At 41.4% G+C, this 1,040,547-nt stretch overlaps 7 protein-coding genes and 2 long non-coding RNA genes across 19 annotated transcripts; 4 read left to right on the forward strand and 5 right to left on the reverse strand.

Moving 5' to 3' along the window:
• The first annotated feature begins 105,474 nt into the window (after positions 1-105,474).
• On the forward strand, positions 105,475-151,714 carry POF1B (POF1B actin binding protein). 2 transcript variants are annotated; one of them, XM_074964462.1, is made up of 14 exons: positions 105,475-105,535; positions 122,326-122,433; positions 126,237-126,437; positions 135,987-136,117; positions 138,060-138,087; positions 139,160-139,234; positions 141,325-141,417; positions 142,172-142,285; positions 143,691-143,843; positions 144,044-144,154; positions 145,973-146,101; positions 146,698-146,774; positions 148,188-148,302; positions 150,349-151,714. In XM_074964462.1, exons 1-13 carry the CDS (start codon positions 105,503-105,505, stop codon positions 148,294-148,296), a joined length of 1,362 nt encoding a protein of 453 aa, XP_074820563.1. In that variant the 5' UTR covers positions 105,475-105,502; the 3' UTR covers positions 148,297-148,302; positions 150,349-151,714. The 2 variants fall into 2 exon arrangements, with proteins under 2 accessions (XP_074820563.1, XP_074820562.1); XM_074964461.1 differs by lacking the exon at positions 105,475-105,535 and adding an exon at positions 106,192-106,813.
• A 23,491-nt stretch (positions 151,715-175,205) lies between these two features.
• On the reverse strand, positions 175,206-217,009 carry ZNF711 (zinc finger protein 711). Of its 6 annotated transcripts, XM_074964460.1 has the most exons (11): positions 216,914-217,000; positions 194,641-194,745; positions 192,159-192,689; positions 184,471-184,629; positions 183,757-183,903; positions 182,937-183,074; positions 180,783-180,830; positions 179,975-180,118; positions 179,182-179,351; positions 176,388-176,417; positions 175,206-175,247 (listed from the first exon to the last, which is right to left on the reverse strand). In XM_074964460.1, the coding sequence occupies exons 2-11, from the start codon at positions 194,717-194,719 to the stop codon at positions 175,221-175,223; spliced, it is 1,473 nt and encodes a 490-aa protein (XP_074820561.1). In that variant the 5' UTR covers positions 194,720-194,745; positions 216,914-217,000; the 3' UTR covers positions 175,206-175,220. The 6 variants fall into 6 exon arrangements, with proteins under 6 accessions (XP_074820561.1, XP_074820557.1, XP_074820558.1 ...); XM_074964455.1 differs by lacking the exons at positions 175,206-175,247; positions 176,388-176,417 and having other exon boundaries at positions 176,530-179,351; positions 216,914-217,003; XM_074964456.1 differs by lacking the exons at positions 175,206-175,247; positions 176,388-176,417; positions 179,975-180,118 and having other exon boundaries at positions 176,527-179,351; positions 216,914-217,009.
• Positions 217,010-222,656: 5,647 nt separating this feature from the next.
• LOC141993226 (uncharacterized) lies at positions 222,657-249,065 on the reverse strand. Its single transcript, XM_074962654.1, has 7 exons — positions 248,990-249,065; positions 243,186-243,291; positions 240,494-240,685; positions 236,922-237,024; positions 232,302-232,399; positions 228,014-228,179; positions 222,657-224,402 (listed from the first exon to the last, which is right to left on the reverse strand). Exons 1-7 carry the CDS (start codon positions 249,063-249,065, stop codon positions 224,286-224,288), a joined length of 858 nt encoding a protein of 285 aa, XP_074818755.1. The 3' UTR covers positions 222,657-224,285.
• Positions 249,066-253,667: 4,602 nt separating this feature from the next.
• On the forward strand, positions 253,668-267,436 carry SATL1 (spermidine/spermine N1-acetyl transferase like 1). Its single transcript, XM_074964465.1, has 7 exons — positions 253,668-253,733; positions 258,175-258,226; positions 260,319-260,399; positions 263,296-263,301; positions 264,726-264,821; positions 265,750-265,790; positions 267,266-267,436. Exons 1-7 carry the CDS (start codon positions 253,668-253,670, stop codon positions 267,434-267,436), a joined length of 513 nt encoding a protein of 170 aa, XP_074820566.1.
• Positions 266,720-318,000, reverse strand: APOOL (apolipoprotein O like). 2 transcript variants are annotated; one of them, XR_012641051.1, is made up of 10 exons: positions 317,822-318,000; positions 299,990-300,094; positions 298,204-298,323; positions 284,851-284,905; positions 281,843-281,941; positions 279,344-279,435; positions 277,770-277,886; positions 274,696-274,891; positions 271,340-271,533; positions 266,720-268,185 (listed from the first exon to the last, which is right to left on the reverse strand). XR_012641051.1 is itself a non-coding variant. In XM_074964464.1 (9 exons), exons 1-9 carry the CDS (start codon positions 317,831-317,833, stop codon positions 271,436-271,438), a joined length of 894 nt encoding a protein of 297 aa, XP_074820565.1. In that variant the 5' UTR covers positions 317,834-317,999; the 3' UTR covers positions 270,468-271,435. The 2 variants fall into 2 exon arrangements, 1 of the variants encoding a protein (XP_074820565.1); XM_074964464.1 differs by lacking the exon at positions 266,720-268,185 and having other exon boundaries at positions 270,468-271,533; positions 317,822-317,999.
• A 14,842-nt stretch (positions 318,001-332,842) lies between these two features.
• Positions 332,843-863,037, reverse strand: LOC141994242 (connector enhancer of kinase suppressor of ras 2-like). 2 transcript variants are annotated; one of them, XM_074964466.1, is made up of 24 exons: positions 862,844-863,037; positions 710,899-711,062; positions 680,492-680,694; positions 677,960-678,047; positions 662,986-663,027; positions 611,365-611,484; positions 593,955-594,014; positions 570,163-570,231; positions 529,034-529,180; positions 509,813-509,946; positions 506,194-506,399; positions 486,243-486,329; positions 482,105-482,358; positions 438,367-438,401; positions 418,430-418,478; positions 388,003-388,051; positions 386,375-386,550; positions 385,074-385,147; positions 365,796-365,867; positions 339,663-339,733; positions 336,170-336,270; positions 334,239-334,746; positions 333,686-333,885; positions 332,843-333,197 (listed from the first exon to the last, which is right to left on the reverse strand). In XM_074964466.1, the coding sequence occupies exons 1-24, from the start codon at positions 862,908-862,910 to the stop codon at positions 332,982-332,984; spliced, it is 3,192 nt and encodes a 1,063-aa protein (XP_074820567.1). In that variant the 5' UTR covers positions 862,911-863,037; the 3' UTR covers positions 332,843-332,981. The 2 variants fall into 2 exon arrangements, with proteins under 2 accessions (XP_074820567.1, XP_074820568.1); XM_074964467.1 differs by lacking the exon at positions 529,034-529,180.
• Positions 615,337-625,137, forward strand: LOC141994246 (uncharacterized). The gene is made up of 2 exons (XR_012641053.1): positions 615,337-615,528; positions 623,686-625,137. It is a non-coding gene; the product is annotated as an uncharacterized LOC141994246 (long non-coding RNA).
• A 38,152-nt stretch (positions 863,038-901,189) lies between the features above and the next one.
• On the reverse strand, positions 901,190-916,390 carry LOC141994244 (uncharacterized). Its single transcript, XR_012641052.1, has 5 exons — positions 916,136-916,390; positions 913,042-913,231; positions 906,881-906,990; positions 902,327-902,645; positions 901,190-901,650 (listed from the first exon to the last, which is right to left on the reverse strand). It is a non-coding gene; the product is annotated as an uncharacterized LOC141994244 (long non-coding RNA).
• A 549-nt stretch (positions 916,391-916,939) lies between these two features.
• On the forward strand, positions 916,940-1,001,657 carry HDX (highly divergent homeobox). Of its 3 annotated transcripts, XM_074964468.1 has the most exons (11): positions 916,940-917,206; positions 928,008-928,046; positions 932,698-932,844; positions 938,798-939,922; positions 951,440-951,493; positions 973,799-973,945; positions 981,582-981,789; positions 987,174-987,253; positions 991,232-991,315; positions 998,504-998,626; positions 1,001,181-1,001,657. In XM_074964468.1, the coding sequence occupies exons 3-11, from the start codon at positions 932,698-932,700 to the stop codon at positions 1,001,304-1,001,306; spliced, it is 2,094 nt and encodes a 697-aa protein (XP_074820569.1). In that variant the 5' UTR covers positions 916,940-917,206; positions 928,008-928,046; the 3' UTR covers positions 1,001,307-1,001,657. The 3 variants fall into 3 exon arrangements, with proteins under 3 accessions (XP_074820569.1, XP_074820570.1, XP_074820571.1); XM_074964469.1 differs by lacking the exon at positions 928,008-928,046; XM_074964470.1 differs by lacking the exons at positions 928,008-928,046; positions 932,698-932,844.
• Positions 1,001,658-1,040,547: the final 38,890 nt, after the last annotated feature.

The following is a 1,040,547-nucleotide window of genomic DNA, read 5'->3' on the forward strand; positions in this document are numbered from 1 at the left end:
TTTGGTGATGATGATGCTTAGGGCCATTTGACAGGTAATCATTAGAACTTGGATCTTTGCAGACTATGGGGTCTTTCCTCCTATCATTGCAAGGGGATTTATGTCGGTAACTCCCATTAATGCTAATGTCCTTGCATATGTAAATCTTTCTTGTATCAATGGGAAAATTGACCCCTAAAAGAAATCCCCTTTGTATTAGACTTGCTGATGCAGAAGTGTTCAAGAATTACTAGTTCCTGAATGAAGTCCTTATGTTTGAGACACGTGCCACCACTCTGCCTTCTTAGAGGAATGCCATGAGTAGGAAGTGGGGAATTAAGACGCTTGTAAGGAATTTCGAATGTTGTGTGTTTACTTTTAATTTTCTGTTATACTTTTGTAGCATACTGACAGATTTCCTCTAACAATTTTGTCTTTTTTCCATGTAGCTAACATTGATTTTGTTCTATGCATCTTAAAATTCCTGGTTTTAGTTAACAGCTTCAACTTTCATGGTGCTTTATATCCTGCCAAAATATCTTTGTACCTGAGCAATGTCATTTGTGTAAAAAGAGCTTTAGGAATAGTGTGTAAGTAATCCATTGACTAGCAAGCACAAGGAGCACTAAACATTGTTTTTGTAGAACCTACAGAAGTTTTGGCCATTTTGTTTTTCCAAATGATCAGCAGTGCGGTGATCTTAAAAAAAAAAAAAAAAAAAAAAAAAAAAAAAAAAAAATTAGAGCTAGCTATTCAAAATATTTGGTCTCTTTAAATATGGACATTTTAAACCTGATTTTATATTTAAGTAGGCATAAAAGGCCAAGGCACGCAATTTATTTTTAAGAGGATGTAGTATCTCAACTAGTCCAGCATTTCAGAAGTGTGTGTGGAAGCAAGTGGAGCTGTGGAACTGGGCTAACAAAATGTACAATTTAAATAAGTGAATCCCACAACTAAGAAAAAGTAACTTCCTAAATACTGCAGCTTTTTTGTAGTTTTTGGGAATCCATGACACTCTTATATCCTTCACGTTAGCCATGGGGAGACAGACTTGACATGCTGCAGTGGTCTACTTAATTCTGAGGAATATCAGGGCTCTTACATGGACTTTCTGTTTTCTCAGGAATAAGTGGAATTTCTGAGCTGGTCCAACAGCTAGTGAATGCCCTCCAGTCATTGGTACATTGTGCCCCCATAAAGGAAGTAGTTGTAGGAGAAGGTACTACCAAATCCTATATTTAGATTGCCTAACACTTTCTATTATATATAAATCTTTCCTTTCAGAAATTCTCACCTTCCTAGCTTACAATAGGCCTTTCATATTCAACAGGGGGAATAACCTCAAATTACAAGTGCCCTTTTACTGTGACATTTTGTTCAGCTTTTGCTGAGATATAAACTGTTAACAATTACTATTTCTCTGGTTTGTGTTCATCAGGAAAATTTTGTCACCATTCCAAAATAACTTGATTACCAACATTCTAACGCTGAGCTCACAACCACTGTTCCTGCAGCAGCAGCCATTGTAGGGGGAATGTCTGGGAGCCATCAGAGAACCTGTAGTGTGGGAAGCGAAAGGGAGCCGGGCTGGGTTCCCCTCCTCCAACCTAGCGTCTGGCCCTCATGGCCTCCACCCTCTCTGGGTGTAACACATGAGTAGAAACGGGGTCTGATCGACGTTCTGCGAACGCCTCCCTGACCCAGCAGTTGTTCTCTCCCCACACCATGGAACTAATGCTACCACAACTCCCAGGTTGGGGGAGGAGAGAGCTGACAGGTGTAGGCCACCACCAGGACCCTGTAGCTGGACCCAGCAGTCAATCTCCACTCTGGGATAATAGCCCTTTGCTGCTGCCAGCTAAAGCAGTTCATCATGTAGCTAAGTAGTATCAGCCTACGCTGTGGTGCTGGAGGATCAGGATCTGCACTCTGATGACGATGTATGAATGGAGGGGGCTGTTAGTTGTATATAACTTTGTTTTTACCTTTTTTCATTGAAAAATATTAAGAAATTACAATACATTAAAAGAATAATATTCAGGTTCCATCATCAGTCACTCAAAAGTTAAGAAATGCTAGTTTTATGCATGTCCATACAACCTTTAAACTGCCCCCTTGTGTGTATGTATTGTAATAGTCTTTAATTTTATGAACGCATGCTATTTTTCCACAGGATCCTAGTCTCATTCAGTGCCACAGGATAGATCCACAAGTGGGCAGAATAATTTGCACAGGGCAACTGGGTTACTTTCAGGTGCTTGACTTTGCAACCTAAATAACATTCTAGTAACATAATTTTTTTATGTAATTTGAGAGTGACCAATGTCAAACTGACCAATGCTCGTTCCAGGAATGTGCAGAAGCTCTCAAATGCACTGTCTGAGATGGAGCAACACATTAGTAAAGTAGAATTTACAATAGAAGGAAAGATGCATACATTCAAAATGTCTAATGTTAACAAGTGTTAAGAAGGCCAGTCTGATATTTCATTGGGCTCTCTAGACCCCTAGCCTGTGCTTTCTTACCTTTATGACAACCTAAATACAACTGGTGCCAGATTTAAACAGGTTGTTCTCAGAACAGGTTGTTCTCAGAGTTGAGTGGATTCTAGAATGAATCCAGATTCACCACTTCCAGCTGGCATGGGACAGAAGGCAGCCTGGGTTGGTTGCATTGCCCGATTCTGACCCTGCAAAGTTTTCGGTATCTCTGTACTCTGAAGCCCTATCTATATTGTGGGCTCCAAAAGACCTCAGCTACAAAAGCAGAGAACAAGAGCCTCATTTGCTCTTTGAAGTGTATTGAAACCTGTGTTAAAATTGTGCTCCATCACTGTACATACCCTGGGGGTTTTCCTGGTCCTGCTTGCAGGTTAGGGGGCTCTATGGGGAAGCATGCAATCGGGCCTAATAAGAGTCACTTTACAGACAGTCTAGACTAAGGTGGAGTGAGAGGTGGTTCCTTTTTTTTTAGTTTTAAAGGAAGCTGCCTGCTTTGTGTCTCTTTGGCTTGTGTGTGTGATAGTCCTGAATTCTCAGAAATTATGTAGTGTTATGTTGCAACCTTCCAGCAAGAGTATTTGATGTTTTGTTCTAACTTCTCTGCTATAAAACATAACATTCTGAGGGCAGGCTTAGGCACACACTTTCACTGAGGCAATTAAAAGAGAGTAATTCAGAGGATGTGATTATTTTTTTTATTTCTTATATTTAGGTCAGTAGTGCCTAGAGACCAGCTAGTAGGCACTGTACAAGCAGAGTAACAGATAGTCCCTGCCCTGAAGGGCTTACAATCTAAAAAGATGACAGACAGAGGACGGGGAAAAGGGATCTAACACACAAGCAGAGTGATGATTTGTAAACAGTATATTACTTCATTGATTTTATTTTGTTTTTTGTTAATTTCTTGGGTGGAGTTTAGTGAGGAAGAGATTAGCTAAATGGAAAGCCAAGGGAAGGGAGAGGGAACATTGAAGACCGTGTTGGTTATGCACAGTGAGTACTATTGGTAGCAGTGAGGAGAAGCAGCACTATCGCCCTTCCTGCCCCCCCACCCCCACTGCCACTCAGATTTGGCCCTGCTGTCCAGCTGTCATGATCAGGGGGCCATGAGTCAGTGGCGTTGCGACCGGGGGTCCAAGGCTGCTCAGGTTTGGCTCTGTGGCCCTCTGTTATGGCGTGGGGGCTTTGGAGCCAAAATTTAGCAACCTGGTGCACATCCAGTTGCAGCGCCAAACACCAAGTCGCAACACAACTCCCTCAGTTTTGGTCCCACACTCCCCATCATGACAGAGCACTGGCGGGGCCAAAAGTAAGTGGGAAGTGTGGCAGCCAGGGCTGATCTTCCCCGCTGCTGTTGTGGGGCCAGCTCCTGTACCAGGCTCTCCCCAGGGGCCCACCTGGCTTTGTCCCGCTTCCAGCCGCCCATGTCCACTCTCAGGGAGGGGGAGTGACGCTGCACCTGGTGGGCTGGGCTGGGAGGCAGGAGCTGAGCCTGGCGTGGGCTGTGGTGGGAATGGCTCCACGTGGATTGAGGGTGCAGGCAGAGAAAACAGAATTCTGTGGAACGCAGTCTGATGACATCATTAGCGCTCATAGATCCCTGCTGCAGAAACCTGCTGAGGCTGCTTCTCTGCCCACTGGAGAGTTTGGCTTGCCTGGGGGCTGTCTCCTTTCTGGAATAGTGCCCTTGTTCCAGCCACAATGGGAATGGGTGCCTGCATGGGTCTTAGTCCCGCTGGAGAGGAGGGGTGCCACCCCTGCACAGTTGTGGGTCCAGGGGACACTGGGAGGGTGGGATAGTCTAGGCAGAGCCTCATCTTTCCTCCTTTCCCTCCCCCTCCCTTCATAATGCTGCAGTACCTTCTGAGACCACTTCTGTGTCCGCTCTCCTGGCTTGAGAGTTTCTCTGGCAGAAAGGCTGACTCGTACTATAGCACTGTACTTTCTCTACTGCAGAGAAGCTGGAGGCTTGAGACCAAGAATGAGAATCCTGTGAGGTGAAACTGTCAAAGCAGAATTCTAGGTAAATATTTTTCTTATATCTGGGATATCCTAGTATAACCCTTCTGTCTGATGGAGTTGGCAGCAACAAGGGATAACAGAACTGGCTCAAGCCCTGATTCAGTAATCTGGGAGAATTGCACACCACCTCTGGGTGCCTCTAAGAGGCAATACAACCACACTCGCAAGCACTGAGTATGCGTATGGAAAAGAAAACTTTTAATAAAGGGGGAAAGGAACCTGGCATTAATTTGGGAAAACACCACAAGCCTGGTTCAAAAACATATGGCCATGAGCAAAACACCCATCCCAGAGTACTTTGGGCGTTGTTCTTTTCCTCAGTCTCTTGCCTTGCAGTGTGAAAGTCTGAAAACCAAATGTCTGTTTAACATGCCACTCCCCTCTCCCTTCCCCCCACCCCACTCGCAGTTGTTGTCCTTGGTCAGCAAAGACTTGGATGTGCACCGTGCATTCTTGTGAGTTCAACTCCTAACCTGGGGAGGGAGCATTGAGCAGTGCGTCAGGGGCTGCTGTGCTGTTCATTCTGCGTCTCTGCCGTCGCTCGCTCTGCTGTGGATTGTTCCGCCGCGGTTTGCTTTGCCGCAGGCCGCACCGCTGGTGCGCACTCTGCTGCCAGCTGCTCCGCTGTCATTCACTCCACCGCTGCCCTCTCTACTGCAACCTCTGGGATGCTTTTAGGTCCCACCACAGCGCTCCGTGATTTCAGCTCTCCGTGGGGGAGCCTCTCTGCTAGTGCAGGCTGGGCATTCTTTTTCACCAGAGAGACTGTCCCACAGCAGGCCTAAGGCTTAGCACTTAGACCTAGGGCACGGCTACACTTGCAGATGTAGAGCGCCGGGAGTTAAACCAGCCCTTGGAGACCACAGCAGGGAAAACGCTGCCGTGTGTTCACACTGTCAGCTGCAAGTGCACTGGCGTGGCCACACTAGCAGCTCTTGCAACAACACAGAGAGCAGTGCATTATGGTAGCTATCCCAGTGTGCAAGTGGCTGCAGCGTGCTTTTCAAATGGGGAGGGGGATGGAGTGTGACGGAGTGTGTTGTGAGTATGTGGGGGGAGAGACACTGTTTTGGGGGGCAGTGTGTCAGCAGGCTCTCTTGTAAGTTCAGACAGCGGCAGCGTGAAGGGGGAAACCCCAACATCAGCCCCCACCCCCGCGCCCCTCTCTCTCTCTCTCACAACACACACAAACGCCTGCCTCTGTAGCAGGAGCATCCCACAGTGATGGTTTGCTTTGTGTCCCGGAGCAGCTAAGCAGCCGGCTGTCAGAAAGGGAGCATTGAAAGGGGATATCCGCATGCCTGCTGCCGAGTTCAAAACAATAACCAGAGTGGCCACTTGACTTCAAGGGATTATGGAATGTTTCCGGAGGCCAATCACAGCGGAGTAATGCAACACGTCGTCCACACTGACACCCCGGCATTTCAGCCAGGGCGCTGAAAGCTCTATACTTCTCGTGGAGGTGGATTACCAGGAGCGCTCCAGCCGCAGAGTCCAGGCACTCTAAGTGCCTTGCCAGTGTGGACACCTCAGGAGTTAGGGTGCCCGGGGCTGATTTAATGTGCTCTAACTTGCAAGTGTAGCCAAGGCCATAGTTACCAGTGATTTCAGCTCTAGTGATCCATAACAAAAGACTCTCAATTGAGTCTAATCAGCTTTGCCATTAAACAGTAGAGGGAAGAAGGGCTCTTACTAGAGCCCACACCATGAGATAACAACACCTGTCTTCACCTTCTCTCGTCTCCACTGGACTTTGGCACCCCTACAAGTCCCTCCTTAGCAAGCACAGTTCAATTGAGGGTGAACTCCTCAACCAGGCCGTGCCAAGAAAAGGTCTGCTGCCCTTTATTCATACAACAAAGATTACACCACTTTAGTAGCCCTGCACCTGATAACAAAGTGACTTGCAATCCAGTACCTGCCAAAAATCATCATTTGGGCAAAGCAACTCCATTATGCTGCACACCTAGGCAGAGTAGGTGTGTTTATGCAAACAAGGTCAGTTCCTGAAGTCTTCTCCCCAAGCTCGTCACTTATTCAGACCCTGCTTACATCAATATGTGTACTAGTTTTAGCTTTAGTCGTTTGTCTTTCATCATTTGGGTCCTCATGAAAGTTTATTAAATAATTTAAAGACAAAAATATTGCAATCGGTAAAATGCAGCAAACCTTTAAAAATCTGCTAAAGGTCTAAAGACAAGGAGTTCTTCTCATCACCAAAACTGTGAAATATATTTGGAGGGGAAAAATGTTTGTGCTCTCATTAAAAGAGGTAGTAATAAGCCTTTTTACTGAAAAGTGGGAGCATCTGTGACATTGAAAATGTGGCTGACCAATATGAGAAATTGGTTAATATTTTCCAACCCTTTTTAATGGTGGTTTAATGATCAGGAGGAAAATGTGATATAGAAACTAAATGCTCAGTTATTTATGAGCAGACTTCAAAACCAACTTTTTTTATTGCAAACAAATTTTAGACACCTCCATCTTGTCTTATAAGAAGTAGGAAATTGTCAACCATATGGAATTCATGAATCCAGCTTCAGATCGAGCAATAACATTACATTTGGTGGAAGTAGAGCTTGTTAGCAATTCCATTATCTTTTTATTTACAGACTGCCAGTCCCTGTTTATAACAGGGTCAGGTTCTTCCAAATCTTCATGGGGAGCCTGCAAGTATATTGTAAATCTCAGTAGCATCTGAGATTTAAAAAATTGACAGTGAAGTATCAAGAAGATACACTTGTTGACTGCATGGGAGGACTAATCAAAGGAGACTTTAATAGAAAATACTCCTCATGTCATAATTCTAACAGACAAATTTTAAGCTAGTTGCATACACTGACAAAAAAGATGGAAGATATCATCCTGAATGTATATCAAACCCTACTGTATGTATTTATGTAAACATTTTTCAAGACAATGGCTGACTCTTAATGCTTATAATGATGCTCAAATGGTGACTTTATGGAGATGCCTTCTCAATCTTTGGGAGAAACTGTTTACAGACATTTCATTTCTTTTAAACTGGTTAATTTATTAGGATTTCTAGTTTTTACCTGATCTCTGTTTTTCTCTTAATATGCAAATATTTATTTAAAGTTATTAAAATAAAGGACAGGCGGAAACTAATACTTCCATTAGAGTCAGCATAGCCTAGTGATTAAAGCAGGGATGGGGAGAGCCAGGAGACCAGGTTTCATTTACTAGTACAAATGGTAGTAATTTTTCCCAGATGCCAGAATGTGCATGTTTTTCAGCTACAGACTTCCAGTCCGTGCTGCTCCAACTCCCTAGAGACATAAGGTTTCATTTTGTTGTTGCCTGGGAGCATCACACAGATTTACATTTATGTTCTGCTCTATCACTCTAGATTTCCTGAACATGGAGTTAGGCCAGTTAATGATACTGTGTCAGATAGGGTGACCAGACAGCAAATGTGAAAAATCGGGACAGGTGGTTGTGGGTAATAAGAGCCTATATAAGAAAAAGACCCCAAAATCAGGGCTGTCCGTATAAAATCGGGACATCTGGTCACCCTAGTGTCAGATGCAATCTGTGTGTCTAACCCTGTGTCCTGTGATCCACCACTTCAGTACAACCTGTTGTGCAGTGACAGAGCATCTGGATAGTTGTGTGCCTTGATGCCTCAAGACCATGCTCAGAGGCCGTCAGCTAGTTACACTGTGAGAATGCCAACTTGGTGCAATACCTCAGTCAAGTCCCTATCTTGCTGCATAGATGCCTCAGTTCTGGTGAGTCTCGTGCTGGACACTTGAGATCCCAAGAGGGAGAAACCTGTGAGAGATCATCTGCAGAAAGCAGAGTTACAGGTAAGTAATTATTTCTGTATTGGTCCTGTCTAGACTTTTCTCTAGGCTCAATGTCCCCTTAGATAAGGGTTGCTCAACCTTTGGGTTGTGACACAAATTTGGTTTATGGGAATGTGTCCAAGGGTTGCGTGGGAGGCCCTAGGGCATGTGTGTTGCAAAACCCATCCTGCAATCTGGTCCTGTGAGGCTGGCTAGGGTTTGACTCCCAGCCCCAGTCATTGCAACCTGGTGCACGGGGCTGCAGCACTGCTCCCCTTTGTCATGATGTCATGGGAATGCTGACTGGGCCAAATTTGAATAAGAGGCACTGCGTCCCCATCCGCCAAATTGGAATGCCACTCTCACAAATTTGGCTTGGCCAACTCCCCCTCAGGAGAGCCAGGCCAAACCTGAGCAGTGCTGCAACTCAGGTAGTCGCAATGTTTGAAGCAGGAAACCGAACCCAGCCAGCCCCACAGGACAGGAGCTGCAGGAGCCCCCGCTACAGTGTGCAGTGTACTTATTTAGTGCCTATTACATTAATGTGTATACTGTTGGTAAGAAATATGTAGTAAGGCAAATGTTTTTTGCACTAAAGCTATTAACTGTGCCACAACAGGCCATCAAGGTTTACTAGTGGGTTCTGAGCCCCAAAATGTCAAGAACCATTGCCTTAGATGCTCCATAGTGGCCACTGTGAGATTTAAATGCTGTACTGCTTCCAGCCCAAGCATTCCTTGACTTCACTCTGGAAAAGACTAGTTAATTATGACGAGATGCCTGCTGACAGGTCATTGTAGCTAAACATATTTTTCGGCACTGTGAACTTTTCAGCAGGGTGAAAATCTCTGCTAGTCATGGCTGAATCATTTATTGTGAATAAACTAGACAGTGAATTTAGCCAGGTTTTTTTCTGTTTATTTCTGTAGATGTGTTTACTCATAAGCGTTTGCTGAATAGACTGGGCAGATAATTTTTAGCCTATAGATTAATCGTAGACTGTTTGCTATGACTGTTGTTTGTTGCACATGATTGGTTAGTTGACTCTCGTGTTGTTGTTTTGTCCGCTGTACCTGGCCTGCTTAAAAGTTTAAGTAGACAAAGAATGAATAAAGAATAGTGGAAAAACATATAGTAAATAATGAATAGAGAATGTTTGTACAGAAATCGTTTTGATATGTAAATACGAGTATTCCTATGGAGAACAGCCATTTTCCAAACATTTGTGTGAACAAAAATGTCTAACTAATAAAAGGAAAAAAATTGGTGGAACTAGACAGTGGTCCGGAGTAGAAACAAATGTTTGTGATTTCTGTTTTAGCACTAAACCACCAGCTCTAGTACCTGTTATAATTAACATTAATAAAGAAGAGAATCTGGGATGGTTTTCCCTTTAATTGAACATCACATTTTACATGATCTGTCTATTCGAGGATTTAGGGATGAATAGGGGAATGACTAATAATATTTTCTGGTTTGTGCTTTCCCTCTTTCCTCTCCTGAAATCATTAGTAATTATTCTTTACCCATACGTAACATCTTTCTTCCAAAACTCTTGAAATGCTTTGTGGATATGTATTCTATAAATGTGGAAACTAGACTTGAGAAAGGTTAAATGATTTGCCCAGACCTTAGTGTCTTTCAAGTCAGTGTCAGAGTCTGAACTGAAATTCAGCTCTCCTGACTCCTACTTTTGGGTTAAACAAACATATCTATTTCATTTGCCTGTGTGTTTTTGTATTATTGGTTGTTATAGTTATTGTATTACGGTACTGTGTGCATCAGAAGTTTTAATAGGCAGGTGTCAGAAAACATTTTGTTGGTCACATGCCAATGCTAAGGAAACTCAAGTTAGGCTGTGGGCTTGACTGAGACTACAAATAGACACTCCAATTCTTAAAGCAGACATTGGATAAGAGAGAGGAGTTAATATTTATTTAAGGACCCGATTACCCATTAACATTTTAGGGGTTTTCCCCCTTTATATGCTTAAATTGTGATTCTTATATACATTTTATTTTTCTTTCAGCCGGATTTATTTTAGCTTTTTCTAAAGTAAACCAGTCTGAAAGAAAAATAAAATTTATATAAGAATCACAGGCTGATTTCCCTTACCGTGGATGGAAGTTTATTTACTTCATTAAAGATAACAGTAGTAATATGCTAAAAAGTAGGAATAGTCTGATATGACCACCTTTTAAGCATATCATCCAATATAACAAGAGGGATCCAGGGTGATAACTGGAAAATGTAAACTCTTAAATTTACATTTTTGTTATTACTAAATTATCCTTATTACTTTTCTGTTGATGGTATGGCTAGGGATTAAAGGTTGTCACAGTACAAAATAATATTATTCTATTGTTTTACTTACTAGGTATAGTCTGAATAATTTTAATGACAAAAGGGTAGAGAAAATGCTTTTATGGTTGATAGAGGTCATGTTTGTTTCCATTAAAGGAGCCATAGCAGAAGAATTGGATTTGGCATTTGTAGGCTATGGTATACTGTCTCTCTGTAAAAGAAAAGGAATACTTGTGGCACTTTAGAGAGTAACAAATTTATCTGAGCATGAGCTTTCATGAGCTACAGCTTGTAGCTCACGAAAGCTTATGCTCAAATAAATTGGTTAGTCTCTAAGGTGCCACAAGTACTCCCTTTCTTTTTGCGGATATAGACTAACACGGCTGCTACTCTGAAACCTCTCTCTCTGTAGAATTTGTAAGAATATGGAAATCTGTGACTTCTGAACTGCTGTTTCATCATGGCAATGATTGAATTTGAAAATCTACTCCACTTCCTGCATCTGGTAAACATTTAGGCATGACAGCTCTTCAGGGGAAGTAAGACAGCCTTCTTAAAATCTCTAATCAGCAGAATAGCCCTTCCATAAACACAAATTGAAGCTTCCAATACTTATTCTCACTGCCACAGTAAAATGTATGCATGGCTGCACAAGGCAACAGTATGCTGCAAATGCTACCCTTCTGTTTTTGTAAATTATTTGCAGTAGGCATGAAATGCCTTTTAGAATGGGAATGCTGTTTTTGGCCACCTTCCTCTGAGATCATGAGTTGGGAGAAACTGTGCATTTATTGGGTAGATGAGGTCAGCAGGAAAAAATATAGTAATAATATCAATAAATCATGCATAAAGGAAGCCTTTTTCTGAATGAAATACCTTACCAAGAGCCCATGTAAAGCTTTCATAAATTATACTCTCTGAATTATTATAATCTTGTAGATGCTAGACTTTTTTCTGTGCAGAGTTTGAAAACCTGTGATGTTCAATGACCTGATATTCCTGTATTGCAATGGCAATTTCACCCAGAAGAGCCATGAGAGGCAAATTAAAAATGAGTGAAAGAAGAAAATTGTGTATGTGTATGATACAATAAATTAGTTGTACAAGCAAAATAATGCACAACTAGTTTTTGAAATTGTATGGTCCCTTCTGAAAAAAAAATAGAACATGCATATACTTGTTACAAAGGTTTTAAAATATTACTTCAATATTTCTTCCACTTTGACCTGAAGATCTCAAGGTTTTTACAAAGATGAGTAAGTACCATTAACTCTTACTTGAAGATGGGTAAACTGGGGCCAAGATAGCTCAAATGCCTTGTCCAAGATCATACTGTGAGTGGCTGGCAAAGTGGGAAAAAGAACCTCAGGTCTCCTGACTGGGAATCTGCAGATGGCATGTTCAGCTCTGTTAGGATCTCAGGGTGAGCTCCAGAATGTTGACAACACTTAGCATAATTCAAAAATCTAGCTGACAACAGTTAGTCCAGGTAGCATACTCCAATGTTATCTTTGAATGATACCTGAACATAAGTATATGCAGTGGTGAGCTGGAGCCAGTTCGCACCGATTCACTAGAACCGGTTGTTAAATTTAGAAGCCCTTTTAGAACCGGTTGTTCTGTGAGGGGCAACCGGTTCTAAAAGGGCTTCTAAATTTAACTGGCCAAAAGTGGCGCCTTAGGCACAGACTCCACAGGTTCTCCAGCCCTGGAGCACCCAAGGGGAAAATTTGGTGGGTACAGAGCACCCACCGGCACTCCCCGCCTCACCCCCAGCCCCAGCTCACCTCCGCTCTGCCTCCGCCTCCTCCCCTGAATGTGCTGCCCCGCTCTGCTTCTCCGCCCTCCCCCCCTCCCCCCCAGCTTCCCGCGAATCAGCTGTTCGCACGGGAAGCCGGGGCAGGCTGAGAAGCAGGCGGAGGCTTCACAGTCAGGCCCAGGGAGGCAGAGTGGAGGTGAGCTCAGGCGGGGGGGCGGGAGAGTGCGAGGAGGGCCGCCCGCGCCGCAGCAGGTAACCCGGGGGGGGGGTGTGTGCGCGCAGGGGAACCGCTCCCCGCCCCAGCTCACCTCCGCCACCCTCTGCCTGAGCAGGAAGCTGCGGCCTGCTTCTCAGTCCTCCCCGGCTTTCCGCCAAACAGCTGATTTGCGGGAAGCGGGGGGCGGGTGCAGAGAAGCAGAGCGGGGCAGTGGGTTCAGGGGAGGAGGTGGAGCGGAGGTGAGCTGGGGCCGGGCGCGGGGCGGAGAGCTGCCGGTGGGTGCTCTGCACCCACCAGTTTTTCCCCATGGGTGCTCCAGCCCCGGAGCACCCAGGGAGTTGGCGCCTAGGGTGCCACTTTTGATGTGATCAGTGGGGGAGCGGCTGCTCCCCTCCTAGCTACACTCCCCCGCCCCTAAGAGCCAGAGGGACCTGCCAGATGCTTCCTGGGAGCTGCCCCAGGTAAGCACCGCCGGGACTCCCCACCTCGCCCCCCGGCAGGTCCCTCTGGCTCTTAGGGGTGGGGTGGGCACCCACTACGGTGGTCCACGAGACCCTCCTGCCCGGTTCTGGGGGCAGTCAGGGGACAGGGGTGGATTGGGCAGGGATCCTGGGGGGTGGGGGTGAGGAGGGAACCCATTGTTAAGATTTTGGCAGCTCATCACTGGGTATATGTACTCTTCTAAAACAGTGATAAATGGTGGAAAGTACTTCTGACATAAATAGCAGCACCAATTCAACAGCATGAAGTGTTGTTTAGGAGAGTAAGTGCTATTGATATCCTGCAAACCTGTTTATGGTAAACAGATGAGGACAGGTGCAAACAATTTTCTGTGTGGAAAATCAAATATAACTGTAATATGTGATGGGATAGCAGATGTTCAGCAAGCTGAGTTCCATTTTCTAACATTAACATGTTCTGTACTTAATAGTAGCTTTCACTGACCTCCTGAAACTCTTCTTTGGTGCTTAATAAAAACAGAAGTAATTTAAGTGTAACAAAATGGCATTTTATTGAAACATGTCTTGCTTGTGGGTATATTTTGCTGACAGATTGGAATGTGTATTGCTTCATTGTTTAGTTACGACTTAATGCTAAAGTCATTAACGTTCTGTGTGATAATCCATAAAGTCGCCTACTTATGGCAAGGTAATGAAGAAAATCATTTTTTGTAGCAAGAACTTCTGACTGTAAATTAATTAAAAATATTAAAGTTGTTCTAACCTGATATATTCATTTTTATCTGTGTTAAATGCGGCCAAATGTTTTCCTGAAAATTATTGCCATTTGCACTAAATCCTTTTTTTTATTTCTGTAAAACTTCTCCTCAAAGAAGAATAGGGAAATGGATTGCATTGCACAGAAATCTCAGAAAACTGAGAACCAAAGGATAATATCCTAGCACCAGTGAAATCAGTGGGAGTTTTGCCATTGAGTTCTCTAGAATGAGGATTTAATCCAATGCATACTATTCTAGGATAGTGCTTATAAATCCAGATAATACCCATCAACCAATATTTAATCATCTAAACCAGCAGTTTTCAAACTGGGGTCTGCGGAGGTACTCCAGGGGGTTTGCGAGTCATGTCTGGGTCCATCGGCCCCGCTGATCAACTCCTCCCCTTCACTCCCAAGGCCTCCTGTATGTTCAGCATTGTGCAGGAGTCGCTGGGAGGAAGAGGGAGGAGCAGTGAGGGGTGGAAAGAGGTGGGGAAGAGGAAGGGCAGGGACGGGGCGGGGGAAGGGGTGGAGCGTGAGGCTGAGCAGGCATTGAGCACCCCCCTTGGAAAATTAAAAGCTGGCTGGGGGGTCTGCGAAAAATTAAATCAAAATCGGGTTGCTAACATTTGAGAACCGCTGATCTAAACCATACATTCTGAATTAATATCTGTGCCCCTTCATTCAATCCCGCACTACAAGCATGGATATCTGTTTGGAATTGACTTGCAGAGTTTGCTTCTGTTGCTGACTTTGTTCCCTGTCTTAGGCACATCTCTGTAAAGACATTCTGCCTGGATTTCTTCTACTATTTCTATACAATTGTTTCCTGAGCATGGTTTAGAATGAGTAGCCTTTGTAAACATCTTATTTGCATACATCATTTGTTTTCTTTTTAGCAAGTATTTTAAACTAATATCTTGAAGGCCATAAAACATTGCTAACTCTGTAACTGTGGTCATGAGCAGGATGGATATGCCTATTAATAAAATAACTGTAATTTACAAGGTGTTTGAAGCTCTGTTAGGAGCCTGTTGTAAATAGTGGTTTATCTCTGACATCCTTACTTTCCTGACCTCTTCCCACAGAGTGGTCAATTTTTATAGCTCTCTTCATAATTCATATTTCTTATGTCCTGAATAAATTTTTGTTTTAAGACTTTACTTTCTACACGTTGTAACATGACCCAGCTTGATTAAACATGTGCTTTGATTGCGTGTTCCACGAGTCTTTAATTTTTCAGATTCAGACAGAAGATGATCAAGGGGGTTGTCTAATGATACCAGGCAACCTACAAATAATCATACTTAAGTAATAAGAGAACCAGTAAAAATAATTTTGTTGAAATTTTTACTGAAGTGTTTGCTGTCCCTCATTCCCCTTTCTCTTCCTTCACACCAGCTGCAGTGCAGGAATTTCAAGAGAGCTCACTGCAATATGAAATTCCAGGAGACTATGTGGGATCAGGACACACAATGGGCAGTGTAACAGGGTCCTCTGCCCGCCCCTCTTCCTGGGGCCCGCTGACTGCCCCAATAAAGCTCAGAGAGGCTTCCTGTTATGCAGCACCCGTGGCTTTATTTACACACACAGTTCTCCCACCACCAGTGTTGAGCTATTTACAAGGCTTACAGGGTTAGTTCCCTCTTTGGCTAGCAGTCAGCCTGCAGCCAGGAGACTGCCCTTTCTCCTGGCAGCCCCCTTCATACTGGCTCCCAGCCCTTATAACTGCTGGTGTGTCAGGCCCACAGGTGGAGCCAATCCCCAGGCCATGCATCATGCCTGTTACACCAGCCCCAATCTATTTCTCTTGATTGGAGCTGGCTGAGCAGGGGCTAATTTGCTGCTTTTGCAGCAGCACCCTGCTACACACCTCCCCCCTTAAGCTGATGCCAGGCCTGGTCTTCCTTGGCCCTGCTTCCCTCGGCCGGGGGGTTTACTCTGGGGATCGGCCCCCTGTCTCGTGGGGTTTTGGCATGCCCCATCCACAAAAGGCGCATTGGGTAGGCGGCGGGGCACCCCACAGGTCTACGTCACCCAGAGATCTTCACACCAGTTGCACGGTTGGTCTGGCCCCCCCAAACGCTCCCTGTTGTTCTCTGGTGGGGGAGACGGGTCAGAGCCCCCTACCCCGAGTCTGGCCCCGATCTCAGGATCGAGCCCTCCACTCCTTGGAGTTTGGGTCTCCCCCTTTTGGGTTTCCCCCCTCCAATCTTTCTGTACCCTCTTCTCCATCTCAATCTGCGGGATCCCCGCTCCTGATGGGTCCTGCCCAGGAAGCTCCATCCCCTCCTTGGGGACTCCCGTAGGATCCCCACCTTGGGTATGTTGTCTAGAAGTCTCAATTTCTTCCCCTGGAGGTTGTGGGGACTCCGCCCTCCCAGGGCCCACCTCCATACGGGCCTCATCCCCTGTCTCCAGGGCGCTCTCTCTTTCCTGTTTTGGGGATCTCCTCCTCGGGCCCCCTCTCCCCTTTGGGGAGGGTTCCAGTCCACCTCCAGGACCACAGGGTAGGCCAACCCCCCTATTACCCCCACCCGCTTCCAGGCAAATCTCCCCTGCACCTCCAGGGGTATCTGGGCCATGGGACTCCTTATCCCCATGGATGCATTCCACTAGCATCATTGCCCCAGGGATAAGCCAATGTGGCTTCACTAAGCACCGCTGTGTAAGGGAGCAAGTGGAGGCTGTATCTACAAGATGCCTCTGGGGTCTTTTGCCAACCTGCACTGGGATAGTGGCCAGCCCATGGTTCTTTTTCTGCCCCCTAATTTTAGTCAAACCACAAAATTCAGCAGCCCCACATTCCATCACCGGGCAGTCCCAGCTCTTATGTCCTGGCTGTCCACACCGCTAGCATATGAGCTGCCCCGAGCAGCGAGGGGTCCCTTTGGGGGGCTCCTGCCGCTTGTCTACCGGCTTCACCCTGGGGTGCTCGTGGGTTTTCCTGCCCCCTCTGTGTCCTGCAGGGCCCGATGCTCCCTCGGCGGGAAGTCGGCCTCTGCATATTCTTCCGTTCTTTGCACGGCGGCTTCTAGGGTGGCCGGCTGATGTCACCTCACCCAAACCCGCACGCTATCGGGTAGACACTGTACAAACTGTTCAAGGACCACTTGATCCATTATCTGCGGCACGGTGTGGGCATCGGGTCTCAACCACCTCGTTGCCCAGTCCGTTAACCTTTGGGCAAAGGCCCAGGGCTGCACGGCCCCGCCCACCGGGCTGCCCGAAATTTTTGCTGATATTTCTCGGCCGAAAATCCGAGGCGGTCCAGGATCGCTGCCTTCACTGCATCGTAGTCCCTAGTTGGGGCCTCCGTCAGGGCCATGTACGCTGGCTGTGCTTCCCCAGCCAGATAGGGGGCCAGCCGCAGGGCCCAGGTTGCCCTGTCCCATCCTGTGCCCAAGGCCACCCACTTGAAGGTGCCCAAAAAGGCATCTGGGTCGTCGGCTGGGGCCATCTTACAAAGGCTGAGGCCCGGGGCCCAAGTGCCCTCTGCCCCTGCAGGACTCACCAACTTCTGCAGGAGCTGCTGCTGCACCCTAGACTGCTCCTTGATAAAGTCCTGTAACGCCCCCTGCTGCTCTGCCTGCCATGCGTGTAGAGCTTGCCTCTCCACTTGGTGGGACTGCTGGAACACCTGAAGTGCTTTCTGCATCTCTCCATGATGTTCCGTGAGCCACAGCAGGCTGCCTTCCATTGCCGGGTCGCCAAACCGTATCTTTGGCCTCAGATCCCGGACAAGCCCCCATGTGTCACAGGGTCCTCTTCCTGGGGCCTGCTGAGTGTCCCAATAAAGCTCAGAGAGGCTTCCTGTTATGCAGTACCCGTGGCTTTATTTACACGCACAGTTCTCCCACCACCAGTGTTGAGCTATTTACAAGGCTTACAGGGTTAGTCCCCTCTTTGGCTAGCAGTCGGCCAGGAGACTGCCTGTTCTCCTGGCAGCCCCCCTTCATACTGGCTCCCAGCCCTTATAACTGCTGGCGTGTCAGGCCCACAGGTGGAGCCAATCCCCAGGCCAGGCATCATGCCTGTTACACCAGCCCCAATCTATTTCTCTTGATTGGAGCTGGCTGAGCAGGGGCTAATTAGGTGCTTTTGCAGCAGCACCCTGCTACAGGCAGGCAGCTGGAGAATTGAAAATGGGTGGGAGAAGGGAGTGAGATGAGGAAACAGTTTTCATGGAACAGAGTGAGAGGAAGAAATAAGAGGGAGAGGGAGCAGCTTTCAGGAGCGAGAGGAGAGAGGAATAGCATGGGGGGTGGGAATAAAAGGAGAAGAGAACAGACTTCAGGCAGGGGGCAATGAGGGAGGAGGGAATTTTTTGGATAGGGTGGTGGTTGTGTCAGTGCAAAGCAGTCTTGCCTGTGAGCTGCTTTGTTCAGAGTTTGCAGAATATAGCTGCTGGAATGCTTCAGACTTTATTTCAGAGAGCCTGTGATAAGAGGCAGAGGGGGATGTGACCTGGGCATGTTCAGGGAGAGTTGGACCTTGAAGGAGAGCGCCATCTAGACGTTTTTTCTGCTGCTTGCTTCATAGCTCCTGGATGCCCTAAACCCAAGCCAGGAGCAGGCCTGCCACTGAACTGCAGAATCTGCCAAAGGTGAGGGTAGGGGGAGAGACCCTGTTTGGAGAAGGGAGAGGTTTGACCTTCGAGAGTGGTGAGGGATAGCGCACTTATGGTTTCATCTGCTTGGGGTCACAGAGGCAATTCCATAGACACTAGCAGGGGAACGAGGGAGGAAGGAAAAGGGAAGAGGACCGGGAGAAACTCTTAACAACATATTGACTTCTTCATTTTTTGGCTGTGAGATCAATCTTTATAGTAATTTACTGTGTAAATATTTCACAGCCAAAGACACTGGTCCCACAGTCAAAGTGCTTCGTTTGCCCACAAACTGATACCTGCTGTCTTGCACCTTTGAACGTACTTATTAATAAAAATCATGAACACTGAGTTTCACAAAGTACAGTTGCTTTGTCCATACAGATAAGGTGTGCAGTGCACACTGTAGGTCTAACACGCTGCTTTACTAAGCCAATGGGTTGCACAGGTCTAACAGATATTTCTCTTCTCCTTTCTTCTTTTTGCCTTCCTTTTGATTGTGAACTCTTCAGGGGAGAAGCTGTATATAGCACTGTTTCTTAAACAGAGCTGACTTTGTACAAGTAACTTATGCATGGCAACTATTTGTTTGTATTAAAGTAGCATCTAGAAACCCTGACAATGGAATCCCAGTGTCTTAGGTGCTCTGCAAACACATAGTAAGAGGCCATCCCTGTCCCAAAGACCTTGCAAGCTAAACAGACAATAAATAGAGAGGAAAAGTGACTTGCCCAAGATGACACATCAGGTTAGTGGCCAAGCCAGGAACAGAACTCAGATCTGGTTCCCAGTGCAGTACCTTATCCACTGGATCATGTAGCCAGGTTTTACCCTTCATTGTAATACATGCTCTCCTTAATACAAACTTATTTTTATTGCCAAGAAACAAATATTTAACAGCTATATCTTAGCAGAATTTACAAAAAAAATGGTTACATGTTCGATTGGGCTATGCTTGCTTATAAATGTTCAAATCCATATATCAGACTGACAAGTGCTTGTGCACACTGTTTGCTCTTTTTGTATTGGAAATACATTTACACACACTTTCTCTTTTACAGTTTCCCTTTATTTTTCATGAACCTCCTAATCAGAGCACATAAATAAAGATTAAAACACTATTGCTTCTGAATAAATGTGTTCCTACTCTGCAGAAGACTGGCTGAAATGAGTTTTTGCCATTTATAAATCCCATGAATATTCTTTAAATTACATGAACCTTACAAATGATGGCAGCTTTTGATGTAGGATACTTTAGTTTAATTGGAAAACAGTTTTCAGTAGCTTTAGAAATTACAGAATGCTATCAAGTACAGGTAAAAGATAACCACTAGTAGTTTTAAAGTGCTTATTTCTTTGTAGCTATTTAGATTTGGAACTATGGTAGTTCCAACCACAATGATGTGCAGAAACACATTTTTCAGAAGATGAGTCTTTATTTTACTTGTAAGGATAGGAATACTTTAAAAAATACTTGAGCTTCTCACATTATTTATAGGTTTGAACTTGATATGCCGCGGTTTCCATAAGTTCTTGATCAGGCAACTATGAAAAAGCAGTAGGTAAGAGAGAACTTATCAAACATAAAACTCCCTTAGGCTCTTCCTCCATTATTACTTCATTTTGTCCTCCTTAGTCTTTTATACATGAAAAAGAAAGTTATAAGCCCAGAGTTATTGAACAGATGTTGCTCCCCCGTGCTCCCATATAAAAATTGTCTATGCCCCTTCTGGACATGGAGAATTATTGAGGTTCAATGTGAGTAGGGTTACCACCTTTTGAAATGCAAAAAATCCAACCGCCCCCTCCCCCAAAAGGCAAGCCCACCACAACCCCAACCACAAGGCAACTCTGCAATGGCCACTTATAGATAAGATTGATAATATCGCATATCTCCTCACTCTTGTGTGACTTAAACCCTATCTCACATACATGCACTGTGCGCTTGTGCGTTGGTGGGCAGACAGCTTCTGTATTTTCAACAGTTTTGATCTGTTATTGCTTAAACTGTGGAAGTGGGAACACTGCACCATCTTTATCTGGACACACTTGTAATGTTAACTATCCCAGTTAATTGTGATGATAATGCAAATCTTTAGACCCATGTTAAGTTAATCTGCTGAGTTTTTTTTTTTGTTTTTTTTTTTTTTTCTGGCAACTGGCAAATCCATCAAAAAACTTGGCCAGGCCAGTCAAATACTGGCAAGGTGGGAACCCTAAATGTGAGGTATGGCCTCTGCAATGCTTCTATTCCAGAGAGCCAGGAGTGAGTTCGGGACACCATCGGTGGATCTCCTTGTGGCAGCATAAAGTGTTGCTGGAAAGTAGCAGGGTTGGCACAGTAAAACTTTTTTTTAAATCATGAAGAGAAGGGACATATTTCAAAAACAGACAGATGTCACTTACCAGAAGTGTTCCCGTGGGTTTGCAAATGCTTACAATTAAAAAGCTAGAAATGTGGAACTTGTTTCCAGAAATTCATGGTTGCTGTCAGGCCTGGCTCAAGGCAGCATTAAAGAGCATCGAGGCTTGAATCTGGCCGGTCAGTTAATGGTCACTTTTTTGGCATCAGATGGATGTTTGGAGGAAGTTATTAAATTTGTTTGATCTTAGTGTGTTTTCTAGAGGACTTTTATCAACATCTCAAAACACCACCATTACTGCCTTCCTTATTGGCAGTACCAGTAAAGAGGCGGAGAACTAAATACACATGGAATTTTAAATTATCTTCTCAACTTGGCAGGTCAGGATTTTGAGACAAACTATCACTGAGGGGAAAACTTTGTTGCTGTCCATGCTGTTCCTGTGAAAAAGAGAGAACATAATTCTTTGGAGCTGTTAGTTTGGCTCATTTTATGAGCACAATGGTATATTTAGTTTAAGGGCCTGATCCTGTACCTATTGAAGTCAGTAGACATTTTACCTTTAAAACCCCATAAAAAGTATTTTAAAGGACAAGTGAATTTTGGGCCTATACCATGTGAATTCATTCATTTTCATTGACTTACAGGATTGTTCTTTTCTCTGGCATATTAACAGAACAATTAATGTGTAAAGATAGCTTAAAAACATGTAGCTCTTCTGTGAAGAGAATATAATTTTTTAAGTGTAAGCAGGAAGGATTTTACAAAGATGAGTATTTTTTCTCAGAGTAATGTTGCATACAGACTGGAGATTGCCTTTTCTGTTGAATTGTGTAATGAAAAATCAATCCGTTTAATGGTTGACAAACTCTGACATTCAAATAAAAATGCTGCTGGTATTTTCATAAAGACCTGTAGGCAAAACTAGATTCAGTGAGTTTAATTTATGCAATAGTAAATGTCTGCCAAAACATTGTACAAATGACTGTATAATAGGGCAATAATAACTATGAAGAAAGAGAAGGAAAGAAAGGAAGCAGAGGCCAAACTTCTTCTCAGTTTTTAGAATAAATAAATTGACAAAACCTTTCAATGTAAAAAGTTATATTTCTACAATCTCCTTTGCAGCTATGCATTTTAATTTAGAGCAATTTCCTGAAGTCAGCAAAACATGTATCTAACAGTGTAATGTGTGGTGTCAGACATTTGTTTAGTTTTTGTTATTTGGTCCAGTGAAGTGAAAGTCAGTGATTTCATCTCCTTATTTGGTCTTCTGCCCACTAGTCCACCAGACTTAATTCATTCCTCTTCTGCCTCAAACATAGCTATCTACTTTTCACACACTAAAGAGATGAAAGGCCTGATTCCTTCAGGTATTCTGTCAGATTTTCATGACTGCCCACAAGTTAAAAGAATAGTAAGGAAAGTCTCTTTGAAGGAAAAAAAAAAATGTGGTTTGAGAAGTTCTATGGCATCAAAGATTTGCACATGAGCTAATTGTTATTTGGAGGAAAAAGATATCCCAGTAAGCAAACAAGACCAAATTTTCTGCTTACTTAAATGCATATTTGCTTTCTCATATCAGTGTTAAATTTAAAATATTTTATTGCCATGATAACCTACATGCTTTTTCCCATAATAATAATCTGTTTGCAGCTTGTCTGTTCAAACCATGCTTTCCTTCCTTTTTCATGTCCTTTATTTATATCTCATTCACTACACTAGTTTTTTTTACACACACCATTTGAGAGGGGGATGTTATACCTATGATTCAAATAATTGTGGTTCCATTTTTCAATATTTCTCACTATTGAACATGATTTTATAACAAGATGTGATATCGCATGATGACTTTTAAAAAGGCTAAGTCTGCATTAATTTTTTTTTGTCTTCCTCTATCCAGTCTTGCATATCAGCCTGTCTCTCCAATATTTGCTCCTGGACGTCTTCCATCAGCTCAGACTTAATATGACCAAAACTGAATTTCATGTCTTCCTTCAAAAATCCTTTCCATGCATTCCCTTCACTGTCATATCACCATCCTCCCGATTATTCAGGCTCATAAGCTGTTGGCCCACATAGATGCTGTCAAGGTTCCTTCCCCACTCTGAACTCTAGGGTACAGATGTGGGGACCTGCATGAAAGACCCCCTAAGCTTATTCTTACCAGCTTAGGTTAAAAACTTCCTCAAGGTACAAACTTTGCCTTGTCCTTGAACCCTGTGCTGCCACCACCAAGCGTGTTAAACAAAGAACAGGGAAAGAGCCCACTTGGAAATGTCTTCCCCCCAAAATATCCCCCCAAGCCCTACACCCCCTTTCCTGGGGAAGGCTTGATTAAAAATCCTCACCAATTTGCATAGGTGAACACAGACCCAAACCCTTAGATCTTAAGAACAATGAAAAAACAATCAGGTTCTTAAAAGAAGAATTTTAATTAAAGAAAAGGTAAAAGAATCACCTCTGTAAAATCAGGATGGTAAATATCTTACAGGGTAATCAGATTTAAAACACAGTGAATCCCTCTAGGCAAAACCTTAAGTTACAAAAAGACACAAAAGCAGGAATATACATTCCATTCAGCACAGCTATTTTACCAGCCATGAAACAACAGAAATCTAATGCATTTCTAGCTAGATTACTTACTAACTTTTTACAGGAGTTCTGAGCTGCATTCCTGATCTGTTCCCGGCAAAAGCATCACACAGACAGACAGACCCTTTGTTTCCCCGCCTCCCCTCCAGCTTTGAAAGTATCTTGTCTCCTCATTGGTCATTTTGGTCAGGTGCCAGCAAGGTAATCTTAGCTTCTTAACCCTTTACAGGTGAAAGGGTTTTGCCTCTGGCCAGGAGGGATTTTATAGTTCTGTATACAGAAATGTGGTTACCCTTCCCTTCTCATAAGCTGTTGGCCCGCATAGATGCTAATAGGTTCTGGGTTGTGACCACATGTCCTTCTGTATGCTCGTTCAGCATCCAGCACACTGAGACCTCAAGTGCTACACGAACACGAACATGAACCTTGCCCTTCACATCCAGGATGTGTTCAAATGGCCACATCTCCTTCCAAGTTTTAGATCTGACTTGTTCTTTCAGTCCAAACAGTCAAAAACATTATCAGTGCCCTCAGATTGATCACTTAACCTTTTCCTCCTCTCTGGCCTCCCCAATGCCCAGGTCACTCACTGCAGTCCAAGCAAAACAGGTCATATTCCTTGCCCATTGATCTAATATCATTACCCTCTTTCAGTCCTTCCACTGGCTCCTGTTCTTCACTGCATTAAGTGCAAACTACTTATACTTCCCCTGTGGACCCTTCACAACTTTTCCCTTCCCTTTCTTCTCTGTTTTTTTTTCCATGTTCTTGCCTCTCTGCTAATGACAGCAGCTTGCTACTCTGTCCATTTCTTCCACACCATCTCTGAGCTTTCTTCCATGCAGATTCCTATACATGGAACACCCTTCCTGAGCTACTTTGCAAGGCTGCTATGCTTTTTTTTCCCATTCCAGACCCAATAAATTAGCCAACTAAAACTTTATTTTTATTTCATTTTCAAACAGAAAAAAAGACTTCTCTACTCCTCCATGCTATGTTCAAACCTTCACTAAGTAACTTTGTTGTTTTATGGATATTACCCTGTCATTCCAATCCCATTCTCACCCTGCCTTCTGTCTTGTTAGTTCTTTCTTACATCATGTCTGATAATAGCTGGTGAGCTCTTCAAGGAAGGGATCATATCCTTTTCTGTTTTGGTAGTGTCCAGCAAAGTTTTGGGTAGTGTGATAAATAATAATATATGCCTTACGTTCTTCATACAGCTAATCACAGGCCAGCGAAGGGCACACCTTGTCACTTCATTTCTCTAAGGAAATGATCCTTTTAATACCTGTTTTGTGGTATTAGGGAGTGCTCTCTTCCTTTCTCATTTTACCAGATTAATAATGCTACTATTTGCTGTCTACATTTATCATTATCTAATTTGCTTCCGTGTAGTCAGCACAAGTATTCACATAAAACAAGGAAAGGAGGTTAGTTGACTTCACCAAGGTCAGAAGGAATATGTGCTAGAGCGCATTAAAACATTCTTGAATTTGTTCACCCCATAAGACCGCGCTGTCCTTCCTTCTGAAGTTAGAGAGTTGGCTGCCTCTCTGCTGGACCCTGTACTGATCTGAATGCTGAGACGTAGCTGGAAGGAGCACAGGGATGGCCAACACAGTAAACATCTAGTACTGCTGAATATTTGAAGGCCCTTTGTAGTAATTATTTTTATATACAATGAACAATATTTTTGTGGCTGATACCAAGCTGGGAGGGGTTGCAAGTGCTTTGGAGGATAGGATTTGTAATTCAAAATGATCTGGACAAACTGGAGAAATGGTCTGAAGTAAATAGGATGAAATTCAATAAGAACAAATGCAAAGTACTCCACTTAGGAAGGAACAATCAGTTGCACACATACAACATGGGAAATTACTGCCTAGGAAGGAGTACTGCAGAAAGGGTCATAGTGGACCACAAGCTAAATATGAGTCAACAGTGTAACACTGTTGCAAAAAAAGTGATCATCATTCTGGAATGTATTAGCAGGAGTGTTGTAAGCAAGACACAAGAAGTAATTTTTCCGCTCTATTCCATGCTGAGTAGGCCTTAATTGGAGTATTGTGTCCAGTTCTGGGCGCCACATTTCAGGAAAGATGTGGGCAAACTGACGAAAGTCCAGAGAAGAGCAACAAAAATGATTAAAGGTCTAGAAAACATGACTGATGAGGGAAGATTGAAACAACTGGGTTTGTTTATTCTGAAAAAGAGAAGACTGAGAGGGTACATAACAGTTTTCAAGTACATAAAAGGTTGTTACAAGGAGGAGGGAGAAAAATTATTGTTCTTAACCTCTGAGGATAAGACAAGAAGCAATGGGCTTAAATTGCAGCAAGGGAGGATTAGGTTGGACATTAGGAAAAACTTCCTAACTGTCAGGGTTGTTAAGCACCGGAATAAATGGCCTAGGGAGGTTGTGGAATCTCCATCGCTGGAGATTTTTAAGAGCAGGTTAGACAAGCACCTCTCAGAGATGGTCTATAATACTTAGTCCTGTGATAAAGTGAAGGGGACTGGACTAGATGACCTCCCTAGGTCCCTTCCAGTTCTGTGATTCTATAATTTTTATGATGCACTTTACAAACACTAATAGTTTATCCTCCTAACACCCTGTGAGATAGAGAAGTATCATTATCCTATTTTTACAGATGGGGAAACTTCAGCACAGAGAGAATTAGCAGCTGCCCAAATCTCTCTCTCAGTATGAGAGACAGCTGGGAATAGAATCCAGTTCTTCTACCTCACAGGCTTATTAAAAAAATGAATTAATGTATAAGGATTGTGGAGGCAATAGGAAACAAAGTGTAGCACTTTGGTTTTCCAAGTGTCTGTCATTGGGTAGGGAGAGTATTTGGATGAGTGCACACTTCCTCTGTCCTAGATATACATAAAGAACTAAAGAACTTAGTAAAGAATTTTGACAAAAATGGCTTAGACTTCTCACACACCTGATAGCTGTCCATCCTCAATTTCTGAGATGACAATTTTCATGAGGACACAAGTTTCTTTTCTAATGATCACCTTGCCATGTTCTACATGTGTTCTCTAGTAACACTTTGCAGTATAAATGGAATATGCATGTAGCATCCAAAAAGGAATATTTGATATTTACTGTAATGTAGCATTGTGGATACACAAATATCCAAAGAAGAATATACAAATGAGCAGACAGAATAACTGACAGACATCTGCTCAAGTCATTTTTCTTTTGTGGATCTGGCATTTCACACATTGGTAAACTGATTCTATTGATAAAAAGAAAAGGAGTACTTGTGGCACCTTAGAGACTAACAAATTTATTTGAGCATAAGCTTTCGTGAGCTACAGCTCACTTCAGCAGATGCATTCTATTGATGTCATCCACAACTATCTGCTGTATGTGTCAGTTATATGATATGATGGCTTTGATTCACTATTCTATAGAGTAAAATTATTCAGCAAAGCTTCTGTACATTGTGATTTCATTGACTCATAAGGAACTGTTCATAATTAAGAGTTACTGTAATTCTATTTAAGGATGGAATTCACTCCAGTGGTGAGTTCCCTGAGTAAGGCTACATGCACTATTTAAGATCTAATACTGGGTCTTACACGAGTCCTTTGCATTGTCTGAATATCACAGTAAGGAAATGTGGTTCCTATTAATTTGTGTGCACGCAGTGGACTCTATAGTTAAGCACTCTAAACACTTAACTCTGTTCTCGGCTTCTGCAGAGTTCAACAGGGTGTGTGATCCAGAGCACTGGCTATCCTATAGGCCAACAGTAATTTCAAACTTAATTATTTTAGCATACAGTTAACTGGTTCAAAAATAGCTTGAGTTAGGATAGACTGAAATACTAGATTGAAGTCCTGAAGTTTATGCTTTGTCACTAGAAGTGTGTAATATAGTGCACCTACTTTATAATGGATGCAACTGGAATTGCTATGTTGAAAACATGCTTAGTTAATCCTCCTTTATATATACAATATTTCTTTTTGGTGTTTTTGGTCCAATTTGGGCACATAAAAATACTTAAATTATTTTGTCATGGTTTCATGACAAAATCATGAGATCCTCCAGGTAGTCTTATTATGAATCCACCATTTTTGCTGCAACAATGCATTTGTGACTTTGATCACATTAATTCTACTTATTGTTAACAAATATACCAATATTATAAATTGTAAGATCTTGAAAGTTACTAATTCTGTCCACTAGTCTATATTTCAAAACAATTTAACCATATGCCATTCCGTAAATGTAATACATTGATGTCTAGTGAGTATCCAAGTAAAAGAAGCTACAAAAGTGGAAAGATTTACAGCTGTGGATCCTAAAATTTAATTGTGTATAATTTAAGTAGCTGTATAAAAAGGTGATGGCTTGGGAGTTAGGTGTGCTTAGTAGCCTGTGTCAATTTATTTTCCCTGATAACTATCAAACCTATCCCTAAACACTGATACATTCTCTGAACCTCGCTAATCTACACGGAGGATTCAGTAAACTGAAGTGGATGAAACACAAGTTCATTGATCTTAGGATGTATTTATCCATATTATAAATTGACTTATAAATAGTATAAATTTTCCATTTTTTCATTTGCTATCCAGCAGTCCATATCACGTGTATAAAGGATGTCCTGGCTGTTTAAATTTCATACAGATATCCAGGGCAGTATTATCTATTTTATTATGTAAAGATGGAGAAACCTACATTCTGTGAACTAAATAGTACTAAACTTGCACTATTTAATTAGTCTTAGAGCCGGTATTTATTGTCTGCATTATCTGATTCCATTTTTTGGCTGTTATCTACAGTCTGTGTGCTGAAATTTAATAGCTTTATGCAGTTTGTCCTTTAAAAACAGTCACAAGATTATACATTCTAGATGGAATCTTGATAGCTTTGTTTGTTCCTTTCCAGCGTTTTTAAATAAATTAAGCAATCTGTGTAAACTCACATTGAGCATACTTTTCTTTGGGTTATTTTTTCCCATATATTAGCTACATCTGTTTGTTTTAAGGGTTATCCATCCCTAAAGAAATTCTTCTGCTTATAGTGATAGTTGCCACAACATCTAAAGACTTCCTTATTCAGCCCTGGTTTGAAAGTACTACTGTTAATTTTTATATTACCAGGATCTGCTCTTTTTGTTTGGTCAGGTGCCTCATGGATGCCCAATTAATGAAACCAGTTTTATGCAGCCGGTGATGTTTCATGGGTGCCAGATTTTTGGGGGTATGAATCAAGCACAGAATTATAGAATGATATTTGGTTTACCAGTTTCTGTTCTATCAATATCCATGAGGGATTCTTTCTATTAGCAATCCATTCCAGTACCACTCTAATTTGTGCTGCCCTATAGTAACAAAACTCTTGAAGACTGGTAGCACCAGACTTCTCACCTGCACTGGATTTTGCAGCCATTCTGTTCTGATAGTTGGCTTCTGATTTGACCATAAGAATATTTGACTAACTTTTTAATTTATTGAAGAATTTTTTGGGACATGAAAAGGCAATCACAGAAATAGGATACAAAGCCGTTGGCAGGATATTCATTTTAAACACAGGTTTCAGAGTAGCAGCCGTCTTAGTCTGTATCTGCAAAAAGAAAAGGAGTACTTGTGGCACCTTAGAGACTAACCAATTTATTTGAGCATAAGCTTTCGTGAGCATCCGATGAAGTGAGCTGTAGCTCACGAAAGCTTATGCTCAAATAAATTTGTTAGTCTCTATTTGAGCATAAGCTTTTGTGAGCTACAGCTCACTTCATCGGATGCTCACGAAAGCTTATGCTCAAATAAATTGGTTAGTCTCTAAGGTGCCACAAATACTCCTTTTCTTTTTATTTTAAATACAGAAATTCTACCTATCAAAGTCAATGACAATAATGTCTACTTTTCTAGATTACTGTAAATAATTGTACTAGTGGCTCAATATTTAAGTTAAACATCTCCCCCAATCTAGGTGATACAATGATGCCTAAATATCTAATTTTATTATCCACGCTTTCATGTGGGCATTTGTCATTTATTGGGTATCTTTTTGAGCCAAGGCATAGTATCTCTAACTTGCAGTAGTTTAGTTTGTTTCCCAATTTCTGGCCAAAATCTTAAATTGTTTCTTCTAATACTGGTAGAATTCTCCTTACTAAAAATGGGCACGAACCAAAATCCTGGCACAGAGCACCTTCAAATTTCGGGAAAGTTTTGCAACCACATGCAAACTTAACTGTTAACTCCCATGTCTACATTTTGAGTCAGTCTAAATCCCAGATCTGAACATTCCCAAGTTCTGGTAAACTTACATTTTTATTCATATCTGAACCTTGCAGCCCAGGCTTTCCTATCATTAGCAACGGTACTGCATCAGGTCCACTTTCCTATCGCTAGTTTTTACTGCTCCAGGATTATGCAATGTTCTCTCTTTGATAGGTAATGCCACAGATGACAATTTGATTCAGGCTACAGCCAAGTTCATATTACTTTCTAGAGACACATGAATGTGTTTTGGATTTGACCTACATCTTAAACCACCTGATGTCCATAACTTTATCTGCCATGTTCGATGGTCCATCTATTGTACTTTCCTGATTTGATTCTCCACCTACAACAAGTATATTGGTAAACTCCCAAAATGGGCCTCGTCTCCCATACAAAATGTCTGCTATTACTGCATGGCTGCTTTGCACTCTGTCAAAATCTCTTATTGCTTCTACCTATCTCCATAATTTCTTTTAAACACCTGCCATCAAACATGCCAAATTATCTCTCTTCACCTAGAATTTTTTAGCAGTTATGTCTCCCCTCTCTACGTAAGATGTGAACATACATTGATATTACATAGCTAAGACATTGATATTTTGATACATAGATTTATCTTACAGATAAATCTGGTGTATTTCTTCAACTGGCAAATACTTATCCTGGTTATTGTATAAAGCTATCCCTTTCCTAACAACTTAGTCACCTTGTTTGGTGACAGGCAAACATTAAGTCAGTAATGTTATCCAGGGATAACTATTCTGTCTTCAGTTTCCTCAGGAATATTCTATGTTCACAACAGTGTACTGTCTCTTCCTGACCACAAGGGACACTGACTCTATTCTTGGTTGGTATGTGGTATTGCTCAGTGGGCTTTTTCCCTCAGTTCTACTTTTAGCTTTGCTCCTGGTACTGGTTTGTGACATCATGATCAAAGTCCAAGTGAGACTGTAGTTTAATAATCTAATAGGTGAATGGATCATTTAACACATACACATTGAAGGGGAGAGATTTTTTATCCCCAAAGCCCAAAAGAGTTAGGTGCCCCAACTCCTATTGAAAGTGGAGTTGGCACCTAATTCCTATTACTGCTATTGAAAATCTCCTCCTGAAACTATAGTGTAATGCAGTGGTTCTCAAACTAGGGCCGCCACTTGTTCAGGGAAAGCCCCTGGCGGGCCGGGCTGGTTTGTTTACCTGCCGCATCCACAGGTTCGGCCGATCACCACTCCCACTGGCTGAGGTTCGCCGCTCCAGGCCAATGGGGGCTGCAGGAAGCGGCGTGGGCTAAGGCAGTGGTTTGTTCATACTGCAACAAGCTCGGGAGGGGCCCCAGGCACGTAATAGTATTTGCTGAGCATTTAATGATGATGGTTGTTTTCACAACCCCTGTAGATACAGGCATGTTTGCTAAACATGTTTTGGGACCCATTCAGCCTGTTCTTGCCAGAGAAGAAAGGGAAGATCACTGGAAGCAAACAGGAGTGGGAGTGGCACATGCATCAACTGCTGGTTTGGTGTGGGTGGAACAGGGTCTGGGACACAGAGCACAAGCTGGGGAGGGGGATGAGCTGAGGGTGGTACAATGGGCACGGGCACCAATGCCAATTAGGCCGGATGTGTTAAGGGTTCTCCTATGGGATTACCCTAACAGGGCAGATGGGGCATATTTGTGGAAGGGGTTTACAGCAGGATTTTTGATCCCTTCATTTGATGTCAAAAAATTTAAAGTCAGTAGCTGGGATGGGACATATTGTTCAGAAAAACATTGCTCAAGAATTAAAGGAGGGCAGGATAGCTGGGCCATTTAATCAATTGCCTATAGCACAGTTGACAGTTTCCTCTGGGGTTGGTCCCCTAGAAGACCCCAGGGATATACCGATTAATTCCTCACCTGTCATACCCGCAAGGTAGCTCTGCTAATGATGGGATAGACCTGGCACTATGTTCTGTACGCTATTCCTCCATTGATGAAGTTGTTCGTATCATTCGGGTGTGTGGCCCTGGAGCGCTAATGGCTAAATGTGATATCAAGTCTGCTTTCTGACTCCTGCTGGTGCACCCATTGGACTTTGACCTGTTGGGTTTCTGTTTTGAGGGGCAATTTTATTTCGACAAGGCTATGCCCATGGGCTGTTCAGTATCCTGTGCAGCTTTTGAGAACTTCAGTACAATGTTGCACTGAGCAGTGGTGCGGTCAGCGGGACTAAACCAAGTGGTGCATTATTTGGATGATTTTTTTGTTCGCAGAGCAAGCCGGGTCAAATGAGAGTGTTCACTGGTTGGACACATTTGAAGCCCTGGCTGAAAAGTTGGGGGTAGCCCTAGTGGAGGAGAAAACAGAAGTCCCTTCCACTACATTGACCTACCTGGGCATTGAGCTGGACACCAGGGAGGGAATATCTCGGCTCCCTCAGGATAAGCTCCTGAAGCTTATCGGGGTTGCTCCAGAGAGCACTGGGGGCTAAAAAAAACTCAGTCTGCAGGAACTGCAGTCTATTTTGGGGTACCTGAACTTTGCTTGCAGGGTTGTTGCCCTGTGGCGGGCGTTTTGTGCCCTGCTGGCCGTGGTAATGGCTGGCATAGCCAGCCCACACCATTACATACAAGTCACTAGAGAGATGAAGGAAGACTTGGGGGTATGGGAAAGTTTTCTGAGTTGATTTAATGGGGTATCATTGTGGAGGGAGGAATGGTTATTAAAAGGGGGGGTTAAAAATCCACTCAGATGCAGCAGGCGGCACAGGTTTTGGGGTGTTTTATCAAGGCAAATGCTGTGCACCAAAATGACCCACCACTTGGACACACAACGGAGTTGTGCGTGACATGACCACCTTGGAATTTTTCCCCATTTTAGTTGCAGTGGCAATTTGGGGATCGGAGCTGGATAATAAAAGGGTGTGCTTCTGGTGCGACAACATGGCAGTGGTACAGGTTATCAGTCGCCAAACTTCCAGATCGCCCAGGTTATGAAGGTGGTAAGGATGTTTGTTCTCCAATGCTTAACCTTCAGCATCTGTTCTTCTTCAAAGCACGTGCCGGCATGGATAATGGCATAGCAAACACCTTGTCTCGTTTCCAGTTTGACAGATTTTGTAAGCTTGCACCAGGGGCTAGCAGTGAACCCGAGCAGATGCCGCTGGCTCTCTGGAACCTTGGAATGTGATGTGGTTGGCGGAATAGAGATTTTTGGCTCCAGCTTACAAGTTGTTTATTTTGTTTTCTTTTAAGGAGTCTTGTCAATTCCAGGATCCAGAGAATGGGTCGCCTATGCGCAGAGGGAGGTTGTTGCAGTACCGGGTCAAGGACAATGCAGCTGCTGTGTGACTGACGATCACACATGGAACAATGGGTTCTTTCTCCCCAGTAGGGCTGCTAGGCAACAGACCATTTGGAGATGTTTGGGAACCCAGCAGGGTTGGGGGGGAGGCAGCCAAGCAAATTGACGCCTACTTATAGTATATGTTCAGTGGAGGTACTCTATAGGGAGGGTAGCCAGTGACCAGATAAATGGCCTGGTAAAGGACTTAAAAGGAGGTACTGGATAATGGAACAGAAGTGGGAGGAGGTTGGGGACGCCTATGATTGGTACGGCTGGGAGCCAACTCCCTCCCCCCCCCCTTCTCATAGCCCTCCTTAATCCTCTTACGAGGCTGGTGGATGGTAAGGTCCAAGCCTTGGGTTGGCTGAGGGACCTGAATGGAAACAAAGGGGGGCTGGTGGAAGCCCTGAAGGATTGATTTGAATAAGCATGGATTTGCCTGCACTGTACACTTTATCTGCCAGGTAGTCCCAGACATCTATATAATAAAGTTGCGGCCTGATTAAAACCCATAACAAGTCTCCTGTCCTTCTTGCAGTGTACCCAGACAATGCGGTAGCAGGGTTCATGTGGCCTCTTAGCGCACAGCAAGCCAGTGCACTGTAGATTCACACCTTGGCTTTCTGCACTAGATCTAACTCGCCATATAGATAAGCCCACAGTTTTGAGCATATACTTGTTTGTGCAATGTTTAACTACCAGTTTGTGTATGTAATTTTCATTTGGATATTACATGTGGAAAATTGTGGGGGTGAGTTTTGGGAAATATGGACCCAGTGGTACTGCATATTCGGAAACTTTCACATTTCACAGTTAGATATTACCAATTGTTAAAATCCCATTTTTGTTTACATTATTTGTATTTAATTTTTTATTTGTAAAATCTACCTCTTCTAGTTATATGTGGACATAAATTTATTTTGAAAATACATATAAAGAATCTCAACCCAATATCCACTGGTAAAGTACTACCAATCCATTAAATAAACCCTGCCCTTCGTTAATCCACCTGTTCAGAAAAAGTCTAGGAAAAGTATCGTTCTTTTCTCCAGAGAACTTGCAATACAATCTTATACCATTCTTCTTCTATCTTTCCGTCCTTTATCTTTGAATTTATATTTCTGTTACAGAAACAGCAGTAAATATGTTACAGGAAAAATGAAAATAGATTACAGCTTCTCCCTCAAGTCAGTCTTAACTGGCTGAAAAGACAAACTGACATTTGAAGAAGGAATAAAAGAAGAGAATAGAAGGATTTTGAAGGTTTTTCCTACTACCCTTAAAAAGGAAATTGAGAAACAAGCATACCTTCTTGGTATGTAAAAAAGGGATCGGAATCTTGCATGATAAGGCTTTCTTGTGGGATTTCTACTTCTTGATTTTATTTAGCCTGGAAATATGAGATTCTTTGTTATTGTCTCCCCATGCCTAAGACCAGGAAGTATAGAGACATCATGGAGGGGAAGGGGGAGTGTTAGCTTAAACTTTTTTGAACCTCAAAAAGTTGATGTCCATTTGAGATATGTAGGAAAGTTTGGTTTCTTTCTCTTTAACTACACTCAATTCAAACACAAACCATCCCATATTCCACTGTAAATGAAGCTGCAGTTGAAGCTTTTCATCTTTGTACTTATAGGGATATCATTACCATGGTATTTGAGTGCCTCCTTGGTAATTAAAAAGGAAGTAACAAAATTTCTTCCATTTTCTCCTGAGTGAAGCTTGCTTTCTCAGCAGCAAAACTAAAACTGTTTGCAAATCCCCAACACTTGTGTCAAGCAGCAAAATTGAAAGTATTGTCACCTGCACTGCTGTCAGCAGAAAAAAACAAAGTAGAGGAACATAATTTCAGCACGAACATAAGTATCAGAATGATTTACTTGTCTGTTCTGCTTCACTTTCATCTCAGTTTCCAGGGCTTCATTCATCCATATTTTATTTACACACGCATATCTCATTTTTACACAATTTTTCTCTCCCTGGCCAGATGGCTATGTTGTCTGCATGGTGTTCATCAAAGAGAGTGACAAAAATGTGTGGATGCTTATTGGCATCTTGGTGGGGTTTGGCTAACGACATTTTTCAGCTGAAATTTCATATGTATTCTGATAAATGAATAAGAAATATTTTTAAATGTAGGAAAATACTGTACAATCCTCAAACACAAATGCACTATTTTATTCATCAGTAGCAAAACAGCATCCATCAGTGCCGAGTACACATCGACAAATTTGCTTCATTGCATAAAACGGTTTAAACAACAATAGTAGCTCAATGGGATAAATGTATGGTTGAGAGAAACAGGTTTGTTTCAAAATATAATGCAGCGTTTCCTCAGTACGTTGAATTTGTTTTCAATTACGATAACCTTACTTTGGGTGTGTACAAGTTAAGTAAGAATTAATACATCAAGGTTCAAATTCTTTTCTTATTTACACGAGTGACTGAAAATAGATTTTGATCCAATATTTCATTTGTTATTGGTGTCCAGTTCTTATTGGTTGATCCAATATTTCAGTTGTTGTTGGTGTCTGATTCTGTGGCAGGCCGCTGCTTTCTGTTTCTGATGCCTTTCCATACTTCTGAAATGTATAGAGAGTTTTTCTTCTGCACTTTTTAGCAGGAAGTCATTTGTAATTTTTAATGGTATTTTCTTTTCACATATTACTTGGTATTTTGCATAGTGACATTTCTCTTTAATCCCACCTAGTCTCTCTAATCTATGGTATTTTGAATGCATTTTTATCACTATACTATTTACAGCTTTGTAGCGGGGTGGTCACCCTGCTCCTGCCCGGAGGGGTTAAAAGCGGCCTGGGAGAGGGCTGCTGCTGGGGAAGCAGCCTCAGCTGTGGCCATGCCCTAATCAGGGCCCAGCTGGCCCTTATAAGAGGGCAGTGGGACAGGAGCAGACACTTTCCCTCTAGCTGAGGAGGAGGATGGACCTAGCTGCCTGGGAAGCCTAAGGGTACTGGAGTAAAGCAGGGCTGGGGAAAGGCCAGAGGAGCTCTAGGCCGGCAACTCCCCAGGCTGCAGGGCCCTGTTCATGGCTCCTGGAGGTACTGGGCTGCAGGGAAAGGCAGTAGGTCAGAACCTCCCTTGCCTATGATGACTGGCTTGTACAGACTGCAGTCGGCCCCAGTGAAAGGGGGCTAGATGGTGACTGGCAGGAGCCCATAGGCTGAGGCAAGGTGGGGATAGAGGGTGGGGGTTCCCCAGGGAGGGGAGACCCAGATCTGTGGGTTATTGCCTGGAGGGGCAGCACCCCAGATAAAAGGGCACTGGGGTCCGGGAAGGACACGGGGGCCAGCGGCAGTGAGGCACCAGCCTGCAGAGGGCGCTCTGGGTCAATAGAGCTAATTCCCAGAATGACCAAGTGGAGGCGCCGCAGGGGTGAGTCGCCGCAACATGACAAGCTTGTTAAATATTATTCATTATTCTGTACATTTTGTCTTTTTAAATAATGTACTGATTTTATCACCTAATTTTGGTATTTGACCAGTGATTAATATAGTATGCAAGTACCAGCTTCTATTTGTTTGCCAGCTTCTATTTCTAATTTGTGATTGTGTATTTCAGAGGTCTCCAAACTTTGAGATGAGGCCTATATTAGATTTTTGAAGGGGCTTCGCGGGCTGAAGTGACTGTGAAAGCAATTAAATATATGCAAAATCGTTAAAAAAACAACAACACCACTACTCTACTCAGTCGGTTGGGACTGGTTCTATTAGTGCTGTAGTTAAAATTTAACCATTATGAAATTGTTAATTTCCATCTTCTTTACTCCATTTATTGGAGATGTAATTAAACATCTGTCTTGTATTTTTACTCTAAGGCAGGGGTCCGTGCCTGCTCGGCTGCAGCAGCAACTCTCCCCTAAGTTGGCTCCCCTTTTGTGGGGACACTGGCTCCCAGGGGCACTCGCCCCTCTGCACAGCTCAGCTGTGCGGCTGCCCCATGTGAGCTGCTGCCCGCGGCCCCTTCCCCTGCCTGCTCAGCGTGCCTACTCAGCTGTTCGCTTCTTCCCTGTTGGTTGGAGGGCTGGACAAATGGAAGCCCCAGGCCGGATGTGGCCTGCGGGCCATAGTTTGGAGACCCCTGGTGTATTTGGTAGTGGGGATCTGTGACAGATTTGAAGCTGCCCTGTGATGATTTATGAATACTTGGTGTTGGGATGTATACTGTATGAGTATGTTGGTTTGATTCAGTAGAGGGTTGTCTTGGAAATCAGAAAGGAAAGGAATGGCTCAAGATAGCCCCTCTCAGCAAACACTTAACAGTTGTTAAGGGACAATATCAGAACTATTAGTTTTGATGATTTTAGCCTGCTTTCCAGCCAACCTGCAAAAGTGACTTTGGCCAGGACAGGAAAAGACCAGTGAACACAGAAGAACGAAAGAACTCTAGCAGAATTAAAAGGAACTCTCTCTAAAGAGAAAGGTGGTAGTCATTTTTTGGGGGGGTTGGGGGGAACATGCTAAGATACAGGACCCCACTGAGAGTGCCTGTAGAAGTTAGGCCTACCAAAGTTACCATCTCGGGGTGGTAAAACAGACACTCAGACTGTTTTAAGATCCTTTCTCTAAAAGCTTTGTTTCTACTTCAAATAAACAGTACTCATGTTTAACAAGGCTGTTTTTATCACTTCATGCTACTGATCACGGACTCCCAGGGGGAAGATGCATAGGTGCCCAAACTCAGTTGGACCGCTGGTTAATAATGATTAATATACAGGGTATTGTAGTCCAGGCCCTGGTCTCGGAGTGAGAGAACTGTGAAATTCCACGCAGGGATAGATAAAGGCACAATGACAAACCTCTGAGGGGGATGCACTCAGAGACCACAAAGGGGACAGAGGTGCAGTTAGCCCTCTAAGTATGACAGGTTCCCACTATATTCCCTTATGGCAGGAACCTCTGTATCCTCTGACTGAAGCAAAGGATTGAATTCCTAGCAAAAGATTGATTGAGCCTAAGGGGTTAGTCCAAATCTTTTATCTGAAACTATCAGGACTCTCTTTAGAGTTCAAATTCCCAGGAAAACCGCTCACTGCAGCTGTAGCTGTAAATGATCACTAGAACAGAGCTCTTTTACTTTAGATGTATCTATTGTTCATCATTTCAGTAAAAGGAATCTGAGTATGAGTACTCAATGGGCAGAAAACCAACCGGTCGCTTGTGATCTAAGATGAGCAATAAAGTCTATCCTCTCTCATCATCAACTACTTCTGCTGGACCAAGAGACTAATGCCATGCTGCTTTAAAGATCAAAACAAAAAGACAAGGCAATCAGAGACAAGAGCCTTAAGGGATTTTTTTATAGTAATGTTTATCTCTTAAAAATGGAGATGTAATCAATAGAGTGAATATATTAGGGTGCTTCTTTACTATTCATAGAGAACACTGCCATCTGCAAAATAGAGGGACTTCTTACAACTGAAGACAGCAGACGAGTAAAAATTCAGAGTGTGAAGGCATAAGTGACGCTGGACACATTTTCCTGGAGCAGCCTAATAGGATATGAGGACAACAGGGCATCACTTACACGAGACCAGTACAACTGTGATTTTGTTGATGGAGTGTCCTCACCAGGGCATGTCAGGATTCAAGAAGGGTCCAAGCTAACAATAACTATCTTTGAAGCCGTGAACAGCTCTGAAAATGAGTATGAGTACTTGCAGCATAGCAATGAGGAAGTTCAATTTCTGCTGAATCATTTTTCTCTGCCCTGGAAGAGAATAGCCGTGATAGATGCAAGGTAATGAAATAACAGGAGATCCTGAAGTTCCATGCATATCAACAAGTACCAAAACTACAGTCCCTCCATCTTTAGCTATCATATATAATCTGTCATAGAAAATCAAAATATCCCCTTCACTCCAAGGAGCTTAGTTGCAAACCATGGCCTTAAATTGTCCAAGGGCATTTTATAACACTATTGCTAGTACACATCTGTGACAGAATTTGTACACACACGACCCATACGTAGGGCAAGTATTATCCCCATTTTACAGAACTGGACAAGGGGATTGTGATTTGCCCACGGTCATAGAAGGAATCCGCATCAGGGCTAAGAATCTTCTGATTCCCAGAGCATTGCTCAATCCACATACCTGCCACTGCCTTCTCTACAAAATCAGGAATTTATAACTTCGGGGGGGAAACCCTTTCTGGCTAAAACTGAGCATAGAGGTTGCTATCTATCTTAAGCACTTACATGGTTCCCATTATGACTGGATCTGTGCCTTTCAGTCTTTAGTATAGCCTCATGACTATGCTGTGAGGTAGGGCATACTGTTACTCACATTTTACAGGTGGGTTATTAAGGCACACTGTCACACAGGAAACCTATGGCAGAGCCAGGAATTGAACCTGGGTCTCCAGACTAGCAGGCTAACCACTGTATCATCCTTCCTCTTGAGGTTCTTATCTCTCTGCAAGATATTAACGGATTCTTTTATTTTTTATAAAATTTACACAACAAATCATTTCATTTGGGGTCTTTTATGTGGATAAACTAAACCTATCCAAATAAATAACAATATTGTAGTATCTTGAGGAAGTGTGATTACATTATAACCTCATACTTGTGGGTTTATTGCTTTAGAGATATAGTCTTGTAGATATGTTCTTTAATTATAAAGAATTGAGGTAAATTACTGTGTGCCTGCAAAACAGATGTATATATTTATGGGCCATCAATAAACTCAGACCACCAATCCTTTCTCTCTTAGATAGAGGTAAATATACTGACTTCTGAAAAAATATTTCTAGTCAGTGTGATTTAGTTCATATGGATAAAATGTTTTTTGGAGTGAGCTTTCCTGAAAAGTAGTGTCTGCTATTATGTTCATAGATCAAGCAAGAGGATATGATCAGAGAGGCTTTTAAGTCTTTCTGGTCTGTTCTTGTCTGAACTTGGAAATGAGTGTTGTCCATACAGATTATTTTGTGTATTTTGCTAATTCTTATTTTTGAGCTGTTTTTTTCCCCCCTTGCCATTCTTTCCTTTAGGAATAAAATGTTGAGGCATGATCTAAAGGAAACACTAGACAGCAACATACCCCTTTTTTTCCCTTTTCAACCAATTTTAAATAATTTTTATCAGGCGTTTAAGTTTATATATAAAAACCTTTTTTGAAGGAGCAGGGATGGAGGGTACAAGGGGAAGGACACCATGGAACTCAAACCTGTTTCCATTTAAATCAATTGTAAAATTTCCTTTTACTTCACTTGGTGCAGGACTGGAACCCTGTGTGATTAAGTCTGAGTTTTAACTATTTAGTTAAGATATAAAGTGATATCTTAATATCACTTCTCTGAATGACCACTACCTAATCAGACTTTCCAAATCCATTTAATGACAGTCTCCTCTTTACAAGTAACTGATTATGACACATGGTTATTCCAGATTAACACAAAATTATGCCACTAGGGTATCTAATTCATTTAAGTATCCACTAGCTACTGTAATAATTCACTAATGGTGTATAGCATTATAATGGATTTCTCCTGGAAATATTTATTGCAGCCACTTGATTTCCAAACAAATTGATTCTGATCACTGCTTTTTCAGTGGCTGCCAGCATGATGTCACCATTATTTTATTAAACTAGGCTATGAAAAAAACAAACTTCTGAAGTTCAGTGTCAACAAGTGGCAAAGGAGTCACTCTGTCCTGATGAGTGGCATATTTATTTCATGTAGGCAAAGGCTTTCTGTGTGTACATGGAATTCTTAGGCTCTTTAGTCAGTCTACATATTTGCTTAATGCTAAAAGGACTTTTTAGTTAAACTCTGTATTTCGTGAGAGAGATGCAGAAGATTAAGACTTTGTTTCAGTTCACATCAATCTCCATCTTCTTTAAAGTGAAGGTGAATGATCAAAGGTATAGTTTATATCATGGTGGAATATACCAAATTCACAATAATCTAATCTGTTGCCCTTTGTTATTCCCTCTGAAACTGCCACAAGAATTAGGCATAACTTTAGGATTCTTGCTATCCAGTCTTGTGAGGATCTTGTGATGTCCAAGTGTAACCCAAGCTAACCTCACCTAATCTTTCTTAGATTCTCTTGTTGATCCTCTTCCATCATAGAGGAAGCTCCAAAAGCGAAATTTTATGTTCTGATCTCCTTCTCAAAGGGAAAAATCTTACAATTGGATTCTTCCAGGCAAGTCACAGAAAAATCCCAAGACCAGAAAGGGAACTCTAAAATGGAAGAGGGAACTTATACAATAGAATAACCTGGGAAGGGAAACTGCTAGCAGACCATTGGAATTACCTTATCTGTCCACATTAGGAGTTCATATCTCCAGTATACTGTCTCCAACAATAGTCAGTAACAGATGTTTCCAAGGACGGGGCAAGAAACCTCACACTGGACAGTTATAGAACAACCTGTCCTTGATGCACACATAGTGGAAAAATGAGGGCAGACACTTGCATAGAACTAAGTGGCAGGCTTCAACTTTTATTAAACTTTAACATGGGATGGGCACTACCTGCCCATCATCCATTTGCTCCTATACCAGGCATTTAATTGGCTCAAGTGTGAGGGTTACAGGGCTCCTTACCATATAACGCATAACATGGGGTAGGCTCTCCTCAGCCTACTCCCCAGGACTCATCTCTCTGAGTTCTAGTACCATCCTCCCTGTGAGTGAGACAGAGGGTGCAGAAGTGTGGGGACCTTGGTCTATGAAGGCCACAAGGCCTCATCCATGGGCCCAAGGCCCATCACCACAATCCCAGGCCTTTTACCTCTGGGAACTGTTCATTTTATCCTTTTTAACTGCACTGAAAACTGGCCATAAATTGCAATGAATAAACAACTCCACCCAAGTATCTCAGCTAGGTACTAAGCGCATTCCTACTTAACAGTCTGTGGCTTTAAGGTACTGCGAAGAAGGCAGAAAATTCCCTGGTCCTCTGCCACTTGGCCCATGGGAGAAAAAATTCCTTCCTGACCCTCAAACAGATGATTGGCTAGACCAGTAGCATCTGTCAGGTCAGATTCCCATTTCCAGTCCAGGTGGATAAGGGTGGGCTGCTGGAATGGAGCCAAAAGAGGTTCCATATGGCCTCCATGCTGGGTTAAATCCTGGGAGCTGGGGAATGCCTGCCAATCAGCACCCCTTTCCCCCAGCTGGACAGTGTGTGCCAGGGACTTCTGAGGGGAGGAGCTTCCTCATGTCCCTTGGTGAGTCTCCCTCCCTCTCTCTCCCTTGCTGCTGGGACTGTCCTCTTTCACTGCTGGACCCAGAGGCGCCAACTTCCTAATGTGCCGAGGGGTGCTCAACCTCCCCCCCCGCCCCCAGGCCCTGCCATCACTCCAACCTTTGCCCAAGCCCCCTCTCCCAACCCCATTCCACTCCTTCCCCCAAGCCCTGCCCCATTCTGCCCCTGAGTGTGCCCCGCCCTCACTCCTCCCCCTCCCCCAAAGCGCCTCCTGCATGCTACGGAACAGCTGATACGCAGTGGGTGGGAGGTGCTGGGAGAGAGGGGGAAGAAGCTAATCTGTGTGGCCACTGGTGGGCAGGAGGTGCTGGGGAAGAGAGGGAGAAGCTGATGGAGGGGGGCTGCTGGTGGGTGCTCAGCACCCACCATTTTTTCCCATGGGTGCTCCAGCCCTGGCGCACCCACGGAGTTAGCGCCTATGGCTGGACCCATCAAGTTCACCCACCCATTGAGGCAGGTGGGTGGCATTTAGGAGACTTTTTTTTACTAGCTTCCATCACTAGGTTTCTCATCACTAGAAAATAAGGTCATGTTCGACCATGACCATGAAGACTAGTGTTAACTAAGGTGCAGTGTACACTGGAACAATACATGGTGTTTTGAAACATGATAGCAAACACGTTTTAATTAGCACGTGTTAAACACACATTTTCATAGTTTAGATATACCCCGCCACTGACCTTGCAGTCAGCATAAACCAAGACAAGTCATGTTTAACATCATGTTTCATAATTATGGATAAACCCCCTTGTCCACCTGACATGATGTTAAACATGACTTGTCTCTGTCTACACAGGCTGCAAAGTGACACACAGAAATTTTAAACGTGTTTTTCTGAGGCTCCCTTTGTCCACATGGATCCTACTCTAGGTGCTCATATGCCCCATGTGCACAGAATTGGATTCTTTTTGACCAGCAGTGTCTGTTGGGGCACTGTGTGTCCTCAGTCCCCTCCCCTCAGACTATGATGGTGAGGCCTCCCCAGCTGCCACTTAGTTCCATCTCATTGCTATGAGTGGTGAGAGAAGGAACTGAGTCATTGTCCTTTGCGACCTTGTACCTACAGCTTTTATGTAACTCTAGATGCAGCAGAGAGGGTGCCTTCACACAAGGTCACTAATGGATCCCCAGTCTCCTCTGGTTCAAAGAGACCTAGCATCTTGTCAACGCTGCTGATCCTCCAGTACAGATCCCCTTTGGACTGTCAGGGACTCCTGCTGCCCATAGTAGGAAAGAGCACAGTTTTAAAACTATTCTGGCACTGATCACTATCCCTGGCACCAGCTAAAAAGTGAGGGAAAATCTACCTGAGGGAAGCCTCTGCCTTCTAAATCGAATGATGACTTTGGTAACAACTCAGTACCATTCCACCTTTACTGCTATCACTTCTATGTCTATCAATACTGTCATCTTCTGTTTTCAGTTGCCCCAATACTGCATTCCACTGTGATTTGATATTGACAAGAGTCCTGGACAAATTCATTCAAATCTATAGAGTTGTCTCCCTCCATTTGGCAAATGCTTGTCTTCCTTGTTCAATATATGTGTTCTGAAGGTGCTGACGTCTTCCTTTTTCTGGGGGTGCTCAACCCCTGCTCAGCCCCAGGCCTTGCCCCCACTCTACCCCTTCCCACCCCACCTCTTCCTGCCCAGTTCCTCCTCTCCTGCGAGCGTGCCCCGTCCCTGCTCCTTCCCCTCCCACCAGCGCCTCCTGCATGCCACGGAACAGCTGATCCGTGGCAGGCAGGAGGAGGTGGGAGGGAGGGAGAGGAGTTGGCAGGTGGGAGGTGCTGGAGGGTGAGGGGGAGCTGGCTGCCAGTGGACTCAGCGCCTATACTGCATGAGTCAGTTCCAGTCTCTGACTACTCCTCACCCTCCAGCCCCATCTCTTTTGGTGACCCAACTCATGAGAGCATTCTTCAGCGGCAGATAGAGACTCTCCTTCATATAGGTGCAATAGTGAGGTGTCCTCAGGATTCCTGAGCAGAGGTTTATATTCCCACTTCTTTATTCCAAAGAAGAAAGGTGGATGGCATCCTATCCTGGACCTCAGACAGCTAAACAGCGTCATTCGTTATTTCTGGTTCCAAATGGTCAACCATGCTTCTATAATCCCCTCCCACATCCCATGGATTGGTTTGCAGCCCTCAATTTACAGGTTGTATACTTCCTTATTTCCATTATTTAATCTCCTAGGACGAATCTGCAATTTATAGTAGGGGGGAAAATTCAATATCAATTCAGACTATTATATTTAGGCCTTTCTACAGCTCCAAGGGTGTTCACGACATGGCTCTTGGTCATGGCGGCTCACCCACACAGGCAAGGCCTTCACATTTATCCCTAAGTCAACAATTTGCTGATATGAGAAGAGTTGTTGCAATAAGTCACTAAACAGTGAGAGGTTTCAGAGTAGCAGCCGTGTTAGTTTGTATCCGCAAAAAGAAAAGGAGTACTTGTGGCACCTTAGAGACTAACAAATTTATTTGAGCATAAGCTTTCGCGAGCTACAGCTCACTTCATCGGATGCATGTGAGAATACTTCATCTTTCCTCAGTAGATAAATCAAAATGAATCAGCCCTTATTCCTACCCAGTAAATAGTGTTCATAGAAATGCTTCTAGAGCCAATGTCAATAAGAACATAGCTTCCTTGTGAAACATTAGACACATGAGTCATCTTCTATCGGAGCTACAGACTTGACCAAGATTATATTTTGTATCTCAATTGAGTCATATGTCCTTTGCACTTAGGTGACAGAACGTGCCCAATTCTGCCTTCATCTTCTCCCTGGCTGGCTGAAGTCAGTCTGCCAGCCAGCCAGGCGCAGCATGAATCTGCCCATGGTTGTTCCCAGGAACATCCTTTCTTCACTGCTCTGGGGAAAAGATCCTCAGAACATCTGTCGGGGAAACATTTGTCTCCACCTCCCTCAAATACCTGGATTACAGTTGCCTCCAATCAAGGCTGGGGAGTACGTCTGGCTCATCTGCAGACACAAGATTTATGGTCCCTGACAGAGTCCCAACTAAATATAAACCTACTAGAACTCAGGGCCATTTGGGTAGGTTGCAGGGTGTATCCGCCTCTAATTCCGGACACCACAGTTCAAATTGTGACAGACAACACAATGGTGATGCACTGTGTCAACAGATAGGGAAGAGCAAGAGGCTATTCTCTTCTGGGAATGATGTTTTCAGCAACACATTAATCTAATAGCCTGTACTTACCCTGGATTCAGAATGATTTAGAAGCTCAACTCATCAGAAAATGCTTTTCTCTTCACTAATAATCCCTCAAGGACTCAAACATTCAGACAGTTTTTCAGAAGTGCCCCTCCCCCAGTGATAAACCTGTTTGCGACGATTCTAACCCACAAATGTCTCATGTTTTCCTTCATGGAAGGAATTCCAGGCTCCCTCTCAGATGTATTTCTGATTTGATGGACCAGGAATCTTCTCTGCACTTTTCCCTTGATCCCTCTAATGCCTAGATTCCTCAGGAAAATAAGACGGGAGAGAGTTCAAGTCATCTTAACAGCCCCGGAGAGGGCACAGTAGTTTTGGTACTCAGAGATGGTGCACCTATCAATTCAACCACAGATCAAGCTGTCAATAACTCCAGATATATGTCAGGACAATGGTCTAATTCTACACCCACCTCTAGTATCTGTCTATGTATCACAGCTTGGATGCAAGCCTGGAAGACAGATGATGTTCTGCTGAGGTATACAACATTCTCATTCTGAGCCAGGACACTGTTCTGAATATGGGTTTTTCATTATAATGTTCACACTGTAGATACATGTGTTCCTACTATCCTGGATTACCTGTTATTACTCAAGCATTCTCTCAAATAGTTCTGTTAAGATTCACCTAGCAGCAATATCTGCCTTCCATCCTTCAGTTCAAGGACACATGACTTTTCCCCATCCTACAGGAACCAGATTTTTGAAGGGGCTTAATATGTTTTTCCACCTGTTAAGAATTTTTCCCTTCCTGGGACTTAAACGTGGTCCTCCTATCTCTGATGGAGCCTCTGTTTGAACCTATGTGCTCCTGGTTTTTGTATCATTTGTCTATTAGGACAGCATTCTTGGTGACTGTAACCACTGCATGCTGTGTGAGAATCCAAGCACTAATGGCAGGACCACATAAAACGGCCATACTGGGTCAGATCAAAGGTTCATCTAGCCCAGGATCCTGTCTCTGACAGTGGCCAATGGCAGGTGCCCCAGAGGGAATGAACGGAACAGGTCATCATCAAGGGATCCATCCCCTGTCGCCCATTCCCAGCTTCTGGCAAACCAAGGCTAGGGACACCATCCCTGCCCATCCTGGCTAAGAGGCATTGATGGACCTATTCTCCATGAACTTATCTAGCTCTTTTTTTGAATCCTGTTATAGTCTTGGCCTTCACAATATCCTCTGGCAAAGAGTTCCTCAGAGTGCGTTGTGTGAAAAAATATTTCCTTTTGTTTGTTTAAAATCTGCTGCCTATTAATATCATTTGGTGACCCCCTAGTTCTTGTGTTATGAGAAGGAGTAAATAACACTTCCTTATTTACTTTCTCCACACCAGTCATGATTTTATAGACCTCAATCATATCCCCCCTTAGTCGTCTCTTTTCCAAGCTGAAAAGTCCCAGTCTTATTAATCTCTCCTCATACGGAAGTCGTTCCGTATCCCTAATAATTTCTCTTGCCCTTTTCCGTACCTTTTCCAAGTCCAATATATCTTTTTTGAGATGGGGCGACCACATCTGCACGCAGTATTCAAGATGTGGGCATACCATGGATTTATATAGAGGCAATATGATATTTTCTGTCTTATTATCTATCCCTTTCCTAGTGATTCCGAACATTCCGTTCGCTTTTTTGACTGACGCTGCACATTGAATGGATGTTTTCAGAGAACTATCCACAATGACTCCAAGATCTCTTTCTTGAGTGGTAACAGCTAATTTAGACCCCATCATTTTATATGTATAGTTGGGATTATGTTTTCCAGTGCGCATTACTTCGCATTTATCAACACTGAATTTCATCTGCCATTTTCTTGCCCAGGCACCCAGTTTTGGGAGCTCCCCTTGGAATCTTCGCAGTGAGTTTTGGACTTAACTATCTCAAGTAATTTTGTATCATGTGCAAATTTTGCCACCTCACTGTTCACCCCTTTTTCTAGACAATTTATGAATATGTTTAAATAGGACTAGTGGAGTCCCCCACAGGTCTGTACCGGGACCAATTACCTCTCTCCATTCTGAAAACTGATCATTTATTCCTACCCTTTGTTTCCTATCTTTTAACCAGTTACCAATCCATGAGAAGACCTTCCCTCTTATCCCATGACAGCTTACCTTGCTTAAGAGTCTTTGATGAGGGACCTTATCAAAGGCTTTCTGGAAATCTAAGTACACTATATCCACTGGATTCCCTTGTCCATATGCTTGTTGATCCCCTCAAAGAATTCTAGTATATTAGTGAGGCATGATTTCCCTTTACAAAAACCATGTTGACTCTTCTCCAACAAATTATGTTCATCTATGTGTCTGACAATATTGTTCTTTACTATAGTTTCAACCAGTTTGCCCAGTACTGAAGTCAGGCCTGTGATTGCTGGGATCACCTCTGGAGCCCTTTTTAAAAATTGGCGTCACATTAGCTATCCTCCAGTCATTTGGTACAGAAACTGTCCATGTGGAAGGACTACTCAGATGATCCAAGGAATGGAAAACCTACCTCATGAGAGGAGACTCAAAGAGCTTGGATTGTTCAGCCTAACCAAAAGAAGGCTGAGGGAAGATATGATTGCTCTCTATAAATACTTCGGAGGGATAAATACCAGGGAGGGGGAGGAGTTATTTAAGTTAAGTGCCAATGGAGACACAAGAACATATGGATGTAAATTGGCCTTCAAGTTTATGCTTGAAATAAGATGAAAATTTCTGGAAAAGTTCTGGAACAGTCTTCTAAGGAGAACTGGGGGCAGGAGGACGAAAAACCTAACTAGCTCAAGACTGAGTTTGGTAAGTTTATGGAGGGGATGGTATAGTGGGCCTGCTTACAGTGGATATATAGCCAATCTGTGACTACTAGCAGAAAATATCGAGAGCTCTAAGTAACTAAAGAGAATTCTTTCCCGGGTGTGTGGCTTTTGTGTCTTGCCCACATGCTCAGGGTCTAACTGATTGCCATATTTGGGGTCGGAAAGGAATTTCCCCCTGGGTCATATTGGTAGAAACCCTGGAGGTTTTTTTTCCTTCCTCTGCAGCATGGACATGGGTCACTTGCAGGTTTAAACAAGTGTAAATGGTGAATTCTCTGTAACTTGAAGTCTTTAAATCATGATTTGAGGACTTCAGTAACTCAGCCAGAGGTTATGGGTCTATAACAGTAGTGGGTGGGTGAGGTTGTGTGGCCTGCGACGTGCAGGAGGTCAGACTAGATGATCATGATGGTCCCTTCTGGCCTTAAAGTCTATAAGTCAATGACTCTGCTGCTGTGCACTATAAGGTTTCTAGTGCACTTTGGTCTACGTCGCTTGGAAATGGGAGTAGATCTAAGTGCATTAGGGAATGTCTAGTGCATGGCAGCAGGGTCCACATGGACAGTTAGTGCTTGGCAGGCTAGCGTGAAGTAGATTTCTACCTCAGTTTGCCTCACCTTAACTGTTCATATAGACAAGACCTTAAAGCTCCATGCATACTTTTATAAAGCATTATTCTCTAGTAACAGCCTCTAGATGTGATGGACAGTTTGGCAGGGCAATCTTACAGTATTTGTTTAAATAGGACTGCTGCCATCTACTACCAAAGAGAGACAACTGCTTGCCAGTCACTTTGAGTGGGGTCCATGTAGACAAATACTCAAAGAAATAAAAATTATTTACCTTATAGTAACTGTTTGGTTTGTCAAGATGCTTTGACTACACAGATCCCACAACCTGGGCCCCTTCCTCTCTAATATGGAGTCCTTTAGCCTTCGGGATTCTATATTAGCTAAGTTTCAGAGTAGCAGCCGTGTTAGTCTGTATTCGCAAAAAGAAAAGGAGTACTTGTGGCACCTTAGAAACTAACAAATTTATTTGAGCATAAGCTTTTGTGAGCTACAGCTCCCTTCATCGGATGCATTCAGTGGAAAATACAGTGGGGAGATTTATATACATGGAGAACATGAAACAATGGGTGTTACCATACACACTGTAACGAGAGTGATCAGGTAAGGTGAGCTATTACCAGCAGGAGAGCCGGGGGGTGGACCTTTTGTAGTGATAATCAAGGTGGGCCATTTCCAGCAGTTGACAAGAACGTCTGAGGAACAGTGGGGAGTGGAAGGGGGGGATAAACATGGGGAAATAGTTTTACTTTGTGTAATGACCCATCCACTCCCAGTCTCTATTCAAGCCTAAGTTAATTGTATCCAGTTTGCAAATTAATTCCAATTCAGCAGTCTCTCATTGGAGTCTGTTTTTGAAGTTTTTTTGTTGAAGAATTGCCACTTTTAGGTCTGTAATCGAGTGACCAGAGAGACTGAAGTGTTCTCCAACTGGTTTTTGAATGTTATAATTCTTGACATCTGATTTGTGTCCATTTATTCTTTTATGTAGAGACTGTCCAGTTTGACCAATGTACATGGAAGAGGGCCATTGCTGGCACATGATGGCATATATCACATTGGTAGATGTGCAGGTGAATGAGCCTCTGATAGTGTGGCTGATGTGATTAGGCCCTATGATGGTGTCCCCTGAATAGATATGTGGACACAGTTGGCAACGGGCTTTGTTTCAAGGATAGATTCCTGGGTTAGTGGATCTTGGGAGACAGGCCAGTCCTTGCTTACAGACAGCCCCCCAACCTTGTATTATAAGAAAGTAAATAGAAACACTGAATTTACCTTCTTTCGAACATTCACTGTTTTATCTACCTTTATCATGTCCTCCCTAATTAATTTCCTTTGTAAACCAAACAGCCCCATTATTTTAGGTCTCTCCCCATATGTGTCTTTCCACACCTTGATCATTTTTGTTACTCTTCTCTGGACCCCTTTGGTTTCTGCTGTATGTTATTGCGAGATTTTGACCAGAACTTAACAGAATTTTCATGGGAGGGTATACTATTGATGTACATAATAGAATTATAATTTTCTTTCTCATAACAAAACAGAATTTGTTTTACCATAGAAAGAAATTCTATTTAAGTTTCCTGACTCTGATCTGTAGCCACTCTGTATGGTATTAATGATAGCTTTTCACTTCTTAATTTGCCTGGACTTCTTTGACTTTCTTCATCCTGCTCATTATCTCTTTAGGCTGGGATTATCAAAGAAACTGATGCTTTTTAAAAAACCCGTTATTTACATGATTTGTGAACTGATTTGTTTAGGATTTGACCCGCTACCAATTTTAACTGAAACCTGTTGTCCATAAGTAGAAAAGGTTCTCTTTAAGCAGAATATACTGAGAACTATGATGTAAGTGCTTCATTTTCTGTTAGACATACAAACGTGGAAATCATACCTTATGGATATGCCTTGCAAATCTGTTTATATGAAGACAAATAATGTAAAATAAGGATCATTTTTCAGTCCATGATCACTTTTAAAAACTGCTCCTTATAAATTATCTCTGTAATTGATATTCAGATGAGTGTGTCAGTCCCAGTGTATCTGAGGAAGTTTCCCTCATGCTTTATAGGAGAGAGGTATTAAAGTAATGCATTCTCCAGCATGAAGAATATGCAAACTTTCCGCAGCTTATCCTTCGTTCACAGAAGAACCATACTGCTGTACATAACAGAAAAGGGTTCTCTCCTTCTTTGCCCTGTGCCTTTCATTAAGAAATCAAAGGACCTACTTCATTTATGTAGAACATTGCATTGTTTTGTCTGAAAAGCAAAAAAGCAAAGGAATTCCCCCCAAATTTGTTGGCTAAGTGACCTAATAAAACAAGGATTACCAATTAATAGACTAGGTCCGTTTGGTGTGCAAGAGTGTGCCTAATTTATGCATGCAAGTGCCATGACTGTATATGCAAATTGGATAATTGCTAGCACAAATGACTACTGGCATTTGCGCACACATTTACTCAATTAGTATGTGCAATCACAGTAATTTCATGCACAAATTAACTGCACAATTGTGCATGCCTTTTGCACGTGTAATTGCATGCCTAATTGGTCTGAAAGTCTGGTCTACAACGTGTATCTAGATTTTTATTGCAGTATAATGCCAAAAACAGTCAGTTACACACAAGTTATTGCAAATGTTACATAAAACTTGGCATTTTAAAATAAGAAACCAAGCTCACTTTATAAGGTTTAAAGGAATGAACATGTCACTAGATTCACTCTGTCATCTGCTACCTGTGGCAAGTAGTGGGTAATGTTAGCTCATATTCCATAAATTTAAAATAACATTGTAAAACTTAATTTGCCCTGAATTTTAAGTAATAGAATTAGGTTTTTAAGTGGGGAAAAAAGAGGAGTACAACATTACATTATTATTTTGTTCGTTATTAATATATGCTGTACGTTTCAGATAAAAAAAATCATTTTTGTTTACAGGCTTCAGCAAAAATGATCAACACTTCCATGAAAATGAAGGTTAGAATATCACCACCACAATCTCATATTGCAAGAGCAATGTATTAAATATAGCTTTAACAGGAGAAGAACAAAAGATATATATCACAAAAATACCTAAAATCAGCTATGTCATAATTTTCTTCCCAAATGTAATCACACACATGATAATTTCATTTAAAAATAATTAATATATTACCATTTTAAAAACTATGCTTACAAATGATGTTCCAAATATTTGCTAATAAATTTTCCTTTAGTCAAAGTGCTAATCACCTTAACATGGAACATAATGAGATCTTAAGAATGCAGAATTTGTGAACTAATTAAATTATATTGTCAAAATAATATGTAAAAAGTTTAATATAAACCTGAAATAGCTTTTTGAAAAGCATATCACTTGTAAAAGTTCAGTAAAATTCAATGGGCTGTGTAAAGTTGGTAATAGCAATATCTCATAATATTATAAATAGATCAATATGGCTATATCATCTCAGGCCAAATAATTCCATACTTGGTATGACAGAAGTAAGTGGAGCTGCTCTGTAATAATTTATGAATATTGTATGTGACCTGGTTATTTGGATGTTTACTGCATGAAAATGTTGGTTTAGTTAAATAGGAGGGTTGTAAGAAACAACCAGAAAGCCAGAACAATGACTCAAGACACCCCTCAGCAAACAGTTAAGTTGGTGATGGGATAATGGAAGAACCGTTGGCTTTGAGGATCTGGTTCGAGTTCCTACAGAACTTTTTGAACTGGTTTTGAGCAGTGGGGTTGAAGCCTGGGTACTGACAGGAACAAAGAAGGTCAGGGTGGGGAAGTGATAGTTTGAGTGCTGTTTGGGGAACCAGACTGACCCAGGCACCTGCTGGGACATCTGCTGTTGTTTGACTTGCTTAGGCCACAATCACAAGAAGATATGGCAAGATGTGCATAGACTGATTCTTGTTGTAAAATCCTTTTTCTCTAAAGGCTTTGTTCCTACTCTTAAAATTAAACAATAGTTTTGTTTTAAGAGGGCTGTCTGTCACTGTATGCACCCGTTCTCTCAGACTGCCGAAGGAAAGCGCTACAGAGGCTGAACCCAGGCAGACCTGTTGGGTAAGCATAGTTGATATACAGAGTACTGTAGACCAGAACCTGTTCTAAGACTGGGAAAATCATCTGATTCCACCTCAAGGTTGATAAATGCATGATGCTGGACTGTGAGGAGGTCCACTCAGAGGGACCAAGAAGGGGACAGAGGTGCAGCTAGCCCTGCAACCACGACACTTGGTACTAACAGTAAAAAATCAGGGCACAAAAAAACCTCTCAAATCATATTCTTTGAGATCAAAAACTCTCTATGCACCTCCTCAAATAATGTTGGAAATTATTGCACTGCTGGTTTGGACAGGATCATCTGAACTGAATAGGGTGACCAGATGACAAGAACAAAATATCGGGACACATCGGGGGGCAGCCACAGGCTCACCCCCCCACCAGGGCCGGCTCTAGGTTTTCTGCAGCCCCAAGCAAAAAAAAAATAAAAAAAAAAGCCGGAGTGCCGCTGTACATCAGTCGGGACGCGGGACAAACCACTAAATATTGGGACAGTCCCGATTTTACCAGGACATCTGGTCACCCTAGTTGAACTGAACATCCATTGTAGCAAAACCTGCTGGATGCCTTTTGAAATGTCTGTTGTTTTCAGTTCTGTTTCATTTTAAAAATGTCTAGCGTTGCTCTCAAAAATTTTCAGGTAGTGAAAAGCAACTTTCTGTACTTCACCCTCCTCTCACCCAACACGGAGCAGGCTCCAAGTAAGGGAGTTACTTTAGGCCATAGCCTTGGGTAAAAAAAGACAGATGATGATAACTTATTTGTGTGTTTCTATTAATTCTTTAGGCCTCTTTTTTTTTTTTCTTTTTGGAAAGTTTTCCTTCAGGCCAAATAGCCTGACATTCACTAAAAAGCAACCACCAAGAATGAGCCCAGTTAAGAGAGCAGCATAAAATGAGGGAAGGGTAGAAAGTATGTTTGTTTTTCAAACAGAAATAGTTTTACTCTTACCTTTTAATATGGTACCTAGGTATGATGATGGACAGGTTAGAAATTCATAAGCAGATTATATGGGGGGGACTGGTAGCAATCTCTTTATTTAGGATTGCCTAATGCTTCCCATTATGAAAGATTCTTGTGATCTTTCTTTGAGGAGCTCTCATACCTCTGCGGTTTGCAACAGGCCTTTCAATATATGTTGAGGTGATAGCCTTGGGGCTTAGAATCTTGCTTTTTGTTTGTTCCATGATTTTTTTTTTCAGATTTGACTGAGTTATAAGGTGTTGAAAATCACCGTTTCCCAATTCCTACTTGCATCTCTCAATATAATTTTGGTAATGTGTCAAAATCTCAGAACCATTGTAAACCATTGGGTTGGCACCGCAGCATCAGCAGCATACACTGTGTTGTTATGGATCAGGAGTAGAGTCAGCCCAGTTGTTGATTGAGCAGCTACAGCATTTGGGGAAGGGAGAAGAGAGAGAACTGGCAGGCAACCCAGATGAAACCCAGACACACCACGTAGCCCCAATGACCAATCTCGCTGCTCTGCGGAGGCATCACATGGAGCTCAAGCCTCCCCATCTCCCAGGGACAAAATTAGAGTGCCTGGAGCAGAGGCAAATGATGATAGCAGGGAAACAGGAAAGCACGAATTTCTCAACTCCTTTTACTAACTGATGTTATATTCTGTATCCTACACCAACATTCCACACAAAGATGGACTACAAGCCGTCAGGAACAGTATCCCCAATAATGTCACGGCAAACCTGGTGGCTGAACTTTGTGACTTTGTCCTCACCCAAAACTATTTCACATTTGGGGACAATGTATACCTTCAAATCAGTGGCACTGCTATGGGTACCCGCATGGCCCCACAGTATGCCAACATTTTTATGGCTGACTTAGAACAACGCTTCCTCAGCTCTCGTCCCCTAATGCCCCTACTCTACTTGCGCTACATTGATGACATCTTCATCATCTGGACCCATGGAAAAGAAGCCCTTGAGGAATTCCACCATGATTTCAACAATTTCCATCCCACCATCAAACTCAGCCTGGACCAGTCCACACAAGAGATCCACTTCATAGACACTACAGTGCTAATAAGCGATGGTCACATAAACACCACCCTATACCGTAAACCTACTGACCGCTATGCTTACCTACATGCCTCCAGCTTTCATCCAGACCATACCACATGATCCATTGTCTACAGCCAAGCTCTACAATACAACCACGTTTGCTCCAACCCCTCAGACAGAGACAAACACCTACAAGATCTCTATCAAACATTCTTACAACTACAATAACCACTTGCTGAAGTGAAGAAACAGATTGACAGAGCCAGAAGAGTAGCCAGAAGTCACCTACTACAGGACAGGCCCAACAAAGAAAATAACAGAACGCCACTAGCCATCACCTTCAGCCCCCAACTAAAACCTCTCCAACGCATCATCGAGGATCTACAACCTATCCTGAAGGATGACCCATCACTCTCACAGATCTTGGGAGACAGGTCAGTCCTTGCTTAGAGACAGCCCCCCAACCTGAAGCAAATACTCACCAGCAACCACACAACAGAACCACTAACCCAGGAACCTATCCTTGCAACAAAGCCCGTTGCCAACTGTGTCCACATATCTATTCAGGGGACACCATCACAGGACCTAATCACATCAGCCACACTATCAGAGGCTCATTCACCTGCACATCTACCAATGTGATATATGTCATCATGTGCCAGCAATGCCCCTCTGCCATGTACATTGGTCAAACCGGGCAGTCTCTACGTAAAAGAATAAATGGACACAAATCAGATGTCAAGAATTATAACATTCAAAAACCACTTGGAGAACACTTCAATCTCTTTGGTCACTCGATTACAGACCTAAAAGTTGCAATTCTTCAACAAAAAAACTTCAAAAACAGACTCCAACGAGAGACTGCTGAATTGGAATTAATTTACAAACTGGATATAGTTAACTTAGGCTTGAATAGAGACTGGGAGTGGATGGGTCATTACACAAAGTAAAACTATTTCCCCATGTTTATCCCCCCCTTCCACTCCCCACTGTTCCTCAGACGTTCTTGTCAACTGCTGGAAATGGCCCACCTTGAATATCACTACAAAAGGTTTTTTTCCCTCTGCTCTCCTGCTGGTAATAGCTCACCTTAAGTGATCACTCTCGTTACAGTGTGTATGGTAACACCCATTGTTTCATGTTCTCTATGTATATAAATCTCCCCACTGTATTTTCCACTGAATGCATCCGATGAAGTGAGCTGTAGCTCATGAAAGCTTATGCTCATATAAATTTGTTAGTTTCTAAGGTGCCAGAAGTACTCCTTTTCTTTCTACACATTACTATTATTGCTTATTATTAAGCAATGCCTCCTCTCACTTTCTCAAACTGGGAATAGAACCGAGGTCTCTAAGATTAGGGAAGCAGAGTTAAATTGCATCACTCAGCCCCACTGCCTTTCAGACAGAACTTGCCCATAGCTTTGACCTTGGGTATATTGTAAAATAGGGCTACTCGCTATTTGTGTGTTATGTATCCTCTAGTGGCTGATTCATAGAGGCTCAAAGCCTTCTTCTGCTACTCCTAATGTAGTTAGTGTCCAGTAGTTTAAAGTTCTTGAAGCCTGTGCTGCAGAGCCGATAATGCATGCATTGTCTTTTTCCTTAATTGAAAAACCCAATCCTGTAGTAAATTACATTGTGTTAAACAAAAGTTATTTAGGTTGCATAGTTGAGCTTAGAAAGTTAAGAAATGCCAGCATTAAGTTGCATAGGCAACCTTAAATCTGCCCATTTGTGAATGATTACTTGATCATATTACTTTCCACAGGACTCCTGTTTCATTCAGCACACAAGATTTACTATGCACAGGGAATGCATCAGGGTTGTGTAGTGAGTGAGGCTGTTATCTTTAGGACCCCTGCCTTATTTACTCTAAGAGTTGGAAGGGGTGTAAAGAATGAGGCAGGGAACTGCGGTAAGATAAAAGAGAACTCAATCTTGGCCTTGCCTCTGCAATGGACTTCCTATATGAAGCTGAGCAAGTCACTTAAACCAAAACTTTGGTGAGTGGTCACCCAGGAAGAGGAACACAGTTCTTGGTTAACTTTAAGATGCATGGTGCTGAATTTTCAGAGGTGCTGAGCACTTGCAATTGCAGCTGAAGTCAGTAGGAGTAATGGATGATCAGCACCTCTGGAATGAGGGTTGATCACAGGCTTGGAAGGTAGGAGATCCTGACCCCTAATCTTAACGCTGCAATTTATTCACTCTGGTCTCAGGCACATCACTTTGTTTCTGTTTGTTTCCCCTTTTCTACAATGGGGGACAACAACGCTATTTTATCTCCAATGGGAGTTGAGAAGATAGATTCATTATCATTTGTGAGACATGTAGAAAATGTGGTGATGAGCTCCATAGAAAAGACCCTGAGGAAATGACTAAATCTGTTGAGTTCAGTGTATGTGTTTGCAGAAAATAAAGAATGGGAACACACACTGAATGAGGAGGATTAAAATAAAAGTATTTAATAGCTACCTCATTGGCTGAGCATCACTGTGCATTAAATGAGGCGGGGGGCTGTAAAAAAATAATATGGGTTGTGCAATTAAAGATGGAATGACGATGCATGTGTACAACCTTCATTCTGATATTTCCTGTTTTTTGAGTGCTTGACGCTGCAGCTTAACTTTATTTCAATATTTTTCTGTGCAATATAATATAGAACAAGGATAGCGGAGCCTAGTGCTTATACTCCTTTAATTTCCAAAAATGGAGTCACTAAACTGCCTCTGTTTTTTCTGGTACAAAGATAAGAAGCCGAAGAGGGGTCTGATTGTGAGCAAGTGACATTCATTTAGATTACTATTTAGTAGTAGGTCTATTTAGCTGGCATGTGCCAATAATGTGTGTTTTTAATAATTGTGTTCCTGTGCTCAGGGCCTCATATTCCTATTTTTAAAATAAATAAAATATTCACTGACTGAATTCCTTGGAGAATTCTGCACAGAACTATAGAGGCTGGGTTGAGTTCCTCTGAAAATTTGGCCCTAAATACATCCTTGGAACAATATCTTTTGGATGATCTGTACTACTTATCTTTGACTTAGAGATGCAAATCTCCTACAGGAGTTCTTTATATTCCTTTCCCCCACTTCAGTCAGGCAATGCCTCTGTTCATTTGTATCCTCAATAGTGTCATGGTGTGTTGCCAAAAAGCTTTTAAACATTTTGTGATTCAGAGGTTTGTATTTTAATTTTAATGTTAATTCCTGTGTTAACCAGCACTGCCTTATACTGCCTTATACTGACACCTGCTGGGAAGGGCTGGATGTTAACTTTCTTGTACAGTCTTCACCTGAAGAAGAGCTTTGTGTAAGCTCCAGAGCTTCTCATTCACCCACAGACGCTGATCCAATAAAAGATCTTGCCCCCTCCACCTTTGTGTCTCTAATATCCTGGGACCAACACGGCTACAACAACACTGCATACATTGTACGGTCTGGTCATTCTGTAGCACCTGTCTTAAGTAAACAGATTGTTTGACTCATACTATGCATACTATTAACTTCTACTGTAAGCCCACTGCTTCACTTTGCATCCCTTTCAGTGACAGAGGAGAATAAGTACACAGGAATTTTCTAGAATTTTGCCATCTTTTCTTTTGGACTCTATTACTGTTTGTAGCTTTTGGCTTCTCCTGTAAAGTCCAAAGAAATAAAATAAATAGAAAGAAAACATTAGTCTATATGGCACCTTAGAGACTAACCAATTTATCTGAGCATGAGCTTTCATGAGCTACAGCTCACTTCATCGGATGCAATATCGGTTGCATCTGATGAAGTGAGCTGTAGCTCACGAAAGCTCATGCTCAAATAAATTGGTTAGTCTCTAAGGTGCCCCAAGTACTCCTTTTCTTTTTTGCGAATACAGACTAACACAGCTGTTACTCTGAAATTAGTCTATATGTGTTATATGTATGGAAAATCATGGAGGCTTACAGATAGGAGGCAAATTCTCTGCTGGCTTAACTTTGTTGATGTTTATGAAGTTTTTAGAGTTCTTGTGAGGCATTTAGGGTTTTTTTGGATAATCTTTATAGATCATTTTGTTTACATTTTAATTCAGTGTGTAAAAGTTGTGATAATTATTCATTAATTATGAGTGACCTATATTTGCAATTTGCCAGTTATTGGATACATGAATAACTTTATTATATCCCACTTAATCAGAGTGACTGGTTGCTATGGTTATGGCAGTTTCTTATAAAAAAAACCCAGCAGAATTCACTAGGGAGATCAGGAACAACCTGGAGTATTTCACACTGGCTACACTGGGCCTTGAACCAATATAGACACACTGTTTTAAAGCTCACATTACATATAGTTCCAGTTAAATGGTTTTGATACTGTTTAGCTGGCCAGTATGGATAGGGTTAAATGTTTTTTTTTGTTTTTTTTTTCAGTAACTGTATTTAAGATGAATTTGTAATGGTTCTAGCAACTCCATGAAAGCCCCAGAGTAGACTAGGCCTAAGATTTCTCTGTAATTGTCACAGATAAAAGGTATTGGATGTGTTTTACAAAATGGAGCCAAATTCTGCCCTTAGGTGTACATATACAGCTCTTATTGAGGTCAGTGGGAACTGCATGCCTGTGATGATGGAATTTGGCCCTTATTGCAGCAATGATTGATTCTGGCTTTGAAGTGACCCAAAAAAAAAAGCGTTTGTAGAATGCTACTCATTGAACATAATGGTGTTGGAAAAGATTCCCTATTGCTTCATGGACAAATAAATCCAAAGATTATTGGACATACACTCCCTGTGTAACTTGGCCAAGAAAAGTGTAGCAGCAAAAGAAAACCTTTAACATATCTCTTGAATGTAAAGAAATAAATTAAAGGTGAAATTTTCAAAAGCAATCAAGGATGGGCCTAACTGTGTCCCCATTGAGATCAGTGAGAGTTTTACCATTGACTTCAGTGGGTGGGGGCTATCCAGAGGTGAAGTTTTCTATCGAGCAGAATGAGAACCACCTACATAACTACTACCGATACATCTCTTCAGATAAGTCATTCCCACCCTTGAATGTGCAATGCAAATCCTATGACTTTGTGCTTGTTTTTTAAAATTACTTTAGGAAAATTGAGAGCAGCAAAAATCAGCCTCCTTACACTTGTGGAAGTAATGTCACCTTAATGCTTATACTTCAGTTTAACCAAAATCTGTTCTTTTATGACTTACTAGTTAGTAGCATAATTGAGTGATTGCAGATATTGCAGCTGATGGAAGTGTAGTGTTCACGCTAGGCATGTTGTATACAGATCTCTCAGAGCTAAAACCTGCATGTGTAGCATTTATGGATTTGCAACATTTTTTAAAAGGAGGGAGAGAGAGAAGATAGCTGACTAGGAAACTCACTTTTGTCTCATCTCATGTGCAAAGTTTTGCTTTGGAGACTGGGATTTCAAAATAACATTACATGTAAAATATTAAAAACTCATTCCTGCCATCCAAATGCAAGATAAACTCACACTGAAGTCAAAGGGAATTTTTCCTGCGTAGGAACTGCAATTGCATTGGGGGGAACATAATTTTCCCCTTTGGAATGTGTAAACCATTTCATAACATGTAAAATTCTGGAATGTCTTTTTACATATTTTATTTGATTCAAGATAAAATATAGTTTTACATGTGAAATAATTTTCATTAGGTCATTTTAACACCAGGAAAGGCAAGAAAGGTAGTGCTTAGGGTAGTTTTTTCTGAATTTACATGTTTGAATCTTGGTTTGAGGAACAAATGCCCCACGTTGATTATGGGATATATAGATGTCCTAGCCTTTCAGTAAGAAAGAAATTACTGTTGTAATTTTTATTTTTCAAGCTTTTTATTTTTCAAGCTTTAATTTGATTTGGAAAATCACCCAAAGCTTTGTGATATTTTATCCAAACTTTATTTTAAACTATCTTCACCTCTGGGATAACATCCTGGCCTTACTGAAGTCAATGGCAAAACTTCCTTTGACTTTAATGGATTATAAAACTGGGATTTATATTATTTGAGATTTCTGGAACTACTTGCTTTTAGTGAGAGCAGAAATACACTCAAGGAAATTCATTGTTTCTGATACAAGCAGATGTATTTAAAAATGGTGTGTGAAGTATTGAGTGGCGGAAGGGAAATGACCAATATTTTTAAAAGTTTCTCATTTTATCAGAAATGGTTTGCCCCTCAGCATATTTCCAACAAGTCCACATTTTGATCATTATATAAATAAAGCAAATCAAGGTGAGCACTGAAACCCTTCCTGTGAAGGTGCTATCCCAGAAGGAGAAACTTCTGCCAAAACCTCTTCCCAAATGTCAGCAGCTGCTGTTACAATTCCAGTTTCTTAGGGTTTGTCTACACTACAAGTGCTACCATGGCACAGCGTAGTGCTGGATGGTGTAGACACTTGCTGCATTCTTCACTGGTGCTTTCTTTAGGCAGCAATTACTTTCACTTGTTTGTATTTCTTTTTGAATTGCTTATGTGCAGTAGTAGCTCCATAGTTAAAGTTGCATAGATTTTTCTCTTAAATCATATATTTGGACCTCTCAGTTATTTATGAATAATATCGTCTACCCTCACAGGGCTTACAACACTTAACTCTTTGAAAACAGAATGAATTTTCTGAGACTGTACTAGCAAATTTAAGTTTTAGTTTATGTTCAGAACTGAGCTGGGCAACATAATTCTATAACTTAGCTCCTCTGGGTGATATCAGTTTTTCGGTTTACCCCCACTAGAGTGGTTTTACAGTAGTAGAAGTGTTTCAGTATGCTTGGAAAAGGGAAGGTTACTAATAACAGTATGGTTCTATTTAACCAAAGAGATCTGAAGAAAAACTAGGTTTGAAATGAACAGGGGAGTAACACACATTAATAAACACTGCTATCAAAGGGATATCATCCTTCATTTAATGGGCAGTTTTGGTTAACAAAAGGTTGTTTGAACAGGCTATTGTATAACTTTGATAGGAGATTTTGGAATGGTTTAATTTCCTTTTAAGTGAGGAGCTGAATTTTGGCTGATAAATTTGGATTCCAACAATTTAATAATTTGGATTTGGATTCTGACAAAATTTAATAATTTCAGATTCACATAAGAATTTGTGAATTTGAAACAAAAATTTTGATTGCTTAACTGCTTAGCTTCTATTAATGTGTCCATAAAAGCTTATATTTCAGATATCCTGGAGATACCTCAAGTTCAGGCAGGTGAAATTTAAAATAAAATAAATAAAAACCGAACAAAACACATTTTTTTTAACCAGACTATTGAAGTACCTATACCTGTTCTGGGTATGAATAAAGAAAACAGAGTTTTCTATCCATCACCTGTCACCGGCATAAAATTTGCTCCAAATGTTTAGGAAAAAGAACAAAAAAAAAAAAAAGCCCTGACATCTTCAGTTTAGGAACATTACAACATGCACCTACCTGTGTTCTGTTGATAAGTGGGGTTTATTTTTTGTGTGGTACAATGTAAACACTACTTTACTTTTCCACCTGACCCAGCTGGGGATTGAACTAGTTATTTCTTAGAGCATTGTTTTCATGGTGATCTAGTACAGATGGTGAAATGACCCATAGAATCCAATGGCTGGAATCTGAAGATAGTCAAATTCGGACTAGAAATAGGAGCAAATTTTTAGCAGTGAGAGTGCTTAACCATTGTAACAGTTTAGCTGGGTGTGGACTAATCCAGTAGTTCTCAGGGGTACAAGTTGTGATGGGTTAGACCTCCCATCTGGGATGCCACTTGATGTACTGGGGTTTCACTGAGCCCCACCTGCTCCACCAGCCTGGATTCCCTCTCCCTGTTTTGCTGAATTAGGCTCTCCAGCCTCCTGTAGCATACACACACAGGTAGGGCCACACCCAGCTGCAGACACAGACTGAAGTCAGCTCTGTGTGAGAGGATTCACCCAACATGCACATGCACATCCCCTTTGGGGAATAAACCCAAAATAATACTGTATTGCGCTGTATAGAAAGATCTGCACAGCACAAGCTCATAAAAATTCATCTTCTCCCTCAATGTGAGGAGAGAGATGCACAACTTCTTGGCCCCCCGCTAGATATTGCACAAACTGGGTTTAATAATAAACAAAACAAATGTATTAACTATAAAAGGCAGATTTTAATGATTATAAGGGATAGCAAACAGAACAAAGCAGATTACTGAGCAAATAAGACAAAACTTGCATACTAAGCTTCAGCTCTTAGAGACTGGCTTCAAGAAGTAATTTCGCATCCTAAATGTTACTTTAAGCAAGCTGCAGAGTTTCAGTAGCTTAGAGTTCCAGTTATTTCTTCTTACAGACTGGACCTGTTTCAGTCTGAACTCACTCCTGCCTTTCCCCGCAGGTTAGTTCCTTTTTCCCTTTGGGTACTTTCAGCAGTCTTTCTTCTTGGGTAGGCAATGGAGGAGAGTCCAGATTAACCCCCTCTCCAGCCTTAAAAAGGATTTACCTACAGCGGGGAAATCTTTGTTTGATCCCCATTCCCATACAGAGGAAAAATACCGCAGTGTCCAAGGTGGTATTTTGTATCAGGTGATCTTATCACCTGACCTTGCAGTGTCAAAGCAACTATGAAACTAGGTTTATTTGCAATGTCCACAAGAAGGAACTCCAGGCAGATGGGAGATCCATATCTTCAAAGACTCATTGTCTTTTTCTAATGGCCCATTAAGGCTGATTGCTTACGGTCTGGTGGACGTTTCCCCAAGTACACACACAGTTGTAGTTGTTACATAGTCAATATTCCTAACTTCAGATACAGAAATGATACATGCATATAAATTGGATAATCACATTTAGCAAACCATAACCTTTCCAATGATACCTTACATGAGCCATCTTGCATAAACTATATCTTAGTTATGCCATATTCATACCATAACCATATTTCTATGAAGAATATGGGGAGTAATATCACACATGTACCCCTGGTGGTACACAGAGGTCTTCTAGGAGTTACATCAACTCATCTAGATATTTGCCTAGTTTTATAACAGGCTACATAAAAAGCACTAGCGGACTCAGTAGAAACAAAAATTTCATACAGACAATGATTTGTTTATACTGCTCTATATATTATAGACTGAAATGTAAATACAATATTTATATTCCAGTTGATTTATTTTATAATATGGTAAAAATGAGAAAGTAAGCTATTTTTCAGTAATAGAATGCTGTGACACTTTCTATTTTTGTCTGATTTTGTAAACAAGTAGTTTTTAAGTGAGGTGAAACTTGGGGGTACACAAAACAAATCAGACTCCTGAAAGGGCTACCGTAGTCTGGAAAGGCTGAGACTAATGAAATAAAATACAAACTAGATAACTGAAGCCTTATCTGGGAATCTCTATCATTTATGCTATGTTAATAGACATATGCATTCCAAACACACTCCTCACCATTTCTCAGAGGTTCATCTTTTTTCTCCCTCCTACACTTTTCAACCCACTTTATGATCACTTTTTCCTAACTTTACTTTAACCTATGACCCTGAGATGTGAACGTTTGTAATGTGTTGTTGCTTTAAAAAGGCATACTTTCACCATTAACATATTTCAAATGAACAATGTAGAGTACACATTTAGGTGAAAAGCTGCAAATACAAGAGAAAATTATTAAAAGGCACATTTTGAAAACACACAAAAAAGAAACAGCAGAGGGAGCTGTTTTCTTACTTTCTTGCTATCTGTTGCTATTTTAAAAATCTGGAACCAAAATGATTGTTTATGTATTGCTGAAAAATGCACAATTTGAATAGACAGTAACTTATTGAAATAAAAAAATGTTCTCTAGGAGGGGCTTAAACTCCACTCCCCTACACACACGGAAATTGTTCTCTGAATAGTTTCTGAAATGTTATCCAGTAGACTTTTAGCTGCAGAGTTATTACAGCATGATGCCTCATACATCTCTGCTTCTTGCATGGTAGAACAGATATGCTCCATAATATCCAGATATAAAAATAATTTGTTTTCTTAAAATTTGAAGGATAACTAAAGACAATCAGTTGTTTTATTATTTACATTTTAAGAGATATTTGAAGGCAGATGAGTTGAAAGTGTATGTTTAAAATGTCAAATATGCTTAGCATATATTCTGAGATTCAACTTTTATTCATTTATATGAATATGGATTGCTTCCTAGTCACTTACAGTGAGGGCACACTGAAGAAAAAAGTTTTAACTCTACACATTTAAAAATCATGCTGAGATTATCTTAAAAATCATATTTTATTAGATGTATTTTTGGCCTGCTTTTTTAGTTTTGAGCCTCCAGGAAGAATGCACTCACTCACCCTCAATTTATGTGAGATTATTTCAGGTTCAAGTTCAACCTTTATAACCATACACAAAAATGCAGGCCTTCTTCTGCTTATCTTTTGCTATTCCTTATGATGTAGTCAGCTATCATATTCCTCTTCCTTATATCTACCTTGTCTCTCTCCCCTCCTTGTTTTTCTCTGTCCTACCCAGTCAATTGTCCCACTAACATTCTTTTTGATACCCCCCCCACAGTCTCTCTTCCTCTACATGCCCCTGTTTTAACCTGCCCCTATATTTCCCCTTTCTCCCACCCTTATTTCCTTGCTCCCAACATTGCTTTGCAACCCCACATTTCCCATCCCTCATTTCCTCTTGTTCTCTCCTCAACTCTGTCCCCTGTACCTTTATATTCACCTGCCTTTCTCAGTCTGTCCTCCCTCACATTCCACTGCATTTCTCAGCCTCTTCATGACTTCCGGAACTCCTGTGATCCCCCTCAGTCTCAGTCAGACCCATTCATATTCTCTCCTCTCCCTTCTTCTTTCTGTATTTCCTTCTCTCCCTCAGTTTTCTAATGGAAAGCATAGGAGGCAACCTGGCTTCTGTCCTAATGGGTACAGTAAGAGGCTGTATAGCATCTCAGGAGCAGAAGCATCACTTTTACATGCAAGCACTGTAGATGAAGTAGTGGCCACCTTGTCTAAGGGCAACAGAATAGAAATAGATTAACGGTGAGATTTTCAAAAGTACTCAGTGCTGGCCTAGGCCTAGGTTTTTGTGTAAAATGGATACAAAATTTCATGAGATACACCATGCAACATTTCTGAAAAGTGACTTTTGATCATTTACTTCGTTTTTGAAGAACACTTGCCAGTAACCAAAATACACTTTAAAAAAAAAATAAATAAAATTCAGGCCTCTTAAAAAAGTAGCTACAATTTTCATTTTTTAAATCAAGCTAATGTTTCAGCTCCAGAGAGGTTTTAAGTTCCCATCAAAGGCAAAAAAGCTTGATGTAACTTTAACTATGGACCAATTATCAGTGTATCCACAATTAGAAATATCAATTCCTTTCCATAGACCTGGTCGAAACACAGAATTGCACTAGTTACAAAGTTCTGTTTTTAAACTGATTTAGTTTAAGCCAGTGTGAAAGTCTGTTGACACTCTTAAATCATTTTTAAGCCTGACCTATATCTGTGTAGCCAGAATCTGTACATTTACAGTACAAACTAATTAAACTAGTTTTAGGCTAATGTAAAAGTGCCCACACGGGTTTGTACCATTTTAACAAAAGCATTTTTAAACCACTTAAACAGGTGCAACTTCGGTGTCTAAAAAAGGCCCGAGGTTTGTGATTAGGTAAATGAGTTCTAATCAGATAGATAGTATGTGTTAATGTCACTCCACAGAATGACTGTTAACTGATCATTTACATCTTTTATTTTCCAGATTCATTCAACAAAAATTATAGTTTCTTCTTTACAAGTAACTGATCATGGCAAACAGTTTATTCCAGATTAACACAAAAGATTAGGTCATACTGGTATCTAACTGCATTACCCAGTAACAGCTGTAGTAGCTCACTAATGGTCTATAGTATTATAATGGATTTCTTATGGAAGTACTTATTCTAGTCACATATTTACCAAATGATTATCATCATTGCTTAGTTCTTTCAGTGGATGCCATGCTAGTGTTCTTTCAGGCTGCTATGATTTATTCATCAAACTATATTTTGCTATTATATTTATCCCTAGTTATAAAGTGGTGGTTTGCTGAAAGGAATCACTTCTCATATGAATGGTTTTTGAACACATACATATAGGATTTTGTGCTCCTACCTATTTTCTAGACATGCAGGTATAGAAATCCCACTTTACGAATTTCAGAGTAACAGCCATGTTAGTCTGTATTCGCAAAAAGAAAAGGAGTACTTGTGGCACCTTAGAGACTAACCAATTTATTTGAGCATAAGCTTTCGTGAGCTACAGCTCACTTCATCGGATGCATACTGTGGAAAGTGTAGAAGATCTTTTTATACACACAAAGCATGAAAAAATACCTCTCCCCACCCCACTTTCCTTTACGAATGTACCTCTCATTCTCTTTAAGATCAAAAAATGTAAAATCAGCATAAAGTTTCACTCTGCGATCACATTTAAAAATGACTCCCTATGAATTATCTCTAATTGACATTCAGATGTATACATCAGTCAGAGCAAATCTGAACAAATCTCTCTCATATTTTGTGAGAGCGAAATGTTAGTGATGCATTTCCCAGGATAAAAATATGCAAACTTTCTGAAACTTGCAAAGGGTTGCATGTGCAAGGTATTGTTTGTACAGAAAAGGGTTTTCTTCTTGTTGTCCCTTTGCTTTTAATATCCATGAGTGATTGAAGGCCATGCTTAGTCTCCTGTTGAACTTAAAGTACTACTTTGGGAGTGGATGCTTGTGTCATAATATTTAGAACATTGAATTATATTAACTTCACACCATTAGAGAAACCAGAGAAATTCCCACAATCTTTGATTGCCAAGTGACCTGGTGAAACAAGGATTATTGGTTAAACACCAAGGCTAGATTTTCAGACAAATTAGGTGTGCAAAAGAGTGTTTAATTTAAGCATGCATTAACCAGATGCTCTACGCAAGTCAGATAATTGCATACACAAATAAGTATTTGCATTTGCACACATTGTACACAATTTTTATGTACTATCAATTTGCATCCAGAAGGAAAATGTCCTTCTGGGAAAGGGCCTTTACACAACCAGTTTTCCACATTCCCCTGTCATGTAAGTGCCAGTTGTTCCTGCAGTACGTTTGTCAGTTATTCAGAAGTTGTGTGAAAGCTAATGATGGATGGAGCATCACTTGATAAATTTGAGGTTCCAGATTTCTTTTTTGGGGATTGGTAGATTGGCCTAGGGTATGTATTTGTAGTTGATTTGTCATTAATTATATTTTTCCTTCTATATTCCTCTTGTAAAATATTTCTTGAGTGAGGTGTTTTTAATATAATATTATATTTTTTAATATATGTAATATAATTTGTTTTTTCCTTTGGAGAAGACAAGGCCAGAGTTTTTAATCATCTCTTTACCTATCACGTTTATGTTTTATTAACATTTATGTTATATTACATTCCGTGCATTACATCTGTTTTTAGAGTACTGTTGAAGATGAGACCTGAACAACTGAGTGCTTAGTTGGTGCCAGTTCTGCTTAAGCAGGAGAAGAGAATTGGGATTTGCTGAGTGCAGCTGGGACAATGCAGTCCCCTAAAAGGTATGGATCCCAGTATTGTAGGATGAATGTGAACAGTTGAAATTATTTCGTTGCAATGACTGTTGTTCTTGGGTGCAATACATGCACTAATGTGAGCTGAATCAGTACAGGTGGAGTCATTGTCAAGTCTTGGTCTAAAAAGATCCATTCAAAAGATGACTGGCAATGCTTGTGAAACCATTAACTTTAGCATATGGACCAAAGTGTTTTCCCTGTGTTGAAGGCCCCTAAATTGATGGAAATAACAGCTTTTCTCTCTAGTGCAGAAGGATCTTGAGAAGTCCACAACACAATGAGCTGAGCTGGACTGCTTTTAGTAACAGCCCCTATATTTGAATGTCTGGAGAATTCTCAGTATGGGATTTTATGCTCTGGAATTTTCTTGCTCCATAGGTCCTGTCAGAGCAGAGTTTGTTGTCTTTCAGGGCATGCTGTAAACTGGGTGTTGCCCTTGAGGGTTGATATTGTGTGTGTGTGTGTGTGTGTGTGTGTGTGTGTGCGGGGGGGTGGGGGTGGGGAGAGATGGAGAAACATTGAAAGTATGAGCTGGCTTTCCATTTGCCAAAGAAAGGCCAGTCAGTGGTCCTTCTCAACAAGACAACAACTCAGAGGGGTGACAGAAGTTGTCATTAGGTAGATCTGTCATAGAGTTCTGGAAGAGCACTGAGATTTTAAGGGATGGAAAGCTGAGAGAACTGGTGAGAGCCTCTATAGGACCAGGGAGAAAAGGAAAATTAAAAATTATTTATTTTATTGGCATTTGTGCCATTCAGCATCATCATGTTTCAGTATGGAACGCAAAATTGGTCAAGGAAATATTAAAGCCAGCACTAATAAAAGTAGCTCTGTGGGGCGTGTAAACTACTCAACCTTCAGTATGTACTTAAGATGTTAGTTCAGTACAGCTCATCAATGACTGAGAATAGAGGTCAAATTCAGTAGTGCTGTAACTTTACATCGTTAACTGGATCCTAGCAGGAAACAAAGCCAGGAAGTCGGTTTCATTCTGCTCTTCCTGTTATGGGTGATGAGGATTATCACTCCCAAGACTTTCAGTATCCGGTGCACTGGTCATAAATCAGTAATGCTTTGGATTCCCTGTGTCTTTTCTGCTACTACTGCTGATGATTATGGTCTCCGCATATAGTTGTAAATATACTTATTTAAACTCTGCCTTTTTTTATCTTGCTGCTAGTAATTGATGTTGACTGTTGTTTATTTCTGTGTTCTTGTTGCCTACCTTAATCTCCACAATACACCCCATGGTCCTCTTCCTGAATGCTGAACTGGCAAAAATGCTGGTAATGCACACATGCACCAGACATGTTTGCTAATAATGAGACCACTGATTTAGATCAAATCTGCCCTTAAAAGTTTTGCCAGTATAGTAAGGCTGGGTTAGGAATGTGGGTTGGTTTTTTAACAACACTTTCAAACCAGTAGAAGTCCTAGTGTAGATGCAGTTACACTGGCAAAAAAATGCTTTTGCCTGTATACCTTATTCTGAATGGGAACTGGTATAAGCTATATTGGCAAAAGACGGTACCTGTTACATCTACGCTGGCAGCTATACTGGCAAACATTTTCTAATGTATGCTAGCCCTGTGATGCATGTAAACACTGACCAGATCAGCTTTGGGAGAAGAACCGTAGACAGGGTTAGGGGTTAGATTCAATAGCATCATCCAGCAGTGTGATACATTTCTCTTTCTCTTCCCATGCTTTGCCAACATTCTGAAAATGGTTATTACATGGTACCATTTCTATTTGTACTCAAAATATTGTAAGCATAACATTAAAAGCAAAGGGGGCTGCTTTCATTTTTAAATGTTCTGAAGTGAAAAATAACCATTATTCAGAATTAAATGACGGGCATTAAATTAACTGAAAGGATGGATCTGTTATAGGACAAACGTTTCAGCTTGAAATTTCCTGAAAAAGGTACATCTTTTTCACAGCTCCGCTCAGTTCACACAGATAATTATCAGCTATTAAATAATATATTTTTTGATTATTGGTGACTACTGCTGGTTTGATCTGATTGGCTCCATATCCTGTCTCCAGTCTTGTGAACCATCCAGCCCCGCTCCCCCAGTGAACATTCTGACATTCAGAGAGAGGCAACAGACTGATCCAAGAGTATTATAAGTGTTCTTGTCTTTACTGCTCTGGAAGCACCAACCATAATGTGGGTAAATGGGTACACTTAGGCATGTGAAATTAGCTAGTATTTTATTTTGTTGTTTTCATATAAGAACATAAGAACATAACATAAGAACGGCCATACTGGGTCAGATCAAAGGTCCATCAAGCCCAGTATCCTGTCCTCTGACAGTGGCCAATGACAGGTGCCCCAGGGGGAATGAACGGAACAGGTCATCATCCAGGGATCCATGCCCTGTCACCCAATCCCAGCTTTTGCAAACATACATCCACGTCTGCTATATAGTGTTACTATTTCAGAAGTGGGCATATTTTTCTGTCAGATTAATTAAAGAAAGGGGACATAATTGTTTGAAGATATGTTAAAGGGGAATGTTTTAGGTAGTGGTGTTCGAAAACACAGTTTTTAATAAGATTTTTTTCTATTTATTTACCAATTCCATCTAAATATGTATCAATATAATTGACTCCCAGTTTGAGTTAGTTATGTATGAGTTTGAATTTGAGTTGTAGTTATGTTTTTGTATTACAATATCTTGCCTTTTGTTTGTAAAGTTTCTAATTAAGTTACAAGCACTAAGTTTTAAAAATCATGTTGTTGCTGGTACTAGCATGGGATGTACAAGGAGAGTAAGGTAACTTTCCTTATATGCTTCATTCATCACCTGTGCCAAGGGCATGGACAAGCTGACACTGATTTGATAACATATTGACATGGCCCGGTCAAGACATACTTGTGCTTAATCTTGTGATATTTTTGTTCAGAAATTATAAAACTTTGCCTGATGCTCTGAGACCCCAGTGCCAGCACAGTCTTCATGGAATGGATTTTTAAACCATGAAAGTCCAGATTATACATGGAACAAATTTCATTTCATATGGGACCTAACTACAGATAATTTGGGGTCAAAAATTAATTGCAAACTACAAGAAATCTGTTTTCATAGATATTAGACACACCCAACCTAACTAGTTTCAAATTTGTACACACTTGTATTGTCCTCATTAGCAAATCTTAGCTTGCTTTAATCAACAGTAGAACCACAAGTCATGAAGATATCAAAGAAAATAACTTCCAGAAACACATCTTATTAAAACTAATACATAATTATGAAAAGTGTAGAATCAACGGAACAGCCTTTTATTTACTTGTTCGTAAGTAGAATGATTACCCTGAATTACCTTCTGTCTTAATAAACCTTGCGATACAAAGCCAAATTAAGATGATTTATTTGAAAATTAACATATGGCATATCCTATACACTATTTCACTACTAAATGCTGCTGTACAAGCCTCCGTATGGTTCACTCATAAGGGGAAGAGTTTTATGTGTGATTCTGCCAGGCGTAAGTGATTTTGGTCCTAACCTTTGAATACTTCAGGAAAATGTATTTAACTGCAGTCTATTTTGTGAATTATATATACATGCAGGGTGCGTATCTGACCTGAGACATAATTATATGTCATTAAAGCATTTTGACACAAAATACTGATCTTGGCAATGAAGCCCAAAGTCCGCCTTTGGGTAAACTAAAATTTGTAACAATGAAAACCTCAGTGGGAGAGGTGGATCATCACATATAGCCATTTCACCCTAGGAAAAGAATCACATATACATTATCGTTTTACTAATGGATCTATCCCTCATAAGGACCTGCACATTCAATTAAATATATTTCCTTTTAGATGGAACCTTTACTTGTAATCCTAATTTTTGCCACAAGAAACCAACAGTTTTGGTTATACCCAAAATATGGAGAAAAATATTTAGCAAGTACATAGTGTTTACATTTTTAATTGCTATAAAAATAATTCTCAAAACACCCCAGGAGGTTAGCAAACAATATTATGTTTGAGAGTAATTTTGAAAAATACATTTTTCCAGTGAAAAGTATATACATTACATTTTTTCTACATATTTAAGATTAAATAAGTTGTCATTGTGAGGAATATACTGTAATTATGGGAAAGTTGAGAGCCATTTTCAAAGGAACACCATGTCGTCATACACATTAAAAGTGAAATTTAAAAAGTGATTTATAAGAGGGGTTTCTCAGAGTGAGATACATTATATCCGTAACTATTGTAGCAACTGCATGGAACTTGTAGAGAGGAGTACAGATTGCAAGAGAGTTTGGAGGAGGCACCAGAAAGTTAGTTTGTTTGCACATGGCTTGAATGCTAGCTGCAGGAGCAGCACCTTCGTAAATTGTTCTCTTAATAAAGAGCCATTTAATTTTACAAGCCTGGAGTCCTCTCTAGGACCAGTAAGAAGGGGGCCAGGAGGGCCATTTGGCCTGGGTCTCAAGCTCAAGGAGGGCCTTAAATGTAGACACTTGTTAATTTTTTGGCATTTTATTCATTTTACAACTTTTTTTATTCGCATCCCTATCTGACCAAAATGTGACACACACTCGCAGCTAAGAGCTGCAAATTTAAGCAAATAAGAGATGTGATTTGGTAAAAGACATAATTTTTTAACTGACAGAGATTTTGTCATGTTAGAGTTGTTAATGTTCATAAATATTTATTAAAATGTATCGGTTCTGATGGCACAAGATTAGACTATGTGTTGTCATTTTTTAATTTTTATTATAGCTAGGGGCCTCAAAAGCTGGAATTCGCCCCGGCCTCTCTGGACCTCTGAGAGGGCCTGGTCCTCTCCATATGCACCGACTCTCTGGGTGCTTTGGGGCTCAAGCACCTACTGACAAAAATAGTGGGTGCTTACCACCCACAAGACCAGATTAATCTTTTGTGAGCCCTGACGCCTGGACCGTGGCCCCACTGCACATGCTCCACTCTCTCGGCCTCTTCCTGCAGAGGCCCCATCCACCACTCTGTCCTGAGGCCCTGCCCCCGCTTGGCCTCTTCCCCTTGAAGCCCCGCCCCCACCTGCTGCTCTACCCCAAGCCCCTCCCATGCTCAGCCTCTTCTCCCCAAGGCCCTGCCCATGCACCACCCTGAAGCCCTGTCCCCACTCAGCCTCTTTCCCCTGAGGCCCTGCCCACCAGTTGCACAGAGGGGAGGGAGCGGAGAGGAGCACCCATCAGCAAAAACAAAAGTCAGCACCTGTGGTCCTCTCATGTTATTACCCAAGACGTGGTATGTGAAACATGGAAGCAGCAGTGAGACTCAGAGCAAGGAAGAGTGTCGATTAACAGGAAGACAAAGCAGCAGCTAGAAACAGAGCAAACAGGCAGCAAGGAGGGAATCAGACCACCAGAGTTGCTGGATTTTCAGACAAAAACCTTGCACAAGCATGGAAGCAAGAAATTCTGTACATAGAGCTGACCATGGCAGATAAAAATGATAGTAAAGCTTTTTTTTTTTTTTTTTTACTATTTCATTGGAGAAAAAAAACTGAGACGTGAGAGAGATACTAAGGCCAGGACTAATACCTGAAACCCTGGAACACCTCTCATAAAGGTGCGTCAGGAGCACTGTGACTCCAGAAGGAATGAAACTGTAGAGAGATACTGGTTTTGTTAAACCCCAAACTAAGATACAGAAGAGGGTATAGAAACTTACATTGCTGAGAACTCTGGTATCCACATTTAACTTTAGAGACGTAAAAGACTCACTAATTAGAGACAGGATTCTTTGAGGAACACATGATTCCAGCTTACAGGAGAGGTTGTCGAGAGAAACAGACCTACAGGGGGTCCCCGTTATACATCTCCCCCTTATCCATTGTTTCAGATATCTGTCGCTCATCAACAGGGGAATACGTTCTAATTTACGTTGGTTCTGATTAGCATATCCGTCATTTGCACGGATCAGGACCGACGTGAATTGGAACACGTTCCCCTATCATACAGTACAGTTCTGTACTTGCGTCCGCCAGCCACATTCAAGGCTTATTACCTACGGAGGATGTTGAGCAACTGACAAATTAGGAACTGATTGAGTTGGACCAACTATGGATATCCGAAGAAAGCAAGGACGATGATGACTATGATGTAGGACAGGAAGCCAGGAGTCTGAAGACAAAGACTCTCTCCCATTTCTTTGGATTGCTGGATGAGATGATGGAAATCATACAGAGCGGTTTTTGTGAACGGTCTGCCAAAGACTACAGGCCTCTCAATGATGTAGAGGCTTGGTAAAGGGAGATCTATCGTTCAGAGATTCATGCAGGAGAACAGACATCGATAAAATCCTTTTTTAAGACTTCTGCAACCAAAATGCCAACCCAAGAAATCCCAGCCGCCACTCCACCTAAGTTTTGTGTAATTGACAGTGTTTTATACTGTATTACTGTACTATATTTACTGTATTAAAATGTGTTTGAATGGTGTTAGTAGGGTTCTACATTATTTTATTCAATGTTTTATGTGTAAAATGTGTACTGTATAGCCTGTCAGTGTAAAAAGGTACACTGTTTAGGCGAAAAGAGCATTGTCATAGGCGAGTATGGTGAAGTTGTTCCATTATTTCTTATGGGGGAAAAATCCCCGGTATACGTCATTTTGGTATCCATTGTCCTTTTCAAGAACACAACCCTTATGTATACAGGGACCCCCCGTATCCCTAGAATACTGTCTCCAAATAAGAAGTGCAGCGAATTGTTTAGGGAAAGGATCACAAGAATGATAGCCACTAGTACAGAGCAAATGCACAGGATGAAACTAAAGGGAGACAGACTGACTGAGAATGCTGGCATGGGGGGATCGTGGTCCCATGGATGTACTATGAAAGGCAGAAAGAAAAATGCTCAGCCACTGTGCAACAGTGCAATGGGTGTGGGAAATAGAATCACTTTATATCCCAGTGTTGCAGCTAGCCCAGGAAGAAAAAAGTCGCAGCACATGCAGTGATGGAGGATATGGCTAACAGATCCAAAGACACTCCATATAAATACACTGCAGAAAAAGGCGGACCGTCCTTCCATTCCCATGGTTGCAGCCATGCTATTGGATCAACAACCAATTCAATCCCAGATGGACTGCGGAGAAATGTGACCAAGTGCTGTTGATGTACAATAAAATCATTCGGACACTAGTGGGCAAATAAAGGCTGCCGATAAAACCCCCACAGAATAAGAGAGATGTGATTGGTTGGAGTTTATAGTAGCTGATACACAGGAGTACCACCCACTGCTGGGCAGCAGGCTAGTGAGAGCCATGGATTTGATTGCAGTGCAATACCACAATATTCTCTTTCAGGACACATTTGAAGGAGGAAGGACACCTAGAGGGCAAGCTGAAGTGAGAAATAAACCATGGAGTGCAGTCTGTGAGGCTACAGAAACAGAGTTCCACTTTCTCTGGTGGAACCACTGAAGAAAAACTTACAAACCTGAAAAGAAGAGGCATCACAACAGCTGTTGAAATGAGGACAGAATGGAACAGCAGCCTAGTAGTTACGAGAGAACCTACAAAAACCGAGGATCTGCATTGATCCAGAACCACATAACAGAGCATTGAAAAGTCACTCTACATTACTGATGACTGAGGAATATTCTATCCAATCTATTCAACACACAAGCATCTGCTTTTTGTGATGTCGAGAAGGGATTCTGGCATATTGAGCTAGATGAGCCATGCAGCCACCTGGCAACTTCTGCCACATATTTTGCCAGGTACTACTGAGTATGAATACCCTGCAATGTTCATCAGCTCAGTCCCAGAGGTGTTCCAGTGGAAACTGAACCAGGCACCAGAAGTATTCCCAGGCATCAAGGTTGCTGTTGGTGACATTCTTGTTGTAGAAGGAGCTAACAAGGAAGAGGTTATCCTGGACTACAATACCAAGGCTGTAGCAACTCCTAAATAGATGACAGGAGTGGAATGCCAGGCTGTATGCAGACAAGCTGAAGCTGAGGAGAACTGAAGTCACCTACACTGGATATTTGTTGACTCCTGAGGGACTCTGGCCAAAACATTAGGGAAGTGCCCAAACCAAAGGATATGAAGGGAGTGCAGTGACTGATAAGGAGCGCCAGCTGTCTTTCCAGATTCTGTACACACCTATCAGAAGCCTGTGAACCCTTGAGACCTTTAACACACTAATGTAGTATGGGAATGGTCAGAGACCCAAGAACAGGCATTTGGAAGAATGAAGTACTAAGTAAGAAAGAAAGAGACACCAATCCTAAAGCGTTATAGCCCTGCAGAACTGCTAGTGCTACGGTGTGATGCCTCAGGCAGTGGCCCCAGGAGCACCATTGATGCAAAGCCACCAGCATTTGCTAGTAGAGCTTTGACAGCTATCAAAAGGGGATATGCTCAGACAGAAAAGGAGCTACTGGCTGTGACCTTTGGAGTGGAATGATTCCATCAGTTCACCTTTGGGCATAAGGTGGACATGCAGGCTGATCACAAGCCATCAGAAAGCATTAGGAAGAATCCACTGGAGAGTGCGCCCAAGCAACTGCAATGCCTGTTGCTGAGACTGTAGCACTGTGAGGTGAGGCTAAGGTAATGCCCAGGTACACTGAGCAGGGCATACCTTCCAGAGTACAATGTGGGTGGCTCTGTGGAACAGTAGCTAGAGTCTACCAGCTGTAGCTGGGGCCTGGCCTGATGTGAGTGATTAACAAATGGAGGGAGGCCCCATTCTTGAAAGATGGAATTTGGCAGGTAAATAGATCATTGGGCTAAAAAACCAGAATGTCTGAACAAGCTATGATAAGGAGGACAACACCCAGGGAACCATTTACTACAAACAAGATAACAATGAACAAGATAAGACAGGAATGTAGAGAGGTGGGAAAGAGGAGGTTGAGCATAGACAATGCATGGACAGTTCCTGCTATACAGCAATTGGTTCTTGCAAAATAAGCCAATTGACTGACAGGAGACAGGAAGTATATCTACTGGCCAGGCATGAATGCCCAATTGAGAGTGTACATGGAACAGTGTGACATGTACAAAGAGCATAGTAATCTACAACAGAAGGAGATGCTACAATGAAATCCTTACCTGACCCTGGAAAAAGGTCAGAACAGACCTGATCACTTTTAATGACCTGTGTTGCATGATCACAGCAGATTACTACTCCAGGTGGACTATATGGAGGACACTCAGGCAAGAACTGTGTTCAGAAAACTGAAGGAGCATTTTGCAAGATATCGCATATCTGATACACTATCCTCAGACAATGATCCACAGTACACTGTGGCAGAATTCAAGAAGTTCAGCACTAAATGGGAATTTGAGCACCAACATCTTCCACCCAGGTACTCACAAAGCAGCAGGAAGGCAAAGTTGGTAGTAAAGACAGCAAAGAGACTGATGATGATAAAAGCAAAACAGACAGGAAAACACCACTGCAATAAATCTACCCAGGCACTAGATAGAAGCCCAGCACATGGACTAATGGGCTGGAGAATCACAATTCTGCTTTCCCACAAGAGATAGCCTGCTGCAACTTGGTGGAGTAATGACAGAGAGTACACAGATGAGGTTAAGAAGAATCCCAAGCTAAGCAGGCAGGATTCTACAAAAGAAGATCCAAGGACCTGATGCCATTATGCACAGGTGAGGAGGTCTGGGTCTAACTATCAAATAGCCACACAGTAGCAAAAGACAATAGTCCAAGCTGCAGTGGGACGTAGGTCATATGAGGTAGCTACAGACTTACAGTGGTAGAGATGAAATGGAAGAGAACTATGGAGTAGTGGCTGGCAGACAGATGGGGCCAATGCCAGGGTCAGAAGGACTTAGAATGAATTCAATTTCCTTTTTCCCTTCTGCTCATCCCCGCGCTCCCTGAAATACAAATTCTGATTTTTTTCCCCAGACAAAAAAACTATTTGCTACCAGAATTGGAAATTTTCTCTTAAGTTAAATTTTTGAGAACTCTCCTTCCATGTTCTTACCATAGTTACTGATTGTGTTGATGAAAGGAAGGCAGACAGCTCCAAATCTCAGGATAATTTCAGCAGCGTGCCATTCGTCAGAAGGCTCTACCTGGCATCCATTTGTGAATCATTTGTGTGTGCTAGTGTAACGCCGACAGACCTCGGTCATCATTGAGCGGGATCGAACTGGGGACCTCTGGAGCTTAGTGCATGAGCCTCTACCGCATGAGCTAAAAGCCAATTGGCTATTAGCTAAGGCTGTAGAGCAGACTCATTAATTTCTCTCTCTAAGTGGTCTTGGTGCCACTAGATGGGAGAGAACACTCCACGTGCACAAAAATAATTGTGCATCTAAATTTGTGTACACAGAAAGAGTTCACATTTTGAAAATGTGTCCGTTAGTCTGTTTCAAAGAGACAAAAAATTCAATCTAGGATTCTCCTATAACTTTCAAACATGAAAAGGGTTAATTTCAATAATGAATTATTCTAAATTAACTAACAGGCAAAGGAATATGACAGACTTCATTATTTTTACTTAGCCCTTATATAGCACTTTTCATCCATAGATTTCAAAGCACATTACAAAAGAGAATAAACACTATTATGCAGTTTTTTTAGACAGGGTATGTGAAGCAGAAGAGCTAAGTGCCATACACCCATTGTCACAAAGCATATTAGTGGCAGAGCTGCAAATATAATCCAAATCTCCTGAGTACCAGTTCTCAGCTCAGTTCACTACTAATACAATCTCAAATGAATCCAGCATATTTGTTTTTGTACCTTCTCCCAATGCAGAAGGTAGCAATGGAATGACATCAGGGATGAATTTAGCCCTATATGTTTACAGAGTAGAGGAATATTTGCACCGCTTTCCAGGAGAGTGTCATTCAAGCAATGAAGATGAGTGTGTAAGCACTCAGTGGTTTATAGCTTGACGATAATAATTCACAGTAGGCTGACCCCTACTCATGTTGATTAGTATTTTACTATTGATTTCAGTGGGGCTACTTTGCAGAGTGGGGTACTAAGTGTGAGTTAGGGTATGACAATCCAGACCATAATGGTCTAAGCAGAGGAATCATTTAAGATTTATTGACGTTAAGATTTAAAGATGTGATGTTGGCACATGTTAGCTAACCTGCTAACTAACAAACTGTAAAAGTCTAATGCTGACAATACTCCACTAACTTTATCAGACCTCTCGAAGACCTGGCAAAAAATATGGTCTGGAGTTAAATGTATACAAGATAAAAATTGTAGTGGTATGTAAGGATCCTGGGAAAACATGCAAGATTCCAGTGAATGGCACAGCCATTCAGCAAGTGAGAAATTATTGCTACTTAGGAAGCATCATTATGGAAGATCGGATACAGTTGTCAGCACCAGAACAGCTAGGGCAAAAGAGACATTCTGGAAAATAAACATCTGATGAGAAGGGACATAAATAAGACGACTAAATTCCAACTCTTGAAAATTTTCCTTTGGTCTATATTGTCCTATATTTGGTCTGTTACAGCTGTGAAATATGGACATTCAAATACTTGATAATAAAGGAATTCTATTATTTCAAATTATGGTGTTGTAACAGAATTTTGAAAATATCCTGGATAGACTGATTAACCAACAAAAAATTATTAGAGATGATTGTAACTCAGCAAATGCTTGTCAGGGATCTTATGTAAAGAACAATTTGATTTACAGGGCACTTTTTAGGAGGTTTAGGGGGCAGTGCATGTTTACAGGCACTGGAAGGGAAAATCGATGGCAGAAGAACAAGACGCAGAAAAAGAAGATGTTGGATGAACCATGTGGTATGCTGGTGGATCAAAAGGATTATTCAGCCACAAAGAGGTTATCAGAGGACCATACAGAATGGGCTACTATGGTTGCAAACGTCCAATAATGGAGGTGCCACATAAGAAGAAGACGGGCAATGCACATTGCTCTCTGCAAGTATTAAGCTAGTCTGGGGGAAGCCAGGTCTTAATTTGATTAGATGAGATTGTTAAATTATACAGAGTGTTGTCTACACCAGACTTTCTGGTAACTTTTAATTAGCATGTATTTTTTAGCCTAGTCTAGACAGTGCTAAATTTATATAAATTGCATGAGAGTTCCAGGAGTGAGCTGCAAATTAAATCTAAATTCCAATATTTTGATACTGGACTACATTCACCCCATCAGGCACAAGGGAGTATGATTCTCATTCCCCTGCATCCACTGGGATCTCTGCACCAGAGGAGGATTCACTCCCATGGAAGGAAAGCAGCAGTACTGCTGGCACACTCCCCTAGGAATTCCATTTCCTAGTTTTAAATTCCTAGAGTAGTTTTAAATTCCAAATAGGGTTCCACAGCGCTCCCTAGTGGTGACTAACCAGGTGAGGCACTTCATCAGCACATCTCCCACCTAAGCCCCATGCCGCCTCCTTTCCAAAATGAGGCCTGTATGTTTTCGGTGCTGCATCAATTTGCTGTGAGATCTTAGGTGATTTTCACCTCTCTGTGCTTCAGTTTACTCCATCTGTAAAATGGGGACAATTCTGACATACCTCTCAGCAAGGTGAAAGCACCTTATGAGCTATTAGAAAAGAGAAGACAGGCTAAGTCAGAAAAAGCTTACTTTTCTCACACACATCTGCAAAAAATTCACTTATGTAGCAACTTAGAACTTGACAGCTATGTGGGAGCAGGAGTCAACTGCAAACCCAGAGTTGCAGGAATACATTTGCAATGGATTGACAGGGAAGATCCAAGGTGATATATCTTTCTCTTCAAAATTTCATGAGATCTGCTGTTGCAGGTTTTCTGCCATCTTTAACTGAGTTTAGTGAGAACATTCTTGTGATGTTAGCTACATCCAAGCCAGAATTGCAAAATATGTCTCTTCTGGGTTTGAAACCTCTCAGTAACTCTGAATCTCAGGCCACTTAGGGTATGTTCACACTGCAATAAAAACACCTGTGGCACCAAGTCTCAGAGCTTGGGTCAATTGATTCGGGATTCAGGGCTAAAAATATCAATGTAGAAGTTTGGGCTTGGGCAGGAGCCCAGACTCTACCCAAACCCACCCTTCTGGGATCTCAGATCCCAGGCTCCAGCCCAAGGCCAAATGCCTACACTGCAATTTTATAGCCTTGAGCCCTGCTGGCCTGAGTCAGCTGGTCTGGGCCAGCTGCATTTGTGCTGTGGGTCTTTTGTTTCAGTATAGACATACCCTTAGGAACCTAAATATAAGTTTAGCTATCTGTCCTTGTACATCCAGTCTGTCTTCGGAGGTTTAGCCACTAAAGACAGGGAGGTATGCCAAACAGAATGATTAACTGAGGGGGTGATTTATGTTTTTGATATTGCAACTTGTTCTGCAGTGGCTGTGGACAGGTTACACCATGCACATAATTATATGTAACATAAACAAACTACTGCACTGGTTTCTATAGGCACAATTCCAGGAATAATATAGGTTTGTTCTAATTAACAAATACAGCATCAGTGCAAAGTGTGAGAAATAGCATCCAGCAAAAATGTTGTCTATCAATGGAGTGTCATGTGGGTGTTATGCACATAATAAAACAGGAAATAATTCTAAATGACCTGGAGATGGTTAGGAAGGGGCTAGTGATAATTGGCTGATTGAGTAGCCCAAAGACAAGAGACCAGCCTCACTAGACAATATCTTTGTCATTCCACTTGTCAGGAACAGTCCATGGAGATGGTAATTAGCTTTTATAGGAGAAATATCTTTTCTGATAAGAATTTACCATTTTGGAAGGAAGAATATTAAGATTAGGAGTTAATGTTTATTGGTTGTTGAACTAGTTGGTGTTTTGTGACCCTGGAACTGACTGGCAAGCTTCCTGTCTGCTTAGACTGTTCTGTTAGGTTTTCTGGGCCAAATTCAGTCTAGATGAATGTGCATACAACTCACTGTGACTGCACTCACTGCTGCTTCTAGGGTTGAATTTTCTCCTCTGTGAGATAACTATCAGGATTCAGAAGGCTGCTTATGCTGTATCTTCATGTTTGTCAATAAAGTTCAGGGGCTGTTTTCTTTTAATGATTGATATCCTAGTTATTATCTTCACCCTCTTAAGAAGTCTGGTCAGACCTTCCTTTTCAAAGGCATGAGCTCCCCGTGGTGGCCTAAAGGATTGTTCACTCTTCTCAAATGCAGCTAATGTACTCTCGAAGGACCAAATCTCCCCTTTACACAACTCCAGCAATGCAAAAAAGGGACGTAAAACTCCTTCAAACAGATAGCTAAGGATTCCCCCAGCATAGCAACACCTTTCAACATGTTTGCAGTGAATAGTGAGGTGCACCTGTTTTCTCCTGTGTCTACTGCTCTGCTCCTCTCCTCTTCCCTGTCCCTCCTATAGAAGTCTGGTACCACCACCCCAGGTCAGCCTTTCAGGTTTGTGATAGCTCTTCTCCATCTCTAATTTTTATGATCCCCAGTGTTTCTGTGAAATTAAACTAGTCTTTAAAATGTTACATGATATTCGGTATTCTTCTTAAAGCCCCACCTACTGGAATCAAGAGATTGTCTAAGAATATCAGCTTTCTTTTTAAAGTAAATTTCTAGCCCTTGTGGTTGTGCAGAAAAGCTCAAAAATATAAAGTGTGTGCACCTTCATGGATCAGAAAGCAGAGGCAAATAATAAGAACCCCAAGTTTATTAATTGGTTTAGAAATCATGAGAGTTTTCTTGGGGCGGTCTGAATGCTTGAGTTTGGTAATAGTAGTAGTGTTTTCTCCTAGGGCAAATCAGGCACATGTTTTGTAAGTAAAATAAAATATGGAGATGGGAAAGGATCTCCATTTGGCCCATTAAAGTACTGGCCATGTGGCAAAACCCTAAACTATAGTACTTATTAGATTTTTTTTTCCTGCATATGTGACCTCTGGTTGGCAGCAGTTCTACAGCAGCTGTGCTTGTCTAAGTCGCCTTCTACTCATCTTTTTAAAACTTCCTAGTAGGGGGTTTTAATTAAAGGGATTGTAGATATTTTAGATGCCCATTTATTAAGGGTGGATTTTAGAATGACAAAATAAATCCTACCGTAATGCAGAAGGAAGTAGTACGTGAGCCACTAGTAGTTCCTTCCACTCCACTCAAGTTCTGTGGAGAAGAGAGACTTGGTCTAGTGATGAGAGAATAAGACTCAGGGCTGTAAAGCCATAAATTCCATTTCTGCATCTGCAACTACAATGTTTGCTTTATGACATTGGGCAAGTTACGTAACTTTCCAGTGCTTAATTTGCCCATCTGTAAAGTGTAATAATGCCAGCTTTGCATGGTGTTGTGAGGCTTAATCAATTAAATGCTGCTTCTAAAAAAGCATTTTGAGGTCCTTGGGTAAAAGGTGCTATATAAATGCAAAGTGATGTCATTCTTCTCATCATCACTGTTTTATTCATTATTAAAGAAAGGTAATAAGCCAGAAGCGGAAACATTTCATAGTGAGCTGTTTTATATAGGCAGGAAACCACCCTACCTCTCACCAAAATGGTTTGTTTGGTGTTCAGAATACAGAAGACTTCCCATATAATAAAGTAAATTGAATATTAGGTGTGTAACCTTGGTGTGTCCTCTTAATTATTTTGATTAATGTATTCTAATAATAATACTTGCAAATGAATATTCTGTTTAATTACAAAGCAAATTCAGGCTATGTGTAGTGATGACTGTACTCTAGAAGAATACTCTGCCATGCTCTGCTTTCAGTGAAGTTTAGCTCTGCCTTACAAAGCACCCACTTCCTGACTTAAGCTCATAAATCACTCTATAAAGTATTTGCACAAAATTAATGGGGAATTAACAGAAGACCACATATCAGAACTGTGTCAATCTGAGTCAAACCAAAATTATCTAGTTATTTATTAATACCATTAATACCAAAGTAACATTTGAAGCATGATAACCTGCTATTGAACATTCTTTCATGGGAAACAAGAAGAGAAATGTAATTATTTGACTTGGTTAATATTCCAGTGTCATTAGGCTATAAAATTGAAATTACAAAATTAAATTAAAATATCTTGGTTAAATTATTCAGTTGGACACAGTTTTCAACATATTGAGTTATTCTCTCATTTTGCAGATATTATACTGTTCTGTTTTCTATATAAAGTGCTTATCTTTACTATTATTTCTTCTCTTGGTTCACTTACTTTCCCCTTATATTGTAACTTCAAGTCAGCTATAGGCAATAAAAAACATGAAGTGATAAGACCACTTCTGAATGAAGATCTTTTTTAAAAATTACGTTTTTATTGGCTAAAATTTTGTCCCTATATTGAGCTACCACAAAGCCAGATAATTTCAGAAGACTGTAATGGAAAATTGATCCAAATGAGAGAAATAAGGCCCAGAACATAAAGTATAAGCTGTAATTTGTAGTGTTTAGCGAGCGTAAAGGAACATTGCGATCCACAGCTTTTATACTTTGTTGTTCATTTTGTAATACCAATAACATAAGCAGAGCTATAAAATGTTGAAATTATAATAAAGATGCCAAATTATTAATTACTGCCTGAGTAAAGTTTTTACTGACTCAACTACTTTTGGAGGGATGGCTTCTATGTTCTATAATAATGATATTCTTAAGATTTATCTTTAAAAGCATTCCTCTTTCAGTAAATGTATACCTCCCACCAGTTAGATCAGGCTGACAAATGTTATGTGGGCCATAGCATGGTTAGCACAGCATTAAATATAAGCATTAGTAATAAAGATGTATTTTGTTATAAACTATATGGAGTTTCACAGAGCACAGGCTTGGTCTTGCTCGTATTGATTTCAATAGGTGCAGGAAAAGGCTTTGTTTTTAAATATCCATAAAGGTATCTAATTATTCTTCTTGGATAAGAAATGGTAAGACTAACTGGTGCCGCAGCAACACTGTTCTCGTTCATTACTGTTAAACCACCTGAAAGAGATGGGTGTGAGAGCAAGAGAGAAATCTTACTATAGCTGTATGGGTGTGAACATGGAACAGGATTTCTGAAACTCTTTCCCTGTCCCTCTCACTCAGTCAGCAAAACTGCTATCTATCTATTTTCCCTCTTTTTCTTATGTTTTCATAAGGAAGACTTTCTTCCAGGATATTTCCAGAAAAGCTCTTGATAGTTTTCTTTTCTTACTCTTCATTTTAAATGCAGGGATACTTCCAAGGCCAGAAGAATAAGCTAGTCTGTTGTACTTCATGAGAATGAGCTTCATTATGGCAGTGCATAGCAATGAAACCAACAGTAAATTTTAATATTTGTAATCTCTTTTGCATAGCATGGAGAAAGTCCTATGCCTTTGGGGAAGTAAAGGAAGTATCTTGCATTTCACACCTGTATGTGCCTGGGAGACATGAAGCAACTGATTCAAACAGGACTCATGTTGGTGGCAACTTTGTTTGCTTGATTTTCCTTTAGTGAAGGGTATGCATGGATACTGCTGGCCCTGTGGAGAGTCCAGGCAGCATCTGTTAGAAAGGGAAAATAGTAAACCCAGGCTTCTCAGAACATTGGGGGTTACACCCAGAAAATGCTGTTGTGTTTTCTCATCACGGGGAAGGAGATAGGGGAATATAATGTGGAATACAAACATAGTTGCTTTCTCTATGCTCCATCAAAAAAGAAATTGGAGCAAATTTCTAAAACAGAAGTTTTGTCTGAATGCTCCCCTTTGAATGTAGCATGTTAAAGGGGAGCAAAAAGTGAGCAAGCAAAATCTGCCCAGTGCCCAATTTCCCATGTAGGAGCTAGGAAACACCACGAGCTTCCCTTATAGTTTATGGATCATTCCCTGCATTTCCTCTACAGAACAACCAAGAAATCTGGCCCACCAGACACACAGCTTTCCTGAGATTCACAGCAAACTTTGGGGTATAGCTGAGCAAAATTTTTTGTTTGATTTTTTTGTTTGTTTTTAGCAAAAAATGCAGATGTGGTGCCACAGAAACATTTTGTAAATTAGTGCTGGTTTTGCCAACTTGTTTCAATCTTTATTAAAAAAAAAAAACAAGGAAATTGAAATTTTTTTGTTTTGATATTTAAAAAATGAAATGTTTAAATTTTTCAGTTTGAAATGACTTGTTTCAAAATTTCCTTTCATTTTATTTTTAAAACAATCAAACAAATTTTAAAAGGCTCAAAATCGAACACAAGAATTTTACTTTGGATTGAACAAAACATTTCATTTACCCCAAATGAATTTGTCTTTACTTTTTGAGTCACCAAGAATTTGGAAAAATTTCAGTTTTCATTCGACACAAAATAGATTTTAAAACATTAATCGGAATTGCCAGCAAACCAAAATATCTCTTCTTTGCACAGCTCTACTTGAGGATCCTCTAGAAGCAAAGGCCATCTGTGCAGAGGTTTGGGGCATGCAGTGCTTCTGAAGTCACCCTTGCTTCTGTTGCAACATGGCTTCAATTAAACAATCCACCCAATCCACACACCTCAGCACCTCCCTAAAGATGTATGTGGGGGAGTCTGCATCACAGATGAGGGTACCTAAATTAATAACTTCAAGACTCTCTTAGCCAAGGAATTCTCCTAGGATTTGGTTGGACGGGAGTGGGAATGGCAATGTGCCAACAGCAGCAACATACTGTCTCCCACATGTGAATCCCAAGTCCTGCAGAGCTGAGGGGCTAACGGCGGGGTCTAGCGGAAGCGGGAAACAATGTTATGAGACAGCACATCTCTTCTGCACTCCCTCTTCACCCCACCCCTCCACCCGTCCTTGGGTAAGGGTGCTCTGAATTTTCATTCCCTCCAGCCATCAAGACAAAAGGGATGATCTGAGTCCACCTATTTTTATTCTGTGTTTGCGTTTGTTTCCCATTCAGTTTCTGGGTATAGCACACAGTGGCTGACACTGCAATCATACAGAACCAAGAGGGTTTTAATAATAATACAATACTTTGAATTTCTCTAGTGCCTTCTGTCCACAAATTGCAAAGTGTTTTACAAACAATGACACGAAGAAATATTATCTTTATTTTACATATGGGAAATTAGACACAGAAAGAGGTTAAGTAACTTGCCTGCGGGGTCACACAGCAACCTTGTAACAGTGCAGGGAGCAAGTCCCAGGTGCCCTAACTCCAAGTCCTGTGCCTCAAAAACTGTCCTACCTCTCTTCTTTAAAAGAAAAAAACAAACTGTTGACTTTAAGGAGCTAAAGTATATTTTCCCCTGAATTATTTAATTCCAAATGTAAATTTTAGGGCTTCTCCCTCAGAGCTCTAGCTTCTCACCCATGAAGCCTGTCATAACCTTTTGCTGAACTGAGGAAGCTTTTTTTCTTTTTTTCTCGTGGCTAAGTATATTTGAGTATATCTCAGGTCTGAGACTCCAGAATTAGCAGTGAAATCAGAGGTCTTTGTTCTGTGTTTACTGAACAGCTTTTGTGGAATACAAATACCAGTACATTCTGTTAAGTTTGCAACATGCAAAACGGCCTACTCAGTCCAGATATTGTCCTGACTTACAGCAGATGAGTTGCTTTTCAGTTTCAGCGCAGTAGTGTGTTGTTATGTTGTTAATTCAGCTAATTTGTGGGTGTAGAGAAATCAGTTTACTAGATATAAATCAAGAAACGTGCATCACATACCTGAGATCAGGTTTAGGCCCTTAGTCTGTATAATGATTGCAAATTAGTATTATTCCTTAATCTTTAGTGGGTGGTGTTTCTGTGAAACCAGTTTGAGCTGGTGACTCCTGTTTACATTTCTCCAGCTCGTACAGTTGGAAAAACTTCTTAGTAACACAATTGTTGATTGTGTCATGTGCTTCCTGATTCTCATATGCTTTAACCTGGATGGTGATGGACCCACTACGATTTCAAAACTCTCTGAAAAAATGTTAATGTTATACAATCAATGGGCCATCTAACACTAGCTTGAGGAACATCATGATCATCTTTTGTCTTCAACTATGGGGACGAAAGGTTGCTCTGTGCCATCCTCATAGGTCATCTGGATATTCAGCTGACCTCTGATAAATGAGGCACATGAATGAAGGCTAGAATGCTGGAAATGGCACTATGAATCTGATTGATGGCAGTATAAATAGTTGGCGGATTCGTATGTCATCTCCGTGGTGAAAGGGGAGAAAATTTTCTTCTTCTCTGCTGTAATGTCTACAATACCTCCATCAGCTATTCTGTGTGTTGATAATCTAGGTTATTATCTCCACTCTGATACAGAGTTGAGTGTCCCATTATGAAGAACATTCATTCTACTTTTGGAGACTCTTGATCACATTCAGAGAATGGGCTGTTTCTGTTGTTGCTCTTCTGTGATAGGGAGGGGTAATGTGACATCTTTTTGAATAGAAATTTGGCAAGTATCACTCACAGAGGTGCTTGGGGAGCGTCAACATGCAACCTGGGAATTGTGTCAATGGCAGGAAAAATATAACTAGTAGGAATGGGAGGAATCCTTGTCCCACTGATGCAGCAAACACGCATGCGCGCGCGCACACACATCCTGTTTGTGTCCATTTCATTATTAACTTGTTCCTTTATTCTTAAAGACACAAACTTTTCCAGTATTCTTAGTTTAAACCTTAGTTTAAATATGTTTTCTCAGGTTCTCAGCTGATGTAAATCAGCATAGCTCCATCGACTTCGAAGGAGCTATGCCAATTTACACCAACTGGAGATCTAGCCCTGTAACTTTAGCTTTCTCCTAAAATGACTCTTCAACTGTTTTTCCTTGCAAAATGACCTGTTTCACCCCCCAGCTTCGCTCCTGCTTTACAGACACTCTGCTTTTTTATTCTCTGAGACATACCCTGGTCCAGCTGCTAGGATTAGTTTGCAAAATAGGTTTGCATCTCCATGCAGAGTTCTAGAATGAATCCCTTTATGGCTGAAGATCATCACTGCTTCCCTTGAGAAGAAGAAAGACCCAGCATCTCTCAAAAGAGAAACTGATAATTTCATGAGCAGGAACCTCTCTCTTTTACTGATAAACTCATCAAATATCAACTTGTCTGACAGTCCTTTTTTGGTGAATCACATCAGGTATTATCTGGGGTCTTTAGATTTCCTTGGACATCACCCTTTTCAATCTGGTTTAAAACCTGTATATGGTACAGAGAAGGTGCTGGTTTCTTGGTCAATGATCTCCTTATTGCAATGAACAAATACTAGCTGTCCATACTGACATCTCTCAGACCTTCTTCTGAGACATTTGTAGCCAAAAGTTGCACAGAAGCTCACATGGGTTTACCCAAAACTTAACGAAGTCAGTTGAAATACTCCTTACCATTTATTTACTGGATTAAACACTGTTCAGAACATTGGTATTAACAGTCAAACCAGGGTTTGCCTTGTTTCCATGTTGGAGTTAGGATTGGTTAACCAAATTAGATTGTTTATAAAGTCCAGAGATTTATTATTTATTAGCTGTGTGTGAACTTCTGTGTGTGTAAGATTCAAGAGTCAAATTTCACTCTGAGTACTGAAAGTGCATTTCAAGAAGTGTTATCTTACACACAGTAGGCTTCTGAAGCTCTTTAACTGTTTTATTCTGATACATTTGAATGAGAGCATTACCTATTTGTGTCTGTAACTGTGGGGAAAAAGAAACTGAAAGTAGTCAAAAGCCCAGATTCTTTGGAACTTGCATCACTAAGAAAAATTTGGACTAATCAAATGTAGGCTTGTTTAAAAATTCGTATTCTTTTGAGTATAGATATTTTCCAGCAAATCTTACACAGATTAAAGACCTTTTGTATGAGAAGTACAGGCTGTCTGATGTTCTCGTAGTGCTGTTATAGTGCTTATAGTGTGAAGAATTATGTTCATATTTGTTAAGTCAGGACAGAGGCAGTTGAAAGAATGTGGAACCTTATTGTGTTGAGATCAGCAGTACCTATGGGACATGTGGTGGGAATGCTCCTTAGTTTAGTCCTCAGCCCATCAGCTCCCCTTTTTCTTGTCAGGTTTCAGAGTAGCAGCCGTGTTAGTCTGTATCCGTAAAAAGAAAAGGAGTACTTGTGGTACCTTATTTATTAGTCTCTAAGGTGCCACAAGTACTCCTTTCTTTTTTCTTGTGAATTCTTTAATGTTCAATTTTATAACTTTGAAAAATTATAGTCTCTTAATTACATGCTGTGAGTGGTTATCATGATACATTTGTAATACTGAATTCTTCAAACTGTTAGTAAAAACAAGATCACACATCAATTTGATAAAACACATACTGGAACATTCTGTAAAAAGAAAAAAGAAAAGGAGTACTTGTGGCACCTTAGAGACTAACCAGTTTATTTGAGCATGAGCTTTCGTGAGCTACAGCTCACTTCATCGGATGCATAGCATATTGTGGAAACTGCAGAAGACATTATATACACACAGAGACCATGAAACAAAACTTCCTCCCACCCCACTGTCCTGCTCGTAACAGCTTATCTAAAGTGATCATCAAGGAGGGCCATTTCCAGCACAAATCCAGGTTTTCTCACCCTTCCCCCCCCCCATTGTAAGATGAGCTATTGCCAGCAGGAGAGTGAGTCTGTGTGTGTGGTTTTTGGAGGGGGGTGTGTGTGTGTGGGGGGGGTGGTGGTGGTGAGAAAACCTGGATTAGTGCTGGAAATGACCCACCTTGATTATCATGCGCATTATAAAGAGAGGTTTCAAAGAGGGATGGGCTATTACCAGCAGGAGAGTGAGTTTGTATGTGTGTCTGTGGGGGGGGGGGGGAGGGTGAGAAAACCTGGATTTGTGCTGGAAATGGCCCTCCTTGATGATCACTTTAGATAAGCTGTTACGAGCAGGACAGTGGGGTGGGAGGAAGTTTTGTTTCATGGTCTCTGTGTGTATATAATGTCTTCTGCAGTTTCCACAATATGCTATGCATCCGATGAAGTGAGCTGTAGCTCACGAAAGCTCATGCTCAAATAAACTGGTTAGTCTCTAAGGTGCCACAAGTACTCCTTTTCTTTTTTCTTTTTACGAATACAGACTAACACGGCTGTTACTCTGGAACATTCTGAAAACCTAGCTTCAAAGTTGTAAATTAAGAACAGAGTTTTCCCACTGTCAGTTAGTTACTGCAGCTAACTGCACCTCGGACCCCGCCTGGTCTCTCCAAGCGCACCCCTAAGGTCTCAAGCCATCACCTGTTTTAGGGTGGGATCATGATTCTCCCATTCCCCCTGGTACTAACTGTGGTTATCGCCGCAGGTCTGACTTAGGCTCAGACCCTGCAGCTCTGTTCCCTCAGGAAGCTGTGACAGTGGTATCCAATAACCAAACAGTCGTCTTAAAACAAAATATTTAGTTAGAATCAAAGCATTTAAGAGAAAACAAATCTTAAAAACAATAAACCAGTCTACATGTGTGCATGCCATTCCCTAAGGCTTACCATTCCCTGTATCTGGGAAGGCCCAGCTCCTTCAGATTCCTCCCACAGTGGGTGTACTCTGTTGACTTCACCTAGCACTGTAGTGCTTTAGTGAAGTTACTCCAGCGCCGACAGGAAAACTGCTCCCATCAGCATAGTTAATCCACCTCCCTGAGATGTGGTAGCTATGTCAACGGGAGAAGCTGTCCTGCCAACATAGCGCTATCGATACAGGGGGATAGGTCAGTATAACTACGTTGCTCAGGGATGTGGATTTTTCACACCCCTGAGCGATGTAGTTATACTGATATAGGTCTGTAGTGTAGACCTGGCCTTTGTGTCAGCCTGTCTCCCTGGACATCCTGGACATCCATGTATAAGCAGGGAAATATCAAGTAGGAGTAGGGATGTTATATTACCTCTGTATTTGGCACCAGTTTAACAGCTACTGGAATACTGTGTACAGTTCTGGTGTCCTCAATTCAAGAAATACATTCATAAATTGGGGAGAGTTCAGAGAACAGCCACAAGAATGGTTAAAAGATGGGAAAACTTTCCTTATAGTGATGCATTCAAGGAGCTCAATCTGTTTAGTTTAACAAGATGATGATTAAGGGGTGACAGGGTCACAGTGCATAAGTACCTACTTGGGGAACAAATATTTGATAACTGGCTCTTCAGTCTAGCTCTAGCAGGCAGATGTATAGCAAGATCCAATGGCTGGAAATTGAAGCTAGATAAATTCAGACTGGAAATAAGGTGCAGACTTTTTACAGTGAAGGTAATTAACCCTTGGAACAATTTACCAAGCGATGTGGTGGATTCTCCCTCAATGGGAATTTTTAAGTCAAGATGGGATGTTTTTCTAAAAAAATATGCTGTAGTTCAAATTGGAATTAATTCAGGGAAGTCCAAAGACCTGTGTTATGCAGGATGTTAGACTAGATGATGATAATGGTCCCATCTAGTTTTATATTCTATGAATAGTCTAGGGGGAAATTCAGTTCTGATCTTTCACACATTGGCAGGGTTCACAGGAGATGGTTTGGGGGATGTGTGGTGGGGCATACAGTATTGCTATCCTAGCTAGTGTCAGCTGCAAGAAACAGCTTGTGTGCTAGATGCATAGGGCTAGCTACACATTCTTACTGGCAGACCTTTGAGGTCAGGCGTACCAGCCAGCGTGTTAGCCAGTTCCTTCTCAGTAACATGTCCTGCTGTTGTGGAGAGAAAAGGCTGTAAATCTCTTATAAAGGTCCATTTTGGGGCTCATTGTTAGAAAAGTCAGAATGAAAATTCTCTATGTGATGGGCTTTAGCAAGAGGGCATATTAAGTAGTGCATGCTAATAAAACTAAGAGCTTGATTCTGAAGCTGCCCCTGTGTACTGTAGTAGGAGTTCTGCATGTGGAGCTGATGCAGACTCGGGCAAGAAAGGGAGAAAATTACATCACTTTCCCTTCAGGTTGCAGTTGTCATTTTAGTTTCACTTTTGTATGCAAAAAGTGCCATGCATAGCAAATAGTCCCATAACTAAACCTTGTCCTTAAAAATTCCGTTCAGTTTAATTTGTAAACAAAATGCAATCTGTGACCAAAAAGGAACACAAACTGAAGCAAAAATTTCTAAAGTCTAAAAAATGAGCAGCAGTAAAATGGATGCAGAGAACATTATAAAACACAAATACAATACTTGTAAAAGAGAGATTAGGCAGGAACATAGTCATATGGAGAAATGGGCCTGAGAGCAGAGAAGGAGCAGGGAAACTGAAGCTAAAAGAGGAGCAGCTAAACAAATGAATGTAGAAGAGAGAATGAATATCTATCTAAAATAAATAACTGCATCTCTGTTGATATGGAAAAAATGGATTTTGGAGCTCTGCAGGTCGGGTAGAATCTGAAATAGCCATAGAAGCAGCAGCTCATACAGGCCTAAGTAACAACACTATTTATTTTTAGTATTGTGCACATAAGACATCCATTAGATCATCATTATGGTCAGGTTGCAATCCCAGAACTATAAGTATCTCTTGCCACATAAGACCCCTTTAGATGGGTATTTACAGAGTTTAATATTATTACCAGTGACTTCAGGAAATGTGTAATGTATCTGCTAACCAGTTTTTTTTTTTAAAAGAGGAAATAGAAATGACAATGGCAAACGTCATGACTGATAACCTTTAACTGCTTTGTGAGTTTTGTTCATATTCTACAGCTGAATATGGGGAGGCAGGGGGAACTGGAATGAATATGTTTGGAAACAGAATATCATGTTCTATAGAAAAGTAAACCTTTATGCCTTTGTGATTATTTTTTTAAGACCATCATTTACCAGCAGATTGAATTTAGGTATTTAAAAGAAGGTATCTGAGGGAAGTTGCAAGCACTCATGGTCTTAAATAAGTATTGCTATTGTGTATGACATATTTCATTCTGTGACCTACAAGGGAGTATATAGAATTCAAGAACAGATTGAGGACATTTCAATTTAGCAAATTGTCTCTTGGTCAGGTTTACAGTACTATCAGAGTGGTGAATCCTCTGATAACATGTAGGGCTTCCACATAATTTCTGAAATGTTATTGGGACAGACTAGGTTTGATAATCCAGTAAAATTTATTATAAATTCTGAAATTTAGTGCTCTTCCCAGAGTGGTAACACCAAAACAAATTTATGACATTTGGGTACATGGTATCATAGCAGAATAGATTCTTGCCTTTCTCTTGAGGATGCTTTGATTCTTTCTTCTGTGATACACATGTGTTTACATCTCTAATCCATATTGTCACTACAGTAATTAATCATCCTGCCTTTGATCTTCATTTTCACAAGCTCATGCTGAAGGCAAGATACTGAGGAAAAAATGAAGCAAGATAGAATGCTAGTATTTGGGTTTTAAGCCTTCCACCCACCTCATAAAGCTGTATCTTTAACAATGGATACAAATTAATGGCCAGAGGCAATGACTAGTTTTATACCAAACCTGGTGTGGGATTAGTTTAGTCTTGACCATTATTCATTCTTGAATTCTGGTATGTTTAGAGTGGCAAAATAAAAGGTCACAGATGTAGCAACAGAAAATGCAGGAGCCTGCATGAACAAACTAAACCTAAGAATAGTAAATAGGCAGAGCTGGGGAGGAAATGGATTTTCTGTCACATGAGAAATTCAATGATTTAAAAAATAATCTCTGTTCTGGAACGGCATGAAAACAAATTTGAATGTTTTCTGTGAAGCAAATTTTTAGATAAAAAGTATTTCAGGTTGGTCAGAATATTTCATTCTGATTTTGACCTAATTTTATATTGTATCGTAATATACATTTTAAAAAATTGAAATGAAATGTCATTTTGAAATTGAAAATCAAACATTCTGTTCCAAAAAAGTAAGAAAGGAACTCTTTCCATTGACCTCAGCAGGGGCTGGTTCAGGCCATAAGTTTATACATGGATTTAGGTGCCTAATTCTAGGCACCGAGGTTTGTCTTGGCTAGAGATTTTACAAAAAGCATTCATTTATCTATCACGTCCTAGTGTTTGCTGTATACCATAGTTGTTTTAAAATATCTGTTTATATTACAACCGTTTTGTTTGAGTATCATGGTCCATATTATAGTTACATTAACCTGTTTAATGTATTTATATGGACTATATTTGTTTCCCTATTTTGAGATTTTTTTTTAATAACTGTTTTAATCAGAAAGTTCCTGTACTGACTAGTTACACCTGACTCAGTGTTGTTACTACTGATGTATTTGTTTAAAGGCTTGAATTTTTTTCAAAAGGCAACTGTCAAGGGCTGAGTCTGTTTTGGGCCTGTGCTGGGGGTGCCCCCATGGGGTCAGAAGAGAGTCCATCCCAAGAAGAGGACTCCATGGAGAGGACCTCTCAAAAGGCTTCTGATCAATCTCCTCCCACAAGTGAGGCAAAGACCCTACTGATCCCAGACTACTATCCTCCAGATCAATGGTTCTCAACCTTTTTGAGCTCAGGGCCCCTTTGTAAATGTTTATGGCCTGTTGCGACCCAGTAAATAGTTTGGAGGTGGGGGGGTTGGGTCCTGCACAGCACTCTCCCCACAGTGGCAGCTCCTGTACTATGGGGCTGTCTGGGCTTGGCTCTCCGGGCTTGGCTCTCCGCTCCAGGCATTGCAACCTCCGGGGTTGCAGTGCTGCTCAGGTTTGGCTCTACCTCCCTGATTAGACCAAACTTTGCGAGTGGAGTTGTGACCTGGCTCACGGGGTTGCAGTGCCACTCACTCAAAATTTGGCCTATCTGGACTGCTGTCATCAAAAAGGCTGAGCCAAACCTAAGTGGTGCTTGGACCCCAGAGGTTCCCGTGCCTGGAGCAGGGAGGTGAGCCCAGCCAGCCCCATGGGACAGGAACCACAGGAACTGCCACGTGACCCTTTGAAACATTCTGGTGACCCATTTTTGGGTCCCAACCCACGGATTGAGAAACCCTGCTCCAGATGACATCTTTGATCAGTATGAGGATCAGACCTCCAGGAATGCTTCAACCAGGTAGCTGTAATCTAAGGGGAAGCCACCTTGGAACACTCCACCCAACAATTTCCCCATTTTGAGTTATGCAATGAAATTACTTACTGGGTGGAGTAACAACCTTATGCGAAAGAGTCAGAATCCAGTTCCACATTCCCAAGCCTGCTAGACGAGAACCGTTGAGACTAGCACATTCTGTCCTGATAGCCAGACATCGGGGTAAGGCAAAGATCCTTGAGAGTCTACTGGCCCAATTCCTTTTGCTAGGAATGTTTTGGGAAGTAGCAGATTTTTGCCAGTCCTGCTCAGACTGCAAGAATGTAGCCCCTAAAGGACAAAGGCCGGGGTCCCTTGATTTCTCTCCCCCTCATAACAACCCTGCTTGAAAGAGTGGGGACTGACATCATAGGACCCTTTGAGAAGAGTGCTTGGGGCCACACTTATTTTAGTACCAGTTGACTATGCCACAAAGCACTCAGAGGCTGTTTACTTATGGAACACCTTCATGCCCACCCTCACGTGGTCTCCCCTCAGAACTGATCACTGATTGGGGGCAAACTTTGTCCCAACTGCTTCAACGGGTCTGGTCCCTCTTAAAGGTTTGACCACTCTGGATCTCAGTCTGTCATCCTCAGACCAATGGCCTAGTCAAATGGTTTATTAAAACCCTTAAGTCAATGCTGTGAAAGTTTGTTAGGACAGAAGTCAGAGACTGGATCAATTGGTGCTGTACCTTTTATTTACGGTACAAGAAGTACTGCAGGCATCTACTGGCTTCTCCTTTTTTGAACTTCTCTACAGGAGACAACCCCAGGATATTTTAATCTGGTCAAGGTGTCATGGGACACCTAGCCTACCAACTCATTGAATGTCCTCCAATAAGTCCTGCAAATGAGGGAGAGGCTGGATTGTCTCGGTCACTTCGTCTGGGCCAACCTATTCCAGGCCCAATAGAGCCAGGCCTAGCTGTATAATCAGGGAGTTAGGATGAGGGTATTCCAGCTGGGTAACCAAGTTGTCCTATTGCTTCCTAGCTCAGAGAAAAATGTCTAGCCAAGTGACGGGGCCCCTATGAAGTCGTTCAGAGGGTAGGTCCAGTTGATTATGGTGTTTACTGCCCAGACCAGTGATGAACAAGGCAGATATACTGTGTAAGTCTGCTAAAGCCTAAACTTTATCCATCCAGAAGGAGAAGACAGAGATTTGGGACCCTACTCCTGGAACTGGTTGAGGTAGGAGATAAAGGGGTCCCACTTAGGGAGGGGCTGTCCATAGGCCAGAGAGGTCAATTAGAGACCCTAGTGTGAGCATATCAGAATGTATTTTTTCCCATTTCCAGGACAAACCTCCCTAGTGACCCACCAAATTGATATAAAACCTAGAACCAAGTCCAGTTAAAAGATTTATCCAATCCTGGAGGGGTTGAAGTCCCAGTTCACGCAGGAGAAGATGTTAAAACTCAGCATGATTGCAGGATTGAGAAGTCCCTGGTGTAGTCCAGAGGTCCTCATCCCTGAACCGAAGGGGACTATTCAGTTCTGCATAGACTTCCACCAAATCAGTGCAAACTAACTTCAGTGCCTACCAGATGTCCCGAGTTAATGACCTGTTTGATCAGCTCAGCTAAGGCCAACACATCTCTGCATTAGACTTAACTAAGGGCTATTGTCAAATCTGCTCTCCTCTGATCCCTAGGCTAAGACAGCCTTCTTGTCCCGCATAGCCTTTTTCAGTTTATTAATATGCCCTCTTGTTTACATGGAGCCCCAGCCATCTTTCAAAGACTAATGGACCAGGCTGCAGCCATATCAATCCTACGCAGTGGCCTACCTGGAAGACATGGTAGGCTATAGTTGGGATTGGCCAACCCACCTCAGGGACTTAGTCACAGTCCTTTAGGCCCTACAGGATGCCAATTTAACAACAAACCCAAAGAAATGCAGATTAGTGAAGTAAGCTAACACATACTTAAGGTATCTTTTGGGAAATGATAAAGTGCAACCGTTTGCCGTCAAGTGCAACCCTAGCCAACACATCCATTCTGAAAACAAAAAAGCAAGTTTGGGCACTTCTGGGGCTGGTGGGGTGGTATTGGTGATTTTGTACCCAAGTTTACATCTCTAGTGGCTTCCCTTACAGATCTTGTTAACAAAGCAGCTCCTCGGCAGGTCACTTGATCTCTCCAATGCGACCAGGCATTCCAAGACATTAAAAGGATTCTCTGTAATAAACCAGTACTGCGTAGCCCTGATTTTTCACAAGAATTTATTTTACAAATGGATGCCCTACACCAGGTCCTGGGGGTGGTACTGTCCCAGTAATTCCACATTCAAGAACATCCTATTCTGAATATGAGTAGGAAATTCCTAGACTGTGAAACCTGGTATTTGGTCCTCCAGAAGGAGTGTCTAGAAATACAGTGGGTGGTGAAAGCCCTGCACTATTATTTGTTTGGGACTTCCCTTCTTCTTGTCAATTACCACGCAATGCTCCAATGGCTCCAGACAATGAAAAATTCAAATGTCTGGGTTACCTGTAATGTACCTTGCCTTCAAGCACTATTGCTTTCATACAGAGCATAGTCCCGGCAAGAACCACTTTCTGTCCAGGATGAACAAAGATGGCGAGCCACACAGTGAGTTCCCTGAGAGGCCTGCGCAGAGCAGAATCAGTATGTGAGAGGGTATATCTACACTGCAATTAGATACCTGTAGCTGGCCCATGCCTGATGACTCAGACTTGTGTGGCTCTGGCTGTGGGGCTGTTTAACTGTAGTGTAGATGTTCCCGCTTGGGCTGTAGCCCAAGCTCTGTGACAACCTCCCCTTCCTACGGTTCTAGAGCCTGGGCTCCAGCACAAGCCAAGACAGCACTACCATTAAACAGCCCCACAGCCTGAGCCCTGTGAGCCCAAGTCAGCTGGCACGGGCCGGTCATGGGCTTCTAATTGCAGTGTAGATATATGATGAAAGAGCAGAGGGAGTGAGGGAGCTACCTACAAAAGTCTTGAAGCTTGGTTTGCTAAATGAGTTAACCAGAGACACTTGGTTCAAGGAGGGAACCTCAAGCAGCTGGTACCTTATAAGACAGCAGAAGCAGTTCTTGAAGAGGGCTGACTCTGGGAAGTCTGTCAGGGAGTCAGCTCTGAGTAGGGCAGCTGCATGCTGAACCCAGAATGGATCACCTCTGAAGGACTGATAAAAGGAGCCTGTGAAGAATCTCTTTCACTCACCCAGGCTCTGAGGTCAGAGCCGTGCCCCAGGACAGACTTTTGAAACTTTGAGTTTTAGGCTTGGTTTATGCTACAGAGTTAGGTTAACACAAGGAAGCTTACATCAACCTATAGAAGTGTCTACACTTCAATTTTGCTCCTGCCGATGTAACTGCCCTGCTACACCAACTTAACTCCACCTCCTTGAGTGGCATAGAGTCAAGGTCAATGTAGATAGGTTGATGCATTGTCAGTGTAGACACTGCACTGCTTATGTTGATGGTTACTGACTTTCAGAAGCCTTCCCACAATGCCCCACACTAACAGTACAATTGATACAAGTGCTCCTGGTGAGGATGCTCATGGCTAACACAAGGAGCAAAGTGTAGACACACACAAGTGAAGTAATTACTGTGCTGGCAGTATGCTGACCTAAGTTAGGTTGACTTAATTTTGTAGTGTAGACATGGCCTGACTTTTGAGTTCATTTTGTCTGAATAAACCCAGTCCCCAATAAGGGTGGTGATTGGATGAGCAAGCATGTGGCATCTGTAAAAGAGCCTGGAGGACAGAATAAAGGTCAGGGCAGTGCAGAGGCACTCCAGTCACAAGGTGGCATGAGGGCAGCCAACTCATTTATGGGGCCCTGATTGGAGGCCGTTGGTGCTACAGAAGTAGTACTACTACTGTTAATAATTTTGTGCAGGCAATTACACTGTGCATGCAAATACCAATTTGCATGTGAACTTGTGGTAATTGCATCTGCAAACTATGCAAGCAGCAGCACACCTGATTTTTTGAAACTCAAAACAAGTTGAAAGGCCTAAAGTATTTTGGGGCTGGGAAAATAGTTAAAAACAGAAGACTTTTCTGCAGATTTCATATACAGAACCTGTCACTCGATCTGGGAGAATGCTACATTATCCGCTATCATTATTTTAAAGTCTAGTTAGGATCAGGACTTCATTGTCCTAGGTGATGCACAAACACATATGGAGATAGATTCCCTGCTGCAAAGATAATTTAAAAGGTACAAAAACCTAGACTTCTTAAAGGCTTTTTCAAGGCCATAAATTCTTCCGTCAGATAGGAACTTTCATAAACAAAATGTCAGGTCCTCTTTTTTTGTGTTGTTTATGATGTCAAGTTGCTAATCTTGCATAAAGTTCTTCCCCAGCTAAAGGGTGTTGGCTGAAGCAACTCCCATATGCCAAAACTGTGTTCTGTTGCAGTAGATCTTAATTTCAATCAGCTGATGAAACAGATGTGTATTAAAGTGGGAGGATTAGACAGCTCATCATGATGAGTACTGCATCTTCTGCCTTCTCTTTGTAGTTTAACTATAGACTAACAAGAGTTGGTCCCTTGTTTCTTGTGTCATCAATCAGCCGCTGACCCTAAATCTGAGCTTGCTCTTCCCCTCACCCCCAGATGGTAGGAAAGGGCAAAGATTTATTTTTAATTAGAGAATTTAATGAATTTACCCCTAACTCTTGTTGAATTATAGAACAAAATGAGTGAATTTTGGTCTTTGAAAATTTACTACAAAAATGTCTCCATTATTTGTCAAAATATATTAGTTTACTTTTAACAGTTAAATATGAGAATGAAAAAGTATATACCCTGGAAAAACATTCAGTACAATAAAATTAATGACTGAAACATTAAAGATAAACAGAATTGCATAAACGATCTTACATAAGCTGTTTTTTAAAAAGCATTTAGATATACAAGATAAAGGAATACAACAAAGTTGATGCAACTCCAAGTGGGAAGCACTATTTGAAAATAAATCAGTTCTATAACTTTTATAACAGATATATGTATACTTACTATAACCCATAACCTGTTTAATATATTGGGCCAGATCCTCAGATGTTGTAAATTAGTTGATTTATATCAATGGAGGATTTGGCCCATTAATTCTACTGTTGTGATTTTAAATGACTACTATCTGTTATATAGGACCATGTTGATTTTGTAGTGTTGAATCATGTGAATGCAGTAGTACAGAGAAGCATGTAAAATAAGTATTTTAAGCCATTCTTTCCACTTATTGGGAAAATAAAAAGCAAAATTACATAAAAATAACACCTTAGATGTTTGTTTGTTTACGTCATTCTGGTAGTTTTGTCCAGCTTTTAAAGTTTGAGGTACATTCAAAAGGATCATAGTAAAAGATATTTGCCTAATGATTTCAAAAGAGTAATTAAAAAAAAAATGACACTAGAGCTGCTTCTTTGACATAATCCTCCCTGTGTAATGTATAAATTAAAAGAAAAGTATACAAAATATTTGTAAAGGCTTGATGTTGTTCCTCTTGAAATCAATGGCACCAGCATCTGTGCCAAAACATGTAATGATTCCATCTTCCTTAACTCTAACAACAATATGTGAATTGCTCATCCAACAACCTGTCTGGGAGGGGAAAAGCAAATTATTGTTGTGAAGTTGAGCTCATTTCCTGTTCTCTTATTGTCTTATTGTGACAATAAGCATAATACTGTTCTGTGGCACAAAACTCCCCCAAAGTGTGCCAGGCTTTTTAGCTTAACAATTGCCCTACTATGTTCCAAATATTTGCAGGCCCTTTTTCATTAGGAGTTTTCCTAGGACAGCTTGGGCCTGTAAATTAAAACCAGGTGGCATAACAAACAGTGGTATGTATTCAAATGACATTCATGTACCATAAAATAAGGAAGACTCAGCAACATGTTTACCACTTAATTTATGTTGAAGGTTTAAGGTAGATAAAGTTCTGTTTTCTAGATGTGGAATATAAAGTTCTGTATTTATTGCTCTTATCAGGTTTGGTAAATAATGGTACTTAATTTTTCATAGAAATCTAGGATTCAGCCCTCAAATGCTGAGTATTTACTGCACATGTTATATGTGAGGTGTGTCACGTCTCACTGACATTAGGAGATGAGGGTGCTCATAGGATAGAAGGTGATCAGTACCTTTCTGATTTGAGCCCCAACTGGTGCATTTTCTTCTGAGAACATTAAAAACTACTAAAACTCTGAAATCAGTATTGTAATCTGTTAGAAACTGAATGGTTACATCAGTTACATAGTAAAGGATTCCTTCCTCCCACCTCCTGCAAACACACACTTTTTATTGGATTAAGAATCAACATATAAATCACACAAGAAATGATATCCTCATCTGTGATTGCAGAATCCCCATCCCAAAAGGAGAAAGGTGAAACCAACACTAGGCATGATGTATGCACATTAGCTACTATGCTTGTGGTGTTTATTATTTGCTATTAAGTCATCATAACAGACAATATATAATAATAAACACAAAAAGAGACAAAACCCTGCTGAAAAATAACATGAGACAGAAGAGAAAAAGAGGGGGAGATGGGAAGAAATTGTGTACTGTTTGATTCACATAACCCTCATATGTTGATTTTTTATTTAATGCTAAAGGATAGCTAACTAACCAATGTTAATTAATAAATGTGCAAAGACCTTAACCCAGGTTCTTTATGCTCAGCTTGGATATTAGTGAAGATATGCAAAATATGCAAATCCCGTTTTTCGCAGTACCGTTTCTCTTCTTTCATTATATGGAATAAAGAGTCTTAATTTTTTTATACTGCAAGTGAACCAATGTTTTATTTTTATTTTATTGAGAGTGGCAGGACTATCCCAAATGGTGGTTTTATAGAGTTCAGATATATGGGAAATTAGGAATATCAATATGATGTGTGTCCTATTCAATTCTTCTATAAGTAAACATTCTAGAAGGCATCTGATTTTATACTCAAGCTTACTTTCACCATATCTGGGTCACATTTTTGTGGATTCACAGAAAAATGTTCAGTAAAATGCCTCAACAGAAAAACAATTGGGAGTCAGTGACTGGACACTAGGAATGAACTTGGCCCTAAATCTTTTTTTAAACAACCTCCTTATGTCTGGCAACATCTGAAAGACAACAAGAAATAGTTGTTAATCACTAGATTTTATGTTGGTCTGGAATCAAAGGAACAAATACTACTTACTACATATGCAGGGATGAAAGAAAGCAAAATTCCAGGTGTACTGACTCACTGCTTTGCTTATTTATACATTAAATTGAGCTAAGAGGTGGTGCAAGGAGCTGCCAGGAGAGGCAGAACAGCAATTATAATTGCACTTTTGACAAAGAGCATTATTAATCATAACTGAAGAATTACAGTTCAGAATTATGCATCTGACATGTATTGCTGCTTTTTTAAATACATTGGGGCATATTTGTTTACTGGTTTAGCTAATGTGAAAAACAGCAGAGTGCCCGGCTGTGGAAAATGGGGACATAGGGCTGTAGCAATGCAAAGTGACTATAGCTTCACTTATGAGCGGCCACTGTTAGAGGCAATAGCACTCAAACGGTGATTGCTGTCTTAACATTTTTTATCAGTCCTATGAGTACAGATTGGATATTGTGCCACAACTCCAAATCTCTTCCATTATCTTCTCACAAATGATGAACTCTGCTGTAGATTTTGGAGTTGAAGGCCCTTCTACATCGTTTTCTGCTGCTCATTTTTTTAGCTTTTAGAGAAACTTAGGAAAACATCCTCCTGCATTAGCCAACAAAAGAAACAATAGAAATGGTTTTCTACAATAAACATAACCTCTAGTACAAAAGGTCACTTAATACGGTAACTAAGAAGGAAGTTAGACAAAATTCCTGTTAATAAGAATGGGAGTTCTGTGGATAACTCAATCTTAGCTCTGTCAAGTGCTTCCTTTGGGATAATCACCAGCTGCTAAATCCTTGCTCCTTCTGTTTTCTCCTCTTGGCTGTATGGATTACTATCAGAACATTCATCTCTCTTTCAGGCTCCAGAAGACTAGCTTGACCAGGCTCAGAGACATTGCTTGGGGACTTTGAGTTTAGGAGCTTGTAAGCCAGGGTTCCTGAGGTAAAGGCCTCTTAAACAGTTATTTTAATTTGTCTGACTGTTCTTTCATGTGACTGAAGCCTCTCTTAGCTATTCCTAGCTACAATTAATATTAATAATAAAATCATCATCAGTATGTACTAGTAATAATACAACCTTTATCTTGTGGGACCCGAAAGCAACTAGTAAGCTTATAGGGTGACGGTGCACCAATCTGGAGCATCAGAGGATGATACATATATATGTTTGAGATTTTATACAATATTTTACATAGTAATGCTACTATACTTTGCACTAACTTGCAAGAAGAGGGGACAGGGCTATTTGGTTATTGAATGTGACAAGGGAGCACCAAAGAAAGTATTCTGGATTGAAAAATTCAGTGGAACATATATTCTTTCCTATGGAGTGAAGTTTTAGGCTATTGCCTCCCAAACAATCAACAGAGAACTTGCTGGTGGTCTGTCCCTAAAGAGCAACCTGGTCACATGATGTTGCCTCTCCTCCTTGACACCAACTCCCAAACTGTATTAAAAATAGCTACAAATATATTAAAATGATTGCCTAATATCACTTTTCTATATAAGCAATTGCTGTAGTAGCCAGAGGGTTGTTAATGTGAATGGGTGAGAAAGTGGTCCCTATGATTACAAATGGGAAGTGGTCTGCAACGTAGTAGAAAGTTTTGCAAACCCCTTACTTTTGGCATAGAATTTGAGTGATTTAACTGGCTGTGACTAAGTAGCAGATTACACTCCCCTGTCCCTTCAACCCAACCTGGGAACACATTAAGACACCAAAGGGGAAGGAGAAGTGCACTCACATCAGGAATGAAATTAATTCATTTTGCTTTATTACAGCTGCAGGAAATGTCAGACCAAGGCTGATGACAACTGAAAATGAGTATATAAAGGGATTATTCTGCACAAATATACATAAACTCCTATTTGAAAATATGGTGGTTGTCTCTATTGGAAACTGTGGTGTTTTGAAAGTTGTGTTAAAATTGTGATTTATTACTTTAAACGATCAAAGGTCTTCAAATTTCCTGTTCCTGCTTGCCCCTATGGGTCTTCCTAGTGAAGCATGAGATCTGGGCCTGGCAGCAGCCAGACCAAGGTAAGCTGTGGTCTGTTTTGAGGGCAGTCTGCTTTGTATCTCTCTGGTTTGTGCATGTGTTACTATTCTGAATTCCAAGAAATAAAGTTACCTTGCATTTTCCAGCAAGAGTATTTTTATGTTTATCTAACATCTCTCTTTGTATGCTGTGCCTGTAACAGAAATTAGTTTAGGCCATGAATTATTATAAGTAATGTTAATGTATTTCAGGCTTTCCTTCACTCCACCTATTTTCATTATCTAATACTAATTCCTTCCTTGTCACCCTGATAACACAGGACAATCATATTGGCATCAATCGTACACTCTGGTTTTAACAGAAGGGGAATGGGTGATAGCCCTACCCTGTTTCCAGCGCCTTTGAAGGCTAACATTACTTCCCCCCCTCTGGAGCGAACAACCCTAAGGTGGTGGGGAGCGGGGGGCTTCCCCTCCAGGCCTCTGTCGCTCTGCCCGCGGCTGGCCTGCAGTCGGTGGGGGCGCGGCGCACCTGCCTGCGCTGCTCCCCCCGCAGCGCGCGCGCCAGGCCGAGCTGGCAGCCTGCCAGCGGAGGCAGCGGGGCCGCTCCCGCCGGCGGCGGCGGCGGCGGGGGGGGAGTCAGGTGAGCCGCCGCCGCCGCTCCAAGGCGTGTCCAGTCCCGGGCGCTGCCCGCGCGGCTACTAATCCCCGCCCCAGCCCAGCTCGCCCGCACTTGCTGCCCCGCGTCCCAGCTCCCCGTCTCCGGGTGGGCTCCCTGCGGCCAGCATGTACGGTGACCAGCAGCAGCTGCAGACCCAGGCATTGCCCCCGCACCTGCAGCAGCACGGGGCGCAACACCACCGGCCCCAGCCCTGCTACCACACGCTGCCTCTGCCGCACCGCCGGCCCCGGCCGTGCCCCGAGCCCCTGCCGTGCCGCGACCCGCCGCCCGTGCAGAGCCGGCCCCGGCCGTGCCCCGAGCCCCTGCCGTGCCACGACCCGCCGCCCCTGCCGAGCCGGCCCAAGCCGTGCCCCGAGCCGCTGCCCAAGCCATGCCCCGAGCCGCTGCCGTGCTGGCCCCAGCAGTGCCCCGAGCCGCTGCCCAAGCCATGCCCCGAGCCCCTGCCGTGCTGGCCCCAGCAGTGCCCCGAGCCGCTGCCCCACCATCAGCATCAGGAGGGCAACGTTGTGTACGAGCGGGTGAGGACCTATAGCTACCCCGGGGGCAGGCTCCCTCCGTGCTCCCCCAGGGCGGTGTCCCCGCTGGAGAGCGCGCCAGGCCACCAGCATGTCATCTGGAGCCGCGACCCGCCTCAGCAGGTAGGTGGGTCTCCCTCCTGCCTTCGGGATTTGGCTGGGGGCTCGTTCGGCTGCCTCTTATGCTTCTGTAGACTTGGGCCTCTGCTACTTCCTGCTGCCTGGGTGGCTGTGCGTGACCGAGCGCGCGGGGGAGGGTTTCATTGACTAGTCACTGTGTGAATGGGGGGGAGTGATTGACTAGTTACTGTGTTGGGGGGCATTGACTAGTTACTCTGTGTGTGTGTTGGGCTGGGGTCACTGACTGGTTACACTGTGGGTGGGAGGTCACTGATCCACAGGCCCATTTACACAATTGTTGCTGAGGGATTGATGAATCATTGAAATTCAAAATTCCTGTATATGGCTATTCCTGAAGTGAGTCATACAAGGGCTACTATGGTTCTAAACAGATTTGCAAGCTGCATGGGAGAGTATTTTCTTTTTTGGCATTCACCATTAGGGGAGAGGTGTGTTTAGCTTTCACCATAGAGCTAGTGACATGCAGAGAAAAGGTAATTTACAAAAGAGTTCTGTAGGGGTGTGGCAGCTTTATGAATGTGGTGTAAACAGGACTGATTTAAAGTATGAGCACTGATGATTATCTGCAGCTGAGAACTGTAACAGGCAAAATCATTAGGTTTAGAAGTGTTTTGCAGTTTGTCCTGGGATTTCTGTTCTTGTATAAGAAATTATATATAATTTCTGTACTGTAAAGATAAATGGATTATGAAATGGATAGATGGACCTCATAAAAGCTAGTAACTGCTTCTGGAATGAGATCAAAACCAAACAGTACATTAAGATACCTTTTTGTGTCCCAATAGTAATTTTTATTACATTGTAAGTATTAAAGAAAAGCATTATACACAGGGCATTGCTGAAATTATGCTAAGCAACCTGTTTGTTATCTATGTGTGAAAAGCTATATGTAACTGTAATGTATTTTCACAATCCAGGTTTTTTATGATTTTCAATTTAAATTCCACTTTTTCCTATCTTAGAATAGATGAACTACATTTGTATTTGTTCAAGCTTTCTTTAGTAATTCCTACCTACTATTGTTGACTACAGGACTACGAACAAATAAACCCCCACAATATTTCAGTTCAACACAATTCAATAAGGACAAATGCAAAGTACTCCACTTAGGAAGGAATGATTAGTTGCACACATACAAAATGGGAAATGACTGCTTAGGAATGAGTACTGCGGAAATGGATCTGGGGGTCATAGTGGACCACAAGCTAAATTTGAGTCAACAGTTTAACACTGCAGCAAAAAAAGCGAACATCATTCTGGGATGCATTAGCAGGAGTGTTGTAAAAAATAGCATGAGAAGTAATTCTTCTGCTCTACTCCACGCTGAGTAGGCCTCAACTGGAGTGTTGTGTCCAGTTCTGGGTGCCACATTTCAGGAAAGACTTGGACAAATTGGAGAAAGTCCAGAGAAGAGCAACAAAAATTATTATAGGTCTAGAAAACATGACCTATGAGGGAAGATTGAAAAAATTGGATTTGTTTAGTATGGAAAAGAGAAGTAAATTGTGAGGGGACATAACAGTTTTCGAGAACATAAAAGGATGTTACAAGGAGGAGGGGGGAAATTATTGTTGTTAATGTCTGAGGATATGACAAGAAGCCTGCAGGAGGTTCAGGTTGGATATTAGGAAAAACTTCCTAACTGTCAGGTGGTTAAGCACTGGAATAAATTGCCTAGGGAGGTTGTGGAATCTCCATCACTGGAGATTTTTAAGAGTCGGTTAGACAAACACCTCTCAGGGATGGTCTAGATAATACTTTGTCCTTCCATGAGTGCAGGGGACTGGACTGGATGACCTCTCTAAAGGAATTCTACTTGAAGTTGAAAATGCACAAATCAATTTAAATAGATCAGACTAGTAGTGGTAGCCCTCTTTCCAGAAAAGTTGATTATAAAAAAAAATAGCAGAACAGATACCAGTATGATATTAAAGACCAGTAGGTCTTCAGTGAGGTCAAAGAGCAGAGGAAAGATGTAGTTTTTATTGTGCAGCTCAACTGATTTAAATATTTTGTAGTGGATCCCGATATATAAGAAGCAGATGCCTTCTTAATTTATAGCTACAATTGGAACAGCACAGTAGCATAGAGTGACACTACACAGCAAGTATTAGTTATTCCATCAACCTTCTTTTCTCACTACTTCAGCAAATACATCCATTTTCTGTGGAAATGTTGTGTCTTATCTTTTACAAAAGCAAAGTTAACATTTGTTGATACTATTAGCGACAGAAGTTCATGGAGCTGTGTCAAGGTTCCTTCCCCACTCTGAACTCTAGGGTACAGATGAGGGGACCTGCATGAAAAACCCCCTAAGCTTATTTTTACCAGCTTAGGTTAAAACTTTCCCAAGCTACAAACTATTTTACCTTTTGTCCCTGGACTTTATTGTTGCCACCACCAAGCGTCTAACAAATATAACCAGGAAAGAGCCACTTGGAAACGTCTTTCCCCCCCAAAATCCCCCCCAAGCCCTACACCCCCTTTCCTGGGGAAGGCTTGATAAAAATCCTCACCAATTTGCATAGGTGAACACAGATCCAAACCCTTGGATCTTAAGAACAATGAAAAAGCAATCAGGTTCTTAAAAGAAGAATTTTAATAGAAGAAAAAGTAAAAGAATCACCTCTGTAAAATCGGGATGGTAAATACTTTACAGGGTAATCGGATTCAAAACGTAGAGAATCCCTCTAGGCAAAACCTTAAGTTACAAAAAGACACAAAAACAGGAATATACATTCCATTCAGCGCAACTTATTTTATCAGCCATTTAAACAAAACAGAATCTAACGCATATCTAACTAGATTGCTTACTAAATCTTTACAGGAGTTCTGACCTGCATTCCTGCTCTGGTCCTGCGGGGCAAAAACAACACAGACAGAGAAACCCTTTGTTTCTCCCCCCCCCAGCTTTGAAAGTATCTTGTCTCCTCATTGGTCATTTTGGTCAGGTGCCAGCGAGGTTGTCTTAGCTTCTTAACCCTTTACAGGTGAAAGGGTTTTTCCTCTGGCCAGAAGGGATTTAAAGGTGTTTACCCTTCCCTTTATATTTATGACAAGCTGCAATAAAATTTTGTTTCATAATTTCTTTGTAGTGCTGAGATGTTACTAAAAGTGAAATGTCTTCCCTATTGTGAATTTGTTCTGTTTGTGTAACTTCTTATTGTGGATTGTTTAATCTATCTATTGTGATTTCACTTAGTATAATATCTGTCATTGCTGTGGGATAGGGCTTTTGTAAACTCTGGAAAACAGGGCATTTTACCAACAATGGATGTGAATGTGTATATAATGCCGATTACGCTCAGCTCTGCATGAATGAATGAGTGCGCTCACACCTTCCTGGATAATTTTACTAATATTTGAGTTTCAAAAGAGTTTTAGATGTCATCCTGTTCAGAATGTTTATGGCATTGGGATACACATCTCATTTTTAACGAATTTGTAGATTTGTGTTTGAGCTAAAAGTCTTTGGGCCTGATTTTACAGTCTTTACTCAGGCAAAACTCTCATTGACTTTAGTGTGAGTTTTTCCTGAGCAAGTGTTGCAGGATCAGGATGGTCTGGTATGAAGTGTGGCAATTATCTGAAGTATCTGTTTATGCCTGTGCATAATTTCATAACATAGATACAGCATGCATGTGATTTTTTTTTTCTACCTTATTTCATTTTATTCATGGGTAAGAATTACGGAAGTGTGATTCTAGGAGTGATGGAAAAAAGATTTCAGTGCTTAGAAAATTAACGTTAGTTTTTTTCTGGGTAATTTCTGGTTGTAATCCTTCTGTTGTCATAGAACTCATAGCAAGTGAACAATTTTCCATTTGGAGCATAGGATTAATCTAAATAGGATTTTAGTTTAAAATAAAGAGGGCCCCTCTTCATAAGTTGCCCGCTCATTGACAGGTATTTCACAAATAGTTTAGATTGGGATGTGTAAGAACCGACAAATTTTAGCTGCCTCACCATGTATATGTTGTAAAGTGATTTCAATCTGAATATATATTAGGCCAGTTCCAGAGGCAGCCTAATCTTTAGCAAATGCAGTCAGTTTGCTACAGACTGCTTCCTATGCCACAGAATCATATCTTTTATAATTTTTCACAACAAAATAATAGAATATCCATGGTGTGCAGGTAAATATTTAGCCATGAATATTGGAGATGGATTGGATGGAATATTTCAGATTATGTTTATAAATAGTGTTGCAAATAAATTCTCACAGGATTTTTGCACCAAATATTTGAATATATGGGTTAACTAAATAGATGCGTAAAAGCCCAATCTCACAAACACAGATGTACAGTATTTGAGTAACTTCAGTGGGACTACGTCCATGAATGAAATTACTTGCGTGCATCAGTGTTGGCAGAATCTGGTCAAAAATGTTCAGGTTACCCTTTTGCCAATCATAGTGTCAGTCCTTAAATTTAGAAAACATGTCCCTAGGAAAATATAGAATAGTTCAATTTTTACTGATTAATTTTTTACCTAGTCAGCTATCAAATGCATAAGTTAAAGCTAAAGTAGGTGCCTATTTATCCAAAAGTGTAAATAACTTGTTTGGGTACAAGAGAATAGATCTAGGGTTGCCTAAATGTGAACTTGTTGGGTCAGAGCCTGCCCTCTTCAGGTCTGCTTTCTGTCACTCCTGACAGTGAAAAGCAGAGTTAAATCCAGTTTAAGCAGCTAGCTGAAGCTTCCTCTTGCATAGGGGATTCCTCCCTTTATAGCCTCTGGTGTTAGGGGGCATAGCTAAGAAAAGGAGCTGGTGTGTATGGAGAACCCTCCTGCTCTGACAGTCCCTGGCTGCTCGAATGGCCCTTTGCACCTATGGTTGCCAATTTTGGTTGGATGTATTCCTGGAGATTTCATCACATGACATAATCTTTAATTAAAGTTTAATCTTTAATTTCTGGAGACTCCAGGCCAATCCTGTAGGGTTGGCAAATTTATTTGCACCTGATACATAGGCACGTCTGGTGCATATTTAAATAAGTTTCTAAAATACCATATTCTGCTCAATAGACCCTAGCAAAACACAAACTATGTTTTAATACAGCTAAATGTAAAGTTATACATGTAGGAAGAGAGAATTTAGGCCATACTTACAGGATAGGGGGCTCTGTCCTGGGAAGTAGTAACTCTGAAAAAGACCTGGTGATCAGGGTGAATAGCTCCCAGTGTGACACTGGCCAAAAGGGCTATCATGCAATCCTTGGCTACATAAACGGGGGAATCTCAAATAGGAGTATAGCAATTATATTATCTCTGTAGTTGGTAGTGGAATGGTTGCTGCTGGAATACTGTGTTCAGTTCTTGGAGTCAAGAATTCAAGAAGGATGTTTTTGGAGAGTGCTCAGAAAAGAGCCATGAGAATGATTAAAGGAATGGAAACATACCTTATAGGGATAGACTCCAATCTGTTCAGTTTAAGAAAGAGAGAAGGTGAAGTGGTGACTTGATCCCAGTCTGTAAGTACCTACATGAGGAACAAATATTTGATAATGGGTTCTTCAATCTAGCAGACAAAAGTACGACAGTATCCAGTGGCAGGAAGTTGAAGCTAGACAAATTCAGACTGGAAATAAGGCATACTTTTTATGACTGTGCGGGTAATTAACCTTTGGAACAATTTACTAAGGGTTGTGGTGGATTCTCCATTACTGGCAATTTTTAAATCCACATTAGATGTTTTTTAAAAAAAGATATGCTGTATTTTTGGGAATTTATGCAGGAAATCAGACAATTACAGTGTACCTTTCTGGCCTCAGAATCTAATTCTATGTCTCAAATAGGAGAAGTATAAACAGGATGCAAGCTGACAGTACAGTCCTTATAAAAATTACACAAGTGTCTGTGCAGGTAATTTCAACTTTAGTATTTTAGAGATTTAAAATTGTTTACACAATAACTAAATTTGGCAAATGTCACTTACATATCAAAGCCTTAAAGATGCATTTGAGATGAGCATGTTGTTTGTAATGTTCATTTAACTTTAAAACATCTCAAATCATGTTTTCAAAGGTGGATAGAAGAATGATGTTCCTGGACTAAGTAACTTGATGGATGATCAAGTTTTGCAATAGGTGGAATATTAATAGGATCAGTAGGAACTGGATCAGGCCTCATCTATGGTTTGTAATAGAAACACTAACAACACTTAAACTATAGTGGCACGCATTCCTCTCCATAATTCTGCAGTACAGTAATTGTCAAATTTGACTTATTTGTATAATGTTAAAATAACTTTTTAAAGTAATGTATCTAGGATATTAGATAGGAGTTTTGGTGTTCTTGGATATATCTCTTAACCGTAATCATGTTAACTTTTAAACTATTTTAATACCTACGTGTCTGTTTCAGTTAAAAAATGACCTTACAGAAAAGTACTTTACCAGATGGAAAGTGATAGACTTTGTATAGGCTTTCTGAACCATCATATAGAATTTAGAATTTTTAATAGAAAATATATCCTGCTACAGGATAGTATATAGATTATCGGTTGCCCCCCCCACCTTTTTTTTTTTTTTTTGAGAAATGATATCATTCTCTATTAAATTATTTAGGATTGCTGGGAAATTTCTGTAGCACTCTATTGATTTCATCCCTGTTATGCTCTCTGGAGGACTTTTCCCTCTGAGTCTCCAGTGTTTTGCTTCATGGAAGCTGAGGAAAACTTTATTTTTGTGGCATCTGCAGTTTTTCATAGACTGCTACAATGAGAATGATTTTTCAAAAATTGAATTTGGTATGACCTTGAAAAATTATTTAAGACTGAACAAAAGGGTATAAAACTCAGTAATAATGTGTTTCAACAGGTAAACATTTGTAAAATCCCTACCTTCATAGTACAATATCCTGCTATAGGGCTGTATTTTCAGATAAGTGAATGTGCAGATTTTCACACACAATGTGCCTACCGCTATGTGCCTCATTTGTGCATGCACTTACTTTGATTATGCATTCAAATTAGGTTATTGCCTGTACAAATTATTATAATTAATTTTTGTGCACAATTATCTAGTTTCTATTACTGGTGGTGATAAGTTGTGAGCATGTTAAATATATAATTGTTTAAGCTAACTTTTTTCAAAATCAGGCCTGTGAGAGGGGTGTATGTGTGGTGGTGGTTGTTGTTTTTTTTTTTTAAATTACCATCGAGCAAATAAAATTCCTTTTTGTGTCTTTAGCTCCAGTTTATGGAATGAAAATTTTAATCCTGAACAAATTTAAGGAAAACTTTGACAAGCAAGTATTAACGCTGCTTGTCACAACTTTACAAGTGGCATTTAGACAGAATTCTGTGCTGAGAATTAGGAGGCAAGAGTTCCCCTTCTGCCTCTACCACTGACTGTGCTTTGTGATCATAGGCAAGTCAGCTAAATTCTCTGTGCTTCAGTGATCCTGTCTGTAAAATGGAGATATATGCCCAAACTGGTAATGTGCATTGAAATCTAGAGATGAAAATGTTAAGCATTAATTAATATGTAGTACTTTACTACACAGTGTATTTGTAGCCGTGTCAGTCCCGGGATATTAGAGAGGTAAGGTGGCATTTTTTTAGAGGTTGGTCCAATAAAAGATATTACCTCACCCACGTTGTCTCTCCATGTAGTATTGTAGACGTATTAGAAAACATGTCCCTAAAGTTAAGCCTGTGCTTAAATGTTTGCTGAATCAGGCTCTAAAGGCACAAAAAGGTCAGACATGGAGTGAGTTGTGGTTTCTGTGGCTGGAATACTGGTGGTAAACTTTTGGAAGGTGGAGAGGGAGGATGTTTAATAAACATTAATTTAGGAGGTTTCTCAAGCTCAAGTGTCAGCAAGTGAGAAGGCGTGTAGTTGGAAGTAGATGAAAGAAACAAAAGAAGTGGTTGGCAAGAATTTTGGAAGGAGTATTAAGAGTGACAGGGAGAGTAGGTGGAATTTAATGTTTGTTCAGTCCCCTACATTGGAAGTATATAATTCTTTGGGAAGCTGAGTTGTCCAATGGGAAATGCAGGGGACTAGAAGTAAGAACTCTTGAGCCCTATTCTTGACTCTCCTATTGACTTTATGCAGATTGCTTAATTTCTGCATATCTCAGTTTATCCAGTTATCCCATGGGTATACCTACTTCACATTGATTTCTGAACCTTAATTGAGTTCTCAGATAAAGTGATATAGAAATATTATATTGTTTGCTACTGCTGATTGGCCAAGAGAATTCTCTTGTGTGATACTTTTTAAAAAAATTACTTCTGGATAGATTCTATATGTTCATGAAAGCCATAAAAGATACACTCTGTGTGTGTGTGAATCAAACATTTCATATAGCATTTACTGTATCAGTGAATCAGTGTTTTCCACTATGATTATTCTTATGTATACTTTGATTACATTATAGAGTAAGAAAATTTGGAAATAGATCATAAGAGACATCCATTTGTCTGTATTGCCTTGTCACAGATGAAAGCAGCTACTTCATTAATATGTTGTTCTTAGTATTTTTTTTGCTGTATCCAGCCTTTGATTTACTCTTTCCTGTTTGAGATTGTGGGCCAAATGCTACTCTGTGTCAGATCAGGGTATATCTGGAATAATTCCATTGACTTCAGTGAGGTTGTCTGAGAGGAGTCTTTCAAGGCAAATTGAAAACTCATGTGAAGAGTTCGTACTTGAGTGAGTGAAGGTTTGCAGGGTCAAGATCCTCTGAGATGCTGAGCACCCTCAACTCCCCCTGATGCCAGTGAATATTAGCCAATGCTATGATCTGTCTGTTTTGTTTGGGACCAAGAGCCAAAACATTAACCCCCCCTCCTCCCAGTTCCCAAATTTAGTAGATTAACATGCAGGAGGAGGAGTGACAATTAGAGAACCAGATTATTTAAAAAAAAAAAAGATAAATTGTAAGTCTTGTTCATTTATAGGCAATCTCACAGTCTGATGCTTATAACAGGTTTTTCTTTTACTTTTCATGATCTCTTCTGAGTGTTCTTTCTTGGTTCTCTGGATAGTGGGATGAATTCTGTTCTCAGTTTGCATTGGTTGTAAACAAGAGTAACTCTACTGAAGGCTACAGAGTTACAATTTACCCCAATTTAACTGATGACAGAATCTAGTTTATTATCTCTGTTCAGAGGTAGAGTTCTTATCTGTCATGATTTTATTTCTTTGATCATATTCTATAGTGATAAATTAACTATTGTATTTGCAAACTGTTAGGTCATTTATAAATTCCGCTAACCAATCTGTTGCTGGAGTTCTTATTTCTGATTTTTTAATATTGTTTTAGAATGGCAATATTCGTATTTAAGATACCCTTCAGATACATTTTGCTTGCCTTGTATATATTCTTCATAGTTTTTTATTTTTATCTGAACTAGTGGTGCTCTGGTGTCATTACACATTCACCACATTAGTGTGGAGATCTACTCCTGTCGTTTCTTAATTAAAGGCATGAGTCTGCAACCTACATTCAGATGGAAAATTGCACTTAATCCTGTGAATTAGTCCCATATTCAAGACCCCATATTCAAGAATTTGGACCAAACAGTACAGAATTCAATACTGGTTCCTATTCCACAATTTATCTGTCTGTTTATAGAGGGATTTTTTACAGTCTGTTAAACCAGATGTGAATCCCATTACAACAAATTTCCTTGGCTGAGTAGTTCAATGAAATAATTATAATGGAGAGAAAACCGAAACAAAACAAAACCCCATGAAGTCACCTTAACACCTATTAAATAAACCTTAGAGGTCAAAGCCACAATCTTTTCTGCTTGCCAGTTCATGTTTAAATTTGTCCTCCTAAATTTAATAATATGGGGCCCAAATCTGCTTTGTTGCCTTGGTGTAAATCCAAGGCCCAATCTTGTCACTGAAATTTGTCCAGCAATGGGATGTTCTCCATGCTGACCTCTATCTCTTGCAAGAAAGGAATTCAGTTGCCCCCTGGCACTGCAGAAGGTTTTCCTTGGTACATTGTAGGAAGAGGAGAGCTGAGGGGAAGATGTACATCATTTTACCCCTACTCACCAACTTGAGTTTCAAGTGGAAATGTAATATAACCTGAGGCTGTGTTACATATTTCCCTCCCCGCATCCACTGTCCTATGATGGGAATTACTCTTTGAGAGTAGAGGGTTCCGGGAGCAGCTGCTGGCTGCCGAAATCCTAGCAACACAGCCCCACTGGAGCTGCAGTTTCAGGGAACGAAGAGCTTTTGCTGGGGAGTTGAAGCTGGTGTGGAAGCACAGGGTTTTTGTGTGACTCCAGCCTGTTCTGCAGGTGTGGGGAGAAGTGCAGGCAAATGCCACCTCTCTGACAGAACAAGTGAGGAGCAGTTTCAACAAGCAGAACCTCAGCGGAGACGTCTCATTTTGTCCCCTCCTTCACGCTGTCTGAGGAGGTGATTGGGCCAGCGTAACCACGTGTAAGTCAGTGGCATTGCAGTGAATTTAAATGGGTGTAACTGGGTACATGCTTTGAGGTAAAAAACAGAGTCTATGTATCTTGAAAGTGAACATCGATTTGTGGATGTAAAACATCCCCCTGAGCTCTAAGTATATTATTCTACATAGAGTTTAGAATCTTTCCTTAAATCTTAAAAGATGAGAAATGTATTCTACCTTAATAGTCTCCTGGTCTTTATACCTATGAGAGTACTTTAGTACTTTTTACTAGAGTAAAATAGTTTTACAAGTTACAACCACTGCTGCCAACTTTCACGTGGTAAATAAGCACCCCGACTTCCACAATAAGTAAAAAAATCAAGCTAGTCCCATTTCAAAACAAGGCCAAAACAAGCCAATCCCTAAGAACCCCAACACTCTGTGACTAGATCCCCCGGCGTGCAGTCTGGGACTGTGATGGGCCTGCTCTGCACCCCTGACTCTCTCCCCCCCCTTGCCCCTGCTTGCCAGGAGCTGATTTAAAAAAAAAAAAAAGAAACAAGCTACAAGCCAAACAAGCTAAAAGCCAAAAACTATCCAACAAGCAACTCACAAGCCAATTAAGCCAAAAACAAGCCCAGTTTCTGTGTTTTTTTTTTTTTTTTTTTGCGGGTTTGGCATGTCTGGTTACAAGCAAGAGAGCTTAATAGCATGAGTTATGTATTCCAAAGCCCTGAGGCAGTGGATTTAGTTTAGGCAGGTTTGTAAGTCTCTTTAACAGATTTACTTTAAATATAATCCAGTTTCTTAAAAGGATACATTTTTCAATGCACCATACAACAGTATGTACCTCTGAATAAAAAACAAAAACAAAAAGCTTTTCCCGATTGTTTATTTGTATTACCACAGTGCCTAGGAGTGGACCAGGATTCCTTGCGCAGGGTTCTGTGAAAACACACAACAAAAAAGAAGCTCTAAGTAATTATTTTGAGCCAAAGACTGAGAAACAAAACTCTATATCTATAAAATGCAGTCTTTGGGAAGTGAAATTTGTGTGAAGAAATCAATCGCATATTAATTTGTAGGTGTTTCAGTTTATAGTCCAGAGCCTTTAAAAATTAGGATAATTTAGAAACATGGTTATGCTTTATAAGCTATATATCATCTTTTTCTTTTGAATGTTGTTTACTCATATAAGGAGTCCTTTTGACTTCAGTAGGATTACTTACATGATGAAAGTTTGCAGGATCAGGCCCTAATTATGCAAAGGGGAGAAAATGTGATCAAGACTATGACAAGTCTTCAACAGTACTCCTAACTTCGACATTCTTTTATTACTATAATTGATGCTTAGGTAGAGTAGAGTCTTTTCTATTTTGATTTCTTTTTCCTGGTGTTATGATTCACTCTTTTAGGAGGAGGATTGAAAAACTGCTGCAGGCTGCTTATTACAGTGTAACACAGATGTGGCAGTTCCAAACTGGATATCTGACCTACTTTGGAATTGCTCTTATCCAGTGATGAATGCCCCCTTGATTTAAAATTTTGATAACAGCAACAAAGATCTTCCTGGCGTTGCTGAGTTGTTTGGGGTGAAAGTGACCGTGACCTGTGAGTTGTTCCTGCTGCTCTATAACTGTTAACAAACAAAAGACCCAATCTTCAAACTGACCTCAGTGGGAATTCTGCTTGCTTGAGGAATACGGTGGTGCAGCCATGTTCGTATCATGATATTAAGAGAGACAAGATGCATGAGGTAATATCTTTTATTGGATCAGCTTCTGTTGGTGAGAGAGACAAGCTTTTGAGCTTACACAGAGCTCTTCATCCAGTTTGGAACACTGTGTAGCTCGAAAGCTTCTTTCTCTCTCTCAACAATGGAAATTGGTCCAATAAAATATATTCCCTCACCCACCTTGTCTCTCTACTGGAGGAATGTAGGTTTGGGCTGTAGCTCTGTCCTGGATGTTGTTAATGTTGCTGGTGCACACATGGAATTTAAGTTGTCAATTTAGGTGGATGCTACACTAGAAGAAGTGGAAACAAATACTTGCCAAATGAAAGCAAACACAGTTGGTAGGAATTTTTTTTTTAATTATAGAATTTAGAGAATGAAAATGATCGAATTAAAAGGATAAACTTCTCCCAGGAACATCTTATTTCACAGTTGTCATTGCACTATTCTCTGAAGCACTTGGTGCTGTCAGGTATGGGATATTGGGGTAGGTGGTCTAGTGGTCTGATCTGGTCTGGCAATTCTTATATTTCAGTCATTTCACTATTTAAATAAAATACAGATTTTCTTTGCTTCTTATCTCAGAAGGGAAGCACTGAGAAGAGAAAATAAATAATGTATTTACAGTGCTTTTCATTTGTAGAGATGAGCGTACTTTATGGGTCATATCTTCAGCTGGTATAAATTGGTGCAGCTCTGTTGAGTACAGTGGAGTTATACTGATCTACACTAGCTGAGGCTCTGTCCTGGTAAGTCTGCATCAGCTTTGATTCTTATCCCCATTTTGCAGACAAGGCACAGAGGCTAACCCCATTGGTGTGTTATATGCAAATGAAAGAACTGAAAAAAAGAAAATGCTGGCACTGAGCATTCTAATTTTGCCGAGCAGATGTATGCCCCGCCCCTGAGTCTTCTGTATAATGTGGGGAAACGTGCACAAGGTTCAATAATGTTAAATAAACCTAATTACCTGCATGAAACCGATCACTGGTGGTTGGGGGTGAAAGCAGATGTGCACTAGTGCGGCAATAGGACCTAGATGTTTTAGCATGAGCACAATGTATGTAGCCATTTTCATTATTTAAAGACCACCCTAAAGTACTGCTTAACCTAAATATGTGGAAGAGTTGTGTTTAGGATAAAGAATGTCTGTGGCTGGCTCTCATGTGGCTGCCGCAGACATAGAAATGCTGCTTCTTTATATGAAACAGTATCTTCCGCAGCCAGTTCTTTAAAATATACTGGGCACAGTATTGTTGCTAGCCCAGAAGCCTGGGAACCCCCAACATATTTTTTGTATTAGCTCGGAAAAGGAAGGAAGATCTTGTTGGTAAAGCACTAGATTAGGACTGGAGATCTGTGTTCTATCAATGGCGTTGGCATAGAATTTTGTTATGACTTTGGGCAAGTTGTATAGGTTCAAATTTTCAAAAGTGCCCTTTTGTTGAGTGCCCAAATTTACTCACTGCAATGTAGGCCCACGGTTTGAACTCAGCCTCAGACGTAATCCACCTTCCACGTACACACCCATTGCACTAACCCAGCTCCCAGGATCCCACGGGGGTGGAGAATCTGAGTCAAATTTGGACCCAGGGTTCAAGCCCTTTTGGACTAGTGCTCTGGGAAGCCACCAAAAGTATTGCACAATCCCACAGGCAAACTTTCTTTGTTCTCTGGATAGTCAAGTTTTGTGGCTAGCCAAGTTTTCCCACACTGCACCACAAAGGGCTAGAGTGGCCACTTTTGGGAGGGTGCTAGGAAGTCTGGGATATGGGTGGTTGGACTCGGGCCTGCATAATGCAGTGTAGAAGTTGGAGCTCCAGTTTGGGGCCACGTGTTCAACAATTCTTAACCTGGAGTTTACAAATAAGTGTTCGCAAAAAGAAAAGAAGTACTTGTGGCACCTTAGAGACTAACCAATTTATTTGAGCATAAGCTTTCGTGAGCTACAGCTCACTTCATCGGATGTGAGCTGTAGCTCACGAAAGCTTATGCTCAAATAAATTGGTTAGTCACTAAGGTGCCACAAGTACTCCTTTTCTTTTTGCGAATACAGACTAACACGGCTGTTACTCTGAAATCTGTCAAATAAGTGTTGACGCTCAAGCTCTAGATTAACAAACCCAGGGACTGCTAACTCAGATTCTGCTAACCCTGGGCTTACATTGCAGTGTAGACATATCCTGTACAAACACTTGGGGGGTAAATCTGCTTTGCGTTAGCCTGCTACACACTAGCTGTCCATGTGGACCATGCTGTCATGCACTAAAAGTTCCAACATGCTGATCTACTTGTAGCGGGGTAGATCAGAGCACACTGTGGAGCATGGACTGCTAGTGTGCATCAGGCTAGTGTGAGGTAGATTTACACTCCAGCTTGCCATGAAGTGGATGTTTATATAGATAAACCCAGTGACCAGTCAATACTTGGATCCGTCTGAGTTATGCCTTTTGTTTCTGCCTTGCTCTCCCCCTCCAAGCCGCTCTGAGGATTAATGCTCGCATCTCAAGAGCCCATCCAAAGGAACCAAAATCAGACTTCCTTCTGCTGAGGCAGTATGTCACTATGCTATATTTCATTTCCTTCCTCTTACTTATATATCTGTGCTCTGCTCTGGTCTACTCTGAACAGTTGTGGTCATCTTAACACATGTGTTTTAGGTCAGTTCCTACAGAGTTGATTTAGCACTTTATAATCTGCCTGCCATTGTGTAGTTTATCAATAATAATGAGCCCAATCTTGTATACTCTCTAAGGGCTTGATCCAAGGCTCACAGAAGTCAGTGGGAGTCTTGTTGACTTCAGTGGAAACAAGCTGAGCCCCATTGATTCAACTTGCTTCCTTATGGAGCTCAAATTATGGATTCCAAGGCCAGAAGAGACCATTGTGATCATCTAGTCAGATCTCCTGTATAACACAGGCCAGAGAACTTCTTCCAAATAATTCTTAGAGCAGATCTTTTAGGAAAACATCCAATCTTGATTTAAAAATTGTCTGTGCTGGAGGATCCACCAGGACCCTTGGTAAACTGTTCTAATGGTTAATTACTCTCACTGTTAAAAATGTATGCCTTATTTCCTCCAGTATAAATTTTTTTTTAGCTTCAGCGTCTAGCCATTTGATTGTGTTATGCCTTTCTCTAGTATATTGCAGAGCTCATTATTAAATATTTGTTCCCCATGTAAAATTAACATGACCTTTTAGTGTCTCAACTACTACTTCAATGTACACAGTACCGTATCATGCCTAAATATGTTGCTCTTGTCCTCTCATTTGAAAAAACCCTCCAGCACTTTTTATTCAGAATAGTGCTAATTCTAAATAGGAGTGGTATATCCACAAGATTGTATATTAACACTTTTTTTTTTTTAATGCTTTACAGTTACAGGAGCCATTGTCTCCATTTCTGAGAGGAGAAAGTTATTGCCCAGGGAATAATGTTATCTATGAAAAGACAATAAGAAAATATGAGCTGCTAAATCCTGAACAGGTAAATGTTTTCTTGCACAGCAGATTAATATAAATAATATAAAAAATCAAGCACTTTTCTACTGTTTTCTCAAGTTTTTGCTTCTCTTGGAAATTAAAGCAAATCTGATAGAATTGTTTTAGTATATGTAAGGGCCAAATCCTTACTTGAAATCAATGGAATTTCTTTTATGAGTAACGTGAGCAGGATTTGGAACATCTATTGGCCAAGCTCGCAATGGCCTACACTCAACTTGATGGCATTTCTATGTCTGTCAATATGTAACGCAATAACTTTTGGATGTCACATCAGATCAGTTCCAAAATTTCAGGGAATGTTGTGGCCAGAACCCTGTTATTTTGGGGAAAATCAAAAGGGGGAGAAATAAGGTACACGTGGAACCCCTATCTTCTCTTTAGCAGATCCACAATTTCAAGCACCTTTGCAGTTGTCTATAGATCAAACAACTGGTTGATGGCACCCATTAATGCCTTCCATCATAACAATACCCCAGTATAGAGTTAAGATGTTGACCCAGTGAATGTCCTATCTTCCAGATGGTGGGGGGGAATGGGTGCCTACAAGGAGCTCTTATCATGGAAGAGAGGGGATGAAGGGACCCTGGAATGGAGGGAGTGGGGGGGCACACAGAACTCCTGGCATGGAGGGGGAAATGGAATGAGGGCTAAACAGAGCCCCTGCCAATGAGGGAATGGGGGGCGGGGGGAAGAGGCACACAGCAACTGACATGGAGGAGAGAGTGGGGTCCCTGGTATTGGAGGAGGAAAGAATGGAGTGAGCACACAGAACCCATGGCAGGAAGGACATTGAGGGGAATTGCAGGGAGTCCATGAAATAGAGGGAGATGATGGGATGGCATGTGGGGAGCTTATGGGGGGGAAGGAGCAATGCAAGGAGTCCTTGGGGTTTGCAGTGAGCTTGGCCTTCCAGAAACTACAAAGTGTGCAGCCTGTTAGTTATACTTTCCCCAAAAACTTCCTTTTAAATTGAAGCTGAGAGTTGCTGTGCCTCTTTATTTGCTAGTACTATAATTTTGAGCCTGAGGCCTGGTCTACACTGGGGGGTGGATCAATCTAAGTTATGCAACTTCAGCTATGTGAATAACGTAGCTGAAGTTGACGAACTTAGATCTACTTACCGTGGTGCCTTCACTGCGGTAAGTTGACGGTTGACGCTCTCCCGTCAACTCTGCCTGCGCCTCTCGCCCTGGTGGAGTACCGGAGTCAATGGGAGAGTGCTTGGCGGTCGATTTATCCCGTCTAGACTAGACGCAGTAAATCGACCCTCGCTGGATCAATCGCTGCCCATCAATCCAGTGGGTAATGTAAACAAGCCCTGACTGTGGAACCTTTACTCTCATTGGTAACTACATTTGCATGGGGATTGTCTCACTGACTTCTAGAAATAATTCCAAATTGTATGAATTTGTTGTCCTATTTACCCAGGCTTTTAGAAAAACAAGACTATAAGGAAAGGTATTGTTTGGAATTTTACTTTGTTTCTGGCTAATTACATTGTGATGGAGCTGGTTGAACATTTTCTACTGAAAAAATTCACCACCAAAATTTGGGGTTTGATCAAAAACTTATTTTTCATTGAAAAATGTAATTATTGATTAGGTTTAATTTAATTTTTCCTCAGAAAACTTTGCAACAAGATGACAATTAAAACATGAAATGTTTGGTTTGTTCAAAAACTGGAAAAAAAATTGTGAAATTTTTGATTTTTGTTTTCTTCCTCCTCTGTCTGCCACTGAATGCAGAAGAATAAAACTATGTATAAAGGGTCTCCTCTCCCGGCATAACTTTTCCAAAGTTGGAGAAGTTTTGAGTGGAAAACGGGAAGGAAATGCCTGGACATTTTTTTTTTTTTTTTTTTTAAGTCATACTTTAAGAGGAAAACTAGAAAAAAGGAGGAAAACAAAAACTGGACATTTAAAAAAAAAATTTACAAAAAAAATTTCACCAACTCAAATATTCCATTTTAAGTACTAAGAAACAACAACAAACCATAGAATCTAGGGCTGGTGATCTTTAAAATGCATTATATGTGGAAATATTTATTTATTTAAATTATTTATTTAAAGCACTGAAGTATATTGACTTCAGTGGGACTTAAGTGTATGCTGCAGTGCTTTGTTGAGTCATGGCCTAAACTAGCTTCTGGATTACTTACAATTTCTTTGTCACTCTCATATGCTTGATAAATTAAAAAAAGTTGCATTTTTCCTGCATTATAAAAACATAAATGATGTGGCATCATGTAGTCTGCATAATGTGTGAAAAATGTTGCAAATGTCACTATGCATTGTTCACTGTGAAAATCAAAACTTGAAAATTCATGAAGCAAATTTACTGACCCATCTCCAGATTAAATTCAGTTCCAAATACTTTTCTTACTAAACTGTGCTGCAGTGAAAAAGCCAAGAAATATGTCTTTCAAACTCGATCTCATTTCCTAACGTCGGTGTTTCTGACTATAACAGGATATGTCAAAGGAACATATGTTAGAATAGTAATAGAATCTAAATATAAATATAAAAAACAAGTGGAAGTACCATGTCGTGAAATGGCATGTCTACGCTGAGACTGCATGGACCTAATGACATCAACCTTGACTCTACGCCGCTTGTGGAGGTGGAGTTATTAAGTTGGTGTAGCAGGGCAGTTACGTTAGCGGGAACAAAATTTAAGGCTATGTCTACACCCACACAGCTTTTCGCGACATGGCTGTGTCGCTACAGCTGTAGAGCTAAAAGTTGTGCCTAGTAGCCGCTGTTCGTCGGCGCTCCTGCCAACAAAAAACTTCCACTCCCAATGAGCAGCGTTGGCGTTGTCGGCAGGAGAGTACTCCTGCCGACAGTGCGCTGTTCACACTGGCGCTTGTTGCAGCAAAACTTTTTTGTCTTCCAGCGTTGTGGTTTTTTTTTTTTTCGTCTACACCTCTGAAAGACAAAAAGTTTTGTCGTTCAGTTTCCTGTGTAGACGTTGCGTAAGCTGCTCTGTGACAACCTAACTCTGTAGCGTGAAGTGGCCTGTTAACCTTGAATGGTCCCTTGAAAAATGTGTTAACTTCTTATGCTAAACCATCTGTTCCACCTTGTATGTAGCAGTGATACTCTGAGTGTGTTTCCCAGCCCTGAAGAAGAGCTCTGTGTAAACTTTCAAAAGCTTGTCTCTCTCTCACCAATAGAAGTTGGTCCAATAAAAGGTATTACCTCACCCATCTTGCAATATTTGCCAACCCCTAATGCTCAAAAATCATGAGTCAGGCTCACCAAAAATCACGAGTATGTAAAAATAGTAGATGTGGTGGGTCTTTTTATTTGTCTTCTGCTTTTTGAACCTTTAAGGTGCACAGGGGGTCACATTTTGAAGCTTTCTGCACAGCCACAAGAGCTAGAAACTTACTTTTTCTTTAAGAATGAAGGCTGAAATCATTACATATCCACTTGACTCTAGAAGCTGGGTCTTAAAGGAAAGCAGTAATTCTCATGAGACTCACGACAAAATCATGAGAGTTGGCAACACTGCCTCCTTGTTTCTCTAATACACTGGGGCCAACACAGCTGCAACAACTGTTAATGTGTGTTAATGTTGTACTGTGCCAAATGACAAGCATCTATTTGTGGAATTTTCAATAATATAATTAAAATATTTGCCTAACTGATCAACATAAACTACCATTTGAGTTTTCCCATGCAAGAATGCATTTTATTCATGTATACAGAGGCTTTGTACGAGGGAGAGTAATGTTCTCTGGTTCTATAATAATCTTGAATTTCCTATGTATTTTTTTTAAAGGAGAAACAATACCAGTTTTCCCACCCGTCCAATCAATCCCAGGTTAGCCATGTATGCCAGCAATCTGAACAGCCCCAAGTCATCCACCAATGCCAAGAAACACAAAGTTGCAGTCCCTGCGAAGTAAGCTCAATCTCTGTGAGTGATGGTGGAAGAGGAACAAACACAGTGCAGAGGGTAACAATCCAGTGCTGCGAACCGGTAAGAAGAATTCCTGTTTAGTATTTTACTTTTCACAGCATATTAATATTGTATACGGTGCGCAGCATTTTACCGAGAAATTAAACTAACGGTCCATGGGAGCTTAGTTTAAATTATATAGTGTGGAGATTACGTTCTATATATCCTTTTTGAAAATGCTCAGAATAAGTTAACTTAAGAGCCAAAATGTATATGTATAGATATTACTGCTGCAAATCTCAACTTTCCCATTTTCTTGTATTGTCAGCACAGTATGTGAAATGTTTGGTTAAGAATGTTAGAACTGGCAATGTTCTGACCTAGAAAGGGTCCTGCTGTAACATTGTTTCAGGTACCCTGTAATTTCTAGGGGCCCAAATGGAGGCATGTTTTGATTGGAATCTGAGCAAGAGAGCAGTTTTCAAAGTCTGTCATCTTTATAATTATGTCACCTGCAGATGGAGATGAGAATTTTAAATAGATACTTTCCTCTCAATATACAGATTATGGCATTTGGAGACTAATTTTTCAATTGTGTGTGGAGTGAATGCCTCCGAAAAATTGTGTGTTGCCATTGCACCTGCAAAACCCCATGTTGGCATATGCCAATAGGTAGTTACAGGCGGAACACAATCATTATGAAGCAGTTGAAAATTTTGACCTTGAGTACAGTATTATGCCTAAAATAGAAAAGATTAGAAAATGTATCCAGCCTCAATAGGTGAATCCTTCTTTATATTCAGGCGTAAGGTAGGTAGGTTGACTTGGTTCTGAACATCTGGTAGGAATTGATCGTAGTTTTTCCTCATCAGTGAGACTGTATGCACTTGATCATCCTCTCCTACAGAGAAACCAATAAAGAGACTCATTTTTCTTTAACAGCTACGGTCAATATATACATTATCTTCCACATGCTATTCAGCATAGCCATGTTGGGTCAGACCGATGGTCTATCTACCCCAGTATCTGTCTCTGACAGTGGCCAGTGCCAGATGCTTCAGAAGGAATGAACAGAACAGGGCCATTTTGTATGATCCATCCCCTGTCATCCGGTCCCAGCTGCTAGCAGTTGGAGGTTTAGGGACACCTGGAGTATGAGGCTTGACACCTGACCACCTTGGCTAATTGCTATTGATGGATCTATGCTCCGTGAATGTATCTGGTTTTTTTTTTTTAACCCAGTTATACGTTTGGCCTTTGCCCAACATCACGGGGCAACGATTCCACAAGTTGACTGTGCATTGTGTGGAAAAACTTCCTTATGTTTGTTTTAAACATGCTGCCTGTTAATTTCATTGGGTGACCTTTAGTTTTTGTGTTATGTGAAGGGGTAAATAACGCTTCCCTATGCACTTTCTCCATACCATTCATGAGTTCATAGGCCTCTATCATATCCTCCCTTAGTCATCTCTATTCTAAGCTTGAACAGCCCTAGTCTTTTTTAGTCTCTCTTCATATGGAAGCTGTTTCATTCCCCAGTCGTGTTTGTTGCCCTTCTCTGTAACTTTTCCAGTTCTAATATATCTTTTTTGAGATGAAGCGACCAGAAATACATGCAGTATTCAAGGTGTGTGAGACCAGTTTATAAATTGGTATTATGATATTTTCTGTTTTATTATCTATCCCTTTCCTAGAGTGGTTCCTAACATTCACTTAGCTTCCCTTGGGACTGTTCTTTGTCCCCTTGGGACTGTTCTTTGTCCCCTTGCACTGCCAACTTCATACCTTTTCCCATACCATTTGGAAAAGCCTCTCAACATATGTCAGGTGCCCTCCCTTTCCTTCTTCACAAAACTCTACAATGTGTCTGTTCCATGAAGCATAAGAGGGGCAGAGTTAAATAGCTGTGGAACCTTAACTCTAAATTTCTAGACTTTCAACCATTTAATTTTTGAACATGGATTCTAAGAAAGTTATTTTGTTCATTATATATATTTCACACCTTAAATCACATTACTCCCAAACACGTGTCTTTTTATTTAGTACTGTGTACTACTACTTATCTTTCTAGTTTGTAAATCAGATCTTTCATTTAGTAACTGATAATTCTTCTGTTGCAACTTAGGTGTCTCAAAGTTTGACTTGTTGGTTTAGTCACTGTTTATCCTTTTGGGGTTTTAACCAGTCATGCAGTCATACCTCTAAAATCAATATTTTGCCTAAAGGAATAAACAAGAAATTAATTCATCCTCAACTTCTGAAACAGTCAGAAGTTCTCCATGAAGGAGGCATATTTATAGTGCCCTATCAGGATTACTTTCTGTCTGCACTTACCAATAAATTGTTAAATTAATGTGGAAATATACTGAATTGTTTATATAGTAGCAAAAATTACCACGTACTAAACTTACTATGTTAAACATGCTCTTCCAACATAATTAAGGAGTTAATAAATTCTGCAACTTCCTCTACAATTATTTTAGCATTGTGTATCACATTTCCTTTTTTGAGAAATACTCAAAATTGACCAGAGGTTATTTTGGACTGCCTGCAAAATTTTAATCCCTTAGAAGATTCTGCTGGATGATATATGTAGCAGTTCCTGTCCCTAAAAATATAGCATCTAAAAACATTTGAAGGTACAAAATAATAAAACATTACAGAAGTGGGAGTGGTCTTTATAGCTGGAATACTTTTCTTTTCATGTTCTTTTTTAAGATTAAGGTATAGTACTCATTTTGAGAGTATTTGTTTTTTACCCTTCCAGAAAGTACTAAAGAAGTTTCTATCATTTAAAATTAAATGTGGAGGCGTGTACACTATTATGTTCTATGACTTAGTTGGCAAATTTGTATAGTAATTAATTTTTAAAAATGTAATATCTCGTACCTCTTTAAAATGCCAACGGTTTTAACAGAGATCAGATTCTGTTTTACTCTTGAGTTAGTATTATATACTATATTTATAATACCCCAGAGCAAAGAGAAGGAATGAAACAACTTTTGAGACATCTGTGTTTCATACACTACCTGAGAACTATTTGGAATTATTTCCCCAAGATATAGTAAACAAAATACTCTGAAGAGATGAACCATCCATTCATAGATAAGAGTAGTGCATTTAGGTCTGATAATAGTAGTTTTTTAATATAAATTTAAATCTTAGTTTTCTTTAAAGTTTTAGGACTAAATTATTTCTTTTTTTGGTTATATTTTAGAATATTATCTTGTATTTTTGACACAAACCAGGATCAAATCACAAACTGAGCTGCTGTTTAGACTTGAATGTTAGCTCCTTGGATATATTTCCATGTTTCTGTTTTTAAATAAGAATATCGTGTATACATTGATACAACAGGAAAGGTGTATTATTCTACACTTCTAACTTCCATTGAAGTTAGTGGAACTACTTGCATGAGTTAAGACCATCAGGATTTGGCTCATGGCTTGTAAAAGTATGTAACCTAATAGGGTGTGTACGTTTAAAAAAAAAAAAAGCACCTCACTGAGCAGTTATGGACTTGATTATGAAATCTTTATTCATATTAGTAATTCCGCTGAGGACATTGTCCGTACTCAGTTGAGTAAGAGCTATAGGATTGGGCCCTGAACTTCCATTCATCTTACAGGACTGGACTCTTTGTGCTTTCAAGATACTTTGCCTAATATCACTATAATTCTTAAACAAGAATAAGACCTAGTGCTATGGCTGAACAGTTTCTTAACATTTTTCCTATTGCTGCAGGTTCTAAGGTTCTGTCTGTGGTCCTGTGTTCGTGCTCTCTCTCTCTTTTCCCCCATCATACCTTTTTCTTCATAAAACAAAGAGAGGCCTTTTTTTCAAATAGGTAAGTCTGAAAGATTAGACAACAGATCTTCTAAATTTGGTAAAAATCAAAATGAACCACCACTATTTTTAAACAGACAGCATTTTTTAGAGTAGGTTGGAATTATTTACTACTTGTTGTATATATAAAGTGGATTTGGTTCTGGATTTTGCTTATAGAGCAAACTACACTTATATACACATAATAAAGCTGAAGCTGTATTTCTTCATCCTACCCACTAAGCAAATGCAGTGGCTGTCTTGCTTCACCATTACAATTTTACTTATTGTTCAAAACTTTGGCTGTAACAATTAGACAAAGAAATGCAGCTATGTCTAGGCATGAATCGTGGACTAGACATTTTATGGGGCCCCTACTCATTATTCATATTCCTCGACACGCTATCAGAATGATTAAAAGTATTAAAATGTACTTTTTTCCAGTAATTAAATGTCAGTTAATGTTTGTAGCACCTTGGTGACATAGAGGGGTGTGGAGCTGCCAAGTGTAACTTTTATCTTATAAAACTGAGGTGGCAAACCAAAAGAGAATTTTGTTTCACAGAAATTTCTGAAACATTTGTGTTCCCATGGTTACTCATTTGGCAAAAGATGGCAACATATGGTAAGAGAGTATCTACCTACTCCTCACCTTGTTTACCAGTTCTGCCAGAGAGCAGACAAGAAAACCGATGCCTCTATTTGGCAAAGGCAACAAGCTGCAACTCAATTAACAAATGCAAACATCCAACAGGCAAAGTACATTACATTTTATTCATTTATGCCCAAACCCTTATCCTACTAAAATTAGTGGCAAAGCACTAGTTGATTTTAACATGACCAGGGTTTGGCCCTTACAGAACTACCATACGACCCGTAAGTGAGCACAGGGTACAAAGAAAACATAGCAACATATAATAGTAATCAGAGAAAAATCAGTAAAGGCCAAAGACTAGTATAACCCAGTGTAAATACTGGCTCTCGGTCTTCACCAAACTCCACCTTTTTTAGATTGCTGTTGCATATTGAGCCGATGTTTTCAGAGCACTATCTAGAGAAACTGCAAGATTTCTTTCTTGAATGGTAACAGCTAATTTAGACCCCCCCCATTTTGTATGTATAATTGGGATTATGTTTTCCAATGTGCATTACTTTGCATTTATCAGCACTGACTTTCATCTGCCATTTTGTTGCCCAGTCAAATTTTGTGAGATCCCTTTGTAACTCTTTGCAGTCAGCTTCGGACTTAACTATATCAGGTAACTTTGCCACCTCACTGTTTACTCTCTTTTCCAGATCATTTGTGAATATGTTGAACAGCATTGGTCCCAGTACACATCCTTGGGGGGCTCCCACTATTTACCTCTCTCCACTCTGAAAACTGATAATTTATTCCTATCCTTTTTTTTCTATCTTTTAATCAGTTACTGATCCATGAGAGGACCTTCCCTCTTATCCCATGATTGCTTACCTTGCTTAAGAGCCTTTGGTGGGATCTTGTCAAAGGCTTTCTGTAAATCCAAGTACACTATATATCCATTGGATCATCCTTGTCCACATTTGTTGGCCCCCTCAAAGAATTCTAATAGATTGGCCAGGTATGATTTCCCTTTACAAAAGCTGTGTTGACTCTTCCCCCAACGTATCATGTTCATCTATGTGTCTGATAATTCTGTTCTTTACTATAGTTTCAGCCAATTTGCCTGGTATTGAAGTTAGGCGTACCAACCTGTAGTTGCTAGGATCACCGCTGGAGCCTTTTTTAAAAGTCAGCATTACATTAACTATCCTCCAGGCATCTGGTACAGGGGCTGATTTAAGTGGTAGGTTACATACCACATTTAGTAGTTCTGTGATTTCATATTTGAGTTCCTTCATAACTCTTTGGTGAATATCATCTGGTCCTAGTGACTTATTACTGGTTTATCAATTTGTTCCAAAACCACCTCTATCAACATTCCCATCTAGGACAGTTCCTCAGATTTGTTATCAAAAAGAATGACACTGGTGTGGGAATCTCCCTTGTATCCTTTGCAGTGAAGACAGATGTGAAGAATTCATTTAGCTTCTCCAGAATGGCCTTGTCTTCCTTGAGTGCTCCTTTAGCACCTTGATTGTCCAGTTGCCCCACTGACTGTTTAGCAGGCTTCCTGCTTCTGTATCGTTGCTGGCAGGACTCAGGGAGTTCTAGTGCAATATTATACATCTTGATTCAACATAATCAATTCATTGATGCAGCATAGGTGTTAAATTCTCAGATGTTCTTTGTGTGATTTTTGAGCTTTAGTTAACAGAAAGCTGAAATGAGAAGAAATAACTAGCCACAAAAGGAAAAGGCAAGATGAGTTCTAGTAGTGATCCAATAGAGATCCTACTCGGTTTTAAGAAAAGAGAACTAACATTCAGTAATTTTTAATCCGATTTTCATTTTTAGAGCCTAAAAATGCACCACAGTTTTAGTCACACCAGGTCAGTATATTTTAACTCATTTTACTGTAAAGAAAAAAGAGCAATAGTCCTTGTTTGAATGGTCTCCAGGGCTGCTTAAGTAGGCCAACACCTGTTGTGTGGCAAGACATTTTATTACCTTCTGGGCTGTAAGAGTGCTCTTTGTTCTGAGTTCCTTAAATTCAGCCTGAATTATAAGCAAGTAAGGACAGAGTGACTCCCTGCATTCTTAATCTCCTTCATTGATTTCATTTTAAATGTCCAGTTTAAAGTGATTTTAACATATTTTTGTAGGTATTAAAATTAGTTTTAATGGTCTATTACATAATAGCTTTATCTTGTGATGATAATGCATAGTCAGCATTATCACTTCAACAAGAGCAGATAAGTGGCCCAGGCAACTTCAAGGTGAGTAGGGAAAAAAAAGAGTACAAATTATATAAGAGCAGGGAACATGACAAAGATGTGTGGAACAGATAAAGCAAGGGGAGGGAGATAAACTTAAAAGGAAGAAGTTTACTCTGGTGACTCATGTTTTTCACTAGAATTATACAGGAAACGAAACAGTTCTTTAGGACAGTAATGAAAGTTAACCCTTGCTTGTTAATCTGCAGCTTTAGAGAGAATTTACCTGTCCCTAGCCACTGGTGCCTTCACTCCTACTCCTCCAGATCCTCCCACTTCCATTTCACCGTGCTGTGCTTTTGTATATAGAGTTAAATAGGAGCATGCCAATTGTAATGAGTGAAATCAGAACCTATGGAGAATTTTTGAAAAGTTAGAGAAGTTTTTTCATAGCACATTAAGGTTAATATTTGTGTGTATATAAAAAGAAACCCGCATCTCTGAGGTTGAGACACATTTCATTTGTGCTTAGCAAGACATTATGGAATGCTGAGGTATCATTCAATTAAGACTGCTTTTGCAATGCTGCTGCAGTCAAAAACGTTATTTGGTTGCTCCACAGAATAAATGAAAGATGTCTATGGAAACCAGCCTCAGTCTAGGTGACTGTAGTCATGTATGCTAAATTCTGCAATAAAGAAAAGGAGGTTCTTCTTTGAATGGTGGTCCCTATAAGTATTCCAATCGTGGGTGCACATTCCCGCCAGGTTTTTTTAGCAGTGTCCATTGGCCTGTATGTGTGTCAGCAGAGGTTATAAGAGGCTGTGCGGGTCAACACCTCTCCAGTTCCTTCTTACTGCCGCATGGCCTGAGTCAGAACTCCTGTTCCTTTGTGCTCTTAGAGAGAGTTCTAGTCTGTTGTATATCATTCTTGTTTTGTTGTTTACTTGTTTGTTGTTTAGAGCTTACTTTGGTGGATCCTTCCTTTTGTTCTGCTTCTCCATACGTTAGCACCACTAGCTTCCTCTTTCTCCAGATTGCAAGTGTATTGTAAACCACAGTGATGGAATAAGTGATCTTATTTGAGATCCTGGTTCTATCATTCTCCATCTAAATTGCAGTTTAATTTGCTTGATGAAGGGTCCTGAACCTATAATCCTTAAGCATATCTTCCAGAATGTCCATGTGTGTGTTAGAATGCATGATTTGAGTTAGTGTAGCTATGGATACTTGAAAGACATTTCCATACACAATACAGTGGAAGCAAAAATCATTAAGAAAATCTGGAAGTTATCAACAGTTTTTTTTTTTTTAATTCATTCAGTGATATTTTTTTTTGGTGTGGTTTCCCCTGCCCCAAATGAATGCTGAAAAGTTTTTTTCCAATAATTTTTCTCTTCCCCTACTCCCACTGGGCTGTTGAATTTGAATTGTCTGTGACTACCTAGTGCGTTGAGGTCCTGAAGGGGGGATTCAGGCATCTAAGTCCAAAATTCAGATTCACAAAATTCCTATGCTGCTGCCACCTATCCCTGTAGGTGCTTAAGTTTCCATGGGTGAAGCCTGCTAGGCCCTAAATTTCTGCTGTCGGGCATCTGCTCGGTTTCCTCAGTCCTGATGCAACTGAGCAGCTCCAAGCAGGGTTCACCATAGGCATTCCCCAGACTGTCTCACTTGTGGGGCACAAACTGGTTAGGGTGACCAGACAGCAAGTGTGAAAAATCAGGATGGGGCTGGGGGGTTAATAGGTGTCTGTATAAGAGAAGGCCCTGAATATTGGGACTGTCCCTATAAAATCTTGATATCTGGTCACCCTAAAACTGGTAGACATGCTCAGAGGCAGCCTTAGAACCTATTGGCCAGATCAAGCCCAACACAAAACACAACTGGAGGAGGAAGTGATGGTGCCATCCCCCCTCCTTATGACTTTTAGTCCGGGGGCTAGAATGTTCACCCAGGGCTGGGCGAGAGAGAGACTAGTCTCTAGCCCACTGGTGGGGGCACTCGCCTGGGATGTGGAGGACCTGGGTTTTGAATCCCAGCTCCACATTAGGCAGAGGAGGAATGTGAACCTGGATGTCCCACATCCTCGGGAGTGCGCTAACCTCTGGCCTAAAGGTTGTAAGGGGAGCATAAGTGCCACCACCATCATTTTTCTTGAAAACAGCTGACCTGGCTTAGCTGCCTAACTCCAGGAGAGGGTTAACAGCTATGAATCCTGAGTGAAGGGAAGTGTCTACATTCATTTGAGGGGCGAGGATCAGCCCACATCCCTCTCAGCATTTCCTGTTGGCTAGCCTAGGTGGCTCCCCACTCAGCTTACTGACTTGTGAGAATCCCATTCTGGGACACCTGTCTCCAGAGCCTTGGTGCCTGTCTTTGGGGTTGTGAATTCCACTTGGCAGCAGCGCACCTAAAAGTTATTTGCTGTAACGCTCAGCCTGAATCTCCCTTGTGAATCCCATCCTGAGTGTCTTCCAAATTCCACAATTACAGAGGCTGCCTTGTATTTTGAGGGGATTCTTTCTCCTAGAAACAGCTGCTTAAAGCCAACTTCAGCTTTACGCAGCCATTCAAGCCCATCTTCCCAGAAGCAGAGTGTCTGTTCTGCCTTTTCAGAGTGCCTGCAGCAAGTGCCTTGGGGAGAATGCTGGGCAAGACGCTGTTCAGTTTATCCTACCCAGATAGCTAAGCAGTGAAAGTATCTGTTGTACGCTAGTAAAGATTCTTAAAGGGGCTGCATGCCTAAGTTGAAATCTCACAGCTTTCTGCTTCTTTACGGATCCTGTGCTGCCAACTAGGGGGAAATTGGGCAGATTACTTCCCCCTCCCTCTGTCATGGTCCCTGGGTAAGCTGCTCTTCTGAGACACTTTTTTCAGTCCCCCAAGTTTATCCCTTTCAAGTTACAGGCCCAACCCCGTCTCTGGGTTCCACTCCCATGGTTGTCACCTTAAAAAAAAAAAAAGCAGTCTTTCTTGTTAACCTTGATTTAAAAAAATTTTCCTCTCCAGGTACAGTGTCTTCAAGAAGCTAATGACCAGCTGGACTCCAGATATTTTGGCGAGCTACTTGCTGAAGTGAACCGCAAGAGTAATGACCTGTACAGCTGTTTACTGCAGCATGTGGAAAAGATAGGAAGAAGGTATTGTAGACCCCCCTCATTGTGGTGGTCCAGGAATGTATACCATGGTTAGAGAAAGCAGTGCTGTTTGTTTGAGCTGCATTCTGCAGACAGCTAAAGTACATAGAGTGTGGTGCATAGTAACTTAACTCCTTGAATATCTCAAGATGTCAGAAGCCATGCTATTTTATTGAATGCAACAAGTGTATTTCAAACTGTTTGACTAATGGTCAAGGCACTTTACAGAGTTAAACAACTATGTACTTCCCTTGTCAAGATAATTTAGACAGCACATAGTGCATACTGCAGTGAATATACTGCACGCTGTGACTTTTTGCTTTAAGACACAATTAATTATTGTACTCACCTGAAGATGCAAAAAAGGAAGCTACCCTGATGCCAAGGTTAAGTGACATGCTCCGGATTCGGAGACAGGCTATGTGCACCATAATGCACAGCATCTATAAGCAAATTAAGCTGCTTTCTACATGTATTATAAACCATTTATGAAAGAATAATTTGATAGCTGCCATCTGAGAGGATTCAGTACAGGAGCTCCTCACTTAACATTGTAGTTATGTTCCTGAAAAACACGACTTTAAGCGAAACGATGTTAAGCAAATCCAATTTCCCCATAAGACTTAATGTAAATGAGGGGGTTAGGTTCCAGGGAAATTTTTTTCACCAGACAAAAGACTATACATACATACACACACACAGAGTATAAGTTTTAAACAAACAGTTTAATACTGATACACAGTGATGATGATTGTGAAGCTTGGTTGAGGTGGAGGAGTCAGAGGGTGGGATATTGCCCAGGGAAAGCCTTACTGCTAAATGATGAACTAGCAGTTGGCTGAGCCCTCAAGGGTTAACACTCACATTCTACAAGGCAGCAGGAAAGGAGGGAGGGCAGACAGAGACAGACACATACACCCTGTGAGTGTTTGAGAGATAGAGATGCGCATTTCCCCTTTTAAGTATGAAGAGTGGGGTCAGAAGTACACTGCCTTGTTAATTAGATCAGCAAGCTGATTTAAGGCAGCAGCTCCCTCCATCCGTGTGTCCCCCCTGCTCTATGGAAGATGGGGTAAGTGGGGTGCAGGAGCAGGGGGGAGGGGGACACCCTGACCTTAGCCCCCCTCTTCTCCCCTCCCCTGCACAGCAAGCAGGAGGCTCCTGGGAGCAGCTCCAAGGCAGAGGGCAGGAGCAGTACATGGGGGAAGGGACAGCTGAACTGCAGGCAATTGATAGCCTGCTGAGCAGCTGCTGCACAGGGAACTTAGGGGAGCACGGAGCTGATAGGGGGGAGCTGATTGGGGGGGGGCTGCCGGTCCACCCTGGTTCCAACCCCCACCAGCTAGCTGCAGTGGGCTGCTCTTCCTGCAAGCAGTGGACAAAGCAGGCGGCTGCCAAACAAGTTCTAAGAGAGCACTGCACAACTTTAAACGAGCATGTTCCCTAATTGATCAGTAGCGTAACAATGTTAACCGGGATGACTTTAAGTGAGGAGTTCCTGTATCTTCAAAACAAATTACAAGTTTTTCTAAAATTCCTCATTCTTCTCCTCCCCACCACTTATGTTCAACGGAGTCCAGGAAAAGATTTGGCTCCTGTTCAGGCAGTAAAGTTTCTCCAGGAATGAATTTGGTCCAGTCTGTAGAAAATAGTAAGATTTTAATAATACCGAGGAATTAACTCATCAAGATACTGGTTAAGGCATTGGCAGTGCTTAGAGCAATTGTAATGGCTCTCTGATGTTGCTTGTCACCTCGAGGAATATAAGGGGCCAGTTGGGCTGAAGCTAACCCTCCTTTGTTCTGATCCCCAAATTAAAAATGTGGTGGAGAGCCGAAGCCTGCCCATTTTTCTTCTCATGATTGGGCAGGTTTTTTTTCATTCCTCTTTCACATCAGCAAGAGGCACGCTGTTAATCTGTCATTTTTGTGTGTGTGTTTTACAGGACACAGGACAATGAATCTACAAGTCAAGTAAGCACTCAGAGCAATCCAGTCCAAATGGTCACTATTTGTTGGTAATAACAATGGGGCAGATTCTCAGTTTTGAACTCAATGAAATGATGCCAGTTTACCCCAGCTGAGGATCTAGCCCAATCTGTAATATAAGGAGGACAATTTTTGATAGTTGTGCACGCCTAGGAAACAGTAGGATTCCTAAATATATCTATAGCAATATGGTTCAAATATGATGTTTTTAAACATGTACATTTAAATGATTTGTAGTACCATTATTTAGTACCTTATGAGGGGCAAACATTAAAACTTTTTTCCTGTGTGTTTGTCTGTAAAACTGACAAGATAGGTAAAAACCTGGATAAGATGTATGTCACTTAAAAAGCTTCCTACTGTAAATACTTAAACATATAGCACTTTCACTCTCCCACAAATGCAGCAGCTGTTTTTAACAACACTGCACAGAGTTGTTTCTCCACAGGAAGTGAAGTACAATATTGCCTCCAAATGAAACTTAAAGGGAATTTAATCTGTTTGCATTTGTCAGTCTAGTCAGTTACAATCTCTAACTACTGTCATCCTGTTGGAATGTGCCACTTACTAAATCATGTATAGCATGTCCTGCAGCGTGTAGGTCATTCTAGTCTCCAATGACTTACTGACCAAGTCTGTCCATACTTAGCATGTAGGATTTGATTTGATCAGATCACATCACAGGCTAGTGTAGCTGCAACTCAGTGTAACTTTTATTTCTCCAGAATAGGAACATAATTAAGTGTTTGTTATTTCTAAAATATACACATTTAAAATTGACAGACTTTTTTTGCTTATTCATCAGCAAAAAATAAATATGCTTCAAACTAATGTCTCCATCTAAATTAGCTTTATATACAATGTAAGACATACATTTTGGAAGTTTTCTGGATATAACTTGATCTGTGTGCATTCCATTTCTCAGAGTTTTCTGTCTTTCTCATGTTTTCCAAGCAGAGTAATTTAATGAAGAAATCACATTGTGATATACAGGAAGAATTCTTATTCGAGATGTCAAAGCCAACAAATTGGTTTGTTTTTCTGTCTTCATTATTAGGTAGAAGATATTGAAGGTTTGATTCCCAAAGGACTGTCAGAGTTGACAAAGCAGCAAATTCGCTATCTCCTGCAGGTATGCAAATGAAAAATATTACTTGCAAATCTACAAAAAACACTGTTAATTTAAGGCAGTTAGTGATTGGCTTACACCTGGAAGCACTGATGTCTTACACATTTTTATCCTATCTAATGTAACTGTGAATGTTATTCCTATAAACATCTAATCCTTTTTTGAATCCTCCTAAGGGCTTGGCCTTGATGTCTTGTGGCAGTCATTTCCACAAACTAATTACTTTTTTTACACTATTCACATTTCCTCTTACCCGTTTTAAATCTCTCGCCTTTCAGTTTGATTGGAAGTCTCCTCACATTATGAGGATGGATTAAATAGGAGCATCTGGATTACCTTGTCTGTACCTTTCCTTATTTGGTCACAGTTTTATATTAAGAAGTGATTAGTAGATATTTTATTGTTATTGTTATAGTTCAGCAGATCTTATTGATAGCTTACAATCCATGTTGTGTAACCATCTATAACATCATCTGATGACTACCTAAACACACATAACTCATGTCTGTAACTTCCTTATGACATCTATTAATAACTTAACGCTTTATAAGTGAATCTTAATATAAAGTGTGCCTCGCTTTTTATATACCTCAGTCATGTTCTCTCTTAGTAATCTTTGTCACACATCTTTGGATCCCTTTAGCCAGATGTTTTTGGATATGCGGTGATCAGAAAAGAACACAAGGTTCCAAATGAAGGCATATTATTCTCAGTATTTTTTTTCCCATCCTTTATACATTTTAGTGGTATGCTTTTCTGGTCACTGCTGTGAAATGTGCTCAGTCAGAACTGAAACTCCTCCTTAGTTCATCTGGCATTGCTTAGGAATTGTAGTATAAATGTTATGTTTGAAGCCCCCTTCTAGTGCTAGCTGCTGCAGGCGCAGCAGGTGGAATAATGAGGGAGTACCATGAGCTCGTAGATGCTGCTTTAAAATACTATTTTGATACCCCTGTAGTCAAAATAACAGCCGATCCTGATTTTTATTTTACACAGAGGTATTTCTTTCAGTTAAAATTGTTAGTGTTAATCTTGTGTGTTACAAAACACTTCTGTTAATTTGAACTAAGAAGAGATGTTGGGAATCCTGTGAAAGAAGCTTTCAAAAGTGCTGCGTATTAATAAGAAAATTAAGTAGACAGGGAAACATGATCCATTTTGATCCAGACATAAAAAGATCAGATTACAATCTTTACTATATAAATACCAAGCCTTCACTGATAATCCCAAGAGTCATTGATCATACCAGTAACTAGAGCTGTTTCTGTATCCTTTAAAGGAAAACAACTTGACTCTTCACCATAACTTTAAAACGGACTTGTTGCACCATGAGATACTACAATAACATATTGTTTTAATATGAACAGGCCCCGCGCACCGCCACTTCAGTTTATTAACAACGGAAAAAGACGACAGCCAATACAGCATTACTAAGCACTACTGACTCCTTTTAAATCTGTTTTGCTTTTCTCCACTAAAGGGAGGAGCTGGTGTTTTTATCTAATGGTTTTTGTCCTTGGGGTGAAAGCTTAGTTTGGCAGATCTCAAAGAAATTGACTCACTGGTGTGTGCTTTCCCAGGAGTGATGACTAATGGTTTTGGTTTTTTTGTAATTGCTCTAATTCTGAATGCTGTACACTCACAATATAGCTGAAAATCTGAAATATTAATGTTTTTTTTCCCGTCCCACTGTGTGCAAATATGAAACTCTTCTTTATTTCTCTTATTCTTTCTTAGTTGGAATGTTTATTTTGTCCTATATTATGAGGCAATCTAAATAATTTTGTGTAACTGACAGTGTTGTTTTTAGTGAATGAAAAAGTCTCATCCTTGTAGTCATGGATTCAGATTTCAAAGTACAAGTGACATGAGCAGCTCTTACAATTCTGTTTCTAGAATTAGTTAGCTGCAGAGTAAATGTAATGTCCAAGTTTGAAATTATCTAACGTGTCTCTAAACAGATTTCAAATAAATCCTATACTGTTAAACTAAGGACAATCAGTTTTACTATTCTTGTTGTTTGGTTATTTTCAGTTATTGTCAAAGATTATATCCCACAAAGAATCTGAAATCAATCCTTTTCTTTTTCCTAGATGAGAGTGACATCAGATAAATCACTGCGACTTGTTCTTTCCACTTTTGGCAGTTTGCGTGGGGAGCTTTGCCATCTACAAGATGACTTAGGGGTAGGTTATTGCAAAATTTAGTTTCCATTGTCTGATCTCTTTGGTTGGTTGATTTGGAGGCCTGAAGGGACCATTATGATCATCTAGTCTGACCTCCTGCATAACACAGATCTGAGTTTTTACATTACATTGTTTCAGGTATTTGCAAGAATCAGCTTTAGTCCATAAAAAAAAATTTAGACTAGACTAGTATCTTGTCCCAGCAGCAAACTCCACTGCCGTTACTACTGTTGCATGATGACTTTCCCTTAATGATTAGCTGTATAGGTAATTGCCTATTTTGATGAAGGATACTCTGATACCAGGATGATGTGCATAGCATAGGAAGACAGGACAGCAAAATAACAGAACTATATATACTGTGGAGAATTTATATCTACCCTCACTTGATGGTGCTTAACTTGACCAGGATGAGAGAATAAACGTGACAGATGTTAGTCATGTTGCTTAATGCACTACTATCATGATATAAGAATCTATACAGAAAATAATGTAACCACGGACACTTTGGGCTAAGTGTGCAGTATTGTAACAGAGCAAACAAATCACAGATATAATTTAAATTCTATCCAACAAAACTGATTTAGAATTAAGTACACACTTTGGGGTCTTGTTTCATTTAGTTTGCCTTTATGATGAGCTGATAAATTAGTCATTTTAATTCATTTGTTTCTTTTAAAAATAAGGGGATCCATTTTTTATTTATACTGACAAATTATAGTAGCTATTCATAACAAGTACTTTTGTCTCATAGAAATTGGAAACTGACAAGATGTTACTAGAGAAAGACCTGGCTTTTAAAGAATCTCAGGTGAAGGAGTATGAAGCACTGTTGGCATCCGTGAGGGAGAATAATCGTCAACAGCAGGTAAATTCATATATTTATTATGAACAAATTTACTATCCCTCAAGAATTCACACTTAAAATAAATACTGAGCTCTATGAACAACTTTCACAAATCTATTCTTGGTAGAACAGCTTCCAACAAAAAGGAGAGAGGTTAGAGATCAGCATTCTCTGTAACATGTGAATGTGTTGTTCTGAACACTTTATACGAGTACTGTTACCGGAGATGTTCAGACATCTAACACGGGGTGGCCAACCTCTGGCTCTGGAGCTGCATGCGGCTCTTCAGAGGTTAATATGTGGCTCCCTGTATAGATGCTGACTCCGGGGCTGGAGCTACAGATGCTAACTTTCCAATGTGCTGGGTGGTGCGCTCTGCTCAACCCCCTGCTCTGCCCCAGGCCCTGCCCCCACTCCACCCCTTCCCCCGAGCCTGCCATGCCCTCACTCCTCCCCTCTCCCCCCCCAGAGCCTCCTGCACATGAGAAACAGCTGATTGTGGGAGGTGCCGATCGTCAGAGCTGCCGGTGGGAGTTGCTGACATATTACTGTGGCTCTTTGGCAATGTACATTGGTAAATTCTGGCTCCTTCTTAGGCTGGCCACCCCGATCTAATACATAGGGTTCTGGCTAGGAAAATAAAGGGGCCAATTCTCATTTATACTAAGGCCCCATATGCTGCTCTGTCCTTGTAATGGAGCCTTATGGATCCAATTTATTTTTTCTACATTAATTTTTAAAAATACTTTTGTGTGTTTTTAAAAAAATCGTATTTATCAGTTGCAAGTGAATGAGATCTGGAAATGTGTTCTGTGTAGGATATGGTAATTGCCAAAAATATCATAATTCATAGCCACTCTAGCAGAAGCAATAAGTTGAGTCTGCTAGTCATTTGTTTAAATTTTTTTTTAGTAATGCTCCATGTACAATTGAAGTTGTTGTCCACCTGTGAAAGCCTATTAAGAATTTAGTCCACTATATCAGATAAACATTGGGCAGTCTTTTGGGGGTAGGGAATTTTTGTCCAAAACTAGTGATTTGAAGAACTTACTCGCTTGAAAAATCCAGTGCTAAGTTTCACAGATTCTAGAGTGAATTTGGCCTACCTCCTAGAATGCCCAACCTCTTTCCACACATGCTTACACCAACACTGGATACAGTATATACACTAAAGGCCTGGCGCAGGGAAGTGCTGACTGCCTTTCATTTCCATTGATTTAACAGAAGTTGAATATGTGCAGCATCTCCCAACATCCGGCTCTCCAGCTGATATGAATCAGCTATGAATAAAGTTATGTAGGACAATAAGTTAAAAAATGGCTCATCATAAGTAACTGTATACCCAAAACTGAGCTCTGCTCAAAGACAAACCTTGAGACTACCTCACTGACCATATCTAAGAATTTTTTGTTTGCTGCTTTCATAGCAAGGACTCAGAGACAGTGCTGCAAAATGTCGTTCACTGGAGGAACAGATCATCTCTCTCCGATGTGCTGAGGGAGAGAAGGACTGTCGGTTAAAAGAACTGGAATACTGCAAGCGTGCCTTGGAACAGGAGATCCAGAACCTGAGAATGAAGGTAATGGTTTTTTTATTTTCTTGTCACTATTTTTTCACTCATAAATCCAGCTACACTAGATTTAGAATTCATAGGGTGGAGGGAAGGTGACATGTAAAGATAATTTTCTTGTTTTCTCATCTGATGATACATACTTTATATCCTTATAACTGTATTACACTGCATAATAATTAAGAGTACTATAATTTTGTTTTGCATAGACCTGTTCTAATCCACTGATACAAACCAGCACAGATGAGCTCTCTAGTCGTTACGTGGAGATGATTAACAACTTGAGAGAGGATAAAGATAGAGAGATCCGCAATCTTAGGGTACGTTGGTTATCTTATAACGTATACATTCATAATCATATACAGATTTCTGAGCAAAGTATGGATATAGGAAAGTGGCAGGTTCCATTTTCAAAATTACAAAATGGAAGAAGCTTATACCAACCAAATATACATACTTTAGCTATTTTGTGGTTTGAAATTAGAGATAGTGGTCTCTGTTTTGTATCCATTGAAATCCTCGCCTTATTGTTCACGTTGTGTTTGGTTGAAAACTAATAATTCACCCTTCAGAAGCAGATTTTACAGAATCTTTTCTAACTCCAAAACTGGGTTGGCAGTTTTACTACACATTAGAGACTTGTGAGTTGAGCATAAACAAAAGATTCATGTATTTTGGGAGCGTGCAAAAACTAACCAGAAAGGCAGCTTTCACAGAATAAGACAGATCCTGATTTAAATTGTACCTATAAAACCTCTGTCACGCAAGGGTACTGTATTTATATTTGGCCTGCTTAGAGATCTTTCTAACTTGTGCTATAATTGGTAACCAAAAGAATTTACCAGAGCATGCTGAGTTTCATAAACTTACTGATACCAAACAAAATAAAAGCACTAGTGAACTACTAAAGTAATAATGTTAACTCGGAACCACTCCATTGCACCAAAAAGGAGCTAAAATCATTTAATTGAAGTTGACCTATTCTTGAGTCTCCCTGAACATTTTTTTTATATTAATCTGGTTATTTTAATGTGGTTTCTTGCTGTGTGAGAATCCACACAAACATAAGGAGATGAGATCTAAAGCGCTGACAAATGTACCAAGTGGACAAACTGGAAATACAAATATCTTTTCCCTTTTATTTCTTTCAGTTGGAGTCCTGAAAGAAATAAAATTGGAGTTTTTGTACCAATAGCAGATATAAAACTTTTAAATAAAATTTGGATTTTTAAGTGTATGCCAGTAGGATGCACAATCAAAAAAAATTATCCTTCTATTATTTGATGAAAATCCTTCATTTTCAGAGTCATGTCCAGGACTAGTCACACAGACAGGACCATACTTTCTGTATTCATAAGACAGGACCATACTTTCTGTATTCATATATTCAGGGTCATGATCGTTATTTAGGCTTCTAGACACTACCATAATACAAATCTTAAATAATTATAAAGTAACAGAAAACAAACAGCAGCAAAACATGGGAGAAGTAGTGCATTAAATAAAATAAAATCCACAAACTGGATAAAATTAGCTTAATTCTAGTTTAAAGGAGACCAGCAAAGGAGGAAAAGTTGGACTTTTTGCCTTTTTAGTTCATTATGTATTAAAAAGGCCTGAAAAGCTTTCTTTGTGTTCTTGGGTTTTTTTTTTTTTTTTAACCATAATATCAGTAATTCAAGTTTAGTGTTCCACAGTTTTGATAGAAGACTCCATTGGGGGTCTTAGATGTATATTTAACTTTTAACTAAGCCATCTTTTCTCCTGTTCAGGTGTGTGTGAGAAATAGGTGTTAACTAAAAACAAACCAACAGTTTTAAACATATGAATAAAATTGGCTTCTCCTGTCAATCAAGTTTTTAATTATCCGAGTTCTACGGGTTCTCCTGTCGCCTGTAGCATGTTTCAGGAAAAACAACATAGAAAGACTTGAACTTCCTCCTTTTCTTTTCTTTCTTCCCCCACCAAAAAAAAAAAATTAAAATTCAGATCTTTTTGAAACAAAGCAGCAAAAAAAGGGGGCACAACTCCATTGTTTGTTCATTGCAGGTCAGCTTTATTTAAGATGTGTAGACTTCAGAGCTATTATTTTCCTTAAATTCCTTACCATGTGCATAACTGTTTGTTTTTTTTTAAAGTCCCAGATAAACCAGTTCCAGCAAGATATTTCAAGAAGAGATGGAAGTAACAGTGACTTCCAGATGAGGCTGCATGAACTTACTTCAATGTTAGAAGAGAAGGAGACTTTTATTAAACAGCAGCAAGAGGTAAAAACAGTGTTCATTTGTGCTGCAGTTTTATAAAGTCTATTATTTACTCTTACCCTGTTGAGGACCATAAGAAAATTCAAATTTTAACTGTGTAAATCATTAGAATTTAAGGTGGAAGATAGAGCAGGTGGGGTAGAGAAGATCTGCCAAGATAACAGATCAGTAGTGCTGTTTCCTTTAATTGCTCTGCTACATGTATAAGTCTTTGGTTTGCAGGACACTTCTTCCATCTATTACTATAAAACTCCTTTGTAAGAATCTTTAATACTTATCAACAGCTGCCCCTTCCTTTCCTCCATGCTAAGTGGATGCCAGAGGAATTTATGAGCATGCTTCATAGAGAGGGGAGTTCTGCAACCTGTTCAACCTTTGTCTCTCCTGAAAAAGGAGTAATTTTTGCCCAACCCCTAGTAATACCCTTGACTGTTAGGTAGAGCCTGTAGGCCTTCCTCTGACCCAGTCTATTGGAATAACCAAATTTGATTCCATTTTGTCTTCTGAAAGGAGTTTAACCTTAACTATTTTCTTGTGACTTCAGAGTTAAAAATGATAATTCTGAACTCTTCACTAAATGTTATTTTTGGTTTCCTTAGGAACTCTTCAGGTTGAAGCAAGAAAGATTATCATGCAATCAATCCACAGGTGTAACAAAGTCTATCATCACAAAAAAGTAATGTAGCAATATAATTTTCTTAAAATTTTTTTTTTAATTTTCATTTTATACTGGTTTTCACAGCAGTAGTGGCCTGCAAACGTCAGGTTTCAAGATTCTCTTTTAAAATGTTTATTTAATATCTGGGCTTAAGAAAAATGTCTGGAGAGGATGTGCTTTATATAGTCCCACTGACCATTTTAATGAAGTGTTTGGAGGATGTGAAGATAAATGAGTGTGTTCCTTCCTCTGAATCTCACTTGATAAACTAAACCTTAGAAAGTTGTATATGTCTGAGAAATGCCAGTGTTCTAGGACTTAGTTGGAAATCTATCCTACTGCACTTTTTATTCAGAACATTTGTATTTATGGCCAGAAAACGATCAGAATAAATATGGCAATCTCTGTCTGTGAATGCTGATTTAGATTTGCTTGCTTTAGGGATAAAAAATATGTACTACTTAATCCATTTTGCTCTTCAGAGTTAACAACACTAAAGCTTGGTGTACACTACAGAATTAGGTTGACATAAGGCAGCTTATGTTAGTGTTTATATTACAGCCTTGCTCCCACCAATGTATGGGCCCTATTACACCTCCACTTATGCTGGTGTAGTTAAGATGTTGGCTGTCTGGTCAATTTCACAGCTCCTTTTGGAGCCATGAAATTCACAAGAAAGCTGACTCCGCAACTGACAGGAGTCCAGGCTGGATCTCCCTGCCAGAGACAAAAAGCCCCAGGTGGCTGACCTCCCCCTGCTCCTGGCAGGGAGATGTGTGGAGCTGAAATCCCTGTCTCTTAACCCCCCCCACTGCCCCTCTTCAGTTGGTGGAAGCGCTCCTGGTGAGGATGCACACCACTGACAGAAGGATGGTAGTGTGTCCAGCAGCCATCACAGTAATTACTGTGGTGGCTGTAAGTCAAGCTAACATAGGTCGACTTAAGATTGTAGTGTAGACATGTCCTGGGCTGAGAACACACATGTCAAAAGAACAGTAAAAAACAGTCCATACTGTCGCCATTTTTTTTTTTTTTTTGGTCCTCTGAAACTGTATGCCTGTGTCTTTTGAGCATCCCTTAATGCTAATTAATAGGTGTTGGACAGAATCATGGCATATAGTTAGTAATGAGTGTTTGGCTTTAAAAGAAAAAGTAATACATGTGGAAACACACACTTCTAAAGTGGATGCCTTTGAGGAGAGAGAAAATTTCGGCTGGTAAACTAAAGCCTTTCAAAAACTATGGTTTAGATATTTACTTAACTCTTTTTAAACAAATCTGGGTCCAATAACTAATCTAGAAGTGAGTATTGTGGGGGAAGGGTTGAATTTGGTCCTCCAAGATGAGATACTGCTTTGGACATAGATGTTTATCTCTGCTGAGCTTTTTAAACAGTATTCCACTTACAGTTGTGCAAAACTTTTTATACAGGTACATGAACCAATATCCAATCCTTGGTCTCCTGTCCGATGACTACATGGTTTCATCACCAGTTAGACAAACAGAGACTATTGTAATTGAGAAGACTGAGGCAATGTAGAAACATGTAAGTTATCCATGTTAGTTATATATCATTTGTTGTTGATGTGCAGATTCAGTACTCTAAAGAAGCCAAAAATGGGCTAGTAAAAAGCATTTAGGCAACAACACTTATTTTGGAGACTTCTTTTCTGTAAATAAAATAGCAAAATGAGCAATAGGTCAGTAAGAACAGCCTAGAGAATGTTTCATAATAGACAAGTACTAAAAATGGTCTCTGCATGTTGGTGAAGAATAATAAGTAGAATAGCCTCTACTTTTTTCCTCTCGTCTATTGTACCTCATATCTTACAACCCTACTTTAGCCTTTGAAAGGGTTACAGTTTTTATTGATATTACACCATAAGTAGTACTGGTATGTGGTAAATGAAGATTAAGCCAAATCAGCTGTTAAATCCCAGCACTGAAAATGTGCCCTATTTTTTGTTATCTCTAATAGGATGTACCACACCCTCAATAAACTAGTAGGGTGGGTGAATAAGAGGCTCTCATACAAAATTCAAAGCCCAGGGACGCTGGTGGCTTCAAATCACCTTTATCTGCTCTGAAACCTGGGCTGCTCCTTTGGCTCTGTGGTATAACTGAGACAGTTACAAGCAGTTTCAAGGTTGCCCCACAACATTGCCTGGAATCTCTACATGTAGTTGGAGGGGTGGGGGCTTTAGTTTACAGCAAGCAGTCTCCAGGGCTTCTGAGGGGATCCTCAGCAGCCAGCCATACATAGTGCCTGAGGAGTCCTCCACTAGTTGGAATCAGCGTTGGTTTTAGGGCCCTTTTACAATAGGCAGAGCAGCACATAGAGGCTTGCTTTTGAATACAAGTAGTTTGCAGACAAGGTTTCTGGGGAGCAGGACTTTAACCCTGAATATAAATATACATCCAGCCTCGTAAACTTAGCTGGCACTTTACACAGACAAAACAGTTCCTTTCACTGAAGAAACAAACATATGACATGTAGGAAAGATTGGTGGGTTTTAAGGAGAGAGTGGGGAGGCTGTTCCTCCTGTAGGGGACACCATAGGAGCATACTCAATTCTGAGTACAAGGAGATTGGTAGAGGTGTAGGAGTCACAAGGGGCAGCTGGAGTCTGTTTGAAAGTTAAACTCGTTTGTTTATTTCACTACAGGAGAGAGAGCGAGTACTATAAGCTGAGAGAAATTTTGAGGTTTTATCTCCTGCAAACATCAGGACAGCTCCCAAAATGAAAAATCCCTCCCACACCTTAATGGGAGCAGGATTTAAAGTCAGCGACACCAGGTTTTCACCCAAGATCTTCATACAGTAGAACCTCAGAGTTATGAGCTGACCAGTCTACCACATGCCTCATTTGGAACTGGAAGTATGCAATCAAGCAGCAGCAGAGACCAATAAATATAGTACTGTTAAATGTAAACTACTTAAAAAAAAAAGAGCATTTTTCTTCTGTATAGTAAAGTTTCAAAGCTGTATTAAGCCAATGTTCAATTGTAAACTTTTGATAGAATATCCATAACATTTTGTTCAGAATTACGAACCTCCCCGCTTCCCAAGGTGCTCATAACTCTGAGGTTCCACTGTAGCAAGTAAAATAATTTCTTTTCAACTGAAACCTAAGTTACAAACCTATGACAATATAGGTTTATACTAGAAGTGTTTTGTTTTTTAACTTCACCTGTAACAACATATGAGGCAGTGTATTTCAGTTACCACAAAACATTATCAGTATTTAAGCAAGTTTTTGTCACTGAAATGTGGTGGTGTGTATAGGTAAAATTTTCAGAAGCACCTATGTGCTCATTACTGTAGTTTTTAAAAATAAGTAGCCGTTGAGTAGCATGCTACCATGAGTACTAGAATATTTAAACCTGGGTGCTTAAAGTTAGACACTGAATGGGAACTAAGGCTATTCACTTGAGTCCCATGGAATGTCAGATACCTATTATATAAAAACAACCATGTTTCTTGCAAGCACTTGTACATGTACAGCAAAATTGTTACATATGTGAAATCTAATGTGATGTTTGTTTTGTGTCAGGAATAACTTCCACTCAATTAACTGCTTATTTCTTTTAGGAATGAACAGATCCAGTGACAGTCCCAGCTGCTTAAAGGAGCTCATACCAAATGACTGTATCATGGCTTTAACGTTCTGCTGCTTTTCATCATTAGTCTAATATTTAGAACCAGGCCTTTCCCTGAACCCCAGTCAAAGGTGTATGTGTTAAAGACACGCAGTGGGAAATAATGGATTGTGAAAAGCAATGGCTGGCCTTACTCAAAGCAAGCAAATTAACTTCTATCTGATGAAGAACACGCATTTTTCATAGTCTGCCCATTACCACCACTACTGAGTCGTAACACACACAATACTAGCGTTACATGCAGTTAAATCCCAGACGCTACATTCTCTATAAAGATGAAAAGCAACAGGCCATACCATTTCTGAAGTTCAGTCCTTCCAGACCACATTGAGTAAAGGGGTATTTTCCATTCCTTGCTGCATTACTGAGGAGAGGACCAAAACCCCCACTTATTTAGTCTGCATGCCTGGTGAAGAATAATAATCGTGAACGGTAGAGGCAAAATTACATCAATTACAAATTACTTGGTAAAGTTTGACACATACGTCTGCACATCAGCATTTCTTGAAAGGGTGGTGCTCATGATTTTGATACACTTAAGTTTTTAAAATAGTGGTACCAGTTTCTACTGCTAAAGTGTTAATTTATTACTTCACGGATCTTACATTGGTTCTAATCTTGCACTTAGCATTTGATCTCAGTATGGACAGATGAGGAAAGATAAGTGCAGCCACTAGAACTAATGGAAATTTAATCAGTGAAGTTTACATTTAAAAAAAAAGCACACAAAAATTCTGATCTCAAAATGGCATAAGAAATTCTAAAAGTAAAAGTTACCTCTCTGAAAACATTTACAGCATTTCTGTACATAAACTAACCAAAATGCTTTAACTTGGGAGCAACTCCATGCAAGACAAACTCCCTCTATCCAGCTCCTCAGTGCTGGGCCATAAGTGATGAGTGCTAATTTAGCAGATACATTTTATGAAAAACATCATCTATAATCTGGCAAAATAATCTTCTAAACTTAAGACAACTAAGTTTTAAAAAGTGCATTAGCGATCACATGAATAAGTTTTTGACTGAACCTTTATAAACTGAAAACCAGCTGTGACTATCTATCTGTACTAGGTAGGCATAGTTTAAGATTCTTGAAATTTACTTGTAAATCAAAATTTCAAGAATATGGCATATCCATTTTTTTATAAAGTAAAATGAAAATAGTTCTTGGGCTATATTCTGTTGTTAATGGAGCAAAATTCCCATTTGATTCAGGACCACAGAATGTGTCCCAATCATTTTGGTATAAGTGATAAAATAGAAAGTTGAAGCAATGTGGTGGGGTTTGAAAAAAAATATAGAGAAGATACTGGGAGAAGAGGAATTAAGGGTTCTACAATACTTAAATAGGTGCTGGCTTTTGTAAAGGGTTTCTTTTCTATATTTTAGTTATATTAGAGGCACTTGGAGTCCATTTTATATCCATACAGATACAATATATATGTTGGTGAGAGCACTTGTGACCTATGGGTAATAAACAGCTGGGAAATAAACATTCTTTGTCTATTAATAAAATATAGTGTGCAAGTTTAATTTTCTGCTAACAAAACCTTACAGCCGTGTGTCCATCTGCTTTAGAAAACATCTAAGGCCTATCTTTTAATTCTTTAGATGCACTAATTTATCTAAACAGCTAGGCTACTTGATGCTACATTTTTATTTAACACTGTTACTAGACCCCAAATCCTTTATGCAGGATCTCAGGAGTAGGGGGGCAGAGTTCGCTGAAGGGCACTCAGGGGAGAGAGCCAGGCATAAAGCTGGGCTTGCTCTATAGTCCTCCACACTGCTGCCGGTTTATGGCCCTTTGCACCACCAGAGTAAGCAAAGAAATTATCAATATTTTTAATTTTGAGAAACACAGTTATTGTCTGTTCTCCACCCCAAAGTCAGTCATGGGGGGCAAAAATTTCTCAAACATTGAAGGCAACTTCAAAACATACCATTCAAATGTTCAGTAGGGACTAAGCCATCCATCCTTACTCAAACTGCCCACTGACATTACCTATGATATCGCAACTTCAGACTCACTGACACTTTAATTTGCCAGAACTCGAATATTTCCTTCATTCTAAAACAATTTTCCTATTTAGGGGCTTGTTTCTGCCCTTCTGAATCCAATGGGCATTTTGTCACTTATCTTAACGGGGAGTAGGATCAGACCCTGGTCTCAAACTCCTGAAAATTAAAACAGGAATAAGGTGACATCTAATGCATATGTTAGACATTCTTTAATTAGCTTAAAGCCCCAATTTCTTATGGCTGACTGCACATTATTAAACAACACTGACATTTACACCATTTTAAAATAATTCTCATTTAGTTATTATGCAAATATGACATTCACAGGGCTCCTTCCCTGCCAGAGTGAGTGGTGATGCTAGAAGATATTCACATGAAAAGGTGGGAAATTGTTTGTCAAAAATGTAGTCTGCCTAATGGCCATGGCAGAACTCTATTGGCGCAAAACAGCCAGTACCATAGGGTTAGTAAAATGGAAGACTGAATAAAATGCCGCCGCCTTTAAAAAACAAAACACCACCTCTGGGGAGCTTTGACTCAAGGGGAAAAAACGCCATTTTTAAAATGGCTAACTATCTTTGCTGGCATCATCTTAGTCTTGTCTCTCTCTGGCTCAACTACCTTGGAAGCAATTCAACAGGCAGCGCACATGTAAAGGAAGAATGCTTTTGGGGGGAAGGAATCACATAAAAAAAGGTGAAAATAAGGGTACAGACTGTCACAATTTGTTTATAGGGCTATGATAAATTTTGTACAAAGTATGCCTTGTGACTGAGTTATCATTTGACTGCTGGATCTGTAGCTAAATCTCTGTACATAGATATTTGTACATAGCTATAACCATAGCGATGTAGCTATATCGTTATGGTTATAGCTATGTACAAATATCTAACATCTCTTAGCTGTAGCTCTCTATAGGCATAGACAAAGATGACTATCCCTGGCTTCAGCAAGCTATATCTTTAGGATAGCCAGCTACAGCCACAGATCTCGACCTATATCTAGCACTGCAGACATCCACAGTGTATCTCTAGATACAAAAGATTGCTATGTCTATATAGGTATGTATTTGCATCTATAGATACATATACACAGATCTATGTCTATAATGAGAGAGCACTGTATGTACAGCTGTACATCTCTATTTATGTATAGCTAGCTATATCTAAAGAGAAAGGTGTATTCTACATTTTAAAGCATGTAGGATTTATTGACTTGCAGTTGTAATAATTAAGGGCCACATTTTCCCCAAAAGAACTACTCTCATGAAAGTAATTCAAATGATCCTATCACAGGTGTCCGTGTTTGCCCAGAATAGTGTAACCACATGCAATTCATCCACAAAAGCAGTAAATCTTGGCTGGTCAGAACCACCCAAAGGTCCTGTGCCTCCTATTTACGATCAGTAGGCTCCTTTTGCTGATTCCAAAAGCCCTCTCAAAAGGGGATTAGCATTAATCCCCTAACACTGGACGGGAGTTGGAAAGGGAGGATATGACAGTTGAGACAAGGGGATGCTGAGGATTTTGTCGCGAGGATGCCACCAGGGCAGGAATTGTCTTGGTACAGGATCTAGTAGAAGGGCTGATCACTGATGTGGATCCCTAGCCACTGCCACATCAGCAACAACATAGAACATATCTGGGGCATGTGAAATCTAACCACCATTAATGTTATTTGCGTGGGGACCAGAGTTGTCTTTATTGACAAGTTGCAACCATTTACTTGCACATTTAAACACTGCTGCTACCTTGTAGCTCATAATGGGATGCTATGTATTGATTGAACTGCCTAAGAATGTGAAACACAACAAAGAAGCAGCTCCCACCAATTTTTCAGTCTTTAAAGATATTTTGGGGGGGATATTTCTGCTCTGCTACCCTGCCTCCAGCACTACCCAATAGCTGAAGCTTGACACAGTGATTATGCATGTATCCAACCATGCATTACTATACAGAAAGAAATTTGCCTCCCTGACTCCTGGTGGTCATCAGCATTCTTTCTTCCCACAGTGCCTAACAATGATAAAAGCATTTGGAAGGAAAGCTTTGGCTATCAAATCTCTAGGGTAAAGTCTGCAGGTACAGGGCATTCCTAGTAGCAGAACTTCACCCCTGAAATGCAATGGGTGATTTTTTTCCACCCAACCACACTGGATGTGGATAAGCAACATTTCTCTTCATCTATACCTCTAGTAAATTGTATGACACAAAGAACGAGGTTTTTATCCTGCAAAACCAATGCTTTTTCCTCAAACTCCTTTCCATCTAATGTTGTTTAGGTAGTATCATCCCTATGGGTATATCACAGTACTCCCAATTATCTGCATTATAGAAGCTTTACAGATACATTAAGCCCTGAAAAATATATATGAATACATTTTATTTTCAAGAGATTACAACACAAAAGAGACAAAGTCTGATTCAAGAAACTTGTAAGCTCTACTTAGTGTCGCAGCAAATCTTCTAACTGCTTGGAGCCAAATATCTCCAGTTCTGCCACTGACCTGCTGCATGACCTTGCTCCAGTTACAACATCTGTACAATGGAGATAGAGTTCCTTTCTTTGCAAAGCACTTCAAGCTCTACAGATGAAAAGCACCATACAACAGCTAAATATTGCACACGCACACACGTGCCCAAAAGCACTTCTCTTGGAATAGGATACAGGAGATATGACTGAGATGTAAGCTAATTAGAGGCAGAGTGACAACTGATCAAGTCTTCTTTTTTTACTCTGACCCATAACAATAGAACAAGAGTACAAATACTATAAGATTATATAGTTTATTATTTGGACAAACATTTCTGATTGAGTGGTGTCAGTGGTCTATGGATAAAAAAAACTCTTAAAACCATGATTTACTGCCAGTTTATTTTATGCTAAAATAATTTTAAAAGCTCTAGGAATAAGTTTGTCTGCTCTGCTACCCTGTCTCCAGCACTACCCAATAGCTGAAGCTTGACACAGTGATTATGCATGTATCCAACCATGCATTACTATACAGAAAGAAATTCGCCTTCCTGACTCCTGGTGGTCATCAGCATTCTTTCTTCCCACAGTGCCTAACAATGATAAAAAGCATTTGGAAGGAAAGCTTTGGCTATCAAATCTCTAGGGTAAAGTCTGCAGGTACAGGGCATTCCTAGTAGCAGAACTTCACCCCTTAAATTCAGTCCTACAAGATACACGCCTGAGGCCAAAAGTGACCACAGAGAAGCAAAGCGTTCCATTAACGCTGTCCTTGAAATCTCCTCATAGACTACTGCTGCTACTGGGTTCACTGTTATATATTCAAAGTACATTTTCCTCATTTTGGAGAAGCTATTGTATAGTATTGTTTTTATCTATATAAAGTGTGCCCAGATGCTACAGTAATGGAACCTTTAAAAACTACTGAACAAAACAATTCTCAAAAGATCGTCAAATTAGCATAAATAGACCAAATACTTGTAGACACCACAGCAAACAGTGCAAGAGAGTGAACAGAAAATATTCAAAACTTACAGTAAAAATGATTTTGGAGGCTCCATAGTACATCCAGACTTTTGCAACACTCCTCTGTTGAATATTTCATGTAGAGAGGAAGCACCTTAAAAAAAAAAAACCATGCAAAATTACTAAAATTCTCTACTGAATATGAGATGTTGACATGTTTATAGCAATAACTTTTAAAAGTCTTTCAGGTTTACAAAAGCCAATCTGTGATCCATTGAATGCTCTTCCCCACAGTGATACAAACAGCAGAAATGTAAAAATAATTCAGAGGTTAAAGAAACTCCCATCAAACTAATTAATAGTATTAGAAAATTCAAAGTTAAAGAAAGAAACTTTCCTTAATCTTTATTTATTCTTTATTTGCAGAAGTCTCTGCAAATATGCAGCCACACTTACTTATAGTACAGAATCCACAAGAGATAGAGCTATGGATAAAAATGTATCATTCTCTGAATTCCTTTGTTTTTATTAGCACTCCTCATTATGTTACTATAGTTTTATATGTATTTTTATTTTAAAAATGAGTAATTAATGAGACTGTCCAATAACGAGGCATAATTGATAACTAGGGCTGTCAAGCGATTAAAAAAATTAATCACGATTAATCGCGCAGTTAAACAATAACAGAATACCATTTATTTAAATATTTTTGGATGTTTCTACATTTTCAAGTATATAGATTTCAATTACAACAGAATACAAAGTGTACAGTGCTCACTTTATATTTATTTTTATTACAAATATTTGCACTGTAAAAAACAAAAGAAATAGTATTTTTCAATTCACCTAATACAGGAATTGTAGGGAAATCTCTTTATCATGTACAGGTTTTAGAGTGGTAGCCATGTTAGTCTGTATAAGCAAAAATAATGAGTCCTTGTGGCACCTTGGAGACTAACAAATTTATTTGGGCATAAGCTTTCGTGGGTTAGAACCCACTTCATCAGATGGATGGAGTGAAAATACAGGAGCAGGTATAAATACATGAAAGGATGGGGGTTGCTTTACCAAGTGTGAGGTCAGTCTAACGAGAAATCAATTAACACCATCCTAGCCACTATGGATGTAGAAGCTCTCTACACCAACATTCCACACAAAGACGGACTACAAACCATCAGGAATAGCATCCTCGATACCATCACAGCAAACCTGGTGGCTGAACTTTGTGACTTTGCCCTCACCCACAACTATTTCAGATTTGGGGACAATTTATACCTTCAAGTCAGCAGGACTGCTATGGGTACCCGTATGGCCCCTCAGTATGCCAACACTTTTATGGCTGACTTAGAACAATGCTTCCTCAGCTCTCGTCCCCTTACACCGCTACTCTACTTGCACTACATTGAGGACATCTTCATCATCTGGACCCATGGGAAGGAGGCCCTTGAGGAATTCCACCAGGATTTCAATGATTTCCACCCCTACCATCAACCTCAGTCTGGACCAGTCCACACAAGAGGTCCACTTTCTAGACACTACAGTGCTAATAAGCGATGGTCACATAAACACCACACCGGAAACCTACTGACTGCTATACTTACCTACATGTCTTCAGCGTTCATTCAGACCGCATCACATGATCCATTGTCTACAGCCAAGCTCTAAGTAAAGTGCATTTGCTCCGATCCCTCAGACAAACACCTACAGAATCTCTATCCAGCGTTCTTAAAACTGCAATACATCAAGAGCATCAAGAAGCATATGAATCTTTAGCACATCTGGCATGTAAATATCTTGTGACACCAGCTACAACAGTGCCATACGAAAACCTGTTCTCATTGTAAGGTGATACTGTAATTAAGAAGTGGGCAGCATTATCTCCTGTACATGTAAACAAACTGGTTTCTCTTAGCGTTTGGCTGAACAAGAAGTAGGGTTCAATGGACCTGTGGGCGCTAAAGTTTTACATTAGTTTGGTTTTGAGTGCAGTTATGTAACAAAAAACCCTACATTTCTAACTTTCACTTTCATGATAAAGAGCCTGCACTCCAGTACTTGTGTGAGGTGAATTGAAAAATACTATTTCTTTTATCATTTTTAGAGTGCAAATATTTGTAATAAAAAATAATATAAAGTGAGCACTGTAGACTTTGTATTCTGTGTTGTAACTGAAATCAATTTATTTGAAAATGTAGAAAAGCATCCAAAAATATTTAATAAATTTCAATTGGTAGTCTATTGCTTAACAGTGCGATTAATCGCAATTAATTTTTTTAATCGTGATTAATTTTTTTGAGTTAATCGTGTGAGTTAACTGTGATTGACAGCCCCACTGATAACTAAGCACTGTCTATTTTAAATACATATAATTCACCCAAAGTTGTTATATTTTTACAGAACTATTTTTATTAAAACATGAATTTTAAAACAGCTAATATATATTTTCTGTATATATTCATGTACAGGAAACAACAGTAGATAAAAGGAAGTACATATTAAAAATAAATTTATGTTCTTTTGCCAAAAAAGGCATTTTTCACTTATTTAACTTTTTAGTTAATTCTATAGCTGTGGAGTTTATTAAAAAAGATCACAAATGTTTAGATGCAATATTGGGATAATCATTTTCCAGATTTAACTTTATATTATGAGGCCCATTTTAAATTACAGTACACGGCCAAGAAAAATTATCATGCCACCAAGCTTCTAGTTTTTCCCTTATTTACATCATTTAAAATTTGTGAAACAAAAATTCATTTAAACAAAATTTCATAGTGTTGGTGGCAAAATACCATGTTTGTATATGCTGTTTACTGAACCAGAGTTACTAGCTATTGTCTTATTTACGAGGAGCGTCTTCTATTCAGACATAAAACTTGGTTGTGTATTGGCCATATGCCAATATTGTTAACAGTAAAAGGTGTAGGAAGTACTCAAGCCATTGTTCAAATACCATGAGCATGGGAAACGGGAATATGGACTTTTGTCTTTTCTACTGTGACTCTTTCCACCTTTGATTATAGTATTCGACATTTCATTTATCATGTAATATTAAAGTTCTCTGAATATAGTTAACCGCCTATAAAACCTATGATATAAACATAAATCACTTATTTTTTACGTGCCTGTAGCTTTTAAATTTACATCAGTTAATCAATAAAGTGCAATAAAAAAGTCTGACATTTTAAAGCAACCCATCTGCACATTTATAAGTTTCCTTTCTTGCATGGGCAAACATCATATTAACAAGCATATAAGCAGCATATATGTGGCCAATATCACTTGCATCACTTTAGTGTATGACACAGGACAGAGTACAGCTTTACAGCAGAGCTCACTTTACACAGTGTGCTACTTTGTATAGTGTCATATCAAATTTGCTTAGAAAAACATCACCATATTTGTTGTGTGATACTCACTGACAGTTTTTTAAGAATACCATCTGCAATTCTTGAATTAGCAGAAAGCATAAATACTGTATATCACCAAGAACTTTTTGACATGCCTGGATTGCACATTATCCATGTTCCCTTGCTAGTCAAACTGTTCACAACTCCTTTTTGTGTTTTTTTAAAAAAAGCTTAATCTTCCCTATTTTTGTTTCTTGAAAGATAAAGATGTTTAATGAATAGTACTTCTATTAGGAGTAACAACATGGATCCTGCATTTTAAAACAATTTATAGCAAAACATTTATGCCCAAAATAGTGAACGCCCCACCTGGTACTTACTTGGAATTCTGGACTAAGTCGAACAGCTGACCATTTTTTTGGACAAGCAATAAGTGCGCACACTAACCCCAGCAAAAACAACAAAACTCTCCAGTAGTACACAAAGGTTACATACAAATATCCAGAATGCCCACAATCAGCAGAGTAAAAATAAGCAGCAAACAAGAGCAGTTTATTTCCTTTCCATACAGTGAACTGTGGGGTTGTTCTGTTCACCCCTATTCACCACTTGGTCTGCCAATGCCCCCATCTCATCCTACAGAAGCAATCTGTCCATGTAATTTCTGGAATACTTTGGCATCTTCATTTCCATAAATGAGTACTTGTGGCACCTTAGAGACTAACCAATTTATTTGAGCATCCGATGAAGTGAGCTGTAGCTCACGAAAGCTTATGCTCAAATAAATTGGTTAGTCTCTAAGGTGCCACAAGTACTCCTTTTCTTTTTGCGAATACAGACTAACACGTCTGTTACTCTGAAACATTTCCATAAATGAATTTAAAGAGAAACTGAGCTCTTGGATTTTTCTCTTTTCTCACTTCCGTGTTTTCTTTCTGCTTGTTCCTTTATCTTCAGAGTTAATTTTTCTTTTGTAGCCCTACCACGCCCCACCCGAACCCCCATCCTCCTAGCTGAACTCCAGCAGTCCCTGTCTTCCCTCCAGAATCCCACTCTGTTCCCTTAATCTGCAGGATTTCCACCCCACCTTGGGAGCCTATTCTCTCCTGGCTCCTTCCTACTCTCTCCAAGTGGTCCTTCCATTTACTTCCCACCCTCCCCCAGGTCTGTGCCTGTCTCCCTCTGTCCCTGCTCTACTGGGCTTGGGGGTCCCCTCTGTGTCCCCAACCTTCGCTGCTCCGTGAGAATGTCCGCGCATCCAAAAAGCAACTTGGAGGAGACAGAAGCTGCTCCCGTGTCCATTCACAGCCAGATGGCAGGGAGCTGGTGGAGGGTAGCGCTGGGAGAGCAGCAGCACTGTGTACTCTGCTGGCCAGAGTTGGGCAATGACAGAGTCTGCCTGTGGAGGTGAGGGAAGTGGGCTGTGAGCCTGGGAGGTCAGATGACAATATTAACTTGCTCACATTAAAATAAGAATCGTCTCCTGGTTTCTAAAAAGCTGTTCAGCTAAAGTGGACATGCTCCAAACCCTTATTTTTAGTATTAGTTTTTTTTTTTTTTAAAGCAATGAAACGTTCAGTAGCTTGGTTTCTCATATGATTGAAATCTGACCACACCCTATATATTGATCAGAATACTGTGAGGACAAAGAATCTAGGTAACACATTTATCGGTCGGATAGAGTTGCACAAGCCTGCTTCTAAACCGATTTCCTTTTATCAGGCACAGCCAGGAATCAGTCAGCCACCAACAGGTACAGGGAAAGCAATGCCCCAACTTTTAAAAAATTAACCTAGAAATAGGAGAAAGTAGGGTCACCAAGCCATCATCTCAGGAGAAGCTTCCTCCACCCACGGTCTAAGCACCACACCTTAATTCCTCCATCTACCACCCTTGCCTCATATGAGAGCCCACACACAAAGGAGTATCACAGTCAGCACTTACTCTACCAGCCCACCACCCCATTCTAATATTTGCATTTCATAGTCAGTAGGAATTCAATTTGCAAATAAAATGATCTGATAACATTGAGAACCACTTCCTCCTGAGGTAAGCTCTCTTGCTGAAAAATGTGTTCATTAACCAGGTTTTAAAATTTTGTTGGCTTTAACAAAAACAGTTTTAGAACTTTCTCTTCATTGCTACCTAGTCACAATGCAATATATATGGAGTGTTCATTATTTGTTAAATTCTAGTTCTGATTTCATTTTCTGTAACTAGAAATTTGTCCTGCCACTTCGTATTTCATTTAAGCTATTATGAAACATGTTTTACTTTTCTGAAGATATGCTGTATAGCATACTTTCTGCCATCATGCCAAGTTATTTGATGCAGATATCCCATTACAGTCTATATGCAGTACTGCAGATCATACAATGTTTGGCACCGTTTATGCATCTTATTATGCGGATATGTAGAAAATAAACGGTAGGACTAAATGTAAAAGTACATCTAGATGATGAAATTAAAACTTATCTTGTAAAGCACTGTCATAACCATACAGCTAAGGGTAGCATAAAATCCCTCCTTTACCTGTAAGGGGTTAAGAAGCTCAAATAACCTAGCTGGCACCTGACCAAAAAGACCAATAAGGGAAGAAGATCCTTTCAAATCTGTGGGGGGAGGTTTTTGTTTGTGTTCTCTTTGTTGTTCTCTCCGGGACAGAGAGGGACCAGGGCAGGAAAAAAACATCTCCTAAAACCGTACCTGAAATAAGCATCTAAAAGATTACAAAAATGGTAAGTAATAGCAAGAAAATGCGCTTAATTATCTTTTGCTTTAGCTTGTGAATTTTCCCTATGCTAAGAGGGAGGTTTATGCCTGTTTTTTGTAACTTTGAAGTTGAGAGAGGGAAATCCTCTGTGTTTTAAATCTTTTTATTACCCTGTAAAATTACCTTCCATCCTGATTTTACAGAGGTGCTTCTTTTACTTTTTTCTTTATAATAAAGTTCTTCTTTTAAGAACCTGATGGGTTTTTAGTGTCCTAAAAACCCAAGGGTCTGGTCTGTGCTCACTTGGTTAACCTATTGATTGGTATATTATTCTAAAGCCTCCCCAGGAAAGGGGGTGAAGGGGTTTGGAGGGATATTTTAGGGAAATAGGAACTCCAAGTGGTCTTTTTCCCTGAATGTCTGTCTAAATCACTTGGTGGTGGCAGCAATACTGTCCAAGGACAAAAAAAGGATTTGTGCCTTGGGGAAGTTTTAACCTAAGCTGGTAGAAATAAGCTTAGGGGGTCTTTCATGCAGGTCCCCACATCTGTACCCCAGAGTTCAGAGTGGGAAGGGAACCCTGACAAGCATATTCATAAAATAGTCTGGCTACACTCCCCCAGAATAACCCAAGTGGTTACCTGCTCCAGACTTACTACTTCTGCAGCAAGTATTACTGACAGACCCCACCGCTAGCCCAGCTGCCACTGGGAGAATGACAGAATAACTAAGGATGATCGCTGAGGGTTCTTTAATGTTGATCTGCCAAGGGGAAAATTGCTTGTATATAATATATGAAGGACTGAATGGTTTCCCACTACAAAAAATGGTGTTATGCTTTATTTTTTTAAACTTTAACACATGAAGAAAGTGCTGAAATTGCAAGACATTTAAAATAAAGAGATTTAGGGATTAGCTTGAGATGCAAAACTCAGCTCTCTAAACTGATGAACAGAATATCTGTCCTCTCAATGTTTCTGTCCATCAAAATCCCATACTTTAAATCTAATTTTTGGTAGATGACACTGACTATACAAAACCCTAAATTAGTTATTGTAATTGTGTCAATGTTTAGATAAAGATCAATAATCTGTTTTTGGTATTTTTAAACTGCACTGTGTTAAATGCAATTAATGATATGCTCACTGTGGCAAAATGGCCACATACATTATGAATCACGGAGTGTATATTTGCAAGTGAACGTTACAATCTGTGCAGAAATTTAAACAATTGAAAGTTTTATTAGCTATGTAATGTTTCTGCTAAAGTAATAAACCATTGCCTACTTTTGACAGTTTTGATACAGAGGTTTTGTTTGTTTACTTTAACATAGCATTTTAACATCTCCTACTAGGAGTTCTACTCGATCACTGTTCTACTCGAAAGTAGAAATTTGAGGCACTGAGAACATAAGAGCCTGTTAGATTGCAAGCTATTTGCTTCATCACATTTTGACAGTTTTTAGATACTTCATATTTTATTTTTGCAAAAGTATTTAAGTCACACAAAAAGAAATACTTTCTTATACCTCTAGCTAATCAGCAGACTGCACCCATTCCTTTCTAGTGAGGAATCAGGAACTATACTCAACACTTTTGCAGCTCTATTTTGACTATTTCAGCTTGCTCTTGTGCTCTGTCTCTCTCTCTCATGCAAACACACTTCAATAGTTAAAGAAAAAACTATGTTGTTCACTTAATCATAAGACAATAGGACAAGATTGGTGACTCCCTTTTTAGTTGTAGTTATAGTTAAGACAACTGAGCATCAGTATACTGTATATGGAATCTCATCTCAGAATCCCAGGACATAAGTTCTGTTCCTTCCTTTGAATTCTCCCTGTTAAATAAATAATAATTAGATGTAACTTTAATTTAGTTACTTTGCTTCTCAACTGCAGTTTTTTATCCCATGTACAAGTAGTGGGAGCCTAGATTATACAGGAGAGGATATTATAAAGCATAAATAAATATTTAGGAAGAACTGTATTCAGGCCAGAAAAGATTGTTTAGGACATAGGATATTGATCAAATAATAGCTGCAGCTGAACCTGTACATACATAGAATACCTAATAAAATAATATTAAAGGCTTAAAATATACTTAAAATATATACTACTACACCTGGTAAAATAACTTTTAAAAGGTTTAAGAAATTAACTTTAATTTCAACAATTTACACAACACTGAACATAGTGGGGCAGATCACTGTTCCATCCAGTTGGATAGCCTTGCTCCAAAGTAGCCAATACTTAAAAACACCCTAATTAGGGCCAACTAATTATCAAAAGGTGGTAAAATTCCCCCTTTAAAAGTACATCCACTACAACCATTTCATTCAGCTGAGTCTGGTGCTCTCAGCATGAGACAGGACAGAATTCCCCGACTGCAGAAAGTTTTCAGGCCCTTTGAGGAGTGATGGCTAGTGAGCAAGACATCTTGGCCTAGATCCTCAAAGTTATTTAGATACCTAACTCCCATTCCCAAAAGAAATAAAACACCTAATGCCTTTGAGGACCTGGGCCCTTACCTCAACAGGCTAGTTGTGAAAAAACTTCCACCACCTTCAGCCCCTCGAACTATCCAGCTAGTCCCTTCTTGATTTCAAATTAGTCAAGAAACAACTTGCAAAAGCTGTGACTGGATCCTGTCAATCATCAATCCTCTGGCTCTCCTTTGACCAGTGATATATTGTAAACATCACATATCTTTTTTGGGTCTCACCAACAGTCTTTAACAAAAACATTTTATTATGGAATATACCTGCTATACTTTTCCTTGGACTACACAGCCTCAGAATGACAGACTAATATAAGACCTAGAGTCAATTCCTCCCCCCACCCCAGCCCCAAATCATTTCCATTTTTCAGGGGGTCATGATTCAAAATTTGCTTGTCAGATTGATTTCAAATTTTTGCCCCCAAATTTTTCCTCTTGATTAAGAGTACATATGAAGAGTCCCAACCCCCTCAGGAATAGAGTCAAAATTAGGGTTATAATGGAAAAGGGAAGTGACTTGCCCTGTTGTAACTGGAGTACTTCAAGATGTCCGGTCCCTATCTGTATTCCACTGTGGGTATTCCTGCGCTCCACTGACCTAAGACTGGAGAATTCTTAAAAGTAGTTGGTCTGCACCTGTGTCCTTGCTCTCCTCATGCTCCATTTGGAGGGCACAAGGGGTGGGATGGGGCACACTGATCACCTCTCCAGTTCCTTCTCTACCGCAAATCTAGTCATTATGCGAAGCAGTGGAGAAGGAGAGCAGGTAGTGAAATACAGATAAGGCCTGCACATCTCGAAGAAAAAACAGTAATTCACCTTCTCGTAACTGTTGTTCTTCAAGATGTGTTGTTCATGTCCATTCCAAACAGGCGTGCGCACGCGCACATGCACGGTAGCTGGTATGGGAAGAGTTTCCCATAGCAGCATCCATCAGGTCAGCCTGAGCGCCCCCTGGGAGTCGCGCCTTTATGGTGCTCAATATATAGCCCTGACGATCCGCCACCCCCTCAGTTCCTTCTTGCCGGCTACTCCGACAGAGGTGTAGGAGGGTGGGTATTGGAATGGACATGAACAACACATCTCGAAGAAGAATAGTTACAAGAAGGTGAGTAACCGTTTTTTCTTCGAGTGCTTGTTCATGTCCATTTTGATCAGGTGACTCACAAGCTCAAATTCAGGAGGTGGGGTCAGAGTCGTCCACAGATTGGAGCACCACTCTTCCAAAGGTTGCATTGTCTCTGGCCTGCTAGGCGATTGCATAGTGCGTGGTGAAAGAGCGAATGGAGGACCATGTCACTGCTCTGCAGATTTCCTGGGTGGGAACCTGCGCCAGGAACGCTGTTGAAGTCTTTGCTCCCAGCCATTTGCATGTGGTTTAGGATAGAATACCAGGAAGATGTCCTGGTTGACGTGAAACTGGGAGACAACTTTCAGAAGGAAAGCTGGGTGAGGTCTCAGCTGGACCTTGTCCCTATGGAAAACAGTGTAAGGGGGATCTGAAGTCAGGGCCTTGTGCTCAGACATCCTCCTGGCTGAGGTTATCGCTACCAGAAATGCCACCGTGTATGAGAGATGGAGCAGGGAGCATGTCGCCAAAGGTTCATAGGACGGTCCCATGAGTCTGGAAAGGACCAGATTGAGGTCCGAAGCGGAACAGGCTGCCGGACATGCAGGTATAGCCTGTTGAGCCCTTTAAGGAAACGGCTGACCATAGGGTAGGCAACGACTGAGCAGCCTTCTGCACCTAGATGAAAGGCAGAGACGGTGGCCAAGTGAACACTTAATGACGACATGGACAGCCCCTGCTGCTTGAGATGGAGGAGATAGTCTAATATAAGTGGCCGAGAGGCAAGTGTCGGGGTTGGATGATGCTGCACCGACCAGATTGAAAATCTCTTCCACTTAGCAAGGTAAATAGCCCTAGTGGAGGGCTTTCTACTGCCCAGGAGGACTTGCCTAACTGAGTCTGAGCAGGAGAGCTCCACTGGGTTCAGCCACGGAGCTTCCACGCCATGAGGTGCAGCAACTCTAGGTTTGGATGTTGGAGATGGCTGTGATCCTGAGGTAGTAATCCGGGAAGAGTGGCAAGGTAACTGGAGCTTCCACGGACATTTGCAGGAGTGATGTGTACCAGTGTTGGCGGGGCCAGGCTGGAGCTATCAGAATCACCAACGTTTCTTCCCTCCATATCTTGAGCACCTTATGAACGAGAGGGATTGGCGGAAACGCGTATAGGAGACGGCCTCCGCATGGGAAGAGGAATGCGTCCGCGATGGAGCCTGGGCTTTGATTCAGGAAGGAGCAAAACTGCTGAAACTTCCTGTTGAGTTATGGGTTGAACTGGTCTATCTGGGGAAAACCCCACTGATGGAAGATTGAGTTCACGATGTCTGGGCGAAGGGACCACTCGTGGCCATGGGACGACCTGCTGAGATGGTCCGCCAATTTGTTCTGTACTCCAGGGAGCTAAGATGCTTGCAGGTGTATAGAGCGTTCTACACAGAAGTCTCACAGCATGAGGGCTTTCTGGCACAGGAGAGGAGCATGCACCCCCGTTTGTTGCTATAAAACATCGCCATGGTGTTGTCTATCATGACTGATACACATCTCCCTGCTAGATGTGCTCGGAAAGTCTGGCATGCCAAGCGTACCGCTCTCAGCTCTTTGACATTGATGTGGAGAGCAAGATCCACCCGAAACCAGAAGCCTTGTGTTCTGCGGTCTCCCAAATGTGCCCCCCAGCCCAACTATGATGCGTCTGTCACTAGCAAGAGGGATGGCTGATGAAAGGGGCCCCTGCACATACTACCTGCAGGTCGAGCCACCAAAGGATGGAGTCGAGTATCAGGCGAGGCAGGGTTACAATCTTGTCCAAACTGCCCCTGACTGGCCGATACGCTGATGCCAGCCATGACTGAAGAGGTCAGTCTGAGTCTGGCATGCTGTACTACATAGGTACAAGCTGCCATGTGTCCTAGAAGTTTCAGGCAGTTTCGTGTTGTGGAATTGTCTGAGACAGCAAATAATGTCACCCAGGGCTCGAAATCTCGCTTCTGGAAGGAATGTCCTGGCATGTGTCGAGTCCAGTACTGCCCCTACAAATCCTATCCTCCGAACCAGGGACAGCTTTGACTTCCCCACGTTCAGTAGCAGGCCCAGTTCGTCGAAAGAAGCTCTTATGAAGCGACCCGCGTCTCTACTTGAGTCCTGGATCGGCTAGTTGTCAACCTGTACCTGTCGCCTGCAGAGGAATGCGGCCACGACTGCCACGCACTTGGTGACTACTCAAGGTGCCGCTGACAGGCTGAATGGGAGGACTGTGAACTGATAGTGGGTGTTGTTCACCACAAACCTGAGGTATTTTCTGTGGGACTGAGTTATTATGTGAAAGTATGCATCCTTCAAGTCGAGGGCGACATACCAGTCTCCTGGATCCAATGAAGGGATGATGGAGGCCAGAGAGACCATGCGAAGCTTGAGCTTCTTCACAAATTTGTTGAGTTCTCACCGGTCTAGTACCCGCTCTTGGCTTTCGGTATTAGGAAATACCGAGAATAGAAACCCCTGCCCTTCTGTTCCTGAGGAACCTCTTCCACTGCCCCTAACGAAAGGAGTGCACCTCCTGTATAAGGAGTTGCTTGTGAGAGGGGTCCCTGAAGAGGGACGGGGAAGGAGGGGTGGAAGGGCTACAAATCCTCGTAGCCCCTGGACAGCACAAAGTAGCGCCTTTCGTTGTACTTAGCCATAGGGGGCAATGCGGCTGCGGTCTGCCATAAAGCTTTTGTGGCGTCAGAGATGGTCTTTATAAGAGGTAGGGCAATACGTGCAGGACCAGAGGGGGCAAGGATGTCTACCATTGGATCTGTGTCCTCCACTACCTCCTCCTCCTGAATGCCCAGGCCCTGGGGAACCCCCTGCAGCAATTGCTGTAGTACCCTGCTGTCCTCCAGAGCTGGGGCCATAGCCGTGCCCGCCAGTGCCTCGTCTGATGAGGATGAGGAAGAGACCCCTGTAAGGGGTGGCTGCTCCCTTCCTTCCACACCCAGCTGGTCCCGCGGCACCTAGATTTCTTGGGCTGGTGCAAACCCGCATGGTGTCGCGCCCGTTGGTGGGACTGCATACACTGCCGCTGGTGCCGAAAGTCTCGTCAGTGCCGAGGCCATCATCAAAGCCAGAATTGCACTTGGTGCCAGAGACGTCAGAACTGGTGTTGGAGACGTCAGAACCGAAACAACTGGGGCCGGTGCGGGCTGTACTGGTGCCGGAGGTGTTGGGATGGAGGTGCCGGGTGGCAATGGGGCTACTCCTGATCCTGCTGATGCCAAGCGTGCTGGAGGGGATACGAACAGGGCCGAGGCCACCAACATCACCCTGCAATGCGACCCTTGGTTCTGACCTTGGGTTTGATGAAAAGCCCAGGGAGTCCAAAAGGGCAATTGCGCAAGGGGTTGCCATTGCATGGGCCATGGTGCTGGGTAAGAGTGCTGGTCCCGCGTTGATGCGGACTGTCTGCTCCTACACCTATGAGACCGATAGGAGTCCGACTCCGACGTGTCTGAAAAAGAGGACCATGGGGAGCGGTATTTCTAGGTGCTGACCGTTCGCGCCAAGGGCTTGGGGACCAGTGCGGCTGCTGGGTCTGTTCTGGTGCTAGGGAGTGGCACGCTGGGGTTGGAGATCGGCGGGGCACCATGGCGGGCTTTCCCCTTGAAGGTGCACAGGGAGCAACTGGTGCCAGCCACCTGCCCCATCTAGCAGGGGAGAACCGTGCTGTGAGATGGAGCAGTTCTTGGGCTGCCACGAATGCCTCTGGAGTCGAAGGGAGGTGCAGCTCCCGGCTCGGCCTCTCCTTAACACATCAAACACAAAGTGTGAGGATCGCTTCTCGGCATTCACTTGCCGCAGACTTTGAAGCCCGGAGACCCCAGCATGCCCTGGCGTTGAAAGAGTGTAGTAGGGGAACCCCCCCATTCCAAAGGAAACTAAGGGCTACTAACTATTTAATTAACACCGCAGAGCTAATGAAAATTATGTATATAGACTGCTAAATGCACTTGCTGAGACAAGAGCACAGGGAAGTTCCAGCTAACTGTCATTGGCGGTAAGAAGGAACTGAGGGGTGGTGGATCGGCAGGGCTCTATATTGAGCGCCATAAAGGCGCGACTCCATGGGGCGCTCAGGACGAACCGATGGATGCTGCTATGGGAAAATCTTCTGGCTACCATGCACGTGCCTGACTGGAATGGACATGAACAAGCACTCAAAGAAGAACTCCAGCTGCAATAAGGTAAGTAACTTTCCTTTCTTCTTCAAGTGCTTGTCCTTGCGTGTATTCCACTGACAAGCAGTACTCAGAGAGGACGATGGAGTGAGGTTGCAGGTGGTATGGCTGCTTGTAGAACTGCTGCCCAGATGATGTGTCAGCAGAAAAGGCTTGGACCAAAGAATAATGTCTCATGACTATGTGGCTAGAACATCACGTAGCTGCCCTGCAAATATCAAGCAGGAGTACCTCTTGAAGTGATGCCACTGAAGCCCCTTGTGCCTTTGTAGTGTGTGCCCAACTGATAGAGTAGGATCCAGCTAGAGATCCACTCAGAGATCCTCTGAGAAAATGTAACTTGACCTCACACTCATTCTGCTCTGGCAACAAACAGTCTAGGGCACTTTCTGATGGGTTTCATTCTTAGCAGATAAAATGCCAATCCTCATCAAGGGAATGTCGTCTCCTCTCCTTGTCAGACGGATGGAGATTTGGAAAAAAAACAACAGGTAAGTGAACTGACTGGTTAAATTCTGAAACTATCGTAAGAGTGAAGTTTGGGTGTAGTCATTGCAAGTTTTTTCGAGTTTACCCACATTTCTGACCAAGGTGATGGTAACAAGGCAGGCAACTTTCATTGACAGGTAAGATGCAGACCACATAGCTAGCAGTTAGAAAGGTTGACTTAGTGAGTACTGAAAGTAAAGGTCCTAAGTGCAGGTTTGGTTCCTTTATTGGTTGACAGGGTCTGATCAGGCCTTTCAAGAATCTGTCTCTTAAAACTGGTTGAGTAAAGATCAAATAACCATCAATGGCAGATGATGCACTGATTGCCACCAGGTGAGCCCATAGCAAGCTAAGGGAAAACCCGTCCCCTTGAGAGTAAGAAGGTAATCTAAAAGAGCAAGAATATCCATGGTCTCTGAAGATATATGATTTTGCTAGGCCCAGATAAAGAAAAAATTTTAATTGGCTAGGTAACATCTTCTGGTGGAGTCCTTTCTGCTATTATTAAAAATGTTCTCTGTGGCTTCAGAGCAGGAAGATTCTAGGCTTGATGTCCTTTCAAATTCAAACCGTGAGGTAAGTGCCTCGGGGTTTGGGTGCTTGACCCTGCCATTCTTCTGGGTCTAGAGATTCAGGAAGGACCAAATGCTGATTGGTGGACAGGATGACATTTGTAGGAGCCTTGGAAACCAGAATTGCCTGGGTCACCCAGGGGCAATGAGAATGGCTTGTGCGCTGTCTTGTTGAATCTTCCACAGAACCCGAGGTAATAGTGGGATGAGATGGAAGGCATAGTTCAAGCGATCTGACCAATGTAGTAGGGGAGCTTTGCCTCTGGAGTACTTTCCTTGAGCTCCCCTGAAGCATTACATGTTGCATTTCCTGTTTGTCGAGGCAAACAGGTGTCAAGTGGTGGGCTCCCACTCAGTGAAAATGCTGTTCAATACTGAGTTGTGTAACTCATTGTGATTGATGATGAAATGCCTGCTGCCTGTCTGCCAGCGAATTCTGGATTCCTAGAAGGTACGTTGACAATAGTGTGATATCGTTCTTGATACACCAGTTCCATAAGATGACCGCTTCTATACACAGGGGGATGGACCTCATTCCTCCTGGTTTATTTATGCAGAATACAGTTGTAACATCTCACATTATGAGTAAACAGTGAAACTGAACGAATGAAGCAGAAGCTCTGCAAGCATCTTGAATTGCCCGGAGTTCTGGAAAATTGATGTGCATTCTGGTATCTCAAAGAGTCCAACTGCTCTGTGCTGTGTGACTATCCATGTGGGTTCCCCAGTCTGTCAGGGAGGCACCCATAATTATCATGTGGTCAGGTGTGTGGGATAAGAAAGGAACAGCCACACACACTTGGCCTGGATCTTTCCCCCAAGTTACTGAGGTCCTCACCCTGGTAGGGATTGTCATTATTGTGTTCATACCAGGTTTGCTTGGTCTATATATACTTTTTGGAGCCAAACGTCCAGGCAACAGAGGTGGAGTCTGGTGAACAGTGTCACATAAGCACACAGCACCACGTGCCCCAAAACAGAAAGGTAAATCCCAACTAATGCAAATAACCAGGTCTAGCAGGCTGGTCATTATGGTCTGAAATCTCTCTATTGAGACATAACATCTTGCCTTGACTGAGTCAAAAGGTTTCTTTTATAAATTCTATAGTCTGCACTGGGGTCAAGATAGACTTTTCCAAATTCACAGACTCCTAGGGATGATAGAAGCTGAAGCAGCTAAAATGTTGATGTGAGGGCTTCTACATGTGTCCTGCCAATGAGAAGCCAGTCATCTAAAGACAGTGAAGAAGCTTCATCTGAACTGGGCTGCTACTACTAGAAACTTTTGTGAATACCTTAGGTGCAGTTGCTAGACTGAATGGAAGCCTCCTGTATTGATAGTGGTCATGACCCACCAGAAACCTGAGGCATCTTCTGTGAGCAGGGTGAATGCCCAAGTGAAAGTACGCATCTTTCATATTAGGAGCTGTGAACCATGTGTTCTTTTCCAGGAATGGTATTGATGCCAGCATAACCATATGGAAATATTTTTAATAGAACCCTTTTCTTTAATGATGAAGAGGCACCCACTCAACATTCCCCATTGCAAGAGAGATTCTACACCTCCTCGTAGAGGATCTCCTTGTGAGAAAGGTCCCTGAATAGGGATTGGGAAGGGAAAGAAACTCGATGGCATAGCTAGAATGGATGATTTCCAGCACTCACTTGTCCTCTGTTATTGCACTTCAATTGTGGGAAAGAGAGTGCTAGACAGCCACCAAAGGATATTTGAGGATTGGGTGGAGATGTCATTAACAATGCTTTGCAACTCCTGAGCATCCCATCAAAAGTATCTTTGGCAGGGGGTGAATCCAGGTTCATGTGGTTAATGTGTAAGGTGCAGGGTATTATGGCTTTTGTACCTTCTGTCCTTTATGAGACAGTTCATAGGATTGCTGATGGTAAAATAGTTGAGGTATGGGCCTGGGTTTGTAGGGATGTTGTGGTATTTCCTCTTTGGAGCTGGTGTTTATTTTCCCAGGGAGCGAGGGCTGCCCTGGAGTCCTTTAGTGAATGCAAAGACTCAGAAGTCTTTTAGTTGAAAAGGTTGGTCTTTTTAAAGGGCAAGTCCTCCATTGCATTCTGCACCTCCCTGAGAAACCTTAAGTGTAACCATGTCAGTGTTGCCCTTGATACAGCGTCCATTGCATCAGCAGTAAATTGTCATGCAGTTCTGGCCCCAAACTTGCTTTCATCAATAAGGGCCTGAAATAGAGCCCGTCTTGCTGAAGTAATTTGCCCTTAAATCTAAGATCTTTGAATAATTCAGAAAATCATACTTAGCCAAAATCACTTGATCATTATATATTTTGAACTGGAGGCTACTAGATGTTAATACCTTCCCTCACCAGCAGATCCAGATGCTTGGCTTCCTTGAGGGGGTTGGCTCTTGGATATTGCTGCCTAGATCTTTCTGTGGCAGCCTTAACAACCAGGGAATTTGGTGTGGTAAATAGAAACTCCACTCCCTTAACCAGGACAAAGTAACACCCCTCAGCCCTCTGGGGTAGGGGCGCATGTTCCCGGTCTATGGCATATGGCTCTTACTGGTTCTGGTGTGGCATCATTCATTGGGAGTGCTATCGGGCTAACCCTGTGAGTTGCAGGATGTTTAGGAGCTTGCGTTGTGTATCCTGGACCTTGATAAGGGAGATTAGGAGCTTCTCCACCACCCAGCGTAGCAGCTTTTGAAATTGTTTGTAATAATCTGGAGGGGATGGCAAAGCTGGGGTAACTGCTTCATTGGGAAATAAGGATAGCCTTGCCAGTACTGGTGGAACCAGTGGATCTAGCTTGTAGTCTTATATAAGGTCTGGCTGCTCTCTTGGAAGGGAGGAGTGGAATGATTCCTTATTAGATCCCACCAACCATGGGTATCATGTATGGGGCCCACTGGCCCCAGTAGGATGGATCAAAGGTGCATCATGGAAGCCCCAAGGCATGGGGTATCACCAATCCCAAGGGGTGGTGACTGGGTAGAGGTTGGTTCCAGGAAGCTCTTGATTGCCTGTGTGAACATCTCTGTTGGAGGAGGCAATGATGATTCATTTCCTCAATGACAAAAAGGCCAGATCCACTTCAATCAGCAGTGTCAACAGTTCTGTCAGACCAAAGCTGCAGCTAATAGACAGGATGGGAGATGGACTTATCCCATAGCCCAGCAGTTCTTGGTCTTTCAACCTAGGTGGTATTGCTGCCATTGTTACTGATGGTGTAGAGTCTGGTTCCGATAAAGCCCTCTTTTTATCATGGTTCTGTGACTTAGGACATTCTAAATCTTTAGGAGCTGCGCATAGAGGCTTGTACTACCTGGACATGGTGGAATCTGTCCTCTTTGGAGTGGACTTACAGGGGGATCTGCTCTTGTGTTTCTGAGAACATTTCTTGCTCTCCTGATGAACTCTGGAGATTTGATTTCCCTTGCTCCTAAATCAGCCGTGTGGTAGGAGTGCACCTCACTGACTCTGGCCAACGTACCAGGGCAGGGAGAGGGTCCCCCAGGCTGGGTCTGCCTGGCGTCTCACAGCCTTTTCCATGAGATGGTTTTTAAGCCAGAAGTCCTGCACAGGCTGGGCATGGCTAGGGAAGGAATGACAAATATTTCACCTGCTCAACATATGCACTTTCCTAAGGCAGAAAAAGCAGTGCTGGTGGCTGTCTCTGACCAAGAACGAGCGGGGAATGAAGAGACAATTTTAAAAGCCCGGTGTTCTGGGCACAATCTAATTCCCATAAAGGGAGCCAGAAGGGTTCTCTGGGGTGGGAAATCTAATTAAACATGACTTATATTATTAAAATTATTTACATTAGCTACATTAAAGATAAAAGTTAAATATGTACAGATTTGGTTCCAATGTAGGCCATGAACCAGTAAGGAGGAACAGGAGAGGTGGCTGGTCTGCCCCACCCCTTCTGCTCTCCTCATGTGCTGCACTGAGAGTATGGGCACAGGTGTGCACCAAAGGACACTGTTTGTAAAGCCAAATGTTTTAGCTACCAACAGTGCTACTGTACAGGATTAGAGGGAGACACAAAAACTTCTAAAAATGACTTCAAATACCTTTTCTGTATATGAAAAGTCACAATGCTAAAATCCAGAATTTTACGCCCTTCCAGGGTTATATGCAAGATGTAAGTGCTGGCTTCCACTGGGAGGGTGGAAATATTTCTTTCTATGGGGATAAGTGCTATTTCTAGCCCTAATGCCCTGTTTGGATGCCAGACTAATTTTGTGGCATTTTTAGCTACAAAAAATTGTTCCTGTATGGGACTAATCTCTTTGTAAAGTTTTATATTGTATAAATTCAATGACACTCCAAGTTACCTGAGTGGTCCATCTTTTAGATGAGATAGCGCTGATATCTGCTGGTAGAAGAGAAGGTCAGACCAGGACAGTGGCAAGATTGCTCTGATCTTCAGTCTAGTGGGTGTCGATCTTCAATCCCGGTACAAGGGAAACCTATGCTGTGTCAATATAGTCAGTATAATTTTTAGGAACAAAAAATACAAACATTTTCAATTAACTAGATTTTAACTTAGATTAGTTTGTGAATGGTTACAAGAAGGTATTTGGTTTAAATGGGAAAGAAAAAGAAAACAGATTCCCCAGGTTCCCATCTCTTATATCTGTGAGGGCATGCCCACAGGGTACACTGAATTTGTAACAAGCCAAAGGGGAACATTTTGGTGGGAATCCCTTTAAAATATTTACAGCATACCATTACTTGAAGGCTTTTGTTTTGTTCTGAAACATCTCCACACAGGAAACTCTGATTCAATTATATATTTTTGTATATTTGATTATAGTTTACATAATTCCACTGAAAAAACATGAAGTTAGAGGGAGGAAACTCAAATAAGAAAAAAAGGGTTTAGTGTTTTAAATTGTGAACTGTTCTTATTCTTATGAAAAATTTAAATCTACTTGTGGTTTTTCCAGAATCCAAACAAGGAAACTCAAAGGAACATCAATTACTTTCCATATTTGTTGACAGTTTTAGTAAATATGCTGAATTAAATTTATTGCAAAGTCTCACTGCTAATTAGAGCTGCACAAATAACTGATCTGTTGGTTTACTAGCTGATCCAAAAAAATTAAAAAACAAATTTACTTCAGACCAACCAAAGAAATTCCCGCCCTCCCCCCCTCAATTGTTGGTGAACCTATAAAAGTTGGGAAAAAAAAAAAACTGTTTGGGGCTGAACAAAATGTTTTGCTTGACCCAAAATGAAACACTTAATTTCTGAGTTTTTAAAGAAAAATAAAATTGAATACTTATAAACAAAAAGAAATTTTGAATAGGAAAATGGTTTGATTAATTAAAATGGTTTGATTAATTAAATGTCAAAACAAAACATTTTTATTTTTTAAGAAATTTTTTGGAGGCCTTATGGGAGGAGTTTCAACCAAAACAATTTCTCACAGTCAACACAAAGTCGTGAAATGTTTTGGCTGATATGAACCTGCATTTTTTGGCGAAAAAGTTTTAGCCAAAAAAAATTTCACCCAGCTTTAGCGCTAACACTACACAATGAAAATAATTAAACTGAACAATAAAAAAGTGGTAGCCTGTTTGAAAGACACTTGTCAGTTAATTGGCTTACCGCAGTCCAGATGATTAAACTCATACAAAGCTGAAAAGAACGATGAAATTAAAATATTAGGCACACTTTCAGTGAAGGAGAACATTCCCAGAATCAGCATAAATGAGAAACAAAGACTCCAAAGAACCTTGGAGTGCAAGAGATGCATTTTATTGTATGCTCATTACGATGAGTAACACATTTAGAAATAATAATCCCACGTAACAGTGACAATCTTATTTTACAGCGTGTACATCATTTTTTACAGCCACATAAAACACTTATTTTTCTAAGAGATTTCCCAATTTAGCTTTCTGAAGTTTAGAAATATAAAAAAAATTTATTCTCAAGGAACTGATTCTCATCTGGTGCAAAAACAAAATATGAACATTATCTGAAACACAAAGCCACAATATAGCATGAAGTAAAGTTACAATTTATCATGTGAACAGCTCTGTGCAAACATGAAGCAACTAAAAGTAAAAAAGTACACATTATATGCATAACATTTTTGAACAGGTTTTTCATTAAATAGCCCTAGACCAGCTTGTTATATTAAGCGCCATTTGATTTGCAGCATGCTAACACAAAGCATTGTTTAAAGGGATGCATATTTTAAATGTATACACTGTAAACTGAAGATCCACCTCCAAACTCGAGTGGCAGCATATTTTTCTGGTTAAATACTGCATATATACTTTCTTACAGATTGAAAATGCATGTTTATAGTATGGTAGAGATTTTTAAAGAATTGATTAAAAGGTGCAATTTTATGTCTATACTGAAAATTTTATATTAGCAGGTAGGACTATAATAGCCATACCTGTTATAAACACTGCCCTAAAGAACCTCTAAGTATTTTGTATTTTAATTCAAGAAAACTATTGTGTTCTTTGAATCTTTTTTAATACTCCTTTTAGAGAAGATCTTAAAGTAGCAAGAAAAAAAAAGTGTTGAGACAACACTATCAGCTGCATTCATTTTTTCCTTTTAAAAAAATGACAGATTCAAAGGTATTTGTCATGTGCCATACTGAACAACATTCAACTGCAGTTTCAGATAAAAAAGGGAAATTATATACATACATATTTTTAACCCTAGCACCGGAACACCACCTTTGAGCTCATAACATAATGCAATATTTTTAACATCATATCCTGCCATAAAAGAGGTTAGCAGCTCTGAAAATAGTTTTAAAAAATTACTCACTGAACCTAGACTAATAAAGGAAACAAAAAGGTTTCCCAATGAAATTTTTTTTTTTTTTTAAAAAAAAAGGGGGGAGAAACCCCAAAATTTGACTAATTCTGGAATACACTTTCCAGGCACAATTTAAAAACATAATGACCAAGTGATTGACTTATATTCTTTTCAAAACTGCATAAGAAGTTAGAATTGGTTGCTTTGACAAAAAGTTTGTAAATAACCCCACCACAACTGAACAGTTTTCATATTGGAGACAAATGCTGTTACTGATGAAATGGATAACACAATCATCTTCGTTTTCTCTTCTATAGCTTAACAATGTATAATACTATTAAATAGAAGACATTCAGCAATCCTTCTCCAACCTTTCAGACATTCATCCATCTTTCTGCATTCTATAGTGCTCTTTAGGTTCTGATAAGCCACAATCATAGGACTATGAGATCCCTGTCAACCTTAATACTTTTAAGACTTTTAATACAAAGAATGTAAAGTTATGATTTAATATCAAGCTTTGAAACCAGGAGAAACAGTTCATGAGATTTTTTTCCCCAATTAGCATATCACAGTTTCTAAATTGCTTCCTTCTCAACATCATATATTACATTATGGCCTCTTTGTGATGCCTCATTATATGTTGATTTTTTTCTGATGGTCTACGGAATCCCTTTTTGCAGTATTCACACCTGTGTGGATAGTCTTTTGTGTGTATTGATATTACATGTCGTTTAAAGCCTGATGCATCCGTAGTGCTATATTCACAATACTGGCATTGATACACTTTTCTTCCACTGTGGGTCTTCATGTGCTTCTTAAGTTCGTTTTGCTGCCTAAATCCTCTCTTGCACCTTTTACATTTAAAAGGCAGGTCCTTGGTGTGAACTGAGAGGATATGTCCACTAAGTACAAAAGGATCTGAAGTTTTAAAGTCACAGTGCCTACACTGATGTATCTTTTTACCTTTGTGGGTTTCACTATGCTTTTTGAGCTCAGATGGACGATGGAAGCCTTTTTCACACACCTCACATTTGTGGGGAAAGTCCTTCGTGTGAACCGAAATAATGTGTCGTTTCAGGTCGCTTGAGTTGGTGCTCTTATGGTCACAATGTGGACACTGATGAGTCTTATGTCCTTGAAATAACTCTGTGTGCTGCTGAAGTTCTTTTTCATCTGTGAATGCCTGGGGACAATGCTCACATTTAAATGGTAAATCAGTCCCATGTTTGGATTTTATGTGTGTTTTTAGATTGGACTGATCAGCACATCTGAAAACACAGTGCTGACACTGGTATGGCTTTTCTCCTGTGTGGGTCCTCATATGCTTTTTAAGCTCAGATGGATGACGGAATCCTTTCCCACACTCAACACAAACATGAGGAAAGTTCTTGCTGTGAACTGCAAGCAGATGTCTATTCAGCAGTCCCTGTTCTGCAGTCTCATAGTCACAGTATTTGCATTTGTGTAGTTTAGGCTCCTTGTCCCTCAATATCAGTTTATTAGAACTCAATGGGCTTGCCTCTCTGTATCTCCTTGTATATTCTGTAAACTCATGGGTTTTGTCAACTTTATTTATAAGTTTATGGCTTTCCAGATGGTTGTGGAAACTTACTTTTTTGTTAGTTGTAAAGTCACAATCCGTACACTGGTATTTCTTCTTAATCATATGATCTGGGTGGTTCTTCATATGCCTTTTCAGGAATCCTCTGGATTTAAATTTTTTCCCACATATGTGACAAGGGTAAACAGTTAAGGGCTGTCCGTCAGGACCTATTATAACAGCTGTTTTCAAACAAACAGAAGATGTTATGAAGAAAACTGTTAAAAGTGCTGAATTAAAAAGAACTGCTCAAGAACATTTACTTGAACTTCACACATAGAGCAAATAGTTTAGTAGCCTGAAACAACCAAATCCCAGACATCTAAAATTTTAAATACTGTTAAAAGAGTTGACTGAAGCAAGGCATAAAACCCCATTGCTACCCCAATGCATGGGCACTGGTGACACTCGTTTACTGAATGGACCACAAATTAATGGAGAGATTGCCTTGTTAATCAACCTTTCTCCCATTCCCAATTGTGTATATCTCGCCTCCCATTCATAATCATGTAACATCCCCGTGATAACTACAGGAATTGTTTATGTGGATAAGTATTAGAAAAAAATGTATTAGATGTCTTTTAATGCAATTTGCCAGCTGGAAATTAAGAGAGTCAGCATGATGTACCAGCCAGCAATCTGTGGACCATCAGCAAATTCTCCAGGGACAACAGTTTTAGAACAGTTGCACTACACAATTTCAGTGGTGGTAGGGGTTTTTTTTGTTGGTTTTCTTTTAACTAGTTGCAGGAAAAAGGATCTTTCCATATTAAACCAATACAATAAACAATGAAAAATATTCTACCTGTTTGCCACTGCCTGGTTTCTCCCCTCCTCCTCTTCTTGGCTTTTTGTTTAAGCGCTCTATTTGTGTTAATGCTATCACAGATTTGCAGGTACTGTGCTGCATTACCATTTTTGTTTTCTAATCGTGTATCCAAGTTATTTCCTGAATACAAAGATCAGACACCATAAAAACTATAAGCAAGTTTTTTCTTTGGGACTAGATGACTGGAATCACATGGGAGCAAGTCACTTTACATTACCTTAAAAAATAAATGTTCACTGCAGAAAGGAATGGGCAAGTTTTTTTTCAAAGGGTCAATATTTACCATAGTTATTGATAAGGCATTATATAAGAATTTAATTCAATTTGGATTCATTCTGAACTCTGTTTCCTCCACTCCCAAACCCTTAACGTTCAGCTGATTATTCCTGTTCTTTCCTTCAACCTAGCAGCCCTTTATTCCCCAGTGAGCTCATTTTCCCTTCCCTGGTTACCCAAAACTGTACTAAAAGATACTGATGTACATTTCTGAGGGCTTCTGTTGTATATAGGATTGTTCTTATTTCTACAATGTTTATGTAACTGAAATTCCTTGAAGAAATGAATTCCAAGTGTATGGAACCCTTACACATATGCATTCTGAATAGTTTGGTGGCATTCACTGATCAGGAAAGCTGTGGATTAGGAATTTGTCAATATTCCATGAAATAAGGGAGAGTCATGAATTTCATAATGGAAAATCTGATATACAACTGTGTTTTTTCAAAAAATTATGAAAGCAAATGAATCTCTTGCTCTTGTATCAAATATAATTACACGTTCTCACCTGCTGCTTGACAGTCTTCATACCTTCTGGGCAGTCGTCTTTCATCTCCTATAGAACACAGTATTTTACTAATTCATAAACTGAAATTGTATTTGACAATGATTGTTTGACACTCCTTGTGTGAGAGAATAGCTAGCTAGCAAATTTTATTTACTGCAGAGTCCTCCCCATCCTGACCGCTCTCTACAGAGATGCCAAACCAGACAATGACCATACTGTACATATACCTCTACAAATTTGCTTTCATTCTTAGGTTCTGTAAACAACACCTAGTACGAAATAACCAAGTTCCCCGATCCTCTTTTGCAAGAGAGCAAGTCCAAATATCTTACTTTCCTATCAAGAACTTGGTGCATGACAAGTTTTGGACTACTTTTCCATGTCTTGATACAGTGGTCATTCAGCACCTGCACAAAGAATGCTGAAGCTCTATGGAATGACATGGGCTACATCTTAGTAGTAGTCTCATTTTCTTATTCTGGACTGAAAAAGTTTTTCCTATGCTTTTGGACTCTGTGGTTCAAACACATTTTTGTCGAACAGCTAATGGGGTTAGAAGTATATCTGGCCAGGACTTTTCTGTCAGATTAATTTTCTGATGAAAATGCCCTTTTCACAACATTCAAATTTTTCCACAAAAAATCGATTTTCCATGAGGAAAATCAAAGAGATGGCTCTTCTGGCTGCTTGCCTGGAACACTCATCAATTTCATTTTCAGCCTGCAGGGAGAAAGTTAAATTAACAAGAGTCTTCCAAGCGAGTTGCTCGCAAGCAGAAAAATTTTGAATTTTTCATCCCTGCCCACAACTTTTTTTTTTTTTAAATCATTTTTAACTTTTCATCCTGATTCAGGATGGAAAAAAATTCAAAATTGCATTTTTCACAGGAAGGGATTTCCATTTTGCAGCCAACTCCAGTTAGAACTCCGTCCTTAAACAACTGACTCTCTCTTTCATGAGTCAGAGATGATCTGAGAGGATATTCCTTTAAATATGATGTATTTACAAGTTAAAACCCTACAGCATAGTAAATATATATGATATTCATAGAATATGCAGAATTTGCACCATTAAAACTTCCTAATAAAATGTTCATACTATTCAATCCCCATCACAGAGAAAGATGAAGATCAACTTATTAAGACCTTTTAAAAAAAAAAAAAACAACCAACACACAATTTGTTTTCCGTCAGAGGGTGAAGAGTCTGATTATACAGTATAAGGCTATGTCTACACTACCACTTATATCAGTATAACTTATGCTGCTCAGCGGTGAGAATACCCCCCCCCCCCATATCCATGACACTGGTTACACAGACGTAAGCGCCAGTGCAAACAGCGCTATGTCTGGAGAAGAGCTTCTCCTGCCGACATAGCTATCGCCACTTCTTGGGGGTGGATTAATTACGTTGACAGGAGAGCTCTCTTCCATTCGCATAAATTGGCTACACTAGAGAACTTACAGCAGTGCAGCTGCACTGGTACAGCTGCGCCACTCTTAAGCTCTCTAGTGCAGACATGGCCTAGGACTGAGAGAGGAAGATGTCTGCATGACAAACCCTAAGCTTATTTTCTCACACTCATTCTTCTTTTCTCAGATAAAACTTGTGTGAACCTTTCACCGGCCAGCTTCATGTATTTTAAACAAATTCCTTTAGCTTACGCAAGATTCTATAATGCTCAGTAGCTGACCTCAAGATATGCAAGGGAAATTTGCATGCTAGACATCCCTGAACTAGTACCTGGAACAACTTTAACTAAACCTTATAAACTACAATGCTTTCCCTTATATAAAACCCAACACTAAGCAAGGTATTTATTATGATTAAGAAAAAATAGATATTAAAATAATTTAGCGTTTTGTTCACTAGCCTGCCAGACAGCCCTTAGAGTTTGGGACTAGCATTTTTCTTCATTCCTTAGTTCCAAGAGTCTGAGGGCATTCTGGAGAAAGTATGCACAGCCGCTGAAATATCACTTTGATATTTCAATGTCTGACTCTTGTAAGTTAATGACTGGCTACAGACACAGCTCTTTACAATTCTCCTTAGACAGAGCTAAGAGGTAGGAAAGTCATGCTCTAAAAGATTTGGGAACTAAGTTAGGGGAAAAATAAGAGGGCATTCCCAGGAAAAGAAGAATCTAGGATCCTACCATAAGCAGCAGCCCAAGCAACAGGAACAAAAGTTTTATTCACACCAGAGTCTTCAAGTTGTGTGTCGGGAAGTGATGTTGCTTCCTCTTCACCTACAATGACCTCCATATAAACTTCATCTGCTATTTCAGCACAACCTACATTTAAGGAGGAGAAGTTGTGATTCTTGAATTAATTTTACTGTATGTTCAGCCTAAATTTTCCTTTGCTTATTTTCATATTATTATTCTGATTAGTAGGGGTACCCACTGCACAATTCTCTTCCTTCCCCAAAATACTTGTACAGGGTTATATTGTTTTATCCATATATATTGCTAGACCTGAGACAGAAAAAATAACTATCAACCAAAAGAAGCTTGTAAGTGTGTAACTGTTGATGGTTCTTTGCCACTTTGCCAGAATAAGTACTGCTCTACTTAATAAAATTTAAAAAGTGATCTAAAAGGGTCTTGACACTTTCAATAACAAAGTTGTTTAAATGAGCTAAACAAGATTTTAGCATGGTAGTTTGTTAGGCAAACTGAAAAATTAGCAAGTTGCAAAAATCAATTACTTACTGACTTAATCAACGATCACATTAAATTCAATACAAATAATCAACTGCTTGTATATGATAGGCACAATATGTATTTTATAATAACTATAGGCTACTCTTATTTGTGGGCAAGCAAGGCAAGGCATGATTTCCACTACTATAAATCTGGGAGCAATCATTCACAAACATGAAAAAGTTCCTTTTAGAAAGTGACCAATATTATGCATACAGTTTTCATTTCTGGTATTTTTTAAATGTACTTTTTTTAAAAAAAGAATTCTTACTAATATCTTCATCTTCCTGAGAAGAGTCCTTAACAGCCATGTAAACCATCTTTTCTCGCTGCATTCTGCCTACAGCTCCCTGCTCAATTACTCCAGCTACAGAATGTCCATTGTGAAAGTCACTCTCTGTGACAATTTCTGTTCCTCCTTAAAAAAGAAAAACACAGTCAATGTAAACAAGATAATCTAGAATATCATCTCATGAGAATTAAATTAGAAAAATGTTTTATCAGTATTTTTTTCTGTTTTAGACAGCCATTTAGTAAAACCGCGATTAAATGCTTTGAAATAAATGTTTTCTTGCCATTATAAATTTCAAATTTGTTACTCATCAGTGGCACATTAGACAAAACCCTCCTTTCTCACTAGTATACTGACAAAAATCAGGGCTGAATGGTTGGATAGTACTATTCGGCGGGGTATCATAGCCATAAACCGTGTCAGTTTTTGCATGCTAGTAGGGTGTTAAATATGAACAGAAATATTATGTGTCACCCCAAAGCTTCTATTTTATGCTGTGTGTTTTGAATATTGTGCTGGCAAAAAACAGACTTGAGATTCTTCCTTGAGAAAGGAAGTTAAATTGGGTTGACATAACCAGCAGACCACTACAAAGATGTTATTTCACATACTGCAAAACAGTGGATTTTATTAAAGAACACAAAACTAACATTTTCAAACTACTGAATCAATAAACAGAACGTAAGACCGTACCTATTTCCACATCATCCTCAGCTTCAGCTTTAAATATATACACTTTTATAACTTCTGAACCAAATCCATCATCTTTAGAAACATCATCGTGTGAAACCTCAGTGCTGATTTTTAAAGGTGTGCTTCCAATATGGTCTAATTTTTCTCCAACATCATCCACTGTGAAAAAAAAAAAAAAAAAAAGGACAGTGAGGTTCACGCACAAATTTTGTTAGGACTCAAGAAGTGATCTCTAGCAAGTTTTCCTCACATATTCAATATGTAAGATCCAATGGAACTACTATTATAAAAGGTTTCAGAGTAGCAGCCGTGTTAGTCTGTATCTGCAAAAAGAAAAGGAATACTTGTGGCACCTTAGAGACTAACAAAGCTTATGCTCAAATAAATTTGTGAGTCTCTAAGGTGCCACAACTACTCCTTTTCTTTTTACTATTATAAAAGCAGTTATACAGACGGTTCCTTTTCCTTTTATATCTTAGTCTATTTTAGTAAAGTACAGTACTCAATTTCATTATCAAAACTTAGTAAATGAAGGACAAACATGGTTGTAAAATGAATCACACAGGAAGCACCCTCATTAAGTAATTAAAAAGTACCTGATATTTATTCTATTGTAAACTATTAAGCCTAGAAGGTATAGATGGATCAAAAAGTAAAAACATAAGACATATCTAATATAATTAAAAAAACAAACCCAGAACCTGCTATTTTAATTCTTCTGAGATTTTCAAAATGCTCTACTGTTGACAATATCTATTACTAGTAACTAACAGCTGTTATTCTTATCAAATGTGTTTTAGTCTGGCTGTGAGGTTTTGGGGTCAGTTATTATCCTGGCAAGTATATTTTTGAGATTTTGTCTCTTGCTAGTTAAAAGTTGAGATAGTAATATTTGGATTAATGTCCAACTATTTGAAGTTGAGCTACCTGCCATCCTTCATGTCTATAACTAAAGGATTAAGTCACCTACTACTCAATCTACTTACTTTTATCAATACAATCAATCAAATCATTACATTCAAACTACTATTAAGTGGAAGAGCAGAGTTTTGATAAAGTAAACGTTAACATATATAGGGCTGATTTCATAGCAAAGGACACTGAAAAAGCCTGATCAGAAAATGCTTGCTGTTGTGTGCCCTTTGTTAATCATGTATTGTATTGTTACTTTAATTGTATGTTAATTGTAAACATTAATTGTATGTTAATCATGTATTGACAGAACACTACCTACTCCCTTTGCACATGGGCAGCATAAGGTTAATGCAACACTGAATATCCACGGAAGCCCTCAAATGAGGAATGAATTCCACACTTTGAAATAAGCTGTAACCCAGACTGGATCATTTTCCAGATTCAAAAATATGTATATTATATTAGACATACAAAAACCGTGAGAATTTTTTTAAAAAGAGATGACAATGGGTTATTTCTTTATGACTTGGCATAATCTACTCTGAAAGTCATTTTAATGATACCTACTCAACTGCAGCAGGTTTTTTTGGTGTCACTGATGAAACTTGTGAATCTCAGAAGTCTTTGAATGAGTCAGAACAATACTGGAGCTACTGAAAACAGAACTAAATAGACATAAAGCAGCTAATTGATTAACATTAAAAAAATCAACAAATACTTATGTAAAGTATTACAAAATTAAATTTCTGTAATTTAATAAAGATTAAAAAATGTGAAAGAATAGGAGACTACATAATCTTTTGCATATTTCAAGCTTTTTTAAAAAAAGATTGGGTTGTAAATGGGGAGGGAGTTTGTAAAAGACAAACTTGGATCACTGAAAGCAATTGTAAATTTCTCCTCTTCTGGATGAGCTTAAACCTTTTTCCTTTTAATTTAAAGAATTTATGGCTGATCTTGTTTTATTGAAATCAGTGGGAGCAGGATCAAGGATCAAGCCCTTATTTCTTAAACATGTCCTGAATAACTGTACTGTATAACATCCACCACCTCCCACCTAAGATGACTGCATGATGTCCAACATAACAAGAAAAACACCAAGAATAGCAAAACTAGAAAGGAATCTACAAATACCTTTGATTAATAAGTTTACCAGTATCAGGCTGTTAATACAAATTTTATATATGAAGCAGCTATAGCATGTACTATTAGAGCATGCTCATGTTATCAGAATGGTGTTTCCACAGATAAGACTAAATCCAACTATACATGTGCCTTTTAAAGGAAAGGAAGGGAGAGCTAAGACAACCAATGTTTTGTCTATTAAAGGGTGCTATCAACTTAAATATTTTGAATCTGACTACTTTATAATATCTTGGAACGGACTAATTTTCTGCTAAAGCATCTTTAATGCCCTGATTCTTTTTATTTAAAAAATCCTTTAAAAATTACAGGATTTTGTGTTCCATTTTTGATGTCTTTCCAATTAAGTCCTCAATCTTGCAAAGATTTATGCACATGCTTTGTTCTACCAAAGTGAGTAGTTCCATTCGTAAATCTTTGCGGTATTGGAAACCGACTATACAGGAGAAGAATGAAACTGACTACACAAAGTGCTGTTAAATGTACAAAATAAAAAGTATAAAAAATTTACACTAATTTAATGGGTTACTTGTAATTATAATAGGTATAAAACTGAGGTAAAGTGATTTTAACATGATGACTTTAATCATCATCCAGTTTTCTATTTTTTAATTTACAGATTTTACACACAATCAATTTAAATACAACAAATAAACATGTTAATACTTTAAAGATTGTTCAAAAGCGGAAGCCTTCTCCTATCAGGAACAGTGGAATAATCAATTACATTACTTTTCTTCATATAGTGTATATTGATGTATATTGTATCTTATCGCTTAATATACAACTTACTTTTAACCACATCTGTTAAAAATTCTAAATCCCTGCTCTGGCAGGCAACATTATTGCAATAACTAAAATATTAGAAGTATTTCTAAACCAACAAACATCCTCAGCCTGATTCTGAGAGAGGCTAAGCACATACAACTGAAACCAAAATCAACAAGTTCGTCCTAAACTATATATACCTAGACTCTCTGAAAATTAAGCTGCTCCTCTTTTAATAAGTGGAGCTGAAATATACTCAAAATGTTTAAACTGAATATAACAAAATTTGGAGTCAACTCCTGAAATAAATCTGCAACGTAATAGATACATTTAGGAAATCTGGATGGTTTGAGGGAATGGTAATGGAATATAGTTGTTTTCACTTCTAGAATGATGAAACATATCTAGCTCACCCTCAGTAGCAATTAAAAAGTTAACTATAAGTTCTACCACTTACTTCGCTAGTCTATATGAAATAAGTTTGGTGATCTCAGTCCACTTTTCAGAGACAGTCATATTAGAAATAAAATCATCACAGTTAGCACTAATTAGTTTTTGTCCACAGTCTTAGCAGAGAGACTGAGAACTGAAGTAATTTCTAATTCCCAGAGATTTCCTCTTTGACGATAGGCAGTGTCCAGATGCTTGCTTGAACAACACCCATACACAATACATACTGTATGGACTTCTTAAGAGGACTCCAGTTACATAGGCTGTTAATCTAGTGCCTTTAGGAATACTAAATTCACATTTTTGTAAAGTATTTGTTTTAAGACAGGAATAAAAGTTTCTACATCACACAGTAAGTCAGTAAAATAATGGTGAACAGAACACCAGTCTCCTGGCTCTGAGTTCTCCACTATAAACATAAGATAATGCTGTTTCCTCATTTATAAAAAACAACAACCAGATTGCTTTAGAAATATATGCTGAATCCTCCCAAATAAGCACAAGAAGAGCAGCATTCAGCACACTTATAACTTAAATCTTACCTTTTTTAGTTGTTTTCAGGTGTGTGATGTCCAGATTCACTGTGGATTGCCAGCTCCCAATTCATGTGATATCTCAACATGCACTATGCTGGTGATATCACACCCACCAAAGAAGTCCCATGGTTTTACAATTTTGCAAAGTTTTCTAAAGTTTAATATGTTTATTTTATATACCATATGGTACAATATAGGAAATATATATTAAAATATTTTAGCAAACTATGCAACACTGTATTGTAATATACTAAAAAGGAGGTGGTGGTGGAACATTACCTTACCCCTAAAGGCCAGCTCCAGTGTTGTTCTTTGGTGGGTATGAGGTCCCGCGCATAGTGCATACAGGGCCAACACATAGACCAGAAGCTGGCAATCCCCTGTGGGTCTGAATATCGCAAACCTGAAAAACAAAAAACAAAAAGTATGTTTTAAGTTACAAGTGTGACAATTGTCCCATTTACCCTGGTTATCTGGTGTGTACAGTATACAAATTAAAATCTCATTTTGTTTGTTTTAAATAATCTAAAAGGTAGAAAGTTTGTTTTAAATATAACTATCTTAACTTCTAAATTTCCCCTTTTTTTTTTGTGGTGACGCTAATGCAGGGATCGACAACCTATGGCCTGCGGCCTGCCAGGGTAAGCCCCCTGCCGGGGCCAGGCCAGTTTGTTTATCTGCCGTGTCCGCAGGTTCGGCCGATCGCCGCTCCCACTGGCTGCGGTTCGCCGCTCCAGGCCAATGGGGGCTGTGGAAAGCGGCGCAGGCCGAGGGATGTGCTGGCCGCCACTTTCCCACAGCCCCCATTGGCCTGGACGGCGAACCGCGGCCAGTGGGAGCTGCGATCGGCAGAACCTGCGGACGCGGCAAGTAAACAAACTGGCCCGGCCCGCCAGGGGGCTTACCCTGGTCGGCTGCGGGCCAAAGGTTGCCGAACCCTGCGTTAACGTATCCCATTGGGTCATTTTAAGTCTCCAGAAACTGTGATTTGACATATCCAATATGCCATCGCTTGATTTGTAAGTATATTAAGAATTGAGTTTTCAACCTTATGATTTTTACCTGATATGCTCATAATGCTTCCATTAATGTAAGAAGTTAAATTCATCTGCACAAAACAAAACAGATCAATGGTGACAAACTTCTAGTGAAAACTTTGACTACTACAAAGTTTTCTGTGCATATAAACTTCTGAGCAAAAAGATCAGACTATACTTATTAGTTTCCAGGTAACATTTACCACTAAAATAAAGATTTTTCCTTATAAATTTATAGGATAGCCAGAGGAGATACAAACTTAAAATTGTGAAAACTACATTTAAGCAGTATTAACACTGTAACACAAAGGAGCAAGATAAGGTAATTTTGAACTAAAGCTCCAAGCTTTAATCCAGCTTTTTGTCCCAGAACATTGTATACCGTAGGGGGTTCCCAAACTGTGTTCCACAGAGCACTTGGCAGTGATCCATGAAGAGCTAGCAGGTCATATGAAGTAAGATCTTTGTTTCAAGATGTTACACTTCATTAAAAGACAGCTAAAAATAATATAAATACTTTTCTAAGATTATGGTTCCATATAAACAATTGCTGTTGTTGACAAAGGATGTTATGTGTTCATGAATCAGAAAAATGTCCATGCGATAATCTCTCTGTTCAGAAGTGGTCCACACTACAAAAAAGTTTGACAACCCTGGTAATACATCATGGGGAATCATAGCATACAATTATACTCCTTTAATATATGTTGCATATTTGACTATTCAGTAAAACATCTATACTAATCCAAGGTTTCAAATTCTTGGCTCGCTAGACATATTTATCTGTCCCAGCATGACAGATTCAGATTCTGTGGAAAACAAGTTCTCATTTTCTTTAAGGAAACAAAAAGAACCACTATCTAGCTGTAAAAATGTACATATTATCTTCAGAAGCATAACCAATTCAGCACCATCTTATAAAATCTGAAAAAACAGCTCCATAGGACTGATTCTGCAAGGTGATGAGAACTCTGGTCCCAATCAAGCAAAACATTTAAGTATATGCTTAACTTTACGGTTAATTTTAAAGTTAGCATATACTTTGTTGCACCAGGACTGGAGTGCTCAGCACATTACAGGATCAAGCCCCATGAGAGGTGAGAACTGTCCCAGTGGTCTAAATGAGATGATGACTTTAAAGCCTAATAATGACACTTCAAAAACCAGATTTTCTTATAACTCAGGTTGCAATTGTGTTTACTCAGACCATGATGTGCCTAAAACACAGTCACAACAACAACTACCATCAAGTTAAAGTTATCTACCTTAGAAGGAATTCCAAAGATGACTTTACTTACAATTACAAGGATGCAGTTGGAAATATCGCAGTTACAGAACACAACTCATCATAAGTACTCTGTTAGAAAGGAGGAATTCTTTCAGTGAAAACAACTGAGCATTATAATGGTGTTCCTTTTCTCACAAAACATACACAGGAATACCACTGCTGTAGAAAGTTTGATTTGCTTTCATAATGGTTTCTTTGTGTTCTTGTTCAAAAACCCTCACTAGTTTAAGTGACATATTTAAAGTGCCCTTGCATGCAGCACATGACATTACATTAAGGACAGACTGATGAAAACTATAGCTCTGTCTCTCCCACAATTTTGGAAAAAAATCTAAACATGTAATACTCCTAAAAATGTTTTGGAAAACAGCATCACAGACATGTTTCAAAATGTAGAATTTATAAGATATATTTGAATATAGTGATTTGTATTTATCCTGAAAATTTTAATAAAAGCAGTTTATTGAAAGTAGATCTCTGAAGTTTTTACACACTTGGCATTCTCATCATTTACTGAGATGGGTTGCTACCAGCTATATAAAATGGTTATTGGACTATCAAAACCTATTCTGGCCTAGTCAAATTTCACTAGCTGTAATTCAGAAAAGCTGCAAGTTTGCACTGACAAATATTGTGTATACTAATTAACCTACATGGAAGTCCTGTGGGTGAGAGTGAAAACTGGTACCAGACATCTAATTGTCAATATCATTTAATTGTAGAAAAAAAGGATTATTTGCCTACTTCGCAGTTTTCCCCACAGTTGTTCTCACTCAGCCAGCTGTACCCTAATTGCAGGTAGCTAATAATCTATGTGCACTCCCCACAGTGCAATATAGGGCAAGAAGCCAGTTTTCATTTTCAGCCTCAGATCAGAGGTGTCAGTCAATAAATGCGCATATTTTTTAAGTTTAGTTCAGATCAGGCAGTGGGACATAAAGCTGGCTACTATGTTTTTGCTTTACAAACAAACCTATTGTCAGACAAATGTATAGCCTTTAACGTTTTTATGTTAGCCAATATGGTCAGGGACACAACTCCATACTCTGGGTGTCCCCAAACCGCTGACTACCAGAAGATGGGACTGGATGACAGGGGAATTACCCCATTCTGTTCATTCCTCTGACACTGGCCACTATCAAAAGACAGGATACTGGTCTAGATGGACCATTGGTCTGATCCAGTATGGCCATTCTTATATTATGTCTTTTTTCTAGCTTGATGCTATTGATGAAACTTGAAAAACGCTATTTTCTGCACATATTTCCATAATTTGATAATTATGGTTTTTTTAATTTACTGTATCACTGCAAGGTTAAATTACAGTATATTAAAAAGATTTTTTTTTTAAAAAAACACCCATTGTTCAGAAATTACACACACACATGAAAATCTAACTCTTGGCACCAAGTCATTAATTTGGCAAGAGACTGTTTTTTCAGAGAGTTCAGGTGCACAGGGTAGCAAGATTTCAGTGTTAATAACTTCTCCCTACTGGACCACTTCTAGCTGAAATAATCTCCTATTCATCTCTACCTTTATTTCACTTACAAGATATCATTAAGTAGTCTTCAGATGTGCTCTTGCCATCATCATCATCTTCAGTTTTTATTGTAACCGTAGAACCAGGAACAGTACTGGCTGCTTGAATCACAGTTTCTGTATCTGAATTAGTTACAAGAACTTCTTCTGAAACCATTGTGGGTGAGTCAGCTCCTGACACAGAGTCTTGCACCACATGTTCCAAATGTCCATCAGGACCCGTAACAAGGTCAGCCACAAAAACCTGATCAGGAACTCTAACAGTTTCTGTTATTAGATCAGAAGTCAAAACATGATCACTGGTATCTAAAGCTTCTTCAATAGCAACATCAGCTTCCAACACAGATTCAGGAACAATTACACCTTCTGTTACAACATCAGTTTCAGTGATGATATCTGGTCCTTGGACAACTTCAGCAGCTAAGCCATGATCAAGAGTTATCCCATCATCCGTGACAACATCAGAAACTAGTACAGCTTCAGGAACTGATACAACAATATGGTCACCATCTATATGAGCAGTACCAGCCATTCCAGCCACTGTGAAACAATTGTGAATGAGAAAAAATGTTAACATTCACACTACGGTATCACATGTACTGTATGTAAGGAATATAACTAAGGTAAAGGCTATGCATAGAAGAGTGCTCCCTTGCCTTCTAACAAATTTCATTACATTTTACATACCTCCAGATAAGAATGAACACAGTCTTGTAATAGTCTATGATTTTAAAGTTAAACAAAACAAAAGCACAAAATCCCCCAAATCTTTCTTTAAAAGGAACATTAGGTCAAATCTGCCCCCCAATTTAGGTTTAATAAAAATGAGATTTAAAAGACAAAAAGTCAGTAGATGATTCCATTATATGTATTCCAAAAAAGCGAAAACATTTTTCTATTATGCTAGCAACTTGAAGGCTGCATTATTTTGTTAGTGCAACAGAGCCCAACAGCAAATTTGACTAAACAGCATGAAGCTGGCTGGCTTTGTTGACACACAAGATAACAGTTTCCTTAAACATCAAAATGTGCTACTGGAACATCCTTAACACTTTAAATATCAAAAACTGGAGAGTTCAAACTGTCAAAAATATCACTTGTTTTACTTGCGTATCAAATTATGGCAGAGGTTTCAATTAGTCACTCTAGTAAATATTAACAATTTTCCTTTCTAGGAAACATAGCCGACAGGGATCTGGGCTACAAGAGAAGCCACGTTAGAAATATCCAATTATTTTAAAGCCTAAATAAAAACAATAATTTTAATTGTTATGAATAGAAGATTCAAGAACATATGCCCTTTTAAAATGAAGGTGGTAAATAATATTTTCTATTTTTATTGTAATCGTAATTAATTTGGCACATTCCAAGGACTTATGCCATTAATACTAACTCTGCAGAATGGTCGTCCCCATACAAATAAATAAAATAAAAAAACAACTCTCTATTGATAGATGGCAGAGTTAGGGACCTGCAGGTCCAGGAGATAGTCATGACTGCCCACTGTACCATTCCTCCCAAATACTGGAGGCTGGTGCAGTCACTATTATCTTACTTTTGCCCTGTCTACATGAGAAAACAGTAGAAAATTAACTAAATTAGTTTAGAAACTGCTTTAGTTAAATCAGTGCAACATCTTGGCTGGACATTCATTTCAATTTAGGAGCTTCTAAACATAATTAGCTAAATAGATACAATTTTCTTGCATAGACAAGGCCTTTGATTTCCTCTCTATACACAGGCATGTATGCAGAGGGAATTCAGACAGCAGCCAGTGGGGAGATCATAAGAACATGGATCTAAAGGGACTCGAGCCATTAGGCTCCAGGAGAGCCTAAGATTTAATGCGGAAGCCCAAGATCTGTCAGAAAATCTCTCAGATTGCTGGCCATTCATGGAGCCCAGAGGCCTTGCCTGTTCCAAAAGGAGGAGAAAGGCTAAATCCAGGCTAAATCCTGTCCTTCTACCATCCTAACATATCAAAAGGAAACAGCAATTAAAAAAAAAAAAAAAAAGAGCATACATAAGAAAAAAAAATCATCACATTGCCTTTTAAGATAAAGATCTTGTTGAACCACCTTCTCTGTTTAAGGATCTCAGACTGTAAGCTATTGAAAGCCTCTATTCCCATTTAATCAATGAGGATTGAGGGTACTCAGCACTACAGAGGAGGCGTTCAGCACTTTTTACAAACTGCCCTTTAGTCAACTCACTGAAGTTCTACTTCATCCAGAATTAACGCTGCAATTTTTAAAACTGATGCAGACTTTTTCCACATGATAAAAGTGGGAATTCAGATACGTATAGCTTGTTTCCTGAAGGACTGTCTCTGTATGGCATTGTGAAGACAAAATTAAATACATACTAAATATTATTATAAACCGTTAGTTAACCTTACATTTGAGCTACATTCAATGATGTAGAAAATACGTTTTATTTAAAAAGATCTCTCCCATTTTATGCATTAGTGTTTAAAAATAAAATGTTTTACCAAAATCTTGCATAATCATAGTGTGAGGCATTTTGGACTCTTGTGTCTGCAATCCAAGACTTCCACCACCTGGATCCATAGTCAGCTAAGCTCTTTCACAAATAGCTGTAAAAACAAAATTGTAATTTATATTAAATGCATATCATATTAATGTTTGTTTAGCTCTACTGGACTAAAGTCTGATTCACTCTGTATAAGTCCATGCGTGCAGACATGGAAATGTGTCCCTGAAAAACGGAAGGAAAAAAAATAGATGCTACCTTACACAATTCACTTTGTCATATTATTTTATGATCCTGTATTAGATCTCAATCCTGCAAACACATCCATGAGTAGCCTGATAAAGTCAAAAAGCACTGAAGTGTGCAAAATTAAGCAAGTGCAAGTATTTGCTGGACTGGGCTTAGTTACAAAAGCAAACGAGTAAAAACTTTGTGATGCACTGTTTACGTTACAACTTGTAAAAATTTACCTAGAATGTGCTACTGGAACATCCTTAACACTCAGAACTCCAGACAGACACATAGCTTTACCTCAACTGAGCCCAAACCTTTTGTATCTATGTTGGGAGTAGAATATAAAAATATGCTCTGAAATTCTCCCCATAACATGACTAATGACAGATCATTAAAATGTCTAAAGCACTACTGACAATAGCAACAAATTATGTGCCAAGTATTAGTTAGCAACAGAAGACAGTAACCTAGATCTTATTAGACACACAAAAATCTGTTATGAAGCAGTTTGAGTTGCTACACATACAACTTACCTACCCACAAAAATAAGGAAATCAAAGGTAAGCCACCTAACAAGCACACACATTCAATCCACAAGCATGCACTTTAACATTACAACTGCAGTACGCTACAGATCATGCACCAAAACCTTAACTCTGTCCCATTTTCATCCTTCTGTACATACTTTTTACCTGATTATTTCCTCCCTTCCCCAACACTAGCCATGTAGACATCTGGTGTAGCAGAAGGCTGTGATGAGAGAGGGTAGTCTGGGAAAGGGTTGTGGCTGTAAAGGCAGCTAAAGGGGATGATGGAAGCTAACATCCCAGGTGGATACCTGGTTTAAGTATCAGGGCACGGTCTGTGGCATATTGTAGTTGTCGTATTAGTAAGGTGGAGCAGAGGGCTGTAGTGTAGAAGACTTTTTATGTCTTTGCTTTTGAGAGTTTTCCAGGTAGGTTGTGTGTACTTTACAAACATTTTTATATATAACTTTCTTAGGGATTTTTTAAAATAAAAATCTGTCAGTAGCTGCACACTAACCCTTCTGTTGGAGGATAAAATCTGACAAATTGTAGCTCCTATGGGTTTGTTTTCATTGCTTTGTTAGCTGGAGGTATAACTCAAGTTTTGCCCCAACCAAACTTCTGTCCACAAAGAAAATCTCTAGCTGGAGTTAAGTGGTGCTTTAAGATGTAAGCTAGCTCATCCATCAGAGATGTGGGAGGGGGCTGGAGAGGGGTCGGATGAGGGGCTGAAGTTCAAATGGTGATGAAGTTGGAGCTAGTAATGCTGTGGGGATGAAGTTATAACAGCTCAATGGCTAATCCAACTACCCTGCTAATTCAATCATTCTGTGCTGCTAATCAAATCACTCTGCAGTGTGTTGTTTTGCAGTGTGGTCACTCTCACTCCAGCTTGCTAGCTCCAGTGGAGTAACTCTAGTGTACCAACTGGAGTTAACTTTTTAGCTGTTGCAGGGAAGACAACAAGTTATACCACGAATAGCAGCTGAACAGGCATTATTATTTTTATTTGAATTGCAACAGCGTCTAGCCCCAGTTGCAGACCGGATCCCATTGTGCCAGGCGCCACACAAACAGAACAAAAAGACAGACTGAAAGTTCATAGGGACAGGGACTAAGTATATGACAAGGGACACAAGATGGATACAAGCAGATGGGGGAGCACAAGGTAACAATAACACAATATAGGTCAGGGTCCCCCCAGATCCCTGCTTCAGGCCCTTGTACTGTCTCTTCTCCTGCCCTGCCCTCCCCCCACACCGGCAGACACCCAGGGGAGACTTGGAGCAAACAAACAAACAAGAAAAGTACTCTCCCTTCTTTCCTCCCTTATGGGGGAAGGGAGCCTGTGGGAAATTTAAAAAAAGCAAGGGGGACCTGGAACTCAGGCAGTCTTCCTGGGTCAGCCCTTTTGGCTTAGTTTACACAGGGTCCACCTCCAGCCCTTACTCTAGGGCAGAGGTGGGCAAACTATGGCCCGCGGGCCACATCCTGCTAGCGGGACCCTCCTTCCTGGCCCCTGAGCTCCTGGGACGCTTGCCCCCTCCCCCGCAGCCTCAGCGCACTGTGCCGCTGGCACAACGCTCTGGGTGGCTGGGCAGCACAGTTGCAGAGCCGCGGCCTGACCCGTGCTCTGGGCGGCACGGCTGTAGCACCACCAGCCACCGGTGCTCCAGGCAGTGTGGTAAGGGGTTGGGGGGGTTGGATAGAGGGCAGGCGAGTTCGGGGGTGTGGTCAAGGGTCAGGGTGGTCAGAGGGTGGGGAACAGGGGGGTTGGATGGGGCGGGGGGGGGTCAGGGATGGGGGGTCCGGGTGTGGTCAGGGAGCAGGGGGTGGTGGATGGGGCAGGAGTCCCATGGGGGCCGTCAGGGGACAGGGGGGTTGGATGAGGCAGGAGTCCCGGGGGAGCCGTCGGGGGCAAGAGCGCCGGGGGGGGGGGGGGGGGTTCGGATAGGAGGTGGGGGCCGGGCCACGCCTGGCTGTTTGGGGAGAGACAGCCTCCCCTAACCGACCCTCCATACAGTTTTGGAAACCCGATGTGGCCCTCAGGCCAAAAAGTTTACCCGCCCCTGCTCTAGGGCATGCTGCTTGGAGGCTGGTTCATGTAGCTTTGGGAGCAGTGAGCCTTGTTGCTGTCTCCTCACTGGGCCTGTTTGGAAGGGAAGGGTGGCTTCCTGTGGCAGGTTTTCCCTTTTAAGCTCCCACCCCCAGATAGAACAAGCTTTGCAGGTTTGCTTTGCTGGCATTGAACAGGCTCAGAGGAACTCCTTAGTCCCCTCTCTGTCAGTGTGTGGGTGTGCCCCTTCATAGTTGGCATGACAGGCAATGGTCTGAGCGCACCAACAGACAACCCATTATTAAGTTTTCTGTAGGCCTCATGTCAAAAGGAGTTTTAAGAAGAATTATAAAGGAGAATAATGAGTTAGTTTTGCAGATGTTTATATAGTGTTTCTCCCAAGCATGGGAAAGCACAAAGGTGTCTGAAAATTTAAACAAGTGAGCTATGGAAGCTGACATCATGGGCTCGTCAGAGGTGGGAGTCAGTATTCTGATATTGAATGAAAGATAAGTAGGGTGAGGACAGGTCACAAAAGACCATGAAAACGAAGATAAGTCTGATATAATAAAGAGGGAACAAGTGAAGTGATGCAAAGAGAGGGGTGACATGGTTGAAGCGACAGGCTAGAAAAATGATCTTTGAAGCAGCATTCTGAACGGATATCAGCGGGGCAAGATTGCATTTGCCAAGATCAGAGAAAAGGATGTTACAATAATTGAGAGAAGAGACTATGAGAATTTGGACAAGAGTTTTAGCTCTGTAGATAAACAGGAAAGGCTGTATCTTAGAGAAGGTACGCAGAAAGAATATGCAAAACTTAGACATAGCCTGGAGGTGAGTACCTAGAGAGGTCCTAGTTGAAGATACTCTTGTCCATAACCTAGGGATTGAATGGTGGTGATGGAAGGGAGGATTACGAGCTGTTTTAGCCGATTAGAGTTTGAGCTGACAACTAGATGCATACTAAAAATTTGACAATGGTTAGGCCACTAGTGTGCTAATACCACTACCTATCATGACGACCAATTCTGTCTCATTATTTTCTTGTACTTTCCTGTCTGTTAAACTATTGGGGGAAAGGCCCATATTTATGCATCACCTACTACAATGGGATTCTGATACATGACTACAGCTCCTAGGTGCTACAATAATATATCTAAACAACAGACATCTTCTCTGACAATGGCCACTTCAGATGCTTCAGAGGAAAGTGTAAGAACCCTTCTGTGGGCAGATCAGAGAATCTGCCTCCCACATTAGGTTTCCAATAATGAGAGACTGGTTTAGGCACTAATGCATAATCTTTAATATCTCTTCCAAAATTATAATTAATTGTAACAACTCTGGATATTATCTATACAAATGTCCAATCCCTTTTGAATATTGCTAAATTCCTAGCCTCAATGATTTCCTATGACAATTTGTTCCACAGTCTAACTATATGTTGTGTAAAGAAAGAAGCACTGGTTTTGAATTTGCCACCTTTTAATTGAATGTCCCCTTGTTTTTGTGTTATGACACAGGGAGAAAAACATTCTTGATCTACATTCTTTATTTTATATACTTTTATCATGTCCTCTCTCAATCTCCCTCCTTTCTAAGTAAATAATCCCAACCTCTTCAATCTCTATTTGTAATTTTTTCATGCCCTTGATCATTTTTCTTGCCTGTCTCTGACCCCCTCAATTCTACAGTATCTTTTTGAGCTGGGATGACCAGTACTGCAAAGTATTCCAGACGAGATTGCACCACTGATTTATAGAAAAGGCGTTATATTTTCTGTATTATTCCCTATCCCATTCCTAAGGCATCTTAGTTGCTTTATTGACCACCACTGCACATTGAGGAACTCTTCACTGAGCTGTCTATAACGACACCCAGATTCCTCTTTTGAGCTGATTCAGTTAATTTAGAATCCTGTACGCTGTACAAGTAGTTTAAATTTGCACATTTACCTAGCTTGTTTTAGGTCTCTGAAATTCCTCACCATCTTCTCTGATTAACCTAAATAAGTTGGTGTTGTCTACAAATTTTCTATCTCACTGCTCAACACTACACACTTTTAAACACATAGGTATATTTGATAGCCTCCAATCCTCTGAAACAATGCTGTTTTTAATGAGAGAATTCATATTTTTGTTAGTGGCTCAGCTACTTAATGCTTAAAATTCTGCAGATCATTTGGGTATGGTGATTTGCTGCTTTTTAAATTATCAATTTCCTCCAGACATCTCCTTCTCCCAACATCTCAATCTCCAATAGCACCTCACCTTTATTCCCAGCAAAGAACAAGTCTGGGGTAGGTATCTTCCCAACATTCCTGGTACTGAAGACAGATGCAGAGAAATAATTTACAAAAAGAAAAGGAGTACTTCTTTTTGCGAATACAGACTAACAAGGCTGTTACTCTGAAAGAAATAATTTAGCTTCTCAGCGAAGTCTTCGTCTTCTTTAATTGCTTCTTTTAGCTCCTGGTGATCCAGCAGACCCATCAATTTTTTTGCAGGCTTTGCCTCCAATGTACTTTAAGAATCTCTTTGTCTGTTCTTTGAAATCCATTTCGGCCCTTCTATTTTCCCATTTATTGCCTGCTGTAATTTGTGTCCTTTCTATTGGTTATTCCTATATTCGCTAGGGTCAGATTTCCAAATTTTGAAGGATTGTGTTTGGTTCAAATAGATTCTCAAATTGTTTCATGTAGCTATATTGCAGGGGTGGCCAAACTTACTGACTCTCCGGGCTACTACGACAATCTTCAGAAGTTTGAGAGCCAGGTCGAACTTGCAGCCTTGTGGGAGGCGCCTGCTGGGACTCGGGGCTTCAACCTCATGGGAGGCACCTGCCGGGGTTTGGGACTTCTGGATCTCAAAAAAATATTACCCAATCTTAAATTTGGACTTTATTTGGAAAACATTTTTAAATTTAATTGTTTAAGTTCAAAAAGATGATGGCAGCTACAATCCCCTGCTGATGCAATTGATTCAACTCTGAGATATTTCAGTCATCCACCATGTACAGTGGATTTTCAGTCAGGTCAGGGCACAAAGCAATCACTATCAACTATCACTATCAACTTCACTATCAATGCCCACTTCTAATCTACCCATGATGCCAGCCTCCACTGCCCCTTATTACATTTTCAAACAACCCCCCTGTGCTTTCTCTGTTGCTGCCATATACTTGAGAGATGTTCACCATTAACATCCACAAAGCTACCTCATTATTCACCTTCAAGTCCCTTCTCAAATCTCCTTTGCTATAAAGTCTACAAAAAACTTGAGAATGGTTTTAGTGTGTTGAGACTAAAACCTATCAGTGCTGACTCCTTCTACTCTGTCTGTCTGTATCCATCTGTTGATTTGTCTTATATTTAGACTGTAAACTCCTTGGGGTGGGGATGGTCTTTTTGTTCGGTCTCTACAGCACCTAGCACAACAGGGTCCTGATCTATGACTAGAGCTTCTAGATACTATAGTAATACAAATAATAAATAAATAATTTGGCTAGCACCCATTTGGAACATATTGCAGAAACTGAGCAGATGTAGTCCAAGTTAGGAACATTTTAAGGATCTCAAGACAGGCTAATCTGTGGGCATGGATAGCTGAAATCTTATGACTGAAGTCTCTCTTACTTTTTGAGGACAGGATCTCATTTGAAGCTTTGCAAAAATCAGAAGTGCTACATTGTCATTCCTGAAATTTGTACTTGGGCCAATGACAATACTGATCCTGCTTAGCAATCTGATTCCACAGCATTTTGCGTGCACCACAACTTCGGTATTAGACTAGGTACTTTTTTGCCCACAATGCCATTAATTATACCTTTTAATAGGCAGCTAGAGTCAGACAGCTGCACCTAAGGGAAAAGGAGCTCCCCAGCCAAGACCTCCTGGATCCAGATACTAAGGGGAAATGCAATGGGGCAGTAGGCTTCTAGCATACTCCTCCAGTGCCATACTGGACAACTTCCTCCAGAACTGCAGTACCATGGGTAGGACAACTGTCGTAGTGAGGGGCCCCAATACTACCTCTCTGGACGCAGAAACTACCTTCACAACCCTGTGTTGCCCATATACTCCACCCTTTCTGAACTTTTCCTGATGGAAGCGTTTGGCTGTAAGGGACTTTGATGGAGAGCAGGAGGCTTCAGAAGCCCAGTGACTTCACTATTGTCCATTATAGGTGTTTGTTTTAAAAGTAATCATTCAACTCGAGGATAGGTGGTAACCCCTTCTCAAGGATCAGGAGTTATCACCTAATTACAAAGTTCAGTAACAGCTGAGTTATAAATATACAAATAATCACAGGCAAAAGTCTTAAAAACAACCATAATCAGAAGCTATCAAGTTGTGCAGTACTAAAGAGAGGTTACTTACCAGTAACTTGGGGTATGTCTACACTGCCCACATTACAGCGTGGCCGTGGCAGCACTGTGACATGGGCAGTGTAGTCATGCTTTATCACCAGGGGAGAGCTCTCCCGGCGATAAAAAATAAACATCCCTCATTCGGGGTGGTAGCTTTTATGATAAAGTGCTGTCAATACTCGCACTTTTCTGCACTAAAACTTTTGTCGCTCAGGGGGGTGTTTTTTCACACCCCTGAATGACTAAAGTTTTAGCGCTGAAAGTGGCAGTGTAGACACACAGCCTTGTTCTTCGTGAGTGTTGCCCTGCATATTCCCAGATATGAGGCTGGCCCCTTCTGGTGTTGAGCTGCTAAATCTTCTGGAGAACAGTGCCTGTTGAAGTCACTTAGCCCTCCTTCTCCCCTTCCTTTGCAGAGGATTTTAATAATATAGAAGGGGGCAGGGGCTCGAACTGCCCATCAGTTTTCCCCTAATTTCAGAATTCTTGACCAGAGACTCCAAAGAGGTTCAGAAGATGGGTGAGGAGTGTGAATATGTAGCAGCAACACACCTGAAGAACAGCTACTAGTAAGTAACTTTTCTTTTTTTTTCTTCTAGTGGCCCCAAGTACAGTACTACCTGTTAGAGACTAGAGCAGTACAACTGTTAGGAAGGTTGGCGGAGGAGTTCTAGATGAACAAGGACTGCAAAAACTACAAAAACAAGCATGAGTTCTAGATGGAAAGTTAAGAGAGACCTAGAAGCAAGTGCAATTTCACTCCCCCAAGGACAATTTTTTTGTTCAAGCAACAGCTTTACAAATTCCATGAAAGAGACAGGGATGCTACCTCTGGATTAGCTGAATACCTTTTGATAGTTCCAAATGACTGAAGACCAGATGAGTCATAACAAGGATGTAGGAAAGACCTGTGGAAACACAAGCATAATAGAGGCCTGATAAAATGGAAACAGAGATGACCTGAGATTGAAAGTGGGGAGTATGACACTGACCAAATCACATTTCCTATATGGGCTACCGTTTATATAGAGAATTAGTTATTTGGCCTGTATCTCACTAAGATATCTATGGCTAAGATTAATGCCCTATTCACAGATGATACTCTGCAAATAGCAGATTAGAGGTCCCAAGAGTTTTGTGATACAAGACTTGACCCCAAAGGAAAAGAGATACATGCACCTGAGGAAAACCCCTCAGTGCAGCCATCAAGCTATCAGTACGTGGAACAACCCATCCATAAACTAGGTTATCTTAAGGCAAATGAAGACTGCTGCCAGAGCTTGTGAGGGTAGAAACTGAAATCAAAACCCATGCAGCCCGGTGAAATTCAAAATGCAGTTTTTAAATGTTCAAGTTGTAACACAGAGCAACATTAAAGAAAGAAGTTTGTTTGGTTAAAAAAAGCTTCCGCTTTTCATTAAGATCCATTAGACTTCTGAAGAACACTCTTATCAAGCATCTCAGCAATCTAGAAGTCGGGGTGTCAAAGTGAGAAGATTCAGGCTCAGAGGGACATTCTTACTCTAACCTGAACACACAAGACCCAGTAAACTGGAAAGCGATGCTAGCATGAGACGTAAGTAGTTTGAAGATAAAACTGCAAAGACCTGGTTACAACTACTGTCAACATCTTGGCTCCATCCCGACTGCCCTACAGAGAGAGATATCTCACGCCAACAAAATAAGGGAACACTTAGGAATTCCAGTTCAAGATAGGGCAGTCTGCCAATGACACTGGGTCCTGTTTTGATTCAGGATCAACACTGGACATAAGGAGCGTTCTCTAATAAACAGTCCTAGTTGGAACTTTCTTCCCTTGCTTAACACGTAAGGCCAGACTAAGACCTAAGAAAGACATTTGTGCTGTTGTACAAAACCTCTTTTCCATGAACCTGCTTGGACACTTTCTCTGGCAGATAAGTCTTTGGCCTTGACTAAAGTTTTTCAGGCTACACAAATGGCTCTCACCCCTAGAGCCCCGATGGGGAGATTTCATTTCCCACAGAATCCACAAACCTTGGAAAGTCTGGAAAATAAGGTGAACATTAGAATCCACATTTTGAAATATTACCGTAGATAGTAAGAAAAGTGAGATCGGAATTCTCTGATGGGCACGTTGTTACTTTGCCATTCTGCATCTTGTATGAACGGAGACATAAGTGGCTGAGGTGTAAGAAGTGTCAAGAAAGAGTAGTATCTGTAATTAGTCTTATGGAGGCCACAAACAGTGTGGATAGTTATCATCCAGCTACGCTTTTAAGGAACTTGTTGTACAGGGTTCTATTATTTTTTTTACTTTAAAATGTATGTAACAGGTCTAGAGTTTGCCCTGTAAAAAAAGAGGCAATATAAAAACCAAGTGGTTTATTCAAACAAACAGCGCTGGATCTTTGGCATCAAACTATAACTGAAATGTAGGACTGGAAAGGGCCTCGACAAGTCGGCTAGTCCAGTCCTCCTGAAGCAGGACTAAGTATTATCTAGACCATTCCTGACTGCTGTTTGTCTAATCTGTTCTTAAAAACCTCCTATAATGTAGATTTCACAACCTCCCCGAGGTAATCTGTCCCAGTGCTCAACTACAATTACAGTTAGGAAGTTTTTCCTAATGTCCAACCTAAATCACCCTTGCTGCAATTTAAGCCCGTTACTTCTTGTCCTGTCTTCAGTTTAAGGAGAACGATTTATCATCTTCCTCTTTATAACAACCTTTTACATATTCGAAGATTATCATCACGTCCCCCTTCAGTCTTATCTTCTCCAGACTAAACAAACCCACTTTTCCCAATCTTTTCTCATATATCATGTTTTCTAGACCTTTAATCATTTTTGTTGCTCTTCTCTGGACTTTCTCCAATTTGTCCATACCTTTCCCAAAGTGTGGTGGCCAGAACTTGACACAGGACTCCAGTTGAGGCCTTATCAGTGCTAAGTAGCAAGGAAGAATTATTTCTTGTGTCTTATTTACAACACTCCCACCAATATATCCCAGAATGAGATTTGCTTTTTTTGCAACAGTATTACTTTGTTGACCCATATTTAGGTTTGTGATCCACTATAAACCCCAGATCCTTTTCTGCAGTATTCCTTCCCAGGCAGAACCAGTGCTAGGCATAAGCAGACTAAGCAATTGCTTAGGGCCCTAAGCAGCTCAAGGGGGTCCCCTATTCACTTTTTATTATGTTTTTTGGGGGAGTATTCCTGTTTAGGACACCCAATGGGCTAGCACTACCTCTGTTTCCAGGCAGTTACTTCCCATTTTTATTTGTGCAACTGATTCTTCCTTCCTAAGTGTGGTACTTTGCCTCTGTCCTTATTGAATTTCATATTTATTTCAGACCATTTATCCAGTTTGTCAAGACCATTTTGAATTCTAATCCTCTCCTCCAAAACGCAACCCTCTCCCAGCTTAGTGTCATCTGCAAACTTTATAAGCGTACTCCCTGTGGCATTATCCAAATTATTTATGAAGATACTGAACAGAACTCTCTATGGCATTATCCAAATTATTTATGAAGATACTGAACAGAATTGGATCCAGGACATATCCCTGCAGGACACTTGATATGCCCTTCCAGTTTGACTGTGAACAATTAATAACTACTCTCTGAGTTTTCCAGAGCAGCTTTTCCAACCAGTTTTGCACCCACTTCACAGTAGATTCATTTAGACAATTTTTCTCTAGTTTGTTTATGAGAAGGTAATGTGAGATGGTAACGCTTTTGATACTATGGGTATGTCTACACTGGAAACTTCAATGAGCTGCTGCAGGAACGCTCCCACAGCAGCACTTTGAAGTGCGAGAGAGGTCTCCCAGTGCTCCTGGTAATCCACCTCTACAAGAGGATTGGCTCCCAGTGTTTAGAGCCTGTCTACACTAGCGCTTTAAAGCGCTTGGACTTGCTGTGCTCAGGGGGGTGATTTTTCACACCCCTGAGCCAGCAAGTTAGAACGCTATAAAACGTAAGTGTAGATATACCCTACATTTGAGTTACGTTACATCTACAGCTTCCCCCCATCCACAAGGCTTGTTACCCTGCCAAAGAAGGATATTAGGTTGGTTTGACATAATTTGTTCTTGATAAACCCATGTTGACTGACACTTATCACCTTATTATCTTCTATGTGCTTACAAATTGATGGATTACTTGCTCCATTATCTCTTCAGGTACCAAAGTTAAGCTGACTGGTCTATAATTCCCTGGGTTGTCCTTCTTCCTCTTTTTACAGGCAGGTACTATATTTGCCCTTTTGCAGTCCTCTAGGATCTCCTTTATCCTCCATGAGTTCTCAAACATAATCGCTAATGGCTCAGAGATCTCTTCAGCCAGTTCCTTAAGTATTCTAGGATGTATTTCATCACACCCTATGTTGACTTATACTGATCTAAGCATCTTATTGCCACTTGGGTTAAGTACAGAACCACTTAAATTGATGGTTCATCAAGGAGATTGGACCATTGACCTGCTTATTCTTTGCACTGAATCATTTCAAGCAAGTGGCTCATCAGAGTCAACTGTGCTGGATGCTCAGCACCAGACTTTGTTGACACAGATTAAACCAGGAACTTAACATCGCTTACATTGGTACTGGACTACTTCAAGCAAGTGATTCACTAGTCAATGGTGTAGACACCTGGGTATTGGACTCAGGGCACGGCTACACTTGGAGATGTAGAGCGCTTTGAGTTAAACCAGCAGCAGGGAAAGCGCTGCAATCTGTCCACACTGACAGCTACAAGCGCACTGGCGTGGCCACAGAGAGCAGTGCATTGTGGTAGCTATCCCAGCATGCAAGTGGCTGCAACATGCTTTTCAAATGGGTGGGTGGGTGGAGTGTGACAGGGAGTATGTTGTGTGTATATGGCGGGGAGGGAAGAGAGTGCGTTGGGGGGGGCTGAGAACATGTCAGCATGCTGTTTTGTAAGTTCAGACAGCCACGGACCCCCCCTCCCTGCCGCCTCTCTCTCTCTCTCACATACAGCATTCCACAGTAATGGTTGCTTTGTCTTGGAGCAGATAAGCATGCCGGCTGTCAGAAATGGAGCTTTCAAAGGCATATCCGCATTCCTGCGGCGATTCCAAAACAATGAGAAGAGTGGCCACTTGACTTAAGGGGATTATGGGACGCTTCCGGAGGCTGATCAGAGTGCAGTAATGCAACACCTCGTTCACACTGATGCCCGGGCATTTTAGCCAAGGCGCAACAAGTGTTAATCTACTCGCCGACGTGGAGTACCAGGAGCGCTCTAGCCGTGGAGTCAGAGCGCTCTACGTGCCTTGCCAGTGTGGACAGGGAGTGAGCTAGGGCTCCCGGGGCTGCTTTAATGCACTCTAACTCGCAAGTGTAGCCAAGCCCTCAAATGACTCAGACTATTGTGGAAACACTAATGGTACAATAGGCACTGAACCTCTTCATCAAGTGGTTCACTAGAGACCACATTACCAGATCAAAGAAAATGGACTCAGTCAACCTGGATAGATCAGGGGACCTTAATGCAATTTAGAGTGGGCATTAAGCCACTTCTGGTTCACCAGAGCTGACTGTGATGGAACCGTGGCACCAGATTAGGTTGACTTGGAGGGATCCAGGGACTCAGTCCTATGTCAAAAATGCCAGGACCTCAGCACTAAATTGGGTTAACATGGAAGAATCCAGAGACCTTGGTGTCAGATTAAGTAAACCCAGAAAGATCCAGGGGCCGCAGTGCTGTGTCTACTGTGGTAGACCATTGGCACTAAGCTCTATAAGCCAATTAAAACTGGGGAACTGCATACAGCCCAAGCTGGGCACTGAGCCACGTAGGCTAGCAGACCTCCAAAGTCAAATCTGGACTTACATTTGCCAGACTTATTTGACCAGATGTGAGGAGACTCCCCTTCAGCTGGGTAACACAGCTCTGCTGCTCAAAGCAGGTCCAGATACTTATGCCCAGATGGTAACATGTATTTTCTGTTCTTTTAAAATACAGAAATCTGTACTAACTGGCAAACTAACCAAACCAAAAATAGTATGAAAGGGCCGAAGAAAAAGAATGTCAAAAAGTCTTGAGAACACCACATGCAACCCGAGTTTACTGCACTTTCAGTGGTTAAGAAGGAACTGAGGGCATGGCTACACTTGCAGATGTAGAGCGCTGTGAGTTAAACCCGCCTTCGTAGAGAGCAGTACGGAAAGTTCTGTAGTCTGTCCACACTAACAGCTGCAAGTCACTGGCGTGGCCACATCTGCGGCACTTGCAAGGGCATTGGGAGCAGTGCATTACGGGCATCTATCCCACAGAACACCTCCACCCATTCTGGTGCTGTGGCTTGTGGGAAGGGGGTGGGGAGTGCCGGGCATTCTGAGTCCTTTCCCAACGCCCCGTGATGCATCGGTTCGCATCCCAGCATTCCCTTTGGTTCCGTCCACATTTGGCGCCATCTTTCAAGATTTTTTGTACTGCGTGCTCTGTCTTCCCTTTTGGTCTGCGGGAATGGAGCCTGGCCTGCTGAGGAGTATGCTGACTAGTCTCGCCAACATGTCACTTTTGGCAGTCAAGTTATTCCTTATGATCAACAGTGACAGGGAGAGCTCCGATGATAACATCAACTAGAGTAACGCATATGACGCTTGCTTGCGGCATTCACGGACATGCTCACCACCGTGGAACACCACTTTTGGGCTCTGGAAACAAGCACTGAGTGGTGGGATCACACAATCATGCAAGTCTGGGATGACGAGCAGTGGCTGCAGAACTTTCGGATAAGAAAAGCTACTTTCATGGGACTGTGTGAGGAGCTCACCCCCACCCTGCGGCGCAAGGAGACGAGATTGAAAGCTGCCCTGATGGTGGAAAAGCGGGTGGCTATTGCAATTTGGAAGCTGGCAACTCCAGACAGCTACCGATCGGTCGCTAACCAGTTTGGCGTGGGGAAGTCAACTGTTGGAATCTGTTGATGCAACTTTGCAGGGCTATTAATCGCATCCTGCTCAGAAGAACCGTGACTCTGGGTAACGTGCATGACATTGTGGCAGGCTTTGCACAAATGGGTTTCCCTAACTGTGGAGGGGGGATAGAGAGCTTGCATATTCCATTTCTGGCACCAGCCCACTTAGCCTCCGAGTACGTTAATCAGAAGGGGTATTTCTTGATGGTTCTCCAGACGCTTGTGGATCACCATGGGCGTTTCACTGACATTAACGCAGACTGGCCCGGAAAGGTACATAACGCACGCATCTTTCGGAATGCTGGCCTGTTGAGGAAGCTGCAAGCCGGGAATTTTTTCCCAGACCAGAAGATCACCATAGGGGAAGTCGAAATGCCCATTGTGATCCTTGGAGACCCCGCTTACCCTTTAATGCTGTGGCTCATGAAACCCTACACAGGGAGCCTTGACAGCAGCAAGGAGCGGTTCAACAACAGGCTGAGCTGGTGCAGAATGACTGTGGTGTGCTTTTGGCCATTTAAAGGGCCGCTGGCGCTCTCTGTATGGGAAGCTGGACCTGGCCGATGACATCATCCCCGTGGTTATATCTGCATGCTGTACCCTCCATAACATTTGTAAAGGGAAGGGTGAAAGATTCACTCAGGCATGGAACTCAGAGGTTCAACACCTGGAGGCTGAATTTGAACAGCCAGAGAGCAGGGCTATTAGAGGGGCCCAGCATGGGGCTGCAAGGATTAGGGATGCCTGGAGGGAGCAATCTGAGGCTGAAAGCCACCAGTAATGTCTGGTGCCCTACACGGGAGTGAAGTACAGTGGTTCCAATATTAGTAGGAATCTGTGTTTGCTACGCTGACTTGCAGTGCCTGTTTCTTTCCTGGGCTAAGGTATCTTTTACTTTATGCAATAATAAAGAATGTTTTCAAAGCCAAAAAATCCATTTATTGAAAAGAAAATCCATTTATTGAAAATAGACACAACTGCTTGGGAAACGGAAAGGGCAAAGGGGTGTGGAACGGTACAATCACAGATTTGCGTATGTCCTGTCTGGAGTGCTGTGCAATCAGTGCTGCACTTCAGGATGGCTATACTGCATGGTGATGGGGGTTGAGCGCAGTGGGTAAGGGTCGTAGTTTTCAGGGCTGGGTGGTGAAGCTACAGGTGTTGGAGGCAGCTGCTGGCGGTAAGAACCCGGATGTTGGGGAAAGTGGGTTGGAAGTGACATGGGGGCACAAGGGAAAGAATTTTGGGACAATGGCTGCAGTGGGGGGGCGGGCGCAGTAGTGCTCCGCCTGCATTGCTACAAGTGCCTGTATCGACTCCGCTTGGCGCTCCGTGATGCTTAGCAGCTGCTCCATGATGCTTAGCAGCCGCTCCGTGCTTTGGTGCCGGTGAGCCACATTCTGCTGGCGGACCCTCCTTTCACTCTCCTGCCACTCCTGCACTTTTTGATTTTCATTACTTGAATGCTGCATTACTTCATGCAACATGTCTTCCTTGCTTCTACGTGGCCTCTTTCTGATTCTTTAGAGTCTTTCAGACGGTGATAACACGGATGGCCGAGAACTCCTGGCTTGAGAAAAGCTCCTGGCTGCATGCATCTAGGGATTCCAGGGTGTCTTCCTCTGCCTCAGCACTCTCGCTCCCACTTTGTTACTCCTCCTCCTCCTGCCTTGTTGCACTGGGCTCTGAATTGTCCATGGTGGTCCCCAGAGTGGAGGTGGGGTCACCCGCAAGTATCGCATCCAGCTCTTTGTAGAAATGGTAGCTCGTGGGGGCAGCACCGGAGCGGCAGTCTGCCTTGCGGGCTTTGTGGTAGGCATTCCGCAGCTCCTTCACTTTAATCCTGCACTGCAGTGCGTCCCAGTTGTGGCCCCTTTCCATCATGTCCCTGGATATCTGCCTGAAGGGATCGTAATTCCTACAGCTGGAGCGCAGCTGGGACTGGACAGCTTCCTCCCCACAAACACTGATGAGGTCCAGCAACTCGCCATTGCTCTATACTGGGGCTCACCTGGCGCAGAGGCATGGTCACCTGGAAAGATTCGCTGATAGCACTCCACGCCTGGCTGAGCAAACAGGAAGGGATTTTTCAAAATTCCCAGAGAATTTAAAGGGCGGGTCTGATGGTTGGTCACCTGAGGGCAGGGCAGTAGAGTTCAAAGTGATGACCAGAGTGCCTAGCACAGGCATTGTGGGACACTTCTGGAGGCCAATCAGAGTGTCCCACAAGTGTGGGACACTTCTGGAGGCCACCAGGGCGTCCACACTGGTGCCGTGGCAATCCAGCGGGAGCGCAGCAAACATTATTCCACTCACCAAGGTGGAGTACCAGCAGCGCTGTAGCCGCAGAGTCAGAGCGCTCTACGTGCCTTGCCAGTGTGGATGGGTAGTGAGCTAGTGCGCCGGGGGCTCCTTTATTGCGCTGTAACTCGCAAGTGTAGCCAAGGTCTGAGGGGTGACTAAGGTGAAGAGCGAGGGAGGAATAAGTGGCCCCACAGAGAGTGTTTACCAGAAGGTTCTGCAGCTCAACCCCAGGAGGCACCAATCCCACACGTGGGAATATGCAGAGGCCAATTGAATATAATCATATCACTTGAACAATGTCACCCATATCCTTTCTCTCCCTTATCACTCCTACTGTTTGTTCAAATCAACTTGTTGCATGTGGTCTTAAATTTAGATTATAAGGTCTCAGACGCACAGACATTCTTGTATTCTGTTTGTACAACTTCTAGCACACGGGATGCCAATCCTGACTGGGAACTTTAGGTGTATAATAGAAATAATATTTTGATAGGCCCACAATCAGTGCTTGAATTTTGGGGGAATTTTAGAGGGGCCTTTAATGAAAGACGGGAACTATTTTTAGAAGAAAGGCTCAAGTTCCTGTAGCAAAGAATAATGGCCTTTGAGAATTTGCTCTGATCCTACCCTGGATTTCTTCCTCATTAGAATGGATACCATCATTTTTTATTTAAGTTGTGGAACAAAACATCTACAATCTCAGCAGAAGCTACCCACACACACACAAAAAAAGAAATGCTACCCTCAAGTTACAACCTACCCATATCCTCCCAAAAGCGACAGTCAACTCCTCCAGGATTAAAGGCTTTCCCCCAAATATATTCAGAAAAGGGGTGGGTCTCTCAAGTCAAAGAGGGGTATTTTTATCATGCCCAAAGCTTGCTAAACTTTATGTAGGAAAAACAAGGTCCCTGACAGAAGAGCTTCCCATCTAAATTGACAGAGACACAGATGAAGACTCAGGGAGAGGGATGCAGCCAAGGGAATGATCAGGGACACTCGTTCCCAGCTTGTTTAACTCCACTTTCAATGAATGTGTTTTGGGTTTTTTTTTTATTTACAAACAGTAAAGTTGTGTGCCAATATTGACAAAATAGCAAAAAGTTGTGTGCCAGTATTAACATTTGAACTGATGCCCCCTCCCACCTGTAGCTTTTGGGCTGTTTTGTCTTTTGAGGAGGGGGTATAACACTTCTCTATTTGCTTTTATTTTTGTATTCATGTCACACACCTTCCCCCAGCCTAGAAAAAGGTGTGCATGTTTGCGAAGGGGTGTATTGCAGAGGATCCCTCCTAAACACTCCAATGCCTAGAAAGGACAAGGAAGGAAGGAATTTCTAGAAGTCTCCCCCCACTTCCCTGACCAGAAGTGAGGGGGAATATTCCAGGGGTCTCCCCATACATCGCCCCTTCCAAGATGAGAGGGGATACTCAAGGGGCTCAACATACTTCCCATCAACACCCATCACCATGAGCTCTCCTGAGGCTGGGGGAGAATTTCCATAGCTTCCCCAAATGACCACTCCAGTGAAAAGGGGCCTCCTCATAGGGAACACACACATTTACCTCCTTTTGGAATCCCGCTCCACCCCACAGGCAGTAGCCCATGCCTCCCATCCCATTCCGTGTGTGTGTGTGTGGGGGGGGAGAATATTGCCTGGACCAGTTACCTCAGGAATCAGGGCTTGAAGCCGCTTGTTTCAGCTTCAATCCTTCCCACCCTCACCCCCTACCAATCACAGATGACAGGAAAGAACACCCTGCAGCAATGGTGCCAATTCAGATTTGCCCCCTCTCTTACCCACACACTGCATGAGCCAGTGACACCAGAAGTTGAGCTCTTGGCAGACTCACCTGCAGTCCGCCATACAGAAACAGACTCCGGTGCGCCAGGCTGCAACACCATTTGGCCTGGCCACCCCTTCATCTAGCAGGAGGGGCAGCTGGGCCAAATTTGAGTGGTACTGTGACCCCATGTGCCCAATCTCAACACCACTGACAAAAACTTGGCCAGGCCGCCCCTCCATCTGTTCAAAGGTGCAGATGGGTCAAATTTCAGTGGCATTGCAAGCACACAACTGGAGTGATGCTTCAGACCACTCTGGAATCAGCTGTACTGATTCAGTTTAAAAGTGATCTGGCCACACATTCCCTCCCATTGAACTCTGAGCAACTGCAAAAGCCTTGGGTGTGAGGGAGAATTCAATGTCCTCAGCCTCCCCTCACTGGCGGCAGTGTAGCTTTATCCTGGATTTCAAGTGTCAGGGTGGTTCTTCAGCAACACTAGACCCAGGTGAGAAATAAGGGGGCCAAAACACAGCACCCTGATGCCTTATAATTAAACACAACTAAGGCAGCCCCTAAAATTAGTGAGCGGGCCTGGCCCCCCATAACTCCCCCCACCCAGATTCCTAGTACCACTGACAATACTATCAAAAATTAAAAGTCACAGAGTCTCCATGGAAAAATTAAAATATTTAAGCATCAAGCATCCAATCCTGAAATCAATTCACACTACAACTTCTCCTGACTTCAGTGGTAATTCTGAATGTTATAACCGCAGGATTAGGTCCTTTAGTTATTATCTAACTAAAAAAAAACATATGGAATCTTACACCTTCCAGTTTTTGACTGAAAAAAAATTGTCAAATTAAGCTACAGCCATACAATCTATTTTTATGACAGACGCTACAGTATATACTTGCTATAACTAAATCAGATTTAATTCTAGACTATAAATGGCAATTGGCATTTGCCAATGGAATGGCAATGACAATAAATATAATATCCTGCAATTTCCTGACCACACTTTTCCATTCCTCCCCCCCCCCCGCCCCTTCTGAAAAGTTTTAGATGAAAAATCACCAGTTACCTTAAATTACAGCTGACTAGATTATAGGGAAGGTGCTTAAAAAACAAACACACATACATAAACTTCCCAAGTACAAATACTGCCTAGAACTAGGTTAGGTAATGAAACGAAGACAAATCAGAAGACAGTCCAGGCTAGACAAACTAATTTCCAATCCTGTTAATAGTTGGGAAAGATTAAGAAGAGTAAGATTTAGATTCCAGTGAAACAACTGATGACACTCAGGCCTTAAGTACGTTGGTATTTTGCTCCAGTTTCAGCAGTTTGTGTCCAGCCAACAATGTGGCTGCACTAGTACTAATTGTATACAAGCTGTGATTTGCACCAATGTGCACTGTGAAAGAGATTAAGCTGGTGCAAATTACAGTTTTCCTTATCTTCTCTTGGAGGCTTTCACTGGCACAACCACAACATCAACTGTTGAAACTGGAGCAATTTCCAAAACAGACGATCTATACTTAAAATGTTAAAGTGGTGCAGCTGAACTGCTGTAGCACTTCAGTGTAGACCACTGGCTCTCAACCTGCAGGCGGCCCAATTAGCACACAGCTGCGGCCCAGCTCAGCTGTGTGCTAAAGGCCAGGCTCCAGGTCACAGGTAATAAGCAAAAATTCATGGCCGGTGACTTGTCCATAACTTTTACCACACATATATATATATACACATACACACACACCCCTGACTAAAACTTAGCACCTTCTGAGGCCCTGGGTGCTGCCGCTCCGGGTGGCCCCAAGATACCGCTGCTGTGGGGGTCTGGGGGCTGACAGCTGCACTGGCCATGGGGACTTACTGACCTCCGCCACCCCTGCTCCGAGGCCTTGGGGCCAGCTGCTCGGTTGCTTCCCCGTCCAGCCGCCCAAGCAGCGGCTGGCCCTGGGAAGGCTACTCAGGTACTCCCAGGGCCAGCTGCCCAAGGAGCGGCTGGTGTGGCTGCCCCCGGGATGGCTCCAGCTGCACCCAGTGCAGCTGACTGCGGGGCGCCTGAGCAGCTGGCCCTGGGGCTAGCTGCTCTAGGATCAGCCGCACCAGCTGCGAAAGTCACGGAGATCGTGGAACCGTGACTTCGATGATCTTCATGACTGAAACGCAGCTTTAGTCGTGACTCCTCAGGGCGTTGCAAGGTTATTACATGGGGGGTCATGAGCTGTCAGCCTCTACCCTCAACCTCTGCTTTGCCTCCAGCGTTTATAACAGCATTAAATATACAAAAATGTGTTTTTAATTTTAATATAAGGGGGGATTGCACTCACAGGCTTGCTGTGTGAAAGGGGTCACCACTACCAAAGTCTGAGAACCCCTGCTCTAACACACATTCCAAACTCATTTTCTTTTTTCCTTGTGGGTATTGTAGACATCTACAACATGGCAACATATTAAGAAAATGTAAATGTAGCAAGAACTAACTTGTCTAGACAAAAAGCCAGCAAAGGAAAGTCTAAACTAGAAAATAATGCATAGCTTAACATAAACCTTACCCAGTAATGTACAGTGCAGTATAAAAATTAGTATTGGATATAATATAGTATGTAATATCAGCTTGCAAAATAGTAATGAAAATTTACCAGTTAGGTATGAAATCTATTTCCCTCACCTTCATTTACCATAACAAAATCAGAAAAAAAATACCGTATTGTCCATTCAAATTAAAAAATTGCCCACCCTGGGCAAGAAATACTAGAAATTTAATTTTAGGTCTACATATAGTTCCTGAATATTTTAAATATATATGACAACTAAAGAAATAATAAAACTTCAGACCATGACAGAGCACCGTGTAAGTGCTGAAAACCAGAAAGCTGTGTGCATATGCACAAAAGAAGACAGGCATGTTCATAAAACAATCCACAATTACAGATGAGATTGAATGTGAGAGTACCAGGAGGACATAAAAGTGCACACGTGAAAATAACAGAAAGGAGTATGCCTGCTAAACACTGGCAGGGCATGTGCCTAGGCACCAGAATGACAGAGGTATGTGTGCTAACTACTGGCAAGGCCTGCGCATGAACACCACAAAGACGAGTCACCAGTGTGTGGTCAGAGTACTGGCACGGGTGCGCGGTGGGCACTAGCAATGGCGCATGCATGTGCATCCCAGACAAGTGTGCGCGCTGAACAGCGGCAGCGCGTGAGACGAACTGCGAGGGCACTGCAGCCACAGACGAGAGTGCGCGCGCAGAGGGCTGGCGCATACACTGCCGCAATAATAGATGGACAGCGCAGAGGGGACCTGTCCACAGCTCTCGCCCCTGGACCCCGGCACGTGATTAGCCAACAGCAGACATTCAGAATGGGAACTGCAGCCCCGGCTCGCGAGCGTGCAGGCGCGAGACGCACTATGCGCGAGGCTGTGCCAGTGCGGCTACACGCAGGGCGCCAGCGCCCCCTGCCGTGCTCGGGAAGGGGGGGGAGGGGGCGAGCGCAAAGCCGTGAAGACAAAGGAGCTCGTGATGACTCAGGGCTGCAGCTCGGCAGGCACCGCACCTCCCCAGCCACACTCCCCCTTGCGCCGCGGGGGACGGGGCAGCGCTCCCCAGGCCCGGGCTGAGCCCCACGCGCCCGGGCCGCCAGGCCCACTCCTCCCCTGCAGCGCCGAGAGGCTCCGAGCCCCGGCGGCTGCGGGACCGGAGCCGCCGCCACTCAGCCCCCAGCCCAGGGTGCGGGGAGGATGGGCAGGCAGAGCCCACCCCGGGGCGCGCGCGAAGCCTCTCCCGCCCTGGCCGCCGACATCTTGTTTTCCGCCATTTTATGGCCGCCCGAGAGGCCGCTCGGCGGCGGGATCCGGGCCCTGCTCCGGCCCAGCTGAGGAACAGCCGCCGGCGGGTGGAGCCCACACGCCTAGAGCGAGGAGGCGGTGGTCAAGCCCGGCGGCGGTGGCGGCGAAACGCACAGGCCCCGGGCGCGGCCTGCGCTAAGGCCTAGCCGCCTCCATTGTTCCCAGCCCCCGCCGGCCCAGCTCTCGCACCTCCGCTCACCTGTGCGGGTCCCTGCGCCGCGCCGCGGGGTCGGGTCCGGCTGAGGGTCGGGCGGCCGCAGGACTCCGCCGCCGCCGGGGCCTTGCATTCGGGGCCGCCAGGTCCGGGGCCTGCACCAATCACAGGCGCTGGGCTAGGAAACGGGGCGCGAGCGCGCGCGGCCTTCTCCCCCTCCCCCCACCGGCTTCGCGACCAGCCCTGCCGCTGTTGCCGCACGTCACTGGGAGCCGGAGCGTGCCCCAGAGCTGCGAGCATGCGCAGCAACCGCAGCTGAAGTCGCTGCCCTTACTTTGCTCTCAAACGTGCCCCGAGAGCAAAGCGGGGAGCTGGAAGCCGCTGGGGAGAAAGGGTAGTTGGGGCGGAGGGGTCAAGCGGAGAGAAGGCAGGAGGGGATAAATGTGAGAGACCAGGAAAGGGGCAAGAGCGGAGGCCAAAGTGAAAGGGCCAATGCAGAGCAAGTTTGTGATCGTGGGTGGATAGTCTGGCTCTGCTGCCCCCCACAGGGATGTGGTATTACAGCTATAGCCACCCACACCCACAGAGAGAGGGGTATCAAAGATGCATTTTTATGGCCTGGAGGCTACATGCACATGCTGCAGCACCTCAGCTTTTGTTGGGTAACTTAAGTTTCCAAATCTCTGCAAACAAATGGGAGTCCATGTGTGACTTCGGTGATGTCTACTTGACAATGCAAACAACGTGAAATAGCATCTCAAAGTCTGTGTGAACTTCCCTGATCCTTATTCATTTTACCATAGTGTCATCTCTAACGCCTAGTAATGGCACTTCCTCGTCAACACTAAGATTGGCCTTTTGCTGATCATTTTAACAAATGGAACAAAAAATGTAACAAAAGTGAAGCACACGTGTAATTGCTGCAAGGAAGGAAACAGATAAAAGAACAAAGGTAAATTTAACAAGAAAAAATGAGGAGTACTTGAGGCACCTTAGAGACTGACATTTATTTGAGCATAAGCTTTCATGGGCTAAAGCCCACTTAATCATATATGGAAAGAGAAACAAAGGGCCAAATTAGTGATAGGCCTAAAGTAGAACCCGTTTTCCCATCAAGTGATACTAAATAAGACAATAAGGCACTGAACAAATAATATTTTAATTATAGAAAGTGCCATATTCTCCCATTAACAGCAGTGAAAGTTCTGCTTTGCGTCCAGCTCATGTACACATATTTGCACTAGCTCAATGAAAGCTAGCACAGATATAAACAGTAGCATAGCCTCTGCAGCCCAGGCAGTAGTGGCACAGGGAAGATGCCCGTATTAAACGCCCACCTGAACCCTATCGGAACATACACTGCTATTTATACTCACACTCGCTCTCATCAAACTAGTGCAAGTATGTGTATGTATGCTAGGAATCATATCCTTAGCTCATAGGGTAGACGTAGCCATAATTCATGTACACATTCCAATACAGGAGTTTCTCGTTTCAGTTTTGTCGTTCGAGAAATGGTTTAAGCAAAATAAAAAAACAGCCACTCTCATAACTGTATAACTACACTGATAAAACTGTTCAGTGTAGATAAATCTTTAGGATTAGTCTATAAACAGTTTTTTGCACTGATTTAACTAAATTGATTTAGAAACCAAGTCAGTTAATTGGAACAACCCCTTTTGTGTGGACACTTTTAAATTGGTTTATATGACAGATTTTATTGCAATATGGAATAATCAAAGGCTATTGTATCCATTTTATAAATGTTGTAAGTATCATTATGGGCTAGGGATTGTATTCTAGATCCATGAGGGATTTACAGGTGGTTCCAGAAGGAACTAAAATCACTGAGATGGGGGATGTGAATCCCTAAGCAGGCAGCAAGTCTGAAGGAGTCTTAGCTCCTGGAGGAAATTGCATGTATTTATTTAACCTGATTCAAGAAATCTGATTCATACAATTTTCAGTTCTTTGGGTAAGTGACCAGCCTGACATAGAAAGGGAGCTCACACTCAAGAACTGACATGAAACTGACCAACAGAGAGAGATCCTGTGGAAAGGGCCTTTGTCCCTAACAGGATCTCCATGTGGAAGATAGGCGACTGCCTGGTAAGCTAAGGCCTGCATGTAAGTTGTATATTATTTTAAAGAAATGTTTCCTCTGTAATGCTTTTGTTCTGAATAAATAATACTTGCTTAATAAAGCTGTCTGGTCACTGGTTAGCCCTGTCATTGTCACTGACAGAACAGGACTGCGGATGCTGAACTAAGTTAAATGTAATGACTTAGTTCAGCACCTGTGTTTAGTAGACACAGACACTGTGATCACAGTGAAGGGTGGGAGGAAAATTGCAGCCTAAATCCCCAGCCTAGAAGGAGAGAATCGAGGGACTCTGTCCTGAACAAGGTGATGGCTAGAGGCAACAAAAGAGTCAGCGGTACCATTATCTCAGAAACGGTGATAGTTTAAAAATGCCTTATGATGATTGAGCTTAATTTTATTTAAGGCAAAAGGGCTACACCTACTTAACTAAATCAGTTGCTTAAGCCAACTTAGTTAAAATCAGTACACAAACTGTGTATAAACCAGCCCTGTGGTACAATGTTTATTTTTCAACCCAGAAGGAATTATTAATGAACTGTTTTAATGGGGGGAGGGGAGAGGTGGCTTTTGTTTTTAATCACGGAAACATTTGTAATGGTTTTAAGGTTTGTGAAAGCTTGTCTTTATAAAAACTTATATTTTGAAACAAATGTAAGTTTTTAATATCTCTAATATTTTACTACAAAACTACCCTTTAATTTAATTTACAATTAAATAAAAATAGTTACAGAATAAATGGGAACATTACTTACTATGTATTTTTCCTTTTTTGAAGATGAGAATCAGGCAAGATTCTCACTTCTGGATCTTAGCTTCTTAGTGCAAATCTAGGAGAACTCTTCTAGTTCTGAAGTTGTTTTGACTCTTGAGGGTAGCAGTGGTGGGGTAGAGCTACTGACCATCACATACCCTGCCTTACAAATGTTCCAGTCACCTAGGCTGAAGGCAAAGATCCCAGAAGGAAAGTCAATTCAAAGTGATCAGCAAATGAGGTTTAAAAGAAAACACCTCAAAAATAGGTAAATCTCCAAATTCTGAAGATATTTGGGCAGGTGAATAAGAGTCCTGCAAGAGGATATTTTCAGAGGAGCACAATTACAACATGATTAATTATCTCTTTCTAAAATAATTCCATCTGTGCCGTATTCTCACTTCTGGAGAATAAGTAGCTCAAGGGATGCCTCAAAAGCAAAATGAGCATAAAGCTGCAATGAGCAGCAGCAACAAGGCTACTGCCAACAGTGTGACACAACATAAGACAACATTCAAGTTTGCAGAGTCAGACAGCAAACAGGAAAATGCCACGCAAAAATTGGCAAGAGGCACAGGAAAAAACACTGAAAGGCATCAAAATACCAAAAATAGTTTCTGAAGCACCCCAAGAAAAAACAAGTCAGAGTGCCATGGGAAATGTGACAAAGTGCCCGAGGTAAACACCTCAACAACCAAGCAGTTCTGGTTGGATGGCTGGGTACTGAGATAAAAGGATAGCTTGCTTGTTTCATTGAAATCTGTGGATGAACAGGAACAATGAGAACTACTTACCTTCAGGAAGCTTTTTGACCAACCTAGTCAAGAAGTAACTGACAGTAATGTGTGGTGTGCAGGATTTATGGTTGGCAGGGATGTGGCATATAAAAGCCATTAGAGGTCCTAGATCGCACCTCACCCTGCTACTTGGGGTACAAAACACCTAATGAATTATGGCATTTCACTTGGTTTCAAAGTGAGAAGCAAAGACCAAGAGTGAGATTCTCAGTGGATGAAATCTTTCCACAACTATTATTATTCAGTACTAAAAGGGACAGTCACAGTATTTCATGAAGTTTCTTCAAACTAATGTCTCTCTCACCCATGATGATCCTTGAGTATTTAAATTTCACTGGAAGAGTACTTACACACAGGACTGATGTCCTGCAATTGTTGATCTGCCTAAGGATGTTGGACAAGAGATGTATTCTGATGAGGAAAACTACATTCACCCTGTTAACAGTCTCACTACTGTGTCCCAGATACCTTCCATCATTGTTACTCCTAGCCCTTTTTCTTTCCCGACCTTGTGGATCATCATGTGCATTAACCCCTCAGGATTTGTTCCTTGTTACCCTTCCTTTGGCAGGATTACCCAGTGTCTCCTCCTCCCACGCAGTCAGTCTCTCTCTCAACTGAGTGGTGGGGCTGAAACAGCCTGACTGTCCCAACTGTTACCAACAGGTAGATGGATCTGAACGCCAATAACAGCTCATTAGTTGGAGGCATTCTGAGTTTATGATTTTAAGGAATAGCAATTGGCTGCTTGCAGGCTAATGGGCAGATCGCTCTACTGTTTAGAGCTGTGGTTTTCAACCTTTTTTCATTTTCAGAACCCTAAAAAATTTAGAATGGAAGTGTGGAGCCCTTTGGAAATTTTGGTCTGCGGACCCACAGGGGTCCACAGACCACAGGTTGAAAGCCACTGGTTTAGAGAAATGAAAAAAGGGAAAAAAGGGGTAAAACAGATGTGAAACTCATCCACACATTAGGACCTGACTTTTTAGGGTCATCACAATTTGTGTTTCTATTGCTTGACCTAAATCTATGTGGTGAGGACTGCCAAATCGCCTTATTTTTTAAATTATTTTTTCCAGACAACAAATATACCAAAACCAAATCTCCTTGCCTTGTTTGTACACATCCAAGAATAATGTTGATAGCTCTGAAAGATGTCTATTTTTCTCTTATTTATAAGAGGAGTTGGGAGTGCAAGTGGCTAACATCAGTATGTTTTAGTTATACATGGTGACCAGCAAAGAGCGGAAACAAAACTAAAAGCAGCGACACTCTCTCAAGCTCTCTCCATAACCAAGCTTTGCCCTTTAGGGATGCCAATACAAAATACCTCTCTCAAAAGTCTATGCATATCTAACCAATATGATCCTCTCTTGTTCTTGTGTACTTTGAGCAGCAGTGATTGAAATTGTTAATGCTGACATGCAAAGCTATTATTTCAGGCTATCTGTAATTTCAAACAGACATTGCAGCATTGATTTACATTCATGTCACATTTGGAAGGTTTCCTTCACAACCACAATGGCTAGAGACTTTGGTTTCTTTTTAATGGAATCTTAGATTCTCTAGCATGAGATTGCAGCCACCTGGGAGAAGTATTGGCTTTACTAAGATGCCATGAGATGACTTGATTCAACTGCACTAGCCAGTCTGCTTCCCAGAGGTAGGTGATGCTTAAAAGATGCTGTTTAAATATCCTTTATCACCTGTCTGCTCTACCAGCAGAAGCAGGAATAGCAAAACTGACACTGCCCCAGCTCATGGCGCATGGAGCACAGAAGAGTGTTGGGGGAAGGGAGAAAACAATAGCAGCAGGGGAGATTGCCAGCTAAAAGGGGAGAGGCGTCACAGGGACAGGAAAAGCTGCCAACCTCATGGTCACTCTTCTTTTCCCCCCTACAGGAAGCTATGCCTGTTCAGCTAAACTCTTTCAAGCGAGCAGGAAATGAAGTGAGGGGCTCTGAATATGCCTCTGGCTTTGTTGCTTATGCAGTTGCAGGGAAATGCACACGAACTGGGCCATAACTGAAAGCTGAGAGAGAACATGCAAGATGCCAGAATATAGACAAGCGTATGCTGTTGAGAAAAAAGCACTATACCTACACAAAAGAAATGTCAACATTTTTATCTGCAGTTTATTTATTTACCTTATGGTTTTACTGGTTTCATAAAGTTAATGAAGAGCATGATTTATTATAAAGGGTAAAACAAAGGGTTGAAATCACACTACTATATTTTCATGTTTTTCATACAAGTTACAAATAAAAATCAAACCATATTTTAAAGGGGAAACTAAAGAGTTTTGAGTTGAACATTTAGGATCAGGGAAATTGACTTGATGTCAGGGAGACCAAGTACAAGAGAGATTGGGCAGCACAATGGAACAGCAGAGGTTCAGCTCTCTAAATTAGTGGATGTCCCAAGATTTGACTGTATCTTAGGACACCTGGAAACTCAGTATCTCAACACAATACTTTCCTCATGACATCATGCATTTGGACCATAATTACTTGCCTCCTTCATGGCTATGCAGTAGCAACCATAGAGAGGAGCCAGACAGAGGTAATGTCAACTCTGAAATAATATTAACTTCCAAATAGACAGCTGTAGAGTCTATAGCATAACATGTTCCCCAACTCTATCCTTTTGTCCTATGCCCAAATTACTATGGAGGTCTGACATCACTGATTTTGAGTAGAGGGAAACTCTGCCTGGGGTTCTGAAATGAATAGCTTCATGTTGGTGGAGAGAACAATATGGCCCTAAGATCACAGCAGTGGTTGGATTATAGAAACGTCTGCCCATTTTGACAGACCAGGAAAGGAATAGTGTATCCATAAACATGGAACAAAGTGGGGATTTTACACAGAATTTTGGTGGAACTTCACTCTTGCATTTACTGGAACCTCTAGCCGAATCTGCTCTCGCAAACACGCATGCAAAATTAACTGAAGTCATTGGGGTTGCATCATGGTAACTAAGAACAGAATTTGGCCCTCCAATTCTGTAAGTAGTCAGTATGTACAAAATTAAAGGCTTAATTTACAATCCCAAGCTGTAATTAGGTTTTTTGCTTTAAGGGAAATGAGGAATGTGGAGGGAGTCTGGGAGCAGCCATTCTACATGCCATGTTGTCCTGAGGAACCTGTGTAATTTCAGAAAACAAAAGCTTATGGGTTTTGCTCAATGTCTTCAGTCCCCCTTAAGGGAGTAGAAATGCACCTTATGACACCATGGCTGTGGAACAAACTCTACAAAGGAAAGAGAGGGATGGAAAGCAGCACTGAAATGCAGACCACTGTGAGTCTGCTCCAACCTCCCCTAGCTAGTGACAGGATTTCTTGTGGAACAATGGGCTGATTGGTCGCCATGACCCGTCTCCTCCATGTGACTCTAGATTCTCCTCTCAAAGAAAAGAATGTTGGATTTCCCATGGATTTTTAGGTTAAACTAAAAGCACCTTTTTCCTTCTCATGAGTATTTCTGTAGGAGGGGAGCATGTGGCCTTATGTGGCCTTTCCTGCCACACATGCACAAAATGCATTTAGTGAACACAAAAATCTTTTTGTCTTGACAGATATGCAACAGTTAGGGCACTACTTAGAAACAGATATCCAACTGCATAATCAAGTCTTCAGAAAGAAGGTTAGGACTATATCAATCAGATAGGAAACAAAATAAGATATTTTCAGAAATAACCTGAATTTTGTTTTGTAATGAGTAATATTCCATAGATGATTCCTTTCTTATAAAGCTTTCTTGTAGTTACATATATTTTTGTGAGCGTCCTAGTTCATAAGGTCTTCCAGCGTTTGGATTGTTCATTGGTTGAGCAACACTCTGAAACCTGTCAGACCTAGAAAACTCTGGTATGCCATATTTCTGTAAAGAGATTGAAGTTAAAATGTAAATAAAGGTAATTGAACAAGACATTTCCTACTGTTTCCTCTTAAAAGTGGCTGTTCATATTTATATGTCAAATTAGGTTTCATTAAGTACATTTTAAGTACTAGTTTCTGTATTTGTGAACACTAGCCATCTGGAGTGTCTGGAGATCATTTTGATATAAATTACAAATATTTGACTTCCAGTGCACACAGGATCCCACCATGTTAGTAAGAGCTAACAGAGATATGGTATGATGTAAAGGTTTTATCACTATGAATTTGGGATAGCTGTATTGTTCATCATTGGTGAGGCTACAAGTAGGTTATCCTAAAAAAGGGTCAATAAAACCTGCAGACCACATCATTGTGTATTATGCTTATGTCACCTTCTTAACAGAGAAAACTATTTTTAGAAATGTTTTAAAGAATAAAAAAAAAGTTTCCCTCAGTACCATGAGTCCTGCTCTACAGATAGACCAGAGAGAGAGGACAAAAAAACCATTTATTTTTTTTAGAATAAAAAAATTACTTAATTGCTCTAGTATATATAAAGAATTTAAGAACTAATTAAATTACTAATATCTTGATATCCTCGAAAATTTCAGGAGTTGAAGCAACTGCGGTGTGTCCCACTGGAGAGCTAGAAATCACCTTTTCCAACGCCTCCCATTTCTGTCCTTGCAAGGCTCTGCGATATTGTACCTTACATCTGTCACTGGTTTGGGACTGAATGTTGCCTGTTGTTGACCTTGGGCTGGTGTAATTTTAGGGAGGAAATTCTACACTTGGGGAAAGAAGAAAACATTTCTCTGGCAGTGGTTGTTTTTTTTTCTCCTTTTGTGTGTCTTTTTGAAGCTCTCCAAAAGCTTGGAATGTTACACTATATCCTGCCAAGATAGATTATTGGTACGGGCCTACCAAATTCATTGTCCATTTTGGTCAATTTCATGATCATAGGATTTTAAAAATAATAAATTTCATGATTTCAGCTATTTAAATCTGAAATTTCACAGTGTTGTAACTGTAGGGGTCCTGACTCCAAAGTGGGTAGTGAGGAGGTCGCAAGGTTATTGTAGGGAGGTCGTAGTATTGCCACCCTTACTTCTGCACTGCTGCTGCTGGTGATGGCGCTGCCTTCAGAGCTGGGTGGCCGGAGAGTGGCTGCTGCTGGCTGGGAGCCCAGCTCCGAAGGCAGTGCCACTGCCAGCAGCAGCACAGAAGTAAGGATGGCATGGTATGGTAGTGCTACCCTTACTTCTGTGGTGCTGTCTTCAGAGCTGGGCCCTTGGCCAGCAACCACCGCCTTCCGGTCACCCAACTCTGAAGGCAGAGCAGAAGTATGGGTGGCAATATCACAATCCCCCTACAATAAACTTGCAACCCCCCCATAACTTGCTTTTGTGTTGGGGCCCCCAGTTTGAGAAACACTGGTTTCCCCTGTGAAATCTGTATAGTATAGGGTAAAAGAATACAAAAGCCCAGATTTCATGGTCCAGGTCGCATTCTTCACAGCTGTGAATTTGGTAGGGCCCTGATTATTGGGCAGTGTGTAAGTCTGGTCAACAGTCCACGAAAAATGCTGTTTGTTTCGAAGTTCCACAATTTCACATGGTACTCATGATCACATATGCAACATAGTTTCACAAAATCATGCTACAGAATAGATCCTACCTTCCCCAGCCAGGGTGAGGTAAATTAGTTCATCACTTGGCTAGCAAGAACTGTTTTAAAACATAGTTTAAACTCGAGAGGAAAAGGCATCTTATTTTTCATTCTCTTACCATTTTCCCCTTTTGCAATCAACCTTTGAACAACTAATTGAAGACAATAATTGAATAGGATTACAGGCTTCTGAAAAAAATGGACTTCATGGGATGTCTGCAACTTTTTATATGGGAATTACACGAAACTTATGCCTAAGTGAAAGAAAAACTCTTCCAGAATTCAAACTGGCTGAAACAGCTTTCAGACCCTCATTTTTTGCATTGATGACAACAAATGTATACAGCAAAATAAATGTCTTGTGTCCTTAAGAATAGTGGTGGGAAACTTTTGGTTAGTGGCAACCCAGCTCCCTTTTATGTCATTAATTCTACTTTGCACCTACTCTAAAGGCCTGATCCATGTTGGGATTTCTGTCAGATTTAAGAAACCATACATAATATATACATAAATGACGAATACGTGGAGTGTCTAATGGAAAACAATTAGATATTTGAGGTTTTCTGACTATTTTATTTTTCTTAATTTTTTTGTAACAAGTTTTTTAGAATCTTTACAGTAAACTCTTCCCTTACTGATTTTTTTTTGGGGGGTGAGGGTGGGGGTTGACTATTATGAAGAGCTGTGCCTATTTTACTTGCATAGGACCTTCCATATGGAAAGACCCCAAATTGTTTGTACATGCAAATCACTACACTGCATCACTGAAAGAGACAACTACGGGGCAGGAAGGGAGTCTAGTTAGGTTATTTATTTAGAATTTTTTATTGACATTAATTGCTGAAGCAATTGGAGTCCCTACATTGTTTTAAATAATCATTTACAAATGATTCAGTGGCTAGAGCAAGGAACTGTGAATCATGGTTTACGCTCAGTTCTACAAATGGCTTTCTGTGTTTTGGAAAAAGATATTTAATTTCTCTGTGCCTAAGTTTACTTTTTTATAGTATGTGTACCTACCTACCTACCTTCACAAGCATGCCATGAAGCTTTTGTATTAATTTCTGTAAAGCACTTGGAGATCCTTGGATGAAAGGTGCTATGTAAGAGTTAAATATTAGCAGCACTATTGTTATTACTATTATTAGCTGTTTAACAGTGCTAGCAATAACACAACATTTTAGGGCAGAAAGTGATGGAGAAAGTTTGACACATTTGACACTTCAGGGAAAATTTAGTTAAACAGTAAATAATGAGTCAGTTTGTAAGCTGCTCAATATACCATAGTTAGATACTAAGAGCTTTGTATCTACAGTACTCCTTTTAGATTTGTACATCACCCCCACCGAAGATTTCAGCATGACTCTAGAAACAGTCACTACATTACTCTAGTTTCATACTGGTGTAACTCCAACCAAATAAATAAATTATGCTGGCACAAAACAAGTGTAACACATTGGTGAATCAGCTTGTTAGGTATTTGTGTTTCACATAAATTTTAAAAATTCCCCTCACTGTATCAGCAACATAGAATTATAGTTTCCATAGAGCAGATGGATATGCTTTTGGTCTTCTAGATTCTCTATCAGAAGCCTGGATTATGCAACTGTTACTCACTTTATTAAGCACTTATTCATATGAGTAGTCCCACTGACCTCCACAGTAGGTCAAATTTACCCATATGTAGAGGGCTCACACAAGGATAAAACCCTCAAAATGGGGCTTTCACAATCTAGCCTAGACTGAACAGTGATAGGAGATTTCTGAGATAAAAATCACAGAAGTTAGAGATGTAAGCCTTTAGCACACAGAACATTTTTCAGATGAATGCAAGTCTAGCCACATAAAATGTATACAGGATTATGACAGTTTATTCTCAAGTGTCAGGTTGCAAGATTGCATAAGGGACACCTTTCATGTGTGCTTGAGATAGTTTATACGTACAGGAAATTGCCTCCCAGACATAGCTGGAATGGGGATGTCCTCTTCATAATCCACATTAGGAATATGACTGTTATGATAGCCAAACTGGTTACGCTGAGGAGATTGGAGGCTGAAAGAACTGTCTGCTATTTGAACTGCTCTTCCTGATGGCCGATGCGGTATATAGCTATCAGAATTAAACAAACAGGGTTTAAAAATATTTGCAATGTCTAAACAAAATATAAATAATTGTAAATGATGACACAGTATTTGTGTGTTGAGTTAAAACAATCACCAAAAGCTTTATTTTTGACATTTCACTTCACTCTTAGGCCCCATTCCTGGCAACACTTAAGCATATAAGTATGTTTATGGATGTGAGTAGTTCCCTTTGACTGTAAGCTCTTTGGAGCAGAGACCATATCTACCTCTATATTTGGCACTTACTACAATGAGGCCCAAATCCCAATTTTGGCCTGTGGGTACTACCATAATACATACCAGGGGTGGCCAAACCATGGCTCACAAGCTGCATGCAGCTCTTTTACGTTAAAGTATGGCTCACAAAGCCCCCCAGACCCTCCCCATTCTCTGCCTACCAGACTGTGGGAGGATGGGGGAAGCTCAGGGCTTCTGGCCTTGGCGGGGTGGTGAGAAGGGGCTTCTGCCAGCGATGACTGGTGCCTGCTGACAGTGTGCGGGGGGGGGGGGGGGGGAGGTTTGCCATAATTTAAAGGTTTCCATCCCCCCAGGCATGCCCCTTCCTTGGCCTCAGTGGCCCCTCCCTGCAACTCCCAGGTGTTAGCGCTATGTGGAGTGGCAGCGGTAAACTGCTGTGAGCTGCAGGGAGGGGCCGCTGCTTTAGCTCCGCAGGGAGAGGCAGCAGCAAAAGCAACAGCTTTCCCTGCAGTTCCCAGCTGTTTGCTGCTGCCTCTCCCCACAGCTGCAGCTCCTAATTTGCTGGCTCCAACCGTTGCTGTGCAGGGAAGGGGCCTTGCGGCACCATGTGACTTAGCAGGGCCAGCAAACCCTGCAAAAATCTGGGGTGGGTCAGGGTGGGGACGGGACATGACCTGATGGGCTCTCCCACATATTGCCTCTGGCTTCTGCCTATCTGCGAGGGTGGTCTTGGGGTTCAGCTGAAGATTGTCATATGCAGCTTGGAGGGTCAGTAAGTTTGGCCACCCCTGATATATATAATGATTTATTAATATCACATTTTAAAAATCAACACAATAACAATTTTACAAAGATAATACTTATTAAATATGGTCCATATCAGAATAAATGAAAGCAAGAATACTAACCCTAGGGCTCAAGAAACACTGACCAAATTTTTCTGTATTCCTCACATTTGCCATTTGAATGGAAAGATATTTCATCTAAAATTGCCAGATTATACTTTATCAAGTCAAATAACTAATAACCTTTTGTGACATTCAATTTCCGAAGCAATGTCTCTCTGGTTACAAAACCAGCTTTCAACAATAAATTTCCTTCAGGAATAATTCTTCTTAATATTTTGATAATGTTGTTTAAAAGTTATACAGGAAGTTCTCTGCTGGAAGATACAGGTTTTACATAATTTAGCCAAAAATGAGACTAGAGATGAAATTTTTGAGAAGAAATGGGGACAGCTAAAGATATTGTAGGCCATTACCAACACAACATTTTTCAAATGAATGCAAGTCTAGCCACGTAAAATTTATACACCACAAATTTGGGTTATGTGGTTTGACAATGTTTGTACTGGAAGCTTCTCTGTCTCCTCTTACTCTCTTATGTATCATACATCTGCTCAGGGCACAGAATGAGCTGATGTAGCTGGTTATTTTAGCTAGGTGTTAAATCTTTGATTAGTATATCTTGACTATTTTGGTATATTTATATATGAGAGCAAGCCTGTACCAAGGGCCAAAAGGCTGATAGCTATGCTCCTCTTCCTTAAAGGAAGTCGGAGTTATGCATGGCTCTGGTAACACACTGCTATCATCTCATCCTATTCAGCTGTATTCTAAATCCAGATGCACCCTAATCTTAAGCGATGGATAAGGAAGTAAATTTGTCGTCATGCTCACAAGTGTCATGGATTTTCTACGCTTTTCTTTTGACTTTCCTCGTCTTTCCACTCCATTAGTGATGGAAGAAAAGGGATATCTCTACCTGTTAATCCTGCAAGGGGAGAATATTGTGCTGCCAGTTGCCTTCCTCCTGTTAAGGGAGTGAAGATTCTATTACTGCAGAACCTGGAGGTAGGAGCTCTGGTGTCTGGCAGTTGTTGGGGAGGAATAAGAAGGGGAGAGAGCATAGCTAACTGAGGGAATTGTGGTTTTTTCCTCCCTAAAAATCAAAATGAATAAACCTATGATTTTTGGAGAAAAGTCACCATTATTAATTTACAAGTCTAGTCACCTATTTTGAAATTTAGCTTCAGAAAGAAAAGGGCTAGAAACTTAACTTTTTGTTTTTAATGAGAACTAAGATTAGGTGGAACAGAATTTAACCCTAAGATTAAACTCTATAAGTTTATGGAGGAGATGGTATGATGGGATAACATGGTTTTGGTAATTAAATATTCATGGTAAATAGGCCCAATGGCCTGTGATGGGATATTACATGGGGTGGGATCTGAGTTACCCAGGAAAGAATTTTCTGTAGTATCTGGCTGATGAATCTTGCCCATATGCTCAGGGTTTAGCTGATCGCCATATTTGGGGTCGGGAAGGAATTTTCCTCCAGGGCAGATTAGAAGAGGCCCTGGAAGTCTTTTGCCTTCCTCTGTAGCATGGGGCACGGGTCACTTGCTGGAGGATTCTCTGCTCCTTGAAGTCTTTAAACTACGATTTGAGGACTTCAATAGCACAGATATAGGTGTGAGGTTTTTTGCAGGAGTGGTGGGTGAAATTCTGTGGCCTGCGTTGTGCAGGAGGTCAGACTAGATGATCATAACGGTCCCTTCTGACCTAAATATCTATGAATCTAACATTTGACAAACCTCAGAGATTTATGAAAAACACTAAGATCACCTAGTAATTGAAGATTTAGACTCTAACTTGGTAAATTTAGTCCTATGTGCTATTTCTCATGGAACATTAATGCACAGAACAATCCTGAAGTACTTGCAACAACAGTGTTTGAGTCGTGAGAGGACAAAGAACATTGTTCAAAAGGAGAAAAACTCACCAGTTTTCCCAAAGTCTCATAATTCTAAAACAATGTATCTGATCAACCTAGTGAGTAGCTGCTAAATTATTTTATGCATATAAAGATTCAAAAGTACAATGAATACTAATGCAACAGGTATAATAGCAACCCCTGAATACACTTAGATATATTAGAACTTCAATGATCCTTAAAAGAAAGTGTCACAGAACAGTTAGATTCTGCTTTGTGCCTTAAAAAAAAGGGGAGGGGGAGAGAGCAGGCTGGGAGTAGAAGGAAGAAGCAAGTAGCAGAGTAATGATGGAAAGAGCAACTGGACCAGGCAATGAGGATGTAAAAGAAGGACTATAACAATGAAGAATAGTTGTTCAGATATTTGTGCAAAGCCTTAACTTGAGCAAATAGAATTCAACTATGATTAGAAATAAAATGTATTTAGTTTACATCAATTCTTAGTACAAGTTTAATCTGATCAAATAGCTGACTAGAAGGGGTTCTAAAATGGGCACTGAAAATGATTAGGGAGGCATGGAGGGACTTCAGTATGATGAGAGACAATTTAATTTAGAGGAGTGATGAATAAAAAGAGGTATGCAAAATAATACATGGTTTAGAGGAGGTAAATAATATGCTTCTGTTTACCCTATTGTAATACAAGAATAAGGAAAATTCAATGAAATTGAAAGGTTCTAAATTGATAAGAGGAAATGCTAATTATGTGTTATATAAAAAAAATAAGTGGAACTTATCACTTATAGAGGCCATAAGCTTAGAAGGATTCAACAAAGCACTGGACATTTATACACTGAACAAGAGAAAGAAGGGTCACATTATTCCAATCTATTAAGAGAGAAACTTTCAGGTTTCAAGGCACATGCCAATCCTGGGTGGATGGGAGTAAGGAGGAAACTTCCTCTTTGGACAGGTTTTTCCAAAATTGTGCACTATCGGTTTCTTGCATCTTCTGAAATATCTGGTACTGGCAACTGTTAGAGGTAGGGTACTGGACAAGATGGACTAATGATTTGATCCTGTATGGCAATTCCTATACCATTGAAAGTTATATAGTGATTCTTTCACCCTCTAAGCCAAGGACCAAGTCTGGAGAGAAAGTGAGAAAAGAAGGTCTTACAAAAGCATAGCATACCTGAAACCTTCTACTTCACCAGGTGACTGTGATTGCACAAAACTTTGGCTTTGCAGTTGAATTTTTGGCATTCTAATATTCTCTGTGGTCCAGTCATCCTGTATAAGAAAGATGAGAAGCGAAGGCTTTACACACCAAGTACACAACAGTATGTTTACAAAAGTAACTCATCTGGTGCAGATTGCTAGCATTTGACTTTGATTTTAAAAATTTAGTATTTACACTTGTATATGTAACAATTGTATATGTATCAATTCATTTACCAGTTATAAAACTCACTTTTGGTGTATTTGTTGTGAAGACAGTATAAATCACCCTTGTCACTATCAATTCATTAACATTATAATAGGTGTAAATTCCACATAACAAATAAGGCTCAATGGACCTGATGCTTCTCTTCCACCAGTATTATAACAATACAACTCCACTGATATCAGTTACTCCTAATTTACTCCCAGTATAAATGAAAGACAAAGTCAACAAAATGACTCTGATAGTGAAGGTCATTTTAATGTTTGGGTTTTTTAAAAAAACAACAACATTTGTTTCTCTTTTTCATCATTTGTATTATGGAGGAGAGAGAGAGAGAGAAGGAAGAGGATGTAGAGTGGAGGTCTTCTGATATGTGAGAGTAATTGTAGAGGTGCTGTTTTTTAATGCAGTATCTTTTTGTTTTGCAGCAAGATCCTCTCTTAAAAAGAGAATGATGAAACACCAGAGCATCATTTTCATGCAGCGGGAAAGGGAGCAATCTGAAGAATCAAAATATGTACTCTGTAGTGGCAACCAAGCTCAAATTATGTTTCCTCTTCTAAAGTTACAACAAGTCAGGATCATCAGCAAGTTGTTAGCTTAGCAAACTAGCATCTGGAGGGAAGAATTATATGGCCCATCTCCCTGCCAGTGTCCCTAAGTGTACAGTTTCTAGTGTTTTGACTAGCCCAATTTTGTCTAACACATGAAAGGGTTGGTTCTGGTTTCCTTATTTAGGCAAATATCCAACTAATGTCAGCTGCACCATTCTTTTAGTTTTCTCTATTTCTTAGGACTGTAAGTATTATCTTTATTGGAGTGTTAGCAGCTGCAGCAGAATCACCACCCAGAGGCATAGTTACTTAGGGATACTCTAATTCGTAACCCCAATGGGGCTGTTGTGCTAGAGGGTGTTGGTAGCTTCCAGGAAGCGAGTCTGGTCTGTGGGCAATAAAATATCTCATTGCAGCTGATGGGCATGCTGACCATCGTTCATTCTGGGTAAATGGAAAAAGCAATTAAGTTCCTTTATGAAATAAGATAGCTGAAACAATAGAAGCCACTGCCCAAAGCATCAGCCACATGAAAAACCTGAGCACGAATGAACTAAGGGAGAATAAGTGGGATTTCCATTGGACTGATTACAAATGCGGGGGCTGGGGCATTGACTGGATTGCAGGTAGATATGTAGGTAAGGGTGTGTGTGTGTCTCTCTCGCAAAGGCAGAAAGCCAACTGAAAGCAGTCAGGAAAGTCAGAGAAGCACAAGTAGGATGGCCCTGAGAAGAAGCCAAAAGAGCTTCTTTTAAGCACAGTGCTGGCTGAAAAGGCAGGCTTGCAAATAATAAGCAAGAAAACTGCCCCTGTTGTTTGTTCCTACTGTGTTCAGGTAAACAGGATTTTGTGTACATTCTTTGTAAATAAACAGGATTGCACCAAAGAAACACCAGACTTATATCATCACTCTCTCCTCCTATTGTAAACAAGACAACAAGGCCCAAAATGTTGGCTAATTGCTCAGGGCAATAGGGCTATTATGGTAGCAGGGATTTTTAAGACTACAGTGCACATTGGCCATGCCCCCTATCCCATCTTTACACCACCTGCGTATTCCCCCCAATGGGAAACTCACCAGCTAGCTTCTCCTTTATGGCAGTTTTTTAGGGCCATTTCACTGCTTTAGTATCATAACAAGGCCATAGCATAGATTAGGATCTGGCCTTCTTTTGCTATAATAACTTAATTAAAAATAGTTTAACGCATTAGCGTTATATTTTTAGTTTTTAGAAACTAACAATTTGAAGAAATATTTCATTGTAAGAGAATAACGTGGAGGTGAACGAGGGCATAATGCATTAGCCCTTACATCTCCAGTGGGACTGCTCACACGAGTAAGGGCTGCAGAAGTGGACCCCGAGTTTGTAGCACTTCTACTTTTCATTTGACAGGTAGGTTATTTACTACTTCAGTAAGAAAAGATAAAGCTAGCATCTGTAGTACCAAATTCAGCAATAATTATAAAAAAATTAAACAGCACCATCTACTGGTGAAAGAAAAGCTGTGCCTTATGTATTTCTGTTAAGTGATAAGATCAATGATTTTCTATTAAAATATTTTACAAATGTATTTATCATGGCAGCTATCTGCTTTCATTTCTCAGGTACCCAGATTTGTTGTTTGTAAATTAGATGACTTGCATGCACCGGTCCAAATGGAAGAAATGGAGAATAGGGACATACAGTGAGTTCCTATGTGTCCCTTATCTCATACAGTTAAAGTTTATATAGCCATTTCTTCTTTATGTTGCTGGCTAGTACAAGTGGTGATCCCTGTTACTGAAAATATGTTGTCTATGGTCAGAGAACAGAGTTGAGAGTCAGGAGTGGGAAATTGGCATAGGAAGAATGGTCTAGTGAGTAGGGCACTATAGACTAGCACACAGGAGTTTAAGTCCCAGCTCAGTCACAGATTTCCTTTGTGGCCTTGGGCTACTCTTTTAATCTACCCTGTTTGACAGAGAGTTTGTGAAGATAAAATTCATTAAAATGATTGTGAGGCGCTTTGGTGATGAGTGCCATATAAATGTTTAGATACTATCCTTAAGAATGTATCCCAGAATGAAGGCAGGGCTCTTTTTCTGGCTCTGTCATTGACTCACAGTGTGACCTTGGGCCAGTTTTATGTAACTTCTGTGCTTCAGGTCAGTTTAGCCAACTAGTAAAAGAGGTTGCTGCATATTCACTTCAATGTGAATTTAGGATTTGACTCATCCTTGTTCCAAAGATAAAATAATAAAACAGGAAGCAGTTGTTTAAAGTATTCCAGCCTCAGTACTAATTCAGTGGTACACTGTGTATTTTAACTGAATTTATATTATGAATTATGGCAAAACTTCTTAGTATGTAGGTACATATGTCCTATCACAAGCTTGACTGTTCATCTAGGGAATGAAGAACAGAGAAACTGAAAATTACATTATGCATAAGCATACTCTGCTGGCCAGCCGAAACCAACTAATCCACCCACAGAAGCGTCTGTAGATGAGAAGTCTCACAACATACATGGCAGGAGAAAGAAGGGCCACACTATTAGTTTTACCCAGAGGTTAGCCCTTCACCTACAATAAACTGAAAAGCAAACTAAATACAGTTGGAAGAAATATTAGGCCTGGTCTACACTGGGGTGGGGATCGACCTAAGATTCGCAACTTTAGCTATGCTATTCTCGTAGCTGAAGTTGGCGTATCTTAGGTCGACTTACCTCCTGTCCTCACGGCGCAGGGTTGACTGCTGCCACTCCCCTGTCGACTCCACTTCCGCCTCTCGCCGCGGTGGAGTACAGGAGTCGATGACAGAGCGATCGGGGACCGATTTATCGTGTCTACACTAGACATGATAAATCGATCCCTGATAGATCAATCACTACCCGCTGATCCGGCAGGTAGTGTAGATGTATCCTAATTACATTCATAGCTTATATACAGCTTTAGTCCAAGATTTCATTGTATCAAATTTTAAGGCATTACATTATCTTTTTTCATGATGTACAGTATAGTACAGTATAGATTAATATAGCTTCATTAATTTCAAAGCAGTTATGCTAGTACATCAGCTGAGAATCTTCCCTGATATATCTTCATTACAGCAGAACACGACCATAGATATAATATGGAACAAATCCTTGCTAGGTTTCCTTAAATGTGCCCATCAAATCTGTGAACATATCCATTTTGTACATGCAAAACTTTACATGTTTTTAAAATTTGCAGGTGAACAATTTTACTTAATTTACAGTAATGACAATGCAGGTGCCATATACTGCCACATGACAGGTATATTGTGGGACCAACATGGCAACAACAACACTGCATACAGGTATATTCATGTTTGTTAGGAAAGCAATAAGTTAAGTGAATTGGAAAGCAAACCACTTCCTCAGCAACCTGAGTTGACTTTTGTTAGAGGTCAGTGTTGAGACACAGTGACAGACCACAGCAGTGGAAACCTGCACTACGGCTGTCCACGCAGTACCTGTTCTGTAGATAAACTGAGGACGTCAGATTCAACATCTGTTTTTCACAAGCACTGTATTCACACATACCATACATACTTGCCTGTATTCATTGCACTTGTAATGCTGGCTTGTTTCCTCCTCTGACCTGCACTGCTTGGATGCAAGGCAGCACTGGATGAATGAAGACAAACTGATTTTAAGCCCTGATTTAAGCCCTGTTTAACATACTGGCCTACAGAATGTATATTGTTACAAATACTATTCACCAATACACTGAAGCATTACAAATCACATCTGATTTCCACTTGAAGTGGGAGCATGTGACAATCTGGATGGCAAATATTTCACTTTTTACCTTAGGCCACCGCTGTTGAGAAACATATCTTGAGTTATCATCCAGCTCAGGAACAAACACACGGTTATGCTGTGACTCGAGTTCCGTTTGTCTTGCCGGTTTCCTGAAATTAAAAACAAACCATGCTGTGGAGTATGTTCATGAACATGTCTTTTATGAAAAACTTAGATCCTCCTTCTCCACTATATACAGGTACAATATAGACTAAGAACACTGAATCTTTATTACAATCCTTAGCTGCATAGATTAGTATGTACCGTGCCAATTAATCATGATATAAGTGTATTCAGTGGCTGTGGATGTTAACTAAAAACAATTGCTGAAATAAATTGCAGATGTTGGGCCAAATTTCCCCCTCATTTACACCTGTGCAACCTCACGGACTGTGCTGAAGAGGCTTTACTGAGGCCAAAACTGAGCCTGCTGTATTGTGGAGATACAGAATGTTGCATTAATGCAAGTCTCCTCCCAGTCCTCTCCTCTCACTCTCCTCCCCTTCATCTTCTTCCACTTTCAGTACCTAGAACAGTCTCCCATTTTCTATCTCAAGCTCACATATGCTTCAGCTCCTCCTCAAAACTTCCTCATTCTCCCAAGTAATCTCTGTATTCCCTCCTTTCCCTCGGCTGTTGATTTGTCTTGTCTACCTTACATTAGAAACTCATTACAGCAGATAATGTATTATACAGTTTATAAAGCACTGTGCAGGTCAACAGCACTATACACATGATAAATAATAAATAAGATGGAGACTCTGCAGTAAGGGAGCATATCATATAAAGTGTATAGTTAACTTTTCCAAGCCCCTTATAATCTGAAATGAAGCCCATTTTCCCCTTCTCCTGTGGTTGCAGATGGCCCCTGTGTGCTTAGACATCCAAAACAGGTTTTATTTAGTGCAGCATTAACTTGCTATAATTTTACTTTAGCAATTCATAGTGTTTTTCTTTTCAGTGCAGGATATGTAATGCTTTTTGGTGTGATTTTGCCCATATCTCCTTAGATCATGGCTCTTGTACTGAATTTGCAGATATTTTGAGGATAGTCTACAGTGGGCTGTGTTGCTCTGTAATTTAGCATGGCAGCCATATAAAATTTTAGCTCTTGCATAGTACTGTGAGATTTAGTTGCTATGTTTTGGGATGCACATACACGCCTTAGTGACAGAAGGTGTGAGCCAAATGGCTTCTTAGGGCAGAGATGACCCTCATTCTTTAAATACTTGGGGATGCTCTCACAGACAGCACACAAAGTGTTGGGATGTGTACAGAGCACAAGCATCTGCTCAAAATGCCAATGATTGTGATAAATAGTGCTTAATTGGCAGGATCCTGGTCAGATCTCTCTTTAGTCTGTTAGAGGTTGAGGAAAGGCAGCCAAGCATACTCTCATAAATCAGTCAGGACAAATATCGTAGCTTCAGCTTACCCTAGCAAGTCAGTTAAGGGGACTTATTAAAGGAGCTTGCATGGTCAGTCCTGAGGGAGGGAAACAAAGGTCTTGTTTAGGTGGATGTGATTATATTAGGTAAAATGCCTAATAACTTAAGTGTTTTGATTAGTGCAGTCAATTAATCGCAGTCAACTCTAGGGATTAACTCAAAACAAATTAACTCGATTATAAAAATAATTGATTAATTGCAGTTTTAATCACACTGTTAAATAATAATACCAATTGAAATTAATTATAAATATTTTTGAATGTTTTTCTACATTTTCAAATGTATTGATTTCAATTACAGCATAGAATACAAAGTGTACAGTGCTCATTTTATATTATTTTTTATTACAAATATTTATAACTGTAAAAAAGAAACAAAATAAATAGTATTTTTCATTCACCTGTACAAGTACTGTAGTGAAATCCCTTTATAGTGAAAGTACAATGTAGATTTGTTTTACATAATTGCACTCAAAAATAAAACAATGTAAAATTTTAGAGCCTACAAGTCCACTCAGTCCTACTTCCTGTTCAGCCAATTGCTGAGACAAACAAGTTTGTTTACATTTACAGGAGATAATGCTGCCTGCTTCTTATTTACAATGTCATCTGAAAGTGAGGACAGGCATTCACATGACACTGTTATAGCTGGCATTGCGAGGTATTTACATGCCAGATATGCTAAACATTTGTATGCCCCTTCATGCTTTGGCTACTATTCCAGAGGACATGTTTCCATGCTGATGATGCTCTTTAAAAAAACTAATGTGTTAATTACATTTGTGACTGTACTCCTTTGGGGAGAATTGCATGCCTCCTGCTCTGTGATTTTACCCGCATTCTGCCATATATTTTGTATTATGGCAGACCAAGCACATGTTGTTCAATTTAAGAACACTTTCCACTGCAGATCTGACAAAATACAAAGAAGGTACCAATATGAGATTTCTAAAGATAGCTACAGCACTCAACCCAAGATTTAAGAATATGAAGTGCCTCCCAAAATCTCAGAGGGACGATGTCATGTTGTCAGAAGTCCTAAAATAGCAACATTCCGATGCAAAAACTACAGAACCCAAATCACCAAAAAAGAAAATCAAACTTCTGTCGGTGGCATCTAACTCAGATGATGAAAATGAACGAGCATCATTCCACACTACTTTGGATCGTTATTGAGCAGAACCCATCATCAGCATGGAAGCATGTCCTCTGGAATGGTGGTCAAAGCATGAAAGGGCATACAAATGTTTTGCATGTCTGGCATGTAAATACTTTGCAATGCCAGCTATAACAGTGCCATGTGAATGCCTGTCCTCACTTTCAGATGACATTGTAAAAAAGAAGCAGGCAGCATTATCTCCTGTAAATGTAAACAAACTTGTTTGTCTTAGCAATTGGCTGAACAGGAAGTAGGACTGAGTGGACTGGTAGGCTCTAAAGTTTTACATTGTTTAATTTTGAGTGCAGTTATGTAACAAAAAAAAAATCTACATTCGTACGTTGCTGTTTCACAATATTGATTGCATTACAGTACTTGTATGAGGTGAATTGAAAAAATACTACATTTACTTTTTTTACAGTTCAAATATTTGTAATAAAATAATATAAAGTAAGCACTGTACATTTTGTATTCCTGTATTGTAATTGAAATCAATATTTGAAAATGTAGAAAACATCCACAAATATTTAAACAAATAGTATTCTATTATTAACAGTGCAATTAAAACTGCGATTAATCAAGATTTTTTAAAATCTCGCGATTAATCACAATTTTTTTTAATAGTTTGACAACCCTAGTTTTGATATGATGTTTTGATTTATTCCTAAACTACATCAGATACAAAGTGGGTGGAGATTTTGGACTGTAAACACTGTTAATTTGAAATCACCAGAGGCTGCAAATACATTCAAATATTAGGATTTTCTTTGCTTTACACTTCACACAAAGTTTGGGTATCTGTTCTATTATATTGAGACCAACTCCTCCACACAATTCTTTTGAGTTGATTTGTAAAAAATTATGATCCTCTATTGACGTCGTCCAACATACACATAAAATAAAGGAGTTAATTATTTCTAGATTCATTTCTTTGATCAGCAAAAAACTTAATTCTGTAAAAAAAATAACTTACCTAGCTCCTTTAACACTTTTATTTGACTTATTTTTACAGTAGTAGACACACTGTATTATTACACCAACTAGGAAAGCCAGTGCTACTGCAGGAAGTACAGTTACTAAAATCAAGTCCAATGTATTCCAGAGTTGTTCACATTTGTGACCCATGTACCAGTAATCTCCCCAGAGGCCTCGGTAGTAAGGACATCTGCCAATTAAAAAAAAAAAAAAAAGAAGTGTGTTTCTTAAAGGAACAATAGTCTAATTAAAAAACACCCCTCCAATAATTCAGAAAAAAGAAAACATTTTGTTCTGTTATTGAGTGAAGTATGTCAGGAGTCCACAGATCCATTACTTTTATGAAGCATTATCTATCTTAAAGTTTTATACTGCTGTCCACCAGTGTTGTATCTGTGCACTTTCCATGTAAAATCAACAGCAATAGCAAAGTCCGTGGTGAACTTCATAGAGTCTCTGGCTCTTCTGCCTTTCCAGGGTAAAAACTCTGCTTGGGGTAGGGTTTTTTAAAATTAATTTACTTTTATTTTTAAAGCTCGTTTCTTTCAGGGTTTTGTTTGCTCTTTACAGTTTTTCCCCGTAGGAGGTGTTTCAGTGTGATGAATGTCATGTTTGTGATAGAAAGGCCTTTTTGAAGATTTCGCATTTTCTAATGAGAGTCAGACTGTGGATTTGCCTAATGCTCTCTGGAAGTTTGTTCCATAGTTGGATCCCCTCCACTGAGAATACTTTGCTCAGCCATACTTTTTAATTTATATCAAAGTGGATTTGTATTTTTCATTATAAATATCAGTTTTCACAATGTAGTATACTATATGCTGTCTTGTTGTAGCCATGTTAGACCCAGGATATTAGAGAGACAAGGTGGGTGAGGTAATATCTTTTATAGGACCAACTGCTGTTGGTAAGAGAGACAAGCTTTTGAGCTTACACAGCTTCTTCAGGTCCAGGAAATGTACTCAGTGTCACAGCTAAACACAAGGTGGAACAGATTGTTTAGCATAAGTAGTTAAATATGTAAAATATGTGTTAACTATTTATGCTAAGCAATCTGTTCCACCTTGTGTTTAGCTGTAGCCTGTGTTTAGCTGCAGCCTCAGCCATCCTGTCTCTCTAATGTAGTATATTGTCATCTTCAAATTGCATTGAGCTGAAATGTAGGCACATACCGATTTGCCATACTGATCCATCTAATTAGGTATTTTACCTTCAGGAATTGCCCCATTTCATTTGCTTTATCACCTCGGCAATGCTGTAACTGTATAAAGGAGAAATTCTTTCCCAAATCCTATAGGTGAGCAGATTGTGCCCCAATACATGGCATTAGATTATCATTATTAGTAACTCAATCTGCATAGTTATAAATGTGATTCATGGCCATAAAGTTATCTTACCCTGGTATTTGAGTTGATAACTTCCTGTAGCAGAACATTTCAGAGATTGACTACAGTACATGCCACATAAAGGACTAATATGCTGGATACAAAAGATTAATTTGGTACTTATATTTTCAGCTCAAATGGCTAGATCTCTTTAAAAAGAAAAGGCGGTTTTGAGGATGAGGAGAGGGCACTAGTTTTATTCTCATTTGAAGAGTATATTTTAATAGATGTAAAAAGCATTTAGCACCTTAGATGCACATTTTTGTGTGATATAATTATAAATCAAAATAAATTAAGAACATAAATAAAATGATGCAAAACAGGTGAGTTAATGTTATTACTGTATGAGAAGCATTCTTCTTTTTTTTCCCTAGATATTTAAAATTGTAACTAATATTGCATTAACCTATGTTTTGGCATGTCGTTTGCCTTTTTGTGGGGATGGGGAGAGGTAGTGTCTTTTTGTGTTGGTTTGGTTTTGAGGGTGGGGTTAGAGGAAGCAGGCAGAAACCAGAATTAAAAGGAAGCTAAGGCTTCAGTCCGACAACTGGCTCTATACAGGCAAACCCTTGCACCCACAAAGAGCCTTCCTGACTATGCATTTACAGTACTCCATAGTGACAGAATTGTAACACCACTCCTAAGTGAGCAGAAATTTTGTACCGTGCATGATGCAGTTGTTATTTTTACTACAATATCCCAGAAAATTAAGACTAAACACATGTGCCATTTGAAGTTTGGGTCAATATTTTTAAAAATATGAACTTAAACTTAGGCTTCTATAAGTACATTCAGCTCCCAAATAAGTGACCTAATTTTCAAAAGTTCTGACCACTCAGCAACTCCAATGGTTGCTCTGCACTTTTGAAAAATCAGACCACTTGGGGGAACCTAAATGTTGATGTAAAAACCTAACTGTAGGCTCCTATTTTTTTAAGCCTCTGCCTTCAAGTTCTACTGTTTTTGAGATACCCACCCACAAAAAAAGCATCTTAAATTCTCAGATTTTGCTCAAGCTTAAGATAAAACAGAACATATTTGAGACAATTATTAGCATGAGACAATGGAGGGTTATATGTCTATGTAACTTTAACTATAAAGTTTATGGCTTAAATATGCTGTAAAAAAATAGCAATGTTAGGACCTGATCCTGAATCTGATTCTTGAGAACAGCCATCTGTTCCTGTGCAGAGCCCAAAAGACGACAGGGGTCCACCTTCATGGATCAGATTGCAGGGTCCTCGTTTACTTTATCAGCAATAATATCTTGTTGATGCCTCACTTACATAGCACATCCAAAATACTTACTTGCAAAAAGGTTTGTTGCCTTTACATCCGCAAACAATATCCTTTGGACAGAAGCCTTCTGTATTACCCAAGCAATTATCAAAGTCGGCAATGCCACTGCAATTGGCTGTAAATTAAAAGACAAACACAACCAACACTTCAACTGTAATGTAATGCAGATGAGCATGCTGTATATTTGTCTGCATCAGAAACTCAGGATTTATGTGAAATAATCTTTAAACTAAGTTTTACCCCCCAGTGAATAAGAATTGCTGTTTGATAGTTCTGAACCACTTTGAAGTCTCATTATTTCCTCCTTTTAAACAAGAAGCCTTACCCCACACAAGTTATTTTATTCTGAATCTGTACCCTACATTCTCATTTGTCCTCCATTAGCCAGTAAATCATACTCATGATATGTAGGTATTATGATTTAATGTGTGTGTTGCCATATCTGAATTTCTCTCAATGTCATTTAAACCTTGCTAGACAGCAGAAATCATGAGGCCTGTAAAACCCGTTAGAGGATCAGACTTTTACCTTTATTACAGAATATTTTTAATTAGATTTTTGGCTGACAGCTGACAAAATCAAGACACTGCAATAGCATACTAAATACATCTAAGTATAGAATCAATGGCAGGAAGTGATGTCACAATGAGAATGGCCACTTAGGATATGTCTTGACTACGGAAGTAATGGTGTCATGGGGTGTCACCCTCATCGCCGGACTAGCACCTCCTCTTGGTCATGCTGAGGATTAACTTGAGACCAACACCCAGGTCCATTGTCTGCCCACTGGCACTTTGTCTCTTGTTCCAGCCTATGGCTCCTCTTTCAGCTCGCAGAACTGCAGCATCCTCTTTGCAACTCACTCCTCCGCCTGTGTCACCATCCAGATTTCCTTCAGTGTTTCCCCCTTCGGAAACCTCGTGCAAGGTTAGTAGAGTCCATGATTTGGGGAGATGTATCCAAACCTAGCACCTCTACGAGGACATGTCCAAGAGGGAATGAGAACAGGTATATTGGTCCATTACCAGTGACGCTACACTGATTGGCATTACAATTTGTTTTGTTGGCACTTTTCACTTTTATTAACAATTGTGGCTAGGCTGCCTGTGTTTATTTTTAAAGTGTGTGAGTGCCTGGGAAACAGTGCGAGTGCCTGGGAAACAGAAAAAAGGAAGTTTATACCCTGCTTATCAGAGGCACACTATCTGGTTGCTTGTGGTGACTTGCAAACCAGCTCGGTCTTTGACCCACTTGTAGCAAAAGTTCTCCTCCTTATCCTTACATATACTGTGCAGTGCACAGAATACCCGACAACATGAATAGCACTGGGCATGCTAACATCCAAACAGGTTTGTAGGCAGCACCATCTTGTCTTCAAGTTGGCAAATACACATTCTACTCTCATCCTGCAACTACTCAGTGTGTAACTAAACCTTCTTCTGCTAGGTGTCCTTAAATCAGGGTGTGGGTTCATGAGTCAGAGCAAGAGGATAGGATGCATCCCTATATATATATTATTAGGAGGGAATAATGTCCTTTGTTGTCCAAGTAGGTAAATGCCATATCTCCTGAGCACCCTGGCATCATGTATCTTGCTGGTGTGGCTCATGTTGGTTTTCATATATCTCCTTCTGTGGTTGACTAAGGGCTGCATAATGAGCAAGTTAGTATCCTTGGGCAACTTGTGGTGGGTATATTCATGTGCACCAATGGATACATTCTATTGATGGTCCCAGCACAGTTTGAGAATCCTATTCTCTCAAAGCCAGCTATTATTCCAAGGTGTGAGTGATGTGTCAGTGCAACGGCACCCCCTCTGGCCAAGTGTGGCACAGCCCCTGGGCCCACAGAGCCTAGCAGGGCTGTCAGTCTATTTCTGGTGCCCCAGGAGTCTGAAAACCCTTTCTACACTCCCAAGTCCATCAGGTGGTTAGTAGGGGAACCAAGGCCTGCCCACTCCACTGGGTTCCAGCCAGTGGTGCAAGTAGAAATCATTTCTTTCTGGTACTGCACTCATGGGAAGGACACAATGCGGGGCACGTGACCTCCCCATGTGACCCTCCATGTGACTCCTCCCCACCGCAGGGCCCCCATGCTCTCCCCATCCCCTCCGACACCCCCCTTACGTGTCTAATATTTTATAACTGCATCTGTTAAACAGATGCAGTTGCAAAATGATGCTTTTGGCCCCTGGTGCCACCAGTACTTCCAGGTGTCATTGAGGATCCAGCAGTACCTCAAATTGAAAGCTTCTTAAATGAAAGAAGGATAAGAAGGACAATCACCCCACTTTCACTTAACACACTATCAGTGCCTCCCCTTACGTCCAAACTAAGCTTCTGCCAGCTTACCTTTATCTAAGGGTGTGTTCACTACCAATGTTAAACCGCTGCCGTGGCAGCACTTTAACATGGCTGTGTAGTCGTGGCACCAGTGCTGGGAGAGAGCTCTCCTAGCGCTATAAAAAAAACCCAGCCCCACGAGGGGAGTAGCTACCAGCGCTGGTGCACTGTCTACACTGCCACTTTACAGCGCTGAAACTTGCACCACTCGTGTGTGTGTGTGTGTGTGTGTGTGTGTGTTTTTTCACACCCCTGAGCAAGAAAGTTTCAGGGCTGTAAAGTGGCAGTGTAGGCAAGGCCTAAGTATTGCTCTCCACCAGGCACTAGGAAAGCAAATATGCTGCACCATCTGGGTTTGATGGAAAAGAGGCATAGAACTGTGTGTGCCATGTGCATTTTGATAGAACTACAGCCCAAATTGTTTTTTTTCCTCAGCATGACATACAAGCAATTGATCAAAATCACATTCTCTGATCTCTTGGGGCCAAATCCTGTTCCCACTGAACTCAAAAGAAGTTTTTCTATTGAGTTCAATGGGAACAGGCTTTGACATTTGAAGAGGAAAGAACAAAACCACTCAAGCAAGGGCAATATTGCTTATACCACTGGCATCAAAGGATGCTGACTCATGTCAGAAAGTCAGCAGAGATCTGGTCTTTGTCCATTACAAGGGAGAAATCAGAAATCAATGAGGCTAGAACAGTCTTTGTACCATATACAACTCATAAGTCCATCTGCAAAGGATCAAGGAAATATGAAGGCTCCAGATTACGTTAAAGTCCTCAGTTCCTTGGTTAGAATGCTCCCATCAGTATATGTTCATAGTCTAGAGGCTGGAGCAGGAATCAAAATCACTATTTAAACACTGTCCGTTCCCCCAATCCCTCCCTTCTTGAGGACTCCTGACCAACTTAACAGCACAATACATCTGCTAACAAACTTAAACAAAGCCTTTAAGTTTGTTAGCGTATGTATTGTGCTGTTAAACCCATATAAAGAATGAATGCCCTCCCTAGCCCCGTCCTGCTCCTTTAAGGAGCAGAGTGCAGCTCCACACCCCCCCAGAGGGGGGCTGCTAGCTTCCCCAAATCTTTCTGGTACCCTGTACCTGCTAAGAATCTCTTGCTGGTACTGCGTACTGGAGCATACAACCCTACTTGCACTCCTGGTTCCAACTCAGGGCTCTCGAGCTAGGTAAGCAGAATCAGAATTCAGGACTCTGACAATGCCCTGAGCTTTTTTCCCTATCTTCTCCAGAATCTCTGCAAGCTCTCCTGCCTGTCCCCTCCTGGGCTGTTGTCTTTGGGCAGCTCTTGAGTAGCTTGCTGGCAGGAGCTCCTTTCTCCAGTCTGCTCACTCCTCTGGTAGCCACCATGCCTCTCTGCTTCCCAGCCCTTTTAGCCTCCCAGCTACAGTGAGGCTTCCAATCAGCAGTGGCCAGCAGTGCCTGTATTAACCCTTTGGTGGTCCAGCGTGGGGTATATAAACCCCATGACACAGAGATATTAACAATCTTCACCAGCTATGGGTAGACCACAGCAATCGTCGCCTCACAAACATCCATGCCATCCATCACACCCACAGCCATCCATCACACCACCAATGGTTGGTTTAATATCCAACTGGTTAGCCACCAACTTGTAGAAGTTTGGGGCAGCCTGCTTCCACATGCCAATGGCAACCCACTTCTGGATTGGTATGGGTGCCCCCATGTGTCTCCTGGTGCTGAAGGGTCAGGCCAAGCTCCTCATGTAGCTCCATGAAGGTGTCTTTCCTCATGCAGAAGTTCTGGAGCCACTACTGGTCATCCCCATATGCATTACAAGGTATTCCCACCACTCTATGCCTGTGGTTCTGCTCCAGAACCACTGGTCAGCATGGGAATTCCACAGCTATTAAGCTCACATTAGATGTCTCTGCTCCACCATGTCTGCATGCAGCCCGCATGATCTCCTAACCAAGACTTGCTGCTTCCTTCTCAGGCAACAAGTCACTGCAGAAATGCATTCTCTCTGCCTACAGTTGTAAAAACAGATGTTGCATTAATGCCAACAGCTAGAATAGGTCATGGTCCTGAGCTGGAGCCATGACTTGGCATCTGCTGGAATGGTGGCTGCTGACAGAAGTGAGGATCATACAGTGGTGGAAGTACTTTAGTTACTGCATTGGTGAATTCTTATGCACAGGAGCCCAGGGAGGATACAAGTCCTCTCACAATACACTGGGAAAAAATTCATAAAGCGGATCAGACTAGGGCAGCACTAAGACCCATGGGATATGCCCCCAGAAATACTAGCATCTAGCTTGGGTTAGTGCAGTGCCAATGTGGACACAGATATGTAGGTATTATTCAAGTGTCACTTAGCAGCATGGACACGCCACATCCAGGCTTCCCATATCTTGCTGCTCAGACCCAGGTGAACTGCAGTGAAGACATACCCTTAGACTCCAGACTCCAGCTCCAGACTCCAGAGAGGCAATAAGAACATCTATTCCGTTGCTTTAGGGAAAGTAAGGAGGAAATAAAGAGAGAGGGACATAAGATATGGGGGGAGGCAAAGGGTAGGGAGGGTCCCGCATCAAAGTACATGATCAGACCAGAAATTTCTCATCAAAGATCTCTGAGAAGGGTTGGAAGTAATTTGGGAGCATTTGAATGAAAGAGAAGACATACTGTTTCTACAGCAAACTTACAGTTGACAGAGCACAAATGGAAGCAACTGCTAGAGAACAAAAAAAGAAAGGTGAAGCTACATTTGTTTTTTTGTTTTTTTTTAGAGATGTCATGAGAAAACATTAAGGGAGTTAAATAAAACAAAAAAGCAAACAAACTGATTTGCAGTTCCATTAGCATGCAGATAGAGGTGGGATGGGTTTCCTTTAAAAACAAATATATGCTTAAGCACTTTGCTGGATTAGGGACCATAGTATTGAGCAACTTGTAGGACTGAGACCATGTAACGTCTCCTGTGTAAAAAGAAAAGGAGTACTTGTGGCCACTCTATGCCTGTGGGAGAGCTCTCCTGCTGGCGTAATGAACCCCCCACGAAAAAGCGGCAGTAGCTATGTCGGCGGGAGAGTGTCTCCCTCCAACATAGTGCTGTCCACACCGGCACATTTGTAGGTGAAACTTTTGTCAGTTGGGGTGTGCTTTTTCAGACCCCTGACTGACAAAAGTTTTACCAACAAAAATGCCAGGTATTCTTATATCTCATGTGCATACTTTTCTATAGATTATCATAACCTTGCCATTGCAGAATTCAAAAAGCTTAAAATGTCTAATAAGAACATATACACATTAGTAGTTATCATAAAAGCATCCTTACATCTTTACTTTTTTCTTATTTCAACCTCATTTCCACCTAGCACAAGAGAAGAATGTTGTCCACTAGGACAAAGTGTGAATAGGTAAGCAGGACTTTGCTTGAAAACAATTTGTCTATATTGCAAAGAAACCCAAATATTTCTTACGTTCTGAAGCCTGTTCCGTCAGCAAAACACTCGACAGTAAGACAATGAGAGGTAAGAAGTCGCTGAAATTGGACATTGTGAAGCTGTTACAGTAAGAGATGACTCAAATTCTTCTCCTTTATTTGTTGAGCAGCTGTTAAAGGTAACAGCTGTTACTTTTGCTTATATCATAGCAGATCAAAGATCATGGATTTTAAACTTGGTTTACAGCATCCTTCCCTGTACATAATTACTAATTAACCTCTCTCTAATAAATTTACTGGCATTTTTTCTAGCATATACATCTTCTATGGTTACTAAATAGGTCAATAAAAATCTTTACTATTAACCCCTTTCTTTCTGAACTCTTGAAATCATATGTAAATAAAATCACGTTAGTGGCATAAAGGGCTAAAGAGATTCAATAAGAACATTTATTTGTTTAGCTTTGTTCTTTCTTTAATGTAGCTTTTCACAACAATTTAGTTTTTTGAGGACTGAAATACCATGGGTGAACTTTAATGGCCTATGATATGCAGGAGGTCAGAGTAGATAATCTAATGGTCCCTTCTGGCCTTAAACTTTATGAAATCTATGAAACTGAAGCCTTATTAACACCATGAATATAAAGCATTTCATTAGTAAACATTTTTAGAATTGACAAAAAGATGTATAATGACTGTAGGAAAAAAAAAAATCTATCTTCTTCCTATTTGGCACAACTTCTCTTTAACAGTTATCAAATAAGAGAAGAGAAAAAGAAAAAAACAATGTCAAACCTAAAACATTCAGTAACACATTTTAGTATACAATATTTCATTTTATGATTAATATTTGTATGGCAAAGATTCATGTATCTTACTTCACTGACACAAAGGCACTCAAAAAGTCTGTAATATTTAATTTCATTGGACTGGAAGAAGAAGAACACTGAAAGAATATCGTGGCCTGCACCTATCAAGACATCTTGATGTTAGCTATAGAGCTAAGGTGATTCTGGAGGTCATTGATCAAAAAGCCATTTACTCAGGAATAAATGTACTAACATGGCACTGCTGTCAAGCCAATAATAGGTTCCAAACATTTTCCCACTTGGAGTTTAGAAATTTTCATGTAATTATATTTAAAGGAAGTGGGCTAGCTCTTTAGGTGCAATTGAGCTCTGCTTGATGCAGTACCCAGTGGAAATAAAGGTGGCTTTACTTTATCTTTTAAAGCACGCTCCTTTCAATCTTGGGTTGGCTGGGCTCATTTTGGCCCCGAGCACAACTTAGAGCAGCTCAAGGTTGCTCTCATATGTACCTTACTGTAATGGTCCTTAAAGGACCTTTCTGGATGCCAAGCATTGTTGGAGTATAGTACCACTCTATCCATATCTCTTTCCCCTGGCCATACTGAAGGACATAAATCCACACCGTGTAGAGGTCAAACATAGGAATTTATTACGTACAGTGCTGACGGAGCGTCACCTCACTTATTAGGCTCAGAGACACCGTCAATCAATTGATTACAATGGAATATATGGATTTTCCATGGGTGGGGAAAGTGACAGGGTAGGCAGTCCCACACCCCCGGATAGGTTTAGCTGCAAGACATGATAGCACAGTAACCAATGGTCAAAAGGTTACATACGTTGGATTCAATCTGGGGTCCATAGGAACGAAGTAGCTCCTTTGATTGTCCAAAAGATACATATCTAGGGGTAAAAGCAAAGAAAAAGTGAAAGTATACGGCAATAAAGATTGTCTTTCAAGTTGCTTATTTGTGTTTTAAGGCAGGCATTGGTGTCATGTGAAAGGGAGGTGGAAGGAGGCCATATCTTATACTGACATGCTTGAACCTTTCATAAACTCAAGGTTGGATGTGTGGGAAGAACATCTCTCTACAGAAGAAACTGACACAACAGAAACAGGGCTTCTTTGTTCTATTTGCAACTTTGAATAAGACACAATTATTGCCCCCAACATCTGGCATTTTGCTGACCAGGCATATCTTAGCAAAAGCAAGGTTATCTTTAGTTATTCTGCTTTCTCTTAGCTATTGCTAGGCCTTTGACCTCTCGACCAAACTCTGGACTTTGGGCCTGTACACAAATCCATATACCAGGTTATTACATCAGCAATGGATTTTAACCCTCCACACACCATAGTTTGGTTATAAAACATGTTCAATTTTTTGCTACGATTTCTATGGCTGACAATATTTGCACTTCGATTTTACCATCACTTCTCCCAAAGTTTAAAATGAAACATCTACATCTTTACTTTCTAATGCACATACTATCGTCCAAGTTTATACATCTTCAATTCTATTTCTGAAGGGAGGTATTTACAATTCCATGTTCTTTGCCCTGAAGTTTCCAGTAAGAGAAGTTGATAATTTCTGTTGCGTAAGAATTTCCCCTGAACTTTGTTCTTTCTGTACATGAGGAAATAAACTTAGATTTATTTCAGACTGAACTTTAGCTTTATTCAGGTCATTGTCACAACACTGTAGCCCTATTGACTTCAGGTGGAATAAACAAAGATCTTACACTTATAATATGCCTTTCATCCCACAGGTTCACATAGCACTTAAACTGACATGCAAACTATAGAGAGGGATCATTTATCCAGCACTGAAAAGCAGCCACGATTTTAGCAGCACACAAAGACACTATATAAAAGTGAGTGATAGTAGACCACTACTGAGCCTGAAGTGCAGAGGGAATGCAGGGAGGCAGAATGGACCAAGGCAGAATGGAACCAGATACACCTGCAGGAAAACTGGAAGGACACACTCATGATTTTCCTGGGGTTGCTCTTTTGGAAAAGTTAATGCAGGGTTTGGGCCAAGGGGAGTTGTACCAAGAAAGATAAAGGTATCGATGCAAGGGTTCTCATAGGGTATGTCTATACTTCAATAAAACACCTGCGGTTGGCCTATGTCAGCTAACTTGGGCTCACAGGACACAGACTGTGCCGCTATAAAATTGTAGTGGGGACGTTTGGGCTCAGGCTGAAACCTGGGGTCTGGAACCCTCTGTCCAGCCCAGAGCCTGGGCTTCAGCCTGAGCTCAAACATCCCCATTGAAATTTGATAGCACCACAGTCTGAGACATGTGAGACCAAGTCAGCTGAATCGGCCAACCGCAGGTGTTTTATTGCACAGGAGACATAACTAAAGAAGTCTGATCAGACCCAATGTAACATCCTTAAATGAAATTTGGTCTGGACTCTGGGATTAACATTCCTACATGATAAAAAAATGCCATGGAATATTTAATGGTCACAAGTGGTCAGGAACTTGATTTCATAAATCCCATCTGCAAGACAGAACCTCTTGCTACACAATGCCTCCTAACCTCCATCCCAGCACACTGGTTCAATAGCAAATAAAAGAAAATGTGCCAGCTATAGTGTGGACTGTACCAACACTACTTCCTGCAGTTTCCTGGCATTCCTGTTAGGCCTCTTATCCAAGAACTGAGCCAGCTTAATGTGGTTTAACATGTGAGATCTGATGGGATCTCACAACACAAATGGGAATTGATTGGGTGTCCTCTAGACTGAGTTTGTTTTCTAAATTTGAGGAATTAAAGTCTCTCTAAAAGAAGAAGAAAAAAATATATAGTTGATGGGGAAAAAAATTTAGCAACTATACAGAAACACGTTTACTTTGGCCTGATGATACAAGCTGCTCTAACCAGGAAAGTGGGGTGCAAAGAATTATCACAACTTGGCAGAGACCCTTTGGTAGACTGAAAAAAAAATCTCTTGAAGGGCAAATTCTCTTAATTCAAAAAAGTTGCAGAGATGTGCATACTGCAGCAAATAGAGGAAGCAGAAGCTAAAAATCTGCACAGAGACACATGGAAAGATGTATACTCGGTATGAAATAGAAAAGAGAGGAAAACAAGCAGAGAACTTTAAGACCGAGAAAAGCTAATTGCCTGATCAGGCTGCAGTGAGGAAAGACAGATGTTGGACTGCCCTTATTGTCCTTTTCCCCCACACCTCCTGGCCAGCCGTACTCTCCCTTTCCATACATCTCCTCCTCTCCGAGCCCTGAATCATCTTGCACACCCAAGACATCACTGCTCTCCCCCTCATGCCTAACGCTCCCAACATACTGGCATGTCTCCCAATTCACTTATCTTTGTGATAGAGTCTATCCCCTACCCGAAGAAATTACAGGAGAGAACACTGGGGACAGCCCTCTGGTATCCCCTTCTGGGCAGAGAACACAGAGCTGGTATGATGGAAAGCAACTGCTCCCCGTAAATCAGCTGAGTCTAGCTTCCCTGTGTCTTTCTTTTTCCAGTCTCAATGATTGATTTCAGTGATCCCAACAGCCTACTATTGCCATGAACCTGAGGCAGGGGAAATGTGAGTATTATGATGATGATTTCCATTGTGACTACCCATCTGCTCAGGGGCTGCTGGTTTAAACGAAAGTAGTAGGTCACAAGGATAAGTAGGGGTAGGATGTAACTAAGGCAGAGTAAGGAGTGGAGGCTAAATTACCACTTTAGTGAAGGAAAGAAAGAGGAGGAGGAAGAAACATTTTTGTTTCTTCCCTGTCCCAAAGTGCTTTTTGAAATGGTGAATGAGGAGGAATATCTCCCAAACGGCGGCCCAGCAGTGTTCCATCTCCCTCCTGGGAAGTAATCAATTCTCTGCCTCCTGCTTTCCACAGGTCTGGCCTTGGCGCTGGCGTCATGAGCTGTTTCCGAATCCGCCCGGCAGAGCCCCGGGACTGTCCTGAAATCCTGCGCCTCATCAAAGTAAGAGAGGGACAGAAGTGTGCAGGCATCTTTCCCTCAGTCAGTGTCTTTCCAAGTTTCCTTTTTAAAGCTTACTACTATTTCCTGTGCTAGGCGTAAACCCCAGTGAGCATCTTTATTAGCTACTTGTGTTAATGTGCTGGTGGATAATGGTACATAAGATAAATTAGATAGATGTCTCAGACAGTTAGAAGTAGAAGCATGAGGTGTAGACGTAACTCTTGCCTATCCTCTCTGATACCCTGTCTTTTTGTTCCCCCAATCCATTTTCCCTTTTCACTCCATCCAAACCACATGACCACCTGCCCCCTTCATGTCTCTCTCTCGGTCCTGTTTCCCATCCTTCCTCCAAGCTGCACCCTCCCGGTCCTGGTCTGCCATGCTTTAATCCTCTCTGCCTTCAGCTCCTTTCATTTCTTCCAAAAGACCATAAACCATAATCCTCCCTACAAGATAAGTGACCTGTTAATGAGACTGGGAAAAAAAAAATCAAACTATAATCATGGAGCTACCAAGACATACAGCCCTATGCTAAACTTCACCCATTCACTCATACTGCTTTTCATTACATCCGGCCCCTTACAATGATTACTATGCTATATCTTTACACTGTAAACTCTGAGATAGGGGCCTCGTCTCTAAACACCTAGCAAACTGTTGGCTCTGTACAAATACTGTAATCAATTACGATAAAGAATGGGAAGAAATTAAGTTTTCCCTGACACCTAGACTATAGAGATGATGTTCGCTTATATTGATATAGAAATTTGTTGAAATGTAAGTTGGCCGAAAAATCTATTTCCTAAAAATACACTTGATGATAGTTCAGCAAGGCCTGGTAAAATCGAGTAACGTGAAATAAAGTGAGACAATTTAGAAAAGCAAGCTAGAGATAAGTTATGGCCTAAACCTAGGTCATGTTGTAAATGTATTTTGGTTCCAACTGGTTTTTACAAGTATTTTAGATAAATTGTTAATGTTTTGAACAATGCAATCTATATTGTTAGTTATGGGTATGGTATTTACGCAGATATTAATTAAAACGATGCTTCATGTTAACTAGCCAATGAGAAAGCAGAAAATATTTAATTATAGTAGCGGAAATACAGATATGGTAAAAGGTGGATTTAATATTAATTAATTAAGTGCCATTATTATAGTTGATTATGAAAAGGATAGCACACTATTTTTATATTAGAGGTGCCCATCCTCCATCAAGGTTACAGAAAGGATTATGCCTCGTTTAGGAACTAATCGCCCTAAATGCATCATTTCATTTTAGAATATGAGTATAAATGCATTGCAAGGTTATAATGTAATGCCTGTTTGCTTAACTATTTTATATTAAATAAAGTTTTTAATTTTATCACTCATTGTGCCATTCACAGTCCACCCTTAAATTATATTTTCTGTAACCATCTTGGAGGCTTGAACCTTAAAGAATTCAGTTTGATTTTATTCCTTATTTTTAAATTACTAATTATGAACACATACATCAAAGGTTACATATGTGAGATTCATTAGTTGTTAGTCTCCCAAGGAGAGTAACAGAAACCTCATCACTTGGCATTTTAAAATGCAGACTGGATAAAGCCCTTAGGATGGAATTCACTTCTTCGCGGATGGCCTATACCAGCCCCTCTGTGCTGTCAAATGTCCCATGTTAACCGAGTGTGTGAAAGCAAAGTGACTCAGAGGATTCCTTCTCTATCTGCTGTATACCATGCAGATGGGCTCCATGACAACTCTAAACATACCAGAATAGAGAAGCAGCCTGGGGTTTGGGCGTGTCTCTTGGATCCACACTTATGTGGACCAGTAGATAGGACCAATTTCCAAGTGCCAACTGATTGCACTGCAGCTCTGAGTCTTGCCCATGTGCTGGAGGTGATGATAGATTCCATGTCCTCAGTCCTACACCTAGCTTCCCCTAAAAAGCTTGTTTACTCACCTTCTGCATTGATCTTCTTTACAAGACTGCACAATGTACTCAATTTAATTCAGAGTTTGATTTTTTTAACTGCCCTTCCTAATATCTGTGCTTTATATATATTTATAAAATCTATACAGGTTTACCAATGCCATAAAAATATTTCTCAAATAAAATACCCAATGCCCACAAAAAATATGTTCCCCTGACTACTTCTCTGTTCCCCTTTCTTTTTGATCACTCCTGAACATGGTTATTCTACCTATGCTGCACAACAAACTGCCCTTCATTTCCTTCTCTGTGCCTTACTCCATGACACCTGCAATTACCTCCCATATCTGGTCGGAAATGCCTGCACTCTCTTCACAGACCTCTTTAAAAGTCCTTTCAACATGTTGAAAGCTATGGTGTTCTTCTGACAGAAACATTAAAAAAAAAAAGGTAAAAAAGGAAGGGCAAAAGGGGCACTAACAAGAGTCCTGGTTAGCTTCAAACACAACCATTTTTCTTCTTGTTTCATACCATTTCCCATCCCTCAGTTGCACATTTTCTCACTAGATTGCAAACTATTTGGGACAGACCTTGTCTTCTTCCTCATCTGTAAAGTTCCTAACACATTTTGGCTAATAATTAGTAGTACTAATACTCTGGCTTTGGGCATGGAGTGGTGAGTTTCACTTTAAGATTGTGGCAGGTCCTGACTGGTGCATTAAGAAGTGAGAGCCTGCAATATCCCCACCCTCTTTGTGCCCCTCTGGAAGGGCTAGTCACAGTTATTGTGGATAGAATTGGCCACTGTGGGAAGAGCTGAGGTGGGGACACAACCATGTCCCTGTCCCTTGCTGCCAGTTGAGTTGACCCACTGTGAGTGCAAAAGCATATACTATCCCATTTCAAAGACCATAGTAACTTCAACTTCAGTGTGTGATACCCCTTAGACATAGAAGGAGTTAGGTAGAATTTGCACAGTGACAACCACTGCACAATAGCCCAAGTACAATCCCCACAATGTGGCCAATGGCTTACAGGCACAATATGGCCCTTACTATTCATATTTCTCTCTCCTATCAGGCCTTTAAAGACATCCTCTTCTCCAGAGGTGATGTGTCTAAGACTTACATCTAGGAAAAAAAAAACCTGATCTTGTTCCCAACTGAGTCCTCCAGTTGCCATTTTAACTTTTTGTATTTATTCCCTGTCTTCCCTTTCTAGTTTTTGACTGCATCTCACCTGCAAGCCAGGGAGGATATTACATCACGTACCCACAAAACAATGAAGGGCTTGTAAGGTTAACATGCAAAGGAATGATATAACATTCCTCTATGCAAGAAATAAGCCCAGATACTTGTAGGCTAAGCTAATATGCTTCTACACCTGTTGGAACAGTAATCAGACTTATGAAGTCAGCGCAAGTGATACAGCAATCCTTCTCACAGATAAAAGTTCGCCACCTTTACAAAGTGTTCATTCCTCAATGGTCCAAGAGGAGAGTTTCCTAATCAGCTCTGAAATTCAGGTCTTCTGCAGGGGTAGCTAAAATACTGCCATCTTTTGGAGTTAATTTTCAGTAATATGGCAGCAGGTTTCTGGAAAATACTGAGCCAGCCTTAACAGCAGCAATTTTTCATCATCATCATCAATAGAGTTCTGCTGATGTGATAAGACAGCATGCTACATCCTTCACAAAATACTTAGGAATGTTCTAACAACAAAAAGTTCCACTAATCTGCTCAACTGCTAGTGATAACTGGGACCCCGTATTGTGTTTCTAGCTTTACTATCCGACTTACTTCAAGACGGTTGAAGTCTTGGATGTAACTACTCTCTGCTTCCATTTACCTGTCTCACAAGTGTTGTGAAACATCATTAGTCAAAGGGACATCATCAAGTTAAAAAAAATCACAAAGTTTTTACCACCTACATGCCGTACAAATGACACCTAAAGTTACTATAAAACAAACTAAAGAAAAATATTTTCTTTATTTTCCCAGGTAGTGTATAGTCAGTATCACTATTTCTTATATGTAGTTCTCCTGTTTGTTTATGTCTTTCAAACAAGGGAGATTTTGTTTAACAAAAAAATAAAAATGGAATTGTAAAATCACAAAAATTGGAAGAAGGATTTGGGATGGGGTACTCCATGAAACTACTTCTCTTTTTAAAGTTGACTAGATTTCAAGCTGACATCCTTTAATAATAAAAAGTGCTTTACTATTCTGATAAAAAGGTGCTATGTAAGTGTAAAAGTATTATTATGGTCAGATTGTGCTCAGTTTACAGGATAACACATATGCTGAAGTTTTTTTCATTTCCATAGTGAATTAGAACATAGCAGATATAGAACAATAGTTTCTATATACCTCATTTGCAGAGCTCATGGCAGGATTGGGGCCTAAGGCAGCATTTTGCATCGAAATCCAAGTGTAGCCTAAACATTAATATTTTGCATAGTATTCTGTAAAGACTGCAACTATTGATGAAACCTCAAACTCCAATTTGTTCATCTGACAGGAACTAGCCGCATATGAAAATATGCCAAATGCAGTAAAACTAACAGAAAAAGGTAAGATTATACTCTAAATAAAAACACCTCTGGAAACCCATACATTATACAGTAGAACATCAGAGTTACGAACACTAGAGTTACGAACTGACCGGTCAATCACACACCTCATTTGGAATTAGAAGTACACAATAAGGCAGCAGCAGAGAAACACCGCCCCCCCCCGCCCCCGACAAAAAAACCCCAACAGTACTGGGTTAAACGTAAACTACTAAAAAAAAAAATAAAGGGAAAGTTTAAAAAAAGATTTGTCAAAAAAAACTGTTTTTGTGCTTGTTTCAATTTAAATTAAGATTTAGCTGCATTTTTTTCTTCTCCATAGTCAAGTTTCAAAGCTGTAGTAAGTCAAAGTTCAGTTGTGAACTTTTGAAAGAACCACCATAACATTTTGTTCAGAGTTATGAACATTTCAGAGTTACGAACAACCTCCATTCCCAACGTGTTCGTAATTCTGAAGTTTGACTGTATATAAAAGAACTATGTACTGTATATTTTTGAAAGATTATGATGAATATTGCTGTTGGAGGCAATGTGTTACAGTAGTTAGGACAGACAGAAAAACTGAGTTCTATTCCCATCTCTGCCATTAGCTTACTGCGACTTGCAGTTACACTTAGGCTATGTCTACATTAACACCTATGTTGGCAAAACTTATGTCACACAGGGGTGTGAATATTCCACCCTACTTGAGCGACATAAGTTATGCTGACATAAGCCCAAGTGTGCACAGTGCTACGTCGCTAGGAGAGCTTCTTCTGCTGACATAGCTACCGCCACTCATTGGGGGTGGATTATTATGTCAAAGGGAGAGCTCTCTCCCGTAGGCATAGAGCGGCTACATGAGAAATCTTACAGCAGTGCAGCTGCATCGATACAGCTGTGCCACTGTAAGCTCTCTACTGTAGACATAGCCTTAGAGTCACACAGTCTGTCTCCTCATCTGTTAATGGAGAAAAACACTTACCTCATTTAAAAGCTGCAAGATCTTCAGCTGCAAGATTCTTAAAAGTGCTGCATAAGTGTAAAGTATTTTATCCCTTCCATGTACTTTTCTTTTTGCAATTGGCTTTGTTTCCCCTGTCTGGTTCCATATTGAATTTGTACCGAGAGAACTGCAAACAAAAATTGAATGCTAACTTTTAAAACACAGAAATTTAAGTTTTATGTTGTGTGACAAATGGCATTTCTTCATCTGCCTCAGCCTAGTTATTTCTGGCCTTGATTAAAGGAGAGGACAGCAAACTAGGGTCCTGATCTTGTAGCCTTTACTCATGTGAGGAGTTCTACTGAAGTCAGCAAGAGTACTCGTATGAGCAAGGGCTGCAGGATCAGTCCCCTCAACATTGTTAACACTAGTTTAGGAAAATATCTTCCAACTTAGTTGCTAACTGAAACAGTAGGTGAAATAGTCAAACTACTTTTAAAGCTCCAGTTCCAGATCAAAAGTGAAGTGCAAAAATTGAGTTTTTATATTTAACACTTTACTGCTCTAAACAAACTACCCCAAACCATGACCCTTTAATGTTTCTTTGAAGCACTGTTGCAGCAGAATTGGAACTGCTCATCGTGGGCCTGATCCAAAGTCCACTGAAGTCAACAGAAAGAATCCTATTGCCTTCAATAGGTTTTGGATCAGGCCTCATGGAAGGGCCAGTTCAGCTGTAAATTATAGTTTCTCATATGTATGTTTTGATAGTCCAAGAGCAGACACATTTTAGTACTTCCCACCCCAAATATTGATGTTTGAACATTTTCCATTTCACAACCTTAAATTTTTCTTTAGCTTTATGCTTTTTTATTAAAGATTTTTACAAATACAATCTAGTGCATTAATATCTTGACTCATGCTCCTAAATAGCTTTTATTCTCACCCGACCATACCTATTTCTTTTTTCTCTTATTCCAAGCTACCCCTTTTGAACATTCCATGCATTTTTCCGGAAAAGGCTGATGGACTGTAATTGTACAGCCAGCAGTAACTATTTCCAAGTACTCCCTCAGATGGAAAGCTACTTTACAAATATTCTTATTTACTATTTTTTTTAATGCGGTAAGCCTGCCATTAACTTACAGGTTTTAATTTTAATTTTAGATTTGCTTGAAGATGGCTTTGGAGAACATCCTTTCTACCACTGTCTAATAGCAGAAGTGCCAAAGGAGGGACAAACAGGAAGTAAGCTAAACATGTTTTAAATATTTATCAATTGATTACCTCTAGCAATCCCTGATTACACAAAGAGTGACATAAGGGATAACAATACTGAGACAGCTGAGGCCGCCTATGGACCCATTAGCTGACCACAGCAAGGGAACTTCATGGATTTTTCTTCTAGATATTTTAATAAAAAGTTCACTGCCATCAATGGATGAATGAACAGAGACTGAATTATCTTCTCTATCTAAAAGGTGTTCCCCGCCGGTCATAGCTGAGGCACACTGGTGATGTGATGTTCATCCACAATCCACATTCCACTTTGTTGGTCTTTAGAGATTGACAAGAGTGCCAGTTAATGGTACTAATTCTGTGAATGTGATCAAATGGTAATAGAGATTAGAGTATTGTTAGTAAGGCAAATGAATTTAATCTGAAACCTGTTCCTTATGAAGAACCCCTTGGCCCAGTACCTCCATTACCTTTGATAATACATTCTGCCTTCTTGATTACACCTTAGTATCAGTAAGTATCTGAGGTTTCCTTCCTAGTATCTCAGATTTTACAAGTGCCTTCTGCGTGAAAAATACCCAAGACTTTTAAAAAACCCTGCAGTTTGGAGTGCATGCCTTTCGATACTATTAAAACAAATAATGGCTTTGTGGTGCTTGTTTGGTCTGAAATCTATGTTTGTTGCATTTTAACATGATTCAGTACACAGGAATTTTCACTGAGAGCTATCTGAGTTTATATTAAAAGTTTCCTTTAAAAGGTTGAAGGACAGCTATAAAGAATTGTACTGATATACTTTACATAAGCTAGCCAGGTTTCAGAGTAGCAGCCATGTTAGTCTGTATTCGCAAAAAGAAAAGGAGTACTTGTGGCACCTTAGAGACTAACAAACTTATTGGAGCATAAACTTTCATGAGCTACAGCTCACTTCAACGGATGCATTCAGTGGAAAATACAGTGGGGAGATTTATATACATAGAGAACATGAAACAGTGGGTGTTACCATACACACTGTAACAAGAGAGTGATCACTTAAGATGAGCTATTACCAGCAGGAGAGCGGGGGTGGGGGGGGACCTTTTGTAGTGATAATCAACGTGGGCCATTTCCAGCAGTTGACAAGAACTTCTGAGGAACAGTGGGGGGTGGAGGGCGGGGAATAAACATGGGGAAATTGTTTTACTTTGTGTAATGACCCATCCACTCCCAGTCTCTATTCAAGCCTAAGTTAATTGTATCCAGTTTGCAAATTAATTCCAATTCAGCAGTCTCTAGTTGGAGTCTGTTTTTGAAGTTTTTTTGTTGCAGAATTGCAACTTTTAGGTCTGTAATCGAGTGACCAAAGAGATCGAAGTGTTCTCCAACTGGTTTTTGAATGTTATAATTCTTGATGTCTCATTTGTGTCCATTTATTCTTTTACGTAAAGACTGTCCAGTTTGACCAATGTACATGGCAGAGGGGCATTGCTGGCACATGATGGCATATATCACATTGGTAGATGTGCAGGTGAACGAGCCTCTGATAGTGTGGCTGATGTGATTAGGCCCTATGATGGCGTCCCCTGAATAGATATGTGCACACAGTTGGCAACTGGCTTTGTTGCAAGGATAGGTTCCTGGGTTAATGGTTCTGTTGTGTGGTGTGTGGTTGCTGGTGAGTATTTGCTTCAGGTTGGGGGGCTGTCTATGAGCACGGACTGGCCTGTCTCCCAAGATCTGTGAGAGTGATGGGTCATCCTTCAGGATAGGTTGTAGATCCTTGATGATGCGTTGGAGAGGTTTTAGTTGGGGGCTGAAGGTGATGGCTAGTGGCGTTCTGTTATTTTCTTTGTTGGGCCTGTCCTGTAGTAGGTGACTTCTGGCTACTCTTCTGGCTCTGTCAATCTGTTTCTTCACTTCAGCAGGTGGGTACTGTAGTTGTAAGAATGCTTGATAGAGATCTTGTAGGTGTTTGTCTCTGTCCGAGGGGTTGGAGCAAATGCGGTTGTATCGTAGAGCTTGGCTGTAGATAATGGATCGTGTGGTGTGGTCTGGGTGAAAGCTGGAGGCATGTAGGTAGGAATAGTGGTCGGTAGGTTTCCGGTATAGGGTGGTGTTTATGTGACCGTCGCTTGTTAGCACCATAGTGTGCAGGAAGTGGATCTCTTGTGTGGACTGGTCCTGGCTGAGGTTGATGGTGGGATGGAAACTGTTGAAATCATGGTGGAATTCCTCAAAGGGTTCTCTTCCATGGGTCCAGATGATGAAGATGTCATCAATGTAGTGCAAGTAGAGTAGGGGCATTAGGGGACGAGAGCTGAGGAAGTGTTGTTCTAAGTCAGCCATAAAAATGTTGACATACTGTGGGGCCACGCGGGTACCCATAGCAGTGCCGCTGATTTGAAGGTATACATTGTCCCCAAATGTGAAAAAGTTATGGATGAGGACAAAGTCACAAAGTTCAGCCACCAGATTTGCCGTGACATTATCGGGGATACTGTTCCTGACGGCTTGTAGTCCATCTTTGTGTGTTGGTGTAGAGGGCTTCTACATCCATAGTGGCCAGGATGGTGTTTTCAGGAAGATCATCGATGGATTGTAGTTTCCTCAGGAAGTCAATGGTGTCTCGAAGATAGCTGGGAGCGCTGGTAGCGTAGGGCCTGAGAAGGGAGTCTACATAGCCAGACAATCCTGCTGTCAGGGTGCCAATGCCTGAGATGATGGGGCGTCCAGGATTTCCAGGTTTATGGATCTTGGGTAGCAGACACAATACCCCAGGTCGGGGTTCCGGGGTGTGTCTGTGCGGATTTGCTCTTGTGCTTTTCAGGGAGTTTCCTGAGCAAATGGTGTAGCTTCTTTTGGTAACCCTCAGTGGGATCAGAGGGTAATGGCTTGTAGAAAGTGGTGTTGGAGAGCTGCCTAGCAGCCTCTTGTTCATATTCCGACCTATTCATGATGACGACAGCACCTCCTTTGTCAGCCTTTTTGATTACGATGTCAGAGTTGTTTCTGAGGCTGTGGATGGCATTGTGTTCTGCACGGCTGAGGTTATGGGGAAAGTGATGCTGCTTTTCCACAATTTCAGCCTGTGCACATCCGCGGAAGCACTCTATGTAGAAGTCCAGTCTGTTGTTTCGACCTTCAGGAGGAGACCACCCAGAATCCTCCTTTTTGTAGTCTTGGTAGGAAGCTCTCTGTGGGTTAGTATGTTGTTCAGAGGTGTGTTGGAAATATTCCTTGAGTCGGAGGCGTCGAAAATAGGATTCTAGGTCACCACAGAACTGTATCATGTTCGTGGGGGTGGAGGGGCAGAAGGCGAGGCCCCGAGATAGGACAGATTCTTCTGCTGGGCTAAGAGTATAGTTGGATAGATTAACAATATTGTTGGGTAGGTTAAGGGAACCACTGTTGTGGCCCCTTGTGGCATGTAATAGTTTAGAGAGTTTAGTGTCCTTTTTCTTTTGTAGAGAAGCAAAGTGTGTGTTCCTGAAGCAAATACTCACCAGCAACCACACACCACACAACAGAACCACTAACCCAGGAACCTATCCTTGCAACAAAGCCCGTTGCCAACTGTGTTCATATATTTATTCAGGGGACACCATCATAGGGCCTAATCACATCAGCCACACTATCAGAGGCTTGTTCACCTGCACATCTACCAATGTGATATATGCCATCATGTGCCAGCAATGCTCCTCTGCCATGTACATTGGCCAAACTGGATAGTCTCTATGTAAAAGAATAAATGGACACAAATCAGACATCAAGAATTATAACATTCAAAAACCAGTTGGAGAACACTTCAATCTCTTTTGTCACTCGATTACAGACCTAAAAGTTGTAATTCTTCAACAAAAAAACTTCAAAAAACAGACTCCAACTAGAGACTGCTGAATTGGAATTAATTTGCAAACTGGATACAATTAACTTAGGCTTGAATAGAGACTGGGAGTGGATGGGTCATTACACAAAGTAAAACGATTTCCCCATGTTTATTCCCTCCCCCCTCCACTCCCCACTGTTCCTCAGAAGTTCTTGTCAACTGCTGGAAATGGCCCACCTTGATTATCACTACAAAAGGTTTTTCCACCCCCCCGCCCCGCCTCTCCTGCTGGTAATAGCTCACCTTACCTGATCACTCTCTTGTTACAGTGTGTATGGTAACACCCACTGTTTCATGTTCTCTATGTATATAAATCTCCCCACTGTATTTTCCACTGAATGCATCCGACGAAGTGAGCTGTAGCTCACGAAAACTTATACTCAAATAAATTTGTTAGTCTCTAAGTTGCCACAAGTACTCCTTTTCTTTAAGCTAGCCAATTATTTCACTTTTTATGTTCTTCTTTTCAGGCATTGTAGGCTATGCTATGTATTACTTTACGTATGACCCTTGGATCGGCAAGTTACTTTACCTGGAAGACTTCTATGTCATGGAACCATATAGAGGTAACAAACAAGCTCGTTAACAAGCCTCACTCTTGATAAAAAACAACAACAAATAATTACTCGTTTACTCTTTCAGTATGAATTAGCTTCCAGCTTTCTCTTTCAATACCTCTAGGCAATATAGTTCTGTAAATAAATATCCTGCAAGTTTTATAAGGGAACAAAGCATGAATGTGTTTCCAACCGTTAGAGGACTTTGTCTTCTGAAACATAATATACTTGAATACTATTATTAATACATTCTGTGCATGATTCTGAGAACTCTTCAAAGAAATTATGTTGCAGAATTTTGAAACTTTTAAGGTGAACTAATATTGTTTTCTAATGTCAGTGAAAAAAGTATATTTTAATTTCTTATCATGTTTAAAAGTAAATTTTAATGCCTTTAAATTTAATGTAATAAAAGGATTAAGAGCTTGACCTGCAATAGAAGTGATATTGACACAAAATATAAAATAATTAACTTTTTAAAAAATTTCTCATGGTAACCCTTTATTTCAAGTACTTATGAAGGTGCTAAAATATATCATAATTACTCACAAATAAAAAAAATCAAATTTAAACAAATTCCAAAATTTCATAGAAGTACAAGTAATATCAAATGAAAATATTTTACGCAATAGTTTAAAAGTAGTACTACTTCACTGTAAATTAACATTTCCTTATAATCCAGTCAAAACACACATAGCTTAGTTCAATATATTTATATTGTATATATTAAATATAAAATTATGATACAAAAATGTATATTTGCTCACTTCCAATGACATTTATTAGAAAAGTAATTCTATTTTCAATATAAAAGTTAAATTAATTTGAATTTCCAGTTAAGTATTTTAAAATGTCCAACTACAATTTCATAAAAATATATCTTGCTATGAAACTGTGTGTGTGTACTGATATTTTTAATGTTTGCACTATTTAATAGGCTTGGGCATTGGCTCGGAAATCTTAAAGAGATTAAGCCAGGTATGTATCATTTAAAACAAAGACTTACAAACAATACATAATTTAAATGGTCATCTCCCTCATTTTATGACCTATGACAGTGTAAGATTTTGATTCATAAAGTCACTGTAGAGTATGCTTACTACATATGATCAATTAATGTAACACAAACATGTAGACTTGTTTTCATATAGATTTCTTTTCCTGCCAATGCAAGTCTGTTCTCAGCAAAATTTTATTAAGTGATTTTTTTTGTTTGGTCTAGCGGTAAATGGACTCCTAAAGCAGTAGGACTTCTACATCTTCCACGGGGAGATTTTCCCTTAACTTAATAGACTCTCACAGTTCAGTTAGGACAAGCCTTCTGATATTTTGCTTAAGTTTCCCTATGCTCAATTTCACACTGTTATATACCCTGTTGTACCTCTTTAGGAACACACTAAGAAATTCTTCTCTGGCCTTCATACTTACTTTCAAATAATGAGGGGAAAAATCTTACCCCCTGCTCAGTGTGTAAAAAGGTCCCAGTAGGCAGCAGAGCTTGTGTGATTATGCTGGAATACAAGAAGCCCTTCAAGGCGTCTCCATTTATTGTGTTCCAATGACCTGGTCTGCAGAACAAGAGGGGTCTTAGATATGTGTCTAATGAGCAGACTAGGCAGAGTTTAATGGGTAAACTAAGCACCCCTGTGGAAATCAGAAGAGCAGCTGCAGCCTTCCTATTGCAGTAATAGATGTGGATATGCTCCAAGGCTTATGTTGGAATATGTCCCTACACTAACTAGGAGCAAGCCTCCCAGCCTGGGTAGACATGCTTGTGCTAGTGGGGCTTGCACTAGCGTGTTAAAAATAGGTGTGTGGATGTTGCAGCACCAATGGAGGCACGGGCTAGCCATGAGAGCGCAAGCGACTAGCCTGAGCCTTCACCAGTGCTGCAACATCCACACAGCTATTTTTAGCACACTAGCACAAGCCCTTCTAATACAAGTCTGCCTATGCTGGCTGGGAGACTTGCTCCAAGCTGTCATGTAGACATACCCTTGGAGTTGCCATCCCTGGCCACCTGAGAATCCCTCTGCCAAGCCCATATACTAGTGTATTGCAGAGTTTCCAGGAATTGGACCATAGACTAGTTACACTGCCTTTTTTCCCTCAGTTTAACTAAGAGTGATCTAATCTAGCAGACTACTCGCTTGTTTGTCCTATGAATGTCACGATGACAAAAGAGGGTAAGGCATCTCTGCGGAGAATTTTGGCTCAAACTGTTGCTATTTTCTTGAGTTCATCACTATAACATGTGCAAAAAGGCACTAGCTTGTTAGAGAACATGAACTGCTCTGGAATCTACTGTGTGTGCAGTGGCCTTTTGCAATGGTACCACTGGCCCTTTTCATAGATTGCTCTTTCTATTTGTAGATGAGTATCTGAACTAGTATTGGAGAAGGCATCCCAAAATAATGCCTTGCAAGTAATACAGAATGTTTACTTTTCAACAGATAGCCATCAAAACAAACTGTAGCTGCATGCATTTCCTTGTAGTCATTTGGAACAAGCCATCTATAGAGTACTATATGAGACGTGGAGCTTTAGACCTTTCCACTGAAGAGGGCTGGCATCTCTTCAGATTTAACAAAGAGAATCTTCTCAGAATGGCATCTGGAGAATGAAGGAAGTTCCCAATCACCATTCCAAGATTTGTGAGAGATTAGATTTTTAATCTGCAATCAGTTTGTCCTGCTTTTGGTTTGGCACAATACAACATCTGCTGCTTACACCCTGAAGTTCTAGTTTGTTATGCATTTAACAAGATTAATCAAGTTTATGTAACTTCTCTGTTTTATGACCAGAAGCCTTTATTACTATTAGGTACCTTTAGATTTACTAAAGTTTCTTTCATTGGTTTGTTACATAGCTGGACACTATTCAAAGAGACCCCATGTTTTATCTCCCCACCTCACATTAAATATAAATAAGCTTGTGATACAATGCATACAGTACAGTAACACTTTAACAAATAGATGTATATGTTAAAGTGATCCTGCCTGCTACAAAAACAAGTCTTATGTTACTAACCTTTTCCATGATGTGACATTATCAGTTTGATGAAGGATTGTGTCCTCATCTTTCAGGCAGGTAGTAGCCAATCAGAATTAGAATTTTTCACCCAGTTCTTCCTCATCTAGGGGGTGCAAGTAGGCATCCCCTGTTAATGAGCAATGTAGCTGGAGAACATGATCACCATCTAAGCTAGTCGCTTTGTCTGAAACTGGTCATTCACTGTGGCATTCATGGTCGGTTTTCATACTGGTGCTGCTACATCACAGAGAGCAAGGCGAGAGACATTTTTTTTCTTGTGATGCTGGTGCTACCATTAATGAATGATGAATGGATCCAGTTACCAGGGAGGAAGGAGTAACTAAGGAGAAGATAAAATAGACTAGGCTAAAGTGACAAGAGGAGAAGATAATCATGAAGAGCCTATTAAGATGAGCAAACCTCCTGAAGATAACCTTTTAGAAACTGCTGAGGAAGGACCCCTATGGGAACTTGCTGATCGAAGGCTTCTTCAGCAGACGCAACTCCAGCCAGTACTGTCTCAAACAGGTAGCAGCATGAAAAAGTTCCTCAACTAAGGCCTCCCGCAACTCTGCCCAGGACATGGCCACAGTTAGGATACAGTGAACTCAAAGCTCCTCTGGGGTAAGAAGTGAGGCATGGAAGGGAGCTGAAGTGCTGTATGCAAGTTTGGATCCTACAGAAGAATATATATTTACATACCTTCTCCTCTTTATGAGCCCCTCCGAACAGCATGAATGGAGACCTGGACTTGGGGAATATTTTAGATAAGGTAATGCGTATCTCAAACTCTAGGGAGACCCAGGTACTGCCACCACACCAAGTCTTGGAGTCATGGCAGAAGTTGGGAAGCAAGATCTCATTGCTAAGGATGAAGGCTGAGAGGCCACCTTGAAGAGAAAACTGGGGTACATTTAGAGAATGTTTCCCCCCCTGCAGAAGATTACATATGAGGGATTGCAAGCTACGGCTGCAAGTTTCCTGACTCTTTGGGCTGAGAGCATGACAACCATAAAGGCCACTTTCCTTGTCAGGAAGACCATTCAGAATGGTAAAGATATGTTCCAACAGGTCAGAGTAGATGATCTATGGAGGGGAACTGCAGACTTTAAAGTAAGAGACTGCTTTCAGGAAACTGGCTAACACAGGGTGGGACCCCACTGGGAACCCTTTGATGGAACTTCTGAGGACACTACAGGAGGAGGCCTGGACTCTAGGGCAGCGAGTAGAGAACCTTTTGTCAAACCCATTCTGAAAGAATTCCTGATTGGAAGGGATATTGGATTTCCTGGTCAAGTTCCCATTGGATATGCAATACTAGGAAAAAGATAGACCATACAGCTATAAGCAGACATACCACTCTTCTTTCAGGAATAGATGAGGCAACATAAAACCAGTCGGAAATCCCTAGCTTTGAGGAGCCATCTCAGCCACTCCGTGGCTATGACAACAGGAAGACATTGATCTCTTTCTGCTTTTTCCCCTTTTACCTAATTCTACAAAACACTTAAATAATTCTTTTACAATTGGATAATGCATTGAATTTAGTAGGAAAGACAACTTAGTTTATTTTAAAATAAGATTTGTAGAGAAAAGGCAATCTGTAATCCTTTGTGTTAGCTTCCCACTTTTTCATAACCAAAAGGATTAAGAAGTGAATGAATGATGGTGAATTGTGTAGGATCTAAATACAGATTCTTTCCTCATAAGCCATTAATTTGATTCAGGGTAAACTTTCAAAGTGTCTTTTTTGTGAGTGTTACATGGTACCTGGAGACATAAGCATATGACTCCCAGTGACACTAATGGATATCTTGCGGCTAAATCACTATCTCTTTAAAAATTTAACTCTAAGTTTCACATAGAAAATTGAACTGCATTTCTAGCACTCTTCTAATCTATTATTTCCCTCAGTTAGGTGAGATTCAATTTCAGAAGAACAAGAATAATATATATCTTGTATCATCCCACTGATGTAGACTCTTAGGGCCCAAGCATGCAAAAGACACATGAATAACTTTATGACTTTGAGTAGTCCCAATAAATTCATCTGATCCTTGCCTAGCCAGATATTGAAATCACTACACTTTCATGTTGGATTCAATGGGAATACTCATGGTTTGTAAGTTATGCACACAAAACAGCTTGCAGGATTGAGACCTTAGTCACTTAACAGGAACTCAGTATTTTAGGTATTTTTGTTTTCTTTACTGAAACAGCCATGTTGTTTGTTTAAAAAGAGGCTGCTATCCACAGGCACAAATTACTTTTCACATTTTTTTAAAACTATATGTTGATATTAGACACACGTGACATTGCCATAACTACTAATAACTAGTTCAAGAGGCAAAGAATTGCATATATGTTCTGCTCCAAAAATGATAGCAATAGAGGTATTGTGCCAGAACATGCCATTCTTCAAAAGTCAAACAAACAGTCCTTAAAAAGGATTTCCAGTTTGTCTCAAAGCACTTTATTATGTCAAAATTTTATCAGAATGAAAAATTCACTCTAAATATTTGCTCATTCTTATGTTCACAGAAATCCCATTGAAGGCAATGGGCTCTGGGTATACATGCTTCAAGACAGACTGTGGACCTTGGTTTTATTCCTACTTACCTCCACAACTTTTTATTCTTTTTTTTAAGTTAAGCTATGAGAGCACTTTCATCCAATAGTATAACTGCCTGCTTTAACCTCTGTGTCACTAAAATGCCCAACTTTCCTGCCATAATTTGCTAATAAATTCCACATTAGCACAAACAGTACCAGTAACATGGGTTAGAGCTGATGGAGCTGAAAAGAAACTAAATAAACTATGTTATTAAAGGTTGACTGAAAACTAATGTGTGGTCTACAAGGGATGCTTTGAAGACTAGCTCCAATTTTTCCTTTTCACTTTAAATGTTACTTTTAAATTAGGAAAGCTACACACATACAGAGCAAAATTTATTTTCTATTCTAGTTACCTTGGTGGAAGAGGTTAACAGCAGTGATTTTTACAAAAAGAGTTAGCATACATAAATCTTAAAGCAACTGAAATTGAGAGAGTACAATTATCACAGGTGGTTTCTTTTATTTTATGAGCGCTCAGACTAATAAGATATTTGAGCCAACATAGATGCCAAATACTATCATTTGCCCATAACATTCCAGAGCTGGGAGTGAGTGAGAAGGGGGACAACAATCAAAAGATGACCAGATTTCTCTTTTACTGTCTTTGAACAACTAAGGACCTGAAGGACAAATATATTTACACTTTCAAACAGTCCCTTATAAAGGTGATCTATGTTTATTAACAACTTGACACTGACAATCTTGATACACCCCACTGCAAGCACATATTGAGAGAAATATAATTCTCAGTGTCAAACAGCTAATTATTATTCAAAGAAATTAAAATATTTAATTGCTTCTAGGTAGTAAGAAACAATATACAACAACCAACAAGGACAAAGCAGATTGACTGTACATATTGGGATTTAAGAAAATACCTGATTAAATTATACCACATTTGGTACAATCATACATTGCATAATCCATTTTTCTTTGCTATTGTTAGTACTTCCCAATATTTGTAAATTGGTGCCTTAGCTTCTAGTACTGTACATATCCACATCCTCTGGGTTGGACTGACCATGGTCCATAAGTCTGGGGTCAAGCTTAAATTTTGTTGTCTTCGCTACATCTGTTAAAGATATTAAAATGAAATAAAATGATAATAAAGGCATAAAAGCTTTTTTTAAAAAAAGCTAATGCTTATTCAGAAGTTATACATATTGATAGTGTGAAAATTCAAGCATTATAATAAAGTGCTCTACAGTTATAAATTAACTGTAAATTACATTGGTGGGAATAGTGCAGGCAAGTTGTTGCCGCACAGTGAAAAGTCGCATCAAGTAAGAAAAACATTTGAAAGATCTACAACCTCTGACAAACTCATCACTAAATTGGTTTCACAATTAAAAAGTAATCTATTAAAAGCCTGATCATGGCATGCCCTGAGCACTGGCACAAGGGAGAAGGGGGTAGTGCGTAAGGCTCTCCTTTACACCATACTGTTGCTTCCTGGGTCAGCAGGCTCTGCAGAGCTGCTACATCCCTCCCTCCTGCAGGTGGGAAGTAATAAATGAGAAATTGGGAAGCAGGCAGAACCTTGACTCTCTCCCCGGCAGCACAGTTAGATCAGCACACTGTGCAGAGTATGCAGTGACAGGATCACAGTTTAGTACCTTTCCAGAGCAGTGGGGAGACTGAGAAGCAGATAGTGACTGAGTCACTATCTCCCTCACAGCTGGTCCAGGGGGCAAGCTGAACTCACTGCACCATACTATGAGCTAGATCACAGATGGATTATCTAGGCCTAAATTAGTGCAAATAAATTCACACCATTTGACTTTATTGGTGATTTTATATGTTTATTAAAATGTGGAGGCAACGCACACAGTACAGGGAGGTGAGGCAAAGGGAATGCCTTGTATGAAGTGACTCTCCCAAACAATGTATAGAATTTATGGGAAGTGAACCCCATCCAGCCCCTCTGAGCCAAAAAGATAGAAATCTGTTGGCTCCACTGGGGACACGGAACGGCTTCCACCTGGAAATGTGGTGACAAACAGGAAAAACTTTATTTTACCTTCTATAAGTATTTATGTTTAATATGAAAGGAGAAGTGGGGGCTGAAGGGACTGAGAAAGTTATGTATAAAGAGACCCAATAATTCCACAAACTAAAAAAGAAAAAATAAGGGAGCAACGGGATTAAAAAAAGGATTCATATGTTAAAGGTTGTATAGCGGGGGATGTCACCCAGGGACCTCCTGGTGCCAACTAACAGAGGGCACAGGAGTACATGGATCCCATGGTTCCAAATCTCTACATAACAGTTCATCAAAGGGAGTCATGTAAAGTCTCTACTGAAAGCTTATGTCACATTGACCACTGTAATCACTGTGGAATGTACGTACAGATAACATGTAAAGACTTATGTATATATACACAAGCAAAGTTATGCTCTTAGGTATGCGAGTTGGAGCTGGTCACCAGAAGGCGATAAATAAGTTTCTTTCAGGCAGAGATGCTTATCTACCTGCCCGGCTTTATAGGATTGAGTATTGTATACTTCACAATGAAAGCCTATTTGCAGTCTGATCAAGGGAAGAAAAGTCTCCAGGGGAGATGCTAGACAGGAAAAAATAAGCAGCAGGGGATACCCTGTTTACAAGTGAAGACAATGGATCACTGGACATGTCTAGGGGTGCAGAGGTACACCCTATTATGCTTCACCTAGGCTGATAGTGTATTTGCTTCATGAAAAAAGGATCACAACCAAGTCTGGCTGAAAAGACTTTAGGGTGACCTAAACTTGATTTGACAAGGGTGTGTTTTGTTAATTAAATCTAGGCTCTAGAATGCGTGTTAGGATTTTGTTTTTTATGTAACCATTTCTCTCCAATAATGCTACTTGCTGTCACTTGAATCTTTGCTCTTTGTTAAATAAACATCTTGTTTTTACCATAAACATATTTAAGTGCTGTGTGTTAAGCAGAGCTGTGATAGGGTATAACTGTTAAGCTGAGTGTACTGTTCCTTTTGGTAGCAGAGGATCTGGGAATTCTGTAAGTGTCCACTGGGTCAGGGGATGGGCACGCCAGGGAGATGCTCGGAGGACTCAGAGGTTGGAGTGTGCCTACTGTTAACCTGTAAAGAAAGAGTGGGTCATGCAGAGGCCTGGAAGGCAGTGCTTGTGGTGCGAGAGGCTGAACCACAGGAGTCACAGACCAGGCTTCCTCACACTGAGGACAGTTGATAGCAATGTGCCTCAAAACCATGGGTATCATTGGGAATGTAATAGGGATAAAAACAAACAACAAAAATACACTTTAAGAGCAAGCCCCTAACATGTTATGTTTGGTTATATAAAGACAGATGGGCATGCATAAAAGGTGATAAGAGGATATTGGAAGAACTTAATATAATATTTTCAAAATTAAAATTAATGTTATCAGTGGTAGGGGAAGCTCTGTTTTACTAGATAAGGCCAATACCACTTTTCGTGATTACTAGGGAAACGATTGTTACTGACAGAAGGACATGATAATTTCACTTAAATGTCACTATATAGATTAAGTTGTTAATTAAGAGCACATTCAAGGATTTTTCATTATCAGCATGCCATGCAATGGATCCCTTATTGATCACTTAAGATGCATGAAAAGCAACACAGTAAAGAACTAGTGAAAATAAAATACAGTGCTTCACATACAAATTGTGTGTGCTTTGTCAATGCCCTGGGCTAGTACCTCTCAAACCTAGACAGATGGCTGATCACCTGGTGCTGGATCTCCTCTTTGTTTCCAGCTGCTTTTACAGATACCTAGATATTTCACTACAGGAGAGCCAGGATGCCTGTAAAAGCAACTGGAAACAAGGAGAAGCCACACTAGTTGCCTTCACAAGTAAGCTGATGCTATATGTGAGGAAACAGATGTTACCTTCAAGGAATATGATCCTTTAACAAAAGCAAATGCTGCAGTTTCCATAGAGAAGATGTGCAACTGACAGCAAGAAGGATCCATGTGATTGGGAATGGGAAGATAAGTGGTCCACAATACATATTCTTTATTGAGGTGTGGTCTACAGTGTGGGATCCCCTATCACCTCTTTGGGCTCTTGATATAGCATACTAAATTGTATGGAGTTTACCACACTAGGAAGCTAAATTTGACAGCTAGATTTCTAAAGCTAAATTTGACAGGCCTGCTCGAGTTGCTTTTTAAAAAAAGAATAATGAAAAATAACATTAAATAATTCACAATTCACTGCAGTTGATGCTAATTTGAGTTTCGTACCTGAGATGACATTTGGCACTTTTATTTCTGCTGACAAAGGCACCAGATCTTTCGAACTCTGAATCTTCATTACAGCAGAATCTGTTACAGCAAGTGGTTTTGATTTAACCTCAGATTCAGGGGTTGTTTTATGAATCTCTGCACTTTTATCGTCTCTTACAGCTGGTTCTGGAACTTGTTGCAGGTGTGAACCAGGCTAAATCGCAAATGAACCAACCAAACAAAACAGAACAGTATTTATGTGTATGTTTATTACATTGTTGATAAAGAAAACTACAAAAGAGCTGTCACATTTTAATAAAGGATTTCCAGATATTCATTCAGTGTGTACAAAGTTTCATACTGGATACACAGAAATATGCCAGAAGAAATTAGTGTACTATATGCCTCAATTCACTTCATGGTAGATTCAAATAATTGACAATATTTCCTGATGATGTTGAGATTGTTTGCATAAAATAGGCACCACAATAAGGGGACAGAAGATGCATTTCCTTATACTATCAAGATACAAGGAACTTCAATTTGGACGTATAGAAGCTTGTTTAATGGTTAATGAATAATACTACTAAGTTTTGATATACCTCTTTTCATCCAAGATACTCAAAAGTCTTTACAAAGAAGGGTACAGGTCATTATCCTTTTACAGAAAGGGAAACTGAAGCACAGAACAAGGTTAAAGCAATAGGTGGATTTACAGGATAATTGTCAGCCTTACCAAAATTATTAAGAGACTTGGAGTTTGAATTATCACTAACCACTTTGATCAAGATAACTAACAAACCTCCTGCAGATTATTCTTGATTAGTGATGAGCAACTGTTTAGTTTAGGGGCAGGTCTACACTATGGGAGGGATCGACGCTCTGAGATTGATCCACTGGTGGTCGATTTAGCGGGGCTAGTAAAGACTCGCCAAATCGACTGCAGATCGCTCTCCAGTTGACCCATGTACTCTACCCCCGATGAGAAGAGTAAGGTAAGATGACAGGAGATTTTCTCCCATCGACCCTGCCCACGGTGCAGACCTCACGGTAACTCAACTTAAGGTACGTCGACTCCAGCTACGTTATTGACGTAGCTGGAGTTGCGTAGCATAGGTCGACTTACCACGGTAGTGTAGACATAGCCTAGGAAATAACTGACCTTATTTAGCAAAACTCTGACAGTTTATAATTCTTCTTACCACCCAGTTCTTATTTCCCTAACAGTTTCTCATTATTCAACTGAAATAAAATACTCTTCAGTCAGAATTCTGCTCATGGTTCTCAATGGAAATAAAACTGAGGATTAACAAAAATGTCAAAAATATATCAGTGTTTTAATAGATATATCAAAATATTTGTTTGCTGGAGTAAACCGAAATGTTTAATTTCTAATCGATTAAACATTCAACTGTATTTCCATATAGTAATTCGATGCCTCATGGAAATTGTAGTTTGGGCATCTTGTGCCCTCACTTTCTCCTACTGGCTTGACTCTCTAACCATCTGAAGAAGTGGGTTTTTTACCCACGAAAGCTTATGCCCAAATAAATCTGTTAGTCTTTAAGGTGCCACCAGACTTCTCGTTGTTTTTGTGGATACACAGACTAACACGGCTACCCCTCTGATACTTGTTAACCAGACTACATCTCCCATGATGCAGTGTGGTCTCCTCCTTTGACTGAGCCATGTGGTGCACCAGCAGAAATGTAGTCTGGACAGTGAACTGGGTGCACTGCAGAAAATGGAGCACGAGATGTCCAAAACTATAAGTTTCCTGTGTCTGTGTTCTCATAGGGAAATGCAGTATCATGTTGAACTGATTCAAAATGTTTTGTTTCTATCAAAAATGCTGAAATGAAATATTTCACCATTTCTGAATCAAAAATTTGTTTTGAACTTTTCATTTGTGAAAAATATTGCTTTCAACTTTTCATCCTAATTCAGGATTTTTTCTTTTTTTTTTTTTAAATGTTGAAATATCAACATTGCCCTCAGGATAGAAATTCCAATTTTTGCTCATATCTAATTCTTTATTAATTATTATTATTAAGATATACAAAAATATTCTCATAAGATTTTTTAAATTGTAAACTGGCATTCAGAACACTCATGTTTCCAAACTAGAGTAAGTCAAATTCACGAATACCTGGAATCTTTAGAACCAATGGAAAAATCTGTATCTTTTTATTCACTAAAATGAAATGTCCTATTTATACTTTGTAATCACAATAAAATAGGTGTGTTCTCGCCAGCTGCCACTTGATCGCCATCCACACGCTAAAAAGCATCACATTTTTCATAAACTGGCAATCACGTTAACAATATCAACAGAGGTGCCAATAGGGTGACCAGACAGCAAGTGTGAAAAATCGGGACAGGGTGGAGGTGGGGGGTAATAGGTGCCTATATAAGACAAAGCCCCAAATAGAGGGACGGTCCCTATAAAATTGGGACATCTGGTCACTCTAGGTGCCAAGGACTTATCCTGCAAACATTTACACACGTTCTTAACTATATTACCATGAGTAGTCCTACTGAAATCAATGAGGCCACTTATAGATAGAAAAGATAAGCATGTCTAAGTGTTTGCACGTCCATGGCCTAAATAAGGAAAATTAACTATTTTCTTATGGTTGCATCTCCAGATCAATGAGGTGTATTAAAAAGGCAGTGGAGGGAAGCTCACCTAGCTGTTGTGCATGCTGAATATGTTGTATGAGTAAACAGATCTCAAGGTCTATCAATCTGAGATTTGTCACAAACACTACAGTCAAACAAAATTTTTTAAAAAAAAATCACTCTGACTGTAAGCTCTTGGGGCAGGGACCGTCTTTTTGTTCTGTGTTTGTACAGCACCGAGCATAACGGAGTCCTGGTCCAGGACTGGGACTCCTAGGTGCTACAATAATACAAATAAATACCAATGGCAGTAAAATATGAGGACCTTTGTGCCTCCTAACACACTTCATTGTGATATTAAATAATATCAACGAACACACCTGTATCTTTTTGCTTAAATTTGCATTTCAAAAATCAACCTAAGGTATTGAACTGAATGACTTAAGTGATCATTCCTTGGAAAAACCTACCTTGGTATCTTCTTTCTGTGTGAGTAGCACTTCTTTCATAGAGGAGTTTTTTGTCCATAGTGATCCTATTGCTTCATAGGTTTGATGGCTTGTAACATATACTTTTTTCCCTGTTATCTAATTTAATTAGTTAAAATGTATTATTTTAACAAGAAGCTTTAAAAATGGTAGGGTTCACAGAACATTTCAAGTAAAGCAAATATTCTCCTTTAATAAACTGTATAGTAGCTCCAATACTGGAAGACAGAAAATCTGCATTTCACAAATTTGATGCATCTCAGATCTCCCCCCACTCCCAATCTTATATTATAAATCATGTTTAAATTGTAAATCTGCTGCAGTGCATCCATTTACACAAAATGGATTTAAAACTTAACAAGGGAATAGTGGTTTAAATAAATGAATGCACTGGAAGCTAGAAAAGTAAGAAAAGTCAGACATATCATATGCTACAAACTTGAAACAAAAACGTGACTCATTTAGCTAGATTTTTTTCATTCATGCAAAGACAATCATAGCTAAATTTATGCCCCGTTAAAACAAATCCCATGGTGAGGAAAGATACAACCAAGAAATAAAAGGACCTAACTGAAAGTAGCGAACATTGCTGTTTTGCTTCACAAAGCTCTGAATTTGTAAATTCTTATTCAGCCCGTAATTATTCAAACTCTGTGAGGTTGCAACATCTGTGGAGTGGCTCTGTAGATAAGCTGCAGCCAGGGAGGATTCTATTTCCTCATTCACAGAGAGCTATGCACAAAGTTTTGGTACTATGGCTATGTATACACTATCCTGCCATTCGGACTATAAAAGAGTGTAAATAGCAGTGTGCACCAAAGTGCTGTGCTCCCCCATGTGGTCACTGAGTGCACAAACTAAAAGGTTCCTCGTTCGCTTTAACATAGTCTTGTCTAAAGAGGACATTTATGCAAACTAGGAACATTTTAGTTCACGCCTACAGCATCCATGCAGGGGAATCACAGTGCAGCACTTTGGTGCACACTACTATTCACACCCTTGTAGCTAAAATGCGGGGCAGCGTAGTTAAGCCCATAAAATCAGTATTTTAAGTAGCTAGCCAACAAGCTAACTTCAAGATCACAGTCACAAGAAAAGAGTGAGGGGGATTCCCTGTTTCACATGGATCCAGCACTGGATGTACATTAAAAGAAAGAGCTTCAGAAATGTCACCTGTGTATCCATTGGGCAGTTTCTTGTACAGTATTATTTTAATGCACTGAAATGAGTAGATGTTAAAAAAAAATACAATTTTCTGTTAATTAAAAATGTTATTGTATTGTATCTAAAAATGAAACTCTCCCTTCTCCAACTAAGAATTAAATATGGAAAATAGCATTACATTGGTCAAGTAAATTCAGCCATATTATTCGTTTCTGATGGACACGTAATTAACAACTGTGATGCATCACACACACATAGCGTATAAACTGATGCCAGCTCCATAACCCTGGAAATTAAATACTGCAGATGTGTTGAACATTTCAGTCTCACTCAGTTTAAATATTAAAATGTTGATATTTTCAGCCTATGAAAGAACAAAACAAAAAACTTACCTTGGCAAGTACTACTGACTGAGCTGGGTAACAAACGGATACTGCTAAAGTGGCAAGCCCCAGCGGATAAGCAGTTTTCTTAACTCTAGAACCTGTGTAAACCACACAAATAATTTAAACAGGTACTAGATACAAATGGAACATAGTATTGGATAGCTATATAATTTTAACCTCCGACTCTTGGCAACTACCTAGATCAAAATCTATCGCAGGTATGATTGGCGTAGAGTTGTGTCTGTATTCCAATGGGCCAACTGATGTTTCAGTAAAATTTACTGAATTAAAAAAATGAGGATATATCTTCAATTATGAAATATAATTAAAATCTTCTATATAAAACTAGTTCAAATTCCAATGTGTATTATCTTGCATTTAATAAAGAGTTTCCTCTGCTATCATGCTACCCAACTGCCAGGCTCTCTCAGGTTTCTGTGAATACTCATACCCTTCTATGCTCCTCACTATCCTACATAATTTTGTGTTATCTGCTAATTTTACCACCATCACTGTTCCCCCCACCTTTTCCAGGTCACTAATGAATGTGTTACACATTTGTCCTATTACATATCTTTGAGGCAATCTATTGTTAACACTGATCACTAATTCCTACTCTTTGTTTACAGTCTCTTAGCCAATTTCTAATCCATGACAGTTCTTTCATACCAGGACTACTTAAGTTTACTTTAAGTTTCTTTGACAAAGTTTTTGAAAGCCCAAATAAATTATATCTGTTAGTTCTCTTTTACCCACTATTTTGTTGACACACTTAAAATCTAGCAGACAACAGAAGGACAACATTTTCTTGAATGAAGTGTGCTGTTTTGTCTGTATCATATTCACCTACTTGTAGATGTCATATAACTCTATGTAAGTACTGTTTCAAGTATTTTACCTGGTACTGAAGTAAAAATTTGTCAGTAACACACCCCAACACCTGTTTTAAAAGTAAGTACTTGCTACCCTTCAGTGCATAGTACATTACATTAATGAGGCTGCATATTTTAGCTAGCAGCTTAACAATTTCAGTTCACCCTTGGATCTACACTATCCACCCCGGTGATTTGTTGTCCTTTAAGGACTCGATCCTGCCAGCTGTTTCACGTGGAACACGGTCTGATTTATCAGTTTGTTCTAGCACTTTTTCTTTTGACCCTTCAAACACTCACAGTGGCTCATTTTTATTACCCATTACCTGTCATTCTATTATGTTTTAAAAATGCCTTTTTTTTTTCCAAGGTCATCTTCCATTGCCAAGCATTTTGGTTCACCAGTTTTTGCTTTTAACCTCTACATATTTGATTCCCCTCTGAAATCCCGCCCTTAGGTCTAGGCTGTCCTTTCCCCAATTCATTTTGTGGTGCTTAATGCATTTAAATCCCTCTTTTTTATTATATTACCATTGTATAATCCAAACTGTGGGGAATGATTTAGATCTGGGGCTATTTAAAAATCCAAGGAAATAAAGATCATTTGCAAATGTGATGTTCCAGTTATGCCCAGTATTCTCTTTTAATTTGTTGGTGGCTTTACCTAAATATCACATTGCTGTAAATTTCTACAATTTAAATCATTATTTTCCCGACATTATTCTTATGAAAATTTCAGAAGGAAAGATTTGTAAATTCTACAGTACTATAATGAAATACAAAGCCTACAATATTATTTCATAATTTTACAAAAATTAAGTCTGGTGATTTTGAATATATATTTCATAATTTTATGAAAATTAAATCCAATGATTGTTGAATACATCACTTTTCTCAAGCACATCTCTATTCCTGTGTCAGAGCATCCAATTCCCCACTGTCTTATACAGATCCATTTCAACATTCCATATCACAACTACCATCACTCCGGTTCAGGAGCACTTAGAGAGACTCTTCAGTGTTCACTAGAAATACTTCTCTATTGGCCAGGAGGTTCACTGAGAAGTTTGAAGTGCTCCTTCCTCCAGGAAGACACCTACAACTTATGCTGATCCTTTTAAGGAATGGGGGAGGTACTATGTGATGCAGAGAGTATTGAATCCTTTTCATGTGGCTCTAGATTTGCATACCTTTCCCCTGACTGTAGAAACTGTGAATATCATCATTTACATTGTGTGCTGATTTAAATTAATTATCAAATAATAAATTACCAAAGAAAATTAAGGCATTTCTGATGGCACCATAGGATCCTATATTTCCAATAAAATAATTCTTAAATGATAGAATTAAATATAAAATTGTTATTTTAAATGAATAAATTAAACAAAGCTGAAAAAAAAGAAAAGAAAAAAAAAGTTTGCTGGTATCCCCTCTACATAATAGAATGATCTGAAATCTTGGCTTGTTTGTTTTTAAAACTACGTAACTGTTCACAAGTGTTCAAAAGGTTTTTTACCAAAACTTAAGTGAAAATTTCAGAAAGCACAAAATAAAGTATTATTAAATTAAAGACGTGTCATACAATTACCAATCTGACAGTGTTTGAAAAAAAAAAACAAAAAAAAAACCATACCTTTTCTTGCCAGAACTAAACCAGTTAGACCTGAAATTGTAATTACAGCAACTTTTGGAAGAAATTCTGGAGGTGGATTCTTCAGATAAACGTACGTATCTTTAAAAAAAAATAATCAAAACAGCTATGATATAATAACTGAAGATTAGTCAATTTGCTCTCTCTCCCCACCCTCATTTTAAGAGAGAGAGCAGTAAAGTCATGTCTATGAAAATCTGAATGCTAAGGTAGCTCCATCTCACAACCGGATCTGCTACTGCGGATATGTGCATCCGTGTCAAGCTCCACTGACTTATTTTGCAGGTGCACACATGGGAGTCAGCACTGCAGTATCAGGATACCGATGTGTCATTCATAAAATATACATTTTACAAAGTTCACAATCATGCTCTTTAGATACCTTTTTGTATTTACTAAAATGTTAGCACTTGTTTCTAATGCAAGTGACAGAGTTTCTAGTTTTCAATGCATGTTAAAAATGTATTTAAAAATTGGTGAAAGGAGATGCCACTATGCTGGTGTTTCTTGATTTTTTAAATAATACTACTACTTGTATAGAGCGCTTTTCATCAGTAGATCTCAAAGTCTTTCACAATCTTTAACGTATTGATTCTTGCAATGCCCCTTTGATATAGGGAAGTTTCATTATCCCCATTTTTACGGAACTGAAGCTCAGAGAGACTTGCCCAAGGTCACACAGGAGGTCTCCAGTGGAGCAGGGAACTGAACTGTGCTCGTCCAAATCCTAAGCTAGTGCCCATAGGTGCCGACTCCGTGGGTGCTCTGGGGCCAGAGCACCCATGGGGAAAAACTGGTGGGTGCTCTGAACCCACTGGCAGCCAAGCTCCCCGCCCCAGCTCACCTCAGCCTCCGCCTCCTACCTGGAGCGTGCCACGTCCCTGCTTCTCCTCCGAGCGCTTGCCGCCGCAAAACAGCTGTTCCACAGCATAACAAGCTCTGGGAGGGAGGGGGAAGGAGTGGCAATGTGGCACGCTCAGGGGAGGAGGCAGGAAAGAGGCAGGGCCTGGGCGGGGATTTGGGGAAGGGGTTGGAATACGGGCAGGGAGTAAGCGGAGTTGGGGCGTGGACGTTGGGGAAGGGGCTGGAATGGGGGCGGGGGAAGGTCAAGCACCCACCGACGCCAGCACAAGTCGGCGCGTATGCTAATAGTGCCCTAACCACTGGACCATCCTTTGTTTCTTTTTAATGAAACTTATTTTCCACTGGTAATTTCAGAAATGCATCTTTAATACAAAGAGTTTTTTTTTTTTTATCTTCAATGCCAAAATTAGGACCAAACTGTGAAGTGTAAATGAGAACTAAAATAAGGAAGCAAGGGAAAGGAATTCTTCTCACCTATACAGCAGTTTGGTGCACAGCAACTGTGTAGCCTTCTCCCTGCTACTTACGGTTGCCAGGTGTCCGGTTTTTGACTGGAACACCTGGTCGAAAAGGGACCCTGGTAACTCTAGTCAGCACCACCGACTGGGCCATTAAAAGTCCAGTCGGCAGTGCTGCAGGGCTAAGGCAGGCTAGTCTGTACCTGTCCTAGCACCGCACTGCATCCCGGAAGGTGCCAGCAGGTCCAGCTCCTAGGCAGGGTGGCCACGGGGCTCCACGCACTGCCCTTGCCCCGAGCACCAGCTCCGCAATCCCACTGGCCAGGACCTGTGGCCAATAGGAGCTGGTGGGGCAGTGTGTGCGGGCGAGAGCAGTGCGGGGAGCCTCCTGGCCTGCCCGCCAAGGAGCCAGACCTGCTGGTTGCTTCTGGGGCACAACGTAGAGCCAGGACAGACAGGGAGCCTGCCTTAGCCCCACTGCACCACTGACCGGGAGCCACCCAAGTTAAGCCCGCACCCCAACCCTGAGCCCCAACCCTGGAGCCTTCTCCTGCACCCCAAATCCCTCATCCCCGGCCCCAGCCCAGAGCCCACACCCACAGTCCATACCCCCTCCTACACCCCAACCCCCTGCTTCAACCCGCAGCCCCCTCTCCTATTGCAAATCCCTTGGCCCCACCCCCACAGCCTGGAGGCCCCCCACCCCCCTCTGCACCACAGACCTCTCATCTCCAGCCCCACTCCATAGCCTGCACCCCCAGCCGGAGCGCTCACCCCATCCCACACTCCAACTCCCTACCCCACCCTGGAGCCCCCTCCCGCACCCTGAACCCCTCATTCCTGGGCCTACCCCAGAGCCCGCACCCTCAGTTAGAGTCTTCACTCCCTCGCACACCCCAACCCTCTGTCCCAGCCCAGTGAAAGTGAGTGAGGGTGGGGGAGAGCGAGCCACTGAGGGAGGGGGAATGTAGTGAGTGGGGGACAGGACCTCAGGGAAGTAGTGGGCAAGGGTGTTCAGTTTTGTGCAATTAGGAAGTTGGCAACCCTACTGCTGCTATCACAGCTATGGATTGTAATAAGAATTGGACTACTTATACACCACCTATGTGGAGGTTTACACATGTGATGCCACTCCCCAAACCATGCTCTGTGCTGCTAAGAGAAAGCACTAGGAAGAAAAATTCTTCAGCATGTAGCACACTGGGGATATAGAGACACTCGGGACATAGAGACACACTGTATCATCAGCTTCTTGCTCCATTCCCCTTTTATCCAACCCTGCAGTAGAATCATGAAAGTTCTATGATATTTAGAAGCTTCTGAACCTACTGAGGGATTTGGGTAGCATTTGGCCTCAAAATGTCATCTAATATTAAAATCAGAGGAATTACAGACAAGCTAAGTTGGTTGAGTCATAATTACAAAACGACATTCGGAATTTCCTTTTCGTTTTCAAACAAGAGACTATGGTAAATAGCATGAAGCCAGCTTCTAAGGAAGGCATGTGTGCCCCTTCTGTTTTATTGATTCTTGTGTTTGCTCTAGTACAATATCAATATTTTTGATAGAATTTGCTGTTCTCCAGTATAAACCAGCTTTGTAACTTTCATAGCCAAACAATGAGCAAGAAGAGACTAGTTTTAAATTTTGACTATATGACTCACCTACCTTTTCCAAACTGTATTGAATCCATTATCCCATTTTTAACAAAGACATAGGCATCCTACACAAAAGAAAATTTAGATAAAGTGAACTCTGTTTTTGAGTCAAAGTCTTCAATGCCATTGATACAACACTAACACACTGGACTACATACTTTTCCACTCTGGCCAAAGAGAATTGAGTAATTACATAACACACAAAAGAAACAGATCACTCAAAAAGCTTTTAGAACAAAAAAATGCAGAGATACATTGTATGTACTGGGAGCAAAGTAGAAATGTATGTTTAAATTATATATGGATGGTGTGACAGATATTGCAACCATGTGGAATATCTTTGAGGACCACATTGTATTAAGCATATGAATGGTTTATATATATATCACTGTGGGCCAGGGACTGAATTCAGCTCCAGGGGGAAAGGGTTGCTACAGCTCTGTCAGGAACAGAGCATGTCCAAGCATGTGAACAAGGGGGATCCAGTGGATATAGTGTATTTAGATTTTCAGAAAGCCTTTGACAGGGTCCTCACCAAAGGCTCTTAAGCAAAGTAAGCAGTCATAGGATAAGAGGGAAGGTTTTCTCATGGATTGGTAACTGGTTAAAAGTTAGGAAACAAAGGGTAGGAATAAATGGTCAATTTTCAGAATTGAGAGAGGTAAATAGTGGTGTCCCCCAGGGGTCTGTACTGGCCCCAGTCCTATTTAACATATTCATAAATGATCTGGAAAAAGGGGTAAACAGTGAGGCGGCAAAATTTGCAGATGATACAAAACTACTCAAGATAGGTAAGTCCCAGGCAGACTGCGAAGAGCTACAATAGGATCTCTCAAAACTGGGTAACTGGGCAACAAAATGGCACATAAACAACAAGGAGTCCAGTGGCATCTTAAAAACTAACAGATTTATTTGAGCATAAGCTTTTGTGGGTAAAAACCCACTTCTTCAGATGCCCATGAAAGCTTATGCTCAAATAAATCTGTTAGTCTTTAAGGTGCCACCGGACTCCTTGTTGTTTTTGTGGATACAGACTAAAACAGCTACCCTCTGATACTTGTCACCATAAAATGGCACATGAAATTCAATGTTGATAAATGCAAATTAATGCACATTGGAAAACATAATCCCACCTATAATAATAAAATGATGGGGTCTAAAGTAGCTGTTACCATTCAAGAAAGAGATCTTGGAGTCATTGTGGATAGTTCTCTGAAAACATCCACTCAATGTGCAGCGGCAGTCAAAAAAGCGAACAGAATGTTAGGAATTATTACGAAAGGGATAGATAATAAAACAGAAAATATCATCTTGCTTCTATATAAATCCATGGTATGCTCACATCTTGAATACTGCATGCAGATGTGGTCACCACATCTCAAAAAAGATATATTGGACTTGGAAAAATTCAGAAAAGGGTAACAAAAATGATTAGGGGTATGGAACGGCTGCCATATGAGGAGAGATTAATAAGACTGGGACTTTTCAGCTTGGAAAAGAGATAACTAAGGGGTGATATGATAGAGGTCTATAAAATCATGACTGGTGTGGAGAAAGTAAATAAAGAAGTGTTATTTACTCCTTCTCATAACACAAGAACTAGGGGCCACCAAATGAAATTAATAGGCAGCAGGTCTAAAACAAACAAAAGGAAATCAACCTGTGGAACTCTTTGCCAGAAGATGTTGTGAAGGCCAAGACTATAACAGGGTTCAAAAAAGAACTATACAAGTTCCTGGAGGATAGGTCCATCAACTGCTATTAGCCAGGATGGGCAGGAATGGTGTCCCTACCCTCTGTTTGCCAGAAGCTGGGAATGGACGACGGGGGATTCATCACTTGGTGATTTCCTGTTCTGTTAATTCCCTCTGGAGCACCTGGCATTGGCCACTGTTGGAAGACAGGATACTGGGCTAGATGGACCTTTGCTCTGACCCAGTATGGCCGTTCTTATTTTCTTAACTAAGAACAGTGTGTGTGTGTGTGGGGGAGTTAAAGGTGAATCACACAGTTTATAAACACCTCCAGAGAGGTACTACCCATTGGGAGGCTTCCACATACTGGTTAAAACTGGGTTTTCCAGAGTCCCACAGAGAAAGAAAGAGTTTTGGGCATAAAAAGGCAGGGTTTAAACAGACTCAGGGCCTTCTTTTTGATCCAGCAAATTGACAGGACCTACTGTCCTGTAGGGGCCCTAATCCTTGTAGTAAGATTAAAAAGACTTTGGCCGATGCAGGCCCCAAAATGCTGATGGGCAACTATTGGTATGTTTAGTGTGTGATTAAATCTATTTATTGGGTTTTTTATGCTTTCTCCTTAAGAATAAATGTGCTTGCTTAGAAAGAGTGGTGTGGTAGCTTGTGACAGCTGGCAATACCCCGTTCATAGCCCTGAGAGAGAAAACAACACACAAGTGTTGGCCTTTAGGCTGACTGCCTTGCTAGAGATATTGCAGTGTAAGGCAGGGAGTTGTGTAGCTTAAAACTTCACAGTCAGAAAGGAGTGGGACAAAGGTCCCTGCCCAGAGATAGGTAACAGAAGACTTGACTGGGCACTCTTGGAATGGACCACAGAGGGGGATACACAGGCAGTTTCCCTGAAACCACGACAGAGAGTACCTTTTAAAATACACACACACACACACACACACACACACACACACAATAGCTCTTGTACATACTGAAAGTTTTTTCCAAATTTCACCACAACCAAGGCATTCTTTAAAAAAAAAATTGTACAGTAATTAAAAAAAAAAATCTAGGGAGCAAAAAATAGAGCACCCAACTGTAAAAAGTTATTCTTCATTGAATTTGAACTATGTAATGTAATATTATTTAATATAATAGTATTCAAAATTGATTTTTCCCCATATAGTAAAATTATGCTGGTAGGGAAAAAGTCCAACTTTTCTATGTGCAGTTATACCTAATGTTTAACTCCTCTATAAACAAAGATTATATGATGTACAATAGTGATTCATATGGAGTTATTTGTGTTCAGTGATATAGCCTAGTCAGATGTGCAACCTAGCCTCAGAAAGTAATTTACCAGTTAATTCTTTTGACATCCAACAAGAGAACAATTCAAGTGTACTAGTCCACAGCAAAATTTCAGCTTGGTCAAAAGTCATATTTAAGATTTTTCTTGAAGTAATAAAGGAAAATATAGTCCGATAGCCTATAGTTTGAATCATCATAGTGATGCTTACTAAGCATAGCAAGAATTAGTATACTGCACATGCTTCAGAACATCGATTAACTTCAGATTGTAAGGTATAATTCTATTTCTTTTATGAGAAATTTTGTTACAATCAATTTTTGAATTTATACCACAGGGGGTCACTGCTATTCAAGCCCTGAAATATTAAAAACCACTTTAGAAACCTTTTAATCTAATATATAGAAAAAGTTTGATATTTTAATTGTGAATGTTTTAAGACCAAATCCTTGTTTCAGTGAAATCTCCCATTCATTTAAATGGAATGGGGATTTGACCTTGAGTAAGTACTCAAAACAACGATTATGGTTACATTTTCCAAAGTGCCTACGTGATTTAGAGGCTTTTTGAACATGGGACTTGTCATGTAGATGCTTTTGAAAATTTTGCCCCAAGGGTCTAAATAAAAAAATAATATATATCAAATGGAAGAAAGGGGGAGTTGATAGTAATGAATATAAATCAGAAGTTAGGAATTGCAGAAAATTGATAAGGGAAGTCAAGGGACACAAGAAGAAATTTATTGCCAGTAGACTTAGGGACAATAAGGAGTTTTTAAAATATATTAGGAACAAAAAGAATCTGACAATGACATTAGTCCATTACTAGATGGGAATGGTAGAATTATCAATAATAATCAGAAAAGGCAGAAGTGTTCAGTACAAATTTGTTCTGCATTTGGGGAAACACAGATGACACAGTTTCATCATACAGTTATAACATACTTTCCATCCCACCAGCATATCTGGAGAACGTTAAACAGAAACTACTAAAGTTAGACTTTCTAAAACCAGCAGGTCCAAATAACTTGCATCCAAGAATTTTAAAAGTGATAGTTGAGCAGCTCACTGGACCATTAACGTTAATTTTCAATAAGTCTTGCAGCACCACAGTTGTTCCAGAAGATTGGAAGAAAGCCAGTGTTGTACCCATTTTTAAAAAGGGTAAATGGGATGATCCAGATAATTACCGGACAGTCAGCTTAACATTGATCTTTGGCAAGATAACGGAGCGGCTGATACAGGACGCGATTAATGAAGAATTAAAGGAGAGTAATGTAATTAATGTAAATCATTATGGGTTTAAAAAAACTAGAACTTGCCAAACTTACTTAATATCTTTTTTTAAATGAGATTACAAGTTTGGTTGATAAAGGTAATAGTGTTGACATAATACACTTCTTTAAGAGGTTTGACTTGGTACCGTGGACCATCTTGATTAAAAAACTAGAATGATGTAAAATTAACATGGCACACATTAAATGGATTAAGAACAGGCTAACTAATAGGTCTCAAAATGTAACTGTAAATGGGGAATCATCATCAAGTAGGATTGTTTCCAGTGTGGATCCTGCAGGGGATTGGCTTTTGGCCCTATATTATTAAACATTTTTAACAAGGACCTGGAAGAAAACAAAATCATCACTAATAAAATCTGATTAGAAAAATTGTGAGAGTGGTAAATAATGAAGAGAAGAGCTCACTGACTCAGAGCAACGTGGATCGCTTGGTAAACTGGGTGCAACCAAACAATTCGTGTTTTAATATGGTGAAATATAATGTATACATCTAAACAAAGAATGTAGGCCAAACTTACTTGATGGGGGACTCTATCCTGGGAAGCAATGACTCTGAACGACATCTGGGAGTTGTGATGAAAAATCAGCTCAACATGAGCTCCCAGTGCTAATCTGTGGCCAAAAAAGCTAATGCAATCCTGGGATACATACACAGGGGAATCTCAGGTAGGAGTAGAGAGGTTATTTTACCTCTTTATTTGGCTCTGGCAATTGCTGCTGGAATACTAAGTCCAGGTCTGGCACCCACAATTCCAGAAGGATGTCGATAAATAGGAGAGGGTTGAGAGAAGAGCCACGAGAACGATTAAAGGATTAGAAAACCAGCTTTATAGTTACAGTGTCATGGATATAGGTGGAAGGAGAGCAACCTTTATGTATCCTTGGCAGCTGTACTGGATTGCCTTACCTGTAAAGGGTTAAGCAGTTCAAAGGACTTAGCTGGCACCTGACCAGAAGGACCAATGAGAAAAGAAGACACTTTCAAACCTGAGGAGGAAGGATTTGTTTTTGTTCTGTGTGTTGTTCCCTCTCTGGGCGGAGGGAGAAGCCAAGCAGGTACAATATCTCCTGAAAAATATACCTGGAATAAGCCATGTAAAACCACAGAAACTGTGAGTAGGGCAAGGAAATGCATTAGGTTATCTTTTGTTTGGCTTGTGAATTTTCCTGTGCTACAGAGGTAGTTTCATTCCTGTTTCTGGAACTGTGAAGCTGAGCCCAGAGGGGAATCCTCTGTGTTTTAAATCTTTTTATTAGCCTGTAAAGCTACCTTCCATCCTGATTTTCCAGGTGTGATTCTTTTACTTTTTTCTTTATAAATAAAGTTCTTCTTTTAAGAACCTGATTGATTTCAGTGTCCTGAAGACAAAGGGTCTGGTCTGTGCTCACACTGCTAAGGCAACTGGTTGGTATATTATTCTCAAGCCTCCCTAGGAAAAGGGGTGAAGGGACTTGCGTGGATAGGGATTCCAAGTGACCCTTCCCTGAATTGTTGTGTGAACCACTTGGTGGTGGCAGCAATACTGTCCAAGGACAAGGAAAGGAATTTCTGCCTTGGGGAAGTTTTAACCTAAGATGGTAGAATATAAGTTTAGGGGGTCTTTCATGGGGGTCCCCAAATCTGTACCCCCAGAGTTCAGAGTGTGTGTGTGTGGAGGAACCCTGACAGACCATCTCAAGGAGCTCATTATATTTAGCTTAACAAAGAGAAGGTTAACAGGTGACTGGATTACAGTTTATAGATATCTACATGGAGAACAAATATTAAATAATGGACTCTTCAATCTAGCTGAGCAAGGTATAACATGTTCCAGTGGCTGGAAGCTGAAGATCAACAAATTCATACTGGAAATAAAACGTACATTTTTAACAGTGAGGGTAATTAACCACTGGAACAATTTACCAAGGGCTCTGGCAAATTATCCATCACTGACAAAATTTTAAATCAAGATTGGATTTTTTCTAAAAGATATGCCCTAGCACAAGGGTGGGCAAACTTTTTGGCCCAAGGGCCACATTGCGATTGCAAAACTGTATGGAGCACCAGGGAGGGAAGGCTGTGCCTCCCCAAACAGCCTGGCCCCCATCCCCTATCCTCCCCCTCCACCTTCCCACCCCTGACTGCCCCCCTCAGAACCCCAAACCCATCCAACCCCCTCTGCTCCTTGTCCCCTGACCACCCACTGCTGGGATCCCCCGCCCCTGACCACCCCCCTGGGACCCCACCCCCTATCCAACCCCCCATTCAACCCCCCCTGCTCCCTGTCCCCCGACTGCCCCGAATCCTATCCACACCCCCACCCCCTGACAGGCCCCCCAGGACTCCCACGCCTATCCAACCCCCCCTCCCGACTGTCCCGACCCCTATCCAAACCCCCGGCCCCTGACAGCCCTCCCCCCCCAATCCAACCCCCCCGTTCCCCATCCCCTGACCGCCTCCCCCTCCCCAGGACTCCCATGCCTATCCAACCCCCCCGGTTCCCCGCCCCATGTCTGCCCCCCATCCAATGCCACCGCTCCCCGCCCCCTTACCATGCCACTCAGAGTGGCAGGAGCTTGCAGCCCTGCCGCCAGGCCAGAGCTACCCCGCGGTGCCCGGCAGGAGCGGTGGGCCAGAGCACTGGTAGCGCAGCAAGTGGAGGCTGCGGGGGAGCGGGGACAGCAGGGGAGGGACCAGGGGCTAGCCTCCCAGTCCGGGAGCTCAGGGGCCAGGCAGGATGGACCCATGAGCCGTAGTTTGCCCACCTCTGCCCTAGGAACGATTTTTGAGGCCATTCTAGGCATGCATTATACAGGAAGTCAGACTAGATGATTAGAATGGTCCAATCTGGCCTTGGAATCTATGAATTATCCCTATGTACATGAATAACCATACTCAGTAGTACTCATAGGTGTACGTGTTTACACAACTGGGGCTTAAAAGTAACAACGCTTATGAAATGTAAGAAAACTCTACTTTGCACAGTTTCTTCAGGTTGTTTACTTCCCTTCCTTTAACCTGATTATTTAGTATCAAAGATTGTTTTGGCTGACTTACTTATTGTGGAATCTTTCTTTGTCTTAAAATAGAATCATACTTAAAGCATATCAGAGGTAGTTCATGTTGTGCTATAAATGCAAACAAAATTTATATACCTTAAATAAAATAATCTTGCACTACTGTATAAATATTAATTAAAAATCCTCATGACAACAGCTCTGTGGTGATGAGAAAATGGAACATATTTTATAAAATAAGCAATATATTGACATTTAATGTATATTTACACTAGACGATCACGAGATCATATCATATTGCCAAAGTTAACATCCACCGTTAATTTGGTTAAGGGACACTGTGACACTCTGAACCTCAAAGTAGCACCCTGGAACCCCCATATTCACCACTGTAATAGTATTATCCTATGTTTTGAACAAAGTATGCCTTGTATGGTATCATTTTGTAAGTCTTGAGATGTTGAATAATAATAAACTGTTGAATTGTACATACTATCATTGTATGTGAAGTTATGAAGTATTTCTGTGTGTGTTATTGAAATACGTTATGAGGTTGGGAACACCCAAAACCAGCCTTTAAATTACAAAGGAATAGTTATCAGACAGTTGTTAACGGCTCATCAGTACACAATTTGCTATCCCAGAGGTTTCTTGGAGGCGGCACGTACATAATAGAGACTGCTTGACCAATGGGGATTGCCTGACCCCCACGTCAGAGCAAGAATCTTTTCAGCAAGCTAGAAGTACAAAAGAGACACAGTGACATCACTTGGCCTCCCCCCCCAACTCAACTTCTGGAAGACGAGACTTTGAACTGGGGAAATTTGGTCTTAGGCTGGAGGGGGGTGCCAGTCTGTGTATTGAGGAACTGTAACCTACTTGTACCATCTGTCAGAGTGAGAAAAGCTGTTTGATTCAGACCTCCCTTAGACTGAAAGTTTAGGATTTAGAATGCGTGTTTACTTTTTATTTTCTTAAGTTAATGATCTCTGACCTTTATGCCTACTACTTATAATCATTCAAAATCTACCTTTCCGCAGTTAATAAACTTATTTTAAAGTTTTATCTTACCAGTGAGTTTGTCTAAAGTGCTTGGGAAATTTCAACTCAAAATTACAAAGGCTGGTGCATGTCCACTTTCCTATGAAGAAGTGGCAAACTAAGTAATGAACCTACACTGGTCATGCTTCTGACCAGTGCAAGACAGAACAATTCTGGGGTGCAAGACTGGGGAACAGGAAGAAATTGGCTGGAGCCTCTCTGTTGATGGTTAATGAGTGACTGAGAGATCATTCATGTAACAGAGTTGGGTGTGTCCCTGCCTGTGATGTCTGTGTAAGTGCAGTGCAAATCAGAGGCTTGTAGCTTGACATCAGCACCACAGTGTGAGAAGCAACCCAGGTTGGTGGGACACAGGCTCAATAGTCCCACAATACAGGTTTCAACCCAGGGACCCCGTCACAGTACACACTCCCACATCAAATGGCACGAGGGAACCAATTTAAAGCTTTAGCAGCTTTTTACCTTTTGGCATGCATTGTACACAACTTGAAAGCAAGGAGTGCTGTGGTCTCCACAAAGTGCTCAGCAAAACATCCTAAAGCTATATCTATGGGAAAACTACAAATTATGGAGGATTACATGGACTCAATGAGAGTTAGACCTGGTGTACACTAGGAACTATTGCCAATATAATAATGTTGCTTAGGGATGGGATTATTGTTATTACATTTTTATGCTGGCAAACCTCCTAATGGAGATGCAGCTTATACCAGCAAACGAGTGCTTCTGATGGTATTGCTTACGCTGATTTCCCAAGCAAAATAAACTATGCCAGCAAATTCACATTTTGCCAGAATAACTGCATCTACAGTAGAGTTTTTCCAGTCCAGAAGTGTCATAAAAAAATAAATAACCCAGGCAACATTTCTATAGCAGCAAAACCTTAAATATACACCTGGCCTGGGTCACTAGTCTAGATCCAACTCAGGTCAGTGTTATTGAAAAGATATTAGAGTTCTGACAGTTGTTCAGTATCTTTATCCAAGATCAATTGGTGGTTTCAGTCTAGCTGCTAAAGGACCAGGGTGCACTTCAGAAAAACTACCTTAAAAATTGTCACCTTTGTGGTTCATTGACACCTTCATTTCTAGAAGTGGTTGCAAGGACGTGGGGGAAACTCATACTGCGGTACCTCCCATGCTATAAGTGTTATATGGATTGATGAGAGGACTTTAATTTCCAGGACTATCAACCTGATGTATTTTATGAGCACTACACTCACTTGAAATGCCTGCAGGCTATTCTTTAGCTGATAGAGTTATATATATATATATATATGATGTCTTGCTGCACAAGTGTCTGTTCCTTTTTGATCTAGATTCTAAACAGTAGAGGCAAGTCTCAAAGTGGCTAGCGAAAGCCCTCTTATTAAGGTAAAAAAAAAAAAAGTAAAACATGACAACGAATGTCAAAATAACAGTGTTCACCATTAAGAGTTATTATTTTTGTTAATGGGAGACCGTCATAGCTAAGATACTACAGTTTTACTCTATACTTAAAATATTAAGCAGCTCTGCTAACTATCTGGTATTTATCACCAAATTATTACTTTGTTTTGGAAATCACTACATGTTTCAGGGATTCTAACAACTTAACCCCTTCTGTCACTGTTTCTTAAGTTACATAGCAGTGTAATACTGACTGGCAGCAACAGAGAACTATTCAGGAGGAGTATGTGAAATGCAGTTGCTCTTAAGTATTAAAGATGAAAATGACAAGGTGATCAAGTCAAATCAGAGTATCACCGTTTCGTCTGTTGAAATAACGTGCCTTCACCAGATTCCTTCCAAAAGGGTGAAGTTTTTGTTTTATTTTTAATACAAAAAAAGCACTACACGGTGACTGATGACACGCCTCTTAAAGGGACAGTCAGCTTGAAATCTAACCAATTTTAAAAGTGTTTGAAATATTTTCACGTACAACATTCATCCTTAAAATCTGCCAGTTTTTGTATTTTATAATCATGTTTTCCTGTTTGTAAATATTTTCTCTTCCCTCTTGCTATATGAAAGGTCCACACAAACAAAAAGGAAAACAAATTGACTATATAGGGGGAAATTGTGAAGTTGGCTATATACAAAATGCTGTCAAATCCATAAAGTAAACAACCCCCAGGTGTTCGGTTTTCAACCGGAACACCCAGACAAAAAGGGACCCTCCCCAGTCCAGTGAAAATGAGCGAGTGCGTGACGGTGGGGGAGAGCAAGCAACGGAGGGAGGGGGGATGGAGTGAGCGAGGCGGGGCCTCGGAGAAGGGGCAGGGCAAGGGTGTTCGGTTTTGTCTGATTAGAAAGTTGGCAACCCTAGAGTCCAAAAAAGATATATCTTTGCTAACTCTCAACTGTTATAAGCGAGGTGTTAAAATTAGCCAGAGTATACATCTTAAGTCAGTGTCCCTTGAAGAGACATACAAAGGACACTAACATATAGAAAAGAACAAGACAAAGAAACATCCCTATGCCACACAAACAAAAGTGACTGTGGGAAAACGGGGCACTCAGATATATAACTTGCACCATCAGTCCTCCTGTGATGCTATACAAAGACAAAACTATTTAGGAAATGTAAAGCTAGAACTCCATATTATGTAGACTAACAAATCTTGTAATGAAATTTTAGCTAACTCTCAGTAACCCCTCAAGTGTGTCCCATGGTCTTACTGTACTGTACTCTTACCTACCCCACTGATCATTCAGCTCATCCAATCTCCGCATCACTGAATTTCCTTCCCTTCTTAAATCTTTTTTTCCTCGTTAGCTAACATTGCACTTTTATCTAGCATGGGGCTAGAGTGTGCATGAAAATGAAAGCCAAGGCAATCTTCTACATAAAGTGTATGAATGTGCAAAAAATATATCTTAGTTTGATGAGGACCATACCAAAGACACAGTAATAACACAGATTCTTTAAATAGTGAGGTCATGAGGTTAATGGACGAAAAATTATTTTAAAATGTCAAGAGCTCCAAGGTAGATATCATAAGAAATCACACAGCCTAACTGTACTAACAATGGCAGCTGAAATAACAATGGTATTATAGTTCCTTGGATTCAATTAGAAATCTAAATTATTAGCTTCTTAAACTGTAAAACAGACTTTATTCTAATGAAAAAAAACAAGAGAAAATGTTTTTATTCCTTTTATTTTATTGAGCTAAAACAATCTGCAATGCTGAACATAAGAACATAAGAATGGCCATACTGGGTCAGACCAAAGGTCCATCCAGCCCAGTAAACTGTCTACCGACAGTGGCCAATGCCAGGTGCCCCAGAGGGAGTGAACCGAACAGGTAATGATCAAGTGATCTCTCTCCTGCCATCCATCTCCACTCTTTGACAAATAGAGGCTAGGGACACCATTCCTTGCCCATCCTGGCTAATAGCCATTAATGGACTTAATCTCCATGAATTTATCCAGTTCTCTTTTAAACCCTGTTATAATCCTAACCTTCACAACCTCCTCAGGCAAGGAGTTCCACAGGTTGAGTGTGCGCTGAGTGAAGAAGAACTTCCTTTTATTTGTTTTAAACCTGCTGCCCATTAATTTCATTTGATGGCCCCTACTTCTTATATTATGGGAACAAGTAAATAACTTTTCCTTATTCACTTCCTCCACACCACTCATGATTTTATATACCCCTATCATATCTCCCCTTAGTTTTTTCCAAGCTGAAAAGTCCTAGCCTCTTTAGTCTCTCCTCATATGGGACCCAATCCAAACCCCTAATCATTTTAGTTGCCCTTTTCTGAACCTTTTCTAATGCCAGTATCTTTTTTGAGACGAGGGGACCACATCTGTACACAGTATTCAAGATGTGGGCGTACCATGGATTTATATAAGGGCAATAAGATATTCTCCGTCTTATTCTCTATCCCTTTTTAAAATGTTTTTTCCTAACATCCCGTCTGCTTTTTGGACTGCCGCTGCACACTGCATGGACGTCTTCAGAGAACTATCCACAATGATTCCAAGATCTTTCTCCTGATTAGCTGTAGCTAAATTAGCCCCCCATCATATTGTATGTATAGTTGGGGTTATTTTTTCCCACTGTGCATTACTTTATATTTATCCACATTAAAATTCGTTCGGCATTTTGTTGCCCCATCACTTAGTTTTGCGAGATCTTTTTCAAGTTCTTCACAGTCTGCTTTGGTCTTGACTGTATCTTGAGCAGTTTAGTATCATCTGCAAACTTTGCCACCTCACCGTTTACCCCTTTCTCCAGATCATTTATGAAGTAACTCTTATTACTCTAAATTTCTTAACACTGACATCTGTAGTTTGAGATGTGAACTTTTAAAAATATGGAACTGACCACGTGGTCTTAGGAGTTAGTATTACTATTTAATGACTGTGTTCATTGTGTAAAATATTGCTATTTGAATGATTTAATCAAGCAAACCATTGGAAGTCCTAGAACTTGCATATTCCCAGGCGTTCCATTTTTCCACAAATCCATTTCAACCAATGCAGTTGGGGAAAAGTAAAGTTACAATGTAAATTCAAAATTGGGCCCCATTCCAGCAAAGACTTATGCCTCAGTGACTATGCCTATTCAGTGACGGTGGACATAATACTTTATTTTTAAAAGTCATTTAGATTAAAGAGACAAAAAGTAAAATGTAATAGCATTGGAAAAACAATATATTAACATATTCCACTCTTGTTTCAACCAAGTAGTGATTCTGAATGCTGCCATTAGATGCTGTCATAATTGTGAAATCCAGGGGCAGACGGAAAGGGACCTGTTCAGGGTCACTGCTGTTTGGTTTGGACTGCAGGGAGACTGAACAGGTCATCTCACTCTCTGCACACCTTTCTTGGCTCCCTGCTAAGCTTAGGCCAAGAATATTATTCATACTTGTCCCCTACATACCATGGCAATTCTGATTTAATGAAGTGCCCAACAAATTGGATGGAATATGCTGTACTTTAATGTTGTACTCAAGTGTTAAATCAGGAATTCCAGAAGATTTTGTCTTCAAGCATCAATCAAACTATATTTCTTACCTTGCACCACTCAACATAATGACTAGTTGTCTTTCTTAATGTAGAAAACCCCACCTGCAAACGACCAGGGTCTTCTTCAACGTATCTAGATTTCAGAGGCGGCACACAATAAATGGGAAGCTGAAAGGAAAAAGAATCTATTCTAGCGAGCTAGTTTCAGAAACATATAAAAGTCATTAGATATAAATACTAAATTTTAGAAACAACTTTAAAGAAAATAGCAAATGCTCTTTCTTCCCATAATACAACAAAGCCTCCATATCATGTTATATCTATAAACCTACAAAACTGTGGTGCGGATTAATTCTTATAAAGTTCTTGGAGATGAGAAGCATTATATAAGTGTTAATTAGTAGCCTTATTACTGAGTATGATATAGTCACTCTCTCTCTCTCACACACACACCCCTACTTTAGAAAATGAGAGGGCAAGAATTGGAAAACCAGTCTTTTTAATATTAATACAGATATATCTAAATGTGTGATATTACTTAAAATTGAACTTTAGAGCAATAGTAACATGTAAGTCTCAGTAAATACTGTTGTGATGAATTGAGGCTACATCTGTGCAACTTATGACTTCTGGTTGATATTGTGAAGTTGTATTATGAAAAAATGGGGGCCTATATGTACGTAGTTCCATCAATGCTGACAGGTCCTGTAGCTTGTACACACCAGATACGGACAATGGAATATACTTGAGGTTAATGACAGTATTTCAGCCACACCAAAAAGTTATAGAGAAACACAGCTGTATCCTTGGAAATCAAGTTTAGTGGACTCCTCTGAAGGTGGGGGGGAGGGGAGGCGGGAGAGAGGAGGGAGGGAAGATAGGAGCAGTGGAAAGTTACCCAAAAGACAAAACAAAGGCAGTGGGGTGGGGGAGGTTAAATAACGAGCCAAATGAGAAGAGGAAGCAGGGAGGCAGGAAACAGCAAGGTCACAGAAACTGAGTAAGGGACTTCACGAGAGGGAGAGCACCTCTATGAAGCAGGAGACACCCTGCCTGCCTGCTTTTCTGAACATCTGTGATCCCCAGTGACCCGCTAGAAAGTGAAGGACACTGCAGTTTAAGATGTTTATTGTTCTGTATGAGCTGTACTCGTCTGTGTTTTATATGATTAAGTAAAAAAACAAACGTGTTAGACTCTGCAAAGTGTGCATGCAAATTAACTGCTTCACAACTGCTGCATCCCCCTTAGAATTAACCACGAACCAGAAGCTTCTCACATTTTGGGTGGAGTTTTGGGAGAGGATGTGTTTAAGTACAAGGGCGTTTGGAAGAGCCAGTATTAGTCCAAGGGGCCAGGCAGATGGACAACATTTTCCAGTTCTCTGAAAGGGATGCCACATAAAAGGTCTGTGCCCTGACAGTGCGACTAAAGTTCCCAAGATTGGGGCAGTGGCTGGACTCTGTTCAGATTCCAGGGGCTTAATACAACTTGGGGACCAAAGGACAGAGAGGCTTGGATTCCCCTCATAGCAATCCTAGTGAGTGGCCAGGAGGGGTCACTTGCTAGGATCTGTGACAACTGTATTCCCGCCTGCTTGGCCTACATCTATAAAATCTATTATTATATTAAACTTTAAAACTATTTTTTCTGTAATTCTGGCTATATTTTGATCATTTGTAGTAGCATATAAAGCAGTGCTATAGCATTCCAAAACATCTTCTAAATATTATTATTATGTTTTCTCTAGGATATAGTGTACAATAAAGATTCACTGGTGTTTGTATACATCCACTTATTGTTAAAAAATGCATTAGACAATAGCAAGAATCTTACCTGATTTGGCTTCACTGACTGGGCTTTTGATTCTTCTTCTGTTGCAGCATATATATTAATAGACACAAATGCCAGACCAGCAGGGATAGCTGCTAGCTTTGCCATCTGGGAGAGAGACAAAGATTAAAATATATATCTATATATCTTTATTTGGAAACTCTTTTCTCCTCTTCACTAAAATCCAGAGGTCATTCTAGTAACACTGATGTGACTGATCTAATAACAGACCAAGCATGTCAAATGATTTTAAATTAAAAACCATATTAAGAAAGTACCCCTTAAAATCCACTTCTATCACACAAAAAACATCAGAAACCTTTTTGATACAACAAAAGTACAAGAGCATTCACTTTGAAAGAGATCCAGTGCCTGAAAAGTGCAGTCCACTGTATTGGTATGGCCCTACTACTAGTTTTTTAGCAATTTTTTATTTATCAGAATTACCTCTGAGATGCAGTTTAAGATTGCACTGTTATATCAGCTAGTTCAGTTTCAGAAAGCAGCAATACTGTTTCCCACAGCTATTATTACGGCCGGTACCATAATGCTGCGTTTGGGTACTTCTGACTATACTCATCTTATTTAAAGTAACATTGACAGAATGATTTTGTCAAACAAAATCAATAATACATCAGAAAGAATATGCATTGCAATAGCATATAGGAGACCCAGTCATGGTTCAGCCTCATTTTGCTATGTGCTGTATAAACAAAGAAGAAAGAGGTGGTGCTAAAGAATATATATTTCCCTCACCGCAAAGGCTTTCTATTTAAAGACAGCTCATACCATGTATATTAATAAACTCTGCTTCTCAAATATTGGATTTTACTAGTAAACTCTCAGTGTTACAATACATACACAAGTAAATACTAAGAAGAATTTTATGGAGAAGGTACGTTTTATCTTTGAGTTCTATTTCAGATTCTGCCATATACTGGCTGTGTGACCATGGGCATGTCACTTGTGCCAAAATTTATAGTTTAGGCCTGATTTTCTGAGGTACTGAACACCCACATCTCTAATGTAAGTCAATGGGAACTGCAAGTGGTTAGCACCTCAGAAAATTAGGCCCAGTATATCCAAGACAGATATCCAAAAGTCACTGGCCACTTTGAAAATCTTGGCCTTAAATCTCTAACAGTAAAAGGTTAATACTTGCCTGTCTCACAGTTGTGTTGGGTTGCTTAATGTTTTAGATACATGTTAAACACTGACTTATATAACTCAAAGTGGGTTGCTGTAATCTCCACTCCCAGTAGCGTACCAGCCTGGTTTTGTTTAATGCTTAAGTGAAATATGGAAGGTGGCATAAGCAAACAGATAACATTTTTCTTTTTGCAAATGTTGTTGACAATATTAGATAATTCTGTTCAAATACAATATATTTTCAACTGACCCTTGGGAGATAATAGTATAGTCTGTTTACTGTTTTACAGTAAGAAAAAATGAATTTAAAAAAGGAATGTGCATATAGCATCTTGAATACCTGTTCACTCTCAGTGCCACTGGCTTAATTTATTAACTATCCTTTTCATTTTAGCATTTGTTTCATTTGATATTCATCTTCACATGACTCTGTTGATGTCTGGTTCAGTCAGCCTATGTACTTTCTTTGAAAAATCAGTTTGAAAAAAATACAGATGTCACTATACAAACACACACTCAAACATGGGTGCAGCTCTACCAGTAGAAACCTACTCTATACAAGAAACACTACACTGACCATAATATAAGGAACAGGAAAAGACTTTTGATTTCAATTTCTTTATCGAAATTGTCCATAAAAGTTATAAAGCATTCCAGAACAGAAAAACAGACACTTAATTTACTGTAGCGGGGTGGTCACCCCACTCCGGCCCTGAAGGGGTTAAAAGCAGCCCTGGAGAGGGCTGCGGCTGGGAAAAGCTGAGTGAGTAGCTGACCACAGGACCCAGGTAGATGTTCTCCACTGAGTGAAGATGTTCTTCATCACTAAGCTGTGTAACTTCCACTCATAGTCAGTGACAAAGTGCCTGCTGAGGCTGTCCACCAGCAAATTCTGGGTTCCTGGGAGGTACAATGCTGATGTGGTTCTTGATACACCAGTTCCATAAATTGACCACTTCTGTACACAGAGGAATGGATCTTACTCCTTCCTGTTTGTTTACATCAGATATGGTTGTCATATTGTCTGACATTATGAGAATGTGATGAGACTGGATTAATGGTAAGACTGCCCTGAATCTTTCTTGGGCTGCTCTGAATTCCAGGATGTTTGGATGCCCTAGGAAACTAGAATGCATATAATCACCCTGTACTGTGTGACTGTCCATATGAGTGCCCCAACCTAACAAGGAAGAGTCCATGATTACTGTCCTGTCAGGCATGGAGCACAGGAAAGGAACTTGTGCAGGAGCTTTCCACCAAGTCAGAGAATCCCTTATCTTGATGGGCAGTGCCACTATAATGTTCATGCTGCGTTTGCTCAGTATGTGTACTGTTCGAAGCCAAGCCTGCAGGCAGCAGAGGTGGAATGTGGCAAATGGCATTATATAAGTACATGACACCATGTGACCCAGTACAGTAAGGTAGATCCAGACCCATGTCCAAAGGTTGTATATAACCTGATCTACCAGGTTTCCCATGGCTAGGAATCTATACATAAGGAGATACCCCGTTGTTCTGATTGAATCTATGGTCACCCTATAGAGGTCATTTTGGGGACTAGAACATGTTTGGAATAAAATCCTTTTTTCCTTGATGCTGTAGATGTACTCACACCATTGCAGGGACTGGAGAAAGGAGTCTCCCTACTGAAGGAGGACCTCCTCATGAGAGTGGTCCCTGAAGAGGAACAAGAAAGGGGGTTTGGAGGCGGTGGGGAAGGAAACTCGATGATATAGCCGGAATGGATGATATCCAGCATCCACCTGTCCACAGTCATTGCCCTTCAGTCATGGGGAAATTGTACTAGGTGTCCACCACAGCATATCTCGGAATTAGGTGGGGATGGAATCAACACTGGTACCATGGATGGGATGAGAGATGGGCTTCTCCCTAAATCCATGTCCTCTACTGATACAAACTCCCTGCTACGATTGGTCCCAACAACAAGGCAGACTGCAGGTCTGGAAGGATGAAGATATCCTCTGGAGTTCTGCAAGATACTGGAACCTCTGAAAGCTGCATCACATCAACTTATGCCATCAGAGTCAGTGTAAAGGGACTCTTAGTAATCCTTATAGGGCTGTGATGGTACCTCCAGTAAAGAAGTGTCTGACTACATGGTCTTTGTCTGTACCCACCATGCCCGGTCCCTCAGCTCCGATGCTTTGTTTTAGTTGGTACTATGGTCAGCATCAGTGGCGATGCAAGGAATGGCACTGATAGAGCCTTGCTCCTGTGCACCTTCTAATCAACAGTCATCAAGCTTAGGAGGACCTAAATCCTTGTGCTCTAGGCATGAAGTCTTGCTTTACCTGGACAGGATCAGGAAGGGATCTCTTCTCTTAGCAGAGAATCTGCTCTTCTGTTTATGAGTGTCCCTTACTCTTATGAGAAAGCCCAAATGAAGGGTCCTTCACTCTAGTCATTACATTCCTGAGTCAAACATCAAGTTGGGAGGAGTACTCCTCTAGGGCTCAGGCCAAGGTACAGGGGGCATCTCTGTAACCTGGATCTGAGTGAGGCCTCATGGTGTTCCATAGGTGCTTTTGAAGTTGACCTTCTTACGCCTGCCATGTTCAGCTGGGGAAGGCGAGGCAGACACTGAATTTAACGTAGATATGAGCTTTTCTGAGGAAGTACAGGCAGCCCTGGTGTCACTGCTGACTGAAAAGGAGCAGCAGCAGAAGACGTGGTTCCTGAAGCCCGGGCATAATCTAATTCCCCCATTTAAGAGACTCTGCTGGCATAGCCACCTCCTGTGCCAACCCTTTCCCACAGTTCTGGAGTAGACGGACAAATGGGGCTTAGCATAGCAAAACCACACCTATCCTCCACTGGCTTAAGGTCACTAGAGTATGTCTATATGGAGATAAAATACCTGCAGCTGACCCCGGTCAGCCATAGCCGTGCTGTGGGGGCTTTTATCCCTGTGTAGGCATACACTTATGCTAGTGGTATAATTAGGCAAGAGCCATGCAACACAGGATTGGAAAGCTGTAACCAACTCCTTAATGCCCATCCCCCCACGCCTAACAGAAATCTGGCATGGAAGTGAATTAAATACTCCATCTTTTTGTTCCTGATTTTTTAAAATAAATTAATTTTCTTCCCCCGTCCCTGTTTTTAATAATCATATCAATTTTCTTCCAGAACTGAGGATATAATGCATGACCTTATCCAAAGGCACCATCAATATTATACTCATTGAAAAGTAGTTTGAAAAATAGTGCAGCCTGTAACCTTCTAGTACCACTTCCACACTGTCTACCTATCACTGGTTTTCTGCTTAAAAACATTCACCCAGCAGAGCAATCCAAAGGCCCAAGAGTTTTGCTGTCACTACTGAAAACCATCAGAAAAATGTTCCTTCCATACTCCCAAATCTCACAGTCGTTGTAAAAATAGTCCTGAAAAATATATATTTTGAACTACATAAAAGCAATGTCATGGCTACGAGAGTAATCGTAAGGTAGATCTGAATTTAACATTAACTAAAATTTAGCATGTATTTCTGATATATAACAAGCCAATGACAAACTGCAATTAGTCATCAAAATACTACAAATGGGACAATCATTAGTGCCTTAATAGAAGTTTTCATACTCCACTGCTCTTTGATTAGTTAGCCCATAATCTGATTTTACAATAACTTGCAAGTAAATACATATTTCTGACCTAAGCATCTCTCTAGAAATCACGGATAGAGGAAAAGCTTGTAATATCCTTTTCAATGACATCAGTGAAAACCATATGCTCAGGTTTGAAATATCTAGAGCTCTCAGATCATCATAATCAAATCAAAACAAGGTTGATTTCTCCTTTAGACTTCTGAGTGAGGTAAATTATGTCCTATGCAATTTATTGTATGGATGTTTCAAGTGCATGAGGTCCTCTCTATTCTGTTTAAACAATAAAGTTTCCACAGCATTATTTGTAAGAACTGGAGATTTCTCTCATGTCATTGGCCAAAATTTCTTCTTCTCCTCACACCACTGTGCAATAAACTACAATACTGTTGGTTTAAAGAAGCTGCCTTTTATTAGCAAATGAGTGACAGAGCAAGGATTTGAATTTAGGGTTGTGTGATTTCCAACTTCATGCTCATCCCTCCAAATTATGAAACTTACCATATAATTGATACTGTTCATAGATATGATTAGAATGGCAAGACGATTTGTTCTGAAAAATATATACTGCATTCAGCTTAAGTCCAAATACAGCTGAATATTCTAATAATCAAGAGTATTATTATTTAGCATTTGTATTGCAATAGCATGTAAAGGATACAATCAGGACTCGGGATTCATTGTGTTAAGCACTGCACAAACGTGAAATGACACTGTCCGTGTCTCAAGGTGTTTATAATATAAGATAGCTGAGGAAATATAAGGAACAGCAAGAACTCTGATTCTAAAACTGACATTTTTAGATCATGATGGTACTGTAATAGCACACATTATTTAATCAATTTTAACTCTAAATCTAACTTATCTTTTCTTTCCCTTTCTTTTTCATTATTGCATCCTTTCATTGTCACCCAAATGTAAACTGTCTGCTATAATATTTACTATACTTTTGTTTGTGTCTGATCTTTTTACTTCTCCTCCATTTCCTTTTCTCCTACCAGTCACTTTCCCCAACTCTGTAAAGGGTTCACCAAAAGCATTTTTGATTCTTTATAAATATGAAGAAAAATATGACAACATAATATACAGTATTCCTGACATCTACATTTGAAAGACAATGCAGGTGAGGTAATATCTTTTACTGAACCAACTTCTGTTGGTGGAAGGAACAAGCTTTTGAGTTACACAGAGTTCTTCTTTAGGTGTGCAGACGGTAACCAAGGGGTCTGAGATAAATACAAGGTGGGACAGATCATTAAGCATATGAGATTCACACATGCTGTAGGAGACCACTTAAATGAAGTGGGCAACTAAGACATTTGATACATGCTTGGATGCCGTGAGTAGTGGCAGAATGTCTGATTTCAATTCCCTAAAATAAATTAATAGTACATACTCCTCATCTGTCGTCTTGAATTCCAAATGGCATAATTCAACACAATTATTTTCAATAGCATGGATTTGCTCCACAGCATTTTTTTGAACTGCTATTGGAAAAATAGTTTAAGAATTCACATTGATCGTGAGCACAAAGCCAACAATTTTAATTAATTTGGACAACTGTTTATTCAAATACAGAACACAGTGCTTACAAGACAGCACAATCTATTCTTGTATAGTATGCTACACCCACCACTTTAGAAAGAGTCAATATATCCAGAACAAAAAGCAAAGCAATAAGCCAACAGATAAAGACATGAATTGACTCACTGTATTGGAAGACAGGTAAAGAGCTGCTAGGCAGATGAGGCAGGCACAAATGTAAGAGAAGAATGCAAAGGTTAAAAGTGTATAGTGAGCAGAGAGGGCAAGAGGATATAAGGCTAGAGAGCTAAAGGGTGGTAAAAGCTCAAGGAAATTTAAAAAAAAAAGGTAATTATTTTCAATAGCATGGATTTGCTCCACAGCATTTTTTTGAACTGCTATTGGAAAAATAGTTTAAGAATTCACATTGATCGTGAGCACAAAGCCAACAATTTTAATTAAATTTTTCAGTTGTGTTCCAATGACAGACAGTGGTGGTGGTGGAGGAGAAAATAATATGGTCTCACTTCCTGAAACCTTGTGAAGTTTTGAGAGTAAAGATTTAGGGAGACTATCAAGAGAAAGAGTGGCAGCAATCAAAACAGGAAACAAACACCACATGAATAACTGTCTTTGTTATAACAAGTCCTGGAATAAAATGCCATGGTCTGAGATACAAAAGATAGTTTATGAAAGGATGTGAACCTCTAAAAAGTGTATACATATTTCTATTCAGCCATTTGTAGATATGCTACATTAAAACAAACTTTCTTTACATTATTATTATATTTATTATTACCAGTGGAACATTCTCAGAATTTGTTTTAATTGTTTCAGAGTAACAGCCGTGTTAGTCTGTATTCACAAAAAGAAAAGGAGTACTTGTGGCACCTTAGAGACTAACCAATTTATTTGAGCATAAGCTTTCGTGAGCTACAGATGCATCTGATGAAGTGAGCTTCATCAGATGCATCAAATAAAATAAATCAAATCTCCTTTTCTTTTTGTTTTAATTGTGACATTCTATTCCAGGACTAGTGATACTAGGTTGCAATACAGAGGAAAGGGGAACCACAGTCAAATATTAACGTAAGTGAGAAGGGTGTAGAGAGGATACTGTTCATTAAATAAAGCTAGTTTTGTTTAATTCAGTACGTATACCATTGTGTTTACTGTGGTAAATTAAAAAGGAGAGTGTTATATAGTGAATAGTGAAAATAATCCAATTCTTGAATGGCACTAACTGCTTTACTTTGGATGCCTATTAAAGACAACTGTATAATGACTCACAAAATGTAACTGATAATCACTTTACTGTCCAATAATTTAATTATTATTAAGAAAAATTGAATCAAATGACAACAGCAAAAAAACATCATGCTTGTGCTATATTTAAGAGACTTCACCATATCCACTGATTAGTTTGTCCTCCTCTTAAAGCCTAATAATTAGGTCAAATATAGTAAAATAAAAATTACTGATAATTTCAAAGCATAATTAAACAAAGTAAAACATAATTAAGATGAAATGGAGTAAGATATGCAAATGAGCCCTAGAACTTTCATATTACACTGGTAAAGTCAAAACATTTCTGGTTTCTTTAGGATTTTACATCTTCTCCTATAATAAGTTATTAAAAATAGAAAGAAAGTATGATCATAAAGTCTCTTCAGCTCTTGCAGACTTGCTAAAAGCAGTACAGAGGGAAACTTCTGTACACAAGTCAAGGCCATAAAAATCAAATTGGAATTTCATTGTTAATCTGGAGAATGACTTCAGAAAAGCAGTAAAGTGCCTGTGTCTGATTTTATGCCAGTCTTGTCCTATTTCAAAGAACTAATCACAAGAATTGCAAGAAATGCATTTATATTGAAAAATATCCCTTGTCATGGACGAGCATGAAATTCTAAAATAAGAATTCAGTTACTCCACATTTGCAATGCATTTTTGTGTGTGCTCTTTTTTATTTTTACTAAGGATCTGATCCAACACAAATAAAGTCAGTGGAAATCTTCCCACGGGCTTCAATGGAATCAGGCCATAAATGAAAAGCAGCATCTAGTATTGCTCACAGTGAACAACTTTTAATAGTTCCTAAAGCAACACTTTATAAAAGGAATGAATTCAAACACTATTTTCTAGAGATGAATCCAGGGTGAGTATTGATCCAAATTTCACTAGGATTATAGGGTATTCAGAGCCACTATTTTTGGTTCCTGAGTTTCTCAGTGACTTTGGCATTCTAGACTGAAAGCTGGTCACTGAAAACAATCAGAAAGTGTTTCCCTACAATGCCATCCAGCAAGTTGGCAAAAGGAGATCTCAGTACTGTGTAGTACATCACAGTGTTCTTCTTAGCCTGCATTAAATTCTTTAAATTTTTTAATTTGCGGGGAATTTTGTTTTATTGTGGGAGGACTGGGGGCAGCAGTAGGTCCTGCCTCTAGGAGTGGGGGCCTGTGGGAGGCCATGGGAAGGAGGTTGGGTGGCCCCTGGGGTGGGTGCGAGGGACGGGGGATCAGGTATTGCTCCCAGGGTGGAGGGGGTGACCCTGGGGGAGGGTAAAGGGTCATGCCTATGGGGATGTGTGTGTGAGGCCCAGAGGAGGTATCAGGTCGGGTCCTTCCCCTGGTGGCGGTGGTGGTGTGTGTGGAGGGGGGAGAGTTGGGAGGCAGGTCCCGTCCCTAGGTGGAGATAGGGGGAATCCCTGGGGGATGAGGTCCTGCTCCCAGGGAACTTGGGGGGAGGCCACGAAGAGGTGGTGGTTGGGTCCTGTGCCCAGGGGGTAGGAGGGGTTTGCAGAGTGAGCCTGCCTGTACTCAACCCGTAGCAATGGCTCCTGTCCCACAGGGCTAGGCCTAGCCTCCTGCTCCAGGTATTGCATAAGAACAGAGTATTGCGTAAGAGCAGCCATACTGGGTCAGAGCAAAGGTCCATCTAGGCCAGTATCCTGTCTTCCAACAATGGCCAATGCCAGGTGCCCCAGAGGGAACGAACAGAACAGGTAATCATCAAGTGATCCATTCCCTGTCACCCACTCCCAGCTTCCGGCAAACATAGGCTAGGAAAACCATCCCCACCTGATGCACAGGGTTGCAGCGCTGCTCAAGTTTGGCCCAGCCACCTCTCCTTCATGACCAATGGAGCAGGGGTCAGATGGGCCAAATTTGAGTGAGTGGTACTGCGACTCTGTGCACCAGGTCACAAAGCCTGGAATGGGGGACTGGGCCCAGCCCTGTGGGACAGGAGCTACTGCTGCAGGGTAAGTTTTTCCTTTTTATAGGTTGTTTTTGTTTCATTTTGTGTTATTTTGCATTTGCAAAAAACCACGGGGCTCTAGATGTCTCTTATATAGATAAAAAGCAGATCAGCCATCTCATTCCAAAGGACTAAACTATTTTTATAAAACAGAACAGACTGACAGTCTTGACATTATTTTTGGTCACAGAACCATGAACAGCAGATATTTTGCTTAAGTGGAAAAATTCTGGCATAGCTATATTTTCCAGGGGAAAAAACTGTTAAAAGCATAATTTCTATAATAGAAGAACTGGGGTAAAACACATCAAAGTATAATAATAAAGCTGTCAAAATATACCTACATAATTTGGGCTTTAAGTCTCTCCATTTCAAACAATCTACTTCCAAGTGCTGGAATAATATCAGATCAAAAATACAGATTCTGCAAAAAGTATGAAAATTAAAGAGCTACAGGACTACAAAGCATACAGTGCCTTGCTACTCAAAGACTTAGGACTCCATTATGCTTTAATCTATGTTCCACATTTATGTGACTCTCCTGGAAGAGCGTTCTTCTCATTAAAACTCTGCAAACTTGGTGTTCTCCCTCCAAAAATGTGGTGTAAAGCTAAGGAAACATACCCAGCAAGTGGGGATAAATCTCAAGTGAGAAAAGGTAAAAGACTCAAATAAGCAGGTTACACACTGAAATCCTAAACGTTACTTTTAAAAAAGTGTCTGTATTTAACAAAGTTGCCTTCAGGAGCTCTCTCTCACAAAACCAGTACTTAACAACCAGATCAAGATAGGTCTAATTTTAGCAACTGTTGCCTGGGTCGTAATTTCACAGAGGTGAACTCTTCTTCAAGCGGCATATCTTTATATCAAGCACAGATGCCTTCCATGACCACTTAGTTTTCTATATCTAACATATAGCCATATCCTACCTTCAAACTCTGTGCAGATATCTTGCTGCTTTAAACAGGGATTATACAATTTGATCAATTGCAGAGTAGTGGCCTTAGATTTTTTTTTTTCCACTAACACTTCAAAACCCCTTATCCTTTTGAAAGCATCTCAAGGGAACAGTCTGAAGATGTTATTCCACACCCATATGAGGTCTGTTTGGTTCTCTTAATAACTACAGTGCAAAAAAACAAATGATGTGATTTATTATTATTTTACCAACAGCAGTTGTGTTTTTAAAGGCAAATCAATTCAGAATGTTCCCATCTCCATACAATGCATATGGACACAAGCCGTACATGTGGAAGAAAGCAAATTTTACAGGAATTGGGAGTGGTAGAGACAGGAGAACAAACAATGAACTAGTAAGTTCGGCAGCTTATTTACCATGCATTCAAGTAGTCCTTGCACACCACACTACTTGAGGCCCTCTGGTTAAGACAGTAAACTAAGAGCTAAGTGCTAAGAGCGCCTGCAGTCTATGCATTCAACCTGCTCCACAAACACTTTACATGAACAAAATACACAGACACATGTAAGCCATAGATAGGACATGCCTAAAACCTATGGTGGCAAGCTCTTCAAAAATACATTAACAGGGTGGATAAAAATCAATTCTTTAAAAAAAAAAATTGGATTTTTTAACTTTTAAAAAATAAACCCATTTAAATTAAATTTGAAATTATGACCTGTTTTAAGACCTAAACTTACTATACTGTAATAAAATAAATAAAACAAACAGTATTAAGCAATACATTTGCTACCAAGTTTTAAAGAAAGCCAAACCACTGATCTGGTAGAAGTCCCTGGCTGAGCAGCTGAACCAGAATTTGCTGGAGTGCTAAACAAGCTTTTAACAGCAATAGCCTCTTCTATAGGGGCAGAGTGAATATTTTCTTCATTCCGTTGAAGTTAAGAAACTAGTGGGAGTTGAAAAAAAGCAAAAAAGATTGTTTTCTAATCTCTGAATAAAAACAAGGTGTGAGAGGATGAGATCTGCTAGTTCTAAAATCCTGAAGGGCATGGTGACCACAAACTGTTTAGTTCACTAACATATGATACTTTCTTTGTTTAATAAATCTGTTAGTTTTAAATTCAAAACATGCTTTGATAATTTTTGTTTAATGTATTCAGGAGTTTTTTTAAACAAATAAAAACACTTTAAAATGCTGTTTTTGTGCATTTAAATTGAATTTCCATCCAAACAGAGCTTGACACAAAACACTAGCAAAACAATTAATCAGCTAGTAAATAAGAAATGCATCCTTCACCATTTTCAAACATTATAAAAGTGTGAAAATTAAGTATCCAAATAAACATAAGCAATCTAATGGCTTAAATAAATATGTATACACATAGTGTATCCTCCTGGTTGGCAAAAAGAAGCAAATTTAGTGTAAAATCTATATTTAGCTGCAAATCAATGTATTTTAATTGTTATGAATCAGTTTGTTTACAAAAATAGCAAAACTGACTAATGCTAAACAAGATTAAAATCAGTGATTTAACTTACTGATTTAAATCAATCCATCCTGTACATTAACTTTTTCTTTTAAATAAAGAAAACAGAACTCTGGGCCAAATTCTGTCTTTACACACAATCACATACCACCCTCTGACTTCTATGAAAGATGCACTGCGCACGCACACACACATATGAAGGCAGAATTTGGCCCAGAGGATTTTATATTCAGAAAGACTCCAATTTTGCATCTGGAATTAACTGCAGGTGAACATGACAGCCGTTAGATATTTAATTACCATAGCACACCTGCAAAATTGGAAGCGGTGTTGGAAAAATTAAGTCAGAGGCACAGTGTTCACTGACAAAAACTGAAAAGTTATCATTCTTATATGGGTCTTTGACAAATAAAATTCAAAGCAAACGTTTTCCTTTATAATGAATCTTTTCATCCACCAACATACTATTTACATATTTGGATTCTCAAACTATGCATATCGACATTTTGTGTGTGTCTGTACAATATAACTACTACAAATATTATAGAAAGTAAATTAATAAAAAGTGAAAGACTTTAGCATGAACAATAATCCATCCAGATTAGTAGTACATGCTACTCCCAAACACCCTGGTAACCTTTTCACTTCTAAATAGCCTGGGATAACAGGAAAGTCAGAGGATCAGGAAAAGCGGAAATCAAAAGACCTTCAGTTACAATCCTAGCCAGGTAAACCAAGGGACTGAAAGTTTGTGCTCTTCCACAGTTCTCAGACAGACAGATCATTTAGGGCAGGGGATCTCAACCATTTTCTTTCTGAGCTCCCCCCTCCCACCCCCACATGCTATAAAAACTCCATGGCCCACTTACGTCACAATAACTGGTTTTCTGCATATAAAAGCCAGGGCTGGTGTTATGGGGTAGCAAGCAGGGCAGTTGCTTGGGACCCCAAGCCAGAGGGGCCCCTGCAAAACTACATTGCTCAGGCTTCGGCCCTGGCCCTGGGCTTCAGCCCCATCTGGTGGGGCTGTGGTTTTCTGTCCTGGGCCCCAGCAAGTCTAAACCACTAGCCCTGCTTGGCGGACCCCCTGAAACCTGCTTCTGGCCCCCAAGGGGCCCCAGACCCCTGGTTGAGAACCATTGATTAGTGTTCTGTGATTCAAACCAACATCTTGAATTCCATATGGAAACAAATCAGAAAGTAGAGCAAACTTTGGAGCACTGATGCTCCAAGGTTATGGAGGATAGGTCCATCAATGGCTATTAGCCAAGACAGTCAGGGATGGAACCCCATGCTCTGGGTATCCCTAAACCTCTGACTGCCATAAGCTGGGACTGTACTAACAAGGGATGGATCAGTCGATAATTGCCCTGGCTTTTCATTCCCTTTGAAGCATCTGGCACTAGCCGCTGCAGGACGACAGGATACTACGCTAGATGGACCACTGATCTGACCCACGATGGCTATTCTTATGATGTAATGTGGATCCTTCCATAAAGCACCACTAACCTGTCAGTCTCATAAGCAGACTTTGCACCTCAGTCATATTCATATACCAAATACGGTTGAGACAACGCGACCCACGTACACAGGCTAGCTGTATACAGATCCTTTTTAAGAAAATGCATCTTAACTGAATTTTAGGTAACAAACCTGATTTTCATCCCATTGACTCAACCTGTATGAATATGCACAGTAAGGGTGCACGTATGCATGCACACATTTGCTTCAATGATTTTGTAGGGTCAAACAACCCTTGCATGTGAGCAGGTACAAGAACTATGCAACAGTTTGATTCATGCTTGTACTGAAAAAAGCGTTCACACATTTGTTTGCACACCTGAATGGAAGCCTAGTTGAGGCCTTTAGGTATAGTTTATGTCTCATGTAAAATTATGCAGCATTTAACATCTGTTGTCTACAATATATTGTATGTATTTAAAACATTAATTACTTATAATATAGCATGTTTTAATGTCATATTTTCTTATGTGTAATTGCATCTTCCAAACATTACTTCAACTATTTATAAGGAATCCATTTCTATTGTACTTATAGGCTGTTCATAAAAATATTAATCTTGTTTGTATACTTTTATGAATGCAAAGTGAATATGTTATGTGAAATGCTGTAGTTATTCCATGGTACTGTACATCTCTTTTAAATTAAGTAAAAGTCAAGCTGCACAGGGCATGCATAACAGGTTGGGAATGGCCAGGGTGTGAAACAGACAATCTTACTGGTAAAATTATGTGTGATTATATCGCTCAATGGCATACGGACAGGTTTTAAATTTGCTGATAGTCCATTTGTTATTTACTTATCAAGCATTTTATCAAAATAATGATTTTATTTCTTAATACATTACTGTACTCTGTGTTCCAATTTCAAAGTAAAAAGGGTGCAACACACCCTTTCAACACACGAGTGGGAGCCAGGAACTTTGGAGTGCCAAACCTGGCTCTTAGAATTATTTCTTCTTTAGCTTTGGGCAAGGCATATTGGGTTTGACTGCAAGTATCAGCATCTTGCATGATCAAGTTCTTAACCTCTGCTTTGATTTCACCTATCTCACAGGGGTGTTGTGGGGATTAATTTAGTCAACATCTGCAAAATGTTGTTAAGGTGAAAAGGACTGTAAAAGAACAATTATTAACAAAGCTAATTTTCTCTGCAGTCTTTTTTCATATTTTAATCAGACACCACTTCACTTTTGTCAAGAAGCAAGGCTAGCAGCCCTCAGAGTGCAGAAACCAATGTTATTGAGCAGATAAGAGGGGCTAGCTAATAGCTGGAACTCTACCCTTTAGAGGGGAAGGGTAATCACAGTTTTACTGCTGTCAATCTGGAATAACTCCATTGAAGCAAGTGCCTCAGTTACAATCAGATGTCAGATTACATTCCCATTTTAAGTAACAGACTGCACATTGGAAGTTCATTTCCTCCCACGGTTTCTCCAATAAGTGAGTGTACTTTGCTTCAAGTTTTATTAAAAATAATTATCATTTAACGGCTAGATACGATTATATGAAACATGGCTGACAAGATGTAGGTATTATATTTTTAATATAGAGGATTTTTTCTTTTCAATTTTCTCAACAAAATTTTAAAAATAATAATCCATTAAACGAAATCTGCCCGTCAAAATTATCAAGGAGCAGATTCCAAAATAGCAAATAGTATTTCTAAGCTCTCTTAAAATTCCTGTTCTCTTCCACATTAAAACATATGAAGTGTTTAAAGAGAAATGAGCACTAAACCTCAAGAATTTTCAGAATCACTTTGATATTACTCTTTTAAAACCTTTATTTCAACTTTACCTTTGTAATTCAAAAGAGAATCTTTTGTATACTTGTAACAAGGGAACATTATGACAGGCAATGTATGCTCTATAACTGAGGACAGAGAAAACATGAAGTAATTTAGTAAAAGAAAAAAATTCGGAGTATCGGGAATATTACTCTGTTAAACATCTATGATGCAAGAACATCAGCATTACTAATTATATACAATAGTGCATCAACTGATAACTTTATTCCTGCCCTCCATTTAGAATGTGTATATACTGGTTGAGTTAAATTTTTAGAAATCAGGACTCGTGTGTCTATACCCAGAGATGCCATTATCTTGTTGTGATACCTTGGTCGTGTCACTTTACCTCTCTGATGCCTCAATTTAAAAAAACAGCATTAGAAATATTTTATCTACTTTACAGGTTGTTGTGATGCTCCATGATATCATTATGGAAGCTTCTGTCTCAACTCCACTTAATGGTTAGGTTTAGACATTGTTCTAAGCTCTATTTTGCATTGCCCTCTAAGTTTTGATAGAAGTAACTGATTAGTATGCAAATTGGAATGTTTAAAAGGAGGGTAGAATTATTTTTTGGAGAATTTGAAAAGTGAAGGAGTCTATCTGCTATTTAATCAAAAAATTAATATGTTTTACATTCTTCCTCAGTACCTCAAGCTTTTTTGGCATAGTAGTGGTAGATTAAAACTTCACACTCAAGAGTCAGTTCCTTACCCACTTGTGAAGGGGGAAGTTTCAATTGGTAGGGCATTTTTAAAGAAACAATCATCTAGCAGTATTAGTCCTTAGGAGCTGAGCCATAGACATAGACAATAGAAGAGTCTGCAGCACCCACATTCAACACACACTGAAGTCAAAGGGGCTCCATGTGGGCATAGCAGTCCATCCCCATGCAATATACTGCAGGATCTAGGGCTTACATTTGTATTTGACACCTATTGCTTTTACACCTGACCAGCCGTTAAACACTAGACCTTAAACAACATTTTTAAGGCCATCTTAATTCCCACACTTCACTCTGTGACATGCTTTTAGCACCCAATCTCTTACAAACCAATTTAAGCATACACAGAGAGGTGTGCAAGATCAGAGGGTTTTTTTTTATTTTAAAGTTAGTAGACAAGCTTTCATAGGGAACAAAACTATAACATTGGTTTCCACTAGCCATTTAATTGGGCTTTGGTCGAATGATGCAATATAAGTGTGTTAAGTTTCATTTTTATTTTCTTGTGGCAATGGGGGGAGGTTATCTGAAATGACTATCAGCTGTTATTTTTAATCACTAATATTTAAAATTGGTGTGTACACAAATGCTGCATTAAATGCATTATTAAACAGAACATAAGAGGAAAGCCAATATTTCTCTACGGCTATAAACTCAATACAAGACACCTACAAGCAGAGTCACATTTTAAAATGTCAAGAAAAAATGTGACTCAGTGACTCCAACAGATAATTCTGGCACACCCTAAGAGATATACAGGTAATCATGAGTAAGGAATGTGTCTTCTGCAGACCTCCATGACTTCAGCCTGCAGGCACTGGGAGCTTCAGGTTATCCCCACCACCCATGTTGGTCGGGAGATGCAGGATACCCCTGCTGCCCGGAGTGGCGGGTCCCCAGCTGCCTGCGGGGGGTGGGGGGGGAATCCCCCAGAGTTCCCCAGCCCCCACAGGCACTGGGGGATCCCTGGCATGTCCTCAGCCACAGCGGGGGGTCCCTCTCAGCCACTGGACACAGGTCGCAACTCCCAGCCATAGCAGGGCAGGGTGCTGGGCCCTCCTCCCTCCCCATTTTGTCATGGCCTTTTTTTAAGAGTCAGGGACAGGTCACTGCTTCCGAGAATTTATTTATTGCCCATGACTTTTACTAAAAATATCCATGACAAAATCGTAGCCTTAATCATGAACGAGCAGGACAAGTCTACAACACTGAGCCCCATACATCTGTCATCAAGACAACGTTAACCACCGTAAGGCAGGGGCTACAAGTGGCCAAGGCGGAGACACAACAGGAGCGTGGAGAGAGCCAATGAGGAAGTGAGGTGACTATGACTACACAGACCCACGTCGTGCCATCTGCACGCTCTACAGTGCAGGGCCCCCACCGACCCCATGGTGGGTACTCCACCCGGCCACAGGCTCTGGGCCATCGGTACGAACTAGCCCCCATGTGCCTCTTCCGCCCGTGCTGGAGGCTCAGAGAGCATCCCAGGCCGGTGCCGTGCAGACCAGCCAGGGCAATGGCAATGCCTCTCCCAGCCGCACGCCCCTGTCGATTGGGGGCCCCATTCCGCAGCACCGTAGGAAGGAGCGTCCGGCTCCCCGCGCAGCCAGGAACCCCGAGAGGAAGCGTCGGCGGAGCAGGCCGGCTAGGATCCCTGGCGGGAGGGCGCGCCCCCGGGCTCTGAGGGGAGAGCTGGCGGCAGGCAACGGCTGTGGGAGGGAGTCGGGGGGTACTGCTGTCCCCGCCCGATCTGCTCTCGCCTCTAACGTGTCCCGGGGGAAGAACAGCTGCCCCCGCCCCTCGACAGTTGGAGCGGGGACAGACGCTCACCTTAGCCGCCATTTTAGTGACCCCTCCTCCTCTCCTGTCCCCCAGCAGCGAGCTTGTACGGCACGCGAGGAGGCCAAACTAGTGCTCGTCTTCTGTGGGGCTGGCCTGGCGCCCCACCCCCTGAGCGTGAGAGACGGGGGCGGGGCGGGGCTAGAGACACCGCTCGTCAGAGTCTCCCTCTCAGACTTGGGTGTGAAGCGCGCCCAAGGCAACGAGCTAAACGCTTCGTCTCGAGAGACTGTAATCAGGTTTTGATCATCGTTTCTAATCGCTTGGCCGTTCCCCATCTACTAGCCTGGAGTTCGCCACCTAAGTTTCAACTTCAAAAGATTATGTAGCAACACAACACGCTCATGCACTAGCCGCAGGGGCTCAGAGTGACACCTAAAAATAGCGGGGTTTTGCTACAACATTTTCCAGCGGAGGTAAAGAAGCTAACGGGAAAATGAAGGGCAGCTTCTGACAAAAAAATAAAAATAAAAAAAAACAGGCGTGGGAAAGAAAAGGTCATCCATTTACCAAACGTATGTCCTCTGTGAAAGGGAACCCAGAGCAGGGATACGTTTTGAACAGTCGACCAAGTCCTTCATGACCCTGAGACATGGTGGCAGAAGCTCTGAAAGTGACTGGACTGATTAATATCAGCGTGTCTTCTCCCACTGAAGTAGGAAACTTTAATCATTCATGTTTCTGGGGAGCAACAGAGCTGGAAATATAATTCAAGCTTCTGGGAAGGAATAAAGTAGAAAAAGCCGTTTCAGGCTTCTTAGAAGTTATGTGCTACTGACATGCATCATTTCAAAGGGGGCGATTTTCTGGAGGAAATTAATCAGAGAAAAAGGAAACTGGGTGTTCCAGTCTGAGCTGGCTGCTTTGTGCTGAGCCAATGAAGCAAAACAGCCAGGAAACCACCTTAATCTGTGTAGGAATCCTGAGATGGGGTAAAATTGCTATAATGACTTGGTTTGTATGCCACTCCCCTTGCCAGCCTCTAGCATAAAGGGATTTAGGCATAACAATGCTCAGTGTTGTCATACCTAACTTTTAGGCACCTTTAAAATCAATACTATTCACAAAGCCTGAGTTAGGTTTCCTACAAAATAAATGTCCGGAGATAGGCACCTATGAATGGGATTCATAAAAACCAAAATGCTAGGGGGCACCATGCCTAAACTTCAATAGCTCAGACATAGGGGAGAGGTTCTGTGGCCTGCATTGTGCAGGAGGTCAGACTAGGTGATCATAATGGTCCCTTCTGACCTTAATATCTATGAGATGCCAAAGGGAGGAGTGTGTGATCAACCCCACAGCTCTCATGGGGTTCAGTCCCTAAATCTAGCCTGGAAGCAGTTGCCTGTCTCTGGTTAGGATTCGCAGCTGTGAACCCGAAGCCAGGTGCCTAAGGTGTTTCTTGCAGTAAGCCATGGGGGAGGAGGACCTTCCTCATAACTTTTAGTGATTAGGGAATTTACCTGGGATGTGGAAGACCCTCCCGCCCCCTTTCAATTCCCTCCTCTGCCTGAGAGGGAGAAGGGAGATGCTGCCTCTCGGGAGAGTACCTTAATGACGGGGGTATGGTATATTCTGAAGGGGGAAGATGGTGCCCTCAGTCTCTGTTGTTAAATCTGTTCCACTTTGGACAAATAATTGGAGAATCATTGTAGCCAAGGGATGGGATCCTGGGTCTCCCACATGCTGGGTGGGTGCTGTCAGCACAAGGCTATGGAGTCTTTCTTGTACATATGCCAAGTTGGCAACCTTATACTATACCATTCCAAAGAGTATGCAGTAAACTAATAAAACTGTTTTACATAAATGAGAGAATGTTGAAATAATAGAGTTTTATTAACTAATGAGAAATTATGATGAGGCTGGTCATGAACTTGAAGCTGTGTGTGAGCTTGCATGTGCACACACAGCTGAAAAGTAACTGAGTACATTTTAGATATGGTCCCTTATGCATTCTTAGAAATGATAAAAATGTGCTTCAATTCTTGGTATAGTTTTTCTCAATAATGTATATTGACTGAAACTGAAATATTGATAATAGGGCTGTTAATTGCAGTTAACTCACATAATTAGCCCAAAACAATTAATCACGATTAATTGCAGTTTTAATTGTACTGTTAAACAATAGAATACCAACTGATATTTATTAAATATTTTTGGATGTTTTTCTACATTTTCATATATATTGATTTCAATTACAACAGAGAATACAAAATGTACAGTGCTCACTTTTTTATTTATATTATTTTTATTACAAATATTTGCACTGTAAAAATGATAGGTAAAAGAAATTCAGCCAATCGCTAAGACAAACAACTTTGTTTACATTTACAAGAAATAATGCTGCCCACTTCTTATTTACAATGTCACCTGAAAGTGAGAACAGGCGTTCACATGGCACTTTTGTAACCGGCATTGCAAGGTATTTACATGCCAGATATGCTAAACATTCATATGCCCCATCATGCTTTGGTCACCATTCCAGAGACATGTTTCCATGTTGATGACACTCGTAAAAAAATAATGTGTTAATTAAATTTGTGACTGAACTCCTTGGGGGAGAATTGTACGTCCCCTGTTCTGTTTTACCCACATTCTGCCATACGTTTCATGTTATAGCCATCTCGGATGATGATCCAGCACATGTTGTTCATTTTAAGAACACTTTCACTGCAGATTTGACAAAATGCAAAGAAAGTACCAATGTGAGATTTCTAAAGCTAGCTACAGCACTCAATCCAAAGTTTAAGAATCTGAAGTGCCTTCCAAAATCTGAGAGGGATGAGGTGTGGAGCATTCTTTCAGAAGTCTTAAAAGAGCAACACTCCGATGCGGAAACTACAGAATCTGAACCACTAAAAAAGAAAATCAACCTTCTGCTGGTGGCATCTGATTCGGATGATGAAAATGAACATGTGTCGGTCTGCAGTGCTTTGGATCATTATTGAGCAGAACCCATCCTCAGCATGGACGCATGCCTTTTGGAATGGTGGTCGAAGCATGAAGGGAAATATTAAACTTTAGCACATCTGGCACATAAATATCTTGCGAAGCTGGTTTCAACAGTGCCATGCGAAAGCCTGTTCTCACTTTCAGATGACACTGTAAACAAGAAGTGAGCAGCATTATCTCCTGTAAATGTAAACAAACTTGTTTGCCTGAGCGATTGGCTGAACAAGAAATAGGACTGAGTGGACTTGTAGGCTCTAAAGTTGTACACTGTTTTATTTTTGAATGCAGTTATTTTTTGTTCATAATTCTACATTTATAAGTTATTACTCACCCAGATTATGATTCTTTGACCATTCTTCATTTTAAGGACAGCATTCTGTGCTTCATTAGCCTTTGAGATGTTCTAATTCCCATTGTTTTTTGGTGGCACTGCTTTGGGAGATTGCTTCCTTCTCTCCAATAAAAGTTGTGTATCATTTTGTTTTGAATTAATGTATCTAGGGCAGGGGTGGGCAAACTACGGCCCAGAGGCCAGATCCGGCCCCTCAGGGCTTTGGATCCGGCCTGTGGGATTGCCCCCCCTGATGCCGCAGGCCCCGTGCCACTCTCAGAAGCGGCTGGCACCACGTCCCTGCGGCCTGGGGTGGGGGGGAGGGCAGAGGGCTCCGTGCATTGCTCTTGCCTCCAGGCACTGGCCCCCGCAGCTCCCATTGGCTGGGAACGGGGAACTGTGGCCAATAGGAGCTTCGGGGAAGGTACCTGGAGGCGCGGCAAGGGCAGCATGTGGAGCCTTGTGTCCCCCCCACCCCCAGGGGCTGCGCAGGGATGTGGTTCTGGCCACTTTCCGGAGCGGCGCCGCATGGGGCCAGGGCAGGTATGCAGGGAGCCTGCCCTGGCCTCGGTGTGCGCTGCTGCCACCCCAGAGCCACTTTAGCGGCACTGGGCTGGAGCCCGAACCCCTCCTGCATTCTGCCCCCCAACTCCTTGCCTGCACCTTGCACCCCTCCTGCATCCCTGCCCTGAGCCCCCTGCCGCACCCCTCCTGCACCCCAACCCCCTGCCCTGAGCCCCCTGCTCCACCCCATACCCTGTGCACCCAAGCCCCCTTCCCTGAGCCACCGCTGCACCCCTGTGCACCCCAACCCCCTGCGCTGAGCCCCCTGCCACACCCCACGCCCCTCCTGCACCCCAGCTCCCTGTCCTGAGCCCCCTGTCACACCCTGCACCCCTCCTGCATCCCAACCCCCTTCCCTGAGCCTCCCATACACCCCGCACTGCTCCTCTACCCCAATCCCTTGCCCTGAGCCCATTCCTGCACACCGCACCCCCTCCTATACCCTGCACTCCCTCCTGCACCCCAACTCCCTGCCCTGGCCCTGCATACAATTTCCCCATCCAGATGTGGCCCTTGGTCCAAAAAGTTTGCCCATCCCTGATCTAGGGAGTCTGTCATTCTTTCTGAACAGGGCATAGCCAAATGTGACTCCAACCTTGACTGGGGTGTCTAGCTGCTACTGCAATACAAATAGAAAATAACAATAAATAATAAAGTGCTAACTCACCTTGTTTACGAGAGGAATCTGGTGTCATATGCTAATCAGTATCAAAGTTAATTGGAAATTGATTAATGTGAGATGCCATTTTGTGTAAAATTGAAAATCATAGTATAATCATAGAATCTCAGGGTTGGAAGGGACCTCAGGAGGTCATCTAATCCAACCCCCTGCTCAAAGCAGGACCAATCCCCCAATTTTTGTCCCAGATCCCTAAATGGCCCCCTCAAGGATTGAACTCACAACCCTCGGTTTAGCAGGCCAATACTCAAACCAAAATATGCTTTAGTATTCCCCAATGACCTTTAAGGTGGCAGACCTAATATGCTTTTATGGTCTCTTCCCACCATCACTCATACTTAAAAAAATTCTTCTCTCTTTCTCCTTTAACAGCTATAGGGTTTGATTCTGCGAACAACTGACAATCATGGGTAACTTTACTCACCAGAATAGTTCCATTGTACTTAATGAACTACTCTTGTGCATAAGTGTTTGCAGGATCAGGCCCTTAGGTAACACCAAAGTAAACATTAAGGTGTATTTTTCACATACAATTTCTTCCCTTCTGTTCTGGAGCATGCAATAAGACTGTTTGATGACTTTTTTTCTGAACTAATTTAAGTAAGTGGGTAGTATCTCTCACTTGAAAGGAACGGAAAAGCTGATTAAATTAGAATAGCTTTGGCCAAAAAGCTTGTTTAAACAGCTGCCTCAGGGTGCCTAATAGTAACCACACAAAGTTTCAGATAATAGCTAACAAAATGAGGCTCAGTGCTACACCTGAATCCACACAGGATCCTTATGCCTGCACAAATCCTCTTGCGGGACTGAGACCTAGGTTGAGTAACCCATTTAAATTACATTATAGGACACAAAGATAAAAGAAGAGAGAAGCACAAAATTAAGTGCAGAGAATTCAGTTTATTGAAGTCCAAATTTACAACTGAAATTTACAACTTATTTCCCCCAAAACAAAAGCTACTTTTGAATTTAGGAGGAATAAATGTCCTTTTCATAATGTACAGACTATATCTTTTAAATAAGTTAATATCTTTGAAAAAAGAGCAATATGTTCCTTTTTTAATGTTGCAGTGCAACTTACAACTTACACGTCTGTGCAATGTACCATGAGGTATATGCCCAGTGAGCAACACACAGTGAAATTTTCCATTCATAAATTCTCATTGTAGACACACAAAAAGATAACCTGTGATAGAAAAAATGCAGCCAATTACAATAATTCACACAGAACTAATCTGAAAAGAGAAAAAAAAATAAACTAACATTCATAGCCTATATAAATTAGTGGATCACTTCCCAACATAGGACAAGTATAAAATTAAGTATACTGTTGGGAAACGGGAAAAGTACTGTATTATCCAGGGGTTGAAATTTAGTTTTACCTGTATGAGTCCAGAGTAATTCATTTTCTATCTCTGTAGCATCAATGAGCTGAAGGACTTTATCTACTACAGAATCTAAATGGTGTCTACTCATAAAAGGGACCTTCAGATATAAATATGATGGTTATTATTATATTGCAGTCTCAAAATATCCAACCATGTATAAACTGTAACACAATCCAGGATTCTTCCCTGGCTCAGATAGACATTTTATCATCACCTCTCAGTTTTATTTCACAGCTAATTATGAAAACATACAGCAGGTGGGGCTGAAACATCTGTAATGTGGACATACTGGTATTTGAAGCTTTGAATCTTCAAACTTCTTTTCAGGATGGCTCCCATAAAATACTTTTTTTCTCTTTATGACAGAAAACATACATTTTCTTTTAGAAATAATCAACCACAACATAGCTTTGTGATAAATAACAGTTCTGCCTCTAATACATATATATACATTGTCTGTAAACAAAAATGCCCACAAATCATGTAGTCTCCATGATTTTTATACAAGGCGCTATAGAATTTTTTGTTCTTGAAAACAGTCCTAGTGAAAGTTTGGTTTATAACCTCCTATTGCTACAGAAATAGTAAGAATGTTCATATTTACAAAAGAAAGACCATGGAGACTCCATAGCATTATTTGCTAATGATCATAAGTTAGCAGGATTTTCAAAATACACTTTGTGAGCTTGTTCAGATTAGATTAACAGTACAGGTTGAACACCAGCATTATAATACTCTAGTGATTTGGTATTTCAACCCCTGAATATACAAAGACATTATTACTACAGCCTACTTCACAGTTTATATGCAAGTAAAGTGCAAGCCATAGTACAAGGGTGTCATACATTTAAGCATTATCTAAAATAGGCTCTCTATTTGTACAAGTTTTAATATCTACTTTAGTAAACTAGACAGATGTCATCTATGACCCAGCAATTAATGGTGTTACGAGGATATTTTCTTTGTAATTAATACAGCGTCAGTGTCAAATGCAAAAGGATCCTTAATACTACTGCCTTCCTCTTATTGTCTATACTTTTCTCTTCCTAGCTTCTTAGACTGAAATGCTTCAATTTCTTGGTGAAACAGAAGTCCTTACTGGATACTAAGCCTAATTTAGCATTTATAACAGGTCTCACTGTTACTTTGACCAGTGAACAGAATTTGTTGGTTAAGACGTGTTTTGTAGTTGCTAGTGACAAAACGCAAGAGAGACTCAAGATAATACGGAAATGTAACTTATTTGCAACAGTCTGCCAGATGCATTTACAATAAGTAAAAACACCTGTATGGAGACCCCACAAATGCCTCAGACTGTATAATACTCTCGAAGCTTGGGGACAGAAGTTTATTGGGCATTTCCAGTCAAGTAACATAGTTCTCTACCTATTTTCTCTCTCCTGTAACATCAGCACTTACATCAAGTGCTGCATATAGAGTGGCTGTAATGCATACTATACAGTACTCAACTGTCACATTTAGTGCATGCAGTGCGCGTACATATTTTAATAAAAATAGACAGTTCAATTTGTTTATTCCAGCACTGGCCTGTATTAAGAATGACTATAAATATTTTCTGAATAGAGTGAATATAGTCAGTATTCTTTTTAATGAGGTGTGTAACATATTCATTAACACCAGATTGCAGTAGTATATGAGCCATCTCAAAATCAGACAAAAGTTAAACAATATTAATTTTAATCTTCCTTCCAAATATGGAAGTATGGCATAAATTGTAACATGTAGAAAATAAGTTTAATCTATTAGTTATATTAAGATTAGAGAATCAGATGCCTATACATTAATAAATAGAGCTGATCATAATTAAAATACTGGTTCTGCTTATAAGAAGCTAAGGAAATAAAATCTTTTAAAAATCAACCATAAAAATATTACATTTCAATAGCAGTTAGTTAAATAATAAGAAATATAAAACAAATTTCCATTCACTAATGGATAACATGGCTGAGATTAGATTTAGATACTAAGTGGTATGTGTTAAGACAACATCTTTGCAGGGCCTAAACTACAGTATGTAAATTTATTTGGGTGGAAAAGGAGATAAAAGACAAAAGCAAAGAGAAATCTAGGATACCTATGAAAGCTTCTTCACAGCTGAGGTTTAATGAGAAAAATCTGATGAAGAAGTAAAAGCAGGCAGTTTAATAAGATCTGATGGGCCAAAAAGGAGCTATAATGCCTCTCCTCACATAAAAGTAACAGTCCACAAAAAAATCTAAGACCCCAGCATAGCGATTAACCACAGGGTAAACCTTACACAAGTGCGTAGTTCCACTGACTCCAGTGGGACTTTGCATGTGCTAAAAGTTAAGCACCTGCTTAAATGTTTTTATAGATCAAGGCCAGAGTGCTCAGCACCTTGCCCAAGTTATCCCGAGCTGAGTTAATATTGCTATCGCCATTGTTATCCAGTTTTTGCATTCCCCTCTTGTGGGGTCCCAGAGTCTGGGCTCCAGCTCGAGCCCGAATGTCTACTCTGCAATTTTATAGCCCTGTAGCCTGAGCCCCACAAGCCTAAGTCAGTTGACATGGGCCAGCCACAGCTGACATGGGCCATACCCCTTATGTCTTCCCTACAAATGCCTAGTTTCCATATTTTGAAACTTAAGCCAATTAAATGCCACTTTAGGAAGTTCTCCCTTGTAGATATTACACTAACATTTGCACAGTTTGAATTGTGGTGTGCTGTGGCGGACATTTTAGAGGCACAGGTCCCCAATCCTGCAGAACAAACCATGCAGGCAGATCCCTGATATCCTTGCTGACCCTTTTCAGGATTGGGTTCATGATAGTAGCCCAGTTTTCTGATTTACCTGCATCAGTAAATTGTTGTTTAGTTTGAAAATTAAATTATACTTCATATACCATTGGTCAATTGACCTCATACAGTCTGAAGTCTCACAGGTCTTTCTGGGACACTTGTGTCATGGGACAGCTAAGCCTTTGGGCTCAGATTCTCTGGAGCAGCTGAGTGGCATCTGGCACAAGTCCAGTATGTTTAAAGGGAGCAAAAATTGCTTTGTCACCTTTGTGACTCCCTGACCCTAAAGCCATTAAATGTTGACCCAAACTTTAGGCATTCAGCTCTGTCTCACAGTGACTTCCAACAGCTCCAAGAGGCTGACAGCCAGGGTTTTCCAGGATGTAAGAAAGCCCCAGCTATGTTCCCTTTCTCACAGGCACATGCACTGTGTTGGTAAGTGAGAGGGCTTTACACATCCTTCATGCCACTGGAGGATTGCAGGAGATTGCATGTTGAGATAGTACTCAGAGACCCAGATCAGATGGTCTTAAGTGTGCTTTGTGTCACTGGAGAAGCACAAAAGCAGATTTAATGGATCTGAGTTTAATGGCCCTTGGAGTTTAATAATGTTCCTCAGAGATGTACTGTACTTTAGGCACATGATATGGAGTTTCTGCCAGAATCTTAATTTTGATGTCAACACTTTCGTCACCACTGATAACATTCCCAGTCTCTATGCTATCAACAGTCCAGTCTAAATTCCCTTAAAGTCAATAGTAAGACACCTATTGACTTCAGTGAGAGGTTGGTCAGGACTCAAGATTTCTGGAGAATAACTGGAGAACTTCCTTAGTAAAAGCTTTCAAATGGTACCCTTCCCCAAACTGCAATACTTTGACCTAGAAAACTGTAATTAAGAGGAGAGTTGGGGTAAAGTTAAGTTTTCATCTAAGGTTCTTCAAAACCTGAGAACTCCCTGCATCAATTGTATGGATGCTATTCCCTCCCCTGCTTCTCTTGTCACCTCCGCTCAAAAAAAAAAAAAAGAAAAGAAAAGACAAATGGTGCACCAGTTTTCCAGTTTAATGGGTAGTGGCCCAGCTCTGACAATGGACTGATGATCAACATTCCAAGTTCAAAATTCTCTGTTTGGCACAGTGGCCACCTGAGTCTTTTCATAACAAATGATCAAGGCTGCCTTGTGGCAATAAGACCTTTCCTAATCCAAGAGCTGCTTATGGGCGGGCTATTTGGGAAAGACGGACCATAAAGTTGGCACAAGAGCAAGATGATTCTTAATCCTAAAGAGAAAGAAAGAAAGAAACAATCTCCTGTCAGTGTTTGAGAAAGTGCAGCCCAGGGGGAGGTGGGGGCAAAGATGACTTTAAATCACCTTTGAACCCTCAGGATTGCAGGTTACTTTGGGGTCAGTGCAGACCCCAAAGCAAATTAGAGCTGCCAAGCGCTACTCTAATTTACAGCAGCCTCCTGATGGCTTGTCTAGCGGCTGTGTCACAGCCCAGAATCTTCATTGCACTATGGAGATAATGCCTCTGATACTCATGATGACAGCTCTACACTGTTGTCTCCACCCTTTGTGTCACAGCTATGGCCCGTATTTGCTTTTGCATGTAGGAACTGGGATAAGGGATAGAATCTGACTCAGCATCTCTGCCACATGATGATAATAAAGAATACTGATGCTGCAACTTGTTAGAGCTTCTCTTTTCCTTTGATTATTTCTTTTTATTAAATAGAATGAATTCAGGGGCATTTTCATTTAATAATATGACAAAATAAAAAATGTCTCAAACCCTTCAGGAAGTGCTACTGAGATACATAGTGGGATCATCAAAGGACTGTATTTAGAGGAAATGGAAGAATAACAATAATAAAAAAAGAGGGTGGCTGGTGAAAAGCATACAATCAGTTGCAAAAAGAGCATCTAGCAACAAAAAGACTACTGAAGTTTGTGGAGTTGCAGGAAAGCCATGCTGATTGAGTGACGTCTTTGGTTAAAAATATTACTGGCAGAAAGTCTGAATAAAGGCTCAAAGTGTTTGAATAACTCTGAAAACATTTGAATAAATAAAATACATCCAAACACATTGTTTATTGGTTGAAGATAATAAAAATACAGGATTTATCTGAGTATTCAGGCAGGAATTCTGTTGAACTAATAAATATTATATATGTATTCTGGGCTTGATTTTGCTCCACCACTGAAGTCAAGGGAGTGCCATTCCTGCCCTTACTCATGTGCAACCATATTGATTTCAGGAGGACTATATTGGCTGTTAGGGCAAATTTGGATCAGGAAATTTTGCCATTGATTTCAATGAAAATATGATCAGGACCATTGTTTATAAATAAAATCTTTGGATCACAACTTGCATTCCAATTGGCTTACAGGTCACAAACCCCAAAACAATTTGTGCTAATGCAGGTTTGTGCACCATTTGTATAATATATAAGATCTACAACAGTATCTATAGATGGATACTGTGGAAGCTGGATTTATTTATTCATCCGAGAGACACTATGGACTCCAAACTTCATTGCACTGGAGCAGAGCTTGGCACAGCTGAAGCAGTGGGGAGGCACATAGCTCAGTCTAAGGCATCTTTTGTCTTCCCTGAACCTCACGGCTGGCTAGGAGCTAAGCCAACTATGAGCACAAATTTGAACAGCCTCAGTGCCATTATGCCACAAGGTTCACTGAAATGCTGTGTTCCCTAGCCCTGCCCTTATGACACCTTTCACACTGGGAGCAAGAGCTGGTGGAGTAGATCTGTCTATATTGTTTTCTTCCGAGATTCTTCTATGCCAAGATAAATCTCTAACAGCCTCTTTTTGGGCAGCTTTTTGACTTTCTTGCACAGCCTGAGAAGGCAAAATAGGCAGAAACAGAGCCAAATATCTGACCTCATATGTCAAACAAAATGTCTGGATTAACCAGCCTATTCATTTATTTTATCCATTAGAAAAGATGGAGGCTATTTTTAAAATGTAGGATGTATAATTCACATTTTTAAAACAATTTCTTGTTTTAACTTAAAGAACTCCACATCTTTATTCTCAAGTGTTTTTTTTTTAAACCTAAATACAGAAAGTCTTGTCTTGTTTGGTTTAGAAAGTTAAACTCTGCTTCTCCTAATATTAAACAGAAATTGAGGGGCATACACTGGTTGACATTTTCTTAGCAAATCAGCTTTAACCGATTCTTATTTATTGTACAGACTTTTGTATGCATGTAAGTAAATATGTCAAAATTATTCTGGAAATACTTTGTCTCTATTGACATGTTAGTGATATTTGTAAAAGCTAAAAGAATAAAAATACTGTTTTAGACTTAGAAATAATTTTTTTTGTTGTTCTAGGGGCTAAGCTTTGCTCCAAACCTATCTCCCAGTTTGTCTCAACCCCAGCCATGAGAAACCTCTCCGATGTATACTAAAAGGAAAAATAGTTCATTTTCCTTATTAGCTCACTTTTTTTTTTATCCTGAATAACCAAAACACATTTTAACTTCTTTGATGGGGATGGCTCTCCAAGAGTAAAATACAGACTCATATCACTGGAACTTCAAAACGAATAGACTCATGCCAAGGAAAGCTTTTTAAGAAAATATGATCAAAAGAAGTTGTGATCTCTTAGCCATGGGAGGGATTAGTTTTATGGCCCAGACTAATCTCAGCCACTCATTAGCTTTCAGAAATACCTTTGATTATTTTTCTTTTAATTATACTAAATCCTCTGAGAAATGAAGGTTGCGATCCAGTCTCTTTAGCTACCATTTTTGTTTATTTTTGGAGGCACATATCCACAGAAAAAAATATTCTTTTTCTATTTTAGCTGTATCCAATTAATATTTGAGAAGAAGAGTGTAAGTTCACTTTTGAATGTTTACCAAAGACTTCATTTAACATGTTCTCCAGTCAAGTGGCATTTTCCGATCTTTGGGTTACAATACAATGGAATCCCTCTTGAGCACTGTTTTAAAATCTTAGTACAAAAGCACAGACTGTGGTTTGGGTTTGAACCAAAATGCAGATGAGAAAATCTCAGTAAGAACACCAAAAGCACAATCCATTTAATTAGTATTTTGTGACCATCTCTAGCTTCTTGTTAATGCACGTACAGTATGCAGTACAGTTTCAAAGTGGCTTTTCCACCTTACACCATTGCTTATTTCAATACATAATACTCCTCCCACACCATCTGGAGGACAGGAATAAAAAAATAGTGAGATATATATTTATATCTATAATATTTATAGATCTGATATGAACAAAAGTTAGAAAGATAAGAACTCTCTTCTCATGCTCTTTCTATTCAGTGGTGCAGTAATTAAAATGTTCACATAGTAAATACATTCAGATTTGTGTTTACTGTTTGCATGAATATCACAACTCTGATTTTGGTGAATGTGTGATGGCAAGTTTTTCTCTGTCTATTCCCTGCACCTTCATTATTGCTGCAATTCAGCAAAGCACTTAGGCACAGGATTAACTTTAAGTGCATGCTTAAATCCATCACTATTCAGCAGAGCATTTAGGGTTTAATACTGCTCCTCTGAAGACAATGGGAATTTTGCCATTAATTTAAACAGGAGCAGGATCATACCCTTTTAAGCCCATGCTTACGGGCCCATTGACCTGAATGGGACCAAGCATGGACTTAATTGCTATGCACTTATTTTGTATGTTCTATCCAAATGTAATTATAACTGTAGTGCAATGATTTCATGATTCAAGAGCTGGTGTGATGCAGAGAACCCAATATAAAGGTCAGCAATATTCTTCTACTAATATAACTATATCCTGGAATTATTTCAGGGTGAATTTTTTTACCACTGTGTCCACTATGGTTCAAATAAATGGTGGTATAATAGTAATAGAAAAATAAGTCTGAGTAGCATTCCTTTTTTTCAGATACTGTATCATAAATGAACCAAACAAAAGGATGCTCTCTCACTAAATTCTTGTCTCTATAAAGTAAATTTATCTCCTAGAGCCATCTTTTTCCATTTCATATCACAACGAATAATTTGAACTTTACAATTTGATTCTTTCTGTGAAACTAGAACTGGGCAAATACATTTTTCTGCAAATATTTATTCAAATGTATATAAGAAATTGCTTTCTGAGAATATTCTAATAAATAAATTTACTAGCAGGAATGTTTGCAGAAACTTGAGTTTTAAGTGCATATTTGAGAATATTTATGGAAAGCAGATTTTGTTTTCATAAATGCAAATATTCACTCCAAAAACCTGAATCTTCAAGTTTCTAAGCAGAGAACAGAAAGAAACCATGTGATTTTATGCATCCATTTAAAACTAACAAATACAAATTGAGTTTCAAATTCTGAATTGAACACTTGCAATTAACTTGTTCATGAAGTATCTACAGATAAAGAATTATATGGTGAATAATTTTGAACAATATGAATTCTTTACCCACTCTATATGACAGTCTGATATACAAACAACTGATCAGTTCAAGAATCTTTTACTTAATTCTCAGTCTTGAAGCATCAGATAACAATATTTTAATAATTTTATGACTCACAGGTTTGTGGCACTAAATTCACAGTGGTGCGATTTTGAAAACTGCCATAGCTACCATCTTCAGAAGCAGATGTTTTTCTTTTACCATAAAACACTTCAAAGTAGATAGAAAAGTCAGTTCAAGTGACAGCATCGGTGAACAACCAGCTTTGTTCTACTTGTGTCTTAACCTCTTCTGTGCCACGCTTGCGTGCCTATGGCCACTCCTTTTAAAGGCAAGCTCATTGTTTTAAAAATAAGCACAACATCAAAGTGGCATGTACAGTATGCTCATAGGGCCAAAGGAGAGTCTATTTGCTGGATATATACACTATACATTGTAAGGCACACAAAAGTGGTTAAGTTTACTTTTTTTATTACTCTGGTCTTCTCTAATTTCATAAAGATGGTAGCTACCACTGCTTGGAAAGGCTGGAAAAAAATGTGCACCCCTAAGAGTGGCCAGTGTATTTTTTTTTATGTATTTCCTTCAAGAAAAACTTGTGAAAAGGTGAATTTTAGGGTATTTTAAAAAATAAATATAAACTACTATGTTACCTTTTATATACGTAGATATGTTTACATATAATATATATCTAAATATATAAAATGGTTGTAAGAACTCATTACTATAAGCTTACCTTTAGTACAGTCCTTAAATAAATATACTGGTATATATTTTCCATTACACTCCTGCACTGCTTCTTTCCAACGCAGAACTTGATAAGCATGTTGGTTGATAATAGCAAACAAAGTAATTCAGAACAGAATAATACTTCTCATGCAATGTAGTAGGCATCCTGTGGCACTATTCTCTTATCCAAGTTATTTACAATACTGCTGAGTACATTTACAAATATTACAGTGTTTGCCATATTGGATTTCTCATGGCACCCAGCAAGTGTTCATGGTGCTAGTCCTGTCAGACATGTGTTTCAATGAATGAATGTGTGTGTGTCAGCAGTGGTGCAGGGGTTACAAGTTCAGCGGCTCCATTTTGAGGTTTCAGAGCAGCGCTGTACTCACAAATGTCCAGGAAAAATTCATAGTTCTTTAGCTTCCACTCTTTGAACTTCTTTGATGTCAAGTTGGGATCATCCAGAAGATTGTTGATAGTTACCAGGTCCCCTTCCTTTGCCTGTCAAATGCCAAAAAAACCACAGCACATTTCAGAAATACAATTTAAGTGACATGTTATACTGGGCCTTTTATTTGTCCTTGAGTGCTAACAAAAGGTGCTAGAGCAACTGCAATGCACACTAAGGTCCTTTATCTATACACAAAACTGTTACAGCTCACACAGTGCAAGGCAATCTTCCCTATATCCATTGGCATGATCCACAGTGGCTTTCAGTGACCATCTCTAATTGTAAAAGCGTAGTAAATTAGGTCTTCTTGACAATTCAGTCCTTGGCATCCTCCATGACACAGGAAACAAGAGTGCCAAATACTGGCAATGGTTGTGAGGTTGGCAACTGTCCCCTATCTTCTGTTTCTCTCAGTACTGCCAAAGTTTCCTTTTGACCTAATTCTCTCTCTAAAATAAAAGTCCATACACTGAAAATTTTAAGAAGCTATACTGTTACAATTTCATGTTGAACATAAACATTAATAGTAACAGCTTACTTTTAAAGTGCTCTTGAGAACTCTGATGTGATGAAGTTTTTCATTGATAATTGGATCGTTGCACCTCTTTACAAAAGACTTCCGGAATTCCTGCTTGGTAGAAGGACGCTGCTCTCCAAAGGCTGACAAGCTGGCTTGTTCCAAAGACTTGTACAGCTCTTGCAGACCATCTGTACTTTCCCTGATTTCCTTTATGTTTTCTGGAAAAAAAATTATAATTTTTTTAACAATCCAGGAAACTTTGGATGGGAGGGTAATGAAAGATCCTGAAAAGCTCAAGAATTCTGAAAGTTGCCTATGGAATAACCACCTAATATCCTTTCCCGATTTGAAAATTGATAAAATCAAAACATTCTGATCAACGATAAAGTTGGAATCAGAATGTACATACACTTTCTGAACCAAAATTACGGTGTAGTAACTAATGCAATCTCCATATTTTCATTTTTCTTGGGAATTATAATTCTGCCACAAAGATACTCATATAAAGCCTGATCATTCATCATTGAGGTCAGTGGTGAGTACTGGTGCCAGAGTCCCTTCAAAATCTTACCTTCTTCACAGAAATTATTTTGCTTTTTTATAAGAAGTTTCTCTTCAGGCTTCTCTTCTGTTATGCCTGAAGACTTTACACGCCCTTTGCCCCTGACATCTCTGTTTCGTGGAAGGCTTTGACTACGTTGCTTCTGGGGCCTGTTATGTGAACTATATCCCCTTTGCCACTCCACCAAAGGGAAAGGTCCATCTCGTTCATGATTGTGACGTCTTTGGACTGGTAATGTTGCCTGTCTTCGCCTCTCTGGTGACATTCCAGGTCGGCCACTCACATATTCTGGGTCAGGAGGAACAGTCTGAAGAAAATGGAGGCCAGAACTGGTTAAAGGGGTCTCTATCAGGTCCTGCCATGAGCGCCTTTCTCGATAGGGTGGTCTGCATCCTGATGAGTGTGTACTTCCTGTGGCATCTTGTCGGGAATCCTCCGCAGAAGAATAGGAGTAGGTAGATTCGCTTGAAAAGTGTCGACCATGTTTCAGTTCAGGGAATGGACTTGAAGAATTCACCTAAGAAGGAATGAAAATATCTGATTATAAAGACATAATTGTGACTAGACATTGGCAAACCACAACAGATACAGTTCAGTATATGATTAGTACTAACCAAATGATCTGATTTGTATATTTTGGTATGTCACACTATAAACTCTTAGCAAGCAAGACATAACTAACTGTGTAATACTTTATGTAAGCACTACATTTTTAACCACTCCCTATTCTTGTTTTGACACATTCTCTGCCCAAGAGCAACTCCTGCTGGAAAGGACAGGATAGCACTGGTATAGGTTTTGCAAAGACCTACCCAGCTTACACCCAGTCCAGCGGTGTGTTGTGAGAAAGACATGGAAGCCCTCAAAAGAAATCATAACTGGATTTCCTTTCTTTTCAAAGGGCAGATGTTCCAGCCAAACAGGGAAAAAAAAAAAAGAGACACTTCAGCATCCAAGAAAACATTTAAATTTTAGGGAACTGCTGAGCTTATCCAAATTATTTTAATTAAATTCTGCTTGGTCTTTGTACTATTTTAATTTAAAAAAAAGAGAAAGGCAAAAAAGTGGAAAAACAGAAAGGGAGGGGCTTAACCTGTATCCCGGTTGATAAAACAGCATCACATGGGTGAAAATCAGTCTGAACTTCACCCATGTGATGCTGTTGCCTCAGTCACTCTTTCTTTGGTTCTGGTTGTGTGTGGATCATGTCATTCACGCTGAAGAAAAATCTGAAAGAAAAATAGAGAACAGTCCTATCTGCACTTAGAAACAAAGGTTAAATATCACAGCCTACCCATGTACTGTATAGCAGCAATGCTTTTATCAGCTACCAGAACCTGCCCATACACTGTACACAAATTTTATAAGCTATTTTTTGCTTTAAAACACCTCTTAAGAAAAATATTGCAAATACCATGGGTATTTTACACAATGCTATATATTAAAAGAAACTTGTCTTTAAAGATATGTTTCTAATAAATAAAATATTTTTCCTCCAGATGACTATTGTATGAATACAATCTAAAAATCTTAATTTCCAGTAAATATGGAACACTGTAGATACAGTATAAACGCTCAGTTAATAGAGATGACCCAAGTACAAAACATTTTATTCATAATGGAGTCAAAATCTATATATTCCTTTCGTATTGGATTTTTTTTTTTTAAGAAAAAAATGACTTAAACACACTAGGTAAACATAGCAGAGTAAGACGGCAGTAGCCTCTTCTTTCTATGTGCTTCCATTTCTTATTTTCAGAACATTCACTCCAGCTCTTAGCCATTAGAAATGATAATATTCTCATAGTTTACAGCTGAGAACCATCTCTGTTCTGCTCATAATGTAATTAGATGCCATTACAAAGCAAGCAAAATACTAATCAAAGAAGCATGGAAATGTATTTCTTGGCCTTATACAGCATGTACTATTCATGACTTACTGAGGGTGTTCGATGGTAGGTGTCACATAGTGTTGAAGGACCTTCCTGTTTCAGGGTTAAAGAGCCATCAATATCATCCTGGTCACTTTCGCTCCAGTAATCTGGTAACAAAATGTTCTATGTTTCATTGCAATATTTACTCATAAGATAGTATTGGCAACATTTTCAAAGCATAAATGACACACTTTTTCTCTGATATAGACAAGGTAAGTCCCATTCTCTGAAGTGTCTAAGAGGTGGATTTTCTAAGATATTTAGATGCCTTAAGACAGTGGTCTCCAACCTCTCTATGCACAAGATCACTTTTTGAATTTAAGTGCAACCCAGGATCTACCCCGCCTCTTCCCTGAGGCCCGCCCCACTCAGGCCATCCCCACTTCTCTGTTGTTCACTCTCTCCCACCCTCACTCACTTTCACCATGCTGGGGCAGGGGTGTGGGCTCTGGACTGGGGCTGAGAGGTTCGGAGTGTAGAGGGGCTCTGGGATGAGCCTGGGGCAGGGTGTTGGGGTGCAGGAAGGAGTGAAGGGAGCAAGCTCTGGGAGGAAGTTTGGGTGCAGGAGGGGGCTTCGGGCTGGGGCAGAGTGTTGGGGTGCAAGAGTGGGTATGGGGTGCTGGCTCCAGGAGGGGGCTCAGGGCCGAGGGTTGGGGTGCAGGAGGAGTCGGGCTCCCTCCAGGTGGCACTTACCTCAGGTAGCGGCACAGCAGGGCTAACACAAGCTCCCTGCCTTCCTCGGCCCAACACCACTCCCGGAAGTGGCCATCGCACCCCTGTGGCCTCTGGTGGTGGGGGAAGGGGTCTTCACATGGTGCTCGTCTCTGCAGGCATGGCCCCCGCAACTCCCATTGGCTGCAGTTCCCAGTTCTCAGCTAATGGGAGCAGTTCCCCGTTCTCAGCTAATGGGAGCTGAGGGGGCAGTGCCTGCAGGCAGGAGCGGCGCGTGGAGACCCTTGTCCCCCCTCAGGAGTGTGATGGTCACTTCTGGGAGTGGCGCGGGGCCACGGCAGGCACGGAGCCTGCCTTAGACCCGCTGCACCACCGGACTTTTAGCGGCCAGAGATTGCGATCGACTATCAGAGGCTCCAGGATCAACCAGTCGATCACAATCTCCCGGTTGGTGACCACTCCCTTAAGATATGGATAGGTGCCTGGTGCAATTTTCAAAAGAGCCTGAGCAGGTTAAGCCCCAAATCCCATTGATTTCACAGGGAGTTAAGTACCTAACCCACTTAAGCACTTTTGAAAATCCCACTAGTTACCAATCTGCATCTTCAAGCCCTTAAGTACCTTTGAAAATCTGGTCCTTAGACACTTATGGCACATTTATATTGCAAAAAATCCCCTACAGCAGTGAGTCACAGAGCCTGGTTCATCTGATTTGGGCTCTGGGGGCTTGAACTATAGAGCTAAAAATAGCAGTGTAGGCGTTCTTGCCTGGAGTCGAGCCTGGGCTTTGAGACCCACCTGCCTTGACACGTCTCAGAGCCCAGGCTCCAGCATAAGCAGGAATGTCTATACTTCAATTTTTAGCCCCATAGTGCAAGTCCCACAAGCCCAAGTCAGTTGACCATGGCTCTGAGACTTGCTGCCATGAGATTTCTTTTGCAGTGTAGGCATAACCTTAGGAACCTCAGTCCCACTGACTTCCAGTGAGACTTGGGCCCTGCAGTGACTAGGTCACTTTGGAAAATGGAACTCAAGCTCCTAAGTTACTTAGGTACTTTTGAAAATTTTACCCCTAGACATATACACAAGCAAGCATAAACATTTCAAAAGTGTTTTTTAAAAATGCTGGCTTGAGTTTCTTTTAAAAAAGCAATTTATAATGAATGAGCCATATTGTGTGTATCACTGTGTTCATTAGCTGGCTATGGACATACTTCATGGATAGTTGAAAGGCACTTCACTTTCAGCCCAATGCCTCAAAACTCACCCAAGGAGTATACCAGTAGCCTGTCAAATCAGGCAGTCCATGTTGTACTTATAGTAGAATTCTCTTCCCCAACAGTAGTAATCAGAAAGGAGTCCATATTCCTCCACAGAAGACAAAAGCATTTACAAACCGCAATATCAAAATATTCAGTTAATCAATCAAGTCATTCTATTGTCCAAATGTTCCTTCCTGGGTATTTTATCATAATCTGTACGTGATGATATAAAAGACTGTATCTGGACTGCATAATGTAAAAACAAAGTACACTTTTTCTCAGTTCATTTTTCTCTCCTGTTTACTATTTTCTCTTTAAATGAGTGCATTCTCCTCACCCCATCTGTGTGTGACCTGTTCTGCTGGCTGATGGAGAAATGGGGGACAGGGCTACTACCCTGTCTCTCTGTGGAGAATGAGGGAATTATTTGTATTATTTTTAATGAAGATCATATGCACTTGCATCTGAGTTTATTGGCTTGATATTATCCTGCCTAATTTTGAGGAGTTAACTTAAAGAAGACTGTTAGGGGGGAAACAAACAAGAAATGAAACAATGGCAAAAATAAGGTACTGTCAGAGAGCAAGGTTTATTCTTTTCAGGCCCAAACCTGAGATCAAAGGGGATACTAAACCACCAATGTTCGCAGCCTCGGGAGGAAGGGGCGGCTGAGCGGCAGCAGTGGCAGGAGGTGAGCCTCTGACAGAGAGAGAGAGACACACAGAGAAAACTGCAAAGGCAATCGTCTATCACTCCCAGCCAGGAGTAGGAATGGCTGGGTTGAGTGGATCTTACCCAGCACTTGCAAGGAAAGAATAAAGTGATGTAAGAATGAGGTATATAGACCTTTTGTTGTTTTATCCTTCTTACTATGTATCTTTGGGTGAACAAAAATATATTTGTTTTGATGCAACTTTTTAAGCCTCTTTAATCAGTTGCTGATCACAGACTCCTAAAGAGGAAATTCCTTGCAGGTGCCAAGTACATTTGGGCCTGCTGTGTTTACACAGTTTGGAATCAGGGCTGCAACCCAGAAATCCAGTCCAAGGGTGGTTGGACTTTGGGGTTCCACCCCAAGAGAGGTGAAGGAGTCACCTGAAGAGTGCACTCAAGAGGAACTAAAAGGAGTTTAAAGTGCAACTTGCCCTATGCCCATGTCACTCTCCCATTAGGGATTAGCACAGCTGATGGCACTAACAGAGACCTATGCAGAGCCATCTGCTTTCACTTAGCATTCTTATACTAAATGTAAAATAGTAATTCTATTAATCATGCTTGTTTTCCTAAAGACTGCCTTAAGACTGTGTTCTTTGCTTTTTCAAATGATCATTCTGGATTTCATTTTTTCTTCTGTTTGCACAGTTAAATGTATTTTCTAAGGGGTTACACATATCTATGAAAACAAATAGTTAAAAGGTACTGCCTACATTAATGAAGAACTCGTGAGATATCTGTGATTTATGACCAAATCATGAGTTGACTCAGTAAACAGAAGCATTTTTGGAGCCTTTCTTTCTTCTCAGACCTCTCTAAGTCAATTTTGATTAAAATCACAGAAGCCGTACCTTCATCTGGCCGAATATTCTTGTCATCAGGTGTATAACCAATGGCTGCAAGTCCCAGACGGTTCATCCATCTAATAAAATAATAGACAAGGAAGAAGAATATTTAAAGGACTCTTCAGTGGTAAATGCTGTGGCCTACATTCTCTTATAATGTAGAAAAAACAGAGCGAAGAGAAGTAGTAGTGTAAAAACCAATGGTTTTCAAACTGAGAAAAATTTGACTTATACATTCATCAGAGTAATGAGGTTACATGGAGGATGCAGCCACTGAAGTACACAGAGTCCGAGGAGCCATGGAGAAATCTGATCTCAATCCACAGCTCATGGAGAACCAGAGCCTCTATGCGTCTCTCTGTAACTCAATCTGTGCCAGCCTAGCACTGTTAAGAGCTAGGATGCCAATGGTCTATCACGCCACCAAAATGGAGCAGCAAACACACAGCGCACCAGCTAATACTGCAAATAGCAGAATTAATTAACACCTACTTTTTTATACATATTTCCATTGGATACTTAGGGGAGCATGCTGTATAGAGCAGAGGCTTCCTAAGTTTGCCCACCTTCAAGTGCAATCAAATATCCATTGAATCCTAACTGCATAGTGCTTGTGTGGAAGGGCTTCCATGGTTTCGGGGAGGGGAACATACTACATTGGTTCTGAGGCCCCCTCTGCTTGTTTCTGGGCCTTTGCATCCCTTTATGGCCCCACAGAACTGGCTCAAAAACAGATCAATTGCTGGTGCACCTACTGCCAAAGTAATAATTACTTCAGAAACCAACAACAGTATTTTCCATGGTGACATCCATTGTACATTCATGGTGATAATACAAGACAGTATTAAAATAAAAACAGAAAGATGCTAATGATTTCATACAGACATAAATTATGAAAGAAAATTCTGTACTTGTAGAATCAGAAAGCTAAAAGTGAAAATGAGACTGTAGTATATGATTGACTTCTGAAGTATCAGTCTAGGTGTACATGCTACTGGAGTCATGGAAGCAAATTTTGATCTCTGTTATCTTCTGTGAGTATGGCTTTGCTTTTATCCAGAAAGAAATATACCCTGACAGCATCAATAATAATATAATCTATAAAGGGATATTACCCTGACAACCATGCTACAATTTTGCACACACATTTACTCTTTTATCCCTGAGCAGCTCCTTATTTAACAAGATGATCTGGTATTTTCAAAACCAGACCATTAGATAAAGCATATTTTGGAACTAATTCTCCAAACTCCATCCTCGCTGAAATACCCTAAGTTTGTATTTATACAATGTATTTACTTGAATCGTATAAAAAGAAGAAAATGAACAGAATTAGAGAGAAGGTAAAGATACTTGATTGAAATAGACTTCCTTCTGGAGAGTTCTATCAAGTGTAATTCATTTCCTTTTGCCTGCATATAGAATGATCATGTTACACTGAATGAATCAGCCAATTTTCAGCAATAATGAAACGTCAGGATCACAATGGATGAAGCAAAAACCCTAATATGAACGTCAGTGTTTTCTATGCCAGATTTCTCTTGATAACTAAAAAGCATTCTCTCATTCAGAAATATTAAAAATGTGTTTATAATAGAAATTGAGAACAATTAGGCTGCAGCCTCAAATATCTCCTTAATCAACAAAGACTTAACAGCTGTCTAAAGGATAGCAGTTTCCTTATACAGTGAGATTACATGCTTTTTGGAAGCAATTCTGCCCTTTTTTAAATAGCACAACTTGACGTTGATACAGTTAATCAACCAAGGATAAAATTATTAGCCATGTGACAAGATTACCCTTCAAGGGCTTCTCATAAGACAAACGTTCATGAATAACATATGTATTACAAGAACGTTGATTTTTGTGTAAGTTACATGAAGAAAGATAGTTTAATATACTTCTTTCCTATTTAAATGTGAACAATATTCAACAATAAATTTCTAACTCACTGAATCTGTGAGTATTCTGATGGTACAGCATATGAAAGGGGATATAAAATGAGGGAAAAGTCATTGCTACCATAAAAAGAAGGCAATGTAGAAGTGAGATAAAATGGTCTAATGGTTTAAGCAAGGACTTGTGAGTCAGAATGCTTTTGTTCTAATACTGGATCTGTCACTGACTTACTATGTGGTCCTCAGCAAACCATTTAATTTAGCTGAATCACAGCTTTCTCGGGTATACAATAAGGACAATGACCAACTTAATTTTCAGACTTACAGGGGTGTTGTGAAAATTAATTTGTTTGTAGACCTGTGAAAATATGAAAAACTACCTACTAAAACGTTAAGTATTATTGTTATTAAATGAAAAAAGGTGGAAAATTTAGAAATAGGAATGAAAATGCAGATCACTTTTCACAAACATCAGGTGCAAATGTTAAAACTGCCTACAGAGATCTAATTTATTTGCTTTGCCATCCCAAATAACTGACCTCAAGAACATACAGAAGTTATTTTTAAACAATGAACAGTTCTTTAACATTTTCTCCACTATAATACCCAGCAATACAAGTTCATTCAACAAAAGGCATGTTTATAATTTGTGAGATACTTGCTTTTCTTGACAAAAGCTATTATTTATTGCAATAACTGAAATCACATTTCCCCTTGTTCTTTACTAATAATTAGTGTTGGTTATTTTAAAATTGTGTTCCTGAATCGCGAAATTACATATCATAATATGGCACTGACTGTGAATATAGAAGTTCTCACTTATGTAATTATATGAGAGGTTTGTCACGTTTCTTTTTCTTTAAAAATTTTATTGGTGTCTTGCTTTAGAAAAATACTGTTACTGTTTGTCTTTAGACACTTATGACCTGATAGTGATCTCATTTTTTTGCTAGCTAAGTATAAATTATCATCCATCAGTCCTTACTCAAGCAAAATGACCACTGACTTCAGTTGGAGTTTCACCTGAATAAGGACTGCAGGACCAGGAAATATAATTGATACGACTCAGAGAAGGAAGATTATTCAGTCACAAATGCATAATAATTTATTTTTGTTGACATTTACCAAAACTTCAAACTTACTTTAAATTCACAGGAACACCATGAATGTACTGAACAAAGTTACTAATATGAATATGTAGAGTCTATGCAAAACTGGCTATGTGAAGGAGCAGAGAGGCGGCTGCCAGGCACAGCAGGGATTAAAGAAAACCTGTGCGTTCAGCTAGCCTCACCCGTTATACCTGAAGCCAATGCCAGGCCTGGAAGGGGGAGAAAAGAAGGTAGCCTGGCTCAGTTAGGGGCTGACTGGTGAAGAGGTAGGAGCTCTCTGTGTGTCTGCCTGAAGGCACCGATGCAATCTCCCTGCCAATGCAGCCACTGGAAGCAAGTAAGTCTTCCCCCACCAAGGGGGATCTACTGCCAATCGCCAACTGTGGGGAAACTGGACTAGCAGGGCCATGCCCCAAACTAAAGGACTTACAACAGGTCCTGAGCCTCCCCCTCATGGCTGGGAGCAAGATCCAGCTCCCCTGTCTAGGGGTGTGAGTGGCCCAGGACTCTAAGCCAGGACCTGAGGGAAAGGAGGGCAGCTTCTGCCCTCCAGCCCCTAATCCAAATGCTAGGCTGCCCGGCCACTGAAGGCCCTATCATAGGCTACAAACATGATGATAGTGAAGATCATGCAGAGGCATTAAAATTTCCAAAAGAAGTGTAAGAAAACTGAAAAATTTTCTCTTAAATTGACAGAAGCAAAACTGTATTTGTATACAGATGTTACCCCATTCTACCTCAATAATCTAAACACTGGAAGGACTGCCATTTTATTCTTTTGTAGTCTGAATAAAATTAGGTTTTTAGATTCAATATGAGTAGATATGAAACAACTTACATTATTTGATATCATAGACTATATCAATTTATCTTTAATATTTTGGGACTAATTTTGAATTAAGACAGTATGACCATCAAGTTTATCAAAAGTACTGTATTTAGATATATTCTATTACAGACCATATCACTATATATAATTCCAAAGAAAATTGAGAGATTTCTAAAGAGAAAATTTAGACAATTTAAACAATTCAGTTTTATTTGTACTACAGAATTACAAAATTGAAAGAATTAGAATAAAAAGTTATCAAGGAGTAGTCTATCATTTGCTAGCTACATGCATTAGATTTGTGGTAAAAATGATGTTAGTGAAAGTGGACTATAGCTTCAGTCTGATTAACTTCCTTAGTATGCAGTGTGTACAAGTGTCAAAGATAATCGTGAAGGGGAATTTCCATAATTCTTATTAATGAGACAGTGTTCCAGCATCTGATTTTATCAACCTCCCCCATCCTCCACAATAAGAAAAGGTTACTGAACTGGTGGAATGCTATTTATTTATTACACCACAAAATCCCTAGTTCCAAAACTTTGCAACTAAGTCAAACTGGCTGTGCAGTGGCAACCTTTACAAACTGTGTATGATAAGTGGCAACTGCCTGAGGTGCCTCTGTGCTATGGGTAGCAGCATTTCCATGAGTTACCTGCTGCCTGTTCTCACTCAGCATAGGGCATTTATTCCTCAGGTGCTCCGTGGAATTACGATAGCACCTTCTGTGGTTCTTCTGCTTTTACAAGAGATTTGGGACAAGGACTGGAGGAGTTAACGTGGGGAGGTGAGTGTCCAGCCTCCCATCCACCCTCCTTCTTCCCAGTGGAAAATTGGGAACCTTGCTTCCCACCAAACTTAAACCCCTCTGCCTGTGATTTATTCCTACTAGGTGCTTGAGATTGTTCACATTTATCTGCAAAAGTTGCAAGTTCTTCAATCATCTCTACCTTTTTATCCCATAAACACTGTTTTACATCATCATTAGACATATTCAGGAACTGTTCCTGTGCAACCAAATCATACATTGCTTCAAAGCTTGTAATATCTTTTCCCCTTGCCCACTTATCCAGTAGATCTCTCATTTGATTCACATAAACCGCATTACTTAATCCACACTCTCTCTTAAATCTTCTAAATTTTACTCTATATGTTTCAGGTGTAATCTGAAACCATTTTAAAACCAATTCCTTAAATTTACCATAATCCGCAGCATCACCAATTGGCATCTTATTGATTATGTCCAGACCTCTCCCAGTCAACTTTGCAACCCAAGTGATCATCTGTTGATCCTCAGGAATCGCATGGAGCATACACAGTCTCTCAAAGGTGATGAAATATTCAGCAATGTCCCCAGACTCACTGTACGGAGGTGTAATGTGGCTGGACTCACCACTGCAGCGCTTCCTGCTGGCCGTCTGGGGAACTAGCTTGGGGATTGCCAGTACGCCCTTCTCAGGTGGTGTCTCACCCATCATCTCATCTGTCTCCACCTCCAAGACCAGTGTCACTCCCCGGACCACGTCATCCTCTTCTGGACACAGCCCTCCAGTGGTGTCCAGGTCGGTCCTTTCCCCCCTTACAGGGGACCGACAGTCCTTAGTCCAACCACTTGCCTCAGTGGCAAACCGCAGTTCCAACTCTAGCCGCTTGTCTCGGTGGCAAACTACAGTCCATTCACTGGCCACTCCCCTCAGTGGCAAGTGGGGGCAACGGGGAAGGGGGGGAGGACACCCGGGCCTACCCACTACTCTGGAACTTGACCCAGGGACCCTATAGCTGGCCACCACGTGTTGCCCCTCCTCCAACTCCGTTGTCTCCTTCCCTGGGCCACTTCCCCCACAGCCCCAGAACCAACTCTGCCCTTGTATCAGGGCCTCAGCTTGGCAGCCGTCAGCCTGGAGCTGTCTCATACTCTGCTGACCCTACCCAGAACTGCTCTGTCCATGGTGCTCCATCCCTCTCAGCAGCCAGTCCTCCTCCCTCAAACTCCAGGGAGTTTTCTCTGCCCTCTGCTCTGCTCAGCAGCACCTTCTTATATGGGCCAGCCTGGCCCTGATTGGCTGTTCCAATAAAGCGTCTTCTGATTGGCTGGCATTATAAGCCTTTTAGTCATTGGTTGCCTCCTGTGCAGCCTCCCCAGGGTGGCTTTAACCCCTTACCTACCAGTGACGGGCAGCCATCCATCAAAGGAGGGCACAACTTCTCCCATTGGGGATTTTTGGAGAAGTGGAGCTCGCTGGTGTAGGGTTCTGTCTCTTCCACTCCATCATAGCCAGTTGATGCTTTTCCTCTTTTTCTTTTTCCTCCAGTTCTTTGTCTTTCAGTTCCAGGGCTCTCTGATGTGCTGTCTTTTGACTGGTATTTTCTGCTTCCCATTCTTTGTCATCCTCCAGCTTTCTCCATTCTCGGGCTTCCTCAGCCTCTAGCTGTCTCAGTTCCATGGCTCTCTCGTAAGCTAACTTCTGCCTGGTTGCTTCTGCTTCAGTTTCCATCTGTTTTAATTCCACCTGTCTCTTATGCATTTCCTCATTTTCTTCTACTTGCAATCTGTAGAGCTCCAACTTTTTGGTAGCCTGACTTTCACTCTTCTTACTTTTCTGCCCCTATTTCCCTTACCCAAAATAAGCAAACAGAAAATAACAAACCAGTAACCACTTTGTCTGTTCTCCAGCCAACACACTTAAAACTCACTTAAAATCTACACCAGTGTTTCAAAGCAATAAGCTGTACACATTACCCTGCTTGACTATGCTGCTGTGACAGGTTAGACCCCCCACCTTCTGGGTTGCCACCTGAGGTACTGGCGTTTCACTAAGTCCCTCTTGCTCCACCAGCCTGGACTCCCTCTTCCTGTTTTGCTGAATTAGGCTCTCTGGCCTCTTGAGCACACAAACAGGTAGGGCCACACTCAACTACAAACACAGACTGAAGTCATCTGTGTGAGAGAGGATTCGCCCAGCGCTCATTGTGCACACCCCTTTTGGAGAATAAACCCAAAACAATACTGTCTTGTGCTGTATAAAAAGATTTGCACAGCACAAGCTCATAAAAATTCGCCCTCTCCCTCAAAGTGAAGAGAGATATGCACAACTTCTTACCCCTGCCCCAGTTAGAAATTTCACAAACTGGGTTTAATAATAAACAAAACAAATTTATTAACTATAAAAGGCAGATTTTAAGTGATTATATGGGATAGCAAACAGGACAAAACAGATTACTGAGCTAATAAAACAACACATGCATACTAAGCTTAAGATCTTAAAGAGTCTGGTTTCAAGAAGTAATTTCTTACCCTAAATGTTATTTTAGGTAAGTTGCAGAGTTTCAGTAGCTTAGAGTTGCAGTTATTTTCTTATAGACTGGACCCCCGTCTCAGTCTGGACTCACCCCTGCTTTTCCCTTCAGGTTAGTTCCTTTGTCCCTTCAGGCTCTTTAAGAAAGTCCTTCTTCTTGGTTAGGCAATGGAGGAGAGTCCATTTACCCCCTCCCCAGCCTTGAAAAGGATTTACCTAAGGTGGGAAACCTTTGTTTCATCCCCATCCGCCTACAGAGAAAAAGTTCCAGCAATGTCCAAGGTGGTATTTTGTATCAAGTGACAGGACCACCTGACCTGGTAGTGCAACAGCTACATCCGAGGACATCTCTCAGGAAAGAGAGAGATTAGTATCTTTAGAGTTCTATTGTTCTTCTTAAATGGGTCATTCAGGAGGCAATTGCCTATGGCCTGGTGAGTGTTCCCCCAAGTACACAGACAGTTGTCATTGTTACATAGTCAATATTCCTAACTTTAGATACAGAAATGACACATGTATACAAATTGGATAATCACATTCAGTAAATCATAACCATTCCAATTATATCTTACATGAGCCATCTTGCATAAAATATATCTTAGTTATGCCATATTCATATCATAACCATATTTCTATGAAGAATATGGGGTATAACGTTACAATATGCTCTAAGAATTATTTTAGGGATGTTCTATGGCCTGTGTTATACAGGAGGTCAGATAGATTAGATAATCACAATGGTCCAATCTGGCCTTGGAATCTATTAATCACTTAAAAATTCTTCTTGCCAAATTTATTACATTGTCCATGCGTCATAATACAATATAACCTGAGGTGGGTGAAAAGAAGAACAGTAAATACAGTAAATTCTAGGAACAAAGGTACAAAATGCATACATCTGAAATATTTAGGTATTTCAGTTATTCTTATAAACAATACAACTTTCCTCAGTTGACACAAAGTATTAGATTATTATGGCTAGTCTGTCAAAGCCTTTACTTAGCTACAGAGGGGAATAGGGGTGAATAAGGCTGCCGTTACTCTTTTGCTAGGCCCTCTGCTCTGATTGTGACTTTGGCCATGATGGGGAGAGCAGGGACTCTTTGCCTTCTACTCCTTTCAGCAAGCAAGTGGGGAGGGGAGGTGGAGAAGAGAAGCAGGAAGTGGGAGGAGCCCAGATTCCCTCTTTCAGCCCACTTGCCAACTAGAATAGCTCAGAGGAAAGCAAGCTGCTCCATGGAAATAAGTGAAGTAATTTACTCCTCCCCCAGAGCAAAGGGTGCCCAGGGCCACTTTGCAGATCTCTTGAAAAGATACAGATATAGAGATAAAACTTGTTGAATGTGTTCTGAGACTTGATGATGGTGTATTTCCAGCCTTTATATAACCTTCTAAATTAGCATATCTTATCCATTTGAAAATGGTTGTATTAGATGTTTTGAGGCTTTTTTCGTGCCAAGATTAAGAGATGAACATGGCATCTGACTTCCTGAAGGATTTTGTCCTGTCTAGAAAGAATTTGATGATTCTGTAGACAACCAGACAAAGCCATTGGGACTCTTGAGGATGAGCAGTTTAGACAAAAGGTGTTTTGATTGAAATTGTAAAGAGAAACTACTTTCGGCAGGAATTCTGGGGTAAACCCGAGTACTAGATGATATAAAGGAAGTTAAAGAAAAAGGCGTTTTGATACAGAATGCAATCAACTCATGGACCCTTCTGGTGAAGATGATTGCATTTTAAAGAGTAACCTAGATTGAAAGAGACAGAAGGTCTTCCAGATATGATCCACACACTTGGAGGTTCACCCTCTCAAGTTCCAATCTGTCAACAGGAATTTGACTGGATCCTGCACTTTTGGACCCTGCACAGTAAGATCGTCTTTGAGGTGCAGCTTCCCAGGAACACACAGAGGCATCTCTTGTAGATGAGAGAACCAGAGCCAAAAGAGAGCTATAAGAATTTACCTTGCCCTACCTCACCTGATTTTATTGGCTTTTTTGACACAGAAAGTCAAATCATGGATCAGATGGCCAGTCCATCTGAATGAGATGTAGGAGTTACAAGATATTTCTTCTGGTGTCTGGAGCAGAAGAGATCCATTTTTAAAAATTATTTTTGGCTCAGTTTTAATGATGCTCCACCAGAGGAGAAACAGATAAAGAGAAAACAAGGAAGTTGGAAAAGAGGAGAGGAGTAAGTGTGATCCCTATGGCTCTCAGATCCATCCCCTTGAGGCTCCTCAATTCTGCTGGAGGAGACCACTTGCCTTGATATAAGAGCAGTGCTTTTAAGATACACTAATTCAGCAGCTGGTTTTTCAATTTCTGAGTTAAGGGTCATAAAAAGACTGCAAGGAATGGCCCTGCCAACAATCAAAAGAAAACAATGAAGTAGAGAAAATCAGAGACATTTAATGAACAATTTCTGGTAGGTCCAATTATTCAGTCCTAAAGGAGATATCAGAATCAAGGAGAAATTTTACTATGTCATTTTATAGCTTAAGGGGAGTTATGACAAAATCAATTACTATAAGATGGTTCTCTCTCCTGATTCAAAAAAAAAGCTCAGTGACCTGGAGCTTTAATGCTGGTGGGATAAATCCCACCTTCAGGTTACAATACAGTAGGAGAAAGTCGCTGACATACAGAATTACCATTGCAATCTCATGGAAACAAACTACCACAGACATTTTTAGAATCCTCTTTTCTTCCTTTGGGGTTTGAACAAATTCACTATATAAGCTATTAAACTGTCAGCAGGGGACTGGACGAAACAGTTCTCTATGTATGGGTCACTAATTCATATTTGGCTCCAGCTGGTAGTGACCGATAGCCATTGCCATCTGATAGCTGTTTTAGTGGGCCACAATGAGTGGATGGTCTCAGTCCAGTTCTTAGTGGATAGCTTTATAAATAAAGCATCCATATATTCTTCACTTTTTACTTCAAGTGCACTCAAGATGCTACATTAGTAATAAAATCCATCTCTCTACATTTTAATAAATTTCATTCCTATGATATCTGAGCACCAGATACAATGCAATACTCCTGATACAATACAAGGTAAATGATCATAAAATAGAAAATTTAAAACCAAATAAAACACCAGAAAGTTGTCATAAAAATGACCATCACCATTGGGACTAATTGTCATACTTTTGAACATTTTCTCAATAGCAGCCAATAAGCGAATGGAAATAAAATCTGAATAATTAGAAATGTTCTTTTTGACTATTAGGAATGGTTCCTTTTGGTCTGGGAAGAGACAACATTGGGCTAACATTTTAGAAGTTTAAAAAACAAATATTTTAATGGTACATATCTGAACATGAGCTATTTTCTTTTAAACCTGAATAGCAAGAGCTATTAACAGCAAATTTTGACAAACATAATGAATAAATATGATCTAGGACTCTATGAGTACTATACACTGTGTCCTCTTCAGATAATTCTATCCTTTGAAATCATCATTTTTATGTTTCATAGTCACTTTATAACATGGAAGACTGTGACAATTTCATTAGGGTAGAAAGGAATGATGAGTGTATTTGGCAGTGAATGTTAGTGGTTCAGTGTAGTTGCTGGTTATTGTGTTTTCAAAACTGGAAGAAGTGCACAGATCATGGGATGGGCACTCCTAGTTAGGTATGTTTTAAAAATGGAAATAAATCATTCTTCCAAATGACAAACCATCTACTGAGAAACAAAACTAACTTCCAAGAACAGTATTACTATATTTGAAGAAGGTGTGGTATTCTTAACTATAATGACCTGTTTGAAATTTGCAGCTAGTATCTCTAATTAAAAATTTAAAAAATTTAAAAAATAATGTGTTCCTTGAAACTTTATAAAATAAACTACCTTTCTGGTTACTAGATTTCTGAATCTGTTTCTAGTTTACTCATTAGAAAAATATGCAGGATCTGCACCAGAGACCAAGTGAAGCTGGTCTTTAGCTGGTACTGAAGTGTGGACACTGGGGATCTTTTTGGTGCCTGAGGGACCTAAGTTGTCCTTGTGCTGCCCTTAACTGAGGTAGGATGAGGCAATGTCTCCCTCTTTTTCTTGCTAGGTACCTCAGATGGTGACCTGTGATTATTCTTTTTAGAAGAGTGGTGCTGAGCCTTACCCCGTCAGCCAGTGAAGAGGACAATTTGTCGTCAAAAGCATTATTTATACATCACACTATAGTAGAGTAAAATGGGTTGTAGGCTGTATTTGACTCATTGACTAAAATATTGCATAACATAGTAAGTCATCCGAAAAAACCCAAAATCTGAATGCATATAATCACAAAACATAATTCCTTCACAAAGGAATATAACTAAAAAAACTATAAAATACATCAAGGTTTTTTCTGAAGCTTAGCTTACAACCTATTATGCTGCTTGAGTGATTTCAAGACAACAATATAAATTAACAAAATATCGCACCTTCTGCATATTTCGAAAGCAGCAGCCAGTGAATCAAAACAAAGAGAATAACTGATCACCGGAAGGCTCTCAAAGCAACAGCAACACACACACACATATGAAAGGCAAAGATAAATAATTTAAGATGGAATCATTTATGTAATAGGAAAGCTTATACAACATGATGAATTTAGTGTGGTAAATTTCTTATTTCAGTCCAAGTAAAGATTCAAGTTCTGCAACACAAAGCTGTAAAATAATACTGGAGAATATAGTGTACTAATATACAATTTGTAAAAAATACCCTGTGCTAGTCATTGTTAGATTTCTAAACTATAAAGTCCCTGACAGCAGTTCACAGTGATTTTTATCATTTATTTTTTCAGATACATATGGTGCACAGATGATAGCTTGTTTTACAACATAATGGCAGCATCAGTCTTTCATTATAAATAATTGTCAAACTCCTAAGGGATAAAAAGTAGTACATGCTTTGTTTTTCCTTAGTATTTTAACCTATTAAAAAGCATATAGCTAATACCTTAAAGAGATAAACATATATAAGAAGTTAGGGCAAATGCTGCAAAGAAAATTTGACTCTACTGCTAACATTTGTTAGTTCTTTCACAATAAATATAAATCAAAATCAGCTCAAACAACCTATTGAATAGGTCAATAAGAGCTTCTTTAACTCTCTTTCACCTCACACATGCATCTTGCTTTTTCCTAACAATGTTAAAGGATGCCCTTTATGTAACACAGCTGATGAATAGCCTTTAATCTTCTTGACAGGATCAGTTCATTCCCTTAGTCCATTGAATTCAGTCAGTAAATCTAGGGTTGCAATGTGTATGTTTGACAGAGATGTTACAGGAACAGGCCTCTACAGGAAACAATAAATGTGAATGGTATTAAAGTTTTCCTAGAATCCCACTATTGTGTATTTCCACTGTAATGTTAGTTACCTACAGGGCACTGGAATCTACAGCATGAAAACAATAGAATTCTGAAGAATTTAGAGAGGCTGATGTGTCTTGGAAATTAAAAAATAAACTGTATTTGGAAAAAATTCATTGAATAAATCATTGGTTTACTCTGGGCAAAATTCAGGCTCCTATGTGTACTTCCCTTCAAACAGGTGGAAAAATGTAACAGGGGAATCCCAGATTCAATACCATCATGTTACTGTTGTGGTACAGGTCACAGGTAAAGTAGGAGGAAGTAGATGCATTCTTGCTTCTCTGTGTGGGAAACACTGTTCCAAAAAAGTGTTCCCTTTGGAATTCTGCTCCATGCAAAGTCTCTTTCATTACTTCCTTTGTGTTTCTGACACAACCCAGTTGTGAATGTAAAATCAGTTCCTCCCCTTCTAAACCACGAACATAAAACTAATCCGATTCAGAATGAAGTCAGGATATAATGATCTCATTGTCATTTTTATCTTTTGGTTTTGACAGCTGTGTTGGCTCTCCTCCTTACTGAAGTTTGAACTTTTCTGGAAGCTTGGAAGCTATGGGGTCTTGTTTTTGAACTCTCTTCATTGCACATTTTGTACACAAATGGCAGGTCTTAAAAATGCAGAGGGAATATATGTCAGAATTCAAATCTCTAGGGGATAGCTGGTTGCATGTCTAATCAAAGATCAGGCAATGAAATTATCTATGCTATACCTGTCAAACAGCCACAATAAAAAACCAGGAGATAGTTTATTCCACTTGCTTAATATGGGTGCTTCTCAACTGGGCCCAGAATTCTATGTGATCACAGGAAGAAGAGAAGTGTTTTGACAGTCTGCATATGTCAAACATACATGTGTCTGTCTGAATCTCAGCTCTCTGAAGCACAGACGTTCACCTAAACAGTGAGGAGTCCGGTGTCACCTTCAAGACTAACAGATTTATTTGAGCATAAGTTTTCGTGGGTAAAAAACCCCACTTCTTCAGATGCATGGAGTTAAAATTACAGATACAGGCACAGATATACTGGCACACGAAGAGAAGGGAGTTACCATATACCTCTCTTCCTCCACAAAAGCTAGTTAGGTTTTATTGTTCTCTTTGATTCGCTTTTCATCCCACAGGATAGACAGAGTTCAACATACACCTTGTACCATGCAGGGCACACACTTTTCTATGGTACTGAGAATTTATGTCTATGCCACTCTGTGTCATACAGTCTGTGTTCAGGTCACCAGTCTGCTGTGTCTGCCTTCTGAAGGCCCACGTAGGGGAAGAGACTGCCCAGGTTGCCAATTAAGGGTTAATTAGTAAATGTACACTGGACCTAATAAAGGTCACCCAAGTTCAGTTAGAGATGGCACTCCTGAGGAGAGAGGAAACTTCTGAGAAGGGGAGCTAAGTTGAAGGTATGCTCCAAGAGACAGCGAGCTCTCTGGGCACCTAGAAGGGATGCTCCTAGAGATGGGAGAATTCTACAGAGAGAGCTGCAGTTGGAACCCCCAAGCAACAGCCAGAAGCCTGGCCTGCCAGAGGTATGAGGTCTCATGGGGAAGAGCTGTCCTGGGGAAGAACTACTCTTGACAGACCTCTATAAACCCCTCTGGATGAAGACTCTAGCCCAGAAGCAGCAAGAGACCTGACTCCAGAGTTGGTGACCTGAGCTGAGTGAACCCCAGGTGAAGAGCCTGGATGGAGATGAGTAGTGGAGTAGATGGATTGGGACTGATTTGATCTCTCAGCTTGGAAGCTGGGATGAAGGTTTTGTTTAAGCTTTGTGGTGGACTGTCTGTTAAATAAATAAGACCCTCCAAAGAGGGTCCTCCTTAATTTCTAAAGCCTGCTTGGACTTGTTTATACTTGGAGTGAAGGGAAACTGAGGCAAGCTTCATCAAGCAGCAGCATGCCTGACTGGAGCAGCCTGACTATGATAGATATACACAGAGGATAATAACTGAATAACTGAATTACATAATAACTGAATTAACTGATAATAACTGAATTACATCTCCCCTCCTCCCTTAGCTTTTCTTTCTATCTACTTTCCTGAGACTCTTCCTGCCTCCTCCTTTCCCCCAGCCCTAAGAAAACACTCAGCTTTCCCTCGCCCAATCCTCCTACCTTAACATGAGTTGGTTAAATACATATATACACACATATATAGGCTGTGTTTAAATAATTTTGTGAAAAAAGGAAAATTTATATTGACCATATATTGTTATATCATTACCAATATGTGGCTTAATATTGATAATTCTGTATTAAGATATGTATCTATACATGTCAAGACCAATGTAATTGCAATGTTTTATTGTAAATTACCCAAGATAGCAATACATAAAATCTTTCCCCAAAACAACAAAATTATGATGATTGTATATCCTGTCTCCAATGACGATACATGCCTTGTTTTGCCAACCTGGGAGCCCAGAGACCAATGGAACACTAAATAGTTAAAAAGCCCTTTTCTGTAAGGAAAGACGGCACGGGGGTCAATTGTCAGGAGCTGTCCAAGAAGACAGGCTCACACAGAGAATCTGTGGAGGGAATCTTAAGAAGTTGGAACTTCCCCCCTCCAGATCCAGGGAACAGTAAGCCTTAGGGAAACCAGGCATGCACATATACTGGTTTATTGTTTTAAAGATTTGTTTTCTCTTACATTTGTTTTCTCTTGGTTCTAAATAAATAACATTTTGCTTTAAGAAGGCTGTTTGGTTACTGGATTCCACTGTCATAGCTCATGGAGGCAACAACTGCAGGGTCTGAACCTAAGTTAGACCTGCTGAGCTAGTCATGGTTAGTACCAGAGCACTGCAACCAAGGCCTTGTCTGAGAGTGGGAGAATTGTGTGATTTCACCCAAAGATTGGTGATGGATAGAGACCTGAGAGGTGCATTAAAGAGTTCAGGAGTGGTCAGAAGTGCAGTTAGTTGTGACAATAATCCATATACTTGCCCTTGGAGAGTGAGTCATCTCTGGATACCTCCAATCACTGAACTGAGGAGCAGTTTCCCCAAAATCTCCATGTTTGTGTATGACGCAATGCTATAAGCTGAACCAGAGGACAAGTTTAAATTCATTTGTGGAGTATTTAGTTGTAAGAAGGGGAAAATGTTAGACTGTTATCAAAATGAGGCAATGAAGGTAAGCATTTTCACAAGTACACAAGTCCTACTATGCTTTGCTGAAAACTTGTAGAATCCAATAAAAATAAATAAAAGCTTTTTTATTTAAACAAATTAAGTAAGCATTTAATTAGCCTTTACCTGGCCAAAGCTCACGTTTCTTGTTTCCCTGAGAAGGAATTTTTTTTAATCTGCAGTCTCATCTTAAATCCCTACAGCAAATACAAGAGTCCAGAACTCTCAAATAAAAATCTATAGTTAAATCACAAAACATCAATTTCTATGGATACATCAATAAACTAAGAAAGACTTGTTTCCATTACACCATATTTACCATAGTTTGTAATAAAATCAGGAGAAAACCGAAGTTCAAAGATATTTTTAGCTGTTGAATATGAATTTATCTCACTAGAATTTAAAGGAGGCTATAATTTAGAATTTATGAACAGAACAGACTGTTTGAGAGTGGTTATTAACATTTCTGAAACAATTGCTGACTTCAGGTGTAAAAGGTGAGGTGATTCTGTATACTCTTGTCTACACTAGAGATATTTTTTAAGTGTTCTCTGCCATTGCTAACAGTGGATCAGTTCATAGCAGGTTTAATTGACACAGTGCTTACTACAGTGGCAGCAGCAGGGTTCAGCCTACACCAGGGCTTCTCAAGTTGCTATCTCTGGTGGAATTTAACTGTGGGAATTTTTTTAAAAAGTCTGTATAAACAAGGCTTTAGGGCTTGAGCCGGTAAACATTTGCACACAGATTAATAGATTTTTAAGGCCAGAGGAGATAAATACACTCACCTACTCTGACCTTCTTCATAATGCAGATCTAGAGTGTCACCCACTAATTATTGGTCTAACTTATAACTTCTGATTGACCTAGAGCATATCTTTTAGAATGACATCCAGTCTTGATTTATAAATTGGTGGGACAGGGGCATGACAGAGGAGAGGTCATGTAGACTCCAAACTGCATGGTTTAGAGTATCCAAGAAGTTTTACATTTGAGTGAACTTGAGTCAGTCCATCTAACTCCTAAAGACTGTTCTGTCGTTGCCCATCAGTCCTAATCTGCACACTTGTATTGCTTCCAGAGTTGACACTTGGGTCCTGAAAGGCTAAAAGTACTAACAATTACACCATCTAGTCCCTGCTTCAAGCAATTTTTTGACCAAGGAACAATTTTAATTAATGATATTTTATATTTTTCCCAATTTTGGATGTACTTACATTAAACAATGGATAGTGGGGATATAGAAGAAACAGTTTAAGTCAGCTAAAAAAAGGAATTAGTAGACATAAATTAAAGAAAGATCTAAATTCAAGAAATAGTCCCTTCCTTCTTTAATTGCTTCTTGCTTTTAGAATGCTAATTGCTTCAGAATGGAAGCCTTCAAATAAAATTTCAGTCAATAAATAGTCTATCAAATTTTGGGGTATGTAATGTAAGGATAAACTCACTAGCCTTAAATACCTCTACATCATCATGTCTCCTAGCTTCATCCTCCTGACCTTTACATCTCCATCTACCCTGACCCTCCACACCCTTCTCTTCCTCCTCACACCTGCTGCATTTCTCTGTCTGCTATCTCCTATTTTCACACATTTCCCCTACTGCCTCACTCATAGCACCATAATTCTTTCTTCCCAAAACGTACACATCTAAAAACCAATATAATTGGTAAAAGTACCTATATACATATTGCTACATATCATGGGATTCCAAGACATGCACATGATATACCTAAGTAACCACATATCTGTATATTCTCAACCCATGTGTTTTGTTCCCCAATTCCCCCTACACTGATTGCACCTCACTTGTGTGGCTTATCTCGTATTTGCATTGTAAACTAGCTCTTTAGGGAAGATAATACATCCGTTTTATTTGTTTGTGAAGTGCCTACCCTGCTTTGGTGTGTTTAAAAAAAATTCACAGAAAGTTAGAATGGAAAAAAATAAACATGAGTAAAACCAAATAAATACATCTTTAGTATCATAAGGATTCCCTTGATTCATTTATTTAGTAGTTGTAATTTATTCTATACATTTTATACTGCCACTTTGACTAAACTTTATATTGCATCCTTGCACTACAGCAAGGTACTTAAGTACAATATGGTGTTAACTACAATGATCTATATGATATAGTAGCACTTTAAAATAATTGATTGTGTATTGTGTGTCCTGGCTTGTCACTAAAATGTTCTTTTTTTACTTGAGATTAAAATATACATTCAACAAATGCATGTCAGGAAATTAGGCAAATATTATTTTGACCATTTTCTAAGGTAGTATAGGTCGTTTATACATTTGGTTGAATTAGCATTCATGTAATATGTAAGGCTAACCTGGACACATGCCTTACAAATATTCAGTCCTTTGTTTTCCTTGAAGGAAAAAAAAATCATAACTGACTTTCCACTCAGAAATAAAAGGGTAAACAGACTCGCATTAATGAGCTCATCTATCCAAATACATCAACTCTCAGTATGCAGCATTTTTGCTATTGTGTCTGTCACAGTTGCTGGATTTTGATAAGTAAAGTCACTCATGGGATAAAACTAAGTATTCTCTCCGATTTGATAATTTCACATGAGTCTGTTGATCTTGTTTCATGCAGTGTCTACTTAAATTTGTCAGGCCAGCAACAGATGAATAAGCCCTAGACAGCTTAACAGATGACAAGTGAACCATAACAATTCATGGTCTCTTTGTGTGTGCGCATCTATTTTATGCATTAAATGGGAATCTTTTTTAAATTTCACCCAACAGATGAAGGCACAGTTATGTTGTTTTCCTTCCCTGCTGGCACTATTAAGCCCATTATCTCTATAGGGGAAATCACTGCTTTGATAGCACAAAAACATCTTCATATTGCACAAAAATCACAAGTGTGCCACAGAAAATACACTAAAAGTAATTTTATAACAAATTGTGGCTTTAAAAATCTGACAACAGTCACGTGGCACTAAATCAACTGGGCTCTCATTATTATTATTATTATTATTATTATTAATATTTATAGATTTGTTTTGGTAGAACTCACAATGTACTGTGCACTTTCAGGACATCCAAGAAAGAATGGTCACTACCCCATGGGGCAGGACTCTAAGAAACACGAGCTGTTCCTTAAAAAGAATTTGTTAAGATAATTTTTTTTATATTTTTAAAAGTCCTTATCTGTACTCCTAAGTAACAACTTGGACTCCAGTGAGAAACTGCTGAGCTTGAATTAATATGCAAACTAGATACCATTAACTTGGGTTTGAATAGAGACTGGGAGTAGCTGGGTCATTACACATATTGAATCTACTTCTCTAAATTAAGTATCCTCACACCTCCTTGTCAACTGTCTAAATGGGCCATCTTGATTATCACTACGAAAGCTTTTTTCTCCTGCTGATAAAAGCCTCTTACACTTTGTATGGCAACTTCCACCTTCTCTGTACTTCTCTGTATATATCTATCTATATCTATCTATATATCTTCTTACTATATGTTCCATTCTATGCATCTGATGAAGTGGGCTGTAGCCCACGAAAGCTTATGCTCTAATAAATTTGTTAGGTGCCACAAGTACTCCTGTTCTTTTGCGGATACAGACTAACAAGGCTGCTAATCTGAAACCTGAAATTAAATAACAGCAGCTTTAAAAATGAAAAAAACCCATCATTTATTCTGTTTGGTTTTGCATTTCACTTTGATTAGATTGGCCAGTTCTATTCCGATTTTCATTACCACAATAGGGGAAATGCTTAATTTAAAATGCAAGTAAAAACAAACATCACCACCATTCACCTGATTAAATATTTCTGTTACCCCATTTTATTTTATATCACCAAAGCACCAAAATTAAATTTTGGGTTTAAGGTACTTGACACAGTCCCTTTCACAAAATTCTTCCATATGTTTTTTTTCACTTTACTGACATGAAACACTTTCAGGCACTCAGAATGCAGAGATATTGTTTAGTTACGGAAACATAGCTATATTTTCCCCTTATTTATGCAATTTTGTGCCATCTCATTCATTATAGGGTGTTATTTATATAATCACTTTGTTTTATTTTCAGTTAATTCCTCAATATCTATGCAGTTTACTATGACTGGCTCGCAAAATAACTCGATGGTTACTACTCAGTAACTATACTCTGAATACACACATTTCTCTCCTCTGACTATAATTGCTCAGCTTTGTTTCCTGTATTCAGTTCTTTAAAACTGTTTGCCAGCAACAAAGATGCTACCTCAGCTTCTCACTGCCTTCAGCTGAAGCAGCAAAGACTCCAATATTTGCATAAAAAAGAAAAATGTTTATAAAACAATGTTCAAAAACTCAGACTTATTCACTTCCCTTCTCCCTGCCTAATCACACTTCATGTGAAGTCAATGGGAGTTTTGTTTACACATAAAACTGGTGCAAACCCCGTTACGACACACTGAAGCCAGTTATAAACTGAGTGAAATGGACGTAGCTTAATTCAGTAACAGGATACGTGGTGAGTTAATTAAATCAATTTTAGTTAAACCAGTGCAAGTTTTGTAAGCAGCTCAGCCCTCATATGGAAGCAGGATAGGACCTTTCTTGTCATCCTACTTCCACACACAATCCTTCTTTCCTCTCTACAAGCTAAGAAGGGACCTTGTTCCCACAACATTAAATATTTATGTACTGGGAGTCGGTCTACTTCAAAGTCTCCATGATTACCTATTGGTCGCGTAAGGACTCTAGCTGTCAAAGAAGACCTGGAACTGTATAAAAATGTCTTGGGTCCTGATCCTTTTTATCTCAGATCTGCCTGATGCTTATGCATGGAAAGCTTAAGTCCTAAGACTGAGATCTCCAGTCCTAATCTGGATCACCCTCAATATGAACATTGGACTACAACCTATGGACTAATTCTGAAAGAACTCTTTGGAACTACAAAGGTCACCATCTCTACTATGAATTTGATCTCAGAACTGTACTCATGTCTGTATGTATACTGATCTCTTTCTCTTTTCTTTTAAAATACATTTTAGTTTAATTAGTAAGAATTGGCTGTAAGCGTGTATTTGGGTAAAATCTGGAATACTCTTTAATCTGTGAGGTAATATGTCCGATTCTTTGGGATTGGTAGAACTTTCTTATATGATCAATAAGATTTTCAGTAATCCTCATCATATTTGACTTGGGTGTCTGGGTGGAGGCCTCAGGCTGGGTTGCTTTGAGGGAACTGTGTTGCTGGCTTCTGGATAACCAGTGAGGTATTATAGAAGCTGTTTTGTGCTGGCTTGGTAAATCAAAGTATTGGAATATCCACCAGCTTTGGGGTGGATGGCCTGCCCCATTCTTTGCAGTTCATCCTAACTGAGTGACATCAGCGTGGCTCCCTGGGATCCTAGTCACAGGGATACATCCTGAATATAATGAAATATCATAGAAAATAGCTCATTTAGCAAACGTAAGAGAATCTCAGTTCCAATATAGTAGGGCTAAATGGAGCAGTAATAAATATCTGCAGGTGTTACATAATGTGCAGGCTACTAAGACAGTACATCTAAACGAAATACACTAAATTTAGAGTTAAAAAGAAGATACATCAATAACAGGCTTTTTTGCAAGTGAAACCTTTCATGCTGCTCAATGCTTTGCGTAAAACCAGTGTGTGTGGAAGCCATAATTTGGGGCAGAAAGCTGTTGTATATTTCCTCTCCACACTGAGGGAGGGGGTAAATTTCATGAGCTTACGCTGTACTGTTCTCTGTGCAGCGCAAGATGGTATAATTTTGTGTTTACTTTTCAGAAAGGAGGTGTGTGCCTTAGGAACTGGGAGATGCTCTAGCTATGCCTCCCCATGCAGAGCTGAGCATCTGTATGCACTGCAGTTGGGTGTGTCCCTACCTGTATGCGGGCTGGTAAAGTGCAGGCTGGAGCCTGGGAGAGGGCTTGGCAGGCTGCTCACAGCAGTACAGTGTAAAGGGAGCCCAAGCTGGTGGTCCAGGGAGGGGCTCAGTTCCAGGTGGCACCCTGAGGGGAACCCGTCACACATACATCACACAAGGTGTATTAAGAGTTATGAATATATGTTGGCATTATGACTCAAGTGTGTGTAAACCAGGTATGTGAGGGGGAGTTGGTAAACATGTCTATCCAAAACAAAGGAATGTGTGTTCCTCTCAATTTACATGTAAACAAGACCATCAAGATAGCAGTGGGCGGAGATGGCAGGAAACAGAACAATCGCGGCTCCACTAAATAGGTGGGTGGCCCTTCAGTCTCTTGAATGTGGCCACCCAGGTGCGCACCTTAGAGAGAACTATCCGCGGACCACCTGAATGGAACTCGTGGACCACTGGTGGTCCACGGACCACAGTTTGAGAACCTCTGACTTAAACTATGTCCTATTGTTAATAAATTTGTTTTATTTTTACTGTAAACCAAGTCAATGCTGTTTTTAAATGAAAGTTAAGTTAATAAGTTTGTGACTCTAGAGGAACAAATGGACCATATGTCTTTGAACTATCCAGGAAAGAGGTGGACATTACAGAGTGCATGGTTTTGAAAAATGTGGGATTGGCAGTGTGTTCGGTCACCTCATTGGTTGTCACCAAGGCTAGTGGAAGCCAGAGAGGGGCTGTAGACAGGCTGCTTGGGTCAGAGCTGCTGAACCAGGGCTGTCTAAGCACACAGACACTTGTAAGCTAGTTCTGAGCATCCCAGGCTGGGAGCTACAGGAGCAAAGCATTGTGAGGAATCCAAGGCTACAGGGCTAGTGGTGACAAAACCCCCTCACTGATCTGGATTGCACCCTTGAATCATCACTGTGGCATGAGGCTTTTATCAATCTATAAGCCACCAAGTAACCAAGCCAAGTGAGAGATGTGTTAATTAATTTCATTAATTCATTTTTAAGAACACAAGTGTACTCATGTAGACCTGACAAAACTGCATGTACGCATTAATTTTGCAAAGCAAAGTCTGTCTGCAACAAGTGACACAGCAGGAACAATTAATCAGCAACAGAACAACTCCATGTGCTGCAAACAAGTCAATCATTACTGATCAGTACATAACTCTTTCAGGAAATTAGGACATGGTATTAAAGAGAAATTGAATAATTGCAGTGTGTAAAAAATACATTAATTGCTTTTCAAGTGAATAAATACTGAATCTGGAGTGAGAACCTGAAGTAAAATTAACTGTCAATGAGAGCCCACGCTAACAGCCATTGACTAAAGTGGATGTATTTTCTATGTTTTGGATGTAGAAATTCTATTTTCATGTTTTTCAAATAAGAGAATCTCAAATGATATGGTTAGATTGTTCCTTCTGCCTCCATGAAAAACTCAATGGAATCCTACAGGTATAGCAGGAGTGGGTAGTGACAACTCTGTAAGATAATACTTCCTCATATTTCACGGAAGCCCCTTTGTTGATGGTGAAGGAATAGAGCTGAGGGGATAGGTATTTGCTGTGCACTGACCTTAGTCAGCCCCAAGCCCTCTCAAGAACACCCTCTAAGTCTGTGGTAGAGAGAGAGAGAGAGTGTGTGTGTGCGTGCGTGCGTGTCGGGAGGCATAGAGTCACCTAAGCCAGTTTTTGTCCATAGTTGGAATTCCCAACCTGGCATAATAGGTACAGAGCTAGGGTTAGCATGTGATCCAATAACTGCTCCTTTCGTAAGAATGGAGCATCAACTCTGAAGGCAGTTAAGTGTTAGATGAGTTACATGTCAACATTGTTAACTATTTCATTGTTGTTAACTCCAGCTGAAATTTTGCATTATTCTGGGAACATGGATAGAGTTTGAGCAGAGTACTATCATTTTCCTCCCCAAAACTGATCCCACTGCTTTTATCAAAGGAGCTGAGTCTGAAATTTCAACTACAAAAGCAGTAACAGTGAATTCAAGTTTTGACATAAAATTTCAACCATGGCATGCATAGATTCCTTGAGCATTATATTTTAAGCATGATTGTTAAAGTGAGACTAGAATTTTGGTGTTAATACCAACAAAAACATAGCAGCAAAGCAAGAAAACAAAACAACGTCTTGTCTAGCCACAAAATTTGGAATTATACTGGGAATTACGAGGATAGGAAAGATCTTGAAATAAAGGAAAGGCTTGACATTTTAATAACTTATACAGTGCCCCAGCTGTTTAGAGACTTTTTAAAGCCTCATGGGAAACTTTAAGACATATTCAATTTAGAGAGAATTCTGTTAATATAATGTATACCTTTCACTTAAATTATTTTAATCTCCTGCACAAAAAGTGCCATTTGACCTTTTAGCTGGAGCTTTCTATAGACAATTTTAATCAAATACACACAATTTCATTTGGATGACTTTGTTAAAAATTCATTAACAAAAGGAGATTTTTCAGACACTACTTTTAAGAATGTGATGATTACAATGGAAGTACAATGGCAGAACCTATCAGTATACTCTGAACATTTGCAATGAGAGTAGATCATCAGGCAGGCCGATGTAGAAGAGCTCTGCTGTTAGTACTTGCCCGTTGCAGACTATTATCTAACTGGGAGTATATTTTTATATTTATTTCATGTGTAAGTTTAACTTTGGAACTGAGAGACAGTTTTGGCACAGGAGTGCCTACATTTGTGTGGGAACCAGGAACCAGGCTGGTGCTCACCTCTCTTATTACCGATGTGCAAGTCTTATGCAGTATATTAGTGTAAAAAAATCGCTGAATTATAACACAATATATATAGTATACATTCATCTGTCTGTATCCCTGACTCTTGAGGTTTTCAAATATTATTGCATTATTTTAAATGTCTTGCTCACTGCCTTTTTAAAATGTCTTTCTTTACAGTCTGCTGCTACCGTAATAGGTGATTGTCAGAGGAAGATGAGGAAATAATTGAGCATATGGAACATCAGCAGTTTAAGATTGAGATGGAATCCAATTTGTTCCCAAAATGAAAACGGGGGCATATCCTCCATGTTTTCTCCTTGTGAAGATGCTCTCCAATTGTGTAAGCTAGTGTGGTTTCAACAATAAAGTTACCTTTTGAGGCTGTGGAGGAAGCTTCTCATCTTGTATTTGATATTTTGGGAACTTCCTCAAAAATAGTTTCTTTCCCTATTTTGGATTTAAAAAAACAAACAAACAAAAAACAGCCTGCAAAATCTAGTTGGGCCAATTCAGCTTCTTGTCCACCCATTCTAAGAAATCTGATAAACTGTACCAGGCCGTCATATCCCATTACCATTTTATTTACGTGATAAGACAGAGAAGGTTCTACCATTTAGTCTGAATCAGGTGGCACATTCCCATGAGTGGGAATATGCAGAGGCCACTCAAAGAAGAACCTGGGGTACACCATATCCATAATTCACAGGCACATAAAGGTATAATACATTATTGCTCCAGTCCTGGTCTATGGACTTTAATGGAAGAGTCGGTATCTGTAATATACATGGCCCTAGTTTTCAAAGATGTGCATGTTTAAGTGGCCACATCCAATCTGGGCATATGAATCCTTATTGTATGCAAACAAGGAGGGATTACACACACACACACAACAGAATGTGCAATAACAATCCCCAGCTGTTGTGCATGCACCAGGGATGTGTACACCAAGGTCTGCACACACAGAAGGCAAACTCACCTTTGAGAGTTTGGATCAAAATATGTTGTTCTAAATTGTTAAGTGTCAGCTGTAAAGATTAGGGAGGACAAAAGTGACATTAAACACAATTATAAAATAGCATTTGTTGGGGAAGCAATCACATTTGCTGACAAATGATCTGAAATGTGTGGTTTTTAATGCACAGGGCAAATTCTGTTTTCAGGTACACATTTGTAGCCCCACTGAACTCTATGGGGTTGTATGCATGAAACTGACAGCTGAGTTCAGATACACACCTATGTATTTTAAGACTCAGGTAAAACATTAAACACTGTAGGTGAAATTTTCAAATATGAAAATTCCAGACCCTTTCTATAATTGTGATAATAGCAGCACAGTTATGGAGTGGTATGGTCACTAAGTGTGCAGTTTTGGTTTAAGATATACAGTTCTTGGGCACTGGAAGCATTTGACCTTCAAATGTTGGCCTTAGTATTTATAGGCCTAATCCTGCAAAATTTATGCACAGAAGACACTTTACTCATGTGAGAAGGTTCATGAACTTAAATGAGATCACCTCATCGAAGCAAAGTTACTAACATGCATATTTAGAGGATCAGGCCCTGTGGCATTGCAAAGACCCTTTCACATGTATTGTTTCAAGCACCACATAAAGAATAAACTGAAGAATGAGGCATACATTATAACACTACATGCAAAGGCATGAAGTCACATAAATCAGTAGCAAAGTCAGGAGCATATATTAAAAGCGCTATGAATCTGCATATTATGATGTTTCCTAAGTGACATGTGTGTTCCTAGAAGAGCTGATATAGTATTTTCCTTACATTGTGCTATTCCACATATCTCAGTAAAATTATTAGGGTAGTCCTATGAAGAAATGAAGAATAGAAGTAACTTACCTATTCATTTCTTCAAGACAGTCAGTTGCAAAGTAAAAGCTCTTAATTTTGGGGTGGCATGCTTTGAAGGCACTGTAAAACAAGCAAAGGAGAAAAATGTAGTTTTTTTTTCAAATAGTTTGTCTATAATGACTTTATTCCCCTTTGTTGATAAATTTACATGATGAGGTTGAAAAGTCCTCCTTAGACTTACTTGCTCTTGGGTACTTTAGAATGTTTTAGAGTTACACATACATTTTTCTATGTGAGTTCAATGAAAAATGATAAAAGACAAAAACACTTTGTCATCTATGGATGAAAACTTTTCAAAGTGTTCACTCTTTAACTGACCTCTCAAGTCCTCATCCTCAAAGATAACTTGAACAACACTTTCAAAAGATGAGCCTGGGAGCTTAAATTCATAACTTTGATAGACACTAAAAACCATGGACTTGATAAAGACACTGGATTTATGGCTCATTACAACAATCTGTAAAATCATTAATCACCCTTTTCCCCCTATGACTGCAGAGGTATTAACTGGCCATTTCACCTTGAATGGTCTCCTACAATATGTATTACTACTGCTGATGGTTCCAATGTGTGGAACTAAACAATCAGTTCCACCTTATATTTAGCTGTGACACTGAGTACATTTCCCAGGCCTGACGAAGAGCTCTGTGTAAACTTGGAAGCTTGTCTCTTTAACCAAGATAAGTTGGTCCAATAAAATACATTACCTTGCCCATCTTGTCTCTCTAATATCCTGGGACCAACATGGCTACAACAACACTGCAAAACAGATCCGGTAGCACCCAGAATAAATTTACCAATTCACTTCTGCATTTGTTCTGTCTCTCTAATCAGGGACTTTTTATTCATATTGAACTTGATGGCAGCAACCTTGTCACTCTGGGGGGATATAAGACATAAAATTGCTTCACTGACAAGTGAACAAAAATGTGGAAGCTCTCATTAGTGGGGGCTACCCACTCCTGAGTTCAGAAACAGCTTCTAAGAGTGAAACAAACCAGTCAAACCTCAAGTGGTCTTGGGGTTTGTAATTTATTAGCTTTGATATTTTTGTTTGTTTGTTTCTTGTAGTCACAATGGGCCCAATTAACCCTTGGTGTAACTTCATGTAAGTCAATGGAGTTACATCAAGGGTGAATCTGACTTGATTTCTGAAGCTATCATCAGCTGTGTGGTCAATGTCTTATCTTTCACATACAACTTTTTCATAGCTGAGTTTTCTTGCTGTGCTTAGTGTCTAGATTATTTACCATTTCTTCAGTTTTGGGACCAGCCTCTGGCTAGTGGTTCAGGATGTGTATATCTCTTTACATCTATTGTAGCATCACTCTCTTATAAAACTCCTGGGAAGGCATTCAGCCAACAGTTTTCTGTTCTTTCACTAAAGAACTCATCCCAGGTCACTGCAGAGCCACAGATAATATCCCGCAACTTGTAATCTTTCATTTCCTGAAAGGCTGTCGTTTCAGAGTAGACATCCATGTTCGTGTCGGGTATTTTTTGTAAAAAAGTCACTTCCTCTGTTACAATTGCTCTGGCATTAGTTAGCAGAAAAATGAAAGAAATATCTTAGTCTGTAGTTTTCACTGGTAAAATGGATAAGATGAAGAGTTGTCCACCAGCAAAATAACTTTGGAGGGTAGAATAGGTGATGATTCTGCAGGTGAGTATGTGACTACAGAGACAAAACTCTGTACTTTACATAATTTATTAACCCTATCTTCAGTTATTGATATGCTTGTTGAGTTTACATACTTTGCTGACAGTATTATGTGCTTAAAGCATGTGGGATTTGCATACAGAAATAATAATCTCATTTTATTATTATCAATACAATCTGCACTAGCCTTAGGCATCATTATGAACAGTCCATGCAAGCACTGATCTTGGATTCAGTTTATGAGGACTTCTGTGAATCCTGTTTTGGACTTCATATGCAATAAACTGTGGAAGTAACATTTTGTCCATGATAGTTAATAAATGTAAGAAGTGTGTTTGTCTTAACAATACTATATACTGTATGTTACTCCATAAAATTCCCCTTAAAATATGTGCCTCCCCCTATAAAAAAAAAGTGTGTGTAGAGGCAAAGACTGCAACTGTTGATTTAGAAAAAAAGAATCATGCTGATATTTTCATTTTTGAAACATTATCTTAGCTCTATTTTAATAGAAACTCAAGTTAATGTGGTGCTGTGAAAGAAACAAGACTGACAATGTTACAGACTGACACCCTCTAATTATCTACAGAACAGGCAAGCTTCTTGCACCCAGCACTAAAAATATGTCTCAGATGTGGTCTATGGGATCATCTCTTGAAGTGGGACAGTAGATCATTATTCTTGCTTATTCAGCCCTTGGCTTATGTTTGGACACTGCCAGCGTGGGTGCCAATGATATGGACAGCTGTCCACCGGGAACTGGATTGAGAACCCTAAATTATTTTTCACGCAGGTCCTTAACACAGGTATTTGATAAAAATAAGTAGACTATGAACCTAGAGATGAATGGCTTTGTATCCTATTATTAATTTCAAAATCAATTATGTGGAAAACCATGGGGAGGCTTAGTCCTTCAAAGTTAATGGATTCTTATCTAAAAGCACCCATTAAAATGATGTATTTTGGATACGCTCCCTAACTTGAAAAGTGTTCTTCTGCCAATGTCCTGATCCATCCAGCAGAGTCACAGGCAAGCATCATGCTCCAGAACAGCATTTATCAAACTGTTGTCTGCGGAGCACTGGTGGTCTGCAGAGAGCTGGGTGGTTACATGGAGCTCCTTTTTTCTAGCTGCTTTTACAGGCTAAAAGTGGCCCACTTCACTTGTCCATGTACTTCATTGAAAGAACAGCTTAGATGCCTAAAAAAAGAGTTGGAAAGAAGAAGGAGTCCTTGTATTTGTTGCTGTGTAAGAGGATACAAAGAAAGAGGAACTGCTGTCAGGAAGCAAAGACACCCGTGGGACAATAAAAATTAGCTAAATACTCTATTATTTGTTACCACAGGCGTGTTGCACAGTAAAAATTGGAAGGCAAGTGGTCTGCCCAAGTTAAGGGGCAGGTGGCTTGCACAATATTGATCTGAGGTGCCCATCCGAATGGGAGAAGTGGTGGTTCACAAGACACTGTCATTCACACAACGAAAAAATGTGACAAACCCTGGTAGTAGCATGGTGTTCAAGGCTAGGAGCTAAGACTGCTTAGTTCTAATTCATTCTCTGCCATTTACTATGCAGCCTTCGGCAAATCACAAACCTCTCTGCCTCAGTTTCTCTGTCTACAAAAAAGGAATATTTACCCCTTGGTTCTTGCAATTAGATAATATTTGTAAAGTGCTATATAAGTCCTAAGTGTTCTTATCATAGTCATACCTCCATATCATCCCACTTCCTTCATATTACCGGATAATTCTTTCATTACTGATTATCGTTAATAGCTGGATTCTGGGTTAATGGCTTTGAAATTGTTTCTACAACATCTGGACCAGAATTAATTTTATATTTAATTTAATTTTATATTTAATTAATTTATATTTAGGCTCCCCATTTTTATTTTTAGTAAGATGTCCAAGGACATGATTTTGATTTTATGTCTGCAGGTTATGTCTTCACAAACACCAGCAGTTCCTGTATGTATTCAAACTTAATGTTAGAAGATATGCAGGAAAATGCATGTGAAATTAATCAAGCCCTAGCCTGATTAAAAGATCCAGTAATACTGCACATGTGGAAAGACGGCTGAAACCAAAAATCACACAAGGGGACTAATTCATATTACCACTTAAATAAATGGAGTTACCCCAAGGAATAATTTGGCCCACTATCTCATATGTATTTTGTACAATTAACTGAATAAAATTTTTAATAAAGTATAAATAGACTGCTTTGCTTTTAACAAGAGGAAATCTTCTTTCCTTCTGCCCTCTTCAGAATTTGATCTTATATCTGATATCGTATTTGTTACTTCCAATGTTATTTCATTGACACGAAGGGGAGTTGTATTAGGCCTTGCAATAATGCCATTTATGATGCATTTTGATGGTTCCAGATATATTTAGCCTCTTTTATTAACAGTTTCCCAGTATCAGTGTGGGGTTTAGTGTATGCACATGTGTACATTTTACTGCACTCTATTTATGTGGTGTTATTTCTTTAGCAAATATATATGCTCACTGTTGAACTCCTATAATGGTTCATCATAATCTGTACTGTAGTGTATCTAGAAAAAGTTCCTTTAATAAGTATGGTAAAAAGCCAAGCAAACAAAATGAAATTACTATTACTTTATAGCTACATTATAATTTATTACGGGCTTTATCACAGAATTTACTACCATAATAGTGAGTTTCATGTCTTTTTACCGAGTTTCTGGTATCATACACATCCTCTTGCCCTCTGAGGGAGATTGAATGTATTTTTTCTGGCTCCAGGTTTGTGCAGTGTGCAACTTCCAGGTCTTTACTGAACGACAGAACAAGTTTCTTTTAGAAGTGTGTGCCAAACTCTTTTGTTTGGGAAAGCCATTGGTGTGGCATCAAAGGAGTGTCTTAATATTTGTACTTGTTTTATATAAGTGGAATTTTAAATAGAATTTTGGCTGCACTGTTTTACTGTGAGATGCCTAGATGGCATGAGGGAAAAGCAGCTGTAAGATTACAGGCTCTGTCCTATATTCCTAGAGCTCTCTCAACTCCCATTAAAGAAAATGGCCCCAGCTCCTTGGCTAGTGTATGTCAGCCATGCTTCATTGACTTCAGTGGACTGAGAGATTTATATTAGGCAAGGACTGTAGTCAGTAGGTCTGATTCTCATATCATGCTGGCATCAGGCGGATTTAACTCCATTGATTTAAATGGAATAACTCTCATGAGGTCACAATCAGGCCCAATGGGAATTGTGAACATTCAGCACCTTGCAAGACTGGGCCAATATAATACATATAGGTATGCATCTTTAAAAAAAAACTCTCTGCTTTTCCTGAGTCATCCTCTTTTGAACTGCAATAAAATAGCTGTTGAGAGCGATACTAGGTTTGTCTAGCTCACATTTCTATAGTTGTACGATAGGGGATATTCTTGACAAAGAAACCAAGTCCTCAGGGAATGAAGGCTTCTATTATTTTGATTGTTTATGATATATTCCCTGATTAATAATATTTTGCAGTATCTACATTAGAATACCCAGCCTTGCATGATAATTAATAGATGTAAGAATTGGATCAGGAAACAGTAAACATACAGTTATAAAAAAAGCAGAAATGAACACTTGTGCTATTAATATCCTGAATGTAAATCACACTGTAATATTTACCGTTATGATTTATTCAGACTTTCAGAGACACAAATCATAGCTATGAAAATCCCAGTTTGGCTGATTTCTTTTACACCCCATCATTAACATTAATACATACAGTAACAGAATTTTTCAAGACAAATGCATTCAAAAGAGGTAAATGTGGAAACAGCGTAAGAATACAAAATCCTCTGCCTGTACAGTTTCCTCTCTGTTGGCAAATTAATTATTCATTAGGGGTGACTGGGCAATGGCTCAGCATAAAGCCAACTTAAGTCTCACTTCAGCCTATGAAATAGGACTTAAGTGATTTACAGGCCTTGAAGTAAGTGTTCATTTCACCCATAGACATTTTATACTCTCATCTCACTGACTGTTTACTGGTTTCAGAGTGGATGGGTCATTACACAAAGTAAAACTATTTCCCCATGTTTATTTCCCCCCCCACCCCCACTGTTCCTCAGACGTTCCTGTTAACTGCTGGAAATGGCCCACCTTGATTATCACTACAAAAAGTTTTCTTGCTCCCCCCCCCCCCGCTCTCCTGCTGGTAATAGTTCATCTTAAGTGATCACTCTCCTTACAGTGTGTATGGTAACACCCATTTTTTCATGTTCTGTGTGTATATAAATCTCATCACTGTATTTTTCACTGAATGCATCCGATGAAGTGAGCTGTAGCTCACGAAAACTTATGCTCAAATAAATTGGTTAGTCTCTAAGGTGCCACTAGTACTCCTTTTCTTTTTGATCATTTGCTGATGATTTAATTGTATCACAATCTGTTATTACCAGAATTTGATGTTTTAATGAAGTTATGAGGACAAAACAGCCCAGAAAAACGAGTTATTAATACCAGTTGGGGAGATGATGTAAAAGTTAAAGTAAATAAGCCAAAGGACAAAAATACTGTTAATATTGTAATTGTTATAAATATTACTTGCGAATTGAATTAACTGGAAAAATTCTATTTTGCAAATGTAAATAGTGAATTCCAGGACAACCTCTGAAAAGAAATGGAACATTCTTATGGTGCCCCACTAGATGGCGCACACCAACTAATTATATGTATTATAAGTCCTCGGACTTACGATGCCAGACTTACGTCGGATGCCACTTAGACGCTTTTCAATTGACTGCTCGTTTCACCCCTAGGTGAATCGATTTGCATAAAGTTCGCTTGAAATCACTTCCCGATTGCGTTATACTGGTAAGCAGTTGAAACGGGTTGCTTCTGATTGGCTTCTAGGCAGCAGGGTAGCTTGTCGCCAGGTAGGGTTGCTGCTTGCTTTTGATTGGCTCCCGACCCCGGGCTCAGCCAATCAGAAAGCTTGAACAGTGATTGGCTGAGGCTCAGCATGTGTGCCATTCTCTTTGGCTTTCTGAGCCTGTGTTGCCAGCTCTCTGAGCAGCATATGTGAGTTTATATGTTTATTTGAATGCTGTTTACAAAACACAGTGTACAGTAAATACATTGATGTTACAACATTAGTCATCTATAATTCATTTAGTACAAAACTATGGGTTATTGTGGTGAAAATAGTGTATCGAGCCTTGGTTCAGGAACCAATCCCACCTTCATACCATTGATTCCTATGGGAAAAGTAGTTTTGACTTACAAAGCAATTCTGAGGAACAAATTGTGTTGTAAGTCCAAGGACTCCCTGTATATTAAAAATAAGGTTCCAGTGCAATGGCTTTTTGGTTCTCGTTACATATAAGAAATTATAGGTGGCCTGTGATCCATCTGTTGACTGCTGTGGTGTTTTTAGTTTAATATTTTTAGTGGTAGGTGGCCTAGCTTCAGAGCACTGGAAGTGTCCAGGTTATTAATCTTTGGCTATATCTTTCACTCTCTTCCATGCCAAATGACTACCAGAATTCCTATGCATCTCTGGTAAGATAGATGGGACTTGTACCTCTCTGGGGTCCAGATATCAAATGCATGTGTATATCTATAGTGGTGCTCAAAAATCTGCAATTAATGGGCCATTAAAATGCGGATAATGCCACTCCCTCACCTCACAAGGGTGATGTGGAGAAAAATTAATGTTTTTGAAGCAAGGTGGGTGAGATAATATCTTTTATTGGACCAGCTACTGTCGGTGAGAAAGAAGCTTTCGAGCTTACACAGAGCTCTTCTTCAGGTTTTAGAAGCACTCAGATACTCTAGTGGTGAGCATGATAGAGAAGCCCATGAGGAAATTAATAATTGTCTTCAGAACAGGGTTTGAATAATGCAGAAGGGTATTTTTCATTCTGTGGCTTCAGGTTAGTGCAGTGCCAGAAGTCAGTATCTGTTAGAATTGTGTTCAGAGTCTCTTGGTGTGGCATCCAAGGTGTATATTTTTACTTATTATGTTACATAGGTAGAATTTTAAATAGAATTTTGACTGTACTGTTTCATTTTGAGGTGTCAAGAATACTCTGGCAATAAACTTCCATTAGATAAAATGCCCAAACCTGTAATTCTTACATATTCAAAACTCATACTGAATTGAACGGGACTTTTGGGTCCACAGGGAATTAAGATTGAGACCTCCAATGTTTTAGCATTATTCTGATCAACAGTGATTCATTAAAGATGGATCCCCACTAATCCCAGCTCTCAGAATTAGTTTTATCAAAGGCCACCATGAAGTAGCAGCATATTTAGATTATTTACAAGAAACTTATAATAACTGAGAAATTGCTGACACTAAGCCTACTAAACACACTGGCAAACTTCATGTCTTATGTGAACATAGAAGTACATTTTTTATTAAACTGGGTGGGAAAAGTGCAAAATAAATCCGATGAAGTGCTTATATTTGGAAAAGTAACATGAATATATGAATGATACATACCTGGCAAACAAAATGACTAGTATACTAGCATATATTATGTTTAGAATTAAATGTTATTAAATTTTTAGAACTTGATCCTGCCCCCATTGAAGGCAATGGGTTTAACTTTTTTGTCATTGATTTTAATGGAAGAAGGATCAGGCAGCCTTATGCATTTACCATTTACCACAGAATTGACAGTGTCTTTGAAAAAAGAGCATTTAAACAAGCGATATTTGTACTACCTCATATGAAGATTTAAACTACTTCGGTTTCTGTTTGGGTTCTTATATTTCTGCTTATTCTTAAAAAATTTTTTTTTTAAATATGGTGATGGCGATACTGCCTAAAATCAGTGGAACATCTTTCAGTGACATCAGCTATCCAATCTCCACTGGTAGCACCCAGGACATCTTAGCACTCAAATATAGCGCCTGAAATCATTACTTTTACTCTGGAGGAGAGCTACACCTTGGTGAGATAATGCCATGACTCCTATTTATAAAATTAAGTACCTTCATTAATGGTATGAGTGAGACAACTATTCAAATCACATAGGACATAGTAGTCTAACAATTACGCATTTTTGTCAAAGTTTCTCAAGGGTATTCCGCTCAATGTGTAACATGGGCAGCAGTAACAATTATTCAGTAAAGCAGCTTCCCCATGATTGATAAGAATATTGGAAAGAGAAAAACCTATTTATTTTTGCTGTTGGACCCAAGTTTCCTTTGTTCACGTAACAAAGGTCCAAATCCTGCACTCCTTACTCTTTGAAAACTCTGCATTATGGCAATAGGTGCTTTGAGAGAAGTGCAGGATCAGCCCCTACATGACTGACCCTACTAGTTTTGGCTGTGCTCTGAGATAGAGGAAGCAAAATTAGAGTTATCTCAGCTAGAGCGATTTATACACTAAGAACTCTTTTTAGACCATTTTTCTTCTGTTTAAATTAAATAAAATAAATTGAAACCACAAAACAAATAATTGATCAAATAGTTCTTTGAGCACTTGTTCATGTTCATTCCAATTAGGTGTGCGTGTGTGCATGGCAGCCAGAAATTTTTTTCCCATAGCAGCATCCATTGGGTCGGCACCAATGGTGCAAGTAGAAATCATTTCTTGCTGGTACTGCCCTCATGGGAGAGACACAAGGGGGGGCACGTGACCTCCCCATGTGACCTTCCATATGACGCCTCCCTGCCCTGCCCCCAGCGCGGGCCATCCACTCTCTCCCTGTCCCCTCCGACACCCCCCTTTGTATATACAAACATCAACATGCTTAACTATTCACTTTTCCCCTAAATATGTAATATTCAGTCGGTCTATATGGAATATGAGAGTTGGGTGAGGAGCCATTTCAGCATACATATGATTTATTAAAAGACAAATTTTAAGTAGAACTATATCCTAAACTTCTTTATGGTATTGTACCCAAACATTTCATTTTAATGGGGGATTCAACTTCCTTTATAGGAACAGACTCCTGAAACTCTTACCAGTCCATAAAAGTGGTCCATAGTCATGCAAATAGTTCCATTGTCTTCAGTGGGATTGATCAAATGATTAAGGGTTTACAGGATTAGGTTCCACGTTTGGAAACTGTTCTGGACGAAACTGACAATGTCCAAGCTGTCAGATCAGAAGGAGCTTCATTCAAATAAAGGTGAGCAGATGTGTGATAAGTCTTAGCTCTGTTGCTAAGATGAGAAACATATTTTCAGCAAAGTTCTTGGCAGATTCCCGAGGCAGCTGGTTTAAGGCTGTCAGTGTCCAGCATTATAATCTTCACTTATAATTCTCTCACCCACAAAGCTGGAAAATGAGGCATTTGTTTTCTTTGTTTTGCTGCTCCAGTTCCAGTTAACAAAATGCATGTTAGACTAGTTTGGCTGCAAAGAATAATTCTGTGCACACTGGGGACAACACCTGATTCCCACCAGGATTCAGAACTGAGCTGACATCAGAATCCAAACATCCTCTGGTCAGTGCAAGCAGAGGCATTCTTCTAATGATTTGGACTTGATGTGATGCAGTATTGATGTCATGGATAATTCAGAACAATGGGGAGAAACAGAATAAAAAAACACTGCTTAAACACCTTCTGTCTCCCCTTCCCCTCCCCTCTTGAGGACTCCTGAACAAGGTAACAGCACAATACATATGCTAACAAACTTAAACAAAGCCTTTGTTTAAGTTTGTTAGCATACGTCTTGTGCTGTTAAAGCCATATAAAGAATGAATGCCCTCCCTAGACATGTTCTGCTCCTTTAAGGAGCAGAGCGCAGCCCCACACCCTCCCGGGAGTGGGGGGCAAGGGCTAGCCCCAACTCTTTCTGGTACCCCGTACCTACTAAAAATTTCTTGCCGGTACTGTGTACGGGAGGGTACCACCCTACTTGCACTCCTGGTTGGCATGTGCCCCCTCTGGAGTCATGCCTTCATGGCACTCAATATAGAGCCCTGCCGACCTGTGAGGGCCTTGTCGACTCCTGACCCGGAAGGGCGGTTGAGTCCGGCCCCACCTTGCTTGGCAGATCTCAGGAGTCAGCAGCTGCAGCTCCCATCAACCCCGTAGGCGTTTAATACGGTTCAGGACTTGTTGCACCTCATACCTGCGTCGACAGCACTGGTCCACCTGTGTCGACAGCACTGGTCCACCCTGCAGTACAATCAAGAAGGAAACCAGCTATGCTGTCCCAGTGCTCGCATTCTCCACAGTACCCTCTGACACCAGTCGTTCGGGAATGAGAGGCCAGTCGGTCCTCTACCTCCTGATGCTCGGTGCCCCGAAGTGCAGCTCCTCTGTGGTGTTCCTTCTTGGAGACCTCAGGGTCAGAGTCCAACTCCTATTGCTCCAGCACAACCAGGGGCAGGAGGTCCAGGTCACGACGGGAGAGATGAGCTTACCTGGCACTGTGGCCCCTGCAGCGGTAGAACCCGGTGCAGTGGTGCTAGACTTGACCCAGGCCAGGGCATACCTCCCAGAGGTGAGGTGCAAGCTCTCGGCAACATCATGTGAGGTCTCAGGCAGTTCCTCACCACTACAGCAAGGAACTGCCTGAAACTTCTAGGACATATGGCAGCCTGTATGTATGTGGTGCAGCATGCCAGGCTCAGACTTCGGCCTCTTCAGTCATGGCTAGCATTGGTGTATCAGTCAGTCTGGGACAATTTGGACCGGGTCATAACCCTGCCCCACCAGGTTCTCGACTCCCTTCTGTGGTGGCTCAACCCATAGGTAGTATGTGTAGAGGTCCCCTTCTCCAGCTCTTAGCCGCCTCTCTCCCTAGTGATGGACACATCAGCTCTGGGCTGGGGAGCACATCTGCGGGACCTCAGGACTCAAGGCATCTGGGCTCGGGCAGAGCTTGCTCTCCACATCCATGTCAGAGAGCTGAGAACAGTGTGCCTGGCATGCAGCCAGGGAAATGTGTATCGGTGATGACAGACAACACCACGGCAATGTTCTATACCAACAAAGGGGGGGGGGTGCACGCTCCTCTCCTCTGTGCCAGGAAGCCCTCATGTTGTGGGACTTCTGCATAGAGCATTCAATACACCTGCAAGCATCATACCTCCGAGGGGTACAGAACGAGTTGGCGGACTATCTCAGCAGGTCGTTCCACGGCCACAAGTGGTCCTTACGCCTGGACATCGCAAATTCCATCTTCCATCTGTGGGGCTTTCCCCAGATAGACCTGTTCACCACATGGCACAACAGGAAGTGTCAGCAGTTTTGCTCCTTCCTGAGTCACAGTCCAGGTTCCATCGCGGACACATTCCTCCTCCCATGGGGAGACCATCTCCTTTACACGTTCCTGCCCATTCTGCTCGTTCACAAGGTACTCCTCAAGATATGTAGGGAACAAGCTTTGGTGATATTGATAACTCCAGCCTGGCCCCACCAGCATTGGTACGCATCACTCCTGCAAATGTCTGTGGAAACCATGGTCACCTTGCTGCTCTTCCCAGACTTATTGACCCAGGATCACGGTAGTCTCCTGCACCCAAACCTCAAGTCACTACACCTCATGGCGTGGAAGCTCCATGACTGAATTCAATGGAGCTTTCCTGTTCAGACCCAGTCAGACAAGTCCTCCTTGGCAGTAGAAAGCCCTCCACCAAAGTTACCTACCTAGCCAAGTGGAAGAGATTCCCAATCTGATCGATGCAACATAGTTTGTCACCCACTCTCACCTCTATACCGTGTATATTGGACTAACTTCTCCACCTTAAGCAGCAGGGGCTGTCCATGTCATGAACAAGGGTTCACTTGTCCGCTATCTTGGCCTTTCATCCAGGTGCTGAGAACCAGTCCATCTTTGGCAACCCTATGGTTAGCCGTTTCCTCAAGGGTCTCGACAGGCTATACTCGCATTTCCGATAGCCGGTCCCAGCCTGGGACCTCAATCTGGTCCTTTCCAGGTTGACGGGGCCATTCTTTGAACTACTGGTGACATACTCCCTGCTCTCTCTCTTGTACAAGGTGGCGTTTCTGGTGGTGATAACCTCAGCCAGGAGGGTGTCTGAGCTCAAAGTCCTAACATCAGAGCCTCCCTACACCATGTTCTATAAGGACAAGGTTCAACTCAGACCACATCCAGCTTTCCTCCCGAAGGTGGTTTCCCAATTCCATCAACCAGGACATTTTCCTCCCAGGGTTCTATCCTAAACCACATTCAAGCGGCAGGGAGCAGAAGCTGCACTCATTGGATGTTCACAGAACACTAGCCTTCTACACCGAGAGAAAAAGCCGTTCTGGAAGTCTATTCAACTCTTTGCAGCTGTGGCAGACAGGATGAAAGGTCTCCCAGGCTCCTCCCACCATATTTCATCGTGGATCACATCCTACATCCAGGAGTGCTACAACTTGGCAGGGGTGCCTGCTCCTCCGCTCACAGCATGCTCTACCCGAGCGCAGGCTTCCTTGGCGGCATTCCTGGCACAGGTTCCCACCCAGGACAAATGCAGAGCGGTGACGTGGCCCTCCATACACACATTTACTGCACATTATGCGATCACCCAGCAGGCCAGAGATGATGCGGCCTTCGGTAGAGCAGTACTCCAATCAATAGTCAACTCCGACCCTGCCTCCAGAATTTAGGCTTGGAAGTCACCTAATTGGAGTGGACATGAACAAGCAGTCGAAGAAAAAATGGTTACTCACCTTCTTGTAACTGTTGTTCTTTGAGATGTGTTGTTGATGTCCATTCCAATACCTACCCCTCTGTTGGAGTAGTCAGCAAGAAGAAACTGAGGGGGTCAGCAGGGCTCTATATTGAGCGCTGTGAAGGCGTGATTCCCGCGAAAGCCCGGGCCGACATGACGGACGCAGCTATGGGAAAAAATTTCCGGCTGCTGTGCATGCGCGCACACAGACACCTAGTTGGAATGGACATGAACAACACATCTCGAAGAACAACAGTTACGAGAAGCTGAGTAACAGTTTTTTTTCAATCCGCGACCAAGTCCCCAATGAAGTGATCAGACAGCAGAGTGGCATGCAAGATGTCATTGTTGAAAGCACGTACAGTAAAATGTGATGGGTTAGGCATATAGCTAGGCTCACTGACAATCGATGGGCTACAGCTGTCATTGAGTGGTATCCACGGAAACTGAAAAGACCACTTGGCCGACCTCCAAAGAGATGGGAAGATTTTATTGTGAAAAGGCATGGCTGCACATGAAGAAGGAAGGCAAGGATAAGAGAAAAATGGAAGATGTGTTGTGACTGGCATAATCTATATGAAGGCTGAAGGACCGATTGATCAAGCTGATCAAGGTGAGTTAGTTTTCTTCTTCCCTGTCCTTATTTACATCACATAGGCCTGATGCTCTTCTTACTTAAAACAGTTAGCAGTAGTGTAGTTCCAATATGCTCACTGGAGTTACTCATGAAATACAACAGTGTGAGAGGAGGATCAGGTGCTGATTTTTTCAGGTTTCTTGGTTCTGGGCTGAACTTAAAAGAAGTCTCAAAGATCTCTCGTGAAAAAAGCCCCATCTAGTGAAAAAGATCTCCTGAAGTAGGGGGAAGCAAAAGCAAGTCCTGTGAGGGCAACCTTCCTTAATCCCTCCTGAGTGAGATGCTGACCTTATGCTGGAGCTGAAGCCATAAGCCTTAGCAAGAAGCAGGTCCTCAGTGGTGGACTCAACACTGTGAATGTGTCTGTCACCACTGATAGACAAGAAGGGAAGGGATTTGGGTGTATGAGATAGTGCCTTAGCTTCCTCCAGGCCTTCCCTGGGTGATGGTGACCCCAAAGGGGGCATTTTTGAAACTCGCACTCTATGAAGGTAATAGTGCAACAGCAGGGAAGGTATAGAGGGCTTTTGGCACAACAAGTGGGCTTATCCTTTTGATGACAACACCCCCAAGATGGGGCTTTGTAGGGTACTGCATCCCTATGTGTGATGGTGGCTCAGTGGGTGGGTGCTCTGGGGGCCTCCCACTCTGGATAAGTATATTCAGAGGGGAGGCTTTCCCCAGGCTTACATTATATGGGAAGCCACAATAGATTGGTTCTGCTAAAGGCCCTCAATGTGCTTGAACCATCCATGCTCCAGAAGGAGAAGGAAGGGAAGTCAGCCATGAAAGCAGAGTTTACTGGCACCCCGTGGAGCCTGGGACTTATTGTCTTTTAATCTTTTTCATTTAATATTTCAGAATAATTTTCAGATTGTAAACTAACAACAGCTTCTAGCTGCTGACAGATGTTATCACACAATCAGAAATACTGAGAAATGATTCTGACCCTTCAGGTTTACAAGCATGCACTACTATCTGGATGGACATGAAGGACCAGCCTTCTGCTTTTTTACTGAAGACAAAGACAGTTTGCTACTGATGTCATTGAGGCAGGAATAGACCCTAAATCTGATTAATTTAATAAAAATATGGGGAAAACTGGAATTTAGAGTCAGAATCTCTCTCTCTCTTTTCTATGGGAATTGTTCCCTGGGAAATGTTCTGGAAGTGTTCTCGTGTTTAGACCAGGGGGCTGGAAGTCATTCCCAGTTCTGCACACTGACTCACTGACACAATCTGTAAACTGGGTATTATCCTGCCCATATTTTGGCTAAGTATTGTTGTTAGTAGTTACTATCTTCTCTCATAGGGGTATTATGAGTAGAGCTAGGCAAAAGTTTTCAATCCAAACTTTTTTCAGTGAAAAAAAGCAGATTCAATCACACTGAAATTCATGTCAATTTTGCCAAATTGTTCATTTTGAGACCTCACCCCCAAAATTGAAACATTATGTGTTGACACTTTTTAATGAAACATTTTGATTTTTCCATTCAAAGAAACTTTTTGTTTAGAAATTTCCTTTAATTGCATTTTAAAAGAATAAAAATAGTTTAAAATGCTCAAAATTGAATTCATTTTTTTTCAACTTTTCAGATCATTTGAAAATCTCAACAACAAAAAAGAAGGTTTTGGTTCAACCTGAAACGTAATTTTTTTTTCAGAATTGGCAGCAAACTGAAAAATCTATTATACCCAGTTGTAATTGTGAGACTCAGCTAAATTTTAATTTAATGCACCCTGAGATCCTCAGAGGAAAGGAGAAATAAAAGTGCAAGTTGTAGATCTGGCTTCTGTTTATGAGACTTTAATAATATCATGAGGTTATAATAAAAGTGACTAAGGAAAACTTTTATCCTGATCAACATTCCTTGTCCTAATGAATATTACCAGTGGTTTATTATGCATATGATCACAGTTGTATGAAGCCTGCTTTTGAGAGACCAATGCCATGTTCATCATTTGAAGAGGCATGACAAACAAACAATACAGAACATTAAATTATAACTAGGAAAGCTTTAGTAAGAGAATATAATTAATGCTGCTCTCTTCAATTCCCAAAGGCAGAGAATTTTCAATATTTTACAGGGAGTGTGAAAAAAAGTGATGGGAATAAATCAGGACTTCTTGAGGATGTGTTAGTCTCAAAGCACTAGAATTGTTGTGTTAAACCTGCTGTATTCAGCAGCTGTTAGTTCCAAATGCAGCACTGCTGGCCAGATAGAATTTTCAAGTTCTGTCAATAAGTATCTAGCATTAAATATGCCACAAAGATGGGTAAATTTATCATATGCTTTGTGCCAGGAGCACAAGCCACTAATAGTGATGAACAGATGGCCAGTGGAGAGGCTGAGATACCCAAGCTTCAACCCATTAACCTTTGGAACCTAAATATTATAACAGCTGGGAATACCTTTCTCCCCTAAAATAGGGTTAAAAATTACCACTTTCAGCATATTAGCACCCTCTCCAAATTAACAAGGATAGCAAGTGATATGATTCTACTCTGGGACACTATTTGCTCTGCAGAAGGTGGTCCCATCCTTAAAGACTAAATTGAATGTCAGTCGATAACCAGCTGGCCTAGTAGTCAGGCAGTAGCTCCACAGTACTTCCTGTCCTGGTCATTCTTGAAGGGGCTTCATCCAGGTCATATGCAGCGGGCCTCAATCCCTCCTGAAAAAAGAAAAGGAGTACTTGTGGCACCTTAGAGACTAACCAATTTATTTGAGCATGAGCTTTCGTGAGCTACAGCTCACTTCATCGGATGCATGAAGTGAGCTGTAGCTCACGAAAGCTCATGCTCAAATAAATTGGTTAGTCTCTAAGGTGCCACAAGTACTCCTTTTCTTTTTGCGAATACTAACACGGCTGTTACTCTGAAATCCCTCCTGAGTGTTTCTTCCCCTCCTCTTAGTGTTCTGTCATAGCAGAAGTACAGCGGAGCAAGGTTAGGGGACCCAAGTCCCCCCACTCCACCGGGTTCCAACCCAGACCCCCAGAGAAGCATTACAGTGTCTGGACCACTCGTTGGTCCACCCCAAGTTATACTATCCCCTGGGTTGCTTCCTGTCGGGCTGTGTCTCCTCTGTTTGGGGCATGGTCACAGACTTAGAAATAGCCACTTAATTTGCCAGAGGGACAATGTCCCATTCTTTGTAGTCTTTTGGGAGTTTTCAACTCCCAAAGAGAGGGGGAGAATCTGGATCACCGCTTCCAGGAAAGTCTTAACAATGCTGTAGCCACTCCTCATAGCACCAGGCACCAGCCTCACTTCCTGGTGCAGCCTGTAGCTCCTTTCCCACTTCCCCTGGGCTACCAGTTCCTTTTTAAGCTATCCCTCCACCTAGGGCATGCCCTGCAGCAGCTGGGGAATGGGGCATCCCAAGCCCACTGCTGTTCTGTGCCTTGCCCTGGTTTAGTGTGGGGTTGGATGATCGAGATGCTAAAGGAGCATTCAAGGATGATAAGGCCACTGTGGAGAAACTAAATGAATTCTTTGCATCGGTCTTCACAGCTGAGGATGTGAGGGAGATTCCCAAACCTGAGCCATTCTTTTTAGGTGACAAATCTGAGGAACTGTCCCAGATTGAGGTGTCGTCAGAAGAGGTTTTGGAACAAATTGATAAACTAAAGAGTAATAAGTCAACAGGACCAGATGGTATTTACCCAAGAGTTCTGAAGGAACACAAATGTGAAATTGCAGAACTACTAACTGTAGTCTGTAACCTATCATTTAAATCAGTTTCTGTACCAAATGACTGGAGGATAGCTAATGTGACGCCAATTTTTAAAAAGGGCTCCAGAGGTGATCCCGGCAATTACAGGCTGGTAAGTCTGACTTCAGTACCAGACAAACTGGTTGAAACTATAGTAACAAACACACAGATGAACATAATTTGTTGGGGAAGAGTCAACATGGTTTTTGTAAAGGGAAATCATGCCTCACCAATCTACTAGACTTCTTTGAGGGGGTCAACAAGCATGTGAACAAAGGGGATCCAGTGGATATAGTGTACTTAGATTTTCAGAAAGCCTTTGACAAGGTCCCTCACCAAAGGCTCTTAAGCAAAGTAAGTTGTCATGGGATAAGAAGGAAGGTCCTCTCATGGATTAGTAACTGGGTAAAATATAGGAAACAAAGGGTAGGAATAAATGGTCAGTTTCCAGAATGGATAGAGGTAAATAGTGGTGTCTCCCAGGGGTCTCTGCTGGGCCCAGTCCTATTTAATATATTCATAAATGATCTGGGAAAAGGGATAAACAGTGAAGTGGCAAAATTTGCAGATAATACAAAATTGCTCAAGATAGTTAAGTCCCAGGCAGACTGCGAAGAACTGCAAAAGGATCTCTCAAAACTGGGTGACTGGGCAACAAAATGGCAGATGAAATTCAATGTTGATAAATGCAAAGTACTGTACATTGGAAAACATAATCCCAACTATAAGACAGGGTATTTTCATCTTGGAAAAGAGACGACTAAGGGGGGATATGATAGAGGTCTATAAAATCATGACTGATGTGGAGAAAGTAAATAAGGAAGTGTTATTTACTCCTTCTCATAACACAAGAACTAAGGGTCACCAAATGAAATTATTTGGCAGCAGTTTTAAAACAAACAAAAGGAAGTATTTTTTCACATAACGCATAGTCAACCTGTGGAACTCCTTGTCAGAGGATGTTGTGAAGGCCAAGACTGTAATAGGGTTAAAAAAAGAACTAGATAAGTTAATGGACGATAGATCCATCAATGGCTACTAGCCAGGATGGACAGGGATGGTGTCCCTAGTCTCTGTTTGCCAGAATCTGGGAATGGGCAATAGGGGATGGATCACTTGGCTATTACCTGTTCTGTTCATTCCCTCTGGAGCACCTGGCATTGGCCACTGTCAGAAGACAGAATACTGGGCTAGATGGACCTTTGGTCTGAATAAGTATTGCCATTTTTATGTTCTGTAAATCCCATCACAGTAAGAAATGTTTATCTACTTCCTAATTAATATACTTTCCCCCGGGATGCTTTCATTTCATTAAAATAGGAATTGGGTATCTGGATAGCTAAGAAAAGAGTTTTCTAATTGTTTGTATTTGCATTACAGTTTATGCCACTTAATTCAAGTTAATTTTTTTAAGTAAATAAGAAACACTGGTTCCCATGAGGCTGTAAAACAATATCGGTCTGTTTTAGGGTTTTCTATATAACTCCTTTTCTGGAACTTTTTGCATTCTTAGTACAGATTGCAGATAAAGACAGAGAGACCGCTTTCCCCAGTGCCATACTTTACACGATATCCTTACAAAGGTGGTCCTTTCATTTGCAGAACAGTTTGATTCATACTCACTGTTTCCTTCTGCATTCAATGGCTCTATCTATCCTGAACTCAGGTAAACTGATGAATCCTTCTGCTTTTTCATCCTATCACAAGAGAAGAGGAAGTGCAGGTGAAGATGAGTACATTATTGAGGAAGAGAGAAATGGGAGATGAAAACTGGACAGCTCTGACTTATGGTCAAAAGCCAGGTCAAGTCCAATTAATAAAGATAAAGAATACATTGTTCCCCACTGTTAATTCATGAAGATAGTTTACTTAAACATATGCTGTTGACAATTTTTTATAAAGTGACCGACTTGTCAGTTCACTAACCATGCCACAGTAACACCAGTCCTTCTGTGTTAAAGACAATACAGAGCACATTCAAATGTGAAAATTACTTTCAACATCATAGCAGGAATTTGAACCCATTTGTTTAAAGAGTATATTACATCTTAACAGTGATTGTATTGTGGACACCTCCCTTCCTAATGGTGACTGAAAACATTACTGTGGCAATTTCAACAATTGTTTGCATGGAAAAGTAATATTAGGAAAATATTTCATGTAATTTTCATTTCCTTAAATGTGATTTAACAGTGGAAGAAGACAACCAGCACAATATGACCGGCCAGCTTTCTGAAGACCACCCATAAGTGCTGCGCAGATCACTGATGGTTTATGTACCACACAGCCTGGGAACCACTGGCACACATAAGGAGTACCATCTGACATTTGCAGACACATCAATAAATATATTGGTATACACACAACACAAGCATACTCTCACACTGTTTTATTATTACCCCCAACATAATCATACATACAAGCATACATTCAAACTGTTTTTTTATTACCCTCAGCATAATCTAAGAAAATAAGTCTCCATGACTCAAATCAACTGCTCTCCTGAGTCAGGTTTTCACATTTGGTTTAATTTTTAGACTGTAGGGATGAACTCATCCCAGGTGTAACACATGGCTAAATTTCCCCACACTGTTGATAATAGGGCAAGATGACAGAGAACATCTTGTTAACCTAATGAATAACAAATATGGAAAAGAAGTACTGTTTATTGCTGACACTTGTAGTTCTCGAAGAATGCCGTGTAACTATTTTATTGTTAGACTTGCACATAGATGATTGAAGACTTCAACTGAATCATTGCAACTGAATTTTTTCCTAGCCAGACCCATGTATCACAGACCCATGTCCAAGTAAACGCTGCGTATTTAACTACTAATTGGTAAATATTAGCTTCCTTTATTTAAAAAGTAGCAAAATTTAATTTAGGCTGTTTTTTCTTTCTTTCCAGTGTAGCATATACTTACATTCTGGTTTGTGTACCAGTACAATGAAGAATCCTTCAGAATAAACCAGTATTTTTTCCATTTCTGTGTAAAGTATCCTTTGGCATCTTTTTTCTTCCACAGCCAGCCCTCACAATCTCCATGGCCCAAGTCTTTGCAGGAAATCCGCCTCCTGCTCCCACTAGTCAGAGAGCTCCCTGTAAATGGGAAGATAACGTGAGAGACTGAGGGATCCTATTGCTATAAAAATAAATACAATAACTTACTTTTTAAAACTAGTGATGAGCCAAAACAGGAACCTCTAAACTGAAACCCTTCAAATTTCAGGGTGGAGGGTGGTTCAGATTATAATTCCTGAATCTAGATGTCCTATGATTTTGGTTTCCAGATGGATGCAAAGATAGAAGAGGCGTGGTTTGTAATTCTGGTTTGGATTGAATAAAATCTTATCCAATTATTTATTCTCAAAGGAGTTCTGCCATATGGGGCCAAAATCTCATTAAAATAGTTTGTGATATTTTGGCATGATCAAATCCAAACCAAAAACCTAGCCCTGATTTGGTCTTTAAGTGGCATAAACTTAAATCTTGATCCAAATCCAAACACCACTTCCTCAGTCTGTTTTTAGCTCTTAATTTTAGCTGCCCTAAAATAAGTCAAATTCTGGTAAGGAAGTTTATTGTCAAGAAAAAGGGAGTATCATCATTCCATAAGAATCATGGAGCAGTATATGCCCACAATACTTGTACTCTGATTTTAATTCATCAACAATATTTTAGATTTACTGAACTTAGTTTAAATGCACTGTAACAGGAAAATACCTAGTCTTCATTACTTCAACACATCCTAGTTGATAACCCTGAAATGTCACTCTGTCTTACAGATATCGCTATCAAACAGAATTTTTTCTTAATATTGTATAATTTTTCCTTAAAAGCCTACAGCAAAGTTAATTAAAACATTAGATGCTTTACTGTGAAAAATCAAGTTTACATTGTTACATACATTATATTTGTCTGACAGCTGTGAAGCAGTGCCAGAAGGTTAGATCACATTAAATTACTACCCTTTTCTTGATAGTATTCCATTGATCTTAACATTTTCTTCTTTTCAAAAGAAGATACTGCATCCTGCATACAGCTTTCGAAATACTATAAATTTATTGACTGAGTAAAGGAGAAGTCTTTAGGCAGTGAGTTAAAACTGCGAACAGAATAAAAAGACCAGTTTGCATGTACTATGTATAAATTATACCAGATTATAGAATGACAAAAGAAGTGCCTTTTTATTTTATAACTTTTTATCAAAAGATTGTTTTCTTGATATTCACAAATTGTTTGTTTTTTTAAAGAATAAAGTAGTAAGAAATGGCATAATATATGTCTTTCTGCCACTGAAATCAAGGGAAGTTTTAACACTGATTTTAATGGGATAACAGGTCCACAGTACGGTTCCCTTGAGTATTTACAAGCAAACTTGTAGATAAATGTATATATCTGGAAATACATGAATTAGGTCTGATCCCGACAGTGGATCTGTATACGTGACCCACACTCCTCCCATTGCCATAATAGGGTCTTCATTTTCTAAAGCCATAATAGGGCCTTCATTTTCTAAATTCTGAATACTTATCAACTGAAATAGTTTACCTTTTGACCATTTTTTGGTTTTTACCCTCAGGGAAGCGTAGTGGAAAGACTATAAGGAGAGAAAAAAATATGGATGAGTACCAGTCCATGCAGTATTAAACCATGTTATTCTGTTGATATACAGTAATCTCTTCATTAATGATTGTCTGTGTCCATGGTCTTCCTATCTTTGCCATTTCAAGCACGAGAAAATCTTAATTTTTAATAATCATATTATAAAATATTGTAATAAAAGTAACACAATTTGCAGTTATTAGGCAGCAAAAAACGGTAGTAATAATTGTGGTACTGAGCAATCACAATAATCTCCTTTGGTGTTATTTTGTTTTATAATAATAGGAGGATAAAAACAAACAACAAACAAGCAGAACAATGCAATGCTAAATAAATAAACTAACATCTGTATTTTCACAGAGCTACCTGGGGTATTTAGCCACATGCTTCCCTATCAAGTCAACAGGAGCTCTTGACTGAATCCTGATGAAGTAGTGAGGAGATAATTTCATGGGGGTTTCACAGGCATTATATAATAACAAAAAGTCACATAATCATTCATTTTAAGAATAAATTAAACTGTAACACACAACTAATCAATTCAAGGGGAAATTTCTGTCCTGAATCTTATAAAGTTAATATGTGATTTTAGTCTTTGTTTAATGCCATATTAGTGGGAACTCATATACAAGTCCTCTAATTATATCCAGGTACATGCCTGCTGTAGCAATGAAATTACACCCAAAATTTAGTAACATTCTTTTGTGACTGCAGAATATACCATTAATTCGGAAAACAATGGAAAGTAAGTCATTTTTATACATTTTAAAACATAAGTATTATTTAATGGAGAGTGGGGAGATTTTTTATGCATGGGAATGGCACGGGAAAAAGAACAGGCCAGCTTGAAGGAGAAGTGGACTGCTGGCTGCTGAGGCTGTAGTCATTAGCAGAGCAAAGGCAAGGAGCTTGTGGCGTTGCAGATACATATGTAGGGCAGGTTTCAGAGTGGTAGCCGTGTTAGTCTGTATCAGCAAAAAGAACGAGGAGTACTTGTGGCACCTTAGAGACTAACAAATTTATTTGAGCATAAGCTTTCGTGGGCTAAAACCCACATCATCGGATGCATGCAGTGGAAAATACAGTAGGAAGATATATATATACACACAGAGAACATGAAAAAATGGGTGTTGCCATACTCACTATAACGAGAGTGATCAATTAAGGTGAAAAGAAAAGGAGTACTTGTGGCACTTTAGAGACTAACAAATTAAGGTGAGCTATTATCAGCAGGAGAAAAAAAATCTTTTGTAGTGATAATCAGGATGGCCCATTTCCAACAGTTGACAAGCAGGTGAGAGTAACGGGGGGTGGGGGGGATGGGGGGAGTGGGAGTGGGAATAAGCATACAGAAATAGTTTTACTCTGTGTAATGACCCATCCACTCCCAGTCTTTATTCAAGCCTAATTTAATGGTGTCCAGTTTACAAATGAATTCCAATTCAGCAGTCTCTCATTGGAGTCCGTTTTTGAAGTTTTTTTGTTGTAATATTGCAACTTTTAGGTCTGTAATTGAGTGACCAGGGAGATTGAAGTGTTCTCCAACTGGTTTTTGAATGTAGGGCAGCGTCGCATGGTGAATGAAAGGCATACTTTTTCATCTGTTTTGTCCTGTCTGACATATAGATTGTGAGCTCTCTGGATCAGGGACTGTCATCTTTGATATTTGTCTGTATAGTGCCTAGCACACTGTGGTCCTGATCCTTAACAGGGGGTTCTAGCTGGTACCATAATACAAATAAATAAAAAAATAATATAATGTCTACATCCATCACATAAATGTACACAGTATTTCAGGTGTTTTTACCATATTAAACATCTATCTGTAACACTCTAGTAACTAGAAGTTACTGTGGTTAAGCAGCAGATTTTTTTAAGGAAGTTGATCATAATCATAAGCAATAGATACAATAATCTAAGCAAATCAGAGTACAAGAAACTCTACAGCTATTGAGACTTAACTGTACAGTGGTTGTTTCCCTTTTAGTACAATTCTTTGTGCTCTGCTTGCCTCCAAGGGGTTGATTTGTCTCTGTAGGCCTATTTCTCAATAACCACACAGTGTGTGAATTCTTGTACTGAGTGAAACCCCTTCCTGTCAGCTGTGCAGGTATTTGCATAATCCCACTGCAGTTATTTCTCAATGACCACACTGCACTGCTCTTTGCTCTGATTTGCTGCTATAATCCCTTTCTGCCCAGACTGGTTCTTGTTCTCAGGATTTTCAAGCTGATTACCAGCAAAAATGACACCACCTTAGCTTTTTATTTCCTTCACATGAAACAGAAAAACATCACTACTAATATGAAAAGGAGAAAAAACAAAGAAATTACCTTTTCCAAAAACAAATCAAAGAAACCACTCAAATGCAAAGAGAATGGGGGCTGAGAAAATGTTTAAAGGGAAACTGTTTTCTAAATATTTTAAAAAACCAAACCCCAATCCCTTTGAATCATTACCCTCCCTCAGGCTGCATTCTGCTCCCACTGAAGTCAACAGGAACTTTGCTACTGTTCAATGGGAGCAGTTTGGGGTCTTTCATCTCATTTCTATTTCTATCTCACCCTACAGGTCAGCAGGGCTCTTCTTGTTGGTTTACATAGTCTCTTCCTCCTAGTTTAATTCTGGAACAAAATGAAAACAAAATATACTACAATCTGAGAGGCAAAGAGCCTGGCTGGAACACAGAAAGAAAAGGGAGTGAGGAGAGGAAAAAAGATTTGCTGAAGGCTAAAGGGAGAGAAGGGGGATGGGTTGGAAGAAAGACTCAGACATCAGGATGATGACCATGATATGCATGCCTAGACGTGAATAATATAATTAGTACAGTATTCCAGCCCAGTTATTTATTTTGATATTAAATTAATTTTATGTCTTCACATTTTCATTTTCAACGTGAATATTTTTGAATTGATCATGCCTTATTTCATCTCAGAAATTATCATAGGGCTAGATGACATTTTTGCAGATGGGTAGGACATGGCTATGACTTCTGGTCCTTAGACAAGTATAGGAAGAAGTTTGAGATTGTGAGAAAAGCACATTAACTGGATATTTCTGCTAAATGATAATCAGTGAGACAGTTATTGTTAATATTAAAATGTTGTCCTTAAGCTTCAGAGTTAACAACCAAGTGGAATACATGGGGCAAATATTACCTAAGACTACTGTTTCAGCCTATATGCATATGCAGGCAGACATCAGTTTGTACTCCATTCCTGTTTTCAATGTTATCTCTGCAACCAATATGGGCTAAAAATATGGGTTTTTTTAAAAAGAAAATTTAGATTCTGAAGCTCAATTGTGCACAGCAAGTTCCGTAGCCATGAATTGCAGAACACACAAAGCTCTGAATATAATATTAGATCATAATAATAAACAAATGTTTAATTTAGATTAACTGCTTGCCATTTTATGTTTTAGACCACAGTGAAAAGTTTAAGATAGTACTCTAAATTGGTGAACTTATATTTTTATTTCCACACAACCAATTTAAACATACAAAACTGAGTATTCTTAAATTTGTTGCAAAAATATTGTTTTTGGGTTGAAACTTTGTGCTGAATTTCAGTATTCATAAAATTCTTTCTGTTCAGTTATTTCCCCCTGAAAATAGACATTTATTACAGGAAAACTGGCAGAACTCGAACTATATGGCCCAGATTCCTTCCATTACCATTTCTTCTCTATTATAAAAATTGTATAAAATGAGACATGGGCATTTGGTGCTTTTATTAGCTTAGCAAGATCTTTCTGTTCAGGGAGGACATCTTTCTGTTCTGTAAAAGTAGCATTTTTCTGAATAAGTAGACCACATAAAAGGCCAACAAATACCACTGCAAATACACCCCGTTATGCTGTTCTTTTCATCAGAAATTCCCCTGACAGTCTAGCCTGAAATGAGAGACAAAAATAGCTGAAAAGTTACTCAATAGTGCAAGACTGTTTGCAGATACATCAGATATTCTGAGTTAGCTCAGCACAAAGCAAAGATTAAGTATAAATCCCAACAAGATGGCATTATTAGACTGTGACTATAGTTTGGGCCACAGAGGGAAGTTGTAAATATCAACAGTCCTTTGTAGATATGAAATAACAATGAGAACCTGAAAAAAATTGTGCAGTTACAGTGTTATAATAAGTGCAACAATATTTTACTACTTTAAAAATTTATGATTTTATTCGTTAGACAGGGGTTTGGTTACAGAGGCAACTGCAATTTAGTGATTAGAGCAGAGGACTGGGCATAAGGGACTTGGGTTCAACTGACGATTCTACCAGTGACTCATTGTGTAACCTTGTACGAGTCACTTTTCTATGTGTCTCAGTTTATCCATATGTAAAATCAGAATAATGCTTACTTATTTTTGTAAAGGGCTTTGAGTTTCTATGAGAGAAAGTGCTGTAATAAGTGCATAGTCTAATTATTATTCATTAAGGAACATCCTTCTTTTGAGTAAGGGTTGAATGTGGAGTATAGATTATAAAATGTACAGTAATTCATTTAAAGATATGTAACGAGGGTTATAATTTAAACACTGCACAAGCATACCACATAATAGGAGCATCTGAAGATAGGACTCTGAATGCTGGAGAGGCTTAAGCAAGGCATAATTTTAAATGACAGTGGTGGATGGGAGGGATTGTCTCAGTATCATCGTAGGCCTGCTCGTTGTCCCCTTAAAATTCAGCCAGAAGTGACCTGCCATATTTGGCAGCGTGAGCACTTTCTGGCCCCGAATCTCTCGCAGGAATCAGCTACGCCGTACTCCTGTGAAGCCTGGCTCACTGCACACCAGACCGAGTACCCACAGACTCCCACTGTCTATAGCAATGCTCCAGGGGCAGCTGTACACTAACGTGTGTCTAGAAATTCTTCTGGCCTCTGAGTCATTCTCTCATTTTTCTAGGCCTGCTCCATTCTCTCTTTTGTTCTGGCCACTCTCCCAGCCAACAACAGTACAATGTTTGACGTGCTGCAGATAGACAGAGTTGAACTCTGAGACTTACAAAATCCATAAATGTAACAGGTATGATATCATGCAAAGACTTAGTAAATTCTCTCCATCTGCTGGATGGGGGACCTGTATTTCAAGCCTGTGGAGTGGCATGGAATATTGAAGAGAGAAAGGCCAGCAGTATGTTGCTGTTTGTAGGAGAAATATTGGAAACGAGGACATAGAATGGATGTTAAATGGGAAAAAGTGGCAAAAAAATTAAACAATGTATTGTGGCTTTTATGTATTTATTTTAAACCAGAGCAGCGAGTAAGATTTGCTGTGCAACCAGACTGCCCAAAGAATGATTATGCTTCTTGTGAATGGGGATGAATCAGGATGGAGCAGGCTGCTCCCTCTAACACAGTGGCTCCCAGCCAGGGGTCGAGGATCTCCTGGGGGGCCATGAGCAGGTTTCAGGGGGTTCACCAAGCAGGACGAGTAGTAGACTCATGGGGGCCCAGGGCAGAAAGGCTAAGCCCTGTCATGCAGGACCGAAGCCCAGGGCCCTGAGCCCTGTCACCCAGAGCTGAAGCAGAAGCTTGAGCAACTTAACTTCATGGAGGCCCCAGACAATTGCCCTGCTTGCTACCTTCTAATGCCGGCCCTGGCTTTTATATGCAGAAAACAGTTGTTGTGGCACAGGTGGGCTGTGGAAATTTTATAGCAGGGAGGCTCAGAAAGAAAAAGGTTGAGAAATCCTGCTCTAATACACTGTCCCTTCTCTGTGGGCCATTGCAGGTGACTGTCTCATGGCCCTTGCTCCTCTCCATCACATTTTCAGGACCCAGAGTGTGCAATCCCCAATCTGCTGAGTGCTGGGAGCACAATGACTGCTATTTATAGAAGCCTTTTCACAGCCATGTAGCGGTGACATAATGACCCTGGATGGGTCATATACAGTAAGGAATGAATCTTTTATCTCAAAATTTGTAGCAGAGACATAAATCTGTAAGTGGTCTAGTCACTAGAGTTAGGGGAGTGTGGGGGGGGGGGCGCGGGGGGAAGAGCCACACTCTGTAAGCATAGGTTACAGTTTGAGCTGAAATGTACATTGATAAGACATGACATTTAAAATGAATAAATGATATCGTCAGAACATTTTTAGAAATAGCTTACTGCTTACAATTCCTTAAAAATTCAAACAGAACAGGCTGAGAAGTAGAGTAGCAGTTCCTCAGAATGAGCTGGAGAATGCCTATATCAAATTATTCATAATCCATTACAAATCTCTAGATCTGATTCAACATAAAAATGGTGAGAATAGAAGCACAATAGATCAGAGAACAGAAGAGACTTGCAATTTTAAATTATGAGTCAATCAGCCTCATTTTCCTTCTTCTGTGTGCTGAACAGCATATAAAATTATGTTGGTCAAAAAACAAAGAAAAAAGGGCATGAGTGAATACACTGAGCAATGAATGCTTTGGTAACTTACAAAACTCTAGATTCAAATTTTAAGATGCAATGGAACCAAATAATCCACTTTAGGCTACACAGTATAAGTAGGTTTCAGAGTAGCAGCCATGTTAGTCTGTATCCACAAAAAGAAAAGGAGTACTTGTGGCACCTTAAAAAAGAACAAATTTACTTGAGCATAAGCTTTCGTGAGCTACAGCTCACTTCATCAGGTGCATGCAGTGGAAAATCCAGTAGAGAGATTTTATATTCACAGAGAACATGAAACAATGGGTGTATGGTAACACCCATTGTTTCGAGCTGTAGCTCACGAAAGCTTATGTTCAAATAAATTTGTTAGCCTCAAAGGTGCCACAAGTACTCCTTTTCTTTTTACAGTATAAGTAAACATTTTACACTTGCAACTTCAAAATGATTCATAGAGTGGCTATGGGAACCAGCCGGAAGATGAGAGAATGTACCATGGTTGTCAGCATTTATGGCCTCCTCTCAAAACCACAGCATGAAGTGTGATGTTAAAAGAGCAGCACAAAACATAGGCTGACAACAGTCTGCATTTGTGAAGTTCCAGCAGCGACACAAACCTCAGCATAACCACAGAGGGGAACATGTTTAGCTGACACAAAATTACCTAACTGAAAAGTTGCACCTATGTTTAAATAATACAACAGAGATCAGTGATTTAGACTAGCTGAAAAGATTTAAGGAAACTAATACGTTGAAGAAAATCTGGTTGTATACACCTCAGCTATTCTCACCCTCAAGGTTTTTACCTTAATCCAATAACTGAGCGCAATAAAAACATTGAAAACACACAAGTAGATGCTCCCACCTGCAGTGCAGCCTTAGAGTAGGTCTGTGTACATTATAGTGCCATATTCCTGGGGAGCAGCAGTAGAAGTGCTGGCTAACCTAGTGAGGAGGGCTTTAAACTAGGTTCACCGGGGGAAGGAGACCAAAGCCCTGAGGTAAGTGGGGAAGTGGGATACCAGGAGGAAGCACGAGCAGGAGCGCACGAGAGGGGAGGGCTCCTGCCTCATACTGAGAAAGAGGGACGATCAGCGAGTTATCTCAAGTGCCTATACATAAATGCAAGAAGCCTGGGAAACAAGCAGGGAGAACTGGAAGTCCTAGCACAGTCAAGGAATTATGATGTGATTGGAATAACAGAGACTTGGTGGGATAACTCACATGACTGGAGTACTGTCATGGATGGATATAAACTGTTCAGGAAGGACAGGCAGGGCAGAAAAGGTGGGGGAGTTGCATTGTATGTAAGAGAGCAGTATGACTGCTCAGAGCTCAAGTATGGAACTGCAGAAAAACCTGAGTTTCTCTGGATTAAGTTTAGAAGTTTGAGCAACAAGGGTGATGTCGTGGTGGGAGTCTGCTGTAGACCACCGGACCAGGGGGATGAGGTGGACGAGGCTTTCTTCCGGCAACTCACGGAAGTTACTAGATCGCAGGCCCTGGTTCTCATGGGAGACTTCAATCACCCTGATATCTGCTGAGAGAGCAATACAGCGGTGCACAGACAATCCAGGAAGTTTTTGGAAAGTGTAGGGGACAATTTCCTGGTGCAAGTGCTGGAGGAATCAACTAGGGGCAGAGCTCTTCTTGACCTGCTGCTCACAAACAGGGAAGAATTGGTAGGGGAAGCTAAAGTGGAGGGGAAACTGGGAGGCAGTGACCATGAGATGGTCGAGTTCAGGATCCTGACACAAGGAAGAAAGGAGAGCAGCAGAATACGGATCCTGGACTTCAGAAAAGCAGACTTTGACTCCCTCAGGGAACTGATGGGCAGGATCCCCTGGGAGAATAACATGAGGGGGAAAGGAGTCCAGGAGAGCTGGCTGTATTTTAAAGAATCCTTATTGAGGTTACAGGGACAAACCATCCCAATGTGTAGAAAGAATACTAAATATGGCAGTCAACCACCTTGGCTTAACAGTGAAATCCTTGCTGATCTTAAACACAAAAAAGAAGCTTACAAGAAGTGGAAGATTGGACAAATGACCAGGGAAGAGTATAAAAATATTGCTCAGGCATGTAAGAGTGAAATCACACTTGGAGTTGCAGCTAGCAAGAGATCTTAAGAGTAACAAGAAGGGTTTCTTCTGGTATGTTAGCAACAAGAAGAAAGTCAAGGAAAGTGTGGGCCCCTTACTGAATGAGGGAGGCAACCTAATGACAGAGGATGTAGAAAAAGCGAATGTACTCAATGCTTTTTTTGCCTCTGTCTTCACGACCAAGGTCAGCTCCCAGACTACTGCACTGGGCAGCACAGCATGGGGAGGAGGTGACCAGCCCTCTGTGAAGAAAGAAGTGGTTTGGGACTATTTGGAAAAGCTGGATGAGCACAAGTCCATGAGGCCGGATGCGCTGCATCCAAGAGTGCTAAAGGAGTTGGCGGATGTGATTGTAGAGCCATTGGCCATTATCTTTGAAAACTCATGGTGATCGTGGGAAGTCCCGGATGACTGGAAAAAGGCTAATGGAGTGCCCATCTTTAAAAAAGGGAAGAAGGAGGATCCTGGGAACTACAGGCCAGTCAGCCTCACCTCAGTCCCTGGAAAAATCATGGAGCAGGTCCTCAAGGAATCAATTCTGAAGCACTTAGAGGAGAGGAAAGTGATCAGGAACAGTCAGCACGGATTCACCAAGGGCAAGTCATGCCTGACTAATCTAATTGCCTTCTATGACGAGATAACTGGCTCTCTGGATGAGGGGAAAGCAGTGGACGTGTTGTTCCCTGACTTTAGCAAAGCTTTTGACATGGTCTCCCACAGTATTCTTGCCAGCAAGTTAAAGAAGTATGGGCTGGATGAATGGACTATAAGGTGGATAGAAAGTTGGCTAGATTGTCAGGCTCAACGGGGAGTGATCAATGGCTCCATGTCTAGTTGGCAGCCGGTATCAAGTGGAGTGCCCCAAGGGTCGATCCTGGGGCTGGTTTTGTTCAATATCTTCATAAATGATCTGGAGGATGGTGTGGATTGCACCCTCAGCAAGTTTGCAGATGACACTAAACTGGGAGGAGAGGTAGATACGCTGGAGGGCAGGGATAGGATACAGAGGGACCTAGACAAATTAGAGGATTGGGCCAAAAGAAATCTGATGAGGTTCAACAAGGACAAGTGCAGAGTCCTGCACTTAGGACGGAAGAATCCCATGCACCACTACAGACTAGGGACCGAATGGCTCGGCAGCAGTTCTGCAGAAAAGGACCGAGGGGTTACAGTGGACGAGAAGCTGGATATGAGTCAACAGTGTGCCCTTGTTGCCAAGAAGGCTAATGGCATTTTGGGATGTATAAGTAGGGGCATTGCCAGCAGAACGAGGGACGTGATCGTTCCCCTCTATTCAACATTGGTGAGGCCTCATCTGGAGTACTGTGTCCAGTTTTGGGTCCCACACTACAAGAAGGATGTGGAAAAATTGGAAAGAGTCCGGCAGAGGGCAACAAAAATGATTAGGGGAGTGGAACACATGACTTATGAGGAGAGGCTGAGGGAACTGGGATTGTTTAGTCTGCGGAAGAGAAGAATGAGGGGGGATTTGATAGCTGCTTTCAACTACCTGAAAGGGGGTTCCAAAGAGGATGGATCTAGACTGTTCTCAGTGGTAGCACATGACAGAACAAGGAGTAATGGTCTCAAGTTGCAGTGGGGGAGGTTTAGGTTGGATATTAGGAAAAACGTTTTCACTAGGAGGGTGGTGAAACACTGGAATGCGTTACCTTGGGAGGTGGTGGAATCTCCTTCCTTAGATATTTTTAAGGTCAGGCTTGACAAAACCCTGGCTGGGATGATTTAGTTGGGGATTGGTCCTGCTTTGAGCAGGGGGTTGGACTAGATGACCTCCTGAGGTCCCTTCCAACCCTGATATTCTATGATTCTAAGCGGGGGATCAAGTATTTGTCAGCAGTGGTGATATTTAAGCTGGAGGGTAGGGGTGAGAAAGGAGGAGGTGTAGTGAGAGTTCTTCATAGACTGTATGGAAGGTAGTGATGCACCATCAAGGGAAGCTCCTTCCAGCATTCCCTACCTTCCTTAGCTTGACTGGGGAGATAGCAAGCAGGTGGAAGTGACACCTGGAAACAATTTGTCAATAGCACAGGTTTATGCCTTTAGTGAGCAGAGGTCTAATTTCCTCAGTGCAGTAGGTAGCAGCAGGAATGGGCTTCTGGGCCAGGAAGATAGAACGAAAAAAAGAGAGGGTGCAAGAGGTCAACCCATCATTCCCACCCATCTCAAACATGTTCCACATGAAAGATTTTCTAAGAACATGTACTTCAAGGGGAGGCCTATAAATCACAGCAGTTAGTTCTCCTCCTGTATTTGTGTACTATCTCAGTCACTGGAGTGGATGTTTCATTATGCATACTGTGATAGGGTCGGGCCAGATGGCTATCGGAGAGTAATAGAAGGCAGATATATTAGCCCCAGGCTAAGTAGGTCCCTTTTCCCTGGGTAAGATAACAGGGAAGGTTTTTTTTTTTTTTTTTTTTTTTTTTGAAACAGAAAAGAAGTTTATTTGTAACAGTTACAGAGATTACAAAGAGATAAAGAAAAACTTAGCAACAAAACAACGCAATCAGAAGGTATAACACAACAGCTTTCAGGAGGGAGAGGTGTTCAGGCTAGCCCAGGCCCAGAGCGGGGGGGCTTCCTCGACACTCGTGGTCTTCCACCCTCCTGAGTTACCTGGTGGCCTAGAGCGGGGGGGCTTCCTCGACACTCGTGGTCTTCCACCCCCTCGAGTTACCTAGTGCCGCGCCCAGGGTCACCGACCCTCCCTCTCCTGAGAGTGCCCGACAAGATGGGCACGGCTGCGGGGTGGGTGGTTGGGAGGGAGGGGGGCACACCCATGTATTATAAGACCCCTCCTAAATAACAATAATGATGGTATTCACAGCAGCTAACGGCTGTGGCTGGCGTCTCTCGCTCTGTCCCTCAATCAGAGGGTCAGACGGAGGGAACCGGACGGGGTCACCGAGCAGAGAACCCCGGACAGCGCCCACCGTTCCTCGAAGGTGTCAAGGGAGTCGGTGGACGCCGCCCAGAGGAACTCCGCCCGGATGCGTGAATGTACTGAGGATCGGAAAACGGCCCTACAATCGCAGGACGCCTCATGAGCCAACCTCCGCTCTCTGGTCTTATAAATGGCTGTCTTAGCCAAGGCTAGGAGGAGGCTAACCAGGAGATCCCGCGACTTGGTGGGGCCACGGATGGGGAGTGTATAGATAAAGAGGTGAGGGGAGAAATGAAGCCAAAAGTGCAAAAGAATATTTGTGAGGAGCCGAAAAAGAGGCTGCAATCTGGCACACTCTAAATAGACGTGCGCCAGGGTTTCCCTCACATTACAGAAGGGGCAAGTCTCCGGAACGGAGGTGAAACGTGTCAAAAACACGCCCGTGCTCACGGCCCCGTGAAGGAGCCGCCAACTGATGTCCCCGACGGGCCTTGGGACCAAGGTGGAGTACAGGCTGGCCCACCGAGGTTGCTCCCCCTCCAAGGGTGGTAGGAGATCTCGCCACTTTGTGTCGGGGCGGGACACCAGGGTGCGGGCGTGAAGGGTATGGAGCGTGAGTGTATATAAATATTGCCATGGTGCAACTTGAAAACCGACCGGTTGCAATTCATGCAGCCGGCTTGCAGTGAAAGGATGAGGGGTGTGTTGGGATCGGCAGGGTAGGGGCCCGATGGAAAGGTCCGGCGGGCCTGGGGTAAAGGATGGGCGGGGTGCGCCCTCGCGCAAGGCTCGGCTGACATAAGCCCGAGCAGCGGGGGTCAAAGCGGCCTCCACCTCCTGAAGCACGCGCCGGGGGGTGCGAAGGCTGGAGAGCCCCATGCGTCGAGCGAGCGTCAGGGGATCCAGCCAGTCTCCCTGGTCGTAGTCCAGGAGGTCCCCTACCCTCGTAACTCCCGCCAGGACCAACCTCTGGCGCACCGTGCGGGACTCCGCCGCCTGCACACGAAGTTGGGGGTTGTGTAGCAGGGGCTCCGTGAGGAGATCTGCCCCCACGATGGCCGCCACAGACCTGGTGGTTGAAAACAGTTTCCAGGTCCGGAGGAGGTCCTGGTAGAAATCCGGCAGCCCGGAGAGGTCTCGCGGAAAACCTCTCGGACAAAGATAAAAGAGCTGCCGGTCATATCGGAGCCCATGGAAGCGGCGTAGGAAGGCGTGCGCCAATATGCTCCACGTCGAACTACCTGCACTATAAAGGAGCCTCTGCAGGGCCTGGAGGCGGAAAACACGGACCTGAGTGTACAGACACTTCAGGCCCTGCCCTCCTTCCTTCAGGGGCAAATGAAGAACTCCAACAGGGGCCCAGTGCAATCCTGACCAAAAGAACTCCAGGATCAATCTCCGGAGGTGGGACAGGAAACCCGGGGCCGGGGCTAGGGTGTTGAGCCGGTACCAGAGCGTGGACAGGACTAGTTGGTTAAGCACCAGTGCTCTCCCCCGAAGGGAGAGACATCGGAGTAGCCTCGTCCATTTTCCTGATCCGCTCAATCACGCCGCCTTCCAAATTTTGCCAGTTCTCCGGCGGAGAAGGGTGCGTGGCAGAAAGGTAAACGCCGACATAGAGCAGAGGGCCGGCACTCCACCGGATGGTCTGAAGCGCGGGTGGGAGGGAGCTTACCTGCCGCCAGCCCCCCACCGCCAAGCCAGAGCTCTTGACCCAGTTGACTCGGGCGGAGGAGGCTGCTGAATAGATGGCTTGGCATGCCTCCACTCGCGCCAAGTCGCCCGGGTCCTGGACCACGAGGAGGACGTCATCGGCGTACGCCGACAGGACCAGCCGCAGCTCCGGCTCCCGCAGCACCAACCCCGTCAACCTCCTGCGGAGGAGACAGAGGAAAGGCTCGATCGCCAGAGCGTACAGCTGGCCTGAGAGGGGGCACCCCTGCCGCACCCCTCGCCCGAAGCTGACCGGTTCGGTCAGGGTCCAGTTGAGCCTAACCAAACACTCCGCGGAGGCGTACAGCACCCGGAGAAAACTCACAAACTGAGGTCCGAATCCAAACGCCCGCAGGGTGCTCAGGAGGTACCCATGATCCACTCTATCGAACGCCTTCTCCTGATCGAGAGACAGGAGGGCGAACGACAGGCCGTCTCTCCGCCCGAGTTCCAAAAGGTCTCGGACTAGAAAGAGGTTGTCAAAAATGCTGCGACCCGGGACAGTATAGGTCTGGTCTGGGTGGATCACGTCCGCCATCACGGACCCTAGCCGCAGCGAAATTGCTTTCGCTACGATTTTGTAATCCGTGCTAAGGAGTGAGAGGGGACGCCAGTTTCGTAAGTCGCGGAGGTCCCCCTTCTTCGGCAGCAAGGCAAGCACCGCTCGCCTGCACGACAGAGGGAGGACCCCGCCCTGCAAAGACTCAGCCCAGACAGTGACTAGGTCTGGGCCGAGGATGTTCCAGAACGCGCGGTAAAACTCCACGGTCAGCCCGTCCATGCCCGGAGATTTATTGGTGGGCATGCGGCGGAGGGCTTCCGAGAACTCGGCCAGGGTGAGAGGCAGCTCTAGCCGGTCTCGGTCGCCCACGCTGACCGTGGGGAGTTCCTCCCAGAGCACCCCGCGAGCGCCAGGATCGGTCGGATCCGGGGAGAAAAGGCTTGCGTAGAAGTCACGGGCCCTCCCACACATCTCCTCCGGATCCGTGAGGGGGGTGCCGTCTTCCGCTAGAAGGCAGGTGACGTGTTTTTTGGCCCCCCTCGTTTTCTCCAGGGCATAGAAGAAGCGGGAGCCGCGATCCATCTCCTGAAGGAGGCGGATGCGGGACCGGACAAAGGCACCTCGGGCCCGGTGGTCCTCGAGGGCTCGAAGTTCCTCCCGCTTCTCCCGGCACGCTCCGCAGAGGGACGGGTCCCCGGGGCTGGCGGCCAGGCGCCTCTCCAGCTCTAAGACCTCCCGTTCCAACTGCTCTATCGCTGCATTTCTCCGTCGGCTGGCGCCCCGAGTGTAGTTGCGGCAGAAGAGCTTGGCGCGCACCTTCCCTAGATCCCACCAGCGCCGCACCGAGGGAAAGGCACGCCACTGCTCCCGCCAGGCCAGCCAAAACTCCCGGAAGGACATCACAAAGCTCTCGTCCTCCAGCAGGCTGTTATTAAAGTGCCAGTAGGCCGGCCCCGGTCCCTCCGCACGGAGGGAGACCGTGACGGTAACTAAATGATGGTCGGAAAAAGGGGCCGGCCGAACGGTGGAGGAGTGGGCCTGTGAAAGATGGAAACGGGATAGGTAAATACGGTCTAACCGAGAGCGGTGTGACCGATGGGCCTCCACCCGGACAAAGGTAAACGTGGAAGTGTCATCTGGGTGATGGTCACGCCAGACGTCCACTAGGGAGTGATAGTCGACTATGTCTCGGAGAATGGTCGCGGCGGCCGGGCTCGGCTCGGCCCCCGAGCGGTCCCGCTCCTCGAGGGTAGTGTTAAAGTCCCCTCCCAGGATCAGGCACTCGTGCGAGTCTAGGGTGCCGAGAAAATCGGACACCTGCTGGTAGAATTGTGGCCGCTGTGAACTCACTTGCGGGGCATAGATATTAACAAGATTGACCACGAGCCCCTCCAGACGAACTCGGAGGTGCAACAAGTGGCCCGGTACGACCTCAGTGACCCCTAGCACCTCGGGCCGCAGGGCGGGGGAGAACAGGGTCGCCACTCCAGCTTGCCAGGTCGTGCAATGGCTGAAGTATACCCCGTCCCCCCACTCCAGCCGCCACCTATCCTCGGCGGTTGGGTCCGTGTGGGTCTCCTGCAGGAAAACCACAGAGTACCCCCCCTCCCGAAGGTAGGAGAGCACCTGGGACCTGCGGAGAGCCATCCTACAGCCCCTGGTATTCAGGGTTACAATAATGAGAGGTGTCATGCGGAGGGCCGGGGGGGTGGGGAGTTCTCATTGGTGGGGGTGCTCATGGCCCCCGGCGGGTCGCGTAGCAACCCGTGTCCCATCCCGTAAGTAAGTAGATCTTTCCGGAAGCCGCGGGCCCGCTCGTAGGCCGCGGCACCGCGCCTCCCTTGCCCTCTGCCCTCCTTCATAAGGGCCCTTGCGGCCTGAACGAGTTGGTCGAAGTCCCCCCATCGCTGGAGAGCCAGCTGTGCCCTATTGCGGGCACCACGGGTGTGCTCTAAGAACTTCCGTAGTGCATGCCGCAGCTCATGGGGGGATGGGGTTACGGTTTCCGGGGTACTCCCCGATGGGATTCTTAATACAGCCTCGAGGTCCGCTAAGGCGGGTAGGCAGGGTGCGGACCGCCGACGGGGCGTCTGACAGGCTGGGGTTATTAAATCCATCTCGTGCCTTGGGGTGGACGGGGATGGCAGGGGGAAAAGCGCAACTCCTGATGAGTCGCAACTAGAAAACGTAAAGACTGCTCCCTGGGGGGAATCTGCAAAAGGCGGAAAAGAAATAACCCCAGGGGCGGCAGTAGCCTTGCAGGAGGAGGGAAATTGAACCGGGACAGGGGTGGGGGCAGGGGCAGAGGTAAGGCCCTGGACTTCAGGAGGCGAGCAGCAAAAAGAAGGTGCCTCCTGAGCAGGGTCGGGGGTTAAGGGGCAAGGGAGGGGGCTCCGAGTAATGCTAGATGCTGGCTCCGGGGTGGTCGTGGCAGCCATGGCATCAGGTGGTAAACCACTTTCCGTGGGGTGCTCACCCGGAAAGGCAGTCAGGGGGAGAGAACATGGGGAAAGGGGGCCTGGGGTGAGATTGCCTAAATCGAGGCTGGCCGGCAGTAAATCATCCCCTCCCTGGGTGACCGGGGTCAAATCTAGGGCCTCAATCTCTGCATACACAGAGGAGAGGCCGACTCCTACTACCCTGGGGGCCTCTCCGCTAGGGCCCGCCTCAACGGTCACGTCGGGGTTCGTAGGGAGTTCAGGTGGTATCCGGTTAGAAGGGGCTTCCTCCGGGGCTTCGGAGGGGAGGGTCCACCGCGGAGGGGGGATTCCTCCCTCCAATGCCAGTCTATCTTCACCTCCCGACACCAGCGAATGGATCTCACTCGTGGCCGAAGCGGGAGGCTCAAGGTCAGTACCTCCCTTCCTGGTCTTCCGGGGGGCTTCCGCGTCAGATGGATGCAGCGGGGCTCGAGCCCTCCGCTTGCCTCGCTTCCCCTGGACTACAGTCCAGCCCTCCATAGTGTCATCTGGGGATTGAGTAGCAGGGGGCGGAGCGGGGCGCGGAGGCAAAGGTTCAGGGGCTCGGGGGGATAGCGGTGAGGCAGCAGGAGGGGCGGGGGGTTCTCCTTGGGGCGAGCCCTCTCCTGCACCTGGTAATAGCTGTGCCACACTCTCCTCCAGAGGCTCTGCCGAGGTGGTTACAGCAAGAGCGGGACTCCCGTGGTCGCCCGGGCGTTGTTGGAAAGGTACCTCTTGGGTCCGGACGGGGGCAGCGTTGGATCGGGTGGGAGGAGGGGTGGTTTCAGGTGCCGGGTGGCCAGGGGTGTCGGCAACGACAGGGCCGATATCCTGCCGGGTCTCGGGGGTCTCAGGTGCCCCTCTCCCCCGGGCCAAAGGGCAGTCCCTGCGGACATGCCCCGCCGAGCGGCAGAGGTAGCACCGGGCCTCTCCGGTGGAATAAAAGACCCTATAGCGGGCTCCCTGGTAGGGGACTAGGAAGGACCCCTCAAGCGCCTTTCCGTCACGCACCCCCGCCGGCAGTGAAATCTGCACTTGCCGGCGGAACGAAAGGACGTGACGGAGGGCGGGGTCCTTGCAGCCTAACGGGAGAGGGCTGATAGCAGAGACGAGTTTTCCCAGGGCAGAAAGAGCGGGTAACAGGGCAACGTTAGGTAAAAAGGGAGGAACGGAGGTGAGGACGAGGCGAACGCCCAGATCTTCTAGCAGTTCTAGGGGGATAAACACCCCTCCTACCACTAGGCCCTTCTCCACCGCCTCCTGGGCGGCGGTCTCCGAAGCCAGAAAGAAAACGACCTTCCCATACATCTTGGAGGCCGCCACAATGGCCATGGGTCCTACCACCTTCGCCAACGCCTGCACGTACGCCTCCACGTGGGGCGAGGCGGGCACCAGGAGGCAACGGACACCGTGCTTCCTGGTCAGGGCGGGAAAAGGGCCCCGGGCGCTAGTGATGGTAGCGGAGGTAGTGGGTGGGCGAGATGAGGAGGCGGCAGGCGAGGGGGAGCCTGCCGCCGCCCGGGCATACGTCCTGGGGGCCGGGGGAGGGACGGTCGCAGAGCTGGTGGAGGGAACAGCTGGGAGGGGTGCCACGATCAATGATGAGGCCACAGTGGTGGGGGCGGCCTCTGCCATGGAGGGCCCAGCGGCATTAGTGGGGCCCTTTCCTTTCGGCCCGCCCCGACCTTTCCGTCGAACTGGGGGGGGGTTCCTAGAGTCTAATGGGGCAAGAACCAAAGCAGCAGTAGTAATTGCCCCGGTGCCTCCCACTGCCGAGGCCCCAGCGGGGGCGGGGGCAGGGGTACTAACAATGAAGGCGGTGGGGAAATCCTGAGGGGTGGGCAGGGGGGTAGATGGGGAAGGGACAACCAATTTCGTTGGAGGGGCCTTGCGTCCCTCCATCTCTGCCATTGTAAGCAGGGAGAGACAGGGAGACACCGGAAGGAGGGGGGGGGCAAAAATCGGGGTCCGGTAGTAGGGGTAAACTATGGGATAAACAATCCGGGGGGGGGGGTGTGGAGGGAGGACGACCCACCACAATTGTCCAAAGAGTCTCGTTTGGTTGGTTGTTATGCCCGGTCCGAAAGGCAAAGTCCAAAGCAAACAGCTGGATCCGAAGGCAGATGGCAGATTGCCAGCAGGGACGAGGCAGCGGGGGCCGTGATAGTCGTAGTAGTGGTGGGGGGGTTGGGGGCACCGGTGGATCTGGGGGTAGCTCCCTGCTACACCCCTGTGCCGCCACAGACGCAGCTGGAACGCAGTCAACTCCCCCCCCCGAGGGTATAATTCAAAGGAAATCCCTCAGTCTTACGGCCTCTCTCCACGATGATTCATAGCTGCTCGGGCGAGTTCTCCGGCCTCTGGCATCTGTTGCAGCTGTTGGCTCTGTCCCAAGGCTCTCGGCAGCTAGGAATGTTGTAATGATAAGAAAAAAGTCCAGGCAAAAAACAAAACGGCTGGGTCTGGGGGCGTCCACTCCCCTCTCTGGACAGCGGGTCGGCAGTCCTCCCCCCCTCCTCTGGGGGTTTCAATTAAGCAAAGAGCAAAGTCCAAAGGCAGGCGTCTGGGGGGGGGTGCTGGCGACCGGCCAGCACACTGACGCAGCTCAGAAAAACGGGAGAAAACGAAACCAAAAAAACAAAGCGTCCGGCCCAAACGCGGGGGGGGAAACTAAGCGAAAGGAAAAGTGTGAAAAATCTGGGCCAGGGGGCTTCAGGAAAGAAAGGAAAGCAGATAGCTCAGGAGCGAGCGAAGAAACGATTCCGTCTCCTAACAGGGAAGGTTTTTTTTTTTTTTTTTTTTTTTTTTTTTAAACAGAAAAGAAATTTATTTGTAACAGTTACAGAGATTACAAAAAGATAAAGAAAAACTTAGCAACAAAACAACGCAATCAGAAGGTATAACACAACAGCTTTCAGGAGGGAGAGGTGTTCAGGCTAGCCCAGGCCCAGAGCGGGGGGGCTTCCTCGACACTCGTGGTCTTCCACCCTCCTGAGTTACCTGGTGGCCTAGAGCGGGGGGGCTTCCTCGACACTCGTGGTCTTCCACCCCCTCGAGTTACCTAGTGCCGCGCCCAGGGTCACCGACCCTCCCTCTCCTGAGAGTGCCCGACAAGATGGGCACGGCTGCGGGGTGGGTGGCTGGGAGGGAGGGGGGCACATCCATGTATTATAAGACCCCTCCTAAATAACAATAATGATGGTATTCACAGCAGCTAACGGCTGTGGCTGGCGTCTCTCGCTCTGTCCCTCAATCAGAGGGTCAGACGGAGGGAACCGGACGGGGTCACCGAGCAGAGAACCCCGGACAGCGCCCACCGTTCCTCGAAGGTGTCAAGGGAGTCGGTGGACGCCGCCCAGAGGAACTCCGCCCGGATGCGTGAATGTACTGAGGATCGGAAAACGGCCCTACAATCGCAGGACGCCTCATGAGCCAACCTCCGCTCTCTGGTCTTATAAATGGCTGTCTTAGCCAAGGCTAGGAGGAGGCTGACCAGGAGATCCCGCGACTTGGTGGGGCCACGGATGGGGAGTGTATAGATAAAGAGGTGAGGGGAAAAATGAAGCCAAAAGCGCAAAAGAATGTTTGTGAGGAGCCGAAAAAGAGGCTGCAATCTGGCACACTCTAAATAGACGTGCGCCAGGGTTTCCCTCACATTACAGAAGGGGCAAGTCTCCGGAACGGAGGTAAAACGTGTCAAAAACACGCCCGTGCTCACGGCCCCGTGAAGGAGCCGCCAACTGATGTCCCCGACGGGCCTCGGGACCAAGGTGGAGTACAGGCTGGCCCACCGAGGTTGCTCCCCCTCCAAGGGTGGTAGGAGATCTCGCCACTTTGTGTCGGGGCGGGACACCAGGGTGCGGGCGTGAAGGGTATGGAGCGTGAGTGTATATAAATATTGCCGTGGTGCAACTTGAAAACCGACCGGTTGCAATTCATGCAGCCGGCTTGCAGTGAAAGGATGAGGGGTGTGTTGGGATCGGCAGGGTAGGGGCCCGATGGAAAGGTCCGGTGGGCCTGGGGTAAAGGATGGGCGGGGTGCGCCCTCGCGCAAGGCTCGGCTGACATAAGCCCGAGCAGCGGGGGTCAAAGCGGCCTCCACCTCCTGAAGCACGCGCCGGGGGGTGCGAAGGCTGGAGAGCCCCATGCGTCGAGCGAGCGTCAGGGGATCCAGCCAGTCTCCCCGGTCGTAGTCCAGGAGGTCCCCGACCCTCGTAACTCCCGCCAGGACCAACCTCTGGCGCACCGTGCGGGACTCCGCCGCCTGCACACGAAGTTGGGGGTTGTGTAGCAGGGGCTCCGTGAGGAGATCTGCCCCCACGATGGCCGCCACAGACCTGGTGGTTGAAAACAGTTTCCAGGTCCGGAGGAGGTCCTGGTAGAAATCCGGCAGCCCGGAGAGGTCTCGCGGAAAACCTCTCGGACAAAGATAAAAGAGCTGCCGGTCATATCGGAGCCCATGGAAGCGGCGTAGGAAGGCGTGCGCCAATATGCTCCACGTCGAACTACCTGCACCATAAAGGAGCCTCTGCAGGGCCTGGAGGCGGAAAACGCGGACCTGAGTGTACAGACACTTCAGGCCCTGCCCTCCTTCCTTCAGGGGCAAATGAAGAACTCCAACAGGGGCCCAGTGCAATCCTGACCAAAAGAAACCCAGAATCAATCTCCGGAGGTGGGACAGGAAACCCGGGGCCGGGGCTAGGGTGTTGAGCCGGTACCAGAGCGTGGACAGGACTAGTTGGTTAAGCACCAGTGCTCTCCCTCGAAGGGAGAGACAGCGGAGTAGCCTCGTCCATTTCCTGATCCGCTCAATCACGCCGCCTTCCAAATTTTGCCAGTTCTCCGGCGGAGAAGGGTGCGTGGCAGAAAGGTAAACGCCGAGATAGAGCAGAGGGCCGGCACTCCACCGGATGGTCTGAAGCGCGGGTGGGAGGGAGCTTACCTGCCGCCAGCCCCCCACCGCCAAGCCAGAGCTCTTGACCCAGTTGACTCGGGCGGAGGAGGCTGCTGAATAGATGGCTTGGCATGCCTCCACTCGCGCCAAGTCGCCCGGGTCCTGGACCACGAGGAGGACGTCATCGGCGTACGCCGACAGGACCAGCCGCAGCTCCGGCTCCCGCAGCACCAACCCCGTCAACCTCCTGCGGAGGAGACAGAGGAAAGGCTCGATCGCCAGAGCGTACAGCTGGCCTGAGAGGGGGCACCCCTGCCGCACCCCTCGCCCGAAGCTGACCGGTTCGGTCAGGGTCCAGTTGAGCCTAACCAAACACTCCGCGGAGGCGTACAGCACCCGGAGAAAACTCACAAACTGAGGTCCGAATCCAAACGCCCGCAGGGTGCTCAGGAGGTACCCATGGTCCACTCTATCGAACGCCTTCTCCTGATCGAGAGACAGGAGGGCGAACGACAGACCGTCTCTCCGCCCGAGTTCCAAAAGGTCTCGGACTAGAAAGAGGTTGTCAAAAATGCTGCGACCCGGGACAGTATAGGTCTGGTCTGGGTGGATCACGTCCGCCATCACGGACCCTAGCCGCAGCGAAATTGCTTTCGCTACGATTTTGTAATCCGTGCTAAGGAGTGAGAGGGGACGCCAGTTTCGTAAGTCGCGGAGGTCCCCCTTCTTCGGCAGCAAGGCAAGCACCGCTCGCCTGCACGACAGAGGGAGGACCCCGCCCTGCAAAGACTCAGCCCAGACAGTGACTAGGTCTGGGCCGAGGATGTTCCAGAACGCGCGGTAAAACTCCACGGTCAGCCCGTCCATGCCCGGAGATTTATTGGTGGGCATGCGGCGGAGGGCTTCCGAGAACTCGGCCAGGGTGAGAGGCAGCTCTAGCCGGTCTCGGTCGCCCACGCTGACCGTGGGGAGTTCCTCCCAGAGCACCCCGCGAGCGCCAGGATCGGTCGGATCCGGGGAGAAAAGGCTTGCGTAGAAGTCACGGGCCCTCCCACACATCTCCTCCGGATCCGTGAGGGGGGTGCCGTCTTCCGCTAGAAGGCAGGTGACGTGTTTTTTGGCCCCCCTCGTTTTCTCCAAGGCATAGAAGAAGCGGGAGCCGCGATCCATCTCCCGAAGGAGGCGGATGCGGGACCGGACAAAGGCACCTCGGGCCCGGTGGTCCTCGAGGGCTCGAAGTTCCTCCCGCTTCTCCCGGCACGCTCCGCAGAGGGACGGGTCCCCGGGGCTGGCGGCCAGGCGCCTCTCCAGCTCTAAGACCTCCCGTTCCAACTGCTCTATCGTTGCATTTCTCCGTCGGCTGGCGCCCCGAGTGTAGTTGCGGCAGAAGAGCTTGGCGCGCACCTTCCCTAGATCCCACCAGCGCCGCACCGAGGGAAAGGCACGCCACTGCTCCCGCCAGGCCAGCCAAAACTCCCGGAAGGACATCACAAAGCTCTCGTCCTCCAGCAGGCTGTTATTAAAGTGCCAGTAGGCCGGCCCCGGTCCCTCCGCACGGAGGGAGACCGTGACGGTAACTAAATGATGGTCGGAAAAAGGGGCCGGCCGCACGGTGGAGGAGTGGGCCTGTGAAAGATGGAAACGGGATAGGTAAATACGGTCTAACCGAGAGCGGTGTGACCGATGGGCCTCCACCCGGACAAAGGTAAACGTTGAAGTGTCATCTGGGTGATGGTCACGCCAGACGTCCACTAGGGAGTGATAGTCGACTATGTCTCGGAGAATGGTCGCGGCGGCCGGGCTCGGCTCGGCCCCCGAGCGGTCCCGCTCCTCGAGGGTAGTGTTAAAGTCCCCTCCCAGGATCAGGCACTCGTGCGAGTCTAGGGTGCCGAGAAAATCGGACACCTGCTGGTAGAATTGTGGCCGCTGTGAACTCACTTGCGGGGCATAGATATTAACAAAATTGACCACGAGCCCCTCCAGACGAACTCGGAGGTGCAACAAGTGGCCCGGTACGACCTCAGTGACCCCTAGCACCTCGGGCCGCAGGGCGGGGGAGAACAGGGTCGCCACTCCAGCTTGCCAGGTCGTGCAATGGCTGAAGTATACCCCGTCCCCCCACTCCAGCCGCCACCTATCCTCGGCGGTTGGGTCCGTGTGGGTCTCCTGCAGGAAAACCACAGAGTACCCCCCCTCCCGAAGGTAGGAGAGCACCTGGGACCTGCGGAGAGCCATCCTACAGCCCCTGGTATTCAGGGTTACAATAATGAGAGGTGTCATGCGGAGGGCCGGGGGGGTGGGGAGTTCTCATTGGTGGGGGTGCTCATGGCCCCCGGCGGGTCGCGTAGCAACCCGTGTCCCATCCCATAAGTAAGTAGCTCTTTCCGGAAGCCGCGGGCCCGCTCGTAGGCCGCAGCACCGCGCCTCCCTTGCCCTCTGCCCTCCTTCATAAGGGCCCTTGCGGCCTGAACAAGTTGATCGAAGTCCCCCCATCGCTGGAGAGCCAGCTGTGCCCTATTGCGGGCACCACGGGTGTGCTCTAAGAACTGCCGTAGTGCATGCCGCAGCTCATGGGGGGATGGGGTTACGGTTTCCGGGGTACTCCCCGATGGGGTTCTTAATACAGCCTCAAGGTCCGCTAAGGCGGGTAGGCAGGGTGCGGACCGCCGACGGGGCGTCTGACAGGCTGGGGTTATTAAATCCATCTCGTGCCTTGGAGTGGAAGGGGATGGCAGGGGGAAAAGCGCAACTCCTAATGAGTCGCAACTAGAAAACGTAAAGACTGCTCCCTGGGGGGGGTCTGCAAAAGGCGGAAAAGAAATAACCCCAGGGGCGGCAGTAGCCTTGCAGGAGGAGGGAAATTGAACCGGGACAGGGGTGGGGACAGGGGCAGAGGTAAGGCCCTGGGCTTCAGGAGGCGAGCAGCAAAAAGAAGATGCCTCCTGAGCAGGGTCGGGGGTTAAGGGGCAAGGGAGGGGGCTCCGAGCAATGCTAGATGCTGGCTTCGGGGTGGTCGTGGCAGCCATGGCATCAGGTGGTAAACCACTTTCCGTGGGGTGCTCACCCGGAAAGGCAGTCAGGGGGAGAGAACATGGGGAAAGGGGGCCTGGGGTGAGATTGCCTAAAACGAGGCTGGCCGGCAGTAAATCATCCCCTCCCTGGGTGACCGGGGTCAAATCTAGGGCCTCAATCTCTGCATACACAGAGGAGAGGCCGACTCCTACCACCCTGGGGGCCTCTCCGCTAGGGCCCGCCTCAACGGTCACGTCGGGGTTCGTAGGGAGTTCAGGTGGTATCCGGTTAGAAGGGGCTTCCTCCGGGGCTTCGGAGGGGAGGGTCCACCGCGGAGGGGGGAGTCCTCCCTCCAATGCCAGTCTATCTTCACCTCCCGACACCAGCGAATGGATCTCACTCGTGGCCGAAGCGGGAGGCTCAAGGTCAGTACCTCCCTTCCTGGTCTTCCGGGGGGCTTCCGCGTCAGATGGATGCAGCGGGGCTCGAGCCCTCCGCTTGCCTCGCTTCCCCTGGACTACAGTCCAGCCCTCCATAGCGTCATCTGGGGATTGAATAGCAGGGGGCAGAGCGGGGCGCGGAGGCAAAGGTTCAGGGGTTCGGGGGGATAGCGGTGAGGGAGCAGGAGGGGCGGGGGGTTCTCCCTGGGGCGAGCCCTCTCCTGCACCTGGTAATAACTGTGCCACACTCTCCTCCAGAGGCTCTGCCGAGGTGGTTACAGCAAGAGCGGGACTCCCGTGGTCGCCCGGGCGTTGTTGGAAAGGTACCTCTTGGGCCCGGACGGGGGCAGCGTTGGATCGGGTGGGAGGAGGGGTGGTTTCAGGTGCCGGGTGGCCAGGGGTGTCGGCAACGACAGGGCCGATATCCTGCCGGGTCTCGGGGGTCTCAGGTGCCCCTCTCCCCCGGGCCAAAGGGCAGTCCCTGCGGACATGCCCCGCCGAGCGGCAGAGGTAGCACCGGGCCTCTCCGGTGGAATAAAAGACCCTATAGCGGGCTCCCTGGTAGGGAACTAGGAAGGACCCCTCAAGCGCCTCTCCGTCACGCACCCCCGCCGGCAGTGAAATCTGCACTTGCCGGCGGAACGAAAGGACGTGACGGAGGGCGGGGTCCTTGCAGCCTAGCGGGAGAGGGCTGATAGCAGAAACGAGCTTTCCCAGGGCAGAAAGAGCGGGTAACAGGGCAACATTAGGTAAAAAGGGAGGAACGGAGGTGAGGACGAGGCGAACGCCCAGATCTTCTAGCGGTTCTAGGGGGATAAACACCCCTCCTACCACTAGGCCCTTCTCCACCGCCTCCTGGGCGGCAGTCTCCGAAGCCAGAAAGAAAACGACCTTCCCATACATCTTGGAGGCCGCCACAATGGCCATGGGTCCTACCACCTTCGCCAACGCTTGCACGTATGCTTCCACGTGGGGCGAGGCGGGCACCAGGAGGCAACGGACACCGTGCTTCCTGGTCAGGGCGGGAAGAGGGCCCCGGGCGCTAGTGATGGTAGCGGAGGTAGTGGGTGGGCGAGATGAGGAGGCGGCAGGCGAGGGGGAGCCTGCCGCCGCCCGGGCATACGTCCTGGGGGCCGGGGGAGGGACGGTCGCAGAGCTGGTGGAGGGAACAGCTGGGAGGGGTGCCACGATCGATGATGAGGCCACAGTGGTGGGGGCGGCCTCTGCCATGGAGGGCCCAGCGGCTTTAGCGGGGCCCTTTCCTTTCGGCCCGCCCCGACCCTTCCGTCGAACTGGGGGGGGGTTCCTAGAATCTAATGGGGCAAGAACCAAAGCAGCAGTAGTAATTGCCCCGGTGCCTCCCACTGCCGAGGCCCCAGCGGGGGCGGGGGCAGGGGTTCTAACAATGGAGGCGGTGGGAAAATCTTGAGGGGTGGGCAGGGGGGTAGATGGGGAAGGGACAACCAATTTCGTTGGAGGGGCCTTGCGTCTCTCCATCTCTGCCATTGTAAGCAGGGAGAGACAGGGAGACACCGGAAGAAGGGGGGGGGGGCAAAAATCGGGGTCCGGTAGTAGGGGTAAACTATGGGATAAACAATCCGGTGGGTGGGGGTGGAGGGAGGACGACCCACCACAATTGTCCAAAGAGTCTCGTTTGGTTGGTTGTTATGCCCGGTCCGAAAGGCAAAGTCCAAAGCAAACAGCTGGATCCGAAGGCAGATGGCAGATCGCCAGCAGGGACGAGGCAGCGGGGGCCGTGATAGTCGTAGTAGTGGTGGGGGGGTTGGGGGCACCGGTGGATCTGGGGGTAGCTCCCTGCTACACCCCTGTGCCGCCACAGACGCAGCTGGAACGCAGTCAACTCCCCCCCCCGAGGGTATAATTCAAAGGAAATCCCTCAGTCTTACGGCTTCTCTCCACGATGATTTATAACTGCTCGGGCGAGTTCTCCGGCCTCTGGCATCTGTTGCAGCTGTTGGCTCTGTCCCAAGGCTCTCGGCAGCTAGGAATGTTGTAATGATAAGAAAAAAGTCCAGGCAAAAAACAAAACGGCTGGGTCTGGGGGCGTCCACTCCCCTCTCTGGACAGCGGGTCGGCAGTCCTCCCCCCCTCCTCTGGGGGTTTCAATTAAGCAAAAAGCAAAGTCCAAAAGCAGGCGTCTGGGGGGGGGGTGCTGGCGACCGGCCAGCACACTGACGCAGCTCAGAAAAGCGGGAGAAAACGAAACCAAAAAAACAAAGCGTCCGGCCCAAACGCGGGGGGGAAACTAAGCAAAAGGAAAAGTGTGAAAAATCTGGGCCAGGGGGCTTCAGGAAAGAAAGGAAAGCAGATAGCTCAGGAGCGAGCGAAGAAACGATTCCGTCTCCTAACAGGGAAGGTTCCAGAACAATCAGGAACCTTCTGGAGACAATTAAGACAGGCTGATTAGAACACCTGCAGCCAATCAAGAAGCTGCTAGAATCAATAAAAGCAGGCTAATCAGGGCACCTGGGTTTTAAAAAGGAGCTCATGTCAGTTTGTGGTGTGCGTGTGAGGAGTTGGGAGCAAGAGGCACTAGGAGCTGAGAGTGAGAATGCGGACTGTTGGAGGACTGAGGTGTACAAGCATTATCAGACACCAGGAGGAAGGTCCCATGGTGAGGATAAAGAAGGTGTTGGGAAGAGGCCATGGGGTAGTAGCCCAGGGAGTTATAGCTGTTGCACAGCTGTTCCAGGAGGCACTCTAGACAGCTGCATTTCACAGGGCCCTGAGCTGGAACCTGGAGTAGAGGGCGGGCCCGGGTTCCCCCGAAATCCTCCCAACTCCTGGTCAGACACAGGAGGAGTCGACCTGGACTGTGAATTCAGAAAAACGGCCAAGCTGAGGGCTGCCGTGAAGCTCCAAGGCGAGCAAATCCACCAATAAGCGCAAGACCCACCAAGGTATAGCAGGAACTTTGTCACAGTACCAATAGCTTGTGCACAGCTGTCACTGTAGAAGGGAGCCTCTACTGCTACTGTATCAGCAACAGCACAGCTACCCGGGGGACAGATCAGTACCGGTGAGAAGTGCTCCAGCATTTATCAAGGGCCAGGCATATGATGCTGAGAGAGTTCTGTTTGGAGGAAGTTCAAGTGGCCTACCAGGTCCAGGAATCACAGCAAGTACCTCTCATCACATATTTATCTGCCATCTGACAACAGAATAGGTGTTTCATGAAAGATCAGTGTTTGCTCCACATGTATCTCATTTCAAACACCTATTTGTTTACTTCTTCCTTCAGTTGGACAATTAGATGTAATGAAAACTTTTCAATCAGTACAGTTGTTTGATCAATTTTCCTAGCTTTCCCCCTATTTTACCACAAGTGGCATCTCACCTCTAACAGACGAGAGAAAGACTCACTGGACATCTTCATGTGAGAGGAGGCCAGTATGATGCTGTCCAAAGTCAAATGTAAGCAATTTCATTCATAACTGTGAAAGCCAATCAGCACTGAGTTTTTGAAAAATGTGGAGTGGGTTCAAATTGATATAATTTCCTGTTCTGATTGTCTATTCAATACTCTTTTGAGGAACTAAAATTTTGTCTTGCAGAAGAGGTAGTACTCTTCTCTCCCAGTGTCTTCTCTGGTGCATAAAGTGTCAAGAACATGCTGGAGGCTAAGGCTTTACACAATTTTTAAAATGGCTAGTTTAATGTAGGGTTATTATTCCTAAATTCATGAGTTAATATCTCATTTGTACTAGAGACAAGAGAGCCTGAGTAAGTCCCACAAAGACTTACACATGTGATTAACTTTACGCACTATGAGCAGATATATATATCAGTCAAATACACATTCACCATATGCACAGGATTGCTGCCTAAGTTAGGAATTTCAGACAGTAAACTATCAATTAAGTTTACATCTTACCAACATGGAACAGCTTGAGCAGCTTCTGTCATGAACTAGACAGATACTCAGATATAGCTCCTCAGCTTCACTGGAGCTACACCAGTTTACACTAGCAGAGGACCTGTCTGCAAAACCCTGATTCTATACTGTTAAAAACTGGAAATCTGGCCACAAAAAAAGTCATCTATTTATCATCTTCTAGCTACTTGCATACATGCCTATCCTTGCAGATGGCATGTCCTCTCTCAGGTTTTTCTAATTCTCATTCTGAGATACAGATATTAAGCAACAATGAGTTTAATTGGGAAGTCTTTCATTGTTATAAATGGTCAACATTCTTACAGAAAATCCCACTTTACAGGGACTAGCCCTTTATACCTTTTCACAGGCCTTATCTAGACCCAGATTTAAAGGTGTGATATTATCAATCAATTCTTAGGAGCCTTTAAAAGTCTGTTTCTTGTTTCAAAGCTTTAAGAGAACTTTAATCACCAAATCCACTTGCTTATACAATTTGATACAAATGTTCATCTTAATTTGAACAGAATGCAAATTCAGGTAATAAGCAAAAAGTGATTGGACACCAAGGCATTTTGTCCAGCGCATTTCAGTTCTGTTTATTAAGTATGTGTGCTACGCAGCGCATAACCAGAAGGAAATGGAAATTCATAGCAATCTGTCAGAGGACTATATTCTGCCCTCAGTTATGTGGATGCAACTTCCATTGAGTTCAACAGCATTTTTGCATGTTGTATATGAAGGTTGAATTCTGTCCAAAGAAACCATGGACAAAAATCAACAAAGAAAATCAAATATAATTTTCTCTTATGTAGACATAATTTTAAAGCTACATAGGTGGATTAAAACTAAAGTGTTTTAAAAGAATATATGTAGCCTAGTGGACAGATTACTGGACTAGAAATCAAGAGAACTGGGTTCTATTCCTGGCTTTGCCACTAATCTGCTGGGTGACCTGGGTCAAGTTGCCTCATTGATCTATGCCATTGTATAGTTTCCCTGTCTGTAAAATGGGATAATGATACTGACCTCCTTTATAAAGCACTTTGAGATTTACAGATGAAGTAAGTACCATTATTTAAATTCAACCCTATTATCTGTTTATTACATTTAAGTAATTAATAAACAAAATAAACAATGTAGGGCTTGATTGTATAGTTACCACAAGGTCTGGGGCAGCATAATTACGTTAACCCAGAAAGAGACTTGGAACTGAATTGTGATGCAAAGTCAAAATTTCCTCTTCTTCATTGCTCCTGGATGAAGTAACTGGGCACAGATGTGCCAGCTGGTGTGTTAGGAGGAAGAGTTAGGGTTCCTCTTACTCGCAACCCTCTTTTGCATGGGGTGGGAGTGGTGAATAGTGGTCTTGCAGGAGCTGCTCCCCAGCCCTGCACAGTAATCTGCAAGGCAGATAGATAGTGTAGGGGATGGAGGGGTCGTTTTTTGTTTCCTGAGTCCCTGGCAGGGCATACAGGGCAAGCCAAAACTTTGGCCTAAAGAAGGGAAGAGACACATTTTGATATAAAAATCCTGGCATTGTTTAAAAATCATACACAGTGGAGATTTTTAGAAATATAAGGACGAAATAAAGTAAACCCTTCTCCCAATACTCATGTATGCCTTGGAAAATTTACAAGATTCCTTCCAATGCCTAATCCACCATCTTTGCAGGTAATTTGAATGCACTTTCAAGGCTTTGAGCTTTAAAGCATGCCTTGGACTACTCTTTTTTGTAAATATAATGTTGCCCATTGTTTCTGTATTACTTGAGAAATCTTGACTTTTCAGGTCTTTCATCAGGATAGACAAAACTCAAAGACTATAATATCCTGAGTATCCTTTACATCAAGATATGACTGTGAAACTTAGATTGTAAGATCTTTGGGGCAGGGACTGTCTTTTTTGTTCTGGGTTTGTACAGCGCCTAGAACAATGGGGTCCTAGACCATGACTGGGGCTCTTAAGCATTATTATAAGACAAACAAACAAATAAATCCTACATAATAATGAAACTAGATTGGTTGGCATTTTTTTTTGTTTTTAAAGTAGTGCAATAATTATTTACCTTCCTCATGGATGTGCTCCCTTGACGGTCACTGGCAGAACTAGCGTACCTATGACAGAGATGAAGAAGATTTTAGAATATAAAAGAAAACAAATAGAATCCGAATAAAAATGACATATATTCAGGCATGCTTAGTGATTTAACTGAATGACTCCCAGTGATGGTAAATGCAAATCATGTAGCTAAATTCCTGTGCAGCACTTTGAAAATATACCTAATATGTGCACTTTATACAACTGAAGTATTAAAAATGGATCCAGGTCCATCTTCAACATTCTGATTTACAAATAGACAAATTCAGTGTAAGAAAGTCTGATCCCTTTGCAAGTCTTTGTCCTAACAATCTTCAAAGTTAATTAGCTGAAGTCTAGCTAATGCAAATATTGACAAAAATAGATTTTAAAAAATGATTTGAAATGATTCTTTCCTCTGTGTCTTTAGTGAGTCTTGTATGTCCTAGGTTGCATGTTCTTTGTAGTATGCATCACCTTGATATCTGAATTGTATCAATGGGAATTTATATGGCTGGAAGAGGGCCATACCAACCATTGCAACCTTCAGGCCGAAAGAGGGCACCAGAAGATATAGTTGGTAGGTTAGTGTGTTGCTGGCAGACCAGGTTCCAGCTCATGACAAGTCTCCAGGCCTCACTGAACACTTGCAAATGCATTGTTTACCTGTGTGTTAGCATTATCAAACTAGATATTAGATAAACACATTCTGATCCATGTAACAGCGTTTAGACTTGATAAAATACTTGTAGGATGCCGCATGTATTAATCTCATTTATAACCTCTATAGCCCATGGTATAAAATTATATTGAGAGTTTGCATTGTAAACCTCTGATATTGTGTAACTCACCGAACAGGAAAAGAAGCATTAATGTAAAGGGCTCATCCTTCGTACAAGATGGCCTATTGAAGGCAAATGAGGGATGGTGTAGCATCAAAGAAGAGAGTCCCTGTTGACTGTGTTCCTAATTACCTCCAAGGAGGACAGACCTATGCATGAACTCATCCCATCAGTTTTGCCCCTGGCGTGGAGGGGATAAAAATCCCTGACAAGGATAAACTGAATCTCTTTTATGCTGTCTGTACTGTGAGGGGCAAAGATTTCTAGACATAAGCAAAGAGATCCCCATGCTGCTTGGCATGGGTTAGTCCTGAAATAAATTTTGAACTGACAGATTACTACAACTGTTACCTTTAGAATCACAGACTGAAACTCATTGTATATATATGCTTGCTTGCTTGAACCTATAAATAACTTTTTCTTTTTCTTAGTTAATAACTTTTTACTTAGTTTACCACAGGATTGGCTACAAGCGTTGTCTTTGCTGTGAGATCTAAAGAGATCAAATTGAGCTGGAGTAAGTGACTGATCTTTGGGACTGGGAGCAATCTGAACATTTTGTGGTCTTTGGTGTAAGTGACAATTTATCACATTGTCCATTTTACCTGGGTGGCAAGATAGCCTGGAGTATCAAAGGGGACTGTCTGTGACTCCATTATAAGGCTATTGTAGTACTTCAGGAGTTCACATTTGTTACTGGGTTGGTGAAATCTAATTATAGAACATGCAATCAGTTTGGGGTGTCTGTCCTGCTTTTTGACAGTCTTCCCTGAGGTTGGCACTCTCAGTTATGAACTATTCCAGACATCATGACAGGTAGATAGAACATTTTTATTCACATAAAGCAGCATTTTCTTGGCTTCTTCAGAAAAAGTACAGTAATATCAGTTGAAATTGTGAGTTTTGCTTTAAATGTCACCTATGTTTTATGACGTGTTAGTTTGTAGACGTGTGTTTGAATTGTGCCCTGTACAAGCAATTTATTCAACACACTAATCTGTGTAAATTTGTCATTTTCTCCCGTATAATTATACAGTCATAACAAGGATAATTTGTGTTATTTCCTGTGTCTTTATTTTAGCAACATGTAAGGACACTTACATATACACTGATACTAGCGATTGTGGTGCCAAAACACTAATCTGACAGGATTGGTAGGTACCACTTTTGTCACTGAGAGGAGATCCTTAACCTTTTCTCTCATTCTTATCATCCTGTGTCATGAGCCCTCATAATCTGTTAGAGAGTCGATACTTCTCTAATGTGCCATTCAGCAACTCTTCCCTCACGTTATAGCTGCTAAACCACTGCTTAGTAGGACATGTAATGACACAGATGGTGACCTCTCTGACTTTTTCTCTCTAAATCTTTCAGTTTGAGTTTTCTAGAGAATCATATTATCACACCAACAAGACACGTAAAAAGCATTGACATATACCTAAAATAGGTTCTCTGTTCTTTCCCTTTTCATAGTAAATAAACAAGAATCTGTGTATGCCTCTCAACTCCTTGATAGAGAAATTGGCAATAATGTAAAACAGAGAAATCAGAATAAGGAAGTCCAGAGAGGGAAGAAAAATCTAGAGATTCAGAAAGCCCTAAACGTACTCTACCACTGATGACCTAGCATTACATCCTTGGCTGGCAAACATGGTATGCAACTGTCACACCTATCCTCAGAAAACAGTGGTCATCATGTCCAGTTCTTCTAGACCCAGAAGCTGCCTATGATAGGGAAACTGGGGACTCACTTATAGATAGAAAATGAAAACTGAACTAACTACTACAACATAATCTCTATTTAGGGCCTTATTCCTGCTGGTATTGAACTCACTGAGATTTTTGCTATTGCCGTTATTTTCCACAGGTTCTGTGGTACAATTTGCAGACAGCCTTTTGTAGGGTGCAGCTTGGAGCCACACCACACTGGGGAAGCATTAGGAGGATCTGCCTTTCAAGAGGCAGAATCTTTCTGGGGCTAGTGCATGCTTTGCATCATCCATTAGGATGGCATCAGTTAGTGCCCTGATGCACTGATCCTGCTTGGCAAGTCAGTGAAGAGATGGAGGAAGACTACCAATCCATGCTCAGAGAGATCACTATTGTTCTTGGTCCTGGTACAAAAAGGAGGAGATGACCTCCCCCCACAACCTCCCTATGCACTCACACATTGCTAAATTATAGGTAGCATATTTGAATAAAGCAATGTTAGCTACTTTATAAGGTACTTTATTATGTGAACAATTTGGTGTGCTGAGTTGACATTACCATGCTTAGGAACAAGTAAAAGGACTAATTGGTATTCAGGTTTCAGAGTAGCAGCCGTGTTAGTCTGTATCCGCAAAAAGAAAAGGAGTACTTGTGGTACCTTAGAGATTAACCAATTTATTTGAGCATAAGCTTTCGTGAACTACAGCTCACTTCATTGGATGCATTCAGTGGAAAATACAGTGGGGAGATTTATATACACAGAGAACATGAAACAATGGGTGTTACCATACACACTGTAACAAGAGAGTGATCTCGCAAGGTGAGCTATTACCAGCAGGAGAGCGGGGCGGGGTGGGGGAGGAGGGGGAACCTTTTGTAGTGATAATCAAGGTGGGCCATTTCCAGCAGTTGACAAGAACATCTGGGGGGGGGGGGGAACAGACGTTCTTGTCAACTGCTGGAAATGGCCCACCTTGATTATCACTACAAAAGGTTCCCCCTCCGCCCCCCGCCCCGCTCTCCTGCTGGTAATAGCTCACCTTACCTGATCACTCTTGTTACAGTGTGTATGGTAACACTCATTGTTTTATGTTCTCTGTGTATATAAATCTCCCCACTGTATTTTCCACTGAATGCATCCGATGAAGTGAGCTGTAGCTCACGAAAGCTTATGCTCAAATAAATTTGTTAGTCTCTAAGGTGCCACAAGTACTCCTTTTCTTTTTAATTGGTATTCAGTATCAGTTAGGATCCTGACAAGGATCTGGTAACAACAAACAAAGCCAAATCATTCACAGAATTAGGATTTAAGCATGCTGTCAGTCACTCATGCTTTACTACTTGGGATGGCATTGAAAATATGCAATACCTAGTGGTCTGTGCCCTCAAATATCCACATATACATGGGCATTTTAAATAGCCATGTTTTCATGCCCTTCCTGGAAGCATCACTTCTATATTTCGGGGGGGGGGGGCGGGGAGAAGAAGGTTGCGGTCAGGACAATGGGGCTGCACGCAGAGATGCAAATTCTGCGCTTGCCCAAAGATTGCTGTTTAGGGTGGGCAACGCTCCCGCCAAACTACTCCCATGAGTGGGAAGGTTGAATACGAACAAAATTTTTGATAAAAAGAAATGGAAGTTTAAAGGAAAGACTCAGGAGATCAGAGCAGCCTGCAGATTTTGGGGGTTGAAAGAGGCACCTGGAAATGAGGAAATGCTCAACGTGTGGTGTTTGATAAAGGAATGTGCAGGAGCCCAAACTGCACACAGCACATTTTGTCTTAAAATGCTTCTCTTCTCTCTACCCATGAGACTGCTATAAAATACTTCAGTCCTGCTGGGAAAAGTTTCCCCTGACTTCTGGGCTGTTTTTTAAAGTCACTGCTTTGACCCATCTGGAAAATGTCAGTGTCAATATTTTATCTCCTCTTTTATGGACAACATACAATATGAATAATGAATCTGTTTCTTGAACTGAGGAGTCCTGTTCAAGTAAAGTTTTACAGTGTCATACAACCAGAAAATAAAGCTGTACATTCTTAGGGTGATTTTAGGAATATTATCTAAAGGCACCTTGTGAAGTTTTAGGGCAAGTCTATAAACAGATGTTTTTAGGTGCTAGCTGTCCAGGGTCTACAATATCCTCTCAGGTTCAGGAATACTTGGTCATCATATAGGTGCCGACTCCGTGGGTGCTCCGGGACTAGAGCACCCATAGAAAAAAATAGTGGGTGCTCAGCACCCACCGGCAGCCCCACTGATCAGTTCCTCCCTCTCCCTCCCAGCGCCTTCTGCCTGCTGTTATCAGCTGTTCAGTAGCATGCAGGAGGCACTGGGGGGAAAGGAGTAGGAGTAGGGGTGGAGTGGGAGCGGGAAGAGGTGGGACGGGGGCAGCGTGGGAAGAGGCAGGTTGGAGGTGGGGCCTTGGGAGAAGGGGTGGAGTGGGGTTGGGTCCTGGGGCAGAATTGGGGAGTTTGAGCACCCCCCGGCAAATCACAAAGTCAGTGCCTCTGGCTGGTCAACCTTTTTTTTCTTTTGTTTTCACTTTTGAAGGGTCTTCTTTGGTACCTTATCAAATTTGCCTTCAGAGTCAATTTCTAGGGCTTTAATAATCTGCAGGATAATTATTTAAGGTCTTATGTGTATGAAATAATTTTCCTCCAATTAAAATGATTCCTCAGACATTCTTATCCAGTGATCACATTGGAAGAAGAGGTGGCCTGACTTCTCCTCCACTTCAGAGGAGGAAATTCTCTCCATAGAAGCTGGGAATCAAGGAAGTTAGACATGAAAGAGACCTACTATGTTAACTAGTTCAGATTCAAGTAATCTATATAATCTCATTTTGGTTGAGTTCTTCTTAGTCTTCCTTTTTCTGAGGACAGTTGTCAAAGAAGAGAAGGAGGAAGAGTTGAGGGGGAAGATATCCTTATTTTAGCCTGGAATCATTTTTCTAGCGTATTGAAAACAGCTGCTCTTCTAATCAGTACACTGAGTGCTTAACTTCCTTTCTTGTTCAAAGTGTCAAACTGTTTAATTACAATGCAAACAGGAAACACGTGGATCTAGAAAAGAACATCAGATGTTCCAGTCGTAAGTAGCACCTGCTTTTATGGATTTTAAAAATAAAATAAACAGAACATCATATGACATCTCCTTATGCACTACTACTACTGGTATGGCATTAAATAATATAAAAATAAAATATAAAAAAATTGAAAATAAAAATGGTTTTAAAATGAATTTTCCACATTTTTCTGAAATAACATTTTCTAAAATTTCTATTTTGCAGAAAATTTCAAAAATATTTTGTTCGGTTCCAATTCTGAACAAAAACAAATACTGTATTGAAATTTCAAATTTCCCAGGAAATTCTGAGTTTCAACTAGCTCTAGCCAGCATACCAATGGTACAGAAGGGGTGGTGTCCAGCTAAGGATCTGTTGTGATAAAGTGGAAGGAACTGGAGATGGGATGAAGAGTGAAGATGCTGAGAAAGATGGAGGCTCACAGGGGTAAAAGGTAGACCTAATCTTGAAGCCTCAGAAGGGATATGAAGGACAAGACACATACCCCCTGGTCTTGAAGCTCCAGAAAGACTCCTCAATAGTAAATGTCTTCCTGCAGGAGGCACATCCTCTACTTATGACTAGCAAAAATGTCTCCCTTTTAAGTGGGTCCATTGATTGCAATGGTGGGAGTACTGGGGCATACTATGACAAAATAGGCTAGACATTTCTTAAGAGGGGGAGCTGGTTTGCCAATGCAAGAAGTCTGCATCCCACTTCTCTCCCCTGGCAAGGAGTCAGTAGCTGAAGACCTGGCCTGATGCTGACTTGGCTGCAGCCAATGCTCTTTTGGGTTATGAGCCTGAGGCATTAGTGGAGGTAACCCAGATGTGCTTGCCACAGCTCTTTTCCTCCAAGTTAGTTCCTGCTCCTCTTGAGTCTGATGTTGCTGAGGAGACAGACTATAGGCTTTTAATTTGATGGATTTCTGTGCATGAAAAATTGGAGCAGTAAATGCTGTGGCTTTTCCCCACAGGTTGTACTGTTAAATTTGGTTTCCAAAATAGTGACTTTATTAATTATTGTTATTATATTAAATGTTTATTAAAAATGTTTAATACAATTTGTCTACATAAAGCACAGACATAAATTTGCCTTACACAGGAAAAATACCATCCTGCAACACAGTCTTATGTGGAGATTAAGAGTCTTTTCTTAGATTCTTGACTGGATTCAGCTTGAACTCCTTGAAAGATCTTTGATCATGTTCAGCCTCACAAGTTATATAAGAAACTGGAATAAAAACTTAGGGCCAAATTTTACTCTCACTGAATTCAGTAGGATTCCACCAGTGTGAAAACAGAATTAGTCCCTTCACCTTTATCTCATTGAGTTGTTTCTACATGTTGCAATGCATTTAATTGCGTGACGCCTTTGAAGACAGTTTATGTGGATCTAATCTATACCTTCAGGAGTATATTGATAATGGAGTCCTGGATCTATTCCATTCCTTTAATTCCTTTTTGATTTTGGAGTTTTGATGATCTCAGTGGAAAGTGTTTAAGAAACTCTGTTATTTGAAAGTACAGTTCTTCCCTGAAAAAGTGACTATGTAAAAATGGCCCCATTCTAATCAATCTGCTCTCTGTGCATACTTAGAAATATATCTACCTATTTTATAATTATTTGTATTATGATTAAGATAATTTTGACTACGAATTAATTCTACAGACTGACCTAGATTCTCTTTTGGCTTGCATATCAACAATATTTCTAACTAAATTCTGATTGCAAAATCTTTATTGTTGGTAATGTATGAACCAGAACAACTCATTTTGACGTTCAGATTATAGCTTGAACCTGCAAAACTGGCATTTAGAAAAAACATCTCTTCATGGAGCAGGTTTTTAATAAAGTTACTTTTCAGAGTAGAACTATACTTGAGGGATGTTTCTTTGAGATCTCATAAAGGACACCTCTTTCACAACTGAAGTCAGTCTTACATCACACTGCATTGCTAACCTTTAGTCTTGTAATTTTGCTTTCACCTACAGTAACAATTATTTTATATCTGAAAACTTAATGTGATAAAATACTTTGAAAAACAGTCAATTCACACATGAACTAACCACTCCTTAATAGTTTATATTGTCCATGTTAAAAGCAGGGTACAGCCATGAGTATGCCTGGTGGGCCATTCATTAACAGGTTTTTTTTGAACAATGCACCCTGGGGTGCAGTGCTACGAAAGCAGTCTGGAGCATTGCTCTGGCACCTAAAATCCAGGATGGAGCTATGCTCCAGTCCTTTGGAAAGCTACTCTCTGGCAGCTCTGCCAGATCCTTCCTACCCACAGAATCCTTTGGCAGCGTGAGCCCAGGGAGAGCTAGAACCTTGGCAGCAGCCCCTGGCTGCTTCCTCCCTCGTAGGCAGCGTGTGTGCATGTGTTGTCCCTGTAAGTATGTGTGTATGAGCTGTCTATGTATTTGTGTGTGCACTCTCCCTGCATGTGACACAGAGCTGTCCCTGTGTGTGTGCATGTTTTCCCTGTATGCGTGTGTCAGCTGTGTGCATGTGTGTATGTGTTTTCACTGTACGTGTGTGCATGCCTGTGTATGTGTGTGTCGTGTGTGTGTGTGTGCATGTGTGTCCCTATCCATCTCTGCGATGTGGTGGGAGGGATACTAGCTAGGCAATGTAAGTTCTTTATGGACTTTCATTTAATTTAGTAATTGGTTAAAATTTAAAATTACTACATTCTTGTTGATCTGATGACACCGCTTGCTTGACTTTTCTAAGTACATTTACTGCAGATTTATATAGACGCTACTTTATGTTATGTTAAATGGCTGTGCATGGACAATATTTAATGCATGTGGAGATTTAATTGTTTTAAGTCACTTACAACATAAATGATTTGCTGTGACATGAGACCTTTGGTCACTGCCCATCCACCATAAATTGGGGCCCACCTAATTTTCCATTTCTAGCTATGTCACTGATTAAAAGTAATTTCTTTTCACATTCAGTGGCAAAGAGACTCATTCACTTTAACAACCAGGGTGAACAGTTTCAAAAATATATGTAGCATGAATTCTACACAAGTCCTGAAAATTTACCATCACGTACAATTACGTAGGTGAAGTTTCAAATTGTTTTTTCTTTTCTTTTGGCAACTGTTCCTTAGTCACAACACTGCTTATAGTGAAAACAGCACTATCTTCTCTCCTAAAGTCAGATTATTATGAGGCTTAAAAGTAATTAGTAGCTATAGAAGAGTCAATATCAAAGTGTAGAGAGCCCTGTAAGAAAAAAACCTTACACTTTGGAAATGAAACTGAAAGCATATGTAATGTATTGGCGAGATAAATAGAAATGGCAGAAGCTTAGCTACATAGGACATAAATGTAGCTTACAAAGAAAGCACATGTAAGGCAAATTGCAGAGACAACTCTCACAGTATGTAAAATTCACATACTCTCAAGCAAAACATCCATAGATAAGCTGAAGAAAATAGAAAAGCAGAGGAATAAAGGTCAAAGGAAAATTATTTCTGATATTTAAACTTGATAAATTAACAACATTTTGACTCATACATGTACTAACAGCAGCTTGGGATAGACAGAAGCAGAGGATAATCCTTATTAGAAAGTCATATAGTAACATTACATCCAGTTACAAAGTACTATTTTTAAAGTAAATGGTTTGGAACAGAATTTTGTAACTTTAAACAAAATGTCCTAAATCCATTTAGTCACAAAATTTATCTTTCATTTTTATAGCAAATACTCATGGAAAGATACTGAATTAACTAGTTAGGGGACTGAAATCTTCCACGTATTCACAGAACCTAATACAACTTGGGCAGGAGCAATAAAAGCTTCCCTTACCATAGCTCACTAATGTGCCTAATCCCTTCTCCATACAGATTGTTGTTCAGTCTCTATTACTGGGCCTCTCTGCTGAGACTTACAAGGGTATCATTTCTGATGATGACCACTGCTGGTGCTAGCCCATGGGGGGCCCTAAGCAGGAATATTTTTGCTCCCCTAATACTAAAACAGGCAAGTTCTTATAATAAAAAGCTAATGGGGGCCAATGAGCTGCTTGGGGCTCCTAAGCAATTGCTTAGTCTGCTATTGCCTACCGTCGGCTTTGGTGATGACCCCTGTCCACTACAACCTGGACTAAGACCACAAACACTTTTCACATAATCCTCCAAAACTCAGGCAATGGTGAGATCTTTCAGTACAAGTTGCTGGGTGAGCTTTAAATGTTTTGAATGTTCAGTACAGGAAAGCCCCCTGAAACATGGATCTGAGGCTAGTCGTAAAGGAAACTCCACTAATTCATTAAGTTTATTCTAGTGTATTGCCACCAGTTTTATAGACAACACCAGTGTCATCAATGATGGCAACAGAGTTCTAGGAACCGTGTTTGTTGGCATTTTAAAAAAAGTGTTATGGGAGCAAAGGAAAGAAGAGGGATGGAAGAAGGAAGTGGTTAGGTGAGGAGGACGAGTGATAAGTGGCCATACAAATAATTATGTCAAAAACAAGAGAAAAAGCAGAGAGTAGGCCTCAAAAGATATAGATATATTACTGGATAAGCACCCAAAATTTTACAGGATCTATTAGAACGATACATCCAAACCATGTGATTTTCACCCACAGCTAATAAATATACCCAAACTTATTGAATCCAGGAGCTAGATTGCCGACTTTAGATATAGATGTTTTCATACAGACCAAGTTACATGCAGCTCTCCTATAAAGGAAGGGTGTAACTTCATCCACAGCTTCTATAAACACACAGGACACAATGCTACAATCACATTTGGCTTCAGTTTCAGTTTTGCCTAAGTAATGAGTGCAGGATTGGATCTGCAGTTTTTAATGCTGATGATTTAAAAACTATTCTATCAATTGTGTCCTCTTTAATCCATGGTAGTGACCAAGTCAGTTCTGTTGCTTTGTGAGCCAAAAGTTAGCACATCCCTGAGGCAGGTTAATGAAGTAAACAGTCACAAATAGTTATGTAAATTGCTAACAGGATTAGCTCAAATGACTCCAGCTATCTGAGCTTTCACCTAGTAAAATTTAGGATATAACTGAATTAGTAGTAGTAGGGATTTTTCAGACTTCTGCAATATTATGTGCAGTATAAGATATAGTAGAAGAAAGCTAAAATCATGCATAGTTGACCCAAGTTGAGCTGTCATTTTCTCTTAACCACAGATTGTCAGGAGAATCCCCAGAAACTTTTCCCTTTTCATTAGTGCCTTTCTGGCTTTATGTCACTGACACTATTCCTTCATCTTAGAAAGTATGGAACACAATTGAGGCCCATCGATGCTATTATTTAATCAGCCAAATGTGCCTGTGGAGTGATGTGATATTGCAACCTCTGGAACTAGATGCATTGCCTTTGCAACATGTTGAATCACTAGGAAATGAAATGATGTATCTGAAAATCATACAGGAATCTCAGGAATGGCAGTGCAGTGTTGTACAGGAAATCCACAAAACTTGGTCCACCTGATAAACTGTATTTGATTGTATAGCTGGAATAGTCTGAAGGAGAAGAACTAGAATTTATAAACATATTTTTAAAAATATTTCCAGTAGTTGTGCTACATAGCTTCCGCAACTTGTGCTTCTGCAACTAGCACAGACTTCCTCAACCTCATTCGCACACCCTACAAGCCTAAAAAAAAAAATTAAAAAAAAAATGGAAGTGCACCTGTGCTGATTAAAACAGTCCATTTGTCTTAAGTGGCTGATACAAATGGATCTCTAAAATTCCAGATCTTTCTGGTAGAACTGCAAAAATCCAATCATCCTTGATGTCAAAGACAAGTGTATCCATTTATGAGTGAAGAATCACTGATACAGTGATTAACCCACATTTTCTATCTATGCAAAAAGAAATCCTACTTGCAATTCCTCCAACAAATTGAAATAATTTGTTATTTCAGCATGTACTAGATATCACCAAATGAGTGCAACTCCTAATACAGAACTACCACATAAGGGCTATATGAAGAGCCATTCTACGTGGTGCCATTCAGATAAATTCATAGTCCATTCGGATTCCTCTTTAGAAACATGATTTTCATTTTTCAATAGAGAAAAATTAAAAAAAAAAATTTAAACTGCCCCATAAATATTATGGGCCAGCTCTTCATCTGGGATAAATTAGCATCACTCCATTGAAATCCAAGGAGTTGCACTGATTTACACCAGCTGAGGATCTGTGCTAATAAGTTAAGTATTCCTTGGTCATGTGACTAGCCTCTGACGAAGTGGAGCCTCACAGCTGCTGTTCACACACACTAGGGAACAAAGTTTAGTTCACCTCATTTTATCATCCTATTTCTCTTTGTAACACCTTCAAGGTTATCGATCATTAAAGTAAAAGTCACAATTGTGTCAGAACAACCTAACCCCCTTTCTAACTCCTAGTAAAACTGCTATCATTTTGGCTTCTCCACAGCTGACAGGCTGCAATTAACAAATCTTGAAATAATGGCCACGAGTTTGGTCTAAAAGATAAGAACATTACCTTGAATGTTGTGACATCACATCACTCCACAGGCACCTGTTTGGCTGCTTAAATAACAACATTTGATGGGCCTCAGTTGTGTTCCATTCCTTCTGAGATGAAGGAATAATTAGTGACACAAAGCCATAAAGGGACTAATAAAAAGGAAAAAGTTGTGAGGATCCTCCTGAGCTTCTGTGATTAAGAGAAAATGACAGCCTAATTTGGGTCAAGTCAGCATGATTTTAGCTTTCTTCTACTATATCTTATTCTCCACATAATATTGCAGAAGTCTGAAAAACATCCCTACTACTAATTCAGTTCTACCATTTATCTAGTACTGGTATGTAGATTGGATGATGGTAACAATTTATCTTGTTGAAATATACATTTTTTTATACCTCTGGTTAGCTACTGCCTACTCCACTGGTAATGGATAGAAGGTTAAATGATTATTAATTATTGTCAGTAGTAAAAAAAAATTTCTATGGTGCATTACAAACAGATAAGATATGTTCTCCATTAACTCTGGGATCAAACTGGAGGCTAATCCTTTCTCTTATTTTTATTAAATTATTTGACCAATGAGCAAGATCCAAAAGTATTTGCTGATGACTCCAGCTTGTAGTTTTCTCTTATTTATGAAAGTCACAAGGAGAAAAAAAAGGGGATTTTACATTTGTCAAAAGCTGCTACTGGAGGTGGAGGTGACTAAATGTTAAGTGAGCAGCTTTTTAAAGAGACTGGTTTTGTTGCATAGTTTCTGAATGGCGACACTATAGAACAGGGGGCATCTGTTGGAAGAGAGAGAATGGAAAATTGGCACACAAAACTGAAATAGTTTCTAAGGGCAATGTTGGTGAAAAAGCAATCTTGGGTCAGTGGACCCATCACCTTTCTAGCTTTTATTTACACAATTCTATGTTCTTGAAGCCAGATGTATCATATATGGGTGTGGTTGCAATAATTTCAGATAGAAGCTGACAAGATTTTTGAATAGAAGAATTAAGAGAGTTCAGTAATTTTTAAAAATGGAGTCAGTGAGCACTTTTAAACATTTTCCAGATCTGATAGCGTATGGGGTGGTTCAAGTTCTCATGGACAAGCAGGCAATCATTTCAGACCAATCTCTGATAATAGAATTGGCTACAAAAATATTGGTTTCACAGGAAGAGTCATAGCACAATGGTAAGATATGGATGATTCAGAGGAAGACTTAGATATTATTGATAAAATATGGTTGACTGTAGTGAGGGCTGCACCCAAAAGAATATGCATTCTTGGCCACTACTGCTACCTGGGCATTTAAAGAACTAAAACATGGAGGGCAAACTTCCTCAAACAATGGAGGTATAATAAGACTACAAGCTTTATCACGGTCTAATCCAGGTTGAGTCTCAACCCAGTGACCACCATCTGCACCATCTAGGACAGACAAAATAGAGATGTTGAAAAGGGTAACAGACACACACTGAAGGCAGAAGAACCACTTCCTTACATCATAATAGCCTCATATTGTCATGACTTGGAAGGGTTACAGAACAGATTCCTGTAAAACCCACCATAAGATAACCCCTAGGGCAGGTGACTAATTGCCTAAAACTACTCTGGGATCAATCAAAAAACAAAGGTCAGAGCCAATCAAAAGCTAATGTCAAGAGATGGTTTCTAATAATTGCTTCTTTAAGAGATGCTGGCATCTTGTTCTCCCAAAGAGAGGCAATGACAATCTCCTCCAATGGTGGATTCAGTACATTCCACCTACAGGCCTTCACTAAGTGAAGACGTTCATGGGTCCTTGCTGAACAGGTCTGCACATGTTCCTGTTGTTTGTATGTAGGTGGCTGTTATGCAAAGGTGAAAGTAAGCCGGCACGGTACAGCGTACTGGCAAGAGCCGGTACACAGCCAACCGTACCAGCATGGGATAGCTTCCCCAGGCTGGAGCCCTAGGCCCTTTAAATCGCTGCCAAAGCCCTGCTGCCGGAGCCCTGGGGTAGCGGTGGTAGCCGGGAGCCTCGGGGCTCCAGCTGCGATTCAAAGGGCCTGGGGCTCCACTACGGTAGTGGCGGCTGGAGCCCTGGGCCCTTTAAATTGCCACCGGAGCCCCGTTGCCAGAGCCCCGGAGTAGTGGCAGCAGCTGGGAGCCCCGGGGCTCGGACAGCAATTTAAAGGGCCTGGGCCACTGCCGGGAGCCCCAAGCCCTTCAAATCGCCGTCTGAGCCCCGGGGCTCCTGCCTGCCGCAGCTACCACTACCATGGGGCTCCGGTGGTGATTTAAAGAGCCCGGGGCTCCCAGCCGCTGCTACCGCAGCCGGAGCCCCGGGCCCTTTAAATCTTGATTTAAAGGCCCTGCCCCTTCCGGTTGAGGCCCCGCTCCCTTGCTCAGGACTCCAGCATACCAGTAAATCCTTTAAGTTACTTTCACCCCTGCTGTTATGTGTCTTCCTTCTCTACAAGAGATCAGCTATATCAATGGCTAATACAAGTTGGAAATAAAAACTTGCCTTTTGATCTGAAAATATACATGAGATGGCCAGCAAGTTAAATGCTGGTGACCAACAGAAGGTAGGCTTTAAATTTCAAATCGGGGAACAAAATGGTGCAACGTGACTTCTGATCTGGCAATGGGAAGTTGTTAGGGTTTACCAATATTAACTGTGAACATCAATGTTTTTTCCCTTTAACTTGGTATGAAAATTAAAATCAAGTGACAGGAAACAAACTGTAACAAAGGAAAATCAGAGCACCTATTTATATACGATGTGGAAAAATTCAACTGCATTAAAACTGGCAGAACAATATACATCTCTGGGCCAGATCCTCTAGTTTGGTAAGGCTGCTTGTGCTGTTCCAAAAGCAAAAGCAATACTCATGCTGGCTTAACTGGCAGTTCAGGATTCCCCATCAATGGGAATCCTTAAGTGGCACACAGTCACCATAAGATGGGTATGGCTGAGTTGTCCCTGAGCCCTGGTGATCCGCTGATTCCAGAATACCCCGTCCCTTGAGGCTATCGGAAAGCAATGTAAAATTGTGCATCTCTGACTGTTCTCTTTTATACAAGGGACCAGACTTGTGACCAGATGGCCCCAGGATAAGGGTGTGTGTGCAAAAGCATTCTCCAGCTTTTGTGCCTCATCTCCAAAGCTATGCCAAGTGCAGTTTGGTCCCAGCTGAAGATTAAGACCCTTAAATTTAAGTTAAGAGATGTACAGATAGGTTAATATGCACTTTCAGTTTTTCATTTCCTGTGTAAACTTTGCTCTAGTCAGATATAAAACTGACAAGGGATTAAGAAGAAAAATTAACCTTTTAACATTAGGTTTATTTGTGCCAGAAGTCACAAGCAGGGCCGGATTTAGGGGCAGGTGACCAAGGCAACTGCTTTGGGAGCAGGGCTTGGAGTGCTGTTTTTGTTGTTAGCGACAAAAGGGAAAATAGAATGTTTGAAGGAAAATATTTCCAGTATTCCATATGTGGATTAATTTTTCACTATCCTTCTAGAACTTTCTAGACCTATATTAAGTCTTGTGGAACCTTCCAGACTTGGAGAACTAAATTTTCCTCGAACCTTCTAACATGTTGTCATCCATGCCCTCGCAGGTATATAAGGGGCATGGCATCGGAACTCAGTCAGTGAGATATAAGAATGAAGTGAAGTGAAGTGAAGTGAGAGGCCAGCTGCGATATTGTGTACCTTGTTTTATTGTGTAATTGTGAAAGTGTAAATTTATCGTCTTATATGACAGGGATAGATCATGCATGCCAATAGTGCATCAAAGTCATGAAATGGGCTACAAATGCAATAAAAATAAGGTATTCAAAAGTTTAACAAATGGAGGCGGGAGGCGCCGAAGATGCTCCTCACCTGGGGCACCATTTGGTCTAGGGCCCTGGTCACAAGCACAATCTTAAATAATTTAAAACTGCTAAAAATATCTGAAAGGACATAGAAGATACAACTTTGTCATTTAAAACCTTCATTGCAGCCTATATTTCAGGTTTTCAACTTTTGACATTGAACGTAAGTAGTAACATATTGCCCACAGCACTTGATACCAAATGTTTTCTTTCTGCCTTAATGGATCTATGATTGACTGCACCAGTCATTCTAAAGTGGTGAAGTGGAACCCATTAAAGTAGAGACAAAAGAGACCAAATTCATCACTGGTGTGACTCCCTTGACTTCAAATTTCATTATACAAATAAATGTTTGTAATGAGAGATACTGTACTGTATGAAATTTTACTTCTTGCTCAGAGGAACATAAAATAGCAAAGGTGCCTCATTTTTAAAATGCAAATATAAGAAAATACATGTAAAAAAAGGCTACAAAATATTTCTCCCTGTTTTTCTCCTGAACATTAACTACAATGATTTAAATAACTTATTTTTTTAAGCATGCAATATTTACTGAGGATATGATTAATACCATTTTTAGATGAACACCAGTGAGTAGTTACTGATATTCACTGAATACAAACACTAAGAACAGTTGCTATGGAACTTCGTGCTGGCAATGATTTTCCAACACAACTGAGCATTCCTTTCCCCAATAAACAAGATTCCTTGTGTGTGGAATGACAGTTCATGAGAGCTCTTTGGAGACTGTGGCATCTAATACTATGGCTGAAATTGGAAAATGGGGATTCCACTGCACTTTTGTTATTTGCAGCTACATTGATCTGTAACATCCCCATGCAATTTCATGGACAATACAATTTTCTTTCCTTTTGGTTTGAATACTTGGGCAACAAATAAAGGAGCATCTTCTGCTTTTCTATCTGGGTGTTTAGCAGCATGAAGAAACAGAGGAGAATGATGATGGGGGGTGGGGAGAATCATAGTCTCAACGATCCAGACATAAAAAAATGAGACCATATGTAACTTTCCACTATACTCTGCAAAGAGCAGCAAAATGTGGCAGGAAAGCCTCTCAATAGGTGGAATGGGGAGCTAGGTGAAATGGTAGAGCTAGGAGTAAGAGGGAATGGAGGCAAGAAGGAATTCCTAGTGAGAAATGTTCTATAGTTTTTATTTCTCTAAGTAGAAATAACTGTTCCTCTGTGCCTTCTATAACCCTAACAGGGGAGACAAGCAGAATAGCTCTGAGGGGCTCTTTGCCTATACTCTTTGTAGTGATGATGGCATGCCTCTGTGGTCACATTGCTCACAGAGCACTAGGATACACAGCAACTGAGGATTCCATTCCCTATCCTCTCAATGGACATGCAAATTTCTCCCTTTTGAAAAAAGAACTAGGTAGGACCTCTGAGTTACATTCAGTGTTTTCTACTGGGTTTTTACCCTCCTACAGTTTTTTCCCAGGGAGATTATTTTGTGGCCTCATGTCTGCATCAACCTCTTTCTGTCAACAATCACAGCTAGAAAAAAAGAGCAACCCAGGATCAACCACAAGGAACTGCAGCCTTCTCCCTTGGGCCTCTGGCTTCCACAAATTGGCTATTACATAGATATCCACACACAGGGTTCCAAAGCTACAAGAAATAGCAACAAAAGGGTCAGAGCACTTTCCCAGGCCCTTCTTGTCAAGGGAAATCAGCAACTTAGGCTCACTTGACAGCCTACTTACTTGAAATTGTTTTCTTTAATGGATATATAGTGCACTATATTGTAACGAGTCTCATATTTTGCACATAACAGGAGTGTTTTTCAACATATTTGCATGTGGGTTTTTTAATATGTACCCATTCAGTTATATATTATAAACAATTTGTTATAAAGGTCAAAGATCTGCCTGGGCAGATGTCTATGACTGCGCAGAGCCCAAGTGAAGTCGATGGTGCTTTCCCAAGGAGCCTGGGTCTCATCACGCAGTTGTCTTTGAAAGATCTGACCCATAGTTTGTATAGCAGATGAGCAGATAGTTTTGAATATATTTGGGGTTGGGCTTGTCTTTGTAATAATTATTGGAGGAGCTGGTAGTGCTGCTGGAAGGTAAGGGTGCCTGACACTTTCCATTATAAAATGACTCAAGTTGGGCGTCAGTATAGTTCCATGTGATAGAGGTTTTATTTTTGTTTTAAAAAAATCACATTAAAAAAAAAAAACTTTGTTCAAAGAATGTTAAGTTGCAAGGTCAAGCACCAAAAAGTTAGGAAATGCCACTATAAAGGTTACCTGTGTAACCTTAAGTTGGCCACTTTGTGTGTATGCATTATGATACGATCTTTAATTCCATGATCATAGTTTTTTTTTTACCACAAGTCCTGTCTCATTCAGTGCACAGAATGGACAGTGCTCTGGAATGAAGCAGGGTATATAGTGAATGAGATTCTTGTCTGTCCCATTTGTTGCAGAAGTTGGAAGGCAATGAGGCAGGGGATTGCACTAGAGAAAGGACAGCCTCCTAATTAAGGAGGCTGAATGCCACCTTAGAGAACTGGAGTCTATCCCTGCCACAGAGTTCCTATTTGATGCTAGACTTAACCACTTATGCCAAACATTTACACCACAGTTGGTAACAAATTATGCGTTCTTCCTTTTATGAGTGCATAATGTGAGACAGCTGAGGTCAGGCTTGCAGAAGTGCTAAGTGCTCATAAGTGCCATTGAAGTTGACTTGGAGCTGTGCTTTGAGCAGAGAAAGTGCTAAAAAGAACTCTGAAAAGTGTCTCAAGTTAGGAACCCCAAATTAGTGGGTACTTTTGACATTAATATTTCTGTGCCTCAGTACTCAAACTGTAAAATGGGATAGGAATACCACCAAATCTAACACGGGTGTTGTGAAAATAAATTCTTTAGTGCTTATTAGTGAAGCATTTGTATACTATTTTGAAAACACCATTGAAACACCCATGAGAAAATTAATTATTTTTTATTCAGCGGAAGGTTTGGATGGTTAAAAAAGGCTTAGTGCCACGCAATGAATGAGAAGGATAAAAAGAAACACTGAATAATTATCCATAGGCTGAGTGAGGCAGTGTTTCTATGGAAAAAAATAGGATGTGATCATGTAATTAAAGACTGTATCATAATGCATATGCAGAAGGGGACCTCAATTAATGTCACATGGACAACCTTAATTCTGGCATTTTCTAATGTTCAAGTATCTGACTTTGCAAACAATGTTATTTTAATGTAGTTTACTGGATGTAATCTATTATATATTTTGTGCATAATCAGTCTAATTGTAAATGAATCAGAGATATTGCCACTATTATTTGTGTTTCTCTGTATTCTGTTTGACCAAATACAAACACTAAAGAGCAAATTGAACAATAATTGCTTAGCCCTAGTATATTTATTAAATAGATACTAAGAAAGATAAACATTAGTTTACATATTTGTGCAGATGGGGTTAGCATTTTAAAAATGTTGATGGAACAAAAATATTCACAGAAAGGACTATTTCATTGTTGATTTCCAAAAATACTACTACTAAACATTTATGTGACACTTTTCATCTTCAAAGTGCTTTTGAAATGTTAATCCTTATAAATAAGGAATGAGAAAAAGAAAGGAAAGGGGAAGACATTTGCTCTCTCAACTTTGTATTACAGCTTTAATTTATTTTCATTTATATCTGATACTATTTTAATTTAAAAAAAAGTTCAAGAAACCCTTTATGTCTAAAAACTATGTTCATACTTGAAGCAATCAGCAGGGGAAGCCATTAAATATATTCACTGAGATCAATGTTTTTCTCACTAAAGTCTGGAAATTACTTCAGTCTCTCAGAAAAACAAAACAAAAAATACCCCTACAAAAGTGAAAAGCACAACTAATTTCTTAAAATATAATGAATATGGACGCAACAGTTTTGTACATTCAAATGCAAGATGACAAAAAAGAAATTACCTTTCAGAATCTCCACCGATTGTCTCCCCTGCTCTCTGTAGAGAAGAATAAAAAGTAGTATTCAGTATCTGGTTTGAAAAAAATACTTCCTTCTGTGATCAAAACCACACTATCCGTAGGAAAATGAGGTCACAGATATAAACCATAATAGCAGCTCAGTAACTCTAACAGAAAGGAAACTGAAAACTTAGTTAAATTTCAACTAAAAGTGATTTCACCACAGAGATATAATGTTAAAAAATTCTGCATTTATCAAATAAACCTCAGCTGATGAGGTTATTGTAATGAAGGCTCTTTAAAATACATAATGTGCTTTAGGATTAAGAAATTGTATTTTCTTCAGAATAGGGCATATACTATAATATTTGCATTTCCAATTAACTGAGTGGGGATTTTAAGGAAAAGGAGGAAACTGTCAATTTAACTTACTTTGCTGCACAGAAATCATCCATATGAGGATTTAGATAACTATTTATATTCCAGAAGTAAGTGATCCGTGGATTAAAAAGAACACCTTTTGCAAAATGTTTTGTTTAGTAGAACTTAAACCAAGTTTCCCTGAGGGGGAAGAAGTTTTCTCACCAGTTAAGAAACCAATAAAATAATTTATTCTCATGAAATCAACCAAACAGCTTGAAACCACAAACATATACATTCTAAATTTTTCATACCATTTATGTATTTGGAAACACAGATATATATGTGAAAGTTTTAAAAAATGAACCCTGAAAACTTTTACAATTTAGTCAGCAACAGTGACAAACAGTATACTGTAAGAGCCTAGGCACGTACTAGTTTTCTTCCTCTGAATTTCCTACGTAGGAAGATGTGTATGCATCTTAATACCACTACATTAAAGTTTTACCATGACGATATCAAGCATACATGGGTTCAGAGAGGAAAGAAATTTTTAATCAGTCCTGTGTGCATATTTCAAGTGTAGGGACAGGAAGTCTTCAAGTGCAAGGCATATTTCTTTGACTTTGCCTTCCTGAACGTAAATACATAGCAATATGAATTTTTAAAAAACAAACAAACCAACCAAACTAACCTACCAAGACAAGACATTCCACTGCATATGCAGAGGGAAGAAGAAGAGAGAACAAACAACAAGTGACAGATGTGTAGTCATGTTGCTAAATGCCTTACTGGAAGGCACTCACATGCTATGGTCATGAGCACCGCATAACAATCTACACAGAATAAAACAAAGTCTATTGGTTTTCTTTAACTATCTAGGTTATGAACAAAAATGTCAAAGAGAATTTTTGAATGATAACCTTGCTCCTATATATATAGGATTTATATGTAGAAGCAAAGTTGAGGAATTTGTGCAAGCTATAAAACCTACACCACATTGAAGGAGAATCTAGTTTTGTGTTGAAACTACACAAAGTTTCACAGGATTTTGATACAAAATTCTAAAGGAACAAATCCTGCTCTTCCTAGCTATGCTGGACCAGATGCTGACCTCTGTTACACCAGTATAAATCTGGAGTAACGCCAGTGAATTAATAGAGTTACTCCAGATTTACACGGGTGTATCTTAGATGTGAGGATATTCCTTTAGGTCTGCTCTGCTTAAACTCTACATAAGGGGACTTCCCTGGAAGCACAGAGCAGACACAGTGGCTGTCCTTGTCCCTGGATATAGGGGAACTGCCTGAGTGCCTCTGCACTCCAGCCATTCCCAGCTGATGGAATGGCCTTCTGGAGCCAGAGGCAGCCAAGCATAAATTAAAAGAGCCTTCAGACTGCTGTAACTAACCCACAGAATCCAGGGGATACAAGGGTGACGTACAGCCAACTTTGCCCTACCACCTTGAGTTGGGCTGTGCACTCTTTGGATGCAGCTCAAAATCTGGGCCAATGCCTACCAAGGCTCCCACAGGAAAAGTGCTCTTAACAGGAACCATGGGTCACCCAATGAAATTAATAGGCAGCAGGTTTAAAACAAACAAAAGGAAGTACTTCATCACACAACACACAGTCAACCTATGGAACTCATTGCCAGGGGATATTGTGAAGTGCAAAACTATAACTGCCTTCAAAAAAGAATTAGATAAGTTCATGAAGCATAGGTCCATCAATGGCTATTAGTTAAAATGGTCAGGGATGCAACTCCGTGCTCTGGGCATCCCTAAGCCTCTGACTGCCAGATGTTGTGCCTGGATGACAGGAGTGGATCACTTGATGATTACCTGTTCTGTTCATTCCCTATGAAGCACCTGACAGTGGCCGCTGTCAGTGGCCATAAGACAGGATACTGGGCTAGATGGACCATTGGTCTGACCCAGTATGGCCATTCTTATGTTCTCCCTGACTCTCCTGTAGTGCAGCACAGCCTGATAATGACTTAATATAGCCATAAGAGCTCAATTCTGTCCTCAGTTAAATTGGTGGGACAAATGATAAAACTAGGCTCTTAGATCTTTATTAACATCTTTGAGCCCAGTGTGACAGAGTGCTGGGAGCTAACAGATGAGCCAGCACTCTGATCTCTTAAGCATTAGTCAGCTCCACTGGAGAAGGCTGATTGGGAATATGCAGCTAATTAGCTGATCAGGTTGGGAGGGCTGATGAACCAATTAGCCATCATCTGAGGGGGTATAAAAAGGAGAATCTGGGCTAGCTGAGTCCAGTAGCTATGAGATCTCAAGGCAGGGAGACCTCTGTTCCCCCCGGGCCGTGTGCAAAAGGGCTAAAGGACAAAAACACTATAAATACTTTGCTTAATGAGACTGTGTTGGTGGTGGAGATGGGTATATAAATAAATTCACATGAAGTTGCCACTTACTGGAGAGACTAAGAGGTTTCTGGGACATCAGAGGACAGTGATGGAGTTTCCCCATTTACACCCAGCTATAAGTAGTTTTATAGCTTTATAAGTACCTAACACAGTATAAGATGAATTTACAAAAATGGATGAGCAGATTATTTTAAAATGTTACAAAACATCATAATTTATGGTTCATAAAATTGTATTTAACAAACAGCAAATTGTGCCATTATTTACACAGAATGGGGCATGGTTCTGATCTCACTTACACAGTCTATGTCAAATGGAATAATGCTAGTCTGACTGAGCTACACCTACACACAGAGAGAGCTCTATATTATTGCAATTTCTAATGATTTACTTAAATTCAAAAGTAGGTGAATAATGAATGGGATTGCCATTTGAGTTCCAATGTCAATTTGATATTTAAAAATGGGCTTGTCTATTCTAAACAGTTTTTGTACTGATTAAATATAATTCAATAGATTTATGGAAATAAGCTATACCAGTAAAAGCACCTTTATACAGGTATTACTGCACACACACTATGAGGGTTGCACCAATTTAGCTAAATGGGTTTCTAAACTGGTATAGTTAAACTGGTATAAAAAGTGAGTGTAAACCAGCTCAAAGAGAGACGATGGTTCTTGGTGAGATCTATAATTACCCACTTCATTACATTAAGGCATTCCTTGGGCCTGACTCTCCACTACTCTGTTGCTGCTTTGAATATGGAAGGATCCTACCAGGATTTATGGATTTATTAAAAGAATAAGCCAACAAATATGTCACTAACTAATTTCCTTCTAATTTCTCTGAACTAATCAAATGATCAAATTAAGGTTACAACTGAAATTCAATCAATAAATGAATGATTCAATTCATCTGGCTTGTCAATTAGTACACTCAATAATTAAATCAATGTATAAGATGAACACAAGAATTATTTTAATACTTTACAGGAAAGTTAAGGAAGAAGAAGAGTCTGCTAAAGACACAAGCTGTCCCTTGCCTTTCTTTTAAGGAAGTCCAGCTCTTAAAATTATCTTTATGGCATCCCATTTTGGTGTCCACCTTAAGTTTCTCTGAACATATTGTCTATATTAGACTATTTACTTAGCTTATTTCTCATCCCACATTAATATGTCTGCATCTTTCTGACACATTTACACAGATGCAGAAGTGATTAAGTGAAGTACATAGTTTTGAAATAACACACTTTTAACCCAAAATAATTTCTTACAAATTAGATAAAAGACTTTGGGAGTTTTAGTGTCTACCTGGGGAAACACTAGCATACAAAACTGCACAATCAGGGGTGCAGTGGTAGAGGTAGGGGTGACACAGTCCCACCCGACTCCACTGCGTCCCGGCCCAGGGCCCTAACAGTGGCGGGATCCTGACCACAACATGCTGACCTTATCTCTGGCAGTGCTGCAGCCCAGACTAGGGTCAGCTGCCCCTGCGCCACTTCCTATCTCTCACTCGGGATGTACCTGGATCCGTAGGGGGTCCTCCGGGTCATCAGGGTAGAAAGCCCATGGCAGTCCTGGCAACTCCTCCGTGGCTTGGCCAGTGGGTGGCTCTGGCAGCTCTGGCCAGTCCTCAGCTGCGCAGAGGTCTGTGGTAGTCTCCCAGCTTGGGAGCAGCCGGAAGGCGTCTGTCTACTTTGGCAGCTGCAGCCTGACTGAGCTCCAGGCCCCACCCTTAATACTTCCTGTTCCGCTCTCTGACTTCCAAGGGGCAGGCACGGCTCAGTGGGAGGCCACTCCACCTCACTACAATCCCCATTGGCTTCCTGCCCCTCAAATTCCTCTGCTGCCCTTAAGTCTGCCTCCAGCTCCCCACTCAGTCTCCCCATTCACATTTTACAGTGCTCAGCCTGCTCCTCACAGTGTCTTCTCTAGCCCTCACAAAAATAGAGTGGCAGCCATTTTGCCTGTGGGCATGGTTTCTGTCTCATTGAAAAGAGTAGTCATTGGCAGTTATCTTTATTAGGGGCAGCCTCACGTCCACATACAGATAGATTGTAAGGAAATAGCAGTCATCTTGCTGGCTTCAGCTTCATTGAGAGTAATGGGAGATTGCAGCCATTCTGAATAAAGGAAAATCCACAACTTGGCAGCCTTTCGTTGCGTTTTCATGAGACAGATAAACAACCGAACATCACTACACTCAGAAAAACATTGTGAGAGTTTGCAACAATGTGTTACAATCTTGAGTGTCTAAAGTTAGCCAAAATGGATTTGGATGCCTAATATGTTTTGCATTTCTATAACACCTTCCATTTGAGAATCTCCATATTCTTTTCAGACTTTAAATAATTTAAGCTCACAATATTTCAGTGAGGTAGGTAGTATTATTTCCAACTTACAGATGAGGAAACTTAGCCACAAAGAAGTTAAGTGATTTGCAAAAACTGGAATAAAATTGAGGTATCAAAACTTCTCATTCTCACCTTTAAGTCTCTTCTGTCTACATCTCATCTCCCACATTCTCCTAACTTGTCATGCCACATTGCTCTACTCCTCCCACCAGCAACTACAACTTTCTCATGCTATTCCCTAAGCTGGTAAAATCTTTTCAGATCCTTTGTACCGTTCATTCTCCTTCATTCTTCAAGAGTAACTTTACTTAGCTTTCCAAAGCTAACCTCCTCTCCACAGCTCCTGCCCCACTTTACTGTCTCAAACTACAAACATATTATATTAATGTACAAAAAATAGGAAACTACAATATCTACCCTCATAAAATTCTAAAATGTTCAAGTAAAAAAATCATGTAACACAATCCTTTACATTTGTAACTCTTTTTGTTCATATAACCCATCATCATCCACCCACCCAACCATCCTTTGTTTGTTACCCTTTACTGTGCCATTTCTACTAGTAAATTTTAGACGAAGTTGCTCAGGAAAAGGAACTTTCTTTTATTATTTATCTGTAAAGCACCATGTTCATCTATCGTTCTATGTAAGAAATAAATAGCAATAAATAATAAAAAGCTACAAGACTGTCCTTCATCCCTGTATGATATTGTTTTAAATGTCAATGAAACATTAAGAAATGGAAATGATAAATCAAATATGATTCTTGAGCCTGAGTTAGGAATGTGTTAATATTACGTTATGAATCCAATATAGATCCAGGCTACAGATCTGTAAAATTATTTTTTTAAAGGAACACGAAAGCTCAAATACATCCTATGTATACACTTTCAAAAAAGACATTCATTCTAGTGATATCCAAGTAGGGTTTAAATATTCCAGACATGTATTGCAAACTGTCACTATCTAGAAAGATATCAGTCTGAGGCTATCCTGATGTTAGATGTAAGAATTTGTATACTATATCTGTTGGAATTGGGTGCCAATTAGGTTCATTAATTTTCCTTTCTGACTGTTTACCTTGGTAAGGTTTGCAAGATTTCGGTTGGGAGATATTTGCATTAGATATATATTTTTTGCAGTGGCTCTACTCACCACCATTTTTCTTAATTACTCCTCTTGTCATGTCCATAATACTTCAAACAGACAGTCTCCTTCAAGAGCAAAGTGTGCAATGAATACACATATAAATGGCACTTGCTATCACGAAGGCATTAACGACATTGCCATTGCACTTGTTTAAAATAGGAGAGTTGACAGTCCATACCAAAGCCATGCTTGGGGTTCTAAATTAGCATGTGAAGTTTCACAAAGGTCGCACAAAGGTTATCAGGATTAATAAAATGTATCCATCTTGGAAAATTTACATCTTTCCAAGTTGGAATGTTTTCTTAATGATTAGCACATAGGACCGGGAATTAAGAGTCCTGAGCACTATTGCTGGATCTGCCACTGCTGAACTTTAAGACCTTGCATAAGTTACTTATGCCAAAAATATCAAACTTTTGGTGTATAAAATTAAGCACCTAAGACATTATTTAGGCACCAAAATAAGTTGCCTGATTTTTACAGTGACTTCAGTTACTTCAATGGTAGCTGCAGATGATCAGCATCTCTGAAAAAAGAAAGACATTTATTTAGGTTCTTAACTATAAGTACACAATGTTAAGTTTTCAGCCCTGAACTCTGTCCTTTGCTTTCCCCATTTTTAAAGTGCAGCCAAAAAACCGACCTCCTTACCTCACAAAGGTGTTATTAAACTCTATTAATGTTTGTAAAGAGTGCTTGGAGATCCTCAGATGAAAAATAATACATAATTGCAAAGTATTATTGTCATTCTGTACCTACATTTAAATAAGAAATCATACTCACCCTCTGATAAAGTGTCCATTTCACAAAATGAGAGTGAGGATTGTGCTATTTACCTTTACATAGGCAGTGCATTATGGTGATCAGAAGGATACTTTTGCCACCTGCATGCTACATGTATAAAGCATTTTAAAAAGTCTTAAATCTTTGTTCAGTAAAGCAAGAGAGACAATTTTGCTGAACCCTCCAAAGACGCCAAGTCACATGTAAATGTCTCTAGAAATTGCATGGAAAAGAAGATGTTAAATTTAAATGTTAATTTCTTGCACATCTATTTCCATTGATTGACACAACCACCTTTGAGAGAACAAGCAGGACGATTGCAATCAGTGAGTGGTATTGATACTCTATATTTCAACTGCACATTCTGCTTCAGATGTGATTGACTGACATTCAGAATACATGGTAGTGACAAATGTAGCTGTATACTTTGCCAAGATGTTTCAAATATTCTGAGGAGATCCTGTGTAATTATTATACATTAGTTTTCATATTTGATTTATGGAATGTTTTTTGGATTAAAATGTTGCCATGGTAAATATGTATTTTTAATCAAAACCAGAATACATGCCAGTATAACAACATCTGTAATACAATGTAAATGGCAAGACAGTTAAGTATCATCTTTATTTTATATCCTTTCCCCCCTCTTAGCTTCCTAGCCATTTTGCATTATATATTGTTCAGAGTGATGGGTCTGTTTCCTCTTGTTGCTGCACACAATGCCACTCTCTCTCACTGATCCAGTTACAGTAACTTATCTAATGCTGATATCAAAGACGGCCTCCCTTCAAATAAGATTTTATAGCGGATGAAAAGTATGTCTATGATAACAATGTTGCACCCTTGCCCTAGGAAGTGAGGGAATTTCATTGTCTGAAATGATTGCTTTCAGGCTTAGTAATAATGCATGAGCCGCCACTCAGCATAAAATTCTTTAATAGGTTTTCCATTTTAAGCAGGTGAATACTAAAAGTGACTTCATTCCTCCTCCCCCCCCCACCCCAAGTAAATTAGGAGGCACAAGCCTCAGTGCCTACAAGAAAAGAAAACTTATGTTGGAGCTATCTATAGGAAAAGTAAAGTATTCATCTACATTTTCTTGAAACAATGTGAAAAACCATTCAGCATACCATACCTGTCAGCAGCACAGTATCAGTTAAAAGGGTTACAATAAAATCCTGATTAATAAATGTCAGAATTTCTACTGCAGTAAAGTGTTATTAAAATATGAATGAACCAAGCTGATCTCCCTAGAATTATACTGAACAGCTAAAGCAACCTAGTAAAAGAACTTTTAGAGACAGCCGCACCATCATTTCAACCATACTACGGCCATCCATCTATGATTTATTCATATTAAAAGATGAAAAGATTTTTTTTCCTCACATGCCTCTTCATTCTGGAGTTATTAATTCGAGACACTGAAAAATGGAAAACTCATTCAGTCCGTTTAACTGTTTCCTACTCTATATAATAATCAATGAAGCATTTTTTCCAAAGTGTTCCCAATGTACACAAAGCATGTGCATGCTGGGATGGTAAGGTCCCAGCAGTGGGTTGGTTGGGGGACCTGGATGGAAAAAGAGAGGGGCTGGCGGAAGCCCCCTGGCTAGATATGAATGAACATGGGGTATCTGCATTTCTAGATTTAGAAACACATTGAAATATTGAACAAAAAATTAAGAATATTACAAGTAATGAGGACGGCCTCAGTGAAATAGATCACCCTGGAGCAAACCACCTCTGATAAATCAACTGGTATGTGGGGTGTGCTGCTGACATACCTACAAAGAGCATACTGCTGTACACAAGCAATGCTTCCTGCACCTGCAATATGTATGTATTTCTTATTTATTTCAGTATTCATATGGTTTTTAGAGTAATAAGGAGCTCATCATACGCTCATTGACATTGATGACAACACTCCTGTTGATGTCAGTGGGTACAGGATCAACATCTACATATGAAATATGCACCTAACTTTCAACATAAGCACCACATCACTACACCATGTCTCTCGTTACTTTGAGATAAGAATTTATTGTCATTTTGGTGAAGCACTGCTTTAAACTGTAAATGAACAATCCATCTCAGGTCACAGAAAATGATGGTACAATGAAGTGCTGGCTGTACTGTGCACTACAAATAAACACATGTATAAATGGGCCCTAACTAGAACTCCTTTGAACTTTTGGAAAATTGAATCTGCATCTGAGCTTTGCAGCTCAGGCTAAACTTTCAGAAATTGCTGTACACTAGACCACACCACACCTTTAAGCAGAGCAGGGAGGCGTTGTCCAGATTTCAGGGGAGAGGCAATAGCTCCTTACAGCCAGGAGGGGCGTGAGGTTCAGAAGCGATGCAAAATGGGGGAGTGGGTCAGCGTTGCAACGCTGACTCATCCCCGGGACTGGAATGGCTGGGGAGTTCAAAAGGGGCAAGGCCAGGCGGGAGAAACCCTTTTCCCTGGACCAGGAGGAGCAGCACCCACCTTCCCTCCCCTTGAGGTGTCAAAATAACAGGTTTGGTAAGGACCTGCTGTGGGCACTGTGCTAGCCATTCCTTTCTAGGGGGGCTGGGAAGGAATTTTTCCCTCACCACTAGATTGGCCTAGGTGGAGTGGTTTTTTTTTGTTTTTGTTTTGCTTTTCCCACAGTGGGTTCAGGGAGAGCTTTGTTATGGTGAGTAGGGAAGGATGTTAAGTTATGATATCACAGCTCATTATTTAAGTGTGTGGCAGAGGTCCAGTGCAGGTACTCCATAGGGAAGGGATACAGTGACTGGATAAATGGCTTGATTAAAGGACTTCAAAAGGAGGTGTTGGTTAAAGGAGCGGAATGGGAGGGGGGGAGGTGGGGGGGCAGGGTTGGGGCTCCTATGACTGGTACAGCAAGGAGCCAACCTCCCTTTCTTATAGTCTACCTTAACCCTTGTTTGGGGTTGGGGGGTGGGAATGGTAAGGTCCTAGCAATGGGTTGGCTGGGGTCCTAGATGCAAAAAGAGGGGAGGTGGCGGAAGCCCCCGGCTAGATACTGAATGAACATGGAGTTACCTGCACTGTACATTTTTATCTGCCAGGTAGTCCCACACATCTAATAATAAAGTTGCAGCCTGATTAAAACCATATCTAGTGTTTCCTGCCCTTCTTTCGGTAGAGCCAGACAATGAGGATGCATCCTCTAGCATAACATACATTTCTCACCCAGGTATTACCTAGTCTAAAATTTTGAAAAAAAACCCTGCATAGATTATGTTTTATTTCCATGATCCAGAACTAGTGATCTAACTGGTGACATTCAAACTTTACATCAGATACAAGAATGCACTGTAAAATTGAAGTCAATGGATGTGTACCAATCTAACACATAATTCACTTGCATTGAAATGCTGCATGCATATGAAACCCCTTTTCTCCATGTGCACAAAACCAAATCGAACTGGTGACAATCCAGGTAAAAAGCCCTACTTTTCACAAGAGTGGGTGTTTTGAAGTAAAATTAGATATGACTAGCTAAACCTATAGCAACCAGAAAAAAAACTTCATGTAATGCACATGTGAGCTATTAAATGTAGGAGCTATTAACTGTTTGCTTCACAATTATTAAAAAAAGCATATACAAAATAAGAATCACAATGATGAAAATTTAATCCCATGCAAGTTTCTCTACAGCAGATCAAAGATCAAGACTGACAATAGGGAAAGCAGGTCTGTGCAGGGAAAATCATGTTTTAAAATGCACTCTACTACTTTCCCTTGAGATACCAAATGTTCTAAAGGGCACATTATCACCTAATTCTAATCAATCTTTTAAACTAGAATTGAGTACAAATAACTTTTTCACAGCTCACACTTAAAGTTTTTAAATTCTGGGGAACAAAATAGTAGATAGTACCCAAGCTTACAGAAAAGTCTGCAAATGAAAACCATCAGTTTTATTCAGTCAGCAGTCAATGAGATAAATTAAACCAAGTTTGAAAATGAGCATGGGGAACAGGATAGAACAGGATTGGTAACAATAGAGTCTTTAGTCTTGCGGTCACCAGTTCAAATACAGCTAATGGTGATTAGGGCCCCGTCCTGCATAGATGTATGCATAGTTTGTGCTTAACTTTACATGGCTGTGAGCAGTATGTAAAGTTAAGCACTTGCTTAAGCCTTTGCAGGATTAGGGCCTAAAAATTATTGTAGTCAAAAGGTTGTTTGGTAGTTTATACAATTCAGTCCATTTTTTAGTGGTTTTTTAATCTGGTCACATCCACCAGCACAGCTGGCACTAACTTGAACCCTTTTTGGTTACGGTTTGACTTAATTTGGAACCCTCTATCATTTCAGGGTTTGTTGACACTGCAAAAAAACGTGAGTTATTAACTTGGGTTAGCTAACCTGAATTAGCTAATTTGGGTTACAACAGAAATGAAGACATGTCAACTCAGATTTTAATTTGGGTTAGCAACATGCATTCACCTCAGGCTGACATATAGGCTCTCTCTGACACTGCTAATCTGCTATTTTAACTGGATTTGGCTAACTTGGATTAGCTAACCTGAGTAAAGAAGACACCTTTTTTTGCATTGGAAACATATGCTTAGAGATAGTCCTCCCAGAACAAGATGGAGACACATTGATGGTTCAGCGTAAGGTAGATGGCACTGTAGCTACCTGTGCTGTAATCTTTTTTTAACAGATTTCATTTTCCAGCACTATCTGTCACCTTTCACAAGTACTAAACTCTCTTTTAAAGAGAGATTAGTGTAACAGAAATTGGGACATTACACTCAAAACACCAAGCTTTTTTAGTTGTTCTGCATAGTCCTAATCACTTGAACATTACATAAAGAAATCATTTTAATGTTAATAAGTGCATTATTTGTGGAGAATAACAGGTAAAATGTTAGGAAATAGACAAAAACCATAGATTAGGCTTTTATTATTATTATTAGGCTTTTAATTTTCTATTATTTAAATGAGTAAAAAAACTAAGTTCAATATGTAAAGTTTGTATGCACATGAATATTATCAAAATAATTTGCATTGCTAGAGCACCTTCCATCTTACATTCAAAAAACATTTTATTGATACCAGCAATTTAACCCCAGGATGCCCCGTGAAGAAGGTATTCCAATTTTATATGTGAAGAAACTGACACAGAAAGAGATTATGAGGAAGGCTAAGGCAGAGCTAGGTAAAGAACCCTCCTGCCTCCCACTGTTGTGTCTTACCCACAAAGTCTACCTTTCTTCCATTGGTATGAATGAGGAAATAGGCTTTGTTTGACCACATATTAAAACATAAATAATGGTAGTTTTATCCTGATTATTTTATTTATGTTTCTATTGAGTTTAGAGAACAGAGTAGTTCTCCCATAACTCATTTAACATATGTAATTTCCCACAAGTCAAAATTAAAAATGATGCATGCTAGTAGAAACATAATTGCCTTGTGGTTTGGCAGAACATGGACCTATGATTCTGGGGATCAAGAGAAGTGGTTTCAAACCCTGTGGTGGGTCGTATATTTATATTATTCATATATTGTCTAATTTTCAAAAGGTCCTGAGAATTCATCACACACACCGAAGTCAGAGCCAAAGGCATACCACAACTCTGAAAATCAAGCCAATATTTTATCTCATTGTCAAAAGAATCAGTCTATTTCTATTTGGTTGTACCTCATAATTTAAATGGCTCCCACTTGTTTAATGTTGCTGATATTCTAGATATCACTTCTTCATATGGATGATTGACTCTTTGCTTAAGTTGGCTTCTCCACTCCACTGCAAGTGAATTGTTTTTATTTCATATAACCTCAGCCACTGAAAAAATAAAATACGGTACTACATTTTTAACATACGTTCAGATTTTTTAATAAACTACTACTAGTCTTGATCAATATTAATATGACTGTTCTATTATTAATTAAAAATGTAAACTTCTGTTCTAATCAGGTTCTTATACAGCCCCACCACTGTAACAGCTCTGCGTCCTGAAGCAATATGACCAAGCTGAGCAATATGACTAAGCTGTCACATTTGTTCCCTCATCCTCTCCCCAAAAAGATATTGTGTGGAGTTTGTTTGGAGTTTTATTTCAATAAAATTTTTCTTAAATTATAATTTAATATATTATATGTACCATGTGCTACCTGTTTACATTAGCAAAAGCAAAGTCCAGGAAGTGCACCTTGCACTTTGAGCAAAAGGTGATGAGGTTTGTGATGGTCCTTATTTCCAGCGTGAGTTTGTTCCACAGTCTTGGAATATTCCCAGAGAAAGCTCTGTCTCCTGCACAGGCAAAATTTGTCCTTACAATGGACACATTTTAGGGAGGGGGGAATGTGCCTGAGGAGCACAGTTGTCTTCTGTGGTCCTTGTCATGGAGCTTTAGCAATTAGGTAACTTGGACGCAGACAGCTGCCTGCCTTGAAGATAAGAATGAACACCCTGAATTTGACCTGGGAAGGAAAGACAGTGTAAAAAGCAGAGGACAGATATGATGTGTTCATGGTAGCCTGAGTTATTGAGGAACTAGGCTGCCATGTTCTGTAAGGCATACATTTTTAACAGTGAGGGTAATTAACCATTGGAACAATTTACCAACCATCACAGTAGATTCTCCATCACTGACAATTCTGAAATCAAGATTGAATGTTTTTCTAAAAGATCTGCTTTAGGAATTATTTTGGGGACATTCTATGACTGGTGTTACATATGAGGTCAGACTAGATGATCACAATGGTCCATTATTTGGAATCTATGTATTAGTTGGAGTTTTCTGAGGACGGCTGGTTTCATGACCAGGTAAATAGCATTGCTCTAGTTCAGATGAGAGGTGACAAGAGTGGATATAAACTGAGGTTAGGTCATCATCTGCCAGGATGGGATGCAGTGTCCTGGTTTGCTGTAGATGACAGAATGCATTACTTGCAGATACACATCGCTGAGGAATGCAGGAGCACTCAAACTGCAGATTGAACTGACAAATTGTGGTTGTGCATCTTCAACCAATGGAAACTGTGCCACATCTGAAAAATGCTCAAAGTGCTTCCATCTTGCTTATATTCAGTTTTAGCGAGCTGTTTTTCATCCATAAGCTGATCTCATCTAAGCAGTATGCCAGGTTAGTGGTGCTATAATATGCTGTGAAGGATAGGTATAATGAATAGTCATCTGCATATTGTTGGCTCTTGGGTTCACAACATCTCCCCAGTTCTCTCAGTGGCTGGATTTAGATGTTGAAATAAAATTAAAAAGGTCGTAGAGCAGTTTTAAAATTAAGGACAGGGGGAAAGCCAAGAGATGCGGAGGAGCACATGGTTCAGACAGCAACATCCCTTAGGGGAGGATCTATAAATGGAGATTTTCTATGTCCTAGTAAGGAGGAGAGGATGGAAGATGATAAAATACAGGTAGGATCTGATGAGAAACAGTTAAATGAAAAAAAGTCCTATTCAATTACATCATGTAATGGCAGACAGCTAAAAAGTGACAAGTTTTCGAAGTGCTTATATACCAATGCTAGAAGTCTAAATAATAAGATGGGTGAACTTGAGTGCCTCATATTAAATAGGATATTGATATAATAGGCATCAAAGAAACTTGGTGGAATGAGGATCATCAATGGGACAGTAATATCAGGGTACAAAATATATCAGAAGGACAGAACAGGTCATGCTGGTGGGTGAATGGCACTATATGTGAAAGAAAGTATAGAATCAAATGAAGTAAAAATCTTAAATGAACTATACTGTACCATAGAAACTCTATAGATAGTAATTCCATGCTCTAATAGTAAGAATATAGCAGCAGGGATATATTACTGACCATCTGACCAGGATGGTGATTGTGACTGTGAAATGCTCAGGGAGATAAAAACGGCTATTATAATAAAAAACGCAATAATAATGGGAGATTTCAACTATCCCCATATTGACTGGGTACAAGTCACCTCAGGACGGGATGCAGAGATAAAGTTTCTTGACACCTTAAATGACTGCTTCTTGGAGAAGATGAACATAATTTGTTGGGGAAGAGTCAACATGGTTTTTGTAAAGGGAAATCACCAATCTACTAGAATTTTTTGAGGGGGTCAACAAGCATGCGGACAAGGGGGACCCAGTGCATATAGTGTACTTAGATTTCCAGAAAGCCTTTGACAAGGTCCCTCACCAAAGGCTCTTAAGCAAAGTAAGCTGCCATGGAATAAGAGGGAAAGTCCTCTCATGGTCTGGTAACTGGTTAAAAGACAGGAAACAAAGAGTAGGAATAAATCGTCAGCTTTCAGAATGGAGAGAGGTAAATAGTGGTGTCCCACAGGGGTCTGTACTGGGCCCAGTCCTACTCAACATATTCATAAATGATCTGGGAAAAGGGGTAAACAGTGAGGTGTCAAAATTTGCAGATGGTACAAAACTACTCAAGATAATTAAGTCCCAGGCAGACTGCGAAGAGCTACAAAAGGATCTCTCAAAACTGGGTGACTGGGCAACAAAATGGCAGATGAAATTCAATGTTGATAAAGTAATGCACATTGTAATGACAAAGTAATGCACATTGGAAAGCATAATCCCAACTATACATATAAAATGATGGGATCTAAATTTGCAGATGATTACACGTTCTGTTCATTCCCTCTGGGGCACCTGGCATTGGCCACTGTCGGAAGACAGGATATTGGGTTAGATGGACCTTTGATCTGACCCGATATGACCTTTCTTATGAATAGAGCCAGAGAGAGAACTGATCCCTTGTAAAACTCAACAGTGTGTGTGGAGGGGATGGGGGTGTCTAATAGTGGAGTTTCCCATACTATTCCTTGGGTATCTGCCTACAGGAAGGACTCAGATCATCTTAGCACATTCCTCTGAAACCCTGCTACCTACCTCCAGTGGGAAGGCAATATCTCATAATGCTCTGTATCAGATGCTGCAGGGGTTCAAGAATATGAGAACTGATCTCTGCTCTTTGTCCACCGATATAAGAAATCATCCATTAGTGCCACCAATGATATTTCCATTCCATGTCCTGGTCTGAACTGTGCTGGTTCTAGGATATTTGCTGTAGCAAGATGAGTTTGAAAGTGGCTTTTGTTCAGCTTCTCTGTGAGTTCGCTCAAGAATAGGAGGTTTGTGAGCATTAATTAGCTAGGTCAAATATATCCAGGGTGAATTTCTTAAGTGTTGGTCAGATTATTGCTGGAAGAAAGGAAGGAAGATTCCTTCACAAAATGAGGCACTGTCTATTTCAGTCATGAGTGACCAAAGTTGCTTCTGACTCTCTTTCACCAACCAGCAACAGTATATATAGTTTAGACTCACAGGTATTTGATCAAGTCCTCTTTAGATGCCCTATAGGTCTTATGGAGTAAATGGACCAAACTCAAGGAGTGAAGTAAAAAGAAAAGGAGTACTTGTGGCACCTTAGAGACTAACCAATTTATTTGAGCATAAGCTTTCGTGAGCTACAGCTCACTTCATCGGATGCATACTGTGGAAACCGATGAAGTGAGCTGTAGCTCACGAAAACTTATGCTCAAATAAATTGGTTAGTCTCTAAGGTGCCACAAGTACTCCTTTTCTTTTTGCAAATACAGACTAACACGGCTGCTACTCTGAAAAAGGTTAAACAGTGTCTTTTGATATCAGATCTAAGCAGTATGGCTTTGATCTGTAAATCATGGCAGTAAATTGAAAGAGTATCACCTGTACCGGGAAATAATTACAGTTATGTGAGTTTAGTCCAAAAATACTGAGATTTACATTGAGGGATCAAGGGGTTTCAAGTCAGATTGATCCAGGTTTCCAGATACAAGTTAATGCATTTCAAAAGGATTTAGAGTGAATGTTTTACTCCCCGTTTAGAATTTGAAAGAGAAGAGAGCTGGAATAATTGACCCTCCACAGCTGTATTCACCAGGGGGATGTCAGCCCATGAGTGGGGCAGTATGTATGTATGTATGTATCACCTGTGAGTTGGCTATTTTGAACACTATTTGCTAGCTGTCAACCTGATAACCTAACACCACTAACATTCTTTCCTTAACTGCTCATCTCCCTCCTATGGACAGATTCTCTTCAACAGTCTTTTAACCCATATTTACCCAGTGAATCTGCTCCCATTCTTTCCAAGGTAGCCTTGGCTGACTGCCTCCCCTTCTCTCCCAGACAGAACTTTTCCAGCCCCACTCTTCAGACAGGGTTAACCTGCTGCTCTCCCTTGGTACAGGGCTAGCCAGCTTCCTCTATTTACACAGAAGAAGTGTTCATTGCCATTGTGAATTGATCCATTTATTTATTGAGTTCACTTTTTAATTACAAAGAGCACCTACACATAGCAGTTCCAGGCTCCCGTTTGACTAAAGATATTAAATTCTTAGGATAATTAACCAATTCTTTGGATAAAGTAACAGAACTTAGACATGCAGAAGACAGAATGTAATATGAAATGTGTTGATATTAACAATACTTTTTTATTTCTGTAAGTATTTCCTTGAACTCTTTGTAATCTTTTTCATAGTGAAGATCAAATATTATTTTTAAAATGTTTGGTGCTTTGAACAGTGTAATTTAATTAAAAACTGGCTGTACTAGAGAAGTACTGAAGTCAACATTTTCCACCTAAATATATGAGTGCTGAGCCCTCACAATGTGCACTGATTTTAATAGGACATGCAGAGTCTCAGTGCCTCTGAAAAACATGTATTTAGGGACCTAAAAATGGATTTATGTGGCCAACTAAAAGTTCTCAATGTGCTTAAAGTTAAGAGCAGACTGGGGTGCAAGTCTGTATACATCTGAGTATTTAAAGATTACTAGTTCTTAAAGCCTAGAGCAGTGGTTCTCAAACTGTGGGTCAGGACCCCAAAGTGGGTCGCAACCCCGTTTTAATGGGTTGCCAGGGCTGGTGTTAGACTTGCTGGGGCCCGGGGCTGTAGCTGAAGCCCAAGGGCTTCAGCCCCGGGTGGCAGGGCTCAGGTTACAGGCCCCCTGCCTGGGGCTGAACTCCTTGGGCTTTGACTTTGGACATCCCACCCGGGGCGGTAGGGCTTGGGCTTTGCCCCCCTCCCGTGCCTGGGGTGGCAGGGCTCAGGCTTTGGTCCCTCCTCGTGGGGTCGTGTAGTAATTTTTGTTGTCAGAAGGGGGTCACGGTGCAATGAAGTTTGAGAACCCCTGGCCTAGAGACTCAACTCTTCTACTGCTCAGGAGTGGGTGCACCAGTACGTAGGCCATTAAAAAGGCACAAAAGGCTATATGTGGTCAGAGAAAAAATTAAGCAGAATTTCCTGAATGGAATAAGCAATACTGTACATACATCACAAGGACTTATTCATGTGTACCTAATAGCCTTCTGCATGAACATATTCTCTCTCAGATCTGACCATTGATCACAGACTTAGTATAAGGAAATGAGTTTTTAGAAGTAGTGGAAGGAAATATGTTTTTTTTCAACCAGTTTCTTCATATCAGTTACAAAAAGGAAAATTATTTTAAAAATGTATAGCAAGGTCATTCTTGCCTTAGATAAGAATTCCATGAAAAAGCAAATACTATTTGTATTAAAGATCTACACAGTTAAGCTTTAAATTGCTGAGTTTCTAACTGGCAGTTGAGTGAACCCAAGATGTGTACAATTAAAAAAAAATCCAGTTTCAAATAATGAATCAGATTCTGAATTCACTTACATTAGTGTAAATTGAGAGTAACTCTTCTAACAGAGTTATGCAGGTATGTAGCTGAGATCAAAATTTCACGCAATGACTACAAGATGACATTTTGTAATTTTTTTGTTCTGCCAACATTAGGATAATTCTTGTCCAAGTGTTAATTAAGAGCACAAGTCTTCACACACGTATCTGAAAATACAATACAGAGCTTAATCGGAAGTGAAAGTAAGCCGGCCCGGTCTGGTCCGGAGTATCGGCAAGAGCCGGGGTGCCATACCGGACCGGCTTCCCCAGGCAGCGATTTAAAGGGCCTGGGCAGTAGCGGTGGCTGGAGACCTGAGCCCTTTAAATTGCCGCCCGAGCCCCGCTGCTGGAGCCCTGAGGTAGCGGTGGCAGCCGGAAGCCCCCGGGGCTCCTTCAGCAATTTAAAGGGCCTGGGGCTCCGCTGTGGGTAGCGGGGCTGGGAGCCCCTGGCTCTTTAAATCACCACCAGAGCCCTCGGCTGCTGCTGCTACCCCAGGGGCTCTGGCAGCGGAGCTCGGGCCGTGCCTTAAAGGGCCCAGGGCTCCAGCCGCCGCTACCACAGCAGAGCCCCAGGCCCTTTAAATCGCCGACGGCTCTGGCAGTGGGGCTCCAGCAGTGATTTAAAGGGTCCGCGGTTGTCGCAGTGGCAGCCGGGAGCCCAGGGGCTCCTTTGGCAATTCAAAGGGCCTGGGGCTCCGCTGCGGGTAGCGGTGGCCAGGAGTCCCTGGCTCTTTAAATCACCGCCGGAGCCTTTGGCGGCCGCTGCTACCCCAGGGCTCTGGCAGCAGGGCTCGGGCAGCGATTTAAAGGGCCTGGGGCTCCACAGTGGTAGCGGCAGCCGGAGCCCCAGGCCCTTTAAATGGCCCCCAAGCCCCGGGGCTGGTAGCTCCGGTGGTGATTTAAAGGGCCTGGGGCTCCCAGCTGCCTCTACCGCAGACGGTGTCCCTGGCCCTTTAAATCTCGATTTAAAGGGCCTGGGGCTCTAAAGGCCCCAACTCTTCCGGTTAAGGCCCCACCCCTTGCTCAGGACTCCGGCATACCCAGTAAATCCTTTAAATTACTTTCACCCCTGAGCTTAATTCTTATTTGAGGAGACTGGTCCAGAAACTGGGAAGATGCTCAAGAAGGTGTGTTTGGAAGCACAATTATTTCTCTGTGTATTGCAAAGTGCATTCAGATATCTTGTATGCTCAAGAAAATTTAATCAAAATTACCCAATAACTTACTGGTAAGCCTGTAAATGTTTATACACCACCATTGGTTCATCCTGGTCCCAAAGTCAGGTAAGATTAGAAGGGAGATAAAAATATTATTGACAGGATAACAGCAGAATAGAGTTCTGCCATTTGGAATAAAGGGCTTACTGCTCAGCTAATTCATGGAACTAGAAATAGCTCTATTCTAGAAGTCTGAGACAGAGACTTGACCTGGGCTCTGATCCTGCTCCCACTAAAGGCAATCACAAAAATCCCATTGAGTTCAATGGTACAAGGTAACCTTTGGAAAAACTAATAGCCAGTCTTCAAAGAAAATAAGAGAACCATGACCTTCAATGGTAACACTATGGATTAAAGTAAAGCACAAGAATATGCCCCCATCTACAAGGGCTTTGATAGTTGCCTCTTGTACTTCATTGGTGCTTGCTGTAATTTGATAGATTTTCGGATGCTGAATCAGGACGTATTCTCTTTGGTTTTGTTTGCTCAGTTTGTTTCCTCTAATTTATTGAAAGTTAAAGTTTTATTTTAAACATGACCGAGTAATTATAAAGTCTTGCTGTTTGTCCTGTAAATACTGTAACACATACAAAATAAAATGTTTAGTTTATTGTAATCCCAAATTTTTGCCTCTCTAATTGAAGCCTACTTTTTATACAATAATAATATTGGGAAGGGGGCAGAAAATCACTTTAATTGTTGTAACTTACATTTTTGCTCTTAAGAGATCCTAAACAAACTCAGGGATTGTTCTTGAACAAGGAATTGATGGTATAAACTACATAATATCTGGTCATTTGACATCTGCCATTTAAAAGACAAAGACTATGTATAAATCAATAGATGATACATATGGTGGATGTGACTGTTATATGTATACCCTTGTATTTGTGTTGATATTTGCATAACTGATTCTACTTTTTTTACTGGCTTCTAAATTTCTAACACTATATTTTCATGTATTTTAAGAGGATTCTGAAATTATATTTCTGTATCTGAAGAGAGGATTCTGATTCAGTTGCTAACCCACAAACTACTAACCATATAAAGAAATGGCTCTGATTACACATGTCCATACATCCACCCAAATATATTTTCACAGACATGTGTGTGTACAATTGTACACTTAATTTGCATGTGCAATTATGGCAACAGCATGTAGAAATTTGGTATTTGTACATACTAATGACCAATTAGAAATCTGTCTAATTGTATGACCATATTATGTGAGCACCTGTGAGCACATTTTTATTTGTGGTCCTACGTTTCTGATCTTTTGAAAATAAGAAATAGCTCATCCTAGTTCCCCCACTGTATTTTGAACTCCGCCCATCTTTCCAAAGGGGCCAGTCTGGGGATCAGTGGCCACCAGGAAGCCCATGGGAACACCATTCCTGCATAAATCATGCTGCCATTAGGATTAGGGCACTAATCCCTCACCATCCAAATTAATGGGAGTTTTGCTATTGACTTTAATGGTTGTGGGATAAGACCCTTGGGTGATAGGGAGGCAGTGACATTTTAATATGAATATTAGGGCCATCAAGCGATTAAAAAAATCAATCATGATTAATCACACTGTTAAACAATAATAGAATACCATTTATTTAAATATTTTTGGATGTTTTCTACATTTCCAAACATATTGATTTAAATTACAACACAGAATACAAAGTGTCCAGTGCTCACTTTATGTTTATTTTTTATTACTGTAAAAAAACCAACAGAAATAGTATTTTTAATTCACCTAATGAAAGTACTATAGTGCAATCTCTTTATCATGAAAGTTCAACTTATAAATGTAGAATTATGTACAAAAAAAAACTGTATTCAAAAATAAAACAAGGTGAAATTGTAGAGCCTGCAAGTCTACTCAGTCCTGCTTCTTGTTAAGCCAATCACTCAAACAAGTTTGTTTACATTTGCAGGAGATAATACCGATGGTTCTTGTTTACAATGTCACCTGACAGTGAGAACAGGGGGTTCTCATGGCACTATTGTAGCCGGAGTCGCAAGATATTTATGTGCCAGATGTCATATGTCCCTTCATGCTTCAACCACCATTCCAAAAGACATGCATTCATGCTGATGACAGGTGCTGCTCGATAAGAATTCAAAGCAGTGCAGTCTGACGCATGTTCATTTTCATTATCTGAGTCAGACGCCACCAGCACAAGGTTGATTTTTTTTTTTTTTGGTGGTTCAGGTTCTGTAGTTTCCGCATTGGAGTATTGCTCTTTTAAGACTTCTGAAAGCATGTTCTACACCTCATCCCTCTCAGATTTTGGAAGGCACTTCAGATTCTTAAACCTTGGGTCAAGTGCTATCTTTAGAAATCTCACATTGGTACCTTCTTTGTGTTTTGTCAAATCTGCAGTGAAAGTGTTCTTAAAATGAATAATGTGCTGGGTCATGATCCAAGACTGCTATAACATGAAATATATGGCAGAATGTGGATAAAATACAGAAGGGGAAATACAATTCTCCCCCAAGGAGTTCAGTCACAAATTTAATTAACACATTATTTTTTTAATGAGCATCATCAGCATGGAAGCATGTCCTCTGGAATGATGGCCAAAGCATGAAGGGGCATACAAATGTTTAGCATACCTGGCATGTAAATACCTTGCAATGCTGGCTACAAAAGTGGCATGCAAATGCCTGTTCTCACTTTCTGGTGACATTGTAAATAAGAAGAGGGCAGCATTATCTCCTGTAAATGCAAACAAACTTATTTGTCTTAGCGATTGGCTGAACAAGAAGTAGGACTGAGTGGACTTGTAGGCTCTGAAGTTTTACATTGTTTTGTTTTTTGAATGCAGTTATATAACAAAAAAAATCTACATTTGTAAGTTGCACTTTCACAACAAAAAGATTGCACTACAGTACTTATATGAGGTGAGCTGAAAAATACTATTTCTTTTATCATTTTTACAGTGCAAATATTTGTAATAAAAATAATATACACTTTGATTTCAATTACAGCACAGAATACAATATATATGAAAATGTAGAAAAACATCCAAAATATTTAATAAATTGGTATTCTATTGTTTAACAGTGAAATTAAAACTGCAATTAATTGCGATAATTTTTTTAATCGCGATTAATTTTTTTGAGTTAATTGTGTGAGTTAACTGAGATGAATCAATAGGCCTAATAAATATTAAAAGTTCTGCAAAAATGATAACATTTACTATACTTATCAAAATACTATACCCTTACTATATCAAAATAAATGAACTGTTTCCTTCCCACAATATTAATTATTATTAATAGTAAATTGATATGGAATCGCACCATGCCTCCAGTCAGGCTAGGAGTCCCATTGTGTTGAATGCTGTAAAGACACTAATGAAAAAGACAGCCCTGCTCTGGACAACCTCTGGTTAAAAGCCTCATGACTAGTACAGCAGCTACAGGCCTGATTCTCTCCTCACAACAGTTTCACATCAGTGTCGCTTTATTGATTTCAATGAATTTACCTCTCCTTTACACCACTATAAGTGAGAGGAAATTTAGGCCTTACATTTTCCTCTATGCGAGCCTAGCAACTTGAGTTGCTTGTGGTGTTCTAGTCAAAGCCTCTGAGAATTCTAATCTGCCCGACACGTCTGTAAATTACTAACATCCCTTACATTCATCACGTAAATTACAAGGATTTTTATGAAAAAAATAAATGTCCATGCTAAGAAATAAAAAAGTAACCCCATCATAAAATAAAGAGCTGAACCTTGGAGATGGCATGAAATCTTCCATGGTCCATTCCCTGCTCACAAAAACTAGAATTCTATGGAAATGAAAATTTGCTAGCAAAAAGCATCTTGATCTGCCATACAGACAATCTAGATATGTCCTTTGCTTTAGATGCAGATGTAGCTTTGCTACATCTTTATTATACTCACTGTTCTGCTAGACTTGGGCAATACATGCTCTACAAAAATACTTTTTTTATTGTTTTGAAACCCGTGTGTTCTTTCTCCTAAGCATTTTCTACAGTAGACTTGTTCTAAAGTGAAGCAGCAGCCTTAGTCCCAGAGGCTTTACATATCTCTCTGGTTCAGTAAGCTGATGCTTCACCCATCAAAGATACAACACTGGCAAATGTATTATGCTCAGCTAAAAATAAAAGCTGCCTTTGAGGTTTTTCTTCTACTCGCTCATGTAGAGGGGTTGGGGTGGAGACAGGAAGATACTTTCCCGCAAGTTGCATATATCTACAATTCAAAGAGGCACTTAGTTCTTTTTGCTACATTTCTATTTTTTAGCGTAGAAATTAAGAAAAGAACAAAAGAAAAGGATCATTTAAAAATTCCTAATTATCAGATATTTTATACATATTATGTTAGTGTACAGTAGGTAATAGATTCACCAGACGGAAGCATCAAAAAAGAAATATTTAATTTCTTTTGATTTTTAAAAATGCACTCCATCCAGTTCTCTGGGTAAATTCACACTTAAAGCATAGCAACTATTTAGGATCAAACTAATTATTCCCAATAACTTTATCTCCCATAACCCTCCTGCCCCCCAAAAAATTATTTCACCCCATCCACTAGCTCAGCCTTCTTCCCCTATATCTCAGGAAAAACATGAAAGAACACATGGGATTCACAATGTGATCTATAACAAACAACTACGGCTTTGGTGAACCAAAGAAGGAAATGCATTACACAGCCAAGGACCCCTCACTGAGAACACACAGCTTCCAACCTTATCCAGTATTATCACACTTAAACTAGGGATTAATTTGCCCCAGATGATGGCAATCGTCACAGTCTCTCACAGGGATATAGATGGGATCTGAAGAAATCAGGATGCAACTCATCTAAAACATTTTAAAATAATTTTGCTCTAATGGAGTCAAACTTTTCTTTGTCACCACAAAATATCATCTCATATGCCTGGTTTTGATTATATTCTATTATTCATCAGAACTTCCCACAAAATAAATAAATATTTTTCTGGGCTAGGGAGATCCTTGAAAATTTCCCACCTCTGTTCCATTTTTACTCTGATTTAAGATGTACCTGAAGATTCCAAGCATCTGTTTTGTGGCTGGAGATTGCACTTCTGGCAGAATATGCTCTCAAAAGTATTTCAAACCTTCGTTATGAAGGGGGTGGTGTGCATTGAGAGTTCATAACACTTGGTTTGGAAGGTCATTGCTAGAATTATATTGCATTTTCTTCACCTCAATCCACTGATTCTAACATGCAAAGCCATTGTGACACATCTAGGTCTCCCCTTAATAGTTTTTATGTTGAAACATCACATCATGATCCACCCTACTACCTGCTATATTTTTTCATGGTAGGAAAAGTTGGTACAGTACATGGGCAACAAATAGATATTATCTCAAATAATAAGTATGGATATGGAAAATGAAACAATAATTTAAAAAGGGTTAAAGGAGGAGTGGACACCAATGCCTACCCAAATCAGTAGAATATATGCAGATCATGAAAAAATGCCTAAAATAAGACAGAGAGAACAGGTAGGATACTCCCAGCAATGGTTAAACTTCATTTTACAGTAAGCAAAAGCCTAGTTTAGTCACTGATAACCAGAAACACTGTTTTAAACAAATTCATGTGCATCTGAGGTCTGGAAACATGAGTTTTGACTCCCTTCTTCAGGGACCAATGATAAAGAATGCATTCCCAAATAACAGACATGCCAGGCTGGGTTGTTTTGGGCAGCTGGAAATGGCACAAGAACTTGTAACCTGGTCTCAAGTCTGTTCTTTAACATGATTGGAACAGATAAGAGACATGGTTGTGTTACAGCAAATTCAGCAATGCACCAGTGTTTTATGAAATTCACAGTCTATTAATAGAGTATATTATCAAAATAAATCCCTGCAAAGATTGAGGAGGAAAGGAAAAATAAAGATTATTCATCACTGGTGAAAGCCATGGATGTTCGCATTTAATTGAAAACCTAACAAATTATCTGAATCTGTAAATAGAAGCCAAAAGACACTTTTATAGTGCTCATATGAAATATTCATCAGAATTTCGAGAACAGGCTGTGGCTTTATCAGAGAAAAGTTAACAGGTGGAATTTAGTGTCCCTTGGTAAGATGCAGTAAAATGAACACACAAGCTGAAGGAAGAGAGATATTACACATGGAAAATGGAGTGCAGAGCTTTTCAACAGAAATTATTGCCATACATGGGAACCTTAAGCATATAGGTGCTCTAAGTAAAGACTGCTCTTGGAAGCTCAGCCACGTGGGATGTTGCTGATACTTACTGTTACAAATGGAATAAGCCCCTGAACTGCACCTGCACACAATCACACTCGCAAGAAACATGCGTTTTACTTTGTGAATGGGATTAACAAGAGCCATACATGCAGCAGTCATACTTGTATTTCTTTTGGGTATTGGGCCCAGTTCGGCTTAATTTTATTGTGTACGCTGTCCCTGCTGCTGAATGCTTCATGAATTAATCAGTCGACAAAATAAGAAACTGAAATTTGTTGTTAGACCCATATGATAGCTGGCATTTGCTTTCTTCGATTTTAAGGTTTAGGACAATTTTAAAAGAACTACAGCGTCTAGACTTCCATCACTTGCAATGTCAGGTTTTATTTTTAGGTACATATGTAAAATAAGACCTACAGGGGAATGATAGTGTGCCTGTACTTGTAATTTAAGTATTATTAACAAACATTTAGATTACTTCATGTGGCTTATGGCTGTCCTTTAGCCTGTTTATAGATAGTGAAGTTCAAATGTATACTTTCACTTTCAGCTTGCCTTTTGTAGCCTGAGGTAGGAAATAATAAAACCGATTAAACATTTTATTAGCCTGCTAACATAATATACAGTAAATCTCAGAGATCTATAGACACTTTCATCCCAAAGGGCTCTACAATGCTTGCCACCTCTAGGGTGGAATACAACAATTGTTGGCACTGCTCAGCAACACTGCTCTACAGTTTGGGATGGGAAGCAAAGAACAATTATAAAATCAGATCTGCCACCATTCTCTCACCATTTAAGAAATCAACATATTATAGGCATTCACAAAAACAGTTTTGTGTTCAACCTAGAAAAAGTGAAAGATCTTTTCTCAATCTGTATTGCACTGTATTTCTCTGATTCTCAAGTTAGTCCTTAATGCTCCGATTCAGCAATTAGACTACTTAAATGTTCAAGTTACGCAAAGTGCTATGCTTAAGTGCTATGCTGAATTGGTGCCACAGTCATTTTTAAAATGTAGACTTCCCCAGCACATTAAATCAAATTTTAAAAACAAGTTTATCACCTATCCCCCCTACAAAAAAGGAGTATTTATCAAAAGCTACCAAAAGATTTTTTCTGCTTAAAAAAGATTTAATTCTAAGAGTGTGGAGACTGAAAGCTTTCTCAGACTGCAATGGTTGCATTAAGGAATCTAAAGAATATATGCTAAAACAGAACCTAGACCTCCCCCACTGCAACTTGTTCTGTCATCTGCCACCACTGAGAACAGCCTAGCTCCATCCTCTTTGGAACCCCCTTTCGGGTAGTTGAAGTCTGCTATTAAATCCCCACTCACTCACTCTTCTCTTCTGCAGACTAAATAACCGCAGTTCCCTCAACCTCTCCTTGTAAGTCACGTGCCCCAGCCCCATAATCGTTTTCGTTGCCCTCCTCTGGACTCTCTCCAATTTGTCGACATCCCTTCTGTAGTGGGGGGGACCAAAACTGGACACAATACTCCAGGTGTGACCTCACCAGTGCCGAATAGAGGGGAATAATCACTTCCCTCGATTTGCTGGCAATGCTCCTACTAATAAGAGTCCTATATGCCGTAGGCCTTCTAGGCAACAAGGGCGCACTGCTGACTCATATCCAGCTTCTTGTCCACTGTAATCCCCAGGTCCTTTTCTGCAAAACTACTGCTTAGCCAGTCGGTCCCCAGCCTGTAGCAGTGTATGGGATTCTTCCTTCCTAAGTGCAGGACTCTGCACTTGTCCTTGTTGAACCTCATCAGATTTCTTTTGGCCCAATCCTCCAATTTGTCTAGGTCACTCTGGACCCTATCTCTATCCTCCAGTGTATCCATCTCTCGTCACAGCTTAGTGTCATCTGCGAACTTGCTGAGGGTGCAATTCACCCCATCATCCAGATCATTAATAAAAATGTTGAACAAAACCAGCCCCAGGACCGAACCCTGGGGCACTCCGCTTGAGACTGTTATCAAAAGCTTTGCTAAAGTCAAGATATATCACATCCATGCTTTCCCCATATCCACAGAGCCAGTTATTTCATGATAGAAGGTTGGTCAGGCATGATTTGCCCTAGGTGAATCCATGCTGACTTTCCTGATCACCTTCCTCTCCTCCAAGTGCTTCAAAATGGATTCTTTGAGGACCTGCTCCATGATTTTGCCGGGGACTGAAGTGAGTCTGTAGTTTCCCGGGTTCTCTTTCTTCCTTTTTAAAAATCTGGGCACTATATTCGCCTTTTTCCAATCGTCCGGGACCGCCCCCGATCGCCACGAAGTGCCTAGGCTCCTCTATATTCTGGGAGCATCCCGAGCTTCAGCGACTTCCCATTGAAATCCCGGCTGAGCCATCACTTCTAACACTGACAGACCCCAGTTGTGGGCGGGTGGGATTGAACCTGGGACCTTAGGAGCTTAGTGCATGAACCTCTATCGCATGAGCTAAAAGCCAACTGGCTGTTAGCTAAGGGAATAGAGCAAACTCATATAACTCTGAATGGTCTCAGCGCCACTAGATGGGACAGAACGCCACATCCAGGAGGTGTGTAGGTTACATATATTCACAATGATTAATTAAAATCCATTTATAGTGACTTTAAGGATTAAAAATCTGCCCTAATCATTTCAAATTCACTCAGAGACTGTTACCATCAATGCTTTATGGAAGAGGGTGGCTAACCTTCTGGATGTGGATGATAAGCAACAAGAAGACACTGCTTTTCCTACCCAGTCACATTCTAATTTAGCAGCCTCATTTGAGGTCAAATGTGTCTCCTGCAAAAGCTCTTAACATCCTTTTGAGCTTTCTTTCAAAGATTTTTAGAAGAACTGAACACTAAATGTCTTGAAGATGAAATAAGACAGCAAAATTACTTATGAAAATATGGCATAAGTTTGGATCAAGGCAGATTCACATTTTGTGTGTTGCAATGCATTTTTCCAAGTTAGCATTGCCTGATAAACAAGGTACATCCTACAGGGCTGAAAATAAGGAAAACTAAATAACCTCTATTATTGTAGCAAAGTGGCAGAAGCAGGTGACCTTCCATTTTGTTGCTCAAAAGAAAGTAACTCAGTCCAAATAAACTATTTTCTTTTGAAGTCAAGGATGGGTATATTTCTGAATTAGCATTGTCTAGGGCTTTCTCTCACTAGACAGATGATGACGATCAAACTTCTGACCATTTTACAGATACAATATCACAGTAATTGCCATTGATTAAAAATTATACTTTTCACTTCTGCCATACAAGTCATCAAGGATCTCCAAAAGAAAGTGAATGCATGCAGACATTTAAAGATTGTTGATTGTATTCAGCCAGCCCTAATCACTTTACTTCTTTCTCTTTCCTTTCCCTAATATTATAAAGGGTGAAAATTGTTTCCCTTTCACGACTAAGCATTTGTAATTTTATGCAGAGTCTGATTAATAAAATGACATTTTTAGCTAAGTTGCAAGGGGGCTCTATGTTATGGAACAGGCTGAGTGGAGGTACCACCTTACTAAATTGAGCCAAATCTCTGAAGGCTTGTACTCCTGCTAATTCAAGCTCTCATTGACACAGTAATTGTGCTCTACAAATGTAAAATAGGATCATCATCTCACAGTCAAAACACACAGTAAGAGTCACCTTTTGATTTAGTTGGGGATTGGTCCTGCTTTGAGCATTGGGTTGGACTAGATGACCTCCTGAAGTCCCTTCCAACCCTGATATTCTATGATTCTATGACCTTGTAGTTATAGGGCCTGGAAAAACTCACATTAATTTAAGCGGGCTGTAGATCAGGCTCCTAACCACCTTCTAGAACACATGGGATATGGTGGATAGATGAACTTCAAAATCTCAGCAATTTAGGAAAGTGGTATTAGCCATGTTACAGAGAGTTTAACTAAGGCATAGAAAGGTTAAGTGGTTACCTGAGGCCATAAAACAAGTTCCCAATTAAACTTGAAATAAAACTTAGAAGTGACTCTCAGTCCCAAGCTTTGACAATGAGACAGTTCTCACTTCTTTTGTGAAACAGGAAGTAAGAAATGAAGGGCCAGCACTTTTCCAATCACATGGAGCTGAACACACGAATATGTGATTTCCTTAGCCCATCTTATTATTATAATATAGATTATGGTAGTGCTCAGGGTTCCCATCACCCAAAAGAGATGTTTGGCGCAGCTGGGACATCCCAAATTGCACATGTGAAGAAAAGACCAAATTCTAATTTTTTTGTTCAACTATTTTACTGTACATGTTTTTTGCTCTCAACATGTGCCATTAAACTGTATACCATTTGTCAAATTGGCTTCTGGCAGCTCCAGAAATAGTTTTGTAGCTTTTACTCCATTCATCTATAAAAGCTCTGTGCTAATGGGCATGTATTAACAGTTCTGCTTGGTCAGCAGACAGAAAATAAATTGGAAGTTGAGCAAGTGCAGTGAAACAATGATAAGCCCTAAACCATTTTAATACTGTGACACACTTAAAAAATTAACAAAGGCATTTCTGATGTACTCTTTACAGCAGGGGTTCTCAAACTGGGGGTTGGGACCCCTCAGGGGGTCGCAAGGTTATTACATGGGGGGTCAGGAGCTGTCAGCATCCACCCAAAACCCCACTTTGCCTCCAGCATTTATAATGATGTTAAATATATAAAAAGCTGTTTTTAATTTATAAGGGGGGGTCGCACCCAGAGGCTTGCTATGCGATAGGGGTCACCAGTACAAAAGTTTGAGAACCACTGATTTACAGTGACTCTGTCCTAGAATGGACATACTCTCAATTTCACTGTGTAGGGAGAATAGTGAAAGTATCTGTCGTAAAATCTGTCAGTAGCCAAAATCATCTTCCACACATTACATATATAAATCAAAAACATGGGAAGTTTTCATTTTTTAGGAGCTGGTTTCTTTATTATGAAATACAAGTATATTGTTACTCGGTGGATACTGAGCACAGATATTGTATTGTGAAATGAAAACTTGTGACCCCTCAACCTTCTTATTTAGGGGCTTGATGCCAGAACAACTCAATGAAATTCTATAGCCTCTGTTATGCAGGAGATGAGACTAGGCGATCATAATGGTGCTTTCTGGCCTTAAACTGTGAATCTATGAAAAAAAACTTCAGCAATTCCAATATAAATGTTTTAAAGGGTACTCATTCACTTTGTGGTTAACCTTCTGTCTGTGCTCTCTCTTGCCTTGTCTTACTTTTCAAATTTTTGCCTAGCACCTTTTTCTTTCTGCTGCTGTTTGTTTACTTGCTGTTTCTTGATGCCACACTATTCTTCTCTGTACTGCAGCATATCTTTGCTTTCTCCCAGTCTCTGGAGCCCAGTCCCATTATTACTACTCTTTTTGCTGCAGACCCACAGCATGACCAGTGTGTTCTTAAAACCCACTTTAACGTAAAGGAGATGAAACAGCTTTAAAATAATTAAGTAATATGAAGTACTCAGACCTTCAAAACTAGCTCATCTTGAAAAGTGATCCAATTAATCAAGGAACTGATCACTACTTTAAGATACGCAATGAGTGACTTCCCACTGAGACAAACCTTCCTTTTAGTTTCCCTGGTAGAATTGTAAGAATCAATAAAATTAATTAATAAATAAGAATATAATTTAAAATCATTCTTCAGAAAAAAATCAGAAATTCCTGCCCCTTTTTCAAATATCTCCATAGCCAGAAATGGTGCTGCCTCCATTTTGTAATTCTCTCCAGGAAGTCCAAGGTGATGACAGTTCTTGACAATTAGCTCAACATTTTTCTGTTTCAAACTATGTCAAACTGTCAACGTGGGAACTTCCTCTTTCATTGTCATTGTTATAGCAGGTGGTTCAAACATTTTTTAGGCATTTAATATTAATAATTAATGAGCTGTAATGACTAGAAAGTATTTTATTTCACATAGCAGTTTTCCTTTAAAGATACTGAAACTTCTCAAAGCACTGATCTAGAGAAATCAATTAGGTCTATTGAAGGAGGAATACAGTGACACTAAAAAACCCCAAATAAAAACCCAACAAAAAAACCTCCATCCAAGCACACATTGTTAAAACCCTGAAATTAGAATTCTAAACTTACACTGAAGTGGTAGTGTTTCCTGACATATTCCAGTTAGCACAATCCTGTGCACCATTTTATAATCTGGGTATCCTACAATATTATATTACTTACCTGTCCATTTTATACAGCTAACTCTGCATCCTCACAGCATTTTACGAAACCACTTAATGTTTAGGTTCCAGTTCCACATAGCTTCGTAAACATCTATCTGGCATGATCGGCCTGTGTAATTATCAATTTTGTAAGACTACATCTATGCTTAGTAGTCACAGCTACTGTTAAATAAGTGTAATTTTGTTTACTTCTATGTAAATGTAGTAAGGAGGTAGTAGTGGGGTAGCCAAATAATACTGGGTCCCTTGTTTTCTTATTTGATCATACTATATTTTATTATACCGAACACCGGCCATCACCCATGTTCATTAAGGGTGCATAACAGTATCCATTATCACACTGTCATTCCAACTTTCCAGAATATTTACCTTGACTGAAATTTTCTAAATCTGGGTCTTTGTCTAAAAGTGATTTTGGAATGTGTGCGTGGGTGAAGGGAGGGAGAAAGCAGGAATGTAAATTTGATCAAAATTGCTTCAGCAGTTTTGAGTTCAGTAACCTTTCCTATTTTTTTTAAATGTTATTTAGGGCCTGATCCTGCTACCTTCAAACATTTCAGACACCAGGGAAAACAGAGACAGAGAGACAAATGAAAGAGAGAAGAACCACTTAGCAGTATCCAAAACCAATGATTTATGTATTTTTATAAGCCAGTAGCACATGTTAGTTTCACAACAAATTTGGTTTGGTAAAACCTCATAGTCACAGTATCTGGTTGTTCTTCATACAGTCTACTGTAAACGTTAAGTCTTGCTAACCTGAAGTCTCATTATATAGATGGCTGTGGGTAGCATACATACTAAAAAGCAGAAGGAAAATTCACAAAACATTATTATACAATAAGGAAAGAAGACAGTTTGCTCAGAGAAACTAAGCCTCTATTCAGAAATATAACCTTGTGTAATTTCCCCTTTCTTTTTGACACCAAAATGCCATTAAATGTTTTGAGGTCCCTTTGGATAGCTATATTTCCAGGCAGTTTTGTCAACCAAAAGGTTCTTGCCAGGGTTCTTGTCAGTGGTCAAGGTGGCAAGATCAGGGTGACCCACACCATGCTGTCTGGTAAGAACCTACATAATATGATACACCAGAGAATTCAATTACTTCTGAACATCACAACAGGAGGGAATCAACAGAGCTACAGATGGCTTGGATATTTTCATTCATGTACATATACCTCTGAGTGATGGAAAGTTCTGTCTCTAGAAGGCAGTATCTCACGGAGAGAGTTACATTGATATAATGCTGATTTACACTCCTATATCAGTCCTAGAATGTTTATCGTCCAGATATTTTCTTCACATTGTGACAGGTTCTGTATGTGGATATTATATATTGGGATTGGAAAAGGTTCAGAAAAGGGTAACAAAAATTATTAGGGTTATGGAACAGCTGCCATGTGAGAACAGATTAATAAGACTGGGTCAGCTTGGAAAAGAGACGACTAAAGGGGGATATGATAGAGGTCTATAAAATCATGACTGGTGTGAAGAAAGTAAATAAGGAAGTGTTATTTCTTCCTTCTCATAACACAAGAACTAGGGGTGACCAAATGAAATGAATAGGCAGCAGGTTTAAAACAGACAAAAGGAAGTATTTTTCACACAACACACAGTCAACCTGTGGAACTCTTTGCCAGAGGATGTTGTGAAGGTCAAGACTATAACAGTATTAAAAAAAAACTAGATAAATTCATGGAGGATAGCCATGAACAGCCAACAATGGCTATTAGCCAGGATGGGCAGGGATGGTGTCCCTAGCCTCTGTCTGCCAGAAGCTGGGAATGGGCAACGGGATGGATCACTTGATAATTACCTGTTCTGTTCATTCCCTCGGGGGCACCTGGCATTGGTGACTGTCAGAAGACAGGATAGGATACCATACTAGATGGACCTTTGGTCTGACCCAGTATGGCCATTCTTATGTTCTTACTGTGATTCTTATGAATAGACCTGAGTGCTGTATGTAGTATGATTGCCCATAATTTCCTCAATTTCTTCCAGCCCATTCTACCTCACAGTTGACAAAATGTTATCTTATCATCTTATGAATTTAAAATTGTTGTAGCCATGCAGTACAAAATGCAGGCCACCATTTTTTACTCAAGGAGTGAATCCCCATGTCTTTTTTAAATGTTTAAAAATGTTTTGTGTTGAAAAAGTATGTGAGCTTTGGAAATGTCAAATATGCTTTAGAATGCAAATCAAGACTTGTAAAGCTATGAACGCCTTCAGAAGACTCACACCTTAGGTGGAATGAATCCAAAATGTCAGTCACAGCAAAATAATTTTGTTACCATTCTAAAAGGTTTTTAAAAATAATTTTAAAATAAAGCCATTGAAAGCTTTTGAAGTGGCCAGGATAGAGTGAACTGGATAGTTTTCACACATAGTGAATCCAAGCAGGTGTGGCAGAATTCCATGTCTAACATAAATTTCATGCCATTGTCTGCATTTGAAATGCTACAGCAACAAGCTGTAGCCATGCCACTGTAGCGCTTCAGTGTACACACTACCTGTGCTGATGAGAGAGGTTCTCCCATTGGTGTAAGTAATCCATAGAGCCCTGCGTGGATAAAAGTTTATATCTGTGGATGCAGATATCCGCAGATATAAATCGGTATCTGTGGAACCGCAGGGTTGTCCCAGGATCTGCAGTGGCGAGAGGAGCAGACCATGTCCCTGGTTGCACTCTTGTGTTCAAGTGGCACTCATGCCCCCAGACAAGAGACAAAGAGAGCTGTGTGGAAGGGATGGGGGCAGGGCTACAGGTGGGACAGCCGCACCGGAGGAGCTGCCGGCACAGGGCACTGGCTCCTGGGAGCGGCGGCCCCTCACTCTGCTCCTTTCAATGCTGTGGTTCCCAGGAGAGCCCTGTGGTTCTAACTCAATGGAAAAATTCTTTCACCAACCTAGTGCTGTCTACACTGGGGGGTTAGATCACGTTAACAACATCGCTTGAGGATGTGAATTTTTCACACCTCTGAGCAATGTAGTTGGACTGACCTAATTTTTAATGTAGACCAGGCTGCAGGGACTAAGCCACAGGAGTTCATAGTTCTGCATGCTATAAAAATGACAGCTAGTCAATCAGCAAAAATGTAATGATACTGAAAATGGACATTTTACTGTACATATAACTCAAACAATTATTGTTCTGGCCCTAGAAGTAAAAGAATATTCCACTATAACCATCTAACACTATAGCTTGCTATATAGTGTTACAGGCCATTAGCTAATAATCATTTTATAAACAGTGGATGCTTTTCCTTTTTATTATAGTAATTGGTAAGATTATATATGAAACAGATTGTGTGACACAGTGTGGCAGGATTATAAAATGATGTAGTCCTTTTAGGTTTGAAGCCACACAAGATGACTATCATGCATACTAGTGACAAGCAGTTATTTGTCCATGGTTTCAAGCTGTATCAAATCACAACCATATACTGTGAAAATGAATTAACTCTTGGATTTCTATATCCATTGTTAAATTAGCTGTTTAAACTTTTAACCTGTGTAATTTAGGAAATTGTGGCTTCCCAATGCAATGCACAGTTGCTTCTAACCAACTGCTGTAAACTTATTTACTCAGTGTATTTTCTTATTATATTATTGCCCAGCTTTGGTTAACTACAGAACATTTCTCACTATGAATATAATGAAAATGGGGATTTCCAAAAGGCCAAACTGTAAAGAGACAGAGGAAGGAATAAAAGAAACTCAGCTGGAATATGAAGGCTTTCTAGTGGACAGTTACTTCTGGTCATTCACTTAAAATGACTTGCTGTAAGTGACAGCTTTTCTTAAAGACTTCCAGATCTAGTATGATGTACCAGCCTGCATATGACTTTTTCCAGTACATGCTTATTGAAATATTAAATCATAAAAACCTATTTTCAAATAACATGAGTCTAATTTAAACCCATAACATGGTTGTCACATTCCTATACACTATGGACATAAGGAACTTCAAAGTGGAATGAAATGCGGAACTCCTCCCTGCTCCATAAACACTGACCCCTAAAGCCATAAGCTTTTAGCTATAAGTATGACTGGGCCTGTGTCACATAGATACACAGTTCTGTTCCCACGGAGCAGATTGCAGTAGTACAAACACACCTGCTAATACAAGACATTATATAAGATAGCTCTCTTATTGGGAACACTCTGGTATTTGTGTTTAAGAATAAATGACTCAAGAACACAACATATTTCAAGGGTCCTTACTGACTCAGCCCTGGTTGCTTTACAGGGTTTGTACAGCTTGCAAACTTTTCAAACAAGTCATTGCCAATTAATTATTTCCCCTCATAATCAGGTAAAACTCATGTAATTCCCTACCACACTGCCATTCATGGGACTGTGCTGCTGGGAAAGGGAATTGCTAATGTACCAACACAATACTGGTTATAGTACCAACCAGCTCCATTTCAGGGGTTGGGCAGGAAGAGAGCAACAGGAGCTATGTAACCTAAAGATTGTCAAAGACTGCGAAAAGGAGAATAGATCAAAATACCATCACTATGGTAAGGCAGGAGGACCACTACAGCACTGGTTATGACAAGGCAAGTTCCTGAGCCACCAAATGTGAATTTCAAACTCCAAAAAGTATGGAATTGTTTCTGGGATTCTGCTTTGGCCCATTATGGATACAGCTGGGTAACCTGCATTCACCCTTATGTGCATGGTTTGGGTAAAAATACTTGTAAATTAATACACTGATTTACATGAAAGTCCAAAATTACTGTAGAAAGGACTCGAGTGAGGCCCAAAGACCTTTGTCCTTACAAAAACAGTATGGCGAGGGGGGAGTGGCCATGAGAGCATGTAGTTCACTCATCCTTCTAGCAGATGTGACTGCTATTATGTATGCTATCTTTATAGAAAGATGAAACCAGGAACACTCAGAGAGGTTCAAAGGGAGGAGACAAATTTAAAGGAGCTGGGTTTCATCGTGGTGGGTACAAATTCAATAAACTTTTAAAAAAATCTTTTGACTAAGGAGTGTGAGAAAACGAATTTACTGTCAATACGAATATGAAAAGCTGCTATCACTGCTAAATGGACCTTACGTGGAGAGACAGACAAACCCATAGTTTTTAAGTGCAATAAATATTTTAAAGTGTAATGAATAGAAGCCAAGACTGGGACAATGCCCTTATTAGACACCCATATAACATTTTTTTCCACTTCAAGCTATAACATTTTCTAGCGGTCTGCTTCCTAGAATTAAAACACGTTGCACCTCAACAGAACAAGAATTTTCTAAACCTGTCATATTTCTATTGCCCAAACCATTAGATGAAAGGACTGGGGTTCTGGGTACCAATGCTGTTTTGGCCACGCAGAATCAAGTAAGATCCTGTTGGCCGAGTCCTGTTTTGTTTTCTTAACTACCTTTAATAGTAGTGGGAATGGAGGAAAGGCATGCATTAGGCCTCTCTCCAACTGAGGAGGAACACATCTTGAACAAACTTGAGGGCACTTGATATTGAACCTGATAGCAAAGCAGGTCTATGGCCAGAAAGACCTAAAGCTAAAAAAAAGTGCTGAATCACCAAATGTTTTGGAGATCACTTGTGTATCTGCGAGCATCGCTGCTCATCTGATCCACACTCTCAACAATCAAATAAATGTTATACAAGATACACCAGTTCCAAAGTTTTATTACCTCCTTGCAGAGTCGAGGCAACATTGTTTGTTTATGTAGTACATTACAGACATATTGTCTATTGCTACTTGAATTCTGTAATTGTGGAAGGAAGGATAGGAAGATTAATAGCTTTCAGTTCTAACACATTTATATGAAAAAGGGATTCTTGGTGCCTCCAAATACCCCAAATGAAAAAACTTTTTTTAGATGTGCTCCCTAGCCATTCTGGAAGAGTTTGACACAGTAGGAGATAAACAGGGTTGAATAAAGCTCCTTTGATAACATTCGCTGGTTTCAGCCATCACCTTAGAGATATTCATATTTTTCTCAGAACAGTGAGTATCTTTAACACACTGCCCAGGCTGGCTTTGAGATTTCTTGACACCCAATATTGAAGCGGCCTCATTTTGAGCCTGACATAGATTATCATATACATTGCTGAGGCCATGAGACCTAGTCGAATCAAGTTGTTGAGAGGGTTCATGAAGTTTCTGAATATTGTTGTGTAGCTTCATGAACCTTTCCTCTGGGAGGAAATCTTTCCTTTTTTTGAACTGAGAATTGCCCCAATGAAGGAGATTTTTTGAGAAGGAGATAGGAGAGACTTCTTTTAATCTATTAGAAGACAGTTTCTCAAACAGAAAATCAGTAATTTGAGCGACACTTTTCAATTCCTCTTCACAGGAAGTCTTTAGAAGCCATCTAAGTATGGGAAAATAAAAATTCCTTGTCTCCTCAGATATGCTGCTACAAGAGACAGGCATTGGTAAAGACTCTGGGTGCAGGGGAGAGGTCAAATGGCAACACTCTGTATTGGAAATGATATTGACCGAGTGTAAAACAAAGATATTTGTGATGAGAAGGTCTTGTAGAAATAAGGAAGTACACATCCTAGAGATCGATAGCAGCAAGCCAAACTAGAGTAGAAAGGAAGGGGGATAATTGATTACAAAGGTTAGCATTCTGAACTGAAACGTTCTGATGTATCTATTCAGTCTTCTGAGACCCAGAAGTGGTTTGAGTCCTCCGTCCAATGGGATCAGAAAATAATGAGTATTAAAATTCCCTGCTTTGGGAACTTACTGGGAATTCCTCTGTTGCTCCTGCTTGTAATAGAGCTTTTATTTTACTCTGGGTATCTTCTTGTAGAATGGTCTCTGATAAAGGAGAGGGGAAGGGGATTGTATGGAGGAAGGGATTCAAACTGAATGGTATAACTTTCCTTCTTTGTGTCTAAAATACATCTATCTAAGGTAACTGTTTTCCATACATTGTAAATATGAGACAAATGGTCTTTAAAGATATGGATAGCATTTTCTAAGACTGCTTCAAAGCTCTCGACTGGTATGTCAAACCTTGGTCTGATGCTGGGTAATGAGAATATACCTGAAGAATTTTTATCGCCCCTTCAATATAAGAGATCTGGATGTGGATCTTTGTACCACTGCTACCACAACAAGTGAATCAGAGGGAGGTGAACATGAAAACAAGAAAACCCTGTTTATGGAATCTGGTATAGTTTGTCAGCCTTTTTTGAAATTGGCTGACACAAAGATGGATTGGACCAGACTGCTTTTGCTGGTTGTCAAAGCCCTTCTAATATTGGCAAAGATATTTTATTTCTTGTAGAACCTAATATTTTGAAAACCAGGATGGTTATTTTAAAATTGACGCTATTCTGTCTACTAGTTCAAGGAACTGAATAGCATTTTCTGAAGGAGAACACACTCCTACATTCTTGACCAGAGATGAACCACTATCTAATTCAATTTCTTGTTTTTGAAATTCAACTGGAGGGGATGTATCTCCCTCTTCTTCCAAAAGTGTATCTTGTACTAAGTTACAAGAATGTTCTGTATCTATTGGTTCTGATTGTATAGGACCCAATCACCTCAGATTCACAGATTTAGGCTGCCCTTTATCAGGAACCAAACAGTCAGACTTTCTTATAGGGCAAGGATAAGTGGGAATTGGTCAGTATGGCCAAGGCATCCATAGTGGCATGTGCCAGTTCTGCCAGTTGCTCCAGTCCAGCATCATATCATGTGCCTGTTGCATAGAAGGTCCTGGAGTGTCCATCTAGGGAGGAAAACCCTGCCTCAGGGAAGTTTGTTGAACTTTGGGTAACATTACTGGATCCAATTCCTGAGTGCGAATCTGATCCTGGATCTGTTGTTCTTCATGTCCACTGGGGAAAGTAATCAGCTTAATCTGCAGCAAGGGAAATTTAGATTCAATATTAGGAAAACTTTCTAACCTTAAGGATAGAAAAGTACAGAAATAAGTTACCAAGAAAGGCTGTGGAATCCCTGTCAGTTGAGGTTTTAAAGAATATGTTGGACAAACACCTGTCAGGGACGGTCTAGGTCAGTGGTTCTCAGCTGTGTGCTAAAGGCCACAGGGCCCACATGGCTGGGGTCCAGGCCACCAGGGCTGCCTGGCGTTGTGGGGCCCAGGGCTGCTGGGGCTGCTCTGCGTTGCCGCATGGTGGGGCCTGGGGCTGCTCTGCTGCCCAGCTCTGCAGTGGAGTCCGCGTCTGGCCCCACTCTGTTGAGGGGTCTCTGGGTTGGGGCAGGCACTGGGCATAGAGGGGCGCAATGGTTCTCAACCTGTGGCCCAGGCAACACACTGTGGGCCGCATATGTGGCCCACAATGATAAGTAGGTTGAGAACCACTGGTCTAGGTATACTTAATCCTGCCTCATCATGGGGAGATGGACTAGACGACATCTTGAGGTTCCTTCCAGCCCTACATTTTTATGATTCTATAGTGGCCAGTCAAAGTCTTCCATTAAGCCATGAGGTAGACGGAAACATATACAATGAATATGGTGGGATCCCAGTGAATGGTCGAACCTCACAATACAAAGCCTTCTAGAAAATCTTTCATATTATTTTCTTTGGGCCCAAGCACACATGGTCAGGCCTTGATGTCATTTTCTTCCAGGTAGAAATAGCTGTTTGCAAACATCAAAAGCAGCATTTTTTATTACTCAAAAATATCCTGGTCAATTTTGCATTTGAGCAGAAGTGGTAACCACTCTCCTCCTCCCTCCCCCACCAAAAAACCCACCCCAAAACAAAATATAAACAAAGCTATTTGTACTCTGGTTCTAAATATTTGTTAACAACTTAGAACATATTTTAAGATTACAATTACATGTTCCAGTGGAAAACAAAAATATCGTTTTGAGTTGCATATTCATGCATGTAGACACTATAGTCTTAATTAAATGTCTTTTGTTTACCAAGACTAATGAAGTGTAACAAAGCTAAATCCAATGCATAACAACTTAATTATGTCTCAGAGGTAACCATTTTGCCCAGTTTCAGTGAGCAAGAGTATTTATTTGTGCTGAAAAACGGTCCACTAATACTGAATACTCTGCTGGAGCACTTCAGAGTAATATATTGGGAAATTGATAAAGTAGGTAGATGTAATGGAGTTAAGATTAAATAAAAATAAAAATATATTAACTAAAATAGTGTTTTGGGAGAATAGTTTTACCAAAAAAAAAAAAAGTTATAATGCCACAGTAATTTCACTTTCAACATTACTTAACACAGGGCTAGATTTGTCCCTGGTATACCCTCACTGATGTCAGTGAGGTTAAATCCGTGATGAGAGTGGTCCACTCTGGATACGTACTAATTTCTCTCTCAGACACATGTACAACAAAGGAGATTTTGGTTTTACCTTGAATACTGAATTTCTGCATAGTGGGCTAACTAATCTGAAATGGGCTTCTCCCTCCTTATCTCCTAATAGGGAGCCCCATCCAAATGGTTGTTAGGCTTTTCAGGTTCTAGCCTCCTCCCATGTAGAACAGCCTGACTAAAGAACAAGTTGATAACTTTCTCTGCATCTATATTAAGTAAGCAAATAACTCCGGAAAAAAAACAACCACAATTTGAGCAATATCTACATGGCTGAGGCTTCCAGATTGTTGGTCCCATTCTGCAGAAATTCAGTTAAGAACCAAAATGCCTTTTTTGCTAAGCTGGAAACCCGTCTGAAATGGGCTATAAACAGCAGTACCCTGTTCTTCCTGCACCATAATATAAGAACAAGGGGACAGTCAATAACATAAAAAGGTGAGAAATTCAAAACAGATAAAAGGAAATACTTTTTCAAACAATGTGTAATTGGACCATGGAACTGATTGCCACATGAAATCGTTAAATCCAGAAACTTAACAAGATTTGAAAAGAGATTGGGCATTCATATACATATCAAGAATATTCAGAGCTACCATAATTAATGGCAACAAAAATGTTGTGGAAAGCATATTAAACCCCATGTTATAGGGAGTAAGCCAATCTTTGACTACAAAAAATAAGCATGAGATCTATTATGGGGCATACTCTGAAGTTCTTATATGTTCCTCTGAAGCCCCTGGTACGGGCCACTGTTGTTAACAGGATATTGGACCAGATGGACTCCAAGTCTGATCCAGCATGACAATTCATATGTTTCTTGTACTTAAACTCCAGGGTGAAATCCGGACACCATTTAAATACATCTAAATTTCTCCGTTAAACTTAACAGGACTATGATTACACCCCAAGATTTTAGAAAGAGCCTGCTTGAATGACTGAACCACTGGGTCTCAGGAGAACAGAGCTGTAATTTGGAGCAGGTCCAAAGGGACCCAGCCAACAAGGTTAACAGCAGTAAGTAATCACGACCTGAGTAGGCAATTAGTATCAGGGATCCTAGGACCAATTTTTCCTTCCTCAAAAGATAGGTAACGTGTATGTGAGGGGACATGCCCCTCAACCTCCCATGGTTGAGAATGCTTCCATGGTCCAAGCAATGAGCTCCTTGTATCGACTGCAGAAACTCAGAACATGGTGAGGCTTACACTCTCTGATATTGCAAAAAGTCATTATTGGATTCACCTAATGATTACAGGCCAAACTGAGGATCTCCTGGTTCGGCATCAGTTGTTCTGGGAGCAGAGTCTGGGATTTAGCCAATCCACTTGGAAATGAAGAGATCCCACCAAGTGAGTCACACTGGCCTCATCAAGGAATAAAGGTGTGTTTTTAATATATGTTAACTGATAGAAGTCAACTAATGTGCTAAAATCTTAGTGAAGACAAGGCAATTAATATTTTTTCACGTTAGCTGGTTGAAGGAAACCCTAGACTCTCCTCTGTGCTTTACCTTCACCATCTTACATGTTAAAACTTACAACTCACTAACCGTAATCAAGATACAGGAGAATGTGACCTTTGATTCAGGGAACGGTTGTCACAGCCTTCCTTCATTGCCTCCCCTTTGCCAGAGTCTTTCACTGTGGCATGGAAAGCTCTTGCACCAGGACACCACACTGCTAAAAACAGTAGAGTTGATATGGGAGGCACTACTGAGGATGCAGAGATCCATGCAGGGTACTGGCCTATCTCTACTATACTCACCTAAGCTGGGGCTCACTTTCTACACTGCTATTTATACCCATGCTAGCTGGGTGAGCACTGTCTGCAGTCAACATGCTGTGTGCTTGAGTAGACCTACCCATAGTGGACAAGTGTTCTGTGTATTATGTACTGAACTTTTTCATAATATCCAGATGGTTTTCAGATGAGCTCTGTATCTTATGGTATGGATGTGAAAAATGAACTGTAGGACCCTGCCATGCAACATGATACTGTAAGATATAAGATCATATTTCTGCTGTGCCAATCCTAGTTCCAATGGCTATAAGAAAAAAGAATTAAAACTTCAAATTTTTATGAACTTACGTGATACAGTGGAACAGTGTTGCTTTCAGCTAGTGAGAAATTCAAGACATCTTGCTGCCCAGGTTCCAGCCTAACGCTAACAGTAGATGTCAACATAGATGGGCTAATTGGATAGTTCGGGCTACTTGTGTTTTTGCCCTTTTTCCTTGACCTGCGGCCTGTGTCTCTCTTGTTGTCTTTCTGTGTCATAGGCTCTTCTTGGATCACCAAGATCTTGTCATCACTCAGGTATCGCAGGAGTGAATTCTCCGAATCAGTTGTTGAAGGAAGAAGAAAAGAAATATGAATAAGACAAAAAAACAAACACACAAAATATAACCAGGCTACACTTTTATACTTACCCACTCAAGCACACGTCTGTGCAAAAATAAAGCCGCACCTTAAACAGGGTAATAATGGGTGTTGCAATATGACATTTCAAATGGAGACTACAACCCGCAGTCTTTTATTCACATGGGTGTTGTCTAGAGAGTGTTTTACTAGGACATGGTAAATGGAACACAGCTATTATCTCAATCTTTCATAGCCCTTTGATCCAAAATGCTTGCTGCTCTTGAGAAAAGCAGTCCTTACTAAGTCAGAGTTCACTAGCATACAGGGGGCCACATAAAGCCATTGTTCTATAATGACATGGTAACTACAAGTGAACATTACCTTGTTTCTTTCCCCCTGGAAACAGATGGAGTAATTGATTCTGCGGTTTCATTTACAGCACAAAGCCTCAAAAAATCTTGACCTTTTTTTGAGTTAAGAAATACGCTGGACTTTGTGCATTAAAGCTGTGAACCACTGAGACTCCTACTCCGATAGTTTTTCTCAAACTGTAAGCCCTTATCAGCTCTCGGCTGCACAATTCTGGAGCCCCGTCTTTTTCAATTTTTTTGGCTATGCAATTTAGTTAACTCTTTCAGTACATTTTAGAGTACAGCATAATATATGCCCACAGATACTCTAATGAAAGCAAATGTGCCATCACCTAGCAATGAGGTTCTCTGATGGTTCTTTTTTAAGTTTGTATAGCTGACAGATCCAAAATCCTGCCTAGCGGATTCTAGAATGTTGGTCATGAAGACATTTGACTACAAGATTTTGAGAAGGGTATTTGGTAGAGCTGGTCAGAAGTTTTCTGATGGAATGTTTTTCTGCTGGAAAATGCAAATAGGTCAAAAATGACATGTTTTGGAAAAATTTGTCAATTTTGATAAAGAACAACAGACAAATAGGATTGTGATAAGATCAAAATATTCCATTTCAACCTCTTCAGAATGGAATATTTCTATTTTCCATTTGGAAATGACTTTTAATTTCAATATTTTTAAATTTATAATATAAAATGAAAAAAGTCAAAATCAGTATGAAATGTTTCATTTTTATCAAAATAAAATGTTTCGATCAACCCCAAATGAATTTTTTTAATTTTGTTTTTCAGGAAATTTTAAATATTTTTGTTTTCATTGTGTTTCATAATGCAGATTCACCTTTGAAATGCCTGCCCAGCTCTACTGTTTTGGAAAAGTATGGCTTCCTGTACTTGGATCAACAGTAATTAATAAAAGTTAACAAGTAAATCAGAATAGTAACTGAGCTTAAGATAACTGTGCATGGAGGAAATAATCATTCTATAGGCTTCCACAGACTTCCATCATAGTTCCCCTCCCATTGCTTGTCCCTGTCTGCCCGCACAGTGTCGAAAGGCAACTAACACCGCCAGGCTGCTGCTGGCCACCAACATAACCCAGCCGCCTCCTGTTTCCCAGCTACAGCATGGGCAGGAAGGGGTTAACACTTAGGGCCCAGAGAACCTGACTGCAGAGGTTTCAGCAGCCACAGAGCCTGGCCAGAGCGGTGGCTCAGCAGGGGAAAGTGCCTAGAGGATGGAGCAGCCCTGCGCTCCCTGGGGACAGGACCTAGGGCTGTGGGGGTGGGGACGGGCAAAGAGGGTGCTAATCCCCTGCCCAGGGGGCTGCTGTGGAGCCCACAGGTTCGGGGTGGGACCAGGCTGGAAATTGCTTCCCCCCCCACTCCAGAGCTTATGGCAGGGCTTTGGCACATGCAGGGCTCAGCTCCTCCTGGCCAGCAAACCGGGCCCGAGGGGCTTGGGCTTTCCCACGGTGCCACCCCAGCGAGAGGCAGTGGGGGAAGGAAGGAGCCGGCCAGCCAGCTGAGCTGAGCGCTCCAACCCGGGGCTGGTTCTCTGCTCAGCGCTGGGAGCAGGACGCGCCCCGCTGGGGGCATATGGAGGAACAGCGGGGCTGAGGAGGGGGTGAAGGGGCAAAGCAGGGAGAGAACAGCAAGAGAGGGAGCACATAAAGGGCCGATGGGTGGGCAGCAGAGATGACACCCAACCAACCACCGCCTGGCACTCATCAGATGCCCCAGCTTGCAGTGTGCAGCCAGAGCCAGCTGGAAAGGGGACAGGGTCCTGCTGGTTGAGAGCTAGGGTTGCCAGGTGTCCGGTTTTCAACCGGAACGCATGGTCGAAAAGGGACCCTGGTGGCTACAGTCAGCACCACTGACTAGGCTGCTAAAAGTCCAGTCGGCAGCACAGTGGGGCAAAAGCAGGCTCCCATCCCTATGTGGCTCCCAGAAGCGGCAACATGTCCCTCTGGCCGGGGGGCAGCCACGGGGACTCCGTGTGCTGTCCCCGCCCTGAGTGCTGGCTCCTCAGCTCCCATTGGCCAGGAACCATGGCCAAGGGGAGCTGCGGGGGTTGTGCCTGTGGGTCCAGGAAGTGTGCAGAGCCCCCTGGCCCCTCCACCTAGGAGCTGAACATGCTGCCACTTCTGAGAGCTGCCTGAGGTAAGCACTAACTGGCCGGAGCCAGCATCCTACACCCTCTCCCGCACCCCAACCCCTTGCCCCAGCCCTGAGCCCCCTCCCACACCCAAACTCCCTCCCAGAGCCTACGCCCCACATCCTCTTCCCACACCCCAACCTCCTGTCCCAGGCCTGAGCCCACTCCTGCACCCAAACTCCCTCCCATAGCCCTCACCCCCTCCCTCAAACCAACCTCCTGTCCCTGCCCTGAGCCCCCTCCTGCGTTCCAAACTCTTCATTTCTGGCCCTACCCTGGAGCCTGCACCCCCTCCCACACCCCAACCCTCTGCCCCAGCCTGGTGAAAGTGAGTGAGGGTGGGGGAGAGCGAGCAATGGAGGGGGGATGGAGTGAGCAGGGGTGGGGCCTCAGAAAGGGGCAGGGCAGGGAGCAGGGCAAAGGTGTTCAGTTTTGTGTGATTAGAAAGTTGGCAATCCTACTGAGAGCCCGCATGCAGCAGGGGCTGCGCTGAGAGACTGGCAGGTGGAGGGGCCCAGTCCCGCATGCTGCAGCTTCACTCCACCACCAGCCTTGCACACCCACCCGCACCATCAGTCACTGGACCGCCTCACTCACTACTGGTGGGTGAGCAGCTGGTGAGCAGGGATCCTCATGGCAGGGAAGCAGAAAATATAGGACAATTTGCCCACTTTTAAGAAACTTTGGGACACCTGCAGGAGGGCTTAAAAATTTGACTGTCCTGTTAGAAATGGGATATCTGGTCACCCTACCACTAACAGCTAAGAGAGATGAGGAACAGTCGGCAAGTTTCATCCACCACCAATCAAAGCTGAAATGTGACAAATACATTCTTTTATCTATTGGTACTATTTCTACCACCAACCTTCTTCCCGAAGGCCCAACCCTGAATCCTTTTTTCTCCAAAACACTCACTGAAATCAGTGGCAGCTTGAACACTCAGGGACTGCCAGACTGAGCCTTGATGTTGCAGTTTCATGACTAGGTCATCAAAGTGGACTCTAAGTACATCAGTTTGTATGTATAATGTGGGTATGGAATCATACTGAATGAATATATTTTAAAATTTTATATATCATTCGCAATTATCTGAGCCATATAGTCACTCAGGCATTTGGAAAGGTATTTTATTTTTTATTACCATTAAAGAGAATAGAACGCCTTAACTGACAGAATTCTATTTTAATTTTCAGGAAAGCAGAAGTAACAGGACAGTTAGTAAACCCTTCCATACTCTCCACAGCACTCATGAGAACTACAGCAGGTGTCTGTGATGCACATTTTCATCTTTTTTAAAGAACAGAGAGAAAAATCTTGGATCACAGCAGTGGAAAAGGTACTCACCTCGACTGCCTCTCTTGTACATGTTTGGTTCTTTCGACTCTCCGATCCAGCTGAACTCTGTAGGCATAGAAACAGGCCTCAAGTCACCTGGAAACAATCAAAGAGGAACCATTTTAATTTTTGCAACTCATTAATAAAAAGTTGTTGTATGATAGAATAATTAATGCCTGTAAACTGGTTAAAAAAATCACCCTCCAGTTTTATTAGCATCCATTTATTAAGGTTACAGCTCCCTGAAGCTTTTAAATATCATGGGTCAGATTCTGCTTTTTGTTATGATGGTTTAAATGTAAACTCCACTGATTTCAGTGCAGTTATTCCTTATTGTAATTCAGATTAGAGTTTTGCTGTATAGCTATCTCCTGCAAGAGAGTTCCCAGCTCAGCAAGCAGATGATTTTGAATGAAGGAAAAAGAGCTTTCTGAAGTGGCTAACATGCTTTGATAAAATTAGAAAGGTCACTGATTCACCCACAATAATTCAGAGCTCTCAGTCTAAAAACAGTAACATCAATCTTGTAACACATATCTGACTCTGAAAGGTACATGCTGGCTGATGCGGGCATCTTCTACCTACGTAGAAAGTGGACTAACTGCAAATGCCTTGAGGAAAACAAAGGACACCTTGTTAAAAACAGAGATTCAGAAATGATGGTTTCCACTAGTCTGACCTTTACTGTAATATCTGCACTACAACCATGCTGAATGAACCAGTAGGCCTTATTCTATACTATGGAACCAGTAGTAGTTATGGTAGCAAGGCCATTAAATTAGGAATACTGACTACGGGGGGATAATCTTTTTTGACCTTGATTATCATCATTGAACACACAGAACCACCCTCTAGATCAGGGGTGGCCAATCTGTGGCTCCAGAGCCACATGCGGCTCTTCAGAAGTTAATATGCAGCTCCTTGTATAGGCACCGACTCCGGGACTGGAGCTACAGGTGCCAACTTTCCAATGTGCCACAGGGGGTGCTCACTGCTCAAACCCTGGCTCTGCCACAGGCCCTGCCCGCACTCCACCCCTTCCCACCCCTACCCCTGAGCCTGCTATGCCCTCGCTCCTCCCCCTTCCCCCAGAGCCTCCTGCATGCCACGAAACTGCCGATCAGGAGGTGCGGGAAGGGAGAGGGAGGTGCTGATCAGTGGGGCTGCTGGTGGGTGGGAGGCTCTGGGAGCTGGTGGGGGAGATGATGGGGGGCTGCTGATGTATTACTGTGGCTCTTTGGCAATGTACATTGGTAAATTCTGGCTCCTTCTCAGGCTCAGGTTGACCACCCCTGCTCTAGATCATGAGTCAACTCCTCATGTGTTAGGATATAGATATTCAGGGCTGTCTGTAAAGGCCTATACTCTAAGAATTTAGGTGTATTCCTATCACTTAGCTAGTTCTAGAAGTATAAAAGAAAGAATCAAAATCACTGTCTGCCGGTGTAAAGGCCTTTTCTCACTGACAGTCTGAGGCCCTGTTCTTAGGCTAAGATCTTTGGCTAAGCAGCAGAGGCAGCCATAAGCTGGGAAGCGACTGGTCACATCCTCACATTCCAAACTAGTCACATTGAAAGAAGGTGCTATTGGGCTGTTAGGAATACAATCCTGTCCTGATAATGCCTATCACCTCCAGAGAAAGGGAAGTGCCTAGAAAATGTAAAAGGAAACTTAGTTTGATAGCATCGTGTCTGGCAAGAACTCACTTATCAATAGACACAGCTGGGAAACCCTTATGTCTTTATAGATGTAGTTGTGAAATCCTCACTTCTGTATTGCTTTGTCATTATAGTTCCCACTTTGCTATTGTTTATTTGCATGGTCTCTGTCTGGTTCTGTGATTGTTTCTGTCTGCTGTTGTCAAGGTTCCTCCCCCACTCTGAACTCTAGGGTACAGATGTGGGGACCTGCATGAAAAACCTCCTAAGCTTATCTTTACCAGCTTAGGTCAAAACTTCCCCAAGGTACAAAATATTCCACCCTTTTGTCCTTGGATTGGCCGCTACCACCACCAAACAAATACTGGTTACTGGGGAAGAGCTGTTTGGATAAGTCTTTCCCCCCAAAATACTTCCCAAAACCTTGCACCCCACTTCCTGGACAAGGTTTGGTAAAAAGCCTCACCAATTTGCCTAGGTGACTACAGACCCAGACCCTTGGATCTTAAGAACAATGAACAATCCTCCCAACACTTGCACCCCCCCCTTTCCAGGGAAATGTTGGATAAAAAGCCTCACCAATTTGCATAGGTGACCACAGACCCAAACCCTTGGATCTGAGAACAATGAAAAAGCATTCAGTTTTCTTACAAAAAGACTTTTAATAGAAATAGAAGTAAATAGAAATAAAAAAAAAAACCCCCCTGTAAAGTCAGGATGGTAGATACCTTACAGGGTAATTAGATTCAAAACATAGAGAACCCCTCTAGGCAAAAACCTTAAGTTACAAAAAAGATACACAGACAGAAATAGTTATTCTATTCAGCACAATTCTTTTCTCAGCCATTTAAAGAAATCATAATCTAACACGTACCTAGCTAGATTACTTACTAAAAGTTCTAAGGCTTCATTCCTGGTCTATCCCCGGCAAAGACAAAATATAGACAGACCCACATACACTTTGTTTCTCTCCCTCCTCCCAGCTTTTGAAAGTATCTTGTCTCCTCATTGGTCATTTTGGTCAGGTGCCAGCGAGGTTACCTTTAGCTTCTTAACCCTTTACAGGTGAGAGGAGATTTCCTCTGGCCAGGAGGGATTTTAAAGGGGTTTACCCTTCCCTTTATATTTATGACAGCTGTATAATTAATTTTGCTGGGTGTAAACTAATTAAGGTAGTGGGATATAATTGGTTAAATAATCATGTTACAATATGTTAGGATTGGTTAGTTAAATTTCAGTAAAATGATAAGTTAAGATATAGCTAAGCAGAACTCAAGTTTTACTATATAGTCTGCAGTCAATCAGGAAGTAAGGGGGGAAATGGGAACAGGGAATGGGAGTGGCGAATTGGAATCATGTTTTCCTAAGGGGGGGATGGGAACAGGGAATGGGCATGGGGAAATTGGAATCATGTTTTGCTAAGGGGGGAAATGGGAACAGGGATACAGGTAAGGCTCTGTGGTGTCAGAGCTGGGAAGGTGGACACTAAGGAAGGAAACTGGAATCGTGCTTGCTGGAAGTTCACCCCAATAAACGTTGAATTGTTTGCACCTTTGGACTTCGGGTATTGTTGCTCTCTGTTCATGCGAGAAGGACCAGGGAAGTAAGTGGGTGAAGGACTAAGCCCCCTAACATCATGGAATGAAAAAAAACATTCCAAAAGCCAAGCTGAGTCTAGTTCTGTGGTCTGCTTGTTTCAGAATCAAGTTATTTTCTGAAACATTAAACATTGCCCAACTATCTTGTTCCTAAAATAATCACATATCTGAAAACACTGTACATAAAAGTTTCTTTTCTTGTTTCCAGTAGCTCATTTCCTCAATTCTACTGTTCATTACTGAAAAAAAGCACTTATGGTGCATAGCTACTGTACTGATGGATGAACGGACTTTGTTATTTATGGATATGTGAAACATCTTCACTGAATGGTCTATATTAACTAAGCTGTCACTAATTTATAATATTACAACATAATAATTTATTTTTATAGGAAGATTTCTTTCATAATAATCCTGTCTTATAAATGATAAGATATTATTTACCTTGCTCCATTGTTCTAATGGCACTTTTCCTTAACCATCTTTTTAAAAATATAATTATAATAAAAGGCATTTTGAGTATTTCTTATTTGGATTTTCTCTGACTTGGATTTTTCCTGTTATATTTTCTTAAATATCTTTGGTTTCAGTTTTATGTGTAATGCCTTTCAACATTTGTAAAGACTGGATTGGGCACTGCACCTTAGAAGAACTGAACAAGATTAAGCAGATTGTCCATCAAAATTAATTAAAAGGATACAGGTAGGCCAAACTTGACAGCAAGTTTTAGATTTTGTAGCAATAAACTTTTACAAAACTCGAGATCAATAAAAATCCTTCTGTGAAGTTAAAAGAAATCATTCAAACTGCAAACATTTTAAAAAAAACAAATAATCATTCTCTTCCAGGGTTTGCAACTCAAACATGGCAGCACTATGCTAAGTGTATAAGATCCTGAAAGTAAAATGGACTAGAAACTGATTCATAATAACTATGAATGCAGTGTCAAATTTGTGTGATAATGCTTTATAGTTATTATTTCTTACCTAGTACCATATGTCAGAGGTAATCCTCCAGTGCGGGGTGGTGAGTTATATGGGCCCGTGGTGCCCGGGCTCCAGAAAATTCAGGGCCCGGGGGGTTTGGTTTCACCAATGTTCAGGGCCGGGTCTTTCCCACAGCCCCGCCTTCCACCCCTGCGTGCTTCCCCCAACCGTCCCTGCCTGCCCTGGGCAGCAGGCGGTTGCCCCTGCAGCTCTGCACTGTGCTCCTGAGCCAACTGCTGCTGCTGCCAGCTACAACTTAGGGAGCAGCACTGGGGGCAGGCTGAGATGGCTGCTGTACCTGCGGAGGGAGGAGGTGCATGGCAGCCCTCACCCACCTCAGCAGGCAACTCTGAGTCAATTCTGGGGGGCGACTTATCCTGGCTGGACCTCCTGAGCAGCAGCCTGGGGGGGACAGGGAGGACCCCCCCCCCCCCTCGGCTCGCTGCTGCCGGCGGGGAGAGGGCTGAGGGAAGTCCTCCTGTCTGACCCCTTGCCCCAGGCCTGGGGCAGCCTGCCTGCTGCACCCTAAACTCTTCATCCCCGGCCCAGTCCCACACCCCACACCCGAACCCTCTGCCCCAGTCCAGAGCCTGCACCCAGCACCCAACCCCCCTCCCAGAGCCTGCACCCCTCCCACACCCAAACTCTCTCCCAGAGCTTGCACTCAAACCCCCTCCTGCACCCAAACTCCCTCCCAGAGCCCACCCCCCACACACAACCCCACTGCCCCAGCCCAGAGCCTGTACCCAGCACCCAAACTCCATCCCAGAGCCCACACCCAAACTTCCTCCCAGAGCCTGAACCCCGAACTCCCTCCTTTACCCAAACTCCTTTCCAGAGCCTTAGGAAGGTGTGTGTGTGTGTGTGGTGGTGGATGGAGTTGGACCCGTTCTGGGCACCACCAAAAATTATACAAACCTGCCACCCCTGCTCCAGTGGTAGATCTAACTTTCATAAACAGACTCACAGGTACCTCTCTTTTTCGAGGGTTAAACAAAAGTTTTATTTGTCCTTCCGTGAGATGGAAAAGGATGAGCACAAAACACTGCAGGTTTAGCCCCAGCACATGGAGCTTAGCATTCAGATTCAGGCCACCTGAAGCTTCCAGTGTATAAATTACCCACACTCAAACTCAGGAACTGTTTTTTCTGGCCCATCTCCTGTTCTGACTGGTCCCAGATTCTGCCTTCTTAATAACTTAGTCCAGTAAAAGATATCTCTCCCACCTTGTCTCGCTAATATCCTGAGATCAACATGGCTACCACAATCCTGCAAGAGTAAATCAGGGCAATTATCCCCTGAGTTTTCTACCTAATTGTTGTTAAGGCAACCCAACTGATTCCCAGGTGTCAGCATTCTCTGCTGCTCTGCTCAACTGAGAGGAAGAAAGCATGAAAGGAACTAGAATAGAAAAATGCTGCAGCGTAAACAAATATAATAGGATTGGAGGAAGACAAAACAAGACAATCTTTTCATACTCTATTTGTATCACATTCAGTCCCTTAATCATTCCACAACACAAGAGTCTTATAAACTACAGAAACCTCCTGTAATGGATCCAACCCCACAAAGCACCAGATAACTCTCTCACAATGTGCACGTACTTTACAATACTGATAAAGACAGATTGTAATTTCTTACATGCAGGCAAGCTAAATTAAAATGAGGATCCCTATATAGTCTCCCAATAACAGAATTTCTTTCCTTTTTGTTTCTCTTCTTTCCTCTCCACACTTATGTTATTTTATCATTTCTCATTGTATTATCTTTGCCACACGAGACTGTAAATATCATAGGGCAGGACCTTATTCTCTTTAATGTCTGTATAGCACCCATAGCAAAATATATTCAAATAATAGCGAGTGTTGATTTGGCAGAACATAAAACTGCAGATCTGCTCATTTCTACTTGTGTATAAACATTGTGCAATATGGTCTCTCAGTTTTCACTAAATATAAGTTCTTTAGACTTGGAGAGAATGCGAAAGAGGAAAGGACTCTGACCTTCCAATTTATTGCTGAGCAAGCCCATGCTGAGATTTGGAGAGCATTAGTGCGAACCAGCACAGAGCAATCAGCATAAAAGACAGGAACTTGTGATGGGAGACAAACACAGCTCAAACAAAACAAATTGCTGATTTTGCATACTAATTCTCATAATACAAAGCTCCAAACAAAAGCAAAAACTGTCAAGGTGTACAAAAAAAGTCATGCTGAAATGTTCTCTGAATACCAGGAGTCAATACTCGATTGATAGCAATCCTAGCTATGACTTTAAAAAGGCTTCACTTATGTATGTCATGTGTATCAGCCAACATTAGTATTAGCCATTCACAAAGGTGTTACGGCACTGCTCTGCAGTTAAAAATAAAATCAGACATTTCCTGATTTAGACAGGACACCAGGCTGCTGTATGAAGGAGCTGATTGTTCCTTAGACAGCTTTTAAAATGGAACCGGACAATACTTAGTTTAATTTTTTCTCCTCTTCCTTCCAAATATGTGCCTACTCCCTTTTAGGGACTTTAGGAGTCTCATACATTTTGGATTTTAACAGTTTGGCCAGGAGGAGGTGGTTGGATATAGATCTGTTCTGGTAAACAAGTCATAACTAGGGTTCAGAGTCAAGAGTACAGAAATATTATGAAATTTGGAGTCAAAATGGAAGAAATTTCACCATATCAGCTGTTATCAAATTTGTATCAGGACTCTTGTCTGAAATTATAAGGGGTTCAGATCTAATTATTTTGGCTTACCCCTTATTTATAAAAGAACTGTAAAACTATATTGTTACTTCAAGGATATACAATGTGGGTTTAAACAAAATGAAATTTAAATTTAAACTAGAGATGGAAAGAGTGATCGTTTTTGTCTGATTACAGTTGTTTTGTACAACTCAATATATAGAAAGATTTTTAAAATATTGTAACTTTTATACTAGAATTCTCATGTCAGGTAAAATGCTTTGGGCAAAATTCTGTAGTTAAAGACGATTAAAATTGTGAGACATACTTTTCCCCATAAAAAGGACATTTACCTATTGAAAAAATCCTCCAATAATGAGCTAGAATAGGATATAAACGGACAGTGTAAAAGGGCATGCTCTGCTATAGCTGATTCTCAAATCATGACAAATACAAGAAAAAACAATTACATGCTCATGCTTCTGAGTCATATACTTATAGATTTTTGTTTATGGGGCAAAAAGCATAGCAATTTACTATAAAACCTCCACATTTTTACCTAGGTTAAATCTCCTATTTGGTATGGGTGGCATACCAGTTTACAACATAAAAATGGCCCTATGCAGAAGATCTGCAAAAGAGGCCTGGATTGTCCTCTCCTATGGGGAAAACCTCTCTTGAAAATGCAAGGTTGAATTTTGAGTTTCTTTCCAGTTTATACATTGAGGGGCAGTTGTTTCTAACCTTTTGTTGGATGAAACAGCTGTGGCTTGGAAGCCATGAAAATCCTTAAACTCCATAGCGAAGCCAAACTTCTATCCGGAAGATTCTGGTGTGGAGCAGTACTGCCATAGTCTCTCTGATTCGAATACATTTGGTTTACTCTGAATTCCAAGAGAGAGTTATAAAAAGGACATAAATGGCCATTCAGGACCATGGGCCAGATCTGCTCTGACCCTTTTGTGTCAGTTGGCAGCACAAAGGGGCCTGAAAACTAGCTAGCACAAAGTAAATAAATCAGTCTGTCTGAAGGAGTTTGAATGAATGCAAAAATACATATTGCTGGAATAGGGTTTGGAAAAAGGTGCATGTTACACCAGTTAAGGCTGCCTAGATTCCATTCTGAATTCGGTTCAGATTGTCTAGGGATATTAGGAACAATACAATACTCATGTTTTTATTCCTAAGTATAATATATATCCTAATAGAGAAACTAAAAGTGAAAGGAAAATTGCATCTAGAAAAGCCATCTAGCATGTGGAGAAAAGCAGCATTTTGACAGGCTGCTTTACACAACCTTCCAGAGTCATAAGCTGAGTCAGCAACTAAGCATTCAGCAACTGCATAATAATTACATTAAAGGAGTTAGACTAAGATCAATGCAGAAGAAAACAGCTCTCAAACTTGGCCCCTACAGCTGTTAAGCATGCTTTTTATGCATATTGTATGGGGCTGCAGCCCTGGAACTCAAGACAGATGACAATTAAGGAGCAACCAGAGGCAATTAGGCACAACCAGAGGCAAGTTTAATGTAAATGTAATACGGATTGTCTGTCCCCTTCAAGGGCAGTAGAAACTAGGTGTCAGTCAACCCATGTTCCATGGCATGACCCTTTAAGGTTCCAGGAGTTTTGGGGTACTTGAGAGCCTAGTGAATGGCAGAGGCAGATACTGGGAAAGAGGGAATTAGTATATGGGGAAAATTCATGCTATGGCTTCTTTAAAGTCCCAGGAACTCTTGTAGAACAGGGTGGGAGCAAAGCTGGCGCAAATCCTGGGAAGGAGGGCTGCATATAGGCTGAATCATCCCTCATAAAAGGAGAGACGCTAGCAGGAGAAGGACTGCTTCCTGCTGAGCTTTCCCAATGCAAGGATGGAAGGACTGAATTGAAAAAAGAAAAGGAGTACCTGTGGCACCTTAGAGACTAACCAATTTATTTGAACATGAGCTTTCGTGAGCTACAGCTCACTTCATCGGATGCATACCGTGGAAATTGCAGAAGACATTATATACACAGACACCATGAAACAATACCTCCTCCCACCCCACTCTCCTGCTGGTAATAGCTTATCTAAAGTGATCATCAAGTTTGTGCTGGAAATGGCCCAACTTGATGATCACTTTAGATAAGCTATTACCAGCAGGAGAGTGGGGTGGGAGGAGGTATTGTTTCATGGTGTCTGTGCATATAATGTCTTCTGCAATTTCCACAGTATGCATCCGATGAAGTGAGCTGTAGCTCACGAAAGCTCATGCTCAAAGAAATTGGTTAGTCTCTAAGGTGCCACAAGTACTCCTTTTCTTTTTGCAAATACAGACTAACACGGCTGTTACTCTGAAACCTGAACTGAAAAAATAGCCAGCTGAGAGATGCTGGTTTAAGACTGCAGCTGGCCTGAATTAGCACAGCCCCAGAAGGAAGGTTAAGGGAATCCTGATCCTAGGGGAAGAAACTTGTGTGGCTTATAGCACACAGGCTCCAGAAGGAGGGTCGTGGAACTCTTGAATAAAACTCTATCTGAATGATTACACAGGTCCAGAAGGAAGCTGTGGGACTCTAGAATTTAGGCCTGTCTGAATTAGCACACAGGCTCTCATCAGAAGGGGCAACAAACTTTGTACATGGAGTCATATACCAGATATGGACTGGTTACAGAGCTTCCAACCCAGAGGGAAACACATCTGGTTTCTTAAGATCCTTTAATGAACTGCCAGGTATAGCTGTTGTATGCTCAAACAAAGTATGCAGTGTTGCTTGAAGCCGTGTTGGTCCCAGAATATTAGAGACCCAAGGTGAATGAGGTAATATCTTTTACTGGACCAACTTCTGTTGATGAGACAGAAAAGCTTTTGAGCTACACAGAGCTCTTCCTCCGGTCCAGGAAAGGTATTCAGGGAGTCACAGCTAAACTATTTGTTCAACCTTGTATTTAGCTGTGACACACTTTGTGCAGCTCAAAAGCTTGTCTTGATCACCAACAGAAGTTGGTCCAATAAAAGTTCAGTATGGACCAGTCAGTTTAGTGTCTCTCAATTGTACTGAGTTGCTAATTACACCATCTGAATGCCTAACAATTTGGTCATTTGTCTGTCCATTAGTTACAGCAACAGGCTGTGGCTGGTTTGGAATCCTTGAGTCATCTTCTTGTTCTGCATCCGCCATCTGTAGAGTTTGCTCTGCTGATTGTTCTTTCTGAGGAACAAACTATAGATGTGACAGTTTCTGTTGAACTCTCCCCTGTCGGTCTCAACTACATATGATCTGGGTGATCAATTATTTTTCTTTACAACACCTGGCATTCTCCATCCTTTTTCTCCATCCAGTTGGACACAAACACTGTCGCTATATTCTAGACCTGTCAGTTTTCTGAGTGATGTCTGTTGTACAAGTGTTTATAAGCTCTTTTTGCCTTTTTATCTGATTTGGCTACTCTGTTCACATCTGGCTACTTTAGAGATAGACTATTTTCCAAAGACGAAGCAGTAGTTCTGAGTTGTCTTCCCATCTGGAGTTGGGCTAGGCTATATCTAGTAACTGTTATCAGTGATGATCTGTAACTCAAAATAGCAAAGAATGGATCTTCTTGCTGTAGGACTTCCTTGGCTGTCTGTACAGCTCTCTCAACCTCTTCTGTGGGCTGCTAATACAACCAAAATCATATTTAGTTTGGAATGACAAATTCCACTCCAGTGAATTGTGGTCTGTTGTCCTTCACTAGTTGTTCTGTAATGGTAGAAATGGCAAAAGTGCACTTCAGTTTCTCAATAACACTGTGAGACATATGTCTTTCAGATACGTTATTTCTATACTTGGAAAAATAGTTCACTGCAACCTGGTAATAATGTCCTTTGAATTCACATAAATCTGCAGCTAGTCTTTTTCAAGGTCTGTCTGGTAGAGGTTTTGTTATTAAAGGATCTTTACATTGTGTTGGTCTGATATATCTTCATGTGAACATGGCAGAACTTTTATTCTTTACGTCCTTGCTGATGCCCAGCCACCATACTGACCGGTTAGCCTGTTAATGACATTTAGTTAGTTTCACTTTCTTAGTCTCCTTTAGATACTTGGCCCATTGGCCCTAAAGTAATTTAGAACTTCTTGAAGTTGTGTATCTATCATGGTTGCTTGTTGTAACTGATACAGTCTCTTTTCTGACAGTAGTCGGTATGCGTCCACAGCATCTATGTATACCTTTCCATCATCTTCGACTGGATTTTGGGAAATTCCTTTAGCCAAAGGAAGTGCTAAACTGACAACATTTATCACAACCTTTGGGATATTTTGCTTCTGAAGATTACCTTTGGGGTTTACCAGTGCACCTGAAATTTTCCAAAGAAAGATGGTAGAACCGTTAATAAACTCAAATGGAGTTTCAGAGTAACAGCCGTGTTAGTCTGTATTCGCAAAAAGAAAAGGAGTACTTGTGGCACCTTAGAGACAAACCAATTTATTTGAGCATAAGCTCAAATAAATTGGTTTGTCTCTAAGGTGCCACAAGTACTCCTTTTCAAATGGAGTTGTAGTTTTCATGGACAATATTTTGATAAATGGATCAGCAACCAAAGAACACAACAAAACCTCTAACATTTAATCAGTCAGTCTGGACTGGAGCTACGTAAGGATAAGTATGTTTTCTGTCTACATCAAATTGAGTTTTTGGGACAGACAATAAGAATACATGGAATCAGTCCTACATCTGAGAAAGTAAAAGCAATTCAGGAGTTGAAAGCAGCAATAAATATACTAGAACCGAGACATGTACTGGGCGGGTAAATTACCTTGGTCAATACCCACAAGATCTTTCTATAGTGACAAAACCACTGAATGAACTATCAAAGTCCAACACAGTGCGGCTATGGGGTCACATCAAGAAATTGACTTCAAGAAGGAAATAATCTCAACAGCTCCAATTCTCAAGTACTGTGATGTGAACAAACCCACAATGGTCAGGGTGGATGTAAGCATCTATAGTCTAGGTGGCATATTGCTGCAACAAGGATCTGAGTGGAAGCCAATTATATTTTTCTCTTGCATGCTCACAGAAACAGAAAAACTACATGCACAGATTGAAAATGAGTGCCTGGCAAGCATATGGACATGTCAGAACTTTTACAAATATCTGTGAAGACTGGATTCTTTTACACTGATAACAGACCATAAACCACTCATAGCCCTCACCAACAGAAAAGACCTAGATCAAGCGCTGCTGAGATGCCAGTCTCTATTGATAAGGTTAATGGATTTAACTTACATTCCTGGGAAAAATCTATTCGTAGCAGACACTCTTTTACAGACCCCAGCATCACAGCTTATAGATTCTATGCATCTGTTGTATGCTCAGATACAGTAACTCCAAGAAAAACACTACAACCTCTTTCCTCACAAACTCACCCCAGGGACCTTTTACATGTTTCCCAAGATACACAAACAATGGAACCACGGCAGACCCATCACATCAGGCCACTCTTACTGAAGAAATATCAGGAGGCATAGAAACTGTCCTCAAACCACTTACTACACAAACTGTACTGAGGTACATCAATGATATTTTCGTCCTCTGGACAGACAACCTAAGCTCCCTCATAGATTTCTGCCACAATTTTAACAATCGGTACCCATCCATCAAACTCTCTCTGAACATTCCCTCACCAGTGCCAACTTCCCTGACACCACAATCAGCTTCAACAATGGAACCCTATAAACGACTATATACAAAAAAACCCCACAAATCACCACACAACCTCCATAGATCCAGCAGCCATGTCGTGAAATAAATATTTCCTGAACTCCCTCTTCTGGCCTTCAAACAACACTTCAGCCTCACCAAGCACATCATCAGAAGCAAGCTTCACACAGACCAGAACACACCAACTCAAAGCAGCACCAGATCCTGCCATCACAACAGATACAAAACCTGCAGACATATCTCCACTGCTGTGATGATCAACACCACCCCAACATACCTTTCAAGATCCATGGGTCCTACACATGCCTATTACAACATGTGGTGTACCGCATTAGTGCATCAAATGCCTCAGCTACAGCTATGTGGGTGAAACCAGAAAATCACTACGTTCTCCAATGAACTCACACATAAAATGATAAAAGACACAAAAACACCCTATCACCCATGGGTGAACACTTTTCACAAGATGATCACTGTCCATATCTCACCTCTCAGTCTTCGTCCTCAAAGGAAACCTGCAGAGCACCTTCAAAAGACAAGTCTGGAAACTTAAATTCATAACTCAACAGGTAGCGATCAATGGCTCCATGTCTAGTTGGCAGACGGTATCAAGTGGAGTGCCCCAAGGGTCGGTCCTGGGGCCGGTTTTGTTCAATATCTTCATAAATGATCTGGAGGATGGTGTGGATTGCACTCTCAGCAAATTTGCAGATGACACTAACCTGGGAGGAGAGGTAGACACGCTGGAGGGTAGGGATAGGATACAGAGGGACCTAGACAAATTGGAGGATTGGGCCAAAAGAAATCTGATGAGGTTCAACAAGGACAAGTGCAGAGTCCTGCACTTAGGACGGAAGAATCCAATGCACCGCTACAGACTAGGGACTGAATGGCTCGGCAGCAGTTCTGCAGAAAAGGACCTGCAGGGGATGAGAAGCTGGATATGAGTCAACAGTGTGCTCTTGTTGCCAAGAAGGCCAATGGCATTTTGGGATCTATAAGTAGGGGCATTGCCAGCAGATCGAGGGACATGATCGTTCCCCTCTATTCGACACTGGTGAGGCCTCATCTGGAGTATTGTGTCCAGTTTTGGGCCCCACACTACAAGAAGGATGTGGAAAAATTGGAAAGAGTCCAGCGGAGAGCAACAAAAATGATTAGGGGACTGGAACACATGAGTTATGAGGAGAGGCTGAGGGAACTGGGGATGTTTAGTCTACGGAAGAGAAGAATATGGGGGGATTTGATAGCTGCTTTCAACTACCTGAAAGGGGGTTCCAAAGAGGATGGCTCTAGACTGTTCTCAGTGGTAGCAGATGACAGAACAAGGAGTAATGGTCTCAAGTTGCAGTGGGGGAGGTTTAGGTTGGATATTAGGAAAAACTTTTTCACTAGGAGGGTGGTGAAACACTGGTATGCGTTACCTAGGGAGGTGGTGGAATCTCCTTCCTTGGAAGTTTTTAAGGTCAGGCTTGACAAAGCCCTGGCTGGGATGATTTAATTGGGGACCGGTCCTGCTTTGAGCAGGGGGTTGGACTAGATGACCTCCTGAGGTCCCTTCCAACCCTGATATTCTATGATTCTATGAACTCTGTTGGACACCAAAAACCATTGACTAAAAAGACACACCAGTTTTACAGTTCATTACAACAATTTGCAATATATCGTACTGCCTGCTAAACCTTAGCTACCCACTCTATTTGAAGTGGTGTCCTACAGCATGTGTGAAACCCTTATGCTTAATAACCTTTCCCACTTTGTATTTAGTTCCGACACTCTGGCTACTTTCTCCATACCTGAAGAAGAACTCTGTGGAGCTCGAAAATTTGTCCCTTTCACCAACAAAAGTTGGTCAAGTAAAAAAAATATTATTTCGCCTACCTTGTCTCTCTCATATCCTGGGACCAACATGGCTACAATATGACAAACAGATAAAGTATATTACAGATGGTGCCAGTATAATATAGGTTAGCATTCCATTACAGTCTCTATAAGAATTAATCAATAAGCCCCACAAAAGAGAAATCTTAGTCTGAGTCCTCTGGTTTGGGAGTAAACCATTGCAAGACAAGAGGGAGAAAAGGCTCAAGTGCCACATAAAAATACTGCAGATGTGTCTACGAACATCCCACCTGTATATATATAATGATTACCTTATTTTGATGTATAAGAGGGTATGACTCAGATGTTAATTGTATGCGTTTTGTAATTTCATTGAAATTGCCAGGTTGCAGAGTGTTTTATAATGAAATGAATGCAAAGCAAGGCAGGTAAAGGTATAGCTCAGATACAGCTATTGTAACAGCAATACAGAGAAGGTTATTGCTACTGAAGTACAGAAAACTTCCATCTTGTCTTTTTTTGGGTTGCAATATTTACACATTCCTTTTCTCTACTATACATCCTTACACACCCTGTGAACTCCCTCTTCATGTTCACCCATTACATGTAGGAACAACATCTAGGAATGCTACAACTCCATTTGTCATCATGGAAAATTACTGAACTGGAAAATTACTGAACCCAAGTAAAATAGATATTGTAAAAGAATAATTTAATACCAAGAAAACCCACTGAGCTTCACTACGTATGTGTGTTTTTAGTACACAGTCAAAAGTAGAGATGAGATTATCTGCCAGCATGAGAGTTCAGAACTATGATCCATAAGTCTTAGAAAAAGCAAATGGCAAATATATTGTACCTGGAATAGAGTCTCATCATGGTACTAAGCTGTATTTTCACAAATAGTTTTGAAAATGAGAAATTGAAGGGAAGTGATTTTCTACTTTCTTGCTTGGCTTTTGCACTTGCTGTAAATATCAAGGAAGTCTCATCTGCAGGGACTTCTGGCAGATTCATTAAATCTACCAGCTGTGATAGGCACTAGATTATGACCATCATTCGTATTTTGGCAAATCCCCTGTAGGAATTTCTGAACTGCAGTTTGTATGAACCCCACAAACACTGAGAACAGACTATTCAACTAGGAAAGTGATTTAAAATATATTTAATTTTTTAAATATTATTTTTTCCTCTTTACCCTGGATATTCAGCTCCAGCAACAGTCCCAAGCTTCTAGATATTGCACCAAAGATAAACCATAGGTTGAAAACATAAACACAATCATTTATCATAACTCTTGAAACTTGCAAAAGTGGCTCTTTAAAACGAGAGATTTAAAACACACTATAAAAATAAAACTAAAAAGTACTTCTCAGGGTTAGAAAGCTTAGCTTCCTTTTAACAACACTTGTTTAAAACTTCTTGCTTTACTAATTTCTCCTACAAGCACCAGAGGTAAATACAAATGTGCTTTCTGTTTGTTTTCACTTTTTCTTTACTTTGCAAGGCCTTTTCCTGTGCTGCTGCTTTATTTTTTATTTTTTTAAAATTTTCATTCTAAGTTTTCAAACAATTTCTCAAAGCTGTGGAAAGCAGACACAATGGTCCCATCATGAGCTTAAGAAGAAAGTTTAAATGGTACTGGAATCTGGCGTGCACACACACATTGCCTGATGTTCTAACTACAGGTCATTGAACAGTATGAGTTTATGAAAGCAAGCCAAATCCATATTACTGGCTCACATTTCAAACACAACTCAGGTTTCTCTTTGATTCTATATTAAGGTAAAAGCCTGTGGGATTTACTTGCTCAGGGAGATGATAAAAACTGAATGATAACAGTATTAATATGGAGTCTTACTCTTCAGTGTTAATCTGGTGACTACTCTTTCGAGCATTGTGCAGGTTATAGTGTCTGATTGTACAGTATACTGGAAATATCCTACAGAGACAAATGATCTACTAAGGTTTCTCCAATCTTACCAGGAAACGGAATGATATTTAACTAAGGCCCTGTCCATACTATGGTTGAAACTGTGCCACCTACCACCATATTTAAATACCATTGTTGCTGGCAAGCCCTAGTACTACTTGATTAGCATGGACTGGGAATTTTTTTGAGGACTGTTCTTGAAACAAAAGCAATGCAAAGCATTTGGAAACCAGAATGCCCCTTGCCTGGGAGATCTCTGGATTGCAGAGAGTAGCAGGCTCTATCTCTTCCCCACTCCCAGTCCTGATGTAGGGGGCATACTGGGAACATTTCTGGGGAGGGGTGTGGTCATGACATCATATATTTCAGCAAGTCCCAGCTGTTGAAATCCCTTTGACGATCATCATTGCAGTGTGGCATAATTTAGAGAAGGCCTCAATCTGACTTTTGTAGTTCCAGGAATCATTGGGGAATGCAAAGATGGCTTGTCTTCTTCTCTGTGCAGTTCCACCGAGAAGACCATTGATGCAGCTAAGGACCTAAACCTGCTTCTGTAGGTATAGTATACAATGGAGTTATAACATGATTGTAACATGCTCTTCAGAGGCAAAATATACCCTGTCTACATTGGTAAGAGAAAATCATGCTTATAAATAATTGCTGGTATGGATTCAACATAAACAGAAAGAGAGGCACTAATACTAATACTCTTTTCTTCTCTAACTGTTGCCTTCTATCAGAGTGTCTCAAAGCACGATACAAAATCCCCCCCTCTCATTTTTTAACTTGTGTAGTCTAGAAAAAATATAGCATATGCATATTTACTTATGCAGAAATTGTGACCACAGAATTTATTCCACTGAGAAGTTGGATGTGATGCTTAAATCTTTATCAGAACATATCTGAATTCTGCAAGAATTTTTCACTCACATTACAACAATACACCAAATGAAACAAGCTTTTCTCACGTGCTTGTAAGTTTACTTCACAAAATATTACAAACCTAGATCAAGTTCCCTATTCTTTGGGCGGTATTTCTAATACAAAACTTAATTTTGCAAATGAACCCTATCTTTATAATGAGCCAAATCAAAACCTCAAGTCCAATTATCTCCAAACTTAAAGTTGTTTGAAATCTCCAACTGGACTTCTGCCACTAGTCTAAAATCTGAGTAGTACTAAGATATTTTCTGAAATATCTTGAGGAACCAAGTGAAGACACTTTCCGAAGATTAAGAGTGAGACAGAAAAGGAGATGCAGTTTGATCAATATTTTCCTATTATCCTAGAAGACTAACTTAGGTATGGAAATACTTCTCTGAGGGAAGGAAAAACGAGAACATGAAACAATGTCTTTTAAAAAAGTAGTATTCTATAGGTTTAAGTTTCTCCTCCAAATATCTTGGATTTAAGGGCTTTCCAGATTTGCTCTCTTTGAGAAAGTCCAAGAAGAGAAATTTTTCAAGGTTGCCCTCAACGGCCTAGTAAATTCTGTGCTGCCTAGTCTTGTCTCTAAAGAGATTGTGTACATATCTGGAGATATGCCAGTCCCATTTTAAGGTTTTTAGAAATACCAGTTGTGCAGTTAGTCAGGCTTGCATAGAAACCAGTTCTTATACTTAACCATAGATGGCTTGTGGTATCCACTGACTTTGTAGCAAAAATCCTGCTTCTGTAGTGTAGCCAGTTATGCAATCATATTCTTATTAGTCCTTTGTTCATATATTACAAATAAATGCCACATATCAACCAGATTCACCAGTGAGCATCCTTAATTTCCAAAAACAAATTCGCTGGCAATTCTAATGTTTTTTCCTATGGGAGTAAGTCATGTAGAGTGGCTGCATCCAGGCTCTGTGTCCTCCCAACAGCCAACCAAGCCCCAAACATGCAGGAATGCCAGGAGTTTAGGGAAAGCAGGCCATATTGGATTCTCTCTCCTCTTTCATTAACTTTGGGATTTCTTCATGAGTGGCATTGGTTTAATGCTTTCTATGGAGAAGAAGAGGTTGCAGCATTAAGTCCCAGAAATGCATCTTTCCGAAATCTCATTTAAAATTCAGCACCTTGCTGTTAGTTTCTGCTAGTGCTTTACATGGGGGCTGCACAAACTAAAGTAGTATAAGATAAGTACAGTAGGAGAGAAACAACACAGAAGAGAACCTCTCCAAGATGCACAGTGTACACCTTATTTACTATTAAAGTTAGTTCCTGTGCAGCAAAATTGTCATCAGGTAAAGAACAGCATGTGTTTAGGTTTACAAAGTTATATATATCACCTAAAAAAATCATTGGTGGAAGATTCTTGTATTTTTACAGTTTCCCAGAGGAATGCAAGTACGTTGCACAGATTCCAACTCTGCTTTTAATGAGTTTGCCAGAAGCCATTTCTTACAGTATTTATCATAATTTCTTTCAACAATAATTCAAATGTATGATGGGAAGTGGAGGTCAGAAAGTTGAAGCAGAAGAGACAAACCTGATACTTGTGATTAATTCCTGACAGTAATCGGTGCAACTATTTAGAATTATTCCAAGTGAAACAAAAGACTAAGGATCAAATTGAGCCCCAAACATTCATATGGGCTGCTGACTGACTTCAGTGGGAAGTGTATGCATGTCTCAGAGGACAGAACCAGTCTCTTAGGGAGTGCCTTGTCTGACAGAAAGGGTCATTCTTTTCACTGGTGACAATGACAGGGAAATGTTGTCACTCTCTCAACCAAACAAAAATAAAAATCAATACAAAGTATTACAAGTTACATATAAGTATACATCTATTTATAAATATGCTCTTAAAGATGTGTGACCCCAACAAGAAAATAATCTCTACTGCACTGAAAAGAAAAATACCACAAATACAAGAGTAAATTGGCTTCCAGTATGTTTCAGTAATGTTATTCTAAAGTTCACTGATCATCAATGTTCATCTTTAATAGATAAAAATATATTTATAGCTCAGCAACTCTTTTACAATGTATTATGTACAATACTTGATTTCTACATAAAAACTAGAGTTTATTATTGTTACAATATCCTGCAATCATATTTAGCACTAACCATCCTAGGATCTGAAATTGCATTGCAAGCATTAACTAATTAATCCGCACAATACCTTTCAAGGTACTAAGTGATTATTTACTTTAATACAAGGTTAAATTAGGGATAACATTTCATTTTGCAGATGCTTTCATCTTCTTACAATGCCTTTTCAGGCAATTCCATAATATTTTAGTAATTCTGCAAGTTGCAGGTAGGAATCTCTCCAAGAGACTGTAGGTAGAGACTAATAAGTAAAAGTAGGATCTATCTCCCATCCATTAAATTTTTTTAAAATAATTTTTACACCCAATCTTGTGGCTTTGAAGTAGATAATGTATTTAAAAAATCTTGTACCTTGATCCTGAACATTTAATAATACTAACATCCAGTTACTATTCAAAGCAAAAGCATATTTCTATCAACTTTTGGTCCCAAACAGGTCACAGAGTGATTGTGAGTTGGTAAATAATAAAGTGATACAATTTGTTAATCCAGTCAACTTCTGAAGACCAAAGCAATCAAACATACCATGAGTTGGTGTCTTTTCTCTTCTCCGAACTCCTGTGGTTCTGCCTCTCTCATACTCAGAGACCATTGGATGGCCCTCATCTTCAATTAATGTGTAATACTTCCCACTTTCATGCTCCAGAAAGTAGCTAGGTGACTCGGAGCCTTTCATTCCAGACTTTCCATATTTGCTGATGTCATCACAAGACATTATTCCAATTTCATCCCTAAAAATATTGACATAAAACAATAATCCAAAGAGATATGGGGAAAGGATCACTTAATGATGAAGACCTAAAGTGGACGTTCCACTTCCCACTCTGTTCTAAACAATGGTGCGTTGTCATTAGGATACTATTTATTATGTGAATGAGAAATTTGATATTTTGCACTATTTGGCAGTAACTGAAAAAGAAAGTGACTGTACCTGCTGCCAAAATAGAAAGCAGTGCTGACCATTTTTTTCGATTTTCTTTGAAAGCAAGATAATTCATTTCAGCTAATTATTTTAGTGTTTATCAGACTTACGGGACAAGAAGTACTCATTTTTACAAAACATAGCATAGGCATGGACTATAATCATAAAAGAAAAAACTTTGTTTCCAATATAAATTCCTAATGTGCTGATCATCAAAGACTCTGTACTTAAATTTTACACCAAGTTAAAGAGGCAACAAATCTCAACATTGTCACTGTGGAATAAGAATAGTTTTTTACCCTACATTAACTGTGTTTCTCCAAGATATTGCAGTTGGTGTGAATCCCACTAAAGATCTGCAGGTGCCTCGAAGACCCGAGATCAAATTATTTTGAACAGCAGGATCTGTTGTGGCCATACGTGCAACATGTGCATCCTCACACTCGTATGTGAGGGCATAAAAGGTGGAGTGATGCAACCCTTCCTCAGGTTCCTCACAATTCCTGTGACAGCTGAGGATTCAGAGAGTGGGGATGGAGGGTGGGTCATGGCATTCATGTTGGCATTATCTTGGATAACCCGTTACTGTAGGGTAAGTAATAGTTCTTTCTTCTTCAAGTATATGTCAGTGTGGATCCTACTGTAGGTGATTGGCAAGTAGTGTCCCCTCTGGATGATGGGTGAGGAGTTTCAGCTGCGTTAGTCAAACAGATATTCTAGTACCACACTCCTGAACTTGGCATCTACCCTGGTGGGTAAGTCCACTGCATAGTGCTGTGGTCCCTGAACTGGGGGGCGCAGAGGAATGTTTTGGGCTGGGTGCAATGGGGTTCTGTTGATGTAAGCCTCTGAAAACACCCAGCATATGTAACTTCTGTAGATCCCCAGGATTGCAGAGTGGCCTACGAGTCTTTTAGTGAATGGAATGTTCCATGAGTTCTGCTACTAAAGAACTCCATCCTTCAAAGGGCAGGTCCTGCAGGGCTGGCCCACAACATTTTGGCACCTGAGGCAGGGAGCTCAAATGACGCCCCTATGCTCCCTCACTTGGGCCAAAACTTTGAAAAGTCTCAATTCTGCCTTCTTCCTGTTCTACTCCTCACATGGTACTGCTCTGCTACCTACCCCAATAAAGAAGAACTAACAACTTAAAATGCTTTGTTCAAAAATTTTAAGTAACTCTTAACTTCCAAACGCCTGAACAGCAAATGTAACTTTTCTTGTCTGCATAGTAAACACTGGCATTTGTATCTGTTTGAATAATCAAAGTGGTGCTTTCTGTGCCTTCTTGGTTGCAAAGATTTGAACTGCTTCCTGAAGGTCCACAGGTTGGGCCAGCTCATGCTGTATTGAAATGGTTGCAAGGCCGACCAGCCTCTCCTGTGTCATTGTGGAGTGTAGATGTGTTTTTATTAACTTCAGCTTGGAGAAGCTGCATTCTCCACTGGCAACTGTTACAGGAAGTGTTAGAAGTATGCACAGAGCAACAATGTATCTTGAAAGGGCTTTCAGTTCATCACCTAAATCACTCGCATCAATATCGAGCATATCATCATGTGTCAACACTCTCTCTAGTGCCCTGCATTGCTGGTGTAGGTCTTCTTCTGGTATAGTGAGGAGTTTTGGAATATCATACAACATCCAAAATATACTGCTGTGTTCCTTGAGCTGCATGAAACGTTCTTCAACTGACTGTATTGCACAATCTAGCACCTGGTTAAAGAATTCAACTTTGAATTATTGTTTGGGGTCTCTTATCGGATTATCCCATGCCTCGTAATCAAAATGTCTTCTTCTTCAGTGACTCTTGTATTCTTGAATGGGTGGGAAAATAGCTTCAGTGTGAACTCTGTCAACTTCTGTACACTCTTCAGAACGTTTTGAAATCCTTCATCTGATTGGTAGGACTGTAGGTATGACTTTGCTTTGTCCAGTTGTTCTATTGCTCCAGATATATCAAGGTCAACACCTTGGAGTCTCTTGCTTACAACATTTATTTCAAACAGTATGTCATGCCACAACACTAAGCCACACAGAAATTTGAAGTTATGTATGTTTCTGGTGATTCCATTTCCCTCTGCCACTGTTCTCCCACGAACAGTTCCTGTCATAGCATTATCCTCCATAATGGCAACTATGGCATCATCTACCTTCCCAATTTGGTGTTTGATAGGCTTTATCGCCTCCACTTGACTTTCCCATTGTGTGGCACTCAGTGGTTTCAGTGTCAGAGAGAATGTTCCCAGATGTTGCTTCCCCGCAAAACACAGGTTTGTCATGTCCACTCCATACCCTCCAACATCTTCAGAGTTCACTTAACTCTCTCACGCTTCTCACTCTTCAAGCCGTGGGTAGGTGACCTACTCCCAATATTACCACTATCTTCTATCTTCAGGAAGAGCATCAAAGTAAAGCTGTTGTTCTCACAATCCATAGGAAACCTCTGCAGAACATCAGATATCCTGCCCAGTCCAATTCAGAAACAGTGGGGTCCTCAACACTGCAAGTTTATCTTTCTGCTACTGACTGAGCTGGCTTCTAACTCATTCTAGAGCTGAGAGATGCCTTAGAATGCACTGGTACTATCTGAAGGTATTTTCTATTGATGGGGAAAGGGAGATTTACCCTTCCTGGTCCCCTGAAAACAAAAGATGAGGAATCATACCAGCTGGCCATCCCTGAAAAGCCAGAAAGAGCTTATCTGGCTGCCTCCTTAAAGGCGGCAGACAGGGGTTGAGGGACTACTACATCACTACTAAAAGTGCAAGCCTCTGAGTAAGACATAAGTAGTCTCACCAAAGTCAATGAGACTTCTCACATGATTAAACCTATGCTCCTGCTTAAGTGCTTTTCTGGACCAGGGTCTAAAACAGGTTTTAGTGTCATCTCCCAGCCAGATGTTTAAGTGGAAACAAAAGATGCTATGACATTATTAAAAACAAAAGTCACTCTGAATTTTGGTATCCTGGCTACCATATTCCTTCCTCTTAATTCTACTGCACATTAGCTAGCAATTCAGAATAGTGCTAGACTTTCATGGCTGCATGGAGGATGATAGTTACGATATTTCCTATATATAGCTGCTCCTTTACAGCTTTTTATTTTAATTAAATGCCTTGTACAACATCTTGAAATATTTGATTATACATAAAGTGGAAGGAAAGAGTAAATTGTTTCTGTTTTAATATTGCCTGAGTATGCTCAGATTCACTGGAGATTTACCTTGGACCATAAAGTCCTGACATGGGAGAGAGGATGAAAATGTCCTGGAAAGCAGAGCTGTCAATTTTTGAGGACATGCCCATTGTGCTGGTTGGAGTTGTGGAGCTGCTTGTTGGACTGGTTGGAATCACAGGCTGCGAAAGAGAAACAAACAAATTAAAAATGAAACTCATCATTTCCATGCTACATTTCAGTGGTGCTCTAACAAAGGTAAACTGTGTTTTCTTAGCGGGGATCACCATTCTCTTGGCTGCTCTCTCTTTTGGATTAGCCCTAATTACAGCTTCTTGCAAAAGGGATGTTTGTTGAAATTTCCCCCTGCTTTTGTAAGCATTGCAAGGCCAAAGTTATTTGGTGGAAGAGGCTGAACTAAAGCAAACATATCTGTATTAGAGTAGCAGCCGTGTTAGTCTGTATTCACAAAAAGAAAAGGAGTACTTGTGGCACCTTAGAGACTAACACTGTATTAGTGTTCAAGATGTCTTATGGAAAGTTTTAAAAATTGTAAGTCAAAAAAGTATGATCTTTAAACTTCAAAACAACAAGCAACATATTAGAGAATACTTAGAACACTGGGGTATGTTAAACCCACCCAGTGCTGCACTGCGGGATAGCCATTATTAAAATACTAGTAAGTTGCACGTGGTTTATGTTCTCCGACTGACCACCCCCCCGTACTAATTAGGGTGGCCACTGGTGCATGCCCAGAACACTGGACATTCTGGTACTTCTGAAAATGGCATTGACCCTCCCCTGTCTTCATGACCCCACCCCTGCTGTCATGATCTCACACGCATGGTTCGTGCAAGGTCACACCAGTGGGGCAGAGTGGCTTGCTCTTCAAAATGACAGCCTCCATCTTACGAGGCAAAACCAAATACAGTTTTATACCAGTACTGGACAGGGGACAAGCCTGGGGGGAAAAAACAGGACTGTCCGATTTAAAACTGGAGAAATGGCCCGCCTATTACTAATTCAAGCAGATATTTCTGCACTTTCAATAGCTCTCCTCTCTATTCCTGTGGGAACACAACACCCATAAATTTAATGTATAGTATTTATTCCCTGCTAAAATGGGTGGAGTTGCTCCAAAAGTTGAGATTTGTCAGTGGGAATGGAATTAATTATATACAGAAGCTAGTTGCTTCCAAATAGGATTTTCTCTTGGCAGTATCTGAAGAGGGAATTTCTATAGTGTATCCCATGCTTTAATTGTATTTAATTATAGACTGTACAATACGGATGCTAAATGAAAGAGTTCAGAACCGTAATATTGGGGGATGGGAGGGAAGACTTCTTACCATTCCTACCTCTCCCTTTGGGACATAACTATAGGATTCCTATGGAAACCGGATCTTTGGCCCATCCACTCCAGCTGCTCCTTATTCCTTATTTGAAAGCATAATCCTGTCTGTGACATTTGTGGCTCCATGCCAACTGACTGTGAGGCCACAATTAATGAAATATAAATTAATCTGAGGAATAAGCAGAAACACCACCAGCACACATCTTATTTAAAAAAAGTGAAGTTCATCCCTGGTTGGAAGGATAGTATCAGATAATGTTCTGAATGGGGTCTCTGTGGGAGGTCAACTGTCTGCATGCCCATACAGGGCACTGCACACTTCCTGCATGACACAGAAATGGGCTCAGCCCCACCCCTGCATTATACTGATGCACAGAGGCCATTTAGCAGTCCAAGGGCATTTCAAGATGAGCCAGAGAAGGACCCCTGGATTTGTGTTTATATTGATCCAGTGGCCTCTGTATCCCATGCAATTGGCATGGAAGGTCTACAGCTGTTAGTCCAGCCTAAGGGCTGGGGAGATGGATTACACCTCCCTTACCGCTCTTCACTGTATCTGCATAGAGCCCAGATACTTTGGATGAAATTGATTTCATCCACATAGAGCCCAAGATACTGTTTTCATGCAAATGTTTTTATTAAAGTATAAAAAGGGAAGAGAAATACAGACATTATATAGATCTGTACACTACTGAGATGTGTCACTACACAGAACTTTTCAGAGACAACTTTATGGCTCAAGGGATTGGTAATGGAATACACACCAGTCACTTGTGTGGTTATTCATTAATTCACAGCTAACCCAGATCACTAGTCATTGTTGGTTACTGCTAGCAGATTGCTGCTTTAAGTAATCTGTTGATGGTTTCACTCCAGTTGCTAGTGGACAGATATGCGCATAACTAAAACCACCACCATAACTGATAAACCTTTTTGGCAGTATCAGCAGAGAAATTAAGAGTTCACTAGCCTGGACACTGAACTACCCTCTCACCCCTAAAAGAATGGCCCCTCCAGCTCAGTGTTCAGGAATACTGGTGGTATACTCTAGAAAACTCTATGATTGTTCATACTAGTCTTTATGTAGATAGACAGAAGATGTCAGCATTCTTCTGGTCAGTTCTCTCTCCAAAAGTTAATTTAGAGCAATGCTGGAGATGGGAGGGGAATTAAAAAAAAATGTGGAACCTGCAGTCTTTAAACTTGTAATTTTTTCTCGAAGTGTTTTTTCTGTTTCTAATTTTAGCTTTTCTAGGACTATATTATTTTTTAGGATTAGGACATCTGGCTACTTACACTACTTGCCCCTGTTTCACATACACTGATAATAAATGATGCAAAATGATTTAACACTGGCAAAAATGTAACATGAAGCCAGCAAACACAGTAAACTACAAAGCTCTTGTCTAATACAATTTGACTCATATTAGAACACAGAAATAGGGGAAATATAGAAATGAACAAACAATATGTTAAATAATGGGCTGACCATATTACAAATGTCAATGCAAAGGTCCCACTCACAGTTGTGATATTATTGAGCTGATGTTGTGATATAAATCACTATTTGAGAAACCAAGCTAGATTTTTTATTCACAATATAAAAAGGTACAGGTTACTACCAGTCACAGTAATCAGCAATGACTTGTCTTCTCACATCTGTTTTGGGAGCCACGCCCTGCAATATTACTATTAACAGGATGGTATCATTACAAGTAGTTAGAATGAGCTAATCATGCTGAATTGAGATATTATGTTAATGTCCTAACCTTATATGACACCTGCATATAGAAGCATCAAAGACTGACCCTGTGGGTGTTGCTGTAGGTAATTAATTAATAAAGAAGGGCTATGAAAAAGGTAAATATTATATAAATGAATTTTAAAGTACAAAAAGTTAAGGACATATTTTAATCAAACAATTACTGGCTCCTAGATATAAGGATACATTTTCATTGTAACTGTGTTTTTCATAGATGCAACACAGTATCTCTATCTATTGACCATTGTATATGTATTTAGGGCATGGAGATATATATATATATATATATTTGGGCAGGTTGTATAGATTATTTATGTGGAAGCCTCCAGTTTGAAGACACACAAATGTGATTAAATACATGCAGCTAGTTTTCTAGCAGGCTAGAAGGAAAACCAAGTGAATCTAGGAATCAGGTGGGGAATACCAGAATTATCTAGAACCACATCTTTGAATCCTGACTAAGCGCTTAATCTTTCAGATGCAGATATTTTGAACACCATGCAGTTTCATTTGTGGGGGTATTTTCAATGATATGCTAAAAATTCCATCCCCCATTAGTAAACATAAAAGATCCTATAACACTTTTCACAAGAGTGAGGATTTCACCCAGTGTCCTTAGACAAAAAGTCCCCCACCCCAACTGCTGTGCAGCCTAAAACACGACCAGATTTTATGTTTACTACTCCACCATTATTTCAATAGCTTTGTTTGTACACACTATGATCAGTAATTCTTCCAGGATTGTGATGTATGTTACGAACCTTCAGGATGAAAGGTGATAAACAAGGATCCTAATTTTCTGTGATAAAACCCCCACAAAATTCTGATAAAAACCCCCATAAAAATCCACGTTTTTCCGTGATTAAAATTAAATGCTGAACTTTAGCTTCTCTAGCCACAATATATATAGGTATCAGTTGAACACAATGTTTTATTGATATACAGTAGAACCCCATTTATCAAAGTCTCCATTATCGAGCTCTTTGTACTAAATGAATCACCAGACACCTGGAGCTGACACTGGCAGAGCTTGGGTGTTCAGTCCCAGCCTGAGCTGCCTAGGGCTGACCGCCCGAGCCCCAGCCAGACATTGAATAAGTGACACTGGTACTTCCAGTAAAATTTAGTTAATATTTAATACGTTTTTATTTTTTCCTCTGTAAAAATGCAAATTCTGTGTTTTTCTGTGACAAACTGATTTCTAGGATCTCTGGTGACAAACAGATGTAATTAATATTTATCTGCAAGAGGTATCAGGTTTTTTATGTCATAAGGAGAATTAACACCACGAGAGCCATACTTTTAGAACTGATCTTCTAGCTTTAGAAAACTGACTGCTCTGAAGAATTGCTTTCCAGGTGTTGTACATTCAATAATTATCAGTGATGGGTTAATAAAGGAAGTCATCACACATATGCAGAGATTGTGGGGTTACTCATGAATATTGATGGACAGCCAATATTTTCATGCTTCCACATCTCCAAAAGACCATCTATAAATATAGACTCTGATTTTGGTCTCACTTCAGTGTAAATCAGGAAAAACTCAACTGAAATCAATGGGGTTATATTGGTTTAGAAGTTGTGTAAGCAAGAGAAGAATCAATCTGATCGGATATGTCTATGCTACAGCAGGCCCGCTGGCAGGGAGGCAAAGGGAGGAATTGCCCAGGGGCCTGGGCGATTTAAAAGGGCCCGGGGGCCCCTGGCCCTTTTAAATTGCCCAGGCAGGCTGCAGGGCTCCTAGGTGCATGAGGGATGGTACCAGCTGTCAAGGTTCCTTCCCCACTCTGAACTCTAGGGTACAGATGTGGGGACCTGCATGAAAGACCCCTAAGCTTATTCTTACCAGCTTAGGTTAAAAACTTCCCCAAGGTACAAACTTTTCCTTGTCCTTGAACAGTATGCTGCCACCACCAAGCATTTTAAACAAAGAACAGGGAAAGAGACCACTTGGAGACGTCTTCCCCCAAAATATTCCCCCCCCACAACCCCTATACCCCCTTTCCTGGGGAAGGCTTGATATAATCCTCACCAATTGGTACAGGTGAACACAGACCCAAACCCTTGGATCTTAAGAACAATGAAAAATCAATCAGGTTCTTAAAAGAAGAATTTTATTTAAAGAAAAGGTAAAAGAATCACCTCCGTAAAATCAGGATGGTAAATACTTTACAGGGTAATCAGATTCAAAACATAGAGAATCCCTCTAGGCAAAACTTTAAGTTACAAAAAGACACAAAAACAGGAATATACATTCCCTCCAGCACAGTTTATTTTACAAGCCATTAAACAAAAGAAAATCTAACGCATTTTCTAGCTAGATTACTTACTAACTTTACAGGAGTTGTAAGGCTTGCATTCCTGATCTGTTCCCGGCAAAAGCATCACACAGACAGCCCAAACCCTTTGTTCCCCCCCTCCAGATTTGAAAGAATCTTGTTTCCTCATGGGCCATTTTGGGTCAGGTGCCAGCGGGGTTACCTTAGCTTCTTAACCCTTTACAGGTGAAAGGATTTTGCCTCTGGCCAGGAGAGATTTTATAGCACTGTATACAGAAAGGTGGTTACCCTTCCCTTTATATTTATGACACCAGCAGTGGCAAAGGCAGCCAGGTGGGCATGTGGAAGCCCTGGCAGTGCCAGAAGGGAGCACCCAGCAGTGCAGCTGGCAGCTCGCTGGCCACCAGCCAGCGCAGGCGCACACACACAATTCAGGGAAATGCCATTGTCACCTCACACAATTGTATCTTAAAAAAGTATCTAACAATATTCAGGAAGGCATCTTTGGCTTGTTTTCAGGCAGTTCAGTATATCACTTTCAAGAAGACTGGTCTCTGCCCAAAGATACAAAGCCCCACATTTAGCACATGCATACAAATGACTTTTCCTCTCAAGATCAGATAAAGTCCAATATTTTTCCTAGCAATGAAAATTTGTGTTGTATGTTTTATTTCAACTTCCTCTTCCATAGCATATGTACTGTAGGCGATCCTTGGTATCCTATAAAGAATTAATTTCATAGGTAGTTGAAGGCTGCTATCAACTCCCCCGTCATTCTTCTCTTCTGCAGACTAAATAAACCCAGTTCCCTCAGCCTCTCCTCATATGTCATGTGCTCCAGCCCCCTCATCATTTTCATTGCCCTCCGAGGGAATCTCTCCAATTTCAATCCATAATGTATTTATTATATTTAAATATATAGTTCAAAATAACAAATTCTACATCTTATATTTAGGCTCACAATTTGTTTAATACTGGTGCTGTAACTGGAAAAAAAATTAACTACATCAAGCAACGCCACCACTTACGTATATTGGGTTCTAATTTGTTATCAATAGGATAAAAAGTAGTGTCATAAACCTCAGCCATCCCTTTCTATGGGGCCCATTGACTGTTCTGCTCTGGGGCCCGGAATTGCTGTCGGCAGGCCTGCACTACAATCAGGAGGTGTGACTGCAGCTTGTGTAGGCATGCCTGAGCTAGCTTTGATTTAGCTAGTAAGAGCAGCAGTGTAGCCATGGCAGCATGGGCAGCAGCATGGGCTACCTGTGATCCTGGTGGGGGCTTGTATAAAGAAGGCTAACCCATGCTGCTGCCATGCTGCTGCTATTACACTGTTATTATAACTCACACTAGCTGTGATCTACCTGGATCAAAGTTAGCTAAGGTATGTCTACATGAGCTACAATCACAACTCCTGATTTCAGTGTAGATACCCCCATAGAGGTTTTTTTCCCCGATCCACACTACTCTTTGATTCTTTCCTATGAAATCAGTGTTTCCATCTCTGGAACTACCAAAAGAGAATTTGCCTTCCTGTAACTAATATGACTTTAATAAAATCTGCTGAAAAGAAAATTATAGTATGAGAATTTGCTTCTCAGCATATGTTGCTATACAATGAAAAAACGTACTGTATAGGAATTTAAATGAGAGAAAACTTGGAAATTATAATTACAACCAAGTGGTTGTATCAAATTTAAACAGTTTTGTCAGTTCAGTTATTTATACCCTGATCTGACAAAGTATTATAAGGTCCCCCATCAGTCCTCATTTCTCAAAACTAAACATACCCATATTTTTAAACCTTTCCTCATAGGTTAGGTTTTCTAAACCTTTTATCATTTTGTTGCTCTCCTCTGGACTCTCTCCAGTTTATATACATCTTTCCTAAAGTGTGCCACCCAGAATTGGTCACAATACGCATGGGCCTCACCAGTTCTGAATAGAGCGAAACAATTACCTCCCATGTCTTACATACAACACTCTTGTTAATATACCCCAGAATGATATTGGCCTTTTTTGCAACAGTATCACATTGTTGACTTATATTCAATTTGTGATCCACTGTAAGCCCCAGATCCTTTTCAGCAGCACTACCTCCTACCCAGTTATTCCCCATTTTGTAGTTGTGTATTTGATTTTTCCTTCCTAAGTGTAGTACTTTATACTTGTCTTTACTGAATTTCATCTTGCTGATTTCAGACCAATTCTCCAAGTCATTTTGAATTCTAATCCTGTCCTCCGAAGTGCTTGCAACCACGCCCAGCTTGGTGTCCTCTGCAAATTTTATAAGCCTACTTGCTATCCAAGTCATTAGTAAAAATATTGACTAGTACTGGACTCAGGAGTGACCCCTGCAGGAGCCCACTAGATCCTCCCATGGTTTGATAGCGAACCATTGATAACGACTCTTTGAGTATAGTCTTTCTATCAGTTGTGCATCCACCTTATAGCAAGAGCACTGCAGTGTAGGGTCAGCAGGAAGCTGTTAAAGCCCAGTAGTGCAGAGAAAAAAACCTTGAGATTATCCCTTATCTTTTGTGGGGGGTTATGAACACTTAGGGTGGGGTATTGAATCTCTGGTTTCTTCCCTGGAGGGAGTAAACATAACTCCTTCATGAGTAAATTACCCAATGTAGAGGAGTGGCAGTGGTGAGTTTTCTGATAATTTACACATGAGGTCCCAAGAGAAGGTAGCTTCATGCCTTGATACTTCCTCTACAGGAAGGCCATTTTAAATTTTTGATCAATGATTCTTTCCCAGATGGACAGTGGGAACCCAGTCTTTCCCTCCAAGTGCCATGGATCTCACCTGACGTATTGTATTGTGTTTTAAAAATGCTGACTGCTTGATGCCAGGACTTACTTCCTATGCTGTATTATTGAATACAAAGGACTAAACTATTCAGTACAGACTTCCTAATCAACCATTTTCTTTCCTATTAATTTATTTTATTTTACAAAAAGATATACAAAACTACCCTCCTTTTTTACTTCATTTTTAGGTTTTTCTTTAAATATTCATTCTCAAATTTTGCAAGCTTACAGCAAGATTTGTGAAACTTAACTCAAATGGAATCTGTAAGTTTTCATACCACAACTAAAGCAAAAAGAAAAGAAGCAGCACAAATGGTGAGACCTAGATTAGATTTTAAAAATTCTATCTGGGCTATTAAGGTAAGATAATTTGTTTTTTAAAAATATTATTTTTTACTTGACAGAGTGACTGAGTGTCTGAAACCTTTTGAGATGGAAAATTCTTTGCAGGTTTTTTTAAAGAGAGTTTCTGCACAGAGAATATAATTTTTTTGTTTCTCCTGGGAATATGTTCAGAGTCTACTGGTACATTTCAATTAAATAATCAAACAATTATTCCAGCACTTCATGAATATTTACTTTTTTTCCTTTGATTACTTTATTTACTTGCTGCATTTCATTGCATTCTCAGTGCCAAGTAATCTAGGGACCAAATTCATATTTACACATAAAAAGGCATATACTTAAAATTGAAGTGATTTATAAATGCATAGGACTTGCAAATATTATAATTATACCTGCTGTTTTTCAGTCATGTACTACATCAATGAATATTTACCAGCTTCATAGGAATGATTCAGCAATATTCACAAGGTGTTCTAATCCTTTCTCACGGGTGTTCTTTCTGTATAGTTATTTGTTACTTTTATTAATATGGGGCCTGGCCCAGTAAACCCTACTCATGTGAGTAGTCCCATTGAAAACTGAATGGGTCTACTTGGATAAGAGCTACACATAGAAGTAAGGGTTTACAGAGTCAGACCCAGTTATGAAACCACTGATAAAAAATTAGAAAAAAAGGCTTTCCTGTAGAGGAAATGTTAAGGCATAAAACTGCTTTTTATTGTGAGTCTCACCAGTTACAAATGTCCAATAGGATGGAAGTTAAAACAGTGGGTCCCTTTCCACCCTCTTGTGTAGCAAGTATAAAAAAAACCTGTTGGCTGTTAGGGCTCTAAGCACTGCTGAGGTGCCATGTTGCTATGTGGCTTTCAACAAACACAAAACTTTTATTTTAATTAGTTCTTTTTTCTACATTTATATTTGTATGCTGATAAAATAAATGATAGAAACTGAGCCAGCCCCTCAACTTGTGTAAATTAGTGTTCTCATATCAACTGAGTTATGCTAATTCACATCAGCTGATGATCTAGTCACTGTCTTCAATAAATTCTATCACCACTATTGAAACTCTGTGAATTAACAGTAAACATAACTAGCTTAACAGTGCTTCAGCTTTAAACAAAAATGAGACCAAACTATGAACCCAAAGAGAGCAAACCCATCTCTTCCCTACCGTGGCACATATTCACCCATCCACCCACACAGAGTGAAATCTGTAGTTGAAACCACTCCTTATTTTTCTTATGTGCAGTAATTAAAATTCATTTTCATTATGCTGGAGTTTTCCTTTAAGCAACCACTTTCAATTAGTTGCAAGATTTCCCTAAAAATATTTTCACCTAAGATACGTTTAATGAGGTATATCCATTAGTCCTCATCCATTTTCTACAGTTGGCATCACAGCCCAGGTTGTCTCACAATGAAGACAGAATAAATTTTCTATTGTAAAATAATCTACAGTGCCACACTAAGTATGACTGCGGCACTACCAGTGTCCTGACAAGTTGTATTAAAGTCACTGCGGCAGCCACTGAATGAAAATAGTTCCTGTCTTATACCGCCACAGTTTAAAAATTTATTACATAGAAAGAATTTCTCCACTTGCATCATCATAAAACAGGGAGAGTTTGGAGGAGAGGAAATTTATGAGGACATCTGGAGAGAAAAAACCCACGCATCAGTGCTTAATGTAGTAGTATCTTCTTTGGGTCAAATTTCCACTACCAAATGTTACTGGGGCTGAATACTGCTCAGAACAGTCATGTCAAGTGACACAATGCTGAACAGGGTTCATCCTAGTCCACACTGACTTCTAAATGGTATTCAGCATTGTGCTTGTTAACGCAATTGCTAGCAAGAGTTCTCAGGCATAGTAACATTATGTAGAATAGGCTTTTCTTCTTTGCTTTTTCCGTCTTTGCCTACTTATCTTGGTTGAGAGAAGTTTGGGCAAATATACAGAATATATGATTGCAAAGTAAAGCTGTCTGGACACCGTATCTGAACAGTGAATTAAAAAACCCTCTAATACAAAGAGAAGTAATCTCAGAGAGCTGCACAAGAACCATCAACTTGTCATTTGCCCATCCACATTGCTCCCAGGCCTGTTCTTACAACATTGCAGAAATTATCCATTACAAAAGGCACCCTGTAGCCAAATTCATATGGTTAAGGATATTCAGCTAATTAAGCCATATGACAGAGAATATCCCTAAGCGCTTACCATATTACATAGAATAGGAACTAACTATTTGTAACACAGAAGTTTCATTATGTAACTTTCCCTGTTGCTGAAAGTTTTACTAGTCAGAAAATGGGCTGCAATATGGAGTTCTATATTTCAAGCACAACTGACAGCAAGGTCTGTGTGCTGGGCCTACTGCCTGCAGTAGGAAGGATGATTCCACTTAGAAATAATCCTCTACATTTAAAAAAATATATATAAAATATTGTTTTAAAACTGAGTGAAGTTATCAGGGTTTATTTTTAGTGAATAAATAGAGAAGTATTTGTCTTATCTTTCTTGATAAACACGGAGCTGAAGCACCTGAAATTTGGGTCAAATAGGGAAACAACATGTGGAAGCAAAGACAAATTCTTCATTAGTTTGTGAAATTTTAGATCTTACTGAAATAAACTGAGACTCAAGAGGCACGTTTTGATAACTTTGGTTTCCTCTTAGACATATGAGAGAGATGTGGATTTTTAAAATGTTATGCTAATTGAGAAGCTAGCATTTTTGCTTTTAAAAACACATATTCCTTCATATATAGGGAAAACCCTTAATGATGATAAATAATAAGAATGCTTATTGTTTATACAGCACTTAAAACATTTTAAGTGCACAAGACTTAGGGCTCGATTAAGCCTTGAAGGCAGAATGGGTGCAATTTGCATTCCCCTGTACCTGTATGTAGGTAATGGTGTCTGAGGGAGAATGGCAAGCAGCAGCATTATAGGAGCAGTCCTGACAGAAGCTGCCCAAGACAAAAGCTGGAGCCTGGCCTTCTCTGCTTTGCAGACTACACTGTTGAGCATCACTGGGTTGCAGGTGAACTTTCCACCATCAATGCCTATTGGGGACAATTTAGGCTTAAAGTCACTGTTTCATGTTCTATAGTCAAGAAATATAAGATCTCAAAACTGCATTTTACATGTTGTTTGGCTAAAAACATCAGGTAAAAATTTAGGGGTTTGCATCTTTTTTGACCAATGTAACAGTGCTATGGAAGAGTAAGCTGGACTCAGTTATGCTTTGTGCAACACCAACAAAATTGTCAACTAAGGAAAGAAAGGGTAATTGAACAATTTTCACAGTGGAGAGGTAAATAGTGGGGTCCCCCAAGATCTATACTGGGACCTGTGCTGTTCAACATATTCATAAATGATCTGGAAAAAGGGGTAAACAATGAGGTGGCAAAGTTTGTAGATGATACAAAATTACTCAAGATAGTTAAGTCCAAAGCAGACTGCAAAGAATTACAAAGGAATCTCATCAAATTGGGTGACTGGGCAACAAAATGGCAGATGAAATGCAATGTTGATAAATGCAAAGTAATTCATATTGGAAAACATAATCCCAATTATACATACAAAATGACTGGGTCTAAATTAGCTGTTAACACTCAAGATAAAGATCTGGGAATCATTGTGGATAGTTCTCTGAAAATATTTGCTCAATGTGCAGCAGCATTCAAAAAAGCTAACAGCATGTTAGGAACAATTAGGAAAAGGATAGATATTAAGATAGAAAAAAATCATAATGCCACTATATAAATACATGGTACGTCCACACCTTGAATAATGCATGCAGGTCTGGTCTCACCATCTCAATAAAGGTATATTAGAATTGGAAAAGTACTGAGTCGGGTGACAAAAATTATTAGGAGTACGGGACAGCTTCCATATGAGGACAGATTAAAAAAGACTGGGCCTGTTCAACTTGGAAAAGAGATGACTAAGTGGGGGATATGATAGGGGTCTATAAAATCATCAAGGGTGGGGAGAAAGCAAATAAGCAAGTGATATTTACCCCTTCACAGAACACAAGAGCCTGGGGTCACCCAAAAAATTAATAGGCAGCAGGTTTAAAACAAACATAAGGAAGTACTTCTTCACACAACACACAGCCAACCTGTGGAACTCATTGCCAAGGGAGGTTGTTAAGGCCACAACTATAACAGGATTCAAAAAAGAATTAGATAATTTCATGGAGGATAGGCCCATGAATGGCTATTAGCCAGGTTGGGGATGCAAACCTGTGCTCTGGGTGTCCCTAAACCTCTGACTGACAGCAGGTGTGACTGGATGACGGGGGATGGATCACTCAATAAATTCCCCATTCTGTTCATTCCCTTTGAAGCATCAAGCACTTATCACTGTTGGAAGACAGGATACTGAGCTAGATGGACCATAGGTCTGACACAGTATGGCCATTCTTATGTTCTTAAATTCTAATTACAGAATCTGTATTACTAAATTGAAAGAGGAATTATTATTTGTATTAAAGCACTGGCTAGATGCCTTACCTAAGATTGGAGCCTAATTATACTAGGTTCTATACAAACAGCGAGAGACAGTCCATGCCTCTGTGGTGCTATCTGCCCTCACTTTTGTCATTGTTTTGTATGAATGACTCCGTGAATTCCCTGGGCAAGAACACTGCCATTGTTTACAGCTGTGATGTACTATGTGCACATGACATTATGTAAATAGACAAGAGTTATATGATTCCATTATAATTATGATAAAATAACTATGATGATGAAAAATAAACATTTTAGATACTAGGCTAAGTATGCATTGTTGGCCGTTTTAAGAAAATCATCTTTTGATTTTTTTCATTGAATAAAGCTGATGTAGTCATTGGCAGGGGGAAAATACTGATCTCCACAATGAGTTTTTAATAATTCCCCGTCAGTATATCCATTCTTTAAATAATGAGCTCTTATATAGCTCTTTAGACCTGCAGAGTATTTTCCAATAATTAATTACTCTCCATAACATCCCACTACAGCACCTCTGAGTGTCAGAGGTATTAGTATGCCCCAAACAGAAATGGAACATAGTCAGAGAGGTCACATGAATCAGCCACAGCCACAGAAAGAGTTAGTGTCAAGACCCAGAATTAGAGCCTAGGGTTTCTTGGCTCCAAAAGCCAGTGGTCAGTTTATAAAAGCATACCTCTTGCTTGGAGGATTCTTCAGTGCATTAAAGGTGTAATGTCTACCATGTCCACTACTCATAAAACAATAGCGAACTGGAAAATGAACAAGGGTTGGGGAGACAGAATCCAGTCCTTTAATTCATCGGCAAGGCATCACACACTCCTGCACGTTCGCTAATTCAGACCCTGGGTTCGTATAGAAAAATCACCACCTTTGTCCTGTATGTGGGTGTATGTGGCTACTGGATCTGTATGATCATGAACAATTTCCCCAATCCTCTTCATGACAGCCTATGCAGAACTGGTCGCAGATAGTACAGAATCTCCCTGTGTGTCCATTATGCAGAATTGCAAAGGTTCTGGTGTACTGTGAACCTCCTGCCATCTATAACAAGGACAGCTAAAACAGCTGTGGGAATAAGCTATGGGAAATTAGCATGATAATGTTTCTCTACACAAAACAAACATTTATTAAAAGCTCAATCAATCAAAACAGAACTTGTGTGTGAGGACTGTGTTAAGGGTCACATGAACCCAAAATAAACACATTTCATACATGTAAACAACCAACAGTATGAAAATATGAAAACAGTATGTTAGGCACTCAGATATGACAGTGATGGGTGACTCATTAGACAGAGATAGCTACTGCACTGATTGATGAACTTAAAAGTACACAAAGTTTATTTTATAAATGTTCAACTTTTCACATACTTAGTCTAAGTAAAAGTTTTAAATTCAAGGCCTCTGGTTTCACTGATTTCTTACACTGATCATTACATTAAAGGTGACTAAAAATGCTCACAAATTTTTACATCATTTATTTATTGCAGATGTACAGAAATAAACAAGGCAACAAGGTTCAATTCCTCCCATCAAATATAAGTAGTTATCCCTTAGAAAAGTTGGGAGAATAGACAGAAAATATTTATTTTACTGTACTACTCAATGTAAAGGCTCTGGTGCTTACAGAAAACAGAAGAATATGGCATAAATTATATATTATAAAGGGTACTTTTTAAGTGGCATTTCATTTTATCTAGCCCATTTGCCAGTGGTTAATAACTAAGGAACAGCTTTCCGATCCCAGTGTATTCACCTGCAATTTTGTTAGTGATTTCAATGGGAGCGTGGCTGTGTGATGAGAACATAAAATATAAAACTTTTAAATTAATGGAAGTTTAGGTTAAAAAAGGTTTTAACATTTCTAACATTTTTAGATGTTTGACATGTCATGTGACTTATTTATGTTTAATATGGGCCAATACACTTACGTGTATATAATTTTATTGATTCAGTTATATAGGGCCAAAGCCCACCAACCTTACTGAAGTGAATAGTCTCATTGGAGTCTATGAAATTACTTTCAGAAGTAAGGTACTACTAAGGTGAGTGAAGGTGGCAGAATGAGCCACAAATAATATATTTTTTCCGGAAAAGAACAAGAGGAAGGTATGTAATTTTTTATTTATATGAATGTTGAAACTGTTTTATTCTGATCTATCATCTCCAGAACCTGATTAGAAGCATGGTGATGTTTATCTCACTGAAGAGAGCATGTCTGAAATCTCAGTGAATATGAAGTTCTTGTTCTAGTCATAGAAAGAAAGAGCACTCATTACAACTAACTGATCTGGTGATTTCGCAGATTAACAAGGGTACAGCCTATAGGAGATTAAAGTTCATATTCTGTACTGGAACTCTAATTTGCTGGTCTCATGGATTTATAAATTATGGAGATGGTATGTTTGTATTTCAGGGAATAACGCAACTAAATTATACACTTATATTGATCCCTTCTAGATAAACAATGGGATATCATGAACAGCAGCTCTTGATAAAGCCTTCCATCCTCACAGCCATGGGGAAAAATTGTCTTCATGGGCAATTCTGAGAGAGAGAGAGAGGTATGGGAGCAACAGAAAGGATCTACCTCAGAATATGATAGGAACCCTGAGCCCCCCACTTCTAAAACCTTAATCTATGAGGTAGAAGAAGACATTAGAGCTGCATGACACCAACAAACAACAATACGAGTTAAAAAAAATGTTTCTCTCTCTCTGAGTAGTTTTATATCAGCATCAAGCAGCAGGTTTACACCACTTGCAGCCATAAAGAGTGTTAGCCAGTAAGCTGTTCAGCTAATGCCAACCTACCAAATATTACCTCATTCATGTAGAGCCTGATCCAGCTCCCACTGTGACCAAAAATGGGGTAAATGCACATGTTACATCAAATATTTCTGAAGGAGATGATTTGAGCTGGTGAGAATGAATATGTAGATTAAATATCAATGTCACCAACCTCAAGCATTCAAAAATCTGAGTAAGGCTCCCCAAAATCTTTAGATATGATTTGAAATCATACGTTTTTTTTTTTTTTTTAATTTGATTCATGTCTGCAAGCTTTTCTCCGCAACCATGAGGGCTACAAACTTCCTTTTTTAAAATGTAAGAAGAGATTTTTTTTCACCTAACCACATGCCTCCAGGAGCTCAGGCTTTAAGAAAAACATCAGTTATTGTGAGATTCCCAAGAAAATCTTGAGAGTTGGTAACACTGCAATATTTGTCTTTCTGTTGTGCACTGTGAAAGGAGTAGTATCTGGGCCAAGTGTAGGTAAATCCATGATATGGTTTCATAATGTTTCATGATAGAAATGCAGAGTTCTATATATCACTACAGTAGCTTAAAAGGATTCCCAAAAGGATTCATTTTGTGAGATTGACAAAAGGGCTCTGTGATGATTTGTGTATTTCTTGGATTTAGTAAAGAGGAACTGTGTTTTAGAATCTTGTGTGAAATAAGTCTGTGTGTGATATGTGTTACACCTACCACCACATGCCTCCGGAAGAGGTAAACCATGGGCCCAGAACACGCATACAGATGGAGCTCTGGGAGAAGGCAAGTTTCAGCTACAAGGGAGTCTGAGGAGTCAGCACTGATGCCAGGGGCTAGGCAGTGGGCCACGTAGTCACAGCTCCCATAAAGGGATACTCTGCACCTCAAGAGTGTGTCTAGAAGCCCCAAGGCCAGGGCAGAGCCTTTGTACAGGCTCCAGAGGCTTAAAACACTGAGGGATTCAGCTGCTAGATCCCCTCACAGCAGTTTGTGTCCTACAGGGAGAGTGTTCATCTGGATCTGTCACAGGATTCTATAAACAAATCATCTCTTTTATGCCTTGAGGTTTGTTTGAATTCCTGTTACATGACCATGAGTCTCCATTAAACAGTTTCTTGGCAGAGAGATTACCTCTACAGTAGAATCTCACTGCATAATATTTAATTTCCGTGAATCTTGGGAGGGAAGCAAGGTATTCTTTAAAAAACAAAGAATTCTTCAGTTCATGAGAGAGTCAATTCACAAGACATAGTGTACAGGGCCACAGTTTCAGCCAGTGTACTGTATATTTTGTTCTCAAAATTCATTTCTGCACTTAAAGCCTGCATCTGTGCACAAAAGTAATCATTTATGTTCAGATTGGAAAATTACCCTGGTGGCACAATTACCTAATTTACATATGCATAAAATATTTGCATGTGCATAAATCAAATGCCTGGAAAATATATCACAAGTTAGGTCTGGCATTTTTTGGTGTCTCCTTGCAGTAAGAGATAGATGAAATAAAAAACTGGTATCTTGAAATCTATCTAGGCTCTTATACAGTCTTCATCACTGTGGCATCTGAGTGCCTAAAGAACGAAAGACACTGGGAGAAAAAAAAAAAGCTAAATCTAGCTTCAATGGTTTCAGACATCTTGTTTGACAAAAATCTGCTCTTAGAGGGTACTCATGAAGAACAGTGGCATTACTCTGGAAAAAATGTGAGAAATAGCAATGTACAATTTTACCAGTTTCCTTCATTTTTAATATTTCCTCCTTATTGGAGAAACATGGTCTAGTGGAGACAATGATAAATACAACATGCCTTGCTGGTCCCTAAGTGAAGAAAATGCATGGAATAACATAATATAAAATATTTAATTCTGGTTTCCTCAATGAGGCGCACCACAAAAGCAGAAACTACTGCTCACTAGTGAACTAGCTTAATGTGCTCCCATTGATCCAACTATCATGGCTGTGGTGACAATGCAGCAACCCATTGTATCATAGAGGAAATTGGATGCTATATATAATAGCACTGATCACTTCCATTCTGACAGAGCTTCTTGGACCTGTGTTCTGTTTCTTTTCAGGTTCTTTAACAACATAATTAATGTGCTGGCACAAAGGAGGGATCTCTACTTGTCAACTCTATTTTGCTGTCCAAGAAGGTTCCAGATTAACTAAATGAATAGCTGCCTTTCTCTTTAGGTCTTCAAGCATTCTAGTGGATAGGAAAGTTTGATTTTTGTGACCTACTGTTAGAAAAATCTGCAATGTTTTGAATATTTTGTGTGTCAGAAAGTCCCTCTTAGGGGCAGGTTACTCAGTCCAGGTGTTAGCTTTGAGAGGGAGAAAGGAACTGAACAAATGTCAGAGCTTCCAGACTGTGAGGATCAGCTAGACAGCTAATGGGGATGTGATCACTGTTGAGAATAAAAGTTGGGAAACATGTAGAGGCAGAAGGGAGGACACGCTCTTTGGTTGTGATTAAGGAAAGAGAAATATGGGACATAATAAACAAGTTTATTTATTCAGACTGGATTAAGAAAACTATTCACTTTTTTTTTTGAATGATCCAGCAAAATCTCCAAACTTGGTTTGTACATCATAAAAGTGCAGAAACTTCTTAGTGAATCTTCTACAATTTTAAAAGGTAGAGATAAGCAGCCATATCCATTTGCTTATTCAGGAAAGTTGCCTTTAGTAGTTTTCCTTTTAAGTTTTTTGGTGGGTCAGTCTCTACCACATATGTCAATATTTTCCAGCTACAAATCACAGGAAAGCATAGGAAACTTTTAGCATGTTGAGGAAAACCAAACTGACAAGCAGACCAACCATTATTCTTTATAAGTGCTTATTTTCATATTGGCAGGCTTCCATGGAATAAGTAAGCATAAAAGTATTACTGGTTCTGCAAATGAACCATAATCCTGTTGGCCAAAAATGTGGAAAATAAATAGACCATGTCAGAAATCCAAAGGGATTGGAATCCCCTCTTAAAAAGATTACAAAAGACTTGCTGGGATATGATGGAAATGCAGAATAATTGGAAGGGCTGTATTGCTTTTGCTGGAGACAGTAAGCAACTGAGTTGGAGTTGGGTCAGAACGGTTAGATATATTGAATATATTAATGTTTGCAGCTGTTCTCTGTCTCTTTTGACTCCTTTGGTCCCCGCTCATACAAAGATGTGGAGGAAAAACAATTAGCCTGGTTGTTCGAGAGTGCTGATCTTTGGGCCATGAGTGTGACCCAGCACCATTTCACTAATTTTCTCAGTCTGTCATAGGCTTACAGTACCAGTCATTATGTCATTATGAACTGTACTATAGTTATAACTGTAGCTTCTGTTTGGAAGGAATAACCACTCTACCACCTTGCTCTTTAACAAAAGATAGCATTTACTATAAAACACTACAGTTTCAACAACCTTCTTACCTGAAGTGCTAGAGGCTTCCACCTCACATTCTTCAGAAGTGCAGGAGCAGAAACCAGGGTGTTTTGAGGACGTTTCTTCAAGGTTAAGATCACTCCATTTGGGTCTTCCCGCAATGCATTTACAAGGTTCTTTAACTGCCAGCCAACCTGAGGAGACAGCCCATAATGGAACTTTGAAAGATTTCCACGTAACTTACTTAAACGTGAAGGAAGTCTTGTGTTAAACTGAGATGGTCTATTAAAATGGAACTGCATTACAGTCCATTCCTTGCAAATAGGAGCATCATTTATAAATTATATTTGATTTTTCTTGGACAGAAATGATGCTGCTGATGCAGTTATTTTTTGATTATTATTTGTTGCTTATTTTGTATAATGGAGATGAAATGCTTATTTTATTCCTAAAGATATAGAGTAACCAGAGAAATTTGAAAATACTAATGTAATTCTATAATTTTTCTTGTTTTCTAAACAAAATTGATAATTTTTAATTATCCTTGCCACTGAATTATCATTGCATTTCTCTGTAGGAAGAGAAATAATAGTCATGAAATAATTACAAACGGCATCCTCAGTGTTATAACTGCAGCTGTTTAATTTTTGGGGGCAGGGGGATAGGAGAGACAATATCATTGGACAACAATAATGGGACTTCTTTGAGGGATTAATTAAAGATAAAATATCATTTGTTTGAATTACCAATAGTTCCACTGAGAGGAACTGAAGTTCCCAAATTATTATAAATGATAATTATAACACAAAGAACAGTATCACTAACTCTGAAGGGATTTCACTTGTGTCTCTTGTTGAAAACTGCTTAGAGATATTTTCAGGATTCTTGGTTATTTTGCATACATTTTTTTCCCTGCTTTTCCATTTGAGCATTTAAGTTTAAAAAACAAGCTATGAATTTTCAATTTGTATTTATGAATATACCTTCTATCATCCTATAAAGCTAAATGCTAAAAGGGATTAAAAAATTATATATAATGTAAACAATGGTCTCAATGCGCAAAAAAAAAGTGTATTATAGAATTTTTGAAATATTTATGTATTGTTTACATAATTTTTAGTAGATTTTATGCAGTAAAAGAAGCATGAATTCTGCCACGAGTAAAGAACATTTTTTTTTGTATATCAGTATATCAATATCCACTGTTTGCCAGCAGGGACCTCTTCATGAAGTATCATAAAGGAGTGAAAGTATGAGATTGGATGAAGCCAAATATAGGGCTGTGGTTTCAGGTCCAAATATACAGTATAAGCTATTGTTTTTCCTCCAATACATTACAAAATGTAACTAATATCTGATGTACTGGGCACCTTTGCCTGCATGGCATTAATTTATATGATTGTCATTCATGTTGAAGGTTGGTACTGTGTTGTAAATATCCCTTGATGAATTTCTATTTCCTGTCAGAGGTAGCTGTGTTAGTCTGTATCCACAAAAACAAAGAGGAGTCCAGTGGCACCTTAAAGACTAACAGATTTATTTGGGCATAAGCTTTCGTGGGTAAAAATCCCAAAGTGGTTTTCTATTTCCTAGTAGTTCTTAATGAATATCAAACAGACTAGATCAGTAGAGAATATTGCCTAGAGGTTATCACACGCAACTTTAAATCAGGTTCTATTCCCAGCTCTGACACCAACCTGCTTGTGTAAAGCTAATCAAAAGTCAGTTAATCTCTCTGGGCCTTAGTTTCCCATCTGTAAAACAGTTGTAACAATACTTACCTACCTCAGAGAGATATTATGGAACATAATGCATGTATGTGTGAGACGCTTGGGTAACAGGTACTATAGCACTCCACATTTACCATAGTGTGTTATTCTATCATTTCTGTTAGATAGTGTAAGCGTTTTAGAAGAAAATGAGATTCTGAGCATATTTTCTTCCCAGGAAAGGCTAAAAATCTCCAAATTCCATGACACTGTCAATCTTGTTGTCTTCGCTGTCAGTGTTATCATTCCCATGATAGCCACATGTTGTGTTCCTCATCAAAAAACAGATCTGTAGAAACAATCTCCTTAAAAATCCTAGGAGGACTCTTCAGGGGAAGAGCTGGAGGGGAATGTATCTGAACAACACAGCAGAAAAGAGCAGGGACCTTCTGAAGAGCAAGGACCTAGACTCTCAAACCATGGGATATTTAAGGCCCAAGAAAATACATAGGTTACAGAAAAGACTCTTGTACCATGTTTTCATATATTTGTACAGTATCCTTGAAATAAAGAGAGAGCTTCAAGAATTATCTCCTAAGTTTCCTTAGCTAGCTTGAGTATTTACTCACCATTATTTACTCTGAAGGAAAATGTTTGGTATAGTCATCTATTCTATACGCAAAATTACCTTTTTCTGCACAACATTGTTCTCTAAACTTTGCTTCTCCTTATTTTACAAGGCAAGCAAAGCACACGCTAGCATGGATCATCACATAATCTCATACACCTGGAAACTACTGTATGTTGATCACATCAGCATGCAAATTTCAGCAAAGGGGGGGCCTAAAAATAGGATTATTTTTCCATGTTGACAGTGTCAACAGTGCTGAGTGTTTTAAAATTAGAATACAGGCTGTTGTTTGTTTTAATGATAATAAATTGGAGACTTTTCCATTTCTCTATTCTATGACTCACCTGCTAAATGTTCATTTAGCTTCACAGGACCTTGCTGTTTGCCTCTTAGTTCATTATTCCTGCTGCACAAATGAAGCTCTAAGCATTAAGGCAGTTCAGCATGACTACCTGCTCTCCTATCTCGCTAGAAAAAGCAGTAATTCTTTTTTCTTTAAACAATCTTTTAGTATTGTTGAATTTCTACATGCACATATGCATACACAAAATAAAGAACATCCAACTTGTGCCGAATGATTGTGGATTTCAGTTTGTCAATGTGTTTGCTTGCTGGTTTGCTTTCAGTTTGCAAAGTCTGATATAGAGCAATGTATTGTGCAAGAAGCAGACATTTTGATCACAGCTGAACCTTGATTAGGGGCAGGGCATCCCTAATCAGCAGGGCTATAAAAGCAGGCAGCTGGCCAGTCAGCAGCACAAGAGCCAGCAAACAGAGTTGAAAACAAGGGAGTTTGAGGAAAGATGGGTATGGTGGTGTTTTTTTTCTTCTTAACAGGAGTTCAGGAGGAAGGACTATGCCAGCTACAAAGGTAGTGATCTGAAGAATGGAAGAAACAATTAAATAGACTGGATGTGGAAGCCACGGGGTGTACATTATTTTGGACAGGGTACCTGAAAGGTGCTTCATTTGTATGAAGTGCTGCCTGATAGAGCTGATGGAATAGAAGAGAAGAAGTTTGAATATGCAGCTAGGAACTATGATTGAGTTTCACAGGGGATTTGAGTGGATGGTGGAGGGAAGGAGAGAGGAGGCTGAAGGGAAACCTCAAACTTGCAGATGCATGCTGAACAAGAGAACCGTGAGAGTTGGATGGCTGGATGAGAAAGCAGCCAGTGGAAACATTTGACTACAAGAACAAGGCAGATGAAAAGACTGGCTAGTGAAGGAGAAGCAGAGCTGAGGAACAGGTTTGCTGAGTTGGAAAATGAAGGGGAGAGGAGGCAGTTACAGAAGAGGGGAGAACAAAGACGAAGAGAAGAACAGCTAGTCCTACAAGAAAGCCATTGTATGGAGCCCAGAAGGATAGAGGATGACTCTCAGAAGATTGCCAGTGAGAACAGAAGACTAGATGACTTGCAGCAAGAAATAACAGAAAGGGGAAGGCCAGAGAATCACACCAACACCAAGAAGAGGCAGGTCTATGTGATTGGGGACTCCTTACAAAAAAGAACAGACAGGCCTGTCACCAGAGCTGTTGTCTGCTGGGACCTAAGATACAGGATGTAGACCTCAGGCTGAAGAGGATAATAATGGGAGCAGGAAAGAATCCACTGATTGTCCATCATGTGGGAACAAATGATACTACTAACACTAGATGGTCGCCAGGAGTCATCAAGACTACACCAGGCTGGGGAAGACATTTAAACAAATGGAGGCTCAGGTGATCTTCACTTGGATTCTACCTGTCCCTAGAGAAGAAAAGCGAAGGCGAGACAAGATTCAGATGATCAACAGGCAGTGGTGCTCTAAGGAAGGCTTTGGGATGTTTGACACCACTGGGAGACATTCATGGACAGAGGATTGTTTTCATGGGATGGACTCTAGCTGAGGAGGGAGGGTAACAGAATTCTGGGATGGAGGTTGACACAACCTATTAAAAGAGCTTTAAACTAGGAATTCAGGGGAGACAGTTGGGAGATGCAGGTGTAATCTTCACACCTGATTCTAATTCCGAGCAGGAGGAAAAATCAAGTAAAAGAGGATACAGCAATGGAGAAAGGAATAACAGAGGGTAGGAGTAACAGTCAGGTAGGTGATGCTGGCAGTAAAATGACTGCATCTAATAGGGTGAAACATCTGGGTGAGGCCTAGTGGAAACAACTAAGATTTCTGTACATCAATGGAAGGAGCCTGGGTAACAGAATGGAGGAACTGGAACTACTGGTGCAGGAAGTGAAATCAGACACCAAAGGGATAATGGAAACATGGTGGCATAGCAGTCATCACAGGAATACAGGTAATGAAGGGCATGTGCTGTTCAGGAAAGACAGAAATAAAGGTAAATGTGGAATACCATTGTATATTAATGACTGTAAAGAAAGTAGACAAATTGTCAAAGGCAAGATATATTCGTTCTATGTCCCAGTACAGGTACCTTCAAGGGCAACTGGTTTAAAATGTAGTATCTGAAACAGAGATAAGAGAAAGTACAGAACAACAAGCTAAGGAACTGGTAAAACTGGTGGTTTGGATCTTAAGGTGACATATAACGTTCTTTCTCACTTGAAAGAAACCAAGAAGGTTGGTGGCGATTGGATGTCTAACATAGTGAATGCCAGTGAAAATGAGTTAGGATCAGAGTCTAAAATAGGGAAAAAACAAGTCAAAAATTACTTAGACAAGTTAGATGTCTTCAAATCACAAGGGCCTGATGAAATGCATCCTAGAATACTCAAGGAGCTGACTGAGGAGATATCTGAGCCATTAGCAATTATCTTTGAAAAGTCATGGAAGACGGGAGACATTCCAGAAGACTGGAAAAGGGCAAATATAGTGCCCATCTATAAAAAGGGAAATAAGGACAACCCAGGGAATTACAGACCAGTCAGCTTAACTTCTGTACCCGGAAAGATAATGGAGCAAATAATTAAGCAATCAATTTGCAAACACCTAGAAGATAATGAGGTGATAAATAACAGTCAGCATGGATTTGTCAAGAACAAATCTTGTCAAACCAACCTGATAACTTTCTTTGACAGGGTAACAAGCCTTGTGGATGGGGGGAGTGGTAGATGTGGTATACCTTGACTTTAGTAAGGCTTTTGATACTGTCTTGCATGACCTTCTCATAAACAAACTAAGGAAATACAACCTAGAGGGAGCTACTATAAGGTAGTGTGCATGACTGGTTGGAAAATCGTTCCCAAAGAGTAGTTATCAGTGGTTCACAGTCATGCTGGAGGGTATAATGAGTGGGGTCCCACAGGGATCGGTTCTGGGTCCTGTTCTGTTCAATATATTCATCAATGATTTAGATAATAGCATAGAGAGTACACTTATAAAGTTTGTGGATGATACCAAGCTGGGAGGGGTTGCAAGTGCTTTGGAGAATAGGATTAAAATTCAAAAGTAAATTACATTTTAAAAATAATTATAAAGATAAGGACATTTTAAACATTTTTTAAAACCAGATATTGTACTTGATATATATGCAAACTAACTGTAATTCCATATGAACTGCTATATCTCTCTGCATTGCCTAGAAATTGACAAAGGCTAGTTTTATTATCACCTGCTTATGTCATGAAAAACTAATTACTTTTGATTTTCATAAATGGGTATATTTTTAGAATTCAGAAACCTCTTATTTCATGAGCTCCTTAGAGAAGAATGATAAATAATTAACTTGTTAATGATAAATTATTTGCAGGAGAAATCTTAATGACAAACCCATTAAAACAGTGAGAATATATGTTATTGAGGACAATGTGCAATCATTATCAGTAGACAATGATAAAAAGCTCTGAGCAATATGGATATTTTATTATAAATTGAACTACTAAAAATATCATTGAAAATCTAGCTAAGAACTGGTCCTTGAGAAAGGTTTTGTCATTTTTTTAAAGTAGTCAGCGTTAAAAAACCTTGTGTAGCTTCTATGGTGTAGTGCCATTTTAAAAGACATGCATCCCTACACAGGGACAGAAGCGACTTTGTCTGTACAAAGTGCAAGCTGGTCTCCGTATTGGAAGAGAAGGTTCAAGGTCTGGAGAAACAAGTATCGACCCTGCGTTGCATAAGAGAAACTGAAGACTTCCTGGACAGATGTCAGGATATGCTTCTACGGACACAAAATTCTGAAGATTCACAGCAGGCTGTGCAGCAGGGACAGAAGGACAATGAAGAAATTTGGCAGCATGTGACCTCCAGCAGAAGAAAGGGGAGCGTCCATGTACCAGCAACGCAGATACAGGTAAGCAATCATTTTCATGTTCTCTCCACAGGTACTAATGCGGAGAGTGGACTAGATGATACATCTGAGGGAAGGGAACAGATGGAGACTCTGCCAATTGGAAGGCATGAGATGCACTGTCCTAGGGATAGGGGTTCCACGACCACCGCTCCCAAGAGAAGGAGGCGGGTGGTGGTGGTCGGGGACTCTCTCCTCAGGGGGACTGAGTCATCTATCTGCCGCCCAGACCAGGAAAACTGAGAATTCTGCTGCTTGCCAGGAGCTAGGATTCATGATGTGACAGAGAGACTGCCGAGACTCGTCAAGCCCTCAGATCACTACCCCTTCCTGCTTCTCCATGTGGGCACCAATGATACTGCCAAGAATGACCTTGAGCAGATCACTGCAGACTATGTGGCTCTGGGAAGAAGCATAAAGGAGTTTGAGGCGCAAGTGGTGTTCTCGTCCATCCTCCCCGTGGAAGGAAAAGGCCTGGGTAGAGACCGTCGAATCGTGGAAGTCAACGAATGGCTATGCAGGTAGTGTCGGAGAGAAGGCTTTGGATTCTTTGACCATGGGATGGTGTTCCAAGAAGGAGGAGTGCTAGGCAGAGACGGGCTCCACCTAATGAAGAGAGGGAAGAGCATCTTCGCAAGCAGGCTGGCTAACCTAGTTAGGAGGGCTTTAAACTAGGTTCACCGGGGGAAGGAGACCAAAGCCCTGAGGTAAGTGGGGACGTGGGATACCGGGAGGAAGCACGAGCAGGAGCGCACAAGAGGGGAGGGCTCCTGCCTCATACTGAGAAAGAGGGATGATCAGCGAGTGATCTCAAGTGCCAAAACACAAATGCAAGAAGCCTGGGAAACAAGCAGGGAGAACTGGAAGTCCTGGCACAGTCAAGGAATTATGATGTGATTGGAATAACAGAGACTTGGTGGGATAACTCACATGACTGTCATGGATGGATATAAACTGTTCAGGAAGGACAGGCAGGGCAGAAAAGGTGGGGGAGTTGCATTGTATGTAAGAGAGCAGGATGAAACTGCAGAAAAACCTGAGAGTCTCTGGATTAAGTTTAGAAGTGTGAGCAACAAGGGTGATGTCGTGGTGGGAGTCTGCTGTAGACCATCGGACCAGGGGGATGAGGTGGACGAGGCTTTCTTCCGGCAACTAATGGAAGTTACTAGATCGCAGACCCTGGTTCTCATGGGAGACTTCGAATCCTGACATCTGCTGGGAGAGCAATACAGCGGTGCACAGACAATCCAGGAAGTTTTTGGATAGTGTAGGGGACAATTTCCTGGTGCAAGTGCTGGAGGAATCAACTAGGGGCAGAGCTCTTCTTGACCTGCTGCTCACAAACTGGGAAGAATTGGTAGGGGAAGCTAAAGTGGATGGGAACTTAGGAGGCAGTGACCACAAGATGGTCTACTTCAGGATCCTGACACAAGGAAGAAAAGAGAGCAGCAGAATATGGACCCTGGACTTCAGAAAAGCAGACTTTGACTCCCTCAGGGAACTGAAGGGCAGGAGCCCCTGGGAGAAGAACATGAGGGGGAAAGGAGTCCAGGAGAGCTGGCTGTATTTTAAAGAATCCTTATTGAGGTTACAGGGACAAACCATCCCAATGTGTAGAAAGAATACTAAATATGGCAGTCAACCACCTTGGCTTAACAGTGAAATCCTTGCTGATCTTAAACACAAAAAAGAAGCTTACAAGAAGTGGAAGATTGGACAAATGACCAGGGAAGAGTATAAAAATATTGCTCAGGCATGTAGGAGTGAAATCACACTTGGAGTTGCAGCTAGCAAGAGATCTTAAGAGTAACAAGAAGGGTTTCTTCTGGTATGTTAGCAACAAGAAGAAAGTCAAGGAAAGTGTGGGCCCCTTATTGAATGAGGGAGGCAACCTAGTGAGAGAGGATGTAGAAAAAGCGAATGTACTCAATGCTTTTTTTTGCCTCTGTCTTCACGATCCAGGTCAGCTCCCAGACTAGTGCACTGGGCAGCACAGCATGGGGAGGAAGTGACCAGCCCTCTGTGGAGAAAGAAGTGGTTTGGGACTATTTAGAAAAGCTGGACGAGCACAAGACCATGGGGACGGATGCGCTGCATCCGAGAGTGCTAAAGGAGTTGGCGGATGTGATTGCAGAGCCATTGGCCATTATCTTTGAAAACTCATGGCGATCTGGGGAGGTCCAGGACGACTGGAAAAAGCCTAATGTAGTGCCCATCTTTAAAAAAGGGAAGGAGGAGGATCCAGGGAACTACAGGTCAGTCAGCCTCACCTCAGTCCCTGGAAAAATCATGGAGCAGGTCCTCAAGGAATCAATTCTGAAGCACTTAGAGAAGAGGAAAGTGATCAGGAACAGTCAGCATGGATTCACCAAGGGCAAGTCATGCCTGATTAATCTAATTGCCTTCTATGACGAGATAACTGGCTCTCTGGATGAAGGAAAAGCAGTGGACATGTTATTCCTTGACTTTAGCAAAGCTTTTGACACGGTCTCCCACAGTATTCTTGCCAGCAAGTTAAAGAAGTATGGGCTGGATGAATGGACTATAAGGTGGATAGAAAGCTGGCTAGATTGTCGGGCTCAACGGGTAGTGATCAATGGCTCCACATCTAGCTGGCAGTTGGTATCAAGTGGAGTGCCCCAAGGGTCGGTCCTGGGGCCTGTTTTGTTCAATATCTTCACTAATGATCTGAAGGATGGCGTGGATTGCACCCTCAGCAAGTTTGCAGATGACACTAAACTGGGAGGAGAGGTAGATACACTGGAGGGTAGGGATACGATACAGAGGGCCCTAGAGAAATTAGAGGATTGGGCCAAAAGAAATCTGATGAGGTTCAACAAGGAAAAGTGCAGAGTCCTGCACTTAGGATGGAAGAATCCAATGCACCGCTACAGATTAGGCACCACATGGCTAGGCAGCAATTCTGCAGAAAAGGACCTAGGGGTTACAGTGGACGAGAAGCTGGATATGAGTCAACAGTGTGCCCTTGTTGCCAAGAAGGCCAATGGCATTTTGGCATGTATAAGTAGGGGCATTGCCAGCAGATCGAGGGATCTGATCGTTCCCCTCTATTCGACATTGGTGAGGCCTCATCTGGAGTACTGTGTCCAGTTTTGGGCCCCACACTACAAGAAGGATGTGGAAAAATTGGAAAATGTCCAGCGGAGGGCAACAAAAATGATTAGGGGACTGGAACACATGACTTATGAGGAGAGGCTGAGGAAACTGGGATTGTTTAGTCTGCGGAAGAGAAGAATGAGGGGGGATTTGATAGCTGCTTTCAACTACCTGAAAGGGGGTTCCAAAGAGGATGGATCTAGACTGTTCTCAGTAGTAGCTGATGACAGAATGAGGAGTAATGGTCTCAAGTTGCAGTGGGGGAGGTTTAGGTTGGATATTAGGAAAAACATTTTCACTAGGAGGGTGGTGAAGCACTGGAATGCATTACCTAGGGAGATGGTGGAATCTCCTTCTTTTGAAGTTTTTCATGTCAGGCTTGACAAAGCCCTGGCTGGGATGATTTAGTTGGGGATTGGTCCTGCTTTGACCAGGGGGTTGGACTAGATGACCTCCTGAGGTCTCTTCTAACCCTGATATTCTATGATTCTATGCGGGGATGCTACTCCTCTAGATTTTCTAAGGTGTATGTTCAGTTAATAATACAGACAAAAGGTAATTCACACAATAATGAAAGGTTTCAAAGTAACAGCCGTGTTAGTCTGTATTCGCAAAAAGAAAAGGAGTACTTGTGGCACCTTAGAGACTAACCAATTTATTTGAGCATGAGCTTTCGTGAGCTACAGCTCACTTCATCGGATGCATACTGTGGAAACTGCAGAAGACATTATATACACAGATACCATGAAAGGAGGTATTGTTTCATGGTCTCTGTGTATATAATGTCTTCTGCAGTTTCCACAGTATGCATCCGATGAAGTGAGCTGTAGCTCACGAAAGCTCATGCTCAAATAAATTGGTTAGTCTCTAAGGTGCCACAAGTACTCCTTTTCTTTTTACAATAATGAAAGCTAACATTAAAATGATTCTAATGGAACAGAAAAGACCAGTGAGGATGTTGAATAATGTCTGTCTGCATAAATGAGAATAGAGCAATTAGAACCACCACTGAGTTCATATCACCAAATATAGCAGAACATTACTGTATCTGTTTTGCACAGCATAACTGAGCCTTTGTTAAGCTCTCAGCTAGATATATCTATATATTATGATACTGTGCACCAACTTTCTATCTTTGTGTTCTTCCCATTCCTAAAAAGAAATCTGAGTAGGTAAAGACTAAGAGACAAAAGCTGAGGTATTTTATTCACAAACCCTCCACAGTATCAAGAACTAGGCACAATCCCCGATTGGACTGGTCTTCCTGCTGAGATGCTTAACAGTGAAAGTATTAAAAATGTTGACATTTCAATTTTCCCATTAGGGTTCAGAGTTAATGATTATCGCCAACACTCTAACCTCAATCACCAAAGCACTGGTTGGGGATCTGCCCTTTTATGGCATCTTTATTGGATGGCAGAAATTATCACTTCACAAATGGGAGAAAAGGATGCCAAAATCAGGGTGCATTGGTTGGGAGCCCAGTACCAGGATAGCCTCATACAAGCAGCAGTGCTGCTTTCACAGGCAATTCAGGGATCATGCAAGGTATACTGAGGTGGCAGTAGTGAGAAGTGCTACCAACCATATTAACACCATGATTTTAAGTAATGTGAGCCTTGCTGGATAAAAGTATTCAAACCATCTTGTACTTTTAACTAGAACTTTTTCTGCATGTTTAAAAGTAAAAACATGGAAAATCCTATAAAAACATGGAAAAACTATCCCACAAATGGTAAAATACAGGCAAAACTTTTAGGTTCTTTCATGGGTCACATTTAAACTGTTCAGAATCAAATTCTATAGGCTCATACATATTCAGTGTGAATAATAATGGAATAAAGAGACTTAAAAGGCCAAATTATTCAGTGATTTGACTGTTATATTAACATGAGATGGTGTGTGTGTGACACATGGGATGAAAGTACTTCAGAAAGCTGGTGTAAGTGGCAAAGGAATGTAACTCTCAAAATAGCAGCTCTAAAAATACTGCTCCCCCAAAAACTAAAATCTGTGAATATGAAGATACTGTGATCTAAATGTTGTGCCACTTCTGTGCACCTAAAATTCCTCATTTTCAAATTCAGCACTGGACAAAATGGGAGAGATTTGTAAGGAACCTATTTGTTCGGAAACACTTACTTGAAGAACTAAATAGGATTGTCACAATTAATTTTCATGAATCTGTGCTCAATTGGTTCTCCTTCTACCTCTCCAATCTTTCCTTGAATGTGTCCCCTTCCTCTTCTCTCTCTCTCTTTCTGTGGGTGCCCAGGGTCCCCTTTTCTATACTGCATCTCTGGAGGCATGGGAGTGGTTAAGGTCCCCCAATTACTATCTCTACTCTGACTCATCCCGTATCTTTCCCCAGTGTCTTATCACTCCCCTCCAACATTTTTGCTTCTCAGTTGTCTCTTGTTGGATATCCAGCCACCAACTCAAACGGACTGTGATAAAACACAAGTACTAATCTACTCCCACACTTCCTCCCATTTGTACCACCATCAACAATGTGGCCATCCTTAGTTTTTCCTTGGAGTATGGACCTATACATGTATAATCTATGAATCTACCAATGACAATTAAATCAATAATTATTATTACATAGACAATAAAATCAGATCTCAAAGTCACTTACTGCACTTATGAGCTTTCCACTTCCCAACATGCTAAAGGGGTTACTAGCTGTTTCGGGTACTTTTCGGGGTCAGAGTTCCCCTTCAGCTAAAATTCTTTAGGGAAGAAAAGAATTATGAGTAATTCTGTTTGACATAGTTTCTTCTGTAAAGAACAAATGACGTTAAGGCTCCACCTGCTAAGAAGCAAGGAAGCAAAAGATTTGAGAGTTGGAACATTTCATATAAGATGACCTGTTCAGACCCCTCCCTTCGATACTTCCAAAGCAGAAATAAGGATAGACATAACAGAGAAAGAAAAGAATAAACAGCACTCCACTCCTTCCTCAGATGGGAAAATAATGAGGAACAGAAAAGGAAAAGAGTTAGCCACAACAAACAGAACTACCTGCAAGAAATTCCCCTTTGTTATACATCTCTCTCATTTTCCTTTCTAGGAGTAAGCATTAAAGACAAAGGTAGCAAGAAGTACTTTAATATGCCACTTTCAACATCTTTCTACTAATTTGGGTGTCCTGTGCAAACAGCAGATTCATTTGAGACTGAGATGAACATTTGCAGAGATGGCCAGGTTACAGCCTTGTACAACTCAGAGACAGACACCTCAGTCTGCCCACTAGTGGCACCATCTAAAAAGCAGTTGGCCTGCTCATAGGCTATACAAATACATTCTTTAATCCATCTAGCAATGGTAGTCTTGAAGACAGAGTCCCCTTGAGGCAGACTTCAAAACAGACAGAAGAAGGGTTACTTGCCAATAATAGTATAACTGCAGTATGCAGTAATGACTTTGCATGTGATTCTCCTGAGTCAGTAATGCTAGGTCCTCAGCACCATATTCAATTAACCAGATCAGGGACACTCATGATGATTATTTTGGAGCACCAAACCACCATGGTCCATGTTGCTCAATCCTTAGCACTGGACAAGGTTGATCCAGATGTATTTATGATCTTATTACTAGTTAGTCTGATCATCAAACTACTTCATTCGCAGTTCAGAGTCAACAGCACCAGAATTAATCAGACGGAGGATACCAGGAACCTGGACTCTGTTTAAGCAAGGCATAGAGCCATTTTGAAGAGCCAATCTCAAAAGTTAATGCTGGACTTACATCACCAGACTTATTCAACTGGGCCTGAACAGCCACCATGTCAGTAAAGGTGTATTAGATGGTCTGCCCATTCCTACAAGTCAATCTCCAAAGACAATGCTGGATTTACATGTTTATGACCACGCTTAAGGAGCCTTCTTGTCAGTAGGAGTGTGGCAACCGTTCTGTGCAGATCCACATGATGCCCATGCCGGACAGTCACTTTTTCTCCTTTCTGAAATTAAGGAAAGGTGAGTAACTGACCAAAAAATCCCAAACCAAACCACTGCATGCAATCTGAGCTTGCTGCATGATCATCTATTAAGACGGAACTGAAGGGCAACTATGGCTGGAGTGGTTTTATAACCTTAGAATCTTCTATGACGGAGGAGGGGAAGGGGTTAGCGAATGGTCCAAACTGAGACTGCTTGCCAGCTGATTCCAGGCACCAGCCCCACAAGTGCAGTGGCAACACTTTCAAAGAATAACTGGTTAATTTTCCTGAAGTCTTAGGAACAATACAAGTAAAATATCTGAAATCTTTTAACAGCTAAAAGAATGTAAACACTTGTCCTGAGGAAAAAAGGTAGCTAAAACAAATAAGATGTACTCGGTGTTCACTGTGGAAATAGAAAAGGAGTACTTGTGGCACCTTAGAGACTAACCAATTTATTTGAGCATAAGCTTTCGTGAGCTATCCGATGAAGTGAGCTGTAGCTCACGAAAGCTTATGCTCAAATAAATTGGTTAGTCTCTAAGGTGCCACAAGTACTCCTTTTCTTTTTGCGAATACAGACTAACACGGCTGTTACTCTGAAAACTGTGGAAATAAGCTCCAAAGGAAGCCAGAGTTCAGAGTTTATTGGAGAAAAACTGGAAGGAAGAAAAATAACCAAAGAACTTAATTCTCCAGTCCTCCTTTCAGAAATAACTATAAACAAAGTCGCTTTCAGAGTCAGGAATATGAAACAAACCTATCTTATAGAATCAACAGGAGGTTCTGTGAGAACATGGAAAACTAAGGAACATTTTGGAGTGATAGGATTAAGTAAAGGTCTCTGTGACAGAAAGAAATGGAAAAGCTATTTGAAATAAGATAAAATCCATGTCAGTAATAGGGCCCTCAAAGGCCAAAATAGCAGAATCTTATACCCAGAGTACTCTGACTTAAAGCCCCCTCAAATCCTGCTTATATAAAAATCCAAAATATTCCTTATAGAAGAGGAACAGTTCATGATGTTTTGATCAGAAGCACAATCATAGAATGAGCCATCATGTTAGTAGAAGGTTTCCTATTCAAGAAAACAATCTGCAACCTCCATGGCAGTCTTTTCTTGGAACCAGCACTACTCATATTTCCATATTCATCTCAAGTGATTGGATTAGGCCTGGAACAAATGAACTCCAAGATAAAAGGTTGGACGTCTTGAGAAGTGGTTAATTAAACAGGAGAATAAAGGCCATGGGCCTCTAAGAAGCTAGCATAATCATCACTTCCTTGTCTTGCCTGCCATTTCTGTGACATTTTGAGTGGAGAGAGATTGGGGGAGGCAAGATGTTGCTTCATGCTCCAGTCCCAGAATTTTGGGTTTGGTATATCTTTATCAGAAACAAGGAAGTTTGGCATTTGTCAGACTGAGTTGAAATTAAATTTTAACTATATTTAACTGAAAAACCTGAATACTGGGGCTCCACTCCCAGGCAACTAACTGCTGATGACTGAGCTATTCTGCAAGAGAGTTGTCTTTCCACTGTTATTTGTAGGGAAAGCAAATGAGACTACATCCAGGAGGAGAGACTCTGACAGAAAAAAAGGGAAGCCCAATTCCAAGAGTCATAAGTTTGCATAAAAGCAGGTACAGAGTTTGCTTGAGCACCCAAGAGATTGTTGGAAGCCCAGATAGAGAGGACAGAGTGAGCAGAATTGATGCTAGTGCCAAGGACTGTAGCAGTCTGGAGAAGAAAGGAACTACTATAGTGCTAGAAGGGCTACTATGCAGGGGAGGGTGAGGTGGGGAGAAGAGAATTCCCAAAATGCTGAGCTTACCAGCAGTCTGGGGTGATGGGTCTGGCTGACAGGCAAGGCACATAAATAAGCTGCATCTGCAAATACCAACAGTTTGGCAGGAGAGACAGAGTGGGGAGCTTATTGGGAAATGCCTGCTGTCACCAGATTGGACAAATAGCAAATAGTAGGAATAATACTGGGGAAGAGGGCCCAGTGAAACCCACTTCCTATACATATGAAGTCAGATTTCTAGGATGGCCAGTATCAGGTCCATGAGATGTGGAGATAGCTGGATCCAGAGGTCTCTCCTGAGATGCAGGAGCAGCCTTGCCATCAGCAAGGGGTTCAACGGCAGAGCTTAAAGCTCTGTCATCCACATCCTCTCTGCAAGAAATTCACCTGAGCCTGAACCACTGGGGAGGGGATAATCAAAGCCTTGGTCTTTTCCTATACGTCCGTCTTCTTCTTTTCCTCCCTCTGGGGCCTAATAACGAGTGGAGAAAAGGGTTTAGAAGAAATAGAGGAGGAAGGAACAGTGCAGGAGGATTCCCTGTTTATTTGATTGTAAAGAAGATAAAATGATCTGGGAGTGATCTGACTGGTGCTCTAACTCTGAACTCTTTTCCCTCCTTGCTTCCTATCATGTGGAACTGTAATACCATCTGTTCTTTACTCAGCATTGCCAAATCTAAGAAATCAAAATTCATGAGTTAGGCCCTGAAAAATCATGAGATTTTAAAAAATAATACATTTTGATCTTGTTATTTGCCTTCTGGATTTTGAGCTGTAAGGTTCATGTTTTCAAGCATTTCTCCACAACCACGAGGGCTAGAAACTCACTTTAATTTTAAGCTGAAATTCTCATATAATATTATATTATTATTACCTAGCTCTTACAAAGCAATCAAATGTAATCAAAATAGTCCAAGAGTTGGAGCTTTAAAGAAAAACATCAAATATAGCAACATAGTGGTAAAACACTATTTCCTGCGTCTTCTGAGGATGGTGTTAGAGATATGTACAGTCATCTATGCACACCGCCTTCCATGGCTTCTCAACTTACTGGCACAGTTTTATTCAGCAGAGTAAAATTCACCAACTATCTTAAGCAGTTTAATAATGTAATATGATCCCATGTTGCCCCTCACACCAGCTCCCTTCCCCTCCAACCCCTCCATTCCCCTTTGACTTTATCTTTCCTTTTCCTAGCTTTCTTCCATTGATACCCAGTACCCAAAGTGAAGCTAAAGTCCTGTTAGATGAGCTACTATGAAACAGCTCTGCAAATGGTGCAGTTTGGTGCTACATTTATAGTTTTATCTTTACTTTTAAGTTGAACACTCATTAGGACTCAAATTGACAGTTCATTAAACATACTTCATATTAATGCAATAAACTCCATATCAACAAATGTTAAGACTGTGACAATTACTTCATTAAGTCAGGGTTCTTCCTACATTGAACTCTAATTTTAAGTATGCAATTAGCTGCACAATGAATATTAAGAAAGAGTGTTAACCAGCTGATCTTGCATTTGCATTTGATTTGCATTGATTCATCCGAAAGAACTCCAAAACCTTCACAAACAGCAGCAAGGATCTCTATCAGTCATGAAAACCCAACTACCTCAGGTGAAAACAGCAGTTGTTTATAAATACACAAAAGTTTAGAACAAAAAGCAAAGAACATCTTTCCAACTGAAACTATAGGAAAATGAATTTAGGTAGAGAGAATCTAATTAATTAAGTTGGAATTAGACTAGGAGACAGGGTAAACACATCTAGGATATGTCTACACAGCACTAGACACCACTGCTGCACCATGCCTGCTGACTTGGGCTCACAGGACTTGGGCTGTGGGGCTGTTTCACTGCTCTGTAGACTTCCAGGCTCAGGCTGGGGCCTTGTCTCTAGGACCCTGTGAGGTGGGAGGGTCTCAGATCTCAGGCTGCAGCCCAAGCCCAGAAGTCTACACAGCAGCCCAAGGCTCGCAAGCCTGAGTAAGCGGTTGTGGGCCAGTTGTGGGTTTCTCTTTGCTGTGTAGACATACCATGCAATCTTCATTGACCACAACAGTCAGAACCTTGCTATTGCATCTTACCCATCAACACAGTGGTCTAACCTCTGTCTTAATTAAGATACTGATTAAGAGGCAAGAGTGTCACCTACTGAATGATCATCACCTCTCTCAGTAGTACCTGCTTACTGAATGACAGCACAAGGTTATAGAGTGTCAGACTATTCACTAAATTACAGAATATGGGCTTGTCTATATGGGCAGTACACAATAACATGGGTGCGAATCTATAGTGCACTGGCCTGCCATACACTAACTGGTCATGTGGACCCTGCTACCACTCACTGAAAGTTCCACAGTCCACTTTGATCTACTCCCATGTTAAAGCAGAGTGCATTATGGAACTTTCAGTGTGCAGTAGCTGGGTCCACACATGCAGCCAGGTAGTGTGCGGTAGATTTACACTTCAGTTACAGTGCACTACTGTCCATATAGTCAAGACCTAAGAAAAAGAAGAAGAGTTCAGCGCTTTGCAAAAATTGGTGGAACTACAAATCTAAGAATTCAAATGAAATATTCAAGGCATATTTGCAAATTCAATTTCCATTGAAGCTGGGACTTTAAAAGACTCAAAGACTGGCAGTATAAAAACACCTTTTTTTAATAGACTTTAAAAAAATGTATCTGCCAGTGCCTCTCAAAGGCTCTTTAAGAAAACTTGACAGACGTGTAATAGAATAAACCAAACCAAACGAGTTTGCAAAGGTTATTTATCTTCCATCTTAAAATCCAGTTTGTGGCCAAAATATCAGTATTTTCAAATGGAAAATTAATAAGTGTCACCAATTTATTTGGTCTGCATTTTGGAGTATGGTGAACGATACTCTAGGAATCTGAACTTCATGCCACTGTAACCCACGATTAAAAGAATCTGCCTTAAAATATTATTGTAAATTATAGCAGAAATGTTTGTAATGACCTATTTGTCTGTAATCACCCATTTAATTGCTAAAATACTTTGAAAAGTTGTATTTAGAAGAAGGACGCTTACAAAGAAAAAAAAATAATCCCAAAGGGAAAATGAAGGAAATTCCTAACTGTACTTTGTATGTTAGTTCTAGGTAAACATATGATAAAAAGGCCATATTTGTCTATGTAAAATAGATTTAGCAAGTTAAATACAGAAACTGCCTGTAATGGAAGTCTCATGATTTACAGCATTTTAAGCAACAGGTATATTCAATACAACATCAACTCAGATAAAAAACAAAACAAAACACCAAGGACTCTTCGTTTTCCTTTTGATGCAAAGCTGCAATACAAATATGCCATGATTTACCTCAGTTTTCACAGCCATTGAGTGAATCCATTAGATAATTTTCTCAAGTTCAAAATGGTTCAAGATGACAGAGAAATATGTAGGCCTAAATTTACTCCCTGGCCCACTGATCATAAGTAAACAAGGAATTTGACCCTTTTCACAGAATAAAAGTTAGACACTCTTGGCTCACAGGGTGTCAGCAAGATAACACAGGAGGCAGACAGAGACGGGTTCAAGTGAATAAGAGGAAGGTGTAGTGGGGCACAGGGAGTTAAGGGTGACAGAAGGAGAATGTGATAGAGGCAGAATACTGAGAGAAAAAGGGAGGGAAAATATGGGGACATGTGGATGACAAGAAATTATGCAGAGCATATAAGGAGAAAGTGAGTGGCGCAGGAGGTGGTGTGGGGGGAGGGAAGAGAGACTAGGAAGGAAAGGAGAAACGATAGTGGTAAAGGGAAAGGATAGAATGATATCACTCAATCCCAGGCATAAGAAAGGGCAGATGGAATTCTCCCTCCAAACAGCCAATGGGAAAGATTCACATTTTCATGCATGCTTAAAGGTTGAATTTGAGCCAGAAATGATAATTTTTGAAGAAGGGCTGTAGACTCAAAAATTAGAAGGCAGAAAAACCTATAATTTATTATTTTTAGTTATGATTTTAAGACAGTTTATATCATGTGGATTCAAATATTATGACTTTTTAATGTTTGGGGTTAGGCAGAATGGCCTTTACATTTCCATTTTTATTGATTTTTCTGTTAAACTGACCAAAGAAGGCAGCATTTAACGGAATGCTTTAGACAGTTCTTTGGTTATTTAATTTTCTTTACTTATTGTTAAAAACATATTTTATGTTTAAAAGTTTTGTTTTTTCTGTCCTGATGTATCTCTGTGAGATTATATCTGTAACTGGACTATATTCAAAATAAAATGATATTCAAAAATAGCAAGTACTGTGGATGGCCTGGTACAACTATTAATATAATGTTTAGCGGAGTACATTGTGACATAGTTAGCAATCCTAGCTCAATGCCTCAGAGAAGTTTTGGTACCAATGCTGAGAATGGTTTGAAGTAGAAATGGATAAAGAGGTGGAATTTCTCAGCATTATTGGCAGAACTGATCATCCTGTTGTTACTGTCAGTAAACAGAGTTGGCACAAAGGAAATTTGGAACATACAGTTTATATCTTTGGATGCAGCTTTTAGGGTGTTCTATTAAAATCTAATTAGCAAGAAGGATGAATAGAAAAGCAGATATTGAACCTAAATTCTAGCCTAAAATATTACTTTGATCCTTGTGATGGTATTACAGCAAATTCCTTAGTCAGATCAATAGAACAGCTTAATATCTCCCTTCCCACCCCAGCTATTTCAGTTGTTGTTTCATATGGATATACAGGGTCATGAAACTGAGGATACAATTCAAAATGGGGATTCAGTAATGTGCTTTTCTTAGAAACAGGTTTTTTTCAAACACTCTTGACAAATTATTTGCTTTGAACAGTACAACAGCTGCTCTATCTTTAATTTTCCTTATTTCTCGATACTGCTGTTTTTGTGAGGACAATTCTAATATAGCTACCTCACAGTTACTGTAAGGATTAATTAGCTAGTGTAGGCAGTGCTCTGAACATAAAGAACAATGTAAGTGCTAAGTAATAATAGATATTCTTAAAACTATAGGCAAGACAATCTGGTCAAGAAGAACTTGAACGGGCTTTGGATCAGGCCCAAGCTGCACAATATAGAAAACAATGGCTTATTATGAAAGGTTTAATAATAAAGAAATTTGTAAGATTAGATTTTACACGAAAAGTTCAAGAATATAAAATTTATAAACTCTGCAAACAGATGTGCTAATATGGACCCGTGTGCCCACATGGAGTCCGATTGACTTCAGTGAAATTCCACACAGGTGCAGGGGTTTAAGCTACTTTTAGTGTTTTAGACACCTTTTAAGCATAAATGTAAATTTAGTGCTGACAAAGAATGCTGGCTATACAGTTTGGCCCAATTTCATCTCACATAAGTCTTCACAGTAACTCCTGATTTCAGCAGATACTTCTGATTAGAGCTGATCAAATTTTTTTTGTTTAAAAAACTTTCAGTATAATTTGTTGACTTTTTTCAATTTCACAAAACAAATTCTTTTTTCCATTCAGTAACTTGTGATTGGTGCACTCCAATTTTTGGTTAGTGACTGAGTTTTGTCACATATTGCCATAAAGTGTTCCATATTTGGATGAGTGTTACCAAGAATACTGAGAGAGCATGTGTCTGGTGCAGTTGACCCACATATCACAGAGGTGAACTGCTGTTCCATTTGCGATGGAGTTTAGGATTCGGCTGGGATACAGTGTGTGGCTGGCTGTTTGTGGGTTCCCTCTGGTACTCCAATCTTTGAAATGGATTTGGGTTTGATGTTTGTCTCGTTTGCCATTGCAATTTTCAGCTCTTTGGCTGGACTTTACAATGCATAAGAGTACTGGCCGGGCCTTACACAGTGCGAGTCTGACCTTCTGCCAGTGGGGTAGGACTAGTGGGCTTTTTAGGGGCAGGAAGAGGGATTTAGAACTGGTGTTTCTGCCATTGAACACGAAGGCTCTTTGGTGGAGTTTTCAATACAGTTAGTGGGGAGAATGGGGTGGCTCCTTGAGGTGCTTGCAGCATTCCTCCGTACCGCCCAGATATCTTCGGCCTCCCCAGAGTACTGATGCCTGATTCCTGTCCCCGGCTAATACATGAAAGCTGCCCCCCCTTGCTTTGAATGCAGGAGTCCAAATTTGGCTTCCCTACAACCACAGAGAATGCTCTCAAATGATGGAGAATAGCCATCTCCCTCCATCTTACTGCAGAGCAGTGCAGCCACTTTCCCCCACCATCACCACTTCTACACATCCTCCCTCTAATCAATCCTCCTTCCATTCTTTTGAGAGGTTTTTTTTTTCTTTTAAATGAAGAGTTGTTCAGGAATTCTGTTTCAAAATGTTTTTCTAATGGAAAAAATGCACTTTTTGTAAAACTAAGTTTTCAGCTATTCTGCTGAATTTTGCTGAAAATTTTTGATTTTTTTGTCGAAATAGCTCCCTGGGTGCCCACCTGGAAGGATGTCAATTTCACTTGCCTGCAGGGAGAAACATGGAACATGTATTTGATACCTAGGTCTAAAAGTTCTCTCATATCACCATATTTTGCTTGAAGAACAGAAAGTGAGTTTAAAAATTAGTAGCCAGCAAATCCAGCCTTCCCTCAACTATGAAAAAACTCTTCATCCTTTTCCTTTAGGCAGAGCATTTTGTGCAATATATTATTTGTCAAATATACTATTAATAACACCTTGTTAAAACGTCTGTCTCATCTGCAACCACTATTGTCTTGTCCTATGTACCCCTAAACACAAAACATTATACTCACTGCATTTCATGTTTCACTCAAAGTTAGACATGGGCCCAAGACACAACTCATATCTGAATCTGAAGTTTCACAAGTTCAAAGGTATTTGGATATGGGACTTTGATTTGGGCCCATCTTTATTCAAAACAGAACATTCTTAATAAATCAGAAAATAGGAGTTGGGTTCAAACATTGTAAGTCCTTTAGTAACTACAATCTAAAGCAATAAATAGAAAAAAGATAAAAGAACTTCAAAAATCTCACAAAACCAAGTGATTGGGCAACAAAATGGCAAATGAAATTTAATGTGGATAAATGTAAAGTAATGCACATTGGAAAAAATAAGCCCAACTATACATACAATATGATGGGGGCTAATTTAGCTACAACTAATCAGGAGAAACATCTTGGAGTCATCATGGATAGTTCTCTGAAGACGTCCACGCAGCGTGCAGCGGCAGTCAAAAAAGCAAACGGGATGTTAGGAATCATTAAAAAAGGGTTAGAGAATAAGACAGAGAATATTTTATTGCCCTTATATAAATCCATGGTACACCCATATCTTGAATACTGCATACAGATGTGGTCCCCTCAGCTCAAAAAAGATATTCTGGCACTAGAAAAGGTTCAGAAAAGGGTAACTAAAATGATTAGGGGTTTGGAATGGGTCCCATCTGAGGAGAGATTAAAGAGGCTAGGACTTTTCACATTGGAAAAGAGGAGACTAAGGGGCGATATGATAGAGGTATATAAAATCATGAGTGGTGTGGAGAAAGTGAATAAGGAAAAGTTATTTACTTGTTCCCATAAGAACTAGGGGCCACCAAATGAAATTAATGGGTAGCAGGTTTAAAACATATCAGTGCACAGTCAACCTGTAGAACTCCTTGCCTGAGGAGGTTGTGAAGGCTAGGACTATAACAGGGTTTAAAAGAGAACTGGATAAATTCATGGAAGTTAAGTCCATTAATGGCTATTAGCCAGGATGGGTAAGGAATGGTGTCCCTAGCCTCTGTTTGTCAGAGGGTGGAGATGGATGGCAGGAGAGAGATCACTTGATCGTTACCTGTTAAGTTCACTCTCTCTGGGGCACCTAGCATTGGCCACTGTCGGGAGACAGGATACTGGGCTGGATGGACCTTTGGTCTGACCCAGTACGGCCATTCTTATGTTCTTATATAAAAATACTTCTAGTGCAGATAGGAAATGGGACTTGTAAATCTATTTCTGTAACTAGTTACAAGAAACCCAGTGAAGCATGTTTATTTATTTGGGTTCAGAGTTTAAAACTGCACTTTATGTTCCCTTCTCAACACCTTTTCCTAAAGTTGTTAATATTTTGAAATTAAAAAGTGTACTGTATTCTACAATTGTTTTAAAAACATTATTTTGATTTGGGCTGCTTTGAGAATTAGTGAATTTAGTGGCATTTATTTATTATAAAAAGCACAGAATGAATATCTAGAGCTCAGACTAGTGACTGACAACCAATCAGAAGAAAGTAATATGCCCCCTAAACTTTGGCAGTCATGCTTCATTACATCACTTTATTCGCTTACGGTCTGTTACACTGGGCCACACTAGCAGTTGGTGAACCTCCGAAGGGAGTGTGGTGCCAGATGGCACACAATGAATGCTACTTTTGCATAACTCAGTACATCTTCAAGATAAACGATAGAAGTAAAATTTAAGACACACCCAATATGCATAATGTAGCTAATACTACTGTTTTCAAACAAAATCCATTTGAATGAATTTCTTAACTGTTTTCAGTATATCCCTTTCTTTAGGCATAAAACACAAATTTTCTGAGAGAGTATTTAAAGCACGAAGTATGGTGCTAGTAAGCATGAAACCTGCATGCACTAATAAAGCCCAACTTTTTAATTTCCTTTTTTCTGAGATTTTGGATCACACACTAAACACACATTGTGAACCTATGTTAGATACAGTGCTGTACACGAAAAATATGTTCAGAACAGGGAAAAGGTTGTGTGCTCTAAATTGCACACTAGCAACCACCTTTTGTTCATTATCAGCTATATTCATTCCTATTTCTGCCTCATTGGTACTGTGAGAACAGTTGCTAACTGTACCTTTTCCTTTCATTCATACAACGGTCATTATAAGCAAAGAAGAAAATGAGCAGCAGCTGAAAGTTCTGCCCATTGGTAAAATAGGCATCACTATAATTGCATATTGATTGTTTATAAAATACTAATTGTGTGTGAACTTGGACTCTGAGACAGATGGCCAGATCCTTCCCATAATCAGAGGTCCTATTATTCAGAATATTTTCAGGAATATTCAGATTTGGAAGCTGCATACAATGGAAGTAGACCTGAAGAGTTCACAGCAATGGACAGGGGACTGACAGCAAAAACACCACCACAAGAGCAGGCTGAGAGGAGACAACAACTCAATTTTTCCTCACTTGTATTATGGAGATATATATTTTCAGGAGATAGTCATGGCAGTAGTCGCAGATGCACTCAGGCCTGAGCAGGCAGAGAACAGTAACAGTAACAGAAGATGACCAGAAGCATATTGGTAAATGGGCATGATTTGCATGAGTTCAGTAAATGCAGCTGAATCATAGAATATCAGGGTTGGAAGGAACCTCAGGAGGTCATCTAGTCCAGTCCCCTGCTCAAAGCAGGACCAATCCCCAACTAAATCTAAAGCTGAAGCAGAACCTGTGAATGGGAATGGCTAAAAAAATCCAGGTAGCAGCATCATAATAGCAAGAACTAGACTGATATTTTTTTCTATTTTAGTTTGTTATTCCGGTATCAGACAGATTAACCCAAGCATTAAACCCTATCCCCACCCTGACCGTGCAGTCAGACAGAATGCATTCAGAGGAGAGTCTTTCTTCTGGCGTAGAAATCTGATCATGAGAATAGAAAAAACTCTTCTCCAGTACTGAGAGAGTTAGCCAAGGGCTTCCAGGCACTCCAGGACCGTACTCCTCCAAGGAACAACTGAACAATAGCTCAGTTGCACAGAGTGCCTGAAAGAGCGAGAAATCATCGTATATCCATCAAAATGAGCTTCTAGTACAATCCTATGACTACAGTAGCTAATGCAATCATAGATGCATGAAAAGGGGAGTATTAAGTAGGAGTACAGAGGTTATATTACCTCTGTACTTGGTATTGATTTGACTTCTGGAATACTGTGTCCAGTTCTGATGTCCACAATTCAAGAAGGATGTTGTAAACTGGAAAGGATTCAGAGAAGAACCAAGAGAATGATTAAATGATTGGAAAATTAAGGGTTACTTATCAGGAATAGCTATTCCTCCAGAGTTGCCTCTGTGCATTCACATTTATAGGACCTAGAACCTCTAGTGTTGAGCTGCAGAAATGTATAGCAAACCTGTGTCTGCTGGGACGGGGGATGCAGCAGCGCTCTTGTGCTAAGGGAATTCCATTATCTCCATCTATATAAAGGAGGGCAACCTTCTCTCCTCCCCCCACCCCCGCCACATCACTTCCTTCTCCCTAGCCCACAGAGTCTTGAAATACAAAGAACTCCAAGGTTGAGGGGAAGGCAGGTGAGTAGTGTCAAGGCACACAGATCAGTCTTGAAGAACATTTATGAGAAAGTAACCCTTCTTTCTTTTTTGAGGGTCTTTGTGCATTCTTACTTATGGGACACTAGCAAGCAGTGACCCCATCAGAGGACGGTGTGCAAGGCAAAAATGGATTGTAGCACCATCTTGCCCAATTGAGCATCAGAGCAGTGTCAAGTCCAATGGGCAATGCTTTGTGAAAGTATCAACAAAACGTCATGTTTTGCTTTGCAAATCTCTAAAATGGGAACCTGTCTCAGACAAGCTTCAGAGGTAGCTGTGGCCCTAGTAGAGTGTGTCTAACTAAAGAGGTACTGGTTTTCTGACTAAAGTAGACCAATGCTCAATACATCTCTTAATTCAGTCGGAAAGAGTTTACTAACAGCCTCTCCCTGTATGTAACAAGCTACCTGTTCATTTTTCTGAAGGATTTAATGCTGCCCAGGTAAAAGCACAGGGATCTTTTCACATGTGTGGTGTGCAGGCAGGACTCCCCTGGGTGAGCATGTGGCCTGGGGCAGAAAATGGGGAGAGTAAATATACTGTGACCGATGAAAATCTGCAGCCATCTCAGTCATAAAGCAGGGGTAAGGTCTCGATCACTATGTCTTTATGTACTACTGTTGAGTGTGGAGAGGCCACTGCACTGACTAAACCTCCCAGAAGTAGGGATGGCTATTCAAAATTCCATTTTAATAGACAGTTGTTTTGAGGAAGCTTGAGACAGGGGCTCTGAGGGTGGAACCATATTAAAACTGGAATAAAATCCCAAACTGGTGAAGGTCTTCTAGTAATGTGAAAGGCATTAGTCATTCCCTTAGGAAACTTGGAGTCTATGGAGTGAGAGAATACAAAATTATGATAGGAAGAAATAGTTGCTGAATGCCCTTTCAGGGAAGCTACTGAATAAACTTGTGACTCTAAATGCAAGAGATACATTAATACAACAGGGACTCCCGCCCAAGATAAGGTCAACCCTTTACTTGTCACCCAGCACATAAACTGTGTCCAGTTTGTAAAGGTAGAGTTCTTTCTGGGCTATAGCACTCTATGAAAAGAAGTGGTGCGTGGTCAGCAAGTTATCCCCCATGCAGCTAAATGAGATAGTCTCTGGATTCAGATAAATATGCTCCCTTGCCATCAAGAGAGGAGGTCTGGGCACAGTGGAAGACCAACTGACATTTCTCTGGTATGCTGGAGAAGATTTGTGTACCAATAATTCTGAGGCCACATCAGTGCTAATAGTATGATATTGGCTCTGTCCTTGCTGATCTACCTTATAAATCTGGGAATCAGGGGAAGGGGAGAGATGGTATGGACAGGGTAATTGCGTCAGTCCAGCAGGAATACATACAGTAAATATTTCTTGTTCCTGTGAGCCTTGGTGCAGTATAGACCACATTTGGCATGCTGACAGGACACAAGTAGGTTGATTAGTGGATGACTTCACCTGACAAGAGTGAGGATATAAGTGATTGGTTTAGGGACCATTTGCAGTCTCTACTGTCTGTCCTTCCTCAATGGAGGAGTGACGTCATGGCACTGGGACGCTACATGAGCTTCTCCCAGGCACCCTAAGTGCTGAAAGTCAGAGTCTGTCTCTGGAAAAATGGCTGAGCAGGTTGCACACCTTTTGAGCCATGTATGGATTTCAGGACCTGATGCAGCCTCAGTGATAACCTGAAGCACATAGCCCCAACTATTCTAACTAACTCATCTATGAATAATTACGTAACTAGAACAATTACACGATAGGCTAACTCGCTTATAGTCATGACAGGTAGTTCCACTTAGCCTTCTGTGCAGCAGTGAAGGAACTGAGGTGGCTGGGCATTGCCCTCCCTTTTACAGATGGAGTTGAAGATGTGCATGTGACATGCCACCTACCAGTGGACATAGCTTTGCTGCACAGTTCCACAGCTAGATACTACAGATGTTAAGTCCCATAAGTGGGAATGCACAGAGACCCTTGAAAGAAAATGTGTCTTTTAGTGAAAGACTCAAGGAGCTCAATCTATTTAGTTAATCATAAAGGGTGACATGGTCAAGTGCCTAGATGGGGAACAGGTATTTGATAATATCAGGTACTTAAATCTAGCAGACAAAGGTATAACAGCCAATGGTTGGAAGTTGAAGCTAGGCAAATTTAGATGTGAAAAAAGGTGAACATTTTAAATAGTGCTGGTTAATTAACCACTGGAACAATTTAAAAAGGTTTGTGATAAATTCTCCCTCACTGCAAATTTTAAAATTAAGATTCGATATTTTTCTAATGGTTATGCTGTAGTTCAAACAGGAATTAAGTCAACGAAGTCCTATGGCCTGGTTTTATAATCTGTGACAATATGGAAAAAACTCCCTCTAATCACTAAAATATTTGTTATTATTGGATTTATGAATAACCAGTATCTGATGCCTGTCTCCTCACCACATTTTATTTACAAGCATGTGGCCTGCTAAATAAGATTAATGGTGCAGTTGCTGAATCCTCCAACACTGGATTTTCCCAACCCTTAAAAAAAATCTCTTTGTTTTAACAAACATGGTCAGACCAACAACGTGCAGGCTATAGAAATCTTTGTTTAGAGCACAGAAGCATCTGAAGAAAATACATTTCTGCATTGCAACAAAGATGGGGACTTATTGTAGACTCTCTCAGATTTGTCCTGCCTCTCTCATGAAAGAATGTAGACCTCAATTTTCAACTGAATTGAGCAAGACACTGGCAATGGAGGAGGAAGCAGGAGAAGGAAGAGAGGGAGAAGGTAAATGGAAATCAGAGGGGAACAGGGTAAGAGAGAGGAGTACAGGAAAAAAAAATGGGAAAAGTTGGGAGGTGTATAAAAAGAGAGCATGAGATGTGTTGTATTACTTTAGATGGAATATATAGATCAAAAGAGTCAAAAGTGTTAACATAACCCAGTCACTGTCCAACTTTAAAAACCGTTTTAAACAAGGTTTGGTATACAGAGACCTCAGCCTGCTTAATACTGTAGCCAACATACCATTAAAAATCCTTTTAACCTTTTATTAAGATTAAAACAGGAAAAAGGGGGAAATATGTTAATATTAAATATGTTAATAAATATTCTTTTTGGGTAAAAGAGAAGAAGTTAATTGAGATGGACTGGAGATGCACAAAAGGGGAGAGAAAAGAACAGTGGAGATAGAAAGTGCAGGTTCTGTCTCTGGGGTTGACATTCATTTGCAACCTAACTTCTGGAAAAATATAGGCCCAATATATGGTCTGATCAGCCACTCTGAGACCTGGCAAACTTGCACCAGCATCGGGCTGTTTAGAGCATTGCTTTTAGCTGTCTCTTTGGTCACAGGCTTACAGCAATATTGCAAAATAGGCAGTCTTGGCCAACTAAGCCAGACTCTTATTAGATAGAAGGCAAAAGGTGTGAGCTAAGAAAGAAAAGTAATAAAGAAAGGAAGAAAAAGGATAAACATGAGGTGGAAGAGAGGAGATGAAGTCTCACATCCCAGATGGTGTTTGGGGTTTAACCACAGCAGGTGAAGGTGGCAGTGTCATCTTGGTCCCTCTTTCTGGCCTGGGCTGGCCAGGAAATCTCTCAGGCTGAGGACAAAAGTTCTGGGAACCCAGGAGACAGTGGCAGCCATGGTGCTGAAGCTCACTGCTTCCCCTTCTTTCAGTCAGTGTAACCAACCTCTTTTTGAGGACTGCTAAAGGGGAATGATGGGCAGAACAGTCTGTCCTCTCATTATTTTTGGTTCACCAATTAGGCCTATTCTCTGACACACCAATTTTGGTTCACCTATTTTCTGTTTCATACTTTTCTTATTTACCAGGCATGATCTTAACACTTGAGTTATATCAGTAGGCTTTTTTTGTTTGGACTAATTCAGACCTTCTGTCTTGCCTTTGCACTTTCCCGCCTTGTCCCCCATCAACATTTATGACATTTTATAAACTTTCACTCACTTTTTACAGTTGAGCTCACAACTAGGGTAAATTTGTAGGCCCTGTAATCACAACAAGGGGAAGACAAATGAAGAGATTTACAAAAGACTTTGGGATCATAATGGAAGTGGGAGGGAGAGAGAGACCTCAGGTTAAGCGCTAGGGTCTATGTTAAAAGAGACAGATAAATGTGGCACAGGACTTTCTACTGTTCCTTGATGTCAGACATTTTCTTGGCAGTTCTGTTTGCACATATATAGATACTACTAAGAAAATATGTAGTTTTCCCTTTTATAATGTATTCACAACAATCAAGTTCTTACTTCAAATGCACTTCTGCTCTATATGAAAGCTGCAGTTCACCAGGTGAATTGCTCATGCCAGTATTAGTGAATATATTGATTATATAGGAATTTACGGAGCTGTAACCAACAAATTATTCTAGCTCACTAGTGGAAATAGTAATTTTAAGGACCATATTGATTCATGCCAACTTAGGATATCTAAAAAAGTAATAAAGTACTATATGTGGCTTTGAAGTTCAGCAACACTCTAGTAAATAATAGAATGTTTCGTCCTTCAAACTAGTCAAGGATAAAATTCCATTTACTTAACAGTGAAGTTGGAGCTTGCTCTAAGAAGATAAAAATAAGCTTTTCTGAAGGTCATGTACTGGCTTTTTCAATTGCATCTATGCAAGAAAGGAAATAGATTATTAATTTTAATACATATGGGTACAACAGCTTGAAATTAGGTCCCATTATTAAAAAGAATAACCAAATCCTGGCTTTTTTACAATTAGGTAATTAGATACTGAATGATGTTGAAGCTGGTACATGATCATGGCACTTTAATTCAGAAGATAGACTTACTTTATACAAATGCTAAATATATTTAATGAAGAATGAATTCATATATACATTTAATGAAAGTTTAAGCATTGCTTTTGTTCCCAGAATTGGCCTTAAGTTATCTGTTTAGCCTGTGCCCAAGTATCCATGTTCCCTTCCTTTTACCCTCTAATGCCCCTCCTTCCTCCTCTGGGCTTGGGAGAAGAGAGGAACTGAAGATTTCCCCTTTGTCAGACCTACAAATCCTCATGTATATGGGGTGGCTGAAGGAGAAAGTGGGATGTTTTTGAGAGTTGAATGAATGAGTGGTGGGGAAAGAAGTGGATGATGGGTGGGCGTGGGGGCAGGAAGAGCTAATTATAAAGAGGTAGGTTAACTGGGGCAGGGATCACATGTGCTGGGAAAATGGCACCCCACTTGGGCAATTCTCACACTTTCTACACAAATTCACATGATGCTCATGAAGTGAGAGGTTAATAATACCAGCGATAACCAGTCACAAGGCTAAATTCTGCCTCTGTGTAGAAATGTCCTTAAATGGGTCCTTGTATAAACAACGTTAATAGGCAACTACATTCAGATTGGCAAAAACCAAATTCACAGAGTCCCCATGCACATTATTCCTGTTAGGAGCTTGAGACAACTGCCTAGGATTGGGTGTAGGTGCCTTTGACTATATCAGCAAAATCATGCTGATTTGGCCTGGATTTCTAGGCCCCTTCTAGATCGCTCCTCTGCAGCTGCATTCACAGAGGACTTCTGAAGAGGATTTCCCATGGGGTTTTGTCATGCCTGGAGTGAAGCAGAAATATTCCGAGACACTGGAGCTAAATGTTCAAAGGGTGTAAGACTTGCAAGTTCATGAAATTAGGTTTTCTTAGCAGCTGGCTTATGCTACTGAACTCCCTTCCACAATGATATCAGACTGACCACAGATCTCACCACCTTCAAGATAAAATGTAATAAATCATCCCTCTTTACATTAGCTTCCTGTCAATGACTGTCCTATACAGATAGTGCCAAAAAAGTCTACCAAGTACTTTATGTAACTGTGTTTGTGCTCAGCTACCACAGTGATAGGTGCATTAAAATACAAAGATTAAATAAATTAGATATATGGTCATTTTATTATGTGAATAAATATTTTCAGGGCACAAGACAAAAACCACTACATTCATTTTTATACTTGTTATCTACGCAGGATTTGAACCATGGGAGAAATCCATCTGAAAGGTAACAGGTAGGTTTTATTTATTTATTTTACAAATTTCTGTGAGGGAAGTAGCATTCTTGTTTGTTAATATTCAAATAGACACACTTAATTATTAATTTTAGTAATAATTGCTGAATTTGAAAACTGGAATAAAACAACCTGCATCAGGGGAGTTATTCAGTACTTATACAGAAGTGTTGTAAAGTGCTCTAAAGATAAGACAGAGTCCATGTCCAAAAGAGCTTACTGGTCTAAAGATACAAGAAGGTACAGTTGCATCCAAAAGCAAACAGGAGAGGCAGCGTGGGGAGTGATTTGTCTGGCTGGAATGCTTCACAGACCAAAAGGACTTCGCACTAAACTTGAATTGGGAGGGTGTCTGAGAATTAGGGGCGGCTGATAGAGGTCAGCAAGGTCTCTCTAGCCTCCTTTGGACCTTTGACAAATTAGCTTCATTAACCAAGATGGCAGGGTCTCCCACACTGAGTGCTTCTCCCCCTTTCCCACAGGAAGGGAATAAGGAGGACTCTACAACATGAAAAGGGAAAGTAGGTAAACCAAAGTAAGGTTTGCGCCCTTAAAAGCACAATCTAGCTCTTAAAGACCTTACCCACTGAGTATCCTTTCTCTCTCTTGTATTCTTAAGATTTTCCCTTATATAGTTTTTCTTCTGGGAAAAAGTATCATTCTGCTGCAATTTATATTACTGTTTAAGAAAAAAAGGTACCTTTGCTAGCTACACAGTGAATATCAACTCATGCTTACAAAACAACTTTTTTAGGACATAGTAAACAGAGTATTGTAGCTAAAATGTAGAACTTATCTGAAAAGGTGGGCAATATTTTATGCTAAATACACCAGAGGATATTATGTTGAGGACCTAAAAATGAAATTAAAAATGTAGAAATGGCTCCATAAAGCTTCCACAGGCTGAGGGCTAACCGCCACAGAAGGATTATATGAAAAAAATCTGGTCATTTTAGTTTTCAGACATCTGTGGTAACTATGTCCCTCAGGTTTCTCGAAGGGTAAAATATCAACCAAATTAGGAAAAATAGATAGCTTTGAAGGGTACTGATTTAAGTGGCCATTAAAGTGAGCTGCTAAATAAACAAGCAAGAGCAGCAGTCTATAATATTTCAAGTAGCAATTTATGAGGCATATTATACATTTTTCACATTTGATTTAAAGATAGGTCCAATAATGATACTGATAATTAAACTCATAAAAGTAGCAAAAGGTTTCAAATTATTACATATCTTTAGCCTGGCCATTTTAAGATAAATTATTCAATAATTAGATAAATATTAGGTAAATATTATTCAAGCACTACTGTTATGAACAACCATATATCTGACAGTTGAAGGGTCACAATTGAGAGCATTATGAAGATTTGCTCAGCATGCAGACAGGTATACAGCCAGGACCATGAATAGTATTCTAATTGGTAAGGAAAATATCCCCTATGTAATGAGTGGAGATAAGATGACTGAATGGAGGGACTAATTTATACTATGCCCTTCAGAAAGACCCTCAAGTTTGCCAAGTGCTCAGTCTATTGCAACCTGCAAATCTAAACTAAAAGGACATCTGCCACATACTGAATATTTCTGCACTGGAACACAGAAAATGACATACTGGCTCAAACCAGTGGTCTATCTAATCCAGTATCCTGTCTCCAATAGTCACCAGTTCCAAAGAAAGAAGGATAAACTTCATTACCAGCAAGTATGGAATAATTTAAGAGGAAATGGAGCCAGCCATACTTGTGCCATAAATAATTAGCTGATTCCAGCCTAAGGCAGCAGGACTGAGGAGGATCAGGTGATATCTTAAGGGACACCTGGGCCTTATAAAAGTACAAAGAATTCTGGGTGTGAGTAGGCTCCTGTGGAAGGCCATGACTCCCACAGTCTGCAGGGGAAAGGGTCCTCCAGGAGAACCAGCCTGGGGGTCCAGTGCTCTATCCCAGAGCCAGAAAGACTTGTATAGGTAGCTCAGAAAAGGGACAGGAATAGGGCCCAAAGGGTGGGCTGAAAAGAAGCCCTATAGGACAGAAGAACCTTTTTGTTTGTGACTTTTTAGCTTGGGACTTGTCTATCACGTGGCCGGAGGACTAAGCCACATCTCCAGCACACACTGGTGTTTGCAAAGCTGAGTAGACAAACCTCAGGCAAGGAAAGTGAGGCAGGGAGTCCCCAGCCATTGCATGCTCTGCCAGCAGGGGGCTCTACAGGGCAGCTAGTCCCCACAACACCCACCCATAGCAGAAGTTACTTCCTAACCCACCTAATTTAGTAGTTCCCTTAAGCACGAGGGTTTCTATCACTTCTGGAAAAAAAACAAAACCTATTTATTCTGTATCTAATGCAGCTGTTAATTAAAAAGACAGAATCCAGTCCCATGTTAGTTATGTTTATATGAAGCATCCCAGGATATCCCTGTGAAGGACACTACATACATGCATTTTATTCCTGTTTGTCGCAATGAAGTCTTGCAAAAATATTTTAAAAATGTAAAAGTACCAAGTTCATCTATGGCATTGTCAAGGTTCCTTCCCCACTCTGAACTCTAGGGTACAGATGTGGGGACCTGCATGAAAATCTCCTAAGCGTACTTTTACCAGCTTAGGTTAAAACTTCCCCAAGGTACAAACTATTTTACCTTTTACCCTTGGACTTTATCGCTGCCACCACCAAACATCTAACCGGTATATAATTTGGAAAGAGCCCGTTTGGAAACCTCTTTCCCCCCAAAATCCTCCCAAACCTTACCCCCCCTTTCCTGGGGAAGGTTTGATAAAAATCCTCACCAATTTGCATAGGTGAACACAGACCCAAACCCTTGGATCTTAAGAACAATGAAAAAGCATTCAGATTCTTAAAAGAAGAATTTTAATAGAAGAAAAAGTAAAAAGAATCACCTGTGTAAAATCAGGATGGTAAATACCTTACAGGGTAATCAGATTCAAAACATAGAGAATTCCTCTAGGCAAAATCTTAAATTACAAAAAGACACAAAAACAGGAATCTACATCCCATTCAGTACAACTTATTTTCTCAGCCATTTAAAGAAATCAGAATCTAACGCATATCTAGCTAGATTACTTACTAAATTCTAAGACTCCGTTCCTGTTCTGTCCCCCGCAAAAGCATCACACAGACAGAGAGAGCCTTTGTTTCTCCCCCCCCCCCTCCAGCTTTTGAAATATCTTGTCTCCTCATTGGTCATTTTGGTCAGGTGCCAGTGAGGTTATCCTAGCTTCTTATCCCTTTAGAGGTGAAAGAGTTTTTCCTCTGGCCAGGAGGGATTTTAAAGGTGTTTACCCTTCCCTTTATATTTATGACAGGCATAATGCCAGTGAGGTCAACAAAACTACATCAAGCATGAATTTGGTCCTGTTTGTTTCTAGTTAGCTTCTAGCATCAGAATTTTAATGGTCTAGAAAGCCACAAAACTTTAAAAGAAATTATGCCAGTGTCTTAAACAGTGGAGCAAATTCTAACTTCATTACTCTCATGCAACGGAAGTAAAAACAGAAAGTTTATTGAAGTGGATTTTTTTCTCCCAGTTTCAGCAGTTTATAAATGTGTATGCAAAACACACATACACCCACTGTGCACACAAAAATGGATAATTGCATATGCAACTACAGATCTTCAGAACTGGCTCAGACAATTCCTAGTACCAAACAAAAGTCTGCTTGGGAGTGCATATGGTGTTGGTCTAAAACTATCCACTATAAATCACATATGGTATTGCAAAAAGAGATTTCTCTTTCCTCTGGTTTCAGAGTGGTAGCCATGTTAGTCTGTAACAGCAAAAAGAACGAGGAGTACTTGTGGCACCTTAGAGACTAACAAATTTATCTGAGCATAAGCTTTCGTGGGCTAAAACCCTTAGAGACTAACAAATTTATTTGAGCATAAGCTTTCGTGGGCTAAAACCCACTTCATTGGATGCATGAAGTGGGTTTTAGCCCACGAAAGCTTATGCTCAAATAAATTTGTTAGTCTCTAAGGTGCCAGAAGTACTCCTCGTTCTTTTTTCTGTGTTTCCAATTACAGTTAATGCAGCAGACTTTACATCATATCAGAGTACCTACTCTCAGGATCCTAAATAGCTAAATATGTGACAATATATAAAAAAAGAATGCCTGGAATGTTAGTGGTGCATGCTTCACAAACTCTTAATACAATGTAATTAACCAATTACATATAAATATACACACACAAAGTATAAAGATTTATTGTTTTGCAAAATTGAAATCAAGAAAATATAATTCTATCAGCTCTAATAAAAAAAATGAAAACAAAAGCCTGTCTTCTTTTCTTTCTCTTCCCTTCTATGATATGAATGTTTTCTATAACTGTTTAAAACAGCTGGATTTTGTCAACTGTAACTCCATTCTTCTCATCACTTATTTATTACGGATTTCTTTTTTTATTCCCTCTGTTTTCCCTTAAGTTTCCTATTTTTTTCATCTCTCGCCCCCACTGTTTTTTTTCCTCTTAATTTTACATTAACTGCTTTAATACGCATTTTTTTCATGTGTACTATTCTCTAATTCTTCACGTCCATCCTCTTCTTCTCTAGGCGTCCCCCTTTCCTTTTCTCACCACAAAAACATGAACAGAGGTTTCGTGCCTATTAAGGTGACCATTCATGTTTCAAAGATAAAAAAGGAATTATCTGAAATATAAATGACAAAGCTCATGTTTAAGTTACTGCACTCTATAATGTTTTATTCCTGGCACAAAATCATGTGTGTCAGAATGCATACATGAGTATATTGTACAATAATTGCTTGGAAACATTTTTCATCTGACCAAATACTTCTTAGCAGCTTTAAAAAAACAGTCAACTCATGCTTCCTCTAGCACCAAATAAAGGACATCCCTTAAAATACAGTCTCTTATTTCCTGCTCTCGTCTTCTTTCATTTTCCCTAACACTTTCTTCTCTACCTCTTGCTGCCCAACTCTATCTTTTCCTTCCATCATCTCTTTTTTCTCCCTGTACTCTCATCAGTTTATAGTACTCCTGTACACGTGGCATTCCCAGAATTTCTCCTACATCTCCTTGTTTGCATAGCAGGTGTTCTCTTCTCCTGATCAGCCCCATCACTAGCCAAATGTATCCTGTGATAGCCAGTGTTTCTTCCTGATTATTTTAATAATCCTGAAAATTATTACATTATTTCTTATTTTTGCAGCCCATGCTGCAAAAAGAAGAAATAATGTAGAGCAAGTGAGAGAGAGGAGCACTGATCAGTACAAGAGTGCTCAGCTAGATTTATCTTTCTCAATCAGAGAAAGCAAAGCAGTGAAACAATGGTTGTTATCCCTATGCTGCAGCCAACTGGGAAATCCATGAACAGGCAACTCAATTCGGCCCTGATTGAACTCTCCTGTGGGCCCAGGGCTATTAGATTTTGTGGGGCCCCTGTATACAAGTCATTTTCCTGGGAGGGAGTTTGGTGCAGGAGAGAGCTGGTGCAGGGTCTGGGAGGGAGTTTGGTTTTAGGAGGGGAATTATGATCTGGGGCAGGTGGCTGGGGTGAAGGAGGAGGTGTGAGATGCAGGCTCTGGCCAGGAGGCACTTACCACAGGTGGCTCCCAGCCAGCGGTGCAGCAGGGCTCAGGCAGGCTGCCTGCATGCTGTGGCCCCACGCTACTCCCAGAAGTGGATGACTGCTAGCATGTCTCTATGGCCCCTGAGGGGAGGGAGACCGTGTGTCTCCATGCGCTGCCCGAATCCACAAGCACCGCCCCCGCAGCTGGGGACTTTTAGTGGCCCAGAGTTGGAGATTGCTGCCTGTGATTTATTTTTGTGGGGCCCCCCTTGAGCCGGGGCCCTGGGCTGCAGTCCCTAAAACCCCTGCCTTAATCCGGCCCTTACTCCAATGCAGGAACCTGGAAGCTGCTCCCCAAAATCAGAACCATTAGAAGAACCCAGGGTTTTGAGAAGTGCTAGGGCTGAGCTGTTGCTTCTTTAAACTACATACAGATGACCCAATCCAAAATCCCACATCCAAACCACCTCACACTTTGTGACATTTGAAATACAGATTCAAATTTTGCCATGAGCCTCTCCTCTGCTTTAAACCATTCAGAGAAAATCCCAAACCAGATTAAAACAGGGGATTTGAGGTTTTTGCTCAGGACTGTAACGAGAAGTATTTGAGTCAAAATAATCTGGTTTCAGTCATAGAAATTTATTTGAGGAATACAGAATCCTATTTAGGCCGGTGTGCATTTTCCTCAGAACTGGTTATCCAGCAGCAGAAAATACTGTCAAACGTTTAAAAGTGACCAGTAAGTTTTTTTTGCTAAAATTTCCCACAGTTGCTAACAATACTACTACTCCACAGCGGGTGCACTAGAGCAGAAAGGGCTCCAGACAGCCATTAACATTTCAGTCATCTTATTGTCTAACACTGTCCAGAGTAGGTCTACATGATATGGGTACAAGTCCTCACTTGGTGTAAATCGGCTCCTCCAAAGAAAATGGAACTATGCCAACATACACCATCTGAGGATCTGGCCCCTGGTGCTTAAAATGCCAGCATCTGCTAGCTCCTTTGTCTACATTAGCACATCTAATGTTGCTCCCAGCAGTAGAGTGGCATTGGTATTAGCAACTGTGGGATATGTTAGTATAAAAATAAAATCTCAAGTATGGACACAGACTTACAGTGCTGTTTTAGCAAAAATGATCCTAGTTTAGAGATGGCCTAAGACTATCATCCATTCCACATCAGTGAAGCACAGAGTAAGAGAATACGATTTTAGCTGTCTATATTTAGTTACTAAATAAATTGTACTGAGATTTTGCTGTGCACATTATTTCACATCACTCCATTGGTTATCATTCCTTTTGTTTATTAGTATCCATTGAAAGAATGAAATGATTAACTATAGCATTCATTAAAGAATTAGAAAACAGAGACCCATTGTATTATCCAGGAAACAGGCACAATACACACTGAACAATACACACTGCTAAACACTCACTGCAATATAATCAGCCCTGAGAGAGATCATCCTTTCCAGATTCAATATCTATTTTACAGTAAAACTGGAACTTTTTTGTATTTTAAAATATAAACCAATGTGGAAGGCAATGTATGCTTGCTGGCAGATGTGTCTGACTGCTCCATATAATACAACTTATCCTGGACAGCAGGGTCTTGAATTGAAAATCTTTAGTGGCGTTTTGTTGTTCCAAATATATTTGCTTATTAAAAATTTTAAGCTATTATTGGAATGTAAAGTGATGAAAGACAGAAGATTAAACCTTTCCCTGTGTATTAAGTAACTTAAAGCAGTGCAAAATTAGTTCTTTAGACTGACTTCACCTCTCTTGTAATAGGCACCCATGGAAATTCAAATTTGGGCAACTGCAGAAAGAATGATATCAAAAGAGACATTGGTGGCACAGACTCCGAAGGCAAGTGTCTCTGGAATGACACGCTATACTAACAATCAGCATGGGGAGGTCTTACTAGAATCTCCATATTTGGCCCTTAGCAGGCTGGAACAGAAGTTGGATGCTACCCATATTTTGATGATTTGAACAGAAATTAAACTGGAACAAAAGACTGGTTGTGTAGGGAAATACAGTGAGGGAACACCACAAAAAATCATTACGCTGAAGCTCAAACAGATCTGTTAATGAAGGGTAAAAACCACCAATTAGGAAGGAAAATACCATATCTGGAGAACACTCCAAACTATACCAATTTATGGTTAGTGAATTTCCCTAAATGTGGATGGTGAATTAATTAGTAAAATTAAGCTTGAGCTGTTCAAACTGTACTTGACAGAAGGCTTTGATATTTCAGGAGACTGCTTCCCATTTACTGGAATGAGCTGTTCTAACTAATTAGAAATCTATGTATTGAACTTAACTAAAGACATACAACTGAGTTACTGCAATGTTAAGGTTGCTCAGTTACAATCACAAAAATTCAGGAAATGCAAAAGTTAAGGTACCAACAGCAATGTTAACTTTGCTCCATTACACATCCTGTATGTGCTGTAGTCAAGCCCAGATAAAGGCAATCCAGAGACCTAGAGTCACCATGACATCAGGGTCATTTTATGACTTTTTAATACTAAAAAATAACACTCAACACATATATAGCACTTTTTATTCTGTAGATCTCAACAAACTTTACAAAGGTGGAGAAATAGCATCTTTATTTTACTAATGGGGAACATAGAGGTGCAGTGACTTGCACTGGGTCATTCAGCAAGTCAATGGCAGAGGTGGGATAGTTAATTTAACTAGGCAATATTAGGCCACACCCATATAATTGCCAACCTTGGAAACCCTAGAGCAGATGGTTGTCTGACTCCAGCAACCATTTGCAGCACTAACTCAATTAACCTCTGGTAAGAATGAGGAGTTATGTCTATTTTTATAAATATCATATGCACCCCAGATTACCAGCTTAATATTATCCTGCCTGGCTGCAAGGAGTTAAATCAAAGGAGATTGTTAAAGGGAAAAACAAAAATATGAAACAATGACAAATCAGGTACTAACACACATGATATCAAGGTTCCTTGAGGAAACACTGGAGAAGCTATTAATTGGGGAATAGCCACCTGCCTGGCTCCAGCTAGGCTAGCAAGGTTTACTCTTCCCAGGCCCAAACCTAGGATCAAAGGGGATACTAAAACCCTAAAATGCCAACTTAGGGAGGAATGGAGGTTGAATGGGCAGCAGTAGCTGGAGATGAGTTTCTGATAGACCAAGAATGCCACAAGGGCTTTCTGACTCTCCCAGCCAGGAGCAAGGTGTCTGAGCTCAGTAGAATTCACCCAAAACTTGCAAAGAAAGACTAAAGTTTATGTAAGAACTTGGTGTCCAGGCCTTTTGGTGTTTTATCCCTTTTCTCTGCTTGAGTGAATAATCAAAGCTTTGTTTTGAAGATGTTTTTGAGTTAGTTATTTAGCCAGCTGCTGGTCACTGGCTCCTGTGGAAGAGATTATTCACTCTCTCACTTTTATAGTACTTCTGCATTTTGAGTATAAATCCTAGATTATAAACAATTTAAACTCCATTTTTAAATAGTTGTATTAAATTAGTGGGTTTATTTATTATGTAAACCAAAGTGTAAGAATTAGAGTTTTTGCAATGAATATATTTATAGATAATATGTTTCTGGATCTCCTTATATAATATGACAGCATACAGCAAATACAGAAATATACAAATTTATCTCAATACCTAGAAGAGCGGTTGATCAATCAATCAGACCACAGCTTTAATATTTTCTGGATAACTTTTACTCTTTCAACTTTTTTAAATGCATAAATAATTTAGATTGCACAAAGCTAACCACTAAGTGGAATATTTTTCATAGTGCTGGGAACAGAACAAACCCACACCGCAATATCTACTAAGTACTCACCACAGTTTGATGATTGACCTGGATCACCTCATCCCCTGCATGGATCTTCTTACACTGGTCTGCAGGAGACTAAAGCCAAGAGATAACAGTTAATTTGGCAACTGTGAAGGACCAAGAACTAGTAGGGAAAAAATACAATAGGCCCTACCCAAGGAAACTCAATTCTAATAACAATAGTAAATTGTATTTATAAGATGCTGTGTTACCTTTCCCAACTACAGTATACATATTAGTATTGTGACTGGGTACTTTAGATTCCCTATCCCTGCACTAGTGACCATCTTCTCCACTGAGCCCTGGTGCACTCTATTGCCCACCTCCCATGCAATTTAACTTGTAGTTGTATTACTGTTCTTGCAAATATGAGATTAGGGTGTCAAGCAGCCCAAACTCCATGGGTACGAGTGCACACAGCTGAATGGAAGGTGCCAGGCACCAGCCGGTACAGCTGAGGTCTTGAGTTGTTAAATCAATACAGTTATCCAAAAATGTTGGAGAGCACCAGAAATATAGCCAAGAAAACAAAGCAACTAGCCAAATAAACAATCCACTGAAATTTTAGGTTTGCAGCCAGTATGAAACCTGAAATATCAATACATTTGCCCCTTTCATTTGACAAGGGTGATTTGAAATTAAAGGTATCCTTCGAGCGTTTGACTCTGTTCTTCAGTGATGGATAATGGCCTTGATAGGTGATTTTCTCAAACTTATTTAAGAGCAGTTCATCTACTTCAGTCTAGACCTTCAAGATGAAATATCCTTAATTGTCATAACTTTGGTTGCTTTGGGCTGGACCATAATCTTTATTTCAATGTAACCCAGCAGTTTACAATAAAGCAAATATAGACTCAGGCTCTGGATTGGACAGAGCACTGGGACTCCAGTGAGTTCTATGTATGTGCCTCAGTCCTCTGAGAAATAATGAGGGACTTGAGCACCTGTGTAAGTGCTTTACTGAATCAGGGCCTAAAACAGAAACAAGATTAATTCTACCATTAAAACTAGACTAAAACTACAAAGAAAACCAGCATGTTGTGACCCAGATCTTCTGAATTAAATACATAAATTAATACAAAGAGGTGGGATGGGCTATTTTCAGAAGAGCCCTGATTATGAAAAGGAATGTAGTGTGTTATCAGAGCAGTAAATCTAGAAGTAAAGTGAGCTTTTTTCACTTTCCCAGAAAAACTTCTCAGTAAACCTACTAAAAAACACTAGGAATATCCTTGTTGAAATAATAACGTATAATAACTCTAAAAACTTCATTCAGAAAAGCGCTGAGGACACGTGTAGTTGGAAATGTTTTAAACCTTTTATTTCTTAAATGTTGAAATGGCAAATACCTTTATGACATGCATACTTGCAAGGACGTTCTATAAACACACAATTCCTAATAGAGCTCCTAATATCATTCCTATGTAAACAGTAAAATATTTAAAGATTAGATTTAAAAGCTCTTGTAATAATTTTATGGGACTATTGAAATAAAATTAACTTAAAATATGTTAATCTGCTGTTAATCACCAAATGATTAGAGCATGTATTCTTGGAGAGATGACAGAAAGTTAAATATTGGTAAATTAACTAATTTGATTAAAAATTCTTAATATTCCTTAATTGGCCTGTTTTAAGACAGCTCCTTAAATGGCAAATGGCTTCTTCCAAGTTACTGATTTAGATATTTTCTTCCATTTCATAGAATTTAATTAAATAGCTTTGCCTAATTATAAACTGTCTGGTTGTTCTTGTTAATAACCAACAAGAGCCACCTTTCCTTAAACAAAAATATTTTGCCCATTCATAAATATTTTAAGTTACCTAAGGGACAGACTAAGACTGGCTTCCCAATAATTTTGGGAAATAAGACCTTGGTCTCCATTTAACAAAAGAAAAGTGCCCCAGGAAATGCAGGCCCACTCTCCGAAGTATAAACCCTGTTAAAAAGCTCTGCACAGAGAGATGTACAGAAGACATTGTAATGGAAGTAACCAGTTTGTCATTTGTGTTGTGTTTTTTTTACCGTTTTCTTTTTCTTTCTTTAATACTAAAATAGCCATGGCTGTTAATTGTAATTATTTTTCTTGATCTCAATCATGATGTCCCATGAGGTGGAACAGGAACAGAGAAGAACCCATCACTAAAATACTAGGAGTCACACCCCTGAGTTGGCAGTTAGAGAAACAATTAGTAAGAGCTGGCTTACCATTCCTTGCTTTGCTAAATTTTCAGTATTTTTAAAATAAAATTAATTGGCATTCAACAATTTAAAATTGCCCTATTTTACCATACCCTCCTTACCATTGCATGCTTCAGGTGTTGACAGTCACATGCTCTTGGACCTCAGTGAGAGTAATGGTATATAGCAGCCAAGAGTTCAGAAAATGTGAAAATCCATAATTTATACAGAGTTTCAAACATCACTGAAATCCCAATCCTTTCTCCCTGAGAAAGCTGGCCTTTGATCTAATGTCACCGGAAGGCATAACAGGCTTTCTCAGTAAAATTCTTGTGAACTAAACATCCTAACTAAGGTAGACATTGTATGGTTTAAGTGACATATTCAGCACATGGATTAAAAAATTGCTGTCTATAGCCACCTTTTCAGTGTTACTGCAGGGTGTGGCGAAAGCTGATCAAATCTATATTTTTATTGTGAATAAACAAAAGGCATTTCCATTCATCAGTCAAGGGAGTTACAGGCATGAGCAATTATGAAGGTTATTTTTGATAAAACACTTGATATAATTTTCAGGAGTGAAGAATAATCATTTAAGGGAAGTGTACTTAATAAGAGAGTGTCATATGGTGTACTTCCTTTTTTGGTTGTAGTTATAAGAAAATGATTTAAGTAGGAAGACAAATGAATTAATATCCCAGTCCTTCACACTTCCTCTCTGCAGCCACATGCACAGCTGGCTAAACAAGGTTAAAGACAAACTAAAAGAGGATATATTTATGGGAGCCCACTGTTAAAATATTGACAGAACAAGTTTATGGTTTTTATTAAGACTTCTGTTTTTCACTAGTATATAATATTTCAGATCTAAAACACTTTATAGTATTATTGGATTAAGGTCACAACATCCTGGAGAGAGATGTAGGTAAATATTTCTATTTTACAAATGTGGAATGGAAAGAGAGTTTATTCTGCATCTTACACTGGGCAGTAGCTTATTCGGCGTGTAGTTGCACTGGTTTCAGTGGGACTACTAAAGGAATGAGAAGCCACTCAATGAGTTAATAAGGGTGACAGAAAAAGGCTGTAAGCAAATTTGACCAAAAACTTGTATACCAAGTTGATAGCAGCCAAGGAGAGAATACCATGATTTCTTACTGCACTAACTGCTGGGCAACCAGTCTTCCCACTTTCTGAATGCTGAGGCAAAATGTAATCCATCTCTAGGCAGGCATTATCTAGTAATTACTTGGAGTACTCAACTATCCCAGTTTCTATATCTTGTTATGTTGAAGGTTTGGAAAAAACTTGCTAGAGCTGGTGGATACAACAGGCACCTGCCATTCAGGCAAAACAAGTGGCTGTTCTTCACTACAGGGAGATTGACACTGCTGCAATCGATGAAGCAGGGGTCAATTAAGCAGGTCTAGTGAAGGTCTAAATCAATGGCAGAGCGCTCTCCGGTCGACCCTGGTACTCCACCGCTCCAAAAAGAGTAAGGGAAGTCGACAAGAGAGCGTCTCCCCTTGATGCAGTGCAGTGAAGACACTGGGGTAGGTTGACCTAAGCTATGTTGACTCCAGCTACATTATTCATGTAGCTTGAGTAGTGTAACTTAGGTCAACTTAAACCAGTAGTGAAGACAAGCCCAAGAAAATAATTAAATTACACTTTGTTTAAAGATAGCTGAAACAATAAGAGCCACCACCAAAACACAGACGGTATGCAAGGCCGCTCAGGAATCTGAACTGTATGGATGGAAGGGTTTTATTGTGGACTGAATGTAAAAGCAAGAACAGAGGACTGATTTGACTGAAGCTGTGAGTATGAGAGAAAAGAGGCAGAAGCACCACGAAAGCACACAGACAGGAGCAAAGCCTGAGATGCAGCCAGAGAAGCCCTGGGTAGCATGACCCTAACAAATTGCTAGGCGAGAGAGCTTTTGCATGTCCCTGTGGCCCGCACATCCCTGCGGCCCGTGCTGCTTCCCACAGCTCCCATTGGCCAGGAACGGCGAATCGTGGCCACTGGAAACTGCGGGCAGCCGTGCCTGCGGACGGTTAATGTAAACAAACTGTCTCGTGGTCCGCCAGTGGATTACCCTGATGGGCCACATGCTGATATAGAGCAGCATAAACAAGTCATTGTCTGTATGAAATTTTAGCTTGTACTGACTTCGCTAGTGTTTTTTATGTAGCCTGTTGTAAAACAAGGCAAATATCTAAATGAGTTAAAATACCCTTTGGAAGATCTCTGCATGCCCCCAGAGGTACACATACCCCTGGCTGAGAACCATTGTACTAGATCCTGGATTTTGGCTAACTACTCAAATCAAAATGGGTAACAGTATTATTAGTCTACTTATTGGGTCACTCATAAGTGCTTTTAGGACATTTGCAGGTACAGGGTATTTCATCTCCATTTCTAAACCATAAAGTCATTGTGCATTAAATTGCTACACCCACAATGAATAGGAGGTGGATATGGAAGAGACAGAAATACTGTTGTTCCCAATTTGTTAGATTTCAATTAACATTAGCTGTAAAAGTTAAGATTTGGCTCTTGTTCCTTTTAAGTTCTTTTTCTGACTTTGAAAAAGCCGAGTTATTTATTATCTTTTAAAATTAAATTGTGGCTTTGGGGTCAATGATCCCTTCAAAAGGGATGATAAAATCAATTTACTGAAATGCTGGGAATAAAGGTCTTTGAAATTGCTTTATTTCATGAAACATTTTTTAGCAGAAATAAAGAACTAACTCTTAGTGGTGTCCTGCTTCCTTATGCTAGCAACACAGCAGTTTGCAAATTGGAAATTAGCCTCTAAAATATTTATGGTTTTCACTTGGTCTACTGACAATTTTTCTTTTTAAAGAGCTTGTGCCTTGTTTTAATCAGAAACACGTTTCCCCTTCAAAAGTATATTTTTGTTAAAAAATCTTTAATAAGGAAATATACAAATGATTTCTTTTAGTTCACTACAAAGTTAGTTTCTGAACATGAAAGACAATGTGCACTACATTCAGCCACCAACAGCATATCACTAACAGGAAATGCTTTGAGAAGCCATCTCAGTGCTATTATGTTTATCATAAACCAGAAGACACAGAAAATTGGTTCACAGCTTAAACTCGGAAAGGCAGACTCTTAAAAAAAAAAAAAAAATCTGAGCCAAGCTTCACAAACCAAACACCAAGTCATAAAGAATAAAGAGACATGAAAGAAGAACAGGATCACTGAGGCATTTTAACTAACGAGGGATTTTTAATTCAGTACAATACTTGACTAGAAACCACTGACTTGAATGATCATATTGAAACAACAGTGAAACAATACATACAGATGCACTGAATTAACTGAAAATAAATCAGAGAAAAGAACTGCATCAGAGCAATAGGAGAAATATCAAATATTTTATGTGAATTAGGACATTTGCCACATTAGAAGTATACACTGTTACAGGCCATGGCCCAAACTACAGAAATGAGAAGTCTGATGATTTCAGCTGAACAGCACTAGGAACAGTCCTATTTCTCCACTTATCCACCTTGGCTGCATTGCTAGGGCTTACGAGTGCTAGCTCACAGATGTGTTAGGCACATAGGTTGAAAATTCATCCATCATAATAAGGGCTACATTGGGAGCAGGTGGCTGAACAGCAGGCTTGCAGGGGAAATCCACAGCCACTGTACACAATGGAATTGAGTTTCATTCCAGTTGCAATGGCCAGTGAGGAGAGGTATTTCACAGGAGTTCCATGAAGGGCTGCTACGTACATTTGGATATACATAATCATGTCCACTAATCCTCTATATAGATAGCACAGAGGTATCATAGTCCCCATTTCATAACAGGGGATGCAGAAGTGGCTGCAGAGGACTGCTGAGTTAACACAGGCTCTGTTTACACACTGGGGTATGTATTATATCCCCCAAAACCTCACATAGTTCTCTTACACAAAGTCTGTTTATTCTGCCTTTTCCATGATGAAAAGCAAGTTGGGCCTGGGATAAGCTTAACGGTCTATATTATGGCCAAGAAAACCCTGTATAGCTTGTGTTTGTTTTGATTTCAGCATAATTATTAGGTATTATTTGTATTACCATAGTGCCTAGGAGCCTAGGCCTGGACCAGGACTCTATTGTGTGAGGCGCAGTACAAGCACAGAACAAAAAGATAGTCCCTGCATTTGCTCCAACCCCTCAGACAGAGACAAACACCTACAAGATCTCTATCAAGCATTCTTACAACTACAATACCCACCTGCTCAAGTGAAGAAACAGATTGACAGAGCCAGAAGAGTACCCAGAAGTCACCTACTACAGGACAGGCCCAACAAAGAAAATAACAGAACGCCACTAGCCATCAACTTCAGCCCCCAACTAAAACCTCTCCAACGCACCATCAAGGATCTACAACCTATCCTGAAGGACGACTCATCACTCTCACAGATCTTGGGAGACAGGCCAGTCCTTGCTTACAGACAGCCCCCCAACCTGAAGCAAATACTCACCAGTAACCACACACCATACAACAGAACCACTAACCCAGGAACCTATCCTTGCAACAAAGCCCACTGCCAACTGTGTCCACATACCCATTCAGGGGACACCATCACAGGGCCTAATCACATCAGCCACACTATCAGAGGCTCGTTCACCTGCACGTCTATCAATGTGATATATGCCATCATGTGCCAGCAATGCCCCTCTGCCATGTACATTGGCCAAACTGGACAGTCTCTCTGTAAAAGAATAAATGGACACAAATCAGACGTCAAGGATTATAACATTCAAAAACCAGTTGGAGAACACTTCAATCTCTCTGGTCACTCGATTACAGACCTAAAAGTGGCAATTCTTCAACAAAAAAACTTCAAAAACAGACTCCAACGAGAGACTGCTGAATTGGAATTAATTTGCAAACTGGATACAATTAACTTAGGCTTGAATAGAGACTGGGAGTGGATGGGTCATTGCACAAAGTAAAACTATTTCCCCATGTTTATCCCCCCCTCCCACTTCCCACTGTTCCTCACACGTTCTTGTCAACTGCTGGAAATGGCCCACCTTGATTATCACTACAAAAGGTTTTTCCCCCACGCTCTCCTGCTAGTAATAGCTCACCTTAAGTGATCACTCTGGTTACAGTCTGTATGGTAACACCCATTGTTTCATGTTCTCTATGTATATAAATCTCCCCACTGTATTTTCCACTGAATGCATCCGATGAAGTGAGCTGTAGCTCACGAAAGCTTATGCTCAAATAAATTTTTTAGTCTCTAAGGTGCCACAAGTACTCCTTTTCCCCCTGCCCCAAAGAATTTACAGCCTAAGTAGATGACAAGAGACAACAAATGGATACAGACAAACAACGGGAGAGTACAAGAGAACACTGAAACAATACTGGGCAGTATGCTAGGCGGTGGACTCCACACACCAACAGCCTACTTACCTGTTGTCAAGCATTTTGTAGGCCTCATGGCAAAGGAGAGTTTTGAAGGAGGATAGTGAATTAGTTTTGTGGATGATTATGGGGAACTTCTTCCAAAGGTGAGCGCCAGTGTGGGAGAAACACAAAGGTGCTTTTTTGAAAGTGAGCGATGGAGGCAGACATCGTAGGCTGATCAGAGGCAGGAATCAACCTTTTGATATTGACATCAGCCTCCTAACATCAGAATAGATCTGTTCTTGGCTGTTCTCTTCTTGGACTCAAACAAGTGCCTCTTTCACAACTTCCTTTTCTTTCTCTCCCAATTCCTACTTCCCTTATTCTCCATCTGCCTCTCACTTTCCTTCACCCTGCTCACACCCTTCCCTCACTATCCTCACTCCATCTCTGCCCCATCCCTTGCTTTTCCTCTATTCAACTCCTCCATTGCACTGCTGTCCATTCTCTTTCCATGCCCAGGTGCTCATGTCCTCCAATACCTCCTGCACTCCCAAATAAAGCCCATTAACCACTTTAGTTCATTACACCGTATTACACTATATTTTAAACTAAAGAAAACATAACTGTATTCCCCATGGTATGCGCACGAAGTTAAGTACTCTAATGATCCTATCACTATAACTCCTTCTTCTGTGTCTCCAACGCAGTTGTGTCTTTCCTATGAATTCCCCTCTGAACCACCCAAACTTCCGTGTCCATCTTCTGTTCTTGCACACCAGTCTCTTTCCCCTTCGGTGAGCACACAGAGGTGAACTAGACTTTAGAAAGGCAGGGAAGAAAAAGGAGGAGCTCATGGGACTAAGAGGAGAAAGAGAGGGAATCAGAATCTTTAGAGGTTTTGAAAAGGGGATCTTCAAGGACACAGAAGAGGGAAACTTCAAGGGAAGGAAAGAAGGGTGTGTTCTAATTCAATCACAAGAATTCTTGTTCATCAAGCAGAATGAAAACAGCAGGCGTAGAAAACTCTTGCACACTAATTCCTCATTTACCCTGCATTCCTGACTATGTCCAGAGAGGTTACCGAATTATTTTTCAAAATGACTGTGATAGCAACCTTCAGCCTTCTTACTTCATTACTCAAAGTATTACGAATTCTTTCAGCTTTTCACACCTCAATCAAGCACCTTGCTGTAAATAATTCTTCTCCCTTAGACGGTTGATAGTCATATTATTAAATATAATGTTTACTGAAAATAAAAAGATCATTTTGACCTTCTGTACTAAAAAGTGCAACTGTGTCATCTCTGCATAGCTAGCTATACATGTTCCTCCTAAAAAATTTAAAAATACTTCCTAAATGTTTTATGAACCATCCAAGGAAGACTGAAATTGGCCTGATGCTATTAATTTCTTGACTGTACAATGGGATGCACATTAACGTGGTTTTACATAAAAATACAGAAACAACTGTTGTGAACTAGATACATTTCCAGTGAAAATGTTCCTTTTATTTCTATGCTGAAAAATAACACCCCCCAAAAATCTCCCTTAAGTGTGAAATCTCCATCTTCGTGCTTTTTACATCTACCTCCATCTTCCTCATGGATTTGTCTCCCAAAACATTAAAAGCTAATGAAGACAGTGAAAGCTTGTTGGCATCGCTTTGCAAAAGCCTGCACTTTAAGCTGCAATTCCCCAAGAGACAGCAATGTGCTTTATACAAAGGTTAGTTTGCTCCTAAACTTCTCTTTCTTAAAGGGTGTGCCTCACTTGAAGATGAAGCAGCAGCACGTATCAGAGATTTTCTCCCATCACTTTGGACTTGGATGGTAAGCATTAGATAATTTACCAAGATATTTCACATCTGGCCGCCCGACATCTGAAATCACCTCTCCTCCTGCTCAATCCACCACTGCTCCTGCCCGGGCCCAAGAGATACCTCTTCTACAACACCCAGACGAGCGAGGGAGCCCCGCCCTTGCTGTTAACAATCCAGCAGAGCCTATGGAGGAGGGTGCAGCAAAGATATTACCGGGCATAGGAGAGGGCCTGCCCCAAGGAGAACTGCCCCCCCATGCTGCCTCACTGTTACCCCCCCAAGCCCCTGAACCATCGCCTCTGCCCCCCGACACGACCCCTGCTAACCAGCCCCCAGACGATGCTATGGGGGGCTGGACCCTAGTCCAGGGAAAGCGAGGCAAGCGGAAGGCTCGAGCTCCGCTGCACCCATCCGATGCGGAGGTCCCCCGGGAAGACCAGGAAGGGAGGCACTGACACGGAGCCTTCTGCTATGCCCACGAGTGAAATCCATCCGCCGGTGTCGGGAGTGGAAGACAAAATAGCACTGGAAGGTAGAATCTCCCCTCCACGGGAGACCCTCCCCTCTGAGACCCCTGAGGAAGCCCCTTCTGCCCGAATATCACCCGAACCCCCCGCGAACCCCGAAGCGACCGTCGTAGCAGGCGCCAGAGGGGAGACCCCCGGGGTGGCAGAAGACGACCTCTCCTCCATGTCTGAGGAGATCGAGGCCCTAGGTTTGACCCCGGTCACCCAGGGAGAGAATGACCTACTGCCGGCTGGCCTCGATCTGGGCAACCTTACCCCAGTCCCCCTTTCCCCATGCTCCCTCCCCCTAACCGCCTTCCCGGGCGAGCACCCTGCAGAAAGTGGTCCACCACCTGATGCCATGGCTGCCAAATCCACCACAGAGCCTGCGCCTAGCATCACTGGGAGCCTCCTCCCCACCCCCTTAACCCTCGAATCTGTTCGGGAGGCACCACCTCTCAGCTGCTTGGCTCCCGAAGCCCAGAGCCTCGCCTCTGCCCCCGCCCCCGCCCCCACCCCTGTCCCTGCCCAATCCACCTCCTCCTGCAATGCTATTGCCGCCCCTTGGGTTATTTCTTTCCCGTTTTTTGCGGATTCCCCCCAAGGAGCAGCCTTTGCATTTTCCTGCCGCGACCCATTAGGAGCTGCAATTTTCCCTCCGCCATCCTCTTCTACCCCAAGGCTTGAGACGGACCTAATAACTTTAGCCTGTCAGACGCACCGTCGGTGGTCTGCACCCTGCCTGCCCGCCTCAGCGGACCACGAGGCTGCACGAAGAGCCCCACCAGGGAATAACCCGGAAATCGCAACCCCACCCCCCCATGAGCTGCGAAAAGCATTGCAAGAGTTTTTAGAAGACATCCGTGGCTCCCGCAACAGGGTACAGCTGGCTCTCCAGCTATGGGGGGACTTTGATCAAATCCTCCAGGCCACAAGGGCCCTTATAAAGGAGGGTAAAGGGAAAGAAAGGCACGGTGCTGTGGCCTACGGGCGAGCCCACAGCTTCCGTGAAGATTTACTCACTTATGGGATGGGTCATGGATTGTTGCGTGACCCGCCGGGGGCTGCGAACACCCCCGCCAACAAGGAACCCCCACCCCCGCAGCCCTCCGCATGACGCCTCTCATTATTGCAACTTTGAACACCAGGGGCTGTAGGATGGCTCTCCGCAGGTCCCAGGTGCTCTCTTACCTTCGGGAGGGGGGGTACTCTGTGGTTTTCCTGCAGGAGACCCATATGGATCCAACCGCCGAGGACAGCTGGCAGCTGGAGTGGGGGGACGGGGTCTACTTCAGCCACTTCACAATTCGACAAGCTGGAGTGGCGACCCTGTTCTCCCCCAACCTACGGCCCGAGGTGCTAGGGGTCACTGAGGCCGTGCCGGGCCACCTGCTGCATCTCCGAGGCCGTATGGAGGGGCTCGTGGTCAACCTTGTTAACATCTATGCCCCGACAACGAGCCCGAAGCGGCCGCAATTCTATCAGCGGGTGTCCGACTTCCTCAGCACCCTAGATTCTCACGAGTGCTTAGACCTGGGAGGGGACTTTAACACCACCCTCGAGGAACAGGACCGCTCAGGGGCCGAGCTGAGCCCGGCCGCTGCGAACATTCTCCGAGAAATAGTCGAACATCACTCCCTAGTGGACGTCTGGCGTGATCATCACCCAGATGACACTTCCACGTTCACCTTTGTCCGGGTGGAGGCCCATCAGTCACACCACTCTCGGCTGGACCGTATTTATTTATCCCGTTTCCATCTTTCACAAGCCCACTCCTCCAACATTCAGCCGGCCCCATTTTCCGACCACCATCTAACCACCATAACAGCCTCCCTCCGCGCAGAGAGGCCGGGCCCGGCCTATTGGCATTTTAACAACAGCCTGTTGGAGGATGAGGGCTTCGTGACGTCCTTCCGGGAGTTTTGGCTGGCCTGACGAGAGCAGCAGCGCGCCTTTCCCTCGGTACGGCGATGGTGGGATCTAGGGAAGGTGCGCGCCAAGCTCTTCTGCCGTGACTACACCCGGGGCACTAGCCGACGGAGAAATGCAGCGATAGAGCAACTGGAACGGGAGGTCTTAGAGATGGAGAGGCGTCTGGCCGCCAGCCCCGAGGACCCGTTCCTCTGTGGAGCGTGCCGGGAGAAGCGGGAGGAGCTCCGGGCCCTGGAGGACCATCGGGCCCGAGGTGCCTTTGTTCGATCCCGCATCCGCCTCCTTTGGGAGAGGGATCGCGGCTCCCGTTTCTTCTACGCCCTGGAGAAAACGAGGGGGGCCAAGAAACACGTCACCTGCCTTCTAGCAGAAGATGGCACCCCCCTCACGGATCCAGAGGAGATGTGTGGGAGGGCCCGTGACTTCTACACAAGCCTTTTCTCCCCGGATCCGACCGATCCCGGCGCTTGCAGGGTGCTCTGGGAGGAACGCCCCACGGTCAGCGTGGGCGACTGAGACCGGCTAGAGCTGCCTCTCACCCTGGCCGAGTTCTCGGAAGCCCTCCGTCGCATGCCCACCAATAAATCTCCGAGCATGGACGGGCCGACCGTGGAGTTCTACCGTGCGTTCTGGGACATCCTTGGCCCAGACCTAGCCACTGTCTGGGCCGAGTCTTTGCAGGGCGGGGTCCTCCCTCTTTCGTGCAGGCGAGCAGTGCTCGCCTTGTTGCCGAAGAAGGGGGACCTCCGCAATTTACGAAACTGGCGTCCCGTCTCGCTCCTTAGCACGGACTACAAAATCGTAGCGAAAGCAATCTCGCTGCGGCTAGGGTCCGTGATGGCGGATGTGATCCACCCAGACCAGACCTATACTGACCCGGGCCGCAGCATTTTTGACAACCTATTTCTAGTCCGAGATCTTTTGGAACTCGGGCGTAGAGACGGTCTGCCGTTCGCCCTCCTGTCTCTTGATCAGGAGAAGGCGTTCGATAGAGTGGACCATGGGTACCTCCTGGGCACTCTGCAGGCGTTTGGGTTCGGACCTCAGTTTGTGAGTTTTCTCCGGGTGCTGTACGCTTCCGCGGAGTGTCTGGTTAGGCTCAACAGGACCCTGACCGAACTGCTCAGCTTCGGGCGAGGAGTACGGCAAGGGTGCCCCCTCTTGGGCCAGCTGTACGCTCTGGCGATCAAGCCCTTCCTCTGTCTCCTCCGAAGGAGGTTGACAGGGTTGGTGCTACGGGAGCCGGAGCTGTGGCTGGTCCTGTTGGCGTACGCCGATGACGTGCTCCTCGTGGTCCAGGACCCGGGCGACTTGGCGTGGGTGGAGGCTTGCCAGGCCATCTATTCGACAGCCTCCTCCGCCCGAGTCAACTGGGTCAAGAGCTCTGGCTTGGCTGTGGGGGACGGGCGGCAGGTGAGCTCCCTCCCACCCGCGCTTCAGACCATCCGGTGGAGTGTGGGTCCACTGCTCTACCTAGGCGTTTACCTTTCTGCCACGCACCCTTCTCCACCGGAGAACTGGAAAAATTTAGAAGGCGGGGTGATAGAGCGGCTCCGGAAATGGATGAGGCTACTCCGATGTCTCTCCCTCCGAGGGAGAGCACTGGTGCTTGACCAACTAGTCCTGTCCAAGCTCTGGTACCGGCTCAACACCCTGGTCCTGGCCCCGGGTTTCCTGACCAACCTCCGGACATCGATTCTAGAGTTCTTTTGGTCAGGAATGCACTGGGCCCCTGTTGGGGTTCTTCATCTACCCCTGAAGGACGGAGGGCAGGGCCTGAAGTGTCTACACACTCAGGTCCGTGTCTTCCGCCTCCAGGCCCTGCAGAGGCTCCTTTATAATGCAGGTAGTTCGACGTGGTGCATACTGGCGCATGCCTTCCTGCGCCGCTTCCAAGGGCTCCGATACGACCGGCAGCGCTTTTATCTCTGTCCGAGAGGTTTTCTGCGAGACCTCTCCAGGCTGCTGGTCTTCTACCAGGACCTCCTCCGGACCTGGAAACTGTTTTCAACGACCAGGTCCGTGGCGGCCGCCGTGGGAGCAGATCTCCTCGCGGAGCCCCTGCTACACAACCCCCAGCTCCATGTGCAGGTGGCGGAGTCCCGCTCGGTGCGCCAGAGTTTGGTCCTGGCGAAAGTCACGAGAGTCGGAGACCTCCTGGACTACGACCGGGGAGACTGGCTGGATCCCCTGATGCTTGCTCGGTGCATGGGGCTCTCCAGACCTCATACCCTCCGGCGCGTACTTCAGGAGGTGAAGGCCGCCTTGACGCCCGCTGCTCGGGCTTATCTCAACCGAGCCCTGCGCGAGGGCACACCCCGCCCACCCTCTACCCCAGGCCCACTGGACCTTTCAATTGGGCCCCTACCCCGTAGATCCCAACAAACCCCTCATCCTTTCACTGCAAGCCGACTGCATGAACTGCAGCCAGTCAGCTTCCAAATCGCACCACGGAAATATCTATACACACTCACACTTCAGACCCTTCACGCCCACACCCTGGTGTCCCGCCCTGATACAAAGTGGCGGGACCTCCTGCCACCTTTAGAGGGTGAGCAACCCCGGTGGGCCAGCCTGTATTCCACCTTGGTCCCGAGGCCCGTCGGGGACATTAGTTGGCGGCTCCTTCACAAAACTGTGAGCACGGGCGTGTTTTTGATGCGGTTCACCCCCATCCCAGAAACTTGCCCTTTTTGCAACGTGAGGGAAACCCTGGCGCACGTATATATAGAGTATGCCAGGCTGCAGCCCCTTTTCCGGCTCCTCACGAATATTTTATTATGCTTTTGGCTACACTTTTCCCCTCACCTTTTTATCTACACACTCCCCATCCGTGGCCCCACAAAATCGCGAGATCTCCTGGTTAACCTCCTCCTAGCCCTAGCTAAAACAGCCATTTATAAAACCAGAGAGGGGAGGTTGGCTAATGAAGTGTCCTGCGATTGTAGGGCTGTTTTCCAATCCTCAGTACATTCACGTATCCGGGCGGAGTTCCTCTGGGCGGCGTCCACTGACTCCCTTGACGCCTTCGAGGAGCGGTGGGCGCTGTCCGAGGTTCTCTGCTCGGTGACCCCGTCCGGTTCCCTCCATCTGACCCTTTGATTGAGGGGAAGAGCGAGAGACCCCAGCCCTAGCCATTGCCGCTATGGATACCATCATCACTGTCACCTAGGAAGGATTCTATCACACGTGGGTGTAGGTCCCCCCACACTCCTAAACCGTCACCCCGCAGCTGTGCCCATCTTGTCGGGCACTCTCAGGAGAGGAATAATCGGTGACACTGGGCGTGGCACTAGGTAACTCGAGGAGGTGGAAGACCATGAGTGTCGAGGAAGCCCCCCCGCTCTAGGCCACCAGGTAACTCAGGAGGGTGGAAGACCACGAGTGTCGAGGAAGCCCCTGCTCTGGGCCCAGGCTAGCCTGAACACTTCTCCCTCCTGAAGGCTGCTGTGTTATACCTTGTGTTTGCTTTTGTTTTGTTGCATAGTTTTGCTTTATCCTTTTTGGTGATTCTTGTAAGTGTTACACAAATAAAATTCTTTTCTGCTTCAAAAAACAAAACAAAACAAAACACTCTCCTGCTGTCCTCTGGCCATGCTGTATCACAATATCGAAAGACTCAGAGAAACGACTCACAAAATATAATACCTATAAAAACCAACCTGTGATAGTCTGGTCAGAACACAAGCAACTGAAAAGAGAAGTTGTGTGTCCCCAGTTTCCTGGGGGCCAACACAGATACAACTCACTGAAAAAAAGAGTATAAGCACTGGATGATGCAATAAGCTCTAAATGAGGAATCAAAGTGGTCTTGAACATTTAAGCAGGATCTAAAGTCCCAGTGAAGAAGTAAGAAATGAGTAATTTTCTCACCTATGCTTCAGCCTAATTAGAATTCAGATAGGAAGAAGACAGACTTAACCAGGTATGGGGAAACACCTGTCTGTCTTCAAAACTACACCAATTAATCAGTCCATCTCATTCTCTCCCTCTTAACTCCTTTTGGCTGTTTTATATCCCCCCTAGCCCATCAGCAATGTGCTGCCAATTAGAGTAACTGGTATCCTTCCATACAGCTCTTGATGATCTATTCATTCATTAGTTAGTGGCTCACAGGCACTCAGGTGTTTCCCATCCCCACATAATCCAGGGTGCTTTTGTAGACTGATCTTGTTCTTTGAACCAGGGCTTCCTCCCCTTTCTAATTAAATCCTACGTGATATCCATTCACTCTCAATTTTTCCCTAGAGGAAAACTGGTGGGGATGGCAAGAAGACCGGGACTGTTTGCAACATTAAATCTTAAGAAACATGAGAGAATTCATTATATTCAACTCCATTACTGTAGTGGTGAAATTCACCTGCCAGAGTTTGTAAGTGCATATGCATGTGGTTTTCATTCAGTATGAATTCTCATGACAAAAGGCTTTGTATTTGTGTCATTTAGGCTGGCCTCATTGTAAGAGATACAGGATCTACTCAAGATACTACAGTCATCACTTATAACCCTGCCAATTGCCTTAAATAACAAAATAGCATTACCTCAGTATCTGTAGTATTCTCCATAGTATATGTTGAGAATTTAAGCTCATACTGCAAAATAATGGGTGACTTTATCCATCTAAGGTGAAAATGGAAATTTTGTAAAGGGTGATCACTACAGGAATTGGCCAGCATATGGAAGCCATACTTGCTTTTCAGCAAACAGAAAGTTAACTGCTTGTTAACTTAGACTTTCTATTCAAGTTTTTACAACATGCTTATCACCATAATATCTGAGTATCCAGTATCCATAAGCGATGAGGGCAAGCAATATAGCATAGCTGGGGACTAACAAAATATTCCATTAGAACAGCTACCTGATATTTTGAAAGTGGAAGACTATTGAGAAGGTAAAACTCACCACACCTAGTTATTACAGGAATGGGTTATAAGAGATTTCTTTGGTACAAACCTATTTTCTACAAAGACTGTACACAAAGTCCTGTTACCCTGAACACAGCGGAAATGAACAACAGGAGGCAGTTTCTTTGCTCAAAATTTCTAGGCTCTTTTCAGCTGCCCAAAAGAAGCGCTCTCTCTCGGCTTCCTCCTAGAGCTATGTTACCAGTACTTTTCTGGATGTCTCCTGAAGTTTCTGGCAACTCTCTCTTGGCTTTCTGCTAATTTCTGCTTCTTTTCTGGATGCTTCTGACACACACAGACCCTGCATTCACAATCAGCCCCCAGGGAAAACATCTCCACCCAGATAATTCAGGTTCTGATCAACCTTGCATGTGGCTTGGTCTCTTTGGCATTGTTTTCTATTGTTTCAAACTATCTTATTCCAGAAAGGAGTTTACAGGTTTCTTACATTTATCCTGAATAAAGGATGGCTAGTCCCCCCCGGCATCAGCTTCAACAAGGTCTGTGATTGCCTAAAGATCAAAATTTGCCTCCTGGCAGCCACCAATGCACTCCAGTATAACGCTATTATTATAATCGATGCGCTTTATACCACAAACAAGTTGCTTACAGAGAAATTTTCTCGTTAGCCTTTTGTTTATTAGAAAGTTGCTAATTTTACATTAACAAATGTATTTTAAATATAAAAGGCTTTTCTTTAAAAAATTCCAAAATGACAGGGATCATTTAAGCTTAGTATGATTTCCCTACACCCTACATTTTAGTTCTAAAATCTATTCTAATTTTATTTGTCATGAAACTCAGTCTTTGAATTTAGCTTAATTAAGCATTTTTAGGTCCAAGCAATTAAACAGCAATATAAAATTAATCCATAAAATGCAGAGTAATAGAAAATAGAGATGGAGAAGTGCAGTTAGTTCATATGGTCTATCTCCCTACTAGTGCACAGTACAGTAATTTCCTACAGTTTTGTTAAGTCCAGTTTTAAATGATTCAAGCAATGAGGCTTTCACTAGTTCCCTTGGGAGTTTATCCAATGTTAGAATAAATCTCACACCACTAGGAAAATTTTCCTGATATTCAATCAAAGGTTTCCTTTGCTCATTTTCACTGTATTAATTCCTTGTTCTGTTGCTTTTCCTCCCTATTTTAGGAGTCAGTTTCTCCCCTTTGCCAAGGGCTCCTGGATGGGGAAGAAGCTGGTTATAGCTGCCTGATTCTCAAGCTGCCCTGACCTCAGGTCTCATGCAGCTTTGAGACAACAGCTGGCTCTGCTTCCTAAGGGACCACACATCAACTAAGAACTATCCTCCTGACACACCCTCTATGCTGCGGTAATGGGGGAGACTGGTATAGGTGCACAGTACACAGAGTACTGTTATGGGTAAACAATGAAAATTTAATCTTTAAACTACAATTTTCTTTGCTCTTGTGGATTTCTCTGACAATCCACTACTTAATGTCACATTAAAAATTAACCAATGCTGTGTAGAATTACACTGGTATGGGACAGCGTGCCACACTGGCCTTTGCCCTACTGTCTTCAGCTAATTATTAGCAGCATTTTTATTTTTCCAGTCTGAGCACTAGTAAGGCATAACTTCAATAATTGCTCTATAAGTTTGAATACTGTTGTTCAGGGCTTTACACAGCTGTATGTCGGCAGAAGGATTTGTGACTGATGCTATTCTAAAGTATTAACTAACTGAACAACGGGAGAGATGGCTCCTCATCAGTCATAATTCGAAAGGCCTATCACATTCATTAGGATTTCATGGTTGAAACCATGCTCCTTTCTGAAACCTTTAATTATAAATTATGAGGTAAGCAACAGGTAGGAATTTGGAAGCTACAAATTTTTCTGATTTCATCTTAATTATTGCAGGCCAGATTGTCATCCTTAGTCATGTTCAACAGTGTCTCATTCCATGATTAGTTCCATTGATTTACACAGATGTGTTTTTCAAAAGCATTCAACTACCTTTTTCTGATGTGTCTAATATTGCTGAGAATACAGTAAGATGAGATTTAATTAATTCATTACAACATTCCCTCTCACCTCTCTCATATCTTTATGGCAGTTGATGGACAAAGTGAGGATACAATGGTGCCTATCTGAGGGCAAGCTTAACTTCACCTCCACCTAATCCAGTTTTATCAGGAATGGTTCACTTCATAAAGGAACTACACACAGCTTACTGCAGTAAAATTTTCTTTGGAACTTTCTGTAAGCAATTAAACAACAATCTTCTCCACCTATACAACTTGCCATTTTATCACTGCCTTTCCCATGACAAATGAGAGGAATTAATTTCCAGCATTCAATTCAGAATCATCCTACTTTGTTATAACATCTCTTGCATCCCTCCTTGAATAGTTCCATTCCTATCATGCACTCTTTATCAGTCTTCAGTCGGTGATTTCATAAACTGTGTAAAGATTTTTGGAGTCCCATAAATTTCAGTTTTCACATGTCTGCTCTTCTCAGTCTACCTTCTCTCTAAATCATCTTATTATGATCTTCAAACTTTAAATACCTTGAGTACATGGATAGTTTCCCCTCACATATCTTTAAATGCCTTAAATAATTCATTCTTATACACCTTTTCTGCTTGTCTATTGCAAAGAAACTATGGCTTCATCTCAACTGCCCTCAGTCATATTTCTCAAAAACAGAAATACTTCTCTCAGGAAAAAGGAGCAAAACAAATTCCATCTACTCTCTCTATCTCCCTCCCATACAGACACATACACCAAGTCTCGCCCTCTTTATCCTTTACCAACCCTAAACTAAACATCAACTAGTTTAGTATTCTACTTTACCTTATTCTCCTCTATCTGTAAATATGCCTCAATATTTTCACAACATTGCCTGGATACACAACTGACCTGATTCCCTCCCTGCCGCAATCCCAGTTCATGACTTCATTTCCTTTCTTCTTGATAATGTAATATGCTCCTCAATGCCCTCCACAGGCCTCAGCTCTTCAAACTCCAGAATGTATAGAATTCTGCAGGCTACTCTCTCACATATACCGAAGAGTGGGAATTCCCACTTCCATCCTCAAATAACTGTACTAGCTAACCATCTATTTTTGTATTGAGTTCAAAATTGCCTTGCCTTGTTTTTATTTTTCCCCCATAGATTTTTGTCTTCCTATTCCTTTCCAACTCTCCCTTCTCATATAGTCCCCGTCTCAGTTTTCCCTTTCCCACAGTCTTTCCACTGTTAGCATGATAGTTTTCTCCTCAGCAGTGCCTACCACCTCAGACCTCCTTCTATATCTGTGCATCACTGACTACTTTTCAAATCTCTTCTTTAAATGTATCTTCCACTATTGCCTATGCCTGTCAAATTTTCTTCTGCGCATATGTCTGTTTGCTTCAATTATCTATACCACTACACACACACACACACACACACACACACACAATTAGATTTTTTTTATGACCTAATTCTGTAAAGAGTTTAAGATACAGTTTCTATGAGTCAATCCTAGCAAATGTAGTATGACAGAGTGAAAGGTGTACACATTTGCCTGATATCTCCTCCAAAAGTCAACAATGGTCATTTTTCTGCCGTGATTAATAAAGCCTGTTAAACTTTAGATTAGATTAGGTTGGCTAAGACTAGTTCTAGCACATTTTTACAATCCATTCTGATTACACAAGGAAGCAAAAGAACATTTAACAGAAAATTATTCACCATTGCATAGCAATGTTAGTATATAAATAGCACCATTGTAGTATATTAAGGGCTGCCAAACAGCAAATGCTCTCATCTTTGACTCTGTAATGTTATGAATGTCTGTTCTACCCAATTCTGGCAGTTGAAGGTGCTTGGCACTTTTCAGCATCATTCATGGACACTGTATGTACATGCAAAACCTTCCTGTTGTGTCTGAGGCAGCACAACTAAACAGGTATTAGGTGGATATACATTCACAAATAAACTGCCTGTAAAAAGGCAAAGCTTCTCCTCAGCTGGCAAAGCATCAACTGGCATGCCCACAGTTTCTTCTGGGGAGTTTTATTTCTCAAACATAGGCAAAGCAAACAAAAACAGTTTTTCAACTCATCCTTGGCTACAGTCCCCAGGGGACTTTCCCCCCCTTTAGCTCTCAGGCTCTCACTGCCTCCCCTTTCCAGGGACTCTGGCAGGTGGGCCTGCTTCTGTGCCCTGTTCCCTGAGCACCATCATCCAAGGCCTTTCTCCCTGGATACCATTTTACGAACAGTTCCTCTCAGGTTCTCACTCACTCGCTGCTTAGGCTGCTCCTGCTTTCTGCAGTATTTCCCAGGCACTCACTCCCTGCCCTCCCAGAAAATTCTGGAAGTCCTGCTGCTTCTACACCCTGCAGTTTCCTAGTTCTGACTCACCAGGTGACAGTCTCTCTCTCACTGGATCTTCCTCTGGCCCAGATGCCCGCTTTTAAACTGAACTGGGGTCAGCTAACTAGGCACAGGTACTCTGGTGCTGCTCCCTCTTAAAGGGCCAGTGTCACCCTGTGACTGCCCCATATTACAGTTGGCCTTCTTAAAGAACAGGAAAAGATATATTTGTGCCTCATCTTAGTTGTGAAAAAGAGAGATACTCATTTATCTTTTTTCAGTAGTTTAGGAAATACCAGTCTACAGTAGGGTTGCCAACCCTCCAGGATTGGCCTAGAATCTCCCAGAATCAGCATCGATCTCCCAGTGACTATTGAAAGCAATCTTGGAGATTTTAATAGGATATTTTAATAAAATTACATTATGTCATGTTGGGGAAAACATCTCCCAGAATAGCTTCAGTCAGACTTGGCAACCCTAGTCTACAGCATATCATTACTAAGTTTAGAAATAATTATGATCTAATATATACATTAATACTAGCCTACAGTACATCACTACTAAATATAGAGTAAGACATATGCCAGATTCTTAGCATGAAGTCTCTATATAAAAATAGCCAACTTACACAAAACTCACAGGAGAGATTCACTGGGAAAATTAACTAACAATGTAAGAAATGTACTAAATATTAATATGAAAAGTTCGTGATACACTCCACTCTGTTTTAGCTAACTCTCTGAATATAATGGTGTTTACTAAGTAGAATATTTTCATATATTATTAATATTTAACCTTTTTAATGCCATATTGTCTAGGTGTTTGGTTATGGCCCTACTGTGCTATGGGCTGTACAAACATAGAAAGTGAAAGTCCCTGCCTCAAAGAGCTTACAATCGAAAGGACAACACATAATAGGTGGAAACAACAAATGGTGGGTCAAGTTGTGGAGCAGGAGAGAAAGGGTTAAAAAAAGAGGATGTGTGCAATGATTCTCAGACAATCAGCAACAACAATCACAACTCTCCACCTGCCAAGCCATTCCTGATGCACTATGGAAGAAGCAGGTTTAGAGGAGGGACATGAAGGAGGCTTATGTGCTGGCTTTATCAATTTTGACTGGGAGTTTCTCTCATTTGTAAGGAGCAGCATGGGAGAAAATGCGAAGGTGCTTGTAAGAGAAATGGAGAATCAGAGGCTCACACCATTAATAAACCGAAGGCAGGAGTCAATCTTATGATAATATAAAAGGTAGGATAGCAAGGGGCGAGCTAAGTTGTGGTGGGTTTTGTAAGTTGGGACAAAAAATTGTGTTTAACATAGTGAAAGACAGAGAGGGGGTGAGAGTCAGAATGATAGACTAGGAAAATGATTTTAGCAGCCTGTTGAATGGACTTGATGGGGGGAAGAATGCAGGCATTAAGGCCAGAGAAGGTGATTACAGTAGTCCAGGTGTGTGATGACAGTGCTTGGACAGTTATAATATATTAAAATTATATTTTTTTTAAGAAACAGTGCAGGTTAGTATTTGGACACATTAAGAAATGACCTAAGAGACATTTCTACCAAACTTGATAAAGTCTATAAAATATAGAATCAGAAATTACTGAGTCTGACTTATATTTACTACATGCTTTTCTATCAACACATGAGATAAAAAGAGTCTTTAAAAATTGATAGCAATTGCCTTTGATTATGCATAGAAATTGATCCAGAACAGGCAGAAGATCTCTTTAGTCATGATTTAGAAGACTGACATTTTGACATGACAGAAATTATATAAGATTAATGACAACAATGAACAATATCATGTGCGAAAAATTTATCTCCTATAAAAGCAAAAATTTGCAAGTGGGAAATTGTGTACACGAGCTCATTAGGGAAGTGTGGTGCGGTCAACGTGAGAGATTTTGGTTTTTTAAGGCCTTTGTTGCTCTTCATTTTTTTTTGTTTCTATGTATATAATGTTAATGGTTTTAAAATCAGTAAATAGATACTTTTAAAAGGATGTACATCTTTTAAGGAAGAAATACAGTGGATTCTGCTTATTAGCAGCCTGTTTGTTCTCAGAAAAGAGTTGCTATTATTTGAAGTGCCTTCTTAGGCTGCAGCCCTCCAAACCTGCCTACAGATGGTGCTCAGCACATCCTAGCACTTCCTACCCTGTTTGCAGAATGGCAACACTGGGGCTTTGTGGGGCTCTAGCCAAGGAAGGAAGCACTGAGATGGTGCCAGGACAGGGCACAACCCGAAGAGCACGAGGAGAGGTACCCTGCAGCCCTGCAGGCCCCCAGCACCCCTGCTCCCCATGGAAAGTCTTGGCAGCTGGGCTGCAGTGTCCTCCCTCCTGCTGCCCCCTCACTGAAGCCTCCCCTCCCAGCTGCAGACAGGTTTGTGAGGCGGCAGCCAGGGAAGACATGTCAAAAAGCTGTCAATAAGTGGACGCCTGTTGCCAATATCCAAATCCTACTAATATTAAAGTCAATGGGACAGGACTGGCACCCAGCAAAACACTGCTATTAACTAGAAGTTGTTGATATCAGCATTGCTATTCAACGGCATCTCCTGTATATATATATTTTTACATAATAATGAAGATACTAAAAAAATTAAAGCATTAATAAAAAGTGACTTGATTTAAAACAAATCTTCATAATGTGAAATATACCGTTGATACATGTCTTTTATGAACTGTAGGTGTAATAAACAAGTCTCATTGGAATAAAGTATCTTACATTTTCAGTAGTCCCAGTGATTACATGCAGCCCATCGTATGTTGACTTGATATACATCCCCTAAAGAAATGGCAAGAGAAGGAATAATTAGCATCTGTGAGTAGTTACTGTGACAAAAAACTAGCTCTTTAATACTGCAGTAAACAAACTAGTGACGTTGGAAGAACGCTTGTTCTGGATTAAAGTCAAAGGCATTTCAGCTGATTAGAGCAAAGTATGGTTGAATAAAATTTGCAAAACAAAATTAAAACAAAAACATCTTAAGAGTCAATATAAAAATACATGTTTCCTTTGGATGCACCTCCATTAATTCCAGCATCAGCAGATAAGAAATGTTTTGGACAGGATTTAACAACTAACATGATAGGAGAAGCTGGACTCATTTTGGCATCTGAAATGCACAGATGTTTATTACTTTACTAATCTCAAAAAAAGAACTAAAGTTGTCAGAACCTAGGTAAAGTACAGAAATAGAGGCTTTAAACTTAAATAGCCCATACTCCAGAGGTCTATTGAGTCAGTAAAAAATAAAACTAGATAAAGCCTGGTGTGTCAGTAAGGTTCAGCAGCTAGCACTCTTGCCTCTTAATAGAAGTGTCACGTACCACCCCAAGACTTGAGCTTTCATTTTAATGCTGACAAGGTAGAAACATGCTGTTATATCATCCTCTTTTGAAGGATTCTGAAGTCCCTTCTGCTGTCCAAGTAAAGTTAAAAGCCTCATAACCAGAGGAGGTCAAAAATGCTCCCCCACCCCGAAAATTTAGACTTGCCAGTTTAAATAAACAAACAAATAAAAATCTGAATACTTTAGCAAGAAATTTTATTCCAATATGTTGTTGCACTGCCTCAAGAGTTGTAAGTCTGGGTGCCCTCATGCCTCCCCCTCATCCCCAATCTTCCCTATAGGCTGGACTCCCTGTTGGGACTACATCTCTCAAGATGAACAATGGTCTTCTCTCTTAGTGAGGGGAAGCAGTACATCATGGGAGTCACATGGCTAATGTGCATCATAGGAGATTGTGTCTGTCTGCTAAACCTGGCCCATGGAGACTATGAGAGAGCTGAGGACAAGTCCCACGAGGCACTGCAGCAGCACACCCAAATTAAAATATGTTGGGTTTTTTTGGCCAAAATATTTAATTTAGTCAAACTTCAAATTTCCATTGATAAACAGCTTAGATGGATAATTTTCAACGAGCTGTCTCACATTTTTTGAAAAGGGATAACCTGTATGTCCTTCTAGCCTATATTCCCTCTTTCCAGTCCCAATAAATAGGCTCCAGTTTTCAAGGATGTTTTTAAGTTACTGCTGAATGCATAATATATAGCTGCCATATTGGGTGTATTACACTACTATTGCATTACCATTAACAAAATTACTGTTTCATAAAGTTCTTTCAGAGTATGAAAATCAACCTAGAAAACCATTCTATTCCACTCTATACAATACCAACATTGTGACATTATGGGGCGGGGGGGGGGAGAGATGGCGAGAAATCAATTTTCTCCATAAATGTTGCAAAATCATTCTAAAGTACCTAGCATATTTTACTTGCTTTAAGAACAAAACAAAAACAGTTCATAGTTTACCAAGATGTCGATCATGAATTTGATACTTTTGTCAAAGAAGTTTTGCTTGCATAAAATATTTATTAATCACAAGTTACACTTTTAGGGGAGGAAATGATATCAACAGCAGCTGAACTGTTGCCAACTGATGCGGTTTGCAAACTTCTTGTAATGCCCAGTGGCCAAGGCGGGTAAGGGGGCAGTCCAGAGCTGTAGTCAAGTGTGCATGAGTCGTTGGATAGCCAACAGGTTAATCTGTATTGGAGGCAGCCTGGGGCAATTGTCGTCGTTCTTGCAGGGGTCAGCAGCCAGAAGATCCAATCCAAGGGGCTGGGTCAGTGAGTTGGGGAGTCGAGGTCAGGCAACATGGCAACATTGTTCTTTAAAACAGCAAAGCAACAAGTTGGCTCAGGCAGAGAAGCATGGCAAGGTGGTCTAATCAGCAGGCAATGGTCTGTCACTCAGACAGTTTCCTCTTCCTGTTGGGGTGTTTATATAGCCCAGGCACCCAATGAGAGTAGTGCCTGTCCATCCAATCAGAGGCCTAGCTGCTGTGGACCTGTAAGCCTTTAGGACTAAGGCTGTTGGTTCGGGCAGCAGTCTGATGCATTGCCATGGCACAATGGCTAAAGATACCATCTGAGAGACCTGGGTTCAATGCTAGGGTCCTGACACTGCAATTTTTCCATTCAATGTCCTGCTTAGGAAGACTAACAATTATAGTTTCTTTGCTATCCAATATCCACTATTGCAAGCCCTTATTCTTACTGATTTATGTAGTCCTATTGACTTCAACAGAATTAATCTCATTAGTAAGGATTACTCAATATAGTAAAGACTGTCAGATTAGGAACTAGGGATTCACTTTCAAACTACAAATGAGCACCACAAAAAGGATGATATTCTGTTGTATTAAACTTTCTTTAAAAATGAAAGAAATAGGTTAATTTAACTGGGTTAAATATATATGGATATGGTACTGCAAAACACTCTGATTTACAGAAACACTATTTCCATTTCATGTTTGTGATAGACTGTCAACTCCTCTGCTTGGCTACTGACAAACAGAAAAAGTAGAAAGAATGCTCTGGTATTTGGAATTCTGCTTCAGGATCAATTCTCACTGAGACCAGTTCTTCCCTTGGAACATCACAGCATAAATGTCAACATGTTGCAACATACTGTTAGAACATGACGACAATTGGTGGGCTCCAAAAAGTGATTTTGAGACCCCTATCCTTATTAGCAGAGGTTGCAGACCACTGATGTACCCAAGAAAAACTGCTATGATACTGCAAGTTCCCTGGTGGATGGTTTAGCACTGCCTGGGTTAGCTGTACAAACAAGGTGTGTCTACACAGGGATAAAAAATCCACAGCTGGCCTGGGTCAGCTGACTTGAGCTCACTGGGCTTTGGCTCCAGTGCTGAAAAAGTGCTATGTGGATGTTCAGGCTTGGTCTGAAGCCCGAACTCTGGAACCCTGTGAGCCCCAGCCCAAACATCTACCGAGCAATTTTTAGCCCCACAGCCCAAGCCCCACAAGCCCGATTCAGCTGACCCAGGCCAGCTGTGGCCATGCCGTGTGGCTTTTATCGCCAGGGAGATGTACCCACAGACACCAGGAACTCTGGGTTCTGGTTTACAGCCAACTCTTCCTATTTCTGGGGTTCTATATTTAAAAGATCTCTTAAAGAACAAAATGCAACTAAAACATATTAGGTCAAGGCTTAGTGCTTCCTTCTGTCAGTAAGAGTAGAAAGAAAAATAAGAAAGAAAGTGTTAAAAGAGATAAAGATATACTCCCTCCACCTATTTGGACAAGACACCTTCCTCTAGGCTCTGAAGTTTGTGCCTCTGACCTCCCATTGTCCTTCCACGAGAAGATCAGCAGGCTGTTGAGCTTAAGGCATTGTAATGAAGACAATCTTTCACGTCACCCAGTTTATTAATTTCTGTTGAATCTGACTATATACGTGTTGTAGATATAATTGTAATGTTTTGCGTTTTTTTTCTTGAGAGCAGGTTGGTATGGAGTACTTCAAGTCCATATGATTTCTGTGCCTGAAACCTGGAAGGGCAGTACACCACCTCACAAACGGCAGCTAGATAGATAGCTTCAGAAGCAAGAGCAGACAGGTCAACCTATCTACTTCTAATACTCTTGTATTCCTTAGGAAATAAGAACAAGTTTATTTCCTCTTTTTTCTTTATGAATAGCATCGTGTATTTTTACTGGACCGCACTTATTTAAAGCTTAAAAGCCAAGCTTAGTCTTGATATAATTAATGGAAACTGACATTTTCTACAAAGATTTATAGATGTAGAGACCAGAAGGGACCATTATGATCATCTATTCTAAGCTGACTATTTGCATAACACACAGAATTTTATCCATTAATTTCTACATCAAGCCTATAAGGTTGATCAGGTTGAACTAAAGCATACTTTTGAGAAAGACACGAAATAAGGATTTAAAGACCAATGCCACGTAAAAAGGTAATAACTTCACCATACTTCTACTCAATATTCTCCTGTTTCTACTTACAAATTGCACATTAGCTCTCTTAGCCACATCATCACACGGGGAGCTCATGTCCAGTTGCTTATTCGCTATAATCCATAAGTCCTCTTAAGAGTCACTACTTTTTAGGATTTTTTTTCCATTTATTTAGATTTACTCAAGATGCCTATCCAAGACACTAGGTGCCTTAACAAAATTAATTATACAGTAAATACAATTAAATGAAATCAGTTCCACAGGAATACAGTCAGCCAGCCACGTATCCACTTCATCATCTAGAAAACATACCCTCGGCCATTTCCTGATGATGGGTGAGCAAGTTCCAGAGTCTCAGAGCTCTCACAGAAAACTCCCTACCATCTGCCCCTTCTCTTTGATAACTAGGGAGATCCAGCTCAAGTGCCCCCTCTTGACTGTGGCTGAGCAGTATGGCCTGAGGAGAGAGGCAGTCTATCAGCAAGGCCAGTTGTATGTCATTTAGTGATTTATAGGTCACAAACCAACATCTTAAACTCCATCCAGAGACCAGAGATGACCCGTGCCTGCTGATAATGGTGGTGCAGAGTAAGAGCAGCTGGCTTCAGCAGTGTTACTGAGCATGCTCAGTACAAACCAAGCAATGAATCTGGAGGGCACATGACCCAGCATGCCCCCCACGGATCACCTCTGCCGGAGACCAATGGGCTGCCAGTACAGATCCCAGAGCACTGGTGTCATGTGCTCCCAGTGAGATGCCCTGCTCAATAAGCGAGCTTATTGATATAGTTCCCCATCCTGTATGTGTGACCCACATTCTTTGTTCCTAGATGCTGGACTGTAAATTTGGCTATATGAAATGCATGTTGTTTGAATGAACCCAGTTTATCATCAATCCATATCATTCTATATAACTGACCTGTCACTATTATTTACTACCTTACTAATATTTGTGTTATCTGCAAACCCTACCAGCAAAGACTTTATAATTTCCTCACTGATCATTGAAAAGATCATGAATATCATTGGGCCAAGAACAGATTCCAGAGAGACCTAACTAGAAACACTATGATGATTCTCCGTTAACAACTTTATTTTTATATCAGTTAGGCAGTTTTTAATCTATTTAGGAAGTGCTTCATTGATTTTGTATACTGCTAATTTTTTTAAATCAGATCAGGAAGTTTAAAGTCACATGTCTTACAGAAGTCTCAGTATATTATGTGTTGACAAAATAGACTTAAACACACCATTATCAACCAAAATTGTAATCTAATCAAAAAATGATGTACTGTAAAATCTGTTTGACAAGACCTACTTCCCACAGAACTCTGTCCACAGACTCTCAGATTTAAAGGCCAGCCCCTACCATTCTCATCATCAGGCTAACCTCCTGCATAACATAAAGCATAAGTATCACCCAGCATTTTCTGCATCAAACTCATAACTTTTTGTTGAGCTAAAGTACATCTTAAAGAAGGACATCCAATCTTGATTTAAAAGACTTCCAGTGATGGAAATCCATCACATCCCTAAGTAAGCTGTTCCAAAAGTAAAATTACCTTTACTATTAAAATGTGTGCCTTATTTCTAGCCTAAATTTGTTGACTGTTGATTCACATTAATTATGTTACCATCCTTTAATTCTTTATGATAGAATCCTGTATCAGTCATTCCATGATATTTCCCAGCATCAGTCAGACTAATTAGCTTATAATTACCCGGATCATCCTATTTATGCTTTTTCCTAAAAAGTATGGTCACAATGTTAGCTTATATCTCCTCTGGAACTTCTCCAGCATGCCAAGATTTATTAAAAATCAGCATCAATAGTTCAAAGAGCTCCTCAGCCAATTGTTTTGAAACTCTTAGGTACAAGTTATTCAGCCTTGCAGATTTAAAAGTTAGTAGATACTGTTTTTATCATGCCAATGTTTGCCTGACATTAAGTAAAGCATCACAAAATCTTGTTGTTATCCTCTATTTTCATGGATCTGGGTCTTTAAAAAAAATTGCTCTTCCAGAATTTGAATAAATTTGTATGTCAAACTCCCAAATACAACCATCAGACATTATGCACATGCCTGCTGCACCTCTACATTTCCATACCTATGACCTAGATCTAATCAATTCCATGTGAGTGAGATGTAATTTGTTTGACTGATTTTTTTATATCTTGCATATACTGTTCTTGCTACAAAATCTCCACAAATTTGGACTAATTGTGTGGCTAGGTAGAACAAGAATGTATCTTTTGATATCTGCAATTCTCTTTAACTTGGTGAGTCTGGGAATAAAAAAAATGAATACAGGCTCTTCTCTGTGCTTGAGGAGTTACATGCATGAACCCCCAAACACTGAAATGAGGCTGTATTATAACAAGTTTTGATCCCTTGTCTCCACAAAAGAAAAATGAGCTTGCACCTGTTTTTGTAAACTATTATCACAATATGTGAAGACAAAGAGAATTTTTAAAATTGTACTTCAGAAATAATAATACAAATGTGAATAAAATTAAACTACAAAGAACAACACTTATCATGACAATCTATTTTTATAAGTTTGTGTAGTAATACATGGTACCTATTTATCTACATAATAAGATTCTAGGATTGTCACTGTATATGTCTCTCTGAAGCCTAGAATGTCTGTTGAGTCCGTGATAGAAACAGCTACAAACATGGTTGAGAGCTCTTTTTGTTTAGAACATCACCAGGTTCAATAATCTCTGGGATTCATGGTCTGTTACTGTCCAATGTTTAAGTTCACAGCCATTTTCAGCTTATACACTTTACAAATTACACTCCTATGACAACAAGGGCTTTCATTTAGTAAAGCCATAAAAGACTCCTCTTTTTATTCAGTTTTTCTTTTTTTTACATACTTTGGTATGTAGAATACGATAGGTGCAACTGTATTTTTCCATTGGGGAGAAAGTTTTGACTAGAACACTGAAAAACACCAGCACTTTTTGTAGTAATTGTCTCTTTCTTTTGTCCGGGGCATGTATTGTAGAAGTCAAATGTGTTCCACTTAAAAGATGGCACTTCAAATCACCCTTTGCAGTACTATAAACATTTTTCATGAAATACCCTGTCCTTGATATGCAGACTGTCAGTGTTTGTCTGTCCTGTTATGCAGTGAACACATAGTTCAATTCAGCTCTCGGCTGCTCTCTCTGGTAGGAAGATCCTCAAAAGACAATCTACCCTTCAGTGTAAAATGACACTGAGACTTAGAAATATATGGTTTCTAAAGGACAATTTAAGGCGATACACTTTAGGGATTGCACTGCGTTATTTTAAATCAAGTTTTGTAAAGAGGAAGAATTGAACTTCTAAATTCAATTTTAAACGATACTGAAATATGTTTAGCCCAAGCCTCCAAACTTCCTGTTTGTAACGTGGATCCTAAAGTGTGCCAGAGATAAACAAAAGGTTTTCAGAGAGAATTTTCTTTCCACTATCTACTAAAAGCAGAATAATCTACCTTTGGCTCTGAGTGTAGCTCCATTTGAAAGTTTGTATATGACTGCAAAATTTTTGGTCTCTTAGACACAGTGCTTGAATCATGCCATAACACACTGAAATTCTGTGCCGGTGCTTTTTTAACGAGCCACAATGGTGTTCCAGTACTTCTGCTGGTCCTGGGACAGGTGGCTCCTTTCTGTCCTATGTGGGAAGCAGGAGCCGAACACAGTTAGGGAGAAGGCAAGGAAGAAGTGGTCTCCACAGGGAGTCATTCTTTGCTCCCATGGGCCTCCTGCAGGAGCCCCCCTGCTTGCTCCCTCCGAGGGTTTCTGACTGCCCTGTGTTCAGGCACTTCTTTTTTTAAAGGACTCCAGAACTGCTGAGAAACCTTCTGTTAACATGTTGTAAACCCAATAAAAAGCACCTAGTTAAACTGACATTCATAGGTAGAATTAGGCAGAACAGCTGGACCTTGCTCTAGATGTAACAGGCCATCTGTTTTCATTGAGTTTATCACTGCTTTACCACTGAGATGTTCCCACATAAAGCACATTCCATAATGAAGAAGCCTAGTTAAAATAGAAATATATTCCTAAAAAATTCTTACAATTAATACCTATATATCTCATGCCAAAATATAGTGTTAATGAAATATGATAGTTGAGCAATTGAACCATCAAGCATCCTTCCCCTTCCCCTCCCCCCCCCCCCCGACCTTGCTTGTTTAGTAGATCTCACTGTAACTCTTGCTAATACTTTTGGGGTTGAAGAAGTGTTAACAATGGTGGAAATTCTTTGTAAAATGTTTCTACTGTAAGCAAGGTTTAAAGCAGCCATATTGACTCAGTAACCCAAAATTGAGTGTACTGCAATAATATTTTACATTTATACAGAAAAACATTCATCTTAAAACACTTTATAAATTTCACACAGAGGGCACCCAGTCCTGCATTATTATAGTTAATAGAAGTTTTGTTATGCATTTTAATGGAAGCAGCATCACATCCTTACAGAATAGAGGACGCTTCACAGCAGTAACAGGAAGGGAATATTCATATGACACTGGCACAAATCCCTGTTCTTTCAAAATGCATCATGGGCTCATTAATGTCCACAGAGAGCAGACAGTACTTTATAGTTGAGATTTTGCCTGAAAATCTACTGTAAACAGCTTGGAGTTCAGTTTATTAACCTTTGAGGAATGCAGAACTGAGCAAATCCTCCATAGCTTTGAACCTGTGCTCCAGGAAAACAAAATGCTCCAAAACTAGCATTTAGATCTGTAAGTCATGCCCTCCAGCAGAGCCTAAAATCCCATAGAACATGTTTCTGCTAGGCTTGGGTATTTTTATAGCTCTATAAGGATTGTTAAGTCTGGTGTTCCCTGGCTTTGCTGGATGGATTGTTGGGGGCCTCTGGTGTGGATTGAGAGATTTCAGATCCAATAAAAATGAAGAAGCAGGCTTGATAAATCTTTCAGAAGGTCTGGTTTTCTCCCAACTATTCATTTGGGGCTTGAGATAGATAGATATAAACATAAACAAACAAAATATAAACTGTTATGATGCCCTCATTCACACTAAGGCCTTCTTATACTGCTCTTGAAATCATAATGTATATGCACATGGGTGACAAATTAAGGTTGCATAAGTAACCTTAATTCTGCTATTTCCTAACTTTTGGGTGCTTGACTTTGCAACCTTAAAATGTTCTTTTAATGTAGCTTTTGTATATATTGTTTCCCATGTTTGTTTGTTTTTTAAAATATCAAAACTGGAAAAAATATCATGTAGCATATTGACACCCACATGAGTCATCAGCAGGGTTGGATCCACCACACAAACCTCTGACACTGAGCTAACTGACTAACTGCTAACATAGTAGGTTGTCATCCTTTGTGTGGACCAGCAACAGATGAGGATGAAGCCCACAAGTTGCCCGTAGAAGAATGGTGGTACTCAAGAATCTTGACTTCCATTTACATAAGAATAGCCATACTGGGTCAGACCAATGGTTCATCTAGCCCAGTATCCTGTCTTCCAACAGCAGCCAATGCCAGGTGCTTCAGAGGGAATGAACCAAACAGGCAATCATCAAGTGATCCATCATGCCCTGCTGTCCACTCTCAGCTTCTGGCACTCAGACTAGGGACACCCAGAGCATGGGGTTACATCCCTGAACATCTTGGCTAATAGCCATTGATTGACCTATCCTCCATGAACTTATCAAATTCTTTTTTGAAACCTGTTATACTTGTGGCCTTCACAACATCCCCTGGCAACAAGTTCCACGGGGTGCCTGTGTGTTGTGTGAAGAAGTACTTCCTTTTGTTTGTTTTAAACCTGCTGCCTATTAATTTCATTTGGTGACCCCCACTTCTTCTGTAATGTGAAGGGTAAATAACACTTCCTTATTTACTTTCTTCACACCATTCAAGATTTTATAGACCTCTTTCATATCCCCCCTTAGTTGTCTCTTTTTCAAGCTGAAAAGTCCCAGTCTTTTTAATCTCTCCTCATATGGAAGCTGTTCCATACCCTTAATAATTGGGTTATTATTATGGAATAGTTGGGAGAAAACCAGACCTTCTGAAAGATTTATCAAGCCTGCTTCTTCATTTTTATTGGATCTGAAATCTCTCAATCCACACCAGAGGCCCCCAACAATCCATACCCTTAATAATTGTTGTTGCCTTTCTCTATACCTTTTCCAATTCTAATATATCTTTTTTGAGATGGGACAACCAGAACTGCATGCAGTGTTCAAGGTGTGGGTGTACCATAGATATATATAGTGATAATAAAATAGAAAATGTCATAATATCTATCCCTTTCCTAATGGTTCCATTTCAGGTTCTGAAGGATAATTTACTGTTTTGGGGACAGTCTCTTCTGCCTGTCCTCCCCAAGCTTGAGTCCTTGTGTTCCATTCCCCCCCCCCCCCGAACCCATCCCTGTCCTAGTTCTGTCTCTTCCCCATCCCTGGTGACACTCCCATTCCCCTTGCCTACCCAGTGCCAACTCTCATCCAATTTCAGTGTTTCCAATCCGCTCTGTCATTTCCCTCACAGGCTTCAAGTTCCAGCCCCCACCAATCAACAAGTCACATCCTCCCCACCCCCACCAGTTCCCAGTCTTCACTCCCCCTGACTGGATTCCCATCCCATTTTCATTGCCGAGCCATTCCCAAGCTCACCAGACAACTTTTTCCAATCCACTCATTTCCCAGTCTAGCTTTTTCCCCTTGTTTATTCAAATCAGACAGTCTCCTCCTCCATGCTGCCAGGGTGCGAGCCAGAGGAGTGGTCACTCAGCATAGGAGAGGCTCTCCCTAGTCCCAGTTTTAGTGCCTGGTCCCACCCTCATAGTCTCATGGATTTTAAGGCCAGACGGAACCATCACGATCACCTAGTCTGACCTCCTGCACATTGCAGGCCACAAAACCTCACCCTCCCACTCCTGTAATAGACCCCTAACCTCTGAGAAAGTGAAGCTGGCAGTGAAGAAACCGTCATGGGGAGAGGCAGAAGATGACTGGCTCTTTGCCCCAAATCAGCAGACAATGGTGTAATTTTATTGACAATGTAAAATATGGCTTCAGGTTGCTGACAATTTAGTGGTCAAGAAAATTGGGAAGAAAAATGAGTTTGCAGGAGGAGAACTCCAGTTAGATGCATAATTCCTAAAATGGGAATTGCAAATGCCATCTTTAAAAAATTGATCCAGAAACTAGAGACAGCTTCTTCACAGTGCTAGCTAGTTAATTACTACCAAGCCATTCTCCAATTGCATTATATATGAGGAATACCTTTGCTAAGAAAAAGCTAGCAAAACGGGATTTTATGATATGTATATTTTTAAAATACTCTTCCCCTTACACACGTCAGAGTATTAAAATACTACAAAAACAGGTTTATATTAACAAAAAAGCACATCCATTAAAAAGTCTCTCTTGCTAAATATCATTTAGAAGGAAAAAACCCCACAGAGCTTACTACAGTTACTCCATTATTTCAAGTGGTAAATGTCTATGCTGTGGATCTAAAAGCTCCAACTCCGTTGGTGACCCAGCAGGAGTCAATATGGCTCCAAATGAGAACACTTCTTTTCCAGTTTGCTTTTTTTAAGAAGTGTAGGAAATTTCTTTTAAAAGAACTATGTTAAACGAACATTAAGGTTGTAAAGTCAAGCACTCAAAAGTCAGGAAATACCAGAATTAAAGTACCTATTGACCCTTGAAGTCTTTAAACCAGGGGTGGCCAACTGAGCCTGAGAAGGAGCCAGAATTTACCACTGTGCATTGCCAAAGAGCCACAGTAATACATCAGCAGCCCTGCCGATCAGTGCTTCCCCCTCCCTGCTCCCCCTGATCAGCTGTTTCGTGGTGTGCAGGACACTCTGGGAGGGAGGGGAAGGAGCGAGGGCAGGGCAGGCTATGGGGAGGGGAAGGAAAGGGGTGGAGTGGGGGCAGAGCCCGTGGCAAGCGAGGGGTTGAGCAGTGAACACCCATTGGAAAGTTGGCACTTGTAGCTCTAGCCCCGGAGTCGGTGCCTATACAAGGAGCTGCATATTAACTTCTGAAGAGCTGCATGTGGCTCCTGAGCCACAGGTTGGCCACCCCTGCTTTAAACCATAATTTGAGGACTTCAGTAACTCAGCCAAAGATTAGGGGTCTATTACAGAAGTGGGTGGGTGAGGTTCTGGGGCCTGCAATGTGCAGGAGGTCACACTAGATAATCATGATAGTCCCTTCTGACCTTAAAGTCTGTGAGTCTTGTTCAGCTTCCTTGTGAATGTGCATTATGATACAATCTTTTAATTACATGAGCACATGCTATTTTTCCCACAACCCCTGCCTCATTCAGTGCACAGCATGGACCTGCTCTGGGGATAAATCAGGGCTGTGTTGTGAAGGAGGCTGTTGTCTGTAGGACCCCTGTCTCATTTGGTGAAGAAGTTGAAAGCCCTTTAGGGAAAGGGGCAGGGGACTGCAGGAAGAGAAAGGATAGTCTCATGGTTAATACAGTTGAACATCACTGTGTCCTTGAGAGCACCCCAATGCAGAGGGCTCTCCGGTGTCTAGCACTGAGCCTCAGCAGGCCTGAGCAGCTGAGTGTACTCTAACTCACTGTTGTCATAATTGGTATCTACAAGGTGTCATGTAGGGAATCACATATGAACTGGGTAACACACTGGGCTGTTAATATTATTGTGTGGTGTATGTATGGATGATATATATGAAAAGTTATAAATATGTGCTGGAAATATATTCTTAAAATGTCTTAAGTCACTCTGCCCTAGACAAAGGAATGTGGTCCTGCCTGCTTGAAAGGGTCTCCTATGTAAATTGAGAAGATGCAATAGAAGTACATTTACATAAAAGTTAAGGCCATCACATTAGCGAATGGGGAAGGCAGCCACCTAACTACTGGGGGAGGAGACTGCAAAAATTAACCTGGCATCAGTTCTCTGGTGGACATAGCAAGCTGAGGCTTCAGGAGGGCTTCTTGTCTTTGAGAACAGACACAAAACTTTGAGGATCTGAGCAAAGAGAAAAAGCCATTTTGGCATCCTTCACCTGAAGAGACAAAGAAACCAAGCGCTTTAAAGTCTGTATTGGACCCTGGTTAAGAACTGACCAGCCATGCTGGAAGAACAATTGTCATGAGAAATCTATGTTGAACAAAAAGCTCTGGTTTCTTAAGCTAGGTTTTAGTTTTAGAATAATAATTTTACTTTGGTTTGTTTGTAACCATCTTTATCTCAATTCCTTCTACTTGGTATCACTTAAATATCTGTTCCTTATTAATTAATTTAACCTTGTTTTATTATACAGCCATCTCAGGGCAGTGCTACTTGATGCACAAATGGAAAATTAAAAACTCTCCAGTGTGGGACTGTGGTCACCCAGAACAGACAATGGAACATATAATGACTCAATGGCTGGTTCTCAAATATGAAAGAGGCATCACAGCATTACACTCCGCTACTCCTCATGCAATTGTCTGGCTTAATCATCTAAATAGAAAATTATAGTTGTTGCTCCACATCTACATCAGCCGTACGAAGAAGAAGTGCAGTGTTTCAAACTGAAGGATAAAATCCTCAGCCTGGACTGGTGCTGTGTACTGTCTCTTTAAAGGAGCAGGGAAATTGATAAGGAACTATAGTGAGAGGAGCTGAGCACTGCAGGGAGATTTTGGAGAGACTCAAGGCTGGAAGAACTGTTGGTGTTACCCTGCAAGGAATAACCAGGTTGGTGGAAGCCAGGGTGAGGTCATTGTGCTGTAAGCAGGCTGCTGGTGTCAGGAATCTGAGCCAAAGCTGCACAGCACAGAAACACCCTGTGTTACAGGGCAGGTAATGACACAAACTTTTAGTGGTCTGGGTGAATCCCCAAAATGTCAGAGTCACCTTGGAAAAAAGAATTCCATCTCTGCCTCAGAGACAGAGGTCCTAAGAGAGGCTGAGCAAGTCACAAACCATATTTTTCATAGATTACCACTAATTTTCTGGGTGCTCAGATGCCTGGAGTCAGATCTGCAGAAGTGCTGAGCACTCACTGCTGCAACTGAAATCAATAGAAGCTGTGCTTTAAATAGGTCTATAAAAACTTAAAATACTCTGCAAAATCAAGCCCTCAGCATCTCAAGCTGGGCATTCAAAATTAATGGACACTTTTGACAATTTTAACCTTAATCTCTCTGTGCCTGAGTTCCCTTCCTATAAAACTGGGATAATAATACCACCTTACCACACAAGGGTGTTGTGAAGATAAACTTATTACTGTCTGTGAAGCATACAGATACTACAGTGAAGAGTGCCATAAAAATGCCCATCAAGAAATTAGTAATTCACTGCAGTACAGAACTTGGTTAGTATGTAGTAAGTAGTGCCTGGGAACCCACATGCATACGTGCATTGACTGAGACAGGGGTCCTGTGGAAAATACGATGTGATCATGTACTTAAAGATTCTAACAACAATTTGTAATCCATTCTCTACTCTATTTTTCATCCTATATTTTCGTAAAGGATTTTTCCTTTCTGCCCTTTCACTGTTCCTTTTTTCTGATCTTTTCTAAGAATATGGACCCAGGAATGTTGAAGTTTGCAAGGAACTTCCAAACCTATAATATTCCAGTGCCTTCAGAATTAGGCAAAATAAGCTCAACCATCCAATTTACCTACCTATATTCTCATTATCTGTTTTGATTACAGAATTCTTCAACTTCTCACCTAAAGTATGTATTGTATTATTATGCCCAATAATGATTTCACCATATAGAAGGCTGCATTTCAGTGATGGGTGAAGTGCTTTTTGTTTATAACATTTGTAAAAAAAAAAAAAAATCTTTGGCATTATTTTGGTTTAAATATGCTATTTGTTAATTCGGACTTGCACAGTTCCTCACTAGAAACTACCATTCTACAATATTGTGAGGTGGCTGCATAATTTAGGTAAATGACAGGAACTATAATGAAACGGCCAAATCAGGATTTGAATTCAGGTTTCAAGAAGTGAAAAAGCCAATTTGTTAGTCCATGCTGACCTCTACAAAAATCATCGGTAACAAGAATCATACTTATTTTAAATAGCTTTTTATTTAACTTCAACTGGAAAATAACCAACTTGTGACACCAGCAGCAATTCACTGATGTAAATTTCTTATAAAATACATTTCTGCAATGAAAATGAACCAAAAAGTATTTTTGTGATACTTTAAAACTCTAACTATCCAGCCGAAATGCCCTATTGTGTACTATTACCATATGAGGGGAGATACTTTTTATTTTAAAATTTAAAACACTGAGTTCTTCCAAATGGTGTAGTTCTTCATTTTTATTTGGAATGAGAAATATTAAATATGCACATATCTGTCAATCTGATCATCAATGTATCCAAAAAACACTTCCAGTTAAAATTATTACTTTAAAGAATCTTATTTGAAAAACTTGGCTGTTAAAGAATTCCCCCTAAGGAAAGGGGTGGCCTGAAATGCACAGAGTAGATCTTGACCCAGCAGAAAGCTAGTAATGCACAGTGGAGCCACAGAGTAACTGAATGGCTGTTTTGTAGCATTAAGAGATCTACATGAAGTAAGCATTTAACAAAAAAAGTAATGGCGGCTTAGCCTGCAAACTAGTAGCCAGATACTGGAGTAGACTCAACTAATTAGCAGAATTACCTACCTTGAGACTGTATGGGTCTCTCCTGTTCACTCCTATAGATAGGACATGAACTGGACCCATGTGATATATAAGCAGCCTTCTCGCACAAGAGATGTGGTCAGATAAGCCTGTCTGACCCTTAAATCAACCAGAGGTCTGCTAATTGGTCTCATCTTGCTGCCAATGTTTCTATATCCAGTATGGTCTCCTTCCCAATAATTCATTATTGCAATATAAGGTATCTTCTATATATAGTTTTTCAATTAATTTTTGGGGCATTATAATTGTCATGGTCACTGGGCTAGCTGCACTTAAGTCTCTCTGAGTCATGCCCCTCAGGTGTTAGACCTTTAGCCTTTACCTGTCCTGTGCATGTGTGTGTGCGGGGGGGGAGGGGGGGGGCTTTGGAAACCTGTGATTTTCCCATTCTTAGACTAGGTCTCAGACTATAGCCTCAGTGTCTACACAGCAGGACTGGATTTGACAGAGTTTTTAACTGTTTAACATCCTTTTGAACTGTGTGGTCTCAGCCTTCGTAAAACAGCTGTGTAACTTTGGCTGGAGCCTGGAAGTAGCATCTTCATAGCTAATAGCTCAGGTATTGTTTCTTAACCTCCTAATCTGTTAACCAGGAGGTGTTTCATCTGGATTCATTGTTTTACCCTCCTGCTTGATTCCCAAGATCCCTACTATTAACTAAACCAGTCCATGCAAACAGTGAATTAACTCCATATAGCAAACATTCTCATAACCCAATATATCCATATATTATTCATAAATGAATATATACCAGCCCCACATCCTTCACAATAATCACATTATGTAATCTGCAGGTTATCATTACTACTCAGCATCAGGCTTCAAAATGCAAAGATGTTGAGAGACGAAGATTTTATTATTAGCGGAAATGGAAGAAATGTGGATTATAACTGAGAAATATAATACAATCTCTATAAAGAGACATGTGGCCAGATTCACTAGTATACTCTGTCTGCTTTTGTGCTTCTCTGTTGATGCAAGATAGCTACAGACCTGGCTTAACTGACCAGATAAACTGGATTTACAGCTGATTTGTAATTGTGGAATGGTGCAATGCAGCTGCACATATGGGTGAATCTGTCCCAATGTCTGTTCTGTAAATATCATCTACAAATCTTCCGGGTTTTTTTGGTTGGTTGGTTGGTTTTGGTCTTCCTTAATAAAGTAATCTTGCTGAAATTTGAAGTAAAATCCATAAAAGCCTTTTAACTAAATATTAAGAAAAACAATATGATCACTTTCCTTTAAACTTCTAGCACCATCTCTTACATTTATTTTGTGCAGCTGATTAACTTCTATATTGGAGCCCAACATTTTTATACATAAAAATAAAATCAATAATTTTGCTGTTGTCCAAAACAGCTATATTACAGCTCACGACAGATTACAATGCTCTACTTTTGCTGCCAGTATGTTTTCTGGTTACGTCTGGTGCTTTAAGTACTGCAGATGTTTTATTTTATTTTAACACAGATAAAGACTGTAGTTAAACCACTTCTAGAAGTCAGCTGAAGCTTGCACTAGTATAAAGAGCTGGAAACTGCATAAAACAAATGCACTTTGGTTTCCTGGCAAGTAAAAAAACAAAACAAAACACAACACTCTAAAGGATAGATGCTTGAGTTTAATATTCAAATGGAATTAGCTATATTCTTACTTACCAAGCCCTCACTGGGCATAATGCTAGTAAGGTGAACTACTTCAAGGTGTGCTGACTGAGACACCAGAGAGTCAGATGAGAGAGAGATGATGTGGTCACAGATTCCAGACAAAGTTTTACACTAGAAAAAGCAAACAAAAATAATCATAAACCCTTGGGTTAAAGTGACAAACTGTTGGTATTAAAGCACAGTTCAAGGGCAATATTGTTTACATTGTGTTTACTTTACATGGTATATATATTTGAGCAGCAGTAGCTTTTCGTTCGTACTGTTACAAGAACACAGAGCTGAAGTTCTATATTAATCACAAGGCCAACTACAAGAGGGCCAGGGAAAATAAAATTCCTATCAATGCCATAACAAGTGATCATGAATTTACAGCACAGAAGCCCAAAGGAATCTTCTTGTGAAGTAATAACCTAAGCATGTGCGCTTGAATCACCTTATTCATTCAAGCGGCCAACCCTAACAAACATGCCTGATAAACTTGATTTTACCTGTTGCTGTACATGGCATTATTAAACACAGATTCAATTAAAGCAAAATATGTAAATAGTAATTACTTTACACATTAATTTAATTACTTCTTTGGCCAACAAATGAGAAGGGTAATTTATAAAGTCAAGTGTTTATTTAAGGTGTCAATTCCACAATACAAAAACATAGTGAGGTCATTCCACAGAATGGGGAAGTGAGATAAAGGGATGAAAGTTATTTGTCCCGGGTCAAACAAAACAACAGAAGGAAACAGAACCCAGACACCTGAAACAAGGGCCCAAAATAAGGGATTTGTCCCCATATTTTTTTCATGTTTTTTAAATTTTACTTTCAGACATAGTATGCCTAAAAATATTTGTACTTAATTTGCAACCATCCATTTAGATGCATTTCAGAATGCTCTTCTGGTGGGAATTCTGTTGTGTGCTGTCATTTTTCTTCAGGGACTACACTGTCATTTACTTTAATTACATTAAATGGTGGTGAAATCCCTTAAGGGAAGTTATACTTCATATATTTTCAAATGCATGATGAATTCTAATATCCCATTTGACACTACATATATAAGCAGAAGAAGCAGTGAATAACTCCTTTGTCTAAATACATAAACAGTGTTCAGAATTACTTCATCTTTACTCATTTAGAAACCAGGGTAAAGCTCTGGAGTACTGGATGTTGCATTTGGATCTCTGTATCGGTTGAAACATGTGCAAAATCACATGTATGTATGCAGCTCCCTATTGACTATGCATTTGAGCCTCTATCAAATGGCCACTGAAGAAAACACATTTTTCCATTGACTTCAGTCGGCTTTGGATCAGGGCCTTGAAGAGGAATATATGCATTGTCCACTACACCTATACCCTACACATTAAATGTATTCAGATACTTTACATATGCATATGTGGCTGGCATGTAGAATAAAAATTTAATCAAAGCATTGGGATCTGTAGTATGGATGTATTAGCCATGTGGCTATGTTCCAACCTGACTTTTTGATGCTGTAGTACCCCTATACAATTATTGTTTAGAATTGAGCCCACCACTACCCTTTAAAATTATTTTTATGCCACACATACAGACTAGATATCAGAAGCAATTCACATTGAATCCTTTGCATTGTTTGAGACACATCTAAGGTTTCCTCTTGACCAATGTTTAATGGGGGGGTGGGGTGAGAAATCTAGTAAGTAAACATTAGAACTGAATACATGTTAGGAAAAAGTGCTCAATGAGCAAGATTATGATGATAGCTCACCAAGTCCCCACCAAAGTTCAGAAACCTGTAGCATTCATGCAAGGTTCATGCACTTGGCAACATTCAGGGCACACCCGGAGTGTTGTGTAGGAGCAGTGCACACACGGCTCCTCTCAAGGGCATGAACCTTGGAATCTCGCCCAGATGACATGAACCGTGGGAAGCCTCCCAGGACTGGGCTCAAGGCCCGAGAGCAAGGAATGCGGTAGATAGAAATTGGTAAATAAGAATATTATACAAAGCCAGTGTATTCCTTTTATCTGTTGGAGTATGTAATGCGCGGGGGGGGGAGAGAGAGAAATAAAGGAGAGGGTGGAAAAGCTGACAGGCAGACCAGTCCGTGGGCAGACCAGCCTGCTTGCTTGCTTAAAGCTTGTCCTGTCTTGTATTTGAACCGCAACAGAAACCTAATTACAATCAATGGAGAATTTTAACATCAGGAAAAAATATTAAAGAGCAATAAATAAAATAATAAGAAATACCTGGCCACTCTAAAGTAGCTCAACAGACAACAGAGAGACCAGATGCCCATAATAAATGATGCAAAGGCTGGGACTTGTCGTGTGAGAACACCCAGGAGACAATAATGAGAGAGTAAATAATGCTCTGTCTGGCACTATCAATAATACAAACTGTACCCGCATCTGTTGCAGCATCTTTTGGATAAAAAACAAGGCGAGATTAAAGGCAAACAGAGAGGGGGAAAAGGTTTCTTAAGTTTGTTCCAAATTTTGTCATTTCTAACAGATCACCTTTCCAAACTACCATCAAGAAATTATAATTAATGATGATACTTTGTTCTTATATCACATACTAGTCAAAAATCTCAAAGCATTTTACAAACAAGTCATTGTGAGAGTGAGAAGTATTAACCCCATTTTAGAGATGACACTGTAGAGTGAGAAACAGATTTAAAGTGACTTGAACATGGTCATTTTTCATATCCATGTCAGACACCACCAGCAATAGGATCTAGGATCCCTGTGCTTTAGTCATGACGCTATATTAAAATAACAGACACATTCTCCGGATGGGCTAATGCCACCACAGAAAGCTAGATTGAACATCACCACAAAATTGTCCGAAAAAAATTGATATTCCAGGTAGTTCAGTAACTGCTGCAGAGAGAAACTATATGCGCTTAAGCTGTCCAAGACTTAGTTTTCTTATAAACAATTTATTGAAATCCTATCACTGGGGCTTGACAAGAAAAGCACTTCCTCAAAATCACTTTAAACCCTGGACATACAACTCAGCATGTGTCACATAGGGTGTTTTTATTTTTAACTAATAGCCACTTTCAGATTGGTACCATAGGTGTCTGCAGTTATTGTGCACAGAGAAAGAGGTGTCTTGGTATTGTTCAGTATGGTATCAGTAGGTGTCTTGATCTGGTATTAAGAATTGATACTATGGCTGCTGTCCAGTAATAGCATTTCACTGAGCACTTACCTAAATGTGGGAAAACTTGGCCCTCAGGGTTGCTTTGCAGATGCATGCCTCCAAGATGCTGTTTCAAGGTTTTTTTGTAATTTTTCCTTTCCATTATGCACTTTCAATCAGCCACTGAGAATTGATCAAGCCTTAGCATTTTAAAAGTTTCTCTCTCTCTCTCGTTTGAAGTAACATTACTGTAGCTCACGAAAGCTTATGCTCAAATAAATTGGTTAGTCTCTAAGGTGCCACAAGTACTCCTTTTCTTTTTGCGAATACAGACTAACACGGCTGCTACTCCAAAAATTACATAAATATACACTTCTACCCCAATATAACGCAGGTTCGCATACAACGCGGTAATGCTCTGACACGCTGCTCTGAGCAGTGTGTTAAGGGTGCCGTGCTGGGCCAGGGCCTAGGGGTTGGATAACAGGCAGAGGGTCTCGGGGGCAGTCAGGGACTCCTCCTCCCCACCTGAGGGTCTGGGAGGCAGGAGCTGTGGGGGGGGCACTTTTGAGGGACCCGCAGTCCCAGAGCGGCCTGGGGATTAGTGGGGAGCCGGAAGCAGCCCGCTCCGCTTCCCTCGCCCTGGCCCCAGCCGTGTCGCTCGGGGGAGGGGACTTGGGGGAAGGGATCCCCCCTCGCACTCACCAGCAGTGGCGGAAGCAGAGCAGCCCGGCCCCAGCCTGCTCCACTCCGCCAGCTCCCAGCCTCAGCGCTCTGCTTCCAGACGCAAGTGAGTGCAGGACCTTTCCCCAACCCCTGCCTCCAGCGACACAGCTGGGGCCACGGCAAGGAAAGCAGAGCAGGCTGCGGCCATGTCGTTCCGCTTCCCACCTCCGGTGAGCGTGGGGGGCATCCTTTCCCCAAACTCCCAGCACTCACCGGCGGCGGGAAGCAGAGCACCGTGGCTGGGAGGTGGCGGAGTGGAGCGGGCTGGGGCCGTGTTGCTCCATTTCCCACCGCTGCCGGTGAGCGCCTGTCAGGGGGCGAGAGGTGTGGATAGGGTTGGAGCAGTCAGGGAGCAGGGGGGTTGGATAGGAGGTGGGGTCCTGGGGGTGATTAGGGATGGGGGTCTCTAAAGGGGGCAGTCAGGGAACAAGGAACAGGGGGAGCCAAAGCAAGTTTGATATAACGCGGTCTCACCTATAACACGGTGAGATTTTTTGCCTCCCAAGGACCGCATTATATCGGGGTAGAGGTGTACCTCTCTTACTCTCTTGGCTGCTTTCCCAAAATAAAAATAAAAGCACTTACACAACTTTGAAGTGCTGTTTTGGGGCTATCCCCTCTCCTCCCTTTTCACACATGTACATTTTTATTTTTAAAGCACTTATAAGTGAGCTTTTGGACTCCAAGTTCCCTTCTCCCTGGTCTCCTCTCAATTTTCTGTTTTCTTCATATGAAGAAGACAGAAGTGTTTAGGGAAGATGAAATAGAGCCATGACCCCCATTCCTACACTCTCTACCATGTGGTATCTTTTGTGAAATTGAGCCATGCAAGGAATGCAACATATACAAAAATAGCCATGTGCGCAGGTTAAAATTCTGTACCTAAGGAAACAAGTTTGTTTAACAAAACACAATCTGAATACAGTTGATTCAGTCCTCTTCCCTAATTCAGAGGTCCCATGTATGGTTTTATGACTAGAGTTATGCAAGATAATGTACTTTCAGGTCACAGGGGATTGATTTAATTGTTGTTGGGTTTTTTTTGGTTAGTGGGGGTTTCCATCCCAAGGTTTGCTTTGTGTTTCAGTTTCAAGTGAAACCAAAAACTCACAGAAATTCAGCTGAAACCTCTGAGTTTTACCAGGTTTCCGGTCAACATCATGGGTAATAACTGCATTTTGCTTACTTTCCATTCAAATCCATAACTCCTGAGGGGGTTATAACAAATGAGATCTGGCAGGTCAGGACAAATTGATTGTCAATCTGCTGGAGGCATCTCTTTAAAACAGGGTAGTTGTGGGGCTATAATTCAATGCAAGGAGTCTAGTGAAGTAAAGAACATAGATGAAGTGGACTGCAGTCATCAGAAAACAGAATTTTAACTCAAAATTTGACTATTGTTTATTTAATAAAATATGTATAATAGTTCTGAAATCTGGATCTATGCCTTGTACAAATACCAGAGAGCTCCCATTTCATCCCTGTCCCGACTTCTCAAAATTCCATATCAACTTCAGACTCAATCACCCCCTCTATTTCATTAGTCAAATTAAAGAAAGCAAATTTCTCTGAACAGAAACATTAATCCTCTGCTATTGTACATGATTTCTGTGCATATATTATTGTATGATTTTACTCTAAAGAGTAACTGTGTAACAATGTTCTTCTCTTACACAATGGACATACTCTCTGTGGGCGAAATCTTGATGATTGACTTCATAGGGCCAGGATTTCACCCTGGATATATTAGTTGGACTCTCATACAATATACAGATTTTAGTTTTTACTGGTTTTTTAGTCCTGTAACCCTATAGAACCAACACAACCAGTACAGAGTGAGCTGGTTTCTATTCCTTTTCACATGATATCAATAGAATTGTTTACTAAGTTCTAGGAGGATATGCCTGTGCAAACCCACTGATGGTCAGAGATGAACATGTGTTACCAAAGACATAATTTGGCATGCAGAACCTTCATTATTAGTGATATGCTAAAAGGGAATACCCAGATTGACTATCAGGCCCCAAGTTGAGTTTGCAGGGTCATTACTTAGGGAAAAATATTTTATTTGTAAATTGAGTGCATATGGAAATCATTAAAAATGGACCCTGATATTGCCATTTGTACAGAGTCACTTGTCAAAACAGATTTCAGAGTAGCAGCCATGTTATTCTGTATCCGCAAAAAGAAAAGGAGTACTTGTGGCTTAGAGACTAACAAATTTATTTGAGCATAAGCTTTCGTGAGCTACAGCTCACTTCATCAGATACATACAGTGGAAAATACAGTGGGGAGATTTTATATACACAGAGAACATGAAACAATGGGTGTTACCATACACACTGTAACAAGAGCGATCAGGTGAGATAAGCTATTACCAGCAGGAGAGCGGCAGGGGGAGGCGGTGGTGGTGGAAAAAAACCTTTTGTAGTGATAATCAAGGTGAGCCATTTCCAGCAGTTGACAAGAATATGTGAGGAACAGTTGGGGGGGAGAGGGGAGATAAACTTGGAGAAATCGTTTTACTTTGTGTAATGACCCATCCACTCCCAGTCTCTATTCAAGCCTAAATTAATTGTATCCAGTTTGCAAATTAATTCCAATTCAGCAGTCTCTCGTTGGAGTCTGTTTTTGAAGTTTTTTTGTTGAAGAATTGCCAGTTTTAGGTCTGTAATCGAGTAACCAAAGAGACTGAAGTGTTCTCCGACTGGTTTTTGAATGTTTTAATTCTTGACGTCTGATTTGTGTCCATTTATTCTTTTACGTAGAGACTATCCAGTTTGGCCAATGTACATGGCAGGGGGGCATTGCTGGCACATGACGACATATATCACATTGGTAGATGTGCAGGTGAACGAGCCTCTGATAGCGTGGCTGATGTGATTAGGTCCTATGATGGTGTCCCCTGAATAGATATGTGGACACAGCTGGCAATGGGCTTTGTTGCAAGGATAGGTTCCTGGGTTAGCGGTTCTGTTGTGTTGTGTGGTTGCTGGTGAGTATTTGCTTCAGGTTGGGGGGCTGTCTGTAAGCAAGGACTGGCCTGTCTCCCAAGATCTGTGAGAGTGATGAGTCGTCCTTCAGGATAGGTTGTAGATCCTTGATGATGCGTTGGAGAGGTTTTAGTTGGGGGCTGAAGGTGATGGCTAGTGGCGTTCTGTTATTTTCTTTGTTGGGCCTGTCCTGTAGTAGGTAACTTCTGGGTACTCTTCTGGCTCTGTCAATCTGTTTCTTCACTTCAGCAGGTGGGTACTGTAGTTGTAAGAACACTAGATAGAGATCTTGTAGGTGTTTGTCTCTGTCTGAGGGGTTGGAGCAAATGTGGTTGTATCGTAGAGCTTGGCTGTAGAGCTATTAATGTAGATCAGTCTCCTATAGAGAAGTACCTTGGTGTCACTGTACTTTCCTCATTTTAAAACACACAGTATAAGCAAGCACAGCAGTAAGGGTTATATTGTTGTCATTACCACTGTATTAAGAGAACGGGGGTTCCTATGGATTTGTGACACTGACAATGAAACTCTGAGAAACTAGGCAAGATTTCAAAATCTTGTTAGCAAGCTTCCACATCTAACTGCATATTGGTAATCTCAGTAGTGTGTAACAGTTCATATAGTGTTTGTGTCTTACAGAATTACAGAATGGAGATAGAAAACTATTTCAGTTGACCTGGCTCCACGCAGTTTGACATTTGTGGCAGTGTTTTGAATTTTCTTAACAGCGGCATCAGCTAGCCAGGGGAAAAGGGTAATAGATCTGCAGGAACATGTGTTGAAGACTCTATAAAGAGATGCAAGCATTTTTTCTTTAATTTTCTCATCTATTGAATCTGTTCCACAGACATATATATGCATGTGCTTAAGGTTCTCAATTTATATTACCCTCCCATTAACATTTACTATTGTTCAGTTTACAATGATACGTCATAACATTCTTTACAATTTTGTGAGGATCAGATTTCTCTTAAGGGGGAAGGTTGTTTGTTTGTTTTTACAAGGGTTGTTTGTAAAGATGATTAAATCAACCCTATCATTCATTCCTACAAATATCTGTTCTCAACCTTCTAACCATGTTTCAATCCTCTAGCATACCATACTTTGCACCCAGAGTAGAGCTGGGTGGATAATCCAACTTTTTAGACAAGAACTTCTAAAACCACCCTATTTTACGTTTCAGAGTAGCAGCTGTGTTAGTCTGTATTCGCAAAAAGAAAAGGAGTACTTGTGGCACCTTAGAGACTAACAAATTTATTTGAGCATAAACTCACAAAAGCGTATGCTCAAATAAATTTGTCTCAAAGATGCCACAAGTACTCCTTTTCTTTTCACCCTATTTAGCCACTTTTAATTTCCCCTTCAAAACTTTATTTTTAAATCCTCAATTTTCTAATAGCTAGCTTTCTAATAAAGACAGAATCTCTACACTTAAGAATTGTCTAATAGTTCATCATGATTCCCAGATCTTTGCATCTAACATTATTATATTCTTGTACCTGATTTGGTTGCTTTTATACTAGTTATTGTAGTGAGCGCATTAAACAACAACAAAATACAAAATAGATGCACTTTAACATCCCAAAATTAAGACTGAAAGATTGTACGCTCTTTTCATGGTAGGGAAGGTATTTTTCCTCCCCTCAGGAACCCCTTCGACCTTTAATTGCTGGTGGGGTACATACACCCCACCACAGTCTTCAATAAAGATTTTTGGTTTTGATTAAATTTTGTTGGCGAAAGCATACTGTGTAGTGCTTGCCTTTGACTTTTTCCCTTAAGAAGCAATTTAAGTGCACAAATCACTTAAGGAATATACAAATTAAAAGCAGACGCCATATCCACAATCATTAAGATAAAAGTGGTAGTATAACCTACATACATGAGAGAACATTTTTTGTACTTATCAGTGCAAGCACCCAGCAAATCTTTTTGTGAAGTGAAATGAATACAAAGCAGTCTTCACAGTCCCAAAATAGCCAGTGCAAACAGTTAGGGTAGCAAGCAGGACACAGACAACAAGTTGTATACAACTAAAAATAAACTCATTTAAAAACATTTTGAAATGCAAGGGTAGGGAGTGAGAAAAAATTAACAAGTGAACAAGGGTTTTTTGCACTGGTAAATTCTATTTTGCACCACAGACTTTAAAATTTAAACCACATACTACAGTAACAAATAGAAAATTGGCATTCAAAGTTTTGCTGTGCACATGGTAAAATCCTGTGCCATTGAAGTAAACGACATTTTTTTCTGTCACTGACTTCAACTTAGCTATGATTTCACCCACGCTGTCATTTGTTTTTTACATTAAATTAATGGGAATACAAAGGGTTCTCATTCACCCTAAAACTAGTTACCATCTATTAACCTAAATACACTAGCAGTTGCTTAGTTAAAATATCTAAACAAATCTCTTTTTCTTTGATGCAGATATATTTCATAAAGTTTGTAGTGAAAAGCACACATCTAGAATTAACATATAACTGAGCTGAAGCAGTCTGACTTCTATATCTTGAGTTTATTTCTCATGAAAGGATTTTACATTGTGTTTCTGTTGAACAAAATGTAAATACTATGAATGATTTCCCAAACTGTTTTCCTTCGTACACTGTGACTAGAACAAAGAGCTAAAAAGTTGGTAATTTCTGCAGCCAATCAGACTGATTAATGGAAAAAACAGTTTATAAAGTAACAAATTTGTAGACACTGAAGATCTGCATGGTTGTAACTGTGTTGCACATTATGGCTACTCAGAACTTCTCTCAGATAGCAAGAATAGAACTTAGATCTATCTAGATGAAGGGCAGGTCCTTATTAGAGTTAGAGGAGACTCTCCCTGAAGTGTTAGCAGTATAGTTGCTATGACATCCAGTAGAGGGCAGTGGTACAACTACACAGCTTATCACAGAATTTGTAGCTAAATCTACAGAAGGAATGTACCTTATAAATTTTAGTAATTTTAGTGTCAGTGATACTAACTAATGTATATAAAAGAAAAATACTTCATTGCAGGCTAATTTAAATCACATCCATAAGATTAAAACCGGAGACTACAGATGTGACTTAATACAATTCACTACTGCTTTAAAACATTGTTTGAAATGTACTTCAACAGTAGAAAATGACAATGAGTTATATATTTTCATCTCATCTTTGTCCTACCAAAATTAAACATACAAACAATCTGATGTACCTGTTACATATGATGATTTATTATTTTATGATAAAGAACTGGTAAAAGTTATTTTAAATTCAAATTTTAAATTGTGGAATTAGAGCAACTAGCACAGTTTAGACAGACCACAGAAGCAAGTATGTCTCAGAAACTATTTTTAACAAACTTCAAAACCAGTCTTCCTTTAAATGATCATATGCATATTTGACAAAAACAACATTTTAGAGGGTTAAGATATCAAAATCCCAGACCAAAAAATTAATTGAAATAAATCTGTTACTTAGAAATTCATGTTTAGAAAATAATGCCATATGACTAGGCTTCAAAGGATTTTTTCCAGCAAATGCCAATTTCATGATACACACACAAATCAACAAAAATATTTCCAGTGATCATTGAAATTTACAGGTAGGCAAAGACAGACAAATGCTGCTTGAGAACTTTAAGGATATTTACTTTGTATATTTTGATGTGATGTTGACCGTTCATATTTTAATGGTTATAAAACTTTAACTTTTTGAATCGCAATGTCTATCATTAAATAATTATTGCCTGATCGCCCCCATAATTTCCCACAACTGCAAACATTTAAATAGATAAAAATAAAAAAGTTCAAACCCCATAATTTTGCACAACTGTTATATTTTTTAAATGCTTACAAATAAACATCAATATTATGTTTATTGGAAGGACATAACTAGTGGGGTCCTGCCGGGATCAGTGCTGGGTCTGGTTCTGTTCAATATCTTCATCAATGATTTAGCTAACGGCATAGAGAGTATACTTATAAAGTTTGCAGATGATACGACAAAGCTGAGAGGGGTTGCAAGTGCTTTGGAGGATAGGATTAAAATTTAAAACGATCTGGACAAACTGGAGAATGGCCTGAAGTAAACAGGATGAAATTCAAGAAGGACAAATGCGAAGTACTCCATTTAGGAAGGAACAATCAACTGCACACATACAAAATGGGAAATGACTGCCTAGAAAGGAATATTGCGGAAAGGGATTTGGGGGTCATAGTGGACCAGAAGCTAAGTATGTTGCAAAAAAGGTGAACATCACTCTGGGATGTATTAGCAGGAGTGTTGTAAGCAAGACATGAGAAGTAATTCTTCTGCTCTGCTCTGTGCTGATTAAGCATCATTTGGAGTATTGTGTCGAGTTCTGGGCACCACATTTCAAGAAGGATATGGACAAATTGGAGAGTGTCCAGAGAAGAAAAACAAAAATAATTAAAGGTCCAGAAAACCTTTAATATAGGAGCAAAGATTGAAAAAATTGGGTTTGTTTAGTCTGGAGAAGAGAAGACTGAGAGGGGACATGATAACAGTTTTCAAGTAGGTAAAGGGTTGTTACAAGGAGGAGGGAGAAGAATTGTTGTTCTTACCCTCTGAGGATAGGACAAGAAGCAATGGGCTTAAATTTGCAGCAAGGGATATTTAGGTTGGACATTAGGAAAAACTTCCTATCTGTCAGGGTGGTTAAGCATGGGAATAAATTGCCTAGGGAGGTTGTGGAATTTCCATCATTGGAGATTTTTAAGAGCAGGTTAGATGAACACCTGTCAGGAATGGTCTAGATAATACTTAGTCCTGCCAGGAGTGCAGGGTACTGGACTAGATGATTTCTCAAGGTCCCTTCCAGTCCTATGATTATTCATAGAAATTATAAACAAATATAAATCTCATTCTATCAAACAGACATAGGATATGCTAATTAAGTTGCGGTTGTGAAAAATGCCAAAGGAATTCTGAACCACCGATGTTAAGTGCTGTTCAAAGGGTCAGCTTCATTAAATATTGATTTGATATTAGCATAGAATTTTAAGTAACAATTCATTTTGTGATTCCAGAATTGCTTTAACTTAGAAAGCAAGGAATCCTTGAATGACTTCAAACAAAGTTGTGTTTCCCTACATAAGCTAACGATCTGGCCCCTTCTCTCTTTTTTGGTAAACTGACGGTATGTCTACACTACGAAATTAGGTCGATTTTATAGAAGTTGATCTTTAGAAAGTGATTTTATACAGTCAATTTTGTGTGTCCCCACTAAAAACGCAGTAGGTTGGTGGAGTGCGTTCTCAATACCGTGGCTAGCATCGACTCATGGAGTGGTGCAATGTGGGTAGCTATCCCATAGTCCCCGCTGCCCATTGGCATTCTGGGTTAAGCTCCCAATGCCTGATGGGGTGGTTTTGAGTATATGTCGTCTGTCTCCCCTCCCTTCTTGAAAGCAATGGCAAACAATCATTTCGCGCCTTTTTTCCTGGATTACCCATGCAGATGCCATAGCACGGCAAGCATCGAGACCACACAGCTCACCGCGACTGTTGTGAGCATTGTAAACACCTCGCACATTATCCTGCAGTATGTGCAGAACCTGGCTAGGAGACGCCAGCACGAGGACGATTGTGAGGAGAAGCTGGACACAGACATTCTTGAAAGCATGGACTGTGGCAATTGGGACATCATGGTGGCAGTGGGGCAGGTTGATACAGTGGAACGCCGATTCTGGGCCTGGCAAACAAGCACAGACTGGTGGGACCGCATAGTTGCGGGTTTGGGATGATTCCCAGTGGCTGTGAAACTTTCGCATGCGTAAGGCCACTTTCCTTGAACTTTGTGAGTTGCTTTCCCCTGCCCTGAAGTGCAGGAATACCAAGATGAGAGCTGCCCTGACAGTTGAGAAGCAAGTGGTGATAGCCCTGTGGAAGCTTGCAATGCCTGACTGCTAACAGTCAGTCAGGAATCAATTTGGAGTGGGCAAATCTACTGTGGGGATTGCTGTGATCCAAGTAGCCAGTGCAATCACTGACATTCTGCTATCAAGGGTAGTGACTCTGGGAAATGTGCAGGTCATAGTGGATGGCTTTGCTTCAATGGGGTTCCCTAACTGTGGTGGGGCGACAGACAGAACGCATATCCCTATCTTGGCACCAGACCACCTTGCCAACCAGTACATAAACCACAAGGGGTACTCCTCAATGGTGCTGCAAGCACTGGTGGATCACAAGGGATGTTTCACCGACATCAACGTGGGATGGCCAGGAAAGGTGCATGACGCTCACCTCTTTAGGAACTCTGGGCCGTTTGAGCAGTTGCAAGAAGGGACTTACTTCCCAGACCAGAAAAGTACCATTGGGGATACTGAAATGTCAATAGTTATCCTTGGGGACCCAGCCTACCCCTTGCTCATGAAGCCGTACACAAGCAGCCTGGACAGTAGTAAGGAGCAGTTCAACTATAGGCTGAGCAAGTGCAGAATGGTGGTAAAATGTGCCTTTGGATGTTTAAAAGCTCACTGGCACTGTTTGCTGACTAGGTTAGACCTCAGTGCAACCAATATTCCCAGCAGTGTTATTGCTGCTTGCTGTGTGGTCCATAATACCTGTGAGAGTAAGGGGGAGACATTTATGGAGGGGTGGGAGGTGGAGGCAAATTGCCTGGTGGCCAGTTTTGAACAGCCAGACACCAGGGTGATTAGAAGAGCACAGCTAGGCATGCTGTGCATCAGAGAGGCTTTGAAAACCAGTTTCATGACTGGCCAGGCTACGGTGTGACAGTTGTGTATGTTTCTCCTTGCTGCAAATCCACCCCCTTTGTTGAATTTACTTCCCTGTAAGCCAATCCTCCTACCCCCTTCGACCACAGCTGGCAAAGAAAATAAAGTCCCTATTGTTTTGAATTCATGCATTCTTTATTTATTAAAAAAAAAAAAAAAAAAAAAAGGGAGATCACTGACAATGTAGTCCGGGTGGGGTGCAGGAGGAGGAAAGGACAAGGCCACATTGCTTATTGTAGCCACACTACAAATCAAAGCTGTTTGAATGACAGCCTTCTGTTGCTTTGGCCATCCTCTGGAATGGAGTGGCTGGGTGCCCAGAGCCTCCCCACCACGTTCTTGGGCATCAGGGTGAGGAGGATATGGAACTTGGGGAGGAGAGCAGGCAGTTATACAATGGATGCAACGGCAGTCTGTGCTCTTGTTGCCTTTCCTGCAGCTCCACCAGATGCCTGATCATGTCCATTTGCTCCCCCATTAGCCTCAGCAGCTCCTCCTGCCTGTTCTGATCACACTCACTGAATGCTTTCCTGGCCTCTGCCACCGAATGCCTCCATGCAGGAGGCCTGCATGAGCTCGGAAAACATGTAATTGCGAGTGCATTTTTTTCGCCTTCTAATCTGCGATAACCTCAGGGACAGAGTTGATACAGGGAGCATAGAAACATTTGCACCTGCAGGAGGGATGAAAAGGGAGAGTAAAATTTAAGAAGATACAGTTCTGAGAACAAAAGGGAGACTTTCATACTGAATCAAGCAATTCACAGCAGACAGCATATGTGCTTTAGGTACAAGGTCGCATTTTGCCTTTTATATTGAGCGCCTACCGGTATGGTGACACATCACACACAGCTGGGTAACAGAATTCGGTTTCCAGGCAGCCATGGTAAGCCAAAGGCTATGCGGGGTTGGCTTCTTCCGCCTTCATAACATGTGGGAATGGTTTCAAACTGCAGCACCCTCCTTTCCCACATTAAGTAATGCTGGTTGGGTTTGCCATTTAAAAGGAGGGGCTGTGGTTTTGGGTTGGATGTGCAGCACACCCCTCCTCCCACTGCGTGGCTATTCTCTGGGATCATAGAATCATAGAATATCAGGGTTGGAAGAGATCTCAGGAGGTCATCTAGTCCAACCCCTTGCTCAAAGCAGGACCAATCCCCAACTGAATCATCCCAGCCAGGGCTTTGTCAAGCCTGACATGAAAAACTTCAAAGGAAGGAGATTCCACCACCTCCCTAGGTAACGCATTCCACTGCTTCACCACCCTCCTAGTGAAAACGTTTTTCCTAATATCCAACCTAAACCTCCCCCACTGCAACTTGAGACCATTACTCCTCATTCTGTCATCTGCTACTACTGAGAACAGTCTAGATCCATCCTCTTAGGAACCCCCTTTCAGGTAGTCGAAAGCAGCTATCAAATCCCCCTTCATTCTTCTCTTCCACAGACTAAACAATCCCAGTTTCCTCAGCCTCTCCTCATAAGTCATGTGTTCCAGTCCCCTAATCATTTTTGTTGCCCTCCACTGGACATTTTCCAATTTTTCCACATCCTTCTTGTAGTGTGGGGCTCAAAACTGGACACAGTACTCCAGATGAGGCCTCACCAATGTCGAATAGAGGGGAACGATCAGATCCCTCGATCTGCTGGAAATGCCCCTACTTATACATCCCAAAATGCCATTGGCCTTCTTGGCAACAAAGGCACACTGTTGACTCATATCCAGCTTCTCATCCACTGTAACCCCTTGGTCCTTTTCTGCAGAACTGCTGCCTAGCTATGCGGTCCCTAGTCTGTAGCGGTGCATGGGATTCTTCCATCCTAAGTGCAGGACTCTGCACTTTTCCTTGTTGAACCTCATCAGATTTCTTTTGGCCCAATCCTCTAATTTGTCTAGGGCCCTCTGTATCGTATCCCTACCCTCCAGTGTATCTACCTCTCCTCCCAGTTTAGTGTCATCTGCAAACTTGCTGAGGGTGCAATCCACGCCATCCTTCAGATAATTAATGAAGATATTGAACAAAACTGGCCCCAGGACCGACCCTTGGGGCACTCCACTTGATACCGACTGCCAGCTAGATGTGGAGCCATTGATCACTACCCGTTGAGCCCGACAATCTAGCCAGCTTTCTAACCACCTTATAGTCCATTCATCCAACCCATACTTTAACTTGCTGGCAAGAATACTGTGGGAGACTGTGTGAAAAGCTTTGCTAAAGTCAAGGAATAACATGTCCACTGCTTTCCCCTCATCTAGAGAGCCAGTTATCTTGTCATAAAAGACAATTAGATTAGTCAGGCATGACTTGCCCTTGGTGAATCCATGCTGACTGTTCCTGATCACTTTCCTCTTCTCTAAGTGCTTCAGAATTGATTCCTTGAGGACCTGCTCCATGATTTTTCCAGGGACTGAGGTGAGGCTGACTGACTTGTAGTTCCCAGGATCCTCCTCCTTCCCTTTTTTAAAGATGGGCAGTACATTAACCTTTTTCCAGTCGTCCGGAACCTCCCCCGATAGCCATGAGTTTTCAAAGATAATTGCCAATGGCTCTGCAATCACATCCGCCAACTCCTTTAGCACTCTCATATGCAGCACATCCGGCCCCATGGACTTGTGCTCGTCCAGCTTTTCTAAACAGTCCCGAACCACTTCTTTCTTCACAGAGGGCTGGTCACCTCCTCGCCATGCTGTGCTGCCCAGTGCACTAGTCTGGGAGCTGACCTTGGTCGTGAAGACAGAGGCAAAAAAAGCATCGAGTACATTAGCTTTTTCCACATCCTCTGTCACTAGGTTGCCTCCCTCATTCAATAAGGGGCCCACACTTTCCTTGACTTTCTTCTTGTTGCTAACATACCAGAAGAAACCCTTCTTGTTACTCTTAGGATCTCTTGCTAGCTGCAACTCCAGGTGTGATTTGGCCTTCCTGATTTCACTCTTGCATGCCTGAGCAATATTTTTGTAATCTTCCCTGGTCATTTGTCCAATCTTCCACTTCTTGTAAGCTTCTTTTTTGTGTTTAAGATCAGCAAGGATTTCACTGTTACGCCAAGCTGGTCACCTGCCATATTTACTACTCTTTCTACACATTGGGATAGTTTGTCCCTGTAACCTCAATAAGGATTCTTTAAAATACAGCCCGCTCTCCTGGATTCCTTTCCCCCCCCCCCCATGTTATTCTCCCAGGGGATCCTGCCCATCAGTTCCCTGAGGTTGTCAAAGTCTGCTTTTCTGAAGTCCAGGGTCCGTGATGATCTCTTTTAGCCAAGCGCAAACAGCCCATCATGAACGGGGTTCTTTTACTGTTCCCTTACAAAAATTCCCCTATTTCAACCAGGTGACCATGAATGATATCACTCTCCTGAGGCTCACACAGAAAGATAAAGACCGAATGTTGGATTAATGCGACCAAAATCCAGGAACATTCGCTGCCATGCTTTGTGCTGCAATTATTCCAGACTACTTGCTACTGGCTTGGCATGGTAAAGTGTCCTACCGTGGAGGACGAAATAAGGCAGCCCTCCCCAGAAACCTTCTGCAAAGGCCTTCAGAGTACCTCCGGGAGAGGTTCATGGAGATGTCCCTGGAGGATTCCTGCTCCATCCCCAGACATGTTAACAGACTTTTCCAGTAGCTGTACTGGCCGCGAATGCATCCCAATTCTTCAGGGCAAATCAAACATTAAACACAATTGCTTTTAACCCGTCGTGTAGTTACAAATGTGCACTCACCAGAGGTGCCTTCTCCGCCTTCAGGGTCCAGGAACCTGCCTTGGGAGGGTATTGGCTCCATGGTGATGAAAAGGTCCTGGCTGGCTGCCAGGGAGAATGGATTCTCCGCTTGCCTGCTGCGCATTCTCTTCCTCCTCCTCTTTCTCATCCACAAAATCCTCCTCTGTGTTGCATGAAACTCCTCCCTTGCAGGTGTCCACGGACAGTGATGGGGCAGCGGTAGGATCCCCCCCCTAAAATGCCATGCAGCTGATCATAGAAGCAGCATGTATGGGGCTCTGATCCGGAGCGACTGTTTGTCTCTTTTGCCTTGTAGTAGGCTTACCTGAGCTCCTTAACTTTCACACGGTACTGCTGTGTGTCCCTGGTGTAGCCTCTCTCCACCATGCCCTGTGCGATTTTGGCATATATATTACCATTTCTTCTTTTTGACTGGAGTTCTGCCTGCACAGATTCTTCTCGCTAAACAGAAATCAGATCCAATGTCTCCCATTTGCTCCATGCTGGAGCTCCTTTGCGATTCTGGGACTACATGGTCACCTGTGCTGCTGAGCTCGCCACGCTGACCAGACAGGATATGAAATTCAAAAGTTCCTGGGGCTTTTCCTGTGTACCTAGCTAGTGCATCGGAGTTGAAAGTGCTGTCCAGAGCGGTCACATTGGAGCACTCTGGGATAGCTCCTGGAGGCCAATACCGTCAAATTGCACAACACTGCACCTGCACTAACCCAAATTCGACCCAAGAAGGTCAATTTTAGCGCTACTCCCCTCGTCGGGGAGGAGTACAGCAGTCGATTTTAAGAGTCCTTTAGGTCGATGGAATGGGGTTGGTTGTGTAGCCAAATTGCTTATAAAATCGACCTAACGTGGCTAAATTCTACCTAACCTAGTAGTGTAGACCAGGGCTGAGACAAAGAATAGACTCTGTAATTAATTTCTTCCATTTTAATCCAAAATAGAGAGGAGAGGGAAAGTAGGCTAACAAAAGTGAATGTTTGTGATCACTAAGATTAGAATTAGCAATACTTCTACATTTTTCTACCTCACAGGGATTTTGGTAAGAACTAGACTCACTGAGAAGCTTAAGTTACTTATATCTTTAGAATAATTTTCTTAGGAAGTAACAAACAAATCTCTGCTCTGGAAAAGCCTGTAACCTTTTGGGTGACTCAGTTGTGACTTATTTAAATAACAAATTTTGAATACTGCAATTAGTGAATTGATTTATCTATGATAAGCAAACAGGATTCCCTTTATGTTTACTACTTGGGCAAATAAAAATACATGCAATACAAACAAAAAATTAATAAGGTATATGGCCATCACCACCCAGATCATTTTGCTTGCAGGTTATATCATTTTTCTGCCCCTCCCTTATTGGTATGACGACAATATAAATAATAATTGAAACCTTAACATTCTTAATATAGCTTTTTGTGTGTAAAGTCAAGCACTCAAAAGTTAAGAAATACCAGAAGCAGATCATGCCCAAGGAATTAATCAGATTTGTCTAGTGAATGTATTGTCTGTAAGACCTTTGCCCCATTTCTTGCAGAAGTTGGAAGAACTGATAATGGCCAATGCCACATGCTTCTGAGAGTTGGAAATATAGGGACACTGCGAACATAGGGTTGTGCCCCGACCATCTTGGCCATTAGCCATGCATGGACCTATGCTCCATGAATTTACCTAATTCTTTTTTGAACCCATTTATATATATCCTATGTGATCATGTAACTAAAGATAATCATAACGCACATGCACAGGGGTGTTGAATTAAGGTTGCACAGACAACCTTATGTGGTCCAGCATAGTTTGAACATTTTGTCAATGGCTGTCACAGTATTTGCTGACCACAGAGTAATGAATGTTGGTATTCAGAAATCTTGGATTCAGTTCCAGGTTCAGTAGGGGAGTAGGCTCTAGTGGTTATAATTCTTCTGTCACAGTGCCCCCGTGGTTTCTGTTCCCCCCCTCCTACCTAGGACTTCAGCCCCCAGCACTCACCTATAGCACCCCTCACTCCTGCCCCCATACTCTGGTTTGTGGCCCCCTCCCTACTCTTATCCACCACCACCCTCCTCCTCCCAAGCTATCTGTATCTGTCCCAGCTCAGCTTCAGTTCTTTCCTCTACACCTTTATCCCTTTTCTTCCCCTTCCCCCAGCTACTGTCTCCCTCCATTTGCCCCATCCCATAACTCCTGAAATCTCTTCCCCTGCTATTTCCTATCCCTCTCCCCTTTCACCTTCACCCCTCACATTCCAGTAAGGTGGCTTCCTTCTTTTCCTCCACATTGCCTTGGCACCAGAGCACATGAGAGACCATCTCCCTGCTCTCAGTTCTTGTGCCTAATGCCACAATGGCCTCAGACAACCAGGAAAAGCAATTGTAGGAAAGGTCTGCTCAGACCCTGGAGCCTCAGGCTGACAGGTGGTCCTTTTGGATAATATTGCTGCCAAACTCTAACAAGCCTCTACTGATCATGTGCCAACTGAGATTTTTTTCATAGGCCTATAACTTGGCTAAAATTGGGAAGATTTTCATAGGGACGATAAAAGGCCCATCTCTGAAACTAGGATGAGCTCCCTGCAAAATTTCAACTCCCAGCTGCAAAGGATGTATGTGCTTCAGCTTCTGAAATCGTGGTAAGAAGTTTTTTTAAATGGACAAAATATAGTATTTTCCTTAATTCTGTTCTCAGAAACAGCTGAAGCATTTTATATGAAATTTTTAAAAAATTCAGCGTGAGCCAGACTGGCATGGGAAATTTGGGCCTGAATGGTTAAAGTTTGGAAAACTGAAAAGCTTTTACAATAGAAAGAGTTAGACAACCTTAACTACCAACTCCACCAATAATAAATAAAATAAAATGAAATAAATTAAAATAGAGTTCCTGTTTTAGCACTTTCAAAGAACCAGGCCTGACATCTTAGTGGGTGAGGTGCTTTCACAGAGTAAAAGTTAGTTAGGATCCCCAATCAGGTGCAGCCAGAGAAATTGCCCTTGAAATTGTGAAAGTGATGAATGGAACAATATGTATTTATTGTTTCCTTCATAACTTTGTTTTTCCCCAACAGAACTGTATTGTTGGCCTTTTTTTTAGGTCTTCATTTTAAGTTTTGTGAAATAAAATTAATTAAAACATGTTTACTCCTCTGTTGCTTTAATTCTCAAAGTAGTATTTTTAAGTTAAATGTATATATTGCTAAAATTCTACTACTAATTAATTGTATCTACAATTATCTTAATTTCATTAAATTGTATTTTTATTTTACTTGGAATTGTCTGGTATCCAAAACACTAATTCAGATTTGTGACACGCCCTTTCCTACTTACAATACAGGACCTCCTCACTTAAAGTCAGGTTTCAGAGTAGCAGCCGTGTTAGTCTGTATCCGCAAAAAAGAAAAGGAGTACTTGTGGCACCTTAGACTCTAACAAATTTATTTGAGCATAAACTTTCGTGAGCTACAGCTCACTTCATCGGATGCAACTTAAAAGTCTTAACTTAAAGATGTCTGGGTTAAGTTGCTGATCAATTAGGGAACATGCTCGTTTAAAGTTGTGCAATGCTCCCTTCTAACGTCCCGCCTGCTTTGTCCACTGCCTGCAAGAAGAGCAGCCCATTGCAGCTAGCTGGTGGGTGGCTGGAACCAGGGTGGACCGGCAGCCCCCCTATAAGCTCCCCCAAGTTCCCTGTGCAGCAGCTGCCCAGCAGGCTATCAACTGCCAGCAGTTCAGCTGTCCCTCTCCCCACTGCCATGTGCTGCTCCTGCCCTCTCTGCCTTGGAGCTGCTCCCCAAGACTCTTGCTTGCTGTGGTGGGGGGAGGGGAAGAAGAGAGGGGCCTAATATCAAGGTGTCCCCCTGCTCCTGCACCCCGCTTACCCCATCTTCCGTAGAGCAGGGGAAGGGAGGACAGGGACGGAGGGAGCTGCTGCCTTAGACAGCAGCTGCAGCCAGGTCTCAGCTTGCTGATCTAATTAACAAGGCTGTGTACTTATGACCCACTCTTCATACTTAAAGGGGAAATGCGCATCTCTATCTCTCAAAAAACATAGACTAACAGGGCTGCTACTCTGAAACCTGTCATTATACAGGGTGTGTCTCTGTCTGCCCTCCTTTCCTGCTGCCTTGTAGAGTGTGAGAGTTAACCCTTGATGGCTCAGCCAATTGCTAGTTCATCATTTAGCAGTAAGGCATTCCCTGGGAAATATCCCACCCTCTGACTCCTCCACCTCAACCAAGCTTCATAATCATCATCACTGTGTACCAGTATTAAATTGTTTGTTTAAAACTTATACTGTGTGTGTATAAAATATGGACTTTTGTCTGGTGAAAAAAATTTCCCTGGAACTTAACCCCCCTCATTTACATTAAGCCTTATGGGGAAGTCGGATTCGCTTAACATCGTTTTGCTTAAAGTCGCATTTTTCAGGAAAATAACTACAACGTTAAGTGAGGAGTTCCTGTACATGCAACAAATTGCACAAGGAAGATTATTACTATCATCATATGAATTACAATGGCACTTAGAGACTACAACCAAGATTAGAGTCCCATTGCGCTAGGCACTGGACAAAGAGAGTGAGAAACAGTCCCTGCCTGAAGAGATCACAATTAGAGCTGGTCAGGAATTTTGTGACAACACAGTTTTTCTATCAGAAAACGATGAGCCACTGAAACTGAAACTTTTTCCAGGAACATACCAGTTGCAGTGAAACTTCCGTCGTGAAAAGTTTCACAGTTCCAGGATGGAATTTCTCACCAAAACCAGAGGGAGAGATAAAAAGAGGCCAACAGCCCCATGGTTAGGGCACTGGCCTAGAATGCGGGAGATCAAGGTTCAAGTCCCTGCTCTGCCTGAGTAAGACCAGGGACTTGAATATCTTGGTATCCCACATACTAGCTGAGTGCCCTAATGACAACACTATTGGTTATACTGGGATGGGTCTTTTCCATTGGAGCTATTCCACTTTGTAATAATTAAATGCTCGTTGGCCGAGAGACAGAGAAATTAGCTTTGTTGCCCAGCGGTTATGCAACTCATTTGAGAGGTGAGAGACCAGTATCAGATTGCCAATGGTGCCATATCCACAAACAAAGGTGGCCCTGGTGCCCGGACCATTACTCTGCCCCAAGCCCCCGCCTCCACTTGGCCTCTCCACCGATCCCCCCATGTGAGCAGCAAGCGGGGCCCTAGGGGGAAAAGGCTGAGTGGGGGCGGGGCCTTGGGGCAGAGAATGGGTACAGTGCAGGTGCCAGGGCCCACACAAGGTTAATCTGGCTCTGTGGAAGACCCAAAGTTTTTAGACAAATTGCAACACCATGCTCCAGTGAAGCTATTGTGCTAGGGGTGCATGGTAACTAGCAATATAGATTTGTAAACTTGATGAAGAGTAGCTCTTTCTGAAAATAAAACTAATTTTGTTATATCTTTGTCCTTTGGAGTTGTTTTCAGTGGCCCTGGCTCTCTGGATTATTCAGGTACAGCGGCTACTAACAAGATACTTGGACTGGGTGTGTGTAGAAATGTTTGAAACCAATTAAGGTACTTGATAGCTCCTGGCTGTGTTCTTTGAAGTAGGAGCCACAGATGATGGGGTTTGCCAAAGATCTTGCTGGCTCTAAAACCCCTCGTTAATTGGCATGGACAATTTTCCAGGCATCGACATGCATAAGTAGTCAACCAGCTTGTGGGATTTTTTCTCTGCTACCTCCATAAGTACCTCAAGAGTGTCTGCCATTCAGCACAGAAGTTCTATAGAGGACATCACCAGGTGTCCTACTGTTGATACCAATGTACCACATGAAGTATGGAGCTCCATGTGGGACAGTGCTTTTGCTCGGTGACTAGGCTCTCTGAGGATGTCAAAAGGACCTGATTTGGGCTGTGAACAACCCTTTGGTTGAGTACCTTGACGAAATCTATACCTCTTTTTACTAGATCACAGAGAGCATGATCTACACCTGTGCACACTGTGGGAAAGGTGTTTCTCTCTATCCTTTCCAGATGACTAAGTAGAGGCAGACTTAGCCACTCTCTGTTGGTCTCAGGAAGTGATGTGTTCTTTGAAGACTGAGCTCAGAGTTGAGCCACTGCTCACAGGTGCATGCAGGGAAGAAGCCTGATAGGACCCTTTTCCTCTCCCGCTTTGAGGAAGCTTTCATTGAGCACTCCAGGAGAAATAGCCTAAGGTGAGACTTTTTCACTTTCTGCATCCTCTTAGCAAAGGTATGGCAGATGGAGCCAAATACTGAGTATGTGGCCCTCTCCAAGGCAAACAGGGCACTTCTGGATGCCTGTTGTTCAGAGGAATAGCTGCATCACAAGAGGAGCACGTTCAGCCATCTCAGCTAGCTTCAAGTAGCAGGGAATTCCATAACACTAAAAGTTTTTTTTTTTTAATAGAGCCAATGGACATGAAAAACTACACTCAGCACTATACTAACTACATAGACAAAAAGGATTTAAGTTGCACAGTGCGAAAGAGAATGGGACACTGCCAAGGGTTCTGTCTTGGAACCAGGGATGGTGAAAAGGAACTGAGGGAAGGTTGGGCCTACTCTACCCTTTATACCCTTGGATAGGGGGTACGAAGGCACCGACTGCACGGGCATGACCACAGCAGACATTGCTAGCCAAATAAATAAATCTCATACACATGGGGCACATGGGTACCAAAAGCAGAAAATGTGTGGATAGTTACCTGAGGATGACTGTACTTTGCAATTTCTCTGAAGCCAATGGTTTCTAATGGTGATATACTGAAAGAAGTGGCCATTTTGCTAGTTACCAGACCTGTTAGCGCCTTTGCATAGTGTATGAGCTCTCTTCCACTATGCTCTTCACTGGCACTAATAGGGCACTGACATGTTACTATGGGATAATTCTAAGAGACAGATTTCAGCATAGAGACTCAGACTGAAATCCTTGCCCTATTGAAGTCAATGGAAAAATTCTCATTGACTTCATTGGAGCCACGAAGCAAGTACAGACAGGTATCAGCATACTAATCAGAGGATGCATTTTTGTACAAGCGTATCTCAAATGTAGTCTCCCTTTATACTCAGCTATGATTTTACTGTCCCCCAAATTATTTTATACAGTTAATGAAAATATAAAAATGAAATATCTTGACTTTCTATTATAAAAGAAATGGTATAAATAGTCAAAGTAGCCTCAGCCTGACCTCTTTCTGTATACACAATATTTTACGCACTTAATTCTGCACATTCAATGCAAACCCAAGTGTTCTCGGATTTAAAAGTAGTTCTTAGCAAAAAGCAGTTCAAAAGATCAATGATTATTTGTTTTCACTCAAATCTCATGCAAAAGTGGGTTTAAAAAAAAAATCAATGTATAAGTCACTAATGCCCTGACTTGTGTTTTATTTCATTATGGTTCTTTGAAAAAAGACCTTTAAGTTTAGTTTGCATTTCAGCATGATGCAGTGCACACAAGTATGGTTTCCCTTCATCTTCTCCATATAAACATTCACCACCTTTGGACTTTTAATTGTTATGTACTGTAGATATCATCTGGGTCAAGAGCTATAATTGCTATTGAAAATGTATTCAAATTTTCAGAAATTAATATGTTAATATTCCTTTAAGTGAGCTCTCTTGTAATTTATGACAAACACAATGAATATTCAAGCTGATATAGAGGAAACATCAAAGGCTGATAGCATCACATCAGGTTAGCAATGAAAAGCAAACCTAAAAGTTGCTAATATTCACACACTATGCCCATTTCTATATTAACTGAGCGTAAGACTGTTTAGAGAAAGCCTTTTTGCATCTAGACTGAAGTAACTCTATGCATTTAGAAATTTTAGATGTTTAATTATGTTTCTTGGTGAATTTGTTTTAAACTTTAATTAAACTGTGGCTAGTCTGCCAACCTTATCCTTTTTAATGAATTTGTTCTTCAGGTGGAGGTTTCCAAATTCTCACTGTTCTAGCTATGACCATGTAAAATTTGGCATTTTACATTGAAATAAAGAAAAAAAATCTGTAAAACCTTTAGGCTACGTCTACATTACCAGCCTTACAGCGTCACAGTTGTGCCTCTGTAAGGTCTCCTGACCGCTCTATGCTGGTGGGAGATAGCTCTCCCACCAGCATAATTAAACACTCCCAATGAGTGGCAGTAGCTATGTCAGCTGCAGATGCTCTCCCACCATCATAGCGCTGCCCACACCAGCACCTTTTGTTGGTGAAACTTGTGTTGGTCAGGGGTATATTTTTTTGGTGTAGACAAAGCCTCAGTTTATCAGAATAATTCCAGTTGCTCATACTCTGCAGTAACCTCATACCTCACAGTCCATTGTAATTTTGACTTTGACTTCAACAGGAGTGGGAACAAATCTATTGTGGATCTCAAATGCATATAAATTAAAATGGAAAGGAGCTTGGCATACTCATGAAGTCAGTCTTCAACAGGCTGAGAGAAGCCAGTGTGAATACATTAACAACTGACCATGCACAGGATCCATAAAAGCAAAGGGAATCAAAAACAAGGACCTTGAATGTTTTAAGTAGGGTTTTATATGGTTGCCAACTCAAAGCTAAAATGTACTGATAAGATAAGATTTTTACTGAATGTTTTTCCATGGACAAAACAAATATATAATTATACATTAAATATAATTTCATATCTACTCTATTTCATTGTAAAATTTCTCTGTGGCTATAGGTCAATTTTTATCAAACCATTTTAAAAAGGAAAAATGTAGCTAGATAAATATACTCTATTAAATAACTTAATTTTTATTTAATTTGTTGAAATACAAAATCAATTACAACTCATTTTAAAAAAGTGAAGGCCTTTATGGTTTTAAAATACACTTATATTTATAGATAATTAGCAAACTTGTCATATTTGCAGACCAGACATACAGCAATGGGATGTTAATTAAACTGGTAACTCTGGCAGGGACATTTTGGTTAAACTACAATATGACTGATATACCTCCCTCTACATTCAGATGTTCTTATATGTATTAAAAATGAACAAACAAAAGGACTTTCCTTTCTACCTACCTCTCCCTAATCCACAACAAAGGAAGGAGAAAATCTGTCTCACTTACCTGGAAATTTTCATTCTGGGTAGGTGGATGGGTCCATAAATTCAGTAGTGATAGGTTCTTCAGTTTCCATACAGACTGCTACAAGAGGCAGAATCAGATATTTTGATTGGCTTGGCTAACTTTCCAGATAGCTCCTCTCACTGAAGAGCCCCTCCAGAAAGTCGCTTCCAAAGCTTCTGTTATATCTGAATGAAACACCCCTTCTCGTATTAACAATAGCAAAAAATCTGCCCAACAACTACGAAGCAGAATTGCCCAACCTGACAAACATATAAACTGGGATAACCTTTAAGGTCATTGATAAACTGTAAGAATATGGGTATCCATCAGTTCTTCCCTAAAAAAAAAAAAAAAAAAAAAAAAACACAAACACAGTACTATTGAGCAATCACCCCAGAGAAGAAATAAAAAAAAGTACACAGTGGGATGAATTTATGAACCTGTTCTTCTACCCATAACAAAAATTTGCTGGTAAGTGATACAAATTTTCTCATTCTCACTTCAGAGGATGGGTCCATAAATTTAGTAGTGATGGGATTTCTGTAGCAGTACCCCTGCCATCAAATAGTTGGGTGGGCTAAGGGTGAGCTACAGCTTGCAGAACTCGCCTGCTGAAGTCTGCTTCACCTGACTGAAGACTATCAGTCTTGTAAAATTCAGTGAACATATGCACCCAGCAAAACTGTCCATATGGTGCACTGGACCCATTTGCCCACGAGACTGCTGTTGCCTTAGCGGAATGGGCTGTAAGCTTGAAGGGGCAGGGGAGAATTATTCCTTAGCTTTACATGCCTTGGAAATTCCCTCCTGCACTGCCAACCTTGCCCCACCCCCACAATATAATGATGTAGAGCACCTGGAAGTTTTCTGTCCCCTAACCCTGTCGTGGATTAGAACAAACAAAGCAGAAGTTTTACTGAAGGACTTTGTTCTCTAACGCAGATCTTAACTGCCCTCCACAAGCCTAAGGTGTGCCAAACCCTTTCTTTCGGATGGGCTGGATTTGGGCAAAAAGCCGGGAGCAAAATCCCCTGGGATTAGTGGTGGAACAAAATTATTGCAGGGATGGATGAAGGGTCTGTCTGTAGTACCACCCTTTCACTATGGGGAAATACCTGCCCACACACATGCACACAATTCTGAGGGAGGACAGAGAGGGGGTTCCTAACAATGATACCCCTCACACAGGAGTCATGACCACTAGAAACCTTAATTATTAGGAAATATAGTGACATTTTGGAAAGAGCTTAGAAAACAGGACCTGAATACACATATAATGTTAGAAAAGATCCCATGGAGCTATGTTGTGAATGGAAGGAGGTCTGATTAAGGCAGGAGGTTTGAGGATTGTTTTTAAGTGACCTCTCAATAACCAGGGAGCGAGGTTGAGAGATGCCAGGTTGCAATGGAAGAGGTGGCCCTGTAATAGTAGATCTAGAGTGGTTCGTACTGTTGGTGGAGGGGACACAGAGATACCCGAGGTCTGAAAACCAGGCATGTCTGCACCAGTGCAGAGCGATCAGAATCTCTTTAGTCTGTTGCCCTCACATCTATTAGATGGTGTGTGTTATCTTGGGGAAAAGAGGAAATGCATATAGCAGAGCTCTTGGCCATACCTGGCAAAAGCGTCAATTCCCTTGGCCGGACAATCTCTCCTCCTGGCATAGGAGCTGCTTGTCTTGGCATTGGAGCTGGATGCACAGAGATCCCAAGCTGGTTTCCCAGAGGTCTGGGATACACAGTTGAATACCTCTGGTGGAGGCACCATACCCCCTCGCCTCTGTTTTTGCAGCTGAGCTAATCCACTGTGGCATTCAGTTTCATTTTGATACACATGGTTTTAATTGACAAAATGGTTTTCTTTGCCTAACTGAAGAAGTTTATAGCTTCCACTTGGAACAAGCTCAACTGTGTGTCCCGCCCCCATCCATTTATATATGCCATGGCAGTCATGCTGACTGTGAATAAAGTATGTGTCTGGAGTTTAAGGTGTGTGCCTGCAGGGCTAGCCAAATTGCCCACAGTTCCAAAAAAGTTTATGGTGCAGTGAGATTCTGTTTGTAACCATTGATCTTTTACCATGTGTGATCTCTCCAGCCTGTAAGCTGGTGTCTCTCAATAGTTCTGCCAGGTAGATACTGTCCATGAATCATCCAGGATGTAACGATCACCTGACGGACCTGTTATTGTGGAGGGAAGACTCACAGTGTAAGAGTTGGAATTGCAAATGTGAAGAGGGAAGGTAAGTAGGTAGTACTGCAGACAACTGAGATGAAATTTTGCACAGAAAAATAGGTATATGCATGAAATGAACCTGCCTAGAAGTCACAGTAAAACCTTCATGCAGGAGTGTGGACTGTGAAGGATCTTGTATGTTTGCCTGTTTCTGGAGAGAAAGGCCCTGCAGAGCACGGTGTCCAGCCAAACTCCCAGGTGTGCTATTGTCTGTGCAGGGACGAGCTGGCTTTCCTCCAGATTGATTATAAGAACGCGTTGTTGAAGGATGTGTACTATCACTTGGGTATTCCCAACTGACTTCTGTAGGAAGGGGGCTATCAGAATGTCACTGAGGAAAATGGTACAATGTACCCCTTTAACACAGGCTATTACGCCCAAGATGTGTGACTACCTGGGGTCAGTGGCCATGCCAAAATGAAGGACTTCATACTGCATGTGCAGACTGCTGTAAGCAAACTTCAGAGGCAGTCTGTGGCCAAAGGATGAGAATGTGGAGATACGCCTCCTTCAGGTCCACAGAGATGAGGCTATCCCCTGGGTGATAGCCTCCATGGTGAGCATGAGCAGTGTCCATATGGAACTTGTGGAAAGAGGGAGGAGTTATCTAGAAATTTAGCCCTGCAAATCAAAAACATCCGACTCTGCTTGCTATAAGATGGAGACTGAAGAATCCATCACTACTGAATTTATGGATCCATCCACAAAGTGAGAACAATCCATGGCTACAATTGCAGGCAGCAGCATTTCTTCATTAAAGGAGAGTTCAGTGTACAAATTAAATTTGGGAGTGGAGTGGGGAGGGAGAATGCTGTCTGGCCTTACTAAAAATACATAAACTTCACATTCCATTCAAAGTTTGTAGCATTTAATTTCTTTTGCTTTGGTTCTCAACTGAAGAAAAACATTGCAAGTGTGTATGAGAAACTGCCATTTAAACTATTACAGTCCTTTCATATCACTGACATGACAGACCGGTAAAGACTACTGTCAGTACAATTTATTAGAGATTATAAATCTACCCATTCATTTTTGATACAGGAGAACATAATGATCCCCAAGGGAATTTTCAATCTGAAAAGCATCAAAGTGATGTGTTTTTGGAAACTCCTAATCCATAGATTGACAAAATCCACAACTTCTCCGGAGCTACAGTCTATACTAAGTCATTACCTACTTTGGGAGTTTTAACCTGTGGATTATTGATATGTTACAAAGTTAAATAGCCTCTGAAGTAAATTGTGACAATGACAGTTCATACAGTATACTTTAAAAATGTTTGATAATCCACTTAATTACAACACAAAGGAAAATATTTAAACCTAGTAAGCAATAATATGAAGAAGATAGTTAATGAGCATTTACAATAGCCACTTCTGAACCTGAATTTCTCAGCAGTTTTGCTTTTTTCTAATACTCTGAACTCAAAAGACACTAGGCCACATGACGGAATAGAAGCTTGTATATTTTCATGTTTTAGATCAAAGCTGTCTGTGTGTGATACTGGTTCAGCACACATCCAAGACCATTATTTTAGATTATGGTCCTTTAAGGATGACTTTTTAAAGAAACCAGTATTGGAAATTTAAAATGTAATGTTTTGGATTAATATTCTTTAATGATTCTATTTCTATTTCAGTAGCTCCCTCCCTGTACAGAACAGGATGAGACAGTTCCTGCCACAAAAGGGGGCAGTCTAAAGCCCTGATTCCTGCAAATGCACTTCACAGAATCAGGGCCAAAGAGGGAAAGTGGCATAATAAAGGTGGAGACAGAGAATCAAATATCAGTTAAATAAAAATAATCAATTCTCCTATGCATATAAACATTGTTTTCCCCCTTGTTGGAGTATTTCGTAATGGTTACTACCTCAATTCTCGGTCCTCAGAATAGGATTCCATCCTTCACACTCAGCTCATCTTTGATTTGAAAAAATGGTTCTGCTCCTACTGGTACTTGGCTTTTGTCTTTTAGCCACCCTCCTAATATCCCTCTCTTAACTGCCTGTCCTTTGATGTTCTTTTCCATTGCCTCTTTGATTTCCAGCAGCTTCGCTGTTGAAACTAGGGGATTAAATCGATTAACATGCTGCACTATGTCCTGATCCCCTTCTCCCAACTCGCTGATGCTGGGTATATACGCCCTGCTCAGGCTGTCAGCTAACACCAATGATCATCCTGGACAATATCTTATCTCTACCTGATAGTGCTTCAGGTTCATCAACATGTGCTGCAATCTCTTTGGAGCACAAAGAAGGGGCTTTGCCTTGATCGTCTCTAGAGGTTTGTGGTCTGTCATTATTACTAGCTGATCATGGGTGAACTGATGGAACAATTCCACTCCAAATACCACAGCCAGAAGCTCTTATTCTATTTGGGCATACCTCTGTTCAGTCTCTGACAGGGCTCTGACTGCTGGCATAAGCTACCCACTGCTCCTGCAAAAGAGCTACACCGAATACTTTCTCTGATGCATCACATTGGAGTGTCAGTGGCTCTTCTGGCTGGTAATACTTCAGAACAGGGGCATTCGTTAGCATCTGTTTCAGCATGTCAAATGCTTGTGGTTGGGGACCTGACTAGTCCCACTCAACATCCTGCCTTGTGAGTGGACAAATGGATTCCACTTCTGCAGCCAGGTGTGACAGAACTTGGACAGAAAATGTATCACTCCTATGAAGGGCTATACTGCTTTCGCATCCACTGCAGTTAGCATGCCTCTGGCTGCCTTTGTCTTGTTGGGATCTCCTTGCAGTTCCGCTGCTGAGAGTTCAATGTATGGTCACCTCACGCTGACTGAGTTACATTTTTTCTGGGTTGAGTTTTATATTCTTGCCCCTGCATCATGTAGAAAACCTTGTAGTTTTCAGCTATATTTTCACTTGGCTTCTGTATCACTGCTACCTTCATCTAGCAATGACGATATCATCTGCAATTATTTTCATCCCATACAGCCCTTGGGTGAGTCTTCTTTGGAACAGCTTCTGTGCTGGGTTTCTGCATGTGCAACCATCTGTAGCAACCAAATGGGTGTTGCAAAGGCTGTCAGCATGCTGGATTCTTTATCCAGGGTTATGCGCCAAAAACCATTTTTCATATCACAGACAGCAAAGATTCTGCTTTGGAAAGTTCTTTCAAGATGTCTTGAATGGTGGGCAGTGAACAGTAGCATCTTGTCAATGCCTTGTTCAGTGGCTTTGGAGCTATGCAGATGTGTAATTTGCCTGATGGCTTCTTTATCATTATTATGCTGCTTTCCCAGGCTGTACTGATCTCTACAAGTACTATACCACCTCTGCTCTGCAGAGTTTTGAGCTTCCTGAGTACTGGATTACATAGTGCCACTGGAATTTTCCTTTACAGCAAGCACACAGATTGCACTGTGAAGTGTACTTCCAGTTGCAGTTTTCCTTCGAGGCACTGGCCACCTTTGAAAACATCCCTGTGTGCTTTTAAAATTATCTCCATTGTCTATGGGAACTCCCTCTTTTGCTTCTTACACTGCAACTATAAACACTCTGATGCCCCACCCTGATCAGATCCCTGGCTGGTATGGCCATATCCCCCAAGAGAGCTCTGTAATGCTCACCATCCACCACCGCAAAGTTCAATTGGTACGGTCATTTATTTAAACCCTGTGCACTGCTCTATGTGGTTGAGTTGCTTCCAGACTAACTTCACCTATTCCCTGTTCCCCGGTGTCCCCTCAATAATAGCCCATCCAGGGAACATGACCCAAGTTTCACTGATCATGATACACCATCCTCCACACAGTTTTATTTTCAACAAATACAGCTACACGCACACTACTGAACATGTGCCATAGCCATGGCACTCGCCTGTACCTCCATGATTCATTCACCAAACTGCATGAGACTGATGTGAACCTCTGCATGCTGCAATGCCCTATGGTCATGACACTTCACACTAATTCCACTATGTAACCCACATGCACCGCACATTCCTGATTTGCTGACCCTTGATTGCATCAAGAGACTCATACACCATGTCACCTGATCTCAATACCATGATGCTCTCCCATACACTCTTCATCAAAACTACTCAGGTGCATTTTACCACACAGTTATGACACATGGCCCAAGCCAGTTATCCCCACACAATTCAGGTGCATAATACCTTCTTCAATGCTGCACTCCGTGAACCCCCTCTGCTCCCTTTGCCCCATGGCTTGATGTACCCCCATGCCGTCAGCCCCCTTTACACCATGATGCACCGCCATCCCCATTATATGCCCTCAGTGCCCTCTGGTATACCCACACAGTCCCTATGGTGCACCCCCATGGCTGCTTGCCCTATTTATTACATGACGCACTTCCCTTCTGTTCCCTGTAATGCAACACATACCTAACAATTGTCCACCAACCCCATACAATCCATAATCCCATGATACTCCCCCATATTGCCTTGCACAGGCTACAGCATAGTCCTTGTCCAATTATCACGTGAGTTAGGGTGCTCTGCCCAGGGGGTGGCAGAGGAGTCAGTGCACCCTTCTTTGGAGATGGAAGGTTGAGCTCCCTGTGAGAGATTCCTTCCCATCCCAGTGCACTACTCAGTACAATCTCCTCTTTAGAAAAAATCAGTCACACGTCTTCTTTTGAATTATCACATTCCATCTCAATTTCCAGGTGCAGTGGTTTAGTTCTGGTCATGTTAATATGGAGTTATGTGGCTAACAAAGAAAAGCTAGCTTCAAATGTAACTGTTGTAAGACTAGTGTCTTTCCTCTGGTACAATATCATTCATACTAAGATTTAGGTCAGGCATATGCAGAGTACCAAAACACTTTACTAAGACAGGGAATAAAGAGAGAATGATTTAGCACAGCTTTCATTAAGAACAGGGCAAATTTGAGCATTATCATTTAAAAGGCATATAAAAATGTAGGTACTGGTTTTTGCATTTAACAATTTGCTGACTCCCCAGAGTCAGGGCACACTGACAGACAGGGCACACTGAAATTAACGTTTACACTTCAGCTCCACCTTTATGTATAACTATTCACCTGGAACGGAAGATCAGAATTATGTATCATTTCATGTTCCTGTCCTATTCCTCAACAAAGTAATAAGCATGAAGATTGTAATCGGATTACATTTCATGGCTCATTCTTGCCATACTGCTTGACTTATTCTATCTACATATGCCTTTGCTTTTTTTTTTCCCTATGAAAGAAAAATATCTTAATTAAAAACGCCTTCGCACACCTTATGGAAGAGTCCTGTAGAATTGGAGAGATCAGAACAATAGGGTCCACAGAAATTTAATATTACTTTAAAAAACCTATTGAATTTAACAAGAGAATACATTTTTTTCTGTAGAAGATTTTAAACCATCCCATAGAATTTAAATGATAATTATCTCTCTGCTATAGAGAATTCTACAAGTTATTTTTTTTTAAATTAGGAAAAAATTATCACATGCTACTAAATCTTATAGGACTTTTCCATACTGCATATCTGGCTATCTATACACTACATATTTTTGCAAGGAGCTACATACAGCAAGGGATGGACATCTGCAGGCTAATAATTTACTGACATTGTGTGCCCAGATGAGAAATCCAAAATTACTATATCCCTACAATATATGGGCAAAAGCCAGTGTATACAGAAAATGAATTCAACTGGCTGCTTAAAGAACAAACAACTATATATTCAAATTTATTATAATTTTCATTAGAAAGGTATTGTCATTTTGTGGAAGTTATTCTGGTGAAGCCATAAGGAAAAAAGGGGGCCTGCCATTATCAAATCAGGATATTATCCTTTAATGCATCCTCCTCAAAGGCCAAGTTATTATAACTGAATACTAAAGAGATTACAATTCAAGAAAACAAACAAATATCTAATACTGTAGTTCATAAGACATGTTCACATTTTCTTTGATATCATAAAAGTATGTACCTAATGATAGGATAGAAATGTATTTGACTTTTATTATCTGCAATGAATTATTTTAATCCCTTGCTTCCAGGGCCACATCTCTCTTTCTTGCCTAGCTGTCTCTCAATTTACAATATTTCCAGAGTATTTTTTCTCCTCCGCACACTAAAAAAGAACATGTGATGCTTCCTAAGGATCAGGGAGATGGCATTTTAGAAGCAGAGAAACAAATGGGGGCTTAAGTGTTTTGGGGGTGAGGGGACCCCTGTAATGGTCTACTTTCCTAAGCTAAACCATGCTAAATTTTAGCATCTGTCAAAATCTGCAAAACACCACCACATCATCTAAACTCTCCTCTTTGTTTTTTTCAACTATAGCTGAAGGACAACAAAATACTTGAGATGTGGCAGGGTTTATGGATGATGCAAGATTGCAAAAACTAAGATAATTTAGCCTAGAAAGGAGAAGTGTTAGAGGGGATTTACTTCAGATATTGAAAGCTATGGTGACTACTCTTCAGTCCCTCATTTTCATGTTGCCTATAATGCAAAAAAAAGTATCAGTTGAGGAAATGAATGGTTGGGAAATGTAGAACAAATGAAAGTGATATAGGACATCACCCCATGGAATTCATTGCTGCACAAGGTCACTAAGTCAGATAACATGATTGCATTTTTTAAAAGGCTACTGTAGAACCTCAGAGTTATGAGCACCTCAGGAATGGAGGTTGTTCGTAACTATGAAATGGTCGTAACTCTGAACAAAATGTTATGGTTGTTCTTTCAAAAGTTTACAGCTGAATATTAACTAAATGCAGCATTTTTCTTCTGCATAATAATAAAGCGGTTTTCCTTTTTTTTTTCCAGTTGTTTATATTTAAACACATTACTGTACTGTATTTGCCTTTTGGGGGGGGGGCGGGGGGGGTGTTCCTGCTGCTGCCTGATTGTGTACTCCTGGTTCCAAATGTGGTGTGTGGTTGACTGGTCAGTTCGCAACTCTGATGTTCGTAACTCTGAGGTTCTATTGTACATCGTTTTATAAACCTGTAATCTATAATAATTAGCACTGTCGAGCAATTACAAAAATTAATTGTGATTAATTGCACAATTAATCGCACTGTTAAACAATAGAGTACCATTTATTTAAATATTTTTGGGTGTTTTCTACATTTTCAAATATATTGATTTCAAATACAACACAGAATACAAAGTGTACAGTGCTCACTTCATATTTATTTTTGATTATAAGTATTTGCACAATGTAAAAAAACAAAAGGAATAGTATTTTGCAATTCACCTAAGTACTGTAGTGCAATTTCTTTATCATGAAAGTTGCACTTACAAATGGAGAACTATGTACAAAAAACTTGCATTCAAAAATAAAACTATGTAAAATTTTAAAGCCTGCAAGTCCACTCAGTCCTACTTCTTGTTCAGCCAATCACTTAGACAAACAAGTTTGTTTACATTTGCAGGAGATAATACTGCCAGCTTCTTGTTTACAATGTCACCTGAAAGTGGGAAGAGGTTTTCTCCTGGCACTATTGTAGATGGTGTCGCAAGATATTTATGTGTGCGAAGCACTAAAGATTCACATGTCCCTTCATGCTTCAACCACCATTCCAGAAGACATGAGTCCATGCTGATGACAGTTTCTGCTCGATAACAATCCAAAACAGTGTGGACTGACACATGTTCGTTTTCATTATCTGAGTCAGATGCCACCAGCAGAAAGTTGATTTTCTTTTTTGGTGGTTCAGGTTCTGTAGTTTCCGCATTGGAGTGTTGCTCTTTTAAGACTTCTGAAAGCATGCTCCACACCTCATCCCTCTCAGATTTTGGAAGGCGCTTCAGATTCTTAAACCTTGGGTCAAGTGCTGTAGCTATCTTTAGAAAACTCACATTGGTACCTTCTTTGCGTCGTGTCAAATCTGCAGTGAATGTGTTCTTAAAATGAACAACATGTGCCAGATCATCATCCGAGACTGCTATAACTTGAAATATGTGGCAGAATGCGAGTAAAACAGAGCAGGGGACATATAGTTCTGCCCCAAGGAGTTCAGTCCAAAATTTAATTAACACTTACTTTTTTTAAATGAGCATCATCAGCATGGAAGCATGTCCTCTGAAATGGTGGCCAAAGCATGAAGGGACATACGAATGTTTAGCATATCTGGCACATAAATACCTTGCAATGCCAGCTACAAAAGTGTGTGCAAATGCCTGTTCTCACTTTCTGGTGATATTGTAAATAAGAAGAGGGCAGCATTATCTCGCTTAAATATAAACAAACTTGTTTGTCTTAGCAATTGGCTGAACAAGAATTAGGACTGAGTGGACTTGTAGGCTCTGAAGTTTTACATTGTTTTGCTTTTGAGTGCAGTCATGTAACAAAAAAAAAAATCTACATTTGTAAGTTGCACTTTCATGACAAAGATTGCACTACAGTACTTGTAGGAGATGAATTGAAAAATACTATTTCTTTTGTTTATCATTTTTACAGTGCAAATATTTGTAAGCAAAAATAACATACACTTGGATTTCAGTTATAACACAGAATACAATATATATGAAAATGTAGAAAAATATCCAAAACATTTAATAAATTTCAATTGGTATGCTATTTAACAGTGCAATTAAAACTGTGATTACTCGTGATTAATATTTTTTATTGTGACTAATTTTTTTGAAAAAGAGTACTTGTGGCACCTTAGAGACTAACCAATTTATTTGAGCATGAGCTTTCGTGAGCTACAGCTCACTTCATCGGATGCATACTGTGGATCCGATGAAGTGAGCTGTAGCTCACGAAAGCTCATGCTCAAATAAATTGGTTAGTCTCTAAGGTGCCGCAAGTACTCCTTTTCTTTTTGCGAATACAGACTAACACGGCTGTTACTCTGAAACCTAATTTTTTTGAGTTAATCGTGTGAGTTAACTGCAATTAATCAACAGCCCTAATAATAATTAGTTGTCCAAAAGATTTATCAGAGTTAAGGTTGCCCAGTGCTGCCTTGTGCCATTCCAGAATGTCAAGTGAACCTATACTTAAACCTCTTAAAGCAGGAAATGTACGGTTAACATAGCACAAATGTAAACCTCTGAAAACCAGAATGTACAAAGTTAAGGTACACATCAGCCCCACAAAATAAACCTAACTCTGCCCTCTGGAGCTGGAAATAACCACTGAGAATGGTTCAGTAAGGGTGGTGCCATATTAAGACAACATGAGGAACAACAAAGGGTATGTCTACACTACCTGCCGGATCAGCAGGCAGCGATCGCTCCAGAGGGATTGATTTATTGCATCTAGTCTAGACATGATAAATCGACCCCCCGAGCACTCTCCTGTCGACTCCTGGACTCCACCGCCAAGAGAGGTGCAGGCGGAGTCGACAGGGGAGCGGTAGCAGTCGACTCACCACGGTGAAGACACCATGGTAAGTCAATCTAAGTACGTCGACTTCAGCTACGTTATTCACATAGCTGAAGTTCCATAACTTAGATATATCCATCCCTCCAGTGTAGACCAGGGCTAAGAGAATGTGCCACTATTTGTACTGTGTTGTATTCCACGGATTGGAATTCCAGCGTGTATCTGCATGCACTCCAAGTGCCATTCATGGTGTTAGGTGCGGCTATACCGAATAATTGAGTTACTAGTTGGAGCAGGTTAGCAGAGTTGTCACTGTGATAATGAAGAGAGATGTTTGTATACCTTGAAGGATCAAGTATGCCTCATTTCTGCACTGAATTCTGTACATTGTTAAAGCAGAAGACCACAGGGGTGTTTTCTTGCCAATGGAGATTGTCAGCTGTTAATTGTGGATATGACAGTGGTCTCCAGGATGCAGTGAGGTGTAGAGTAAAGGCAAAATACCAAAAGGAACCCTTCCTCAAGGCATAAGTGAAGGAGTGTTAACATTTAACAAGTCTGGGGTGGTATGTTTGGAGCAGGCTCAGTGTTTGAGTGTAGGCCACGCGTAGGTAGTGCCCGTTCTTACAGCCATATTCTGCCATAGCAAAGAGAAGGTGTTAGACTTTATACTACATTCTTCATATGCTCTGTTCCTGAAGTGTCTTGTGGCATCAGTAAGGGTAGAGTGCTAGTACGTGTATTATAGGTGTGTTGGGGTGTCACTCAACGAAGTCATAAGGCAGTGCTGGGTAACCTTAACTTTGCATTAATAATGATTTTTGGCATGTTTTAGTGGGGGCTGAAGTGGGTGTACAAAGGCACAACAGGTTGTGTGTGTGCTGGCGGTAAAGGGAATGTGAAGGACTGATTTCGGTATGTGTTTTTGTGGAGTACGTTGTCCCTGTATGGCATCTTTTGGTTCTACTCAGTGTTTATGTGAGGGTACATTTACCCCTCAAATTAAGGTGCAATTGCAGCATGGGCAGGTATACATTAACTTTAATCTAACTAGCATGGATAACAATAGCAGTGAAGATGTGGCAGCAAGGACCGCAGCAGAGGCTAGCAATTGCAATATGTACACCAGAGCTCCCAGCTGACTTGTACCAGGTGGCCAGCCCATGCTGAAACCTATGTTGCCACGTCTTCACTCCTTTTGTTACCCATGCTGGCTCGATTAAAGCTTGCATGCGTATGCCTATCCATGCTACAATTACATTTTAATTTGGGTGTAGATGTATCCTGTGTGTTGTAGGCATAGTTCAGCCCAGCGTGTTGTGTGGCACCTGTATGTGAGGTAGTTAAAGGTTGGGTATAATCACTAGGTCCTTGGGAATTGCTGAAACAGACTTAGTGGGTGTGACTGGTGTTTTTACTGACTGTATAGTGTACTTGCCACTGAGTGGTTTGTTTGGCTTCCTAGGTCCATTTCAAGAGAACGTTGTATTCACCAGTGGCATTCTTTGCCTAAGCATACCTGTAGTTGTAGCATGTTACCTGGAAGCATTTGAATTCTCCCTGTAAGGACAGGGTCCTCTTACTCCCCCTTAGATCTGAGTCCTCCAAATTCCTCCCGTCTGCACAGTAAGCTCAGTTTCTACATACTCCCTCTACAAGACATCCCACTATCAAGCAAACTTGCTTAGGAACACTTCCTATAACTGATGACACATGGGGCGTCCCCAGTCATCCAAGGTAATCCTGGATGAGTGGAAGGAGGCTCACGATCTCTATTGGGGAATGGAGGAAGTGGTTCTAGCTATCAGACTGCTCCCCATCCCCACAGTCAGCTCCTGAAGCTTCTGCAACCTCCTCCCCCAGTTCCTTGTTACTAGGATGACCGTATTATTTCCTATGCTGAATACGGGATACCTGCTAAAATTACTCATATTCAAGCGAGTTCAACGGCAATCAGTCAGAATTATGCAGTAAAAACGTTCAAATTAACATCAAGTTGATTGAGCCCCTGTTAAAAAGAAACACTGCGTAGTTTGATTCTTTTTATTTACCTTCTAATCTTTAAGGCTTTAGGGTTCACACAGGGAGAGTTCACACTCACACACACACACACCCCTGTACACCTCTCACACTCCTAGTTCCTGGAACTGTGGTCTTCCCGATGCAACAGGTAGTGGCGGAGGGCACATGTGGTCACATTCCATTTTCTGCTAGGGTTCACACCAGAATGTGGCCAGTAGCAGCCTTTCGGCACTGTGCAGGAGGGAAGGAATGGGAGCTACAGGAGCGGAGGGGAAGGGGAAGGGCTGACCTGGCCCATATCTTTGCAGAGTTCATCTCTTTCCCCCGCCCCTTCCCTGTGGCTGTAAGCAGCTTGTCCCTTCCTGCCCACACAGTATCGAAAACCAGCTAACACCTTCAGGCTGCTGCTGGCCACCAACATAACCCAGCTGCCTTCTGTCCCCCAGCTACAGGGTGGGCAGGAAGGGATTAAGCCCTAAGGATGCATTGTGCATCAGGTCCCAGGGAACCTGATTGCAGGAGCTTCAATGAATCCCACCAGAGATGTGCCTCAGCAGGAGAGGGTGCCTAGGCAACAGAGCAGCCCTGTGCTCCCTGGCAGCAGGCCCAGGGCTGGGGGAGGAGTGCGTATGTGAAGAGGGTGCTAAGCCCTTGCCTAGGGGCCTGCTGTGGCACCTGCAGGGTTGGGGCGTGAACAGGCTGAAAATCGCTTCCCCACCACCTCTCTAGAACTTAGCTGATGGGTGAAGAGCCTTCCCCGTGCCAGCTTTGTGCAGGGCTTTGGCACATGCAGGGCTCAGCTTCTCCTGGCCAGTGCACTGGGCCGGAGGTTCTTGGGCTTTCCCAGGGCACCAGCCCAGCCAGAGGCAATGGGGGAAGGAAGGAGCCTGCTGGCCATGTTGTTGGTGAGCTGAGCACTCCGACCAGTGGCTGGTACTCCACACAGTACTCCTCCCCCCCCCACAGCCTTGCACACCCACCCCCGTTGTCGGCCACTGGACCCCTGCACTCACCACTCTTAGGTGGAAGGCTGGTGAGCAGGGATCCAGCCAGCAGCAGGACCCACCAGTACCGGTGGTGGGGAGACAAAAGATACGGGACAATTTGCCCATTTTTTAAAAAATAGTTGTGACACTCGCAGGAAGGCTTAAATATGGGACTGTCCATTTAAAAATGGGATGTCTGCTCACCCTACTCATTACACCTCTGTACTTCACAAAGAGAATCCATTGGGTGCTCATGGCCTCCTCCTTTCCCTCGGCCACATCCCCTGCGAGATAGTGCAGGAGGAGTTCCTGCACTATCCTCAGAATTGGGTTCCTGGCCACTTTCAACCCTGAATGCTTTAGCCTCATCCACTAGATCCTTATTCTTATCCTCCAGGGCATGGTGAATATCACATTCTGCTTTTTCAACCATAGTCTGAACATTAGGACAACCCCAATCAAACACTATTTTAACTGCCTCTCTCCGCTCTGGAAGTAGCCCATCTGTAACAAGCTCTGGGGAGCCTGGATCATCATGGGCTGGATTATTCGTGACTAGAGAATAAGCAAGAAAAAGTCAGTCACTCTTCATATTCTGCAGGGGGCTCCTTATGCTTCTGCTTAACAGCACTGACACTGGTGATTGCTGTGTCAGACCCAAATAAAACTCAGATAATCTGAAACACAGGGATTGACCCATATAGCCCTGTGGAATATGCAGCTAAACCCCAGAGCCAACTCCTTTCTGCAAAATTCTCTCCCAGTCCCCTCTAATCAGTTCACAAAATACAACCTGCTCCCTAGTTTTCATAAGCCACTTTAACACTTCCTCTATGTCCCTGCTTCTAGGACAAGGACCTATTTCTTTCATTATAGTTGATATCTCCTCTGGTGAAAGGTTTTTAAACCTTCACCTCTGTATGTGTAACACTCTGATTGTTTTGGACTGTGGACATGATTATAAACTCCATAGGGTCAGCTTTAGAGTCCAGATTGCTCAAGGAAGGAAGAAAGAATGGATTCTAAGGATGTAGAGTTTCATCAGACAATATTAATGCCTCTCTTTCCAAAAGTTTCACTGTCTGATTAAGAGTGCTTGTCAGTTCTGTACTCTCCAATTGCACTGCTTCTAGCTGTGCTTGCAGAACACCAGGCTGCTCCTTGAGAGGTTCACATTCCTGAGCTCTCTCAGTCAATGCCTCCGAATACTTAACACACTTGTAGCTCAGCGACCTTGTCTCTCAGTTTTATATTTATATTTTACATTCTAGTTTCAGTGCTTCATTTTGTTTCACAAAAGCTCTGGCTGCTACTATCAAACCCTGAACCACCACAGCTTTTATCCTTTTCTTAGCTAAGGAAGTTGCTTTCCAGCAGATTAGCCACCTCAAGTGGATTCTAGCTTCCTAGGATGTCCACCACCTTAAGAGGACCCACATTATGTAGATAATTATCTACATAGATCACCAGTGACTCCATTGTCTCTTTAAAATGCCTTAAACCCCTCAATACCCTTAGGTAATGGTCCCTGGGATATTGGCTGTCAGCCCAATCTGCAAACTTCCTGGCTTGCCAGAATATTGGATTGGGGTTCACTTACTCAGCAGATGGATCTAACAAATATTTATTAAAGCAAAACACTCATTGAGTAGTGATCAATTACTCATGAGTGGGAAGCTTATCAGGACGATCTCATCACATTCGCCTCCAGCACTGGACAAAATAGCTTTAACCTCCGTTTTTTATGCAAACTTATTTATAACTTTTTGTCATCTTTTCTTACACATATATATTAGTCTGTCAGTACAGGTTTAGAATTAGTTCAAACCAGTCTTTTCTAGCTTTTTAAAAAAGGCGTACTTGTGGCACCTTAGAGACTAACCAATTTATCTGAGCATAAGCTAAGTGAGCCGTACCTTCCTTTTCTTTTTGCGAATACAGACTAAGACGGCTGCTACTCTGAAATCTAGCTTTTCAGTTACTTTATCTTTTCTTGTTCTCTCAAACATGATTACTGTGTGATTTCTTACACAGATGCAACACTAAACATGATTATTCTGCAATTTTTACACATATGCAGTTCTACTTATGCTTACACTATTAAATGTTATCATAACAGTCTCTTAAAATCCACAGCAGACTTCTGTCGGGCCTAAATGTGTCTTCACTCCCAACATACTGAACCTGTGCTCTGGGAGTCTGCCAAAAGTATCCCATGGACCAACTTTCTTTGTCCTCTGAGCAGTCAAGTTTGGTGGACAGTCAAGTTTTCCCACACTGCACCATGAACAAAGGGCTAGAGCAATCATGTTTTAGGAGGGTGCTAGGAAATCTGGGATATGAGTAGTTGGACTCAAGCCCTCATAATGCAGTGTAGATGCTGGAGCCTTAGGTTGGGAACCAGGGGTCAAAAATTCCTAACCTGGATTTACAAATGAGTGTAGGTGCTCATGCCAGAGGTTAACTCAAATTCTACATGCCCTGGGCTTACATTGCGGTGCAGACATACCCTAAGAGACTGTGCCATTGTTTGTGTTGTATTCCACAGATTTGCATTCTAGCATTTAGCTCCAGTGATTTTTGGGTGAGAGGGGAAGGGAGGGCTGTATCTCAGGAACTCTATGCTCAAACAACCCCACATTTGGGCCACTAATCTTACTCCAGCCCCTCTCGTGCACTGCAATTTTCAAGACAATAGAAGGAAGCACATGAATTTAGAATACTCAGAAAAATCAGCTGTTAAACAGCAAGTTCATCTTAACCTTAACGATAATGGTGTTGCCACCCCATTATAACAACTAATTATGCAAACTAAAATAAGGGTAAATCAGATTTCAATGCAAAAACTAATTCCTTTGACCATTGTACAGCACTGCACAATTGCCTAGGGGTATTATGTGGCTTTTTTGTTGTGTCTTACTCCAATTCATCAGGTACTGACCACTGGTAGAAGACAAAAGATTTAATTTACACGATTGACCAGTACTCAAACCAAGATAGATAAATTAGTCCTAGGTGGTGGAAATGTAGCAGACATTATATAATCTGTGTAAATACTGAGACTGTGGGCTTCTCTGCATTCTTTTGTACTTGCCCAAGCATCCATCTGAGTAGTGACAAAAGCAGCAAGTGCAAGATTTCTGCTGAGTAAGCATATTTGGAAGGCACCTGCAGCTGGAATTGCAAATTGCGTGCAAAAAAAGAGACATTTCAAACCGCATAAGACTTCAGGTCCTTTTAAAAGTCCCCCTCCAGAAAACAGGTTTGCAACAGTAAACTCATTTCTAAGAAGTCATTGCACAATTTCTGACTCTAACTGCACATCAATGGTTTACTACATATTTTAATTCTGGTTGGAAGCAGTGTACGTAACAGAGGATTAAAAAAAAAAAATCAGACCTTTTGGTTAGAACCTCTCAAAAGCATACCAAAGCCTGCAAATCCTCTGAAAATGTCCCCTAATCCATAGGATGCAACTCTTTCTGTGCCATCACAACTTTTCTTTTCCTATATCTTGAGGAAAGAGAGAGCACCCTTGACCACCAGAGCATCATGCATCTTTAGGGGAGATGATGTACTCTCTTTAAGCAGCAGACTTTCACACACGTCTCTTCCCCCCATACCCCTCCAGCCATTGAACTTGTTTGGCTAGAACCTGTGGGGTACTCTACGTGCTAATTGGCAAGGTATCAACAGGTAAAGTGCCAGATTATCTGCTGTGCTTCCATGACACTATGTTTAAATCTCCTATGCTCAGAAGTCCCAGAGTGCACTATCCTACAGTGCAGTGCGATACTTCTAAATGGATTTGACACCAAAAATTAAGTATTGGTGATTAGTTCTAGGATAAAACTTTTCAAACAGGTTCTCTCAAGTGCTTATATACGAATGCACAAAGCCTTGGAAACAAGCAGGGAGAACTGGAGGTCCTGGTGATGTCAGGGAATTATGACGTGATTGGAATAACAGAGACTTGGTGGGATAACTCACATGACTGGAGTACTGTCATGGATGGTTATAAACTGTTCAGGAAGGACAGGCAGGGCAGAAAAGGTGGGGGAGTAGCACTGTATGTAAGGGAGCAGTATGACTGCTCAGAGCTCCGGTACGAAACTGCAGAAAAACCTGAGTGTCTCTGGATTAAGTTTAGAAGTGTGAGCAACAAGAGTGATGTAGTGGTGGGAGTCTGCTATAGACCACCGGATCAGGGGGATGAAGTGGATGAGGCTTTCTTCCGGCAACTCACAGAAGCTACTAGATCGCACGCCCTGGTTCTCATGGGTGACTAATTTTCCTGATATTTGCTGGGAGAGCAATACAGCGGTGCATAGACAATCCAGGAAGTTTTTGGAAAGCGTAGGGGACAATTTCCTGGTTCAAGTGCTAGACGAGCCAACGAGGGGGGGAGCTTTTCTTGACCTCCTGCTCACAAACAGGGAAGAATTAGTGGGGGAAGCAAAAGTGGATGGGAATCTGGGAGGCAGTGACCATGAGATGGTCGAGTTCAGGATCCTGACACAGGGAAGAAAGGTAAACAGCAGGATACGGACCCTGGACTTCAGGAAAGCAGACTTCGACTCCCTCAGGGAGCGGATGGGTAAGATTCCCTGGGGGACTAACATGAAGGGGAAAGGAGTCCAGGAGAGCTGGCTGTATTTCAAGGAATCCCTGTTGAGGTTACAGGGACAAACCATCCCGATGAGTCGAAAGAATAGTAAATATGGCAGGCGACCAGCTTGGCTTAATGGTGAAATCCTAGCGGATCTTAAACACAAAAAAGAAGCTTCCAAGAAGTGGAAGGTTGGACATATCACCAGGGAAGAGTATAAAAATATTGCTCGGGCATGTAGGAATGAAATCAGGAGGGCCAAATCGCACCTGGAGCTGCAGCTAGCAAGAGATGTCAAGAGTAACAAGAAGGGTTTCTTCAGGTATGTTGGCAACAAGAAGAAAGCCAAGGAAAGTGTGGGCCCCTTACTGAATGAGGGAGGCAACCTAGTGAGAGAGGATGTGGAAAAAGCTAATGTACTCAATGCTTTTTTTGCCTCTGTCTTCACTAACAAGGACAGCTCCCAGACTGCTGCGCTGGGCATCGCAACATGGGGAGTAGATGGCCAGCCCTCTGTGGAGAAAGAGGTGGTTAGGGACTATTTAGAAAAGCTGGACGTGCACAAGTCCATGGGGCCGGACGAGTTGCATCCGAGAGCGCTAAAGGAATTGGCAGATGTGATTGCAGAGCCATTGGCCATTATCTTTGAAAACTCGTGGCGAACGGGGGAAGTCCCAGATGACTGGAAAAAGGCTAATGTAGTGCCAATCTTTAAAAAAGGGAAGAAGGAGGATCCTGGGAACTACAGGCCGGTCAGCCTCACCTCAGTCCTCGGAAAAATCATGGAGCAGGTCCTCAAGGAATCAATCCTGAAGCACTTACACGAGAGTAAAGTGATCAGGAACAGTCAGCATGGATTCACCAAGGGAAGGTCATACCTGACTAATCTAATCGCCTTCTATGATGAGATTACTGATTCTGTGGATGAAGGGAAAGCAGTGGATGTATTGTTTCTTGACTTTAGCAAAGCTTTTGACACTGTCTCCCACAGTATTCTTGTCAGCAAGTTAAAGAAGTATGGGCTGGATGAATGTACTATAAGGTGGGTAGAAAGTTGGCTAGATTGTCGGGCTCAACGGGTAGTGATCAATGGCTCCATGTCTAGTTGGCAGCCGGTGTCAAGTGGAGTGCCCCAGGGGTCGGTCCTGGGGCCGGTTTTGTTCAATATCTTCATAAATGATCTGGGGGATGGTGTGGATTGCACTCTTAGCAAATTTGCGGATGATACTAAACTGGGAGGAGTGGTAGATACGTTGGAGGGCAGAGATAGGATACAGAGGGACCTGGACAAATTGGAGGATTGGGCCAAAAGAAACCTGATGAGGTTCAATAAGGATAAATGCAGGGTCCTGCACTTAGGACGGAAGAACCCAATGCACAGCTACAGACTAGGGACTGAATGGCTAGGCAGCAGTTCTGCGGAAAAGGACCTAGGGGTTACAGTGGACGAGAAGCTGGATATGAGTCAGCAGTGTGCCCTTGTTGCCAAGAAGGCCAATGGCATTTTGGGATGTATAAGTAGGGGCATAGCGAGCAGATCGAGGGACGTGATCGTTCCCCTCTATTCGACATTGGTGAGGCCTCATCTGGAGTACTGTGTCCAGTTTTGGGCCCCACACTACAAGAAGGATGTGGATAAATTGGAAAATGTCCAGCGAAGGGCAACAAAAATGATTAGGGGTCTGGAACACATGACTTATGAGGAGAGGCTGAGGGAACTGGGATTGTTTAGTCTGCAGAAGAGAAGAATGCGGGGGGATTTGATAGCTGCTTTCAACTATCTGAGAGGTGGTTCCAAAGAGGATGGTTCTAGACTATTCTCAGTGGTAGAAGATGACAGGACAAGGAGTAATGGTCTCAAGTTGCAGTGGGGGAGGTTTAGGTTGGATATTAGGAAAAACTTTTTCACTAGGAGGGTGGTGAAACACTGGAATGCGTTACCTAGGGAGGTGGGTAGAATCTCCTTCCTTAGAAGTTTTTAAGGTCAGGCTTGACAAAGCCCTGGGTGGGATGATTTAATTGGGGATTGGTCCTGCTTTGAGCAGGGGGTTGGACTAGATGACCTCCTGAGGTCCCTTCCAACCCTGATATTCTATGATTCTAAAACATCTAAAGGTTTGTGTTTGATTTGCTTCAAAGAATAGGAAATTGTTCAGTCTGATTCTTATCTGCTCCTAACTAATCCAGCCAGCTCTAATTATTTTTAATTTGTTTCCATGTATGTTTTTGTATTAAACAGCATAAAATTAATAAGAAAATATGCATTTGCATGCTGAAGTTATATAAAAATGTTCTGAGAGCTTCTAGTATCAAAAATGTTATATAAATGGTATTATCTTATTTTTAAAAACAATCCAGAAAATAACATCAAGTTAACACTGTTGATTATTTCCAGCCCTTTAAAATAGAACACTTAAAATAGAACATTTAAACCATTCTATATGGCTGGAGACAGACAAGGATGGGCAGACTGTGACAACTAGAGAGAAAAGAACCAGGAGGAATTCCAAACAGCCATAAGTTTCCAATCCTTACTGTGTCCTCAGTGTGGAAACTACAGAAGATATCTCTGACGATCCAGCTGTTTGACTGGAACAGAGAGATGGTCGCCGCACACCTGTGGATGACTAGTCAGTCCAACCTATAGGAAACATCAAGCATGTCCCCAAAGAGATATCCAACCATTCAAGAATATAGACAATACTGGTTGGAGATTCTATATCAAGAAGAATGGGAAAACATTCTGCAAAAGACAGGCAGACAACAGAACAGTGTGCTGTCTTCCTGGAGCCAAGACATGAGACATGACTAAGATTGGACAGCCTTCTGAAGTGTGTGGGGAGGTAAGAATCTGATGGTGAATATGGATACTAATGATGCTGCTTCACAGGATACCTCACAGATTACAGATGACTTTAAGGGAACTCAGAAAGGTGCTGAAGAAGAACGTCCAAGTGATCTTCTTGGAGATCCTTCACTCCCAGGACAGGAATTAAGAGAGAAGATTCTGGAAATGAACCACTGGCAAGGTAACCAGTGTCAGGTGGAGGATTTTGGTTTCGTGGAACATTAGTCCACCTTCTGTGGGAAGAGAAAAGTTTGAATGGCTTCCATCTTCATGGAGACAGGATGGCTAGACTAGTTAGGAAGACATAAAATTAACAATAAAAGGGGAGGGTGAAAAGAGTGGGCAAAAGAGGAGGGGGACTAGCACTCTGTCAAAAATGGCATTACCGGTTTCCAAGTTCCTGACAACTTGGAAACAAATGATGTTGAATGCTTATGGATCAATGTTTTAACTGATACATTACAAGATGGAGTGTTAGTTGGTGTCTGCTACACACCACTAAATCACACTAGAGAATAAGATGACCTATCTATAAAGCACCTGTTCATTATGTGGGTAGGAAAAAAAGCTGCACTACCATAGACTTCAATCTGAGTGACATGCTGCCAGTATGACAATGAGGACATGGAGGACTTTTACATTAGATCTCATCTTGACAGATAAAGAGGAATTGATCACAAAACTAAAAATTAGTGGCAGCATATGTACCAGTGATTTTGACTTGGTTACACTTGCAATGTGCAAACAGAATAAAGTCCAAACCAAAATATATATACTTGGTGCTTTAAAATGGTCAATTCATAAAGCTGAAAACAAGTATAAGCAGATCAGTTGAGAGAAGGAATTTAAACCAAAAAAATGTCAATGTTAATTGGGAACTGTCTCAGAACATTTTACTAGAGGCCTAAACAGGCATGATCCCATAACAGAGAAAAAAACCCAATAAACCTGGCTTACAGGAGAAGTGAAAGCAGCTCATAATTTTATATAAATAAATAAAACAAACGGAAGAAAGAAGTTGATGGTGATGAATATAAATCAGAAGCTAGCAATAGTAGAAAGTTGACAATGGAAGCAAAAGGACCCAAAGAGAAACCTATGGCAAGCAGAGTTAAGAACCATAGGAATGCTACTGGTCCATTATTAAATGAAATGGTAGAACTGTCAATAATAAAGCAGAAAAGGCAGAACTGTTCAATAAATATTTCTGTTCTGTATTTGGGAAAAAAAGTCAGAGGATATATTCAGATCATATATTGTCGATGAAATACTTTCCTTTTCAACAGTCACTACAGAGGGTGATACACAGCACTTACTGAAGCTAGACATTTTAAAATCAGCAGGTCTGAATAACTTGTATCTGAGAGTTTTAAAAGAACTGACCACGAAACTCTGTGGACCATCAGCATTGCTTTTCAATAAGTCTTGGAACACTGGGAAAGTTCCAGAGGCCTGGAAGAAAACTAATGTGTGCCGATATTTAAAAAGGATAACTGGAAAAAGCTGGATAATTATAGACCCATCAGCCTGACATAGGTCCTAGGCAAAATATGGGAATGGCTGTTACATGACTCAATAAAGAATTAAAAGAAGATAATGTAATAAATGCCAATCAACATGGGTTTATGGAAAACAGACCTTGTCAAACTAACTAGCTTTTTTTGAGAAGGTTACAAATTTTGCTGATAAAGGTAATACTTAGGAGTATTGTAAGTCATTTGACTTGGTATCATGACATTTTGATAAAGAAAATAGAATGATACAAAAATCAGTGAGACATATTAAATGGATTAAATAGTGGCTAACTATTAAATCTCAAAATGTAACTGTAAATAGCGAATCATTATCGAGTATTTCTAGTGGGTCCGGAAGGGATCAGTTCTTGGCCCTATTCTATAACTTTTTTTTAATCAATTATCTGGAAGAAAACATTGCATCATTACTGATAAAGTGTGCATATGACAAAGATTGGAGGAGTGGTAAATACTGAAGATGACAGGTCACTGTTAAAGAGCAATCTGGATGCAAGCAAACAATACACATTTGAAATGCAGGCAAATGTAAAGTCACATCTAGGGAACAAAGAATGTCAGCCATATTTATGGGAAGGCGGAGTCTACACTGGGAAGCAGTGACTCTGAAAAGGATTTCAGGGTCCTGGTGGATAATCACCTGAACATGAGCTGTGGCCAAAAAGATTAATGTGACCCTTAGATGCATAAATAGGGGAATATCAAGTAGAAATAGAGAGGTTATATTACCTCTGTATTTGGCACTGGTGCCACTGCTACTGGAATACTGTGCCCACAGTTTTGGCATCACAATTCAAGAAGGATGTTGATAAATTGGACACAGATTTTTAGAGAGTCATGATATTGCCTTCTGACCTTAGTTTAACCTCTTGCACATTGCAGGCCACACAATTTAGCTCAACCACTCCTTTAATAGACCCTTAACTTCTGGCTAAGTAACTGAAGACCTCACATCATGATTTAAAGACTTCAAGTTACAGAGAATTTACACTAGTTTAAATCTGCAAGTGACCCGGTGGCCCATGCTGCAGAGGAAGAAGATGGTGAAAAAGACGGTTCAGAGAAGAACCACAAGAATGTTTAAAGCACTGGAAAACATACCTCTCAGCGATAGTCTTAAGGAGCTCAATCTGTCTAATTTAACAAAGAGAAAATTAAGGGGTGAGATGGTCACAGGATCTATATGGGGAGGGATCTATAAGGGAAATATAAATTCGATAACCGAGGGCTCTTCAGTCCAAGAGTCAAACACAACACAACAAGATCTAATTTCTGGAAGCTGAAGCTAGCCAAATGCAGACTAGAAATTAGGTACAAATTTTTAACAGTGAAGGTAAGTAACTATTGGAACAAATTTACCCAGGGTTGTAGTGGATTATCCACCAATGGAAATTTTAAAATCAAATCAAGATTGCATGTTTTTCTGAAACATATGATCTAGTTCAAACAGAAATTCAGGGAAGTCCTATGGCCTGGGTTACACATGTCAGATTAGAGGATAATGATCCCCTTTTGATTTTATAATTTACAAAACTCTTAGCGACTAGTGTCATCCATTACCATTTGCCACTGCCAAATTCCTTATTTTCCTACACTAGATTTAAAAATGTACTGTAAGTCTTGGAAATGAAGAGGTATATAGCTGCACATAGTTTAAAAGCAGGAACAATAAGATTACTTACCACATGAAGAATTTTATTTTCTGTTTCGTATACTGTGCAATCCTATAGCAAAGAAAAAAAAAAACCAATGCGTGAGATTTAAAATCTTAGCCCTACACACATGAACTATTATTTTTCTTTTTAGTAATAATTTATCACTTTACACTGTTAGAATATGTCTCTTGCATTCATTCACATTCACACACACACACACACACACAGCGAAGTCATCTCTCCAGGCTTTACATGAATGTCTAAAGGTTATTCTGTTTTCTCTGGGAAACTTCACTGCAGTAACTTCTCATTAACCTTAGGGATCTATTCTATTTATAGGGCTATAGTTTTTGTTCTTTGTAATGGGAACAATGCACCTGTATCAGGGGGAGAAGAGATCATTAATATAAGCAGAGAGATGTACGCAGAAATGCGCCATCATGTAAATGTTAGTGGCCATTTAGACCTAGACAGACATGGCCTAGTCCTAAAGTTCTCAAATCAGGCAAAAAAAAGTTGACGACTTTAATATTTTTTCTTTAATGAAGACTATAGTGTCAGGTCCACAGCCAGTGAATACCCCCCTCCCTGCTCACTTTTTATTTATTTATTATTAAATATGTACCAGATGGTATGACTGAATGATGGGAAGACAAGGTGTTTCAGGGAATAGATATAATTTTAATTTTTAAGTCTTGCTTGACCTTCACCAGATTGCAGGTACCATATCTGACAATCAGGGGTCTTCTGCTTTGAGCTCAAATGCATTACATATCACAACAAGTTTGTTATATTTTTGGACATCTACAAGTGAAAAGGCAGATATCCTATCTTGAGTTATATTTACAGATTTCTGTGAAACAAAAGCAGATTATTATTGTTATTCATTATTTATATTAACATAGCTGCTAGGAGCCCTTGTCAGGGACTAGGATCACATCTTGCTAGGTACTATTCAAACACTGAACAAAAAGATGGCCCCTGCCCCCATGACCTTATAACCTAATTATGTCAAAGAAACTCATACCACGGATACTATAGTAACAATATAAAAACCACCCCACATTACTTCTAAGGTCAGTTTTTCAAAAAAGCCATAATTTTTTGCCCATAGTTTTGGGTACACAAGGGTTTCTCAATCCTTTTTCTTAGCAAGAACTACATTTTAATAGAGAGATTGTCTCACAGATAGCTCTTCACAAACCACAGTAAGTATCTAAGCTTGAGTTTAGCATACAGTGAGGCAAACTATGTTGGAAAGACATGTGACACTGTTGAGATAACAGTAATAAGTATATAAAAATAGATTACTCTTAGGGACTCTTTTTAGTGGCCTCTAATTTTGCATTTAAAACTCAATCATTTGCTCCTGGAAAAGATAAAATGTGTGTGAAAACGTATTTGTTCTTCCAAATCTAGCCCTCCATCTTCTATGTGGTTTGTGCATATTAAAACTGTTTGTGTGAACAACTGTCTTTTGCAAAACAAATATTTGTGAAGGCAAAGTTGTGGGCACATATTTAGGTGACACACTTACTCTACTTAGAAAATGTTGCTCTTACAAGTCAAAAAGCAGCGCAACCATACTATCTTATGATTGATGTAACCTATTTTATTCTGAAAAAAAAAAAATCCTTAATGCACTCAACCATAAACATAGCACAGTGGAATTACTTGCACCTGGATTTGTGATGCTCTTCATTTAGAAGAGAGTTGCATTTCTCTGTCATTTCCCTGACAGCAGAGATGTTATGGTTTACAAAGCCAGCAGGATTTGCTCACACTGGAATTGAGGTTGCCACTGAAAATATTGACAACAGGGATTAGTTTTCCTATTTCTTGTTGACACATTTTTTTTCTAATAGAATCCATGAATTCTCCACCATCTTATTTTAAGGTAGGTGAAATGCTGACCCTAATTAAACTACTTGGCATTGCCTCTTAAATGGTAAATGGATAGGAAAGAAGGGGACTGTCAGCTTTATTCAGTGCAAAGATGTTATAATTGCAAATGACCACAAAGAGGTAAATAAAATGTACCTATTTATTTTTGGGGTGGATGGGAGTTGCTTACAGGAAGAGAACAGATTATCTTGGATATGAAAAGGAAATAAAGATCCAAAATGTTCCTGTCTCTTGTTCAGTTATACAGGAAGGGCTTGTGGAGCCTCTTCATGGATCAGAAAACAGTTGTAGTCCCATCACTTAGGGCCCACAGAAAGAAGCAGGCTTCTCCTTCCCAAGGGCTAGTGCAACATGTGCACACATCAGGGATCAGGCCCCCTGAAGAGCAATCCCTCCCCAAGCTCCCTGTGACAGAGTGGCTCCACGTTACTCTAACAAATGCCTGAACACCACAATCTGGATCAAAATCTGTATTGACAGTAGATTTCTAAATACGTAAGAAATGCATTCACACTTCTTAGCTCATTTATCATAGCAAGGATAATGAAACTTGTCACTCTTGGTCAAAGGCTACTACTCCCTCAGCTCGCACTTTGATTGCATTCCATTACAGGTGGTTGGTCTGTTAAGTGTTTTTCACTAGACCAAGCACATACTTTGATTTCCAAGAATAGAGCTTAGGGAGAACATAAACCCTAATTATAAAAAATTAAAATATTGAATATTTGCAGGTCAGATCAAATTATCCATCACCACAACAACGAAACAGCCCTGTCTTCACCTCTCTTTTCATGACAATACGCTTCAGAGCAACCAGATTTCTGCCCAACAGAGTTACATACGATATTAATACCAGGCAGTTATGTGCTCAGCTTGTGAAGCTGAAGACATTGGTTTTAGATAGTAATGTTGAACAGCATGGCATAAAGATATATGGACACAGGCATGCTGCACAAGCCATAAAATACCATTTTATATCCTACTGATAGAACAAGCAAAACATTTGGGGTCAGATAAGACTATACACGTTTCAAAACCAATTTTTTCCCCTCGGTGTAATTAGACCAGTTTTGAAAGTGTCACCTCATTAAGGTTCCCCAAAAAGAGAGAGAAGCAATTGTGGAATGAAGATGGCATAGATAACATTTAATTATGATTTCCTAGCCAGAAATGAGAAGAGATTCTTTTAGAGTATCTTAAGTGTTTAATAAAATCTGAGAAAGAGAAAGAAGTTTTGCTACTACACAGCTGAAGTACAATAGGGATTCTGGGGAAGCATGAAGGGGCCTGGGATGCCTCAACATGGCTGGCAACACATCTGAATTTTTCATTCTCCAGCAGAAAAAGTCAGTCCAGCAGCTACATAATCAGCTCTGCATATAATTTCTTGAAAGTAGTCAGATATATTTCCTTGAATGTAAACTTTATTCTTTTACTACACTGACACCCACTTCAAGGTCCCTTTACTCTAGGAGGATGGTGTAAAGGACCTTCAGTGTAAACAAGTGGTAGGCCCAAACTGCTGTATCCCATTAGAAAGAGGAGATTACCACTTCCTTATTACTAACATTGATGGTTCACTAAACGTGGGCCCTTAAATCTGTCACTGGTCAAGATGCGACTATTGTTCATCCTGTACTTCAGCCCAGTAACATGATTTGGGAAAATAATATTTTCTTTGCTTGAAACTTCTGGTGATTTAGAATGTTGATAGAGATAAATTTGTGAGCAGACTGTAGAGGTAAGAGATGGTTACTCACCTTGTACAATAATGGAGGTGCTTGGAGATGTGAGTCCCTGTGGGTTCTCAACTTTAGCTGATTGTACACCCTTCGCCCCTAGTTGGATAATTTTGACAGCAGTAACTGGCTGGGCCACACATGCGCTCTCCCCATCTTGGGCCTGCAGCAGCAATTAACTAGCGCTGCATCCCCCACCCACATGCCCCAGTTCCTTCTCTACCGCAGAGGAATTAATTAGAACTCCGAAGTAGAGGAGAGGAAGGTGGGTACAGGAGCACCCAGAGGGGCTCACATTTCAAAGAACCTCAGTTACTGCACAGGTTGAGTAACCCTCTCTTCAAGTGGGGTCCCTGTGGGGTATATAGGCGGGGGTGCGTGCCATGGAATGAAAAATGCGTCTTCACTGAATCCTGATCCCAAAAGACCCACGCTGGAGCAAAAAGCTGGACGTTTTGTTTTGTTTTGTTTTGTTTTGTGGCAAATAGATCTATTGCGGGGAACCCCCATAATTGAAATATGCTCTGGATAATGCAGGTGTTGATTTCTCACTATGGTCATTTGAGAACCTTCGACTTAATGTGTCGGCCATGACATTCTGAGACCCCAGCAGGTAGGTGGCTGATATGGTTATGTTGTGTTGTATGCACTAGAGTTTTATGGAGTCCATCCATAGGGAGTGTGATCTCACTCCTCCCTGCTTGTTTATGTGCAACATGCAGGCTACATTGTCCGTCATGATCTGTACGTTTTTGTCCTTGATCAGAGGCATGAAATGTGCACAGACATTGCAGACTGCGCGTCGTTCCAGTACATTGACGTGGAGAGTTGATTCAGAAGGAGACCCTCTTCCCTGTACTGTGAGCTTGCCTAAGTGGGTACCCAACCTCAGTAGAGAGGCATCCCTTGTGATTATCAATTCTGGAGGAGGTTGAAGAAAGGGACACCAGCACAGATATTGTGTGGGTGAGTCCACCATTGTAATGAGTCCTTGACCTTCGCTGGCATACTCAGAAGTTTGTTCGGATTGTGTTTGTGTGGTGTGAACACCATCTTGAGCCAACCCTGCAAACAGTATATGTGTAGTCTGGCATGTTTCACCACATATGTGGTCGCTGCCACGTGACCTAGTAGCTGAAGACAGGTCTTGGCTGATATCCTTGGGCTGTGCACTGAGGTATTGATGAGGTTCATTAGAACAGTGAATCTCTGAAGAGGTTATGATGCTGTTGCTTCTAGATAATTTACGTATATGCCGATTAAGTCTAGTTTCTGGACTGGAGTCAGTGTGGGCTTTTGGGAGTTTATTTGTAGGCCGAGACTGGTGAAGAGCAATATTGTCTGGTGCGTAACTGCAACGTCTTCTGCCCTAGTGTGAGCCTTGATTAGACAGTCGTCTAAGTAGAGATATATCATGACTGCATGCTTGCGAAGATGGGCTGCCGCCACAGTAAGGACTTTGGAAAACACTTGGTGGGTTCGTGGAGAGGTCAAAGGGTAGTAGTGTATATTGAAAATGATCCTGTCCCAGTACAAACTGAAGAAATGTCCTGTACATAGGGCATATAGTAATGTGAAAATATGCATCTTGCAGGTTGAGGGCTGGAAAAAGCTTGGTTTTTTAAAAAACCTAAATGAAGCTTACAACTGCCAGAATGAAATGAAACCTGAAACAGGGGATCCAGGGATTTTTTTTCCAGTGCCTATGATTTTCTCTTATCTGTGACATTGCTGGTTTTCACATTTGCAAGATTTAGGTGTCTTTCAATAAGATGAATGAGGGAAGTTAAAAGTAATTTGTCCCAGAAGCAAAATAGCTACCTTAGTCAGGTCACATCAAGCAGGGAGAATGTGCACCGTGCTGTCACAGAGAAGACAGGATACTTACAAATAAATAACCTCTTTCACTCTCCAAATACTCGGCAGTTGCCTAGTGAGTATATTAACTATTATTTTTTCAGTTGCTTATAACAATATCTCCATCTCCAACCCTATTCAAATTAAGCAATGCAAACACTTCAATGTGTGATTGTACAAAATTTCAAGTTTCAAAATTCAGTCATTTTTTTCCCTGTAGTCCTCTTCCAATGACAATATTAGTCTTTCCCTACACTCCTATGACTAAAAAGTGACTCAAGACCTTTTGCTCAAACTTAAAAAAAAATAAATAGTGACAGCCCAAAGATGGAAAATTGCAGCCCAAGGGCTAATGTTGCAGAAAACGTGAATACCTGGAATTACAGTGGATACTGATTAATCTAATCCAACACTGCAAAAAGTATGCTCTGGAGTCACAAAGGAGCCATATGCCTAGATGATTTGACTGAGTTTATGGCTGCTTTGCTTTGCTAGAGCAGCACAAAGCAGCTGGAACTCACTGGTGAATCAATAGCATTTTTTTCCAAGTGTGTACTACCTATATTTGCTTTAATAAATATTCAGTATGCAGGATGGAGTACATATCCACATGCACACTTATATCTTAATATACCACGTCTCTGACTCAGAGAGGTAATGATGTACCTTTAAAGTATGTATATTAATGAACTGACTTGCTGGAACAGATGGACACCATGAAAAATGCTGGTTTTAAAAAGAATTTTACGCATACGCCCAGTAGACCTGAACAGTTTTCTTTAGCTGTGCTTCGTCACACTAAAATAAGGTCACTTTTTCATCTTTTAGAACAACGAATGTATATATATATTTTAAATCAAAGTTATTTGCTTGGGAGATCTACATAACTAACTATTCATTAGTGTCCTTTATTCTGAAGAGGAATTTGTGCAGTTCCCAAGTTGGTATTAATATAGGTTTTAAATCCCCATAGAAAATTACATTATTTTTCATTTCTTGTTCTGACATGCTGTGTAGGGTTTCTGTGCTCTGTGCCATATTTTGCGACAGAGATGGCAGTATTTCATTGGTGGATCTTTGTATAATCAGTTTGCTTTGGGGCACAGCTCTTTATGGAGCTCCCAAGTGGGAAGGTGATGTTGGGATACCGCTGCACCCCTTAAGGAGGAGGTGGAGCCTGAGCTCCCTTCCCCTGGGTGGTGTAAGTGCAGTAAAAAGGGATATTTCCCTGTTGCCCTTCCTGAGTTGGCTTGTATTGCTAGTGAATGTATAACGCCAACGGACCCTGGTCGTTGGTGGGCAGGATCGAACCGGGGACCTCAGGAGCTTAGTACATGAGCCTCTACCCCATGAGCTAAAAGCCAAGTGACTCTTAGTTAAGGCTCTAGAGCAGACTCATTTAACTCTAAGTGGTCTTGGTGCCACTAGATGCGACAGAACACCACACCCAGAAGACATATGGGTTACAAATGCAGCGATGACAACTGTGGCTGGCCTCTGCTCTGGGGACTCTCCCCTTTTGCACCTACACAAGGGCCAGTCAAAATCAGGCATTAAGCGCTTTGGTATCCTTCAGGAAGAAAAGATACAGTTATATGTCTAGTTTTTAGATCAGAGTTTTAAAAAATTGCTATATGCAATTGATTCTCTTTAAAGTACAATAGCTAGGTAACTTATGACAGCTTTCCACAAAATACCAATCTTATCCCCATTATAGACCTTAGCTTCAAGCTTTACGTTTCAATCAAAACCCTACAGAAATGTGTTTGCACTCACTACCTTCTAATAAAGAATTTAAAGGGAAAAATGGGACAACCTTAATTATAGTGGTGACACTGCTGGTTGTAGCAAGAGAAGTTACATTCTTATTCAGGAAGCCTGTAAATTCTATGTTAAAGGTTTGAGACCAAATATATATTTTTCGAGATTGTATGTGCCTGGGGAAGATGCCCCCATTTGCCAGCAGAAGTCACAAGCATGTTTTTTTTATGCACAGTAAAACTGAAGGCTGAATTCACTGAATCTTTGAACTTTACTATCTTAAACATACTGACATCCTTTCGGTACAACAAAGGCTTTTGTGTGAATGCAGTTATTCCAAAAGAGTCTATTTCAACTTCCACACAAAGAGTTATTTCAAATAGTTATACCTGCCAAGACATCTCTGCCTCAGACATAAAATTTCTAAATAACATTTTCCCTTTCCTTAAACTTTAAATGATATATTCTTTGGGTTGAAATGTCAGCACGTTGCTTATGAATGAACCAACAGCCTGACATAAATCACACGTTGTCAATTTTGTGTGTGACAGAAGGCAATCAAATACATGTTTTGAACATGGCTTTATGGGGCTGCACCAACTGCACAGAATTTTTATGGAAAATAAAAGTACTGTCCATTTAAAAGTGCAATGGTGAATACATATTTTTAAAAGAAATCTACCATTTTGCTTTGTTAATTACATAAATGCTGTGTGAGATTCAATCACCTGTGAGAACTGCTTTGACTTGTATCAACTGCACTTTTTAAAAAAATGGCCTACTTCTCATTCAATCCCAAATCTATACTTTACAATATGATTTCTATAAAATTTGGTTTTTACTCTGCTTATATATCTTAAATAGGTCTGCAAAATTTTTTATATTTATTGAAAATTTGGTGTGATTTTCTTAACTTAACTGCTTTTGCCCTCTACAGTTCTGTAAATGAAAGAAACCTCATGAGAATCATTGATTTTATATGACTGTGCACGTCACGAAGACCTTAAGTAGTGGGAGGCTCAGGCAAGCTTCTTAAACCAAGAAACTGGACTAGAAAGAATATGAAAACAGTCATTAAAATTCTACCTCTTCCCACTTTTGGTCAGAGCATAAATTTTGCAAAAACAGTCACCCTGTCGTGGTCTGTACTTTACTAAATGTGCTCCTGGCTCCAGCCTGAACCAGGAATTGTGAACATAGATGAAAGTGATTATTTTTTAATTTCAACCACACAGTTTGAAACTACAAAAAAGCTCACTATGAATTCTGAGCAACAATTTAGGAGGCTCTTATTTTAAGCCAAACCATGCATTTAAACCAAACCATTACATTCATGCAGTTGGTTTGGATCTTTTCACTGAGATTTCCTTTTGCGGGTCTCTTTTTTTCTGGAGGGAATCCAAGTACTGTTTGAGAAATGAAAAGAGCTCAGTACGACAACACTATATGCAAGCAAGCAACAGAAACTTTATAAATAGAATTGTAATATTACCCAAGATGATTAAATTGGAAAATTCATTCTCCCTCAACAATTTCTGTTGTCTTACTATATATTGTTTTGAAACATGTAGCGCTATGGCCAGTCAGCTGTCAAGGCAATATTTAGCTATGCTGTAGAACCAGATTCAGAAGGAAGTATGGTGTATTCAGTTATGTAAATGTCATGATTCCGTGTTCTATCTATCTGCTATACCTTTAAATGCAGGAACTTTTCTGCTTTCTTGCCCAGAATTGGGGAAGGGAAACAGTACTGACAGGCATCTTAAAATGATTGTTACAAAGAGAGAGCACACAATATATTACTTTCTGTAGTAGTCATCTTAAACTGGCATTCCGCATTGCTCCCAACAGGCAAGTAGAAGGCTCTCTACATTTAAAAGTGAAGCACAAAGAAAGTAGAAATCACATGGGACTGAACCTCATCTCAGTTACACGAGTATAAATCACGAATTACTCCATTATTTTCAATGGAGCTGCACAAGGGTCAAACCAATCAGAGAAGAATCAAGCTCAATACCTCCCTGAAGTGGGTCAATTCAACAGCCAGCTAGTCTAGTGATCACACAGTGGCTCCTCCGTTCTTTTCCATAGGCTTGTTCTAGAGTGGGCCCTGATGAGTCATATACAGGAGACCCTCTCCCTCCTGTGTATTCCTTCTTCTCCCATTGGGGTTCTGTCATGACAGCATTGTGGGGGGGAGCAGGGCCCTCCCATTCCACTGGGTCCTGACTCAGGATCCTAAAGAGATGTTGCAGTGTCTGGACCACTTGTTGGTCCATCTCAAGTTACACGCCCCTGGGTTACTTACTTCTGGGCTATCGCTCCTTTAGGGGTGTGGTCACAGTTTTTGCAGTATCAGCATAGTCTGCCAGAGGGACAACATCCCCTCCTTTGAGGTCGTTCTTCGATTCCCAACTCAAACCGGGAGGCGGGGGAGGGGTGTGTGTATGTATCACAGCTTCCAGAGTGCCTTACCAAGTCTGTGATCACTCTTCCCATAGCTCCAGGTATTAGCCTCACTTGCTGGTACAGCCTGTAACTCCTTTTCCCCCTGCCCCTGGGCTTCCAGTGTCCTTTTAACTGTCCCACCACTGGAACAGGCCTGCAACTGCTGAGGGGCGGGGTCTCCCTGGCCTAGTACTGCCCCATGCCTTGCTCCAGTTTAGTGTCTGGTCTTTGAACTCCCTCTGTTTACAAAGCTAAATACATCATAAGAACATCAGAAATTTTAGGAACAGCAAAATGTCATTATGGACCTACAAAAGTCAGTGTTTCCAGAGGAAGTTTGTTTTTCACAAAAATCTCATTTTCTAACAGAAGACTGCTCCATGAACATTTTTGACCAGCTCTGACACAAAATAATTTGTTCTAAATTCTTTATCAAGACCAAATATCTAGATAATATTCCATAACTTAGCTAACAACAACATAATATTCCACCTGTTAGCATCAAAAACTTCCTTCCTTTCCAAATTTTGAATTCTTCTGTTGGGTTAGTCTGACGTTTTCTCTTTTCCAATAACAGACAGCTAAAACCTCTTACTCATCTAGACTCTTGAGACCTACGAGGCACAGCAAAGAAACCATAGCACAGATAGCCCAATTCTGGGCTGCTCCAGGGACCACAGCAGACCCCAGCAAAGTGTAGGGACAGCCATGAGGGCCTGTCTAAGGCTTGGTCTACACTACATACTTCGGTATAGCCATGTCACTCAGGGGTGTGAAAAATCCACATCACTGAGCGATGTAGCTATACCAGCCCTATTTCCCCTCTCCCCCTCCATCAGTTTTGAGAAAAAATTAGTTTCAGTACAAGAAAAAAAAAAAAAAAAAAAAAGGTTAAAACTGGAAGATGATGAGAACCAAAGAACTAAGGGATATAGAAGAATTTCTATTTGCATTTCATGGTCAAGTATCCCTTTGATGTTTTTTCTGTATTCATACTGGCTTTTTTTTCCTACGGTACAAAAAGTATTCAATTAGTGTGGCTGGCAATGCCTAAGGCAGTTTTTTCCTACCAGTTTAAACATACTTCAAACAGAATATCCATTTTATTAAATACTGCCTCCCTTTAACCCTTCAAGTACCAAGACAACAAAATGATCAGAGCAAGGCTTACAGTTTCACTTTAGAGCTAATGTTCCAATAAAAATTATTCCTTTAATTTAGGTGTCAGAAATACAATGTAAGCTTCATTCTGAGTAAACAATTATTTCAGGTCAAAGACTAAAGGACTTGTATGTATAGTAAACCTGAAATTTCTCTGTTTTGTAGAGCAGAATGAATTAATTTTAGAGAAAAAAAGTCTATGCTTATGTTGCATACTGAGGTTTTTATTAGAATTTAAAGACGTTCTTTTTTTAATAGTGATTGGGATATATGTATATCTTCTAAAATGTAAGGCTTTTTCTACATCTGTCTGGTTTAAATAAGCATTTAAGACCACTTAGAGCATTACACTTAGAATATTATGGTGAATTATTTTCTTTTTGACCACAAGGTTTAACATGCACAGGGTTTCAGTCTATTTATTTTACTTAGGAAATAAATGATAGCTAAAGTGTCATATTTATCTCTTGCCAAAAAACGGATTAGAGACATGCTTAAAGGTGGAGTTTTAACTTGGGGCTTTTATATCATAGAATACCCATTATTTAGTTCTGTTCTATAAAATGGTAAAATAAAGAGAACTACAAAATAGTAGTAGTGTTATATGTCCACATTCAAACAAGGTATCAACCAGCTCTTGCATCATGCAGAATACCCCTGCCAAAGTACCTCATGCCATCACCATTCTAATTGATTAAAATACTGAATAGATAGATAGATAGGCAGGCAGACAAGTTACAAATAAGATGAACAACTCTATTTAGTCCTGAATCTACAAATACACATGCTTAGAACAAAATGTTTTTCATTTTGAAATGTGATTGTTAATGGGGATTCTTCAGCAAGTGTGTGTGTGTCGTGGGGGTAGGGAGCGGGGGGAGGTTCCTCATAGGGCACACAAGGATTGATGCTCAGCCAAACGCTAATCAATTTTTTAAATCAATAATCTGGAAGAAATGTACAATTATGGTGATAAAGTTTGCAGATGACAAAGACTGGTTGGGTGATAAATAATAAGGACAGGCAACTGAGAGTGCTCTAGACCCTTCGCAAGCTTGGAACAATCAAGTAGCATGCATTAATACAGCCAAAGGCAAGGTCACTCACCTAAGAATAAAGAATGTGGGGCATTTTTTTTTTTTAACACGGTATAGAGGATTGTATCCTAGAAAACAGTGACTCTAAAAAGTACTTAGGGATCACTGTTAATTAACTGAACAGGAGTTCCCATTTTGATATTGTGGCTAAGAGGGTTAACACAATTTTTGCATGTATAGAATAGGGGTATATTAAGTAGGTGTACAAAAGTGATATTACCAGTGTATACTGTATCAGTGAGACCACAAGAATACTTGTCCAGTTTTGGTATCCACCGCCCCCCCCCCTTTTTTTGTTTTTGATAAAAGCTGCAACTTGGAGAAGGCTCCACAATGAGCTAAATGAATGGTTCATGACATGGAACACACACACACCAGTTACTGAAGAAGCTCAATCTACTTAACTTATCTAGGGGCTTTACTACAGGGTGGGGTAATGATCACCATGGGAGTGAGATTTCTAAAGTACGCTAACGTGCTGCACGTTAATTGTTCTGTATAGACCCTCCTGGTGTACACTAAAAGTTCCTTAGTGTGCTTTAACAACATACTATTTCGAACAGCACTTTGTTTATTTTAATTAAAACAAACACGAAAAGCACCTATCATGGGCTCTAAGCAACTTTAAGATATCTTACTACTGTATACGAACAACAAAACTACACTGGATCTAGTAGGACCTACAAAGCCCAAAGGAAAATTAACTAACCAGAACGTTGAAAAAAAAATACATAAATACCCTTCCTTCCCTAAGAATATGAGCTGTTATACCCTTGTCCCTCACTAACATTAGAGAAAATAGATAGGCTTTGCAGTATGCCTTCCAGGTCAACAGATTTGGATTAATTTGGTGGATTCATTTTTCTAGAGCTATGGCAGCCTGCTTTGTAAAGATAAAGTGTTACTGAGTCACTGGAGAGCCATAAAATATTATCAACACTGTGTCCTAATAGCGTGTTATGATATTTATATAAGATTGTTTTTCTGATGCATCATCTTCACATATTAACACAACATGAGATCTCAATAGCAAGATATTCAGCTATGATTATTTTGTGGATCTGTGCAATGCTTTTTTCCACTATCTCCCTCCTCCTTGGTGCTAATAGAGAATTAGTGAGACCAAGGAAGAGTGAGATGAGCACTAAATCAGACTTATGCACTCAGACTTCACTCTAGAGCAGAGGTCTTCAATCTGTGGGGCACGCCCCCCTAGGAGGTGTGGAGGAACATTTGGGGTGGCACAGCTGGGCCCAGACCAACTCCCACAGGGGGTGGAGAGGGAGCAGCACCCAGCTCTGCTCCTGGCCCCAGTCCCGGCTGCTGGCCTTGTGCCCAGGGATCTGCTCTTGGCCACGGCTGCTAGCCCTGTGCTCGAGGTCCTGGCTGATGGCACCGTGCCCAGGGCTCCACACCTGGCTGCGGCTGCAGGCCTCAGTTCCCAGCCGAGGGTCTGTTTCTGCCCCCACTACCAGCTGTGGCCCCAGCCCCCTTACCCCTATCCACATCCCCCCTCCCAGAGCCCTGTCCCTGCTCCCGGTTAAAAGTTTGGGGACCACTGCTCTAGAGCTTCAGTGTTCTTGCTGCCCTTGTATATCAAGAGGATACCAATTATTTTCAGAGGGGAAACAACATTTAATCGCAAACATATGATTGCCATGGAAACAATGCACAACATTGCAATCCACATATTTTCTAAGCTTAAATAATGACTGTTGATCTCCACATTTTATTAATCACTTCCAGAATGACTGTAGAACTTTTCTTGTATACAAACACATTTACTTTTCTGTATCTAGCTATGACATCCTAGGTTATGTCAACCAGGTACCAACAAAATTTATCAGTGTGTCTGAAAAGCTGTTGTATCACCCAGTCAGATGACTTCCTTGTGTGGTTTTAGCAGTACAACTCTTTAAATCCGTTCTTGCTTATTTAATCAATTTGAATTTTAAGGAGAGAAAGTCAATAGTGCATTTTATTAAATAAATCTCAGAGGTTAAGAGTACGAGCCCTTTCTAAAATCTGTACATTTACATCAGAAATACACCTTTTCTGCAGATTTTATTTAATTTAGATTAGACACTTTTGAACTGCTAGGCTCCAAGTGACAATCTCTTGTTGTCCATATGCCAGTATGGCACACTCATCTTCTAACTATATACCATTTTCTGCAGCTGCTTTGCCCTCTCCAATCAGGTATGGACAAGGCAAAATGTGCATCCTCCTTTGCTATCTGTGCTCTCTGCCTGCTCTGGTGATGCTGCATTAGTAATCATGATGCTTTCACTGTCTATGAACATTCTTGGAAATTTTGTCTTGCTCACAGGAATACTTCATATTGCAAATGAAAGGGTCATGAATATCAATGAAGTGAATTGGCAGGTTTCATTTACAATGACTTTCATAAATATATACTTCTACTGTATTTGTCTAGCTCTTGTCTATGCATCCACTTTTAGCTTATCTTTGACAACATTTAGCAGGGAACATGCAATAGTGTGTGTTACATTCTAGACACCTTATTAGAAATATATTGACTAATTGCTGGGACTTCAGAGAACAACAAAATGATTAGGGGTCTAGTGGCCATCTGATTTATGATGAAAAACTTCGAGTCTAATATGTATCAGTTGGGTAAGCAACAAGAAAGCATACAAGGAATCATATGCTGGAAATCAGGAAAAGAGGGGAATAGAATATGTTGGGGGAGGAAAATGTGAAGATGAACTGAGGATCAACTGGAGATACCGCAATAATTTGTATTTACTTTTTGGAGAGAAAACCCATCAATATCCTTGAAAACAGTTAAAATACAAAAATTCTTTCCCAATATTACTGGTAAATAATTACTGTAGTTGCAACTGAGATGTTGCACACACATACCTCCTCCCTCCACCCACACCTTCCCCCAAAACGCACACAAATTCTCCTGATGAGGTGACACATTTCTAACAATTTTTGTAATATTTTACTATTTCTTCAGCCATGTGGAAGTGATTTAGGTATGGCACACAATAAACCTGTTCTTACCTGTTGCACGATGGTTGTTAATTCCAGGCACAGTTGAACAATATTGTTTTTCAGCAGTGAGTATTCTGTCACACTGACAAATGGAGACCTGCCAGAGAGGGACAAGAAATTTGTAGGAGACCTCATCAATCTGTGCTACTGAGCTGTACCTCTTGTAATGTATATTTACAGTCAACACCACACTAAATAATGCACTTGAGAAGCTGGGATGTTGTTAATTTGAAATGGTACAACAATGAATTCCAACAGAAACTTCAAGAGTCAGTCAGATTTAGACAGACAGTCACTATACCACATTAAAAAGAATTAAGATTTTTATTCTCTGTGAGTTAACTTGTACTATAGCTGCCATATTGGTCAGTGCTGTCATCATCAACCTGTGTATTTTACATATGGTAACAAATTCAGAAATTGCTGTCTTCACCTACTGGAATGGATGTTACACCAAAGAGGGTATGATGCTAAAAATGATAATGATCTTATAGTCACACAGCAACTGAAAATTAGTAGCAGTATTTATTTTTTAAAAATTTCATCTAAAGGAAATGTCACACCTAAAACTGCCCATGCAAAGCCCTGGGCATTCTTGACATCCATTTAAAAACACAGTAATATCAGGTCATTGTAGTACTTGCTGTGATTATTTCAATTTGAAATATTTGACAATATGCGACTTCAAGCTGGGCTTTTTGCTTGCAAGACAAACAGCTTTTAAAACAGACTGTTAGGGTTGGTAACTTTACTTGATTAAACTAGATTAGCTGACCTGGTTCAAATGACTGAACCAGGTCAGCTAATTTCTTTGTATTGTATATAAAATGAAGCTGCTTATAATACCCCTTTCTTTTCTTTGGGTCCCAGAGCCCTTTAGAAGACATATTTGTTGTAGAGGTAAACTCATTTATCATGGAAATGCCAATCACCTCACAATAATCATGCCGTTCTGCACCAGCAACACTGAACAACAACTTTTAGGAGGGGAAGTGAATAATGTATGCATTTGAAATAACTATAGGTAGTTAGAACATAAATTATCTGAAGTTGGATTTTGGGCAGGACACCAGAGTTAACATCCCTATTTTTGGAGAAAGTGCAACACGATCTCTCAAATGAGCACAAGTAGAGTAATATATCTACTAAACAGGAGACTAGGATTTCAACCATCCACCTTTCCAGTGCAAATCCCCTTCCTCCGGGCCAGGTAAGAGAAGGGGGAAGAAACTCCACAAAAAGACCACGAACCATGAAGAACTAGGCACTTTGGGGATCAGATACAGAGCGAAACACTCCGGATTTATGTACAGTGCAGGCTGTGCAGAAACTGAGGAACCCCATGTAGAACAGTGTGTGACTACAGGATGTACCTGGCATGCTTCTAGTACCTTAGATGTTTGATATGCCTCAGCACTGAGCAGATATAATAAGTATAGCAGTCAAGTCCTCAGTTTTATGGCTTATCCAAAAGATAGCACATCAAGCAGCACGCTGCTCCTTAAGAGCAAGCTATAGCCTTAGTTCAGTATTAACTAAGAGGGATGAGTGCCATTTACTGAGCCACTAAGCCAACTCCTGCGGGACCTGAGTTTTCCTTGGAGTCTCCAAGTACTGTCCAGATCTGACCCATTTGGCTTATAAGGACTGATGAGATTACCATCCCATGAGATCCTGATTGCTAGCATTAGGTCAGAGAAGGTCATCAGGGTCACAACAAGCTTTGTGAAGAGTGGTCATGTCATTCATTTATATGCACAATAGTTTCAGATTTCAATTAAGCTATTCACTTCTAGAGAGAAATGCAGTGTATGCATAAAATATAGTATTTCATACATAATATTTTAAAACACAGTTCATGCAGAGAGTTACTTTGTAAACTGATTCCTAATTCATCAATGAGAAATCATAGCATTCTCTCACCAAGCAGTAATTAATGTGACAAGAGTGACTAATGTATGAACCTGCCCCCTACTGTTAACAAAAAGTCAACTAGTAAGCTCTGAGTTTCCGGGGATAAGCAAGCGGTATAATTTCTTTTATAAATTATCCAACAACAAGTATGCATCAGGATAACAGCAAGTCAAATTTCCCTGTACTCCTCTTAATTTGCATCAGCCCTGAATGGTCAGAACCACTCTTTGCTCTGGTTATAAGGAAACTCAGTTTCTATGTTAATTTATCCCTTATACTCCCTTCTGAAATAGAAATGATCCTGCCATCTGTGGTGGCAATTTTTGTCATTCACGAGGAACATTCACTAGTGACATTCACTAGGAACAACACTGAAACTGCTAATTTCACAGAGGTCACCATCAACCTGGGGTGACCCAAAAGAGACTTCAAAAATCCCACAGCTGGCTCCTGACCCAGGCCTAGTCAGCCTGAAACTCAAGTATATAACAACATTTACAAAGTAAAACCTATAATTACAATTCTAATATTAGAACAAGAGAAAGAAAGAGAAAAAACAAACAAACAGAGCAAAAGAATTACTTGGGGGGGGGGGAAGGGAGTAAGAATTAAAAAGCTCTAAATTACCTGTCCAGCCAGGCTAGCAAGTTCTTGGCAGCACCAATCAGGTCAACAACAGAGGTAAGAAAATCATTTGGCAGTCGTCTGGAGGCCCTGCCATCATAATGGCCACTCCTCCTTCTACCCGTTATAAAGTTCTGAAGATTTTTGGCTGAGGCATTCAGCTTGTGAGAGAGTGTTCTCAGGTTTTCTGTCTCTAAACCATAATTCTGAAAGAAAAAAATAGATCACACAACATGTTTAAAGCAGATAGCTAAGCCACAGAATATTGAGCTGAAACATTTGCAGCTTGCATTGATTCACTCAATTCTTGAACACAGCAAAATCAAGGCAAGTCAGGACTTGATGAACTGTCCCAGTAGATCATCAGTATTTAACAGCTAACCTTTCAGGGCCCTTCCTTTCCAAGCACTTCAGCCACAAGAATCATTTAAGCCCACAGCCTCTCTCCAAGGTAGGTAAGTAATAAATGCATTATTCCCATTTTATAGAGGTGGAAATAGAGGGTCAAAGACATTAATTTATTTAGGATGACATAAGATAGAATCAAAGGACAGGAAGGGACCTCAAGAGGTCATCTATTCCAGTCCTCTGCACTCATGGCAGGACTAAGTATTATCTAGACAATTCCTGACAGGTGTTTGTCTAACCAATGATGGAGATTCCATAATCTCCCTAGGCAATTTATTCCAGTGCGTAACCACCCTGACAGTTAGGAAATTTTTCCTAACTTCCAACCTACACCTCCTTTGCTGCAATTTAAGCCCATTGCGTCTTGTCCGATCCTTAGAGTTTAAGAACAACAATTCTTCTCCCTCCTCCTTGTCTCCTCCTCTTTTCCAGACTAAACAAACCCAATTTTTTCAGTCTTCCCTCATAGGTCATGTTTTCTAGACCTTTAATAATTTTTGTTGCTTTTCTCTGGACTTTCTCCAATTTGTCCACATCCTTCCTGAATGGACACAATGCTCCAGTTGAGGCCTAATCAGCATGGAGTAGAGAGGAAGAATTACTTCTTGTGTCTTCCTTACAATACTCCTGCTAATACATCCAGAATTATGTTCGCTTCTTTTGCAACAGAGTTACACTGTTGACTCATATTAAGCTTGTGGTCCACTATGACCCCCAGATCCATTTCCGCAGTACTCCTTCCTATGCAGTCATTTCCCATTTTGTATGTGACACTACAGCTGGTTAAACTGCTCACTGCAAATAATCTGATTAATTTAGCTTTTTTTTGTTGTAATTCATTCAGACTTTTATTCTTACAAGTTAATTTGCTATTCAGGATTGTTTAAACTGTTTTTGTGAACAAATTTCAGAACATTGATTGATTATCCACTGTTAATTTCAACTATTCATCATGTATAGTGTATGACTGGTCCTCTATGTCATGTGGCATTATCATCCACTCAGAGAGCAGAAACAAACTTTTAAACCAGGAACACAGATACTAATGCACAGTTAATAATGTATAGCTTGTTTGCATGAGAATAGACACATTTGTACAAATATTTCCCAAACATTAGTGAGAACAGAAGCCTGTTTGTGTGAATATTCATAGCTAGGGTAAAAGCACAAAAGAAGTCTGGACCAAACGGACATGTGGAATCCAAACAAATGTTTGTGAACACTGTTTTGTAAGATTCAACTAGGTTTACTTGATGTACAGGCCTGTGCGTTAACTGCAAGACCATCCTTCCTCAGAAAGTTGACTGTTAGAAAAGGGATTTGAACTGCTGGGGTGGACTGCAACCTAAATGGAGAGGGAATACTTTATCTTGGTAGTCAGCTTTTTGCAATGTGCTCTGATTTAAAAAAAAAAAACACAAAACAAAACAAAAACACACACCACACACACAAACACACAAATTGTTGGGCGACAGAATGCATTCTTTTCACCCAGACCTACCCTGCAAGAATGTCAAAATACACAACAGGATATGGATAAACATTAAAGACTAACTAGCAAAATAGACAAATTAAAAAAAGATGTTTGCAGTGGTGCCGTAGCTGTGCCCGTACCAGGATACGAGACACAAGGTAGGTGAACGGTGTCAGAGTAGCAGCCATGTTAGTCTATATCCGTAAAAAGAAAAGGAGTACTTGTGGCACCTTAGAGACTAACAAATTTATCTGAGTGTAAGCTTTTGTGAGCTACAGCTCACTTCATTGGATGCATACAGTGGAAAATAGAGTGGGGAGATTTTATATACACAGAGAACATGAAACAATGGGTGTGACCATACAGACTGTAACAAGAGTGATCAGGAAAGGTGAGCTATTACCAGCAGGAGAGCGGAGGGTGGGGGGGGAGAAACCTTTTGTAGTGATGATCAAGCTGGGCCATTTCCAGCAGTTTACAAGAACAGTAGGAGGGGAAATAAACAAACAAGGGGAAATAGTTTTACTTAGTTTTACTTTGTGTAATGACTACCATGGCAACAGATTCATAAGAATGACCTGAAGACACCCAGACTGACAAACTGGGGAAGAGCTCTTATTCTGATGTTTGAGAATTCCCTCCATCAAAAACAGAATGAAAAAATCCACATCCAACATTGATCATTCACTCAGAAACTAAAATTCAGAACTAAAAATCTGTACGTGAAATCTGACACCTTTTCTGAATGGCAGAAATGGGAGGATGATTACATTAAAATGCAGGCTTTGACAATGCTCAATGAAATGTAGAAAACTCTAAGAAACAGTAAAAGCGAGCTTCAGGGACCTTATGTCAGGTATAATTCACACAATTACTGCACAGTGGTGTTTTAATTGACTAAGGATCCTAATCACATATTCTCTGGTCACAGGAATGAGATAAGAGTCAATTGAACCCAACATGACCTAATTTTCAGATGGCTTTATCACAGAAACCTACCACCACACAATTTAACTTATCATTTTGTAGCAACTGTCTGGTGGAATTATTATAATGACTGTTACAGTATCATAAGGAAGTATTGTGTTGTGAAAATCCCAATATACTAACTCATACAATTCCATTTATTCTGATCTTAAATTGGGATCACTGTGCCAGAATACACCAAAAAACCCAGGTGCATCAGTTAATTAATTCATTAAATGAAACTCATTGGCTCTGCTCTTCATTAAGGAAAGAAAAAAAACCACTCATATGGCCCATCTCTATGTACACTGCTAAAACCAAATTATGCCATTTTACACTGTGTGCAACTTTAAAGAATCTGACTTTAGTGTTTTGTAAACAGCAAACCATTCCCATTAATAAAAAGGGCCTCCAGATAAGACTAATAGTATATACTATTTTCGTGCATTTCCATGAGCATTATTAGGTCTATAGTTATGGCTAGATCGGTACTGCTGCAATCCATGCAGTGGTATTGATTTAGCGGGTCTGGTGAAGACCCCCTAAGTCGATGGCAGAGCGCTCTCTCATCGACTCCTGTACTCCAGCTCCCTGAGAAAAGTAAGGTAAGTCGGTGGGAGAGCATCTCCCATGGACACAGGGAGGTGTAGACACTGCTGTAAGTCAACCTACATTACATTATCTACATAATTGAAGTAGTGTAGCTTAGGTCGACTTACAGCTGTAGTGTAGACCAGCCCTGAGATATATCTTGATTCTAAACTCTGAAGTATCTCTCCCTTCTTTCTTTAAATTTAAAAATATATCAATTTCAACTGGAAATAATTTTATGCTATTGCTGCGAAGACTAAAAACGGGAGCTGAAAGATCACAGGTTAAAGAACTTCTAGACCAAAATGTGTTCAGTTACACTGATCAATCCCATTCATGTCAGTGATGGTTACACTGATATAAAAGAGAGCAGAAGATGATCCTGTTTCAAGAACTATGCCAGCACACCATTGATAATTATCAGCAAAGATCATGATATAAGGAAGTAAAAGCTACACAGTCCATTCTGGCATGTGCTCCATAGTGGAAAGGAAAGAAGGAAAAAAGTAACTGCGTGAAGATGAGCATTGATGCTGCAGCTGTGATCTGCATCAAAAATAGCAATCAGTACCAAAGACAGTATCTGTTCCAACAAGCCCGTCAGTACTGAGGAAGCCAAAGTCAGGTCTGCATTCTGACTTTTAAGTGGTGCAGAAGATGGTGTCGGCAGTAGTGAATACTCTGCAACCAGTCCAGGCAGCGCTGAGAACACAAAATAAATCACCGCAGCTCCTGAATTAAAGCAGAGTCAGGAACAGAGAATCAGAGCAAATCTGATACCGCCTAATACACCAGTGGAGCGGAAACAGTCAGTGCTGACACTGCTCTCATCTGGACTGGATTCAACAGACGCCCAATGGAGGGTACCAGATAGATGATACAGTGACTCTTGTTCCTGTCTCGGTACCAGAGAGCAGTTAAATGACCCATCTCTATCCTGCATACTGAAGGACTTCTGGTGCTGGGCTGCACTTCTGTTACAGGAGGAGAAAGAAGAATCTCTCCAAGCTTTCGAGTGGCCTCAATCTGTTTTGAGAGTCCTTTTCCTTGGAAGACCACAGGGAAGAGAATGATCTCTTCCTCCTCAGAGGGACATCAGAGTCTGGCTATGGAACAACAGACTCCACCAGCTCCAAAGTTCTCTGAGGGACTGGACCTATTGTGGGGAGAGGCGAGCCATTTTTTTTTAAACTCTATGAGGACATCACAGCAGGCTAACTCCTGCTGAACTAAATTACTACTAAACAACTAACTAAACACTCCAGGTACTACTACAACTAGCCAACTGTACACACGAGTTCACAACAAAGCACTATGACAGTGAAGTGTGAGGTAAGATACCACACAGAATGCTCCAACTCAAACCATGGTTGGTGACAAGGAACTGAGGCAGTCAGTATGGCACCACACTTAAAATAGCTATGCCAGGGGCTATGAGGGCCAGAGATCATGTGGTCCACCTTGACAGGTACTGCTAAACAAAAGTTCTCTGGCTTCGATGTACTGGACGTGCACTTCCTGAGTAAGTCTGCAACCTTTCAAAGAAGAACCATCAACTCATTTCTCATAGGCCACCTGACAGACAATATACGGTAACCTTTTTGGGGGGTGGGGGGTTAAGCAGTTGAACAGGTGACCAAAAAGTGAAATATTCTATATACTATTACCAAGTATATTCTTTTTAAAACTACATTTTCAATTAGTAGAAGAAGAGTTATTTTTGGTATAATGGGGAAGAGATCAGCTCTATTTATTTTTGTTCCAGACATCAAGTTCTGTATCCTCTTAGTAGAAAAAAATAAGTCCATTTAACTATGTGATATAGACACATATGGCTGAATCAATATTCCATTTGCTGGAACTGTTCAATGCAGTGACTTTCATCCACTGTGTACTCCAATTGTGAGCCTTTGATTGCTAAAAAGCCACTGGTTTATTAAACTACCAGTAACTGAATTCACTAATTATGGAATTTAGGGATGCTAGTATACTGGTAACCAAATTCAGATACCTACACATGTTATATAAAATTGGGCGGGGGGGGGCGGGGGAGGATGGTAGAGGAGATAAAAAAGTATGCATTGTTAACTAAATAAAGCTCCCACATATATACTGTAATAGGGCGACCAGATGTCCCGATTTTATAGGGACAGTCCCAATTTTGGGGTCTTTTTCTTATACAGGCTCCTATTATCTCCCACCCCCTGTCCTGATTTATCACATTTGCTGTCTGGTCACCCTGTGCTGTAACAAGGTGTCTGGCTATCTCCCATGAGTAACCAAAAGAATAGCACTAGTGCCTGCGAAATGACCGTTAAATTATTTAGATCCCCATCTAATGTAAAGGTCTGATCTAAAGTCTATTGAAGTTAATGGTAAGAGTCCCATCAACTTAAAAGGGCTTTGAATCAGGCCCTAAGTGTTTTAACTTTAACATAAAAATTGTTCCATATAGATAAATTAATGAGGTACTTGGTATCTAACAATATTTTATTGTATTCTACCAGTACATAGCATTGCAATTAACAAAATATATAGTGGACGCTGATAAAAGCCACAAAAGTCCCAATTTATTTAAACAAAAAACAAAAAAGTAACCTGTAGCACAGACAGATGTTCTGGAACTTGGACATTCTGGCAAAAGATAATGATTTTTTTTTATTGTGTAATTTGAGCACTTCAGAATTTAGAACCACTCCTATATAAATATGGTTGCTTCACTGCTCCATTTTCTTTCTCTGCTCTGCACAAGGCTGGAGATTTAACCCATTCTCCATGACAAGGCAGCACATTCAGAAAGATTTCTACTTTTATACTTTATTGAATGCAGCACTGAACTTTTAGGCGTCATGACTAAGGCCATCAGTTTTCAGGCAAATTCATTGTAATTAATATAATTATATGATTTACAATCTGCATTAATTGCACACTATTTGATATTCATTGAACAACCATGAAGATGCAATAATGTATCTGCCAATAAAGCATGCAACTTAACAATAGTTATTAATACTGAAACTGCATTTTAATCATTTTTCACTGCTGCTACTTCACCTTCTCTTTATACTTACAGGATAAAGAGGAAGGAGCACTATCAAAGAAGAAAGGCTATCTAAAGCATTGACATAATTCTTGGTTTATATATGAGTCAGTGCACATCTGGCAAAGTGCACTCAGTAAATTAATTTGGACATGCATCAACAGACAGTAATCAAGTTTTATGTCAGCCAACAAAGAAAAATAGAATGGTGGGCTTACAGCACCAAAGCTGCATTACACTGAACTGCTAAAGTTTTATCAGCTATAGACCTTAGTTCACTAATCAAGAGACCACATACACTGCAAACGGATCACCATGAAACCTCAGAAACGGGTTCTTTCTTAACTGGAATTATAGCTCTGTATCTTGAGTGATGTTTCTGTTCTGTCCAGGCTTAATGATATTTCTGTATCACACAGATGAAAAAGTACTCACATAAAATTTCATTTGCCAAGAGGCAATTATCTAAACTAGTTGCTATAAAAAGCGCCACTATATTTGCTATATTTCTGGCATACACATTGACATTCATAATCAGAATTGTTGGCTGCAAAGCCCTGGCAGCACAAAGTGGAGTCTTGGATAAGGATTCGGACCGTTCCTCTTTTAAATAAAAATAAGAAAAAGAATAGCACGAGTAGAAGAATATTATTGGCACCTGTTTAATTATAGCATATTGAACAAAGAAAAAGATACACTCCTTTTTCAATATCATATGTTGCAACGCTATAGCATAAAAGCACATTTACTCAAATGATTAGATGCTGTAGCCTCAGATATTCATGGGGTCCTATGTCACAGTAGGAACTCATAACAAACAAAGGCAACTGACCTGTTAGGTAAATGCGCTTTTCATTACAGAATAGCAATTAATACTATAATTAATACAATCAATGCCATAACAAAAGCCAGGATGATCTAAACAAGGTCAATCGACTTGCCTGGAATCATACACCACAATTCAGACTAAGACCCAGGCATTTCAGGACAAACAGTACTTTGCTAGACCCTCTAAGTAACACAGCCAGAAAGTTTTCATTTTCATATCTTTCAAAAAGTAAAGGAAATTCACAATTCCCCTCTGGAGCTGATAAGAACATTAATGCTTCTGCAAATTTCAAAATACTGAAATATATGGTATGGGAATATGAACATGGAAAATAAAGCACTGCTTTGCTCCATGGTGACCAATATTTGTTCCAGCTCTACTATAATCTTTCATAGTCTTGTTTATGGAAAGCCTTTAGCAAATGCATCACTTCCACTATCAATATCACTACAGAAAACAAAGCAAACTACTGTAGCAATATATCATCCACCAACTAATGACACAGGACACCAAAACATTACAGGTATTTCTTTTTTCCTCCTTCCAGGCAGAGAGAAATAATGAAAAAGGAAATACGTGCCTCTCTTCCCACAACATACACTCTTCATTCTAGCTAACAAAGAGATTCACAGACATTAATTACAGGTGTTAGCTCAAGTTGGCCCACAGGGCTCAGAGAAATTTCTTTAGGAGATTCCAAGATACCTCCAAAATAGCAGCAGATAAAGCATAGGTTCTTTGATTCAGGGGCTGTAGAACACCATTTAAAGTCTGTGGGGGGGGGCAGGGGGGCACAGATTTCCCCAACTACACCTGATTCTCCTCTTCTCCACTCAATGGCCCCCTCCCCACCAACAGCCAGACTCCTCTGGCCAATAACATCCTACACATACACCCTCCCAAGAGCCTCAGCCCTGGAGAGAGCCCCCACTATCATCCCCTCCCAGGAGACCAAGCTTCCCCCATCCCTCTCTTTATCTTCCCCCTCCCTAGTGTTGAGCCTCACTCTCAGGTGATGGGTTCATCTTGCTTCTGAGCCAGTCCCCAGCACTAAGAGTAGCCACTGCAGTTCTGACAGCCGGCCGGTGAGGGCCTGCCCCACCGTGTGGGACTCAGGTGCCAGCCACAGCATGCTCCCAGCTGTAATGTGTGCAGCTGCTAGTTACAAGATCACTACATGTGTGGCCACAAATGTACACAGCAAAAGTGGTTAGGCCATGCCCCCTCCAAACTCTGTGGCCTATGTTTTGATCTGTGGATCCAGGCCCTGGCTTGCATGTGTCCCAGGACTCGAGAACCTATGGCACAGAGCTATCCGAGACCCCCTGCCCCGCATTGGAGAAGATTGAGGCAGGGATAATGGGGATTTGGGTAGGAGCAGGAGCTGGCACTGGCTGCCTTCTGTAGCTTCCTGTTTTTGAATGTGGCAGACTACTCTACTATGCAATGAGGGGTGATCTGAAACACTGTACTAAATTTAAGCACAAAAGACAGCAAACAGTAGGATGATGGTGCATGTGGTGCACTGAGGCTGTTGATCCCATCAGACATTTATAACATCAAGTGGGGGGTAGTGGTGCTTCCACACAATCCTTGTCAGGGTCTGTGGAGGACCGGTACCAGTGACTGGGACATAGGCAGTCTGGCCTGGTGATCTATGCTGTATTCAGGAACCCCAGGCTAATGGCCAGATCTGGGGTCAGGAGCAGGAGCTGAAATCAGAGCTTGGGTCAGACAGGAAACAGGAGACGAAGGTCAGAGCTGAGTAGCCTAAGATTGGATCTGGAGTAGTCAGACACCAGGGCAACAGGGTTTAGAGACCAAAATGAGGCTGAGGACAAGACCTTGCAAGAGGACAGAGCTGAAGTCAGGAACCGGGGATGAGGCTGAGAGTTAAGTAGCAGATGGCAGGGTCTGTAGCATAACCAAGCCAGGATCTACTTTGTTGCATAGACAACTTCCTTTGTCTCTTTCTGGCTTAAATAGTGTACCTGTTCCAATCAGAGGCTCTGGAGCACCTCCATTCCGGTCCCTGTGAGAGGTACCTTTAGTGGAGAGTAAGGCCTCAGAGCTCCCAATTATCCAGCCACTAGAAGAGCCTTTGGGTGTTGCTGTGGATACAATAGCAGACCATGAGCTTGAGGATCCTCACAGTCCCCCTCCCTTATCTGAGGGAGAAGAGACCATCTCCATCCTGTGAAACCTAGCAGTGGTTGTAAAAAGACTAAGCACAAGTCATCAATGCCCAGACAACCATCACTCCAGGCCATTGTTTCCTTAATCCAACACTGCAGAGATGGAGCCTACTGCATCAGCAATTTCAGTTGAAACAGCTGAAATTCTTAAGAAAAAAAAAAAGTTTTCAAACCTACTTTTAGACCTTCCAAAAACATCTAAAAATCCTAATTCAGATATTAAAACAAATGCCTCAAAAATCCCCAGAACATATGCAAAAGCATACACAGAAGCTATAACATATACAGACATTAGACATTGCCTTTGGATTCAGTGCATCCAGTCTTTTCCCTCCAGCTCTAGACACGGATATTGGATCAGCCTATGTGAAGTTTTCAGCAGGGCTTTACCACACAGTCCTTCCCTACTCATTTATATAAATTTCTGCTACAGCATTGCTCTAAAGCAGTGGTTCTCAACCAGGGGTCTGGAAGCCCCTGAGGGGCCACAAGCAAGTTTCAGGGAATCCGCCAAGCAGGACCAGTGTTAGACTTGCTGGGGTCCAGGGCAGAAAGCCGAAGTCCCACTGCATGGGGCTGAAGTCTGGGGCCCTGAGCAACTTAGTTTCATGGTGCCCCCTGTGGCATGGGGTCCTGGGCATTTGCCCTGCTTGCTACCCCTTAACACTGGCCCTAGTTTTTATACGCAGAAAACCAGTTATTGTGGCACAGTTGGATCGTGGACTTTTTATAGCATGTTTGGGGAGGGCCTCAGAAAGGTTGAGAACCCCTGCTCTATAGCAAAAAGAAAAGGAGTACTTGTGGCACCTTAGAGACTAACCAATTTATTTGAGCATAAGCTTTCGTGAGCTACAGCTCACTTCATCAGATACATACTGTGGAAAGTGTAGAAGATCTTTTTATACACACAAAACATGAAAAAAACACCTCCCCCCATCCCACTCTCCTGCTGGTAATAGCTTATCTAAAGTGACCACTCTCCTTACAATGTGTATGATAATCAAGGTGGGCCATTTCCAGCACAAATCCAGGGTTTAACAAGAACGTCTCTAAAGCAGCAACGCAGGACAAGCATTCGCTATGGTCTGCTATTCCCCATCAATGAGTGCAGGTAAATCTTAGTAGTAATGGGAGTGACACCCATACTGAGTGAGTGAGATCCCACTGAGTTTTACCAGGCTACATAACAGGATATAATATGAAGTGATGGATTGTGTTAGTCCAGCTTATATTTTCTTTTCAAAAGTGGCTACTCTTCCTTGACATGACTTATCACCTTCATAACTTGTAGGTAGTGTAGGTTCTTCATGTTCACAGTTACTTAAATGCATCAATTTCATTTGGAAAAACTGTCACTCTCTGCTGAAAGACTTTAACACTTGTAGAGAATGTGTCTCCTTAAACTGTCTCAAAGAAGGACTATGAGACTGGGAAATCTTTCAAATGTGTCACATATAATACAAAACAGAAATCCATTTGCCTTTCACTAGTTTGTCAAAAATGTTCTTAACACATACGCAATTTTCATTCAACAATTAAAAGAATTAAAAGAGAAGATTCACACCATAACTCTTCGTATGTGGGTGATGTTATAATGTTATTGGACCTGCAAAAGTCTGACAGAATTAGCAATAAAAATATTGAAGAATTTGGAAAAGCTTCTGATTTGAAAAGTAAATTATACTAAAACTGAAATTCTGGCAATTGATATTATGTAGAAAAAGTAAATTCATATAGGCTAAAATTTTCAAAAAGACAAGTCCTGCTTTCAAAAGTGACTTAGGCACTTAGGGGCTGTTGTATTGATCTAAATGAAATATATAAGCCCAAAGGTGTTAACATAACCCAAATACTTGGAGTTTAATCTACAAAATCTTCAGCCTGCTTAGTATCATGGCAAAGATAATTAAACATCCCTTTTAACCTTCAGGGGCATGCGCAAGTGGGGGCAAGCAGGAGCACAAGCCCTGCAATAATCGGCAAGGGGTGCAGAACTCGTCCTGCTCCTGGGCTACTGCAGGGAGAGTGAGAGAGCTCCCCGCTCTGTCCCCGGGCTGTGGCAGGAAAAGCAAACTTCTCCAGCCTCTGAGCTGTGTTGGGGAGCGTGCTCTCCTCATTGCAGCCCTGGGGCTGAAGGAGGTCTGCTCTCCCCACCAGAGCCCAGGAGTAGGAGGAGTTCTGTGCCCCTTGCCGGGGCCCCGGAGGTGGAGGAGTTTGCTCTCCCTCCATTCTGCCAGAGGAGTTCTGCATCCCCTACCAGTGCACCCCCCCCTCCCCAAAAGCAGTAAAATTTAAATTTCTGGCACATCTCCGCTAACCTTTTATTAAAAATAAAATACTATAAAAGTTAAAACATTTAAAACGTAAAATATTTAGCAAGATTTTCATTTTAACAATATCCCTTATTCCCTTTTCCTTTAGCTAAAAAAGATTTTAAAATGCCTTGTATAATAAACTCTTAAATAGTATCAAACTAATTGAACTTTTGAATAAATGAAAATATTAGTCAAAACGAGCTAGAGTTGTTGCTGCTGCTGCTGCTGCTGAACTCCGATCCTGCTTCATCTCACATGATGTTTGGAGTTCAGTTGAAGTAATGATGTCATCTGAATCTCTCTCTCTGGCCCAGTGAAATCAAAACATCTCTCAGACTGAAAACAATAAAAGCTCAGGGTTCCAAAAAATGGCAGGAGTGGCAGCCAGGATGGTAAAGCTTGCTTTAGTAAAGCTCGGTCTGTTCTTCTCTATCTTTTCCCAAAGTCTTTCTTTAAAGACCCCAAAAAAAGGAGTAATGGGTAAGATAGCCTATCCCTTCATTACTTTGTCCACCAATTAGGCTTAATATCCGACACACCAATTTTAATTCATTAATTTCTGGTTGCACATCATTTGGTTTTAGCAAACATAATTTCAACATAGTCCTTAAATTATATTAATGTGGCCTTTTGGTTGAGACTAATGCAGTCTACCTTTTTATATTATTAAAAGCGACTTGACCTACTTTCCATCTTCTTTTGTTATTATACATTGTTAGAACATCTTATACACTTTCATATACTTTTTGTAATTGAGTTTACAATTGAAATAAATGTGTAGATCCAGTTATCACAATTGAGCCTAAGTCTTGCTAACACTCAACAAGACAAAGGTCTTCTAAGCCTTGGAGGCACTTTTTGAAATCTTACAAACAGACACTTCATATTGTCATAACTGGTATCACCACATGGCACTGCTACACATACTCTTCCAGTTTATTTTTCTTAAGTGTGCAAACAAATATTCAATCTTGGGAAGACATGGGGTAGCGTCATTAGTTTTTGTTATGCAAGGTTTTGTTCTGAGGCAGGGGATTTTGGATATGGTGCTGTGTGAGCAGCAGGAAAGTTTGCTGTCTGTCACAGAAACTGACTCTACTCAAATACTAAAGCAGAGCTGCTCTCTGGGAACCGGGCACTGGAGCTGGGCTGGGATTCCTGGAAGAAGGGACTGCCTGCATGCTGTTTGTTTCTCCATTCCAGGACTGGTGTGTATTTGTAAATAAAACAAGTAACATTTAGAATATACCCAGACTAAGGGTCACTGATTTCTCCTCCCCTCTGAAACCAAGCTCCAAGTCCCTCTCCCCTGACCCCCACATCTGCTGCTGGTTGTCAGAAGGGCAGCATTGGTATCACAGTCGGACAGTGGTATTGGAAGAAGAAGCAACCCTATGTTTAAATAAGTGTCTCTTTTTGTGCAATACTAACAAGTGAATTATTTGAAAAGTCTGGGGGAAAAAAAGGGCCTTCACAGTAAGCCTAAAATAATTTATATATCAACTATAAAAAAGAAACACCCTTCCTAATATTTGCAAATAGTTTCCAAGCATGATGATTAACAGTGTTTATTGATTAGGCACACCATAAGAAGCATCTCTGGATAGTCATTGAATACCTGACTTCTCTTGCTGTAAAGATAGAGAAAACTATTGGGACATAAAAATTACATAAGTTTTATTGTCCTACTACCGTCACTGTAAAAATATGGGATTCCATCTCTTCTAGCACTGATATATGTAAGTGAGGCTTTCAATCTAGGCTAGTAAAAAGGAACTTTGAAGACTAGGGGAAAAAACACCACCACACCAGGTATGTGACTGTAAGTGTTCAGACACACCCGGCAGCGCCTCCTGCTAGTCATCCTTGGGAATTAGCTCACCAGCCATCGGAGCGCCCTCTGCAGGCCAGTGCCCTGCTTACGCCAGGCCCCCATGTCCGTCCCACACCCAGTGCCCCTTTTACGCCAGGTGCTGCCCCCTGGTAGTAACCCCTCACTTGCAGGTTCTCCCCTCCCCAGGGAACCCCCACCCACTATCCCTACCTCGCCTCAGTCATAGGCTACTGCCAGTCACCAGCTAGCCCCCGCACCTTGGGGCAGACTGCAGTATAAGCCACTCATCACAGGCAAGGTTGGGTTTGGACCTGCTGCCTCTCTCTACCCTTGGGCTGTCCCCTGCAACCCCAGTACCTGTTGGGCCTAATACTAGGCCTGCAGGCTGGGGAGTTTCCAGGCCGGACCTCCCCAGCTCCTCTGGCCTGCCCCCAGTCCTGCTCCACCTTAGGTACCCTGCTTAGGTCCTTAGGGCCAGGTCCTTCCCTCTCAAAAGCTACAGAGAGTCTCTCTCAGTGCCTGGCCCACAGCCCTTTTATAAGGGCCAGCTGTGGTCTGTTTGGGGTGTGGCCCCCAGCTGCAGCTGCTCTGCCAATCAGCCTAGCTTTTCCCCTGCCCCAGCACTCTCCCAGGGCTGTGTTAGGCCTTTCCAGGCCAGAGCGTGTGACCACCCCTCTACAGTGACATATCCAACGATTTATTCTGAAATTTAACTTGATTAGATTTCAGATTTTAAAAGAAATACATTTCCAAGATTTTAAATATTCACAATATTTTCAGATCAAAGAATATGTCAGCAAAGAGAAGACTTTAAAGATATTTAGAAAACAAAAAAATGTATTACTCCAGATATGAGCATAAAGGAGTGAATTCGGTTTCTATAAAGCTTTGAACAGTTTTAATGCTAAAGAATAGATTTTCATGAAGAAGAAATGATGGAGAGGAATGGAAACAGATATGGAGATCAGATTCTTCATTTTCAATATGTGCTACTGCAGAAGTAATTATTGCAAATCTCTACATCAATGTTACCTTACACTGGTCAGATTAGAAAACGATTTATGGCAAAGGAAGAGATGGCTGTTAAAAAATGCTGAGTGCAAAGGGATTTCATTCAATTTGGCAGCTATATCCTAAAAATAGAAAAAAACTGGAAATGAATGTACAAATTAAAGATACTGCCAGCTGTTACTAACTGACGGTCCTAGTGGTCTTTTTATAGGGTCTTCCACTGTAAAAAATATAATGCTCAAAATTAAGAGAATTAATAAGCCACTAATTAAGTGCTGCTAGATATATTTCTGATACTTTCTAAACTTTTGTTTCCATCTAGCCATTAAATCATTATTCACTGGATCATTTCTTTCACTTAGCTGAAGTTTATGAATACACAGTCGATTTTAATTACATTAAATATTTTTTGCAATTAAGTATTATTTATTTTCCTTTTCCACTTCTGATTCTCCTAATCCTCCTCCTCAATAGACTGCTTATATTTTCTCATGTAGGCTGTCTGTAGCATCATAAAAATAATGGCCTCCAATATCTTTTCACTTGCTTAGACGTTACACGCATGAATTTTAATGGCAGTCTATACTGGCTGATAAAATACATCCAATTTTTTCCCCTACTGATTTTCATACATTTTATAGAATTCCTTTCCCCAAGACACTCTGTATTCCTTCTTAAAGTCAAATATTTTCATGTAACTGTCCCCACCAGGACGTAGGCTCATTAGCAATTTACATCTAACAAAGATTACAAGTGGTGCCCTACATGCTCTCCACTTTCAAGCCTACGTATCATGCTTGGCTCATTTCCAGTGATTAGGTCCAGAGCAGGCCCTGACTATAAAGGATTGCTCAGCCAGCTCTGATAAGGAAGCAATCCTACACCATCTCTAGGAACTTGCAGATTCCCTTAGTTTTTTCCCCTGGCTATCATTCCAGTTATCTGAGTAATTAAAATACCTCCATGGTTTTTCAGGCCTATAAAATCCTCTCATGATTTGTATTTTCAGAATGGAGAAAGAACCAAAGCTGAGCCCATGGGTCACCTCATCACCTCTCACTGTACTTAACTTCAGCGCAAATGGTCTTTGCTGTCCATGCCAAAGTGCCACTATTATTTCTCCCGGCACACCTAACCTCCTTCAAGCATTCTGTCTTTCACTCATGCATTTATTCCCCCTAACCACTCTAACCCTAGTATTTTAAATTCTCTCATTTTCTTACATACAGATTGTATACTTCTATATCAGCATATTATCACATGGGCTCTTCATAACTGTATCAAACAGATTCCCCCTCCCCCCATTAAATTTCCTCCTTTACTTTACCTTATTTTCACCTTCCACCTTTACATGTAGGATTCTCACAAGTGGTCAGTACCTATGTTACCGGATTTTTGGAGTTCAGATTTTTTTAAAGGAGAAATATGTTCCATGATCATGTATATTAGTGATGCTTTTCAGTTTTAAACCAGACATAATTTAGGGTTTGAAAACGATACATTATTATCTTAAGCAATACACAGATGACACAGAGAAGACCACCCAGGGCTTGATTTTCCCATTACCTTTCACCTATTGCAATAATTGTTAACTGCAAAGTGGATGTAAAATTCTATCAGAATGAGCGTCCATGTATTACAGACACCACAAGATACAAGGCAGTGGAGAAACATGTAAACTGCTTCTCCCTTAAATTACTTACAACTTAAAGGCCAGACTTTAGATGTCTCTGTGCAGGTGAACAAGTGGGGAACACAAGAGAGTGTCACACCCCTCATGGTCCTGCGCAAGGGCCTGCCATGGTATAGATGGGAGGGAAGCTAACACTCGCTGTTAATGATAGCCATTCAAAAGGGACAAGGGTGGGGTGCTGCCCAAACACCAGGGTGAGTGCATACAGAAGAGATGCCTCTGCAATGTGAATTTCCAGGGAACTGCAAAAGTTCTGGTTGGGTGTCCCACATTGCCAATGCTGAGCTGAACCTATGAGGCACAATTTAGCCCTAAATAAGTCTAAGATAAATTTAGGTATTTTTTGAGTCTCTTCTGTTTAGTATATTGAACAATGTGCCTGAGTAGAGACAGCATGGAATGCCGCACTAATGCAGACTGCAAGCTACGGATCACACAGCATGGGCACTGCCAGCTTTTAAGCAGAAATCCCCACTGAAATCAATGAAGAATTCCATCTTTAAAAAAATCAATGGTCCACAGTACAGCCCAGTGAATGGATGATGTACAGAATATAAAGTAGAACTGATGTTTATTGATGCATGGAATTTTAAGGCCAGATTGTACTCTGCTACATTATTGTTAGTTTGGAGTAGCTATACTCAAGTCAGCGTATGCAGTGTTGTTGTAGCAGAATTGGTCACTGGACATTAGAGAGAAGAGGAGTGAGGTAATATCTTTTATTGGACCAACTTCCAAGGTATTAAAAGATATCACTTCACCCACCTTTTCTCTTTAAGGTCAATGTAGTAATTCAAGATATGCACAGATGTTACTGAGATCAGAATCTGTCCCTCGATGATTACATGAATTAAAAATGAAATAGCAAGAGTATACAGGAGTACTCATAATTGATAATGATAGTCTAATATAAGAATGTTTTATGCACAAAATGTTATGGGTTTTTTTGGTTTGATTAGTTTTTCTTATTCTGTTTCTCTCTTTTCTAAAGGATTATATATACTATGTTCTTTAGTATCAAGGTAGTGTAAGATACCATTATTCAAAAAGCAATGTGGTACTATTTACCTGTAAGTAGTTAAATTTATAAATGACAGAAAATAACACTTGTAAGTATGCTTTTCTGAGCTTTATTTTAATTCATGCTCTTTAGCCATGCAATGCAGCATATTTAGAAAAATCATGTAATGTATTTGTGCATATGTCATGAGAGTTTTAGTTTTCAAAGATAGACAGCAAAGTGTACCTAGACATTTCAGATTAGAGCCATCAGAATACAAATTTTCCATTGTCCTCCAGCCATTATTGACATAGCTGTAGCTTTTGACCATTCGCCTTGTATTTAAATCCTAAACAGATGATTGAAGTGTAAAATGTCATCCTGTCCTTTTGAGACCATGCTCCTCTGTATGATTTTAAATCCTTGCCTATCTACATAAATATTTAGTTCAACCCCCACATACTGGGCCAGATCATCACCATGATAAGACAGCATAGTTCCCTATACTTCAATGGAGCTCATTTTATTTACATCGGCTGATGATCTGATCCAACATTTTTAATTCCATCACTCTCTCCTGCTCACCTTGTTACCTTATAATGTACTATATAATAGTCCTCACTCCACATTCCTTCAGTCTCTTCTCTATACTTTTTTGTTTGACCTACTTCTTGTTTATATAGTGATAACTCAAGTTGCAAAATTTAGTTCCTGAAATTTTGATTCAGGCTGCTTTTAACAAGGTATCTCTTAACTGGTTGTTAACAAGTTTTCCACTTTTAGGGAGATGGTGTTCTCGTCCACACTTTATGCCTTTACAGTATTCAGATACTAAGGTCATGAAGGCTGTATAATAACCTATATAGCATAGCATAGCTTAGCTCCCAAATTCTTGTTAATTCGTAACAAAAATACATCAATGCACAGGTGTTCTACTGAGGCAGCAATTAAACTGAAACCACAGAACAAAGAGAAGTGTACAATCTCACACTGTAATAGTGTATTAAGGCAAAAACATGTGTGATAATTTACGTGTAGTATGTAGCTATTAAGGCCCCAATCCTGCAATAGGGTTCCAGTAATGTGGGCTGCTGCTACCCGTATCTTATATGGTTTCAAAACAAGCACCAGTGAAGCTAAGGAGAAGTTCCCCAGAAGATGCCAGCAATGATTTAATTTGGACCTTCAGTACTAAAAGCACAGGATTATTGCTTTATCTACAAGATTACCTCTTTTAGTTGGTAGCAGCAGTAGGCTCTTTTCCTCTATATCAGTGGTTCCCAAACAGGGGTTCACAGAATGTTACAGGGGGTTTGCCAGAAAAATTTCACTAATGGCGGCCAGAGGATCCTGGCCATTGGAGACAGCAGGTGGGACCCAGTTGCAGGGCAGACAGCCCGAGCCCCAGGGAAAGCGGGGCAGGGCAGTTGGGGCTGGCAGCGCGAGCCCTGCCCCCGTCAGTGGGGGAGCCGGCCACACAAACCCTAGCACTCCACGCGGGGCTGGCAACCTGAACCCCAGGGAGAGTGGGGCAGGGCAGTTGGGGCTGGCAGCCTGAGCCCCGGCGGTCAGCGGGACCTGCAGCCCGAGCTCAGTGGAGCTCAGTTGACCGGGGCGGTCAATGGGGTCCAGCAGCAGGAGCCCCACGGAGTGCAGAGGAAATTTAAACTTAAATCCCTGGAAATATTCATTTTTAGGAGGAGGTTCACGAGATTTCACAATTTAGTGAAAGGGGTTCACAGGCTGTTAAAGTTTGGGAACCACTGCTCTATATGGACTACCCAATAGAAGAACACATTTGGCCTGTGTGTTACACATCGAGATTTAGTTAGGTACCCTGCTACTTTCCAGTTTCCCAATTTCATAGGCTGAGGAAGAACATCAGCATCCCAAAAGATCTAATTAGGAGATATAGTTGGAATTTAACTCTCCCTCACAACTTTATGTGGTATAGCAGGTGGCCTTTCATTCTCCCTCCGGTTCTTTGAAGCTACTTGTCTGGTTCAGAAATACTTCCCAAATAGGTGACACTGGACCAGGCCCGAACACCTTCTGGTCCCAAAAGAGTTGTAAGACCTGGTCACTAAAAGAGTTTAGTGTAATATATGCTAATTTGCTTCATGCACCTAGTGCAAAACCCAAAATACATTTCTAATGCTACCCGTTTGTTACTCTATACACATGTGATGCCTCATACAGAAGATGTACAACACTTTTAACATTAAATCTACACCAAGTCCATGTCTCAGTTCTATCGTAGTATGGGAGAGTATTGCTGCACTATGCAATTTGATCTTTATATGAAGGTGTCATGTTGCTTTCACACATGTTCAAAAAGCAGGTGCATATTACAAAGCTAGCTTTTTAGCTATCTATTAGAACACTGTTTGTGCAGACATTTCCATGGTGATTAACTTTTGTCACTATGCTGAGCACTGTACTATTAATTCTGATATATAGTTTAACATAAGGTTTGATGCTAGTTAGTACATAACTTCAGGTTTTGAAATGTTAATTTTTGAGCCAAAATTTACAGAGATAGCAGCAAAATGAGATGTAATTATCTTGCTCTAAGTGGGCTAGAAGTTCACAGTCATCTGCAAAGAGCAATTCTTTAATAAAAGCTTCTAACGGCTTCATTGATTAATGTCTCTTCTCTGCATAAGAGAGTTTGTATGAGAAAAATCTAACCTTTACACCCAAGGACAGGTTACAAGTTGTTTAATATAATAAGTCTGTAAAGAAAAGGCCAAATAGAGATTGGAGGATGATGCCCCCCTTGCTTAATACGATTTTCAATGCTGAAAGAATCAGTCTCTTCAGTTTGCACAGACTTGCCCAACTGTATGTTAATGAGTTGTCAGACAATGCTTGCCATCTGATCCAACCGTTCACAATTTCTCAAAAGCTACAATAAACAAGGATGGTAGATTGTAGCAAAGGCATTTGGCAAGTCAGTAGAGACTATGTAAGCATTTTTCTATCATTCCCATAAATTCTTGAATGGCAAAAATTCATATCAGTAGTTGTTCATTAGAATTAAAGATTGCCCCATAACCCATAATAGAAGCTTCTTATTGAGTAAAATCTCTTGTTCACATTTAATACCTTTTATATGTGGGTTACAAAATGCACTACAGACTACTTGATATAAAATACTTGGAAATAATACTACTAGCAGTGAAATCTAGTAGGTTCAGATAACAATTTATGAAGTGAAAACTATGTGACTGTGATGTGGTGGTATGCATAGCATATACTGCCAACTCTCCCAATAAGGGGATTTGAATTTGTCCTGGACACACTGCATGAAAAAAAGACAAGACATCAAGAGTGTGGTTTAATTAGGCATCAATTTTATTAAGCAACACATCTGGCAACTATCTGCCAATAATTCATACAGTGCAGGTCCATTCTATTGCAATGTGTTCCTCCTGGTTTCAGCACCATTTCTGAGATCCCACCACCCTGCCTCATCAGAGTGGTAATGGATAAGGAAGAGGAGGTTGTCTTTCCACCATACCAATCATTAGGGGCACCAACCCCATTCCCACCTTCTTCAGGAGATGTCATCCTCTGATCTGCTTCCAATTCCAGTTTATCATGTAACTGGACACTTATTGATTGATTACCAGTACTGGGCATCAACCAAGTTGTCAAAAAAGTGAACTTGACAACCTAATTTACCCATCAGGACCCTAAAAGTAAGGCCAAAATGCCACAGTGTCTAGGCCAATCTGGTAGTAAGGAAAAATTATTTCCTGGCCTCAAAAGGCAACTAGCACAATGCCAAGAGCAAAGCCCAAAAGACCAGGTCCATCCTTAATCCTGAGGGGGAAGCTTTTCTTCCTGTGCAGAATGGTGCCCAGGGCTGGAGAAAGGGTTATAAATAATTCCATTAAGTGTACAGGGGCCAAAAGGCTTTGCTACACCCTTTTGTCCCACCAATCAGCCTAGAGAGCCAGCCCCACAAGACCACAAGTGCACTGAATGCCCACAAGGTGGGGAGTGGTGTGAACAGTTTAAAGGAGACAAGGGTTTTCTTTTCCCTGTTGGCCCATACATCCCACCTCCACCCACCCACATCTGAGTCTGGGAGAAAGGGGGGATATTTTCATTGTTCCAGGCCCCATATACTTTTTGTTTAAGCAGGAGTGAGAAAGCTAAATGTTCCTGGTGTTTGTGGCGGCTTATTGAACTGTCATTTTCTCCTGCCTGTTTCCTAGCTTTGGCTTTAAGCAGAATTAGTAAAAGGAAGCACAAGCGGTTATTTCTCAGAATAGTTTTGACCTGACTTCTCAACTAAAAGGGCTCAGACATGATTGATTAAATAGTGGAGCAACATCGGGACACTCATCTGACTACATCTTTTCAGGTTTGTCCATCACTTTAAAAAAAAAAATCACACTCTCGCCGTAAAATTATAGAGCCAAAGAGGGAGGATGTGTTAGAATAAATAAAATCCACTTTAGCAAAATCAAAATTACATTTGTGTTATGAAGGAAGACAAAATACACAATTCCAAACTGACATTCTGAATATTAAAACTTCAGCAATACAATAAATTCCTGTTGGAGAAGAATGAAGATATTAGGTATCTGGGTGACCAAACTTCTAGGGGCAGATCCTCAACTAATGTAAATTGTCATAGCTGCAGCTAATTGGTGATCTGCCTCCTAACGTGTAAGTTTTGTATTAATTTCTGTATTAATTTCTGTGTGTATAATGGAGGCTTTTGGCTTCTGAAGCTCATGTAGTGTTAAGCATCAACATTTTAATGTGTTTCACAGTACAAGTTTTTCATTCATATGGCTGCTTGGATGAGCTTTAGTATGAAAATTCATTAAATCATTTAAAAGCTATTTCCCTTTCTTACATTAAGATATAAAGAGGGAACAGAAATGTTACTTTCTATTGACTGAATTCAAGGATATTGTTGACTCTTTTCTGACACATGGGAAAAAATCAGTTGAATCTCTCTGTGACCTATCTAGACAAACATCTCCTTATGAAACATGATGTGAAGAAACAAAATGACATTTCCTCATCCAGGAGTTTGTCAGTATACATGTACAGGCAGTCACCAGAAAATATTTCCAAATGAATAAAGCTGAACAGTAGACCTTTCAGAATCAGAGTGGATCACACTTTAACTTTAAGATTATGAATGTCCTCTGTTGGGACAGTGCCAAATTATTATGAATTACTGTCATTGTTACTCATGAATGTGGTGAACATGAGTTTGGTATGGCTTGGTACATCTGAATTTACTAGAGGATTCTGGGATCTGGGATCCAATCTGGATATGGATAGAGACCTCTTTAATGTTTTTAATGAAGTAAATACTAATGGGAATTGTGTGATCATGGGAGACTTTAACTTCCCAGATAAAGACTGGAGGACAAGTGTTAGTAATAATAACAGGGCTCAGATTTTCCTGGATGCAATAGCTGATGGATTCCTTCACCAAGTAGTTCTGAACCAACAAGAGGGGATGCCATTTTAGATTTGGTTTTGGTGAGCAGTGAGTACCTCATAGAAGAAATGGTTGTAGGGGACAACCTTGGTTCGAGCGATCATGAGCTAATTCAGTTCAAACTAAATGGAAGGATAAACAAAAATAGATCTGTGACTAGGGTTTTTTATTTCAAAAGAGCTAACTTTAAAAAATTAAGGAAATTAGTTAGGGAACTGGATTGGACTGAGGAACTTGTGGATCTAAAGGTGGAGGAGGCCTGGAATTACTTCAAGTCAAAGTTTCAGAAACTATCAGAAGCCTGGATCCCAAGAAAGGGGAAAAAATTCATAGGGAGGAGTTGTAGACCAAGCTGGATAAGCAAGCACCTTAGAGAGGTGATTAAGAAAAAGCAGAAAGCCTACAAGGAGTGGAAGATGGAAGGGATTAGCAAGGAAAGCTATCTTATTGAGGTCAGAACATGTAGGGAATAAAGTGAGAAAGGCCAAAAGCCATGTAGAGTTGGACCTTGCAAAGGGAATTAAAACCAATAGTAAAAGGTTCTATAGCCATATAAATAAGAAGAAAACAAAGAAAAAAGAAGTGGGACCGCTAAACACTGAGGATGGAGTGGAGGTTAAGGATAATCTAGGCATGGCCCAATATCTAAACAAATATTTTTCCTCAGTCTTTAATGAGGCCAATGAGGAGCTTAGGGATAATAGCAGGATGACAAGTGGGAAGGAGGATATGGAGGTAGATATTACCACATCCAAGGTAGAAGCCAAACCTGAACAGCTTAATGGGACTAAATCAGGGGGCCCAGATAATCTTCATCCAAGAATATTAAAGGACCTGGCACATGAAATTGCAAGCCCATTAGCAAAAATTTTAATGAATCTGTAAACTCAGGGGTTGTACTGTATGACTGGAGAACTGCTAATATAGTTCCTATTTTTAAAAAAGAAAAAAAAAGTGATCCAGGTAACGACAGGCCTGTTAGTTTGACATCTGTAGTATGCAAGGTCTTGGAAAAAATTTTGAAGGAGAAAGTAGTTAAGGACATTGAGGTCAATGGTAATTGGGACAAAAATACAATAATGGTTTTACAAAAGGTAGATCGTGTCAAACCAACCTGATCTCCTTCTTTGAAAAGGTAACAGATTTTTTAGACAAAGGAAACGCAGTGAATCTAATTTACCTCGATTTCAGATACAGTTGCACATGGGGAATTATTAGCTAAATTGGAAAAGATGGGGATCAATATGAAAACTGAAAGGTGGATAAGGAACTGGTTAAAGGGGAGACTTCAGAGGGTCACACTGAAAGGTGAACTGTCAGGCTGGAAGGAGGTTACTAGTGGAGTTCCTCAGGGATCGGTTTTGGGACCAATCTTTTTATTATTGATCTTGACACAAAAAGTGGGAGTGTGCTAATAAAGTTTGCGGATGACATGAAGCTAGGAGGTATTGCCAATACAGAGAAGGACTGGGATATCATACAGGAAGATCTGGATGACCTTGTAAACTGGAGTAATAGTAATAGGATGAAATTTAATAGTGAAAAGTACAAGGTCATGCATTTAGGGATTAATAACAAGAATTTTTGTTATAAACTGGGGACACATCACTTGGAAGTAACAGAGGAGGAGAAAGACCTCGGAGTATTGGTTGATCACAGGATGACTATGAGCCGCCAATGTGATATGGCCGTGAAAAAAAGCTAATGTGGTCTTGGGATGCATCAGTCAAGGTATTTCCAGTAGAGATAAGGAGGTGTTAGTATCGTTATACAAGGCATTGGTGAGACCTCACCTGGAATACTGTGTACAGTTCTGGTCTCCCATGTTTAAGAAAGATGAATTCAAACTGGAACAGGTACAGAGAAGGGCTACTAGGATGATCCGAGGAATGGAAAACCTGTTTTATGAAAGGAGACTCAAAGAGCTTGGCTTGTTTAGCCTAACCAAAAGAAGGCTCAGGGGAGATATGATTGCTCTCTATAAATATATCAGAAGGATAAATACCACGGAGGGAGAAGAATTATTTAAGCTCAGTACCAATGTGGACACATGAACAAATGGATATAAACTGGCCATCAGGAAGTTTAGACTTGAAATTAGACAAAGGTTTCTAACCATCAGAGGAGTGAAGTTCTGGAACAGCCTTCCAAGGGGAGCAGTGGGGGCAAAAGACATATCTGGCTTCAAGACTAAGCTTGATAAACTTATGGAAGGGATGATATGATGGGATAATTTGGCAATTAATTGATCTTCAACTATTAGTGGTAGATATGCCCAATGTCCTGTGATGGGATGTTAGATGGGGTGGGATCTGAGTTACTAGAGAGAATTCTTTCCTGCGTGGCTGGCTGGTGAGTCTTGCCCACATGCTCAGGGTTTAGCTGATCACCATATTTGGGGTCGGGAAGGAATTTTCCTCCGGGGCAGATTGGCAGCGGCCCTGTGGGTTTTTCACCTTCCTCTGCAGCGTGGGGCACGGGTCACTTGCTGGAAGATTCTCTGCACCTCAAAGTCTTTAAACCACAATTTGAGGACTTCAATACCTCAGACCTAGGTTAGAGGTTTGTTACAGGAGTGGGTGGGTGAGATTCTGTGGCCTGCATTGTGCAGGAGCTCAGACTAGACGATCATAATGGTCCCTTCTGACCTTAAAGTCTATGAATCTATGATTCTAGTATCAGGTAGTTGATATGGAAATTTACTGAGTGCGCTGAGATTGCACTTGAATGGTTAATTGAGACTCCAGCCATGTGTGTGTTTCAATATGAAACTTCGGAACATATCAGCCGATGACCAGATCACCAAGTAAAGAAAATGCAAAAACACATTATCAGTGAGCTTGGCACAGGCTTACCTGGGTCAAAATGACCCTTTTGGATGACACCACGCTAAGAGCTCAAGTGAATGATTGATGAGAGGATAAACATTGACTGATCTTTGGTCTCTGTTTTGCAGTCGCTTCTAAAATATTAATTAGAAAAAACAGTGATGAAACACCTACAGGGCATAATTCTGGGTCATGTGACTCCTTTGAAAACAAGAGGTATATATGCTAAGCAGAGTTAATTAGTTAGTTCCCCAATTAACATCTGAAGAGGTCTGTAATGCTGCAAGACAGAGGGTCTCAAGGTAGCCAAGACCCTGCTTTGATAGACTTTTGAAGGACTTATGAACCAGAGGGCCTCAGGGTAACCAAGACTCTGCTTTGGGGGACATTTGACAGACCAAATACTTGGGAGGGGAAGAGAAGAAAATAACTCTCTATCTAGGACTGGTAGCTATACCTGCTTTGTTTGCCAATCAAGATACCGTGTAAGGCCAACACAATTACTGAGGGTTTAAGCTTGGGGAATTGAGGTTTATCAGAGAGATGCATTATAGAACCTCTTACTCCTTGCGTGATTCTTTCTCCCATGGAACTCCCATCTTTTTATATGCTGTATATTTATACCTGCCTACTGTATTTTTCACTCCATGTATCTGATGAAGTGGGTTATAGCCCACGAAACCTTATGCCCAAATACATTTGTTAGTCTTTAAGGTGCCACAAGGATTCCTCATTTTAAATAGATTGAGTTTCTTAAGTCTCTCACTATTATCAGACCTCAAGTCAATCTTGTAGCTCTTTCTTGAGCTCCATCCAATTTTTCCAACATCTTTTTTGAAGTGTTGACATCAGAACTGGACATGGTATTCCAGTAAAGGTCCCACCGATGCTATATGGAGAGGTAATATCACCTCACTACTACTGGATTACACATCCAAAGATCATGTTTGCCCTCAGCTACAGCATCACACTGGGAGGTTATGTTCAGCTTGTTATCCATTATTACCCCCTAAGTCATTTTCATTGTGTGGCAAAATGGCAGATGTTGGTATGGTGGGTTCTGCGCTTTTCTTGGTGTGTGTGTGGGGGGGCTAGGAAGCCACCCCTTGCCCCTGCTCTTGGGGCACCGAGGGCCCCACTAGTGTCCCAGGAAGTTGGTAGAGGAGGGAAGCAGAGAAGGGGTCTGGGTATGCTCCTCACTCTGAGCTCCAGCCCCTCTCAAACCCTGTGGGTTTCTTACCCTCTTCCCCCTTGAGTAGGGTTACCCTTGGTCCTTGACGCTGTGGGAGGGAGTCTCCCTGCTCTGCTGGGGCAGGGTCTCCCTTCCTTCAGTCCTCTGGTCTTTTAAGTCTCAGCAACACATCTCCAAACTCCAATCCTCTCTCCTTCCTCGCACTCCTGTCTGCCTGAAGCAGGGGGTTTTATTAGATTCCTGACCGGGCCTTAATTGATTACAGGTGCTTCGATTAATCTGTAGCACCCCTCCCTAGTCTACAGGGAACCATGCTTTAATTAGCGTAGGGTTTATATATCTCCCCTCTACCACTCTCCCACTGCTCCCTGGCTTTGCTGTATCACAATTGTCACTGCACTTCAGGAAACCATCTCCTTTCTTGTAAGCGTGACCTATATTTTTTCTTCCTAGATGTATGACCAGCATGTTATTCAATTGAGCCCACCTTATCAGGTGATCCAGATGAGTCTTTATCACTGATTATGCCCATCATTATTTAGCCCCCTCTTTTTTTAAAACTAATGTGCGCGCCATCTGCAAATTTTATATTTTCTTCAAGATCATTGATAAAACTACTGAATAGCATTGGGCCAAGAACAGATCCCTGTGGGATCCCCACAAGAAACACCACACTATGATGATGATCACCCATTTAAAAATACTTTGAGATCTATCAATTAACCAATTTTTAATCCATTTAATATGGAAAACACTGATTTTGTACAGTTCTAGGTGTTTTCTTTTTAAATCACATGTTCATGTCTTATAGAACGCTAAGTATATTATATCAATACCTTTATCAGCCGAACATGTAATCTCAAAAAAAAATAATACTGTTTGACAAGACTTATTCTCCATAAAATCACATGGGAATGGCATCAATTATGCTACAATACTTTAATTCTTTACTGATGGTATCCCATATTATCTTTTCCATGATTTTGCCTGGGAGAGTTGAGAGGCTAACCAGCCTATAGTTATCCTGGCCCATTTATCCTTTTTATATTCTAGCACAACATTAGTTTTTTTCAGTTCACTTGAATTTTCCCAGTGTTCCAAAATTTTTTAAACAAACAAAAACAAATACATGATATTAATGGATTCAGAGAGCTCCTGGGCCAATTCCTTTAATACTTGTGGGAGCAAGTTATCTGGTCTTGCCAGATTTAAAAATCCTTAACTTCAAAAGTTACTGCTTCTATTCCATCAGAATGATTTTAAAGTATTTCCTTACCACTATAAGATAATAGATCATATTGCTTCTTTCTCGATACAGAACACAAATATTTACTGAATATTGAGCCTCTTCTGCATAATGCACACATTAGACCTATATCATTGTTAGAATGTCACTTTTTCCTGATATATTTAAAGGATTTCTTCTTGTTGTCCTTAATCCTGCTCCTCACTGAATTTTTATTGACACTTTTAGCTTCCCTTATCAGTTGTCTGTATTTTATAATTGCTGATTTGTACTCATTGCTCTCAACTTCCCCATTTTTTGATTTGTTATATGTGGAGAGTGGTTTTTTTATTTTTAATTGCTACTCTCCCTCTTAACTATTTATTTTTAACAGAAAAAGCTTTCTTACACAGTTGAAGAATTATGTGATTTTGGACATCTAATGAAAGCACTCTTAAACAATTCAATTATCATTAATATTTTTATGTTTACATTTTTTCTCACACTCAGTTTTGTTTAGAATTCATTTTAGCTTGGGAAATTGGTCATTTTAAAGTTGTGTGTGTGTGTGTGTGTGTGTGTGTGTGTGTGTGTGTATATAATTAATATTACTGGTTGGAACTATATTATGCTTGCAGATAATTCAACTAGATTGTAATCACAGGCACTTAAGCATCCAATCAAACATTTATGTTTATCCCTTGAAATGATATCTAAGATGGAAACAACATGGAGAAATTCTAATACTTTCTGTGTCCTGTAAATGTAAACAAACTTGTTTGTCTTAGTGACAGGCTGAACAAGAAGTAGGATTGAGTGGACTTGTAGGCTCTAAAGTTTAACTGTTTTTTTTTTAGTGTAGTTATTTAAAAAAAATAATTATACATTTGTAAGTTGCACTTTCATGATAAATGATTGCACTACAGTACTATGAGGTAAATTGAAAAATACTGTTTCTTTTGTTTCTTTTTTACAGTGCAAATATTTGTAATACAGATAATAATATAAAGTGAGCACTGTACACTTTGTATTCTATGTTGTAGTTGAAATCAATATATTTGAAAATGTAGAAAACACCCCAAAAATTAAATAAAATGGTATTCTATTATTAACAGTGCAATTAAAACTACAATTAATACTGATTATTTTTTTTAATCGTTTGATAGCCCTAATGAAAATATTTTAATAGCACCATCCAATTGTGCCAGAATCACCTATTAAATGGAGTACAGTCTTTACTGTAATGAAGAATGTCAGCAAGATGTCTAGGACACTTGTCATCAAGACTACATCAAAATCTCGCACTGGTATACCTTGCTCCAGCTTTACACCACCACATCCAGCTTTGATAAGTACCCAAGTGACACTTCTATCAAAAAAACAGCTGTTTTCTGTACATGAGGTGCTACACAGCCAAAAATTTGCAGCCTGGGCTCCCAGACTATTCATTACATATAAAACATCCCCCTCTTTTTCATTACTATTTATACTCTCTTGTATCCAAGTCCCTCTGCCTTTGAGCCTTACCTGGACAACTTCAGACAACATTTGGTGGTGGTGGTGGTGGTGTTTTTTTTAAGGATTGGTGCCATTGCATTTAATTTTATCAATGGGTAGAAGGCATTTTAAGAGGAAAAAAAGGACAGTACGTTACTGGCACCCAGACAACTTGAACAGGGTGTATGTAACTCAGTAACTTTTGACCAGACAAAAAATATGTTTGCTTCCAAACTTGACTCTTCTGCACAATAAAACTGTGCTATTACAAAGCTAGTAACCTGATCACACGGTGTCAGTATTTAATGTTTAGGGTAAAGTCTATTGTGATTTTTGCAAAAATCGTTTAAAATTAATTTTAAAATCATCTTCCAGTCTAATTAACACTGCCTCTGCAATTTCTGCATTAACTCCTTGAATGCTGGCATGCCTTGCACATGCAGGAACTACATGGTTTACTGCACTATGGTAAAGTTCAGTGGAACATGAGGGCATATATGACATACAATCATAGGACCATAAGGATGCCAGTGCTGATCATGCATGGCACATGAATACGGCACTCAAGAAGCTAAAAGGAAGACGACAAAGACAATCTATGGAAAAAGACTAAAAATAATTTTAAAGTTTTCAGAAGGAAAATGGTTAATTCATTTGTACTTAGAGAAGCTTTTGTGAATACATCCTTTTTTGAAGTAATAAGGAACAATATTTAAGTAAGGCAGGAACTGGAGAAGGTGCTGTATTTGATGCAGCCTTCATTATCTGAGCTTTGGTTAGGAGATGCATAAACCTATATTATTAAAAGGAATGACCCCGAAAAACAGCCTACTTACCAATGCACAGAGCAGATCAACTGCTTCTAAAATCAATTCTTGGTGTCCAATGCGAGTGACTCCCAGTTCTTCAAGTTCTTGATGAGTGATGTGCAACAGCTGTTCTCCATTGATTTTTTCCCTTTCAAAATTTTTAATGTATTGCTGGAGGCAGTCATCAAGGCCTAGTTGAAAAAACAAAACAAAACAAAAACATGTTCAGAAAATGATAGCCAAGAATGTCAAATCTGTAATTCAGTCAACGTACAAATTCGCTTTGGTGCTGAGAAACACTACAGTTTTGGGATTTTTAAGGATGAAAATGCTTTATAAATCTAAGGTGAGTCATTGACCCTATAGCATGGTGAATACCAGATGCCAATATGTTTTTTCAGCCAGTAATACTTCCACCATTTTTATTTTGATTTAGATATAATTGAAAATTATCCATCGTGGGCTATAGGCACCTTAGCCCAAAATTAAAATGACAATCAAATCAAAAGCAAAACCAGCAGCTACTCCTAACTTACAAACAAGAAAATGACCAAATAAAAAATTAAGCTCAGAAATTATTCCTTTCCTCCATGAAACATCATCTTTTATAGGACCCTTGTGTCTTAGTAAGCAGATGGGCAATGTAGTATGTCCTGAAGGTCCAACTGTTATTTCCTTTCCAAATGATGGAAAAGCATTTCCAAAACTGAGGGCCCTTTATGGAGGACACCTTGCCAGAAGTTCTCTCTCTTATGAACCAACAGAGCTCCAGCTCAATGCTGCTGCTAACTGCTTCTGTCTCAGTATCACACAGGGAGAGTCACAGTTTCACCTAAAGGCACTTGGGGTACCTGGATAAAAATCAACAATTTAAATTCTAATGGAAACCAATAATGACATCACAGTATTCAAAAATATTATTTGCCAGTTCTATTACATTACTCCCAGAAGTATAATTTTCAAGTATGATAATTCTATTAAAGAAAACATTTAACATTTGGAGGCAATTGGTCTGGAGATAGGCTTTCAGAGACCTTAACAGGCTATCCAAAGGCTAAGCCAAATCAGAGGCATATCCTTCCTGGGATCTCTTTTCTAAGGCTCTCTAATAGAGTTTGCACTTGAATCGTCTTTCTGTTCCTGAGACGGTGTTAGGAAGAACCCCATCATGCATATTCAGCCTATACAACAGTGTCACTATCTGCTGTGTTCAGAAATGCTTTAAAGTTCAACAGACTCATTTACCAGAACTCCCGTAGCAACACTTCAATGTTAAGGTCTCTGGCAAAGACCTAGATTCTTTAATTACACAAATACTTAAGAAAATATATGTGCCTAGAATTATGTTTCTATTCCAAATTCAGAGTTTATCTAGCAAGAGTAATGGATTTAGTAGTAGCCATGGTATTCTAAAGCCTAGACCATCAAGAAATGAATAACTGAATCTAAACATAAATACCTCTCAATCCTCCAAAAACAGTTTCACAGCAACACGTGCTTTAAATTTGAGGCCAGGACAGCTGTTCTGCACATGTGAAATGCTTGGAATATAAATCAGACCTATTTCTCATCTAGTGAAAGTTCAAATATCAGAGTTGCCTCAAGGACTGGACTTAGAATACGGCCAGATGGAATGGTACACTGCCATTGGCCTACATTGCCCCCATGTTAGACAAATCTTTTTTTTCCCCCGCAAAGTCCACAAAACAATTTCAACCAGCAGAGTTTACCATAGTTCTCTCCATTAAGTTGAATGGATGTTTGCTTCTCATGCCTTCCTCCTACAATGGAACAGGCAGGGTCAAAACCCATCAAACCTGCCAATACAAAAAACCCCAGCAGGTCCTGGGCATCTAAGAAAGACAAAGTATCTCTCTACATTACCTTCCAGGTCCTATAGAATCCACAGAAGCATGGTGTTACCAGCATGGGTGAACTAAGTAGAAGGGGAAAAGCACTGACAAAAATCAAGGTGAGTATATGAAGGTAAGAAAATAAACATACATAAATAGTGGCTGAAAAAGCAAAGTAACAAATATGAGTCATTATCTGTCCTTGTAGAAATGCTTTGAACTCTCTCACTAACACAATATAAAAGAAATAAAGAAGAAGTTACAGGAGGCTTCAGTTCCATAATGTAATCATGTAAAGGGATGCAAAACGATAACTACCATGCTATTGGGTATCATTTTTTTAGGTGCCACTTTTTTCCATAAACAACAAACTCATCTTTTAAGCAATTGGTTTTATTTTAGAAATCAGAAGATGCAGTTTGGCAATGATAACCAGAGACACGCATTGCTTGGTGGCAGCACAGGCATGCTGAATAGAATGATGAATGCACTTCTTTATGAACCTCCTAAAATGCTTCCAGCAATTGATTACTGTCCACTAGTCTATTAATCAGGCTGTTTAATCAGGCCCTTTCAAGCAATAACTCTAATTGCATGTAGTAAACTCTAGTTCATATTTCCAGATTTTTACCATGCACCACATGTATCTTAATAGACAATACTTATTAGCATAAAACATTGTTGCAAGGTGCGATATAATACCAAGACACGACCAAATATGAGGGTATGTTGACTTACCAAGAGGCGTTTCTCCTGAAATCACATCACCATTTGGTCAGAATTTACAAACAAAGTTATGATCTAGAGGGCTCTTCCGTTGAAAATATTAGCAGAAATCTGAAGTTTAAATCTACATCTCCATATCGCCTTTCAGCAAAAACAGCTCATGTTCTCCATTGTTTCCCCACATACAGTGGTTTCACATACAGTATCATACCAGATCATAGTGTACTATTTTATTAGCAAATAAAAATGTGACCTCATCCAGACACATTGTAGCAAGAGGAATCTGCAAAAGTCAACATGCAAGACTGATTATACACCAGGCCTTCTAAATTAATTCAAAAAAATCAGGCCAGAAATCTATACATGCATGCAGACAATTGTAGTATGGCTTAGATGTTAAACATACCTGGAGAGTCTTCCATAAATAAAAGAAAGAGCTACTGCTCTTCCTAAAATGAAAAACCCTAATCCAAACTACGTCAGACTGCAGACACTTCCCAAAATCCTTATATTTATTGAATTACCAATAAGAGACAACAACTTCCACTCAAAGTCATCTTCAAAGCAACATGATTTAGTTGGGGTTGGTCCTGCTTTGAGAAGGGGGTTGGACTAGATAACCTCTTGAGGTCTCTTCCAACCCTAATCTTCTATGATTCTATGTCTATTTGTCACACTCTGAGGTGCAGTCCAGACTAATGAGGAGTTGTGGCACCTCCTGCCCTATAACCTTGGGTGCCCTAAATGTTCTGCTGCAGTAGCTCACAGCCCGGACACCAATAGCCAGTAAACAAGCATGCAGTCCCCTGAGAACCTGCATGCTTTGCAGCTCTGATTCAATGCTCAGATCCCAACAACTGCCTATAACACAACAGACTCATTCTAGTCTCTATCGCCCAATTACCTTACGCAGGGGTGACCCCAAACACATTCCCAGTCCCATATTTCTCCAAAACCATCTGCCCTAAAGCAGCCCTTTCCTGGTACACTTAGAGAAATTATTAAGTTTGCTGTTTTCTTTAAAGTAACAGTACATCAACAGCTTACCACCTCACTGGAGTTAACTAGCACTTCATTCTAATCAAAGCTGTGGATTGGTTTATAGTAAGAAGTAAAACAAGATTATTAAACAAAGGTTATAGGTTAAGTGATACCAAGCAGAAGGAATAAAGGTCAGAAAGTGCGACAAACAAACCAAAGTAGGAATACGCTTTTAAGAATAAAAGTTAATTTCAGCCAATTACAATCTTTGCCTAAGCAGATTTCTTGCTTATAATCAATGTCCAGAGACTTCAACCTCCCTTGGCTGAAGGACCCATCCTTCTGTGACCTCAAGAGCTCTGGCCTCTTTGTGAGAAATGCTTTTCAAAAACTAAAGTTCATTGAGCCTGCTGCAAGAGGAAGGCTTCCTGGGGGTGCTGTCTCCATCCCCAGTAGAGATTAAGTGGCCATCTTTCCCCACTTGCTCTCCTGATGGCTTTGTTTACCCTGCGTGTATTAATGCCTTCATTGTCTCTGCCTGATGACCAGGCTGGTCACACAAGCAAATACTCATTTCTTTGTGATCTGGACATACTGACTCTGTAGCTACCTTGTGAGCTTTCATGGCTCTGTTTACCCTCTGTGTAAACTGTAATCCCATTGTCACTGGTCAAACCTGCTTCATTTGTATTCAAGAGCTGGGCAAACCTGTTATCTACTTCAAATACATACTTTAAAACATTATAAGAGAACATCTATAACTCCACATATAGTATGAATATGTATATTTCACAATGATACTAATCACCAGCGTGTCATTAGTTTTCCAATGATATATTACAGTGCACATTTTAAATACAGATCATGACACCAATGAATTTGTGTAGACTGGTCAAGACAGCTGAAATTCATTGCCAGATACCAGGGAGCTCCTTGCCCTCTGGCCTTGGGATGCTGTTGTGGTCACATTATTTTAACCATATGTGATTGAGTCTACTCACACTACAGAGTGAGGAAACCGGAAAGTTAGAAACAAACGTACTATTTTTGAAGTGCAAAAACAAAGTAGTCAAGAATCGACCATCTTTCAGATCTTAGATAAAAAAATATATTTTGATGCTAAAAGGCCTCCAGATCAATCCCCTCTGACAGCTATATTGTCTGTATATGTGTAGCCAGTGTTCATAATCAAAGGCTGAAAATAGTATGGAGATCTGATGTCCAAAATTCTGAAATAATGAAAATAAATTTGCTATGTGGAAAACCTCAGTATTGATGCCAGAATGGTTATTACATAAAATTATTATTTATTCTGATAATATTAGGTCATTACAAACTTGCTTGCACCTTCAATAAAGGAGGTACAGGTATTTTCATATACAATATACTTAGAGGACAACATGTTTGTTAAAAGAAATGTTCAGGCTAATTTAAAGAAACTGCTAGGAAATTTGCTCTTTTGTCATCTAGGTACAGACTTCAAGTGTCAAAGGGAGATAACACTATATTTATTACCCCAAAGAACGTTTAGCAGGCTCTGAAATACAGTTTGTAACTTCTACTTTGCTTTAACATTATATATGATTTTCTTTTATGCTGTTTTGAAAGGCGTATATAAGTATCAGTTATTGTAACTGTGCTTTGTATAGATATTGGATAGGAATTTTTAACTGCAAGTTGTAAACGTTATAAACTGTAGATTATAAATATGAAAATCAGTTGATCAAAGGGCAGGCAACCAATATGATTGCCTTGTCAAAAAACTGAAGACACACTAGTCTGGTGTAAGAGATCAGTTGGTACAGACAGGATTTTATCCCGAGTGACAAACTTCACAAAATATTTCTGTTTTAGAAAGAAGTCCTGACTTAAAAAAAAAATGTAAGGATGTTTTGTTTAGGACAAAAAGGAACATAGAGATGTTATCAGAAGTAATTAAACTGTGTTGTAAAAATGGGTTTTTTTGCCCCCCTTTTGCAAGAAAAGAGTCTTTGGTAAACATACCAAAAAGATGCTAAAAAATTTCCCAACTGAAAGTAATTTTTTATAAATATTCTAAAATCTTCATTTAACAAAAATACATATACATGAGAAATATTTTGGAAAAAACTTTTGTTTATTCCCTAAGTGTTTAAAAGGTGGCACCGACTTCTTTTGAGATGTATATTTGCAAATCTTATCTAAATGCAAAGCTTCTAATATAAGAACTTCCTAATATCATTGTTATATAAATGAAAAGATGCCTTATGTACTAACATGGAATCGAATAACCTTGCTAGATTGGTTACCAATACCAGGAGCCATTTGTGTATAAAATTATTGACATTTAATGGGGAAATGAATTAGTTATCTGGCAATACATAAGCAGTTTCCTTACCAACCACAGAAAGACAAGAATCACCTCTCCAAGAATTGTTAAAAATAAAACAAAGTTCTCTGAGGACTCTTTAAAGTTAAATAGTTCTCAGAGTTTTTAAACCTAAAAAGACTATTTTGAGTGTTGGAAAATCTTTATATATGATATAAGGATGCTTAGACTTACTGGAAACAGAATTTCAGCTGCATTAAACCCTGATGAAACTAAAAGGATGTCTCAGAAAATGGACTGAATAGAAGAAAAAGTTAAAACCCCATCCTTAAAAATGCTCTGAAAATTTGGCCTGGTCTAGTCCACCAAGTTAGGTTAATGTATGTTGCTTTGTGTCAGTTTATTTGTGCATGTGTCTACAGTCAAATTTGTCTCCTACCCATATAAGCACCCCATTGCACTGACGCAGTAACACCACCTCCCCGAACAGTGCTAAGCCATGGTTGATGTATTATGGTCGACACAGTGCAACTATAGATACTGCGTGTCCTGAATTGACCCTAACAGTCCTCCAATAGCTAGCTGTCCAACAGTACAGGACAATGACTGCTCTGGTCACAATTCTGAACTCCATTGCCCAGGGTTACACAGCCCGGAAGAATTCCCTTCCTTTAAAGCCCTCATGGTTTTCTGATGCCTTTTCCTGATTGCCTAGCTTGGCGAGCTCATTTAGCAACTCTCCTTTGTTGTGTGCAACTGCCCAACCAACCATGCTGACTACAAGCTTTAGACATTCTCCTACCTGGAGTAGACAGGAGATGTTGGATCTCCTGGACCTGTGGAGGAAGAGGCTGCACAGGCATGGCTATGGACCAGTCATAGAAGCAGGGTCACCTACGAAAAGATTGCCCAGGGGATGCAGGGGAAGGGGTACAACAGGCATCAGCAGCAGCGTGTGAAAGTGAAGGAACTGTGGCGGGGGGCCAACAGTTGATCTGATACCAAGCTGAAGACCTGCTACTTTTACAGTGATGTGTGTGTTGGCGAAGACCCCACCAGCACCCCGTAGACCACTGCAGATACCTCACTGGAGCCCAAGATGGAGACCCCTGCCATGAACAGTGAGGAGGACGGACATGCAGTGGAGTGCAGGAAGGTCCAGCTAAGCCCGAAGCCCGGATCTGTTTGACTCCAAAGCAGTCTAATCAGTCCCCATTAATGGCCCTATACACTTGCATGACAACAGCCCCCACTGTGGATTTTTCAACTCCAAAGTCATTTTCCACTGACATTAGCAACCTAGTGTTGCAAGTTTTCACTGTGTGATCACCACTTATCTCAGCTATTAATCCAGCTCTCATTCTGGTGTCCCTGATCCGGAGGGCTGGTGTGAGCTCGGCACACAGGTCCAGGAATGTGGCCTTTCACATCCAAAGGTTCTGCAGCCACTGCTCCTCATCCCAACCTCCATTATGATGCCATCCCACCAGTCAGTGCTTGATTTTTGGGCCCCAAAGTGGCATTGCACCATCTGCAGCTGCTTCGTGATTGCCACCAACAACCTTGAGTTGTTTTTCACTAGGTCCCTCACCAACCTGTCCTTGAAGAAATCATCACATCCCCCCATTGTTGTGCTATGTCCTGTGGCTCTGCAAATATCACAGGATTCTTCATCCCATGTTTGCAATGGTCATGACAATAGTGCAGAGCTGTGCAAGCTCCATGCTTCTGTCAGAGATGGCAGACAGTGTGCGATTTTTAAAAAAAGGCATGAAAATTATGAGATAGGGACGGCATTATGGGATGGAGAAAGTTGTCTGATGGGTGTGATGGGTTTCCCCCCCATCCAGCGTGCCATCTGATGTACTGGGGTACCACTGAGCCCACCTGTTCCACCAGCTTGGACTCACTCACACTGTCCTGCTGAGCCAGGCCCTCAAGCCTCCTCCAGCACACACACAGCTAGGGACACACCCAGTTGCAGAAAAACAGAGACACTGAAATCAGCTCTGCATGTGAAGGCTCAGCTAGAGAACTGCCCAGCACTCAAGTGTATACCCCCTCTGGAGTGTAAACCCAGTATTGTCTTGCACTGCACAGATCGCTCCCTCCCTCCACTGGGAGGAAGATATGCACAGCTTTTTGCCCCCCAGTTATGAATTCCACAAACTGGTTTCAGAGAATACAAAAACAAGTTTATTAACTACAAAAGATAGATTTTACATGATTATAAGGGATAGCAAACAGATCAAAGTAGATTACCCAGCAAATGAAACAAACACAAACACTAAAGAAAGTGGTTATAAGTAGTAATTTCTCACCCTAAATGTTGTTTTAGGGAGATTGTAGAGTTTCTTGAAGGCAAGCTGCTCTTGATTGCAGCTTAAAACTCCAGGTATTTCTTTCACAGGCCAGATACCTTTCTAGCCTGAGCTCAGCTCTTCTTTTGCCTATCTATAAAACTATTTTAGTATCTGTGATGCACTGAAACAGGATTAACTATTATTCAATCCACTTTGGCCAAAACCCCCACAGAGGGACTTCGGCCTTGTAACGCTGAGGAGGAGTTCCATAACCACTGGGCTAAAGGTTTAAGGGAGGCTACCTCCACTCGCCCACCACACATACACCCTGACCATTTTGTGTGAAATTAGGCATGCTTTGAGAATGCTTATCGGATTGGGCCCTGCAGGTAAGATAGGCAGGGAAATGCCTATCTTTACCCAGTCTAAGGATCACCTTGGGGTTTGACATGAGATAGGCTCCCAGGCACTTAAACTGAGGCAGCAGTGCCAATTCCCAGATGCAGAAACTTAGGCACCTATGGGACTTCAGCTGTGGAAATGTAAGCACTGAGGGATTTTAGGCACCTCCAAAGTAAGATAGCAGTTTAACTGGGGGTCTGAAAACATCTGTACTGCCTAAATTTTGGACTTGGGCATCTAATTCCCACTTTAGATGCCTAAGTCCTTTTGTGGATCTGAGCCTTTGGTCTTAACCTTACCAAGAGAAGGGTGTCCCACTAGAGGCAGTCCCACTCCCAGAAGCATAATGTGTTTAAAGCTCTCCTCAGAGAAGCATTCAGAAGAGATTGTGACGGTGGTAAGCATTATTGCTTGTTTGTGTTTTGCTTTATTTAATATTGTCTTTTCCTTTCTTTAACCAAATAGTCATAGTTAACAACTAATTTTTTTAATCACAGTGTCCCCATGGCAAAGACCCCCATGTGACTAAAGTAGTGGGAGTCATGTTCCTAAATTGACATTGAGAGGGTTATTCAGATTTGGACTACCGTGTCTTGTTTCTCTAGACAACACATTTTTAGTATTTTTTTTTTAGAATAAAAAATACTAAACTTGAAACACACCTTTGTACCCCACATTACCTAAGAGTAGAATTTCACCAGTGACCCCCACACCCCATTTTAATGGAGCTGGGAGAGGGTAGGGAGAAAGATGGCCAGGAATATGCTCTAGGAGCAGAGCCCTCATCTATCTGCTCCTTCGTAGTGCATGTGTGAGGTGCAGCCCTATTCCTAGGTCTAGTTTGTTGCTCCTTTGTTGAGTTAGGTCAGGACTCAGGATGGTAGTGATGTCCCTGTCAGTAAAGGGAAGCAGTTAGAGAGGAAGAGGCCCTACAATTACATAATGTTTATATGAGGAAGAGACCTGACAGTTATTGATGGATTTTTCTCAGAAAATTGGACAGTGGCAGCCAGCTCAAACAGACATTTAAACTTACCTCAAAGATCTAAATAAAATACCAAATGAGGGTAAGCCCAGCATTCAAATACCGAAAGACTAAAATCAATTTTAAATTTTCCCTCCCAAACAAGCAGTTATAAAGGGGCAGATCTGAGAGTCAGAGTCTTTTTTAAAAATCATCTTTAACGTTAACAGTAAATGTAACTGTTAAGTAATTTAAACATATTGAACTTTTCCAAATATACATTAATTTTAAAAACTTCAAGTCAAATTTAATACCCGTGAACAGTGAATGGGAGACAGCCCTGGCGACTGACCTTAATTTATCCACACAGCGTGGATAATATAGGTACTGGCTGCTGGCAGTACCGCCACATCAGTAGGCCTCAAGCCGATCCTGAGGGAACTGCATCTGCACATTCCATGATTGGTCTTGTGAAATTTTTAACAAGGACACCAGACAGGACAAGTTGTTATGGATGTGTCTGTGGTGACACAAAATTTAAGCATATCATTAATGACATAATATATTTGACAAATTTAGCTGCCTCCTAAATGTGCCAGTATATCACAGTTTCTTTGATTTATTATTGAAATTTAATTATTTTAAAAAAATCTTTATAGACTGATCATCAATTTTTGAAATTTCAGCTATGATGGTTAGTTGTCACTAATCAAATAATGCACACAGAATTATTGTCAGTGTGTGTGTGTATACATGTAAATGGATGGGAACACTTAGCTAATCAAATGGTAGCTTTCATCAAACCTATTTTAGAAGGGTGATTATTCAGTTGAAAGCTATATAGAAGAAAAGATGATGGACTCAGAATACAGAACGTTATTGATTTAATCTGTCATAAAAGCAGTCTTATTGCAGGTTTATGTTGTACATCATGAAAAAGCGATATTTTCCATAAGCTCAGCAATACAGCAAACCATTTGTTTGATCGTACAGGGCAGTGATTTTGCCTCCTGTGGAGTAAGCTGTAAGAGAAAACTAAGTGTAATGAGCAATTTAATTTGTTTAAAGGCAAACCCCACATTTTCACGTTTCTTTCTCTACGTATAATCCTGCTTGCTGACCTGCATTCTGAGCACTGAAGATCACAAGGAGGAAATGTAGGGAAACGAGAGAGTTGGAAAGGACAGGTATAGTTTCTTTCAGTATAACAACTAAAAAAACATTAAAATGTGCTATGATGGTATCTTACCTAAGGCTATTTTAAGGAAGCAATATGCTATCTTTCATATAATTTGCAAATGTGATGTATTTTCTGTAAATACTTCCTATTTTAGTTTTTTGTAATTACATTTCTTTTTAATGTTATTATGTGTGTTGTTATGCTCATTAAATTGGTGGTTTTATAGGGAAAATAAATTCAGTGTGACATTACTACTGAACCGGCATCTCTTGCTACTTTGCTCCATTACTGAAAGAAAGTGTGTGTATAGGGGAAGAACAGGGAGGCAGGCAAAGTGAAATGTTGTTTTTTCATTGTGGATATAAATAATATTCCATACAGAAAACTAGTTTAAGAGAACATTCAGTTGCTCTCAAAAGTTAGAAAATGCCAGAAATTGAGGTGTCCTGTGGCTTATAAATGAGCTGGTTGGATTTACGTGGAAACAGTGAAAGGCACCTTCCTGACCCTAGCAATATCTTCATTGCAAATTGCAAGTTCCTGCTCCATACCTGGAAGGCACAAGGGCCCTGATTCAGCAAAGTACTTACACACAAGCATAACTTTAATACATGAGTAGGTCCATTCAATTCAAATGGACTACTGATGAGCTTAAAGTTAGGAGAAACATGCCTAAGTACTTTGCTGAATCAGGGCCTAGACCTATTAAACTATTGACAGAGCCACCTGTTTCTCCATTAACTTCATCATAGAAATGGCTTAACTATCTTGTGCTCAAATTTAAAAATAAAAAATGCACCTGAGGTAGGTAAGATTTCAGCACAAACAATTAAAGTTTATCAAAATAATGGGCAGCTGAAGACTGATTTATAATGAAAGAATTATGCAACCTTAACATTGCTCCACAAAGAGCAAAAATGTGCACTATGGTAACAGCAGTTTAAGGTGGGTAGGATTTGTTTTTCTCTCCTTGGGGACCTCCTGTCTTTAATGCAAGCAGAAGAAGAAAAACACAACAGTGAAAAGTGCGTGTAGTTAATTATATTTATTACCACTGATAAAAATAATTTAAAAGTTATATAGTGCCATGCATCTGAGGACCCCTAGCCAGTTTATAATAGTCAATTAAGCTTAACAACACTTCTATGAGATAGGTATGTATCATTATTCCCATTTTACAGATGGGGAAAAGGTCTCCCAGGACACTGCTTTAACGTCTACTCACACTTTATTCTTAATTTGTGATAGACAGAATCAAAGGTTAGAATAACTTTCAGTTATCACTAAAAAATTCTATTTAGAGCAATAATCAAACCTACAGTTTCAGCTGCAAAAACTTAATCCTTCTAGTTCTATTTATGGGTTTTTGGATTTGCTTGGAGTTACAGGTTCATGGAAAGCAGATACACCTTCCACTATTTTCCTAGGAAAGAGGCTGATCGAAACACCATGAGTCTCCATTACTGTCCATTTCTAAATCAAAATTAGATGTTTTTGTAAAAGATATGGTCTAGTAATTATTTTGGGGAAATTCTATGGCCTGCGTTATCAAGAAGTTCAGACTAGATAATCACAATGGTCCTTTCTGGCCTTGGAATCTATTAATTTACGATTTAAAATCTCTTTCTAAATTACAGGTATGCAAAGTCTGAAACCAGAAATCTTGGGTAAAAATGCTACCATGACCTTGGGTTCAGGAGTGCTAGTAGCTGCCATTAGTGAACAGTAATAACAGTAATTACTGAACAAAGGTTTAGATGAAATCTGTCATTCAAATTCAACAAAAGTTTATTTTAGGCAACATCAGATTTTTTATGTGGCATGCACAAGACTTATAATATTTGTTCTTTCATGTTTGTGGAAAGTAGGGAAGGGTTTGTGCACTAGAGAAATACAGTTAGTAAACTGTTCACAACAAATTATTAGTAGCAAAAAAAGCTTTTTTTCCCTGTTCTTGAAATGTCTGCAAACAAATAATATTTCTCATGTATTTTGTTACTTTTTCTAAAATATCTGATCAATGTTTTATGTGAACGTATTTCAGCCTGTGGATTGCTCACAAACTATTCACTGCAAATATTGCACTGAACATTAAATATTCAAAATTCAAACGGTTTTAACTGGAAACATGGGTCACATGATATTTCTGTTCCCTGATTGGATAACTTTCAGTTAATAGTAGAATATTTGCTTAAAACTTACTCTTTTTGCAGAAAGAAAAGGAGTACTAGTGGCACCTTAGAGACTAACCAATTTACTCCTTTTCTTTTTGTGAATACAGACTAACACGGCTGCTACTCTGAAACCTGTCTGTCTTTTTGCAGACAAGCCTTCCAGGAAACTAGGTCACTAAAATAGGTGCTGAAAACAAAAGTGAGGTGAATGCAGTTTAAGCAAATTTATTTAAAAAAAATCAAATCAATGGTCACCAAAAGGTGTGTAGGGTTGGGGGTGTTGCTTTTTGCACACAGTTCTTGCTCTGTTCTAGGAAATAGTGAACAAATGTGACACGTCATGATAAGGAAATTGTGTAGCTGGTTGCACTAAATGTGCCTTTATGCCAGGTACAATCTATGACAGAAAAGCAAAATCTGTTTTTATGACTCATACTGCTCTGTAATAGCTCCCTGGGCATGGTTTGGAAGACATTTACTTAATGGTGCAAACAATATGGCAGCTGACAATGGAGGAATACAGAAATTCACAGTCAAAGGACCAGACTGTCTCATAACATGACAGCATGTAGGAAGCATACAAAAAAGAATTCCATCTGGGTGGCTCTCTGCTTTAACCATTCACCTAGGGATTGGTGTTTGAGTTCCATTTTTTTCTATCCTGTACTGACATGAATTTTTCTGAGCATGGCATTTTAGAAAAATTAAGAATTCAGCTATCAGTAAACTAGTGCTTTATTATTGTGGTAATCACTAGTTCCTTCAAGAAATTGTGCATTACTGGGATGGCAGTGCTGAGAATAATAAAATAAATAATGATAGGCTTACACAGTGTAGATTGAGAACATAATTTGGTCCAAAGGGAGCCAAGTGGAAGCAAACAGGTGTTTTGTATGCTCATTGACTGCTGCATTAGGCCCTACAGTGTTTTCATGCAATGATCCATGAACCTTCTGAACATTATTTTATGAATACTCTCAATGCCCCACGGAAGGTAGTATTATCCCTATTTTGTATATGGGAAAACAATCAAATTATTATCCTAAGGTCACACAGGGAGTTAGGGGCAGCGTTAAGAAACCCACAATTGCAATTCCTGACTCCTTGTACTCTGAAGTTCTGTTGTCTCACACCCTGGCTCCAGTCTGTAACAGACCTGTATATTTCTTAGCAGCACTTTAAAATCAGTGAAGGGCATAAAACAGTTTAACTTTGCACGTGTCATCTGAAAGATTGGACTAATGCCCATGATGAGATATAGTACCATGTGCTGAAATGTGCTGCACTGTCTTCCTCTCTATTTTTAACTGCACCAAAAAAAAGTTTTCTCTCCCTTGCTCTTGGGCTGCACTGTGTCCTTGACTCAAAGAAGTGGAATCGGAGGAAAAAGAATTCTAGCTCAGGCATGTTCACTACTAATTGTGAGTATGAGAAGTTGTCCGACAGGTGGATGAGTTTCACAGCAGAAGAAACAGGGAAAAAAAAAAGTTAGTTAGTTCCAGCTAAGGCAATGGTGATTGCTTGAGCCACACACAAGGGAGCAAGAAGAGAGCTATTTCAAAAGAAAGGCCTGTTATGATAATTGGGCCTCAGCTGTGAGAAAGTGTCACAATAACCTAACACAATAAGTGTTGATGGGAAAAGCAGCAAAAGAGACTGAAAGGTTATATATATAAAAAAACCAAAATCTTTTGGGGGAAATTAGCAACAGACAAAGCTGTCTGTAACACTGCTGCAGCGAGTTTTACCATTACAGCTGTGTGACAGAGTGCTGAGATGTAACAGGTGGGTCAGCACCCTGATCACTGTCACCTCATTTCCCCCAGTGACAACTGATTGAATAATTAGCTAATCAGAAGGAGAGGCTGGGGAAGGTAAACAACTGATGAGCCCTCAGCTGAACAACCTGGTAGAAGTCAGGAAGAACATGTTTGTGATGAGGAAGAGGAGGCCAGGGAAAGATGAAAGAGCTTCCTAGAGCTGGAAGGGCTGAAAGATGTAGGGATTTAAAACTGTGATGTAGCATTGTACTGGCGTGGGTGGAAGGGTTTAGAATAAAATTCAACCTGAACACTAAAAAAGTGGGTCTGAGCAGTTTCTGCGGCATCAGAGGACTACAACAGAATATGGCCCCCTCCCTGACTGCCACACCCATCTCCTGTGACCCCAGACCTTCATGTAAGCGAGAGAATAGTCCTGCTACTGTGGGGAACTTTCCTGGCTTCTGCACTACCCCGGTGAAGTGGGCTAGCAAAAGGATCTGAGTCCTCGCTCCCACTTCCTTTACCCAGTGGCCTCCCTGCCCTTGAGGATTCCCCTTCTACTCTCCTGTCTGGCAGAGTCCTTGTAACCCCAACAAGGCTGGGCCCAGGATTCCTGGGGGGCTCGACCCCCAACCCTGCTGTGGTCACCTAGGACAGGGGCTAGGGTGTCCTCACTCTGGGGTACTCTCTCTCCCCTGGGCACTTCTCTTACTCACTGACCATTACATACAAGTTAAAGCAAATGCAAGTTATTTAATCAACAATTAATCTTAAAAAGAATAAGGAAAAATGGGAAAGGTTAAAGGAAACACATCAACCCGCTCTGTGGCAGGGAACATCACAAACAGTGTCTCTGGAATGTCAGGGCAGTTCACAGTCTGTTCCTTGTAAGTCCCAGGCCTCCTTCTCAGGCCCTGGCTGTGCCGCAGGGATGCTGTGGGTTGGACACTTGCTCTGGTGGTAGCCACACGCTCTCAGGCTCTAAGTGGTAGGACCCTTCTTCCCAGTGTCGCCCCCACCCTGTCGGGGTTACGATCCAAGCCTGGCCTGCAGAGCCTCTTGGCTGAGGCGTCTCCCTGTGCTGGGCCCGCTGCCCAGGGTCCCCCTCGCTCTCCCCAGCTGCTCACCGCACCCAGCTCCAGCTGCACCATTCTGTCTCTGCACTGCTGCTGCTGCTCCTGCTCTGCCTCCAGCTCCCTGGGCTGTGTCTTTGGCCCCTCTGGCTCTGGTTGCTGCAGCTCTGCTCCCAGCACAGGTCTGCTCTGCAGGCTGCTTCTGTGACTCTGCTCCCAGCACTGACCTGCTTCCTGGGCTGCTTTTCTGGCCCCTCTGGCTCTGGTTGCTGCAGCTCTCCCCCCAGGGCAAGTCTGCTCTCTCTGGGCTGTGCCTCTGGTTTTGGGGCTGCAGCTCTGCTCCCAGGACAGGGTCTGCTCTCTCTGGGCTGCTTTTCTGGCCCCTCTGGATCTGGCACAGCTCTGCTCCCCAGCTCAGCTTGGGCCCCTGCTCTGTCCTTAGCTCAGCCCCGCTCTGTCTGACCCAGGCAAATCCAGCTCACACGGAGGACGGGATCTCCCTGGCCTCCTGACTCCCTGATTAGCCTGCTCGCCCTGTCATTCAGGCTGACCTGGAGCATTGGCCTCTCCCCATTGTTCCTGGGGACTCTCAGTCTCAGGGTCCTGGTTTCCCATAGACCCTTCCCGTTTTAGTACTGGGAGCTAGCCAACCAAAACACCCCCACTGAATGTTAGTAGGGGGGCAACCGTCCCCTTACATTCATTTTAATCCTTAGACATGTCGTGACCCAGCCAGGCCAAAGAGAGGGACTCAGGGGACATTGCCACTTCACTGGTTCCAGCTAAATCCCACGCACAACCTGGGCTGTGAGAAAGACAGACAGACACACATGCTTTTGTCCTTTTCCCTCCCCACTTTATTTCTCTCTCTTTCCTATCCGTCTCCTTTTGCCTTCTGTCTAAATAAGAGTCTGGCGTAACCAAAAGACTGTATATTTTGCAATACTGCTATAACCTGTGACCAGAGAGGCAGCTAAAAGCAATGCTTTAAACAGCTCTATGCTGGTAGAAGTTTACCAGGTCTTGGAGTCATAAAACCATGTGCTGTGCCTATATTTTTCCAGCAGTGAGGCTGCAAGAAAAAAGGGTCAATACGAGAGACAGGAAATGTAACATCTATCTTTGCTATTCTTTTCTTTCTCCCTTTGTATGGGTTTGTCTTGTTTTGCTGTCTAGGAAATGGGACTGGACTTGAACAGCAACATTAGTAGCTCCAGCCCATCTCAAATGAAATTCAGCAAGGATAGTTATTAACATCTGAGCAACTATAAAATGCACTGGTTTCCTTCTGAAAACTCTCCAGCTAAAGGGAGAGAACAAGGGATGTTAAAATGAAAGCCTTAGCTAACACTTTACATTTAAAATATTTTAACTGTTTTTCCTTCTTTTCTGTATCTTTACTAAAAGGTTAAAAAGGATTTATCATGCATTTGCCATGGTACTAAGCAGACTGAGGTCTCTGCATACCAAACCTGAAACCTTGTTTAAAGCTCTTTCATGTTGGACAGTTACAGGGTTGTGGTAATACCTTTGATTCTTTGGGTTCTTTATTCCAGCTGAGAGTACGTCTACACTACAGGCACCACAGCAGCAAAGCTGCATCACTGTAGCTACGTTGCTGTGGTGTAGATACTACAGTAATATAAGGGTTTTTTCCATCACTGTAGTAAATCCACCTCCTCGAGAGGCAGTAGCTAGTTCTCTACACTAGGGGTTATGTATAAACTAGGCCTATGCACAATTCTTAGGTCACATAAATCATGAAGGAAAGTACAGTTCCTTAAGATGGGGATATGAAAAAAATTATTCCAAAAACTACCTTTTTATAAGCATAAGCTTTTGACTTCTGTAAGGGAAGACCTTAAACAGATGGTGGAAGCAAAGCCAGACAGGGTCTCAGAAGGAAGTGTGGAATGTAATGTAATGGCAATAACTCAGACAGGTATGAGCATGATGCCAGGTTTACAGAATAGACATTTTGATACAAAGGAAATTTTTCAAAAAATGCCTGCATGGTTTAGGAACCAGATTGCCATTTTCAAAAGTGACTTAGGCACTTAGACGCCTACGGCCCTTTTACTTTTGAAAATAGGACCCACTTTCCTGAATCAATTAGGTGCTTTGAAAATTATACCCAGTGTCTAGCAAATCAGTATGGTTTGTCTACGCCCAGGAGACAAACCAGAGGCTGTGATTAGCTGTAATGAAGATATGCTCCAATGAAAGAGAGGGATATCCTGGCTCAGTAAATAATGCATTTAGAAACTTGACTGTACACTGTACAGTAGGTGAAATGTGCCAAACATAAGCCCCTGCTCTGAAGACGTTGCAGTCTAACAGCATATGGGGTATAATAAAGCCAAACAGAACAATCGCAGAAAGGGTATTTCAGCTGGAACACTTTAAATAGAGATGTTTATAAGGAATTTTTGAAAGCAGAGGTGGAAGGCACTTCGCACAGATTAACAGGGAGCATGTTCTAAGGCTATGAGGAAGCATGAAAATAGGTATGAACCAGGAACACACATAAGAGATGACAGGTGAGAAACATGGGTGGAAACAGGGAGCAGAACAGATTGCAGGAATAACGGGTGAAAATGTTAATGGGGATGGCATTACAGAGAACTTTGAAAATGAAATTAGACAATTAAAATGAATACTTTTTTTTTTTTATTAAGCAGTCATTCCTGCAGGTATTAAACAAAGGAGATGAATGGAGTAAATCTTCAAATCCTTAGAGGAGGAGCAAATTCATAACGAAAGAAATTAGGAGTTGTCTACATAGGGGGACACTCAGGAAAATTAACTGAAGGTGTGAATTTAAAGTGGATTAGTTAAACCACATTAAACCCCTGTGTGGATGCTCTTATTCAGAATTATAGTTGCCTTAAATTAGATTTATTTTAATGTTAAGCAAAATCAAATTAAGGCCACTTTAATTCTGAATAAAAATATCCACAGGGGTTTAATGTGATTTAACTAATCCACTTTAAATTCACACCTTTAACTAATTTGGATTAGCTTCCCTGAGTGTCCTCTTGTAGACAATAAACCCTTAGGTTGTCTGCTAGGACACCAATGGAGATGGACTGAGAAGAAAAGGATGGGGAAATCAACTCTATAAAACAAAGTCCTAAGTAAAAGTATGACATTTAAGGAACAGTAATTCCCACTGGAGGTGATTCTGCAGACAGAAAACTGACTATAAAACGATATGTTCTGTTATTAAAATCCCTGCATTCAGTGTCTGTGCTTAAAGAGAGGGGAAGCTGCTCAATGGAACTGTATTTACAGCTTCTGGTTTACCCAAGTTAGCACTGATGCATGGAAATATCTAAGTCCAGTTACAGCATCCAAGCAAAATGCAGCAGTGGGAGGAGAGAGATCATCAATAATAAACACATTTTGCAGAACACAAATGTCTAGACAGCCATACGCTCTATTTTACTAAAATACCAAACAACCTAGATATTCTAGCAATGCCGCCTTTCCACTGCAGTGAAATACCCAATTGTTCAATGGAACATTAAATATAATGTCTACATTTGTTAAATCACCACACTTTTTGTCATTACAGTTTAAAGTAAACCAGCCTCTGTAACATGGAAACAAAGAGGATGGTTGCATTGTGTGTTTATTCTAAATCAGGGTGTTTTTATAAATCTTAACTTTATTCTGAATGTATATGTTAAGATTATGCAGCACCACTAATCTACCAAGACATGACAGAAATCAGAAGCATACTCAGTAAGAGTTTAGACGAGCCGTGAAAAGGATGTTTAGCAACCATAAAAAGGACGTTTTTGATTGATTGATTGTTTTAATTTTAAGGTGAAATGTAACACTACATTGAAAATTAAGGATCCAATCGTGCAAATACTTAGGCGCTTCCATGGGACTACTCACATGATGGTGTTTTCAGAATAAGGGACTAACCCTATTGCTATCAAAGTCAATGGAAAAGTTTCCATTGATTCAGGGGGACCACAATTTGATAATAAGTTTAGCCCCAAAATAGGTATTGAATACCCCTTTTAATCTAGCCTATCAGACCAGTACAAGTCATGGGGCAATGTAACATAGGACAATTGTAGCAATGTTCTTACAGAATGGTGAATTTTCTGATGTTTGTAGAAATCCAGGAAGTACTAGTAGGTTTCAAGGAGGGAAAAACTAAATTTAAACATATTTTAATTTCGTCACTGAAAGCAGTCTATCATCTATCATCTGGTAGAGTGGGGGAATTCTGCACATACTTCTGATTTTATCTTAATTTTCATTTTGTTCTTGCAGCCAACCTTAAACATGATCAGTGCCTAATAATATCTGGCAGCAATGTCCAATGGGTGACAATTACATAAAGTGAAAACTGTTTTCCAATCAAAAGATATTTTCAATAAAATACATTTCAGGAAAGTGTACTAGGGAACAACTGAATGTTTACACCTTTTTCAGTTATTAATGGGTTTTTCCCCCAATTTAAATTTGCAACATTAGATCAATCTTAAACTGATTTAAGGCTTTAGAATGGTTTTCAGTTAAATTTTTTTCTAAAAAAATAGATAATTGGAGGAACAAGAAGAGATAAATTGGCTGGCATTTGGGTAGACTATAGTAGGTTAGAAAAGACTTTTTAAAAATGCATTTTTATTAAGTGCATGCTTACAAAGTTACAAATGCATGAACATTTGACCTGATGTATAGTCCATTGAAGTCAACGGAAAGACTTCCAGTGGATAAGGTCCATTGTGCCTATCTTTAAGTACTTACCTCCCAACAATAAAAAATACTGAATGAGTATTCAAGCTGTAATATTAAATGGCTTTAAGATTAATTAAATCAAAATAAGTTTTTCCCAAACAAAGAAACGTCACAAATCCTCAATGAGGATTATGTCCAGGCTAAACTTCATCTTTCAAACTTTTGCTTTTTGTGCATTCGTCCTCTTTGAAAACAAGTCCAATTTCTCATTCCAGCTCCAATCCCACCACAGAAAGTCCAAGTCTCCCCCACATTCCCAATCTCCTTGCCCAGCCAATCCCAGTTGCCCCTCTGGCCCTTAATCTGATCTCTTTCTCCCCTTCCCAGCCCTCCGTTTCCACCACATTCCCCATCTCCACTGACAACCAGACCCAGTGCCCTCCCCAGCCTCCTCATCCAATCTCAGTGTCCTCCCCATGCCAGCTTCTTGTCCCAGTCTCTTTGCCCAGCCAGTCTCAGTTCTCTCTCTGGACCCTAGTTCCTCAAGACCTCGGTCTCCTCCTCCCTCCCACCCACAGGTTCCTAACCCCTTGCAATGCCAGCTCTAATCTTTGCTGCCCATTTCCCAGTCTCCCACCCCCTGCCAGCCTCTAGTCCCACTCCCAGGCTCCTTGTCTCAGTCTACTTCCTCCACTCTCTGGTCCAGCTCTTATCTTCTCTGCATCTGAATTAGCTTCTTCATCCATACTATCCGTGCCCACCAGAGGCATCATTGGAAGTGTAAGAAACACAAGCTCTCTGTTCTCAGTTCCAGTGCCCTGTCATGGCCATGTTTGGCAAAGTCATAAGCAATTGAAAACAGGATTATAATGGAACATGTTGGGGTGGTGTAACCAGCCCCACCTACAATCTAGCATTTGCTTTCAATAGTCTGATATATACAAATGTCAATTTTAAGTTGTGTAAGAAACAACTTTGTACAATTTCCTGTCACTTGTTAATAGGTACATGATTTACCTGGCATTATATAAGTGAAAAAATGAAGACTGAAGTGAATGAAGTCCTACCTTTTTTAAAATCAAAATGACAAGAGGAAGAAGCTACAGGTATTCTGAATTGTTGGGCCATGATGTATCATGACATTAATGAATAGCATTTCCAGAAAGTTTGCCAGAAACGAGAGCTGATCTTAAAGCTGGCTCTGGAAGAAAAATTTGACACATACAGGGTGCATCACATTTTCAGATACAAGTCTATACCCTTTGCTGAGTCACATTTCACAGCAATCTGAATCTGTAGTTTTGTGATCAGTGCTGCTACTGTTGTATCAGCTGCATTTTCCATACAAGTGATGAAATACAGAAGGGGCTGCACTTGCCCTTGGTAATAATAAAGGTTTTTAAACCTTTCAGAAGCCACATTTGTTTTCTCTTTGATAGAGACATAACAGCAGCCTGCAGCCATATTTGAAAGCTGAGGCATGAGCCAGCAATGCTACATGATTTTAAAAGCAAGCACGTACCAAGGTCCCATTTACTTGATTATGTGCTTTCAAGTTCCAGGAGATATTGTGGCAGAGTTGAGACTGCTTTGGCACTGACTCTGTGTCATAATGATATTTATTTTAAAGGGGCAAGGCTTCTGCCAACTGTGAGGCAAACACTTGTATCCTCACGCTGCGCCTGACTCACAACACACAACTGCTCTGTCTCTTCAGAGAGCCACATTGGGCACTACTCTATTCCATTTTCACTTCTACTTACCCAGGTGGCATTTTAAGATTACACTCCAAACACTTTTCTTAGAAAGTAGATATTGAAATCTTTCAAAAATTAAAAAAAACAAAACAGAAAGGTAAATTGAATTGAAATAGCCTGGATCCCGATGTCTCCAGAATTTATGGGCATTTTTAATCCATTGTTTTGATTCAGGTCAGATCCAACACAAACATAGGCTCACTAAAGAAAATCATGGGCCCTCTTTACACTGTTATAAAATGAACTGGTACCCCATATGATAATGTAAACAAACCTGACCAGTTCTGAGGATGGTTGAACCTGGTTCCTGAGGAAAGGAGAAGTGAGGTGTAGATCTTGCCAATGGGGAGCTCATGTAAATGGACTTTCCACTCCTCCTCCCTGAGCTGACCACCACATACCTTGATTCCCTCTTTCACCTTCCTGGGGCCAAGGAGATGGCATTAGCCACTGTACTACTGCCTCAGGTGAGAGAAGTACCAAAGTATTTTTTAAAAAGTCATATTTGGATGGGAGGAAGAATTGGGAAGGTTAAGGCGTGTCATTTCCCTCCCATCACTCCAAAACCCGGGTGGTGGGGGAGAGTGTTACATGGCACAATGGGCCTCAGGTCCACTCCCAAATTACAGCTCCATTTCAGAACTGGAAGCCAGGAGATGTATACTGGTCTATTCACTCTTCTCAGCTTCCTGTTAGACAAGGAGTGGGAGAACGCATTCAGTATACGAGGTGGGAAGCACTTTACGTGGCCTTGGAGACAAGAATTGTCTTAGAAGTTGAAAGATGACTGGTTTATTAAAACAAACCATCACCCTTCCCTTCTCCCCAAAAACTGAAAGATCCCATGGCTGTTTTTGTTAAAACAGACTTGAAAGGTTACATTCAAGCCTTTGTTAAAGACATAAGATGGGTCTGATGGTTGCTTCTCCTCTCCTGGCCTCAGCCTGTCTCTCTACCTCATAATTCCAAGAGAAGGTTGTGCTTGACTGCATCGAGACCTGACTCAAGAAATTGCAGTTTGGTGCCTTCCAAGAATCAGGCCACTTACAAGTGATTCCGCACCAGCCTTCCCACAAACATGCAATGAAATATACGTGAGACGCAAGTCTTCTGTCCATATTTCAATTCCAAGAAAAATGGCACCATGCCTGCTGGAAAGTGGGCAGCCAGTTAACAGATTTTTCTGAGTCTTCATGATGCTGTTGCACTGAGGCTCGGTGTTAAATTAAATGGGATTCAGTTGCTGAGGGGTTCAGTCATAATGCCACAGATGGTAGATTCAGCCCACTGGCACCTCAGCCAAGAACTTACAGACATCGGAACCTGCATTGCTTGCGCTGAGCAGGATTTACTATTGCAATACCAGTCATCACTGCGGCAAAACAAACCTGTAACAGGATGGTCTAAACCCAGCTTATGTTTTCTATTAGCAGGTGAACAATCCAATAGTTGGCAAATTCTGCTGTATGATAATAGAAACAGCTGCCAGAGAGATCAAAAAGCAACATCACTATAAATGCTTTGATGCCACAGACTACTAAATCTTTGTGTTGACTTTGCTGACAATTACTACAAAAACCCCTAAAAGTCAGAAAGAGAGTAAAACCCATTCTATGTTCTTACCAAAAGGGAGTGAGATTTTGCCCTTCTGCTCTAGACAAGGTATCCATCCTTATATTTTACCACTGTATCTAGGAGCTCACGTGAGGACACTTAGACGTCAACCCTACTGCCCAAGTAGGCCAGAAATTGTGAGACTCTCCTCAGCAAGGAGAGGCAACAGGAATCCGCTCAGTTCATATATTCTTCACCCCCAAATGCACAATTCCTTAGATTTGCTTATACATCTTCAGAAGCTATTAGGAAGCTGTTGTAGTATCTGCACCATAGATGCACAAATAGCCAGAATTTGGTCCTTATAGACTGCCTGCAATTTTATTTATAATAATTACTTGTCTACAATTTTGCTAACATTTTGGTATGATTAGCTACATGATGCTCGCTTACAGATGATGCGGTTCCACTGATTTCAGTGAAATATGAAGGATATAATGCACACAGTCATAGACCACTGGTCATGTCACTAATGACCATACAAATTATAAAATATAATAAATAATAATAATAAAAGATCCCAAAGCCTGGGTAATTCTAGATTACATACTTTACTTAAAGCAGTTTGATGGAGTTAGTTCTGGCAGTTAATGACTGGCCTAGTTACGAGTCAAGACTCCTCCAAAAGTCATTAACTGCTAGGAAAAATCCCTAACCCAGGAGTAATTATTGTTGTTAGTATAAACTGAATGAAATTAGTAAATCAAGACAATATGAAGTAATTACAGAAGAAATAAGAAACAACCAGAATCTGTTCCATGGAGAGAGAGGCGCTTTTTTGCTCTGTTTACAGTGACCCAGTTTTATCCTATTTCTTAAAGGCAAGCAAGATAGCTTCTGGAAAACCAGTACTTCATTCTGAACTCTATCAGGTTTATATTATATGTTGATGCCAAAGAAAATGGTTATGGCTGCCATTATTGAAATGGAATTATGGTTAGAAATCTTTATTGCTTACCACCTTAAGTGCAGCGTTAGATTCACATGGTTTAAACCTCTAAATAAAACTGCATGATGTAGAAGTGTTATTAGCATGTTTTAGATTCTTATATTTGTCTTTTGAATCTTGATTGTAAATATGTTGGTGTTTAAGCTGAACTTCCCTTGCATGAGCCTAAATATTTATAGGAAATGACTAGAAACTAGCAAGAATTTCCTAATAAAAAACCAAAGTATACAGTGTTTCAATCTGAATAGATCTGGATTTGTTTACAGCTGCATGAGATGCATTCATCTTTATATTTTCAGCCAGTTAAGGGGCCAGACCTGTAATCTTTGAGAGTACCTGGTATAATTCAGAACAAAAGGATAAAGTCAACAGATTGTAAAATACTTCAAAAAATATTGTGTGTTACAAGTAGGATGCATTGAAATATCAAATTTTCATAAACGGAGACAATTAAACTTTTCACCAGAGGACTGAAGCTTTTTACAGCAGCACAACAAGATAGTCAATCTAAAATGAGAATCTGAAATCTAAACCCTTTCAATTTCAAGAATGATATATATTGCATGTATATACAATATTATGGTTCAGATCAGATTAATAACTAAAAGGGGTGTAATTCCAGTTGAAAAGGAGTTGAAGTCTTGAAAGAACAGTCACTTGTGAGATTTTGGCCCAAGATGGCAGAAATCTTGCAAATAAAGTTGGTCTTATGATATTTCTGCAGTGTTGGGCTGCAATCTTGTAAAAAGAGCTCATGAGGTTTTGGTGCCATTGAATGAGAATACCAAACTTTAGCCTAAATTAAATCCATATCAGAACACCTCCTCTACCTAAAACTGTGAAAACTGCTAAACCCAGACAGCCCGTCATTGCCAGATGAGGAGTCAAATTTAAGACAACAATTTTAACTAGTAGAAATTTTCCAAGAACAATTATCTCCACTGCAAACTTTAATAAAGCTGTAAAGCCAAAATTTATAATGTAATCTATTTATTTCACTGATAATACAGATGAGACAGACTGCAGCTATGGATTGACTGCTGAGTTAACTCGATTTATCTACCCTTAAGTTACTTCTTTTGAGTTTATCTACCTTGAGTGAAAGTGGCCACACAGTTGTAAGCGGGTGGAATAGTCCCGCTATTGTGGGGAACTTTCTGGGCTTCTGCACTACCCCGGTGTAGTGAGCTAGCGAAAGGATCTGAGTCCTCGCTCCCACTTCCTTTACCCAGTGGCCTCCCTGCCCTTGAGGACTCTCCTTTTACTCTCCTGTCTGGCAGAGTCCTCGTAACCCCAACAAGGCTGGGCCCAGGATTCCTGGAGGGGCTCGACCCCCAACCCTGCTGTGGTCACCTAGGACAGGGGCTAGGGTGTCCCCACTCCGGGGTACTCTCTCTCCCCTGGGCACTTCTCTTACTCACTGACCATTACATACAAGTTAAAGCAAATGCAAGTTATTTAATCAACAATTAATTTTAAAAAGAATAAGGAAAAATGGGAAAGGTTAAAGGAAACACATCAACCCGCTCTGTGGCAGGGAACATCACAAACAATGTCTCTGGAATGTCAGGGCAGTTCACAGTCTGTTCCTTGTAAGTCCCAGGCCTTCTTCTCAGGCCCTGGCTGTGCTGTAGGGATGCTGTGGGTTGGACACTTGCTCTGGTGGTGGCCACACGCTCTCAGGCTCTAAGTGGTAGGACCCTTCTTCCCAGTGTCGCCCCCACCCTGTCGGGGTTACGATCCAAGCCTGGCCTGCAGAGCCTCTTGGCAGAGGCGTCTCCCTGTGCTGGGCCCGCTGCCCAGGGTCCCCCTCGCTCTCCACAGCTGCTCACTGCACCGAGCTCCAGCTGCACCACTCTGTCTCTGCACTGCTGCTGCTGCTCCTGCTCTGCCTCCAGCTCCCTGGGCTGTGTCTTTGGCCCCTCTGGCTCTGGTTGCTGCAGCTCTGCTCCCAGCACAGGTCTGCTCTGCTGGCTGCTTCTGTGACTCTGCTCCCAGCACTGACCTGCTTCCTGGGCTGCTTTTCTGGCCCCTCTGGCTCTGGTTGCTGCAGCTCTCCCCCCAGGGCAAGCCTGCTCTCTCTGGGCTGTGCCTCTGGCTTTGGGGCTGCAGCTCTGCTCCCAGGACAGGGTCTGCTCTCTCTGGGCTGCTTTTCTGGCCCCTCTGGATCTGGCACAGCTCTGCTCCCCAGCTCAGCTTGGGCCCCTGCTCTGTCCTTAGCTCAGCCCCGCTCTGTCTGACCCAGGCAAATCCAGCTCACACAGAGGATGGGACCTCCCTGGCCTCCTGACTCCCTGATTAGCCTGCTCGCCCTGTCATTCAGGCTGACCTGGAGCATTGGCCTCTCCCCATTGTTCCTGGGCACTCTCAGGGTCCTGGTTTCCCATAGACCCTTCCCCTTTTAGTACTGGGAGCTAGCCAACCAAAACACCCCCACTGAATGTTAGTAGGGGGGCAACCGTCCCCTTACACTGTGAAACAACACTTTAGCTGCTGTGTCCACACTGGCACAGCACTGACTTAGGTGCAACACTAAGAGTCCTGGAGCACATCCCATGGTTCTTTGTACTGCAGTAAGCTGAGCCACTGTATAAAATCTTTCCCAGTGAGTTGTGAAAGAACTTGTCTTTCCTTTCTGGGCACCTGGCTGGAATGGGGGGCAGAATTGTAGGAAAGCATTAGAGAACTAACAGCACTTGAGTGGAGCTAGCCTGTGCCCACACTACAGAATGGTTAGCAGCTGAAGAATTGTGTTAACTTGAGTTTTAACTTATGCCCCTTGACAGGCCGGCCAACTTGAGGTAAAAGCACCACCACACTTGAGTTAAGGAGTTGTGTTTGGGATGGGACACACACTAAGGACAACACCCAAGTTATAACTTAAATTAACTCTATAGTGAAAATAATCCCTTATTCATGAGTTCTCTAAAGTCTCCTTCCTCTAAGGACTTATGTCTGAAGTAAGTCATGGTCACCATGCCACAGGATGTAGAAGGCACAGCATAAGTTACTGGTGCCTAGGAAATGGTTCATTATTAGATGTGTGTCATAGTAACAAAGCAGGCTGCATTCTTAAACACATTTTTTGTCCCTCTCGAGTGCACACCTCATGTGACAGACATGGCTTCCTTCAGTTCTCTGACAAATGGAACCCTGCAACCAACCACTCTGGGAATGGATCTCTAGAGGGCAGTTAACACAACAGGCTGTAACAGCCGCTGATTAGAATGATTAAAAAACATCATCATTTATTCTTTCACCCAAAAGTACATAACATGCAGAGCAGAGGGGTAAAACAGACAGACACATGGGTCTTACCTCACACCTTAATCTTTCCTTGCCAGCTTTTTTAAGCTTCCCTCAGCCCAGTAAACTCCATCTCTACCCCATCTCTGGCTGGAAGAGATGGATTTAACTGGGCTGGTGGGCATGCTCTCTATGACTCTCCCCCAGTATGTGTCTCTGTCAGCATGCTCACAACCCACTCTGCCCTCAACTCCCCCCACCTTCTTTTTTCTTTAAGCCAGCATCTTTGAATCTAGGTTTAGTCTAGGAACACTACACCTTCTCAGACTAGCTGGAGCCAGGCAGGGGGTATTCCCCAATCAAAAACTTCCCATTGTTTCCTCAAAAACCCTTGGCATTTTCTGGACTCTGCCTCATCTTTGCCATTGTTTCACTTCTTGTTAGTTTCCCCCTTCCAGCCTCCTATGATTTTAACTCTATGTCAAGGCAGCATAATATCATGCAAGTAAACTGAGGTGCACCTGATATCTAAGAAAAGTTAACACAAATATTTCCCAATTCTCCACAGATGGGAACCTTCAGAGGACACAGAAAAACACAATACTGATGCCACTTGTGAAAAATCAGTCAACCTAAACCGGCCAGTGATTCCCCCACAGAATTTCACAGATGTAGTGGGAATCTATGCTGGTGAAAAGCTGACTGTGTAAACCTATGCAGCTGCCCCTAACTCCACCCTCCAGCATAAGCAGGAGAAAAGGTGTATTGTGGCAGGCTATCAGCATATTGCAGGAGGATGTGGTGTGGTGCAGCTAATTCAACTATGCTGGATCCTGTGATGCTATAAAATCCGTTAGCTTACTTCTAACCTCCAGGCAGGGCCAAGCAGTTGGGAACCACAATCATCAGAACTGGGACCACAATCCTAACTGATACACACAAAAGATTGATGTGACCCTTCTGCCTGTCAGAGTTGGCAGCAACAAGGGCCGGGTTCAGTATCTAGGGGTTCCATTCCAATAACACAATGAAAAACTGGCTCAAGCCCCCACCCAGTGACCTGGGACAAATATATACCACCCCCGCTGGGCGCCTCCAAGAGGCAATACTTCCCCTCTCGCAAGCACATAGTCTGAGTGTAGCAAAAAGTCTTTTAATAACAGAGAGAAACAATGTGGCATTATGTTGGGGAAACACCACCAACAGGATTCATAACACAACCCATGAGCAAAAAACCCACCCCAAGCAAATTGGGGCATGTCCTTTCCCCTTGGTTCTTGAGTCCAGCAACCCAAAATCACCCAAAGTCCCAAAAGTCCAACGACCCCAAAGTCTCTGTCCCTGGTCAGGGCAGCCCCAGAGTTCGAAAGTTTATCTGCAGAGTTTTACCTCCCAACCTAGGTGGAGATGGGGGGGGGGGTCTAAGGGGCACCTTACATGGTCCAAAGCTGATGGCCCCACCTCTCCATGGGGCTCCACTCTGCCAGCCGCCCCATGAGCTGCTCTAGGCATCTGACAAACTGCTCTGCTCCACAAGCTGTTCTGCTCACCATCCTGCAAACTGCAATGCTCTGCTCTGCCAGCCATCCCACAAACTGCTCTGCTCCACAAGCCGCTCTGCTCTGCTTGCCATCCCGCAAACTGCTCCACCATATATCTTCAGGCTCCCCCACTACTTAACACAACACTCAGTGATTTCAGCTCTTCGTAAGTTTATCTCTTTTGTGATTTCAGCTTGTAGTAGGGGAGCCTCAGTGCTGGTGCACCATTAGCCCAAAGTGAATTCAGCTCAGCAGCCTGTAACTAGACTCCTAATGGAATCAAAATTAGCTCTGATATTCCACAGTGGAGAGAGGAGGAAGTACAATTAGCATGTAAGGCCCTCACCAGAGAGCCCATGCCACCAAGTATTATTACCTGTCCCCAGCCTCTCTCAATTCACAGAGTTTTGGAACCCATGTCCCTTGCCTAGTGAGTGCTACTTAGTTGATGGCGAGTCCCTCCATCATAACAAAAGGCCAAGTACAGTTCCACTGTCCTTGATTCCCATAATCAGGGTAATAACAATTTATTCTTTCTGCCCCAATAACAGAGACACTGGGGATCCCACAGCAGCCAAAGTGATCATTTGGGCAGCTATGACCTCATTCTAGGTGGGCTGGGTGTGCCTATGCAAATGAGATCGGCCCCTGAAGTTCTTTTCCACAACTTGCCACACCTCACCACCAGATGTCCGGGTGGAGCTCATCCTGACTCTGCTTACACTTCTAACCTCCAGGCAGGGCCAAGCAGTTGGGAACCACAATCATCAGAACTGGGACCACAATCCTAACTGATACACATAAAAGATTGAAAGCAATAAATAAAAATAACTAATGCTGTGTTTGGGGTTAAAAAAAAAATCCAAGGAACCTTCTGAAAAGAAAAAAATAGATCAAATGGGAAACTTTTGCAGAACTATTTTATGCAAAGCGTGATAAACTAAGTTATGAGAGGAGTGAGCAAAGCAAATGACAAATATAGTTAATCAACACAGATTTCTTTCAAGAGGAGGAGAAAAGGAGGAAAGTTGGATCAATATATTTCAAAGAGAACCAGGCATGGTTGGCTCTTCCTATTCTTAACAATTGTTTCACATTCTCAGTCTTGCAAGTATTACCCCAAAAGGAGCTGCTTCCATATTTTCTAAACCAGGAGTGGCCAACATGAGCCTGAGAAGGAGCCAGAAGTTACCAGTGTACATTGCCAAAGAGCCACAGTAATACGTCAGCAGCCCCCCATCAGTTCCTCCCCCCGCCGCTCCCAGCGCCTCCCGCCCACTGGCAGCCCCACTGATCAGTGCCTCCCCCTCCTTCTCCCTCCCAATCAGCTGTTTCATGGCGTGCAGGAGGCTTGGAGGGGGAGGGGGAGGCGTGAGGGCACGGCAGGCTCAGGGGAGGGGGCAGGAAGAGGTGGAGTGGGGGCAGGGCACGTGGCAGAGCCAGGGGTTGAGCAGTGAGCACCCCCTGGCACATTGGAAAGTAGGTGCCTGTAGCTCCAGCCCCGGAGCCGGTACGTATGCAAGGAGCTGCATATTAACTTCTGAAGATCCACATGTGGCTCCAGAGCCACAGGTTGGCCATCCCGTGCTAAAACATTTGTATTTTTTAAAGCGGCAAAGAGTCCTGTGGCACCTTATAGACTAACAGATGTATTGGAGCATAAGCTTTCGTGGGTGAAAGCTTATGTTCCAATACGTCTGTTAGTCTATTAAGGTACCACAGGACTCTTTGCCGCTTTTACAGATCCAGACTAACACGGCTACCCCGCTGATATTTGTATTTTTAGTTGCTGCATGTTTGCAGCAATATTGTAATTTTAGTAGCTCAGAATAGGGATAACTTGAGAGTAAATACATTTAGCAAAATGAAGCAGGATGTTATTGATTGGCTGAGGCTTGATGAAAATGCGTAATGTCATTTGTGATTGGAACTACTTCCTCCCAGTGATGGTACTCACAGAATTAGAATGTAAACATGGCTGCTTCCACCTCTCTGAACATGTATCTGCAAATAACCACTCCCTGTTGGCCAGAAGCCAGTCCTCCCCAGTCGTATATATTGTCATAGAGGATGAAAACACCAACAGCTTTTAGGCAAGTATCATGGTGACAAAGCTGTAAAGGAAATGTTTTCTGTAACAGCAGCTTCCAGTCCACAAATTAATATCCTCATGAACTGAAATGAGTGTGAAATGGATTAGGTGGTTACAAAGATCTCCTATTAGTGGACTCTGCAGACTTGGGAAGTGCTAAATGAGCAGGACTGGTTGAAGTAATTAATTACACCACAGGCCCATGGCAAATTCAAGCAAAGGCAAGGCAAAGAACATATGTAGTTTATAGTAGTTAATTCTACAGACCACAACAAAATTTCACACGCTGCTTCTTCACTAAGAGGATTTAACGAAGAGTGAGTTACAACTTGCCTCTTAATTATCCAGAAATGGAAGCCCAGTACTTCTATGCCAAGAGGCTTGTATAGGCAGAGTAGGTGGCAATTTGCATCTTCATTTTAGCCAGGACCCTAAACACTTTTTTTTTGGTGGGATAAGAGGATTTGTCGGGTAGCTTTAGTTACAGTCTGCACTTTAATTATGGATCATTGGAAAGCATACCATACTTCACAGCTTGGCTCAGCACGGATATAAAAAAACCTGTTGTTCTACAAGAAACCTAGCACCTGAAAGTCAGGAAGACGAATCCAGCTGCGTTAGCTGATTTATTTTGCACCATAATTTTAAATGGTCACAGTTGCAGATCTTCATTACTAAAAAAGTAATTGATAAATATACTTATTTTACTAGTAGCAAACATAATAAGCTGGTTGTTTCATATACATTTTGAAGATCATGTAAATGATTAAATACATATAAATTATGAGGCATGACTGAATTACAGAATGTATTTTGTTTTCTCCTTTGTGAAAATGCTTTAAAAGAATCCTCTCAAGACTGGTTCCGTCCATAGATAACAAATCCCTACACTGTGTCTACCAGCTGATAACCACATGAAGAGGTTTTAACTAATTTACAGCATATAAAGCCTAGAGTTGCTAACTGCTACCTACCTATTAGCTGACTTCAGAATCAAAGTAGGGCCCTTCAGGCCTCAGAGATAGCAGCTATACCAAAAGACTGACATGGCTTGGCCAGAAAAATGGCCCAGCCACCGAAGAAATGAGCTGGGTTATTGTCAGCTAAATGATGCTCATTACATCCAACAGTATAAATTTTTAAAGCTATTTTATAACTTATCTGGATTGGAGGTTGTGACCGGTTGGATCACAGAAACCCCCTGGGAGTTGCCACCTGATGTGCCAAGACTACTTCTGCTCCTGCTTTCCCGCCCTGTCAGCTTAGGACTTCAGTGCCCTGCCTGGTTTGAACCAGACCCGCTAGCCTTCTGCAAACCCAGACCCAGGTCTGAACCACGTCCCCTAACAGCTGTAGGCTTAACTGAAAGCAGCTTACAGAAGTGTTCCTGTCTCTAACACTCAGATGCCCAACTCCCAATGGGGTCCAAACCCCAAATAAATCTGTTTTACTGTAAACTCATAGATTGTTCACCCTCTATAACACTGATAGAGAGAGATGCACAGCTGTTTGCCCCCCCCCCCGTATTAATACATACTCTGGGTTAATTAATAAATAAAAAGTGATTTTATTAAATACAGAAAGGACGATTTAAGTGGTTCCAAGTAGTAACAGACAGAACAAAGTGAATTACCAAGCAAAATAAAATAAAACACGCAAGTCTATGTCTAGTACAGTAATAAAAACTGAATACAGATAAAATCTCACCCTTAGAGATGTTTCAATAATTTTCTTTCATAAACTGGACACCTTTCTAGTTTGGGCACAATCCTTTCCCCTGGTACAGTCCTTGTTCTAGCTCAGGTGTAGCTAGGAAATTTCTCATGACTGCAGCCCCCTTTGTTCTGTTACACCCACTTATATATCTTTTGCATAAGGCAGGAATCCTTTGTCCCTCTCTGGGTTCTCACCCCCTCCTTCTCAGAGCACCAGGTTAAAGATGGATTCCAGTTCAGGCGACATGATCACATGGCCTGTGAGACCCCAAGCCTTCATTTCTCCCAGCCTGGCTCACAAGAAGGCCTGTCTGCAAACAGAGCCATCCACAGTCAATTGTCCTGGTTGATGGGAGCCATAAAGATTCCAAACCACCATCAATGGTCCACACTTTGCATAATTACAATAGGCCCTCAGAGTTATATTTCATATTTCTAGTTTCAGATACAAGAGTGATACATTTATACAAATAGGATGACCACACTCAGTAGATTATAAGATTTGTAATGATACCTTACAAGAGACCTTTTGCATGAAGAATATTTTAGTTACATTATAGTCACACTCATCAGCATACTTGTATAAAATCATATAGAGTGTGTCACAGAGGTATTATTCATATTCTCCTTTTTCACTGTGATAGTATAAAAAGGAAAATTTCATTATATTATTTTCTTCTTAATATCAACTCAAGTATAAATCAAACCAGCTATCAGAAATTATGTTAAAAAGAAGATAATTGGTACAGTGATTTTTTAAAGAAAAGTTTTAATAAAAGCCATCTTAGACTTAACTCACATCAACAGGTAAACTCTGGCTCTATATTTGGTCAGGGAGACTGGCAATATGGAATCAGGTTATTCCCTATACCTCCAGTAGGCACATCACAGAAGATGCAGCCCAAGGGAAAGGTTTTAAGCCACCTTTGTTCCATCCTGACTCTGGGCTGCTTCTGGCATGATTGAGGAAGTCCAGAGGGCTACTCTAAGTTACAACAGCCAGTGCGGTACAAGCTGTAATGGAGTTAGCTGCATGCACTGCAGCGCTACACCTTACCATGCCCCAGTGCTGAGGCCTAACGCAGTACCTGCACAAGGGGGAAATTCTTCTTTGGCCACTCACAGGCTGTCTTTAGCTACTATATCATGTCAGAGCAGCACATTGGAGCTCTAGGAGGGGCAGAATCCCTGCCACGGTATGTTTTTATGCTCATCTTTCACAAGGTCAAGGTGATCTCTCCTACCAGGGTGAGATTAGAGTCTTCCCTTGGCCCTGCCACAGAATTGTAGGCTAGAGCCCTGCAGCAGGACCGAGATCCCATGATTCCTGCAGGACCCATTGCCGTGATAGCGGGAGAGGGGAAAGTGTACTTTGTTGTGGCCAGGATTGGGTGGCCAAAAAAAAACATTGCAGTGATTTGGGGAAAAACACTACATTTTTTTTTTTAAAATAAAGATTTTAATACTTAAATTTAAATAAGGGATAGAAAGATTTGATGTCTATTATAACAGGAGTTAAAGTTTTGTGGCGGGGGGGGAATTTTACAAGATTTGTTTTATTCTTTTAGTGGTAAAAATTGTATCTGAATTCCATTTATACATTTAATATATTAACCGAACGTGGTGGGGGGGGGGATATTTTAAAGTAGCATGGAGGAATTTGTCACTCTTGTGGGATTTTGGGATATAAGGTTTTTGTGGGTGAGAGTAAGATAAAAATGCAAGAAACAATGTGGGAGTGGGTATTATGGGGCGGGACGGGAGTGGGATTTTAAAAAATAGTCCTGCACAGGGCTCTAGCATGGGCCTGTTTTTTCTGGCCCAGAAGCTCCACAGTAATCAAATCTCAGAAATTCATTTGCAATCAGCCAGCAAAGCAAGAAAAATAATTGTGTTTCTTATACTGGCAGAGCAGGAACTTTCTGCTATTAACGTCCACTCCACAGCCCCTCCATCCTCAACTGGCATATATAAACAACCAACAGAACTAGCACACCATGCACCTAAATAATGCAATGACAGTATATTCAACGGGAAAAAATATATCCATCTCCCTTGTCAGAGAAGCCCATCCAAACCCTAATTTTTGTCTAAAGATTCAAATACTCCGCGATAAGAGACCCATGTGACTGGCCTGGGTCAATTGACTTGGACTCATGGGGCTCTGGCTGCAGAGCTAAAAATTGCAGGCTGGAGCCTGGGCTGTGAAACCCAGTGAGTGGGGTGGGTCTCAGAGCCTAGGCTCCAGCCTGAGCCTGAACATCTACACTGCAATTTTTAGCCCTGTAGCTTGAGCTCCATAAACCCGAGCCAATTGACCCAGGTTCTGAGATTTGGTGCCATGAGTTTTTTACTGCAGTGCAGATATACCGTAAACGGCCACAGTATAGAAGATTACAATATTGTGCCACTTAACATTAAGTTCTACCCAAAAGAGATTAATATTTTCTACATTTTCATTAATAAAATTAAATAATTCAGTTCCTTTGACAATTACACACTTAAACAGTCATCATAAACCAAAGTTTAATTTGTTTTGTGTGGGTTTTTTGCGTGTGATATCCCCAAAATGTCACAATGGTGCAATCCTAAACCATGAGAGATTTTCATGTCAAATATTTTGAAAATATGGGGGTACATTTTGCTACTATAAGCCTGGCACTTATGCCATATTTTGGATCTACTGTTAACACATTTTGATTTGATTCTGGCAGCCTCTCAGTTAAGACAACCTAAATTACAATTACAAGTTGAACGGTCAGTAAACACAAGCTCCAGTTTCTGGGGCAAATGGCTATGCTATTTACTTGCTTTATTCATTTGTAACCTATAGAGCTGAATTCAGCCATGAGTGTATGGATGGATGGCACTACACTAAAATCAAGGAAGTCAATGGAACTACACCCACATACACTGAAGCTGGATTTGTCTGTGTGAGAAATTCACTGTGTGAATCCGCAGTGTGGGTATACCAACTAGGGTGACCAGATGTCCTGATTTTATAGGGACAATCCTGATTTTTGGGGCTTTTTATTATATAGGCTCTTATTACCCCCTACCCCCATCCCCATCCCGATTTTTCACACTTGCTGTTTGGTCACCCTAGGTCATCCTAATACCAACTGATGAATGAGAATTTCATTCAGAGGATCAGAAATAGATCAGAGAGCATAATCCTTCTGAGCCTTGCTCTCTATGGTCTTGATACTGCACCACTGAAGCTAATGGGAACTTTATCATTGGCTGCACTGGGGGCAGGATCAGGCCTCTGTTTCACACTACTGATTTTTGGTTTATGGAAACGCACAGATTTTCGGAAGTATTGGTAAATTTAGATAAAGGCAAACTGGTAAAGGCAAAAAAACCCACCTTCAGGAAACTTTTCACAAGAAAAGAAACTGGTGTGCATGTCCATAAATTGCCTTATTTTAAATAGGAATGGATTTAGTGCTGTTGAGAAAATTCCAGACTATCAGCCCTGGAGTCTTCTATTATTCCACAAAACAGGTAAAGCATTGGCAGTAGGACTGCAAGGTCTTCTTCACTGCCCTGCCAATAAAGTAATTCTGGCATGGCTGGGCCATTTTAAGCATGATGGGTTAGCATTTATGTCCATACAGTTCTTGGCCTCTCTGATGAAACTACCTATTGTTTTTACTAAACATTTTTAGAAAGTTTTTGAAAACAAAAAAGGTCAGATTTTATGTGGACATTTATTTTTTCTAGAGGTGATGCTGGGGCACAACCAGAATTTTCCTAAGGGGGCTCAAAGCTCTTCCCCCACCCCTCCTTCGCCCTTACATACATACATACATACATACACACTTCTTGCTGCCCTCACACCCAGACCAACACTCTACTCCTTGCATCGAGCTCCATACACACTCCCCTCTTGCTGCCCCATACCCAGCTTTTCTCCCCATATTGTCCCTCATCCAGCTCTGAGCTCTCTCCCTGCCCCACATCCAGCTCTGAGCTCTTACCCAGAAGAGTAGGGTCCCTACCTGTGGGCAGGCAGTTCCAGGGAGCCCCAGACTCCACCCTGCTCCTGCGTCTCCACTTCCCCAAGAAGTGCCAAAACCGCAGATCGAATCCTCCCACTCTCCCGTATTCTGTGAGTTCCCGGTGCCCCCTGCTTGGTTTCAAAATGAAGAACCCTAGACTTGGAAAACTAAGGAAGGCGGTGGAGTTTAAGGTTGCAGAACTGCATGTCAAAAGCCAAGAGGCCAACTTTCTGGTTTGTTGTTGAGTTTGGAGCTCCATCCTAAAGAGCTGTAGTAGTGTCTTCTGAATCTTGAGAGTAACCTAGCATTCTACCAATTTGAGCAGCAGACTGGGAATCAGGACTTCTGGGTTTATTCTCCTCTCTGCCATTGATTTGCTGTGCAACCTCGCACAAGTCACTCCTTCCCCCCAGCATTTCCCAATCTATAAAAATTTTATAATGATACTTATCTATCTCACAGGAATATTGTGAGGCTTCAAGTTTTTAAAATGCTCTGAGGTCCTTGAATGAAAACATATCTAATACCCAGCAAACCTTTTGCAATAATTATTATGATGGTACAAGCAGATGTGTTTTCACAACAGAAGCAGCACATTAAAAATGTTAAGTATGATGCTTTATAGTACATTTCAGATAATTTATTTGAAAAAATATCCAGAATAGGGTTAATGAAGGTTAGTATTTATTCAAGATGCTTTCTTTTCTATGTTTAGCTTAGCTGGCTGGCACAGGAAGTAGTCTGTGATTCATTATTTAATTGCTGCTCCAAAAGGGGCTACAGTTGCATTTAATTTAAAGTGGGCTACTTTGGAAGTCAATGCTTGAAAAAAATAAGCATAATAGATGGAAACAGAATTTCCAGCTGCTTCTATTTGTCGAATTCAATAAGACAACTTACCTCCTGCACAGTATAGGCCAGATCTTTGCCCTTCATGTGGCTGCTTTGTGATGTTCTGATGGCACAAAGCAACCTTAAAACTGGCCTAAGTACCCCAGCGGGGATTCCCCTATCATAGAGTAATTCTTCAGGAGAGTAGAACCAGCTATACACCCCTCTCCACACCCTCTTAGGGGCTCTCTCAGGTAGGGGGACATGGGCATGGCTTGAACATGCAGTGCTTTGGCAATCCCCAACTGCTGCAGCGGCACCTTGGGGGCTGTTGGAGGCGGTCAAAAGTTAGAGAAAACGTGAAGCTGCTCTAATTTATGTTGGAAGCCAAATCAGGCATTGGGTAAGCACAGAAACACTTCTGTCCCTAGTCCCTGCACTGCAATCAGATCCTGCACCTCAACCAGACCTCAAGGATCAGGGTATATGTACTCTGTCTGGTCATTCAATATATGGTACTTGCGTACGCCTAGTTACTGATTTTCCAGAATATCTCACCATCATCTGTGTTGAACCTAGTGGTAAACTGAGGCAGGCAATGCCAGTTGCAAAATGCATTGCTTTGTTATAAACTGGATGCTTGCTTCATATTCAGAGACAGACTGCCTAGGAGTGAGACATGGGTCTCCACCCAGGTGAGGTGATTGTGGGGAGCAGGGGACCTTTAAGTGGGTACCCTTGAGGGTCCATGGAAGGGGAATATAGGTGCAGTTACCCTGAAACGATGACAGTGTAATTTTAATCAGTCATGTAAAAATATTTACAAGGCTAGCTGAAAAAAGCACTTTTTTTTTTTTAAATAAGGTCTGTTAGAACTTGATGCCTCTTTAGTTCACATGTTTATAATCAAGATCAATTCAACCAAACTGGTAAATGAGATGTAGGAAATTGCACAAATTAAATTATTTCTTACATCTAAATGGCATCTTTCATGCAAAAAAATCCCCAAGTACTTTATTCATTGTGTATTAATGCTTTTTAGCAATCACCAGCTCTCTCAACATTGCTCATTTTCCCATTCTCCTCTCTCCTCTTATTCATTCTGTGATCTCTATTCTCTATCTGCTGCTTTCAGCCTTTGCTCCCTTTTGTCAACTCCATTGTCGCTATTTTCAAGTCTACCCTCTTCCGTTTGACTCCTTTGTTCCATTCTCATTCCGCACAGTCCATCACTCTGCTCCCACCTAGCAGTTGCTACCTCTATTCCTATTGCTCTACTGCTAAGTGCATGTGGAGAGTCTAGTAACAATACAAACTTCTTCCAATTTCCAGTCATTCTCTTTTTTCAAGGCTGCTCTATTCCCTTCTATGCAATTTTAATTCCACTCTGAAAGCCTGTGGTGTTTCCATTTTTCTCCAGTGAATTTGCTGGGTTAGTTCAAAATGCAGCCTCTTCTCAACATTTGGCTTTGTTAACGGGTTAATACAACACAAACATACTCCAGCCTATGCCTTCACCTGAGATTTTCCATTCCTAGAATCAGCCCCAAAACCTAGATTCCTGTGAGCAGAAGCGCTGTTCCCAATCCCTTTATAGCCAGGATATTTAATGAGTTGCACCTGCTATGGTGAGTCAGCAGGATTCAGCATGTCCCTGTAGGTCTTCAATGGCTGATAACCTCAGAGGTCAATCAAAGAGCCCCGCCAGGCAGTTACATACTCCCTAAATGATTCTTGTGCCAATTTACAATCAATCCTCTCTACTTTTGAGTCTCCACAGCCCCTCTGTTGCTTTAGCTTCCATCTGTGTCCTTGAACTCCTAAATTAAAGAAACAAAATTGAAGTGACGATCAGTTAGAAGTTTTCCCTTTCTCCTTGTCTCCCACTTCTAGTTCCACCCTCTCCTCCATCCCAGTCTTCTGTCCCTTGTAACTTCATAAATATCCACCTCCCTCAGTCTCACACAAACACACACCTGTGACCCCACCTATTTCTTTTATTATGACCCTAGCTCTTCCTCCACTTTGTTCCCCAAATCTTACTATATGTTATCTCCCCTTCCTTCCTAAACTTCCGTTCTACAAACTTTCTCCTAAATCTTTCAGCATGACCTCTGCCTTCTTTTCCACTCAACCAAAACTGCTCCTTCTCACATTCAGGGCACTATATGATCTTGCTCAAACTTCTTCGTTTCAAAACCAGCATACACAATAACCCAAACACACACAGCCCCTCACTGCAGCACACACCTCTCATTTGTTACTTGCACAAATCAACACAAATCTTCCAACACCACACACGCACATTCGTCCCCCCTCATTTATGCTTACCATAAAACTATAAACTTTGCCACTCAAGTTACTAGTGTATATTTATTTATTCCCCCGCAAGTTAACACCAGTTATATGATTTTGGTAGAAGGATGTGAAACATTTATTTGACCTGTTAGATCTGTGAGATCAAAATCAAATCAGTAGACTACCTCTGGTACAATCCCATTTAGAAAAATGATGAGTGCTGCCTTTAAGTTTCTTACCCACTGGATCACTTAATCACCTTTATTCAGGTTCTCATTTTCCAGAGAAAATAATGACTTAGATAATTATGTTTGAAAGCATTCTCATTTTCTGCTCACTGAGCTGCAATTCTGTTTCAATTCAAAGCTGTCAGAAAGCTGCTGCCTGTTTTAACAACTAAGAGGTTAACAAATACAACTGAATAAGTGCTGCATTTTGTGTCAATCTTCAGCACTGTTGATTAGCAGGTTTTCTTACCTATAGTTATATCATAAAGTGGAGAGGCATTTATTAAGAAAGGTGCCCTGTGCGGGCAACATGACTTTTCTGACTACAATATTTGCTTTTGAGCTTCCATAATGACTATCCTTTGTTAAGTCAGGTTTCAGTTGATTCAGGCCAGATTTAATTGGCTTCTATTGAATTTGGCACTTAAGTAACTATTAGTATGAGTTCTGTACTGACTAAAGAGATGCTAGTACACATTACAAATACAATGTGAGGACACAAACTGTAGGAAAATGGAATATTCAGTTTTCAGTGTCATCACATTGTACTAATAAATCGTAATGCTTACAATATAACATGATTAATCACATGATGTGCAACAAAAAATTGGAAGTAAAAAACTTCCATTTACTAAAACCTTAACTCGGAGTAGGTAAAATAGCTCTAAAAATCTCTATTTTCCAGGATTTGGACTCAGAATCTGGGGGTGGGGGGGGTCTCTCCTCCATTCTGCAGATCTGGAGCCCTGACATTCTATTCCCATCAACCTACACATATAGATGGTGAGCAGTGAGATTGTTACAGCTGGCAGAAAACTGGGAGGGGTTCCCTCACAGAAAATTTCAACAAAAAAAATTCAGCTGAAAATTGCCAAACAAAACCCAACATTTTGGTTTTCAGCCCACACATTTTCAGTTTTTCTGATGAAAAAAAAAATCTAAAGTTTTAGCTTAAAGCAGACAATTTCCATGGAAATGTTTAGTTGAAGAACCCATATTCCATCCAAAACCAGGTAAGACCGAACATTTTTGACCAGCCCTACAGATAGTGCACATGAATAGATGTTACCAGGAATGCTGTTACATGGAGCCTGAGTAACTGAGTAGAAGGAGTAGCAGTACACTCCTGCTGCACTCGGCAACTTGCCGTTAGTGCATTTGTAGCTAGGGTTGCCAACTTTCTATTTGCAGAAAACTAAACACCCTTGCCCCACCCCCTGCCTGCCTTCTCCGAGGCCACGCCCACCGCTCACTCCATCCCCCCTCCCTCCATCACTCACTCTCCCCCACCCTCAATCACTCGCTCATTTGCACTGGACTGGGGCAGGGGTTGGGGTGCGAGAAGGGTTGAGAGCTCTGGATGGGGGTGTGGGCCTCTGGGGTGGGGACGGAGATGAGGGGTTTGGGGTACAGGAGGGGTCTCCGGGCTGGGGCAGGGGTGTGGGAGGGGGTACAGACTGTGGACTGGGGGTCTGGGCTCTGGGGTGGGCCAGAAATGAGGGGTTCAGGGCGCGGGAGGGGGATCCAGGCTGAGGAAGAGGGGTGAGGGCTCTGTCTGGGGGTTTGGGCTCTGGGGTGGGGCCGGGGTGTGTGTGTGCCCGTGTGCAGGAGGGATATCAGGGTTGGGGCAGGGGTTTGGGGTGCGGGCTTCAAGCAGCGCTTACCTCAGGCGACTAGCAGGAAGCTGCTGGTATCTCCCTCCAGCTCCTAGACGGAGGTGCGACCACGTGACTCTGCGCGCTGCCCATGCCTTCAGGTGCCACTCCCTCAGCTTCCATTGGCCGCTGTTCCTGGCCAATGGGAGCTGCTGAGCTGGCACTGGGGCAGCACGCAGAGCCCCCGTGGCTTTCGCTCCACCTAGGAGCCAGAGGGCAATGCTGATAGCTTCAGGGAGTCGCGTGGAGCTGGGTAGTGAGCCTGCCTATGCCGCCAACCAGACTTTTAACAGCCTGGTCAGCGGTGCTGACCGAAGCCACCAGGGTCCCTTTTTGACCTGGTGCTCCGGTCGAAAACCGGACACCTGGCAACCCTACTTGTAGCAGAAGGAGCAGACCAGTCCTTCAACCAAAGGAAGCAGCTTGTTTGCTCAGCAGCACAGTCTGTGCTTGGATACCTAGATAATGTTGCACATCTGCAGCACCTTAGGTACTCCGTACACTTACATGAAAAACACACAGGATGGTAAAAGGATATTGCTAAGTCAAGCACTCAAAAGGTAGGAAATGCCAGAATTAAGGGTATTCATGCAAACATAATCCCTCTCTCTTGGGTGTATGCATCATAATAATGTTTATTTACATGTTCCAAAAACAAACAAACAAAAAATCAGTCTGAGGCAGACAGCATGCAAAATTTCAGAAGGAACTGAAAACAGGGTTTTATAATGCGAAGTGTCAGGCAACCTTAACTATAGGCAGAGATGGTTGGGCCGCCTACAATATAACAATCCACCACTATGTAAAGTATAGGGAACACCTAGGAATACTCGCAACTGTTACAAATACTGGGGTAATGTTATTCAAATATCTAAGGCATTTTCAATGGTTTCAAAGGAGAACCACTGTACATAAACACTATATTATAATAATAATAATAAATTATTAATTATTATTATTATTATAATGGACTTCATCCAAATGGTATCTGATATCAAACCAAAACCAATTGAATAGGTTCAGATCCAGTTACTAGAATCCCACTTCTCCACAAATTGGGGGCCATTTCAAACACAGACACTCTTTTTCTTGAAATATCCCTAGAATCCACTGCTGAGAAGACCATCTGCTGTTGCCAAATATTATTATATTTAACTTTGATTTACTCTTCTTCATATCTGTGACAATCTGGCCATAGTGAGTAATGCTGTGGCTATGGTTCTGCATTAATAAGAGTGGGATCTTGCAAACTCAAAGGCAAAAGCTGTTGAGTTTGCAATTAACTTTGACTAGAGGGTTTAGTGTTTGCACAGAAGCAAAGTGCTTAAGAATTTATGACTTGCAATTTGCATGCATAGTGGAACAACTCCAAAGTTTGCAGAGTGCTGTGAAACAAGAATCAGAGGGAATTACCAAGTGTTTTATATATAATTAGTTTTAATCATTTGAAGGAGGGGAAGAAAGAAAAAGATTTCCTCTTACCAATGTGAGTTAAATATTATATACATCTGTTGGACTTTTGTAGACTGCTAAACAATTCAAAGCTGTAGATCTCCAAGCATTACACATGAAGAGGGAAATACAGCATACTCCATAAATGCATTATAGAGTTGTCATAAATATAAAGGGAAGGGTAAACCCCTTTAAAATCCCTCCTGGCCAGAGGAAATCTCCTCTCACCTGTAAAGGGTTAAGAAGCTAAAGGTAACCTCGCTGGCACCTGACCAAAATGACCAATGAGGAGACAAGATACTTTAAAAAGCTGGGAGGAGGGAGAGAAACAAAGGGTATGTGTGTCTGTCTATATTTTGTCTTTGCCGGGGATAGACCAGGAATGAAACCTTAGAACTTTTAGTAAGTAATCTAGCTAGGTACGTGTTAGATTATGATTTCTTTAAATGGCTGAGAAAAGAATTGTGCTGAATAGAATAACTATTTCTGTCTGTGTATCTTTTTTGTAACTTAAGGTTTTTACCTAGAGGGGTTCTCTATGTTTTGAATCTAATTACCCTGTAAGGTATCTACCATCCTGACTTTACAGGGGGGATTTTTTTTTTTATTTCTATTTACTTCTATTTCTATTAAAAGTGTTTTTGTAAGAAAACTGAATGCTTTTTCATTGTTCTCAGATCCAAGGGTTTGGGTCTGTAGTCACCTAGGCAAATTGGTGAGGCTTTTTACCAAACCTTGTCCAGGAAGTGGGGTGCAAGGTTTTGGGAAGTATTTTGGGGGGAAAGATGTGTCCAAACAGCTCTTCCCCAGTAACCAGTATTTATTTGGTGGTGGTAGCGGCCAATCCAAGGACAAAAGGGTGGAATATTTTGTACCTTGGGGAAGTTTTGACCTAAGCTGGTAAAGATAAGCTTAGGAGGTTTTTCATGCAGGTCCCCACATCTGTACCCTAGAGTTCAGAGTGGGGGAAGAACCTTGACAAGAGTCTAAGGCTGTGTTATATATTTTGGCTGATTGGTGTTTTTTTCTGCACATACAGAATTAAAGTTATGGTTAAGATTTATAACTGCCCTGAAGAATTTCAGATAGAGCTATTCAATGGAATATATACATTGTTGAGAAACTTACTGAATTATGAAACAGACTAGTGATGGACCCATGCCTTTGCCATTCAAGTTTAGAGCAATGGTGGGTGAACGTGTATGTTGTGCTAGGAAATTCATGTTGATTAGTGCAAGTGCCAAACGAGGTGTGTGTACTGACTGGAGCGAGGAGCTGTGTGTGCTTGGGGTTATGTGTCTGAAGCTTGCATTGTTGTGTGGGTGGTTTTGGAAAACTCTGGCAGCTGGGCCAAGTAAGCCACCATCTGTGCAGTCTCCCTCATACAACCAATGAAATTGTTGCCTGCAAATTTAGTTGTAGAGTACGCGTGCTGATATCACAATGGTATAGGACTCTTGGCATGGCATAGATACATGCCTTGCTTTTCACAGGAGTATACTTTGTAAAGGCAAAATGGCTGAGAATTTAAAAATTGGATGGCAACAGACCCGTAAAACCCAGCGCAGATTCAACCTGATAGTCTGAACCAAAAGAGCACTCAACCGTGCTTGTAGCTGCTCGATCGTTTCACACTGACTCAGACATTTTAGGCTTCATAGTGACCCACAATGATACTGCTGGACCTTATTATATAGATAATCGCTCTGCAGCACTCAGACGACTGGTGCCTACCCAGTAGGCTAAAGAGGAGGACACGTGACTGCCCCACGTCTCCTCTGCCCAGTGATCCCGACATGTGCCCAGCCTGGGGCCGCAGTGCTCTCCCTACCCCACATTACCTGCAAGTGGGGTGCGGGGGGAGCTCTCTGTCGTCTCCCTGTGCTCTCCCCCCACACCCCATCCAGTGGGATGGAGCCGCTTCTGCCAGAGATTGCCTGGCTAGGAGGCTCACTCTCATATTACACACAAAGGAAAAGGAGCACTTGTGGCACCTTAGAGACTAACAAATTTATTTAAGCATAAGCTTTCGTGAGCTAACGAGTTGTAGCTCATGAAAGCTTATGCTCAAATAAATTTGTTAGTCTCTAAGGTGCCACAAGTCCTCCTTTTCTTTTTGCGGCTACAGGCTAACACAGCTGCTACTCTGAAACCTCTCATATACACACACACACACCTCCTAGCCAGGCTCTCTCAGGCAGAAGCTGCTCCATTCCGCTCCCCGCCCAGCTGCCAGGGAGAGCAGCTGAATGTATGTGTGTGGGGGGTGGGGGGGCAAAACGCAGGGATAGAAGGACAGAGACCCTCTCCCTCCCTGCTCCCAGTAGGCCAATCTGGGGAGGCACTTGACCCCTGCAATACCCACACACACATCACCTCTGGCAGCACTAACTGTAAAGAGCAGACTGCAATAAATGTGTCAAAGCAGGAAGCCATGTTTTGCTGCCATAAACTAAATCTGTATTTGTCTCCATCTATTATCATGGCAGCACAGAATTTGCCATACCATGCATACCAGTGGTCCATCTAGTCCAGAATACTGTCTCTTTACAGTGGCCACTACCAGATTCTTCAGGTTAAACTGGAAGAAATTCCATGATGGACAATTATGGAATAACCTTTCCATAGTAGTGGCTTCTTTCTCACATGCATCTGTTAGAGGTTGGCTTATAAACCCTAATCCTTCAAGGCATATTATTATTTTAACGAGTGTCATCAGCATGGGAGCATGCCCTCTGGAATGGTGGTTAAAGATGAAGGGACATACGAATCTTTAGCACATCTGGCACGTAAATATCTTGCAACACCAGCTACAATGGTGCTATGTGAATGCCTGTTCTCACTTTCAGGTGACATTGTAAACAAGAAGCAGGCAGCATTATCTCCTTCAAATGTAAACAAACTGGTTTGTCTGAGCAATTGTCTGAACAAGAAATAGGACTGAGTGGACTTGTAAGCTCTAAAGTTTGACACTTTTAGTTTTGAATGCAGTTATTTTTTGTACATAATTCTACATTTGTAAGTTCAACTTTCATGATAAAGAGATTGTACTACAGTACTTGTATTAACTGAAAAATATATTATTTTTACAGTGCAAATATTTATAATAAAAAATAAATGAAGTGAGCACTGTACACTTTGTATTCTGTGTTGTAACTGAAATCAGTATATTTGAAAATGTGGAAAACATCCAAAAATATTTATATAAATTAGTATTCTATTATTAACAGTGTGATTAATCCCAATTATTTTTTTAATCACACAATTAATCATTATTACTTTTTTAATTGCTTGACAGCCCTATTAAATAATAATGTAATATTACTGTAGAAAGTAATTCACAGAAAGTGAAATGTTTTTATTGATACCAGCACCATTGTGTTACTGTTCCCAGTCATACTACTTCCAATGAGTGCAAGGGGTATTTACCCAGAACCTTTACGGTCAGTGGATGATGAGCTGGCAACAATCCCAGTATGTGTGCGCGCGCGCACACACGAGCACCAGCAGCTCTCATGGAGGAAAGGCACATCTCACTATCACTGTTAAGTGAAATATCAAACCCCCAACCTTATTATCAGCTAGCATCATCAGTGTCTCTTGGTAACTCTATGCCTTCAGCCCAGCATGCTCTGCTAATAACAGCTAGTCTATGCCCCAGTGGCAGCAGGGTCCTTTTTGCTCCCTAAACACTATATATCTAGCAATGAGCTCCGACTAGAAGGCGCCATGTTTAGTTGAACTATCATTATGGAGGTTACTGTAACCATAACTGCTTTCTTTAAATGATTACCTACTGGTTTCACAGAAACAATCTAACATTTTTATGAGGGGGAGGAATGAATTAGATAGTTCAGGAAAACAGTGAAGAATGGGAAATTTTCATTCTTTGTTACCAATTCAAATCCAGCTCACAATGATAAAACACATTACTACCAGAAAATTATCCAGTGGTCTGTCTCTTTAAGAGGTAAGTGGTCATGGAGACTCTTGCCTCTAAAGGCAGTCCACCAGAACAGGTTGTGTCACTTTGGCAGCATGACTGGGTAAGCTTGCACTGCCAAGCTTCTCTACATACTTGTTTTGTGGAAAAGAGACTTGTCTGTAGCTCCAGAGCTGTCAGTGTGACCTTCCACCAACACACACACACACCCCACAAACTCTCAAAAATCTAAAAGAAAAAATGTGGTCAATACGTAAATATCTAATTCAGATTGGAAGACTGCCCAGGGGCAAATGTGTCTGACACTATTTACTACCCACATTTTTCATAAATATAGTTTGAAATATGAACATTTGTGATATATGATTGTTCCTTTTGGGGGCAATGGCTGAATAATGACTTTTTTGTCTAACAGTAAAACTGATAAACAGTATATTTGCTGCCACTAATGCTGCATACGCAATTGTAAAGACATAACATAGATTCAGAGGAAGAAACATAATGTGTTGAATGACAAGCAAATTAGATTCTGATTCAACAGACCCAATTTTGAATATATATCTTTATGATACAAGGCTATCAACAGAAACACCTTACAAGAACATTTCCTTTTCTCAACTTTCCATTTTCTCTTGGAGATGTGATAAAAATATTCTGTGGTCATTCACCTCACTTGGGGGAAAAAAAGGCTATTCATGCACTAGCTCCACAGAAGCCTGTCCTGAGACAAATTTAGCACTCATCTCTCTTGGGAAGTTCAAAAGCCTTAGTTTGGCACAATATACGGATTTGTCCAGCATAGCTTATGATTTGTAAGTGTGCCAATTGCACTTAAATGCTTTCAAACTGCTACAGCACTCCAGAAAACCTTTTTTACTATCAATATTTAATGTATCTGGACTCTTTTGGTTGCATATGTGATTTAGTACTCTGCCACACCAAAGTGGTTTTATTTTTCAAAATACAAATAAATATTTCACATTAGTTTTCTTCATAATTGATGAATTTTGGTCATGCACACCTATTTTGTTTTCTTCTAGCAACTTCTGAGCAGCCAGACACAGCTATTTCCTCTTGTGCTGTGGGCAATAGCAAATGAGAGTCTGCAGGCAAGTTTGAAGACTGAGTGTTGCTCTCTGTTAAGAGATAAACTACAAGAACAAACTGGGGAAGAGAGCTGGACTGTTCTGACTGAGACCAGTTTCAGAGAGACTCCACCCACCCACTCTCCACCGGATACTTAAACACTCAATCACCAAGACACAGGATAGAAATATTACATCGTCAGAACATTCAACAGCTGACCAATTAATCTGAAGTCTGGACATTATCTCCTAACAACCACTGAAACAATAACAGCCTGTGGGTATTAGTGGCAAGAAGGCAGAAGTTGAGACTTCTCATTAGAAAACTCAAAGTGCCAGATCCTCAGCTGGTGCAAACAGGTTAACAGGCATTAACTTCAACACCACACAAAATGGCAGCAGCAGAGGCTCCCTTTTCAACCTTTAGCTCAGTAATTAGGATACCCACCTGGATGTTGGATGAGGACAAAGGATTTGAAGAAGTGCTGCCCACATCCCAGGTGTGTACTCTCACCAAAGGTTATAAGAAGTCCTCCTCCTACCTCTTCCCCCTCAGTCATTTTGTATGGAGTTGGGCATGCTTTGAGCACATGTAGGCCCCACGCCAATCAGTCTTATCAGAGCATACCAAAAACCCTCATGGGCCTGCTTCCAGCTCCCATGCTGTGTTCTCTTTTTCACTCCAACCCCTTTAAGGGACAAGGCATAACCTTAAAGGGACAAGATGCAGATAAATATCACCCTGGCAGTAAAGAATCCTGACATTCTCTTATGAGTGTTACTCATGCCTACCAGATCAGACTCTGCAGGGAAGATAGATAGATGTTCCCCCATCTATCTTCCCCTGCTTTGAAGGCTGTATGGGGTTTAGACATGAGAGCCGTGTCTGGACGCCTGCCTGAGGCAGCAGTGCATGAGCCAAAAGGCAGAAACTTAAGTGCCGAGGGAACTTTTACTCTGAAAATGTAGGCACCAAGTGAGTCTAGGCAGCTACAGGGTTAGGTGGCTACAAAGCAAGCAGGTTTTACTTGCAGTAGCACCCAAATCTGGGACGTAAGTCCCTTTGTGGATCGGGGCAAAGTGCTTCTTGCTTTGCAGACATTGGAGAATATCTGCAATTATACGTCCTGCCTCTATATAATATTTTTAAATATTTACACATTTTTCCATGAGCAGCATCTCATGATTTAAACAGACAAACTTACGAACTGAAGTGATGTTAGGAGACTTCCATTCTGAGGCTGAGACATACTAATGCAAAAGATAACAAAAATGATCACTGTTTAAGTCATCATCACAGCCCAATGAAATTAAAAATATTACAGCAGTGAAATTACATGTTTCCTCAAATGTTGGGATAGGCTTCTTAATGACAGGAGTGTTCCAGACCTAGCTTTTGTATGTTATCCAAAAAGTGGCACCCTCTACCCAACAGGATGGGGTGACCCAGCACAATGTGCAGGCATCAGTTCAGTACTGAGTCAAAGAGAGTAGTGCCACATATTGAATTAATAACTCCATGGAACTTTTCCAGCAAAGTGGCTGGAATCCTGCTAAGACTACGAAGTTTGATGGGGTATCAGCCGAAAGTGGTATGGTTGCATGCCATAAGGAAACTACATGTTAGATGGTTTGATTTATTTTCCTGCACTCCTGAATCTTAACAATTAACAGATTCTGTCCTGGTCTTAGATAAAAATGTATAGATTTTTTTCAAGATACAGAGTGATCAGTCATAGAGTTTACATGCAAAGGAGTTGATTTTACTGGGGAAATGAAAATAGATCACATTCTTTGGTATATCTAACCTCATAATAAACCCTAAAATAAAAACAAAACAAAACACACACGATAAGGAAAATAATGCAAAGCAGTTAAAAAGTAGTTATTAATGCAACATTTTGTTGCTGCAGCTGTGATTCTGTACCAGAGTTACTGTACTAAAGATCTCCATGCTGATTTAATCTCCAAGCAAAGGAGACGTGTTTAGAAACCAGTTTCTAAGAATACATTTGGAACCGTGCCACTAAAACAAGCAAAAGAGCTAAAAATTCTATAGTGCCACTAAAACACAAGCAAAATGGCTAAAAACAAACATGAAATCATCACATCCTCCTGCATGTTGGAAGGGGGAGAAATCAGGAAACCTACTTAAAGGTTATTCAGGAAACCCAAAACAAATATAAAAAAAAAACCCCAAACCAAAAAATAAATAAATAAAAAACACCCCAACCCTGATGACAGCCATCCAACACAAAAACAAAAAGTGGAACCAACTACAACCAACTCCACAAAACACCACCTCCAGGAGAAACCAGGACTGAACACAGGGAAGATACATGGCACCCTATCATCATCATCCTATCAAGACGACCTCTAACAAGAGCAGAATTATCTGTACCCTCCAAGGGACTGAACTGCTGCCCTACCACAGAAACGGATGCCATACTAACATGTGGAGAACTAAAAGAATTATTTTTCCAGCTCCGCAACAACCTCCACAGACAGTCATAAGAAAAAAAGAAAATCTGACTGGACAATCCCCCACCCCAATGGATGAAACCACACATTGATTGCTTCAGGGAGGGAGGAGGGAATCAACTGTGAAATCCTTAAACATCACATCCACCACAATCACTCCACTGCGGACAGCATAGCTATACTGCCCCAGAAATCTAATGACCAGATAGCCATCAACCAAGCAGACAAAGGGGGTACCATCATAGTCATCAACTGTGATGACTGTCAACAAGGCCAACAGACAACTCTGACAGCACCCATTATAAAGAACTCAGAGAAGACTTCAAAGCACATTTCACACAGGAATTTAAGGATATCATTGAATCCTTCCCCAAGCAACTCCTAGAGAAACTCTGTAACCTCATCCCCCCCTGAACCCACTCCAGGGACTTCTACACATTTCCAAAAAGAGACACAGGCAAGGGAACCCAGACAGAACCATCATATCTGGCCACAACACTTTTACTGAAGGAGTATCAGGCCTCATAAAAACAATTCTCAAACAACTCACGGCACACAAGGCCAGTTTGCTCCAGGACACAACCTACTTCCTCCAAAATCTCTGCTCTTAACATCCCTCAGAACACCATCCTTGCAACCATAGATGTCATCTTCCTATATGCTAACATCCCTCGCCATGACGTCATCACTGCCTACATCAAACTTCTACAAGACAATGAATAATACTCATATATCCACCCCAAACACATCCATTCATTCTCATCCGTAACAACTTTACACTTAACAAATTCACACTTTGTCCAAACCATGGGATCAGCCACAGGTACTAGGATGGCTCCCCAAAACGTCAATCTCTTCATGGTCCACCTCAGAGGAAAAGTTTCTACAAAAATGCACCACAAAACCAATAATATACCTGAGCTATATCAATTATATTTTCATCGTCTGGACAGATTTGCACCACAACTTCAGCAAGTTTCATCAAACTCTCTCTTGAATACTCCCATACCAGCATCAATAACGGAACTCGACAGACAATTATATACAAGAAACCCACAGATCATCAATCCTACTTCACAGATTCAGTAACCACCCCAGATACACCAAGAAGCCTGTTATCTACAGCCAGGCACTCAGAAACCACAGAATATGCTCCGAGGAAAAAGTAAGGGAAACACTCTAAGACATTCCACCAGATAAGTAGATCACATCTTGGAAAGTGCCACCCAAATATCCTGAGAGAACCTTCTTCAATACAGGAAAAAGAACCCCTCACAGACCTCACAACCCTGCTTGCCACCTACCACCCCTCACTGGAACCCATATGGGGTATCATCAAACAACTACAACCTTACATTTCATGGGGGCTATACCCTGAAAAAAATTTCTTACAAATCCCCTCTTCTGGGCTTCATAACAACCCTCTAAACCTCACCATGCTTGTCATCAGATGCAAGCTCCCCACAAACCACAACACACCACCTCAAAGTGGCACCAGAACCTGCCAGAACAACAGATGCAACACCTGCAGATGTATCTCCATTGCTATGATGACCAATATCCCCCACAATTAGGGTTGCCAGGTGTCTGGTTTTGGACCGGAATGCCTGGTCGAACAGGGACCCTGCCAGCTCTGGTTAGCATTGCTGACCGGACCGTTAAAAGTCTGGTCCACAGTGGCTCCGCATGACTCCTGGAAGCAGCGGCACGTCTCCCCTCTGACTCCCAGGCATAGGGGCAGCCTGGGGGCTCCACATGCTGCCCCTGCCCCAAGCACCAGTTCCACAGCTCCCATTGGCAGGGAACCCTGCTGCTTCCAGAAGCTGCCTGAGGTAAGCACTGCCCAGAGCCTGCACCCCCAACTGAGCTCTCACCCTTCATGTGCCTCAACCCCCTGCCGCAGCCCTGATCCCCCTCCCTCTCTCTGAACCCCTCGATCCCAGCCCAGAGCCCCCTTCTGCAACCAAACCCCTCATCCCCGGCCACACCCCAGAGCCTGCACCCCCAGCTGGAGTCCTCACCCCCTCATGCACCCCAACCCCCGGAGCCAGCCTGGTGAAAATGAGCGAGTGAGGGTGGGGAGAGCAAGCGACAGAGGGAGGGGAATGGAGTGAGCGGGGGAGGGGGCCTTGGAGACGAGGCGGGGCCTCAGAGGAGGGGCAGGGCAGGGGACAGAGGAAGGGCGTTTAGTTTTGTGGAAATATAAAGTTGACAACCCTACCCACACGCCCCCTTCAATATTCATGGTCCCACACATGCCTACCACAACATATGACCTACCTCATCCAATGCATCAAATGCCCCAACAACTATGTGTGTGAAACCAGACAATCACTACACTCTTGCATGAACTTGTACAGCAAAATGGTTGTTCCAGGCAGAGGAAGTGATGGTTGTTGAGGGGAGTGCAGAAAGGGAGAAGATGTGCGGGGGAGGTGTCCGTAGCTCTAGTGAGCAGACCCTCACAGAGTGAAGTGGCAAGAACCAGAGTGAAATGGCCAAGAACCAGCCCAAAGCCTGGGAGGGAGAGTGGCCAACAGGGGATGCCCCAGGCTGGGAGCCAGCAGGAGCATCCTGCTATGGAGGAATCATCTAAGAAGGACAAAACAGAACCAGACCCAATATCACTGTCACTCAGAGTTGTATTGGGCTGTGAGTACTGGGGCTTGTGACTTTGCTTCTGGAATAACATGGCAGGAGGGTGTCACTCTTTATGAGTTAGCAGACAGCAGCACAAGAGGGCACTGGAGGGATTTGTTGGGGAAAGTTGACTGGTGCTGAAGACGGCCAGGTGCACTCGAGACTCACTGTCGAACTGGAACTCTGCTAAGGATTCCTGAACACTGCTCAGTGTCTGCCCTTTCATATTGTGGTACCACTGGGCCTATTGGTCCTCATGTTGGATGTAGCCCTGTTTTACCACTCCCTCTATGTCCCCACATTGTTTTTCTTAATCCCTCTGTAAATAATTTTCATTTCACTTTCATTGTGCTATTCTGGAGCATGTGTGTGTATTTACTCTGGGGCACTTGGAACAGGTGCTCCTGGGGTGGAAAGGAATTTCCGTGCTGCATTTCTGTGCACACCTTTTCTTGGCTGGAGCCATCAGCCAAGTGAACTCTGTAGCAGGCTTGTGACCAAGATGTTTACAAAAAACACACCACCTTTGGATGAACACTTTACACAAAGCGGTCACTCCATATCTGAGCTGTCAGTCCTCATCCTCACAGGAAATCTGCACCACACCTTCCACAGATGAGCATGGGAGCTTGAATTCATGACTCTGCTGGACAATAAAGCTCATAGACTAAACGAAGACATTAGCTTTATGGCTCATTACAACAATTTGTAACCTGCTAACTGCCCTATGACTACAGAGGTGTTAACTGCTAATTTCATTGTAAGCGGTTTCTTGCCACATGTGTTAACTTGCTATGCTTAACAATCTGTCCCACTTTATATTTAGCTCTGGTTATCTTTTCCAGACAGGAAGAAGAGCTCTGAAGCTCGAACGCTTGTCTCTACCACTAACAGAAGCTGGTTCAGTAAATGATATTATCTTACTCACCTTGTCTCTCTCAAAAATTCTCCCCTCCGTCTTATTTTACATTCGACTGATAAGGAGACATAGGCAATGTAACTTACATAGAACCAAATGTTAAAGCTGGTAGAGGGTGGAACTGGCACTTACTGCCATGGTAATTGGCTGCATTGAAAGACAGAAAGAGATGCAGTTGTGACATTGACTGCTCCTTTGAGAGCAAGATAATTTGTTTAACTTAATGTACATTTCAGATAGTTGCACAGACATCTCCAAGGGAAGCATTTTTTTTTGGTAACAATAATAAGGTTGATCCTTTCCTCAAGGAGATAAATCACAGAGAGGGTACACAAGCACTAATGATCTGAGTCAAAGACAAAGTAAATTCCTGATAAAAGGAAAGCTAGACACAAATGCAGAATCATCAGAAACTTACAAGTCTCACTTCAACAAAAAGTAACTACATAGTCGGAAAGTAGGGCCACTGGAAATATAATTCTAGGAGATTCTGCAATGTGGGCTCCTCAAATCAGGGAGCAAAGCTTTAAGTTTAGTGCTGGGGGGGGGGGGACTGTTTTGATAAACAGCTCTATTCTGTATCAGACTTCCCTATGAAATCCATGCTATGTAACATTATAAGTAACCAATGAACCCTACCAAATGCTCAAAAGGCTGAGAAATCTGTATTTAATGACAAACTATCTATCTATCTTAAGTACTCTACATATTTTCCTCCTTTCATCTTTATGGAAGACAATAGGATAAAATTATGAATCTCTGGCAGTATAAACTACTATTGGCACAGTCCCCCAACAGCTAATCATTAACTGCACTTGCTGTGATCCATCTGCAAATACACATCAAAAGCCTTCCTATAGAATGGTTTCCATGAGCAAATTCAGTTATTTCCAAGCCAAGGCTGTGCAGCTTTTTTTAATATCCAATGGCAGACACATGCTTAAATGGTTGGTGCTGTCAATAGCTCACAGTTGTCTGAAGCTGTTCTTTTATTGCATGTGCCTTTCAGTATTTATCTGCTGATTTCCTTTTGAAGCGCTGCCAAAATCATTCATTGGCAGTATGTTACAATCCGATAATATGTTAGCAGTAGCGAGCCAAACTGGAGATTCAGTTGGAAGATCTGTAGAAAGCAAGCACTCTTTTTTTTTTTACAACGGATAATATTTCATTTTCAAGATTTTAATGCCCATTCATCTCTAGGATAAAAGTAGCTTAAAGCACTACTGTTGAAAATGCCTAGAGATTCAACAATACTGTCAAGTCTTGTACTAATCTCATTTCATGTTTACTCCCACACACTGCCACCCAAACCTCATTAACATATACAAACATATCAGATATCAAAAGTTAAAGTTAAACATAAGAATCCCCCAAATAGATATATACACCTTGGGGAAGTGAAACTTAAGAGAGTCTTGTGGTTTACGAGTCTTCCATTCAAAATCAATAAAAGATGTGAAATACAAAATTAAAGTTTCAGAGCTAGCTTTGAAGAAATAGAAATGTTTCTTTTGGCATTCCTAAAGAATGAGGCTAGGAAGCAGCTTTACATGTATCTGTTAATTAAACCAAATCCTAATAAAACTCAATTTACTCTTCCACTAAGCAATTAAAGATTTTTCTTGTGCTGAATAGTTATTTGCTTCAAAATTATTGTTTGCACAAGACAAGACAAATGAAAAATGTGTGAAAATACAGTTTAAAAGAGGAATACATAATCCTGATATTAGCCAATCATTGCCTGAAACAATTATGACGAACTTGGCGCTATAACTTAGTGGCAAAGAGCATGCTTGTTTCTCCTTTAGATTCTCTGTGCCAGAATTTCCTAAATAGATGTAGATGCCCAAATGCTGAATTGATTCATTAGCAGATTAAACAAACTGGTTACCAAAGTAGAACTCTTGTTATCTACAAATGAAAAATGGGTAGCTCAACTGATTGCCAGCAGGGAAATCCAATAATAATTAATCTAGGTGACCTGCCATCTTTCCTTTGCATAATATTTAACAAGGACTTCTACTCACCAATTTATTCTGTTATTAGATTCTTTTACATGACTCAAGTCATTCCAAGGCTCATCTATGTATTGTATCATTTTCTAAATGTTAATTTTTGTATTAACAGACATACTCCTGTGTGACAGGTTTTCCCCCAGAGTGCCACCTGGAACTGGGGTACCACTGAGGCCACCTGACCCACCAGTGCGGTCTCCCTTCACACTGTATTGCTGAGGCAAGCCAGCCAAGCCCTCCCTCAGGTTTCAAACTGCACTTAACCAGCACACATGCAGGTAGGGACACACCCAGCTGCAGCTTTACACACAGATGTTGAGATCAGCTCTGCATGGGAAGGCTCAGCTAAGGAACAGCCCATTACTCAAGTGCCCACCCCCCTCTGGAGTGCAAACCCAAAATTATGCCATCTTGCGCTGCACAGAGAATTGTACAAAGTACGCTCATTAAATTCGCCCCCTCTCTCAATGTGGAGAGAGATATGCAAGAGCTTTTTACCCCCCAGTTATGAATTCCACACACTGGATTTTAGACAAAACAAAAACAAGCTTATTAACTAAAAAAAAAAGATAGAGTTTAAGTGATTAAAAGGGATAGCAAACAGATCAAAGCAGATTACCTAGCAAATAAAACCAACACCCAATCTAACTTGAATATACTATAGAAACTAGTTATAAACAGCAAATTCTCACCCTAAATGTTGCTCTAGGCAGATTGCAGAGATTCTTGAAGGCAAGCTTAAAACTCCAGATAGTCCTTTCACAAGCCAGACACCCTCTAGCCTGGGCTCAGCCCCTGCCCCCCACCTCAGTCTCTTTGTTTCTCAGGTGTTTCCAGCAGCCTTCTTTTTTGGGCGGGGAGTTAGTGAAGAACAAACCACGATGATGTCACTCCCCTGCCTTAAATAGTTTTTGCATATGGTGGGAATTCTGTGTGTCCCAGTGTGGTTCCCACCCCTGGTTAGTGGAAAAATTATCATGGAGTCCAGTACCCAGGTGACTTGATCACATGACCCTGCAGCTATAACTCAGAGGCTGTTTGTAGCATCCCCAGAAGACTGCTCAGTGGGTGATTAGCATCTTCAAAGATCTATTGTTTTCCCTAATGGCCCTTCCCAACCGGCCATCCAGACTGATTGCATTCTGTCTAGTGGGCGTTTCCCAGGTGTAAACACATTTGTAACAGATTCCTAGACAATATTCCTAACTTCAGATACAAAAACAATACATGCATACAAATAGAATAATCATATTCAGTAAATTATAACCTTTTCAGTGATATTTCACGACTGATCTGATATAATACATCATAGTTTTGCCATAATCATATCATAACAATATCTCTATGAAGAATATGGGGCATAGTGTCACATCCTGATCACAGTTTATTTATTTAGCACAAGTAATACTTCAGTGAAGCACAGAACAGCTCATTGAAAAGATTTATTTCCTGTCTAAACTTGTGTCATTTCAAAAGAGTTACTCCTCAAATTATTTTACTAGGTCACCACCAGGAATAAGAAAGTATGCGTCTCAATGTGTGTTGCCCTGGTACACAAATACTTCCTCTGGGCAATCAAAGGTCATTCCTTCAATATAATCTCGTTGCTCTATGGAGTAAGAGGCTTTAGGGACAAAGAGCCAGCATAGTGCACTCACCTAAAGCAGAGCAACAGGAAAGTCAGTATGAAAAACAAACATCCACACTGCTAACATGAGTTTTTATTAGTCACTTTTAGTGACATGAATGGGTACTTGGAGAGTAATGGCTCACAAGTCTCATGCTGCTGGTGCTATTCACAGCAGTTTTCTACTATCTGTCATTTTGGCAAAGAGACTGTCACACTGTGCACCTGCATTTTGGGAGATGTTCCATTTTTCATTACTTCTTTTTTATGTTGTGGTGGCTTAAAGTTACTGACCTTAATTACTCGTTCTTCACTCTTTTCTCTCACTAATCGTCAGTCCAGCATAGTCCACATCTACATTACACAAGTGCTATGGCTAAAATCGAGAGACAATAACTTTCCTCAACGAAATCTCTACCTCTGTCCCAAACTAACACTGAAGCAATTTTCCAAATATCACCAAAGCACCAAAGTGTTCTTAAAATGTAAGCTTTCATTTTACTGGATTCTGAGGGCAACATATGATCCCATGGGGAGGAGATTCCTCAAAGAGTAATTTACTAACAATAAAATTAGGCATTAGGTGGCTTAAATAGGAATTTTGCCTCAATAAGAACTCCAGGATTGGGCCTAGATGGGGAGAGGGTGTTATATCAATAAAATAAAAACCAGCAGGATCTTATTAAAAGGAATAAGGCAAAATGCCACATTTATTGTGAATACAGAAAGAATCATAGTAAGCAGTTAGTTATAGCTATAACATTACATTCAATTTCATATTTATTCACACATTCATTCATACACACACACACCGGTTCTGCAAGGTTGTTCTCATAGTTACCAGCCTTAGAGTTGCTCGTGCCAAGCCACTGGCCAGGTGGCCTGGACACGAGGAGGGAGCAGGGCCTTGTCAGATGCTCATCTGATGCTCCTGGAAGTTGGTTTGCAGAATCAGACCCCAAAAGTTCTCAGTTTCTAGAGTCCATTTTTATAGGAATTTATTCCTATGCCAGTCTATGGGAATTGCTTCATCATGTTGTTGCTGAATCAATCAGCAGATGGCATATTCCTGACGGCTCTGTGCTGCCAGATGTTATCTTGTTCTTCAGTTCTCCCATCCTTGAGGCTGTTGGGTGGATTCCAGTCTGCCCTCCGGGGTTCCTCTGGTTGTTTCCACTTGACACCTTCTTTGGCCGATTGACACTGGATTCTTAGGCTGGCATCTCCCTCATCGTTCATTTATTATCCATACCAAGCATCCATCCACATACATCCTCTATCTCTATTTAATCACAATTGTTAACAAAGCGAGATGAATACAACAAAAGGGCGGGGAGTCTCTGTGTGCTGTTTCTGTTGTTACAAAGTATCTCTTTGAGTCTCTCTCTGTCTTAGGATGTACTAACACAATTAGCAGCTTGCAAGTTGCACAGAGAGAGGGAGAGAAACAGTAAAAATAAGAGACCAAAAACCAAGAGACCTCTTAATTAGTAATACCCTTGAATTTAAACTATGGGGAATCAAACTCATTTGTGATATTAATACAGAACTTCTTTAATATGATCCACCATAACAAGGGTATATAAATGCAAGAGGCAAGTCATCAAGGGGTTTTAAAATAAGATATTTCACTGCCCAGTAGAACTTTGTAGCTTATTTATTGTGAGCAATTTTCCTTGAAAATTTAGGCATTTTTCCATCAAATAATTATTCACAAAGATGTTTCCATCATCCAACCAGCTCTAATGTCCAAATATCCCATTGGAAAATATTAGAATGTGTATATACACACACAATAATAAAAGTTCAGATAGGATTTTTAAAGGAATATACAAATTTCCCAGGTAAGATCTTTTCATAATTCCTGTGCAAGTTGCTTCTCTCACATAAACTCAAGACAATTGTTTATGTCCATCATTCAGATGAGGAGCTACTCTAGATGTTTGAGTGTCATCTGTGGTCTTGTCTACACTGGCAAGTTTCAGCACATTAAAGCAGCTTTCTGCGTTGTAACTCCCACGGTGTACACACTGCCAAGCAGAAACCGCGCAGTTGCAGCACTGTAAAAAAAAAAAAAAAAAAAAAAAAAACCACACCCCGACGAGAGGCGTACAGCTTTCTGCACTGGGGGTACAGTGCCACGGTGCCAGTGTAGACACCCTGGTTGATTACAGTGCTGCAATTGGCCTCCAGGAGGTGACCCACAATGCTTGTTTTGGCCTCCCTAGTCATCGATCTGAACTCTACTGCTGTGCCCTCAGGTGACCAACCGTCAACCCCACCCCGTAAATTCCTTTGGAATTTTGAAAGTCCCTTCCTGTTTGCTTGGTGATGCATGCAGTGGTCTCAGTGCATCTTTCCAGGTGGCTATACCTGCTCCACGCACCAGGCGACCTCCTGCTTGAAGCAATGCTGAGCTGCTGGACCTCATCAGCATTTGGGGAGAGGAGTCTGTCCAATCCCAGCTGTGCTCCAGCCGTAGGAATTATGATACCTACGGACAGATTTCATGACACATGACAGAAAGTGGCCATGACTGGGACACACTGCAGTGCAGGGTCAAAGTGAAGGAGCTGCAGAATGCCTACCACAAGGCGTGGAGGCAAACCGCTGCTCCGGTGCTGCACCCACGAGCTGCCAGTTCTACAAAGAACTGGATGTGATACTCGGCGGCGACCCCACCTCCACTGCGAATGCCACTGTGGATAGTTGGTGGCTCGCGTGCAGTCAAGAGTGGACCGAGCCAGGCGGAGGAAATCTTGGATGAGGATGTGGAGGGGGACCCAGAGGCAGAGGACGACTCAGATGTCAGAGGTGCATGCAGCCAAAAGCTCTTTTCTACCTTGGAGGAGGCTAGCCAGTCACAGCTGTCAGATGCTGGTGAAGCGCAAACAGGAGAGGAGGCCCCTGATAAGTGAATTCGATTTTGGGAATTGCTGAATCAAGTTGTTGGGGGCAGGAGGGTTGCAGAAAGCAGGCTTGTGTCTGTATGATGTGCGTACCACCACATGCCTAGTCTGAGTGGTGGAACAGGCTGTTGATTGACTCCCTCACTTCATGGGAATCTGCCTCAGAGATCTCCAGGAAACTCTCATGGAGATACTGGGCAATCTGCTGCCGCAGGTTCTTTGGCAGAGCTGCTTTGTTTTTTGCCCCATTAACAGTAACTTTCCCACGCCACTCTGCCGTCCCGGGGTGGATGGGGGCGGGGACACCATTGCTGCACACAGGCAAGCCACATAAGGGCTAGGGTGGAAGTCACAGTCTTGGAGAAGACCCTCCCTTGATTCCCTGCTCACCCTCAGCAGCAAGATATCTTCCATAATGAACACAGCCTGTGGAAAATGTGGGGACATGTGCCCTCCCCCCCGAGTGTTGGCTCTCCTCAAGAGCCATGTGCCCAGTGTATAGTAGGGTCCGTAAACACTGGTTTACCTTGTCTCTGCGGCTACTCACCATTTTGGGGGTCTTGCGGCTCACGTGTGCTTGCCTGGGGTCAGGTATGTGAATAGTGACTGTGTTTTAAACCACTGAATCAGTGTTCTGTGTGTTGCAAACAATACTGCTTCTGTAAAATGTTGCGTTTTGGCTTCACTGAGATGACCTTGGGAGCCCAGCCTCCCTCTTTGTTATCGCCAGCTGAATGGCTGCGCAGAATTAGAAAGCGGCTATGAAGAACTAAGGAGGACTTTCTGCGTGATGTTATGATGCACTCTGCTGCCAAGAAACAGGAGTTGAAGGAGTGTCAGGACAGCAAGAAGAGGGACCAAAAGGAGAACACACCACACCAGAATGAAGCCACAGAGAGGCTCTTAAACATTATGGAGCGCCAAGCAGACATGCTCCAGGTGATACTAGCACTGCAAACCGAGCAGCTTCGTGCCCGCCCTCTCCTGCAGCCAGTGTCACAAAACTCTTTCCCATGCACCCCCCAGACACCACCAACACACTCTTATCAAGCTCCTGGCTCCAGTCTGTACCCGTGACATTCCACTCCACCCCCGTCACAGTCCAGCACTGCTGACTCCCAGTAACCACTGCACTCAACACCCATCCCTCTGCAGTTTAGCCCTGCAGAAGTACAGTACCCGCTGCACTGTACTTCAAAGAAGAAGGTTAGATATGACCCCTGGACATACACAAATCTTTAACTGTCCCAGGACCTCTCCTCCTCTTGGGACCTTCCCTTCCCCCATCCCCCTCTGTGCTGATGTGTTTTTTGTTTGACTCTCTTCTCCAGTTGTTGTTTTTTAATAAAAAAAATTGTGTTGGTTTGAAAGCAATCTTTATTCTATTAATTGAAAGCAAACAGAGCCCTGCAAAGCAACAGACAATTATCTTAAACCTTCATATTGCATCATCTGCACCAATCACAATCACCTCCTAGCATTACAAGCATGGCACTCCTGAGCATAGCAACAAATAGTAGTGGCTTTCAGCTTCAAATTGCTGCCTCAAGGCATCCCTGAGCCTTATGGCCCCGCACTGCGCCCCTCTAATAGCTCTGGTCTCTGGCTGTTCAAATTCAGCCTCCAGGCACTGAGCCTCCGCGGTCCATCCCTGAGTGAAGCTTTCACCCTTCCCTTCACAATAATTATGGAGCATACAGCACACGGCTGTAAGTATATGAATACTGTAATATGCCAGGTCCAGCTTCCCATATAGGCAGCATCAGTGGGCCTTTAAATGGGCCAAAAGCACACACAGTCAGTCATTCTGCACTCGCTCAGCCTTTGTTGAACCGCTCCTTGCTGCTGTCAAGGTGTCCGGTGTATAGCTTCATAAGCCATAGCATTAAGGGGTAGGCAGAGTCTCTCATGATCACAATGGGCATTTCGACTTCCCTTACGGTGATCTTCTGGTCCAGGAAGAAAGTCCCTGCTTGCAGCTTCCTGAACAGGCCAGTGTTCCAAAAGATGCATGAGTCATGCACCTTACCAGACCAGCCAACATTAATTCTGTGAAACGTTCAAGGTGATCCACAAGCGCCTGGAGAACCGTTGAGAAATACCCCTTGCAATTAATGTACTCGGAGGCTAGGTGGTCTGGTGCCAGAATTGGAATGTGCATGCCATTTAGCGCCCCTCCACAGTTAGGGAAGCCCATTTGTGCAAAGCCATCCACAATGTAATGCACATTGCCCAGAGTCACAGTCTTTCGGAGCAGGATGCAATTAATGCCCCTGCACACTTCCATCAACATGAGTCTAACGGTCGACTTTCCCACTCCGAACTGATTAGCGACCGATCAGTAGCAGTCTGGAGTAGCCAGCTTCCACAGTGCAATCTCCATGCACTTCTCCAATGGCAGGGCAGCTCTCATTCTCATGTCCTTGTGCCACAGGGATGGGGCAAGCTCATCACACTGTCCCATGAATGTGATGGCTTTCATTCATGGGACAGTGTAATGATGGCTTTCATTATCCAAAAGTTCTGCAGCCACCGCTAATCATCCCAGACGTGCATGATGATGTAATCCCACCACTCAGAGCTCGTTTCCCTGAGCCCAAAAGCGGCGTTCCACTGTGGTCAGCACCTCCATGAATGCCACAAGTGATCTCGTGTCGTAGCTAGTACGCGTGGCGAGATCAATGTCGTACTCCTCTTGCCTTTCTAGTTTAAGGAATAACTCTACTGCCACTCATGACATGTTGGTTAGAGCGAGCAGCATTCTGGTCAACAGTGCAGGAATGGATCCTGAGGACCGAAGAGTCAGAGCACACAGTACACAAACCATTCAAAGATGGTGCCATATGTGGACGGAAGCACAGGGATTGCTAGGATGCGAAGCAATGGATCATGGGGCATTGGGACAGGACCCAGGGTGCCCCACGACCCCCTCCGACTTCCCACAACTCTTAGCGGCAAAAGAGGAAGAGATGCTCTGTGGGATAGCTGCCCAGAGTGCACCGCTCCGAATATCGCTGCAAGTGCCACAAGTGTGAACATGCTATTCTGCAGGCAGCTGACAGTGTGAACACACAACAGCGGTTTCCCTTCGGCGCTCTCTGAGCGGCACTGTAACTGCCGGTGCTGTAACTCTGACAGCGTAGACATACCCTAAGACCAGTATTGTGGAAAGCAGTATTCCAGGTCCTGGCCCTTTTTACTCTATAATGACATGATCTTTGCATGTCTAACATTTCCTCATATCATTCTTCAACAAAAAGCTCTAACTCTCCCATCTTCCCACCCCACCAGAAACTAGAGCATTCATTATGTTCTCTGAACACTGCCTGCTCTGAATATTAAGAACCCTACATAATAACAGGGGGAAATTAATCACAAAAGGTTTGGTTTAGATGCATATCTAAACCTTCTGAGTTCATAAAACGGGTTTGAAAATCTTGAAGGATTAGGCTCTCTCAGGATATTACTAACACTTTCTGCCTTCTTTCAGGCCGAACACCTTGCAAGAACAGCCTATTTGGGGTTCTACAACACTCATACTGCCTGAAGGAAACAAGAAGTGCCAGGGGGCAGGTGAAGGTGAAAGATAATTTAAAAATTTTCTCTGAATTTTCCTGATTCTCCAACAGCAGCCTCATCTTCCATAATGAGTGAGGCAGAGGCCCTGTGAAAATGTAAAATTTTATATATATATTATACACACACACACACACACACACACCATGTAGTTAAAAAACTGACTAGACATATGTGGGGGCAAAAATAACGTTGCATATACATCCTTCTTTCTGACATCCCCTAACACTGCAGTGTGTGACTCTGCAACCTTAACATTCCTTTAATGTGTGTTTGTATGGAATAAGAATAAGAAAGTACTATATATTTATTAAATGCACAATTGGAAAGACTATAATAAAAGGGTAAGTTATATACAAATATTGGAAGCAATGTCTATCAGGTTCGCAGCTACAAGCATATGATTGGTGCCATCTTTACGAGAACAATTAAAACATGCTGTCCATTTATGAGGCAACACAATACCATTGAATTAACTTATATGAGCAAACTCCCCGTATTCTCCCTGGAGTACTACCCCATTCTGGTGACCTGTTAGTAGCTTTCTATATGTGATCGTAAGTGCTTTTGAAAATTTTACTCAAGTCTCATTGACTCTCTTAAATGCCTAAGTCACTTTTGAAATGGCATTTAAGCTCCTAAATCAATTGGACACTTGAATAGGGCACCCCTTGACTTATGTGCATATTTCCCAGTAGAAGAATTTGCATGATTGTATGTTAACATATATAAAAAAGAGAGAACTTAGATCATGTCCTTCAAATAAATTAGCCAGAAAATATCCCTCTGATCCTCAGTATATACAGTAAGGATTGAGTAAGGATTCTGGGATTACATTAATCAGAAGTTTGCCCATGACAATTGTTGAGGATGAAGTTTTTAATAAGCCTTTTAAAAAACTATCAACATCTGTTTTTATTTTATAGCATATGGGAATGTTCCATATATCCCAAATTGCTCCAATGGCATCCAAGCGATTCAGTCTAACTGGAAAGAGAGACAATGTCAAGTACAGAGAGCAATATACAGTATAAAAGTGTTTAATTTGCTTATTTTAAAGGTACATTAGACTACTCTGCACTTTGCATTATTCTTCAAGGTAGGTTAGGATTTTTAAAAGGTATTGATTCTCCACAAGACCTCAGTCTTGCAAACGCCTATGTTCATGAATAACTTTATGCACGTGAGTTCATTATGGAGGGGATTGTGTAAAGTAACTCTTGCAGGTAACTGTTTGTAGGGATTCGGGCCCAAATATTTCAAGTTACATGTTGACGAGAAACTTTCAGTGGGTAAAAAGAAAGTTCAGCAACTACTGGTATAGAAACATTTGAGTAATATGCATATTAATGGTATCACATAATGAGATGTTCAGCTTTCTAGAGAACACAAACATGTCTTGGGCACATGTAGTGTATTAAAATCAATTCTACTAATGTACTCGTACACACCAAAAAATCCTTGTAATTAGAATCACAGCTGGTAGCTGGCATCAATACCAGGGAGAAAATGACAAATTCAAAAAAAGAAACACTACACAATGAAAAGTAAAACATCTCTGAACAAATATCAGAGGAATAATAAATCTTCTGATAATAACTGAGAGAGCCTCAGTTGTGGGAATCATTATTAATGTGAGCAAAATCTTCTTATGGGGATTGTCTGCATTTTGCTTCAAAAAAAATCTGCATTCTGTGAGGAAACCTCCAAAGTGTTCCATTTTCCTCTTTCAGTCAGCAACCTCCTGCTGACAGTTTTTACAAGCCAAAGCCATCCAGTACAGTAAAAAAAGACTTCCACAGGGCTTTTTTTCAGGAGGGGAAAAAATAAAGCACAAAAGCATACTCTATTTATTTATGGTCCACTCTCTTATCCCAATTGCACAATCTTCAGATCCATGGTTCAAAGCACAATGCTTGTCCCCACTAGTTTGAGGACTGTTGCTTTTTAATGTAAATAGGTATCTTTAAAACATTTCTTCCTATTAGCTGCAAAATATTTTGATCCAACTTCAATAATCTTCAACAAACTCTCCCCACTACTTCACATTATGAACATTTCAGAAGTGTAATCATTTTTCAACCTCCGCAAAGACCTCACTCCAGTGCAGGCATTGAAGTAACTGAGTGCACAATATGGACAGTTTTAATACATCACAGTTACCTGCAGGCTATTTCTTTGTATAGATTTTTTTCTTTTAATAATGTTATTTTATATAAAGTATTTATTAAGTTCAGATTTCACAGCTTTAAGTTTATGATTAAAACATCAAATGGTAATTGTTTTCACCATAAGACTAAGAGAAACCATTAGTATGAATTGAAATTGTATAACCAGCATTCACACTCAACAATACAATTCAGTCTGACTCATTCCCTGGCCAGACTAATTAACTTCCAAAACAAAGCCAGGGGATTCCTGTTGGAGTGACAACATTACAGAGACATTATGCAAACGTCACCTCTAGGAAACTATCTTCCAAACAATGCAGAAAGCTTTCCTATTTTATTGTGAATAGAATGTAATTACTCAGTTTCTTTGCAAAAATCAGGGGAAATGTTTGTATGCTTTCACACTACTTTAACTTATAAAAAGAAAAAAAATGAGAATGAGATGATCAGTAAGATAATAAGTTATAGGTGTATGTTAGTTTAAATATATTTTGAATCGATATACTACATTATGTGATTCAAATTCAGAGATGAAAATAGCTACCCTTTCACCACCTACCAAATTCATAAGGGTAAAGAATAAGCTGATGAAGCCACCAACAGGAGATGGTATTCCTTCATTATTGGGGAACAAATAATCTAACGCTGACTACAGAATAATAGAATCAAAATGCACAAAGACTTGCAAAATATTTTCAAACTACCAACAATGAAGCAGGGTAACAAGATGGACTTCAAGAGCTACAAACTTTTGAAGCACCTTAGAGACGAACCAATTTATTTGAGCGTGAGCTTTCGTGAGCTACAGCTCACGAATTGCGAATACAGACTAACACGGCTATTACTCTGAAACTTTTGAAGCCTCTTTTTTTTTTTTTTTTTACACATATTTACTAAAGTGCTGCTTACATAAAGTTTATATATGTGAGTATGAGTCAGAAAAGAGCAAGTTTGTTATCTAATTACTTCTCTGCTCCACAGTCTGTCTAAAATACTGCCACTGAAGTCGCTTTCCTCTCCAATATCGACGTGATCTATTTAAGCTTTTTGTCTCTTACTGCATCAGATTCAAATTCCTTATTCTTACCGTCAAGGCCATGCACATTTGTCTATTTGTAACACCAATCTAAATTTTCTTTTCCTCCCACTATGATCTTCTCAATCCTCTCTTCTTACTGCTCCCTTTAGACCAGTGGTGGGAAACCTGCAGCCCGTGGGCCTCACGCAGCCCATCAGGATAATCCACTGGCCGGCTGTGAGTTTATTTACACGGATTGTTCGCAGGCACGGCTGTCCGCAGCTCCCAGTGGCCACAGTTCGCCATTCCTGGCCAATGGGAGCTATGGGAAGTGGTGGCCAGCATGTCCCTGAGGCCTGCACCGCTTCCCGCAGCTCCCATTGGCAGGGAACAGTGAACTGTGGCCATTGGGAGCTGCGGGTCGCAGTGCCTGCGGACAGTCAATGTAAACACTGTCTCACAGGTTGCCCAACACCGCTTTAGACACTCATTTTTACACATCCTTCTTGTTGCAACCCTACCCTAGGAACAGTCTTCCTGTCTGCAAAGCTCCCCTCTCCCTTATTTCTAATCTATCCTTAATTAAAACCTGATCTAGAAGTAATTATAAAATCACTGCTGATGAAATTTGTAGATGCCACAAATGTTAGTGGAGATGTAAATAATCATGAGGACAGGGCAGTCATATAGAGTGATCTGGATTGCTTCCTAAGCTAGGCTCATTAAAACAAAATTCATTTGAATATAGTCAAATGCAAGGATGTATATCCAGGAACAAAAAATGCAGACTTTACCTTCAGAATGGAAGATTGTATTCTGGAAAGTAGTAACTCAAGCAACAAAACATGAGCTCCCAGGACAATGTTGCAGCAAAAAGGGATAATAGGATACTTGAATGTATAAATCCAGGAATGGCAATAGGAGTAGAAGTAGGGTTGCCAATTTTGGTTGAACATATTCCTGGAGGTTTCATCACATGACAATCTTTAATTAAAAGATTAATCTTTAATTCCTGCAGACTCCTGGAGAATCCTGGAGGGTTGGCGACCCTAAGAAGTAGTGATTTTACCCTTGTGAGCGGCACTAGTGATACCTGTATACTAGACTGTTGCATACAATTCTGGAGTCCACATTTTTAAAAGGATGTTGAAAAATTGGAGAGGGTACAGAAGAGAGCCACAGAAATTGATTCAAGGGCTGGAGAAAATGCCTTACAGTGAGAGACTTAAAGAACTTGATATGTTTTGTTAATCAGAGAGAAGACTGAGAGGTGACATGATCACAGTATATAAACACCCACACAGGGAAAAAATACCAGATAATAAATGACTCTTTAATCTAGTGGAGAAAGGCATAACTAGAACCAATGCCTGGAAGTTAAAGGCAGACAAATTAAAATTTGAAATAAAGTACATATTTTTATAAGTGATGGTACATAGGAATGAACTACCAAGGGAAGTGGTCGATTCTTGATCTCTTCAAAACAAGACTCAATTTCTTTTGGAAGGTAGGCTTTAGTCAGACAAGTTATTGGACTCAGTAGGGTAATGTGGAGAATTCTATGGCCTGTGTTATACGGGAGGTCAGACTGATAATGGGTCCCTTCTGGCTTTAAAAATCTATTAATCTATGCCTCAGACCTGGAAACCTTAAAATTTAAATAGGAAAACAGATGAAACATGAAGGGAGATGGATAAGAGGTGCAGCATACAAATAAATGATTGAGTGGTGGCGTTTGGCACACCTTTGGTTAGTGCCACTTTGGGTTTTGTTTTTTTAGTTTTGTAAACATTTTATTTTGCTTACATAACACTGTAAGTTAAGTAAACTCTGTCTTCTCCTCTCACTTTTGCTTCTGACCAGTTTCCTCAACTCTGGAAAGCTCCCCCCAATGCTTTTAAAAAAAAACAAAAACACCCTTCTCCCTCTGACAGACTTTGACATAGTTATGACTAGGCAGGCACGTCGTCGCTGGTTATGACACAGAGCCCAATAAGAAAACAGTTAGCTAAAATCTATGGACATCTCAAAAGGAGCCTCTGGGTTTCATAATAGGGTATGTCTACACTACGAAATTAGGTCGAATTTATAGAAGTCGTTTTTTTAGAAATCGGTTTTATATATTCGAGTGTGTGTGTCCCCACAGAAAATGCTCTAAGTGCATTAAGTGCATTAACTCGGCGGAGTGCTTCCACAGTACCGAGGCTAGAGTCGACTTCCGGAGCGTTGCACTGTGGGTAGCTTTCCCACAGTTCCCGCAGTCTCCGCTGCCCACTGGAATTCTGGGTTGAGATCCCAATGCCTGATGGGGCTGAAACATTGTCGTGGGTGGTTCTGGGTACATATCGTCAGGCCCCCGTTCCCTCCCTCCCTCCGTGAAAGCAAGGGCAGACAATCGTTTCGCGCCTTTTTTCCCTGAGTTACCTGTGCAGACGCCATACCACGGCAAGCACGGAGCCCGCTCAGCTCACTGTCACTGTATGTCTCCTGGGTGCTGGCAGACGCGGTACTGCATTGCTACACAGCAGCAGCAACCCATTGCCTTGTGGCAGCAGACGGTGCAATAGGACTGGTAGTCGTCATCGTCGTGTCCGAGGTGCTCCTGGTCGCCTCTGTGAGGTCGATCAGGAGCGCCTGGGCAGACATGGGCGCAGGGACTAAATTTGGAGTGACTTGATCAAGTCATTCTCTTTAGTCCTGCAGTCAGTCCTATTGAACCATCTTATGGTGAGCAGGCAGGTGATACGGATTGCTAGCAGTCCTATTGCATCATCTTCTGCCGGGCAGGCAAGAGATGAGGATGGCTAGCAGTCCTATTGTACCATCTTCTGCCGAGCAGCCATGAGATGTGGATGGCATGCAGTCCTTCTGCACCGTCTGCTGCCAGCCAAAGATGTAAAAGATAGATGGAGTGTATCAAAACAAGAAATAGACCAGATTTGTTTTGTACTCATTTGCAAACCCCCCCAGCCCCCCCATCTAGGGGACTCATTCCTCTAGGTCACACTGCAGTCACTCACAGAGAAGGTGCAGCGAGGTAAATCTAGCCATGTATCAATCAGAGGCCAGACTAACCTCCTTGTTCCAATAAGAACAATAACTTAGGTGCACCATTTCTTATTGGAACCCTCCGTGAAGTCCTGCCTGAAATACTCCTTGATGTAAAGCCACCCCCTTTGTTGATTTTAGCTCCCTGTAAGCCAACCCTGTAAGCCGTGTCGTCAGTCGCCCCTCCCTGCGTCAGAGCAACGGCATCCGAGTTGAGAGTGCTGTCCAGAGCAGTCATAATGGAGCACTCTGGGATAGCTCCTGGAGGCCAATACCGTCGAATTGTGTCCACAGTACCCCTGGGCAATGTGCATGACATTGTGGGTGGCTTTGCACAAATGGGCTTCCCTAACTGTGGAGGGGCGCTAGATGGCACGCACATTCCACAGTACCCCAAATTTGACCCGGCAAGGCCGATTTAAGCGCTAATCCACTTGTCAGGGGTGGAGTAAAGAAATCGATTTTAAGAGCCCTTTAAGTCGAAATAAAGGGCTTCATCGTGTGGACAGGTGCAGGTTTACATCAATTTAAAGCTGCTAAATTCGACCTAAAGTCCTAGTGTAGACCAGGGCATAGAAGAAGCAGGCCTTGGTATTCTAGCCTCTTTTGTCACAATCAATTCAGAAAATATTAGCCTTTTCTTACGCCAATTTGATCTCCACTGTTCTGAAATATTCCGAGGCTGCCCTCTTTTACTTAAATAAGTTTAAGAATTTAGATTTTCAATGTCCATGCTAGCATAATCTGTAATTTAATGTGTCAAGAGATTGTGAAAGTGAAGAATCAAAAAAAATCTTCTTTGCTATTTTCTTGTTTTTTGGAGAAGTGTGGAAAAAAATGAGAACAAAGAAGGAAGAACAGACCGTATAAAATGTGTCTATTTTTTAATCAAAATGTTTTTTCTTCACTCATTATCATTTACATACATTTTAAAAGATGAATTTTCTGCTTGTGTTACCATTGTAGTAGTCCCTTTGTTTGCTTTCCAACAATAATAGGGGCTTATTCCAATTCTGGTTCCTAGAAACTTATTCTTTTGTCAAACCACTACTTAAGGAGCCCAGAATGCTAACTAAGTGCGGTTCCAATTTCTAGCAAGCAGACATCAGTATATCTACACTATTTACATACGTTGCTGAAGATTTGACTTTTTCAGAGAGAATTTGCCATATGGTTTGAATTGGAGCCTGCTGCTTAAAAAAACTGTAGCTTGAAATTGTTTTGCTGGTGCAGCCTGCAATTTCATAGACTTCAACATTCCTGAAGTGGACAGTCTTCCCTATAATTAACTCCTCAGGTATTGTGTAGAAATCTCAGTTGACAAGAAGAATTGTGTAAAAAAAAAAAAAAAAAAAAAAGTCAGATGATGTTTTCAATGGATTCAAAAATATGGTGTTTTTTCTGGCAAAAACCTGCTTTTTCCAACCTCCCACAATGTATTGAAAAAATTCCTATTAAATATCCAGACCACATTAACCCATGCACAAATAAAATTTTAGGGAAAAGAAACACCACAACTCTGGTTGGAGTATTTTATCATCCCAGACTATTACCTTGCCTTTGTAGATGGTACCCAACTCCATGAATGAGTAGTCCAATACACTGAAACACAGAGTTGCCTACAGTCTAAATTAATGTAATTCTAACAACTAATTAACATAATATCACTACAACAGAGAACAGTCATATGATCAATGAATGTTATATGCTTTGAAATGTGTTTCCCTTATTTGTTTATTAGCAAGAGAATGCCAATAGGCTTTTCCATGAATGTTCTGCTCTCAGCCACACACCTAAAACCCATTAGTTACAATGGGCTATAGATGTGTAATTGAGAATGGAATTTAGCCTTATTTCTGTTATTGTACAGTAACTAGGCTTTTAAAAAAAAGGCAACTAATCAGGTTCCCAGCTTTGGAAATATTAAGAAATTCTTTCGCTTAGCTTCACCCATGTCAGTGACAGCACAATTTGGCCAATCAAATTTTAAAGGCAGACCAAACTTTCCTTCAGAATATTTAGATTCTATGCATATAGTAAAATGATTAATGGCGTTTTTTTTATTTCACACAAAAATGCAGAAGACAACATAATTTCTCATCTTACTTTCGATAGATACTTAAAATGGAAAGTATTTTATACAGTATTTGTACAGCGGTTTGAAGATGTAAATAATCACTGTGTAAATGCTAAGTGTTAAAATATTTACAATTGGAACATAATTAGGCACGTTCTCAGTAAAATATCACATTATATGCACATTTTTCACTTACAAAGTGTAAAATATGCTGAAATATCAAACAATAGAGTTTGGCCAATTTCTTCTAGTGTGACTCACATACAGGACTACCAGTATGAGTGAAATGAGCAAGATTTGGCTATGCAGCTAGATGTAACTACATTGAACACATACTTTATTATGAAGTGGTTTGATTTAGCGATTCGCACTTGTTCACAGAAGACTTGAAAGTAATAAGTGTAGTAAATAAGGAGGCTATGAAACCTAAAATCATCTCGATTACAGCACTGCTTGCTCAGAAGTGCATGTGTGTGTCACAAACTAAGAGTGGCAACAAGCAGGGCCGGCTCTAGGTTTTTTGCTGCCCCAAGCAAAAAATTTGCCACCCCAAGCTCCGAGCACGCAACAGCCCAACCACAAAAAAAGGGTGGCCGGAATGCCGCCCCTGGAATTGTGCTGCCCCCATGCCCCAAGCACGTGCTTGCTTTGATGGTGCCTAGAGCTAGTCCTGGCAAGAAGATCTTCTTTACTTTATAAGAAAGATTCAGGAAACACGTATTCAGTTGTAAACAACCGTTCCTATAATGCTGGTAATGTTTAGATCTTAGAACAAGTGAAGGAGCAAACTCTTTAATGGCTGTGGTTTAGAATGGTTTGGAAGTTATGCTGTAAAGTCAATCTTAACTGTGTCTAAAAATTGAAAAATATTAAAAATATTAAAAAGAAAATTCTCTTCAGTGCAACTGTTTGACTCCTGGTTATGAAGTCAGTAGTGTCTAATGCCCTTCTGCCTTACCTTTGTCATTCACTTGTACAGCATCTAACTGCTATAGCACCACCTTTATTCTGTAGAATAAATCCTGCACATCTGCCATGAACATATCCCATAGCCAACCAAGAAAATACCATAAAAAAGTGTAGCATTAATTCTCAAAGAAGTAAGGCAGCTACCTCTGGGTTAAAATGTAATGTTAGACACTGCAATCTCTATATGTGCCTGATCTGATCCCACTGAAGTCAATGAGAGTTTAACCATTGACTTAAAATGGTGCAGGATCTAGCCCTGAAAGCACAGGAACTGATGATATAAAAGCCCCTGTCATATGCAAACATGAAAGAATTGTGATTATATAGGTAAACTTGATTATCTGGATTGTCCAAAATATTTTTTCCTTTAAATCTCAAATTAATTTACACACCTAGGTTCAGCTCCTCAGATGGTGGAAATCAGTGTAGATCCAAATATCGTCATTGGAACGAAGAGAATTTATGCAATCTGAAGATCTTCCCCCTTGATTTAGTTATCCAACTCTCTAATTACCTCAAGGTTTTGGATGTCCCTGAGACAGTTATATAATTTGAGTAATAGCTATACTGTACATAGAAAGATCTTAGGAAATATTTCCTATGTTTTCTGTTATCAGATATATGTTTCCAGCTCGCAACAAAAATATTCCAAACTGGCAATTCATCTGAAAAACATTGGCTCAGCAAATTTGTACTTCTTTCCACCATATTATTAATAATAACTGCTTTAAGTATTCTTCCTCCCCCCACCCTGCCTGCTGGACTTCAGGGAAGCAAAATAATTTCTAAAAGACTGTATCAAATTAAAAATAAAGTTAATTCAAATAATTGGCTACATGTATGATTTAGAGACTTAAGACTAAATGTGTGAACAGAACAGTCGGTTTGAGCCAGATCTAAGTCAGGGCATAATAGAACCCAGTGAGTTTACAGAAAAACAGTTATAGAATTTAAGTCTTTCAGTTTTCTATCAGACATGGGCTGGATGGGTTAGAAAAATGCTTTTAATATCTCTAGAAGCAGAGAAAAAAAATGAAAATATATGAGTCAAGTGGATGTTTTCATTATCCAGCCAAACCTTATCTGGAGAATTGCGGGTGCTGTCTTTTTGGATTCTGATGTCCCAAAAGCATGATATCCAGAAGTATTACTTGCTAGAGTGTCATCACAATGACATCAAAGATAACTAGGGTTGTGAATTTATACTTTTGGAAGTGGCTTTTCTGAGACTGATGAAATATGGCAGCCTCAGCCTGCCAGAAAAGCTGGATGTTTTGGGGGAGATTATTTTCAAGCAGCTGGGCAGGTATGCTGTATCAGTACACATCCAGCCCTATCTTTTTACGATTTGTAAATTTGCAAAATTGTTTGAAAGCATTTTATTAGCCCTCGCCCCCTCCCCAATAAAAAACCCTGAGCAACTAAAAGCAAAAATATAAAATGACAGTGAGCAGATAAGCTTCCAGAAGTCTTATTTTTGTGAACACTATCGCCATTGAGTCATGTTAGACCGTAAGTATACACATTAATTTTCATTTGTGGTGAGAGAAAGGGAAGTGCCAGATCACAGATTTTTGCTTCTTCAGTATTTCTAACTCTGCTGAACTTCTCCATTAAAACCAACCTACTTTATCAGTCCTTTCACCACTTGGCTGGTTTTCTTTTTGTCAGCATTTTAATTTAGCTCTCAGTCCACTAAAGTGAAAAAAAAATGCTTCTATGTGCCATATCCTGTTTGCAGCAACAATAAATGAAATAAAATCCTCCAGTCAAACTGAACAGAAGATACTGAACAATAAATTCCAGTAAGTCCAACAGTCAGGAGTTACAATCCTTCTAAACACCAGTTGACTTGTCACTCGCAGTTAGTGAGAATGTGGATAATATCCCCATTACTGGTTCCTAGAGATTAGTAAGTAAGCTAAATTCCTGCTAAGTAGCCCCCGCCAAAAAAAAAATCCACTCTGTAGTTTGTTTATTCAATCATGACTATAATTTCAAATGGAGATATACTCTGGTGAAGTTAGGACTCCGATTCAGATCCAAACTTTGGTTGAAAATGGGATGGGATTGAGTTGCAATTAGATTCTTCCATTTCTCATCTCACTGTAATTATTTGCTCAGGTAGATGTCATAACATTGGTGTTGCCAAAAATGTGAAGGTTCTGTAGAATATTTCTTTCCCCCCCCCCATAGCTGGAATTGTGTGATGTACTGATGATGCTCCTTGAAATGCAATACCAATTTCTGAGAACATATTGGTAACCAGTGTAAAACGTTAGGGACCCAATGTAACTTGCTGATCTCTGTAAAGGAAGGGATTTGGTGGAGTTCATAACATCAGCATATGGGATTTCCCATGCCAGAAATTATTTTTTTTTTTAAAGTGTGGGATAGAACAATAGCTCTTAGGATGCCATGCGATTCCACTAGGGTAAGTAGACAGTCTGTGCTTTGATGAACACCAATAGGGAGCAGAATGTATCACAGTTTTAATCTCCTCCCCCGCATCCACCAAAAAAAAAAAAAAGAAAGAAAAAAAAAGAAGGAAAGTTTAGCCAAAATTATTTGAAGTTTCATTAAGACTTTCCTGAGGAAAACCTAAAGATGGGTGCCAGAAAGTAGTTGAATGTTTTATCGTTTCTTACCATGATGTACTCACCCATTTGTTGCTAATAATTGCTACATAAACCAGAGCACTCCCACAGTGAAGGATCAGATTAACAGTAAGGAGCACATACATGTACTGAAAAACTATTGGTTGGCTACTGAATAGGTTACTGAAGTAGAAAGGTCATTTTGTTGCCAGTGATATATTGCCTAGGGTAAAATGAAGACTCAGTTTCTAATTTCATCAGCAAAATCAGCAGTCACTCTGGTTTGAAAAATGACATTTACAATGGTGATTATATAGAATCCTTAGATATTATTTTAAGTCCTCAGCTTTAGGAGGTTATTTATGCTTGTAGAGAAAAGAGAAGTATCAGCATCAAAGGAGTTACTGTATGTGTGCTCATCAAAAGAGCAGACAGTCTCCATTTAGCAGGATGACTGTATGTTCATTAAAATGATGAGCTGTCTCTCTGAGTCACAAGCCAACTGAGGTTATTCAGAATATCGTATGTTGGGTTTTTTAAATGTTCCGAATTTCAACACTTGAATGATTCTGTGTAGAATTAATTCTAGTTGATAATGCAGAGGTAGCTACTGATCCGTAGAACTATAATATTTGACACAGTGAATCCTCAAATTTAAGTGGTCATGAAATTTCCACATTTTACATCAAGAAATTATGCACCAGATTTTTGTAAAGTAGGGTTGCCAACTTTCTAATTGCACAAAACTAAACACCCTTGCCCTGCCCATGCCCCACCCCCACTCATTCCAGCCCCACCCCCTCACTTTCATTGGGCTGGGGTAGGGCATTGGGTTGTGGGAGGGGGTGAGGGCTTCAGCTGGGGGTGTGGGTTCTGGGGTGTGGCCAGAAATGAGGGATTCAGCGTGCAGGAGGGGGCTCAGGGCTGGGAAAGGGGGTTGGCGTGCAGGATGGGGTTCAGGGTGCAGGCTCCAGGAGGGAGTTTGGGTGCAGGAGGGGGTTCCAAGCTGGGGCAGGGGGTTTGGGGTGTGGGCTCTGGCCAGGCGGCGCTTACCTCAGGCAGCTCCCAGTCTGTGACGCAACGGGCCTAAAGCAGGCTCCCTGCCTGCCCTGGATCCGCCCTGTTCCTGGAAGCAGCTGCCAGGTCCGGCCCCTAGGCGGAGGTGTGGTCAGGCGGTTCTGTGCCATGCATGCTGCGCGTGCCTGCAGGCACAGCCCATGGAGCTCCCATTGGCCACAGGGACAACATGCGGAGCTTCCCTGATCGCAGCTGCGCCTAGGGCTGCAGGGGGATGCCAGCCGCTTCCAGGAGCTGCGTGGAAGCAAGGCAGGTAGGGAGCCTGCCTTAGTCCCGATACGCTACCAGCCGGACACCTGGCAACCCTATTGTAAAGTAGGCATCCATTGTGATATGATTGTGTAAAACTGTCCATAGTACACAGCACTATTTAGTAATGTTAGTATGTGTCAGGTTAGCCACAAAGACAGAGGCAAAATGGACATTAGCAACAACAACTTTATTGTAAAAATATATACAAAAAAGCCTGTCCCCAGCACTCCCTAAAGATGTGCTGCAGTATTCTTCACACAATGGCACCTACTGACAAAACATTATATTGCAGTTTAATCTTTCCATCACAGCATACGATTTAAAATAATAATACAAATTATACTTTTATTTGTTAAAATACTCAAAATCATTGAAAACAGGTCCACATAGCCATGCAAAAGCACTCATATGATACTAGGTGTGTGAGATTTGTCACAAATAATACACTGGTTACTGTGATAAGCAAAATGTTTTCTGGAAGTATTATATACTAATTTATTTTTTTAGCGGGAGCCTGGGAAGTAATTGCAAGCATTTAAATGCAGATTTATAATTAGTACCCCACCTAAGCTTACGGTAAAGTCATCTGCAGCATTTGAAACAAGAGAGTAAGAGCTATATCGTTTTGTCCCAGGAATACAGATCTCCTACTTAAGAACACATCTGTGTATACAAGCAGGCCAGCAGAAGTTAATCCAATGCTCTTCTACCTAAAATGAGGATTATATTCTGGGAGGAACTGAAAAGGTTTACATTACCTAAAAAAACAATAGCTAGCTTCACATATTAGATTGTACATTTTATTTTACCATGTGTTACTGGTTTAAAAAGTACTTTCTTCAAGCTGCTGAAAGCAGTGTGCTCCTTAATAATTCTAAAGCTTGAATTTATATAATACAGCCATGAATAGCGTAGGTAAAAAGGATAGGAGATGATTTGAAAATTTACTGAATGACAGATTATCTATGAAAATGCTTTTCAAAACTGTACCTTTGTACTTGAAACAACTTTTAATTTCAGTCAACTTTTAGAGCAAGATACTTCAAGTTGTTCAGCACTCTGGCCCCAGTCCACCTAAGCACATGCTTAATTTGCCTCCGCTGAGTAATCACCAGTCATTGCTAGATCAGGATCAGATTGTTCAACATTTTGCAGGTGGGAGCCCTTAACGCAGTAGGCTAGATGCCCCTTGTGGGTGATCTGGCAATGAGGAAGGAGTGTGCAGGTGGCCTATGCCCATAGTTGGTAATTTATAACCATATAGTGGAGCAAAAAAAATTGCCTTAAAACAAGTTAATTCTTCTTGATTATTTCTATTGCTTATTTGAGATCTGCCTAGCAAAGCAGATAAAAGGATTTTGACATTACCATACCACCTCTCACAAAATTAATGAAGTAACAGGTCTAAAAAAATCCTACCCAGACTTCTAATAGAAAGGGTGGTTTATCAACTTGGCAAGCAGCCTCTCTTTTGCATTGTTAGCAAACTGATTATTTCTGTTTACACTTCTGGAACATATTTTTCTTTTCTTAGTGGCAGATTGATCAATAATGGACCACTGCATTCTGCAGCTGCAGTATTTATGGCTGCATCCTTGTAGCTAACTGTGTGCAAAGCCAACTTTGCAATTTTTTCTAAGATAAATAGACAAAATAGACATGTTCATGGGAACATGAAAGAGTGGTTATTGTATTCAAAACAAATCAAGGCTCAGTTCTGTATCTAAAAAAGCACAGAAAGGAGTAATATGTAATATGATGATAAATTGGTAAATTATACGGGATCCTCCTAACTATAGAGGGAAACATTGTATACACATAATTGTACAATTCTCCAAAGTATAATGCTTTGTAACTTACGAGTTAAAAGTAACATCCAGCAAAATTTCACAAATTTAGGATATAAATGTCAGCGGATTTTGCCAAAATTGTCTGCTGATGTCTGTTGGCCCTGCAGTCATGTAGTAAAATGGCATATAAGGCTGCCATGAAAAATCAATTACACTGGAATCCTATCTTGTGCCATTTAAATATATATATATATATATATATATATATAGCAAAATTCCTGATGGTTTGCTATCTGCTCCCTGCCCCAATTTCTCAGAAGCCTCGAAGAGAACTGATTTTCCAACTATAACTTCTCATTATTTCATTAGATCTGACCAGAATTCTTTACTTACAGCTAATCAAGTTACGATTGTAGATCCTACAGCGTACAGATGATTTTTGTAAGTACTATTATAAAACTGCCTATAGCCTTTATATCGATCAATATGTTTTGTCCCCATTGTACATATTTATATTTATTCACGTAGGCAAACATTACAGTTACATTTCAAGAAGAAAATTTTGTTCATGGTCATTAAGCTTTGTAGTTCTCATGTCTAAATGTAAAAGGAGGAGACAATCAGTAATCTAGTGATGCATATAAATTTATAATAATTTTACCTTGTGGAAAATACAATACTGCACTGCTAACATTGTTACAAGAAACCAATAAAGCTTTTCCAAGAAAACCACATAACATAATTATTCTATCCTGTTTTGATTTTAAAACAACTAATTGATACCAGTAAAATTAAAATTTCTTCAATGCCCTATGGAATTATACATGGCATTATACAATGCGGTATAATGAATGTTCATAAAAATAAATTGTACATTCTTACATTCTGTGAAAGTTAAGGGCAACAGTAAACGAGTCACTCAAAAGATTTGTATGAAATATTTACACTGACAGAAATATTGGGTAGCTTATATCCAGGGCTACTGAGGTGGTAGAACTCAAAAGTATTATTTTGTAAAGAGCTATTAACATACTGTGGTATGTTAGCAGTGTTTTCCAGATTGGTATAAATGATTTATCTAAGACTGATGGTGCCTTGTGTTACAAATCTTATAACAAAGGAAATGTAATATTATTTCCAGTAGCACAAAATAAAAATTCCTACAATAAGTCCTAATAAATATAAATCCTAGAGACTTTGGAGTGGAGCAGTGGTAATGCTGCCATGAAAACAGTCTTTAACCATAATAATAACAGTCAAGTGAAATAACTGGTGCATAGAAGGCCTGCAGCAAATTAGTATGCTTGAGTTAGAAACACAGTTGTGTGGAGGCAGAAATCAATTTAGCTCAGGACTAAAACAGCCTTTCAGGACACATGTACATTATGGCTATTGAGGATTTTTTCACCTTTTCACATTCCAGGAATTCAGATCAAAGCCTAACATTTTTAGACTCTAGTATTTAAGAATTTTCTGAAAAATGCAGCCATTCAAGTTCAGTCAACATACTGCTGGGCTCAGTAAGCCATCTGCTCTGCGCTCCAAATGTGCACTGTAATTAAAAGAGCAGACATCACCTTAAAATAATTTTTAATATCATGTTTTCAGCAAAAGCCCCTAACATTCCAAATGTCCTGTTTTCATTATCAAAAGCCATCAATTTTCTCAGGATTTCCCTGGAGATGGCTTGACTGAGAGCAAGTAGGGTGGTGGGAGAACTTTAATGTGGGTGGAGCAGGAAGGTTTTTATATGGACATTAGTCCTAGGGTGACTGATATGAATATATTTTTTCATAAATTGTTTACACTTTGTATCTTAAGTTTTAGATAGGAGCACTTTCAGAAAATGAAATGGCAGAAGTAACTACATATTCATAAGTTATTATCCCAGAATCTCTGAAACCTACAGGGTCAAGCCAAAATGTACAGAATACTCCTCCCTTCCTATAATGAATCAGGTACAATGAACAGAGAGATGTGACATGTTGACAAAGCTATACACCCAAAGCTATATGGAATTCATCTGGTCTCTTCTTCCATTACAAGTCTTATATTCAGACCTTTTTTGAGAAAGGGTCCACTAAGAATTACAAAGCTTTCAACCTCAGTATAGGTAGCAACCAAATTATAGTGTTATACTGAAGTCATGTGAAGTTTGCATTTTCACAACATTCATGAGAAAACGTATGGAACTCAATTGAGATTTTGAGTTTGTTCAAACCTGACACTCAAAGTAAAAATTGGGGAAAATCCACACAGATCAAAACCAAAGAAAGGTTTGCCCAAGCTGTGGCATAGTGAAACTACCCAAGTTTCCACATTGCAATGCAAATAAATTCATTATATTTTCCCTTGGTTAAAACAGATACAAATTTTACTTAGAGTGGACACTTTCCTGGTATTGTACTGACATTACAAAAAGGACATAGGCAGAAGAAAAGATGTACAGAAATGCTTATTTAGCAAAGAGTTTTCTTAGTGTTGTACAAAACTCAGAGCAAGTCCCCAGGACCCTTACATGCTGAAAAGGTAAATACGACAAGGCAAATGCATACAGCTCTAGATAATCTAAAGATATATTGATCATCAGACATCTTAAGGGTTGTTTCTTTTTTAAAAAATATACAAACATGATCCTTCAAGAAATGAAAAACTATTGTGAAAGGCTTATCGAAAGTACTTTTTCCACAAGAGACCTGAAAGGAGATTCAATTTATTATAGAACAAATCTCTATTAAAATATTCCTAAAAAGAAAAAAAAAATATATTGCCAATGAAAATGTTCTCAAGAACTGCCTGACTGTCCAAAACCCTCAAAAATTAAAAGATTTACAATCCTTTTCTCCATGTTACCTTCACTGATAAATATGCTGCTTAAATACACAATACCATATTCCTTTAAAATTTAATTTAAAATAATTCTAGGTAAATTTATATGTGTCTTATAAATATTTTAAAAACCACAGATAAAACAGAACAAAATGTAGAGTTGTTTCATCTCTTACAATGAAGTCCTGCTCCAAACACACCTACATTTAATCAAATACTTGTGTTTGCTGAAAAGCCCTGCTCACAGAATACTTATGCTACATTGCCTAGCACGAACAGAGGAGAAAAAAATTGGAGCATGAATAACTCCTTTAGAATCAAAAAGCCATTAAGACATCTCCATCATCTACTAACCAGGAGCAAATTTCAGAATACATATAGGTCAGCATCTGTCCTTCAGACTTCCAATTCCTTACTTCACAAAGCTCCTCTAGATACCAGTTAAAATATTGTAAAGCAAGTCTGTCAAATTTGGACGGTTGCTGTATGCATCAAGCAGCATAGGGTACAGTTGTTCAGACTCTGCTAAACTACCTTTCACTTGACTTTTCTGGAAGCAAGTTATAGATCACTCAAAAACAAATTTACACAAAAAGACTGCAAGATTAGAAGTGAAATTATTTACTATAAAGGAATAGACTGATAACACCTAGTAGTATTATTTTAGAAAACTAGAAAGGCTTTCTGGTCACATATTTATCACTGGATGCATTCTGTCCTTCACATATAAATGTGAGAAGGTTTGTGCTTCTGAACGTAACAGGATTAAATCTTTTTAGCACCTGGAACCTAGTGAATAACTAAAATGCTGGTCTGCTCTTAAAAGTGACTCTGCAATAACGGCATCATGGGGTTCCATGTTTGCATCATGGGGTTCCATGTTTGCTTAGTCTCACTAATTCCATACAAGTAAAAATATGGTTTTTTCTAAGTGTTAGGCCTGCAAACTCTGATTTGACACTGCAATACATAATATTCTCACATACACTCACAGGTTTAACCCTTTGCCAACCATGGTGCCAGCAGACTATAGAAGTGTTTTTTCACAAATTTTCTTTTAGGTTGAGTTGGTAAGTGGGGTAGGGATCATCAATATTTGTCATCTTTGGCCCCATGAAGGCTAATCTGTCACTGCTAACATCTGTGGAGTTTGTATTGTCTATACCTGCGGATTCTCAATCTGTGAATGTTTTGTTCCCCCGACTCTGTGCTTTACCTATTCCACCACAGCTCCTACTTCATCAAAGTGATGACACAGTGAAACTTGTGAGACACAAAAATCACGGATTTTGTTCAGGAGGGGAAGATTCACTCACCTTTACTGTATGGAAGAGTCCTATTTTTAATTAGAATATTTAAAGGAATGTATGGAATTCTATAGCAGGACGTAAATCTCTATCCAATTCTATATGTTTGTTCAAATATTCTATAGAAAGATATAATTCCCTATTAAGTTACATGGGATGGAAGATTAATTTCTACAGAATCGTACTGGTTTCTTCCCTGTTAAATTCTACAGGATTTTCCTATAAAAGAATAGGTACTTTTCCCATCTTCCATTCTCTTTCACTTTCTCTCAATATGTTGGGCTCAGTTCTCATTCAGATACGAAGGTGTGTATCTTTGAGTGATCTTTGAGGATCAGATTTCATAAACCCACCAAAGTCAATGGGAGTCTTTCCATTGACTTCAGCGTGCTTTGGATCAGACCCTCAGCTACGCTGCTTGCTTTATACACATTTTTAATTAGAGTTATTTATTTTAAAACGTTTATTAATCAAATGTACCCAGTTATATATCTTGGTACACAGGTACATTTCATACCTAAAATAGGTATGAAGTCCACAACCACTTGTTTTCTGATCTGTGTTTGTCTCCATGCAAGTCACTAAGCAGTTTTCTGTATTGTATTACCTAAACTTCTTCCTAAATGCTTTCGTCTTTATACATTTAGAAAGTTTACTTCAAATGGTTTTTGAACTACAGGGTAAAATTTAGAGATATAATACAGGAAATAATTTACCAAACACATGTCCCAATTAAGTGTCTCTATTAAACAGTACCAACAGTACAATTTTATTTGAATTAAATAAAACTAATAATTTATGCATTTTCCCCCCAGCACGAAACAGGCAAACAAAAATCTAGAGACGAAAATTGGGTTATGATTCCAGCCAACAAAGGGATTTAAACATACTAAGAGACGGAAAAACCCCAAACCCCACAGATATGTACATTATTTTCCTTACAGGGAAGTATATAATTTATATTGTAATTAGAAATGTTGTGTTATGTTGAATATGCAAATTTTATTCCTTAATTGACACAAATCTGGTCTTGGGTCAATTCCAAAAGATCTTTCTATTCTCGATCTAGCTCTAAGAGAATATCTGTAAAGTTCATTTCAGAATATGACTTTAAACATCTATTATGTAACTATATTCATGAAAGATTTCAGAGTAGCAGCCATGTTAGTCTGTATTCGCAAAAAGAAAAGGAGTATCTGATGAAGTGAGCTGTAGCTCACAAAAGCTTATGCTCAAATAAATTTGTTAGTCTCTAAGATGCCACAAGTACTCCTTTTCTTTATGTTCATGAAAGAAGCACATTTTTCATTTACATCACAATCAGCCATAATCAATACTAAAATGATAACGCAAGTAGCATGATGCAAAGTTGATACTATACAAAGATTCTGACATTGTACCACATGATGGCAGGGAAGGAAGACAGAGAAAGCATTGTCATCTTTTAACTTACGGGAGATTCTGAGGACAAGTATCTAGATGAAAGAGAGATAGTACTGATAGAATGATGCTGTTCAAGATAAATTTCTAGTCTACATAAGAGCATGAACATTTTTACGTTAGTGAGATTCCACTCCAAATGAATTTATATAAGTGGAAAGAGTAAGTCAGCTAGGGGTTGGTAGTAGTGGTACTGAAATGTACTGGCTTTGTGACCATCACTGAGTAAGATTGTGCTCTAGAGACTCGCCCATGGGGAGGATGTGAAACCTACTAGTATGGTAAACTAAAGGAGTTCTCCTTTAATTCAGGTGGTGGAGGCCTGTGTTTTAAGAACTGATGAATCAGGAGTCCCTATCATGCGAGCACACATGGATGATTTATATAACTATTTGCATCACAGTATGCTACCTATACTTTGTTTACAATCTCTAACTCCACTCACAATCCCAGAATAGCTGGATTTTTTATGACTAAAATGATCATTAGATATAGTTAACACTGAGATTTAACATGGGTTCACAAGGTTTCAGAGTTAGTACTTTTTATTGAGACAAACTGGGTAGTCTCCACCTTTCTAAGAGCTATTGTTTCAAGCTGGATGGCTACAGACTCAGTATGAAAGCACTGTATTCAGTCACATTTTGGAGATTTTCATAACAGCTTTTTTTTTAAAAAAATCATTCTTAATTTCTGCATAACTGCCCTTACTTCAGTCCAATCCCTGACTGAAAGGGTTGTTTCAAGACAAATGCTGACCAGTTACACCACACGTAATATCTGAGTAGCCTAAGACCTGGTTCACCCAAAGCTTTTGAACTGTTATAACTATTTTGGTTAGGAGTGTGATTTATTTTAATGAAACCGTTATGCTGGTCCAACCCTTAATGTGGGCAGAGTTATATCAGTGTAAAAGCACTTAGACAGGTAGGTATAAGCTTATTCCCATTCCCATACAGGAATATGCTGTACGAGTAAAAACACTTTTTTACCACTATAAAGGTATACTAGTATAACACTAATACCACACTGCAGTGGTTATGTTGTCTTAATTATACAGGTAAAGAGATACAAGTTGTGTGTGTTGTAGACAATGCCTTAGTGGAGCTGAGTTCACTAATAAAATCAGCAATGTGTATGCACTGAAAATTGCTATTTAGTCAATATGTAAATTAAAGCTTTTGTTTGATCTTATTTTTCTCTTTTTTCCTCCCAAGTCTCCTTTCAAGTGTCAGACAAATCTCCTCGAGTCTAACATCAAAACACACCGACAGCAATAAGACTGCAAGGCTGCTAGCTTCTCTCAAGTAATGCCACCCATTGATCTGTGAATAAAATGTTCCAGTTTCAAGGCACATCACTGCTGTAAAGCTATCCCTTTGAGTTTCAAAGAAGAGCTCCCTGTCTGGTGCCCTCAGATCTGAAAACCTGCTGTAGTTAGAGTGGGAGTCAGAAACTGAAATCATGGTTTGCAGGAAGACTTACAACCTCCCTCTTTTTTTTCCTCCCACTTTTATAAATTAACACCAAAGAGCATAGGAGTTTTAGAGGATTATGGGTATTGTTCATGCATTTTTATTCTAGACTTTTAAAATTCTGTTGCAGGAATTTTTCCCTTCAGTGGTTAAGTAAAAACAGCACACAATTTGTTTTTATAACTATGCAATCAGGAGCCCTAAAAAAATACACATGAGGAATAAAATCCTAAAACAGGCTAATTCATAGATTTTTTTTTAACCTCTATATCATCTGCTTTCAATTTTGTTTTCAGCCACTGATGATATTACTGATAATTACTATGAGCACTGATGACTTCCTGCAGAATGCTCCAGAATTTTCTTCTGGGATATGTGGTAAACAAAGACTAATGCAGGCTTACAGCAAGGGGAGGATTCCCTCAACCCAGGCTCACCTCAGAGCTTCTTACTGAGCTGCTGTTGCTGCTGGCTCCTCCCACCTATATCCTCCCAATTACCTGATGAGCTCAGCGATTACCACCCAGGTGCTCACAATCCCCCCCAACAGAAAATGTATAATTGGCTTCCATTTGCTCTTCCCAGTACTTCAACAAATCCAGGTGACCCAGATGCTACTAAGAGTACCTTGTCATACCATCAGTCTGATCATATCTGATTAGTTTTTAAATCCCTGGTCTTTCCCTAGATCAGTTGCTGGCAACCCATACTACCAGTGTTGGAAGACAAATGTTCCTTGATAATTCTGTTCTTGAAATTGCCCCATGAATTAAACCTGTCTGCACCTCTGTGACATTCAGACCCCCTTAAAACTTACTACTGCAGAGAACATGTAGGCCAAAATATCATCAGATGGGGGAAAGTATTAACATTCACACCTAAGTTTTGATAGGGTAGTATATAAACATCTTTTATCCTACATTTTCCAAATTCTCAGGAAAAGTTCTTCTCTTGCCCTAATCTAAGCATTCCAGTTTGTAAACAAATCCAAAAGGTAAAGAAGTTATCAAATCAAAAGCAAAAAATAGGATTAGTAATTGAAATCCTGACTCAATCTTATCTGAAGAGTCCTGACCAATGCCTCTATAACACAGCAGATACCAGATAACAATGGTGTACCACAAATAGGTTGGTGTTCAGGCATATCTTCTCCTCAAGTCATTCTTGGCATATGTACAAAGTCTGATTCAGCCCAGGAATATCTGTATCACTTGCTGCAGTCACAGTAACACATACTGCTGTCTATTAATAGCCCACTTACTTTAAACAAACATTTTTTTCTGCAGAACATTGTTTTCTTTTATTTTGATAGAGGATTTAAAAAAAAGTTAAAAAAGGAGAGAGAACAATTTGTAAACATTACTGGCTTGTAAAGAAGAACCTTTTCCCACCATTATGTCTTGGTGAGTGGCAGCATGTTGTAGCTCAACAACATTCAAATTTATCCAAGGTAAAGATTTTAATTGAATTCTTAACAAGCTATTGTCAGAGATTCTATCCCTAATGAAATGTCTCAATTCCCTCAAACCTACAGTGCAAACACTCCTACATTTACCAGCACTTACATTAGATTTTCAGTGAAAAGTGATCATGAAATTTGTTCCAAAAGGACACCCTCCTGCCAGAAACCCAACTGGCTGGCAGCAAGGGAGCCAAAAAAGCTTTTACCTCTTTGCAGAGACATTCATCACAAAAATCTTAACTGAATTCGATGCAGCTTAGATTTAAGAGACTATAGAAGGTGATGACGGGAAAAATGGGTGGGCACTTTTCCAGTTTCAGTTAATCCCCGCATCACTCCTCTCCCTAGGAGGTGCTGTGCAGCAAACATATTCATAAATTTACAAACCATGTGTAATTTATTATTTTATTGAACTCTTGAGAGTATGATTCAGTAAACATGTTATCTAACTAATCTGATGGCTAAAGAGAGATGATCCTGTGACATAGTACAGAGACCACTTTGTCCAAGGCAAAACAGAATTACTGAGGTTAATAAAAACTCAAGTTTACACAGGTGCTCCAGAGTGGGATCACATAATCAGCTGCTTTGGGAACAAGAGGATGAGACTGCCTGGAAGAAGGCAGGGCTTGGAAATCAGGCTGTGGGGGTTAGGTCAGAAACTCCAAAATAGATGTTAGGGGTTTTTTGTTGTTAAATTTCTAGTGTTTACTCAACTGATGTGCTTTGCTTGATACATACAGTTGTCCCTGGGAAAGGGACATGGCTGGCTGACTCTATGGGTTTGTTTTCTACCTGCCAGTGTTTGCAAACAAAAAAGTTACATACATTTGATGCATACATTTTCATCAACTTGCAGACACATTGTTTATTTGTCCTTCTCATGCCCACTCCATGCATTCATTCCACATCTGCTTTTATTCCATTCTGCCTTTCCACACACATGCTTATTCCACACATACTACCCACTACTCCATTACTTACACCTATCCACTCCACACTGACCCACCCAGCCACTCATTCAGCATGCACATACTGAACACGTATAGCCACTCATATTATACCCCCATCCTGACACTTACACCTTACCTATGCTCCCATACCCACTCCACTCTCCCCATTCATTTCATGTGTGCACACACACTTATTTCACTCCCATTAATTCTGTGCATATATCCCATCACCCCAATGCACAGTTCAGCCATTGCTTCCGGCAAACCAAATCCCAAGCTACACACAGGGAGGGAAAGCACAGCCATATGACCTGTCCTTTACAGGTAAAGCCTAGAGGAAGGATGGGGATTCCAAGTGTTCAGTAAAGCCCCATTCTTCCTAGTAAGCATCCCCAGTTAATTCCTGCGCCTAGTCCTGAGCACTCCCTGCTTCTCATGTCACCAGTTCTCCTGCAATACCTGGTCCTCCAGTTCTAATGCCTGGCTCCCCATTCCTTGGCCAGACAATCATCCTTCCAAAATCCCCAACTTTCCAGTTTCCACAAAGTCCTTGCTCTCTACTCCAGGGGTTCTCAACCTTTCCAGACTACTGTACCCCTTTCAGGAGTCTGATTTGTCTTGCATACCCCCCCAAGTTTCATCTCACTTAAAAACTACTTGCTTACAGAATCAGACATAAAAATACAAAAATGTCACAGCACACTATAATTGAAAGTTTGTTTACTTTCTCATTTTTAACATATAATTATAAAATAAATCAATTGGAATATAAATATTGTACTTAAATTTCAGTGTGTAGTATGTAGAACAATATAAACAAGTCATTGTCTGTATAAAATTTTAGTTTACACTGACTTTGCTAGTGCTTTTTATGTAGCCTGTTGTAAATCTCAGCAAATATCTAGATGAGTTGATGTACCCCCTGAAAGACCTCTGCGTACCTCCAGGAGTACATGTATCCCTGGTTGAGAACCACTGCTCTACTCTATTCACACTGGAGGTCCTTAGACTTTATCAACAAGGCCTCTACATCTGGGGGGTGAGGCCTACAGAGTCCTCCACCCCCATCTGGAAGTGACTGGTGCCAGGTACCCCCAACATTTGATTCCCTCCATATACCTCTGAACATCCTCTTCAGTGTTCCATGTGTCTGTGTTGCCACTCTGAATCTTGATGTGCCTGACCCTCTCCTCTACACACTCTCTCTCTCATACACCTCAGTTCCACTCATAGGCCTCTGCTGCCCTTCTCAATTCCCACCAAGTATCTCTAACCCCATACCAATCTCCACCACTTACCTTCTGATGCCCCAATTTCCCCTTCCACTGCAGAGACTTCTAGAAGGGACCCAAGGCTCCACATGGTGTTCAGTGATCATTAATGCTTCCGGTGCTTGCAAAAGATCTCTGTGTCCCATTCCAATTGACTGTGCATAAAACCTCCCCCCACTCACAACTTTGTCTGAAAAGCTCAGCCCTTAAAGGCACAATCCTCAATATCACCCCTTGTACCCTAAACTTCAGGGAATGCCCCCCATCTCCAGTGCTCTGGGGTCACAGGCCTCCCCTACACAGATACCAGGTGCAAGCCATGATCTACAGGGTAGGGACTCAGTTCCCACCACCAGGCAGGGCCCAGCCTCATTTGCAGACTGATCCCTTTGTATCATTAACACTCTATAAGGTTCAGTATAAATTTAGACTACTTTTTGGTGTAAGAATTAGTTGGAACACTAGGCTACATTCGCCAGCATATGGTCTCTTTAAGGTTTGGAACTCTGCTACAGAGGGGAGAGAGGGACATGTCTGCAGCAGAGTTTGGTGCTCCTGGAAATCTCTCCAGCAATGGGGCTTGTGCAAGCTGCTGGTGGATGACAGATTCTGACACGTATTTTAATAAAATGCTGCAGTTTAAAACAGCATGCCGGTCAGGGAGTATAATACTTCCCAGCTCCTCCAACATTATGCAGTGTTCAGAGGTGCTGGGAATGCAGCCGCACCCCCGGCTTCAAGTGGTTTCTATCATATACAGGATTTACAGTTTGGTTCAATGGCTCCTAGTACTCCTGGCAGCGTTTCTCCCCTCCCTAAAACTGGAGAATTCCCTACCACCAGCACTAGCAAACCCCTCCCTCATATGCACCCCTATGGAACTGTTTGTGAATGGGGCTGGGGGGTGTGCAATGTGGAAGTGAAGAGCCTAAATATCTTTGTGGATCTGAGCCTGCATCCCCTCCTGTTCTCGGGTGTGCAAACACTCTCCCTCCTTCCTGTGGATAAGGGGAAGGAGCAGCCTCACCACCCACCGCACAACTGCAGATAGGCTGACCAGACAGCAAGTCTGAAAAATCAGGATAGCAGGTGTGGGGTAATAGGAAACTATATAAGAAAAAGATCCAAAAATCAGGACAGTCCCTATAAAATTGGGACATCTGGTCACCCTAACTGCAGATGCAGAGGTAGGTAGTCAGACAATGAACCCTGAAGCCAGGGGGGAGGTTAGGCAGTCAAGACTCCTCCCAGAAGACTCTGAGATAAGAGAGGGATCTGGGGTTTGGTGTCAGGGGATGGGCAAAGAACCCAAAAGGTACTTGAGGCACTGGAAGGCAGAAAGAGGTCAGAGGTATGGGGCACATGAATAGTTACAGAACCAGCTGGGTAACAGAAGCTGCTTGCAGGCTCTGAGATCAAAGGATTCCCTTCTTTACTAGGTTCAGCCCTTTCTTTACCCTGCTAGGAGGTGGAGCTCTGTGTTGAGTGTCTATCTGCCCTGTAGCAGCTGTAGGTGACTCTCCAGGAGGTGGGTGAGTGGGAAGGGATAGCCAATCAGAGGGAATTTTCCTTAATTAGTCTGGGGAAAACCTAGGGTTGGCAGGGGTATTATTTAACTAAACTACTACACTAGTTTATACATATCTTCTCTACATTTTATGCTGACAAATTATAAATTTTCCTTTCCTCTAAGTGCTGTGGTGAACTGTGCTTTCAATATGCTTGCAAGTGGTTAACAGCAGGAAGTACAGCCTTCCTGGATTCAATTGTGGTCCATGCAATGTAAGTTGTGACTGTACTGAAATAAAGGCCTATTGTTTAGAAAATCCTTCCTGGGGTTCTGTGTTAATTACCGCTGTGTCTGTAAGGGACTGCACCAAATGAGACAGTATAAGCACCACTTTTTCTGGTCTTGTTCGTGATGGCACTATTCATAGTAGAATTAAAAGGAAATATGTTTGTTTTGTATTATTCTTTTAACCTTATAAAACACAATATTTAGAAAGGAGTTTAAAAATAAGGTGAAATTTTGCCAGAAATGAGTTTAAAATGATGTTTTAAAATGTTGTTAGAATGCAGGTGTTTTTAACATTGTCACCCTCACTGCATGAATGACCCCAATCACTTAGAAGAGACTGTTCATCAGATCCATCATATGTGCATGAAACATTTCATAAGTAGGTCTTGTTAGTACATTACTCTGAAGAGCAGTAAAGGGCTATCATGACCAGATCTGTGTTTAAATAGCTGTTTCGTAGTGTATTGTCCTAAGACAGTGAATATAATACATGCTAATATTTAGCATTTATATAGTGCTTTTAATCGTCTATCGCACATTACAAACATTACCAAAGTAATCTACATAACCTCCTGGGTGGTACATTTTTTTTTAAGTTCCTAATTAGAGATTCATTGCAGAGTCTATTGTAACTCCAAAGGAATAATTGTTTAATTAGAAAGCTTTTCAAAATGTTTAGAACTTTTTTAGCTATTTTAAAAAAAAATGAATACTTTAAGTCTTACAAGAGGGAGGAAAATAACCTAAGGCTAAAAATATCAAATGGATGCTCAAGTGTTTTCTAGAATTTTTGGTATAAAGTGGCAAACTCAGAACACTGTTTTTAAGAAATCAATACACAACCTCCTCTCAATAATAATTGCAATGTTATTAATATAGCAAGAAAGGTGCTGATCTATACCCCCAATTGTTTCTCTTTGAATTTTATATAACTTTCTGTCAGGGGAGACACATAGATCATGGTGTCAGCTTTGGGCTGGGAGTAAGGAACTTCTCAGTTCTAATCCTGACTCTGGCTACCTGTGACTTCAGACCACATAAACTCCCTGCCTCAGTTTTCCCAACTGCAAGATGAGATAATACAGTATGTACATCACAGGGGAGTAAAATACCTTGAACACTGAATGCACCTTTTTTATAGGGAAGAAAAATGAAACTCTACATCATCTATAATGTTTTTAAAATATTTTGTGTTAAACCAGTTTAATTAGACTATTTGTAACCAAATTAGTTAAAAAACAGAAGAATAGTTTCTTTGGACTCTCAGATTTTCAAATAGTGGGAAGCTATTGGGACATAATGCACTATGGTATATCTCTTTATTGTATATTGTGTACAAAATATTTATGGAGGGGATTATATTTACAATAAGCAAAGGTGACCAGAAATGGCATAGCAAAAAAAAATGCAAAAGTTTTAATTTTTTTTCCAAAAAGAAACATCATGACAGATTATTTCAATTAATATTGAGTTGTTTAGCAAGGGAATTGTTCTCACCTGGGGAAAAATGAAAGTCATAACATATATAAAGGTCATGTTATTTTTAAGCAAAACACCCCTTATTTTACAGTCAAAATGTTTTAAATGATTTAATAATATTGAATATATTTTAAATCCATTAAAAAAAATATGCAACTGCATACCTGATATAATTGTGTTTTAAAAAATAAATAAATACCCAGATCTGTAAAAATGTATGGACAAGACTTGCCTAGTAGTTTAACTTATAGCGCACTGGAGCGGTGCTCAGTACATCTGGGTCACATAAAGATAGCTTTATGTCACCCTATCCTCTTAGTCCTGGGGCCAGTTTGGTCTCCAATTTGGCAAAATGCCCATTTCAAGTGTTTTATAAGATAATCATTAAGACTGAATGGGATAGTGGAAGGGTCTACTTGAAAATGATATTGCCTAATATTCATACATGTTAGTGAAAACAAGGTAGAAGCCATAGCTACTAGACTCAAACAGGCTTCTACTATCGTGTTTGATCTGTGGTTATGTAACAGTAGCATCCTTATGGAAACCTTAAGTACCAACATGCACACGTTCTATCTACAGGCTCTGCAGTAACACCGAGACGTGGAATTTTGGGATCCATGAGGCTTGGTAGCAAGGAAGCAGATTGATCTCACAGTAGGAGACATTGTTTTGTGATGAAAGCAGAAGATCTTGTTATGCTGCAGGTAATATTTCCCTACATTAGAATACGATTTGTGCACAGCACGTGGTGATTTTCATATATTGTTTGTTTATCTTGCATCCAAATTGCAGTTGGTGCTTTACAGACATAAAAGAAGAAAAAGCCCCTGACCCAAAGATCTTACAGTATATTAAATAAAAAGGGGTGTAGGGCTGGAAGTGGCAGGGGGGAAGAAGGAATAAAAAATAAAAGCAATGTAGCTCTGTATGTCTTTTAATGTTATGGTTTTGCTGAATTTATATTTTGGCCTTTTTTATTATTTTTAAATTTTAAAGTATGGACAAAATAAAATGCCTTTTTCTGACATATTTACGCTTATAATTTAAACTGCCCAACCTGTCCCTTTTATAGCTTACATTTTTGTTTTTACATATCCTTACTTCACACTAATATCTTTGACACCATGGACTGCTTTTTGTTTTATATGGGTATTCTGTATGCATGTCTGATCCTAATCGGTTATTCCAGTTAGAGAGAATCAGGCAAGGAATAATCTTCACCCAGTCATACAATCAGATTCTAAAAAGAATTGCATCCCAACTAACACATTTCTTTTCTGGACTCTAACTGCCTATATATTCAGTTAAACAGAACTTGTAACGTTATTTGCAATAGAGCTACAGTACCAGTGACTACCGGTATTATTAGGTAGGCTACACCTTATCCTTACCCCTGTATGTGGTCCATGAATAGTCTCCAGGTGCATATTGGTAGTTCTGCTGATGTCAGTTTACTGGTAAAAAGTCACAGATGACTAAAACCATAAAAGGACTTTTAGAGCTATGAGGCTGCTGCTGAGTCCTGCTTCGTGGAAAGCTGGAGTTTTAAAGGACTGGCCACTAGAAAGTGGCTTCACAAGACTGGGGAGTGGAGAGGCTGTTGGGGCCTGGTGTCCCAGCAAGGGACCAGTGGAGAATAGTTAATATGCCTTAGAGTTTTCTCCTGCACGTATTGTTCCTTCTGTAGCTTTTTCTGAGTCTTTCTACCTGCCAGAGAGCTGGGATCTTAAAGGGATCTGATGTCCTACAGTAGGTTGCTCATGCTTCCCTTGTAGCAGCTCAACATTATCTGACTAGTTGTATTGATATCCATTTCTGTTTTGTATTTTCTCTCTATTGTGATCGTTTGCCAACATCTACTTATTATTTAACATTTATGGTAGTGCTTGCAGGCCAACCAAGTCAGGACCCCATTGTGCTATACAAACAGAACTAGAAAAAGACAGTGCCTCACCCAGAGAGCTTCTAGTTCTAACTATAACATTACTTGGACATGGAGACTTACATTTGGGACACCTGCTGGACTCCAAACAAGAGAGTCTCTACGCATCACATCATTTGGTATGTGGTTTTAAAACAATAATTTTTTTTCCAATGTGCACTGAAGTAGGAAGCAATGAAGACTGACATTTATTTACTTCATTTACATATGGTTTCATTTGCTTTCACACAAATTGGGGAAAAACAGACTGCACAAGAGAGCTGACAGAGGAACATACAGAAAGGAAGGGAAAAAAGAGCTGCAATTTCAGTTTCATCTTCCTAGCATATCAGAACAGGGTCTGTACTGCAGCATTAGAGATGAAGAGTAAAAAACTACAAGATAAAATATTATAGTACATAGATGTACTGAAGATGGGTGAATAGCATGGAGCAAATACAAACCCACTTGGACCAGCGCTGTTTGTAGTAACAGAATGAAAATCCAGCTTCTTGGTTTTGAGTTTGGTGTATTCAAACAGTGTGGCAGCATCACAACACATCAAAAGGGTATATATATCTCAGCACCAAAAAGTTCCTGTTTTGGGAAACCAAAATTGTAAGGATATGTAGCAAGTTATTAATACAGGCATGATTATGAAAATGAAATGTCACTCCCATGCTACTATGACTGGGCTATTACTGTGTTAAGCCTCTGAGCGTGCCCAGTGTAAATTAGATTTGTTATAGGATTTTTGTAAAACACTGCGTAGACACAGACTGAGTTGAGTGCTCAAGCATTTAGTAAGTGTTTGGACCTCCTCTCCAGCCAGCCTGCCTCCTGAGTGCTTATTCAACATTTATATTGTGTCAGCAGTTACATCAAACCAAAGATGGAGTAGTTACTTACTTCGTTTACTAGCTTTGCAAGGAAACTTTGGAGAAAAAAATAATATACATTTAAACAGACAGTTTGATATTTTTCCCTTTGCCAAGGAAACTGCAGAGAAAGGACTTTAAGTTCAAGGCAATAATGTTTTTCATGCAGTGAAACGAGCAATTTTGTAGTTATCAATTACTTTTACTACTAGTCACAATTCCTACTGTAGTTTAAGAAAGCTGTTTAAGCCACAGTTTTTTTTTTTTTTTTTTTTAACTACAGTAACATCATTAACTTACAACTGGTGATTTTCTGAAATACGGTGGTCTTAAATAACCCATTTTTCTTCGTCCATTTCAACAATATTCACCTCTAGTTGCATGTTTTCCACAGAGTAATGAGCAAAATATTTCTTTAGCTATATTTGTGTGTATGTGAAATGAGAATGGATTGTGTGATTTTAGCAATATGAAGAATAACCTAAGTACTGATTTGGTTGTCTAAATACTGATGGTCTGCCATAGAATATATCAATGACTCCATTCCACCCAAATGTGAAAATATCACTTTGCAGTTCATATATAAAATAGTGTTTCTTGTTGAAAAGACTGTTATGAAGTGATGAATCTGATTAATTATGTCATCTATCAGAATTTTGTGTGTGTGTATATATATATATATATAAATACATACACATATGTATGCTGCACTCTGTACAGGTCTGTTTCAAATTTTATACAGCGTTTAAGGCTAAGCTATAGATACTTCTATTTATATTTTAAAGTGGCTATGTCACCTGAATAATGTTCACATTCTCTTTCTCTCCTCTCCCACCCCCTCTCCTTTTGCCTCCGACTTTACTTACGTAGAAATAGAAAGAAATCTGACCCAATATAGTTCATGAGTAAATAGCCAACTTGTAGAGATAAAAGATTTTCTAAAAAGTCATTTTAGAAAAGAATACGCTATTTAAAAGGTCAAATTAAATAAGACACTGTTAGGACTAATTTGCTTCCTTTCCTAGGGTTTATAAACCAACATCTCATAGCTGTGAATTATGGAATATGTAACTGGGTCAATTTTTTCAGCCTGGCCTTAGCTGGATCTCGTCTTTATGGTCACAGATAATTATAGGTGTAATTTTATGCCCTCAATTATTTGCAGCTGAATGAAGGCAAGTGTCTCAAAATCTGACCCATAATAGCTTCCCCTGTCACTGCCTCCATGCAGGTTTAATATGTTGTTTAAAAAGAACAAAATGTGAACTTCCTTGTCTTCTCCAAAACACAAAGAAATAGTTTAATATTACAATCAATCTGAGTTAATTAAAATATCTGCACAGTATATCAAAGCCAAAGTACCAGTCTGTTCATAAAACGCTATTTCCACGTTAACAGAAACAAAGTTTTTCATTATCTGACTGAGAATAAAGAATTAGATTAGTAATTTTCTCTCTGCATCATTATCTCAGCCCTGCTGCACAAAGCTGTTGTAACCCAGATGGAATGATTCTTGTCACAATATTATGCCAGTGAGTTGCTCTCATTTAGTCATAAATTTAAAGTCATTATTGAGCAAATGAGATTGGTCTGTCTGTATGACGAATACCAATCTGTAGATAATTTCTCTCTTCATCAAAACAAATATAAAAAGCTTTCTATAGACCCACTTCTTTCAAGTAGATTTTCCAACAGTGAAACCCAGGTACTAATTTACAAAACAAATATCCTTTTTTTTTTAAAAAATGGAAACCAGCATTCAGATTACTTCAAGATTTTATGTTGTGTTAATCTCCTTCCTCAACTCCATCCCTTTTTTTCTAATGCTCTCTCTCAGTAGGTCACACTTGGCTTATTACATCTTCCTTAAATCCATATGCTACTATTCATGAAAAAATGAGACATAATGCATTTTTGTTATGAACTCTATTTTTGTACTTCACTTAGGCTCTGATCCTGTAAGGTGTGTGCCACACTGAGCCCCTTGACTACAGGTGTCCACTTGTGTGGCGAGTGCAGGAGTTGGGAGTTGGATCACCCCGATCCAGCAAAGCACTTAAGCATGTCCTGAGTAACCTCATTGACATCAATATTACTACACACGTGCTTAATATTATACATGTGCCTAAGTGCTCTGCTGGATAGCTTAGATATGAAGGCAGCAGGTGCCTTAAAAATACCAAGCTAAATCCTCAACTGGGGTAAATTACTTCAGTGGAGCTATGTAGATTTCCAGTAGCTGAGGGTCTACTCAACTGTCTCTTATTTGTGTCTATAGTGCTGTATAAATCTATTATTATTATTTATTTTTATTCATTTAAGTTACCCAGAGGCATTCTAAATTGGTAGTGAAAATGTGTTTAATATCCATGGGCCAGATTCTGCCATGCTTACTTACACTAAGCAGTATCTTGTTCCATGAGTAGTTCCACTGAAATCAATTTGAGTAAGGTTGGGATAATCTGGCCATCAGTTGATACTGTTTGTCTGTGTTCTTACACCTAACCATGTGAATAAAGGGAGCAGAATTTGGCTCACAGAAGTAGAACAGACTAATTCTAAAACAGAGGATTGGCAAGGTTCTTAAGAAGTTTTGCCTCAAAGTGGCTTAAGTCTAGAAACATGTTACCAAGGGCTTTGTGCATCCCCAATACATAAACTGTACATTAATAATTCATTTGAATGCTGTAGCAAATTTTAAAAATCTGACAGATTTTTAGTTCTACAATTTCTCTTCAAGTTTGTTGGCTGTATTTTTTTCATTAATATTTCTATTAACTGTTTTTATCAATGTAAGTATAGATTAATTGTTACCACTTTTTAAAACCCAGAAATCCCTAACCCATGCATGCAAAAAAGCTGAATTAGCAAAGTAGTAGATCAGCCATATCAAGAAGTGATACCTAGAAAAATGGCCACGTGTCTTGGGGTATTAATATTTGCATTTAGAGCTGCTAGTTGTTAGAAGTTTTCAAATAGAAATTTGTATTTGTTTTTGTGATGTCAAATAACTGTCAGGGTGTTCAGAGCCTATGTATGGGCCCTCTATATTATTATTCCAGCTGGAAAATACAGTAAGAAATAGATTAAATTACTGTACCTCACCAATTCAGCATTTCCATGTCTGTGTTTATGCCCTCTAATTATTCTGAGTCAATGTATAGGTATCTGTATGGATTTCATAACTGCAGGATAAGTTGATCATTTAAACTGTACAGCCTTTTCTAACTTATTAGCATTTACTGGCTTCACATCATTATAAGACCAAATATTTATTTTGCAAACTCTGGCCCCAATACTGCAGAAATGTACACAGGTGAATATTCCCATTGAACTCAATGAGACTACTCACCAACATAAAATTACATGTGTATTTGCAAGATGACTGCCTTAAGCCCTGGTTCTCTACTCACTCATCCTCTTGTAAATCAAGAGTAACACCACTTGAGTCAATTCTGTTACACTGGTGCAAATGAGAGGAGAATCAGGCCATTTATGTTTTGCATATGAGAATGATCTTAGCTCATAAAATTACGAATCAAAAATTCGTAACTTTTTTTTACTGTACTGAAATATCAGGAATTATTTTGGACTGTTTCTCTGATCTGCTTTTATTCCGTAGTGCTTCCATAACGCTGCACTTTTCCAGGTGTGATCTTCTAGTCCTTCTGGCCTGCATATGGATTCACTTAGATTCCATTTCAGCAAAATAGTTAAGTATGTAGTTAAGAACTTCATTGAATTTGGGCCTTTTGAAGCATATTGTTTGTTATCTTGTGTTATGCCTTTTCTCCTTCATAGGCTGTCTCTACAAATGTAATCGTTTTGTCCAGCTATATATAGCAGAAGGTGGTCCAAGAAGGGACAGTAAAAATTAATAAAATGTAATTCTTCAGCGGTACGTATCTTGTGCAAGTGCACCACATTGCTTTAGCTTTCTCATGTTTTGTTTCTGAGACACTTATGAAAGATAGACAGGAAGAGAGAGATATCCATCTCTATTTTAATCAGTCAAGCTTGTCTTTTTTAAAAAAAACTTAAATTCAAAATGACACGGACGTGCATCACAATTCGCTGTTAATTGTCCATAAAGTTTAGTCTTTTATTTGGTGAGGAATCCCCCATGCAAACAGCTTTCACCAAACTGCTTTCATTGATGTTATTTTAATTAAGAGTACTTGGTCCCTAATTTGTTTTCTTGTAGGTTATGTAGCTGCTGAAAAACAGGTGCAAGACAAGTTAGCACTTGCCAGTTCTTGTTTGTTTTGTGTAGGTTTGGGGTGGGGTATTTTTTTTTTAAGGTTTGGAAGCAAAACTGCATTTGTTTACAAGTTTGCTTAATGACAGCATTACAATATTTAGAGTTCTTAGCAATAAAAAAGGCATAAAAAGCTTCAAGATGTCATTTTTAAGGCAGCTGCAAAAACATATTTTTTGCTTTCCCACATTTACATAAGGCAATTTGACATACCATGTTTAGCTTCATTGTAGAACTGTATTACACCTGCAAACAAGCAGGGTCTAACTTATTAGCTTTAATGAGTTTTCAGAAGATAGAGATGCTAACCTTTCCATTCAGTTGTGAGGTTTCCCAGTCCAATATAATTTCTATTTGGCTTCTCCATTGACTTACCCTCCTGACTTTCTAACACATTAGGTCCATTGCACCTAACCAGTCTTAGTTGTGAATCAGTTCTAGAGCCAAACCAGCAGAAGGTCCTTTAGCTTTTATACTTCATGTGTGGTTGTCTGAGAGCAAAATACAGTATCTACAAACACCAAGGAGCAGTGGCTTTACAGTCTGCATACCTATGAAGGCTGAATGTATGGTAATCTGGCGATGTTATGCAAATAACCCAATGCCCTAATATGTGTATCTGGTGAACCCACCCCAGAAAAGCCAATAGCTCCAGCACATAGGGCACTTATGTGGGTCTCCCACATCACAGACAAGTTTCCTAGCCACTAGCCAATTCCGGGCTGGGTTTCTCTCTCTCTCTCTCTCTTCCCCTCCCCACTTCCCCCCTAAAAAAAAAAAAAAAAAAAAAGATTTCTGAAGGTTTCAGTTTTGTTCTGCACTGGAACAAAAACAAATTTTGACAGCAGTCATTTTTTGTGAAACAGCATTGTTGTTTTCTGGCCAGCACTGATTATTCCCTCAAGTCTATTACTTCTCCCCTCAGCTTTCCCATAGGTCCTTATTGCTGGCTTCCCTCTGGTGTTTCTCCATATCCCTAATCTGGCTACCTCTGTCCCACCTTGAATCCCCACCGTTTCCCTCCTGGAGCAGCAGTACCTTTTCTATATATCCAGAATGGTGGCAGCTGTATCACCCTAAGGACCTGCACCTAAATCCTTTTCTCTACCGGAGTTTGCTATGATAGGACAGCGGAGCAGTCAACTTCATGGACAGTGTCCCTATAGCCTCGCTCCATGCTGCCTAGCAACCAGACTGGAATACGGAGACCAGGGCCTAGAATGTCATTCTGCTCTGCACTCAGATCCCCTCCTAGAGACTCGGCTTAGAGCAATATCCCAAGTGGGCCTGTGGTCAAAGATATAGGGCTGCAGTGTTATACTACACAGTGCTGCTTTATCCATTACATTGCTCAGCACCTCCTCCAGGACTCTTAACCATTCACATGCAGCCTAGAGGGTCTCCCGCACAAAGCCCGGTGGCTCCTGCAGTGAAAGACAGGAGATCAGGCATCTGCTCAGAAGCCTGAAGGAGAGTGCCTGTCATCAGGAGAAGTAATGGGCCAGGGTCTGAAGGGCAGCAAAGAGGTTTTTCACATTCTTCAACCGGCAGAGGCAAAATCTCTCAGTGCAGTTCGGCAATCTTCCTAGCTCCCACCAGACTGAGGTTCAGGACAGAGGGTGAGTCTTCAGCTTGAACCTGCAGATTTGGGCTGGTAGGGCTCACACAAGTGTGCTGAAAATTGCTGTATAAACAGTGCTTTCAAGTTGCTGCCTGGGCTGGAGCTCCAACCCCCACTCTGAGGCTTCAGAGCTTGAGTTCCACCTTGTTTTGGAACAGTATGACATACATATTCTGAATTTACTAACCTGTGTTGGTTGTTATGAAATGCAACCACTTAAGTGACATTCTCTTCACAGACCAAAAATATGTTGAAATTTTGATGTCTAGAAAGATTTCCTCAGGCAATTAATTGTGGTGGAAGAAAATAACAGAAATGAAGTGTGTGGTTAACTAGTCAGAACTTGCAAAGTGCTAAAGCTAGTGATACTTTTAGTACATCACTCCTTTTAAGTTATCCTTGTCTGTGTCCATCTACCTCTCCTCCCCCTCTTGTACAAATATCCTATTTAGACCTCCCTCTCCAGTTTGTTGAATTATTTATAGAATGATGTGATAAAGCAACATGATTGTTTGTTACATTATAAATAGTATCTCAAATCATTGGGCAGAGTAATAAAAAGCAATTGAAAAATAAGGTTACTATGTCACTTTCATTTAAATCAGGCTAATCTGACCTTTAAATGTTGAGCAGTTTCACTAAAGAAAACAAAAATCCAAGAATTAAAAGAGGTCTTATTCTGAGCAGGAATTTTTGACGCACAAATTTGGCCAGGTATTTGATGACTAAAAAATACAGTTCATTTAATAGATTTATAGATTCCAAGGCCAGAAGGAACTACTGCAATCTAGTCTGACTTCCTGTATAATACAGGCCAAAATAATTCCTAGAACATCTCTTTTAGAAAAATATCCAGTCTTGATTTTAAAATTGTCAATGATGGAGAATCCACTATGATCCATGGTAAACTGTTCCAATAGTTAATTACCCTCACTGTTAAAAAATTTATGCTTTATTTCCACTCTGAATTTGTCTAGCTTCAATTTCCAGCCACTGGTACATGTTACATGTTAAAGAGCCCATTATTAAATACTTGCTCCCCATATAGATACTTTTAGGCTGTAATCAAGTCACCCTTGACCTTCTCTCTGTTAAGCTAAATAGATTGAGCTCTTTGAGTCTGTCATTATAAGGAGGTTTTCTAATCCTTTAATCGTTCTCGTGGCTCTTATGTGAACCCCCTCCAATTTATCAACATCCTTCTGGAATTGTGCACACCAGAACTAGTCAGAGTATTCTGGCAGTGCTTGACCAGTGCCAAAGAGGTGCTTAATGACTTCATTGCTTCAGTTTTCACCAAGAAGGTTGGTGGTGATTAGACATCTAACATAATGAATGCCAGTGAAAATTAGGTAGGATCAGAAGAGGCTAAAATAGGGAAAGAACAAGTTAAAAATTACTTAGACAAATTAAATGTCTTCAAGTCACCAGGGCCTGATGAAGTGCATCTAGAACACTCAAGGAGCTGACTGAAGAGATCTCTGAGCCATTAGCAATTATCTCTGGAAAGTCATGGAAGACAGGAGAGATTCTGGAAGACTGGAAAAGGGCAAATATAGTGCCCATCTATAAAAAGGGAAATAAGGACACCCCAGGGAATTACAGACCAGTCGTCATAAATTCTGTACCCGAAAAGATAATGGAGCCAATAATCAAGCAATCAATTTGCAGACATCTAAACGATAATAAGGTGATAAGTAACAGATAGCAGGGATTTGTCAAGAACAAATTGTGTCAAACCAACCTGATAGCTTTCTTTGACAGGATAACAAACGTTGTGAATAGGGGGGAAGTGGTTGATGTGGTATATTTTTATTTTAGTAAAGCTTTTGATATTGTCTCCCGTGACCTTCTCATAAACAAACTAGGGAAATCCAACCTCGATGGAACTACTATAAGGTGGGTGCATAATTGGTTGATAACTACTCTCTGGGAATGGTTTATCAGTGGTTCACAGTCATGCTGGAAGGGCATAACGAATGGGGTCCTGTAGGGATCAGTTCTGGGTCCGGTTCTGTTCAATATCTCCATCCATGATTTAGATAATGGCATAGAGAGTAAACTTGTAAAGTTTGCAGATGATACCAAGCTGGGAGGGGTTGCGAGTGGTTTGGAGGATAGGATAAAAATTCAAAATGAGCTGGATAAACTGGAGAAATGGTCTGAAGTAAATAGGATGAAATTCAATAAGGACAAATGCAGAGTACTCCACAAACAAAATGGGAAATGACTGCCTAGGAAGGAGTACTGCAGAAAGGAATCTGGGGGTCATAGTAGACCACAAGCTAAATGAGTCAATAGTGTACCCTGTCACAATCCCCTCCCCCCCAATCATTCTGGGATGTATTAGCAGAAGTGTTGTAAGCAAGAGAAGTAATTCTTCTGCTCTACTCTGTGATGATTAGGCCTCATTTGGAGTAGTGTGTCCAGTTCTGGGCACCACATTTCAGGAAAGATGTGGACAAACTGGAGAAAGTCCAGAGAAGAAAATATGACCTATGAGGGAAAATTGAAAAATTGGGTTTGTTTAGTCTGGAGAAGAAAAGACTGAGAGGGGACATAAGAGTTTTCAAGTACATAAAAGGTTGCTCCAAGGAGGAGGGAGAAAAATTGTTCTTTTTAACCTCTGAGGATAGCAATGGTCTTAAATTGCAGCAAGGGATGTTTAGGTTGGACATTAGGAAAAACTTCCTAACTGTCAGAGTGGTTAAGCACTGGAATAAATGGCCTAGGGATGTTGTGGAATCTCCTTCATTGGAGATTTTTAAGAGCAGGTTAGAGAAATACCTGTCAGGAATGGTTAATACTTAGTCCTGCCATGAGTGCAGGGGACTGGACTAGATGACCTCTTGAGGTCCCTTCCAGTCCTATGATTCTGTGAAATACAGAAGCAAAATAATCTCTCTACTCCTACTCGACAGTCCCGTTTATGCATCCACGGATTGCATTAGCACTTTTGGCCACAGCATCAAAGTGGGAGCTCATGTTCTGCTGACGATCCACAATGACCCCAACTCTTTTTCAGAGTCACTGCTTCCCAAGATACAATCCCCCATTGTATACGTATGGCCTATGTTCTTTGTTCTTCGATACATGCCTTTACATTTAGTCCTATTACAATTTTTAGCATATTGTTTTGCTTGTGCCTAGCTTATCAAGTGATCTAGAATGCTCTGTTTCAGTTATTTACCACTCAATTTGAATGATCCGATAATTTGATATGTTAACAGCTGGTATAGTATAAATACATGATACTACTAGAAAGACATTTATAAAATGCACTTCATGCACAGAGCACTGATCAAATTACTGATTGCTAGTCATTACCTACATTCTGAAACTAACAGCTGAGCCATTATGATGTGACAGAGCTGTTGCAAGCTGTAGCAGTATGTAACTTATTGGGTTGAATTTAAATAACCTATGAAAGCTACCTAAAATGATGCAATATGCTAAGGCTGATTGAAGGATACAAATGAGGGTTAGTAGTTGAATTTTGCTAAAATGTGTGCAGAGCATCTACGATAAGAAATAGGTTTGAAAACCCAGTATGCATTCTTTTTTTTTTTTGTAGTCTGCAAAGAGAATACAGCACAATGAGTCTGTTCTCTACTGAGCTTAAGACTTTACATGAGTACACTTAACCTGGAATGCTGACAGAAAAGACCAGTGTAGATTCTGTCAGCTCTACCTTCTCCTTCTCCTTTGCTGCAGGTTTCTACACTTACCTCTAATATTTTATGTAAATATTACTGGTGCCAGTAATAACTTTCACCTCTTAGTCAGTGGTTGCAGTAAGTCCTTGTGAGGGTAGATAAAAACTGATGATTAAAACACTAAAAATCAGATTTTTAAAATTTGAATTAAATAGATTTTTCTTTTTAAAATAGATCTATTTAAATCAGAAATTATGAGAACCTATATTAAGACCTAAACTTATTACTTTTTGTTTTTTTAAACAATTATAATAATATTCAAGTAGTACTTACTTGCTGTCAAGTTTTAAAGAAAGTCACCCCACTGAACTGGTAGAATTCACTGGCTAAGCACCTGGAATCAGAGTTTGTTGAAGTGCTCAACCAGTTTTTGGCAGCAGTAGCTTCTTATGCAGATACAGAGAGAATATTTTCTTCATTTCAATTTATTCAACCAGCTCAGTTAAATAACTAAGGATTTGTCTACATCATGGGGTAATTCGCTCTACAGGGGTGTGATTTCTAAAGCACACTAATGTGTTGTCCATCAATTTGTCCATGTAGACCCTGCTGATGCTCACTGAAGGTTCCCTAATGTGCTTTAATGTATAAAAGGTAGGTGTGAAAAAATAAGATCTACTAGTCCTAAAATCTTGAAGGACACGATGACCAGAAACAATCAGTTCAATTCGCTAACTACAAATAATATTTCCTTTGTTTAATAAAACAGTTTAACTGCAAGTAATGTTTTGATAACCTTACTTTTTTCTTATGTATCCAGCACATTTAAGATACTTTTATTTAATTCATAAAAACAGTTTGAAAATGTTTTTGTGCATTTTAATTGAGTTTTAATATCCAGCCAGATACAGCTTGACACAAATCATGAATAAACAAATTAATCATCTATTAAATAAGAAAAGTATAATTTACAATTTTCTAACAATAAAAAAATTAAGAATCTTAATAAATGTATGTTACACATTTATTAAAGCAATTAAATAGCTTATTAATATAGTATATCCTCCTGGTTAGCAAAAAAAAAAAGTACCAAATATAGTGTAAAGACTATGTTTAGTTACAAAACATGTTTTAATGGTTAGCAACCAATGAGAATCAATGTTTCTTTATGAAAATAACAAGAAAGTACAAATGCAAAAGAAATCAAAATGATTTAAAATTCACCAATTTTCAATCTTAAGTCAATACACTTTGTTCCCTGCCTCTGTGAATTCAAAAGACGTGTACTGGAAGATCTCAATATTTTCAGGAGACTATGTCCTTGCCAAATTTCAAGTTTCCATCCCCTAGATCAGGTACTTCAAGGAATTACACTTTTTAATTTTTTTAATCTAGCAGAAAGCCTGCAAGATGCTCTTCATACCTAAAACTAAACAAAAGATAATTGAGGTAAAATTTTCAAAAACACCTAAGTCCTATTTTCAAAAGTGAAATTCAAGGGAACTTAGGCTCTGATATGAACTTAGGCTCTGACATAAGGGTATGTCTACACAGGGATAAAACACCTATGGCTGGCCCAGGTCAGCTGACTCCGGCTCACAGGTCTCGGGGTCTGGGGCTGAAAAATTGCTCTGTAGACATTTGGACTCGGCCTGGAGCCTGAGCTCTGGGACCCTCCAACCTCGCAGGAACACGTTATATCTTTCTCTGGTGGATTGAAGAGCCCATTATTAAATACTTGTTCCCTATGTAGATACTTGTAGACTGTAATCAAGCCACCCCTTAACAATCTTTGTTAGACTCAAAGAGCTCAATCTATTCAGTTTATCATTACAAGGGACGTTTTCTAATCCTTTAATCATTCGCATGGCTCTTCTGTGAACCCTCTCCAATTTATCAACATCCTTCTTGAATTGTGCACACTGGAACTGGACACAATATTCCAGAAGTGTTTGGGTGGCACGTACACCCCCTGTTTGGGGAGCCTAGCCCACTGCCCGACCCCTTCTACCCAAGGCCTGGCCCCTACTCTGCCCCGTCTGTCCCCTTGCTCTCGCTGGCCAGCCTGCCAGCAGAACCCTGAACCCCAGGTGACGTCCGGAGCAGCCCTAAACCCCAGCCGGCCCGCCTGCACCTGGAGCAGCCCTGAACCCCAGCTGACCCGCTGGAGCAGTCCGGAGCAGCCCTGAACCCTAGCTGGCCCACTTAGCCCCGGCCAGCCAGCCAGAGCCAAGTCCTGAGCTTGGACTGCTCAGAGGAGCTCTGAACCCTGCCACGGCCCAGCCCCGGGGCTGTGGCAGGGAGCATTAGTGAAGGTTTGTGGGGAGGGGAAGTTAACCTCCCCCAGCTTCCATTACCTGAGGAACATGCAGCAGTGCTTGCACCTGTGCCAAATACAGAAGTAAAATAACCTCTACTCCTACTTGAGAGTCCCCTGTTTATGCATCCAAGCATCCCGGAGCTCAGGCTCCAGCCCAAATATCTACACAGAAATTGTTAGCACTGCAGCCTGAGCCCATGAGCGTGAATCAACTGACTTGGCCAGCCGTGGCCATGCCAGGTGTCTTTTATCCCTCAGTAGACGTACCCTTAGATGGTTTTGGAAATTTTACCCCAGATCCTTACCTTGTGTAAATCAGCATAGCTATATTGACTTTCAATGGGACGTAAGGCCCCTAAAATATTTAGGTGTTTTTAAAATTTCAGCCCTGGTTTTCAGTTTTTGGTCTGATTAGTCAGATGATGATGATGAAATAAATTATACTGCAGACACTTGTACTTAGTGGATCAAATATAGTTCTTAAATGAATTCCTAAATGTAATTTAGGACTAAGCTGTGAGTAGCCTCTTATTCTGTGTGCTACAGAACTGGCATTTCAAAGAAGCAATAGTTTAAAGTGCTGAGAAATTATTTCTCTAAATCACACCCTGATGAGATACTTGACCAGTCTCTATATGGGCAGTTGAAGTCATCCACTATTACTGCTTTATTAGATCTAGTTGCCTCTTTGATCTTCCTCAATATCGTGCACTCTATCATTTTTGCGATACAGAGACTAGTAATATATAACACTACTGGTATAATTGTAGATTTTTGTCTTTGTAGCCATATGTGCTGTTTTCCACTTAAAAATTTTATCTCTTTTGCTTCTATATAATCTTTTAGGTATATTACTGCAGTCCCAACGCGGTGGTATAATCTGGCCTTCCTGTATCATTTACAGTGAAGTCTGACAGTATCTCATCGATTGCCATTCTCCTGTGTTTCAGAAATGCCCAGTAGGTTCCACTGCCAGACATTCTGGTTCACCTATTTTTGCTGTTGAGATTCTCATATAGGTATATATGTTGTTTGCAGAGATAGTGTTGTAGCCATGTTGGTACCAAGATATTAGAGAGACAAGGTGGGTGAGGTAATATCTTTTAATGGACCAACATGTATAGCTTGAAAGTTTTGTCTCTTTCACCAACACAAGCTGCTGGTATAGAGATATTTCTTGTTTTATGTTTAGATGTGTTCCTTAGTATCACTGATATCCCTAGCAGAGGTATTTGTTTGAATTGAGTGCTCCTAATCACTCTACTGTCCCAGCTTCTCGTTTAAGTACTTTCCCAAAACTCTAATCATTTTGTGTGACATGGTTATACTTTAGTTGAGTTGGAGCCCATCCCTTGGACTGGAAGCATTTCAGAGAAAGCTACAGTAAAACCCTGGACTGAAGTCTTTTTTCCTATGTATCTCAATTTAGGACCCAGGATCTCTTTTACATTTCCCTATGCCACTGGTATCAGTATATACAAAACCATGGGGCCTTCCCTAGCACACACTAAAAATCTAAGTGTTTTATGACAGAGTATAGAGAGAAACTCAGAAAAAGATTGGAATACAAATTCTCTTTATCTACCTCTGACATGTAGAGAACTGTATTGCCAGGGGTCCGGTTTTCGACTAGACCGCCCAGTTGAAAAGTGACCCTGGTGGCTCCAGTCAGCACCACTGACCAGGCCATTTAAAGTCCGGTCGGTGGTGCAGTAGGCCTAAGGCAGGCTCCCTGCCTACTCTGGCTCTACACAGCTCCCAGAAAGTAGCTGGCATGTCCCTGTGACCTGTAAGTGCAGGGAGATCAGGGAAGCTCTGTGTGCTGCTCTGTCCCCATCGGCGGCTCTGCAGCTCCCATTGTCTGGGAACCACGGCCAATGGGAACTGCAGGGGTGGCGCCTGCAGGCAGCGCGCAGCGCCACCTGGCCATGCCTCCGCCTAGGGGCCGGACATGGCGGCCACTTCCGGGAGCAGCGCAGAGCCAGGGCAGGCAGGGAGCATGCCTTAGCACCGCTGTGCCACCAACCAGGAACCGCCTGAGGTAAGGGCTGCCTGGCCAGAGCCCGAACCCCTTCCTGCACCCCAACTCCCCACCTCAGCCCTGAGCCCCCTCCTGGAGCCTGCAGCCCCTCCTGCACCCCGCCCTGAGCCCCCTCCCAGAGCCTGCACACCCTTCCGCACCCCAAACCTCTACCCCAGCCCTGAGCTCCCTTCTGCACCCAAATTCCCTCCCAGAACCCACACCCCATCCTGCGCTCCAACCCCCTGCCCCAGCCCTGAGCCTGCTCCCACACTCCAAACCTCTTGGCCCCAGCCCGGAGCCCCCCCTGCACTCGAAACCCCTCGTCCCCAGCTCCACCCTAGAGTCTGCACCCCCAGCCAGAGCCCTCACCCCAACCCCCCGCCCCAGCCCAGAGCCCCCTCCCACACCCTGAACCCCTCATTCCTTTTCCCACCCTGGAGCCTGCACCCCCAGCTGGAGCCTCCTCATCCCAACCACCTGCCCCAGCCCAGTGAAAGTGAGCGAGGGTGGGGGAGAGTGAGCAATGGAGGGAGGGGAGCTGGAGTGAGTGGGGGCGGGGCCTCGGAGAATGAGCGGGGTAGGAGTACGGCCTTGGGGAAAAGGCGGGGCAAGGGTGTTCCTTGCTATTAGAAAGTTGGTAACCCTAGTGTTGCCCCAACAGGGCCCTTGCAAACTAGGCCCATGCCTGGGGATTGTGGATAGGCTCCACTATTGTTTGTTGGAGCTTCCTGTACATGACGAGGTGTCTGAGGTAATGTTGCTCTGCATAACATACACTTGCGTGTGCTTGCTCTTCTCAGGGGAACATTCCATCTTTTGGATGTGGGAGCGAGCTGAGGTAAACGTAAGGGTAATAGCAAAGGCTGCCATGTTCAAAGAGAGTGAGTAGTGGTAGATGTTCAGTATGAACCCACTGCATCTGGGCTAAAAACAAGCTTCTTGGGCCTTGAAAAGATGTCTCCAATGTGTTTTGCTGTTTAGTATTTTAGATAAGTTTTTAAACAGTGTATGAGCTTTGAAATAAACAGTTTAGTTTATAAATGTGAACTATAGGTTACAGTACTTCGTGGGGACCCTGCAATGGGTGTTTCCTACATTTTCCACCCATTCTTTTTTTCTTTCTTGCTACAAGTCTGACTGTTTGGATTCAGATTGTTCTAACTTTAAAACGTAGTGGAGTTTGCTTTTAAAACATGAGGAATTAACAGCTATAGTATTAGACATGATGTGGTTATATGTGTTTCTCTTTAAAAAGAGGATCTGAAGGCTATGACAATGTGTGTGTGTTGGGGGGGGGGGCGAAGGTTAAACCTGGCATAGCGCATTCTGCCTCCATGAGTTTGAATTGGATTGTGATAGTCATTTAGCGCTAGTTTTTATGAATATCCATTTGTCTTCTGCCTCTCTTTGGGGGCACAGTATGTTGTGTGGAGAATCACAGAAAAAGCCCAAATGCAGATATATCTATTCCCCTGAATATTCTTTGGCATGAGCATGAAGCAAGGGAAGGTACCTCCAGTTTTTAAGACTGCTGTAAGAAGGTCAGAGCTGTCACAAGTTTTTATACTCAGTGATTCCTCTCTGTCCATCAGGTGATCTTTCAGGCAGCTCTTCAGGGCAGAACAAACATTTTATTCCAGACTGTTTTTTATTACGCTAGTTTTGATGTTATTCACATCAATGGGGAAACCAGAGGTTAGTAGATAACCAAATATAATTTCTTTTGCCACAGAATAATACATCTGTGGGGATAAACTAAATGTGACCGCAAGAGTTGTCAAGACAAATTGACTGATTGCTCAAGAACTACTGAAATTTTTAAAGACACTGTTTTCTAAGCTGTGTTTTTTTTTTAAAAAAATCCTTCATCATTTTATACTTTAAATTTTAGATCTACAGCATTTATGTAACCAGTGGTTTCTTTAGAAAGGTTTTGAAGGTACAAGATTATTTAAAAAATAAGGTCAGATTCAGCCTGACTTCTTGGCAGTGAAAAGTCTGTCTGGGAAAGAGGTTGCAGAAGTAGAAATAAGCTGTAACCCCCTCTTTGTTGAGGGTGTCCTTCCAAGATGGCAGCAAACATGGATGGGAATGGTGTAACCGAAATAATAACTCAGCTGCTCTCATCAATGTGGTGTCCATGGTGGTCCAAGTTATAACTGAAAACTGCTTTAATTTCCCAAGCAGATAACCTCAGTCACCACAAGCTCACCACCAGTGAGGTGATGCCCTCTAGTGAAAAGGAGAACTATCTGTTGTAGAGGGGTATAGTTTATACATCCAATGAATCTGGCTTTGAGGTATTTCCAAAATTAAATGTAAAGCAAATGAGAAAAATTAGGAAAGCATAGGAGATGGGGAATGAAAATATGTATTAACTATAATAAAGATACTTGGTAGGTAAAATAGTAAAACAGTTTTGATTATGATTGTTAAATATTTGTACATATTAGGCAGTTAAATTTAGTTTGGGAAGCAAAATACAACATATGTAGGTGCTCAGTTCTTCTGAGTCTGAAGTCATCCTGGATCACATATATTATACAATAAAAACTGTTATCCAAAACAGGTAGTCATGTGCAATTCTTGGAACTGTGCATTTGAACTTCAGTGAAACTCTCTGGAAAAGGATTCTCTTTAAATAAGTCCCGTCCATCATAGACACCCTGAGGTCTGCCAGTATGATGGCATATTCTACCCAATTTCTCTTGCTGATGAGAAGAGTCAGATGGCTCCTGTCACCAAGAGTAGTCAGTGGGCAATCTCAACATTTCCTGTGTAGGGAGCAGTCTTTATACAGTTGACCTCCATATGGGTGTAAACCTGAAAGTTGCTGGTGACTTTTTGGCCTTATTGCCCAATAAGATATGCAGGAAAGGATTAAACATATAATTGGTTCAAGTGAAAGAAGTGCAATAGACAGAAGAAATGGAGCTCTGGTATGCTGCATCTTCACTGCATTGTTAGCTCAAAGTATAACTTGAGTGTTGCCCTGAATCCCATTCACACACACAAATCTCTAGCTCGAATTAAGTGATGCTTTAAACTCAAGCTGGCTGTCCCATGAAGGAGTTGTGGGTTGAAGCTCCAGTGCTGCTGACTTTTGAGTTAGTAATGCAGTGAAAACTCAGCTACTCTGTGCAGCTGAAGTGTAGCTTTGCAGTGTGAGAGCTCTCTCTTGAGCCAGGTTAACCTGAGAGGAGTAAACTTGAGTGTAGATAATTCGAGTTAACACAGGAGTGAAAATAAGCCCTGAGTGTGTGTTGCCATTATTGCAAGATTGCTGTGTGCGAGACTAGTACAACAACCATGCAGGGGGAATGTCACAATGAAAGTAAGATGTGGCTAAAGGAGACGGCAGCATCATATTTTCCCCCTGATAGTGCTTTTTAGAGACCGTTTGTTTTTTGCCTAACGCTACTTTAAAATATGCTATTCACTATACCAGCATTTCTCAAACTGTGGGTGGGGACCCCAAAATGGGTCACAACCTCATTTTACTGGGGTCGCCAGGGCTGGCATTAGATATGCTGAGGCCCAAGAGCTGGGGCCAAAGCCCAAGCCCCACCGCCCAGGGCCAAAGCCTGACCTGCACTGCCTGGGGCCAAAGCCAAAGGGCTTCAGCCCTGGGTGGTGGGAGGCTCAGGTGACAGGCTCCCCACCTGGGGCAGAAGCCCTTAGGCTTCAGTTTTGGCCCCACCAGGCTTTGGAATTGCCCCCCAACCTAGGGCAGTTGGGGTCGTGTAGTAATTTTTGTTGTCTGAAGGGGGTCACAGTGCAATGAAGTTTGAGAACCCCTGTTTGAGAATACCTACTGGTACTGACCAGGGTACAAGAAAGATACAAGGAGGGCCAATGTGCACACCTGGTCTTGACAAATGGTGAGGTAATTTGGTGCAGAAGACCCTAACTATTTAGAAAAGAAGTGTCCTGCAACTATTTTTGAACTGACGAGCCAGAAGATAAAGGAGTGCGTTGAGGTTCACATGAAGTTGCCAATTGTCAGCCTGAAACAAGCTATGCAGGGAGATAGCCACAACTGTCTGCACTAGTATATGAGCAAACCAGCAAAGAGATTCAGAAGACAGTTTCTGGCATGTTGGACTGTACTGTTCCTGAGCAGTTGTTCATAACATAAGCATCTATTTGCATTTTAAAGGATAAGTTAGAAATATATACACTCGACAGTCTCCAAGAACAACAGTTTAAAAAAAATTGTCCTTGTGTAAAATTAAGTAGTTTGGTGATACATAGTTCCATTCGTGTTTCCCTTTCTGTAATATGCCAGAGTTTCAGGAATTGTATATACCTCTGGGCAACACTTTACCCCTATTGCCCTCTGGGTCAGATGTTATTTATATAAGTGAAAGCGAGAAACTTTTTTAATGTCCAAGTCCTATGAGACGATAAACAATGAGAGATGGGGGCCTCAGATGAGCATGTATGTTAAAAAAAAAATTATGCTTAATAGAAGAAAAGGAGTACTAGTGGCACCTTAGAGACTAACCAATTTATTTGAGCATAAGCTTTCGTGAGCTACAACTCACTTTATCAGATGCATCCGATGAAGTGAGCTGTAGCTCACGAAAGCTTATGCTCAAATAAATTGGTTAGTCTCTAAGATGCCACTAGTACTCCTTTTCTTTTTGTGAATACAGACTAACACGGCTGCTACTCTGAAACCTATGCTTAATAGAATCAACTTTGTGTTATAATTTACCTTTGGATGCAGTAAAAGGTGAAATGTTACAGCAACAGATCTATAATTAATATTTTGTGATATATATATGCCAACCAGTGCAATTTTTCCCCATTTCTAATGTTCAGAAGAAAATAAACTCTCTTTAGTAATTACCTGACAAATGATAATACCTGTTTTATGTTTTGGGGGGAAAGGTAATGCATTTGACAAGTCTCTCCTCTGGCACACTAAACCCAATTTTATAATGACCCTGCTGTGCATAATTTAAAGAATACTACATTATTCGTGTCAACAGCAATTTTCATGCAGCTGTTATAAGTACTATATTGTACAAGCAATATACTTTTTTCATTCAGGCACAATATTCCCATTAGAAGTAATGCACCTGCATCAAACGGGGACTATATATTAAAGTATTTGTTCATTTCTGGGTTTTGTCTGTCTGTTGCTTACTTTTCCTCTAGTGATGGAACTTTTAAAACCTGTAAATTCTGGGTTGGAAACTCAAATTCAAACAACACAGTGAAATACTGTATGAATCATACACTCTGTGTATATACCATATGCTAATTATTAGTAGCAGAGAAGAAAAGTAGCACAAAACCGTCAAAAAACAAAATAGCTTTCCTTCCTCCCACCCCTGACTTGCTGTCAAGAACCTAACTACACAGGGCCATCTCAAATGACATCAGCCAGAAAAAACATAAACGAGAGAGAGAGATGATGGAAATTCCCATAAAATCTATTCTGTGATTGAAGGTATTATAAAGAAAAAGGAGAAGACACACAGAGGATTGCCTGGAGTTCTCCTATGACTCATGGAGGTAGTCACATGACCAAGCCAGTCTGTTGTAATCTTTGTGAAATGGCAATATCTTCCCCAGTATGCTTATCACAAACAAAGAGAAAAAAAGAGAGGAAAAACAAACAAAAAACTGTACATGCTTTCTTGGGTGTAAATTCACAAAAAATGAGAGCTAGATTTTGTGACATTGGTTTAGATTAGCATGTAAAAGACCCGACTTCTCTCGATTTCATAGGTTAATTAAATATAAACTGTGTGAAAAGCACAGACAAAGTAAATTTGCAGGGGATATAAGTAAGCAAACTATGTATCTGCAGTAAATGCACAGTACACAGTATATGTCAAATTTGCTATTCTGAGAGATTTATACAGTACAGGACTAGAAGGAAATAAAGCAATGAATTTTACAATTAGAACATTAATGTCCTAGAATACACAATAAATATCTTTGTACACAGAATGGTACTAAAGTAATGGCCTTTAATTCTCATGTTGTAAGATTACATATGAAGATCCTAATACATGAATGGGAAAATAGAAAATATTCCTTTACTCTGTTTAATAACATACCACAAAAATTATTCTGTTAATTAATACTGCATGCACACACACAGTTCTAGATCTAAAACTGCCAATCCACTGTGGATGTACAATAAGCAATTATTTTCAGCTCCTTGATGGAGATAGGGTATATTAACATTCTATTTAATTATATTTTCTGAGATCCCTTTTCTCTGATGCTTGTTTTAAATCCATTATCTTAAAACCAATTTTTGCAATGAGAATATCTTGATCTTCCAGAGAATCTCTATATATGTGGTGGACAAACTGCAGCTCCTGAGCCACATGCAGCTCTTTTACAGTTAAAGTGCAGCTCGCAGAGCCCCCCACAGCCTCCCAATTCTCTGCCTTCCAGACTGGGGGAGGGGGCAGCTTGGGGCTTCTGCCCTTTGAGGTGAGGAGGGGAGGCTAGGTGCTTCTGCCAGAGACGACTGGTGCCTGCGGAGAGTGGAGGGGCACAATTTAAAGGTTTGGCACCCCGAACAGCTTCAGTCATGCCCCTGCAGGCACGCCCCACCTCTTACCCTCAGGGCCACTCCCTGCAGCTTCCAGGGGTTAGCTCTGTGTGGAGAGGCAGGTGCAAACAGCCGGAAGCTGCAGGGAGGGACTGCTATTTTAGCCATAGTTCCCAACTTGACAGCTCCAGCAGTTGCCATGCAGGGATGGGGCCCAGCGGCACCATGTGACTGAGCCAGCAAACCCTGGCAAAAATCAGGGGAGGGGGATGTGACCCATGTGCCTTCCCCCATACATTGCATCTGGCAGCAGCGGGGGAGGTTCAGGGCTTCAGCCCTGGCTCTCGAACTTCTGAAGATTGTGATATGTGGCTCAGAGGGTCGGTAACTTGGGGCATCCTTGCTCTATATCCCAACAGCAGTTGTTCTTGGTGTCTTGCAATGGCTAAGGAAGTATGTTGCCCATATATGAATATTTTCTAGCTGGAGATTCAACATACTGCTGAGAAGAAGTTCACCTTTAGAAGATGGAAGAACTACCAACCCTCTAGCTGGATTTGGTATCCTATGATCCCCCATGGTAATGTGATACTATGGATAAATGGTGGGCAGCTGGTTCTTCATTTTGCGGTGATTCTCTATATTGTGATGCCTAAACTTACTTGACTCCTTCCCCACATGGTGTAATGCGCTTACACCTGTTGAGGCATATTCCTTTTATTTTGTATCTGTTTGAGCTTTGCATTTTATTTGTGAAAATCATCACCATTGTAAACCAATGCATTTTGGAGGGTAACAAAGTAAATCAGAAAGACCCTTCTCTGCCCCCATCTCCTTGAAGGCTGTGGCTTCGGAATCCCTGTGGCATAACCTCAACTTCTCTGGGGGGAGGAGGAAGAGTACTGACCCTTCCCCCACCCCTTCATTGGGATGGCCTTTTGTTCCCCATACACTGAGCCAAGGTGAGCAGAATTTTCTCTCCCACCTGGCTTAGGGTCATTTACGTTGTCACAGACCATCAGGCAGTCATAGGGGAGTGGTGGTGGTGGTGGTGGTGGTGGTGGAGGGGAGTTCCTCCTTCCTGGCTGTCTTAGGCATCAGTTTCTTTGTTACCTGCAGAGTGGCTCTAACCTTCCCTTCTCTCTCTCTCACTACTACTTCTGCAGTGCAGAAGTGACCCCCCCACACACACACACAACTGCTTTGTGATCTCCCCCATAGCCTCCTTTTGGGTCGAGACCCCACTGTTACAACACCCTGACATTTAAGATGTAAACATCTGAAAATGTGAAACTGACCGATTTTAATGGTCCATTTCACTGGCTATGAAATTGACCAAAATGGACCATGAATTTGGTAGGGTTGTAGCTATGAAGAGTATATTTCCAGCAGTCATAAACACAGCTCTTTCTAAGCAAGCACATTTATTGATCAGGTAAAAGCATTACAGAGAAAACATAACCAATAAATGTTCCTATAAGTGTGCTACCAGCTTACCAGAGTTCACCTGTCAGTCCTAGGAGCCCCAGTAAGCCAAAGTCCTTCCAACACTTCTGCAAAAATTGGGAACCCCACTTCGGACAGCAGGTCCTCTCCATTTGCTGGATCAGAAAAAAGGCCCTGAGTCAGTTTAAACTCAGGCTATTTATCTAAAGGTCCTTTCTTCCTCTGTTTGGTCTATGGAGAATTCAGTTTGAACTAGTATACGCAAGCCTCCCCAGGAGCTAGTACCTCTCTGGGGGGGAGGAGGGGTGTGGCTTACAATCTGTCTGATTTGCCTTAATCACCACCCATTGTTTTTAGTTCCTGGAGGAGCTGTGGTAGTCCGCCCCCACATGGAGTAGAACATAACCATACATAAAACAGTCGACCCCAAAGATAGTGCAAACCCATGCACTATATCTGCTACAGACCTGATGGTTCCTTTCCAAAATGAATAGGCGGTTCAAACACCATGTTCTAGAATTGTCTGTTGGTTTTGTATTTGATGTCTCTCTCCCCCCCACCTCCCCCGGCCGCACCCTGAAGTGTCTTAGGCCAATGTGATTGTTTTAAAAAAAGCTAACATTGAAGAAGGGTACATGTATGTCAATCAAACAATGATACTTAGCACAGTGCTAGCATTTATGTTATGTAAATGTGGGAGAATCACTGTTCGAGACAAGCTGCTACAAAGCAGGTAGTGATTTAATGAAAAGCAAAAAGATTGAAAGGGGTTTGCCAGAGCCCTGTGTGATGTGAATGTTAACAAGCCCTCTTGCATCATCAGCATCCCTGCTCTCCATCCTGCTTTCCCTCCCCTTCTCCAGCCAGCTTGAAACCAGGGAATTACATTCTAAGGAAAACCCTTCAACTAAATTTATAATTATTCAAAACAGAATCAGTGCAGCACAGTTAATCAGATTACTAACTGAATTAACTTTTATTTGTATCGTGTCCACATCTCCTGTGGAGACTGGAGAAATGCAGCATATGCTGAAAATATATTTGTATTTGGAAAATTGTTTCCATTATTAGACTCAAAAGAAAAGCAGATTTTTATGATTTCTATATACAGATATTTATGTAGAGTGTGTTTTTAAATAACTAAGCACCAAAAAGTCCTTTCATGTGTGTTATTCTTACAGATGGGACTGAAAACTGCAAATTTAGACTAAAGGGGCTTGATTCTCCTTATATGAGAGGAAACCAGGAGTCATCTCCCTGAAATAAATAGTTTGTAGTTGTGAAAAACCAGTATCAAGTGAAAGGAAAATCAGCTTCAAGGAGTCTCTGCCTGATCATTCCCTATGGGGCAGGGTCTGCCTCCCTACAAAACAGGCAGTCACTGGATTACAGCCACGGAAACCTACAGATATCCAGAGATACACAGGAAGAAAGAGCTAAACACTCAGAAGTCTGTACCTCAGCACAGCATCCTGACTGCCCCATGGCAGCACATCTTCTGCCTCAGTAAGTCTGCAGAATTCACTTAACCCTTTCCCAGCAAGATGAACGCCTTTTAACAGGGTGCAAGAATTCAGGCACACTCTGCCAGCCTGCTACAGACTTAATCACTGAGGACCAGATACTGTCTGCCTTACTAACACCGACTAGTATCTTATTATGTAAGTAGTCCTGATTCTGAATGGACTACTCAGCATATGAAACTAAATGATACATTTCAGAGTAGCAGCCGTGTTAGTCTGTATTCACAAAAAAGAAAAGGAGTACTTGTGGCACCTTAGAGACTAACAAATTTATTTGAGCATAAGCTTTCATGAGCTACAGCTCACTTCATCGGATGCATTCAGTGGAAAATACAGTGGGGAGATTTATATACACAGAGAACATGAAACAATGGGTGTTATCATACGCACTGTAAGGAGAGTGATCACTTAAGATGAGCTATTACCAGCGGGGCAGGGAGAGGGGAGATGGGAACTTTTTGTAGTGATAATCAAGGTGGGCCATTTCCAGCAGTTGACAAGAACAGTAGGAGGGGAAATAAACAAGGGGAAATAGTTTTACTTTGTGTAATGACCCATCCACTCCCAATCTCTATTCAAGCCTAAGTTAATTATATCCAGTTTGCAAATTAATTCCAATTCAGCAGTCTCTCGTTGGGGTCTGTTTTTGAAGTCTTTTTGTTGTAATATTGCGACTATTAGGTCTGTAATCGAGTGACCAGAGAGATTGAAGTGTTCTCCGACTGGTTTATGAATGTTATAATTCTTGACATCTGATTTGTGTCCATTTATTCTTTTACGTAGAGACTGTCCAGTTTGACCAATGTACATGGCAGAGGGGCATTGCTGGCACATGATGGCATATATCACATTGGTAGATGTGCAGGTGAACGAGCCTCTGATAGTGTGGCTGATGTTATTAGGCCCTGTGATAGTGTCCCCTGAATGGATATGTGGGCACAGTTGGCAACGGGCTTTGTTGCAAGGATAGGTTCCTGGGTTAGTGGTTCTGTTGTGTGGTGTGTGGTTGCTGGTGAGTATTTGCTTCAGGTTTGGGGGCTGTCTGTAAGCAAGGACTGGCCTGTCTCCCAAGATCTGTGAGAGTGATGGGTCGTCCTTCAGGTCGTCCTCACCAGCAACCACATACCACACAACAGAACCACTGACCCAGGAACCTATCCTTGCAACAAAGCCCATTGCCAACTGTGCCCACATATCTATTCAGGGGACACCATCACAGGGCCTAATCACATCAGCCACACTATCAAAGGCTCGTTCACCTGCACATCCACCAATGTGATATATGCCATCATGTGCCAGCAGTGCCCCTCTGCCATGTACATTGGGCAAACTGGACAGTCTCTACATAAAAGAATAAATGGAGACAAATCAGATGTCAAGAATTATAACATTCAAAAACCAGTCGGAGAACACTTTAATCTCTCTGGTCACTCGATTTCTGATCTCAAAGTGACTATCCTTCAACAAAAAAACTTCGAAAACAGACTCCAACGAGAGACTGCTGAATTGGAATTAATTTGTAAATTGGATACAATTAACTTAGGCTTGAATAGAGACTGGGAATGGTTGAGTCATTATAAAAAGTAACCTATTTCCCCTTGTTTATTCCTTCCCCCCGTTCCTCAGACGTTCTTGTTAGACCCTGGATTTGTGCTGGAAATGGCCCAGCTTGATTATCATACACATTGTAAGGAGAGTGATCACTTTAGATAAGCTGTTACCAGCGGGAGAGTAGGGTGGGGGGGGGGGAGAGAAAACCTTTTGTAGTGATGAACACCCATTTTTTCATGGTTTGTGTGTATAAAAAACATCTTCTGTATTTTCCACAGTATGCATCCGATGAAGTGAGCTGTAGCTCACGAAAGCTTATGCTCAAATAAATTGGTTAGTCTCTAAGGTGCCACAAGTACTCCTTTTCTTTTTGCGAATACAGACTAACATGGCTGTTACTCTGAAACCTTCAGGATAGGTTGTAGATCCTTGATGATGCGTTGGAGAGGTTTTAGTTGGGGGCTGAAGATGATGGCTAGTGGCGTTCTGTTATTTTCTTTGTTGGGCCTGTCCTGTAGTAGGTGACTTCTGGGTACTCTTCTGGCTCTGTCAATCTGTCAATGATACAGTTATGACATGGTCTGGGACTAAATGATGTTTAACTCTGAAGCACAAGGAATTAAAAGTGCAATTTCATTTATCTCTAACGAGAGAGAGAGAGAGAGAGAGAGAGAAATTCTTCTGTTTCAGAATGAGGTTATGGGTCATTCTTCTCTTGACTATACTAGTGTGCTCCAGTATAAATCTATTGACATAAATGGAATTTCTCTTGATTTACACTGATGGAAGTTAAGAGAAGAATCAGAGTCTATATTATTAAAACTGGTTTTCTGTATGGATGTATTGATTATCTCTGTCTATTCCAGTATATTTTTGCTTGAATATGTATGAATATTAATGAACTGCTGATTTAACTTCACTATGTGATGACATCTTTTTTAGAAGATGGGTTGGGGTCCATTCTTTACTGTCCCCACTTTTTGCCAGTAGCAATGCTAAGTAGTGATTACTGTAAAATACAAAGTTGTATCTATACTACAGTGCTGGTGCGATGCTGAATTCATTAATATTTATAAAGGACTTTGAGATCTTCAGATGGAAATTGCTATGTCAGAGAAATCATTTATTATCTTGCAGACATCGATAGTCAATAACCGTGTTCTTAAGAGCTTTGACATATTAGATACATTTATTGTGAAAGATTCATACAGTTGATTTATTGCCCACATTCTGTCATATACCCCTAGTCAAATGAAGATTTTTAAAAGCAGAAATCTATACTTTTTGCTGTCATATTCAGTGTAATACCCAGAAATCTAACTTGGCTTTTCTGTTTTAGAAACTAGGATCCATTTTAGACTGTTGGATTATTATAAGTAGGGGTCTATAAGACTCCTATTTACTAATAATTCATGGAAAAGTGCTGGAAGCAATTTTTCCCTCTAAAGCTAATCTGCAATGTGAGTAGGAGACTATATCAGACTCCTAGGAATAATTTTCACACAACCCTATTTAAAATAAGTAGATAAAAATGACAGACTAACACGGTCAGGCCATTTCAGTCTCCATATTTAGGTTTCATTAAAACAAACTTCGGCAAAACCTAAGATGAACAGAAATGTTTCCATTTTTTTAATGCTAATGAAAATAGTTAGTTTGCATGTAAACATTCCCCTGCAGTATTTCCAGGCCAAACACTGCAGCAAAAGGAATCCGCTCAAACTGTTTTCATTCTCCAAGTTAAGTGACATGCAAAAACTAAACATGCAGCATTTGAAAAGTAAATCAGATATGTACAATTCTTTACATGTAATAATCCAAGGTAATATTAGTAATACAGAAAATTAATGTTTTAATACAACTATTTTGAGCTTTGAACCTGAGTGTCTCTCTAACATATGTAAATTGACTCACACAATTATAGCTGTTTGGATTTGCATATGTTATAATCATAAACTACAAACTCCAGTGTGTAAACTAAGCCCCTTTAAATAAATATATTTCATAAGAATATAGATGTCATAGTATAATTAGTTGGGCTGTTTGTCAAGCTTACTCATACGAATAAATTAGAGAGTAAATCCTTGAACATGGGGAATTCCATGATGATTCAGAGAGGCCATTACTACAGAGATCACTTGTCCACCAACAGCCCTACTTTAGTACTTGGTTGGTTTTCATTTGAATGAGTAAATGCAATACCTTGCATCATGTGCATGTTGTAATCATTTTTAATGTAAACTAGGTGCATATATGAGTAAAAGTTTATTCCTTTTACTTCCTTGAGTTAGTATGTAAATATTTACATCACTTATACAATCTAAGAGCATAAGTGTACAACGATTCTGGCAAATATATGCACTCCAACAATGACAGTTTCTATAAAAACAAATGTTTACCTTAGTTAAATACAAGCTTTATTGATTCAAATATTTTATAATTGACATGAACTTTCAGTGAGTGACCAAAAAATGAAAAAGTGGAATAATCTGAAAGAACCAGATTTTGATACCTTTCTCATGCTGGTTTGTACCTTACTCTATGAGTAGCCCTACAGAGGAATTTACTGGGGAGACAGGAAGGGGAAGTAAATTTTTTGCCATAAAAGCATCTTGCTGAGGGTTGAATTGTAACATTATAGTCTAGCCCATAATAAGGGACACCATGACGTTGTGCTATCCTTGGACCAGATTGGCAGGGAGATTGAGCCCAAGTCACAGTCTCCCTCTTGGACTCCCTGCTGCTCAGAGAAGGGAGTAAGCTGCAACAACATATACTTCCTGGCACCCTGGCGTAATTACACTGCTAGGTGTGCTGTGGGGACAGTCAAGGACCCACCTACTTCCTGTGTTGCTGCGTGAGGAAAGATGTAACAGCTCTGTGGAGTGGTAGATACAAACAGCATTTCAAATTTCCACACAATATTAAGAATGTTAATACTAGGTAGAATATATAACTTAATTTTAAATTAGATATCTAAGTGATAGCTATGCTGTTTAGGTCAGTTCCTAGGCTCACTGAGGGTAAATGGGTAGCACAGAAGTTGCTGAGGGCATGTGTGATAGTGTATACCAAACTTTCTTTCATCAATATCCAGACACTCTCCTGCCTTGAAAAGCAACTCAGGCTCAGGAACCAACAACACTGGGTCTTCCATTGGCTAGAAGGGCCAAGAGGAGGACATATAGCCAGTCAGGCAAATTAAGAACACTTGCCTGCTTTGTCTAAGGAGGAGTGCTGGGTGAAACTGAGACAGGAGAGAAGCTTCACAGTCCTAACCCTGGGCCCGGGCCTAATAATCAGACTGCACCTTCATTTAAGTGCAACCAAGGGAGGGAGCTGGACCCCAGCCAACATCAAGTAAAGACCCCAGCTTTTCTTGTGAATTGGCAGGAGTGACTATCTTCTTTTGTAAACTGAGCAAATGTATGTGGAATCAATGAGACACACAAACTATGGAACTTCTTGTCCCACACCTCCCACGTCACTTTCAGAGTTGAACCGCAGCTTCACTACCTGGACTGCATATATAAATGTGGTGTTTTGTGCATGCAAACGGACATGCCTGCAAATCTTGCTGGCACATTAATGAAGGCAAACTGACAGGATGACCCTATGTGTTCTGATTAGACATTGTGACCCTCATGATGCAGCTGACCTCCCAATGATATAGATGAAAACTGTGTTCATGAATCAAGTCAATATACAGTCCTATCGGTTACTTTTATTTTATTTTATTTTGCAGCTTTAAACATCATTATATATATTTTAAAGACAAGTTGGCCAAGCTTTTCAGCACCAAGTGCCATATTGGTACCTTACCATATGAACCCAAGGGATGCACCTATGGTGGTTGACCTTAAAAATCTGCCAGTTGCCTAGATCAGGGTATCTCAGTACTTGTAACATTCTGTATACTTCCTTACATTTTCACCTTCTGGATACTGCAAATACTTGGGCAATACTTATTTAGTTATCTAAGGCAACTAGCAAGTTTTTAAAGATGGCTATGTTAGTATAGTACATTTGGGGGTGGGGGAGTCAGATATTTTAATGTGTCAGGAAGGTAAATTTATCTGTTCCTCTTCTGTGTTTGTGTTAAGTATCTTAGAATCATAGAAGATTAGGGTTGGAAGAGACCTTAGGATGTCATCTAGTCCAACCCCCTGCTCAAAGCAGGACCAACCCCAACTAAATCATCCCAGCCAGGGCGTTGTCAAGGGTAAGGATATGCATCTTCATGCATATTAAAAGGAGTTGGGGTAAAATCCTAAAGTCTTCCTTCAGACAGTGACTTCAGCAGGAACAAAATGGGGATAATAATACTTTGCAGTATTTTTGAGACCCCTGGATGGAAAGTGCGATGTAAGAGTTAAGTTTATGATTAGACATGAGTAAGGACTTCAGGATTTGGCATGTCTTTATGTATTTGTAGTGCCACTAGGTATATAAATGTTAACTATTCTCTGTTCCATATAAACAGTGAATTAGAATATAATGGTGGTTCTGCCTCAAAGGAGCAATGCCTTTTTATAAATAAAAGATGTAATTCTTGTAAAGTAATAATTCCTAACACTGCAGATTACATTTAACTGTAAAACACATTCAGAACTCTGAAATAGGGTACTGAATTAGTGGCTTCAAGAAGGAATTGTGATCATCAAAAGGAAGAGGCTTCTGTGGGGTCGCTAGTAGGAGGAGGAGAAGGAGAGGAAGAGGGGAAAACTTCAGAATTCCTACAGTCAATTGAAAAAAGTTGCAGCAATTTTTCCATTCAATCACATTCCCATGTAAAAGAACTCAGTAATAATACTGGCAATCACTAGCTAACATTTAAACTGAGTAACCTATAGATCGCTTTTTTCATTTACTGTATGTAACAACTAAGTTTTTTAATTAGCTGCCAACAGTGTCTCGACTTTGGGTATTGGTTGTTCATAGTGCCAGCCTAGAAGTTTGGAGCTGCAGTTCCTGCAAGAGTTTCCTTTCTTTTTATTTACTTTACTCTGAACAAGTGAAATTTATATTTAAGCCTTCAAAATAGGGCTTAAATGAGACCTGAGTGGCTCATGGGCCCTCTGCATAGGGATAAACTTCAGCCCATGTGAGAAAAATGGACACCACTGCACTTCATATCACTTCAGATAGTATGTAATTGTAATGCATGACATGTGAACCCCATTACAAGGATCACAAAGAAATAGGTGTTTTGTGAGTCCCCTGCAGCCAGGTGTACTGCCAGCAAGGGGTAGGTATGGTAGATATTGAGGAAGGGATGCTGCGTATGCACAAGCCATGTTTTGGACATGATTTTCCTGTGGAGACTGTCTCCTCATGTTCAGTAAGTCTTGCCTTCTGCCAATTTCATGCTGCTATGGTGAATTTAGAAAGTCAGTAAAGCTATCGATTAGATTGTCCCCTTCTGGTCATTTAGTGTCGGTGTGGAGCATTGTGTCCCTTGTAACTAGATTCAGCAGTGTGGATTGTTCAGGTGATTGGGTTACCAGTCATGGTTCAGTATGGACAAGTGTAAAACAATTAGTCTTGGCAAATAGAATCAAGTTTGGGAATATTTGCTAAATTTATCAATTATACCTTATGAAAAACAAATGAGTTTAATATTCAGACTCAGCATTTATAAGTGTTACATTATTTATTATTATTTGCAAGGGCTGCTTTGCTCAGTGTTGCAAATTACAGTCCTTGCCTGAACGAGTTTAGTCTCATCAGTTTACAAACATTAATCACAACTCCCTAAGTGAGGGTGGCGGAGAGAAGGGAGGAATAACTAGATAATTTAAATGATCTCTGTAGTGTATAGTAAGATCTTTTAAAAAAACAAACAAGTTATCAGAATAAAGAGTGATAGTTACTGTATAAGGTACATGTTAGTCCACCATGTGGATGTAATCTATATTATGAGAGAAGATTTAGTTTGATTTATCTGTCTCTAATAATAAGTACTCCACAGTTTTAAAAACAACAGTGCTTTTTTCAACAACAGGTTAAGTCATTCTTACTGGAATTTCAAGGTGAAAATCCTTACAAAAATTATGGAAAGATTATTGTTGACTGACTTTAGCTACATAACCAATAAAAAGAGAATCAATTAATTTAAAGTCAAAGGAGTTACACAGGTGTAAAATCACAAATAATTACTACTATGGAGAAGTCTTAGAATGAAAACAACAATGCTAACCTTTAGGTTTTTTTTATATCTCCCACAGAGTTTAACAGAAAGTTATATGATAAAAATTCTATAAAGTTTTAAAACAAGCTATAGAAATGTTATTCTCCCAAATTCTATAGTTTTAGAATTATTTCCTAGAATATTTCTGGTTAAATCTCTGATTCATTTTGTAGGTCTTTTTCATATGGATGATATTAAAAAGTGTGTGTATATTTCTTATCCATTTTACTTAGTACAAAGATCTGACATTTTTAGGACAAGAAAGAGGACATTTATCCCAACATTTCCTTTTTTGTTTTCTCTTAATCCCACATTCTTGTTTTTTATCCTACTCTTCAACCTCCTCTAGATACAAATCTAAGTGTTTGTTGAACCCTTTATACATGGTACCATAATTTCAACTCTGACATGACAGCAATATTAAATATTGACCATAAGGATTTATCCGCGCACATTTTTTCCCATCCACATACCTCTCCAGTGTGATATTTCAGTTTAAATCAGTGGGCGCTGGTGTCTTAACTGTATCTAGCAATTTCCGATTTTTAACTCACTGAGTGACCTGCGCTTAGGATAATTAGCATCTTTCTTATGCCGAACTGACAGCTACCTGAGAGACAGCAGGCATTCTCAATGTCAGTAATGCTATCCAGCCCAAGGCTTCTTTCTGTAAATTTATAGAATAAAGAAGGTCTCCAGCAAGTCAGATTTATTGAATAAATTGTGAAAATGTTTTAGTTTTACAGAATGGAGTATTAATCTTATGCCTTACCAAATATGGCAGTGTTAGGCAAAAAGCCATCAGCTGTATTAGTAGTAGTAGTACACAGTAGTTCCTAAAGGCCCCAGTCATGATCAAGGAAGGCATCATTGTGTATGTACAGTAATGAGCACATAGTAAGAGACAGTCCATGGCCCAGATCCACAAAGGGACTTAGATGTTGGACTGCTCAGCATTGCAATGCCTAACTTTTAGGTGTCTAGCCATCCAGGAGAATCCACAAATCCTGTGTTAGACTCCCTGTGAGAGTGAGAGAGAGAATGAGAGAGAGAGCACCCGCCTGCCCGCCCGGGGAATGGCGGGGAGTCACCAAAGCTAGCCCTTAGCAGATGCAAGGAGAGAGGTGTATCCTAAGCCCTGACATTCTCTGGCTGGGATCCACATCAGGGAACCCTCTCCAGGAGTCAGGCGCTTTATGCACCTACGTAGTTTCTTGCAAGAAAGGCAGTGGTGGATGCCTAACAACCAGAGCTGTACCTTGGGTAGGGCAAATTAGGGCGATCGCTCCTGGCCCTGTGCTTTGGGGGGCGCCGTGGGCTGGTGTGATTGGCCAGCACAGTCAGTCCCGTAAGACACAGGTGTGAAAACTAGGGGTTCGGGGGGTGCTGCCGCATCCCCGGGCTCCTGGCTGCCTGCCCCACATGACTGGGGACCTGGCTGCTAGCCCTGTGCGAAGAGGGCTCTGCCCAGCCGCCGATGCAGAGCAGGGCCCCCAAGCTCCTGGGGGCTGATTTGTCCCAGGCCCTGCTCCCCCCTATGGACAGCCCTGCTAACAACACACAAAATGGGTGGGAAGGTGGCAGCAGTGGCCTCCTGTCATAAATATAAAGGGAAGGGTAAACACCTTTAAAATCCCTCCTGGCCAGAGGAAAAACCCTTTCACCTGTAAAGGGTTAAGAAGCTAGGATAACCTCGCTGGCACCTGACCAAAATGACCAATGAGGAGACAAGATATTTTCAAAAGCTGGAAGGGGGGAGAAACAGAGGCTCTCTCTGTCTGTGTGATGCTTTTGCTGGGAACAGAAAAGGAATGGAGTCTTAGAACTTAGTAAGTAATCTAGCTAGATATGCGTTTAGATTCTGTTTTGTTTAAATGGCTGATAAAATAGTGTGATGAATGGAATGTATATTCCTGTTTTTGTGTCTTTTTGTAACTTAAGGTTTTGCCTAGAGGAATTCTCTGTTTTGAATCTGATTATCCCGTAAGGTATTTACCATCCTGATTTTACAGAGGTGATTCTTTTACTTTTTCTTCTATTAAAATTCTTCTTTTAAGAACCTGATTGTTTTTTTCATTGTTCTTAAGATCCAAGGGTTTGGGTCTGTATTCACCTGTGCAAATTGGTGAGGATTTTTATCAAGCCTTCCCCAGGAAAGGGGGTGTAGGGTTTGGGGAGGATTTTGGGGGGAAAGACGTTTCCAAGTGGGCTCTTTCCCTGTTATATATCTGTTAGACGCTTGGTGGTGGCAACAATAAAGTCCAAGGACAAAGGTAAAATAGTTTGTACCTTGGGGAAGTTTTAACCTAAGCTGGTAAAAATAAGCCTAGGGGGGTTTTCATGCAGGTCCCCACATCTGTACCCTAGAGTTCAGAGTGGGGAAGGAACCTTCACACCTCCCATATAATCTTTAGCCCAGTGGCTAGGGGACTCACTGAAGAGGAGGGAGATCCTGGCTTCATTCCCCCTTCTGCCTGATGAGGAGAAGGCATCTGGGGGGGTTTCCCACATCTCTAGTGAGTGCCCTAACCACTGGGCTATAGAGTCATTTTCATGTTCTAGCCAATGTATGTAATTATTTAATACAAAGTAGACATGACTTCAACAGCACAGAGTCAGAAACTCTCATCAGAATGTCATATAGTCCGGTGGTTAGGGCACTCTCCCGAGAGGTGGGAAATCCATGTTCAAATACCTTCTTATCAGTCAGCGAAAGGAATTAAAGAAGAGTCTCCCACATCCTGGGTGAGCGTTCTATCCAGTGGGCTAAATCTTATATGAGAGGCCTCCAGCCATTTTATGTGGAGTTAGACATGCCCAATTGGGCCTACAGGTGAGATAGGTGGGCCACAAGCTACGTTCACAGGAGTTGAGGGTTGCATTGGGGCTTAGGTGTGAGACAGGTGTCCAAGCACCTGCCTGAGGCAGCGGTGTACATGCCCAGAGGCAGAAATTAGGTGCATACAAAGTTAGGTGGCAGCTGAGTGGGGTTTTGTGGATCACAGTAGTGTCTAAATCTAGGATTTAGGCACCTAAGTCCCTTGATGGATCTGGGCCCCTTGTAAGATCTTTAGGGGGAAATGACTTGCCCAAGCCCACACAGCAGATCACTGGCAAGGCTAGGAATCGAGCCCAGGTGTCTGGATTTCTACTCCAGTATCCTATCAGCTGGACTATCCTGCCTTTCATCTTCCCACGCACTTACAAAATTTTTTCATTCATTAGCTAACTGCTAACCTCTTTCCATCCGGCAAATGTGCACCTGAACATATCCACTATGGATTATATGCCAATGCAAGTCCAAAAGTATCAGTTCAATTCTTGTTAAATAGTAAATAGTTCAAATTAGGGTTTGAAAGTCATTTGCCTCTCAACAACTATACCCCATAGTAATGAACATTCTGTAAATAACTTCTGCTAACAGATATATAGACTTTTCCCTAATTTGAATGTTTAAAAACGTGTGCAACACTGAATATGACAAGCAGTATAACTGCACTGGTCACACACTTGCAGTGAAATCTGAGATATCACAGAGAAGGTTGGGAAACTTCAGTTGTGGAGGTAGCTAATATGACTTCTCTTCCTGAAGGACTTCAGTGCAGTCATAAAATGATGTTTTTGTTATATTTTTGTAACAATTAGCTGATGATTCCCAACCCATATGGTTATACCAGATGTCTCAACCTTTGTTAGCTAATCAAATTTCTCCCTTCATATGGACCATTTTATAGTACTAAATAATAATCAAGATCATTATTTTAATTTTCATCAATCAAAATCTTGACATAGCAGAATAGGTGAATAAATATACTCCAGATTTCTCCTTTATTTAGTGATCTGTAAGTGTATACAGAAATATTTCCTTTTATCCTGAAGACATTATTTCCACAATGAAGCTATTGTCAGAGAGACAGCCCTTCTAATTTCCTGAAGCAGTTTCCATGTACTCTGGGATGGTGATGGTGATTCAGTTCTTGTGCAAGTGCCAGAAATGAAATTTTGATAATTTTCATGTAGTGCCAGTTGTAGTGGTATTTCTGTTACCAGTTGCCATTCCCCCATTTTTACTCTGAATCCCTGTCCCCCTTTTCTGTTATTGTTACTATCTATATAATAAGATTCCAGGAATGTCACTCTGTATCACTCTGAAGCCTAAAATGTCTGTTGAGTCAGTGTGAAGTGAGGGAAACAGCTACAAGCATGACTGAGAGCTCTTTTTGTTCAGCATATCACCCAGTTCAGTCATCACTGGGCCTTGTGAGAACTAGATGGAATGTTGGAGTGCAAAGATTCTGTGGCAGTTGGAATGTGATAGTTGATCAGAGAAGGTGGGAGTATCAGCTCTGTAGGGTAATAAAGAGGTGGTTGTGCCTCCAGCCAGGGGGCAGCTCTGTGCACAAATTTAAGGAAACGTACAAACACCAGTGTTGCTCACTACAGCACAGTGCATGGAAACAAGAGCCCCCTACATGGCTTGACTGCCACTCTGTCCCTGAGTATGTATTTACAAAAGAAAACAACCTAGCAGCCAGCAGGATGATGATAATAGTTGTACATTCACATAGACCTTTTCATTTCCAAGGATCTCAAAAGGTTTTAAAACCTTTTATTAAAAATCTACACAAGAATAACTTTATCCTCAACTGAAATGCAGCCAACTCTGGGCTGAAATGTGACAGCTGTTTAACAGGAGACAGCAACACAATGCAGCCTCTGAGAACAGGAGTGCAAACTACCTTTTCCAGCTGAAAAGGAGGTGAAAATTTAGGGAAGCACAAAGAGTAGGAATTTGATGAGAGCACAAATATTAACATCATTTTCTAGTAAGAGTTCTTGTGTGCTGTTTATGACAGCATACTATTAGAACCATGATTTTAGGTCATTTAAATGAGATTGCACTTTCAGCAACACAAAGACTGTGCTGAGGTGTTGGTTTAGTATGTACTCAGAGGGTAAACTGTCACCGACTGCATCATCAATACAACTCTCTAAAGCACCTACAGTGATCACCATTATATTTACCCGAAGTTACCACTACTTCAAGATTAATGCATTTCCACTTTATTATATAAGACTTAAGCAAAACAGTGCTGACACCAAACATTAACATCTGTATATAAGCTACTAGCATCTGTTTCACTTTTTTAAAACAACAATGCCTTTTGCAATGACATGCCTCCTGTTCAAATGTTATCAGCAATTACACCTGCATTTACCCCTAACTATATTCAATTACTACTTCTTCCTAAACTGGGATTCCTAGAATATTTTGCATTGCTCATGTTAACATCCTGCCAAGCTGAAACAGTTTATTGAGTTTTAGAACAGAATCAACTAGTTAAAATACAAAAGCTGAAAGCATAAATTGCACAGAGGCAAAACAGAAGATAAATACTCCAAACAAGAATACCTTTCATCCAGTCTGACACTTGTTTGGACATTCACTTGCTAGCAGGTTCCATAACAACAGCCGTCATTAGATCACTTTATCATTCACATCAAAAGCAGAAAATCTATCACAGCATGGCTGGGCTGCATTGTAAATTCTCTCATCTCAAAGGCAAGATAAGGCTTTGTCCCTCCAGGTTTCTCCTAATTACACTGCTTAATCAGTTCTACCAGCTCATCCATGGCACAGAGCCTGTAACATATACTGAATCTTCTGAATCAAGACTGATATACTACATATTCCCCAATTTTTACACATGCATAACTATCTACTCACTAGGTTGATGATCAGAGACCAAGTCCAACTAACTGTATGCAAGCCTCAGTGTTGTGAGCTTGATCTCAATTAGTTCTAAAATTTTCTATCACCATGGAAAATTTGATAACAGATTGTCTTGGTTTCCTGCTAGTTTACTGTACAAGTGCGATTGACTGTCACTCAGATTGCAGGCAAGATAGATGATGATGCATGCATAATCTTTATAAGTACAATAGAAGTAAGAATCTCAGATAATGCGCATCTCTCAGGAATGATACCGACAAAGATTGTCAATGCTTAGAAGCAGTGTTTCTCAAATGCCGCCTCCGTGGCCATCTGAGGCCACTAGGGGCTTTTCTTGTGGCCACAGCTTCTAGGGCGGTGTTGGGGGGGCAGGGTGGAGAAGCAAAGCAGAGTTAACAAACATACAAATAACACTTTTCACAGAAACTTCCTCGCTAGCAAGTCTATAAAAAGCAACCCAAAAAGCAAAAGAAACAACAACAAAAAGACAAGAACATGCAAAACATATTATTTGTTTCTATTCTGTTTAGGTCCAGTAAAGAATAGAGACAACTGTACATTATTTTTTATTATTGATTCTGCAATAAAAACCTATATTAATAAATTACAATGATTTGGACATGTATACGTGCATATTTATTTGTTTTCCCTAAAGTTAATTAAGTATTTTAGGAAAAATTGTCAGAGCGGCCACCAGCAAGAGTTGGTGGCTGCACTCTGAGGCCACCAAAAAATTTCTTGTGAAACACCTGGCCTAGAGCATACCAAATGGACCTCAAAGGGGGTTCTCAAATACACACACAACATTAATTGACTTCAATGGAAGTCAGACGAATTCGTCCGAGGGCAGAATTTGGCCTTATAAACTTGCAAATTAAGTTTTTACAGAGTAAAATTACCTATAGGAAATAAAAAGTGGTATGCCTTGACCTTCAGGCTGAAACAAAGTAAACTAAGGTTACCTATATGGTCTCCTCCTTATTTTTAGTATGTAACTTAGAAACCCTGATTAGTTTGCAGCCTACAGAGTTGGTATCTGCAGAGCTAGCTTTAATATGTTTTCATTGAACCTACAGGATAATATATGCCATTTATTATGCTATTTATTGATACTGAAAGAGATGTGGCTCTCTCAGCTCGGAGAGTATCAAGTAATGCAAGAAAGACAACAAATGGTAAAACAAATACCCCTATACAGTGAGGCTGGGAACATCCTCTGTTTCTTTGGGGAAAACAACAGAATTTGATTTCATCCTGTAAACTTCTACCAGATATTAAGGGGAGTTTCTACTCTTACTTAACACCAGTAGCGCTAGTAGAATAACTCCTAATTTACAGAAGTCTAAATGAAATCCGAGTTGGACCTCAAATCTGGGATTTAAAACATTGATGCTGAGAAAGAATTTATGCCAAGAGAGAGCGACACGCATTCACTGCAGCTATTAATGACTAAAACCCAGCAAAATATCATGTATCAAACATGTCTTTCCATGGGGACTGCACCTTGTTGTGGTGGGAATGTTCATGTGCTCCAAAGACCCTGAGAACTATGCCTATAGTCATTTTTCAAAGAAGTTATAGAAACACAACAAGTTAGCCCTTCTGAGAAACAGCAGGCCAAAGTAATGGACTCTGTCTCAGCAGGAATGATGTATCTTTGTGCAAGCAATCAGGTCAAGGCTGAGAAGATCTTTGCTGAAGGTAAAACAAACTATAAAAGTAGGTTTCTGGAACATTAGAACAATGGCTGCAATGACAAAAGCTTTGCAGGAGGTGAAAGAAATGGATTAATGTAATCTTGAAATCCTTGGAGTAAGCAGAAGTCAGTGGGCCAGGAGTTGATAAAAATATATTCATAAATGAAAATAAAGTGATAACATATTCGAGGAGGCGAAATGGTTACCACTGAAAGGGAGTAGCATTAATTATGATTTCCAAAGCTGAAAAAACACTTTGAGAGCCAATTAACAGCCAACTGCTCCAAGCTAGGTTTTAAACATAATACATGAAAATGACAATTATACAGTGTTATGCACCAAAAGACAACTCTGGTGATGAAATCAAAGATCAGTTTTACAATTGCCTACAAACTCTGCTTGACAATATTCCCGATCATGATGTTTTCTTAATAATGGGGGGGACTCATGGCCAAGATTGGGGATGACAACAATGGAATGGAGAAAGCAATGGGCAAGTATGGCATTGGTTCCCAAAATCAGAACTGTGAAACACTGTAGATTCATCGTGATTCACTGGAACATCTTGAAGTGTTATGGTATTCCAGTAGAAATAATTAACTTTACCAAGGCTTTAATTGTGCAAACTGCACCTTGATATAAAGTAAACACAGACTAGAATGAACCGTTTAATATAATACTGATGCATTCTCTCACCCCTCCTGTTGGGCATTGATATTTACTTCATTGACAAGTGAACAAGAACAAGTGTAGATGAATACAACATAAGCATCACGGAGCTTAACATACTAGAAGCTTTTGATTTTGCTGATGACATAGCTCTTCTGAATGATCACTCAAACAACATGCAAGCAAAGACTGAAAGACTGTTCAGCATTGCACAGAAGACAGGCTTCGTAAGTTATTTAAAAAAAAAAAAAAAAAAAAAAGCTAGCTAATGAAAACTCCAGCAACTCCTAACCCACGTTTTAGGTGGAAGGCAAAGAAATACAGGAGGTGTGTCAATTCACATACTCTGGCACTAATATGCACACCAATAGGGATATCCATAAGAAAATAATTTTACAAATAATGTTGTAGCTACCTCCACCAACTTAAACAAAATTTGATCGTCAAAAATCTACAGCTTAAAAACTAAACTATGAAACTTCAACTCAAATGTTATTTCCACTTTAATATTGGCTGTGAAAGCTGAAAATCCATCAAAGATATAGATATATGTCTAAATGCTTTCACAAGCAAACACAACATTAAAATTCTACATTTTAAATTGAATGAATTTATAAAAAATGCTGAGATTTATCAGAGTTCAACTTCTTATCTCTAAAATTATCCAGAAAAGAAGATGGGAATATCTGAGATACATGTTAAGAATGAAGCCAGAATGTCTGCCATGGCAGATGTGCCACATTGGGTAGCTGGAGGAACACATAAAAGGAGCTGACCAAAATAATCTCTCTACTGAGCAGTACTTAGAGAGGGAAAACTTCTGGTACTTAACAATAAAGAGATCATGCAAAGAGTGACCCAGGATAGACAGGGATAGTAGAGTTTGATTTGTGTCCTAAGCAACATTTGACATCATGAAGATTCAGAGATTCAAATAAAACACTTCTACCAAACAAATTATTATTTCAGCAATTTAGTCACTAGTTAAAGCATTCTCTACTTGCTGAAAGCTAATTATGATGAGTTGGACATTTACATTGTACTATGAAAAAAATATTGATGTTGATGAATGCCCAAAAATAATTTTCTATACGTCATAAAATTATAAAAGCAAGAGATGGAAAAGACAAATTAGAATATCTAATCTATCTCCCTGTCAATGCAGGATGGTTTCCTTTACTAGTGTTTTGTCCAACCAAAGATCCAAGTGGTGCGGTTTCTATCACTTCCCTTGGAAAACTGTTCCACAATTTGATATATCTCATTGGCATTCAGTCAACATAGTCCCTTTCCACTACTCATAATCATGTATCTTTACCCTCAGTATTTACTTTATTTAGACATTTGTAAACTAGTGACAGGTAACTTCTTAATCATTGTTCATCCAAACTCTGTATAATTAGCTTTTAAATTTTTCCTTATAGGACAGTTCCTCTAGTCCTTGATCACTTATAATTTGCCAATTTGTTTCTAGATTCTTATAGAAAGAAATTATTACATTCCTGCCCTGTGATTCCATGTATCTGCACATTAATACCAAAATACATGTTTGCAGACATATTCAACTGCAAACTCATTGTTGCTCATTGTCATTCTTAGGTCAGCAGAATTTTTCCTTTCCACTGAGTAAATATTTTTCAGACTGAAGAATTTTAGAAGGGACCTCAAGAAGTATCTAGTTCATACCCTCATACTGAGGTAGGATTAAGTATAACTAGACCATTCCTGACAGGTATTTGTCTAACCTGTTCTTACAAACCTTTAGTGATGAGGATCCCACAACCTCTCTAGGTAACTTGTTCCAGCTTAATTATCCTTAGAGTTAGAACGTTTTCCCTAATATCTAACTTAAACCCTCCCTTACTGAAACTAAGCCAATTACTTCTTGTCCTGCCTCTACTGGAGATGGAGAACAACTGATCACTGTCCTCTTTATGGCAGCCTGTTACATATGCGAAGATTGCTATGTTCTCTCTCCCTCCCCCACCAGTTTTCTCTAAGCATGGCCAGCTCTTTCAACCTTTCATCATAGGTCATGTTTTCTTAATCTCTTATCATTTTTGTTGCTCTCCTCTGGACTCTTTCCAGTTTGTGCTCAAAACTGGACACAGTATTCCAGCTGCTTTTTATTAATGAGAATGTAACTTTGGTATTTTCTGTCAATGTTTCTAATTTCTCTTGGTCCTTTTGTATTATTGCAGTTGGTGAATTTTTAATATCTTCCCATTGCAACTTACTCACTAGATTTCTTCATTTCCCAAAAATTGCTTTCTTGAAATATAATACCTATGAATTGCTATAGTCAGTGATCCCATTCCTTACTATTCAGAATTCAAGTAGCTCACGGTTTCAAGCTTCCCATTATTCTCACTTTCTCTATTAGTTCTCCTTACCAGTGAATAGAAAATCTAAGATGGCTTCTCCTCTACTTGTATATTGTACATGTTCTTTCTGAGTCATAAAATTGTCTTGTGAATAACTAAGGAGTTTTTCAATGTAACCCAGCTGAAATCTGAACAGGTAAAATTCCCCCACAGTGGCCTATGACTTAGGGTACCCTGAAGATTAGCTCAGGGATGTTCTGTTCCCACTCTCCTATGCAGGGTAATCCATAGAAGATGCCTATATGTGTTTTTCCTGTTCTGTATTCTATTGAGCCACATGCCCACTGCCACACATTCCTGCCTACTCTCAGGGGTGCACAAATAGACACCAATGGTGAAACCTAGCCCCAATGAAGTCAATGGCAAATCTCCCATTGCTTTCAATGGGGCCAGATTTAGACCCCATGGAGCAGAAGTCAGACACATCATTAATATCCACAGTGATTTGTAGCACAGTCGGTGAGGCTGTGCTACAAATACATCACAAAGTTGGCAAAGCTTCACAATGGAGGCCCTTGGAATCCAAAAACAGGTGGTGGTTTCAGCCCACTCTAATGAATTTTGATGCTATAGAAATAACAGCCCAGATGCAAATTTATTTGTATAAAAATAATTTTCATTTAATCAGTCATTTGTGAGATACAGAACTATCAATGGTTTGCCAAGCACGAGAGCAAAACTTGCTGATAATGTCATTTAAAATGAATGAGTTTTGCAGACTGCTAATGCTTAATATGAATGTCTTTTTTCTCTTTTTTTTTAAAAAACAAAATGTTTTGTGATAGCTAAGATATTTGCATCTGAAAGATAGATAGCAGGGCACAGCAGCTGAGCTTTGTGTTATTTAGATTGTATCAAATGAATTTCATACTCAAGTGAATGTAAAGTTTATATGGTGGTAATAATTGTCATGCAAGGCAAGAGCCTGGCTGGAGAACATTAGAGAGACAGGAAAGGATCTTGTTAGTCTTACTTTACTTCTTTTCTGCCTTGATCTCACTGAATTTGCTTGCTCATCTCTCCTCATTCCTTATCTCTCTCTAGTTCTTTTGGTGGTACCAGAATGCTGCATATCTGCAAACCATTAGAGCACTCCACTCACCTGGAAACACAAGGCCAGAGTACTAAACAAAGCAAGGACTAGTCTCTGAATTCATGCTCAATTCCCACCTGATCAAGAAATAAGGGCAAGAAACAGACTGGCTGAGAATAGCCTGAATAAGCAACAGAGGACAGGAGAAGCTGGGAGGAGATATGGTGAGGGTAATGAAGTGGGAGATATGTGGCATACTTCTGCTTCAAGTGGTAATTGTGGCAGGTCTAGTATAATATTGGAGGCTGCAGGCTGACGGCCACTATTGCCCGTTAGAGTTCACTTTTTTTTAACCCAAATGGAAAATAGTTTTCTGAATAACTAAAAAGAGAATGGGCCAAATTCATCGCTAGTGTAACTGCAGTTGATTTCAGTTGCATTACAGGGGAAATAGATTCTGCCCATGATTTGTAAGTATGAAAAAATTAAAGTTTTTTAGTTGTACAAGTGTAGAGAACTCCACAATGGATGCTACCCTCTTTTCTCTGTATCACCAGCTTCTCTGTAATGGCCACATACTGCTCATTTTTTGTCTGAGCAAAGACTGCTTTACAGTAGAACATCCTTATATTTTTTAGCTTAAGGCTACCCAATGAGCCATAATGGTTCCATAACCAGTCTCTTAGTATTTTGAGTAAGTTAGCTGCTTTAACAGTTGTTCAAGGTGACTGCTTTTCTACTTTCAGACTCAGAAAATTGTTTTTTTTCTCCCTGCCCAAAGTTGTTCACAAATTTTTATTACAGAAGTGATTCTCAAACTTTCGTACTGGTGACCCCTTTCACGTAGCAAGCCTCTGAGTGCGACCCCCCTTATAAATTAAAAACACTTATATATAACACCATTATAAATATTGGAGGCAAAGTGGGGTTTGGGGTGGAGGCTGACAGTTCGTGATCCCCCATGTAATAACCTCGTGACCCCCTCAGAGGTCCTAACCCCCAGTTTGAGAACCCCTGTGTTACAGTGAAATGCATAATATAAAGGAGGTATTTATAATTGATTTCAGTAGAATTGAAAGTCTGAATGCCATACCTTCTCATAAAACACATCTGTATAATGAAAATCCTTATGGAAACAGAGGCAGAGATATGGGGAAATAATGGTCTAGAATGAATTTGGTCCTTTCCCTCTACCTGCAGCCTGAGTGGTTAACTGCCTACATATGTACGCTCTAACTAGCCACTGTAAGTCTGGGCAGTGGTAACCACTGATCTGACTGAGGAACAGAAAATACTTTTTGTTTCTTTAGAGGATTACATTGCCAATCCTCAATTTCTCTCAAGATATGTAATAATAGCCAGTGGATCTATCCTGTCAGAAAGACATCTGTTATCAGGGTTATTTCATCACCTTTAAGACATCAGATAATGGACTAGCTTTAGGATGGGTGCTGTGGAGTAGTACACATGGAAGAAATTGCCCAAATTTAGATTTGAGGGATTGGATTACACCATGGAAAAGATGCCAAACCTTGTTCATCTGAGAGAAAAAGGAATATGGTGGAACTGCATCTGTGGTCATAGTCTGAGAATCCTTGGAAGTACATCTACGTGGTCCTTTCAAGGATGACGCATAATTGAAGTGGTGAGAGATCTGTTGAAATGGTCAACTGCTAATAAGCAATAATGGACCTCAGTTTTGCCTCTTATTATTATGAGGCTGATTGCAGTGTGTCACACCCAACCAGCACAGTACCATTCAGTGAAAAGTAAGCTTTGTGCAGACAATGAAACTAGCTTAGAGGTCTTCAACAGGAAGATAATTGGTACATAATTTGCACTTTCTGCAGTGAAGAGGGCCATATAAGAATCTAGATAGATAGTTATCTTCACAAAAGACAACTCCTGCCACTACAAAGGAGTCTTCAACATTTCTAATGGTTGGATGACATTCATGTACCTATTTTTGATATACTGGAACTACAGAGGATGACACAGGTATCACAACAATGAGCAGATGTAAAATGGTACAAGAATGGCAAGGAGATTTTGATGGACTCGTAGAAACACCTATTACACGTTTATAAGAATAATAAACTAAAAATTCAAGAGTTTAAAAGCCAGAATTTGTGAATGAGTCAAAATTCAAAGATGGCCAATACACTGCTGCCATGTGAAATTCATAAGCACAACACTTTGAGCTAAATGCTTCTTTTTATGTTTTTACACATCTTAAAGCAAAAAATAATAAGTCAAGAGGAAGGCAAAGCCAAGCAGAACAATTTCCAGGCAGGAATCCTGACCTGGCTTCACCTCTGAGTGACCAGAATCTCCTTTCCCAGAATAACATCCCTGTGACTCCCCAAACCTACAAGAAATTAGCCAATCCCCAGATGATATTAAGAGTGAAAGAGGCAGATCTCTCCACGGTGCACAGAAGACTAGAGTAAAGGCTGTTCTGTCTATGAGTCTGAATCTATTCCGTAAAGTCACTGTACAATGAGTTTTCATTTCAATAAACCATTCACAGAATAGCTAGGAAGTGCTATATCTCTTTTAAAACTCATACTTATTAGAAAGCAGTTGGTTGAGAATTTAAATAGAAAACCACATCAAGCATTGTATTGGCTTCTGGATGCACCTGTGGGGAACTGATTAATCAGGAATAATTTTATTTTGGTACATCACTGTAGCACTTCACAAACATAGCCTTACAATTTGTCACACTCTCTTTATCCTGTACTATTGCTCATGGAAGCCCCATCTTTGCACACCTGGAACAAAGAAAAGTCTCAGACTTAATTAAAAAGCTGAAACTTCAGAAGAGATATTTAATAGCTGTGAACAGAACTTCAGGTCCCACTCCTGCAGGCTCCGTAGGTCAGGGGTCATTAACAAGACTGGAGTTAGAAGGGAACATTGTTAATACTATTTCTTATCTTTGAATTTTTTTGCTGTTAGGTTCAGTGTGGTGTTGAATTACCCAGCAAGATACCTCAGGCCAAATTCTAAGATTATTCAGTTTTACTCCCAAACTGGCATATATTGGTACTGAAAAGCGGTGTTTATTGTGCACAGCCATGTCTTATGCACAAGCATCAAATATCCCCTATCACTGCACATGGAGATTGATTATTTCTGTCAGGAGAAGGTACATAAAGCTTTCACTTGGGTTAAGACATTTACATGCCAAGCCACGTGGATCATACACCATGAACCAGAGTCTATGTACCTGAAAAATACTGTGAGGGTCTACTCCTGAGGATGAATTGGAGACAACTTCTCCATGAGATCTGAGGTAGTCAGAATTGCCTCACACTCCCTTATTTGTTCAGGGCTTTTCTGGCATGCACATTGGTACAAATGCCACTCAGAATGGAGTTCTCCTGTAGAGCATCTTGTTTCTAATACTGACTTACAAACCAAGTAACCAGAAATACTGTACTATTAAACTATAAAAGCACCCACTTTCTCTTACACCTCCTCCTCTGAGAATCAGACTGTTATAAACCTATTCTAAAAATAACTGTCAGGTGTTACATGTAGATTCTGAATGTTACTGTACCTCTGCCAATCTCATTCCTGCCAAAACATTCTCCCACCCAGTTGTAAAGAAAGGAACAGAATCTGTTAGTGACTCAGAGTCATGGGTTAGAGGGGGAAGATAGTGTCTCTAACACTATGCCGATGAAAGCGCGTTAGTGTGATACTCTCATTCTCTACCACTCTATATGCCAGATAGCAGTGTATGCTACTGTGGATCCCTCTGTACTTCCTTGAGTATGAGCTGCCTTATTTAGTATGATTTTCAAGGTCCAAGTTTGAATTCTGAACCCAATTTCTCCACCTAAAGTAACAGTGCAACAGGGAGAGGTGCAGAGGGGTGGCCTTTTAGGACTCTGCTGTACTATCCAAAGTGACCAAAATTGTAAGGAAGGAGATGTATCATGTATAACATGAGTCATGTGCGGGGTAAGATTACAGAGCGAAAAACAAGTTCTTCTAGAGATGCATGCTAATCATGGATCTGGCTGCCTATTCAGATGTCTGTTCAGATTCCAAACAATGGACAGATATTTTTAATTATAGATAATAACCTACTAAAAGTGAGTAACATTTGGCAACTGTTAATAGAGGCATATTCCATCAACTCATACTCCTCTCTGCAGACAGTCGCATTTTACTGTAAATAATCTGAATTTATGTTTTACAAAATGAGGAAATTAGAGAATTTAGCAGTAAATCTGCCGGTACTGTTTAGGGAGCATTTAATTTGCTAGTGCTACATTTCTTTATGTTTACATTTCTTTAGTGCAAATTTACAGTTTGCTCTGGGGAGGTACACAAACCAGTTTCTATTTTCTAGGTCCTAGAAAAAAATGGTGGTGTGATATAGGTGCAGAAACATCTCAACAACATGGAAAATTGCTCTGAATTTAAACATGGATGCAGCACTAAGAATGCCCCAGTCAGTCTTGAATGATCCGCTTGTCACGACTCAGAGGGAAGGATAGTGCAGAATGTGGCTGTGTGTTCTTAGGGAAGGTGGAGAGGGGAGGAGGGGATTCAGTCGACCAGCTGTTTTGCTGTCTCACTGCCTGCCTGCTGTTATATAGACTTGAATTCAAAGTGATGCTTTTAATATTTAAAGCCTTGAATATACTGGGTCTTAATTATCTTGTCAGTCTTCTGACACACTCTGTACCATCTTGCCCTTTTAGATTAAAAGGAACAGGGCTTTTGGTCACAGGGTTAGTAGGAGTAGAATGGGTATATTTTTGTTTCTGTTGCTCAGTATCTGCAGAGAATGCCCTGCCTTCTGATATCAGAAAGGCTGTCATTTTAGCTTCTTATAACAAGACATTAAGAGTTTATTTCTTAAGGCATTTAGCACAGTGTATTGATTTTGCTTTTGAATATTTTCTCCATGATTTTGTTAGGCTTTAACTGGAGTTTTAAGTAGTCTCAATGCTATGTGTAGTATCTATTCATGTACAGTACCAATGATGAATAAGCACCATGCATATATATATATATATATATATATATATATATATATATATATATATATATATATATATTTAGTGCTCTAATTTCTATTTAATACAGAATACCAATGTTTTCAATCTCCTGAGAGTAAAATGTTACAAAACCATTACATATCTCTCTGACATTTTGGCCAATGACTTTTAGACACACTGAAAACCAAAAATTAAACAGAAAAATTTAGAAGAGGGAGAATTAAAATACATTGATGTTCCTCAGACCACCCCACCCATTTTTATTCATCCTGGAGGGATAACTCACTTACCTGCACATCAAAAATTCTCTGGGGAAAACATTTCAAGACTTCTTTTCCTAAGGAGCTGTGGGCTGAATTTCCAGATTATAGTCTCAAAATTTTATTAATCTGGATTGTTTTATATTTTCTCCTCCTCAGGCTGTTCCCCCCATCATCCAGCTATTTCAAACTGAGTGCCTTGCCACTGCATTTGGGAATGTCCTTTCATACTGACATTCTGGAAGGAAAGACCATGAAAGATCTGGTTTGGGCCTGGCATTTTATGTATTAAGGATGAAGTTCATACATGTGCAGAGGGCCAGCACAAGGCCTAGTCTGAGGGATTAGGTGGTGCATAGTCGTAGGGCTGGCCCTTTGTCCAAGATTGAATTTCACCTTAAATCCCACCTTCTTGTCGCAATATAAAGTTAATAATCCTTTTTCTTTGATGGGTGAAAATTTAGTTCTCAGCAGTTTTGCCCATAGTCCCTACCACTTTCTATTATGATCTTGGGCTTGACCCTCAGACTCCTGCATCCCCTTTTCACTTTCTACTATTCAATCCCCTAGTTCTGTCAACAGGAGGGTGGAGGGATTTCCACTGGAGGATAAACCTAGTCCTCAAATCATAATAGATATTGCTTTTCTTTAATTATCTTACCTGATTCTGATTCTTAAACAACTGTCAAAAACTTCTGTAGGTGTGTTGTAGGAAATAATCCTGCACTGGTAAAGGTCAATTTAGGTGATATATTGGGTATTTTCCATCTTCATTACTATGATTTGTAATTCTGTGACGGTATTCTATAACCCAGGGCAGGTAGTCCCAATCAGTGCCTACACCTACTGTATATATAGGACAACCATCTGTACTCTTCAGCTTCTCCCATTCAGTAAACCAATTCTTAAAAAAGAGAAGGCATTTGTGCTTTGGTTCAATTCACTGATAATCAGAAACTCTACTTTAATTGTTCTACGAAAACGAAGAATTTAGCAATGAGGCCAGATTACTCATCAGAGTCTTGTATTTATAGTGACCAACCCTTGCTGTGATTTCACTATAATAATATTTTTAAAAACTTACTGTTACGATTGGCAAGAAAACATAGGGATCCTTAGCAACATTTACTGGATTAGTTGTTGCAGAAGGATTATTGCCAAAAATCATTAGATGCAGTTTTAAACCAGTTTTTAAACCACCCGGATCAGCGGGTAGTGATCAATCTATCAGGGATCAATTTATCGTGTCTCATCTAGACGCGATAAATCGATCCCCGAATCGACGCCTGTTCTCCACCTCAGCAGGAGGAGTAAGCGGAGTCGATGGGGGAGCCGCCGTGGTTGACTCGCTGCCGTGAGGATGGCCAGGTAAGTTGAACTAAGATACTTCGACTTCAGCTACGCAAATAGCGTATCTGAAGTTGCGTATCTTAGTTCAAACCCCCACCCCACCCCCCAGTGTAGCCCAGGCCTTAGGAGGAGTCAGAGAGGAATTTTGGACAGTTCTGGCTCAACTCAAATTTTTCCAATGATGAGTCAGAAATTGAAATGGGGAAATAGTGGGACTTGGTTATCCCAGAGGTTCCTTGGGAGTCATAACAATAAATTGATTGATTGTTTCACTTTTGGAATTGGTGAGCCTGCAAGGGCAATGATGAGACACTTATTTTAGTTTCTGCTTGAAAATCCAGCACTAATTCTAAGGAAGTCTGTGCTTGTGGGTGCTCCCTTCTTTTCCAGATCTGTTTGTCTACAGGATGAATTGAAGAATGGGGTGAACCCCACATTTTTGTAAATAATATGTGCACCAAAGTTATATACTCAAGTTTCAGATTGTGTTTCTTGAAGTAGAGTTCTTGAAATATGGGATTTAGTGGGGAAAGGCTAAGTATCATCCAGCTCAGTGCATGCAAGGCTGCTTTTGTGACAGATCATAATATTTAGCAGAGTACCTCCAATATGCTTTAAGATTTTACATATTGCATTTGGTAAATGTGGGAGGCTCACTGTTTCTGACATGTTACTACAAGCAGGTAGTGATTTAATGAAAAGCAAAAAGACTGAAAAGGGGTTTGCCAGATCCCTGTGTGATGTGAATGTTAACAAGCACAGTCACGTCATCAGCATCCCTGCTCTTCACCCCTCCCTCCCATCTTTCCTCTCTCTTTTATGAGCCAGCTTGAAATCAGGGAATTACATGCTAAGGAAAACCCTTCAGATAAACATATAATTATTCTGAACAGGATCAATGCAGCACAGTTAATCAGTTTACCAACTGAATTAATTTTTATTTTTTTCATGTCTGCATCTCCTGTGGAGAATGGAGAAATTCAAGATTTAAGGAAAAAAATTGGTTGCATTTGTGAAATGATATTTATATCTGAGCAGTCATTATGAAAGAAACCTCTAGTGCAGGCTGTTTTGGCAGACAAACGTTACTTTCAATCAGCAGGACTTTGAATAACTGACTCCATGTGAAGTTATTGCTAAAGGTACACTTAAGAAATAGCTGATTTCCTATTTTAATTTCCAGCTGTTTAATAACATCCCATTCTCCTCAGAGCCTCAACTATTTGTGTTTTTATTTTATGAAAACAGTGGATTGTTGTGTAGAAGCTTCAATTTATTTGTACAATATGCCAATTAGATTCAAAAACGTTTTAAAGAAACTAATGCAAACTACTTAATTCAGGAAGCACAGTAAGCCTCAGAGCTGTTATTTTAAAATCTAGGTAATAAAACCCTTTTGTATTTTATTTAAAAATTTAGAATTAAGCAGCCTGAATTTTATAGTTGTAAGTGCAATAGAGATTCAGAAGTATAACTTGGAGACACCAAAACTGTTTTCTGTACAGGGCTAGTGTCAGTCTTTCATTGTGACAGGTTTCAGAGTGGTAGCCGTGTTAGTCTGTATCAGCAAAAACAACAAGGAGTCCTTGTGGCACCTTAGAGACTAACAAATTTACTTGGGCATAAGCTTTCATGGGCTAGAACCCACTAGCCCACAAAAGCTTATGCCCAAATAAATTTGTTAGTCTCTAAGGTGCCACAAGGACTCCTCATAGTCTTTCATTGTGCTATTTACATACATCTGAAAATGGGTGATTTTTCAGTTTCGAACTGCACTTTTGATAAAATGTGGACTTGACTGCAAAGCTTCATTGGATTGTACAGTAAATAGAGATGCTGATGGTTAATAGGTTAAAATGCATTAGAAGCCTCCAGGTAGTAGCATTACATTAAGGTAAACATTAAGGTACACTTTGCCACCGAGTACTCATTTTAATATGCTCAGTTTTCACATAGCTAAACAGAAGAAAAATACATGAGAACAATTATGAAAACAAGTTGTTTAACATATTTTACATTCTACAATACTTGTGGAAAATATTTTACCCAACATTGCAACCAAAGAATTTAAATAAAATGAGGTAAAGATCACCCTCTTATATTAATGTTTTCAGTCCACAGAGATATATTATTCCAATGGAAGTATTTGCCTGTGGTAAGAAAAGGATACACATCAGGATAAATAAAGCATCAATGATTTGTGTGAGAAAAAAGAAAGTGAAATACATTTGAAATACGGAAATAATTGAATCAAGAGTAGTAGAAAAAACTCACTACAAATACCAAAAAATATTTTTTTCAAAATCACACATACCAATCCTTCTTTGAAAACACCTCTTTTTCTTTAAAGCCACTACTTCTACAATCTATTTGTTAATTCTCTCAGAATATTTTTGTGTATCCTAAAGACAAATTCAATAATACAAAGCTATCCAGAGTCCTCATTGCCAGATCCAGAACAAGCTTCAAAAATCAGTTTCTCAAATCTTTCACAGCCTTCCCTGGGTGTCCACAATGTGAAATCAAGACAGTCTGTTATTGAATCTGTTCCTAAGGAAGAATCCATGTATAAATACAAGATGCCACCTTATTATAATGCTGTTCCTGAGAGGCCATTAATTTATACATTGTAGCAAGTAATGCCTCTTAAAGGGAAGGAACAGAAGGATTGTCCTTGGGTTGGAATTCAGGGTATGGCTACCTCTTACAACAATATGACATAGAGTGAGATGCACTGTGGGTATTCAAGTGTCTCAAAATATTAACATCAATTTTGTGGCTTTCTTCCATGACCTCTCACATTACTCTGATGTTGCTGATAGCACAAATTAGTTTGCAAAATTTATTAGCTGATTTAAAAAAAAAGTTATAAAAGACACAAGTTAAAAAATGCCTCTTACTGTGGTCACCTTACTGTGAAATGTGTTGTGACTAACAACCGTTAATATTTAACACTGTTGTATTCAGTGTTGTTGTAGCCATGTTGGTCCCAGGATATTAGCGAGATAAGGTGGGTGAGGTAATATCTTCTATTGGACCAACTTCTGTTAGTGAGCAAGACAAGCTTTTGAGGTTACACAGACCCCAGACCTCAAGAAGAGCTCTGTGTAAGCTCAAAAGCTTGAATTTCTCACCCACCTTGTCTCTTTAATATTTAAATTAATTGAGAATGTATTTTAAAGGGCACGTGGGGCACATTTTTACAGGGTCTGATTACTGAACACTGTTAAAATGCTACAGTTGTAATGTGTTGCTTTCTGTAGTTGAGGTTAAATTCTACCTTCAGAACACAGTGATTTTGCTGCAAATGTCACGGAGAGATGGTGTTATAATAGGAGTAGTTACGATGTGGTTTCATGGAACTGGGAGCCAGGCTGCACTGTCCTTTTGTCCAGGAGAGGTACAATATCAGTCTGGGGTACTAGTAATAGTTAAAGTCCACATCTCGGTCCTTGTTACAAATTCTAATTTCTGGTCCTTTTTAAATAACTATATTTAAGCAAGAGGTGCAGAATATGTAACAATATAAGTAGCTAAGTTGTCTTGTCAGGTTTTGTCATGTGAGCATTTTCTGAGGTAAATCCTTCAGTTTGGGTGATTCATATGGATAAGTTATGTATCACTTGAACGCCACTAGCAGTCTGCAGCTTCATCCTGACTAATGTATTAAAATCTATTTAGCAGAATAACTATAGCTAGTGAAACTGCTACACAGCATACAAAGAAGCTACAATGCAACAGTGACAATGATGAACTCAATTGTAGTGAAGTTAGGGATTTCCAGATGATTTTGAACTAATTGTTACCATATTACATTGTCAGCTATGATATTCTATTTGTTAGAACCTTTTTCTTTGACTACATGAGGCGTTCAATAATATCTGAAGCACATATTTGCACAGGGAAAATATTAAGGTAAAATATGGTAGTGTAATATTTGTTTGGAAATAATATACGCGTAGCTTGCATTGTCTTCATGCACACAGCACTCATATTACTAAATAAAATCCCTCAGTTCTATACACATTTCAGTCATTGGTGCACTATTCTTATTTATATTTGAATTCACAAAACCAGGCAAATGTTACATGAGGATATCCCAGTGTTTCTTATGTGATATGTGACATGCAGTCTATATATAAAAATACTGGCAGTCATAGCAGGTTTTAAAATATATAAAATGTCCCCCATCAAACAGGCAATTTAATATTGGGAGACTACATGGTGAACATCTGAAAAACACATTAAAAAAAATCTCCTGTTTGTATGCACTAAAACTATTTGCTCATTGTGGTAAAAGTTGCTGATGCTACTATCATAGTCTGTTACTCAAGATGTAGTCAGATTATATCAAAAGCATGAAGAGGTGACAGGGAATATTCTGAAATGCAGCAACAAGTATTATTTAAATATTACCAGTTGTATTACATTACAATCTAACTCATAATTTTAGATACCATAACATTCTCTGTGACTTTTTAACCATTTAAATACCGGCAAAGATCTATATAATCTGGTTCTTCCTCTCACCAGCAGCAGCGTATGGTTTTAATTAATGTAATTGGGCATGGCTATCAATCATATATCGGGTGATTTCAAGATTCATCCTTGCTGACTGATTTATGATAATTAGCCTCTCAACTAGCCTGAGCTGAAGACACCTGAGAAACAAACTACATGCATTTCCATAGATGCCATCTGCCTTATGATACTGTATGGCTGTAGAGAGAGTAGGGTGTTTACAACTGTAAGATAAGTGACGAGCACTTAGCCCAGTTTCAGTTAAGTGTGAAGATATATTTCAGCATCATTAAATCAAAGCCAGTCACAGATTCATTATGAATGTGAAGGCTTTAAAGAAAACTATAGCCATCCACTTTAACCCTATAGTATATTTAAAATCCCATTACAGAAAACATATATTCACAGATACCTTAACCATAAAAATTGCACCTATTTCCCGTACATAATGGGAGAGCATTTTATAGCTGAAATTAGTTGGTCTGTGAGACCAACACCTCATTAGAAACTGTACAACTATGGTAATGTGTGTGCTATGTAAATACACTTTTTCCTAATCAGGAGAAATTTAAAACACTTATCATGAACAATTCTTCACTCTTCCATCCAAATCAATCTGTTTTCAACACAGCAGAGCACCACAAAAGAAAACATTTCACATCTTATTTCTGTGCTTATGAAACTACAAATGTGCAGGGAAATCATAATCCCTGTCAAGTTATCTTGCTGGGGAAACTCTTCTAAACTGTGCACAGACAAGCAGCCCTTCTCATTTCCTCTTGCTCTCTCCATATATGGCAAAGACTGCACTGTCCACGGTACTAGTGATTGTCAGAGAAGCTTATGCATTATACAAAACACAGAGATACTAACAAGAGTAGCCGGGAAGCCTGCACAAATCAGGATATAATAAAAGAATCAGAATTCCATAGTTCGGTCACTGGTACCTTGCTTTCTCTGTGTATCACCCTAAAAACTACACACGAGTGCTGCATACATGCACAACCACTGCATGAAGTCACCTGATATGAGCAAAACAAAGCTAATCAGGAAAAATTTAAAGACAACCAAACATAATATCATTACACTGCAATGTATAATGGAGTCTTAAGGCACAAACACTATAGTTATGCTTGCATTTATCCACAAATGCATTAGATCACTACTCAGTTCTCAGCAGAGATTCCAACAGCATGTTTTGCAGCTCATACCAGGTCTGTGTTCAGTCATAGCTCTGAGAACTGTTGTATCAAACAGCATATGGATTTTTAGAACTAAACTAACTCTTGACAAAATAAAAAATACAGAAGAAGAAATGTAAATTTCATAGAGTCAAAGCATAGATAATACATGGTAATAAATGATCGTACCTTTCATCCAATCCACTACTTGCTTGGGGGTCCACTTGCTAATAGGTTCCATAACGAGAGCCATCATCAGATCACTTTATCATTCACACCAAAATCAGAAAAAGACTGGGGAAATCTATCAGAGCATGGCCGGGATGAGAGAGCTGTAGGATTTTACAGTGCAGTCCAAAGACGAGATGATGCTTTGTCCCTCCAGGTTTCTCCTGCACTGATTCAGTAATGTATAAAATTACACTGCTTGATCAGCTCTAGCACCTCCCCCACTGCACACAGCCTGCAACACAGTGGAGCACACTGAATCAGGAAATGGTGCAGTATGTATATACTTACTTACAAAAACCTATACCCAATGATCTATTTATTAGACTGATATAAAATTATAGCGTTCTGAGAGCAATCGAGGCTCATGTTATTCCAGACTCACAGCTTTATGGAGCTTGATTCCAATCAGCTCTGGGATCTTCATAAGGGAAAATATCTCTACTGTAACTTGATAACAGATTGTCTTGGCTTTATTGTAAATATGCTGACTGTCGTTCAAATTAAAGAGAAGATAGAAATATCGTAATATCACTTGGCATCTGGCAAAATACTGAGCATCTCCATCTTTACAATACAAAATGTTGCTAGAATCTTATAATATATAATCATGTAATTCAGAATGTCAAACACAGTAGAGGGAGTCTTACCAAGGTAAAACTCACTATCTAAAGAAACATCTTTTTTCTGGCCCCATTCAGGGCCAGTACCCTTCCCCCTCTGAGTCTCTCCTTTCTATAGTGAAGGAATGCCAGCCTACCATGTTGGGGTCCGTTCTTTTCTTTTCTTTTCTTTTTTAACCATAATCCATTAATTCTAACAAAAACAGCCAAGAGGTAGCACTGGAACTATCAGTTAATTCATTTACCTTTTATTGGAGAGAGGAATAATGGTAAAGTTTTGGTACCTTTTAAAAAGGATAAAGGTAAGAGGTCTCAATCATGGATTCACCTCACTCAGATGTGCTAAATGGTGCTTCTCAGGCCCTTTGTATCTGTAGCGGGGCAGTCACCCTGCTCCGTTGTGGAAGGGATTAAAAACAGCCCTGGGAATGGACTGCCTAGGGGAGCCAGTCAGGAGTGGCCTTCAGGCAGCCAATCAGGGCTGGGCTGGGAGTATAAGAAGGCCTAAGGGAGGAGCTGGGTCAGAGTCTCTCTCCAACCTTAGCCCTGGTCTATACTATGTGGTTAGGTCAAATTTAGCCACGTTAGGTTGATTTTAAAATGAATGCGTCTACACAACAAACCCCGTTCTGTCGACCTAAAGGGCTCTTAAAACCAACTTCTGTACTCCTCCCCGGTGAGGGGAGTAGAGCTAAAATCGACCTTGCTGGTATTGGCCTCCGGGAGCTATCCCAGAGTGCTCCAATGTGACCGCTCTGGGCAGCACTTTCAACTCTGATGTACTAGCCAGGTACACAGGAAAAGCCCCGGGAAATTTTGAATTTCATTTCCTGTTTGGTCAGCGTGGCAAGCTCAGCAGCACGGGTGACCTGCAGACCCCCCAGAATCGCAAACGAGCTCCAGCATGGACCAAAAGGGAGACACTGGATCTGATTGCTGTATGAGGAGAAGAATCTGTGCAGGCCAAACTCCAATCAAAAGGAAGAAATGCTAATATATATGCCAAAATCACACAGGGCATGGTGGAGAGAGGCTACACCACGGACACACAGCAGTGCTGCATGAAAGTCAAGGACTCAGGCAAGCCTACCAAAAGACAAAGGAGGCAAATGGCCGTTCCGGGTCAGAGCCCCATACATGCCGCTTCTATGATCAGCTGCATGGCATTCTAGGGGGGGACCCTGCCACTACCTCACCACTGTCCATGGACACCTGCAAGGGGGGAGTCTCATGCAACAGGGAGGAGGATTTTGTGGAGGAGGAGGAGGAGGAGGAGAATGCGTAGCAGGCAAGCGGTGAATCTGTTCTCCCCAGCAGCCAGGACCTCTTCATCACCCTGGAGCCAATACCCTCCCAAGGCAGGATCCCCAACCCTGAAGCTGGAGAAGGCAGCTCTGGTGAGTGCACATTTGTAACTACGGTGAAGGGTTTAAAAGCAATAGTGTTTAATGTTTGATTTGCCCTGAAGAATTGGGATGCATTCGCGGCCAGTACAGCTACTGGAGAAGTCTGTTAACATGTCTGGGGATGGAGCGGGAATCCTCCAGGGATACTCCATGAAGCTCTCCTGGAGGTACTCTGAAAGCCTTTGCAGAAGGTTTCTGGGGAGGGCTGCCTTATTTCATCCTCCATGGTAGGACACTTTACCACGCTAAGCCAATAGCAAGTAGTCTGAAATCATTGCAGTGCAAAGCATGGCAGCGAACAGTCATGAGTTTTCGTCGCATTCAAGCAACATTCGTCTTTATCTTTCTGTGTTAGCCTCAGGAGAGTGATATCATTCATGGTCACCTGATTGAAATTGGGAAATTTTTGTAAGGGAACAGTAAAAGGACCCCATTCATGCTGGGTTGTTTGCGCTTGGTTAAAAGAGATCATCCCGGAGAATAGCCACACAGCGGTGGGAGGGGTGAAGGGACCATCCCAGAGAATAGCCACATGGTAGGGAGAGGGGTGAAGGAATCATCCCAGAGAATAGCCACGTGGTGGGGGGAGGGTGAAGGGATCATCCCAGAGAATAGCCATGCAGTGGGGTGGGGGGAGGTGTGTGCTGCACATCCACCTGAAAACTGCAGCTCCTCCTTTTAAATGTGAAACCCAACCAGCATTGCTTGCTATGGGAAAGAATGGTGCTGCAGTTTGAAACCATTCTCACATGTTATGAAGGCATAAGAAGCCAACCACGCGTACCAAAAGGCTTACCATGGCTGCCTGGAAACTGAATTCTGTTGCCCAGCCATTTGTGATGTGTCACCATACCGGCAGGTGCTCAATATAAAAGGCAAAATGTGACCTTGTACCTAAAGCACATGTGCTGTTTGCTGTGAATTGCTTGATTCACTGTGAAAAAGTCTCCCTTTTGTTCTCAGAAATGTATCATCTTAAATTTTACTCTCCCTTTTTATCTCCCCGCAGGTGCAAATGTTTCTATGCTCCCCCATCATCTCCGTCCCTGAAGTTATCGCACATTAGAAGCCGAAAAAACCGCACTCACGATGACATGTTTTCCAAGCTCATGCAGTCCTCCCGCACTGATAGTGCACAGCTTAATGCATGGAGGCATTCAGTGGCAGAGGCCAGGAAAACATTAAGTGAGCGCGAAGAGCAGAGGCAGAAGGCAATGCTGAGGCTAATGGGGGAGCAAACGGACATGATGAAGTGTCTGGTGGAGCTGTAGGTAAGCCAACATGAGCACAGACCCACCACTGCATCCATTGTATAACTGCCTGCCCTCCTCCCCAAGTTCCATATCCTCCTCACCCAGACACCTAAGAATGCGGGAGGGGGAGGCTCCGGGCACCCAGCCACTCCACTCCAGAGGACGGCCCAAGAAACAGAAGGCTGTCATTCAAACAGTTTTGATTTGTAGTGTGGCTACAATAAACAATGTGGCCTTGTCCTTCCCTCCTCCTGCACCCCACCCCACCCGGGCTACCTTGTCAGATATCTCACTTTTTAAAAAAATTTTAAAGAAAGAATGCATGGTTTCAAAACAATAGTTACTTTATTTCCTTTGCCACCTGTGATCGAAGGGGGGAGAGTGGTTGGCTTACAGGGAATTAAAATCAACAAAGGGGGCGGGTTTGCAGCAAGGAGAAACACACACAACTGTCACACCGTAGCCTGGCCAGTCATGAAACTGGTTTTCAAAGCTTCTCTGATGCACAGCGCGCCTAGCTGTGCTCTTCTAATCGCCCTGGTGTCTGGCTGCTCAAAATCGGCCGCCAGGCGATTTGCCTCAACCTGCCACCCCACCATAAATGCCTTCTCCCTTTCTCTCGCAGCTATTATGAAGCACACAGCAAGCAGCAATAACAATGGGAATGTTGGTTGCACTGAGGTCTAACCTAGCCAGCAAACAGTGCCAGCGAGCTTTTAAACGTCCAAAGGCACATTCTACCACCATTCTGCACTTGCTCAGCCGATAGTTGAACTGCTCCTTACTACTGTCCAGGCTGCCTGTGTACAGCTTCATGAGCCATGGGAGCAAGGGGTAGGCTGGGTCCCCAAGGATAACTATTGGCATTTCAACATCCCCAGTGGTAATTTTCTGGTCTGGGAAGTAAGTCCCTTCTTGCAACTTCTCAAACAGCCCAGATTTCCTAAAGAGCTGAGCGTCATGCACCTTTCCCGGCCATCCCACGTTGATGTCGGTGAAACGTCCCTTGTGATCCACCAGTGCTTGCAGCACCATTGAGAAGTACCCCTTGCGGTTTACGTACTGGTTGGCAAGGTGGTCCAGTGCCAAGATAGGGATATATGTTCCATCTTTCACCCCACCACAGTTAGGGAACCCCATTGCAGCAAAGCTTGAACAGAGCGGTGCTGGGGAAGGGCAAGAGGAGCTCCAGCCTGGCAACTCCCCAGGCTGGGGCCTTGATAAAAGCCTATGCAGGTACTGGGGCTGGGAGGTGCAGCCCGGGAATAGGCTGGTCCGACCCCCTTGCCAATGATGAGTAGCCTTTACAGGCTGCAGTTTGCCCAGTGAGAGGGGGCTAGATGACGACCGGCAGGAGCTACTGAGGCAAGGTGGGTGTAGAGGGTTGGGTGTTTCCCTGGGAGGGGAGACAAAGTGTGTGAGGATACTGCAGTGGGCAGAACCCCAGGGTAAGGGGTACCGGGGTCTGGGAAGGACACAGGGGCCTGAGGCAGATGAGCTAATTCCAAAATGACCAGCAGGAGGCACCGCACCGGTGTGTCTTCAACACTGTTACAGTATCTCATATAGCAAATATCCCACATCCATGTGGTTGAATGGGTGCATGCTCTGTCTGAGATATACTGAGGTACTGCCACACTGTCTAGGTGGGGACTAGCTTAGGCTCCAGGAAGAGTCAAAGAAAGGTACACCTCACCTCTGAGTTCTTCTCTAAGCTCCAGCCCTCTTCTCAAAGATCTGGAACAAGAAGCTTTGTTAGCATAAGGAAAATCGTATTCTCTCCAAAGATACTCCATCCCATTGAGTTAAAAACCTAAAAATCGGCCATACTGGGTCAGTCCATCCAGCCCAGTATCCTGTCTCTGAGAGTGGCCAGTGCAAGATATTTCTGGAGAATTGGGAACACCCACGGCATAATTGCATCCCTGACCATCTTGACTAATAGCCATTGATGGACCTATCAGTCATGAATTTAGCTAATTCTTTTTTGAACCCAGTTATAGTTTTGGTCTTCACAACATCCTGTGGCACTGAGTTCCACAGGTTAACTGTGAGTACTTCTTTTTGTTTGTGTTAAACATGCTGCTTATTAATTTTATCAGGTGACCCCTAGTTCTAGTGTTCTGTGAAGGGGTGAATAAGACTTTCTTATTCACTTTCTCCACACCATGCATGATTATATAAACCACTGTCATACCTCCCCCCGCTTAGTCATCTCTTTTCTAAAATGAACTGTCCCAGGCTTTTTAATCTCTCCTTATATTGAAAGCTGTTCCATCCTCCTAATCATTTTTGTTGCCCTTCTCTGCATCTTGTCCAATTCTACTATATCTTCTTTTTTTTTCTGAGATAGGGTGACCAGAACTGCATGCAGTATTCAAGGTGTGGGTGTACCATGGATTTATATAGTTGCATTATGATATTTTCTGTTTTATTATCTATCGCTTTTCGAATGGTTTCTAACATTATTAGCTTTATTGACTGCTCCTGCATATTGAGCAGATGTTTTCAGTGAACTAGCCATGATGACTCAGATCTTTCTTGAGTGGTAACAGCTAATTTGGACCCCATCATTTTGTATGTATAGTTGGGATTATATTTTCCAATCTGCATTATTTTGCAGTTATCACCATTGAAATTTATCTGCCATTTTGTCGCCCAGTCACCCAGTTTAATGTGATCCTTTTGTAACTCTTTGCAATCGGCTTTGGATTTAACTATTTAAGTAATTTTGTATCATCTGCAAATTTTTCCACTGTTCACCCTTTTCCAGATCATTTTTGAATATGTTTAACAACACAGGTCCTAGTACAAATCTTTGGGGTGCCCTGCTGCTTACCTCTCTCCATTATGAAAACTGACCATTTATTCCTACCCTTGTTTCCTAACTTTTAACCAGTTCCTGATCCATGAGACGACCTTCCCTCTTTATCCCATAACTGCCTGCTTTGCTTAAGAGCCTTTGGTGAAAGACCTTGTTAAAGACTTTCTGAAAGTCCAAGTACATTGGATTGACTGGACCACCCTTGTCCACATGCTTGTTGACTCCCTCGGAGAAATCTAATAGACTGGTGAGGCATGATTTCCTTTTTAAAAAGCCATGTGACTCTTCCCGAAATTATCATGTTTAGCTAAGTGTCTGGGAATTCTGTTCTTTACTATAGTTTCACCCAATTTGCTTAGTACTGAAGGCTTACCAGTCTATAAATCATCTCTGGTGCCTTTTTTAAAAATCAGCTATCCTCCAGTCATCTGGTATAGAGGCTGATTTAAGCAATAGGGTACATACCACAGTTAATAGCTCTGAAATTCCATATTTGAGTTCCTTCAGAACTCTTGGGTGAATACTATCTGGTCCTGGTGACTTATTACTGTTTAATTTATCCATTTGTTCCAAAACTTCCTGTACTGACACCTGAATCTGGGACAGTTCCTCAGATTTCTCACCTAAAAAGAATGGCTCAGGTGTGCAGATCTCCTCAGCATCATCTGCAGTGAAGACCAATGGAAAGAATTCATATATCTTTTCCGCGATGACCCTTGTCTTGCTTGAGTGCTCCTTTAGCACCTCAATTGTCTAGTAGCCTCACTGTTTGGCAGACTTGCTGTATCTGATGTACTTAAAAAAAATTGCTGTTAGTCTTTGTGTCCTTAGCTAGTTCTTAAAATTCTCTCTTGGCCTGCCTTACTATACTTTTACACTTGACTTGCCAGAATGTATGGTCCTTTCTATTTTCCTCAGTAGGATTTGACCTCCATTTTTTAAAGGACACCTTTTTGCCTCTAACTGCCTCTTTTATTCTGCTGATTCACCATAGTGGCATTTTTTTGGTCCTCTTACTGGTTTTTTGATTTGGGATATATATTTCGTTTGAGTCTCTATTGTGGTGTTTTTAAATAGTCTCCAAGCAGTTTGCAGCCATTTAACCCTTGAGACTGTTCCTTTGAATTTCCATTTAACTAGCTCCCTCATTTTTGTGTAGTTCCCCTTTTTGAGGTTAAATGCTACTGTGGTGGGTTTCTTTGGCACTTTTTCCCTTACAAGGATGTTAAATTTAATTGCATTATGGTTGCTAAAACTGAGCATTTCAGCTATATCCACCCTCTAGATCCAGATCCTGTGCTCCACTTAGGACTAAATCAAGAATTACCTCTTCCCTTGTGAATTCCAGGACAAGCTGCTCCAAGAAGCAGTCATTAATGCTGTCTAGAAATTTTATCTCTGCATCACTTCCAGAGGTGACATACTCAGTCAATATGAAGGTAGTTGAAATCCCCCATTATTACTGCATTTTCTGCCTTTGCAGCCTCTCTAATCTCCCTGAGCATTTCATAGTCAGGGGGTCGGTAGTATATTCCTACTGCTATACTCTTATTCAAGCATGGAATTGCTCTCCATAGAGATTCTGTAGTACATTTAATTCATTAATTTAAGATTTTTACTTTATTTGCCTCAACTCCTTTCACATATAGTGATACACACACACCAATGCAACCTACTCTCATTCTCACTCCTATTAGGGCTGTCAAGCAATTAAAAATATTAATCATGATTAATCGCGCTATTAATCACACTGTTAAACAAGAAAAGAATACCATTTATTTAAATATTTTGGATGTTTTCTATGTTTTCAAATACATTTATTTCAATTACAACACAGTATACAAAGTGTAAAGTGCTCACTTTATATTTATTTTTAATTACAAATATTTGCATTGTAAAAAACAAATAGTATTTTTCAATTCCCCCATGGCTAGTAGTGTAGTGCAATCTCTTTATCATGAAAGTGGAATTTACAAATGTAGAATTATGTAAAAAAAAACCTGCATTCAAAACTAAAACAATGTAAAACTTTAGAGCCTACAAGTCCATTCAGTCCTACTTCTTGTTCAGCCAATTGTGAAGACAAAGAAGTTTGTTTAGATTTGCAGGAAATAATGCTGCCCACTTCTTGGTTACACTGTCACCTGAAAGCGAGAACAGGCATTCACATGGCACTATTGTAGTCACAAGATATTTACATGCCAAATGCCCTAAGGATTCATATGTCCCTTCATGCTTCAACCACCATTCCAGAAGACATGCATCCATGGTGATGATGGGTTCTGCTCAGTAATGATCCACAGCAGTGCGAACCAGTGCATGTTCATTTTCATCATCTGAGTCAGATGCCCCCAGCATCTGGTCGATTTTCTTTTTTGGTGGTTTGGGTTTTGTAGTTTCCGCAGCAGAGTGTTGCTCTTTTAAGACTTCTGAAAGCATGCTCCAAACCTAGTCCCTCTCAGATTTTGGAAGGCACTTCAGATTCTTAAACCTTGGGTCGAGTGCAGTAGCTAGCTTTAAGGGGGAGGGATAGCTCAGTGGTTTGAGCATTGGCCTGCTAAAAACATCCAAAACTATTTAATAATCGAAAAACATCCAAAAATATTTAATAAATGTCACTTGGTATTCTATTGCTTAACAGTGCGATTAATCACAATTAATTTTTTTAATCACAATTAATTTTTGAGTTAATCACATGAGTTAACTATGATTAATCGACAGCCCTAATACCTATATATTTTGTAACCTGATCTTATCATGTCCCACTGATTATATTCGTTTCACCAGCTTCCTCTATGCCAATTATATCAATATTCTCATTTAATGTCAGGCATTCTAATTCACCTATCTTAGCATTTAGACATCTACCATTTATATATAAACACCTGTACAATTTATCGATATGCTGTTGCTTGCCTTCATGTGTTATATGTAAGTGGGACTCTTTTACATTTGATTATTCCTCACTAGCTCCTACCTGTACTTTACTTTCTTTCTTATCCTCTTTATTAGGATAGGGAATCCCCCCCATTCCTTAATAAATTCATCCCTAAGGGATGTTTCCACCCAAACTGAGTGCTCCTCTGCACCTGTCAGCTTTCCCCAGTCCTTAGTTTAAAAATCATAGAATCATAAAACTGGAAGGGACCTCGAGAGGTCATCTAGTCCAGTCCCCTGCACTCCAGGCAGGACTAAGTATTATCTAGACCATCTCTGACAGGTGTTTGTCCAACCTACTCTTAAAAATCCCCAATGATGGAGATTACACAACCTCCGTAGGCAATTTATTCCAGTGCTTAACCACTCTGACAGTTAGGAAGTTTTTCCTAATGTCCAACCTACACCGCCCTTGCCGTAATTTAAGACCATTGCTTCTTGTCCTATCCTCAGAGGTTAAGAAGAATAAATTTTCTCCCTCCTCCTTATAACAACCTTTTATGTATTTGAAAACTGTTATCATGTCCCCTCTCAGTCTTCTCTACTCCAGACTAAACAAACCCAATTTTTTCAATCTTCCCTCATAGGTCATGTTTTCTAGAACTTTAATCATTTTTGTTGTTCTTCCCTGGACTTTCTGCAATTTGTCCACATCTTTCCTGAAATGTGGCGCCCAGAACTGGACACAAAACTCCAGTTGAGGCCTAATCAGCATGGAGTAGAGAGGAAGAATTACTTCTTGTGTCTTGCTTACAATACTCCTGCTAATACATCCCAGAATAATATGTTTGCTTTTTTGCAACAGCATTGCACTGTTGACTCATATTTAGCTTGTGATCCACTATTTAGCTTGTGATCCCCAGATCCCTTTCTGCAATACTCCTTTCTAGACAGTCATTTCCCATTTTGTATGTGTACAAATGATTACTCCACTTAAGAAAGAACACTTTGCATTTTTCCTTCTTGAATTTCATCCTATTTACTTCAGACCATTTCTCCAGTTTGTCCAGATCATTTTGAATTTTAATCCTATCCTCCAAAGCACTTGCAACCCCTCCCAACTTGGTATCATCCACAAACTTTATAAGTGTACTCTCTATGCCATTATCTAAATCGATTCCTGGCCAATGGGAGCTGTGGAGACTGTGCTCAGGGCGGAGGCAGCGCACAGAGTTGCCTGGCCACGCCTCCGCCTAGGAGCTGAGGGAGTGGGATCTTGACGCTTCCAGGGAGGTGTGGAGTCAGATAGAGAGCTTGCCAGCCCTGTCAACACCCACACCCCTCCCACCACCAACGGGGGTCCCAGGCCGCACACCACTGCCTGCCCTCCCCCAACACCCATGGCGTCCCCGGGCCACGCCCCCACCACACTCGTGGCATCCCCCCAGGCTGCCGCCCCCCCCCCCACCCATGGCACTCCCTAGGCTGCCTCCCCACACCTGTGGCGCCCCTGAGCCTCCCCCCCAGACCACCCCTCCCCCCCACCCATTATTTAGTCAGGCGTATATAGTACAAGTCATGGATAAGTCACAGGCTGTGAATTTTTGTTTACTGCCCGTGACCTGTCCATGACTTTTATTAAAAATACCCATGACTAAAACATACCCTTAACCATGACCAGCTCCTCACCTGCACTGCACATAAGTCTGAGTCTAGATATCTAGTGAGATCTGCAGGCTTCGCGCCCAGCAAGCAATTAACCATGTGGTTCTCCTGGTCATCACAAACCCAGATGTCTATATTTCTTATAATCAAATCCCCTATTACTATTACTTGGCTCTTCCTAGTAACCTCAGTTCAATCCCCTGGAGGGATATCCTCAGTGCAAGAGGATTCCATGACATCATCCGAAAGGAGGGTCCCCACTATAGGATAGTTTCTCTCTGCTCCAGACTGATGCTCTCCTTCCCCGAGACTTTCATCCTCCTTAACAGCACAGAGGCTGTCAGAGTTGGGGTGGGACCACTCTATTGTGTTCCTGAAAGTCTCATCTGTCTCCTTAACTCCTCCAGTTAAGCCACTCTGGCCTCATGAGCCATACGGTGTCTCTGAGGGCCAAGAGCAGCTGGCACTGCGTGCACTTGTATACCACCTGCCCATGAAGTAAGTAATCATACATGCTGCATTCAGTGCAATAAATTGGATAGCCGCCACTCTGCTGCTGGACTCCTGCCTGCATTCTTTTTACCCTTGTAGAGCTTTTGTTTTGTTTTCTTTTGGGGGGGGTGTGTGCACAGGGACTTCAATAGAGCTATGCTAATTTACCCAAACTGATGATCTGGCCCCTGTATCTTACACAGTGGAAAGACTATAGCTTTCTCTCCTTACTTTTTCAGGGAGCTTCTTTAGGTCTATGCAGACATAGAAATGCCTGTTTTTTTTCATTAACAGTCACCAGAGGGGCACACCACTCTTAGTTCACTAATTTGTTCAATTATATCATTCTTTTCCACCCCCTTCAATTCTTCCTTCACTTTTGGAAGCAGTGGGATTGGCACTTTACAATGTGTATTGCGTGCATAGGGTATGGATGTTTCTTTCAATAGAATCTGCCCTTCAAGCAGGACATTTTCACTGAGCACTATTTCAACTGCCTCTATCAGTTTTGCAAGTCTACTTTCAATAGCATTGGTTCCATCTAGAAAGCTATATACAGGGGACAAAGATATTAAACACATTCTACTTGTCTGTGTACCTAGTACAGAATTAGAATGACCCAGCAGCATAAATGTACCTTTGGGCTATTAAATGCTATCCCAGGCTGCTCCAGTTTGGGACTAGGGTGGCATCTCTTCAAAAGTCTTTTTACAAATCAGTCACTCTGCCCTGACTCATCTTTCAGTTTAAAAGCACAAATCAGTCACTCTGCCCTGAATCATTTTTCAGTTTAAAAGCACTGTTGCAAAACTTTAGATTAACAGTTCATGCTTGTGTGTGAATGGTGTCTTTGGACAAGAGTTTGCAGGAAATAAGCATTACTCACACTTGCTTGGACTGTCTCCCTGATTTCTGTAATGTGACAGACACACTCCCAATGTCCTTTTATCTTACATTTCCTACACATGCTTCCACGGTCTGAGAGATGTTGTCTCCCCTGTGTTCTTCCTTGCCACACCTGACATGTATTTCTTCCTAAGGACCTGAGGGTCTGATCTAAAGCCTGTCAAAGTCAATGGACCTCTTTCCATTCACTTTAGTAGGCTTTGGATCAAGCCCTCAAAGGCGTTTTTTTAAAATGCTACTTTCAGCTTCCCCCGTGGGAATTCTTGCGCTGTTCTGCTGCTGCTTTTTTCCTGGGTGACTGGCATTTTCATTAACTCATATTGCTATGCACCACCCATTCTTGTGCTAGCTCAGACATACCTGTAATTTTTCTGAAAGTGTCTTGTTTGAAACTCTCTCTACTAGATAATCTCTTATGCCATCTTCCTTAGCGATGCCAAAATCACCATGTTCTTTTTGTTCATATAAAGTCTTTATAAAAGATACCACCCTTTCTCTGGGTTTCTGCAACCATTGATACAAGCATGCTAGTTTACATACTATTCATTGGAATGAAATGCTTAAAATTTTTAAGAGTAATGACATTGTTATTATCTCATTCCTCAGAAAAGAGAAAATATTTACAAATCATTTGAACTTCAATCTCCATTGCATAAATTAATGAGCTGACCTGAACTCTGCCACAGTGATAAACTTCACTGTGGTTCAGAACCTGGTGAAGTGCTCCTTCAAGCCATCTCATGGGCTTATTCGCTGACATTCCTGTGAAGGGTGAACTCTGGCATTTTCTCTCTCTCTTATTTTGCTGGTTCCAAAAGTCTCGACTTTTGACACCATGTCCTGTGAAAATGGAAAACAAACTACAGAAAGGGCTATATCACAAAAGTGACCCACTGCTGCCACTAGGTTTCAGTAATGGATTCAGCTGAACGTGGCTGAGCTGCAAGTGTAGCCAAGGCAAAGCCATATTCAGCACCATTTCAGTAACCATGGTTAAAACTTGGTTGTAGCAACTTTTAACAGAGGAGTGCCCTATCATGTTACACCAATGGTCCAGCTAGTTCAGAATATTAGCACCGGATGCATCAGGGGATGGTGCAAGAAACGCTGAAATGGGCAATGATATGTACACAAGGCTGAAGAGTCATTTTCTTCTAACACTGAACAAACAATGGTTAAAATAAAGAAAACAGTATTATCCCTAAAGTTACTCTCAGTCTACCTCATTGCAAAGCTTCCTCCAAGAACCTTTCCCAGATCAGCCTTGCACTGCTTCCTACTACAGATTTAAAAGAAATAGTGCCTTCTATCATCACATTTCTCTTCAAGGCTGAGCATAGCAAACCAACAAAGAGAAATCAAGAAAATACTTTTTACATCTTAGGTATATCTAGGTCATGTTTATGGGATAATTATTTTTCAAGTGATGCCTGCATTGGAGTCTGAGTGGATTAAGGGATTTGAAACAGAGATCACCATTGGCACCCTTGGTAGCAATCTTAGTGAAGAGGCCAAAGTGCACAGGCCTGTCTAGAAGTTTCAGACCCTCTCATCTCTCCAGGGATAGTGGTACACCCTTGATTTGAGAACACTGTCTTGTATGTATGATGTCATTAATGAAGTTAACATTTTTCTTTGTGTCTTCATGGTCACACCTTTAATTAGTTAAATGTTCTTGTAGATTTCATGGCAGGTGATAACATTCCAATTAAGGATTATGCTTGCATTCAGTTCAGTAGTTCGTTAAAATGACACCCACACTATTCATTTATATTTCTCATGTATTTCATCTGGTAGTAATTGTCCTGATAATCACTCTATAGGAATTACACCATATTTTATAAAATAAATTATTCCATGCAAATCTCAAGCACTTTATTTCATAGCTGTTATGACAAATATAGATATATGTTTGTTTAAAGTTTTGTGTAATCATGAATGCCCTGTTTCAGTTTTATTGAAAAGGTGTTATGTAATGATATACATGAAGACGTTTTATAAATAAGCTATTTATTCACTCTAATAATTCAAATATAAAGCCAATGCTGCAATGACATGACAGTGTTGGCCTCTCGGCTATCAATAATGCTTTCTTATCATGTGACATTCATGGCTGTAGCCTCTGCTCCATCTTACGTAGTGCTTTTTGGAAAAATATTCTTTTTAAAAAAAACGGATTATAGCTGAGTTATTCCTTTGGCTCAGTCCTGACCTATTTTGTGCCATTCTTTACTCTTTACTGCAGTATCTTTTCTGCTCCCCATAACTCTTGAGGAGTTGAATGTGTCAGATCTGGAAGGGCAGAAAGCTATCTTTGGTATTAGAGAGCCATAAAACTTGTGCTATGAAGAAAAAAAAATCATGTTGCATTTTTTGTGGCTTACCAGAGAATTGACCCCATAGTGTTGCCAACCTTACAAGATCAAAAATAAGTCAGACCCTCAAGAATCATGAGATTGACCTAAAAAAATTTTTTTAAAGAAAGGAAACATTTTTTAGTCAGTCTTTTGACTTTTTAACTCTCCTCTGCACACCTCTCCCTAGCTATTCACGTGGAGACTCCATTTAGCTTTTCCTCACCCCTAAGATAGGGAAAGTGCCATTTATTTCTTATTACTGTCTTGATCTCACAGCAACACTTCTCTACTTTCTACTGCCCCAGGACTTACCTTGGACCCAACAGCCCCATTTTCCTGTCTCCCCACTTTGCCTTCTGCTGTCCCAGGGCTTCTCCTCTGCCCAGCTCTCAGATGAACTACTTCCCTGATTTCCCCGTTCCCCTGCCTCCTGCTGCCCTGGGACCCACTCTTTGCTCTAGGGACATACCCGAAGGCCAGGCTCAGTGTCAGGGCAGGTCTGTGTCCATAGCCCTGAAGCTCCTTCACAGAGCTCTGTCCAGCCCTGGAAAACATGGCTTTGGAGGAGCTTCTTGTGTCATTGTGAGAGCTCCTCCTGCAGACTCCAAAATCCCAGGACTCAAGCTCTGTTTGCAATAAATGCAATACTGTGACACTGCCTTTTCCTGGCTGCTAGGAGGGCACTTATTTTCCTGAACCTCATTACCCTGCAACCCCAAAATCTGCCTCCTTGCTCCCTCTCATTCTTACCATCTACCCTTAAGAGTCTCTGCTGCTCCTCACAGTCCAAGTCCTGTCTAGCCTACTGAACCATACAGTGGCAGCCATTTTGCCTGCTTGCATGCCTTCAGTCTCACTGAAAACAGTGGGAGGTAGCAGCCAGGTTTATTAAGGTCAGCCTCACTTCCACATGAAGGTAGATTGTAGGGAAATGGTGGCCATCTTGCTGGCTTCAGCCGCATTGACAGTAATAGGGGATGGTGGCCATTTTGAATAAGGGAAAATTTGTGAGTGGGCAGCCTTTCATAAAACATGTTAAAAATGCCCCCCAAATTGCTGTAGTTATGGTAAAATCATGCGAGTTGACAATATTGGGGTTAGCAGGCATGCTTGTTTAATCAAAATACTTTTACCTTATTTTACCATGAATTTACAAACTAAAGGTTAAGGCTGGATTATGACTCTCTTTATAGAATCATAGAAATGTAGGGCTGGAAGGGAACCTCAACAGGCCATCTAGTTCAGTCCCCTGCACTGAGGCAGGATTAAGAATTATCTAGAACATTTCTGACAGATGTTTGTCTAACCTGTTCTTAAAAACCTCTAATGATGGAGGTTCAACAACCTCCTTAGGTAACTTGTTCCGGTGTTTAACTATCTTTGCAGTTGGAAGTTGTCAAGGTTGGTTGAATTCTAATCCTGTCCTCCAATGTGCTTGCAACCCCTCCCAGCTTGGTGTCATTCACAGATTTTATAAGCATACTCTCCACTTCATTATCAAAGTCATTAATGAAAATTTTGAATAGTACCAGACCCAGGACTGACCCCTATGTAATCCCACTGGATACATCCTCCCAGTTTGACAGAGAACTGTTGATTACTACTCTTTGAGCATGGTCTTTCAGCCAGTTGTGGACCCACTTTATAGTAATTTCATCAAGAGCACATTTTCCCAATTGCTTCTGAGAATGTCATATCGGACTGTCTCAAAAGCTTTACTAAAATCAAGATATATAAGTCTACAGCTTCCCCAGCATCCACTAAGCCAGTAAACCTGTCAAAGAAGGAAATTAGGTTGGTTTGGCATGATTTGTTCTCGATAAATCCATGCTGTCTATTCCTTATAACCCTATAATCCTCTAGATACTTATAAATTGATTAATAATTTGTGCCAGTTCTTTGCCTATTTTGGCTTGCATTCTTTTCTGCTTGTTGTTAATATTAATTGTATTGAGTGTCTGATCACCATTAACCTTTTTAGTGAAGACTGAAGCAAAATTAGCATTAAACACCTTAGTCTTCTAGTTTTCCTTCCCCACTAAGTAGAGGACCTATGTTTTCCTTCAGCCTTCTCTGGCTTCAGATGTATTTAAAGAACTTCTTATTGCCTTATACACCTAGCAAGAACTTGGTCCTTGCTAGGTGTAACTCATTTTGTGCCTTAGCCTTTCTGATTTTTCTTCCACGTTTGTGCTTTTATCCCTGCATGCTTGTGATTTCGTAATCCTTCTTAGCAATTTGTCTATGTCCATTTTTATAGGATTCCTTTTTGATTTTCAGGTCAAAGATCTGTGGATGGAGCCATATTGACCATGTAGCACTCTTCCTATCTTTCCTTGGCATCAGGATAGTTTGCAGTTGTCTTTAATATTGTCTCCTTAAGAAATGGCCAGTTCTCCTGAACTCCTCTATCTACTAGATTTTTCCATGGGACTTTATCTACCCGTGTGCAGCCTTTGAATATTTCCATTTATTTCAATGGGAGCAGGGTTAGTTCTTTAATTCTTGGTCTGTTGGGGGTAAAAGTTGGGAAACTGAGTCACAAGTCCATCCAATTTAGATTCAATTTTCACCTTAATTTATACTAGTTCAGACAGAATTATTGTCACTTATAGTGTCTGGACATATATTTGTACCATACAAATAATAAAAGGCAAGCAAGACAGATTTGGTAAAAGGGCCAAGTTACCACATTCCAGGCCACCAGAAAGTCTTTCCACTTTCTATGATAGTATTTGCTTTCTGAACTCCTAGTCTACTTTAACTAGATCTCCTGGTCTGGTCCTTCAGTTCCAAACTTCAGTCTCTGGTCCGGTGTTTCTATGTGACACAATCTGATGGCTGCTTGCCATAGGGCTTTCTTGCTTTTAGCTTAAAACCAAAGATAAGATAAACATTGTGAAGGTAAAGTAAGTTAAAAATCATCAAAGAATATAACTTTTTAGTGGGTAGGGAGGTTGGGTGGAATTTAGATTTTTAGTGGATTTTTTTTAAAGCCAATTCATTTTACACGTTTTCCTTTTTAATTGGGATTTGACACTCTGTTAAGATTTCTAACGTGTGTAGTGGTTAAAGCAGATACAAATTGTTAGGATGGAGAAAAAATGGAGACAAGAAATTATCTATCAGAAGTTATAATATATTGTTGCTGTGTTCCCTTCCCCCTCCCTTATAAAGCTTTCATTGCTTCATACGCAGATTCTATGTTTGCCACTGGGGCAGCATTGCCTAGTAAGGATGCCAAGAAAGGTATTTATTGATCCCAGAGATTGTGTGGGTGTCTGTCAGTTTTAAGAGCGATCCCTACCTATTTGAACCTAGCCTTTGTTATTACCAATAATACATGGCAGAATGGTTACATAGAGAAGCAAACAAGGAACAAATATCCTCTTCTCCAATCAAATGTTACTGCTTCTCCAAAAATGAATAGGGAGGATGAGAGTCCAAAGAAAGTATCTAAACTGACAACTTTGTCCTCTGCTTCCACCTAAGTCCTTTTCCCCATGAGTTCTCATTCAATGAGAAAGTGGGAGCCCAAGCCAGAGAAAGGGAGAGGAGAGAAGAGCACTCCCTCTGCTTTGAGCAGAAGAAGGAAGAGCTTTGTTCCCAGATGTTCCTCACCCCCCAGTAATATATCACAGATTTTCACTGGTGCGGCACCTCCTGCTAGTTGTGTGGTAATTAGCACTTTTCCAGCCTCGCTGTCCCCTCTGCTGGCCAGTGTCTCGCCTGCTTCAGGCCCCCGTGTCCCTCCCAGACCCCAGTCCCCCTTACCCTTGGGATTCTGCCCAGTACCCCCTCACTCTGGGTCTCCCCTCCCAGGGGAACCCCAACCCTCTCAGCCCATCTTGCCTTAGTGACTACTGCCAGTCATCATCTAGCCCCCTCTCACTGGGGCAAACTGCAGTCTGTAATGGCCACTTATCATTGGCTAGGGGGTTGGACCAGCTACCTTCGCCTATTCCCAGGCTGTGCCTCCCAGCCCCAGTACCTGCATAGGCCTTTATCAAGGCCTCCGGCTGGAGCTCCCCCACTCCTCTTGCCTTCCCCAGCCCTGCTCTGCTTCAAGTACCCTATTCCCAACCTAGGCAGCTAAGTCCTTTGCCCTCCAAGGCCTTCTTATACTCCCAGCCCAGCCCTGATTGGCTGCCTCAAGCCTGCTCCTGATTGGTTCCCCAGGGCAGCCCTTTCCCAGGACTGTTTTTAACCCCTTCCACACTGGAGCGGGGTGACCACCCCGCTACACCTCTCTTACTTTAAATTGCAACCTAGCCAAGTACAATGTAGGTATTAATCTACTAGGATCTAACCTGGAGTTGGATTTCATACAGTTATACAATTATCAGTCTTACCAGAGTTAGAGGCCAGTTACATGGAGATTTATGAAGCTTGCATCATTGCTATCCCCCAGGGCAGCTAAGCATGTGCACACTTATTTTGAGTAGCAGATGGTTGCCAAACTAGGTTAACATAATAAATCTGCGGAAAGGATTCACTCACATACTCTAGTTTACCTGTTGGCCTACACATGGGGGTAGGGTTCTTGCTTATGGTACTGGAAGTCCCAGGATCAAAGTGCTGGTGGTGGTGAAAGTGGGAGTTATTAAAGTGCAAATTGGATCTCTTTCTAAAAGATATGCTAGAACAAAACAGAAGTTATTGGTTTGGAATTACTGTGTGAGGGTCTATTGCCGTGTTATGCAGGAGATCAGCCTAGATAATCATAATGGCTCCTTCTGGCCTTAAAATCTGAATTTTAAATACTGAGTGACCATTAACTTTTTTCTCTGTAGGAAAAAGTTTACAGCATTGTTATTAACAGCAGTTCCTGTTTATCATCAATTGCAATATTCATTTTTGAACATAAATGCCATTTACCTTTGCCGTAAATGAATGGAAAGTATTAATCCCTTTGGTTTTGCACAAGATCAGTACATTTACTACACAAGAATCATTTAACCTAGCCTCAGGACTTTAAACATTTGCAATCAGTAAATTGTCTGTCACTGGATTTGATTAACCAATCAGATTACTTCAGAAAAGGCAATTGCAATTATTAACTAGTGACAACATTAATAATGCTTCTAACTATTAACAGGAAACTCCCTAGTTACTCCCAAGTAATCAAACCCTCAGTCCTTTTCTTTCCTAAATAATGAGCAAGGAGTTTGTTAGTCTGAAAATAGTATTATTCTGGAAGATGTTAATGGCTGCCAGAAGACATTACTTTGATCTATAGGCAATCATAGGCCTTGTTAAAGATGATGGGGGTGCAAGCCACACTTCAATCATGCTAAATGGAAAAAGCAATTATTCTCTTATGGAATTAAATAGCTGAAACAATAGAGGCCACTGCCCAGGGTACTGGGCCACATGGGAGGGCCTGAGCAAGAACTAACTCAGGGAGAATAAGAAGGGTTTCTTTGAGGACCAGTTGCAAATGCAGGGGCTGGGGCATTGGTTGGTGGCAGCTTTGTCTGTCTGTATGGGTGTCAGGGGCAGAAAGTAACCAGAATGCCAGCAGACAGTGAGAAATGCAGTCAGAGCATGGCCCTGAGAGGGAGTATGGACAGAGCTCCTTGGGGCACAGGACTGGCTGGAAAGGCAGGTTTGGGAACAGTAACAAAAGAAACTGCCTGTTGTTGTCTGTTCCTACTGTGTTCAGGAAAACAGGACTTTGAGTACAGTCTTTGTAAATAAACAGGATTTCACCAGGGATACCTGACTCGTTATCAAATCTTCCTCCTAATGGAAACACCCAGCATCGCCCCCAATATTGGCTATAGAATTTGGGCCATGTGACAACATTAGGGACTGATTTTGACACTAACTTGTAAACCTACTTTGAGGGCAGGAAACAAACTGGCAGCAGTCCCTGCACTCAGGAGAGCACAATCTGTCCCTTGATGTAAAGAAGGGTTCTTTTGCAGAAGCATAAAGAGAAAATGACATTCAGTTCTTTCACCCTGGTCTGTGTCAGTCAGTTGCAAAGCTTTTTAAAGTAACTTCAAAACCATATTATAGTTGTGGCTTCAAAATTAAACAGCTATTTTGCGTTGCAAAGACTTCTGATGGAATTATTTAGATGGCAATAAGCGTCAGCTGGCAAGTGAAGTCTGAGATTTGTGTGTTAGGTGCACAAAAAGAGTTCTAACTATGCCATCTACACTGCTTCCCTGCCCTCTCAGACCAAACCTCTGTGTCTCATGTCTCCAAGTAGCTGTTCACAGCAGTATTTATAGTCTCTCTCAAAGCACCTCTGAGATGGCCTCCTGCTTTGTTCTGGTTTATCCTCCAATCATTGACCACTGGGTCTTTGTGGTGCCTCAGTTAAGCCTCCAAAGATTTTTGCCTCCACTTTATACTCAAACATTAGTCACATCTAGTCAGGCCAAAAATGGGTTGTTGGATGAATAGACATTTGCTTAGCGACTGGCAGCTTTCCTAGGCTATCAGCATGGCTTATTCCCTGCTTTGCATGAGCTCTGGCCTACAAAGTTCTCCCAGCAGATTACTAAAGTGGAGATTTTTGTTGTTTCAGTGGAGTATTCAGAAATGTAGACACGCAGATTCAGTAGTCACTTGACAAGATGTGGCAGTAAATAATCTTTAGGTTGGTAAAAAGTTATCTCACAGGCTCCTTGTACCTGCTAATCTGCCCTTGCTCTAGTCATGTATCTCAACCTTGTGTCATGCTCACTCCTGGAATTCCTCACTGTGTTAATATTTCTATAAGTGGCTGCCAGCTGAATCTTCTGGTTTAAATGCAGAATTAGAACTTTTCTTAACAGGTTAAGGTAACCTGGGAACCATTTGCAACACTGCTGAGAAAGATAGTGGTAGAATTGAGTGTTTGGAGTTTTCCCTCTGCCTTCCTGCCAGAATTTACCAGTTCTAAATCCAAACAGGCTATTAAGAGGACTACATTCTTTCCCGTTTGCTCTCTTACCCAAGCACCTTTCTGTTTTGTTTCACTGCAGAGCAGCTATTCCCCTCATCCAAATTCTTCAACCATAGTTTGCTGCTTTAGTTTCACACCATTCTATGCACTCTCATCTCTTAGAGGTAGTGATAGTTTTGTTCTAAAACAGGTAATGTTAATTCTTTCTTCTCTTTTCAAAACTCACCCAGATAACCACAAGCCTTTACACCAGGGGTAGTCAATAGGCAGACCGTGGGCCAAATCCGGACAGCCAGACACTTTTGAATGGACCACAAAATGTTTTATTTACTTTAATAAATAATAATATCTATTATTATTATTACAGTTTGAAATATGTTTCTCTGGAGTCTGGACCTTGACTATACCTTGACCAAGAATTTGGACTTGACAAAAAATAATTGACTAGCCCTGCTTAACATGGTAACAACATTATCTACATCAGCTGAAAGTAAATATGAACTAGTGGCCAAGAGCTAAGAAAGAAAAAAAAGATGACTCTGTCTTAATTTCTCTCCCCTCGCTTCCTGTCCTTCCACATGACTAGAGCCCCAAAATAAAATCTCCTCTTCAGAGGTCTGTTTTATAGAATCAATTGCCATCCGCAGCTTGTCCTCAGACTTCCACAGCCCTCAAACTAGGACCTGCATATAGCCCTTCCACCTTATGTCAGGCGTCCCCATAGTTCTCCACAGCCCAGAAGTAGTCCTTTCATTTCCTGTGTCAGGTTCACAACACTCTTTTTAGGCCTCAGCTGCCCAAGGATCCTCCACAGACATCCCACTAAGGTCTGGGAATAGTCATATCACTCCTTTTGGCTTCAGGCGTCTGCAATAGTTCCAGGCAGTCCTTGGCACACTCACCAGTTTCTGACCACAGCCAGACTCAGGCTACTTTCCCAGGTCCTTGCCAGAAGAGATCTAACACCATAGCTGTTTCCTGTCAGATCTCCACATGGAGGCTCCCTGCTCTTCCCCAGGTCTACCTTCAGACTGAGCAACAGCCATCCTTATTTATTTCTAGTCTCTTCTCCTAGCAGATACTGCTCTCTGCCTAGTCGCATGCTTGGACATTCTTTCTAGTGACTACAAGGACTAGAATGGTAAACTTATCAAGACAAGACCCTGTAACAGGGGGTGCTAGTCAGACCTGGCCTTGCACTTATAGCCCTGTTACATGTCCATTACCAATTCCCTGAGCCACTTATTCCCACTCTTTTTTATTTTTAATTATTCTTGTCATAAATATAAAGGGAAGGGTAAACACCTCTAAAATCCCTCCTGGCCAGAGGAAAAACCCTTTCACCTGTAAAGGGTTAAGAAGCTAGGATAACCTTGCTGGCACCTGACAAAAATGACCAATGAGGAGACAAGATACTTTCAAAGCTGGAGGGGGGGAGAAACAAAGGTTTGCTCTGTCTGTGTGATGCTTTTGCCAGGAACAGAAAAGGAATGGAGTCTTAGAACTTAGTAAGTAATCTAGCTAGATATGCATTAGATTCTGTTTTGTTTAAATAGCTGATAAAATAAGCTGTGCTGAATGGGATGTAGATGCCTATTTTTGTGTCTTTTTGTAACTTAAGGTTTTGCCTAGAGGGATTCTCTATGTTTTGAATCTGATTACCCTGTAAGGTATTTACCATCCTGATTTTACAGAGGTGATTCTTTTACCTTTTCTTTAATTAAAATTCTTCTTTTAAGAACCTGATTGCTTTTTCATTGTTCTTAAGATCCAAGGGTTTGGGTCTGTGTTCACCTGTGCAAATTGGTGAGGATTTTTATCAAGCCTTCCCCAGGAAAGGGGGTGTAGGGTTTGGGAGGATTTGTTGGGGGGAAAGATGTTTCCAAGTGGGCTCTTTCCCTGTTATATATTTATTAGACGCTTAGTGGTGGCAGCAATAAAGTCCAAGGGCAAAAGGTAAAATAGTTTGCACCTTTGGGAAGTTTTAACCTAAGCTGGTAAATATAAGCTTAAGGGGTTTTTCATGCAGGTCCCCACATCTGTACCCTAGAGTTCAGAGTGGGGAAGGAACCTTGACAATTCTCTATTAGTTTCCCAGCAGAATCCACATCTTTGGAACACAAAGGATTTCTCTGAAAGGGGTGGGGGGAGGAAGGGAGTCCCCTGGAGTTTTATTTAGCTTAGAGTGCAGTAGCAGCAGCAGTCACTTTCAGCTAAAAAGCCTTTCTTCGCAGGGTTAGCACTGTGACCAGGTGCTTCAATAAAGGGGAAACAAAGAAGTGTGTAGTTAAGAAACTGATATTAATTTCCTGCTCTCAATTACCCAACATGGGAGAAGGTAACAAAGGCTATCATGGGCCTGCTGCATGGCAGGGCTATTTACTGACTCCGGTGACTACTGTTCAGAGGCACCATTCCTAACCTGCTCTCAAATACAGTTCAGACAACATGTAGAGTCCAAGCTCGCTTCTACACAGGGTTTGATTTGATTTCATTAGCACAGAAATTAAAAATAAGATCACAAAATTTAGCTCAATCCTTCTGCCTGGGCTTGACTGAGACAAAGATTCCTCCCACTTGACTGCTCACTCAGTTGTTATTCTCGATCCCCTCTCACTAAAGAACTACTGCCACATTCCTTATTATATCTTGGTAGGGTAATGAGCTACCTGGCTCAGTGAGTCAGCAGAACCCACTTAACGCTCCCAAGCAGGATCAATAGCTCCTTGTTACAAGCACTCTCTTTCTCTCCTGTGTCATATGGATCAAGTTTGAGTAAAAAACTCAGCAACATATTTCAATGTGCCACATGCCTTTTCTACGTTGATGCCTCATTCAAGTTCCCCAAAGGTTAGCCTGAGAGCCATTAATATTTTTTTAGCATGTAAGATAGACATTTAAGAATTTCTTACATTTTGGATGAAAGGAAATGACCACACAATCCTCTTACTTTTTTTCTTTCTTTTAAGTCAGTTGAAAATGTTGGAAAAATTATTTGAAATGACTGTAATTTAATCTATCCATAAAAAGTGTTAACATTCATCAGTGCCAGCTATTATCTCTATGTTCATTCACCATTGTATTTCCAGACTCAGGCATATAGAATTACAATTTTTATGATAGTGTTTTGTTTAAGTGCTGGCTTCAGCCCTTTCTGATGAGTTGCCAAGTTTTCCTAATTTATGTATCATATTATGCGTCTTCTAATTAAAGTTACGGTAGCACTTGTAATACACTACAATTTCGCGGTTTGTATTGTCTACTTCCAATTGCATCATAGTGAAACTAAACTGTATTTGAGATGAAAAATATTATTCTTTCTCCCCTTTTATATAAAGAGCCTTATAATCTGTTTTAAAAAGAGTAATTTGTTTCCAGTTTTGCTACGTTTTTGCCAGACTATACATAAAAATGGGAGTGGAGGGAGTTGTACAAAACTAAATTAGGGAGATGGTCTTTCTAGTTTGTCTGTTCATTTAATATCTTGGAAAAAATCACATAAATTCAGATATTGTTTTATTCTGAAACTCCGAATATGATTTTCCATTTTTAAAAAAATCCCACCACTTTTATTTTGAGCCATGGAAAAGTGTCAGTCTGATAAATTTTGAAATATGCTAATTTAATGCAAATTAATCAACTAATTTCTGATATATCTTTTGATGCACTTCCCCAGTGGGATACATATTTCATTATAATTGTAATGTACATTTTAGAATGAAAATATAAATAGTTTTGACATTAAGAAAAACAGCATGTAAACTTTTATAAATAGAGATCCAACAGACAGGCAGTGTAGCACGCACCGAGAGTACATCTATGCTACAAGCTAGGGGTGTGATTCCCAGCTCACCTACTCATACTTCTACTAGCTCTCATTGAGCTGGTGCAAGTATAAATAGTAATATAACCACAGTAGAATAAGCAGTGACAACAATGGCATAGCTTAGCCGTGCTGAGTACAATCTGCTTTGAAACTGATGGGTACGTACTTGCCATGCTGCCAGTGCCGCTGCCCATGCTATTGTGGCTATGCTATCATTTATACTTGAGCTAGCTCAGTGAGATCTAACACAATTATATGTACACGAGCTGGGAATCACGCCCCAGCTCATAGTGTAGATGTGGCCGAAATGCTGTTTAATGATATGCACATCAATAGAATCTACCACTTGGAATCTAGCTTCTTAGACTAGAGGACATAGGGCTTGCTCCTGCTCTTACTGAAGTCAAAACTCCCTTTTATTTCACTGGTGAGGGATCAAATCCTACAGAGGTAAATGCGGGGGGTGGGGGTGCGCAAAATATATAAAAGGCAGTTGTTATATAGCCATACAGTATTCATATAGCGCACGATCCTGAAAAGTGCTGAGTGCTTCTGAGTCGTGGAAACAGGATTGAGGCAGATGCCTTGTGCTGTGAGCTGCAGCAACAGCATTCAGTTTTCCTGCACGTTTTCTGGTGTGCATAGTTAAGACATTTGGCCCACAGACATTAAACCTGAAGGGCCAGTCTTACTAATGGTAGCACATGGATATGTACACTGTCTCCTTGTAACAGTTAGGCCCCTTCATCCCAGGGGCAGCCATCAAGAGGGAGAGCAAGTAGTGTTGCTTCCATTACCGCTATTTCTTGGGGTTTTCTTTCTGTCTGGGCAGATTTAGTTTGTAGCTGGGGATCCGACAAATAGAGGCTGCTGAGGAGTGCTCTAAGGGCCTGACCCAATGACCACGGAAATCAGTGGCAGTCTTTCCTTTCACTTCAGTAATCACTCGATCAGACCTTAAATCAGCACATCCAAGATGCTTTGGTAATGAGCCTCTTCCTAGCAGTTGCCACCCATTATTTGGGTAGCACTGGCCCATGGCCACCCCTACCCCAGGAAAAAGAGATGGTTTTGATAATTTTGCTCCTCCACAACTTCCCACCTGTCACACTTTCTGCCTCAAGGACCTACTACCAGGATTGATGTCTGTTTAATATGGTGTAAAGTCTATGTGAATTTGACTGTTCAACTTACTTCTCTCAGCCCTGAAAGTTAACTGGAGCAAACTTACCTTACATTAATTTGCTTCCAAACTTTTAAACAAATCTTGAGGGGAAAAACTATTGGATAAAGTTTTTAGAAGTCTAATAAAAATCTTTTGCTTCAGTTTAAAAGCTGTAAATATATCATCACAAATAAGGGCAAATGCAAAGTACTACACTTAGGAAGGAATAATCGATTGCACAAATACCATATGGGAAATGACTGCTGAGGAAGGAATACCGCAGAAAGAGGATCTGGGGTTATAGTAAATCACAAACTAAATATGAGTCAACAACTTATTACTGTTGCAAAGAAAAAAGTGATCATTCTGGGATCTGTTGTAAACAAGACATGAGAAATAATTCTTCCACTCTACTCAGTACTGATAAGGCCTCAACTGAAGTATCGTGTCCAGTTCTGGGTACCACACTTTGGGAAAGATGTAGACAAATTGGAGAAAGTTCAGAGGAGAGCAACAAAAATGATTAAAGTCTAGAAAACATGGTCTACAGGGAAAAATTGGGGAAAAAAATGGGGTTGGTTAGTCTAGAGAAGAGAAGATGGGGCGGGGGAGACATAACACTCTTCCAGTATGTAAAAGGTTGCTATAAAGAGGAGGTTGATAAATTGGTCTCCTTATTCACTGAGGACTGGGCAAGAAGTAATGGGCTTAAATTGCAGCAAGGGAGATTTAGGTTAGACATTAGGAAAAATTTCCCAACTGTAAGGATAGTTAAACACTGGAACAAATTTTCTGGGGAGGTTGTGGAATCTCCATCATTGGAGGTTTTAAAGAACAGGTTAGACAATATTTAGGTAATATTTAGGTCTAGGTAATTATTTAGTTCTGCCTCAGTGCAGGGGACTAGACTGGATGATCTGTTGAGGTCCCTTGAAGTCCTACATTTCTATGATTCTATAAAACATTTTCTGTAATCTTAAAGTCCTCAAAAGGAACTGTTAAAATTAAAAGCTTAATTCCAAACCACCATTTGACTACAAAGTAGATGAATCCTGCTTGTTATTCTGGGGACGTTCCTTGCCAGTAACATGTCTCCGACAGACACAGTCATCCGAATGTCCTATGGAGAAATACCTTCAAAGGTGATTAGCTGGAATCGCCCACCTAAAACTTGAAATTGATACAAACACCTACAATGTCAATTTTACTTGCATCATGATTAATATTTATTGATAATACTCTGTACCTATCTTGTGCATTTATCCAAGTCTGTCAAAGCATTTCAAGCCGATGATGGGGGAGCCAAAAGCATAGGGTTACACCTACATTTTTAAAAACTTCTGTGGGTGCAAACAACCATTTGACTGTCCACCTGTAAATACAAGAGGAAGCTGACTAGCGAGGCAATTTTCAAAGCTTATGGCTAGGCACAAACAAGGAAGTTGTCTGAGTACTCTAGCCTGGAGCACTTTGCCCAGAGACAAAATAGTGTTCAGAGAATGGCATGGATGCACTGAGGGGAGGGGTTCTGAAAATTCCAGTGGCTGGCTACCCAGCTGATGTTTAAGAATCCGGATGCCTCCTGTACCTTAACATATGATGAGATTTTCAGACAACTCAGATGACCAAAAAGTGGTTAGAAAATTTCCCATTTACAGAGTCACTGGCAGAGAAGAGAATAGAATGCAGCTCTCCCAGTCTCTTGCTTAATCACGAGAATAGATTGAAAGGAACAGAATTAAGACTTTCAAAGGGCTCCTGTAGCATGTTAAAATATGTCACCTGCATTACTGCTTAAGAGCTCTTCTAAACTAACAACCCAGAGTTATTCTTTGCAGGGTTTGTCAGGAAAAAAAAGGTTTCAAAAATAGAGTACTATATCGTGGTTAAGTGGCACTCTCTAAAAATATCAAAGCAGCAGGCTTATTTCTCTGAGTCTTAATCATCTACAGCACTACTCTGCCAGCACGTGTATACTACATTGGCCAGATTCTCACATTATCTAAGTGAGCAAGCCACTATATGTAGCTCCTTGATTTGAATAATTTGAAACTGGTCAATACAAGAGTGCATGTTGTACAAATAAATGATGTGTTAGTTCGCAAATAGCTGCATGTGCAAATATTATGGATGTGGTTAAGAAGGGCCTTGGTATATGTGGCCCATACTAATTTTATATACCTTTCCTTCAGGCTAGGGAATACTGGGCTGGATCCCCTTGAAAGAAAGATTTGTTTTGTGCTTACGGCACAGGGTTTGGACTCAGGTGATCTGGGTTCAGTTCCTAGCTCTGCTATTGATTTCCTGTGTGACCTCAGCCAAGTCACTTAATCTCTATGTCTCAGTCCCTCATCTGTAAGATGGAGATAATAGCACTTCTCTTTTGTCTTGTCATATAGTTTTTGTTTTAACTCTAAAAGGCAGGGACTTTCTTACTATGATTATGGTCAGCACATGGCCTAATTGGGGCCCTGAACTCATCTAAGGCCCTGGGCACTAATGTAATATAAATAATTATTATTATCATTATTTTAAAAGCCCCAAAACATGTGGAGTTGATGTGAAATAACCTGAAATATTCCCTTGGTTCAGGGGGTGAGCATACTACTTCTGCAGTGCTCCCAGTACCTGCCATCTGGAAAATGAAAGACCAGGAATGCCAGTGAAATCTGGGTTCCCCAGGCAGCAGTGTAGAACACAGCCATTAGGCACCAGGCTTCCCTTTGCATCACTAATTTAAACAAAATAAAGGCTAATTAGTCTTGGTCCAATCTTGCTTTCCTCATACACCCATGTGAAAAAATGAGTGCTGGGTGCACAAGAAATGTGGTATGTGGCCTGCTCTCATGACTTACAACTTTTTATTTTAATTTAAAATATTGGAGTGGTGGGTAAAGTGTGCCAGGTAGCAAATATAGCTGACAGTCACTTTTGTTTTAAATACCATAATGTCTGTCAAAAAAGCAATGGTTACTTTAACTTAAGCAACTACTTTAAAAAATAACAAGGAGTCTGGTGGCACCTTAAGGACTAAGAGATTTATTTGAGCATAAGCTTTCGTGGGTAAAAACCTCACTTCTTCAGATGCATGGAGTGAAAGTTACAGATGCAGACATAAATATACTGACACATGAAGAGAAGGGAGTTGGTTCTCCACTTGTGAGATAACTCCCTTCTCTTCATGTGTCAGTATATTTATCTCACAAGTGGAGAACCAACTCCCTTCTCTTCATGTGTCAGTATATTTATGTCTGCATCTGTAACTTTCACTCCATGCATCTGAAGAAGTGAGGTTTTTACCCACGAAAGCTTATGCTCAAATAAATCTTAGTCTTTAAGGTGCCACTGGACTCCTCGTTGTTTTTGTGGATACAGACTAACACGGCTACCCCCTTATAATTTAAAAAATCTTGCTCCGGAATATTATTATGATTCATAAGAAGGTTTCAGCATTTAAAAAAAAATCAGTAACATGAAATGTGAATTTCACATTGATTATATATCATGAAACAGTATTTGAAACTCAGTCCAGAGGCAGATTAAAGGATTCTTTGCAATATTCTCCATTGCAGAGTCAAGTAGGCTGACCCCCACAAAGCCCTTCTCTTTGAAATCAGTGTCTCACCTGAAAGAAACATTCTGCTTTCAGAAATCCAGTGCTGTTTCCTGGGGTTCAGCATTCATTTGAATGTTCTGGTAAGGTACTGAAAACTATAAACTTTTCAGCCAGCAGGACCATTTGTGTGAATGCCCAGGGCATCCTGTGCACACCCTTTAGGAAGGTCTCCAGGACAATTGGAAAATATCCCCATTGTGTTATTCTTTATATTAGGTAAACATTGAGGAAAAAGGGTTCCCTTGGCAACCATGGATAGTCCAATCAAAATGACTAATTTACAGAAGAGCCTCGTCTTTGATGTCAAATCAGGATTTTCAATCTTGCTTTGAGCTAGGGAGAGGGAGAACATGCAGACAGGCATCTGAATATGTTCAGTGGCAAAGATGATATGATTCAAACTATTTCTGTAAATTATTACACATATGCCTTCTATGGTATAAATGCTCTCCTAGACAAATCCAAAATGTTAATTGTATTTTCTCTCATTTTAGTTACTGTAATTTTTACAAGTATTTCCCTTTGCATAATTTGACCAATTTTAAATATAGTGTTCTATAAATATGCTCAACCTGTTGGTCTATATAATGTCTTGCCGTAGTCTATTGTCCAGAAAGGGATACTGGGTCAGATTCAGGCCTTGTTTTAATGGAGTCACACCTGCTTACACCAGGCCTGAATCTGGTCATTGTGTCTGTAATACCAGTCTAGGAAGTCCCATACTCTAAACTCTCTCCTTCTGCAATGAACAGAAGAAAGATGTGATGGGTAGTCTGCCATGGAGGGCTATAGCACCACCCTGCCACCTGGAATGACTCCTTTAAGCGTTTGAAAGGGTCCAGTAGATACAGAGAGAGACCTAATGGTCCTGGGAATGAATGGTGCTTGGGGAAGGAATCCTGTACCTTTTAAGGAACTGAAGCCTTGCTGAGAGGGCAGGGCAAGACTCATCACTCACCCAATCAACTGGGAAGGAGTTGGGAGAAGGGGACCAGCATCTCTTCCCTCACAGCAGGCAGACACTGACTGGAGAAGGCTGGCCTACTGAACCCTCCAGATTGGAAAGTGCTCATCTGAAGGGAAATGGTGAAAGCTTTGTAAAGGTATGTCTACCCTGCAATAAAATATCCACAGCTGCGCCATGTCAGCAGTGTATATGTTCGGGCTTCAGATGGAGCCCAGGCTCTGGGACTCTCCCTCGTCCAGGGGTCCCAGAGGCTGGCCTTCAGCCCAATCCCAGATGTCTATACTGCAATTGTATAGCCCTGCAGCCCAAGCCCCACAAGCCCGAATCAGCTGATGTGGGCTAGCCCCGGATGTTTTATTGCAATGTAGACTTACCCAAACTGACTATTCCAAGGCTAGAGATCTGAGACACAGACCCCAGGCTGAGGAGGAACTCCTGATTGGAGGAGGGAGATATTGCTGGAGACTGCATGGAACACAACTGTCATCCCCAGAGAGAAGGCTGAGGGGAAACTCCTGTCTAGAGGAGGGAGCTAGCAACTGCTCTAAAGGCCAGAGACCGAGGGACTGCTCACAATATAGCTGAAATGCTGCAGAAAAGGGTTGGCAGTGGTCTTTGAGAAAGCACCTTCATAGCTGGTTAGGGAGAAACTGTGTGGCAGGACAGATCCAGGTGGAGATGGCAGATTCCAGACACCTATTGAAGACATTGACATGTAGGGTGAAGGTTGGAGCAGCTTAGTAAAGTGGCGGAGAAATCAAAGGTCTGCCCTCCCCCAGATCAATAGGGAAGGGCTGAGCACCAGAAGTGGAAGAGGCTGAGAACCGTGACCCCATATGGGGGTTGAAGGCTGGATTTAAAAGAATATTCGACTTTTGGTTTCCTTATTTTTTAGATTTTTGTGTTAACCCTGAAAGGAGAATGAACATAGACTATCCTAGCTGGAGAGCTTGATTACTGGAGAGAATGATTAAAGGGCCACTAGTCTGAGAAAATCCCTGAAACACCACACCTGGATACTAGAAGGCGCTCTGGAGGTGAGAGGCACGACTACACCAGAACCCAGAGGTTAAGCATGTAACTGGGGTCACTTTCTTCAATGTAGTTGGGATTTGAGACAGGCAAGGACTGATGTCTTTGCAGTAAAATACAGAACAAAAGGTGCATTTAATAGAACTTTACTTAGGAGCTTTTCTGTTCCTGGAGTGTTTTCTAGACCAATGACAAAGTCATGATCAATTGGGTATTTAAATTAATTATTTCTGTTTGAGACCTGTAAGTGCCCATCATCTCTGAAAATCAGGCAAATGACTTAGGTGCTAAGTGTGGATTTAGGTGTCCTTACTTTAAACATCCAAGCTGAAAATTTTGGCACAGGCTTTTTGGTACCATCTTAAACAAAATGTGAATGATTATTATGTTCAAGTAAAAGCCCAGGGTGAGGATTATTTAGCTGGTATTCTACAAATGCATTTTAGACAAGGGGAAAATCTAGGCTTTAATAAAAATATATAATTTAGTTGATATGCTCATCCATTTCTTTGTATCTGTTAACATAAGTTATTGAGTACAGTACAGAACATTTGGTATCATATTTTAAAACAAACAGATTTCCAAACGCATTATGGAGTCTCTCAATCTGCTGAAAGCTGTTCAGAAGAGTAGGGAAAACAGAGAAATATTTTGTTCCTTATTTCATTTGAATAAGTCATCCACTGACAACTGATTGGTCAAAACACTGGCACAGCCTGAAAAGAATAAATAAAATAAAATCACAGTCACATTTCATGAATGGAAAAATATTCCTATATATAATTGATATTCTCATGAAAAATCTCTAAATAAAAATGTGTTTATTTTGGGCCATGTAACAAGGTATGTTATCGGCTTGGGGCCTGGGATCCTCAGGAAAGAAGCCTGCCTAAGAAACCCCCTTCCAGACTAGAACCATATGCTGGAAGGCAAGTGTTAATGGGCTCCAGCTGACTTTGGTCCTTGTCCATTAACCTTTGCCTGCTGGCATATAGCCTTATACTGAAACCTTGGGGCATCCTGGCCCAGCCTCCTTCCTGATAGTTCTGGGATCCACATGAATAATATACCCTGTCACAATCCAAGACAGTCTATGAATTACAGTGTAAGAGAAAAAAGTAAACAGTAGCAATGGTCTGATTTACTAATGAACTGTGTGTGTGTGTGTGTGGTGGTGTTTATTAAATAAAATAAAGATTGAAAACATCAAAGTAAAACATATTTAAAAGCAAAGCATGGTAACTACTTTTAAATGTAGGGAGCTTTCTCTCGAGAATTTTAGTAAAAAAGCATCTAAATTAGAAAGAGAAGCACCTTCCTTTTTCCACTACTGAAAGAGTCCTGTGCATATGAAACCCCAAAAAGATATTGTAATCCACTTGCCAGAGGTTGAAAGAAACCTAAAATCAAAACAAAATGGTTCAAACAGAGCAAATAATCCCAAAGGAGTTAAAAAAAGACAAACCACACACACAATGTAGCCATCAATTTGGTTTCCTCTTTTCTTGTTTCTGGCTGTTTTAATATCCAGGAAAACAAGTTTGAAAATGGGTTATGTTTCAATGCCTATATGTGGCTAATTTAATTGAATGACACTAGATGTTCACTCTTTCTGTTCATATGCTGTAGGCCATACAGTGTAGTGGTTTTCAAGCTGTGTTCCGCAGACCCCTGGGTGTCTGCAGACTGTCTAAGATTTTCAAAGGGGTCCACATCTCCAGTTGAAATTTTTTAGGGGTCTGCAAATGAAAAAAAGGTTGAAAACGATTGCTTTATGCAATAGATTTCACAGCATGTTAACAATGCATTTTATTGAAAATCTGGGGTTCCCCAAAAAGGGAGGTGGGAGAATTATCATTCCTAGAGAATTCAGGACTGGACTAGGCAGTCACCTGTTAGGGATGGATGTCATTATGCTTTGTGCTCTTGACACAATGCAGGGAAGATGAGCTACATGACTCACTACAGAATCCTTTCAAATTATGATTCTGAGACCAACTGACCTGAAAAAAACATCAGAAATCACTGCAGCTGTGGACTGAATTAAAAATCTCTACATCAAAGCCATCTTGGCTGCCTTGCCCACAGTCCTGCCCTCACTGGCATGTCTAGCATCAGACACTAGAAGAATTCTCAGTTACATTGGTTTGGAGCAGCTGATAAAACCACATAAAGCCAACATATAAATAAGCACTATGGCCCCATCCCTGTTCAGTAAAGCACTTTAGCACATGTTTAAATCTATTGATTTCAGTGGGACTTAGGCACATGTTTAAGGGTTTGCTGAATAGGGATAGACTGTAGCATGTGCTTAAATGCTTTGCAGATCTGGTACCTACATGCTGTGTGTGCCTATTATAGAGCATGCCCAGGGGAGCTGGCAATCCGTTATTTTATTATTACTGTCACTTGGAATTCTAAGTACCTGAATTCCTGGAAAAATCAAGATTTAAACATTTAAAGGAAAGTAATTATGCCTGCACATAATTGTGGGTACAAAATTAGAGACAGTGTTAAGGTCAAGTTTGGAACTAGGTCCCTTATATTTTTTAACTTTTCACATATATCTCTTTATTGTTCCATTTTCAGCCTGCTCATTATCTCCCATCATACTTTTGTGTTCTGTAATTGTGATGCTTTTCATATTTTATAAAAATATAGATGTATTTCCCTCAAATAATCCTGGAATACAATGGTACAATCAGGATTTGTGTTTATTATGAAGTATAATTATTGTGGTAACATTTCAGTTTCACCAATACCTATTTTTTTCCTCCTAGTTACTTGTACTAGTCCTGTCTAATCCCATAAAATTTTATGGGAAACCTGCTCTGTATCTTGTTACCAGTCACTTGAACCATCTACGCTCCCATGGCCTCCAATTTCCAAAACAAAATCTACTTTCAATTAAGCATTCATGTATTTTGTAGACATGGAGGGTTTATCTATCTGTGGAGATGTACATTAAATTGATACAATTTCAAGCAGCATTTTTGTCAAAAGACACACAGATTTCAGAAGGCACCCAACAGCAGGGAGAGACTGACAGTCCTTGTTTTTCTTACAGTTTAATGGCACAAAATGTGTGTGCAATTTGCATGTCCAATTATATGACTACAGGTGAAAATAGGGTAGCTGAGTGTATAAACAGCTAATTATATGTATTCATGCTCAGTTATCAATTTGCACCTGAATTCACAAAGTTTGCACACATTTTATGTATGCAGTTGCACAACTAAGCTGTCTGAAAATCCAGGGATTCAAGTGACTCTACTTATATTTAAAAAGAGAATCAGTTGTATGTTGGTCATGAAACAACTTTGAAAGCTTGAAAGTAATAAGCCAAATTCCGGTAGGCCATGCATGGCAGAAGATCAGTATACAACACTCAGGCATGCAGCAGAAGCTAGGTGTCCTGATTCTACCTCCTCTGGAAAATGATAGAGAAATTAGGTCCACAGCAAATATCGTGGAAGGGTGCAATGAGGCATGACCATGAGTAGGTGTGATCCACATTTTTCATTAGAGCTGTGCAGAGAAAGGTAATCCCATTTTATGGAGGATTTTGATATTTCAACATTTGGTTTTGTTCAGATTCAGAATGAAAAACCAACGATTGAATGCATCCGATGAAGTGAGCTGTAGCTCACGAAAGTTTATGCTCAAATAAATTTGTTAGTCTCTAAGGTGCCACAAGTACTCCTCGTTCTTTTTGCGAATACAGACTAACACGGCTGCTACTCTGAAACCTGTGAAAGGTAATGAGCCATGACCCTGGAGTTCCCTACTTCCAAGCATTATCTGTCACTGACTGAATTAGATTCAGGGATGAGGGAAGCCCGGGGGCCCTGACTCCAAAGCAGTCTAGCAGGTGTGCTGGCAGGGAGCCAGGTGGGCAGGCAAGTTGGCAGAAAATCAGGCAGAGTTCTATTGGAACTTCATAAAAATCAAACTGTTTAGATTTCCATGAACTTCACATTCCAATGAAAAAATATTTCATCAACATTTTCCCAAACATATTTAACGTTCATACACACATGTAGCTCTTCACGTAACCCACACACCTCCAGCGTGTAGTGTTCTGTCCTATCTAGTGGCACTGAGACCACTTAGAGAGAGAGAGATAAAATGAGTCTGCTGTACAGCCTTAGCTAAGAGCCAGTTGGTTTTTATCTCATGCGATAGAGGCTCATGCACTAAGCTCCAGAAATCCCAGGTTCGATCCTGCCCGACGACGACCAGGGTCTGCCGGCATTACATTTACATTGAGCAATGGTCTGCGCTTACTGCTTCCTACTGCTTGCCCGTCCTTCCCCATGTTATTTTTACTTGTAGCAAGAATAGAAAGGATGATGGGACTATGTGTATGGCTGGTCTCAACCAGAATATGGTCACATATTAACATCACTTGAACAGTCACTATGTGCCTATTTGTACTGGGGGAGTGGATTATGCTAATTTCCCTATTTGCCAGAATTTCAATCAAAAGGAACAGCTTGATATTTAGTATGAAAGGTTTAAATGTTTCTGAAGAGCACAGATAACAGTATTGCTGGTAAGATTTTTTTTTTCAAGTCATGTCAAAAGTAGAGTGTTAGGCTTTGTCTACATTACAGAATTTTGTCCATAAAAGTTATGTCTACATTCAAAGTGCTATAATAAGCACTCACTCACTCTGTCAACAGAGCGCATCCACACTTGGGGCACTAGCATCAACAGTGTGAGTAGTGCACTGTGGGTACCTATCCTACAGTCCAGCTTGACACCTTCTGCTGCTAGGTCTTGTGGGAAGGCAGAGCAGATTGTGGCACATCTTGGGACTGGGCTCAATGTCCCACGATGCATTGCTTTCTGTCCCAACATTCATGGGATTCTGGCTTTCTTTCATGGCATTTTTCAACTGCCCTAATTTGCTGTGCACCCTGGAACCTTTGTGAGAAGGGATGGATCCCACACTGCTCTCCTATGCTCTGCTAACTGTCATGAAGACATTGTGGATGACAGTGCAGTTAATTGCAAAGTTCCTAACTGAAGACAACTCCCAATTGCCTGACATGCTGTTTGATATGGATAGGAGCAACTTTAGATTGCTTTTGGCATTCGCAGGACAGCTGCAGAGGGTGGACCGTTGCTTTTGGGTTCAGGAAACAAGTATTAATGATGAGATCGTATCGTCATGCAGGTGTGGGGTGATGAGCAGTGGCTACAGAACTTTTGGATGCGGAAAGCCACCTTCCTGGAACTGTGCATGGAGCTTGCCCCAACACTGTGGCGCAAAGACAGCAGAATGAGAGCTACCCGATTGGTAGAAAAGTGTGTGACAATCGCTGTGTGGAAGCTGGCAACTCCAGACTTCTACTGGTTAGTTGCCAAGTCGACCATTGGGGCTGCGTTAATGCAAGCATGCAGGGCATTAATCGCATCCTGTGACGAAAGACCGTGACTCTGGGAAATGTGTGTGAAATAGTGGACGACTTTGCAGAAATGGGTTTCCCTAACTGTGGAGGGGTGATAGGTGGCACACACATTCCAATTTTGACACCAGACCACCTTGCAACGGAGTACATCAATAAAAAAGGATACTTCTCCATGGTGTGGCAGGTGTTTGTGGATCACCATGGCCGTTTCATTAACATCAACGTGGGATGGTCTGGGAAGGTGCATGACGCACGCATCTTCAGGAACACCGTACTGTATAGAAAGCTGCAAGTGGGGATTTTCTTTCCAGATCACAAGATTACAGTGGGGAATGTTGAAATGGCCACAATGATCCTGGGAAACCCGGCATACCCCTTACAGCTGCGGCTCATGAAACTTTACATGGGAAACCTGGACGGCAGTAAGGAGCAGTTCAACAACAGGCTCGGTAGATGCCGCATGACAGTGGAATGTGCCTTTGGCAGATTAAAGGCACGCTGGCAATGCCTTTGTGGCAGGTTAGACCTCAGTGAGGATAATATTCCCCTGGTCATAGCCGTGTATTGTATGTTGCATGATCTTTGTGAAGCTAAGGGTGAAAGGTTTACTCAGGGGTGGAGTGTTGAGGCAGACTGCTTAGCTGCTGATTTAGAGCAGCCAGATACCAGGGCTATCAGAGGGGCCCAGAGGGGGGAAATTTGAATCAGGGAGGCTTTGAGGCAACACTCTGAAAATGAGAACCAGTCACGTTTATCTCTGTGATCGATGCTGCAATGTTACATTACACACAGTTTTCCTAGGGAGCAATGGTGACGTTTTGGGCCTTACATTCCAATAAGCAAATGATTAAACTGCCTGTGTACGTATTGGTAGTGCCGGCTATCTCAATTTGTAAGACACAAATAAAGATGTTACCATTCAAAAACTTTGTTTTTATTGCACAAGAAACTCCCCCCCACCCCCCAAATATGCTTGGTGGGAAAGGAGGTACCAGGGAAGAGCAGACTTTCAGAGCTGTGTGTAGGTCCAGCTATCATTTTGAAAGTTGTCCGAGGGGGTGGAGTGAAGGGGAAACCAAGAAGTCCTGGAAAGTGGAAAGCACAGTGTGGGCGGAGTTGGTGGGGGCATGGAAAAGAGTTCTGAATGTGCTGCAGGGAAGGATGGGGACGCATTTGCTCAGTCTGCAGTGTTATTACGGACTTCAGCATCTGCTTTTGCTCCCCCATGACTTTAATCATCCGCTCAGTAGCGTCCTTAACAAACTCCTGATTTTCTTTTCTGTTCTGCCTTTTGGCTTCCCACCACTCCTTATGTTTCCTTTTCTCTGCACTGGAGAAGTGCAGTACCTCCTGGAACATGTCTTCTTTGCTGAGTCTTGGACACTTTATCTGGTGGAGACGTTCGGCTGGTGTGTGTGGGGGGTGTTCCTGAAAGCCACATCTGCCGAAGTAGAAGGAACAATGCACAGAAGCATGATTAAGTTCATGCACAACATTGAAACATTTCAGTAAAGTATACCTTTTGTAACATAACTATCACTTTCTCACTGACCTTTGGCAAGCACACATTTCTGCGAACACCCAAAGCATGGTGAGTGGTAGCTGGGGATGAGGGCGCTCTACATGGGGAAAAGAGTACTCTGCAAGGGTTACGGTACAGCCCACTAGGGAAAAAAATTCTAAAATTCTCCCACACTTTTCCACAGGCGGGGGTCATTGCAGCAGGTATCTCACTGCTTAAGGGTAAGCAGGGAAGCGAAGGTACATCTACTACACTCTTGTGGCTTCCGCCCTGGTCCCTATGCTGCTCGCCTGTGTGCCGCTTTGTTACCTGCACAAGCGATTGCTGAACGGCGCGAGGAAAATTTCCTACAATGGGGGAAGGAACAAAGCAGCTCTGCCAAGGAACCTTCGGCAGAGGATTTCCGAGTACCTCCAGGAAACTTTCCTGGAGATCTCTCTTCAGGATTCCCATGAGATCTGGGCATGCATCAACACCCTGTTCCACCATACTGATTAGCTACACAGGGGAATGTCCAGCACACAGAAACACAGCCAGCCATGTTCATTTCTGTACCTGAAAGCACCTCCACACTACATAATCCACAGCCACTTACCAGGCATCTCCTCTCCTGCTTCTTGCTCCCCAGAGAGCAGCTGCTGAGACTAGCTAGACACCTCCATAGTGGTGAACAGTTCCTGGCTGCCTACCCCACTGGGAGTTCCGTATCATCATCTAACTCCACCTCTTCATCAATGACTTCACCCTCCAGGTTAGGTCCTCTTTCCGCTGCCTCCAGGCCCACCGAAGTATCCACGGGGCTCTTGGCAGTGGAGCTGGGGTCACCAGCGAGGACAGTGTCCAGCTCCTTATAGAACTGGCAAGTCTTAGGTGCAGCACCGGAGTGATGGTTTGCCTCCCTCGCCTTATGGTACCTTTGTAAATATAATACACAGTTTAAAAGAAAGTGTATTTAATGATTAATTTGCCCTGAAGACTTCGGATGCATTCACAGCCAGTACAGCTACTGGAAAAGTCTGGAGATGGAGCGGAAATCCTCCAGGGACAGCTCAATGAAGCTGTCCTGGAGGTACTCCCAAAGCCGTTGCAAAAGGTTTCTGGGGAGGGCAGTCTTATTGCGTCCTCCATGGTAGGACACTTTACCATGGCAGGCCAGTAGCACGTAGTCTGGAATCATTACATAAGAAAGCATGGCAGCGTGCGGTCCTGGTGTTTGCTGGCATTCAAGCAACATCCGTTCTTTATCTCTCTCTGTTATCCTCAGGAGAGTGATTTCATTCATGGTCACCTGGTTGAAATAGGGGAATTTTATTAAGGGGACATCAGAGGTTGCCGTTCCTGCTGGGCTGTTTGCCTATGACGGAAAAGAAATCACCCCCACTGTTAGCCACACGGTGGGGGGAGGGATGAAGTGATCATCCCAGAGAATTGGGTATGTGTGTGGGGGTTAGTTGAGTTTGTGCTGCACGTTAACCCGAAAACATCAGCCCCTCCTTTTAAATGGCCAATGTGTCTTTTTCAGTTTTAATCTCCCTTTTTTTCCTCCCACAGCTGAAAATGTTTCAACGCTGAGACTAGCATCTCCGTCCCAGAGGCTAGCGCAGATAAGAAGGTGAAAAAAACACTTGCCATGGTATGGCGAGACAAGAGCAGCCGAGCAGAGTTGCAGCGGAAGCGGCCCTGCAAGACCACCAGGAGAGCAGAGTGGCAGCAGAAGCGGTTGTTCAATGACGATGGTTTGCAGACCTACTGTACTGTCTGCTGCCAGGATACAACAGGAATTAACACATATTGCGAGAGATCACTCAAGGTGAAGTGATCAATTAATACTCCTGCAGTTATAGGACAAATAGAGGAGGTTAGTGGATTACAGATCATTGTAATGAGCCATAAATCCAGTATCTTTACTGAGTTGATGATTTTTAGTATCTAGCAAAATTGTGAATTTAGGCAGGTTTTTTGAAGGTTGTGTTCAGATTTCCTTTGGGAATGAGGCCTGAGAGGTGTGATATGGAGTGATTTTTTTGTGAAAAGTGTTTGCTCCTGGGTCACATGGTGTTTTTGTCTTTTATCATTTTTCTGTGTTCATTTGAGAATGCAGCCATTGTCCGGTTACACCCATGCTGTTGGGGAATTTAGTGCACTGGATGATGATGATGGCACATGTGGTGATAAACATATAGAGGACCCATGGATCTTGAAAGGTGTATTGTGAAGGGATATTGATCATCATAGCAGTGGAGATATGTCTGCAGGTTTTGCTTCTTTTGTTAGGATAAGCTTCAGTGCTGCTTTGTGTGTGTCCTGGTCTGTGGACAAGCTCATCATCAGAATAAGCTCCAGAGTTCAGGAGTTGTTTCAAGGCCAGAAAAGGAGGGGGTTCAGGAAAGATTTCTTTCAGGAGGTGGTCCCATCGGTTGTAATTGTTTAATGATACCCCTTTGGGGTTGCAGTGAGGGGTGGCAGGTGACAACAAGGGGCATGCAGTTGGAGGTTTGGTTTTTTTGCGCCATATTAATACTCTCTCGGGTTACTTGGGTGGCCCATTCCATGATGTGATCTACTTCTCTCGTGGTGTGTCCTTGTTTGCTGGAGGTGATTTTAAGTGTGTTAAGGACTTTCTCTTTGGAGCATATTCTGTGGTATCTGAGTGCCTGGCTGTAGATAAGATTTCTTGGTATGCCTGGGGTAGTTTTTGCACCAATAGAGACATATATCCACGGCTAGGATGATAAACACCCTCACCTCCATAACACCATAGCTGACTCCCCAGTCCTCATCCTCAAAGGAAATCTGCACAACACTTTCAAAAGATGAGCCTGGGACCTTAAATCATAACGTTGTTAGATACTAAAAATCATAGACAGTAAAGACACTGGATTTATAGCTCATTAGAAAGGTCTGTAACCCACTTGCCCTCCTTTGTCCTATCACTGCTTTCGTGAGCTTATGCTCAAATAAATTTGTTAGTCTCTAAGGTGCCACAAGTACTCCTGTTCTTTTTGTGGATACAAACTAACATACTCTGCTACTCTGAAACCTGTCCATACATAGTATCTGAGGCCAAAGTTAATTAAAGAACAATTATTTTCATGTTTTATTCTTTGCCTACTGAACCAACACAGTTACTATTTCTCATTTGCTTATTTCAATGTCCTGTTTTACATTAGTGAACAAAAACAAAGAGCTTTCTAGAATCTCAAATGATTGTCTGTTTTTTTATGTTTGCTCTTGCACAACCATGTATTTTGGGCTAGTAAATGGAATGTCCTCCAAAATTGCAATGTGATCATCTAATACACAACTGCTTAACAATACTGTGCTGTCCATCTTTGTGTTTCCTGAGTTGGAGGTTAGCTATATCAGTCAGTGGAAGCTGAAGCTTGGGGGTTTTGATATGTTCCAACAGTTCTCATTAATTATGAAGCCCAGACAATTACAGTAATGCAGGTGCTCCAAGGCAAATACATCAGGCATGAGGCTTGCTGGGATGCATTTCTTGTTTGTTGTAATAGCTTTGGCTTTTGGACATTTATAGAAGGAGACTGATTGTTCTTTCCCCCAGATTATACCAAATAGATTATTTTCTGTTTGTAAAACTCAAGATTCTGATCAGCTTCCTACCACTCATCTATTTATGCTCTGAGCTACCAAGTACTGCTGTATTTTCACTATTATGTTAGAAAGACATGACTAGAGTATATAATTATGAGTGTGCCCTTTTCAAATACCAACTACTGTCCTTTTTCTGGTTCTGTTTATTTCAGTAACTGTTGAAGTTGTCCAAGGTGAGCTGAGACACCTTTACCAAGCATTCCCATAATGAATTTATGTATTCTTACTGTGCCCTAAGAAATCTTTTTGGGTGATTAGTGGATTTGTGTGGGCTTTCTATCAGAAATTATTAGATGAAACCAATCACAAGGTCTGTACTGTATTCCTAAATCTTGGCAGCGTGGACCTTATCTTGGTCCAAATTAATTATTATAATTGAATGTACACAAACAATTTACTCAAGCAGTGAGTAAAATTGTCTAGACCCGATGTCTCTGAATTCTGCATTTGAACGATTACACATGATTGTCAATACCAATATTCAATATGCACTCAAGCAGTTGACAATCCATTCTATACATGCAAATGTCTGTTTGCATGTTCAAATGTGGTATATGCACTTAAAACTTTGGCCTCAAGTATAAATTATGTGGAAAACATGCAAAGCTCTTCTGTAGTGCAATGGAGTGCACTGTTAGTTGTTCAGATTTTCAGGTAAGATACTAAACTGAGTTCCTCTCCGTCCATCTCTGATAGCTGTCTAGGTGGAAGTTAAAGATCCCTTGGTGAGCCATATAACAGAGGAGCCCCTGAAGTAAGGCCATGAATCCATATCTCCCTATATTTTTGAGATGTTTGAAAACCAAACTGAGAGTTAGATTAAAATTTTGCAAATCTCTCTGGTCTTTATATGGGGAGAAGCCAAAACTCAGTGTCTAAAACTTGTCCCAAACTTTAGGAAGCTAGACATTTGCATCTAAATATTGGATTGAATGCTTCACTAAGAAAACAAGGAATAAACCCCAAATCCTGGCTAACACTTCCTGTCTCAGTATAACATACTTTAATTGCTACTTCAGAGACATTATTAAAAGCTATTTCAGAGACATTATTGAATGCTGGAACATTGTGAGGCACTTCCTTACCACCTGCCCTTAGCTTGAGGAAGCCTTGTCTGTTCCTGCTGTGGGTCAGCTCCCCAACTCCATCAGCCTCAGGCAATACAAGTACTCCCTTCTAGCCCTCATAGGACTGCTGTTACTCTACAGGTTAGCAATAGGCACACTCCAAATCTTGAGCCCCCTAAGCATCTCCCTGGAATGTTTAACCCCTAGTTAAACTGCACACTCTCTGTTTTTACTAATCCACTGCTTCCAAAGAAGCAGTACACCTCAGATCACTGCTTTGCTTAACTCACAGCACCCTGACTTGTTTATAGTGGAAAAAAAATGTTTAACAAAGCATAGAGGTTCAAGTAGTAGCAAGTAGAAGTATTGGAAACAAATGGTTATACAGAAAATCAAATTATAACATTCATTCGAGAGTCTTGACTTACGTAACAAGATACTCTCATGTCTAATAAAGTATTGCTCACCCAAAATGCTTGCAGTGCTTTACAGCCAGACGGGGTCTGATCTTTCTTTCATGACACATGGATGCTGTCAGTTTGCCTCCTAGATGATGGATTCAGTGTGTCTCATTACTCTGCAAGATATACCAGATCAATTCTTTATCTTTGCTCATAAACAGGACACCCCCTGCTGTTTGTTTCTTCCTGTAGATTTCCCTTCTTGTAGATTTTGCAATCTGTCAATTCTCACTTGGCTCAGTATGCAAATAGGCATACAATACACAAATGGCCAAGCCAGGGATTAGGTGGTTACTTCTTCCCTGAAAGGAACATCTCCGAGGTACGTCACTTCGTGGTGACCTGCCTTAACTCCAAGACCTTAAGAACATAATATTCAACATACATACATAACTCCTTAATATTATCTGTACATTTTGCAACTGATTATGATAATCAGTGGGAACTGGCTCCTGGTAGAGACTTCACGTGCCACCCTTTGGTAAACTGTTATGCAGATATCAAACCTTGGGGATCCCTGTAAAACCCTATACACCTATGTGCCTTCTGCCAGCTGTCACCAAGGGGTCCCTGAGGCACAACTGCCAACAGCTGTTCTGTTTGCCCAAAGTCACTCCCCAATACTTTTGCAAAATTATATGCAAAGATCAAAATAACATATGCTTATGAGATTATTGAAAACTGAACCCTTGAATAAGAAACTGGATTTTAAAATCTTCTCGTAATGTTATTTTGACCTTTGCATGTACTTATCTTACAAATTTCAGAGGGAAAGGGTAAGTCTGAAAGGACAGAATAAGTCAGGTGGGATAAGAATGATTGATGAAGGGTTGTTTTACACTAGGCAAAAGATTGTGGGACAGGGGAATATTGGGACAAGTTGTGTTCTTAGATCCAAGTAGCTACTTGTTGTTGTTATTATTATTATTATTATTACTTAAGTAATATTTTATAATATCTGGGGGTTTTGTAATTAGAACATTTGGAAAATATTATACTTGTCTGCATTACCCTCAACATGCTCAGAACACTTTCAACTCTGCATTTAAGATCATGAGAATAATTACATCTTTATGCTTCAGCAGGTTACCTACAGGGGTCAGGAAGGATTTTTTTCCCCCGATGTACAACTGACTAGATGTGTTCTGGGATTTTTTTTTTAAACCTTCCTCTGAAGCATCAGTGATTGGCCACAGCTAGAGATGTGACACCAGACCAGGTGGAACAGTTTGCTAAGGTGATACAGAGAATCTTCTTTCTAGATACATGGCTGGTGTGTCTTGCTTTAATGCTCATACTGATTACTGGATTTGGGGTTGAGACGGAATGTGCTCCAGGACAAATTGGCAGGGATTTCCCCCCCCCCCTTTTTTTTTTTTGCCTTCCTTTGTAGCTTGGGGCATGGTTCATCTGCTGAGATCCTCTGAGTATGCCTCACCTAATCAATTCCCTGCCATTGCAGTTTGGGGCAGCTTGCTCTCTCCTGTTTTCTACTTGTGACACATAGTTTAGTCCCCTGAGGATTGAAATGCTTTAGTCTAAAGTCTTTGGGCTTAGTATAGGGGTATCCTATATAGGAGGTCGTATTAGATGGTCTAATGGTCCTTTCTGGACTTTGATCTTTTTGTAGAGTTTAAGTTAGGCATTACACTGTTAACTGATATTATTATTAATTTTTAATTTCAAGGATGCTCAGTATCATGGTATGGGTGCATTTCACAATACTAAAGCGTTCCATAAAGATGTTTAATATAACTTCCTAAACTTCCACAGTAGCTAGTCCAGCTCCCTAGCAAACATTATAGATGGCAAATGGCAACTTGAACAATAAGTGCCCTGAGATTCCAAGACCCATATAGTCATTTGAGGTGCAAAACTCTGAACAAGGTGATATGTTTAGCCTTTTACTGTAAATGTATCCAGGTTCAGCATCACGTTTTTTCAGAGAGGTCATGCTCTGGAGGCAAATGTATCCAATGTTGCCTACTATGTGTTTCAACCTTGGAATAGACAGCTAAAACAATTCTTTCTGAGTACCCTTGTCATAGTGGCATTCTGGAAAAGAGCTGGTCTGTGAAGTAACTGGGACCCTTTTAAGGCTTACAGACAGTAGAAAGTTACTTGAATTTCATCCAGAAGTGAATTGGCAGGCAGTGTAGAATATACAGCAAAGAAGCAACATGATCCTTTTGATCTGTCCTACCTAAAAGGCAGACAGCTACATTCTACACTACCTGAAGCTTTTAAGTGCATCAAAGTTAGTCCCAGATAGAGTAAGTTTGAGTGGGCATCACTTTAAGATAACAAAGGCATTCATGATGGTGGCTAGGCCTCCTTCTAGAAAGAACTGGCATACTATCTTAGCCAAACAGAGATGAAAAGGGAATTTTCTTGATACGTGGGCTATCTGAAACTTCACAGAAAAGAGGCATCTAGCAGAAGCCCAGCACTACTAATTACTTTGAGAAAAAGGTGGGCAAGTGCCAACATTTGGAAAAGAGATGTAGTTTTTTGCCAGTACTTTAAAATTCTCTCTTTCAGGACCATACCCTTACAAGCCAATGGGCTCGGTGACCTAATACATATCTTCCAAATCGCTACTGTATCTATTTATGTCAGAGACACAAGGCGGTAGAAACAGGACCTGAGCATCTCAACCTTTTATGTATTTATCCTCCTACGGGTAGGGCTATTATCCCCATTTTATATATGACAAACTGAGGCACCAAGGGGCTAAATGACTTGCCCAAGATTACACAGGAAGTCTGTGGCAGAACAGGGAACTGAACCCACATCCTAGACTAGTGCCATTAATCACTAGACAACCTTTACTCTCTCCAACTTCTCCTCACCTAGCTGTGCTATAATAAATTGGCAAGTGTATGGTTTGGATGGAGTAGAAGAACAGATATTTCATCTCATGTAATAAGTGAGACACATTCTGGGATTAGCTGAGGTGCCAAGGGCAATCACTACCACCTGCTAACAGCAGGAGCAAGTCCTATCCATGCTCCAGCCTCTGGCTACTAGAAATTCAGGCATGCAGCTCTGAGATCCACAACCCCCTCTCTTTCTCTAAGCAGGTTAGCAATGCGTACATGCTACTTTATCTTCTGGACACCTGCAATGTACTGATCTGCAGCCTCTGTGGAAGCAGTGCATGCCTGTCCCCTGGTTTCACCTCTCTTCAGCACTCTCCTTAGCATAAGGCATTTAGATGTGCCTATAGTAAAACCAAACTGAAGATTATTTAACAGAGCTTGAGTTAGAGATTCAAATCAAGGCAAATATAATGGTTTTGAAACATAAGGTTGCAAGTAAAACAAAAATGTAAGACAATCTATAGCCTATACTTATAAACAAGTTACTTCTTAGTCTAATAGGGTATTTCTCACCCAAAGATTAGTCCTTGCAGCACTTGCCCAGCCCAGAGAGCTGGGATCCCCCTTTCATGAGCTACCCCCATGACAGAGAATCTCCACCTGTAAAGGATCACAATTTGGCCCACTGCTTCTGCTCTGATACATTGGCATTGTCTTTTAGCTAAGGTGGGGGGCTCCTCTTCAGAGAGCTCTCCTGGGGTGTGTTTTTGTAAATGCTCAAGTCTCCACCTGGTCCAAACAGCAAGCAAAGGACATACCTCCTTCTCAGTGCTGACTGGGTTAATTCTGGGACGCCTCTGCCTCAGGTGGTAAGTTTCACTTCCAGTTTTGGAAAATAATATCCTACATATTATGTAACTCTAAAATTGTTTCACATACAAACATCTTGCAGTAAGTGTGACAACCAGCTAGTTCTTAGCTCTCAGCAGAGAACACACGGTATTAAGCCCTTCAGTGTAATATCAAGAAAATGGTCACACACAGATGTAACATAGACATGCTCTGGCAGGTGTGTCACAATAAGGAATACACTTAGTCACAGTGGGCTTATGTTCCCATGAAAGGCAGTACCAGGGATGTGAGTAAATAGTATAAACAGTCCTTTGGAGTAAGTCACTCAGCTCCTGTCTTAAGCAACCAAGCGCACTGTGTATATTTACATATGCATTTTTGTCCAAAACATCAAGCTAAAGTTCAAAACAAAAATCATGATATATAGCTGCTAGCTTCAAGGATGTCCCAAGGCTTTCGTGATAGGTAGCTTTTACTATTAATTCCCCTTCGCCTACCTTCTCTCCCTCATAGTCTATGCGTCTCGGTTTGCTTTTCTACACTGTAAAACAAACCCTAGGGACTGTCTATAGTGAAAGAAAAAAAATTACCACAATTAATTTTAAAAATTCACTGATCCTTTTTTCTTCTTTACCTTCCCCCCCTTTATACTTTTCTATTCCACTTCTTGAATACAGGCCTCTTAAGCTTCAGCTCGATCATGAACTTGTATACCTAGGCAAACTTCTACTACTGTAAACTACTTTTTTTTTTTAATGTGGCCACAAGTGTGCATATTAACGTATTTTTATATATATATTTTGTTTTCTGGTTGTTTGATACAAAGTATAGAAATAGCAGCTGTGAACCTATTCTCAGTCCAGAACAGAAAAGGACCTTTGACATGTTTCATTCTGTATTAAGGAAGAGTATTTTAATACAAGAACATTGTATCATCTTCTTCTTCAGGGAATTTAAGAGATATTGTATCATTCCAAAGCAGAAAGCCATGGTAATGTTTATATAATATGACACATTTAAAAACCATTGTGGTTCCCCTGTCCTCAGGTAATAAGAGAGGCAATGTGTCAAAATTTGGAGTCTTGGCTCTCTGGCTCAGCACAAGGAATTCCCAAACAAAGTTTTCTGTGATGTCCTCAAGTGTAGAGGTTTTTATGGGGGTTGTTTTATTTTTTTTTCATAGCAAGTGTTAAAAGCTCACTGGAGAAGGAAGGGGAATATATAAAGGGAAAGCAGCAGCAGCATAAAAGATTAAGGATTATTATATACAAAATGTATGGACAACAAATAAGGTGACAAGCTTGTTATAAGTCTTAATTAAAGTTTGTACACCACTTTGAAATCCTCAAATGGAGAGCGCTGCAGAAGTGAATAATTATATTGTCCGCCTACTGGCTGTTTTCTCTAACTATATCCTCTTTCCATTCAGATAGCTGAACAACATATGCTTGTGTGCCATCCTGCCAACCAAGCTGAGATTTTCTAGGTCCAGTAGAATTTGGGAGTGATTATCAAATTGTCAGGAAAAGAAAAGGACCTTATTCTATCCTGAATACATGAAAGTGGAGGGGGCATATATCTGAACTCCAGCCCTCAAAGCTGGGAATGAATTCTCACACTCCTAAATTATTCTTTTTACCAGGGTTTACTTTAAAGCTATATTTAAAGGGGTAAATGTTTCCTTAATAGAATTTTGGTAGCTGAAGAATATAGGAGCATCTTGGTGTCCTCTTCCTAGCTAGTACCTCCCTTTCTTCTGCAATCAGGTAGTTCCTTTGGCTAGCATAGGATCAAGATCCAGGTATAACACTTGACCACAGTTTGTGAAAATGACATGAAAAGTGTTCTCGCTACACATTAAGGGAAGTAGAGGACGGGAAGAGGTGCTATTGGGCTTTTGCAAAAGATATTCAAATAAATATTTTAACTATTAAAGGAGGAGACAATTAAATGTATATTGTCAAACACCTTCTAAAGATTTTAAAATAACAGAAGATGTCCTTCTCAAAACAAAGACCAAACAAACAACTTTTGAATGAAATGACTTCAAACTTTGGACATAGATTGGCATGCCAAATGTGTAGTGAATGTCTAGAACTCAGATCCAAACCTCTAGAAAGAATGGGGAATATTATTATTTTTTAATAATTATACTGCAGTAGTACCGAGAGCCCCAATCAAATTGGGGCCCTTTTGTGTTTGACACTGTATCACCACATAGAAAGACATGATCCCTGCCTCTAAGCATTTGTAATCCAGACCCTCCACCTGCAAACACAGATGTCGTTAATTTTAAGCATGAGAGGAATCCTTTTCTTCCAAAGGAAACATGTAAAATTAAGTACATGAATAATTGTTTGCAGGATCAGAATCTTTGGCTGCGAAGTCTACACTGAAGGCTTGTCTTCACTACAGAAGTAAATCGACCTAAGTTATGCTACTCCAGCTGCACGAATAACATAGCTGGAGTTGATGTAGCTTAGGTCAACTTACCCTGGTGTCTTCACTGCACTGTGTCGACAGGAGATGCTCTCTGGTCGACTTCCCTTACTCTTCTTGGAGAGCTGGAGTACCAGGGTCGACCGGAGAGTGCTCTGCCATCATTTTAGTAGATCTTCAGTAGACCCACTAAATATATCCCTTCTGCATTGGTTGCCAGCCCAGAGTAGTACAGGGTCTGGACCTAAGAAAACAAGTGACATACAAAAAAAAAAGGGGGGGGGGAGATATAATCATATACAATTATATAAATTTGGGACTTGATTCTCTGTCTGGTTTCAATGGAGAAGGAAGGCTTTCAGGGAGCCAATGGGAATCTTCAGGAACTTTAGGTTCTCTTTATGCTGTATAAGTGTATGTAGAACAAAATGATATTGGGGGGACTGGAGAATCTGGCTCTTGAAATTATAAATAAATAAGTAAAAGTGAATGCTGCTATTCCTATCTGCTCCTCAACTAGGCTTTATTCATTGGCTAATTCCCTATAGGTGTTGCAGAAAAGATGTGTCTGGAGGAGCGATTTGAAGGAAGACATGATGGAACTTCTTACAGAAGCTTAACTTATAACACTAATGGGAGAGTTATTTTTGCTGAACAATTGAAAGAGACGTATTTTAATACCGCTAGAAAGATATTTTGTGCTCAAGCAAATGTACTGAACACTTTGGCATACATATGCCAAAAACCTGTGATCAGAAATAGTAAAATTATACTTTGAAAAACTTCAGGTAGCATGAAAATATAGTTGAAAAATCTCAAAATCACTGTTTAAATTTATGCAACTAAGATATTACATGGTTTGCCAGCAGATGGCATATTATCTTATTATATCACAGTAGGAAATATTCTCATTATCCTCACAAAAGAAAAAACTAGTAGAAAATCATTTGAATTTTCCACACATAAAAATGCTTACATCACACATAGCCTTGTACTGCCTGTTGTATAATTTGTGTGTGTGTGTTTTATAATCTCATTAAAATGAAATTTTGTCTCTCTCAAACAGGATTAAATTTATAAAAGTTATATTTAGGTATATTATTGTTGAAAGCAGGCTCAGCAAAATGTGGTGGGTGGGACACGTGGCCTGACTCAGCGACAACAGATGGACTGCAGCTATATCTGAGTGGTATCTGCAAGAACAGAAATGGCCACGCGGTCGGCCTTCAAAGAGGTGGGTTGACTTCCTAACAAGGAGATATGAACAAGCATGGGGAATGATGGCCAGAGCGAGAGAAGACTGGAAGACATGTTGTGATCGGCTCAGTCTCAACTGACGAAGCACCAACAGTCTACGCATTTAGGTATATTGTAAGTATTTTTTTGTATCTGTGTTTAACAGATTTAAAATTACTGATTTTGTGTAAAGGTCTCTGAAATGCTAAAGCACAGAATAATCTTACAGCAACTGAAAAACCTTCCAGCAGTTCACAATAAAGTAAAATCTACAAATCTCTCTCCCCTGTGGGAGAAAAGCTAGATACTGGATAACAGTTCCCTCTGCTTACACAAGCAGAAAACTCCATTTAACCCTAAGAAAAGGGTATAGAGATGATTAATTATATCCTAGGTCCCTGTTTAGGCCATCTGAAATGTTCAGTACTGATGTATGGGTTATTACATCTTCTAGAAATATACATTAAAACAGCAAAATATTTTACTAGCTTAAAGGACTCAATCATACAGTAAAAAAAACAAACAAGAAAGACCATGTAGACTCTCCATTCCATATAAAAGAATTCTGTATGGGTTCATCCCTTTTAAAATTTTGCTAGATGTTGAAGGGTTCATTTAAAAAAAAAAGAGTTATTTTAGGAGCTATATAATAGTTGTTCATTTGAGACCCCACAGAAAAATCAATATGAACTCAGTCCTGCAGCCCTCGGAGGCAAAACTTCCATTAAATTAAATTAGTTTTGCCTGTGTAACAAGTACAGAATTGAACCCACTCTGAGATGCAGCTTTGTCCCTTTATGAGAAGATCCCTTATTCTGGATACATTGCAAGACAGTTTTTGAAATATATTTTATGATTTTTCAATGTGTGTTCCAATAAGATATTTAATCTCTCTCAATTTAGACTATTACAGTTTGCACAAATCTGGAAATATATTTCTTTATATGAATATTGTTTTATACATCGTATCTGAGTACTTAAAAACATTTTCACTAACATGCACTAAAAATAAATTCTGAATGTGTATGATCTCTAAATTTGTAATAAGAACAAGGAGTACTTGTGGCACCTTAGAGACTAACAAATTTATTTGACCATAAATTGAAATGGGCTTTAGCCCACGAAAGCTTATGCTCAGATAAATTTGTTAGTCTCTAAGGTGCCACAAGTACTCCTCGTTCTTTTTGCTGATATAGACTAACATGGCTACCGCTCTGAAACCTAAATTTGTAATCTACATGCAAATCTGCCATTTTACACTATTGATGCACATTACTTGTATCCCTATTACACTGACCCTACATATAACACGTGCTTTCTTTGGCCACCATTACTGCAAAGTTTTATGCCCAAGTACTCCAATGGAAGTTATTGGTACTACTCATGTGCATAAAGTTAAGCCCCTGCATAAATCTCTTTAGGATCAGGGTCTTAGAATGTAAGCTCTTGAGGCTAGGAGACTGTATCTGTCTAAATCTGCACAATAGGCCCCTAATCCCAACTGGGGCTTCTGGGTGCTGCTGCGATATAAGCAGCAAATAATAATTTTACATGACTGTCAATGATTCTAACTATTTTTCTCTAGCCCCAATCCTGCAAACAGATGAGTTGATATGGTGCCTCATGTTTATGCATGGTCTCATTGACTGCAGTGTGTTCCTGTCATTTCAATGGATCTTCAGGTGAAGGTGAGGGTTTGCATCGGTGTGGCTCTTTGTAGGTTCAGGGTTTATATGAATACAGCACGGTAATACAGCCACCTCACGGATGGTGAAACACCACCTCAACAGTAGAAACCTTGAGCGGTTGAGTGGCTGAAAATAGTGAAACAAAACACTTCACTTGTACGAGAAGTACCCCAAGACTTTTGATGCCCACATAAAGCAGGCAGGGCTTTGACGTTGCGTCTCACCTGAAAGATACAAACAAAACATCATAGCAGACTTCTCTCTCACCAGTGGAGGAAGGGGTCAGTTGCCCCTGCTAAAAGGCAAAGGAGTCGTCAGGAAAGCCCAGCTATTTCAGACTCCAATGACTGAGCCAGCCCTCCCAGGAGGGCTTACTGCCCCACGGAAGAGTCCGCATGCCATGACTACCCTCAGCAAAAGGCGGCAGTGGGAGCCCCGGGACTGACAAGGGAGGAATAGCCACCACGGCCACCGTGCAAGGCTCCTCTCCCAAGCCATGCGGGGCCGAGAACGCGGCAAGGCAGCCAGTCCTGCCCATGGCGCAGGGGGCCGGGCCCCGCTAGGCTCTGCGAGTGAAACACTTCGATCCTCCCCACCCATGACCAGCGCCGCGGCGGAAGCGGGGCGGCTCCCTGGCAGGGGAGGGGGGCGAGGGCAATGCCGGCCGGGCTCGCACTCGCGCGTGGCGAAGGCGGCAGCAGCACGCCGGCCAAACCGCCGCGGACACGCTGTGATGAGCGCAGCTGAGCACAGGTTGCGCGGGAGCGCCCGTGGCCGCGGCAGGCAGGCAGGCGGGAGGAAGAGCCCCCCCTCCCGGGGGGCGCAGCTGGGCGTGCTGCGGGGCAGCGGCGTTCCCACAAGGAGGCGAGGGGCGCAGCCCGGCCCCCGTAGGCTGGGGAGGAGGCAGACGACTCCCGCTGCCTTCCGCCCGTCTGTGCCCCGCCTCTTCCCTGGGCCTCGCGCTCCGATCCCGAGCTGGGCGGGGCTGTTTCCTGAGGCAGGCACCCACCCATCGCAGCAGCGCGGCTGTTCCTTGTACTGGCCTCCCCTCCCGCCTCAGGCGGGCTGTTCTCTGTACCAGGCGCTCCCCCTGGCGGGAGGGGCGGGGGCAAGGACTGTCCCGGCCGGCGCTGATCTTAGGCTGCCATTGGCCGCTGTCTGCGCTGACGTCACGATCATGATGAGAATTAATGATCGGAGGCGCTGATTTCATTGTGTGACGCCGGGACCGACCCAGCCGAAACCGGCTGAATCCGGAGCCCCCCGGACCAACTCCGCCCGCCCCGCAGAGCACGGTAAGTCCGGCACTGTCCGCGGGGGGCGGGGTATGTGTGCGAGCCCCCAAGGAGGGAGGGGAAGCGCTGAAGCGCTGAGCCTGGGCAGGCAGGGCAGCCAGCCTTGGCTGGGACTGGGTAAGATGCCCCTTGGCTGGGGGCCTGGATGTGGGGGAGGGCAGCCGCTTGGGCTGGTGCTCGCAAAGCAAACTCAGGCACGCATGCGCACTACGGCTCGGTTCTGCTGCGGCAGATGCTGGCTAGCCCCATCCGCCGTTGCGAAGGAAGTACGCATGTGTACGACCGATGTGTTCTGTATGGGCTGGCAGCTGCGCATGCTCTGCGGCTGTTGAGCTCTGCTGGACTGAGTGCGCATGCGTAGTCACAGTCACTTGAGTGATTTCTGACTTTACCCGGTCGGAGTGCGAGGCGCTGATTGCAGCTCTGCGCGCTCGCACGTTACTGCGTCTCAGTAGCTGGTCCATGGGCGTTTGCACAGTTAGGGCGTCTTTAAGGCGTTGGAAAATCTTGCGCATGCGCAATGAGGGCTCCTTGATTTGCCATATGTGGGCTGTTAGGACTCAGTGTCGCTTTCTAGCTGCAATCTCCTAGTGTCAGGGTAGGGTGCGTGGGCTGGGATTGTGGGTGTCCATCCTGCCTGGATCCCCTTTCCTGGCTCCACAGTATAAATACTCATTGCTGGTGGCATGGCAGCCTATGCAGTGGGGTGAAGCTGTGGGCATGATGGGGGGGTGGCAAGAAAATAATTCAAAGCTCATTCTCCCTTGTCTTGGGGCAAGAGGGTTGTGGAGGGTGCTATGTGCTCTACTTGAGGTGTAAGAGAGTATCCGCAGAAGGCGGGGTAGTGGTGGTGGAGGAGGAGAGATTGGGCAAATAACATTGCTCCTATTGCTGCTGTTGTGACACTCTCAGAGATCTTGGGAGACAGGCCAGTCCTTGCTTACAGATAGCCCCTCAACCTGAAGCAAATACTCACCAGCAGCCACACAACAAAACCACTAACCCAGGAACCTATCCTTGCAACAAAGCCCGTTGCCAACTGTGCCCACATATCTATTCAGGGGACACCATCATAGGGCCGAATCACATCAGCCACACTATCAGAGGCTCATTCACCTGAGCATCTACCAATGTGATATATGCCATCATGTGCCAGCAGTGCTCCTCTGCCATATACATTGGCCAAACTGGACAGTTTCTACATAAAAGAATAAATGGACACAAATCAGACATCAATAATTATAACATTCAAAAAACACTTGGAGAACACTTCAATCTCTTTGGTCATTCGATTACAGACCTAAAAGTGGCAATTCTTCAACAAAAAAACTTCAAAAACAGACTCCAGCGAGAGACTGCTGAATTGGAATTAATTTGCAAAGTGGATACAATTAACTTCGGCTTAAATAAAGACTGGGAGTGGATGTGTCCTTACACAAAGTAAAATGACAGGTTTCAGAGTAACAGCCGTGTTAGTCTGTATAGTCTCTAAGGTGCCACAAGTACTCCTTTTCTTTTTTCTTTTTACAAAGTAAAATGATTTCCCCTTGTTTATTTCCCCTCCTACTGTTCTTGTCAACTGCTGGAAATGGCCCACCTTGATTATTACTACAAAAGGTTCCCCCCCACCCCCGCCCCTCACTCTCCTGCTGGTAATAGCTCACCTTTCCTGATCACTCTTGTTACAGTCTGTATGGTAACACCCATTGTTTCATGTTCTCTGTGTATATAAAATCTCCCCACTATATTGTCCACTATATGCATCCGATGAAGTGAGCTATAGCTCACGAAAGCTTTTGCTTCAATAAATTTGTTAGTCTCTAAGGTGCCACAAGTACTCTTTTTCTTTTTGCGGATACAGACTAACATGGCTGCTACTCTGAAATTTAGCCCTTGGGTATTTGCTGGTGAAGGGAGATGGTGGGTGGCATGCAAGTCTTCCAGCTTGTGTTTTGAGGTGGTACTCAGTGCTGATGGTGTGAGCCTTGGTTTAGGAGCATCAGTATGCAGTGGATAAAGAAAATTGCTTCATGCTGCATCCCAGAAGCCTGAGATATGTCACTCTGTTTAATAAGGCCCTTGATACTGTAATGAGTTAAGAATATGCACAATCTACATAAGGAATTGAGTGACCACATGAGCTATTACTGTATAACTATGCTTGTAAAATTCCCTGTGTAGATGAGGTGTGAAATGTCTGAGTACTGTATTTGCTTTAGAAGGAATACTCGTGTGTAAAGTTATGGATATGTTCAAATTGTTGCAAGATGCAGGTCTAAAGAAAAACCTGTTTTGTCAAGCAAGGTTTACTTTAAAATATTTTGATCAGATTTGCCATTAATTACCTATTTTTTTTTTACGAACACATTGTTGCAGAGGCTGAATGTAAATCTTTATATTTATTAGTGTTTCTAAATGAAGATCCTGTTTTGTGACTCCTAGCAGTTAGTTGCCCATGGAGCACGCTCAGACTCTTAAAATGTTTATAGCACTATCTTCCCATGTGCTCCTTTAAATTATTTGCAAGTAGTGTTAATTCTGCAGATACAGTAAACTAAGAACCAATTACTTTTTGCTTTGCACACGAGTACAACGCCTATTTTGAGTAGTGAGTAAAGTAAGAACGGCCTTATTGGATTAGACCAATGATCCACCCAGCTCAGTATCCTGTCTTCCAACAGTGGCCAATACCAGGTGCTTCAGAGGGCATGAACAGAACAGGCAATCATCAAGTGATCCATCCCCTGTCATCCACTCCCCCCACATCCACTTCTGGCAGTCAGAGGCTAGGGACACTCAGAGTATGGAGTTGCATCTCTGACCATCTTGGCTAATAGCTATTGATGGACCTCCTCCAAGAACTTATCTAATTCTTTTTTGAACCACATTATAGTTTTGGCCTTTACAACATACCCTGGCAATGAGTGCCACAGGTTGACTCTGGGTTGTGGGAAGAAATACTTCCTTTTGTTTGTTTTAGACCTGCTGCCTATTAATTTCATTGGATGACCCTGATTCTTGTGTTATGTGAAAGAGTAAATAACACTTATTCACTTTCTCCACACTATTCATGATTGACTTGGATATATCATATAGGCCCTGATCCTGCTAAGATTTAAGTATGTACATAGCTTGGATACGCCTACTGGACATAATGGGACTACTCATGCTTAAACTTAAGCATTTGCCTAAGTGTCTGCAGGATACTTCTTACTATGTTTTTTTGCATTTCTCTCGGCTTGGAAACGAAAACAGGCTAGTCTACCATGAGAACTTACTGACTTCTGGTAGTATTATTCAAAACACTTTTCATGGAAAAAATTCTATTGATATCCATATTTAGTAAATTGTCTTTTAGAACTTTTATAAAACCTAAATTTTAGGCAGACCTTTTCTGATGGTGACCTTTTAAAACAACCCGCCCCTTTGGAGCAATTGTAGTTAATTGTTCCTTGCTTGCTTGGAGTATCGTAGTTTTATGAAGTAGGCAACAATGGTGCAAACTTATGTACAAGAACTTTCAAGAGTAAAGTAAAGCACATGCATAAGTGTTAGTAGAATTGGGGCCAACTCTAGTTGGATCCACACATAGAAACATTGCTCAGCTTCAATAAAGGATTGAGTTCTAAAAGTTAAAGTGCTGGTAGTTCAATGACTGTAGCCCAGGGGTTCTCAAACTGGGGGTTGGGACCTCTCAGGAGGTTGCAAGTTTATTACATGGGGGGGTCGCGAGCTGTCAGCCTCCACCCCAAACCCCGCTTTGCCTCCAGCATTTATAATGGTGTTAAATATATAAAAAGTGTTTTTAATTTATAAGGGGGGTCACACGCAGAGGATTGCAATGTGAAAGGGGTCACCAGTACAAAAGTTTGAGAACCACTGCTGTAGCCTGTTACACAGTGAGTACTTTAGGTAGTGAAAAAGGATGTCAATATACAGTAAAAGCTGTTTTATCCAGCATGTTGGGGGAATGGTGGGTGCTAGTAAGTGAAAAATGCCGGTTAACTAAGAGAGGGAGTTTGGATGTGGGAGGGGGTTTGGGGCTGGAGGTTGCGGCGCAGGAGGGTGTGCAAGGCAAGGGCTCTGGGAGGTAGTTTGGGTGCAGGAGGGGGCTTAGGGCAGCGGGTTGGGGCGCGGGAGGGGGAGCTGGGTGCTGGATCCAGGAGGCACTCACTACAGCGGCTCCCCACAAGCAACAACTTGTCCCAGCTGCTCCTAGGCGGAGGTGCAGCAGGCACCTCTGCCCGCAGCCTCCGCCTGCAGGCACCATCCCCACAGTTCCCATTGGCTGCAGTTCCCAGCCAATGGGAGCTGCGGACCTAGTGCTTGGGGTGGTGACAGTACGTAGAGCCGCCTCTGCCTAGGAGCAGCTGGGACAAGTCGCCGCTTGTGGGGAGCTGCCTGAGGTGAGCATCCCCCTTATCTAGCACCCCGCACCTCCTCCTGCTCCCCAACCTGCTGCTCCGAGCCCTCTCCAGCACCCAAACTCCTTCCCAGAGCCCATGTCCCGCACCCCCTCCTCCGTCCCAACCTCCTGCCGTCCCCGCACCGACCGGACTATAAACTGGAATTTCAATGAAGATCAGAAATGCCGATTTATAGAGCTTTCCAGCTGGTGAAGTGCCTGATAAAACTGCTTTTACTATAGTTAAAAGTAACAGTATCAAATCAATTAGAATACCACATAGTTATTTGGAGTTCTGCTTATTATAGATAACTGCTGCCTTTCCTTTATGTAACTCACATAATATATAATATTCAGGTTATTGTAATTTTGGTCCCTTGTATGCTTGCATACAGACTGTCCTTTATTTATTTATTTTATTTATTTTTTTGATTTTATGGCAAACATAGAACAGAGAACTTTTGAACTGTTGACTGGGAGTTGAAAGGGAAGTGAATGAATATAATTTTAAAATGCAGGGCTCTAATTCTGTGGCTGATTCCTAGCATCTGTACTGACAGTTTATTTTGTTTGTGTATGTATCTTTAAATATGTTTTACTATTTGCAATTGTCTCATTTTTAGGTTTTTTGTATCAGACTCTTTGGAGATTCACTTCTGGAAATCTGCATTGTCAAAAATAGAGCATAAAGAGTGACATTGTATCTGCTTTGAGTATCCAGACTATAATAAGTATGAGGGAATATTTACAGGCCAATATGGCATGTGAAAAGATAATTTATGATAAAGAAAGAAGAATTCTGTGGGGGTAAGGTTTACCTGTTAAAATGGATGGAGTAGAAATGGCAAGGAATGAGTACTGTACTTCAAGCCCTGATGCTTCCATTATGTCCATTAATGGTAACATTCTCTTTCCTTGACTATCAACACACTAACTTAACCTGTGTTTTTTCGTTTTAAATGATGATTTCTTTGTTTAAGACTATAGAGGCTCCTAGCGGCTCCATAGTTAAGGTTGTGTTGAGTTTTGCACTAAAGTATGTATCCTTTTAAATATAATTTTGAGAAATCAATCTGAGAGATGGACTATTTGAAGGACGAACTTTAATTTTCTAAAAGAAAAGGAGTACTTGTGGCACCTTAGAGACTAACCAATTTATTTGAGCATAAGCTTTCGTGAGCTACAGCTCACTTCATCGGATGCATTCTGCTCAAATAAATTTGTTAGTCTCTAAGGTGCCACAAGTACTCCTTTTCTTTTTGAGAATACAGACTAACACGGCTGCTACTCTGAAACCTTTAATTTTCTAGGCATTTTTCAAACTCTGAGCTTTCAGTGTGTTTATTCTAAAAGGCTTAACATTCTTAAAACCATCCTAGAGACCTCAATGCTTAGGGTCCCTATAACATCGCAATCTCAAAAGTCAGAAATTACACACAAGGCTTCGTAGTTGGAAAAACTGAATTCAGTTTAAATTCTGGGGGAGGAAAAAAACACTTTAAAATACAAACAATCTTTTGACTGCTTTGTAGTAACTGAATATATCTTTTGCCATTGAGCACTGAATCTTCAGGGAGGACTCCCATTTTCTGTGGTCTTTTCAATGGCCCTCATGCTGTGGTTTTCTCCTGAGACACCAAGATATACACCTTTGTTCCTAATTATATGTCTCTAGGTTCCACCCAGTCTCACTTACACAAACTACAAGAACCTCCCACAAAGGGAGCCCTAGTCCTATATACCAAATATCGACTTTGTCTACACTACCACTTTTGTTGGTAAAACTTTTGTTGGTCAGGGGTGTGAAAAAACCACACCCTGACCTACATAAGTGTCACCGGCAAAAGTGCTGCTGTGGACAGCACTATGTCAGCAGGAGATAACGCTAACGCTGCTTGTTGGGAGTGGTTTGATTATGCTGGCAGGAGAGAGCTCTCCTGCTGTCAAAGAGTGGCTACAGGGTAGACCTTACAGCAGGACAGTTGTAGTGGTACATGTAGCTGTTTACATGGAGACTTAGGTTGGCTTAACTACACTGGGTAGAGCTGTGGATTTTTCCTGAGCTGCGTAATTATGCTGACCTAATTTGCTAGTGTAGACCAGGCCTTAGGAATGGCAGAAATTCACAGTACTCTTCTGGTCCTTCTATATTTGGAGACCAATTCTGAATGCTTAGGTCAATAATTTCAAACTGGTATGCATTTTTAGGCTTTTAACAAAAAGTGGTCTTTTTTTTTTTTTTTTTTTTTTTTAAAGGGTGCTATGCATGTGGAACACGCTGTGACGGGTTGGGTCACAGAAACTCCCTCAAGACTGTCACTAGATGTGCTGGGATACCACTGAGAACAAACCCCCCTGCCAGAAGAGGCTTCCCTCCACTCCTGTCTTGCTGAGTTAGACACTTCAGTCAGCTTCAGCACAGACCCAGAGGTTGGGCCACACCTCTTTGCAGTTCACTGAAATTGAGATCCACTCAGCTCAGGGGCTTCTTAGTTATACTTATACTGTCCATAGTATATAGACATAACCTAAAAGTGGAGGGAGTGGTGGTCCCCTCAGGCAAGCCATAGGAGATTCACTCCATTAGGAACTTACCTTTCAACAGGAGCTATGTGCTATGTTTCTCAGGCCAATTTATCTGTATCTCCTTTTCCCCCACTCCCACCTGTCCTAGCTCCTGCTACAAATAGAGCACATTGACAGTTGGAGAAAGAGGGGGAGTTGTAGCCAAAGATGCTTGAGAAATGAAGTTTCAGCACTGCTGGAGAAGAAGCTTCTGCATGTAGAGAACCTACTGTGGCTCATGAGAGGTTGGGTACTTCTTGGACAGACGTCACAAAAGCATTTAGATTTGACTCTTAATGTTCATATTAAACAAAGCTGCAGAGAAGCTGCAAGAGGATGGAGCTTGACTTTTTTGGCCCCTGATACTCACCATCCTTTTTGCCTAGGTCAGTTCCTTGGCCCCGGTGCCTGGCTCCCTGGTTCTTTGGCTTCACGTAGATTCCCTCACTTAACCTCTTTCTGTAGACTGTGTTTTTTGTGTTCATTACATTTAGAAAAAGCCTCTCTAAATGAAGCAAGGAGAGTAGTGGGGCTGGTCATCTAGGCTCAGGATAAGTGAGCAGCAGGGGCTAGAGAACTAGTAGGGAGACCTACTTCCTAGCTTATATTGACTGTTTAGGTCAATCAGCTTTTGTCAAACATGGGAAAAGCTAATACAGATACAAATGAGTATGTCAACGCTGACATGTTAGACATAAAACTGAGTTCTAAATTCTACACATGTAATACAATGTTTAAACAAATTATAAATGGTATAAAATATAATTGTGCTTTGACACCATAACATTTAGCAAACATAACACTTGATGAAAACTGTCTTATCTTACTAGCAAAATAGGCAAATTGTGCAACTGTTCTAATTATTTCCTCATTATTGTTATCCTGCTTCAAGAAAAAATAACCAATGCAACCTCAACTCTCACGCCTTGTCACCTAAACATAATACCCAAATTCACAGACTCTTCTACTCTACAAGAAACTACCTTTCAATTCCAACTACCAACTATACAGACATCCAGTTCTTCAGATTTCTACAGATCCAGTTCTTCACACTTCACAGGAACATTGTTATTTTAGTCTTGCTGAAGTCAAAAGTCCATGTTTCTAACTTAAAAGTCTGAGATCCAAGTTCTGGTGAAATTGTGAGATATTGGATATGTGCTTTGTGGGTGGCTGTAATTGGAAATGGAGCTGGTTTAAACTGAGGAGTCTGTATTTGAGGCTGATCTGGGTGTTAATATTATCTTAACTGCTGACTTATTTATTTATTTTTTTTAAAGTGATTGCGGTGATAGGAAATGCACTAAAGCAAACTTAACTGTAAGTTAAAGATGTCTTGTGCATGGATTTGTATACACATTTTCCCCTGCTTATCAGTGGACTTCTCAAATAAGAAGGTTAGAGGCTAAATAATATCATCTCAGATTTTTCTGTACCTGTAGCAATTATCTAGGTAATACAAGCTGATTATGTTTCACAAAAGGAAATAAGTGAAATATAGACCTTTGAGAAACCATAAAGATCTTAGAGAAAAATTTTCCATTTAATGGGTTATTCTTCGTAAACACAGTTGTGGGAGTTATGGTTAGGGTATTCTGAAATTTTAAAGTTTTCTGCTGGAGAACTCTATTACAGTGAATTGAAGTTTTCTTCATTGTGGCATAGTGAAGTAGTGCCCAGTCTAAATGATGAATTTTAGAACATGTATTGGAGACAGGAAACAGTCAAATTTTGTGAGGTTTTGGTATCTGCAAATATATTTGATTTTTCAGTTTTGTTTCCTGACAGTACTTGGGAGTCTCTTTATTTTAGTGCTCAGTTTTTATGGGCAGTTATTGACTTCCAAATAAAACTGGATGTTTGTTTATGAAAAAATCCAAGGTAGCAAAATTTCACTTCTAATGAGCTGTTACTGTGTACAAGAACCTATGGATTTTTATATTGTTAAGTAACCAATGTTGGCTTATTTTACAATAGCTGCTAGGCTTGTACATCTGTGGTGTTTGTTTACTCATTTATTAATTTAACATAAACATTCTTTACATACTTATTTTGGTGGGTTTTAGGGTTTTTTTTCCCCTCTCCATGTCAGTTCTTTGAAACCCTCATTAGTTCAAATATGGGAAATGTGACTCACTGCAGCTCTTGTATTTTGCAGGATGACTTTCACTCGGTCTAATTAACTTAACTAAGGGATTTAAAACAAAATGCTTCTCATTTATCTCAGTGCAGCTCCTGAAAGTTAATATAGTTCCCTCAAATCTGATAACTTTTATAAAGTTTAACATTTTAAATAGGTACTTGAGGCTCTAGCTATGAGTTACGTTGCAATATTTCTGAAGTGTGAGTTAATTACTGGCAGAAATCCAGTGTGAAAAGCACTAGGTGTAAACTGACTTCCAACTACACTTATTTTAATAACTGGAAAAGAAATGTTGCTGATTGCACCCGGATACTTATTAAACCAGTATTAAAACAGAATGACAACTGGCATACCTTGTATGACTGAATGTTCAGGGCTTCCTACTGTTAATGTCACAAATAGTGTCCCTTTTTGGCCTTATGCTCATGGCCAAAAGGATCTCCAAATGGAAAACTTTACTTTTGCTTACTATTCAGTTCCTAAATTGAGACTAGCAAGATGGATGCAACTTTTTTAAAATTCTCTTCTAATGTCTTGGGAGACAGTGTGTTTTCCATCTTGCTCTGAACATAGACTCCAAACTTTCCTCATTCCTGGGTTTTGCTTTATTTGTAACTCAAATAACAACCAATTATGAACCTCAGTTTAAGCTTTCTCTCCAGTTTGGTCATTTCTAGGTTTTTGCTAAGACCTCTAACCCAGACCTTGGCTCACTTTTCTCGGTGAGATGCTACAACTCTTCTTGTATCATGGCTGAAACAACAAAAAAAATCCACCTGCTAGTATGACTTAGCAGCAGTAACTACAATGCAGTGTTCAAACACTAATATTAGAATGGCTCAACAAAGCAGCAGCCCTGTCACCATCCTGTTAATTTCCTTTGGGTTTAAATAATTTGAGAGACTTTTTTGTGTTTTTCATCCGGTTTTCTTTGAGTTTTATCACTGAAAATTTCGGCTCAGACTCAAGTGGAACACTGCTTGTGCAACAAACTAACTCAGTTGCAGGGTAACATAGAGAAAAGTCTTCACATCTGCAGTTGTCATTCGCTACCCACATTAGATATATGTTGGACAAGAAAATAGATATGGGGGAAATATCCAGATAATGCATCATTGAAGTTGCTGCACTATTAGTTTAATACATTATATATAAACTTAAACATGTGTGTGAATACGTGTGTATGTGTGTGTGTGTGTATAAAAACTAAAGGGATAAAATCACTGCTCTTTCGTTTCTGAGATTTCAGTTCAATTTAATATAATTTCTGAAATGTAAATAAGTTTGTTCTCAGCTGAAATCTGTATTGTAATGTCACAATTTTAATTTTTAATTTAGAATTTCTGCTCACTAAAGAACCTTATACGAAACAAGATTAAGCCTAAATTTGTTCTGCCTCTGGAAAAGGACAGTACTTAAACGTTAGGACAGATGAATTTGAAGAGCAGTGTGAATAAAGTGGATATTCTGTCTTTTTATTTCTCTCTCCATTGACTAGGAGTATCACTGGATAGGTCTTTGAATGAATGGATTTGTCATCCATAGAAATTTAGGAAATGAAAAGAAACTAAAATTAAGGGGGAGAAATCAATGCAGACCCATTTGTTGGCTCTCACTCTTAGCCGGTTTATTCAATAAACCTTAGATGCAAATTGCTCTTGTGAACTAATGCTCATCTGTTCTCTTAGGGCTGGATCCTGCATTCCTTGGGCAACCAAAACCTCCAAGTAAGTTAATGATTCAAAACATAACCCTGCTATATAGTTTGATTCCAAAATATCTGTAGGGTTATCTAATAGTCTTCCTGGCAGGAAGTAGGCTCCTGTGAATCTGTTTAGATAGTAATCCTGCAAAGCTACTGTTGAAAGTAATATCAGGAGTAAGAATCCTACCCACCTTGGAAAGCCTCCTCACTTACTCCATTTGTTATGTCTGTTGATTATGAAGATCCTTTGCGGAGGGGAAACCTAATCATTTAGTGACTTTTTGTGGGGTTCTGTGCAAGGGTCTACCTACTGCTTGTCTTGGCAGGATTGGGGTGTAGTGTATAACTGCCACATTTGTGCAGCACCATGTATGATATTTTATGCAAATTATTTAAATAGGCTAACATGTCTATGGAAATTCACACATAACTATTAAACACCATAAAAATTGTGCAAGTTCAGTGCAGGTGAGAGGCATGTAGTTGACAGCCCTGATGGATGAAGTTCTCTCTCAGTAGAGCAACTGCAGGAGAAGCAGGGGCAAGCTTCTTACACATACCGGCTGCCAGCACAGCTATGTTGGGAAGGGGAGAATTCTTTTCAGAGTAACAGGTAGTTCCAACTCTATGGCCATTTTGAGACTGAGATAGATCCTTTCAGGAAGCCTTTATTTTAGTAAATTTTTACCTATAGGGGGATTACATAGGTAGGTTCACCAAATCTGCACTCACAGGCAAAATCTCCTACATTGTTCTTGCTGTTCTTCAGACAAACTCTATAATTTAAATGCTCCACCCTGTTCCTTATAGATATCTACCATTATCTAAAAATATACAGGTACTAAAAAAAAGAATAAAACAAATACTAGCATAGATCTTAATTCACTTCTAAATGCAACATTTTGCAATATAAAATTACTTCAAAAACTATTTTAGGGTCCTCAAACAAACTTCTGTTTCTCCCTCCCCCTTCCCACATAGGTGATCATCAGGACTTGACCCCACAATATTCAGATCCACAGAGAGACCTCTTCTATACACTTTATAAGAGAAACTGCTAGGGCAAATATGCTCTTATCATTTTAGTGAACCAGCCCATAGAAGGAGACATAACATGATTTGCCAGTTATACAGCTGTTTGTGACATTACTCCTGGGGGAATTCTGAACCACTGGGTGTGCGTAGAATCCATGTCCCGTGCAGATTTCTTTGCTTCCCCGCAGAAAAATGACTTTCTGACAGAGAAGCAAAGGGAAGCTGCAAGAGCAGTCATGCACCATTCCCTAGCATTGCAGGTACATCATTTCAGGCACCTGGAGCAGCCAGCAGATAGGTAAATCACCGTGGGGCTGAGGACAACCCAGCCAGTGGCTCCTATCCTGAGCTGAGATCAGCTGCTAGTCCTGGCTGGGCTGGAGACAGGAGAGGATGGGATTTCCTCTTCCCCTGCAAGGAGTGGCTGGGGCTGTGTCAGACCCACCTGCAGAACCCTCCCCCAGCTGCAGGAAGCTCAGTATCCTCCCCTGCTTCCTGCCCCCATCACTTGTCAGCTGTGTGGGGAAGGGTCACTGTATGGGGAGCTGCTCCCCCATCCACCCAACCCCTATGCATCTGGATCTCCCATACCCAGACACCCTTGCCAAGTCTTACCCTGTACACCCAAAACCCCCTATCACTCCATACCTGAACCCCACCTCACTGCACCTCAACCCCTTCATCTGGAACCCCCACAATGAGCTGCTGTGCATCCAGATCCCCCCATATCTAGACCTCCCCCCCACTGAGCTGCCTGAACCCAGATTGTCCCACACAGAACCCTGTCACTCCACACAGGTATCCCCCCCACACTGAGGCCCTTCACACTTGGATCCTGCCTCATTGAGCCCGCCTTCCCCACACCTGGTGCATCTGGCGCAGAGCCCAGGGTGTTTATGGGGCAGGTCCAGGCCTTGTGTTGCATCAGGGTTAGCCACACCGCTGAGTTTGTGTCCCAGGGGTAGATGGGGGGCTGAGGGGGGGCCTGCAGGGTGATCTCCCACCTTCATGCAGCCAGTGGCCTGTGCTCCCCACTGCCATGCTGGAGCCTCTGCATTTATTTATTGACAAATAAAACTTGCAGAATTTTTAATTTTTTTTGTGCAGAATGCCCTCAGGTGTATGACATACAGTGGCATGTTGAGTTATCAGGATTTGGTTTCTGGCTCTGTGATGAGAGTGGGTTCTAGTTGTGAGAGCCAGCATCACCAAGTATAACAGATCAATTTGGTCATCTATAGGAACTGAACCTGGGATCTCTATCATTTGAGTTCCATTCATATCGAGGCAGCAGAAGACTCATAAACTTGTACACGTGGTCTAGCGTCCAGATAGGGTCAAAGATACCCAGGGTTCAAATACTTCTTCAGAAAGGCAGTGTGAATCAGTGGATGAAATTTAGGTCTGTCGTATCAGAGAACTGGGTTCTATTTCTAGCTCTATTTGTGGGGGGGCCTTACGAAAATTCTGTTACCTTATTTGTAAAATGTATGAATGATAGTTGCCTCTCTTATGAAAGGGGTGTGAAGTCTTGCTCGTTAGTGGAAGAGATGCTCTCATATCTTTTGCCTTGTAGTTTGTTGTACATTCCTCAAGGCTACAGAGTATTGGGAGGGATGGTCTCTCCCTCCCCCCAGTGTATGACATTTTACTAGTTCTGCCTGGTGCATGATGGACCTTGGTGCAAAAATGCATGACACTTGGCAGGTCTGTTAGTGCTGTAAACAACATAACTTCTGTTAGACTGACAGTCTGAGGTAAGGGACGGGAGGGGAGGTGAAATATGGTATGGACAAATCATCTTCAGTCTGCACTGTTGGAAGGAAAGGAATTAACCACCTAATTTTTGAAAGCCACATTAAAAATCTTTGCGAAAATGCCTCTTTTCCCCCATTCTCTTTTTTTCCCTTATTAGCATTTGGAGGAAAATAAACTTTGCCATTAAAGCTCTGGCCTAGGGAAATAGTGGAATTTTACATTAATGACTGATGATATTGGTGGTGAAACACCCTGTTGAAGTTTGACAGATTTCAGATCACAGTATTAAAAAAAATTCCAGTCATTGCTTTGACACCTACATTTAAAGAAAATAAATCTCTAGTTTTTCAGCCTGATAGTTTGTAAAGGTACAGTGTTTTCAGTTAAATGTAACATGATTTTCTATTTCTTTTTATTTTAAAGAATTATTTTGCTGAGGGTCAAGTTTTTTCTCTTGTTCAGAAATGTCAGTCTAACATTCTGTTTTGTATAAAACAAGCTGAATTTATTGTTTCTACATGAAATTTTTTTACTTTATAGGAAACTAATGATTGTGGTTATAGTCAAGATTCTGTCTAATATCTACAACCAATTAAAATTTTTAGATGTTTTAAATTTTATTTTGGACAAAAATTATTTTAACAGTTTTCTCCTTAAAATATCCCACTAGCTGGGATTGATTTTTTTTTTTCCTTCCTCTTTTCCCATGAAATGGACTTCTTGTTTTTCTTTTTACTGTGTTCTGCATTTACTTAAAAGTGTAAAAAGAATTTGTATGGTCAGTTGTTCTTTGCTTCCTGAGGCACTATATCAGGTACTTCCAAAACTGCCATCACATGCTATCATGCTCTTCTCCTGCTGCCATCTTTTATTTAAAGCCAAATAAAGGGCCTATTCCTGAATTGCACATGTGCTTAAAATTCCCACTAATGTTTTGGATGCATAAGGGTAGTAGGATCAGGCAATAAAATGTTAAATGGTGATAAAGTGAAAAAGCATCCTTTGAGGTAACAACTTCATCTTGCCAGGAGTGAGGGGTTTTTTTGGATGATAATGTAAAATAGCATTAGGTTTATGTGGAGTGTGTATTCTTAATTTTATGGAAAAGGTGGACATGTAGACTTTATGCCTGGACTAGTACGTTTTTATGGAGATTTAGCGAAGTTGACTTAGGGCATGTCTACACTACAGCACCACACTATGACGCTGCAGTGCCGCTGTGTAGACACTTCCTACATCTACTAAAGGTTTTTTCCGTCAGTTTAGTTCATCTGTCTCTCTGAGAAGCAGTAGATAGGTCAATGGAAGAATTCTTCTGTCAACCTAACAGCTTCTATACCAGGTATTAGGTCCATCTAACTGCTGCATTCAGGGTGTGAAATTTTTCACAGCTCTGAGTGACATAGCTTTTTGGTGTAGACCAGGCCTTTACAGCCTTGGTTAAATGTTTGATGAGTCTTCACTGCCCCCAAGATGACAGTTTGACTTCATCTCATACTTTGTGCTGCTCCGTAGAGAATTTACTGGTGGTTGTTACAAGCAACATTAGCATCTTCAGGAAGAAGCCTTTTTGACTGAAATTAGTTAGAAGAGGTTTTTAGTTAGTATTGCTATAAAAAGGTGACAGTCTTTTTTGATTATATAATTTAACAGCTCAGGTTAAATCCATCTCATAAAGGAAAACTACGAACATAGTTCGTATCAGAAGTTTTGAAAAGTAAATAAAAATATCAGTATGGATGTTTTTTGTTTTTTGTTTTTTTTTTTAGGAAAAAAATGAGATGTGTACACTAGTTTTATGATTGTTTGGATAAATGAGTAATTTCTACAAGTATTAAAATATTTATTCCAACTTTCAGAGTATCTTCTTTTATTTTTAGATGAATCTGCGTTCTGTATTTACTGTAGAACAACAAAGGATATTACAGCGTTATTATGAAAATGGAATGACAAATCAAAGTAAAAATTGCTTTCAGCTCATATTACAGTGTGCACAAGAAACTAAGCTGGACTTCAGTGTAGTCAGGGTAAGTACTGAGGCCTTCCACACTTGAATTTACATAATTATTTAACAAGTACATTTGTTTACATAAAATATCTGTAGGGGATGGAATCATTAACTTTATTTTTTTAAAAAAGGCTTCTATCCCCAGCTGTAATATATGCTCATTTTTTCCTGAGAGAGGGCTGCTTGTAGTCTGTGTTCCTATGAACGCTTTGACGTTATTGAAGTATTAGTAGGGACTTTCATACTGTGCAAGCAGCAGGGGTCCCTTCAAGAAAGTTAAACTCCAAATAGGGTTTTCCTGCTGAAAACCTAGATTATATACTACGTAAAGTGAACGTTGTTTATATCAGGAAACCACTTTGAAATAGAATAGAAATTTTGTATCCTTTAAAAATGACATTGAGAGAGATGTATACAACTGCTGTCTTCTCATGTTTGTGTTCCTTGTCATAAGTAGATGGCATTGCTGCTTATTGGTATTTACAGTTATCTCTGAACAATAATATCATTGAGTAGCTTAGTGCTTCTGGGGTCTCTTCTGTAGACACTGAATTCCATGGGAGCGGGATAATGCTCCCTCTATGAAAGAAGAGCCATTTTGTTATATAATGTTTCACAAGGAAGTAGAAATCATGAAGCAATAATTGAGAGTTGGTACAACAATCAAGCAGGCAGGAGCAGATACAAGCTGCTGCAGTGGGTACATCTACAACACCGTGTGGGAGGGAGGAAGGAGGTTAGACCCATTTAGTTATTCCCAACCCTGCGGACCCAGAACCATGTAGGGGAGTGCCCCTCCCCTCCCATCCCCCCACTCCAGGGGCACCAGCTTCTAAGTAGCCTTGTCTCTCTGGAGAAACCTGAGCTCAGGATAGGGGAAAAAAAAAACCCGGGGAGCTCACCAGAAACTCAGACTGGCAGGAGCAGACAAGTAGCTGCAGTAGGGAACTTTGGATGCTTTCTACAGTTTTTGCTCTGGACAGTCTCTCCCCGTGCTGATTGTCTGTTTGCATCAGGTCCCTCACAGTCTCTTTGCCTCACTCTACCTGTAGTACTTACTCCTTGCCTTCCATCCCTCTTCTTTCTTCTCCAATCCCCTTTGCTCTGTTCCCTGAAGGTCCATTCTTCCTTCAGTTTTCTGTCTGTTTAGCCATCGCCTTCCTGACAAAAGCATTTCCACAAAAATTGTGGCAGTAACATGCCATTTGCAGACCAACATACCGCTTGCTGTGCTGGCATTTTGTAATCCCGACCCCTCCTTGTCTAATGTGTCTGTTTAGATTGTAGAAGCAAAGACTATCTCTTACTGTGTATAGTGCCTAGCACAGTGGGACCTAGATCTCAGTTGGGACGCATAGATGCTACCATAGTACTGGAAAAAATTAATAATAATGTAAAAGTCATACAGAAAATACCATAGTGTTTCTGATGTTAATCTCTGTATGGAGTCTTTGTTAGTTTTATGGGTTAGTATATTGCCATCTTGACAAATTCTTGAATTGGTTTGGGGATAAGGTAAAGACTTATTTTGAGATTCTCTTTAATGACTTATTTTGGTTTGTGATACCATTTAAAAAACAAAAATAAGCTTTATGACAAAAGTAGATGATGCAATATATTGGTTGTTTCCAAATTAGGACCTGTACAGCCAGTCCTACAAAGAAAGAGGATTTTTTTCCTTGCTGGGATACTTAAGCATTCAAACCAAAAGGGATTTGGACGTTCCCAACATAAAGAGTTCAGAAATAAGCTATTTCTTTAATAATTAACATAACTATAGTTGTAAAATATTTTACCAAAGCAGTTTTACTTCAATTTATTGTATGTGTTTTAAAATAACCTTGATTTGACAACTGAGTATTAATTTTGCTGAACGATGAGGTGACTTTTCTATAAGTTCCAAGCTGTGGGGGGTGTTTTTTTTTTTAATATATTTTACAGTTTTTTCTTTTGATATAATTTCAATTTGAAAAGGATGTTATCTGAATAGAAGTAAAACAAATAGTACCACAGGATGCAATAATTTTTCAATTATCCATCTCAAATTAATGTCTGTGATTGTGAGCTAATGGGGAGAGAAATTAATTTGCTTTTTCCTGAAACTTGTGGCTAGTCATTTTTGGGTTGTAGGCTGCTTGTTTCTGTTTTTTCCTCTTAAGAAGAGAGCAGAACTAAAAACATAATGTGAGGAATTTAAGCCCTTCCGAAACCAAACACTTATATACGTAACTATTGAAGTCAATGAGATGATTTGCATGCTTTATCTTGTGCTTAACTTCAAGTGCTTTGCTGGATCGGGGGCTACATAGCATTACAATTGTTAAATTTATGTTTTTATACTGATCATTAGAACTTGTAAATGAGATGTCATCATTGGTATCATTCTTTATTTTGCATGATACATGCTAGTAGATGGATGGTAATGCAGAAAGTTGCTGTCTTCCGTTAACATGAGTGTCAGATTACTTTTGTATTGGGGTGAGATTTCCAGTGAATTTCTATAGGTATGAGGTTCAAATATTAAAAAACCAAAACCAACTATGTGGGTGTATCAGAATGTAAGGTGGGGTTGGCTGCTTTTTTTTTTTTTTTTAAGTGCTTTTATAGAAATCCAGAGTAAGTACAGAATAAAATCTCCCTTTTGTTCTGCGTAAAATTGATCACTTGGTTTGCTGAATTTTCAGCTCTTGTTTGAGTTAACTGGTCACCATTTTGCTGCACACCAAAGATCAGCAAAGTGGAACAGCAGAAAAGAAAAATTGCACTATATGCTCTATGTATACACTTACGGTCTGATCCTGCACCCGTAGATGTCTAAGGAGTTTTGTCACTAGCTTGAATGTGAGCAGAAGGAAACACTTATTTTCTGGTGGTTACTTATATATGTAACTCTCCTCTTTATACTGAAGCATATAAATTAGCAGAAATCGACAGTTACAAATCTGAAGTCCAATTTACAGCTTGTATATACTTAATATGCTTGTGGTACAGCTGCACCACTGCAGCTGTGCCACTGTAGTGCTTCAGTCTAGATGCAACCTATATGATGGGAGGGGTTCTCCCATTGGTTTGGTCAATGGAAGAATTCTTCTGTCGGCCTACTGCTGTCTACACGGGGACTTAGGGCGGTTTAATGCCGCTGCTCAGGGGGGTGGATCTTTTACACCCTGACCGACATAGTTAAGCCAACCTGATTTTTCTAGTGTAGACCAGGCCTCAATAGGCAAGAGACAGGATGAGTGAGGTAGTATCTTTGATTGGACCAACTTCTGTTGGTGAGAGAGACAAGCTTTCGAGCTACACACAGCTCTTCTTCAGGTCTGGGAAAGGTACAAAAATGTCACATCTAAAGAGAAGGTGGAACAGGTTGTTTTGTATAAGTAGTTAACATATTGTACGAGACCATTCAGTGTGGAGTGACCAATTAACACCTCTGCAGTCATAGGACAAAAAAAGGAGGATTAGTGGGTTACAGACTGTTGTAATAAGGCATAATCCAGTGTTTTTATTAAAACTGTTATTTTTATGGTCTAGCAAAGTTATAAATTTTGAGCTCCCAGGCTCATCTTTTAAATGTGTTTGTGCAGATTTTCTTTGAGGATGAGGCCGGAGAGGTCAGTTATGTAGTGATCTGAAAATTGTGATATTGTGGTTTTTTGTCTTTTTTATAATTTTTCTGTGTGAGTTCATTCAAGAGCATAGTGATTGTCTGGTTTCACCCACATAGTTGTTATTGGGGCACATGTTGTGATAGGCATGTTCAGCATCTTTGTCTACATTTAATTTAAGCCTGAGAGTTTGAATTCATAACTTCGCCAGACAGTGAAAATCATGGTCTTAATAAAGATACTGGATTTATGGCTTATTACTACAATTTGTAACATATTAACCACTGTTTTTTTTCCTGTGACAGCATAGGTGTTAAGTGGCCACTTCACCTTAAATGGTCTCTTAGAATACATGGTAACTATTTTATGTTAAACAGTCTATTTCACCTTCTGTTTAGCTGTGACCCTGAGTACCTTTCCCAGACCTGAAGAGCTCTGGGGTAGTCTACACTGGCAGCAGCGCTTTAACGTGGCTTGTGTGGTCATGGCAGAGCGCTGGGAGAGAGCTCTTACAGCGCTCTAAAAAAACCACCTTCACGAAGGGCATAGCTACCAGCCCTGGGAACGCGGCTCCCAGCGCTGGTGCACTGTCTACACTGGTGCTTTACAGCGCTGAAACTTGCTGCACCCCTGAGCGAGAAAGTTGCAGTGCTATAAAGTGCCAGTGTAGACAAGCCCTCTGTGTAGCACAGAAGTTGATTCAATAAAAGATATTGTCTCACCCACCTTGTCTCTCTAATATCCTGACACCAACATGGCTACAACACTGCAGACAACTTAATACGAAACTGTTATGAGTGTGTAAATTCATCCCACCGCTCTCATGGTAAAGGTTGTTTTTGTAGTACGGATATTGTAACACCATACATGCTGTCAGAGGCGCCGACTTTCTAATGTGCCGGAGTGGTGCTCCCCTCCTGCCCCGCCCCCACTCCACCCCTTCCTGTAAGGCCCTACCCCACCTTGCCTCTTCCTGCCCCTGCCCCACCCTTGCTCCTCTTCCCTCCCTCCCAGTGCCTCCTGCATGCCGCGGATCAGCTGTTCCATGGCGGGCGGGAGGTGCTGGGCAGAGAAGGAGGTTCTGATAGAGGGACTACCAGTAAGTGCTCAGCACCCACCATTTTTTTTTTTTTTTTTCCCCACTGATGCTCCAGCCCTGGAGTACTCATGGAGCTGGTACCTAGGCATGCTGCTTCTAATAAGTTACTAGCAACACTCTGTTGAAATGCTGAAATTAGTGTTCCCCACGACCTTTCTTAAATATATTTTTATTCATTGGCTTCAGAGCAAGTTTTCCTAAGGATATATTTTGTTTGAAACCAGTCATGTGTTTTTGGAACAGTTTTGTACAAAATCACTAAAGAACTCTGGCTTGTTTTCTTCAAAAGAGAGAGACTTTCGCATAAAACAGCCTCCACCGTTTTAAATATCTTGAATATAATTCTATATATCTTCACTGTTAGTTACAGAAATATCTGTAATGGGAAATTATTCCATCTGTTGAACCCAATCCCCTTAGTCTGTATTATATTTGTGTAATCAAATCAATTTCTCACTAAAAGCAGCTCTGGAGGTATATGATATAAAAATGTTTGTCTTTCTTTTTAATTTGACTTTTTAAAATTCTTTTTTGACCAATCTTCAATTCAGTCCCTTTCTATTGGAAAACTTTTTCCCTTCTTGGGTTTCATTGGTACTTTGAGGACTACGCTTGTATTTTTTTTTTATTAAATTAAAAAATAAGAGACGATGGAAGTGTCTGTAGTATAGCAATTTTGAAAACATCTCCTCAGCTATTGGATAGTAAAGATACTGATTAGGCTGAATCTCTCAGTATAGTGACTGATTTCAGGAGTACCTTATTTTCACTAGATGTAAAAGTTGAAATTAGGAAGGGGAAGGAATTAAACACCTAGTGTATCCTTGTTTGTTTGTTTGTTTTTCACAATAAAAAATGAAAGGTAAAACCAAGTCCAAATATGTGGAGGAGAAAACCACAAGCTGCTGCCATATTTATGCAAAGATAATTTTTGGGCAAGAAGAGGGGAGATGCAACAAGTTGTATATTCTTTTCTGAGATGGGCCAGAATTGGAAATCTGCACTCTACTGAACTTCAGGCATTTGGATAAAATGGGACCTGGATCCCCATCTTCTGTGGGTTTTGTTTTTGCATAATCAAGACATGTCTCTTTCCACTCCCCCAGAACTATTTTTTGATTGCTACCCATTTCTAATGTATTAGTAATTTAAATCTTAATTGTAAAGACTCTATACATGCTGAAGTCTTTGTAAGATTGTGGCTTTGAATATTAAAAAAAACTGACTGGCTAACATTCTTGTATATTAATATTTTGTATTTGCAGACTTGGGTTGGCAATAAAAGAAGAAAGATGAGCAGCAAGAATGTTGCAGAATCTGGAGGCACCCCACCAAGGACTGTTCCTAGCACCCCTACAGTGCCTCCAGAAGTAGCAGTCAGAAATGTGGTAAACATTGCTCGATCCCAAAGCCAGCAGTCTTCTTGGACATCATCTAACAATGATGTAATAGTAACTGGTATATATAGCCCAGCTAGTTCATCCAGCAGGCAGGGATCCACAAAACAGACTAATACTTCAATGACTGAGATACATAAAAACTCTATTCAGAGACCACCTGGAAAAAGTGATACAGAATTTCAGCAGCAGCATATCCCTGTAGGACGACAAGCACCACATTGTAAAGGTGCTTCGCTGCTCCTGGGGGAAAAAACTATTATTTTGTCAAGACAAACAAGTGTGTTGAATTCTGCAAACTCCATATACAATCATACTAAGAAAAATTATGGTGGTTCATCAGTCCAGACTGCAGAGTTGGTGTTACCTCAAAAGCCAATAATATGCCACAGGCCATGTAAAGCTGAACCAGTGGGGAGTCAGAGATTACACAAAACAGAACACACAGCCCTTGCATCACACATCCCATCTGGACAAAGAGCCAATGTTCGAGACCCTTCTTGTAGCACACAAAACTTGGAAATTCGTGAAGTTTTTTCCTTGGCAGTTACCAATCAACCTCAAAGAATTATGGGAGGAAATACAACACAGAAGCCTTGTTCAGTCGAAGGCAGTTGCCTGTCCATTGCAATGGAAACCGGAGATGCTGATGATGAATATGCTAGAGAAGAAGAGCTTGCATCTATGGGAGCACAAATACAAAGTTATTCAAGATTTTGTGAAAATAGCAGTTCCCTTCGAGTGGAGAACCAAAGCACAGCTTTGTCTGGACCAGGCAGAAATGTGAGCTGCAGTTCACATATGGTGAATGCCAGGGACTTGCCTGACAATATATTATATCATAACAGAGACTATCGCTTGCCTCCACGGACCTCATTACATACACCATCCAGTACACTGTATAGTAGTGCTAATCCATCAAGAAGTAACTTTTCTCCTCATTTTACATCTTCAAATCAATTGAGGCTGTCACAAAACCAAAACAACTACCAGGTAATCTGTAAATTTATTTTTGCCTTTCAGATTTTCAGGACAGTCTTCTCCTGTGAAAGCTGAGAATGTAGACTAATACATCTATGTAGACTAATATATCTTGATCCATTGATGAAAGTTTACACTGTTCCTTGGCACTGTTTCAGGTTTTCTCCTTACATACTATGAGCTGAGTCTGGCATATAGGTCAAATCATATCATTCGCTCCCTCCTTTTTGAGTGCACCCATCCCCTGTCCTTGAAATGAAAATTTTTGGATTCATTGTTAGAAATGGTAAGCATCAGTTCCTCCTTCTATACTACCCTGCTCACTAAACTACCATCTACTCTTTTTTGCTTCCTGTTTTTTTGATGGGGATTGGGATCTCCTTCCAACTATTCAGGGTGTTGGCAGATACCAGTTACAAGGAGGTGAGTCCTTCACCCTTGCAGTTTAGTTTACTCCATTTGTGTTACAGGAAATGTAATGAGGGCATCTCTAGGACCCAAGTTGCATCTCATTCCCATAAAATATGCTTATAGGGGTAAAAGAGAGAGGAGAAATGTGAGTTCAGGTTACTGGGGGGCTGAAAAAAGACCTGTGTCCAGCAGTGGCTGGAGCATTGCAAACCATTGTGGATCCATTTGTTGGAGGAAGAGAAACTGCAGGAAGTGTCAGAGTTGGTTTCAAAGTGGCAGAACTGCTGTGCTTTCCAGCATAGCACAGAGCCTGGAGCCTGAGTTAAGGTGCTCTTGATGATCATGATTGGGAGATAGCATTGAGCATTGTCTCCTGACATGACATTGGTTGCTGTTCCTCTTTCAGAGGAACTGTAGTCTTCTAATGGGAACTTCTGGGATGCGTCAACTTTCAGCATGTTTTTCTAAATACTTTTCTCACTACTGTGGTTTGTTAACTCTTCAAATATATGTCACTTTTCATCATAAGGTACTACCAGGAATGTCACAGTTCTGTGACAGTTGCAAGTTTTGAAGGCCCATTATGTGCTAGCATAGACCCTGTCTATAGTTTTCGTGACCTCTATTAATAGGAATTGCAAATCCTCCCAAGCATCTTCCTGCCATTTTGGGTGCATGTGCTATGCTCATCTCTCCTTTCATGGATAGAGCTTTTCTCCTCTCTAGAGGTGGTCAGTTAGCACTTGCTATTAACAAAGTGCCTTTACTTAAGAAAAACCAGATTTGTGAAAATGAAGAAAAGCCTATAAACATATTTTTATCTAGTCATGAGCTGTTAAAAGCTGCAACAGCTTAAGCTGTTAAAAGGCAGTACAGCTTAAGAATTGAAACTTCACATACCTAAATGTATTTTCTTGTTTTTCTTTGCTGTTTTTGCAAACAAATGACATTCTTGGTTTAAAAGAAAAAGAGTACTTGTGGCACCTTAGAGACTAACCAATTTATTTGAGCATAAGCTTTCGTGAGCTACAGTTGTAGCTCACGAAAGCTTATGCTCAAATAAATTGGTTAGTCTCTAAGGTGCCACAAGTACTCCTTTTCTGTTTGCGAATACAGACTAACACGGCTGCTACTCTGAAACCTGTCATTCTTGGTTTAGTTCATGACATGGTGGCAGTGGCAGAGTCTTTTTGGTGTCTGCTCGTCATTGGTCTTAGAAAACTAGATATCAAAAGTCCTCCTTAACTTGTTAAGCATTAGGCCAGCTGTTCACTTGAGAAATTAGCAAACCTGTAACCAGCCTTCCCATATAATAAATCTCCATTATTATTTTATAATCAGGAGGCTTGAATCAGGTTTTTTTTCCACTGCACAAATAGACCAGTTCTTTCTCATATTGCTGTAAGAAGACTTCAGACAGCATCAGCCTATTTCAAAGGATTCTTTTGTTCCTGGGAAAGGGAGTCTTTCTATTTAGTCTGAATAGTATGGCTTTGTACTAGTTACCAGTGGTTCAGTATATTCTTTTCTAAAGTATATCTCCTAGGAATGCATCCCTTTCTAGGGAAAGAGCCCTTTTGAATGAAAACTGACTTGCCTTTTGTCTGCAGTGTAGTTGTAGCCATATTGGTCCCAGGATATTAGAGAGACACGGTGGGTGAGGTAATATCTTTTATTGGACCAACCTTCTGGTAGTGAGTGAGACAAGCTTTTGAGCTGCACAGAGCTCTTCTTCAGGTCTAGGAAAGATACTCCCAGCTTCACAGTAACATGCAAGGTGGAACAGATTGTTTAGCGTAAGTAGTTAGTACATATTGTAAGAGATGATAGTAGCTAACTACTTACGCTAAACAATCTGTTCCACCTTGCATGTTACTGTGAAGCTGGGAGTACCTTTCCAAACCCAAAAAGAGCTCTGTGTGGCTCAAAAGCTTGTCTTGCTCACCAACAGAAGTTGGTCCAATAAAAGATATTACCTCACCCCCCTGGTCTGTTTTGTTTCCCCTTTTGGAAGATGTTGAGATTCCTCATGCTGGTTCATGGTGCCTGCAGTAGGGTAACATACAGTATAATACAGATCAGAACATCCCAATCATTATAACTTGTACAGATTTGTTACAGTTATGTCAGGAAAAACTAACAAATGCAATTGAACTATTACAATCAAACCTGGCTCTTCATTTAGGGATTCCTTTTCATTCCCTTTTTTTCTATGGCTAGTGGGATGAAAATAAGGTGTATCCTGGTCGGTGAGCCTTTGTATTTCCTCTGACTTTTTTGTGTATGTCCCCCATGCATGTTTTGCAATGTGCAGTTTTTGGCAAGGCCAGGAGTCGGGGTGTCACTATGACAGGTATGGCTCCAGATATGAGTGCCAATCTCAGGTCAGACTATCAGAAAACAAGACAGACACTCCAAACTGGTGGTGTATTTTATTATTCTATTTCACCAAGCTAGTAACAAGTGTGAACGCCTGGATCACTGTATTAGTCTTACCACGGAGCTACAGAGAGTCCTCCTTTGGCTCTCCAACCCCTACTTTACCACCAAGACAAACTGGAATTTGTGATAAAAGGTTATTAAAACCAAAAGTCACCACACATTAGGCCACTCCTGACCCCAAAGGGCCAGTCACTTACCCTATTTCACTGAAAAAAGAAAAGGAGTACTTGTGGCACCTTAGAGACTAACCAATTTATTTGAGCATAAGCTTTCGTGAGCTACAGCTCACTTCATCGGATGCATACTGTGGAAAATACAGAAGATGTTTTGTTTTTATACACACAAATCATGAAAAAATGGGTGTTTATCACTACAAAAGGTTTTCTCTCCCCCCACCCCACTCTCCTGCTGGTAATAGCTTATCTAAAGTGATCACTCTCCTTACAATGTGTATGATAATCAAGGTGGGCCATTTCCAGCACAAATCCAGGGTTTAACAAGAACATCTGAGGAAGGAGGGGGGGGTTAGGAAAACAGGGGGAAATAGGTTATCTTGCATAATGACTTAGCCACTCCCAGTCTCTATTCAAGCCTAAGTTAATTGTATCCAATTTGCAAATGAATTCCAATTCAGCAGTCTCTTGCTGGAGTCTGGATTTGAAGTTTTTTCTGTTGTAATATCGCAACTTTCATGTCTGTAATCACGTGACCAGAGAGATTGAAGTGTTCTCCGACTGGTTTATGAATGTTATAATTCTTGACATCTGATTTGTCTCCATTCATTCTTTTACGTAGAGACTGTCCAGTTTGACCAATGTACATGGCAGAGGGGCATTGCTTGCACATGATGGCATATATCACATTGGTAGATGTGCAGGTGAACGAGCCTCTGATAGTGTGGCTGATGTTATTAGGCCCTGTGATGGTGTCCCCTGAATGGATATGTGGGCACAGTTGGCAACGGGCTTTGTTGCAAGGATAGGTTCCTGGGTTAGTGGTTCTGTTGTGTGGTATGTGGTTGCTGGTGAGTATTTGCTTCAGGTTGGGGGGCTGTCTGTAGGCAAGGACTGGCCTGTCTCCCAAGATTTGTGAGAGTGTTGGGTCATCCTTCAGGATAGGTTGTAGATCCTTGATAATGCGTTGGAGGGGTTTTAGTTGGGGGCTGAAGGTGACGGCTAGTGGCGTTCTGTTATTTTCTTTGTTGGGCCTGTCCTGTAGTAGGTGACTTCTGGGAACTCTTCTGGCTCTATCAGTCTATTTCTTCACTTCCGCAGGTGGGTATTATAGTTGTAAGAATGCTTGATAGAGATCTTGTAGGTGTTTGTCTCTGTCTGAGGGGTTGGAGCAAATGCGGTTGTATCGCAGAGCTTGGCTGTAGACAATGGATCGTGTGGTGTGGTCAGGGTGAAAGATGGAGGCATGTAGGTAGGAATAGTGGTCAGTAGATTTCCGGTATAGTGTGGTGTTTATGTGACCATCGTTTATTAGCACTGTAGTGTCCAGGAAGTGGATCTCTTGTGTGGACTGGACCAGGCTGAGGTTGATGGTGGGATGGAAATTGTTGAAATCATGGTGGAATTCCTCAAGGGCTTCTTTTCCATGGGTCCAGATGATGAAGATGTCATCAATATAGCGCAAGTAGAGTAGGGGCGTTAGGGGACAAGAGCTGAGGATGTTGTTGATCTCACACCAAAGACAATGCCGTAGCTAATTACTCTATTAAACTAACTAAAGATTTATTGGCTAAGAAGAAGAAATGAGAATTACTGAGATATTAAAGCAGGTAAAATACATTACAGGTGAGTTAGAGTTTTTATTCCAAATGATAGCAGAGCTGTAGTATGCTAGTTCTCCATGAGTCTCTCAAGGTTACCCAAAATGGCTTTGGTGATCTCTGTCCAATTGCTCAGGATTCCCCCTGTCGGAATCCATCAGTCCAGAGATATTGGATCACTCCTAGCATTTCTTCTGATAGCTACTATCCCCAGAAGGCAATCTGGCAACTTCCCATCACAGCATGAGCCCTCCCTTTGCTGACTAAACACAGACAAAGTTTGTGGATTTTCCATTGTTGAACATAATGATCTATTCTTTGAAATTAACATGCTTCTTCATTTACAGTTCAATCCTGTTTGATGGGCAATTCCGTTACATACATGTACAATGCATTCAGTTACAGCAATCAAGACAATCTTCATTAGTTTTCATGAACAATGTGATAGCCAGAAACAATCCTTCATTAGTTTTCATGCAGTTTCACACATTAAATAAATTCTCATCTACATGCTAGGGATGTAAAATAGTAAACATTTAACCAGTAAGCATTAGTATTACCAGATAACCCAGTCTAACCATTAACCCCCAGCCCTGGGTGGGCCGGCACAGCACCGGCTGCACCGCCCTGCCGACCCCAGCCCCCGGCCCAATGGAGCAGCCTCAGCCCCGCGCTAGCAGGATCAGCCCCAGCAGCAGCCCTGAGCCAGAAGGCCAGGAGTCGGGGTGGCCCCTGGCCCCTCTCCCTTTAATCGGTTAACCAGTTAAACGATATAATTTTAATGGTTTAACTGGTTAACTTTTAAAACGATATTTACATCCCTATTACATGCTAATACATCCTTCTGATCTAGGGCTAATTAACTACAGGGACAAAGATAATGTGAATCAACAAGTTACAGATGAGTGAAGACAATAACATTAACATTTCTTTGAACTACTTTAGCAAACTAGTGAATTAGTCTGATCACAGTACAATATCTTTTGACACTCCTTTGAGTTCTATTAGCATTGGAATGAATTAGCCTGCTGCCTTGGTCTGAGCTGGCAACCTGCTAGGCAGCATCACAGGGGGAACAGCTATATTTTTTTTTTCTTAGTGCCTTTGACCCCTGCGCCCATTTCCAGCCTTGCAAAAATTTTGTGACTAAGTTAAAACAGACCTGTCAGCATTAATTTACTTGACACTGGCCTCTTTGCTGTGAAATCCAAGATGGTAGATTTGGGGGTAGCAGTGTGTGATGAGGGGGAAGGCAGGAGCTCGTGGCATCCTGGTTCTGCAGAAAGCATGTGTCCGTGGTGGGGATATTGGCACAGGTGCTGTGTAGATCCCATGAGATCTTGAGGGAATCTGCTGGTTTTTGGGAGCTGAGCACTATGAGGCTTTTTGGGGGTACACAGGGTTGGGAGGCATTTCACTACCACCTGCCCTTAATATAAGGAAGCCTTGTTGGTGTCTGCAGTGAGTCAGTTCCCCATCACCACCAGGCTCTGGCGTCGCAAGCACTCCATTCGAGGCCTCCACAGGCCCCTCTTTCTCTTTGCAGGTTAATGATAGGCACACTCCAACCTCTGAGCGTCTCCCTGGAGTTTCCTAGCCCCTGATACTCAGGACACATTCAGAATTCCCAGGTCCTTGTTTCTAAAGGAACAGTATACCACAGCTTACTAGTTAAGCTGTAGAGCACAGTTCTGCTTATCACATAGCACTTAGATTTGTTTACAGAGAAAGCACGTGTAAGTTTATTTAACAAAGAACAGAGATTCCAATGATAGCAATCATAAACACTGGAAACAGAGCGTTACAGATGAAATAAAATTGCCTACTTAACTTACAGCCTAAACTTAACTAATAAGACATTATGTCATAAGAGCAAAAGCTCACCCAAAATCCTTCCAGTGTATTAAAGCCAGGGTTGTGATTTTTTTGTTCATGAAGCAAGCCCACTGTCAGCGTACTCCCTAGGTGAAAATTTATTGTGTGTCTCCTTGCATTCTTCTGATATACCAAACTAATTCTTTGCTCTTAGTCATAAACTGGCAACCCTGCTGTCATGTATTTCTTCCTGTAGATTTTGTGGTGTCTTGTAAACTTTGCAATCTTGATTAGCTGGTGATACCGTGTTCCATCAGACTTCTCTTGTAAGACACACAAATGTCGTCTCCTATGAAGATAAGTGTCTTGTTATCTCTTGCCTGAACAGAACCAATTTATCACTTTCTGGTGACCTGTCTTGTTTGCCTTAAGAACATAGTTTTCAGCATATATACATATTACTGTACCTGCACTTTTCAGTGATGATCAGTGTGAAAGAGGCTTTCAGTAGAGACCTTACATGACACTCTTTGAAAGAAATATGGAGCTACCAGACCCAGGGGCTCCCAAACCATATGCAGCCCTATGCCTTCTGCCATTTGGCACCAAGAGGTTCCTGAGTCACAGGCAGCTTACCGCTTCCTCAAGTGGGGCTTCTAGAACATTTACCACTTAACTTTACTTATGCACTACAGTAATTTATGTGTTGATTATTTTCTTATATACATTTTTGTACGTGGCAAGGATCCACTTTTAAATTTGATTTGTTTTTAATACCTAAAACAAAAAGGCACATGTCTAAAGCTCTGATTATCCTTCAAAATCACACGCATCATTGGATAGTAGAGCACCCCAACAAGTGAGTAACCAATTCCATCTCTGACCCTTTCCCCACAGAGGGTGTTTCTTGATGGCAATAATTTCATAGTGAGAAAACTGCCAAGATAGGCTGGCTTTTTGGCTAAGAGCCAGGATGGTATCCCATTAAGAAAATCTACTTTCATGAATATTTATGGCATATTATGCTTTTACATATTAAAAGCTTGAGGGAACATAAAGCATATTTTGGTAATGGTCTTTCAGTGTCGGCTTTTATTGTTCTTTTGGAGAGGCATTAGAAAGAACCTGGAAAAAAAGAAAAAGATTTTAGATTTTTGTGGTCTGACACTCTAGCACATGCAGTCATTTATTGTTCATGTTATTGCTCAAGTGTAATATAATTTAATCCATCAACCTGGGAATGAATATCCTTATTCTTAAATTCCTGGGAGATCCTTCAGATTTAGAACATATGAAGCTTGAGTTACTGAATTGTTTGAATGCTCAGTTATTATAACAGATAGCAATTGAGAGCAAGAAGTGATGATTTGTGTCCTGATGAATTCATTACTGTTAAACATTGGTGGGATATCTAATAAGCAATTAGTCATAACCTCCCCAATTGAAGTCATTTAATCAAATTCATGCTAATCTAACATAAGAACAAATGTAATAATCAATTTTTATGACACAAAGGGGTTCTTTGGAATTATTTATCCAGTTATTTATTCATCAGAAATTTTCTGCTCAAACTATTAAAAATGAGTAATCAGTGTCTTAAGACTTCTTTTAACATGGAGCAAGGCAATTTTACCAAGTTGCATGACTTGCAGGACTAAATTAATGTCTGACTTTTATTTGGGGGTTGGGGGAAGGGAATAAAGTGAAATTATGTATTTAAGCTTCTTTGTAGAAAATGTTAGGATTTCATTTTAGCTAAATGTAAATGAACATGGGGTGCTTTTTTGTTTAATACATTAACTTTCCTTGTTTGGAAACATTATTGTTAATCCTGTACTGTGCTGTCTGTAATTTGCCCTTATTTTGTTCATGAAAACGTAAAACATTGCAGCCAGGTACAGAGGAGGGCTGGGATACCTCTTTAAAATGTTAGTTATAAAGCTATTAGTTTATTTAGTGATATGGCAATTATGGGTTATGTTTTCTACATACTTTTTGAAAAAAAAGAACTGGTCCCACTTTATTTTTCTTATGAAGAGTTGTTGAACACATGAAAATGTCAAGATAGACATTCTAGATTTATCTGAAATTAACAGTAGACTGACAGATGTAGAAATTGAAAACACCACCTGTAGTAGAGAATGGTGCTTTTTTTTTTTTTTTTTTTTAAGCAAAACAAGTATGGTGTGGGGCCTTTTATTGTCTAACGTGATTTATGTCAATTAGGACAGTTCTCTGTAAATATCAGCTTTTATGTATTTGTCTATTCAAACTACTGTGTTAATGTAGGGCCAGGTTCTGATACTCTTACTCACATTGAGTAGTCCCATTTAAATCCAGTGTGATTGCTCAAGGAGCTAGATACTGTTCTTCATGAGTATGAGTACTGCAGTTTAGCCCCTAATAATTAATGTGAATCACATAAACAGTATAACAGTTTGGTTTAGCTTCTTAAAACTATGTTAAAATGAATTGGTGGACAAATGTTAAAAATATACATAGTATCTTTAAATTCTTGTTTTTTTTTTTTTCTTCTTGTTTTGTAATTGAAAACCCTACCTGACAAACTGCAGATACTATGTAAATACAAACATTGCCTTTACCTTACATAATGGTGAAAGTAAGCAATCATTGATACAATTTACCAAGGATTATGGTAGATTCTCCATCCCTGACCATTTAAAATCAAGAATTTTTTTTTTTTTTTAAGAGAAATGTTCTGGAAATTATTTTGGGGAAGTTCTATGGCCTGTGCTGTACAAGAGGTTAGACTAGATGTTCACAATAATCCCTTCTGGCCTTAGAATCTGTGAAAAGGACAATGTGTGCATGCAGCAACCACAGAATGGTATTTTGACAAAAACACTGGTGATGTTGACTTTCCTCTTTCCCTCCCCTTATAGGGTGGCCAGGTGTCCGGGTTTCGACCGGAAAGTCCGGTTGAAAAGCGGACCGCCGCATTGTCCAGTCAGATCTACTGACCGGATACCCAAAGTCCAGTTACTGCAGGTGGGGAGGCACCGGGTCATTACCTGCGCCAGCCCCTACTCAGCCAGGGCCGCCTCCTACCTGTGTTGGGCAGCTGCAGCTCCCAGCCCCGGCTCTGCAGGCGAGTCCCTCCGCGGGGGGAAGAGAGCAAATGGAGGCGAGGCCTGGGGGGAAGAGATGGAGCAGGGGCGGGACCTCGCGGGAAAGAGGTGGTGATGGGGGCATTCCAGCACTCCTGCTGGAGTGTCACGTTTTTAAATATTACAGAGTTGGCAACCCTACCCCTTTGTGGTCCAAAGTGAGTGGGCATCCTAATCAAGCTAGAAGACGGCTGGCTAAACAGGAAGTTTGGAGAATCTTAAAGTGTATTTTTCTGTACAGAAGTGTCTTAGGTAGCCAGTACAAAGGATAAACTTTTAGCTGAGGAAGATAGAATTATATTTTTGGATACGCATTTGTTCAGAAATTAGTAAATGTTTTTAATGATGAATATAATTCAGAGTGAAATATTATATTTACCATATTTTGAAATAGATGGGTTAAATCTATGATGGATTTCTTGTCTTCCTTTTATTGAACTGTTTGAGAGTCTCTTCAGTTTCTGTTGTGCATAAAAAATGCTTGTACCAGAATCTAAAACCAGCCTAGAATGTTATTTCATACCCTGCATGTTTCAGTCAGAGAGAGAAAGAAGTACACTTCAGGTTTATGTAAGCAAATGCCTCTTTGGAAGGGTGGGAATTTGTGGTGATCAAGAGGAGAGATCCCCTGAAAAAGATCACTTATTACTCTAAAATGCAAATTTCTGCTATCTAGAAAAGTTTGATGCTGAAAACCACCTGTTCTGGATCTGGTACATTTATTAATGTTCCTGGAACATTACACGAAAAGCAATACACAACAGATACAATTGGAAGGTGTGTTTCGGCAGTGAGTGGTTTCATTCACTTGGCCCATGAGCCAGATCCAGCCTGCTTGATGGGCCTCTATGACAAACTCAAATGATGTAGCATTCAAATTTTCATTTCAGATTTCTAGGCCTCATCTGAATGTGTCATGTAACTTTGTCTTAGCCTGAAACAACTATTTTCCAAATTTTGACTTTTACTTTCATCTTGTTGAGGTGTTACTTCTGAAACCTAACAGTGACACTTTAAAAACAAGAAAATTTAAAATAATTTGGGTGTACAGCTTTGCCTAACTTGCAGTTACTGTAATTGTGCGTTGAAATTGGGTAATGGCACATGCCACTAGTCGTATATACAAAGGGCAGAAGTGACACTGATTTTAGTGCTTTGTATCCTTTTTTCCTGCCGAGTGCAACAGTAGCTTTATTAAGAGCCAAATTCTGCTGTCTGCTTTCAGTTCCACTGGTGCATCTTCAACTACAATAAATGAAAGTTGCATCCATATAACTGACTGAACAAATTGGCCCTTAAATAATAGTTATTACTGAGGACCATATTCTACCCATAGTCTTTATGCAAATCTCCCACTGGGCCTGATCCAACGAGGTGCTAAATCTTTGTAACTCAATGATAGTAGTAGGTGCTCAGCAGCACTCAGTATTGTGGCCATTTTTATTAACGGGAGATTGGCTGGCTGTTGATTTAATTTAGTAGTTCTGTTCTACAGACTATAATAAAAAATGTATTTTGGCCAGTGCTACAGAATAAATTTGATACTCTTTTAGTAAGGGCTCTGTAAATGTTTTGATTTCCACATCATTTAAAAAAAAAAAAACATTTTAGGACTGGTGTTACTATAATATAGTACAAAGTTAGTCCTGAAACTTTAGTTCAATAAGAGCAACTCTGCTCACCTAACTTGTCAGAGGAGTCCCACAGTAATCAGGCTACTCACATGAATAATGCACAGAATTTGGCCCCCTCTGAAAATCTTGCAAGCATTTTTCTTAAGCAGAAAGGAAGAGTATTTAGATCTGGACTCATGTTTATAGACACTTATCACAATGAATACACACTCTTGAAGCTGGATTATTTTGCACAAGTCATGCAAAAGCTGTGTACATAGTATTATTTGCCATACCAGCAGTCTGAGAGTGTGCCTTATTGGTAATTGTTTTTTTGCTTCCACAGATTTCAGGAAACCTCACTGTGCCTTGGATTACAGGGTGTTCCAGAAAAAGAGCAGTAAGTACATTTCACTTGAAGCAGCAAATGGGCTAAGTAAAGGCATGGAAAAACATTTTAAAAAAATTTGAATGACCTCTAGAAAAATGTCACTTTGAGTATTTGGTAAAACAGAAATGTGTGGTTTTTTTGTTTGTTTTATTTTATTTTATTTTTTGTTCATAGTAGCCACAAACAGTAGCCTGTAAATATACCCCATAAATAGCTGTACAGTATCTAGTGTGTTAAAAGCCCAAAATTGAAATCCTAGGTCCCATCATGCCACCTTTACACATGTAAGTAGTCCAAGTATCTGAAGTGCACAAATAGGGATTATTTCAATGAGTAAAGACTGCAAGACTTGATGTGATTTGTGTTAAAAATGAAACAAAGGCTGGTCATGATCCAAAAATTCAGAGAGGGAAAACTAAACTCATAAGGAGACAAATCCTAGTTTGTCAGCCTGCTAGATCCTATCTGTATGTCTATATATAAAATATGGGAAGCAGGATTTAGTCTAAAATGTATGTCATAGTTATCTCAGGTGTAATTTTTATCCACATTTTAGTTTTTATACCCTTTCCTATTAAGCGAAATCAACCAGATTGGTGTTCTGAAGTCATAAGGCATTCCTAAATATAGTATAAAACTATACTTCTGTTCATATTTACAAACTTTTATTGAAAATGTCATAACTTTCCTGTCTTCCAGCTCAGTCTATTTTCCTAAAATAATCACGGTCAGTGTTGCGGTATAACAGTGGGAGGGAAAATATTTGCTCTCAGTTATTTACATGTAGTAAGGTTCTGAGTGATAGAATGTATCAATTCAACCATCAGTAAATCCTAACCAGATATAAAAGCACCTCTATTTAATACATCTAATATTACTTTTTAAAGATAAAAAGTTAGAGGCAGCTGTTCGTGCTTACATGTTTCCCAAAGCATAAAAAGAACTTTAAGATAAAGATGAGAAATAGATATGCTTTACACAAAGGAATCTTTTAGTAAAACATTGTAGTTTTTAAAAAAAATTAAAAAAAAACCCTAAGCCTAAATGTTGTGAGCTGGATAATTCAGAGACATTCCACATTTTTAATAACTTTGCCCTTATATTCTATTATGCTGTGCACTCTACACATAAAATTAGTCTGAGCTTGTGATAAGCATGAAAATGGTTGAATTTCACATTTGAAAAATGATTAAAATAGGGGGGAAAAATGTTTTTCATATTGTAAGCACATGCCAGTTTCTTTGATGTCTGTTAGCAGTTCCAGTGATGGGCCATGGGGAACTTTCTGGCAGACTACAAATGTTCAGTGAGTCACATGTGGCCTGCTCCGAAATCCATTGAAGTCAATGGGAGTCTTTCCATTGACTTAAATTGGGCTTTGATCAGGCCTATGATATTGCCTGTCATCCTCATTCTCAGCTGCTAAATTACATTAAAAGACAGCTAAAATTAATTAAATACTTGTCTAATTGCTTTTTCATGTAATCAATTGCTGTAGTTGCCAGAGGGGCTTTATGCTATCCTGCTTGGGAGGGCAGGTGGGCACAAGACAATCCCTAGTAAGTTGCATTCCACACTATGGGGGAAAAGTGGGAGCTTCCCCTGCTGTGTAAAGTAAATAGTTCTAGCCTTTGGGACAATGAGATATTTAGGGGGCAATATTTGCAGAGAGGGTTAGAATGGATATATGGATTCTGTATGGTTAAAGGGGTGTTTGAATCCATGTCAGGCATAAGATCAAGAGAAGTATAGTAGTGTTTTTAGACTTCAAAATGTTCAAGGGATAGGATGTATTGTGGTTCACAGTGAAATAGTGGTTAGAAGGGTGGGTGTTTATAGAATGTATGTAGAGGGTAAGATAGATATGTTGTGATCTCATTAGTAAGAAGGTAGGATATGAGAATGCTCGTTCTTAGCCAATATATGAAGGATAGGAGATGAGATAATGATACAAAGGGAGAGCAATCTGCAGGAGGGTGTGTTCTGGTGTAGGTGGATAATGGTTGCACATGTTGTGGAGTACCACAATATGAAGAGTATGGGATAGTATCAAGGGTACTTTATATAGGAACGTAGCTTATACTAGAAATGTAGAAAAGATACAATATGAGGGTATAAAGGGGCTTTGGGCATGTAATAGGATGGTCAGGGATGTGAGAGTGCACAGTTAAAAAGTTGTCTGACAAACCGGAAAGGACAGTTAACTTCATTTTCTCCCCATCCCTCACTTACAAAAGACATGTAAGTATTTCCCTGTTTGCTGTTAATGACCCATCCAATTTGACTGCATCCATTGTTCCCACATAGAGTAAGTATTTAATTAACTCAAAATTGAGCTGGTTCATTTCTGTAGTGGCTGCCAGTGCCTACAGGAGGAAATTTCCACAGTCCATTTATCTCCGACATGGCTTAATAAACACACGTGTTTCATATCTGTACTACTCTTGTCACAAGAATGTTTTTGCTTCAAGATTTGTCTTCACTGCAATGTTAGCTTGAGTTATCTACACTTCAGGTAACTACTCTCGAGTTTCCTTAGTTCAAATGAGCGTGGTAACACTGCAAAACAACATCTGAGCAGCACAAAGTGGTAGTATGAGCAGCACAGAGTAGCTGCATCGTTAGCAGGACTCAAGCTTTTTTGTAAGCTCTCCGGGAAAGGAGCCATGTACTACTTTGTATTTTGTACAGTGCTTTCAACAATGGGGCCCTGTTTGTGGTTGGTTGGCACTACCATAATAGACATGATTAACCATTCATATACCCTCTGATGGGTCAGTCAGCACTTGAGCTGGAAATTTTTGTGCATGAGTGGGAATCTGGTATGGGGCAGCACTCAAGTTATATTTCTAGCTAACACTGCAGTGTAGAGAAGTCCTCAGTCTCCTGAGCTGACCCTGACTGCATGTGGGCACGTGTATGCACATATTTATAAAAAATAATTCTCTGAATGAAACCAAAACTGAAGTAGCTCTTCTCCTGATTTCCTGCTCTTGGAATGTGCAGAAATATTCTCTGGCATTATTTTCCTGGGGAATAATCGTGTTCCATAAATATAATGTCAGGATGGATTAGTTTTGTGTAATGGCCTCAGAAACCATTGTTTTCCTCATGTACCACTGTGACGATTGGAGTTACAGTCCCTAGAGTTAAGCATCACAAGGTTGATGGTGAGGTGCTCATCTCTAGCATTCATTTCCCATCTAATCAAAAAGCTCATGTTTTATATATATTTAAAAAAAAAAAAAGTGAGGGTTGGGGCCCATGGCAAGATCTCTGTCTTCTGATAAAAAGAAAAGGAGTACTTGTGGCACCTTAGAGACTAACCAATTTATTTGAGCATAAGCTTTCGTGAGCTACAGCTCACTTCATCGGATGCATCCGATGAAGTGAGCTGTAGCTCACGAAAGCTTATGCTCAAATAAATTGGTTAGTCTCTAAGGTGCCACAAGTACTCCTTTTCTTTTTGCGAATACAGACTAACACGGCTGTTACTCTGAAACCTGTCTTCTGATAGGCTACTTCACCAGGGGTAGAAAGCTGAGGGGTTCTTTTAAATGTAGGTTTAACTTGTCTATATGTCCCTGCTTTGGCTTTCATTACTGCTATGTACAGAGAAGCTAATTTGTTTTACAGCAGGTTGCATAATATACAGCAGTCAGTTTCAGAAACAATGTAATAGTGAGATACTTTAAAGTCGCTATTAGCAGTCCTCCCTCTGTAAGTCAAATGCAGTAGATTTTCAACGGTAGAATAACTCTAGTGACAGACTGATGTCACAAAGAGCAACTGGGAAACCCAGTGGAGTGAAAAATAGCTCAGCACAGTTCTTTAGAAATGCAGCATAAGACTTTGTTTTCTTTTTTTTTTTTTTTAAAGCCCTGCTAATGGAAAGAGCCATGAAGCTCCCTCCAAGTGAGCTCCCTCAAAATGAAACTTTTTACCTTCAGTTTCTAAAATTAGTTTAAAAGTAATGTAAAGTTCTTATTCTCCTAAATCTTAGATAATCCTTTAAATAAGCTTTGAAATATACTTCTGTTTTTATTTATTTTGCTTATTTCATTTTAATTTACATGAACTGAAATCTTAGATTGTAGATTAGCTTGGCATGTACAGGAACTAAAATGTGCTGATGTAGATCCATAAATGTTTTAGCTTATGTAGTAACTGTAAATCTGCTCTGGAAATACAATAATGTGTGTGCCAAGACTGCTGTTTAGTAACCTTGGTTAACTATCTTGCTATTAATTTGTGTTGTTAAATAGCCTGACTCAGTGCAGTTGAAGATGCTTTGTAAACCATTTTCGACTGTTGCAGATTTACTAGTCTAATAAATGACCGCAGTTTCCCATCTTTCACATAATCTCACAAAAGGCAAATTGTCTTCTAATGAGATTCAAGAAAAGGACAAAATAATTTGTATTTGTCTGAACATGCGTTAGGAAAACAAAATATCTCTAATTTTGTGTTGTGATTCAGAATAATCCAGGGTAGGGTTCTAAATAGAGTTGTGTAGAGAAAAATTGGAGAAAAACAGAAGGCTGTACAGTGTTAGTAGGTATTTAGCATGTACAGTTGAATTTAATTTGAAGTGGTATTTCTGGCAGCCTTTAAATTTAGGGGTTGTCTCCACATGGAGTTGTTCCCAATTAGCTGTTCCTGATTATTCAGGAACAAGTCTATGTGTGGATAAGCCCTCAGATTATCTCTAAAGCAAAAAATAACTTTGCAATCGAGGAAAAATAGTAGGCTATATGTAACATCTGTTTAGTTCAAATATCTGAAACTTTTGGGAGGTAATATATTAAACATTCAAAACCCGATCCCTTCAGTTAAGGGCGAAGAAAGTTCACAATCCGCATCTGTCCGAGGAGACCTCCAAGGACCGAGAAGAATTAACACTCCTCATGTGTTTCAGACTGAACATTTCTATTTAAAAGAAAGCAAAAAACCCCTACTGCGTTGTTTGTTTGTGAAAGGTGCCCTGAGTAGCAGATGGATTCCTCTTCATGTCATTATAAGAAATAATCACAAAAAGAATACACATACATACTCTTGGTAGATCACCTTTAAAAACAGATAAAACTAATAAACTAATAAAAAATGAGGAAGGAAAGCAAAAATAGAAAATGTTGTTGTGGAGTTTCCTTGTAGACTTATGTCATTTGACTTTCTGCTATCTATAATAGTATCCACAGGCCCTTCTGAGGACCTGATCTAGAGTCAAAACCACAGTCCTTTTCCATACCTGTGGGCTGTAGATTGGAAATCCTATTGGTGCTTCCTGTGAGATCTGTTTCCCTTGAGAGTTTTAACCTAATATAAGTAATTGGTAATTTACAGAAGAAGAAAATAAATAAAATTGTTGGATATTAAATATGTGGATTATATATACTGATGCTTCTATCATTTGTGTACACTAGTGGCAAGTTTGTATATGCACACATGGAGGACCTGGTATGAAAAACAAACCCTGGGAATTTAGGTGAGAAATGTAGTTTCATCTGAACAACTAATTTTTTCTTATGATCTACAGCTTTAACACTAGACCAGGGATCGGCAACCTTTGGCACACGGCCCATCAGGGAAATTAGCTGGCTGGCCGGGACAGTTTGTTTACCTGCAGCGTCCACAGGTTCGGCTGATCGCAGCTCCCACTGGCTGCGGTTTGGCATTCCAGACTAATGGGGGCCGCAGGAAGTGGCGGCCAGCACATCCTTTGGTCCGCGCCACTTCCTGCAGCCCCCATTGGGCTGGAACGGCGAACTGCGGCCAGTGGGAGCTGCGATCAGGTGAACCTGCAGACGCTGCGGGTAACTAAACCATCCCGGCCTGCCAGCGGATTTCCCTGACAGGCCGCATGCCAAAGGTTGCCGATTTCTGCACTAGACACTTCATTAGCTTTTAAACTACTATTTTCAGTGGCAGATACTAGTGTTCATTTTGAAGTAACTCCTACATACTTGCTTTCTTGCTTGCATTTTAATTGAATGGCATGATGGATAAATTGCACTCATTCTAAAAGAATATTCACAAGTCTTTCAGTATGGTTTTAGGTTTCCATCTGTAACAGGTCATCAGAAGGAGAAATGGAAATGACATATATAGTCTGATCTTCAAGCTCAGGACCCCAGGTGGGAAAGCAAATGTCGATTAAGGCCACCTTTGTCCTCCTTTGGCATCAATAAGAGCAGCCTCAGGGCTGCTGTTACACACTTTGGATGCAGTGGCCCCATGGGGCTGCTCTGCTGGCTGGAGATTGCCGGAGGGCCTCCTCTCCCTCCTTGACACATTCCTGACAAGTCTCCTATGAGGGGAGGAGGCTGGGAGTGGATGGCACGGACTTAATGTATAATGGGTGCTCAGCACCTTCAAAAAATCAGGGCACTTATGGCCTTGCCTAGGTATGGATGAATTGCCTAACTTTAAACATTCAGGTTTGAAAATTTTTGCCAAAGTGTGCCCATGAGATGTTTGTAAGTGTTTTTCAGCCTTACTTCTCTGTACAGTGGCATGAATATAACCCTCCCTGAAGAGAAATGCTTTTAAGTGTTCTAGTGAAATGTGGTTGATTTGACCAATTCTTGACTGAACAATTACATGCTCTGTATGCAAAGTTATTAGAGTGATGGCACGTGTCCATTACACAATGGATGCGTGCATCTCATGCAATGGTGCCAGAGAGTTTTCTCTAATGGTGCCCATAGGGGTGGCCGTGTTTGTTCACTGGTGCTCCTTGTGCTCCCTCTGAAGCTATAAAGGGGTGGAGCCTTCCTCATCCTTCAGTTCCTTCCTACCATCCATGTTCGATCGGAGTATTCTGTCTGTCTGTTCCTTCAGTGGAGATTGCAGTGAATGTTCAGTTTTTAGTTAGTCCTATGTAAATAGTAGGAAACCATCCGCAAGTGCTACATACCTTTATAAGTGGAAACATTTCTTTATCTGGGTGTGTATGCCTACACTGCAATTGAACATCTGCAGTTGGCCTTTATCAGCTGACTCAGGCTCACAGGGCTCTGGCTGTGGGGCTGTAAAATTGTGGTGTAGATGTTTTGTGTCCAATCTGGACCCTGGGCTCTGGGACCCTTCCCCGTTGTGGAGTCCCAAAGCTGGGCTCCAGCCCAAGCCTGAACATCTACACTGCAGTTTTATAGCCCACAGTCTGAGTGCCGTGAGCCTGAGTCAGCTGACGTGGGCTAGATCTGGGCATTTAATTGCGGAGTAAATATCCCCTGGGTCTCCTATGCAATCTACTATTCAATAGATTTTTGATTTTCTTACACTTAAGAGTAAGGTTTGGTGGTCAGCTCTATATAAAAGTGCACCTTGTCACAATTTTGGAGTTTCACTCTCACGTCATGGGACCGCATTCTCCAATCCTGTGACCACCTTAACGGTTTCTTAAGGGCCTAGAAAGATTGTTCCCTCCTATCAGGAACCCTACTTCATATTGGGATTGGAATTTAGTGTTGTTAGCCCTTATGGGCTCCCTTTCGAACTGTTAATTACCCATTTGTTACACCTTTCTGCAAAGGTGGCCTATCTAATAGCCATGGCCTCAGCAAGAAGAATGCGGGAATTACATGCTCTAGTGACTGTCCATATAGTTTTTTTACAAGAATGCTGTACAGTTTAGGCTAAACCCTAAGTTTCTCTCCAAAGTAGTATCTGATTCCACCCCAACCTATCTATATATTTACCAATCTTCTTTGCAGGGCCTCATACTCAAAAAGATGAGCAAAAGCTCTGCACTCTGGATGTTTGCTGAGCACGAGCTTTTTATCTGAAAAGAACAAAGTCTTGTGGGTCTCTTCCCAGTTGTTTGTCTCCTACTCAGAATGAATAGGAAGGCATCCTATCAGAGTACAACTTCCCAAATGGATCACTAGCTGAATTGTTATGTGCTACAAGATCCAGGACATCGCGCTCGTAGAAAAGCTCTCTGCACACTCAGTCTCTACAGTATTTGTGGGAAATGTTCCTGTCGTGGGTGTCTGTATAGAGCGTCAACATGGTCTTCAGTCCACACTTTTGTTAGACATTACAACCACATCAAGAGAAGATGCTAATGTAAGAAAAGCAGTTCTGCAGTCTCTCTTCCACTGAGACTCCTAGCTCCCCCAGAAACTGCTTGGGAGTAATGGTGTAATGGACATACGCAGTTACTCAAAGAAGAAAAAACAATTACTCACCTTCATGTACCTTTCACCCATTGAGGTGTGTTGCATGTGTCCGTTACCTGACCCACCCTCCTTCCGCAATGCAGCGAAGTCTATCATCTAAAAGTCTGGTACAAAGGAACTGAAGGACACACAGGACAGCTCTGCCCCTTAATATTCTCAGCTTGGTGCATGAGGAACACCAGGATGAAGGCATGGCTGCCCCTATGTGTCTTGCCAGGGGAAGCCCTCTGGCACAGGTACATGGGAGATACACACACTTAGTGTAATGGACACATACAAAACACCTCGAAGAACAACAGTAGGAGAAGGTGGATAACTGTTTTTTATGTTTGCACAACTTATTCACAAAGCTTATAAAATGTACAGAGAAGGAAGGCTGCACTAGGCATACAGGTGCGGCTGCACAGTGAAAAGTTTTTCTGACCAGGAAAAATTCCTGCCCATTTTAGCTATAGTATGGTCTTTTATTTTTAAGTTGAAGAAATGTGTGTTGTGTTTTGCTTTTCTTAAAGTGACTGGATCATTCTTGCTAAAACTTCCTTTAAAATCACAAAGGTAGAAGCAAATCCTGGAAAATTTCAGCCCCAAATGTGAAAATTCGAAAAAACAAAGTTGAACAATTGAGAAACTAGAGTGGAAACAGTAATATAATCTTAACCATAGCTGTTACTGCTACTCCACATGTAATTAAGGTTATTGAGACTTGTGTTTTGATATGAGTGAAAGCTTGGATATTTTTGGGTGTTGTGGGTTTTTAACTTCTGCAGTTTAAAAAGAAACAAGTATTCATCCAACAGCTGTGATAAACAAGACAGTGTTGCAAAATCTCTACTCTAGTTTATTCATTCTCACTCTGAGATGGACATTGTAGTACCCATTAAACCAAAATAAGTTAACTAGAATGATACTTCCAGACTCCCGTATCTTTACCCCATCTACAAGAGTGACGCTGGAATTCTGGTATTCCTTAGTTCTGTTTTAGTTGCCCACAGTCAAGGGTAGAAGTTGGTCTTTTTGAGCCACAGCATTGAAGTTTTGCCGAGAACATGGAATCACAATGTGAGGGGTTATGGGCTAAGCATTGCTGGAATACAAAGACACTTTGAACACAAGTTCAGATCTCAGCAGAGGCCTTTCAGCCCTTCTTCCTTCTGAGACAGATGGGTTAAGTCTATGCAGTTTACTGTATGTGTGTGTTATGAATGAGATCTTAAAAACAGAGGTTCTGTCTGCTTTCCGTGTATGTTAAGAGTCAGACTGTGGCTGGTCCATGTGAGGGTCATGGAGATGCATCAAAGCTGCAGGAGACCCGCAAGGGAACTTGTCCTGAATTGCAAAAAGAAAAGGAGTACTTGTGGCACCTTAGAGACTAACCAATTTATTTGAGCATAAGTTTTCATGAGCTACAGCTCACTTCATCGGATGCATAAAAGTGGAAAATGCAGTGAGGATGTTTTTATACACACAGACCATGAAAAAATGGGTGTTTATAACTTCAAAAGGTTTTCTCCCCCCCCACCCCACTCTCATGCTGGTAATAGCTTATCTAAAGTGATCACTCTCCTTACAATGTGTATGATAATCAAGGTGGGCCATTTCCAGCACAAATCCAGGGTTTAACAAGAACATCTGAGGAAGGGGGGGGCGGGGTTAGGAAAACAAGGGGAAATAGGTTATCTTGCATAATGACTTAGGCTTGAATAGAGACTGGGAGTGGCTAAGTTAATTGTATCCAATTTGCAAATGAATTCCAATTCAGCAGTCTCTCGCTGGACTCTGGTTTTGAAGTTTTTCTGTTGTAATATCGCAACTTTCATGTCTGTAATCGCATGACCAGAGAGATTGAAGTGTTCTCCGACTGGTTTATGAATGTTATAATTCTTGACATCTGATTTGTGTCCATTTATTCTTTTACGTAGAGACTGTCCAGTTTGACCAATGTACATGGCAGAGGGGCATTGCTTGCACATGATGGCGTATATCACATTGGTAGATGTGCAGGTGAACGAGCCTCTGATAGTGTGGCTGATGTTATTAGGCCCTGTGATGGTGTCCCCTGAATGGATATGTGGGCACAGTTGGCAACGGGCTTTGTTGCAAGGATAGGTTCCTGGGTTAGTGGTTCTGTTGTGTGGTATGTAGTTGCTGGTGAGTATTTGCTTCAGGTTGGGGGGCTGTCTGTAGGCAAGGACTGGCCTGTCTCCCAAGATTTGTGAGAGTGTTAGGTCATCCTTCAGGATAGGTTGTAGATCCTTGATAATGCGTTGGAGAGGTTTTAGTTGGGGGCTGAAGGTGGCAGCTAGTGGCATTCTGTTATTTTCTTTGTTGGGCCTGTCCTGTAGTAGGTGACTTCTGGGTACTCTTCTGACTCTGTCAATCTGTTTCTTCACTTCCGCAGGTGGGTATTGTAGTTGTAAGAATGCTTGATAGAGATCTTGTAGGTGTTTGTCTCTGTCTGAGGGGTTGGAGCAAATGCGGTTGTATCGTAGAGCTTGGCTGTAGACAATGGACCGTGTGGTGTGATCTGGGTGAAAGCTGGAGGCATGTAGGTAGGAATAGCGATCAGTAGGTTTCCGGTATAGGGTGGTGTTTATGTGACCATCGCTTATTAGCACCGTAGTGTGCAGGAAGTGGATCTCTTGTGTGGACTGGTCCAGGCTGAGGTTGATGGTGGGATGGAAATTGTTGAAATCTTGGTGGAATTCCTCAAGGGCTTCTTTTCTATGGGTCCAGATGATGAAGATGTCATCAATATAGTGCAAGTAGAGTAGGGGTATTAGGGGACGAGAGCTGAGGAAGCGTTGTTCTAAGTCAGCCATAAAAATGTTGGCATACTGTGGGGCCATGCGGGTACCCATAGCAGTGCCGCTGATTTGAAGGTATACATTGTCTCCAAATGTGAAATAGTTATGGGTGAGGACAAATTCACAAAGGTCAGCCACCAGGTTTGCCGTGACATTATCGGGGATAGTGTTTCTGACGGCTTGTAGTCCATCTTTGTGTGGAATGTTGGTGTAGAGGGCTTCTACATCCATAGTGGCCAGGATGGTATTTTCAGGAAGATCACCGATGGATTGTAGTTTCCTTAGGAAGTCAGTGGTGTCTCGAAGATAGCTGGGAGTGCTGGTAGCGTAGGGCCTGAGGAGGGAGTCTACATAGCCAGACAATCCTGCTGTCAGGGTGCCAAATGCCTGAGATGATGGGGTGCCCAGGATTTTCAGGTTTATGGATCTTGGGTAGTAGATAGAATATCCCAGGTCGGGGTTTCAGGGGTGTGTCTGTGCGGATTTGATCTTGTGCTTTTTCAGGGAGTTTCTTGAGCAAATGGTGTAGTTTCTTTTGGTAACCCTCAGTGGGATCAGAGGGTAATGGCTTGTAGAAAGTGGTGTTGAAGAGCTGCCAACTAGCCTCTTGTTCATATTCCGACCTATTCATGATATCAGGAGAGTGGGGTGGGGGGAGAGAGAACCTGGATTTGTGCTGGAAATGGCCCACCTTGATTATCATACACATTGTAAGGAGAGTGATCACTTTAGATAAGCTATTACCAGCAGGAGAGTGGGGTGGGGGGAGAAAACCTTTTGAAGTTATAAACACCCATTTTTTCATGGTCTGTGTGTATAAAAACATCCTCACTGCATTTTCCACTTTTATGCATCAGATGAAGTGAGCTGTAGCTCATGAAAGCTTATGCTCAAATAAATTGGTTATTCTCTAAGGTGCCACAAGTCTCCTTTTCTTTTTGCCAATACAGACTAACATGGCTGCTACTCTGAAACCTGTCCTGAATTGCAGGAGCTTTGGGCAAATTTATTTTGGAGGACAATTCTGCTACCTTTTGAATAGGTGCAATGTATACCTCCCACACCTTGTACTAACAGTTCTGCTGGCTAATGGGTAAGAAATCAGGAGCAATGGGACTAGACTCACCCCATCCTATCCCAGTCTTGTCAGAGTAGCTGATGCTGGTGATGGCTGGAAGCAGTCCATATGCTAAGGGAGTTCAAGGACTATTATTACTGGCCTTTGTATGTAGACACCAGGGTAAAGGGATGAAGACCCTTTTGTGTCTTCTTTCACCGCCTCCCGTTCCTCAGACCAAGCAACAGTTTAGGCCAAAAGATTTCATGGCATTTCTTTGTTGGTTTGACTCAGTGTCTGTGGCTACAAAGTTTCTCTCACCTTACTCTGTGAACTGTGCTATGAGACAGATGGGTGCTGCCCTTCATCCCAGAGATGGTTGCACTTTGCTGGTATCCTATGTATACCATGTGAGAAGGACTTTAGGATGAAGAACACTCAAGTGTAAATATATGTTTACCAAAAAGTCTGAGATACTGACAGACGGGAGGATCATGTTGGGACCATAGCATCTTGGTTTCCCTCTTATTTTCTCACTTCTCATTAGTTCTTTTTCAACCAGAGAAAATATTCTTTGTTTTTTTACTAAGCTATAAAAACAAAATTCAGAAATATGTATATTAGGTTCTCATTTCTATGGCTGGACAAGAGATGGCATCTCATCCTGACAGCTGATTATCTGGCATCAATGAAAAATGCATTTCTTGCTTCCCAAATGGATTGTGGCAGTGTTACTCTGGCGGTCCCTTCTAGCCCTGTGATTCTATCTACTTGGGTGCAGAGTTGTCAGTCCTCAAGAAAATTCCATCTAGTCTAATACAGAATGCATTAGCACATCTCCTTGGTAACTTGGTCTGCCATAAGTACATCAGACCTGTCCTCTGCTCTTTACACTGGCTCCCCATTGAATAGTATGTCAAATTCAAGGTCTGTGTCCTCCTCTTCAAGACACTCAATGATCTGGGCCCAGGATACCTAAAAGGTAACCTTCTGCTTTGTGGTAAAAGCCATGGCCACTCCCGCACAATGGAACTGACTCTTGCAAGGTAAAGCTCTTTGGAGACAGTTTTCTTTGGGATCAGTCCAAAACTGGAAAGAACTCCCATAAGAATAAGAACCACTACTAGCTTCACCATATTCCAGTCAAAGCGTACTTCAGCCTTGCTTTTGCTAGCATAAACAGACAGCAGTGTACATATACTATATTTAAATTATTGGTGGTGTGGGGAGACCACACAGTTTCTCCTTGGGAAGACAAAGAAAGAAACCCACACATTACACATCCTAGTCATGTTGCATAATGAGAAGAGGCATTCAGATTCTTATGAACCTGAATAGAATGGAAGGTCATAATGGTTAATGTATTTGCATTGTTGAATTACTGTTAGGATTCTCCGGGTTTACGGTTCTTTGCTGTAATCTCTGGATCACTGACGAACTCTTCTTTCCTCCTCGAAGATTCCTATACATCTCTATAGAGTCCTTCATTATTTCCCCAACCTGCTTTTTTTTTTGTATTTACTTTGCATTGAACTATCCTCACCTGCAAAGCCCCTATTGTAGGCAACATTCTTTTGGGACAAAATAGGCTATCAGTACTGCCTCTTAACAGCAATCTTCTTAATCGAGGTGAAGGGAGGCAAGTTTTAAGATCTCTAAAATTCAAGCAATATAATCTTTTTTGGGGCCTTGTTTATTTCATGGCAAGCTGGACCTAAGTTCCACTGCAAGGTTCCCTGGTTTCTGTGGTAGGCCAGTGCAGCTGACAGGAAATTCTTTGGCAGCTGCAGGCAAACTCAAAAAGTGAGATTCAAAATGAATTAATTACGAAAACAAATAGAATCAGTATGGAACCACTCTGATATCTATTTTGCTGTCAATTTCTATTTACTTTGACCTTGAATTTTCAGCATTCAGTGTCTTGCAAATTTTTGTATTGAAAACACGTAACTGAATTATAGTTATGGAGTTGGCGGATGGGGGTGGAAGTTGATGGGTTTGGAAACTCTGTAGTGGGGCAGTTGGCAGTTATAGCCTTCAAGAGGCCTGGGAGGCAGTTTGTTTATAGACAATACCTCTGTTTTTCCACTGATTTAACTATGTTGGTTTAGAAACTGATACAGTTAAATTGGTGTAATGACCTAGTATGGATGCAGTTCTGTCAATATAAAAGTGTTTATTGGTAGGGCTAGATAACACTTTTATATTGATATAACTGCAGTAGCTTGGTTTCTAAGCCAGTATAGCTAAATCAGTGCAAAAACTGTGTGTAGACCAGCCCTGAGACTAGGGGATGAGTATCCTGGTTGAATGGTTCTTCTAAAACAGGGGTGGGCAAACTTTTTGGCCTGAGGGCCACATCACAGCATGGAAATTGTATGGAGGGCTGGCTGGGGCGCACAGGAAGGATGAGGGTTCTGGCTGGGGATGCAGATTCTGTGGTGGAGCTGGGGATGAGAGGTTTGGGCTGCAGGAGGATGCTCCGGCCTGGTATCAAAGGGTTTGGAGGACAGTCAGGGCTTGGGCAGGCAGTTGGGACGTCGGGGGGGGGGGGGGGGCGCTCGGGTGCAGGATCCGGGTGGCCCTTACCTGAAGCGGCTCCTGGAAACAGCATCCTGCCCCTGCCTCCGACGCAGAGACGGGACCATGCCGGTCTTCGTGCTGCGCCGTCCTCAGTTCCTGGCCAATGGAAGCTGCAGAGCCAACCCTTGGGGTGGGGCAACGTGTGGAGCCCCCTGGCTGCCCCTGCTTCCGGAAGCTGAATGGAGCTGCTGCATGCGTGGAGCAGAGCCAGGCAAGCCACCAACCCTGCTCCCCAGCTGGAGCACCGGAGCAGGGAAAGCTCCCAACTCCGGTCCCCAGCAGGAGCTCAGGGGCCGGATTAAAAGGTCCGGTGAGCCGGATGCGGCCTGTGGGCCATAGTTTGCCCACCCCTGTTCTAAAATCATCAGTGAAATAGTTGGCAAAATATCAACACTCTGAAATGAAGACAGGCAGTTCACACTGTTTTTGGCCTATTGTTTCAGGCTGACCCTGACTTCTTGCATGCTTCTCCTGCCAATCAGCTTCCAATCTCAGCAGATGTCTACAGATACCCCCCGATTTATGCAATCGTTCCATTCCGGAAAGCCTTGCATAACTCAAATTTTGTGTAAGTCGGAAACATATACCCGTATGTTACGCAAAAATTTCCACAACTCAAAAATCCTATGTCTGGCTTATGGAACTTTTTCTGTAAGTCGGGTGTTGTGTAACCCGGGGAGTGTCTGTATAAGGTTTTATGTAGCTCTAGGGAGAGTCAAGAGCTAGTAACCTCTTAGTGCAACGTGCTCCCCTAGCTATGTGTGGATTCCAAGTGGACGATCTCCTCCCCCACGTGCTGAAGTTATTTGTGGTTCACCAGTACCTCCATTTCTAAAAGTAAAATGCGCGCGCGCACACTCACTCTCTCTCTCTCTCTCTCTGTTTCACAACGAGGGTCGGGTGGAGTGTCCCCACTAATTTACCTATATTAATGGGGACTGGAGTGTATGATGGCTTCTGAGGAGGAGTGTAGTACAGAATTATAGATCTGTTCTCCTGATATAGCTATCCATTACAGGAAACCTATAAAGGATGTACATTTTAATCCAAACACTTGGAACAAGGCTGTTAGGTTTTTGTGGATGTGTTATAATGCAGCTAATCTGGCATAGTGCTAATGGGTCAGTGTTTAAAAAGGGAGGGCATTCTGACTTCTGGAATGAAATAAAGTAAAAACTGAATTTTACAGGTTTGAGTAATATATATGGTCAGAAGTTGACCTATCCCTTTTATAAAAAAACAGGCAGTAACTTCTGTTACTGTGGTTAAATATATAAATATAATTTATGGAGTATTTAAAGATACAATATGAGAACATGAAGGGGTATGTGTCCTAAAATCAAGAAGAAATAATGGATAAAAACAGACATATTGTATTATTCTGTTGTCTGAAATGAGTAAAAAAGCACATTGAAATAAGACTATTTTAGTAGGCTTTTGAGATTGATAATCTACATGCACTAATAAAATATGTTTTATTAAAGTATTTGTTTTTCCCATCTAAGTCTCAGTGATAGAGTTTATGAGGGACAGAGAGGGTATTTGTTTTTAAACAATTTCATTAATTTAAATTAAATCAAGTCTTGCCTCTGCTACTGATCAAATTTCAGATTTTCATAAAAGAAGACATAACTTCTATAAAAGCCATCTTATCATGACAAATACCATGAGACAAAATTAATGAATGATAGATTCCTAATAGAAGCTTTATAAAATTGCTCAGTGAACAATTGAGTCTTTCATTTCTCAGGATATAGGTTTGGTCTGTACATCAGAATGAAGTAGATTGTATCTTTAAAGAATAGGAAGGTAATTCTGGATTATCATATGTCCGTTTTGGGCGAGAGAAAGAAATGAACGTTTTAGTGAGGTGGGGTTTTTTTAATATGGTTTAAAACAGTGAATTTCAGAGGCAATAAATGCAAATTCAGTCTACTTTAAATAAACCAACTTGGGTAAATGGTATTTTTTAGGTGTAAACATCTCCTTTTATGGAAGCTACAACATATAATACCCAGAATTGATATTTAAAAATTCTAATTATTTAATATTGATTTTATTAAATGACTTGAAGTTAAAATGAAGTTATACTCTTCCTGTATAGCTTTGGTACATTTGCTCTGAAACATCTTCAACAAATGCATAAAAGTTGGGAAGTCCGAGGCAGTGCTCAAAAGGCAGTAACATGATAGGAAAGTGCCATTGAAATTTAATGGATCTTACCAACTTTAGGTATTAGTTTTGCACCAAAACTTTTAGATATGTTGTGCATATTCTGTGACACTTGGCTGAATGCCAGCAGTGCCCATAATATGCAAACTGGATAATTTCTTATAAAAAATGTTGCCTTACACACACACACACACACACACACACACACACACACACACACACACACACACACACACACACACACACACACACACACACACACACACACACACAGCCATTGTATAAGCCAGTGGTTCTCAACTAGGGGTCGGGGGGCCATGGGCAGGTTTCAGAGGATTCGACAAATAGGGTCAGTGTTAGTAGATTCACTGAGGCCCAGGGCAGAAAGCCAATCCCCCACCGCATGGGTCTGAAGCCCAGGGTCCTGAACCTCATCACTCGGGGTTGAAGCCGAAGCGTGAGCAATATAGCTTTATGGGGGCCCCCTGTGGCATGGGGCCCCAGGCAACTGCCCTGTTTGCTCCCCCCTAATGCTGGCCCAGGCTTTTATATGCAGAAAAGCAGTTGTGGTGGCACAGGTAGGCCATGGAGTTTTTATAGCATGTTGAGAGGGCCTCCGAAAGAAAAAGATTGAGAATCCCTGGTATAAGCAGCATATAACCCAGAGTCTGGCAGAGTTGTTGACTCAGTTTGCTCACTAGGACTGCTTTCTGAAGCTAATTTTTGAAGCTTTTCACCAGAAAACTGTCTCACAATCTGCTTTTCAGAATATGGATAACAAAACTGATAAATTTAATTACAGGGGGTAAATATTTAGCCATCATTTGATACCTGGAAGTACAAAGCAAAGACTTGGACCAAAAAGTGAAGAGGTGTAGGAGGAGAAAACAGAAGTTAAAGCAGAAGAGAAGTAAGAGATGGCTTGTAGATGCAAAGGTCTTGCTAGAATTGGGGTTCTGGGGTCTTGTGATGAGGCTTCCCCTTTCAAGGTTTTGAGAGAAACATGTATTTCCATTGTGATGTAAAACTTTCCTAGTAAGAACCATTTTCTAACTGAGTACCCTGTCTTGTGTTTAAATATATTTCTTTTCCCCCACCCTCAAATTTGTCTCTGCTATCTGGAATCCTTAGAGTAGATTTTATTTCCTATTTTGGTTGTCAGGTGAAGAAACTTGTCCCCCCTATTTCTGCCTAGAAGCAATATCAGCATGCTTTTCCTTATACTTGCTCTTGAAGGAGATGTACAGTAGCAATTTAAAATACCTGATTTGACATGTAAATGAAGCAAAATGTTATTTGGCTAGTGGCATCTTAAAGACTAGAGTTTATTTCTGACAAGGAGGTAAGACCAAAACTGTCTTAAATTTCTTCTGTATGACAGCAGTAAGTGGAAAAAACAAGGTTTCTGTAGGGATGTTGCCAATGGGCATTTCCCACAGTTTTACTTCAAGACATATTTGCTTTGATCGAGTCCATTCAGACTTTTTTTTTCCTACATGCAGCGACCCGCTAGGTACTTTGTTTCTGTTGTCTGTGGTCCTTAACAATGACAGGGAGCAAACTACCGTAATTTGATTTCTCTAATAAAAATTCTATAAAAACAATTATAGGAGATTGCTAACACATCATACAGAGTGCTTATCTAGCTAGAAAGGGTCACTGTACATATGGGTAGGACAAAAGGAGATGACATTGGCTGTACAAGTATAAGCACTGAATGACAGACAATAGACAAGTGTGAGGTCATTGTGGCCCCCAGGAAGTAATGCCAAAATGTTCTCTCTCACTTGTCTGTCTTTACTATTCCTCTTTCATTGACACACCGCCAAGCACTCTGCTCAAGGCAGACTGGAGTCTTAATTAGCTTGCCCATCTCTACTATTGTGGTCACAAGAGCAGGGCTTTTTTTAAAATGCCTTGCGAGAAATGTCAGTGCCACAGATACATTCATCACTTTAAAATATTCTGTTTATTAATATAAAAAAATTTAAAACAAGATTCGGTACTTGGGATGAATTGCTACTTCAGTGTTTTTAATTTGTCAGAGGGAAAGCACACTGTTAATGTCTGTCACAAGTTGTCCAGGGAAAGAGAGTTAACACTCCCTACTTAATTCCTTCATATTTTAGAACACAAAACACCATTGTAAGTAGTTAGGGTTGCTATACACATAACCTACCTGGCTCAAACCCACAAAAGTGAGGAAATGAAAAGTTAGGTTACTTAACAGAACTTACCCTCTATACTTTCTCTCTTCTCCCTCCCCCTGGAATCATCCTTCTGTTCTCACAATTTACTGTACACTGCAACTTTAGCTCTGCCCCCAGTTCTCCACACCACACACCTCATTGCAAAATTAACCACTGTTAACACTGTTAGTAGTGGATGTTTGATCAAGCTATGTGTTGTGTTTGTGGTCAACCTGTGGAACTCCTTGCCAGAAGATGTGAAGGCCAAGACTATAACCGGGTTCATAACTACATAGGTTCATGGAGGATAGGTCCATCAATTGTTATTAACCAGGATGGGCAGGAATGGTGTCCCTAGCTTCTGTTTGTCAGAAGCTGGGAATGGGCGACAGGGGATGGATTACTTGATGATTACCTGTTATGTTCATTCCCTTTGGGGCACTTGGCATTAGCCACATGATACAGGGCTAGATGGACCTTTGGTCTGACCCAGTAGGGCCATTCTTATGTTCTTATGGGTAATAGAATTCTGGCATAAGGTTGTAGGAATATACTGTTAGGTGGTTTAATTTTAGCAGCAGAACCTGCCCTGTCTTGCAGTGGTTGTGTTTTCGCACTTTCACCTTGAAAAAGCTGCCATATCGCTCTGTTACCTTGCAGCAAGAGAACTGTCATCCTAGAATATTGTGAAACATTGGGAACCAGATATCTAAACTGGACTTTGAGCCTTACTACAACTTGGAATAGGCTAATTTAACTCCTGGAGGTTTTCCTTTGCCTCCACCCTCCTCTTTGAGATACAGTAGTGGCTTCCCTCTTCTCTACCCCCAAGGAATAACGGTATAGGGGAGAAAGTGAAATGGTATCAGTTCATGGCCATGAACTGAATCATTGTGTTGAAAGACAGCTGCATGGTTTGCTCCCAGGAATTTTTCTCCAGCAGCCAAAGGGTCCAATCGCTTAGAAGGCAATCCACAAATACTGGTTCCCTCTCCTCTGCTATCAGCCAACTCTCAGGCAAAGACCATGTAGGGCTGCCTGAGTGGCAAGCAGCTACAGCAATGATTCCTATGGTATCCCCAGAAGCAGGAGCAGATGCAGTACTTCTTTACCGTCAAGGTTGTAAAAAAAAAATCAGCCTTGAAGTTGAACTAGCTATGAGAGGAGTTCTCAAACTGGGGGTCATGACCCCTCAAGGGGTCATGTGGTTATTGCTTGGGGGGTCATGAGCTGTCAGCCTCCACCCCCAAACCTACTTCACCTCCAGTATTTATAATATTAAATATAAAAAATGTGTTTTTAATTTACGGGCGGGGGTCATCGCACTCGGAGGCGTGCTGTGTGAGAAGGGGTCACCAATTCAAAAGTTTGAGAACCACTGAGCTATGAGCAGTCTAATGTCCCCATGTTTTTACTGAAACATTCTTAAATGTCTTCCATCATGCACCTACTCTTACCTTCAGCAGTTCCTTCCGTTCTTTCAGTCACTGTGCTGCCCCTTATGTTCCCACCTGTTCCAAGCAGGCAGAATGAGAATGAGGCAGAACACCTCCAGTCATTTTTAGAAGCCAAAAACACCCCATCCTAGTAGGTATAAAAAGGGGGTATTTGATCAGTGGGCCTGGAAGTATCTACTCTGTCATTTTGCTCAAATTAAGTCCACAGGAAAAAAGTGGAACAGTTCAGATGTTTGCAGAGCCCTCAGTCTCAGAACAGAGTCCGTTAGGAAGTTGGCATTCCTCTTCCCTTTCACTTCTGAATGGTAGATTGTGAAGAGAGGTTCTGAATTGACTGTACCTAGATGGATGAAACTGTACATAGCAGGGGAGTATTTGGAGTATTTTTTGGTAGTGAATATAATCTGTTAATACTACACTATACATGTGCTGACTTACATAATCACTCTAAACAGGACATTATTTTTCTAGAAAACAAACTATAATTCGCAGAAAGAAAAGGAGTACTAGTGGCACCTTAGAGACTAACCAATTTGTTTGAGCATAAGCTTTCGTGAGATGCATCCGATGAAGTGAGCTGTAGCTCACGAAAGCTTATGCTCAAATAAATTGGTTAGTCTCTAAGGTGCCACTAGTACTCCTTTTCTTTCTGCGAATACAGACTAACATGGCTGCTACTCTGAAACTATAATTTGGCACACCTATTTTATATTAATTTAGCACTGAAGAAGCTGAAGTTCTTTTAATGACTTGTTAAGCATTTATTTAAAAAGGGAGAAAACAGCAGATACTTATAACTAAAGAGGTAGATGACAATATTGGATTCTATCAAAAATCTTAGCGATAATTTTGGTTCCACTAATTTTGCTGACTCATTTTAAAATTAATGTTTTAATAGCTTTTTATTTGAAAATTCTCTTCTCTTCTGACATAGAAACTTGGTTTTAAATATATAATTCCAGTAATTGGTGTAAATAACAAGTAACTAAGCATCTGCAGATGTGTTTCTGCTATCTCTTCATGTAGACTTCAAAAGTAGCTGCCTCTATGGATTCTTCACAGCAAGAGGTGGCAAATCTGTTTGTCGGCGTGAGGAAATGGAAACAATGATTAAGATAGTTGGACTAACAAGAGTTACTGGAGCTAATGGTTTTACTTGCAGTGCAGTACAACATACATAACACATTTTTAATACACAACCATACAAATCAAGGAAATGGTAGGTAACCTCGGAATTATTTTCCAGTGTCCTTGTTTATATCTATTGTCTGCTATCGTGCAGTTTTATCAAAACACAACATTTGGTAAATCATAAATAGTGAAAACAATTTAAGCTCCAGAGCCTACCATATAAACATAAAAGGATTCCCTTTAGGGGGCTTAGAATCCTTTGAATTATGCATGTATTGTAGTTATCAGTAAGATAAAAGGGTTCTGGCAAAAACAAAAAAAAAAAGGCAACTTTCTCTGCCCCCAAGGGATAATACGCATAATGGGGTGAAGAGAAAGTAAACAGCTGAAGCAAAAAATACCCCATGATTACTCATGAAACCTTATAAAAATGAAATAAAGCAAATCAAATAAGATGGAAGTAAACAATGCTAGCACATTTAAAACGTGCATTGGTTCTAAAACCACCAACAGAGGTGAATCCCAGAGAACTCTGTGACAATCTAGATAGACTGAAAAATTGACATCTTCAGGGAAACTAATATGAGAGAATTTAAAGAACAGAAAAGCTAAGGAAATGGAAGGCCATGAAGTGATTTTTGGTTTTGTAATTCCAAAGTACTTCGTTTGTGAACAAGTCAGTATCACCTGAAAGCCTTTTTTTATATCTTGTTCTAATCATAACTTCTTGTCTTACAGCTACAGGACCGCACGCAGTTTAGTGACCGAGATTTAGCCACTCTCAAGAAATACTGGGACAATGGCATGACCAGCCTGGGCTCAGTCTGCAGAGAAAAAATTGAAGCTGTTGCTGCAGAATTAAATGTTGACTGTGAAATAGTGCGGGTAAGAAATGTACAGTCTCTCCCTTCTCTTATTTCAGAAGCAAAAATAGCATAGACAAAAAAAACCTTGTAAAATTGCTTGAGGTAGCCAGAAATATATTTCACCATATTAAATAATGAATGGCCTGCAAGGATGTACTCTTGCTCTTTCACCAGTCTATATATAGATAAAAGCCCTCAGGTGATTTTTTAAAATTTATTTATTTATTTATTAGCAGCAAGAGCAGCTTTACAAAACATTTGACATTCCATTTAGAGTGGAATTTATATACGATTTTAAATGAGCAGGACTATCCCAGCAGATTGAAAAGAACTAGCAGTTATGATGGGACTAAAATACAAAGTCCCTCTAGGGATAAGAGAATGCTTTTGGTGTAAAATCAAAAACACGTGAAAGAAATTGATCAAAATGGGCGGGGGAGAAATACTTTGCAGGAACCAGGACAAGATGTGACAAAGTGGGCAGAGGATATTCTGAGGGATACTGGGGAATTTCCGTTTAGTAGTCCACATAGTCATCAATGATTTCCTTAGGGAAGAGAAATGAATACAGGGTTGATGTGGTTGATCATTTTAGAGAGCCATGCAATATAATTGAAGTAAATAGTAAAATGATACTGGACACCAGTGAACAGACGTTCCAGAGGTGTAGAGAGGAATGCAATCCTGGGGGCATTCTAAAATATCTGGACTTCAGGATCTGTTCTACCTTAAACTTGGAATGTGGATACTACAGCAGAAGACAGAACTGCAGAATTGTGATCAACATGGTGGTCACATATGGGTAGAGTTTATACAGATGCATCATTCCCATGGGTTAGGAAAGTGATAATCTTGTCATTCAATACTAGTGAAATTCTGCCTAAAGTAAAGCCTAAAATTCTGAGCCCTGACTAATAGAAAGTCGGGAGGAATTTAGAGCAATTAGGGGTGGAGGAATTGACTTATGAGAAGAGTTAAAAAAAAAAATGTAATGTGTGTAGTTTGGCTGTATGATGACTAAGAGGGAGTGCAGTTGGAACAGTTTACAAATATTGAACTAGTTTGCCAAATCAAGTGATGGAAGTTCTTTTGCCTTACTGTTTTAGAGTAATTGGAGAAAAATGCAGGACAGTATAGTGTAGAGAACAGTCTTTTATTAGCAGAAAGATGGATGTGACAAGTTACTTTGACCTTCACTTTTCATGGTTCTGACAAGTAAGTGTTAATCACAGGATTATTTTTTTATCTTGAGTCCAAGCTAACTGTATGATGATCTTTCATTTTAGTTAACTTGATGTTTCATCATCTTTCTTTAGGAGCTCTACTAAGCACTAATGAAAATATTTATTATTTAGTTAAGTAGCATTTATAGTTTTTTATAAACTATGTCGGGGGCATGCATAAAATTTTCATCATATCAGTAATAAATTGAAATATACACAAGCACTTAAAGGAATGTTTCATTTGTTGTAATTCTGGAATTTTTGGATTAAAGGCTTTTTACCATTCTATGACCAAAATTTTTTTATTTCCTTTTATGTAAATTTACTTAAATCTCTTTGTGCCGCAGGAGGCACTCTAGTGTCATATTAAGTACTGACCAGTACTTGTTAAAATAGAAAACATTAGAACTGAAAAATATAGTCTTGTACATTAATTCATTTTTGAAAGGTTAATTACTGAGACCACTCTCTACATTCACATTTAATAGTGTTGGGAGTTTTTTGAGACTGGAGGTGCTAGAAGAGGGATAGGTAATACATAATACGCTGGGATTTAGGCTACTGAAAAGGTATTATCCTTTCTCAAATATTTGGGTGTTTTACACTGGACTATGGAAATGATCAGATACTGAGCATGATACTGCACTCTTCGGAGATTAGTAAATCAATATTTTTTTAGGCATTATGGGCCCAATTATTTATGTAATAGGACAGCTTGGATAGAGTTTGATGGGTCAAACCCTTTGATCCCTCAATTCTGCAAGCCACAATATGCCTCAGGATGCCTGTGAATTGAAGTCAGTGGAATACTGTATGGGTGCAGGGGTCTGTCTGTGTGGTTTTGTTTTCAGCATCAGGCCTTGTGCTCATAAGAAGAGCGTGTTCAATAATAGAAATTATCTAGTGTATTTGACCACCATCTATGGCATTTGTAATTGGGCAGCAGTACACTGACTGAAAAAGATGGGTCTGGATGGGAGAAAGCCACTTTTGCCTCACCCTTGTCCCTATATAGCCATGACAAACAGCTTAATCCCATCAGTAGTAATCACATTGATACCAAAGAAATTCCCCAGATTCTATTTTGTATTCCTGACCCGCTTTTGAATAAGCAAGAGTCACTCCACCATTGGAAACTGCAGGTCACATGATACTAGGGTGACCAGATAGCCAGTGTGAAAAATCGGGATGGGGATAATAGGAGCCTATATAAGACAAAGCCCCGAATATCAGGACTGTCCCTATAAAATCGGGACATCTGGTCACCCTACATGATACTTCAAAAGTAGGGGAAAGGTCAGCTGAGGTAAACAACAGCTGCATGCTAAAAATAGAACTGGCCATGAGCATGCATGGAATGCTGGCGGTGAGCATGTGCAGTAAAGATCTGACAGGAAGATATTATCAAAGATGTCTAAAAAGTTTTGGCAGGACAGTCAGCATGTCAGTGGGCTGATAGGAGGAGAGAATAGGAGCTGACAGGCAAGAAGGACAGAGAAGAAGAGCAAAGCTTGCCTGAGCAGTCCATTGACAGCAGCAGCAGTAGCAGCAGCAGAATATCCTGCCCGGTCCAGCAGCAGAGGGAGAAGAAGTAAAAACAACACAGCGGCAGAGGGAGGCAGAGAGAGAGAGAGTTCAGAAGAAACAGTCAGCAAGCGTGGAGTGAGTCTGTCAGACAATATTACAGAATAATATAGTATAGTGAGTATCGGTATGTATGTGTGCGCTTAGGTTAATAAAGATGTGTGTTTGCATTGTGCTGTTTGTAAAGAGAATATATATACATAAGATTTAAAGAAAATTTAAAATTGGTGTCGGCGACCTCTGAACGACTGATCACCATAAGCAGGGCGCATCACTTAGGATCATCTCAACTGTAAGGCAATATGGTTTGGGGTGTTCTTTAACTTGCTATAAGAGATTTGTGTTTTAGATTATTATTGTATTAGGGATTATTATTTGCACCAATAAAAAGGTGCCTTGTTTTGAAAAGAACACTGTCTTTGTGTCAGTCATTTATCAGAAGCCTGTGTCCTCCAGGTATTTCCTTAGCCACCCTGGAGACCCATACATCAGGAAAACAGATTGGTTAGTAGGTGAGCTATTCTGGGGGTACCCTAAATCTGTTTTCAGGGTAACAATATCTGGAATGCACTGCTCTTAATCAAACTCTGCTCTACTTTACAACGATATACAAAAGAATATATATTTTACCAATTCCTGATTGTACCAGTAGGAGTGAGATGGCTATCAGTCCCTCTTCTTCAGTAAAAAATGTATCTATGTGTGTTAGGGTTTTGAAGGTGCTGTGATATGTAAACACCAGTATAATTGATGTGACAATTACAAGTATTTTTCAGCTCAGAGCTAGTGGTCCTATGCGTATAAATCTTCTAGGCCTAACAGTACACCACTCTCCACATTTAAAAGGAGATAAGGCAGTTGACGTGGTGTTGCTATTGGGTCAATACGTGGACATCTTAATATGGAAAAAGATTTTCACCATAACCAGCAAACTTCTGAAAGCCCTTTTTAAATATCCTTCATATCAGAATAACAGATGTTATCATTTGGAGGTTTTTTAGGAACAGGAACTAGCTATGAAAGGCACAAATCATGAAAGATTGGAGGCTGGCAGGACTTGTTTTTTAAGATTGCTTAACAGACCCAGATTTGCAGTCTATGCCTTCATTTAAGTCTGGTGTCAAAACTGTATGTTTAACATTAGCTGGTGACTGCGTGTTTGTTTTTTTTTAAATATTGTTTTCATTGAGCATATTGTTTAGAGTAATACTTCTCAGCCTTAACTTTTAGCTAACAAAGATTTTTTGGGCAGTAATTCCTGTAATCAATAAATTAATAATTTATTGGTTACATTGTTTCAAAGAAGTGAGTACCAAACTTGAATCATAGCACTGAGGTATAGTTACATGAAACAAAAACAAATATTCCCTGTGTTCTTTCAGTTTGTGAAGAAGTGTGACAAAAATAAATGGTTTAATGTACGTACACAATTTTCACATTTTTGTCTTTTTTTAAAATTTTACTTTGTTTTAATTTTATTCAGTTGTGTCCTCTTCCCCCCCCCCCCCCCCGGCTTTACCTCCTTGCAGTAGGTTTTTAAGGGGGATCATTTTTTCTTAATGATTTATCCCCAGCAAGAAATGTTGTTGTTCTGGAAATGCACACATACGTGATCTATAAACATGGCCCCGTGTATAATTAGAATTCTTTAGTGCAAAGAATGAGTAAAAACTATTGCTTTTCCTTTCTCACATAAGAATGACATTTCACGCCTGTGCACCGTCAAATTCGAGCAGATTCAGTCCTTTCAGGTTCAATGGTTTAGTTTGTCCCCTGGCTCTAATGTTTCCAAAGGGATTGTGGTCACATAGAGTGACTGCAGGCTGTACATTAATTTTACATATGTTTTGACACCCCAGATGGTCTTTCATGGATTTCCAAGGTACCAGAAGAAAAGCTGGTTATTTTGTGGTATTCTCAGACACGTGAACTCTGTACCAAAACCTCATAAAATTGTCCAATACTTCTTTCATTTCTTTTTTGATTAATTACGTAGCTTTTTGTGTCTAATTAGAAGTTTGTTTCTTTTTAATCCTCCTTCTCTTGACTGATTTATACATTCATACCAAAGTTTGGTGTTTTACATTAGAAGAGCTTTCATGGTGATGACCAGGGCTCTCAGTCATCTGAATGTCTTGGGAGCACAAGGATGATGACTAGAAAAGAAAAACCTTCTTTGCACAATTTCATAATCAGAAATAATTTGAGGAATAGAGGACAGATGCAGGACAATGGAGTTTTGTAAGTAATTAAAGTTTGCATTCTTTGTAGAGTGTTGATTTGAGTTTCTCACGGAGATAGTATAATGAAGAAATTCAATTAGAATATGTTTAAATCAGTATTCCTCCTTGGGGTGAAGCCAGTTGGTTTAAGGAAAAGAGAAATGTATATATTTAGGTGCATTTCTCAATGCACTGCTTCAATATATTCATTATAGAGTGGTGTTTGCTATAGGAAAGCCTACAAATACATGGCATATATTTTCTTTTCTAATTTTAACTTTGTATGCTACAGAAGTGGATACAAAGGGCATGTTCAACATACAGTAGTGAATGCACGGTTCTATTTTGGCAGAATTTTGAAAGCAGAAATGACACATCAAAAAGAAAAATAAACAGTCTGCCTTGTCCATATGTTCCAATAACTTCTTGCTGGATTTTTTTCAGTAATTCACTGTAGAAGGGAATAAAGAGGCAGACTCACTCTTAAATAAAGGAAAGATAAATTGTGGTAATGTTGCAGGAACCCTACAATAGTTAGCACCATGCATTGCTGCCATAAGCACGAGGAAGTTAAATATATGGCAAATTATTTTATGAGAAAGTCCTTAACTTCAAATAATTTGCCCGTTTATGGAACTATTGTACATTTTTTATTACGAAAATGTAGATTAGGGGAAGGGTCATATTATCCAAGAGCAAGGGATCATCAGAAACAATGTGACGAGTAACCAGTTTGAACTTTTTTAAAATAATTTTGTTTCAAAAGTACTTGATTTTGAAAAAAGCTACATACAGCATGGCAAAGTCTTGTAGGTAAAGCTGGTATCCCTGTCTGTTGTTAAAGTTGCCAGACACTTTGCATTATAAGACCCTGTTTTTAGTTTCTTATATCTTTGTAAAACGTTAACACTTTGGGCTCAAATTTTCCATGCTGAGTGTCTTCAGGCTTTTTTTAATTTCAGCCAAAACAGTTGAGCTGTTTCTGAGAACGAGGCAAGGAAAAATAAATTATTTTGCCAATGTTAAAAAATTCTGGCAACTATTTTTTTAAGCTTTCGTACCCCCATGCTTCGGAGCCAGGACTAGAAATTTATCAGGGGATGTGCCTTTTCCATCTCTGTGAAAATCTGCCCAATTTTGGCCAAATTATAAACCTTTGAAGAAAATCCCAATTTGCACATGCTCATTAGAGATGACTTGAATGTAGCTGCTAAAAATATCTGAAGATTCTATCTTCACTGAGCATGTTACAGTGCCTCTCAGCTCCTAGTGCTGACCAGACTCTGCATGTGCCATCCACACAAAAAACTGAGCCTGTTCCATTCCCTCACAGCTCATACATCTGACCAGACTCTGCCAGTGCCATCCCAAAGTCAGGGTGGGGCTGGGAATGGGAACTGATCCCAGAGACTTTTGTCTCCTGTGCTTTCAGTGACTCCCCTGATGACACCCAGGTAGCAAGGAGGAAGAAGTTGCCTGATTTGAATACAGAGGAAACAAAAAACCAGACTTTGGAGGGAAAGAAGAGGAGTGGATTGGAACAAGAAGTTTGTTGAGACTGGGACTGGAGGGGCAAGAAACATGGACTGGCTGGGTGTAGAGACCAAGAGTGGGAGCTCAAGGAGAAGCTGGGACTGGTTGGGCAAGGAGACTGGGACAAGGAACCAGTTTAGGGAGGAACGGAGGTGAGGGGAGATTAGGTGGGAAGAAAGCCTGAGACTGGCTGGGCAAAGAGACTGGGACATGGAGATAGGGAGGGGTTGTAAAGGGATGACCAACACTGGATGCAGAGCCTGGGTCTGAGACTGAGAGCCAATGTGGGTGGGGAGGGAAGAGACAGATCAGACAAGAAGCCACAGGCAACCTTAATTATGGCATTTAAAATTTTTGAATGCTTGACTTTTGCAATCTTAATAGTGTTCTTTTAATGTTTTTTGTTCATAATTTAGGAAAAAGAATAAGCATGTTTATTACCAGCTATATGGTCATACTTGTATACTTTTAAGTGTAAATCTTTATCTGTTGAGAGGTGTGGTGACTTGGATTATGTGAAAGGAATGTGAATGGAATGTAAGGTTGTGTTGTCTGATTCTAAATCACCTTAAGGTTACTTGACCCTGAGGCTACCCCAGGTTCCTGCATAGTTTGGAGTGGCCTGAAGATTGCTCTTAAAACCTTGTAAGATCATCTAGTCCAGTCCCCTGCACTCAAGGCAGGACTAAGTATTATCTAGACCATCCCTGAGAGGTGTTTATCTAAATTGCTCTTAAAAATCACCAATGATGGAGATTCCACAGCATCCCTGGGCACTGTGACTGATAACTCCTAAAGGCTATTCTTACTACAGTGGAAAGCCAAAGCATAGTGGTGCTCTGGCTCTGCCCAGTTTTCTCTGGCTATGTCCTCTTTGTGGAGGGGAATGAGAGAGAGCTATACCACTGGAGGATTTACAATATGCTGTGGGTTTTGGGCTGCTTTGTTCCACTGGCATGTGGTAGAGCAGTGGAAATTGGGCCAAGGATCTTGCCCTCTCCCTGTCACACAGAAATGTTCATTACTCTTAGTTTTAGGACTGAGACTTTTGTTACTATTTCTGATATCATCCATTTGTATTTCTCTCTATAAGACTTGGATTGGGAATCGAAGACGAAAATATCGTTTAATGGGGATTGAAGTCCCACCCCCTAGAGGAGGCCCTGCTGATTTCTGTGACCATTCTGAATCTGGTGCTAAATCAGCACTTACTCCAGGAGAGGAAACTGCTACTGAAGTGGGAGATGATAATGATAGGAATGATGAAGTGTCAATCTGCTTATCTGAAGGAAGTTCACAAGGTATTTGAAACTGCAGTTGCTACTGTTTTGTTAATTATATTTTGCAATTTGTGTGCTTTTCATCTCTCTCTAGTGTGCACATTCAGAAGTGCTTGAAACAGTTGCTTTTCTTATCTATGAAATGAACAGCCTTCTGAAATGCAAACCAGTATTTTTAAAATTACAGTCATTTGGCATTGTCCTTGCCAAGGTGGCAGAGGCAAGTTTTTGAGCTATTATGTAGATTTATGCAAACTGTAGCACCCATTCAGCACTCTGAGCACTCTAACAATTTTTTTTCTAAAACACTAAAATAAGTAGACCTGTCAGTTCCTCTTGATCAGTGGTTCTCAACTTATTTCCCATTGTGGGCCACATATGCAGCTCTCTGTGCATTATGTGGGCCACATCCACACTAATATATATACACACACACACACACTACCTGTAGATCTAAAAAAATAAAATAAAATAAGGTTTAGTATTTGTTATATGACAGCAGTATGATTCAAACTAATATAGTACCTTTCATTTCAACACTGGCAAATGTTTACCAAGAGCATTTTAAATTAGCAAAATAAGTCAAAACATTAACTGTTAAAATGAATTAATTTACTGTAAGGGTGGCATGGTATGGTGTATTGCCACCCTCACTTCCTCGCTGCTGCTGGCAGCACAGCTGCGGAGCCTGCCTGCAAAGATGGCACCCCCCAAGCCAGGGATTTCCTCCTCGCCCTCCATGTGCCCAGCCACCCTATCTAGGGACTGCCCCCCAATCCCTCCCCACATTTTACCCCCAGCCAGGGAATGCCCCCCATCACTCAACCCACCTGGGACTGTACCCCCAGCATCCAGACCCCCTACCCCAACACTTGGGTGGCACACGTGCCTGCCCTGCAGAGACAGGGTGCCCTGTCCAGTGCTGACCCCCCCCCCAACACTGCCCTTCTCCAAGGGACTGTCCCCTCCTTCATCTAGTCTCCCATCCAGCACCCTCAAGGACTGCCCCCCAGCACTGAACCTTCCCATCCAGGGACTGTGCCCTAATATCTAGCCCCCCATCCAGGGACTGCTCCCAGCCAGCAGTCCCCAATCTAGAGTCTGTCCCCCATGCACCGGCTGCACCCCCCCTCCCTGCAACTGTACCCCCCTGCATCCTCCTCCCTGCGCAGGCTGGTCTCCTACCTCGACAGTAGCTCAGCTGCCCAGCGGCCCTACCCACCTGCTACTGTGGTCCTAGTGATGGGGAGCCTGCTCTAGCTGGGGTCAATGGACCTGCGATCTTGCAGAGTCTGGGGAGTGCTGAGCACCCAGGCCTCCTGCCGATGCGGCTGGGCCCAATCCTACAGAAGGGGGCTGACGCTTGGACTAATCCTGCACTGCCCCATTTTGGAACTCCGCTCCTGCTGGCTCTGTGCCTGGGGTGGGTGCAGCCCCTGCTCTGCCCTAGTTATGGCCCTGCGAATGTCACATGGGCCACAGCTGTGTGCTGATTGGGCCGCAAGCAGGTTGAGAATCACTGCTCTAGATCAACTCAAATACATAATCATGTTGTGTTGTAACTCTAGTTAAACAACCAGAACAGTCTAGTCCAAACAAACCTACAATAGTATTAAAGCCTCTTTAAATAGCCTGGTAACAATGCAGAGAATTAGGCAGCAGAGTCAGTAGCACTGGGCTGTTTGGAGGGCACCTAAAGTGTGTGTGTGTGTGTGAGAGAGAGAATGAATTTGTTTTCCCACCCCCACAATTTCATGAGTTTGAGTGTTAAATGGGAATTAGATGATCAACTCATTTGCTCTGTCGCACAGAATAGAATGACCAAAGCCAGTCTTCTGTGTCCCTTTTTTTAAATTAAAACTCTAGGCCCTAAAGGAGATGAACTGCCACCTTTGCACGTTTCACTGGCTTCAAAAGTTGAACTAATTGCTCCCAGCGCTTCTGATTAGAAGTGATCAATAAGCCCTGGGCTCGCTAAACTAAAAGGAAGTCTGTTTTAGTGCACACTGTTGGAGCTTTGTATGCCACATATGATCTTGTCAATTTGTTTGAATGTTATAGAGGAAAGAGTTAGGGACATTGAGAACTGTTGGGAACAAACTCGTGATGTCTTTGTCAAATTCAACTATAAATAGAATAAGATGATACAGAATTGGGTAGAACTGATTGAAATCCAAGGAAGATGCCAAAGTATAAGAATCCTTGACTTGCCTGAAAGAGAAGGAAGTGGTCCAGTAGGATATTTATTTTAAAGAAAGAAAAGTGAATGTTATGCCATTTAAAGTGAAGGATGACTCAATATTCATTGAGCTAGGCCTTTTGAAGCTGAACACAGAACTGTAAGGGATCCAGGCAAGGAGAATATGACTATAATAAAGCTTATGGAGCTATGGACAAACACAGGATTTCCTTAGTAACAAAAATGAAAGAGATTTTTATTTTCAACATAAAGATTATTTTCCTACCAGCCACAACCCAGAAAGTAGTTCAAAATAGGTTAGGAGGCAGTAAAGAGAACCTTTATGGAAAATTAAAATGGGTTAATTAAGAATAAGTAAACTACTTTATTAGACCCTGCCCAAGTCTGTGGAAAAGCTGTTGGACTAAATTGTAACTAAACCCCCTTTGATATAGTAGTGGACTTTGACTCTGATAATTCTTAAAACTTGAATCTATTTGTATGCCAAAATGATGATTTCAGTTTTATTGTTGGGTCGCAGACATTATGTCTTCTATTGGCACTGACTGGAGACTTAAAGTTAAGTGACAGTCTGCTAACCCCATAATAAAGACTTTATGAGAGGAGAGAGAGAGAGGCTAATTATATCAATGAGGGCTTGAAAAAAGAGCTGACACTCCTGGAGAAGATAAGTAGTCCAGAATTACACGCAACAGCTGTTTTATCAGAGCTGTGTAATCACCCTTTTAACTTTTTCGGAAAATACAACTCTAGGTTCCAAAAGGACTTTCAGAGAGTTGAAAAGAAGTACTCCTGGGGGAATTCTGCACCAAAAAAGTAAAAATTCTGCACACAATATTTTAATAATCTGCAAAATTCTGCATATTTAACACAATATAATCACAGCAGTTTCAATAATTTTTGGTCATTTTATTTCAAAATACCTGTCAGCAAGTATGTCTATAACAATACAGGCGACAAAAACAATTCAGGAAATGTTTTTTGACAAATAGATTCCTTATTAGGCATATTAATACATAACTCTGAGTAATAATTCATTTAAACTACAATGCAGAACCGTATTTCCTGCACCCCTCAGAAGCAGTGCAAAAGCTTGGGGGAGTCAGGGGTAACAGAGGAGCTGAGGGAGAGGGAAGTGTAATTGCTGGGAAGGAGCCTGGGTGTGAACTTGGGGTTGTTGAGTATGGGTGGGAAAAGTATGGAATAGATTTTTGAGGGGGGCAGGGAGGGTTTGTTAGGGAGCTTCTCCCATGCAGACCCTGGCTGACCCCAGCCTCTCCCATTCAGTCAGGCACATCTGCCCCATCTCCGTGTCCCTTCACCCCCATGTGTCTTTGCACCCCCTGTCCAAATGTGTCCCTCCACCCCCACTCAGACACCCACTCCCCCCATCCCCATGTGGCACTGTACCCCCTCCTCCATCCCCATGTGGCCCTGCACCTTCCTCACCCCTGTGGCCCTGTGCTGTGAAGAAGGCACTACAGGCTCTTTCTCTTCCCTAGCTGGCCTTAAGTGGTGGCTCTGTTCCAATGCCACAGCACTCTCTGGTGGGAGAAAGACGAAACTGCAGCAACTTTCCAGCCGAAGTTATTTTCTGCTGAGGCTGCTCTGGTCTAGCGCCATAACACCCTCTAGTGAGCAAAAGGTAGAACTTCAATAAATTTCCAACAGAAGCTATTTTCTGTCACACAAAAAAATATGCATGGCACATGAATTATGCGCACGTGCAGTGGTGCAAAATTCCCCCAGGAGTAAAAGAACTAACTAGGTAAGTGAAATAAGTGGAATGAGGCTGGTGAAGGCTGCTAGTCTTTAAAAGTAGCTGATGAAAAAACAAAAATCAAAACCATAACTTGATGCAAAATTAAGGTTATATACTTTATCAAAATCAGAAAATGGAAAACATTAGGGTTCACTTGTAACATTAACTGGCCCTTTTGTCCATACTGTGTTAGTTATATCCACATTAGGTGTAAATTGGTGCAGCTCTGAGGTCAGTGAGCTGTGCCAATTTACACTAGTTGAAGAACTGATTCTTCATATTGAAAATTTGGATTCACTGGTCAAACTAAACAAATGGTGACTGTTGAGATTACAGGGCAAGTTACGCTTTAGATCCTTTTTCAGTCCCCCTCATGTGCGCCCCTCTGGTGACAGCTTTTGCTTCCTTCACCCTTGTCTGGGTGGAACCAGTTGGTCTACTACTCTTAGACTAGATCTCTGGGCTGCAGTCCAACTGTTTACCACCAGTGATAAATTGACAGGCTTAACTGTTTTCAGCACCTGCAAGAACTTTCTCCAGAAGCCTGTGACAAACAGGCGATTGAAGTGACACAAAACAGCTTCATCAAAACAAAATATTAATGCTACATTGCAGCCAGAGAAGTGAGTTAAAACAACAAAAGTCTACGAGCAAATTAAATATCCATCGGGTAAAACTGAGATACATATCCTATTTGTATAAAATAGTAAAGATGTCTCCCTTGTTTTCCACAATGACCCTGGGCAGTGCAGTAGGATTTTGTAGCTCTTATGATTCAGGGCCCCAGAGGAGCTATGCAGCTTCCTGAACTGAAGCGGCTGCCTTGCACAGATCCATAGTTACTGTGAATATATGTCTGCAATTAGAGCAGTATGAATTAACTGGGAGTATAGGGATTGCCATACAGGTACAAACCAATGAGCATCCAATCAGCTGTTCTGTTTATACCGAAATAATTCTGTATTGTAGACCAGGGTTTAGTGGTTCCAGTACACCAACATGGGGGTGTATGCATGCATGTGAGTAAGATACACAGACAGGCAAACCCACACATATATGTACCCCATATCTTTTAGGCTGGAATTTTCAAAGGCTTAGGGAGTTTGACACCCAACTCCTGTTGAAATTCAGTGAGTGTTGGGTGCCAGACTCCCTTAAGCTCCTTTGAAAACCCAAGCCTGTAGCTATAAGCAGTGAGAAATTGGTGTATATTGTAGGAGAGTAACTGACAGGAATAATGTCTGTCTTCTCAGGCAGTGATTGGTATAAATGTGATTTTGAAATGTTTGTGTCAAACATTAATTATATGCAATTTTTTAAATTACAAATAAACTTTGGCTTAAAAGTCATAGAAGACATATCTTAAAGGAATTCCATAAAAAGGGCATAGGGTACTAAAGCTAACACTCCAAGGAAGATAAAATAGCTCATTTATTTTTGCAGAAGAAACCAGTGAAGTTATTCAAAATGAAGAAATTGGTCACAAAGAAGAGGACCAAAATACATTATCTGCAGATAATGTGGTATGTACACTTTTTTTCCATATCCTACCAATTCGATCTTCTTAATTATTACTGTATAAACTGTCTTCCAAAGGCAGTACATCTAAGTTAGTGAAGATTTTTCATGTCCTGTTAAAAAGAACCCTGTTTTATAACTTTAATACTAAAAATTAGCAAATAGAAAAAAGAAAAGGAGTACTTGTGGCACCTTAGAGACTAACCAGTTTATTTGAGCATGAGCTTTCGTGAGCTACAGCTCACTTCATCGGATGCATAAATTAGCAGTTATTGATAGAATTGTGCATATTCAATCAAAAAATTTAAAAATATTTTCCATATAATATAATGAGTAGAAATCTTGTGTTTTAGGAGGCTACTTAGTGTAACTGCATTACTACATTCTAGTCTCTCTCATCTCCAAAGTCCTGAGTAATTCTTCCACTCCACTCAGCTCTGGAACACTCTCCCTTCAGTAGAGTTATGCTCTGTGTACAGGGACATGTGGAAGTACTGAAAGAGTGTTTTGTCCTGCTTAGTTTTGGTGTACTAGCTAGGCCTGAAACAATTAAATTCAGGTTGATTGGTTAGGCCCTGATCCAGGAAGGAACTTCTGTGTGGTTGTAGAGGTGCCATATGGAGCGCCTCCGAGTACTGATACCTTATTTGGTTATAGCTAGTCTGAGATATTCTGTGAACCTGAGAGACCAGATGCCCCAGAGACCTCAGTACATGTCTCACTATAATGTGTTTAATAATTTTGTGTCTTGGAAAGCCCAGTGTACTGCATGACAATATAAGGGCAAATTCACCATTGAGTAATTAGGTACAACTCCATTGACTACACTGAGGTAGCCTTACTTCTGCTGTTGATGAATTTGGTTCATATACTTTTACTATCAATTTATTTTTAATTCTGTCAAGTAATAAGATTTTTATCTGGGTGTTTTTACCTAATTCTGTGAAAAACTGGGAGGTTTACACTTTTCAAACATATATCTAATTAAGAATGTAAAAGGCCAGTGTGTTAAACATAAATTCTGTGTTAATCATAAATTCTTTCAATCACAATACAGTATTACTACCATATTTCATGTTAAAAATGTTTATTTTGACAGTATTTAGCACTTATGTGATATTTTCCAATGTGTTATATTTTTGAGAAAAAACTCAGTGAGGTGAGAAGAATGATTCTGAAAGTGTGTTATGACAGAACAAAGCGTGTCACGTTTATGGGTTTTTACAATGCCCATGAGGTTGTTTTTATTTTTATTCATATTTAAATTAGATTTTGAGCAGATGGAATGAATATAAATCAGTTTGTGTTAGGAGGCTGGCATTCTTGCCAATAAATCAAAGAGATAAACTGCAAACAGCTGAAATTACTGAATCTATATTTCTCGGCTTTTGGATGTGGTGGGATCAATGAGGAAGATAATGGTGTTAGGGCAGGCTTTTATTCTACTATTTCAATCAGTATTTAATCTCTGTGGGCTAAGGTATAATAAATTTAACCAATTTTATTGCTGTTTAATAGAACAGTGCTTGAATTAAATCATTTTCAAGGTTATAAAAATGAACACTGAGATAAAAAGGTGAAGGACATAAATCCACACCGTGTAGAGGTCAACCACAGGAGTTTATTACGTACAGCACTGATGGAGTGTCACCTTATTAGGCTCAGAGACACTGTCAATCAATTGATTACAATGGAATATATGGATTTTCCATGGGCGGGGGAAGTGACGGGGTAGGCAGTTCCACAACCCCGGATGGGTCTAGCAGCAAGACATGGTAGCACAGTAGCCAATGGTCAAAGGTTACATCATGTCTCCGCCCATGGTCTCAAGTTAACAAATTAACATTTAATTAGTACTTTAATAAATGTATTACTATAAAATATATATGTTGAATTCTGATTTGGGGTCCATAGGAATGAAGTAGCTCCTTTGATTGTCCAACAGATGCATATCTAGGGGTAAAAGCAAAGAAACAGTGAAAGTATATGGCAATAAAGATTGTCTTTCAAATTGTTCATTTGTGTTTTAAGGCAGGCATTGGTCCCTGGGAAAGGAAGGTGGGAGGAGACCATATCTTATACTGACATGCTTGAACCTTTCATAAACTCACGGTTGGATGTGTGGGAAGAAAATTTCCCTACAGAAGAAACTAACTTCTTTGTTCTATTTGCAACTTTGAATAAGACAATTATTGCCCCCAACATCTGGCGTTTTGCTGACCAGGCATATCTTAGCAAAAGCAAAGCTATTTTTGGTTATTCTGCTTTCTCTTAGCTATTGCTAGGCCTCTGACCTTTTGACCAAACTCTGGACTTTGGGCCTGTACACAAATCCATATACTAGGTTATTACATCAGCAATGGATTTTAACCCTTCCAAAGGGCAGTAAGTTATAGAATTTAGGAAAAATATGTTAATTTTTATGGTAAAATTTAAATACCTTAGAATTAGTGATGTGTGAGATCTCCATAGTTAAGTCACAATTGAGTTTCTATCATAAACTGGATTTTAGCCTTCCTGCTCCTCCCCCAATCTGAATTCCACAAACAAAGGAATATTCGCTTCAGGATTGATGGTTGGATCTCAGATAGTTATCAGGATCCATTTGGGGGGGGGGAAACTAAATCAGCCCTGATGAACCAATAGAGGCTCTTCAGAAGGCTGAAGATCCTATGTATGTTCATCGGCTGGCAAGCAATACAAGTTTAACTTGTTAGAACTGATCCTATCTCCTGAGATTTGTTGTGGGAGAAGTTGGTTGGTCCTGAAGAACATACTAGTACCTGCAGTAGATGTTAGGGGGCACCAGCAAGCTCCCAATGCTTATGGGAGGTAAAGCATTGGAAGTGACTGCCATGATCAGGACTGGAGTTCTTCTAATGCAGACTTCTGCAGGAAGTAAAGGGGGAATCCCCCTATTTGCTATCCCCCCAAAATCTCCTTACTGTCCTCATTTCACCTTTATACCTTCACTGGAAACATCATATGGTGTTCAGGAAGGGATCCCTTCACCTACACACAAGTTGGACGCTACCCATAAATCACTTATATGTACTCTCAGCCTGTCTTTACCTGAAGAGAGTGTTACTGTCTTAGAATGTTTACAAAAAGGGGAGGATGTTCTTCCTCTTCAATGATGACCCTTCTCTTAGTTTCCATACGTCTAGACTCAGAGTTTTAACAGGTGGAGACAAATGTATTTTTCTTTCATAATATATAATTGAACTCCCTAATTTCCTACCACTAATTTCTCTGTTTCCATTGGGTGCTGGAAAAGGGAGAAGAGGCACAGGAAACTTGAGTCCCATCCCTGTCAGATCATTTTATTCAAAAAAGATTGGGTCAATTCCTGGAGCTATCACAATATTGTTGCCAAAGTCCTAAAACAGTCTAGACGAGGAACCATTTTTTAAAAAAGAGAGATTTTACTATAGAAGGGCAAGAATTAAACCAGTCGAAACTTGCCAGTAGGAAATTCCTTGGTTTGCAGTCATTCATCATAGTAATCTGTCTTGCTTTCTGATTCTAGAGGAATAAACATTCTACATGGCTGGTATGATAATCTCTCACAAAGAGTCTGTAGAAGAAATACATTTTCCCCCAAGGCCACCTGTGCATGCTGTAAGGAGAATGCAGTATGCAATTTAATCAACAAAAATATGGCAGCAGCTAGCTCCTCCACTGTAAACAAAGTGAGTCACCATGGCAACATTGTCCTACCTTTGAGTGTACACTGCCTCAGGTAGCTTCCTCCCTGGAGCTCTGTATGTGAACAGAGTGCATGATTGCCATCTAATGGGTACTCAGAAATTCAAAATAATTTGTAAATAGGCAAAAGAAATCTACTTAGGACTCTTCCATTATAATTTGAGAGGTGCAATTATCGTTTCTTAGGTCTAATAGTAATGTAGAGACTTCTATTAGTAAGCTAGAAATTCAAGAGTTTAGTTTTCTGAATGAAATACCTTTCACTTCTATTTCAGAAAATAGAAATTATAGATGATGAAGAAAGTGATATGATTAGTAATTCTGAAGTGGATCAGATGAGCTCTCTTTTGGATTATAAGGTAAGTGATTGAGATCTTGCAATGCTGAGAGAGACATTCCCTTTACACAGAAAGCTCAAACAGGTTTTTTGCAGGGAGGAATGTGGAAGGGTGGAATTCACCCCAACCACAGGAAGACCTCTGTTCCAGCATTCAAACTGTGATAGTAGCTCCGTCATCTATTTGTGGGTTCTTAGCCATTGGATCTTTGTTTCTGCAAAATGAAAGGAACACAGAAAGAAGCAGCAGCATCAGTCCTTCATAGCAGCTAAATTACTATGATTCTAGCAGCTTACAGCTTCCACTGGGTATCTCACACCAAGGCAATTTATTTAGCGTTTAAAACATACCATCTTTTTCCTTTAATTTTTTGAGTGAAATCTGCATTTTGTTGACCTGAATTGGATGGGTTAGTTGTTATGGCTCGCCACTGATCGCATCTGACCAGAAGATTTATAGGTTCTTATCCAATTCATACTACAGAGCTCAAGAACTCAGAGAGTTCTATATTGGGAGAGGATTCTCGGGGTGCTTGGCAAGAACACGCACTGAGGACAATACCAAATTGATAAAATCTTTATTGAAATTAACATAAAAATAAGAAATGCAATGAAACTTATAACTGCAAAACAGTAAAAGAATTCCAAAACTCCTGGTGGTACCATTTCTATTATAAGTACCTTAACATACTCATACCCTTCTTTGAGGACCTGGTAATAGGAGGTGAAGGACCAGCCTCACTCCTGGCATGCCCAATCACGTGATGGTGCTGGCTTTCCCAATGGTTAGGAATGTTGAGTAGTTATACTATACTGCACAAGCTGAGCTGATAGCGTGATAGTAGATAGATAGAGCTTAGAACTTATAAGAGCTGAACTTAACAGAACCGAACTCAACTACTAAGAACTCAGGCCCAACCTATTATACCCAAATCTTATTTCCGTACCCTAAGAAATTTATGGGTACCCTTCTCCTATAGGTTCGTGGATTATGACACTTACTTTCTAAATATATTAATAAGGATTATCTCATTTCTAAACTGGCAGCCTAGGCTCTCTTGACGACCTCCCAAGTTGTGGTGTACACTGCGGTTACCAACTGGTTGTAGAAGCCAGATAAACCTGTGATGTGATGTGGATAGTTCCTCCCTTTGGTTTCCCAAAGTTAAGGGACCATTTTTATCTGTGCCAAAGGTTGCCAGCGTTTATGCTGACATATTTATAACTGATCATACTTTTTGCTATATAGCAGATCTTACTGGATCTTACAGGCCAGTAGGCTTCTTGCATTTCAGCAAAACTTATTATTAGGAAACAAATGCCTCGACACATTTTCCAAGGAATTAATACTGATAAAATATAAGAATAAAATGGATTAATTTCAGAAAAAGAAACATATTAATTGATACTGCTGGCCGGATTAGTAGGATATAATAGCTAGCAAAATAAACCTATGAGCTACGGTTTTCATCAAATATAAACATTCTTTGTGCCAGGAGTCTGTTCTTTTGGGTTTTATTAAATATATAGCCTAATACTGCCAGCATTGGGAGGCAACATAACAGCTAGAGTCCTCTAATAAAGCAGGGAGTCCGAGAAAGCAATGGCTTTAATAATGTAGACCACAGTATAACAACATTGCTGCCCATTCTAGTTATAATATGACTATATAGAGTTGTCTTTGAAACAGTAACATGAAAAAAATGCTGGATACCCTGACATTCAGGATCTTCTGCCAAAATTGTAATGGTTACATGTTTGTTATAGCTCAGGTAAGAGTTGCCATGGCTTCATTTTATACCTTGTGTTTTCTGTGTGAAACTGACAAATTTGTAACTTCCTTGTTTGTGAAATATACAGCTTTTATTAGAATGGAACCTGTTTCTAAAAGAATAAAATATTTAAAAAAGTAAAATAGACTATACCCTTAGGGGCACAAAAATGAATCCTCTGGGCAGTGTGTTCAGGGTAAGGGCAATGCAGGATGAATATGGATGGCGAATGACCTTTTCTTAATGTCACTTGTCACTGAATTGAATGGCTTGTTGTGACAGCATGCCCTACAGAATCTTGTTTGTTTTTTTTATTAGGTTTTGACATAAACTATTAGTCTTCATGGTCACATGTTCTCTGCATAAATATGAATGCTAGCTTTTACTGGACCAAAGCCCTGAGTAAATTGCTGACTTGGAAGCTTTCATCAGCAACAAATCCCATGAAGCTGATTTTTCTACCAAAAGGGAATATTTTCTTTAAGCTACTATATTAAATGTATTGTTAGGACCAACTCTTCAGCAAGCCTGTAAAAGTCAGCTCACAATGTTTGTCAATTACATTAGGGCTTGCATAATGGCAAGTGCATGTTTAACTGTCCATTTTGTTCATGGAAAATGTGTTTGTATACAAAAATAGCTACACGAACCAAGATTGGGTCTGCTGAAAATTCATCCCGGATTGTTAGGCATAGATGGGAAATTGATTATCACTTAATCTTAACTGAAAGACAGGTTTTATTAATGTGAAATGATAGCCAGTCTGTAACAAATCTGTATGCAAAACTTTCATGTCCAGAACATAGTATTAAGTCTCACAGGTTTTTAAAATAATACAATAAAATAAATGAATGCCTGTTCTGCAGAACTTTTTTGCACACTCTTTTGGCAAAGTTTTCAGATGCCTTTTAACTAGATTTGTAAATTTGCACATGCAATAATTTCTTACTACCAAAACCTGAAAGTTTCTGTAGGAATTGGTTTATATGCATCATTGCAGGCCCAAATGATCATGTGAACAGATGTGTGGACCTAATTTTAAATGATTTTGAAATTTGGCTTTTTATATTGATTATGTAAAGGAAAAATAAAATCGTGCTAACACAGTTTCCTTAATTTCTTGCTGTCAGAATAGTTGTACTTTATCACTTGTTCATCGTAAATTATGCATAGGAGGATTGTACAAAACGGCTACAAATTCTGGTATCTGCAGCATACTACAATTCCACATCTTAAATCCGCAAACATGCACATTTATACATTCACAGAAGATGATTTTTGAAATTAATTTACAGTTTGAGCCAAACAACTAGGATATGCCTTCAAAAATTATTAGATCAAAAAGAGCCACTTCGAGTTCTGATTTGCATTTTATCCATCCAATAAGAAAAACATAATCATGCCTGGTTGTTGAAATATATAGTGTATGCAAAAAGAAAAGGAGTACTTGTGGCACCTTAGAGACTAACCAATTTATTTGAGCATAAGCTTTCGTGAGCTACAGCTCACTTCATCGGATGCATACCGTGGAAAATACAGAAGATGTTTTTATACACACAGACCATGAAAAAATGGGTGTTTATCACTACAAAAGGTTTTCTCTCCCCCCACCCCACTCTCCTGCTGGTAATAGCTTATCTAAAGTGATCACTCTCCTTACAATGTGTATGATAATCAAGGTGGGCCATTTCCAGCACAAATCCAGGTTTTCTCCCCCCCCCCCCCCCAACCCACTCTCCTATTGGTAATAGCTTATCTAAAGTGATCACTCTCCTTACAATGTTTATGATAATCAAGCTGGGCCATTTCCAGCACAAATCCAGGTTTTCTTCCCCCCCCCCCCCCACAAACCCACTCTCCTGTTGGTAATAGCTTATCTAAAGTGATCACTCTCCTTACAATGTGTATGATAATCAAGCTGGGCCATTTCCAGCACAAATCCAGGGTTTAACAAGAACGTCTGAGGAACAGTGCCGGGGGGGGAATAAACAAGGGGAAATAGGTTACTTTTTATAATGAATCAACCATTCCCAGTCTCTATTCAAGCCTAAGTTAATTGTATCCAATTTGCAAATTAATTCCAATTCAGCAGTCTCTCGTTGGAGTCTGTTTTCGAAGTTTTTTTGTTGAAGGATAGTCACTTTGAGATCAGAAATCGAGTGACCAGAGAGATTGAGTGTTCTCCGACTGGTTTATGAATGTTATAATTCTTGACATCTGATTTGTGTCCATTTATTCTTTTACGTAGAGGCTGTCCAGTTTGCCCAATGTACATGGCAGAGGGGCATTTCTGGCACATGATGGCATATATCACATTGGTAGATGTGCAGGTGAATGAGCCTCTGATAGTGTGGCTGATGTTATTAGGCCCTACGATGGTGTCCCCTGAATAGATATGTGGGCACAGTTGGCAACGGGCTTTGTTGCAAGGATAGGTTCCTGGGTTAGTGGTTCTGTTGTGTGGTATGTGGTTGCTGGTGAGTATTCGCTTCAGGTTGGGGGGCTGTCTGTAGGCAAGGACTGGCCTGTCTCCCAAGATTTGTGAGAGTTTACCTACACTCCTTCAATTTAGGAAGGCTTACATTTTTTTAGAGAAGAATGTGTAATGAATCCTTAACTGAAATGATGATTTGCTATGTTTATTTTAGTGGCATGTTAACTCCAATGTTTGTTGAAAGAATTACTTTGTAACATCACTATTTATGGCACCAGCATTCAAGCTTCCTGGTGCTAATTATTAATTCTTTATTTCTAAGTGCTCTATGTTGTGAAGTTTTATATGTATTTCTCCCGGAAGCTTAATGAACAGCGTAACAGTGAAAGCACGTTATGTGTATGCATGGATTATTATTAACTTTGCATTCAGAAATTCTTAGCTAGGGAATGAATAAATGTAGGAAGAAAAAAACATGGTTGCAAAATAATTTGATGTTCTCAGTTCAGTTTCTAGCAGACGTGAATCTATATGCCAAAAACTGCTACCAAAAGCTGACAATCTCTTGGGAGTCACAGCAAAAAGAAAACGCTAAATTAGCATGGATACCAAATTACCCTCTCATCCCTAAAACTGAGTCTTCCAGAACAGAATTGAGGCACATGTGGTGAGGAAGGCTGAAGACTACATACGGGAGAAATCTTGCACTGGCTGTGATGTAGTTTCTGCATATTGATATCTGTTGTTATCTTGTGGAAAACTGGTGTTCAGCGCCATCATTTGGACACCTTTTGCAGAGACACCATTTTCTTAATCTTGAAAATCTAAACAGAACACAGGTAGTTAATTACATATAATCTTCACATAACCTGATCTTTGCAAAGGGATTAAATACCTAGGGAAAATTACATTTTTATATGCAAGAAATTAACTTAGAATATAACAGTGCAGTAAGTCTAGTAAGGCGTATGTGGGAATTAACTGAAGTACTTACTGAACCTGAAGTTAAATCTGAACTTTTGATTTAAGAGATTTGTCATCTAGATATTAAACTTGTGCTTTGTAAATCCAATAATATGTGTTGTTCATTGTTTATAGAATGGCTGAGAAATGCCTGGCTGAAGCCCTCTTGTTTATCTACTGTGTTGGCACTGTCAATGCTTCCCCACACTCCCTTACCAGAATGCCACAAATCTGACATGAAGGGACCATCTTGAGAGAGAGAGACACTAGTACACTGCTGTTTTGCTTGGCCTGTCAGATGAGGATGTTAGTTGTGGTGATTTTTCTTTTCTATTTGGGTATTTATAGTGTGCATGTCACTGTAGTATCTGAGGTGCTATGGATAGTGGAAACTGGGAATTTGAAACCACCAGCTCATTTCACATAGGCTATTTTAAGCAATCAGATGCTGACTTTCCAGCCACTACTTTCCTAGGCTGGATTTCAGTTATCCAGGGAATAGCTATTGGAGGCATGGAAAGGGGAGTTAAATGTGTAAAGATTCATTCCTTTATCGGCATTGGTGGCAATAAATTGGCTGTGGAGTGGGTTTGGCAGGTCCCCTCCAATGATGGGCTAGGTTACTGGTTAGGGATGACTACTCTTTGGCTTTTGAATTAGGTGGGTTGGTGTCTCCTAATTAGTGCAGGAGCAGATAAAGAAGAGGGTTTTCTTGGGTAGGAGTCAGGGTTGGTAGGGGAAAACAGTTTATAGACTCCCCTCTAATACTGTCTCTGTAAACAATGAGAGACAAGGTGGATGAAGTAATATCTGTGATTGGACTAATAAAAGGTATTACCTCACCCACACTGTCTCTCTAATATCCTGTGATCACATCTAAGATGATACTATCTGAAACTATGGGCAGGCAAACAGTGGTGGAAAAGAGGCAGGCTTCAAGACCTCCACGCTGTGTAGCACTAGCTTGATCCCAGCTCTTCTCCTTGTACTCTATTGGAGCAGCTGGTGGATTGGTGCCAGGAGCAGCAATAGTGCATCCAACTTGTGGCTCAATAGCTGTCCGAATGAGCAGTGTCTGGCTCAGTCCCAACCTCAGAAAGTTAAGCAGACAAGCGTTAGTATTTTGGGTGAGCCTTTGAAAAAATTATCTTCCCATTCTCCAAACAAAACAGTTTACTGTGAATGCATCACTATTTACATGGCTGGTCTTTGGATTTTGAGGAAGGTTATTGAGGTGATCCTTTAGTGTACAAACTTAGCTGACTCCACATAACACGTGTTTTTCTGGGTGCCATGGAATTAGGGAATTTTAGGGATTTTTCCCTCAATTCTTCCCATTTCAAGCTTCCTGCGGCAGTAGTGGAGCCTAGCTGCTGTCTGTGTCTCACAGTTGGTTTACATTTTCAAGACTAACTTTGCGAGGGAGAGAGGTAGAAACTTCCTTTAAGGTGATAGAGGAGATTCTCCTCTCTGGGGCCAAAAGACAGTGCTTATTAAAAGTGCTCTAGAGGTGTACAGTAATTCCCCTGAAATGCTTTGTCTGTAGTGTGATTGCTATTATGCATGGAGTTAATATGCAAAATGACTCAGCTTTCTGGAGGTCTTCGTGCCTTGAACATCATTGATTGCATATGCCAAATAAATAAATTGAGTTTATATAGAATCAGAAGAAATGGTTTGGCCTATGCATTTACTGGGCATTATAAGCCTAGTATGACATCACTCACAGCCAGTTAGAATGCCCCAATTGTGTTAATTTCTAAAGCCTTATAAAACATGCCTTGTTCTGTCTTAATGCCTAATTATCAAACCAAAGTAATAAAATCAGACAGTGCTAACCCTGAGGAATTTTTCCATGATGATACTTTCACAGGAAATCTTTATTCTCTAGAATTATTTGGTTTTACCCTATTTTACTTTTATCATAACAATAAGAAACTCATTATTATTCCTTTTTATTTGAATATAGGTACATTTAATGTCATAATTTTATCCAGTACTAATTATTATTTGGAGAATTATATCTATTTTTTCCCCTCAGAATGAAGAAGTTAGGTTCATTGAAAATGAATTGGAGAATCACAAACAGAAATATTTTGAACTACAGACATTCACTAGGAGCTTGATACTTGCTATTAAATCAGATGATAAAGAACAGCAGCAGGTAAGTCTAAGAAGTAGGCAGCAACTGTGTCAGACATTTTTTCTTTTGTCATTTTTGTACTTACTTATATTACGGTAGTGTTTACAGGCCCCAACTTAGATTGGGGCCCTATGGTGATCAACACTGTATGGACACATAGGATATTCTACACTGCAATTAAATACTCGTGGGACTCTGTGAGGGGTGGGTCCCGCAGCCTGGGCTCTAACCTGAGCCCAAATGTCTACACCGCAATTTTATAGCCTCACATCCCAAGCCAGTTTACACGAGCCAGCCTCAGGTGTTTAATTGCAGTGTAGACATCCCCACAGTAAGACTGTTCCTGCCCCTGACATTCTGCAGTTAGACAGACAATACAGGCAAAGGCTAAGAGAGCGAAAGTATTATCTTCATTTTCCAGAGAGGGAACTGAGGCCCAGACCAAAAAGCGACTTGCCCAAGGTTACATAAGAAGTCTGTGGCAGAACTAGGAATTAAAACCAGATCTCCTCAATTTCTGCCAGTGTCTTAACTACGCTCTTTAGTCTTAGTTTGCTCTGAGGGATCAGTATTTTTGTACCGGGTCAAGTGGCTTTCGGAAGGCCAGATCTTCAGCTGATGTAGTGTAGTCTCCAGGGATGTCAGTGTAGACATATACCTGCTGAGGATCTGGTATTGTGTGGTAACGCATAATGTGATACCAATAAGATAGTAGAGTTTCTTCTAGTCATTCATAAAAACATTACCATTTTCCTCCTCAGTTTGTTAGGTGGAACTGTGGCCCCAATCTAGCAAAAGATTTAAATATATTACTTCACTTTAAGCACATGCTTTGGTACGTTGTTGGATCAGGGTTTATGTGCACAGGCTGAATACTGATTCAGGGGTGTGTGTAGGTTTGTTCAGCTTTCCAGTCACAAACTGTAAGTTGTGGGGATCATCCACAAACAGTAAATGAATACTGCTGTACAAAAAATATCAAATCTCCAATATCTTTTTGTTACATAGCTTTTGATGTTAAAAAATAGTGCAACATTTTGAAGCTAAATTTATACATTCTAATAATTTCTTTTAAAGTAATAACGCTCCTTGTTTATTACAGTATTTAATTTAAGGAATGAGCACAGCTGACAATGTACAATAAAGCTTAATTTGGAGTCTTGGAGGTGTCACAAACTATGAAACTGAAACATCAATTACAGCAAACTACTAATGATGTTGTACATATGGCCCAGTCCCATATCCCTTACTCACATGATGTAGGATCAGATCCGTAGAGATGGTCTTATATATTTATTTATTATAATATAGTAATTCATTGTCCTACTTGAAAAATTTAAATCTTGAGGTAATTTTGCATTAAAATAATCACATTTTTCAAATGAATTTTTAACATACTATAATACTAGAAATAACATTGGACATCAATCTGCTTTTGAAGTCAGTGCAATTCAGTACAGTTCCTTTCAGATCTGGAACTATCAAGGCCTCTAGAAAATACCTGTCTGTGCAAATCTTTAGACTGTAAGCCCTCAAAAGGCAGGGATTGTCTCATCTGTGTTTGTATAGACCCCAGCACAATGAGGCCCCAATCCCAACTGGTGCTATCTTAATATAAATATTGACAATAAAAATAAGTACTCCAAATTTAAACAGTAAGTCCAGACATTTATCTTATATAAGCCAACTGTCAGTATTTCTTAAAAAATTATAGTTTCTGCTTCTGACACACCTATAAATCAATAGTGCAGAGCCAAGCTATTCATTTGTTACATCATATAAACCATAGAACATGGTCTAATTTCATGAAAAGATTCTGGGAATCCTTCACTATATGTAGTTTCTTTTTCTTTGTGGGCAAAGGGTATGGTTTGTAGTATTTATTGTAACTGAAACAATTAGCAAGTCTGCATATGTATTGTAAAATATAATCATTCTAAAAATGTCTTCGTTCGGAAAAAAAATGTAGTGGCTAAACTTCTTTAGTTTGTCCTTGAATGTATTCACTTTAAGGTACAAAGAAAATCTAAAATAAATATATGCCATACAAACTAGAAAAGTGTAACTGTTAATGGAAGAACTACAATATAGAATATATCACTGTGATGAACAGACATTGTAGGAGTAGAAAGGAGTCACTGACCAGTATATTAAGGCATTTTTCTTGTGTCCCAAGAAGAAAAGAGTAAATTATGAATTTCCCTCTTCAACTACTGATGGTGGGAGATTCACCTTTGGATAGCCTCCTATGTATGCATCTCAGGATACAGTAGTTTCTATTTTGAAATATGGTAATTTGCCATCACTTATTATGTTTTCATTTTATAGCTGAGATATCACTGTTTTCCTCTGTGCTTGCCAGCAGTAAGCTTGTTATCTGGCAATAGTACAGTGGTTACATCATTTTTGGACAGCATTCTGTTTTTCCTTTAGTGTTGGAAATTTCACCACTTTCAGTGAAAAAAATCATAAAAAGTGATCCTTTACTATCCAAAGTACTTAATGAGTTAACATGAAACTTGAAAAACGTGTCCAAATACTAATTTTAAAAAAAGTTGTTTTTTTTTAAACATAGGCACTGCTGTCAGATTTACCTCCTGAATTAGAAGAGATGGATTTCAATCATGTATCTCCAGAGCCTGATGATACCTCATTCAGCTTGTCGTCTTTATCAGAGAAAAATGCCTCGGACAGTTTGTGATCTTTGGAGAAAAATAATATATATATACAATCTTAGACTGCCTAACAGGTGTGCATTTCAAGATAACTGCATTTTGTTACCTGATATCATTCAGTCAACAAAAACCTGGGTTAACTAGGCAGACCTTGCTGAAGGGTGAATGTGATGTGATATGACTGCAACTTGTGGTGACAAGAAATATGGAACTTTGTTTTTGGCAAGTGATAAAGCTACATGGAAAAAGTTTTAGTTTTTAGCATCACAGCCTTGATTAAGGTCATTTATAATTTTCCAAAATAATTCTTGCTTTATAGCAAAATCTATTCTGAGCAGGGATCCAAGAATGGAAAATAAATTGCAGTTACACAGCCAGGTAACATTCAGCGTTGCTTGTCATGTAAGACTCACCAGTCCTGTTTGTGATCATTGCCTTTTCCCTTGCCCCTTCTAACTCAGGTAGGTGGACTGAAAATTGGGAATCCGGATGGAAAAATGAGCTTGTTATGGGCAAATGGGCAGAGTTGTTCTTGGACCCCTGAAAAAATCTGAATTAAAAGATTAAACTAAGGTGCATATTGGTATATAAGTGCAACTTGTTGAGTCTCCCATTATCTCATAAAAATGTCTGAAAAACACTTGGAAGACGAAGTGAATAAATTTTATTGGCTTCAATAAATTACTAATGTACAGAAGCAGACCTAAATGTTGTAAACCATTAGGCTTTTACTGGAAACTCTTGATTGCTGGAGAAGGCAACTGTTTCTGGTATTCTTACTATAGTGATGGGATTAGATAATGTTACACCAATATTTAGAGTTTTACAGTCATAGTGATGTTTTTATTTCACTTCATTTTATAAAACCTGAACAGTAAAGGCTCTGGTTCATGAAGATTCAAGAATCAGCTACATGGATTTTCTACAAACTATACTCTATTTCATTGCAACAGTGCTGTCAGCCAAGGACAGTTTTCATCCCGTCTCCCTCCGAAGCTGTTTTAGTGTTGGAATCTGGGCCCCACAAATTTCCTCAGTGTGATTCATTGACTAATTAGCCCAATTTAATACATTGTGTCATTCCGCCAGCAGACTCCAGGTGCTGAAAAAGAATAAATTTAGCTGAAGTTTCTAAACTGTGTGCCTGATGGCTTTAGCCATTCTCTGCTAACTTATCCTTTCTCAGCGCTCATTCATACTAAATCTCTCATCTCATTTGAATAAATACATTCACCCTGACACATTCAAATAAGTTCAGTATGGTAAACAGTACTGCGGCATACAGCTAGAATTTGGTAATTTCTAGTCTGAATATTTACAAACTGGCCTCACTAAAACCTTAGGTCACACCAGCTTGAGAGCTAGATTCTTTCACCCTTACGCTGAATGGTACCTTATTCTGTGAGTAGTCCCACTGAAATTAATGAGACTATTTACTGTATAATGGGAGAAAGGGTTGAACAATCTGGTCTTTCTAAATGAAAACAGTCTTAAGTGTCCAAAAAGGAAAATCCATGCACCCTCTGTCCATCTTCTCTCTTAAACTGAATTCCTGTTCCCAGGTGTTCAACAAACTGCTGTCAGAACTTTTTCTGAGGGACAAATGTATTCTATCATAAATATGGTGTTAATGTATTAACTTCCTTCCAGCCCTAAATCTGACAGTCATTTCAACCCAGTACTGTGAGAAACAATCACTGTACTGTATTTAAATATATTATACATTTAATTTACATTACTATACACCCTCAGACAATAGGTGTGATTTATGATAGGTTTTCTGCTCTGAGTTATTAACTGTACTTTCTCTAGATAGGAAGATCCAGCAACTGACAATAAACCCTCATGTTTTCAGGAAGCTTTACTGAAGAAATTTAAAATGTGGTGTGTGGCCCTCATGCTTCACAACTTGGACCTTAATTCTCTGTTACTTCTCCTTGACATGGTATGACAAAAGGCAGCATCTTCTTAAAGCTAATTCTTAATTTTGTGGTCTATGAATCTTTTTGCAATTTCACTTTTTATACTAGGTTTCAGAGTAGCAGCCGTGTTAGTCTGTATCCGCAAAAAGAAAAGGAGTACTTGTGGCACCTTAGAGACTAACAAATTTATTTGAGCATAAGCTTTCGTGAGCTACAGCTCACTTCATCGGATGCATGCAGTGGAAAACACTGCATGCATCCGATACAGTGAGCTATAGCTCATGAAAGCTTATGCTCAAATAAATTTGTTAGTCTCTAAGGTGCCACAAGTATTCCTTATCTTTTACACTAGTAGCCAAGTAGAATTTTATCACTGCCATTAGTAATTTTGTATTGTTCTGACCTGATTTTTTCCTGACACAACATCAAACTAAATCAGCAAGTTCAGACTGGATGAACTGTGCCAAAAACAGAATTCAGTAAACTAGAATCCTGGTTCATGATATACATCTAAAATCCTAGGCTCCGCACTCCTTGGCTGGAGTCTGTACTCAGTGTATTCCTTTGAGCAAAATATGCTTTGGCTCTTTCTGCAATATAGGATAACAGAGCATTTATAATAAAATAGTCATGCTTTCACATCCAGAAACAATCAGCAGCAATGTAGGATGATCAAGAAGAAATATTGAATATGAAGTATGTTCCTATGTAATAAGATGCTCTATAGAGCAGTACTATACATTTGTATGAGTACCTCCATGCTTCTCCTCAAAATAACCTTCATCCATAATACCTGCAACATGAAAAACAAAACTCTTAATGGTGAGTTATTACCAGTGCTAGTTAAAAATATTGAGGAAATATAGATATACAGGACAGAGGCTGCAGAACAGCAGATTTGCTCTTTTACTGCACAGTATGGTAAAAACTCGGAAGAACAATTATCTCTAAAAGTCATGAGTGGCCATTTCTGAATATTGCATTCCAGCCATGCTCTGTCACCACACATATCTCATGGCTTCATGATCTGATGTTCTGTTCTCCAGAAAGACAGCTAGATATAATAATTAAATTCACAGGTTCAGATTAGTGAGCATGACATCAGCAAGTCCCCCTATGTCTCTGTCCAGTTCTTTATTTGCTGCACCCTTTCTCTTGTTTTGGCATCTGGTTGGGGAGCAGTGCTTGTCTAGGAAGGTGCACACACTCTTCATATTAAATGTTTGTGGAGGGTGAGGTTGGAAGGTGCTTCTCCAGTTCTGCAATCAAACACAGGGCTATGGTCTTGGCCAAATTCAGTCCTGACCTCAATGGGTGCATCTTCTATTCACTTAAATAATAGGGAATTGTGACCATGGAAGATAGGGCAGAATTTGGTCCTAAGACCTCATATTGTCCATCCATACTTCCAGCTAAATTTGTCATGATAGCTAGCTGATCTGTGTCTAATGCCCAGAAGAGAACACCTTGATGTTCGTCTCCTGAATGAATTCTAGGTATTCTCCAGCTGACAGAAAGCAATGATGGCTCTGTTGATCTTGGACATTTTTAGGATTTTGGTTTACAATTATTTCCTTTGTTCAGAGGTAGATGCTAATTCATCTTCCACTGCACTATAGATTGCAAGGAGGATTTATTTTTCCATAAAAAATGGGAGAAATAATCATAGCTGGTACTATGGTACCACAGAGGAAGTATTAAAAAGCAGCCATTTCACTTCTTTGGATCATAAAGTTAAACAACAGATACAGCAAGAGTGCCATGAGTTGAAGAACCTTCCATCAACTTCCTGCTTTGTCAGTGAGGGATGACTTTAGAGACATTGTTTATTCCTGACACATCTTTTGCAACATGGATTATAGAAGAGTGTACAGTAATTCCTCACTTAACATTGTAGTCATGTTCCTGAAAAATGCAACTTTAAGCTAAATGATGTTAAGCAAATCCAATTTCCCCGTAAGAATTAATTTAAATAGGGGCGGGATTAGGTTCCAGGGATTTTTTTTTTTGCCAGACAAAAGGCATTATATACATTTTAAACAATTTTAAACAAGCAATTTAATACTACAGTCATCATTGCTGAGTATGAAGCTTGATTGAGGTGGTGGAGTCAGAGAATGGAAGAGGGTAGATTGTCCCCCTGCTCCTCTTGCAAGCACAGGCACTGACTTTGCCAGGGACGGGGGTCTCAACCCTCGGCCCGCCCACTCCATCCCTTCCCCCAAACTCCCACCCTTAACCCACCTCTTCTCCTCCCCCTTTACTCTGTGCGTTGTGTCCTTGCTTCTCCCTCTCCTGCCCATGGCAATCAGCTGGTTTGCGGCGTTCAGAAGGCAGGGGGGAGGGGGATGGAGGGAGGACTTGGCGCGCAGCCTCCCCGGCCTCCTGCCCACAGCAATCAGCTGGTTTGCAGCGTTGAGGAGGCAGGGGAGGGAGAGGGAGCCTGCGCACTGCGTCCTTTCTCCTGCCTCCTGAGCACCGCAAACCAGCTCATTGCTGCGGCTAGGAGGCAGGGGGAACAGAGGGAAGGCACTGATCCGCGGGGCCCGCCAACAGGTGGGAGGCGCTGGGGGGGGGTGCATGGGGGTGCTGATAGGTGGGCTGCCAGCCGTGGACAAAGCAGGCGGCCAAACGACGTTATAGTGGAGCATTGCACAACTTTAAACAAGCATGTTCTGTAATGGAGAAGGGATGTAAGTTCGAAACAATGTTAAGCGGGAGGATGTTAAGTGGGGAGTTACTGTATCTTACTTGGAAAAAGCCTAACGTGAAAAAAGGCAATTGATAACAGACATGCATTTTAAACCAGCAATAAGGCGCTATCTCCCTGTAGGGAGAAATGAAAGTATGTCTCATGCTAGTCAACTTGCTATACTTAGGGAAAGTTGTACCCTTGAGAGGTGCTTGTCTTCATTTCCTGAAAATGTTTCCTGTATTGCCTACAGTGCTAACAGGAGTGAGTAGTAATGAATATTTCTAGTCAGTAAATTAAGCAGGTAAGACTTTAAATACACATGGAGAATTGATCTATTAAGAAGGTGTTCCTTTTCTTAAGTAGTCACTTTTGAGAGTAGCTTTGGACTTTAATATTAAAGTACCTTTTGTGTGACCGAAGTCAGTACTAAAAATGATTAAAAAAAAAAAAAAAAGAACTTTGCAGCTCCTCAGAGACAAAGTGGGGAGCAAAGTAAGGAGATAAACCAAAAATGTAACATGCCAGCTTAAATTAGGAAGCAGTTAATCACCTCTACCCACCAAATGAAGAGAGAGTATGGGTGTCAAATAACAATGCAGTTATACAATCAGAATTATATGGCAGGAATATGTGTGTTGAAAACCTTATTGTGGAACTTACTGCTGCACAGTGGTCACCTATCTAATAGCAGAACTGTACTATTGTTACCATATTAGTAAGCATTAACCCTTTAAAAACTAGTTGGGTAGTGCTGCCTTTCCCATCGGCACTTAGCCATAGCAGATTCTCGCTCTCAGGATTCTGATCGCATGAGGAAAGAAAATAATTAATGCACATGAATGGAAAATTAAGCAGAGCATCTGAAAAATCAAAATTTAGTTTACCGATAACATTACAACCAAAAGCTTAATTTACTGTACTGTACTTTACTACCTCCAGTTCCACTACCCAGATCTGTCAGCAACAACCAGTTATACAATAGGCTGGCTTATTTATAGAACAGTGTATCTTTATCTTTGAAGCATTCTTTCAACTTTAATATGAGGTTCTGCTTTCTTTGTCTAAAAATCCAAGACTGCATGAGTTAATCAGTTATCAAATTTCCGATCAAAGTCAGAAAATGGCTGGAACAAAATCTCTGACTAACTACTCGTCAGAAGGCATCAATGCCACATTTTGGCATTTGATTTGTCCAGCAAGTTAATATTTTACCACACTGGCTGACCAAATTTTGCAGCCTCAAAAAAGCTATGGGAAAAAAACTAAATTGTACCAGAAGACTGGAACAGCCTTTGGCAGATTGCACTGTACCACATTTCACCAAAGCAGAACCCACAGTTTTACTCAAATCAAAAAGCCTGTTTCCCTGTGACCAAAAATGGCTAGCATTCTGTTTAGAGGATGCAAGATACAAAAAAAAAGTGATTTAACAAAAAAGCAAATCTCTAATCAAGAAATGTTAAAAGAATGTTCCTTTAAGGTGAATGCTTTCTGGTAATTTCTGTGGTAATGTTAAGCATTTTCACTGTATCACTGAATAAGTCCTTTAGAATCCTGTGTTACATTTTACACATACTACCTCTGAAACATAATACCACCTTAAGACCACATCAAAAAATGTGAACTTTTTTTGTTTTTTAACTTTATAATGGGCAATAACTTCCAATAGACATATTTTCCTTCAGCTTTATACTCATTTTTAGTAAAGTGTTTGTGTTGCATTTAAGATTTATGCTTTTTAGTTTTGTATATTTTTCTTTAGTTTTCCCCCTTTTTTTTTTCTCTTCCAAGCTACTCAAACTTTTGACAAAGGAAAGCAACAAATGGTGACATGACTCCTAGCAGCAAATATCTCCAATGGCTGGTGATGGGACACTATATGGGGAGGGCTCTGAGTTACAATAGAGAATTCTTTCCCAGGTGTCTGGCTGGTGGGTCTTCCCCACGTGCTCAGGGTCTAACAGATGGCCATATTTGGGATCCGGATGGAATTTTCCCCAGGGTCAGGTTGGCAGAGACCTTGGGGTTTTTTTGCCTTCTTCTGCAGCATGGGGCATGGGTCACTTTCAGGTTTAAACTTGTGTAAATGGTGGATTCTCTGCAACTTGGAAGTCTTTAAATCATGATTTGAGGGCTTCAGTAACTCAGCCAGAGGTTATGGGTCTATTACAGGAGTGGGAGGGTGAGGTTCTGTGGCCTGCAATGTGCAGGAGGTCAGACTAGATGATCGTGATGGTCCCTGACCTTTGAGTCTACAATATGGGGAAGAAAATATGGCATGTATATGTTAGGGTCAATGGAAATGTTACCATCTTCTGGGTTCAAATACTGTTAAGATAGTAAATAGCTGTGATGTGTTTGGTGCAGCTATTGCAGGCAATAGATATTGCACTTAGAGAGCTCAATCAGTGCCAAAGGACTAATGTGACATTTCCTAACATAAAACAAATTAATTTCTGTGATGGAAAGCAGCCAAGTGATGAATCTCAGCTACAAACTGAAAAGAGTAAGATTTAAAATCTAATGGGTACATCACTATATGGGATTAAACTAATCTATCTTTAGTTTTTGTTTGCATCTACACTTGTCTGCACAGAAAGAGAGTATTTTTATTTGCATACAATAAAGGGTCAAATCCTAGTCTAAGAATAATCAGTGGCAAAGCTCTCAATTTTAACTGGATCAGGATTTGGTGCCAAGTGCAGACCAAACTGCCTATAAAAGTTTCACATCAAAAAGAAAAGTGCCCTTGTAATTTCCCACCAACCCATGAAATAGTTTGCAGACTGTTTAAAAAAAAAAAATTTAATGTGTTAGGTGCGGGGAGAAAGTCAGGTGCACATAAACATGTCAGTTGAATCAACAAAATTAACAAACTTTTTAAAAAATATTTTGGTTTTCATTCAATAAAGCATGGATATAAACTGAATGCGAAGGATCTCTTAAGTGGAAAATTTGGCTTTTGGAAGGTGGAAGTATAAAATTATGGAAACTCCATTGAAAATGTGTCTTATGATAAACTGTGCTCTCATAGAAATTAAATACAATTTACTAAGTTTATTACATACATCATTTGTGTGTGTTTTGTGTGTGTGTACACACATATAGTTATAAAACACTAAGTTAAATATGATTCACTCACATTAGCACCATCAAAGGCATCTTCACTTGAGGAAATTCCAAATGCAATACTTGTAAAGTAGATATCAGTTGTAACAGGTAACTACCACCTCATTTTTGTTGTTTCTCATATTCAAGACATACTTTTGGATTAAATTGAACGCATCCATATAAATATTGATTATAGTTAATCTTTCATAATTCAGAATAATGCTGCTAGGTTTAGGCTTAAAACTATCTTGAAAAGCCCAGTATAATACTACACCTAAGTAATCTCAGCACACAAACTGTGCTGAACTCATGAAGAGTTTAAACAATCTTCAACCAAGACAGAGTCCACTTTAGTTTCACTAAAGTTTGAAAAAGGTGACTTCACTGAAAGTTTAAGTGTTACTATATAAGCTGGTATGCTATTAATTTGCCTACAAAGTGTTAAGGTAACTCATTCTCTTTAACTTAATAGGATGTCCTTTTGAGCCAATTTGGCAAGTTTTGTAAATTTAGTATAATACTGAATTTCTCTGTGAAAATCAATATTTATATTGCATTTTTATTGTATGTATCAGTATGTGTAGCAAAAAGATTTACCAATCTTGAACTTGAGTACCTCTATTAAGATCCAGGATATATGATCTTGGTTTATTTGAAAGATGGATGCCAAGTGAAATATTCCATCCACTTTTATTGATCTTGTCTGTGTATATATAAGGGTATTTATAATCTTATGTTAACAAAACTCATAATGAAAAATGGTTATTTCCTTCTTTAGAAACCTGCCCAGCTATTTTTATATAAATGTTGGTCTCTGCCTTAACTTTTTTGTGAAAATTTGTGCCATAGAATATTCTAACTTAACTACAGATAGTTTACAGAACTTGCTTTGGCTCATCTTTGGTTCACATTTAAGTAAACTGTGACCAATTTTATGTGGTTATTTGATAGTTAAATTAATCTTTTTTGCTTAAAAGTTGTTTTAATTTATTTATCCTGTATATCTGTATCAAGGGTTTCTTCCCTAATCTTTTTTGTCCTTTAAAGCTTTTGAATCTATCCTCATATGCACGCTTTGTTAGTTTAAGAAGTAATAACTTTTCATTAGTTTATCATATATAGTTTGGCAAAACCTTTAAGAAATTGAGTCAATGGTTATAAAAAAAATGTATCTATATTGACCCAATTGGTCAGAGTAAAGGGCTATTTACCTTTGGTAAATTTGTCTACTAGACTCAAGGATATTTTTCTAAGTCGATCAGGTTTGGGAATCTGGAGAAATGAAATAAAGGTTAACAAATTCATTTTCCTACATAAAGTTCTCAGTTTCTATATTTTTAATCATTACTAACCTGTAAAAATCAGTACAACCAGATGTTTAAAACCAGATACTACATTCTTGTGTCCCCAATTCCTCCCCTTTTAAGTCAATGGAAACTTTGTATGCAATCAGGGCCTTATTAAAGCACTGTGTTGGGAAAAGGGAGAGGCATGTTGTAGGGTTGCTTGTCTCACTGTTCAGTAGATTCATCACCAATATGGCAGTAACCACCTGGATTACAAAGACCTGATGATTCTGCAAATTATGGTATGAAAAGAAGTTCCTTTTCAGCACAATAAGCAGGTGGCATCAAGGGGTATACAGGGGGGCCATAGCTGAATAGCATCTTGACATTTTGAAGCATCATGTTAAAGAAATATTAATTTTTAACAGCTCACAGTCTCAGTAGATAATGTATTGCCTTACAATACATGGTAGACCTGGGTTCATCATTGTCCTCTGGATTCTTACAGCTCAGGCTGGCTAAATTTCATGAAGGGGATGTTTTAACCTATGGGGATTGCAATTTTGTGTCCCCAAGGGAAATAGTTTTCTGATTTATCAGCTTCAAAGAGAGCTGCGTATCTTCCCAGCATCAGCAGGGCAACTACTAAATAACAGCTACTACTCTCAGAGCAGGGTATTACAGAGAAAAAAAGAATAAGAATTAAATGATATATGACAGGCCCAAGAGTCTCAGACACTGTAGGTCTAGTAGGGCAGGTGAGACTTTGCTGGAGTCATGAACTGAAACAAAGATCATATTCAAAAGTTCAGGACATTCTGCACTAAAAAAAAAATTTAAGTTGTAAAAGGAACTCTCTCTCCTTTTAATGGAATAGCTCTGAATGAATCTCTCATGCTCTAATTTTTCAGTATAAGCACTCAGGTCAAAATAATGCTCTGTACGTAATATCATAGCACAAAACTTAAACCTTCTCAGTTATTTTTCTCTTTGTACAATACACATGGCTTACTTATAAGGTGGGGCTAGTTTACTAGCAAGGGCCGTACTCGCTTGCAGTCAGAGCTGTGTGGGAAACCAAATGGCAGGATCAGAGCCTAAATATGGCTGTCCACTTTAAGGGTTTCATAAAGAAGTTCCTTTTATTCAATCTAAGCTTTATCGTTTAAAATGTTTAAATTTTATTTACAATTAATTCAGACCAGGTCCTCTATTTCTAATTCATAAAAATGTCAATCACACACACACACAAAATATATTTAAATGATTAAATGCCTTGATGAAGAGGTTTTGGGAATGGGATGATTCAGACAATGAAAACTTTCATCTGAATGAAAGTTCTCTTCCTATTGGTTTTGTAGAAAAGTGTGTTAAAATGGTTCAATAGCTCAGCTGAAGATTTCCCAGAGAGCTGAAGTTGAGTACAGATACTTGAATTCATGTATATGTTTGCTGAATTTACTTACGGTCTAACTGAAAATATATATGCCTGCTTTCTGCACTGAAGACAATCTAGATGCTGTTCTCCTGAAAGTAGCATGCTTCACTGCAAAAGCCTGATTATTGCTAGCTTACAACCATGTTGCCAACCAACTTTAATAATAAAGGTTAAATTCATACATATGAACATGTGCTGTTTAATACTAAACAATCTACTGCAGTCCCAGATTTCAAAAATAAACCATACTGTTGATTACTTAAAATCAATTTTTTCCTAAATAGTGAATAAATTGTAAAGTGCAATATAGAGAGAAGAATCATTATCCAAACAGCTGGGTGCAGTGGCATTTATTTGCCTGAACAACAGACTTTTTGATACAAATGATGCATGTTGAGGGACATAACCAAGTTTCAGATAATGAGAGATTTTGAGTAAATGAGATGAATATTCCTTTCTTTTAGTCATAGTTTGGCAGTAAATATTTTTGTAAAATACATCTTCAGAGGGGTGTGTGTTTTAAGAAGCTGAGGTACAAGCCAGGTGCATGGTTCTCAAAGCTGTAAGAGACCTACAGTATGTTGGGGGAGGAGGGGAAGCTGAATTGTCAGTGCATTGATACATATTTTTCATGTAAAGTTTTGTTAATTTTTACCAATATAGCAGTTAATTTGGCATAATAATAGCCAAGAGAAGTAAGGATTTTAATGTTCGTAGTGTTCTAGAGATGTACTAAAATGTGGGTGGATGTGTGTTGCTTAGACATCCATCTGTTGTTAAGCTAATGTATATATAACAAACAAACTCTACCTCAGTACTGCAGAAGGGAAATGAGTGTGCCTGTTAAGTACTCCCAGTGGGAAGTTCAGCCTGTAAAAATATGAAAGGCAATTGGCCCAGTTCATTCCTAGTATAACTCCACTTTTCCCCATTGTCTTGTATCCTAGTAGTCTAAATTAGGTCTCCTGTGTTCAGTCTTCCTTCTTTTTTGGAAGGATTTCTCAAGCCACTTCGAATACTTTTATAAAAAAAAAATATTTGATTTAAAAAGAAAATCCCTTCAGACCTTCCCTAAATGCATTTGAATGTTGACCTTATTATATTTTTAAATAAATACAAATGACACTTGAACATTTTTATATCATCAGTGCCTGCCCACCAAGCATTTTGATGGTAGGAACCAGTTCCTGAGAGAAAATTTCTTATAAATAGAGAAATGGAACCTAATGTAGTTCTGTTAAGACCAGCGTGCTCGGTTGCACTATGTATAAACACAAAGGGATTAAATTCAGTTTAGGGCAGAGAGCCAGCACCAGCCTATGTGCTCCTTAAGTCCTGCTCAAACTGTATAATTCATCATCAGCTATCTAATTCAGCATCATCAAGACACAAAGAAATTGCAGTCAGAATATAAAGAAATAAAGCAAATGCACAAGGCTCTTTGCATCATCTAGATCGAAGAATGTGTAACTGGGCAATAATTTAAAGGCTGAAATAGGAATATAACATTGAGTAGCCAGACTCTTCTGAATTATTAAGTATAATGACACTTGAGATGACACACTGCCAATAAAACATAGGTAAGAAACTGTTCACTGGGCAATCAAACTGGAATATCCTCTACCTTCCTGATATTTGTTTGGATTTAATTATTCATCCTCCAGCTTTTATCCCTAGCAAACAGGACCAATATTGAGATGGAATACATTTCACTAAAAAAATACCATTTGCTTATCATTGACCTAAACATGGAAATCTGCACAAATACTGGAGCAGAATATAGATCAGGAACACAATGAGGCCTAGATTAGACTCTTATGATGTCTTTTGAATGAGGTAATGGGATGCTAACAAAACTTTGCCATTACTAATTGGCCTCAATCAGAAGACAACATTGACTGCTCTTGTGCTCATAAGCTGTCTACCAAGTAGAGCTCTTTTTTCAAAGATCACCAGTTCTAAAGACCCCAGAGGAAAATAACTGTGACCCTAAATCATTTAGGGGAAGATTTGCAAAAGCAGGTACAGAATTTCAACAGATCTTGTGCTCTTAAGTCCCTTGGGCATTTTTGAAAATCTTCATTTTATACATTCTTGCTACAGTGCTGAGAGAAATCAAACAAATTTGCACACCTCAATCATAACTCCTTAAATTATATCAAGGGATCCTCAAGGGAAACTTAAATGCCAGCTCTTTAAAGTGTCAAACCATAATGTTCCTAAATTATTCAGAACAGTACTGCTGATAACACTACTTAGCACTTACATAGCACATTCCAAACATGTATGAGCTAAGTGCTACTAGTTACCTTTAGCCACAAATAGAACTGCAGGTTGGTGATTTGCTGTATTGTGGAATTCAGGCAAAAATGATTAATACTAATTTTTATTTATTTTTTGAACCAGTGGCAAATGTACTCAGTACCGCAGAGCATATAGAATAGATGAAGCCCCTTCCCCAAGGACTTTGCAGTAAAAAAAATTGTGACAGGGTCAGGCCAGATGACGATAGGAGAGTAATCTTATTGGGATCCAGGAAGTGGATCCCCCCCCCAGCCTCAGAGGGGGGTCCACAGGACCTGGAAAACCAAATTATTACGGGGGACAACAATGAACAACAGGGACAGGAGTGTGGTCAAAGGGTCAAACGAAGGGAACCGGACGGGGACACCGAGCAGAGAACCCCGGACAGCGCCCACTGCTCCTCAAAGGCATCAAGGGAGTCAGTGGATGCCGCCCAGAGGAACTCTGCCCGGAGGCACGAACGGATGGAGGATATAGGAGAGTAAATTTTTTTTTTATTTGCATAACACACTTACAAAACAACAGCATATGCAATGTGTAACACAGCAACCAATCACAATTGTTTTCTCATTAACTTCAGGGGAGGGAAGTGTTCAAGCTTGCCTGGGCCCAGAGCGGGGGGCTTCCTCGACTCTCATGGTCTTCCACCCTTCCAAGTTACCTGGTGGTCCAGAGTGAGGGGGCTTCATCGACTCTCAAGGTCTGCCACCCCCTCGAGTTACCTAGCGCCATGCCCGAGTCTCCAACAATTCCCTCCTCTGAAAGCACCCAACAAAAGGGGCAGGCTGTGGGGTGGACAACCCGGGGGGGGCACGTGCACCCACGTGTGAAAGGACCCCTCTAAAGGTGGTGGTGTCCGCAGCAGCAATGGCTGGGGCTGCGGTCCCTTACTCTCTCCCCCAATCAAAGGGTCAAAACAAAGGGAGCCGGACGGGGACACCGAGCAGAGAGCCTCGGACAGCGCCCACCGCTCCTCAAAAGCATAAAGGGAGTCGGTGGACGCTGCCCAGAAGAACTCCGCCTGGATACGTGAACAGACTGAGGATCGGAAAACGGCCCCACAGTCACAGGAAACTCCATCGGCCAACCTCATCTCTCTGGTTTTATAGATGGCCGTTTTAGCCAGGGCCAGGAGGAGGTTAACTAGGAGATCCCACAACTTTGTGAGGCCACGGATGGGGAGTGCATAAATAAAAAGGTGAGGGGAAAAATGCAACCAAAAATGTAATAAAAGATTTGTGACGAGCCGGAACAGGGGCTGCAGCCTGGCGCACTCCAAATATACGTGCTCCAGGGTTTCCCCTCACACCACAAAAGGGACAAGTATCTGGGATGGGGTTGAACCGCGCCAAGTATGTGCCTGTGCTCACAGCTCCGTGAAGGAGCCGCCAACTGATGTCCCCGATGGGCCTTGGAAGCAAGGTGGAATATAGGCTGGCCCACCGGGGCTGCTCACCCTCCAAAGGTGGCAGAAGGTCTCGCCCCTTTGTGTCAGGGCGGGACACTAGGGTGAGTGCGTGAAGGGTGTGGAGCACGAACATGTATAGATGTTTCCTTGGCGCGGTATGGAAGCATACCGGCTGCAGTTCATGCAGCCTGCTCGCAGTAAAGGGGTGAGGGGGTCGATTGGGTCTACGGGGCAGGGGTCCAATTAAAAGGTCCGGCGGGCCTGGGGTAGAGGGTGGGCGGGGCGTGCCCTCGAGCAGGACCCGACCAAGGTAAGCTCTAGCAGCGGGAGGCAAAGCGGCCTTCACCTCCTGAAATACGCGCCGGGGGGTATGAGGTCTGGAGAGCCCCATGCGCTGAGCGAGCATCAGGGGATCCAGCCAGTCTCTCCGGTCATAGTCCAGGAGGTCTCCGACCCTCGTGACTTCCGCCAGGACCAACCTCTGGCGCACTGAGCGGGACTCCACCACCTGCACACGGAGTTGGGGGTTGTGTAGCAGGGGCTCTGTGAGGAGATCTGCTCCCGCAGTGGCCGCCACGGACCTGGTCATTAAAAACAGTTTCTAAGTCCGGAGGAGGTCCTGGTAGAAGACCGGCAGCTTGGAGAGGTCTCACGGAAGACCTCCCGGACAGAGATAAAAGAGCTGCCGGTCATATCGGAGCCCTCGGATGCGGCGCAGGATGGCGTGTGCCAGTATGCTCCACGCCGAACTGCCTGCACCATAAAGGAGCCTCTGTAGGGCCTGCAGGCGGAAGACGCAGACCTGAGTGTGCAGACACTTCAGGCCCTGTCCTCCTTCCTTCAGGGATAGATGAAGAACCCCTACAGGGGCCAAGTGCATTCCTGTCCAAAAGAACCCCAGAATCGATGTCCGGAGGTTGGTCGGGAAACCCAGGGCCGGGACCAGGGTGTTGAGCCGGTACCAGAGCTTGGACAGGACTAGTTGATTAAGCACCAGCGCTCTCCCACGAAGGGAGAGACATCGGAGTAGTCCCGTCTATTTCCGGAGCCGCTCTATCACCCCACCTTCTAAATTTTCCCAGTTCTCCGGCGGAGAGGGATGCGTGGCAGAAAGGTAAACGCTGAGGTAGAGCAGCGGACCCGCGCTCCACCGGATGGTCTGAAGCGCGGGTGGGAGGGAGCTCGCCTGCCGCCAGTCTCCTACCGCCAAGCCAGAGCTCTTGACCCAGTTGACCTGGGCAGAGGAGGCTGCCAAATAGATGGCCTGGCAAGCCTCCACCTGCGCCAAGTCGCCCGAATCCTGGACCACGAGGAGCACGTCATCAGCGTACGCTGACAGGACCAGCCACAGCTCCGGCTCCCGCAGCACCAACCCTGTCAACCTCCTGCAAAGGAGGCAGAGGAAGGGCTCAATCTCCAGAGCGTACAGCTGGCCCGAGAGGGGGCACCTCTGCCATACTCCTCGCCCAAAGCTGACCGGTTTGGTCAGGGTCCAGTTGAGCTTAACCAGACACTCTGTGGAAGTGTACAGCACCCGGAGAAAACTCACAAACTGGGCTCCGAAGCGAAACGCCCGCAGAGTGCTCAGGAGGTACCCGTGGGCCACCCTATTGAACACCTTCTCCTGATCTAGGGACAGGAGGGCGAACGACAGACTGTCTCTACGCCCGAGTTCCAAAAGGTCCTGAACCAGAAATAGGTTATCAAAGATACTGCGGTCCGGGACGGTGTAGGTCTGGTCTGGGTGGATCATGTCCGCCAGCACAGACCCTAGCCACAGCAAAATTGCTTTTGCTACGATTTTGTAGTCCGTGCTGAGGAGCGAGATGGGACGCCAATTTCGTAAATCGCAGAGGTCCCCCTTCTTCGGCAATAAGGCGAGCACAGCTCGCCTGCACGAAAGAGGGAGGATCCCGCTCTGCAGAGACTCGGCCCAGACGGTGACTAGGTCTGGGCCGAGGACGTCCCAAAACACATGGTAGAACTCCACAGTCAGCCTATCCATGCCTGGAGACTTATTAGTGGGCATACGACGGAGGGCTTCCGAGAACTTGGCCAGATTGAGAGGCAACTCTAGCCGGTCTCGGTCGCTCGCGCTGACCATAGGGAGCTCCTCCCAAAGCATTCTGCAAGGGCTAGAGTCGGTCGGATCCAGGGAGAAAAGACTTGCGTAGAAGGCTCGGGCCCTTCTGCACATCTCCGCCGGTTCCACGAGGGGGGTGCCATCTTCTGCCAGGAGGCAGGTGACGTGTTTTTTGGCCCCCCTCATTTTCTCCAGGGCATAGAAGAAGCGGGAGCCGCGATCCATCTCCCGAAGGAGGCCGATGGTCCTTGAGGGCCCAGAGCTCCTCCCGCTTCTCCCGGCACGCTCCGCAGAGGAGCGGGTCCTCGGGGCTGGCAGCCAGACACCTCTCCAGCTCTAAGACCTCCCGTTCCAACTGCTCTATCGCTGCATTTCTCCGTCAGCTGGTGCCCCGGATGTAGTCGCGGCAGAAAAGCCAGGCGCGCACCTTCCCCAGGTCCCACCATCGCCGCGTTGAGGGAAAGGCATGCCGCTGCCCTCGCCAGGCCAGCCAGAATTCCCGGAAGGACGTCACGAAGCCCTCATCCTCCAACAGGCTGTTGTTAAAATGCCAATAGGCCAGCCCCGGCCTCTCCGCACAGCGGGAGGCTGACATAGTGGCTAGGTGATGGTCAGAAAATGGGGCCAGCCGAATGCTGGAGGAGTGGGCTCGTGAGAGATGGAAGCGTGATAAATAAATGCGGTCCAACCTGGAGTGGCTCGACTGATGGGCTTCCACACGGACAAAGGTGAATGTGGAAGTGTCATCCGGGTGGTGGTCACGCCAGATGTCCACTAGGGAGTGATGTTCAACTATCTCCCGGAGGGTGTCCGTGGCGGCCGGGCTCTGCTCGGTCCCCGAGTGGTCTCGCTCCTCGAGGGTGGTATTAAAATCCCCTCCCAGGACCAGGCACTAATGAGAATCTCAGGTGCCGAGGAAGGCGGACGCCTGCTGATAGAATTGCAGCCGCTCTGGGCCTGATGTTGGGGCATAGACATTAACAAGGTTAACCACGAGCCTCTCTATACGGACCCGGAGATGCAGCAGGCGACCCGGCACGGCCTCGGCGACCCCTAGCACCTCGGGCCGTAGGTCGGGGGAGAACAGGGTCACCACTCCATCCTGCCGAACCATGGAATGGCTAAAGTAGATCCTGTCCCCCCACTCCAGTCGCCAACTGTCTTTGGCGGTCGGATCCGTATGGGTCTCCTGCAGGAAAATCACAGAGTACCCTCCCTCCCGAAGGAAGGAGAGCACCTGGGACCTGCGGAGAGCCATCCTACAACCCCGGGTGTTCAACGTTGCGATGGTGAGAGGTGTCATGGGGAGGGCCGGGGGGGATCCTCACTGGCAGGGACGCTTGCATCCCCCAGTGGGCCGCACAACAGTCCTTGACCCGTCCCGTAGGTGAGTAATTGGTCACGGAAGACGCGGACCCGCCAGTAGGCCGCGGCATCCTGCTTCCCCGTCCTTTTACCTTCCCTCATGAGGGCCCTTGTGGCCCAGAGGATTTGAAAAAAGTCCTCCCATCGCTGGAGAGCAAGCTGTACCTTGTTGAGGGAGCCACGGACATCCTCTAAAAACTTCCGCGGCTCTCCTCGCAGCTCATGGGGGGGTGGGGTTACGATTTCCTGGTTGTTCCCCGGCGGGGCCCTTGGTGCAGCCCCGTGGCCCACTAAAACGGGCAAGCAGGGTGCGGACCCCCGACGGGGTGCCTGATGGGCTGGAGCTTCTAGGCCCGCCTCAAGCCCTGGGGCGATAGGGGGCGGTGGAGCGAAAATAGCAGCCCCTAATGGGTCGGGGCAGGAGAACGCAAAGGCCGCTCCCTGGGGGTCATCAGTTGGAAAAGGGAAGGAGACAGCTCCGGGGGCGGCGATAACATCGCAGGAGGTAGACTGGATAAGGGTAGGGGCAGGGGCAGAGGCGAGGTTCTGGGTTTCGGGAGGCAAGCAGCTGGATGGTAGCGCCTCCCGATCAGGCTCGAGGGTTAAGGGGGTGGGGAGGGAGCTCTCAGTGACACCGGGCGCGGGCTCTATGGTGGATTTAGCGGCCACAGCATCAGGAGGTGGATTATCTTCTGTTGGGCCCCCGCCCGGGAAGGAAGTCGATTGTGCCGCACCAACGGGGGGTGCGCCGGCTGTCACCTGAGCAAGCTCTGTGGTCATCAGCGGGGTGCCATCAGCGGCTGGGTCGATGAAGGAGTCCAGGGGCTCCTCGGAGGTGGGAGCAGAAGCAGCAGTTAGGGGGAGGGAGCATGGGGAAAAGAGGGGTGGAGTGATGTCGCCCAAATCGAGGTTTACTGGCAAAAAGTCGTCCTCCCCCTGGGTGACTGGGGTCAGATCTAGGGCCTTGATCTCCTCGAACATGGAGGAGAGGACACTTTCCGTCGCCCCGGGGTTCTCCCCGCTGGCACCCGCCTTGGGGTTCACGGGGGCTTCAGGTAGTGTCAGAACAAAAGGGGCTTCCTCGAGGGTTTTGGAGGGGAGGGTCTCCCGTGGAGGGGAGACACTAACCTCCGGTGCTACCACGTCTTTCCCGGCTGACACCGGTGGATGGGATGCACTCGTGGGCAAAGCGGAAGGTTCGGCATCGGTGCCCCCCTTCCTGGTCTTCCGGGGGTCTCCGCCTCGGGTAGATGAGGCGGAGCTTGAGCCTTCTGCTTGCCTCGCTTCCCCTGGACTAGGGCCCAGCCCTCCATGGCATCATCTGGGGGCTGGTTATCAGGGGTCGTGTCAGGGGGTAAAGGCGATGGCTCAGGGACTTGGGGGGGACGGTGGGGCGGCATAAGGGAGGGAGGATTCTCCCTGGGGCAGGCTCTCTCCTATGCCTGGTGGTATCTCTGCTACACCCTCCTCCATAGGCCCTGCCAGATTGTCAGCAGCGAGGGCGGGGCTCTCCCGCTTGTCTGGGCATTGTAGGGGAGGTGCCCCTTGCGTCTGAGCGGGAGAAGTGGTGGTCCGAAGAGGAGGGGGGGGCGGGTTCGGGTATCGGGCCACCAGGGGCATCGGCAATGATGGGGCCGATGTCCTGCCGGGTCTCGGGGATCCCGGGTGCCCCTCCTTGCTGGGCTAAGGGGCAGTCCCTCCGGACATGCCGTGATGCCCGGCAGAGGTAGCACCGGGCTTCCCCCATGGAGAAATACACCCGGTAACAGGCCCCCTGGTGGGGGACTAGGAAGGACCCCTCGAGCGCCTCTCCGTCACATGCCGCCGATGGCAGTAGAAGCTGCACTTGCTGGCGGAAGGAAAAGATGTGATGGAGGGTGGGGTCCTTGCAGCCCAACGGGAGAGGGCTGATGACAGAAACAGGTTTCCCCAGGGTGGAAAGGGTGGGTAACAGGGCAGCATTGGGGAGAAAAGGAGGGACAGAGGTCAGGACTAGGCGGAAGCCCAGGTGCTCTAGCGGCTCTAGGGGGACAAACACCCCCCCCCACCGCCAGGCCCCTCTCCACTGCCTCCTGGGCAGCAGCCTCCAATGCTAAGAAGACGACGACCTTCCCATACATTTTGGAGGCCGCCACAATGGCCGAGGGCCCCACCACCCTCGCCAATGCCTGCACGTAGGTCTCCACGTGGGGCCGAGGTGGGCACCAGGAGGCATCAGACACCGTGTTTCCTTGTCATGGTGGGGAAGGGGCCCCGGCTGCTGTTGATGGTGGCAGAGGCGGTGGGTGGGAGAGATGATGAGGCGGCAGGCGAGGGGGCTGCCGCCGCCCGGGCATACGTCCTGGGGGGTGAGGGAGGGACACCCCCAGAGCTGGTGGAGGGGGTAGTGGGGAAGGACGCCGTGGTTAGTGGCGGGACCGCAGCAGTGGGGGTGGCCCCTGCCATGGAGGGCCTGGTGGTATTAGCGGGGCCCTTCCCCTTCTTCTTGCCCTGACCTTTCCCGCCAGCTGGGGAGACTCCCCTAGAGTCTGGGGAGGTGGTGGGCATGGCAGCGGCGGAGGTCACCCCAGTGCCCTCCATTGCTGATGCCCCAGCGGGGGTGGTGGCAGGTGGTTAACAGGAGTTGGGGGCAGGTAAAAAGGGACAGGCTGTGGGATGGGCAGTTTGGGGGGGGGGGCACATGAACCACCGTACGCTTGTCCAGAGAGTCCTGTTTGGTTGCCTGGTGCTTCTGGCCCACACGGTGGAATCAGGGCGAGCAGCTAAGTCCAGAGGCAAATGTTACACAGCCAGCAATGACAATGGAGGGGGCAGTGAGGAAGATCGTAGTGTGGGGGTTGGGAGGACACAGATGGATCGGGGGGCAGCTCTGTGCCACACCCCCTGTGTCCCTACAAACACAGTCAAGACACAGTCAAGGCCTCCCCCCACATGAGAGCACCGTTCGAAAGTTACTCAGTCTTGGGCCCCCTCCACGGCAATTTGTAAGTTCCGCAGGCGGTGTTCCTCTGGTAGATAGCTGTTTCTCTTTCTCTCTGTTCCGGGCTTTCTCCGCAGCTGCAAAATTCCAGGGATGCCAGAGCAGATGGTAAAAGATCCTCTCGGCCAAATACGGGTCCACAAACAAACAGCAAGCGGCTGGGTCTGGGTCCCTCCACTCCCCCCGTCCGGGGAGCGGGTCAGCAGGCCCCCCCTCTCTCGGGGGGGGGTTTCAGCTGGAGTGGCAGCAGTGTCCGAGGGCGGGCGGGCGGGGGGGGGGGGGAGCTAACAGCCGGCCGGCATTCTAGCAACAGCAGAGAAAGAAAAAAAACAACAAAAAGAAAAGAAAGAGGGGAGAGCGTCTGGTCCAGTCAGGGGGGAAGCCGAAAGCAGGGGCAAAAAGCAAGGAAAACCCAGGCCAGAGGGCAGCAGCAGGAGAGCAGGCTAAGTAGGTCCCTTTTCCCTGGGTAAGGTAACGGAAGGTTTTTTTGAAACAGAAAAAAAATTTATTTGTAACAGTTACAGAGATTACAAGAAGAGAAAGAAAAACTTAGCAACAAAACAACGCAATCAGAAGGTATAACACAACAGCTTTCAGGAGGGAGAGGTGTTCAGGCTAGCCCAGGCCCAGAGCGGGGGGGCTTCCTCGACACTCGTGGTCTTCCACCCTCCTGAGTTACCTGGTGGCCTAGAGCGGGGGGGCTTCCTCGACACTCGTGGTCTTCCACCCCCTCGAGTTACCTAGTGCCGCGCCCAGGGTCACCGACCCTCCCTCTCCTGAGAGTGCCCGACAAGATGGGCACGGCTGCGGGGTGGGTGGCTGGGAGGGAGGGGGGCACATCCATGTATTATAAGACCCCTCCTAAATAACAATAATGATGGTATTCACAGCAGCTAACGGCTGTGGCTGGCGTCTCTCGCTCTGTCCCTCAATCAGAGGGTCAGACGGAGGGAACCGGACGGGGTCACCGAGCAGAGAACCCCGGACAGCGCCCACCGCTCCTCGAAGGTGTCAAGGGAGTCGGTGGACGCCGCCCAGAGGAACTCCGCCCGGATGCGTGAATGTACTGAGGATCGGAAAACGGCCCTACAATCGCAGGACGCCTCATGAGCCAACCTCCGCTCTCTGGTCTTATAAATGGCTGTCTTAGCCAAGGCTAGGAGGAGGCTAACCAGGAGATCCCGCGACTTGGTGGGGCCACGGATGGGGAGTGTATAGATAAAGAGGTGAGGGGAAAAATGAAGCCAAAAGCGCAAAAGAATGTTTGTGAGGAGCCGAAAAAGAGGCTGCAATCTGGCACACTCTAAATAGACGTGCGCCAGGGTTTCCCTCACGTTACAGAAGGGGCAAGTCTCCGGAACGGAGGTAAAACGTGTCAAAAACACGCCCGTGCTCACGGCCCCGTGAAGGAGCCGCCAACTGATGTCCCCGACGGGCCTCGGGACCAAGGTGGAGTACAGGCTGGCCCACCGAGGTTGCTCCCCCTCCAAGGGCGGTAGGAGATCTCGCCACTTTGTGTCGGGGCGGGACACCAGGGTGCGGGCGTGAAGGGTATGGAGCGTGAGTGTATATAAATATTGCCGTGGTGCAACTTGAAAACCGACCGGTTGCAATTCATGCAGCCGGCTTGCAGTGAAAGGATGAGGGGTGTGTTGGGATCGGCAGGGTAGGGGCCCGATGGAAAGGTCCGGTGGGCCTGGGGTAAAGGATGGGCGGGGTGCGCCCTCGCGCAAGGCTCGGCTGACATAAGCCCGAGCAGCGGGGGTCAAAGCGGCCTCCACCTCCTGAAGCACGCGCCGGGGGGTGCGAAGGCTGGAGAGCCCCATGCGTCGAGCGAGCGTCAGGGGATCCAGCCAGTCTCCCCGGTCGTAGTCCAGGAGGTCCCCGACCCTCGTAACTCCCGCCAGGACCAACCTCTGGCGCACCGTGCGGGACTCCGCCGCCTGCACACGAAGTTGGGGGTTGTGTAGCAGGGGCTCCGTGAGGAGATCTGCCCCCACGATGGCCGCCACAGACCTGGTGGTTGAAAACAGTTTCCAGGTCCGGAGGAGGTCCTGGTAGAAATCCGGCAGCCCGGAGAGGTCTCGCGGAAAACCTCTCGGACAAAGATAAAAGAGCTGCCGGTCATATCGGAGCCCATGGAAGCGGCGTAGGAAGGCGTGCGCCAATATGCTCCACGTCGAACTACCTGCACCATAAAGGAGCCTCTGCAGGGCCTGGAGGCGGAAAACGCGGACCTGAGTGTACAGACACTTCAGGCCCTGCCCTCCTTCCTTCAGGGGCAAATGAAGAACTCCAACAGGGGCCCAGTGCAATCCTGACCAAAAGAACTCCAGAATCAATCTCCGGAGGTGGGACAGGAAACCCGGGGCCGGGGCTAGGGTGTTGAGCCGGTACCAGAGCGTGGACAGGACTAGTTGGTTAAGCACCAGTGCTCTCCCCCGAAGGGAGAGACATCGGAGTAGCCTCGTCCATTTCCTGATCCGCTCAATCACGCCGCCTTCCAAAGTTTGCCAGTTCTCCGGCGGAGAAGGGTGCGTGGCAGAAAGGTAAACGCCGAGATAGAACAGAGGGCCGGCACTCCACCGGATGGTCTGAAGCGCGGGTGGGAGGGAGCTTACCTGCCGCCAGCCCCCCACCGCCAAGCCAGAGCTCTTGACCCAGTTGACTCGGGCGGAGGAGGCTGCTGAATAGATGGCTTGGCATGCCTCCACTCGCGCCAAGTCACCCGGGTCCTGGACCACGAGGAGGACGTCATCGGCGTACGCCGGCAGGACCAGCCGCAGCTCCGGCTCCCGCAGCACCAACCCCGTCAACCTCCTGCGGAGGAGACAGAGGAAAGGCTCGATCGCCAGAGCGTACAGCTGGCCTGAGAGGGGGCACCCCTGCCGCACCCCTCGCCCGAAGCTGACCGGTTCGGTCAGGGTCCAGTTGAGCCTAACCAAACACTCCGCGGAGGCGTACAGCACCCGGAGAAAACTCACAAACTGAGGTCCGAATCCAAACGCCCGCAGGGTGCTCAGGAGGTACCCATGATCCACTCTATCGAACGCCTTCTCCTGATCGAGAGACAGGAGGGCGAACGACAGACCGTCTCTCCGCCCGAGTTCCAAAAGGTCTCGGACTAGAAAGAGGTTGTCAAAAATGCTGCGACCCGGGACAGTATAGGTCTGGTCTGGGTGGATCACGTCCGCCATCACGGACCCTAGCCGCAGCGAAATTGCTTTCGCTACGATTTTGTAATCCGTGCTAAGGAGTGAGAGGGGACGCCAGTTTCGTAAGTCGCGGAGGTCCCCCTTCTTCGGCAGCAAGGCAAGCACCGCTCGCCTGCACGACAGAGGGAGGACCCCGCCCTGCAAAGACTCAGCCCAGACAGTGACTAGGTCTGGGCCGAGGATGTCCCAGAACGCGCGGTAAAACTCCACGGTCAGCCCGTCCATGCCCGGAGATTTATTGGTGGGCATGCGGCGGAGGGCTTCCGAGAACTCGGCCAGGGTGAGAGGCAGCTCTAGCCGGTCTCGGTCGCCCACGCTGACCGTGGGGAGTTCCTCCCAGAGCACCCCGCGAGCGCCAAGATCGGTCGGCTCCGGGGAGAAAAGGCTTGCGTAGAAGTCACGGGCCCTCCCACACATCTCCTCCGGATCCGTGAGGGGGGTGCCGTCTTCCGCTAGAAGGCAGGTGACGTGTTTTTTGGCCCCCCTCGTTTTCTCCAGGGCATAGAAGAAGCGGGAGCCGCGATCCATCTCCCGAAGGAGGCCGATGGTCCTTGAGGGCCCAGAGCTCCTCCCGCTTCTCCCGGCACGCTCCGCAGAGGAGCGGGTCCTCGGGGCTGGCAGCCAGACACCTCTCCAGCTCTAAGACCTCCCGTTCCAACTGCTCTATCGCTGCATTTCTCCGTCGGCTGGTGCCCCGGATGTAGTCGCGGCAGAAAAGCCAGGCGCGCACCTTCCCCAGGTCCCACCATCGCCGCGTTGAGGGAAAGGCATGCCGCTGCCCTCGCCAGGCCAGCCAGAATTCCCGGAAGGACGTCACGAAGCCCTCATCCTCCAACAGGCTGTTGTTAAAATGCCAATAGGCCAGCCCCGGCCTCTCCGCACAGCGGGAGGCTGACATAGTGGCTAGGTGATGGTCAGAAAATGGGGCCAGCCGAATGCTGGAGGAGTGGGCTCGTGAGAGATGGAAGCGTGATAAATAAATGCGGTCCAACCTGGAGTGGCTCGACTGATGGGCTTCCACACGGACAAAGGTGAATGTGGAAGTGTCATCCGGGTGGTGGTCACGCCAGATGTCCACTAGGGAGTGATGTTCAACTATCTCCCGGAGGGTGTCCGTGGCGGCCGGGCTCTGCTCGGTCCCCGAGTGGTCTCGCTCCTCGAGGGTGGTATTAAAATCCCCTCCCAGGACCAGGCACTAATGAGAATCTAAGGTGCCGAGGAAGGCGGACGCCTGCTGATAGAATTGCAGCCGCTCTGGGCCTGATGTTGGGGCATAGACATTAACAAGGTTAACCACGAGCCTCTCTATACGGACCCGGAGATGCAGCAGGCGACCCGGCACGGCCTCGGCGACCCCTAGCACCTCGGGCCGTAGGTCGGGGGAGAACAGGGTCACCACTCCATCCTGCCGAACCATGGAATGGCTAAAGTAGATCCTGTCCCCCCACTCCAGTCGCCAACTGTCTTTGGCGGTCGGATCCGTATGGGTCTCCTGCAGGAAAATCACAGAGTACCCTCCCTCCCGAAGGAAGGAGAGCACCTGGGACCTGCGGAGAGCCATCCTACAACCCCGGGTGTTCAACGTTGCGATGGTGAGAGGTGTCATGGGGAGGGCCGGGGGGGATCCTCACTGGCAGGGACGCTTGCATCCCCCAGTGGGCCGCACAACAGTCCTTGACCCGTCCCGTAGGTGAGTAATTGGTCACGGAAGACGCGGACCCGCCAGTAGGCCGCGGCATCCTGCTTCCCCGTCCTTTTACCTTCCCTCATGAGGGCCCTTGTGGCCCAGAGGATTTGAAAAAAGTCCTCCCATCGCTGGAGAGCAAGCTGTACCTTGTTGAGGGAGCCACGGACATCCTCTAAAAACTTCCGCGGCTCTCCTCGCAGCTCATGGGGGGGTGGGGTTACGATTTCCTGGTTGTTCCCCGGCGGGGCCCTTGGTGCAGCCCCGTGGCCCACTAAAACGGGCAAGCAGGGTGCGGACCCCCGACGGGGTGCCTGATGGGCTGGAGCTTCTAGGCCCGCCTCAAGCCCTGGGGCGATAGGGGGCGGTGGAGCGAAAATAGCAGCCCCTAATGGGTCGGGGCAGGAGAACGCAAAGGCCGCTCCCTGGGGGTCATCAGTTGGAAAAGGGAAGGAGACAGCTCCGGGGGCGGCGATAACATCGCAGGAGGTAGACTGGATAAGGGTAGGGGCAGGGGCAGAGGCGAGGTTCTGGGTTTCGGGAGGCAAGCAGCTGGATGGTAGCGCCTCCCGATCAGGCTCGAGGGTTAAGGGGGTGGGGAGGGAGCTCTCAGTGACACCGGGCGCGGGCTCTATGGTGGATTTAGCGGCCACAGCATCAGGAGGTGGATTATCTTCTGTTGGGCCCCCGCCCGGGAAGGAAGTCGATTGTGCCGCACCAACGGGGGGTGCGCCGGCTGTCACCTGAGCAAGCTCTGTGGTCATCAGCGGGGTGCCATCAGCGGCTGGGTCGATGAAGGAGTCCAGGGGCTCCTCGGAGGTGGGAGCAGAAGCAGCAGTTAGGGGGAGGGAGCATGGGGAAAAGAGGGGTGGAGTGATGTCGCCCAAATCGAGGTTTACTGGCAAAAAGTCGTCCTCCCCCTGGGTGACTGGGGTCAGATCTAGGGCCTTGATCTCCTCGAACATGGAGGAGAGGACACTTTCCGTCGCCCCGGGGTTCTCCCCGCTGGCACCCGCCTTGGGGTTCACGGGGGCTTCAGGTAGTGTCAGAACAAAAGGGGCTTCCTCGAGGGTTTTGGAGGGGAGGGTCTCCCGTGGAGGGGAGACACTAACCTCCGGTGCTACCACGTCTTTCCCGGCTGACACCGGTGGATGGGATGCACTCGTGGGCAAAGCGGAAGGTTCGGCATCGGTGCCCCCCTTCCTGGTCTTCCGGGGGTCTCCGCCTCGGGTAGATGAGGCGGAGCTTGAGCCTTCTGCTTGCCTCGCTTCCCCTGGACTAGGGCCCAGCCCTCCATGGCATCATCTGGGGGCTGGTTATCAGGGGTCGTGTCAGGGGGTAAAGGCGATGGCTCAGGGACTTGGGGGGGACGGTGGGGCGGCATAAGGGAGGGAGGATTCTCCCTGGGGCAGGCTCTCTCCTATGCCTGGTGGTATCTCTGCTACACCCTCCTCCATAGGCCCTGCCAGATTGTCAGCAGCGAGGGCGGGGCTCTCCCGCTTGTCTGGGCATTGTAGGGGAGGTGCCCCTTGCGTCTGAGCGGGAGAAGTGGTGGTCCGAAGAGGAGGGGGGGGCGGGTTCGGGTATCGGGCCACCAGGGGCATCGGCAATGATGGGGCCGATGTCCTGCCGGGTCTCGGGGATCCCGGGTGCCCCTCCTTGCTGGGCTAAGGGGCAGTCCCTCCGGACATGCCGTGATGCCCGGCAGAGGTAGCACCGGGCTTCCCCCATGGAGAAATACACCCGGTAACAGGCCCCCTGGTGGGGGACTAGGAAGGACCCCTCGAGCGCCTCTCCGTCACATGCCGCCGATGGCAGTAGAAGCTGCACTTGCTGGCGGAAGGAAAAGATGTGATGGAGGGTGGGGTCCTTGCAGCCCAACGGGAGAGGGCTGATGACAGAAACAGGTTTCCCCAGGGTGGAAAGGGTGGGTAACAGGGCAGCATTGGGGAGAAAAGGAGGGACAGAGGTCAGGACTAGGCGGAAGCCCAGGTGCTCTAGCGGCTCTAGGGGGACAAACACCCCCCCCCACCGCCAGGCCCCTCTCCACTGCCTCCTGGGCAGCAGCCTCCAATGCTAAGAAGACGACGACCTTCCCATACATTTTGGAGGCCGCCACAATGGCCGAGGGCCCCACCACCCTCGCCAATGCCTGCACGTAGGTCTCCACGTGGGGCCGAGGTGGGCACCAGGAGGCATCAGACACCGTGTTTCCTTGTCATGGTGGGGAAGGGGCCCCGGCTGCTGTTGATGGTGGCAGAGGCGGTGGGTGGGAGAGATGATGAGGCGGCAGGCGAGGGGGCTGCCGCCGCCCGGGCATACGTCCTGGGGGGTGAGGGAGGGACACCCCCAGAGCTGGTGGAGGGGGTAGTGGGGAAGGACGCCGTGGTTAGTGGCGGGACCGCAGCAGTGGGGGTGGCCCCTGCCATGGAGGGCCTGGTGGTATTAGCGGGGCCCTTCCCCTTCTTCTTGCCCTGACCTTTCCCGCCAGCTGGGGAGACTCCCCTAGAGTCTGGGGAGGTGGTGGGCATGGCAGCGGCGGAGGTCACCCCAGTGCCCTCCATTGCTGATGCCCCAGCGGGGGTGGTGGCAGGTGGTTAACAGGAGTTGGGGGCAGGTAAAAAGGGACAGGCTGTGGGATGGGCAGTTTGGGGGGGGGGGCACATGAACCACCGTACGCTTGTCCAGAGAGTCCTGTTTGGTTGCCTGGTGCTTCTGGCCCACACGGTGGAATCAGGGCGAGCAGCTAAGTCCAGAGGCAAATGTTACACAGCCAGCAATGACAATGGAGGGGGCAGTGAGGAAGATCGTAGTGTGGGGGTTGGGAGGACACAGATGGATCGGGGGGCAGCTCTGTGCCACACCCCCTGTGTCCCTACAAACACAGTCAAGACACAGTCAAGGCCTCCCCCCACATGAGAGCACCGTTCGAAAGTTACTCAGTCTTGGGCCCCCTCCACGGCAATTTGTAAGTTCCGCAGGCGGTGTTCCTCTGGTAGATAGCTGTTTCTCTTTCTCTCTGTTCCGGGCTTTCTCCGCAGCTGCAAAATTCCAGGGATGCCAGAGCAGATGGTAAAAGATCCTCTCGGCCAAATACGGGTCCACAAACAAACAGCAAGCGGCTGGGTCTGGGTCCCTCCACTCCCCCCGTCCGGGGAGCGGGTCAGCAGGCCCCCCCTCTCTCGGGGGGGGGTTTCAGCTGGAGTGGCAGCAGTGTCCGAGGGCGGGCGGGCGGGGGGGGGGGGGGAGCTAACAGCCGGCCGGCATTCTAGCAACAGCAGAGAAAGAAAAAAAACAACAAAAAGAAAAGAAAGAGGGGAGAGCGTCTGGTCCAGTCAGGGGGGAAGCCGAAAGCAGGGGCAAAAAGCAAGGAAAACCCAGGCCAGAGGGCAGCAGCAGGAGAGCAGGCTAAGTAGGTCCCTTTTCCCTGGGTAAGGTAACGGAAGGTTTTTTTGAAACAGAAAAAAAATTTATTTGTAACAGTTACAGAGATTACAAGAAGAGAAAGAAAAACTTAGCAACAAAACAACGCAATCAGAAGGTATAACACAACAGCTTTCAGGAGGGAGAGGTGTTCAGGCTAGCCCAGGCCCAGAGCGGGGGGGCTTCCTCGACACTCGTGGTCTTCCACCCTCCTGAGTTACCTGGTGGCCTAGAGCGGGGGGGCTTCCTCGACACTCGTGGTCTTCCACCCCCTCGAGTTACCTAGTGCCGCGCCCAGGGTCACCGACCCTCCCTCTCCTGAGAGTGCCCGACAAGATGGGCACGGCTGCGGGGTGGGTGGCTGGGAGGGAGGGGGGCACATCCATGTATTATAAGACCCCTCCTAAATAACAATAATGATGGTATTCACAGCAGCTAACGGCTGTGGCTGGCGTCTCTCGCTCTGTCCCTCAATCAGAGGGTCAGACGGAGGGAACCGGACGGGGTCACCGAGCAGAGAACCCCGGACAGCGCCCACCGCTCCTCGAAGGTGTCAAGGGAGTCGGTGGACGCCGCCCAGAGGAACTCCGCCCGGATGCGTGAATGTACTGAGGATCGGAAAACGGCCCTACAATCGCAGGACGCCTCATGAGCCAACCTCCGCTCTCTGGTCTTATAAATGGCTGTCTTAGCCAAGGCTAGGAGGAGGCTAACCAGGAGATCCCGCGACTTGGTGGGGCCACGGATGGGGAGTGTATAGATAAAGAGGTGAGGGGAAAAATGAAGCCAAAAGCGCAAAAGAATGTTTGTGAGGAGCCGAAAAAGAGGCTGCAATCTGGCACACTCTAAATAGACGTGCGCCAGGGTTTCCCTCACGTTACAGAAGGGGCAAGTCTCCGGAACGGAGGTAAAACGTGTCAAAAACACGCCCGTGCTCACGGCCCCGTGAAGGAGCCGCCAACTGATGTCCCCGACGGGCCTCGGGACCAAGGTGGAGTACAGGCTGGCCCACCGAGGTTGCTCCCCCTCCAAGGGCGGTAGGAGATCTCGCCACTTTGTGTCGGGGCGGGACACCAGGGTGCGGGCGTGAAGGGTATGGAGCGTGAGTGTATATAAATATTGCCGTGGTGCAACTTGAAAACCGACCGGTTGCAATTCATGCAGCCGGCTTGCAGTGAAAGGATGAGGGGTGTGTTGGGATCGGCAGGGTAGGGGCCCGATGGAAAGGTCCGGTGGGCCTGGGGTAAAGGATGGGCGGGGTGCGCCCTCGCGCAAGGCTCGGCTGACATAAGCCCGAGCAGCGGGGGTCAAAGCGGCCTCCACCTCCTGAAGCACGCGCCGGGGGGTGCGAAGGCTGGAGAGCCCCATGCGTCGAGCGAGCGTCAGGGGATCCAGCCAGTCTCCCCGGTCGTAGTCCAGGAGGTCCCCGACCCTCGTAACTCCCGCCAGGACCAACCTCTGGCGCACCGTGCGGGACTCCGCCGCCTGCACACGAAGTTGGGGGTTGTGTAGCAGGGGCTCCGTGAGGAGATCTGCCCCCACGATGGCCGCCACAGACCTGGTGGTTGAAAACAGTTTCCAGGTCCGGAGGAGGTCCTGGTAGAAATCCGGCAGCCCGGAGAGGTCTCGCGGAAAACCTCTCGGACAAAGATAAAAGAGCTGCCGGTCATATCGGAGCCCATGGAAGCGGCGTAGGAAGGCGTGCGCCAATATGCTCCACGTCGAACTACCTGCACCATAAAGGAGCCTCTGCAGGGCCTGGAGGCGGAAAACGCGGACCTGAGTGTACAGACACTTCAGGCCCTGCCCTCCTTCCTTCAGGGGCAAATGAAGAACTCCAACAGGGGCCCAGTGCAATCCTGACCAAAAGAACTCCAGAATCAATCTCCGGAGGTGGGACAGGAAACCCGGGGCCGGGGCTAGGGTGTTGAGCCGGTACCAGAGCGTGGACAGGACTAGTTGGTTAAGCACCAGTGCTCTCCCCCGAAGGGAGAGACATCGGAGTAGCCTCGTCCATTTCCTGATCCGCTCAATCACGCCGCCTTCCAAAGTTTGCCAGTTCTCCGGCGGAGAAGGGTGCGTGGCAGAAAGGTAAACGCCGAGATAGAGCAGAGGGCCGGCACTCCACCGGATGGTCTGAAGCGCGGGTGGGAGGGAGCTTACCTGCCGCCAGCCCCCCACCGCCAAGCCAGAGCTCTTGACCCAGTTGACTCGGGCGGAGGAGGCTGCTGAATAGATGGCTTGGCATGCCTCCACTCGCGCCAAGTCGCCCGGGTCCTGGACCACGAGGAGGACGTCATCGGCGTACGCCGGCAGGACCAGCCGCAGCTCCGGCTCCCGCAGCACCAACCCCGTCAACCTCCTGCGGAGGAGACAGAGGAAAGGCTCGATCACCAGAGCGTACAGCTGGCCTGAGAGGGGGCACCCCTGCCGCACCCCTCGCCCGAAGCTGACCGGTTCGGTCAGGGTCCAGTTGAGCCTAACCAAACACTCCGCGGAGGCGTACAGCACCCGGAGAAAACTCACAAACTGAGGTCCGAATCCAAACGCCCGCAGGGTGCTCAGGAGGTACCCATGATCCACTCTATCGAACGCCTTCTCCTGATCGAGAGACAGGAGGGCGAACGACAGACCGTCTCTCCGCCCGAGTTCCAAAAGGTCTCGGACTAGAAAGAGGTTGTCAAAAATGCTGCGACCCGGGACAGTATAGGTCTGGTCTGGGTGGATCACGTCCGCCATCACGGACCCTAGCCGCAGCGAAATTGCTTTCGCTACGATTTTGTAATCCGTGCTAAGGAGTGAGAGGGGACGCCAGTTTCGTAAGTCGCGGAGGTCCCCCTTCTTCGGCAGCAAGGCAAGCACCGCTCGCCTGCACGACAGAGGGAGGACCCCGCCCTGCAAAGACTCAGCCCAGACAGTGACTAGGTCTGGGCCGAGGATGTCCCAGAACGCGCGGTAAAACTCCACGGTCAGCCCGTCCATGCCCGGAGATTTATTGGTGGGCATGCGGCGGAGGGCTTCCGAGAACTCGGCCAGGGTGAGAGGCAGCTCTAGCCGGTCTCGGTCGCCCACGCTGACCGTGGGGAGTTCCTCCCAGAGCACCCCGCGAGCGCCAAGATCGGTCGGCTCCGGGGAGAAAAGGCTTGCGTAGAAGTCACGGGCCCTCCCACACATCTCCTCCGGATCCGTGAGGGGGGTGCCGTCTTCCGCTAGAAGGCAGGTGACGTGTTTTTTGGCCCCCCTCGTTTTCTCCAGGGCATAGAAGAAGCGGGAGCCGCGATCCATCTCCCGAAGGAGGCCGATGGTCCTTGAGGGCCCAGAGCTCCTCCCGCTTCTCCCGGCACGCTCCGCAGAGGAGCGGGTCCTCGGGGCTGGCAGCCAGACACCTCTCCAGCTCTAAGACCTCCCGTTCCAACTGCTCTATCGCTGCATTTCTCCGTCGGCTGGTGCCCCGGATGTAGTCGCGGCAGAAAAGCCAGGCGCGCACCTTCCCCAGGTCCCACCATCGCCGCGTTGAGGGAAAGGCATGCCGCTGCCCTCGCCAGGCCAGCCAGAATTCCCGGAAGGACGTCACGAAGCCCTCATCCTCCAACAGGCTGTTGTTAAAATGCCAATAGGCCAGCCCCGGCCTCTCCGCACAGCGGGAGGCTGACATAGTGGCTAGGTGATGGTCAGAAAATGGGGCCAGCCGAATGCTGGAGGAGTGGGCTCGTGAGAGATGGAAGCGTGATAAATAAATGCGGTCCAACCTGGAGTGGCTCGACTGATGGGCTTCCACACGGACAAAGGTGAATGTGGAAGTGTCATCCGGGTGGTGGTCACGCCAGATGTCCACTAGGGAGTGATGTTCAACTATCTCCCGGAGGGTGTCCGTGGCGGCCGGGCTCTGCTCGGTCCCCGAGTGGTCTCGCTCCTCGAGGGTGGTATTAAAATCCCCTCCCAGGACCAGGCACTAATGAGAATCTAAGGTGCCGAGGAAGGCGGACGCCTGCTGATAGAATTGCAGCCGCTCTGGGCCTGATGTTGGGGCATAGACATTAACAAGGTTAACCACGAGCCTCTCTATACGGACCCGGAGATGCAGCAGGCGACCCGGCACGGCCTCGGCGACCCCTAGCACCTCGGGCCGTAGGTCGGGGGAGAACAGGGTCACCACTCCATCCTGCCGAACCATGGAATGGCTAAAGTAGATCCTGTCCCCCCACTCCAGTCGCCAACTGTCTTTGGCGGTCGGATCCGTATGGGTCTCCTGCAGGAAATCACAGAGTACCCTCCCTCCCGAAGGAAGGAGAGCACCTGGGACCTGCGGAGAGCCATCCTACAACCCCGGGTGTTCAACGTTGCGATGGTGAGAGGTGTCATGGGGAGGGCCGGGGGGGATCCTCACTGGCAGGGACGCTTGCATCCCCCAGTGGGCCGCACAACAGTCCTTGACCCGTCCCGTAGGTGAGTAATTGGTCACGGAAGACGCGGACCCGCCAGTAGGCCGCGGCATCCTGCTTCCCCGTCCTTTTACCTTCCCTCATGAGGGCCCTTGTGGCCCAGAGGATTTGAAAAAAGTCCTCCCATCGCTGGAGAGCAAGCTGTACCTTGTTGAGGGAGCCACGGACATCCTCTAAAAACTTCCGCGGCTCTCCTCGCAGCTCATGGGGGGGTGGGTTACGATTTCCTGGTTGTTCCCCGGCGGGGCCCTTGGTGCAGCCCCGTGGCCCACTAAAACGGGCAAGCAGGGTGCGGACCCCCGACGGGGTGCCTGATGGGCTGGAGCTTCTAGGCCCGCCTCAAGCCCTGGGGCGATAGGGGGCGGTGGAGCGAAAATAGCAGCCCCTAATGGGTCGGGGCAGGAGAACGCAAAGGCCGCTCCCTGGGGGTCATCAGTTGGAAAAGGGAAGGAGACAGCTCCGGGGGCGGCGATAACATCGCAGGAGGTAGACTGGATAAGGGTAGGGGCAGGGGCAGAGGCGAGGTTCTGGGTTTCGGGAGGCAAGCAGCTGGATGGTAGCGCCTCCCGATCAGGCTCGAGGGTTAAGGGGGTGGGGAGGGAGCTCTCAGTGACACCGGGCGCGGGCTCTATGGTGGATTTAGCGGCCACAGCATCAGGAGGTGGATTATCTTCTGTTGGGCCCCCGCCCGGGAAGGAAGTCGATTGTGCCGCACCAACGGGGGGTGCGCCGGCTGTCACCTGAGCAAGCTCTGTGGTCATCAGCGGGGTGCCATCAGCGGCTGGGTCGATGAAGGAGTCCAGGGGCTCCTCGGAGGTGGGAGCAGAAGCAGCAGTTAGGGGGAGGGAGCATGGGGAAAAGAGGGGTGGAGTGATGTCGCCCAAATCGAGGTTTACTGGCAAAAAGTCGTCCTCCCCCTGGGTGACTGGGGTCAGATCTAGGGCCTTGATCTCCTCGAACATGGAGGAGAGGACACTTTCCGTCGCCCCGGGGTTCTCCCCGCTGGCACCCGCCTTGGGTTCACGGGGGCTTCAGGTAGTGTCAGAACAAAAGGGGCTTCCTCGAGGGTTTTGGAGGGGAGGGTCTCCCGTGGAGGGGAGACACTAACCTCCGGTGCTACCACGTCTTTCCCGGCTGACACCGGTGGATGGGATGCACTCGTGGGCAAAGCGGAAGGTTCGGCATCGGTGCCCCCCTTCCTGGTCTTCCGGGGGTCTCCGCCTCGGGTAGATGAGGCGGAGCTTGAGCCTTCTGCTTGCCTCGCTTCCCCTGGACTAGGGCCCAGCCCTCCATGGCATCATCTGGGGGCTGGTTATCAGGGGTCGTGTCAGGGGGTAAAGGCGATGGCTCAGGGACTTGGGGGGGACGGTGGGGCGGCATAAGGGAGGGAGGATTCTCCCTGGGGCAGGCTCTCTCCTATGCCTGGTGGTATCTCTGCTACACCCTCCTCCATAGGCCCTGCCAGATTGTCAGCAGCGAGGGCGGGGCTCTCCCGCTTGTCTGGGCATTGTAGGGGAGGTGCCCCTTGCGTCTGAGCGGGAGAAGTGGTGGTCCGAAGAGGAGGGGGGGGGCGGGTTCGGGTATCGGGCCACCAGGGGCATCGGCAATGATGGGGCCGATGTCCTGCCGGGTCTCGGGGATCCCGGGTGCCCCTCCTTGCTGGGCTAAGGGGCAGTCCCTCCGGACATGCCGTGATGCCCGGCAGAGGTAGCACCGGGCTTCCCCCATGGAGAAATACACCCGGTAACAGGCCCCCTGGTGGGGGACTAGGAAGGACCCCTCGAGCGCCTCTCCGTCACATGCCGCCGATGGCAGTAGAAGCTGCACTTGCTGGCGGAAGGAAAAGATGTGATGGAGGGTGGGGTCCTTGCAGCCCAACGGGAGAGGGCTGATGACAGAAACAGGTTTCCCCAGGGTGGAAAGGGTGGGTAACAGGGCAGCATTGGGGAGAAAAGGAGGGACAGAGGTCAGGACTAGGCGGAAGCCCAGGTGCTCTAGCGGCTCTAGGGGGACAAACACCCCCCCCCACCGCCAGGCCCCTCTCCACTGCCTCCTGGGCAGCAGCCTCCAATGCTAAGAAGACGACGACCTTCCCATACATTTTGGAGGCCGCCACAATGGCCGAGGGCCCCACCACCCTCGCCAATGCCTGCACGTAGGTCTCCACGTGGGGCCGAGGTGGGCACCAGGAGGCATCAGACACCGTGTTTCCTTGTCATGGTGGGGAAGGGGCCCCGGCTGCTGTTGATGGTGGCAGAGGCGGTGGGTGGGAGAGATGATGAGGCGGCAGGCGAGGGGGCTGCCGCCGCCCGGGCATACGTCCTGGGGGGTGAGGGAGGGACACCCCCAGAGCTGGTGGAGGGGGTAGTGGGGAAGGACGCCGTGGTTAGTGGCGGGACCGCAGCAGTGGGGGTGGCCCCTGCCATGGAGGGCCTGGTGGTATTAGCGGGGCCCTTCCCCTTCTTCTTGCCCTGACCTTTCCCGCCAGCTGGGGAGAACTCCCCTAGAGTCTGGGGAGGTGGTGGGCATGGCAGCGGCGGAGGTCACCCCAGTGCCCTCCATTGCTGATGCCCCAGCGGGGGTGGTGGCAGGTGGTTAACAGGAGTTGGGGGCAGGTAAAAAGGGACAGGCTGTGGGATGGGCAGTTTGGGGGGGGGGCACATGAACCACCGTACGCTTGTCCAGAGAGTCCTGTTTGGTTGCCTGGTGCTTCTGGCCCACACGGTGGAATCAGGGCGAGCAGCTAAGTCCAGAGGCAAATGTTACACAGCCAGCAATGACAATGGAGGGGGCAGTGAGGAAGATCGTAGTGTGGGGGTTGGGAGGACACAGATGGATCGGGGGGCAGCTCTGTGCCACACCCCCTGTGTCCCTACAAACACAGTCAAGACACAGTCAAGGCCTCCCCCACACGAGAGCACCGTTCGAAAGTTACTCAGTCTTGGGCCCCCTCCACGGCAATTTGTAAGTTCCGCAGGCGGTGTTCCTCTGGTAGATAGCTGTTTCTCTTTCTCTCTGTTCCGGGCTTTCTCCGCAGCTGCAAAATTCCAGGGATGCCAGAGCAGATGGTAAAAGATCCTCTCGGCCAAATACGGGTCCACAAACAAACAGCAAGCGGCTGGGTCTGGGTCCCTCCACTCCCCCCGTCCGGGGAGCGGGTCAGCAGGCCCCCCTCTCTCGGGGGGGGGTTTCAGCTGGAGTGGCAGCAGTGTCCGAGGGCGGGCGGGCGGGGGGGGGGGGGGAGCTAACAGCCGGCCGGCATTCTAGCAACAGCAGAGAAAGAAAAAAAACAACAAAAAGAAAAGAAAGAGGGGAGAGCGTCTGGTCCAGTCAGGGGGAAGCCGAAAGCAGGGGCAAAAAGCAAGGAAAACCCAGGCCAGAGGGCAGCAGCAGGAGAGCAGGCTAAGTAGGTCCCTTTTCCCTGGGTAAGGTAACGGAAGGTTTTTTTGAAACAGAAAAAAAATTTATTTGTAACAGTTACAGAGATTACAAGAAGAGAAAGAAAAACTTAGCAACAAAAACAACGCAATCAGAAGGTATAACACAACAGCTTTCAGGAGGGAGAGGTGTTCAGGCTAGCCCAGGCCCAGAGCGGGGGGGCTTCCTCGACACTCGTGGTCTTCCACCCTCCTGAGTTACCTGGTGGCCTAGAGCGGGGGGCTTCCTCGACACTCGTGGTCTTCCACCCCCTCGAGTTACCTAGTGCCGCGCCCAGGGTCACCGACCCTCCCTCTCCTGAGAGTGCCCGACAAGATGGGCACGGCTGCGGGGTGGGTGGCTGGGAGGGAGGGGGGCACATCCATGTATTATAAGACCCCTCCTAAATAACAATAATGATGGTATTCACAGCAGCTAACGGCTGTGGCTGGCGTCTCTCGCTCTGTCCCTCAATCAGAGGGTCAGACGGAGGGAACCGGACGGGGTCACCGAGCAGAGAACCCCGGACAGCGCCCACCGCTCCTCGAAGGTGTCAAGGGAGTCGGTGGACGCCGCCCAGAGGAACTCCGCCCGGATGCGTGAATGTACTGAGGATCGGAAAACGGCCCTACAATCGCAGGACGCCTCATGAGCCAACCTCCGCTCTCTGGTCTTATAAATGGCTGTCTTAGCCAAGGCTAGGAGGAGGCTAACCAGGAGATCCCGCGACTTGGTGGGGCCACGGATGGGGAGTGTATAGATAAAGAGGTGAGGGGAAAAATGAAGCCAAAAGCGCAAAAGAATGTTTGTGAGGAGCCGAAAAAGAGGCTGCAATCTGGCACACTCTAAATAGACGTGCGCCAGGGTTTCCCTCACGTTACAGAAGGGGCAAGTCTCCGGAACGGAGGTAAAACGTGTCAAAAACACGCCCGTGCCTCACGGCCCCGTGAAGGAGCCGCCAACTGATGTCCCCGACGGGCCTCGGGACCAAGGTGGAGTACAGGCTGGCCCACCGAGGTTGCTCCCCCTCCAAGGGCGGTAGGAGATCTCGCCACTTTGTGTCGGGGCGGGACACCAGGGTGCGGGCGTGAAGGGTATGGAGCGTGAGTGTATATAAATATTGCCGTGGTGCAACTTGAAAACCGACCGGTTGCAATTCATGCAGCCGGCTTGCAGTGAAAGGATGAGGGGTGTGTTGGGATCGGCAGGGTAGGGGCCCGATGGAAAGGTCCGGTGGGCCTGGGGTAAAGGATGGGCGGGGTGCGCCCTCGCGCAAGGCTCGGCTGACATAAGCCCGAGCAGCGGGGGTCAAAGCGGCCTCCACCTCCTGAAGCACGCGCCGGGGGGTGCGAAGGCTGGAGAGCCCCATGCGTCGAGCGAGCGTCAGGGGATCCAGCCAGTCTCCCCGGTCGTAGTCCAGGAGGTCCCCGACCCTCGTAACTCCCGCCAGGACCAACCTCTGGCGCACCGTGCGGGACTCCGCCGCCTGCACACGAAGTTGGGGGTTGTGTAGCAGGGGCTCCGTGAGGAGATCTGCCCCCACGATGGCCGCCACAGACCTGGTGGTTGAAAACAGTTTCCAGGTCCGGAGGAGGTCCTGGTAGAAATCCGGCAGCCCGGAGAGGTCTCGCGGAAAACCTCTCGGACAAAGATAAAAGAGCTGCCGGTCATATCGGAGCCCATGGAAGCGGCGTAGGAAGGCGTGCGCCAATATGCTCCACGTCGAACTACCTGCACCATAAAGGAGCCTCTGCAGGGCCTGGAGGCGGAAAACGCGGACCTGAGTGTACAGACACTTCAGGCCCTGCCCTCCTTCCTTCAGGGGCAAATGAAGAACTCCAACAGGGGCCCAGTGCAATCCTGACCAAAAGAACTCCAGAATCAATCTCCGGAGGTGGGACAGGAAACCCGGGGCCGGGGCTAGGGTGTTGAGCCGGTACCAGAGCGTGGACAGGACTAGTTGGTTTAAGCACCAGTGCTCTCCCCCGAAGGGAGAGACATCGGAGTAGCCTCGTCCATTTCCTGATCCGCTCAATCACGCCGCCTTCCAAAGTTTGCCAGTTCTCCGGCGGAGAAGGGTGCGTGGCAGAAAGGTAAACGCCGAGATAGAGCAGAGGGCCGGCACTCCACCGGATGGTCTGAAGCGCGGGTGGGAGGGAGCTTACCTGCCGCCAGCCCCCCACCGCCAAGCCAGAGCTCTTGACCCAGTTGACTCGGGCGGAGGAGGCTGCTGAATAGATGGCTTGGCATGCCTCCACTCGCGCCAAGTCGCCCGGGTCCTGGACCACGAGGAGGACGTCATCGGCGTACGCCGGCAGGACCAGCCGCAGCTCCGGCTCCCGCAGCACCAACCCCGTCAACCTCCTGCGGAGGAGACAGAGGAAAGGCTCGATCACCAGAGCGTACAGCTGGCCTGAGAGGGGGCACCCCTGCCGCACCCCTCGCCCGAAGCTGACCGGTTCGGTCAGGGTCCAGTTGAGCCTAACCAAACACT

The sequence above is a fragment of the Natator depressus genome, chromosome 9, assembly GCF_965152275.1.
Source record: "Natator depressus isolate rNatDep1 chromosome 9, rNatDep2.hap1, whole genome shotgun sequence".
Taxonomy (NCBI): domain Eukaryota; kingdom Metazoa; phylum Chordata; order Testudines; family Cheloniidae; genus Natator; species Natator depressus.

Bases quoted from the DNA above. Each gene is read 5' to 3' on its own strand.
- HDX (XM_074964468.1), top strand. From the start codon at position 932,698: ATGAATCTGCGTTCTGTATTTACTGTAGAACAACAAAGGATATTACAG. The intron at 973,946-981,581 runs GTAAGAAATGTA...TCTCTCTATAAG, and splicing joins TTGACTGTGAAATAGTGCGG to ACTTGGATTGGGAATCGAAG. The intron at 998,627-1,001,180 runs GTAAGTCTAAGA...TTTTAAACATAG, and splicing joins ATGATAAAGAACAGCAGCAG to GCACTGCTGTCAGATTTACC.
- APOOL (XM_074964464.1), bottom strand. The intron at 274,892-277,769 runs GTAGGTTTTTCC...TTTGCGATTTAG, and splicing joins CACAGAAAGAAGATACCAAG to CCTGGTTCACACCTGCAACA. The intron at 271,534-274,695 runs GTACGAAACTCA...TATCTTTAACAG, and splicing joins AGTGCCAAATGTCATCTCAG to ATGTAGCGAAGACAACAAAA.
- LOC141994242 (XM_074964466.1), bottom strand. From the start codon at position 862,910: ATGATGGCTCTCGTTATGGAACCTATTAGCAAGTGGACCCCCAAGCAA. The intron at 611,485-662,985 runs GTAAGTAATCTT...TGCTTTTTCTAG, and splicing joins AAAATAAAATTCTTCATGTG to TGTAAAACTTTGTCTGGAAT. The intron at 386,551-388,002 runs GTAAACTATTTC...TCCCATTTACAG, and splicing joins AACCAAAAAATGGTCAAAAG to GGAGCTCTCTGACTAGTGGG.
- SATL1 (XM_074964465.1), top strand. From the start codon at position 253,668: ATGAGCTGTTTCCGAATCCGCCCGGCAGAGCCCCGGGACTGTCCTGAA. The intron at 253,734-258,174 runs GTAAGAGAGGGA...TTCATCTGACAG, and splicing joins AAATCCTGCGCCTCATCAAA to GAACTAGCCGCATATGAAAA. The intron at 265,791-267,265 runs GTATGTATCATT...ACTTTTCAACAG, and splicing joins TCTTAAAGAGATTAAGCCAG to ATAGCCATCAAAACAAACTG.
- LOC141993226 (XM_074962654.1), bottom strand. From the start codon at position 249,065: ATGTCCAATTTCAGCGACTTCTTACCTCTCATTGTCTTACTGTCGAGT. The intron at 243,292-248,989 runs GTAAGAAATATT...TTTAATTTACAG, and splicing joins GACGGAACAGGCTTCAGAAC to CCAATTGCAGTGGCATTGCC. The intron at 224,403-228,013 runs GTACGTATAAAC...ATCTCTTTACAG, and splicing joins TGTCTGGGAGGCAATTTCCT to AAATATGGCATACCAGAGTT.
- POF1B (XM_074964461.1), top strand. From the start codon at position 106,280: ATGTACGGTGACCAGCAGCAGCTGCAGACCCAGGCATTGCCCCCGCAC. The intron at 106,814-122,325 runs GTAGGTGGGTCT...AATGCTTTACAG, and splicing joins GCCGCGACCCGCCTCAGCAG to TTACAGGAGCCATTGTCTCC. The intron at 146,775-148,187 runs GTAATGTAGCAA...CTTTTTATACAG, and splicing joins AAGTCTATCATCACAAAAAA to GTACATGAACCAATATCCAA.
- ZNF711 (XM_074964455.1), bottom strand. From the start codon at position 194,719: ATGGATCCAGGTGGTGGAAGTCTTGGATTGCAGACACAAGAGTCCAAA. The intron at 184,630-192,158 runs GTAAGTGAAATA...TTTTTTTCACAG, and splicing joins AGACTACTTAATGATATCTT to TGGATGATGTTGGAGAAAAA. The intron at 183,075-183,756 runs GTAAGAATTCTT...CCTTAAATGTAG, and splicing joins TCAGGAAGATGAAGATATTA to GTTGTGCTGAAATAGCAGAT.